At 28.2% G+C, this 977,064-nt stretch overlaps 7 protein-coding genes across 11 annotated transcripts; 4 read left to right on the top strand and 3 right to left on the bottom strand.

Moving 5' to 3' along the window:
• The first annotated feature begins 303,045 nt into the window (after nt 1–303,045).
• On the top strand, nt 303,046–334,336 carry LOC129964004 (probable glutathione S-transferase 7). Of its 2 annotated transcripts, XM_056078654.1 has the most exons (7): nt 303,047–303,201; nt 319,589–319,737; nt 322,454–322,591; nt 325,203–325,295; nt 325,382–325,500; nt 331,003–331,113; nt 334,033–334,336. In XM_056078654.1, exons 2-7 carry the CDS (start codon nt 319,617–319,619, stop codon nt 334,216–334,218), a joined length of 768 nt encoding a protein of 255 aa, XP_055934629.1. In that variant the 5' UTR covers nt 303,047–303,201; nt 319,589–319,616; the 3' UTR covers nt 334,219–334,336. The 2 variants fall into 2 exon arrangements, with proteins under 2 accessions (XP_055934630.1, XP_055934629.1); XM_056078655.1 differs by lacking the exon at nt 319,589–319,737 and having other exon boundaries at nt 303,046–303,201.
• A 5,931-nt stretch (nt 334,337–340,267) lies between these two features.
• On the top strand, nt 340,268–347,561 carry LOC129963490 (proteasome maturation protein-like). Of its 2 annotated transcripts, none has more exons than XM_056077901.1 (6): nt 340,268–340,398; nt 342,327–342,441; nt 343,204–343,264; nt 344,179–344,280; nt 346,043–346,139; nt 347,467–347,561. In XM_056077901.1, the coding sequence occupies exons 2-6, from the start codon at nt 342,344–342,346 to the stop codon at nt 347,541–347,543; spliced, it is 435 nt and encodes a 144-aa protein (XP_055933876.1). In that variant the 5' UTR covers nt 340,268–340,398; nt 342,327–342,343; the 3' UTR covers nt 347,544–347,561. The 2 variants fall into 2 exon arrangements, with proteins under 2 accessions (XP_055933876.1, XP_055933877.1); XM_056077902.1 differs by having other exon boundaries at nt 340,376–340,440.
• A 7,401-nt stretch (nt 347,562–354,962) lies between these two features.
• LOC129963924 (transmembrane protein 184C-like) lies at nt 354,963–368,084 on the bottom strand. Its single transcript, XM_056078518.1, has 9 exons — nt 367,559–368,084; nt 365,866–365,902; nt 365,553–365,755; nt 363,476–363,550; nt 362,545–362,638; nt 360,679–360,791; nt 359,034–359,133; nt 356,788–356,962; nt 354,963–355,318 (listed from the first exon to the last, which is right to left on the bottom strand). Exons 1-9 carry the CDS (start codon nt 367,810–367,812, stop codon nt 355,098–355,100), a joined length of 1,272 nt encoding a protein of 423 aa, XP_055934493.1. The 5' UTR covers nt 367,813–368,084; the 3' UTR covers nt 354,963–355,097.
• A 294-nt stretch (nt 368,085–368,378) lies between these two features.
• Nucleotides 368,379–379,563, top strand: LOC129963028 (spartin-like). 3 transcript variants are annotated; one of them, XM_056077035.1, is made up of 7 exons: nt 368,379–368,531; nt 372,037–372,772; nt 373,530–373,727; nt 375,470–375,664; nt 376,859–377,020; nt 377,775–377,865; nt 377,966–379,563. In XM_056077035.1, the coding sequence occupies exons 2-7, from the start codon at nt 372,043–372,045 to the stop codon at nt 378,135–378,137; spliced, it is 1,548 nt and encodes a 515-aa protein (XP_055933010.1). In that variant the 5' UTR covers nt 368,379–368,531; nt 372,037–372,042; the 3' UTR covers nt 378,138–379,563. The 3 variants fall into 3 exon arrangements, with proteins under 3 accessions (XP_055933010.1, XP_055933009.1, XP_055933011.1); XM_056077034.1 differs by lacking the exon at nt 368,379–368,531 and adding an exon at nt 368,541–368,655; XM_056077036.1 differs by lacking the exon at nt 368,379–368,531 and adding an exon at nt 368,541–368,655 and having other exon boundaries at nt 377,950–378,088.
• Nucleotides 379,564–379,766: 203 nt separating this feature from the next.
• Nucleotides 379,767–388,125, bottom strand: LOC129963029 (putative methyltransferase DDB_G0268948). The gene is made up of 6 exons (XM_056077037.1): nt 387,987–388,125; nt 387,360–387,520; nt 385,919–386,138; nt 382,471–382,571; nt 380,418–380,552; nt 379,767–379,888 (listed from the first exon to the last, which is right to left on the bottom strand). Exons 1-6 carry the CDS (start codon nt 388,095–388,097, stop codon nt 379,810–379,812), a joined length of 807 nt encoding a protein of 268 aa, XP_055933012.1. The 5' UTR covers nt 388,098–388,125; the 3' UTR covers nt 379,767–379,809.
• Nucleotides 388,126–388,373: 248 nt separating this feature from the next.
• Nucleotides 388,374–406,507, top strand: LOC129963027 (transmembrane protein 184B-like). The gene is made up of 9 exons (XM_056077033.1): nt 388,374–388,572; nt 396,298–396,509; nt 396,598–396,760; nt 397,459–397,549; nt 399,531–399,606; nt 399,688–399,779; nt 399,889–400,058; nt 401,685–401,935; nt 405,225–406,507. Exons 1-9 carry the CDS (start codon nt 388,569–388,571, stop codon nt 405,456–405,458), a joined length of 1,293 nt encoding a protein of 430 aa, XP_055933008.1. The 5' UTR covers nt 388,374–388,568; the 3' UTR covers nt 405,459–406,507.
• A 40,844-nt stretch (nt 406,508–447,351) lies between these two features.
• On the bottom strand, nt 447,352–943,715 carry LOC129963792 (uncharacterized). Its single transcript, XM_056078345.1, has 3 exons — nt 943,283–943,715; nt 753,867–754,187; nt 447,352–448,101 (listed from the first exon to the last, which is right to left on the bottom strand). Exons 1-3 carry the CDS (start codon nt 943,368–943,370, stop codon nt 447,815–447,817), a joined length of 696 nt encoding a protein of 231 aa, XP_055934320.1. The 5' UTR covers nt 943,371–943,715; the 3' UTR covers nt 447,352–447,814.
• Between the last annotated feature and the right edge of the window lie 33,349 nt (nt 943,716–977,064).

The raw sequence follows: 977,064 nt of genomic DNA, 5'->3' as shown, positions 1-977,064 counted from the left end.
CGTAGTCCAACATTCCACCTGCAATTCGTTTCTTTTCTCTCTTAAAAAAATCCCCGCACTTTATTTTGGCGACAATCTCCGCCTCTTAATTTACATTGGTCATTTGAGCTCTCTTTCGGCCAATCGAGGTTCAGCAATATGCTCTCTAAACGGCGCCAGTGGGTCGTGGGAAGGTCCTTTCACAAAGAGAAACATCTAGCATCCAGATGTTTGGACACCCTTTTCTCTTTGAAGGTACTATCAAAACCTCTTGGACGAGAAATTCCACATGTGGTCTTTCAATGTAGTCGCTAATGAACAGATGCGAGACCACCCAGGGGAAAAGATCCACCATCTGGCTGTCTCGAGAAGTTTAGTAAGTAACAGCGATGACACAGCTGGCTGTAAATGTCTTATCAGTACTGGGAAACGGGGAATGTTACACTTCAAATCTCCCTCAGCATGATGGTGTTAATGAGTGACTGTTAATGCTGAACTTACAGATTACTCTACCTCGCTTAATTAAATGCATTCAGATTAATTTGAATGACCGAACTGGCATGACATCATTGGCGGGAACTAAGGTTGAGTCCTAAGAGTCATCACCGGCCAAGATATAACCCATCCACTTAGGAGCACGCCCCGTCATCGGAAGGAGCTAGCTGACTTCTACCATTTCTGAATCCACCAGGGAGTAGAGAATCAGACATCGTATCGGAAGCTTCTTATTTTCATTTCTGAGGTACTCCCTCGGTGGGAGTATAATTAATGCTAAATAGAGCGCCATTATTTAGAAGTAGCATTGTTTTAAATATCACGATCATATATTGTGACTATAAATCATATAATACGAGTGTCAATTTACTTTTCAAAAAGTTAAGAGTTGGTTCTCCAGCCATGCTGAATGAAGAAGAAAAACTATCATCTAGTAGGGCTGCTAGATAGCTGCTTAAACTAATTATCTTGAATCTTCCGTTTTGACGGTGGAGAAATTGAAATAGACTCCACTTCCTAATATCAGGTTCTGGCTCTAATAATGAACATTGAATAAGATATGGCGCAAGATTTATGGATTATTAACATCCTTTTTCGAGCTCTTATACCTATACTGCTCTTTTCACATTTTTTTCTTGGATCAAATGTTACAAAATGTGACCATTGATTGTGGCATTAATTTGTATCGGTGCAGAAAAAAAGTAATGGTAAGGAGCATAATGTGACTTGTTCCTTTATTAACAATGGGTTCCTTTATTAACTTTATTATTAATGCGAATATTGAAACAGTGATTTTAATTAAATTAAAGCTGACTGGAAGTGAAAGACCACAAAACAGACTCTCTCAATCACAAAAATAAACTTTTAACAATTGATACTGGCTTGAGAGTCAAATTCTCCGAATAGCACAATTTGATAACATGATTGGGTGGTTGTTTTCTAACTGGGCTCAATATTACATTAAAGAACTTCAAATTTTTGTTCAGTTTATTTTGTATTATTTTAAGGAAATTAGGGTAATTGCTGACTTTAGCAAAAATGTTCTAGTAATTTAGATAAATATTATATGTAGAACTTTCTTTGTCAAAGTTAATTGTCAATTAATAATAAATTTAGAAATTTATGCAATCGTTAATAACAAGGCCGGTTCCTGGGTATTCGGTATCCCGTGCGAAATTATTGCGGCAGATCCTCCCCCCTTACATATATCGTATACGATTATGCATGCTTAACTCTCAGTAGGTTCAAGGCCCATAAGCATTTTTTTTTACTCAATCTACATTTAAAATGCAAAAGTGCATTAATGAAAAAAAATAATAATTTGGAATTAAAAGTGGTAAATAGCATACTGTTGTGCCATGCTACTTAAGCTCTTAAGGGGATGGAATGTTAAAATGCAAAGTAAGAAATGAAAATTGGTGAAATTCATTCGGACATAGATAAGTATTCATGTTATTAATAGATAAGTATTCATTTTACTCTTTAAGATCACAGCATTTCCGGAATATTTGGAATTGTAGATTTAACGGAGTAGAGCGGATGAAATACAAACGCACATGGATTTTCTATGAAATCATCCATGGATTACCTATGAAGATATGAATAAAAGATGCGACATTATCTAGTGGTTCTGCTCATCTGATATAATGAAAAATCAAGCGCAAGAATAATCAGTCTATCCAAATATTCGTCGAAACGCAATAAAAACGAAAAGTGAATATCCTATCTCGGTTTCGATTTCACAGCTTTTTTTTCGCTTTTTATTCTATTATGTTCCACTTGGCAGCCATATAATACTCGTGAATTTTCAAATAGTTTACTAGGAACTGACACGCTTAAACGCTTTGTGACTAATTCCGTGACATTAACTGTGAAGTCATCACTAGCTAGTAATAATATATTTCAACTGCTTTTCCCTACGTAATCTGGAATGGCATATTGCTATCATCGTTTTTTGAAAACTTCTAACTAATTGGATAATTAATTTTAAAAATTCTGCATCAAATGTTAAGTATGTTATCGCATTTCTGTCAGATGTTTCGATGCTTTTTAGAAGAAAAAAAATCCTGTAAATAAATACAAAATTTTGGGGATTATATTTTCAGATATTAGATATATATACAAAGTAATTACAATATTTTGTCCAAAGTTTTGAAACTTTCTAAAATAAATTTGTATTCATTTTCTACGTGAAATAAAATTTTCATATTTATTACATTTATTTTAAACGATATACCATGTAAATAAACCAATCAATTGATATATTGCAAAATACGATTTCATAAAAATCTAGCTTACTTAACTATCATACCAATCAGGCAAAATTTTTTTTGTTAAACTAGCATTCATAAATAATATTACATCATTAATTATTTGAACTAATTCACGTTGTTTTTTTCAACATGTCAAAACTTTGCTTTTTTATAATTAAAAATTTTTATGAAAATTATCGAAAGATAAGTCATTTTTATCAACATGTATTTGTTATGCTTTGATGGATTTGCGATATTTTCAAGCATATTTCAATATTTCAGGATTGGACTTTTAGCTATTTTTTCATAAACAAATACTGAATAAAATTTTATGAAAAATTACTATTTTATAATGAAATATACTTGCAAATGTGATATTAGGCATTGATTCTTAGAAAATTTATATATATATACTTTTAGTCCATCGAATTTTAACTTTTGATTCATTTAATAGGTTGATCTGTAGCATTTTAAAATCTGCCTTGATATAGAATTTTCGAAATATTAATATGTTAATGGCCTATTAAAAAACACAATTGTATTTTTAGAGAACTAATTACAGTTCCTATTCAGTTCATAAATGAAATGTTTTATTAAGAACAGAGTAATAAAATTTTAATTCAGATCATTTATGTATGTTTTATCGTATAATTTTATTCATTGTTCTAATTTTTGCATACGAATATTCTGTGATCAATAAAATTGTATAATTATCGTCTGTGTTGATTTATATATTTAATCATGGACCATCAGACTCTCTTACTTATTTCATTTTAAACCTCAGAAATATTTAAAAATTATCCAAAAGTGGAGTTAAAGGGATTAATTCGCAACTTGAATTGAAGTAACTCACAACTTTAGTAATTCTCCTATAATAGAATACCGGAGTTACAGAAACAGACGACGCACGATTTTGAATGGTTCAAGAAATTTGATGGGTTCAAGTCTATTAAGGCTAGAAAATAATCAATTCTACTACTGTAAAATCAGGAGCAGGTCGTAATTAATTATACATAATACAAATGAAAAAAAAAGCGTTATAATAAAATGCTGTAAATCAATTACTATTTTACAATATAAATATATTATTAGTTTATTATTTGCATATTCTTTATTATTACTTATAACAGCCACCTAGTTACATATAACATACGCATACCAAATGTTATCGATACCAAGCATATTGCCACAAATTACTACAAAAAGAAAATAAGACAGAAAGTAAAATAAACCAGCACCTGTTAAATGCGTACTAACTCAAATGGTTTAGAAGGCTTACCGACCATCGACGAATTCTCATGAATAATTTATATATCACAACTGAACAATTTATGAAAGAGCATTACTTGTAATTGATTCTCGAAGAAGTAATCATTAACATATTTAAAGTGCAGTACACTTCCGAGTTTCCGGTCTAATATAGCGGCAGGGCAGGCCGGATAACAAAAACGCCGGATAGACCGGAGTTGTATGAACTAATTTCTTTGCCCACGAACACCAAAAGACAAATTTTTTATACCAAAACTCACTGTTTTAATATGTGTTTTCTCGCTTCTTATTGAGTTCTAAGCCCTTTATTTATCTCAAGCCACTTAGAATGTGAACGTGGCCGTGGCCCGGTTATCATAGAAGCCGTTGCCGGCAACGCTCGAGTTAAAATACAAATCTCTTTATTGGTAGTTTTTATAATGCCAATATAATTATATAATGCACATTTCAAGAATTTATAAGATAATAAGTAAGTTAAAGGATATAAACTGTTTGCCTTTTAACATAAATTCTGTAATGCCTAACTTAAATGCTGAAAACGTAAACAAAACATTAACGTTAATCATAGGCCTTAAGAAAATTGAATAAAATTTATTCTATTTTTCTCTGATCAATGATATACAGGTATGAAAAGGTAACCCTATGATTAGAGTCAAAATTTACAAATTTTAGTTTTTTGAAAACCCAGGGCGAATAGTACGGAAGCCGAATAATCACGAGCTGGATACTCGAGAGTGTACTGTATTAAGGGAAATAATTTGTTCGATGGTAATATTTTGTTTTCATCTATGTTTAAAATAGTAATACCAGATTAAATAAATAATATTTAATCGGGCATTCCGTGGTTCTTCGTTGGTGTCAATTCATAGTCCCATTTAATAATCAGCCATAGTGATATTTAATAATCAGTTCAACATAACTAACTTCACGTTATCTATGAAATCAAGTATTTTTATACCTTCAAAACTACAACGAATTTAAGACATTGCATGTTAATAATTAACAACGTGCTTTTGGAGGTCCGTAATAAGACCAATTCGATTGTTGTTCCCCCATGTTTGATCATGAGGAAATAACGATCGAAAACAAAGAGTGCTAAAAATTTAATATATTTCAAATTGTTGGCATACAATTTTTCATCCACATATTCTTTCTATTCTCAGATATATAAATTCTCCGTAATTTTGAGCATGCACCAGGAGGCGTTGATTTCATCAAAATAGAGATGCGTTAAGAGGTGTTTACACTTTATTTAATACTAGGCCCCTTTGGCGACCAGCCGGTTCGCCAATCTTAATGCTCATTAAAATTTCAATAATTAACTATTTTATGTAATTCCTACTTTAATAGCTTCTTCATTAATATATTTTAAAACTTCAAATTTCAATTCACTCAGAATATTATAAAGGCCTTCAGTCATAACGTAATCTGTATCTCTCCAATTTTCTGTTAGCTCCCGTAGAATTTATGCTTTAAATTAAAGTGTAAATGATTAATCTGCAATTAATATAATAATATTTTTTACTGAAACAAAGCATTTTTTTTTGTAATATGATTACTGAAAACAGAGTCACTGAGCATTTAAACATTATGGGCACTAAAGAATATCTTTCTTATGTAATATCTCAAGAATTTGTCAACAAAATTTTTTCAGATTCATCTTGAGCAGATATATTAATTAACAATGTTTAATTTTAAATGCATCAAACACTAAGAAAATAAACAGAATCGTTTAAAATAATCGACCGAAACCAGGCTAAAAAAATTACTTAAAAAACGATGAACTTAAACTAACATAAATACAATTTAATTACAAAAGCATACAACTAACCTAAAAATAATTTAAATCGAGTCCGCTTCCGTTGAAATGTAAACACTCAGAATACAATGCGCATGCATGAATTTTCAACGCCAGTTACGGTAACGCAAATGCGTGAATTTTTCTACGCCAGTTAGGGTAACGCTATGTAGATTAGAAATTTTTAATTTCCTTTAATCTGTTTTATTTTAATTCAAAAGTACTTCAGAATGAATCTGAAAGATCGATTCATTAACAATGTTTAATTTTAAATGCATAAAATATTAAGAAAATAAACAGAATCGTTTGAAATAATCGGCCGAAAAATGTTAGCCCTAGCCTCATTGCTGTTGGAAAAAAAAAACGGAAGCCTTACTCATTTGGCGGTGGGAAAAATGAAAGGATTTTTTTGGCGGGAAAGTTAGTTTTTGATTAATAATTAAAATTCTAATTAAAAATTTAAAAAAAGGGACCCCAGGTGCACATTCCCGACCTCCAAGGTATACATGTACCAAATTTGGTAGCTGTAGGTCAAATGGTCTGTTCTGTAGAGCGCCAACACACACACACACACACAGACACACACACACACACACACACACACACACACACACACACATTGAGCTTTATATATTAGTATAGATTATGTTAAACCCTAAGTGCTATCGGAATTAAGAAGCATAATAAGAGTGATTAATCCACAAAATTGAACTGTCTACAGGGTGAATAATTACACAATATTAGAAATAAAATAATGAAAAAAGGCAAATGAAAGAAAATAACTTCAAGGAAAAATATCTAATGAAATGACAAAAAAATTCCAGATAACGCTCTCATCTTTCCATTGTGTAACATCCCTATATGTGGTAAAACCATCGACCTGAGAGAATCTCAAGTTTCTGTATACGTAGAAATGAATTATACATCTTTAATTTCAAATTTTCTGAGAGAAAATATAAAGTGAATAGACTGGAAAAATCCATTAAATCCAAAGGAAGATTTATTATTATCATACGAAGTAGAACGGTGCCAAATTCTGAGTAAAAGCGTGACCTGAGGCGATAATGATTGCATTTCCTTTGTTTGTCTAAGCTTCCAAAATTGAGAGTACTTGTCTGAAATATAAAAAAAAGATTAGGTTTGAAGTGTTCACGTGAGGAACTTGAAAAAAGCCAATTTTGCAGTTGAGATTTCAGTCTCTCTCTCTCTCTCTCTCTTTCTTCATTTATAAAAGTATCTTATAATGGGCTCATAATGTATTGTAATAAAAGACATTCGATACATCGTAGATGAAAATATTATCTGTCAAGTTAGCACTTAAGACAAATTTGTTTGAGTCTTTAAAAAAATTCCTTTTTCATTAAATAGATTACAATAAAATACATTGGAATTCTAGCAATATAAACATTTTAGTATTGATTTTTAAGAAAGTGAGATCTGTAGAGAAATGTTTGGGGATCATTTTGAATGAAATAATTTGAATTTTGAGAATAGTTGCCGAATTTATATAATGACCTAGAATTGAAGGGTTCGTTAAAGATACAATCCTCAAAATGAGAAGTTTATGCAAAAATGGGATATGGAATTAAATTTTAGCGAAAGCAGGAATGCAGCAGATAAAGAAAAGGCGTTTATTTTTAGATAACAGTATTTTAAAAGTTTAATAAAACACTAATAATCTTTAAGTTATTTCAGAATAATAAAATATGTAATTAAATCTCTATAGAAGATATTTAATTGTCCATATTTTAAAATAATTTCAATACAAAATTAGTATTTATTTACTTTTTTTGTATACTAAGAGAAAATATTGTCATAATATTAGAATTTGACATTTCGACTATTCTCCGCATTTGAAACCTCCTTGAATCTGAAAAACATATTTTTGAAATTTTGTTTATCTATAGCCTGGATGACCCAGAAACACTTTGACTTAAACAGATGAAAATTAATTTATGGTTCTTACACCAAATGTTTAAAATTTCTCTCAAAGTTTGAACAGAATTTAGTTAAATGAAGTCTGTCTGTTTGGTTGTTCCATATGTAAACACAGTCACTGCAAATCTTAAAGAATTACGATGAAATTTAGCATATAAATTCTTTTCTTATTTTGAATCAAATCCGTCTGTCGATCTTTACTTTCACTTGTATTTAAAAGCATTGAATCAAAAACGGTATGATTTAAATCAGTTAAAATTTTAAAATAATAGTTTTGAGTCGGATGTTGTTTTCTACCGATAGATAAAACACTATTCAAAATACATGTTTGATTTCATTTCTATGATACGAAGTATGAAAGTTTCACGTGTGGCACTCTGAGAATAAAAATCTGGGCACTCATGGTATTGACTAAAATCCATAGCTATATGTGAGGGAATAAATATACGTAGTATGTGACAAAATTTTAGCGAGAACATCGCCGAAGGTTTTTTATTACTTCAGACTTTACTTTTATTTAACTGAATTGGATTGCTTAAATCGGTGAGGTTATTTTCCCCTCGGATAATAGTAATAATAATAGTAATCCACATAAAATAGAGATGGAACAAAACCATCCTAATTAAAAACCTAAATAAAGGTCATTAAAAACCATCGAGGGCTAGTTTGAGAACATTTTCTAGGGTATTTGATGTGGTGGTATCTTGTCGGAAAAAAAAATGATATTATGAAACAAATGTCTCACAGTATTGTGTCTGTAATGGTCTCATATTCTAGTATGAATGGAAAATCAACCAGAAAGATTAGTCATCCCAAAATGCTTATACAGTTATCACACCTTCATGCTCCACAAAAAATTGTGAGCTTTGGGTAAGGTTATAAATACCTTGCATGTAATTATCGAATTGTCAATATAACTGTTTAATTTTTTATAAATATTGATTTTAACGTCAATTTGGCATTTCTATTGAATCTATCATGTGATCTTTGACGATTAATCCCTGACATGCGGCTACAAGTAGCCGAAAATCGAACTTCTACTCCATGATTTTCCCCCACTGGTTTACCATAATAGAGCTCCAACTGTATTGGTATTAAAAATTTGGCATATGATCTCAGGATCACATACGAAATTTCGTTTATTTCGGTGATTGCATTTTATTAGTTATCAGGTTTACATGTATCGATATTACAGACAGACAGACAGTCACCGTTCGTCATTTTGGTTCGAAATTTGATAAGAATTGGCTTTTTAGATCCTAAATTCTTGTACAAATTTTATTTTTCTGGGTTTTTACTGAAGCGCGTGTGAAGTTAACATGTTCCCTTGTCCTCGGACAGTCAGACAGGCAAACTTTCTCAGAATGAATGTCTTTCAAAATTTGAGAGAAGCCTAAAATTTCGTCGGATGTCCGTATGCCAAATTTCATCCATCTAGCTCAAAGCAATTTCAAGTTATTCTATTCACAAACAGGCATTATACGTTTTCTAAGTTTAGGGAAGGCTCAAAAATAGAGATTAATCAAAATTTCCATCTTTCACTTTTCTGACTATTACAATATTTTCTCTTTTTATATAGTGTATTCGACGAAGTGGAAAGTATTTTCCTAATAATTATCCTGAAAAAAATTAGTATACATTCTGGGAAACCAATTTTTTTAAAGAAGACCGACTAAAAATTATTCGATGTCTTCATTCCTAGTATAAAAAAATATTATTTTAAATATTTATCTTAAAAACAACATAATTAAGTTTTAAAACACACTACTCTTTCTATTAAAATTACTTCGCCGTGTGTACATTAATTTATTACTCACTGCAAGTAAAAAAATGTTGGGGAGATTCAAATTTGGCCTCCATCTTTTTCATTCGTAATATAATGAGTGTAGATGTTATATTTCCTCAAAGCCGTATGAGAAGCTTCATATATTACCTTAGAATCTTTTGAATGTGTGCTTTTAATTATATTTCATTTTAAACCGGAGAATTGCATTTTTACTTATTTAGAAAAGGAAGTAACGAGTAGTTTGCGTCTCAAGAAAGCAGAACAGAATTATCACCGCTCTGTAATCTTACACCATCACATAAAAGTATGTGCGCCATCCATTTTGCTTCCTTGGAGTGAAATATTTAGTAAGATAATCTTGGTTTTGGAGTAATAAGAAATAGGCTGGTGAGATTACAGAATTTTGATTGCAAAGTGTCAAAAGATGCTTCAGCTTCAAAGTTAAGAACACACATAGAAATAACTGCATACTATGAAACTGTGCCCATATTTACTTCAAAAACTGTATAAAGAGATTATTATATAATTTTACTTCTCTAAATGATATTGTAAACAAGAACGTTCGAATTTGGTGGTTTTTGAGCTAAATAATAAGTTACAGTATATATTTTGAGTTTCACTTGTACTGACATTTGATAACTTATTTTCAATGGGGTTTTTTCATCATGTTGAAAGGGGATTTAATTATCGACAATAACTGAGAACGAAGATTAAATAAAATTAATCTTAATTACACAAATACTTTTGATAATAAAATAAATATAATTAGATATCAGTGTATCTCTCATCACAATTTTTACTATTTTTTTTTCATGGAGAGTTTTATTTATTTTTTTGTTTATTTGGTTTCGGTATTTCTATATTCTTTAGTATTGAAACAATCAGCACAATATCTTAAAAAAATTTAAAAATTAAATCATTAAATCCCAGAGATTATCATTCATTGACTTGTTAATAATCATTGATTCAAATATGAAATATATCTTAAATAAATCTATTTTATTTTTTACAATGTAGAAAACTTAAGATTAATAATTCATATCTTCAAATTTTGGGTATTAATTAAATGAGATATTTTGTTTAGTTTATTTTGTTAGTAAAAGACTTGTTAATTGAAATAAGCACGCTTGTGAAAATAAATTAATACTTTATGTATTCGAAAAAATTAAAATTTTTGTTACAGAATTCAGAAATTCTGTAAAAAAAATAATAAAATATAGACTAATTTTTGTTATAACGGACTACAGCCATACGATATTTTTTAAGACCATGGGAATAGGATTTAGGATTTAAAATATTTTTATATTTCTTTTTTTATCAATAATCTGATAGAAGAGAATATTACAATTAAATCTCAAAATAGAAAAAAGAAAACTCAACAAGTTACTAGAAAAAGAACATAATATCTGTAAAAGCAAAATTTAGACGAAGAAAACATTTTTATGCATTTCAACCAATAAAAAAAATGCAGACTTATTTCTCATATTTTACATTTAAATATAAAAAAAGTTCTCATTTAAATATATTTCTCTTTGAAGCTTATATTATCATTTCATAGGATTTCAAATACTTCTTTCATTGTTCAAGATTTTAAAGTAATATTTCTTAAGATGATTTTCAAGAGTAAGAAAAGATGCATAATATTTTTTATTGTTTTCACATTTAACAAAAAATATGAAAAAGGACCCATACCATTAAAATTTTTCAATTTTTCAGACAAGATATTAATATGTGCATTGAACGAACTTTTCATCTTTTTATACACAGAACATATTTCATAAACTGCACATCTTATCAAGATCGCAAATCTAAAATCAAGTCGAAAGTTGAGATAGATTTATTTATGCATTTTTTGTACTTAAAATAATCAACTGGTTGTAAAATTACAATTAGATATATTAAATTTTTGATATTTGACACAAAAAATTGACAGACTTGGAAAAATGAAATTTATATATCTTAAAATGGTGATTTGAAATAAATTCAATAATGGCAAGATTTTCAATATCTTGGTCTCATTTGCAGTTTAACCAGATGGCATTTCAGATAAGAGTGAAAATTTGTGATACGAAATTAGGTTCTCGATTTTCTGATGGGAGCAATAATGATGTGAGTCGAAATACTCTAACTTCGATGAAGAGTTGTATATCAGTAGAAGTACTGAATTCAAGAATCGCAATACAATGGGGAACAGCAGCTCCCATTTTAATTTTTATGGCGATTCTCTCATTCAGACTACTTCGGATCCATGTCAAAATGGATTACATCAATGTTTCCATATATCATATTAAAAATTAAAAAAAATGTCTTGATTTGTTTGCAAATGCACCTATACTTAAAAAAATTAATATTTACAAATATCAGGTTCTGCTTACTGCATTTTATATTATTTGAAATATGCAGCCTATATTATGTTATTATTAAACCTTTCATTATAACAAGAGATGAGAATATTTATATGAGAATAATTATTTTTTGAGATTATTTATTAATATTTTAATGACAATTGTTTTATTAATTTTAATGACAATTGTTTTATTAATTTTAATGACAATTGTTTTATTAATTTTAATGACAATTGTTTTATTAATTTTAATGACAATTGTTTTATTAATTTTAATGACAATTATTTAATTATTTAATAAGAATTATTTATTATTTATTTTAATTTTTAATTTATTTATTAATATTTTATATGAGAATAATTATTTTTTATTACAGAAAAGAAAATACTAGATCTAGTTTTTAAATGAAAATAGTTTTTATAACAGCAAATCAAATGATTTTTTTTCGAATAAGAATTTCAGTTGTCATATTTTATATCCTGATTTCGAATTGAAATCATAAAGCTATAAAACTCTAATAAATAAATCAAAGATAACTTGTTTTGAAAATCTTGAAACTTTCAATGTAAATTTTGATTTAACACTCTTAAAAATCTATTATTTCCAATAACAAAAATTGAGATTTTTTGAAGGCAAAATGCACGAGATATCAGTAAACGCTTCATTTTTAAAGCAATAATTCGGGATAATTTATATTCTGATTATGTTTGCAAACCAGAAAGAATGGTCTCCTTAAAACTTTCTCGCATGCTCTATAGTAAAGATATTACTTCCCTCACCCCACATATGATTTTTGAAATGGGTAAAATCGCGAATGCTTTCCATGCTCTTAAAGAACAATAGTTACGAAATATTAATCTTTCGTACAAATTAAGTCTTTTTACAGGTTTTATCATAGTATCATTGGCGATTGTTTGGCGATTCATCTCTAGTATGCATTTAATATCATCCGAAAATCGATCTATCATAGTATCATTGGCGATTGTTTGGCGATTCATCTCTAGTATGCATTTAATATCATCCGAAAATCGATCTATCATACTATCATTGGCGATTAATCTCTAGTATGCATTTAATATCATCCGAAAATTGATCTATCATAGCATCATTGGCGATTGTTTGGCGATTCATCTCTAGTATGCATTTAATATCACCCGAAAATCGATCTGTCATAGTATCATTGGCAATTGTTTGGCGATTAATCGATAGTATGCATTTAATATCACCCGAAAATCGATTTTGAATTTTAAACTCATTTTCTATACCAAAATATGACGCAGAACTACAATTATAATTACAAAACCGCATATCGAATTCGTTATATTTAAGCCATTTCGCTAATGAGATATCACAATTACATGCTTATCAAAGTACAGACTGACAGAAAGTCAAGCATTTGGCAGATTTGATTCCAAATTTGATGCATATCTGCCCTTCAGTTTTAGTTTAAATCTGTTTTCCAGATTTTATCGTGTTAATTTACATTCGGATTGTTGGACAGAGGAAGCTCCTTTGAAATCTGATAGAAATCTAAAAATGGTGGTAAGCCCATATACCAAATTTCACCGATCTAACTCAAAGTCTTTTTGAAATACAGACAGATAGATGAATTTTCACAGACAGACAGACAGATGAATGCGTAGACAGATGTCGTTGTGTGCATAGTACATTTTGAAATTAGATATGTTCTTCCACAAGTAATCTAATATTTAAAGTCTTAGTGTGACAAAATGTGTTTTTTCTAAATTCGGATAATTTAAAAGTAGATATTTGTGAGAATATCGAGCTCGAATCTTTTGACAATTACAATACTTTCTCTGTATTTCACATATGTGAAAGTTAAAAAAAAAAAAAAAAAAAAAAAAAAAAAAAGGATAATTTCGAGAAACATAAAGGCATTTTTCACATTATAGCATTTGAGAATTGGTTAAAAAAATTCTTTGATAAACACTTTTTAAAACAGAAAATTGCCTTGAAACATAACTGTCAAAAAATTCCTATTATAGAATTGAAATTCAACATATCTACTTTCGATTACATTAATTTATTGTTTTATAAAAAGAATTCCCTCAACAAATCCTTTTAAAAGGTTCTAGTCGATTTTAACATAAAATGTTTTCATATAAGAGAATAATAAATGACTGTGAGCATAATACATTTTAAGATTAAATATATTCTTAGACAGGCAATTCAATATCTCAAGCCTTGCTGTTGCAAAATGCCAGGAAAATCGAATATTTATCCATGCGAATGAAATGTAAACTGTTTTCAGCACAATTAATGAAAGTATGCAGCATTCCAAAATGCCTTTTGGTGCATATTCGAGATCCAAAATAAGCTCCTAAGATAATCCTTTTGGAAAATAATGTGCGGAAATGTGTTAAAATGTAAGAAGAAAATGCACTGTTGTAAATAGTTGAAGCTGGTTTTTGTTAAATGGAGTGAAACAGGAAATAATTCTTCTATAACTGATGTGGTTTGTTGATAAAAGAAGTGGGTATGGGATTCTGATAAGACATGGGTACAATTTTTATATTTAAATATGAAAGTCATGGCTAGGAATTTCTATTTTATTAATGAGTTGAAATCAGGCTTGACGCCCTTTATAAATTTCGATGATAAATAAAACACACAAATACTTCTTACTGCCGAAAAGAGCTAATTAAAAATAGTTTATAAAAAATCAATATGGAATAGCATCCTCTTTTTTTTTTAAGTTTTATACCAAACAAAACGCATCATTTACGTCATTTAGTACATTCATTGACAAACATTTTTTGTTCTGTTTAGATAACAATATATATTATATTATATAATTATATATATATATATATATATATATATATATATGTGTGTGTGTGTGTGTGTGCGTGTGCGCGCAATAAAATTATGTATATAATTGCAGTCTGAATAGAACACGCATATATAGTATTTTTCTCAATATTAATGAATAGTAAGTAAAATAATAATTGATATTAAGAAAAATGTTATATATTTTGTATTTACTTATTTTATGCATTACATAGAACTATTATTTTTTCTTTGTTCAAAATTTGCAAATTTTTTTATGCAGTTATTACAACTTTTTGTACACTATTTAACTACTATTATTCATTTAATTTATAGTATTTATTTAACTATTCAATGCACAGAAACACATACTATATGAGTGTGTATACTAATATATCTTAATCTAATTTAAATCTTAAATAATTTACTAATTTTTATCTTAATTCCGTCCACGTTACCTTCATTCTAAAATGGTCTTTTATTTCCTGACACTATTCCACTTTTTTTATTTAATTAATTCTACACGTTGTCTATAAACTTTCCGATTTCCATATTTTCCCATGCTCCGAATGAATGGAAAAAAGTCCTTAATGTTTACAACATTCTTATAAGATACCTAAAATCCTTTTTGAAGTCTACACGTGTCAAAGAAATCCCTATCAAAATCTCATATTAAAATCGTTAAGGGGGGAAATTTTGGTCTCTCTTCTGCTGTTGTGTCCCATTGTAGGCGAATGCATTTCTTATCGCTTTAAATCTGTACAGATTATGCCTCCGGAGGGAAATAAATAAAGTTAAAATTCCAAAAGTTTCTTCCATCTTTCTGCCATGTAACTACTAAAATATGCTTATAATATAATTTTTTTTTCATATTTTTTATTTTATTTACATACAACCGTTAAGGAATCATTTCAACATTAAAAGCAAACAAATATAACCAGAAAAAAATTAGTGCATTCTCAATAATACTGAAAATAATTAATTGACACTAATACAATTCTTAATTAATCGTGCCTACAACAAAACTAAACAGTGTTAATTACGATTTCACTTGACCACACCATCAGTAGTACACTAAAGATAAAAGACTGAGTAGTAAGATCTGTTATTTATAACAGGCTTATGGAGATGAAATTCATCCAAAAGCTAAGAATAGAATCTTTATATGTCTTTCATTCGCTCCAGCAGGTTTGCATAAACTCCACCAGCGTCTCTACCATCCTTTTGTCAGTTCAACTTATATGTTTGTAAAAGCATTTATCCACAATGGAAAGACAAATGTCTTCCGTTCAGAGTATCTATTCTTGTCATAATGAAAAGGCAAGCCTGACTCGGTAACTGTGTCACTATACAGGCAATGGAGGTTCCTGCTAAATCATCAAGGAATTGCTCTGATTTAAAGCTTCATTGCTTGAAGATGATTTTTACGTAGTTTAAAGAAACCCCTTTTCAATTAATTATGAATAATTAAAAAATTATTTAATAAATTATTGTTATTAGAATAGTGACAATTAGCATTATTTTTAATAGAGAAATAACTTGACCAGACCATCAGTAATACACTAAAGATAAAAGACTGAGTAGTAAGATCTGTTATTTACAACTGGGATTGATTTACAATTGATTTTATTTCAATTTTAGCATGTGTTTTTAAATTATGTTAATAATGGAGCTTAATCCCCCCCCCCACACACACACTCAGACATAAAGATTCAGACAAGGATGGCATAATATTAAAATAAATCGACTGAAAATTATTAATTGTGTCTGATACCTATGTATGAAAAAATAATATCTATTGGCATTGATGCAGAGTTTCTAAAAAAATATCATCATCTAGTTTGATTACAAGGTTTAATTCAATTTACCTTTACATTCATCACGAATAACTTATCTTAATAATGAGTAACTTATTCTTAAATCTGACTTTTTACTGCATCATCTTCATAAGATCATTTGGAGAAATTTTACAAGTTCTTCTTTTTATACTTTTCAGTATTTGAGTGTAAAATCTATCAAAATTTTTAAAAAATTGAATGCACAGAAACATTTAAATTTACACTTATATATCATTAATTCTTCCTTCATTTTCCTTTGTTATTTATTTTCAAATTTCATCTTACGAAAAACTTTCCGCTATGAAAAAAACATTTAAAACAATTTATCTCCTGATTTTTGGGTACCTTTTTTAATCACATCCTTATTGAGAAAAAATAAATATCGAGATTGCTACTTAAATATGTTTGCTTGAACTGAAGAAAATTGGGACAAAGGGAAATAAAAGTACGCAACGAGAGATAAAATACTTAGTTTGTGACAGAAAATACTTAGTTTGTGACAGAAAATACTTAGTTTGTGACAGAAAATACTTAGTTTGTGACAGAAAATACTTAGTTTGTGACAGAAAATAAAATCATTTAAAGATTATAGTATTACAAATCTATAATGTTTTCTCCGGAATTTTCTTATTTTTCTCATAGTAACGAAGGAAGATTTACAGAAACTTTCAGTGAATGCTGAAAGAATGTGAGATCAACGATCCTTGATCATGGCGACAAATTTGGCAAATTTGGGTCCAGAATAAAAGTTTCAAGAAATTCAAGAATTATGGCGATATCTCTTTTAGCAACGAGCTCCGAAGATCCTTCTAGAAAATTCCGTACGAAGATTAAAGATTATAAAGTTAAAACGCTGACTCAAAAATTAAATTACCTTTTTAGAGAGTTGTTCGTAGAGTGAGCTCTCTAACTGCACTCAGTGCACTATTCCTATTTTATGTCCGTTTGTATTGTGAATTTCTAGAATTGCTGTTATTTTTGTATGGCTCGTCTATATTTTGCTACCTGCCCTTCATATCTTTTTATGAAATAAAGAGCTTTTTCCATTCTTCATTACGTTGTATTTCGTACACTCAGCGGACAATTTCTGTTACGTTATTGCTAATGGATCTAGATATGCCACTCAAAATCAAATAATGGGTGATTAGCTAAAAACAGTATCGCCTCAGACCTTACACACAATTCTCTTCTGGTTATAAATACTATATTAGCTTTAACTCAAAATTAGTTTATCAAACTTTTCTGCTCTGCGGGACCACAATTACTTTGCAATTATTTGAATTTCCAAATATTAACATTCTCATTCAAAAGATCATTAGAATTCAGTTACTTCAAAAAACTGGGAAGCCCAAGTTTCTCTTTCAAAAGGTATGAAAACTTCTCTACGCCTCTCAAAACTCGCAATGGCATACGTTGTTTTTAAGGGCTGATGTATAAAAGAGGAACCCAAATAACTGAAGGCTTATAAGCAAATGTAAACATAGACGTTCTTAACAAGATCTCAAAAAAACTTCTTGCCACCCAAATGCATTTAATCAAGAGCCTCTACTTAAGAAACATGAACTATGAATATTCATTCAATTAAACTTAACGAAAAAGATATGAAATTTCGCAGTGCTATTCATGTGTCTCACACGTAATTTTGTTTAATGGGTGTTTGGGATTTTTCAATATTGATAACGTTAAAAAAAAAACTGAGTGAAAACATGATGCAATATTAAGCAACTCAAAAGTTATAATACTTCTTTCTGACTGTTGAGTTATAAATGAAAAAATATGAAGCTAATATTACTGGTGGTGATAGATATTTTGTTCCTTAAAATATATTTTGCTCACACCAACAACGGCAAATTAAATTTCAATACAAAATTTCAAAACAATACGACCCAACCCAATACGTATTCAATACAACACGGTGTAATTTCAATACAAAAATATATTTTGTCTTCAATTGTTTCAGATGAAAATAATTATTATCGAAGAAGTAAAACTCCAAATTAAATTATGTTTAGTCATCGTAAGTAATTTCGTGAGATTAATAAACATTCTAAGCATATAAAAATAATGAAAATATATCCAGACCAATAATAATATTGTATTCCTGCTTTTTATAGCTATAGTTTTATTATTTTTGCAAGTAATAAATCTTATTATTTCTGATTTTTAAAAAATCCTCAAATTTTTTTCGCTTGTGTTATGAAAAGGAAATAATTCAAAGTTCATATTTAACAACATTTTATCAAATTTTATATAATAAACATTCAAAATTTAATTGAAAATTTTGATAATAAACATTCAAAGCACAGGTTTTAATATTTTAAATTAATTTTATGTTTATTACAAAATATTTAAATAGCAATGAAAATTATAAACACAATAATATGTTATTAATATATATTTCTCATTTAAAATATTTTTCAAGAAGATTCTGTTTACCATTGAATAACATTGACTATTTTTTTGAAGTGCCAACTTAAAAAGTAACTTTCTTTTTAACTAAGTGTAACTTTTTTAGAACTCTTTATTCAAATTTCTTTTATAATATTTCAACATAATAGTGATGCATTCTTTTCAATACATTCTTTTTTGCTTCATAGTTTTGTTATAAGAAAATAAAACTATAAAAAATTATGGACAATTTAATTTTCAGGTGAGAATTTTTCTAAAGGATTTCATAATATGCAAAAAGTTGTATAAATCAATTGCATTTTATAAATAATTACTTATTTATATTTGCAGGTATCGTATGATTATTTAAATTATAGCAGTAAAAAATATCTTATTTAACCAAAAAAATTGAAAGCATTGAATCCTATAATTATATATCGCCGTAAAAAGGGGGTTTTTTTGTGAACTTTTTCATTATATCATGAATCATTTTTAACAAAGTAATCGGATAATAAGAAACATAAAAATGTGCCTTTCAACGAAATATTTCCATCTTTTACAGATAACTATCCCATGAAATATTAATAGATAAAATATATTACTAGAAAAAATTAAGAAATGATAGTAAATATATTATAACTTCGATGCCATAAAGTAAGATTTTTTTTAAAAAATTAGTTCAGTAAGTTCTTTAGAAGAAATTAATTATGTTCAACGGGAAACAAAATTTTTATTTATGGAAGGGCTAATTAAAACTAAATATTATGATTTATTTTCCTAGAAAAACCTTATGATATAAAATAAAATGATATTTTGTCTTTCTCATATATTCAGCAATAGCAGCAAAAAAAAAGACTGGTTAATGCATTTTTGCAATTAAGAATAACATCTTTGTCCTAACAATAAATGTAAGTTTTTTTTTAATGTTTCACCGGAAAAATATTGTATATTCATTATTTTAACTTATTTTTATAGTCATCATCTACATTTAAAACTAATTGGTTTAACTGTAATTTTTTTAATTTCTAGTAAAAAATTAATTAATTTCTGGTAAAATTAATCACTTAAATACTATGAAGTTCTAACTCACCCTTAGAAAAATTGCATTGTATTGTAATTCTAAATATCGATATCAACAAGTCTTTTTTACAAATATAATGTATATTTTAGTAACAATTTAACGCATGAGTTAGATTTAACGTAATTAACGTATGAACTCTAATTTTAGATGCAGTGACGATTCTGATAACATTCAACACAACATTTTTTTATTGTCCTATTCTTCATAATTGCATTATAATGGAACTGTTTGAAAATCCTTGTGAATGGCGCAGCTTGTCCTAAATTGGACCTTGTGCAAAAAAACCAAAACCATACCATACCGTATTCATAATTGCACTCTATTACAATTATGAAATTTTAATATCAGTTAGTCTTTGTTACATATTAAATAAATATTTTGATAACAATTTAACGCATGAGTTAGATTTAACGTAATTAATGGATGAACTGTAGTTTCAGATGGGGTTATGATTCTGCTAACATTCAATTTTGCAATTTTTCATTGTCCCATTCTTTATAACAAAAGAAATTTTATTAAACTTCAAGAAGATATATCTAAATTACTATAAAATAAAAATCTCAAGCTATCTTGAATTTCCTGTATCGTAACGAAAGCAAGATTTCAAAAATGGAATAATAATATATTCTCATTTTTTCCTACCTGAATGAATCTTTCCTGTTTTGATATCTGTCTCCATCAGAACCTCATGTTATTTCACAACAGAGAAAAAAAAGATCTTTTTGTTAGTTGACCTTGGTGTATACCATTTTTACATTCCTGTTAGTGTCTTCACGAGTAAAAGCTTTTCTAACAGTAGTAGAATTTAAATTCAACTCCTCCACTACCTAAACCTGTCTGAGTATGCAGATAGAATGCCGAGTTAAAAAAAACAACTAAGCAATATCTTTTGAGTAGATGAAATAATTTCAAAATCAAGTCTTTCTTTTGCATTTTGATCCTAAAAATTGGCTCTATCCAAGACTGAGCCAAAGTACATATCTATATATTCTTCTATTCTTTTTTACATGATTTATTTATTTAAATATTTTTTAATTTCATGAAAATCCTTTTATTTCCTTTTTATTTTTTTTCTAATCATTTTTCTGTTTTTTTTAATTTAAATTTCCTAGCTTTTGGAAAATTTTATTGTTCTCTAAAACCAATATAAAAAATAAAATTATAAAAAAATTACATTCTAATTTTGAGCTTTTTACAGGAACACCATTTCTGACAAACACTGAATCTTTATTTGACTTGTGTCAGTAATCAGCAAATTTGTTGAGTTATTTGACTTGCCAAAAATTGTTCAAAGAAATGATTTTTTTCTTAAATATTCTATTTGAGTAGATGCAGTCTCACGTCGAAATAAATACCTTTCACTTATTTACGAATAATTTTTTGAAAAACAGAAAAAAGTGTAATAAGTTTTGATTGATTCCCATTGTTTAGGAAAATTGCTGTTAAAATCTTAATAAAAACAGCCACTATCTACCCATTAACACTTTAGCAGGGTGACAAGCTTTTTTTAGTGAAGGCTTTGAGGACGATAACACATTCCAAACACTCTTGCTAAGGTTACTTTCTTTTTTTTTCGGTTTAATAGAGACTTTTCTGATACATAAAAAATACTAATCGAGGAGAGCGGTATCTAAAATCTACAAGAATGTCAAGGCGATCCAGCTAAATTAGAAATTTTTTTATTTAGGATGATGACGAAAGTTTTTATTGTGATTATTTATACTGCCGAAATATATTAAGGACTGCATTTGATACAGTAAATCCAACGCCACACGTGGTGTCAAAATATAGCCCAAACATTTGGTGCAATATTTGGGTCAAATGATTCGTAAGTTTCAAAGACGGTGTAGCGAATGTCTGTTCCCAATAAACTTTTTCCAATGTTTGACAAATTGATCATGTCAGTTGATAGCAAAAGTAGGAATTGCAACGTTTATTACTCCAATGGTGATATTATCTTGTTATAAATTTTTAATTTAAAAAACAAGACCTAAAAAATTATTATTTACCGATGTAAAGAGGCAAAATGTCTCATTTCATGTAGCCATTCAGGCATAAAGACCGACAACCACCGGAACACCATTAAAGGCGAATGTTCGGGGCTTGATATTAGAAACTCTCAGGTCAACGTCCCACCATGCGGTGCTACAAACTATCAAGTGCTGGAAAGTGTCCATAACATTATGTAGTCCTGTTTAAATGAAGTATAAGCGAAGACCTCATTAGACATTTGCGGAAATAGGAAGGAAGTAGATGATATGCAATCACATCCGCGCTAGAATATTAGTCTCATTTTCCACATCCGATGTTGCAAATTATATTTTTCAAGCTAATTTTTTAAAATTATTTAAAAATATCAAAAAACAATTTTTGTATGTTATTATAAATATTAAAGAACAAAAAGAGCACTTTATTTCGAAAATTAGAAACACAAATTTTTATTTTGAAATCTAAAAGCAGTGAATACCTCCTCTAGCCCCATTCTAACCCATTAACCATTAAAAATAAAAATACTAACCTAGAAAAATTGATACATATAAAAATTATAATATTTAATCTTATCCAAAGAGAAAATCTATATATCACCCAATAAATTTTTATCATGCGTTGGTAATCTCTTCACTTGGCATAGCAGGAGCATCATATTTTTAGATACCAACTTTTAATTTACATTAATATAGACTGGGATATAAAGATTTATGAATAAAGAATCATCATCCGTTGAAAAGCACATTTAGAGAAAAATCACTGTATCTCATAATTGAATAATTGTGAATTCCTAAAAATTAATATTGAAACCGAATTCAGAAAAATAAAACCTATGTCGAGATTAAAATTTAAGGAAATGCTATTTAATAAAGCAATTCTATTCATTTTTAAAGGTAAAGGAAAAAGAGAAGAAAAAGAAAACCTCACAATGTTTCTTTTTGATCAAGATTCAATTTAAAAATTAAAGGAATAAATACACTTTCAGCTTCAAGGAAATTCCAATCAATCTCTACACGATGTTACCAAAGATTGTTATTGTTTTTCATTCGCCCGATTATCTTTTCAGCTTCCAGTTATTAAACCTCAATCCACGTGGGTTTCATATATTTGATTAAAAAGTTAGATTTATTTCGTGGAAGTTTCATTATTTACCTTTTTATTTTGTCAATATGGCATTATATTTAAAATTCTATTTATTGAAATCTACACGGAGATGCGTTTTATTAAAATGTTCAAAGGAAATACGCTGCGGGTTCGTATAGTGTATAAATATAGAATAATAAATCAGTTCCACATTTTCAGTTTAAAACCGCATATATGAACCAGCTCGAATTCATGGAAAGTTGCTTTATGCATTTTGAATATAGCGATTTCTAATATTTATTGCAATTTTTTGAGGGAAATAATTCAGAGTTCTAACTGTGGAATGAGTGAATATTGTAGAATCATTTTTTAAATACTCGTTCGTTGCAACTTCTGGAAAATGGGAGAGACATGGTAATAAACATTTTTCAAGTAAACGAACCAGACCTGTGGAATTTAAAATGAAAGCTAATTTAAATGCATACATTCAAAGAGTAGAATCAGTTTTAGTCAATTACGGAGTGCAAAAAGGAGTGATTGTATTTAGAAAGTGTTGTTATTTTGAGCTACATACACACTGTTTAAAAACATATTTTGAGTGAAATGAAAGCACGAATGTTTCTTAACTAGCACTCACATTAATCATTTAACTAAAAATGTTAGAGAATTATTCTTTTATTTTCGGTGTTTTCCTCATAACGTAGATAAAAATTGTTCTTCAAATTTCATATTAGTGTGGTTTTGCTATCGGGTATGCTCGGGTATGTCGTTTTTCTCTTTTTTTTTATCTACGTAGTATAGAGAAAGTATTGTAAGCGCCAAAAAAAATTCAAATTGGATATTTTGACGACTTTCCTGTATTCGTCGAATTTCCGTCTGGACTTTTAGAAATGTGTAAATACGGTAATTCAAAAACACCACGACTTAAATATATCAAATTTGGTATGAGAATTTGTGATTACAAGTGTGTTTTATGTCAAATTTTTGAATCTAACGGTTGTGGGAAACGCATATAAAATCCAAATTTGATTTTCAGATACTATTAACCTCATGGCAGGGATTAATCGCCAAACTTCTCGCCAAGGATCACGCCATAGATTCAATAAAAATGCTAAATTCACGCCAAAGGTTAATATTTCGTAACTATTATACGTCAATGCCATGTAAGACATTTTCTACCTTTGTTAGAGAGTATGCCATGTAAAACATTTTCTACCTTTGTTAGAGAGTATGCCAGGCAAGACATTTTCTACCTTTGTTAGAGAGTATGCCAGGCAAGACATGTGCTACCTTTGTTAGAGAGTATGCCAGGCAAGACATGTGCTACCTTTGTTAGAGAGTATGCCAGGCAAGACATGTGCTACCTTTGTTAGAGAGTATGCCATCCATGTAAAACCTTTTCTACCTTTGTTAGAGAGTATGCCATCCATGTAAAACCTTTTCTACCTTTGTTAGAGAGTATGCCATCCATGTAAAACCTTTTCTACCTTTGTTAGAGAGTATGCCATGTAAGACATTTTCTACCTTTGTTAGAGAGTATGCCATGTAAGACATTTTCTACCTTTGCTAGAGAGTATGCCATGTAAGACATTTTCTACCTTTGTTAGAGAGTATGCCATCAACGACATTTTCTACTTTTATTAGAGAGTATGCCATGCAAGACATTTTCTACTTTTATTAGAGAGAATGCCATGCAAGACATTTTCTACTTTTATTAGAGAGTATGCCATGTAAGGCATTTTCTACCTTTATTAGAGAGTATGCCATCTACGACATTTCAGATAATACCTTTGTAAGAGAGTATGCGAGAAAATTTTAGGGAGACAACTCCACCTGGTTTTCAGCGTCCATTATTAATAATTCCTTTCCTAATCTTCATTTTTTAAATGTTCTTTTGTAAATGATATTCCAACATTTTATGGTTGTGGCGGATTTTTAGTACGGTCTCGGTTTTGAGATCATCCATGAATATGAATACTGGGGGGGGGGGGCGTTCTTCCATTGGTTAGGTATAAATATTTGGAAAGGAAGTGCTGACTCAGGCGGTGTTCTTGTTGTATTTTGAGGAATTTAGAAATTGTATTCACGTTTCACAATTCCGATTTTTCTCAAAATAACGACATGTTTATCCCGAAACTTTAGAATTTATTTTCTCTTAATGTAAACAGTTCACAAGCAGGCCTATGCATTATATCCATCTATCTGTTATTACATTTATTTTTATCTTCAAATATTTGTTATTACTGTGATGTAGATAATTAATTTCAAATGGCACGACACATTTCATATCTCTCACGCATGAACTGAAAACATCTCTATTAATGATAGAATGTCTGTCTGTATATTCATTGGTTGCCTCTATACAGTCTAGGCCATTTTATCTAGAATTATTAAACATTGGACATGTAACTACTGAAGCAAAATGAGCTCTTTTTATACGTATCTCAGAAATTTCAAATTAGAATTTTAATGAATTAAAAATTAAATTTAAAAATTTTTTATCAGGATAACTTGAAATTGTATAAATTAATTAAAATAGTTTTTTCATTAATTTGGTAAAAATGGTTATTTTACTGATTTCAACATAATATACGTAATATGTTTTCTTAAATTCTAAATATTTTCAAGAAGTATTTTGTTGCACAATTTTTAGTAAGTTACTTTAGTGTCGCAATAAAAATTCAAATTGTTTTTTTTTCCCGCCATAAATATTTGATCGCGTGATTTTCTCCCATTGTTGAGAAAATAAATAAGAAATATTCTATTGAATATCTAATTAGTTTAAAGTAGAAATAAGAAAGTGATGCTCAAATAGCACAGAAAACAATATGGTATCTGCTGACAAATTACCAAAAAAATCCTAAGATTTTAATAATGCTATGATATTATGAAATTGGACTCCATGGTAAATTTCATGCACATAATAAATAAAACAGAGGTTATTAAACAACAGTTTTGCTTTAAGGTTATTAAAAAAATTGCTTTAATGTATCACATTCAGATGCTTAAAAATTCTTTATAAGAAATTTTTGAAAAATTTATATATAAAAGATTTGATTGGAATTAAAAACAGCTTATTTCTAAAGAATCAGCTAGTCTCCGAATGCGGTATATTCTTTGTATTTACAGAATTTATTATTAATGTCCTTAAATATCCATATATATTTATTATTAATATCTTTAAATATACTTATATATTTATTATTAATGTCCAAATATATTCTAAAAATGCAAAATACTACGATTAAGTAGTATATTAATATAATTCTGTCTATTCAACAGCTTTTGTCCAATTCTTTTTACTTGATATTTACCCATTTTTTTTGTTTTTTTACTTTTTCTTATTTTTTCCGAAGCTTTGAGGACCTTACTGTATTTTACATCTTCATATCTCTTCGAAATTAATTTTTCCAAATGGTAGGAATTAAAACCAAGATCGAAAGACGATGCAATTATTGTCTTAAATTGACTTGGATTACATTGCCTTTATCAACAGTAATCTAAAACAAGAATGTGCTTTACATATTCCTTAATAAAAGTAATTTTTTCTAAAATAATATTTAATAAAAAATATTTTTCTTGTGAAATTTCCTTTTACCCCCAAAAATTCTTCCTGAAAAAACGTGCGCTATTCATTTCTCAAAAAAAGATGCATCTTGAAGTAACAATGGGTTTGATTTCTAAAAGGTGAATCAAGAGTTTAAGAGTTTTTGTATCCTTGATTTAATGGCCACACTTGCAACGTTAATCTGAAACGTTTTAATTCATTACTATATACATACATGGCATTATTTCGTAAAATACTCATTTATTAATTATTGGGAGGAATTATTACAATTATAAACTAAAATTATTAAGACTGAATGAAAGTATCAGAAATTATATATTTAATAATCTATTAATAATAATACATTATTACATTTAATAATAAATAAACATTATTATGATAAACACAGAATTAATAAAATATCATAAAGGAATCAAAACAGAAAAAAAAATAAATTAAAAACCTCCTGCGAATATACCACAAAATATTACTATTACTTTTTCATTAAAGCCCGAACTGCCTTTTCAAAAATGTTCAAAATCATTTGAATTGATCTACAATCTCATGTACAGAATTTAAATATTGTGTCTTGCATATTGAAATTATGAAAAGGTTTTAATTTGCTTCGACATCAGGAAAATCCGGTATTCGAAAAAGAATTAAGCCGAAAGCTCGATGTCTTGTGTGTTTAACTAAAGCATTATTCACGTTTGCGAAATCCCGCAGGACTCTTCAACACCCGAGAGCTTTGAAAATGAACGGCGAAATTCGAATATACCTCGTTAAAAGCATTTTTAATGCGACAGCAAATTCTATTAGCACATACTTCCAATTCATTCGCATAACGGCTCTCTTATTAAATAGCTTCGAAAAATTACAGAACACTTCATTTGCGGTCAAATGTCATTTGATTCGTGTAACATTTAAGAAATTTCCAAAGCGTCGCTTAGGTTTTAAAAGGTGGAATTGGATCTCATATTGTACAACTCAAGTTTGATTTGATTTGACTGTTTTGGATATTAATTTTTGTTTTGCATCAGACCATGCATATTTTAGATTTCATTGTAATATGATATTGTGAAGAGTAATAAGAAGAAAAAAAAATCGTGCACGTGAACTTCATTTTATTAATTTTTTTCATTTCTAGAAAACTAATTTTTTTATAAACATGATAGGTATCTACAAAATAGTGTTAAGATTCCAGTTACTTGTACTTTCCAATTGAAACAGCTTACTTTTTCGTGTATTACACAGATTACACTGCTCTGCTATTCTATAGACTAAATTCATAGCTGAATATTTTGATATTAATATAATGCGTACGACTTCGATAAAATTTTTATACTTAAACTGGTTCGAAAATTTGGCAACATATATAAATAGCATATTATTAAATTGTTATTGATTAGAATGCATGTTGAAGTATAATTTTTTTTTTAATGAGAATTTCAATTATTCTATACATGTGCCTCTCTTCTCAAAAATATGTTTAGAGTTTTGCATATAAACATCAACTCAATTTTTTTTTAAATATTTTTTTTATTCAAGAATTGTCAAAAATGTAAATAATTATCAGATTCAAAAAATTAGAATTGGATGTACATGCGTTAATAATGACTTATATGTTGATTCATGCGTATAAGTTTGTATTATAGGTAATTTGATTTTTGCAATTAGTTTAGAGTTTAATATCATATTTACGATAATATTTCGTTGAAAGTTAATTTTCCTTCTTTCCGACATGTTTTAATATTTTCTCTGAAAATATTATCAAACATCTTTTTTTTTTTTTTTTTTTGCATATAATTCTCGATATAGGTTGCAATCAAAGATTAGTATTTTTGAAATGGGTAAACTGATATCACAAAATTAAGACATGAATAAAAAAGGCAATTCTATTCATTCTAATACAACTTATGAATAAACTGAACTCACTTATTCCATAACCTTGCTTCTTTTGAATAAAAAATCGTCAAAACATAGTTCACAAAATTCATTAGTGCCAACACTGCGTATAATATCTTAGGGTTAAAATCTCCCGAACGCAGAACGGCACAATAGTGAAGGGAATTTATGTATCGGTCCATAAACAAAGAAAAAAAAATGTGGTATAGTAAATGCATTTTCTGTATGTTAAATATATGCAAATATCTCTTACTCCTTGTGGTAACCTTATCGACTTTGGGACTGGAATGTTCCAGGTTTGAAATCCGATTCCCCCGAAGAAATGCCGTGTAAGTGGATCTGGAGCAGGTTCAATTCGTCGGGGCCAAGCCTCCCCTCTCCACTAGTGTGACGCGGAAGTTTTGAGAGGGTGGTACCAGCTCAGGTGTCTTCCTCGTCATCTGACCGTGGCTCAAAATTACTCGGTCTCTCTCTAAATAGCCCCAGTGTGGCTTTGAAACAGGACGTTAATATAACTAAATTCTCTTATTTTGACACTAATTGCACAGAAATATAATATCACAGATTAGTTATAATTTGTACAGTTCGCTTCAGGATTCCAAGACTAGAGCTTTTCTATAATTGTATTTTGCTAAAGGATGATACGCAGAAAAATGAGCTATTATTACGTCTTCTAATCCTACAAATAATCTGAATTCACCCTATTGCTCATTGTGAACAATACCTCTTTTTATATTTCCACTCAGCCCATTTTTGAGGAAATAAACGCCTTTTAGCGCATACGCCAAAGCGCGGGAGATCTCCGAAACCGAGAATGAACAGTATATTTGATCCAGTATTATTTTTCAAAGGCCGGGAGTATTTAACTATACTTTTCCTTGATTGGGCGAATAAAAATGTATATAGAATTAATTTTACCTCCCATAAGTTCTTCAGAATAGAAAAGAGGATCATTTAAATACCAATAAGAAATTATACAGATTAATATGTACCGAAATATAAAGATAATTCGGTATATATTAATAAAAAAAATCAAGTGAAAATGCGACAAAAAGTCATTTTGGGATCCAGAAACAAGATAACAATTTTACTATAACCTACGTATTAGGAAAACGACTTTAATTTATATTGCAGGTGATCGAAAGTAAAGACAGATTTTTCTATGACCAATTTTAAAAGGTTAGAGGGAATCCTTTTAGGTCCCCCATCTCTAGGGAAAAGTTTCAGATTTCAAATATCATCGAATATATAAGAAATAACAGATAAAATATCCACTTATTATTTTTTAAGCAGAAGATGTTTCATTTTAATTTATAATCATATATTCTTTCCGACATTTGCAACAATTTTAAATTTTCTTTCCTGTTAACAAAATATTTTATTATCTCATATTTATGTCTAGAATTTCAGGAAAGAAAGATGCCGAAAAAAGAATCTAACATTGTTAGGAAAATAAGAAATACAATGTAAAGTATTATCAAATGAAAAAAAAAAAATGCATTTTTAGTTTCTAATATACTTTATCAAAATTCAAATTCTATTCTATCAGTAAAAATATTACTAAAATACAAAATTATTTACTCCTTTTCTACGACAAAGTTTTGGAAAGAAGATGAATGATCGAATCATTCTAGATAGTTTGGTAACTTTAAGCATATAATTAATTCGACTCTGTATCATTAAATTCGTAAAACGAGATCTCTTCTTGATTTTCAAACTGTCTCTCATCTATAACATGTCATCTCCAGTACGAAGATAAGAAGTAAAAGATTTAATGAAAAGTTATTGATTATATACAATATATTAAGAAAGTGAACAGTTTAACTACGTTTTTCACTATCACGAATTTGTTTTCGATATTAATTCCAAAAAATTGAAATTCGAAGTTATGAAGCCTAATTTGAAGGCAGCATGGAATATTTGCAATGCACAGCTACTGATTATTTAGTTCTACGAAGAGGGCACCATAGTTTTAATGATTAATTTACACTTATAATGACCTGACTACAAGCTTTGTAATTAAAGTTATATAAAAATTCCCGTCTGTTTCCCTCGTTAATTTTAAATTAGGAATTCTAATCATTATATACTTTAAATATTTACAACGATTTATGTATTAAATTTTTATTTAATACCTTCCTCTAATTGCTCCAGAGACTCAGTTTCTGAAGTAATTAGAAAATCTTTTGAACGACAAGTTTTCAAAAAGTACTTATAGATTTCCTTATTAAAATTTAAATAGATTGAACGCATTACAATATTTATAATAGAATTTATTTATATCTACTTTTATTAACTACTAATACTAAATATAGTTTATTAACTACGTTTATTATCATGCCAATACATTTCTATTTGTAAATATTATTGGCGATACTTGAAAAATCCCTGGCGAAACTAATTTCCATCTCAAAAGCAGCTAACCCTTGAAAACTTCTTCCAAACAAAATTTAGAAAGTTGCTTAATTCATTTATGAGTTTTGAAATTTCTTAATTCATTATGAGTTTAGTAATTCGAATTGGAATACATTGTTCTTTATTCAAGTAAATTTCTGACCGCGCAGCCATTTTTCAATGTACTAAACGCTCATAAAATTAAACATTGACCAATTTTAATATATCTTCATGTTAATGAGATAACGCCATCTGTTGTATCAAAAGAGAAGGTAGTAGAGTTATGTAACCGCTACAATGTTAGTTAGTTATATACTTTCTTTTATTATTTTCTATGAATTTTTAAAGCAGTTTTGAAAATAAGACTCCAAGCAATACTTTTCTATATCAATATGAAAGTTAACCCATTTCTATTAGATTTTAAATCGCAATTGACCCATATGGGTACAGTGCTATTTAGTACCCATATCTTCAACGGCCAGCTCTTCACAAATCATATTAATAATATTAATTTTTCTAGTTATATCAACTGACTTTAATGATCTACCTTATCAGACCAAATCAAAGTACTATTTGCATATTAGATCACATACTATTCCGATTGGTTAGCTAAGTATGCAAAGTGAAAAATTCGTTAAAAAAATATCTGAATTGATTTGTAAAAATTTTATTTTGCGATGTATCTGAAAAATGGAAAGTAAAAGGGTTACTAGCAGCCATTGATAACTTATTTAAATATAACGATTTTTAAAATGAAAAAAAAAATAGATAATTGGCTCTGCGGTAATGTCTAGATAATTTTGTTGTGGTTTTCGTAGGTATAGAATAAAATAAAATTGTCGGGATCAGTCGCCGTTTTATTTTGCAATCGATCTTGAAAATAGAAGGCAGATAGGAATTTACAGTCATTGATGCTGCTGTTGTTGTTTCTTATGGCGCTTGCCATGCAAAAGCCCGCAGTTCGAAGACAGCCAATTTAAGCCTGAGGGGAGCGCCTCTTGTTTCTATAGTAGCGCCATCTAGGGCCAAGAGAACGACTTAGCTACACACACGTCACAGCCCTTTTTACGGGGCGGACTTCATTCACGCATTTCATTCACTCAACCACAGATCGTAATTTAGACCTGAATCAGAGAACGATTGACGAATAATACTTGAGAAATATTAATTTTCGCCTTGAATTAAGCATCTTTTATAGAATCTATCGTGCGATTCTGGGCGATTTTTAGTGATTAATGCCTGACATGCAATTAATAATCGAATGTGTGTTTTATACACGCTTTATTTTTAAACTGGGCGATTTTTAACGATTAATCCCTGGCATGCGATTAATACTTAATCGAATTTGTGTTTTTAATTGCTTTATTTCTAACCGACTGGGATCAATATTTGAAACAGAACTATAACAGTAATCACAAAATCAAGTATCCAATTTCAAATGTTTATGAATTAATGCGTTTACGTACTTGTGAAAGTACAAACTGACGGATGGTCATTTCCTTGTAACCAAGGTTTATAATTCTAGCTCCTTTCGCTTTGAAGTTATGTTAACTTATATTCAGATAACCAGATAGACAGATTTTTTTCAAATGCCTGAGCTAAAAATTCGATAGAAATCTGCAAGTTTGATTTAAAGATCATATACTAAATTTCATCCGTCTAGCTAAAATCGTTTTTTAATCATCGTTCTAACAGACAAACAGACTGGAAAAAATGCAAAAAATGGGTTTTTCGGGTTAAAGGAAGTGTAAAATGCTGTGATACGTCAAAATCTCGAGTACGAGTTTTTGTATACTTCGTAAATAAGAATGTAAATATTTTTCAATATGCTCCATGAGGCCAAGAACTATCACATTTGGTACCAGATTACTTCTTATTTAAAGGAAATTCCCTAAGGAAAGGTACTTCGAAAATTAAATAAGATCTTTTATTTAAAATGCAAACGACTTTTTGACATTTCCTTTCACTAACGAACCATATTAATCAAACGAAATCATTTACACGCTGCTTAAAATCTATATATATATTTAGTGATATTGAATTCCTTTCCGTTTAATTTTCGTTCCTAACTTTTAAATACTTTTAAGTGGTGATCCCATTTAGAGCTGTTAACGCATTCGCTGCCAAAACTCCCGTCTGATATTCGGGTCGTCTATCTAATTAGATGACCCCTTCTTTGCTATTTCTTAACAATAGTAGAGAAGGGGTCATCTCATAAGATAGATGATTTGGTACAATTATATTTTATCTCTAATGCACAGACGCATAATGCGGTAGTCAACGCGCTAAAATCATTGAAATATATTCCATTCACAAAATGCAAAAATATACATATAACCTACGCATTGAAGTTAAATTCTATTATTAATTTTTCCTTGTTTTAGGGGGAGGGGAGGCGGGAGAGTAGAAGCATATGTTCATCTCTCAGGGCAGAGTTCGGCAAACAAATGACACCTTTTCGCCACAGGTGATGCTGTTAGTACAACCATTTAACTGAAGTATACATGGTAACAACATTTTTTCACTGTTTAATTTTTATATTTATAGTCACGAATGTAGTGAGTTTAGATTAGTTATATTAACGTCCCATTTAAAGCAGCACAAGGGCTATTTTGTGACGGAACTCGTAATTTTGAATCGCGGTCAGATGAAGAGGACGACACCTGAGCTGGCACCCCCCTCTCCACACCACGCCACACCAACGGGATGACGTTTGGAACTGATTGATTTATCGTGCAACAGACCCCCTTCCACGGCGGTTCTTCGGCGGAATGGGGTCTCGTACCTGAAACCCTACGGCTCACAAGCCGAGACCTTACCACCAGGCCACCACGGCTCCACGAATGTAGTGAAGACATTAAATATATTCTCTTTTTTTTGCACATTATATCATCTAGATAACAGAAAATTTTAAAACAAAACAATGATTGATGAATTAAATTTACGATATTATCATAATAGAATGTCCTCGATAAGAAGTTTGAATTTCTGATTTTTTTTTTTACATAATAAATATTGATAAATCTATCTGCTATATAAGTAAAACAAAATTTTAAAATAAAATAATGATTGATGAATTAAACCGAAGACATTTTCATAATAGGAATTTTCGATACGTGGTTCAAATTTCTGATTTTTTTTTATTTACATAATAAATAATGATAAAATTTAACATCTTTTTAATATTTTCAATATTTTTTTTGATAAACCTATCAATTTTCACTAAAAGGCATTTCAAAATATCTACTAGAAATCCATAGCGTCTCAAAATTATTTACAATTATTAAGGACATCGTAAAAATATATACCAAAACTACAGACAACTCGCATAAATGCTGCATTTGAAACATTCTTTAGCATTTTTAAAAAGTATCGATAAACTAATTGAAAATTCTTTACAGAAATTATCTTTATATCCCGTGGGCTCATAATACTTATTTCTCTTCCCGAATTCCTTTTTGTTACTTCTACTTGTGGTAAGAATTTAAATTAAGATATTTATTTTAATAAGTATTCCCTTGAGATTTCGAATAAAATGTATTCTGTATTCTTGAATTAAATTAGATTTATGAAACACAGCTTCAAACATAAAATATTCGGTTTGAACATCAGCACACTGAGTTTCTGTTATATCCGAAATAATTAGTTGAAAAATGCAAAGTACCTGTGGGAGGAAAGAGGTTTCAAAAACGAATGCTCAATTTAAAGATTTTTTTTAAGTGATTAAATATACATAATTATAGTTTTTTTATCTTGTGTTTGTTCTAAATTCTTAAATTCAATGATATATATGAAATTTCCAGCATTTTAGCTGAATGAGATGATAAACATAACATATTTAACATAGTATTATTAAACGAAACTCGTCTAAAAGTGAATGCCGGCTTTCCCTTCTTTTTTCTTTTATTATTTCCCTTCCTTGTAAAGTTTTTCATTTAACATTGATACGCAAATTCGAAGTAACCACAAAATTTATTTCATTGTTTTCTGGATGTTAGGATATTTATATATATGCAATATGTAAATTGTAACAAGCGTGCCATAGCATGCATAATAATTTAGATATTCTACAAATAGTTGGATCTAGAAATAACGAACTAGGCAGGAATTATTTCTTGGCTATGTTAACTTGTAATAGAGTCCTATGTTAACTTCTGACAGATAAATCGCCAAAATTCGAGCAATTTCAAGATAAATTCTGCTAGCGAAGTAAAACAACTGTCGTTTTGTCGTGAAAACAAGTGGTTTCTGACCAAAAGCCCATTAAAATGTCTGTAAAATTATTTCTTTTTACAGACTAATCGCGCAGAGAAGTAATGATGCAGATTCATAACAGTATATAAGATGAAAGGTGCGATTACATTGGTCATGTGACTCTGGCATAACCTGAATTGACTTAATTAAATTAATTTATTGCTTTCTAAAGGATTAATTGGCAACACTTGTTGTTCTTACCAGAGGTTTAAAAAGGTAATTCTTGTGTTGCTATTACATAGCAGACGTTTCAAAAGAGATGAAAAGGCTTAAATCTATGTTATATCCACTTTCTAGATTATTATATTATTTATATTAATAGTTAAATTACATTCCAAATTGCTCTAATTTCGCCACTTTACAAGCATAGTTAAATAGTGTTACAAGCCTGTAAAGTTGCTTCTCAACACGAATAGTTCTAACACTGGAAAGACTGCTTTACAATCATCTGCATTAGATGCTGCTTGGGTGACGAGCCAGTGACCCCAGAGCTTGGAGACAAACTTGGCAACCAATTGCCGACTTGGCGACAAATTTGGCGCCAGAATAGATAATGCTGGAAACTGAGAATTTTAACTATCCGTCCATTAAGAACCGAAATACGCCTGATTGGCCTAAAAAATTCTCGGCCCACCTCTCGGGAGCTAGAAAAGGACGGCAGTCTCAAGCTGCAAGATGTCGTAGTCATAGACAAGTAACAAGTCTTAGAGAGGATAGCGAAGCAACGGCGGAGTGTCAACGTTGTGTGGAGCGCAAGCTAGTACTGAACCGAGCTGTGTGCCAAGTCCTGTTGTCTATGGTTGAAGTAGCATCAAGTTGTGTGTGGAGTAGCCAGTCGTGCGGTAGTGAGTCAGCAGTCGGATACAGATAAAACAAGAAAAGACAGTTAGAACTTCAGCCCTTTGGAGAGACCGTAGAGCAAAGCTCCGAGGATCCCCTCTCCTGCTGGATTCTGTCTGGCAGCTTTGTGTGCTGTGGACGATTACTACTTGTGGTCTATTGTGGGCTATATTGTGCTGCTGTGTGCTGTCCTGTGTGTACGTCTCGGCTGTATATAGTTGTCGTCTTTGTATTTGTCTCGTCTGTGCACTCGTGTTCTTTGTGTAAATAAACGTCGTCGCTGTTTTCTACTGAGACATGATGATTGTGTTTTCACACCATACACCCACTACAGGCAAACCCGGTGAAATCCGTAACAAGAGAGAGAACTTGGTACTATTTTTAAATTATATTTGCAAAACAAGCTTTTCATTTTATGTTAAAACTTTTAGTTTAACAAAGTTGGTTGATATTTTAAAACTAATGCTATTTCTAAGGGGGATCAACTGCGGGTTGCTGAAAATGATTTAATATTCACAATATATCTTATATTTAAAACTCTAAGTAAAACTATTTTTAACTATTTTAATAAAGGATATTAAAATCTATGGAAAATATATTCACGCTATGCCTATATAAATAGTCTTTTGTTATCACTGTGAATTAAAAATTGTATCCATATGTACTTACAAAGAAATTTGATTATTAACAAACATTATGATATTCAAAAATATTTACAGAATAAAGGCTTTATAAAATGATCTTTATAATTTTGGAAATGAGAAGAAGAAATAACTTTTTTAGATAATAATACTTATTATAAATTTAATCATAAAGAGAGTTTAATTACTCCGAAAAATATCATATTAAAATAATTTTTCCACAACCATTTTTATACTTATTTTTTTCTCTTCGATATCAATTTAAAATTTTATCTGACTTTGAGTTTAATGTTAAATTTTATTTCATAAAAGAACTGAAGAAATTTAATTAAACTACTCTGAGAAGTTAAAAAAAAATTTTTTAATGAATTTTAGATCTAATAATTGCTTTTAATTTGGAAAAATATAAATCAAGCGAAGACAATGGTGTAACGATGGATTTTTTTTCATTTTATGTAAAAGATTTTATATAAGGACAAAAAAAATCGATCACATTCTTTGTTAATTAATTATATATATATATATATATATATATATATATATATATATATATATATATATATATATATATATATATATATATATATATATATATATATATATTATCATGTTGCGTGATCAGGGAAAGAAATTTTTAAACATCATACCCCATGTCAGTTTAAATATTTTTTTTAAAAAAATTGAATAATGCATTGATTAAAATTTATTATTAAATATTCTTTTATTTTTACAGTTTCTAAAAGCCGAAATCACAATAATGAATTATGATTATATTTTATTTCATTTATCTGCTGTCTTTCCTAATAATAAGGGAGAATTTGTTGTTCTACTCACGCTTTGGAAGCAATATTGAACAGCCAAATTTGGTATAAATTTGATTCGGATGGTGAAAATATGCACCTCGATTGACTTAATTTTTGATTAGTTAAAATTTTATAAATTCTTGGCGCTTTTTCATGATAACTTATACAATTTTAATACAGGGAAACGATTATACATTATTTTAAAATATAAAAAAATCATTTTTATTATAACAATATAATCATGAGCGAATGTTTTTGAACTTTTGAAAATTATGCAAAAATAAAAATAATTATTATAATAACTTTCATTATTACAATGAAATTTATTTCATTTTTCGCTTGTCATCAAGTATTTAATCTTATGATTTGCTGTCATAGTTGAAAGGCAGAATTCCGTAAAGTATCTTCATTGTTTTCATAAGGAGAAGGAATGTATAGTAACATTTCGACAAAGAAAACGTGCAAATTCTTGAAGTGATTACCCAAACACTATTGTCATATGATAAAATTCGACACGATTTTTATTAAAATAATTCAACGCTAACATTAGTCACAATTTGATGCTTAAATATTTTGTTAAGGGTATCATGAATATCAAGAAATCCGTATCAGATTTAGCGGAAATTCAACGCATGAAATTTCGCGACAAACCAAGTGGTCGTCAACATAAAGCTAACAACGTATAAAACAATAAACATTTCAAAGTTAGTTCATAGCAAAAAAATTTTGCAGTGATTTTCAGAGCCATATATGCAAGAGAAAAGCAATCTTGTTTAGCAGACCATTCTTAACAGTGCTGTAAGTAAAAGGTGAATTTTCTCAGTCATAAAAATTAAATGTGTAATATCAATATTAAAGCATGCATTTATTGTAGATGTATGTATTTCTATTTTTAAATCCATACAGAAGGAAAAAATGAAAATAAGTTTTTAAAAGTGTGATTGTAAATTTGAATTACATTTCATTTTTATGACTACAAAAAACAAAAAATCTTCTCACTCCTGTGTTATCATGATATTCATCAAGAATAAGATATTGAAATGAAATAAATGTCATATTTATACTCCACATATATACATAAACTTCATTTAAAAATAAATTTATAATTGTTAATTTTGGATTTTTTTTATTTTACATTGTAATAATTTCTAAAATAATTAAATATGGATTGTTTATATTATTAAATCTCTAGATCGCTTTCCTTTTATAAATTTAAAACACATAACATTTGGAAAAAATTGATTTTTGCTTCGATTAAAATATAACAAATAACATAATTAAACATTAATTATTAACATTTTCTCAAGAACCAAGAAAACCTCTTTTCCTTAAATCCAACCTCTAATACATTTTTGCTCCCATCATTTTAGTTCACTTAATTCAAGAATTCAAATATATTTCAAATAAATCTTTTCTTCAAGCAAACTAAACTTTACATTAAATCCCAAAATCCCATTATGTATAACAAGTATTTTCTGAATGGTATAATCTGTTTGTGCTGCAATCATTTCCATGTAACATATTTTTGTCTCTTTCAATGATTTATCTAGATATTCAACCTACAGGGAATCTTAATGGGTCCGATTTCAGAGACATAATACTGCGGAAAAGAAAGGAACAGTATTTAAAAGCCAAATTCAGAATATGAAATTAAATTTTGAATGCAGAAAATATTATTCTATTTTGATTTGGAGAATTGATGGCATTTTCTACTGAGCTTCTTAAAATTCACGGAATTTTAGAATTAAAAATCATCTTATACAAAACTTAATTTTATAAGCAAACCCGCATTGTATCGTAGAAACCCAAACACATTTATAATTTCATAATAATTACGAAACCTTATAACCATTGAAGAGAAATAAGAATTAACGTCTTTATTTAACTTCTTTTTAAAATGAAATCTTGTCTTCTTGAGCTGTTTCTATCTCATTAATTTTAATGAACTGCAAATGGAGATGGATTTGAAATGTCTGGTTAAAGTAAATAAAAAGAGTATTTTTCTATGCCTGGCTTGTGTTGTAAAATTAATGAAATTTCCAAAGATAACTTGATTTGTACTTATTTGACGTATGGCCAAAAAATAATAGATGACCTTTATATTTTTATAGGCAGATTTTAAAGATAAAAGAAGGGACATCTGAAAGAAAAGGATTTGCATAAACAAAATACTTATAATTTAGATGAATCTTTCTAAATTGTTTACTATTTTTCTTTCTTGAGAAACTTCAACAGATTGCTTTATCTGCATTTTAAGGTAAATTATATTGATTTTTTGATACCCTATATTGGCACTGAACAAGCAGCTAGTGTAGTAACTGTTTCTCTGTCCTTCAAAATAGCTACCTTTTTAGGGACGATGAGTTGATCAGGTCTTCAGAAATTATCTTCTGTAGATATACAAATTTCTAAAGCTCCTTTCCTCTTAATTTTTGATAAATAATTTAACCTTTTATAGGGTATAATTCGGGGGCATTGGCAAATAAAATTTTCAAGGTTATATTATGATAAACTGATGATGTAAATACTAAAATATCAAAAGTTTGCTGATTTGCCATTTAAATATGAAATAAAGGGTGGAAATTATACTTACTAGAGATCATTCAGGGAAAACTGAAAGTGGTAAGCCTACTTACAAATGAACATTAAAGGTAAAAATAGCATCGAATATTCATCGGCAAGTATACTTATCACTCAATTTTAAGTAATTTAAAATAATTTTATACAGTTTTTTTAGTTCAAACATGGAATTCAACTTCAATAATGTCTTACATTAAAATTCGAAATTCATTTTGCATTTATTGGGCTGTTTGTGCAGATTGCTATATTGTATAAAAATAAAACTTTTGCAATTTGATGCAATTTTATTAATAACATCTTAGCCACGTTTTGCTTTAAGAAATAAACTAAAATGTCATAAACTACAGTATTCAAATAATCAATACATTAAAAGCGAAGTCAAAATATGCTAAATAACTTACAGGAAGATTCCGAATTTTAAGAAATTCCAACAGAATCAACAGGTCTTGTTGAAATTTTTTAAATAAATGTTGAATTTGAATTCAATAAATTAAATAACAAATAATAATAATTAAATATAAGAATATCTTAGACATAAGGAATACATCACAGTGGTGTTTCATGTCTGAAAACTTTTTCCCGGAGTAAAAATTTCATGACAAATTTCGAAACTTAAAGTCGCTAGGAAAACCCTTCGATCGTGAACGTACAGTGGTAAGCATATTTGACACTTTTGAATTCAAATGATATTTTATAAACTTAATGTATTTCAGAGATATTAAGGTATCTCAATTGAATTTTAAGCATCTAATTGTCTTATTTACCACTTTAAACTACTTTTTTTGAACCTTCAAAAAATCTTTTACAAGTGTTAAGAATATATATCAGAAAACTATATAAGGTTAATGTCATGATAAATTATGGGAGGCCGGAAGATAAGAAACAAGTTCATGGATTTAAATCATGGATTCAAATCATGGATTCTATAAGATTAGTCGAGCAAAGAAAATTCAATAGATTGAAACTGAGTAGCAACATAAAGAAACTGATTTTGAAACTGAGTAGCAACATAAAGAAGTTGTATCAAGAAAAGTTCTTTCGTGAGTACATATATTTTCATTCTGATTTCCATTTCAGATACAAAAATATAAAGGAGTTGCTCTGCTGAAACTTAACCCTCCGTTGAGTTCTCTTACTCTTTTGGGCCTTGAATGAAAAAAAAAATCTCCCCTTAAGTGCTCACCTTTCGAAGCGATCTCTCAGATCCCTGAATATATTTTGCATTTCTTTTCGCATTCCGTTGTTAATGGTTTTCAAGGTCTTTTACTTATCTGTTTAGATTTTTTTTGAAGTGGGGGTTCAAAACATAGTGGATTCGACCATTTTTTGACAAAAATTAGAAAGCCGCTAACAAAGAACTCCTAGCCTTAATAGCCGTCAAGTCTTAAGTTGCAATTTTGTTTCTCTTTATTTTTATTTACATATTTTAAATTGCATATTATTGAAGTTATTTATATAAAGGGGATTTAATGAAATAAGTATATTCACTAAAAAATCTTGAATGATTTTCAAAAATTGTGGAGACTAAAGCTAATATATTCAAATTTATTTTTTGTTTGTTTTTAAAAGTCAGTAATTAGTTTTAAAACATACTTTTAATACATCTTTAGCATGTTTGTGGAAATAAAATAACCTGTACAAGAATAAAAATTTTTAGTTTTGCAATTATAAAAAAAGACAATTATGCCATTTGGATGAAAGATAATATGTCATTTAATTATAAAATGAATAGAATTTTGAATTTTTGAAATTCCTTTGCTTACTTTGAGCAAAGAATGATAACAATTTCTGAAGATTTCAACAGAGAATATAAAAGTAAAAAATGAAAACACATTTCATTTTCTTAGTTAACTGATAAGTAATATATTTCAATTCCAAAATTTCTCTTTTTTAAAAAAAATTATATAATATAATTTCAAAAAAGTAAAATACACACATATACATGCACACATACACACACATATACATGCACACATACACACACATATACATGCACACATACACACACATATACATGCACACATACACACACATATACATGCACACATACACACACATATACATGCACACATACACACACATATACATGCACACATACACATATACATGCACATATACAAATACATGCACACATACACATACATGCACACATGCATATATACAAACATATACATGCATACATACACACACATACATACATATACTTACATTATAATGTCTTAACTCTCTATAAATATGTAATATATAAGTATCTGTGTGTTACTCTTTAATGTTGCTTACTGTACCTACACCTTTGAAAAGATGGAATGATGTTGTGGTTTAATGGTACAAGGATTAATTTTGGCCATACTGTGTCCAAAACATGGTTGATGTACAAGTGCCTAGTAGCAAGTAAAATTGGTAAAATTCTAAAATATTTCTAATTAGATTAAAAGCAATAAAAGCTTATGAAAATCCGAAGATTATTTAAAACGAAAAAGTAAAACATTAAAACTAAAAAAGTAAAACATTAAAACTAAAAAAGTAAAACGTTATACAAAAATAAAAAAAGTATAAGATGCAAAATTAATCAAAATACCAGAACGAAAAATTCAATCCAGATTAAAAGAAAAAGTTAAAAAAAATATTGGTAAAAAATATTGAACAAAATCATTAAAGTCTTTTTACTTTGTGTTCTTTTAAGTATTTGCCACTGGCAGAGGTACTTGTGGTCGCATAATCAACCCATCGAAAAAGGGGTTTTCGCCTAAGGATAGTTTTAACAGAAGTAGTTTTGTTCACAAAAGGTTGCTACTATTCTATGACAAGAGTTTTTTTTCCCAATAGTTTCATTGGGGCTATAATCAATGGTATCTTCAACTGCAAATGATTTAATTTCATTGTTAGTTTTATTAATAATGATATCATTCTTTAGTCTAATATCAGAGTTATTTAGCCGATGAATTAGATTTACAGTATTCTGTTAATTTTGCAGAATGAGAAGCTTCATCGACATACTTGCTATCACAAGTCAAAATCTGAATTGAAATTTTTTTCCAAAACTTAGAAGTTTCTACGTTAAGTTGTTTATTGCTATCAGTTGTATGTTTAAGTTGATTTTTAGAATGTTTTCTTTTAAGTCAGTCTTTTAAATTGGCAGAGTCCCGTGAAGCTAAAGAGGCATCACAGGGTATTATTATAAAATCATTTTTCTCAATGAGTCATGGATAGGCTATGCGAGAATAGCTGTTATGTTATCGGTTTACAGCGTTTTTGGAACTAGAAGTGATTTTTCCAGTGGAATTGTTTGAGACTAATCTATGGAAGTATAGCTATTGCCTGCAAAGTTTGTGAACTGATTAATTTCCTGACATTGGAATAAGAAAGCTGCTTTTTTATTTTTGTATTTATTTGTATTTATGTATTTATTTGTATTTATTGTATTATTTAACTGTCAATCTATAATTCGGATAGTAAGCGATATGTGCACTTCCATAACTCACACTTCTCTTATTACTTACATTCAGCACTTCTGTGGCCGATTTTTGCACAATTGGTACAATTCAATATCCTGGGTCTAGAAATTTTTGAATGCCTGAACCTAGCATTTAAAGCAGCGAAAGGGGTTCACGATATAAGTTCAAAAAGAAAAAAAAACATATAATCTGCTTTAATGAATTCCATCTATTTAGCAGATATAAAAGTTAAAATCAGATACTTAGTGTTTTAGTGATGAACATTTCTTTGTTTAAATATAAGCCGTTCATGGTTCAATCTCTGAGAATTTAAGAATTATTTTTAATACAACATTTAGCAATTTCGGTGTAACAGAAGATAATCCTTATTAAAAGACTTTAATGGTGTATGAGAAAATATGGTGTCGAAGGTATTTGAAAACATGTCAACTTTTAATATTTGTTGCAATTGTTTCCACGACTGAAATTAGACAAGCAAAGCGTTAAGAACGAAGATTTTTTTGATGCTTTAAAACCTCAATCATATTAGCGGTGATAACATTCTCAACTAAGAAATTAGATACGTAAAGGAAAATGTTTGCAGTTAAATTTCTTTAAATTAAAAAAAAGGAAAATTTGATTTAACACAATAAGAAACGATTAGTCGTCTTCTGAAGGAATAAGGATTTTGCACCCTTAGTTACAACGTAAATCAATTTATTTTATAAGAAAATTCATCTGTTGAATACATGTCGTACCTAGAATACATAAATACCTTGAAAAATATTTAAATTTACTTACAGTTTTATGCAATCGGAGATTTCAAATATGATTGTAAAAAACTTTTACTAAATTACTTCAAAGTTAAATCAATTATCCATTCAAAAATAACCATGTTTAGCGTTATTTTTCTGGGGATTTTTTTTTTTTTACTACAGGTACAATCAACTATAATTCTGGAAAATTTTTAAAGAAATAAAGAATAATTGTTTATCAATAATCTTATGTTGATAATTGCCATATTAACAATAATGGTTAAATTTTCATTTTTTAAAATAGTTTATAGCTTTATTTTACTCTTGTAAAATTATTTATTTAAGAAAAAGTTTTCTGATTTCAAAAATTTGCATTTATCTAAACGTAAATTTTTGGATTACTCAAATTACTCTTCGGAAATAAATGAACATTCTAACTTTAAATTGTATAAATTAATAATAAATTTGAGTAGAAAATCTATAAAATATAATATAAAGACAATATAAAGTTTGAAAGATTTAAATTGCAGTTGCTGGCTGCAGTAATTTATTTGATCTCCAAAGATAACCCATTCATTTCCCAAGCAAACTGTATCTAATTTTCATTTGTGATAGTTAAGTAATGTTCACTACGTTAATTTAAATTACAACATTTATTACTGAATTGAATAGGACAATGAATTAAGAATATTCTTTAATACAAGAGGTTGTTATTTCATTTCGATTTCAAAGTCGTAGGCATCCTGATTGATTTGTTAAAGCGATAGTGTACAATGAATTGGTAGAAATCTTAATAACATTGTCAGTGGGAGATGATTACTCTATCCGACATAATGCTAATGAATTTGCATCGTTTGAACAGATCGCTTAGAAGGACTGATTTAGTCATTGTCCTTAAATTTTAATTAGGATTATTAGATATTAACATCACATAAGGATTTCGCTGCGGAATTATACAGATTAACTTCACATAGCCTTAAATTTATATTAGAATTCATCCCAATGGCAAACAATGAATTCATTGTTAGAAACAATTCTAATGATATTGATATATTTAAGCAGCTGTAAAACTTTTAACCAACCGCAAAACTTTTCCTATACTTTCCAATAAATGCATTATTTCAACGAACGCTTTGCATAGCATTGGAGCACAACAGTTACGAAATATTAATCTCTGGCTTAAATTCAGCATTTTTACTTAATCCACATAACTCGTCATATCCTTGGCGAATTTTTTGGCGATTAATCCCTGGAGTGGGGTTAATAGTATCCTAAAATCGAATTTGTGTTTTTAAATGCATTTTTCCCATCCGATTGAAACAAAAATTTGAATTGAAATTACTCTTGTTGTCAAAATATCTCATACCAAATTTGATATAATTTAATAAGCACGTTTTTAAATTATCACGCTTGCATATTTCTAAATGTATAGACCGGCAAACAATCAATCCTTTATTAATTTTGGCTCAAGATTCGATTGGTGCCTAGACTATAGATGTTGATTCGGCGTACCGAATTGCATCTATCTAGATCTTTGTTTTTTAGCCTATATTCAAACAGCATAACATGCATGGTTTTTATTGGTTTGCCCAGTTTAGATTAAAATATGAATTAAAGGAATTTAAATGAAACAATGTTTATTTTCTGAGCATGTAAACGACATTTAATATTTTAAATTTCTTTCAGCTTAAATATTGCCCCTTATTAATTTCTAAAATTTACAGTTATTTCTAATGAATCATTAACTGAAAAAAATATTAAACATACTTTTATTTATTTTGTTACCTTTATCAAGAGGGTTAAGTAAATAAATGGAGCTGATTAAGTTTTCGTACAATCAAGTAAGACAGAGATAATGAAAATGATTATTCTGAAAATCAGAAATCTTAACTTTTCAAGTTTGTTTGTTATTCTAATTATTCTTTAACAAATATGAATTGTTAAAACTACTTAGAAGAAAAATTATTAAAAAAATAATTGAACAATGCTTTATTCATATCAATAAAAGTAATTGTGCGTATATTATATATATAGTGTGTGAGTGTGCTTCGAATCTTCTGCTAATCAATTAATCCAAATTCAGTCGAACTTCATATATTTATTATTTAAGACAAAAGAACGAATATTATTAATTTTTCAAAAAGCAAGCTTTTATTGAATATTCAATTAATTAAAAATTTACAAAAATCTTGCTATTTTCCTAATTTTGGAGAAAACTCTTCCATAAGAAATATTTTTATTCCACCATAAAATTCAAAATATTATCTTTTTAATAGTATCAATTCCAATAATAGTATTTCCCATTTTTAGTCATTTCTAAAAATGTAAGAACTAATTGAAGAACTGCAGAAGAAAATGAAATAAGGAAATTTATGGAATCTCCGTTGCTCTAAAGCAACAATAATTTGAAGTATTTCTGCCTTTACTTTTTGATGTTTTTGTTTTATTTCTTGGAAATAGTTTTGGAAACTAATTTTATTTGCGTACAATTTAATTACATCATTTTAGCAAATTTTTCAAAATAGATATCATATACAATTTATATATATATATATATATATATATATATATATATTTTATTGTTAAAGAACAAGAATACAAATGAACTGTCTGAACATAGCAACAAGGCTCTACACAAACGCTAAAATTTTAAAAGTGAACGATTAATAATTTAAATCAGGAACAACTATTGATTTGGCTTATTTTCATAAACATTTTAGTAAACAAATCAATTATTTAATTAAATGTCCCAAATACTCATTAAAACCTTATTTATATTCCAGTATTTTTTAACAAATTTAAACTACATATTTAACAAATATTAATAACTTCACATAAAATTAGCTATTAGTAGTTTTTAGAAGTCGTCTTGCTCAATTTACATCTTGATTTTAATTATACGATAGACGATAACAGGATTTATACATTATAATATTTATACAAAAAAAGTTTTTACATTAAAATGGTTAGACATTATATATATTTTATCTTGAGTAGCGACGGGCATAATGAATCATATTTAACTTTCGTTTATTTTATATAATTTAGCTCAATTTTTATATCCTAATTTATTATTAAACACTTGATGAAACATTTTCTCTACTTATATATTATAGCCATTTTTATTTTTTATTCTGTTAAATTATACATTTTAGTTATAAATGTTGTAAACTTCGGAAAAATACATATTTTCAGTAAAGCTCGTAAACATTATGCTAAATTAATAATATACAAACATAGAGTATTAACCTTCTCTTTATGTTGTTTTAAATATGGCAAAATTCATTTTCACCAAAATTTTTTAAAAAGAAAAGTAATCGAATTCAAGTTAATTTGTTCTTCATAATAAATAAAAATATTTGCTAGTTTTATTTTTAATTTTAAGCAATAACCTTTAGTCAATCTACAGCTTCCTCCATGCAAAATGAAAATATATAAGACATCTATCATCCTATGTCAATAAAAAAACATTTGGAAAAATTGCCATTTATTTCACCTAGCTTAAAACAATTTCTCAAATGGATTGAGAAACCGGTTTTTACAAGATTTATCGTTTCATGGAGATACCAGAAAAAGAGGAATAAAATTTCCAGCATTATGTCATCTGCGAGTTATTAATCGAACCCTTATATGCATAGGGCATGCATTAGGCAATTTTTATAACAGTTCAAACAAAAACGAATTTGTGAAACCGATTAAAGTTATGATTTGAAATAGAAAATTCTCTACTCTAAATTGAAAAAATGGGATTAAAATGATCAAATATTTATCAAAGATACCATTTATTTTATGAATCAAAATGCCTTTTTGAGAAAGGAAATAACAATACGTGTTGATTTAAATCCACACGGATGAATTGTTACTTCTATTACATAATTGTATAATTTATAAGAATCTCTTTAAAACTGATAATAAAAGATAAAACCACACCGCGGTCAGATTACGAGGACAATAACTGAAATGATACCCCCTCTCCAAACTTCCATACCATACCAGCGGGAAAACCTTTAGTTCCGGCGGATTTAATGTGCACCAGACGCGGTTAGACGACGGTTCTTCGGTGGAATCGGGTATCGAACCTGAAACTCTTTGGTTCCAAGACCGAGACCTTGCCACCAGAACACCGCGGACAGGTGCCGATGGTGGAGAGGGTAGTACAAGATCAAATTTCATTTCATCTGCATAATTTGATCCCGATATAATATCCGATATTTATTCCAAAAATAGCATTCGTGCTTTTTAAGAAAATTACACAATAGCTACATTATTAACTTCTCATCTGATTTATTTTCTCTACTATTTAAGTATAATATAACCGACTCTATTAGATGGGATTTATGTTCTTATTGAACAGAATAGGTGTAAATTTTTTAAAATAAAATGGCTGTTTTAATTCGATGTTTAAAAATGCTTTGTTGACGAGTGTAAAAGAGATTCAACTGAAATCAAACACACTCAATATTCTTTTCGAATCAATTGGCCACCAAAGGCGGCACGTACTTCATTTACTACCTCTTAAAGTTACTTGGACTTCTTCGTTCAGAATAAACTTCATAATAGATATATAAAGTACTTTCTACATGTATGCTATTCAATGATTAATGTTTATCTCAAATACAATTATTATGTTAAATATTTTATGAAAACTTCTTCAGTATTAGTTTAAAACTAGATGAATTACAAATCACTCTAAATCAAATTTCAGCAGTTTAAATCCTGTGAAATTAATCGATACAGTTGTTCCTTGTAGCAAAGTCTTCCCAAGACATTTGGATATTAATGACTAAATAATGCTTTGATGCTAATTAACTTTTGACTAATAGCTAAAATCCAATCTGTGCTTAAATAAAGTGAGAAATAATTATGCCAACGCGATTGCAAGTTGCTACCAAAGCACTCGGTATTCTCGCAACGAGCAAATAGAATTTTACTCTCGTAGGCGCATAACACAAATCATTCCACGGTATTAAACTAGATCGTCGATTGTTAAAGTAACTGGACAAGACAAGAATTTTATAATTAAAATATGTGATTAATGGATTCGTTCCTCTATTGATCGTTGTACAGTAAATATTGGGGGAAAATTCATTTCAGTTTATACGTTCTTATATTTGCTTAGTACCATTTCATATATTATAATGAATTGAGTAAACGGTTTTAAATTGAGGAAGCAAGATGGATCTCATATAATAACGCATTCCAGTAAATTATTGTTAAGAATTTCTAATATTGTTAGAATGTAAAGTAAGTCTCTTGATAATGAAGATTGCTCTAAAGATATGATAATGCTGCTGAATTAATACAGAATGATCCACAGCCTTGGCGACAACCTTGACCATCATTTGGCTATAAAAAAATCAAAGTCCCCGATTACCCTAGAATAATGATGATAACAGTATTAAAAATTGAAATCTGTTATCTATTTTAGAACATTCGATGCCTTGTCACAAAGGCTATTAAATGCTTTAAGATGTAATCAGTATTCAGTCAATTGAGATGAGCTCAAAACAGTAGTTGAGCGAATTCTCTCATTGGAATGCCAATCACTAGAGTGTTTGCTCTGAGCAATTTGTGCTGTTGAATTATTTAATAACGATTTGCTGTTTGTGTGTTATTGGTTTCTGCAAGAGTTGTTTTATGCACACTGCCTTTAGTGTTTTGTTATCCAATTTTCCTGTTTTTGTGTAGAATAAAAATTCATTATCCTTTACTGAGCCTGATGGACTTCTCACCTTGCACTTACTGGATCGATTGTTCCGTAACAATACGAATATGAATAATGCAAACAAAATACAATGCTCTCATGTAATGAAATAAACAATCCCGTTAAAAGGTTAAAAATTCAAAAAAATTTATAGATTTTGACTCAATTCTTTAGAAACACATATCTACTTGTTGCTTTTACATATATCGTGAAGTTTAGTTTAATTCAATTGGAGCGTTTTTACACTCTTATATATCGGTAATGTTTAAGCTTAAAATCCAACACCTAAACTTGAAATTGCACATCTGAAAAATTCTAACAGCATATTAATATGAAAATATGGATCCGATTCTTGTCATTAATTGAATTAATCATTAATTGAATTTTCGATTAACTCCTTGAAAGTTCCAAGAAAAAATTATGTCCTTTTTCTTATAATTATATATTTCAAATTAACTATAAATTTGCTTTACTGTAAACTGATTTATATTTCAGAAAACTAAGGAGTTTAATAAGCTATTAATCTCTTCAAAATATAAAATCAGTAAGTAGAATAAGTTAGTTCATACCTTAAAAAAATTTCTACAAAATTCTTAGGTACTTAATTGTTACTTAAGTATAATTTTCTGAATATCTCCTTCAAGATTTATTGATACAGCTAAGGAAGCTATGAATTAAATCATATCAAATTGCAAAGGAATCTCCGTAATGTTTTTCTAACATAAAATTAATTTCGTTAAAATATACAAATAAATACCCATAATTTTCAAAATTTTTACCCTCTTGTGTCTAGTTTTTAAAAATTTTATTGATATGATAAGAGATTTAAAAGCAAAGGTATAATGCTATCAAAAATTTCTTAAATAAAATAATTTATATTAAAGAAAGAGAGAATATTTTATCTATACTTATAATAAAGCTCAATGTGTGTGTGTGTGTGTGTGTGTGTGTGTGTGTGTTGGCGCTCTACAGGTCAGGTCATTTGACATACAGCTATCAAATTTGGTACATGTATACCTTAGAGGTCTGGAATGTGCACCTGGGGTCCCTTTTTTTGAAATTTTAATTATAATTTTAATTATTAGTTAAAAACTAACTTTCCCGCCAAAAAAATCTTCCATTTTCTCCACCGCCAACTTTTCCGCCAAAAAAATCTTCCATTTTCCCCACCGCCAACTTTCAGTTATTTTTTTCTCCCAACAGAATTGAGGCTAGGGTTAACATTTTTCGGCGGATTATTTCAAACGATTCTGTTTATTTTCTTAATGTTTTATGCATTTAAAATTAAACATTGTTAATTAATCCATGTTTCACATTCATTCTGAAGTACTTTTGAATTAAAATAACACAGAATAAAGGAAATTAAAAATGTATAATCTGCATAGCGTTACCCCAACTGGCGTAGAAAAATTCACGCACTTGCGTTAACGTAACTGGCGAAGAAAATTCACGCATGCGCATTGTTTTCTGACTGTTGACCTGGCAACCAACGGATGATTTAAATTATTTTTAGGTTAGTTGCATGCTTTTTTAAGTAAATTGTATTTATGTTAGTTATATATTTTTTGTATATGCTTATAGTTTTAAGTACATCGTTTTTTAAGTATTTTTTTAAACCTGTTTTCGACCGAATATTTTAAACGATTCATTTTATATTTTTAGTGTTTGATGCATTTAAAATGAAACATTGTTAATGAATCGATCTGTTCATGATGAATCTGAGAAATTTTTGTTGACAAATTCTTGAGATATTACATAAATTAAGAAAGATATTCTTTAGTGCCCATAAAGTCTAAACGCTCAGTGACTCTATTATCAGTAATCATAGTATCCCAACAACTAAACAACTAAACATTTCTCCCAACAACTAAACATTTTTAATTAATCCATGTTTCAGATTCATTCTGAAGTACTTTTGAATTAAAATAACACAGAATAAAGGACATTTAAAATGTATAATCTGCATAGCGTTACCCCAACTGGCGTAGAAAAATTCACGCATTTGCGTTAACGTAACTGGCGAAGAAAATTCACGCATGCGCACTGTGTTCTGATTGTTGCCATGACAACCGTTATGAACGGATGATTTAAATTATTTTTAGGTTGGTTGCATGCTTTTGTAATTAAATTGTATTTATGTTAGTTATATATATTTTTTTTGTATATGCTTATAGTTTTAAGTACATCGTTTTTTAAGTAGTTTTTTAAACCTGTTTTCAATGATTTAAATTATTTTTAGGTTAGTTGCATGCTTTTTTTAATTAAATTGTATTTATGTTAGTTATATATATTTTTTGTATATGCTTATAGTTTTAAGTACATCGTTTTTTAAGTAGTTTTTTTAAACCTGTTTTAAACCGATTATTTTAAACGATTCATTTTATTTTCTTAGTGTTTGATGCATTTAAAATGAAACATTGTTAATGAATCGATCTGTTCATGATGAATCTGAGAAAATTTTGTTGACAAATTCTTGAGATATTACATAAATTAAGAAAGATATTCTTTAGTGCCCATAAAGTTTAAAAGCTTAGTGACTCTATTATTAGTAATCATATTATTAAAAAAAATGCTTTGTTTCAGTAAAAAATATTATTATATTAATTGCAGATTAATCATTTACATTTTAATTTAAAGCATAAATTCTACGAGGGGTAACAGAAAATTTGAGAGATACATATCACGTTATGATTGAAGGCCTTTATAATATTATGAGTGAATTATATGACTATCAAAATTTGAAGTTTTAAAATATTTTGCCGAAGAATCTATTCAAGTTGGAATTGCATAAAATATTTAATGGTACGACCGGAGTTTAACCTCCTGCTTGGAGCAATTTTTAAAAATCGCCAACAACGACCTTGCGAAATGTTCAAAAGCAAAGGAGCAGATGTTCAATTATAGTGCATAATAAAGATTGCCAGCTTTGGAGCGTTATCGCAACTTGGCGAAGAAGGGGGTTAAACTCCGGTTCAACCTATTTAATTATTAAAATTGAAACGAACATTAAGATTGGCGAACCGGCTGGTCGCCAAAGGCGGCTAGTATTATATATATTATAAATATTTTATAATGACTATAATGGTATTTATGAAGAAAAAAATAGTTACCATTTAGTTTACCAGGAAAACATTTATATCTACAGCAGTTAATACTTTCTATTAGAGAACTTTTTAAAGTTAATTATTTACTTTTTACATAAATAAGTATTTAATTTAAACTAATATAAATACGAAACGCTGTCCATCGGATGTTGCGCTGAGCATCTGACTTATAATTATCGCTGAATTACTGAGGTACTATTATGTTACATGAATGTTGAAAATGAAATATTTGGCAGTGAAATTTCGATTGATACATTCTGATATTGAAGAAAACTATGTTTTCCACTTCAAGAAGATAACTATCTCAGTTTAACGAAAATTAAAGTTAGTTCTCAACACCTCATATAATGAGGAAAAAAAAGAAATATCAATGTTACTAGCATGTGAATGGCTATAGATTAAATTTCATTTAGTCATTCGAAATTAAACAGTTAAATATATTGAGGATAGCCATGGAAATTCATAAGCCAGCATAATATTAAATTGATTGTTGTGAATATTTAATTTTTATAAATTCCTATTGTTCTTAATGCTATTGCTTAAGGATTGCAATATTTTGGGTTTTTAGTGGCGTTAGCTTAAAAAGTACAATTATTTTAAAATATAACGGGAAAATCGTCAATATTTATCATAATATTACTAGTTATATAAATTAATATGATTATAATAAATCGCAATTAATTATTTAGGCCTAAATAAAATATCAATGATCTGTTGATTTTGTTATAAATTATCGTTATTTTTGGATTAATTCATTTCCTATAAAATATGTCATCTTATAAGAGATAAATTTTATTTTGAATTGCATAGAAACGGCATTAAATTATTGAATGAAATTAGTTAATATAAATCAAGTTGATATTTCTATAATAGATTAACTTTAATACGTCAAATTCTGGCAAGTAAGAAATATAGTATTGAATGCATTTGGAACAACAAACAATGTTTTTTTGCAATATTGCTTTGTATATTATTTTCCGATTTTTTTTAATTTTATTTATTTAATTTTTTTTTTTCATATCTTAACAAAAAATATTTTTTGTATCTAAATGATGGTCATTTTGTTTGAATCACATAATATTAGAAATTTATATACTTTTGATAAATTCTGGGATCATATTGTTGTTTCTAGAGTTTAAATTTTGAATAGAAACGGGTTCAGCACTGAAATTCATTTTAAGTTTATACAAGATAACTACACCTAATCCTTGCTTTCTATAAATAATTAAAGGCCTGATTTTTAACATGATGTTTCAATACATCAATTTTGTGTTACAAGAATTGAAAATACAATCGAAACTGCGGCAAGAAACATTTCTCTTCTTAAACCTGTTCAGATAAATCGAATAAGTATAAAACTATATATTGAATGAAAATATAGTACTGCACCATCCAGCATTTACTGACTATAGGATTACTTTTAATTTCAATAATATAAACGAACAATATCTATAAAAATTGAAATAATTGTCTCGAATTGAGCACTTTGGAATACTACATTTTTTTTACATTTATTGAGAGAATTCACATACTATCACAAAAAAGATCAATTAACAATGTATTGTGTATCTCTTCTAGTGCACTCATTTTGAAATCATTCAGTGAAAACAGTTTTTTACTGTTAAACTAGTCGTTTTTGCTATTAGTTTTTCATCCACGATAATATTTTTATAACTAAAAAGTATTTTGTCTTTGTTATGGAAATTCTTTCAGTTTCTACAAGATTAAAACATTTACGAAATAAATCAATATTATTCCTCAATCTTCCTAGAGATATTAATTTATAATTTTATATAAAACTCAAATTCATATCTAAGAGTAATAAAATGAAAGTTCCTAAGGTATCAATCATATGATAATTCCATCCACTGTGTAATATCTCTCGTTTCTACGAATTGAAAGTGTGCAAAGATTTTTTGGAACCAACTAGCTTACCCGATAGCAAAAATTCCAAAAAAATATTCGCTCCATTAATCAAATCTAGATGCAAGGTTTGGAATTCCAGAAATCTTCACCTTCATCTGCAAGTTCAATGGAACTCTAAAAACTAAAAGACAGCCATGTTTTTCCTCTCATCCATAAAAGAAACTTTTAATCAAGAAATGGATTTAAAAGGAGCAATGAATTTTTAGAATCAACATTTCTTTATTTAAAAAGGCTATAATTTCCTTCGAGAAAGCTGAACTTAGCAAAACAAATTTTCTTTAAAAAAATTTATTTTCCAAATAGGCATGAAACACAGTCTTTATTCATGTTGGCCTGCATTTAAAAACATACAAAGTCCCTTTATATGTGAGGTAAATAGACTCCTCTGCTTGATTTGAGCAATTTGCACACGAAATAGTGAATCATTTTCAATTTTATAGTTTTTATGTATTTTAAATTGTAATAACATCTCGTCTTAATTGGAATCCAATAAATATCCAATTTTTGTTTATTACTTTTTAATATTTAGTTAATATTTGAATTAAGTTAGAAAGTTATTACTTTATTTTTCTTAATTTACATATATTGCTTTTGGTTTAAACTAAATATTGCAGAAAATATATAAAATTGTGTATATTTAATATTTAAAAGATTAAAATTTCTTTAAAAATAAAAATATTTAAGAACATGAAATATTCATAATCATTATTAATGTCAAAAGAAAGTTAAGTAATCTTCTCTATTTAATAAATTATTACCCATTACTAATCAATTGTCGTAAGCAAAGGTCTCAAATGAGAAAAACCCTTCACCCATGGAAGATAATTCGAAATTTGTTTAAGTAAAATCCTTTTAGACCACCAATTAAACCTATTCACGGCTTTCTTTCATTATATTCCAAAAACCTTTTAACCTTTTTCGGCGCAGGTTGTCTTGCAGGTTCTAAAGTATTTATTTAGCAATGCCAACTATTTTTATTAAACTGCATCTCATCACACCACATAAAAGTACTATTTTTTAATTACACTTATTCACTAAACAGTGTGCGTTCCTATTGGTCCGTTTAGTAAGCAAAGTGGTGAATGAAATTGGCGAAATTTATAGTGTTGTTGATGTTATGAAACGTGTCATGTTTTTAATTTGCGATTTTTCTCCTGTCGTTGAAAACGCATGTAAATATTATAAGCTCTCAAATTGAAATAAAAATTAATGAAATTTACTTAAAGATTTGGATTGGGTGATTTCGCCACAGATATTCTTCATACAATGTACATAGAAATAGCATTTTAGAAATATCTTTCAAATATAGAAGATGGTGGAAGGTAGACAACTGATGATATTGCGTTCAGAGGCCATGAGTTTTCATATGGAATGAACATTTTCGAAATCGGTACAGAAGTTGCGACTTGGGAACAACTCTGTCGTAGTCTTTTCATGTAGAGAATATATAATTTTAAATTTATCTCGGAAATCTAATACAGTACAGTTTAAATGACCACTAATGGCGTATGCAGTTCATGAGCATTCATAAGAAACAAAAATGGACGAAATCGAGCCCGTGGTTGTAAGTGTGTGGGGGTGTCTAATCGTTTTGTTCTTCTTTATCACTTATTATATGTATATAATTGCAAAATGTGTATTATTAATCTTTACTTACTAAAATCCAATATCCTTGAAATTTTATATTTCATTAACTGACATCTTCCTTCGTTTTCATGTTTGTAGTCCACTCATTTAAAAGACTTTAAAAGATGTTCTTTTAAAAATAGCCAACGCGATGGAATTTTTATGCAAAATGCATTTCTACTTTAAAAAAAAAACTGAAGTAAAAGGAAATTTATTGAAATACATCGAAGTAAAAATATGACTACTCCACGGCAGTTTTCACATTAATATGCCATTCAAATTTTAGCTTATTATCCTATTTAAGGAATAAATACTCTTTTGGTAAGTGGGTTCATCTCTGCTTCTCTAATAAGGTTTGTGGTGACTAATAGCTTTAGAAGCGAAATATATCCTCCAGAGCTTTCATTCATCATCTTTAATGGCCATACCTAGATCACATTTGTCTGCATTCAATTGCTTCCGAAGCCCATTAGGTAACCAGAGAACTCAGTGCAAAAGTTGTCGAAAATTCAAGCTTTATTTAGACTTTATTCAGAAGCAAATAAGCTATGTATTTACAAAAATTTCAAATATTCTTTTTATGCATAGCCCTCATTCGTTTGATTGCGATGACATAATTTCTAGGAAAATTCTCTAATGCTTTATCCAAAGAAGGTAAATTAAGTTATAAGTTTATTTTGAAGGAGTTTTTCGAAAAGTGTTAGTCTCGGAAACCTGAAATGAATAGCAGATTCTTAGAAATATGATAGTTCCTCTTTACATCAAAAAAGTAGTATCGGTCACTGACAGAAAATTTAATAAATAGTTTTTCCAATTGCATTTATCTTAATCGTGTATTGATATTTCATATTCGTTACAAATTCAGCCCACTAGTGATTGATTTGATTGAATTACAATATTTTTAGATATTAAATATTCAGATATTATCGATATCTGAATATTTAAGGTCGTAACAAAAAATAAATAGAAGTTATTTATTTTTTTATTATTTATTATAAAAACTTAATATTAATTATCTATTTATTATGGAACATTAATATTAATTATCTATTTATTATGGAAAATTAATATTAATTATCTATTTATTATCGAAACTTAAAAAATAATAAATAGAGATTTGAACTTTATAATTATTTAAAATAGCTGAAACTAAGTAAACTTTATAGCTTTATATATTAAAACAATAAAATAAACGATACAATAAGTGTGGAAATAATATTTTAGCGTTATCTTATTAGAGTATTTTTATGTATCAATGTGTGACCCACGTTAAAAATGAATTATTTTAATATATATTTGTTCTCTTCATTGCGGATATGTAACTTCTTAATGGAATAGAACGCAACGATATATTGACAATAAAAACTTGAATCTCGAAGTAATCTATGTCAAATTGCATGATGTATTTTGAGATAATAATAGAATGGATAATCGTAATTTATTTGGATTTTAAAATGGAGCGATTAAACATTTAATAAAACAATGAAAACAGCTTAAACTGCATTCCAAATTTTTTATTGGAAATTATACAAAAATATATTTTCAAGTTATTGTTAAAATTCAGAAGGCATTTGAATGATAATTTAGTATTCATAAAAAAATATTATATATTTATGAAGGAACTAATACCATTTTTATGCATTTATTATTTTTAAGAGTTATAGCAGAATAACGTTAAAACTCTTTTTTTATTAATTAAAACATGAAAAAATCCATCCGAGGTGTACATTTCCTTATCCCAAAGTATTTAAATATGAAATTTGGCAGACGGTTTTGAGAGGTACCACACACATTCTACTTCATAACTAATTTGAAACAGAGTGAAATGATACCATATATCACTAGTACATCATTCTCATTTTATCAAATTCCTTGTCAAATTACAATTTTTTACTGCATTTTACTTTAAAAACTTATTTTCTAAATTATCGTAATAAGAAAACAGTTGCATTAACGATAACAGTATAATTGATTGAATTTTTTTTAAAAGAATGAAAATATTGTTACGACGATAAAATATGAATATTTTATTTGTTTACAAATATTATTAAATTTATAACTCAAATTAAAACTAAAGACCATTTTTTGCATAAATTAATAATGTATATGAAAAAATATAACATTTTGTTGAAATTCTTATTTTTCTACATATTCTCATAATTTTCAAAGAGTATATTGATGTAATTTCCAATATTTATTTTGAATAATCAATGACATTTGCAAGAAACAAACAGAAATTTGCTAGTAATTTTAATGGATATAGTTCGAAACGTCTTTATTCTGATAATAAATAGAGCACTGTAGTTATGCTTGCTTATAAGTATATAAGCATTATTGTCCTTAACATCAAAAATACTAAACAAGTGATAAACGTAGCCAAGACCTCGAGTCCTTTACTGGGCATAAAACTCCATAATATATATAATTTTCAGAAACTCGTGAATCGTCATCATTTTCAAGTGGTGATTATTTTACATATTTATTCTCGACAAAATAGTTTTAATTGAAGATACATTTTAATAAATTAAAACTAAATCCACATTTACACCAAAAGATTAAATTTTTTAAAATTTGAAATAAAGAGATAGGAATACGAATGTACGGGCTTCTAAAAAAAACATTCAAGTTACAGCCATCAAATTCGGCATAACTATATATTTAAATGTGAAAAAAGGGCAATGTAGAACAATTTCTTTTAACAATGTTTTGCTAGATTTTTTATTCAGAAAAATGTGTACAATTTTATTTTGAAGCATTTTTTTTAACAATCCGTTGCCTATAATATCTGGAAGAGTTAATCTATAATAATTTTTTGGAGATTTACAATATCTTAAAGCAGTTTATAATACAATATCTTATTTGTTAGAATATCTTAAAACTTAAGCTGTTTGAAAGTAGAGCATTCAGTATTTTAATAAAATTTTAAAATATTTGAGAAACAGATTTTAAAATTTGCGTGTCTTTTAGGTAAATATTTAACTTACTCATACATGCGTTAAACACATTGCATGGAAAAGGTTTCACCACTTGGATGAGTTATGTTATATTAATATGGAATTTATTCTAATTATTGTAAAAATTTCAAATACTTTTCTCTTAGAATTGAAATATTTTGAAAAATATTTTTCTGTGATGAGAATGAATTGATTACCTATCAAGGATATGATAATTTTTGGAAGTTAAATAACTTAAAAGTTGCTTAATAGTTTGTAATAAACTACTATTAGTTTAAAAGTTACTAATAATTTATAATACACTTGTTTCTAAAATAGACATTCAAAAAGTTAAAACTATTTGTCCAAATGAATATTAAATTCATGTTCTGGAGTTTGTTTTAACTGTTTACCTGATAATATAATTGAGTTTATCTTAGTATTTTACTAGTTGGAACAGTAGAATATTTTCATAAAATGAATAAAAACAACTTTATAAATTCCTGCTTTTCTATTCAAAGTAATACTAATTTAAAATGCAGCGAATAACAATCTTGTTTACTTTATATAACTTGGAAGAAAATGAGTTACTGTAACACCAATTTGAAATTACTAAAAAAAAATGCAATTTTAATAAGTAGTAGCAATTTCGTAAACACGACAGAAATTAAGCATTATATTTGTACATTTAAATACACAGTTTGAGATATCATTAATTATATAATTTTAAGCATACCAAAACTTTCAGTTTAATAGATTAAATTTCAAAACATAACTTATTACTTATTTGAACTTACAGTGTTATATTAATGAAAATACAGAATTAAACTGTGGCAGAAGCTGTTTTAAGCTATCGTTTTAGAAAATGAATGACATAAAAATATTCTTAATCTTTTCATAATTTCATACTAATAAATTCATAATTTCATACTAATAAATTCATAATTTCATACTAGGAAATATTCTTTCTTTTTATAAAGCTAGATCATTTATATATAAAATGCGGAAAAAAGAACAATGGATTTAAGATAAAAATAGTCATTTTTTTTCGTTAAGAGTGTCTCACCATTATTCAATGCATATAATTCAAAATTTCATTACATGTAAAAGAATGCAAAAAAAAAAAAAAATCCCTTGACTTGAATTTCTTAGATAAAATATTTAATTGCAAAATTCTGAATAACAGTTATTAAGCAAACGATAATTGAAATAAATATTTTATTTAATTTCATATTACACATGATACAAAAGTCACATTAAAATAACGTTTGCAAATTTTTTGTAACATTTTTTAAAATACTTTAATGATGCGTTCGTACTTTGAAATCCAATTTAAAATTTGTGATTTATTTAAAAAATGAAATATTTAAAAACTATTATGTAATTAAAATGTTTCACAGTTAACTTTTCGATTTTCTTGATTACTAGTAAAAAAGTTGAACCAAAACTTTCTTCAGCAGTCACATTTCTAAACTGTTAATCGTTTGTCAGTAACTTTTTAATGAAGTTTGTTGAAGTATTTAAAATCTATAGACGGAATTGTTAGATAAGTAAAAAAAAATAAACGATTTAAAGTTATCGCGAATTCTTTTGTTCAAAAACTTTTAAAGGAATTAATTTGAATCAAGTATTACGTAGAACACTTAGAGACAAAATGTAACTGATTTAATTAACGGAGCAAGGCTTACAAACCATTTTAAAATGGAGTATAAATTAATAATAGTTTGTGTCTAGATTCCAGATACAACAAAAAATAAAATTTTTGGACTAAATTTTATAAAGCATTTTCTGAAATCATTTGCGTACTTAAAGTTAATTTATTTTAATCAGTTTTTTCTGTTCAGTCTTTTATTTATAATTTATTATTAATATATAGAATAAAGTATTAAAATCGGGTTTTTTTGGCAATACTTATGCGAAACTAAAACTTTACATTATGTAGATGATTCGACAAATGATTACGACTAACGACGATTTAAGCTATGGAGATATTAAAATATTGTAATGTGATCAAAAATGCTTAAGAATAAAGAATTCGAAATAGCACATCACGTGAGAGAAAATATGATGCATGTTTGCACTTATAAATATGGCAAGCAATGCAAAAGTGTTAAATACATACAAAACACAAATTGATTCACTCGATTTGGTCTCATGGTCACAAAATGCATCGCCTATTTCTTCTTTATCTAATGAATTTCAATAAAAATTAACGACAGATTTCTTACTAACGTTTGTAGGCTAGTTGTGCCATTTGAATAAACAATTTTTTTTGAACGAACAGATCTATGTAGCATTTAAAGTTTTACATTATAGCTATCAACGGCTGATTCTTGTTGTCATATTGTAAAATAGGCAGCATAAATTAAAATCGATAAAAAACGCTTTCTAGAATCGAACAGACTTTCTTCTCATGTCGCACAGGCTATATTCCTTTCCATATAACATCAAATAAATTAATTCACATGCTGTTTGTGACTGCCGTCTTCAAAGAACTTTTGGGCTTAACGAAATACAGCGAATTAAAAGAAAAACCCTTCTTTTGTTAATCCTATGCGTTGAAGACTACGAAGACCATCTTTGCCTGGAAGCAATACGGAAGAAACCATGTACAAAAATACAACGAATAAAGGAAAAATACCTTTTCAGCACCTTCAATTTTTTTTCCTCTTTGACAAACTTCATTGCCAGTGGTTCTATTATGCTGATGTGTTCTGTATTTGTTCTGACAAAAAGTCGGCAATCCATTCCCCAAGGATGTACAGGCACTTCTATCGCATTTTCTATACCAGGAATTCATTTCTAGCAACGAGCTTTTATAAATTCAGATCAAAACACCCTAAGAACGTCCGCTTGGAATAAGGAAAGTATACTTTGAAATAAATTCATTCATTCATTTTACTTTGTATGTTTGGAGTCGAATCGGAGTTTGGAGCTTGTAAGATGACTTTCTTGTTATCTTCGGTTTTCAAATCCATCTTTGCTGGTATTTTATTCGATTAAATTTAATATATGATAAATTTTAATATTTTTAGTAAAGAAATTGCTTAATAATATTAGTTTCGAAGATAATTTTTATACGTTCTTATTTAAGTACTCTTATTTAACGCATTTTAAAATGTAGTTTTGTAAACTATCTTCTATTCGCTTTCAAATGTATTTTAGTTTCGAAATTTTATACTTCCGTGTTCTCGATAATGTCATTTAAAATTTTAACAGTCAATTTTTTAGTTCATATAACTTTATTCAATTTCATACTTTGGGATTTATCTGCTTATTATTTTTTTAAAAAATATTAATTTATTATAGAATGAAAAATAAATTAAAACTAAACAGAAGAAATTGAAATAAGTTTTACATTTTAATGCACTAACTTTGCCTTTAATAATTCTTTTTGGATGTATTGTGTTTTTCTGCTGGTTTTATTTTATTATAGAACATAATTTTTTGTTTATAAAATGGTTGTTTAAATGACATTAATTAATCTTTATAAGAATAATTTCGCTTTATTTTAAATTTATTAGATATTAAATTTATTATTAGATATTAATTTATATTATTAGATATTAAATATTAAATTTATTATTAGATATTAATTTATATTATTAGATATTAAATTTATTAGAAATTAATAATTTTTTTACTTATTTCGGTTATTTTTCTGAACGAAAAATTTGAAAACCCAAAATTCCAAACTGAGGAAAAGATTGATAATTAAGTTTATTTACAGATAATGAAAAATAAATTCAAATAAATAATTATTTAAAAATATTTAATATAATGTTTCAGTTTCTGACATTTAAAAAAATATTTTTTTTATAAATTGAATATTGAAGGAACAGACTTAAATATTGAATACTCAAAAAAAAAAAAAAATATTGAATTTACATGAATTAACAGGAATCCTTTCTGTATTTCCCCACATTATGCATTGCTTCATTATTTTAAATAAATATTATTAGTTTACATCAACATTTATCAGAATGATGTTCCATCAATATTTTTAGTAAGAAGAAATAGACTACCAAAGAAAAATTTAAAAAGGAACTTAAAATAATAAAAGTTTAATTAATCTAAAAAAATAACTTTATGATGTCATTCTAAAATACTGTTAATTATCATCGCATAACCCGATTATTTTATTTTCCTTTATTGCAACAAACATAACAAAATTACTTCATAGACATTGATTTTAAATTTTTTTTATGGAATGGCATCAATGAGGTAAAAAGAATTTTATATAGCTTTGCAAACTGAAAATGATTTATCATTTCTTGACATCGAAGGAGGAAAATAAATTTCTTTTCAGTAAATGTTTTTATTTGAAATGACATTAAAGTATCGATAATTTGCAATAATCTGAGTATAATAGTTTTTGTGTAATAAATGTTTATAACAAGGGATATACTTTGTTCCCTTGTTAATCAATGGCAACCCAATTAAAATTCTGATCTTAACATTAATTCAGAATATTTATTATTCTTTGAGTAACATTAGAATATACTCAGTTCTTAATATAAAGCTTAAAATATTAATATTCATTAAGAACATTCAGAATTCAGATCTTTAAGAATTTCGGACTTTAGAAATTTTATTTTACTTAATTTACGAAAGATTACTAACTCATTTAAAGTTTTCTAATTACCTTGAACTCATTTACTGTGAACAGAATACGTACGTCTAAAGTTTCATTTCAATTTCAGAAACAGAAGTTTTGCAATTCCATGTTGGATTTATTATGTAAGTAATTAGAGATAAATTAATTAACCGAATTTAATTATTTGGCATTAAGTTAATTATTATCATAGAAGAACTGAATGTTAACGATAAGCTGATTCTAATTTTAATAAAGATAAAAAATGATAAATATTCGTTCATTGGCATATTAGAGAAGATGCATTCTACCTATGGTAAGAGATACTGAACAAATTTAGCAGCAGCTAAGATAATTGAAATCATTTTATCTCTGTCATTTTCTACGAATTTAAATGGACATATAGGAATAAAAATTAGTTTATAATTTATGGAAGTTACTGCAATGTTCAAAATTTTTATGTTCCTACTGAACCCAGAGATGATGAAATAATTGGGAAGGGGTGATTTAGCTTTTAATTACAAAAACACGCCTTCTCAATTATTACATTTGAAGAGAATATATTAGAAATGGTGAGAAAATCTGCTTGTTGCTTTATTGTTTATTTCAGTGTCGTTCTCAACATTTGCAAAGTACTGTTTTCCTATAAAACAATTTTTTTCGTGAAATAACACATATGAACTCTCGTAACTATTTAATATTTTCAAATCAGAGTAATTAATAATTTTATATTAATCATTATCTGACGAAATTTTTTCTAACATTTGCAAAATTAATGGGTCTGATGTAGTGGTTGTACGGTGAAAAAAACCAACCGGCTCAATAACAAAGTATGAAATGTATTCAATAAGAAACCATGAACACAAAGACAATAAAACGCAGTTATGTACACAAAACAGAACTTATGTAAACTACAGTACATAAGCATTAAATCGGTAGTAAACAACTATAACAGCACAAATCGCTGAGAGAGAACTCCAGAAGAAAGATGTCACACAACTATTCACGTCCCTCAAACCTCTGCTATTCTCAATTGTGTACTCATCTCAGCTGTACTCGACTCGCTACAAAAACAATGTTCGACTCAACACCAACTAGCTGCCAACACACGACTCTATGCTACCACAATGCTCGCTTACCTTAATCGATAAAACAATCGCGCTGATCTCCACTCAACTGATTGACATCGATTCCGTCTCCTAGAGCTTTAGTTTTCGAGGCAGAGCAGAGAAGGTTCTAGATAAATCATTGTGGAACACGTCATAAAAGACCTATCGCAAAAATACCTGAAGATTCTGGAATCTTTCATTATGTCACCATGTCTAGTGGTCATTGATTCTACATCCATAAGATGAATCCGTAAATCTGTCTTTGCGATCGAATTAACTGCTGTGGGAAACGGCATTATAAATAGTTAATAATATTTTATTTTATAAAATAATGAATGTAAATTAATATAACTGATTAGCAGTTTCAATTTCAAGCAATTGTAAATCATTTTATACCCAATTTTGAATTGAAGAACAAAATGAATCTTTACAGGAAATAACCAAGATTTAGAAATACAAAATAAAATGAATAAATTGTTCATTTTAATACTAGAAAGTAGGGGTCCCACTTCAAACACGCGTTCTGTGATTTTCACGCTATTTGAAAACTCTAGCCTGTAACTATCCTTCAACAATGGGATTTCGTTAAGAAAAATTATTTGATTCTTGGAAGTTGCAAACTATCTTTGAGCAACAAATCCTTTTATTCATTCAAATTGGTGCTCTTAAAAACTTTCATATTCAGTTGACCACTGAAATTCCATCAATCTCTCAGACAAACGAATGATGGCGTTATTTTAATTCAGCGTAATTCATCAAAATATACGAAATTTCCGGGGTTCGTTTGGATAGTGGGAGTTATATGGTGTGGAGAACACTCAATCAGCAGTAGAAAATGAAACAACGACGTTTATTTACACGAAGACACACAGGACAACACAAAGACGATAACTATATACAGCACATAACTATATTCAGCCGAAACGTGCAGACAACAGACTCTAATGCAGACCGTAGCTCACAACTTAATTCAGCACTCACTTGACTCCGGCGCTGCTCCGCTAATCTCTGGAAGGCCAGTTCTTACTGTCGATTCCGACTACTCTGCCCCAGCAGCTGCGGCCGCTTCCTTTTATAGGTCTCAGGAGGCGGGGCTACACCTCTCAACCAATCAGGAACGTTCGAGGCGTATCTCCATTCCTACTGGACGGGTCGGGAAAATTCTCGATGTTTCGGGTATAATCTATTTTGGCGCCGAAGTCGCCAAATTCGTCGCCAAGTTGCCAAATGGTCGCCAAGTTTGTCGCCAAGCTCTGGAACCTCCGACGCGACCCCGGACTCCGTCCAGTACAGACATTCTTTCCGAGGGTGGAACCAACTATGCTGGTAAGCAGCATTACAGATTCGTAACAGTATTTAAGAAAAAATTCCTAACAGATGATTCCAATATACTTCCTCCACCACATATTGTTGAGAATTATCAAAAACTCCTCATGGCCGGATACCTCCCTCAGCATCAAGTTTTTTTGTCTCCTTTTACAACGTTAGTTTTCTTGTTTATTTTAAATATTGATGTCAAATAGCATGAAATCCTTATTAACCCTTAACTGGGGAGGTGGGGTTCTACGGGACCGCATTTTATTTACACTCAAATTAATTTTTCTAATGAATGTATTAGTATGAAAAACTGCCAATATATTTTGCAGATATTTTTCTTGATATATAGATATGTTTTAGAAATTTTTCAAAATATAATATCATTGAAAAAATTAAATACTTTGGAGCATACATTTTCTTCTCAAATTACAAGTTACAATAAATAATATTATTGAAAAAATATATTACATTTTACTTTTTAAATAATTTATTTTTATAGTATATGAAAGTATATAGAAGACAATATAATGTAAAATTCAACAATTATGTAAACAATAAAAAAATTGATAATGGGTAAAATTGTCCCTTTTTTTTATCGGCTTGTGTCACTTTCATAGCACGGTTTTCTAGGGCATTTTAAACATACAGGGTAAAAACTAGCATAAAAATCAACCTATAAATTATGTGTATATATATTTTAGTATATTAATATATTTTATAAATTTTTCAAAATACATTATCCCTAGAAAAATTAATTATGTTTGAACATACATATCAGAATCAGTTGAATGCGAACTTTCATCGAAAAAATCTTCTGTACAATAAACCTTATCACTAAAATCACTTTCTGCTTCATTTAAAAGTGTCTGGAGCACTGCTTCATAATAGGATCAGTAAATTGGATGATATTTCGGGGCCCAAGTTTTAGTGCCATTTGCTAAGCCTTGTTTATCACTGGGACACTAACAAGGAGGTGCGGTCTTAGAGACCGCGCTCAAAGAAATAACTGAAATATTTTAAAAAGCATCCACTGAAATCGGTTGAAAAAGTGCACGTATTGAAGATCACAAAACAGGAAGCTACAGGGTCAATCCATTCTATTCGGCTAAAAATAGAATAGGGGTGACAGGAAACCCATTGCTATCGGTCTCGCAGACCGCACGTTCCTAGTTAAGGGTTAATAATGAACCTTCACGCTTGAAACTGATAATGTATGTAAATCACATGATAGATTTTTAGAAAATTAATGTTGTTAATTTAGCATAAAATAATGGACATTATCAGCGTCCTGTCCCTAGATTTAATATTAATTTTCATCATACAACAAATTATTCAAAATGTATTTAAAATGTAAGTTCCTATTATATTAAAATTCAGTTCCTAACCATACTCTCCAAGACCACTGGATGTGTTAAATTAAAATTAAATTTCTTAAGCATAACTTAATGCTTATATTTCCCTAAAAACATCGTTACAAATCTCTAATATTTTTTCCTTGAGCAGATAGTCCCAAATGAAAGAAAAGAGATGTGCACATATTTTAAACCCCATTTAAAATATATGAAATGGATGCAACATCTATGCCCCTTGAATTGTTAATGAATGTAATGGTAAAAAAAATGAAAGGGTAAGGAGATTGGACGTTATTTCTATCCGTACGATCAAACAAGATCAGTATAAAGCAAATAAGACAGGTGAATTTTATTTTAAAGTGCTGACCAGCTTTCTAGTTGCCTTCTGAACGTTAATACTATTTTGTATCTAGATATGTTATTCTCTTCTATAAATGCTGCTTTTCTTGCATCTGAGTTGAGTTTTGTTACAATGTTTCGTGTTTTATTGTGCAGTAAAGCAGCATTGTTCTCTATCGAGTTTGCTGAACTTCTTGAACCATGCTCATATTGGATAAATTTTCCCACATTAAAGTTGATTTTTTTCCAGTGTTCACTATCCTTATTCTGCGCATAGAAAACAATTTCGTATGCAGTCTACACCAAAATTTCAAAATTCCTTAAACTTTTGCAAGAAATCTATTGACAGAAAACGCGTTTCCTTTTGTCTTTGAATATGCATTCAAGATAATTAGAAATTGCACCTACATAGATAAAAACAATTGATAAATTACTTCTAAGTAGAAATTTAGACCGGTGGCAGATCTGGATAAGTGATTAAGAATGAATAGACAGTATGTCTATCTGTATATTTTTAAGCATATGAGTATGTTAAAAGAGAAACGCAGCAAGTTAAGAGATAGTATATCTCTACCATAGTAAAATCGTTGACCTTTGTTTAAATTCTTATTATATAATTATTTTAAAAGTATACCAGGAAAAACATTTTCCAGAAGAAACCTCACATAATAAAATCATTCGGCTGATAAATAATGCTTGAATTTAATAAAATTCACAAATATTCTTAAAAACCGATTCACAGGCCTAAACTAATAGCATTACGAAATAGTTGGCTTTGTTAGTTTTAAATTATAAAATGCCACTTTAAATCTATTACAAACTTGTTGTTAGAGGAAGTAAATGTTTACCTTTATTTGTACTTCCTAACTCATGTATTCATAAGCATGTACTAATGTTTAGATTATTTGAACTTTTATACAATTCAGTATAAATATTCACAGGAGATTCGCTATATAAGTATTTGTACATTAAAATTATATATGAATAAATAATGTATTTATTCCTATTATTAACTGAAAAATTTATTTTGAGATTGAAAAAGGACCAGTAAAACGTTTCGACTGCCCTCCTATTAATATCTAGAAAATTTAAATATATTCGTCTTTTTTTTAATTTTGTATCAAAATTTATTTATATAATTAGGATTAGTATAACTCAGAATATTTTGTACCATTTTTCAAAAAGGTGCAGCCAGCAAGCTGTGATTTAAAAAAAAATAAAGTAATTATTAGTTTCTGAATTCAAGTATAACATCACTATCAGTTGCCACCAATTCCTTACATATCAGCTCTCCTAATTTTAAAATTTTGATATCATCCAGAATCTAAGATGAAAGTTTGTGCGGTACTACCTCATTAATGTCACTTCAGTGTCCGTGCTAGAAAATAAAAATCATGTTAATTGATTCTGATATGCAATTCACAGCCATCTATCTCTTAACTTGTTGAAGCATAAGTTATAGATTACCTACATGACATCGTCGATCGTTAAAAGTGATGGCTTGGTGATACTTTGCTATGGATTACATGACAACATAAATTATAGACAGCTACGATAATTTAATTTAACTTTAGTTCTAAATATCGGATATATCTGATACTAATATTATATTAATACCAAAAAAAGGGATAAATTATTTTAGCACTCTGAAGAGTTAATTTTTTTCTATTAATGGAACAAAATATTAAAATCTTTTTAATGAAGAACGAAATGTATATGGCGAAATTTTATTGCTACAAGCCTAAAACAAGTTAATTTAAATTGTGTAATAAAGTCAACTGAAAACAATTTTTACCATATACATTTTAACAGGGTAATATTAAGCAGCAGGATTTTAAAAATTGTCATATTTTTATTTCCACATTAATTTCTCCAACTCATTATCAGAATAAGAAAAAGAATGAAAATTTATTGTATTTAATTATTTACTGATAATTAACACAAAGTATTTCCCTAAATTCATTCAAAACTATTTCAAGATAATCTTTATGATAAAAATGTAATGTTGTAAGGATCTGCATTGCAAAACCTCTCGTATTGTTTTAAATATTTGAAAGAAAATTAAAATCACACTTTATGGTGAAACTTTTCTTAGAAAATTAGAAATCGGAAATGGGTATTTTTTTTCATACAATCATAAAATCGAACGAAAGGATTTTAAGACCTGTAGTAATGTCTTAATGCACTTTCTCAGTTTTTTTTTCCTGAATAATTAGAGTATACTCGGTAAAAAAAATACTGTAACTTCTATCTAAGAAGGATCTCACTTAGAACCTTATCAGTTTGTAGATTTAGAAGATTTTTTTAAGTAAAATAAATCTTGGAATTAGTGGATTAAACGTTTTACTTAATTTTCAGAATTATTTTTTGGATTTCAGAACTGCGTCCATCTCATTAAACACTTCTTTGCTTTGGTAAAAGATAATTTTTAAAAAAATGGAATCGAAAAGTTTCAATTTTGTTTGAAATTTATTTAGAAGTCGATTGCTTTAAAAAAAAAGAATAGATTATTCTAGCAAAGTCATCTAGATATTTTTTTCCTTGCACAAAGGGTGTTTACTTCACCTTTTGAAAAATAGGTACACTTTAAAAGTTTTGTTTCAATTGCTAAATTGTTAGGAAACTTATTCCTTTATAAGTTTATTTTATATACTTTTGAGTTATTTTGATATGCAAAGGCTACAAATATTGTTTGAGCACTTTTCTAACTCAGGATTTTTTTTCTAATACTTTAAAAAATTACACTGGCGTAAATATCACAATGTAATTGATGAAGTTATTTTGGATTACTTATTAAAAATGCTTAAATTACTTAAGATAATATATCATGGTGTAATATAAGAATATATAAATTTTATAATCCTAATTTTTCAGTCAATTAAATGTGATATTTTTTTTTCTATAAAAAAAATATTCTTTTTATGAATTTCTTAGATTTTTTTTAAATTTTTCTTTTTTCTTTCATAATTTTTATGTTAAGTTGCAAAATGGCATTTTAATGTTTCTCTCTGCAATATACCTTCATATTTTAGTTATAATGACAATTATTTTTAATTGAATCTATAAATGTTTGCCGCCTTTAGAGATCAATTTCTTCACTTAGAATATTAAATTTTATGATGCTAAATGATTATAATACATTTTTTAAAAAATCATTTTACCTTGTTATTTGAAATGATCGAAAAGAATCAACTTTCTGGGAATTAAAAAATGTATATGTTACTCAAGAAAAATGGAAATGAAAATAATACTTGGAGTTGATGATTAGCAAAAATATGTATTTGAATATTTCGATGGATGAGTTTGAATTCCATCATATCACTTAACAGCATTGTCACAGGTAGCAAGCACATCAAACTGATTTAAAAATATTAATTTAAGAACAAATTTTTACGGAAATGAAACTGATATCATTAAAAATGTAATTTTTTCAGCCTTAAGATTATGCAAAAAATAATTATGTAAGATCATTGTTATGGAAGATATAAACATCAATTTCCATAAACAAATCATGACGATTATCCTTCTGGCAATGTTTAAGTTTCTGTTCCAAACCTGTTTCTTAATTTCTTTTATAACTGAAAGCACTTTTTCGTAACAAGGTAAATAATCTCCAGAATATTAGAAGTAATATTCGACTATTTCATTAACTAATTAATCAAAACATTGAATTCAATATAGTTGTAAAAATCTTTCATGAAGCAATCAAAAATTCGTATCTTGGTTTATTTACATTGGCTGATGCCATTCGACAATAAATAATAAGATCGATTTCTGTGCCATTTATGCCATGGTTATTATAGATATGTAATGATATTTTAAACTCTTAATTTAAATCAAATTAATTTCCAAAGCTTTATCTGAATTTAGCCCATAGTAATTTCATGCTCTTATTTCCTAATACAATTCCACTTTCTGTTTAATTCAACTGAAGCTGTGTAAAAATTACTGCGCAATCACTTCTACGTAGCAAATGAAAGTATGAAAGTGATCCCTTCGTTGCCCTTGTGAAATGTCACCACGTATATTGAATTGGCGCGTGGCCGGAAATCTTATGTTATATAAGACTAGTGATCATTTGTTTCTTTCCTCTTCTTCTGCTTTTGTGAGGAGCTGCGCCTTCTTGTAAATAAATCATGCCTGCCTCCCGAGAGAGAATAAAGCGAAATTAAAAATACAACTTCTCGTCTATGTCTTCAAGCCTGCATTTTGCTTTAACTAAAATAATGTTTTATATATGGAGGGAGGTAATTCTTTTTATACATATTAGAATTTTTTTATGCAAGTTTTGCAAATATCGTTTATATTGCAACGACTCACGCTATTTATTAAACTGTAAAGAGAAATGCGATTTCTTATTTTTTTTAAAGAAGGATGAATAGGTAATGATCGTTTTAAGAGAAAGAGATGCTAACAGATCCAAAATAGTATATATGTTATATTAACAAAATAATATATTTAATATTTTTAAATTAGCGTTTTGTTATGTATGCAAAAGAATAAGCAAATGATGTGTGATAAGAATATTTGAGCTGCTATCTGTATAATTTCTTCCTTATTTTATAGAGCATTTTTCCATCTTAAAGCTTTTTTTTTTCTATTTTTTTTACAATATGTGGTTAAAAGTATTACAATGGAACTGGCGAAGTTATAGAAGTTTTATTAGATAAAATGCTGAAATTATTCGAAATATATATTTCTTATTGTCCGATGTAAGAATTAATATTGTGCTATTAATTAATTATTTATTTATTAAATAATTGCAAGATTTTTATTTGAATTATCTGATGCAATATAAAAATGAATTGTGTCATCTTTCATTTTTATATAATGATATATTTATAAATGGACTTAAATTAATTTTCTTCCTTTCTATGTGTTCAGTTTTATCTGAATTGCAATGATATACTTTCATAAATAAAAACTATTAATACTGAATCCATCGCTCTTTTTATTCTTGTTGCTTAAAAATTATTTTTCGCATAAATATTAAAAAAATGAATAAAGTTAAGATAAATTTCTTAACGATTCATTTTTCGAAAAAACTTATAAAAAAATATTTGTTTTTTTAGAAATTGTTTAATCACTTAACTGTTTTGCCAGAGTGCCATACGTGCATCGATTTATCGAATTTTGATAGTTGTAAGCAAAACAAAAACCCATTCATAATGATTATAATTCAATATTAAAATTACTTCGAATACATAGATAAATCAAGTATTCAATGGATTTCTATTTGAAATAAAATAAGAAAATATTCCCAAAATAAAAGGTATCATCTCATTAGATAGTAAAGAAAATAAAACAGCTAAGTGGTTAAAATAAATTCGAAATATACATATCCGATTCTATTACAGTAAAGTAAGAGGCATATTCTACAGAAACTGAAATAAAGTATCTGTTTTGATTACAAAAAAATGCATTACATATCTTACAGCTTAATAAAAGATTAAAAAAAAAAATAAGATACTTGATTATTCACAATCATGATGGTAAAATACTTCCTTTGAAAATTGGGTATTTGTCATTCAATTATTTCAGTTACATGACTATTATAAATAAAAATAGCATAAATAATTTTATCTCTTACAGCTATAAACTGTCTAATCTGATTGCCAAACAATCTTTTGCATTTACAGCCTGTCAAAAGAATGAGAACTGTCTATCTTAGAAACTAATCTCAATGAATATATGCAGTTATTGTAGACGAGACGAACGAAATAATGATACGAATATATTATCATGCTCAATGGATTCGAAATCAGTGTTTGTTTCCCAGATCATCGTCTCATGCAATGTGCAGTTCTGAAGCTTAAATTAATTGGAGCAAAGATACTTCGTTTCATTCTAGATTGAACAGAGGATTCAAGAACAGTAAATTAATGCATATGCAAATGGCAACTGCATGCGAGGAAATGTTTGAATATCGTAAACAAGTAATCGTATACGAATGAAATTTAATTTCTGATTGCAGCCAGCATTGGAATATTTATACTGAATAATTATTCCATGGGAAGAAAGGTTATTAAGATAGTACTATCACAGTGAAAGCTTATATTTCATCTATCATTCCATACATATAAATAATTGTTACCTAATTTATATTCATTTTGCGTTGATTTTACCTTTTATAATTTAACTCAGTGAAATCAATTTTTAATCGTTAATTTATAACTTGTTTCTTTTATACATATAGTCAAATGAGACTCTTTATTTTGCTCTCAGATAGTAATTTCTATTCCTAATTTGCTAGAAATAATTTTAGTTATTTTGTTCATTTTAAATTTAATATGCAGTATTTTAATATTTTTTAAATGTTATCGCCTGATGTTAAAGTCATATTTTGCCACTAAGTTATTTTATAGCCAGTATTTCCGCATAATTATGATTTTAGGAACTAGGAATAATATTTCTATTTAAAGAAATTAATAATTTGTCATTTTCGCATTCTTAAGTTATGTTTTCATACAAAATTTTGCTTAAAAAACTACAGTAAAAGTATATATTAATAAAAATAAAAATATATAAATGATAATATAATAAATATATTTGTATAAAAAGTATAAAATTATATTTTATATTTATATAAAAAATATAAAATTATGATATAAAGTATAAAATATAATTAATTTCCAGTAATATGGAAAAAAAACCGTAAATTCTTCCACAAAAACAATAATATTCTCTAATATCAAAAAGCTGAGTAACATAACAGAATCGAATATTTATCAATAAAATATTCCTTGAGCGTTTTCAAAATTATTTCTAAAACTTTTTACTTTGTATTGGAATGCAAAATTATAATTTTCAAAATAAATTTATAACAAATTTTAATATACTTTCACAGTCTTGCAGATAATCATGAAATACTCCAATAAAGAAAAACGAATAAGTTAAATTGGCTAGTTCTTCTTAATAAGTAAAACAGGAAAAAAACAATTAACTTATAATTTTTTGGACCATTTCAGATGATTTCAAATTCCATAAAAAGATTTAAAAAAAAAACCTTTTTTATTGTTTTCTTTGTTCTAACTGTAAACACTTAATCCACGCAGACGATATCTCATAAATAAAAGAAGAAAAAACTAAACAATGCAATTAGCTTTCTTCAATCTCAACGATGAAACCAGTAAACTAGAATCCTCAAATTATCTCCTGCTCTGAATTACTGCTTTCATCAAATCAGTTGATTTTATTTCTTCCCATTTTTTCTAAAATACATAGAAGGAAAATGAAATCCTTGGAGTGAAAAATGAGCAAACACAATTATGGAAAATAAAGATACCTCAAACCTACTTCTTACTATATCAAGATATTTTTTGGGCGAATCGTTTTTTAAGTTTCCATTTGTTCACCATTTCACCCAAGGCTATATTATATATGAACTATCCAAACTTTATGTTGTTCTTGTTCTGTGAATGATATTCGCATATTCAAATTTCTTTTTCAAGTCGTATAAATCTTCACACTGGTGGGAAAATGTATTTTTTCAATTATTTGATAATATATGCTTCTCTAAATCTTTTTAATAATTTCTTATCAGACTTCTAAATCAACAAACACTTTTTTTATTGAAAACACACTTATAATTTACTTTATGATAAATTTTCTACTCAAATTCGCTCAGAAATTACCCGAAAATGTGTGAAGCGTTACAAAATGATATGATTTTTTTTTTATACAGAAAATAGTGTATTCTTTGTTTTCGATATTAATAAATCTTAATTTATTTTTCTCGTGTCTTATAAAATTAGGTAAATATTGACATCCATAATAAAAATTAAATGCTGTGTTCCAACTTGAAAAAAAAAATATTTTTTATGAAATTCAACAAAGATGTTTTATGGGCCTCAACTGAAGCGTAATATTTTAAGAGAACGGATTCGAATAACGTTATGCTTTAAAAATATACTTAAAATGTTGTCACTGTACATTGTTGTTTCTAAAAAGAACTGACTAAACTGTTTTTGAGAAAGCAAAATATGCCATATAAAAATGTAATAAATGGGTGGCCCAAACTCTAAAATTAATTATTCATTTATATTGTAAGCTTTGAGATATAAAATATAACATGGATTCTTTTGTTTGCAATTGGTTTAAATCGATAATTAAACTATGTTGTTATTTGAACCTTCTTGTTTCCATATTTATACCTATGTTCTTTATTCCCATAACGTATCTTATTGGAGAATGTTGTCCGTGATCATAGTACATTGGCAATCTTGAACTACTGTACTAATTGAATTCTAATATAATCCTAATTGAATTCTAATTTGAATTCTACTATACCACATCTGTATATTATAAATAATATTAAACAATAAACACTTTATTGTGCCCTCCAATTAATCATTTTCCTTCTCCTTTTAGAAAAATATTGTATAATACCCTGAAATTAAAATATAAATTAGGACTATGTTTAATTTGCAGAACAATATTCTGTTACATTGCATTTCGCATAAAAATAGTCATAATTTACCTTTCTTAAATATTATGGTTATTATGAAAAATAAGAAGTATTCGGTGATAAAACGCATTGCTTTTAGAATGCCTCCGAATTGAATTGCTTTAAATAATTTTTCAACATTAAAAAGAGATTTTCCAAAAAATAAAACAATTTGAATTAATAAAAATGACTATTTGTAAAGATTAAATAAAATTAAGTTAATGGAATTAAAACATCCAAATATCTGCAGAGGAAAAAAATAGAATTTATCGAAAAACTAACTTTTTGAAAAGCGCATTGGAAATAAAAATTCAAAGAATGCTACAATAGCTTTCAAAAGCGGAAGAATGGTAAATAATCAGCCTGGTTTGATAATTCTAGTTTTGATGGATTTTAATTACGAGTTAAACAGTGGGATAAAAGATACAAATACTTACCATCAACATTAAAACGTTCATTTAATTTAAAGATTAAAAGAAAATGAATGAAGAACTGAATTCATTTTATTTTATTTCTGCATTATTTTTATTCTTTTCCAGCACAAATGGAATAAATGTTAAGACTTATCGATACTATGCCCGTAGAAGTTTTTTACTTTCAATTCTTATGGCTTAGGAATTGAGTTAAATTAAACATGTCAGTAACATTTTATTATATTACTTTGTTTCATGCTAATAAAGAAGAGATTTCACAATCCATTTATCATTCATTTATTGATGCATTAGTGGTTTGAAATTTCCTGCAATTATGTACTCTCGATGATAATACGGTTATAAACATAATCACAAAATGCAGTTTTCAGATCTTAATTGACTAAAGATTGTTTAATGTAATTAAATTGTGAATCCAAATCAGTGGCGATATCATGCAGTGAAGCTGAGAAGTAATAATCTCAACATTCCATTTTATTATGGTCTTGATTCTGACTATCAAATAAGGGAATAGCGTAACAAACAATTCTTTTATTTATAGCCTTGTATATGTACACAAATCAACTTGTTCTCATCTAGGTTAATATTATTGACACATTCACATTAAGCATGAAATAGTTCTTCGGTCAATTCGGAGAATTAACACCAAAAAAACAGGCTGTTAGCTCAAACAGCTACTCCAGGGGTAGCTCCAGAAATCCACCAATTTTTATCGGGTGGATCTTAACACAGAAGCCCGAATCTCAAGGAGTTTCTCACAAAATCAGGAACACCTTCGAACACTCATGTCTCTGACTCCTCCTTAAACGGCTCTCACTGCTCTTTTCCCTTTCTCTCAAAAATTAACTCATTTAATTTCCATCAAGTCTTCGCCTTTGATTTTCTCATTGGTGCACTTGAGTTTCTTATCATCCAATAGCTGCTCAGCAATGATTCCTCAATGTTCTCTTGTCAACCGTGGGAATGTCCATTAATGATTCATCTTTGTAACTGACCCTTCCCGAACACATGTTAATTATATTCAATTCACAGCTAACACCGGATAAATTCCACCTGACTTCGACACTTAATGACAGCGGTTGCTGGTGATTGGTCATTCCTCGAAGATGTGAGGAATCCAAAAGAAGAAAAGTTTAAAATTTGGAAGTTTCGATCTTCTTTCTTGAAGATATGATGGATTTCTTTGAAACGACGGAACATATATGTTGTCCTTTAAATGGATACAACAAATGACCAGATACAATGTCTCCACTGGTGAAGAGAATCTCTATATGGCGGTCCAAAGGCACTTAACGATGTGTGGTGAAACAGGTGACGTTACATTTGACCGTAATGCCAATTACCAGGTGAGGGAAAAAGGGGAAACATTACAAAAGCATTTCTTATAAATAATAATGGTTTTAAAAAGGGAGAATAATAAGATCTTATTTAGAGCTCAAATAAAAGTGTAAGTTTTTTTTCATTAAATGAATTAGAACTTCACTAAACATGTTTCACCACGTAATGTGTTGTTTGCTATGTAGTAATAAATCAAGTATATTCTATTCGCCAAGAGAATATTCAAAACCTATTAATTAATCCTAAAAATTATTATTTATTAAAAACATTCTTCAGCAGAGTTACCACATTGTCCAAAGTTCAATAGCATTCTCTCTCATATTATATTATATACTGGTTTTTTTATTCTTTTAGTTTTATATAATAAACCAATTAGAAAGCCAATATCACGTGCAAATTTAAGAAATTAAAATCATAGTAAATTTTCGTTGACTTTTGAATTTCTTTATATTTTCAAATTACTAACCAGTGTGCAAAACTTAAGCAACAGGTGCTTTTTTTGCCATAACTCCACGAGGTAATTTGGGTGACATAAAATTCAGAAATGAGAGACAACATTTTCTATTTAAACGATGGCGAAAGCATAGTTGCGCAAAAATGAATACAATGCATATAGTATGGAATCAAACAGAAAAAAAAGGCTTTAATGAGCTCATGGTACAGCTATACATGATTGTCTGTTCAAGAGGAAGAACAACAAGCAGATGTTCCTTAGTATGGAATATGCCCTCCCTTTATTGCAATGATTGCTTCGCACCGTCTATCCATAATCAGCACCAGAATGTCCAACGGTTCTTGAGGCAAGAGTACTCATTCTTCAATCAGCATTTGTTTCAGTTGTTGGTTGTTCCCCGGAGGATGTAGTCGTGCCGCAAGGCATCTCCCCAAAGCATCCCACAAATGTTCTATGGGATTTAAATCATGAGAGAATGCCGGCCAATCCATTTGAGTGATACCTTCACTTTATCTACTATTCACTTCATCTGCAGTCAGGTGTGGCCGTGCATTGTCATCCACAAAATCGAAGTCTTGTCCTATAGCACCTCGGAACAGACGCACATGGGGAGGGATCACTTCCTTACAATAGCGACCTCCAGTTACAGCCCGCAAGTTCAGCATAATGCCTCCCCAACGACAATTTCGGAATCACCCTAGCGGTCTCTTTTCATGATGTTACTGGGATGAAACCGTGTCCCCCCGACCTTTTTCTAAATTAGTTGGCATTGAGAATCACTTGTGGCCCTGAAATAACTCATCCGTAAAGAGGGACACGATTCCATTGATGAGATGTCCAGTTTGTGTTCTCCTTACACCATTTTAAACGGTGCCATCGATGACCACCTTTTAAAGGGGTGCAGCATTCAGGAAGTGGGCTAGCTAATAGGCCACCTTTCTGAAGGTGTCTGGCCACAGTAAACCATGACACTTGCTGTGCGCAATTGTTGAGCAGTAGCGCTTTCTGACTGGTATCGGTTTCTTGTCACCTGCAGGACGTTATATCAGTCATCCACTGCAGTTGTTGCAGCCACCACTAACCTTTCTAACAGCTATAGCTACTGTTTGGAGGGCTTTCCAAGGGAGCGAAACGACACTTGTTGATTTCGAACTCTTCATCTACTCTGGTCAAACTGCGCCCCTTCTCCAGCTTTCCAGTCATTTTTCCGCTTGTGAAGTCGTCCAGGTGAATTCTTCTAACCATATTTCACAAAAAAACTCGCTTGCATTTGCAGCGAATATCTTTAATTGCGCCTCCATCTTTTCTTTCCTTGAAGTCTTGAGCTGCGTGCCCTGACTGCACGCATTTTGCGTATACTCACGTTGCCTATGATGTTTTGTCCCTGACATTTGCATACGCATCACCTTTCTACTGAATTGTGTGTTCATTGTGCTGATTGCAATAACCCTTTCTCTGCAATTCCATGGCTACCTGCTTAAAATTTACATCATTGCTTAAGTTTTCCACATCGGTGCAGATTATAGATCTCTTGCAAATCATCAGTTCGTGTAATTCTCTATGATAAATTCTGATTACTCTGATTTTGAAAACGTTTAAATTTAAACGCACTTTTCAGAAAAAAATTTATATTTTGACATGAATATGTAATATCTAAATAGATGAAAAAATAAACGTATCATTTTTTAACATGATAATGCTTATAACTTAGGTTATTAAAAAGCTAAATCTATAATAAAAAAATCGGTACAAAACATTCTAAGAACTGAGTGTTCATCTATAGACCTACCAATAGATGTTCGCTGAAAAAGGAATTTTAACTTTTTAATTAGAAATTAATCAAGATTAATTAAACTTTTTTCTTAAAACATTCAGTGCATATAATACGCAAAATACAGTTTTAAATTTCTTTGTAATCAAAAAATAGGGTTTTCAGTCATTTTAATCTGAATTCAGTACATCTTTCTTTTAATACATTTTTGAAATATTTTAAAGAAATATATTTTAGATAAAATCTGAAAGCAAAATTATTTGGAGTTATTACTATATCTCCAATCAAACAAATAACATTCTTCATAACTATGTTTCTGTTCTAATTATAATATTTTACATATCTTCATCACTTTGATACATTTAGTGTCAAACGTTAACATCTTAAGCTTCTGAAGTTTCTTTCGAAATTTAATGTACACTATTAAGGCTAAAAATAAAGAAAATATTTTCAATGATCTGCGGAAAATCGAATGTCACTAGAGAAAAAAATTTTAGATACGTATAAAAGAATGTAACATTCAAAATTCAAATGTCATCATAAATTCAAAAATAATTATCTTCATATAATTTTAATTAGCCACATTTATCTTTAACATTCTGCTCACATTATTTAAAAGCTATGAAAGTTAGATATAAAATTAATTGCGGTAAATTCCCATGATAGCATATCACGATTCATCGGGGAGTAACCGAAATTGCAGAAAGACATTTTATGTTTGATCTTCCCATTTTAAAGAAATTAAACAGAAAATCACTTATAATTAGATTCGGCATTTCTTTCGATAAATATTTATCTAAAATTTGTCTTTTCCGATAAACTTTCGTTATTTTTTAAAAGATTTGATTAATTTAGATAATTAATTTTTGTTTGAAAATAACGAGCCGGATAACCACTTTTAATAGATATCAATATACAAAATACAGTATTTATGATGCTTAGAATTAATTCTTATAATAATGTATGTAAATTGTACACCGCTGTGTTGAAATAAAAAAAATTCTTGCAAAGTGCAATCGTAAAAAATTCAAATATCTTCAAAAATATTGTTTAAAGAATTTGAATAAATTAACACTCATATTTATAAATATCGCTAGCGTAAGCAGCGAGTTATGTTTTGTTCAGTTACATTAACGTCCCATTTTCAAGCAATACTAAGGCTATTTCGAGATGAATCCCATAATTTTGTACCGCGGTTAGATGACGAAGCTGTTATCTGAGCTGGCATCCTCTCTCCTAACTTCTGTACAACAACAGCAGGTGGATTTGGCTCAGACTGATTTAACATATAATAGACTAGCTTCAGTTCTAGACCACGACGGTTCTTTAGCGGAATATGGAGACTGAAACCATCCGATTAAGAAGGCCTTTCCTACAGGCCACTGCAGCCAGGAACCAGTATGATAATCATAATTATTGCTAAAAACTGAAGATATCTATCACAAATGATTAATCTACTCTATATTTTACTACGCAAAATAAGTTTTAAAAAATCTTTCTCGTAACTTACTAGATGCTTGGTTTAAAACACAATTGATTATTTCCTTAGATAGAAAGTAATTGATAATATGAGCTAAAAAAAAGGTGAATTATTAGCTTGATAATTTTATAATTAACCATTTGAACTCTGAGCCATTAAATCTGTTTTAATAGTCTTGATACTAAATTTCCTTTTTCCGTTCATAAAATGAATTGCCCAAGAAAGCTATTATGCATATAACATATTTTATAATTTTTACAATTTTAATAGAAACATGTTAATTAACATTCGTATAACATGAATTTTCATAAAATTCTAAGCTTAATTAGAAATTAAAATTATTCCATCGCACAGCATTAGCAAAAAATCTACATTCCATATATTAATCAAGAACTACATTTCAAGTAATAATGCTTTTTCCCTATTTCATTACACTCATTCATATTCATTGAATGCATTTACATTTTAGTATTAAAATAATTTTCAATGCATTTCAATATCCTAGATTCTCCTACGAATAATATTCTTTAAATTTACAAATTATAAAATATATAGTTTTTATACTATTTATATAAGTAATTATTTTTCTCTTCACAAATATAAAATTATTAATTAGGATTTATTATAACAAATGCTCCAAAAACATTCATTGAAAAAGTTCTTCCACGCATTTCATGAAAGCAATCGTATATCTTAATTACAGAAACGATAAGTTTATTAAAGGATATCGATAAAATATAATGATGAAAAATTTCCATTAAAATATTATTCCTCAGGTAGGAGATGATCACACAGAAAAAAAGAAAAGAAAGAAAACCACACTTATGAGTATTCTCATCCAAAAAAAAAACTACTCATAAAATATATTTTTTATATATATTGAGGTTAGTTATTTTTATCACAATGCGTTTGGAAATTTAAAAAAAGAGCCTTTTTTCATTATACAGATGGAAGTCTCATGCACTTTGTACTCATTCTTTTTATTTCTGTTAGAATATTGTGATGTTATCGCCTTATCTTTATTATTTCGACGAAGCAATGATTGCTAAGCAGGGTGTGTAGATTAATTATTTTACTTATATAGGTGGCGTTAGTGGGCTTACATAGTTTTAGTGGTTATCAATCAATTCTTTCGGAGTTATGACACTCATTCGAAACTTCTTCCCACTCCAGGGTTTTTTTGTTGCAGCCCATTACGTAAGTATTGGAATTTAATACCGTATCGAAATGGTAATTCAAAAGAATTTGTTTTTGTTATATTATCACATTATTATGATAATAAATTACGGGGTAAAATAATTGAAAATTTTTAGATATCTATTGATTGAAAAATAGTTTGGAATTTTACTTTTCAAATAATAGCTTAATGTTCAAATCTTTTCAGTAATAATCTAAAATCTGTCAAAAACTAAATTTTATGTTTTCTCAATAAAAAAAGAAGCCATAGGCACTGAATTGTTTCTAAAGACTGAGGATCTTTTTAATTTCGCAGTTTGGTTTATAAATATATGAAAGGGATATTTTACTTAATAAGCTGCTAATTAGAAGAAACATCACTTTTTTAATTATTCATGTCACCAAGACAATTTATAATGTTCGTTTTTGTGTGAAATTTATTTTCGAATTAACACACAAAAGACATTCAAAATAAAAAGCAAGAATGCATTGTTATAGATGCCTAAAAAAGATTTTATGTATGTATTTCAAATTAAAAAGCATTCATATAAGGAGGATATCTATTAAAGTCACTTTAACCTACATTAACCTGAGACCAACGACAACCATTTTTAAAAACATGATGCCTATGTATAGTAAAGTGACCATACACAACATGGCGAGATCGATCACAGCGACATCTGATGACAAACAACGAAGTTAGGGTTCCTATCTTGAAAAATACTGGAAATTTTTTACTATAAAATTGTACAGTTTCCATTTTATACGAAAGGACTTCTTGAACAAAATAATGCGAAAAACCGTATAAAACGTGTGCCTTTATTTGACCACGATTACTAAGTTTTATTTAAGAAATTAAATGGAAATAAAACAAAACAATTAGTTATCAGTAGATACTTTCATTTTTAATACTCTGACGGTGTTTGAAATGCTCTACGCCATCGAAGCGGCATTTATTTTTCAAAAAATATCTTTCCTCCAATTGTTGTGATTGTTACATTACAGGTTTGGAAAAATCGCGTCTAAACAAATGGAGTTCTAAAACACTGAAAATAGATTAAAATCTCAAACTCGACAATTATAACATTTTCTCTTTGTAAAATTCGTATGCAAGACAGTAAAAATTAACTTACTGACAAATGAAAAAAATGTAACAATATTCCATAAAATTTGGACCATCTCAGCGATTGTGATAAAAAATTTTTTTAGTTTATCACCATAAAGAAGAAAGAAAAATTTTCAAAAGATGCAAATACTTTACTGAAACAGAGTAGGAAAATTTTATTTTTATCTCGAGAATGATGAAAAATTAAAAATATTGAAACATTAAAAAGTTCCTCAATCAATGCCTCCTATTTTCAAAATAATGTTTTATTTTGGTTATTAATGGTTAATATACCATTATGAGTCATGTTCAAAAATAATACTCTCAGGTGTCATTTGTTTAAATTAAAATCGGTCGAGTTTTGACTCATGTAATCGAATTAATAGAAGTGCAAAGAAGCGTTGAAATTCTTTGAAATAGAATATTTATCAAACATTGATGGATTTAAGCAGTTTTGAGGTATAGTTTTGCTCTTAACAGAATTGAATTCTGTAATCTTTTATTTAAAATACATAGAGAGATTAATTTATAATGCAAAGACTAGGAAAGTTGTTAATGGGTCTTTAGTTTAAAATTAGATAATAGTGGATGCATAAGTTTGAATAAATTCTTGATGTTTGAATTAATCCAAGATTCCCATTACTATTTTTTGGAGGATTTACATGACAAAATAAAAATTTAAGCAAATGAGCTCAATGCAAAACTGCGATTTTGAAACATATAAAGGGCGATCGATGACGTCCTTTTAAGCCCATTATATTCAAAACGGCGTCTCGTATAGCAAAGAAAGTAACATGCACACCTATAATAGTAAAGTGATTCTGCTGAATTGAATGGAACGGGTTACAGCATTTCTACAAGCATTATACTATCACTAGAAATTCGAAAGGAGTCGCAACTCTTTGTTTTAGCTCAATATGTGTAAAATACTGAGTAATAATAAATTTTACTAATAAACTTCGATAAAATTGCCAGTTTTTTTTTTTTTTTTTTTTTCTTAACAAACCCTTATGCTTTGTTTGCTTGATTTTCCAAAAGTGTTTTAATCATTAATTGCATTTGGAGCAAGAAATGTGTACGCGGATTCGATTCGCATTTTTAATCTGATTAAAACACGGTTCTTTAAGCAATAAATCGTGAGCTGAACCAAATAAAATCACATCACAAATCGACTGTTATTTTCAACTTTAAAAATAAATACTTCCAAAAATATTTGAGAAAAAAAAAACGAATTTAAAAATCTTTCTTAATTTTCGGATAAAAACGAAAACATTTAAAATTAGATTCAAAATAAATTCCTTCGAAATAAATCTGAAATAATAATCTTATTAACTGAAATAAAAATCTAAAAGATTTCACTTCTTAATATTTACTTTTGGACACATGCCAGAATATTAAATCCATAGGAAGCTCTATTGAATAACGTACATGCTATCATCAATCGAATATTACTGACATTAATTAATATTATTATTATAGTTATCAATCGACAAACTCAGTATTAATAATCACCGGTTACTATTAATAGCTTGCTGCCTATGGCTGTTAATTTGTTCATCCTAGCCAATTTTGAACCAAATATCAAAAATAGTTGACTTTCTGTCGATTTGCAATTTCGTATGCGCATAAAACCCAATAACTTAATGAAATCTGTTATGAGATTTTGTGACCACAACTATAGTTATATGTTAAATTTAGGCTTCAATCAGTCGGTTAAAAAAAAAAAAAAAAGACTCCCAAAACCTATATACAGTTATTCGGCATTAATTAACAATATGACAGCAATTCAATAAAAAGGCTAAATTCACGTATTTCATTGTTCACCATTGCCATCGTCATTCGTGGCCTTTCTTAAGGTTCACAAATCTTAAAAATATTTATTCAAGATTAATAAATATTTTAAGATTTATTAATCTTTAATAAATAATAATAAATATTTTAAGATTTATTAATCTTTAATAAATAATAATAAATATTTTAAGATTTATTAATCTTTAATAAATAATAATAAATATTTTAAGATTTATTAATCTTTAATAAATAATAATAAATGGGGGGATAAAATATTTATTAAAGATTAAGCGAGTAAATTTTAGGAAGATAATTCCGGCTAGTTTTTATTTAAGAAATATAATGTTTGCTTTTTTCGCTTAATTTTAACAATCTTTTTAAAATATGCGGTTTCCACATATATGATTGAACCTAGACCTCATAAGTGAAATTTTATTTCATTAAACAGTTTCTTATTATGAATCAAAAAATTGATTTTAAATTAAAATAAAGTTTATGTGAAATATATTTGTACAATATAGAAACTTTTAAGGATGTCTCTGCTTTCAAAAAAAAAATTTTTTTTTCTACACATAACAATCAAATGCATTTAGTGTGTTGAAAACATGCTATTTATTGAAAGTTTATTTTTAGAAATGATCATTGCTTATAATAAACAATATTATCGGTTGAAATTGTTTTAATTAATCAAAAATTATTTCAATTATCCCATACAATGCGTATCGGTAAAATAATTTAAAGTAAAAGAGAATTTCAAATGAAATTTATTTGTATTATGAAACACCTTTCAACAATTTGAAAAATATGAATTATTTTTTTCAAATTCTTGAAACCCATTATATAGATGTGTTACATATTTAAATTCTTAATTCTCCTATAAACTGAAGAATAACTTTACAAATGGCCATTATTAAAGGCAAGCAATTTTATTCTTTGAAAAATAATTACACAGAATTACATATAAAAAAATCTGTCATCTTCAACATTAAATGAAATCACTTTCCTTGTGGGCTTTTTCTTGACACATTTTGGAAGAAATATTAATCAGAAGCAAAGCTCTTTCATCAGCTAACTTATGGAAATTTTATCTTTGCATCGATATAAACGCATTAAGGTGAAAGTAGCTGCGAAATTAATTACTTTCCGCAGAGAAGAACAATTCACTTACCCAACTATTAAAAGTTGCGCCAAGCAAAATAAAACAAATCTCTGTCGTGATCAATGTTATTTTCTTTCAGAAAATAGTTTTCTCCCGTGGTGGTGGAGTTACGAAGAAAATTAATATTATTGGATAATATTTTTTGTTTTCAATAAATTATGGATGGGATTCTATTATATCTGGAATGGATTTCTATGGGATTTTTATCAAAAGAAGTAAAAATTGTCGTTAATGAGATTAACTTCGCGTCGTGAATTTTTGTTGAATAGTATATAATTGTGATTTTTGCGATCTATGTTCTTTATTTGATATTAACTAAAGAATTTGTAAAGTAAGACAACTTAAAAGTGGAATGTAAAATTTAAACAATTAAAAACGGATTGCAATGAAATATTTTCAACAAAGGCTAGATTAATTTTGTTAATGATTTTGTTCAATGACTTTCTATATTTCAGAATATAGAAAAATTATTTCATGTACCAAGATACTATATTTGATTCAATACTAGCACTATCAATTCCTCTTACTTAAACTATCCGGTAATTGGGTTGCCATTCATTTAAAAAGTTTGTAAAAATAACAGAAAACAACCTAATGAACTGATGCATTATTTAAATGGAATAAAACTCCGTTTAATTGAGACAAAATGGCATTAATTTCAATTCATCATGAGGAAAATTTTCATTTTTCTCTAAATTCAGACATGCAATAGAACATTTTAAGTAACCATCTTTTTTTCTTTTAGAAGGGTCAAGGCTAAGTTAAGTTTACCGTTATAGATTCATGAGTATAAATTTTCTTTTTGTCGAATTTATAGCCCTTGCATAAGTGCCAAGGAAGCATTTTATACAATCTGTAAAAATATTTAATAGGATGAAAATAAAATTCATCAATTTAATATAAATCTACTTACCTTTCCTGAGATAATCTATCCTCCCCCTCCCAAAAAAAGCCTATCATACAATGTGTTTTACAAAGGTATTTTTCTTGAAGAATGGATTAAAAAAAGAAAAAAAGAACAATCTCATAATGGGATGCAACGATTGTAATGCTGAAGAATTCATAGCATATTCCATTAGCTTTCTGTAATAACATGGCAGCTTGAAAGCTCATTCCATTTTCTTATATTTCAAACTCATTCCATTTTCTTATATTTCAAACTCGTATTTCTGTTTAATAAAATGGTGGCGTGAAATTAACTGAAATATAATTTTAAATTGATGAAATATCTTAGTACCACTTGTCCCAATTAAACGCAGCGATTCTGTCTTCGAATATTTTCCTCTCGATAAGATAAACGTATTTTTCTGCTATTTTGTTATTTAAATTAATATTTTCTCCTAGAAATAAAACAATTCACCTCATAATTATCGAAATGTTAAAAAATTACAACATGGCGCTATACCAATGTTTTCGCAAAAATCTAAATATTTTTTTTATTTATAATAAATTTTTTATTTTATTATATATTGATACCAAAAACATCCGGTAGATATGCGGTGTTAAATCCAGAAAGTTCATCAACAGATACTTTATTCCCCAAAGCAGCACAAGATAAAGATAAAAAAACTCCCCCAGAGACTAAACAAAAAGAGTAGTTGCAAAACTCAGCAATACACATACCACCAGCAAATCGCTTTTTAACATCCGCAACAGTATAGAGAGAGAATCTATTTCTTTGCTGATCAACAATCCAAAATGAGAATTCACTTCAACTCTGTTTCTCTAGTTTATAGTCTCCATGATAGACTCAAGAATTTTTTTTTTTTTTAGAATCGGCTCACATCTTGATTCTAATCATATTATCAAATTCCAATGACTTCGAAAGCATTTTTGACCAAAATTGCCAAGTCCCCAAATTGTTGCCATATCTGTCGATGAAGCAGGAAATCATTGATCTGGCATACATTCAACTTCTAGTAGAAACTTTCCTCCTTATTATGAGATTAATTGCACAGAAAACTAATATCCAAGATTCATAACTATATATACATAAATTTTTTTAGTATTTCATTTCTGCAAGCGGATTCTAAGTTTTAAATTATTGCTTTTTAGAGAAAAAAAGATATTTACTTCAAATTTTAGGAATGAAGTAAATGTAATTCCACATTTGAAGTGTATCAAGTGTGTTTAACCAAAACTAGAAAAAAGTTTCAAATCTTTTCAAGAATATATTCAGTCATTTTCTGCCCTTTGGCTTTTGATTAAGTTAATTTAAGATTTTAAAAAAGCTATCTTTTACTTTAACAAGTAAAAAATATTCCAAATATAAAATATTGCGTGCAATTGTAAAATAAAAAAAATTAAAATAATAAAGCATTTTGGTAGGTCTCATTTTATTATTCTTTCTAAATGTAAGGAATAGCTTCAAAATTAAGAGCAGATATTTGATTTTTTAATGTATATAAAAATTTTGAAATACGCACTTTTCATCGGATTTTTTTTTCACTAAACTACTTTATCTAGTTCTATTTTCCTCAATCTTAAAAATTTCTTATTTGAAAAACGATATCCTTTCAAGTATTTTTAAACCTTCTACAGTTTAACAACAAGTACCAACATATAGGGTGCATTTATTGACGGTTTTTTTTTTCCTTCACCATTTTCTGTCAAAAAATGTTTTAAAAGCTTATGATGAAATTTTTTACTTGTAAGTATAAAATATTTATGAAAGAACTGCTTTCCTTTTGAAACCGAGTTCGAGAAAGTAGCGATAAAAAATTTTTATACTAGCGTTATTCAACTCTTTTTGGCAATATGTGTTAAAATGTTATTTTTATAAAGAAATTTTGAAATAAATCTAAATATTTCATTACAATATTTTGCTTCAGCTATTTTTAAAATAAATTTCGTATCATTTTAGATTATTCTTCGAATGTTAACCAGTTAAATGTTTTTCACGAATATATTCGTCACAGAAAAATTGCAACATTTTGTTTATTCGTCAGAAGTAATAAGTAGTGGACAGTTTGAATTACAATTTTAATAAAAACTCAAAAATATTCGTAAAATTCAAAATGTTTAAAATATTTTAAGGCCAAGACGAAATCAAAGGAATAAATAAAAGATTGTTAATGATAATCATCAAAATAATATGAATCGTTTTCCTTAAATGTATCGATGTGTTGTATTAGTCGTCATTTTTTTTTGTTTCTCTTCGTTCATATGCAAAAAAAATGTAAGTTAGTTTAACTAAATAAATAAATGTGATTATTGAAGTAAAAAAAATAAGGATCAATTCATTACAACATAATTTCATATTACACATACTCTGTTTTTGACGAGTATATTCGTCATCGCTAAATTTTTGCGACGCAATTTAGATCCGCATTTTCCGATGAGGGCGAAACTGTTAACTAGTTTATCAGTAAACTAATCAGACCAACAAAATAAAATTTAAATAAGAACTAAAATACTGTGAAAGTAAATCTAAAGTATGTAAATATTTTAAAAAAATACAGTAGACAAATATGAAGTTTAATCACGATAGTTACGCTATAAATTACAAATTTACGCTATAAACTAGTATTTTATGTTTGCTTCATCATTTCCCTTAAATAGAAAGTTTGTTTCTTTATTTGGCTCCATTTTAGCCGTTGCTTTAGCATTCAGTCAGAGTTTATAGAAATGTCTGTCATAAATAAGAAGAAAATGAATCTTGTATCATAAACATGAAAAGGAACAACAAACTTGCTCACAATGGCTAGAACTCATTTCCTTAATGCATGCTATAATGTTTTCTCTTTCAGCTGGTACAAATTGGTTACGAGAAAGTGGATTCTATTATCTTTCGAAAAGTCTTTTCAAGTAAATAAATAGCTGCTGATGCACCTCAAGACCAATAATTCAGTGAATCAATGGGTTAATCCCCCAAACCTGTTTCTCAATGTTGGATCGGAGGACATGAATGGATCGAACAGTCACGATTAGTAATTTCATTGAGGTGTTAACGTCCTGGATGTACATTAAACTAACAGATCGATAGTTCGGTGTCAGAATTCTTATCCATTAAAAGACTGAAAGAATAAGTGAATTAAAAATAAATTTTCGCAATTAAAAGAAATTTTAAAAGTGCTTAAAAGATGATGAACGTACAACCCTTTGCTATAACATTAATTATATTTCGTGTAGTAAGAACAATGCTCCAATGCCAAATCCTAAATTTCTGAAAGTTATTATAATTGTTATAATTGACAATGTACAGATACTTTAATAAAATTTCATTGATCATATTGGAATGTCAACTCCTTTTACTATCTCATATTAGAAACATACACAGAAAGAGTATTGTTACGGAAATCAAGCAATTCCATTAATCGCTTTCAATTCCGATAGCCCGCCTTTTATACCTTCCGAAGCAGGGTACAGAATGTTCTCGAACAACAAATCATAACTCGCCTCCTATTGGCCATATCGTCACAATTTCAGAGAATTCTAGTATCATTCATTTTGTCGCCAAATTCATTAAATTCGTCCCAAGTCCGGGAGTCATTGATCCAACATCGATTAGCATCCAATAGTTCTGACCGTAAAATTATCTTTCGTACGATGGAACTAACTGCGCAGGGAACATTACAAAATCGTAACAATATTGTAATTGTCAAAAAAAATTATCAAAAGATTTTTGAGCATTTTTAGCTTTTGTCTGTAGAAGAATTTCTAGAATTATGTTTCTCTGCATGTCAAATACGCATAGAGCTACAGAGATGAGATATGGTATAGGATTTTGATACCAAATATGTAAATATCTTATTAATTTTTGACTAAAAATGCTGGGCAGAAGGCTTCTCTTTCAGCTTAAATTGGGTAATAGAAAGTAGAATCTATTATCTTTCGAAAAGTCTTTCAAGTGAATAAATAGATGCATCTCATCAAGTAATTCCAGTGAATCAATGGATTAAGACTGTCCAAATATGTTTCCCAGTGTTGGATTGGAGTGTGTGAATGCGCTTGCAAACATTGTAATTAAATATAGAATTAGATGGACAAAAATTCAGTGTATTATTTTATCATTGGAAATGTAATTGTGAATTAGTTTTTCTGCCAAATTTGTCCGCAAAGTTACCATCTATTCATCCTTATGTATAAATTCGCTTTCATATACATACAAAGCTTAGTTTGGTTTAGTTATATTAACGTCCCGTTTTAAAGCAACACTAGGGCTATTTTGGGACGGACCTCATAATTTTGAACCGCGGTCAGATGATGAGGACATCTCAGCTCCCATGTTCACCCCATATATAAACATCCACACCACACCAGATTCAAACAAAGACTTACTTAATTGTAATTTGGTACGGAGTTTTGAGGCCAAAATTGTTGATCTCCTTTAAAATTTAGATTAAATACGATGAAAAGAAGAGACGTTTGAAATTTATACTCGTTTTCCTTCACTGCAATGCGAAGCGAAACTTTATGTATTCAGCCATAGAAGACAGAAATCTTGGGGGGAAGTCAGCCATTTGACTCTCCGATCCGCCACGAAGCACACGGATTTAAACCATAAAAACTGAATGACCGGACCGCTGCAACAGCAACAGTGGCGGGAACTGTAGTTGAGGGCTAAGGGCCATCACCGGCCACGATACAACACTCCACCAAGGAAGTACGTCCCGTCATCGATGGGAGGAGTCAGATCCCTCACCTATTAGTGTACCCTCCAGGGTGGCGAGATCCAACCACCATGCCGGAAGCATCTCATCCTCATTTCTATGTGATCCCCCGGGGGTTAATCTTGGGCGGGAAAGACGACTTGCACTTGCCAACTGCTGTGACCTCGAAGGATTTGCTGTCCCTCCTTATATCTCCCTCCCTGTTTTCTTCAACAGCTGCAAACTCTTATAAAGAGAACCAAAAAGAAAAAAAAAAAAAAAGAGCTGCAGTATTGTATAGGTAATCGAGCCAGTAGATGACAGAATACCCTAGAAGATTCAATTTTCAAAGCATTGTGTTGCGAGCATGCGTAGTTGCCGCAAACAAATATGAAATGTTAACATTGCTTTTGAAATTTCCGTGAAAACTTTCTTTTTATCGAACTCCATCATTCTATAAAGTTGAATTGTGATAAATTTAAGAGTAATAAATATTGTTATATAAAAAGCTGTGCTTTGTCAGTAATATGGAGAAATTATCACGATATTAATTTCTAGTATAAAACTTTCAGAATCCGATAATATTTTCCCCATTTTGCGACACTTCCATATTTTTTTCTACATCACAAAATTACAATGATTCTCCTTTATTCGTACTTGATAGAATTTCAGGAAAATTATTATAAATATATATATAGAAAAAAAAAAAGAAAGAATAAAAATAAAGTAATCGTTTACGGGACACTCATTAAGCTTCTATGTGCATATACATATACTTCACTAAGCAAGAGCTAAAAATATTGCAATAAATAGCTAAAAAAAAAAAAAAGAGCAATAAAGCAGGACTAATTTGTCTATAAAAATCAAACTTTAACGCCTCAGATTGCCTCGCAATGCAGAATCCCCAAAATTCCCGATCAGTGCAAACCAACCAATACAATCAATAACCAACATTCCTGGGGGAAATGAATCGTGTCTTTTTAAGAAAACATTAGAAGAATTCTGCAGCTGAAGATAAATAAAAGCAGAAAGATTCTGCTGCTATAAAACTTCGCAAAAAAAAAAAAAAAATGAAAGAGAAAGAACAGGGCCAAAGGTAATTCTCAGTTACAGAACTAATTCAGATGTGAAATTGGAGCTAAACTAATTATAAAAATCGAATTAAAAGGAAGAAAAAGGGAAAAAATAAATATTGACTAAACAAAGAATAAAAGCAAACAAAAGCAAAATACTAACCAGAATCAGAGTACTGCATAAATGGGATTAAATTGTTAAAAAACATAACTAGCATTTTTTTTTTTTTTTAATCTGAACAAAATCTAAAATAAAATTTTGGACCATTAGAGTTGCAGAATATCAAACCTTAGCTACTAGCTTCTTCTGGAAAAGAAGTTATGAGTTTTTAAGACTTATTTCAGTGAATATTATACTACTTCTTTGAAGCAAAAAAAGGATTATATTTTTTTGTGTGTTAAAAAAAACTTTCCTTAAACGAACTTTTATCCACCTTCTGGCCATTTTTAATTATTCGATCTGTAATTTGTTTTCTTGTTGAAATTTCTGAAAAAAAAATTAAGGGATAACATTCATTCATTCATTCCGTAATAAATGGATAAATACAATGATAAACTTTTTCTTTTTATTTTGCAAACTAAGCACCATGATTGAATAATAGTGATGCAATGTTTCTTCGACATCGAATCGATATCAAAAAATTTTGCCAAAAGCAATTTTCTTTCAAATTTTATCATCACAATATGGGAATGATTTAATTAATATTTTATATGATGCAATGATTTAATTAAAATGCTTATATAAATAAGTATAAATATTAAATATGTAATAATGCTGAAATATTTTGCATTACTAAATGGGCTTATTTGAGTCACACTTTCGTTAAAAGACGCATGGTCAGATATGTAAACCTTTTCTTCGAAATATGTAGTTGTCCTTCTCTATTTGCAGTATAAAAAAATGATGTATGAAGAAAAAAATGATGATGTATTTGAATATGATGATGGAGGTACCATTAATGTCTTTTACGATGTCCATTATAATCAATTTCCCAAAAAAAAATTCAGGTTAGATATATAAACCAGAGATCAGTAACAGGAAACTAAAATATACATAAATTCCTATTTGACAAGAATTTTTACAACCAGCATTTCAAAATTGGGGTTAATTCTGTAACATATCATTCATCGGGAAATTAAATAAAAAGATCCTCTGACTTAAAACTCTTTTAATAAGATAAATGCATGGGAGAATAAAATTAATGAAGGAACAGTTCAGTAATATGAATTTTTTTAAATCTTTTTCTAAAAAATATCATTAAACTTAAATATTATATTATTTAGTTCAAACTAAAATAACTTTTATGACACATTCGGAACCAAATCTGAAGCTGGATAAAATATAAAGAAATATATTTCTTTATGATTAATAATTATAAAATGGAACATCAGACAAACTTATAAGAAAGGATTGAAACCGTCAAATATGAATAGAACCGATATAATTATTTAACGTTTGCATTTAATTCAATATTAATTTCCAGATATGTTTTAAGTTCAAATACCTAAAATACAAAATGCTTAACATTAAACTAGCTCCACCTTCAATTCAAACTAACAAAGAATGGAAAAAAATATTTTTTTTTTATGAAAAATAATCTAGAGTACAAATTGAATTTATTTTTGAATTTAATTGATTAAAAATATTGGATAAAATGGTTCTGAAATCGGATAATGGATTCAACTTTTCCTGGTTAGCTTAAAAATAAATTTATCATAACAATCGTACAGTACTTAATTTAGGATAGACATACCTAAAATGGAAAGTTGTGCTTATAACCAAATTAGCTACCCTAAGGACAAGTACTTTCGCATGTAAAGCAGTTCACATTTTCAAATGCCAAACTTGTCTGGTTTCTAATCCATATTCACACTACGAAGCAGACGGTCGGTAAGTAAATAAAGTACCATTCGTTAAGCATTTCTAGCGATTCAAGTCTGCACTGTTCAGGATACTTGAAAGAGTTCATCTCGCTAATGCAGAAACGTTTAGATTAAGTGAGAAACCTAAAGTTCCGCAAAAGTCTATTTGAGTTAACAACGTTAAAGCATCTATTAGCGCAAAAATAAATTTTACATTTCTGAGTGGCCAATACAAAACTTATTTTTCAGTAAGTCAGGCGGTAAATATGGTTCAAAAGAGTCAGACTGGTGAGATATTTTGTGCACATAATAATGACTGCTGTTCTAAATTGTTAAGTATGAAATTTAATTACATGAATGCAGTAATTCATAATTATAAAAAATTGAAGTATTGGAGTGGGAAATCAAGGAATTCTGTTTATAAAACAGGAAGATTCTTTGAGTTAATGAATTAAATATAGTTTTAAATGTAAATTATAACTGAATTCTCATCAATATGGACAGTAAAATGCGAAACAAATGTTTTATATTTCTTTTATCACAAAAGCAATAACATCAGATTTTAACATATATTTGCAATAACCGCATTCTTAAAGTAATTATTTTGTAATAAAAAGAACTCAGATTTTATTTTAACTACTGCGTTGGGCGGGAATTTCTGTTACTAGCTTCGTTAATAATATTCATACATATATAATTTCTTTACTTCCATATTTAAAAATTCCATAAAAATCTATGAAATGCTGAAATTATTCTATAAAATCTATAACAGAAGTGCAAAATTATATTCTATCAAAATCAATTTGATATTTTCTTACTTGATGGCATTAAATTTTAAGCTCTCTTTCATAAAGAATTTGGAAAATTTTCAACACAATTCTTAAAATATGGATATAAAACTCATTATGTAATTATATCTTCGCTAGTTTACACTCGAAAAGAAAAAATTCTCTTGCATACATTCCGAAGTATTCTCATGATGATTAGGTGTGTGCCAAAAGTGGCGTTACACCGGTAAAAGCTCATAAATAAAAATTTTTAAAAATAGAATTTAAATAGCTATCAAAGGACTGGCTATTCAAATTTTCTTTTTAATAATCTTGTGTACTAGAAGCTAAAAACAGTCAAAGGGAAAAAAAAAAGATTAGGCATAAAAAAGAAAAAGTGGAGGGATCTAAATACCCCAAGCAGAATAATCTACATAACATTCCAACAGCGTCATTGAAAAATTTGTAAATAATAAAATTTACCGAACATAGGCAATTTAAATTTATAATAAAAAAAATAAAAAAAATATAAACAAAAAATGAAAAATATAAATAAAAAAATAAGTAAATAAAAAAATAAACAGAAATATAAATATATATAATGGCTCAATCTAAGGTCACTCCGAAGTATAAAAAATTATACAGAATTCAAAATCGCTATGTCCGATTTCAAACTACAGCACCAATAACTATCATACTTTGCATTTAATTCAAACAACCAGAATTTTGATGAAATTAGAATTATGTAAAAAAACATAACTATCTATTACTTACCTTGCAGCGAGAAAACAAATTCCTAAGCAGTATAAATAAAATGTTACAATCAAACACACAATTAAATTAAAATTTTAATATTGCCCTACTTACAGGAGAGGAAAAAAAATCAATGAGATTACATTTCAATAGACAACCAATTTATTTGTACATCCGAAATATTCGATCAATAGGCTGAAATCTCTTGGATATGCAAATAATATAGTTATTCTTAGAATATTAGAAGAATACTGTATAAGCCATTAGACGCATAATTAGGATTATCCTTTATTTATAATTCAGCCATTTTGTTTCATTTGGTGTGTAAGAATGACCAACGCCAGAAACTTATGACCAAGTATTTCCACACATTTGTTATCGTTTTTTATAAATATCATTAAATATATCGGTAACCTGAAGTTACATATGTATTCATTACTGCATATAATACGTTTTAAAAATAAAAATGATATGGTGAACACTTACATAACTGGTCTTCAGGAATTGCTTCTGCCCATCGAATCGTCACATATAATCTTATGGAATTGCATATTTTCTTCAAGTACCGTTTTTTCTTTCATAGCAGTCTTATGCAGAACGCCAGCCCTTTAGAAGAGTTTACGAATTCTATGACTTTGTACTCCATTTTGTTAATAAACAAAACAGCAAATCGTGCTAAAGCTTCTACTGCCATCTTTTGGCTGCTGAATGCAGTTCTGATTTGCTTTGTTTCTTCTGTTGCCAGATTGAGTTACTTATATTCTATTTTTGCATGCAATATTTATTTTTGAAAAAGTAACACCCCATTGGAACTTAATCTCGTACATTTATACACTGACGTGTACAATTAAATGGGTTGCAAAACTTTAAAGCAAAAAATGACTATCAGAAATTTATATCTCAAAATTATAAAAAAAAAATTGTTACTTTTTTGGGACTATATAATACTTTTAATATCACTTAACCTAACTTCTTAAAAACGTGAAGTCGATAGTCATTAATGATTATAATACCCCAGGTGTTCATCGAAAACGGATCAAATTTAGTTATTCCTAAAATATTATAAGTTCATATGGTTTCTTGAAGAATCTTTAAGAAGCAGTAGAAAGATGTCCTGAGGACTTTTGGGTGCTGAGGACTTTCGGAACTGAAAACAATCCACTGATATTAACTGGGATTCGAATCGGTTTGTGGCAAATGAAACCACCAATTTAACCCTATGGAAACTAAGTAGGTCTTTTTTGGAACATTCTGTCAACCATTTTTGATGGAACATTCTGTTCATCATTTGTTGGTCATTGATTTGCCACTAATCATATTAATTGTTGACATTTACGAAGATTATTAACCGGCTACTATTATAAGGTGTTTGTTAGATGGGTTGCTAAATGATGCATCATTTTGAGATTATTTGGTTTCAACAGTAATGGAACAAAGTTAATAAAGCTTATTGTTTATTTTTCGCATAATTCTATCTACAAAATTTTATTTTTCTGAACACGAAGCATTATCATGAATCCTTAAACTGATGAAATAAATTATGTATGTGAGCCTGAATCTTCATTCTTTTGCAAGTACAAAAGATTAAGCTTCCTAATTTTTTTTGCATTAGATTATGTACTTGTAGAAGAGTTGTTAATAAACAGGAGAACTGTAGATCGAACAACAGTTTTTTTTTCCCTTTTACCATTAAACATAGCAATTATGAATTTAAGCACGCATTTTCATCTTAGTAGCGATTTAAATATCAAGCATGACCGCAAACGATGGAAATTTGAGAATAAAGCGGGGAAAAATGGAAAAAAAAATAAGACAGAGGCGGCTGAAATAATTTTTTCCTCTGTTTAAAAATGAAAGCACAGAATCTTGAATTTGCAATTAGTCTATATAGATGTCAAAAAGTAATATGTACAATAATTATATGCTGAGAGGTGTGAGATAATCTAAACGTCTAGATGACTCAGAAAGAAATAAACATGTTTATATGTTGAAATCAAATAGTGTGAAAAACAGAATTATTTTAAAAATACAGAAAATCTAATTTATTGCATTCAATTACAACACATTATTGTTTTTTTTGTAATTGCAGACTCTTAGCAAATGCATTCTTCCTTTTATAATTATTTTAATTATTCAAGTTGCTTTAATTATTTTAAATATCACATTTGCTCACCTTTGTTCCTCTGGTTCGAAGGCAGGTTTGTCGCTATCCGGGCTTGCATTCTGTTGAATATCTAAGAATTTTTCAGTTTTTTTTTCTTGGAGTTGGCGACACAGATATTTCAATTCCTAAATGTGGTTGTCTTCCTGTATTCCTTCAACAAAAGACTGCCACAAAAGAATTTCCACTTTCATCCCCTCCCACCTCCCCTATGCATTCAAAGTGATCTGAATGATCGTCGTCACGATACCTACCCTATTTGCACAAGATATTGCTCGATATTCCACGATGTTGTTCGATGTTCTGAATGCCTGCCGATGTCGAAATGATATCGTTGCCGTAAGAGCCAATATTGTTCTGACTTTTGGTTCTAATAGGGTAATAGCGAAAAACTGAGACAGGGTCCTACAAACCATCATTGGCTGTTGCACGAACTCACCTGCAACAGGCATACCTGCATTAAGAAAGAAGTAATCCGATTTTGTTAAAATTTTCCACCTACTACAGAAGCAAGAACAATGACACAGAATGGATATTTTTTATCCTCTGATATGTGGTGTCTCCTCCCCACAGGAGCTTACATTCAATCTATCTTCCAAACAATGGGAATTATCTATTTCAAAAATACCCGAATTCGAATGTAAAGTGAATTACTGCTCTACAATGAAAATTAAAAAATACCATATAAATAGTTTATAATTAATAAAGTTCCATCAAAAGTATCAATTCTCTCCGCATAATTAAATATTTCCTCTGTAATCCAAGTATTATTTAATTAGAATACTGCCTTTTAACGCTTTTGCCCTCATCTCCAGCTTTGTGACTCTTTTCATGTTTTGCACAAAAAGTATAATTAAGCAAAACTACTTTAGAGCTTTAGCTTATTTCAGCAATTAATATATGTATATCCAACGCTAAACATATTACCAAGGTCTTTAAAAGGTCACATATTGTTATGTTATTAGTTCAGTCTTTATTTTTATTAACTTATCTTCTAACAAATGTAAATAGGAATAACTTTGTAAGCTCCAACGAAACGCTTTGATGTAATTTATTATTTTAATATTTGACTTCATTCTTCAATGAATATGATATTATATTATAATTGAGAATCCTCAATTATAATATAATGTTTTATTATTTTCAGAAAGTAGTTAATTAATAATTACTTTTATTTTCGATTTAAGATCATTGGTGCCCTTTAATGATAAGGATAATAAAGAAAAAAAGGTTCTGAGATTAAATTAGAAAATAATTAAAAGCTTTGGGGTCCATCACAATTATATAAATATGTTTTTAAAATATACTTTTAATTAAATTTATTTCTTTGGACAAAAGGCAGATAATTAGAAGGTGAACAGATTGTTTTCTTGGAACTACGGCTCTAGATTTCATTTGTTAATCTTATCAAAGAAAATAATTCTATGATTTTTTTCTGTATATATACAAACAACAAAGCATATGAATATGAATTGATAAGTTCTGAGAAGAGCAGTGTGCAATGCATAAATATATTTTTTTAGAGGAAGGAAAACTTTTTACCAGCTGCATATTGTAAAAACAAATGGATGGACTATTGTAAGAACAAACAATGGACAACAAAACACTGCTCATACATATTTTTAAAAATGGCGTTAAACGACAAGTAAATGAAAGACATATAATTGAAATTTAATACATATTAATGATTATTACAAATTTTATTCTACTAATACAAGTTTATTTTAAAGTAATAATTTTAAAGATTTTAAAGATAATGAAAATACATTAACTAAATTTAACTCTTCATGTACTATTATATTGATACAAAAATTCTTTAATGATGATACCACATGCCGACTGCTTGTGAATATTGAGTACAACGCTATGAATAGAATAAGTTTCTGATAATAATTTTTTTATTAATTTTGACTAAAAAAAAGATTTCCATTTTGCGGACTCCTTTACTTTTTAAAGTTACATGAAATTTCATTTTTCATATTCAAATTAGCACCAGAGAATTTGTTTTCTATTATTTCATCAACTGAGAATAATTTCGAAGTCAATATATCGTTATCACACTTCACTTACCCCTTGAAAGAGATTTCTTCTGTAAGGAGAACTTGCTTTTTTCAACACAATAAAGAACTTTTAACTGAGACAATCTAGCCTTTGCTCTGTATAAATGAGGTTCTTTATCTTTACAACGGTTGCGAATGAATCGAAACAAAATTTTCCAAAATTCTTTTCAAACTAATGCAGAATTTTCTTAATCATTAATTTTTAATCAACCATTAATTTTCATATTAATTAATTATTATTAAGTATTATAGGTTACTTTTTAAATTCCATATATGTATTTATTATTATAGCTATTTGAAGCTAATTGATCGGAATAGAAAAATTAAAACTTTTAATTCCTTTTCTGCGATACTGAGAATTGATTAATTAAACAGAACATTTTTAACCAATGTTTTTGTATAATTTCAAGCGAAAAATCTTCAAAATTCTTTAATATACATTATTTGATGAAATATTTTTTTTTAATTGAATAGAAGAAGAAACTTCATTTCATTGTTCCTAAGAATCCCTTGTTACTTTAATAAGGCCACGTATTATCATACAGAATATTCAATGAAGGCACTACGAAAATATTTCGCAAATGAAAGTGATTTAATTTTTGCATAGAACCATTCATATACCACTTCCTTTTATTTGCCAACAAATGTTGTAATGTAATGCTGAATCTTTTATTTAATATAAGAAAGAAGGGAAAAACTCAATCTCTTAAGTACCGCGATAGTTTTAATTAGGAATGAAAGTGATTTTTTTTAATTTAAAAATTAAAGTATATGAGTACAAAAATGTGCCAGGAATAAGATAAAAGTTTGTTCAAACAAATCTTGAGGAAATGATGATTAAAATTCTTGTTGCTCTAGAAAGATAAATACTTTTTTCATTAAAATTAATTATTTGTTATGCTGCAATTCTTTGTAACAGTATTGTGTTAACAATATTCTCAATTTAGTATGTAGATGATGTGAAAAATACCCATTAATTTAAAAGAAAATAAGCACTTTACTATACAGTTGACAAAAGAAAAGGAACATCTCTATAAATGTGTTGTTATTTACTAAAGCATCTTCACAAAATTGGTGTCGATAGAAATGGCTTAAAGAGATAGATTGCTGCGAAAGACTGATGAAGTTAGCTAATTAACATAATTAATTAACTAATATCTGGAAATTTTTTCATTACAGAAATCGAGATTTTTTAATAATTTGATTTTACAGCTCCTTTTCTGTACGTGTATCAGATTTTGTTACCAAATACGGGGTAGCTCTTAAGCTATACTTAATTTTGTTTGTTGGAAGCTCCACCCTAAAAGAACGAATCCACTGGGGACGGTATATTAACTAAATCTCAGCTTGTGAATAACAAAATAAGACTTTTTTGCGTTTTTATTACAGAAATTTTGAAGAAACAAACAGCACGACTCAGATTTATCTTTGATTTGAGCATGAATTTTCAAAATAGATTTTTTTTTTTCATTTTCATTTATATATCGAAGCATTTCCATTAGTTTTAAAATCAATTCATCATTTAAGCTTTTTCAACTGACCCAGCCCTAAGAAATTAACATTCATCTTATTTTTTTATGACAAATGAAGTATATTATTTAGCTTATTATTTTTTTTCTTAAAAAGTCACTGACTGGTGAGAAGAGAATACCGCAAAAGCATTTTAAGCCAATGAAATTATCGGTTTTTATTAAAAAGGTGGACTTTTATTTTCTGACAGAAATAATTATTAATTGAATAGAAATTTTATTAAGTATTCAACTTTAAGCTACTATAAAAATAACAGTGACGGACATATTTTTTTTATGCTACCGCTGATGTTTTCAAGACAAATCAATACAAGAGAACTGAGCGATTATCATGCTACATTATCATGCTACATTATCATGCTACAATATCTTGAAGCAGAGATTAGAAATTTATGCTTTTTCATGAATGCAATTGCAAGGAAGATATTATTTCATAATTTTGAAGGAATAATTTTAATGATATTTTAAAAATATTCTCTACCTAAATAAAGAAATTTATAAATGAGTACTTAATATTAAACCACTGAGTACATAAATAATAGGTTCTAATTAATTTTCTTATTTTAACGTTAATTAATTTGCTGAATTGTAAGAAATGATGCGAATTTCTATGGATCTCTCTTACATTTATTTGCAAGCGACAGTTTCCAGTAAAGAAAGCAATTAATTAAATATTCCAACAGTTATCAATCATATTTTGCATCACCTGTGTGGGAAAAAAGCATTCATTTAAAAAAAATAGAAAGCAAAAATCGTGTTGAATTAAAATTGCCTGATCTGAAAATAAATTTTATATCAAACAAACTTCGACATTATAATGGCCGTAAAAACTTTCATGCTTCATGAAAAGTACATCTATAAATACGAATACATTTAATACAGGGTCCCTCAAAAAGTGTGCGTGGTAAATCGATTGTGAGAAATTTACAATTTTCTCGAATATTTCGAACACTATTTAGAGTTGACACATAATTTTTTGGATGCTGGTATTTTAGTTGTTAGTTATGCTCCCATGCAAAAATTTTAGTTTGTTACAATTCGCTTTTTTCCCACATTCATCTTTAAAAATTCATAAAAAATATTGAATGTGTGTTATTTTTGCATTTCTTTCGTGTCTTTATGAGGAATTTCTTTAGGTGAGTAAAGAATTCTTAAGAAATATGTAATAGTTTCTGAGTTATCGCTGAAAATTCATAAGACTTTTTTAACACTGGAAGTAATATTTTTCAAAATCATACAAGGAGTCAAAATTATGATCAGAATTCTGTAGAATTTTATTAAGAGGTTAATTTCCTTAATGATTCCTTAATTTCCTACATGATTCACTAAGCTTGCTACAAAAAATTTTTTGAATCCATTTCAGAGAATTTTATAGTAATTTTATAAAAAATCCTTACACACATCAATAAATGTAAATATAAAAATTGATTGAATTTGAAATATTTTTCTATTAAAGTCGGAAAATTAAAAGAATATGAAATGTATGAACTAACAAATAATTTTTTTAAATCTAATTTAAGAGAAAAGAAAATATTATTGTCTCGCTCGATCCCTTTTAATAAAAGCCAAACGATCGAATGAAGAGGATCATTGGAACAACAGAAAAATAAATATAGGTTTTCATCTCTGGAGACTTCCAACTTCCATCACGGAGAAGTTTTTAAGTAATATCCAAGAGAAAAACGTTCGATCGTTGAGATTCGAAATGAAAAAAAAGTAGGATAGGAGAAAATGTTATTTGTTTCGATAGATATGTCTGCTTGTCTATTTCCTGTTTATTTCAGAATTGCTTGGCTTCATCTTGATTATACGAAGTTCTTTCAAAGACATAATTCATCAATAGCTAGAAAATAAACTAGTATCAAAGTATTAAAGGGTATGCGTTTCCATCTGTCTCTTTCTTTCGCTTATTCTATCCTTATATTGTCAAAGCAGAAAAAAGAAAATATATTTAACTAAATGAAATAAAATTACTTAAAATTATCAGAAATATTTTTGAAGACAAGAATGACCTTGAAAAGCTTTGAAATTCTCGTGCAGCATCAGTAATTATTATTAAATAAGTGTTCCTAAATACATTTAGAATATTTTTTTTGTAAAATAACGACGATTCAAGAGAAAACAACTAACATCTACTTAATTTTTTTTAAATTCCTATCGGCAAGCTGGAAGGCAAAGGTAAATCCCTTTACATCTGAGTTACTATCTAGCAACATAAATTGTTGATCTTAGGAAACAGTCAAAATTATGGCATGAGAATCACCTTTCAGTCACTAACTTCTTCTAAGATATTATAATTATCAAAATATTTTATATATAAAAGTTGCTCGTCTTAATGAGGCGTTAATTTGATTTGTTTTCCTATCTTCCATATTAATAAAGTTATAGCGAAATGAAAATTTCCACCCTCTAGCATTTTCATCCCCTGTGAGCTAGATGACCCATCTACGAACTCGTCCGAGATGTTTACATTTTTAACAATATATTCCAAGTCAATTAAAATCCAAACAAAATAGCTGCATTTATATAGGCAGATAACAAGGGGCAAAGTGTTTTACGCATATATATAGATAAAGTTTTGAACGAAGTGTGGTTTTAGATTCTAGGGACAATGATCGGTGAAGAACTGAAGAAATTTTTCGAAAGCTTTCTCATGAGAATGATTAAAATAAGTAGTCAATCTACCTGAAAAGATATTGTTGAAAAAACACTTCAACAATTGCGGAACTCTTTTGCTAGATGGATATTAATTTTTGGGGCATACTTATAAGATTATTGTTAGATATTGATCGCCACTTTTGTTTTCACAAAATGGTTAGATTTTATCTACCAGGAATGAAACATACAAGATGATACAAATTTTTACTTACTTTTACTTTTTCTACGTACTTTTACTTTTTATACTCACTTTTTTTTACGTTCATCATCATTCAAGAAAAATTCTTGTATTCTGAATTTCTGAAGTTGGTAATTTAAATGTCCTTCTTAGTCAGAAATAAAACAACAACAAACTTTTCCTAGTTTTTTTTTTATTTGAATAAAAGGAATAAAAATATTTGTCTAGTTTATTTTAACATAATTGGTAGTTATAAACATACAGTTAATGAGGATTACTGTTAGAATCGGCATTGCAGTTTTGCAATTAAAGTAAAAGTCTATTTTAATATGCTCACCTCAGAATAATTCGATTATATAGACAAAAGTAAAAAAGCAATATTCTATATTAATTACAAAATATAAAGATCTCTTGTTGTTGTTGTTTCTAATGGCACTGGCCATGGACAAGCTCGCTGACGAAGTCACCGATTTTAAGCCAAGGGAGCGTCTCTTGTTTAGCGCCAACTAGCGCCAAGAGTACATCGTAGTTACTCATGCATCACATTCGCTTGCACAACTCCTTTTTATAGAGAGGCACATTCACACACCTCACAGATAGAAAAGATGAAGAAAAACCATGACCGAAACCAGGACACCCAGATCGCGGGGAAGACGCGCTACCCCTACGCCAGGACGCCGACCAACGATCTGTTAATATGTATGATTACAATCTCAAACAAGATCGAAGCGAATTGATCTTGCTTTCATTTAATATTTAATTAATAAAATTTTTGAATGTCAAATATTCATGATTGTCATATTCTTGCAGCTATTAACATGTTTCTAAGACAGCTATTTAATTTAAACTTTACATTAAAAATTAAAGACATTCCGTTAATTTAAAATTAAAATATGTTTTTCATCTCATGAAAAATGGGATACCAATATATATTAAATTAATGGTTGAATTTTTAGTCAATTAGTTGTAATATATATGTACAGTAGAGTGGAACGAAAATGTCCTTCAAAATTGTTTTTTAGATTTTTGTTTGGTAATAGTGTGGAAAAGTTGCCTTTTAGGCTCAAAAACTATATTTAAAAATTTGGTTTCAATATTACATTATCTTGAAGTGCCTCAAAGAGCTTGAAATTTGTTAACAAATTTTGAAATTTCTAAAATAAGCCTTTAAAAATTTTTCTTAGAATTTCATTTGACAATAGTGGTGAAAAATTAGATTTTAGGTTTAAAAGTAATTTAAAAAAATTCTGGTTGCAATGCAACAATGTTTCGAAGAGCCGCAAAAAGCTTAAAATTTGTTTTAAAAAAATGAAAAATTATAAACTTTAATAAAATATTTGTATGAATTTTCCGTTCATATAATATTACAAAAGATGATTTTAAATACATATATAAGCATTGCAATAGGGAAAAATTATTAATTTCAAAGTAAAATAATAATAAAAAATATTTTTATGTCCAATTTTGCGTTTCTAACTTCTGTATCCTTAATGATTACAAATGTCACAGCTGCAAAATGTTTGTTTCTTCTTCATTGCCACATTAAACAATTTTTTAAATTAAATTTTGGCGAATTCATACGTGAGTCAATTTTTGCTCTTATGTATGGTTTTCTTGCGATGGAACCAGAGAGACATTTTGAGCCGATTCGGCCACCAGTCTCACAGCTCTTTCCGCTGCTTGCTTGCATGTGACAAAGAAGCCAGTGAAAGTCGATAACCGAGTCCCGCATACTATTTGATTCAGCTTCAGATGCCTTCTGTATAAAGTTGATTACAGTAAGTTAAAGTTATTGTCGCCAGTAATCGTTTCTGATGCACTAGTATTTTTTTTTTGCCCGTTCTTGATTATACATAACTATTTAACTATTCTCTGTAGTTCTTTACCCTTTCTTGCTTCTTTCTTCCTCAAGGCGCTTGTCGTAGCATTATCAATATTACCTGTAACCATTTTCTTGTTAGAGCATTGATCGTTTCGAACCATTTATTCCATAACTGGCGCTTTTTTATGCTAGTCAGCAATATTAAATAAACGTCTAACTTCTTCTGTGAGGTTTAAATTAAACTTATCTGAACATTTTCTGGTTTTAGACTTTAATAAATTCCTGTATTTAGCCTGATAAGCTTTTATCATTTGTGAAATTCTTTTACTAGAAGCAAAGGGAACAGAAACTCTTGACCATATTTGTTCTATTATGGGAACTAAAGTGTCACGTGTTTCACTTACACAAGGATCCTTCTCTGAAGCAATTTTGAGGTTATGTCTAATATAACAGTAGCACTAGATTCGTCGGTAGTGTGTTCAACTTCAAGCAAATCACCAAATTTCCCAAAAATAGAACACTCGATATTTCTCTTGTCTTCAGTAATTTACACTGAACCATTTTTTCTCACAGCAAAGCACAGAAGCACAAACTAATAAATAAGTTACACATTAGACGGAGGGGAGACGCCAAATCAACTGATTTCTGTTGAAAGCTACTGATTTGAAACCAGCTCTGTCCTTATTACCGGACGCAGACAAATCTCCGCCTTACCTCAATAACAACCGCCCCGGCGACGACTCAGTGCCATGTCAGTGTAATAGTAAAACTGTTTTTATACTTTTATTCATATGACAATGTCTAATGAAAGCTTTTTATTTCATAATCGAGGCACGCAAAAATTCTTAAAAATTTGCAAAAAGTGTGTTTTTATGAAACTTTAAATCCTAGCGGTATCTCAAGATGTATTCTTCTATTTTTTAATGTAGCTTTTAATGTAGATGTATGTTTAATTTTTTAATGTAGCTTTTAATGTAGATGTATGTTTAATTTTTTAATGTAGTGCTCTATTTTTTAATGTTTTTTAATCTTCTATTTTTTAATGTATGTTTATCTTATCTATACCAATAGGCAACTTTTCCGCGCTATTACAAATTAAAAATCAAAAGTTGATTATTTCGTGAATTTTTTTTTTAATGTAGCAAAAATTTCACTTTTATGAAACTTTAACGTCCTAGCGGCACCTCAAGACCTACTCCAATATTTTTTCATATTTGTAATTTATTTTATCCACATCAAAAGGCAACTTTTCTGTGCTATTACAAATTAAAAATCAAAAACTGATTTTTTTTTTTCCACCCTAATGTACATCAATGTTTTTAAAGAAATTTTCGTGAGAAATAAAATTTTATGGATTATAGGTTTACTTCTTCTATTTTTGTTCTTAAAAGAGAGATTTATATGAAAAGGAAAATATATGTCATAAAAAATTATTTTTTGTTAATGATATTATCAAATTAATTATAATATAAATTTATTTCTTAAAGGTACTTGATTCTTGATTGTTGAAGGCATTTTTTTTTTATATATATTCTTTTTGCTCTGTCAAAATTTCAATCTAACAATAAACGTAACTTCAGTAATTTGAAATTGAAGATATTGTAAAATACTTCTTAAGTGATCAATATATTGTATACCATATTGTGTAATTAAACCAGATATTATATTTACTCCATTAAAAAATTTTACTACTTGCTTTATTTTACTGTAGGCGAATATTTAAGAATATATATAAAAGTGAAGTTTTCAATGAATAAACTAGCTTTTACTGTCTTTTGCATGTTTAAAATTAAGAAATCAGTTTGCCTTACACAACCAACATACAATAAGTGAAATAGTTAGTATTTTTACTTTATTTGAATAATAGTATTTTTACTTAATATTGAATATTTGATTATCTTACATTTTTTGCAAATGATGTATTAATTGCCTTTCAATATAGAATACACATTTGCACCAATGCACTAAAATAATTAATGGCAAATTTTTATCAAAAATATTTTGAGCATAATGGTGACAATTAGAGATTTAATTTTATTTAAAGTAGAAATGAACCTGAACTTACATAAATATCCCGGCTTTATTTATATTATATAGTATTTTTTAATCAAAAGATTTCCATAATGTGCTGCGTTTTTGATCTTGTTGATGCGAATGGTTATTTAGAATTTAATATTTCTGTGAATTTTTTTTCAATTAGTCCTTAAATAAAACAACCCTTGACCATTTTATCATTAGCTAATAATTAGCATATATTCATCATTTTCTTTTCTATGTATACTAGTCGATACATATTTAAAACCACTTGAAAAGTGAATTCAGAATTTTTTCACCCTTGAAAAACAAGAAAATGTGACTTGGAATATTCACCGGACTTGAGTCACCTGTGTTATCATTTCAGTTAAAAAAATATAAACATAGCACTCATATCTTCGATTAGTAGATAAAAATATCATCGAATACCGAGTTGACTATCTAATCTTTTACACTATATTTTCTTCCGTAACCAATCAATAAATATTTAAACCCACTGACAAAGCAAGTTTCAAGTTCCCCAGCTTTAAAAGGACGAAAAAATGGTTGATAATTCTTCACCCATATTTGTTTTATTGATGTAATCATTTAAGATAATGAAGCATAAACGATTTGTTCATATTTTCCATTAAAAGATAAGAAATAACACTAAATTAAGTAAAAGTCAGTGGATATGGAAAATTTAATCACGCACGTCAAATCCAGAATTTCTAGAAAAATGAGAGGATGTTAAGGAATCAATATCAAGAAAGATCATATTTGTTTTTATAGAAGTAAAATGATATGAGCACTTGATATCTTTAATAATAACCGAGGAAACAAACATACTCCTCTAAGAAGTTAAATCACATTTTAGATGGCCGATGATCATAAAACTCTGCCGTACTCTAGATGGTACGTACAATTTTTCTTTCATAAGATTTCTGCAATATATTTTTCTTCGGCTATTTCTCCGAAATTTTCTAATAAACTGGTATTTGATTTAAGCAATTTATTTTTGATTCTTCTCAAAAATATAGTCATTTTTTCGAAGCTTTGCTGTTTAATTTCTTTTTATTAAATCCCTTATTTTGCAAACTTTCAGAAAAAAATTTCAGAGTTTTATCCATATTAATTTTTAAATCTAACTTTGCCAGAAAAAAATTTAATCTAAAAATGCTTAAAATTACTTTCTATCTATCAAAATTCGAGGGCAGAAAAAAAATCTTATTTTTAAAGTGTCAATAGCCTATCAAAAGTGGCAACCGAAGTGATGAAAATTATAATGAAAGAGAAAAGTCTTATTTTGTGAAGATTGATTCTTACAGAAACTACAAAAAGTTGAATTCGCCAATGTAAAGATTATCGAAAAATTCAGGCTTTGCTAATTTATACATATTTCTAATTTTAAATTTAATACTAGCCATTTTTTTTCTTGAAATTCGACCATTTGAAACAGAGAATAATACTTTGAAAATAATAATTCTTTCGATTCACGAATTCTGCCTGATAGAAAAGTAATTATGTGTATTTTTTATGACTCGTTTTTCGACAAATTCTAACTATTCAATAAAAAATGTAAATATTGACTTGAAAGTTTTATCAATTATTTCTTTCTATCTAAGACGTACTTAAATAGAATTTCAGAAACTTTGATAAAACTGATTAAAAACTAATTTATATATTTTTAAAAATTTATCACTAAAGTAATGAACTGCCGTAACATCTGACATCTCATTTTTTATTGCGTTTTATACTTAAATCTAGTGTTTAAACTTTCACCCATTCTGACCTTGTTTATAAATCCTGGTGGAAATTTAGAAAACTGTTTTGAATAGCTAACTCAAAATTTGAAACCAATAAAATTACTGTTATCTATTTTTTGCATGACAAAGTACATTTGGACTGAACTAATAAATTATGTCCATTCTTCTATTTCCTAGGGAAGACCTTTTTTACAATACAATGAATGGAAATATTGTTTTACTTTATATATTTTAGAATCAAATGTATTATTCATATGAAGGTAAAAATGAAATTTTATTTTAGAATGAGAAATAGAAATGCAGTGAAAAACAAGGCGAAGTTTATTCTGAACATTATAAATTTAAATTACAAACTTTTTTACAATTCGTAAAATACTTTCTCAGTACATTCATATAACTCAAGAAAATATATAATAAATTATATTGCATATTTTATCATCTTATAAATATAATTATAAATATGAGGGAATGTTCTAATTTATTTTGAAGCAAATATAATAAATGTATTAAGTGCCAAGTATGCACAAATGATTAAAAAAATTCATTATTCAATATTTCTCCTTTTAGTATATTTCTGAATAAAAATGCAGTCTGTATACATTTTGAAAACCAAAATTACATTGCATATAAAATAAAGTAAAAAAAATGTTTCGACATGATGTAATTTTTTCTACATGAAATACCAAAATGATTGAGTTGAGAAAAGTAAGAACAGCTGAAGCAAGCACCATATCCACAATGTTTTTAGAATTAATTTTTCCAATTCGTAAAATACTTTATCCATATATTCCTACTGAAATAAATATCAAAAAGATTTCGAAAAAAATTAAGTACTTAATGTACTTTTACAATTAAATTCAGAATGTTCTACTCAGTTTTAAAAACATTTCCATGACCTGATTTCGAAATGTACTTGAATTGTACTTTTACTTGAATCATTTTTCGAAATGTAAGTCTAACAATTTTCTAACTAAGTTTGTTGAATCAGTAAAATTCTTATAATTTCACGTAAGAACTTTATAAATAAAATGTAATGGAAGCTAGCATTAAGTAAAAGCATTAAATATAGAATCTAATATTACACAAAATACTTAAATTTATAAGACCATATGTTCCTGATTTTATTAAGGAAGCAAGTATTATAAAGCATTTTAAAATGGAACATCTCTTGATAATATAATATAATCTATTAAGAAATTATCGAAAAAAATTTAGAACAGAATTTTCGGTACACATTTTACAAAAACTGTTTTTAAAGCATTTAATTTGCATAACAAAACATAGTTTTTTTTAATTCAATTAATTTCAACCTTTTAGTTTTTATTACTGACTCATTTTTAAACTATAACATTATATTTAAATCATCTTATTCAAATTTTAATGCCAGATTAAGCTCCGTAAATAGTGTCTAAAATAGTGTCATGTGTTCAAGGTAACAATGTACAAAATTTGGAAATTCTTGCATAACAAGATGTGAGCGAAAGTCAATTTCAAAATACCAGCTTTGCAAAGATGAAACAAATGTAGTACAAATACGACCAGGAATATTTCCATTTTAATACAAAAATATAGAATTCATCAATGTGATTACTTGGTAATAAAATAAAATCAAGGATTTCCTCTCATTTAATTCATTTTGTCAAAAATTAACCTTTGTTGGTTAGTTGTGGCATATATTTGGGGATAAAAAACATTTAAGATCCCGGACACACAACTTGTAAAACTTTTTCCGCGAAGATTCGGATATTCATTTTCATTTAATAACAAATAATTTATTTAATATTTGCAATTACTTTCTGAAAAGTACATTTGTACTTTACAAAGTATATATTAAAAATAAGAAAACTTAATTTCTTTTTTTTTTATCCTATACTAAAGTATAGTAAAGGAGTTTTTATCCTAAGAAAAACTCGGAGACAACTTTTACTTGAAGCAAATCAGAACAAAGCAGCTCAAGATGCAAAGAGCAAAACAGCCTTTCCTTGCATTCATTTTATTCCTTGTCGGAACTCATTACCTGTTATTTCTTTATGTTGATGTCCTTTCATCTGCTTTGACAAAACATCTGAGACCCAGGGGTGAATAGGAACTCTTATCACCGTACAAGCCCAGGAATTCCTTTTTTTTATCCGATTTTATAAGCTCACTACAAAACATCCTTGAAACGTCCATTTCAAATATGGAAAATATTCTTAGAAAAGAATACATTCATTTCACTATTTCGATATATTTTGAGAAATAGGAAAATGTGTAGTAAATTTTAATGAAATTTAACCAAAACAGTTAACACTCTACACAAAATTATAATGCAGCAATCCTATTTTTCTTTGTACACAAGTTATAGAATATAATGATGAATGAAATGAAAAAATATCTAAGAAACATTTTGAGATGCACAGAAGATATGGGTAAACATATACGTATATATATACATTATTTCCATAAATTTACAACTTAATTTTTCTAAAAACAACTATAAATGAAAAAGTATTTCATCAACAATAAATTTTTTGGTTCATTTCATTACCCATATTATTTAAAACACACGCTGAAAGTTTTATGTAAATACCTCTATTCGGTTTTGAGATATCATGTTAACGGTGAAGAATTTTTATGAAAATTAAATTTTGAGAAAATTGAAGTTAAAAACAAATTTTAGCTAAAAAAATTGTTTAAAATTCTCCTGGATGATAGGTCAGGCCTTCCTTTTCCTAGAAATGATACTATTTTGGAAAGTTTGGGAAAATTGAAGTTGAAGATAAATTTTAGCTAAAAAAAATTGTTTAGAATTGTTTAAAATTCTCCTGGATGATAGGTCAGGCCTTCCTTTTCCTAGAAGATACTATTTTGGAAAGGGGAAAGTCTGAACTATAAGAAATAATAATAAAAAAAGAATTCACCAATGTTGTCGATAACCAGTGTTTTTAACGTAGTCGGATACCTTAAATATGTATATGATGAGGTCAAATATTTTTCAAAATTTCAAAGCATTATAATAAAGTTCAAAACAGTGACAAATATTTATCAATGCACAACACGATTCTTTAAGAACTATAATTATAAGATATAAAAGGAAAGAATTTCCTAAAAAAAAGAGACCAATTGTTTTTATGAAATGTCATGAATCAGGAAAAAAAAGAGCCGTTTATTGCTTTTCAGATAACTTTGATATTTTCAGAGCTACAAAAGCAGAATATAAAGACATTTATTAATATAATTGATATTATTACGAATACCATCATAATATCTTCAATATGTAAACAAGCTCCGACTTTAAAATTTTTGTTTTGCGGAGATAAATATGTTGTTCGCATCCTGTATAATCATAGCTGACTCCAATGAATAGCAAATCTTTTTCCAACTGAAACTTTCGCATTAATAGGAGTTCAAAACATATAATCGCCTCCTGCGTAATAAGAGAATATCGTCTGCTCGTAGTATGAAATTTGAATAATTCATTCATCTTCGTTAAGAACTTTTAGAATTTCTCTCTTTAAGAATCTTGAAACGTTCGAAAATATAAATTTTGTCTGTTAATTTACCAAAGATTATTTAGTCTTTCAAAGTTTTCTAATTAATCTCAAGTCATTAATTTGGGAAAAGAAAAACAAAGCACTTCCAAAATCTCAGTTCAATTATCCAACCAATTTTAGAAAAGCAAGAGTTTTAGTTATATAGCAATTAAAATATTTTAATATCAAGCCATTAAACTCGAGCAATTAGTGAGCTTATTTAACGCTGTTTAGTTGAATGATAATGATTTTTTTTTTTTAATTATGATGTGTATCCGTCCATTTTGATTCTATGGAACACATTTATTACGTTACTGAGCTTACATAATTTAGATAGCAAAATTTCATTTTAAATTGAGAAAAAAATTAGACTTTACATTGAGTAGAGAATCTTACATTTGTATATCAGCGATCACTAAGTAAAGAATTTCAAGTTGAAATATTGGTAAAAGAAATATTAATTTTTATTTTTCTAATTAATCTATTTGGAAAATTATTCAACATAAGGTAACCGAACACGTTCGGAGCACTTTTTTAGAAAAACATGGTGTGAGCATACTTTAACCATATTTCTGGGTTTAAGACTATTCAAAATTAGTAACAGGATTTCAATATTTGAAATAAACATTAATACTTTTTGAAAATTGGTATTTAATAGCATAAATTTAAGCAATTTTTTTAAAAACTTCAGATCGGTTACACTAAAAACTATTACTCTTATCTGAACAAAACTTATACCAAAATAAACTACATGGATTTCTCTGGGGAATGAACTACAATAGTACGGTTATAATAATAAATAAAAATTTTAGAGCCAGTTGAAGAATTTATCATGAAATTTTCAGCAAATTTATGGCGTTATTGTTCAAACAATAGGCTGTAAATTAAGAAGTATTTTCTCAATCTAAATTCTTTTAGTTCATTCCCTAGAAATTAGTATAAAGACAAAGTCCACAAAATTTCATAGTAATATGATAATTATGTTTTCAGTTATTTGATTTAGATGGAAATTTCATTTCCCAGTAGGCAACGACCCCAAACAGAATGCACGTAATGTCAAAACATGGTGTCTTTTTCATTGTAAACAGCAGTTACACAAACCGCAACAGTACCCCAACATCAATACCATTGAACATCTGTGGGACACACTCGAAGCAGTTGTCCAAAAATACAAAATTAGAAACCAAATCCATTGAAAACAAGTGGTGCATGAAGAATGGGGTAAAATATCTTCAGATACCAACAAAAATGGGTCGAATCGGTACCACGACGTTTAGAGATCATTATAAGATCCAAAACAGATGTAAATTAATAGTGACACTTTGTTTCTATGCGCGGTATTGCAAGAATTTCATTGGTGTATTCTCAATTTTTTGAAGCAAAATTCTGCGTATGTTTATTTAAAATGCTTCTGAAACCTTTCAATTTAGAAGTTTTTGTTGATTTTTTTTTATTTTTACTCTAAATTAAACCATTTGTTACGTGTAAAATGAAAGCATGTTTGCACTTCCCGGTAATGTGTTATTTATACTGAAAGTCGGATTTATCAAGTAAAAGTAAGGTGCATTCTCAATTTTTTGAGCCACTGTATATGATGAGGTCAAATATTTTTCTTAATTGCAAAGCATTATAATAAAGTTAAAAACTGTGATATAAAAACTATGACATAAATTTATCATTGCATAACACGATTCGTTAAGACCTATAATTATCAGATATAAAAGGAAAGAATTTCCTAAAAACAAGGGACCAATTGTTTTTATGAAATGTCATGAATCAGGAAAAGAGAGTCGTTTATTGCTTTTCAGATAACTTTGATATTTTCAGAGCTACAAAAGCAGAATATAAAGAAATGTATTAATACAATTGATATTATTACGAATACCATCATAATATCTTCAATATGTAAACAAGCTCCGACTTTAAAATTTTTGTTTTGCGGAGATACATATGTTGTTCTCATCCTGTATAATCATAGCTGACTCCAATGAATAGCAAATCTTTTTCCAACTGAAACTTTCGAATTAATATGAGTTCAAAACATATAATCGCTTCCTGCGTAATAAGAGAATATCGTCTGCTCGTAGGATGAAATTTGAATATTTAATTCATCTTCGTTAAGAACTTTTAAAATTTCTCTCTTAAATTTTGAAAAGTTAGAAAATATAAATTTTGTCCGTTAATTTACCAAAGATTATTTAGTCCTTCAAAGTTTTCTAATTAATGTCAAGTCATTAATTTGGGAAAAGAAAAACAAAGCACTTCCAAAATCTCAGTTCAATTATCCAACCAATTTTAGAAAAGCAAGCGTTTTAGTTCTCTTTTGCATCTATTATGTTAGCAATTAAAATATTTTAATGTCAAGCCATTAAATTCGAGCAATTATTGAACTTATTTAACTCTGTTAAGTTGAATGATAATGATAACTTTATTTTTTTTATTATGATGTCTATCCTCCCATTTTGATTCTGTGGAACGCATTTATTACGTTACTGCGTTTACATATTTTAGACAGCAAAATTTCGTTTTAAATTTGAATTTGATTTAAAAAAAAAATGAGACTTTACATTGAGTAGAGAATCTGAGATTTGTATATCAGCAATCACTAAGTAAAGAATTTTAAGTTGAAAGATTGGTAAAATAAAATATTATTTTGATTATTCTTATTAATCTATTTGGATAATTATTCAAATTAAATCCCTTTTTTATATATAAACAAAATTATGCACGCATAATGTAATTGCAATTTGGCTACTTTGTGAAATCAAAGAGGTATTTCTATAATTTAAATGAAATATTTGCAAAGACAGAACTTCAGTAATAAAAAACGATATTTGTAATAAATTATTTAAAATGATTAGTCACATCTGAATGCAAGATACAGGACACACAAGGCCTAATATCGGCGTATATTAACGTATATTAAAGATAGTAAAACTTTTGAAAGACATTTTAGTGCAGCATATCTTTGAACGATTGGTCAAAAATCAATCATAGATCTTTAATTTTATATAAATATCACATATAAGATTTTATCAGGGCAGCTTAATGTATTTCTGAGATACCACGCTCGTATTTTCATCGTAATGGGTTCCGAATCCTGTCGGCTAAATAATATGTAATGTTATTTTGGTTGAAGCAGAATGCAGGTTGAAGATATAGACGAGACGTTGTATTTTTAATTTCGTTTTATTCTCTCTCTTCTCTCCCGGGAGACAAACATGATTATTTATACAAAAAGGAACAGCGCGGCACAAAAACAGAAGGCAAAATAGCCGAACAAATGATCACTAGCCTTATATAACATTGGATTCCTGACCATGCGCCAATGAAATACACTTTGACACCTTTTCAAGGGTACAGCAGATATCACTTTCATTTGATACGTAGTTCTGAGGGCGCATTAGTTTTACAGAGAAATTAACTAAACCGAAAGTGGAATTGGATCACGAAATAAGAGAAAATTTTTAGAATGAAGTTACTATGGGCTAAATCAAGATAAAATCTTGGAAATTAATTTTGATTATATATATATATATATATATATATATATATATATATATATATATATATATATTAGCTTTTCAAATCCTGTCGCTAAATAATATGTAACATTATTTTGGTAGAAGCCGAAGGCAGATTTAACAAGCAGTGAAGAGACTTGGTATCTTTAATTTCGTTTTATTCTATTCCGAGTGGCAGGCATGATTTTTTACATGAGCATGCAGCATGGCACAAACACAGAAGTAAGAAAGGGTGAAAAGGGGCGAAACAAATGATCACTAGTCTTATATAACATTGGCCAATTGACCCTGAGGAGAGAAACGGAAGTATCACTTTCATTTGATACGTAGTTCTGATGGCGCATTAGTTTTAGAGGAATTAATTAAACCGTAAGTGAAATTGGATCCCGAAATAATAGAATATTTTTAGAATGAAGTTACTATGGGCTAAATTATGATAAGGTTTTGGAAATTAATTTGGATCAAATCAAAGAGTTTAAATATCATTATATATATATATATATAAAGGAACAGACTGAAAAATATTCTCCCTTTCTTTAATTTTGTTTGAAATTCGACAGATTTTGTTATTTTTGTTTTAAAAGACATTTTCAAGTGAATTACAGCTGGAGATAAACGGATACTTATTAAAATACAAATGCCAAACTTTTTAATAACCACATTTTTTAAAAAAAATATATTTCATATAAGCCAAAATAAAAGTTACACATATTAATATATGCTGCAATTTTCATGTATATTAAAATTTTGAACATTCCATTTACATTAATCAGAAACTCTTTGTTTCTGTACAGCTAAAAATTTATCCTTTCTTTTTTAAATTTATAAGAAAACTTAATAATTTAATTTTTTTTTAACGTTAAACGTATTCTCTAATTTTTTAAAAACAATTTGAGCCTAAAACGATTTAATGTTGTAATGACATGGAATCCAAAACTTTCTAATGCCTATAACATATAGAAGAAAGTAAAAAATAATTATTTATGGTAAAAGATTCCTTAGAAAATTATATAATCGAAGTTTTTTCAGATAGTCATAAAATGATCGAAAAAGTTCTGGGAATGATAATGATTCGTTGCACTTTCTAATTTTTTTTTCTCGAGTAAATTCTATTTATTCTGAGAAAAAATTATTACAGGATTTATTTTTAAAAAGTGAACTGAACGAATAAATTACCAGTTTTTGGACTCGCAAGAATCCTTTAAGCTATATAAAACGTGGAAGCTAAATTCCCCGAATTAATTTTTTTCTTTGCTCAAAGAATTAATTTCTAGATTTCAACATCACTGCCATCTTATTAAATGCTTCTTTGCTTCGTAAAAGTACTCTTTTAAGAAGGTAAAAGTCTTTGGATGCCGATATATTGCTTTTTTTACGCAATATATTTTTCTAGAAAAAATAACTTTTATATGTTTACTACTTGGAGCTTACTTTTTTTCTTTGTTCCGAAATAAGTGCATTCCTTAAGGTTTTCATTTAATTCCTTCAACAAATTTATAAAAAAAAAAGTCTTCTTCTTTTAGCGTTATAGGTAATTTCACATGCAAATGTTATAAACATCATCTGAAAAGTTTTTCATCTAAGAATATTCTTCATTTTTTAAATGCAGGCACAAACTTTGTAAGAGAATTAGTAAAAGTTTTAAATTCATTACATATAAAATACACAAATTACATGAATTAATCTCTCCAATCTCTGAATTAAGCTGTCTAAAATAAGAATGAATGTCTGCTGTTGTCATAATTATTCATTCAGTTCTATACTTTTTTCCGTAAATTTTTCCAATATTTCTTTTCATGTATTATCATTTTAAGTAGTTTTAATTTTTAAATATTTGTTGAGAAGTTGATATATGATATGTGAATATTTATTCTTGCTGTATTTTTTCACTTTTATTTTAGTTCAAATGATATTATTCTCTTAAATTAAATCTATTAACACTGAATCAGTTTTACTTTTACACTTTTGCTTCACATAAAAAGATATTTTTGAATAAATATTTAAAAGCAGATATTTGAATTTATTATAATTTATATAATATTGTGAATATAATATAATTGATAGATCCTAAATAGTTAGTGTTTCAAAACTCTATTTTCCTCAAATTCCTGAAAATAAAAGATTTTATTTAAAAACTGAAATAAATTGATAAAGTTATCTAAAACTTAAATAAACTCAATATAAGTATGTTTCATACTGTTATTGCAAAATATAATAGAAATGCAATAGAGTTTGGAAGAGCTGAAACAAGAAATGTCATTTTACTTATAAAAGCCATGCATTCAGTGGAATGATTCGGGCCAAAAAATAATTCAGAGCTTAGATTAATTGATGATTTAAAAAACAGGTAAATTCCTTTGTTGTTTTTCTTAAATACTGTTCCCCGAGTTACATAACAATAAGATGTAAAAATAATGCGATTAAATTTATTCTTTTCCGTTATAAGCTGTTCACCTAATGTATTTGCCCACTTATCTTCTCCAATTACAGTTTGTCGAAGATTGAGAATTTTCTGATTTAGAGATTAATCTTATGAATACACGCAATTAATGTGATCTAGCAGAATGAAATAATGATGCGAAAATATTTGTCATATTCATTGGTTTGGAATCAACGTTTCTCGATCTGCTAAACGTCTCAAGCAAAGAACCGTTTAAAATGCGAAATTAACTGGAGCGAACATTTTACGTTCCGTCAAAAGCTGAAGAAAATATTTAAGATTATGGAATGAATGCTTATGATGAGAGAAACCTGCTTAAGAGGAACAAATGGGTCCACCTTGAGACAGAATAGTTGTATTGGAATTTCATTTAATTTTTGATATCAGCAAAAGATTTTTGAATTAATATAAAATATATATTGTTAGAAAAGAATGATAATTAAAATTTAGCTTTTCCAGTGTAATAATATTCTTAATTTTTTTCATTTCATATAACTAATATATTTCATTTTTTAATCTTTTTTCAATTAAATTAATCATTTAACATTCATTAATCTTTTTTCAATTAAATTAATCATTTAACATTCATTAATCTTTTTTCAATTAAATTAATCATGTAACATTCATTAATCTTTTTTCAATTAAATTAATCATGTAACATTCATTAATCTTTTTTCAATTAAATTAATCATGTAACATTCATTAATCTTTTTTCAATTAAACATTCTTATAATTAATTTACAATTATTAATTCTTATAATTATTAATTTAATTCAATATATTTCTTATAATTTTTCTATCTGTTTGATGATTTCCATCCAAAACCTGCTAGAATTACTTTCAGATTTAATTTACTGATTTACAATAATTTTGTAAATAATAAACCTCAGAACCTGATATGTTTATAATCATTCCAATTTTAGTCTCTAATTTAACAACAAATAAAAACCAACCAAATCGTTATTTCCCCCTCCCGATATTTTTTAAAAGTTAATATTTTCTCTTATTTAAGCAGATTTGATTATCTTCTTTAAGAAGAGTTTGAAAAAGGTAATTGCAATTTCAGTCTTCTTGCAATTCATTGGAGAGTTGTATTTTCATTCAAAATTGTGCTTTTGAAATACATGCGATCAGCTCTATTTCACTGTGTATATTAACGTACGTGAAACAATTTCTCGAAGATGTCTTCTAGCAAAATATTGCCTTTCAATAATACTAAAACTATAGCAACATTTAAAATTTTTTTTGTTTTGTATATATAACATTTCGAAACGCTCAGTGGCATAAAACGATATTTTTCTACAAAAACATTTCTCACTCTTAATCGAGATTACCTTTAAACAGCTGCAAGATTTTTTCCAAAAAAAATAAATAAATAAATAAACATGTCTCTAAATGAAACGGTATTAATTTTAAATGTCGTCTGCGATCTTACAAACATTCATTACAAATGAACAAATTATAAAGAGTAAAATTCCGGTCTTCCTTCAATCTGAAGCACAACGATGAAATCAGCAAACCGGAATCATTAAATTATGTCTCCCTAATGTGAACTATTGTCTTTCATCTAATCAACTGATATTTTTTTCCTCAATTTTTTCTTAAAATATGTCGTAGAAAAATGAAATCTTTTGAGTGAAAAATGCAACGATACAATTACCGGGAATAAAAACATCTCAAGCATACTTCTTATTCTATCAAAATACTTTTTTTTTTCAAAGAATTTTCTATGATGTTTCCATTTGGTTGCTATTTCACTCGAGGCTTATATATCTACACAGATCAACTTTTCAAACTATTTTCAGACGATATTTGCAATATTTTAGGTGTTTTTTTTTTCATTTTAAGTAAATTAAAACATTGGTTGAAAAAAGTTACAAAAAATTTTTTAGTTACTTTACGTTATATATTTCTCAGGATTTCTCTTTGTAATTGCTTACTAAACTTCTAAACTATCAATTAAATTTTGTGTTGAAAGTAATCTATACTTATAATAAAGATCAATGTGTGTGTGTCTGTGTGTGTGTGTTGGCGCTCTACAGGCCAGGTCATTTGACATACAGCTACCAAATTTGGTACATGTATACCTTATAGGTCGGGAATGTGCACCTGGAGTCCCTTTTTTGAAATTTTAATTATTAATTAAAAACTAACTTTCCCGCCAAAAAAATATTCCATTTTCTCCACCGCCAACTTTTTCGCCAAAATAATCTTCCATTTTCCCCACCGCCAAATGAGTGAGGCTTCACTTTTTTTTTTCCTCCCAACAGTAATGAGGCTAGGGTTAACATTTTTCGGCGGATTATTTCAAACGATTCTGTTTATTTTCTTAATGTTTTATGCATTTAAAATTAAACATTGTTAATTAATCCATGTTTCAGATTCATTCTGAAGTACTTTTCAATTAAAATAACACAGAATAAAGGAAATTAAAAATGTATAATCTGCATAGCGTTACCCCAACTGGTGTAGAAAAATTCACGCATTTGCGTTACCTAACTGGCAAAGAAAATTCCCGCATGCGCATTGTTCTGATTGTTGTCATGACAACCACTATCAATGGATGATTTAAATTATTTTTAGGTTAGTTGCATGCTTTTGTAAGTAAATTGTATTTATGTTAGTTATATATTTTTGTATATGCTTATAGTTTTAAGTACATCGTTTTTTAAGTAGTTTTTTTAACCTGTTTTCAATGATTTAAATTATTTTTAGGTTAGTTGCATGCTTTTGTAATTAAATTGTATTTATGTTAGTTATATATCTTTTTTTGTATATGCTTATAGTTTTAAGTACATCGTTTTTTAAGTAGTTTTTTTTAACCTGTTTTCAATGATTTAAATTATTTTTAGGTTAGTTGCATGCTTTTGTAATTAAATTGTATTTATGTTAGTTATATATCTTTTTTTGTATATGCTTATAGTTTTAAGTACATCGTTTTTTAAGTAGTTTTTTTTAACCTGTTTTCAATGATTTAAATTATTTTTAGGTTAGTTGCATGCTTTTGTAATTAAATTGTATTTATGTTAGTTATATATTTTTTTGTATATGCTTATAGTTTTAAGTACATCGTTTTTTAAGTAGTTTTTTTAAACCTGTTTTAGACCGATTATTTTAAACGATTCATTTTATTTTCTTAGTGTTTGATGCATTTAAAATTAAACATTGTTAATAAATCGATCTGTTCATGATGAATCTGAGAAAATTTTGTTGACAAATTCTTGAGATATTACATAAATTAAGAAAGATATTCTTTAGTGCCCATAAAGTTTAAAAGCTTAGTGACTCTATTATTAGTAATCATATTATTAAAAAAAATGCTTTGTTTCAGTAAAAAATATTATTATATTAATTGCAGATTAATCATTTACACTTTAATTTAAAGCATAAATTCTACGAGGGGTAACAGAAAATTTGAGAGATACATATCACGTTATGATTGAAGGCCTTTATAATATTATGAGTGAATTATATGACTATCAAAATTTGAAGTTTTAAAATATTTTGCTGAAGAATCTATCAAAGTTGGAATTGCATAAAATATTTAATTATTAAAATTTTAACGAACATTAAGATTGGCGAACTGACTGGTCGCCAAAGGCGGCTAGTATTAAATATATTTTATTTAAGTTTTTGAATAAAAATTTAAATTTTTCTTTTCTTTTTTTGTGCAAGGGAGGAGATCAAAAATTTCCTGAAAATGGTTTAATGCATCATGAGTTAAAAAATGAGTTGCTCTCTTTTATGTGAAGAAATGAATTGTGTAATCCTTTCAGCATGGAATTTTTCAATTCAGTTTGGTATCTTTTTTTCCCGTTTTATGAAAATTGATAAATATTTTTATTGAAAGCTACATGATGCATTTAAAACAATACCAGAAATAAAAAACAACTTTAATGGCATATTTAGAATTTGTATTATACATTAGATGGATAAAATGTTAAAATGAATATTTCCTAATTTTTAGTAATGCTTTTAACGGAATACACTGAATTGATACTTATTGAAATTCCAATCTTCACAAATAACAAACATGAATATTTATTTGTACGTGAGTGGGATTCAGGCCAGACTCCTACAGTAACCAAATTTAAAGCATATATGCATTAGAAATTGGAAATAGATACTTAGAACTGACTTTTTTTAAAATTTTAATTCATTAAAAATTATTCTAATTTTGTCATTTTAAGACGATAACTTCCGAAAGTATCATTGCATAAAACTCAATTTTACACCATTTCAAAATAATGAAAAATATGTAAACAAAATATTAAGAAAAATGAAATCTACAATCGCAAATTTCAAGTTATCATGTGAGAACATCATTATTTTTAAGTCATTATTTGTCTTAATTAATTTAAGTGATTAGCCAGTTTAAACCGGATTGAAACAATCACGGGACTTCTCTCTCTCTCTCTCTCTCTCTCTCTCTATATATATATATATATATATATATATATATATATATATATATATATAATTATACATTTTTAAACTTTAATTTTCAATTTTTCTAACAGGCAAACAAAGTTTTGTAGCTCAATCGATTTTGAAATGAAAAAAAAAAAAAAAAACTTTGTTTCTCTAAAATTGACGCATGAATTGTGATTTTTCAAACCGGTTTAAATTAATTAATGACTTAAATTAATTAAGACAATTCGTAAGAATTCAGAGAATGAATAATTTAGAAATCAAGTTGTAACTTTAGTTGGCAATAAATCACCAAATGTGACAACCTTCTGCATTATTTTCCAATAACCCTAAAAGTGAAAAATTGATACCTCAAAAGAGATAAATCGCCAATTTGTTATCTATGCATTTTCAAACTTCAACAATTTGTTGCCTATGCATTTTCAAACTTCAACAATTTGTTGCCTATGCATTTTCAAACTTCAACAATTTGTTGCCTATGCATTTTGAGGCTTCAAAAACCTCAAACCAAAATATCATCATCATCAAATGATAATATATATTTTTTATGAATATTAATTTAATAGTCTTGCCAATTTTCCCTGAATTTAAGTAATTCTCAAAACATATTTTTTCTTTAATTTTAACCATTTATTGACTTTAAAATGAAACCATTTTTGTTGTTTCATCAAGCTTTCAGAACGTTTAAATTTAGCAAAAAAATTTTAAAAAATTTAAACCTTACTTGTCGTCTGCTATACTTTAAATTTGTTTATATTAAATACGATTGTATAGAAAATTGATATTTTTATAAAACAATTGTTATAGAATCCGTTCAAGATTTTACCACTGTTGAAAAAGATATAATCAGACAAATCTCATGTTCAGAGCGCATTTTTCTTTCAAATTTGGGAGCCAAATCTTCTTAAATAGACATTTGAAAAACAATGGAATAAATAGTTTTTTAATTCCTTAAAATTATTCTGCTTTCAGAATTGATAAATTTCTATTAATTCGCAGTTTTGTTAAAGTTTATATATTCTTAATAAATTCAATATTAAAACTAGATATTCGACTACATTCCATATTAAGCTTTTAGAAATGAAATCTTATCTGGAAAACACTAATTAAAATCGCGTCAGTTTATATAGTTCACATTTAAAATTTGCCAATCTGTTTACATCATTTAAAAGTAAATATTTATTTGCTTGATGGCATCGCTTTATAGATCAGTCAGAATAATCAAAGTTATAAAAATAAACATTGGATATTTGATCTTCGCATATTAAAGATTTTAATCCCCAAATCCTTTTTAATAACATTTTTGCATTTCAACAGAAAAATATTCATTTTAATTTGGCAGTTTCATTGAATCCGTATTTTTTTTTATAAAAGGATTTAATTATTTTACATATATATATTTTTTTCAATAATATGACGCAAGGAAAGAGATTTTAATCACTAATAAGCTAGAAAACAGTGTACTTATTATTATCAAAATTAATTAATTCTTCTAATAATATGATTAAGTCCTTCATTCACCTTGTCGAAATAAAAGGGTTTGTTATTATAAGAAGATTAACAAGGCGGCAATTTGAACGTCTTCGGAATATTATTTAAGATATAAACTAATATTTTTTTGAGAATATAATTATCGCTAGCAATGTAATAATGCTGACGCTTACTTAAAAAAAAATCATATATTACACATTTTTAATCTATTTCAATATACATTTTTATTGAAACAAAAAGATATTAAAAAACTCCACCTGATGATTTAAAAATAATTGAATGGCTTTAAATATACTTCCTAATTTTTTGGACTGAGCAAAGTAATTAATATGACAGAAAAAAATATATTATTAGTTTTGCTAGTTTTGCAATTAATTAACGGAGATTTAAGCAATCAAGTCTAAATTAATTGTTTAAATTAAACGAAAAGTAATTTAAAACATTCCATTCCCCCCATGATTTAATAATATAAAATGTGCTGCCTTAGAACTTGGTTATATAAGCAGCGCAATTTGAAAGATTTTAATGAATACTTATTAAAAAGATAACTGGAAAAATATTTAAATTCCGAGTTTAATCAATGTTAATCGAAATTACTCCATTGTTAAGTATTCAAAAATTTATTTTCCTCAAATATAGATTTAGCGCTGGGAGGAAAATTAATAAATATTAAAGGAATTACAATAATAAATTTCTTACATTAATTATGCATATTTATTTGATACATTCTTAATGCAGTAGGAAAAATATCAAATATATTTCGTTGTGTCTCATTATTTGGCGGTTTCATTAGATTACATACTTTTTTAAATCCACAAACTGGAAACTGTGTGACCGCAATACTCTTTATGTGCCCATATTAGTTATTATTTTTTTTTACTTCAAAAATATATATTGATTACGAAGATAAATATTAATTAAAATTTTTTACATAAAATTCTCCAAAACTGATTTTAGAAATATTTCAGCGAATTTCGTGAAAATAATCATGCATTTTAATTAGCGATCCATTAACAGTAAGCTTATTGAATGACATGGATAGAATATAATGATGAAAAATTGCCGATAAAATATTTTTTTTTCTTCAAAAAGAAGATTCTGACAGAAAAGAGCACTTAAAAATATCTCCACTCTCAAAAAATCCATGACAAAAAATAGTTTTTGCAATTTGAGATTAGTTATTTATTAAGTTCATGATATTTTTTGTCTGTGCAAAACAAAAAACCCCTTTCTCATTCTGTAGAAGAAAAGTTCTTACTTTTAATTTCAACTTCTTTTTTCTATAAGAATATTGTGGTATTCGCTTATTTTTAATATTTCCAGATGTATTGATTGCAATGCTGAATATGCATCTGAATTAGGTCACTGATATTGATGGAAAAAGTAGGCAAACATATTTTTAGTGCTGATCAATTAAATCTGTATGAGATTTTGGTACTAATTTAATGCCTTTTCCTACTCTGGAAGTGTTTTTTTATGCATATCACTAGATTAGTGTTTGAGTTGTATACTATTTTCTATAATTAATTCAAAGAGAATCTTTTTATATTTTGCAAATATGTTTATAAATTCTTGAATAAAATAATGAAATTTTTCATAATTTTATTGGCTGATCAGAATTTTTCAATTTTCTTCTTCAAATATTTGTTTAATTTTTAAATTTTACACTAATAAAGAAAAATTAATCTATCCAAAGCCATATTCCGTGTTTCCTCATAAATTTAAAGAAGAAATAAATGCGAAGCCTTTCTCGATTATAGAGCAAGTCTTTTCCCTTTTTCTCTTCATAAGTGCATCAACTGAGAATTTCCCTTTAAAAGATGCAAAAATGGCAAGAATGTGAATTTCAATAATTAAAAAAAACAGATGGTGCAAAAATAATTAGACTAAAGGCATCAAAAGTTTTCTATAGATGATTTAAAAAAGATTTTCATTTATATATTTCTGTATATGTTTTTCATATGTATTGTTTAGATTTGAATGCAGATTTAGCATTTATATATAACTTTATAATCATGATTCCGACAAATTGTTCGATATTATCGCCATGTTATTTTAATTATCTTATTTAAGTTTTATTTATTGTGTGCATGAACCTCTGTAGTGGAGACAATTCATAATATCACTAATCTAAACATAAATATACGATTCATTTATCTTCTAAATGATGCGTATTACGAAATTCATAGTTTTATTTGTCTTATAACTCACATATATATTAGGCAGAATCCGACTTCTTTAGCTTTCAAAAACAGAGGAAATCCATTGGGGTTTTCCCTCACAGGTTCGTATCCTGTCGACTCTTAAATGTAACACATAATTTGTTAAAGCAGAGTCGTGGCCAAAGACAGTGAAGACACTTTCAATTTTTAACTTCGTTTTATTCCATCCCGGAAGGCATGATTTATGTACAAGCGGAAGCAACGAAACGCATCACACAGAACGACACAAGAGTGAAAATGAGGAAATGCTAATGTGAAATTTATCCCCGTGATTATATACTGTTTAATTTTGATAGGGATTTCTCCACACGTGTCGCACCCAAAAAAAGGAATCATAGGGATCTTTTAAAAATAATTCGCTTGACTGACAGTTTTTTATCCTTTCACTTGAAGCGTGCGAACTGCGATTTAAGCATTTCTTAAAAATCTCCTGTTGAATTAAATAAATAGAAAAAGTGGAACGGGATCAGGAAATAGGAGAATATTTTAGAATGAAGTTAATATATGCTGAATTAAGGATAAAAGTTTGGACATTAACTATTAGGATTAAATTAAATTTTAAAATATCATTATATATATATATATATATATATATATAAATGTCGTGTTTTGTTGCTGTAAGTTAAACGATCTGGCCTTTAGGTACCAATGAATACAAGGGCAAACACAAACAAACACTCGCTCGCGCGCGCTTTCTTATTCGTAGAAAAGTATGGTTGAAATACCTTTTTTCCATGACGACTTCTGCTTTTAAGACGATTGTACAGATAATATTATTTGAAATTAATACAATCTAAGTAATGATATTTAAAATTCCATTAATCGAATTAAAAAGAGTATAAACATTAAAATCATTTAAAATAAAGCATTTATTCATGTTTGATTCTAAATGATATTTCTATGAAAACTGATGTAATCTTTTGTCCCTTATATGCCCCAAACCGTGTTTGGTTCTGAATTGATAAATATTATTATAAGTTGAACCTATAAATTGTATTACTTATAAAAAGAAACGCGATTTTGGAAAGTATATAAGATAATGCATAAAAAATTAATTTGTTAAATATGATAATTTTTTTGAATTTGAGAAATTTTACGACAAAAAATAAAATGTCATATATTGAAAAAAAAATGCAGCATTTCTAACACCTTATTCTATATTTATCATGGATAAAAGTATTGAAAATCGATTTATAATGGAAAGTATTATACGGTCACATGATGACTAGGAAATGCATATAAAGTGACTGTTTTATTAGAGGAGACTTATTACTTTGCTAGACAAATAATCAATTCACTGACAACTTTGAATGCTTTAAGGGATTAATTATCTATTTGCAATCAAAAGTCATTAGTCTTGATAGAACAAAAAGTCCAATGATTAGTTTCAATTAGAAGAAGACAAGGAAATGGATAAACGGTATTTATTTTCATCTAATACTTTAAACGAAGATTAAGGGGACAGTAAAAAAAAAATAAAGAATACATTTTATCCTTTTTTTTATTTCAAGATGATAGGTATTTTTTACAATCAAAAAAAATATAATATATTTGTTATTTCTAATCAATTAAGTTTTTTAGATTGATTTTCCAGGTGCTTGATTAAAAGAGCTAACTACATAGATATTTATATCTTTAAGAAACCAACGGACAAAAAAATAAGGGCAAAATCATTGATCATTAGTGACCGATGTCCGCTTAACAAGATGGCTACAGAACCTTTCCCTTGCGAATTTCTCAGGAGACGAAACATCTAGAAGCTTTTCATCGCACAGCACTTTTCTAAGTGATTACTTTATATCTGCGTCCAACAATAAGAGACGCATCATTTAATCTCATGACACATACATTTCAGAAAGTAGTCTCATAGTTTCTTTTTTTCTTTGTCCTATTAAATGGTCGCAGTTATAGAATCGGCTATCGATTAAGATTCTATGGCATTAAATGAGCATTATACTTCAGTCTTTGAAATTTATCCTGTAACATTGAACGAAATACAATTCATTGCAGAACAAGCTATTTAAATATCAACTATAACTAAAAAAAATATTTTTTTATATTATGGTTTCTGACAGCAATTATATCTAAAATGTGTATTTAATCGGGTTTTTTTTTTTGTATTGCATAACCACACCCGAATCTCACTCTTCCTTAAGAATAAAATATTTTTTTAAACAATAAATATTATAATAGTATATTTTAATAAAATATTAACGCAAAATAATATAAGTTTTGAGCATGTTGTTAAAATATGAATTTGAATTAATCTACAATTTTGAATTGAAATAACAAATTGGTTTTTGTAGATATTACTATAAATTCTCTTTCACTTAAAATACCAATGAAAGGAAATTTGATGGATAGAGTTTTCAAAATGAGAATTTTTCATAGCCATCAAAATAAGGCAGCCTAGTAAATTTAATCTGCTCATGAAATCTTCATTAATGTTTCCATATTTATCTAAAAAAAATTTCTTAACACTTATTTTATGATTGTACCTGAGCACTCAAATTTGAATGTGGCTAAAATATTGGATACTTTTACAGAGGCAAAATTCATACACAAAAGTTATTCTTGTAAAAAGTAGAGGCGATACATTCTTTTTCTCCATTCTTGTTGTCATTTTCTTATCATTTTTAATATAACCAGTGTGCAGAAAATCTAATTAAATAGCATTATTTCTTAATGATTTATTTTTATATTGTCCCATATCTTTTTAGTACATTTACTAATATGCGTTGCTTAAAACAATCACTTCAGCGTCAGGACTATGAGAAACTTAAAAATATCATGAAATATATGATTAGAAAATTGAAAATAGAAAAAAATGGCTGGTACTTAAATAACATATTTATTAAAGTTTATATAATCTTTTAATGATAAGAATTGCTTTTAACTACTAAATTCATTGACATTGCTTAAATTATTAAAGTTATAATTATTTGAGAGTATTTGTTGACTCCTTTTATTAAATCTGAGAGAAAGAATAATTAATGAAAATAAATAAATGAATGTTAAGATTCATTTGAATGTAAACATATCTATTTATTTTACAAGAACACAAAGATAAGGTAGATTAAACTAATCTGAACTAGTTAAAAATAATTTCAGATTAAATCAAAGTGTTTTCTAATTAAGGGAGCTAAAAATCTATATACTTAGAAAAAGAAATTTCAGTTTCTCTACAGATAATAATTAGCAAATTCTTGGTCAAAATATTTGTAGGGCATTCAGAATTTCATATAATTATATTTATGAAAATATTAACATTCCGAAGAATAAAATATAACTAATATTCTCATTGGAATAATTTGTAAAACTAGTACGATCGAAATAAAAATAGTAAAATCCAAAATATGCAATTGAATGCAATCAAAAACCAGATGAAAATACTTTAATATGCCTCTTGAATTAGTGGCAAGTTTGGTAACCGAAACAAGCAAGCGGAGTAGCTCTTCTGCCTGACCTTTTCACATTACTGGTTATGGTATTGGCCATTTTGATCTTTGACATTGGCGACTTGCCGTTGTTAGTTACCTTGGCGATGTAAAAGTAGTAAAACTTTACGCAACAGAAACATTAAAGCAGTATTAAACCAAAAAATTATTTCTTTTGAAAGATTTTTTTTTTTATGTTTGTAATTTATTGTGGAAATTCTTTAGGTTTCTTTTTCGGTATATTATTTCTGTGATTCAGAAAGATAAAATATAAATTTCATGTTATCGAAATGAAATGCGGTTTCTATTTCTTGATAACCACATTATTATTCAAAACAGAATGAAAAATTAGAGTTTGTTTGATTACGATTTTCAACGTAATGCCGTTATGAAACGCGAGTGAATCGAAAAAAGACTACCTTAAGAACTAAATACCAGACTGTGTTGTGGTTCAGGAGAAAGCAGACGTTTCGCACTCATGAGACCACTGTTCTATCCCCACAAGTTATTTGCATTACTGAATGTTGCAAACCTTGAAATTTTTCAATTGATTTTGCAAAATCGTTTTGTCCAAACACACAGCTTAGCTCAACCACGTCTGGTATAAAAATCACATGGATCCCAAGTATTATGCATACGGAAAAGAAACGTCTATCATCTCTCAAATAAGCGTGTTATTCCAGAGAAAATCTTGCATGACTTTGTCGTACAACATTTCAAAAATATTAACCTTTGGCGTGAATTCAGAATTTTCTCTGAATTTTTCGCGTGATTCTTGGAGAGTGTTTTGGCAATAAATCTGTAGTAGTCTATCAATAGTATCCGAAATCGAATTTTCATTTTGGGTGCGTTTTCCCGATTGGAACAAAAATTTGTCACAGGGCTACATTTATAGTTACAAAGACGTATTCGAAATTTCATACATTTAAATCATTGCGTTTTTGAATTGTCGCGTTTGCAATGCTTCTGAAAGTACAGATGGTTAAAACTTTGTTGGATTTGGTTCAAAATTTGATAGCTGTCTAAACGACAGATGTTAAATATATGTGTTAAAATTTATCAACCAAGCTCTCTTCGTTTTGTAGATTTCGTGTAAAAATATATTTAGACAGCCGAACAGACAGACATTCTCTGAACAGATTTCGCTCAAAATTTTACAGAAGTCGACAAATTTGGAGTAAACTTCGTATACTGCATTTCATCCGTGGAGCTCAAAGCAACTTTGAACTATCTTTGTCACAGACAGACAGATGGACATTTTCTAAAAATGAGCTTTTCGATCTGAAGGAGTTCTAAAACGTGGAGAGTCGTCAAAATTTCGAGTTTGAACTTATTGACTTATTGAAGATTACTATACTTTCTCTATACTACGCATACGAGAAAGTAATAATCATTGCTAAAATAAAAAGATATCTTTTATTGATAAATTATTTAACTACACACGTGATCATGTACTATAAAGAATTTCACCTCCTTAATATTAAATCTCAAAACATTAAAGGAAAGGATTTCTTTTGTTAAAGATTTTTTTAACATCAAGCTTGGATGAAGAAAAATTAAACGAAAGCAAAGCTTTTCCGTCATCTAACTTAAGAGATGAATAACATTTCCATCGATATAAATGTTCGAAGGCGAAAGTAGCTGTGAAATTAATTACTTTTCTCAGCGAGGGACAATTCATTTACCGAGCTTTTAAAAGCTACTTTGATGAAAATAACACAACTTTCTTGTCGTGACCTACATGTCGTTATTTTCTTTCAAAAGGCAGTTGTTCTCCTTAACGGTGGTGTTTCAAAGATTATTAAAGTATGTAGATATGTCGTATTTTTATTATTTTTTTTATAAATTACAGTTATAATTCTATTATATCTGACGCAGATAATATTTTTTTCGTATCAACATTATGAATTCCTATTAAAGAAACTTACTTCTATTGCTTTATGAATTTCCGCTGGCTTATTTAATTATGAAGAATTCGAAAGCCTAGATTCTTAATTCGTTTCTCTGTTTGACTATAAATATTCTTTAGAATTTATTGGCATAATAAGAGGAAATATATGGGGTAAATAAAAATTGCATTCTTACGAAGAGTTGTAGCTGTATATCTTTCCAATAATAAAATCGTACATCTCTTCCAATAATAAACAGAAATGCATATGTGTCTGTATGCTTATTTTGACTTTTATAAGACACACTGCTTGATGTAGAAATGCCAAATTTCGCACCGATATATTTTGGAGGGTAAAAAGGAGCCATCTGTGCTATTTTTTATTTTATAAAAAAATTAATTAAAAAATATTTATTTTTTTGCAGTAACTCAGGAAAATATTACGTGAAACTTATTTTTATGCCGTTTAAAACTTACAAAATATACTTTTTAATGAAAAAATCATTGTCTCACAGAATTTTCTGGCAGTTTGGAAATGTTTTAAGAAATGCTTTTTACATAATATGTAACATAAGATTTCGTTATTGAACTGAAATTTAAACTATTTTCATTCTTCCAGCAAACATTTAATCGGATGATTTTCTTCTGTTGTTGTAAGCTAAGAAAGAAGGATTCTACTAAATATATGTCTAACTCACATGAGAAATAAAGAAATGAAATTGCAATTCCGCTAGGATTAGAAAATAGCTTATGTTTTTAAAGTTATGCATTTTAAGACGGTGAGTTGGTTTTCGTTACCTTAGTGAGTATTAGGGATCCCAGCTGATGATGGGAAGCACCCCCTACGAGTGGGGTTGTAACGTGACTGGTGATGGCTCTTAGGATACAATCATGCCTTCGGCATATTGTTTTCTGTGCATCCTGATTACTCAATTTAATATACTGCTTTCTTGTGCTCCGGTATAACTCAACTATACTTATTAATCAAATAAACTCCGTGTATAATGAAGAGAATATTTTTTTTTCTTTAGTGTTCAACAGTACAGTAAAAAAATTAAGCATTAAATACTTGGAGAAACAGTTGAATGAAAATAGTTTGAATTTCATTACAATAAAGAAATATATTGTTCAAAATTATACGAAAATATATTTTAAAAAATCTATAAAAAAGGAGGTAAAGATCTGTAAGAAAAGGGGGGAAAATGGACGAAAATTAATGGTATAAATTTAAATTTGTGATAAATTATACTTAAGCTATAAAATGTTTGGAAATCATCGTGGAAAAATTCTAAAATCTCTTTTAAAATTGAATTTATATTAAATTTTAAAAACCTTCTCTTTTTTTAATTATGTGTATTCTTAAGATTTAAAGATTATTTGTTCCAAATTTTGTACTTCTAGGTTAAGAAATCTAGACAGTAGAACATTAAAAGTATCTGACATAGATTCACATTATTATTTTTTTTATTATTAATAGAGATATTTTCAGTTTACAATAAAATAAATTGTAACTGTAACAGTATTAGAGAAAATCTAATTTAAATTTCACTGATGTTTATCAGATATTCGTATTAATTATGTAAATATAATATATTTATTTAATTTTAAACCCATTAATTATTTTTTTGAGAAAGAATAATAGATCGATTGAACATTAACGCTTAAAATAAAAATAAAAATGCACACTACGATGTAGTTACAAAAATGTCCCTTAAAATTATCAGTGTCTTCATTTTTAATTATTTAGATCTGTTAAATGAAAAACATTTTACATAATTTCTTTTTTCTTTCGCATTATAATTTTTGAACACAAACGTTTTTATCTAGTCAAAAGATTATCGCAAAATGGAAATTCATTGTGAAATGATAAACGGCTTAATGCTACCGCTGTTGTAAAACCTTCTAATTCCTTGAGCAAATGTGTTAGCCGAAACTGTTTATAATAATGTATTAATTCTATTTCTCTGATGGAATTTTTGAATATAAAACCGTTAGTTAGCTCAATGTTACTTTCATTTCCTGAAACTACTTAAGTAAGTGTTAGTAAAAATTTTGCTACTCAAGCAAAGAAACATTTCTGTAATTTACAGATATCTCTTTTTGCACTGTCGTACAAAACTTTTCTCCATTCGCTTAAAAATATTAGTAAGTTTTATCTAATTTATTTTCATTCTTCTAATTGTTCAGAATGTCTGAATATTGAGCGAATATCTGAAATAAAACTTAAAATATAGTATCGGAATCAAACATACATTTTCTTTCCATCAAAAATTAAGTCCTTTTTATTCTAATTAATGACATTTCATAAAAATGAGTTTCCTTTAAGAGAAATTACAAATTTCAATAATAGGCTTATATTCCTATGAATTTAAACCTTTTCTAGTCTCCTTATAAATTTTCAAATTGCATTAAAGACTTCTTTTGAAAGCATTCGAATAATATTACAAGTGCAAGAATTTTAATTTTCCATTTCAAAGAACTTTTTCAAGCAGTGTTCACCAGAACGAAATATATAAGCTGGTAGGGAATTATAATCATGATTGAACAGCCAAATAAATCCCTTTCTGATACGCGGTTTCTTTGAACTTCGAAAAGGAAACCATTATTTGCAAGGTCGCGTTTTTAAATCTATTTTAGTTTAATACTTGTCAATTCATGAGGAAATGAATTTATCTAAAAATAATCTTAAAATACTTTACTTTAGAAAAACATAATTGAATTCAGTGGGACTGAAAAGTCTTTAGATGACTTTCAAATGTATACATGCAAAAACATGTCAATTTTAAAGAACACGGGATCTGAAATGCGAGGGTTAATCGCAACAAGGTATCTTTGGCAGTGAATTAAGGGAAAGGAAAGAAATCATTTTAAAAATTGTTCTTAACGTTTTACTGGAATGCAGGTTCACAATAGAGCAACAGCATAGTCACGTGAAAAAGCAACAATATTACAGCTGCTCGCAGCATGACAAATACAATGAATATTAGGTTGTGGTACCATTAACAAATCATTGGAATACTTAAAGCCTATACCATTTTCTCATGAGCATAAACATAAGTCTTTTTGCATAGTTACGTAAAATCTCTAATAATGAAGATGAAAGTGCGTGTGTGTGTTTTGGAACTGTACAAGCCAGATTGATTGGCTTGGTGGTTCCAGATTTGGCTTATAAGTATATATACTTAAGAGAGCGACTTCGAAATGATTTTTTTAATATAAAATAATCGAAATTTTTGAGCAATTCGAAGATAACTAACAAATGTTTTACGGCACAAAAATTACTTTTTTATACTTATAAAATTTAAGACAAATTACATTTTCAATTACACCATTTTTTTCCAAATAATTTTTTTAAGTTATTTTTTTTTTAATTTTGAATAAATTTTACAGCAATACGTTTCATTATTAAAGTAAAAATAAAATCGTCCCAATTGTTGTTATTAATTTTTCATCCTGTTTTTTCACTGTTAATGATCATCAAGATATGAGAATTCGTCTTATTTTTCTATATTGAGCAGTGTGCAGTATAAAATGCGCAATTAATATTTTTTTAGAAATATGTTTGCACTTAGATTAAAGTTTTTTAAAATGTAGCATTAAGTATATATGTGGTGAATCGCATATAAGCCAGTAACAGCGCTTCTGCCCGAACAGCTGTTTTAGCAAAATCGGTTAGTTACTGAACTACTAACCTAAAGGTCCCGGGTTCTATCCTAGCGCGTCCCTTACCGCTTCATTGGTGACCTCGGACGCTAAACTTTCAACTTTCGTACGGCTGTTGTGGCGCCATCTACCCGCAACCAAAGTCGCCGGACTCACTTGGCGCAGCCAAGTCGTCAGACTCACGTGACGCAGCAACCCTAAGTCGTCAGACTCACGTGACGCAGCAACCCTAAGTCGCCAGACACACTTGGCGCATCGGCACCCACAAAACTCTCGCCATAACGCTTGGCGCTTCTCAAACCAGAATACGGCCCATTAAGACAACAGCTACTACTCAATACATCACCACTCAACGCAATATCGTTCGTCTCCCCTTCGCCTCACTGGAGGAAGAGTACTGTAGTGAATCGCATATAAGCCAGTAACAGCGCTTCTGCGCGAACAGCTGTTTTAGCAAAATCGGTTAGTTACTGGACTACTAACCTAAAGGTCCCAGGTTCTATCCTCACGCGTCTCATTCCGCACATATATAATTTATATGCACCCATTTTTTTAAACACTTCTACATTTTCTTGTGATTAATTAAATATATAAAAATATAAACAGAAAATATGAAGTTTTAAAAAACATTTTACTAAGAAAGACATTAAGATATATTTAAAAAAGTATTTAGCTGAAATTTTATCAAGCAGTATGCCAAAGAACCAATAGTTTACCTGGTTTAGGTGATATGTAGAACCCACACAGACACATACACCCTTATTATTAGTCGAGATCAAAGTGTGCGTGCGTGTTAGCATTCTATAGAACATATGGTTAGAATAAGAAAGATGTTCTAACATTTTGACTGTGCAGAACCATCACATTTTATATACACCAGGTTTAATAAAGATTCGTCTTGAAAGTTAAAAAATGCGCACGTGTCAGATAATTCATTTTGAATTTTTAATTAAATATGCATTAGAATTATTAATATTTTAATGAAATTTTTATATGTTTTTTTACTATAACTTCCGAAATTATTACAGCACGAAAGTTATTTTTACATTAACTTAAAATTCACAATATTGTCTTTCCATTGATTCATTTTAAGTGTAATTCAAGTTTAATTAAATATGCATTTTTAATTAAATATGCATTATAATTATTAATATTTTAATGAAATTTTTATATGTTTTTTACTATAACTTCCGCAATTATTACAGCACGAAAGTTATTTTTACATTAACTTAAAATTCAGAATATTGTATTTCCATTGATTCATTTTAAGTGTAATTCAAGTTTAATTAAATATGCATTTTTAATTAAATATGCATTATAATTATTAATATTTTAATGAAATTTTTATATGTTTTTTACTATGACTTCCGCAATTATTACAGCACGAAAGTTATTTTTACATTAACTTAAAATTCAGAATATTGTATTTCCATTGATTCATTTTAATTGTAATTCAAGTTTAATTTTTTAATTTAGAACTACTTTATAAAATATTTTACAATTCGACAGAGAAACTTAAAACATTTTCCTAATTACTACAAATATTTCCTAATGGAAATTTCTTCAATTATTGAAGATGAAATTATGGCTTTTTTTTTCTATTAATAAATTTCAGTTTCAAATGCACTTTCAAAATACTTTTTGAAATTTCATTGCAATTACAATTAAGATTAACTTCATAAGTAAGCAGTAAAGAATACATTTTTTTAAAAATATGTTTATTTTTAACCCTCCAGCTGCTTATCCCACGATTTCCGTGGGTTGGCAATCAATCCAATTCTATTGCATCCCGCGTTTTTTCGAAGTTTAGAGTGTTTATTATGCAGTTTAGAGTGTTAATACAGATTTTTATTATATCATATTATTATCGGGTAACATATCAGTTTACTTTGTGTGAAAAATATTTGAACTTATTTGCAAACACCGTATCTAAATAGTGATTTTCAACATTACATAGTCAGAGGGTTAGACACTGCTGCTCTTATCTGCAATATAATTGGATGTATAAAAATATATTATCTTTCTTGTCACTTGAAAATTGCATTTTTAAAGATTACACGAGAAAGTTTCGAGGGCACCACTGTTTCAATATCTGTTACCAACTGTCTTCAAAAGTCTGATTCAGAAAATTTTAAATATTTCTTATTTTAGAAGTGAAATACTTTAATGTATTTCTTTATTCGTTTTTAATTATCCGTTTAATATAATGTAACAGAAAAGCATATCATACATATAGTTTGCTTATTAAAAAATATATAATTATAACAGAATATCTTCTTTAGTAAGATTTACTTTTTAATGTCGACTGGTTGTAGAAAACTTAAATGGTCGAACTATTACCACGTTGTTCACTGAATAGAAAATAATGAAATATATTAATTCCAACATCGTTCAATACATGAAATAATTTGACTTTATTCTTTTTATGTACAAAGATTGAAATACATATATATACTTAATTTTATGTTCAAAAAAGAATTGCAAATATTCATAGAGCTGAATATCAGCTAACTACGTCAATAAAATATTTAATGCAAGATATTTAAGTATTTAAAAGACAAGAATGTGTAAATTCTGTGATTTGATATAATATTCACTCTTTACCACGATATCATAGCATGATATAAATTTACGTTTTAATTCAGATTCCCAAATTATTTTTCTTTAATATATAATTCACTTCTACATACGGATCCGTCCTATTTGTTGTTATATGCCATCTGTCGGAATTTATAGAAATATATAACGCAACGTAGGCAAGAATTAGATCTTGCAATATAAACATCGAAACGATCGACCCACTTGTTTACAATAGCTAGACTCCATTTCTTTAATGCGTTCTATAATGTTTATCTTTTAGGTCAACTTGAACACTAGAAGGAAGATTCTATTATGTTTTGAAGGGTCTAATCAAGGAAATAAATTGCTTCAGATGCACTTGAAGTAATTCCAGCGGTAGATTAAATCTCTCTAAGAAAAGATTCTTCTCCAAGTTGGATCCGAGTAGATGAGTGATACGAAAAAGTTTTGAGAACAACTACGATGAGTGATTTCATTAAATGTTAAGTTCTTGGAAAAGCATTAAATCCACAGATTGGGTGCTCCATCTGGAAATTCTTATCAATTATAAGATTGGAAGACGTTTTTGAGCAAATTCTAAGTGAATCGGAATTGGAATCCGTGTTATAATTCAAATTTTAATTGATAGTTAGGTCTTATTGTTTTTGTGTTGTGTTGTGACTTATGACACTTTACAAGCCCGCTGAGAGTTATCTATCATGAATTTAAGCCGAGTGAGTTTTTCTTGTTTTCTCTGTAACGCCAATTAGGGCCAAGAGTACTACTTAGCTACTTCATGCGTCACATTCGTTTGCACAACCCCATTTTACAGGGGAGCACATTCACACACCTCACAGATAGAACATTGAAGAAGAACAACCATGCCCGAACCGGGACTCCCAGATCAAGGGGAAGACGCGCTACCCCTATGCCAAGACGCCTGCCTTATTGCTTTTAAAATACTAATTATGGCTTTAATTTATTTTTAAACACCTCTTTCTAGCACTAATTGATTTTTCGTCTAAACTTTTATAATAATAAGCTTTTTTTTACATTTATGAACCATAATAAAGGTTAATAATAAATAATGAACCATAATTTTAATATTTAACATATTTTGTAATTTATTATACAAATTTTGCAACATTGTATCTCCATAAAATGAAAATCAGGTGTGTTCTCTACTAAAATAAAAAGGCACTTAAAAAGAATAAAAACAATACTATTACGCCAAATTTGGTCAGAGGGAGTTAGGAATCGAAAAGTCCAACAGAATCAATAACGTATAACAATACTTTATTCTACACGGAACAAAAGTAACCAAACAATCGAAAAGTCCAACAGAATCAATAACGGATAACAATACTTTATTCTACACGAAACAAAAGTAACCAAACAAAGATGAAATGTGCACAAAATAACACTCGCAGAAACAAGTAACACTCAAGCAGCAAATCGTCACTAAACAATCGCATGAGCATGAAGTGTGCGGTTTGTGCGAAGTTTACTACATGAATGCAGTAATTGAAATTTTAACATTTATTATAAAAATGAAAAAAAAATATACATCCAATGCATATATTAAATACAATTTATACATACATATACATTTTATGCCATTTATGTCCATTCAGGTAAGAATTAAAATTTAAAAATTCTTTATTTAACTGAGACAATTCCAATTTTCTGTGAATAAATGAAAAGTAATTGGTACTTTTTCATTGGTACTTTATAAAGAAAATGAATTTAAACTTTTCATTGATTCCGCTGCTATTTTGAAGAACAGTTGACTTATTTCTTCACATTCTTCTTCATTATAATTTAAATTAAAACTAGATAATCGTCTTCTATGAGATCATTACTAGTGATTAATTTCCAAACTGTGAAATTGTTATCCAATTTCACATATTGCTCGATAGTTACCTTTATTTTTGGATCTTGGAAAATTGAGTCTTCTCCAGCGATATAAAGTACGTATCTGAAGCATTATTCCTTTTGCTTTGTTTAAAGAAAGTTCTTTATTATCATAATTGCAGAAATGTCTCAGAACAGTGTTAAAATTTAGAAATGCATAAAGTTGCTTTACTGTACACTAGCTGCCTTCGTCGACCAGCTTATTCACCTAGATTGACTTTTTAGGCTGTTAATGCATTTTTTTTTTTAAATTTCAACTTGTTATTTGATACAACTGATTTAATTAATGGTTTAATAAGGATCAAATGAATCATTTTACTACAAATTAAAAAGCGTATATATTGCAAAATAAAATGGGAATTGAAAATCCTCCGAATGACTGGCAAAAGCAGGTGATTCCTTTTTTTTTTTTTTTTTTTTTTTTTTTGATGGGCAAGCATGAATTCAATCACAGCACTTTAAAACAGATAACTATTAATTTAATTTACAAAATATTCTTAAAATTTAGATGTAACATTATACGGAAATCAAATTGATATTCTTAAAAACATGATATATTAAGTCTTAAAATAATATAAAGAGCATTTTTGTAAAATAATTATTTTGGAAAATATGAACATGAATTTCCGTAGCGATTAAGCCGATGGTTAAACCTATTTTTAAGTTCAATAAAGCTTTCTGTTTGATATACATTTCTTGATTTCTTTTAAATCTGCTTTCATCTGACTGAATGGGCATTTTGATGACACAGCGAGCTTTCTCCAGAACATTTCTAATAATATTTTAAAACGTTCAGTATTCAACCTTTCTTTAAAAATGTAAAATAAAGTTACAGAGTATTTTTACTGTCTTATTCTAAACATTCAATGAAGTAATTTGGAATTTGTGTGTTAGTTTGTTTACATTTGATTGTTGCCATTCGACAATCAGTAATAAAAGCGATTTCTGTGCCCCGTCTATAGTGTTCAATTCATATACAATCAACATATATATATAGAAAGAATGATGGATGATATTGAAGTTTTGAAAGTGATTTATACACCATTAGAAAAGTTTTATTAAAAAAATGACAAACTTTAAGAATTGGCACTGACACTTAGATAACTTTGACAAAATTTCCCAAATTTTTATTCATGCCAATATAAAACTCCGTTATTCACAATTTACTAAATCTCTTTAATTAATTGTCCCATTTTTTAAAATTTTATATTTATAGCATGAGAAGGATAGTTTTAATTCATCATGTGAGATTGATTAGAGTCATTAAAAATTAATATACTATGATGCATAATTTTTTTAAGCATTTAAAGGCATCTTCAAAGTTTGTGAAATCACTTTTAAAACTTGAAGCCGAATTTTTTTCGCTGTAATAAAAGAAACTCCATTTAATTATTCTTGTGAGCCATCATTATTTTAATAAGATCGCTGATAAGCAGAGTGAAGAAGCCACGAAGGCATTATGGAAACATTAAGCAAATGAAAGTAATTTAGTTTTTACATAAAAATATTCATATACAGCTTGTTTATATTTGCTATTTAATTTAATGAGCTAACGTAAACTCCTTAATTTGATATGGGATAGAAAAAACGTCGTATTCTTCAGTGCGTGGAAATGTTTGCATAATGAATATAAAGAAGTTTTCTTTCAGTTCCAAAATTAAAGTATCCGAGTATTAAACTAAATAAGGAAAAATTTAAACCCAATTAAAAAACAGTTAAAGGAATGTTCAAATAAATCTTAAAACTTTTTTTTAATTTGTTTTATATATAATAAAATGAAATATAAAGTTCAATCATCAATTAATCATTAATTAAATTGAATTTGGATTCCGTGATGAGATGCCATCTGACAGTGAATTTAGGAAACTATAGTTCTCAACATTTAAAATATTATATAATTAAAACAAAAATATTTCTGCTCTTTAGCATACAAATAAAAATGTGTTTCTAAAAACCATTGTTTTTAATTCAATAATTTTTCCATAGATTTTTCCCAATAACTGGCATTGTTTTCTTTAAAAAAATTTCTTTTAAAACTTCCTTCAAAAAAGGGTGCTATTTACAGAGTTTCGATAGAGAAAGTGTTTCGATGAATATCGCTTTCAATCTAAGGAAGACTTATCTTATCAGAAAATCCTAGATATCTCGAACCATCTTGAAATATACCTTATAAAACCTCACCCTTTTATCCTCATCTTCTACATCTCATGATCGATAGGGTTTTTGCCCAATGAATACATATAATATGACTCCACAAATTAATGATCCTCAGTAAAATTGGATCTGAAATCCTTGATTCTTTGCCTCTGAACTCGAGACTATGCCATTTGGCTATTTCAGCCTGAAGTTATAAATGATGATGCATTAAAGAAAGTTGGAATTGTATTTGTGTTTACAGATTTATTTTCAAATTTTTGATCGTAAGCATATTAATGGAAAATTATTGGTGCATTAGACTGATCAATTATCTTGCTTTTAAACCAATAATTGCAACAATAGTAAAATAAGCTAAATTGAAACAGTAATTGAAAAAAAAATGTTTGGGGTAAAGTTTTTAAAAAGATTTTATATTTTATTCGATTAAATGAAAAAAAATATTCTAAAAATTCTGATTTTACTTCTACAAAATTAAAAAATGAAATGAAAATATTTTAAATTTTATCAAATTAGTTGTTAGAAAATACTTTATTACAGTTTTATTATTTTATATGTGATTACAGTTCAGTAATTTTCATCTCAATAATTTCATTGTTTGGTCAGCGTGATATAAAGCGAATAATTGATCCCAACTTTTTTTATAATGTGAATCTCTTTTATAGTCTTTAAGCTTCTCAAATTGAAAATCAATCTCTCCTAATAATGTGTGTGTGTGTATGTACTGATGCTCTGCAAGACAGACAGTGTTAGCGAATTTAACATAGGTTTAATTTAGAAAGCAGGGATGTGTATGTCGTATGTCGAAGTGATATTCTAAAATTTTTAGTAAGAATTTTACTTATTAAAAATTAAAGTATGTATTGTCATTCTTCCGTGGAAACTCCCAAAAATATCATTGTCTTGTAACTTTTCCTGAATTTTGGCAATTCCTTAAAGATAATTTTTCCTCATTTTTAAGCTTTAAACTATATTGTTGAGAAAAAATTCAAACCGTTTTCTCGCCTGCTTTTCTCCCATTGTTGAAAACCAAAGAATAGGATTTCTTTTTCATATCGGTGCAGTTTATATAATCAATAAAGCCATGAATTTACAATACCGAGAAATAAGTTCTATTACAGTAACATCATTTAACTTTAATAAAAAAAGGCAGAACAATGCACTTTATTTCAGTTTTACTTCAACAATCATATATATATTATATATTGTTAACAAATGTTTTAAATATTTTTAAAAATTAACTAAAAAGAATATAAATTTGTCTGGTAAAAAATTGGTATAGTTGAAAAAATATTTTTCGAAATTAAAGATAATGAAATTTTTGTGTGAAATAATTTTGGAAATTATAGTGAAAAAAAGCAAAAATTTATCTTGTTTTTAATTAATTAAAATTTAAAATAAAAACAACAAGAGGTGTTTTTTTCTTCATTATCACTTACCAAATGTGTATATTTATGTTAAGTATGGTAGCTGGAAGTCAAGCAGTATTGCCTGTAAAACGCAAACACACGCACACGCATAATCATCTTTATTAGTAATAGAGATTACATGATCCTTACCATGAATCGCATTATTTATAAAATTTATTTCATATCTTTCTCTAAATGTCAATAATTCTCTAGTTAAATCTGTCAGTATTTTTTCTACTCATGTCAGAAAATATAAAAAAAAGATAAGCAAGTATGTATATATCATTTCTTTAAAAATAGTAGAAAATATGGAATACTTATGACAAAATATTGAATATTAGACTGTTTATAGTCAAACATTTTGTAAATAAAAAAAGACATAAACATTTACTAAATTTTTAATCATATTAATTAATTGTATTTATCTTTGCTAATCATTTTGATTAATTATAAAAATTAGTGCCTATTGTCTTTAATTTTGAGCCTGATTGTTGTTTGATATAAATAAATAGAATCAAATCTTAGTAAAAATCGAATTAAAATCACATTTTTTTAAAAATTATTAAAGTTATTTTTTTTATTTTTAAAAAGTAATAATTGCTTCTTAATATTCATTTTGAAAAAATCTAATTATTTTTTCAGTCGCAATTAATCTTTTATGATATAAAGAAAGTGATGAAAATATGTACAGCGTTCCGGTCACTCCATCTTTATCTATGACTATTTTTGCGTCAAACGCATGAAAGTTTCAAAAGTTATTTATAAAGAAATTGTGATACTTCAAATGTAAAAATTGAAAAAAAAATCGAAAAATAGTATTTTAATCCTACATTTTCAAGATAAATAATAGTTGATATTTTTATTTCAAGATGGTATTTTTAAATGACATGTTTATCTCGGTATTTCAATATTTTATAACGTAAAACATTTTTATCTCAAACACTTTACATACATTCAACTTACATAACATATGAAATATTATAAAATACATCAAAAATTAATTATGTATATTTAAGATGTAATCGCATTTTTCTCAAAGAAACATTAATGCAAATTTTATTAAAATTTTGCATTTTCTTTTGCATTTTAAATTCTTTCAAAAGAAAGCAATATTATGCAAAGAAAGCGAATAAATTATTCAGCTTTAAGCTTCGAATGTTAAGTAGAATTAAAATTTAATAATTTCTGACTTCAATCAATCCAAATAAGATTTTTCTTTTATATCGCTAACCTAAAAGTTTTTCTCTCGCTCAAAGTAATGCTGCGTCATCAACTTGTGAATGATTAATTAACGTTAAGACGAACTTTTAAATCTGCATTGATCATATGCTACTTAGTATTCAAATTGTAGGAAATTACAAGCCGCGTGTATAATACTTTTACTTTCGACGAAATTGTAAAAATGAAGTGTTACATAAACACAAACAGATTTCTTGATTACTTGAAAGTGCAATGTTATATAAAATAAATTCTATGGCCTTTCTTTCTTCACATTCATTTCAGATTATTACTTTTTTTCCCGTTGGATCCGCTGCATAAAACGAACTAAATTGTAATTTATGATTATAATGAGCTAAAAATACACCATGCAAAAAGTTAATATTAGCGCTGTTAACAAATCCATAGTTTTGTAAATCATTAGCCGACTTTGGCGATTAGGTGGCTTGTCTAGAATATTGATTACCTGTCCTTTCAGTTATTTTATTATAAATAACTAAATGCTCATAATTCCCACAAAAAATATTTGAAGCATTAATTTATTCCTGACAATAAAATTGTATTAGTCTAATATCCTTACACCTGTTCTTTTTATTGAGTATATAAACTAACCTAATAGATTCAAGTTTCACAACTTCATAACGCTATTAAAAAAACGTAACATTCTGGTTTCCTTATTTTCTAACTTTCGTGTAATGTAATTTCATTTTATTTTCGCCTGTTGCATAATGATATAGATATATTAATCAAAATACTTCTTCCTTAGTTTGCAACAATGGTAGAAAATTAAGTTTTCAAACGATCCTTCTAAGCGAATAAATTTCTGTAATCTTAAAAAGGTAACATCCATTATGCTGTTTAGGCGGCTGTTGGGGTCACCGCTGAATTATGTTTAAATAATTTTTCTAAATGGTTTTGCTAGTCCGTTTCTGTGATTGGAAATATGGCTCATTTTCATTTTTTTAGATATTATTTTTTAATAAAAATGAAAATTCATGTTATCGTTGAATGATGTTTGAGTTGAATTAATTCATTGTAATTGACTTTTTTTATTAAAAGAAAAAAAAGAGCTAAATAAATTGAATTAAATTAAAGATAAAAGAAAGAAATTACGATTGAGAAACTAAATTTTACTATGTCCATTCTAAAATGGAGGAATCAATCGATCATGACTAGATATCTTTATCAAATATAAAGAGTAAAGATTGCTATCCAGACAAAATCATTTCCATTTTGTTTTTTGTCACATAATTTTCCAATTTAAGGATGAATCAAGACCAATTTAACAACTTTAACTAGTAACAGATTAATAATATAAATTATGTAATAATTGTAAATGTTTTACTGAATTAAGCTCTCCTTAGAAGCTTAATAATAGCTTACCAAGATAAAGTTTATAACCTTCCTTCACAGTGTGTCAATTCTAATCTCTACTCCTTTCTCAATTCATAATTTGTTTATTTAATATTTTTATTTCATGTTTTAATTAGGTTTAGATAACAATTCGTTACGCTCCTAGATCTTTTTATATAAATAAAATCAAGAATTCTGCTTGGAAAGTTTCGAAAAATACTACATTTTAATTGTTCTTTGATACTTCTTATAATGGATACAAATGTACTAATTTTAGATTTCTAATTAGTTTGAAAAGATACATTTTTCTGTGGGAAAAGATTTCTCATTCAAGCCTAAACGATTGAGCAAAATGAAGATTAGTTTATACGTAGAATACCACACGTAGATGAAGGGAAAAATCGGTCTTTTTCAATACTTTAAAATGAGATTTATTCTACTTTCAAATTTTGGCTATAGAGCTTGAGAGGAGCCATTTTTCTTTTTATATCACGTCTTTCCCTTAATAATACATTAAATAACTTAATTCATCGATTCTGGGTTTCCATCCTCTATAGAAGTCTTCCTCATATGTCCGAAGAACCATCTTTATTCATCTGTAGAGAAAAAAGTATAATTTAAAAAGTGTAGAGTTTTGCATGCTTTCTAGAAAACTACCCGTTTTCTTAAGCAGAGCATCTTAAATTCTTACAACTAAAATAATACTCCAAGCAATTTAGAATTCCATCGGCTTGTTTATTCTTTCAACATAACAGCGTATCTTACAAACATTGCCAGATTATAGAAGGTTTAGAATTGATCATCAGCTATTATACAAAAAATAAACGAATTAACATTAACAAAATATGTTTATCAAAGAAAAAATCGTTTGCTTTTACTTTTTAATAATATTTTAACAAAATAAAAATAGTAGAAGTTATAAAATGTCTGAAAAGGAATCGTCTGCTAAATGTTTATTAACAGATTTAGATTATGATATTTACAGAACAGTAGAGTAAGATGGTAGCATTATTCCTTCATGCCACACAAAAGGGGTTTCTTCTTGTTCAAGTTTAGAACTAATGGGTATTTTCTGTACATTGTTATTTAGATTCTTTATAAAGTATGTAAATTAATATATAAAAACTATTCTTTTTACTAGATGCATAAAATTATTATTAAGTTAGCGTCAATTACATTCAATAAGCATAAAATGACAACAATGGAAATCGATTCTTTTAGGGAAACCAACCACTTCTTTCAAACCTTTTGCAAAAGCTGAAAGAATTAATCGAAATATCCTCTGATTACCCAGAAGTTTCTTGACTCTGGTATCGAAGATTAACATCTCTGTGGAAACGCCAATTGATATAATAGCTCAATTACCTCATCTAGTTCCTACCCTTCACTACTTTAATAAATAATCATTACGGTATTTATACAAATGGGTATTTCAAATAGGAGTGTGGATTTCTCTTTACTGCTAAATATAGTAATGCTGTTGGTAGAGTTACTCCACTCTAATGATGGAACTTTCCTCTTATGATAGAAAAGTAAGATTTTCCTAATGACCATTGATGGCTATTAAGAATATTCCCCAGCTTTCCTCACTTCTCTGCTTTTACAAATGAACGGTCATTGAACTACCCCGTATGCTTACTGAAGGTGGGAGTAACTCAGACGTGTGGTTATATCCATGCGTAGCTTAACAGCTGCCTTTCCTCAGATAATTTCAAAATGCTTTTTGAATTCTTCGTTATTTTTATTCAGAAAATAAATCATGTTATTTTTCAGTTGCATTCTTTAATTTCAGAGAGCATATAGTGTTAGTCAACATATGAGTTTTAAACAAACATCGATAATATGAAAAGAAAATATTTTTGGGAAGGTAAAGGATTTTTAATCAGACTTTCAGATGAAGAAATTAAAAGTAAAGAAAATTGCTATACCGAAATTTGCTGAAACTATGATAAATTTCGGAATTTTACGCATTCAGATATAAAAGAGCAAATAAATATAACTAAAAACAAATAACTTGTTAATTTCTTAATAAATGCTAGCATAATTTCTTTTTTAAAAAAATGTATATTACTTATGCGGTATTCAAAAATAAAAGGTAAGTTTTTACGTTAATTGTTGATTTCACTAACACGTTTATGTTTATTTAAATATATATATATCCATTAAATTTGAAATCATATTCGTCAAGATATAGACTTTTGTAGGTCCTTACTTTCCCAAACATATACACTGAATAATTAAAAAATGCACCATCTTACAAAAAGGAAATTTGATAAGTAGTTTTAGCATTTAAGACTGAGAATTTTTGTTAGACTTTATACTAAATCTGTCTGTTGTTCGTTTTTCAATCAGTAAGCTGGCATGCATTTAAAAGTAAAAGTTAAAACGAAAATTTGATATAAGATCCTATTATAATCGCTTATAATTCTTTGGGAACAAATGAACAATTATACTCATAGGATTCTTTGATATATGATCCTATGATTATTATTGCATTTCTGTGTAAATTTTTTATTTCAATCAGCTGTAAAAAAAAAAAGTGTCCAAATTGCACATTCAATATTTTGGTACTTGTGTATTTACCTCATCTCACCCAATAACCAATAAATACCGGACGTAATAGGATCTTTCATAAATGTTCTTCGGCAAAGGCATGCAGATATTAATACATTAGAGTATTTATTATAGAACATATGAGAAAATTTTGGAGAACCAATCTCGCTGTTTTTCAGCATAAGAATAAGCTATAATTGAATTAATAAAATATATAACAATTGTGATCTTGATAGTATACGTATTTGCATGAAATATTTAAAAAAATCAAAATCAAATTAATTGCTATTATATAAAAGGGAAATTCTATCTAATGTAATTTATTTTATAAAATTGAAAAAATAATATTATTGTTTTAATTTTATGTAATAGAATCCCTGAATCTAACGTATTTATTAAACTAATCGACAACAACATACTTTGAAAAAAAACTCTTTCCTCTTTTTCAGAATCTCAACTTTCTGAAAAATTAATTATGAAACGTAATCTCTTATATAAAATCGGATCCTGATTATCGATTTTTCGTCTAGTTCTAATTCATTTTCTTTTGCAAGTATCTTTCATAAATAATTCATTATATTTAATTTTTGATAAAAATGACTTTTTTTTGTAATAGGAGTAAGATTGAAAACTGAAATGACTGCTTTAAATCATAAAAAGGTTTAAAAAATTCCATAATTATTGTAATATTTTTGCTGCAAAATATTTTATTCAAAAAAAAAATCTTTATTTCATTTTTAAAATATTTTTTTTATTATTTAGCATTTATAATATGAGTTATTTTTTCAAATGTCTATGAAACCTGCATATCTTTCGGATATAATCTATTTCTTTCAAAAAGATATAAATATATTATCAACATTTTTTTGTCTTATTTAAAATAAGAAAAGAAAAATTGGACTTCGTTCACATATGGTACTTATTTGATAAGAAAATCAGATATTTTTTAAAAAAAATATTCAATTTCATTCAGTTTGTGTTTTTTTCTAACATTTCCTAAGATGAAACCAAGTATTTATTGAAAAGGATATCGAAGAAATATATATAAGGATATATAAGCAACATATTTTTTATTCTTCGTGAAATCGGAACCACTCTAAAAGTTGTTTGATCTTTCGAAAGTGAATTTAACTCAGTTGCGAATATAAAAAAAAGTTTAAATTAGATCGATTTGAAACATCTCTAAAAGAAAGTTACGGAACGAAATTGAAGTATACTTTATTATTATGACTGAAATAAAATTAAAAGAAAAATTATTAAAGAAAAATACGGGAGATGAGATATGGTCTTTATTTTCATACTTTCAAAAATACTATTTCTGAAATAATCATAACTTCAGCAATATCATTTCTGACGTTTTGATTTGTATATGGTAGTGGAATGTATAATACTTACACTGATGCCTTTTTCTTTTATTCCATAAAAGCTTTTATTTTTTTATTTGTTTTATTTTTAATTTAAAATAAAATCAAAAGATTGAGTATTCTATGCAAAATATTCAAAGGAATTTATTATGTATATTTTTTAATAATTGCATATGATCTATTTTAAAATTGTCTTACCCAAACATACTAAACTCGGAATTAATCAAGAAAGCGAAAACTACAAAATATGAATAACGCATATTCATTGAGCAACGTTTCTGTTTAGTTGTATCTCTAATTGCTTCTACGGTTACTGGTTAATTATGTAAAATTTTCTTCTTATTTAATTTTTGGATAGCTGAAAACAATGGTATAAAGTATTAAGAAACCAATTTGCAAAATGATAATATTACCAAAGTTCGTCAGGTAAATGCACGGTGGAATTCCAAAATGTTCCAAGTGTTCCGCTTTGGATTTCCACAGAGGATTTCCAAAGCGAGTAATGACGCTTTATTGTTCAAGAAAACATGGACGACTACAAGTAGAAAGACAGAATGCGTAGAATATAATTTTAGAAAATCTAAATGCATATATAATACTGAGTCGTACTTATTTATTTAATCCTAATTCATTTTCTTAAATCGTTGAAAATTCTGACCATTATTGATTTAAAAATTATTATTGATAATTTATAGTCTTTTCAGCAAATAGTAAAAAACATTCTAATAAATATTATCAATCTATATTATTATTGCAACTAAAATGTAACTTTTGAATTTAAAGAATGTCGTTTTATTTGCTGATGGGTTATAAACACCTGTTTAGGAATATGATTTCATGCATATTTGACAGAAAGTAATTTTAAGTACAAATTTTAGGTAAAATATTTAATGGAAATCGATGGAATCGATGGAAAATAGAAAAAGTTTAATCCAAAAGCTTCTTTCAATTCAATTTTAATTTTTTTTTCTTTAATTCAAACTAAACGAATCCTTATATTCACTATAACAAAACATACAAAACATGATGATTGATGTATAATTCCTCGAATAAATTATCAACTATCTTTTTTCTCAGATATAAGTATGTTCATTACTATTTGTAACGAACATTGGCATTATCTTGAACTCTTAACACTAAAGTTACCGACATTTTATATAAACCTATTTCAACCGAAATAAACCTATTTCCAGTTGATTATAAATAATGCAGAATTCAACATGGACAATAAAACACAGAATAATTGTCATGTAATAACCAGAAAACTTTTATTTTTTTATTTCAGACATATATACATGTTTAGAAAGAAAATTAGAAATTAAAAAAAAATATTTTACTTCTAATTTACACAGATGGCATTACATATTATTATATGTTTCATAATGTGATAGCTAAGTATAAACGGAAATGTGTTTCTCTCTTTTTTCCTTCATAACATTGCGTTTTGCATATCCATTTGTTCCGATATTTTTCTAAAAATAATATGAAGCGGGAATCTTCCAGCTTTAGAATCTTCTTGATTGTTTTGTCAAACAGTTCCATCAATTGAAGTTTTAATATTCTGATCGTTCCCTTTACCTTCGTCTTCAGAACTAGAGAATTATCTCATTCTTTTTCGTCGCCTACGCTTATTCACTATGCTCTTCTCCTACGCTTATTCACTATGTTCTTCTCCTACGCTTATTCACTATGTTCTTCTCCTACGCTTATTCACTATGTTCTTCTCCTACGTTTATTCACTATATTCTTCTCCTACGCTTATTCACTATACTCTTCTCTTAGGCTTATTCACTATGCCCTTCTCCTACGCTTATTCATTATGCTCTTCGCCTACGCTTAGAAGAGCTTATTCACTATGCTCTTCTCCTCCGCTTATTCACTATGTTCTTCTCCTACGCTTATTCACTATGTTCTTCTTCTACGCTTATTCACTGTGCTCTTCTCTTAGGCTTATTCACTATGCCCTTCTCCTACGCTTATTCATTATGCTCTTCGCCTACGCTTAGAATAGCTTATTCACTATGCTCTTCTTCTACGCATATTCACTATACTCTTCTCCTACGCTCAGAAGAGCTTATTTATTCACTATGCTCTTCTCCTACGCTTATTTACTATGCTCTTCTTCTACGCTTATTCATTATGCTCTTCACCTACACTTAGAAGAGCTTATTCACTATACTCTTCTCCTACACTTATTTACTATGCTCTTCTTCTACGCTTATTCCCTATGCTCTTCTTCTACGCTTATTCCCTATGCTCTTCTACTACGCTTATTCCCTATGCTCTTCTACTACGCTTATTCACTATGTTCTTTTCCTACGCTTATTCACCATGTTATCTGTGTTGAATAGCTCAGAGTCAGATTTGAATAAATATACCACGCATACTCTCAAAAATGATTTCTTCATTTATTTCATAGCACAGATCAATTATATTATTTATTTTCTTCAAAAACTTTTCCTCACGTTAGCACTTTAGAGGTAATTTTTTTGAATTTGTGCTTGAATAATCCAACAGCAATAAAATACAAAAATTACTATAAATTACTTTTATTTATTTATCACCTAAAGTTTGTGGCCTATTATTATCACAAATAAAATTGACCAAGTCGTAAATATTTGTAATGCCGCGTATAGAGCCAGTGATGGAATTTGAATTAATGTAATTTTATTTCGTAATTTACCATCAATAAGCTCTCTGTACCCGATATGAAACAAAATGTACATAAGCATATTGCATGCTCCTAAAAAACAATCGGGTGACATTTTATTGAAAATCAAATTTACAATAAGTCTGGGATTTTAAAGCAGATAACTTTATAAAATTTTATATATTTTCCAGTGTTCAAAAGACCACTCATGGTATTTAATGGTAGAGTATATAATGCTTATCTGGAGAAACAAGAGAAAAACAGAAATAGATATCGAAAAATTAAATAACTATACATTACAGAAAAAGTTGCTTAGCAAATTCAAGAAAATGGAAATCTGAAATTTAATAATTTTCATTAAAGTCTCAAAAGCGATAATCTAACCGTTCTGGTAGGTTTAATGTTAAAGTGATTTAACTACAATATATTTTTGGCTTATTATGAAGAAATTTGAGTTACGAAACAAAAAGCAGCAATGTCAGCGACATTCTAAACAATGTTATAATATACCGAAAATATCCAACGATGACGCAAAGCAAGTATGACAAGGTTAAAATTTCCCATCAAAAATGATAAATGAAACCTCTCAAGATCATGTTACATAGTTGAAACCATTAGTCTTCATATGCAGGAAAGGAGAAACATTTTTATTCCACAAAAGTTCTTCTTAAGATTCGAATACTTCGGAAAGGTTAATAATAAATACAGCATCTGATGAAACTTGCTATTGCGATTCTTTGATTTTTTTACAGATCATATGATCTACTTTATATTTCCCATGTAGAAATATTTTTCTAAAAATCTAAATTTTTGTACTTTAATTTTAAAAATCTTTAGTGAAATACATAGAAGCTTATGATAACACTGTAAAAGCTATAGTAAAATTAACTTTTCGAATATTTCAATCGAAAAAAGTGATAACACTGCAAAAACTATAGTAAAATTAACTTTTCGAATATTTCAATCGAAAAAAGTGATAACACTGTAAAAACTTTAGTAAAATTAACTTTTCGAATATTTCAATCGAAAAAAGTGTTGCCATATGATGTAGAGCTATAAAATTGATATCATTACCTCATAAACTACACAATCAGAACATTAATTCTATAATTTTAGCTCATGCGTTTTATTTTCTTATAGTGACTTTTATTTTCTCTGATGTTTCATCTATAAAGAAGGAATTCTCTTTATTGTCCCTTTTATTCCTAAAGCTTAATTTGCACACGAATGAACTATTGATGAATTTTTTAGAAATTTAATAAAAATCAATCGATTAATTTAACCAAACTCAGTTCCGTGACACCTCCTAGAAGTAAAATCGGAAAATAATAGATTACAAGATTATAGATATTGATAAGTTGAAGAATCATAAAAAGAAAAAGAAACTGAAGTCCGAAAATAATTAAGGTAAGAAAATTTGACATCTTAGATGAATAATTAAAGAAGGTTTTTTCAAAAAAATGTTTTATTCGTTTTTTATCTTCCTTTGTAAGTTTAATAAACTTCTAACGCTAATTCTTTTTTAATTCATTACGTTAAAACCTTTACTTGAAAAAAAATCCCATAAAATCTCTGTCTCTGTTAGAAGGTAGGTAGAAATTAATTATATTTTAATGAAACGCATTATACAGAAAATATTTTTTAATCTGCTGTTATGCAGTAAATATCCTTCTTTTCAGAATATTTTATAAATTTGATTTCATAAAAGTATTTTTTTATTATTTGGGAGGTGTTCGGTGTGTTAAAAAAAGCCTCCAAGTTTAACAATTGTTTCATAACAGATCCTCAAATGGATGAATCACCTTAAGTGGGCCTATATTTTTCAATCACTAAAATATTGCAAGCTTATCTCAAATCTTTTACATTCATCCTTACCATGTAACCACTGTCCAAAATTAAGACATTTCAGTCCAATGATTCTCGTAAAATGCAGATGAGTATATTTAAATGGCCTTTTTAAAATATTTTAAAATTTTATAAAGGAAATCTGAAATTTAATGCAACAGTACGACATCATTATGATTCTTTCCTTTAACACTTTCAACGCTACCGACGAGATATCTCGTCTTTCATATACTTCCAATTACATGTTTCTCTAAGCGAGATATCTCGTCGATAGCATTGAAAGTGTTAAGATGTACGATTAACCGAAACAATAATACGATTCGAAAGTGATGTTTAGACTTTTCTTCTTGCCAATTCTGTTTCAAAAAAGCAGCGATTGCTTTGTAAGCCTTTTTTAGGCATCACTTTTATATGAATCCTATTAAGTGTGACGATCATTCCGATCACATAATATACTTTCAACTACATTATCTTAATCCTTAATTTTTGTAATTAAATTTCCAAAATATGTTTATTTTTCATACTTTTTTTTGCAGTGTTTCAAATCATTCCCTAAATATTTCGAAAATACTTCTCGTGAAAAGAATGCATTTTTAGAACCTTTCGGGAAACTTGAATAAAAAATTGAAATTTCTAGAGAATATCCATACACATTTTCAAATTCAGTTTGTACTCAATAATTACAACACTACAATAATACCTGTTTTTGTGTGGTCCTTTTTTATGCGATTTCTTTCGTGCGATTTTTTAATACGGTATATGAATTTCTACGACGTTGGCACCATTGTAATGCTTCCTAGCAGTGTCCATATACATATACTCTTCAAGACGCTCTGTTTATTCGCTTTAAACGGCCACCCGTTTTTATTTTCTCCCGACGTGCTAGCAACATACGCTTCGTATTCCGAGTTTTATCCATGATTCACGTGATTAAGATTCATTTTATAGTGAGATTAAAGGTAAATAAATTAATTACTTTTGTATCTATTGGTATATAGTTTTTATGATTTTTATTTTATTTTTAATCTTAAATACTCCCTTAAAATGAATAATTGTAGCCAAAAAAGTGAAAAGAAAGACAATTCGGTTAGAAAAAAAATTCTAATTTTAAAGAGATTAGCAATCTATCTCCGTTTTAGATAACGACGAGTTGCAGTGAATTATGTAATGTGCATTTTGAAAATCTCTCCGTATATACAAAAAGAAATGAAGTGTTTTTAAAATGTTTCCATGCACAATTTAATTATTTGTTTTGTTTAGATGCACTTTCTCATGTATTTTGTAAGTAATTGACATATTTTTAAGTGCTACTTTTTTTATGCGGTCCCTGTCCGCAACATAAATTTTTTTTTTCTGTAGTATGTCGTACAAAATTGTTTATTATATGTAAGTATTTGCGAAATTTTTGAATATTTTTGTGCGGTTTCATTTATGCGGTCCCTATCTAGTGCATAAAAACAGCTTTCATTGTATATAATTTAAAATATGTAAATAAAAATAAGGCGAAAAATCTTGATTCTTAGGGCATTGCTTATTATTGAGGGATTGAAGGCAATCCATTATTCATATATCATTCCTCTAATACCGGTGATGATAAGTCAGCCATCTAACTCTCTGATCCGCCACGAAGGCACACGGATTTAAACCATAAAACTGAATGCCTGGACCGCCGAAACAGCAACATTGGCGGAACTGTGGTCGAGTCCTAAGGGCCGTCACCGGCCGCGGTACAACCCTCCCCGAAGGAAGTACGTCCCGTCATCGATGGGAGGAGTCAGATCCCCCACCTATTAGTGTACCCCTCCAGGGTGGCGAGATCCAACCACCATGCCGGAAGCATCTCATCCTCATTCGGGGGGGGGTATACCGGTATTGATAAATAAGTATGAAAGAAACCAGTGTGTACTGATTTTTAAAAGAAATTGAAAATATATTTAAGCAATCCAAGAGATTGCGTGGTGAATGACGTATGATAAATAAAAAAAAGTTCAGCCTTAAAAAAAAGTAAAAAAAAAAAAAAAAAACTCTTTAAATATTTGTGCTGAAAACTGCTAAGGATGCTCTTCATCTACCTGCTCTTTATCTTAGGTAATAATTAATATAAATATGCAAATTCAATCAAAAGTCTTTAGGTCTTTATGCATAAAATGAAAAAATCATATAAATAAAGACCACCTTTCCATAAACATCCACTTTTTTGAACATTAATATAAAGTTCAAAATTTTTTTGAGAAAATTAATATATCAATACAAAGTTATCGTTTAAAAATATTCGACAGCCTTTTAAGAGATCTTCATTTAAAATAATCACTTCTTTGAATAAAGAAATTTAATTAATCAAATATTAATATCACAATTAGGTTTTAAACTTTCCATTTCTTTAAACTTAAAATGGTTCTTGCTTCTTGCTTTTAATTTCTAATTTCGTCTATAGCCCATTGCTGATAGATAAGGCATATGGAGAGTTCAAATACTTTTATAGATCTGATAAAATTAAATACTGCTTTTTATAAATGAAAATAAATATTGAAGGAAATGTGTAATAAAGTAAAAATGAAGTATTAGAATACTACAAAAGTTATGTTAAGGGTAGTAATAGTGATATTGTTCATAAAGTTTCAATAGTTATATGTGAGATTAAAGCTGCTCGAAATCCAAATTTTTTCATATGCGGAACAATGCTTCTTTCCTTACGGATACCTACATTTTGATTTAAACTCTTCTTGTTAGACTCCGTAGTAATAACTCCCTTTTAAACCTTTCGCAAAAGTTGGATAGTTAATGGCCATAACAACCAGTAACAATAATCCCTGTTTATACGACTTAGTTTTTTGTATCGGGGTGACTTGATGTAATTAAACAAAAAAACTTTTGTGTATATAGATGTTTGAAAGGTTCATTTGGTTTATGAAGCAAGAGAAATTACACTTTTCTCTAACTGTAAGACATCATTAAAGGATACATCGCCCCAGTTAAGACCATACAGGTGGGTGCAATAGGTTGCCCCGAATACACTCCTCATAATGAAGTCACTAAATAACAGACTTAATCACTTAAATAGCAGAGGCTGTTATTTCATTAACACTTAATTAAAGACTAAAAATTAAAAATTCAGTAACTGGATGCGCATACCAGCCGCGTCATTGTATGCGAAGGGGTTCATTTACTCCAGTCATCGATTTCCTCTAAGTCAAATAATTCTTTTTTCCCGTATTCACAGAGCAATAATATTTTTTCCATACTTACAGTTTCTTTTCTACAAGTGCATTTTTTCCCAAAGAATCGTGCTTGATGAATCAAGGATACATCGTAGCTAGTACAAATATGAATTATTTAGAAATTATGCACATACCACCTCTCATGCCCACATCTTGTGTTACCGCTGTACTTGACTCTCTAGACCATCTTTTCGCATCGCAGTTACTTGACATCCATTTTATATTGTTACTTCACTTCCACTATTAAGTCCGTAAATTTACCGGGTTCTCCTGTAGTGGTTGTATGGTGTGAAAACAATAGGTCTCAATAACGAACTACGACGACGTTCATTAAACACGAAGACACTAACACAAAGACGACAAATATTTAGAGCTGAGAGGAACACAGGATTGCACACAGTAGAAAACTACAGCAAACAGTAACCCACAAGTAGTAATCGACCACAGCACACAAAGCGGCCAGACAGAATTCAGCATAAAAAGGGATTTCACGTAACTTCACTCTACGTCTCTCAAACGTCTGCAATTCTCCACTGTCTTCTCGCTTTAGCTGTGTCAAACTGCCGACTCATTACTGCATGGCGGGCTACTCCACACACTACTCGATGCTGTTTCCACAATAAACACCAGTTTTCGGCACACAACTCAGTGCAGCAATTGCTTGAGCTCTACAGAATGCTGAACTCCTCTGCCGTTGTTTCATTATCTTCTCAATGACTCGTTACTTGTCTACGACTGACTGACTGCAGCTTCAGATTGCCGGCCTTTTATAGTTCCCGGAAGAAGGGTCGAGAAGGTTTTGGACTACTCAGGTGGCGCGAAACTCTATTTCTATTGGTTGGATGGCTGAAATTCTAAAAGTTTCCAGTAATATCTATTTTGTTGCCAAAGTCGCCAAAGTCGTCGCCACCAACATTGTCGCCAAGCTCAGAAATCACTGACACGGCACCCGATCAGCATCCAAAAGAACTGATCGTAAAGTGGTCTTTCCAGTGATTGCATTAACTAAGCTGGGAAGCAACAAACAAATGTGTAACATTATTCATAATGTCTCAAGATTTATAAGCACTATTGGAATTATAGTTATGAACACATATATAAACTCATACACACAATAAGCTCAATAGAATATCATTCACAAAAGTCGCAAAGTTTTCTCTAATTTTCTTTATTTGTTTGAATCGTATATTATTTTGCTTTTCAATTTGAAGTTGATTTTGTTCTTTTCAGTATCTGCTTGCACTGTTCACTTGCATCGCTTGAACAGTTTCTCGTTATATTTTATCTGCTTTCCTTTCAATATCTGTTCGATATCTTCAATTTTTTTTTTCATTTATTTTGAATATTTTGGTTCGTTGCTGAAGATTTCGTTGCTGAAGTAAAAGAAACATTTTTCTTTGGAGATACCATTCAAAATTAAATTTCCTCTTATACAGATTCAAGAGGAGAGAAAGGGATAGCATTAACACAATGGTAATAGTTTATTTGATATAGGAAACTTAAAAGTCTTAGGAAGAAGTATAATATCGCAAAATATATATTTCTCAATATGAAAGGTTGCAAAATAAATCATTAAAGGACAAAAAATAATAAATTAATGTAATACCTAACAAATTAAAAAACAAAAAAAAAGAATATATAATCGTTTGCTACCATAGTCGTGAAAAAAAATCTTCTCTTGCTACATAGACATAATGGAAAAAAATCGTAATTGTTTGCAAAAAAAATCCATCTATAAAATAATTTCAAAAACCAAAATTATTTTACAGCAACTTTAAATTGCACTTTTTAGAAAAAAAATAATTTTTGACACTTATTAAAAAATTATACCTTTCAAAAGGAAATATAATTAAGAATTGTACGAAAATGCATATTATAATCATCAATTTATTACTAAATATTAAATAAGAAAAAAATATTTTAATTACGAAATAACCTTTACCGAGTTAGTTCCCACTTGTGCTAACCGTAATTAAACTGAATTTAGTCCACATACGACAAATGCCTCGAGTATAGTGACAGTAAACCTTCAAATTATTGATTAGAGTACACCTCCAAGTACTCATAATCATTATCTTCTCCTTTTTTTTCCTCTTTCTCACTGGGGGAAAGGGTTTTTTCCCTCTATTATTTTTAATCTAACTTGCAATATTTCTACACTCATGAAAAATTTATTAATTACAATCAAATAAATTAATTGCGTTATAATATCAAAACACCTACAAAGAGTATCTAATTCTCCAAATAACTGATAATAGTTTTATATCCAAATGTTATCCCAAATCTTCACATGTGCCACACATTTTAATTAGTACGATTCGACTTCTAAGCTCTGATCAGCGAAAACATAAAGTCACAGTTTAAACACTAGAAATCGGAATATTATTCCGCTGAGAGATTACTGAATATTAATTAATTGAAAACGGCTAATCAATTACTGATTACATAGTAATGCAATTACTTAGTAATGCAAATAAAGATTCATAAAATGCATTATCAGGCTGCGCTTTGATACAGAAATAAGCTTTAAACCTGAAGTAATTTTGATCGTTAATGCATGAACAAAAGCAATCAAAATATCAAGATATTTTTAATTAGAAACGTGGTGTAAGGGATTGTCTTAGTTAATGAATGGTTTGAAAATCCGTAAGACATTTTAATCCGTAATAATAATTTTAATGTTACTTTGAAAGAAGTTCGAATCTTAATTTCGAAATAGTTTCATCTCAGTTTTCTGTGTGTGGCCTTTCAATATTCTTGTCACATATCTTTTACATTGTCGAATAAGTAGTATAGAGGAAATATTGTAATCGCAGAAAAATTGGAACTCGAGATTTTGATGAATCTCCACGTTTCAAACCTTCTTGCATTCGAAAAACACATTTTTGGAAAATGTCAATGTATTTGTGACAAAGATAATTCTAAAACACTTGGAGCTAGGCTGTTGAATTTTGGTACTCGGTCTTTAACCCAAATTTGCAAATTTCTATCAAATGCCATGAAAAATCTGTTCAGAGGAAATCCGTCTGTCCAGCTGTTAAAATACAAGTTAACACAATAACTACAAAATTAACAGAGCTAGATATATAAGATTTGGTACACAGATTTAACATCTATAATGCAGACACCTGTCCAATTTTGAGCCAAAATCAGAAAGGGGTTGACTGTCTGTCGGTACGTACTTTCAGAAACATGTAAACGCGGTCATTCAAAAACGCAGTGACTTAAATACATCAAATTTTGTATGGTATTTCGTGAATACAAGTGCAGCTTTGTGTCAAATCTTTGTGTCAATGGATTTAGAAAAACGTGTCTAAAATCCAAACTCGAGTTTCGGATATTATTAGTTTGAGATACTCGCCAAAAAACTCGCCAAGGATCACATTATAGATTCAGTAAAAATGTTAAATACACGCAAAAAATTTAATATTTCGTAACTATTTTACGCCTTTGCCTTGCAAGGTATTCTCTGGCATAACAAGTTTATTAGAGGTTGGTTGGTTGGATTTTTTTTGGTGCAAGAGCCATGTTTTGGCTAAACTCCGCCAAGTTTATTTGAGAGTATGGGAAAAACTTTTGGGGTAATCATTCCTACTGGTTATATATTTCATTCGGCGAAAGCGATTTTTTTTTAAATCTGTCTACACATTTTTGAAGTAATTTTTTTTTCGGTATCGGAGAACGATGACTGCTAATTAGATATATAATATTTGTAAACTTTGGTAGTCAGCTTGTTCACCTAGATTGACTTTTTCGGCCATAAATAATTGATATTGAACGCATTTTTCAAAATCATTTTTTTTTATTTGATACAATTGATAAACATGAATTCAATTGAATCAGTTGACTGTAGATTAAAAGTATATATAGTACGAAATAAAATCAGAAGTGAATATCTTAGTATGGAGAAAATGATTGGCAAAAACAAGCGATTTAATGTTTTGATGGAAAAGGTTGAATTCCAGCATAACATTTAAAAACATCGTATATCAAATTAAATTAAACAATTTTATTACTGTTTAGAGAAAATATTATACGAAAATCAAATTGATTTCATTAAAAATTCAATTTTTTTTTAAATCTAAAAGTGACACAAGGATCATTTTTCTAAGATTTGAACCTCAATTTCCACAAGAAAATCAGTTATTACATACCGGGGACAATGAAGCCTATTTTTGAGCTCCATTAAACTTATTTCTTGATATCTTTTATATCTTATTTTCGCTGACTGAATGGACGTTTAGATGACATGGGAGCTCGTCCAGAGCATTTCTAATAACATTTTGCGGGTCTATTAATTAATTAAGAGAAGCTCTGTTGTCAATGCAGCTGCAAAAATCTTCAATGAAGCAGTCTGAAATTCATAAATTGGCTGGTTTACATTTTAGTTAGTTGGTTTTTATGGCGCAAGGACCAGATTTGATCATTCTGCGCCAAACATTTGTTAAAATATGGCTTTCGTGTTAAAAATTAAAGCCTTTTAAGAAAAAGAAACAATTAAATCTGATGTAAAATTTGAATATCTTTTTAAAAAGTAAAAATATTTGGATGAGGGTTATCTCCTAAAATGTCATTTAAGTTGAAAACAGTTGCTCCAAAATGGACTTGTCGTTGTGTACTAAAAATTTGGCATTCACACAAAATATGCTTAACCGTTAAAACAGAATTGCATTTATCACAAAGTGGTGCGGGATCAGAGTGTAAAAGACGTTTTTGGGTCAAATAGGTGTGGCCTATTCGAAGTCTCGTGATAATGACATCTTTCTTTCTAGTTAGAATTTTACTTTTGAAACCCTTGACAGATGGCTGTATTTGAAAAAGTTTATTTGTAGATAGCTTTTCCCACGTAGCTTGCCAGAATTTACTTTGAATTATTTTTATTGCTTGTAATGCATCGGATAATGGAACAAAATTTTCCTTCAGAAGGGTTGAGCTTTTTGCTGCCTTGTCAGCTTTTTCATTTCCCCAAATTCCAACATGCGCAGGAATCCAACAGAATTTAATTGCGAAATTATTTTTTAGCGAATTATGTATGTACAAACTATTTAGAACTAAAGGATGACTTTCCGATGTTACATTCTTAAAAGCTGCAATACTACTTTTAGAGTATTGAGTCAGTATATATAATAAATTTAGAAGGGGATAAGGTTGCAATTTTTTGAAGGCTTAGATATATTGCATAAAGTTCGGATATAAAAACAGAACAGAAAGGGTGAAGTCTTTCGGATATTACTTTTGTTTACATTTTATTATTGCCATTCGATTAAGAGCGATTTCTTTGCAAAGCACGTTAACACTTTATATATTTACAGATTTTTGAATGCATTATTGTTTAGTTTGAAGACAACATATTTCAATTTTATAAAACGGATTAAGAAAAAAATACAAAAACTTTTACACTAAAATAGCATTTTCTTCTTAATCTCCTTTCAAAATGCGACCAGTAACCAGAAACATATTGACTCTTTTTGATTTCGGATCTTAAAGTGATCACGATTTGGATTCGCAACAAAACTGAAGAAATGCTTTGTCCAACAACACTGAATAAATGTTTCGTCACGATGCTTAATTTATAGTCCAAAATTTTTATTCTGTTAAAAATGCCAAATGTCAAAATCAGCATTCAAAGCATTGTAAACCTGTAATCTACGACTTAGAAGTTGATGGACTCTGATATCAAATGCCGAAATTAGTATTAGTGGAACTATAATCCTACTGTTTTGAGTTTAGTGCTGATGTATATTTACTTTACTTTATCCATCAATCTTGATTGAGAAACGAAAATACTTGTGCTCATTTATCTTCTTATCAATCTGATGTCTGAACTCTAATAAATAAATGTTAAATGAATCAATTGACATAATCTTCATAATTCAAGGCAAATTTATCTCTTTCTAAGAGGACAGTTCAGAAAATGAAATTCCTTTAAGCCTGTACAAGATTGACATAGTGATAGCAACGTCCTTCTTGTGGCACTGCGCATATATTAGGTACTGATGACTATAATTCGAAATCTTTCGGTATTTAGCGATTAATCGTTAGAATGTTGTTAATACACAAGTACTAGAAAACAGAATAAATATTTCGGATGCTTTTCTTCCCTGATTGCAACAAACATTTGATAAAGATCTGCCGCTGTAGCAGATTTATATATTTAAGTCATTTCGTGTTTTTGTTTCTTGTTTGCATGCTTATCGTACAGACTGACAGACGGTCAACCCTGTAATAAGGGATCTTCATCAAAATTCCGTAAGTCCATATTTTAGGTGCTAAAACTGCGAGATAACATTTCATTTACCTGAGTTTTTATGTTTTTGAATGACGCGTTTAGATGCATGCAAAAGTATAGATGGTCAACCTCTTGACAGATTTCGTTCCAAATTTTTTACAGATTTACATTACAGATATTAAATTTATGTACCAATTATTATACAGGGTGTTCATTAATTATTGTCGGGGTTTCCGTACCACATAACTTTCGAATAAAAAATATTACGCAAAAACCGATTACGTATTCGTAAATTACAACTCGAAGAATTTTATTAATGATATTAAAGCACTGATACAATGATATAAAGCATGATATAAAGATTGCACAATTTGCACTTTGTAGGCATTCAGCTGAAGGCGATTATGTATTTGTAAATTACAACTCAAAGAATTTTATTAATGATATTAAAAAGATTAATGAATTTGCACATGGTTGCCCTTCGTGGCTCGTAACACATCGAGACAAAATTCGACTTCCCTCCAAGTGTTCTCTAGCATTTGTGGGGTAACATTTTGGGTCACAGTAACAATTCTGCGCTTCAGTTCATCAAGGGAAGGCACAGGGGTCTTGTACACAATGTTCTTGACAAACCCCCATAGAAAGAAGTCCAGCGGTGTTATATCTGGTGATCTCGGAGGCCATGGGATTGGTCCACCTCTTCCACACCATCTGTCGGGAAATTTTTCGTCTAAAAGGTCACGTACAATCATGCCTCAATGTAGGGGTGCACCATCCTGTTGAAATATCACATCTGGCTGATGTTCCTGCATCTGATGAACCGCATACATCTCCAGCATGTCAGGGTATGTCACAGGAGTTTATTGTTATTTCAGCAAAGAAAAAAGGTCCAATAACTTCACTATGTGATAAAGCGCACCAAACATTCACCTTTGGGCTATAGCTTTCCGATTCTCGATAATCGTGCTCCATATTCTACAGTTATGTTTATTCACTTTTTCTGACACATGAAAAGTGGATTCGTCACTGAAGAACCATTTCCGAAGGTAATTTTCATCATCCTCAATTCGAGTCAAAATTTGTTCGGCGAACTCAAAACGACGCGGTTTATCATTCGGGTGTAAAGCTTGCACAATTTGCACTTTGTAGGCATTCAGATGAAGGCGGTTATGGAGAACGTTCCATATCGTCGTATGCGGCATATGTAACTGCACAGCTGCTTGCCTCGTTGATTTGCGTGGACTGCGAGTAAACGTTTCTTGGATGCGATCAACATTTTCCTGCAAAGTGCACGGTCTTCCCGCTCTCTTTCGGTGTAGAACGCTACCAGTTTCCTGAAATTGTGTTAACCAGCGTCTGATAGAATTATCCGAAGGAGGATCTTTCTTGTACGTGGTCCTGAAGCGACGTTGAGTAGTTATGACTGATTTAGTTTCGAAAAACCACAACATACACATTGCTTTTTCTTGCACAATCGTCATTTTTATTTATGACGTCATAATTACCCAGACTGCAAATGCGCTAAGATCGCACTGTTGCCACGTAAAATTCTTTGTGTTGTATTTACGAATACGTGATCGGTTTTTGCGTAATATTTTTTATTCGAAAGCTATGAGATAGGAAAACCCTGACAATAATTAATGAACACCCTGTATGTATATATATAGCTGCTTATATTTTCCAATCATCATATTCATTTATATTCGAACAACCGAATAGATAGATTTCTTCTAAAAGGTTTTCGGTTTAAATTTTAGATAAATCTACAAATGAGGTTTAAAGACCATTAGTTTGGTCGGGTTTCCCTATCTTAGATCTACTAAATTCCATTCGTCTTGCCCTAAACATTTTCGAATCCTCGTTCTTACAGGCAGACAAGCATAATTACAATCAATATTTTTCAGATTCAAGGAGTTCTGAAACGCTTAGAACTGTCAAAATATCGAAACTAAATTTTTTTTGACTATCATCATACTTTCTCGTTGTATACTTTACTTACAAGAAAATAAAAATCACACATTAAAAGTCACACATAGGACTTTGCCATTTAGAATGAGAATCGCAAGAGGGGATACTTCTTGTGAGTATTCACTCTACTACCACTTTGCTCCGGTCTCCGATTCAGAAGATTGAAAAGTCTCATTACTTGTGGGGTTCTCAGCCTCAAAGTCCTGAATCTTCATACGGAGTAGGAAGGAAATATCTTTATTTGGGACTAAATAAGAAAGTTGCGTAAAGGTCGTTCTTTCCGGTTTTTTTTTCTTTAATATCATAATTTAATATCATTTCTTTAATATCAATAAGCTGTTTCGATAATAAATATTCTCCACTTTTTAGTGCATTAATTTATTCATTTACTTAAAACTGAGCATTATCTCTTCTTTTTGCATCCCAAATTTACAACACGGGGCTGTCTGAAGTTAAGGTACCAAACAATACCATTTATAATAAAAAGAATTGCTTTGTAAAAAAGTTTTAAAAAATTAAGAAAAGATTCAAAATATTTAAATAGTTGAATAAAACAAAAATAAAATGAAAGAGTTTATTTGTGTGTGTGTGTGTGTGTGTGTGTGTGTGTATTTTTAAATGATAATTCATTATTTATTGCTGTAAATCATATAATCAGCTTCGCAAATCTACTTTCATATGCTACTAAAGCACGTCGTATGAATGTGTAAATATAATCAATCCAAATTAATTATTCAATTCCAAAAATATATATTTTTCATACTATCGTCTAGAACGTAAATCTGTACACATTTCAGAATTCTTTCACATGATTTAGTGAAAATCTATATTAAAATTTATTCTCAACAAACATAAAACAAATCAAATAAAATAGTGTGATAAATATAAAGTCTATATCAAATAAGATTTACAATATTCTCATTTTCAATATAAAATAGTCAGATTTAAGACACACAATACATTTGCAGAAGTGGAAAATGTACGAAATTCCAATGCAAAACCAGCAAGAAAAATATTCTCTACTTAGAATCCACTCCATTTAAACGAGGAAAGTTCGAAGAAATCTTCTGAATAGAGAAAATCTGTTTCGGTAGAACGAAACGAATATCAAAAATTCAACTGGAGAAAGCATTTATTTAAGCATATTTTATGCAATCCAAACTTAGATAAACAACAAAGCTTACAGTTTAGATCACATGATTCTCTAAATCTTCTAGGGATGAAAAATTTATTTTTGAATACTTTTAAAATATTCAAAAAAAGCCAGATAGTCCCTTATCAGTTTTATCTTACAGAAAAATCTCTCGCAGCTGGAACAGTTTGTTCTATTTTATTGAATTTAGTACCACTTTTTAGTGCAGCATCCGTGAAGGCTTATGCGGGTTCAATCAATGCTTCGGAAATAACACCGCGATACGGTACAGAAATATTTTTCCTTCTCGCTTGCGCTTACAGCTATCGATATTTCTGAAGTTCTTTCTTTTGTTTAAATCTATATAACTCGAAATAAATAGACACAATAAAAATGGGAAATAAATATGATTTCTCTAAATATGATTTCAAACCTTGTATTTAATTTAACTGTGTTCGTAATCTTCATAAAGGGTTAATTTAGTGTTGGTTATTACAATGCCTAATGGTAAATAAAAATTATTTTTATTTTCTGGAATGTATCTGTACGCTTAATATCATCTTACTGAAAAATTATCAATTAAAAGAACAGAATGATTTAATGATTCTCATTTTATCAATCCTTAAAGTTAGAATTCAAAATTGCGGATTAAAATCTGTCAAATTTGTACCATATCAGTGTTAAACCTTGCTGAGACTCTAATTATATTGGTTTTAATGTATCTGGCGAAATCCAGAAATTAAAAACTCAAGATCAAAAAAAAAATTTCGCAGATAATTTAAAATTAAATTCATTGAAATACTATTTTTATAAAGGTTTTATTAAAATTGTTAATTAGTTTTAATTGGATGTTTTTGTTCGAACATAATGATATTTGTTTGAAATGATTAATTTTTAATGCCGTCTTTATTTTTTCTTTAATTAATATAACGAATGATTTAAATTTCAATTTAAATTCCATGAAACTAATATATTTTACTTTATGATAAACATAAATGTATAATTTACCTAATACTTTGATTCCAAAATCCATTAAATCTGTTTGAAAGTAATTGTTATTCATTTTTATAGAATAAAACTACAAAATATAAATTCGACCATTAAATTTTCCGTGATTCCTAAGTTCACAAAATTTGCTTGAAAGTTTTTTTTTTGTTTTTTTTTTGTTTATTGTTTTTAAAGAATAAGACTGGAAAATAAATATCTTTACTAAGCATTTTTTCATTCAATTTTAAACACATAAAGGCTATTTCAAAATGGTAGTTGTTTGATTTTAAAGAATAAAACTCAAAAATTAATATCCAACTGAATACTATTAAATTTTCTATGATTCTTAAATCCATAAAATCTGCTTCTAAAAGGTAGTTACTTTTTCACGATTAAAACTATAGAATTTTTGGAAAAACATCCGAGTTCGCATTATTAAATATTCTATGATTTCTAAATCGAAAAACTCTTACTCATTTGGTGCTAGGGAAAATGAATAATTTTTTGTCGAGAAAGTTAGCTTTTGATTAATAATTAAAATTCTAATTAAAAATTCAAAAAAAGGGACCCCAGATGCACATTCCCAACCTCTAAGGTATACACGTACCAAATTTGGTAGCTGTAGGTCAAATGGTCTTTTCTGTGGAGCGCCAACACACACACACACACACACATTGAACTTTATATATAAATATAGATGTTTTTTTAAAGCAAGCGAAGAGGGGAAAGAAACTATTCTAAAAAATTGGGTAAAGCAGGTGTTCTTATTAAATAAGTATTTTTTTTAAAAAATGAAACGAATTAGGTGAAAAGTTATTCTATAAAATTGTGTAAAGCAGATGTTCTGTCTTAGAAACTTCTTTTCTAAGACGGAAGACCCTTTCCAGCTGTGTTGCCATAGAAACCGGAGCACAGCTGTTTACACGTTTATGTTTATCTATTCAGATTTTATAACATCTAATCAGAGTAACGGTGAATATCAGTGTGTTCGTGTTCGTCAATAAATGTTAATTTTTTTAATAACATGATTACGAAAACAGAGTCACTGAGCATTTAAACCTTATGGGAACTAAAAAATATCTTTCTTAATTTATGTAATATCTCAAGAATTTGTCGACCAGCCGGTTCGCCAATCTTAATGTTAGTTAAAATTTTTATATTTAAATATTTTATGCAATTCCTACTTTAATAGCTTCTTCATCAAAATATTTTAAAACTTCAGATTTTGATAGTCATATAATTCACTCATAATATTGTAAAGGCCTTCAGTCATAACGTAATATGTATCTCTCTCATTTTCTGTTAGCACCCGTAGAATTTATGCTTTAAATTAAAGTGAAAAGAATTAATCTGCAATTAATATAATAATATTTTTTACTGAAACAAAGAATTTTTTTATAATCTGATTAATGAAAATAGAGTCACTCAGCTTTTAAACTTTATGGGCACTAAAGAATATCTTTTTCAATTTATGTAATATCTCAAGAATTTGTCAACAAACTTTTCTTAGATTCATCATGAGCAGATCGATTAATTAACAATGTTTACTTTTAAATGCATCAAACACTAAGAAAATGAAACGAATCGTTTAAAATAGACGGTTTAAAACAGGTTTAAAAAAACTACTTAAAAAACGATGTACTTAAAACTATAAGCATATACAAAAAAATATATAACTAACATAAATACATTTTAATTACAAAAGCATGCAACGAACCTAAAAAAAATTTAAATCCAGTCCGCATCCGTTGATAATAATTCGTCAACACAATGCGGAATTCAGAACACAAAGCGCATGCGTGAATTTTCAACGCCAGTTACGTAACGCAAATACGTGATTTTTTTTCTACGCCAGTTGGGGTAACGCTATGCGGATTATACATTTTTAATTTCCTTTATTCTGTTTTATTTTAATTCAAAAGTACTTCAGAATGAATCTGAAGGATCGATTAATTAACAATGTTTAATTTTAAATGCATCAAACATTAAGAAAATAAACAGAATCGTTTGAAATAATCCGCCGAAAAATACTAACCCTAGCCTCATTACTGTTGGGAGAAAAAAAACTGAAGCCTTACTCATTTGGCGGTGGCGAAAATGGATGATTTTTTTGGCGGAAAAGTTGGCGGTGGGGAAAATGGAAGATTTTTTTGGCGGGAAAGTTAGTTTTTAATTAATAATTAAAATTTCAAAAAAAGGGACCCCAGGTGCACATTCCCGACCTCTAAGGTATACATGTACCAAATTTGATAGCTGTATGTCAAATGACCTGGCCTGTAAAGCGCCAACACACACACACATTGAGCTTTATTATAAGTATATAGATTATATCATTAACATATCTTAAATTCTGATAATACTGCATATATAATTATGATGCCGCTTGCATGTAAGTATGATAAATCAAAGATTTGTTAAGAGGTATATGAAGTTTGGCGTAAGACTATATTTCTAAAAATTTAGAATAATAATTATTATATTTACTTATAATATGCGCATAAGTATTATTTAATATCTTTTTTTAATTTGCCTTTACCTTTTTCAAATTTTATTTTTTATTTGACTTATAAACATAACCAAATTAAAAATGCCAGAAGCCATATAAAAGAAATTCAGTGCGTAATCTTTAGAATAAAATTGTCGATTTGTATCCGATTGCGAATACATTTATAAAAGGTGTAGGCTATTCATTTGTCCGTGCATATGTGTGAATGAAAAGTCAACGCATAGTGAAATATGTTATGAATATAGTGTGCAGCCATATCAGAGAAGCTTAAGACTGGGACAGCCTGGTTGGAAGGGTGTTGTATTCGCATCCCTTGGGTTGCGAATTCGAACTCCACCGACCGAAGACTCTCCGTGTGTGTGGTGGCTGGCGCATAAATCTGTCGTGGTCATAAAGTCCTCTATGTCGAGAGTAATACCACAGGGGGTACTGGTTCAGAGGTGATCTTCTCTTATTCAGGTCTAAATTGCGATCTGTGGATGAGTGAATGAAATGCATGAATGAAGTCCGCCCCGTTAAAAGGGTTGTGACGTGTGAGTACCTAAGTCGCATTCTTCGCCCTACTTGGCGCTACTGAAAAAACAAGAAAGGCTCGTTCAGGCTTAAATCGCTGACAGATAACTGTCATCGGGCTTGTAGAGTGCCATTAGTCACAACACACGCATAGGAGAAGTTTTATATCGGTGTTAAAATTTGTACCTAGTGAGCCAAATAAGACTTCCAAAACTTCCTTTTTCCAAATCCTTTCTAAAAACAATAATGTTACACAAAAAAATGCTTTATATTTTATATAGAAGAACAGGCAAAAGAAAAACATCCCATGAGAATTTTACGCCAATAATTATTAATGGAGAAAACTAAAAAGTGAAGCAATATAAAATGTAAAATTTGAATAAAAGAAAATTTATAAATAAAAATGGGATTACATTGTAAATTATATAATATATTAAATAAAATGTTATATTATCTAAAAAATAATACATAATTTTAGTAAATGCATTCAAATGTTAAAATATATTCGAGTGTTTTTTTTTTTTTTATATTAACATTTATTCAATTCCATAAACTATTATCAGAAATATTAACTAAATTATCGAATCCAAGTTTCTTATTTATTTTTTCTTTCCTAGTTTTATTCATATTGACATTCATAATAATATAAAATTTATTCATTCGCTTTAAGAACTGAATAACAGTTAGAACAACTAAGCTGTGGAAGTTTTGTACGTCATAGAAATTCTACGGATTCGCCCTGATGCTTAAAAAATGGATTTTATTGGAGATTAGAAGAAAATATTATTACAAAACAGGATAAGGAAAAGGTACCGTTAATAAAAACTTGCAAAGCGTTCACTTTTTCACTCCAGGATAAAAAAAAAGAAGGTTAAAGTATTTTATTTAGAAAATTTAAACTTATTATTTTGTTATACATATAGTTGTGATGAAACACCGATGCAAGAAATGCATTGTTTGTGCAAACAAAGGAGCAGATGATTCCGACTTCTTATCGATAAACTTCTAAACTAAACGAGAAAAAAAGTACTTTAAATATTATCTATTTCGGAAAATTAATAATTTAGTTACTAAATTATACATTGACCTTTATTTACCCTACATTCTTAAAAAAATTTAAAAAGATAATTTTATTATCTCATAGGAGTTATTATTCGTAACCGTAATCTGTTTTCTTTTACGGGTAGTAAAGCAAGCACTTTCCTTTTAAAAAAAATTTGTTTCCTCCAGAAAAGAAAAAATATCCTTGCTTTATGATAATAATAATTCAGTATCTTTTACTTAAGGAACATTTCCAGAACAAATTTATAAGTTGTTCCATCTCATTCATTTCCGTTGAATCTTTTTCGCTGGAATTGAATGATTATTTTGTTTAAGAAAATGGCAACATTTTGAGGAATATATTGGCCTTATTCCTGATTTGGGCTGCTTTCTTTATAGTAATTTTTCAAAGTTATATAATTGATTATTCTTTTGTCACGAAAAGTAGTTAATTTTGTATAGCTATTTTCTCCGCCAATTATTTATATTTGTAGATATTTTATTACGTTGCAAGTTAATTTATAGAAAGCTGGTACAAAAAAGTAATTGGCTTCTGACTAATCAATATTTCTTCAAATCGATTATTAAAACATGAGTTGCTTTTAGATCCTTATTTTTTCATTTATATTTACACCCCATAAAATAATACGATGCCTATTTTGATACTGCAACTCTGAACTATATTTTAAAGATGCGGATGACATCTGATCCGGCAACCCATTCTCCAAACTTTCATGCCACACCAGCAAGAGTAAACACAAATTCAGGGAATTTAACATGCACACATGTTTCTTCACATTTCTTTGGATAACACCCGTTCGGTCTCTACCTGTAAGTTTTGTGTATCTGCCGAGTCGTAATACATTCCGACAATCACCACTCACCTTCCACTTCTTAATCACAAAAGCCACTCATAATTTTGAAATATTTAAATCACTAGATATATCACTTAAGGATCTTCCATTTCTATGATATCCGACAATGACACCTTTATAGGTGTCAGATAGCTCTGAATTCCATGGCATCCTTCATGCAATTAATGCCAATGCTACTTCCTATACAATTTTAAGTATAAAAGGACTGATGCAGATCAGGACCGCAGCTATCCTCATTTGCAAGGGTGTCCAAATATTAGTAGATAGTGTATTTGATTTATTGAATATTTATTTTCTTTTAATTGAGATTTCTCTTTATAAAAACCGTTATGTGGATAATTTTTATAAGTATCTTTATTCAGATAAAAAAATTTTAATAAAGAGAAATCAAACGTTAATAACTATTACATGTAGAAAGGATAAACGTTGCAGATTTTCAAAATATCTTATTCCGCAGCTTTTACTGAGCAAAAACATTGAATGAAAAAATATATGTTGCTCTATGGTTAATTGAAGCATTGCTGAAAATTCTCCTAGCAGGCAAAATCAGTAATTGGGAAGGGAATTCTGTAGCTTTTACCATTTCCTTCGATATGAAATAGTCCTATAATTTATATGAATATACAATCATGCAATTACTTTTTTCGCACAATTACTTTTTTCGAATTAATTTATTAATTAACCAGTCTCAGCTACAGCGGTTTTTATAAATCTCCCCTATATGCTCCCAATTACTCCAGAGACTATTCCTCGCTTGTTGCGAACGCTTGTTTTGGCTAATTATTTCAATAGCAAATAATTTGAAGATAATGCATTTAATATAAGAAACTATTGATTTTACTTCAGTTATTTTACTGCTCTTTCCAACTAACCCAAAGTAATATTTTTCAATAAATATCCATTTCATGGGACATCTCACATTAACTATTATAACTATTAATATCTTCACTATAAAATAATTAACAATCATTTTATCCCGAATTATATCAAGACATAGGCCTTATAAAAACAGAAATAGTTTAATTTTAAAAGACAAAAGAAAAAAATATCTGAAATTTATAAACACTTTAAAAAAGAGTAAGTAGTTCGATTTCATAATAGAATATGCAGCTCTCACTTCAAGTAGTGTGTTCAAGCTCATATACTACTCATTTTCTCTAACATTTACGCCCAACAATTAACGTAAATACAAATTGTTGAAATGTACAATGAAACTCAGCGAAGAGAAATCTTCCTGATATGATAATGCTTAGTATCTTTTGCTAATATATGCTTTCGCACGGTTCTAATGTTCTACAAATATAGTTCCAATTACCTCGGCTCCTCGAGACTGAAAAAATTTAGTATAATCCAACAATAAATTAAGTTTCGACATATCGCACCATATTCGTATTTGGCTGTTGCTATTTGTAACTGAATATAGAAATGTTTTGACCATTTATAACTATCCCATCTCCTATTGATACCATTTTCCCATTTATTTCTCAGTCTATTTCTAAGCATTTCTCTCCTTTTTATATATCTATATGCAATATGCATTAGACACGCAGCAATATCTATATAAGCTCAATTTCGAAAACTATTTGCAGTATCATACCGAATAATAGTTACAATTTAAAAGGTTTTTTATCGTTTATTCCGGTATCATCCAGGCAGCTGTTGAATGTATTAAGGCGCTCACGATAATAGGAAGTAGCATTTCTTACATCTCTTGAAAGTTTCGTATTATTTCGCCAAGAACAGTTTAAGCATAGGCTCTATTTGATATTTTCTTGCATCTGTTTGACAGAAATATAAGCATATAAATGAGATTTATTTAAAATAGGAATTGAAATTCTTATATTAAGTAATTGCAATAATTTTGTGTAAAAATGTTTCGAATATTTTTCATTCACTATGCTTTAAATACTTACTTTCTTTTTCCTATGAATGCACATTGTTTTCTGATGTATGTAACTTAACTTGTTTCAGGTTTGGGAAGATGGAAATGTGTCATTAATTTTCATTACTTTTCAACGTCTTATACTTTTGAAGTTTTTAACTCTTTTGTTCTCATTAATATTTCATTATTTTGCTTTTTCCAAATGCTTAATAATAAGCTCATACATTAACTAAATTTTTATTTTATATGACTGACGGTACCTGATAGGAATTCGGCGAATAATTAATTTCAAAATTCCTTTATATTAAAGATAATGAATTACAAAGATTAGAATGTAATAAAAAAACTAATTTTTAGTGTATTGTAAAAGTGTATTTTTATAAATGTTTGTCTTTTTTTTAAATATTTAATGTTAATTTTTGATTTTGTTTTATTCATTTGATATCAGTTTTTCTCGTATCTTTATTTTCCTCCCTGACAAACCAATTAACTACTAAACTGCAGGCAGTTTGTTATTTTTATTTTTTATATAGGAACTACACAAAGTCAAAGTATTATAATTACCATAAATTTTGAATTCAAAATTTTCTCAAATCTACGTTTCACATTGAAATTACTAAATTTGAAAAACACATTTTTGGAAGTATGTTTGTCAGTCGAGCTGACTGTCTGTCTATCTGTCTGTGAACATAAGTTAAAACTAGCTAGAGCTAAAGGACTAAAATTTGGCACATGGTCCTTAAATTAAATTTGCAAGTACCTAAAAAAAGTTGAAAGAAATTTATTAAGAGAAAGTCTGTTTGTCTGACTGTCGAATAAAGGGAGCACTTTAGTTTAGTTTAGTTATATTAACGTCCCGTTGTAAAGCAACACTAGGGTTATTTTGGGACGGACCTCGTAATTTTGAACCGCTGTCAGATGACGAGGACGGCACCTGAGCAGGCACCCCCCTCTCCACCACACCAGCGGGAGGACGTTTGGCATGACGGATTTAACGTACAACATATCCCTTACACGACGGTTCTTCGGTGGAATCGGGTCTCGAACCTGAAACCCTACGGCTCACAAGCCGAAATCTTACCACCAGGCCACCGAGGCCAAATAAAGGGAACACAATAGCACATAAAGAGCTAAAAACAATCTGGGGCATACATGGCATACCTATAATTTAAATTCTTATCAAATTTATAATTTAGATTATTATAAAAAACTTGACTGTCTGTCAGTCTGCCGTTTCTCGTGCAAGTAAACACGACAGCTCAAAAACGCAATGACTTAAATTAAATTTATTCTGCAATCTTGTGAATACAATTGTAGTTCTACAACAAATTTTGGTTTCAATTGATTTTAAAAAGTACGTCCAAAATACGTATTCGATTTTCTGATCCATGCATATTTGTAGTTAGTGAATAATTGCCAAAAAACAACCCCCTGAAACCGCACTCTAGATTTAATATAAAGACTAAATTCAAGCGAAAAAATTATCTTTTGAAACTATAGTATGCCAGTAGCATGCAATTGCTACACAAGTCTTGAATATCTTGACTATACTACGAAGAACACAATTCCCATACTTGAAAATAAAAATCTGAAAGCTTGTGGAATTTACAGCTTTGCCCACATTCCAAAATTTTATGTGGGTCTAAGGAGGTAACAGTTATTAATGAGTGTATAAGAAAGTTACAGGAAGGTTGGTGGAATTTCGGGTTATTTCTTGAATCAGGCTGATTTAATGAAAAATACATTTTCATTATTTTACATGCTATTATCGCTACAGGAAACATCGGATTGTTTCTTACATTCGATAAAACTTTACATACAGGGTATCCCCTCTAATCGTCAACCAGCTGCTAATTTCTACATCATTAGAAATAGGAATATCCTCATAATTGAAAAATAATTCTTTATTTGCAATGTATTTTGTTATTTGAGTCTATAAATGAACTGCTGAAAACTAAAGGATTCATCTGTCTAGTTCATATTTAATAAAAAAAATTTTTTGATATTCTAGTATTTTAAAGATCAACTCTACATTGGTGCGGCTAAAACTGATTGAGTTTTAAACTTTCAATTCCAATTATTAGGTCAATCAGTGCCTTCCACAAAGACGTATCGTAGGCTGTTGGCTGATCTTCCTCGAGATGTCTATGAACTGGTGAAAAATCCTCTTAAATAGTTATATTCAATGCTTCATCAGTCTGTCATTAAAGTCTAAGTGTTAAATGTTTTCTATTTAAAATGCTAGTTTTTCAAAAATATTTTGATAAATAAAACTAATAACATTGGGGTTTTATAAAAGTTTAATCGTAATTTTTTTCATTTATTGACTCAAGCAACACAAAATGCAATTTTCTATCTCATTTAAAGCCTTTTTATTATTCAATCGTAAAAATATGCCTATTCTTAACGATAACAAAAACTACTTTGAGGACAAAAAGTTACTATTTTGTATAAATTCGTAAATGCTTGTTTGTATATAAATACTTCCTTTCTACAGTAATTATTTTCATATTTGTATAACATTTCAAGGATTAGATTTTTTTATTGTTTATTACGAATTTATATTACACGGGCAAATATAAGAGTTTTATTTGTTTGTTTGTTTATCCTACAGTTTAGTGTGATGCCAGTTTCATTGCAAAATTATTTTAAAAAATATAAAGTAAGGAAAATTAATTAAAAGATTTTAAAAATACCTAAAATCTTTTTCTTACCTAAAATTAAAAAATGTAAAACGATCAGCGAGTTATGGAATAAAAATTAGTGCACTTTTGACCTTTCCCAAAATTTGTAATAAAAAAAACTCAGACTAAAATTTTTCTTAAAATATATGCATTATACATTAAAATATCATTTTTAAAGAAAATTAATGAATTACTATATCAAAATAAGTATTAAATTTATATTAAACTAATTATTAAAGAAAAAGAACATTATGAAAATAAATAAAATAAAGCACAAACTGCATTTTTGAAAGTGTTACAATTCTATAACCAGAAAAATTTAATTTGCAACTGAAAATTTTAATTCAACATTCTATTTAGAAGAGAAAAAAAATTAATGTATTATTAAGCAATTTAATAAAATATGGTGGCTAAAATAATTAATAATCTTTATTACTTTGTTGTCCCTTGTTCAATCCAATAACCTCCTTTTATTCTACGTCTATAAAAAGACCATAATTAACCTGATTAAAATTGAATCTTAAAAATATTAGGTTTATTACACACAGAAAATAAAAAAAAAATATCATATAATTTTGACAACACTTTTAATGAAAATCATATCAGGTACTCTTACTCGAATAATCTAATTAATTGAAGTGTACTCCTTATTAATTCTTATTTGAATAATCTAATTAATTGAGGTTTATTCTTTATTAATTCTTATTTAAATAATCTAATTAATTATAGTTTATTTAACATTTGAAAGTACGAATATTTTATACTAACAAAAGCTTTAATAATTTAATATTTAATTTTTTTTCTTTTAGTAATATTAAATTTTGTTGAATTCCTTATTGTTTCACCTGAATTGTTACCTAAATTTTCTTTTTAAATAAATGTTATAAAATACTGCAGCGGAAAGAAGTGGGCAGCATTAAAATAGGAAACATGCAGTATTATCTGGAAATTGATAATAAAATTATAAAAAGCAAAAATAAATAAAGAATAAATGGAAGCCAAGAGAAAGGTTACATTTTTCAATGCAAATATGAATTATTTCCTTGTGTTTGAATTTTATCTCATTACTAATTCGGTTGATAATTTATTTCATGTTATTAATAATTGTATGCTAATTGTATTTATAACAAATTTTTAAAGTTAGCTGTGCGAAGTGTTTTAATGTTAGTTTTCTTTTTATTAATCTTTAATCTTTCTGATAATACATAATTAACTGGTAAATTCGTAAACTAATTTTAAAAGGAAGTATTCATGGCTGTTTTTTTAATAAAAATATCGTCTCAGAAATATAAGAAATTAAACTTATATATTTTATCAGAAAATAATTGTTACATGATGTCTATTGATGGGTATTTATTTTACAGCAACCGTCTTTAAAGATTTACCAACTTAATGAAGCAATTTTAATTACGACTCTTTTTTTTTTTGCATGACAAGGTTTATAAGCAAGTTCTCAGCAAAGCATCACTACATCAAATACTGTTAGATATTAAAACCATGTTATTTTAATAGTCTTACACTTGTTCTGCTTATATAATATATGAGTCTTATTCATAGAATCATGTTTCTTATAATAGAGTGACATTAAAAATATGATTGCGTGATCTACCTATTTATTAAATGCATATTACTTTCCACGGTACAAGAATTTCCCTTTCAATACGCAGACTGTAACCAGAATCTTTATACCTTAGACTTTAATAATGGGAAAAACATTCGATTAAATATGAATGAAATAGTGAAAATAGTTTAAAATTTATTGCAAAAATGGGAATTAATGTTGAAAATTATGCTAATTTTTTTTTATTTCAAAATTTAGAAGCACATTATACAAATAGCCGTTATTTTTAAAATGGCATTCTTTTACATTTTAAAATGATGCAAAAATTATTGTGTACTAATATTTCATAGGTTATGGCGTAAAAACGCCAATTTAATTTAATTTCATCAATTTTTTTTTTTTTTTTAATTATGCTACTCGTCCATTAAGTAAACATTTTTACGAAGCCTATCTATGCAAAATTTGGTAAAAAAGCGTCAACACTCACACTTCTCCTTTATTATCTACAGAGCTTACAATATGGAATTTGGAAGAAATGTCCTACTTTTTTGCATTTGTTTAATGAATCTAAGGACATACAGTTTCAAGAGTTTTTGAGATTAAATCTATTTCATAAGTGTCAATACTTACATGACATACACCAAGACAATCATCATCACTTGCTTGCACATAATTTCATCTTGATATAAGGATAACAATTTCAAATTTTATAATGCCACAGTCATATGAAAAACTCCAAGGCGTATGTCATCTAGCAGTGGAACTTACAGTGGAAAGGGAAGCCGCTTTCTTTATCCAAAGAATACAAAATTCCAAATTAAACGAGTTTCGCCAAATTGAAATATATTCATATGGGAAGTCATTTAATCTATCCTTCAATGTTGGGTATATCTCGTCCATCAATAAGAGTGCATGTTAAACGAATTACTTTGATTACGCTTCAAACTCTATTCTTTTATGTCCCTTCTATAAATACCAATTAATTAGCAGATGATTTCGTTATAAATTTTTGTTATAAATGAATTCAAATAATTTATCTCAAAAATTAAAACTAGATTCCAAATTTCATTTTAATATACTTTATCTTTTCAGAATATATTTAAAAACATTTTCTGCAATTCTTTTATGTCCCTTCTCTAAATACCAATTAATTAGCAGAAGATATCGCTATAAATTTTTGTTATAAATGAATGCAAATAATTTATCTCAAAAATTAAAACTAGATTCCAAATTTTATTTTAATATACTTTATCTTTTCAGAATATATTTAAAAACATTTTCTGCAATTCTTTTATGTCCCTTCTCTAAATACCAATTAATTAGCAGATGATATCGCTATAAATTTTTGTTATAAATGAATGCAAATAATTTATCTCAAAAATTAAAACTAGATTCCAAATTTCATTTTAATATACTTTACCTTTTCAGAATATATTTAAAAACATTTTCTGCAATTCTTTTATGTCCCTTCTCTAAATACCAATTAATTAGCAGATGATATCGCTATAAATTTTTGTTATAAATGAATGCAAATAATTTATCTCAAAAATTAAAACTAGATTCCAAATTTCATTTTAATATACTTTATCTTTTCAGAATATATTTAAAAACATTTTTTGCAATTCTTTTATGTCCCTTCTCTAAATACCAATTAATTAGCAGATGATTAGGGATTGCAATACCGGTATACCGAATACCGGTATTTTGAGACATTTGTACAATTTTGTAATACCGGTATTCACAAGTTTAAATACCGGTTTTTCGGTATTTACTAGAAATTTTCAAAATCGTCTCCACTATATGTTCAGGTATCGCGAACATAACAAAATAGTATACGTTTTGGTTTTTATGTCTCCCTAAGTGCGAAATTAATTAGCTAATTAATGGCTTAATTAATTGCTTAAATCTGAATTAGCGAAACATGGATTATCCCTGAAAGAAAATATTGTATCCATACGACTGATGGAGCAACAATTATGAAAAAAGTTGGAAAGTTGATTGGTGCAAATCAGCAGTTGTGCTATGCACGTGGAATTCAATTAGGAGTAATACATGTATTATACCAAACAAATAAAGAACTGGAGAATCCTAATACTGTGGATATAGAAACTTCGGATTCCAGCTTAGAAAAGAGTAAGAGTGAGAGTGATATTGACAATGAAGATAATGACAATGTAATTGTTGAAGAAGATATTGCTAATGAGGATGAAATATTTACCTATCAAGAATTGCTTCCTATAATTTATAAAGTTCGAAAAATTTTAAGATATTTAAATGTTCCCCTATAAAAAGGATATATTACTAAAATATATACTACTGAAAATAAAACAGAATATATGTTAATATTAGATTCTAAAACACGTTGGAACAGTTTACTCCTAATGATGGAACGATTTTTGAAACTGAGAAATCCAATCTAAAAAGCAATAATCGACTTAAACCTGTAAATTAATTTTTCAGATAGTGAATTCGACTTAATATCCAGAACTATATCAGCTCTAATTCCAATAAAACTGACTATAGAGGCATTATGTCGGAGAGATTTTAATTTATTAACAGCTAATGCAACAATAAATTTCATGTTGCAGTCATGAAAGAACAGCACACATCACTATCTGAAGAATTATATATTACATTGAAAAATCGCACAGAAGAAAGGCATACCGAAAAATTAAATGTCTTATGGTATTTATATAATTATAATGATTTTAAAAATGAAAATGAAAAAGAAAAAAAGAAAATAATCAATTCAAATCTGATTAAGTTTATAGTAAATTTCCTTAAAATTTTTTACCCACAAACCTATCCACATTCAGAAGAATTCGGTTCAGTTATCGAAGATTATGATGATACTAATGTCGATAGTGAAAAGGAATTGTCTTTTGAACAAAAATTAGAATTAGCGATAAATAAAAAAATTTCAACAAAACAAAATACAATACAGAAATCAGCTATATCCAAAACCATCCGACGAGAAATCGATTTATTTGAAGATGGGCGATTTAGAGGTAAATACTTGGAAAAAGTATATCGCGCATTGCTAACAGTACCACCAACTAGCGTAGATGCCAAAAGATCGTTTTCGACAGATGATAATTTTTACACAAAATTACTTTTCAGGCTTAATGACAGTACAATTGATGCATTATGTTTTCTAAGATCACATTTCAAAAATTTGTAATTGTACCACAGACTGAATAGTGATATTTACACTTTTTTTGTGATTTAAATAAATAAGATGTTTCTATACTTTTTTGTGATTATATACTGTTATAATTTATAAATTACAAATTATTTTTCGTGATATTTACAGTCTCTAACAAAACTGGCAAATAAAACAAAGAAACACCTGTGTTTTCTTTCTTTTTCTAAAATTTCGAATACCGGTATTGAAATTTTGGTCCGGTATTGCAATCCCTAAATATGATCAATGAGATTTAATAAAATATTAATATTATCTTAATATTTTATAATAAATAGAATATTGACAAATTTATTTATTTTGGCAACTAGAAAAAACAGAGTCGTTTAATTGATCCGTTGCGGGCTTTTCTCATCCTGTTCACCCTATGCTGTAAATTGGAAATATGTCATTGATTACAAAAGTGGAAGTGCAGCCGAAAGTTATAGGGTCTAGTCGAAAGATTCAGTGCCATTCGTGCAATTTATTTTTCATATCTAACATATTCTAATTTCATACATAATAATGTTTAGAGATTGGCATTATATCTGTAATTTATAACATGCTGGATTTAAAATTTTGCAAAACACTTTTCAAGACAGATTGTTAAAATTAAAGCAACCAGACATCACAGATAGTTAGCACTTGGACGTTAGATGCTCATTAAGAAAAGAATTTTCAAACTATTAATTCAGTTTTTAATTAGAAATTAATCGAAGAGAACTTACAACAATGACATTAAAAATTATTCCATGTTATCCAAGTGCCATCTATTCAATTGCTGCTGATTTAAAACCAGAGAATAGAAGATCTAACCTCATCCAAAAGCAGTTATGTTCGCAGGCATAGTACACTATAAACTCATCTCGCTGACTTGCGCATTGAAAGATATAGAGAAATCAGTAGGAGTAGTCTCCCTGAAACGTTCTTGTATATCACTAGTAAAGTTCGTATTCCCGCCCCTCCATATAAAATCGGGGATGATGAGTAAAGTCTCAATTTATATCTCACTGCCAAGCAATAGTTAAGAAATAGAGATCTTCATCGAAAATTCGGCAGTTTCGCTTAATTTAGCGTTTTGGTGTGTATTTTGAAGATTTTTTATCCGCCAATTGAAACCGAAATTTCACACACAACTATAATTGAAGTCACAAGAACTTTGCTAATATCGCAAGCCATTGCACTTATGAATTATTGCGTTAGCATGCCTGCGTTAAACTGTTAACCATTTGACAGATTTGATTCAAACTTGATGTATCTACATTTTACATCTTTAAGTACCAAATTTTTTCTAATAAATGCTTTGCGTTTTTTGTTACGGAGACTTGAAGTCAAACAATTAGACAGACGGTTTGTTGTTATCTGAATGTATTTCATTCTAAATTTGATAGATATACAAATCCGGTTTTAAATCACTATGCCGAATTTCATCCGCTTAGTTCAAAGCATTTTCCAAAGTCTTGTTCACAGATAGAATGCCTAAACGGGACTTAATAATCACCTTTTATTCATTGAAGGTAATATGTATGTACATCACATGACAGATATTTTAAAAGTGCTAGTTTTTAATTTGACATAATATAATGAACATAATTCGCTGGCGCAAATGCTGCCGAGTTCCTAAGAGTGAATATGGCGTCCAATCATATAATAAATAATACCAAATATATGAAAAATATAGGAATTTATTACATTAAAGGCAAGTTCCTAATTACTTCAAGATACATATTGTATGGAGTAACTGAAAATCCTATCCTATCTTTCAGCAGAAAATCGAAAAATGGAAATTCATTTTTTTTCTTTAACCTTTATATCCTAGTATACAAGAAATATAAATATATATGGTGTCTACGGCGACAAAATAGTAATAGATCTGGACCTCGAGGCGGGAGGGGGGGGGGGAAGAGATGGATTTCCAACATGCAACTATTATCTAAATTGGGGCTAGCTAAATCCTTCTGTTTTAAATAATTGGAACCCATCAATGCTGAAAGGGATGTTAACCGACTTACCGTCCCCACGGTTCAAAATTATCCTAGCGTTGTTCAATAAGGATGTTAATATAACTGAACTATATGAAATCTTCTTGAGTGAATTTCCATATTAACATTTTATATACTTTACCATTGTAAACTATGGATTTGATTTCTCCATATAAATTTCTATAAGCATATTTCGGAACATTTTTATTTAAAAAAAATTATCATAAATAGCATCTAGAAATCTAGCTCAAAGAATTATAAATGTCTCACAGAATTAGAATGAATAACTATAGAGAAAAAGGAATTTAATCAAGCCTATGAAACTTAAAATCATTAATATTTCTGCAATTATTTCCTAACTTCTTACACATATAGCTCAACGCAGATACTTTTCTCCCAACACATAAAACAAAATGGCAGAAGTATTGTTCCCGTAACATGAAATTTTATTATGTTTTTAAAGCTTTGGAGCTCAGAAAAAACTATTTATAAATGATCTGATAAATATTCAACCTTTCAAAATTAAGATGTTCCTTTTTGGTTAAAATTAACTCCCCCTTTCTTTTTTCTGCCATTTCCCGCCTAACTCCTATCCATCCCTAATTTTCTTTGTCCATAGTCAGAAAAAAAAATTCTTATTGTCCCATTTGAAACGTCTTATTGAAATATAATTTTTATATTTTGCTTGCATTTTCATTAAGCTATATTAAATTTACCTCCCATAAAAAGTCATATTTTTATAATACTTACATTAAGTAATTCTACAAAAATTTAAAAATTCTTTTTGATATTAATTTTTCCCTTTCTCCCTCCCCTTACATCCCAAATTTGTATTATTGACAGTCTCACATTTGTTGGCTTGATAATAATTATTGATCATATTTTAGTTGTTAATTTCAACAGTCACTTTTGCTATTGTCAACAACAATATAACAGTTTAAATGTTTAACAAAGTTATAGATTCTAAACAATCTCATGGAATAAACAATGGATTCTTATTCTGTTGCTTTCTGTAAAAATTCATTCACTGTTTTGCAACCAAACGTTGTGCGACTGTTTTTGCTGAGTTATAATGCTTAGTGCGCTTTTCGAGAACTTCAATGAGGCTTCGGCCATCATTGTGTTCCTCGTCTTTATGACGATTTGGGAAATACTAGAATATTTCCTTACCCCCGATTTGCCATCTATTGGGGATGTAGATTCAAATCCAGTTTTGGATCTTGATACAGATGTATCATCTGACCCGCCTGTACCCCGAGTTGCTGTAGTGCACTCGTTTGTCGTTTATAAGATCTGCCGAGCTCTGGAGCTACCTGTTGAATTGGCTCCAATTCAAGTCCAAAAGGCTGAGACTCCGATCGTAAAATCTGTCATGGTTTACGAAATGTGCTGTGCGTTAAAGTTGCCAGCACGACTGGCTCCTATTGGAGTGCCAGTTGTGGAGTCATTTGCAGTTTACCAACTTTGCATGGCCTTGGACTTGCCGGCTGAATACCGGCAGCGGCAGAATGCAGTTTAAGATCAAAACTGTAGTATCGATGCTGTCTTAAAATCAGGACTGTCATCGGATGTTGAAGGGAGGGTTGGCGGGCGGGGAACGAGAGTAGCACACCTCCACGTGGTGTTCCCTGGGCAACGGGGCAGTTCATTGGAACTGCAACGGCTAAGATGCTACTCAAATTTGAAAACATAAATAAAGAATTTATTGAAACATAAATAAAGAATTTATTGAAACATAAATAAAGAATTTATTGAAACATAAATAAAGAATTTATTATGTTTCTTTATTTATTATGTCAGACTAAATAATAAATAAAGAATTTATTATTTAGTCTGACAAAGTTTACACTCTTATTTTTATTATTATATTTGTCATTAGTCATCTCATTACTATTATCTTGTTTGGTGTAAAAATTCATATATAGTTGGCACACCATTATATTGTCAACAGATGCCAAGATTTCAATTAACATCAGTTAGTGTAGCTATTGAAATTTAGTGCCGATTTATTGAAAGAAGGCTTACTATTCCTTGGTATGAAATCTGAGGACCAATCCTTTTTGCTTAAAAACATTATATTTGACAAAAAAAAAATTCAGAATTTGAAAATTATTGATTTTTTTAGAAAAGAATTTATACAAGATTTACAAACTCAAAAAATAACAAGGAAATTCTAAAACAAAACCTTTAAAAAATTATGAAGTAAAAATAGATTTCTGAACAAGCTTAGTATCATTTATAATATTCAAATGTTGAACTGAAATTTAACATTAATTTTGAAACCTCAAAATTAATGTTAATTTTTGAGTGAATACTGAAGAAAAGCGATTTGCATTATATGCTCTTCTCTCTAGGCAATAGAATTCATCAGTTGTTCAAGTTTCTATCAGTTTCCATAATACAATAGAGTTCTTTAAATATTTGGAACTTGCAATCATTTGTTTTCAGTTTCTTTTTAAAATAGTCTTCTTTAAAACATAATATTTGGTAAATCGTCATTAGGAGTTTTAGTGTATTGGAAAAAATATTCGTTGTTACGTCCAATTTTGATATCAGATATAAGTAAATGAATATAATCCATTCAAAGACGATTTTCTGATATTATCCTTATGTTATCATTGAATTTATTATATTTCCAATGAATATTTATTTGGAAATATAACAGTGAATCTAGAAGCAAATTTAAAATAAAATGGTTAAATTTTCTTATGAGTTTATTTATGTAAACATGCACTTTGTTTGAATTCGGTTGTGAGTATAACGCCGTATACCACTTTCTTTAGCTCTATAATATTAATAATTTTTAAACCAAAAAAAAAGGCTGAAATACGATTTCAGAATGTCAATGTACAAAAATGAAAACTGTAGCTCATAATATTGTGAGAAATTCAATATTTTTTCAGTATTTCGTCAAAAAAAAAAAAAAAACTTTTATAATTGTTAAAATAAAAATCTTACACTTCTGATTTTCGATTTTCTTTTTACCGGTTTGAAATGAAAGCGTTTTGTGACTCCAAAGCAAATTTGGGTTTTTCACTATCGTTTAGCCTATGGCTCTTACGGAAGAGACTGTTTTCAAGGGTGATCGGCGTTGTTGATATTTTCTTGTGCTCTTCAAAATATGGCTATAAAATGAAAAATGATGGATAATTTCTGTTGAATGTGATAATCAAGTGTAGCTGAAACCCTAGAGTAACAGGTTTTTGAATTTTATTTCAAAATTCTTTAGCATCTTAGAAGTTTTTGACTTTCTGAAGTGTAGTTGTGGCAGAAACGCCCACTTTTTGGGTAGCCATTTTGTTGTTTGTTTACTATTTTAGAAACTGCTATCGATATCTGCGTTCAATGCATGAACTATTTGCAGGACTCGGATATTGTCCTTCTGTATCGAAAGATTTCTTTACTGTGCAGACTCTTATTTTGTGATTTTTTACCAATTTTAATTCCAATTTATGGAAAGTGTCCATAAATGTGTTGAATATTAGTTGACAACAAAATTATTTGGAAAATATCAGATCTCTTTAGTGCATCTAATTAGAAGAAATTCTTGTTACACTTTAGATTGTTTTTTAGTGCAAAAAAAAAAATATTGAGATTTTATTTGGACAGTTTTTTTTTACATTCTTTTCTAATAATTCAAATTTAAAATTGGGAAAGCTTTCCAAACATTTCGTTAAAAGCTTGCTTAAGCTTTACTCTCTGTTGCACTAGAAATTTAGACTTTGTGGGGAAAAAATGGAATCAGACATAAACAAGACGGATAGGGAACACTTTGCTGATGATAGCGATATTCTAAGTGATGATGAGAATTTATTTTACTCGCCAAAAGGAGCGGGAATGATAATCCCCGATACACCAACTCCAATTAAAGGATTGACATATAAAGACTTTAAAAAATCATCGGATTCTGATTCAAATGAGATAATTGAACTGTCAATGCAGACGGACAGCAAAATACAAATGGCCACAAAACGGAAAAAGAAAAATGTAAAAATGAAAACAGGGGAAAATCGCCCTAAAGATAAAAGACCGTGCATTCCTCGTAAAGGCAAAGAGAAAGAAAGAAATGATGGTATTGCAAATGCTAAAAAGGCAAAGAATGTGGATGCAAGTGAAAACGAAAAACCAGAGGAAAATAAGCAACCCTTTGGACCATTGGGAATATTGGAAACATTTGAAAATATTATCAGTAAATATAGGATTGAAGGTAACGCGGCTGAAGAATTGAGAGACTTATTTTTGAATGTTTTGTCAAATTCTTCAGCAACCAAAATGAATTCAACAGATGATAATCATGGACCAACATTCGCAAATGTGGTGAAAAATCTTAACAGTGATGGCATAGTGGAAAAAAAAGTTCCATTAAAACCAGGTTTAACGTTTATTAGAAGGATCCAAGCCTCTAAAAAGCTGTTGGGTGAAGAAAGGAATCAAATTCAACAAAAAATAATTAACACGAATGAAAACGATAATAAAACAACACCATTGCTAAGACCTAAAGCAAACCTGCCTACACTGGTGGTTAGACCAATTGCAGAGACAATAGACTCATCGATTAAAATGAGAAAGACATTAGAAGCGAATATCAGCCCAAAGGGGATGGAAATTAAAATTATGGGTTTGAAGCCAGCAATGGGAAATGGAGTTCTGATTCAAGTTGAAACACCGGAAATGGTAACAAAGTTAAAAGATGCTATTAACAGTCATACAAATTTGCAAAATGTATGCAAGGCTACTACTCCACAGATAAGAATGCCTCAAATCATTATATATGATGTGGAAAAGAGTGAGAGGCCCAGGGAGGAGGAGGAAGTGGATTTTCTCAATCAAATCAAGCTAAGCAATGACATAGTAGGGAATATGCGGGTTCTATTTAGGAAAAAAGGAAGAGGCAGCTCCTCTCACTGGGTTATAAGTTTGGATCCGAAAGCGTTCCGAATAATTAAAAATAAAGCAAGATTACAGTGTGGTTTCGGATCGTATAGATTTAGAGAATTTGTGAAACCCCTTAGATGTTTCAAATGTCTCAAATTTGGGCATGTTCGATCTAAATGTATGCAAAAAGAAGATAGCTGCTCCAAGTGCTTGGAAATGCCTAACTATAAAAATTGCACAAAGCAAAATCCAGAATGCAGAAACTGTAAAGAATATCGCAAAAGAACAAAAATTATGATTCGAACGGATCATATTGCAACATCGGAGCATTGCCCTGTATTTATCAGGGAGAGAGATCAGTTGATTAAACAGACGAATTATGAATAATAAGCCTTTCAATGATAATTCTTGGCGTGTTATTCAACATAATATAGGTCGGGGTAAATATGCGACAAAGGAACTCCCAAATTTGTTTGGGGACAATATTCCAGATGTTTACTTGTTACAGGAACCATATACAATTAAAGTAAAAATAATAGGACTTCCCCTAGGATAGAGAATAATTTCTCACCCTTACGGGAAGGCGATTATAGCAGTAAGAAACCAAGATATTTCTGTTTTGACAAGATTTACTAGCGAAAACATAGTAGCAGCCAATTTATCAGTGGGAAATAGTGAAATTACTATGGTATCGGCATACTTCCCACCGACTCACAATAAAGAAGAAATCTGCAAAGAACTTGGAAATCTGTTTGAGCAGTTGGGGACATCATCCATACTTATTGGCGGAGATTTCAATCTTCATAGTCGTCTGTGGGGAAATGAAATTCCCGATCATAGACCACAAGATGAAGCCGGCTCGTTTATAGAATTCATTTTTAAGAAGAACCTTGTTATTTGGAATGATCCAAACTCATTGCCAACGTTTCAATCTGCACGTGGTAGAAGATGGATTGATGTCACCTTATCAACTAAAGACCTGCATGACAAAGTAATGGGCTGGAAGGTAATCCAAAGTACTCTGAGTGACCATGGCTTTTTGGATTTTCAAATTAATATGGGTGGCAAAGTTGTTTCAGCAGAAAGATTTAAATTAAGCAAGTGGAAAATTCGAAAAATTAGTTTTCAAGTGGCTGAAAAATATGCTGATATAAGAGAAGCAATGCAAAGGATAAAAACTAAAAACGATTTAGAAGTATGGGTAGTAGAATTTACAGAATTCATTCAAGGAATTAGCCAAAGATCGAACAGTAAAGAGACAAATCATCTCAGGGTCCCCTGGTGGGACACTGAACTGAAGAAACAAAGAAAACTGACAAGAGCCTTGCGGCATAGATACCAACGATGTAAAAACACTGAAGAGAGAATGAAGAGAAGAGAAATTTATAAAAAGAATGAATCCATATACAGAGGGATGTTAAGAAAGAAAAGTATTGAATGCTTTGAAAAGTTATGTAGCGAAATAACGAGAATGAACCCTTTTGAGCTACCTTATAAATTAGCGGCAGATAAAATGAAAAGGAAAACAGTTTTGCACTGTGTCAAAAAACAGGATGGTACAAAAACCAAAAATACAAAAGAAACTATTGAAACTATTGTGAGATGCCTTTAGAAAGAGGTACAATCCTAACAAGAAAGTAAAAAGCAGAAGAAAATGAGGAAAAGTATTGAGTTATATAAAACAAAAGAAAAAGATAAAATATTCACAATAAATGAAATAAGAGCAACGATTAATAAAATGGCCAAAAAGAAAACACCCGGATTAGACAACATCCCAATGGAGATGCTTGCTGAAATTAACAGAAAGAATCCATTCATACTTTTAGAGTTATACAACAAGTACCTAGAATTAGGTGCGTTCCCTAATCAGTGGAAGGTAGCAAAACTGATTTTAATTCCTAAAACTAATAGAGACTTTGAGGATCCTAAATCCTACAGACCAATTTGTTTGCTAACAACAGCAAGTAAAATCTTGGATAAACTGATAACTCAAAGAGTACAGCACTTATTAACGGCACAAAATAGACTGCATCATGATCAACATGGTTTTAGATATAACCACTCTTGTGAAACAGCCCAAAATGCACTATGGAGTAAAATAAAAGATTCGATGAATCAAAAACTAAAAACAACAGTTATATCTTTGGATGTAGCTGGAGCATTTGATTCCGTATGGAGGAAAAGCATTTTATATGCCCTTATAAAAATGAATTGCCCGAGCAATCTCTTTGAATTGATTAAAGATTACTTAAATGAAAGGAAATGTATTTACCAAGATGGAGAGAATAATTGGGAATTTATAATGGATAGAGGAGTGCCACAGGGCTCGTGCAGCGGACCGTTATTCTGGAACTTGGTTATGAATTCTGCCTTTAAAATCAATCTTCCAGTGAACTGCTTTATGCAGGCGTATGCCGATGATGTGCTACTAATAATCTCGGGAAGAACAAAAGATGAACTGGAAATTAAAGGAAAACAAATAATTCATAGGCTAGTAAAATGGGGCAAAATTCATAAACTTGAGTTTAATGAAACGAAAACAATTCAAATGCCTATTACATTTGGAGAACGTTTAAAAGTAAGAGATCCGCCTAACATAAAAATGGGCAATAACAATATAAATGTGTCAAATCAAATTAAATTAAATACTTGGGAGTTACATGGGACAGTAAATTGACTTTTTACGTCACATTTTAATAAGGTCAAGAAAAAAGTGGATGTATTAACATATAAACTAGTGACAGTTGCGGATAAATTTTATGGAAAAAGGAAATACCATCTAAGAAGAATCTACACTGGGGCCATTGAGCCATTTGTTCTTTTCGGGCACGGAGCATGGGGAAATAGGCTAAATATAAAGAAAATCAGAGAAACATTAAATTCAATCCAACGGCGCCCTCTCATCATTATGTCTGGGGCTTATAGAACCATTTCTACAGAAGCCCTTCAAGTGATAACGGGAAATTTGCCAATGGACCTCAGAGCAACGAAAATTTTCACTAAATTTCAAATAAGAACTTCTAGTAATAAAGTTAAAATAGGAAACAAATGCTTCAGCTAAAAAGATTATGAGATGTATTTTGACAAATTCGAACAACATCCTGCAGAATGGTTTATTCACGGTTTTAAAATTAAAATCCCAGATATGGATGGAATAGAAATTTTTACAGATGGTTCAAAAGATGAAAATAAAGTAGGAGCTGCAATAGTAGTATACTACTATGGGAAAGAGATCGATAAAAGTCTTGTGAAATTATCGAACCATGCCACAAGTTTCCAGGCAGAAGTGCAAGCTTTAAAGATGGCCATTGAATATTGTGAAAGGGTGGAGGACGGACAGAAGTGCTCAATTTTTTCAGATTCTCTCTCAGTCCTACAAGTCATACAGTCATCTCACAATTGTAATAAGGAAATATGGACGATAAAAGAAAAGATAAAAAGTGTAAAAACTAACAAGTGGATATAGTTGAATTGGGTTAAGGCCCATATTGGGATATATGGTAATGAAAAGGCGGATCAATATGCAAAGTTGGCGGCACAGAAAGAGAGTGTTGACATTGTTGTCCCCAAATCAAATGGTGTCTTAAAATGGGAATTAAGAGAAGAAATAAAGCTGCAGTGGTTTGACAGATGGTATATGTCCAAAAACGGAAGAGTAACTTTCGATTTTATTCCTAATCCAGAAATAAAAATAAGAAGATACCATCCACTGATAATTCAAATTATATCAGGGCATGGGAGATTTCCTGCATATTTCCAAAGATTTGGAAGAATGCAGGACAATAAATGCATTTGTGGAGGAATCGGTACTGTTTACCACTATTTAAAGGAATGTATTGAAATCTCGGAGTTAAGAAAAAATCTGAAAATTATAAATGATGACTTAAGTGCAGTACTGATGGTACCAGGTAATCTTAAAACTCTGAAGGACATGATGTCAAAAATTGTCAGTTTTTTACCACCTATTTGAGAGTTTGTAGATAAGGAAGAAGGACAGTAATTGACCACTTTGTGGCCAATTACCTCGAGGAGAATGTCAGTTTGACAAATCGGTCAATGCAAGGATGGACAATGCTCAAGATAGCAGTCGGCCACAACAAATCCTGTCGATACTGCTACGTTCAGTGGTGGCGGGGTGGTCGGCTGTACGCAAGAAGAAGAAGGCTCTTACGGAAATCACCCCTACTGAGATAAGTGCGTATGTATCTCTCTACGTTGGCTTTCTACAGACTATACCGTCAAACGTAGAGTTAGTTACCAAACTTGGACCAAAATAAGAGAAAATACTTATTGCTCAAACATCAATTTGATATCATTTAAAAATTTTTAAAAAATATCTTTTTAATGATACCATTTGAATAATCGTGAAATTTTTTTCTGATTTTCAATATTTTTTAAAAATTATTTGTGTGCCTGATTTTCTACAACAGATTATATTTTTCACATGAAATTCCAACTGATTTTTATTATTTATCAAATATTTAATCGCAAAAGTTTAATCCATTAATGAAAGCAAAAAAGAGATCTGTTTCATATCTGTGAAGTTTACAAAACGAATAAAAATTGAATTTGCAAAATCAAGAAAGTTCGAAGAGAGATGAACCGGGCAATTACGTTTCTAACAACGTTATGTGTCCTCAGCCTGATATCCATTTTCCCTTAGGAATGCTCTTGTACATAATGAATTAAAAAAATAAGATGCACAATAAAAACAACATGGTTTTAATGTTTGACAGTTTGACCGAAGAATGGACATGAAATTATGTCTAAGTGATTTAAATGAAATTAAATATAGCCGGTATTCTTGATGAACATGCTGGTCACCAATACGGATAACATAAGAGTAAAATACAATTCAAATCATACACACAATGTGGCGTTTTTATTTCTCCAGTAGAATTTTTGCTATTCGAGCAGTTATTCGTTTACCAAAAAAAGAAATATTATGAAAACATAGTCATTAACTAAACAGTTCCTTAACCCATAAAAAAATAATTAAAAAAATGTTTCAAATATTTGCAATAAACAGACAACCGATACATATTTTCTTAATTCCTTAACATTTTAATTTATATTATATTTAAGGATGTTCTTATTAGTCAGAGAACGGAGGTTGTAAAGGCTCAGCTCAATCACCCTGAAACCCTGGTAACCACTGTGACGTCCCTTTTTCCCACACTCGATAATTAACATTTCTGGCCAGCTGTATATCATCAAGGTGTAAAACTCCCACATTGTTAAGTGCCTCTAGATTGCCAGATGGGGGGACCTCCTTTTATGTATGGTCATCTGGCCAATGAGTGTGAGTCTAGATAAGAAACCACACGTGCGTTTCCCAGGGAAACAAATCGTGTCTTCGAAAGGGGAGAGTGTCAAACTTCATTTTCCCATTTTGGAAGGTGGATCATCAACGGACGGACATTCTCACGTTCGACCGGAGACGATTCAGGTTTGTTGATTGGGTATCAGGGAGCCCAAGTGTACCAATGTGGACATGAGAGGTGCAGTCTGAGAGAAAAATAAAATGCGTGATTTTTCGAAAGAAAAAAGAAAAGAAAGGAGGAAAGGTCAGAGAAGCTTCGTGTGAATCGGACTTCTGAGTAAAATTCTACACGAAGGAAATTCGGTGGATTCCGAGAGCTACCCCTGTAGTAGCCTGAGACACCAATAGCCAGTTAGCTGTTCTTGTGAAGGTGTTTTCTCCGAATTTGTTCTAGGAACTATTCTTGTTTCATTTTCGTGCTGTAAATAGCATCATTCATTTAACCTAGATGAGAAAGAGTGGTTTTTATGTAAATAAGACTGTAAATAAAGAAAATTGTCTATAAACGCTACCCTTTATTTGATCGGACAGTATCAAGACATTAGAAGGTATATTATCTGGATATGAGATAAATGAAAATCGGATCTCCAAATTGTGAGATTATATGCATCTGCAAGTAATTTCTAGGGTGACAAATCTATCAATATTACATACTAACAGCCTTGGACGGTCAGTATGTAATATTTTGCTGGGATAAATTTCAGTTAAAAATTTCAAATGAATTCTTCCTGAAACATGATCCTAATAATTTCCTCACAAAATATTTACAATTTCAAATTTCCATAGGCATGTAATTCATACTATTTTAGTAATTTTACATCATTCTGCCTTGTAATATACATTTCCCTAACTTTCTGCTTGTATCTTTCTACATCTACTTTACCCTTCCCTGGGAGAATTTCAGATGCAAGGATGAGAAGCGTACAGTAAAAGCGTGGGGTGGGCTACCCTTATCGATGACCTGAGATTCCTTCTGCAGGTCCTTTGATGGCCCTTAGGACTCAATCATAGTTTCCGCCCATGCTGTCGCTACGTTTCAATCATTCAATTTAATCCCTGTGCCTTCGAGCGATTTAAAATAGCCGCTTATGTTATACATCTAATTACATCCAAGGGATCTGCAGCAGTGTTTATAAACGGCCCATTTGAAAAATGACAGCTACTTGATTCTGAAGTTAAGCTTGACTATTTATATCATTATGATATAATTATTTAAAATCTAGATTCATTTAGGGAAAATTCAGGAATGTCATAGAAGTTGCCATTTCCTTCGATGTAAGATATTCTTATGAGATGGAAAATAAGTCTATAATTTTTGAGGGCATAATTATGCTTTGAAAAGCTCTGCAAACAATCCCTTTGTGTTCAAGTTTATTTATTAACTATCTACTCTCAAAAACATGCGAATATACTGGGATAAAATTTCATTATTATTTCAGTATATTCACAATTAGACAGAAATTCTCAGAAAATTGGGATAATGGGTAGATAATGGGATAATGATCATAGAAACGAACTGATTTGAAAAGAATATATTTGTAATGATAAGAAATTATTAACCTTTATTTATTATTATCTTTATTTTCCCACGCATTTTCAAGTACCCCAAAAAACTATTTTCTTAATGTTCGTCAATAAAAGGTATTATATTTCTTGAAATATTATATAATTTCTTTAATATCTTCGCTATAGAATAATTTATAATAATTTTATCCACAATTTTGTCGAGAAATGAACCCGTATATAAACAGAAATGTCTGAATATTATGAGATACGAGAAAAAAGTATATAATTCTCAAAATTTTGCTTTAAAATCCCTGTAGAATTATTAAAGATTCATCACGCCTGTAAAAAGATATACATGAAGAGCAAAACGTAGATACTAGAGACTTGATCTTCTCATGTTTCAGATATTTTCTGCTATCCAGCATCATATATCTTCAGGCCACAACCCCCACCATTTTCAAATTGGTCTTTTTTCAATAATGTTGGAGGGATAAATGCATTTTCTCTATTCTCTCCAAATATGTATATGTCCAGAATTGCTAATCAGAGAAAAATTAGCTTTAATTAGTGAAGAAACTCTCACCTCTTTGCTGGTCTTTGGAGTTTCTAGTACACCTGGAAACTCGTAACTTAAGAACAGACTTTAATGGTACACATCATTCTGAGTGTCTTGAAAACAAATTACCTCTCTTTATATGCTTTCTTTTGTGTGGGGCAAAGTAAAATACAATATATGCTTCCCAGCAGTCTGTTGTATGTATCTTGTGATTTCCTTCGGTTTCTCTCGCCTGTCTCTTATCAAAGGACAAGATGCCTATGGCACTACATCACTTTAATTCGTGGATAATTTAATATGGAAAATTGTATGAGCAGCATAGTAGCTTCAAGCTCGAGACATAATAAGTTATTCTTCAGGAAAGGCTAAACACACTTCATTTCATAATTCACTGATTCAATTTCGTTTAAAAAGAATGCAAATATTATCTGCAGAATTGCCCATTGGTGTAATAGGTAAGGAAGAAAAGTTTTCTTCAAACCTGTAAAAACCCGAAAATAGAAATCTAGTAAATATTAAACATACAAGACCCTTATGTTGTGGCCATCATTAGACTGGATATGATGTTTTTAACAGCTAAATTCAAATATATAAGGGGAAATAAGATGCAGTTTATAGAGATTATTAATTGAAATATCAAAAAATATTTTTTCCTGAAAAAATAATTAATTATAATTGAAAAATTTTGTCTTAATGAGTAGCATTGTAGACAATCAAAATTAAATCTGATTTTAAGAGATAATTACTTTTCGATATATTTCGAGAATTCTAGATAACACGAGGACTTTCTGTTCCGGTAAGATTCTTAAGAAGTTAATGTGATCAACGGAACAATACTGGTGCTCAAACGAAATCTGATTCAATACTCGAAAACTGGTTCCCTTCTTGAATTTGGAGGTCTCAGTACCTGGAAGATATGTGAAGGTTAAGCACTCTTTATTCTCAAGGTTTCAGTAATATCCTCTTTTGCTAAATTATGGCTGCTATTGAAAAAAAGGCCCAATCTTCTACAAAGTAACGTATTGAAAGCGTTTGCCGAATTCTCCATCAAGAATGACACATGGTTGAGACTTTGAACCAAGAGTGCTTCTGATAAGAAAGCTAATACATGCGTATGAAACAAAAATCTTTGGAATCTCTGATTAGTACTTAGGAGGAAGTGTATGAATTGAAAAACTCTACTAGAAATGCGTCATTATGAGGTACAAAAAAAAAATAGAAATGAAGTATTAGAATGCATCTGAAAATTGAGAACAGTTCAAATAAACATTTTATATATGCATATATTATCTTTTTGTTTTGTTTTGTTTCTTGAGAGTAAATTAACTCTCATGCTTAAAAAAGCATCTTTATAATTAAAAAATATATATATACCCTTTGATGATCATATAAATACAAGAAAATCAGTTTTCAAAAATTTTCGTAACATAGTTATCTCAAGAAATACAGTTTTTCTTTAATGAAAATGTTTCTTCTGTTGGATGCTGCATAGATTTCTTCATAAAATTTCGTATTCATAAGTAACATTAAACATTCTGAATTTTAATTAATTTAAAAGATTAATTAATTAAAAGTTAGAAACCAAACGATGAATTAGCAGCGCCATCTGAAAACGACGTCACTTTATAGAAACGACGAACACTTACCTTTTATTAATTTTCTTATGCTAAGAATTCCATAAAATAATATAAATTACAATTACATTCAATATTATGAATTTTTAAAAATTAGGGAATAGTTTTGTTTTTAAAAACAGAAGCAGCAATTATTACAAATCAGTATGTTTTGAATGCAATTCTCAATTCGTTAGCATTCAAAAACTTCTTTCATTTACACAAACATTTTATCTTCTATTTAAAATATTTGAGTTATTAATTGCTGATACTAATACTAATGTGCATCGAATTTTATATTCATTTCTTAACACATAATATCATTCTCGAAAATAAAGAGCATGTATAAAGAGGAATTTCTCAGCTTATCCTAATGTCTCTTTGATGAAGAGGAACGAATCCATTCTCAGTTCAAATGAGAAAGCAAACAAGATCATCATTTAGTATAGAAGAATATTGTTCAGGGTCTTGGCGCATTATTTTGGAATAACCCCTGTACTCTAACAGATGGATGTGAGAATTTTGAAATTTGAGAAATTACTTGTAATTGTAAAACTTGGGGTTAGGGGTTGGAATTTAAATATAAATCATTGCAGATATTTCCGACATTCATCATTTATATGTTAATTAATTTTACAAGCTTTCAATTACAAATGCAAGCAAATTTAAGTACTTTGCGATCCTAGACAGATTATCAAGACCTTTTTTGATAAACAGGTAAATTTAATTTCACATTTCATCTCATTTTTGACATACTGATATTTCATTATACAATAATTTTTTTTATCTTATTAACTTTATGAAAATACATTTTTTTATTTATCCTTTGTGACTCCAGACTGCCTGACATTCTCTTTTATGTTTCACATTGTGTTTATAAATAACCTAATCACAAAGTTAATGCAATGAAACATATAAGAATCTGGTCAATTACATTTAATAAAATATTTATATTACTTTAATGTTTTATAATTCATAGAATATTTACAAATTTATTTATTTGGCAACTAGTAAAAACAAGTCGTTCTATTGAGGGGCCTTTCTCATCCTGTTCACCCTAAGCTGTTGTCTAGTTGGAAATATGTAACGGAGTACAAAAGTGGAATGCAACCAAATGTTATAAGGGTCTTGTCGAAAGAATCAATGGTAATTGTGCAATTCATTTTCATTATCTAATCTATTCTACTTTCACACATGATAATCTTTATAGATTGGCATTATATCTGTAATTTATAACAGCCTTGATTTAAAATTTTCCAAAACAATTTATAAGGCAAATCGTTAGATCTGAAGCAACCAATCTTCGCAGATACTTGATACATTGACGTTAGCAACTTATTAAGAAAAGAATTTTCAAATTATTAATTCAATTTTTAATTAGAAATAAATTGAAGAGAATTTACCTAATGAATTTAGAGATTATTCTATGTCGCCCTAGTGCCATTTATTTAACTGCCGCTGATTTAAGATCGAAGAATCGAAGATCTGACCTCACCCAGAAGGAACTGTGTACGCAGATCTAGTGCAGTTTTGTAACATGCTCTTTTAAAGATATGGAGAAATCAGCAGGGATAATCTTCCTTTAACTTTTTTGCATACTTTCCAATAAAACTCTTACTCCCCCAGAAAGGCATAAAATTGTGGATTTTGAGTTTAGACACACTTTATATCCCAACAGAAAACAATAGTTAAGAAATAGAGAATTTTATCGAGAATTCAGCAGTTTCGCTTAATTTAGAGTACTGTTGTGTATTTTAAAGATTCTTTTTCCCACCGATTGAAAACGAAATTTCACAGAAAAATACAACTGAAGTCACAAAATCACATGCCAGTATTACAAGCCATTATGAATTATTGCTTTTGCATATATGATATATTATCAACCATTTGAACATTTTTGTTCAAAATTTGATGTATCTACATTTTACATGCTAAACTCAAGTACCAAAATTTGTCTGATTAATTCTTTGCGTTTTGTTTTTATCTAGTTCACTTGCAGTCAAACTATTAGACAGACGTTTGGTTGTTATATGAATGGATTTCGTTGTAAATTTGATACATCTACGAATTTAGTTTAAAATCACTACTGCCGAATTTCATTCGCCTAGTTTTCAACATTTTCCAATACTGCGTTCACGGATAGAATGATGAAATGGTTTTTTTTACGTAAGGCAGACATAATGCCAAAGTGAAGATATTAAATAGTTATCATAATCTTCACTGTAGAATAATTTATTCCCAATTCTGTAGAAGAAAAGTCTAGAGTGCCATTTTATAAAAATAGAAACGACTAATTTTATGAGATATGAGGAATAAATTTCTAAGATTTATAAAAGCAGTTTAAAATGAATAGAGATTACTAGTTCAAGTTAATGGTAAAATGCATAGCTTTCAAGTAGAACGTTCGATATCCTATTCAATTTATTTTTTTCTTTAATATTTAAACTGTTCAAAATATTTCAATAAGGGATGAGATTAAACTTTAGAATGTGATAGATATACTTTTGTATAACTCTCGGAAATCTCAAACTATCATTAAAGACCAAAATAAATTTTGATTTATTCAAATTGAGTCTGTTATATTCAGTTGATCATCGCGAACTCTTTCAATGCATCAAGCTACGATTAATGAATTTTCATTAATCGTAAGCTTTAATAATTCATTCATTCTGTAATTTGCAAACACATTCGATCAAAAATAATATTTACAAATAAGAAATGATTCTGAATAAAAAGTACTTCCTCCATATTCGCAACTTCCATTTCTGATTTTAAAAAATTAAAATAATTATGTTCAAACTCCAATTTCAGCATTACGTTTGTCTATTACCTCTATATCAGTTCATTTGTTTTCTTCAGATAATAAATTATTCCAAATTAATAAAAAATATAGGAATTTATAACATTAAAGGCCTGTTGCTAAATGCATCCTGTCCAAATTATTCCAAGATGCATATTCCTCAGGAGGAAATCTAAAAACAAAAATTCTTATTTTTAACCGTTATATTCTAAGACACAAGAAATGTGTATGCTGTCCGTAGTGGCCAAATAGCAAGGTCTGGACCTCGGGAGTGGTGGACGCTAACTAATTCCGCTGGTGCTAAATTATTGGGGCCAGTTCTGAAAGGGGTCGCTAATCGACTCACCGTCTCCATGGTTCAAAATTACAATTCTTACCCTAAAATAGCCTTAATGTGGTAATAGCCCAGTAGCCGAAATGTAGCCTTCAAAAGGGATGCTAATATAACTGAACTAGGAAATGCTTCTGATATGAATTTACAGATCAATATTGCATTTATTTTAACATTGCAAAGTATATTTTTGATATTTTTCAGAAATTTTTATGGAAATTTATATTTCTATATAAATTTCTGTAAGTATATTTCTGAACACTTTTACTTTATAAAAGCTGATTATATACTGTGTCTAGAGATATTTTGAAAATTAGAATCAAATACTGTTTGGAAAAAGGAAATTAAAAAATTTGAAAAGTTATTTCAGTCATTGTTCATTAATATTTATCTAATCATTTCCTAACTTGTTACACTTATAACAAACCACAGATATTTTATTATCAACACATAAAATAAAAGGTAGAAAATGTTATTTCCAAATGTAACATGAGCATCGATTCAATTTCTTAAGATTTTGATCACAGGAATAAAGCTGCTTAGAAATGATTTGAAAATTATTAAACCTTCCAAAATACGAATGCTTTATTTTTTGGTAAAATACCAGCTCCCCCTTTCTTTTTACTGCCATTCCCCAGCTCTGCCTACCTCCTAGCTATCCCTTACTTTCTTCACCAGTATAAAGGATAGAAAAGAATATTGTTTCATTTGAAACGCCAAATCAAAATATTATTTTTAAATCTCGTACACTTTTTCATTAAGTTATTTTAAATTTACTCCCATAAAAAGGCACATTATTTCTAATACATTTAAAAATTCTACAAATATTTAAGAATTATTTTAGGTATTAATTCCCCCAATTTTAGCCTCCCCTTACTTTCCAAATCTGTATTATTTACAGTTATTCTTTTTTTGGCTTTGTAATAATTATTGGTCATTCTTCAATTGTTAATACATACAAAATATTTCAACAATGACTTTTATCATTGTTGTCAACAGTAATGTAACAGCTCAAATGTTTAACAAAGTTATAAATTCTAAACAATCTAACAGAATAAACAATGGATTCTTATTCTGTTGCTTTCTGTAAAAATTCATTCACTGTTTTGCAACCAAACGTTGTGCGACTGTTTTTGCTGAGTTATAATGCTTAGTGCGCTTTTCGAGAACTTCAATGAGGCTTCGGCCATCATTGTGTTCCTCGTCTTTATGACGATTTGGGAAATACTAGAATATTTCCTTACCCCCGATTTGCCATCTATTGGGGATGTAGATTCAAATCCAGTTTTGGATCTTGATACAGATGTATCATCTGACCCGCCTGTACCCCGAGTTGCTGTAGTGCGCTCGTTTGTCGTTTATAAGATCTGCCGAGCTCTGGAACTACCTGTTGAATTGGCTCCAATTCAAGTCCAAAAGGCTGAGACTCCGATCGTAAAATCTGTCATGGTTTACGAAATGTGCTGTGCGTTAAAGTTGCCAGCACGACTGGCTCCTATTGGAGTGCCAGTTGTGGAGTCATTTGCAGTTTACCAACTTTGCATGGCCTTGGACTTGCCGGCTGAATACCGGCAGCGGCAGAATGCAGTTTAAGATCAGAACTGTAGTATCGATGCTGTCTTAAAATCAGGACTGTCATCGGATGTTGAAGGGAGTGTTGGCGGGCGGGGAATGAGAGTAGCACACCTCCACGTGGTGTTCCCTGGGCAACGGGGCAGTTCATTGGAACTGCAACGGCTAAGATGCTACTCAAATTTGAAAACATAAATAAAGAATTTATTGAAACATAAATAAAGATTTTTTATTTAGTCTGACAAAGTGTACACTCTTATTTTTATTACTATAGTTTTCATTAGTCATTTCATTACTATTAAATCGTTTGGTATAAAAATTCATATTTATTTGGCACACCCTTATATTGTCAATAAATGCCAAGATTACCAAGCATATTAGTGTTGTTGTGTTGTGACTTATGGCATTTTATAAGCTCGCTAAAATTATCTGTCAGCGAATTATGCCAAGTGAGCGTCTCTTGGTTTTTCAGTAGTGCCAACTAGGGCCATGAGTAAAACTTAGGTACTTCATGCATCACATTCGCTTGCGCAGTCCCTTTTTACAGGGGTGCGCATTCACACACATCACAGATAGAACACAGAAGAACAACCATACCCGAATCGGAAGCTGAACCCGGGAAGCCCAGATCACGGTGAAGCGCGCTACCCCTATGTCAGGATGCCTGCATGCATATCAGTAAGAAATGTCATTAAAATTCAGTGCCTTTTAATTGAAAAAAAAGCATATTTTTCCTTGGCATGAAATCTCTAGACCAACGCTTTCTACTTCAAAAATTCTTATGTTTGATTTTTAAAAAAATCAGAATAGGCAAATTATTTATGAAAATTATTGTTTGTTTTGAAAAAGAGAACTATACGGGATTTTCAAACAATCAGAAAAAACCAGAAAAGGTCTGAAGCAAAACTTTAGGAAAACATTAGGAAAGGTTAATAGATTTTTGAATAAGCTTAATAGCATTTATAATACTACATGAATATTGAACTTCAAAGTTAATACTTTGAAACATCAAAATAAATTTTCATTTACCAAAAGTAAAATTACAATGAAGACATGAGCTTTGACTAAACAGTTCGGTAACCTATAAATCAAAAATCCGTTTCAAATATTTGCAATTAGCAAAAAAGCGATGTAGACTTTCTTAATTCTAAGGAATTTTAATTTATCTTACATTTAAAGATATTCTTACTAATTAGAGAACGAAGAAATATTGTTTGGATACGAATGAAAATGGAAATTGGAAATCCGAATTGTAAGATTTTATGTATCAGTTTCTAGAGTGACATATCTATCAATATTACATACTAAACGTCTTTGACAGTTGGTTGGTTGGCTGAGATAAATGGCAGCTAAAAATTTCAGTTGAATTCTTTCTGCAACGTGATTTTAATAACTTCCTCATCAAAATATTTCCACTTTCAAATTTTCATAGTCTTAAATAGACGTTTTATACTTTTCATATATTCCCCTAATTTTCTATTTGTATCTTTATACTCCTAATTTATCCCCCTTCCGAGGACTTCAGATGTGAAAATGAGTAGCGTACAGAAACGGTTTGGGGCTTGATACCCTTACCGATGATGGAAGATACCTTCTACGAGAAGTGCCAGTGATGGCCCTTAGGACTCTATCATAATTCCAGCCTGTACTGTCGATTCATTCATTGAATCCGTGAACTTTCGTGCAGATCGGACTAACTACTTACGGTTATACATCTAATTAAAACACTGGGATGAATAGTAATGCTTAAAAATGGATCTATTAAAGAAAATTACCGCTACTTGATTCTGAAGTGAATCTTTAATATTTATATCATTATGATATAATTATTTAAAATTCAGATTCATTTAGACTAATTTTAGTAATATCGTAGAAGGTGATTGAAAATGTTCTGATGAGAAGGAAAATAAGTCTATAATTTACATCATGCACAAGAAGGTTCTGTAAGCAATCCCTTTGTATTCAAATTCATTTATTAACTATCCACTCTCAGAAGGAGTAACGTTCATTAATACTCCATATATTCATAATTAAATAGAAAACCTCGGATAATTGGGATAAAGGGGTATACATATTCTGATCATAGAAACGAATTGATTGAATGAATAGATTTGTAATTTATTATTTTACATTTATTTATTGTTACCTTTATTTTACCATGCATTTTCAAGTATCCAAAAATAATATTTTCTTAATGTTCCTCAATATAGATGATTCTAATTTTTAAATATAATATATGTGATGATATTTTAATTCTAATTTCAATTTAATTAATTTCCAAGATTTTATCTTAATTTAGCCCATAGTAACTTCATTCTAAAATATTCTCTTATTTCGTGATCCAATTCCACTTTCTCTACGTAATTAATTCAGGAGAGCTTTGTAAAATTGCTGAATCGGCTAAAAGCCTAACTTTCCCATACTCCGCGTGAAGAGACAAAATACCGCTGACGAGACACATTCTTTTTTAAAAGATCCCTGTGTTTCCCCTGCCCTCTAGCAAAAATCCCTATCGAAATCTTAATAATATATTAGCACTGTAAAGAAATATTTTCCCTATCAAAATCTCAGGTTATATAAGACCAGGGAAAAAATGTACAAGAGCTTTTTCCTTATTCCTTTTCTGTGTCGTTCTGTGTGCTCATCGCTTGTACATATGCCTGCTTCTTCAAAATGAAATAAAACGACGTCACGAAATCAAAAGTATCTTCACTGTTTTCAAACTGCATTCTGCTTCACATAAAATAATGCTTACATATCTATATTCTCAAATATGTTTAATATCTTCACTTTAGAGTAATTTATAACGATTTTATTCCCAATTTTTCGAGAAAAGTAAAGGAACGAATCCTTATATAAATAGAAATAGCTGAATATTATGAGAGCAGAGAAAAGAAATATATAATATTCAAAATTTTATTTTAGAAGGAATTAGGACAATTAGCTCAATTTTATAGTAGAAAAGTGAGATACCATTTCAAGGAGAACGTTCTATCATTTCAATTGATTTTTCCCCGACGCTTACGTGCACCTGTAAAATCCATTATGTGATAGAAAATTTTCGAACTCGAACTTCTATCGAACTCTCGGTAATCATGAACTATCATTAACCACTAAGACAAGTCTTGATTTATTCAAATTGATTCCCTTCAATGTTGTCATATTTATTTCACGACTATCAGTTTTCATCAATTCCTGAAAGAAATGAATAATGAGTTTTCATTCTGGGACTTTCAAAATAAATTTCTTCCCATTTCAAGTGAAAAAAAAAATCCGCAGCTGCGTTTTAAAATAATTATCCTCAAAATTCACAGCTTTTCTTGCGATAGTTAAGAATTTATTGATAAAATAAATTCCATCTTGATTTATTTGTGAAAATTATAATACATTATTCCTATTGTTGGATTATTGTGTCAGACCTCCATCTGTTTTTATGTTCATCATTTTTTAAATAAAACTTTGAAAGAAAAAAAAATTCACCCGGACATTTTTTTAGTGATAAATATTTCGAATATCACAGAGAGACATACAGAAAGGAAAAAAAAGAAAAGATTCTATGCGTCTTCAGCAAAGAATAATCACGCCCTTGTGATTTTTTTCTTTTGCAATCTATTGAAAATTCCGTTTGAAAAAATGTCGGAGGGCGTTTATATGTTTTTAGAATGATTTTCGGGCCATTTAATTTATATTTAAGGTATAAGAACTGTTTTTTTTTAAATATTCGATATCACACTCTGCATTTTAATTTACTGCATCTTAAGGCTGCATCTCAATTTACATAATAGATAGCCTTTTCGTTAAATTTCACTTCCGCTTTCACTATTTTCAAGAGTCCACAATCCTGGTGGATTTGCACTTAGAAAATGCTCTTTTCAGCTGACCAAAGGCACAATAGATCATTAGTGAAGTATTAATTTATCAGAAATATGCTGAAAAGATATGAAGACTGACACAGGTATTGTATATATTTCTTTAAAGAATGCAGGATATTCTTCATCAGGATACAGCGAACTTCGTCATTCTTCGAAGTGAAAATTTTCTTTTGATAATACTTTGAGTTGATTTTCAGTGCCCCCTAATAGGAGAACTCTATGACAATTATGACTGAAACTTCCTTTGCAATGACGGAATGCAGTTTGTATATATTTTTTTCATTGCTTTCGATAGTAAATAAACTTATTTTTGTTGCAGTTATTTTGTTGTAAACGCGTGCTTCATTAAGAGTCGCAATATATTTCCATTCATTATCTATTCTAGCATGGTGGTACAAATAGTTCAGCTATAAGCCACGTATCTCGGCAAAAGCTGATAACATTTTGTTTTAGGTTGATTCCTATAGGAAGACTGCCTTCTTGCCATGGTTTTCATAACAAGACTTCGGGAAAATTTCTTCACCGATCATGGTCTCTAGAACCTAAAACCATTTCTTCGTTCAAAAGTTTATATTATATATATATATATATATATATATATATATATAACTTTTTGCCCATGTTATCATGTATAACTTTTTGCGCATGTTATCATGTATAACACTTTGCCATGTTATCACGTGAACAGGATAACTAGAGTAATTTTGTTTGGATTTTAACTGGCTCGGAATATATTGTTAAAAATGTAAAATTATCGGATGAGTTCGCAAATGGCCCGTCTAGTTCAAAGGGGATGATAATGGTGGAGGATTAAAATTTTCATTCCGCTATAACTTTTCTAATATTGAAGATAGAAAAATAAACCCAGTTAGACATTTAGTGCCTCTTTAAGAGGTACAATTTGCATTTGAAATTTTTCTATAACTGCAATATCTTAGAAGTTTGGTGCTTAAAAGTGATTTAAAAGCCTTAATTTTCTAACATCAACAATTTTTGTTGCAGGATGTAAAAAAAAATCTAACTTTATCTTCCAGCCTGATGAGAGGAATTTTTTTATCCTTTTCTAACTTTTAAATCTTAGTTAATCATTTTATTAATTGCTTCTACAAATGTATTTAAATACTTTGTAATTGATTTCTCCATCGGCGGAGTTTTCTCATGTTACCAGTAATTTCACATTAATGGAAATTTTAATCTCTAAGAAGAAATATGTTATTGCATTCATGAATTAGCAGATTATAAAAATAATCTGCTAATGTCAATAAGCGTCTGGAATGCAATTAATCAGAAGATCAATAATATATTAAGGGTTAAAAGGCCATTTCCTTAAGAAAATGACTACTTCCTAGTTTATGACTTACAATGAATTCAATGCCTTACAATTGAATGAATGTATAAATTTTGAGGAGTAATCTTTTACAGTATTCATTGCTTTCTGCCTTAAAAGAAAAAAAAGACAATTACAAATTAGTTTTTTTATTTTCTAGCTTTAAGAAACAACGGATTAGTTTCAAATAATTGTAAACATGAAAGTAAATACTTTCTATTCCATCTTATCAATTCTGATAATTCTGAAGATAGTTTCTTAAATATTAACATGAGCCGTTTTTCTTACTGTCAGTACTTGACTGATGACAGTTGTGTGCTCAATGGGATGTCAGAAAGATCAAATAGAATAGGAAACAATTCTTTAACAAGTTTGTAAAAAGATGCTGATATTTGTTAGTCGTTTTATGCACTCAAGGTTTATTTAAAAGGCAGTTTTTTATGTCTTTAACAAAGAAATTGATGACTGTTTCATTTTCAGGGAAATAAAATTGCACTTTTAAAGAAAGTGATTTGTAAATGATGTCAAAATCAACGAAATGGGAAGTATATAATGACTTGGTCCACGCTTAGAAGTTTTTGTCGATTTCCTACAGTTCCTGTGGCATCTTCTTTAGGAAAACCAAGCAACTTCACTCTTTATTTCCAAATATGTACTTACCAAAGGTAAAGGCTATTTTATATTAATAATGTTTATTAGATATTCTAGCTATTTAGCCGACGTTGTTGGAGATGAAAATATTTTCTTACCTTTTATTAAGAAACCCAGATGATTAGTACATTCTAATAACTGATTTTTCAATTTTAGCGTTATAAAATAGGAGACATTTCGCAAATTTTTAAAAATATTTGATGTGTATAGGTTTTATAAGCCGATGATTAATTAATTAATTTTTAAAAATTTAGTTAAAAGAAACTTAAATTGTAGAAATATTTAGCCTTTTGCATTTTTGCTCAAATTATATTAGCTTTAAAGTAAATTTGGTTTCAGTAAACATAAATGAAATTATGTTTATTACATTCGTATGAAATATATTAACAATATTTATTTAACATCATGATATATCTATTACATCATGTTTATATTATTTTTGCCCAGTATTATAACTTTAAGCGGATATTTATTTCAAAATTTATGATATCTTATCTTATCTTTTGAAGTTGCGGGATATTCAATATTTGTTTTAAAGTTTAATTTTCAATACTTTAAAATGAAATTCTCATTGTAATAACTGAATCTCTTTTCAAATATTCTATTACTTTTGCAGTGATTTCATACAGAGTTCTCTATTCGGAGTACTGATTTATAGTTATGAACTTAAAGTTTATTGCATCAAAATAAATATTCAGTTTACTATTAGGAAACAATTACTTTAAGAAAAAATATATTAATGTTATTTGATAATCAAAATAGAATTCTTTCAATATGCACTAAATCTTATACCATAGATATTATATATTTAATATACTCCCATTTTTTTACAGACCCAAAATCGACATCTCGAAAATGTTTCATTTCCTTCAAAGAAAAAAAACTACTTAAGAGTTGCGAAATATTCACTAAAATGTTCCTTACACTTTATAATTCGCGATTAATATTTGAAATACTAGTAATATATCAATTATCACAAGAAATCAAATGTTACTATATGCGAGAAAATAAAAATATAATCCATGACCGCATCCAATAGATTGACCACTGACCACGCACACGCAATTAAACGCGTTTTTTTTAGCAAAAAAATAATAAAATACGCTATTTTTTTATGAACTATATCTCGATTTTTATGTAAAATAAGAATGCCACTTAATAGAAAATAATTAGAAATTTTTTTGGAAGGTAATTTTTTTCTTAAGTAATTTGAATCGTCGATAAATCTTTTGAATCATCGATTTTAAAATTTCTGAAATCTGAATAGAAACAATAATGTTGGTATACATATTTGTTACAAATTTAAAATTTATTGTTGTTTATATAATAATTTTATTTTTGTTACATAAATTAAATGTAATCTGATATTAATTTAATAATAACTTCAATTCTTGTACGTTTAAAAAATAAATGCTATGAATACACAATATGCTCTAAAGATAGACATTTATTTTCATGAGAAACAATGTTTTGATGATCTCTTTAAGGAAATCTTCGTTAGGTTTATAAAAGCGGAAATTATTTGAATACTTTAACAATTAAAACAATTTAGGCATATCACCAATTCACGAACATTTTAAAAGTAGCCTTCTCATTCAGAAATGCCAAATCATAGGAAGTGGACTTAAGCTTTGCTGGGGAGGGGGTAATTTCGAAATGAGAATTAGGTTTATTTTGATACGTGATAATTAAAGCATCACCAGTTCAGCATTTCAAGACGCTCACGAAATTCATGGGAATCTAGGAATTTTTGGTGCGTGGTTTAACACGCATTGCCAAATTTACTTTAAATTAAAGTATTAAACATTTTTACTTAATAAAAACTGCCAGCCATTTAAATAACAAAAATATATTTTAATTACAAATTAAATTAACAAATATATATCATGATACATTGGCCGTAATTTCATCTACTAGCACGAGGCAGAAGTTCTAAGCCATCTGGTGAAGGCAGGCAGTGAGTCACTCCGTATCCGTTGGAGAGCAAAGTTCATCTCCAAAGGTATGATTGACGCTTATCGCCAACTGGCGAAACAAACAGTCATTTATCGCCTGTTTGGCCGCTGCAAATTTATACAAGGCTGAACATCTTAGTTAATGGTAATTTTACTTTGAAAGCAGGGTTTTAAAAGCTATTGCAAACACAAAAATGATGGTATGGTTGTATGCAGTCCATCATGCATCACAAATGAGAAATGGTAGGATTTTCATTTGCATTCTAGTGACTCTAGTGAAAGATTTCCTATCGTAATTATAAGCGTATAACGGTAATTAACAGAGTCTGAATGCGAACTGTAAGTTGGAAGTGTATTTATGATGCATTCTTTTTTTCAAAAATTGTGACGAAAATCAGCATTCCTCTATTCACAATATGAAAACATGTGGAGAATTTATAATTTTAGGCATTAATTCTTATCATGGACATTGTAGCGATCTACCATGTTTAAATGAGCGCGATTGGTGATGTGCACGCAGCATAGTCGAAGTTAATAGATAAATAATGTTGTGACAAATAATAAAACATTCAATGGGAAGCGTAAGACAGATGTGTTCATGAGGACAGTTCAGCAAAATTTGGTTTTTATGGAATGTAAAATAAAGATTCGAGTCTTTTTATGTACAATTATCGGTTATAACGTCTCTGCTGGATTTGTTAGGTTAGGTCCTAGATGACAAGAAAAACATTGCTTGAATCACAATTCTAGGCATGATGGTCACAAAAAGGGGCAGTAATTTTAAGATTTTATAATTTTCTTTTCGGTTTCTTCATTATTGGGAAAGTAGCGTTACCAGTATTTACCATTCAAAACTATCGATGGCCTTTCGATGGAATATGGTTTTCTTCATGAAATAGATTTAATTTTTAAAATACACCTATTTTTAAATTTTATAATAGGAATTACTTAGTTTCATAGAAATTACAATTCTAACAAAATTAATCGATCATATTCATCCAATATCCTAGATATATTAATTTATAATTTTGCACACAAATTTGTTTCTACCATTCCCTACGAAATAATAAGATATTTTTAATTTTTTTATCTTTTCTTATTTGATATATCGGATCTTCATAAATATTTTCATTTTTAATAAATTAAATATAATTGTTTATTTTGCTTATCAGTTCATTAATTTCAATTTTTGGTAATATTTCTTTCAAACTAAAATTATTTTTTCTTAATTTGCTTAGATTATATTTAGTTTAAAAATATTTATCAAAAATATGTGCATTTAAATTAGAAAGTGCTGGCGTCCTGGCATAGGCGAAGCGCGTCTTCCCCGTGATCTGGGCGTCATGGATTCGAGTCCTGGTTCGGGCATGGTTGTTCTTCATCTGTTCTGTCTGTGAGAGTGTGAATGTGCCCCCCCCCCCGTAAAAAGAGGTTGTGTAAGCGAATGTGATGCGTGAGTAGCTAAGTCGCACACTTGGCCCTAGTTGGCGCTACTAAAAAAACAAGAGACGCCCTCCCCACACCAGCTTAAAATCGCTGTCTTCGTAACAACGGGCTTGTTCATGGCAAGTGCCATAAGAAATAACAACAAATTAGCAAGTTTTTAATTTCCTAGAATATATTTAAACACATTCAGAATTATTATCAAATAAGAAGTTTATATAGCCATCTCTGAAGATTTTCTTATGAATTGATCGTTCTAGACGGCCATGTCTCTAAATGAGGACTCTCTGTCTGAAGAAGGAAACAAGTTTCAAAAATTTTACTGTCAAATCAATGTTCAGACTATCGACTAATCCCATTCCTTATGTTGTTTTTTTTAATTTTATATCAAAAATTTTAATAACCCATACAGGACAGGCTTAAGAGCTGAGGGTGGAGTATGGTGGAGACACGAGGCCATGGATTCAAGCTGTCAGCCAGATAATGGAAAGATATGACTGGCGCTAACTACAATGTGGACTGTTTCCCCAATGACTAACTACTTGGAGATTATTTGTCCATATTCTTAAATTTCTTCTATCTAAACAACGATACAATTTTTCAGTCTAACAATACACCATGTCACTGGGCCAGACTGGTTCACAGTTGATTTCAAGAGCATGCTGGATAATATCAAAAAATGACGTTGTCATTTAGATAGGCAAGAGATATAAATCTCGACGAAAATGTACAGGACATGATCCAAAGACCAATTTGTGCACAAAATTCTTCACTGGCAAATCTCTTGCTGTTTCGGGCTTCTATAGAGATAGTGTAGATAAATATTTCCTCAAGAAATTTCCGATGACTTGTTCAGACAGTGTCACATCGAGCTGTATTTCACTGAATAGAAAGAAAATAGAACTCTGAATAGAACACGGTAATAGAAGATATTCTATAAAATATAGTACTTCAATGTAAACGACTGTTGATGAATAAACATGGATATATATATTAACTATGCAATCACGAATCAATTTTTATGCATATCTTATTAATAAAATATTTTGTAGGTTGTTATGGTTATGGTGGTATTTTATGGTTATATCTCAATAATACTATCGGCAGCAGTGCCTGCATTGTCTTCCCAGAATTATGGAAGTAACAACTTTGACTCAAGGAGATCTAATCTACTAGCCACACCGAGAAACTTACCAAGGACCTCACCTTCATCAAGTGGTTATACCCATGATGTAAGCATTTCATTTTCAAAATATTTATAATCAAAAATTTTAATATTCCATTATTCATAATACGATGCTATTTTAATAGAAAAGAGCAAATGAATTTTTTTAATAAGTTTACAATAAAGTTGAATTATTGCCACAAAATATTTTCACAAAAGTTTCGACTCATCTGATAGGAATATTGTATACATGAACTGATAGACACCATATTTTAAAAAAAGGAATTCCGAGATTTTTTGTATATTACTTGATTAGTAAAAATGTGAATTTAACTGCATATATTTTTAATAGGTAGCTGTGAATTGATAATGAAATCTTAGAATAGGAACCGGATGGTGGCAAGTTTGGAATTTAATTTCGGCAAATATCAGCCGTAACAAGGCCTAATGCATATTAAACCCTTCAAATTCAAAGCATTTGGACATCTCAGTTGTATTTTGATTATCTATCGCCTAATCTTAAAATAACCTTTTTATAATTTCAAAATTGCTTGTTAATCAAAAACTAACTTACCAAATTAATGTGATCATATAAGGGCTCAATACTGAAGGGTTTCGATAAAAACAACAAAAAGAAGTTTATAAATAAGTTGAATTAACCCAAAACTCGTAAAAATTATGTCTGGTTCCTGAGTTATTAAAGACTGATCATTTCAAAATTAATTGCTGAAAGTATCATACGTTGCAATATTATTGACAATGTAGCCCTAAATTTCTTGATCATCACACACAAATTCTGTCTTTTTTAAATTTCTTTATTTCTAGTAAGTTTCATAAATTATTAAACTTTACCAATATGTACACTGAATCTAGAATAATTTATAAACTTATTGAATTTATATTATATATTTAATTGCCATTTCATTGTAGGTTGTCCCAAAACCTTACAAATTCAATTACTTTATAGTCGACGATCAAGGAAATACACATAATCGAGATGAAGAATCAAACGGAAATGGAACAGTCAAAGGATACTACGGGTACACCGATATTTCAGGGTTGTTCAGAATAGTTGAATATACCGCAGATAGAAATGGATTTCGAGTTAGTATCAAAACCAACGAACCGACTTTAGTTGGAAGGAAAAGTCCTGCTGACGTACGATTGAATGATTATCCATCCTCCTCAGATATGCGAAATGAAAATGAACCTTGGAAATATTCAGGTAAGTAGTAGGTTTGTTTTATATAAATGAAGTCAAAAAAATATGTTCGAGAAATTATGATAAAAGAATGATTAGTAGTATTTAATTCAGGAAAACTGAGTCTTGGTGAATTTTCAGTTTTTCAATATACATTGAGTGTTTTTTACAGATTTCAGATAGCTGAAAAAGAATATATTAGTAAACATTTTTCACTTGTCAATAAATTTAAGAAATTACTTTTACGATTGCATACATCTGTCATTTCTTAGAATTTTAATTCTTTGATATACATTGTTTTTAAAATCGAAATATCTTTTGTATAAAATATTATAATGTACAAAATCTCTTTTTAAGGTCTATGCATTGAAATGAAATAGAAATTTAAAAACAATGGTAGAAATAGTGATAGTGCTTTCGTTAAAGTCTTAACATTGTCCAGTAAAGGAGTATCTACCACAAATTTTCTTATATCAAAATCATCTGTATCTATAATCCTAAAGAATTAATAAAAAAATTGAAGTAGTAGGTAGTAAGTAAAATTACGTCAAAATGAAAATGATATTGTCGAGGAGAAAACACTTTTAATTTTATGATGGTGTAAATTTTTTGTGGAGGTTTCGGTGAAAGAATTGCAAAATATTGTCTACTTTATAATACCCTGAAGTGGATAACATTGATTTTTGTTTCTCTGGCTCAGAAAGACTTTATAGTTTTTGATTTGGTTTCAGCAATTGACTTTTGCTTTTAGACATTATTAGACCAATACTTTGAAATAAATAACAACCTAGCAAAAAAAAATAAAAAATGCCGTGTTAAAATAAATAAAAAGTTTAAAAAAAGTAGTGATACGATAATTCAAGTTAAAAATTAATTTTAATATGGTTAAATTTTTTTCAAGTTAAGAGTTGAAAGAAATATTATGCAAAAATTAATTTATATAATTGAAAATGGAAAAATTTTGACTTTAATATGGTATTGAAATATTTCTTGTAATAGTATTTGTTCCGAAATTACTACAGATAAATTGTAACATTTCGGTTAATTTTTAATTGATTGAATGTTTAATTAACTTTTGCCCTATGAAATGTAGACGTAATTTTTCTCTTGTCTTAATGAATAAATGGGAAAGATTTGCTTGAAACCTGCTCAATCGTTTAGAAGGAGACATGGAATATACACATATGCATGCATGCGTAACTGAATTTTGTTAAATGAATGATTAAAGAAAGACGCAGATTTCGATATCTGCGTAGTTGATTTTCATCACTAAGTTACTCAAAAATTAAAGAAGACATTTTCATTAGCTCCCTGATTAGTTACGTTTTGAAGGATGATGATTTTAAGAAAACGCTTTAAGCAATTTAGAGAAAACAACTAGGATTGATTTTAGAAATATTGCCTGAGCCAAATGCCCTTCGTTCAAGAAGTGTGGAAGATTCATAATGGGTAAAGATTGCAATACCGGTATGCCGGGATACCGAATACCGGTATTTTGAGCCATTTGTACAATTTTGTAATACCGGTATTCACAAGTTTAAATACCGGTTTTTCGGTATTTACTAGAAATTTTCAGAATCGTCTCCACTATATGTTCAGGTATCGCGAACATAGCAAAATAGTATACGTTTTTGTTTTTATGTCTCCCTAAGGGCGAATATAATTAGCTAATTAATAGCTTAATTAATTGTTTAAATCTAAATTAACGAAACATGGATTATCCCTGAAAGAAAATATTGTATCCATAACGACTGATGGAGCAACAATTATGAAAATAGTTGGAAAGTTGATTGGTGCAAATCAGCAGCATTCAATTAGGAGTAATAAATTTATTATACCAAAAAAATAAAGAACAGGAGAATCCATTGCTAAAATATATACTAACTAAAAATATATTGCTAAATATATACTAACTAAGATATATTGCTAAAATATATACTAACTAAAAATAAAACAGAATATATGTTAATATTAGATTCTAAAACACGTTGGAACAGTTTACTCCTAATGATGGAACGATTTTTGAAACTGAGAAATCCAGTCCAAAAAGCAATAATTGACTTAAACTTGTAAATTAATTTTTGAGATAGTGAATTCGACTTAATATCCAGAACTATATCAGCTCTACTTCCAATAAAACTGACTACTGAGGCATTATGCCGGAGAGATTCTAATTTATTAACAGCTAATGCAAAAATAAATTTCATGTTGCAGTCACTGAAAGAACAGCACACATCACTATCTCAAGAATTATATATTACATTGAAAAATCGCACAGAAGAAAGGCACACCAAAATAAAAAATGTCTTATGGTATTTACATAATTATATTGATTTTAAAAATGAAAATGAAAAAAAAGAAAGAAAGAAAATAACCAATTCATATCTGATTAAGTTTAGAGTAAATTTCCTTAAAATTTTTTACCCACAAACCTATCCACATTCAGAAGAATTCGGTTCTATTAACGAAGATTATGATATCACTACTGTCGATAGTGAAAAGGAATCGTCTCTTGAACTAAGAATAAGCGATATATAAAAAAATTTCAACGAACCAAAATACAATACAGAAATCAGCTATATCCAAAACCATCCGATGAGAAATCGATTTATTTGAAGATGAGGGATTTAGAGGTAAATACTTGGAAAAAGTATATCGCGCATTGCTAACAGTACCACCAACTAGCATAGATGCCGAAAGAGCGTTTTCGACAGCTGGTCATTTTTACGCAAAATTACTTTTGAGGCTTAATGACAGTATAATTGATGCATTATGTTTTTTAAGATCACATTTCAAAAATTTGTAATAATATCACAGACTGAATAGTGATGTTTACACTTTTTTTGTGATTTAAATAAATAAGATGTTTCTTTACTTTTTTGTGATTATATACTGTTATATTTTATAAAATGCAAATTATTTTTTGTGATATTTACACTCCCTAACAAAAATGGCAAATAAAACAAAGAAACACCTGTGTTTTCTTTCTTTTCCTAAAATTTCTAATACCGGTATTAAAACCGGTATCCCGATATTAAGATTTAAAAAATACCGAATACCGGTATTGACATTTTGGTCCGGTATTGCAATCCCTACAGATGATATCGCTATAAATTTTTGTTATAAATGAATGCAAATAATTTATCTCAAAAATTAAAACTAGATTCCAAATTTCATTTTAATATACTTTATCTTTTCAGAATATATTTAAAAACATTTTCTTCAATTCTTTTATGTCCCTTCTCTAAATACCAATTAATTAGCAGATGATATCGCTACAAATTTTTGTTATAAATGAATGCAAATAATTTATCTCAAAAATTAAAACTAGATTCCAAATTTCATTTTAATATACTTTATCTTTTCAGAATATATTTAAAAACATTTTCTGCAATAAGTGAATTTTCTCGCCAAATAAAATAAACTCATTTTTTTTTAAAAAAAAAAAAAGGAATCGTTATCGTTTCAATATTCAACACAATTACAATTTTTTTTTCAGATGTTTAAACCTATAAAAGCATTATTATCCTGTATAATTAAAAAAAAACTGAATTTTATACTTATAAATTTACATCATTTTCAAGAAAGTAAAAGAAATTAAAAATTCAGGTAATAGGTTTTTTTAATAGAAACCTATATTATTAAAGTATGCAAAAAAATTAAGAAAAACAATAATAATACTTCATTTAAGATACTTCAGTTTTTCTCTATAAAACATCTCTCAAATTAAACGAACAATATATTCAATTAAAAATTTTATCTTCAAAATAATTTATGAATTAAAATTGAAAACAATTTACTTCATTGCTGGATGTTAACATGTAGATATTCATTTATATATACGACAGGAAATATTTTAATAACACTTGCAAGAATAAAATAACGATCTCATACAAATACAATGAAGAACCTAAAGCATTTCGCAATTTCCTCCACATACTTGCAATTGAACATTTATATTTTCAAATCTTTCAAATTCATTTAAAAAAAATACCTCCTGCTCTATTTCATTTTCTGAAATGCTTCTATCGTACCAGAAATCTCATCCAATTTCTTTAAAAAATCCGATTTCTCTGAAATTGTAGATAGTAATTACCTATTATTCCATCATACTATCCATCAGTGTTTACATTTATATGAATTAAATTGGATCCGTTTCAATCATTTCAAGTTTAACAGTAATTCAAACTACTTAAAATATATCCGATATTTGATTTAATTACTCCATTAAATACAAGATCCTTTTACAGATATTCATATTACAATTAAATCATTTTAAATTTAAAATCACTCGACATTATTATTAAAGGAAAGTTATACATCTTCTCATTTATGTCTTACTGATAATATTATTCTGCTTTTAACCTTTTCAAGAAACATTTTAATCAGCGGACTATCCTGACGCTTTCACTAATAAATATACTTGTGTATTATTAAACGCATGATATTGGCGAAAAATAATTGCAAAAGAGTTTACTAGCTCGTTCTTTGGCGATTAATTGATGTGGGTGTGGTTATTACACTAGAGAGAATGGTCTCTGCGCAACTTTTTCTCTTCCCTCCCCTTGCATAAAATAGTGGACCTTGAGAAAGGACGCTTAGTCCTTATATAAAATAAGGGTCTTTGGCGTGAATCAAGCCTTTTATGAATCCATAGTGTGAATATGCATTTTGAATGTCTTTTTCGCCAACGTTTGCAATCAAATTTTGACACGGAATACAGTCATAGTCATAAGACCATGTACTGAATTTCATTGATTTAAGTAATTGTACTTATGAATTTTTACTTGTATGTGAAAGCAAAGATCATAGGCATCAACTCTTTGATAAATTTGATTCAAAACTTAAGAATTCACATTCCAAATAATTAAAATATTTATCTAATATTATCTACTCGATAGTTTAGTTTAGTTATATTAACGTCCCGTTGTAAAGCAACACTAGGGCTATTTTGGGACGGACCTCGTCATTTTGAACCGCGGTCAGATGACGAGGACGACACCTGAGCTGCCCCTCCTTCTCCACACCACACCATACCATACCATACCATACCATACCAGCGGGAGGACGTTTGGCATGACGGATTTAACGTGCAACAGACCCCCTTACACGACGGCTCTTCGGTGGAATCGGATCTCGAACCTGAAACCCTACGGCTCACAAGCCGGGACTTTCCCACCAGGTAACCGCGGCCTATATCTACTCTATAGCTGTTTACGTTCTAATTCCAAGACGTTTTTTTGCATTTGTACAGTCAGTCAGTAAGACTTCCTCATTGTATTTTGTTTAGAATTTGTTAATTGTCTAGAAATGTGATCTAAAGTCCATATACTAAATTTCATCCATCAAGCCGATTTCTAATCATTTTTTCACATGAATAGACATGCCAAAAATGTGTTTTTCTTTTTTATGGATGTCTGAAACAAGGAGATTCGTCGCAATCTGAGTTCGAATATTTTGATGATTATAATAGTTTCTCTATACGTCCTATACGAGAAAGTAAAACTCCACAAGTATATTTGTATTTCATGTATATAATAAAATCAACATATTTCAATTCTATATCTAATTTAAAAGGTTTTAATCTATAGTTTGCAGAAAATTTCCAAGCAGATTTATGGAATCTAATTTAAAAAAAGAAAATTCTTAAATCTGCAACAACTAGTTCCTATTTCTGTAAATATTAATTAATTCAGAATGGCAGTTTCTTAAAGCAGCTCAAGAATTTGTAATATTTTTGACATTGCACATTTTGATTAAAAATTTATTTAATGGGTATCATTTCTAGAAAATAAATACACTGCATTTAAGCAGCCATAATGCGGGTACAACTAGTTTAAATAATTTCCGATGGATATGCTTTTGAAATATTCTAAATAGTTTTATCTCTTCAAATATAAATTAGTTAAATTTAAAAAGCATTTTTCTTTTATTTCTTCTCAAGTATTTAGTAATAGTTAAAGCTGTTGTTTACTAAAAATTGTTTACTCGCTTCTCAAATATATTTATAAAATACATTAAAATATTATTTCCTATTAAGATTTATTAATTTGTCCTAAGCCATTTGAAAGAAATATTTAAATTCAATTTATTTTTAAGCAATAACGTCTGCTCGAGTAATATGTACATGTAATAAAACACATAGCTCTAGAGCGGTAAATTAAAACATTTTTCTTTTCAATCGATGAACTCTGGATGATAAAACATGTTTTTGATTTGTCTAATGCATTCGAAACAAGATAATGCAGATATAAATATTAAAGAGTCGACATTTATCTAAACATGCCCTGAATCATAATATGTCCTACAGAACTGGCACGAAATACAACCCAAAAAAGAAACGATAATCTTTTAAAAGCATATAATAAACGTCCCATCTTCAAAACACTTTGAAAAACATAATGATCACATGCCTTTTTTTCCTTTCTTTAGGATTAATCTATAACTGCTAGTTTAATAGGTAAGTAGTTGCATGTTTACGCAGACACGTGTTTATCATTTAATTCGTTACTCAGATATCGACTGTATCGGAAAATGAGTATTTCATTCCCAAAGAAAACGAAATCAATATTCTTTTCTCTATCACGCTATGCTTGCTTGCATTTCCAGATGTTGAATTTCCAACATGTGTTTTTTTTATAACTTCGTATTCTGCTCTTTTTTATTCGATTTCTGAATGAAACTCAAGATACGAAAAAACAAGCTGGATGAAGAAATGTTTTACTTTATAGGCAACCGAACGTAGTTGTGGCTATCTTTCCGTAAGAGAACGAATGTCTGATTTTATATCTTCAGAACATATGTAAAATTTTGTTATTGATTTTAATGAAATTTGGGGTATTTGTGTTTCTATATAAGAGGAAAGTTACTATTAACTTTTTAAAGTTCTGAAATTGATTCAAGTTTGCTAATTAAAGATGAAGTTTAAATACGTTTCAAGGGGGGTTTTTTTCAGCTATTTTTCTATTGTTATTGAAAAATCCAAGTTTGCTTATTGGTTATATGGTAAAAAGTTCAATAGGTTAAATGATAAATAATGTCTTTTTATTCAATGCAGGTAATAAAACACAGACGGAGCGTAACAAGAATAGCACTTACAGTAAACAGCATCACGCCAGCAAAAAGTAACTAAAAATTATATACTTTTTAAGGTTGTTTTTGGTTGTTTGTTTCAAAACGATTGTCACGGAAAAGTCCAAATCCGTACTGCTGGCTATACGGTAAAAAAGTTCTGCGAGTTAAATAATAAATAACAACGTTTTATTCTACGCAGGTAACAAAATACAGACGAAGGGTAACAAGTAGAGCACTTGCAATAAACAGCAGCACTCAAACGAGAGATAACTAAAAATTACGTACTTTTTAAGGTTCTTTTCTGATATTTCTTCAAAACAATTGTTACAGAAAAATCCAACACCACTGCATTGGCTATAAGGTTAAAAAAAATTAACGGGTTAAATAATAAATAATAACGTTTTATTCTACACGATACAAAAGTAACAAAACACAGATGAGGCGTAACAAGTATGGCATTCAAAGTAAACAACAGCACACAAACAAAATGTAATTAAAAATTACGTAATTTTTAAGGGTTTTTTTTCTATTATTTCTTTCAAGACTAATGTTACGGAAAAATCCAAATCATCTCTGTTGGCTTACGGTAAAAAAGTTTAACGGGTTAAAATAATAAATAACGACCCTTTATTCTGCACAGGGAGCAAAACATAGACGAAGCGTAACAAGTATAGCACTTACAGTAAACATCAATGCACAAAAAAGAGGTAACTAAAAATTCCGAAGTTTTAAAGGTTTTTTTCTGATATTTCTTTTAAAACGATTGTTAGGAAAAATCCAAATTAGCTATATTGGTTATAAGGTAAAAAAAATTCAATAGGCTAAATAATAAATAACGACTCTTGATTCTACACAAGTAAGAAAACACAGACGTGGCAGAACAAGTATAGCACTTACAGTAAACATCAGTACACCAACAAAAGGTAACAAATAAATGACCGTAATTTACGAAGTAAACGAAAAGAACTCGCCGGAGACAAAACTCACAAAAGAGACTTTCACCGCCTCTCGAATCGTCTCATTACTTCTGACTGGTTCCCGTCTACGGGTTTCTGGTTTTTACAGATATCACAACAGACATCGATTCTCAGAACCGATTATGGATCTCGTGTCTAATGGAGTTACCAGCAAGATTCTCTATATATTCTAGACCCTTAACATTTCTCGTGACAAATTCGTCGTTTTATTTGTCATTGACCCAGTATATATTCAATGAAGGTGGGGAAAATGAAGAAGGAAATGGGTGGCATTTTCTGATTGATAAAGATTTACTTACAACGGTCGAAGAGAAAGTTAAGAACAAAAGATTCACCATTATGACAATATTAGTGCCTTTTCCTCAGATTTGAAGCTGACTTCTCCATCATCGCAGGCGCCATTTTTCTATAACGAGAGCATACTAAACCTCTTATATAAACCCAGCTTGGATAAATGCTTGGTTATTGGAAAACTAAACTAAATATTGCACTTCGTTGCGCAGTAAAAGCGTTTTTCTAAAAATCTTTTCTTTTCTTTTTTTTCAATTACTTAACAGAACTTGGTTTCTAGATATCCCTTGTTTAAAGGAAAGTAGAATCCGGGATACAATTACAAGGAGATAGGAGAAGAAAGAATTGAAAATGTTTTATAAAGCAAAACTCAAACTGGGAAATAAGAACCAAACGCAGACTTCAAAAACTGTGCACCAAAATTATATTAAATTAGCATCACGTTACATTTCATTTCTAAAAGAACCATCCTATAATTGTGGTAATCTGAAAATTTAAAAAAAAGGTTTTACTAAAGACACCTCAAAACAGAAATTCAATCGCGGGAGGCTTCCTGTAATATATGTAACTTTTGCCGAAAAATTTAATATTTCATAACCTGAAAAACCCTTTAAAATCGAAAGATTCCGGAAACAAGCATATACATTGCATAAGAAAATACAAATTCAAATTCAATAAGATTCAAATAAATAAGATTCGAATTGAATAAACTTCTAATATCGAATTTTAATCGAAATCAATAAGAGTAGAAAAGGATATTCTAAAATATATTAGATTTCAAAAGAAAAATCAATCATCACTTTATAATTTCTGTAATATAACATGTGAGCAGAGATTTACCTTCATCAAATCTCAACCTAAAAACCTAAAAAGAAGAGGGAAAACTAGCTGAAATATCTTATTTTTATATGTCATATTGGATGTCTGAATGCAAGCTTTTAAAATCTACTTTTCGTATTTTTTTTCACAAAAAACAGTATTTATAGGAATCTAAGAATAAATATATAAACTTATGAAGCAGCTACATTACACAATATCCCTATGGCTAAATATCGAATAAACAGCTGAGCATCGATGCTATCTAAGGTCGACATAAAACTGAACGCAGTATTCGTAATAAGACATGATTAATCAACCATCAAAGGTATACATTTCCTTACAAGAATATTTATTGCTGAAAGTTATTGATAGTATGAAGTACTTAGTCTCGCGTTGTGGCAATAAAAGAAATATAAACCATACTAAGAATGATTCGTAAATGAACTCATCTTCGTTGTAGTAAGTCTTTCTTATACCTTTAGCACGTCTTGTAATAAATTTCTTTATTTCACGGCACTTTTTTTTTAGTGTTCGTTTGTTTTGATATTTAACCGGAGAAGTGATCACCATGTCCATGGATCTTTAACTCATGTAATTACGTCAAAAGCACTTTCTGGGCAAATTATTATTATAGAATCCTTAGTTAGAGCTTCTTAAAAATAAACTAGTGGTTTTAAAATAACCAACCTTGATAAAAATCATTTTTTAATAATAATTAAATTGATGTTTGGAGTATCAAAAATGAAAACTTGTAGTTTTAATCATGATTTGTCATTGCTTTTTGCTCATTTTCAAATTTTTAAAAAAAATGTGAGATTTGAAATCAGGACTCAGAATATAACAAAATGATGTACAAGATGTAAATTTTACATTTTCCCGACATAATTAGCTTTGACACGTCTTGATATAAAATTGGCTATCTTTATTCCATGCCGTTACATTTTTTTTAATTAAACAAAGAAATGTGATCCATGTTCCTGGTTCCTTAACTCAGGTAAGCACATCAATAGAACTTTCCAGACGATTCATAATCATAGAATCCCCAGTTGCAGCTTCGTAAAAAATACCAGCGTATTTAAAATAACCAACCATGATAAAAATGATTATTTTTAATAATAATTAAATTTATATTTTAGCTATCAAAGACGAAGACCTTGTAAATGGCATAACGATCTGTCACTGCTGGGGTTTCATTTACGAATAAAAAAAACCATTTAAATTTAGCGGATTTGAAATCAGGATTCGGAATCTAGCACGAATAATGTACAAGATGTAATTTTATTTTGCTGCTTCATTACTAGCTTTGGCACGTCTTGCTATGTAATTGGATATCTTTATTTCATGGTGTTACTTTTTTTTTAATTAAGCGAAGAAATGAGTTCTGAATTCACGGTTCTTTAATTCGTGTAATTACACCAATAGCATTTTCCGGTCAAGGCACAAATTTTTAGAACATAGAATCCCTATTTGGAGCTTTATAAAGAAAATACCAAAGTTTTTAAGAACACTAAATTTTGATGGTATATTTTTAGAAATATGAAAAACATAATTACATAACAGAGAAAGAAAACCAAAATTATTTACCTGGAACTAACTTTGGTAAAGATTTTCAGTAATAACTAAACTGATATTTTAGTGCTTCAGAGATGAAAACTTTAAAATTTTAATCATGATCTTTCATTGCTGCAGTTTCATTTTAAAATTTAAAAAAAAAAAAAACAAATTTGAGAATGTTTCAAATCAGAGCTCAGAATGTGACGTGAAAGGTGTACAAGATGTAATTTCACTTTGATCACTTATTTTTCTTGTACAGTTCGAAAACTCCATTTTGTAAAAATGATTCTTCTTCAAAATCTAATATGATAACATCTCATGGAATTATTAAAATAATTTGTAATTTTTTTCAGAAAGAATGCATAACATGAAAATACATTAAAACTTTAATATAGAAGAGAATGATTTTTGTATCTTTTATTGGTTTCGTATGTGTGTTTACATCAGAAATGTAAATACTGATCTTAACTTTGCTTTGAATTAGAATTAATAAATATTTTAAAAGACAAAAAGTTTTACTTTTAACATTTTTAATAATTTTTCTAAAACCTCTCATGTTCATCAATAAATAGTACAACATATGTTATATTTTTGGCCGAAGGTATTGTACCTTCATATCGAAATCGTCTTTTTGTTTTTATAAAAGCAAATTGAAATTCACTGCATCCATAGAATATTTTAAAACAAAATTAATTCACTTTTTAGTTCTGTAATACATAATTTTTCAAAAATCTTTTATATGTTCTTTATTTTTTTATATATTTATTTATTTATTGCAGATTATTAACTACTACTTGACATGTAATTTATATTTCTGTTCTATTATAATCATGTTTTTCCTGATGCGATGATGGATTTAAATCAAATAATATAACTGCTGTTTTGTCTAAGAATATTCTTTATGAAAAAGGCGCAAATTAAACCATTTACTTCATGCGAAAATATATTTAATAGTGATATGTGTTATTTCTGTACATCACCAGAATGGGATAATTCCATATTTAATACATTTGAAAGCTGAAAAATATTTTCACTCTACGCAACAATTCCAAAATTCTTCTGTATTCAACTAGTCATTCATTGTTCATTATCAAAAATTCAATTTCATGCCATGATGGTTTCATTATCATGCATTCATGTCGCAAAAAATTCGCAATAAATTTATAATCTACAGCTCAAATGCAAGAATGCTTTTCTCTTGCTGGAATATATTTTTCATTTAGAACTTACACGAATCAATATCTGGATTCGATTGGAATGAGAAATATTTATTTACTAAGCATCACACGGTACACATTAAAAGTCAGTTCACATTTACCTAATCGCTTCTACATATTTAACAAAAGTTCATCAATGTTTGAACAAACAGAGAAGCTCTAGAAGAGCATGTCTATCTGCCCTAATATCTTCATATTGTTTTAGAATTTTGTTTGTTTTAGCGATTTTCAGCAATATGTAACATCGATGTCAAAATATTTGAAAAATCCTCTTCATGATAAACGAATCATTAACATCTGTAATCCCGCTAAAAAATACGGTAGAATTTGACTAACTTAAAACTTGCACGATTATAGTAAAAATTCCATTTGTGCAAAAATTCGAAATGAGAAAAATTCGTTCTACAATAAGTGTACCAAGAGAAAATGATAAGTTTTAAACTATTGAACATGTTTGAATCATTTGAAATTTTTACAATTTCATTAATGCATAACTGATAAACTCTTAACTGATAATTAAAATGTCATTGATTTTAAATACTAAAACGATAATAATCATCCATTTTCTTAAGGTGTATGTACACACTTGAAACTTCGAAAATCGTTCAAAATATCGAATATTTTTTTATTACTTAATAATGCTGTCTGATCCTTTGGCTTTCAAACTATACCAAGATGTTGTCAATATTCTAAATATTTATCGAGTTATAATTATTTTTCTTGAGGAGCTTTCCTTAAAAACTCTGGTTACAATACAATGTTTTTAAAACTCATTTTATGAAGAATAGTATTTTTCCACTATGTTGCTTTATTCAAACAATCATAATTCAACAAGAAATGAACCAAATACAATTATTTATATATCAAAATAATCTGTATGAAATAGCGGATGTTATGTGCCTCAATGAAAGTTATATTTATAGAAATACATTTTTTATAGCTATTTAAAAGTTAGAATTACAGAAAAAATCTCGCTTTTTCTATTCATTGTTGATGAAAAAATTGTTAAAAAAAAACTATATATTTTTATAACTTGATTGAGGCAGAAAACATGAAGACTAATATTAGGCATAATTTCCAACTAGAATTATGTGTCTGTGCAAATTAGAATTTAAGATATCATGTTTCAAAAAATAGGCTAATTAGCTCATTAAATATTATTTAATTAATTAATAATTAGTGTAATATGGTTTTTTCCCACTGAAATGAGTTTAAACATATATTAATGACCTACTGTGAAAAAACTGGACTTTTAAAGTTAAAATTTAAAAAAAAATCTTCAAGTGTGTACGTACATCTTAAATAATTGTTTCTGTAACTGAGCAGTTTTAAACAGTTTGGGACATTTTGAATACAACCTCACAATTAATCTTGAATAAAAAGTTTAACTCATATAGAACTTCTAAACATTAAATTTTTTTTTTAAGAAAAAAAGCTAGAAATTTTTAAGGGGTTTTTTGCTTAAATAAATATTACAGAAATTACGCCATCGAGTAACACAAGCATTTTTTAAAAATTATTTAATTATGGTTTTTGAAGATCTATGAAATGATGTGTTCAACTATAAGTCAGAAATATAATTTTTTACAAACTTTATTTTTGACTCTGTATAAGCTAAAATGAAACTGAATTCTAACATTACGTTATAAGGAAGAACTAATAAATTTACTCATCAATTCGAATAAACAACACTCAATTCAGCAGTTTCGATTTCAACTTTTTAATGAAAGCTCGAAGTTCAGCTGTATATTGAAATTATTCTGGAAAATGTTAAAATTTAGGGTGAACACATAATTTTTTTTAATTAGTAATTCAGATATATTTCTGAAAAGCTGACCTCAACCATTTGTAATCAATCTAGACTTCTAAATGAGATGGTTATTGTTTGAGACATTAATTAAACCCAATATCTGTCATTTATGCGGACACCTTGAAATTTGTCTTTCGGAGTCGCATGTGTTCCTCCTAGTAAGGTTTTTATCAAGGGACTTGCCAGTTATGGCCATATCTCCTCTATTTAAAAAACGTCAAATAAATTCTTAAGGGATTTTATGTTTGTTGTAGGAGGTTATGAGTTAAGTACTGTTATTAAAATGTTAAAATGATATAAGAAATTATTTAGAGAATTAAAATAACGAAAATAAATCGTTGTTGAAATTATTTTAGTAAAGAAATTGGAGGATAATTTAAAAAGTGTGATTAAAAATAAAAATAGGTTTTTAAAAGCAAAATTTTAATATTGTAATAAAAAAATTGAAATTAGTTTATTTTTCTGGAAAATACTGAATGTGAAACAAAATTAAATATCAAATGAACCATTAATAGAAATATTCTAATCAAAATAAGTATTACAATCGCTTTTCCCTTCCGGTAAACCTCGCAATGGTAATATGATGAATGTCACTTAAATAGAAATCACAATAATATAAATGATAACTATGAAAATGGAGCAACTAAAAAATAATATTTATATTTTCACCTTAAACCCCGGAGAGCAGGGCACCTCGAAAAGAGAATGAGATGCTTCCGGTATGGTGGCTGGATGTCACCACCCTGAACGGTACACAAAAAGGTGGAGGATCTGGCTCCTCCCATCGATGACGGGACATACTTCATTCGGGAAGGATTGTACCGTGACCGGTGATGGCCCTTAAGACTCAACCACAGTTCCCGCCAGTGTTGCTCTTGCGGCGTTCCGGTCATTCAGTTTTCTTTATCCGTGTGCTTTCGGGGGGGGGGGAGTCGGAAAATCAGTGATATGACTATACTTCACCTTTATTTTCTTCGTAACAATGAGGTAGCCTGATAAATTACAAATGATAAAATCCGATACAAATAAAAACTGAAATCTAAAAAAAAGAGATGGGGAGGGGGGAAGAAGGAGACTAAAATCAAACAGTTGCAAGAATTGCTGTTAAAATTCATATAAAAATAATTTACATGATTCTTGATTACCCGATTTGGATCTTTGCCAAATCAGCATGAAAAATAAAATTTCTCTTTGCGGATTCGCGTTTCTTGCCGCAGATAAACGGATAAAATGTTTAAATTCATCAAAAAATTAATAAAAAATTATGGAAACGGAAATATATTGAATATCTTTATTTTAAATTAAAGAAGAATGTTCTAAGAAGTTAATATCTTGTTATTTATTTCACTCTTTTCATCAATTTTTTAACTCTCGTTGCCAATACTTACGGTTTTTAAATACAAAAATAAAACCAACTTGTATATCGTGCGCACGAGTTTATTCTCAGTAGTCTTAGATGCACACCAGACTTCCACCATGTTGGGTACAGTATCAAATTAAGGTTAAAGAGATTAAACCATTTACTGTTCTTTACAAGAGAATGTTTTTAATCACCTAAAAATTCTCAGCAATTTGAAATTTAAATGTAGATGACTATGTTAAAAAATATATAACGTAAAAAAATCACTTAAATGCACATTAAAAATCAAAGTACTCATTAATTTCTCTCCCCTAATTAATATTCCGATGAAAAAGTAGGCATGCATTATTCATTTTTAATATGAAATCGCCTACATTAAATATAATGAATATTTAATTTTCTTCGAAACAATAAAAATTATTTTGAGATCAAACGTTTTAGAAAAATTAGGTGGTTCAAAAAAAAAATATTAATAAAAATTTTAAGTATGAAATCAAAAAGAAATACAAGAGCTGAGATTGCTTAATTAATTATTAAAAAAAACTTTCATAAGTATTTAAATTCAATAACAGTTCATTATTAATTCATTATTTTCTAGCTCAGATAACTTGCTAACTGCAGTTTGGAATATACAAAAGTGGCAGCTAGAAAATAAAGACGCTTATTGCAGACCATCTACATTAACTTCAAAAGACCGACAGACATTTCTTATAAAAGAATGATTGAAAAGATTTTACCTTATGAATTAGACTGTAGATTATAGATCAGCAAAAAATGGAGTGAAACATGTTAACACCTTTCTAGAAAATTCTATACCTTGTTAGGACACCTGAAAAGGCATAGTGATCACAAGAGAAATTCGATTCTCTCTTCGAAGTGTTGGTAGCAGAGCGTTCTCTCTAGCTTTACCATTGTGCTGTTGGAGTGATTAGAAATTATTTGCTATTTACTTATTTTTTGTTTAGTCATATAAGCTTTGATTATGTTTTGCTATCCATGTGTCGTGTTTTCGTGAGGGAAAAAATCTGCTTGCTACCCATTATTGAGTTTGTCAGATTTCTTGCGGATGAAAAGCTTTCGGAAAGTGGTTGCTTCTCGCTACCGTCATCATATACAGAAATGGTGTGGTTGTGGTTACACCCTAAACAAATGGCTGTAGTTGCCTTTTACGGGAAGGGGTTGCAGCATAGTCGGTAATAATCCTTAGGACTTAATAATAGTTTGCGACAATGTTGTCGAAGGGCTGTGCTCTGATCACTCAGATTTTTCCAAATACCTTCGAAGCAGGTCTGAGTGGTATTTTGTGGTTTGTAAATCCCCACCAGATGATTTTCATAAAAATATGAAAGGTTACATGTACAAAGTGTTATTAATAAGTTTGGCGAAATTTTTTTACCAATTTTATTTCCCAGTTGCCAGACTGTTGATTCATTAATAACTTTGGGGATCCAAAGTATGTGATGATTATTATTCTCTAAATACAAATCAAATGGCATATGATATCACATGGTACTCTATACAGCAGATTATAATTCAATGCCATGGTTATAAGAAAGCTAAATACGAGTATCGTATCGAATTCAGTTTTTGAATTAATTTTGTTACGCCAATGTATTTTTCAATTATAAAAATTATGTTGTTGTTTGTTGTTTATTATGGCACTTGCCATGGACAAGCCCGCTATTACAAAGGCAGCGATTTTAAGCCGGTGGAGGAGCGTCTCCTGTTTTTTTAGTAGCGCCAACTAGGGACAAGAGTACGACTTAGTTACTCACGCATCACATTCGCTTGCACAACCCTCTTTTACAGGGGGGTACATTCACACATCTCACAGATAGAAGAGATGAAGAACAACCATGCCCGAACCGGGACTCGAATCCAGGACGCTCAGATTTCGGGAAAGACGCGCTACCCCTATGCCAGGACGCCGGCATAAAAATTATAAAACAGGTGCTGCAATTTATTAAGGAATTAGAGTACTAAAAAAAATAAAAAGGCAATCTTTGCATGAAACTCTAGTGAATGTACTGCTTGAAATATATTTTACTTTACTAAAACGGTGATAGTTCAATTTCTTGAAAAAATAACGAAAAAAATTTATAAATAGTATAATTTATTGAGAAAAATAAATAAAATGTCTTTAAATATCTAATGACGTCGTTATTGAAAGATGCAGCCATTTTACATTATTGCATTAAATCAAAAATAATTTATTAGATTTCACTGTTGAATATGCTTTAATCCTTTCTAGGGCCGTGGGAAGTATGCTTCCCACCAAATTTATCAATCTTTGTATGAAATTATGTTGGTTGTCATAAGTTCTGACAAATTTTTTTTAGTAAGTCAAAAACTTAGATGCTTCAGTTCTTTATCTCAGACAAAATGATGCGTCTTGATTTGTTACTTCATTATTAATTAACCTAATTAATTAATTAGTCAAATTAAATTTATCTAATAAGCTAAATGAATCCCTTCTCTTATTCTAATTTCAAGCCTAAAAAGATTTTAACACAATATGGCTAGAAAAAAATGGCCCTTTAAAGGTTTAATAAGCCTTTTAAAATAATTTTGCTTTCTGATGAATGAAAGAATAAAAAGGATAAAACATTCAATGAAAGCAATTATTTGTAGCTTTTTATGTTATACTCCCAATTAAAAAATACATACGACACTTCTTAGAATTGTTTGGAATTTTTCAGTTTTAAAAAATGACACGACAAAATATTTGTAACTATTAATTCTTATTTTGTCCATCTTAAATCATTCAAATTTTATATTATATCGTAAAAATTTATGTGCCAAAGAAATGATATAGAAAATATCAATTTATAAACCTATGTAAAAACAAATATATTTTCATCGTTCAAATATTTCTCGTGGTTTATTTCAGTTTTTCTTATGATAATATTGTGTGCAACTTATATAAAACTTATTCATTCAGAAACTCTAGAGATGACATAAAACCTGAGAGTTAATTTATTAAAAGTCTTTTAATGAATAAAAACTTAATATGATGACTTTCTTTTTTTGGTACTGGAATTACTTAACCATTCTGAAATATTAATTATATCAACAGTCTTTCTCTTGCACGTTATTCAGGACAAAAAAAACTGCTGCCACATATCTTTCAAATTAAACCCATCGATCTATTTGTAATAACCACTTATTAACACCATTCTCTCAAAAATCAATATTTACAGAACAAAACATTTGTGTACAGGTGTTGCAGCTCTTGTTTTCCTTATGAATACTTAGCAAAATATTTTATTTCCGCGTCTTTTCATCTTTTCAAGCAGATATATGTGCGATCAATAAATTTCTTCTGCTAAAGCCTAGAAGTTCTAAATGAGTTTCTGTGCACACACCTGGTCCATTCCCGTTCTGCATATCCAGTTTCAGAACAAAGTCGCTGGAGCAAATAGCAATAAAGCCGTCTTCAGTTTGACTGCAAAAATTCCTCGGAAATTGATAGCCATGAAATCATGAAAATGTTTCGACAGTAGTTAAGAACAGTAAATCAATTTTTAAAATTTTTGGTTGTATTATAATAGTGTTAGTATATTTATAACAAGTTAGGAAAAAAGCGAATTAATGTAAGGAAATCGATAAAAGAGCATATACTAGATAGAAATGATAATTTGTTGATTAAAAATGTTGTAGTACGAAAATAATTATAACTGTAAATAATTACTATATACGATATAAATTATTAAATATCATGCAAGTCGTGTTGTTGGAAATAGAGCGGCCAAATTTTCAGGTAGCTACTTCTTGGAGAGTAGGTTATCTATAAAGAAAGGCATTTCAAAATTTCAATTGGATTTTTCATTAAAAGTTAAATGAAATTTTAATATTTTTCTTCAATAACACTGAAATATATTATTGCACAAAATCCATTTAGCTTTACGTAAAAATCGAAACAATTAACTCTTCAGAGATATCAACTTTACGACCTCAATTTTTCTCTAATTTTAATATTTTAAAAAATATTTCAAGCATATATTATAACAATATTTTTCAATTTTAGCAAATGCGCTTACGCTTGCAAGTGTTAACTCGATATTAAACTTAGTTTTGCTTTCTTTCTTTCCTTTGCTAGTATAATCTTAATATAAATGAAAAACATTTCGTCTATATATTTAAGTTTCAAATCTCCTAAATGACTGACCCGATTTCAACCAAACGGAATGTTTATTTGTACGTACACACTTGAAACTTCGAAAATTGTTCAAAATATCGAATATTTTTTTTATTGCTTCAAAATGTTCTCTGATCCTTTATCTTTCAAACGATAGTAAGATGTTGTCAATATTCAGAATATTTCTCGAGTTATAATTATTTTTCTTCAGGTACTTTCACTAAAAACTCTAGTTTCGGTTTTTTTAAACTCATTTTATGAAGAATGATATTTTTGCATTATGTTGCTTCATTCAAACAATCATAACTCAACAAGAAATGAACCAAATACAATTATTTATATATCAAAATAATCTGTCTGAAACAGTGGATGTTTTTTACCTCAATCAAAGTTATATTTATAGAAACAAATTTTTAACAGCTATTTAAAAGTTAAAATTACAGAAAAAATCTCGCTCTTTCAATTCATTATTAATGAAACAATTAGTTAAAAAAAACTATATATTTTTATAACTAGATTGAGGCAGATAACATGAAGACTAATATTAGGCATAATTTTCAACTAGAATTGTGTGTCTGTACAAATTAGAATTTAAGATATGTTTAAAAAAATATGCTTATTAGTTTATTAAATATTAATTAATTAATAATTAGTGTAATATGGGTTTTTCTCACTGAAATGAGTTTAAACATATATTAATGACATACTGTGATAAAACTGGAATTTTAAAGTTAAATTTTTTTTTAAAAAATCTTGTGTGTACGTACACCTTAAAGACACAAGAAAAAAATACTATCAGTTTTTCAGAGTGGAAAAGTAAATTAAGTTTTCCATTAATCAAAAGTTAATTACATTTTTTCTTCTTTTTACTCAATAACTTGAAAACAAATTATTTTAAAGAAATATTTTAATACAATCTTAAAATTCATATTTAAATTTTAATTTTTCAGTGATAGGAAATTCCTTTCTCAATACTACTTTCGTCATCTGTTAATAGTTTTTTTAAAAAAATTCAGACGATTTATAAATACTATGAGAATAAAATTCGGCTTTACTCTAACATTTCTTTTTTGGAATTTTTATTTCGAATCTTATGCAAATATTTGATTGGTTTGAAGTAATTTAATGTTGTTTTAAAAAACTGACATTACACTTACTCTATAAACGATTACAAATTAACAGGATCCAATCATAATCAAGCAAGGGATGTGGTGTAATAAAAGAAATAATATAATTATTTAAATAAAATTAATTTTTAAATTATAAATTATTTAAATAATAAATGAAATTATTTTGATTCCGAGCAACGAAAGGTATATCAATTAAGAGAAAATTTTTAAATATAATATTACCCTAGATAAATCAATCTTAAAGCATTTTTGGAACGGTGTTTTAAAACTAAAATTTCTAAACTCTTTTAATTTCTTAAATTAACCTTTTTTTAAATGGTTGATTAGATTTAGAATAGCAGTTTTAAATGCAGGATTTTATTTCGCATTTCACAAATTTGAATTGTACCGAAATATAGATAAGCAAATTCAATTCCATGAAAGGTGATTTTTTTTTATCTATTAATAAATTATTATCTTTTTCAATCATCTCATCATTCAACAGAATCTTCATATGAAATTGTTACGAAATGCGTTTCGATATTCCATACGGTGGGAATTGAAACACAAGAACTAAATTCTATAAAATACTGCTATCAAACAAATAATCATTAAAATATACCTAGCATGTAACAGTATAAAGAGCAAAAAAAATTCTTACATCTAAAATATTTTTATTTCTAGATTCAAGAAATAAAGAATTCAAGAAATTCATTTAATTATAAAAAAATGTTTAATTGAAGAAATTTACATTATATTTAGTAAAAGTAAATTTACATGCATAACATTCCCCACACAATAGTACTTGCAAATATCAAAGTGTGTACATTAGAGCCGTATTACTTTAATAACCTTATTCTTGTCTATTTGTTGTATAAAGGAACATTCCTAATGTAATCTCAAGTCCCATGATATCATTGTTTCATTCAAAACACAACATTAATGATGATCTGTCTTCTAACTTAGCTCATGTAAACTGCACAGATAATTTTAAAAATCTTTTCCTGTCCTTGAAATTGCCTCTCTGCGATAAAAACAATTTAAGCGATTAAATAATTGTTGTAGCAATAAAAACATAACAATTGAACAACAACAAAACATAACATCCATTGCAACAAGGAAATGCATTGTTGAAAATTATTTAAAATAATACATTTAAAAAAACTATAAAAATTCAGAAATATTTACCTGATGAATAATTTGGTGTTATGAATGAGATAATGTTTTCGAATTTTAAAACAGTTAAACACTTATTTTTGAAAAAATATATACATTTAAATTGTGTACAAACACTAACATTTCGCTTAATTTTTGATTAATTATAATTTCATAAAATAAATCACATCAAGAGTACATATCCACTTTCCCAAATATAATAAAATTGATAACTCTAAGGGAAATCGTCTGTCCTGATGAATGGAAACACATGTATTCTCTTATGTTCTTTATTATTAATGGAGATAAATTCTTTTATTTATACGCTATTTTTGCTTTATTGCTTCCCTATCCATCTTTATTACTCCAGATCTTTTAAAGGGGCAAACTTGTCGAACAATATGTTGAAGGATTGCATTTTAAATAGCTATCCTGAAAGCCCAGAACAGTTTTTGCTTCAAGACATTCTGTAAAATCGAACCTTAGAAAATAACATTTCCCTGCATTTGCTTTTATTTTTATTTCTTAACGTTCGACTGATGTTACTTAGAACGCATTCTGATGGAAGTCTGCATCCCCAGAGACTTGCAAGAACCCTTATCATTCTGGGAGGATATTCACCGACCGGCACAATTGGCTTTTGTCAATGTGGATCAAAAGCACGAAAGTGCGTCTTTCATTCTAAATATAGCGACAGAAAGAAATTTATTTCTCTATTTGTACACTTCACGTTTCTTTGGAATTAAGAAAGAATAGAAATGGAATTCTCGGTAACTTTTTCCGAACATAGGTGCTAGAAATTTTGTGAAAATCTATATAAGTTTGTCCCTTTTATTGTTGTAGTTTTTATATTCTTTATACACTTTCATCACATTTGTAAAAACGACAATTACTCATTCTGAAAGGACTAGAGTTTCGTACCTTACACGCTCCTGGTAGCAATCCACTATTTTTCTATTTCCGTTTCTTCATTACTATATGATCGATAAATTAAATTCAGATTCTAATGAAGTAATACCTTACTGCGTTGAATTAAAGAAAAATATTCATTTTGAGATTTTGTAATAATTTTAACAACAAATTTCAAAGTAAAAAAAAAAATTGGATATAAGTAAATTAATACATTTACATTTGTATACAATAAAAAACCCGTTTCTAAAAACGCCTTTAATTTGTACCTCAAACTCAGGCTTTTAAGGTGTATGTACACACTTGAAACTTCGAAAATCGTTCAAAATATCGAATATTTTTTTTATTGCTTAATAATGTTTTCTGATCCTTTAGCTTTCAAACGATACCAAGATGTTGTCCATATTCGAAATATTTCTCGAGTTATAGTTATTTTTCTTGAAGTTCTTTCATAAAAAACTCTAGTTACGTGTTTTTAAAACTCATTTTATGAAGAATGATATTTTCCAATATGTTGCTTCATTCAAACAATCATAACTCAACAAGAAATAAACCAAATACAATTATTTATATATCAAAATAATCTGTATGAAATAGCGGATGTTTTGTGCCTCAATCAAAGTTATATTTATAGAAATAAATTTTTAATAGCTGTTGAAATGTTGAAATTACAGAAAAAATCTCGCTTTTTCTATTCATTATTGATGAAAAAATCAGTAAAAAAAAACTATATATTTTTGTAACTAGATTGCGGCAGATAACATGAAGACTAATATTAGGCATCATTTCCAACTAGAATTGTGTGTCTGTACAAATTAGAATTTAAGATATCATGTTTCAAAAAATAGGCTAATTAGCTCATTAAATATTATTTAATTAATTAATAATTAGTGTAATATGGTTTTTTTCTCACTGAAATGAGTTTAAACATATATTAATAACCTACTGTGAAAAAACTGGATTTTTAAAGTTAAAATTTTAAAAAAAATCTTCAAGTGTGTACATACATCATATATTTAAAATTTAAAATAAATTTACATTTGAGAATTCTTAAATTCATAAATATTCTAGTCCATGCTTCACTTTATATATTTTAACTATTGTTTTAATGCATTGGAATATCAGAAATTTATAACATTATTTAATGCAATCAATTCATCTCGTTCAATACCGGAAGACATTAAATGCCTGTTCAATTAAACTACGGGGAAAATCCCCTACTACCGTTAACTGTGATTGACTGAATATTAGACACATCTGCTCGTGAGAAACGTTCACTTCGATGGGCTTAGAATACAGGTAGGTTTTCTGAGAACTCACAAAGGACCAGCATGTATTTCCTTAATATACGTCAAGTAAAGAAATCATATTTCGAATAGAACGAGGACAGACTGCGACTGCAGTTTTAGAGGAGGTAGAGAATTCTTATCTCTCAAAAAGAAACTTGGGCATATTAGAATTCTGAGGTATATGAATTTAAAAATGAGAAGAGATGAAGGTGGTTAAATAGAAAAAAAACTGGTATTAAAACAACCGTTTTAAATTGCAAAACAATATTATTTAACCCTTTAAAGGGCCATTTTTTTTCTAGTCATATTATGTTAAAATATTTTTAAGCTTGAAATTAGAATAAGAAAAGGGATTATTTAGCTTATTAGATAAATTTAATTTTATTAATTAATTAATTTGGTTAATTAATAATTAAGTAACAAATCAAGACATCATTTTGTGTGGGATAAAGAACTAAAGCATTTAAGTTTCTGTCTTTCTAAAAACATTTGTCAGAACTTATGCCAACCTACATAATTTCATACAAAGATTGATAAATTTGGTGGGAAGCATACTTCCCACGGCCCTAGAAAGGGTTAACAGAAACAACGCAGAGGACTGATAGATAATGAATAGGAAAAATGTTTTTCGAAAGTTCTTTATAAAAGAACCTATTTCTTTCATGCATTCTTTTATGGTAATATTCATTTTCGTTTCAAAACTTACTGTTCTAATTTTTAAGTGTATTGTTTTTATGCATTACTTAAGCAAATGTAAATATCTTCTTCATTTTCCATCTCACCCTTGTTTTGATGAAATCAATGCCAACAGATGTATATGCAAAAGCATGGAATCTTTCCGGATATTGAACCAAAAGATAGTATTACTTAACCCCACAATACACCTCCGTTTCTAGAGCTCACAAGTCCCCTTTCCGGTTTGGTATATATATATATATATATATGGACCAGTATAAGACAAAAAACATACACTGCAATGAATTGAAAAGAAACATACAAATAACAAATTGCGAATAAATATAACATAAAAAGAGTTTAAAAAACTAGAATGAATAATATTTGTAGTACAATAAAACTGGATGAATGAACAGGATAATATACAGTGTGAGTGAAAGAATAAGGCAATTATAAATACTATGTACTAGAGGAGGCTTAAGGCTGTATTATGAATAAAATGCGAAGAATATTATATTATTGCAAAAAAAATTGATATGGCTAATGATATGATAATGATGATGTCGTTTTCGTGTTACCACGGAAAGGAGGTGCAGTAGCTTCTGAGGGTAAAGACCCCTGAGCACCCGAGGGCAGAAATCTGACTTAAAGCTCATATGAAGATGAAACTCACACATTCGCTTGCACAACCCCTTTTTACAGGGAGGCACATTCACACACCTCACAGATAGAACACAGATGAACAACCCTGCCAGAACCGGGATTCGAACCCGGGGCGCCCAGATCAAGGGGAAGTGGCTAATAATATAAAACGATAAAATATTTACTAAAACAAGACAATAAGTAATTACAAATTATAAATTTATTTTTAAAGCAACTGATGACTTCTATATACTTTTTTGCTCAATTTTATACAAATTAAAAAAATGATTAGCTTTAGTACCAAATTAAAGAATTAATAAGATCTTCAGTATATTAATAAAATATTCTGCCCCTTATAATAATCACTAATTTTAAAACCTTGTGTAAGTAAAAATTTAAAGAAATTACTTGTATATAATCGCTTGAACTTCCATAAATTACATCCATTCTTAATTTAAAAATACTTTTTCATCTGTTTTCTTACAATTTTTTTATAATAACTTAAAATCAATGAGAGTGATCTTCCAAAATCTTTCTCACATAATCTCTAATAAAAGTTATTATCTTAGAGAATGCCCTGCACGATATATTTACTGAATCCATTATGTGATCATTGATATGTTTTTTGACGATTAATCAATCTCCTGCATGCAGTAAGTGTTTTGAGTGCATTTCTCCCAACCGACTGAAATTAAAATTTGTCACAAAATGACACTTGTAGTCACAAAATCCCATACCAAATTTCATAATCTTAAGTCATTAAATTTTTGAGTTATCGCGCTTGCAAGCTTCTGTGCTGTTGTTGTGACTTAGTGAACAGGTAATCTTAAAATTTAGAAAATCTTTTAAAGATTAAAAATATTTATTCCATAAAATCATTGAAACATAATTTACTGTACATATACGTAAAGAAAATTGGTAAAACTATTCATACTTTTACATATATAATATCGTCTCTGAAAGTCAACATTCAATCTCATTTAAGCGTGACTCATTCGTATTTTTAATTAATTGCATTAAAAAAAATTTCTGCTTATGAGTAAATATTGTTAATATAAAGAAATATTGTTAAAAAATTATATGTTATTGTTGTTGTGATTTATGGCACTTTTCAAGCCCGCCGACAGTTATATGTCAGCGATTTAAGCCGAGTGAGCGTCTCTTTTTTTTTTTTCAGTGGCGCCAAATAGGGCCAAGAGTACGATTTAGCTACTTCATGCGTCACATTAGCTTGCACAACCCTTTTTACAGGGAGACACATTCATACAACTCACAGATAGAACATTGAAGAAAAACAACTATGCCCGAACCGGGACTCGAACCCGGGACGCCCAGATCACAGGGAAGACACGCTACCCCTATGCCAGGATGCCGGCTGCAAGATTCTAAAAAAAAAAAAAAAAGATAGACAGTCAACCCCTTGTTGGATTTGGCCCAAAATGTGATAGGTGTCTACAGTACAGATGTTAAATCTGTGTACTGAATTTTATTTATCTAATTTTCTTCGTTTATCATGTAAACTTATATTCAAACAACCGGTCAGACCATCTTGCTCTAAATGTAGTTTGCTCAAAATTTGATTGAAATTTATAAAGTCTGTGAAGATCGGATTCTTCTGTCTAGCTCTAAACGCTTTTGAATTTTCTTTATCATAGATAGGCAGACAGACAAATGGACACTTTCCAAAAGTCTACTTACCGAACTCAGAAAGGTCTGAAACGAACAATTCTCTACATCTCGAATTCGAATTTTTTGAACATTACTATACTTTCTCTATACTACGTATACAAGAAAGTAAAAAGATGAAAACTTCAAAAAATTACAAATAAAGCCGTTTATATTAATTGAAAATTAATTCGAGAAGGCATAAAATTTTAAAGCAAAAGGGAGAATCTGTAATTCCTCAATCTTCTACTCCAAATATTGTTTAACCCTTTAAAGGGCCATTTTTTTCTAGTCATATTATGTTAAAATATTGTTAGGCTTAAAATTAGAATAAGAAAAGGGATTCGTTTAACTTATTAGATAAATTTAATTTGATTAATTCTTTAATTTGGTTAATTAACAAATAAGTAACAAACCAAGGCACATCATTTTGTGTGAGATAAAGAACTAAAGCCTCTAAGTTTCTATCTTTCTAAAAAAATTTGTCAGAACTTATGCCAACCCAAATAAATTCATACAAAGATTGATAAATTTGGTGAGAAGCGTACTTCCCACGGCCCTATAAAGGGTTAAGGAAAAGAATAGAAAAATTATAAAATATTGATTTTTGAAGTAAATAAGATCCTAAATAATCTTTGCTAGCACACCCCTGAAAAACACCCAAGAAGTTAAAGCTAAGAAAAGAATCAGAAGATCTCGGGAAACGGACTTTTCTAAATTGGGTTATTCACTCATTTTTTAAACCAGTTTTGAGATGGAGAGGATATTTCTGCAAAGCCTGTTTCCTCAAAACTTCTAAAAGTAAATTCCTGTCAAAATGTGAAAGTTTGACAAATTTAGCACTTAGCTAGAAAGAAACTTCTTATGACAGTTTCAGTCTTCTCTGATTAGGTTACACACAGGACTTGCGAGCACGAAGTTGCGAAGAAACATACTTTCTTACTTACGGCATCGGGGATTTCCTCGAAAAAGTGGAGATTTTCAAAATCTTTCCTTATTGATTGATCTCAAAACCATTTGAAGAAACCGGATTTGCAAATTTCTTTAAGAGAATGGGATTTTTGTTTTTAAAAAATTCTGTAACAAAAATAAATTATATTTGAGTATAAATCACTATAAAAAATATGAAACATTCATATTTTAAAAGAAAATAAGACATATATTATTTTGAAATAAATAAATCATTAATCAAAGAGATTTTTTGGACATAAACAATTACTTGCGATTATTACCATTTCGTAAAAAAAAATTTTTGATTGTTAAACTTTGGACATTTACATATTTGCGATAGTATAGATTAAGTATTCGTGATGATGTCGTGTCCGCGTTACCACGGAAAGGGGGTGCAGTAGCTTCTGAGGGTAAAGACCCCTGAGCACCCGAGGCCAGAAGTCTGACTTCTAGTTCATATGAAGATGAAACACACACATTCGCTTGCACAACCCTTTTTTTTATAGGGGTGCATTCACACACCTGACAGATAGAACACAGAAGAACAGCCATGTCCGAACCGGGATTCGAACCCGGGACGCCCAGATAACGGGGAAGATTAAGTATTCGTCAAGAAAGGTAATGCATTAATTATGTTAAATTTCATTGTTTCTTACTTTCTTGTTTACATAGTATAGAGAAAATATAGTAATAGTCAAAAAATTCGAACTCGGGATTTTCGACGGATCTCCGCGTTTTAGACCACTTTCGGTTCGAAAAACCCATTTTTGAAAAATGTCCGTCTGTCTGTGACAAAGATAATTCAAAAACGATTTCAGCTAGATGGTTTATTTAGGCATGTGATCTTTGCGCCAAATTTGGCGATTTCTATCTAATTTTAAGAAATACTAGAATATAAGCTAACACGATAGTTACAAAACGAAGAGAGAAGAGAACGAAGAAGAAACGAAGAGAGAAATAAAATTTGATACACAGATTTGAAATCTATAGAGTAAACACCGCAAAATTTTGGGCCAAATTCTACTACAAGTTGACTGTCTGTCGGTTTGTACTTTCAAAAATATGCAGATATGATAATTCAAAAACGCGATGACTTAAATATATGAAATTTGGTTGGAATTTTGTACAAGTGTAGAATTGGGTCAAATATTTGTCTCAATCGGTTAAGAAAAACATATCTAAAACACAAATTCGATTTTTGGATATTATTTACGAATGTCAGAGATTAAATGTCAAATTACTCGCCAAGGATGACGCGACAGATTCTACGAAAATACTAAATGTATGCCAAAAGTTAATATATTGTGACAATTGTACGCCATTTCCATATGAGGCGTATATGATGGAGATTTCCATATGACAATTTTATCAGAGAGTATACAAGAAAGTTTCTAGAAGACCCCCGTTAGTTTATATTTAATTTTTGATTTTTAATCTAAAAAAGAGTTTTTAAAAATTATTATCGATGAAATATAATTATTTCATTAATATGTATATTAAGAAAATCGCGTTTCAATTTACTTAACGAAGAAGTGTTAGGGGATTATGACAATATCAAAATAAGAAAAAATGTACGTTCAATAAAATGAATTATGAATGGAAATTTCAGTATATATGCTATATCCAAATATAATATCCAATTCATATACCAAAATAAAGTAATAGCGATAATATTCAATAAAATAAAAGTTTTTTTTTTAGAAATTTACGATAAATTAGATTCTATGAATTTTTAAATAAAATTATCTAAAAATGCGTGATTACATTTAAATATGATGCTTAATTAAATCCCTGACGAAATAATCTCCTCAGATGCTTCTTAAACCGATTTAAAATTTTGCAGATTAAAACAGAAAAGTTTCCTTATCTTTCAAATATTCTCCCAAAAACAAGCTTCAAGAAAAGGAACAAAAAATATTGACTTGATCATTATGTAATAATATAAAGAAGTAGAATTTTAATTTCACAAATCATTTTCTTTTTGAAAAATTTAGTTTGTTGTTAAACAATGTCAGATGGGTGCAATAAAAAGCATTCATTAAAGTTGAAAAGCTGGAATTCTTTACTTCATGCTCTATTTCCTTTCACTTAGCAAATGATTATTAAGGAATCCATTAAAAGACGGAAATTTTTCATTCCAACTTTTTCTCTTTTATAGAGATCCTCGAAATAAAACGACATTCTGCTTTGAGGAATGAAGAAAAGGAAAGTGAATCCATTCTTTCTTCCTTTGCAATTAAATGGAATCCGCCTTTTTCGAAATTCCACGGAACACAACAAAAAGACGGAAAATCCTCTTTTGACAATACTGATGTTGCTTTATTAAAGTTGAATAGGAAAAAATATTTTGTAAAGAATTATTTCTTATTTTCTGTAAATTGATAATCTGTGTGGCATAATTTTTTAATAATTTATTTTTATCTCTTATCATTTTTATGTAATTATTTTTTGAGTTTATTTTTGAATGGACTGTTAATAATTCTTTCAGTAATTTTAATGTAATACAAAAATTTGTAACCATTTATTGTAATCTCATTGCTATCCATTATAACAATACTACTCCAAATGTAATATATGCAGTGTTCGAGGATTACTAAAAAAGAGCAAAAAAGCAAACTATATTAGTAGAGAAAAAATTAGAAGGAAAAACATTGTAAAAAAAACCAACATATGATTTGCTGTTAAATCATTTATTCCTATCTTTTCTAATTGTTTATATATGAGGATAAATAAAGACTATAACTGGAAACAAAAAAATTATTGCTTCAAATTCCCATGATTCGTCAAATTATCTAATGAAGATGATTGTGTGCATTGGACTTAATAGGACAGGGCGTTTGACTTGAGGCACATATATATTCTGGAGGGTGATAATGTGCATCTCATGATGATTTTTTAAAAAATAATCATTAACATTTTTTAATAAGGAATTATGTCAAATTTTGTCATTTTTCAGCAATTTAAATTTAATAAAGCCCAAAGATGACTTTTACTTTACAATAAAATTTAGAAACTATGTCTTAATATTACTAATTCTTGCTGTATAATTATATTCTATTTTTAATTATTTTTTTATTAAAAATTCAAGCTTGTCTTACGGCAGTTTTATTATTGAAGTGAAACTTAAACCTTTTTTATTGTTGTTACTATTGCTTCATACTAGAATTTTTCTATTATTCTATTTCTATTAATTATTTTATTTTATTTTTATTTCCTATTACTCTATTTTTATTATTCTTATTTTTCTTTTTTTTTTATTTTTCTATTTCTATTATTCTATTTTTCTTTTTTTATTATTCTATTTTATTTTTATTTAAGTTGTTCACCTTAATGAGATGCTAATTCGGCTTATTTAATTCATTTTTTTGTATTCAGTATAAAAGAAGTTATACGGATATAAAAATTTCTACCTCAAACCTTTTTTTTTAACTAGATGGCCAATTTAAGAATTCATCCGAAGTTTTACCCTAATAATTCGATTTTACAAAATTTCCCTAGTAATCTCTTTAACAAGGTAACATGGACAAACCCTTATATACATATATTCTTTGAACCTTGATCGGTGACTATTTGCAGAAATTTTAATGAAGTCATGCCATGAGAATTATTACAATAAGTAGTCTTCCTATAAGGAATCTTAAAAAGAAATCTTTTTACGTTTTCCTAATTGTGTGAAATATTTATGGATAAAAAATATCACCAGTGTATAGTTATAACTAAGTTAAAAGAAAAAATATTCCAATTATTTAAAACTGTTACAGAAAATATACGAGCAGCATATACTGAAAACGATTTATAGATAGAAAACGTCATTTTTTCCTGTACCGAAACGACATTTCAAAAAAACAATTATACATTAACTCGTTTTACTTTTTTTTTCATAATTACTTTTAGCAGCATACTGAAGACATGCTTATTGCTAAATGAAAACTTGTTGAAAGTGGAGAAGTTCGGTTGTCCTTGAAGGACAAGTACGAACATAAATGGATCTTTGTTTTCAAAACCTTTCTATTTACACATGTTAAAATTTCTAAAAATAGAATAACGATTAAGTTTCAAGTGTAAACAATGAAACCCAATCTTAGATAATTAGTTCTGATTTCACTATTAAATATCAGACAATTAACATCCAAAAGAAAGAGATTAATTATTCTTCTGCTTTTAAACTTCCTTTTTGAAACAAAGAAGTCTTCACTTGTCCCCTTTCTCTAAATTGATTCTTTTAAATCTCAAATGTTCATTTCATTGATAACTCTGTTCTTAAATTATAAAGTCCATTTCTTTTCTTTAATTATAGAATTATAGACTTTATTAAATAAATTCTTCTCATCACACTTGCCTGGAAATTTATTTTTAAAATGTTGGAAATATTAAATATTATCTTTGAATTTTACTAAAAAATTCACCAAACGATAAATTATTTTTGAATTTTTTTAAAATTGTCTCTATTTTTTCCTTTATGCAGAATTAAAAACTATTTGAGATTCTCAGACGAAAAAATTCCTGCTAATTGTCTTTTTGGCAAAATACCATTACAAATCTATTTGCAAGAATTAATATTTATTTTTTATTTAATTAGTTTTAATTTCAAACTACATTATTTGATTTGTTATTAGATGGATTTATTGATACACGTGTCAATTTTCATTGATTTATTCTTTTCTTTAAAGAATATGCCAAGTTTTCATAATATAATCATTTTCCTTTTTTTACTATTATCATGTGAGAACATGATGTTGTTTTCGTTACAGGGTTTTGAATAATTGAAGGCAACACATAATTGAAGCTCGAAATCGCGTTGGCAATAAAGAAAGCATATATGGAAATTTTCATCTTCATCTGCTTGAATTGCTTTTACCAGTATTGCATTATTATTATTATTATTATTATTATTATGTATGCTTTTTAAAAGGTTGACCTGTTGTTAGAAACATGGGGCTTTGATTATAGTATTCCTACGGAGCCATAGAAGACCACCCCCATGGGGTCCTCTACTGTGCGTGCGCCGATGGTTTTCATTATATCTCGTAAACTATATATGTTAGAGACAATGGGTTTTACCATAATAATCCTACAGGACTATAGAAGAGTCCCCATGGAGTCATCTACTGCGCATGCCCAGATGGTTTTCGTTATGTCGTAAACTACATGTTAGAGACATGGGATTTTCACTTAGAAGTACCCCCGGGGGTCCTCAATGTCCCCAGAAATTTTGGATCCATTGCGCCTTCGCAGTACGGATTTTGCTTAATATTGGTCAAATTAAATTCGGGTTGATACCATAGAGTTCCTATGGGTCTCGGTATGCCGATGACGTCAACTTCCGGTCAGACCGGAAGAAGTTGTTATATCACGTCTTCTATGCAACATACATACGAGTGCGACCCGTCTAAATACTCGTCTCGATGAATAGAGTCGAATGATAGTCTTAATGAAACTCTGGTCTCGATAGGGTCCGAAACAGGGTCTCGAAATTTGAAAATTCGAATTACATTGCATTTGCTCGTATCGTTGGATAATCCTCGCCAAAATGCACGTAATGATATGAGTTTCATGTTGCTACTCCGAGTGATTCGCGATTTACGGGCTCTCAAAGTAGTAAAAATTTGAATCTTCGAACGAGGTTTTCGACCTCATTTTTGCAAAAACTGATTACGGCTGTCATCGATACATTATACTCGATGTCCTCTATCGAATGATACCACATTTACGTCGCTTACGTTATTAGGAGCCGAGAAACGGAAACGAGAACGGAAAAAAAAGCATGATGTTGTTTTGGTTGGGGGGGGGCTCGAATCGCGTAGCCAATGAATAAATCATAAACGGGGCTTTCTAAGCTTTCTCCCGATGAAGTCTTGCAAAGAAACAAAGGGAACGAAAGAGCAAACAGAGGTCGGAACAAAATCTTCAGTCAAACCTTCAGAGACAAAACCTTCAATCAACAAAAACGAATGATGAAAATTTAAAATTAGAAGAAGATCGAATTAAACGTAAACGTAAAATAGCTTTTACGCTTTCTTCGTTCCCGTTGTAACGTATGCAGTGTATTGCAGATTCTCAATCGCAATGCTCAACTTCAAACACAGAACGTGTCCATTTGCATTCTGAATCACAACCATCAACGTTCAGCGCAAAACGTCTCCGTTTCGATTCTGAGTTTCAAATATCGCTTTCTAATTCTAAGCAATTCATCGAAAAAAATGTTCTCACATTATAACTTGAAATTTGCGATAGCAGATTTCAATTTTTTTATATTAAATTGTTTTGATTACATTTTATGCTATTTCTGTATCTATCAAAGGATAAATACTCAGCAATGTTTAAAAGTAAGAACTCTTTAAGAATTTAGCACGCCATTGAGGGATTTTAAAGTTAAATCATAATAGCAAGCACAAGAAAATTTTACAATTATATTGAAAGCATGTATCATAGAGAAACTTACTCAGCATAAAATAATAAACCGATCTTCAAATTTTATCATCAGTAATAAAAAAAATCAAGATGAAATATTTATAGCAACTATAAAATCACATTACTAGATGTTTCAAAAGATATTTTAAACAAAGCTTAAAATATTTTATGAAAATTGGTTAAAAATATTTTTAAAAATTTTATAGAAAAGTAATTGATTTCATTGAAATTTAATAATTGTAAGATAATGTAAAATTAATCCTTATGTAATAATATTTTGGAAGTTATCAGGGATACGCCAAAACTTAATTTTTAATCAATTAAAAATCTCATTAATACATCAGACGAATCTCTTCGTAAGACTTCAGCAAGTAGCTTCGAAGGTCAGATACCCGCCTTCGAATATATGGTGCCTCTGGATCATAATTTAGTCTGTTTACCGCAAATATGCAAACACACATTCATACAATAAAAGTCACATTCATATTTATTATTAGCCGAGATTAAGAAACAAAATTTTATAACAATAGCATAAATCTGAAGAATTATTAGCTCGAAATGGATCTCAAAAAAAAATTTGAAGCATGTTAAGCAAAAAGATTCCGAAGATATAAGTTGATTTTTTTTTCAAATTTCACAGAAGAATTTTAAAACAGAGATTAGACCTTATCTCAAATAATACTCTAAATTTACTTTTTAAATTTACATTCATTCTTAGCCAATTCGAAATGATTTGCAGCTATATATCCAAAGCAATAATCATTAAATTATTTTCATTTATACCGATGAAAAAGGTATAAAAACATGTAATTTATTTTTATATGCAATTTATGTACATAAATTAGATATTTTAAGCATGTAAAGCAGGAAATTTATGTTAAGCAAGTAAACATGTAATTTCTGTACAATTTATTTACGATTATATGTCATTACTAACTGCCATTTTTTTTATAAATAAATTCAGAATTGACCGTCTATGCGCAACATTGATAAAATGGCCATCACAGATTACCAAATACCGAAGTTAATTTATAAAAATTCAACCTATTTAACTATTGGCTTTTCTGTGAATAAAATGAAATTCAGATTATTCGAATCGGACTTCGATGCTAACAGGATAAAAATTCAAATAAATCATAAAAGTTCAAATTATCCAAAAAAAATGTGCACTAAAATAACAGACTGTAAAAGTGGAACTAGCGGTGAACTACACTTAAAATGCCAGGAAAGATTTGTTTTAAATATCTAAGAATTTTATAAAAAATAAATACATAATTAACATTAACATAATACATTCTCAGTAACTTACATTGTTTTATTAATTATAATACAATAAAAAAGAAAGTCTTCAAGCTAATTAAAATCCTTATAAAGTATTGACTAATAGTTTCTGAGGTTACAAAATATAGATACATTTATTTAAAGAATTTTTTTAGAAATAAAAGCAGTGTTAAAAACGCTTATGTTTTGAATCGGATTGGCCAAATTATAGATATTTAATATCTTGCCAATGAATTTATTATAATTCAAGTTATTTGCACTTACATAGAATCAAAAGTTAATAAAATTAATCTCTTAATTGGCAAAATTTTGAAAATTTTAAAATATCTTATTAAAAAATACACAAGTGTGCAAAATTGCACATCAATAAACGAGAAAAAAAAAATCGATGTCAAAATTATATCTTCACGAATATTAAATGTCAAGTTAAATAAAAGTTAATATCGCGGGAGATGTATCCTTCTGGCGAGCAATTTTCAAAAGCATCCTTTTCGTAATTTCTTCACTCTTTTAGCCTTCTTTGTATGTTATTTGTTAGCTAGCTTTCTTTCATACGCTGGCTCAGTTTAGGCGCAAAACAAAAATAAGCTTTCTTTTCGATTTTTTTTTTCCTTTTTACTCTTTTATATTTCCTTAAAACATGGTAGCATATTTTTTTTTCACTCTTATGTTTTCTTAATATATGGTCAATGTTTTTTTTTTTTTTTTCATTTTTTTTTTCTTTTTATTCATTTATGTTTTCCTTAATACATAGTGGCAATTTTTTTTTTTTTTTTACTTTTTTATATTTCAATAATATATGTTAACACAATTTTTTCATTTTACTCTTTTATATTTCTTTAATATCTGGTAGCACATTTTTTTTTTCCTTTTTACTCTTATATTTCATTAATATATGGTAGCACTATTTTTTTCTTTTTTTTCTGCTTGCTCTTGTAGTTTCTTAATATATGGTAGCACTTTTTCTTTTTTACTCTTGTAGTTTTTTAATATATGGTAGTACAATTTTTTTTTCAATTCTTGCTATGTACAAATGTGCTATAGACAAATAAGTATTCATATGTAAACTTTTAAACGAGAATTGGCTTGAGGGTCCTGGGGTCCTTAGATTTTGCCAATAAGTAAAAAGTGTTGCATAGGTAATCTTCCTTTAAAGAATTCTTTTAAAAACCCTTTACTTTAACTCTGGACAACTCGTTTTCACATGAAAAAGGTAGATTCAGAAGATGGGGACTACGGAAGTTCTCAGATTTTTGAAGAAAAAACTACTCAAATGAAAGTTCTTTTCAAAACGTTTTTTTTTTTGGGGGGGGGGGCTAGGAGAAACACGCGATTTTCTATAGCTTCTAGTCAATATTTTAGTCGCATGTTTTTCATGGCATAAAAGAGTTCATGCAACTATTCCCATTTCCATTTGAAATTGAAAAATATATGTTTCGGTTGCTTTTCCTCGCGACATTTCGAAGCAGGGCTTAAGACGTTCTATCTGTAGAATGTTTTTTTTTTTAAAATTCAGAAACAAATTGTTTTTCCCTTTTGCACAAAAGCACTAACGGAAATACTTTTCCTTTTCTTTTTCCTTTTATTGCAAAAATAATAACGCCATTCCATAATATTTCTACTATTTTTATTTAGAAATAACTTTGCAGATGTTTCTGAAAGATGTTATATGTGTATGAATTAGAGAATTTTCTTGTTTTGTGTAATTTATTTATATTTCTGATATATATATATGCTAAGTCAACCATCTAACTCTCCGACCCCCCTAAGGCACACGGATTTAAACCATAAAACTGAATGACCGGACCGCCGCAACAGCAATTGGCGGGAACTGTGGTTGAGTCCTAAGGGCCGTCACCGGCCACGGTACAACCCTCCCCGAAGGAAGTACGTCCCGTCATCGATGGGAGGAGCCAGACCCCCACCCAATAATTTTGTACCCTCCAGGGTGGCGAGATCCAACCACCATGCCGGAAGCATCTCATCCTCATTTCGAGGTGCCTCCCCGAGGGAGTATATATATGCTAATTTTCATGAAATTGCAAAGTCATCTGACAAGATTTTGCATGGTTCTGCAGTAAAAAAAAATGCAAAGGTTATGATGTTTTCTACTGCTACGAAATAATTATTTTTGGACTCAGTAGTAAAAATCTTCCTTAGCCTATCACAAAGAAGAACGCAGCGGGTTTTTCATACAGAAACACATGGCAGAATATAAGGTTGATTACTATTTTTATGTTTACCATATCAAGACTAAAAAAATTCTAGAATTAGTCATGACAATAAATAGTGTAGTCGAAAAATACTTTGAAGTTTATATAGAGATATATTTTTTAATATTCTGCTTTATACATCTAATTTTACATTAATTTTGAAAAGAAAAGATCTTTAAAATAATGCATATACAGCAGATTATATTCATATCTTAAATATTAATTTAAGAAGATATATTAATTTTCAAAGCACAAGATAATTTTTGTATCTGCATCATTCTTCTCGATATTTGAGGAAGAGAGTAGAAAAACTATTTGAACTGATTTTGATACTGATTATTAATTATTAATATTTGAAATAAGTATAATCTTAAATTATCCTTGTTAATATTGGCTTGAATCAGTCCAATGCTAAGGAAATCAATTAATTTCTGAAAGTGTCCTTATCTGAAACTCATTATTCCCTCCTATTTAAATCAGATTTGAGGGGAATAAAACATTTGTGTAAGCCTATTTCCATAAAAGTTTAAAAATAGATTTCATCGAAACGTAAAAATCTGAAATGTGTATTGCTTGGCTGGAAAAGAAATCTCTAAGAGAATTTGGAGTCTGATTCAGTCAGGCATCAAACATTAAGTTATGAATCGAAATACGTTAGGAAGAAACGGGCTTTATTATTTACTAAAAGTTGAATTTTCTGGAAAAATTGAGAATTTCTAAAACTTAAATTTTGTTTTCTCATTTATGTCAAAACCATTTGAAAAGAAGGAATTTTCAAATTTCTTTTTGGGAATAAAATTTTATTTTTAAAAACATTTTCTCTAATAACCCAATTATATTCAATTATACAAAATAGATTAAGAAATAAAGCAAGTTAGAATTTCCAACTTCAATAAAAAGCAAATTTGAATCCAACAAAAATCTACTCCTAGAAAATCAAGAAAAAGGATATTTTAAACGGTTATAAAATATGTATTATCGTTAAATAAATAAACTATTAAATCAAAAAATGTTTAGAATATTTATAATTTTTTTAAAATAAAAAAAACGTGCCATTTCATAATTCAAAATATATATATATGTCTGTTTGAAATATCAAAGGATTATATATTGCTTAATGAAATTATATAAAATTTTATTCGATATCAGTGAATGATTTTTGGTATTTAGTTCTATGAAACAATTTAATATATTATTTGGTAATCAATAAAGCAGCTTGCGAAAATTAGAAATTTAATATATTAATTTCAGTATAATATATATTAGTTTCAGTAATATTTATATAACAAAAAAAACTTTTTTTTATTGATTAATCAATGCCGATTAACCCGTTAACATTGGTGGCCGAGTATAGTTGGAGCATCGAATGATCATTTAAGTAATAAGTAAAAATGGAAGCATCCACAGATGTTATAGTTTGATATAAGCATTATGAAGAATCTATAAACATCTCAAGCGTTCCTAGGATTCTCAGGTGATCCAATATGATAAATACAAATCCAAAGATATTATCTAGTTAATAGAGGAGAAAATCACGCAGTTAAGAGGTTAATCAATTTTTTTTATTTACCGAAGTAGGTTTTTATAAGCTATGATACGTAAAACCAAAGTATATTAATTATAAATCAGAACGAATATTAAAGATGTGTTGTTTTTAATAGCCTAACACAGGCTCAATTTACTCTGTAAGTGCACCTTCCTAATGGAGGAGAGTCGTAACACCAATAAAATTTTAAGGTGTGAGTAATTTCATTCAAATTGCATGTTGTTTTTTGTAACATATGTAATTTCACATTTTTATTTCTTATATAAACTGTATACATACTGATTAAAATATTTCTTCTTTTGCTGTTAGTATTAGAAGTAAATTCATGGAGTTAAATATTTGATGAAACAATGAAAACGATTAAAATTCCATTATAATAATAAAATTACTCAGACCTTAAAAAAAAAGCAAAAAAAAAAATTTCTAATTTTTTAAAAAGATTGCACGATAATTAAATTGCTATAATTAGAATTTTATATTTTTTATATTATATTATTTTTTAATATTTTAAAATTGTGTAAGCGTCAATTCCGTAAAAAAATATTGTCACGTTTAGATACTTAAATGTGGAACACAATGACACACACAAGAAGTAGAGCTAAACCAATATATTAACTCAACTCTGAACTCAGTGACTGACACATCTTCTGCTTTTATACTAGCAGGGAAAGTTCCAGAATACTTTTCTGGAGACAGAAAAGTCCAGAACACTTGTCTGGTAAACTAAAGAAATGTCCAGAATCTTCTGGAACATGAAATAAAGGGAAACATAAAATCAATTAATTAAATATTTACACAAACTGTGAATCGCGGGATTCGAACTCACAATCCCTTGAGTATGAGATCAATGCTATGACCATTCGGCCATGGAGAGTCGACTGACTCTTTTCAATGAGGCAATATTTTCAAAAGTTATCATAGAAAAGATGCCAAAAGTTTAATTAGCTTTTAATTAATAAAATATTGGACATTTAATTAATTTCAATTAAAATTCCAATTTAAATTCATAAATAAAATTGCTCTGAAATGTGTATTTCTATCGTACAAAGTATATTTATGCCGAATTTAGTAGCTCTAAGGGAAATGGTCTTACCTGTAGAGAGCCAACATTTAAGTATAGACTTCTTTATTATTTCTACAAATAACTTGAACGATTGATATTGTCAATGTAACGATCACCTTGTCTGGAAAAATTTGTTTATAAATCACATGCAATAAATAGAAATCCATTTATGCATGTTAATATAGAAAGCAATTAAAAAAATACTACCTATTCCTGTGTTTAGTTCATTAAATTTCAAGAAAAAATTACCCAAAATAAAACACGGTTATACAGGAATATTACATAAACATAAAGCTCCATAAATGAGGTCGAATTAATTAAGTCGGGTTTTTTTTTTACTATCGGTTCTTTAATCGCAGACCTACGTAGTATCTCACACGTGCGTGTATTTTGGTATGGATATTATTCATGATATCGAGCATTTAGCCTAGAGATATTGATATAAAAACGGATATATTTTCGCCTAATATTGACTCTTAATCGATTCTTTTTATTGCAAAAAGTCGCCCTTCTAGGTTTCATGCTAGAAAGCACAAGTAGAGATTGGATTTCTTAGCTCTTTTCCTTTTATGTCCATTAATCAAAGAAATGAACGTCACGTTTATGCTTCATTAAATCATACTATGGCGTCGAGAACATGAAAAAAGGATCAAGTACTGACCAATATTTAATGTCATTTCAGATTGGAGATTTTTTTCATCTATTTCGATAGAGATTTGAAACATCTCTGAATCGACTATTAAAATTCAATTGTGATAATAAAGGTTATTGAGAAACAAAACAACAACAGAAAAAAAATTTATAAATAATCTGAGGGAGGGAGGGAGGTATCACTTTTATGAAAATGCCATGCAAAAACGACATTTTTTGTTAAAAAAAATATGTTTAACTTAATAAACAAAAACAAAAAATTTAAAAAATAATTCACTGCATTGTACTATGCGTGAACAAAATATATAGTATTTATTTAAACTTCTGATGAAAATGAAATAGAAAAAAATTTGAAAATACAAATCAATTTAAGACATTTAAGCATTTTATACAGGGTTAGCAAGAAATAAGTTACCCCCTTCAGAAGGCTCTAAAATGCGTTCTATTGATCCAAATGAGATACAATTTGAACTACAGATTATTGAGATGATGCGTTTTACATTTATTAAATAAAAAATAGTACATAAATTCACATAATTAATTCACAATAGTACATAAATTAGTTGGTGTTGTAATACACATAAAACCATTTAATATGGTTTATAATTGTTAAATAAAATAAAATTAAAATTTATCAGTATGTCTTTTATTTTCAACAATATGCTGTAATCGGAGAACCATATTTTCTATAGATGACCAGAGTGAATCTGCCTAAATATTAATAATATGGCGCCGTTATATGTTTCACATTTTCAATATATACAAATAAATGCCATTTGTGTTACAGCGCCACCTAACAGTAACGCTTTGAACTAATTTTTTTTTATTTAATAAATGTAAAGCGCATCATTTGGATAATCTGTAGTTCAAATTTTACCTTATTTGGACCAATAGAACGCATTTTAGAGCCTTCTGAAGTGTATAACTTATTTCTTGCTAACCCTATACATCCCATGATTTAATATGAATTGAAATAATAATAAATGCCCTGAGTAAAATGTGTCGGCTAATTAAGAAGTTAAATAAATTTGTGCATGAAAGAATTAACACAGAAATATTTTTATCAATTTGAAATTTTTCTTCATTATCAATTTCAAATTTTTCTAGTAAATTTTTGGCTATAAAGTAAAGTAATTGCTGAAATATGTTAAATAAATGCGCGAAAGGTGCTTGACTGAAAAGCGTATTTTTATCTTCATCGAGAATTATGATATTAGATTCTAATCTAGAAATTTTCAGTTCCTTATTATGTTAAAAGTTTTAGCATAAAGAATTCGCTCCCTTTGTTCTTCATGTAACAAAAATCCTGTTTTTAGTAATCTCATTTTTACAGTTGCGTATGAGAAATCAGGCTTTGCAGATACAAATACAAGGCGAATAATTATAAAATACTTGTCTAGTTGAAATCTGCTATATTTCAAAAGGCCAACCGACCAAATAAAGAATATCACAAAAATGGAAATATATCAAATTTTATTTTACAATTAATTTCATATGTTCTACATGTTCCTAATTTGACATTCAATACTCTTTTATATCATGATTCAATCCCCTTCTGACACTGTTATATGTTATTGTCGTGTAACTTCATTTTTCTGCAAGAACTTTGTGGTTCCACACGTGACGTGCTATATAAAATTTTATAAACAATGATAAGGAAATATCCAACTTAATGTTTGAAAGCATTTTTAGGAACAATATAATTATTTTCGGCAATGTTGGAATCGTCTCTAAAAAGAGAGATCAGAGAAATTCTTAATATTATTTAATATAGAATATGTGAGATGTTGAATATATGTGAGGTCAATGACTCCCGACCTTAGTGACAAATTTGGCAACTTTGGCAGCAAAAATAGAACCTCCAAAAATACAAAAATTATGGCGGCGATATCTTTATTGGGAGCCGAGATCCAAAGATCCTTCTATAAAATTCCATCCTACCTCAGAAATGATAAAGGTAAAACGCTTACGAGAGGTTTGAATTTCCTCTTTAGACTTTTGATGGGAAGTGAGTTCATCCATTGTTCTACGCTGAGAGCTGTTGTGTTATGCTATTATAGCGAAAATGAACCTTCTATTGAGTTGTTAATGCCGTGCTGTCCATATCCTCTGGAATATTCGTAGAATAAAGCACCATCTTCCATTATCCAGCACATTACAATTATTTTGCCGTATAACCACTGAACGATTTTCGCAACAATATGCTAAACTCTCCACATGGTATACGAAACACTCGTTAATTCCGTTCACAACTTCCTATGAGCGTCTTCCTAGTACCTTTTCTTTCTAACAAACTATAAGTGCCTTTGAACAGAAGAAGTCAAAGAAAAATGTGATGACCCAGCTTAACTAACTCATTCTTTTTCCTTGCATAGAAACAGTCGATGAATTTATCTGAATTTTCAAAAGTACAACACATTTTTTGTTCATCCTGCCCTATTTTAAGGTACGCGATACAGAAAATAAAGTATCTTCTTACATTTCACTGCTTAACTCCATTACGAGTTCGCGCTCCATCTGGCGATTCACAAAGGAATAAAAACATTTTGACTGTGCTTCTTCCTCATTAGATCAGCATCGAAGAATGAAATTTATATTTTTAAAACTAAAATCCTAAAAATTATTTTTTTATATCTCGATTTAAAGTCTGAAATAAAATAATCTTCGCTATAACAAAGCTGCGAACGTCCTCTCAAATTATTTTTATTTTTAAGATATGAGTTATTATTTAAGTGTGAAAAATAACAGTGAATTGTAGAAAACTTTGAAATCAGATACAGAATATCAACAATTCGCTTTACATTCTTTTGTTCTACCAATTTTAGCAAACATACCGATTCTTTTCAAAATTCATATATTTCAAGCAAACAAAAGATATCGGAATGGAAACTCTGCCTACGATCGAAATGAAACATTTCGCGAATATTTGCATAGTTAAGCATCCCAGAGGTGGTAACATATTTCGAATGCGACAATATTGGTCCCAAGTTCACACTTTCCGGTTGTTCTTGCTCTTCAAACACTATCTATCTTTATTAATTCTTTTTTATCGAGAAACGTTCGAATGTTCGAACTTTTGTTTCGTTTATCTAAGCTTAAATATGTGCAGCCTTCTTTCAAAGATATTACCAGTTGTAGATATTTCCGAGTCAAAAATATTGACCGTGAAGCATTTAGACTGAGTTAATATGGTAAGTTGCTGAAATTCTGCATTTTGAAGATATGACTCAAGTTTCTGTTTTAATATTCGTTTTTGAAAAAATTTTTTTTTTTTTTTTTTTTTTTTTTTTTTTTGCTTGAAATGTTCAATAATTTTTTTGATACACAAATATTTTCCCCCAATCTTCACTATTTTTCTGCTTTCAAAGTGTCCATATATATTTATTTCGCCTTCTAATTGCATTAGTTTAAATAATTATGGAAATAATGAACATGTTTTAATCTCTTCTATTTCTTCCATTGTTGGAAGCTAAGGAATGAAGATCTTATTTATTGGTTCCATATTATTGATTCATATTATTTGGCAATGTTGTTATGAAATTTTAAATATTGTTACGAATCTGCGATGCGGCTTTCCAGCATAGTTGGTTCCATGGGAGGTCCCAGAGCTTGGCGACTTGGCGACGAATTTGGCGACTTTGGCGCCAAAATAGATTATACCCGAAACATCGAGAATTTTCCCTATCCGTCCAGTAGGAACGGAGATACGCCTTGAACGTTCCTGATTGGTTGAGAGGCTTCTAGCCCCGCCTCCTGAGACCTATAAAAGGAAGCACCCGCAGCTGCCGGGGAGTGTGGTGAATTGAGGAGAAGTCGGAAGCGACAGAGCAGAGCAGAGTAGTAGTGAACCAGAGTCGTCGTCGTGAATTGAAGAGTCGTGGACCAGTGGAGTCGAAGAGTAGTCGGAAGCGACGGTGAAGAACTCGTCTTCCAGGGACTAGCGGAGCAGCGACGGAGTAGAGCTGCTGTGTATACTGTTGTATGCTGCTGTGTATATTGGTGTATGCTGTTGTATGCTGCACGTCTCGGCTGAAGATAATCGTCTTCTGTGCTGTATATAGTTGTCGTCTTTGTGCTGTCCTGTGTGTCTTCGTGTAAATAAACGTCGTTGTTTTATTTTCTACTGCCTCCTGCTGATTGAGTGTTCTCCACACCATATAACTCCCACTATCCAAACGAACCCCGGAAATTTCACAACAATATTATTTCATTTGAAAAACTATTTATGGAATCGGTTAACAAATATCTGTAAAAATATTAAGTGATATGCCCGATATTTTGAAGGAATGCACTTACTATTTCTTATTCTTACCAGCATGATTCGGTTCATTTAACATGCTGTTAAATATGCTCATATAAGTAAAATACGCCACACATTTTTAATATTAAAATAAAGTAAATATCTTATATAATAAGCTGAAGTTACTATATGAGACAGGAGGGAATCAGATATTAATTGAATTGTAGAATTACTTTGCAATTAAATGTAAGTTGATTTCATTAAAATTTTTATGTGCAAGATAAATATAGCAAATAAACAGTACATTTTAAATATTTAATGTTTTTTCAGGTTTAACATTACTTTGTTGAAGCATAGTAATAGTAAAAGTAGCTATGCATAGAAGACTTAATAGACACAAAACGAAACACTTGGTCTTTAGGTTTTAAAATTTCTTAATAAAAGTGGAAATAATTTTCAAGCCATTTATTCTCTTTTATAAAACAAAATGCGTGATTTAGAAAATATTCATAATATTTCTAATAAATTTGATTTATTTTGAATTTTAGTAATATTGAAATTAAAAAATACTTGAATTTACCTTTAACAGTCATTTTTTCTAATACTCTACATAAAAATGAATAAACTGCAATTGTCAAATAATTTCATCTTCATATTCGATGAATCCCGAAATTGCATTCTATTTATTGAATTTAAAAAAAATGAAATATATATCTGCCTTTAAATGAGGTAAATTAAAATCGGATAATGGCAGACAAATCAAATTAAAATGTGGTTTTTACACAAAAAATTTGTACATTTGTGTCAGTATTTAAAATAAAGTCCGTTTTGAGAAATCTGTCTGTCACACCGAGTGTGCGAAAATAAACATAATAAATTGAAAAAGAAAAAATTGGATGAAAAATGACATATAGTTTTTATTTTAGGTTAAATTTTCCGATTGGTTGCTTGCCTGATGTTTTCGTATGTATATAATATCCTGAAAACACTACATTTCAAACTTTGGAAGAATCTGTATTACCAAACACCAAAATTGAAAATATGCTTCGAAATTCGGGCTTGGTCAATCACATGGAAAAGTCTAAAAATCCGTATTCTTTATTGCAGGATGAAGCTGAATATGGAATCCAAACAATGGAAATAAACATAAAGTCCGACAGATAAATATCCTGATTGAATTTTGAATTAGATTATATGCTGATGAAAAAAGATTCATTTGGTCTAAAACTTAAATATATTTTTTTTTATTGCTTTCATTGAAAACTTAAAATTTGTATCAGAATATTCGTCTCAAAATAAAAAAAATAGCTGCCATTCATAACTTTAAGAGGAAGTTTTCCCTTAACAACATGACCCTCGGGGGGGGGGGCACCTCGAAATGAGGATGAGATGCTTCCGGCATGGTGGTTGGATCTCGCCACCCCGGAGGGTACACTAATAGGTGGGGGATCTGGCTCCCCCCATCGATGACGGGACGTACTTCCTTCGGGGAGGGTTGTACCGTGGCCGGTGACGGCCTTTAGGACTCAACCACAGTTCCCGCCAATTGCTGTTGCGGCGGTCCGGTCATTCAGTTCTATGGTTTAAATCCGTTTGCCTTAGGGCGGGTCGGAGAGTTAGATGGTTGACTTCCCTTAACAACATTTCGGCATAAACAATTTATACGAAAAAAAGAAATCATTATCGTATTTGTCGAACATCTTCAACACTATAACAATGAATGTGTGTGTATGAAACTCGAAGAAATTTTTTGAGATTTTATTAAAATTTAAGTGAGAGTTTGGCGTATTTATGATATTACTTCTTAAAATTCTATGGAACAAAAATGGATTTTTACATTTTAATGTACATGAAAAAATATCTTTTCTGGTATCAACATTTTTTGCCTTGTACTTTTTTTTATTCTAACACATTTTTAAAAATATCTTAAGCTATTTTTACAATACATTGCTGAAATGAAACTTCAATCTTTGCTGTTACTAAAATTTCATCCTGGTATTTTTTCCCATTGTTGACGATCAGAATATGAAAGTTGATTCATTTTTCCATGGTACTTCACTTGGAAAAATAAACCGAATAAACTTTTGCATATAATTCGCAGTTTAAATACTTGTTGGAATTGTGCTATTTTCACAATTTAAATTCAATAGCAAGCAATTGTTAAGAACATTTGAGTGCGCCCGTATTAAAATACTACTTTTCTCTCCTGTGATAAAATTGGAAATATAGATAGGAAATCAGAAAAAGCATAACACAATAAACAGAAAAATATAAGACATTCAAAACCATGTGCGTTATATGTCTGCTGAAATTTGAGGAAGTCATTAAGGCTAAGTGACACAATATATTTAATAGATTTTTTTAGCAATTTTTAATACGAGGATACGAACTAGTTACCAAGTGCAGTTTATTACAATAAAAGGTGTACTATTTTTAACTAAAAGCAGCCAATAATTTAAAATAAAGAATGACTGTCTAATAAATATAACACCGATATAACAAGATTTAACACCGAAAGCCAGTTTGTATGAAATATAATCATTTTAAGATAGAAACGCTTTATAGAAAAATCCTCTACCTGCAGTGATTTACACATTATCGAATATTTCATCTTTGAAAATATGTAAGCGTTCATAGACACATTTATTCACTTATCCAGTTAACAGTAGTCTGTTTATGCGTATGCATGAGCTCTTAGTCCGATCTTAATTTCACTAGCGTTAATATTTTCTTTCGATGCATTTAGTAGAAGAATCATTATGAAACACATGGATGATTGAATTGTAGATGAGAAAAATATGAGTCATAAATTAATTTAGTTATCTCGAGGTTTATAACAATACAAATCTATTAAGAATGCAGCAAAACAAAGCTATTTTAAATGGTTAAAAACTCCAACAACTGGATCTTCACGATTATTTTACCATTACCACAATGGAATACTTTTAATCCTATTTGATCTAGCATAACCTCAAGTTAAGGCTTCATGGCCGAAGAGAAATATTGTGTCGGTACAATCGATTCTAAAGCTTATGTTGAATCTATGATAGAAGTTCCGACTTATCTAGACCCCCAATATATGAAAATAGATTGTCTTCCTAGTAAACTATTCAGGAAACTGGCCCACGTTTATTCCCTCTGGAGGAAAACCAGGAAACCCTTTAATCAAACTTTACTAAAAGGATCATTTCGAAAGCTCAGAGTTTTTGTGTAACTCCTTCAGTTCGTATTTTTTAGATATATCATGCTAAATCTTAATCTACAAGGACGTTGATGTTGATGCGTTATAAAGCCTCCCTAAAAGAATGCTTGATTTCCAAGAAATGTTTTGGAGCCCAGCTTCTAACAAAAATTCATTAATATTCGTGTATTTTCTAGAAGTTTCAATAATGCTGTAATATAATCATGAAAATTTGCGCTTTTAAAGTGGATATTTCAATAGCTTAACATTGACCAGATTTTTACCATTTACATAGGATTTAATACCAAGCATGCAATTAGAATTGTTTTTTAACGTTTGCTTTTAAAATTCTATGAATAATAATTTATATTAAAATTATTATTAAGATCATTATAATACGAATTAATAATTATTATATTAAATCACCAAATGATCGCCAGACATCACCAAGTGTGAAAAATCATTGATTTGACTCCCTTATCTATTAAGAATATTTTAAAATCTGTCTTTCTGTCTATAACTACTCAGAAACACAATATTATAAGTTTGCAGTCATATGTTATTTAATTAAAAGTTTCGGAAGATATGCTGATATAGGTTATATGTCAGAGATTCTAATATGCATATCTGCTAAATGTTCTTCCCACAAAATCGATGTGTAGCTTGAATGTCAGCGTCAGATGAATTCTAATTCATCTAGTGTCAGAAGTTAGGGATTCCAAACGCTAACACTTACTTTAATGTTTGCTCAATACACTGAATATACAGGAAGTTATTTGCTTTTAATTCATTCTTTTTAATTCTTTATTATTAATTTATTCCTTTCCAATTTAATAGGATTAGAACAAATCAAATTGTACCATGGAATCCTATTCATATTTTTTTCTTGTACAAAAAATTGTTTCTGATATTAGGGATAATTATTTTTGTTCCATTAATAATATTAAAAGGTACTTAGAAGTATAAAAAATAATGTTACATCCAAAAAAACGATTTCAAAAAACAAAATTCATTTATTTTAGCTTTATTAGAAAAGAAAATATGTTCCTCATATTTCCTCAAAAAAACTATAATCTTATTATCCAAGTTTGTTTATTAAATTAAGATTTATAGAAACTACTTATCTGAAGGTTTTAATATTTGCCCTGTATTTCTGATTAGAATTTTTTTTTAACTAATGAATGGCATTTAACCGTAAGATTAAAAAAAAAAAATTTTTTTTTACTTGCCTTTTACCGAAAATTGACTTCTGGGAATTTTTTTTTCATTGAATCTATCAAATATAGCTATGAAGTGGTTTCCTATTTCAAGAACAAATCAAATCTTTTTTTATCCTCTCAGTTCCATTAAAGAATGCCACTTTTTATTTATTTTCTTTCCCTCAGTTCTAATAGTTTTTCTTAAAAGCATTGATCTGATTAAAACAGCATATTTCTCTTATGTATAATTAGTTAGTTTTTTGTTAGTTATTTAATTAAATAGATATTTTTTGTATCATCGTAACATTTCATGAATTTCCTTTAAAAAAATTAATAAAACTCAAAAATTATTAACATTAAAAAAAAAACATTTGCTTTATTTTTCTGAAAAAGAGCCGAACAAACCAAAACTAAAATTAGTAAATTAATTAAATTAGTAAAATTTCCTTTATTTTAGCCTTCAATTCCGGTTCAGACTTTTGTGGCATCAGAACTTAAGAGCTCTCAGAAGCAAAACTGGTTAAATTAATTCCTTTATACGAGTATTAAAAATAATCATTTCACAAAACTTACAAGCTGAAATTAAGTCATTCAAAGACCTTATAATTAGGTAGTAAGGAATAACAAACACTAAAAACTTTCTATGAATTCTAAATTCAATCACGAAAACTGCATAATCCCGAAACGGAAGGGTTAGATAATATAAAAAATGCAAAGTAGTTAAAGAGTTAATTCTTTAGAAATCGGTTGTTATTTGTTTGTTCAAAGTGAATAGGAATCTTATATATGCTTACCCCTCCTCCAATATACACAAGGAATTGAAATTTGTCAATGACATTCAGGACATTAACGAAATTTGAATGTTTGGTTTATTTCACTTGTTAGCTCTACCTTGCAAAACGTTAATTCTTTCTCACAATCAATGAGTTGGTTAATAAAATCTAACTGGATTCCATATATGTTATTAAACTTCATGATTTTGTTAAAAGCTTTAAAGCTATACAGAAATGATGAACCATATCAAAGTTCTGTGCATTCTAAAGCAATGCCTGTGTGTAAGAAAAAATTTCATTGGTACGGATGTCTAAACAATTAAATGAAATGCTAAAAAAGGAAAATTGATTCCAAAGATGAAGGAACAAGAATGGCATTCGTTATTGAATTGCAAGTATCTGTTGTTAAAGGTTTGTGCATCTGAGATATGCGATTATATGGATGCTACTATTAAATTTTGAATCCCTGTATTATTCTTAATATTATTGGTGTGTTTTTGTACTTTTTAAATGATATTTTATTTCTGTAACAAAGTAATTTTTCTAAGATTATTTTTTTAATTACTAACCTCCCTTACCATTATTATATCAAATAAACAATGACTGAGCAAATGAGGAGGCACAATCTATACATAAAATGCGATTTGCTTCCCTTATTAGTTTCGGCTTCCGATAAGCATCCTATTTCGTTCCCTACTACTCTACCAAGTATGATCGCTCCCCTGATATCTTAAATTGAACTTAAATGCTGCAAATTACAAACAAAGGATATTTTAAATTAAAACAATGAAGGTTGTACTCATTGTTGATCTTCTTAAATGAAGTCAAATCATGTGATGCTGTATCCATATAGCAAACATGAGCATGGACTGATTCCGTCTTAAAAAAAATAATTCATGTCTACAGCAAACATACATAATAGATCAATATGCCTGTCATTTCAAAGACAAATCTGTGCCTAACGCGATTATACTATCAAACAATGAACCAAGTTCGTCGATACGGTTGAGGTGAAAAGTGAAAAATATGCTCAGCAGAGAATAACAACACTACATTCCACACGAAACACAAATATACAAAAACAAAACACAACTGAAGTGTATATAGAGAAGCACAATAAATCGCTATTTATAAAGCAACCACAATAGAACAAAGTGCTCAGAAAGAATTTGCTCAACTACTCTCATGAACTCAACTCAACTCAACAGACGACTACTCGCATCCTTGGACTCAACTACTAAGTCGCTCTCATGTGTGCCTCCGCTTTTTATAGATTCTTTGAAGGCGCATCGAATTTTTTGGAATAAATACATGCACTCGAGTGATAATGGAACTATCCCACAAGAGTCTCGAATATTCCGCCAACCTTGGAATTCATTTTTGTCGCCAAGGTGAGGGCCATTGACTTGACATCCATTCAATAGCCTTTTCTATACTGTGAAATTGTCTTTCTTCTCAGAAGACTTGTTGTATAAAGAAGCAGTATTGCAAATTCGTAACAATGCTAATTGTAACTGGTAAATAAGCTTTGAATTCCAAAATTAAATTGACATTCTACTTCTGCTGTTTATTTAATGAAATAATAAGATGTAGCCAGAGGATTAGTTTATCCCATAAAACAATCTTAGAAAAAGAAATAAAAGACTTTTTATAAATGTGATGTAAAGAAAAGTTTAAAAGGGTTTTTTTTCTTCTCCTCCTTCCAATTATTACTAGGGGTCATTAAGACCTGGTAGAATAAGATTTTTGAGAAATACAGGTTTAATATCTTTGATAAAAATTCTTTTCGTGGGTGATTCAAGAGTATGTAAAATCAGGATTTCAAAAATCTTCAGCGATAAGCTACATTCATTTGGAGAGTAGATAAACGGTTCATACAGTATATTGTAGTCACTTGGGGATCATTCAAATTATAAAATATATTAATGTGTCATATAACTTTGGAGATGAGCTGGAGAGCTCATATTCTATCTTTATTATCTTGCCAGTCACCGTTTAGCTACCAATTGTTTTGAAATACACTTAACTTCTTGCGTTGACAAGAAATTCACAGATGCGTGTGCCAAAACAGGCCACTATAACTCACAAAGAGGCCACGAAAAGTAACCAATACCTTATAGAAATGGAAAAAGATTTGTATCTTGTAATAAATTAATTTTTGACCTAAGATTGTGTTCCTGTAAATTATATTATGACAAACAATATTGTTACGAATCTGTGATGCAGCTTCCCAGCATAGTTGGTTCCATAGGAGGTCCCAGAGCTTGGCGACAAACTTGACGACCATTTGGTGACTTGGCAACGAATTTGGCCACTTTGGCGCCAAAATAGATTATACCCGAGACATCGAGAATTTTTCCGACCCGTCCAGTAGGAACCGAGATACGTCTCGAACGGTCCTGATTGGTTGAGAGGCTTCTAGCCCCACCTCCTAAGACCTATAAAAGGAAGCAGCCGCAGCTGCCGGGCAGTCGTGAATTGAGTAGCGCGAGAGTAGTCGGAATCGACGGTAAAGAACTGGCCTTCCAGGGATAAGCGGAGCAGCGACGGAGAGAAGCTAGTGCTGAACTAAGCTACGCGCTACTGTCTGAAGTAGAATCTGGTTGTATGCTGCAGTGTATGCTGCACGTCTCGGCTGAAGATAATCGTCTTCTGTGCTGTATATAGTTGTCGTCTTTGTGCTGTCCTGTGTGTTTTCGTGTAAATAAACGTCGTTGTTTCATTTTCTACTGCCGCCTGCTGATTGAGTGTTCTCCACACCATATCACTCCCTCTATCCAAACGAACCCCGGGAAATTTCGTAACAATATCATTCGAGAAATCGCGAACGTCATTTTTACTTCTCTGACTATTGCCTGATGACATGTGTAGCACGTCGTTCACGATTCTGTGACAAAAACATCTCGATGTGTGTGACACATCTTTCCACTGCAAGTGGATAAAACTTCAGTATTTAATTAAAAATGGAAAATAAATTAAACGACAAAAAATTATCATTATATCGGAACTTAAGATGGTAAACTTCAACATTCCGATCCACTTTTAAGCAAACTTTTAGTCAGAATTCTAAAAAAATAATCACTCCAAGGTACATATTTCCATCACTCCAAAGTATCTACGTAGAAATAATCGTAACTCTAGATCAAACAGCCCGGCTTGTACACTAGCAACATAAATACACACATATCCATCCTTATTATTAGTAGAGATTAAAGTTATAACATTTTTAAAAATATATTCAAAAAAGCCATAATGTAACTTTAAAATTTTAAAATGTGGCGTTAATAAAACCAAACAACAAGATGGTACAAGATAATTTTCATATAAGCGTATCGGATTTCAATTAGCAAATTTGAAGTCTTAATATCAAACTAGAAACAAACACATTTTGAACTTTATTTTTCGATGTAGCAACATTTCTTCTCTGAAAGTATCAGATAAGGTTATCTGCAGCTTACAAGAAGTGCAAACATTACACTTTTTAAGAAAGAAAAAAATAAATATTTGTGAGATTCTGATGCACCATGTTTAGCTTCAAAAACAGTCTTAAAGTTTTCGAATATCCTAAATATATATTCTCAGCTGGTCTGTCTAAAAAATTTCTAAACAGTATGACATGTTTTTGACATTATGGTTGGCATTTTTGAAAGCTCTTTGGCTAAACGATGAACCCAAATATCGTGCTACACAAAGCACTCTATTTTACTTGGAGAATAAACTTAATATTTCTTGAGAAAAATGTTATCCAAAGAAAATTGTTACCGTTCCACTCAATATTTTTGAATTTTTTTAAATACAGTTTATAGTTAACTAGCTTTTCATTTCTTTCTGTGATGTAACATTTTATTCTATACATTTTACTATAAATTTTTGAACACACCTTTGTTTTGACTTGACTTGCTTCATTTGTAATCAAACTTTCACCCATTTTCTGATATGCCAGCATTTTCAAATTTTGTATATCTGTATATTTTTAATAACAATGTTACTAATCCCCCTTTTTAAGCATTTTATTATTAAATTGGTTCCTTAAAAGTAGTGTAGTATAATTGTGAATATGAGAAAAGAATTATTATAAGATTACATAATATTTACAGTAATGAGTTACTAATTAAATACTTAAAAGTAGAAATTATTTAAAGTATCCGAACACGTTTGGAGCACTTTTAAAAAAAAACATGGTGTAGACATATTTTAACCATATTTCTGGGTTTAAGACTATTAAAGATTAACAACAGAATGTCAATATTTGAAGTAAACATTAATAATTTTTGAAAATTGGCATTTAATAGCATAAATTTAAGCAAATTCTTAAAAAACTTCAAATTGTATACACCAAAAACTATTACTCTCAGACGAACAAACCTTGTACCAAAATAAACTAAATAGTTTTCTCTAGGAAATGAACTACAATCGTAGGGTTATCATAAAATATAATTTTAGAACCAGTCGTTTAATAAATTTATGACGTTATTATACAAACAATAGGCTGTAAATTAAAAAAAAAACATTCACTCAATATAAATTCTTTTACTTCATGCTCTAGACAATAGTATAAAGACAAAGTCCACCAGATTTCATAGTAATATGATAAATATATTTTGAGTTATTTGATTTAAAGTGAGCAAAAAATAAGTAAAAATTAATTTTGAGAAAAATGCGTCTAAAGTATATAGTAACATGTTTTCATAATAAATTATGTGTGTACATACTTAAAATCCCCCCCCCCCATTTATAGGTTATACCTTTTTCCTCCTCGGTTTTTAAATAATCTTTCTTGAATCATTTTATTTTTTTCTGGCAATTTTTGCATTTGGCAATGAATGGAGCCTAGATTCATTTATTCTGTCTTTGTAGAGCTCAGCAAATACTCTAACTGCATTTATACTAAGATACACTCCAATAACCTTAAGGATATTCAGTAATTTCATAAAACCTTCGTTAAAATGTATTACAGACATAAATGCCCTTAAACTGAGGATTCGTATCTCAACAAGGACATCTTTAGTTACAAATTTCCACAAAACACCGTTGAAACTCTCATTGGCATTTTACATTTTTCTATGCAAAAAGGTTTCCTTATTCTAAACTAAATTTGTGTTTATACAAATTTTTAACATGTTTATGGTCCTTTAAATCGATGCTTCCAGTTATTTAAATGTCCACTTTCGGTTTTCCGATCATTATGAAAATATTAATATCTTGACTTCTAATTAATGTAGAGACAAAAGTAAACCTGTTTTGGATAACTTAAAGACTGGTCTACCCAATAAAAGAATTTTTTATAAATGCCGTTTTTAGCGAAAATAGACCTTTTCAAACGTGTTCAGGTACCGTAAATGTATATATATATAGTAAAATATTTTTAGTACAATTGTAAAACAGTATTTTAAAAAACGCTTTTATTAAATTATATTCCGATACAGAGTTTTCATGTTTTCTACTAAAAAATTAATACTTTAGGAATTTTAAAATTCTGTATTTAATATAAACTTGACCAAATAGAGATTTTATTGAAAAACTTTCAAAATTCATTTTTCGGAAACTTTCTCTGTGCTAAGAAGTTTTATATTCGTCTCGAGAAAAAAAAAGAAGACTATTGCAAAAGTTGCATTTGAAACTTTCTTTCGATATTTATTGACGCCTTTTTCAAATATCATAGCTCTTCAATATCTTTTTCATTTTTCTTTATATCAAACCCAGTAAACACAGAAGTTCTAAATAAGAATTTAGAGAGTTCTAAAAAAATTGATGAGTTTATGTTTCATTTCTAATCAAAAGTTATCTTATAAAATGTTTGTCTTTAGTAGCGAGCATTTATTTCATTTTTACTTATTTTCTTCCTATTTGCTAGCAATAGCAGAGGGTTTTTTTTAATTGTGAAGAAATAAAATGTTCTTTAATTAAAAATTAAATATTCTTTTAATTTATTTAGCCATAAACAAGTATTTTGTTAATGTTTAAAATATTTCTATACTCCCCTAATTAAAATTTAAAGTTTAAAATACATTTTGCAGTAAAATTTTATATTTTTTTCTTTTATATTTCTTAATATTACATTTGGATTATGTTTATCAAATAATTCATTCTAAACCTATTCTTAATTCGTCAAAAAGGATTACGTAGTGTTTTATAAAATTCCTGATATATAACAAGTTTTCTGGTTGGTTGAATTGAAGTTAATCTTCAACAAAACCTAATTTATTTTTTTTTTCTCTATAGATATTCTAGCAGTTTAGGATGGATGAAAATTACAATAACACTGCTTGCTACTAATATATGAAAAATTTTCTTTAAAATGCTAAATTATGAATTATTCCCTTTAAAATACTAAATTTTGAATTATTCGCTTTAAAATACTAAATTTTGAATTATTCGCTTTAAAATGCAAAATCCTAAATTGCTCGCTTTAAAATTCTAAATCCTAATACTAAATTACTCGCTATAAATTACTAATGTATTCGCTTTAAAGTAATAAAATTATAATTTTTATTGTTTTGCAATACGAGATTATAAATTCATTTTAAAACACTAAATTATAAATTATTTGTTTTAAAAACTCTAAATTTTAAATTATTTGCTTTAAAATACTAAATTATGTATCTAATAAAATCATTGGAATTTTTTTATTTGTGATAAATAATAGACATCATAATTTATATTACAGCGTTTTTCGATCATTTATTATAAACAGATTTACAACTAATTACATTAAGTTAGTGAATTCGATATAAATAAAAACATTTATATGTTATTTGCAATAAAATGTTGAGTTATTCATTTGAAAAATCTAACTGAATTTCAGTTTGATGAAAATACAATCTATAAACATTTTACTAAGTTTTTGATCATCTGATATAAATATTATTTAGATTTATAGCAAATAAATTATGTGACTGTCATACTATAGTTCTATTAAATTGTTTGTTCGAGATATTAAAATATTCATGTAATAAAAATCTTAACGAATTTATAGTCTGAACTAAATGATGTACATGAATATTAAAACATGTTTTCGAACATTCCTTATAAATGAAATGTCTATTTACTGTAAATAACTTTCCGCAACTTCGCGAAAGAACAAAATATAAATAGAATATATGAATATAAATCTGCACAGAAATGAAAACAAAAATATGCAATTTTTGCAAATGTTTTGAAAATATTTTGGAAAATGCTATTATATATATTTGCATAGTTTTTTAATATTATTTTAAATTATCATGCGAATAAATACATTTCATATTTAATTAAACAAGTGCCTCAGAAGCAGCGTAAATTTCAAATACATTTTCAGAACTTTATTTATATTCCAGGAATATCAAAAATGAAATATTTAGCCACAATTTGTTTATTGTTTTGAAAACTTTTTTTCTTCTAGAATTTTATTCGTTTGTTTAAGTTCGAAAGAGCTTTAGTTTATCTCATAACAAGGTGCTTTTATAGGAAAATGGTAGATTCAAAAAATATAAGCTTTGAAGTCTTGCGAGGTTTTTCACAATTGGGAGAAAAAACATTTTTCGAATAAAGCTTTTCAGCTTAAAATTCTTTTTGCGAGAGTTCTTTAGCTGTATGCGATTTTCTATGGCTTTGAGTCAACATATCTGTCCCATATTTCTTTTTTCATATGAAATGGTTTCTTTTCACGCGAATTCCTATTCCCATTTAAAATTGACAGGTATACATGTGTTCTGCATCTTTTATAACGCTTGTTTACTACAATCTAAACAAGGGGAGTTGAGAAATAATTTCTTAGAATTCAAATAAAAATACTTTATTCATCATTTTCTAGCAAATTGCATACAAAAATAATTTTTTGCTAGTTTTGAAAAAAAATATAGAAAATATATTTGTATAGATTGTTTCTGTTTGCATTCGCTTTTAAGTAGTTTAAAATTAATTTCGTATATTTTCTTCAGCAATTGAATTCTATTTAATTTTATAACAACTTTGTGCTTCTAGTCTGAGTCTTTGTAAATTCATTTTGCATTTGTAGGTCATAATTATTTATATTATAAAGCGGCTCAGATTGTATTATTTATATTATAAAGGGGCTCAGATTATATTATTTATATTATAAACACTCAAATCTGAATAGTTCTTGTAACAGAAATATTTTTGCTGAAAAATAACCTGCGTAGTAAATAAATTAGACAATACAATAAGTAATAATTGTTGAACATAATCATTGAAAATTTTAACTAAATGCTTATATTTGATTATTTTAATAAAAATGAAATTATTTCGTAAGATTTAAATTTAAGAAAGAAAAATTTAGAACATAGTATTTGATGTGTATGCTTGCATTTCTACCCATACTAACTGGAGACTAAGCAAATAAAGTATATTAATTAAATACTTTACATTGTATGTGAAGAATAATTAACTTTGAATTGCAAATGAACCAATAGAATGAATTCGTATTCTTATGACGTATGTCAAACTCTTCAGGGTCAATTCAATTTCAGTATTCTTTGTACATTTTATAGGATACAAAAAGTTAACATAGTGCAAAACAATGCGGAATGTTAAATAAAATGTGGATGCAGATTACAAAAAAACATATGAACGATTATCTGACCAGGATACATACGAACTATTCAGCAAATCATACGGACGAATATATTGAATCTTTTTACAGACAATTAAAGTAGTAGATCACAAATGCCAATCAAAATTTATAAAAAAGATTAATGAGTGACAATAGAAATAAAATGATTAAAACTCGTCAATACTATCGATAAAATTATGGGCAATTACATTTTTCGAAAATATTACAAAGTAGGCTATGAATAAGCTATGGTTAGCAAAACGAGCCTTTTAACTAGAGCATTCAAACTCAATATTCTAAAATTTAAAAAATATCCAGCAACAATAATGCCCTTAAATGCAAAATTTATCTTGTGGCTTATATATTCCATAATTAGGCAAGAACCTGATTGAAACTGCTATGAAAACACCTTGAATTCTGTAGTCATTAACTATGTCATTTATCGTTAAAGTTTTTGTTGATTTATATATGTTACTGTTATATCTGCTTTGTAATATCTCGATCCAGACGATCAGATAAGAGAGCAGCATAATAAAACAATTATTTTAATCCATCTGAGTTTGACACATAATGACAATGGTTCCTGGTGATTGATCGTTTCTTGATTATTTGAGAAGTCTCTTCCTAATGGAAAAAAATAACATCTGGATGTCTTGACTCTTTTCCTTTGAAGACATGATAGATCTACTTGAAACATCGAGAAAGATATCTGTGTCCCTCACCTGGATATAACAAATGACCAGACACAATGACTGGACTAGTGAAAAGGATCCACATCTGGAGGTCCGTATGCACTTAACTATGTGTGAGAAAATGGGTGACGTTATATCTGGCCGGAATGCCAATTACCATGTGAAGAAAAAGGGGAAGTGTTACAGCTTCGAGCAGCAAAGCTAATTAATACGAATTCTTCAAAGTTAAGCGCTTTCTGACCCCACTACTTTTTATGGCAATTTTGAATATATATTTTTCCCTCTTTTAGTGTCTTTTCTGTTGGTCTTAAAAATTACCCTCTATGATGACTCGCATCTCACTTTCAATAAGGTTTTGAAACCTTAGTTTTTAACTACAATAGATCTAATTTTATATGTATATAAGATCTAATTGAAATATGTAACGTAAATTTTTATCTTATATCAGAATGTTAAATGCAAATTCGTCAAGTTACTATATTAACGAAACATTTCTCTATCTGCTCTCAAATTGTATGTTGTCACAAAATGGCAGATATTGTTAGATGTTCCAACTATTATATGCGATTTGAAATTTAATTGTTGGATATTAAGTTTTAAAAAACGTATATTTTTTCAAAAATTAATGAAATTCACAAACGAGTTATACAACTATTGAATCTACATCAATAAAAAGACACTTTTTTCTCATTTTAAGATGAAGTGAGCATCCATTTTTTGCTGTAACATTTTTAAAAATTATAGAGGAAAGATGTCAAAATTTCACATAATTTTTAATTAATTAAAATTCTAATTTAAAAATTTTAAAAATCACTGATATTTGCTCATTTTTCCTTTCCAAAGTATATATGTGCCAAATTTGGAGCTATAGGTCAAACGGTCTGGCCTGCAGAGCGCGCGAGCCCGCATAAGTACATTTATCTTTATAGTACAGATTATATTATTTATATTTAGAAATCCGTTTCTAATGTTACTAAATCTGAAATCCGTTACATAAATTTAATTCTTAGTAATTGCAAAGATTTTGGAAGAAAAGGAACATCATTTCATCATTTTAGAAAAAAAATTGGCAAAAATGAATGTTATGATATTTTGTTTCTATTGAGACTTCTGTCTGAAAATAATTTAAAAGATTCCGTAACGCATATATATACAAGAATAAAGCCCATAATTGCAAATATATTGAAGTCAGGGAAGGCAATACATCTATTTTTCATTCACCAATAGGATTTTTCTATACTGATCCTTGATAAGAAATACGATTCGAAGATTAAAGTCATAAAAAGATACAGAATTTCCAGATACGAATTTCAAAGTACCGATTAAAAAGAAAAACATTTCATATAAAACATATACATTTCATGAATTGTTTGGTGCCTTTTCTTAAGCCAAAATTTTATAAAAGGACGGATATCTATACATCTTATTTCGCATCACATTTTATTATAACAGAAAAAAATGTCATTTTATAATTTTATTTAAAGAAAAAATATAAATATAGTTATTTGTCACAATATCCAATATATTTTTTCCTCCTTTCAACGCAATTTGGAATATTTTCAATATAAAGTATTGACTTTCAAATTTCATTTTAACAACTCTAAGAGAAATTACAAATAACATAAACGGGTAAAAATATTTAAATATTTTTGGTTTATGCCTTGTTAGTGCCCTACTTAAAGATAAAAGGTCAGTAAGCGATAAAAGGATAAAATATTTGAGTATAATCATGATTGTTTATAAAATAACATAAAAAAGTATGATTCTTTCAGAATATGAATTCCAATGAATTTTTAAGATGTTAAAAGTGAACAAAAATCATTATTAATTAGAGAAGTAATGTGAAAGGCATTTCAGAAATAAAGTAGCCCCCAGGATTTAATTTGGTTTAATTATATTAACGCCCTGCTTTAAAGCAATACTAGAGCTATTTTGAGACGGAGCTTGTAATTTTGAATCATAGTCAGATGATGAGGACTGCACCTGAGCTGGCACACTCCTCTCCAAACTTCCTTATAGTACCAGCGGAAAGACATTTGGTCCCGAAGTATTTAACGTGCACCAACCAGACCCGTTTACAAGACGTTTTTTCAATGGAATCGAGTGTCGAGCCTGGAACACTTGCGTACCCAAGACAACTTTACCTTTAAGCCCAGCGATCTACACCGCTATGAATTAAAAAATACACACTCTTTAAAAATTTAATATAATGGGTCAAAAACTATAAAATGATGAGCATTCATGTTTAACTCCACTTCTTGATACATTTTTTTCAATCCATTTGAATTGCTTTCTCTGTTAAACATTTTTTTATTATTGAAGTCCCAAAATCTCTAATTTTGTAAATGCAAAAGAACTTCAACAACAGCATTCATTAAAGTCGCTTAATAAGTTATGGCATTCCATGGTTGACAAAACTGGTATAGAGCAAGAAGATTACTTATTTATTCAAAGTTTATCAAATCAAAATGTCTAAAAATCTTTTAAGTAATGACTGAAATTATGGAATCTATCATTTGATAGCTCGTTTAATGAGCATTAACGTGCAACTTATTAGCGGATGTGCGCTTAATCACAAAATTTTCCGCTTAAGTCGGGCTAGTTGATGCAGATTTGCATGAATTCTATCAAGTGGACAATAAATTTGGGTCATGTTCCCCTTAAAATTATCTAGGAAAGCAACCAAACACTATGTAATGGATTTTAGACAGATTTTTATCTAATCATTTCAAAACTTGATTAACAAAGTCCTTCATTTATGGACTTAGACACTAAGCCAAGAGCGATTAGTAAATTATAAATGATGCCTTAGACATAAATATTATGGACTTGGACATAGATACTAAGCCAAGTGAGATTAATAAATTATAAACGGTGTCTTAGACATAAATATTAAATTACTGCCATAATCTTTATATATTCATCCACTCACCACAAATAATAAAGGAGATACTAGCGAGATTCTTGGAGAGGTGTATTCTTGCTCTACTGGCTAAACCATTTGACTTGCAAGTACCAAGTTTTTCAGATGAATAAACTTCGGAAGGTGGAAATGTGCACCTCAAAACAATTTTTTCGGAAATTTTAATTAATTACTTTTTAATTAATAATTAAGTTAAATTTTGAAACTTTTTTCCATGACAACTTCTAAAAATACTGCACATGAATGGTTTTTACCTATATCCAAATTTAAGATAATTACTTTCGTAAAGTTTCCAAATTTAATATAAATATGAAACAATAAATTTTTCATAAAATGTGGCAATTTTTAAAAAAATGCCTAATTTTTAATATTAAATTATATCATGGTATCAAAATTCAAATCACTTTCATTGTTTCAAATATTTAATCGCTTGATTTCTTTTATTTGTCAATAGCTAAAGAATAATTTTGTTCCATATTTGTGAAATTTATGAGAAAGGGAGTGAAGCTATAGTATCGCGAATATTAAGATAGATGAATCGGATATTACAAATTTTATTCCCTCTGAAACCTTAGAACTTGGTTCTATTAGGATAATTCAAATACCCAATAAAAAATTATTCTATTAAATTAACACGACTTTAATTTCTGTTAAATTTTAATGCTTATAAGTACTTTCATGAAAGAATCATGAATATTGTTATGCATAAGTAATTTAACTAAAAGTAAATACGATCAAAATTCCTAGCGAGTCATCTGGTCACCAAAGGCGGCTAATAATACAATAAATTATGACAGATGGTAAAATTATCCTCATGTATTGATAGCAATGTATAATCAATCATCACAATCTGTATTTATAACAATGAATTAATTGACAAAATTTCAGATTAAATTTAATTAAAAGATAATTGAAATGGTGTTTAACTCTTTCATTACTAATCCGTCCCAATCGGCCGGGCAAATTCTATGCGGATAGGCTAGTTTCATATGAGAGTTACCAGAGGTAAAACAAGAACATGTCAGAGAAGGTTTGCTGATAACGTTTTACATCCTGCACTCTTCGTTTAAAACAGAAACTGGTCCACCAGTATAGAATTTGCATGGATAGTTTGGGTCGGAGAAGTATTGAAAAGTTTAGTAATTTATTTCTAAGAACTTACATTATGTGTTTATGTACAGCGGATAAATTGAGAATGCTGATTAAATAGATATATAAAAATATAGACTTGCCATGTATCATGGCAATTTCAAAAAAAAAAGGCAATTATAAAAAATATTTTAGATTTTAATGATACGAGAAAAACAGTTGTTTTTTTATGAATGTATCAAAATTAATATAATAACCTGTAGAAAAATGAAAAATTATAAAGAATATCATAATTTAATCAAATGTACACTTTTATGAAGAAAATTTATCATCAGAATTATTTCAGAGGAACTATTCATTTTGCTTATAATAGATTAAACAATCATTACAAACGCTATTTAATGTTATGTAATTTATTATTTATTGTTATGCCATTTATATTTTTCTACTTGCATATCTAAACAAAAACATTCATTGGATTTTTCCTTGAAATTTTTGCTGCTATTTCATATGAAATTTATAAAAACTTTGCAGTCATTTATAAGTTTTCAAGTCAATTCAGTTAGAGAAATACCCTTTCTTTATCCAAGGTTAATTTCGTGCTGGATCACCTGATTTGAAATTGTGTTTAAATATAAACGACTTGGTTTAATTGATTATCCCCTCTTAAAATTTCCAAACCACACAAATGGGAAGATATTTGAAGTTTAAGGATTACATATTCTTCAGTCTCAAGTGTATAATGAATCTTTCATAGAAAAAAAGGTGTAATCCCAAGTCTTTCAAAAAAAATTTTATTGATATTTTAACATTTTTCAAAAATATTCATATATATATTCAAAAATTGATAATTCAATATATTCAAAAATTCAATATATTGTTACAAACCTATAATTTTGCTTCCCAGCACGAATAGTATCATCATAAGAAGGACCATCATACGATCAGCTCTGTGGGTGCTGATCGGGTGCCGCGTCAATGACCTCAGAGCTTGGTGACGAATTTGATGACAAAAGGGATAATGCTGGAAACTGAGAATTTTCACGAGCCATCCAATAGGAACTGAGATACGCCCATATACTCCTGATAGGCCCAGTAGGTTCTCACTCCGCCACCTGAGAACTATAAAAGGCCAGTAGTCTCAAGCTGCAAGGAGTAGTGAATTGAATCGTGATCGGAAACGGAGGCGTAGACAAGTAACCAGTCTTCGAGAGGATAGCGAAGCAACGGCAGAGTGCCAGCGTTGTGTGGAGTGAGTGCTGAATTGCTGTGTGCCGAGTCCTGTTGTCTGCTGTGGAAGCGGCGTCGTGTCGCGTGTGTAGTAACTATTGTGAGAAGTAGTGAGTCGGCAGCTAAAGCGAGGAGACAGTGAGAAGTTCAACCGTTGGAGAGACCTAGAGCGAAGCTCCGAGGATCCCCTCTCCTGTTGGATTCTGTCTGGCCGCTTTGTGTGCTGTGGACGATTAGTACTTGTGGGCCACTGTCTGCTGTCCTATGTTCGCCTCGGGTATAAATATTTGTCGTCTGTGTCTTTGTGTAAATAAACATTCCTTTTTTCTACTGAAGCCTGCTGATTGTGTTCTCACGCCATACACCCACTATCAAAGCGAACCCGGCGGTGAAATCCGTAACAATTGTGATCAGAGAAGACCCATTTACTTAGTAAAGGCGGAAAAACATCTTATTACTTATCAGAATATTAGTTTGTAATGGCAGCATTTTAGCAACTTAGCCAATATTTAGTTCAAAAATTCACGAACTAGACTAGAACTAAAAGAAAGTTGGTATTCACTCCGGTGACATTAATTACACTGACTGTCCCAAGTAACCAAAGTAAAACTCTTTGGAGCAGAAAAGTTTCAGTGAAGGTCAAGCGAGCAACGAAACATCTCTCTTCTGTTCTTCGAGTATATATATCTTCCAAATTCAAGTTTTAAATATGCCCTTTTGTAAAATGTAACTTACAGATAATCTTTAGGAATCGCCTAATTAGACTAATGAATGTATCCACATCTATCCATATTACGAGTTTTAGAAACTTTCAAAATTTCTCTATCCCTAAATGTTATAATACACTATATTTGAATTATGCAGTTTTACTCACTATTTGTACACTCGTCTTCAACGTTTTTTTCCGTCATTTACAACAACTTTTGTTCGTTTCCTCAAATTTTTAAAGCATTTTTTACCTATGCAAATGGTTTTTCGTGGTTGCAGTTTTTAAAGAAAGGTTAAAATTTTTAGTGATGATGGGGATTTGAAAAAGATAGCTAATTCTCTGGATAGTCGAAGAAACAAAGATCAATTCACAAAAAAGCGAGCACTTTATTGTCTTTTCGTCAAAATCTGTAGTTTAAGAAGTTTCTTGACATCTCATTCATATGTAGAAGAATTTTCGTCTTGTATATAATATAGCGTATAAGCTATTATTATTGAGACATACGTAATAAAATGGAATTTTGAATAATTATACAAATTTAACTAGGTAGGTAACTAGGTAACAAATTAGGTAGTTAATTATATAATTTTTGACAAATTCTATACCAGATATCACACTTATTATTATTTCAAACTGAAAAACAACAGTTAGCATTTTTATTTCAAGTTTTATTGTTATTACTTTTGATAACATTTAAAATTATAAGATTGTGTCACCTTATATATTAATTCAAATAAAATTAATGGCATTCATAAAAATATCAAAAGTCTATTTAAATATTATGCTAATTATGCAAGTCTATAATCAAAATATGATCGCCCACTGAGTATAAAATTAAAAAATCAAGTGTTAAAAATTATAAATTCTTTAATACATCAGATAAAAGCTATTTTGCGAATACTTTTGCACACATTTTAAAAATTTTTTAATTAAATTACTCTCCTCTAAATGATGGAAACCATTTCATATTAAATTTAATAATTACTATAGTTAAATAAATTTAATTAATTAATGCTGAATCATTCCCCCAGATAATAGAAAAGCTAAATAGAGATAAATTTGACTGTATATTATTTTTAAAAAATACATTATGAAACATTTCTGTTAAAATTGTAGAAAGAAAGCAGTGTTATATACATATATGAAGTACAATAAATGCTTTGTCTTCTATTTTATTTTGATGAATTAAAAAGGAATTAGTTTTTTTTTTCAAATTATTGAAATGCCCAGTAGATAGTATAAATGATATATTTAATTAAATATTTGGATAAAAATTTAATAAAGAACGATGTAAACAAAGAGAATAAACTCTTTAAATATATTTTAATGAAAAGTTGGTTTTTCCTGGGAACAATTTCCCCAGGAGTGAAAATAATTTTTTACTTGTTTCTTAGTTTTATAGCATTTAATGCAAATATTTCCTTTGTGTTTTATGCTGTAAAAGTACAGCATAATATTATAGTTCTAAAAATAACTTCAAATGTTATCCGATTCCTTTGGGAATGCAAAAACAGTAGATTGTGCTCTATGAAAATAAAAATGCAAGAAATATTGCTTTTAAATTCCTGATTATAATTTTGGCTAAACAGATTAAAAGACTATGAAACTCAACTAAGAAAAAGTTTAAAATAAGAAACCGACTAATGCAGCGATATTGGTTATTTTAATCATGTATAGTTTGTTATTTCCAAGCAAAATGGATTTAATTTTCAGTGTTTAGCTTAGTTAATCCAATTTTTAAAAGCAGATTGTTTATTAAATTAAATTCTCAGAAATTATTTCAGTGAGAAGGAAAATTAAATTATCATTAAAAGTTCCGTTTTGTTAATTTTAAAGAAATGTAAAACTCAGAAAATATTTGTGAGATATAGTTAAAAAATACATTAAAAAAGAAATTTTACAGGGCTTATATAAATTCACATTTTTTTCAATAAAATTTGTTTGACGTTCTTCAAGACAACCGGAAAATCAAAATGTGCTTAGTTTTTAAATAAATACTAGCCGCCTTTGGCGACCAGCTGGTTCGCCAATCTTAATGCACGTTAAAATTTTAATAATTAAATATTTTATGGAACTCCCATTTTAATTGCTTCTTCATTAAAATATTTTAAAACTTCAAATTTTAATAGTCATATAATTCACTCATATTATTATAAAGGCCTTCAGCCATAACGTAATATGTATCTCTCTAATTTTCTGTTAGCTCCCAGAGAATTTATGCTTTAAATTAAAGTGGAAATGATTAAACTGCAATAAATATAATAATATTTTTTTTACTGAAACAAAGCATTTTTTTTAAATATGAGTACTGAAAACAGAGTCGCTGAGTATTTAAACCTTATGGCACTAAAGAATATTTTTCTTAATTTATATAATATCTCAAGAAGTTTCCAACAAAATTTTCTCAGATTCATCATAAACAGATCGTTTAATTAACAATGTTTAGTTTCAAATGCATCAAACACTAAAAAAAAAAAAAAACTGAATCGTTTGAAATAATCTGTCGGAAACATATTAAACCATCAAAACCAAATCCGCATCCGTTGAAAATATTTGTCAACAATAGGAAAACAATGCGCATGCGTGAATCTTCAACGCCAATTATGCTAAAGGAAATGCGCGAATTTTCTACTCCAGTTTGGGTAACGCTATGCAGATTAGCAATTTTTAATTTCCTTTATTTTGTTTTATTTTAATTCGAAAGTACTTCATAATGAATCTCAAAGATCAATTCATTAACAATGTTTAATTTTAAATGCATCAGACATTAAGAAAATAAGTAGAATCGTTTCAAATAATCAGCCGAAAAATCTTAAGCCTAGCTTCATGACTGTTGGGAAAAAAATCTGAAGCCGTACTCATTTGGCGATGGAAAAAATGAAAAAGATTTTTTTGGCTGGAAAGTTAGTTTTTAATTAAAAATTAAAATTCTAATTAAAAATTCAAAAAAAGTGCTATCCTATCTTTTAAGTTAGATCAAACTGCACACGGTGTGCAAATTTGATTAAAATCGGTTTAGTAGTTTAGGAGTCCATCGCGGACAAACAACGTGACACGTAATTTATATATATTAAGATTAATTTTTAATATAAAATAAAATAGTTAAAATAAAAAAAATTTCTTTGAAATGTTAGTAATGACGTGACCTTCCAGTTACCTTGAAGAATGTAAGGCGAATTTTATCGAAAAAACTGGTTTTATATAAAAGACCTATAAACATTCTTTTATTATATATATATATATATATATATATATATATATATATATAATAAATGATATTTTAAACTCTTAATTAAATCCAAATTAATTTCCAAGATTTTATCTTAATTTAGCCCATCGTAACTTCATTCTTAAATATTATCTTATTTCGTGATCCAATTTCACTTTCGGTTTAATTCCTCTGTAAAAATAATACGCCATCAGTACTACGTAGCAAGAGAAAGTGATATCTTCGGTTGCCCTTGAAAAGGTGTCAAAGGTCAACACATGTATTCCATCGGCGCGTGGCCGGAAATCCCATGTTGTATAAAACTAGTGATCATTTGTTCGGCCCTTTTCGCTTCTTTCGTACTTCTGTTTTTGTGCCGCGTTGCGCTTTATTGTAAATAATTATGTTTGTCTTCCGGGAGAGAAGAGAGAATAAAACGAAAGTAAAAATAAGAAGTCTCTTCACTGCTTCTAACCTCATTCTACTTAAACCAAAATATCTTACATATTATTTAGCCGACAGGATTCCATAAACCTTACATATATATATTAATAAATAGCTTTACCAGCTTATTACTTCTTCTAGTGAAGCCAAGAAATTTATATATTTGTGAACAAGTTAATATATCTATAAGTCAAAGGAGCTTTTTAAATTAATTAAAAAATTAGGTTTTAAAAAAACATTATCAGGTTGATATTGCAGAGAAGTAATTTTTTTAATTCTAAGATTTTTTAAATAATGAAATCAAAATTGTGAAATCAACAGGAACAATATCGAATCGCCAGTTAAAAGGTTAATTTCGGAAATTTTAAGCAAAGTTTTTTTTTTTTTTTCGATAATAAACGAAATGGTCTTGCTTTGAACAATCATTTTTGAACTTTTTAAATGACTTTTTTATGTAGAAGTATGCAAGAAAGTAAAGAGGAGAACAACATTTTGTTTGTTTTTTCATTGTTAATATAAATATATTTTTTACATTATAATATTGTTTTTTTTTTCTGCATACATTTCATTCATTCCTTGAACATGGCACTCATATGTGATTCACACCTGATAGAACTGTGTATCAATAACACCAGTCTCAATAAAATACACATTAGCTGTTTTCTATGATAATATATTCATATATCGAAATGTCTTAAATGTATAAAAGATTACACTAACTTAATTTATTCATTGTGCATGGTTTTGAACGAATTTCGAAAATAATTAAAAGTTTTAAAATTTCAATATAGTTTTAATAGTTTAATTTTTTTAACATATTAATTTTTAATAAATCCTTCAGAAGAATCAGACAAAGTTATTTATCTTTTTAGTTTAAGTACTCTCGCTAGATGGCAGCACAAATTCACAAACCAGAAAAACATTCTAGACGGTAAGAGTACCCAACCTTTCCAATACACACTAGTCTTCTCATTCAAGCAACTTACAGCACCATTATAAAAACCACTGTACGAGAACCTTTCTTAAGTTCAATTTATTTAATAGCATATATCTGAATTAATCAATACTAACAAAATAAATAATATAAAAATTAATTAGTTCAAATTTAATTAAAATGTTGCATGAACTCAAATAATTCAACCTTAATTTATTCATGAAAATTTTTTTAATTTCCATATAAAGCAAAAAATTCAAGTAGGATTCAAACCTCCACTCTAATATATTGCCGGATAATAATGTTTTAGGCTTTGTCTATCTATCTATCACTATTATACTTTTAAAATTTACTCAATTATATAACAGCAATAATGTGATTACAAAAAATAGATATATTTAGTATTGCGGCAAAATTCATACCACAATACTGAAAATAAAGCAATAAAAATATTGTGGAATATGCGTAAAAATATTTAAAAAATTTATTAAAATTAGAGGGAAAAATTACGGAGATAAAACTAACATAGCAAAAAAAAGTTTAATTTGTAAATTTAAAAATGATGTAAAAATTGATTTTCTGTGAAAGAATTCTTCCTTATTTCGGATGGGGTTTCGATTTATGTTTCATCATTTCAGAGAAAAGAAGTGATCAAGAGTTTTATTGGTCAGACATATTAAAGGAGAATGTGCACCAGATTCAGTAGATGTTTATTCATTTCACAAAGAATTTCAACTATTCGCTTTACAGCGACAAGTCTTGGAAAGTATTTGCAATACTTAATCTCGAAAAGAAAGCAATTTTTTCTGAAGCCATTCATATTTGAAGTTGTGGGTCAAAAGATGCCCCACATACTACTGAACTTGCAGCAAACAATGTGATCAACTTTGTTGCCAAATAGATATCACTTGATTTTCTCGTAGTGGCGATACTAAACATTTATTGATTTACTATGTGTGCCCATCTAGACGGAAAGTAATTTTTTTAACAAAACCTCAAATTTAATTACCACAAATTAAACAACGGAAGTTATAGCAGATAATATTATGCATATTGGCATAATGTTTAAGTAATAAAAAATATATATTATAAATTAAAAATACATATATTAAGAATTAAATATATACAGGGTGGTTATAATTAAACTTCCCCTATAAACAGCATCCTACAAAGCAAACGGGTGAATGAACTGCAACGAAATTTGGTATATAGACTATACATGAAATGCGCTCACAGAATTTCGAAAAAAATGTATATTAGTTCCAAAATGTCCACCAGAGGGCGCCTTTCCGGAAAAACAATAAATTTAAGACAATAAATGACCAAAACGGAATACAGAAACAATATTAACATTTACTGACTAGTTTCTGATCATCTTGTCAGCTAACAACATTTAGTAAAGGTAAAAATAAAAAATAAAAAATAACAGTACGCTGTCTGAGAAAAAAAGTTCAGTTGGCAGAAACAAGAACAGATTAGGACGAAATTGCACAAGAGGAGCAGTTGTTAATCGTGTCCAGGACGATGTAGGGCAAGGTGCTCCATGTGGCCACCCTCATTCACCTGCAAAATTTGGACAGTGTGTTCAACAGCAGATCGTAACTGATATAGTTATGATGCTTCACACATGAAGCGTTATGGAGTTTCCAGCGTTTCCCGGTTTTTCATTTTATTAGTCATAATTCTTGATCTGGATTGTTCATATTGTTTCTGTATTCCGTTTTGGTCGTTTGTTGGGTTAAATTTACCGTTTTTCTGTAAAAGGGGCTTTCTGGTAGACCTTTTTTTTTTTTTTTTTTTTTTTCGAAATTCTGTTAGTGCATCTCGTGCATAATCTATACATCACATTTCATTGCAATAGAAGTTCACCCGTTTGCGTAGTAGGATGCTGTTTATAGGGAAGTTTAATTATAACCACCCTGCATATTACTTTAGATGTAAATATATAATAACATTAAAAGTTTTGTTTCCTCCAATGGGACCCTCTCAGTCCATAATATTTAACAACATTAGAATTAAAACGAATTACTAAAATCGGATTGAAGCAAACAATGATTCACGAACAGAAAATACATAATATTGAGTATACATTTTTTTTAAATGCTGAAATAAGATAACTAAAGTTCAATTTGATCCGCGAAGTGAGAATATAATGAATCAGTCTTAATATGAAATTATATATATCAGCTCACTGACCTGTGCTATTTATTAATGCTTAGGTTTCATTGAGATACCATTAAGATTAATTTAAACATAAAAAGAAGCCGATTGCAGTTCTGGATGACAAGTTAGGTATATGTCATCCTAGCGTTACAGATAATGACAGAAGATTACATATAATGTTAATTATGTTTGCATTGTGATTATTGTTTTAAGTAATTAAATGTTAAAACTTTTTACTTTTGTACTTACGAACGATAGGAAAAGTAAGTATTGTATTCGTTCAAAAATTTGACTTATAAATTTTGTCTAATCAAAATTTTAGCATCTATAAATCTGCAAAAAAGGGAATTAGTTTGTATCCCTATTAGAAGGTCTATCTGCGAATGAACACGCAAATGAAAAAAAAAGTCTGCCCATTTGTTCATTTATGAATAAGTCAATCACATCTCAAAAGAACAAGCTAGATTAATGTAATTTTGCATAAAATTTTATCATTAAACTTTATCCATCATAGGGGTAATTATTTTTTTCATTTCAGAAGTATGAATATTTTGAATTAACAAACCAGAGTTTTCTTAATTATAACGGCTTCCTCCCCAGATTTTCAATTTTTTTATACAATTTAAAACCCTGTTTATCATGTTCTCCTATACTTTTATAATTCCTTGAATGCACAATAGATTTGAAGTAGTGTATGGAGCAAGGTGACAAATACTCAAAGATTAAGACATTTCTCAAGTATCACCAACTTCTGAGATTAGGAACGAAGCAAGGTTCGTTTTGCAATTCGCAATATAATGAAAAAAAAAAAGTACCTGAGTATGTATTTTGGACACTTCCCGCTCCACCTATTGGATCCAAAATGTGTCACGGATTTATAATTTATCTACAAAATCGCATGTCAATTTTTTTTATCTAAATCGTCATATTGATTTATCGCATTTACATACGCGGGTCATTTTTTGTTTTGCACTATAAAGTAACTGTTTAGAGGCGAATACCTTCAATTCAGACAGACTTTACATTCTATTGTATCTTTAAATGGGGTTCAATCGAATCTGTCAAACTTTATTTTATGAAAATTCCTGTAAAGATTTTCCTAAAACAAAAATATTGTTAGGTGAATCCTTTATATTCTGTCTAATAGCAATAATGATTTTTCCACAACATTTTACTGACTTGGACTATTTGAACAATGATGCTATTCATTATAATGAATTTAAGGAATTGCCCATAAAACAATTGTAACAGGCAGTAGTCCTCAAAAATCAAGATAGGGAAAGCAACAAAAAATGACTAAGACATTAAAGTTGATTTAGAAAGAGCAAAAATTAGGGGTACGTGGTTTTGCATTATATTTGAGAAAATAAAGGTAGAAGAATTGATAAAATGTTTACAATATCATACTTTGATTAAAACATCGTATGGTAGTGTCAATTTAAGAACTTTTGATTTAAATTTGCTGAAAAAAATTGGTTATCCAAGTGCGTAAACCAAAGGTCTATTCTGGGAAATCCTTAAACGAATACATTTAAAAAAATATTTTTTCTTAAGTGAATTTCTTTTAAAGTTAATTGTGGTGCTTTAAATATAAATAAACCATAAGAGAATTTTTAGAATTTCATATCTGCCCTCTGTACATTTACCGTTATCGATCGTAAGTCATCTATCACGCGACGACATTGTTTTGTTATCTATGCCGTGTACAAAACTCTAGCGACCAATAAGGATTAAAATTGTCATATGGTCTCATTTCAGCAATTTTCTTCTACATTTCATTCAAAAGTTAACCCTAAAAAAGCAGTTAATGGCTTTAAGATCAGCTTCGAATTACATTTTTTTCAGATTGCAAACATAATTAAAAATAATGATGAATGAAAATATACAAGTATGATAATCTTTGTAAGCAAGAAAGAGGATGTAAGAAATTATTGCGTCAAAAACATTAAAAATATTTAAAATAATCAGAAAAATCAAAGAATCAGTTCCCTAATGACACGGTAACTGATCTTATTTCCCAAATTTTTATTTCATACAAAAATTAATAATTTCCAGATGCATCTCAAAAGCACTACTGCACTCCATTCTCTCTTTATTGTGCATGGAATAAACTGCAATGGAGTTGTCCAACCATCAATTTTTGTTTCATATTAAATCTCATTACCTCTAAATAAAGGTCGTTCAAGGTCGATTACACCTCACACTCCGTTTTTTTAGAAATATTGCAAAACAAAACTTCAACACAACTTTCAGAATTATTTTCATCAATATAACCAATCATAATGTTCTAGGTTTATTGTGCAAGTGTCATTTAAAATGGCGCTTTCATTGGCTGTGTTAAGATGTAGTTTATCACAGTTGGCATGACTCAATATTATTACCCTTTGCACTCGGGAAAGTAATTCGATGCATAATTATTTACCTAATAGAGGGATTGCATATTACTCCGAAAAATAAATGTATATAATTGTTTTAAGTTGAATTTCGCCGACAAATCAATTACATCTTCTTAACACTCAGTAGGTATTTTTAAAGATCAAAATTAAAAAATAAATAAAATACCAAAATGATGCACCGTCTTGAATGGTATCTGAAAGACCCCATTCGAGTGCAATATGGTGGACAAATAGCTAGTTACAGAAGAAAGTCGCATACAAATACATGTATATAAAAATAAATACGTGTTTAATCTTTACTTCATGTATTGAAATTAAAGTTATGAAATATCTCCATTCATGTTCAAAAACTGGCCCGTTTCATCTACCTGAGAATATTTTTGTAAGATTAAAAAAGTTAGAGAAATCTTTTAGAGAAGCGATCTACTGAATCCATCCGAATACTTTGCTGTTTCATAAAAAGTCAATTTTACTTATATTTTATACGATATTTATGTATGTATCGAAACTTATACATTTATTTCTTAAATAATGCACCATAGATTATTTGCTTTATATATATATATATTTGTTCAGAAATAATTCCGAAAAACATTGCAAAGCATTTTTAATTTCACCACTATGGTTTATAAACTTAAAAATTGAATTGTGATAGCATAAAAATTGGAAATAATTTCGAGTTCACAATAATAATGCTTACCAAATTAGTAGCAGAGCTTAACCACTTAACTATTTTCTTTACTATCTAATAAGATGACATCTTCTATTATGGGAATATTTTCTTATTTTGATTCAAATGGAAATTCATTGAATACTTGACTTATCTATGTATTCCAAGTAATTTTAATATTGAATTATAATCGTTATGAATGGTTTATCTTTTGCTTACAAATATCAAATTCGATAAGTCGATGCACGTATGGCATTCGGGGAAAACAGTTAAGCGGTTAATAATTATCAAAATCATATCTACATAGATAGTATCCGACATACAAAATCTATTTAGAATTTTCATTCTAGTTGCTTATTTCAAGTACTAATGATTTTGATCCATTACTTCAATAACAAAATGTACTGACATTTTGAAAGCATTCTATCTAGTTTGGAGTGAAAAGAAACATCTTACCTAAATCTATATTTTCAGGGGAAAAAATCTGTACAGTTTTTACAGAAGCCTGTGAAAGCTGCCGGAGTTGAATTCTGGTACATTTCAATCCAAAACCATCGATTGTGAAGTTTAAAAATGAATCTATAGATACTGGAGCAAGCAGTCGGAAGACATACATCAAGAATGGATAAAACAAATATCGCGGAAACATACCCTATCGAACATATAACAGACAAATATAAACTTAATCCGTTGTGTAAACAAAAAATACATATAGATACACCTGACAAGGCAATTACAATTACAGTTACAGCTAAAAAGAAATCGGCAAGAAAAGGAGATTCAAATACAGCACGTTAGTACAACATTCATTGGAGCTTTTTGTTTGAATCTGTTTATAAAGACCATCGATGTAGAAAGAATCCTGAAACTTTATACAATCAAAATAATTGCGTCATTATTCGCCATATCTTGTTAATGCGCGTGTGTTACCAATTAATAATTATGAACAGCCACAATTAAATTAAAAATTTAAAGGAAATACGAAACAATGTTGCAAGTTTATGAGTTATGCCTCATTCGCTTCATTTTATAATTTTAAAAATTAGCAACAGTGCTGCGCCATGTTTCTTAACATATACTTTATAAATTGTTAAGGAGTACAAAAGTATTTATCATCTGCAACCAGTTGATTTATTAATTGAAGACTGCTTTTATTAGTTTATGCTGCAAGATAAAATAGGCTATTCTTTTAAATGATACTTGATAGTACCTCAGGTTTCGGTATTTTACCTGTCTAGTTCTTAGGACTTTCAGTTAGCTATGTTCTTGCCCTTTTATTTAACCTTATAAAAATTGAGTTATTACCTAAATACATTGATTCTTTCAAGTTCCGTACAAATTAGTAGACTTGTACAAGAACTTCAATCGATAGCCAATATTCGCATAAAAAAATAACTTCTTTAATTATAGCAGCGATAACATGACACAAAAAAGTTTATATAAATTTTTTCAAAATATTCCTGTGTGCAGTTACTAGGTACTACATTGTAACTATTGCAGGTATTTTAAAATATACATACATATATTTTTTTAAAGTTTATTAAAATAAAAAATGGTATTTTTGAATTTTAAATTAATTTGAAATTTAATTGATCTAAATAAGTAAAAATGATTTTATGGAATAAGAGATCCAAGGTTATAGAAAAATGAAAACTGTCTGAAATTCATTGCAACAATCAAATGCATTGTTGAAAATCGTCTAAAAAATTCATTGAAAATTGTCAAAACAAATTGGAAAATACAACAAAAGGGTATATCAATTTAAATGATAATTCTCTGAATTTAAATATAGTATAAAAATTGTTATGCTGTAACATTTTAGCAATTTTAAATAGGAAAAAAAAATCAAAATTTCGCTTGATTCTTAATAAATTAAAATTTGAATATACGTTCCAAAAAATCGCCCAAAATAACACATTTACGCTATTTAAAATATATCTGTACCAAATTTGGTAAAATACGCAGACACACGCGCACATTCCCTTTTATTAATAGAACTAGTCGTCTTCGACGACCAACTGGCTCACCAAGGAATATTGGCCGTGCTTAATTACCCTTCTTATTTGCACTTAGCCTTGCACATGTTTTTTTTTTTTTTTTTTTTTTTTTTTTTTTGTAATTGGGAACCTTCAAAACGGAGAGATGAAGAAAAAAATCACGGGATCACGTGTTTGATGAAACAGTGAAAACAATTTTCAATAACGAAATCTATCGATGAAGAAATTTGTGAACGCATTTAAGAGAGTAATTGCACTACAATTAAACTGTATCAACAAAAAAAATTAAACATTAAAACTTTAAAAATACCCTTTTAATTACCTTTCAATGCCTAATTTAATACCCTTTCGAGTAAAAAAACTGAAATTTTTACAATTCAGTTTTTTATTCTAAAATATTTTTCCCTTTTTCTCTATTTGGATTAAATCTTCTGAACTGTTAAGAGCCAACACACACACACATTCATTTTTATTATTAGTAAATATATTATTCTAAAAATAAGTATTCCTGATTAATAATTATTCCTGATTTTAATGTTTAATTATCCTTGTAATTAACATTATTTTATGAATCATAAATATATTTGATTAAAATTATTAATTTGCATTGACACAAAATCTCCAAGACTTTGAAATTCTTTGTACAAAAGAAAATTAATCCAGACAGCATATGTCTGGATTATGTATATGTATTATGCATATGTCTAGAAATCAAAATATTTTCAAATTCCTTCCACTGGATTCTCAAAATAGTCACACAGTTTATTTTATTTTTAATTTCACGTCATTCCTCGCCATAATTGACAGTATGTTGCAATACCTTGAAAGACGTCAAATATTTTTTCGCTTATATGCCATATCTTCTATTTGATAAAACTTAAATATACAAATAATCATCAGAATTTAAAAGATATTTCTGCATAAATATTGAATATCTTCAAATAATATTTATTGATAAGGCTGATGTGTCATGACTTATCGGATTCCAATGATGATAGTAAAATTTCAAACAATGTACTTCCTAGTTTAAACGGACAACTAATATCCACAGATAACTTAAAATTAGCTTTTTTGCATTATTTGAATTTATTTTATCTTTTAAAATGAAATATGTTTTTTATGGATAAGGGATTTAAAGCAGGCTTTATATCAAGGATAAAGAGAGGTTTATAAAAATAAATAATCTTAAAGATTTATTTTAAAGTATTATTAAAGTGTCTGATTAATAATTACTAATGCCTGATTAATACTTAAAAATTTCTAATAAAATTGAAAGCAAATATCTATCTTTCTGTGTGTTGTGTTCTAGAAGGCAAACCATTAAATCTAGCTTTTAAAAAATTATCAGAAGAAGAGAATTATGATAATTGAAGTCACTTTTCAATATTTTAATATATATTATTACATTTAATGTCTATAGGAAAACTATCTTGGTTTTCATCGTTGCTATGAACATGTGAGTGCAAAAATATTTTTCATTGTTAAAAAATAAGATACAAAAAAATTACTTTTTATTTTCTCATATGCGAAGTATAAGATAAAATATTATTAACTTAGTATTAGCATTGATATTTTAACAAATCTTTATCTTTCCGAGTTCAAAAAATGCATTTTTGGCATTATGTCCATGCGACAAAGATAACTCAAAGTCATTTTGAAGTAGACTGATGAAATTTGGTACATGTTACATCAAATTATGATAATTGTTACATCAAATTTGCAGATTTCTATTCAAATTTTGAATGAAATTAATTCATACCAACTCTGGCTGGCTGACTGCCTGAATATAAGTTAACGATAACTACAAAATAAGTAAAATATTTATGAAAGTTATTGCGAAGAAAGGCCAAATCTCGTTTAAGTTTTTAAATAATTAAATTCCTAATTGCCGTTTTTTTTAAATCAGTCCGGGTTGGGTATGCTACCCTCCATAATGTACCTATGCTGATTTTGACAGTTCGAAGTCAAATGAACCTGTAGAGTGTCTACGCACAAAATAAGAGAGAGGGAGAAAAACACGGAAACACACTAATATATGTTCTCCTTTTTTATTAGAAGAGACAGAGACCATCAATGTTAAATTCGATGTTGAACGATTTTAAATGATATCTTAAAATTCTCAAGAGTATGTTTCAATTCGCATTACTTATTATTGGAAGAATTAAATTATCATTACATCCGTTTTGCATTAAAGCAGAAATGTTAAGCTTGATCACAGACTTGTGGAAATTCATAGGAAGAAAAAAAAAGCTAATTCAAAGGTTTCAGAAAAATGAAGAATAAATGTATTTACATTTTGATGAAATTTAAAAATATTTTGTTTTAGGAATTATTAATAGCAAACCATGCATTGATTGCGTTGAAATTAAACATAACCAGTCGCACCCTTTCTGGAATTCATAAAGATGGCATATGCCCAATAAAAACATCTTTCTTAACAAACTCTGACGATCAAGTGTCATCTAAAAAAATATAAGAAAATTTCTGAGAATACATTCTTTACTTAACTCCTTGGCATACGAATTTCGCTATTTTAGATTTAAGCAATTAATTAAGCCATTAATTAGCTAATTAATTTCGCCCATTAGGGAGACATGAAACAAAAACGTATACTATTTTGCTATGTTCGCGATCCCTAAATATATAGTGGAGACAATTTTTAAAAAAAAATTCTAATAAATACCGAAAAAACGGTATTTAAACTTGTGAATACTGGTATCACAAAATTATACAAATGGCTCAAAATACCGGTATTCGGTATCCCGGTATACTGGTATTGCAATCCCTACTCTTATTAAGAGCGTCGTCCAATTAACTAATAATATTGAATTCCTTGATCGCAGAAGAACCATTAACTCCGATGTGTACTGTGAGACACTCCGAAGACTACGCAGGTCCATCAAAAACAAAAGACCGGGGCTACTCCCGGAGGATGTTGTTCTGCCCCATGATAACACACGTCCAAAAGTCTCCAGGGTCACACACGCGGAACTAGCCAAGTTCAAGTGGGAGAAACTCGACCATCCCCTTACAGCCCGAATATTTCGCCCTGTGATTTTCATGTGTTTGGTCCCCTGAAAAAACATCTGAAATTAAAGCGTTTCAACTCGGACGGCGAACTCAAGGACGTTGTAAAGGACTGAGTCTCGTCACAGCCACAGGAATTCTGGGAACAAGGAATGATTCGACTCATTAATCAACAGGATCGTTGTGCTCAAACCTATGCTGTATACTTTGAATAAAGTCTTCATTTATATCCACAGTGTCATTTCGTACCTTTTCATTTGAACACCCCTTGTAATACACATTCATAATTAATGCTAGAATTAAGAGAAGATTACTTTTAGTTAAAATCAGAACTGTAATAGCAAAATTTGTTGTATAGGAATTATTGATAACTTCAAAGAAAGTTCCACCATTTATAAAAAAAATTGCACGAAAAATTCTAAGAGTTTTACAGGGAGATACTTTTTCGAATGCATAATTTAATTTTTCATTTAACAATGCTTTTTTTTTTAGAGAACCCGTTCCAAAGTCCAACGAAAAACAACCTCAGAATTTTCATTACATATATTGTACAATTACTGTAATACATAAAGCTATTTGTAAACACTTTCCTTATTAGGAATATTACTTATACAAATAATTTGCAATTTTAAATAAAATATTATTTACAACAATTAACAATAAATATTATAAAAACGCCAGTTATTGCTTTGTTCAGAAAAAATATTGAAGACAATGTAAAGTTTAATTGGGAAATTCTATTTCTATTTCTGTGGGCGGGCATACAAATTTATTTTTACAAAAGTTATGTTTTAAAATATTTTCCAAGCGTTCAAGAAACGAAAAAGTTCAGTTTAAGACGAAATTTTCGTTTTCAAGAAAAATATTCAAGTCCGATTAATAACAGGAAAATTTTACATTCATTAATTTTTCACATTGAAAGTATCTGTTATTATTTTTTCGCTTTTTTCCGCGTGGCACGCAGCTTAGAAACAAGGGGGAAAAGTAAGACTGGATTGAAGAATCATATTCAAAACTTTTTGAAGAACAATGAATGAACCTCTGATGTTAATTTTATTCTTTGAATTCTTCTTATTTCGGCGGCTTTTATTTATTTTTTTCTGCCTATACATGCATATGCATATTGCATAATTGAGAAAATATTGTTGCTGCGTTAAATATCGTTTCTTTGTTTTTAAATTACTATTTATCTTTTAAAGATTTCAACATCTTCACTTACAAATAGTCTTATCTAATCTGGTTTTTCTTGTAGCGGTGTTCAAACACTTTTGTATTAAACAAATAATTTCTCAAAGTTTGGTAGATTTTCTTCACAATTGAAAGCGAAGAGTTCAACAGCATTGCCCTAATTAGAATTATAAAGTTTCTTTAATTTTGAGATTCAGGGCGATCTTTATATTTTTTTGCATGGATATATCTTTATTTAAAATTAATGAAAGAAATAAAAGTTTATTTTTGTAATTCGTGAAGCATAATTGTATTGTTCTATTATCTATTTTAATTCATTTATAATCCGATTGAAAAAATAATGTAAATCAATTTTGTGTTAAAACTTTTTAGAATTTTCCTACTTTGTCTGAAGTTACATTATATGCACAGAACCTAAATAAGTTTCAATAATTTTGTATTATAATATAATATAGGTATGGAAAATTGTATTAATTGCAATAAATGTTTGGAGAATATTTTGATCAAAAAGGTAAAACATATTATGAACATATGATGGATATTAAGAGTTATTACATATTATGAATCTTATTAATTATTTTTATTTTAAAACCGACTGCAATAAAATACATAATTTTTGAATAAAATAAATTATTCTACCCACATGATTCATATTTTTGTTAATGAGTGTTATATTCACTAAAAACAGTGATTTGAGTACGCCTAGAAAATGTAAATCCATTTTACTTTAAAGAATGTTTTTAAAAAATCCTAAATGCTTGTCTTTAAAAAAAATGTCAGAGTTTGGAATTCATTGTGTTGAAAAAAATTACTTTTAAATGGAAATTTATGTATTGAATATTCCATTAATAAAATATACCGATGTTCACACTAAATGTTCAAAAGAATGAAATCCCACAGACAAACAACAATTTGATCGTGGCTTGTACCAATGGTAAAAAATTCTAATGGTAAACAATATGTGATAGTAATTTATAATATCAATTTGAGTAATAAAAGTGCTTCTGGATTCTGGACACTAGAAATTTGAAACCAAATTTATTATCATATTTAACAGTAATTTTAATCGCATGAAGAGAATATCTCGTCATTGAACTGTAAGGCATAAAAAACGAATGATGAGCTGTACTCATCATTTTACCGGATGGAATTAATTAACAAATATTCAGTACTAAAACTGTGCCTCAAAATACTCATAAAATATTTTCAAAAATAAAACAAACCTAGCTCTCACTAGAGCCAAAAATCTCTGGTCGATTGTGAAAGCCTCTAAACTAAAACAAAATTATTTACCCCTCAAAAAGACGCTGAAAGCACAATTCACTGTGGTTGTAATCTGGCATTGTTTATATTATGACTGACAATTTTAAATGTATCTTCTAAATCGATTTGTCTTGTTTCTCTTATCAGGTTTTGTTTTTGAATACGTAATCAGAAGTGTTGTCGCTAAGGCCTTTCTATCATTACTACTTTGCATGTGTGAAATTTTATTCTGTTCTTTATTTTTTTATAAGTTTATCTATCCAAATGCAATCTTAATGCATTATTTCTAATAATTTTTTTTTCACCTTAGTAACTGACTACTGTTTCAAATTTTTAATTTTAAGATATCATTCTTTGTTTGAACGCTATATAGTCATATTTGATTTTTTTTTTTTACCTTCGATAATAACTCACTTAGTCATTCAAATCGTATACAAATAAATTATTAAGGACAATTGATCTTTATTTAATTCGAGTAAGATGTCATTTTCTATTAAAATGATCCAATGTAATATACATTCAATATGAATATAACTGTACATTTTTGAACAAACTTTGTCTAACATTCATCCGGTTTCTTTTTTATTTCTTTCCAGAAATGCTTACTATTTCATTTATTTCTATAAATTGTAATGAAACGTTTATCAAACTTCAATCCCTAATTCCTCCAAAGAAATTCAGGAACATATGCTTTTATAAATTTTTCATTAAAGAGTAAAATTCTGATGAGAACGTTACTGATTGCCTATATCCTAATCCCGAAACACCGAATGAATATAGGCAAAATAATTTTTTCTGAGCGCACCTTTTTCATGCAGAGCTTTTACATCCCCTGTGTCAATCTTCTTGAAAATTGTCATATAGTAATTTTACCGAAATACGGTCTATTTTTCAAACGTATTTATATGCAAATTTTTTAATTCGTTACTTTCCCTCGGTAGATTAATACATTAAAAGAACCTTTGAAAATGTGTTAATGTGTTCATAAGCAGTTGAGGTGGTCTTCCTAACTTTTTCGTATATTCTCTAATAAAGGTGTTAGCTCCTTCCCCACGTGATTATGATGATGATGTAACAATTATTCGTTAATGGTTGGATTTTTCAATAATTTAAGAATACCATAATACAATTTAAATGAAACCCAAAATATTTAATTTTCCTGCCATTAGAAAGAAACGATGAATTTCAAACAATTGTGCAGAATTAAATAACTCTTATCGTGCATCTCATTTTATACCAATATTTTAAATTAAATGTATTACTGGTCTTTTCCTTTCTACTTAGTAGAATTTTCAAATTAAATGCATCAATAATCATGAAGGAAGAAAAAAAGATCTTGTAAAAAGTACATAAATATATATTTATTAATTTATGCCACAAAGCAAATTATAATTCAAAATTTTATTCTGAAGATCATCGAAGAAATATTATTGCAAAGATTCCTAGAGCGTCCTCGAAAATTTTAAATTAACTAATTCTCTGAAATGATTCATCATGTTATTAGTTTCGACTTGCATCTTTAGTTAAAAGCAAAATCAAGCAGCTTCACTTGATCTAGACCATTTAGAGCTATAATTATATACTATTATATAATTATAATGTTTAGAATTCTTTTTAACTCTCAAGAAGATCTCTACATTATTCACCTTATAGAATAGACATCAAATTAAGAATAATTTTAATTAAATTGAATAAAATCAATTTTTATTTTAATTGTCATCATTATGAAATATCAATTAAATGCATAGAGTTGGAACTCTATTTCACTTTTTAACTAATTTTGCACTATAAAATTCGTCGACAAATATCTATAATTAACTATTATACAAATACACTATATCGTTATTTATAATTTCAAATTTTACTTTAATATTTTGTGGATCAGCCTTTACTAATTTCGCAAATGAAAGTGAAGCTGTAATTAAGAAGTAGAAATATCTAAAAAGTAATTAAAAATTGTACTTTAATATGTTTCATACATGAACAATTTAAATTTTGACACGTAGCAGTATTATAAAATTGTTGCCATTTTAATTCCTTGATATTTTTTAATTCTATAAATAAGAAGAGACTGAGTTTCTATCTTTTTAATTAATTTAAAATGGTATCACCACTGGCACATTATTCTGTCTGTATTCTACTTCATTTATGCTTTCAACTTTAATATAATATCCTTCCCTTGACTCAGCACATCCTTGTTTGTCGTTCAATCAGAAAATCGTTATCATTATGGTTGTTTTTAGATTCTGGAAAAATTTTCCGATCGTAAAGGCTAGTATAATCGTACATAAACTATTCAAATTTTGAGAATTAAAAGTATTATTGTCATTTTAATTTTTTGAATATTCTCGGAAAATTCTACAAAGAAATAAGACTAGAATTCTGTCACAACTTTAAATAAGAAGAGACTGAGTTTCTATCTTTTTAAAAATTTTAATAATTAAAAAGACAGAAGTTATTTAAATTTAATAATTAAATTTAAATAACATCCCTCTTGCAACTTTAAATAACATTCTCATTCAATATTCTATTTATTTTATGCTTATAACTAATAAAATGAACTTAACCTAGATCACCCTTGTTTAACACATTATTACAAAAGTATCATCATTATGGCTATTTTTAGATTTTGGTAATGTTTTGCAATCATAAAGGTATGCATAATCATACATAAACTTTTCAAATTTTGAAAATTAAAAGTATTGCAAAATTATTGCCATTTTGATTTTTTTGATATTCTTGAAAAATTCTGCAAAAGACTGGAATTTTCCCTCAATTTTAAATAGCATCTCTTCTGAAACGCTATTCTCACAATATTCTATTTCTTTAATGCTTACAATTTTAATATAATGACCTGACCTTTAACTAGATCATCTTTGCTTGTCATACTATCGCAAAAATTTAGTCATTATGACTGTGTTTTTTTTTTTTTTTTTTTTTTTTTTAGATTCTGAAAAAACTTTGCGATTATAACGTTAACACAGTCTGATTTTTCAATCGATATCTCTAATTTTATCTGTTATTAATTGCTAAATATCACTAATCAAACCGGATCTAAATCATCAATTTTGATTTCCATATCACCCACCATCAATGTTAATAGTTAGGAATGTTCGGTGAATCATCTTTCTGGATAGCAAGCTTCAACCTAACAAACGCAACCCAACAGGAGCTCCATCAATTTCTATCAGAAGCAAGCTATCGGCGAAACTTTGCCCCCGAATTGGCTTTCGCTAGAGGGGGATCACATGGTTAGAACTGCAGCAGCTGATAAAGATTTATTAAACTAGGCAGGTGGGTAGGATACTTCATCACAGCTTCTACTCGCACTTGTATTTAGAATCGAAGGAGCCCGTAACAGAGAATACTGAAAAGGTAAATACGATTTCGTCTTTATTGGGAAGGTGTAGGGTAATCAATATTTGAGGAAGGATTTGAGTTATCACCATAGTGCAAATAACGTTGAATAAAAGGTTAAAAGGACACTTGAAAATTAAACATTTCAGTTGACTGGTATATTCGATTTATTTGTTTAGTGTACTGCTTGAATCAATTCTTTCATTGATCGCTAAATGATATAAATATTTAGATACACGTCAGTACCAAAGACTAAAAATATATTAATTTAGTATTTGCTTGGATTATTTACTTCTTAATTACGTGCAATTATACAATCAAATCATTATGTTTTTAGAATTCTTTTATAAAATTAATTAAATTTGCTATAATGCATTAATAATAAAAATTTTAATCTTTGCATGATAAATTAAGAATGAAAATTCTATGTAAATTATGAAATAGTTTTCTTTTTCAATGGATTGAAAAGTTCTGAATTATTTTCGTACAGTTTTGAAGTTCTTTTCATAAAATACAGTTTTGATACTTTATTGTGATCTGAATCCAAATACATCAGCTTGGAAAGTTAAATAGCATATTAGTAATTTTTATCAAATGCGTCATTTTATACTATGGAACTATGGGTGTTTATATATTTCCATGTTTCTCCTTTTATATCTTTCTAATATGTTAATATTTGATAGATGTTGGTCTTAAAACATCTGCAAAAATTACTAAACCAAAAAAATATTTCATATTTATCTGTTGGTATTGGTATTCTTACTAAAATACAATTGCCCAATAAAACATATTTCTCTATCTTAAAAAATTATTTTTATAGTTTAATATACTTGGCAAATTAAAAAGTATGGAAGAAATGAATCAATATTATATCAATGGTATTGTTTTGTAAAAGCTCCAACTACTAGTATTAAAAGATATTACCTTAAGTTTTATAAAATACTTAAACATTTTAGCTTCTTAAGAATATATTGTTCGAACAAATAATAAAACATTTATCACTATTTTTTAAACATTACAAATTTACTTCCTGTATCTGAAGCTGATACAATTATTAAATTACTGTGCAAAGATAAAAATAAGCAATTTTTATAAATCAAAAAATGCAATTAACTGAGAAGTTAATAGGTATTACAGTGACGCACAGTAAAAGACATCAAACGATAATTTGAGACTAAATACAAATATAAAAATTGGAAGTTCCCGAACTTTTCATAGTTTGCTAGATAGTGCACAATTAGTAATTTTTTATTTAAAAAAAAGTAAGGGATGAGCAACTAATTAATCCAACATTATATTCTTATGCTGTAAAATAAAGGGTATATTTATAAAAAAAATTCACATTGCATTTACAGATAAAATAAATGTTGCATCGTTTTACTAGCTGCATTTGACGACCAGCTCGTATGAAAAAAAAAATCTTAATTCTATTCAATTAAATCTCATATGTTTGATTCCTTCAGTAAAGAATTCTTAAACCTCAATTTGTAGTAAAATTTTGTATTTGTTTTTAAACAGGGCATGAATATCCTTAATAAAGTCTAGTCCCATTTTATCATATGGCTAAATATTTCGTATAATCTAATAATTCGTGTTGTCTTTCATAGCATTTAAACTGCGTATCTGTATTATGTATAAACCGTGCGGATAATATACAGAATCATACATCATTAATTTCCAAAACTGGAAGAAAATCACACGATTAAATATTTGATGAAATGATGGAGATGGTTCGAATGCAATAGCAATAATGAAAGTATTATTAAACGTTCTTCAAAAAAAAAATTGTATTTTTTTAAATCGCCAATGTTTAGGAAAAAATGCACTACAAATCAACTGTTATAATTAAAAGGAAATTTTTCGGAATTTTAAAATAATGCAAAAACCATTTTTTACAATAATGTTTTCAGAAGTTATCGTGGGAAGATTTTGCTTTGTCTTCAATTAATAAAAAATATAGATAACCTGACTCCAAAGTGCACATTCTTACCGTTTAAAGGACATTTGTGATTATAGGTCAAACGTCTGGCCTGTAAGTCGCCAACAAACAAACATATATTCTCTATTATTAGCAGTAGAAATAATTTATATTGCAAGATTGATTAATTATTGATAAGTAAAAGTCCTTATTGATTAGTAAAAAAATTGATTAATGATTAGTAAAATTATTGATAAGTAAAAAAAAATAAAAAAAATAAGTAAAAGTAAGTAAAAGTATTTATTCCCCAAGATATAAAAGAAATTTTGTATTACTTTATAATTTGTTACAAAGCGCATATATTAATTTAATGTAATCATTATCATTTATTTAATATATTATAGTTTGAAATTAGTTAACAATTGATATAAAATTTACTTGAATTTTGTCAAAACTTTTAGAAGAATTTTTTTAAAAAAACGTAATACATAAAATTTAGAAACTAACTTGTGAATACATTTATTTTTGATCAATGTTTCTAGTTTTTAACTAATAAATAACAAAAATTTAAAGTAAACTATACATATCTAAAAAAGTAAATAAGATATGTATAAATTTAATTCATCCCTTTTCAACTTATAAGCTATATTTCAACTTAGCATTTTAATCTCTGCTTGATAGAGACATTCATATGCGATATATTCAAGTATGATTGAATTATTGATAGCTTATTTATGAAAAATTGTTATTTAGTTTTGATGATGATGTCGTGTCCGCGCTACCATGGAAAGGGGGTGCAGTAACTTCTGAGGGTAATTACCCCAAGGGCAGAAGTCTGACTTCTAGCTCATACGAAGATGAAACTCACACATTGGCTTGCACAACCCCTTTTTACAGGAGGGCACATTCACACATCTCACAGATAGAACACAAATGAAGAACAACCATGCCCGAACCGGAATTCGAACCCGGGACGCCCAGATTACGGGGAAGATGCGCTACCACTATGCAAGGACGCTGGCATTATCCAGTTTTAATATATACACTCCATATAAATTTATTAATTTTTCCAAGCATTGCATGCCTTTAAAAACTAGTCGGTTCATACACATATTAGTGGTTATTAAGAATTCCTATTAAATATCGTAAATACATTGATACTAGGACCATCAACAAAATATTATTAAATTTCAAACTTTGACAGATATATAACTCGTGCAGTTTTAGATACCTTGCTTCAGGCTGTTCATTATGCTAAATTTCCCTATTTTGCTACTTACTTCTGTATGCATATCACAGGGAAAAGCAGCAGTGTTTCAAATGGATGCACTTTAAAAATTTAAATGGAACAAAATTTCAAAAATTTTATTAAAAGGTTGCCTTATACTAAACTTATTCAATGTGGGGAGAGGAAGCCAAATCACCATAGCTTAAACATCATGAATGGAAAAAGCACCAGGATGAAATAATGCTAGTAAAAAAGAAAATGATTTAAATTTCGCTTCAACAATGAAATATATTGCTGTAAAAGGCGCTTAAAATATTTTTAATTAATTCAAAACAGGAAAATATTATGCACAAAAAATTGCATCAATGGCAAGTAAATTTTTTGAATATTGAAATGTCGCAAAAATTAATTCTGTGCAATAATATTTTCGGTAATTGCAGATAAAAAGAACTCCGAAATTTCGCTTCAATTTTAATTAATTAAAATTCTACTTAAAATATCAAAAAAGTTGTTTCAAGTTGCACATTCCTCCCATTTAGAAGATCTAGGCCAAACGATTTGTTCTGTGAAGCACCAGAACACACTTACACGTACACGCATACTTCTTTATTAATAGTAGAGATATATTTTCCAAAGATAGAATTCAAATTACGGGAATTTTAATAGACACAGGATGTTCAAGGATCCGACAGAAGCGTATATCGAGAGGTAAAGGAAATTTTAAAGTTTAAAAAAATTAATAGAAAATGACGGAAATACTTTTTATTTCATCCCGTCTTTCTTATAAATTGTACTCGAAAAAAGCACAAAAATGAATTGTAAAAATGTAAATTTTAGAAATAAAGTTTCCATATTTGATATCATAGATGAAGGTGAATTGTAAAGGCATGTACAGAAAACTTTTTAGCTGACAATTATATCTGATATGACACGAAATGAACTTAGAACAACCTTCGAGTGATCATTGTTTTATGTGCCATCAACCTCATTCTTATTGATAGCTATCAAAAAGTATCAAATGCGAATTGAAAAAGCTACTTTTAAAATTATAAACGATGAATCTCACTTATTTTATTCACAGAAAGTTATTTCTGTATTTATTTTATTTGAACTGCAAAAATTTTATTTCTCTTAATACATGGTTAGTTTAAACGAGTTAGATCTTTTGTAACTGTTTCCACAATACTTTTATTAACATTTTTTATGTTTTTTAGCGATAGAATGCTTAAAATTATCGATAATTATTTGTAGTTAATAATATTTGAAAGAATAAGAAAACATCTATGGTTCGAGACTTTTTTTTTACTTCAATTGCAAAAATTCAACTTATCCAGAGATTAAAAGAAGGTGCAATAATAAAGAAATTTTCGTCCAAAAGTGCATTTCTCTTTATTAGACTGTTTTTACTATTCCCAGACTGCTTTTTATCATGGCTTTTAAAGCTGACTATTTAAATAGCGAAAAGACATCATTTGAAGGCAAATATATGATGCAAAAATACCCATTTCAAATTTTTATTTCTCTATTTTTTAGAATCTGATTGAATTTTTATATTTTTTTATATTAAATGTTTCTATTATAAACACAAAAGCTTTATACCACTTCACAAACAATATTTTTTGAAATACTTGAAACTTAAATTTACAGCTTTATTATTGGAATCTGATATTAAAAGAGAACATATGAAATGAACAAAGATCACAAATATGACAATAAACATTATGCAATAATGGAAAATAAATATTTATCAGTCTTAAAATTTAAAATAATTTCATCCACCTTACAACTTCTAAGATAAATTATCTATGTGTTTTATCGATTCGCAACATGAAATTAAATATTTTATATCTGCAAAAATGACCTATTTACTGACAATCAAACTGATAAGGAAATAACGCGACACAAGTTAACAAAACATCACACCATTCATTTTCCAACCTTTGTGTACATCACGATGGTCTTGACGTAACATAAAGTGAAATTTTCAAACAAACAACTAATCTTATAACTTTAAACGAGCAATTCTTGTATATACATAAATTTATATATTTATATATATGCAAGATTTGCTCGTTTAAGTACAAGAATTGCCGTATTGCAGTACAAGAATTGCTCGATTTGCTATACAAGAATTGCCGTATTGCAGTACAAGAATTGCTCGATTTGCTATACAAGAATCGCCGTATTGCAGTACAAGAATTGCTCGATTTGCTATACAAGAATTGCAGTATCTCGGAAATTGCTGCAACGATTTGGATCAAATTTTACATTATTGGATTACAAATTTTAATTTAAAGTCTTTCTTTTTTTAAATTTATCTATATAAGTGTTTTTCCTGAAAGAGCGCGATTTTCATTTAAAAAAAGAAAGAAAAAACATTTTTATAACTAACTATTAGAGCCTTTTTCAATTTGCTCTCATGCTTTCAATGTCATCTAGCGCCATCTTGGATCCGATTTCATCACGGAAAAATTGAGTGTAAGTTCAAAAACATAAGTAATGATAGAATAAGTAATGTAATGTTACATAAGTAATGTAAAATGAATATTGTAATATAGCAGGTTGTTTCGAATAACATGTGAAACTAAGTGCACTCGTGATTTTTTTTTTTATTTAAACGTGTTTTTTTTTTCAGATATTGTTCTGTTTATTTAATAATAAATTTAAACACAAGTTCAAACACACGATAATAATTTTTTTTTCTTAATACTATTAGAACTAATCGTATAGATTGGAAATTTCCGATGATATCCAACAATGTTGAAGTATTTTGAAAAAAAATTTATATTTATGTTATGAAAATAATGGAGCATAAAATATCCATAAATATATTGAAACCAATCTCTTTCTGTTTTCTAAAACATTCCTAGTTCAGCAATCTCAAAGGCAAACACCATACCGTATTCGATAATTATCTTTATGAATGTTGATTTTGCTTTTTGAAAAAAAAAAATAATACATTTTCCCCAATATTTTTTGGTTTCAGTTTATTTGCAGTTAACTATTAATGCATTGCTTAATTCTGTATGCAAGTAACTAGTCGTTTAATCGAATCAATAGTTATTCATAGTATATATAAGAGAAGTTACAATGACTGCATATGAAATACTTTACCATATCTGAAGCTGTTGAAAATGTTTCGTATCATGGCCTTGAAGCTGTGTCAACTCAAAACTAACTTGTTTCCTTTCCGTATTCGATTATGATAACGACTGGTTAGAAATCAATTATTTATCACTCTTTCCATCCATTTTAATGCATATTTATTACGGTAGACTAGAAGATGTGCCTGTCTAGACAGGCTGTTATTCTGCTAATAGTATATCTTTGTTAATGTATCTAATATTATCTTATAATAGTATTAAATATGATTGTCTCAGAATAACTAACGAAAGTTGTAATAGAAAATCTCATGCATATTGGCAGATTGCTTAAAAAATAAAAATATTATTTGTAGCACACTTTAGATGTAAATATCTAGTAACATTATTATTATTATTTTTTTTGCAGTGGTATGTTTTCTATCTATAATGTTCTCAAATTCTCTACAAAACTACTTACTAAAATTGGTCTGAAATAAATAGTGATACACTTACAGAAATAAATTAGACATGACAGAAATTTGAAACAAAAACATAAAAAATGAAATTTAACTTCATAAAATAATGAATTCTTCCAAACATAAATACCGAAAAATAAAATATGTTTAAATGAACAATAAAATGCATAAATTTGCACAAAAAGTGCTTGAGTTATTAACATTCACTTGAAATTCAAATCAAAACTATTTACTAAAATCAGTTTGAAATAAATAGTGATCCACTAACAGAAAGAAATTATATACGACAGAGATTTGAAACAAAAGCAGCTTAATTTCATAAAATAATGAATTTGGCCAAACATAAGAAACGAAAATCAAAATATAATTAAATGAATAGTAAAATGTATAAATTTACATTAAAAGGACATGAGATATTTAAAAAATTTCCCTTCATTAAAAAAAAATAATCGATCTGAAAAATGACAAAATTCATTTCCCAAAGCGCTGTAATTCGTGTTTCCTCGGGAATACAATATCAAAAATATAATAAAAATAATGATGGAAAAATTAACTATAACTTATAACTAATTATTACAATCAGAATGAAACAAATGATGATCCTAACAGAAAAAAATACAATGTCAAGTAAAAAAAAAATGCTGAGAAGAAGAAAGAAAGAACTCAGAGCCATCCATATGTGCGTTCATTACATACCATATCGGTCACGCAAAAACAGTGTGATAGACATGGCTGGGGAATTCTATAAAGTGATGTGATGTGGTGGGTCAAGCTTCTATAATTGTCAGCTTTATCAATTCTGGTATTGAATATTCTATCGATAAAATTCTGAATTTTCGCAATATATGCAAATTATCTAGATTCTCTCATTTTTGAACGTATGCTGAGAATAATTGTAACGATTTCATATACAGCGTATTATCCAGAGCCATCCATATGTGCGTTCATTACATACCATATCGGTCACGCAAAAACAGTGTGATAGACATGGCTGGGGAATTCTATAAAGTGATGTGATGTGGTGGGTCAAGCTTCTATAATTGTCAGCTTTATCAATTCTGGTATTGAATATTCTATCGATAAAATTCTGAATTTTCGCAATATATGCAAATTATCTAGATTCTCTCATTTTTGAACGTATGCTGAGAATAATTGTAACGATTTCATATACAGCGTATTATTTATTTTTTTCATTTTGTTTTGCACTTTGCATATACTATATTTCTTTTTTGTTTATTTTTTATGCATTGTGCAGGATTTAAATTTTTCTTTTTCTTTGTATACCTGTTAAACAAATTTATTTTATGCCAAACTTCATTTAATGCAATGATTCTGATTTATTTTGTATTCCATTTATTAACTGATCCCCTTTGGTGACCAGCTAGTTCGTTGGGTATATTATTTCCATTTAATTTCAGTTAAATTACTTAGACTTAACTTCATGTCCATGACTCTGTCAAATTAACAGATATTAAATCCGTAAACTTTTAATAGACTTACATATGAAAAAGTCTGTTCATTGTACAAGTGAACGCTCTTAGTTGATATCTGTTCCATGACGTCGTAGTGCTATTATGACCGCAATTGTTCTTTTCAATTATCTTCTAACTTCTACGGTATTGTAATTTCACTTTTTTATACGTCATATAGATTACACAGATATTAAACAGAATCATATCTTTCAACAATAGAAGAAAATCAAGCGATTAAATACTTGATGAAAAAAAGAAAACAGCTTGAATTTCAGGGCAGCAATTTTATCAGTTGTTGAAAATTAGAAAGAAAAATTAGTCTTGGGCAATTTTCAAAATTCAGGAAAAAAAATTGTACCATTATTATTAATTTTTTTTTAATTTTGAAGCTGTGTAAAATTTATTTTTGAAATATTATTTTTGGTGATTATCGTGGGAAAACGGCAAGTTTCAGCTTAATTTTTAATTAATGAAATTTCAATTAGATTTAAAAAAATCACTCCAAGTTGTACATTTCCATCCTTTTAAATTTTCCTCTTTCTATCCCTGCCAACAAACACACAAAAAGTCACACATGCAGTCATCCTTATTATTAAAAGTGATACTTTGTTTCTACATCAACAATTTTCGTATACATAATAGGTTTACTTTTATTTTTCTGTATTTTTTTAATATTGATAGGGTTTTCATTGCATCTTTTCCTCCCATCTGCTAACAAAAAGAAAAAAAATTATATCATTTCTGCAGTACACATTTAGCTGAAAATTTTCCTTCTAATTCTTATAATTCATACACTTTTTTTATTTCCTTGTTAGTTCAACTTTGAAACTGTATACTGAAACTCTATTTTGGGATTTCACATATATAATTAATATGTAATACAAATTTTATTAGAAACAGGTATGTACTTCTAATCGGAAAAAATACTCTAAATTTACCATGAAATTATATTTTATATTTTTTGAGTCAATAATTTCAAAGCTGAAAAAACATTATGTATTGACCCGGCTCTATTAATCATATTTAGCAAATATTCGAGACACACAATATTTTAAATTTAAAAAGTTATATTCTTCTGATATATTAACCTGTCTGAGCTGTGTAGCTTTCTTTGATACGAAAGTATTTGATGGATTATTTTGGATAATTTCAAATGTTGCTTTGAGGAAGATTTAACCAATCAATGCATGGGATTTCCTCGAGACTATCATTAGCATGATTAAAACGATAAAGTATCATATATCTGACAATTTTAGTGCCAAAAGAATGGAACTTCTTTGTTTAAAATGTTATTGCATTAAAAATAATTTACTAAATATGACTAATTGGACTGGGGACTGTATATAAATTAAGATTTTATAATTCTTTTCCGTAATGCCTCTTTTGACATAAACAACATGAAATATAAATTGTTACGTCATTTCGAACATTTTTCTTCAACTGGAACTATATGTTTATCGCTAACGGTTTAAAAATCACCTATTGGGAAATGATTTAGAGAGAATATAATTATTTATGTCTTTTAATTACTTATATAATTATTTATTTCATTTAGTTATTTATATAATTATTTATGTCATCTAGTTATTTATATAATTATTAATGTCATTAGTAATTAAATAAATAATTAATTTTATAAAGAACTAAATTTAGTTATTTATATGATTATATAAATAACAAAATTTATTTAGAATTATTCATGTCATTTATTTGTTTATATAATTATTTATGCCATTATTAATTTTCATAAAATATAATTATTTATGTCATTTAGAGCATTTTTTCTACTGAAACTGTATGTCCATTTCTATCGGTTTAGAAACTAGTTATTGGACAACGATTTAGAGTTAATGATCTATATATTGCTTTAACACGATATTATAAGAATTTACCTTTTTAAAACTAATAACTTTTGTTTTCTCAAAATACTTTTTTTTGTGTGGTTTGTTTGAGGTTTTATGGCACAAGAACCAATATGAAGCTTATACTGCGTTTATTTTTAATCCAATGTTTAATAAAAACAATTTATATCAAAGTAATGCAAAAATAACCATTGGTAAAACGGTGATAAATTACAAAAAGTAATAACGAAGCTATAATAGTGAGTTCAAATTAAAAAATAAAAACCTTTAGATTTTAAAAAGACAAAAAGATTCTCATATGGATCCCTGCCAAGCAACAATGGCAAAGTCACTGTTGTTGTTTTGAAGTAAAACCAGCGCTGAACATTAAAATATGGGCATTCAATAAGGATATGATAAACTGTTATTCCACAGTTATTCTTTTTTTCAGTATGTTAAGATACTATAATTTCAAGAGTAAATATAAATAATTATATTTTTCTCGTAGTCAATTTCCTCATTATTATTTCTTACGAGGATAACTGATCGTGTGTGGCTCTAACAAATAATATTAATTACAGAACTAAAAATTAATTATGTAATCAATTGCTACACTGAGTTAAATAATGAAAACTTATATATCCATTGTGATGAGGGAATTTGATGTTTATACCTGTACTTCTAGTGTTTAACAAGATTAATAAGATAGGAGGAGAATTTTACTTATCAGAACGCCCTCTTTAAGAGTTATCGCTTCGATGTCAATGCTACCTTCTGACTACTATAGAAAAAAAAGAGATAAAGATTGATAAAATTGAAAATGCTGCAATCAACTATCGAACAAAACAATGACGAGGTTTACTTTTATCATTGCTTGGTGAATGGTGATAAAATTCTCCTTAAAAATAAGCAATATTTTTTTATAAAAACATGCTTTAAAATAACACTGTTTGTTCCAAAGGCAATAATTTTTTAAGTTGCTGAATAAAATGTTAAGAAAAAAGGATTTTTTTTTCCTTCTGAAAATAATTTTGATACACAAAGGCAATAAAAATAATTCCAAACTATCATTTCTTTCTTAAATCTTTTACGCTTATTATCTACAAACAAAAAACACGAAATGCACTTCTAATATTTGCTCGATTTCAGAACTAAAACGTTTAAAAAAATAATGATAATTAAAAATGCAATCATTGCTGTAAGCAAACGATTAATTATTTTTCTTTACGTATTAATTTTAATCCCTTTTTTAAAAAATCGCTACTGCTGTATATTTATATCGCAGCATTATTTATCGTTTTGTCTTTCAACTACAATATAACATTCTTCTAATGCTTTATTAACGTTACATTTCATATATGTTATACAATAAACGAAAAGGCTATTATAAATATTAAATATATATATATAATTTCTTTAAAAGGAATGAATTCTAAAACTTTTTCATAATTGCACTAAATTTGATAAGTAAAAACTCTTCCGTTGGAAGGAATTGGTAGATGTAGTATCATTGCATTTTTCTGAAATATATAATTTTTTATAGCACATTTTTTTACAAAGTTTTAAAAATACTTCAACATTCAGTTTGTATCAGATATGCTCATCTGTTAATTATTTTCCTCTCTGAAAATAAACAAATGAAATGTATTTCCTTATAGATAATATAAAATATTTTTCCTTAAAGTCTTCTGATAAATGATCGAAAATGATGACTCATTAGTTATGAATTTCCAACAAAGTAAATTAGGAATACTGAGTTAAGTGATGGCCGCAAATAGATCGATTAAAAATGTTGTATTTTTCTTATTGCCAAATAAATGGCTTGAAAAAAAATACAAATTCTGAGAATTATAAAATATTAGGGTAATTTTAACATTTTATTAAGTATAATGGACCAAACTCTTGTATGCTTCTTTATGTTCACTAAGATATTAAAATATTTGTAAAACTGAATATCTGTTCACTTATACTGAAAAAAGGAGAATTCATTCGAGTCATAAAAAATAAATACATATTTACAAAATTAATAAAATAAAAAAAACATTAACCTATAATAAATAATTAAACATATTATAAAATAAATTGAAATTCGAAATTAAATTGATCATTTCACTAAAAAAAGGGGCTTCATAACGTGCACTGCCTAGGACCGCAAAATACCTAAATCCACCATAGTAACTAATAATAATGATAGAAAATTCTAATTTTGTACGGATCCATGGAAGTACAAATATTTGCTTTAATCCAAATTTCATTGGAATAAACAATGTTTCAGATATTGATACATTAAAGTGCTCTCATTTGTCCTTTAAGGGATTGACGTAAAATAACATATAAGTAAAAATAAATGCAATAGAGTGAAAATTATTTTCGTACTTTTACATTTTCTGAATTTACAATATAAAAAAAGTCAAAAATTTTACTGCATTTTTATTTAATTAAAATATTAATTAAATTTTCAAAAAAAGTAGCTCTTAGAGGCACATTCTTGCCCTCGAAGGTATATTTATACGCCAAATTTCGTAGTTGTAAGTCAAACTGATATTCATAATTATTATTTTTGGTTCCTTTTTTTTTATGTACGTGTATTAAAATTTGAAAATTGCTTTTTATTATGCCTTCTGATTCAAAACGTATGAGTGTATATGTATTTTCAAAATATATTTTAACACATTTTATCTTTATTTATTGCCTAAGTACTACCGAAAGACCGTATTTCTATACAATCTGTAATGTCGTAAAACATTAGACAAAAGAGCTGTAACCGAGATTTCTTTCTTGGCATTAAATTAGTCTATACTGGTACCAAAATGCATTCAAAATTATCCTGAAAAATGTAGTAGTATAACTACAAAACTTTCCAAACCCTAGGACCTAAAAAATTCTTTTAAACATCTCATTTATCTTATGTACGATAAAAAAATAATTGATACATATAATCAATTTTATCTTTTCTTTTAAAATGTGTATTAGACAACATTTCAAAATAAGAATTGTGTACAGTTTGAAAAACTGCACTATTACCTTTTAAGATCATTGACTTGTTAAGGTACAAGGAGTATAGTTTTTTGTTTAGGAAGTATTGCTCTTTTATCGTTAGTTTATTTATGTTTACATTGCGCAATAGTTTAAGTTCGTTGGCTTTGATTTCAAAAAAGATTTTTACGAAACGTGCTTCAGTATCAAACGATTTCTACTAACTTATCTTTTTTACATCATTTTTTTTTCATTCGTCGTGTTTTCTTTTATATCAATATACATAGAAATAAACTAAACGATAATGTAGCAAGTGTATTTTTAATAATTTAAAATATTCTTCTCTATTTAGCACTATAAAAAATACATTAAAATCGTCCTTCATTCAAATTGGAGAATTCATTGAGACTTCAGAGATGCAAATATGTTTTACTCCATTAAACCTTTTTTTGATAATTTTTCTCATTGAAAATTCGACACTATTTGAATCTCCCAAACTCGATTCGTGAATAAATATTTGATGTCAGGAGATTGTGATTTACATTAGAACCATGTAATTTTAATAGCAATAGTTTGTTCTATTTATTGCGAAAATGAACTTTCCTAAAGGTGTCAAATACTATGACTTCGTAATGCTGTTAAAAATGTAACTTGTTCGATTCATTTTTCTTCTAGCTTTCGCAATACTGTAATTTCACATTATTCTACAATTAAAACTAAACAGATGTTAAACAGAATTGTTTTACCATTAATTTAATGAAGGGAAACACCTATGCTGTTAAATTTCTGAAAAAACACAATAAAAACAGGTTAAATTTCGCTGTAATAATAAAAAACATTCTTGAAAAATTTTTAATAACTATTGCTGTAAATTTCGTAGAAATTCAGAGAAAAAGATCTCACAATATATAAAATTGTAACGTTAAAAACAATTTTTTTTTTTTTTTTTTTTTTTTTAATTTTGAAGTGGGAAAAAGAAGAGATGGCTAAGTCTTTTGAAAAGATCGCTGTATCTAAATGAAGTCTAGGAATTCTAACAAAGCCGTACAAATTAAATTAAGTCTTAGCAAGATTAAGATAAGCAAGTGCTTTATTCGTTATGTTAAGATATCATACGCTAAGAAATCGTAATAATGACTCGGCGTAACTTTAAAAAAACATATGTTATAGAAAATATTATGTAAACTAAAAGAAATTTTCAATTTCATGCAAAATGTATTAATCATTTCAAAAATAAAAATTAACCAGTGGAAAATTAAAATATTCTTCGTATAAGTGTTTTGGTATATCTTTGTAAATTTTTTAGAAAAATTATTTAACGATTAATATTTTTCCATAACAGAACAACTGTAAGAATTTTTACTTGATTAACCTATTTATTTCTTTTTTTCCTTTTATTATACCAATAATAATTTATTTGGATTTCTTATTATCATGCAGATAATAGATAATCTGATACAGTTAATCAAAATAATAAATAATCTGGATGACCTTATAGAATCTACCGTTTCTAAAAAAAGTATATTCACTTAATTATCTAGAAAAAATTTCCATGTTTTAAATTAGATTTGCTAATTTTTATATTTATAGCCGCTGTTTCTTTGGATGAATTATAAATACAAACAAAAAAAATGAATGAACATAAATATCTAAAATGATTCCTTTATAATGGAATTCCCATTAAATTCTTTTGAAGCATTGGAATTACTCGAAAACATCTAATAAATTTTAAAGTCTAAAAACTATATTTGTTATCTAATATATAAAATTCTCGTGTCACAGTTTTCGTTGCCATACTCCTCCGAAACGGCTTGACCGATTTTGATGAAATTTTTTGTGCTTATCCGGTATCTATGAGAATCGGCCAACATCTATTTTTCATCCCCCTAAATGTTAGGGGTAGTCCATTATTAATTAAAAACTAACTTTCCCGCCAAAAAAATCTTCCATTTTTCCCAACGCCAACTTTTCCGCCAAAAAAATCTTCCATTTTCCCCATCGCCAAATAAGTAAGGCATCAGTTGTTTTTTTCTCCCAACAGTAATTAGGCTAGGGTTAACATTTTTCGACGGATTATTTCAAACGATTCTGTTTATTTTCTTAATGTTTTATGCATTTAAAATTAAACATTGTTAATTAATCCATGTTTCACATTCATTCTGAAGTACTTTTGAATTAAAATAACACAGAATAAAGGAAATTAAAAATGTCTAATCTGCATAGCGTTACCCCAACTGGCGTAGAAAAATTTACGCATTTGCGTTGACGTAACTGGCGAAGAAAATCCACGCATGCGCATTGTTCTGATTGTTGGCATGACAACCAACGGACGATTTAAATTATTTTTAGGTTAGTTGCATGCTTTTGTAAGTAAAATGTATTTATGTTAGTTATATATTTTTTGTATATGCTTATAGTTTTAAGTACATCGTTTTTTAAGTAGATTTTTTTAAACCTGTTTTCGACCGATTATTTTAAACGATTCATTTTATTTTCTTAGTGTTTGATGCATTTAAAATTAAACATTGTTAATGAATCGATCTGTTCATGATGAATCTGAGAAATTTTTGTTGACAAATTCTTGAGATATTACATAAATTAAGAAAGATATTCTTTAGTGACCATAAAGTTTAAACGCTCAGTGACTCTATTATCAGTAATCATATTATTAAAAAAATGCTTTGTTTCAGTAAAAAATATTATATTAATTGCAGATTAATCATTTACACTGTAATTTAAAGCATAATTTCTACGAGGGGTAACAGAAAATTAGAGAGATATATATCACGCTATAACTGAAGGCCTTTATAATATTATGAGTAAATTATATGACTATCAAAATTTGAAGTTTTAAAATATTTTGCTGAAGAATCTATTAAAGTTGGAATTGCGTAAAATGTTTAATGGTACGACCGGAGTTTTATCCCCTGCTTGGCGAAATTTTTAAAAATCGCAAACAACGGCCTTGCGAAATGTTCAAAAGCAAAGAAGCAGATGTTCAATTATAGTGCATAATAAAGATTGCCAGCTTTGGTGCGTTATCGCAACTTGGCGAAGAAGGGGGTTAAACTCCGGTTAAACCTATTTAATTATTAAAATTTAAACGAACATTAAGATTGGCGAACCGGCTGGTCGCCAAAGGCGGCTAGTATATACATATATATATAATTAACGGGAAAACAAACAACAAATAAATACAATTTTCTTCCTGTAAACTTTGTATAAACAACATGAAAAGATGTTTGTTTTCTTCTCGTAAATTAGAAGCGCGCTCATGAAATTGCATGCCAATTTGGTTTTGGCGCTACATTTGGCGAGTTTTGGCTCTTTCACCATTAATTAATAAGTACCGAAGTATAAAACCAATATATGCAATTGCAATGATAATTTATACTAATTGTTTTTCGATAGGTATTCCATAAAAGAAATATCTGCCAAGATGCAAACGATGTCTGAGCTTCGGGTCGCAAATTCATCCCGGAATGACACAGGCATCTATACTTGCTCAGCAACCAGTGATATTGGCGCCGATGAAGCTGTCATAAAACTGATCGTACAAGGTTTGTTTATTGTTTGCACTCAAATTAAAATAAATCTTCTTTTGAATTTTTCGTATACTTGTAAATATATATATTATTATGATTATGTGATTTATTTTGAGAAAAACAGTATTCAATAAGTGGGTTGTAAGTATCCAAATATTTTAGTAATATTAATTAATATATATATATATATATATATCAGTGATAAATAGAAGCCGAATGATATTAAATCGTTAATATTTTATGTTTATTTTTATTTGAATTTCATTTATTCTCAATAATGGTCATGCTGACACACTCAACATGCAAGTTCAAAATATATTCTGAAATGCAAAGATTTAGAATTAAGGCATCGCCACAAAGACTCCCGTAGAAAACAAGATTTATGTGCTATACAGCTACAAATTTTGGTGATATTAATCGCAAAACCCGAAAAACAAATAACATAAAACTCCCAAAGGACTCGTATGGAAATATAATCGAAATTCGTTTAGTATAAACATAATTCAACGATAATCATAGTGTATATTCATACTTAATTGTAAATGGTTAATAGTTATTATGATTGCAAAAATCAGTTTAATAAATGAATGCATGACAAATTAAAGAGCGTTAAAAGAAAATAATTACTTAAAATAGAGTCAAAAGAAATTTCATTTTTTGCATCAGAATTTCTTATTTTCTTATTTTTTTTAAATGTACAGGGTGTTCATTAATTATTGTCGGGGTTTCCGTACCTCATAACTTTCGAATAAAAAATATTACGCAAAAACCGATTACGTATTCGTAAATTACAACTCAAAGAATTTTATTAATGATATTAAAAAGATTAATGAATTTGCACATGGCTGCCCTTCGTGGCTCGTGACACATCGAGGCGAAATTTGATTTCCCTCCAAGTGTTCTTCAGCATTTCTGGGATAACATTTTGGATCGCAGTAACAATTCTGCGCTTCAGTTCATCAAGGGAGGGCACAGGGGTCTTGTACACAATGTTCTTGACAAACCCCCATAGAAAGAAGTCCAACGGTGTTATATCTGGTGATCTCGGAGGCCATGGGATTGGTCCACCTCTTCCACACCACCTGTCGGGAAAGTTCTCGTCTAAAAAGTCACGTACAATCATGCCCCAATGTGGGGGTGCACCATCCTGTTGAAATATCACATCTGGCTGATGTTGCTGCATCTGAGGAGCCGTATACATCTCCAGCATGTCAAGGTATGCCACAGAGTTTATTGTTGTTTCAGCAAAGAAGAAAGGTTCAGTAACTTCAGTATGTGATAAAGCGCACACACTCACCTTTGAGCTATCTCTTTCGAATTCTCGATAATTGTGCGGATTCTCCGTGCTCCATATTCTACAGTTATGTTTATTCACTTTTTCTGACACATGAAAAGTGGATTCGTCACTGAAGAACCATTTCCGAAGGTAATTTTCATCATCCTCAATTCGAGTCAAAATTTGTTCAGCGAACTCAAAACGACGCGGTTTATCATTCGGGTGTAAAGCTTGCACAATTTGCACTTTGTAGGCATTCAGATGAAGGCGGTTATGGAGAACGTTCCATATCGTCGTATGCGGCATATGTAACTGCACAGCTGCTTGTCTCGTTGATTTTCGTGGACTGCGAGTAAACGTTTCTTGGATGCGATCAACATTTTCCTGCGAAGTGCTCGGTCTCCCCGCTCCCTTTTGGTGTAGAACGCTACCAATTTCCTGAAATTGTGTTAACCAGCGTCTGATAGAATTATCCGAAGGAGGATCTTTCTTGTACGTGGTCCTGAAGCGACGTTGACTAGTTATGACTGATTTAGTTTCGAAAAACTACAACATACACATTGCTTTTTCTTGCACGGTCATAAATAAAAATGACATCATAATTACCCAGACTGCAAATGCGCTAAGATCGCATTGTTTCCACGTAAAATTCTTTGAGTTGGAATTTACGAATACGTGATCGGTTTTTGCGTAATATTTTTTATTCGAAAGCTATGAGATAGGGAAACCCCGAAAATAATTAATAAACACCCTGTAGTATCACATTTTGCATCTTTTACTGAAATTACATCGCCAAAATCTGAATTTTCTAGATGCAAAAATATATTGGCTAATTTTTATTTTTAAAGTTCTTTAGTTTATATTACGCCCAAAAAAAAAAACAATATCGTGTTATCAATTGCCAATCGGTAAGTTAGTAATGTTGTCGAATTTTTTTTGTAATTTATCATGAAGCCCATAAAAATAAACAAATATCATATATTGAATTATACTGTATGGTACTGAACAATACTCGTAACGTTGTGCAATATCATGTGACAATAAGAAAATATGTTGTGTAACATGTAGGAATTTTAATGAATTGCAAAAAAAAGTTTCCGATAATTATAAATTTTGGAAAGAAAATTATTTATCAAAGCAAAGTAAAGGTATTAAAAGAATTTTGATGTATTCATTCTTTTCCGAAATGAAATGCCTCTAAGAACATAAACCCGTGATTACATATATAAGCATACTATTAGATGTTTTTCTAATTCTATCCGATCATCATCAAAAATCGTACCGTGAAGAGTCAAGATCAGCTTGGGTGATTAATAAAAAATAAATATTCCTTAAAATTTATTCCTCGAAAGAAATTATTTCTTTAAATAAACATACATGATTTTTAAATTGTTATCTTTCTCTTTTATTTTCTTATATCAGCAATGTTGTCTTATGAGTACACATATTTTATAGCCATGGCTAAGTACAAGATCATCGATTATGTGTACCCCACAGCAGGCGAATTAGCCAGACTCATACTACAGTACAAAGATGTCGAGTACGATGACGAAAAGGTTGACTCACCAGACCGAATATACGAAGCTGAAGAAGGTAATTGTGAATTATTAATTTCATCTGTTGTTTTCGAACTTCTCCCTTTCTATGTGTTTGTAATTTTAATCAAAGATTTTAAACATTTTTTGTGGAAGTAGCTTTTTAAAAGCCCCAATTTAAAAACTGATTAAATAATAGCCTTCTCGTCTTTTTTTTTTAGGAATGGATCTCTTAATTCCGAACAGAGATCAAATGACAAAAATAATACCAAAAATATTAGCAAACTTCTATCTTGCTTGGACAAGAATTTTTTTATATTGTTATGATGATAATGGATTGATAAATTGCATGACAGGCCTTTAATTTATCGGATGTCGATCCCATGACCCACTGCCCGAATAAAAAATTTAACCTACAAACTAGCATAGTTCTTGCAACTTCCGCCGCTTGTTTATTTTTACAGCTCCGATTTATTTGGAGATTTTCAGACTGCATTAAAATCGCCAAGTTCCATCGTATATAAGATACCATGATTCTATGAAGTTCGTGGCATTTCCAGGTTTGCTTGGCAATTTTCATATTATGCCAATATCGTCAAGCTTTATTCCAGAATTCACGAGTTTATATGGAGTTTTTAGATTTCGTCAAGATGGTCAATGCTAAATTGTCAATCGCCAAATTGACGACAGTTCGTATTTTTATCGATTTAACGAGGGGATTTTAAAATTAAATAAATATCCAGATATTATTAGTATAACCGATGAGTTCTGAGCATTAAAATGGACCACATTAATAATTTAGCTATCCATTAGATAATTTAAAAAATTCGTTAATGCGATCCTTTTAATATGTTTTCATATAATTGCTTGTCATATATCTCATTCCAGAATTTTTGAAATTTAATTAATTCCAAGAATATATAATACAGCAAAACAAAAGCAGCTTGCGTCTAAACATCTCAACCATCCTTTCACACTCTGTTATGGATTGCAATAACAGCAGAAGTTTCAATGGAATGTGCCATAAATTTCATTAGAAAGAATTTCTTAATTTTAAAATCATATGAAAAATTAATTTTCTGCTGCAATATTTTCGAAAGTAAACTTAAAAAACTGTCAAAATTCAAACCAATTCTTTTATTAATTAAAATTTTCAAAAAAATGCACCGAGATGTATATTCCCATCTTCCAAAATCTATATGTGCCAAGTTGGATAATTCTGAGCCAAATTTTCTGGCCTGTAGAGCGATATCGTACAAACATTCATCTTTATTAGTAATGGTGAAACATCTTAAATGATATATGAGTGCAATAAATACGAGTAATTGTTACAAACACCAAACTTTATTTAATTATTGCATCAAAGGTAAAACAAGATTAAGAATTCTGAAGTAAAAAATAACCATTTTGAACGGTGAATATTTGCTTAAAACATTCATGCATGTCTCACAGCACATTCATTCTTTTTCGTGTCATTTGGTTTTCTTACGTCCATGTATCATGCAGATTTGATGATTCTATGGCATTTTGTTGCTGTTTTCTCTGTACAATTGCTTATTATTTCAGTTTCTCTATACAATCGTTGATTTTGTACTTTCTCTACACAAACGTTTATTTATTATTTTTTCTTTACAATAGCCTTCTGTTGTCTTTTAAACATCTGTCAGTCTTTGTTGTGCCTATAAAATTATCGATTTTTTTTCTGTAGTAGTCTTTTATTGTTTTCTCTACGCAGTTGTCTAATTTCTTTAGTTATTTTTTAAATAGCTATGTGAATAGGCATAATTTACTTTTTACCAGTAATATGAATAATTATTACGAGGGCATACTTGCCACTTGGAAAAATTATTCAACTTTTATTCTTATAAGTTATTACGAATTACTTGTTAAAGTTATGTGATTACGTTCCGGATGTATTTTTTTGAAAAAATGTTCTGAAATATTGATATCTTTGAATATTTGCATAAAAAAAAATTGAAAATCGTTTATGAAACCATAAGATATATGTTAAGTGGCAAAAGTCTTTAAAAATTGAAAAGAAAGGCTTTTATTAGCTAAAAAAAAGTAAAAAGCAAAAACCTTTCCATTTCGAGATTTATCAAATTATTTGTTTAAAATATTGCCGATAGTTTTAGAAATACATTACCTAGTTCCTGAACTAGAAAACAAGCCGTATTTCTATCTCTAAATACTTTGACTCGACTGTTAAATAGCATGTAATTTTCAATTTTTGTCACATTGTAAATGAATAGATTACTTATTCTCTAGTTCAGAAACATATTGAGAAATTATTATACCATATTTGAACAAAAAATAGGCATAAATTTTAATTTATGATAATTTTTCTATAAAACTCTATCAAAGATTAGAATTTGAGAAAATAGTATTAAAACGAATGCAAATGCAAATATAAAAATCACTGTAACTTCCAAAAAAATGACTTCAAATAGACAAAATTCACTCGGTTTTATACAAAAACCTTTAAAACTCTAAGAATATTAAATAAAAAAAATTCCTTCGACTCGGAAAAAAACTTATTAAAAATCGACTTTTCAATGTAGTTACTTACCTACCTTAAAGATTCTATACCCAAATAGTATTTAAATTTAGAAGAGTTTTTTCACTTTTTCATTGATTAATGAATGTATTTTCAATCAATATCTTTCTAGAGTCTCCATTCGGTGTGTTGCCAGTTTTGCTTGTTAACGGGAAAGTAGTCGCTCAACAAAATGGAATTCCCCGTTACTTAGCCAGAGAATTGGGTATGCATATTTGGCAATCTCAATACATTTCACTCTTTGAATGGCGGAAATGATTTTAAGTGAAATGATGTGAAAACTTGTTTCAGATCTCGTTGGTAAAAATAACGAAGAGGCCGCCATTTGCGATATGGTTATGGACGGACTGGGTGTCATGTTCTCTAAAGTGAGAGGAAACCAAATCTCGAAACTGGATGCCAAACAACAGGTGATTATTGTTCGTTGCAGAATTTTCGGACGATTTAACTCCACAAAGTGGTGATGTTCAGTAAAATGTGGACATTTCCGGAATTCTTTTTTATGCCTTGATCTTGACTTCCATGCCATAGAAGCAATTTCTTTCCCCTATTTTGGCAAAATAAATGTCTCTTGGATCATGCATAAAAGTGTGTGTGTATGGGGGGGGGGACTTCGTATCTGAGAATTAGCGGTTTACTATTAAATATAAAATTCTTTATTAATTTAAAATAACCAAATATTACAGAGATTCACAACTTCTTCGATTTGCAGAACTCTTGCAAAATGCAAGTTTTTCTACCACGCTGTTTGGTCCAACAGCACTTTTTTGCAAAAATAGTCAATAATTTGTTTTTTATAGTTTGAGTAAAACAGCCTCAAGTTCTGAAAAAAAAACATTTCTGATACAAAACCAAGAAATCTTCGAATGCTTTTTTTACGCATGCTATGAATGAATAATTAAGTTGTTATAATAAAGAAGTTGTTATAATCAAGAAATTAGAAATACGTTTAAAAATATGTGCATTTTCTCAAAAATTGTTACAATTAGTATTTTCTATATTTAAAAATATTTTTAAAAATTTACTAAAATTTTTATAAAATTCTATAGAAATACAATTTATGTAGCTAAATAGGTTATTTATTAATTTGATTTGATTTAATATTAGCTTAATTTAATTTAGTGTAAAACATATGTTTGTTCAATTATATCCACGGAAGTTATTGATAAAAACATTGAATTATTGAAATTTTTTATTAAAAATCTAATAAAAGTTTTGAAAAATTCTTTTTGAACGAACATCTACTATCCAAGGAATAACAACTGTTATATTTGGTACGTCTAGGCTATTAAATATAAATCCAATATAATAATGTATAATATTAATAATATATAAGCTACTAAATAAAATATGTATAAATACATAAGCTATATATAATAATATATAATGTATAAAATAATATATAAGCTATATCTAATATAATTAAATATAATTTCATCTGTACAGCGTTTTACAGATTTTTAAATCGTACATATTACAAAATACTAGTCTATGAACATTCTCATGATAAAAACTACTTTTTATACTACAGAAATTCTTGCTTTATAGCATTACATTTGAAATTGTTACAATTCAAATAAATTAATTTATTAGTTCTTTGGAAATTTTCTTAAGGAAGTAATTGAATCAATTTTCTCTTTCGTTGTTGCTGTCTAGGTCAAATCTCGATTTTTCTACATTTATCATTTTGAAAATCATTTGTATCGAGAATAAAACTCTCAATTTCTCATATCTGTATTTGCTCCGATCCTCTAAATACCGAGATAAGGGAACATAAGTGCGAAATGCATTTTAAATAAAAGTTTTGATAAAAGAAAATGAAGTGTTAAAGAAATTCTGTTACATTTGAAGGGGTAAAGAATCAATCACGAAATACCATCTATCCAAATAATAGAATTCTCTTCTAAACAGTTTGATTAGAATAATATTATCTTTATAAACTATAAGCCATTTTTAAGTTAAAAACGTTTTTTATTTTAAATTAAATAATAAATGATATTTGAAAATATAAATATGTGTGACCCAGTGAGAATAATAAATTAAAAGGCATGTAAATAATTTATAACTTCATATTCAGTTTCTCATAATAATAAAGTATTTGCTTTGATATAAAAATGTTTTATTATTGTTCGAAAAATAAAGAAATTTTTCATAGGCTAACTTTGAGTGTTTACAAAATTTACTTTCTAATTCATGAACTAATAGTTAACTTCTAGATACAGACATTACTTTCAATTGAAAGACTGTTCTTTTAGTTTATATTGTTTGAGGCAATAAATGCACAGCTGAAAAAATAGTGTATCTAAATTTTACGTAATTTGCCAATTCTGTTAATCATATTTAGTAAAATATTTTTGATACTCTCACAGTTTAATCAAACACGTTCATATTTCTGAGTATAAAATGACCCGATTTATGCGACTTTGAACTTCTTTACTGTATGTCATTGAATTAGAGCAAATCCGCCCTTTGATGATGGGTCTTCTTTGAAGTGATCTTTGAAATAATCGAAAATCGCCAAAAATATTGATATAATTAAGTCAATTTTAAACGCAGACGGTTGGAACTTTTATTTAGTATCAGAATCAGTCTATATGGTCGTCTATAAGGCTGGATGGAGTTAAAAGTATCCTAGAATCTTTGATCTGCGTCATTTAACAGATGTGATATCTCAACTTTTGTTCTGGCATTGAGCAGATGAAACAGTTTGTGTTTATATTGACTGATTTATAAGTGTGCGAATATAAATAAGCATGAATAAATAGCAAAGATCAATGAGCTGAGATCTACAATTTTTATTACATTTTTGCTGATTCATTATATTCTTCCTTAATAAACCAAATTGAAGATTATTAGTAATATTTTAGGCTGTTTTTTGCCATCGGTAGATTTTAATGGTAAATTTTGATTCGAGTGGATGTAGAATAGTTGTGGATAGAGAAGATAACATTGCAAAAATATAAAACTGCTAAAATCGTGATATATTCACATTTAAAACATAGGTATTGTGAATATATTATTTTTAACTTCTTAAGTACTCTGCCAATGTTTACATTATTTTCTATTACAACTTTCATTAGTTAATGTGACAATTTTATCTGAGGTATTGTTAATAGGATAATAGTCCGTCTAGACAGGGACATCTTTTAGTGAGAAGAATGTTTTTATTGTGATTAATACGTAAGGGTTCTATTTGAAAATTGAGACTTTATAATTTTTTTAATAATATATATTTATTAACTCAAATTACATAAAATGTAATTCTACATGACATTTAAGACATTTTTTTCATTTGGAAGTATATGTTTATTTGTTATGATTCAGAAATTATACATTTGGCCTGTAATCAGAGTGATACCATGTATACAAAAATCGGAACTATTCTGCTATAATTTGTTTCAACACTTTTATATCTTAATTTTGACTTTCACAAACAATGTAACAGGCAGATTTCATTTCCTCTTAGTGAAAAAAAAAAAAAAAAAAAAAAAAAAATAATCATTATGATTACCAAAAGCTTGAACCCATGATTTGTATTAATCTTCAGAATTGAAATTTCCTTAATCAGAAAAAAAATACATTTTTAGAATTATTTATGTGTTTCTTTCTGCTTATTCACCTGTTAGTGGTTCTGCCCTGTATATATGTGGAATGAATATCTCAAAAACGAAACACATTTCATAGCTTGTCTTAATAGCGAAATGGCGGACACATCAAATTTGATTAAAATCAGCCAAAAAGAAAATTGACAGTCTATTTTTATTATTTGAACATAATGATTTAATAAGGCAAAGAACTTGAACAACAACAAAAAAAAATGAATGTATTGTTTTATGAACAAAATTGTAGATAAACAGTAAATGTTGATACTAGTCGGTAGACAGTTCGATTATCTACTTTTACTGTTCGTCAACGGATTCTGAGAAGACCACATTTCGACGATTCCATCTCATTAAGGGGTGAGACGCGGAACGATGAGCACATTTCCAGTATTCGCCTTTGACCTTTCGCCCTATCAGATACTTTTTAGTTCGATTTTGTTTCACATGAATGTAAGTGCTGTGTTATTTCTGACCGCATTTTATTGTAACTCAAAATTTCGTATCGATATGGCTAGTTCAAGTGGTAAAAAAGCTTTCAGGAGTGGTACGAAGAAAATTTTACATAATATCATTAAATATTGTGACCAAGAAGCAGAAAACGGGGGATTAAAATATTGCCGAAAAAATTTAATAACATATAAAAAAGAAGAATTTTAATATAAAAAAGATCATTATTATTTTGTAAAAAAGTAATTACCAAATTTTAAGAACATATTTTTTTTATTTATTCTTCATAATTTAATTTTTATGCCCCTTACATTAAATAAAAATTGCTCCGAAATATTTTACTGTGCATTAGTACCTTTTTCCTTCTGTATTAGTAATTATCTGTAATGTTTACTTCTCATATTATTTTGTCGAATTAAACGCATGCGCAAAAGCGCGGAGAGTTCTACAATCCATTGTCAAACAGTATGTATATTCGTATCTTGTTCCTTACAGAATCCCGAGGCTAGAAATTTTCACCGATTGTATTCTTCTAAATGGTTGTATGTATAAAAAGGACGGATTATTACGCCTGGTCATTCCGCGAATTATTTACACCCTATTGCTAAACGTAAACATCTCCTCTTCTCATTTTCCCTCTAATACTTTTTTTTTCTACAAAATAAACTCTCCTGATTCCTGCGCAAAAGCTAATCCGGTAATGAACCGTATATGTAAGCACAATACAGTCAAAAATAAGCTGACACAGATAAATAAAATTTAGTGTTATCTTTTTTCCATCATAATTCAGGATGGAATTTGACCTTCTATATTCGTTGCACTAAGACTATATATTTGCATAAAGGCCGCGGTGACCTGGTGGTAAGGTCTCGACTTGTAAAGCGGCGGTCCAACGACCTGCCACCTCACGGATTTGGTCATAAATCTGACATCCAACCCACTGGGGGACCACACTCCCCCGTCGCCCGTGGTACGACTGTAGTACGCCTGTAGCTTCCCGCAAAATGTCGGTAGATGGATAAACATCAAAGAACCGGAGAATTTGTTTGGGCTATGGGGGGGGGAAGGGAGTCAAAGAAACTGAGGGTTTGAGCGGTCGAAAGGGGAACGCGTGCCGTCTGAAGATTTCTCTGGTCGTGGGTCCGCTGCCACAGGCGGGGGTGGAACCACGAAGGAAGGGTGACAGTTTTATGACCACATCTGTGAAGATCATCCGGCCGTTGGACCGCGGCTTAAGACGTAGAGTTTCAGGTTCGAAACCCGATTCCACCGAAGAACCGTCGTGTAAGATCTGTTGCACGTTAAATCCGTCATGCCAAACGTCCTCCCGCTGATGTGGTATGGTGTGGAGAGGGGGGTGCCAGCTCAGGTGTCGCCCTCATCATCTGACAGCGGTTTAAAATTACGAGGTCCGTCCCAAAATAGCCCTAGTGTTGCTTTACAACGGGACGTTAAAATAACTAAACTAAACTAATATATTTGCATAAAATTCTCAATTTTAAGAAGATGTTATATTTCATCAAATAATAAACTAAAAATAATGCATGAAGCTGAACTTCGAAATTTAAAAACAGTATCGTGTGTGTACATATTAAAACAGTTGTAAAATATTTGAACATTGTTATTTTTTAATTCTGCCATCATTTTTTTTTTTTTGAATTTTGCAAATCTTTAATTTTTTGATCAAGACAATATTGAATTAATTTTGCATTATAAATCGGGAAATTCGGCAATTGAAAAGTAATTCATTATCTTCTATTTTTATTTTCTTATATTTAATTAAAACTTAAAATTTGATACAATGTCTATATATATATTAAAAATATCAATACACATAAAAAATTATTTTAAATTTTTTTCCAGATCGCCCTATTCAAACAGATGATTGAAGAAGACGTCCCAAGATTCTTAGCAAAGTATGAGAGGTTCCTAGAGAGGTCTGATCTCAAAAGTGGATACTTAGCAAGTGAACAGGTAATCTTAAAATTTAGAAAATCTTTTAAAGATTAAAAATATTTATTCCATAAAATCATTGAAACATAATTTACTGTACATATACGTAAAGAAAACTTGTAAAACTATTCATACTTTTACATATATAATATCGTTTCTGAAAGTCAATATTCAATCTCGTTTAAGCGTGACTCATTCGTATTTTTAATTAATTGCATTAAAAAAATTTCTACTTACGAGTAAATATTGTTAATATAGAGAAATATTGTAAAAAAATTATATGTTATTGTTGTTGTGATTTATGGCACTTTATAAGCCCGCTGACAGTTATCTGTCAGTGCTTTAAGCCGAGTGAGCGTCTCTTGTTTTTCCAATAGCGCCAACTAGGGCCAAGAGTACGACTTAACTACTTCATGCGTCACATTCACTTGCACAACCTCTTTTTACGGGGGGGGGGAGACATTCACACACCTCACATATAGAACACAGAAGAAAAACAACCATTCCCGAACCGGAACGCCCAGATCACGAGGAAGACGCGCTACCCCTATGCCAGTACGCCGGCTTAAAAATTATATAAATCCGCTCAGTGTGAATATGGTGAAAAAATTTAACAGGTTCAGCTAAAGATAATGAACTTAAATCTACAAGAACGGACAATAACAAAATATAGATGAATAGTACTTGCAATAAACAGCAGCACATCAGCAACAAATAGCTTTTTAACAGCTGCAGCATTATAAAGCATTCAGAGAGAAATTAAAGGATTTCGATACTGAAAAGCGAGATTTTCTCTCAAATGTTCGCTTGAGCTCGACTCGATTGCTTTCAATCATCTGGACGCCTCTACTTTTATAGCTCCCGTGACAGAATCGAATTTTCTTAAACAAACGTCTAAACATGAGTCCTAATGGTGATATATCGTCAATTTTTCAAATATTCAGTATTCTTCATTTTTGTCGCCAAGGCTGAGGGTCATTGACTCATCAATATTTCAGCATCTTATAGAGTTAACTGCAAAACTCTCTTCCTTACTACAAGATTAGCTATGAAGAGAAGCAAAATTACAGACTCGTAACCCTAACTTATGTTTATATCTTGTATAAAGAAAATATTCCTCCGGGGTACTTTGGCAGGTTGGGATAAATAAATTTTTGTAAATGTACAAAATAGTACTCATGAAGGGGATGATTTAATAGTGAGTAAAACTAGGTCAATAAGAGAATTAATTGCATTAAAAAAATTTCTACTTACGAGTAAATATTGTTATATACTATAATTGTTATATATATAAATATGTTATATATACTATAGTATACAATCGGGATCCAATAACCAGTTTCTAAACCATAAAAGATAGGCATTTGTTTCCAGTCGGGGGAAAAAAATTCTAAATAATGTAATAATAATAAAAGTAAAAAATTATGTAATTAGCAATTATTTAAATCAATAATTGTACTTAATAAAAACGGCGATATCTAAATTTTTATATAATCATGTATATTTCAATATGGAAATGTTTTGATGTTTTGTATTTTTTCTTTACTTTCTTCTATATTTTTAATTTGTACTTTTCCTTTGGTTGGTTACAATATAAAATGTCAAAATTTACACTTAAATAAATAATAGAATATCGTAAATGATTAGCAGATAAAAATAATAAAAGAAAAGTAAAATTATTCTAATCTTACTTTTTGAATGTTTTAAATACAACTATTGTACAAATACCTATGTATATCCTTGTTAAAGTTCGAATATTATCCTAGATTCCGATTTCCGAATATTATCTTACTTGCTTGGCAATACTTTCGTGAATATTTTAGATGTTAAAGAAGTTTTTTTTTTCCTCGAAAACTCTAGGTTTATATTTGGTATTATCATAATACTCATGCTCTCTACACTTACATCATAACAATCTATCAGTCAAAATTATGAATATTTAAACTGAAGTAATTAGTGAATGTTTTTAGTATACAGTAAAACGCTTAAACGCTAAACATAATAAACTTACTAATTACTTTTTTCTTACACTCTTCATAACTAAAAATAAGTTATAGAAATTATTGACGTATGAATATACTTTAAAAAAAAATAGTTGTCCTTTATATTATATTCTGTTATGAACCTGCGATGCTGCTTCCCAGCATAGTCGGTTCCATAGGAGGTCCCATATCTTGGCGACCATTTGGCGAATTTGGCGCCAAAATAGATTATACCCGAAACATCGAGAATTTTCTCTATCCTTCCAGTAGGAACGGAGATACGCCTCGAACGTTCCTGATTGGTTGAGAGGCTTCTAGCCCCGCCTCCTGAGACCTATAAAAGGAAGCACTCGCAGCTGCCGGGCAGTGGTGAATTGGGTTGCAAACCAGTGGAGTCGAAGAGTAGTCGGAAGCGAAAGAGTAGTCGTCGTGGTGAACCAGAACGGAGTCGTAGCTGTGAACCAGGGTTGAATCGAGTTGTGGACCAGTGGAGTCGAAGAGTAGTCGGAAGCGACGGTGAAGAACTCGTCTTCCGGGGACTAGCGGAGCAGCGACGGAGTAGAGCTGCTGTGTATACTGTTGTATGCTGCTGTGTATACTGTTGTATGCTGCTGTGTATACTGTTGTATGTTGTTGTGTATACTGTTGTATGCTGCACGTCTCGGCTGAAGATAATCGTCTTCTGTGCTGCATATAGTTGTCGTCTTTGTGATGTCCTGTGCGTCATCGTGTAAATAAACGTCATTGTTTTATTTTCTACTGCCGCCTGGTGATTGAGCGTTCTTCACACCATATAACCCCCACTATCCAAACGAATCCCGGAAATTTCGTAACAATTCCTTTCGAACGATTTTTCTTCTGTATCTCAAAACTTTCCCCAATGAAATTCAGTATTTTCCATATTTTTTTATAAATTAAATGAAGAATCTTTTTCTAAAAATGCATGTACTTTTTGCAGCTCACATGGTGCGATCTGGGAGTGGCTTTGACATTCGCTGGAATGCAAATCAGACAACCAAAACTCCTCGAGAAGTATCCTCATCTGAAAAATTTCGTGGATAAAGTTACAGCTAACGAAGTGGTCTCCCATTTCATAGAAACTGAGTTAGCGCCTTCAGCTGTTCTTAGAAAAAACAGCATGTAAAAAAGAATAGTTTGTGTTGTTTTCAATGTGATCAAAATGTTTTGTTTCTTATTTTTTTAGCGAATAAATGATATAATGTATAATTCCAAAAAAATTGTTCAATAAATAATTAATACAAGTTGGTTATGTTTATCTGTGGAAATGCTGACACTATTATGTTTTAAGATCTTATTCTGCTATAATTATCCGAATTCATCCTTTTAAAATCAAACAGTAGCAAATAAATATGTAAATGTCTGTTCTAAAAATCTTGTTGAAATTTTGGCTGTCGTTTCACATTTTTGATCAATAATAAAAAAAAAAAAAACTAAAAATTTAACTATGCTATCGCAAATTTCAAGTTATCATGTGGGAACATTATTTTTTTTAAGTCACATGTATCAATCCGACAGAAAAACCTCATGTTCTGACATGATTCATATTTAGCAATCATCAACATTTAGAAAAACCAGGGTTTTTGATAATCTCAAAAACAAACGGGTTCTAAAATTTTTTTCTCGAGGCCAAATTTTCTTTTAGTGAAAAAAACTTGAATTTTTCTCATAGTTGTTTAAACCAGATTAAACCGGTTTTAAACAAACACGAGACTATCAAGTTACGCATGCATCGATATTTAAAAAAACGATGAAGTTTTTTTTTCTTTTTTCTCTCTCGTCCCCCCCCCCCCATCTCAAAATCGTTCGGGTGCCAAAACTTTTTCTCGAAACCAGATTTTTTTTTGTGTCTGTGAACATCCGTTTTAAACTGGTTTGGAAGAATCACGCTACTATTGTAGTGCGCAATCGTACACTTTTAGAAAAGCGATGTTTTTCCCCCATCTCAAAATCATTCGAGCTCCAAAACTTTTTTGCCAGCTAGAAAAATTTTCTAATTTCTAGGTAATTTTCGATATCTCTCCTCGCTATTTCGCGTTCATTTCCATTTTTTTCTCTGTGCTTCTTCTGGCGATAACATTTTACGACACTGCCCTTTATTGTCCAAACAGGAGAATCGGATACATGGTGGACATTCGCGCCACGTGGTAACTTTTTGTCGACGATAAGTCGCCAAATGTGACAACCTTCTTCATCATTTTCTAATAATCTTAAAAGGGAAAAACTGATGCTTCAAAAGTGATAAATCGCCAACTTTCTGCCCTTGAATTTTGTGGCTTAAAAAACCCTAAACAAAAATAATATTATGTTCCAACATGATAATAATTAATAAAAATTGAAAAAGTATATTACTATGAGGCAAAAATTGACCAACCTGGTATTATTAATATACAATTAAATTGCAATTTCCTTTTTTTTTTCTTAAAAATTTTTAAAAGATCGATGTCTTCTATTCTTTAGACGCTGAATCATATTTTTAGAAAATTCCATTATTATTGTTGGGGAATCGATGACAATAATTATAATAATAACTAACAATATTTCAATTTATTTTCAGAACTTTTTTTTATTTTATATTCCCTATAGTTAAAAGAAAGAAATAAAAGTTATTTTTAATTTAAATATCTCTTTTAACAATAAATTTGAAGAAATTTGTTCTAAAATTACATAAAATGTCAAAAGATTTAATTTACTTTTTCTGGAGTTTATGAACCCAAATTAACTGAAGAACAAACAATTTCGTTTCCGGGAATAGTAAGATTCTGAACTACTTTAACTTGTTTGATAAAACTATTTTGTTCTTGTTATATTTTTGGCAACCTTTTTTATTTGTTTTTAAAGATAATTTTGATGCTTAAGTATCTAAATTTAAAAATGTTGCTGATGTCTCCACTCATCTCTACTTTCACCTCCTACACTTTCATGCATACATTGATATCTGTAGCAAATTCCACATTTTTCTACGTTATGGAGATATTATTATATTTAATAATATGATATTGTGTATTCAACAATACGATATAATAGTTTATTATTCATTTTTACAGTTTTACCTCAAATGGTCAGGTAACTTGGATGTAAATGTTGATATTTTGTTTCTGATTTCTTTATTTATTCAAAGTAAAAATAATTAATGTTAGAAAATGAAGAGAAAAGAACGAAGGAAATTAAAAGAAGTAAAATAAAAACAGTTAATTATAGAATACTCATAAAATTTGCAAAAATGTTATAATATTTTACCAATGTTGAAACAATGTAAAATGTCAGAATTTTATATTACACGATATTTTTTCTTCATATTGAGCAATGTTATATAATATAGTATAATGTTCTACCATATTGAATAAAGATATGCAGTAATAATTAATATTAAGCAATATTATTCTGCATTGTATAGTATTATGTAATACTGAAAATCTGAAATTTCATTATTAGGATAGAAAAATAATTTCATCTTCAATTATCTATATAGGCATCTATCTGTTTCCGTCATTTGCGATTTACCTTGGGTTTTGCAACCTGAACGTTTGTGTTGGCTGATTGACATTTTATCCATTAATCTAGAAAGACTGAATAAGTTTGGCAAATTATGATGATGAAATATCGTTTAAGGAGCTCTGTTCTAGATGAAATAGCATCTAGTTACTAAAAATAATTTTGAATAGATCCTCTAATTTTAGATAAATTAATCCTTTACAGTTTCTGGATGATAATGTAATTTAAATTAAAAGAGAGGTTTCCGATCGAATCTTTTTATTTGTTATAAAAGTAAATTAAAGAAGTATGTACAAAAGTAATTGCTTTTGAAAAAAAAAACCATTTTCACGGAGCCAGAGCTTTTTCAGCTTTTAAGTTTGATTTATTTTTTAAACAAAGAAATTACAACAATTTATTAAAAGGTGAAACAGTTATCTGTGAAATGCGGATAACTCCTTGTATCTTTTCATAATTTGTCTGTATAGAAAAAAAAATTCAGAATATTTAATAACTCCTGAAATAAATGATAGAAAAATTTGAGGCAAGGGGCAGATTTTTATAATTCTTTATGTATATTGAAAGCCGTCTATTTATAATATTTTTGTTATACTACAAATCAAATTCAGAATTTGATAATTATTAATAAAATTAAACAATAATAAATTTTTAATAGAAAAGAAATTTTCAAAATCAAAACGAAAAAGCTCTCTCTAAAATTATTAGAAAACTTGAAACATTTGTATTAGCTACACCACAAAGCTAGACTAGCTGGTACACCGAGATATTCGCTATCTTAAATTTCAATTAAATCGTTTAGATGTTCTTCATCTATTCTATCTGTGAGATGCGTGAATGTACCCCCATGTAAAAAGGGGTTGTGCAAGCGAATGTGATGCGTGAGTGGCTAAGACGCACTCTTGGTCCTAGTTGGCGCTACTAAAATAAGAGACGCCCATTTGGCTTAAAATCATTGACTTTGTCAGCGAGCTTGTCCATGGCAAGTGCCATTATAAACAACAACATTTCATTAAAGTAGGTGACTATGCTAAATAGTCAGTGTTTTTTTTTCAGAAATCATATATATTTCTCAATTAATATTCTTAAACTTTGAGTAGTTTTCTTTATCAAACCCTTTGAATTTTATTTCTTAGCCCCTTTTTTGGAAGTTACACTGATCTTTATATTTTCATTTACATAGATTTTAATGCCATTTTATTTTAAATGCTATTTTCTGAAACTATGCAAACTATGAAGAATTTTGGTGACCAGCCCTTGCTGTACAAATAACTGAAATTTTAATTTTCATAAATATAAAAAAAACGGTATATAATTTCTGAAAAACAATATTAAAAAAAAAAATTTTCTACATATTTAAAAGTTATTACATTTGAACCTAACTTCCATAACTTATTCTAATATCAATTTTACTTACAAGTGAAATAATTTACTTTTCTATTTTAAATCACAGTCATAATTTGAAATTTTAATATTCTTATTAGATTAAAAAGTCTATCATAAATTTGATGTACAGGTGCATATTTCCATCGAGTGAAAAACTCAATTAAAAATAGGTCTATGGTTCGAATCAGAAGCAAAGTGGAAAACAGAATTATTGTAAATTTAAATTAAAAATTAATCAAGATATGCGCTAAAAATTTAACGCCTTTCTTACATATTCGAATTAAAAGTCATTTTCAGAACATTTATGGCTTTGGGAAATAATTTGATTGATACCAAGAAATTATATTCTGCAATATCGAAACCCATTAATGATTCATGTAGTTGAAGTCTTACATTTTACGCTGTTTCAATATTATACATTATTATTTTCCTGAATTTTACCTTGTTCAAACCTAACATTGGGGAATATAATAAAAGAGTGCTTATATTTTAGTATTTCAATATTGTAAAACAATATCGTGTAATATTGCTTTACTAAATTTTTCTAGTATTATACAAAATAATCCAGGGAAGCAAAAAATGAATAAAATTTGGTATATATATATATATATATATATATGACGTCGTCAATGACGATATATATATATATATATATATATATATATATATATATATATATATATATATATATATATATATATATATATATATAGAATTAAAAGTGTAGATTCGAATTTCCATATTTCAGACTTCCCCGAATTCGATAAACGCATTTATGGATTTATAACCTCTGTCTGTCATTGCGAATACGATGACACAAAAGCATTTCGAACTAGACGATTGAAATTTGGTATGTAATCTTAGCATTAAATTTGTAGATTTGTATTAAAGTTTGATGTAATCCATCAACGTGATATCTGTCTTTTATTATGCATATGAAACTGATAAACAAAAATGCAAAGAAGTAGATAAAAACAAATTGGCACATATTGCTAGTATCTAAGTTAATCAAATTTTCTACTAAATCATTCACGGAACAGACCATCTATCAGTCTATATATTTGCATTCATACAAAATCGATATTTGGCAAACGCAAAAAGGAATGGAATTTGGTATGTCATGTTGTTGCTGAAACTGTATTTTTGTGTCAAATTTTGGTTTTAATTGATCGAAAAAAGAACATCTAAAATGCACACTCGGTTTTTCCCACTATGTTATGAAACAGAAAACGAACTGCGTGTGGAACACAAAATAAAAATTGGAGCACGACGCTCACGCCCTATCCTATGGGTTCTCAACTTTTATGGTGGAAGAAAGATAACATCGTTCTTAGAAAATATTTGATAAAATTTCGAGGAGGCTACTTTCAATGTTTATTTAGTGATTTCGTGACAATTTGATTTTTTTTATTTATGATGACGTCGTCAATGACGTTTGCTCACAAAGAAAATGTAATTTTTCTGCAATTTTTTGTTAGTATTTCCATACATCAAATATGCAAATTTTCTAAAACCACAACATTATTTTCCTCTCTTTTGTTATTTCATGCAAAGTTTTATTTAACACATTTTTAATATTAATCATTTATATAATTAATTAATATTTTGCATCAGTACAGGTAGGGATGACGAATATTTTACGAGCGGTTGTTACCTAATCAATATCATAAAGTTATAAATACCAGTGATTAATACTTTTCAAAGAGGGGTGTGATTTTCAAAGAGGCAGAAATCTGTGAATGGGTTGAAAAGTGAATGGACCGGTTATTCTTGGAATTATCGTATCATTGAATTGCATATCACTGAAATTTATCGGAGCGGTGACTTCACTAGTGAAGTCACCGCTCCAGTTCATGAGAATGAGCTTGACTTTCCGATATTCGCATTTGATGATGCACTATTTCATACAAATCATTTTTAATTGCTTGTGACATGACTTTGCACATATTATGTTTACTGCTGGCACCATTTATTGGTAGAATATAGAATTAAAGCAAACATTTTAAAGAAATGACACATATATTTAATTCAAATTTTTCTGAAAATGGTTTACTCCAATAAAGAAATTAAATAAATAGTTTTGGAAAAAATCAAATTTAAGAAGTAAGCTGAAATAGATAAATAAATTCAATCACATGGTACTTAACTAAGTAAATTAAATATTAATTACAATTAATAAATTTTATATTTAATACTAAGTAATAATTTTTAATTAATAATATGATTGAAATAACAGATATTTGGAACAAATATTTAAAATTAAGAATAACAAACTTATTTGTTATTAAAAAAATCGTGGATTATGCATCTTTAAATGCAGATAGACATTCAAATTCACTAAAAATTTTTAGTATTAACTGTAACTGTCAAACATATTGTTTTCGAAAGTGACTAAGCGAAGTTTATAATTATTTCCATTTTTAAAGCGGTAAGTTTCTTTAATAAACGATTGCATTTATTATATATTGAGGTAATATATGAAAATCTATAAACTGAATTATTGCTTTCAGTACGATTTCTTTTTTAGTAGTTTGAAAATTCAATTGCTAACAGTGAATTATTTTTCTCATTCCGGATTGTCATTTGGTGTTTCTGATTTTAATTTTTGCAAAGCATACTTTGTTTAGAGAGGATGCGATTAGCCTTCTTATGTATTTAGTAAATATCATTTGATTTATGGTTTTATGTTAGCATTCTGGTGTTATGTTTTCATTAAAAATATATTAAAACAAATTATCTTCTTAATATTTTGGAATCTCAAAAGCTCATTCATAAGTTTGAATATGCATAGTCATTGATTGTTTTTTTAATAGTTTATTAAACTATGTAAGTAATAATTAAAAAACAATACAAGCGTATATTGTGATTCATATTGCGTTTCCACAATCAGTTTTTGTAAGTTTGGATTAGATTCTGGTTTAATAGTTTGGAATTTATAATTTAAATGTTTAAAATCTTGAAATCTAACCTATAAAAGTTTCAAGTTATTGTTAATTAATCAGGTGACAAAAAATTTTCATGTCCTGAATAGATTGATTAACAATACGAAATTGAATATGATTATTACATGTTTGACTATATTTCTTGCCAAGGTGGTAAAAATTAAGATTAAGTATAAAAACATTCCAAATTAACTAATAATATTAGAAATTAAGAGACAGATGAATATATTTGGTGATGCATTGCCTTAAAAATTACAATTTGTCACGAAGCATTCAATTCTCTTGTACGGTCATATTTGGATGTATTATGACTAAAAATATATTTAAAATTTTACTTTTACAGCGATGATATCATTTTTTTTTTTTAACAATTGCCAGTATATGTTTCCTCCATAATTTTTTGTAATCTTGGAAGAAATAATTAGTTTATGTTATCTGCTTAGTTTGTTTTATCATTGAATTATTATTTGCTAATTGTATATATATATTCATTACTTTGATTTGTGAGAATTTAAAATTTTGTTGTGGCTTCTTGCCAAGCATTAAAAAAATAAAAATGCCAAAATTTCTCCATCTTAGATGTTTACGAGATGTCTAAATTATTACATGTGATGGTAAATCATTATAAAAAATATTCAGTTATGGTTATTGCACCATACTGTTAAGTTCAAATTTATAAGTATTGGTCTGTGATTTCAGTTAAATAGGGAAACCAAGAATAAAGTCAGTATAGCTTCACTGTTGCATTACTTGATGTTCTATAGCTAATGACTGAATGTTCATGCCATTCTGTTCTTTGGTATTTATTTTAAATTATTCTATGATAGTATGTAAAAGTTTTAATTAGAATTGTGCTATAATATTGAAGGATAAATTCGTTCAAAAAATTTGACTTTACGAAAGTATAATCAGTGTAAAAGATGTTTGTTTATTTGATCTACTTTGACTTTTTCCATTGTAACAAGATTCTTATTTATTGGTTTTAAGAGTACTGTATTAGATTATGCTGTTAAAAATTGACAAAAATTTGCATTTGATTATTTATTATTGTCTTTGATTTATAGTTAACTTAATCATGCTTGATTGAAAAATATGCTTTTTTGCCTTAAATAATTTATTTGATTTACAATTAATTTATAAATATTTGCTCAAAGTAGAATCTGAAGCTGCTATGTCCTTTTCGCAACTTCAGAACTATCTCTTGGTTTTTATACCTATTCTGAATCATTGTTATGAAGTATTTCTTTGCATTTCTTTAATTTGTAAAGCTCATTTATTAAATCTTCATGAAATATTTAATTAATGCATTTTAATATGTTTATCTAAAATTCACTTATTAAAATATATGTTAAAAGTAGTTTATGGGCATTCAGCCACAAAAATCAGCTAATGTTATCTTTTTTATGCATTTCAGTTTTATACTGCTTAAACATGGACCTCCCTTCACTTAAACCCAAACCAGATGTTGCTGAAAAAGTTCAGATTAAAGAAACTGGAGATTTTTCTGTGTATAATACCATGACTGATGGGTAAGTTATAAAATATAAATTTGTGATATTTCAAACTTTTCCAGAATTGTAAAAAAAATTTATGTTATAAAAAAATGAATTTTTGATTGATTTTGTTATATTTATTCAATAAAATGATGTAGACTCACTAATAATTGCCTGTCTAAGGTGAAATAAATGGAATTTTCCTTATTTAAGAAAAAATTAGTCATGTTTGCTTCTGTATTAATATACCTTAATATTCTTATGAATTGTAATTTTTATTATATACTAATATCTACTTAGTTTAATTTGCTTATATTCACAAGATCAATTCTTAATGCCCTTAAGAAATCTGACCTTCTCAAGAACCTTAAAGGATGGTTTTTTAAAGGAAAAAACACTTCTTGTTTAATAGGTGTTCACTTTTAAAAAGTTTGCAAAATATTAATTTTTGATTAAAAAAATTGATAGAAATTTTAATATTAATCATTGTTAACTTCAGAATATGATTTCATAAAAAATTAATATTAAAATTCTTGATTGGAAAGAATGAGAGAGTTTGGGCATAAAATTCTTCAGCTCAGATTTAAAAGGAGACTGAAGTAAATCAACCAACACAAAGAAAAAGTTATTGAATTGTGTAGTTATAATGGAAAAGTACCTAGCATTAATAATGTATTTCTTTTCCTGTACATATATATAATTTACATTAAAACTATCAGGGGGGGGGAGTATTTTTGAAAATTATTTTATGTTAGATTTTACTATCCTATTTCAACTATACTCACTGTCTGTTTGTAGATTTATGTCTGTTAGAGGCCAGTTGTGTAGTCCTCATGCTCTAGAACAAAGTGAAAAGAAGGTAAGTTTTTAAATAATTTAAATGCATGAAAATTTTTGTTTTTGCAAAGGCTGTTTGGGTTAAAATTCATTATTGTTTCACTGTTTAAAGTGGCTTTTTAGATTCATTTTTTACTAGTATAATACTATATACTAGTAAATACTCTTATTTGAGTATACATTAAAATTTCATATAAATAGATGGATTACATCTTTTGTTTTTGATGCATTTTTAAAAATCTTATTTAAATCCATTTTGAATAAAATCATAATGGTGTTCACAGATTAAATTAGATAATTTTATATGTAAAGGGTGAAAAAAAATGATTTTTTAAAAAATTATTATTGCATATTAACTCTTTACAGAAAAAGACTTTCATGGGAATCTTTTGTAATGTATGATTATAATGTTATCCATGACATGTTAATATTAATGTCTTGCCTTGCTATTTTTTTTGTATAAAATTGTAGTAAAATATAATTTAAATTAGTAATTTTAAATTTACCAATTTATTTATAGAAGGGATATATAATTGTTAAACATATATAGAAACATTTTTATTTATTATATCAAAACTTATTTTAATTTTTTTTTTTTATAATTTTGTGAAAAGTTTAAAAAGATAATTTTTGTTAAAATATTGATTGAGAATAATTATGAGTGGAATATCTCTTGTATGAGAAAGCTTGTGCAGTTAATTAAAAAAAAAAAATTAAGTTTAGTATATACTGTTTATCTTAACCTCATATACATATCCACCATTGAAATTTCTTAGTTTTAGTTTTTTTTTTTTTTTTTTAATGCCAAGTTGAAGATTATTTGAAAATTTGTAGTATAGCATTCTTATATTACTATATTTAATTCCTCATTTTCTGTGCATGTACTGTGCATATTCACACATACATATTTATTTTTATTTTAAAATTTATTTTCAGTTCAAACCTAATGCTGAAAAAATGAGATTGGCTTACCTGCAATCTTGTCAAGGAATTCATGCACCTTTAAGAATTATCTACGAGAAGAATGCTGTGAAAAAGGTATTTTTGTTTTCCACTTAAAAGAAAAAAGGCAAAAGATATTTATGCTTTGTTGATTTTTTAAATTTAATTTTCTCTGTGAATTTTTAAAAATAATGACTATGATGATGTATTACTAAAGTTAAATTGTCTTAGACATAATTAATAATAAAAACTAAATAATTCAACTGAGATCATGCTTCAAGTTGCATAAAAAACCCTTCACTTATTAGGTTACTATCCCATGACATAAATTCCAAAGCTTGTAAACTGTATGGTTCTGTCAACAAATATCCCGGGGTTCCCATGATTCTTGAATTTTATTTTGTAAGTACTCAGGGCTCCAGAAAAGCATTTGATTTCTTTGTGTAAATTTGTAACCCAAATGCGTTACAAATTTTTTGCTTCGCTGATTTAAAAAGGAAAAAAAAAACAACCTTTTTTGAAAATATTGTTCTACAATTTCAGATAGCTAGATTATAATAATTAATTTTCAGAAAGAAAAAGAAAGAGGGGGTAATTAAATTTGAAACTTACATTTTCTCTCAAATATTAAGATATTGACTGGCAACTATCTAGCACCTGAATCTTTTTAAAATGACTAAGCTTGAATGTACAAAGAATTACTTTCTGCGTTGCAGCCATTATTGGCCCAACTCTTTTGGACAATTTTCTATTCTAGCTGATTTATTGAATGGTTAAGCCAATGGTTGCATTTTCCAATTACCATTATTCTTGGGAACATTGTATAATCATTCTTCAACAACTTTTTTTTCTTTTTGAAAAAGGTGAATTTTTTGAAAAGTAATGCAGGTACCAATCTAAAAATTTATCAGGTGTAATTTTTTTTCTGTTTTATATATCTTGAAATGGAATTACAAAAAATTCCCATGAAATAAAAAAAAAATAATAATAATAAACATGTTTACAATTTTAAACTTTTTATCAAAATCCTGATATTTGACTTCTTACTGTATAGGGCTTTTTAAATGTTTAAATTTCTTCTCGCATATTAATAATCTTTTATTTAAAAGTGGAAAACCAATGTTTCAACTTTGGTAGGAAATGCTTAGAAGCTGGAATGAATGGGTTAGTGGTAAGAATAATATGTGCTGAGCTTAAATTTTTAAACATAGAATTGTAGAACATAGAAATTTTTAACTGGGCTGGGAATAGGTGAAAAATGTGTATTAAAAGTAGAATTAAGTAGGGTGGAAAAAAATACTTGACTTATTATCATTTTCTTAATAATTGCATTGGCCAGTTGCAGTGATAACTTAGCTTATCAGTCTGGTAGTTGTGAAGAATAGGTCAAGGTAGATGTCAGTATTTTTAGAGAATTGCCGGGTTCTTCTCCAACTTTGTTTACTTTTAGCATCATAAGTAGGAATTTCTTTTCTATCTTCATTGCTGCTGTTATTCAGCATTTGGTAATATATAATTATTGTTTTTTGAATTATTCCTCAATTAAAAGAATTTTAAAATCCTTACATACATTTTTATTTTAAATACATATCAAGGTACACATGAAATTTTTCCAGCATCTTGTTTTACATGTTTTTTTGGGCTAAGTTTTTGCAGCTGCTCAACAAAAAAAGGGGGTGGATTCATTGTTAATCAGTGGATGTAACAGTAATTTGTATAGAAGGAGTTTATTTCCTATTAAAAGTTTAAAATCCAGGCGAGTCATTGGATACAGAGTGACTCTAGCCAGACAAAATATTAGGTGTAGATTTTATTTAACATGGTCCATGCTTAAAAGTTTTCTATTTGTATTTTCTAGACTCAAAGACTCCCCTTTCTTCCAAGTTCTAATATAGCTTTAGAGACTCTTGAAGGGAGAGATGAATTTATTGATTTTGATGATTACATCTTTACTGGTAAGTTGGGATTTTATTATAACTCATTCTTCTTATTAAACAAGTTTTAAAATTGTGTTTCTTATTAAAATTTTTATAATTTTTCTTAATTCTGTAATTGATTAGGGTAGTAATTAAGTAACTTAAAAGGAAGGGCGGTTCTGGCTGAGACCATATTTTTAATTATGCTTGCATTTTTCTTTTATGTACTTAAACATTTCTAATAAGATAGCAACCAAAATATTAAAGTAGTAATGGTATTTTATTTGAAAATTCATATTCAATGTGTATTTTGAAATTTAGAAAATAATTTTTAATAGTACACTCAAATGTGTCAGATTTATTCAATTTCAGTATCTTTTACTGTAGTAAATTTTCACCATCACCATTCTGATATCATGTATTGGCAGCATCCAATAAATATTCATTGTAATCACATTTTTTTACTTTGTTAATTATAATATGTAATCTTGGGTGTTTATCATAGCTAAAATGTAACCAATTGTGATAGTTTACAACTCTTGCTCAAATTTTATATAGATAACATCAAATGAGAACAATTGTGAAATTAAGTAGGAAATATATTTTAAAAGCAGTATCCTTTAGTTCAGTTGTTACGTGAAGAAAATTACTTGATTCTTCTGACATGAATATTTTACAAATATTTTTATAATTTAAATGTGTAATTGTTTAGGATGCGGATTGTTTTAGTTGATATACACTTGCAGTTATATTGCAAAAATCCTAGACAATGTTCAAGGTCTTTTAAGCAAAATAACCTGCTTGCTGAACCTATTTTAAATTTTAATGCATGAGATTAATGGGAAAAGATTAATGTTGTATGAATTTTTCCCCCCATCTTCATGTAACTTGAAGCTTCTCTGATATTTCTGGTTTTATTTTAGACGTAAATAAGAAATATTTGTAAAATCAGTTGTAGAGTTACTCTTTAAATCCTTCTTTTATTCATTTCTTCATTCTCAGACAAAAAAAAAAAAAAAATCTTTAAATGATTTTACATTTTTAAAAAAAATTATGACTAGGAATTTGAATGGAATACTATCAATGGAGTTGCAGAAAAAAAGGCACAGGTGCACGTATGTATGAAGGCATTTTTCAAGTAAAAGAGTAAACAAATTTTTAATGCAATTTTTACATGATGCAGCAGCTGAATATAAGATAGCTAAAATTACAGAAATTAGATCCTAAGAAAAATTAGAAACCTGCACAACTCAAAAACTAAGTTTTGAGTTTTGCTAGTTTGAATTGAAGTTGTTGAAGAAAGAATTAAATCAATAAATGCAGATATTGTTTTATGTACAAAATATAACATTATATTGTTTTACAGATCCCGAAGAAGGAATTGAATCAATTGCATCACCACATATGGTTATGGAAAAAGTATTGTTTTCTCCAAAGGATTAAAAGAGCATGTACTTGTTTTGTGTTTGTCAAATAAATTTTTTTTTTTAATATCATAAAAAAATGCCTAGTCAAATATCTTGTATCTAGCACTATCAATATCAAAATAATGACTCTTTTGAATGTATAAATTCAAATCTAAAATTTAGATGTATGAAAAAAGAATAATTTTAATGGATGTAAGGTTTTGCTTAGGCCATTATCTCTTTGTTTCTTAGTAAACATATACTGGGAAAGATGAGAAAGCAAACATTAAAACAGAGGAAAAATTAAAAACTTTCATAAAATTTGCCAAACAATGTTCATTGATGTCAGCACGATTCTATAATACAGTTAGTATTTTTTTTTAACACTTAAGTGAGCTTGTAGGCTGGTATATATCTTAAGTTATGACTTTAATTAAATAATACACAATTTTTACTGATAATGTAAATGGTAATTTTAAAATGTTATTTTTGTTTCTTCAGAAATTTAGAATTAATATATATATATATATATATATATATATATATATATATATATATATATATATATATATGTTATAATTTTAAATAATCTATGATTTTCAATTGTATTTAGTCATGGCTGTTGGGTAAAAAAACAATGATAATATGCTGCAATTTATGCAGATGACATTATAAATCATAAAAGGAGAAATTTTAGATATATTCAATTATTCAGAAATAGTGGGATCCCATTTTTAGCAAATTAGAGAAATTTGCTTATATATATGAATACATACTATATTATAATATACTATATAAAATACTATATTTTCAGTGTTATATACAATATGCATTATATAACATCACAGATAAACACTGTGGAAGCAGTTTTATAATAGAATCAAAATATTATGTGAAGGTCAAAAAAATTGATTACTATAAATTATAATTAAAAATGGGATTTCATATCCCATAAGGACTAGTACAAGTCCTTATCTGATGAAGATTAATAAGTTAAAAAATTTTATATTTCCTTATTTCAGTATTCTGTATCCTTTTCATTTCCTGAAATAATTTTTTAATGCATTCCAATATTTATATTAGATATGTTTTAGTTAGTTAAATTTTTTGAATAGCAGATTTAGAAAAATGAGTGAAATGTAAAATTAAAGGCATACTTGGAAGGATTTCCAAAAATTTTATTTTTTGTGAACAAAATATTCTGCTTAAAATAATTTTCAAATAACTATTTATTGAACGATGGGGAAGTTACCACAATGATAGAAAAATATAACTACTATTTATAGTTTACTAGCCGCCTTTGGCGACCAGCCGGTTCGCCAGTATTACCGCTCGCTACAATTTTCAATTAAACATTTTAAGTTACTGGTCTCTTAATACAGCGTTTCTCAACCTTTCAGTATTCGCGGCCCAGTTTTCAATCATAATTTTCATCGCCCCCCCCACCCCCCGAGTACAATAAAATGTATAACAATAATGTATATTGAGTATTTTGGATTCTGTTTTTAAATTATTTTTAACTAACTGCCCAAACAAAGCAAAAGCGAGCCAACGTTGGAGAGAAACCACATCTTGCATTTTGGACAAGCCGGCAGTAAATAGATGAAATGAATGAAAGCGGGGAAAATTTAAATATTATATTTGAAATGAAAGCCAAACAGGGAGATAACGTTAAAAGAATATGAAAGTAAGAAAAAAAAATTCGTTAATGAAAGTTAACCTAGACGGGATAGCTAAATTTAGAAACTGGGAATACATTTTTTCGAATAATAAAAGAAATAAAACAAAAGCATGACTAAACAAAAGTGAAAAAAAAATAAGTAATGTTTGTGGAAGGGAATCCACACGACGTATTCCGTCTTGAGCATGCGCTGAGCAAATGTTTTCTCATAGGAAGAAGGAAAATGTTCGATAACGCAAGTTTCAATTCCAGCCAGTCTCATTCGAGTCGATCCTTTTATAGCTATCGAATCTATAGTGAATGTGTATGTTATATATGTTTCCGTGTTAATTGCATTTCACCATATTAAATATTCACGGCAGTAGATTTATGGAGACTCATGGATAAATTTTTAAGCGGAAGTAAGCAAGCCTTAGACGATAGTCAAGCATCAACAAGTACACAGACGAGCGTGGTTCCGAAAATAAAATCAAGAAAATATTCTCAAGAATACTTAAATTATGGGTTTACCAGTGCTGAAGTAAATGAAGAAGAAAGGCCCCTGTGTATCATATGCTCAAAAATGTTGGCCGCAGACAGCTTGAAACCTAATAAACTTAAACGACATCTGGAAACGCTTCATAGTGAGTACGTAAACAAACCCAGAGAATTCTTCGAATTGAAATTAAAATGATATAAAAAGCAAAAAGAATTTTTAAAGAAACTTTGTTTGTGAATAAAAAAGCTTTAATTGCATTTTACAAAGTTCATATAAAATAGCCAGATGTAAAAATCCTCACACCATTGGTGAAGAACTTATTTTTCCAGCAGTAATTGAGATTGTAGAAACTATGTTTGGAGATAATTTTTCAAAACAATTGTAGTCCATACCTCTTTCAAATGATACTGTTTCTCGTCGAATTGGCGATATAACCGAAGATGTACAGTGTCAGCTTTTCTCGAAGTTGCGTGACACAGAGAAGCTTTGGCTTCGAAAGCAATGAGTCCTGGTCTGAATATTGTGTTTACTACGGTTGTAACTGTAGTATATTATATAAAAATGAGACCCCTGAAATTGAGAATCTTTTCCGCACTTTGTAAAGACATGGGTTTCAATATATTCAGCATTACTATTTTATTGAGAGGCAAGATGGTTATCACGTGGGAAATTTTTGAAACATATTTATGAATAAAGAGAAGAAATCGCCAATTTCCTAGCAGAAGAAAACAGACCGGAGGCCGAGAATTTTCGCGATGGTTTATTTGTGATGAAATTGAGGTACTTCGTCGACATATTCGAGAAATTAAATAACTTGAATCTTCGACTCCAAGGAGCAAATATACATATAGTGGGTAAAAAAAGTTTCCGTACGGAAGACTAAAATAAAAATGAACTAGCATAATTTCTAATCTTTGCTTTTTATCTTTATAAACTACTTATATATTGTTAATATGAGTCTTAAAAGGGAGTTTCATAATAAATTTCTCTTTTTTACAAAACTCAGCAAGTCCGTTTGCAATTTTTATGATAAATGACGAAGTATCATGCAAAAAAAGTTTCCGTACGCAATATGCAAATTCCTCCTGACGTGCTCTACAACTAATCCACAGTAAATATTCGAAGTTTGATGGTTTGTCAGAATGAAGAAAGAATACGACATAACAACAGTTGTGTAATTCCAATGTTTCGCTGATCGTCTTAAAATGGAAATTCAGAAATCCATTCGAGAGTTAGTGATTCGGTTGTGAAAAAATGGATTATTTATGAAAAATATCAGTGAAATGACTTACAAACCAAAGTCTACAGTGCTGTATATTATTGAAAGATACCGTGATGTGTAAACATTTGAGGATAGAGATCGATCCGGATGAACTCCGAAGTTAAATCGCTTGCATAAAAGAAATATCATGTGTACGGTGCAAGATAATCCCTCGGATTAGTGCACCTCAACTTGCAACTGATTTAACGGTTAATTACAACATTAATTCGCATCTTAAATTGTAAGAAATGTCATTTTAAAAAAAGGTTATAATGGATGTGTGATCCGTAAGAAGCCTGTTACAAGTCGCTGCTACAGAAAAAGCGTCTCGAATTTACAAAGAAGCATATAAGCAAGCCTCTATCTTTTTGGGAATCGGACCTTTTTAGCGATGAATCAAAACTTAATATCCTTGGATCAGATGGTCGAGTTATGATCTGGAGGGAATCAAAACAGCATATGTTAACTTAAAAATTTATGTGGAACTGTGAAGCACGGTGATGGTTGGAATATAGTATGGGGGTGCATAAGTGCTGCTGCTGTCGGATATTTATGTTTTATAAATGGAAATATGTATCTTGACATTCTAAAACAAAACGTTTTAACCAATACAGATAAACTGTCCCTTTGAATAGACTTTATTTTTCATCAGGACAACGATCCTAAGCACACCTCCAAGATTTGTCAAGAGTAATATCTCTATAATGTTAAAATACAGCTTCATAGCCCTTCCCAGTCACCCGATTTGATCCTTATAGGACATTTATTGGAAGAAATCGGTCGTGAATTAAAAAAAATATGACACAAGGTTGAACTCAAAAGGGTCATTCAAAACATTTGGAGTCGTATTTCTCCAGAAACAAAACAAACAAAAAAAGAAAAAAAAAAAACGATAGGGATTATGCCACAACATTTGAGAGAAGTGATAAAGGCCAAAGGAAGGCCTACCCATCATTAAAGGCAAGTTGGTCAGCATGAAAAAGGTGTTTCATGTACTATATAAATACCGTACGGAAACTTTTTTGTTCCTTATTAGTGGCATTTTTTTTAATTATTATTCTTTCAATTTAAGTATTTAATTTTCGTCATAGTTTTTCCTTTATGATATTCATAAATAATAAATGACATTGTGTTAAACCAATTTTAAAATTTTCATGGATGATTGTACTAAAACTTACAAGGCTGAAGAAGAACATGGTTTGTAACCATTGAAAATCTTTTAACCATGCTGATAAAGAATTTTAAAAAGTATTTTCTTGCTGACGACAAACTGATAGCAAGTTACGAGTGGGTTAAAGATCCATTTCATAAGACTTCCGAAGGACTCTCAATTGATGAGGAAGAAAAATTCCTAGACTTCACGACAAGTGACGAAACTAAAAGACAATTTAGTGATAAAACACTATTTGAATTTTGGGCAGGAGTAAGGATGATTTTTCTGCACTAAAAACAAGGGCATTTCACATTCTATTACCATTTTCAACATCCAACTTTTGTGAAACTGGATTTTCTGCTGTGGCTTCTTTGAAGATAAAATATAGAAACAGAACTGAGAGTGGCTATTTCTAATATCAAGCCTTCCTTCGAAAAACTTTGCTTTGCAAGACAGGCCCAAGAAAGTCACTAATAATTATTAAATTTGTTTTTAATTTAGTGTTTTGAGTAAGTAAGTTGTTTTGCTTTAATAAGTTATTAAATATGTCGAAATGTATTTTCTTTTCTATGTGTATGTGTGCTTCCCTTACAGTCAGTTAATCAATTTTTTTAAATAATATTTTCTCTTGGATATTCTCGCGTCCTCCTTCTAGTGTGCTCGCGCCCCCCTAGGGGGGCGCGCCCCATAGGTTGAGAATTGCTGTCTTAATAGATTCTCAAATAAAACATTTTTAATCTTCAAATTTTGATAGTCATACCAAACTTATACTGTTTAGATCGTTTCATTCAATTTACTATATATATTTTCCTAATTTGTTGTCATTTCTGGTAAAACTTCAACTTTAATTTAAAGTGGAAATGATGAAATTGCAATTAATATAAAGATATTTTTTAATAAAACCAAGCATTTTATTGTATTTATCATCTTTATTGTTATTTATTTATTATTATTATTATCATCGAATATGAGTATGCAAAAAGAATTGCTCGGTATTTAAGTCTTATGTGAACTACAAAATATTTTTCATAATTTATGTAATATCTCAAACAATAATTCAAAAATTTCTCAGATTCAGCATAAAATTCAGTTTTTAGTTTTGCTTTCAAAAGGATTGAAAGGAAATCAACAATAATATTTTGTTCCGGCCTATAAATATATTTCAAAAATTATGAAGTCCAAATTTAATGCAGTAAGGTATCATATTCTGGACACACCACATTTTAAATAAATGAATGAATGTTTCTATTTTCCACGATCAACTAAGACTTATTTATGAAGTTTTGAAAGTTAAAAATTTAGAAAAACTCAACATTTTCATAATCTTAGGCCAATTAATCTTGAGAAACCTGCGCACTGATTGGCGTATTTTCTTTGAAACGATCGATGAAAATTCTAAAATTATCCTTTTTTTTATTGAATAGTGATATATAAATTTTCATAAATTAGTCAGTTTAAGTAATTGATTTAGCTGATTGGAAATTAACTCGTTTTATTAAAATATTAGTGTTTCAAGAACATTTTGTTATTCGTGATTTCCACAGCAGAAGCTTTATGTAAAATCAAAAATTCGTTATTTATTAGAGCACTTATTGAATCAAGTTACATAAAATATAATCACTTTCCATTTAGACCATTTTAGCAGATCTGTGTCTTACTAAAGGTTTACAAATTAGCTGTGTGGCCCTGATTTGAATAGATATCCTGTTCATATTAAACAAAACTTGCCTTAAAATAAAGCTGATTTATTGGATTAATAATATAGAGAGTGTAAAAGATCATAAAATAATTTTTCTTGAATTTATTAAAAAAAAAAAAAAAATTCTTATTTGTTTTATTTCCTACAGACATGTGCCGAAAATTATATTTTTGCAGATTTCATTTCCAAAAAGATTTAATTTATTTTTAGTTGGAGCTTTAATCAATGGATGGCAACACTTTGAAAAAAGCTAATTTTTTCCTATGAATGCGAAATGTGCTCGTGCAACTTAAATTTTATTTTTATTTTGCACGAAAAAAATTGTTGAAAAATATAGTTAAAATATTTATTTAAAAATTCATTAAAAATAGAAATTTAATTTTAAGGTTAAAACATTGGTATCATTTAAAAGATAAATTTTTGATCTTTAACTTCATGTAAAAATCTTTTTTGTGCGGTAATATTTTCGGAAGTTATAGCAGAAACACTCCAAAATTTTGCTTAGTTTTTAAATAAATAAAATTCTAATTAAAAATTCGAAAAAATAACCCCCAGGTGCACATTCCCGGCCTCCAAGGTATACACATGCCAAATTTGGTAGCTGTAGGTTGAATGGTCTGGTCTGTAGAGCGCCAACACACACATTGAGCTTTATTATAAGTATAGATTAGTTGTAAATAATAAAAGTTTATCAAAAATGTTGCCAGTAATACATATCTTATTATAGACTACCACTGGGAGACACCTCAGATATAAGGTGAGAAGCTGGGTAGTTAATTCTTGCCACCCTGCTTGGTAAAAATGGTACAATGGAAATGGTGTGCGGCCAATGACAGAACATATTTCCCTTGGGAAGGGTTGTATCATGTCCATTGTTGGCCCTTAACACTTGACCTTAGTTCCTGGTAGTGCTATAGCAGTGGTCCGCTAATTCAGATTTATTCGTGCGCCTCAGAGTAGATCAGAATAGTTAATTTGTGATATCTTAAAGAAAGATAATAAATTAACTTGAATTCATAAAATATAACCTCAATTCCTGTATGAATGCAGTCTTCTTGTCTTTTCGATTAATATTGTGTGCTTTAATAATCTTGATACTTTCTTCAAAGGAAATTCTTATAATAATTAAAGCTGGGATTTTAATTGATCAATATTTTTCAATGTAAAATAAAAAACTGCTCTAATTATTTTTTGAATATATGCTTTATATATTGTTAGGTATAATACAAATTATTTTATAAAGATTCCGGCTAACAAAATTGTGCATTATGTACATTTTATTGGCTCTGCATGTGTAATATTTACAAAATAATAGTATTTTATGTGTGAACTTCATGACTGAGATCTTCAGGTTCTTCATAAAAATTATTTTTGTTTTGTGTAGAAGAAGCACTAGCATATGCAGTTCTGGATCCTATACTATCATAGTTCACTGATGATGCAGAAGGATTTTCCATTTCATGGTTAGGGACTAGAAGTTGTTTTTCTTCTTCACTTCCAGCTAAATGCCTACCAGAAACTGACATTTTCACTCTTTTTCCTAGAAAAAAAAAAAAAAAAAAATTAATACCTTTTAAAATTTAATTTTATTATGTCAATATTGATACTAAATATAACTGACATATGAGAAAATAATAGTTATACTAATAAATAAAATATATTTATTTTAAAATTTTACAACAGATGATAGTGATAAAGCTTTTTATTTATAATATAAATAAATATTTATTACAGAATCACTCTCCCCTATATGTGAGAGAGAGCGATTAAATCGAATATTAATATACCATTAAATGCATAATTATATTAAGAGTTACAAAAAAAATCAACTTCAAAATTACCCAACAAGAAAATACTATATTTTTCAATGTCGTACGAGTATTTTTTTAAATAAATATTTAACTAACTGAAACTTAAATCATTTCAAATTAGTCATTATCTCTGAAACATGGAACAACAGTGCAAATTTTGAATTCTTGTAGCTTTAGTATAGAAAAAGATATAACTCACTGAATAATCAGCAATTTCAATCTAATATTGCTAGTTATTCCATCAAGCAATCAATTTTGCTGTTACAACAAACATTTTTGCTTCAAAATTATCTAATAGGATCTATGTAAATCAGTTTACAAACATATTTCTCTATTGTCTTTTAGACAATTTTCTTATTTAATTCAAATATAGAAGTATTTATGCAATGCAACTAAAACATGCTCTTCTGATTTTGGTTTGATCAAATTTTTCATCTTATTTCCAAAAAGTATTTTGAGAAAGCTCAAATGAATTAAATCAACCTAATTAAAATTATTATGTAAATCTTTTTAATTAATATGTCATTAAAAACAATTTTCATTTCATTCAGAATGATATTTTGAATTTTAAAACAAAATGAATTTTGTACTAGTAAATTAAAAATGAATTAATTAATGTTTGGTTGTTTTTTATCAGTATTTTATGATTAACTTTAAAATTAGTCATAATATTTCATAACACAAAATATATACTTTATAAACCAGCAAATGAATTAAATTATGTAAATTCTAAACCTATTTCTCCTTATTTCTAAAACAGAATTTTTCCACACGTCATAACTCTAAAACGATATCTAAAATTATTTCAAAGGAATGTATTTATTTTTAAATAATAAAAAAAGTGTTTTAATGTTTAATCAAAATAATAATAATAGTAAAAAACACACACACATTCTTAATCATTAAAATTATTACAAAAACTTACTATTCTTTTAAACTTTTTGTGCAATATAATGTTTTACAATTAATGAAGAAAAAACAAACATTTTGATTAATTTTTAATTAAAAATTCCAAGTAAAATAAAAAAAAACTTTTTTGATACCTAATATTGAAGAAGTACATACAAAATTTGGCTAACTCTAGGCCACTATCTATTCTGTAAGAGCTTTTTCAAAAAAAAACTTTTTTCATAGTGCATGTGTTATTTTACAGATAAACTTAAATCATTAATCACTGTCTATTAGTTAAGGAACTTACCAACATGTCGAATATGATCTGAAACATCTTGTCTTACATCTGAAACATCCCACATGCTCATGAAAGACAGACAGCAAGGCACTTGCTGGGCTGCCATGTCAATATATGGCTTATGAGAAAATGCAAAATAATGGGCAACCGAAGCAATGAACATTTCTATACATATCAAGAAGTTCTGAAATGGAAGATAAAAGCTTAAAAAATAATAATTAGTAGAAAATAATTAATTTTGTCTATTTATACAAAGTATATATTATTTTGTTTAACTTATTTCTGAGATCTAATTTATTTCCTAATGTCTGAAAACAAAAAAAAATTCCTGTTTTTAAAAGAGATGATACACAAGATTGTAAAAATTATCATCCTAATACTATTTTAAATCCTCTGTCAAGAATTTTTTAAAGTATAACACATAATAGTCTTTTCCAGCATGAATCATGCATATTTAGAATCTAATTTTCTCATCTCAACATTATTCCAAAATGTTCAACAATCACTAATTTGTTTTGCTTGTCAAATAAAATTACTTCCTCATTTGAAATTGGTTTACAACTTAAAGTCATTTATAGACTTTTCTAAAGCCTTTAACATTATAGATGGATTGATTTCATTCTCATTTATGTAATAATTTTCTCAGTATCCATTCTAATAATGCTGTTTTATATGATTTCTTGGGAATTTAAAGTATTCCAAAGGCCTTTATCTTGAATTTCTGCTTTTTATTTTATTCATTGATGACCTTACAAGTATTTTTAAGTACACTGTTTGTCTGTTATTTGCTGAAGACTTGAAGTTGTTTTGTTTAATACATTCTAATACTGATTCTATCCTTCTACAGAGAGATATTGACTCTCTTTTTAAGTGGTGAACGGAACAATAAGTCACACCTGAACGTTAATAAATGTAGAATTATTAGTTATACTAGAAAAGCTCAGACTTTGAACCATATTTATTAAATTAATGATCTTGTTTTATTATACTTATATTCAATTAAAAATATGGGTATCCTCATTGACTTTTCCCAATATATTGATTTCATGGCTTTCAAACCTTATTGAAGGCTCAGAATTCTCAAATATAAAACTAGGGAATTTTCCAGAGAAATCTTCCAGAAAGTTTTATACTACACTCACATTAGATTGTGTCAGAAATACTATAACATTCTTTGGGATATTAATTACCATACTGAAATTCAAATTATTCAATGTATTCAAACCAATTTCTTGTGGTATTTCCTTTACAAGATAAATGAATTTTACTCTCTAGTATATCTTTTTGTCTCCAAAATATTTTACATTTGTCTAGTTTGTGCTATAGATGAGATGTTTCTTAAGTTCTTTTCTTTTATAAGGTTATTAATGGCTTCAGTGACAACACTGATATACTGAGCTGATATAGAATTAATCAAGCCTTAAGATTTTTAAGAAACCAGAATATTCAAATGTTTATTCTATAATTATATTAACAGGTTCAAGTTATATAAATCTTATAAGGCATTTAATAGGAACTCTTGGAAACTTGACATTAATCATATGATTCCTGGTGTTTTTAAAAGCGAGTTGTTTTTAACTTTTATCTACATGACTTTACTTCTTTTTTTATTGATTTAATTACATTATTTTTTTATACTTGACTACACATTATTTTTGCCTATACTTATTATGATACTTATGAGTGTTCATGCTTCTTTGTTAGTATTGTGCTTTTTTCTTAATTTTTTTAACCTTGCTAAGTGTTTGCATTTATATATGGTTTTGACCCTATCTCTGCTTTTATTTTGTGTGTATGTTTTAATATTCTCTGTACATTTTTGGCTCATGCACTATGTAAATAGTCATCTCTGAAATGTGTTTACTTTAAATAAATAAATAAACATATAAATAAAAGTATAGATATTTTTATAGAATTACCAATAAATATCATACTAAAACAAATAATTAAAATCTAGATTATGTTTAAAAATGTTACTATAATAAATTGTTTAATTATCAAAAGGGGAAGTCTCATAATGTGCATTGTCTGTAGCCTAAATCTGCCACTGGTCACATTCATATGTAACTAACTGTGTTGATCATCTAATTTTTCATGTTTTACACTACATCACAATATTGTGTTCTTTTTCCTACTGAAACATACACAATAGATTCCAAAATCAAACTAGCTATGGTAATTTTATATGTATCTTCTGAATATGAATTGACTCCTTTACATATCTGTGATTTCACTTGGAATTTAGTATTTAGTACCTGCAAACTTCTGCCAACTTCAGCAACATCTGAACCAGGAGCAGCAAATGAATCAGTTATGATACCAATATAAGTCAAAATAGCTATGATTACAGATTGGCTGTAAAGACAAATAGTTTATTGTTATTTGAAGAAAGAATGGATATGCAATGAAATATAAGACATAAAACATTTGGGAAAAACATACAAAGTTAGTTAATATAAAACTTTTGAATGATGATAAACCATCAGGTTCATAAATAGTCTATGTTTTGCACTTATAGAAGATGTACAGTAAAGGATAAGATAATATAAAAACTTGAAGGAGTAAATATTAAAAGGAGAGAAATATAAAGAAAATTGCTCTTTACATTCAAAACCAATTTTCTTTAGTTACAATGATTGCTATATGTAAAAAGTATAAACAAAATCTGATTCACAAATACAAAAAAGTTATTTGTACTTATAATGCACATTTATGTCATTCTTATAATATATATGTATGACATTATGTGTTTTTCAGATAGCTGAAACACAAACTTTTAGGAAATAAAATAATTAAAGACAAATTACTAGTGTAAAAAACATCAAACTATATTATTAATATAATCCTAGGAGACAAAAGCGTGATTATATACAGCCATTAAACATCAAATTGCATATAGTTCAACTTATTTTAACTTTTCAATTGCCTTTCCTTAGTAAATTTGCCTTCAAAGCAACAAAGAAGTGACAAGAATTTCAAAACAATGCCATTTATTAGTATGCATAGAGATACATGAAGCTAATCCTACTTATCTAAAAGCACACAATCTTTAAACATATTTTTTAACAAGTTTATAAACAAATCATTAATATAACTTTACTCATTCTACCTTATATTTATGATTATCTTGATAAATCAAAACTTTTTGCTTTATGTTCTCTAGTTTTTGACTCACTTTTTGCTTAGTCAATTTTTAATTTCACAGCTAAATATGGGATAAATTACCAAATTCTTCAGCAACAAATTATTTAAAAACTGAAATTTGAACAACACTAACATGAAAAAATATATCATTTTAGTAAACAATCCTTCTGGAACATAATAATACATTAAATCAGTATATGATTAAAATCCCATCGACCAAGAAATTTGGCACAAATCATTTTCCCCCAAACCAAAAAAAGTCACCTAACAACATGATTTTTGCACCAACAATGGAAAATTTTACACCAAATACATGGTTGTTACTTTGGTAAACTATTTGTGTTTCTTTAAACAAGAGTTCAGTTCTAATAGTTAACTTTTAAGCTTGTACACAGGAAAATGATAAAAATTTGGGAATCTACCTACAACAGAACAAAATGCAATTGAGTATATTCAAAGTTATGAGATTCTGGCATCAAAAAGAAGGGGGATGCATCAACGAGCACAATATGAAACTATACAACAGCACTGCAACTTAAAAAAATTACGACAAGCATGTTGTTTGGAGACATTTTTTTGGTTTTGGCAAAAATGATCAACAACATTCCTGGTTGACAGGATTTTACAAATGTATAGTAAAATTTTATATTTTATAATACTGAATAATATTACAAATATAAACACTAAACAGGCACTATATTATTGAGCACCAGAAACTAAATTAATGAAAAATAAGTTTACAATATAAATACTTACAAAAAAGAAAAAAATACAACGGCTTTTATGCATAAAAATTTTGCAATGGGTTTCATGGGTGCTAATTCTTCTTTGTTGGCTTGATAAAAAAGCACAAGAGCATACATCGCTACCTAAATATGCAAAAAAAATGCTGTTTTATATAGCACAGTTTTTTTGTAATGATAAGTTTATTCTTTAGAAGAAATGCAACATCATAGTGAAAAATTCATGTGCTAAGGAAGAACTTTTATAATAATAATAATTAATCACATGCTAAAATTTTTAAAAGTTCAGTTTATACTCTAAATGAGGAGAGACAAAAGGCTTTTATAAAAAGAAAAAAAAAATCAATAGCATCATATTGATATCTGTAAACTTACTACTATTTTTTAATAAAAAACTAAACACAAAACAACTTAAAATGACATTAAAGCTGGTTATTATAATTTATCATGCGGATTTGTTTGAAATATTCCCATATAAAAAGGATAATGTAAAGAGCAAACCTACTTATTATAGTTAGTAACATTGATATAAAAGCACCCTTTCAAAATATCCATATTCCTTTAAAATTTTGAGTTTAATTAAACAGATGCAAGAATCACAAAAACTATCAAATCATGTATATATGAAAATTCCATTAAAATCACTAAATATATGCTTTTAATGATCTTTAGTGAAATAATTTTCTAAAGAGAAAACTTAATAGGTCTAATAAGTTTAAACAAATAAAAAGTTGTAAAATGCAATTGTTATTAGAAAAATAAATATTAATTTTATCATGCCTTGTAATTTACAGATAACAGGATAGATGATTTGAGGAGGAAAGAATTAAGTTTTTTTACATAAACTTTTAAAGTTAATCGACAGAATACACAAGGATTTTTTAGTAGAATTTCTGTACAAGTGTTTTAAAAGATTATTAGTAATTCTTAATTCTGCAATTTAATATGCAAACTGAAAATTTAGTTCTTTTGAATGGATATGAACATAAAAAGCAAAAATGAACACATTTTTATAATCATGAATCAAACAAGTTGTGAAAAGTTATTGAAATGGTCATATTAAAAGAAAAGAAAACAGTTCAGAATCCTATTATTTAAAATCAAGATAGTTCAAGAAATTAAGTTCTAATATTATTTTCTGACATAAAAAGCCAACAAATAATATCAGTAACAAGATTTAAAAAGTTTATAAAAAGTTCATAATACCCAAGCTAAGATATGAAAAATAAAATTAGCATTTCATCTCAAAAATATAACATATAAAAAAAGAAACTTTAGAACAAAAGAAGTAACAACCCATGAACTTATTATCATATCATGGCACATAAACATATTAAAAAAATATATATTTGTCAAAATAAAACATTTTGAAAATTTCCAAATCAGGTTGCATTGACCACACTGACAATTAATAAAAACTGATTCAAAACAAAAATGCCCCTACATGCCCTTTGTTTTATTCTTGGGAAACTAAAAATTAATTTATTATATTTTAAGAACAATAAACATAAGACCATTCATAAACTAAGAATGGTAATGTTACATTCAACTATTAATATAATTAATTGAAGCTGTGCAATTTTTTCCATTAAAACTTCAGAATACGCTAATTTTACCTATTTTTTATTCATTTTAAAAAGGAACTTCATCTTTACCTTGCCAATATCTCAAGTTATATATATATATATATATATAAAGTATAAATATATATATAATGTAAAAAAAAAAAAAGTTTTAACATTTCGATCACAAAATTAAAATTGAAACCCATACAAAGATATCACCGACTTCAATATTTTATAGTTTATTGATTACATGCTATATAAATTTTTTAAGAGAAGAAAGAACAAAAAACCTGAAAGGGGAGGAAAATACTTACAAATTGTGATGCATTGTTTACGGCAACAACATAAGGATAAGCACATGTTGGAGAAAACTTGCCTTCACCATAAACACCTAAAAGCTCAGTTATTCTAAAAATTGTATAATGAAAATAAATTAAGAAAACAACAAAATTAATTAAATTATAATTTCAAAACCTGAAAAGAAATAAGCAATAAAATAACTATTAGTTTCCTATTTGAAATTTTTAAATGCACATCCACTCAAAATCTTGAATTTGATACCGAAATTCCTTGCTACTTGTTTTAATAATTTACCTTGCACTTTCTTATTAATAAGAATAAGGTTTATAGAGATTTTTGGTCTGATATAATGGTAAGAAAATTATCACATAACATTACAACGATGCAAAAAACTGTTTACTATCTAATTTTTTAGATGCTGTGTTTTAATAATGAAATCAAACAAATGAAATTAGGCAATATGAAGTAAATAATTTTGTTTCCTTGAATGAACTTTAATTATTCTTTTGAATGTAATCCTTGAATGAACTTTAATTATTCTTTTCTATACTGATTTAATATATAAGCAAAGAAAAGAAAAACAATAATAAATAATATGCAGCAATTATTATTAAAATTTGACACATAAATTATTTTGAAATCAAAATTACTTTCCATGATTCTTCAAATAGAATAAACATTTATGACATAAGACAAAATAAATTTTAATTATTTTACATCAAATTATATATAGATATAAAATAACAACAAAAAAAATGCTCATAATTTATTGAAAAACTATGTTTTAGAAATTAAGAGATTAAAATAAATAGCTGATAGATAAATTAGAAAAAAAAAACTTTAAACAATTAAATCTTTGAAATTTTATTTGAAAATGGAAAAATAGTATTCTAAAATAACATTACTATTAAGTTTTACAAAAAGGAGAAAAGGTAATATACTTACAAAGATACTAAAGTTGTAACTGGACGAATAACTGTATATTGAAGAATACCATGTTTACATGCTTGTATGAAGTATCTAAACAGTGGCAGGCAAAACAAGAGAACAGTTAAAGAATATTAATCATTAACTAAAATTAAAAATTTCTGTATATAATTTAAGAAATGATGTCTCAGGTATTTTCTATTTACATTTTCAATGTAAGCAGATAACAAATCAACAAGACTGTTTTGGTTTTACATACTTATATACTCATTTAATTAAGCATAGAATGACACCGACATATCCATTCTTTAAAGTTAGAAGATGACATTTATTATCAAATTTTTTGTATCATAACTAAAATGACATGAATAAAATGAATGAAAGATTTGCAACAAACAAGTGACCACCAATAGTACATTATACAGTAATGAATTTATTTACATATAAAAAAATCCTGAAATTTAAAAACAACGGCATTTGCCACATTAAATGAAACAAGCTCCCCTAGTAACTTGATATCATTACTGTTTTAAGCATATACAAGAAAAAAGGAATTAAACTGAAAGCGATGAAAGACAGACACACACACACAAGTTCTTCACAATCAAGAACAAATTTATTATTGCTCTGTTATATCAATATTATGCAACTTATGATGAATTGTTGATCCAATTGCTAGTAAATCAGGCAGTACAATCATTTTTATAAGATAAGGTCTGTCTGTCTTAATTGTATAAAAGTAAATACGGGGCAATAAAATGGTTCCAGATAGCTGCCACTCACACATTTACTAAGGACCTTTAAATGCATCACATTCAGATTTGCAGTATCTCAAGCTATTGAATATATTAAATATGCTATCACAAGCGACTGCAGCCTTTCATAAACAGGACTGATAACACAAACTTCCATCACAGGAAGCTCTATTGTGGGAATCACTACAGAAAAATGACACATAATGTAAAATTAATTTCCATAACATCTCTTTGGAAATGATAGAATTTTTTTTTTAATGAAATACATGCAAGACTGTCAAATGTATAGTAAAGAGTTGATGTACAATTGTTTTGTTTATGACAGTTTTCCACTTACACAAGAAATGGCTGTATTATATTTACCATGATTTACCAAGATGATCAGATTAAAAAATTTAACCTAAATGAATGGCAATATTTTCATGAATTACTCGTTTTAATGTTAATTTGATTATCAGAATTTTTTAAAAATAGTCAAGAAAATCACTATCAGTAAAATTTTACTTCTTCTAAAGTATGGTAGTAATAACTACACATAATGAACACATCGGATTTCTCTTCATTTGATTATTGTTTGCCAACAGATTCTAAAACCCTCTTCACTTTTGTGCATACATTAGGAATTGGTTTAATTTGACAAAATAGGGGTGGGAAGAAAGATGACAGGAGGAGATGTTTACATTTAACAAAAAAGTAATTTCCGGAAATGTTTACATCCTTCCGTGTCCCACCCCCTAGTGAGACAGGATCCTCGGAAAGTGGTCATCTTAGGATACTTGAAATGAACAGCATGTTGAATTTCTGCAAACAAACAGCAACTGAATGACACATCTTTCAATTATTCAAGCAAGGAAAAAAAAAATCTCTATGACCTTCCATTTGTTTTCAAATTCCTTGCTGTATTGTGAAAGATATTTGAATTGAAGTTCCTTTGCATCTTTAAAGTTTTTTTGCACTAATTAGTATGCATTATAAACTCTTAAAATGATTTATATATTCATATGCATTTATATATAATTCATGGATATTTCTAATAACAAATTATATTAAGATACAATATTGGAAATAGGTTCATATTTAAATGCTGAAATATTTTAAGTTCTAGAAGAAAAGAAATAAATATAATCATTAAAAATATCATATGTGAATATGAATTTTAATTAACATTAAAACAGAAAGGATGATATATGCATAGAAAATCCAAACTCAAAATGTTATGATTTAATTTAAATTAGACTCTTATTATTAATGCTTTTTAAAAACTTTCACTTGAAATCTGTTATACAGTAATATAACTAGCATAAAATATTAAAACAGAAATACATTCTGAAAATTCTTACTTTCCAGCAGGACAAGGTGGAAAACAGCACAGTGGAAATATGTATTTAACAGGTGGTCTAGTTTCTAATGTGGAAGACATGTCCATCTCATAATGAAGAAAATTCAACAAAAAGATCATGAAATTATATATCACATATGCTTCATAGCATTCTCGACATGTATCTAAGTAAATACCAGTCTTTGGAAAAGTTAAGGCAAGCCACTAAAAAAAAAAAATAATAATTATTATAAAATATATATTTTAATATGCATGTAATATTTTTATAAGACATTTTAAATATTTAAAAAAATATCAAACATTAATATACTCACAGCATTTAAAGCATATATTGGGACCATCCATAGTATTCTAAAGAAGTGAAAAAATATAGATTATTTTGAAAGAAAAAATCAGTCTCATTCTGGAAAGATGAAATTTAACTATGTTACTTATTTTATTAAATAAAATAAAACAAAACTTTCAGTGGAGTAAAAATTAATAGGCATAATAATTCACCAAAATATATATATATAAATAAAATATTTATTATGCAAATGCAAAATTTGTTATTTGATAAAATTTTGTAATGTTCTTTTTGATAGTTTTCCACTTATGTTACTTTAACACAGTGGCCAGTTTGGGGATCACTGGTGCCTGATATCTGATTATTTCACTAATGCAATGGGGTTCTAGATGAGGAGCAAAGGAAACTGAACTTGGCATAATCATTCAAGGCTGCCAGTCACACTGCATGTTTTACTATGTAAAGTGACTAATGTGGCTTTCTGTAAATTGCTAGATTTAGTCTGAGAATATTATTTAAAGGGAACATAATATATAACCATCTGTAGTAAAAATGGTTCCTGTGATGGCCAATAGTGATTGAATAAAATGTTAAATTCTGTTAAAAATGCACCAAAATAATAAAAGATTAATTCTGCGGATATATATTTTCAAAAACTAAGCATGAAAAACTAATAAAAATATTTCACACAATTTATATAACATTTTATAATAATCAATGTATTGATGGATGTGTGGATAAAGATTTTTTTTTCCTGCAGCGGATGCTCCAGAACAGGTTCTTGTATCAATATATTTATGGTATAAAATTAACAAACAAAGGAGGTGGATAGCAAAATTAAATTTTGTTGTTTTAAATTTCTGAAATTTATGTATTAGGTACTTTTATTAATCCAAGTAAAAGAAATCTTAGAATTTAAAAACACAGAGTGATTGAATGAATAATTAACTTACAGAGACATATTCACAAATAAAACTATATAAAAGAAATCCATATGCTTGATTCACTGATTGTACAATATGATGAAATGCTAGATATATTTAGGTAATGAAATTTATCCTATACTAAAAAAACTTGCTGAAAAGGGATCAGTTAAATTGAACATAATTCTGACTTAAAACTTTATACTACAATCAGTAAGATACGAATAAATATGTTTCTTAATTTGAATAATTAAATCAGTATTATAACAAAAAGAAAGTAACCTGAGACTTGGCATTGCATTTTGGAACAGAAAAATGTTCATTACTATACAAATACATTATTTAAAAATTATAGTCACTTTGTTACATTTGATACAGTCTAAGAACAGACTTTATTTATTTTTGAACCTAAAACTACCAATAACAACAACAACAAAAAAAAAAGGCTATAATTTTAATTAAACAATATTTATCAAATTAAATAATTCAATAATACAAAAATATTTAGTTATAAAAGTTTAACATCCAATGAAAACTTGAAGTGACACATTAAAGCAGATATCAACCAAAATGATTATGTTAATCATGCTGTATTTTTTAACATGCTGGTAAATATTGTCCCATTATGTAATAATGGAAGCTTTGTTTCACCAACTGAAACAGTTCAATAAGCATCTAACAGGTATTATTTATATAATTATTGAAAAAAATCAATCTGAAAATAATAACAATTAAATTCATTTTAATAACTAACAAATGAAGAAATATTAAAGAAAAATAAAGAAAATTATGAATTACCTTATTATGTATCTTTGCAGATAAGGCTTATTGTAATGTACTAAATGCTGTGTGATTTCCCAAAACGTTATTGGCAAGGCCATTAATACGAAAATTCCACTTGTAAACCAAGCTTGCATTTGAGGTGACATGCCATTCTGTTGAAATTTCACAGCACACAAAGGCAAGATAATTAAAATAATCAAGCCATAAGCCATCATAACGACAGGACGAATCCACATTCGCCATCTTCTCATAAACCAACTTGTGCACATTTTGAATTCAATTCAATTGCATATTAATTAAAGAAAAGAAATTGTGAAAATATTACATTTTTCTTAACAAACGTAATACATTTAAAATGCATTTTTTTTTCACTTAGTCATGTTGACACTTCATTGAATTTCAACAAAAACAAAAAATATATGGAACTGTACACTTCTTAAGCACACATTCGCAATATTATTATAATAATTTCGAAAAGTCTTGGATTAGATAAAATAGAGTGTTTATTTACTACCAACCAGAAATATTTGTTTACATCTGAAATAGATTCAACTTTATAGAGTTGAAACAAAGAACAAATTCCTTTCTACATTTCACGGTTTAATTGAGATATTCTTCACCAGGTTCCGAGAAAATAACATTGTGATTTAAAGAAAATTAAGTGACCAAACAATAAAAAATTACATAAATAAACAAATGTACTGAATAATGTCTCCATAAAATAAGTTTTTAAATATTTTAATTTAGGAGGGTTTTTTTTTTTTGCTCTGAAAATGCTGATTAAACTTGTGTGCTATATTTAGGTGGCAACAAAACAATTTGAGGAAAACTGAAAACAAGAAAAGTCGGTTGGTTCAGCAGACGTTGTTATGAGGTATTCGGTCATCTTGTGTCAGGATTGCTTGGGAATAGAACTTCTAGAATTTAATAACCCTTGACCTGTCAAAGCTTTTCCTTGTTCCTTTGTTTCACAATTTTTGCTTAATTTGTAAGTATTTAACTTACGCAACTATTTTCCCTTTAGTAACAATTTTTATGTGTGTTAGAAGTGCACAATGCGACCGATTTCTTCGCTCGTGTGCTATATTTATAATATATACATTCGTCGAAAGGTAATTATATCAGTTATAAAATGCCGGTATAAGATCAAATATTTCTTAGCCTTAATTTAATATCTAAACTTCAAGGAAAAAAAAATCTTTAATTTATTAATAATATATAATTTCATAACCATAGGTACCAAATATCCAAAATTTTCTTATTTCTGTATTGGGATTTCTCCTTAGGTACAGACACTGATTCTCAGAATTATGGAGAATTTGGGAAAAGTTTAATGGCTTATTCTATAATCAAGAATGAGAAGCTTATTTAAATTATTTTTTAAGTATGAGAATTGTTTTCAGTTATTAGGATTCTATTAGAAAATGCAGTTTTTAATTCATACAAGCCAATGCACATATATATTTTATATTTCTAAAATTAGAAAATTTTATTGTTCATTTTGTTCTCTGAATTTTTTATTTGTTGAGGCATATTGCTTCTTTGTGAGTATATATGTTAATCACATTTTTTTAATATTTAATTTTTGTCATCAAATAAACAATTTCAATGTTTTTAAAGCTCCAAAAATATTAAAAATGGAGTAATATATAGAAAAAAATATTATAAGATAAATTAATAATATTGTTGTAATCCAAATTATGAAAAGAATTTTTTTTCTACCTTTATGTAATACTATCAATATAATTATTCAGACTTTTAAAACAAGGTTGCTGTAACTTGTATCTGTTTCTTGTAATATTTTCTATGTAATTAATGACTATAAATTAATTGTTTACTGTATAGAAAGATTTGCTAAGAAAATTAACTTTAAAAAATTGCAGACCATTTATTTAAAAAAATAATTTAGAAATGAAAACTAGATTAGTTTCTTATAATAGTTTAATTTTAATTTATATTCATTCAACATTATTGTTAGATAATGTATATATATTTCTCAAATTAAATGCTTTTGATGATAAGTGTTCTCATAGTGTTTGATGTTACTATATACATCCATGAACAGTTACTAGTATTGATCATGAAAGGCTAAATCTTGTTAAAATGAATGCTAAGAAAAAACACATAAATTAAATTCATTTTATCTGTATTTAGAAAGACTATAGCCAAGGCTATTTTCCCATCCTCCTCAGGGTCTTATTTCTTTTGCTTTTACTGTCTAATATTAAGTTATAGTATAATGTGAAACTTGACCATTACAAATGTATTACTTTTCTACATTCACATGACCGAAAGATGGATAGGAATATTGTTTGGAAGTTATATTTCTGTAAATGTTTGTTGGGTTCTTATATTCATTCATCTGTAGACCATAACATATTTTATATCTTGTATTAGGATTAGTAGCATTAGTAACAATTAGTGAATTTCAGAAATTTGATCATTATCTTTTATAATTTAAAATTCATTTTGTGCACACACACAAAAAAATTATTCATGTAAAAAAACAGCCAGTAAAGTTTAATAGGAAGACAAATAGTAATTGTAGAAAATTCTAGACTACTTCTGATATCATAATCCTCAGCTAGGTACTGTCCATTATAGATTTTCCTTATCAGATTGGTGGTTTGACAAGAAACTGGCCTTGAGGAAAAGGCTAATAACTAGAGAAAATTTGACAAACACTCTGCTGAATAAACTTTCCTAATCTCAGATTGCTTTGGTCTTTTGAATATTTATTGAAAGACTGTGTCACATTTGTTATAGTGAAATATAATGTTTCTCATTTCACTTTCTAATTCTTGGTGATGGCTTGTTTAAAAGTAGCAAGGTTATCTTATTTACTTCTGGACTAGGTAGCATTAAACATATGATTTGAAAAATAATCACTCTGATAATAATTACTCAAGAGTTAGTTCTTATGAATTTTAATAAATATGGAGAACATTTTCATTATTAAATGTGATTACAAAACTAAATTTTAAACAACATTTTCAAAGTGTTAAAAATATTATATTCAGTACATATATGATAATTTATTTTGAAGCTAGATATTGGTCCATTCATAAATACTTTTATTCCTTGAATTCTTCAGACCTTCTTAATTAAAGTGCAAATTTATCTTTTCTCATTTCAAAATATTCTTTTCAAAATTATCTTTTCTCATTTTATAAATCTGCTTCTAAATAAATATCTTTTTCATGGAGTGTAGAGAGTACAATTTGGCTATTTTGATGCTAAAGTAAAATAGATTTTAAAAGATGCAATTTTTGGGTGATTCTCTTTTTTACAACAATTGGAAAACCTTTTATTAAATTTTTTTTTGTTTGAATTCTTAATATCTTGGGTGGGATATAATTATATTTCATTACATTATTTTTGCTGGTAGAATTTTTGCATAAAATATTTAAATATTCAAAATAAATGTCAAACAATCCATCTCTTTTTTTAACATTTTGTTTTAATCTATTGATACTTAAATTTTTCATTTTTGGTTCCTAATACCTTATATTTAATTACATAACAAAAATTGCATCAATAAACATAGTTAAATAATAAAAATTAAAAATGTTTTATTCCTTGATTATAAGCACTACTTTTAGAGTTAAGGTGTATGTACACACTTGAAACTTCGAAAATCGTTCAAAATATTAAATATTTTTTTATTGCTTAATAATGTTCTCTGATCCTTTAGCTTTCAAAAGATACCAAGATGTTGTCAATATTCGAAATATTTCTCGAGTTATAATTTTTTTTTCTTCAGGTGCTTTCATTAAAAACTCTAGTTACGGTGTTTTTAAAACTCATTTTATGAAGAATGATATTTTTCAACTATGTTGCTTCATTCAAACAATTATAACTCAGCAAGAAATTAACGAAATACAGTTATTTATATATCAAAATAATCCGTATGAAATAGCGGATGTTTTGTGCCTCAATCAAAGTTATATTAAAAAAAAAAAATTTAATAGCTGTTTAAAAGTTAAAATCACAGAAAAAATCTCGCTTTTTTCTATTCATTGTTGATGAAAAATTGTTAAAAAAAAAAAAAAAAAACTATATATTTTTAAAACTTGATTGAGGCAGACAACATGAAGACTAATATTAGGCATAATTTCCAACTAGAATTGTGTGTCTGTACAAATTAGAATTTAAGATATGTTTCAAAAAATAGGCTAATTAGCTCATTAAATATTATTTAATTAATTAATAATTAGTGCAATATACTTTTTTCTCACTGAAATGAGTTTAAACATATATTAGTAACCTACTGTGAAAAAACTGGATTTTTAAAGTTAAAATTTTAAAAAAAATCTTCAAGTGTGTACGTACACCTTAAATGTTTATAAATATTTTAGTGATACATATATTTTTGAATTTTTATTATGGTATAAATTTTAAAAGCATTTGAAAAACTGTTCTATGATATTTATCTGCATCATTTCTAATCTCTCTAATTTAGAATCCTAATCTATATAATTTCTATTTTTCAGATTTTTATGGCGCTTAGTTCATCTGAAAGCAGTCTATCAGCTGAACATCAAGAACTGATACATCAAATTCAAGTTAATCATGATGAAGCCTATTTGTACATTTCTCAGGGACTATCATATCAAGAGCAAGATCAGCTTGATCTCGCTCGTGATATGTACACAAAAGGTCTCGAAAAAATTGACAAAGCTCTGAGTGTGAGATGTGATCATGAATTCTGCACTGGTCCCAAATGGGAGCATGCTCGGAAATTGCAGGAAAAGATGGAAAGAACCTTACGGATGGTACGGAGTCAGCTTCGAGGCATACCACCAAGCAGCCCAGCCTCTCCTCCTTATACACCTCCTGAACCATTTGAACTGCCCCCTAGCTATGATGAGGCATGTGAACATGAAGTAGTAACCTCACAAAGGCGATCTTCATGTCCTGGAAGTTCTGAGTTGAATGGGAATGCTGCTTCTAATGGGCGTAGAATGAGTTCTGAAGTTATTGATTTATTTTGTATACCTGGAGATGTTCAGATTTTTTTTGTTTCATTTGATGGATCTGTGAGTGCTCCTCACTCACCATCTTCATTGCATGTTTACCAGTTTGTTGATCAGAAAAGTCCAATTGATATTAGGCCTCCAGCTTGGCTGCAGGTTGGAAGTTGGACATATCCATTAGTACCTGGACAATCACCTGCTTTAGAGAGTGGTTATGGTGCCTTTCTTTTTCCAAATGTTGGAGTGGGTAGAGGTATGTATTATATTAAAATAAATATTTCAAATAGTTATTTATCTGGATTTGTGTATACTAATGAGAACTCAATATTTATAGATATATAGAACTTCATAAAAAAATATGTATAAAATTATTTCTTGATTTTTAAATGCTACACTATTAAAAATATATAAACATTTCCTATTAATTTCTTAATAAATAATATTATTTTACTTTTGAAACACATTATGTTTTTAAAGCAAATAATTATATACCAAACAAAATTGAAAACTTTAATGAACTAGAGCAAAAAGTTTTTAAGTGGTCATAAGTTGAAATTGAGTAAATCACAACTTTCAGTTTCTGTTCAGTTTTACTTGCCTGAGCTCAATTTAATTGATTACTGTTCACTTCAGCTCTGTTTTTTGGCTTTTTCTGGATTCCAGGGGAGAGCAAAGAAGCTTTTATAACAAATATTGGAACTTGAGTCCTAATAAAGATATCGCCAAGATTCCTAAGAACTTTATTTTTGTAGCTAAATAATTGCTAGGTTTGTTACCAAGGCTAAGGGTCATTGATGCTGCATCCAATCAGTACTCATAATTCTATCTGTAAAATTATCTTCCTTACAAGAAGACTTTTTGTGCAGTGAAACAATTTATAAATTTATAACAATATTATTATCACTGCAAAAGTGTGTAAAGGGCATTGTATCATTATTGTTTATCCACTTTTAAAATTTATCTTTTAGTGCAGTGTAATTCTTTTTAGATCATTTAAATTTGTATTTTAGATTCTGCAGTTGGTGTGATATTGCCTTCATCTGTTACCCCAGAACAAAGAACTCAGTTTTTAGAAATATTAAATCAACTCACAGCTTTAAAAGGAGAGAAATGGAGTGAAACAACTATACCAAGGGCTGCATCCCCAAGGCCACAAGATGCAGATAAAAGAAGGTTTAGTGATACAATTTCTAAAGGTCTAGTTACAGGTAAACTTCTGTACTGATTTTATTCTTAACAGACCAGTGTAATTTCTCAACATTCATGTCAGCAAACATCTTTGTATAACTCATGTTGTGGATGGAAACTTGTTGAAATCAATCAATCTTGTTGTTGTTGTCATGTTGAAACGTATTTTCAGCATAAAGGTGTCCAGATGCTTTTAATTATGCAGTTTAAAATGTTTATGCAATAATATAAACAGCATATATTATTGCATAAACATTAGCATATTCATATTATTTAAACATTTATTAAATAATATGAATATGCTAACATTAATTTCTCACTCTACTATAGTTGATTTATTGCAATTTAAATTATATATTCAATTTATAAGTATGCAGAGAAGAATTTTGCACATCTTTCACCTTTATTAATATAACTGAGGATTCAAGTTTAAAGACTGTCTGTTTGAAAGAAATCACTTAATATTTTACTTCTTTTAAAGAGCAAATGTAAACAACTCACTGTAATGCTGTGTCTTTCCGAATCAACAGTACATCACCAAAATTTTGATATAAGTTGTCCTGCATATCTGGCTTTAAAATTATAAAAAGAAGTATCAGCAATATAACTACTTGCTTATTCAAATTTAAACAATATCAGTTTTTAAACATTTTATATGCTGTTATGCAGTAAAGTAAAATGTATTTCAAATACTCTTATTTCTTCAATTATTCAAAATATTTTTTGAGTTTTTTTTAAATACTTCAATGGCATATTGTCACATATTTGAGTTTTGTATCACATAGTTAAAAATTCTATTAAGTAAACAAAAAAATACCTCTTGGAAAAATATGTAATTAAAAAAAAGAACTTTATATTTTTTGATAATGTGTTTCTACAGATATGCATGTAAATACTGCATTAAAAGAATTGATGAAATTTCAAATCATTAAGTTTTCTGTTAACGATTTCTGTATTTGATTTGAAATGAGATGATTCCAAATTTTATTCTGATTTATCCCTTATTTGTTCTTATTTATTTTTTTTATTTGTTCCTTTCCTTATGCCTGAATCTCTACTATAAAATGCCTGTTTAGATACTTCCTTTGAATGGTAGAAATTCATTTTGTCCAGCCTCTATGAGAAAAATTAAAATAATAATAATAATAATAAATAAAATAATAAGTGCAAATTTAAAAGTGTTTAGTATTTTTGATCATATTGTCTATGTTTGCATATGTATTATTGAGTGTACAACTAGGAGCATTATTTTTTTTTTATGTTTAAAACAGACATTGTTTATTATAAAAAAATTTAGAGACTGATTTATTCAAAATATTTCTTTTTTAGAAACTATAATATTTATTCATCTTTTGGGCAGCAATTAATTTCACAAAAAAAAAAAGACTAATTAATTGAATGTAAAAAAAAAAAAAAGTTTTTGTGAATTTTTTTATACTTGCACCAGAATTGTACCTTCTTCAAAAACATTTGCTGAACATTCTAACAGGATCAAAGCAAATAGTAGTCTGAAAGAGTGCCATGTGGTGAATCCCATAAGTGATTTTAAGTGTCATGTTGGAAAACAATTTTATCATATCTTTTGTCATATTCTGGACATTCAACTTTCATTCAAATGGGTCAACTTTCTGATTTATTTGCAGAAAAGCAGTAATACTGATGCTGTCTGTTAAAAATGTATCATGTTTATATGCTTAATAATTATAATATTCAAGCATTTTAATTTTGTGTAATTTAAAATAAATTTTCTTGAACCTTTAAGGTGCCGAGTATCTGTCAGCTGGTATTATAAAGGGAGCACAAGTTAGTAGTGATTTAATTCACAAAGGGGCTACCAAAGCTCGTCAAAAGATACAACCCGAACTTACACCTGTTACTATTGATCCTCGCGTTAAAGAAGGACTGAAAATTGCCCATGAAGCTTCGGGAGTAGCCCTAAGAGCCACAGGATATTTAGGTAGTATTAATTTTTACTTTCATGGAGAAATTTCCGGATATTTTAAAATAAAATTTAAGTAATTAAAAAAATAAGGTAATTTGGTATTTTATAGACAGGCTTGATTTTCGTGATTCTTGAAACAAGACCAAAATTGTTTTAAATAGATCTTCTCTTAACTTAGCTTTGTAATTTTTAAAAATATATTTTGAAATGTGAAGGAAAATATAAAACTAATTAGCATACAAAAGAAGAGAATGTTTTGAGATTTAAGTAAAGACATGCAAAAATAAATTTTCCAGGTGTTTACAATATGTTCTAAAACCATTTTATAACAATTCATACCCTAAGTTTTTAAATGTTGATGTTCTGAGTAGTTCCTTTTTCTAAACTTAATGATTTTTGAGATAAGATTTTTAATGTATGTTCAAAATATTTTTTAAAAAAATGATTCTTTATTCCAAATTTTCTCAAAAGTGTTTAAAAAAAAAATCTTAAGAATCACATTTCCATCCTATATCTAAATCCTTAAAAAATATAATTGAAAACATTAAGAAAGGATTTAAAATACTATTTCTCTTCTATAATAATATGAAAAATATACAAATGAATAAAAAAAATTTATGGAATTTCATGACTTTATTAAATGTGATTTTAAATTTTCCTATTTTATCTTACTAACATTTTTTTTAATCTTTTAATCATTCTAAAATATTTACTTTTATTTGAGTAGAAGTTTTACTTTATATAAATACAAAGAGATGTTTCTAACATGTATTTCCTTTGATATATTCTAATAAGAGTTAAATATAGCTTTAATAAATCAGTACAATTGTGTCATCCTATACCTGCATATTCTTTTAAGCTACTACATTCATATTAAAATGTTAAGAAATTGAAATATTTTATTCATATCTATGATTAATAAAAAAATCTATATCTTAATAAAAATATAGATTTAATATCAGAATTGTTAAAATGAATAAAGATTGTTATATACTTTCCATACGATTTAAAATTTCTTGTGAAAAAAATGCACGTTTAAATTTATCGTATTACATTATTATGAAGATATTTAAATTAGAATGTAATCATTAGCATTCCTTGCCTTGTGCAATAACATGTATGTTGTTCTAATGTATTCTTGATTGAAGAATGTCTCATATTATTGCTTTAAAATAATTCTAGACTTTTTGCATGATTATTTTGATTTAGTGAAGAAATTGGGAGATTTGACTTTTGCTCTTGGTGCACAACTTGCCCCACACATCCGTGAACAAGGAACGAAATTTCTTACTTCAACATTTAAAAGTGATCCTAAAGAAGCAAAAGATACAGTAGATGGTGTACTTACTGTAGCAGCTGGCGGTGTACAAAGTAAGAAATCACAAATGCATTGAACCTTTTTTAAACAAAATTTATCATTAAGCTTTTTAAAAAATATAATGTTAAACACCATCTCTTATTACATATGGAATGTTAAAAAAATTAATAAATTTATTTAAAGAAATTATTGGAAATAAAGATGAATAAAATTGCTGTTAATTATTAAAAAAAATAGTATGGTATGCATCCATTTCATGTTAATTTAGTAACTTAAATATAATTTTATTTTCTTTGTTTAATTGAATAGGAGCAAAATAATTTTATTGTAGTACTTCTTATTAAAAAATAATTTTTAAAAATTTAGTTTTTATAATAGCCTATATTTTAATTCTTTAATTACATTTTTTTGTTGTTCTTTACAAAAGTAGGTTTTATTAGGTTCATAATTTATAATTTTTCATTTGAAAAAAAAAAGTTGTCCTTTCTATGTGGAATTTTTTGTTGTCTGAAACATCTAAATACTACCGATTATAAAATAGGGAAAATATATAAAAATAGGGAAATAGTTCTATATATGATATCTTATTTTGAATATAATATAATAACAGTGCATACATGAATGAAATTAACCTGATTTTATTTGACATAAAGACATAACCTGATTAGATATAAAGTATAAAGTGTTTTGAATTTGCGCATCCTTCTTCTCGTGAAAATTATTTAACAATAATTTTTTAATAATTCTATATTGAAAAATTATATGAACGATGCAAAACATTTATAGACTAAAATGTAATATTTGTAGGTTTTTCAACTATTTACTCAGGACTGGAAAATGCAGCAAGAATACTGGCTAAAAGTCTTAGTACTGAAACTGTGAACATTGTAGGACACAAGTAACACATGTTTATACCTAGTTCTTTTAAAAATTTCTTTGCTTTGCCTAATACATATATATATATCTACTATGATAACCTCAGTGTACGTTTTGTTTAGGTATGGTAATGAAGCTGGTGAAGTTGTAGGTAATGCTGTGTACTCAATTGGAAATCTTGCTCTCACAACTCATAATGTTCAATCTCTTGGAGTCAAAGCAGTTGCAAAGCGCACAGCAAAAGATGCTGGAAAAGCAGTTCTCAAAGATTATGCCGAGAATGTTAAAAAGTAAAATCATCTACATTGGCAGTTACAAAACTAACAATGGAAATTATTCAGTACTGGTGTTTTTTATTGTTATGTGTATTTTCTCCTACTGGTTTACACAACTATTATGTTTTGTTTTTTTTTAGTTGTGTAGAATAAGCATTTTTTTGTTCTAACTTTTTTAATGTAACAATTTAGTTTTAGTGTGAAAAAAAACACAACTAATATTGAATTACAAATTTTATCTTGGTTTGAGATAAGAGTAGTTCACATTTTTGACAATTCATGTTACAAATAGTAAAACTTGTCATTTTTTTAATGAAGTATGCTTTTACACCAGTTTAACTGAATTAATGTAAGTGCAATTATTCTACATGTATGTGCAACTTTTGAATATTTTTCATGCAGTGAAAAAATGCTTGTACTATTGGCAGTTTAAAAAAGTAGTTTATTAGTACAATGTTCTGTTTAATAAAGATTTTATAATTAATGAAAATACAAGGACATTTTATAAAAGATCTGATTTCAAAAATAAAATTATCTTGCTTTTATATTGCTAAAAGTAAATTTTAAAATATATTTTTTTAGCAGCATAAAAAAATATTATTGGACATGTCAATTGCTTTCAATGTTATGTAATTATTCAATCCAGTGATTTTTTTCTTATATGAAATTATATCTGAATTAGTTCTGCTGTCATTTTAAATGTGAATAATGAACTATGAAGAAAGAGATATATATTTTCATAAATAAAAAGTACCTATTTTTAGAGCTACATACTGCTAATTTATTATATACTGAAATGCTTTAAAGCCAAATGTGTTTTGAAATTCAAACTAAATCACATTTTTACATTTCACAAATGGCTATTTCTTGTTATTTGTATATTAATTTGCTGAAATAATTTACAGGCATATATTGTATATTTTATGGTTAGTGGTGATTTTCTTTTGACAAGGCATGTTTATTCAAACAGTTATGGGTAGCTTTAAATATATTATATAAGTGGAGAATATTTATCCTTTCTTTTATATATTTGAAAAATAATCTGCACTTGAGGGATGTATATTGTCAAAATGAAATGCTTAATTTTATAAATCACAGCTAACTGTGAAATCAACTGTATAAATAATTAATCTAGACTACTTAAATAACAAGAGTGACCTCTTTTTGCAATATAAAATTTTTATGTAATAAATTCAAAATTCACAATGAAAATCTTTTGCATATTAACTAGCAATAATACTATATATTATAGCTCAATATTTTTCTATTTGAGATTATTGCTGCTATTTTAAAAGTGTACAAATTTTGGTGCAGCTTAAGCCAGAGCTATATTAAAACATGTATGTTATTATTTGTTAAATTTTCATATAGTTTATTCATTTTTGGTTGCAATAATTTTTATGACTGTCAGATTGCACTTCTGTGTAAGCATGATGTTTTATTTAGTATTTTTAAGTTAATGAGCTTTAATAAATGTATGCATTCCTGAAACATAATTAGGTTGTTATTATATGTGCATTTTATGAAAAAGATTGTTCTTATAATAAATATGTTTGTACACTTTATTTTTGTTTTTGATTTTCAGTATGTCAATTTATTAATATTCAAAAAATAAGTTTTAAATTGCAAAATACTAAAAATACAGTCATCATCTAGAGGCTGTAATTTCTGAATATCATCAATGTAAGTGGCTATCTATGACCTATTATCATAAAAAAATCGGTACACAAATTTAAAGTAGGCTTTTCTTCTCCTAGAATTTTAATGATTCTGAAACAAACAAAAAAATTATTCTAAGAGATCATTTTAAAGATGAAAGAATAATACTTATAAATATTGTATAAAGTCTTTTTCTTAATATGTAAATATTTATATGCAGGGCAGTGACATCGTAAAAAAATATATTCTTTTAAAATGCAAAGAAATATCTGTAAATCATTTGGATGAAAGGAATAAAATGATGATTCATTTCGATTTTTGTATAGTTATTTTCACTAATAATAATAAAAATATATTCCCACTCAGATGAAATACAAGGAATATTAATCCTTACATCTCATACAAATTTAAAACTTTTTTTCAAAAATTTATATTAGCTTCATAATACTGAAATATATCATTTGTGTCCCATAGAAAGATTTTTTATATGAAAACTGAATGGTTTTTTTAGAGGATGTGTATTTTTGTAAACAATCCAATAAAAAAAACCAATTTTGTTAAATTCTTGGTGATTGTTTTAAGTAAACGAGAATTCAATGACATTTCTAAAACAAATACTTTTAAAATGCTAAATACTTACTTTTTTTCAATCTCATCTAATAGTTGTTTAGCGATTACTGGATTTTCCTTTAATAATTTTTGATAAGAACTCCAAGAACTGAGATATCCTATATAATCTTGGAGGGTACTGACAGATTTTTGTTCAAAATTTAACCTGTAAAAAACAATTGTCTGTTATCAATTAAATTCTTAATTAACATTTGAAGCTGTCGATAAGCTTTATTTATTTTGGCATTCAAAGAAAATCACTTAATACAACTTGATTTTTAAAATTAAAAAAAAAAAAAAAACGTAGATTAATAGTATTTCTATCTAAAGTATGATTTCATACTCAAATTTGCAAAAATTTTACATGCATGCTAATTTATTAATTATGAAATTAAACTATGTTTCTAAACAAAAGAAAACCCTTTAAATGTATATTGAATTTTCTATTTGTTAATTGTTAGAAATATTTAAAAATAGTGTCAATCTTTTCAAATATCTTAGTGGTTAATTTGCAACTATCTTTTATTGATTTGTGATTAAAAAGTAACAAAAATAAGTCATTTGCATGGCTTTATTTAATATAGGATTAGTTTTCATACTCATATTATATATGCACCTTTTCAAGGAAATTATACAAAATAAATGGGATCTATGTTTAATTTCTACAGTATGTGTTTTGATAAATTTAGCATTTTATTATTTCAAATAGTATACTGTAAAAGTGGTAAAATTATGAAAATAATCATTATGGGTTTTTTAAAAAAAAATCATTATAAATTCATTTCAATATATTTTTTAATGTTATCATATTTACTTCTTCAAAATAAACAATAGAAAAGTTGTGGGAATAATTACTAAAAGCAAAACGAAGTACTTTAAAATCCATACCATTGACGGTTATGAGTCATAAGATAATTATAAAAATTTTGTTCTACTTATTATATCATAATTAGTAAATAACAAATGATTTATTAATACCAATTTAAGAATAAATTTGCACCTATTTATTTTGATTAAAAGATGTCTTTTGGCATCTTTGCATTTGACTACAAATAACTGAAAGCAATGGCAATGTCCATTCATCAGTTAATATATATATATATTCTATTTAAACATGATTCCTAAAGATTCTGCGATCCCTTTTGAAAAATAATTCAACTCATCGTCACTTAAAAACTGTGAATTTTGCATGTATCTGCTTTTATGTTATTTCATATAACTTGATTTTTGAGATATTGGACATTCTTGGAATAAATAATTATTAGTATTTTACTACTTACATTCTTAAAATGCAAATTTCAACAATGTTTTTCAAATTTTTTGTGAATATATATTTAAATTGAATTTGCTGCAAAATGAATTCTAGATATGGAAAACAAAACTTGTACTATGCAATTATTCTTAGAACTAAACATTGCTTAAAAAATGCAACAATTGTAAACTGTTTATAAAAATTACACTGAGTTTCCCTTATTTTTTATTACAATTGAAATAGTGCACCCAAAGAAAATTGGCAATTATATGTAGAATTATTTAAATTTATTTAAAACATATACACATGAAACTTAAGATGTCAAACAGCATTTTATGAAAAAATAGGTTGACTATGAACATACTTCTAGGTTTAAGAAGAGGTAAAGGAAAATTATATTGCTAAACTAATTTAACCATTATTATATGAAGAGTCTTAAAATTAGAAAAGAGCTATAAAAAGTAAAAATTAACTAAATTTAAAAGGTGTCTTTTGAAACTTTAGTAAAAGTTTTCTTGGATAAAATTAAACAGAAATATATTAAATTTAAAACAATTCTTTGATGCATTTTTCATGAAGTATTTTAAATAGATTTCTGAACTTTTCTTGATCATAATTTTGAAGAATTTTGTGAATTTAAGCCCCATATATTTCTGTGAAATTTAAATTGAGGGCAAAGCATACAGCTTAAGAAGCTTTGGTGTTTTATCAATTTATAAATTGCCAAAAAGAAATCTCTAAATGGAATATTAGGAAATTTTTTTAAAAATCATTATTTAAATGTAATAGCAAAAATAATTATACACACACTTAATAAAAAATGAATAATTACCTTTGAGTATTTTTAAATGGCAAATCTATCTTGGAATAATGGCTTTGAACAATATATCGTTCTTTATCCCAATAATAGCCAAGTTTGTCTTCATGTAAATACTGTACAGGAATAACACAAACACATTCTTACCAAATCAAATATGTAATTTTAATCTGTACAAATAACAAAACTGAATATCTGAATACTTAAAAATTATGGAATATCTTACAAGTAAAAATATGTATATTTGAACTTTAAAATTAATATTTAAAAAAAACTAAGCAAACTTTGGCTTTTTTCTCCTTTGATAATTTTCAAAGATTTAGGACAAGAATGGTTTTTTTTTTTTAAATATTATTTGCAAATTCAAAAAAAAATTATCTTTTCTATGATATCAATTTTGTTTTTATAAAATTTTTATGTAATTAAAAAAAATCAGGTATATCTATAAAAAATATCTTTAGTTGCTGTATGAAATTCAAATCTTTTTATTATTACTAGAAATATTTCATCTAGAGTCTTATTTCTATTGTTGATAACCAAGATATGAAGATTTGGCTTATTTTTTCATACTGAGTAAGATTTGTTTTAAAGGCCTGATTTTAATACAATTTTTTGATTCAGTTTTATGGAAAGTGTAGATACAATGTAATCTCAAAAGAAGTAATAATGAAACTTTAATATTGCTTCTATTTTTATAAACATTTCTATTATTTTCAGTAATATGATATAATGTAAAGGATGAATAGATTATCAGATTCTAAGTTTTACTTTCTTATAACAAATAGTACATGATAGATTATTAAATAGGCAATACCTACATGTTTGTCAATTTTGGGGCCCCAGGATTTTGGTTTTGAGGTATTTTATGAATTTTATTTTGTATGTCAATCTAATTGTAAAAGGCATTCATTTGAATTTAATTGAAATTAAAACCAAGCATTGTTTAGATTTTTGGATAATATTCTTGGAGCATTCTGAATTACCAGCTGTAAGTTTTAAATTATGTTATTTTATAAAAACCCTTGATGCTATAACTAAATATTATTTAGATTATGTTGAAAAGCAATTATAATTTTTTAAAACTATTTAGTATAATATTACTTTTTAAAAATTAATTGCACATTTCTTTTTCTGTATATGATAAACTGAAATCAATACTTTTGAAAGTAATCCACTATTAATTGTTCAGTTTCTTTCTTTCCTTCTTTTTTTAAAATTTGTTGAACTGTGCTACTTGACACTGCTTAAAAAGAAATTAAATTAAAATCAATGAACAATATCTAATTTTGAAAGTTGATGAGAGAAAAGGGGCTCTAAAACTTGCAGTTGCTTAAGTGTGTATAGAAGATATATTCAAGCTGTGATTGTATAGCATTAAATTATTTTAATGAATCACTAAACAGAAATGCTCATAAAGAAAATTACAAGTATTATAAAACATTTTTATGTTACTTATAAAAATATCTGATCCTGAATGATTTTACCTATTATCCTTATATATTTTATAAACATGCTTTGACTCAGTAAGAAAGTTATTATTAGATAGAGTTAATCATTTCCCCTTTCGTATTAAATTTCAGATTATAAATAAAATGATTGAAAAAATATGATGAGTGCATAACACAATAAATAGGGTAAAAGGAAGGCTTATAAAATAGAGTCACATGTTTATTAAATCTAAAATTTAAAAAATTCTTTGCCAAATAAGCAATTAAAATCCAACTTAGCATTTTTTTTTTCATACAACGATTTAGCAAACTAGTTGGTTGTTAAAAGTGACCAGAAATGAATAAATAATATAAGAGTTTTTTTAAAGATACTAAAAGTTAGTAATGGGAAACTGGAAAGGATAATGCTATAAATGGATAATCTAATAAATACATATTAACAAAACTCAAAAGAATTCTGGGTGATCCTTAATGGGCAGATTTAACAAAAGTAAATCTGTAGATTCAGGGTGTTGAAATGAAATAATAGCATAGTCTATACAAACAAGGTTTAGATTTATGTGGACATGGGGGTGGGGGGGGGAGGAGACTTCACATTTTATAAAAGGTATGTTTATTTTGAAAATATAATATAAAAAGAACAAGGTCAAAGTCAAAGTTTAGGCTTTCCTCAAAGGTACTTGACGCATCTATGCAACCACCTGATAAAAAATATTTTGTCTATAATGATCTGTTTCAAAATTGATACAAAGTGATTATCACTAATTTTGGATATGATTGAAAATTATTTCTTTGCATTAATGAAAATAATTGTATTAATTTTTACTTTCTCATATACAAAATATAAAAGGAGAAAAATCAAAATCTTCTAAAATCCAAACACAATTTTGATAATTATCCATTTTTAGAGTTCTATGAATCGGAAAAAACCTGCTTTTATTATTATGTCTGTCTCTGAACAAAATAACTCAAAAATATCTTTGAACTACAGAATGAAATTTGGTCCTTACACCATATTTGTAGATTTCTATAAAATTTTAAACAATATCCATTTTCACAGGAAATCTGTCTAAGAACATGTAAAAGTGCCAAAAAAAAAAAAAAAAAAACCCATAAAAAGCTATATAGATAAAATATAGTACAGAGTTTAACATTTTAAGTTTATATCCATACCAAATTTTGAATTATTAATAAACTGATTAAATTTCATTAATACTTTTAGATATTATATATTCAACAAAAACTAGTGATTTAATTCATATTTTGAAAAATAAATAAATTAATAAAATAAAGGGAGAAAACCAATAGGATTGTCCTATTCTCAACTTTCATGTATATTAATAATGTATGGCGATTATGTGTATAACAGTATAGTGGAGAAGAGATTTAATTATTTTTTCTTCAGTTGACTGTTTCCAAAATTTGACAATATCTGCAATGTGCATGAGAAGCTTGTTTTTTTAAATTCTCTTTTTTATATATTCACAGATATATAGTCTGTCAAATAATTAACATTTTTGATGGATCGTGTCTGTTATTTGATAGATATCTAAAACTCTATAGATAAATCTATTCTAATTTTATTTTAAATAGCTATTTGTATTTTTGAATTATTTCATTCATATAAATAGATTTCCTATGGCATTGGAAACAATCCAAAATTGGATAAAAATCTGAAAATTTGGTTTAAAAAAGCACTTTATATTGGTATTGTATTTTTGAATTACTTTGTTTGCACATCAACAGCCATAATTCTAAAAAATGTATTTTTTAGAAATTTATGCATGTTTTGATAATAACTATTTCCTAGTTAGTATAAAATAAATAAATAAAAAAAAAATTTAATCTTATAAAAATTTAGACAACATAATATAATGAGATTACTAAGTTTCTAAGTTCATATCCAATTTTCATTAAGATCCTTACTTTAAATCTTCAGATGAAAAATATTTTTATATTGAACTTTAACAATAAAAATTTACTAAATAAATAATATTATAGGAAAATAGTATTACTTGTGTTATCAATTGATTAATCTCCATATTTTTGTCTTTATCATTTAATTTTGGAATAGGTATCCAATAACCATAAGCGGCAACAACTCCATTTGGTTGGAGAATTCTTTCAACTTCTGGGAAAATCTCTCCTTCTTTAAACCAATGCAAAGATTGGGAAAATGTCACTAAGTCTACTGAACATGATGTTACTGGTAATTGACTTTCTTTTGCTGTTACTCTAAAAAATAATTAATTAGTAATTTAATACATATGTTTATAACACAAATACAAATTGAATGCGCATTATATGATAATCACACTTGCATGCTTTATGTCAATATTTTTGAAATGATTTTAATTTTATTGTAATAATGAAACTTAGATCACTCAGAACAATGCAAGTATAAAATTAGTTGTTAAACATTTCAACAGCATAATCAACAGGGGAGGGGACACTCTCAGATTTCTGAAACAAATTTTTAAGGATTCTGTCAAATTCAAAATTTGTGACTTTACGTTTTTGTAGGCTTGCTATCAATATATTTCAAAAAGGAAGTGAAATATTAATTGTAGCTGATTGAATTTGCTATTTTTTAAAAAAGTCAAAGAAAAAAATAAAGCAGAAATTACTTTTTTTATATAAGTAAAAATAATGATTCAAAATTAACATGAAAAATGTTTGTATTTATATTGAATAAAATTATTACTAAATAAGAAAATAAATTTCATCACATATATTTTAAATCATGAAATTCACTAAAAAGAATAGCTTCATTAAAAATCTTGTCTCAAAATTCTGTGAAAATAAATTACAGCAACTTAAGTTTTCCAGAGTCTAAAAAAAAAAAAAAAAAAAAAAAAAAAAAAGAAAGAAAACATCTGTTGACAATAAAACATTGATAAGAATTATATTTTATACTTCTGAAGTGGAAAATCCTCAAAAGAAAAGGGCAATTTTTATTTCCTAAATATCAATACCTAAGCCTCGGTTATTTGCAATCTTTTCAATGCTCTTTCTTGAAATTTTTATTTCATATTATTTATGCTTCTTCAAAAGACTAAATTTATAGATATACTTCTGCATATTAATTAATTGACAGTAGAATGGAAAAATATTATTGTAATCAATTCATTAGAAATTGTAATAACATCATTAGAATTTTTTTTCACAAAATTCTGTGGTTATAATTTGGAGCAACTTCTTCGTAATAATTAAGTTTATATAGCTCATTAGAGAATAATTTATTAAAAGATTTCATTTATAACAAATGATGTATTTATTCCTAAAAGATTCAAAATGAGAATTGTTAATATCTGAATATCTTTCTTTAGTAATGATATTGGAAAAGTTATTATAGAAAGGAAGGAGAATCGACTGTTTTATAGAATTCAAAAATACATATTTGCCTATCGTTTACTACAAAAAAAAAAAAAAAAAAAAAGAAAGAAAAATCTTTACTTGTATTCAACATTTTTTGCTGAATTAAATTGCTTGGCACATTCTATCTGTGCTTCACTGATGTCTAGACCTAGAACAGTTTCAAAATATGGGGATAATACAACAGTACTTTGCCCACTGCCACAACCAACATCAACAGCTTGTTTAAATGGTGGGTCACACTAAATAAGAACACAAATTTAATTTTGATTAAAATCATATATAAGCAAGCAGTTTCAAGTTTAAATTTTACGTTGGCGAAGTTCTAATAGGAGTGAAATTGTTCATTTTGAAATTTGATCCTATGAATGACCAGTCATCAAAATTAAATTTAAATAAATCACTGTTAAGAATTAAAATTATTATGCATAATATCTCTCCCTAGACATAATTACATTTTACTTTACGGAACAGTAAAATTATTTTTAAAAGAAAGAATTCCAATAATTTGAACAATTATACATGAATTGCAATATTTTTTCTTATAATGTCAACATTGACATTTCCCTGCCATATCAATATAGAAATTATAATGTGCTCTAGAACTATATAACCAAATGAAAATAGTGCTTATAAGCAATCACGTGGTTGAAACTGAAGTAATATATAAAATTTAATATCAACTTTGAATATATATAAATGATATACTCTTTTCTTAAGACATGTTATAATTGATTTAACTAAATCATTTGGCGGGAACGGTCGATATTTGGCATATATTTGTGCATGTTTCACTCCAGAAAAGAGAGCGGACGTCATTTTCACTTAGTTTCGATTTCCCTGCAGATCGGCTGTGTTCGCACATGTTTAACATTATAATCCAACAAAAGATTAAATAAAGGGAACTTACTTTTAAAATATATATATTATATTATATTTTTTGGAAAACTAAAAAAGTGTTTTTTGTTTTACAAACAAATTATCAAAGAATTGTTAAGACGAAATTATTGACCTTTTCAACTGCCATGTTTTCACGAATCTTTCTCGTTTCCGAATCTGGCAATAATTATAATACAATTTTGACGTCATGATTTATCAGAGCGATTGTTTGTTATGTCTTGTACAATGACGTAAAAAAGTGTCAAGAGTGGCTGTAAAATAAAAGTTTGACACATTTTTTTATAAGGCGTGACATCTAGCATACATTTGTAAGATATTTGCATTATTTCCGATTGTCTTCATGTCTTAGATGTGCCGCCTATTAAGAACATCTGGAGTCGGGCTTTTATCATGGGTGAGAAAAAAATCGGTTAATTTACATTAATATTGTATTTCTATTTCTTCTAATGTTCTTCACACTTAGAATAATATCTGAACAATTTCCTATTGCCTCATACTTTTTTCTGTTTTCTTTATTATAAGTGTGTTGGTAATTAAAATGAAAAGATTGACATTTTTTACGTTACCGGAACTGAATATTTTAGTTACACTTTTACTTTGAGTTGTAAATGATTCAATGGATTAAATTGAACATTTCATAAGTCATTCAGCTTTTTATTATTACCTTTGTTTGAGTGTAAATATGCGGCTTCAAATGACTGCACATAAAATTATTTTAACGTTATGGTTGTTGGAAGAATGGAAATTTCTCATACTTACTTTGGAACCTGTTGATTTTTTTGTAATGAATCTCATATTTTATTGTAAATCTTATTTTGGAATGAAATATTCATTTATTCTAGGTTAAAACATAGCTATTTTAAACATTATTCTGTCACAATTTTTTTCTTTTTATTTTAACGAAATGAAATTTATATTTTTGTTTCTCATTATACTATGCAAACTTTTTTTTTGATATAATCCTTTTTATAAGCTGATATATATTATTATGTCATTGAAATTTCAATTACTTGTAATTTGTTAAAACTTCATTAATAATTACCATATTTTTCATCATACTCCTTTTTCTTTTGAATGAAATCCACATACTTTTCTGTTTACTTAAGTTTATTGACATTGTTGAAGTAGAACTACATAACATTTTTTAACTAGTTACATCTCTTATAATACAGTGTATTGAATCATTTCCATTTAGAGTATTTTTACTTTATCTAAGTGGAGTTATTTTCTTAAAAATTGCATTTCTTCTTAGTTTGATATTTCTAAATTATTATCATTCATAATTTAATTATTGCATCCATGATAAATAAGAATCATCATTTCTTTTCCTATCTGACTGTCATCAATGTAATATATTGATATGTAAATTTTATACTAAGAGTTTTGTCTTGCAGATACAAAAATAAAATGGAGTAACTAGTGTCAGTATTATGATTCTCATGCTTTGAAGCTATATAATATATGTAGTTTGTTAATGCATTTGTGTATAGCATAGACATATTTTGGTTTTAACTATTTGTTTAGTGTGAAATGCATGGGTGATTTTAAATAGTATATCCTCCTTTACCTCTTAAAATCTTAAATCCAATTATTAATTGAATGATCCAGGTGTTATATAAAATTGTATAAATCTAATTTGATTAAAGTGATTTGTTGAGAACAGCTATCAAGTTAAAATAATTTCATGTAAAAATCTTATATTTCATATTATGTGTAGTAAATAAATAAAACTAAATGTAAATCAATGTAGTGTTATAGATAATACCTTTCAGAAAATATTTATTTTACGATTTATTCATTTGCTGCCATTTCAAGTAATATAATATTAAGATAGAAGGAAAAATCACCTTTTCCCATCTTTAAACTAACATATAACATTATGAAATATTAGAGAAAGGTATTTTTTAAAAGCAAGATTGTCTTATTAATTACTGAAATCTATATTACAATTGCATCTGAAGCTTTGGCAAATTACACAAGCCACTCTATAATCAATGAAGAAGAAATAAAATTAAATTCTTAAAATATTATCTGTTTCTAAAAAAAATATTATACAGGAAATGGTATCTTTTCTGCCTACTTAGATATTAAAAATATTATGAAAAATTGTTGTATTTCATTCTTTAGTATACAATATCATTAGAGCTCAGTAGTCATTAGTTATACCTGTAGAGAAATGCTATCTTGATTTTCTGTTTTTTTAATATAACTTCTGATAAAAGAATGGGAAAAAAGTACTTAAGTGATAGCTTTATCTTCGTGAGTAAGGAAATGATTAACTTCTTAGCTGTATTTAAATACTCTTTGTTGAATGACTGGTATTAAAGCAATGCACTCGACAAAGCTAGCCAGATAGCTGGAAGTGAGAATATGGGAACACATTTAGAGCTTATAGCTTCATATAGGTTACTTACGAGTAATTTATTTGAGGTGCAGAATTTTCATGCGATATTCTAATTTAACATTGGGGAATTAAAGTTACTGAAACTGGACTTTGAGAATCATGAGATCAAATGCCTGCTTAACTCGGAAGTTATGTTTGATTACAAAAAAATATAATTTTAAAAATACAGAAGCATTAAATCAGTGTATATATATATATATATATATATATATATATATATATATATATAGTAACCAATCTAAAGTAAGAAATAGTTTGAAAACGAAACTAAAAATTATTTCCTATTCAAACTAAATCCAAAAAAGGAACAGGGAAAAAAAAAAAACAAAAAAACTTCATAGTATTTAGAGAGTGCAACTGCAGCTACTTCTAAAACACAGATGAATTGATACAAAAGTATTAAAATCAAGTTAATAGGAAAATAAAAAACTAAATAAAAATTAAACCAAATAAAAAAAGAATCCGGCCTGAAGACTTTTTCAAGGGTCACCCTCAGGCAGGGATTCAAAGAAAGGGATTTTTTTCTGTGAAGGAAATGCAGACAAAAGTCTAATAATGATTCCTCGTAACCCAAAAATCCCTTGAAATTAGGCCTAAGAGATATACCATTTTAACAGAAAGGAAAATACGAAGCAACAAATTAGAAGGAAATAACCACTACTAAGTAAAAATACAATAACAATAAAAACAAAAATACCATAAAATAACACAAGAAAAAACAAAAAGGTAATAACATACCATCAGCAGTCAAGGAAATGTTAAGTTATCGATTGTGATTCCCGCTTTTTAAAAACACAAAGCTAACAGTAATTTAGGTATAAAATTGTAGGCTCCCAGCACCATCTATTGAGTGATCTAATATGCAAGGAAAGTTCTATTTTTATTTAAGCCAAAGGATAAATCCCAAACCATACCTTGTTTAATTAAAAAATTGACATTACAGTAATTCCTAGGAAATTCATTTTTATTTAAATTTTTAATGAGGTTGTTTGATGCTTCAATATAGGAATTTTTATTATTGCAAACCCTTTTGATCCTGTTAACTTGTGAGAAAATAAGATTTTTGAAAATTTTAGTGTTTAGAATGGTAGTTACATAGTTTTATTATTTTAAAGTTGAATTCATCCCTTTTATCGTATATACCAACTATTGTTTTATCATTAGCAATTTCGATTTTTAAATCCAGAAAGGTAGCCTCAAGTTGATTTTTATTTGTTTCTGTTAGAATTAAATCTTTTGGATAGCAATTAGTAACAATATTAGTATTGTCGAAGTTAATCAAAAGTAGGTCATCAATATACCTCCACCAGTTTATTAAATTATATTTAAATATTTTTTTCTCATAGTAATGTAGGAAAATATTAGCTAAAGCACTTGAGAAAGCTGTTCCCATTGGAATGCCCTTAACTTGTTTATAAAAATTAATACCCTTAAAACGTAATTTTCAGTAATATTAAAATTACATAACTCAAGTCAGTTATTTTTAGGAATGATATTTTCATTTAAATATTCATCATATATAAAAGTGCAGACCTTTATTAATTTTTCATGAGGTAGATTAGTGTATAAATTTTCGAAATCAAAAGTATTAAGTTTATTAATGTTGTTATCTTTAAGAAAATCCATTACTTCTTTGTTACTAGAAATAATAAAGGTGTCTTCATCTTTTATTTTGTCCATTATTATTTTTAAGTATTTAAAGAAATGTTTACCCGTATAGTAATTATAACTGCCAGTGCTGCAGGTCACAAATCTGAATTTTAATGGATTTTTATGAAATTTTACTGTTGGGAATAAATAAGGATAGTTAAGAGAGCAAGTCTTAGTTTTGGTTTTTTTTGTGAAAGCTAGCATTTTTTTTATCTAATTCTTTTTCCCGGTGTTCTTTAACATATAAGTTGCGTTAGAGTTATATTCTTTAATTAAAAGTTCTTTATAATAATATTTACAAATTAAACATAAATTATTTGTTGATTTATCTATTACTGTAATAACAAATTTTTCTTTCATTTTTCAATGTTTTACTAAAATAAATCCCATGTTCTTTAGATCTGTCAAAATCAGTATTCATTTTTATTTTAATTTCCGTTAAAATTCTCACTTTCCATTTTCCGAAACCTTCCGCAGGCCAATGGTATTTTCTAGATAATTTAGCAATAAAAACATCCAAATCATTACCAATAGAAATCAAAATTTTGTTAAGGTTTGTTTTTTCTCTTAATCTAAATTTTGTTCCTCTTCCCATCAAATCTCTTAAAGAGTTGGATTCAAAAATTTTTAAATTACCTGTAATAATATGACCTTTATCAACATCTATAAAATATTTATAGTTTTCTTTGTTACAGTAACAATCTGTTTTATTTATTTTATCTACATTTTTACTATAGTAATTATAATTACAAATTTTTTTCTTTAAAGTTGAAGTGTAACTAAACACTATTGAAACAGTTTTATCTGATAAAGGAAAAAATATATTATTATGTATTTAAGTAATTTTAGATATTTGAAGTAAATATCCAAGAATTTAATCACACAGAATTCTTTGTAAACATTATTTTTATTATTAAAAAGTAAATCGTTTTTTCCAATGTTAAGCTTACATTTAATAAGATCTAGAATAATACATTTTCTGTACGAATTTTTAAACTCTAATTCCCCGAATTTATTATTTAAAAACCATTTAATTTTATTATTTCTAAGACCAAAAATGTATTTCCTAATTTTGTGAATGTTTTCACTATTGTGTTCCAGATTGCAGTAATTTTGAAATTCCTCAAATATAATTTGAAAATTGCCCCCTTTTCCTTTATTTCTTTTAAATCTTTTAGAATAGTTATCTTTATTTAGAAATTTTTTAAATATGGTAAATTTGTTATAAATGCAATTATTGTTTAAATCTGCGTAACCTTACCCATTTAATTTACTATTGAGATCATAAGGAAATAAAATCTTCAGGTTGCAAATATAAATGTTTTCCAGATCTAATCTTTTGTTTAATTCGTTAATATTGTCTTCTAGAATGTAGATATTAATATTGTTAAAATTATGGTTTTAAAAATGCTCCAGTTCGAAGTCAGTGGTCCTATTTTTTATGAAGTTTTTTATATTGGATCTGTGATTGTTAATTTTTAAATTAAGCTCAATGCTAGTTTGGCCAATATATTTTAAATTACATTCTGAACAATTAAGGAGATAAATCAAGTTTTTGTTTTTACAGAATATTTGTAATTTTGAGTTTTCATCATTGATCTGTTCCCTATCTGCTAATGGACATGTCTTACATTTCCCGTTTCCACAAATTTTATATATTTTTTGTATTTTTAAGATTTTTTAAACAAAACAATTGTGTCAGTAATTTTTTCTCCGTGACTGCTCCTGACACGAAGCTATCCACAGTGCCCCTTGTTAGAGCACCCGATGGGCCATGCGCTATGATAAATTCGTTATTAACTTCTTGCATAGTTTAATTTATTTATTAAAATGAAAATATATCTCTGAAACGCCAAAAAAACATGGAATTCTCAAAAAAGCAAATTCAGAAAAATGATCTGAAATTCTAAAAACTTTTTAAATTTTTTAGACAATATATTAAAAATATATATATTAGCGTTTTTTCTTTTTAGTGTTATTTTATGGTATTTTTGTTTTTATTGTTATTTTTGTTATTGTATTTTTACTTAGTAGTGGTTATTTCCTTCTATTTTGTTGTTTTGTATTTTCCTTTCTGTTAAAATGGTATATCTCTTGGGCCTAATTTCATGGGATTTTCGGGTCACGAGGAATCATTATTAGACTTTTGTCTGCATTTCCTTCACAAAAAAAATCCCTTTCTTTGAATCCCTGCCTGAGGGTGACCCTTGAAAAAGTCTTCAGGCCAGATTCTTTTTTATATTTTTTTTATTTAGTTTAATTTTTTTTTAAATTTTTTTTTTATTTTCCTATTAACTTGATTTTAATACTTTTGTATATATATATATAATATGAAGTGATCAAATATTCTAAATTACTTAGTATTATCATTTAATCTTTTTTTCTGGTTAATAATAATAATAAAGAAAATACTGATTTAGTATAAAAAACATTCTGGATTATGCTGATTTGTACTTAGTGTAATAAATAGTATGAATTTTACTTATAGCTAAAAGGTTTATATTAAAAAAAAAAAAAGAAAAGAAATAGATTTCATGAATGCTTTTGAATGAATTTCTTTCTCTATTTATCATATGATAATGTTTTTATTGGCCTCAAATAGCCATCAATATCCAGTTATTTTGCACTCCTAGCATGTAGTATGAATTCAGTTAAGTGAAAATAAAACTGCTGTTCAAAATAATTGGTATTATATGAGACATTAACTATTATGAATGAAAAATAGTGAATGAAATAACTTCAAATTGAAATTATGAAAGCAAATAAATCTAATATTTAAGTTTAATGTACTAAAAGTTTAATTAGCTTTGCATTTTAAAAATTTGACAATATTTTCCCACATGCTTGTGGAATTTAGAGAACTATTGTTAAACTGTTACAATTAAAAAAAATAATATGTCAATAAGATTGATAAAATTGAAATGATTTTTTAATGACTGCTATGCACTTTACCAATATTTTTACCGATCCTCAAAACATCTTTAAAGCTGTGTATTATTTAGAGTTTGTTGTGAATTTTCTTGTATTGAATTAATGGCCAAAAGGATGATCACAAAGAAGCAATTTGTAACATGGAAATAAGAAAAAGATGCATGGTATGATGCAGAGCTTGTAGAGTCATATTTGTAAAATATTTGGTCTAAAACTCATGAATAATAATTGCACTATGAGAAACCCATGAATTTTGTTACATTTCAGACCTTTTTCAATTAATTGTGTCATGCAAATGGCATAGAGTACTCAAATAATAATTTTTCTATCCTGTCTGGCCAGTTGGCAGGAATTCACAATACACAACAAAATGGCATTAAAAAAGCAGTTAACATTACCTTCAGTTTTGAGCAACTTTGACAGGATCTTTTTTTGTCTTGCTTCATTTCATTTGATAGGTGAGCTATTTTTGTACTGAAAGCATATATCCAAGTTTTATTGCCAGTAATAATGCATTTTAAAAGAATTATTTTGAAAAAATGTCCCTTGTTCAGTAATGGCTCTTACTGTCAAATAACAAGACCAATTCACTGACCTTACTGATTCCTTGACCATTAATCAAAGTGGATGATTTACTAGATGATGGATTCTCTATCTTCTTTTTATACCTATCATTGTTGTTTTTAATAAACATACATCTTTAAAAAGCATTTTCAGTATTCCAGATGTTTTTGTAGCACAAATTTCATTGCAAAAATCAAAATTTAATGTATGTTCTTTGCTTAGTGACATGTGCAGTTTTATAAAAAAGAGTAAAAATTCTTATCTCAATAAAAACAAATTTACTTTCAGACAATAAATTAAAATAAATTCTTGATTGTTACCAAATGTTTATAGAACTTGTAAAAATGTTTGATAAAAAATTTGCAGCTACTACTGTAGATTTATTTGAAATGAAGCATTTCAAATACTTTTTAATCATAGTATAAAACCATTCATTTAAAATTTAAATTTTCTTAAAATACCTCTGAATTGTGCATTGATACCTAGTAAAATATCCGTGTTTGGTTTTTGTAGAACATTGTTGATAGAATTATTGAAAAATTGTGTTTTATACACATATTTTTATTTTAGGAGAAATAAATGTAACCGACTTAATGAACATGTCAGCTGTTTCACCTTTGCCTCTAGAAGTTGATAATGGGACACGAGATGTAGTTATGGATGATAATTCTACTGTAAATGGTACTGATGTTGATGTTCCACCCACTTTTCTCCAGACAACTGGAGCTCAAGTGATATCTGGGATATTTGTATGGTTTGCTCTTTTCTTGACATGCCATCAGGTTCGTAGCACTTTATATGTATTTATGAATTTTAGTAATTTTTTTTTCCCTCCATCAGTATTAATATCTCAATTTTTCTCTTCCATAGATATATAAGCACTTGCGATTTTATACAAGTCCTTCAGAACAACGATGGATAGTTAGAATATTATTCATTGTCCCAATATATGCTTTTGACTCATGGTTGAGTCTTTTGTTTTTCCGTGATAACTATTATATATACTTTGATAGCATCCGGGACTGGTATGAAGGTAAGTAAAAATTATGCTTGAAAAAGTATTTAAAACTTTATAAGTAAACAAAAATGTTAATGTTAATTTATTTTATCATTTCTGTCTGAAATTTGAAAATTAACTATAATTTTCTTTATCTCAAATAGGAATTTGTTTTTAATAAATTTTATTAGCTTTTACAAAATACTGACTCTGCAATTTTTTATCTATTGCAATTTCTAATTTTAATTTTTTCTTCATTTTGAAGTTGTAAAAGTTAGCTTTTACAATTGATGCCTACAGGTCTGCAATGTGTGTTCCAAAGTGGCTTTGGACTTGAATTTTTAATTCTATATTAAAAACTGTGGAATTTTGCTTACTTTTAAATGTTGTATAAACTCTACTATAAAGAATTTGGAATGACAGATAATCCTCTTTAATAAAACGTGTGCATTGAAATTCGATAATACATTGTTGTTTAAAATAATTCACTTTAAATTGTAAAATAAATAAATAATAATAAATAAAATAAAATGCACAATCATAATTTTAAGCAAAAACGTGAAGATGCTAAAGTTTCAGAGTGCCGAGAAATTGTTCAATTATTTTATTTTAGTTTTAAAATGTATCATATTAATGGCATATTAATATAGAATTGCATTTATTTTCTCTACCAATTTGGTGCCAGATAAATTAAATATAATTTTATTATTAATATAGTGCTATTTTTTTTACAGCTTTTGTGATTTATAACTTTCTCAGCTTATGTTATGAATATTTGGGTGGTGAAGGCAACATTATGTCTGAAATTCGTGGAAAACCAATCAGGTATATATATTTTTTTATAGTATAAAACTGAAGCAGTATTGTATTAAGTAAATTTAAACCTCACATCCACTATATACAGTTATGTTTCAATTGGATTATTAGTGTTTTTATCAAAACTCATTCATTCATTATTGGCATAAGATTTGTTCCATATTCAGGTCCTCTTATTATGTGCACCTTCTTGAGTTGATTGTACAGATAATCTTTGTTCACATATATAATTTTTTATAATTTTTTTAAATGTAAATGCAATATAAGTGTCCTATATGGTTCATTTGATTTTAAATATTACTGTATTAAAATATTTTGAATATATAGGGTAATCCAAATTAAACCAGAGATATTTAGACCTCACTATGGGACAAATTATTTGACAAATTCTACCCAAAATTTGTATACATGCTCTCTTGAATACATGGTTTTGATTTCTGAAAGAAGAGGGGGGGGGAGGGCTAATATTCTTGCCATTAGGGGAGAAAATAGCTTTGCAAAGCAAGCAATTTTTATAATTCTTAACGTAGGCAATATCTGTACCTTTATAAAGATGTAGTGAACATTTTTCACAAAAAAAAAAAAAAAAAACCATTGTCATGAAACTGACTTTATGTAATCTCATGTAATTTCTTCAGTTTTTGTACTATTGAAAACAGAAACGTTTCTTTTATACTTGTAAAAAGGTTTATATAGAGGCCCACTGATGATTAGAAATCTTTGAAAAATGCCTTTTACAGTGAATTATATTTAAAACCCATATGAGGTTGCGATTCTACTTGATTGACCACATGAAATTAAAAAATTGCAATTGCAATAGTAGAGCAGGAAATAAAAAGCGCACATACAATATTATGGGAATCAGGCAGGCTATAGACAACAGTGTGAAGAATTATGATGAATGACTTGAAATTTTATCAATTTTAGATATTCCACTTAGCAGTTGCTCCCTAATGATAATAAAAGAGCATGAAACATTTTCTTTGATGTTCATTATTCAGATTGAGAGTAGATCATGAGTGGCTCTGTCAGGCATTGTAGAATGATGGGGGTCATATTTATTTGAATAGCATTGAAAACATACATAATTGCCGTATTTGAATTATACAAATCCCCTAACAAAATTCTGTTGAGCGCTCCAAAAGTGATATTGGGCTGTGACTTCATCTCATCCTTCATGAACATCTTTGAAGAAAATTTGATTTTTTGATAATGGTTTGATCTTTACTGGTGCTTTACTAGGTGCTTCAAAAATTTATCATTCTCTCATTCAACAGAGAAATTGTCTTTATATAAGATAATGCATTCTGACATATTGTATGTCCGTACAATCACTTAAGTACAAATCCGTACAATTAAGACAAAAGTGATTGTTAGGGCATTTTTAACATCTTAATTGCCTTGATCACCATTCTAACCCTCGTTGTTGTGGTTTTGTGAGAATATTTAAGAGTTGCATTTACAAAAGTAATGTTCCAAACTTAGCTGTCATGGAAGACAACATATATCCTACCTTCAAATGAATGTCATATGTTTTGCTTTGGAATGTATTGTGTTTAGAGTGCAATTTCTTGAGCAGAGTGAAAAGATATATACCTTATCATAATGATAGTATTTATTTACATGTGATAGCATTAATGTTGCACAAATCTTTTTCAGTCACACTGTTTAATTTGTAGTTAATATTATATAGTAAAAGTTGCCTATTCTCCCATTGGTAATATTTATTCTATCTCCACATAATAGTGCATATTAATAATCATTGTTAGGCATTTTTAGAAATATGTTAATTACTTATTACACATTGCCATTTACTCCCCTAATGGCAGGAATATGAACTAATTATATATATACTAGAAATTGCAATTGTATATTCTAGAGAGCATGTGTGTGAAATTTGGATGAAATTGCCCTAGTAATTTTACCTACAAACAAATCTAAACATCACCTATTTAATTTTTTTTAAGTGTTGATATTTATGTTTTTATAGATCTAGCTGGTTGTATGGTACTTGCTGCTTGAGAGGAAAGACATATACTATTGGTTTCTTACGCTTTTGCAAGCAGGTACTATTTCAATTTTTTAATTAATTTTTAATGTTATCATATTTTAAATCAATATTTATTTCTTATTATATTATTTTTTAGGCAACTCTTCAGTTTTGTGCAGTGAAGCCTCTGATGTCAGTTATTATTCTCATTTTACAACCCCTTGGAAAATATTCAGATGGTGATTGGAGGTGAGAAAATTGTTTCTGCATTTTTGTAATCTAATATTTAAGAGTTTTTTTTAATTGGGAAATACTTGTTTCAAAAGTCATGTTTATTAAGATTTTCTTTTTTTTATAGGCCTGACAGTGGATATTTATATATCACTATTATTTACAACATCAGTGTTACTCTTGCTCTTTACGGATTGGTATTGTTCTACTTTGCAACTCATGAACTTCTGTCTCCTTATGAACCTGTTTGGAAATTTCTTACTGTGAAGTCCGTTATTTTCCTATCATTCTGGCAAGGTATATATCCATCATTCAGAAGTATTGCTGCTTTATTTCCTTTAAATTTGGCCAGACTCTTCACTAACTCTATATTTTGCAAATAAGTTTTGGCTATTACCTTTTACGTTATTCATAAGGCAGTTATGCTTCATTACTATGGCTTAATAAATGTATTCCACTTTTTTTAAAAAATTTATTTATTCATTTTTTGCCTTGTCAAAGAACTCTATGTTCTTGAACAATTTCCAAATGGCATAAGCCATTCTTTTCCTTAATTCCAATTCAGAATGTCTTCATTTTGATTTAATGACTTATTTTTTCTTTCAATATATTTTTGAGCTAATGCAAGAAATTCAAAAGTAGTTATTTTTATAATTTTATTATATTTAAAAACTATTTTAATATATACTTATAAAAAGTTTTTTAAATGATTTTTTATCCATTTTTTTTATTAAACAATTCTTTTCTTCAAATTTAATAATTTTATTGCTATTGGTGTTTTAAACAACTTAAAAAAATTATTGATATCTATGATTTGAATTAAAGGGACATTAATAGATTAATATGTAAGTAAATTATATACAATATAGTTCATTCGTTTTTCAAATAATGTTTGTTGTGTTATGATTTAAATAATTTAATGCCAAAGACAGAAAATTAGCTCAAACTATTAACAGGTGAATAATTCTTTCATAGCCAATGATAAACAAACAAGCAGTGAATAATAAAATTTTTAATTGCATGCTTCTTCATCACTGCATTTATAGATTTACGATTTCTATTTTTCAAGATCTCATTTCTGTGTTTTCATTATATACTTATTTTGGAACTGTGAAAATCTTTGCAAATTCAGTTTTCCATATTTTTGCTATTATAATTATTTTTTTAAGCATAAATAGAATATTCTTATCACTTTTCTTTTTAACGTCCATTTTCATCTAGGATTGTAGATTTTTGTATTTTTGATTAATAATTTTTTACATTATTATTTATTTCAAAATGAATTTAATTCAAATTAAATTAGAAGTTTATATTAAGATTTATTTTTCAATATTTTATTTCTGTGTTTATGTAAAAGCATATGAAATCATTTCTAATTTACTTGGCTATATGTCATCAGCCTGCTGATGATAGTGATCATTCTTCTCTTAAAACCTCTTTAACTTTCACTATTTAAAAAATCAGTATCACACTATCCTTTATGATATAATTTGTTAAAAATTATATCATAAAGGATTTATCTTAAAGGAAATTATTTGAGAAATTAAACTATTTATTACTATCTATATTTTCATTATCAGATTATTTTATAGTGACTAAACTAAGCATTTTATTTATTAAACTGTAATATTTGAGATTATCATTGTGAAATATTGCTGATATTGAAGAATACTTTTCATCATTCTCTATCTAAAGCTATTATGAATAATTTAATGCAAATTTCTTCTTTTTGTGATTTTCAAAAAATATTATTTTTAAAATTTATTTTTAGTATTGTAAAAGAATGCATTATTTCCCTTTTATTGAAGTAACAGAAAATTAAAATATGTTGAATTCATACCATTTATTAAGAATTTTGCACTTTTGAATGTATTAAATGGTTTTATTGTTTCTTGTCATACATTGTATGTATTATTTTTTTAGGATTTGTGTTGGCAATTCTTGAAAAGGCTGGAGTAATTGTACCAATTTTTGCCACTCGAGCAAGCATTCATCATACTGCTAGTGCTGGTACTGTTTCAGCAGGAATTCAGAATTTCTTGATTTGCATTGAAATGTTTTTTGCAGCACTTGCTTTACGATATGCTTTCCCTTATCACGTCTATATGCAGGATTGTACTACCGACTCTCAAGGTCGTTCTGTTACCATGCAAAGCATATCAAGCAGTTTGAAGGTAAATATATATATATATATATATATGATTAAGTTAAGATTTTCTAATTATATATACATTTTCCCTTCCCCCTAAAAAAACCTATAAAATTAAAAAAACAAATGACTTAGTCTATTTTCTCATTAAAACATTTATTATATCTTATTTAATTTTTTAAAGTAAAGTTTAAATATTTTTTTAATTAATGAAACAAAATGGTTGTCATTAGAAACTAAATATATTTTAAAAGGCATGTGTAAAAAAGAACAATTTCATGAGATAGTTACAAAATATCCTATATAAAATCTGACTAAAGAATTTGCAGAAATTGATGCTATATAAATTGATAAGAAAAAAAGAAAAAAAAAACCTTTTGTTTAGTAATCATCAAATAGCATGCATCATGATAACAAGGATGTTATTTATGTTTTATTTCACCTGAGTCTTTAATTTTCTGTGACTATGAGACAGTGATCATTACCTTTTTTCCGTCTTAAGATCATGAATTTGTCTTGCTAAATTCTAAGCAATAATAAAGAGAATTTGTTGTTTTTTAATTCATTTAATATATTGTTTTTCAGATAATAGGGATTTTTTTTTTTTTTTGCTTACTTCTCTTTGCTTTTTTTACTAATAAAAACTAGAGGGTATTGTTATTCTATCTAGCACATGAATAGTGAGCACTCTTATTCTTATACTGCATATACATACAGGGGAAACACAGAAATTTCTTTTTTTCCCTCAGTTTTAAGTGGCATTCCTGTGGCATTTTTATTTTATATTTGAATACCTATTAAATACACTGATTAGTTTAGATATTTTTTTTTTGCAATAATATACTATAATTACTTTATTTGTTTATTATATCTCCTCCATTAAGAAAAAAGTCGACTCTTTCTGATATATAATCCTAAAAAAAAAATATCTTTGTATGTTTATCTATGTACGCTTTGTCGTTGTATGGGATGTTTTTTTTTTTAAGTAATTCTTGCATGTTAAAAAAAAAAAAAAAAAAAAAAAATCTTTCATAAAATTGTGTTTTGAGTAATTAGAACAGATTCCAGAAATATTTTCATGTATATTAATTATATTTTTTAAACATATATGTGAATTATTTCAAGTTTTATTTCTTATTATTAGAGCAAATTTTTATCACATATGTATATACTAATTACAATTATTTTCATGAACGTGATACCTTTTTTAGAACAAAAGACACTCAGAATATTTTGATTAAGATTCATAAAAAGATTAATCATGTTTCTTCTTTTTACTTTATTTGATTGAAGATATGCACAAATGACATTTGTAGCTTCAGTGTACTCATAATTATGTTGACCATATATTTGACATATATATGGCAGAAACTTATATATCTGTTTACATAAAATTTGTTTTATGGCAATATTTAAAATTCACATATTATATAGTACTTTTATAATTTCTAAAAATGAAATTAAAAAACATAGATATTAAAATTTAAAATATTTGTCAGTATTTAAAAAGTCAAATTTTGTCTATGATTTCAGATAACATAAATAACTTTGAATATGCATAGTTACTAAAGTTCAGCAAATAATGTTTTTTTTATTTATTTAATTCTGTTTGTGGTATATTTATGAATATATTTGGGGAAAGTAGATGTAAAAATTATATAAGTTCTATATACTGTAGAAACAATTGATATTTAAGTTAATAAAAATAATTAAAATAATTCTTTTTTTGTAAGCAAACAGCATATAAATTTTTGCATTTAAGAAATTTAAATTTTTTAAAAATCAGTGAGATTTTAAATAAAGCATAAGTAAAATTCATGTTGAAAATTTTTTATTTCATTCATAAATTATTTACGATGATAGAGTTTAAAGAAGAAACTCATTAAAGCTAAGTGCATAGGTTTTTTTTTTTGTTTTATGTATTGTAATGTAGGTTCAGTGATATAGATTTCTCAAAACTTATATTCCTAAATCTTATCTTTTAATTACCATTTATCATTATTATATGCTTCCCTATCTTTATTAATAAAAATGAAATTAAAAAAATATTTTATATGAAAAAAATATTGAATTCCAATTGAAAATATTGAATTCCAATTTCCATTGAAATCCAATTTGCTGAGCAGAATTTCTTTAAAATTTCCTCATAAATGCTGTGAAGAATAAAGAATGCTTTTGAAAGTTTTATGATAATTAAGTTAATAGTTTATTTTAAATAATTGAAAACTGTCCCTATATATGAAAGATTATATTTTATTTTTGCCATTCCTATAAAATGAAAATATTTTAAATTATTTGATTTTATTAAACCAAATTGTTCAAAGTATTGAAAGTTATAAACAATAAGATTTTGTGTTATTTCAAGTTTTACTATAATTATATTAAATTATAATATTTTACAATAAATATATTTTTTGCATTAAGAATTACAAATGTGTATGTAATAAATTCATTCTATTCATATCTTTAAACTTAATTTTTTAATGCACTTTAAAAGACTGAGGTGAATGGATATCTGGCTTTCTCCTACTTCTGAATTATTCAGTTTTTCTAACATATTTTCCAACTTTAAACTGCAGTATCATAAAAATTATATGCTCAAAACAAATGCTTGTTAAGCTAGTTTTAATAAAGTCCCCCTTTTAGACTTTGAATACTTTTTCATGATCTTTTATCCTTTCTTCTATTTCACTGCAGTGTGTATGCTAAGATGATTCCTTTACATGGTTAAAACAAAAAAGTTATTAAATGTTCAGCATTCTACCAGATAATGAAGAGAGGAACAATGTGAGGAATTGAAAGGTCTTTCTTGATTGATTTTCAAAAGAATTTATACATGCATTTAAGGCTTTAACTGCCAGTTCTCTTATATAGATGTGTTTTATAAATCATATCTGTAATTAAAGAGTTACAAAATGTATATTTTTGTTTGCATATTGTCATCCTATGAAAATCTAATGTAAAATATGTTTTTATTTTCCCACATGAGATTTGTATTTCATGTAACTATCATCAGCTGATGTGAAGTGTGATAATTATAAAACTTTTTTATGTAATAGATGTTTATGTTGATAAAAACTAAAATATATAGATTAACAACTGAATAGTTTTTTTTTTTTTCAAATAAAAAAAATGATGAGTGAAAATGAAACATTTTTTCAAATAAATTTATTTCAAGCAATGCTGACAATATCAACTAATCACTTATAAAATCTAATATATTCTTACCACTCAGTTATATCTATGTAATGGTTCCTTTTTTATTATATAAAATAATATATTTTATTTTGATAACATCTTCCTTTTTCTTCTAGGAAACTATGAATCCTAAAGATATTATGAATGATGCAATACATAATTTTCACCCCCAGTATCAGCAATATACTCAGTATACTGCACCAGCTGCACCTGTCAGCCATTGGGGAAGTATTCAAGATAACCCTGCTCCTCGACGCAGTACTAATTCTACACATCGCCAAATATCAACTATAAGCCATAATTACAATGAAAAATCAACCCTTCTTAGTTCAGATGATGAATTTCAATAACTTTGATGTGTGAAAATTGGAATTTGTTATTTTTTGTTTCTAGATTCATTTACTGTTATGCTACTCCTTTTTTCACGCTAAGCTTTCAAAGTACAATGTTTTTCTTGTACATTTTTTATATCTAGTCATACTGATGAATTTCATGATTAGAATAGTTTCTTCTGAAATTTTACTTTTTTTTCAACTTAAGTTTATAGATTTGTGTTTAAATTCATGTTTGTTTGTCAGTGTTTCCAATTTTTTATTATGTTTGTTCTGTTGATGAAATTATATATATTTTTTATTTATGATGATTGTTGGATTTCTTTTTTATTTCAAGAATATAAGAAAGAATTTAACATGTTGATGCTGACAGATACTACAAATATGTAACATGTAAATGTGTAAATGAGTGACCTGATGTTCCTGAGATTAAAGGTGATATGACTTAATATGCTGATCTTATTGTTAAAAAGGGGAAAAAAACTTCCATTCTTACTTATCTGGTTTTATTTTTTAAATTTTAAACTTTTTGGAATGATACTCTTTCATCTGCATTTATTTTGAATATTAAAGATCATGTTTGCTGTGAATTTATCATTAGCATTATTGAATACCCAATTCTAGATTAAGTCAGTATCAACATGTTAAGAACTCTAAATATGTTTCCTTTCTTGTTAAAGAAAAGAAGTGGAAACAAGAATTTCGAGCATAAAGATACATAATTAAATATTATTTGATTGTTTTAAATAATCCTTATGTTTCAGCAGCAGAGTACTTCATTAAATGATTTTCTGTTTTGAAAAGAAATACTAGCAGAAAGTTTAGTCCTCCATTAGTTATATTTCAAATTAAACCATTAAAATACTACATTATTGAACATTATATGTTTAAATTCTTAATTTTTCTTTCTACAAATAAGGGGGTTGTAATTTTTAGAAAATATAAGTTGCTTTTTCAAAACTGTTTTATCTCATCAAGGTTGATACTTTTTGGATCTGCATTTGTATTTTATATTTGCATCTATATTTATATATTTTAGAGAAATAACATTAAAATAGGGTAAATACTGCTTCTAAGAAAGCTTGCTTATCCAGTTCTAAAAAAAATTCATGCTTTTTTTTTTTTTTGTAAAGTTGTATTTTTTTCTTTTTTTAAAGAATTAGTTTTAAAAATGAATAACATTAATTGAAAAAGGTAGATGGATAATTTTATTAATGAAAATTGAATTGAATTAAATAAATAAAAAAATAAGTTAAATGATTTGTCTTGTCTTTATTCAAATTGCATTATTTATCTATTTAAAGGTTTTTTTTTATTGTGATATACATATCTGCACATACATATGTAATAAAATAATAATAGAATATATTATTATTCAGTTATTTGGAAATATTTTTAACTATAAAATGGTTCTTGTATTTTCTGTTTTTTTTTCTTTGGTTATTATATAAAAATTCAGTTTGCATACTTCAACTTTTGTACTTTTATTTTAATTTAGAAAATTATTTTGTATTTAAAATTATGATTTTAAAAATAATAAAAGAATATTCAAACAAGGTGCTGTGGATGTCGCATCCAATATTCTTGTAAATCAAAAGTGGATGAATTATGTGTATCTTTATCAAGTTTCCCCTAACAAATCTAATCATTTGAAATTAGATGCAAGCTTTAAGCAATTCATAAAATTATTTGGTGAGATTTTAAATAGAAATTTTAACATTAAGGATTATATTAGTCTTTTTTTTATTACAGTATTGTAGCATCATCATTAAATGAATGTATGAAGAGAATTATTTATAATCTTTGATGCATTTTATATTTTATTTATAGAAAACATAATGTACTTTCCTACCGTTTTATTTTGATGCAGGAATTTGAAATTATTTCTGAAGGAATAAGTACATTGTGCTAAAATTGATTTTGAAAACAAACTAAACAACAAACTAAACTAATATTTTCTAAAAATTCAACATGAATTTTTATGCTTCCATAATTGTTTTTAAATGTACCTAACACATGTGAAATATTATATTAAATCATAACATAAAAATATAAAAACATTGGTTTTAAAATAGTATATGTATCATGTAATAAAAATGTATTATTTTGTTTTAAGATTAGATTTTATGTCAGATAGAAATACATACTTTTTATATTTGCAGGTAAAATTGTATGTTCATAATGAATAATTTACCTTCAGTGTATATTAAGTTATGATATTAGGGTTATTTCTGTTTAGTTCTTTTTCAGTTTTGATGGTAATAGCTGTTTTTATTTTTTAAAACATTTCCCTTTATTTTATTACTGAATTCTTTATGAAGCTTGGAATTTTTCCATGATATTTAAAATAGTTTATTTTTTCTCTTTATGGTTGCTTAGCATGAAGTCTTCATAGTTGAGAATGTGAAAGTATTGAGTAAAAAGAAAATAGATTGATGACATTTTTAAAAAAAAAAATTGATGATTGATATTTTAAATGATCTTGCTTCTATTTGATTATTTTGTTTATCTTAACTTAAAAATTAGTTTGTAAAACTTGAATTTTCTGCAATATTTTGAAAAAAGTACTTTTCATTGTTATAGCAGTTATAAAAATGATAGTCATAATTTGCTAATCTGCTCATTATCTCTTAATATTCAGTTAATATATTGTATCATAAAAAATTGATATATTTATCTGCAATACTTTTTAGTCAGTCTTTAAAATGCATATTTTTAAGATGAGTTTTGACTAATTTTTGTTAACTTATGTACCTCAATCTATTAGCTTACCATGTAAATTAACTGTGTGTGATTGTTATAAGGAATATAAATTGTATGTCATGTTGTTAAGGAAACTAACAGCACTTACCTTGTTAAAAATTTTAATCATAGATGTATATTAGATAGCTCTGTGTTGTGATATATATATATATAAATAACTGTAAAATCATATATTGGATTATAATATTTCTTTTTCTCATGGAATTTTATCATAAGATTTAATGAAGAAACTTTTAATATTACTGTACAGAAACATTTATTTATCTAACCAAATTAACTAGCCTATATCAGCTTAATGATGCAGGTATCTATTTAATGTGGTATTTTTCTGTTACTATTCATAAACTTGGTTTCATAAAACTTGGTAAACTAATGGTGCACATTAAAGTATTAATATGTCAATACTTAATGCTTAAATGCTTAATTCTTTTGGAAGAAATCTTGAATGCTAATTAAATTATGCTTAATATTTATTTCAACTATGTAATATATTTTTTTATTTATTGCTTTTTTTAAACTTCAAAATATATTCAATGTGTATTTTTTTAGGCATAATAATTGAAGTGACTATATGTTTAAAATTTTTTGAAAAGATAAAAATGGTAATTTTTTAATATCACTTTTTTGTAAATTGTATATTATTTAAAAGCAAACTTAATTTGTATTTCATTTTATCTGCTTTATTTTTCTTATAATGTGGCATTTTACTCTGCTTTAAATTATTTTATGAATCTCTAATTTATCTACTTCTGTATTGGAATAATATTCCTTAAACGTGTTTTAAAATATTTTTTTTTGCATGTGTGTGTTATTGTGTTATATAAATGTTTTCAATTTTAATTCATCCTTTTTCATGCATTTCATTTTAAGAAACTCATTTTAATTTAGTTTTCATCTTGGCATCGTCTACTTTTTTATGAGCAGCTACCTATTTTACTAATTAATTTGTTGCTTTATTTTTACAGAATAAGTATACTTTTCCTACTTTTTTTGCATATTTATACTGTGTCTTTCATTATATGTTACAAGTAGCATTTTACACTTTTTACCATTTCTTATGTTTGTCTTGCATTTTCTATATATTATATACTTGTGTAGTTATTTTTTTTAAGGAATAATTGTTTATTTACTTTTCTTTTGTTCTGTCTCTTAAATGTTGGTTTCTTCTTAGTATTAGCTTTTTCCTCATATTAATAAGTACCACTGTAAACATATGTCTGAAGATATATTTATTTATTATGTATTTTAGGTTGATTCAAGTAATACTTTTTAAAGATTTTAAAATAGTGAGACCAAAGATTAATATTTTTGTTTTGATAAATCTCATATATTAAAATGATATTTTGTTATGTGATAAAGTTATAATACTTTTGTGCTGAATTTAATAAGATCACAATGATTTTTAATATTGGTTATTCAAACTGTGAAATTTTTTTATTTTTAAGAAAATTTAATTGTAAAATGATTTTGTATCTGCTAGTTAACAAATTTGTTTGAATTTATAGTTAAATTTGTATTTAAAAACTTTATTTACTGTGCAGTCTGTTCCAAAAATATAAGCATGTCTGAATATACTGAATAAACATGCAAATATACTGAAAAAAAAAAAAAAACCATGTGGAAGTAGTACATCTTCAATTATATTGATCAACTGCATTTAATTTAATCAGTTTAAAATATTATATGTGGTGCTGTCAATATCTGTAATTTGTAGGCTCTTTAGAACTTGATAAAAAGTTAATTTTTTATAATTGGGTTATTTCATGACATTATGCAAAAACATCATAATAATTTTTATTTCTGAACTCTATGAATATATATATATATATATATATATATATATATATATATATATATATAATATATTTCTTTTAGATTAGAATTTTCTTAGTTTCATGCCATTCAGATTTCTTATTGTATTAGTCATATATATAATATTAAAAAGAAAAAAAAAGCCTAATAGCTAATATAATCTGAATGTTCCACATGGTTTTTTTTTGGTTTTTTTTTAGTGCAAAACCAATAACCATATTACTGAAAAAATATTTAGTTTTATGGCCACAAATTTTTAGTTTCTCAGTGATATTTTAATGATTCCAAAAGTGAAATTCTGTGTTTATTTGACAGGACTAAAAATTTTCTGCACTGACTATAATTTTCATGGCACCCCCCCCCCCCCTTTTTTTTTTTCCTCACTGCATTACTGACATTTTCAGAAAGAGTCATTGATGGTCTTTTATAATTCCTTTACATTATGGAGACAAATATTTGGATTTTTTTTTCTCATCTTAATTTTGATAGTATATATGTAGCTCAGGACAATGCCTTTTCAAAATATCTAAGATACATTTGAAATTCTTTCCAGTTCCTTCTGATAAATTGTTTTATAGTTTCTTCCTTATAAAATTATTATTATTATTATTGTAATTCATTTATTTAAAAGCTATAAATTCCAGTTATTTTGGCCAAAATAAAAAATAAAATGAAATGAAAGTAACATGTGGAATAAAAGTGATAGCAATAATTTGTTATACTTGCCAGTGTTATTTATTATTTCGTTAAAATATGATCATATCCATGAATTTTGGAATATGATCATATATATATATAATCATTTTCCACTTTCTTTACATTAATATTACAACTCAAGATATGCAATTTTTGTTATTGAAGTTTAATTAAATAAGAATTGTTTTATATTGAAGATAATTCTTTGAAGATTTGATTTTGCTGTATTTTTTCATTTGTAATATCTTATTTCTGTTATTATTTTTGGATCAGACTGTAATAACTGAATATTTATTTCTAAATTTTGTGAAAAAAATGTTCAATTCATTTTACTTATATTTTGTAAGAATTGTATTTATGCATGAAAACATATCACTATTGTTGATATAGTGTAATGTATAAAGTTCTGAAATTCGTATACATTATGAAAATAGTTTTTTTAATGTATAAATCACATTTAATTTGAATATGTTTTATCCCAACATTTGCAAGGTGACCAATTTTTGTTTATTTCTAGATTTTGCAATTGTTTTATCCGGTTATTTCTGTAAATATTAAGTTTTGCAAACTGTGCATTTGGTATTAAATGCATATTGTTATAAAAATTAGTCAGTTCTAATACTGAGAAAAGTGCAATATTCAAATAAATAACTTTTATATGAGTTAATAATTTAAATACATTGTCGAGTATTATATAAATTTATTAAACAGTTAAAAGACTTATTTTAATGAGGAATTATCATGGAGTAAAGTGACTTATTGTCTATTTAGTTACATGACTTTACTCTTCAATAAAATGATGCAACTCTAAGCAGTTTATCTGTTTTTCTGTCTGAACAAGAATAGCATGGATAATTCATAAATAGCTTGTTGTGCTGTGTAAATGTTTGATTGTTTATACGTCATTGGAATTTATTCTCCTTTAATCTGATGTAAATGTGCGTGGCTTGTTAAAAAGAAATATTTGATAGTTTTTGATGCAAATATGAATTGTATAATAAGACTAAGAATACTACCTGTAGCAAAACTGTCACAATCCGAATTTGCATAGTTTTTCCTGTAAGTAGTTGGAGAAAAAATTTGCCTTGTGATTGTGACCTCCATGTTTCTTTCCTGAGTTTATTGTTGTGATGAAGCTTGCAGTGAATTAAAAAAAAATGTTATTTTAATTTGCAGCAATATACTTGTTGTGCATGATCTCAATTAAAATATATTTATTGACTTGTTGTTATTTGTCCATATTTTTTTAATCACGACTCTTTAACTGTATTTTGAATCCTGCCTGGAAGATTTTTTTCTTAGTTTTAATCTTTTATTATAATATTTAAAATTTCAAATATTTCATAGAAATCATGCTTATGACAATAATAAGCCTAGTTATTGCTTATATCTTTTTTTATTCAGGTTTCTTTTGCATAAACATCTGGAACAAAATAGAACAAAATCTAATTTTATAGAAAATATTAGTTTGCATCATTTGCCGTGATCCAAAATTGAATTTTACTAGGTTGGATTAAATTTGCAATTATTTTTAATTATTCCTTCAGGGCCGTGGTGGCCTAATGTTGAGATCTCGGCTTTGGAACAGGAGGGTTTCATGTTCGAGACCCAATTCCACCGAAGAACCGTCATGTAAGCGGGTCTAGTGCACGTTAAATCCTTCGAAACCAAACGTTCTCCCGCTGGTGTGGAGGGGCCAGCTCAGGTGTCGTCCTCGTCATCTGATCACGGTTCAAAATTCAAAATAGCCCTAGTGGTGCTTTAAAACGGGATGTTAATATAACTGAACTAAACTACCTATTTCTTCATCAATCTGACTATGAATTTTATTAGTGACCTTTGTTTTATTTCAATTAAAACCCACTTTAGCTATTTCTTCCCAAAAAGGATTAAGAACTAAGACAGTCTTATAGGTAAGATAAACATATTACAGTATAACAAAGCAATTCTGAGGCTAATAAATTTGGAGTAAATTTACATGCAGAAAGTATCGAGTAGATAAACATAATGAACGTAAAGATATTAACATGTAATCATTGACAAAAGATTTCTATCCATTTAGAAACGGTATCGTGGGAGATCGAAAACAATTTAAAATACATATCTACATAGAAAGCATCATGTTTTAAGACCAACACATGCAACCTAATTACGTATATGATGTAACAACTCTTTGTCCCCACATTGAAACTGAATGGTCGTTTGGGACCAACTAAAAAATTGCTATTGTGAAGAGCCAGCTTTAAGCTTTTATTGGAAGAATAGTTGCCATTAAGTTGCTTTATACTTCGTAATTCTCATTTCTTCTATTAAACTTCTTATGTTATTGCCATATACGAAGCTTCTATCAATTCTAAAAATTATTTTCTTCAATTTTAAATTTATTCTCTTTGGTTTGAAATTACAATATCGTTGGTATCTTTTTTCTGTCAATTTTTGTTATGCATTCTTGATGTTACATGCTCTGAATCTTTCTTCGACAGTTGCTGCCCAAATCTCTTACGAAAAGTCATCTTCAGTGACAAAAGCGTCATCACGGTTATTACACATTTCAACATCATAAACACGCACTTCGAGAAAAAGAAGTGTAATGGAAATCGGCGTTGGGATTTCAACTTGATGAAGTTATGGGCATGCACTGATAGTAAACTAGTTAAATTTATCAAAATTCTTAATTAAATTCTCGTCGTTAAGTTTATTTTTCTTGAAATGCTTTAATGTTAGTGCCCTGCAAAGATATTGCATGATACCTTTCGACTAATCGTAAGTTATTACATACTTTTGTTACGAGGTTGGCATTTCAATTTCAATCAATATCACCATCTTCCCATATTCAGATAAACGATGGAGGTGGGAATCTTGGCGTGGTAAACGAAAAATAAATGTTAAAAAATCTTTTTTTTGTGTGTATTCGATACGAAATCAACGAGAAAAGGGCTCCCCAAAACTTTCCCCCATGCACTCTAATAAACTTGGTAATGCCAGAGAACATCTTAATGGCATTGACGTAGAATCGTTACGAAATATTTACTTTTGGCCTGAATTTAGCATTTTTGCTGAATCTGTCACGTCATCTTTGGCGATTAATCCCTGGCATGCGGTTAGTAATATCCAAAAATCGACTTTGAATTTCTGACATGTTTCACTCTACTGATTGAAACAAAAATTTGATACAAAACTGCACTTGCAGTCACAAAATTCCATACCTAATTTGATATATTTAAGTCATTCCATTTTTGAATTATCACGTTTACATGTTTTTGAAAGTACAGACCGACAGATAGTCAACATGTAGTTGGATTTGGCTCAAAATTTGACAGGTGTCTATATTATATATATTAAATCTGAGTGCCAAATTTTATATATCTAGCTCTTTCCATTTTGTAGTTATCGTGTTAACTTATATTCGAACGGCCGGACAGATGCATTTCCTCTAAACGGATTTTACACAAAACTTGATAGAAATCTTCAAATTTGGTGTAAAGACCGTATACTAAATTTCAAATCCCGAGCTCAAAGCATTTTTGAGTTATCTTTGTCACATATATACGGACATTTTTCAAAAATGGAATTCAGGGAGATTTAAAACGTGAAGATTCGTCAAAATCTCGAGTACGAATGTTTTGTCTATGCTGTTTACTATGCCTTCTTTATACTACTTATACGAAAAAGTAAAAATGAGAAATATTTAATAAGTTACAGGTTAATTGAGAAATGTGTTTTCGCATTTAAGGAGTTATGTTTCACAATTCAAAGGAGGTTTTAGGTAACTTTAGTATGATTTTTTCTTTGTTATAACAAAGAAAAAAAATCGTGCTAAATCATAGATTGTTATATAAATTAAAATTTGTTGAAATTACTCATCCCCTGTATCTACAAATTTAATAAACATATACTTAGATATATGACGATAAAAGATAAAACAAAAATAGGAGACGAAGATCATATTTAAATTCTGTTTATTTCCATGTTCGTTGTATGTTTCAGCAAGATTTTGAAATTTTTTCATGATTTTCTCTTCATTATTTTCCTTACTCTTAGAAAAAAACTGTTCATACATTGCCAGAAAACAATTTTGCAATCTTAACAATTCAGTAAGTATTTTACTGTTGTTGATATTAACATAATTTTCATTATATGATGAATAAACTTTTGAAATTTATTGGAATCGCAATTTAATAAAATGCTGAAATGCTTTATTTCATCCTAAATTTTGAATTATTTTATTTTCTATAGAAGTGTTGTCAAGACAGGTTTTTGTAAATATTGATATTTCTTTTGTCATATTAGTTTTAAAATTTTCAAACGCAGATTTGATAATTTTAGAACTTTTCAAAACTAACAAAAATTCGATAAGCCAGAAGAAGAGAAAATAATCTAAAGCAAGATAGTGGATTTAACAACAAAGTATTTATTATGTCGCTTTAAGTTTTTTAAATTTAAATATTACATTCCACTATTTATTTAATTCTTAAATTATATCGAAGCGAGTAATTTAAATAATAATATATCGATGAAAGTCTGGAATTTTCTGTTTATAGAGCAAACGATTTTTGAAGGAAGCATTAAAACTCGGAATATTTTGTCATTGATCGCATGAAGTTTTGAGACTTTCCAATGCGCAGATAGAACAAAGTAAGTCCATATTATTTGTTTTGCTTACATTTTTCTTCTCTTTGTTTTCATTTAATGCTATCTGCCTCTCTTAGAATTTATTTTATGCGATTGTATTCTATTTTAGTAGAACTACGAAAGATAAATTGAATAGAATTTTCGTCTTTTTATATTGTAGTAATTTTTTATGCTGTTAAAAGATTTGCAGTTCATGTTCGTAATATATCATAATCTACAACTATTTCAAATTTCTTTATCGATTAAAAAATGCAAACAAAGCATGGCATTTCGAACACAATTTATTAGTTCAAAAGCAGAAGTTTTGTAGAGTCCAATGGTTTTATAATTTATTCGTCAGTCGTGGAACAAATTTCTACAACTCGGAAAACAAAGGTTTTACTTTTTTCGTCATTAAAAAAAAAAAAAGAATTTCTGTTTATTTTTATAGATGAATCATACTGACATTCAAAAAGGTCGAATCATTTATTCTTTCGAATTTCAGAAAACATTAAGAGTGGTTAAATCATTTTTAACTGAAAACTTAGTGATCATTTTAGATAAATATTTAAGTTTGAGCATCATACTTTTCTCATCAAATATGTATGTACGTATTAATAAAAAGATGATAGAATTTCTGTTTGATGTATTTTCTCTGAGGGATTCTGCTATTCATTGAAAAAAAAAAAAAAAAAGACGCAGTATGTTAAATTGTTAAACACAATGTAACATCTACTTAGAACAAGTTAAACTTGATTACAGCGCTCACAGTTTTTTTAATCATTTATATTGACTTATTTTTCATTTATTTGATCATATTTTGTTATGTAACATCATCCAAAACTAGATAAACTGTTTTATAAAAACTAATCACAGGAGATATATATATGGGCTATTCCTTCGTCTAAAATTAGAGGGAAAAAAATTCTATCATATTTTATCTCTATTAATCTTTGTAATATGTCACAATGTGGTCGTTTGCGAAGTTTCACACTCGCATTAATCTTGGAAGAGTGTGTCAGACCATTTTATTTTTATTTGTTGAAAATTTCTTTTTCTTTTCAAAGCACAACTGCGTAGCCTATGTTATGATCACTTTTATTAGGATCTAACCTCATTATAAGTCAAATAAATAAGGTAATTAGTTTAAGATGCTAGGAAAAAAATTCTCGCCAAATTGGCCTTTGGGAAGCCGAATCTTTTTCCAAACTATTCATTATTTTTGGAAAAGCTGTAATCATAAGAAAAATATAAAAAGTAAAAAAAAGAAAAAGAAAGAGGAATGAATATATTTTTGCTGTCATCATTTTCATGGAATAAATATTTTTAAAATGAAGACAGAATTATTAATTATTATATACTTAAATTGCTTCCTTTTTTGCATCTCGATCGTTCTGCATAATTTCTGTAGAAGTGCTTGCTTCAGAAATAAATGTAGATGCTTGAGATTTTTTTTTCTTACAGCTCCTACTATAAGTATTTAATCAATTTGTTATAACTTTGGAATGCTTGGATTATTTTTAAGATCTTTTCTCTGCAATTCTTAATTTTTTATGCATTTCTAAATGTATAAGAATGACTTACAGGAATGCGTTTACTTTCACAATTGTAAGACTTCTGAATATAAATAAATAGTTAAATTTTTATGAATACATCACAGTAAAAGATTATTGTGATTTTTTTTTTTCGCTCAGAATGATGCACGAATAAAAACACTTTTTAGATTTCTTTCATTATGCATCTGGGAAAGGTGGCATTTGTGTGCTTTCATTATAAATATATTGTTACAAATCTGTAATTTTGCTACCCGGCTCGAATAGTGTCATCGTAAGAAAGACAATTGTACGATCTGTCCTGTGCATGTTGAGTGGATGCCGCGTCAATAACCTCGGAGCTTGGCGACAAATTTGGCGAGCATTTGGCGGTTTGGCGATAAATTTGGCGAGCATTTGGCGGTTTGGCGATGAATTTGGCGAGTTTGGCGACTAAAGGGATACTACTGGAAAGTTCGAGAACTTTCACGATATATCCACTAAGACCCAAGATACAGCCAGGTACGCCCTGATTGGTCCGAAGATTCCAGCCCCGCCTCCCGGAACTATAAAAGACGGGAACTCTGAAGCGAAGAGGAAGTATATACACCCATGAGTATTTCCAGTCATGTCAAACTAGTCTAAGCCAGGGTCCAGTAAACAACACCAAGTTGGAGGTAGCCCATCTCGGGCGGGAACTCCGTTAATCGTAGTCATTTCGGCGAAGAGGAAGTCGTGTCGTGTGTATCGGAAGAAGTTGTGTGGATCGTCAAAAGTTGTGTGTGTGTGAGAGGAGTCGGAGTCGCCGACAAATAAGAGAAATTAGAGGATGAGACAGCAAGAAAGCTGCTAAACTTACAATTAAATGCGCTGAGTAATTACAATTGAGTGGCGGTATTTGTTCTAGAAGAAAAAATTTTGTAACAATATGCATGAAGCACACAGTTATTGAAGATAATATAAGTATATATATAAGTAAACATAAAATATCGTCTTTAAAAAAAGGTAAATAATTCCTATGATTTATACAATAGGTATAAATGATGATACGATATGATGATTTATACAATGGTTATATGACTTATTCAATAGGTGATTAGACTTTCAGCATTCATTAGAATAGAGAAGACCGAGGCTTATTTTGGAAAAATATTTATATTTCTAAATGTATTTGCAATTCCTTAATTATAACTACTTTTTTATAGCTGAATTTTTGATTCCTCATACACATAAAAATATTCAACAATTTTATTGATTTTAAAATCAGAAATACGTTTTAAACAAATTTGTCAACTATTACAATTTGACCCAGATGTGGGACATGTTGTAACCATAAAAAATATATTTAAATTGATTTTCCCTTCTCCAATCTTTTATCAATTAAAATACATAAGGCATTTAGTAATTATTATCATTTTTCATAATCTTTATAAATGATATCAAGTGATTTAATGCAAAGAAATGGCAAACATTTTTAACCAATCTCAACCTAAAAGTCAGTCAGCACCAGAATTAGAAGCAGTCTATTATTTGTTACCAGTTAACAGTTGATATATTGCCTCCCAAAGCAGTGCTTACAATTCTTTATTATTTAATTTGTAAATTGGGCATTGAACTCATTCTTTTTCATCATAATTCCGAGTCGTATCGACCTGTTTATATTGTCTTAACTTTGTAATGTCTTGTGTTCCTGATTCGAAAATCAATTTCGCCGAAGAACCACCGTGTAAACGGATTTGATGTAAACTAAATCTGTCGGAGTTCAACGTCTTCCTTCTGCTGTGGCAAGGATGCTATTGTAATATACTTTTCATAATAGCATGTTATTATAACATACTATAACATAATATACCGTCAGAATTGCTGTACGTATCTCCGCAAGTCAGATGAAGACCATTTTTCTGTTATATGCTAATTCAAAATATTTTTATTCATATTTTTTTTCCTTTGTTTTCTTTTTTGAATTTTTTTCTTAATCCTTTGTTGTATCCTTTCTTTAAGTTTTTATTTACTATCAAATCATCATATTAGTCCTCCCTCCCATTTCTTCCTTATCAGGAAGATAAATTAGAAATTTTGATTGTTAGTATTACTGTTAGTTGAGTCACTGTTAGATTCTTTTAAAGATGAATCTTTAGGGGAAGATCTGATCATTGAGGGTGCGTGTTAATATCTCAAGCAGAAAACCCAACTGCTTGAATCCTACACAAATTAAGATAAACATCGCAATTTTTAATATGTAATGATTTATCTTGAGATTTTGTTGTAACTTGCCTTTGTTGTCCTAATTTCGGACATTTTTGTTGATCCATAAAACAATTCTTGCAATTGGTAAAAAACGTTATAAAAAATATCAGCTAGCTTTTCTTAAATCAACACATACGCACACGCACGCACGCACACACACACACACACACACACACACACACACACACACACACACACACACACACACACACACACACACACACACACACACTAAAGAAATTTAGTAGGGAAACAAATAGAATAACTTATTACACATTTCGATTGAACACTGTGTTGACATAATTAGGATCTCTTATAAGGATCGTGTTAAACAAAAATTATAATTAAAATTTTTAAAAAAACCACTGCGTAGTGTATGCTACAACTAGTTTCTTTCTTCTCTATGTAAAAGAAAAATTGGGTAAGAAATTTGAAAACTCGGATAAATACTAGATTGGGCCATTCTTCTTTATAGTTTTACCACAATTTGCGAATTATTACAACCATTAAAGTTTTGTATTGAATTAAAAAAAAAAAAAGAAAAGAATAAAAGAGCATCATACATTTTTTAATCGATTTAATTCCCGTAACACTTTGAAACTATACAAAAGTTATTTTGAGATAAATCTTGTAATTTAGCATGATAATGAAAATGAATGAAAACTGAAACAAAATTGACTGATTTAATGAAAATTGAAAAAAAAAATCTATCAGTTTATTTTCGCCAAACTCATGCACGCTTGGATTTGTTTTGAACTTGGGATTCTCTGATTTCAAAGAGAAGCAGGCGTATGCTATCTAAACATGCATGATAAATTTCTTGATAAAATTATGTTTTAAATTATCATAAACTGAATAAGATTTGCTTTAGAAGAAAGTATTTATAAATATTCACCGTCCATTGAAGGTCTTCGATATTGCAGTGAATATAAAGAATTAATTTTTATTTTCTCGTATTCGTGGAGTAGAGAAAGTATACTAATCGTCAAAAAATTTGAACGCGACATTTTGACGAATCTCTACGTTTCAAACTTCCCTGAGTTCAAAACACATATTTTTGGAAAACGTCCATCCGTCTATCTGCTTGTATGTGACAAAGATAATTCAAAAACGATTTGAGCTGGACAGTTGAAATTTGGTATACGGTCTTTACAACAAATTTGCAGTTTTCTATCAAATTTTGAGTAACATTTGTTCAGAGGAAGTCCGTTTGGCCGGCTGTTCAAATATAAATTAACACGATAACTACAGAACGATGAAAGCTCGATAGATAATATTCGATACACAGATTTAACATCCATAGTGTAGACATTGTCAAATTTTGAGTCAAATCCAACAAATGGTTGACTGTATGTCGGTCTATACTTGCAGAAATAAGAAAACGTGATATTCAAAAATACATAGGCTTAAATGTATCAAATTTGATATGAAAATTAGAAGTCAGTTTTGTGTCAAATTTTTATTTCAATCGGCGGAGAAAAAACTTGTCTAAAACCCAAATCCGATTTTTAAATATTATTAACCGCATGCCAGGGATTAATCGCCAAATAATTTACCAAGTATCACACGTTAGATTCAGCAAAAATGCTAAATTCATGTTAAAAGTTAATATTTCGTAACTATTGTATGTTAATCCATATTAGGCGTTCTCTGGCTTGATAAATTTATCCGCTGGTCACTCCCACTGGTTCCTTTAAGTAAGTCAAAAAGCGTTTTAAGTTATAATAGCTGAAGGTTATTTTCCATGCTAATATTAAAAGTTATCTTTATGTACCAAATCTATTACCTTCTTTTCTTTTGCCGTTTTAGTTTCTTATATTACGACAGGATCTGCTCAAACTGAAATTCTAACTTTATGTTTGACTAAAAATGACTTCGACAGAAATAATTTCTTAAACCGTTTATGTAATTACATTCAAAATTATTTTATTTTTCAAGAGCGTGTAAATATTATAATGACTGTGATTATTCAATTATCCAAAGAATGAAATACTATATATGACTATTTATAATTAAAATTTTGTATGAAGGACAATTAAAATGTTATATTAATTATTATATTATATGTATATAAATATTATAATATTATATTCTACATTATAGAATAAAATATTATGCACGAAGGTTTTGAATTCATTTGCTGATATTATTGTTCATTTCTTTAAAATTTAAAATTCTTTTTCAACTACATTAACCTACTTTTAATGAGAGTATTGTAGTTACTATTGAATAATTATTCAATATTTGCGGCAAACTTTAATCAAATTTCTAACATTGTGAACAGCTTTAATGGACACAATTGGCAATTCTGAGCCAAATTCCTAAATTATTTTCTCTTGAATGTTTGCAACGAGATTGGAGGGCGAAGTCAGCCGACAGTGCTTTAATAATATTTACTACGTTAGAATAAATTCTCGTGCTTAAGTGAGATTAACAAATTCCGTGTTCCCAACTTAAAACTGAAATTTGCATAATTCTCTTTTATGTTAGAGAGTGGACTTTGAAAAAGTTGTTCATAATAACACAAATTAACTTGCATAAAGAAACTTTCACTTTAAGCTGTTTATTTTTAAGAATAGACAATTTTTTTTTCCTGAATAAGTGTTTTTAATAAAAATAATTGTTTCACTCTCTTCTTCAAATTTTTTTTTATATTATTAATCAATGATGTATTTTGTTATTATTATTCTACATATTGTAATATTTTTTATATTTTTATTAGTTTTCTACTTTAAGCTTGAGGATTTCATTTGATGTTAAGAATCTATTTTGAAAAGTTTTAATTTTTTTTTTTCATTCAGCTCCATTTTAAACTATTTTTTTTCTAAAAATCAGATATCTTATACAGAATAATTATATTTCCACTGGCTCATAATAATAGTGGTAAATAAATATTTAAGCGATAATTATCGGAGAATGTAACTGTAAATTATGTTATAACACAAAGTTTTGAAGCCTTCAATCAAAATCAGTGTTCGATGAGATCTGTCGCTGGTTTTGAGATTTCGTCACATTGTTAGGTTAGCCCAATTATTACGAATTATAACTATTTTTCTAATTTCATCCGCTGAACAAAATTAATTGTTTTATTTTTTGTTGAATATCAATTCTTTGATAAAAGGTGAAAGTGAGAGAAGGAGAATTTTCAGTCAATGTTCGAGTTGTAATTATTTAATTCTTGATGGATCAAATGAAAAAGAAAAAGTTTCAGAAAGGTGCAATTACATTAGAAGCAAAGCAATTTAAGTGCAACAGAATAATAATATCAAGAATTCGAAAATGTGTTTCCGAAAATAATTGTGAAAATGAATCTTATGATTGCTTCAAAAAATTCAAAATTGTGGATGTAAATGCAAAGATTATGGAGAAAACTTTGCTTCAAAAAAGTACATAATATATAAAGTATAATATGTATAGAACATAAAGTATATATACATATGTACTTTTGTACTTCAAAAAGTACAAAAGTACATAAAAGTACAAAACTATGGACATAAATGTGAAGATTATTTTCTTTGAAAAAATACAAAACTGTGGAAGCAAATGCAAAGATTATCTAGAAAAACTTAAATACTTCATATCAGAAGAGGCACCATAATCAGCAGCTAGCACCATTGATGTTCCCAAATTTACATTATTCCCTGTTTTGAAAGAAGGAAAAAATGTATAAAATGAGTTCCAAACACAACAAACCATTTTTTTACAGAAAAGGATAAATAAAAGCCAAATTTCGCATCCAAGTTGAAAATATAGGAACTATTGCAAAATTATTGAAAAATCGAGAAACTATCTGATGCTTAAAAGTAAAAAATAGGAGTAATATTTTTAATTTATTGTTTAATTTAATCTAGTTTTAATATTCTATATTCATTTCTATATTTCTACTAATACTTTGAAACAAATTAAATTCATCAGCTACTACGATTATACAGGGTATATTTTAATATAAGTTAAATAAATTTAAATATTTCCATTCATTTAATTTTTCCTATGTTTTTGTCTATCATTTGACTATTATTATCATTTTTATTTTACACTTAATTTTAATACATTATTTCTTTTATTTTTTTATGAATTACACATTTTTTTTGAGCATGTATTATGAAAAAGTTGGCCACAGCAAAAAAATTACATTATCTCTAATTAATTTCACTTAAAATATATTTTAAATAAACAAGTATTTTTAATAAGATATAAGTATTTCGATTTATTTTTACGTTATTTAATTCTTATAGTCGATATATATTTTATTATTTCAGTTCGGTTTTGCATAATTTTCTTTTATGTAAGCAATCTGATTCTTAAAAAAAAAACAAAAAACAAAAAAAAAAAACGTAAGAGATATTTGATTCTATTTTTGAAATTAATTTTTAAAATTATTGTGTGTGTGTTTTGTTGTTGTCAACATTGGTTTGAAATCTAATATTTTATTACATTTTACACTTAAAAATTTTTTATGTCTAGTTGGTTTGTCAAGATTAATGATTGCTAAAAAAATTTAATAAAACATTTTGTGTAACGTGTAATTTGCTTTTAATGACTTCTTCAGCAAAAAGTTTTTGAACTCCAAATCTTATAAACATACTATTTTACACATACTATATAACACATACTATTTTAGAAGCTTACCATTGTTTATTCTTCATCATTGTGTGATAAATTTTCCTTTTTTTTTTCTTTCTATATTTTTATACGTCTAAATATATCGCAGGGAAGAGCATTCAATGTTTAAAAATGGGTCTAAAAATCTTTTCCGCCATCGCTTGATTCAAAAATTGAGCATTAATTGTAAATAGTATCAGTTAGGTTAATTGGGAATAAATTTTGCCAAAGTTGCCAATTTCTTCATCTGAAATGTTCTTATGAAACGAAAAAAAGGTCTATAAATTATGTAAGTTCAAATCTTATTATGGAGAGGTCATTAAACAATACTGTTTTTCTAAATTAATTTAATAATTAATAACTCTTAGTTACAACAGTTTTCATAATTTTCCCGGTTTGTTGTCAATTATCTCAGAAAATATGGCGTATTTTGGCTTCTTGCCGGAGTAAAGAACTGATATGAAGAGAATAATTCATAATAACAAGAAATTACTGCATATTACCTCAAAATTTATTTTACCGCCCGTTCAAAAGTATCCCAAAGCATTTTTTTTACTGTTTTTCAGTAAAAATATATTTTATATTATATTGCATTTAAATTGTTGTAACTTTTTAATACCTTCTGGACTAATTTATAATAACTTTCTAGTCACTTTTATCGGTAAAAGTTAAGAAATTAATCTAAATAAAAACAGAATTTTTTAAACATTATTATAAGATACGAGAATGAAATGTATCAGGAATAGAAATTTACTTTAAAATGAATAGATTAGTAGATCAATTAGATTATTAGATCAATTTAGTAGAAGAAAATAGGGCTGTCATTTCATGTCGAACAATCTACAATTATTCTCTGCCATTTACGCTGCCTGAAAAAAAAATCTATTCAGCAATAGGATCTGGTACTAAAACTTTTATCTAATTCTCTGCAATCGTAAAATATTGTTAACTATCAAATTAAAATTGTTTTGCTGGTTAATATAGTTTATATATTTGTTGTCATTTTTCCTGTGTTATATATATTTCGTCATTCTTCAGACGAATGAATGAATAATGATTATTTATTCTTATACATACAATATAATCGATCAAAATATACACAATTGTCGAAGAAAATGAACCAAGGATGATTAAATTCATGGATTTTCTCCATCTCCTCAACATCCGTTTCTTATTGAAAAGAGTCAAATTCATCATCTTCATACTCCTCTTTAATCATCATGTTTTTTTCATCAAATTCCTCTTTAAGCATCATGTTTTTTCATCTTTAGATTCCTCTTTAAGCATCATGTTTTTTTTTGCTTCCTTGACATAATTTTTTTTTCTTCCATATTCGATGTCAATCTACTTCTAACCATTATTATTATCAGGTTTTGCACAAGAGAAGTATTGTACATCCCGTGTCTTTATGATATTGTTCCATTCTGAATGCCGTACAATATCGAGAAGATATGACCAAAATGTCGTTGTCCATTTTCTGCTAATAGGGATGATTGATTCTTTAAAAGTATCAATCGTGAGTTTTGTATAAAACAATAAATATCATTGGCGGGATAGCGCACTACCATTATTTCCTATCTTATAATAAATTGTTCAAAAAGCAGGAAAAATACAAGTTTTTATTACCTTAAAAGCTTGTTTCTGAAAGCTTTTTTCTACTACTGTTAAAAAGAGAGAAAATAAGAAAGCATCTTTTTAGATAGTGGTCCGAATTGCAGGCATGATTCGTGGCAGCGAACGTGTTAACTATACTTAATACTAAGGGGCTCAAACGGTGACAAGTAAAAAAATAAGTGTTAGACTTATAAGCAGTTGTGTTTGTTATTCACCCCCTCCCCCCATTATAAAGTCTCAGTGAATTACGTTTGGAGTACACCTGCATAAGAGTATGATCGTGATTGACTTTTTCCAACTATTACGCAAGGAAATGGATTTGTCATGGCAGCTGTGTCGTGGTTTTCTGCTGACAAATTTTAAATCTGAAAATAAAGATCACCGGAGTGAAATATAGAAAAGGTTTAACAGACCAGGTCCATTTTATGACGCAATCTTTGTCTCCTGCAGGAGATGGGATATTTGATAAATATAATGTTCCTATTCATGTAACGAGACTTAACCAATCGTTGTTTGATGAATACGAGGCTGATGTAAAACATCTGCCTTGTCCCGCACACCCCTCTAACATCAATATAATCAAACCGTTATGGTTTATTTTAGAACATTCTATACGGAACCGAGCTCCTCCATTGGCATCTCTCCCGGAATTTTCACAATATCTGCATGAAAAACGGTACAATATTCTTCTAAGTACCATCCAGCACACTCTTATAATTCGATATCCAGACGAATCCAAGCTGGTGAATCCAAAGGTGGTTCTATGTCGCATTAATAAAGATTATTGTATTCATTTGTGGAGTTTCCATTATTTTCGCAGTCACCTATATATCTCATTATAAAATTATTGATAGACTATAAACAATATTAAGTTCAAGTAAATTTCATTTATTGAAAATGTTTCATATCCAGAAATGCATTTGTATATTTCAAATTTCGTATTCAAATTTGTTTTCACATTAAAAAACTTGTGAGTTCTCTCAATTTATAATAATTTTCTACAGTGAAAAATGCTTATAATTTGAGAAACAATGATTTTAACCAAATAAAAGACTACGAATTCCTCTTTTAATATCTATTTGAAGAAGTGATAGGACCTTGATGAAATTGTAAATTAGTTATTAAAATATTCAAATTTTCTCACTTAAAGATTTTATAGAAACATACGTAGAGAAGACTATACGATCTACTTTCAAATAATTAAGCTAAGTCACATTGTATCAAGTGTTAATACGGTCGGATTTCCTTTCCACGATCAAATTACGTTTGCACGTTGGATGATGAATGACAGGATGAGTGCAGGCCACTCAAGATGAGCTTCTGAAGATATTTAATACAGTAAGATAAGATACTGTACAGGATTTTTAAAAATGTATAGATGGACATCTCTTGCAATCTCAGTTTTCTATTTAACATTAGCAAAACAGGCTTGTATTTGACTGGAAAACTTTTTAATTCTAAATAAAATTTAATTTATTCTAACATAATTAAATGAAGTTTATCTTATCAAGATTATTTACGTTTTCTTTATAGTTGTTTGATTACTTTTGCAAGTTCGAACTATTACAGAAAACTGGTAGAGATATGATGCACTCTGCAAATACATACAATAATCTGCATAATCTATGCCAATCGGTCACACCAAATTAACCCATAATAATCTATTATTATGCAATAAATTGCCTAAGCGTCCACATCGTAATTGCGGCTCAATAGGTTTTCACATCGTTATTCAATATCCATATTTTATAGCTCAGCACTTGTTTCAAATCAAAATAATAGAGTGACTCTGCTTATTGATAACGTTTTTGCTGATTTAAAATTCATAGAATTTTATATCTTAATTTGAAATTTCCTTTTTCTTTTCATTATGGTCTTTTTTATTTTGCCAATGACAACTTTATTAAATATTTTTTATTTAGAAGTATTTTAGTAGTTGTAAATCAATGAAAGAAACATTGTTAGCAATGAACTTTTAGATTATTTTTTCACACTTTTGTGTAACAACTTTCCTTGGTTTCGTAATTACAGATATGAAATTTTGCAACAGATGTCTTCTTTCCAAATGTGCCAGATTTCCAAAATTTGTGCATTCTCGAAAATAATGCGCTAAATTAGAAATTTTAAATTTAATTAACAATTAATCTATTAATTTCATTAAATTTTTATTCAATGTGAAGGACGCCATCTGGCAATGAATTTTAGAAAAAAAAAAAAAAAAGATTTTGAAGTTTCATAATATTTATAATAATGGATTATAAAGCAATGAATAAAATGTTGAAAACATTTTAAATAATTTTTCTTCTTTCTAGTACAATAAAAAAGTGTGTTTAGAAATTTCTTTTTTTCATACTATTAACTTTTTAAAAGACATATTAAAATTTCTAAATACAAGATCCTTCTAGACAGTTGACAATTTTTATGAATGGAAATATGTCATGTCAGCGCTGAAAAGAAAAGCATCTCCGCTTTAATCTTAGAAAAAAAAAGCTAGACATTTAACATTCTCAATGAATATTTAGAGAAATCTCAATCCATCATTTTTCCTGATACAGTTTTTTTTCTCTTATAAAATTCATGATAAATAAATTCTCTTAAAATGCCTTTTTGTGAAGGTTGTTTTCTGAATTTTATTTCTTTGCCTGCTGTCTTTAAGAATGATGGATAGATATCATGCCATTAGTTTCCTCGAAAATTTTATTACTCTAACGAAGAGAAAAAAAAGTATAATTTCTTTTCTGAAGAAAAGGCAGACTACTTTTGTATCTATTCCAAAACGTTTTGTCATAAGAAGTGTTGGTTTTATTAGTTTCTGTGGTTACCGTTTTGTCCTTTAATCTAATTATTAATATTATTGATATTCGAGTGTATAAAATTTCCATATTCTATAAATGGCTCAATTTTTTAAAAAATAAATGTCAAATAGAGGCATTTTTTTTAACATTTCCAATTTTATTTAATTTCTGTTTGATTTATTAAAATTTTTGTGTATTGGGTCAAGCACTAATAGAGAAAATTTGCTTTTAAATTGTAAAATTGCTTATTTGCATTTAAAATTTTAAAGTTTATTTAGAAACCTTTGCTTTGTCACATAATTCAATTTTAATAAAAAAGTATGGCTTTCTTGCAAAGCGGCAAAATTAATAGTAAGAAAATTGGAGAAATTGGTCTGGTTATTAAGATTAGGATTATCTAAATTTTATTCTACAACTAGCCGCCTTTGGCGACCAGCCGGTTCACCAATCTGAATGTTCATTAAAATTTTAATAATTAAATATTTTATGCAATTCCAAGTTTAATAACTTCTTCATCAAAATATTTTAAAACTTCAAATTTTGATAGTCATATAATTCACTCATAATATTATAAAGGCCTTCAGTCATAACGTAATATGTATCTCTCTAAGTTTCTGTTAGCTCTTGTAGAATTTATGCTTTAAATTAAAGTGGAAAAGATGAATCTGTAATTAATATAATAATATTTTTTACTGAAACAAAGCATTTTTTTTATAACATGATTACTGAAAACAGAGTCATTGAGCGTTTAAACTTTATGGGCACCAAAGAATATATATCTTAATTTATGTAATATCTCAAGAATTTATCAACAAAATTTTCTCAGATTCATCATGAGCAGATCGATTAATTAACAATGTTTAATTTTAAATGCATCAAACACTAAGAAAATAAACAGAATCTTTTAAAATAATCGGTCAAAAACAGGTAAAAATAAACAAAAAACGATATGCTTAAAACTTTAAGCATATGCAAAAAATATATAACTAACATAAATACAATTTAATTGCAAAAGCACACAACTAACCTAAAAATAATTTAAATCAAGTCCGCATCCGTTAAAAATCCGTTGTCAACAATCAGAACACAATGCGCATGAGTGAATTTTAAACGCCAGTTACGGTAACGCAAATGCGTGGATTTTTCTACGCCAGTTGGGGTAACGCTATGCAGATTAGAAATTTTTAATTTCCTTTATTCTGTTTTATTTTAATTCAAAAGTACTTCAGAATGAATCTCAAAGATCGATTAATTAATAATGTTTAATTTTAAATGCATCAAACATTAAGAAAATAATTAGAATCGTTTGAAATAATCAGCCGAAAAATGTTAACCCTAGCCTCTTTAGTTGGGAAAAATAAGTGAAACCTTACTCATTTGGCGGTGGGGAAAATGAAAAGATTTTTTTGACGAGAAAGTTAGTTTTTAATTAATAATTAAAGTTCTAATTAAAAATTCAAGGAAAGGGACCTCAGGTGCACATTCCCTACCACCAAGGTACACATGTACCAAATTTGGTAGCTGTAGGTCAAACGGTCTGGCCGGTAGAGCACTAGCACACACACACACACACACACACACACACACACACACACACACACACACACACACACACACACACACACACACACACACACATTGAGCTTTATATAAGTATAGATATCTCTCGAAATTAGAGAGGGAGACAATAAATGACTTTTATTGACACAACCAAGGGATTGTTAACAGTCATCTATCTATATCTATATCTATACTTATAATAAAGCTCAATGTGTGTGTGTGTGTGTGTGTGTTGGCGCTCTACAGGCCAGACCGTTTGACATACAGCTACCAAATTTGGTACATGTATACCTTGGAGGTTGGGAATGTGCACCTGGGGTTTCTTTTTTCGAATTTTTAATTAGAATTTTAATTATTAATTAAAAACTAACTTTCCCGCCAAAAAAATCTTCCAGTTTCCCCACCGCCAACTTTTCCGCCAAAAAAATCTTCCATTATCCCCAGCGCCAAACGAGAAAGGCTTCAGTTTTTTTTTCTCCCAACAGTAATGAGGCTAGGGTTAAAATTTTTCGGCGGATTATTTCAATCGGTTCTGTTTATTTTCTTAATGTTTGATGCATTTAAAATTAAACATTGTTAATGAATCAATCTTTCAGATTCATTCTGAAGTACTTTTGAATTAAAATAAAACAGAATAAAGGAAATTAAAAATTTCTAATCCGCATAGCGTTACCCCAACTGGCGTAGAAAAAATCACGTATTTGCGTTACGTAACCGGCGAAGAAAATTCACGCATGCGCATTCTGTTCTGATTGTTGCCATGACAACGTTATCAATGGATGATTTAAATTATTTTTGGGTTAGTTGCATGCTTTTGTAAGTAAATTGTATTTATGTTAGTTATATATTTTTTGTATATGCTTATAGTTTTAAGTACATCGTTTTTTAAGTAGTTTTTTTAAAACCTGTTTTCAACCGTTTATTTTAAACGATTCGTTTTATTTTCTTAGTGTTTGATGCATTTAAATTTAAACATTGTTAATGAATCGATCTGCTCATAATGAATCTAAGAAAATTTTGTTGACCAACTCTTGAGATATTACATAAATTAAAAAAGATATTCTTTAGTGCCCATAAAGTTTAAACGCAGAGTGACTCTATTTTCAGTAATCAGATTATAAAAAAATGCTTTGTTTCATTAAAAAATATTGTTATATTAATTGAAGATAAATTCTTTCCACTTTAATTTAAAGCATAAATTCTACCGTTTTCAACCGTTTATTTTAAACGATTCGTTTTATTTTCTTAGTGTTTGATGCATTTAAATTTAAACATTGTTAATTAATAGATCTGCTCATAATGAATCTAAGAAAATTTTGTTGGCCAACTCTTGAGATATTACATAAATTTAAAAAGATATTCTTTAGTGCCCATAAAGTTTAAACGCTGAGTGACTATTTTCAGTAATCAGATTATAAAAAAAATGCTTTGTTTCAGTAAAAAATATTATTATATTAATTGAAGATAAATTCTTTCCACTTTAATTTAAAGCATAAATTCTACGGGTGCTAACAGAAAATGAGAGAGATACATATTACGTTATGACTGAAGGCCTTTATAATATTATGAATGAATTATGTGATAATCAAAATTTGAAGTTTTAAAATATTTTGATGAAGAAGCTATTAAAGTAGAAATTGCATAAAATATTTAATTATTAAAATTTTAACGAACATTAAGATTGGTGAACCGGCTGGTCGCCAAAGGCGGCTAGTATGAAATAAAATTGGCGTAATCGGTACATTAGATACTTTATTTAGTCATTTTGACTAGTAAAACTTGTCAAGGTTTTTCTTCACAAAGAATGTACAATGATTTTCTTAAAAATTTTTTCTTGGAAATGGACAGTCATTGAAAGAAGAATATCACTGATTTGGCATGACATACATATGAATTTTATAATCCATATATAATCGGTGATTAAATAAATTTCATAAGAAATAAATATTGGCAAATTCTGTTTAGTGCGTTTGTAACAGGGAAGAATGGTTATTTGCTTTCAATTAATTTATAGGCGGTATGCAAACAGCTGTCCACCGAAAGTGGCTAGTAATTAATTAAATATTTTTTGGTTGATGAAATAAAAATTATTTACTTACCTATGGAGTTCTTAAAAAAAATCTCACTGTAAAACTTTTATTAACACAATTCATATATTGCTTGCTATAGAATACTATTCTCATTAGAATATGTTTTTAATGGATTAATTTTGAATGTTGTATCTAGTATTACGAAAAGCTCTGAATTTAGAAATGCATTACTAATGCAATTTCATGGAACCTACCCACAGGCATACGAATCAAGGAAAACACAGGCTCATACCTTTACTGAGATTGAAATGAAGCAATCCAATTCACTGAATTTCTCTACAGACAGCAATATTTTTTCTATGCTTCCTATACGAGAAAATAAAAAATTCGATGCCAAAGAAAAGTGCATAAGTTTAAGTGAACTTAGGCAGTTTATTTAGAGTTGATCATGCAAGTATTGGAAGTTATAAAGATCTTGCTTTAAATTTTCTTTAATAAGTGAAAACAAATTTACTTTGCTAAATTTTCAATATTTAAGACTTCATTTTATTAGAACAGAGTGAATAAACCATTACAATGCAAATACTTTTTTAGTTATATTAATTCATTATTGAAATCCTATGACATATTCATTCTTTGCTTATTTGTCTATATTTTTGTAATGATCTTACGAAAAGCCACTTATTTTCTCTACTTGCAGATTTATGATAGCAGGGTTTAAAATCCTCTTGATTAAAGTGCATCTCGGAAACCAGAAGTGTTTGAAGAAAAATTAAAACTTTCCAGCGTGTTAAAATCTGACATTTTAATGACAAAGCCAGATGTTAGATAAGGTGAGATATAGGGTATGAGAGGGTGGCGTTCACCTCATTCAGAAAGGGGTGAAGAATAAATTTTACAAAGATTTAATATTTTCACAAAGAAAATTCTGAAAGGACATGATGGTCTTTTTAAAATTTATACAGCACCGAACTATTTCAACGCATTTTTAATTCCAAAATTTCAGAAAACTAAAAGTAAAGGAATGTAAAATATGAGTCGAATATTAACTATTAATAAAAAGGAAACTTTAAGGCTTTTACAGAATGATTTGCAAGAAACAAACATCAAACAAAGTGTAAGCAAAAGGTTCAACAAAGCATAATTTAAAGGGAAATTATTTATTGATTAATTATGAAATTTTATTCTGGAGTTTCAAACCAAAAATATTTATCTTAGTAATGTTGAAATGATATTTGTCTAAATAATGTTGAGATAATATTTGTCTTAATAGTGTTGAGATAATAAAGCATAAATAGCTTAAGGATTATTTTGTCTATCACTGAAAACTAAGATGATATTTTTATTTAAAATAATCTACTATTCCATATGTTTAAGCAAAATAATACAAATATAAATTTATTTGAAAAAAATTCCAATTTAAATTTAAATATTTTTTTCTCTAAATTTACCTTTTTGAGTAGAAAATAAAAATAAAATATTCTTTTCAAAGAACTTTTTATTAATATATTTTAAACATCACTAAACCAGCTTTGATTTATTTTGTTTATTTAATATAAAATAGTTATATCATTTATTCTTATAAATCACTATGAATTTTTTTAAATTTGTTTCTCAGTTATATATAATTTCAGAAAATAATTAATTTAAGCCAGATATAAAAGATTACCCATAGAATTACAAGTATACAGAGTACTTCAGTTTTATAAATCACAATCTCCCTGAAATAAAAATGGAGTGATTACATATCGTTTCTTATTTTTGATTAATATTAATATTGCTCATTAAGAAATATTAAATATCGCTTCTCATTCTTGATTCTCAACTTTTATTAGTTGTACTAAGTCCTCCAGAGGTGAATAAAAACCCATATTTTGATTTACAATTTCTACAAGAAAAAATAACCTATTCTTTCATATATCTTTCATTCTTTTTTTTTTTTTGAACAATGAAAAACAAAAAAAATTTATAATCAAAGAAAATTTTATAGTTTTTATAATAATTGTTTTGAAGCAATTCAGTAATAAGTTGGAATTTCGCTTAATAAAAGAGCCATTCTGCCAGCAGTAATCGATTGACGGATTTTCTAAACACAGGGGGAAAAATTTTTTTTCCTGTTAAAGATTACAAGAGTTTCTTTGCAATATGTGGCTGGGCAGTATAATGTTGAAAAACAACTTTGTGATTTTGTTTATCATATTTCGTTACTTCGTTCAAACTGATTTTCATGTTCATTAATGACTGTATGGCGCAATTACATTAATTAATACTTCAATTCAATTTAAAACAAGTAATTTGTAGATATAATTTTTTTTTGTTCTATTCTAAATTCATTCAATCATCGATCATCATATAAAATAAAATGCTGTGACTGATAGAGCACGTGTGTACTTTTGCTAAGATGTTTCAATATTAACTATGCAGAATTCTTAAAATTTATTTAATTCCCCTTTTTTAGAATATGTTTTACAAGTTGCTTGTAATGTTGTGAATTATAGGCCATATTATTATGCAGAATTCTTAAAATTTATTTAATTCCCCTTTTTTAGAATATGTTTTACAAGTTGCTTGTAATGTTGTGAATTCTAGGCCATATTAGAAAAGTAAATATACGAGATATAATTTTTAATATTTCACTCAAATGCTTATTTTCAATAATATCATTATCATGCAATTAAAATAATTTATCGGCATTCTAATCCTTTTGCCGAGACTGAGTGAAAATAAAAACAATATATAATTTTTAAAGAAAAATCTTACTGGTGATAGTAGTATAAATATTTTTCCTATTAAGAGATTTGTTTATATTTATAAAAAGGTGAGTTTGTATGCGGAACTGCAGTGCTCAGCTAAATCTGTCGCAATTACAGCCATAATATTTGACATACAAGCAGTCGTAATGGTGTCACAATGTTCCTCGTAAACCGAATTTTAAAATTTGATGTAAATTTTTTAATTTAATATTTTGCATGTTGTTTTGGATGTATTTTCGCGCATATTTATTCATAGTATCGTTTCTGTGGATTGTAGAAAAAGAAGAATTATATCATTGAATATACAACATCGTTCTAATGAAATTTGTTTTATCCTTCTGATTTAATTTAATAATTTTGAGAAATTTTAAAAAACTCATTACTTTTTTCGAAAAATGTAAGAGTTAAAAATAAAATTTCTTCATTTGATATTCTACTTCTATCATCTTTAAAAATTTTTATGAGATCATTATTCAAACATTTATGTCTAATTCAAAATACAAAAATTCATTGAATTTTTGTCATTGAGCTTAAGTTTCACCTATGAGTTTAATAATATTTTTTACTAATTCGCAATAGAAAATGCAGATTTGAAGGGTAAAGTTTTATAGTTTCACTGACTTAAGAAAAAAAAAATTCAGAAACTAAAAATCATCAAAAATATTTTTTAAATAATTTAATTTCATTCCAAAATTTGAAGAAAACTTCCTTATCATCATCGCCTCTCTCTTCATCATCAACATCTCTCTCTCTCTCCCCCCGTTTACTTCAGCGCATCTTTATTGTGCATTATTTGTTTCAATTTTTGTCATCAAGTTCATCAAGCTATTCATTGTCAAGAAGAAAAAAAATAATTGTGCAAAAATAAATAATATTCATTTTACTTCGTTTCCATAACATTATTTTATATTAATATTGTAAATAGTAGAAGCTCATTTCAACATTTGGCCAACTGGCATAGTGTGAGGGATAATGTGGAAGTGAATATACTCAAAAACCTGAAACGACTTTCCTTGTCTCATCAGATCCACCTACAATGGATACCTTCTCATGTTGGCATCGGGGATAATGAGATTGCGGACACCCTGGAGCTGGTGATATCTCTGTGCCTGCTGAAACTCTTACCTAGATAGAAATGTTCTCGAGAGCTAAAAGCCAAAATAAAAATCACTTAGCTTGTCCCACCAGTACATCACTAGCGCAAGATGTAGTCGTCCAGGGGGCTCTTTGACTGTTGATTGTAGTAAGCAGGATTAGACTACTTTTACTCGCTTTCTCAGTGGGCACCGTAGAACTATGAAATATTCTGAGGCCTTCCCTATGTGTTTTACGGATGAGGCTTCACATGATCACATTTTTATTTGTTTGGGTCTTTCCAGACAGGATCTTATTGATAATTCGTTGTTAGCATTGAGCTTCTTCGGAGTGTTCAATTTCATGGACTTGATATAGCTCTGCTGTTCTGGGGATTTGCAACAGCATAACAATATTATTATCACTATGGCGACCTTCATCATATTATGAGCAATGCCATGTCAGCTTTGATGGTTATTTTATAACATAAATCGAAAATAATTTGGAATTTTTTATATCAAAGAAATAGCATAAAATTTAACATGTAATTATTTTATGGATAAAAAATGAAATAAAGAAAAGAAAAGGCAAGCATTTTTTTTCTGTTCGTGTTTGTGTACATTTTTTTCATTCTTCTTCGTATTTTTTATTTTTATATTCTCATTTTTTCCCATTTTGATTTGCATTTGTACCTATATTTTTTTCACTTGAAACTCCTTCTACTATCAAATGAGTATTGACATATATTTGTAAACTTTGTGTTATAGTTGCTGGCAAACAAGGAACTTATACTTAGAGCTTAAATAAACCAGAGAGAGGTGTCTCCCCAAAACTTTCTCGCATACTTTCTAATAAATTTGTCATACCAGCGAACGCTCTGTACACAATAAATATTTTAATTATTGTAAACCTTGCATAGCATTGATGTACAATAATTACGAAATATTAATTTTTGGCTTGAATTTAACATTTTTATTGAATCTATCGTTTGAACCAAGGAGAGTTTTTTGGCGATTAAGCCTTGGCATGAGGTTAATAGTATCCAAAAATTGAATTTGTATTTTAGATGAGTTTTTTCCAAGAGAGTGAAACCAAAATTTAGTACGGCGCTAAAATTGTAATCACAAAATTACTCACCAATTTTTATATATTCAAGTCGTTCTGTTTTTAATTTATAGCGTTTATATACTTGTTGATATACTTGTTGTTATTTATGGCACTGCCAAAGACAAGCCCGCTGACGAAGTCAGCAATTTAAGCCGAGTTTGCGCAGTAGTTTCTGGGGGTAAGGGTCCCTGAGCACCCGATTGCAGAAGTCTGACTTCCAGCTCATATGAAGATGACACTCAAACACTCACTTGGACAACCCCTTTTTACATGGGGGGGGGCCTCTTTCACACACTTGACACTATAGATCACAGAGTAAAGAACAACCATGCCCGTACCAGGGTCGCCCAGATCACAGGGGAAGAAGCGTTACTCCTAGGCCAGGACGCCGGCGTACATACTTGTGAAAATATAGACCGACAAACGATCAATAAATAGTTGCATTTGGCTCAAAATTTGACAGGTGTCTGCATTATAAATGTTAAATTTGTGTACCGAATCTTATCTATCTAGCTCTCTTCTTTTAGCAATTATCGTGTTACTTTATATTTGAACAGGCTGAGTGACAAGCTTCCTCTGAACAGATTTTACTCAAAATTTAACAGAAATCTGCCAATTTATTGCAAAGACCGTATACCAAATTTCGACAGTCTAGCTCAAAGCGCTTCTGAGCTATCTTTATCACAGATGGACAGACATTTTCCAAAAATGTGTTTTTTGAACCCAGAGGGGTCTAAGACGTGGAGATTTGTCAAAATCTCGAGTTTGAATTTTTTGACTATTACTATACTTTCTCTATAGTACGATTACGAGAAAGTAAAAAAGGTTAAGATTATTAGGTAGAAAAAGACAAACAATTAATAAAAGAAAGCTCATACCACCAGATATACCTTTATTTACAAACAATCACTTCATGATGTGCATCTGTACAAAAGGAATTGAGGAAATAAAATGAAAGTGCTCTTTTATTACAAATTTTCACAAACAATCTATCTACAGTGCTTCCACTGATCCAGTCAGACCAGCACTTGTTTTGTCAAAAGTTGGTTTAGTTACTATTCCTACGTATCTCTTCCGTTGCAGACCAATAATTTTTCTTCAATAGGCAATCATAGGTTAATTATCCATATCATAAAAGCTATAAGAAAGTCTATCTTGATGAGTGACTTAAGGAAATTTTTAATTTGTATCTAAAGTACTAAATTTTATTTTGTTTCTTATGTAAAATATATTCCATACTTCATATTACTAATCTAACTTTAAATAAACTTTACGGAATAGTTTTAATTTTTCTAAACTAATTATTATATTTCATTGATGTATACGATGAGGAAAATGTGATTTTAATAATCTTAATGTATATAAAAAGAAGAATCAATTAATTGTTCGAAATTTTTTTTTAGCGAAACGAAACATTTAAAGCAAATAAATATTAAACATGTTTTACCATAAAAGTAATAATGAATAAATTTGTTATTAGCTGTTAACAACAGAAAAACAAAGTTTTTGTATTATTTTTTAGCTTGTTCATTGTACAGTATTTTAGTTTATTTCACAATTATTTAATAAAAATATAACCTTCTTGTAATCCACTAAATCAGAAAACTCTCATATCTCTGTATTTTTCAGTCAGGTTCACAGGAAATCAAAAGTTAAATGTTTAAAGCTAAAAATAATCATACATATTAGAATAAAACGATTTTATCAGTATTTTTTTTAGTTCTGTTTGCATATGATAACATAGATTACATGGCGTCTTAACTTCGATAATAGTAAGAATAGTTATATGCCATTTACTTATTTATATAAAAAAATTATTTATTAAAGTGAAGCATCAATTTCTTTCATGAAAATCTCATTTTAAATGCGTCTTGAACATGAAAGGAGAGAGCCTATGGATGTCCTTAATAGAAGCGTTCGCTTTTTCTTTATATATTCATGTCTTTAGAATGAAAAAAATTAGCTAAAAAAATCAATAGGAAAGAAAGCCAAGTCGTATTTCAGTTTTTTTAATAATTTCTTACAAGCTTTGCGTATACAGATTAATGCACGCAATATTTGTAAAATAGATTATCAAAATGTAATTTTCACAGTAAATTTTTGAATTTTAATTTAAAGTGGAATATAATTAACAATAAATATTCTACTTCGTTAATTAATCCATACAAGATATCATAAAAGTTTTAAATCTACATGCGAATGCCCAAATTTATTTAAATCCTAAATTTAAATTAATTTCTTCTAAATATTGCATAAAATTCCAAGATTAAAATAAATGCGAAGTAAAATAAAATAAAAAAAAAGAAATACTCGAAAAAACAGTAAAAAGTCATTAAACTAATCTTTTTTTAAATTTAAATATATTAAAATATTTTAAAAATGTAATAAAAATATAAAAACAAATGAACATGTATTTGGATTACTTTGCATTATCTCAAAAATAAATGAAAAAAAATTTAAATGACGTCAATTTGACTTGAGAATCTAATTATGACTGGCATATTCCACTTGAAAACTTTTGAGAATTCGAGAACATTTATTATTTTATTGACAAAGCAAAAAGAAACAATGGAAATAGATTATCAGTTTAGCTATAAAAGTGAAATATTTACTGCCGATAAATGAAGTCATCCGAAAATAAAATATTAATGAACAATTTACACATAGAGTCTTCTTATATGATTTACATCTAAGAAATTAAGTGATGTTTTAAAAGTTGAAATATCAAACAATTTCTGCTTCATCATAAAGAAAACTGTTTTCTAGCTTATAAAGAAATAAATGGAAAAGCTACTTTCGTATTTTCTAATACTGATATTGTTTCTAAATTCTTTTGGTATTTTCTACGGCTTTAAAGAAAAACAATATCAAAAGTTGAAATTGGAATAAATTATTCGTGTACCTAAAAGCCAGAATAAATATTTTAAATTTTAAAAACATATTAAATTACTTTAATTAAAAAAACTTGATTTTAAAAATGTGTCTTATATTTCGTATATGTATTTTTATTCACTTTTATTTAGTTAGACATGGTAAAATTATGCAATGGAATTTTTATTCACTTACTTTTGTGCTAGAATTTTGAAACTTTGTACACTTGTGCACTTTTAATGACAATACAGAACTGTATGATTCTTATAACTTAATTATTAATTAATCGACTAAATTTGCATTTTATACAAGTGGAATCTCTTAATTATAATCTTGAGGGGAAAAAAATTGATTATTTGATTTCCTAAAACTTGAAGAAGTATGAATTAAAGATTGAAAAGTTAAAAAAAAAAATGATAAAAAAAATTCATAACAGTTCATATTCAATTTAATGTTTCATATATTATTATCTAGTTAAAAATTAAAATCATTAATTGAAAAAAAATTGTAAAAAATTAAAATAGAGCAATTCATGAAAACAAATTTGAAATAATTAAATTCAAAATATTTTTTATCAAACTTTAAAAAAAAATTATTGCCTTTTTATGCTGTTTTGTGTGCACTTTAGAAATCTAAATATAATAAAAAAATTCTCCATTCTTTTTTTGAATTCATCTTTTATGAAAACATTCTTTTTTCAAATAATTAAATACCGAAGTGCCTTTATAAAAATATAAATTTATCTTGTTGAAAGAAAAGGAAAAATAACAATTGGAGACAGATATGCAATACAATTTATGCTTCATAAAACTTGGAATTCATAAAGTGTTTTGATACAAATATAAAAAAACAAACATTTCATGATTTTCGATATAATAATAAAAGATTTACTTTCTTCTTTGTTTATTTCAAAATAAAATATTAACGTATATTTTGAGAGCCGAAGAAATAAATCTAATTAGAGTCACTTTCATTGCAAAACTTTTTACTAGTTTTGCTGCGACTGCTGAAGAAAGAGTTTCATACGCCTCCGAGCAACGTTAAAAGTGCTTTAAAATAATTTTTAACGATGTAAATAACAAAGACGATAATAAGCGTTTAATCTTGTGCCCCTGAGAATTAGTATGGAAATATTTTTAATTCGGAGACTTATCTTTAAGATAATGTTTCCCAAATGGACTTCGCCAAGGAAAATGCTATAATTTGAAATAGAAATAGAAGTGCAAAAATAATTTAATGAACTACTTATTTCCTTAGACTTCTTGAAAGATATCTTAAAACTTTATTTTACATTTATTATACTTATATAAATTTTAATTACGGCTTTAGGAAATCAGAACCAAAATTTAAATTAATTGATTTCATTTTTAAAGTATTTAAAATTATCTTATAATGTATTTCTAATTAAGGTTTTTAATTTCAGAATTAATTTGAATTATTTGAAATACCATAATATGTTTACTCAAAGTAATTATAAATTATATTACAGATCTTATAAACTTTCTTCTTTAGGTGAAATAAAAATAGTAATTATTATAGAATCATATGTAGTTAGTGCACTAAAAATATGAATGAAAAGCTGTTAAAATTAATTAGTGTAAATGATGCATTCATATTGTATCATTGTTAAATAAAAAAAAGTAGTTGCTTTCTGTATTTTGTTATCTCTATCTAGAATTTCTACAACTTTTCATTCTTGATTACTTTTTAATATTTATTTTTGCTAAATTCTGCATATGTTCCCAAAATTTTCAAATGCTCGATGATTAACACCAGAGTACCTTTTAATTTACAATATAATTCAGAAATATTTACCTACTTTATAAAGGGGAAATCGTTTTTAAGGAGGCTTGTACTGAAATAATTTATCTTTTTTTGCATAAGTTTACTTAGCATGACCTATTTCATATTCTGAATTTTGATTTTTGGATCAAATTTTTATTCATTCGATGCCAATATACCCTTTCAGTATTTTCAGAAATGAATTATCATTTTATAAACTATCTAAATTGAATTTAAGTTTCATAAGATTGGCATTATCTAGTAGTAAATTTGAGAAAAATACTATAATATTTATATTAATGAATAAAATTAAAAAAAAATATTCAAAATACAATAATTATACTTTTGGCGGGCTAAAAAACAAGTTGTTTTTAAACCCTTTTTATTCTTATCATTATTTATATTTGATTTCAATGATTTATCTTTTTTTATATTTTTTTTATTGCACCTTTTTTCTTCTTCCATAAGCAGTAGCGGGACAAACACATAACGACTGTTTAAAATCACTAAGTTAAAGTTCGGAAAATCTGCTGTTACATTAAGCCTGGTTCTTTAATAACATTTATCTTTGATTTTAAAAAAATAACGCAGGCTATTTATTTATTATATAGCCTGCATTATAAATGAAAAAATTTTATTTTTAAATCTACTTCAAAATGTTAAACAACTGTTTGGTAATACGAGATTCACAGCGCATTTAGAAAAATCTCACTCCCAATACAATAATGCGCTGAATTACAAAGCAAGAAAATGGCAATTCGAAACTCTTTTCAGAAATAAAGGAAACATTTCTCTTATTTTGCAAGCGTATTTTGGTTCATTGCACAGAACATAACTCACATGATTTTCGATAAATCGTTTTACATTCGGCCAGCAGATGGCACTACAAATATAAAAGAAAACAAAAGTCGGTTATGACGTCAAAAGCAGCACAATCGAAGATTTGGAAGTGGGACAGCAAAAATCAAGAAACTAACTTGATTTTTAAACAATGAACGAGAGGAAGGAAGGATGTTATTTTATTTACTTACACAACGTCCAACTAACGTTTAAGGGATTTCGATTAAGTCTAGGAAAAATGACTGAGGGCAGTTAGGATATGCCCAGAATTTGAAAATAAGAAAGGAAGTCTTGCAGAATGAGTTAGAATTGGTAAAATGCCTTTCATAGTTAATTCCCAGTGTCGTTAACTATAAGCTATGTCAGCTATTCTTGCATTTAATCTTGAGTGTTAAGTGTCTTTGAAGAAATAAATATTTAAAAGATGGATATTTATTTTATTCTCAATGCAAAGAAATCTAAATATTTTGTTTTATTTATCTATGCAAGGATTACATATTATATAGTTCTCACAGAAATGAATAAAGCTTTATAACTGATATAATTGCATTCTTTTTTTAAAGAAATGAATTAATTTACCAAAAAAAAATGTTTAATCCTTTAAATAAATTAGCCGAATTTTTAATATAGTTTTGATTCAAATTTTATTAAAAGAGTTCTATATTAAGGATGCGAGACAAGAGTTTATTATTAATTTTAAAATCTCATTCATGAAAATATTGTACTAATTAAAGAATTTCATTTGATTTTGAAACCAAAACTGAGTCTATAAACGAATAATGCATGACCAATTGAAGAAAAATCATATTGTTTGCTGCATTTAAAAACAAAAAAGTATTAAATAAAATTCTATATTTTAGAAATAACAAACAGCATTATATCTGGTAAAATGTAAGGAAATTAAAATTTCCTTCTCGTTTAAATATACGCAAAAAAAATTAATATTGTTCCATCTTTTAAATTTGAACAATTGCTTACAACAATTCACTTTATACAAAATGGAAATTCAAGTAGTTTTGTTTCTTAGAAGCAAATTTATGGAAATCAGTAAAATCATTTTTTAGACATATATATATATATATATATATATATATATATATATAGCTTTTATTTTTGAAAAAGCGAAAAGTATGAGAAAGTTTTATGAAACCTAACAGAGACAAAAAAAGGAAGTACTGCTAATTAAGTATCTTTGAAATATAGAAATATTAATTCTTGTTCATAAACATTTAAAAAAGATTCTTAAAGAACCATGCAAAGTTTCTCATGTAAAAATTTGAATTTTTATTTTCAACCAAGATTTTTAATTTAGTTCAGTTTAAGTTTTCATTCAAATGTATTCTCTACATCATTGTTGAGAGAAGATGAAAATGAGTATTACATTTATTATTTGCATTATACTAACATAGTTATGATAAATTTATTTCGAAATGCAAGTTGTTGAATAAACCTCGAATTATTTTGAACGACTGTTTTTTTTTTATTTTTTATTTTTATTTTAAGTGGTTACAAATGCTTCTCTTTGTTAAACAATTTTAGTAATTTTAAAAAAAATGTTATAATCGTTTGATTCTTAGTCTTAGGAGAAGAATTCGAGTTCATCGCCTTATAGAATTTGCCAAAGCTCATCTGATTCTATAGAAACTAAAAAAAAAAAAGCATTTGGCATTTTGCGATGACGAAATAAAAAAGTGCCAAAGCGCCGTTTGGAACTTTTTAATTGAATTTTTTTTCAAATACTGAAGAGACTCAAACTTTTAAATCAATTACACCGTTTCTTAATATTTTTAAATGAAATATGCCAAAATAAATTCACTTTTCGATTCCCAAATCTATTTCTTTTAAAAATTGTACAAATTTAAGTCAAACCTTTTCTAGAACTTTTTTTGATCAAGAAATTTTAGTTTTCTGAAATTAAAGCATATTATTGTTATTGATTTATATATTTTCTAATTTATGTTCGATCTTAAATTCCCTTGCAAAATTACTAATTCAAAATTCTTCGAATCTTATGATTTAATTTTCTATGAGATAGAAAAAATATAGTAGAACTTCGAAGAGTTTCAATCAATAATTGAATGTACATTAAAAATAATAAATTTGGTTTTCTTATCTTTAGTGGATTATATGGTTTATCATCGGATTTATTTGGTGCAAAGTAACAAGAAAATTTACATTCGTAATTTAAATATAAAAGTGCAAATAGCAGATATATTCTATTTAAGATGTAAATATTAATGAATTAAGTATTAATATGGCATGAAAATGAAAATTATTATACATATTTTTTAATATTATATAAATTAAATAATATATCTTAAAAATTATTTAAGGGCATTTTTCTTTTTTCTCTGTAGCTGATCGTCCGCATTTTATTTTTTAGCACTCGGGATTTGATTTGTAGATTCATAATGTTAAAAATTTAAATTTAATTCTTTCATATTTAAACGCTTTTTTTCATTCTACTAACTCTATGAATTTCATATATATGCAATTCTTTTCATATATACATACACCATATATATATTAATGAACTCTTCACACAATAACTTGCAAAATTATTTCAAAATCAAATCAAAAGCATAAAAGAAAATAAAAATCCAATTCACTGCTACATTTCACCTTATGACATATCATTAGTTAACACATAAGCACAAATTTTTTGCAATACATAATGACACAATATTACAATAGAAATTTCAAACCATTCACATTTATCACACATCATTAGCATTCTTCGAACTGAAGTTCATAAGAGAGAATTTTCACATTTGACTACTCATATTTCACTAAGAATTTCAAACAGAATAATGAGGTACTGCCGATAGTTAATAACAGGTCCATAAGCCTTTGTTTCAATACGTGAAAGCAGCTGCCTTAATTCTTCAAGCTTCTGTTTTGCGAGAATAAGGCAAAAGTTTATACACGTTGTGGTAGTTATAATAAACTCTTGATTATATTTTTAAATAATTTATGTACAAGAAATACTGCTTTTCATTTTCAAAAATTAGATCTCATTGTTTTTGTACCACTAATTCAAAACTTCGGTTCGTGGTTTTTTAACAAATTATGGTATAAATGAATCAATTAAGATCATAACCTTCTAATGCTTGCGTTTTCATTTGCAATGGAACATAAAAGGATGTACGATTCCTTGACACATTTTAAATTTAGCTTTAAATGAAACAATGTTTTTTCTTATTCATGTTAAGTAAATGTTTGTTTGGTCTAAAATATTTTGCTATAATTAGCTATGATAAAATTCTTTGATGACATTTTGTATACAAAAGTAGAATATATGAAACAACTTTAAGATATGCATGTTTCATTTACTGTCGTTTTCTTTTTCTGGAATGCTACATTATAGATGAATTTATTATAAAGACATGATAGGTGCTTTAATATATGATATTTATACTTGAAAAACTTTAATATAATTGTTTGTACCTATTTAAGTAAACTAGCATCTAGTTTCGATTAATTCATAATATTTAATTTTTTTACTGCAGTTTAAAGGATTTTATGATGTCGAAAATTTGTTCATGCCTTTTTATCATTTCACAATCACTGAACAAATTTTCAAAATTTAACTTTTACTTTAGATATTTAAATGTATTCAGTTTAATAAAAAGTTATGAATATTTACTATCTCAAAAATACTTCTATACTACGGTTTTCTATACCTTGAGCTTTGAAAATGACATAGATTCATCTATGAATATAAATAAAGAGTACTGATATTTCTCAATGAATTTAATTTATGGAAAGTTTTAGGAATATATATCATGTTTTAAATATCCCAACCTAACTTTTATTATGGGTATAATATAAATGCAATTTCATAATCATTATAAACGAATTTAGAATAGCAGTTCTTAAATTTCAGTCTGGTATGGTTTTCTAATTTTCAGAATTATGAAGAATCACTTTAAAACTTCTTAGTTAAGACAAAAGTTAGTTAGTCTATCCATTTGTTTCTTACAAGATTAATACGTTCTAATTTATGCATATATTATGTAACAGCTTCTTTATGAAGCATAACTGAGCTTAATTAATTTCATGGATATAATAAAAATTTTCTAGCTTTTTGTTAATATTTAATTAATGTAACTTGGTAATTTTTCAAAACATTCTACCATCTAAGAATTTAATCAAACTGTAGAAAGATGATTCAAAATATATGGACAATTTTTTTCAGCTTTATCAATATTTAAGCCGTCTACTTCTATACAAATTAGCATTTATAGACATTATAATTGATTTAAAAAGTGGATTTTCATCTAATTAAAAATAGTTAATGAACTCAATTTCTTAAAACTAGCTACTTTTCTGAATAAATAAAAAAAAATTGCCTAAATTCTTGTATTAATAAAAATGTAATGACAATTTTCTTAATACTTTGACAAAATTCCCATATTTTAATTTAAATCAACAATTGTGATATTAATTGAAAAATGTTATGATTATAAAATATTTAAAATAGAAAATAGTGTTTTCGCTTTTTGCTATATATCCGTTCTGTTTAAATCCTTTTGAATCTTGTTTAGAACCATTTTGTTGCAGTCTTCATCCAAACAGAATGTTTATTTCGTAAAATATTATTAAAACATTTGGAAAAAAAAATTCTGTTATCTAAATTTGAATTGAAATGAATGCCTTGTAAATTAAGGGCACAATGGATGTTGAAAATGAAATTTTCAATTCCACTTTATATACTTGAAAGTTTCTCAATTATTTAATTATATTATTCTAATAAAAAAAAATTGTTTCAGCAAAATTCATTGACAAAATTCAAATTTTTAGTAAAAAAAATGAATAAAATATTCTAATGTTTCCATTTATACTATGTTTATTACAATTTATAATTGAACTATTTTTCCAAATTGTTTTAAATAAATATATATATTCCCTACAATATGTGTAACTTCATTGCAGGGAATAATTCATAATTTTCCCTTAACATTTTGAATTATTTGACCTTTTGAAAAAAACTGCAATAATAACAAAAAAGCTTCTCCCAAATACCAAAATAATATTTAAAAATTATTTATTTATGAACAATTTTGTCATAACATATACTTAAACGACTTTAGAAAAAAATCAAATTATGATTGAAAATATGATTCTAAAAAAATGATTTAAGGTATGGACAGTATAAAATTTTATTTTGAGAAAATGCTGAATAAAATCTGTAAAAAAAAAAAAAGTTTTTTGTGCAAAACGAATAAAGATGTCGTATGAAATTTTTATGCCATTATTTGTTTGCCAATAAAATTGTCAGGGATTACAATTCAGTCGTACCACATTTCCAACATCCATTGCAACCTTAAATAGACTAATTAAGCTGATGATTTCGCATTTACCTGATTATAAAGCTATAAAAAATCTCAAAGACATAATTTTACCAACTGTCTTTTAGGACCTAGAAGAGCTAAATCTCCCACGAAATCTAATTTAATGATTCGAAGCCTACTGTATACAAACTGGGAAGATCAAAATGTAGTGTTGCATTTCCATGAAGTAAGAAATTTGGCACTGTCTCACAACCAAATTCAAAACTAGATCTAAAACGTGTCAAGGACTTTCTACTAACAGACTAGAAATATTTCTAAGCAAGCCCTGTCACAACCTCAGGCTGTATTGCTGCTGCCTTTGTCTGGACCTTCGGCAGCAGATTCGACACCATCAAAGCAACAGCCTCCTCAGTTCATCGCCACTTCGGTTGCTGTAGATCCGATGCTCTTCTAGCTCCTCCTCCGAGTAGTCGGACTCCTCCTGGGCCTGTTTGACCTTTAATTCGTAGTCAGACCAGTGGTCAAGGGTCTCCTTGTGCATCTCGAGTAGCATGAGGCCGTCGAAAACCGTGTCGCAGATGGAGCACATGTAATGCCTCTTCCTTTGTTGATGCTGTTCCAGGCGGCGGACGCTGTTAAAGGAGCGCTCGCAGAAATTGCATGTCAGCTCTTCGTCTTCTGAAATAGAAAAGTAAAGTTTGTAAAAACAGTTTTTAAGAACACACTTTAATACTACACTGAAAATTAAAAGTTTATTATTTTAATTATTTATTTAGTTTTTAACTTTTAATTCATTTTTATAAATAATATGTAATCTTAGAATCAATTGTTTCTCAAATTCCTTACCCAAGAAAAAGTAAAATAAATAAAGTATTAAAGGCAGATTTTTATAAACATACATTTGGTAACATATTAAAAAGTAGATTATCCTATTTCAGTAATTTTCTCATTTTATTTCATAATTAATTATTATAAATAGTATGGAATCTTGCTTCTTAACTTCACTGACATAATATTGTCTTTATGGAACAAAATGTCATCAATCAATTTACGATTAATTTATGTTCGAAAATGTTCAAATAATGCATTGTCATCAAAAGTACCCTTGCATATCAAATTTATAATCTCTATTATATCAGAAAGAGAGGGAAAAATTGATTATAAAATTTCATTTTTGAGAATGAGAAATAATTTATAAATTAATAAAAAGTAATTTATTAAAAAGTGGAACATTTTTATGGTAATTGTTTTCAATTTGTAACCTTGAACTTATAATTTAGTGTTATAAATATTATAGAATCTTGAAATTATTTTTCCACAAATTTTCTATTAAATCCCCAGTATCACACGTATATTGTACAATATTAAACAATATTCGCAGTATCGTATAATATTATTGAATATTTAATAATATAATATAATAGTGTATTATATTGTACAATATTTCTTAACATTCTGTGCTACTTGGGTGGCCCCACTCATGTGGAAACAAAACTTAATTAAACAATATTAACTAATGATCTAAATCAGATAATATTATACTGGTATAATCATTTACAGTACAGAAGTTACTAAATTTCATGTTTGTAAAGAAGTCAAGTTAAAAAAAATGGCGCAAAAGTATTGTGATTGGCAATTAAAAGAAGAGAAATAATTAAGTATATGTTTTGAAACTAAACAGCTCCAAACTTAATCTTGTAACAAGACGATTTTTACACATTACGTAGTCATTGTTTTATGTCTATCAATTGTCAGTATACAAAAAGCAAGAGAGTAAAGAAATTTCATTTCCACTCTCATAATGTTCAGTTTTGAATGGAATACAATAATTTTGTATATGGTTAACCTGGCTTAGTAATTTTCGAGTGAAACCTAGACAGTTGCTTTGGATCCGGGTGTAAGTTGCTGGAAGTATCAATCTTGTCTTTCTCTTTTTGAAAGCACATTTTTTTGTCTTATTCTTATTTCAGTTATATAATTTAGATACACTCGGAAAGGTATTTGGTCAATTAAAGCACAAATAATTAAGTGAAATTATAATATGAGAAGAAATGTTCAGCCTGAACCGAATGAATTGTTCTGTATCTTAATCAGAAGTAAACTGCCTTCATGCCATATGAAAAAAAAAAAAAAAAAATTGCACTCTGTTTAATATTCCATGAGCATTTAAGTGATTTTTTTTAATTGTGTATTAATTGTTGCTATATCTCCGTAGTTTGTAGGTATGATAATAATTGATAATATATCAGAGTCGTAGATATTATTTTCAGAATATTTCTAACTTATTACACACTACTAACATATCTCTCGAGTCCAACTTGATAGCAAATTGCAATTCGGACCGTTCTTCCTTTCCCCTAGACTATCGTTCTGCCTTAACATAAAAAAAAAGAAAGAGGGATATTGAGGACGCTCCAGGGTATTTACTAACGCTCCTGAAATGGAGGAAATTAAAAGCAAAGAGGGGAAAAAGACCAAGAAGTATTTACCTTTAAAAAGAATAGCCTCATTTGATACTGATAGAATCATCAACAGAAAGAGAGGAGAAAAAAAAAACAGCGGTACAATAATTTTTCTTGATCCGAAGAAGATTTTGTTTACTTTCAAGAAGATTAGGAAAATGATGTTTGCAGAATAAAAATTTATTTTGAAGAAATTGGCAATGATGTAATTGATAATGAGTTTCGAATTCAAAAATATTCTCATAATATGTTTAGAAATATCTAAAAATGTTTTTAGTTCGACTTGTCGGAACAAGCACGGAGAACATTATATGGAATTTTTAATGGTTTTTAAGATGAGAAAATTGTAGCGAAAGGCTTCTGAAAGAAGGAAAATGTATTTACATGATCTAATGTTGAAACAATTTTCATTATAAAAGCTCTTAATATTGTTAAGGTTTCATTTTCACTATTGACTTTTTCCCCAAAAATAAAAATTGGAATTTGGTATTAAAAGTAACGTGGCAAAAACAGATATAGAAAATTTTATCGCAATGAGCAAATAGTTAGGTGCTATCATATCACTAACCACCATGTAGTTGTTCCAGTCCCACGGACAAAAGAGGTGAAATGAAGAAAAAAGAATATTTGAGCGGGAGATGTGTGGCTGATATTGGCAAGTGTGTGTGTTGGTAGGAGTTCCAGTGGGAATTCCGACAAATAGATTTACGTTTAAATTTGAATTTACCGAACATAACATCAATAGGCATCGATAATGCAATAAACTCGTGTTGCCAAGTAAAGTGTCTTCACTTGTGTCAAGGCATTTGACGGGTGCTGTACAAGTATCCTGGCCAAGAAGACTTCAATAAGGATTTGCAGTCATAGTCCTTCATTAAAGATCCTTAAAGTGACAAAAGTACAATCTATAATGCGCCGTGAATAGATTTCAATGGATTTCGCAGAAATCAAAAACGAAAAGTTATATATTTTTCAGCTTTACAGCATTATGGCAAAGAGAGGAAAGAAAAATAAAAGGTATAAAAGAAAAACCTGATTTTCTGTTGTTTCCAAGGTAAGCGATTTATTTTTCTGTTTTAAACTTGATTCAAAGAATAATTTTTTTAAAAAAAGTATCGAGGGCTTAGAAATTTCCTCTACAAGGTGGGTATAATCATGAGGTTTAAGTTGATAATGTTTCACAAATTATTATTAATATGAAAATAACCAATGCATCATAAAATTCAAAAGGAATTAAATTTTTATTTTAGTATGCAGAAACGGTCTATATGTGCTCCTTTCTATATGCATCTGTATTTATATTTGTATAGTAACCAGTTCTCAAATGCAAAATGGAGAAACTTTCTGTGTAGGGCCTGTTTACACTTCGATTTCAAATGTAATCGTCCACGTAAAATTAACCAAACAGTTGGGTATAGAGCATCTAGTTCATGAATAAAGCATTATGTTGAATTTTTCGGACTACGTGCGAAAAAGTCTTTTCTTACATCCACTATATTCCATTAGCAGTAGGCCTTCCATGTCTTTTATTTTAACACAACTAATCACCCTGGATTAGTTGTTGTTTATAATGGCACTTGCCATCGACAAGCTCGCTGACGAAGTCAACTATTTTTAGCCAAGGGGGCGTCTCTTATTTTTTATAGCAGCGCCAACTAGGGCCAAGAGTACGTTTTAGCTACTAACGCTTCACATTCGCTTGCACAACCCCTTTTTACAGGGAGGCACATTTACACATCTCACAGATAGAACAGATGAAGAACAACCATGCCCTAACCGGGACTCGAACCCAGGAAGCCCAGATCACGAGGAAAACGCGCTACCCCTATGCCAGGTCGCCGGCACCCTGGATTAGTAAAACTAAAGAGGAAAAAGTTTTTGATCTGGCATATTTGTTCCATATTTTTATTCAGAATGCTTATTGAACTGAAACAGCCTATGAAGTTTTGGTATATTCAAAAACACACTAGGTTTTCGGGGTATTATTTGCCATTTTATATAACTGAGAAAGTATATTATTTTCTTCTTAATATTTATCGCTGAAACGAATTTGGGCTTCATAGGGGCTCAGATAGGAGAGTGAGCATATGGAAATGAATATTTAACATTTTCGTTTTCCAATTCCTATTTGCATTAAAAAATAAAAATTATTTTTTAAAAAGTGTTTCATTTCAAAACTTATTGATTTTTTTGCAATTATTTCACATAAATATTAATATTATGCATTAAATTCCCTAAATATTAGACAGAAATGTTTGTCAGAAACACAGAAACTCATAAATAATGGTCTAAATAAAAATAAATTTAAAAAGATCTTATTTTGTGCAATTATTATTTATATTATTATTGTAGATTTACATACCAAATAAAGTCTGTTAAGAGCTAAAGATTTTCAAAAATAAAAAAAAATATTAAGTGCAACGATTGCTATGTTTTTTTCCAATACTCTGAGGACATTGGCCTCACTCTCAAAAGAAGAAGAACGTTAAACAAATGTATTCAATTAACTTAAAATGTTTTTTACTTCAGAAACAGAAAGCAATAGAGAAAAAGTGATATTTTCAGACACTTTTGCTATTTTGATTATTATTTGAAATTCCACGACATAGTAATCGGAACAATTGCAGTAAAACAATTTCATAACAAGCACTCTCATTATTTCTTTTGTTTTATACCCAAGGAAAAAAAAATACTAATGATACTTTTTCCCTTGATAAATCACAGGAAGATCCTAAATTTGAACTTTCATTCCTAAACTTCTTTACTTTAAAGAAAAAGAATCAGTCCTTTTTTTATGCATTTGGGGAAAAAAAAAATGAAAATACAAATAGATTCAAGATAATTTGAGGAGAAAGTTTCTTTTTTTTTCTTAAGGGAGAAATTTGATACTTTTTCCCTTTCGAAATTATTCGAGTTCTAGAATTTGCTTTAAACGATGCATTTATTAGCTTCTCAAACTTTTCAACAAAAATAAAAAAAAATTCTGTTTTCGATGCATTAAGAGCTTTTATTTGATGTCACTGACGATTATGTCAGAAAATAGTTCCTCAGCGCTCCACTTTAACCAATACATTCCTCTCCCTAAGAATGATGATTTTAGATTTTAAGAAAATTGCTTTCTTTTTGCTTAGATAATCCCCCAGTTTTATCCATAAATGTTCCCTTCTATTAAATTCAAAGGATGCAGCTCAGTTTTTGAATACTAAAGGGCAACTAAGGATTATTTTTTTCAATCTTTTCTAAAAAGAAATGCTTTATTTAAACGTTAGAAATCATTGTGGCCAAAAATTCTGATTTAGTAAAATGTGAAATTGATGGAAATGTTTGAAATATTAATGCGAGTTAGAATATTAATTATTTCGAAACATGTTGTACGATATTTGGAGAAATGACAAAATTGAATTTTAAAGATGCAGAAAATAACGAGATAATCTTAAAGAAAGATAAAGATAATATTCGAGTTCATTTTTTGAGAAGTTCGGAAGTGTATTATTACGAAATTTTATTTATATTTTACTGAAAACAAAACAAATCTCAAAAATAGCTATAAATTCGAAAGGTAATAAAAATATTCAATTGTTGCAATATAAGTTTATTGCAATCTATTTAAATGCAATTATGCATTCTTTAATAATCACAAATTGCTACTTCGACCCCCGCCCCCTTGAAGGCACACGGAAAAAACTGAATGACGGACCATCGCAACAGCATTGGCGGAAACTGAAATTGAGTCCTAAGGATCATTATCGGCCACGGTATATCGCTTCCTGTAGGAACCACGTCTCGTCATCAGTAGGGGCAGCCTATCCCACCCCCTTTTTTGTACCCATCTGGGTAGTGAGAACCAACTGCCATACCAGAAGCTTCTCATTCCCATGTTTGAGATGCTTCCCAGTAGAAAGCATCCTTCAATAAAAAAAAATCAAAAATGGCATAAAAATATGTGAGATTTTTTTTGTATCATAAAAATGTATTCAACAATTTAGTAATTTTCTATCATTTTTAATTTAGAATAAGAAGTGCTGATGAGGTAGTAAAAATTAAAACTGATAAATGAAGTTATTTATTTCAATTCTGGAAAACTTTTAAAATTATTTACTAAAAATAACTATATTTGCTATAAAAAATAAAAAAAAATAAAAAAAAAATAAAAATAAAAAATAAAAAAACGTTATCATTTTTGCTAAAAAAATATTCGAAGAAAAAAGGAAAAAAAAAAAAAATAATAATAATTTGCTTTATTTATCATTTTATTAAAATTCTACGTTTAATATATTTCTTCGAATTTTGGTTCGCATGATCATTGAAATTCATTCTTTGTCAAACCTCATGATGTATTTAAAGCTAAAAAGGTTCATATTATGTTCATAACAATGAATATCGTTTGCATATAAGTAGAGTGATCAATTCAAATCCTTAATTTGGGGAGAAAAATGGTGATTATTCAATAATACAATATTTTGATTATTTAATAATACAATATTTTTCTTTTTTTCCCGCAGTCCTCACCTTTGATGTATTATTATTAGTAGTATTATTTGCCTGGTAAAATAATTTGGAAAGAGCTGTGAAATAGGAAATTCTGATTTGGTCTTGAATGTATTTTGATAATAAAATTACTTATTATAGTCATTACATTCGGAGTTATGAATGAATAAAGCGAATCTTCATTCAACTAAAAATCAGTTGAAAGTGACAAAGTTCATTTAGTAATATTATTCAACCACTCATCTACCAGTAAAAATAGCTAAAATTAGACAATCGAATTTGTATGTAATCTAGAATTTGTTGTATCAATCGAATGAAGATGGCTAAATTGATTTACTAATATTAACTGTATAGAATATATTCTATATTATTTCCATTGCTGATAATTTTATTAGAATTTTATTACATCTTAGAAATAAGATCTGTGTGATTTTTTTTGTCACTGTAATGATATTTTACACAATATATATAAACTAACCATTTTTTCTACTTTTTAGATTTTATCAATTATTAACGACTGTATATCAACGATCTTTTTTGTATGTGCAAAATTTACAGAATTCATTCCTGAAGCAAAGCTATTTTTGCGGGTAATAACAATAAAAATGAGTTATTTCTTAACATATGGAGCTTTGGATTTCAAAATACATTGAAATAATGACATTCTGTTGCAATTTTGCTCTTTTGAATCTTATTTGAACCGCCTCTAACTTTCTACAAATAAACAACTCGATAACAAGGACTCTCATTATATGGCATTATCGTTACGTGTCCTTTGATAAATGACAAGAAGAATCAAAATTTCGAACTTCTTTTTACGAAACTTCCTTGTTTCAACTTTCAGAATAAAAATAAGAATCTCTTTCTTTATACTTTAAGAAAAACAAAAATATAAAGAGAATCAAGATAATTTGAAGCGAAAGCTCCCTTTTATATGGAATTTGATAATTTTTTTCCGGAAATTATCTAAGTATATACTTTAAATATTGCTTTATTAGCTTCTTAAACTTTCTGAAGAGTGAACTTTCATTTGCTACCATTGGTGATTACATCAGAAAATAGTTCCAAAATATTTTACTCTATTCTTCTCATTTTGCTCTATATGAATCATTATTTTAAATTTTAAGAAAATCTGTTTTCTTTTTGTTTAGGTATTTTAAAAAACCCTACCTCTCTCATTCTTTACTTAAATTCTCTTTTCTCTTAAATTCGAAAGTTTGGTCTTTGAGAACTATTTTATTTTGTATGAAATCAGCTTTATTTAAGTAAGGATAACTATGGCAAATAAAATATCCAGATTTATCAAAATGTTGAATTTAAACAAAATGTTACATCTTAAGAAAATCAACGCGAAGTCATAAAATAATAATTTATGAAAATATTATAAACAATTTCAGGAAATGATTCAGAAATTTGTGGAAACAAGAAGATTCCACTTCATTTTTTTATGGAACTTAGAAATTATTAATGGAACTTTTTATTATTTTTTTATTTTTTAAGGACATAAAATATTAGAAAAGGACATTTATTTCTTAATTTTTAGGACATAAAATATTAGAAAAGGACATTTATTTCTTGATTTTTAGGACATAAAATATTAGAAAAGGACATTTATTTCTTAATTGTTAGGACATAAAATATTAGAAAAGGACATTTATTTCTTAATTTTTAGGAAATAAAATATTATACTGAAATCAGAAAAACAGAAGCCTTAAATTTATTAAAATTAAGATTTTTAAAGGATATTATCTATGATGCTTATCAGTGAGGCAATCGATGAATGGAGAAACTTTTCAGAGCTATAAAGATAATGAAGGTAAAGTTGAAGGAAAAATCTATAAAGATTTTATTATTAAACCAAAAGAAAATCAATAAAGATTTATATACTTTAGGTAGAAATGCATTACAATAAGAATTAGTAATAAAAATTAATCGATATTATATCGAAGATTTCATGCTAACTTTTTTAATCTCGTCAATGATCATTTGATTAAAAAATTAGAGGACGAAATTGTATCATTAATTGTTTAGCAGAAAATTTACTCTTAAAATGTTTCCGAGAATGGAATGCAATCTATTTTAATGATACCTGGAATTGCACTTTTATCCAAACTGACTCACCGTTAATTGATTTCGCAAAATACCGAGAAGTTAATCCACATCAACAACTTCAAACCTCGAAATCTCTTTAAGTGGGAATTAAATTTCTGTTTCCTTAAAAGAGGAAACGAATTTAATATAAAATCTCATGACAGCAAAATAATATACCAGTTGTTTTACTTGGAAATTTCTATAGAAGAATTTTTAGTAAGACCTAAGATTGATAAGAAATAATCTTCAACATGAAACGTTGGCGGCTTTTTTTGAGAGAAAGTATTTTCAAAAAATGAAAGCATGAATTCATATTTGTCCGATATTTAAGACTTAAATGGATTTTCGGTACAATAAAGAAAGCCTGGAAAACAATTATCTGAGCTGATGGTGGAAATGTTTGGATATCTTAGTGGAGGTCAAACTACAAGATTTTGGTTTTTTTTTGGCTCAATGCTGAGTTTTACGTGGAGCATTAAGTCAATAATATGTGGAAAGCGTAATTCAAGTTGTCGTCTGATGATTACACATCTATGTATTGATGTCCTAATTACATGCAACAACTGAAAAGCGCCGGCGTCTTGGCCTAGGGGTGGCGCGTCCTCCTCGTGATCTGGCAGTTCCAGGGTCGAATCCTGGTTCTTGGCATGGGTGTTCATTGCCCTGTGTTCTATCTGAGGTGTGTGAAAGATCCCCCCTCTGAAAAAAGGGGTTGTGCAAGCGAATGTGTGTGTGTGTGTCATCTTCATACGAGCTCTATAAGTCAGACTTCTGCCCTCGGGAGCTCAGGGGCCTTTACTACTGCACAAATTCGGCTTAAATCGTTGACTTCATCAGCAGGCTTGTCTATGACAAGTACCATAATTAACAACAAAAACAACTGAAAAGTGAGCTAAGTAGCACAATTTTATGTACTGAAATGTTATAAATAAAGTTTGTATTATTCTGATTCGAAAAAATATAAAGTTTGATATATTTGTAACGCCTTTTCGGTTCATTTCTGAAAAATGGTGAAGAATGCATCGAGCAATTCGCAGATAATTTAATTATAAATTAATTTAAAGAAATATCTTTATAGCATATATTTTAATTAAATGATACCAAAAATTTTTTAACATAAGTAAAATTTCAATTATTCTCAAATTACTTGAATTTTATTTATATTGATATAAATTTAAAAAATATTTGGAAGGATATGACATTTTGTACTGCTTTCTCTTCAAATTTAATATATGCGGTAGATTATAATATATAGCCCTGATGAACAGACGTCTGACTGTCAATCTCAGACAAGCGAGCATATTTGCTAAGAGAGGAGCTGTATGACGCTGAAAGCTAAACCCTGAGATATAACAAGGCTTCAATGAATACGAATTTGGTGAATAAGGAGCCTTTATTCTTCTTCTTACTATTGGCATCTTCAGAGAAAAGTAATAAGACGTAAATTTTCATTCATGATCTTCCACAAATTTATTAATATATATTTTTCTGATATCTAACAAATATTATGTCGCACCAATCAATTCGACAAAACCATGCAATATGAATGATTTTGAATATAAAATAAATATTTGTTTGTCCACATTTTTAAGAAAACGAATCATTTCTTATGATCGATGTTTCTTTGTAAAGTATTCTTTTTTTTTTTTTAACAAAAAGTCCACTTTTTATCCACATTTTATCAGTATGGAATTTCCTAAGACATAACAATATCTGATACTAATTTTTGCTGCTTATTTGGAAGTAGTGTGTCTTTTATTTGAGGTAGCGTCGAAATTGTCGTATTGATATCGAAGTTAATGAAACCACACTTGAAAGAATAAAATATTGATTCATCTGGAAATTCAAATTGCAAAGGACTTCAGAATAATTACAAAAGGGGAAAATGATGTTTTAAATTCAAAACGGGAGTGAAAAATTAATCTTTTATATTTAATATTTTTAATAAAGAAGTCGCAATTAAATTCATAGCAATTAATTTTAATGAAAACTAGTTAGTGTAAGAAAATTCAGTATTTAAATGAAGTAATTAAAATATATACTGGGAAAAGTTTTAAAGAATAATGAAATTTCAATATAAGTAGCACAAGTCACAAATAATTGTTTAATTTAATTTTTTTATAGAATTTTTTTAAAGTGTTAATCTTAATTCCTTGTTCCGAATGAGCTATAAGTAATTGAGCGGATTAAAGGCCTGAAAATCTCGCACATGAAAATTCTACGTAATTATACTTTGAAATAAATTTAGAAGTAAAAAATAATTTTTTTACATTTTTCCGTTTCGAAAATTTTAGCTTCAAATTAGCCAAATAAATTCAAATAATTATTGATACTCTAACATTATGCTATCAGCATACTTAACTTAACAATTAACTTAAAAAATGAATTACAGATGAATTCAAATTAAAAATGTTCAAATTAATAAAGTCTATTGTTAAAATATAAATTTTAGTAATAAATTTCTCATTTGTGAAATTTTATGAAATATAGTATTTTCCGAAAAAACTTTTTACTTGAGAAATAGTTATGCCCTATTGGATGAAACAGACAAGTCTAGACATCCGTCTAATAAACAACACATTACTTAACTGAAGTAGAATACAATGAATTCAAATTCTGTATTCTGTGTAAGATCCCCTTTTCAGAGATTCAGGCGTTACTTTACTTATTGTCAGGAGGTGTCTTGAAAAATGTCTTCTGTAAATATATTTTGTTGTTAAATTTCTGGAGTCCATTTCTGAATATGAAATAGGCAGATTTATTGAATATTGTGAAAAGGAATTTTCTTGAAATCCATTTTAACAGAAATATTTGATATAAGCAAACGATTTGCATTTGAATAAAATTTTTGTATTTTGTATTAGGATAATATTTCTAAGACATCAATTGTGTTTCGTAAAATTATCACCAAATGCTTTGTGTGAGAATTTCAATTATTACTTCATTGCAAAGAACAGTTTTTTTCCCATATAAATAATATTAACTGTGAATTTAAATTATACAACATTATGAAAGAAATGTAATCTAATGTAGAAATAATATATTACTGCAGAATCAATATGATTTTAGCATTTACAGAGATATTAAGAAGATATTTCGCTCTGGAAAACCCGATGGAATTAGCTGATCTATTGTTAAATATACGAACAAAGTAGTTTTCTTAAAAACATTTCTCATGTTTTAAGATTAAGGTAAAACTTATTTGAGAATGCATTGAGATTCTTTCTAGAAGTAGAAGATCAAGCAGATATGTTAAAAAAATTCCTTTTGAAATTTAAAATAGGATGATTTGAATTGCTTGATCAATGATAAAATCAAACGAGATGTTAAAATGTTTTATATTAACTGTGTTTTAGGAATATTGTATCTAATATGATCAAAGTTCATATTAGTAACTTCTCGTGTCATTACTATTTACCTTTGCCATTGATAGGGACTGTCTAAAAATCAAAATTTATTTAATGGTAAAACATATTAATAACATATTATTTAAAGTATTTTTTTTAATTTGCTTTATACAATGCTACTTTTAAAATCTAAGTGTCTAATTGTTGCAATTTCTCTGTAAAATACTCTCTAATAACAATAAGTAAATTTAAATCATGTTTTTTAAAATAAAAATAAAGTATGCTTTCCTTTTGAAAAACTTAAGTAACATTTTGTAAAAGACTCATTTTACAAAATGTGTTAAAGTTTAGATTTTATTTAAGTTTACCAAAAAAAATTTTAATCTAGTATTTCGCAATAAAATAATAAATTGAAAGTAAAATATTAGTAGAAAACATCAACCGAATCGTTCAAATAAATGAATAAATCAATATTCCCGATTAGTATATTATTTTCAAGATCCATGATTCAAAAAAAATAAAAATCCTATAATTAGAATTTTGTTGATCTCATGTTTTCTTTATACTTGGGAATCTCGTAGATAATCCTGTATCTAGAATCAAAAACTAATTCCTCTTTCGAATTCTTAGAACCACAAGATAACAAAATAATCTGAATTCACCCTGTATTTAAATGTTTCCTCTTTCCTCTCACCCCTTTTTTCATGAAATAAGCACGTCCTGTTGCATGCGCAAAAGCACGGAGGATTTTCGAATCCGAAAATGAACAATAGATCAGTTGGTTTTCGCGAACAATCTCTTCAGACATTTTTAAATAACTAATTGTAGCTGCTTTTGGATTATAGACATTCAAATGTTCCTTCAAAAAGAAATATATCAATATGAAATTCATTGAGTGACAAAGGCGTATAATGCTATTTATTCACCACTATTTCATTTTGTTAACCACTTAACTGTTTTAGCCGAATACCATACGTGCATCGATTTATAAAATTTTGATAGTTGTAAGCAAAAAAAAAAAAAAAAAAAAAAAAAAAAAGACATTTATAACAATTATAATTCAATATTAAAATTACTTCGAATACATAGATAAGTCAAGTATTCAAGGATTTCCATTTGATTCAAAATAAGAAAATATTCCCAAAATAGAAGATGTCATCTCATTAGATAGTAAAGAAAATGAAACAGTTAAATGGTTAAGACCTGAAGTTAGTATGATAATTAAGTAAAATTATTTTAAGAAATGGAAATTTCATGTATGTGTTAAATGTGTATACGTCATCATTTAGTTATATTATCGCTCCATTTTAAAGTAACTCTAGGGCTATTTTGGATTGAATCTCGTAATTTGGATCTGCAATCAGATGGCGAGGGCAATGCCTGAGATGTCACCACCCCTCTCGAAACTTCCGCACTATACAAACGCGAGAATGTTTGGCCCCAAAGGATTTAATGTGCACCCGACTCGCTTACACGACGGTTCTTCGATGGAATCGGATCTCGAACTCCAAGCCATCTGGTTCCGAAGCCGAGACCTTATATACCAGGTCACGGCTGCCCTAACTCCATCTAGTCAAGTCCATCTTGGAATACTTAACGTAAAATTCAGAATTAGCTGATTGAATAGACTGAATTTAGAGGCTTTAATCTTACCAGATCTAACTTGCATCCAGTCAAGTGTATGAGTCAACAATACATAATAAAAGGGAAGAATGGTATATGGTATCTTTTATTGGTCATTTATGTTCTGAAGTATTATTAATAAACTTTGGATTAACTAAAATAATAGACTTTGTATTGACTGAATGATTCTAATCTTGCCAAGTGCATTTTGCATTCAGCAAAATTCACCAATCAAGGAATACCAAGAAAAAGAATCTGTAGTATCTTCTATTGGTCAAAGGAACACTGGAATGAAGTGTGAATTAGATCGTTCAGACAAGTTGCCTTCCTTGAGATCTTTTAGAGGAATTTGACGCACATTCATGTTTGGGTTGGAGGAAAACATTGGAAGAGTTCGAGTAGCCTTTCCTAATGCATCTAATAAGTTATTGCTAAGATATAAATCTATCAACCATTTTTTGGATAATCGTCGTTATATCTTAGTTATGCAGGTTTATGAATATTAATCAAATATTAAAACTTCCAAGCATTCAAAAATAGATCTGTTTATATTTTGCAAGAAATAATTAAAACGCTTCCTATATTTCTGAATAAAACATAAACCAATTTTATTTTTTTTATTAATTTATGTGCTTGTAAATACTGTTTATGGTGTTTTAAAATTTCATATTTTAAAAAGAAATCTAATTACTAACATCAATAGCAGCATATCATGAATTCTACATCTTTGAATATTGCACCAGTGTACCGTATATTATACCACCTTAACTCTAAAGGGAAGAAATTATACATCTGTACTTAGTTTTTTTATATTGAGGAATGGAATTTCTGCTACATTGCTTTTCTTTTTCTATCAAAAACTTATGACTAAGCCCCTTTATGTTATTTATAGCCTACGCCTTTTCCAAAATTGAACCGAAGGTGGAAATTTTAGAAAAGCTACTGACAAAAGAAATATTTAATGGCACATAGAAGTGTTTCCTGAACTTGAAATATTGTCGTACAATCTTCGGCAGATTCCATTTTTTTTTCTCCTTTGGTCGTGCTTCTTTTGTGATTTGGGACTTTTTTTTTGTACAAACGCCGCATACAAATTCGGTGTGTAAGCCACATAGGGATTGACTCAGTGACGGCTTGAGAATTATTTATGAAATCCTATGGAGAAAGATTTGTTTTTGAAGTCAGAAAATATTTTTGGCATCGCTCCGTGGGATGCATTTGCAATATATTAAACTTAGTTATGCAGCGTTATGTCCTTGCTTTTGCTGCTTAAATGTCCTTATACTTGAAATTACTTGTAAGATTAGTCTTATTTGATGCTATCTTAATATTTAGATAATAAGTTCAATAATACTCTGCTTTTAAACTTTTCAAGAGACCAGAGGAATAGAATGGCAAATAAAAGAAATATATAAATAAAAGAAAATCATTTACACAAAATGTCCAGGGAAAAAAACAAACATATCACAAATGTACGTTATTAAGGGGACATTGGATTCCATAAGGCATTTTTACTAATCATTTACTTAGGATTGTGAAATGTTTTATGCATATGTATCAAAATATAATTACGTCAAATGTCTTTAAAAAATTAAATGTATTATTTTTTAAAAAAATTAAAAGATATATAACTTCTACAAATTTCAAAATATTTTCCAAGCGACTTTATTTTTAATTTTTTGTGTTATCATTTTTTATTATGCTATATAAATTTATTTGGAACAAAACTTGTATGATTTTGTAATTTCAATTAAATGTTAATTTTATAGAAATAATTTTATGCACACTTACTTAATTTTCATAAGAACTTTATGATTTCCTGAACTAAGATTGACTTTTAATTATCGATAAAAACCTGAAACATAAAATGCGTAGGGTGTTTCCTTTTGATGTCTAACTGAAACCTTTATTATTCAAATTAACTTCATTTCCTCAAAAATTAAGACACTTGGAACAATTAAAAAGTCTTTTAATCCAATTAGAGTATTATTTTCAATTATACTCTAAAACAATCATTCAAGGAACAAGTAAAATCTGAAATTTTGCACAGTTAATAAAGAACAGCCAACGAATTTTCCTCAATTATAATATATCAATAATTTTGGTCAATTATATAAGAGACTTTCAGCAATGCGGTCGGTATTAGATCAGGTGACTATAAATTCAATAAAAGTTTCAGATTAGCGGACGTTTATATAAAAAGAAGAAATTTTGAAAGCAAAACATATTTTTGCTTGAAATATGCAAAATAATATATATAATTATACTATTTATTTTGAATATATAAATACTATTTATTTTGAGCTTTGAATATATTATTAATGTTGAATGAAACATATATGCAGCAACAAATATTTTACCTCCCTCTTAGGTTTTTGGCATAGGCATGCAGTGTTTCAATTCCCTTTTCCGCTCTCTATTTGTTCTTTTTACTTCATCGTATATGCAGTATTGAGAAAGTATAGTAATCGTCTAAAAATTCGAACTTAAGATTTTGATAAACTTCTACGTTTTAGATCTCCCTGAGTTCAAAAAACACATTTTTTGGAAATTGTTCGTCTGTCTGTTTCTGATAAAGATAACTCAAAAACGGATAGAATTTGGTGTACGGTCTTTACATCACATTCGCAGATTTCTATCAAAATTTGAGTAAATCGGATTTCTTCTTAACAGTAAAATCTGTTAAGAAGAAATCAGTCTATCCGGTTGTTCTACTATAAGTTATCACCATAATTACAAAATGAATGGAGCAAGATTGATAAAATTTGGTACTCAGATTTAACATCTATAATGTAGACACTCTGTCAAATTTTGAGCCAAATCCAACAAGGAATTGACCGTCTGTCGGTCTGTACTTTCAGAAATATGCAAACGTGATAATTTAAAAAAGAAAAGACTTAAATATATCAGATTTAATATGGGATTTTATGACTAAAAAGTTAATCCTGTATGAAATTTTCTTTTCAAATGGTTGAGAAAAACTTGTCTAAAAGACAAATTCGGGTTTTGGATACTATTAACTTATGCCAGGTATTAATCGCCAAATAACTCGCCAAGGATGACATGATAGATTAGTGCGAATGCTAAAATTACGCCTAAAGTTAATATTTCGTAAGTATTGTACACCAATGCCATGTAAGGCGTTCTCTGGCCTGTTTAAAGAGAGTATGCGAGAAAGTTGTGGGGACACCACCACCGATGGTCATTAAAACGTGGTCTGTTAGAGGGGACGAATTGATGCATTACCGAATTACTGAATATATACTCAAGAATTGACTTTTTCTGAGACTTTCAGAGAATAGACAACCAGAGTTTACTGTAATAAAAACTACAAATTAAAAAAAATGAACAAAACATGAAATATACTCAAATATTATTCTACTGATGCTTCTTCCCCTGAATCTACATTCAGAGATTAACTTCTTTCAAAAAAAGGAAGTTCTTGAAGGAAGGGCTCATCGAATTTTAGTAATCGATTCAATAAAGCTCATTTGCACTCGGATAACATGAGTCATTATCAGGCCCTCCAAAGTTGAAAATGATTTATGGCTCACTGCTGTCTCGAAATCAATTTCTCACCAGCTTTGTGAAGCATTGTCGATGTTCAATGGTGGAAAAATGTTAATATTAGAGAGATCAGAAGTTTTATTCTAAAACTCTGAAGGAGTTTGATTTCAAATATTTTCTTTGGTTTAAGAAATATAGAAAAATTATATATTTGCTTAAGTTTTAATGTTTTATCATCAAGAAATTGTATTTGATTTTTAGAATCGTCAACGTTTTTTTCGTCATATTATTTTTCGTTAAATCTATCGAGAGCAAATAATTTAGTCGCTTTTGCGCTTATTTAACAGAAAAATGAGCTTAAAGGCTTGCTTACAAATGTTTAAACAGGAAGAGTTTTTAAAATTTATAGCTTAATGGATTTCAGAAGATATTAATCATGAAAATAAATAGAAAACCTTTGGTATCAATTTATGAAAATTTTTATTTACCAAGACTAATTGATTTAATTCACCTTTGGAATGAAAAATTTATTAGCTGTTTAGAAATTCAAATATATGAAAACTGTCTAGCATAAATTTATATTAAAATGAGTAAGAGTTATAAAGGCAAAAGGAAAATGAATTATTAGTGAATAGTAAAATTTTCCAAAATAAAGACCGAAGAAGTTGAAAACCAACCAGATCATATTTATAATTCATATAAATTTAAAAAAATACCGATTAAAATGTTTTTATGATATACTTACATAAATTGTATTGAGTGAAATACTAATTTAAAAATATAATCTTTAAATTTATTATTCGTTAATTTATATAATTTTTCATTTGTTGCACTGAGATATTATGAGCAATTTTTATCCTATCTTTAATTAATTTTAAAGATCGATTACTAATCTTTATTTCAGTCAAACGCCTGAAAAAATCTTTTTAAATACATCGCGTTATTTAAAGATAATTAGAAATTATAACATATGCACAAACACTTACTGAAATTATCCAGAACTCTTATAAGATTTATTAATGAAATAATTTTTATTTTAAGTCTCGTTTTCCACAATAAATATCTATTTCACATCGCATTCATTTAATATATTTTCAAATTGAAATATTTAACCCGGTATATTCCGTAACTAGTTTTCTTGTAAACTAATTTTTGCTTTAAATATACCTATATGAGACACAATAATCTATATGGGAATTTATGGAATTATTTGAAACTATAATAAGATTTATTAATGAATTGATTTCATTTAATATAAATTTATGGTTGTTATTAATATATTAAGAAAGCTCAATTTTATGACATAAAATGTCGGGCAAAAGTTTTATGTATGAAAAACGATGAGTAACAACGTGAGGAATATGAGAAAATTTAAAGTATTATATCTTTAATATAAATCAAGATTTTATTTAAAAAAATTTGATAACTAGCTTATTAATTTAGAAACATTTAGGTTTCCAATTCTATATGATATTTTGATGCCATCGATGTAAAAATATTTACAGATTCAAGCAGATTTTTCAGATTTTTTTTAGAAAGAATATAAGTTAAATTCTTCTTTTAAATTATTCAAAACTTAAATAATCCATATCTTTCAGAGCTGTTTAAATGAAAACATTATCTAACTTTAAACAGTTGATATTTTTGAACACCATTTTGAAGTATTATCACCCAAAATTATTATTCATTTCACATCGCTTCTATTTAACAGAATTTCAGATTAAAATATTCAACACTGCACATTCCATACTAAATTTTCTTTTAGACGAATCTTTGCTTTGAAGGCAGTATCATGCATTAGATAAAAATATAAGAAACCAGAATCACTGAAATATTACAAGAGAAAATTCGACTTAATCAAATCAGGTATAGTGGAAGATATATGTTTAATTTTGGTAATGGAAAAAACATTTTTCATTCTTTTTTAGAAGGGCAAAGGTTTTCGAATATTTAATAACATAAATGTCGCTCAGTATAATATCGTTTAGATGAATAATTCTCTTTTTAAAACGTAGTTTCGGAGATTCGAGCCATTGAATTCGTCACCCAAGTGTGAAGAAACATCTCGGTAATATCAGACCAAACCAACTATAATTTTTTTGGTGGTAAATTCTCTAGATCTTGGGTCCGACTGAAGACTATAATCAAAGAGCCAATAGAAGAAAAAAAAAAGATTTAAGAGAAAAAAAATAATCATTAGCTTCTTTTAATTTGAATATAAATACTTAAATTTTGTTATGATCATTTGTGAAGTCAGCTAGACAGAGAGTTTAAATTCCATGGTTTTTAATATTCAAGCATTGTTATTGTATGGAGAAAATGATATTGCAATTCAAATAGCTATCAGATTTGGAAAGAATTTTAAAATAAAAAAAATAATACATAAACGTACGAGAAGACAAACATATACCCACATATATTTGGACATGGAATTGCGTACAGCGGTGGCAAGAAGAAACTCCGTTGAAATTTTATTGATTCAAAAGTTTATAATAATTACGAAATTTATATTTAAAAATTTCGTGTCTTATTGTGTTAGAATGGAAAATTCTTGAAAGGTTCCAAAAAGCATCTATATATCGCAATTATTCGAAAATCAGTTGTAAAACATAAAAAGCTATTAGATCAAAGAAAAATTCTTAAGGAAGTTTAGAGAATATAATAAAAATAAAAATGAATAATCAGAAAATAGAAAATATTAATTTTCTGATATGCTTCGAGATTAAATATCAGAGTCTTTTGTTCTAAGCCCGCTTTATTTGAAATTCAATGCTACCATATTTTCTGTATATATGGCGAATTCAAAGGAATGCATTATTATATTTCAGAATAGAAGTTAACACTTTATTATAATTTTTATCTTTAATAAAGTGTAAAATAATTTATGCTGAGTAATTAGATGTTTAACAGGAAGAAATGAAGTGGAAATACCTATAACGCATTTAAAAATAATTATTGTTACATATTTTGAGGGGTATTGCGATTAATTTGCAAATTAATTAGATATTTATGTTTACTTAAAAATTTGATCAATATAAATAATAAATAAAATTAATTTCGGTGAAGTTTAAACTATTAAATATACCATTTAATAACAGAAGTGCTATTAAGATAAAAATAACAGAACAAAATTGTTATTAAACTTCAAAATAAATAATTGAAGTTCATTATCATCCTATGAAGCTAAGATTACATTATTGAATAAGGGTTGAAATAAAATGTTAAAAGGTTTAATGAAAAAAAAAATCATTTTTTTAAAAAATGTTGCTTAAATTTCAGTGGAATTTATTCTAGTTTTCAATCAAAGATATCGATATTTTTTAATATAAAACACGAATTAATATTCTCATCGCCACAAAATTATATTTTTATCCACTTTTTGTTGTAAAATAAAAACATAACATACTCGTAAATATTAAGATCTTAAAATAATAAAATAAATTTTGATATTATTACTTAAAATTCGAGTTCTGAAAATACTACTTGAAACAAAGTTTTCTGCAAAGAAAAGGCTTAGACGGACATAAATGAATGAAATCTTTATAAATAATCGAATAAAAGGAGCTAAAATAGAAGTTTCGATTGAGAAGAAAAGGAAGTTGAATTACTGAAAGAGAAATGTAAGTGGAATTTGAATTATTAAGTAATACACGAAAATTCCATCAATCGTTTTGCACTAATCCGATAATCTAGTTATTCTAACAAGAATTCTTAATTATTGAGTGGAAAGAATGATAAACAAGTGCAATTGAAAACAATTGACCATCATATTTTTAGTATTTTTCTTTATTTAATCTGACTCGCGTCATGTTTATGAAAATGAACTTTTAGAAGCGATTTTATCTCAAGTTCTGCTGTATTAGAAATCTAATTTTTGACTAAAAGATGGCAAAATCTAATAGCACTAATACATGTTTATTTATCTCTCTAAACAATTAATTTTGATTTATATTATTGGCTACAAAAATAAAATATATTTCCGTAATATTTATAATAATGAATCTGAAAATATATTAAATAGTAAAATATAATAAAAATAAATAAAAAACAAACAAGCTTTTTAGAACGAAAAAAAAAATAAATGGAAACGATTTCCATCAAAGTATAGATACCAAAATTAAATCGTAAAAATGAGAGCGATGAAAGTAATATAATAAGGAAATTAACTTACGATGTAAGATTTTTCAAAACATTCCTTAAGAATCAAGTCTATATTAACATTGAATTACCGATGTTAAATATATGCCTAGTTTTATCATAGCCGTCAAATTGATGGGTTTTTGATTATCGTGACTTTTATTGTAACTTTTGGCTTAGTTTATGTAAATAAAAGAATATAATTTAACAAAAATAACGTTTAATATAATAATTCATTAATTAATATATTAAATGTTGAACACTGAATCAATCAATATAATTTCATATGGAGAATGTAATTCAAATTTTTCCAGAAAATGTCTGAAAGCGATGTATAAATGAATGTAAGTACGTATTTGTGTCCATCTTTGCATAGATGATTCATAAAATTGCCAAGGCCGTCATTTTGATGGGTCGGTATAAATATTTGTAGATCATACTGATTAAGGAAGTTAAAATGGCTGAGTGGAGATTGAATAGGAATATGCAATTGTTCTTATGTTTCATTAAAAGTCGTCATAAAGTTCTAGAACAATACATAGATTATATCAAAATTTTTAAGCATGAAATTGGAAAACCGTCCAAATGATGATCTTGGTAGTTCTAGAGTTAAATATGATTAAAATTTGTAACTGCCGGCATCCTGGCATAGCGGTAGCACGTCTTCCCCCGTGACCTGGATGTCCTGAGGTTTCGAGTCCCGGTTCGGGCATGGTTGTTCTTCATCTGTTCTATCTGTGAGATGTGTGAATGTGCCCCTGTAGAAAGGGGTTGTGCAAGCGAGTGTGATGCGTGAGTAGCTAAGACGTACTCTTGGCCCTAGTTGGCGCTACTAAAACAAGAGACGCTCTCTTGACTTAAAATTGCTGATTTCGTCAGCGAGCTTGTCCATGGCAAATGCCATTATAAACAACAAAAATTTGTAACTAGGTATCCGATTAGGTTCGGAGACGAATTTTCAAAAAAATGACACATAAATATTTTTTATTGTACCAGATAGCTAAAACAGACTTGAAAGGTCACTATTACAAAAAAAAAAGTACACTCATTGCCTTTAGTTTTTGAAAAAAAGAACAACTGCTTATTTAATGAAAATTTAGCAAAATTTTCGATGTTAAGAAAAACAGATAAGGTAAAAAAAAAAAAAAAAAATGGAAATATTTAATTTTTATTTCACCTACATATAGCTCAAATTACATAAAATGTAACAAACCTCAAGATAAAAATTATGTTAGTAAATAAAAATTTCATCAGTATTTGAAGTTGCCATTCATGATTTTTGGCAAAATTTGTCTATGTTTTGAACTTAAAATGTCTGTAAAACATGTATAAATGGATATATCTTAAAATCCGCGGTATATTGTTCTCGAACAGGTTTTGGGTACATGCATACCGAATTTCATGAAATTTTATTCAATTGATTTTGAGATTTTCGATTAACAAATGTTTTCCGTTAGTTAATCGTAAGGAAATATTCGTTCTTCAGAAATATATATTATTATAGTTTAGATATTGTACTTGTAAATTAGTTCAAATGCGCTGGAAACAAATGCAGACAATGGAGACAAATGCAACAAATGCAGGCAAAAAACATTCACGCTATTTTAACAGAAATGCCAAACATAAGCAAACTACGGTTGAGTAGGTAGAGAGTTAATATGAACATATCAAATATTATTTGGGAGAATTTTACGGTAAAAATAAAATAAATCACTCATTTTTGGTTAAAAATACCACTGCTTCGGACTTCATTTTTATTTGTTGTATATTATTGAAACTACTGTATCTATAGTTCTGTCTTACATACAGTCTATTTGAAAATTTATGAAGTTTGGACTTTATTTTCAGATCATAAAAAAATCCTATTTTTCTCTTCTTTTTTTAATTTAGTCGGATACCTTATTCCATTTATTTGTTTATATTCGATTATAATTGCTATTCATTTTTTAAAGTTAAATACGATTAAAATTCTTATTTATTTAGATTTCCAGTTTTTTTATCAGCGCCATCCCCTTTTACGATTTTCTTTTGACCACCCTTTTTATGATAAAGTAAAAAAGTTCTGGTCTTCAATTCATTAAAAAAAGCATGTAAAATGGGATAAAAGAAATAACTTTTCTTTCTCGATCTCTTTTTTACCAATTTAGATACTTCTGTGAATGAAAGGAAAATGTGTTTCTTACAGTAGGGAATCAAAGAAAGATTGTACTTCTTCCCAATGAAGTGTATTTCTCCGAATCTTTCTTCCGCTTAACAAGGCGGCCATTTTTGTGCGGGGGAGGAGGCATATTTCCTACTTATTGAATGTTACGGGATTGAGCTAATTTTCTGATGAACATCGAGAAATGTACTGTTAGTCAGTGTAGCGTAAAATTGTTAATCATTACTTGTTGATGATTGCTTTTTTCTTCGGTTTCTGAGAAGAAAGAACACATTTTTTATTGTTTCTAGCTATAATTCGAGTCTTCAGCCATTTGCAGCACAGATACAATGCTTCAATAAAATTCGGATAGTTCGAAACTCTGATGATTAAAAAAAAATACTGATTTGCTTGGAATATGCGAAACTATTTTGTATTAATTTAATTCATTTTAATATTACGTGAAACATTCGCTATGTTTTTATCAATTCAAGAGTTTTCCTTGAGAATAGGCAATATCTCTCTGGTAGTCCATTTTAATATTACGTGAATTTTTTTTATTAATTCAAGACTTTTATTAGTGAATGAGCAACATCTCTCTAGTAATCCATTTTAATATCACGTGAAACATTCTCTGTGCTTTTATCCATTCAAGATTTCCTCTTGTGAATGAGGAAATGGACATTGATAGTCCATTTTAATGTCACGTGAAATATTCTGTATGTTTTTGTCCATTCAAGACTTCCCCTTGTGAATGGGCAATATCTGTCTGTAGCATTTTTTACTACCATATGAAATATGGTAGTAGATATCCCAGGTGAACGGAGATAATCCTAATTTAATATCAAGTAAAATATTCTCTATGTGCATTTTCAATTTGTTCCCAATTATTATGACACGTTTTATGACACATAAGTTATAATCCATTTAAACGAAATGAAGAGTACGATGGAAAAAAAAAAAAAAAAAGGAAAATCATGGTATCAAAATGTCTACCTGTGGAGAACTTGCCTTTACAAACACCTAATTATAATCCAAAATCTTAACTAAATCGAATAAAAGTTTTAGCCAACGACTAACTGCATGGTATTTGGTATAATTTGGCACAAAACATAAGAAAGTATCCATAAAATTGTAACAAATTGTAACAACTCCGTTTCGAAACCATGATCAGTTTAAATTAAATAGTAAAAAAAAAAAAAAAAAAAAAAAAATTAGAAGTTTGACTTGTTGGACGATATCTTATTTTTATCACTAATTGATGTGCTTTCTTTTGATGAAATTCTTTTAAGACATGACTTGATGATTGCGTTCCACGAGAGTTGGTCGCTTTTTCAATGGCGTTCCTAAGTAGAGTTGGTTTTTTTTGCAATGTTACGAAATCAGAAACGGCCGAGAATGTCAGTCGATTTGCCATGTAGTGATTTCTGTTCTCCAGTGATTTGTGAGTAAGTTGTAATCTATTGAAGACTGGATTACGTTAGCTTTATTAACCCTACCTTAAATACATTTCTTAATTTAAGTCCATTCGTCTTAATTAAAGTCCGATCCATCTAAGAATCCATTCAAACTTATTACATTTGTTTACGTGATTCACATAACTTATTTCCCTCTATTCAAAATTTATATGAAGATAAAAGTTAATATTACATAAAATGTCAATTTTTAACAAAATTTTAACTTTTTCCCAACGCTCTTGAACCAGTAGAATCATGTTTAGCCTTCTCTACATGATACAGAGTCTCTAAAATATCTTAATTAAATGAAGACAAAGGTTGTAGTTTCAGTAGACAATCATATGTATTTTCTGTGCTAGTGATGGTACATTAATGACTGCAACACATACTGTTCAATATTGGGCATGAAATAGAATGCTGCATGGACTTTGCTTATATGACCAAGTGAAGTCACATAAGTCAACTTTCATTTGACTCAAACGAAATGTTTATCTTCCACATTAATTGTGTTCAAATATTTATTTCCTATCGTCGTTTTCAAAAAAAAAAAAAATTATAACATTTTTGTAATCAGAGTAATTGTTTGATAAAATTTTTTAATTATTCACTGAATTATATTTCTAATTCAGATATTACAGTAAAAATTAGCAAATTTTTCATTATGAAGTGAACTAGTATATAAGTCTTGTTAAAATATCACGTTCCAATTCCCTGACAGTTCAATATAAAATATATAACATTTTTTTTAGAGAATAAGAGTTAAAGATGAAATATTGCGGTTTAGCTTGTAAACTTTTCTATCATATAATTTTTTTTTTCTGTGAAACAAAATATCAAAATCTAAAGTGGCTCAAATCATATGTATATCGATTGATTAGTAAGAAGAATATTATCTAACTCTATCAGTCATTAGTTATGAAGATCTTTAAAAAAATAATGGTACGACATCAAAATCATCTAAGTAAACGATTTAATACATACTTCTTTGCAAAAGCAATTTCAAAGATAAATTTAAATTGAAGATTATCAATATAGTAATCGAAAATGTTTTCGAATCAATTTGAAATATCGTTTATCCATAGATTTATTATTTTTAAGTTTAAATAATTAAATTAAAATCAAGGCTTAGTTAATAAATGGATTTTAAAATTAATTAATTGACTCACTTTAATTTATATGACAATTAAATAACAGATGCGACTTAGTCTTATTATGTACTTAAATGAACAACATCCAGCAATATTCCTTTATATAAACATACAGAATATTTTATAAGCATGTTCTTCGCTGTAAAAAAAAGAACCACTCTAAAATATTACAGCAAAAACGTGAGCACAGTTCCAGGTTAAACACTTTTTTCTGCCACAGTAACTGCAAATCTCATATTTGGAACTTATTCCCCCAAAACATTTTTTTGGAGCATTTTCAGCAACTTGAAGAGAGATCGACAACTTTTATACTCTTCACACGCTCCTTCACAGAAAAGGAGAAAGAACTACATATTTTTTCTCCTTTGTAGCAAATCACTTAAACTCGTGAAACTGCAGTAGAAGATTCGGACATACGTCGATAGAGGGCGCGTCGAGTTATGAGTGAATGGAAAAGTTTCATGGACCTTGGAGGCAGTAATTTAGGAGCCCCAACATAAATCACGCGTCCGCTATTGAATGAAGCAAAAGACATTTTTGCTCGGTGGACTGCCATCATCACTCATAGGGCCTTTTCAAAGAAAAGATGCCCCCTCCACCGCCCCCGCACAATTCGGTACGCCTAATTTTCCCGTCTGCCTTTTTCTTTGTGTGACTGCAAACCGCCGTTCTGCACATTGTTTTACTTTGAAAAGATTCTGGCTTGAATTTGATACAAAGGGACGTGGACACGACACCACCAATAAATAAACATTTATTCAAGCTTCCATCAATCATGCATCTCTAACTTGGTGAAAAGTGAAACGGTCTTCGTTCTGAAGTGCAACGAGTTTATTCGAGAGTTCTCAGTTTTATAGAGTGACTAACAACATTAAGAGAAATAAAAAAGTACAATATTTTCCCCAAAAGGGAATAAAATCACACGTGTAACTTTTCAGAATATAATTATTCTTTTTTTTTAAATATAATAATAGAATGAAATGTATCATTGTTTGTATACAATACAAAGCATTTATGATTAAAAAGGAAAGGTTTTTGTATCAATTCATTTAAATTACGTTTTGTTTTTACTTAAAATTTATTTTAGAAAGAAAAAGAACAAATCAATGTTGGAGCATCGTGAAAATGTGAGCAATTTTATTAATTTTATATTAAATAATTTAGATCATGTTTCACATTGGGGTAGATATTTTTATAAGAGAATTATTTGATATATATGTTATGCACTTGTAGATGAATTTGAAATTAAAATCCTGCATCGAAATATTCGGAATATATTTTATTTTTATTCAGATTTCTGTATGTAAGGAAAAATAAAATCATTTTATAAATGCATTAGTGTTTGTATAGTATCTTATTTTAGATAAATTTGAAAATGAATAGGTTTTCATAAAATAATGATCGCGCTGATCATTTTGAAATTAAAATGTTCTTTCATTGAAATGCTTGGAATATTCTTTATTTTTATTCTGATTTCTTTATGCAAAGTAAAATAAATTTAAATAATTTCATTTAAGTATCAATGATTGCATGTCTCATTATTTCAGAATGTTTTGAAAATAAAGAAATATTTTTAAATGAAATTATTAAAATTGCTTTTTATTACTGCTTATATATTTCTTTATATTTGCCTGAATTTTTGTGAAATGTATTATCGTTTGGTCATTGTGATTATGCAAATAATATTGTTCATAAAAATATTTTCACATTAAATTATTTAGAATGAATATATTTTTGTTAATTTCTTTTTGTTACGGAATAGTGTCATTCCAGTTAAAATTATCGAAATGTAAATCACTTTTTTTTTCAAAGAATTAACTTAACAGACAATGCATTGTAATACTACGGGAATAATAATGTTTCAGAGTTAATGTTCCAATATAAAAAAAAATGCTCTTTTTAGCGAATTTCTGTTTTAATGTAAGAGTTGAATTGATTTGTTACAGGTTACAGTTTTAATGCAAACAAAAATTCATTTTTTTTTTTTTACAAAAATTGGCTTACATTTCTATAATTTTACCCATTTATTTGTATACTATAATCATGTACATGATTTTGAAAACTAAAATTTTGTAAGAATTTTCAGAATATATTTAGTATTTATTTACATATTTTTTTAGTATTAAAAAAAAGAAAAAAGTATCAGTATTTGTATATTATAATAGTATAGGCGCTTTTGAAAAGCAAAAATGTTTTCGTGCTATATAAAAACTTTTTTACATAAAAATATTCCGATTAAGGATTATTTTTTCTTTTTTGTATACAAAAAGAGAATTAAACGTATCTCTCTATTATATATATATATATATATATATATATATATATTGCTTAAAATAATTCAAATACAATGGTTAAATTTTTTCGAAACATTAAATAAAATGTATTCCAAATGCATTCAATCCAATGTTTTTAAACGCATTTGTATTAATTAATATTTTTGTTATACTTATTTAATTAGTGAAAGGAAATATCACAGAATTTGTATATTGTGCTTGTGTGAACTGTTAGAAGATTTGTATACTATAATTCATTTAAATATATTTATTTTAATATTTTATAAAAATGGAAGCAAAAATTGAAAAGTTTCCATGTTGCTGGTATAGATAATGCAAGTACTTCAGAATATTATTTACTAAAGCAGATACTATAATAAAATTTAACCATTCTTTTATTAACAAGAATTAAGACTTTTTAAAGTAGATGTTATTTTCAAATATAAAGGTCAGAAAAAAATGAAGTTGTAACTGTGAATGTTTAGTGATTAAATAGCTTCAATTTTAATTTTAATGTTAATTAAAAATATGTTAAAAATTTAATAATTCATTCTTAATTTACAAATAAAAAAATGTCGGAATTTTTTTAAAAAATGTCTTCTGTTTTAAACAACTATTAAATCAGTAATAATTCAATGCCGCTCATTTAGTTCTAATTTTAATAAAAAGCTTATGGTATAAAAGCTTTCTGAAATATGGGGAAATGACTAGTTCTTAACATCACTTAGTCCGGATTCAAACAAGACGTTTATAAAGTGAAATCTATTTAAAACATGGAAAAAATGTCATTAAACTTTCTCCAACGCATCCAGTTCAATTAGAATTTTCAGCCCTAAAGCTCACGAGGACAAATGACTAATTCTGATTGAAAAAAAAATATAGAAAATTTTCTGCTGACCATAATGAAAGATGTCTTCGGTTTTAAACAATTATTAAATCAGTAAAACTTAATTGAATGCCGTCATTTAATTCAAAATAAATAAAAAGTTTATGGTCTAAAATCTACTCAAAATATGGGAAAATGAATAGTTCTTAACATCATTTAATCCGAATTTAAACAAGGCGCTTATGGAACGAAAGCTATTTAAAACATGGAAAAAATGTCACTAAACTTTTCCCAACGCATCCAGTTCAATTAGAATTTTCAACCCTAAAGCTCACGAGGACAAATAACTAATTCTGCTTGAGATGGCATTTTGAGTTAGATAATGTGCTAGAAATCCAGACAGACTCAATCTCGTCTTTAGTTTTTCCCTTTTAAAAATAATTAAGACCTTTCTCTAATCTGATTACCACAACATCCACTCGCGCAACAGTCCCAAGCACTTCATGAAATCCGACTATTTCCAGTCGCAATTTTCTTTCCAGCTTGTTAATTATGGCACTTCCTCGAATTTAGGAGATGGAGTAAATGAAAAAGGACAACCAGAAACTAAGCTCTATCCATCTTATTCTGTAAGGATAGGAAGAAAATAGGGGAGATATTTATTTCTGAAATGGTTAGACAGTAGTTAAAAGTCAAAACGGAAGGTTTTATGTTTTTGCAATTTCTTAGGGCATAGTTTAATCTTTTAGCATCTAATGTAATTAAATTTAGAAAGCAATATAAAGGAATATCAGTAATTGTTTCACAATAGAATCATATTCATGAAATAATAATTATTTTATGACTGATCGAAAATATTCATATTTGAATCATATAGATTTTGGAAAATTTTAAATTTAAATATATCATGGATGAAAAATATATAACCAGACTATCTCATTCTGGAAAATAAGAATAAATAATACTGAGAAATAAATAAATAAACAATTAAAAATAAAGAATAAATAAATAATGCGAACCACGAAGAATTAAATTTCTTTATCGTTTATAACTTGTATAATGTAATTTAATTTAAAAAGCAATATAAAGGAATATCAATAAAAGTTTCACTATAAAATCACATTTATAAGATAATAATTGTTTTATGACTGATTGAAAGTATTTATATTTACATTATATGGATTTGAGAAAATTTTTAACTTAAATATAATTTGGATGAAAAATATCTAACTAGATTATCTTATTCTATATAAAAAAAAAAAAAAATTGAGAAATTAATAAATAAACAATTAAAAAATAAAGAATAAATAAATAAAAATAAGATCCACGCAATACTAAATTTTATTTATCTTTCATTCATAAAAAAAAATAACTGAAAACAAATGAAAAAATCTTTAAAAAATATTCTCCCTCTCGCCATTAAATGATGAAATAGAACTAGTCTTTGCAGTCAATATAAATATAAATTGCAATATAATATAATGTAAAATATTGATAAAAAATGTTTTTCACTAATGGCATAAAAATAGAATATGATTTCAGTTGTAAAGAAGTAGTCACACACATATGAATATAACACTGAAATAATAAAATAAAATCACTTCCATATTTAAATTTAAAAGTATACAGTTTCAATTGAAACGATATTTGAACAGTATGAAAATGATTTAGTATTTTAAGACATTACTTCGCCACGAAAAAATTAAAATTTTGAATATTTCGACTGGATTTTTAGAGATAGAACGCTGAGTGTTTTTGCCTTTCAATCAACGTAAATTTCTCATTTAGTTCTTGAATAGGTGGTTTTTAAAAGCTTTATTTCACTCGTTAATCATTTAAAATGTTTCAGAAAATTATCTGGAAATGTAGGGAAAAATAATAAAAATCCCATGCATTTAAAATTGCGAAATTATCCTGCTGTTTTAGAATGAAAAATGATACTTTGGTATATAAATGGATTCAGCTATAATTTTCATTTGGAATTCTAATTGAATCATATAATTTTTGACAAATGTCTCAAAACTTTAAATTACGTAAAAATATTAAAAATAAATTTTTTTAAAATTTTATAATTTTTATTAATAATATAAGAAAAGAATGTAAATTGGAATTTTGAAATAAATAATTTCTTTATAATAAATATTTATTGAAAACATAATAAAAACTCGAGATGCAAAATTTCTTTTCTTCATTTTAAAAATAAAGGAATATCAGTAATAGTTTACCTTTAATTACCCTTTAATTTAATTACTTTTAATTACCATTCCATTTCCTACCACACAGCTAATGGTTTCCATTAATATCCAAATATGTCGTGCAAATAAATTCAAACTAAGTAGAAAGAAAATGAAAACGTTTCTTAAAGTTCTCTTGAGTCATCTTTAAGAAAAATGTCCTATGCTTTAGAAACAATATATTTTACTCTTTATCAAGATTAGCATTGAAAGAATTTTTTCCATATTATTAATATTTTTAAATACAATATTATAAAATTTTAAGGAATTGTCGAGTTTAAACTCAATTGTTATGCCAAAAATATTCGTAAATGCTATATTAAAAATACTTAAATATCAGTTTCTGCCCTTAACCTCGACCCCTAAAAATACTGAATATAAAATAAATGTTTAAGTGGAATAATATTTTGAGATCAGCAAAATAATTTCTCTTCATTAAATGCCAATAATTTCTTCGAAAAAACAATTATTTCGGATACAAATATTTTTCTTGTATTTCATTAAAATAACTTTCTTAAAATTTCAAAATATTGAATTTTAGAGTAATTTTTTTAGTAATCTGAGTTTTATTCGGTAAATAATTAAATAAAAAATCCTTGATTTAATTCGAATGAAAATTAATTTCAGAATTATCGAATGTTTTTACAAAATACGTTATAAATTAATTAATCAAAAAAGATTAAGAAATATATAAAATAAATGCACTTTTTTTATCTACCTCCCGTTTGTGCTTGCATAAATTGATAGATATTCTAATAAATTACATCAAAATAATTTTTCGAATTCTAATTCCACTTAAGGGATCATAATTTTTTTGGTAAGAATTAAATTTAACATTCACATGATCCATTTGAGATATTTCTTTCAAAGGGAAGTAATACGAAATTAAAAAGAATTTCTTAAACACTAAAACAATTTTCAGAGCTTTATTTGGATTTAATAAAAATGTAAAAGCTTAACTAATGCTATGCTATAAGATTATTCATTGTTCATGCCAACATATTGAATAAAACGTTGCCTAGTAACGGTTGCTATGACGACTTAATTAACTTTGCTAAAAGACTTCTTACACTTTAAATAATAACTCTGATTGTGAAATCCTTTTCTTTTAGAATTACAGATGGAAATATAAGGAATATATTACTCTCAAAAAGTAATATAATACACAATTAAGAATATAATAATCCTTCAGTCTATCTTTAAAAGTCTGAATTTCTATTTTCTTTCAAATAAGAACAATACAAAGTAAAATTGGTTATTTTGTGAAATTTTGTGTAATGGAAAATGTTCATATGTCATTTTTGATCCATCAGAAATATTTAGTCAACAGATAAAATAAATAAAAATAATCATTAACTTTTGCACAGCTTAATAAGGACAGTTCTTTTGTTTTGAGTATATTTTTTAATTTTCTTATATTAATCTTATATTGTCCTTTCCTTACCTCAAATTCTGTATTAGTAATTTCTGTATTAATACAGAATTAAATGCAGAATATAAAATTCTGTAGTTATTTAACTAACTTAAATAAAATTCGGTATATAAGTAACATAACACCAATGAATTCAGTTTTTTGAGTTTTAGAATTTTTAAAAATAAGTAGTGGATATCTTTATTTTTCAAAAATTGGGTATATAACTTTTGATGAGATAAGAAAATAACAAATCAGACAACCAAATTTGATGACTATTAAAAAAATATTCTCATAAATATTTCCACAAAATTTTTGCTCAATCAGATTTTAAGGGGGCAGTGGATTTTGAAATAAACAAAAATAGATAGGAAAGCATGAAATTATATTATTATCACTCCTTCAACAAAATATATGTTGATTTATATTCAACTAAAATTGTGTTATGATAAATATTGTAGAATAAAATGAATATTTCAAAGGTCTAGAGAAGAAAAGCACATTTTAATTACTTCCTATTGATAAAGATATTGAAATTAAATTTAAATACCTTTGAGATGCTCCAGATGTCTAAATTTTTGAAGAAATGAAATAGAACTGATAATAAAGATTTCGATTAGACAGTAAAAGAAATTGGAATATGAAATTATATTTCGAGTTTTTTTTAGATAGTTAAAAGTTAACTTTAGTTCTGGAAAGTATAAAATTCTATAAAAATTCAGTAAGTGCGCATAAAAATATTTCTAAAAAATTAGCATTTAATTGGAATTACAAAATTATACACAGTTTATTCCAAATAAATTAAATAAGGAAATAATAATTAAAAAAAAATTGAATCACCAAGAATATTTTAAAATTTAAATATATATATATATACATTTAATTAAAAAAAATAATATTTCGTTTTAAACAATTTTTTAAAAGAAGGTTGACATATTTATATCTTAATACATATGCATAAAAAAATTTAACTCTAAGTGAATAATTCGCAAAAATGCCTATTAGAGTCCACCGTCCCCTTAGGAACAAAAGTTTATGAGAACAAATAACTAATTCTTTTGGAGCTAGTATTTTGAGCGCAATACCATGTTGAAAATCAAGACAGACATTCTTTCCCTAGGTTTTTCCTTGACAAATAATTAAGGCTCCTACTCTAACCTGATTACCAGAATATCCACCAGAACAGGAGGACGGAGCACTTCACGAAATTCGACTATTTCCAGCCGCAATTTTCTTTCCAAGTTGTTAATTACAGCACTTCCTCGAGCTTGGAAAACTGGAGAAAATAAAAAAGACCAGCAAGAAAGTCAGAGAAAATTACAGCTCACAGCTATATTCCTGAAGAATACCTGGAGAATATTTGAGAGACAGTTTCATTTGAAAGTTGGTTCGATCTTTTTCGAAATCTTAATTGTAAATTTAAGATTTCGCTGCCTCAAAAAGAGACTTTATGATATTTTTAAATGAAAAAATATATAAATGAACATAAGTGATTGTAAATGCTAGCGGAGAAATGTCAACTTTATTTTCATTTGAAGGAGTGAACGGAGGAAATGAACATCAATGACAGTAATTGCTGGTATAAAAATATCAATGCCATTTACATCTGAGAACCATATAAATGAACAAAAATGGTAGTAAATGCTGGCGAAAAGAAATCAATGATATTTTTATCTAAGAAGTATATAATTAAACATAAAGAATCCTTAAATGTGGCCGAAAAAAATCAATAATATTTTCATCTGAAAGCGTGTATCAATGAACATCAATGATAATAATTGCAGGCATAAAAATATCAATGTCATTTTCATCTGAGAAGCTTATAAATGAACATAAATAGTAATAAATGCTGATGAAAAGAAATCAATGATATTTTCATCTAAGAAGTATATAATTAAACATACAGAATTCTTAAATGTGGCCGAAAAAAATCAATAATATTTTCATCTGAAAGCGTGTATCAATGAACATAAATAGTAATGAATGCTGATGAAAAGAAATCAATAATATTTTCATCTGAAAGCATGTATCAATGAACGTAAATAGTAATAAATGCTGATGAAAAGAAATCAATATTTTCATCTAAGAAGTATATAGTTAAACATACAGAATTCTTAAATTTGGCGGAAAAAATCAATAATATTTTCATCTCAAAGCGTGTATCAATGAACATCAATGATAATAATTGCAGGCATAAAAATATCAATGACAATTTCATTTGAGAAGCTTATAATTGAACATAAATGGTAGTAAAAATCATCCAAAGAAGTGTATAAATAAGCACCAATGATAGTAAATGCTATTGAAAATAATCAATGATATTTTCATCTAAAGAAGTGTATAAATTAACAACAATAATAGTAATTGCTACTAAAAAAATTAAGATTATTTTCATCTAATGAATTATATCATTGAACATCAATGATAGTAAATGCTGGTGTTAAGAATCTATGATATTTTCACCTAAATATATGATATTTTCACATAAAGTATTATCAAGGTAATAATTGCTGGAAAATCAATGATAAAAAAATCAATGATATTATTATCTGAAGAAGTGTACAATTGAACATAAATGGTAGTAAATGGTTATGATAAAATTGATGACATTTTTATCCGAATATATGTATAAATGAGCACCAATGACAGTAAATGTAGGCACAAAGAAATCAATGACATTTTCTTTTAAAAATATATAAATGAACATCAATGACATAAAATGCTCTCGAAGAGAAATAAAAGAAATAATACCATTTGCATCTGAATAAGTATATGAATGAACATCAATGACAGTAAATGGTGGCATAAAAATATGAATGGCATTTTCATCTGAAAATCGTATACGTAAATGAACATTGGTAGAAAATGTCAGTTTGATCTAAAAAAGTATATAAATGAAAATCAATTATAGTAAATCTAGTGAAAGAAAATGAATGGCATTTTCATCTAAAGAATGAGCAACAATACTAGTAATTGCTATCGAAAAGGTTAATGCCATTTTCATCTAATGAAGTATATCAATGATATTTTCAGCTAAAGAAGTGTATAATTAAACATAAATAAACGTAAAAGAGGGCGGAAAAAGTATATGATATTTTCATCTAAATAGCTATATAAATGAACATAAATGGTAGTGATAAAAATTGATGACATTTTCATCTAAATAAGTGTATAAATGAGCACCAATGATAGTAAATGCCAAGAAGAAATCAATGATATTTTCATCTAAAAATGTATAAATAAACATTATTGATAGAAAATGGCGGTGAAAAAATTAATAGCGTTTTCATCTGAATAAGTTTATAAATGAACATCAATGATAGTAAATGTGTCATTAAAAATTGACATTTTATTGTAAAGAAATTATAATTCAATCGAATAAAGGTTGGTGAAAATAGATCAATGATATTTTCACCTTAAGAAGTTTATAATTGAACATAAAAGATAGAAAGCGCTGGCGAAAGAAATCAATATATTTATCTAAAAAACTGTATAAACATAATTGGTAGTTAATGCTAGCGAAAACACATAAATTCTAAGTGACGAAGGATTTTACAACTGAATATTTTATTTTACACACATTATTAGTAGTAATAATTTATTCATTTCATATTTCATAGTTTTAGAATTATTTCTATTTTCATCGGTGTTATCTATAGTGGGACTATCTTTCTATAATGGCAATTATTAAATTATTCATTGAAAACTGAGCTGCAAAATTTTCTTCGTTAATGTTAAGTAGATTTGACTATGTTTTGTCTCTTACATACCATATTCACAAGAGGTCATTTTTTCACGAAAGGATAATTTAATGCATGCATTAAATGTAAATTATTTCCCTTGCTGTCATCAACATTTGCCGTACCGCTTTGTAAACTAAAACTAAGCTCATTTTGTCTGTTTTCTCTTAGCATAAATTAAATTTTTTTTCTAATTCAATAGGAAAACCAACTAAATTTTATCTCAATATTATTTTAAGATTCCTATTTATTATTATTTTCTTTTTTGTATGATGATAACTATGCAATGATCGTTAACACACATATTAATAGATTATTTACTATTTAAGTTTAAAGTTTTTTTCAAATACAGTTTACTGATATTATAATATTAAGTAGTAATATTTCTCGTGCTCATCATTTTTTGCAGTTCTATTAAGATGGTTTCGGGCGCTCAGATGCTTGCCATTTAATGAAGAGGAATGTTAAGGAGTTATTTCTAAATAAAAATGATACCTTTATGCTTTTTTTGCGAAATTTTTCTATTCCAAAATATACATTTTTAATTTAAAATATCCACTTTCATTACTCTAGAAATGTTACAACATTGTATTTTATTAGAGTTTAATGGCCTATGTGTTTATATAGCATGGTCTAGTAATGAATTAAAAAAAATCTAATTAATCAATTCGAATTAATGAACAATGGGCATTCACCATTTCTTAATTTACTAAGGAAAAACGAAAACGAATGTTTAATTCATTTAATAAACACGATTTAGTCTTAAAAATATCTATTCCTTTATTTTTTAATAATTCACTAATTGTTTTGTTTATTGCAATTAATGAAGCGTAAATGAAAAGAGACTTTAATGAAGAGTAAATGATTTTTAGACTTTCTTTATTCTACTTTCAAAAATTCCTGAGGATCGGAGAAAGTCTTGCAATCCTAATAATTTGATAAAATCTATCAGCAATTGAAACAGTGTAATGATAAAAATTACACATATATGCTTTTGTATGTGTATGTGTATATGTATTTGCATATGTATTTGTATTAGTATATGTATATGTATGAGTATATATATATGTATGTGCATGCGTATATGTATGAGTATATGCATATCTATATCAATCTATCTGTCTATATATTGCTGACATGTCCTTATTACTTTTTTTTATTCCACGAATCTCTATATTCATTTAAATATAAATTTGAACAAAGTTTTAAAGAATTTCAGTGGATAATTGACTTAAGTCTATAATTCTAATAGAAACGAGGATTTCTATTTGAATTTATTTAAAATAAACAACAATCAATGAAAGAATCCAGAGTATTATTACTATTATTGAAGCATATATTTGCAAATATTTTGCAAAAATAATAAGAGATTCGGTTTCGTGTAATAGACCGATTGTATGAATTTTCATTTTGCCACTATATAAAATATACGTTATGCTTTATGCGTTTTATAAAATATTCGAATATTTACATATGAAACTTCGAAATTACAATTTTGTATATTGCAGAAGAAGGATGCATAGTACAATTTTAAATACAATTATTACATTCAATAAGCCCTTAAAATATGGAGAAAGATAACTTTAATATTGCTTTCAAATCTCATGCATTTTATGTAATTAGGTCTGTTGTGAATACTGAAAACCAAAAAATCAAAATATAGCTTTATAACTACATATACTTTATTCCATATGTTATATTCACGATATATTCATCGTAATAATAATTTTTTTAATAATAATTTTAATAATTATTATTAAATAATTTTAATAATTTTTTTTGTCTACTGGTTATTTGAAACCGCTCTAAGATTTAAATTATTCAAACAAAATTTTTGAGCGGGTTACTTGTTATAAAAAAGCAGATATGCATCTCCATTTCATAAACAAATCGGAATATTTCAACTTATATTATTATTTAGTATAAATGTGTAATATTGTAACAGAATTTTGAAATATAGTGCTATATGTATAAAGATTTATTGTTTAATTAGTTGGCATGGCCTTTTTACTTTAACCCATTCTTTTATGCTGATGTATTATAATGTTACCATTTACCAAACCCTTTGCTCCATTGCATCATAATAATAGTAGAGATGCAAACTTCGGTTTAAGTAAATCATATAACTGTACCATTATTACGCTAAAACTGATTAAAGCATTTAAAGGAGACCCGTTCTTATTGGATAGCATAACCAAACTCTGCGATCATAAATGGCCCTGGTTATGTTCCGCAAGCGACAAAATCTATCAATATTATGCAACAAGCGCCCTATCGAACTCCACAAATAAATCAAAAGTGTCCCCTCCACCCCCCTCTTTCGCCTAGTTCGAAGGTTTGTATAAATCACTGCGGTGGTCAAACATTCCACATCCCCAGTTCCGCTCCATTTATTCAAAACCTCCCAGAATAACTCGGTGCAAGGTGTGTCTGTCTGCTGCTGCCACTACTCCCGAACCTTTCTGCTGCTTCAGAATCGTCTGGAGGGAGGGTAGAGGAAGGTAGGATCTTCTGCCTCTCGGAATTCGGATCGGGGTGAGATAGCCACTTAAAATAAATTATGAGTTTCGTGGAATGAAATGAATGGATCCAATTTTTGGACGTGATAAGAGGCTTCCTCTGAAAGCTGGACGTGGGTTGCCTGCCGATGTAAACATCAATAAATGAAAGGTATGAATACGCTAAGTGATATACGAGGATCATTTTGGAGGCTGTGTTTTTTCGAGAGGGACAAATAAAGTGCGGTATGTGAATTATTGCTTCGAGCAAAGGTAGTAAACAAGTACATTGATCATCTTCCGCATAGTCTTGGGATTTGGTATGAGGCCATATATTTTATTATTGTTCGAGAACAATACGGTGATGAGAGATGCCATATTTGCATTTTTCTTGCAGGAGGCAGGCTTTCATGTAGAAGATGTAGCTAATAAAGTAGGTAGAGCTTAAATGTTTTCTTAAGGAAATCAATAGTCATAAAGTGCTTGTGTTCGACAGTTAAGTGAACAATATCTGGCAAAATAATAGAGTTGCTGATTAAATTATCGCTTTCTGCTTTAAGGAGAGGAATAGCACAAAGTATATCAAGAAATACGTTCTTTTTAACTAGAATTATCAAGAAAACCTCAGCAAATATGCGAAAATAGTAATAATAGCAATTCCTGGTTAAAGATTTGTTTCGAAACAGAATTTAAACAACCTACGTCAGATGACATATCGATGACAGATTCTTCCTTTACTTGTAATGTATTCAAGCAACCTCCTGATTCACGCCCATGGGTTGACAAGTATATTCTTACAAAAAATACATCTGCTGGTGTACGGGGAAAAATCCAATGGGTGCAATAAAAGGTAACAATACACCTTTTTACACGAAAATAAGAAACACAAAAACAAAACTTTGATTAAGTACACAAAAGTGTACAACAACAAAACAAAGGGGCCTACAGTACACATAAGTGTTCAGCAAATCGTAATTAAATCATCATAAACCAACACCATATACTCAGAAAGAATTCTGGAGACGAACACTCTGAAGACGGAATTCACTTGATAATTCTTATCTCGATTCTACTTCTCCACTCGTCTCTACGCCTAGGTTTTTATAGTTTCCGAGATAGGACACGGAATGTCCTAGAACAAATGCTGAACCTCGAGTTTCAAAGGAGAGACAGTAAAGATTTATGAATCATTGCATTCCTTCATTTTTGTCGCCATGATCGGGATCGCTAATTGATCCATTCAGTAACCGTCAGAGTCATCTGTAAATCTCATTTGTTTACTATTGAATTAATTGTGCAGGGAAGCAATCACACAGATTCGTAACAATTTGAAGAGTTCAAAAATGGTAGCAATGAAAGAACTATGATGGAAATCAAAAATTTGAAAAATGTATTACTAATATATAACATAGAAAAAAGAAAACATTATTCTAGGGTTATTTTTCCTTTCATAATTCTATTTATGCATACTTAGAATTTTGTTCATTATTTTGTTCACTTTTTTTCTCTGGATTTCCAACACGAAGTGACTAAATTTTAAGATCATTTATCCATGCTTTTGAAGAGTGGGATGAAAAATTCGACCTGTATCTGTAAAATTCAAATGATTATGGAATCCAAGGTAGTTGCCTATGTAATTGTTGATTATTTTGTAAACCGAATCTTTACAGTCAATTAAGGTTGATGTCAAATCCAAGCAAATATCGCTTTTAATTGCGACTTCATGATATAACCAAAGAAAATAATAATAATTAGTAACGTAGCTAGAAATAACCCCTCTTTGTTTTTATTCAAGCAACTTTCTATCGCTAGATAAAAAAATTGTTATCTATTTCTCTTCCACATCGTATATCAAATCGTCGGCCAAGATTGCTTATAATCATGATGTTCATTTTTACTTTTTCATATACGAAGTATAGAAGAAATATTGTAATCGTCAAAAAATGTGAACTCCCGAATTCACGTTAAAATTTCTCGAATCGAAAAACGCATTTTAAAATTATGATGTCTTTCTGTCTGCCTGCGGACACGATAATTCAAAAAACGCTTTGAGCTAGATGGCCGAAATTTGGTATAAGGAATTACGGACTAATTTATAAAATTTTATCAAATTTCGAACGATAACCATTCATAGGAAGTCTGTCTGCCTTTCTGTTCAAATGCAAGTGAAGTCAATAACTTCAAAAATCAAAGGGTTAGGTAAAAAAAAATTGTTTGGCAACTAAAATATAGATACTTACTAAATGTGAAATTCGTCTGACGGGTGACAGTTTCTCGATCTGCACTTCAACATGCATGTAAATACAATAATTTATAAAAGCAATGATTTAAACCAATGAAATTCGATATTCTATCTTGTGATTGCAAGTAGTTTTTATCAAATTGTGGTATCACTCTGCCGACTAAAACGAGTCAAAAAATACATATAATCCCGATAGATTTAATAAAAACAGTAGATTTACATCAAATATCTATACTGTTACTCGAAGAAATGTATCTTTCAAGATTTGCACTTTTCGACTATTTTACATCGCTAAGGGATGGTACGCATAACGATGGATAATTATGACATCTCCTATTTCCGCGAATAATCTGAATTGGCCCTATTGATAAAGTAAATATTTTCTCACTCATTCCTTTTTTAAACAAACTAAACGCCAGATGAACGCATATGAAAAAGTGTGGATGGTTTTCTAATCTAAGATGGAACAGTATTTTGTAACTGTTGTTCACCAATGCAAATGGTGAATGATAGCACTGCTTTACAATTGGCGGCCTAACCCAAGGTCCGCAATTTTATGTGGAAGATAAGAAGGGAAGATAAGATCTTTATTGAAGAGTATTCGAGAAAATTTCGATGAAACCACTCCTGCTGGTTAGATTCAGTTTTTATTAACGTTAGTTCTATATTTAGGGAAATGAAAAATGTTATAGGCAATTCCTTATTTTCTAAATTATTTATGGAGAGCCCCAAAATATTTTGCAATAACTTAGAGAGATAAAGCGATTAATGAAGGGCATTTACATTTCAGCTTTCAAATGGAGCTACAATAATTGTCTTTAAAATTGTCTGAAATTTTGTTCTTATTAAATATTATTTGTATTAAAATAGAAAATTTTATTATAAATATCAAAAATGGATATTTCTAAAATTACAAATTTAATTCTAAATTACAATTTAAAATTACAAATTAATGCGCTACTGTATTTATTTTCTGAAAACTTGGATCCAAAACTAATCCTAAAATACTGCTCTGATTCAGGCATATTTCTGAAGAACGTACAACAGAATTCTTTGTTTTAAACTTATGTAAATGCAGACAATAAAAGAAATGTTCAACAAAAAAGTGAGATAAACAACCCTTCAGTTTTCCGCATTTTCCGAGATTTTCAACTGCCATAACAGTGAAATTCCATATACAAGAACAAGGAATGAATAAAACGGCCATTTTTGATGTTGCATATTCAACAGCTTGCATCATCATAGTTTTCTTTTTAGTTCTTCCTGCTCTCTTTTTATATAAAGAAATAATTTTACAACGTTTACGCTGAAAGCATCTGAAGCTCATCTGCATTCTCCCACTGCATTTAATCGGAAGAATCTTTGAAATATCATGCTTTATATCTTATAGAAATCGTAACATTTTAGGAATGTTAAATAAATATTTTAGGAATCAATAAGTATTTTGTTGCGATGTATTTTTTAAAATCGATTCATTCAGCGCATAAAATGCGAATATACAAAAATTCATTTTTATACATTAGATATGATATAATAGCTACACTATCCCTATAATTTCCGAGTAAATTCAAACAATAAGTTGACCAAGTTTCATCGCTATCGGATGAACGGTAAGGCAGCGCATGAAATACGAGCATACAAAAATTCATTTTTATACATTAGATATGATATAATAGCAACACTATCCCTATAATTTTCACGTAAATTCAAGCAATAAGTTGACCAAGTTTCATCGCAATCGGCAGCGCATAAAATACGAACAAACAAAAATATTTTTTTATATATTAGATTTAAGTCTATATCTTAAACACGCACTGCATCTAAAGACTATGAATCATTTCATCTAGCTGAATCTACCATTCCTGAGCAAAAAGATCCTCCACCAAGAAATAAACGTAATGAATGCTTTCATTGATCTTTCTGCTCGAAGTAGGACCCCGAAGCAAGCAAAAGATAGACTTCAACACAAGATCTGTCACTTGATGGATTAGATGAAGCCATCTAATTGCGGTCAAACGAAGTAATTAATGGAGACAAGTGAGAGCACCACAATTCAGCTTCCCCACCAACTCCTTTGTCTCCAAAGACATCACATTTGTCCACCAGGTCTATCTGATAAATAAAATTCTACCGCAGCGAATAAAAGTACTTTGGAAAAGGGGAACACTGCGTGTTGTTATAGACAGAACAACATGTTTTATTCCTTGGAGAAAAGTTTTTCGATTCGAAGCCTTAGCTTAAAACCAATCGAATTTCGAATTGTAGTGACGCAGGAATTTGTGTTTAAATTTCTTACCAGAATTGGAAAAGTATTGTGAGTGAGAAGAAAATGAAGGAATGTATTCATTTCCTGATACACAGATTCGAATAATTACAAAAAGAATTCATCACATTCGTTATATATGGCGAATCTTTAATCTTACCTTAATCTTAATCTCCTACTTGCCTTAATGAATCCATAAAAATATATTTGGAATTTTATTTGTCTGTCTAGGAATGCGAATACTCGAAAATAGAATAAATTGGTTGGTAGGAAATTTAGTTAATAGTCTATACACCCAAATTGTAATTTTCCATCGATTTTTGACGAAATAGTTGCAGGAGATTTCATTTCTATTGCTCGAAAATTTACCCAATTGTGAACTAAAAAGTGTAGCATTTCTTTTGTATGTCTGTCCATGTGTATCTAAGCAAAACAATCAAAATAGTATTAAGAAGATAAATGAAATTTAGTATATGATCTTCGCGCCAAAATTGCATATTCATATATCAAATTTGGATCTAATTGAATCCCAGGAAGAATTCGTCAATACCTACTCAGTTTTCTTCAACTTAGTAACACATTTAATACAAAGCACACCATACTGGGCAGGTATAAGGAAAATTATATACTGCTAATGCTTATCCCCCCCCCCCTACAAAAGAGAGTTTATAGAAAATCTTGAATTATTTTAATATTCACCATTTTTGCGCAAAATTAAAGGCATAATATCTATAAAAATGTTCTAGAGTTAAAAAAATACAAGAATTATGTTTTGTTATGAAATATTTTATATTTTGTGAGAAAAAATGCAGTAACCGAAATTTTGTTAAGCACAGACGAAATATTCATTTAGAAAGTTTATTAAGAATTAATTAAACTGAAAATTTGATCACAGCATATTATTGATGATGATGCAAATATATGCATTAAGAGAAAATTCAGCTTGGAAGGTTAATTGATAGTAAATTCAGAGTATCACATTCGCCGTCGATATTTAAATACACATTTTTGGAAGCTTGATAAGATGACTATATATCCTGGACGCGCTGGGAACAGCTTCGAATTTACCTTGAATTGGAATTAAATGTCCAGAAATTTACTAACATTATGCTCAGATTAAAAATGTTAATTTGGAAGAAGTTACTTAAGATATTTTATTTAAAATAAAGACAAACTTAATTTTCCTTTCCGATATTTCCTACTGACCAGATGTTTCGCATTAGCAAAGACACTTCTGACATTTCAATATCTTTTTCACATTGAGAATTTCTTTATATTTATATCCATGTCTTCAATTGCACTATTAAATGTTAGATCTAAAGACATTTGGAAAGTAAATACCAAAATATTTTATTATGGTTTTAAATTGCTTCGATTATTTTGTAGAAAATTTTTATAATTAACTGTTTCAACGACACCCATAATTTTACACTTTTTCTTTCACCTTTTGCAGTTGATTTGCTCCTTCTTTCCAGCTAGTGTCCTAGATTAAAGCTCAGATATTTTAATAATATCAATTTCGGATATAAAGCTTATAATTTAATTTATTATAATTTAAATTTTTTTAATTAAATTTTTTAATTTTAAAACATTCTTACTCTAAGTATACATATAATTACCTTTGAGATTTTTATTTCATAATAATTATTCATTAAGTCAGCGTTGTTACTCATTTGTACCATAGCTAGGTTGCAGCATCCACAGGACGTTATAAAATAATTTGAATAGCCAATGCAAATGTTTGTAGTGAGTTGTAATTATTCTTCAAAAAAATAGATATGCCCTCTGCGTCCCCATATGTCAGCTGCAATGCAAAAGCTCATACAGATTCGACAGGAAAACATTCTCTTCTGTTTCTTACAATCCAAACTTCGCCTTCTCATCTTTTCAGGAACTTTTACCTTCCTAACAAGAGCTTTAGGATGTCAGTGCCACGAAGAAGGTGATACCAACAACGTATCATAAAATGATTCGTACAGTTTATAATTGCAAGTAAAACTGATCTTGGATACGGGGATACAAATTGACATTCGTTCAAAATTCTTATGAAAAATATCTCAATATTTCAGCTCTGGTGGTAATTAATGTTGAAATATAATACAAGACTCAAACCTCAATTGGAAATGAAATAGTTTGCGTCATTTCTTTTGTGCTCTTTCAATTAGATACTTTTATGGATTCTATAAGTAATATAATATGTAGAATTTAAACCACGTTTTTGTCAGATAAAAAACAACAACTTGGATTTTTTTTGTATTATTATCCTTTAAATCGGCATCACATTTGCTCTCACAGTTTCTCCAATAAATAAAATTCCGACGCCGCGAATAAAAGTTCTTTTGGAAACGAGAATCCGGCGTGTTGTTATAGATGGAACAACATGGTTTATTCCTTGGCAAGAAGTTCTTGGACTGAAAGCCTTCGCTTAAAAGTATTCGAATTTCGAAGAGTAGCGGTGCAGGAAATTGGCTATAAATTCCTTGCCAGAGTTGGAAAGACGTAATAAACGTTACGAACTGTCTGAAGGTTTCTTTCTTTTTTCCGTGCCGTCACAAGTTTCCAGAGAAGATATCGCACTTTGATATGTTTTCCGGAAACTCTAAAATGCGTTTCACCATCCACCAGGACGATAATGGCCGCGACAAACCTGACGCGCATTTCCGTAGGCTTTTCGAACAGAATTTCATACGTTTGGAGCTCCCGCTGTTTGTGTTTACTACATTTCCTGAGCTGTAAATTTTAGGATAAGGGAAGTATCTTTGTAGGAAGTAGTTGAGATATGCCAGGATCTCTCATACTGAGATCTTTGCAGATAAAAAGCATTCTGTTATAAGATATTTTATTATTGAGAATAGATAAGCGATATCAAGGTATTTGAAATATTAACTAAAGTATTAAAATGTTAGTAAGAGGTATAACATACTTAATGATAACTTATTTTTGAGATAACATATTAAGATTGGAAGTTACAATTTCAAGCATTCAGTTCTAATCACATTATTACAAGTGAATACCAGAAAACCCTATATAATTTTCCGTATAGCATAAGATTCTTATAATGTTCATATAAATGTATCCTATGTCTGGTTATATGCATATGTATATTACATTATATACCCCAGGTTATGTGCATTATTAGGGAGGAGATATATTTCTAGATATGTTTCAAGAGTTATGATTCTAAATTATGATTCTATTTTGATTCTATGATTCTATTTTGATCCTATGATTCTATTTTGATCCTATGATTCTATTTGATTCTATGATTCTATCAGATTTATGATTCTAGATTATGATTCTATGATTCTAGATTATGATCCTATGATTCTAGATTATGATTCTATGATTCTAGATTATGATTCTATGATTCTAGATTATGATACAATGATTCTAGATTATGATCCTATGATTCTAGATTATGATGCTATGATTCTATGATTCTTGATTATGATCCTATGATTCTAGATTATGATTCTACGATTCTAGATTATGATTATGAAGAGTTATGATTATGATTCTATGATTCTAGATTATGATTCTACGATTCTAGATTATGATTATGAAGAGTTATGATTATGATTCTATGATTCTAGATTATGATTATGAAGAGTTATGATTATGATTCTACGATTCTAGATTATGATTATGAAGAGTTATGATTATGATTCTAGATATGTTTCTAGATTCATTCAAGATATGTTTCTTGTTCCAAAGCTTTTTATAGAAATTTTTATGTTATATGAGCTAATTTCCTTTCTAACTGATAAACGCTTCATTTATATGTTGTTGTTTTATGAAATACATAACGTTAGAAATCTAGAAAAGATTCCAAAATAACAATGGAGTTAGAAGAAATGTTTTGAATAAAAAATTTGACCCAAGCGTGAAAATTAAAGAGACTTTATCTCTTTTGCAAAAAATATGGTAACTATTTTAAGATGAATGTCCAGTTCTTTACTTTATTCAAGAAGTTTTTTACTTAGTTTATATTTCATACTCCAAAAATTTTACATCACATTTACTGGAGGAAATATCTTTTTCATGATAACTGATTTAACATTTAGCAGATCCTACATTTAGGGTTTCCTTGGAACAATTCTTAAATTTGAGATTTTTCAACTCCATATTGAGAATTCTAACATGTTATCACTATCTATTCAAAAGTTGAAAATCTCACATATTAATTAATGGATTACCAATTAATTTTTATAAATATTAGATGATGCTTTGAAATGTATCAAATGGAAAGCAATTGCTGCAAAATGAAAATTCATTGTACAGTAAAGAATTCTCAATAGTGATCTGTAAATGAATGTTATAATGAGATTGCCTATCTTCATAATTGTTTTCAATGTTAGACAATTTGAGAACATACTCAGTAACTAATTTCTTAACTTTTGCCTTAAGATTTATATTTCATTATCAAACAATAATTACTTAATAGTTGCTCAGATTGCTAAATAAAAACTTCTTATGATTAATTCAATTAAAGATTTCTCTGAAATTCAAAATTTTGCCCTATGTATACATGCTGTATTAGTAAAGGCGTTTAACACTATCTCAAAGTTTTTTATAGCCAAGTGTTTCAAGCAGCCAAGTTGTTCTATTATTTCAAGCATAAGTGTAGCAAAAACTTCTTTTATGTTGAAAGCGAAAAAAATTCTCAGGGAAATCTTGTGATGACTCAAGCTGTTGAAAATACAGCATTAAAAATGGTATTTCCATTCATCCTTTGTTTTTCTTTTTTTGGGATTCACTGTTGTGGTTCTTGAAATATCTCCGAAAATAGTAGAATAAATTGAAAAGTGCTTCCTTCTAGTTTTTCTTTTTTTTAAAAAACATTTCTTTTATTGCCTGTATTTTCATATGTTTAGATAAAAGTATATTTCTTTTCAGAAATATGTTTAAAACAAAGTGGTATTCTTTTTGTTTTTGTATTTCAGCTTTTATGAAATAAGTTTTGCTACGCATGGTCTGATTTTATTTCCAATATTCCAATTTTTAAACAATATTTTGCTCATCAGGCAATAGCTTTTAGATTCTAGAATCATTGAGAGAAAAATACATACCTTCACATTCCTTATTGGTATTATTTTGAGAGAAGAAACTCACAACTACTTCATCATTATTTGAAAGTTTAGTCTTAATATAATATAAACACTTGACTAATTTATCTATTTGTATATAAAAATGTTTGCTTTTTCATAGCTTTTTTTATACAAATAAATAATTTTTTAAAAATCTATCATGACGAAATTTGGTACATTTATTCAAATCTTGAAGAAAGTCATTAGTTATCAACCTTTCAAAATCCAAAATTTATCAATTTATTAAAAATCAAACAAGGATTTAATTTTATTTATCTATCTTTGCATTTCAGTTTATTTCACAAAATATTCAATTTACAAATTTTTAAATATCAATTTACAATTCACAGATTTTTATATTATCTTAAAATTTATAAAATTATAAACAATATTATTATTATTAAATAGAAATTTACATTCATATCATTGCTTCAGAAAACCATTGATGGAACAATGATTTGATTCTTTTGAATTAAATACTAATTATATATTTACATGTATTTCTGCTTCGCTTATGCTATGTAGCTGCTCTATTTGTGTTGATAAGCAATGACAATCTTTCATTTCAAAATATCATTTTTTTATTTTTTTAATACGATTGATAGATTCTTCTGTTTAAATAAAAGTATTTCTGATTCAGAATTGAACATTATTACTTAAAGTAGCAAGAAGTTATAATTCATAAAAATATAAATTTGTTAATAATTTTAATTACTTAATTTATTAATTATTTTTAATTTATATATTTCAGCCTTTTAATTTATTATATGTTTATTTTATAAAATTTTATTTCAAAATCGCGACTATCTTGTACAATTTCGATATGAACTTTGATACATGAAATTTTATTTTAGAGATATTTTATTTTTTTAACATAGGAAACATAGAAAGAGAAAGAATTATAAATTCAAAAATATTGTCCTGTATATTTTGATAAATTTTCATATTTAAACATTTTGCAAATTTGAAAGGAAAAAAAAATCATTTTTTTGAAATACATATGCTTTTCAACATGAATTGTTGGTCTCTGTTGGAAACTTCAAAATTTCTATCAAATTTCAGCAAAAAACCATTGAAAGGAGATCTCTTTGTAAGGGAATAAAGTAATTAAAAAGCACTATAAACTACAGAGATAAAATTTTGAAAAACATTTTTCACTACAGTTGTAGATGTATTTGAAATTTTAGAACGAACACGATAGAGAGTTAAACGGTCATTGATCTTTCTATTTTCCTATGTATAAACACATAAAGCCAATCAACGTAGAAAAAAAAATCAAACGATTTATGAGTGAGGGAATGATTTTAAAAGGTAAAATCATAATTTTAATGATAAAAAGCGAAACAAATTTTATTATAAAAAAAACTGGAAACTGAAACAAAAATCATGAAATTATAAAGTACATATAAAAAAGATTCTAGCAAATTAGAATCGTAATTTTTATTTTAATGTATTTCCTATTTTATAACGCATTTAATTTTTATATACTAAATGTTTGCAATTTTTTATTTCTTATTATATTTATTGTATTTTTATAGCCTTCTTCAATTGTTTTCTTCGTTCCACTCATTTGTGATTTATTTTTACCTCCAGATTTCTGATAAATAAAAATGTATACTTTCTATTTCATACTCTAACAAAAGTATTCCTGCAAGAATTCATTTATCAATATTCTAATCTTTAATCTTGACGTTTAATTCTCTATTTAATTCTAGACTTTTTCTAATCTAATTTTTGTCTTTGTTATTATTTTAGCTTAAAAAATTCGTAAAAGACCCAAAATTTATCCAGAATCGAACGTAACCATACTGGTTCTGCAACGACGTATGAAAATCAACCTTAAGGTAAAAGTATTTTGTTTGAACCCATATTATAAATAATAATATATAATTTTCTTCTATCTTGAAAGATATTATCTTCGAAAATTATTTTAGTTCTCAAAAAATGATGATTTATTTATAATAATTTTTATTTTTAATATTTTAATTAAAAAAAATAAACATTTTACTTCACATATGAAATTTTCTTATTCTCAGAATAAAATTTTGAATATTTATCTTTTAACAATAGTCTTATTTTTTACTTCAATTAAATTTTTAATCAAAATTTATGATAATAATATAATGAATATATCATTAATAAAAGTTTCGACATCCAAATAAAACTATTAATATGGATTTTGAAATAAATTTTAAAATTGCGAAATTCTGAGGAAAGTACTCTAAATAAAGTGAAAATATAATCACATTCGTAAAATATATAATTTTTCGATGAATGTCAAATTTTTTTTTTATTATTACAAATTATGTTTATAATATAGTTTGATTTCTGATAAAAATATTATTTCTTTCATTTAAAATATTAAGGAAATAATTTTTGAAAACATATTCTTCTTCTTCTTCTTCTTGCATATATTTCATAAATCATGATTAAAAATGTTATAGAAAATAAAAAAGTTTGAGATAATCTAAAAATTAATTGACAGTTAAGGACTTTTAAATTATAAAAATATTCTATTACAATTGAGAACCAATATTTATATTATTATTATTAAAGTATTTTAAAACTTTAGCAGATGAGAAAATAAGTAAAAATTGATAACTAAATGCTATCTTTACTAACGAAAAACATATGGAATCCAGAAAAAGCGGATAAATGAAATTTTGCACTTGATATTGCCATTAAAACATTTCGATCGTAATCATTCAAAGAGAAATATAGCAAATACTTACACGCCCTTCTTTACAACATTACCAAACATAACATAAAAAACGACTCATCATGAAAACATATCCATTGGTTCGATTAAAATCTTGGCACTGGAAATAATACAATTTTCTTCGCAAGTTGGAAAAATGTAAAGCAATCCATAAAATACTAATTTTCTCTGTTTTTAAAAAAAATATTTTTTAGCAAATAGGAAATTATAGTAAATAGTAATATTAGCAGAAACTGAATATATATGTTCAATTCAAATGGAAGATATTTTTCTTATCCTTTTAATTCTACTTAATTGAAATGTGAATAAATGAATCATTTTGCAATAAGAATTTCATCATTTAGTTTAAAGATGTATTGGGTTTTAAAAATGCTATTTTATGATAAAAAAAAGATAAACATTGCTTTAAAAACATAAATTTGGGCATTTTTGGAACAACATCAGATGTGAAAGTATACTAAGAAAACCAATTTTGGCTTATTAAATTCTTAATTAATAGTTTGCATTTATGTCGAAATAAAAATAAATACAGCTTGAAGGTATTAATCTTTTTATTGGTTCATCTAAAATCGATTCACTTCATAATTTCTCATTGCAAATCTTATTTACTTCTTTATATGATTTATAGAGCCAAGCTAAAATTCGAAAACAAACTGTTTACTTCGAGAAAGGAAAAAAAAGACCGATCAGAAAATTACTGTTAGATGCTTCATTATTAAGTTCCCTAGTCAAAAAATTTACAACTTCGCTTCCAGTACTTTTCTTGTAATTACAATAATTGCATTTGAATGCTAATTGAGTTTCACTTGATTTAAAAAACATTCTTTTACAGAAAAATGCAGACATTTCTTTAAACACGATTGTAATTTATGATTAAATAAGGAACATGGGGAAAATGCTTTTTTTTAACGTAAACTATCGTGAGGTGAAAGATTAAGCAGTTTATGGATTCATTAAACAAAGTAATTGCCGAGAAAGCAAAAGCGCCTCTGGTGAAAGCAAAATTAACGTGTCACTTGTCCGCACATAAATTCAAATCGAAGCGAATGTTATTTTTATTCTTCGTCGAAGAAATCGTTTGCTGAATCTCATTTGTTGCAGATAAAAATTCATTTGAAAAAGAATTAGAATTCCTTAAAAAAATAAAATGTTTTTACAGATATCGTCTGCTGATTTTTTTTTATTCTTCGCGATAGAATTTACATTTGTTCTATGACTAATAATCTGAAATAAAATTTATGCATTCATTTTAAGCTATAAAAAGGCGCATTAGTCATTTCTTTGAATATTTAAGTAGCATTTTTTATTATTGTTAAGCATTGAATCGGTTTGATGATTAACTGAAAGTAAAGAATTTATTTAGTGAAAGATTTGTGGTCATGAATGGAAGTGTTTGTATCGTAAGTTACTTTTTATTTGGAAAATGTTTATTATTATCCAAGGATGATAATCAAGCTGAATTAAAATTAATATTGTATCAATTTGAATTTCGACATTTGAATTGAAAAATGAAATATATTTTTGTACATTTATTTATAAATTTAAAAAAAATATGCATATGTACTTTGATATAGAAGATGACACTAGACAGATTGATGTATCGATTTCTCATTTCAGTAGTAAATATCCATATCTGCTGGCAATATCTGAAATTCTCATATTTCATAAAATAATACATAAAAAGAGAAACCTTTGTCTTCTTTTCATATTTTGCGTTCTTATAACATGTTATTGTTCATATATTGCGTTCTACATTGAATAAAAATTTTAATAAAACTTTTTTTAAATGTGATACATTCAAAATAAAAAATTGTTATTTTTTCTACGGAAAAAGAAAAAAGTAATTGAGATTTAGGAATTGTTTTTAAGGATAGATTGACATGAAATTTTGAATTAATTGTAAATATCCTTCGTACTATGAAACAATTTTATATAAGTCTAAAATTTATTATAATTCACGAATTTAACGATAATTATAATTTTTATTTAGATTTAATATTGTTAGACAAAAGTTCCATTTTGAAAAAAAAAGGAGATTCGAATCGCTCGAACGCCGTAACATGGATAATTTTGAAAATCTAATTCTCCCACTTAATTTTTGTTTGGGCTGATTCCAAGATATGGATAACAAGTGTGGATTCTTACATCATGCAGTTTACAGAAATAATACCAGTCTTGAAACATATTTTTGTCCGTTAAATAGATACTTTATACTCCGTTTTAAAGCTAATGCTCATATAAATCAGTTATTTCATTATGGCTTTAATACTGGTAGATCCATTTGATGTAGCAATAAAATTGGTTTGAATTTTATTATAACAATGAAATGAGTCGCTAACTGTTGCGCTTGAAAGTATCTTGAAATGAAAAAAATCACCAAAAATAAATTAATATATCTAAAAGGCCAATTTTTCATTTTTTAGTAAATGAAATGCAGAAAAAATATAATAATAATAATAAACAATTCGAATTTGAAATTTTTACTAAATACCACATTTCAGACATGTCCCTAAGGGCGAAAATCACATTTTTGGAATAACGTCTGTCAGTTTCTCTGTCTGTTTGTGAACGTTTTCAGCTAGATGGATGAAATTTAGTGTATGTATTTAAAACCAGATTTGTATATTTCTGTAAAATTTTGAATGAAATCTATTCAAAAGAAATCTGTATGTAATACTGTTCGAATATGATAACTGCAAAACATAAAGAGCTAGATATATAAAATCTGATACACAGATTTAGTATCATATCAAATTCAAATTTCGAATTTTTCAATTAAAGGATTAACCGTCTGTCAATACGCAAGTATCTAAATGCAATAATTCAGAAACACAATGTTTTAAATCATTGAAATTCGCTATGGGATTTCATAACAACAGCTGTAGCTCCTGTTAAATTTGGTAGAAAAAGTTCAAAATACGCAGTCAGATAAGTTTTGTAAAAATGCTAGATTCATGCTAAAGTTCTGTGTTTTCACAATTATTGTTCGCCAATACCATGAAAGGCATTCGCTGCCTTACCCAAGGTTCACAAACTTATGCAGGGGGAGGGAGATAATACATTTATTGGAGAATATGCCGGAAGGTTTCGGGAAGACTAAGCCTGCTGGTTGAATTTTATAATGAGTTTTGGGCTATATAATACGAAGTTGTTTAAAAAGAGTGTGAAATATTGTTTAATTTTTAATTACATCAAAATCAAATCAAAAGTTTGTAAAGTCTTTATTTTTGTTTAGCACCTGTCCCAAAGAAATAACTGGAATTTAATACTTTGACCTAATGGTCAGGTTTATATATCCTTTTGAAATATTGGTGCATACGTCATCCTGTGATTTTTATGAAGTATGCCAACCTGCAATGAAGAAAGAAATTTCGAGCAATAATCAGATGAAGAGGACGACATCTGAACAAATGTGGTAGCATTCCAACTTTCCCATTACATAAATTTAATGAAGTTTGACCATGTAAAAAGTTTTATTGTGGATATATATTGCAAATATTCCACTAAATACGATTTTGAGCCGCCCACTTATATCTCCGGAGGTCAATACTCTGTCATCAAGTCACTTCTATTCCGTTAATAATTTAAGACTGTCTGAGAATTTTAAAAGTAAAGTGAATATTTTATTCCTCATCCGCATATTCTTTAGAAAGTCTAGACTTAAAGCACTGTCTGTATTTGTCTGTTAATGCCTAAAATAAATACTTTTAAAACGATAGTTGAAAATAAACATTGATCAAAGGGGAAAAAATTTCGTGCTAAAAGATTGAAATCAGTGAATGATAAGTACAAATTAGAAGCAATAATAGAAATCATTTTCACTATTTTGAATATTTATTTTAATATTATTCATGAAAAGAAGTCTACCTTCAAACCTACCTTTTAATGTTTTTTAATTAAAATTAATAAAACGTTCGTAACAGAATTAATAACTTAGACTCGGAAATGTATTTATATAAATCAGATATATATTTTAAAATCGTAAAAAAAAGGAGTCTATCGCCTATTGGGTACCAGGTGTAAAGATCTCACAAGGGGAGGGCACGGAGGTTGAAATCTGAGATCAGGATGAGATTTAGTATAATGATAGTATACATTTAGAATGTTCATTCATGCAAATATTAAAACGCAATGGCCAGTCAATTTCGAGAAAATGGTCTTCAAACTTTTGGTAAAGCTTATATACTGATAACTAGACTCCCGCCCTGGTGATCCCGATGGTATAGTTGTCTAGGTAACCGTTTCGTATGCGGAAGGTCAGGGTTCGAACCAGGCTGGGATTTTTTATAATTTTTAATAACTTTTATTCAATTAAAAATTTATGAATACTCTTAATTAATAGGTTTTTAATTTTTTCATCCAAAATAAATATTTATTATCAAAATACATAATAATAAAAATAAAATTTTAAAAGAAAAAAATTATAAATACAGATGCATCTTTTAAACAAAATAAAATTATTTAAATTTAATTAACCGTTTACAGATAGTTTTAATTAATGTGCTATTTATTTTTATGCAATGATAAATGTTTATTATTTTAATACTTAAATTGTAATTTAATATTTAGAAAATAGTAATAAATATAACATAATTGGTGATAATTATTAATTATAAATACTCGCATCGTAAAAAAAAATATATTCAATATTTCTAAAAAATTATCCTATATACATTCATTTACTTTCGATTATATACAAGAACCAGAATGATGGCTATAGTAAAAACGTTGGAAACAAAATATATTTCGGCATCTTGCACAACTGATAAATGACGATTGTCCACAAGAGCAAGGTTTCTTTAAGATATCTATGGGAAAACAAACTCCATTTGCTTTAAAAATGTTTCACCTTCATCAGAAAGTTGGGCAGCGTACCATGCATACCTTATCTTATTAAAAATCGGCGAGGACAATTGATGGTGAATAATTGATTGAATTTTTTACATTATCTTCGGAAGAATTTATTTCTTGATCATATTCGATTAAAACTTGTGTATCAGCCTTCAGTTAGATAATCCTAGTTTAATTTGCAACATGGCGTGGAAATAAAGATAATAAATGATTGGGTTTATTCAGAACTATGATAATTATATTATTACAAATAATATATTTTACTAGCATTTGTCATAAGCAGTACACTAAAAGCATTTGTTGTTTTTCACTTATAAGCATTTGTTAATTTACGAATCATCTCAAACATTTATATTTATATGAATGTGTCGGATGTAAAGAATCTAAAAATACTCTCTTTTCTTGAACTTTTGAATGTACAAATAAAAAGTACATCCAATAACTTTAACAGGAGAATTTGATTAATTGCTTTTTCTCTATCGTCTAGTCTATTTTTTTTCTCTTCAAACCTTTGGAAAGATAGATAAATATTGCATGCTACTAATTGCTTCATTAACTTTTTTTAAATTTCCTGCAGTGATTGTCTTAGTACTTTTTTGGAATTAGTGAGCTATTTGTTTTTCAAAATCACTCAGTATAAAAGGATTTCTTATCTAATTACGTTAAAAACTGTTTAAAAGTTCGTTGAATAAAATGCATTTTCTTAAGTAATTTTTTTTCAATCATTGTTTAGTACGATTAAATTCCTTACATCTATTTTTTGGAGTGTTAAATTCTGGAAGTACAGACTTAAACAAAATAAAATTACTGAATACTTAATTTGATTTCTTTTTACAATTTCCAGCAATTAAGAAATAGAAAATGTTTGCTATAGATTATTAAGCGCACATTTCAGGTAAGGAAAATCAAATTTCTTCGAAAACGTCTTCGTAACTCTTAGAAAAATATGTTTTACGTCATTGATACGTATTAAACTCTGTTGCTGGGGCGAAGTTTTAATTTAAATTCAAATTATAGTTTAAACTCTATTTCTGAAGAATTTTAGTTTGGATCCTTAATATAATAAACCGTTTTATTTTTTATAAATACACTATTTTATTATTTCTGCCTGGTGTTATTTTTTTTTTTTTTTCATTTTAGTAGACTTAAGTGGGATTTATTTTGTGTATATTTATTATATTCTAAGTCCTTTATCGTATAATTACTAGAAATATAATACTCGAGATGGTCCGATGTCTATCAGACATTCAAACTGAACCCGTTTTTCAATAGAAATATAATACTATTCGGTGTGTTTGCTCAATATAACACAGTTCAAATTGTTATAGATTAAAATTGCAACAATGCGGACAGTTTTCAAGGAAAAAAATGAGTAGATCTACGTAACCTAATTTTGTATAAAATGATCATAGATTGCATGAAAGAATGGGAGGATTTTTACTCACAGAAAAATTACCTTTAAAAAGACATATTTCACATTATCGTGCTTTATTAATGCAGCTAATTTGAATATGATTTGATTTATGTTTGAATCTGTTCTATCAAGTCCATATTTCAGATATAGCATTTTTAAAGCACCATATAAAATTAAATGATAAATAATTGAATATCTATATATTACGAGCTGTCGTGGAAGTATGAAACATTTAACCATTGATTTATTAGAAATGCCTTCAGAGTTGCATATAAAATTAATAACAGTGTTAAATATTGCTCAAAAATTTTCCTGCTTTCTTTTAATTACCAATTATTAAGAATTCAAAGAATTATTAATTTCATTTAATAATTCTTTTTTCTATAACATTCTACATCTTTAGCGCTAAAATCACTTTCCAAAGTTCAATTTCAGCTATTTAAACTTTTACAACGTGAAATCTAATATTCTCTTGCCGAATTTTATTTAATTCGCTCAGTAAATTAATGCATAGGTAATTTAATAGCTAACATAATTAATATATATATAATTTATAGTTAACATAATTAATACATAGATAATTTAATAGCTTTAATAGCTAACTAATTCTTACAAAAATGTCTAATAAAAGGGAAAGAAAAAGTAAATTTAATTTATCTGGTGGAAATTTGCTTTCACATGACTCTGAAAATAAAAATAAAAAGAATTCAGATATGGTTAAGCGAGGAACAGTAAAAAGATGCAGCATGGAAAATTCGCTATTCCCCATTGGAATGAATTCTGTTGTCTGTCAGCAGCTAATAGTGCAATAATTTACACATGGGCTTTCATATCAAGTCCAGTTTGGTTTCAAATTTTCAAAACAATTTTGGTTACGGTTTTACAATATGTTATATGAAAAGGAAATACTCCAAATAAATAACTGATATTTGCCATTAAACTATGCTTTGAGGAATTAACTTTTGCATCATGATTAATATTACAGAAATGTCACTTTTATCGTTTATCTGCATATTTTTTCATAAACAGAAATGCATTTTGTCTAATGCAGGAATTGTAATGTGCAATTAGGATAACGCATTTATTCCTGAGCTTAAAATTTATGAATAACTAGCTGGTACTCATTGCTGCCACAAATAAAATAATTTTGGAAATACCGTTTGAAATTTAAAATAGCTGTCTTGTTTAATTAGGAATGATAAAAAGAAGGATATTTATTTTCTTATCGCCAATGAATACGCTCATTGAAATTTAATAATATATAAAGGAGAAGTACAAATAATATCTATTCTATTTTTTTTAACTTTATTTCAAGTGTTTTTGGATAGAAAATATTTTTCGTTTTTCCGTCTTCAGCAAAAACAAATAAATTTCTCGGGTGTCTATTCGTAAGCATCCAGCATACAACTGGTCATGTAAAAAACATGGGTTTTCTAGGTTTAATCCGTTCACTTGAAGTGACTGACCTTGCGCCTTGATGATGGTCATCGGGGATACAAGTAGAATGGGGAACTGCAGTCATTTGGAAACAAAAGACATGTCGGTGGAAATAATGGAAATGCGTGGAATAAGCATATTTTTACCAGTTGACTTTCCATTTAAGAATAGTTATCTCGCTTCTTTTGGTCTTTGATTCTGATGCCCGTGATCAGGTAGCATATAAACGTTGCTTTTCGATTCTTGTCGCATGTTGATCTTGAGACTCTGAAGCATGTGAATTTGAAATTCGTAAGCAGTCTTCTTTATTGCTCACATGTCGTTCTTCGTTTGTTTGAGAAGCTGGAATTAACTTATTTCGATGTATTACGCTGATAGATTTATCAAATGACGAATGTTTGGAGACATATTTTTTTTTATCGAAGCAATCAACAGTACATATACTTGTATAACCGAAATATCGTTTGTCGATTCTCTGAATAAATAGAAAATTTACTTTTTGCTATATATAATGGGAAATTTCCATTATATGTCGCTTAACGTTACTTGATCGGCATCAATAATAATAATTCTATTTTGTATGTGTCAGATAAACTCTGCATAATCTGTGCGGTTTGCTTCAGACAAAATATTACCCACGCTGAATGACAACATCCTGTGTAGATGTCTATATATTAAAGAGAAGAAAAAAAAAATTGCGCTTGCACTAAATATTTTCGATATCATTTCACTCGCATTGGTTGGCATCAATGATAATAATCTTATGTTGTTTGATATATGTGTGACTAACCCCGAACGACGTGTGCTGTTTGCATTTAATGTTTTTCTTTTATCTATTTTAAAATATAACCTTCACGCAAATGCAAACAATAAGTAGATCAAGTTTCATCGCAATCGGTTGAACGGTACGACAGCGCATAATGTACGAACAAACAAAAATTCATTTTTGTATATTAGATATGAAGATATGATAACTGTACTCTGCCCATAAGCAAGCAATAAGTTGACCAAGTTTCATCGCAATCGGTTGAACGGTACGACAGCGCATAAGGTACGAACAAACAAAAATTCATTTTTGTATATTAGATATGAAGATATGATAACTGTACTCTGCCCATAAGCAAGCAATAAGTTGACCAAGTTTCATCGCAATCGGTTGAACGATACGACAGCGCATAAGGTACGAACAAACAAAAATTCATTTTTGTATATTAGATATGAAGATATGATAACTGTACTCTGCCCATAAGCAAGCAATAAGTTGACCAAGTTTCATCGCAATCGGTTGAACGGTACGACAGCGCATAATGTACGAACAAACAAAAATTCATTTTTGTATATTAGATATGAAGATATGATAACTGTACTCTGCCCATAAGCAAGCAATAAGTTGACCAAGTTTCATCGCAATCGGTTGAACGATACGACAGCGCATAAGGTACGAACAAACAAAAATTCATTTTTGTATATTAGATATGAAGATATGATAACTGTACTCTGCCCATAAGCAAGCAATAAGTTGACCAAGTTTCATCGCAATCGGTTGAACGGTACGACAGCGCATAATGTACGAACAAACAAAAATTCATTTTTGTATATTAGATATGAAGATATGATAACTGTACTTTGCCCATAAGCAAGCAATAAGTTGACCAAGTTTCATCGCAATCGGTTGAACGGTACGACAGCGCATAAGGTACGAACAAACAAAAATTCATTTTTGTATATTAGATATGAAGATATGATAACTGTACTCTGCCCATAAGCAAGCAATAAGTTGACCAAGTTTCATCGCAATCGGTTGAACGGTACGACAGCGCATAAGGTACGAACAAACAAAAATTCATTTTTGTATATTAGATATGAAGATATGATAACTGTACTCTGCCCATAAGCAAGCAATAAGTTGACCAAGTTTCATCGCAATCGGTTGAACGGTACGACAGCGCATAATGTACGAACAAACAAAAATTCATTTTTGTATATTAGATATGAAGATATGATAACTGTACTCTGCCCATAAGCAAGCAATAAGTTGACCAAGTTTCATCGCAATCGGTTGAACGATACGACAGCGCATAAGGTACGAACAAACAAAAATTCATTTTTGTATATTAGATATGAAGATATGATAACTGTACTCTGCCCATAAGCAAGCAATAAGTTGACCAAGTTTCATCGCAATCGGTTGAACGGTACGACAGCGCATAATGTACGAACAAACAAAAATTCATTTTTGTATATTAGATATGAAGATATGATAACTGTACTCTGCCCATAAGCAAGCAATAAGTTGACCAAGTTTCATCGCAATCGGTTGAACGGTACGACAGCGCATAAGGTACGAGCAAACAAAAATTCATTTTTGTATATTAGATATGAAGATATGATAACTGTACTCTGCCCATAAGCAAGCAATAAGTTGACCAAGTTTCATCGCAATCGGTTGAACGGTACGACAGCGCATAATGTACGAACAAACAAAAATTCATTTTTGTATATTAGATATGAAGATATGATAACTGTACTCTGCCCATAAGCAAGCAATAAGTTGACCAAGTTTCATCGCAATCGGTTGAACGGTACGACAGCGCATAATGTACGAACAAACAAAAATTCATTTTTGTATATTAGATATGAAGATATGATAACTGTACTCTGCCCATAAGCAAGCAATAAGTTGACCAAGTTTCATCGCAATCGGTTGAACGGTACGACAGCGCATAATGTACGAACAAACAAAAATTCATTTTTGTATATTAGATATGAAGATATGATAACTGTACTCTGCCCATAAGCAAGCAATAAGTTGACCAAGTTTCATCGCAATCGGTTGAACGGTACGACAGCGCATAATGTACGAACAAACAAAAATTCATTTTTGTATATTAGATATGAAGATATGATAACTGTACTCTGCCCATAAGCAAGCAATAAGTTGACCAAGTTTCATCGCAATCGGTTGAACGGTACGACAGCGCATAAGGTACGAGCAAACAAAAATTCATTTTTGTATATTAGATATGAAGATATGATAACTGTACTCTGCCCATAAGCAAGCAATAAGTTGACCAAGTTTCATCGCAATCGGTTGAACGGTACGACAGCGCATAATGTACGAACAAACAAAAATTCATTTTTGTATATTAGATATGAAGATATGATAACTGTACTCTGCCCATAAGCAAGCAATAAGTTGACCAAGTTTCATCGCAATCGGTTGAACGATACGACAGCGCATAAGGTACGAACAAACAAAAATTCATTTTTGTTTATTAGATATGAAGATATGATAACTGTACTCTGCCCATAAGCAAGCAATAAGTTGACCAAGTTTCATCGCAATCGGTTGAACGGTACGACAGCGCATAATGTACGAACAAACAAAAATTCATTTTTGTATATTAGATATGAAGATATGATAACTGTACTCTGCCCATAAGGAAGCAATAAGTTGACCAAGTTTCATCGCAATCGGTTGAACGATACGACAGCGCATAAGGTACGAGCAAACAAAAATTCATTTTTGTATATTAGATATGAAGATATGATAACTGTACTCTGCCCATAAGCAAGCAATAAGTTGACCAAGTTTCATCGCAATCGGTTGAACGGTACGACAGCGCATATTGTACGAACAAACAAAAATTCATTTTTGTATATTAGATATGAAGATATGATAACTGTACTCTGCCCATAAGCAAGCAATAAGTTGACCAAGTTTCATCGCAATCGGTTGAACGATACGACAGCGCATAAGGTACGAACAAACAAAAATTCATTTTTGTATATTAGATATGAAGATATGATAACTGTACTCTGCCCATAAGCAAGTAATAAGTTGACCAAGTTTCATCGCAATCGGTTGAACGGTACGACAGCGCATAAGGTACGAGCAAACAAAAATTCATTTTTGTATATTAGATATGAAGATATGATAACTGTACTCTGCCCATAAGCAAGCAATAAGTTGACCAAGTTTCATCGCAATCGGTTGAACGATACGACAGCGCATAAGGTACGAGCAAACAAAAATTCATTTTTGTATATTAGATATGAAGATATGATAACTGTACTCTGCCCATAAGCAAGCAATAAGTTGACCAAGTTTCATCGCAATCGGTTGAACGATACGACAGCGCATAAGGTACGAGCAAACAAAAATTCATTTTTGTATATTAGATATGAAGATATGATAACTGTACTCTGCCCATAAGCAAGCAATAAGTTGACCAAGTTTCATCGCAATCGGTTGAACGATACGACAGCGCATAAGGTACGAACAAACAAAAATTCATTTTTGTATATTAGATATGAAGATATGATAACTGTACTCTGCCCATAAGCAAGCAATAAGTTGACCAAGTTTCATCGCAATCGGTTGAACGATACGACAGCGCATAAGGTACGAACAAACAAAAATTCATTTTTGTATATTAGATATGAAGATATGATAACTGTACTCTGCCCATAAGCAAGCAATAAGTTGACCAAGTTTCATCGCAATCGGTTGAACGATACAACAGCGCATAAGGTACGAACAAACAAAAATTCATTTTTGTATATTAGATATGAAGATATGATAACTGTACTCTGCCCATAAGCAAGCAATAAGTTGACCAAGTTTCATCGCAATCGGTTGAACGATACGACAGCGCATAAGGTACGAACAAACAAAAATTCATTTTTGTATATTAGATATGAAGATATGATAACTGTACTCTGCCCATAAGCAAGCAATAAGTTGACCAAGTTTCATCGCAATCAGTTGAACGATACGACAGCGCATAAGGTACGAGCAAACAAAAATTCATTTTTGTATATTAGATATGAAGATATGATAACTGTACTCTGCCCATAAGCAAGCAATAAGTTGACCAAGTTTCATCGCAATCGGTTGAACGATACGACAGCGCATAAGGTACGAACAAACAAAAATTCATTTTTGTATATTAGATATGAAGATATGATAACTGTACTCTGCCCATAAGCAAGCAATAAGTTGACCAAGTTTCATCGCAATCGGTTGAACGATACGACAGCGCATAAGGTACGAACAAACAAAAATTCATTTTTGTATATTAGATATGAAGATATGATAACTGTACTCTGCCCATAAGCAAGCAATAAGTTGACCAAGTTTCATCGCAATCGGTTGAACGGTACGACAGCGCATAAGGTACGAGCAAACAAAAATTCATTTTTGTATATTAGATATGAAGATATGATAACTGTACTCTGCCCATAAGCAAGCAATAAGTTGACCAAGTTTCATCGCAATCGGTTGAACGATACGACAGCGCATAAGGTACGAGCAAACAAAAATTCATTTTTGTATATTAGATATGAAGATATGATAACTGTACTCTGCCCATAAGCAAGCAATAAGTTGACCAAGTTTCATCGCAATCGGTTGAACGATACGACAGCGCATAAGATACGAGCAAACAAAAATTCATTTTTGTATATTAGATATGAAGATATGATAACTGTACTCTGCCCATAAGCAAGCAATAAGTTGACCAAGTTTCATCGCAATCGGTTGAACGATACGACAGCGCATAAGGTACGAACAAACAAAAATTCATTTTTGTATATTAGATATGAAGATATGATAACTGTACTCTGCCCATAAGCAAGCAATAAGTTGACCAAGTTTCATCGCAATCGGTTGAACGATACGACAGCGCATAAGGTACGAACAAACAAAAATTCATTTTTGTATATTAGATATGAAGATATGATAACTGTACTCTGCCCATAAGCAAGCAATAAGTTGACCAAGTTTCATCGCAATCGGTTGAACGATACGACAGCGCATAAGGTACGAGCAAACAAAAATTCATTTTTGTATATTAGATATGAAGATATGATAACTGTACTCTGCCCATAAGCAAGCAATAAGTTGACCAAGTTTCATCGCAATCGGTTGAACGATACGACAGCGCATAAGGTACGAACAAACAAAAATTCATTTTTGTATATTAGATATGAAGGTATGATAACTGTACTCTGCCCATAAGCAAGCAATAAGTTGACCAAGTTTCATCGCAATCGGTTGAACGATACGACAGCGCATAAGGTACGAACAAACAAAAATTCATTTTTGTATATTAGATATGAAGATATGATAACTGTACTCTGCCCATAAGCAAGCAATAAGTTGACCAAGTTTCATCGCAATCGGTTGAACGGTACGACAGCGCATAATGTACGAACAAACAAAAATTCATTTTTGTATATTAGATATGAAGATATGATAACTGTACTCTGCCCATAAGCAAGCAATAAGTTGACCAAGTTTCATCGCAATCGGTTGAACGGTACGACAGCGCATAATGTACGAACAAACAAAAATTCATTTTTGTATATTAGATATGAAGATATGATAACTGTACTCTGCCCATAAGCAAGCAATAAGTTGACCAAGTTTCATCGCAATCGGTTGAACGGTACGACAGCGCATAAGGTACGAGCAAACAAAAATTCATTTTTGTATATTAGATATGAAGATATGATAACTGTACTCTGCCCATAAGCAAGCAATAAGTTGACCAAGTTTCATCGCAATCGGTTGAACGATACGACAGCGCATAAGGTACGAGCAAACAAAAATTCATTTTTGTATATTAGATATGAAGATATGATAACTGTACTCTGCCCATAAGCAAGCAATAAGTTGACCAAGTTTCATCGCAATCGGTTGAACGATACGACAGCGCATAAGGTACGAACAAACAAAAATTCATTTTTGTATATCAGATATGAAGATATGATAACTGTACTCTGCCCATAAGCAAGCAATAAGTTGACCAAGTTTCATCGCAATCGGTTGAACGATACGACAGCGCATAAGGTACGAGCAAACAAAAATTCATTTTTGTATATCAGATATGAAGATATGATAACTGTACTCTGCCCATAAGCAAGCAATAAGTTGACCAAGTTTCATCGCAATCGGTTGAACGGTACGACAGTGCATAAGGTACGAACAAACAAAAATTCATTTTTGTATATTAGATATGAAGATATGATAACTGTACTCTGCCCATAAGCAAGCAATAAGTTGACCAAGTTTCATCGCAATCGGTTGAACGGTACGACAGCGCATAATGTACGAACAAACAAAAATTCATTTTTGTATATTAGATATGAAGATATGATAACTGTACTCTGCCCATAAGCAAGCAATAAGTTGACCAAGTTTCATCGCAATCGGTTGAACGGTACGACAGCGCATAATGTACGAACAAACAAAAATTCATTTTTGTATATTAGATATGAAGATATGATAACTGTACTCTGCCCATAAGGAAGCAATAAGTTGACCAAGTTTCATCGCAATCGGTTGAACGATACGACAGCGCATAAGGTACGAGCAAACAAAAATTCATTTTTGTATATTAGATATGAAGATATGATAACTGTACTCTGCCCATAAGCAAGCAATAAGTTGACCAAGTTTCATCGCAATCGGTTGAACGGTACGACAGCGCATATTGTACGAACAAACAAAAATTCATTTTTGTGTATTAGATATGAAGATATGATAACTGTACTCTGCCCATAAGCAAGCAATAAGTTGACCAAGTTTCATCGCAATCGGTTGAACGATACGACAGCGCATAAGGTACGAGCAAACAAAAATTCATTTTTGTATATTAGATATGAAGATATGATAACTGTACTCTGCCCATAAGCAAGCAATAAGTTGACCAAGTTTCATCGCAATCGGTTGAACGATACGACAGCGCATAAGGTACGAGCAAACAAAAATTCATTTTTGTATATTAGATATGAAGATATGATAACTGTACTCTGCCCATAAGCAAGCAATAAGTTGACCAAGTTTCATCGCAATCGGTTGAACGATACGACAGCGCATAAGGTACGAGCAAACAAAAATTCATTTTTGTATATTAGATATGAAGATATGATAACTGTACTCTGCCCATAAGCAAGCAATAAGTTGACCAAGTTTCATCGCAATCGGTTGAACGATACGACAGCGCATAAGGTACGAGCAAACAAAAATTCATTTTTGTATATTAGATATGAAGATATGATAACTGTACTCTGCCCATAAGCAAGCAATAAGTTGACCAAGTTTCATCGCAATCGGTTGAACGATACGACAGCGCATAAGGTACGAGCAAACAAAAATTCATTTTTGTATATTAGATATGAAGATATGATAACTGTACTCTGCCCATAAGCAAGCAATAAGTTGACCAAGTTTCATCGCAATCGGTTGAACGGTACGATAGCGCATAAGGTACGAGCAAACAAAAATTCATTTTTGTATATTAGATATGAAGATATGATAACTGTACTCTGCCCATAAGCAAGCAATAAGTTGACCAAGTTTCATCGCAATCGGTTGAACGGTACGACAGCGCATAAGGTACGAGCAAACAAAAATTCATTTTTGTATATTAGATATGAAGATATGATAACTGTACTCTGCCCATAAGCAAGCAATAAGTTGACCAAGTTTCATCGCAATCGGTTGAACGGTACGACACCGCATAAAATACGAACAAACAAAAATTCATTTTTGTATATTAGATATGAAGATATGATAACTGTACTCTGTCTATAACCTTCGCGCAGGTGCAAGCAATAAGTTGACCAAGTTTCATCGCAATCGGTTGAACGGTACGACAGCGCATAAGGTACGAGCAAACAAAAATTCATTTTTGTATATCAGATATGAAGATATGATAACTGTACTCTGCCCATAAGCAAGCAATAAGTTGACCAAGTTTCATCGCAATCGGTTGAACGATACGACAGCGCATAAGGTACGAGCAAACAAAAATTCATTTTTGTATATCAGATATGAAGATATGATAACTGTACTCTGCCCATAAGCAAGCAATAAGTTGACCAAGTTTCATCGCAATCGGTTGAACGGTACGACAGTGCATAAGGTACGAACAAACAAAAATTCATTTTTATATATTAGATATGAAGATATGATAACTGTACTCTGCCTATAACCTTCGCGCAGGTGCAAGCAATAAGTTGACCAAGTTTCATCGCAATCGGTTGAACGGTACGACAGTGCATAAGGTACGAGCAAACAAAAATTCATTTTTATATATTAGATATGAAGATATGATAACTGTACTCTGCCTATAACCTTCGCGCAGGTGCAAGCAATAAGTTGACCAAGTTTCATCGCAATCGGTTGAACGGTACGACACCGCATAATGTACGAGCAAACAAAAATTCATTTTTATATATTAGATTATTACCGAATGATTTGATTTCTGATTTCATTAGATGATGAAGTTAGTAGAAGAAAAATAAATGATGCTTTAAAAATTATGGGAGTGATCTGCATGTGTATTGGAAACGACTCCATTAATTAAGAGGTTAGGTTATACTTGTTGAAAATTTTGAAATAGAATCATTAAATTTATTACGAACATTTTTTTCTAGAATTTGAATCTATATATCGTTTAGATTTGCATTCATTTCTATTTCTTTTAATGTTTTCCAAAACTACAAAATGATAAAATTTCTGTCTCTTGATCAATTTATACGATATTTTTAATACTGAAAGAGATCCCTCACCGGATGCACCTGTCGTTTTGTGAGAAAACGCTTCAAGACAAGAAAAGTTTGACGCGATATGCTCTTATAGTTTAAAAAGGCATGATGAAATTTTAACGACGTTCGCTTTCATATTTTGTCATTGATATATTTGTTTATCAGAATACAAATCGATAGGCTTCTCCGACAGAATTGCATGAATTATGACAGGAAGAATCAGAAAGCTATTTAAAATTTCTTATCATGCGAAATTTACGGAACAATGCTTCGCTTAGAAAGTACATCCAGACGTCTGCTTTGATATCAGAATATTCTGCGTTAACATCCAGTTTATTTGAGATGAACTATTTACGCTACTTTTTAAACTAAATTCCTTTCGAACTGTATAAAAAGATCTTACCATTTCTTAGAAGAATTCAAGCGAAAAAATGTGGAAAAAATTCGTTTAAAATAAAATATTTTTTTTTATTTCTTTCTTCTTTTCCTCAAAGAAGTTTTCTTCTATATTTTACGAGAAGTTATCATTTTCTATTGATCAATAAGTTAAATATCTTTTTTCAAAATTTGGAGAATTTTCTGTTTTTATCAATTATATCCAGAACAACTAAAAATTTATTAACGGAATTTAGTATGTAAGACCGATATAATAATATAAAAGAATTTGTTAAAAGTTATACTATATCGGCTTGTTTATGAGTAAAATTCATCCACGCAGTACACTTAAAAGAGATTGCAATATGGTGCTACAAACTGGTTTATTGGGGGATTGAATTTTACAAATAAGCTCATGCTGGAAATTAGATAGTTAATGAACTTATGGTGAATAATTTCCCGCTTACAACAACGCTGTTTTCTAATCATTGACAATTTTGAAAAGGGAGGGGAAGAATAATTATCTTTTTCCCAAAGCATCCCAGATACGCTTTATAGGGTTAAAGTTTAGAAATCAAACTTCTCAGTCCATTCGGTTAATACTTTACTTTTCGAAGAATTCGTTTACTATGCTAGTCATGTATGATATAGTGTTATTTTTCATAGCATGAAATCGGAACCAACTGCACCTGTGAAGAAATGAATATAGAGAAAAAAATATCTTATCCGAAGACCTAACAATAATCATAAAACTTCTTCAAAAATCGTGAAAACATTTAAAATTGTTCTTATTCAGATCGTTAACTATTTACTGCCATAATGTAAATTAAATAGAATGCTGGAGGGCAAGGAAAAAACTTAGGATTCTCATCAGGTGCATTTAGAATATGAATAAATAACAGGGCTGAATTACACTTGTATCTAATAGGAAAGTTGTATCTAATAGGAAATATATCTACTAATAAAAATATGATCCTGTGCGTGTGTTAACGCTCAGATTGTTAAGTTACAAGTCAGATCGTTTGACTTACAGCTACCATATTTGGCATATGTATACTTAGGAGGGTTGGTATGTGTGCTTCAATGCGATATTTTTTGAAATTTTAATAAAAATTTTATTTAATTAAACATGAAATTGAATTTTGGGCATTTTCCGTAATTATTTTCGAAAATATTATTGCACAAAAATAAAGCTTACACCATAACAAAAAAAAAATGCCCTTTTAATGATAAATTTAGAGTTATGCAAAATTTTCTTGAATTCTGGCATTTTTTAAAAATATTTTTTTTTTAATTTCCAACGATTCTGCCTAATGCGTTATGCATTATTTCCAACAATGCCTAATTTTGTATTGAAATTCAAATATTTTCAATGTTTCAACAATATATCATCCCGGGATTTTCTGCCATCATTGAAAGCTAAAATAATAAGGGTAATGTTTAATGTTTGCGCAGTTTATCAGACAAATGGAAAATTTAAGTAACAGTAGGAAATTTAGAAGATAGATGAATCAATTAATTCCGTTTTTATTATCGAAATGATGTTATACGATTGGTCGTATTAGAAAGTTTTATGTGCATAATGAAGAGAACCATTAGAATAAAACGGCTTCAAAGGCTGACAGTTTGTTGGAATCTTGGACACGAATTTACATTCTAAACAATTTAACAGAAATAAACTATACCATATATACTTGGCAAATCAGCAGGTCGCCAAACGCTATTATTATATAACAATATTTACAATAATTCTTGTGTAAAAATTTTACTATTACATAACAGACCTGTCTCTCTATCGAAAGAAAATTATTAGTTTCTTTTCTTTCGTACGAAACAGTCATCGTAATCCAATATGTTGTTGCTTCAGAATTCGATAATTTTATCAATTTGCATAAAATTAAAATTTATTTTGCTTAACAGTAAGGTAATATGTTCGAGTACATATTTTCTAATCTCTTTCCTTTTGTTATCTAAGGTAAGTGTGTTTACATAATCCACGTTATTTTAACAAAATATTGTCGGATTAAATATTTCTTAAATTGCATAGTTCTCAAATTTCGTTTATTTGAGAACAAGACCTGTTCTTGGAATTTAAATCATATTGTTGAATCAGGATTATATGGAGAGATCGTAAGACCTAAAGCATTGAGTAAAGTAAAATGAAATAATTTTTCCAATGCACTTGAATAACATTTAAAATCCTTTAATAAATTTTTCGACCCTTTGTTGGAGATACTTAAACATTTTATCACCGTGTCCTTAAATTACAGTGAAATTGATTTTTCTTCTTAATGTTTAGTTTAAAGAATATTCTAAAGGCAGTTTAATCTGAAAGTGGAATAGGCTCATAAGAAACAATAACAAACTTAATTTAAAAGGCACGAAGATTCGCCTAGCATAATTCTAAAAACAAGCAATCACCTGCATGGCATTCACTTGATTAATTCATTTACTTCTTTTTTCAAAACTAAATCAATCTCTCCTAGTATATATTCTCATCTTAAAATTTTTTTAGCGATAATCAATGTTTGAAACTCAAATAATTAACTCAGTTCAACACGAAATGCCAAAAATAAATTAAAAAGACAAACTCAGTTAATGAGTTATTTTAAATGAATGCTCTGTCAGGAACACTCTTAACTGAAAAATAAATATGAGATATTTGCGTGACTTAATGAGTTACTTGGTTAACTCTCCGCTTGAATGGTTTTGTAAGATTCTTTAACTGCGTGAGGTTAATTATTCGATTAATTTGTAGAACCTTGTTACTAAATGAAAAGCTGGTATAGTATCGGAATAATTTACACCTTAATTACTGAAACAAAAAAAAACATTTCCGAAGAATATTCAATTTCAGCAGAATATATGAGTAAATGGATGACGTGTTTCTGTTCTAAGCACCTGTGATTAAATACACCAGTTTGTGTCTGTAAAAATGCCATTTTGTTTTGTTTCGCGCAGACTTTGCTGAAACTGCAATCAAAATTAAAAGATGAAACGCGATAAATTTATTATAAGAAATAAAAAGATATTATTTTGCTTTTTTCGTTTTGCTTTTTCGCAGATTCTTTGAACTAATGAGAGAAGTCATCTGGATCGTCTCGGAAAAAATTACTGATGGCATTTTCTAACTAATTGATTAAAATAGAAATAGCAAAGATTCTTTGCTCCAATGAGTTTTCAACATTGATTAACTTTCGTTTCTTTTGTAAATTTAATTTCGCCCTTTTATGATTCTGCTATATTGCCATCCTACAATGAAAACAGATTTTGGACTGCTAAGAAACGTATTCGAGCCTATGTAGCATTTTAAAAATTTCCCTCCAGCTCTAGTACGAGGAATTTCCAATCAGAATAAGCTTGAAAAGCATTGATTCTAAGCATGTAATCAATATTTTGTAGTATTTATATTCAGGTACTGATTTGTTATTCGAAAAGAAACATTGAACAATTTGAAAATTTTTAGGATGATTTTGTTGATTGTATATACTTAAGTTGCAGTGCTTCTCCGTGTTCTTTAATTATATCTAAGGACTTGAGATTAATATTTACTATTAAACTAATAAATTTTTAAATATTCCCGGTGAGCTGTTTTATTATATTTTACTAGAAATGTCATCGCTAGATAACATAACAAATCTTGAAAATTATTAATAAATATTTTGCTAATATAATGTGGTTTTAAAACCTTACCTGAATTATTTCATCTATTGATTGAAAGAAACTTTTCTCATTAACTTTTCTGTTTTGGGTGTATGTAGTCGTACTGCCTCAACTAAGAGTTCAGGTATTATTATTAATTTGTAACTTTAAAATTATTATAATCCAAAGTATAAATGAAGTTCGGAAATCACGATAAAAAGATTAATAAGGAAAGACAGCATTAGGTTAAAAAAACACCATATCTTCCTAAAAAGCAATTGTCTGTGGTCTAATTCTGTGTAAATCAATGAAAAAAAGATTCAAAGCCTGAAGATAAACTAGGTTTTCTTAAAAAAAATAGAATGACTGTTGTTGTTTCAGGATTTTAAGTCGTTAACACAAAATACAGCATGTAAGATTTCACAGAAACTGTAGGAAAAAACTGATCTAAAAGGTATAAAATTAAATAAGGCTTATGAAAATTTGCTAGTTTTGCGGAGAATATACAGTTCGTGTCATTTGTGCTTTATTAGAGCGTAGGGCTGCACAACATTCCTATTACTAAATTTTTAACACTTCCGTTTAGATTGCTGCAACAACTTTTTGCAGAAACTTTTCAAATCATAGGCAGAAGTGTAGGTGCTGAAACTGTGCGAAATGCCATTAGACAAACTGGATATAAAAGTCGCATTGTTAGAGAGAAACCATATATCACCTTGGAAATTTAGAAAAAAGCATTTCAAGTTTTCAAAACTCATCAATTGAAGACCAGTAATCTTTAGAAGAAAGCTCTATTTAGTAATGAAAGAAAACTCATTTTTCAAAACTCAATGAAAGAACATTTTTGGCTGTGACAGCCATCCTACTGTATGGAGAAAGGCTAATATTTCTTTGGATCCAAAAAATTTACGTCCTACAGTTAAACATGATGGTGACTCCGCCATGATTTGAGGTTGCATGACTTCATTCGGGGTAGGAAATTTAATTTTTATAGATGGCAATATAAACGATATGGTTTACTTGGATATACATCGCCGCAATCTAAAGGAAAGTGCTAAAAATTTGGGTTTAGATGGAAATTTCATTTTCCAGTAGGACAACGACAGAAAACAGAATGCCAATAACGTCAAAATATGATGTCTTTTTCATTGTAAACAGCAATTACACACATAACCACAGTACCCCGACATCAATACCATTACTATTGAATATCTATGGAGCACACTCGAAGCAATGGTCCAAAAACACAAAATTAGAAACAAAACCCATTTAAAACAAGAGTTACAAGAAGAATGAGGTAAAATATCTTCAGATACCACCCAAAATTGGTCGAATCAGTACCATGACGTTTAGAGGCCATTTTAAGAGCCAAAAGACGTGCAACTGAATAGTGACACTTTGTTTCTATGAGTGATATTGCAAAAGTTTTAAAGGTGTATTCTCAATTTTTTGTGGCAAAATTCTACATATGGTTTTTTAAAATGCTTCTGAAACTTTTCAATTTAGAAGTTTTTTGTTGATTTTTCTTTATTTTTACTCTAAATAAAACCATTTGTTATGTGTAAAAATATAAACATGTTTGCTCTTTCCGGTAATAAGTTATTTACATTGAAAGTCGGATTTGTCAAGTAAAAGTAAGGTGTACTCTCAATTTTTTGAGCCACTGTATATATAATGTCGGTTAGCTCAGACTTGCTTGTTTTGCCTGAATGGTGAACCCACCCATCTACAAACGCATAACAGTAGAACGAGATTTGCTTGCAATGATCCAATCGCAAAATTACATGGAAAGTAATGCGTATAAATTCGTCATTTCAAGGTCATGTTTAAATAAAAATATTACTAATTTGCAATCATTTTATCAGATTTCGGAATTTAAAAATATATTCATAAATATTAAGTAATTCAACGCATAAAGAAATAAAAACATAAAGCGCCATACTGCTTTTAAAGAGATGTACACTCCGAAAATTCTGTATCAACGTGTAGAATGTTAAGGATACGATAAATATCAATTCGATATCTGACACTTTAAGCAAATTTATATTCAGAGATAACTTCTCGTATTTGTTCAGTTAGGAGATAAGGTGAGGAAGTTTTAAGAAGGGATTTTAGCTCATATATAGGCTTCAATAAAATTGGAACACATCTCAAAATTTGTGAGATCTGCATGAAAATAGACTTCTTTTAATTTCAAAATGGGATGTTGATCTAAGCCATAGACTTATAGTTTTGATAACTTTCAACAAAGATATCAATATAAGAATGATTACTTGCTTATTTGCAAGTGCTCTGTTTTGTGAATGGTTGAACGTCCAGAACTACGTTGAATTAAGAAAATATAGGCATTAGAAAAAAATTAGTATTTTTAAATTTTTAAATAAAGGAAATCTAACATAAAAAGCAAATAGAAATATTCTATATTTAAAAAGAATTTAAAGTATATTAAGATCTTTTTCATCGTATCTAATCCACTGAATTCACAAAGTTCTTACTGAACTAAAAATGAAGAAAATTATGTTGCTTGAAATAAAATTTTCTTTCCTCCGGATTATGGAAACTTCTTTATCTCATCTCCAAAATATCCCATACCAGATAACTGAGCTTAGTTTTAATCTACTGCATGTCATTTTGGTGGGGAAAACTTTGTGTCTTACTATCCTGAGACATGACATTAAAAGTTAATCTTGTGATAGTCCAGCTCAACTCTTTATCGTTTGTGCCAGAATAAATCTTTTAATCTAGCCTAATCTTTTTTTTCATTGGAAATAAAAGAAGTTCTATTTTACGCAGAGGCTTCAGGAAAATTGGAATTTAAGAATAAAATACATTGAAATTATAAACAGTTTTTTGTTAACTAAGCTTAAATTAAATATTAATTCTAAAATACTTACTTATCTTAAGCTTTGAAAAATATAAAGTAAATCCTAAAATTTTATTTGAAATACCTAAAGGTTTAGGCCTCTGAAGAATGCCTCTGAGGTTTAGGCCTAAAATTCATAAATAAAGCATTAAAGCATAAATTTTAGTTAAATCTTATTATAGTATTTGGATATCCCAGATAACTGTAAATAGTATTTTTAATAAAAATATAAATTAAAAATTTTATATTATGAAATAAAAAAGCCATTCTTTATTGCTCTTGTATGAATTATACACATTTTGTATTTTCATTTCAAATCATTAGCCAAGATAAAAGAATACTTGACGCTTTGAGTATAAATGCAGTTTCTGTTATTCTTATAAGCAACACGTAAGACAGAAATTGATATGGTACATTTAGACTTTATACTTTTTCAAAGGCACTTTAGAAAAAGTTAAGTTTAAGATTTATGTAATGTAAAATTCAATTCAATTTAAACTCTACATAAATCTGGAGGCACCTAGTTCCTAAATTAAAATGATAACGGTACACTATTTTTGTTCCCGAATAAAACGTAGCTTTTGCAATAAATTAATTACTAGAAGAACACAGAAAATGTAATTTACTTCCTTTGTAATTTTATATGCCATTAAAAAGAACACAAAAGACTGTGAATTGTTTAAATCGACGGAGTTTTACAACCCCTGTAAGATAGGAAATCATATATGAAAGTAATACATATAATTTAAGCAATATTTGACTAAAAACATTTTTTGTAAAACACTCTTAAATAATTATTCTCCATATGTCCAATTTGAACAATCTCGTTTGTCTTTTATTGTCCGTAATAGAAGTCCGATTTTCAAAAAAATCAAGGAACTCATCACTTTTTTATTTCTAAAACTATAGAAGCAAACAAAAATTAAATTAAAAAAATCAATCGACTTACACGAAGGTTCTTCAGTGAATCGGATCTCGCACCTGGAACCGTTCGGTCCCTTAAGACGAAATCTTACCACTATACCGTCGCGGCCCACGCAATAGTCGGAAATTTCCCTTCTTATATCCTGTATTATATTTTGAAAGTTCACAACTGAATTTTTCATCAATTTGTTCACAAAATATTTTCTCAGTTGAATGTGCAGCTGCATAATTTAACACGAAGAAGTTTTTTGACGAACTTATAATTAATTTTTAAACAAGTAAAATTATATTTGACATTCAAGACATTCGAAAAATATCATTTTCATTTCAGCTGTTAAATATAAAATGAGTAATTTGGTTAAGAAATTCGCTGAAACGGCTTATTTTTACATCTTCAAAGACTTATTTCTAGAATCATTAGAGAGTTATTAAATTCTCCATATTCGTGCAACCACATTTTCTTTTCTTCCAAAAAATATTCTTCATTCCCCGAAGAATTTGTTAAACAAAAAAACGAGCCTATTTTCTCTCGGACATGCCAAATTAGTTTCTAATCCCTCGAGTGTCTCTGCCAATGTTTAGACAGACTTCAACACACATTTCCTTAGCGGTTCTGAATAGCTTTTGACATCAGAACACAAAATTCGAGCATATATGGAGAACAAAGAGAACAGAAGAAAAAAGCCCAGTAAAAAAAAGCTATTATTAAGGTTAGTGATATTTAAAGGAAAAGATGATTTTGTTTAATTCTCATGTTTCTATCTAATTTTGTTTAGTTCTTACAGAGAATACGTAAATATTCAAAAATTCATTTTTAAAAAATAAGATATAATATGCAAGGATTCTGTAAAAGAATCTGTGTTGATTTCAAAATGAGATGGGATATTTTCTAGAAGAAAGTAAATAATTGAGAAGCTTGTTATTATTATCATTTTTGATAGTTTATTTTGAATAAAATTGTTGGATGATGTTATTATCTTTATAATTACAAAATAAATCAGAAGAGATCGCAGTTTCATATCAAATTATATTTGATTATATTTATACAAATAAAACATGATATTCATTTTTACACATTTGAATATACCTTAATTTGTTTCAGGATTCTAAATATGGAATCTATTTTTACCTCATTTTCTAAAGTGCCTTAATTCTAGAAATTTGAGCTCTAGTAAATACTTGATGAAATTATACTTTTATAATTTCTTCAATTCTTTATTATCAGTCAATTTAATAAATTTTGATTCCGTATAAAGGGCAATAAGTGGTAATTAATTTGAGAAAAATTATTTTAAGATTTCACCCTATTTACAACTACGAATAAGATTGAAAGATTTAATAGGTGAAACTTATGAAAGAAAGAACAATTCTACTGTTTGAAACATTAATTAAAATTTATTTTTATAAATATATTTATCAATTTAAAAAAATTCTCTCTGTTATTACGAACTTTATTGAAGTAAATATTGATTACACGGCCACATTGTGCAGCAGAATACTTATATTGCAATAATATATTTAAATCAATGGGAGTTTTCTCCCTTGAACTTTCCCGCATATTCCCCATTTAAGTTTTTATCCCCTTTCCCCGGCAGAAAATAATGGACCTTGGATAATGTCGAAAATATCTTGCATGGCATTAACGAACCGTAATTATGAAATACAAATATTTGACTTGAATCTAACATTTTTACAGAGTTTTTCGCGTGAATATGTATTTTGAAGCCTTTCTACTCACAGGATGAAAGCGGAATTCCACATGCGACTTCACTTGTAGTCACGCGACAACGTGCCAAGTTTTATTGACTTAAGTCATTCCGTTCTATGAGGTTACAGTGATTATATTCATGCGAAAGTACAGACTGACAAACGGTCGATCCTTTAATAGATTTCGGTTAAAATTCAATTTTTTTATCAATTAATTATAATTTTAAAAATTATTAAATTAAGTCATCGTTAAAATTCAATTCAGGTTTATCATACATATTTTGGTTTAGCTTAGTTATATATCAACGTTCCGTTTTAAAGCAACATTAGGGCTATTTTGGGACGGACCTCGTAATTTTGAACCGCGGTCAGATGACGAGGACGACATCCCCCTCTCCACACCACACTAGCGGGAGGACGTTAGGCCTGACGGATTTAACGTGCAATAGACCCCCTTACACGACGGTTCTTCGGTAGAATCGGGTCCAAAACCTGAAGCCCTACGCCTCACGAGCCCAGACCTTACCACCAGGCCACCGCCGCCCATACATATTTTGGATGATTAACCCGTATACCATCTCTTGCATTTTGGAGTTAGAGGGTTAAATTGTAATCGAACAGCCAGATAAACAAACTTCCTTTGATTTTTTTTCTTTTCAAGGTTGGACAGAAATCTATAAATTTGGTCGTTATTTCATATATACCAAATTTCATCCATCGAGCTTAAAGCTTTTTTGAGTTATCGTGTTTACAAACAGATAGACAGACATTAGGACAAAATTATGTTTTTCGAACTTAGGTAACTTTGAAATTTGGAGATTCCTCGCGTTTGAATTTTTTTTGACGGCTAAAATACTTATTATACGAGGAAGAAAAAATATTATTTTCGAAAATAAGAATATTTAAAGATATATATTTGGAATCTGGATTTCCTTGTGCAGCTGCATTTTATTGAGAAATTTCATTCTTATGTAAGTATTAATAAGTAAAATTCGAAAGTCAACCCATTGATTTCTTTGTTCACTTCCGTAGCATAATGTTCCTTGTGTTTAGCATCATTATATATTTTCAAGAATTGAATGCATATTTTGGAACAGCTGCTTTTCCTATTTATCAATGTGGTCAATGTTTTAATATATTTTAATTTTTGGTATAAAGGTCATTGACTGAATATCACTTTTCTACTAATTCAATTTCTCAACAATTTATAAAGCACTTAAAAAAAACGCATTGACGGATTTAGTCTAAAATCGGAAAGACATTATAATTTTGTTTAAAAATAGCAAACTAAATCTTTTTAATTTTCTGGATATATCGATACTCAGTACTAATTAACTAATTCATACTAATTAAATGAAAGATCTATATACAGTTAATTCGTTGGTAAATTAATGTAGCCGACTACGTTCGAAGCAATATTTTTGAAAAATTGGATTTTTTAAAAACTATTTATGGTTTTTAGATGTATTGTCAATTATAAACACTATATATACAAAAAAATTATTTGGAAATATAATATATTTTGAGAAATAGGAAAATTTGTAGTAAATTTTAATGAAATTTAACCTAAATGGTTAACACTCTACACAAAATTGTAATGCAGCAATCCTGTTTTTCTTTGTACACAAGTTATAGAATATAATGATGAATGAAATGAACCAAAATCTAAGAAACATTTTGAGATGCAAAGAAATTATGGGTAAAAATGTACGTATATATACATTTTTTCCATAAATTAACAACTTAATTTTTCTAAAAACACCTAAAAATGAAAAAGTATTTCACCAACAATAAAAATTTTGGTCCATTTCATTGCCCACAGTATTTAAAACACACGCTGAAATTTTTATGTAAATACCTCTATTAGTTTTTGAGATATTATGTTAACGGTGGATAATTTTTATAAAAATTAAAGTTTAAGGAAATTGAAATTAAAGAAATATTTTAGCTAAAAAATTGTTTAAAATTATCCTGGATGATAGATCAGATCTTCCTTTTTCTAGAAAATACTATTTTGGAAAGAGGAAAGCCTGAACTATAAGAAATAATAATAAAAGAAGAATTCGCCAATGTGGTCGAAAATCAGTGTTTTTAACGTAGTCGGATACCTTAGTTCAAAATATGTTATAAGTCATCCTTTTAGATATTTTATTTATACTCATATGCACACAGACAGACTGAGAATCAGAATTCTTATTATAATTTTGAGTTAGATATGTACTTCAGGAGTGCATTCTATCTATACAATTACACTTGCCTTTATCGTTCAGTTTTTCAGGTATCTTGTTTACAGACTAAAATACGGATCCAACTTTAAAAAGGTTCCTGAAACTGTTTGTAAATTACATTTAGAAAACAAAAACCAAGGCTGATTTTTTTAATGATTTTTGTTTCCTTTGTGTATGAAAATAAAAATGTGAAATATAATAAATAATTATGATTTTTTAATATCTTTTAGTTTTTTTTAGTTCTGTAGTTTATACTTATAACTTTTACGTTATATAACATAGTTTTTAGGTTTCCATCTTTTGTGCTACATGGATACTAGTTAGATATTATTAAATAACATACACAAAAAACCCATAATGCATCAACTTAAGAAAAAGAGAAGGTTTTAGAAGCTGTGTTTAGATAGCAAGATATCTATAAAACTTTGATATATATATATAACATATTTTTTGTTTAAATAGAATGCAGGTTCGAAGCAGTGAAGAGACTTGGGATTTTTAATTACGTTTTATTCTATTCCGAGTGGCAGGCATGATTACACACAAGAAAACCAGCGCGGCACACACAGAAGTAAGAAAAGGGAAAAAAAAGGGACGAACAGATGATGACTTGCCTTATATAACATAGGATTTCCGGCCACGCGCCGAGGGAATGACCTTTGACACCTGTCCAAGAGTCCAAGAGTACCGAAGTATCACTCTCATGTGAAACGTAGTTCTTGATGGAGCATTATTTTTACAAAGGGATTAATTAAACTGAAAGTGGAATTGAATCACGAAATAAGCGAATATTTTAGAATGAAGTTAGGAAGGGCTAAATTAAGGTAAAGTTTTGGAAATTAATTTGGATTAAATTAAGAGTTTAAAATATCATTACATATATATTTGTATGTCCAATTCGTTATCCAGAAAAAATCCCTCAATTTCTATATTTTTAATAATCTTTGCTAGTTTAGGTAAATTGTCTTGATTTCTTGTTACACGAAGATTATTTTGTTATGGACTTCGTATTTTATATTATCGGTATATGGTGAAAATTTTATTTCAACCTTTCTCTCTTTTTCTCACCAAATCCAACAAGAGAATGTCATAACTTAGATGAAGACATTTTACTATGGAACAAGTATACTACTCTATAATACCTGTTACTCTATAAGAAAGTAATAATTTCTAGTATTAAGTAAAAATGAAAGACAGAATGTGAAAATAAATTTGGATTTTTTAGTTTCTTTTTGTGCTGGATGACAAATAAATTTTTCTATTCTGCTATGAATCTTCCATTAAAGCATAAAAGGTATACAGCACGTAAATATTTAAAAAAAAATTAAACATTTTATTCCATTTTAAATTTTTATGCGGTACCTTTATTTAACTTCTAAAATTAGTTTGATGTTCAGCAACTTCAAAAGATACATTCTATTCCCTAAAGACGAACTTTTTTTCCTCAGATACACGCACACACACAAAAAAAGAATTGCATAATTTTTCTCAAAATATTACAACAACATTACTTTTACTTCTTTGAATCTTTATTTTTAGAATTACTAAAGCATTATTTAAACCTTCATGCGCGTGTCACGTCGCATGTTCATCATCCTAAAAGCATTTTCCATTCTTGACTGAACTTCGTAAATAAAAAAAAAATGTGCGCGTCTGCTTTCTCACAACCCTGTTAAATTACTTTTTAATCCCTAGAGTACCTGTTCCAATGTTTAGACAGGCGGGAACACAAATTTCGTTAGCGGTTCTGCATCATTTTTGGCATCAGAAATTCAAAGTCAGACATGTGCGGAGAACAGAAAAAAATGCGGTTGAATAGAAGTTATAATTAAAGTTCAATGTGGAGGAACTTTTTTTTCTGTTCAGTCTCCTTCAGGGATTCACAAATATGCAAATTTCATCTCTAGATACAAAATATAAAATCATGGCTTCTGTAAAGTACATTTTCTTTCAAGTTCAAAATGACTTTCTTTTTTCTAAAAGATGCGAAATAATATTATTAGAAAGAATATAATGGAAGAAATATTTTATAAACTTCTTTCTTTCTTAGTTATAACTTTTGAAAGAAATTTTCCTCAGGCAAAAGAAATATGATATTGAAACATGCTTGAATTCAAAATTAATTATTAATTTGATGTGATACATTTTTCGTTATTAAAAATAACATATCAAATTGAATTTTTGGAAGCTCCATTTTTAATAAAATTCTTATACAAAATAAATGTACCATGATTATTTCTCTAGAAGATTGTACTTTAGTCGTAACTTTATCTTTGTAACATTATAGAATTCAGAACTTAGAAAAATATTATTTAAAAGCAATAACAAGTTCATTAAAACAATTAATATCTCGATTCGAGTTTACTCTATAAAGAGAAAATTAAATTTGTTTATCATTCGCAAAATGCGAAAAATAGCAATTCAGCTCTAAATTTTGTAATTTAAATATAAAACTAAACTGATGGGTACAAATATGGTATGAAGTGTTGTATCGTTGGAGGTGATGACTCTTTTGACTAACTGAATCATAGTTCCCGTTTATGCTGTCGAGTCGTTCCGTTCATTCAAATATTTCCAGCCGGTTACAGCAGTGTCCAGCAGTGTCTTCCAGCCGGTTACATTAGTCTTATATGATATTCAAAAAGCAACTATTATGCGTTAAATGTGATTGAATTGTATCCATCGGTTTAACATCTAGAGTATTTGCAACGATTTTACATGATGCATGATACATCATACAATTTTACATAGTATGCCTATCTACTTTTGTGTTAAAAATAAAGAATATGTGCTGGGAAAATTTTAACTATTTTGTTTTTAAATTTTAGAAATTGTGCTAGAAATGTAAACTTGCTGAAATTCAAGAAATAGCTCATAAATATATTTATTATTTTTTTTTGAAAGCAGATAAAAAATTATATGAGCTTTTTTATGTTTTTAATAATTATTTTCAATGGAAAAATGTCATTTATATCAAAAGATTTAAAGACGGCCTTATCTGAAAACCAATTAAGTTTATTTAGAGTTAAATTGAAATTTCATATGGTTTATCTTTGAAGTAATGATTATGCTTTTATACCTGGGAACTTCTCAACACAAGAAAAAAAAATATGAGATCTAATTTTATATTTTAAATCTAACACTTTTACCATAAAACGCAGCAGCATTCTATAATTTTTCCTAGAATAGAAACTCTTTAAAGCAATGCATAAAAATTTCAACATTGAAGAAATGATTTTATAAATAACTACAGTTCAAAAGAAATGAAAGTTTCAAAGGATATAAATATTTGGAACCAGAGACTTCTTAACAAAGTTCAGTCAGTTACCTTTTAATCTTAAAGAAATAAAGTTGAAACGAGTTGAGTTGTAGGTCTGCAGCAGATAAATTCAATTCAGATAACGAAACTTTAGCAGAAGAAGAAAGCAGACGGCAGGTAATAAAGGGTTTCTTCGTATATTTGACAGTTCTCCCTTTCTACCATAAACACCTGCTCTCTGGCGGGAATCTAGTTATAAATTGGAAAGTTTTACAGCAAAAGAGATTCTGTGTTTCTATCTTCTGTCAAATATCTTTAATTCAAGACGCCAATTTTGGGAAGCTTGTTATAAAATAGAGTCTTTTTTTTCTGACAAAGATGTACTATTAGTCGATATGAAGTTAGCATTCTTTGCTTCCTAGTCATTTCTTCTGACTTTTATAGAAGTTTTATTTTGGTCTGGAGAAACCCATAAGAAATAGTAAAAGAGGATTTTTGGAATAATTTTAAAGATCTCAGCCAATTCAGAATAATTTTGAGTTTAAATTAAAAATAAATCTGTTTTGACATGATGCTCAAATTTGCCTGATCGGAAAATGTAGAGAGAAAAATAAGGAATAAGAAAAATAGAGAAAGTAAGCATCTTCTTTTGTAATTATTAGCTTTTAAAATAAATAATAATAATACAATATTTAGATGTGAAAACTTGAATCTGTCGATTTGAAATATTTCAAAAATTATGCAGAGAAAAATGAATCAGGAATTTAAAATTTTATGTGAATGAACAAAATTATTGTTTTTAAATAATGAATAAAAAATATATACTTTTTTCATCAATTTTGGCAATTGAAAGAGATTGCCAAATGCAAATATTTTTTGGAATAAATGTGACAGACAGCTTTGCTAATGATTTCAAGATTTTGCATATTATAAATATATAATCAAATCCTTTCTAGTAATATAGTATTTGGATATTTTATTGCTCTTGTGTAATACCATTTCACTGCTTAACTTCTTTAGGCACAGAATGTATGACCAAAAAAGGAAAGGGATAGAAAAGGTAACTCAGAATAAATAAAAATAATTGATTTTTTTTAAAGTTATTTTAGAAAAGAAATGCTAGTAAAAATATACCTAAAAGATTGAAATGAATAGTGTTTTCGTTAATCAGTTGGAAGAGTTAAAAAAAAAAAAAAAACTGTCTTTCGAGAAGGATATTATTCCTTCATTTATAATCAGTGATATTTAGAACTTTTAGATTACGTATACGTGATGATGATGATGTCGTGTCCGTGTCACCACGCAAAGGGGGTGCAGTAGCTACTGAAAGTAAAGACTCCTGAGCACCCGAGGGCAGAAGTCTGACTTCCAGCTCATATGAAGATGAAAAACACACATTCGCATTCACAGCCCCTTTTTACAGGGGGGGCACACTCACACATATAGAACACACATGAAAAACAATCATGCCCGAACCGGGATTCGAACCTGGGACGCTCAGATCACAGGGAAGATGCGCTACCCCCATGCCAGGACGCCGGACGGACGTAAATGTAAAAGAACAAAATAAAAATAAATTATAACTGTATATAACAGAAAAGATACTCGTAAATCGATACCGTGTGTACCAATGATCATTTGAAAATTTGGAGCAAATATCTGAAAATTATACTCGAATGTGAATATTTTGTTATACATTATCAAACCTACTTTTCTTTCTTTTCGTCATAGAATAATATCGAACGTGCAATATCTAGGTGTCCCTGTCAGTTGAATGAGTATTCATGGAAAAATTTACCAAAATAAATATTTTTTATAAATTAGGCTCGCGGTGGATGCTTAATGATACCAGAGGGATTTTTTGAAAAAATTGATATCTGAAATCCTCTAATCGTGAAGTCTAGATTTTAGCATAAACGTTCTGTCTTGTAAATAAAAATTCCTTTAAGAATGATAGTATGTAATTATTTCTAAAATTCAACGATGGATAGGTTTTAATATTAGGTCTATTAGCATGTCTCTGGAATAATATTGATTCTGAGATTTTCTGATCCATCTTTCTTTTCCAAAGACAGCAGATAAAGAATCTCACGCAACGGTTTCTAGCAACAGATTAGAAGATAGATAGTTCCCAACAGTAGAGTTCAAACGAAATAAGAAACGCCGATAAAAAGATCTTTGAGGCCATTTTCTTATCGTCCATTGGGGAAACAGAGTTATTCCTGGACACAATGCTTAGACTAGATATCTGGAGTTTTAAACAATATTTCTATTTGTATCGATGCAAAACTTCTTGCACTTGTGATTTTTACATCAATAAATGATATTTTCTTATTGCCATATTGCTCAAGATGATTTAGCAATTCATTGAGAAAACATTCCATGAGAGCAAGATTATTTAACAGTTCGTTTAAGAAGAAGCAAAGCAAAGACGAAACCTATTCTTTAAATCTGGATCATATTTTTTTCCTTACCATATAATATTATTTATACATAGTAGAGAACAGATTTAATATAATGTAATCTTACTTTTTATATTAGTTTAAATTAAGTTATATTAACGTCCAGCCTAAACGCAATATGATAACTATTTTGTAGGAAAAATAACCGAATTGTTATCGGACTGCGAAAATGACACCTGAATCGGCAGTCCCTCTCTAATGCTGGAAGATATTTTACCTTTAATGACTGTTTTGGTGTGCACCAAATACCCGTACATGTTATATCTTAAGCCGATACGGAATTCGAACTTACTTTCGTTTCATTTGAAAACAAAATCTGACTATAGGGCACGCGTCTCTTTTATTTTATTAATAATTCATGCATATCGATAATTTATATATATAGATACTTTCCATACAATTTTAGTTGACAGTAAGAGACAACTTTCACTAATTTGACTTTTTTCTAGTTTAATTACAAATTTAATTTCTAAAAATTATCAAGGAACATGATTTTTATTATTTTGAAATGTAAGGTAACATGCCAAGCAACATTCATTTTTTATATTAAGATTAATGATAAAATGTGCTGTGGTATGTGATTTCTTTGACGTAAAAATTATAAAATGTTGCCGAAGGGAATACAAAGGAAAAAAAAAACTATGGAAAAAACAATTTATTCCTGAGTTGAGATTTTTTCATAATTCTGAACGGTTATGATTGCTTTCTTCATTTTCCATTTCTTCATTTCTTTCTTCCATGATTTTTCATTGTTTACAAAGATAACATAAATATACTCATAGATTATATTATTTATAAATAAATTTATGAAAAAAAAAAGAAAAAGCAAGATCTAATATGATAATCGAATTTGCGCAATGGAATATAGCAACATATGTCATGCCTAAATGTTAAAAAAAACTTGGCTGATTCTCTAAACCAAATATCTCCTATTTTCAACCTTGCCCTATTCTTAACCTGGAGAAAAAAGGTGAAACAACTAAAGTTGAAAGAAGGAATTAATACTTTATGAAAATATAAATAATTTGCAATGCAATTTAAGGCGACAGGTTGTCATTTTATGCACACATTTCATGTTTGCATACAGCAACTGACATTAGAGATAAACTTAGAATTCTGCGTCCTCTTAATAAGAGTGGGTAAACAGAAAGATTAGATCTCTTCTTTTTCTCTGACAATAAAAAGAAATTAGTTAAGCTTGCTAGAAACTTGAGGTTTTAATTTATTTGAAAGTAAAACAACAACTGATTGAAATGGTGAAGAAAATTGTATACATAGTATAAATTCTGACGATTTTATGTTTAGTATATCAATAAATTGTATAGGAAAAAACCCTATGATAATATTCAAAATGTAATGTGTACTATTAAGAGAATAAATAAGTTATTTTCATTAAAAACTCATAATTCACAGTAAAACAGTTTAGAAAAATACCTTTTTATCTTGGTCTGTATGAAAATATGTAGAATATTTTTACGAAGCCAGAGTGAAAAGAAAACCCAGAATGCATAAATAAATTTGAAAAATAAGATTTAATATATGGTATAGCCTCAATATTAAAACTTGCCTTTAATCACTACTAATAAATAGTAAATTGCAGATGTAAGAAAAATTTTTAATTCTTAAGATAGATGAGAAATTTAACGTTCAAATTAATTAAATTAAAATTAATGTCCAACACATATTTATGAATTTCATCTTAATAAGTTGACGTATACATATCATTCGAGAATTGATATACATTCGATCATTTTTAAATATAATATCGCTGAAATTAAAATCTGCTCCGAAATAAATAAAAAATAATTAAAAAGAAAAAATTTATTTTACTTTTATATAAGGCTGTTAGAAATTATAATTTAGCTGTTATAAAATAATTTGTAAATATTTTTATTTGAATTAAAAACAATTTTCTTATCAAATGAAACTCATCTAATAGTTCAATAATAATTAATTGTTTATGTTTTAAGCTGACATTTTTGAAACAAGTGACTGCAAACTTCATATCATGATTAGCTCTAAAATGGTTGTGCTATAGTTTTTGACATTGAAATATATATTATATTTTATAAGTGCTTGATATACTAAGTGTTATTTGGAATGAAATTATAATATTTTTCATTATAAAAATTAATTTCTTAAATAATCGTCACAAAAAATTTATTAAAATAATTTTTATTATGTTTCAGTATTTGTAAGCAAAATTTCAAATACTTATAAAAATTCTTATAGTAAAATTAAAATTGTTACATACCAATGAAACCATTAAAAGAAACATAAGGCTATTTTTAAAGTAAATTTTTTTATGAGTTACAAAATGTACAAAGCCCTTATATCATTTTCAATTTTATAAGGTAGAATCCTTATAAGATTTCCTTTTTTTAAAAATTGAAATGAGAAATTAAATCTGATGGGAAAAGAATTTTAAAATCTCATAGTTTTTCGAAAAATTACAGAATATACAATTTTTAAAAGCAACAGAAAGTTATTTTTTTACATTATACTATTATTATAAAATTATTAATAACTTTTAGTAATGATGCAATATTTATTTAATCAATGTGAATGGCAACTTATTTATATGTTTACAATATGTAATATATAGGTAACTGTTTTGAACAGTGAATTCATTAAAATAAATTACTTTTGAACAGTTTTCATTTTAAAATTCAACTGCTGTTAAAAGTTATTATGGAAGTTTTAAAACTGTTTTTAAATAATAGGACACTTCTTCAAAATAATTTTAAAGTTAAAGTAATATTTGGCCATATCCATAGCGTAAAAGAAATCTTTTGAAGTTATCTGTTCCTTTTTTTATTGTCTTACACATCTTTCTCTTTAACATCCTACACATCTTCCTTTAACATCCTACACATAAAATTCCTCTTTAATTGTAAGAAAATTGTGCGGCAGCAATGTAATAGATCCTTTATCTGCAATTCTATACTTTTGCATAATATTTATTTTCCCTTATAATATTGATCGAAATATGCCTTTATAATATTGATATTGGTGTAATTTATTTTCACATGTTACAAATCCTCGGTCTCGGAGCTTCAGTTTTGGAATCGATTGAGTATTTTTAAGAGACACTCAAGATTCTAAGGAATGAATAGTCAAAAGTTTTCAGGATTCAAGTAACTTAAGCTATTATTAACATTTGTGGTCACATTTATTATATAACATTCTATAAATTGACTCATATGAATTATTTGTCCTTCAAAAGGTAAACGGTCAACAATAAATCAATTTCCAAAATTTAATATTATTAATATGATCTTTTAATGAAAGACCTGTAAAATAATTTATAAGTTTCAAGAACATCGACAACTATGAAGAACAATATTTTCAAAATCATATAATAATGTTATATTTAGAAAAAGAAAAAACTTGGGATTTTCAGAATTCGTCTGCCTTTGCCATTTAATAATTGTTCAGTTTTCTCACTTTTTTTTATCTGACGCTTAAAAGTTGAAACAATCAAACGATTTTGATGATTTTTTGAACGATTTGAACCTTAGATTTTTGATAACACCAAAAGATTTTGATGAAATATATAAATCGTTTGCTATAAAATAACTAATTCCGCTGATATTCGCGAAATATTAAATCTTCCGTGATAATAGAGAGTAATTATAAATACGAAAAAATCGTTGAAAATACTTTTTGCATTGATATTTTACTTTTTGTAATATTATTAATTATCAAGTTCAAATATCAAATCAACGAGAATATTTTTAGTTCATAAAAGAAATTCAGAAATATCAACATCTTAATTAGTGTTGTATACATTTTTCTTATAAATATTGCTGACAAGCTAAATATTACTGATACAAAAATCGATCAATTTTTTTTAATATTAATATATTTTAAATAGCTAAATAGCCTTATTTAGAAAATATTAATATGCAGATAAAATAGCTTTATAAATTAAAATTATCTTTTTACCAATCATTCTTTTAAACAAAGTAAAAAGGTGACTTTCAAATTCAAGAAAAATTTCATTGCTCATTTATTGCCTACGCGTGACAATATTTGAACACTCTCAAATCCGAAGCCAAAATCATTCATCTAAGAAAAATGTAATACATTCCATGAATCGCTTTATTATTATTTTCTGAAAGTTTTCCGCATCCCACACGTGACGCTCTTTTTGTTTCTGGTTTCTTATTCATGTTCATAAGCCTGCTTTCGAAACTGTCCTCCAAAGATTCGGAAGTTCTCTTTAATGCAGTCACGTATGGCCCAAGTTTGCATCCGATATGAGCGTTCCTCGCATTCTAACATATCGCTGTACTTTCGAAACTAGAAGAATGCATGGAGGTATGTAAATTGTATAGATTCTCATGACTTGTATCTCTTTTCAAGGTTCCTTTGATGGAAATGAAATTCAGAAATGCATACTAATGCCGAAAGGTAGAATGAAATAATAAAAAAATTAGTTCTAATCCGAAGAAGAACTGTCTAGAGATTTTAGAGAAGCCTTTTAGTATCAGAACAATAAGATATTCTGTGTAGTGGGACAGTTAACGAACATAATTCGTGCTGCATAATCTATTTAAGAGAAATATATTCGTATTGAATATTCATTATGTATTTCGTAATTGATTCCCTAATGAATCAGTTTTTGGCACTTCACTATGGGTGATTCACATGTTTTATATGCATAATAAAAAGTTCATGAAAGCAAAAATTGATTTTATATATATATTTATACACAAAAGTATTAAAATCAAGTTAATAGGAAAATAAAAAAAAACAAATAAAAATTAAACCCAAAAAATATAAAAAAGAATCCGGCCTGAAGACTTTTTCAAGGGTCACCCTCAGGCAGGGATTCAAAGAAAGTGATTTTTTCTTTTCCTTTCTTTTTTCTTTTTTATATTTTTTTTCTTTTAATTTTTATTTGGTTTTTTATTTTCCTATTAACTTGATTTTAATACTTTTGCACCAATTCATCTGTGTTTTAGAAGTAGCTGCAGTTGCGCTCTCTAAATACTATGAAGTTCCTTTTTGGTTTTAGTTTGAATAGGTAATAATTTTTAGTTGCGATTTCGAAACGGTTTTGTTTCGTTTTCAAACTATTCCTTACTATAGATAGGTTACTTATATATATATATATATATATATATATATATATATATATATATATATATATATATATATATATATATATATATATATATATATATTCTGTTTACAAAATCATAGGGCAAACTTTAAAGTAGGCCGTGTCTACAGGAACAAATTATTTTTGGAATAACATTTTAATACGCAGTAGGAATCAGCAAGCTGGGTTTCTTTGTCAGTCAATTAAACAAAGGTAAGGATGTACAAGATAAAATGTACCATACAAATTTGCAGAAGAACAACAACGCAGTTGTAAAATGACAATACTGTAAGTGCCAAAATAAACAGCATACTGAAATGAAAAGAACAAAATTACATAGCACTGAAATGAAAAGAAGAACATAATTATATTATTGTCATATCTGGTTTATTTTTCCTCAAAAGAAAGTAACATACATACATACACACTATTAACGTGTTGATCTACCACAGCATGTGTAATGTAAGTGTTCAAAGGGTGCACTGTCTCACTGTAGACAGTTTTCATATCGTTCACTCAGATTCTCAAAAATATCCTGAAACAAAGGTTGCTGCAGACTCCCGCAAGAAGAGATGATTTTCTCACGCAATGCAGGCACAGTTCTTGGTGGATCTTCACAACTAAACACAATCTCCTTTAACACTTCCCTCAAGTAGGCATCCCCTTCCGTTGGCACAGAACACAACCAGAACGGCGAAATATCGTAACAATAGACAGCATAATTGTTTTACTTGGTACCGTCTTATTAAACTTCTTTTGGAATTATTCTGTCATATTTTACAAACACGGTCCACCTTCAAGACCGCTTCCGTATGAGTGGAAATATTGCTGAGCTATAAATACCTTTTCCTCCGTCGAGAGACCCATTTCCAATAACAACTGCACAACACAACATTCTTTTCGCTATTGCGAACACGTGTAGCTGGAGCTATGCCTCGTCGACAAACGTAATCACGTTTTCGAGATGCGCGAGTTTCAGTTTTGTATATTTTTTTAGTGCATACTGTATATGAAATGTGTATCACTTCAGAAAGCAAGTCGTTTGGATACTTAATATACTCAAGGTTTTGACTTAGAAACCATTCCCTGCTTGTCATTATCTACTATGCCTTGTATGACTTGAAATGTTATAATTTAATTAACTGAGAAGTTGTTCTATTTTAAATTTGCATTTCACAATATTGGTGTTGTATATTTCATCTGATGTATCTTTTGCGTTTAATAATCTCACCGACAGATATCTATATTCACAGGTTTACCGCTGCCGCCAGAAATAAGGATGGGAAGCATCCAGTATGGTTGTTAGTTCGCCACCCTGATGGGTACCGAAATGGTAGGGGTTAGATAGCTCCTATCGATGATAGGACGCAGTTCCCACGGAAAGGGCTGTACCGTTACCGGTAGTGCTCTTATGATTCAGCTTTAGTTCCCTCCAATGTTACCTTAGCGACTGTCCAGTCATTCATATTTTTCTGTGCGCCTTCGGTCTGGTAACCGGTTAAGTTTATAGGTTCACCATTAGCGTTTTTAACCTATTCTTTATTACAAAATTCTTTGTTCTTGCATATTTTCAGGAACAATCCGAAGCAATGAACAATTTGCATTGATTGCTTCGAAACATATAATAAGGGAAGAAAATAAGTATTAAAAATGAAAAGAAAACCAAGTACAATGATTTAACATTACAAAAAGTAGGATTTTAAATTTACTTTAAATTTGCAGTAAGTCATACAATTCGAAGGAATCATTAGAATCGTTATTTTAACATAAATGAAAAAAAAGTGAGCTAGAAATTTCTTCCAGGAAATCTCTTTCACATTCATTAAAAACATAGCAGATAGGTCTCTTTCCTTAATGATCAAATTCATCGTGCAGAACTATCTTTGTTTTCTTTTTATTTTTATATTCATTAATGATTCTGAAAAGTGATTTCAGTATCATTTACTATGATAGAAGTAAAGTTTTAAAGTATTTTATCTTCTCAGTTTCAGGAAGTAAAAATAATTTACCAAAGGCAAGTTGCAATGTCTATTATGTCACAAAACTGCTTTCTAAAAGATTTATTCGTTGCATCCTTAAACGAGAATTCATTTAAAAGGAGGACTTATTGACATCATAAATCTATATAAATCTACATATAAATAACGCATCCTTTTTTGTTCACACTATAATTATAAACTATTGAATATAATTTTTCAGATTTTGTAAACAAATAAAATGAAGTATAAGGAAGGTTCGAGGAAGATTTCATAGATATTAATTAAGACGGCAGGATACCATCTTAACAATTTTTTAAAAATTTTCAATATTTGGAATTAGATTACAATTTATTTTATGTAAGTTAACATTTTATAACTATTACTAGAAAAACATTTGGGATTTATTGTAAAGTATTTATAAAATCAATTTAAAAAAAATTATATTAAAGATTTGTTTTATAATAATGAAATTTTTAAATTAGGACTTTATATTAACTTTAATCCTTTTCAGTCAATTAAAATAATAAAAACTGAACTGTAAACAACTTTGTACTCGAAGAAGATTTATATTAGTAGCAGAATTATTTATAAGATCAAATCTGGGATACTTTTTATTTTTTTATAATCTTTGATATTAGGATTTAAGAAATCATGCACTAAGTTTAAAAAAAATCTGTATACTTTTATGCAAAATGTTTTTATTCAAGCTTCTCATAGATAGAATTGGGAATACGTTTTTTTTTTGCTGCTGATATTTATTTATTATTTTGCTGATGATATTATCTGAAAAATTTATTAGTTTTGATTTTAAATTAAAAAAATTACCACTCATTTTAAAACTAATTTAATGCCTACTTACATAAAACATGTATTACAGAACAATTATAAAAATAATTACTTACCCCTATTTCAGTTACTGAAAACAGTATACGCAAAAAACTACAACATGGAAAAATATTATTTTAAAGTTTTTATCCCTTCATTAAAAGTATATAAAAACATTTATTTGATTTATAAATATTATTTAACTTATTTTAAACTACTTACCATAAAAATACAAACAACTTATTACGAAAAAAATATATTTTATAATATATTTAATAAAAGGATAAATAAAGAAAATATCATAAATCCTAATATCAAAGATTATAAAAAAATAAAAAGTATCCCAGATTTGATCTTATAAATAGTTCTGCTACTAATATAAATCTACTTCGAGTACAAAGTTGTTTACAGTTCAGTTTCTATTATTTTAAACGACTGAAAAGGATTAAAGTTAATATAAAGCCTTAATTTAAAAATTTCATTATTATAAAGACTGTTTTATGCGTAAAATATATCCAAACTGAAGAATTCAAGCCGTAAATTTGATTTAATAAATATTTTTAAATATTTCAATAAAAATTGTGTCTTGCAATGCAATTTTTATCACGCCCTTTTCTAGCAAAGGACCTAAAAATCGGATGTGACAACATTGTTTACTTTCCTCACAAATAAAATCTTATTCTCCTCATGCAAAAATAACAATAAAATAATAAAATAAAAAATACAAATACAGCTCTGGTATTTTGCAGTTATATTTGCTTTGCTTCAACTTATCATATGAACCAATAATGATGAATATTTATGATACCATGTCGCTTTAAAATAGTTAATCTTTATCAATTGAAAACTAATTTCCGGTGCGCATGCGAAGTTGAAAGCTCTTTTGTTTATTCCCATTCAATGCGAAACAACATCTATATGTTTAAAATATTTAGGAAAATCAAGAACCTGTCCCCCAGATCCAATCATCATAATGATTTCGACCATTTTCATTTCATTTTAAAGTTAGGAAAATTTAAATACGTCATTAATTATTGCTTACTCCTTTCTGACATCTATTAAAAAAATAGCAATATAACAGCCCCCAGTCTCAATAACGGGACCGATTCCCTCAAATAATTTCGCTTCTTTGCTTTCAAGGTTAATCAGTCAGAATATTATACGTCTGCTGTACAAGCATAATTTAAAATAATACTTTCAAATGCTGTAAGAAATATTTAGTTCATTAAAATTCGTTGAAATTTCTAAATTAAAGCTTTCAATATCGTAGCCAAACAGTTTATTATTTGAGACCATTAGTAATGCAAATAAAACCACTGTGCCTTTTAGAATCTCAACTTACTAAATATTTCGGTAAGGCATCCTACATAAATGGAGTCGAATGTGAGAGTAGAATGCTTTTTCTAAATATACATTACACGGTGTATTGTAAAAAAGCAAATGTTTTAAAAATTTTATGTTTAGAACTGCAATTTTAAATCTAATATTCATAATTTTGACTTCATTTCCAAATTATATTTCTAAAGTATTTTGACAGAAAAAAATCTGTTTTGGAAATCTACAGATGATTATTAGAAAATCGACACATTTTCTTGAGTATTAAATGTATACAAAAGTTTCATTTTCTGATTGTATCAAGTATTTTTTTTTATATATATACAATTCAATAACAGTAAATAATATTTGAATTTTCCTGATTGATTAAATATTACTCATTTGTACGAGTATTCTTCCAAGTTGTGTTCCAAATTGGACCAACTTTATTTGAATTGATAATCATCATTTATCAAATCTAAAATTGATTACAATACTTCTTTTCTTTTGCAAGCTGTTTTTTTATTTGTTGTCAGCGCTATTATCCAACAGTTTATCCCATGCCTATTATTGCTCTTAAAAGTTTCTCTAACTAGTAATCTTATATATTTTCCGGAGTTTTTACGAAATAGACAAGAATGATTCGAACAAACATTATGAATATTCTATTTAATGGAATATGATGGAAATTGAATTGAGATGTAACGTAATTATCTAATTTATACAAAAGCCAGAATAATCGAATAAGTGATTATTCTTTTTTATCATTCAATTGATATCTTCCAGTTCATCAATGAGTTTCATTGGATATTTTATTGCTATATTTTTAATAATTAACTGTCGTATAATTCTTGAAGATTCCGAATTTCTATGATGAAGTATGGGAAATATTTATGTTTGAGATATGATTGTAGAATAGAAAAATAATTTTTTATCAGTAAAACTACTTGAAATTTTTTCAGATTTCAATTTCAATTTTTCCTCTATTGGTTTAGAAATGAGCGAATGATTTTGAGCTATTGAAATTAAATATTCAGTGAAGTATGTAAACAAGACGGTAAGTTAAGTGATGTGAATGTATTTACAATTTATGACAACTCTTTGTTACAATATTCTATGTCAGAATGAAATCATTTTGAATTAGTTGCTAATCAGTTTTTGTAATTATTAAGGGAAGTTAAATTACGTAATTAAAAAGAAAGAAGATTCGAGCCTCTAATTTGAAATATTGTAGGATTGAAAAGTTTCAAATTTGATTCGTCTCTGAATATTTTTTGAAATTTATTCTTAAATGTTTAGTAATAATAATGCACTCACAAAAATTAACATACATTAATAAAATAATTTAATATGCATCGTATTGAATACATTTATGTGGTATGGTTATGGATTATATATTTAAAATCACTCAATATGCGCGTACAATACATATTGGATCTCAGAAATCCTTAAAAAAAGCATTTATGATCATCAATTCACATTAGAAATAAAATAATTTTTTATCAGAAATAAATAAAAACAAAAATAGATAAATATGATTTAAGAAAATTCAACTAGCTAATTAAATTATCTATAAAATTTTGTAACATTGCATATTATAAACATTTACATAAAGGAAAGTAATAATCATATATGATTAAAATTAGTTTATTTACTATGTTTTACTAGGTTTACTAAATTTTACCATTTACTAAGTTTAATATTAAGACTAATAATCATATATGATTAAAATTAATTTATTTAAATTTAGTTTATTATATAGAAAATGTCTTCAATGGTGAACCGTTGAAGAAATTTTCTATAGGATTGTTACTAAGTTATAAAATGAAAAGTAATTATAATTAATAAAACAAAATAATCATTTATTAATCAGAAGAAAATAGAGCATAGCACATAAATGAAAGAATTTTTTTGAGTTTAAAAAAATATTTCAAAGTTATGGAACTCCATTTTCCATTATTTTTTTTCTAGCCAAATTTCAACACATAAATATTCCTGGCGCTTGAAAGTTTCAAATAAATTTGAAATTCTTCTATTTTACTCAATACTTTGAATCAAAATGTCAAAGTATTGATACATATCGAAGGAAAATGTCTAGACTGTTCGAATCATTGAATTTCATACGCCCCCGCACGATAGAATTATTGGTGTTTCTGTCAAAGACAATACAATATAAACTTCTGAAAGCAGCTGTTGGAACAGCCTCCATCTGTTTTTAGAAATTTGTCAATTCATGTGAAAGAGTGAAAGAGTTTTTACTATAACAAATGTCATTCGACAGACATAAATTTTACTATCACGGTGTTTTTGAAAATTTTATTAATTTTCCTGAATAAAATATTGAATCGAATAAAATAAATGAAAAATAAAATAAATTGAGGATAAAATGTTTAATTCACAAGATCGGGCCATGGTTGTATTTTATGTTTAAATCGTCTTTTATTTTATTTATAGAATTTTCTAATGATTAATTATAACAAAGCCGAAGTACATATGTAAATTGTATTTAATATAGTTGAAAGAACGGTAGTAATAAATCCATGAACCAAAATAATGGATAGTAATACTGAAAAATAAGTTTAAACATATTAAAAAAATATTTTGATCTTTTTATTTACTGATTTATTTTGTTTATTTTTTGTATATGACTTTTTAATTTTATAAATAAGTATAAATTGCGATGCTTATAAAAACATGTTCCGAAATTATGGAAAAAAACTTTAATATATAGATCAATTTATAATTTAAAATTTAAATTAAATTAAATTTAAAATTACATAAAAATTTTAAAATCTTTATTTATAGGGGGCCTATAATCTGAGAGGTAAATTTATACCAAACTTAATATAACTAAATCCAACGATTTTCACCGGGGAGCATTTTGAACTGTTTTTCATCGTTCAAGCCGGATCAATCATGTCGAATTAGACAGTTAATATTTGGCTGTCCCCAAAGTTTCTTTCCTATTTCTAATATGAAATGCATACACAATATTTACTGTTTAAGATACTATTTATTTTGTTATATAAAAACCCTTAGCTCTATTACATTCTTCCATCTCTCAGAAAGTCTATTATGCGTTCTATCCAAAACTGTTGTATTTTAAACAAGAAAAAAAAAAAAATTCTCGTGGTGCACTTTTATTTCGCTGATGGATTTAGAGCTCTTATCGCGAAGATAATTTTTTAAGTACAGAAAGAAGCAATAATCAGATGGAGCGAGATCCGGAGAGTATGCAGAAGGCGGTAAAATATCCCAATCAAACTGTAAGAGCTTCTCTCTTGCGACTAATGCAATAAGTGGTCTCGCGTTGTTATGATGAAAAACAACGCCTCATTGGTTTATTAATTCTGGCCGTTTTTTTGCTCTGGCAGCTTTCAGTTGATCCAGTTGCTGACAGTATTTCATAGAATTTATTGTTTCACCTTGAGGAATTAGATCACCTTGAGGCGTAGAAAATTACGCCTTTCTAATTCCACCAAAAGGACAAAATAACTTTTTTGGTGTGTAGTTTGTGACAGTTGAAGGCCTATTGTCCTTACACCAATGCACATTTTCATATAAAATCCAAGTTTCGTCTCCAGTGCCAAGCCTCTTTAAAAAACGAGATGAGAAAAAAACTTTTGGGACACCCTAATAAATAGAATACCACTCTAAAAACATTATCATGTTGCAATAAAAATTTATTTTTATTCACTTATTTTGTTCTTATCCCCTTTTATGAAATATTTCCATTTTTGTGACGATCAAAGAATTATATTCATTTATTCATTTGTATTCCGCTACATTTCTCCTTGAAAGGCACTTTTCTAGGCAACTTAATTCATTTAAAATTGGTTTCGATTTCATTTGAACTTTCATTCCTTTTCATGTTAATTAAACCATATTTACTTGTAATCAATTGAGTGTAATGTTCTTAACTTATGAGGTACCATTTCAAGAATTCGAAATCGGAAAGTAGCCCTCAAAACTACAGAAAATTAAAGCTATTTAAATTTCAGCTGAAACTATGAAGTTACTTGCAAGAATCATGCCGCTGATTATTTTTCTTGTAAGAACAAAATACCTCTTTAAAATGCTCTTACCTAAAGCGAAAAATTCCTTTTTTTATCAATGCTAAATGAAATAGAACGAAGAAATATTGTCACTTTAGGTATTAAAAAAAGTAACTTTTATATTTAGGATGGTGTTTTAATTCAATTATAACTTATAAAAATGTAACAATTTTAGTAAATAAAAGTAAATCTTTCCGATTTCATTAATATAAATTGTATTGAATTCCTTTAGATTTTATATCGATTTCATGTTAAAAAAAGAATGTACTGATAAGTGTCTTTTGCTAATATAATATATATAACCTAAAATTCAATGTTTAAATATAAAAAACGCAGAAAGTGAGGTCGAAATGACAGATAAAGTACCGATTTAATGTGATTTTGTTGGTATATAAGTCAAATTATGATAAACAGAATAAGATTTAACAAAAGTTAATTTACATTAAATCCTTTTTGACATTTTCAGACATCAGTTTTGTGAACGAATATTTTAGATATAATATTACCAAAGAATTAAGATCGAATTTTTGTAGATTAACACCCTAAAATTAGCATTAATGTTTATATGAAAGTGATGACTCATTTTCGAAAAATCGGATCGGCTTACTCATTCATTGATATTAAAAGTGTAGTATTTATTTTCATTGTCGCGCAAAATGATATAAATTCTAAGATTCAAATTTATGTCACATAATTTTTCCTCCAAATGCATATAATTTTATTCTTGGATATTTTTAAAATTTTAAAGTGACATATAATTAATTCATTGTGTATTCTATTTATTTTTTTTGTATTTTCTCTGTACTTTTATAAGTTTTCGTCATATGGATTTGTGTAGAATGGATGCGTCACATTTTCGCAGTATATGTTTTTAATAGCCTTAATAAGTCACTGCTTGTTTTTGCACCTTATTCAAAATTTTACATCTATATGTGTTTTAACCCTTTATTTACTACTACTTTCTTTACCTTCATTAACCCTATATTTAATGAACAGATTAATTATTTTAATAAGACTATTTTTTCTAACCGTATTTAAACGAATATGAACACAATATTTCCGATGGAAAGCAGTAGATATCGACTAAAAACAACATTAAAAATCTTTAATTATTAATTAAATTAATTATTATTTTTCTTCCTTGGATTTATCCCGTACCAAAAATTAACAAACGACTAGAAAATAAATTTGAAAATTTGACGGTAAAATAATTAGGTAAATAAAGGGTTGATAAGCTAACTTAATTAGTTCATTCTCATTTAATTTAGAACTAATTGAATATATTCGTTTGACGATTAATATAATAAACTATTCTTTTCATGAAATTTTAAGTATGGAAGAGGAAAAATAATTTTTACGCTATTTTAGGTAAACTAATTACGAATAAAATTATGCAAAAGTTGGAACGTGCTTTAATAACAATTGCTGCTGGTTCAAACTAATAGTTTGCTTTGTACCGATTAAATCGTTTGAAAAGTCGGATTTAATAATAATTCAAAGTTCCTGATTTTCCATTTTTATTCTATTTGAATAAATTTATGTAAAAGTATGTTATGTACAAGTGAAAGAAGACCAACAGAATTAATAATAAATTTACCTTTTTAATTATAATCAATTAATAATTGGTATTGTACGTTTACATTTCACTTTTATTTTAAGCTGTAATTGAAGCACATTTGCATGGCTTAATAGAGCAAAATTAACCCTCGGATAGCGGAAATTTAGTAAATACACAAGCAGTGTGTATCCATTATCTACTTTTGACGCATTATAATTTGAATTTTTCTTGCAGGATACTTATTAACCTCTTCATTAAGATTATTCACTATAAAGAGAAAATTCGAAACTGAATGAACATGTCATGGAATAAATTTTGTGTTTTCTAGAAGAATTGCAAGCTTTTGAGGATGAAAATGATTGCTTTTAAAAAGAATTAATTCAAAATATAATTCTTCAAAACTCCAACACTGTGTGTACTTTGGGTGTCGGCGTCCAGGCATAGGGGCAGAGCGTATTCGCCGTGATTTGGAAGTCACAGAGTCGAGTCCCGGTTCGAGCATGGTTGTTCCTCTTCTTTTTATCTGTGAAATGTGTGAATGTGCCACCCCCACCCCCCGCCCTGCAATAAGGGGTTGTGCAAGCGAATGTGACACATGAAGCAGCTAAGTGGTACTCTTGGCCCTAGTTGGCGATGCTGAAAAAACAAGAGACGCTCACTTGGATTAAATCGCTGACTTGTCAGTGGACTTATAAAGTATCATAAGTCATAACACAACAACAGTTTGGGTAATGCGATGAATCATTAATTATTATAACGGTCAGTATAATAAATGATTTAATAATTTTTATTGGTTATTATGAATAATAAATAGTAAATCATATTAATCATTACGTATATACAAGATTATTGTAAAATTTATCTTTAATGATTTAATTCATTATTTCAGTGAAAACTTCATTATAATATCGAAGTATTAGTGGAAAGCTTCGTAAATACTGCAATTTTTTTTCAGTACGACAGCAAATAAAAATTATATTAATAAGAATTCAATATTTTTACAATCTTATTATTATTTATACAATGTAAATATACCGCATATAATTCATATTATTGCCAGAAGCTAATTCAAATGAGATATATAATTTTTGGTCCGACGCATTATCTTATTTGTGCAGAGATAATATAAAAACATTTGTTCTTTAGAATGCTGATAATATTACTTCAATATTTCAAAATTTGTCTTTATAAAAATAGTTTCTTTCGAAAATCAATAGACTCTAATATCTTGTAATGAATCAAAAGTTTTTCTTGCAATTTATGTTTTTAGAAACATCCACTACAAATAAAAAAAATTATCAACTTATCATTTTAGGATCTTAATCTAATCTGTACATTATACATGTGCCTTGTGTAATACATGCAGTAGTTCACTGGAAACTATTTCAAATGAAATATGCAGCTTCTGGCTCAGTACATTTTCCTTGCAGCATTTCCATTCGCGGACATTTGCAACATATGTGCCATTTTTTCTACTTTATCTTTTAAAAAAGTTCTTTCAGGAACGACATAAATTCACGATTTTCTTTCCAGCATTTGGTCATTACGATCCATCCCCCTTTTTTCCTTGGATGCATTTTAGGGCTTTTACTGAGATATTTACGATTTTTCAGGAAGAAGGAGTTGGATGAGGGTTGGGAGAGGGAGGAACATAATGTTTTGACCTAATCAAACTCTTGGGATTCGAATCTTCCACCACACATCGTTAACCAGAAAGAGAACACTCTTCCGCCACCAAGGCTTCTAACCGCAAACAGTCACGGCACTACCATATGTTACACCCACCGTTCTCCACGCATTGGGTCACGAAAGATGCATTTAATACGTGCTAATGTGTACTGGAGAAATCTAGTCCGGGCCTTTTCATGGACTGGGAAGAAGGAGCAAAACGTCTCAACCGTTGCTATGACAACGCATTAAACGGTGCTGGAAGTGTCGGCGAGTTTGCTGCTGAGATACTGGGAAAGGAAAAACTTTTTCTTTTGCCATTTACGGGCAGGCATTATGCAGTGTGGTCGACAGATGTTTCGAGGACCTGCAATCCTTTTGTCCTCGTGTCTGGAGGACTAGAAGATAGCGAAGAAATTAACAGCGTAATCTGCGGAATTTTTCCAGATTTCGTGCATGGTAATGGCACTCGAGTTGATGGTATTAGGATGCCTTAGAGTGGGAAGTTGGGTTTTTGTCTGAAGAATGATCGCCATCGTTTGGGGGAGGGGATGAGTTCGGTAAATGCGAGTTGAGGGGTTTTAGAGAAAGTCGTATTTCTCAGTCGTTTAACTTGCGATTATGCTATTGTTGAGCTGAAATGACTTTAAAGTTTAAGAATTAGTTTGAAATGCTCTCGTTAATATGATTACTATATACACAGCCTCCTTTGTATGCAGAAAATTTATGATGTACTAAATGGGTTTCGGAAAGGCAATGATTCTGGAGAGATTTCCTGTTATTTTCCCTAATGATATATCATTCACTTTTAGTATGTATTTTTTTTTTAATATTTAAGCCTTAGTTCTTTAAACATGTATTTTAAAAAGATGTTAGAATATGCATACCATGATTTTGCATTTAATTCTAATGAAAATGAAAAAGGCATATAATTATTAGGCATTTGATATACATAATCCTTTGTATAAGCTAAAGACAGCTAGTATGCCTTTTGTTCATTATTATTTCAAATTCATTTTAACGGCGGTTAATTATTTAAATGATATAATTATTTAAAATAAATATAATGTAATTATTTAAACTAAAATAAATGTAATGCCATCTTCATTAGTTTGTAAAATTGATAAAAAAAAAAGGTAATTTCCTCACTTTTCGACGAATTAAGGAAGAATGCGCTGGAAAGTATTAAATGGTTTATATATATATATATATATATATGTGTGTGTAATAATTCTCAGCAAGTCGAATATTTAATAGCTAACGTAGACAGTAATAAAAGATCAGCATAAAGAGATAGGAAAGACAAACTGATAGCTATTAAATTCGAAAGTTCCAAGAAACTTTGCATTCGTTTCATTTTTATGAATTTTAAAACATATGATCACTCAGAAGAAAAGAATTAATTGTTTTCTTTTTTCTTTGATAATCTCGACAATTTACAATTTTTACGCGTTATGGTGATTGGGGGAAAAATATTGATTTTTGTTTCGGTCCAAACAATTGTATGATTTTTTAGATGCTGGTGTTACTTTAAATCGCATGATAAAAAATTTTTCCTAGGTGAAATGTAATTTCTTTACAAAGTGATTTTTATACATATTTTTCATTCGATGGTCAAGTTGAAGTTCATGTATGCATATCATATTTGCGTTTATTATTTTTGAAAGCGGATATCTCAACATTCTCTACGAAAAATTAAGGTAACATCTTAATAAATTTTAAGATAAATTATTCTTTCAAAATAATTTTATTTCCTAATTAAATTTCCATATTTTGTGCATGGCTCTATTTAAGCTTTTAAATTTCATTATCCATTATTTTAAAAGAAGGTTTAACAGTATTTATTGTTTTAATAACTAGCGAAATGTTCTAACAATCTTCAATACTTCATTTCGAATAGGAGATAGTTTTTGTTTCTTTGGTAATATTTTTGTAAAATAAGGGGAAGTTAATGCATTTATTTTTCAACGAAATAATATTTTAATTAAATATCAAATTTCAGTAGACAGTATATATGACTGCATGCATGTATGTGTGTAAAACATATTTTAACAGATGAGTGGCCGAGAAGAAGGCACTTTTGAATTTTTAACTTCGATTTATTCCACCCGAGAGGCATTTTATTTACATGAGGCGATGATGAAACTGACATCCGTTCACATCTCGATACAAAAGTAAAAGAAAGCGAAAGAGAGCGAAATTTTCCCTTTGGTGCTTTTTTACAATGGGATTTTAATAGAGATTTCTTTGACAAGTGTCTCTTCAGGATAGGGAAATCTATGTGCCTTTAAAAGAATGTGTTCAGCATCAAGAAATTTTATCCCTTTTCCCGGAGCGTGAGAAAATGCAGAAGTAAGCCTTTTTAAGAGCACGTATAGCATTAATTAAATAAAAAAGTGTAATTGGATCAGGAAATAAATTTTAGAATGGAGTTAATATAAGCCAAATTAAGATAAAAATTTGGAACTGAATTAATATTTCAATTAGATTTTAAAATATATTTACACATACACACATACATTTATATATATATAATACGTTTTACACTGCTACTATAAAAACTTTCATAAATGAATTCTTATATTTAAAACAGCCTAAAACAAAAGCATCCGATAAATTCTAATCTCATTACAATTTTATTTAATATTGACTACTGGTGAAGTGAACAGAATTAAACTCGATACAATTTTAAAGTTACTTCTCTAATTATGCCAGAGCCAAGACGAATGCTTGAATGGATTACAGCTAACTTGTCCAATTCCCAGTCGCATTCTCGAGTAAGATCCATGCCACGCAAATCCAATTAAAGCTGGCAGACAATAAATCGAATGAGTCGCAAATCTCTGTGACTGAGACTTCATCACAAAAGGGAAAGAACAAATTAGCCTCGACGAATCTTTAGTAGAAAATAAAATCAAATTTTGGGCGTTCTTCTGAATTAAGTCTAGCTCTGCAATTAATTTTCCTTAAGGGATTCCGAACGTCAAAAACAGAAGAAATAAGAGGATTTCTTCTTCGGGATTACTGGACATCTTTTCTGCTCGAGTTCTGTTCAATCAATTATATATCTGCGACACATCGCATCACAAGACCCATATTTCAGGTACGGCAGCAGTGGAAGATCATTACTTCTGTCCTCGGAGTTCGTGCATTTCCTTCTTTGAGCGATGATGGTTTGATTCATGAGTTTGATATTAGTTGAAATATCCCTGGAGGGAAGGAAGATTTTTGGTGAGATATGAGGCTTAATATCTGGGGAGTTCAATTTTGGATTTAAATATGATTTAAGATTTTTAAGTCTATGAGATGATTTGAGGTATTTTTCAGTAAGTTGAGCCATTTTTGCTCTGCAATTTTTTATTTTAAATGAGTGAAATAATTATAGAGAATACTTCTTCTTTTCATAAATACCAATCACGTGAGAAAATCCTTTTTCTTTGTGTAAGCTATATTAATGCCCCATTTCAAAGCAACATGGGGCGTTTTGGAATGTGTCTCATATTTCTATGTGTAATATCATTCATATAATTATCTCATATTTCTGAATCGTGACAGGAATCTACATCTTCAAAATTCAATATCACTCCAGTGGAAGTAGATCTGACTTGTACTTGCGTTCCATAAATAACGTATATTTAGGAAAATGGATGTTGAAACTAGATACCCCGACTCCGAAGCTAGTTCTTAAAACTAGGCTGCTATGACTCATGGAACGAATCATATATACTTATTGTCACGATGCAGACATGCGAGATGCATTCCAAAATAACCTCTGTGTTGCTTTGAAATGGTATATTAATCGGGAAATAATTATTTGGAATATTTTTTTCTTTTATAAATGCAGATCATGTGATAAAATCATTTTTCTTTATATTGACTATATTAATGTCTTGTTTCAAGTCAACACAAAGACTATTCTGAAATGTGTCTCATATTTATGAATCATGGCAGGCACCTCATTCTTCAGAATTCCATACCATTCTAGTGGGAGTACATTTGACCACGACATCAGATTTAACTTGTACCTAAGTTCCATAAATAATAGATCTTTAGTGAAATGGATGTTGAAACTACATACCCCGACTCCGAAGCTAGTTCTTAAAACTAAACTGCTGTGATTTGGGATGAATCAAATATTCTATTATAATTTTGTTAAAATTTTAATGGTAAAGACATAAAAAAATATATGCCTATTATTTAAAAATTTTATTTATTATCCTCCAATTGAGTCTCCAATTTGAGTCTATGGCATAGTAAATTGAAGTATCATGTATCTGAGATATCTGAATCAAAGGAAGAATGTCAAGTGTTGTATTAAGTTTTTAGAGCTGGTTTTATCGATTGGTATTTCATCAACGAATTGCTTGTTACTGTAGGGCTCATTGCTGAAGTTTTTCATCGAAGTGAAGCACGAGTCAATTTCCTGAAAACTTAATTCAGGATTATCTATTCTCATAAAATGGAACTAAAATTCAGAATTCTGCCACTAATGCTACTATTCAGGTACTCGAATGTTTCTTTTATGTGCAGAAAACTGTTAGCCTTTTCCTATGTAATAATTGCTTGTTTCATGGCCTTAGTTTTTACAGGGGACATTAGTTAATGATAACAATCAAAGTTATTAAATTTGATGCAAAAACATCTTGAAAACTGAACATTTTAATTAAAATCTAATTACTTCTCAAATTATTATACCTGCATAAAAAAACATCTTTAAGTTGATATCTGACGCTTATGCAATTATTATTTTTTGAAAAATACAATTTTATTTTAAATGTAAAGAATTTAATAAAACCATGTTATCTTTTTTTTTTGGAATTGGAAGGAATTAATATTACTCCAACAAAGAGACTCATAACAATTTTAATAACTTTAAAGGTTTAAATTAAAATTTTGTTTTATATATAGAAATAACGAAGTAGGTATTTTTACCTTGTTGGATTATACCATATTAAATTGTAAAAAAAATAATTAAATTTAATGCTATATTAACTTATTGTCTTGAAGAAACTTAAAGATCACACACACACACACACACACACACACACACACACACACACACACACACACACACACACACATACACACACACACACACACACACACACACAAACACACTAAAGAAATTTAGCAGGGAAACAAATATAATTCTGTAAAAAACACAAAATTAAAAGGTTTGTGGATATGTCACCTCAGATCTAAATTTGTGATTTACATAATCATTTGATACATCTATAAAAAAATTCTTGACATTTAAAATCATCAGAATTAAAATCTTTACAAATTATAAGCCTTTATGTCATACATTTTACAAGCTTCTTCTAATTTCATTCAACATGATTCTATGGATTGAGTTCTCCACTAATTACATTTGAATTAAGATGAAAGCCTGAATGAATTTCAAGTAACTTGTCCAATTCCCAATCGTATTCTCGAGTAAGATCCATGCCGTGTAAATCCAATTAAAGCTGGCAGACAATAAACCGAATGAGTCACAAATCTCCGAATCTGAGACATCATCACAATGGGAGGAACAAATTACTATCACCGAATACTTTACCGATAAACTGATTCAAATTTTGGATATTCTTCTGAATTAAGTCCAGCTCTGCGATTAATTTACTTTTATAGTAAATTTTCGATGTCAAAAACAGAAGAAATAAGAGGATTTATTCTTTGAGATCTGTGGGTATCTTTTCTGTTCGAGTTCTGTTCAATCAATTATATATCTATGACATATAACATCACGAGATCCATATTTCAGGTACAACAGCAGTGAAAGATCATTATTTATGTGTTGTGTTTGTGCTTTTGAATGATGATAAGGTGATTTATGGCTCTTACATCAGGAGAAATTCAGAGGTGCTCGAAAATTTCTTGGTATAATATGGAAACACAATAGTTTAGAATTCATTGAAAATTAAATACTTTTTGATTTGATATTATAATGATTCAGATGATGTAAATTTTTGAATTTTGTACATTTCGAATGTGATTATCATCTAGTAAAGTCAGAAAAATATTTTTTTTTTTCAAATCGATATTTAAAAATCTTATGTCAAGACTTGCATTTATGTGTTTACAGTGCTTGGAGCTGCCGTATTTGATTGGAAAACAATTTGGATGCTTATAAAGTATAATTTATTTTTATTGTTTTCGATATTTTAATACTGAACTCTCCTTAATTCCCTTAACTATGATGTCTCAGGCGGTAAAAATGTTTGGTTTGTGCATCTAACTTATAGTAATTTTAGATTTACAATCATAAATGAAATCATTCATAGAAATTAAAATTCGACATAAAATTTATTATGAATTTAGAAACATTTCAAGTGTTTGTTTTTTTTTACTCTCATTACAAAACTTTTCAGTTCAGTTCAACTCAGTAGAATGAGAACAAAACACTTCTAAAATTAGAAATATCATCTTATTAGACAGTGGAAAAAGCCTCATAATTAAAGATGTTAGTTATGCCATCAACTAAGAAAAAATTAAAATATTATTTTTTGAATCAATAGAAATTTAAAAGAAACTATAACAGTATTCTCGAAAGCAAAATCATGAAATTCAAAAAAAAAAAAAAAAAAAAAAAAAACCATAATAGAATATTATTGAAAGCACAATATCATTGCTCAGTTAGGCACGTTACAGGAAATATATAGAATATTAGAATGAATTTATGTTGAGGAATTAGAATTAAAATTGTTATTGATTGTTTCCATTAGTCCAGTCCACATGATCAACCAAATTTATGATAAAAGCCTAAGGATAGGTCGATATAAAGGTAGTTTTCTGTTAGAGAAATAAACTTTAGAATATTTAGGTTATGTCCTTAAATTTTCCAGTTTGACTTTGGTTGAAATAATTGGTAATAACTCACAAAATAACTCGCATAATAATATTAGTTATAACTCACAAAAGAAATATTCCTTATTATTTTGAGGTACCTACAAGTATCGGTTATGTACTTAAACATTTTTTTTCAAGCAATGAGATTCATACATGAGACATTAAATCCACAGAAAAATATTAATGAACAATTTATCATTGATTTTTGCTGTGTTGGGGCTTGACATCTTAATAAGAAATGAAAATAACGAAATATTGTTATCAATTTTTCCTTCTTCTGTTTTTATTAGGATTTTCACAAAACTATTAGTATTTCAATTAATAAACCGAGACAAATATTTTCCTCTTTTTTTAAGTGATTCACTTAGTGAACACTTTAAGTAATGCTGAAATATCAAATTTTATAAGTCATTCAGTGTTTTACTATTATGTATGTTTGTTTCAAACATTCCTTAAACTTTAGATTTTATTGCTCCTCTCTTATATATGAAATTTAGAAACATGTGATATTAAAATCATCAAAACAATTAAATATTGAGGCTGTGATGAGTATATGCATTTTAGACATCCTTCATCCATTATGAGTATATACATTTCGGACACCTTGATGGAACCATTTTCGAAATTTGGTCTGAATGTTTGTACATGAAGATGCTATTTAAACCAACGAGAATGGTCACCCCGAACCTTTCTCGCATATGCTCCAAAACAATTATCTTCTCTATCCCTGTATAAATTTGTGGACCTAGCGTTATGAATGCTGACAATTTTATTATCTGAGAATGTATGCTTCGTAGTTCAGAAAAAAACAACCTGGTAGGTACTTGTGTATTATTAATTGCATGCCACTGGTGAATGATGATTATGAAAGATCTTATTAATATGGGTTTTTGTGATTTTTTTTTGGTAATTAATCACTGCGATGCGATTAACACACACATACTAGAAAATAAAATTTCTGGTATTTGTGATACTTTTGATGACTGATTGAAATCAAAATTTGGCACAAAACTACAATTTTTGTCACAAGACCATGCAACAAATTTCATATTTTTGTCTTGGCAATTTCAATTATTGCGTTTATATGCAAGCGAGAGTATAGACTGAAAGTCAATACCTTGACGGATTTGGATGCAGATCTAGAATTTATATACTAATTTTATGTTTTAAATTTTATCTGTTTAGTTCTTTTTGTTTGGTAGTTATCCGGTTAATTTGCAATGGACAGACAGACTTATTCTGAACGGATTCTATTCGAAATCTGTTGGTTGCCTGAAAATTTGGTGTAAAAATTACCTGCCAAATTTCATCCGTCTAGCTCAAAACGTTTTTAAGTTATAGATAAGTAAACAGCTGGATAAGTAAAAACCCAAAAATGATTTCCAAGGATTAAAAACGTCTTTTTTTTTTCGTTAAAATTCTGATTTCTGTATTATTGATGTAAAAGCTAGAGTAGAGCATGTGAGCAATGGAATTGAAGGTAATTATAATGCATAATTTATATTTTGTAATAGATGCCGATTAGCAGTATTATATATCGTATTTTGATCATTTTTCAATCCTTAATAATATAAGTACATATGAGGTCAAAATATTCGCATTTGAGACATTTAAGTATTATTTTCAGCTTAGAATTCTAAGAATATTGGGCAAAAAAAAAAAAAATGCTCAGAAAATCTTTTTTACTCAACCAAATAAACATAATAAATAAACAGAACATTTATTTGCATGTACGTCTTCGAAGTGCAAAGTATATATAGGTGTTATTAGAGATTATAATAATTTCATATTTATGGCAATGCATTTTATAAATTGAATGAATTGGGAATTAAGGCATTTCCGCTTGATTACTATTGCATATTGTCTATTAAAAGAACAGTATTTTTTATTAATAATTAAAATCTAATACAGATATATTTTGTTATTCACGTTCATTTCTTACAAATTTTAAATTAAATTAAACTATTTTTTAACTTTTATTCTAGAGATTTCTTTTAGATTATCTTTTATGTGCATTATTTTACTTGAATTTTATTTTTCTCATACTACTTTGTTGCATAATTGTCGCTCGACTGCATTATCACGAATGCAACTATTGCTATTTTGAAAGGATTTGAATTATTTTGGTAAAAAATAAATAAATAAATTAGCAGCTTCAGCTGACATATGAACAAAGAATATGATAATCCCATTTAAACCACTTGTTTAATGAGAAAAAATATTTTCCCAGTCTCTCTTCAGCATTATCGAATATTTTGTTTACGTTGTATGCTTACGAAGATGAAATGAGATATTCGAGACAAAGCATTCGGTGAAAAAATATTTGTGAAAATCTCATTAGTGTGTGCATTTATTTTAAATGGAAAAAGATAAGATTTTACTAGAATTAAGAGAACGTTCCAGAATTAAGAGAATAAATCCAAAAAGTATTTATTTGTGTAGCGTATGATAATTTATATTGTTGTCTGATTTTTAACCGTAAAATTTGGTAATATTTAAGCTTTATTTATAAAATAAAAAACATTTCAGCATTGTCTTTATAAAAACAGGATTATCAATGACACTATTTACGAAGCAAAACTACAATTTAGAAGTTTTGGTAAAACTTTTGGAAAAAGAGGCTTTAGCCTTGTTAGTTAATTGCAAGAAATAATACAATATAACTAAACGTAAACATTCATATTTTAAAACTATAAAATTTTAGCAAACCAAAACATATTTCAGATAATTTTAATTCTTTATGTTATTGAGATAAATAAATAAACAAATATTAAAATGATTAAACAAAAAAAAATAATAAATAATATGAAAATATTGAATGACGATAAAAGATAAATTTTCAACTATTTTTCGACTAAATTTTCGTTGTGTCATGAATTTGCAGAAGAGAACAGACGACTTTTTTGCAGAATGAGTATGTACAATTTTATACGCTGTTATTTTACCAAATTTTTATAAATAAAGTTGAAAATTCCTTTGTTCGTCTGTTTGAAATTTATACAATTCCACATGCCTAATGGGTGCTAACGAAATTTATTACACATGTGCCTTAATATCTAGAAGAATTTCTAAGATCTTATATGGGTGGTTAAATTTGCGCTGAAAGATATTACTTTTTTCAGTGTTATCTTCTGCACATAATTCATTGCACAAACATTATTTTTACATCATCTTAAAAATAACTTTTTAGCAACATAAATTTTATTTTTAAATGGCTGTTTCACTAATTTTATTTAAATTTTTAAAATTAGTTTTGATGTATATTCTAATAGCTGTTTTCCTTCGAAACAGTATTAAGCCTATTTTTTTTGTTTAACTTACATTTATAACTCGCGAGCTTCAATGTTGAAGATGATTTATTTTCTTCAGTCATTTTTATTTGTTACGCAGTTTTCTTTAATTGAATTTGAGTTGAATTTGTTACGTAGTAGCTTTTGATTTATCTTTTAAAAAGGAATTTTTTTAACATAACGTTAAAAAAATAACGTTGTTGCAATTGTTTTAACTGAGTGATCTAATTTTGTATCCCAATTTAGTAACTATAGCTTGGCCTCCTCATTTATCTGCCTTTGTACAGTGTAAAGCATCCTTCATTTCCTTTTGTACATATGTTAATAGTATTTTTCCCCGTATGATTTAAACTTTACTTCAGTGTGTTTGCCTACTTATATTTGCATATATACTTTTGTATTTGTATTTTTGAATATTTTAATTGATCATGCTTCTTCAATTGTTTTATAGCATTTACTGTATGTTTCTATTACTATGTGAGCAATTTTGCTTCATTTTTGTTTTTGTTTGTGTATCTACTTGTTTTCCCCTATTTTCTTTCTTCTTTCTTTTTGCATTTGTGCCTGCGACCTTATATTTGAAATTTATTTTACTCTCAATTGCGTACTGACTTACATCTGTAAGCCTTGTGGTATACTTGTTGGCACACAAGGAGTTTATTCATAGAGAACAAAAAAAAAAATTAGTAACTATGAAATTTTAATGTGTCCAATGAGCATCCATAAGTCTTTAATTACTTTTTCCTGGTTTTAGTTTTGTTTTTTTGAAAAAATAAATAAAAATAAGTCTGTTTAAAAATAAATAAACAAATAAATTTAAATATTTTTCAAAATATACATTTATTTATATGAATTTTGGCATTATCAACGTTCATATTTTATCTTACACCGTGAAAATTATTTACTTGTAAATTAAATGAATTTTTATTTGCTGAAATCCTGTTATTCAGCAGTTGGTATTAAAACTTCTAATTATTATAGTTAAACCTCTTATTGTGAGTATCTTTTCTTTATCGAATTCATCCCTTTAATTTCATCTTTAAGGCCGATTCTTTAACGATCCATCAAGTCATTAATGACTTCTCAGTTCTAGAAAGAAAAAAAACATGCTGTTGTTGAGAGACAATTCTCGGCTTTTTAAGTTTGAAAGAATTATCTTTCAAATAACTGAGAGTTTTTCATAGAATAGCTAAAAAATCTTAAATTCAACCAAAATAATTCAAAAATTATATTAATTTGAACTCCAGGGGAATTCAGCATTCCTTTGAATAAAACGGTAGATTTTCTCACAAAAACGGTCATTGAATCAAACCTATACTTTGGAATGATTGCAGTGGAAGATATTATCACATATTGTCAGAAAGTCTCACTTCAAAATATGTGCCAAACTTATCATAATAGTAAGTACAAAAAAATTCTAGAGGGCATTCTTTCATTTTTCATCCCTTACTCCATGGCTTAAAAATAAAAAAGAGGACTCAATAACAAGAGATTTATGCATCTAAATTTTTGTCACTCCAGTCCTACTTAATAAATTTGGAGATGACAACCCTTATAGAAACTCTTGCAACCAAAGAAAGGAGATTAACAATATTATCTTTGAACTGTTTGAAATATTTATCTCATAAAACAAATCAAAGGACAAACGTAATCTGAATCACAAATTAATATGCTTCAAAGATATGCACCATCTGCAAATTCTTCGTTTATTGAACCTTTTTGAAGGAAAAGATCCAATAATATAGTTAAGCTATAGTAAACTTAATAAACTCCTTATAGTTGAGCTGTATTGAACTGAAAGTTAGCTTAAGCTGAAATGTAATGTAGTTTAAGCTATATTTAATTTGGTTATAAGAAAAGAGCTTTTTTTTGGAGAAGATCCCAATTAATAATTTTTTTTAAAAAAAGGAAAACATTAGGTATCGGACTAAAGAGTCTTTAAGTTGTCTGCCCTTGAAATTGGTAATCTTTTAAGTTAATACATAAAAACCTTCAGTGAGCCTAGGAACTGCACGCTTCTCCCATGATCGATTATATTTAGGAAAATTCAAAAAAGAATTTGCATATATACGCCAAACGCTCACAATAAAAGCATTAAAAAGTTTCTCTATCTGAATTATTCGAAACCTCTAATGGGTTCAATATAAATCTCACTTTAAAGTATATATGTCTAGCCTTTTCTTGCATACATATGAAACGAATTAGATGTATGAAGAGCAGCAGCTATAGCAGCTGATATTAGATCATTTAAATTTGTCTAAAAAGATATATCAAAGACTACTAATAAGCTATTAGTAGTTGAAGTCCTGAATTCAGAAAATTATTAAAATGTTTCATATGACTTTATTTAACACTTATTTTTGGAAAAAGTATTTTGTAGTGGATTTCATTTAACTATACTTATTTCGCGTTACAGAAATGGACATTTGTAATCAATTTCTTACAGATTTCTTGATGTACTATAGCTTTGAATTAAAATACATCGTCGTATCAATATGTAGAGAAGTGTATCTTCTGTGTTCGTCGAGGGCAACATATTATTTTAAAAACTTAGATTCCAATTTATAGCAACATATTATTCTATTCCGTTTTAATAAGAGAGGCACTATTTGATAGTGAATTTAAAAGATTTGATAAAACAAAAATATTTTATTATTTAAAATTTGAATTTCCGAAATTTTTCGTATGCACTAAACTGCAGAAAATGATTCTTTTTAATCAAAAATATGGAGAAATGGTTGGAAGTAAAAATCGTAAAAGAGAGAGAGGCGTTGAAAACAATACGATAAGAAAAGTAAACCCCAGTGAATATCAAATAAACAAATCTCTTAATCATTCATAAAAATCTAAATCCAAATGTAATTAAGGTGTACGTACACACTTGAAGATTTTTTTAAAAATTTTAACTTTAAAAATCCATTTTTTTCACAGTAGGTTATTAATATATATTTAAACTCATTTCAGTGAGAAAAAAACCATATTACACTAATTATTAATTAATTAAATAATATTTAATGAGCTAATTAGCCTATTTTTTGAAACATGATATTATAAATTCTAATTTGTACAGACACACAATTCTAGTTGGAAATTATGCCTGATATTAGTCTTCATGTTGTCTGCCTCAATCATGTTATAAAAATATATAATTTTTTTTTTTTTTTTTTTTTTTTTTTTTTTACAATTTTTTCATAAACGATGAATAGAAAAGGCAAGATTTTTTCTGTAATTTTAACATTTAAACAGCTATTAAAAATTTATTTCTATAAATATAACTTCGATTGAGGCACAAAACATTTGCTATTTCATGCAGATTATTTTGATATATAAATAACTTTATTTGGTTAATTTCTTGTCGAGTTATGATTGTTTGAATGAAGCAACATAGTGGAAAAATATCATTCTTCATAAAATGAGTTTTAAAAACACCGTAACTAGAGTTTTCAATCAAAGCACGTCAAGAAAAGTAATTATAACTTGAGAAATATTTGGAATATTGGCAACATCTTGATATCGTTTGAAAGCTAATAAATCAGAGAACATTATTAAGCAATAAAAAAATATTCGATATTTTGAACGATTTTCGAAGTTTCAAGTGTGTACATACACCTTAACACTGTAATTTGGATATTTATATAAGTATCTTAATAGTAAGTATTTATGCTATGCAATGATAATTGGTATGGAATTTTTGATAGGATGTATTTTCTTTAAATTATAAGCTATAATAAGCAGCATTTTACAATAACTGTCTTATTTTTAACATTGATTATTTCAAATTTGTTTTAAGAAATCGAAGTTAAACATTTTTTTCATAATCCATAAAAATCTTAGCAAGAAGAATATATTATAAACGCCTATCTTCACAACATGAAGAATATCATATTAAATAAAGCCATGCAAAAACATTTTAATTCACTTTCTTTTAAATATAAGATTTAGATGCTTATTAATTATCATTGATATCTTTCGGATTAATCTAGAATATTTAATTTTTAGAAAAATGAAAGAAGAATGTCTTGCTGAATAAAGTCATGAAAAATCATTTTAATAACCTTTTTTTTAAACATAAGATTTAGCTGTTTATTAATAATTATTGAGGTTGTTTGGGTTAATCTAAAATATTTCATTTTTAGAAAAACCAAAGCATACGATATTTACACATGATCTCTCCCCCCCCTCTTCCTTTTCTTGTTATATTTTTCATTGATTACGAAAAAATACTCTACCGAAACGAGAAACGAAAAACATTTTTTCCCCCAATTCATGAAAGACATAAGAAAAAGAAATAATTCAAATGTACGTTCATATCAAACTTTTCAATCTTCAAGTTACTTTCTATCAAAAGAAAAGAGCTTTTCATCCACGTGACAACACGCCATACCATAAAATACTTATTATATCAATAAAGACAAGGAAGATCGGTTCCAGCGTCATCGAGGAAACACGATTACGTGTTGTACGGCAACCAATAGCAAATGAGAACTATCTCAGATGACTAACCTAACAACCTATCCGGGGCTAAAGCCGGCTCTATCGCAATTTTTTTGTCCTTCCTTTCCCCAGCAACTCGTTACCGCTGGCAGTGCGTGACGGAAAAGCATCCAATGGTTTCTTCAATGCTATTCCGTCGGAGTTATATTAATTGGTAACGACGGCATAGAATTCTTATGCTTGCTTATGACGGGTGATTTAGTTTTACGATAAGTGTGCCTTCAAGTCAGTTATTGCGAATTAAGAGTTGGGTATTATTATTGTGCAGTCCAATAAATGCGATTTAGGTTGTTAATTCGTTTTCTCTTCTGTGGATTTTCTGAAATTTTATGATATTAATACATTTAAATTCTACGAATATACAGACTGTCCTAAATTGTTAATGGCACAGACGCTTGAGCAGTTTTCAATGGAGAATAATTTTTTTAAAAAATAAAATAACTTATTTTTAATCAACGTTAATTTGAAGTAAAATATTTGGATTAGGTCCAGCAAATTTACTTCCTTTTATTTGAAGGATGCGTACTGGATGGAACTTTTCCGTGGATTTTCTGCAATTTTATGATATTAATACATTTAAATTCTATGAATATACAGACTGTCTTAAATTGTTAATAGCAAAGACATTTCCGCAGTTTTGAGTTCAACGAAAAAAAAATAAGATATTTCATTTATAACCAATAATTATGTCAATTGGAAGTGAAATATTTTAATCAGGTCCAGCAAATGTATTTTTTTTAAGGATGGGTATAGGATGGAGCTATAAATCAGGTGAGGTAAGGGCGTACTTTAATACATCGAAAACGTTAATTTTGTTTTACTTGCTAAGGAATATATTATTTTACAATGCTGTGCAATTCTATACGATATTGCAAAGTACTGCATAGAATCATATCACAATATATGAATGTCTTTGTATTTCCAGTATGCGCAATTGAGAGTGCTTTCAATATCTGAAGGATAACGATGGACATGAGCGACATCTGATCATCGTGGATGTAGAGAAAATGAGTGGCATGATTTTAATTTTTCTGTATGAAAAATAGGGAAGTTCTTCGAACCGAGCTTTTTCTCTGATAAGGTTATTGTGTTACAAAAGAATGAACTATCTGCAAAATTGTCCTTTCTCCGGAACTAATAGATCTGTCGTCTAAGCAACAAAATGACTTATGATACTTAATTTTACTCTCCTACCCTTTCAGTGTAGTCGTCAGACTGTATTGATTGTTAATTTGCAGGTAGCCCTAAACGATCAAAGATGTAGTCGTCCTATTACCTGTAAATTCAAGGGAAAAACTATTAAATTTCTTAGAAAATATCTTAATTTTTATAAGTTATTCGGTCACTGTGGTAATCTGAAGGGTGATTCTCTTTTGAAATTCATCTTATATGTGAGCTTAGTTATTGTTATGGTCTTAGACAATGCATGTTTATTTTATATGTTTATATTCTTCATGATATTCTCTTAAATTCCTTTTTAAAATTTGATATTTCTTAAATTTATAATCATTTTTATAAAAACAAGTTATTTGTGTCGAAATGGCAGTTTTCATTAGTCACTTTAATATGCACTGTGATCCAAACTTTGTTAAGCTTGTTGATCAACCGAGTTGCAATTATTTCAGCAATCTGAGTCCCAGTCTCTTCAAAAGGCAAGATGAATTGCCAAAAGATTTTAACATTAAGAAGATGTCGTCGCAACATTTTACTTGTCGAAATATCTTGTGTGAGGCAGAAAATTTGTTATTTATCAAGTTGAAGTGTGTGACATTATATTTTATCTGATGAAAAGTGTTTTTGTCATTAAAAAAGTGCAGTACACTCCCGAGTACCCAGTCTAATGTGGCGAAAGAACAGGCCGGATATCAAAAAAGCCGGACATGAGCCGGAGCTCTTTGAACTTATTTATTGGTGCACCAATAGCAGAAGACAAAATTTTTATAGAATGACTCACTGTTATAATACGTATTTTCTCACTTCTTATTGAACAACACTAAGTCCTCCATTTATCTCAAGCCACTTAAATTGTGAACGCGGCCGGGGCCTGGTGAATCATAGAAGCTGTTGCCGGTAACGTGTCGAGTTAAAATAGAAGGTTCTGTACTGGTAGTTTATGTATGTTTATATACGGCTCTGAACGTTTCAAGAATTTATTAGAGAAAAAGTAAGTTAAAGGCTATAAACTGTTCACATTTTAACATAAATTTTGTAATCATCACCATGGCACACTTAAAAAATATCAAGCATACCCCAACAATTTACGAATTTTGTACGTATTTTGTAGTTATAATCAAGGGCAGCGGTAACAATTGAGGTCCGTTACATACTGACGAAACAATGAACAATGGGGAAAACGCTACTCTTTTCATGTCACAACTTTTGTTTCCCAGATGACACGTAGTAGGATCGCAACAGACGTTCTCTTCTAATGCTTTGGCAATGTTGCCAATGCAACGTTTTGTCTTCTTCATTATGAAACATAGCACTACGCACTCGTTTTATAGGAAATTTAATATCTTTAAATTTTATGCAAATTAATAGTGCAATAGAGTTATTCTATTTTATTGTCCAAAGCATGAACTTTAAAAAAACAACTTATAATCTCATGCACAAACGAATATGAATAAAAAAAATTGATTATGATTCATCAAATAATTTTTATATGTCAGAATAATAATTAATAATGAGCAAATAATTTTTATATGTCAGAATAATAATTAATAATGAGCAAATATTTTTTATATGTCAGAATAATAATTAATAATGAGCAAATAATTTTTATATGTCAGAATAATAATTAATAATGAGCAAATAATTTTTATATGTCAGAATAATAATTAATAATGAGCAAATATTTTTTATATGTCAGAATAATAATTAATAATGAGCAAATAATTTTTATATGTCAGAATAATAATTAATAATGAGCAAATAATTTTTATATGTCAGAATAATAATTAATAATGAGCAAATATTTTTTATATGTCAGCAATTAAAGTTTTATAAAGCGTTTTATATTAAACACTTCTTATTTGATTCAATTAGATTGTATATTCAGTCCATTTCGCAAATATTTTCAATGTATATTTCACAGTACTTATTTAACGTTAAGACTTACAACAATGAAATGTTTTTATAGTACAAAGCTTCTTTTAATTTTATGTTTGCTATAATTATTTCGGGTTATTACATTCCATAATGGAGTAAGATATTACTCTGAATCACATAAAGAACGTCACTAACTAGCTTTAAAATTCCCCTTAAAATAACATGGCTCATCATTATATATTCAATATTCTCCAAAATGCACAATTTTTTTAACGTTATATCATTTTTATCTTATGAACAATGATGCATCTTCACTTTAAAAAAAATTTAAAAAAAAAATTCATTATAGCGATGAGAAATTTAATGTTGAAACATAAAATGTTAGAGTGAACGGAAAGTTAAATAAAACTCGCCTTCCGATAAATATTTAAATAGCACACAGCCTAGAGGAAAGAACAATGCTGTTATAAAAGTTTTAATGCAGTTGTTTTTCAGACAAATATTGTTTAATAGCAAAGGCAACTTTTTTCATTTTTCTTATAGTTCAACATTGTGTTTTGTCCCTAGGAGAAAAGAAAATTCCACATTAAATAGATGATGTGTTTAAAGGAACCATTTTAAGCATCGTTCCGCATAAATATTTAATTTCTTTATTTCTGAATTCATTACTTTAGTTTTGTATACTGTATCCTGCTCCTTAAAATAAGTAAGGAAAAAAAAACACTGTTGACAAATGCTTATTTAAAAAGCTTTTATCCAATTTACTCTGTCTATAACAATTCCATTCTGTAAATTATTAAATATTTAGACTTTTGGAATATTTAACAAAATAAAATAATCAAAATATTATATTGTCTTTGGGTTTTTTTTTCTTGAGTATAAACTAATGTTGAGTTTAAAATTCAAAGTGATAAATGACACAAGTATTAAAAAAATTGAAAGATCGTCTCTAAAGTTAAATGTCTCCTGTGCAATGCTTTATAATGTGATAAATGGGGAAAAATTCTGGTAATTCTATAAGTCAATCAAAGGAGTGTGTAAAAGTATCGTTGATGTGAGGTTACACTGGCTAATCATTAACATATTTGTTCTATAATTTTCAAATTCTTAACATTTTTTCGTTTTGCACTATTCCATACCTCTACAGTTGAAATAAAAAATTATATTTGAAATAGTTGAGTATATATGGAACGGTTTCTTATTTCTATGCTTAAAGAAAACATTATTTATTTTACACGACAGCCTACAAAAGAAAAGTTCAAATTTAAATAATAAAAAAATATTCTAGATGCTATAAATATTATACAAATTTTAATATAGCATAAATCTATAAATTTTAGTAATACATATATATGTAATGATATTTTAAACTCTTTATTTAACCCAAATTAATTTCCAAAACTTTATCTTAATTTAGTCCATCGTAACTTCCTTCTAAAATATCCTCTTATCTCGTAATCCAATTTCACTTTCCGTTTAATTAATTCCTTTGTAAAAATAATGCGCCATCAGTACTACGTATCAAATGAAAGTGATCCCTTCTGTGCCCTTGAAAATGTGTTAAAGGTCACCACGTGTATTGAATTGGCGCGTGGCCGGGAATCCTATGTCATATAAGACTAGTGATCATTTGTGTCGGCCCTTTTCCCTTCTGCGCTTGTGCCGCGCTTCGCCTTCTTGTAAATAAAATGTTTTCCCGATGGATTAAAATGAATTTTAAAAAGATAAAATTTATCTTCAATTTATCTTCATTCTGCTTCAACCAAAAAAATGTTATATATATATATATATATATATATATATATATATATATATATATATATATATATATATATATATATATATATATATATATATATATATAGATGTTCTCGTCAAAAATTTGTTCAAGGTGGTAATAATAAAGACAATAATATTAACAAATAATATTACACAAAAATTTGATTTTTTTTTTGACGATAACTTTTTGTCCCTTATGTTATAACTTATAATGCTTTAACTTCAGTTTTAAATTAGATCTTGCTTCTTTCATCAAACAATTTTAAAAAAAAGAATGACAGCACTGATTCACTTATATGAAATTTGCTTGAATTGAGTTAAAACTGTCTCTCAAACAATTAATCACCTTCTGAAAAAAAAAATTGAATTCGTTCCTCAACATTTATAAAAAATTCTGATAAGCAACCATTTATATAGAACAAAAACGAAATAAAAAATATTATATTACAATTATGAATGAAAAAATTATTATTGTTATTATTGTAACTATTATTCACCCACAAATTTCAAATACTTATCCGAATGAGTACCATAAACAGAAACATCAATTAAAAGTACCCATCAGTTATTTTGTAATTTGAATATTTATTTTAAATGTTTATTTTATAAATCTTTACATAAAAAAAATCAACCATAGATTTTTTTTTTTACAAATAAAGTTGGAGATAAAAAACACAATCCTAGACGTATTCCTTGGACGTATTAAACAACATTTGGCAGAGTTGCCATCATATGAATCAAAATTTCTCTATTAAATTCAGCTATTGCCAACCAAAGTAAATATGAAGGAAATTTCTATTAAAGTTTTAATACGTTTCCCTTAAATATTTTTCAAACTCTTTTTTTTATTCAAGTCTTATTAAACATCAGAAAGTAATAATTGAAAATATTACACCAGCTTTGATGCTTTACAAATATTCAATATTAACCTTGAAATATTTAAAGATGCTTATTGATGTTTCCATTGGAAAAGCACCAGGAATGTTTGCAAAATATTTACAAATCATAAGGATCATACAAGTGTATAAAGAGTTCATAATTCATACTTTGAATCCATTTTAAGCAGAAAATATGTCGAAATTATTTATTTATTTACAATATATGAAATATTTTTAGAAAATCAATATTATTATTTCATTTCAAGAAATATTTTTAAATATCATTAATTGTTTTAGAATAACATCATTATATAATTTAAAGTTTCGTTTTCAAATAACTAATAATAATATATATATTTATATTTGAAGTTTCTTAAAATATATCTTATATGACTGGAAAAATGAATTTTAATTTCACATTTAATTAATTTTCTTTAAACTCTCATAATATTTTGGAAAATAGATTTTGTCAGCTGTTCTAGTGCTTAATAATATGCCTCGTTCGAACTAATTATCTTACACATTTTTCTTTATTCAATAAAAGGGTTTCAAATTGGATAATTGAAGCAAATGTTTATTTTTAAATTAACAGCGTTATTATATTATTAGAAAACTTTATGAATATTTTATTAGCAAAACCAATCTAATTATCTAATGTTTACTTAAGTTTAATTACTTAAATGAAATTAATTATTTTAAATCTGATTTCTGTAGATTTATCAATCAGATTTAAAATAAATCATAAGTTTGTTACGTTTACATATCTCTACAGTCTTCTCTTTTGTTACAACAGATGGCGTTACCTTATTAATATCAAGGTATATTTCCCATGATCCTTATTAGATTGTATTCCGAGTGTCATGTATTTTCGTGTTCGTGTTTGTTTTGTCTTGTGAAATGTGGAACTTAGAAAATAATTAAATAACTGTTCCTGAAGTCTCGTTCTTCTACAAGTTATATTTCTCTTTGTGGTTTTCAGGATAATTTGTGTAATATTCAGAATAATATTCAAATAAATTGCATTCATCACATATTAATGCAACATAAATAAAATAAAATAAATGAGATTATATACAATGAATGCAAATCGAAGTTATTCATAGAATGCTAATGCATGAAATTGTTATTTATATAAATGTTACAAAGCTAGCTTATCAAATCTGTTTTAAAAATGCTAATGAATAAAATCATTTTTAATCCAAAATAAAGGTAATAAATGAAATAAAATAATTTTATATCATGAAGTTAAACCATCCGACTAGGTAGAAAGCATGAATTTGGAGGAAAATTTGCATTTTTATTTTTTGCAGTTTCAAAAAATAGGGTCGTTTTAATATCCAATGATATCTTTAATTTGTCTGTATGTCAATTAGAATACAAATTGTAACAGGCTATTGATATGCAAGTGATGTTTATTTATAAGAATTAAAAAAAAAAATTTGCCGGCGTCCTGCCATAGGGGTAGCGCGTCTTCCCCGTGATCTGGGCGTCCCGGGTTCGAGTCCCGGTTTGGGCATGGTTGTTCTTCTGTTGTTCTATCTGTGAAATGTGTAAATGTGCCCTCCTGTAAAAAGGGGTTGTGCAAGCGAATGAGTGATGCGTGAGTAGCAAAGTCGTACTCTTGGCCCTAGTTGGCGCTGCTATAAAAAATAAGAGACGTTCCCCTCAGGCTTAAATCTCTGTCTTCGTAACAGCGGGCTTGTCAGTGGCAAGTGCCATAAGAAACAAACAAACAACAAAAAAAAAATTTAAATGCATTTTCAGAAGAACGAATTCTTTCATAATTCAACTGTAAGAATATCAGCATATTTCAAAAATAATTATGCTATTTTAATGAAATTTATAATTAGTTTTCGTTGTGCTATGCAGAATGAACCTTGGATATGATGTTGAATGCCCTAGAAGTGGATTTATAATTGTTTAATGTAAATATTGTTGAAAAAAATTCCAAAATTTCATATATAATTCCATATATTACAGACAAAAATTTTAATTTTCAATGTAAATCTTAGATAATAGTGATATAAACATCACTATTATCTAAGATGACATATTATACGAGTAATATTTCAAAGAAAAATTAAAAAGTGTAACATTTTTTTTATTTAGAATTATAAAAGTTTTTATAAGTAAATGGTAAAATTTACATCAAAGTAAGCATTTTCTTCAAATGCTATAAATATATTTAAATGATTTCACTTTTATTCATTATTTTATCCTTATATTAATAAAAAAATCATATAGATATTAAAATATTTTCTTTTTCTTTTCTAAAAATTCCCTCGAAATCTAGTCGGATACCTCAATATAAAAATAAAAGCATGAAATATATGAGGGAAAATACAGTTTATCAAACAATATATAAGAAACATAGTTCAGTAAATAATACAAATATGACTGCAAAATATTTCGGAAAGTTGCGTATCAAAAGAATGAAACAACTCGGCATGGTTTTTTTTTTTATTTCATTCCTCTTTCTTATCTATTTAGTACATTTGAAATATCGGGCTCTGGAGGATTTCGTTTACCACATTCCGAATAATTCATCCAAAAACAGGAAAAAGAATAAAAATTAATAACCACCGACAACGATCTTTTAAAAAAAAATTAAACAGACGGATATTTTGTATGCATTTTCTTTAAGGTATTCTATTTTTGTTAATTTTTTTTCCATTTTTGCACCACTTATTACTTCATCGTGTGAATTTATCTGAAACTGCAAATGACAATGAGATAAAAAAATGAATTTAGAGCACCCTCGAAGTCACTTATTGCTGGTCGCTAAATTTTGTTGAGCAAATAAAAACATTAAGATTATTTTTTTAGTTTTTTTTTAAACTATAATTTAATAATGCTCTATAGATTGTTGAAAGTTGGAAAATTGATAAAAAATATTGGCAACCTAGCATTCTACATTTATAAAGTTTTTGTAAATACATTTTAAAATTTTTATTTAAAACTGCAGTTAATACTATTTTTATTATTTATTTAAACTTTTGTGATGATATTTTTTATTAATTTTCATGTACAATTAAGTAATACAATTGGAAGCTGAAATCCTGCTTTTTAAAGAAAAATATAATTCATTTTATATTTTATTTTATTTCAACTAGTATTCTAGATTCTTCAATCAAAATATAAGAATCTAGAATTACATTTTTGAGTATACTTCTGTTTTCTGAAGCATTCAGAGCCCTGGGACGCGAAACTACTGAAACTTCCAAGTTATTCTTTCAAACATAAGATGAATTTCTTATTTATTGATGATTAACCTAACCAACTTATATATTCCATCGACAGCGCAAATTCTTAACGGATTGATATATAAAAGAGGATTCTACAAGCAGATGGTCATTAAGAAGATTAGTACAAAGAAATAGATTTGGTTCTTTTTTCTTCAGGGCGAGCACTTCAAACGGACAAAACACGCGCCTTGGATATTCAGTTAATTACACGTAATGAAAAAAAGGGTGCTAAGGTATTCAGATGAATTTTGATTAAATAGAGGTTTCGAGTGGTTTAGTGTTGAAAGAGTTGAACAGTTATTATTAAATTAATTTCAAATGAATGGATTCCATTTATGTGAAATTGCATTCTCTCGATAAACGTAATGAACTTATATATTATGTTCTAACTATATGTTGACTACACTTCCTCCTGTTGTTCATCCGTGCAGAGGACATTAAAAAAACTAAAATGTATATATATATGCACACACACACACGCACGCACGCACACACACACACACACACACGCACACACACTTTTTATGTGCATATATATATACACACCTAAAGATATATATATATACTAATTTAGAATTCAATTATGTTAGTAATTCAAATTTTCAAGTTACGATTTTTTCATCGATTATTTGATTTTCGAATAATTAGTGTTTGCTCTTTTTGAGTCAGTGTTTGATATATTGATTTTTTTAAAAATATCGATTCAGCTAAGTCCAAGTGAATGAAATAATTTCTTTTTCCGTTATTCTAATTCAGATAACTGTTTAAGATCTTATCTGAATAATTCAGTTAACTGTTTATATTGCACATAAAAATGCATCCAAGTTTTTATTAATTTTTTTTTATATATTGGGTTTAGCAAATAGCAGTCAAAAGAATTCATCTTCAACGATGTAACAATATTTTGCAATTTGTTTTGAAACGGTCAAAAGATTATCAGTGTTTTATCAAAATATTTAGTTGTTAATATCTCAATGCTCAAAGAAATCTGCGCTCCTTATTAAATTTGTTTCACAATTCACATCTTCGTCGGAGCAACGTAAGTTTCCTACTTTACAGCCTAAGTAAGTAGCCTTTAATAGAAAAGAAATTATAATAAAAGTCCAGTCTAGGTGCCGGTTCAAATAAGGAAATACTTCTCTATAAAATAATTCAATCTCTAGGCTTTTAATAAATCTATAATAATAATTTAAAAACCTATAATATTAATAATTTTAATAAGTCTATCCTTAAATTTACAATACTTATTCATAAAATTCAAAAGTAATGTTCTAACTATGTTTCACTCCTAATAAAGTTTTACTAAGTATATTAAAAATCTTGAAATATTGCCTTCATTAAGATAGAAACTTTTTATAAATATATTTTTAATGCATAAATCACAAAAGTATTTAATCTTCTGTTAAACTCTTTTTTGAAAAGAGGCTTTAAGCAGTTTTTCTATTTTATGGATAAAAGAATTTTCAAAAGACTATAGATCATTCGAGAGATTGATGGAATTCTAATTAGAATTCAACGATAAAAACCTTCTATGTTCCTAAATTTATACAAAATTACCAAAAGTTTCTCTATTTATTGTGTGCATGAACAGTAATAAATTTAGGTTATTTCAATTACCCCGTAAAAATAAGATTTATGTTGAAGAAATAAGAAAGCGGTTTTTTTAATGAAAATATGGAATTAACATTTAGCTATTTCAAGCGAAAATCTAATTGGATAATTTCTTTATTTCTCCCAATTATTTTAATTATCAGTTAACTGATACTTTCTGAACAAATTCAAGTAATGGATCTCATTTTACCTCGAAAATGTTAATTACCCTTTCTTATCAATGACTTCGGGGACAGGTCATTTTAGCAGAAATAGAGTAATTAAATTTTTTTTTAAAAAGTATATTCTGGGCAAAATCAAATGCGAGCCAATATTTTGAAATAGCAGAATTTATTTTGTTTAGTCAGTTTTCAATGGAAATTTATATTCTAAACGGACTCAAATTAAAGCTGATAGAATTTTGTTCTAGAAATACAATGCATCAAAATAAATGGTATTTATTATTTAATTCAAATTACCATAAATTACACGATATTAAAGCTCGAGAAGTTAGAAGAGGCCATAAGAATTTGTTTTGAATAAAATGCATAAATCCATTTTTTAAAATTGAAAACTTCGTTTTTTTTCAAATGCTTTACGCATTTCTATTTGATTATACTAACTTCTTAATAATGAGGATAAAATTTTGTCAACAATTAACCATTCGTTTTCCTTTTATATACTAGAGTCCCGGATCGCTGTGAAGGCATTATAATTTTTTTATCATTCTTAGTACTCCATTAGCAATTACATATTATTTTTCAATTAAATTCTTAATTTACATTAAACGTGTTGTACTATAGTAAATAGTGGAATTAATTTTGTAATCAATTAGCCATTCGTTTTTATATACTAGAGTCCTGGATTGCTGTGAAACCATTATAATTTTTTATCATTCTTAGTACTCCATTAGCAATTAAATATTATTTTTCAATTAAATTCTTAATTTACATTAAACGTGTTGTACTATAGTAAATAGTGGAATTAATTTTGTAATCAATTAGCCATTCGTTTTTATATACTAGAGTCCTGGATTGCTGTGAAACCATTATAATTTTTTATCATTCTTAGTACTCCATTAGCAATTAAATATTATTTGTCAATTAAATTCTTAATTTACATTAAACGTGTTGTACTATAGAAAATAGTGGAATTAATTTTGTAATCAATTAGCCATTCCTTTTTATATACTAGAGTCCTGGATTGCTGTGAAACCATTATAATTTTTTATCATTCTTAGTACTCCATTAGCAATTAAATATTATTTTTCAATTAAATTCTTAATTTACATTAAACGTGTTGTACTATAGTAAATAGTGGAATTAATTTTGTAATCAATTAGATATTCGTTTTTATATACTAGAGTCCTGGATTGCTGTGAAACCATTATAATTTTTTATCATTCTTAGTACTCCATTAGCAATTAAATATTATTTTTCAATTAAATTCTTAATTTACATTAAACGTGTTGTACTATAGTAAATAGTGGAATTAATTTTTTAATCAATTAGCCATTCGTTTTTATATACTAGAGTCCTGGATTGCTGTGAAACCATTATAATTTTTTATCATTCTTAATACTCCATTAGCAATTAAATATTATTTTTCAATTAAATTCTTAATTTACATTAAAAGTGTTGTACTATAGTAAATAGTGGAATTAATTTTCTAATCAATTAGCCATTCGTTTTTATATACTAGAGTCCTGGATTGCTGTGAAACCTTTATAATTTTTTATCATTCTTAGTACTCCATTAGCAATTAAATATTATTTTTCAATTAAATTCTTAACTAACATTAAACGTGTTGTACTATAGTAAATAGTGGAATTAATTTTGTAATCAATTAGCCATTCGTTTTTATATACTAGAGTCCTGGATTGCTTTGAAGGCATTATAATTTTTTTATCATTTTTAGTACACCATTTGCAATTAAATATTATTTTTCGATTAAACTCTTAACTAACATTAAACGTGTTGTACTATAGTAAATAGTGGAATTAATTTTGTAATCAATTAGCCATTCGTTTTTATACACTAAAGTCCTGGATTGCTGTGAAACCATTATAATTTTTTATCATTCTTAGTACTCCATTAGCAATTAAATATTATTTTTAGATTAAACTCTTAATTTACATTAAACTTGTTGTACTATAGTAAATAGTGGAATTAATTTTGTAATTAATTAACCATTCGTTTTCCTTTTATATACTAGAGTCCCGGATCGCTGTGAAGGCATTATAATTTTTTTATCATTCTTAGTACTCCATTAGCAATTACATATTATTTTTCAATTAAATTCTTAATTTACATTAAACGTGTTGTACTATAGTAAATAGTGGAATTAATTTTGTAATCAATTAGCCATTCGTTTTTATATACTAGAGTCCTGGATTGCTGTGAAACCATTATAATTTTTTATCATTCTTAGTACTCCATTAGCAATTAAATATTATTTTTCAATTAAATTCTTAATTTACATTAAACGTGTTGTACTATAGTAAATAGTGGAATTAATTTTGTAATCAATTAGCCATTCATTTTTATATACTAGAGTCCTGGATTGCTGTGAAACCATTATAATTTTTTATCATTCTTAGTACTCCATTAGCAATTAAATATTATTTTTCAATTAAATTCTTAATTTACATTAAACGTGTTGTAGTATAGTAAATAGTGGAATTAATTTTGTAATCAATTAGATATTCGTTTTTATATACTAGAGTCCTGGATTGCTGTGAAACCATTATAATTTTTTTATCATTCTTAGTACTCCATTAGCAATTAAATATTATTTTTCAATTAAATTCTTAATTTACATTAAACGTGTTGTACTATAGTAAATAGTGGAATTAATTTTGTAATCAATTAGATATTCGTTTTTATATACTAGAGTCCTGGATTGCTGTGAAACCATTATAATTTTTTATCATTCTTAGTACTCCATTAGCAATTAAATATTATTTTTCAATTAAATTCTTAATTTACATTAAACGTGTTGTACTATAGTAAATAGTGGAATTAATTTTCTAATCAATTAGCCATTCGTTTTTATATACTAGAGTCCTGGATTGCTGTGAAACCATTATAATTTTTTATCATTCTTAGTACTCCATTAGCAATTAAATATTATTTTTCAATTAAATTCTTAATTTACATTAAACGTGTTGTACTATAGTAAATAGTGGAATTAATTTTCTAATCAATTAGCCATTCGTTTTTATATACTAGAGTCCTGGATTGCTGTGAAACCATTATAATTTTTTATCATTCTTAGTACTCCATTAGCAATTAAATATTATTTTTCAATTAAATTCTTAATTTACATTAAACGTGTTGTACTATAGTAAATAGTGGAATTAATTTTGTAATCAATTAGCCATTCGTTTTTATATACTAGAGTCCTGGATTGCTTTGAAGGCATTATAATTTTTTTATCATTTTTAGTACACCATTTGCAATTAAATATTATTTTTCGATTAAACTCTTAACTAACATTAAACGTGTTGTACTATAGTAAATAGTGGAATTAATTTTGTAATCAATTAGCCATTCGTTTTTATATACTAGAGTCCTGGATTGCTGTGAAACCATTATAATTTTTTATCATTCTTAGTACTCCATTAGCAATTAAATATTATTTTTCAATTAAATTCTTAATTTACATTAAACGTGTTGTACTATAGTAAATAGTGGAATTAATTTTGTAATCAATTACCCATTCATTTTTATATACTAGAGTCCTGGATTGCTGTGAAACCATTATAATTTTTTATCATTCTTAGTACTCCATTAGCAATTAAATATTATTTTTCAATTAAATTCTTAACTAACATTAAACGTGTTGTACTATAGTAAATAGTGGAATTAATTTTGTAATCAATTAGCCATTCGTTTTTATATACTAGAGTCCTGGATTGCTTTGAAGGCATTATAATTTTTTTATCATTTTTAGTACACCATTTGCAATTAAATATTATTTTTCGATTAAACTCTTAACTAACATTAAACGTGTTGTACTATAGTAAATAGTGGAATTAATTTTGTAATCAATTAGCCATTCGTTTTTATACACTAAAGTCCTGGATTGCTGTGAAACCATTATAATTTTTTATCATTCTTAGTACTCCATTAGTAATTAAATATTATTTTTAGATTAAACTCTTAATTTACATTAAACTTGTTGTACTATAGTAAATAGTGGAATTAATTTTGTAATTAATTAACCATTCGTTTTCCTTTTATATACTAGAGTCCCGGATCGCTGTGAAGGCATTATAATTTTTTTTATCATTCTTAGTACTCCATTAGCAATTACATATTATTTTTCAATTAAATTCTTAATTTACATTAAACGTGTTGTACTATAGTAAATAGTGGAATTAATTTTGTAATCAATTAGCCATTCGTTTTTATATACTAGAGTCCTGGATTGCTGTGAAACCATTATAATTTTTTATCATTCTTAGTACTCCATTAGCAATTAAATATTATTTTTCAATTAAATTCTTAATTTACATTAAACGTGTTGTACTATAGTAAATAGTGGAATTAATTTTGTAATCAATTAGCCATTCATTTTTATATACTAGAGTCCTGGATTGCTGTGAAACCATTATAATTTTTTATCATTCTTAGTACTCCATTAGGAATTAAATATTATTTTTCAATTAAATTCTTAATTTACATTAAACGTGTTGTACTATAGTAAATAGTGGAATTAATTTTGTAATCAATTAGATATTCGTTTTTATATACTAGAGTCCTGGATTGCTGTGAAACCATTATAATTTTTTTATCATTCTTAGTACTCCATTAGCAATTAAATATTATTTTTCAATTAAATTCTTAATTTACATTAAACGTGTTGTACTATAGTAAATAGTGGAATTAATTTTGTAATCAATTAGATATTCGTTTTTATATACTAGAGTCCTGGATTGCTGTGAAACCATTATAATTTTTTATCATTCTTAGTACTCCATTAGCAATTAAATATTATTTTTCAATTAAATTCTTAATTTACATTAAACGTGTTGTACTATAGTAAATAGTGGAATTAATTTTCTAATCAATTAGCCATTCGTTTTTATATACTAGAGTCCTGGATTGCTGTGAAACCATTATAATTTTTTATCATTCTTAGTACTCTATTAGCAATTAAATATTATTTTTCAATTAAATTCTTAATTTACATTAAACGGGTTGTACTATAGTAAATAGTGGAATTAATTTTGTAATCAATTAGCCATTCGTTTTTATATACTAGAGTCCTGGATTGCTTTGAAGGCATTATAATTTTTTTATCATTTTTAGTACACCATTTGCAATTAAATATTATTTTTCGATTAAACTCTTAACTAACATTAAACGTGTTGTACTATAGTAAATAGTGGAATTAATTTTGTAATCAATTAGCCATTCGTTTTTATATACTAGAGTCCTGGATTGCTGTGAAACCATTATAATTTTTTATCATTCTTAGTACTCCATTAGCAATTAAATATTATTTTTAGATTAAACTCTTAATTTACATTAAACTTGTTGTACTATAGTAAATAGTGGAATTAATTTTGTAATTAATTAACCATTCGTTTTCCTTTTATATACTAGAGTCCCGGATCGCTGTGAAGGCATTATAATTTTTTTATCATTCTTAGTACTCCATTAGCAATTACATATTATTTTTCAATTAAATTCTTAATTTACATTAAACTTGTTGTACTATAGTAAATAGTGGAATTAATTTTGTAATCAATTAGCCATTCGTTTTTATATACTAGAGTCCTGGATTGCTTTGAAGGCATTATAATTTTTTTATCATTTTTAGTACACCATTTGCAATTAAATATTATTTTTCGATTAAACTCTTAACTAACATTAAACGTGTTGTACTATAGTAAATAGTGGAATTAATTTGGTAATCAATTAGCCATTCGTTTTTATACACTAGAGTCCTGGATTGCTGTGAAACCATTATAATTTTTTATCATTCTTAGTACTCCATTAGCAATTAAATATTATTTTTAGATTAAACTCTTAATTTACATTAAACTTGTTGTACTATAGTAAATAGTGGAATTAATTTTGTAATTAATTAACCATTCGTTTTCCTTTTATATACTAGAGTCCCGTATTGCTGTGAAGGCATTATAATTTTTTATCATTCTTAGTACTCCATTAGCAATTACATATTATTTTTCAATTAAATTCTTAATTTACATTAAACGTGTTGCACTATAGTAAATAGTGGAATTAATTTTGTAATCAATTAGCCATTCGTTTTTATATACTAGAGTCCTGGATTGCTGTGAAACCATTATAATTTTTTATCATTCTTAGTACTCCATTAGCAATTAAATATTATTTTTCAATTAAATTCTTAATTTACATTAAACGTGTTGTACTATAGTAAATAGTGGAATTAATTTTGTAATCAATTAGCCATTCATTTTTATATACTAGAGTCCTGGATTGCTGTGAAACCATTATAATTTTTTATCATTCTTAGTACTCCATTAGCAATTAAATATTATTTGTCAATTAAATTCTTAATTTACATTAAACGTGTTGTACTATAGTAAATAGTGGAATTAATTTTGTAATCAATTAGCCATTCCTTTTTATATACTAGAGTCCTGGATTGCTGTGAAACCATTATAATTTTTTTATCATTCTTAGTACTCCATTAGCAATTAAATATTATTTTTCAATTAAATTCTTAATTTACATTAAACGTGTTGTACTATAGTAAATAGTGGAATTAATTTTCTAATCAATTAGCCATTCTTTTTTATATACTAGAGTCCTGGATTGCTGTGAAACCATTATAATTTTTTATCATTCTTAGTACTCCATTAGCAATTAAATATTATTTTTCAATTAAATTCTTAATTTACATTAAAAGTGTTGTACTATAGTAAATAGTGGAATTAATTTTCTAATCAATTAGCCATTCGTTTTTATATACTAGAGTCCTGGATTGCTGTGAAACCATTATAATTTTTTATCATTCTTAGTACTCCATTAGCAATTAAATATTATTTTTCAATTAAATTCTTAATTTACATTAAACGTGTTGTACTATAGTAAATAGTGGAATTAATTTTCTAATCAATTAGCCATTCGTTTTTATATACTAGAGTCCTGGATTGCTGTGAAACCATTATAATTTTTTATCATTCTTAGTACTCCATTAGCAATTAAATATTATTTTTCAATTAAATTCTTAATTTGCATTAAACTTGTTGTACTATAGTAAATAGTGGAATTAATTTTGTAATCAATTAGCCATTCGTTTTTATATACTAGAGTCCTGGATTGCTTTGAAGGCATTATAATTTTTTTATCATTTTTAGTACACCATTTGCAATTAAATATTATTTTTCGATTAAACTCTTAACTAACATTAAACGTGTTGTACTATAGTAAATAGTGTAATTAATTTTGTAATCAATTAGCCATTCGTTTTTATACACTAGAGTTCTGGATTGCTGTGAAACCATTATAATTTTTTATCATTCTTAGTACTCCATTAGCAATTAAATATTATTTTTAGATTAAACTCTTAATTTACATTAAACTTGTTGTACTATAGTAAATAGTGGAATTAATTTTGTAATTAATTAACCATTCGTTTTCCTTTTATATACTAGAGTCCCGTATTGCTGTGAAGGCATTATAATTTTTTATCATTCTAGTACTCCATTAGCAATTACATATTATTTTTCAATTAAATTCTTAATTTACTTTAAACGGGTTGTACTATAGTAAATAGTGGAATTAATTTTGTAATCAATTAGCCATTCGTTTTTATATACTAGAGTCCTGGATTGCTTTGAAGGCATTATAATTTTTTTATCATTTTTAGTACACCATTTGCAATTAAATATTATTTTTCGATTAAACTCTTAACTAACATTAAACGTGTTGTATTATAGTAAATAGTGGAATTAATTTTGTAATCAATTAGCCATTCGTTTTTATATACTAGAGTCCTGGATTGCTGTGAAACCATTATAATTTTTTATCATTCTTAGTACTCCATTAGCAATTAAATATTATTTTTAGATTAAACTCTTAATTTACATTAAACTTGTTGTACTATAGTAAATAGTGGAATTAATTTTGTAATTAATTAACCATTCGTTTTCCTTTTATATACTAGAGTTCCGGATCGCTGTGAAGGCATTATAATTTTTTTATCATTCTTAGTACTCCATTAGCAATTACATATTATTTTTCAATTAAATTCTTAATTTACATTAAACGTGTTGTACTATAGTAAATAGTGGAATTAATTTTGTAATCAATTAGCCATTCGTTTTTATATACTAGAGTCCTGGATTGCTGTGAAACCATTATAATTTTTTATCATTCTTAGTACTCCATTAGCAATTAAATATTATTTTTCAATTAAATTCTTAATTTACATTAAACGTGTTGTACTATAGTAAATAGTGGAATTAATTTTGTAATCAATTACCCATTCATTTTTATATACTAGAGTCCTGGATTGCTGTGAAACCATTATAATTTTTTATCATTCTTAGTACTCCATTAGCAATTAAATATTATTTTTCAATTAAATTCTTAATTTACATTAAACGTGTTGTACTATAGTAAATAGTGGAATTAATTTTGTAATCAATTAGATATTCGTTTTTATATACTAGAGTCCTGGATTGCTTTGAAACCATTATAATTTTTTATCATTCTTAGTACTCCATTAGCAATTAAATATTATTTTTCAATTAAATTCTTAATTTACATTAAACGTGTTGTACTATAGTAAATAGTGGAATTAATTTTCTAATCAATTAGCCATTCGTTTTTATATACTAGAGTCCTGGATTGCTGTGAAACCATTATAATTTTTTATCATTCTTAGTACTCCATTAGCAATTAAATATTATTTTTCAATTAAATTCTTAATTTACATTAAACTTGTTGTACTATAGTAAATAGTGGAATTAATTTTGTAATCAATTAGCCATTCGTTTTTATATACTAGAGTCCTGGATTGCTTTGAAGGCATTATAATTTTTTTATCATTTTTAGTACACCATTTGCAATTAAATATTATTTTTCGATTAAACTCTTAACTAACATTAAACGTGTTGTACTATAGTAAATAGTGGAATTAATTTGGTAATCAATTAGCCATTCGTTTTTATACACTAGAGTCCTGGATTGCTGTGAAACCATTATAATTTTTTATCATTCTTAGTACTCCATTAGCAATTAAATATTATTTTTAGATTAAACTCTTAATTTACATTAAACTTGTTGTACTATAGTAAATAGTGGAATTAATTTTGTAATTAATTAACCATTCGTTTTCCTTTTATATACTAGAGTCCCGTATTGCTGTGAAGGCATTATAATTTTTTATCATTCTTAGTACTCCATTAGCAATTACATATTATTTTTCAATTAAATTCTTAATTTACATTAAACGTGTTGCACTATAGTAAATAGTGGAATTAATTTTGTAATCAATTAGCCATTCGTTTTTATATACTAGAGTCCTGGATTGCTGTGAAACCATTATAATTTTTTATCATTCTTAGTACTCCATTAGCAATTAAATATTATTTTTCAATTAAATTCTTAATTTACATTAAACGTGTTGTACTATAGTAAATAGTGGAATTAATTTTGTAATCAATTAGCCATTCATTTTTATATACTAGAGTCCTGGATTGCTGTGAAACCATTATAATTTTTTATCATTCTTAGTACTCCATTAGCAATTAAATATTATTTGTCAATTAAATTCTTAATTTACATTAAACGTGTTGTACTATAGTAAATAGTGGAATTAATTTTGTAATCAATTAGCCATTCCTTTTTATATACTAGAGTCCTGGATTGCTGTGAAACCATTATAATTTTTTTATCATTCTTAGTACTCCATTAGCAATTAAATATTATTTTTCAATTAAATTCTTAATTTACATTAAACGTGTTGTACTATAGTAAATAGTGGAATTAATTTTCTAATCAATTAGCCATTCTTTTTTATATACTAGAGTCCTGGATTGCTGTGAAACCATTATAATTTTTTATCATTCTTAGTACTCCATTAGCAATTAAATATTATTTTTCAATTAAATTCTTAATTTACATTAAAAGTGTTGTACTATAGTAAATAGTGGAATTAATTTTCTAATCAATTAGCCATTCGTTTTTATATACTAGAGTCCTGGATTGCTGTGAAACCATTATAATTTTTTATTATTCTTAGTACTCCATTAGCAATTAAATATTATTTTTCAATTAAATTCTTAATTTACATTAAACGTGTTGTACTATAGTAAATAGTGGAATTAATTTTCTAATCAATTAGCCATTCGTTTTTATATACTAGAGTCCTGGATTGCTGTGAAACCATTATAATTTTTTATCATTCTTAGTACTCCATTAGCAATTAAATATTATTTTTCAATTAAATTCTTAATTTGCATTAAACTTGTTGTACTATAGTAAATAGTGGAATTAATTTTGTAATCAATTAGCCATTCGTTTTTATATACTAGAGTCCTGGATTGCTTTGAAGGCATTATAATTTTTTTATCATTTTTAGTACACCATTTGCAATTAAATATTATTTTTCGATTAAACTCTTAACTAACATTAAACGTGTTGTACTATAGTAAATAGTGGAATTAATTTTGTAATCAATTAGCCATTCGTTTTTATACACTAGAGTCCTGGATTGCTGTGAAACCATTATAATTTTTTATCATTCTTAGTACTCCATTAGCAATTAAATATTATTTTTAGATTAAACTCTTAATTTACATTAAACTTGTTGTACCATAGTAAATAGTGGAATTAATTTTGTAATTAATTAACCATTCGTTTTCCTTTTATATACTAGAGTCCCGTATTGCTGTGAAGGCATTATAATTTTTTATCATTCTTAGTACTCCATTAGCAATTACATATTATTTTTCAATTAAATTCTTAATTTACATTAAACGTGTTGCACTATAGTAAATAGTGGAATTAATTTTGTAATCAATTAGCCATTCGTTTTTATATACTAGAGTCCTGGATTGCTGTGAAACCATTATAATTTTTTATCATTCTTAGTACTCCATTAGCAATTAAATATTATTTTTCAATTAAATTCTTAATTTACATTAAACGTGTTGTACTATAGTAAATAGTGGAATTAATTTTGTAATCAATTAGCCATTCATTTTTATATACTAGAGTCCTGGATTGCTGTGAAACCATTATAATTTTTTATCATTCTTAGTACTCCATTAGCAATTAAATATTATTTGTCAATTAAATTCTTAATTTACATTAAACGTGTTGTACTATAGTAAATAGTGGAATTAATTTTGTAATCAATTAGCCATTCCTTTTTATATACTAGAGTCCTGGATTGCTGTGAAACCATTATAATTTTTTTATCATTCTTAGTACTCCATTAGCAATTAAATATTATTTTTCAATTAAATTCTTAATTTACATTAAACGTGTTGTACTATAGTAAATAGTGGAATTAATTTTCTAATCAATTAGCCATTCTTTTTTATATACTAGAGTCCTGGATTGCTGTGAAACCATTATAATTTTTTATCATTCTTAGTACTCCATTAGCAATTAAATATTATTTTTCAATTAAATTCTTAATTTACATTAAACGTGTTGTACTATAGTAAATAGTGGAATTAATTTTGTAATCAATTAGCCGTTCGTTTTTATATACTAGAGTCCTGGATTGCTGTGAAACCATTATAATTTTTTATCATTCTTAGTACTCCATTAGCAATTAAATATTATTTTTAGATTAAACTCTTAATTTACATTAAACTTGTTGTACTATAGTAAATAGTGGAATTAATTTTGTAATTAATTAACCATTCGTTTTCCTTTTATATACTAGAGTCCCGGATCGCTGTGAAGGCATTATAATTTTTTTATCATTCTTAGTACTCCATTAGCAATTACATATTATTTTTCAATTAAATTCTTAATTTACATTAAACGTGTTGTACTATAGTAAATAGTGGAATTAATTTTGTAATCAATTAGATATTCGTTTTTATATACTAGAGTCCTGGATTGCTGTGAAACCATTATAATTTTTTATCATTCTTAGTACTCCATTAGCAATTACATATTATTTTTCAATTAAATTCTTAATTTACATTAAACTTGTTGTACCATAGTAAATAGTGGGATTAACCTAATAAATTTTAAAAAGTTGATTAAATTATTTTATTAATAACTAAAATGTTTTTAAAACATCGCTCTTATTAGAGAAATTTAACAAATTGGTTTCCTTTTCATCAAATGTTTTTTAGGAAACTCGGAAGCTTGAGAAATTGAGAATGATATGTAATACGATGGATGCTATCATTTGAATAAGCAAAGAGACATTTAAAAACATTATTGGCATCCATTAAAATTTGAATGACAGCGAATGCGGTTTGGTTTCAATTAATTTAGAATTATTCCAATATCTTATCACATTTTTATGACTTTGCTTTGACATATAGACCCTAGATTTTTTTTAAAAATCCTATAGTTAGAGTGTTTTTAATAACTTCTAAATTATTTTCCTTTTTTTTTTATCTATTATTTGATTTGCATGATTTTGTTCCATTATTGAAATTAAAAAAGGAGGATCCTGTTTAATATATATATAATAATAATGTATATATTGTTTAATATATATATTGTTACGAAAATTTTTCTCTACAACAAATATCGCAAATTAATCGAAATAACGCAGCGCATTTTAATTGCTATAGTTCAGCAGCTTTCTTGCTGTCTAATCCTTCAGTTTCTCTACGTTTCGGCGACTCTGACTACTCGCACACACCATTTCTGACGATCCACACACAACAACCCCGCAGCTTCAGATTGCAGGTCTTTTATAGTTCCGGGAGGCGGGGCTAGAATCGTCAGACCAATCAGGACGTACCTGGGTGTATCTTGAGTCTTTGTGGATGGATCGTGAAAGTTCTCGAACTTTCCAGTAGTATCCATTTAGTCGCCAAATTCGTCGCCAAGTCGCCAAATGGTCGCCAAGCTCACAGGTCATTGACGCACAGGACAGATCTCACAAAGGGTCTTTCTTACGGTGATACTAGCCGTGATGGGAATCAAATTACAAGTTTGTAACAATATATTGTTTGCAATACGAATAAAAGAGCGAAGTTACTGTATTGCAAAAAATTTAAAAGTTAGCAAAGTTAGATTAACTGGACAATAAAGTTTCATTACTTTCTGTGTCGTTATGATGTCATTGGACTAGTTTCCATTAAAATGTTTTTTAAGTACGCGACAAACAGAACATATGTTAAACTATTAAACTATTACATCTTTAATGTCACTATTAAATGCTTAAAAATGGTTTGTTAATAGAATTATAGACAGAGGTTATGTCTAAGAGATTTTAAATTGAAATGAAATACACCAAAACTTCCGGTAAATCAGCCAGTATCAAAGGTGGTTAGTGTTGAATGCAGCTTGATGTTCCATTGCTTTGTTTTTATTTTCCTTATTACCCGTTTCAATACCATTTACAGTCATACTTTTGTCCACAACGGTATTTGCAATGATTAATTTTTCTATGCATTCCACAATTTTTAACAAGTTTGATGTTGTCCTTGCAGCTGAGACAAAAAGGAAATTATTTTAAGTGATGTTCAATAAAGTTATTACTTTGTACTTTTTACCGTACCTAATTACTCTTACGCACTTCACAAGCTCCTAATTGCATTTTATTCCAAATTTTACTCAGCAATAAAATTATTTCACGTGATAAAGTTGAACTGATCAACTGCCATTCCTGTTTGAATTACCTGATACACCAAGTGATTTCCGCTCTCAAAGGAAAAAACGATACTTTGGGCGCATGCAATAATTGTTAATTTTGTGCTTGCATTTTCTTTGATAACGTAATTCTTCAAGCATTTGTTCTAGAGTTTTAAAAGAAATGAATAAATTTACACAATTGTGTAATGAAGAGAAATCTCTATAAAATAACATAATACAATATAATGTAAACTTTGTAAATGAATTTTAAAATCTAACTACTTGTAAAAATTCGAAATTACTTATTAAAAGTTAAAATCAATTTTCTATTTCTGTAATAAATGACACACAAATGCATTTTTCTATTAAAAAATGGCACAAAATGTTGCAAAATAAATGTAAGATACTGGAAAACAGTATATACATGATGTCAATTAACGCAACATTTATTATTGAATTAAGGTAGCATGTTATATTTGTATTATGAATATCATCCCATGCATTATATTATATTTTGTGTCTTTATAAATTCAATTTCTTATAAATTTGTAGATTTACTTTATTTCACCATCTCAAATATTTTAATAAATTTGCTCCTTGAATTTTTCGCTTCAGATTTTGATACAAATTTCCGATTCAGAGATTAAATTATTTTATATATGGATCAAAACAAACTACATGATTTCTTATGAAATAAGGAGCAATTATCGATTAATAAAATACTTTTCAATAGATAACATAGAAGATATTAATATCACACACCTTGATTGATTCCAAAATTTGTTCTAGTCTGTCTTTAGTTTACTAAATGCTTCATTAAGGCTTGAATTATTTACAATATTAATATCATACAATACGTATAATTATTACATATTCATTACGTATTACATATGACGCATAAATATTACATATAAGTACGTATGTTACATATTAAGTATATGAGCCGTTTATTTTGAAAGTGGGACAAGTCCATTTTTGAAAAAAATGGAGATAATGGTAGTTATAGATGAAACTTGTTATGATCCCTTTATACATAAACAATTTAAAATTTTAAAAAATCAGGTTCTAGTATTTAGGATATGGAAGTTTTAGCTCTTAACAGTATTGAAAATCTGTTTATTTTGAAAGTGGTGCAAGTCCATCTTAGATTGAAATTATTTTTGACCGAATATATTACGGCTAAATTTTGCTCCGGTTGCTGTACGGTGAAGCAAACGTGGCCGTTTGATAACGTGTCTGAAATCTAGGGTGTTTCTATCTATCTATCTTTGATAATGAAAATCGATGGTTGTACAGTGTTTCATAAATAATAAAAAGTATATCTTAATTTTGTGTTTCGATAATAATATGTTTACTTCCAACACCGATTGTTCAGTAAAGTGACAATGAAATAAATATCACTGACAACAAATTTTGGTTGTCAGGACCTTCAATTTTATGGAACGAATGTCATCTTGGAGTGGTAGAACGGGCAATATGGAAAACAAGTTCCTTGTATATTCCCCAGGATTACGATAAAGTAATACGAAATTGTCGAAAATAATAAATGTGTAATGCATGAAAAGAAACGCTGATATTTATTTTCAACGCAACCTCTGGCGAAAAAGGTTTTAAACCTTTATTTACAGAATTATGTTGCCATCAATTTTTCAACTTCATTTTTGCACTAGTAGTTAAGTTTTCTTGCAGAATAATCCCAGGGAACCCAAGAAAAATATTTTAATTAATAGAAATATCTTAATTAATTTAATTAGGATATTTCTTAGCTTATTTCTTTTAGCTTATATTAACTTCTTGTTATTTGGTTTACAATCTCCGTGTTCTTTAGAATACCATCAGCAAATATTGTCATATTACGATGATATAAGCCAGATTTAAATGGTACTTTTAAATACCGTCATTAAATAAAAGGTTAAAAAGAAATAAAAATACCAATGGAGAAATCGTGAATTGTTTTACTATATGCTGGATCAGATTTACAAGGGATGCATCATGCAAAATATTCTACAAAACTTCTATAGGACGAGATGCCTGAATTTAAAATTATCGATTTGCCATCATAAAGAGGAAGACCAAAGTAGCATTTATGTATGAAAAAAAGCAGATCTATTCCATCTGAAAAATGCAAGAACATGGTGGATTTATTCCGATACATATAACTCCTCCTATTATTAATATTTTTAAATTTATTGAAATGCAAACCTTTAGACATCACGCAATAACAAAAAATGGACTTGTCCCATTTCCAAAACAAACTGCTCATATATAAATAGATCAGCATCAGGTGTGCATCTTTGATCAGATCTGCATCAAAATACAACTGCATCCAATTAGGCTCGTATCTAAATAGATCCGCTTTTAATTGTATCTCAAGCACGTCTGCATCTAATTAGGCCTGCATCACACCTGCATCTAATTACATCTTCATATTTAGACCTGCAAGTAACTAGATATATGTAAATCTGCATCTAATAAAGTCTGCATCAAATTAGATCTACTTCTAATTAGAGCTGTGTCTAATTGGGCGTGCTTCAGATCTACATTTGATTAGATCCATATCTAAATAGAGCTGTATCACATGTGCATCAGATAAGAATTGTATCAAATTAAAACCGCATATAATTAAATCTGAATCAGGTCTGTATCTAATTAGGCCGCTTCAAACCTGTATCCGATTAGAACTGCATGTAACTTCATCTAATCAGATCTCCATTTAAATAGCTCCGCATCGCATCGCATCGCATCGCATCGCATCTGCATCAAATTAGATCCGCGTCTAAATTGAACTGCATCTAATTAGTCCTGTAGCAAATCTGCATCTTATTAGACCTGTATGAGGTCTGCATCTAATTAGGAACTCATGAAACCGACATCAGATCAGTATCTAATAATGCCGCCTCTAAATAGATCTGCACCTAATTAGGCCCCCATAATACCGGTATCTAAATTGAACTGCATCTAATTACACCCGAATATAATAAGATCTGAATCAGGTCTGCATTTAATTAGATCCGCATCTAAATATATCTGCATCTAATTAGATCTGAATCTGGTCTGCATCTTATTAGGCCCGCATTAGAACCGCATTTAATTAATTTGAATCTATATAGAGCTGCAATTAACAAGATGTATTCAAATCTGCATCTAATAAGGCCCGCATCAGATCTGCAACAAATTATATCCGCATCTAAATATAACTGCATCTAATTAGGTCTGCATGAAGTTTTCATCTCAATAGACCTGCATTAACTCTGCATCTAATTAGGCCTGCATCAAGTCTGCATCTAAATAGATCCGCATCAAATCTGCATTTAATTAGATCTAAATCTAAATAGATATTAGAAAAGGTCTGCAACTAATTAGATACATGTCTAAATAGATCTGTATCAGGTCTGAATTTAACTACGCCCGCATAAGACCTGCATCTAATTAGATCTGCATGTAACTACATATAATTAGAAGTGCATCTAATTAGGCCGGAAGGAGGCATGCATCTAATTAAATCTGCATCTAATTTGCTCTGCATCGGATCCGCATCTAAATAGAACTGCATCTAATTTTGCCTGTAGCAAGATTGCATTTTATTAGGCCGGTAGCAATTCTGCATCTTATTAGGCCTGTATGAGGTCAGCATCTAATAATATCTATATCGAAATAGATCTGTCCCAGGTGTTCATCTAGTTAGATCCTCAAGAGACCTGCATCTAATAAGGCCGGCATCAGATCTGCATCTAATTAGGCCATTACCTAAACAAATCTGAATCAGGTCTGCATCTAATTAGAACAGCATCTAAATAGAAGATCATCTGATTAGATCTGAATCAGGTCTGCATTTGATTAGGCCCGAATCAAACATGCATGTAATTAGAACTGCTTGCAAATAAATCTAATTAGATCTGCTTATAATTTGGCCCACATCTAAATAGAACTGCATCTAATTAGGCCTGAATATAGTCTGCATGTAATTAGATCCATATCGAAATTTGCATGAGGTCTGCATCTAATTAGGACAGCATAAGACCTGCGCCTAATTAAGTGTGCATCAGGCCTGCATCTAAATAGATCTGCATCTATGTGTTCAGGTCTCATCTTATTAGGACCGCATTAGAATAGCATCTAATTATATCTGAATCAGGTCTGCATCTTATTAGGTCCGCATTAGAACTGCATCTAATTAATCTGAATTTATTTAGAGCTGCAAGTAACAAGATATATTCAAATCTGCATCTAATAAGGCCCGCAATAGATCTGCATCTAATTAATCTGAATCTATTCAAAGCTGCAAGTAACAAGATATATTCAATTCTGCATTTGTAAGGCCCGCATCAGATCTGCATTTAATTAGATCCGCATCTGAATAGCACTGCATCTAATTAGACCCGAATCTGACCTGTATTTTATTAGATCTGCATCAAATTAGAACTGGATGTAACTAGATCAGTTTAGATCTGTATCTGATTAGAACTTCATCAGACTTGCATCTAAGTAGAATTATATGTAACTTGATCTAATGAGATCTGCATCTTAGTAGATCCGCATCTAAATAGAACTGCATCTAATTTTGCCTGTAGCAATGTAGCATCTTATTAGGCTGGTAGCAATTCTGCATATTATTAGGCCTGTAGCAAGGTTGCATCTTATTAGGCCTGTCCTAGGTGTGCATCTAATTAGGTCCTCATGAGATCTGCATCTAATAACGTCCGCCTCTAAATATATTTGCATTAATTGGGGCTGATTCGGGTCTGTATCTAAGTAGTCCCGCATTAAATCTGCATCTTATTAGGCCAGTACCTAATCAAATCTGAATCAGGTCTGCATTTAATTAGGCCTGCATCAGACCTGCATCTGAAAAGAACTGCATCTAATTAGTCCCGTACCTAATAAAATCTGAATCAGGGCTGCATCTAATTAGATCAGCATCTAAATAGAAGAGCATCTAATTAGATCGCATCTAAATAGACCTGCATCTGATTAGATCTGAATCAGGTCTGCATTTGATTAGGCTCGAACCAGACCTGCATTTAATTAGAACTGCCTGCAACTAAATCTAATTAGATCTGCTTTGGCCCACATCTAAATAGAACTGCATCTAATTAGGCCTGCATCTCGTCTGCATCTAATTAGGCCATCATCAGATCTACATCTAATTAGATCCATATCGAAATCTGCATCAGATCTGCATGTAAATAGGACAGCATGAGACCTGCATCTAATTAGGCCCGCATCTAAATAGATCTGCATCTAATTATATATGATTCAGGTCTGCATCTTATTAGGCCTGCATTAGAACTGCGTCTAATTAATTTAAATCTATTTAGAGCTGCAAGTAGCAAGATGTATTCAAATCTGCATTTATAAGGCCGCATTAGATCTGCATTTAATTAGATCCGCATCTGAATAGCACTGCATCTAATTAGGCCCGAATCTAATCAGACCTGCATCTTATTAGATCTATATCAAATTAGAACTGGATGTAACTAGATCAATTTAGATCTGCATCTAATTAGAACTTCATCAGACCTGCATCTAAGTAGAATTGCATGTAACTTGATCTAATAAGATCTGCATCTTATGAGGCCCGAATTAGAACGGCATCTAATTAATATGCATCCATTTAGAACTGCAAGTTTCTAGATATATTCAAATCTGCATCTATTTAGGCCCGCAACAGATCTGCAAGAAATTTGATCCGCTTCTAAATCAAAATGCATTTAATAAGGTCTGCTTCAGATCTGGCTTTTGTTAGATCCATATCTAAATAGATTAGTATCAGGTGTGCATCTAATTAGAATTGTATCTAATTAGATCTGAATCAGGCCTATATCTAATTAGGCCTGCATCTGATTAGAATTGGATGTAAATAGACCAAATTTTATCTACATCTAATAAGGCCCGCATCAGATCGGCATTAATTACATCCGTATCTACATATAATTGCATCCAATTAGGCCTGCATCAAGTCTGTATCTAAATAGATCCGCATCAAATCTGCATCTAATTAGATCTAAATCTAAACAGATATTCAAAAAGGTCTGCACTAATTATATCCATATCTAAATAGATCTTCATCAGGTCTGAATTTAACTGAGCCCACATAAGACCTGTATCTAATTAGATCTGCATGTAATTATATATAATTAGAAGTGCATCTAATTAGGCAGGAATCAAGCAATCAAGCATGCATCTAATTTGCTTCGCATTGGATCCACGTCTAAATAGAACTGTATCTAATCTTGTCTGCAGAAGTCTGCATCTTATTAGGCCTGTATGAGATCAGCATCTAATAAGATCTATATTGAAATAGATCTGTCCCAGGTTTGCATCAAACTAGGTCCTCATGAGACCTACATCAAATAAGGCCGGCATCTGATCTGCATCTAATAGCGCCCATCTCAGATCTGCATCTAATAATACCGGCTTCTAAATAAGTTTGCATCTAATTAGAATTGAATCAGGTCTGCATCTAATTATATCTGAATTAGGTCTGCAACTTATTAGGCCCACATCAGAACTACATCAAATTAATCTGAATCTATTTAGAGCTGCAAGTAACAAAATATATTAAAGTCATGTAATAAGCCCGGCATCAGATCTGCATCTAATTAGATCGGTATCTAAATAGAACTCAATCTAATTAGGCTTGCATCAGATCTGCATTTAATTAGTCCATATGAGCCGTTTATTTTGAAAGTCGGGCAAGTCCATTTTTGAAAAAAAAATTTGATAATGGTAGTTATATATAAAGCTTGTAATGATCTTTTTGTGCGTAAACAATTTAAAGTAAAAAAAAAAATCTAGTATTTTAGAGATGGAAGTTTTAGCTCTTAACAGTATTGAAAATCTGTTTATTTTGAAAGTGGTACAAGTCCATGTTAGATTGAAATTATTTTTGACCGAATATATTACGGCAAAATTTTGCTCCGGTTGCTGTACGGTGAAGCAAACGTGGTCGTTTGATAACGGATCTGAAATCTAGGGTGTTTCTATCTATCTATCTTTGATAATGAAAATCGATGGTGTTTCATAAATAATAAAAAGTATATCTTAATTTTGTGTTTCGATAATAATATGTTTACTTCCAACACCGATTGTTCAGTAAAGTGACAATGAAATAAATATCACTGACCACAAATTTTGGTTGTTAGGACCTTCAATTTTATGGAACGATCGTGATTTTGGAGTGGTAGAACGGGCAATATGGAAAACAAGTTCCTTGTATATTCCCCAGGATTACTATAAAGTAATACGAAATTGTCGAAAGTATAATAAATGTTTAATACATGAAAAGAAACTCGGATATTTAGTTTCAACCTGGAAGCGGTTTTATAAAGGAATAAAAATACCGATGGAGAAACGTGAATTGTTTAACTATACACTGGATCAGATTTACAAGGGATGCACCATGCAAAATGTTCTACAAAACTTCGATAGAACGAGATGCTGAATTTAAAATTATCGATTTGCCATCACAAAGAGGAAGACCAAAAATTATCTTTTATGCATGAAAAAAGGAGATCTATTACATCTGAAACTGCCAGGACATGATGGATTGATTACTATATATATAACTCCTGTCCATCATGAACATTTTAAAAGGTTGAATCCCGAATAAGTTTAGTTTAGTTTAATTATATTAACGTCCCGTTATAAAGCAACACTAGCAACGGACCTCGTAATTTTGTAACACGGTCAGATGACGAGGACGGCACCTGAGCTGGCACCCCCCTCTCCACACCAGCGGGAGGACGTTTAGCATGACGGATTTAACGTGCAACAGATTCCCTTACACGACGGTTCTTCGGTGGAATGGGGTCTCGAACCTGAAACCCTACGGCTCACAAGCCGAGACCTTGCCACCAGGCCACCGCAGCCTTGAATCCTAAATAAAATTCAATTTAATTATACCTACGTATAAACTAAAAATGAATAATGTCATTGAATTCTTAGTAAAACTTAATTGTTTTTTATTATGTTATGTTTTCTACAAGAATATTCTTTGTTTTTTTTTTCACTTTTTATCAAATTAATAAATAATTATAAATTTTTGAATAGTATTTTTTTTTTTTGAAAAAAAGATTGCTGTAACTGAAATCTTCCCCCATTAAATAAAAGTTTACACTATTTCATTAATTTTGAAGTGAGGCAAGTTTATTTAGTTTTAATAAAACTCTTATTTTTTTAATCAGCACTGTAAACACTATTGGATTATAAACTTACATTGCCTGGTACCACAAAATACAAAAAATATATCTATTAATACTTACCAATATTTTTAAATTTATTGAAACGCAAACCTTTAAATATCTCGCAATAACAAAAAATGGACTTGCCCCATTTTCAAAATAAGCAGCTCATATGTACAATAATACATATAATTACGTACAATATTAATATTATACGCCTTAGAATTTGATTTCAAAATTTGTTAAACCTAGGTAGTTTCAATGAATTACGCACAATATTAATACCACAAAATACGTACAATTGCATTACGTGCGTATATGTATGTACGTTATGTTCGTATTACGTAAACTTTCAATACAATTACATGTAATATTGATATCATGAGCCTTGAAAATGGATTTCAAAATTTGTTTTAAGTTGCCTTTGGTTTACTAAATGCTCCGTTAAGGCTGTCTAGTTTCAATGAGTTGCAAACATAAACTGAACTGAACTCAAGCCAACCGGGAAAGAATCATTTGAGAAATCATCAAGAAAGCTTATTTAACCATGATTTTAAGAAATGCTAAATTCATAAAAAAATTTATCCTTTTTATTCTGTTTCAGGGCATTTATATAATATCTGTAAAGGAAAAGAAATACTAACGGATTTAAAGCGTCCTCAAATCTTTCTAAACCTGAAAGTCTCTATATTTTTTATTTGTGATCCAAATTACCTCAGCATACTATAAATCTTAAGAAATTTCTCATCAATAATAGGATTTTTTTTGTACCATTTCCAATCCCTAAACCGCAAAAAACACTTTGTGCATTAAGTTCTCGTTTGATACGTTGTTTAATGTTGTTTTTCTACTTAATCCATAAAAGAATATTTGCAAAGATCATAAATCAGCATCAAAGATTAATGGAATTAAGATTAGAATTTAACGATTTTAAGTCTCTTTACTCCGAGTCTATGCAAAGTAACCGATTGCTTCTAAATTTAATGTACCTTTGAATCATGATTTATTTTTAACATAGTTCACATATATATACATTGCTTGATAATCCATCATTGCAAGATTTATGCTTGGGAAGTAAAAGCAGGCGGCACGTTTTAGATAAGAGTTACAAATTAGAATTTTTATGTTTTTGAACGTTTGAAACAAAAAGATGATTACGTTGGTTTCATTTCCAATTATTTTAATTATCTGATAACTAGTATTTCCCTCCATTACAAAAGAATTCTATTATCGGGTCTAACGTTGGCATCTAATCTTAATTATCATTTTCTTTCAATGGTCTGGGATGGGTACATTTTCGTACAATGTATCACATCCAATTTTGTACGAATATACTTTTTAAAACCGAATATGATTATAAATTAAGCGATAAAAGATATTTTTATTCACTTATTTCTCATTTTTATAAAAGTTGTTTCGAAATTAAGTTTGACATTATTTCAGTCCGACGTGTAATAAATCAAAACTTATAGCCAGCGCTTTAATTCAAACACTCATAGACATAGAATTTAAAAATGGGATTTTAGGTTCCCATCTGTATAGCTTACTATATATATATAACTATTTAATTATTCATGTATACCTTCCTATATAGCTTACAAACTCATAAAGTGCACATAACAAATAAAATTGTGGCGGCAAATTCATACATGAAGTATTTACATGCTGGTTCCTTAAGACATTTTTGAAAAATGTTAGAAAATAGCTATATTTTTAAATATTTATATAAAAAAGATTGAAAAAACATCTCTGAAATCAAAATATACCATTTAAGTGGCAAAAGTGTTTTTAAAAAAATTAGAAGAAAGGGCTTTCTTTGATTAAAGAGATATTAAGCAAAAATCCTTTAGTTTTGAGGTTTATCAAATTATTTGCTTCAAATGTTGCAGATTTTTTAAGAAATATATTATCTAATTCCTGAAAAAAAAAGCTGCCTTTCTATCTATTCTTTAAATATTGAAATTTGACTGATGAATAACACGAAATTGTCCATTTTTTCACATTGTGAAGCAACAACAACAAAAAAGAAAACTATAAAATATTTCTAAATGAATAGATTACTTAGTCTCTAAATCAGAAGTTGCAAAATATTTTGAGAAATTATTCTACCAAATTTGAACAAAAAAACTATCCATTAAATTTTAATTTATAAGGTTTTTCTTAAGAAAATTCTATAATATTCTATATTTGAGAAAACAGAATTTAAAGATATAAAGTCACATTAAAATGTATGTAAATACAAATATCATAATCAGTGTAACTTCCCAAAAAATAGACTTTTTTTTCATGATTTCATGATCAAAATTTTTTTCATGATTTCTCAAAAAGATCGACTTTTCAACCTAGTCACCTACTTTATGTACCCTGACAAAAAGTTTCAGTCTGTTTTTTTTTTTTTTTTTGAAACTTTTTCTTAGAGATGTTTTAAATCGTTTGCTCCAATTGTGTCAAAAATTTCATTTCGGTATTCATTATGCATAAAAGTTAAATACATAAAGAACCATCCAGATTCTGAACAAATGTCCTTCTTTTGTTCATAATGATCGAACTAGTGCCTGATCAAGTACGAATTATATAAAGTATCTACAGGAAGGCTTAGCATCAATACGGCAGACTTGACATAGGGCAACTCACATATAGACTATTTATAATTAAAAAAGAGGCGTTGAAATGAAAAAGCACTAAACGTCGTAACAACGTAACCGTTAACATATTTACCTATGCCGCTATGGGAGAACTTAGCGAGACATCTAGGGATGCGATTGGAATATCTGGCGTAGAACAGGGCATGCTCGGACGCCCGCAAGCGCAGGAGAGCGCACAGACTCTTATAAAGAGCGCCGTACAATTAACGTGGCAGGTGCCCTAATTATTGAATTACTCGAATACAGAAGAACCATTAACTCCGATCGTGTACTGTGAGACATTCTGAAGACTACACAGGTCCATTAAGAACAAAAGACTAGTCTACTCACTGAGGATATGGTTCTGCTTCATCATAACGCGCGTCCACACATCTCCAGGGTCGCACTCAGGGAACTGGCCAAGTTCAAGGGGGAACAGCTCGATCATCCACCCTACAGCCTGGACATGACACCCTGTGATTTTCATGTGTTTGCTACCCTGAAAAAAGATCTGAAAGAGAAGCGCTTCAACTCGGATGGTGAACTCAAGGACGCTGTGACGGACAGGGTCTTGTCACGTCCACAGGAATTCTGGGGACAAGGAATCCTTCGGCTCGTTAATCAATGGGATCGTTGTGCTCAGGCCTATGATGTATACTTTGAATAAAGTCTTCATTTATACCTACAGCGTCGTTTCGTACCTTTTCATTTGAACACCCTTTGTATATCATTTCAGATTTGGAAATGTCTTTCTCTTTTGGTAGCTAACATTCTTTGAGAACTTAATAAGTGTTGTACAAAACAATCATCTAAAACTAATCGCCGGGATTAATGATACTCAAAAACTTTTTAATTAAATATTTTGTGTAACTTATCGTTAATAGCAAAATATTTTTAAATTTTAATGGATGTATAACTCATTTATTTTAGAAGCCTTATACCGTTCTGTTCATTGTACTATTCATTCTCAATTTTTCAGTCTATGTCTTTAGGCATCCAGCTGTATGTATAATAGAAAACAGCCCAGGCTTTAAAAATGACCACGCTTAAAAAAAATTCGCGATGCTTGGTGAAATTAATTTTAAGTACAAAAAAGTTCAAATAAATATTAAAATCATATTTTACACTTTAACCTACACAGCATGAAAAGATAAGCAAAATATGAAAAAAAAATGTGGCAGGATTCCATATCACAATCACAAATAGTGGGAAAGAAAACAGGATGAAATATTAATAACAGCAAAGAAAATGATTTCAGTTTCACTTCAGCAATGAAATATATTCTTGTAAAATGTACTTAAAATATTTTCTTAAATTTTTAAAAAAATATATAAAAAAATTTCAACTAAAATGTATTGGTATAATTAGAAACATAATTTTTTGAATTTGACGATGTTGTAAAAAGCATTTTTGTGCTTTCACTTTTTTGGATATTATCACTGAAATAAATCAAAATTTCGTTTAATTTTTAATTAATTAAAATATTAATGAAAATGTCAAAGAATTGTTTTGAAAATCGCGCATTTTCAAAGTATGTCTGATCCAAATTTGAGAGTTGTAGGTGAATCAATCTGGTTTATAGAAGACTAACTGACATACACTCAGACAAAATCAGCTTTATTATTAATAGAGATATTTGGACATCATTCTTAGATACTAACTCGACAAATTTTACTAGATAAATCATCAAGCAATAGAGAATTCTTGATATTTCAATCGAAAGTGTTGGTATGGCTCTTGCGCCAATAAAATCCAACCAACCAGCCAACCAATCAATCGAAAGTGCTGCAGGAAATTTTGAAGAAAATTATATATGTCATTATAGGGTCTTTGCTCATTTCAGCAAGGAAATCTGGCAACGCAAGAAATTACATTTCGACCAATTATACCTTGACACCCTTTGCGGTTTATGAAAGCAAAACTAAAGAAAACTCTACTTTGAATCAACTGCAAAAGTTGCCGTTCGTATTTTTTAGCTGTAAGCATCGAGCAAAACCTGAGATAGAAGAACAGTCTTCAAGAATATCTGGACGCCATGCAGCGATAGTCTTAAGTTTGTATAAAATATAGTGCAGAAATTTTAAACACCTTCTTTGGTATTTGTTTTCTATTAATACAAATTTCAATATGCACGTTGGCTGTTTCGCTTCTTGCTTTATCTGCAAGACATTTCTGATGCAGCAGTGCTATGTGAAATATTTCTAATGTAGCAATACTTTCCTTTCATGCATATCTATTATTCTGAATAAATGTGTATAATCTTCATTTCAATATTGCGCAAAAGAAAGATCTGCACATTGTCAGCGTGGCTCAGAGGTAAAGTACGCGCTTGCAGCGCACAAGGTCAAGGATACGAATTCCAGCCAAGTCGCATTAATTTAAAGGTTGAACTTAAATTATTATTCATTTGTCAATGTTCTAGAACGTTCTATAACCTTCTTTATAATTCTAGATTATTCCGTAAATGTGTAAATTTTGAGTTCCACAAGCAGTGGAATCAATTCATCGCCTACATGTTACGAGTTGCTTAAAGCCAATAAACTTGATATAGTGTTACTTTGTGACTTGTTATTCTTTGCATCTTCATTTCAATATTTACTTGAGTTTAATTTGATTTTGAAACAAACAACAATCTCATCATATGTCTTTGGAGTCATTTTTTTTATTTCAGGATTTTAAAATGATATTAAATTAAAGAGTACTTGCGATTTCTCTACATTTATATAATACTGGCATTTCTGTTGAAACTATAAAATCGTTTTAAATATAAATACCAAACACTGTTTTTTTAGGAAATTCGATTAATACTTAAAACTATTTGATAACGAAGGGCGTAAATTCTGTTCTTTTTCCATTACCAACAAAGATCCTCAAATGAATTTTACTTTAGTTATGCAATGACTTGTTACTTTAGGATACATATTTCTGTACTATATTTGATATTGTAGCATTAGTATTATCAAAATAACACTTTTATAAAAGAAATATTTAATGATCGCACCGTGGAACAATTTCAGATTCATTGATAAAGCTAAAGACATTCTATATTATTTACTATAAATTATAACGTATATGTATAACAATTGGTTTAAAGCCTTTGACAATGCTAATGTATATTGATGTCCCAAATGTTGAAGACCTACTAATTTTTCATCTTAGCTCACAAATAATGTCAAGAACTCAATCCACCTCTTTTATCACAAAACTAATTACGTTATATACAAGATTTCGCAATTACCTCGGGAAAACTCTAATTCAAGAAAGGTAATTTATCTAGAAAACTGATATAATGAGAAATCCTAAATCACAAACTAAGATATTCTGTCACCTTAAGGAGCATCAAAGCGAGGTAAAATTCCTAAAATCTTTTTTTTTATAGGAGGCTTTAATCCCTTTTGGAATTAAAATATTTTTGATAGTAGAAATCTTTGCATTAATTTTTTTCTGCCATTATGAAGCAAATTGTGCATGCATATAAAACATTTTCATGTTAATACTACCTCAAGTATTAATATCTCGAACTTTTTTCATTCTTTATTAATTATTTGCATTACTTCTTTAAGTAAATACTTGTTTTCTCACTTCTTAACTGAGTGGTTACTAAGGGTGTCCAAAAATTAAGGAAAGATTTGAATTCACCACCATTATTGTAGTAAGTGTTGGCATTCTTATTGAAAAACCATTTGACAGCTGATAGCTTAGGGTTAGTAAAAAGGAAGCGTTACACGACAGTACAACATGTTTTCATTGTTTAAAAAAATAATGAAATTCTAGAGGCCATAGTTAAATTTGAGAATTGGCTACCTAGATCGTGTGATTTAACACTATTGGATTTCTTTTTACGGGATTTTTTGAAGTCAAAGGTCTATATCAACAAGCTCACAATCATGCGTACATTGAATGAAGAAATCCATTGCTGCATCAACGAAATTCAGTCACACTTATGCAAAATGGTCATGGAAAATTTAGGAAAAAGAATGCTTATATGCTAGCAAAACCGTGTAGGCCATTTGCTCCATGTGTTATTCCGTATATAACCCTCTGCTATGTGCTTTAAAATTCGATAAAAATATAAAAAGTTTAAAAAAATCTGCGTTTTTTATTTAATTCAAATTTTGTGTTAATACGTTGTTCTATCTTGTGAAGTTCCATTTTTACAAACCCTAAACTATCAGCTATCAAATGGTTTTTTTAAAAGATAGAGATACAATCACTGCTCGAATGGTGGCGAATTCAAATCTCGCGTTTAATTTTGAAACATCCTTTATTATAGGTAGTTTTTATTAGGATAATTTTAATCATGGACATAGGCAGTGAAATAGTGCACATATATCCGCTGAAAGAGGATTATCAGAAGTATGTATTGTGATTTTATTAGTGTTTTGAGGAATTGTCAAGTTTTATTTGCGTGTTTTGGATTGTATAAATAATTTAATCAAAAGTATGTGTCATGAAAAATATTTGTTTTATTACGAAATTTTGATATTTTGCCCCATTCAATCTTATCAGAATACTAAATTGCAGTGGGATTATAATATAGAATTTTTAAATATAAAAAATTAATTTTATAATATATTAACACAAAATATTATACGATATCTGCACTATGCTTTTCGATATTTTTAATGCCTACATTAGCGTGAATATATAGTAATAATTATTGTTAGATACTTTTTGCTAATAGAATAAATGCTATTTTACTATACAATGCTCGGTGCTCATGGTACTAATTACTTTATAACATAATATAAAATGTCAGAATCACTTTTTCAATATTTTTGTCTTGATTTATTAAAATATTTTCCAACGCATCACAGTTTTACTAGTGGCAGTTGTTGAAAGATAGTAAGTTTAAATAATCTAATCTAATTTTACATCGATACCTGCCAGATTAATATTTTTATCAGATTAAAAATTATTTAAATAAGCTTATAAGATTCCACAGATTTGATAAAACTAAAAATATATATTAAGAATTTTTTAAAAAATTATACGTATCTAATTAATAATCTATAATCTCAAAGTCTAATTTTCGTTTATAAAAGAATCGGAAATATTTAAAAAATAAATAATTACAAGCTAAAAAAAATTCGAGGATGTTATAAAGATAAGAAGTTTTCGAATCAGATAATTTAAAAGATTTAGAGAGGGTATTGAGATTAAGAAAGATTTTTAATTAAAAATTCAGAGGGGATGCAAAAATAAATAAAATTCCCAAAAGCAAATTAAACGTATAAAAATCCGGGATTTTATAGAATTATTATTAATGAAAATGCCAAAGTCAGAATATTTTGGATTTAAACGCGAATTAATAACGATATAATCAGGTAATCAACCAAGTTGGGTATTTTAATTAGAAATTTCAAAATGAAAAGTTGAGTAAAAGGTTTCCGTGCTCCATACTTGAAGATAACATATTAAAAAAATGGAGTAAAAATAATATAGAAGTAAGGATGTTAAAAGAAACTACTCAAAATAAGGAAAATTATGGTATTAAACTTCGAAAATGATAACGCTGATATGATCACGTTCGAGAATCTTTAAAAAAAGTTTCCCGAGGAAACTTTAAATTAACCAAAATTAATTAAATATTAAAAATTTTTTTGGAAATGAAAGACGGGAAAAAGATGAAAGCTGATTATATTAAACCGTTTTATTTAAGATGCAAAAAAAAATCGTTTGCATCAAACTTTAATCACAAATTCGAACTTAACGGAAAATGAAATAATTGCAGTTCTCTCTGTTATTTTTTATTTGTGAATTTTGGAGTTAAATGTTGTCAAAAAATATCAGGGTAATTAAAGATGGAATATATTTGTGCTCCTATTTCAAAAACGAATTTATGGTCATAAGATTAAAGATAATTTTTTTTAAACAAACACTCATTTTTTTTTTTTTGCTGAATCATTTTTTTCCGTTATTTATATTGCCTAGTATTAAAAAAAGAATTGGGCTTCATTATTAAAAAATGATGTTCTGAAAACATATTTTAGAAAATAATCAAGCAGAATAAAGAAAAATATTGTTATCATAACTAATTGAAATCATTTCAGAGAGATTGATATTTTACCTAAAAAGAATCTGACATTTTAAAGATGACTTTCTGTGTAAACGAATATCCTGATATTTTTGTAAATGCACAATTCTAAAGTATATAAAGTGCTCATAAATTAGTTACTTAAGAATAAAAACTATGTCATAAAGAGTTATCAGTAAAATTGTAAAACTTATCAGATAAAAAAGATCTTGCACAGTCTAATTCTTTCTTTCATGAAATGATTTATAGCTTAAGAAGCCTTCTGTATATTCCAAAAAGATCAGTTTTCTATGCTCATACAATATCTATATTGATTTTGATTTCTATTAATATATATGCTGTATTAAAAATTCTTGGCGCTTTTGTTCCTTTTTATAATATAGAGAGTATGAATTTTGTTTTATAGTAAAATGAATAGAATCAAGTTTTTTTCTATTAGAGTAGACATCATTAATTATTATGATCAAGCTATGAAATAGTTTTAAATTTCTAATTTCAAGTACAGATTTTAAATATTTTTTCATCATTGTATTCTCTAGTTATCATATTCTGAAGCTTCTGTAGGCACATTTTTGTCTAAAATTTATTTGAAACTTACAGAATCAGTAAAAAAGCAGTGTACAAAATTGCATTTAATTTATTAGGTTCTGAATGACACAAATATTCTGAGTATTATCACAAGAAGACGTAATTCTAAAAGTGATTTTATAGGACTCAAGGAGATCAAAATGTAGAAATAATTTTTTCTTCTGTGGATGTTGTCCATAATATTTAATTCAGTGAAGGCTTAAAAAAATACTATGTTTATTTAAAGGAAACATTGAAAAGAAGTTTCTGCTAGTTAATGGAATACATATAAATTACTGAATAAAAATGAAAATACAGTTACAGTTACTCGTGCATTGCATGCTTAATCCGCTTGCAAGAACACGCAGTTTAAACTGTGACGTCATCTTGAGGAAAGCAGGATCACCACACTTCTAACAATGGCTTTCTCTTTGTAGTTATTTTATTTTCCTGTGTTCTTTTGTATCCTAATTTCCTGTGTTGTCATGAAGGAAATTTAAACAATTGAAATTAAAGCAAACAATAACATAAATCGTTTCCACATATTCTTTTAAAACATAAAGCCTAATTGCCTATGTTGGGACGAATGAAAACAAAACAATTGAGACTAAAGTATACATAGATATAAATCGCTTCCACATATTCTTTTTAACTATAAAGCCTAATTGCCTGTGTTGCGATAAATGAAAACAGAACAATTGAGACTAAAGTATATACATAGATATAAATCGCTTCCATATATTCTTTTTAACTATAAAGCCTAATTGCCTGTGTTGCGATAAATGAAAACAGAACAATTGAGACTAAAGTATATACATAGATATAAATCGCTTCCATATATTCTTTTTAACTATAAAGCCTAATTGCCTGTGTTGCGATAAATGAAAACAGAACAATTGAGACTAAAGTATATACATAGATATAAATCGCTTCCATATATTCTTTTTAACTATAAAGCCTAATTGCCTGTGTTGCGATAAATGAAAACAGAACAATTGAGACTAAAGTATATACATAGATATAAATCGCTTCCATATATTCTTTTTAACTATAAAGCCTAATTGCCTGTGTTGCGATAAATGAAAACAGAACAATTGAGACTAAAGTATATACATAGATATAAATCGCTTCCATATATTCTTTTTAACTATAAAGCCTAATTGCCTGTGTTGCGATAAATGAAAACAGAACAATTGAGACTAAAGTATATACATAGATATAAATCGCTTCCATATATTCTTTTTAACTATAAAGCCTAATTGCCTGTGTTGCGATAAATGAAAACAGAACAATTGAGACTAAAGTATATACATAGATATAAATCGCTTCCATATATTCTTTTTAACTATAAAGCCTAATTGCCTGTGTTGCGATAAATGAAAACAGAACAATTGAGACTAAAGTATATACATAGATATAAATCGCTTCCATATATTCTTTTTAACTATAAAGCCTAATTGCCTGTGTTGCGATAAATGAAAACAGAACAATTGAGACTAAAGTATATACATAGATATAAATCGCTTCCATATATTCTTTTTAACTATAAAGCCTAATTGCCTGTGTTGCGATAAATGAAAACAGAACAATTGAGACTAAAGTATACATAGATATAAATCGCTTCCACATATTCTTTTTAACTATAAAGCCTAATTGCCTGTGTTGCGATAAATGAAAACAGAACAATTGAGACTAAAGTATATACATAGATATAAATCGCTTCCATATATTCTTTTTAACTATAAAGCCTAATTGCCTGTGTTGCGATAAATGAAAACAAAACAATTGAGACTAAAGTATACATAGATATAAATCGCTTCCACATATTCTTTTTAACTATAAAGCCTAATTGCCTGTGTTGCGATAAATGAAAACAGAACAATTGAGACTAAAGTATATACATAGATATAAATCGCTTCCACGTATTCTTTTTAACTATAAAGCCTAATTGCCTGTGTTGCGATAAATGAAAACAGAACAATTGAGACTAAAGTATATACATAGATATAAATCGCTTTCACATATTCTTTTTAACTATAAAGCCTAATTGCCTGTGTTGCGATAAATAAAAACAAAACAATTGAGACTAAAGTATACATAGATATAAATCGCTTCCACATATTCTTTTTAACTATAAAGCCTAATTGCCTGTGTTGCGATAAATGAAAACAGAACAATTGAGACTAAAGTATATACATAAATATAAATCGCTTTCACATATTCTTTTTAACTATAAAGCCTAATTGCCTGTGTTGCGATAAATGAAAACAAAACAATTGAGACTAAAGTATACATAGATATAAATCGCTTCCACATATTCTTTTTAACTATAAAGCCTAATTGCCTGTGTTGCGATAAATGAAAACAGAACAATTGAGACTAAAGTATATACATAGATATAAATCGCTTCCATATATTCTTTTAAACCATATTCAGCAAAATCTTTTAATCCGCTTATTAAATTATAAATCTCTAACATTTTCTCACGTTTCAAATCAACAAGTTGTGCATTAACTCCTGTCAAAAATATGCGGGGTAAAAATATTCGGGAAATACTTTATAAAGAATAATAATACATTCAGTGTAGCATTTATTGCTTTTCTACTTATAAAAAGCTGATATTTATATATATATGTTTCATAAAACAAGGAATACAGAATTTATTTTTATGCACCACATAATATTTCATCTTTATGTATACTTAATACTTTCTTTTTCGTCACTGTGCTCATGTTTATATTTGTATGGATATTTATTTATCAGGAAGCAAAATAATTTTTCTCAAATGTTTCTTTTCTGTATATTTCTCATACAGCACCAATTTACATATGATACAATAACAAATTTTATATATTAATTAGAGAACTGACTTCACTGATTTAGTCGACATAATTTTTTTCTATTAAACGGAGTTTATCGTCAATACATCGTTTTTAAAACTCTTAATTTTTAAAAATAAAGTGGCAATTTATAAAAAATTTTGTTCTACAAAATGCCTTTTAAATGGCGTCATTCTAATAGTCAAATATTTACCACAAATAAAAAATTACTAAAAATGTGTTTTTCAAATATAGACAAATTTAGCAATTTTTAAATTAACGTTTACAAAGAAATGTTTTGATACATTTCTTTTTCTTATCAAACAAACTCTAAAATACATATATCTATATTTTATTTCTAAAAAAATTAAAATTTTATACCGTATTTCTCAAGCAGTAATCTTGTCATTCTGAAGAAAGGGATAAAGTTGGAGGAAAATCAGATTCAACTTGCTTTCGGTTACAACACTTTTTTCCCACTGTCCCATAGGGTTTGAGAAAAGGATCGTCTTTCCCTTTTGCTCTTAGGACCTGCTAAAAGGACATAAAATCCTTCTTCCGACGTAAAAGTAAATAATACCGTAAAATAAAAGATAGTGGCCCTATCTAGATACCTAGATTTTATTCTGAAACCTAGAATTTTCTCCGAAAAATTTATTATTTTGCTCCGAAAATAACACATTTAAAAGAATACTGTCGAAAGTTTATCTCACCGAATCTTTAAAGAAATATTTTTTGAAACTTGACAGATATTATTATCATTATATTTTAGATTCTACTGTTTTTTTTTTTTTTTTTTTTTTTTTTTGCGAAAGGCATTAATAGGTCATTATCTTTGTGAATAATATTGTGTCTTATTTCTTTGCATGGAAAAAACAGAATGCTCGTAATGACCGTTTAAAGTCAATTTCTTTCGGTGTAGTTTGCTCTTTTCTAAAAAGTGTTATGCCATAATAAACACATATCTGGGCAACGCAGTTTGCTTCGACTTGAAGGAATCTAGCAAACGGTATCAGATGACAATGCATTTTATGTGCACAAAATAGAATTTGGCTGAAAATCTCTTTTATACCTAAACATTGGGTGAAGCACAAAACTGAACCTAGCACCATGGAGGTGCACTCTTAAAGGCTGATTAAGAGATTTCGACCTTCCATTGAACTAACTGATTACGTTTCGAATTTCCACCGCGGAAGTGTGACCGAAATTTTGCCAGGAGCTTTTTAGAGTTCAATAATTTTAAATACTGATGCTTCCAGAAAATAAGATGTACGCATTACTTGGCCAAATTAATCTGTATTTATTCTCTCGCATAATAAATATACAAAAAATAAAGTATTGGAGTTACAAAATATTTGGAATCAAGATTTCGACGATCTTTATGTCTGAGATCTCAAAGAGTGCGAAAAACACAGATTAGAAATTATATGCAACAGTCTGTTCAACAAGATGACTATGAAACATAAAAATCTAGGTAAATAAAATTTCATTAAAATTGCATTTGCATTTGAATTTAAATGGCAAATCTGAGTCAAATTTTGATATAAATGCATGAAATGGTTAGTCATCTATCAGCATATGCCATCGTATGCATGCAAATACTATAACTGAAAAATGCCACACTTATGAAGGAAATTTGTTATAAGCTCTTGTTTCTAAAATGTGATGTTTCTGTCAAATGTTGGCTCTAATCGTTCAAAAAAAATGATTTCCTAAGTGTAAATTCGGTTTACTTCCCTCTACTATGAAGCAAAGCCTCCATTTATGGGTCTTTTGAATGTGAATAGGAGAAGACCTTGCAGAGTCCAAGTCCTGCCCTAGATATACAGCTTTAATGAAGTAGGAGGTGGAACAGATGAATGCCTTTATTAGAAAATATACCAGAAAGTTTTAGGGTGACCATTCGTGTTGTTTATATTTTTATTAGTAATGTGTGAGATAAATGACGACTCACTAACCGAAAGTAGTCAAATAGTTCTTTAAGGTGTACGTACACATTTGAAGATTTTTTTTTTTAATTTTAACTTCAAAAATACAGTTTTTTCACAGTAGGTCATTAATATATGTTTAAACTCATTTCAGTGAGAAAAAACCATATTACACTAATTAATTAATTAAATAATATTTAATGAGCTAATTAGCCTATTATTTGAAACATGATATCTTAAATTCTAATTTGTACAGACACACAATTCTAGTTGGAAATTATGCCTAATATTAGTCTTCATGTTGTCCGCCTCAAACAAGTTATAAAAATAAATAGTTTTTTTTTAACAATTTTTTCATGAACGATGAATAGAAAAAGCGAGATTTTTTCTGTAATTTTTAACATTTAAACAGTTATTAAAAATTTATTTCCATAAATATAATTTTGATGGAAGCACAAAACATCCGCTTTTTCATACAGATTATTTTGATATATAAATAATTGTATTTGGTTCATTTCTTGTTGAGTAATGATTGTTTGAATGAAGCAACATAGTGGAAAAATATCATTCTTCATAAAATAAGTTTTAAAAACACCGTAACTAGAGTTTTTAATGAAAGCACCTCAAGAAAAATAATTATAACTCAAGAAATATTTCGAATACTGACAACATCTTGGAATCGTTTGAAAGCTAAAGGGTCAAAGAACATTATTCAGCAATAAAAAAATATTCGATATTTTGAACAATTTTCACCTTAAAGGAAGAATAATCAATAGTGGAAAAGTCACAGCATAATATTGAAAGAGCTCAGTTAACTCCAAGCAACTATTGCTAATTAGTATCTAATACTACTACTAATTACTATCTAATACTAATACTAATTAGTATCTAGTTGAGAGAACTGATTAATGGAATACTTTGATTGGCCAAAAGAGACGAAAAAGAATAAAAATTATCTAGAAATCTCCTCTAGTAACACTCAGAACGATTACCTAGTCGGGATATAATAATAAAAAAGGAAAATAAGATTTGGTTTCATGTAGACGAGAAATTGGGATAGAAATTTCAAAATATAGAGAAAAAAATAATGATATCAGGCTAATATACTATTTTTATATTATTATACAAGGTAATTATGTTAATTTTCAGAATTCTTTACTCTGAAATGAAGCAATGTAATGGTAACTGCAAAATGAGTTCATCAATGAGCTATTTCTTTTATTTCTTACTGCTGAATATATTACTTTAATCCCTCATTTTTTTTAGAAATGATAAAGTGCAATAATAATTAACTTTAAGGATAACAGAATCGAAGAATTTTCAAATAACCATTTAGAAGGACAGCTGATGAACTGTGAATATTGGTTGTGCTTAATTTCTAGGATATCTGTTATGCACAGCTTGAAATATATGATGTTTTCAACAAACATTTTTTAAAGCATTCAATAATATCAGACATTAAAGTTGTATTATTTCAATAGTCTTTCCCCTGTTCTATTTATCTTGTAAATAAATAATGGAGTTGAATTCTATATGACATTATATATAGTGTCATAAAAAGCATTATATGGCATAAAAAATAAACTTAGATATCCGTTCATATTAATTGCCAGTTTGACAATGCGAGTTATTCTTTTCTTAATATATTTCTAATTTCTCATGGATTGCGATTTCTCATGTAAGCATTTATATCAAAAAACAATAAACAAAATATTTTTTCTTAGGTTTCAAAAACTGAAGAAAATTGTACAATTAAATAGTTGTTGGTACAGCGAAAGTGTATTGAATTCAATTATAACATTGAAATCTGAAATTTTAATCTGAAGCCTTTAAAAAGTTGCCAAAATTCAATTTTACATAATGTAGGTATTGATATCAATAAAAAGTAATTTTTTTTTCTTTTAGTGTTGATGAAAATAGAAATTTTTCCTACAACTTTTTGCAGCCTTTAGACGAGAGGATATCAATTTCGCTTACATTTTAATTAATTAAAATTCAAATAAAATTTTTTCAAAAGTATGTCTTTTTTGAATTTGGGAATTCATGGTCTATTGGACTATACTCGGTGACTCTTACTCTCTCTCTCTCTCACACACACATACACACATAAGAGTTAGTTAGATATTTTATATAAGAGTTAGATAGATAATTTAAAAAGGATGAAGTAATTTCCTTTCACTCCTCTAAAACTTTTAAAGTTATAAGATTTCGGTCAATTGAAGTGAGAAATTCGCGCACACACACACACACAATAAGAGTTAGTTAGATATTTTATATAAGAGTTAGATAGATAATTTAAAAAGGATGAAGTAATTTCCTTTCACTCCTCTAAAACTTTTAAAGTTATAAGTTTTCGGTCAATTTAAGTGAGAAATTCGCACACACACACACTATAAGAGTTAGTTAGATATTTTATATAAGAGTTAGATAGATAATTTAAAAAGGATGAAGTAATTTCCTATCGCTCCTCTAAAACTTTAAAGTTATAAGTTTTCGGTCAATTTAAGTGAGAAATTCGCACACACACACACTATAAGAGTTAGTTAGATATTTTATATAAGAGTTAGATACATAATTTAAAAAGGATGAAGTAATTTCCTATCGCTCCTCTAAAACTTTTAAAGTTATAAGTTTTCGGTCAATTTAAGTGAGAAATTCGCACACACACTCTAAGAGTTAGTTAGATATTATATATAAGCATTAGATAGATAATTTAAAAAGGATGAAGTAATTTCCTATCGCTCCTCTAAAACTTTTAAAAATATAAGAGTTCGGTCAATTTAAGTGAGAAATTCGCACGCACACACTATAAGAGTTAGTTAGATATTATATATAAGAGTTAGATAAATAATTTTAAAAGGATGAAGTAATTTCCTATCGCTCCTCGAAAACTTTTAAAGTTATAAGATTTCGGCCAATTTAAGTGAGAAATTCGCACACACACACACACACACACACACACACACTCTCTCTCTCTCTCTCTCTCTCTCTAAGAGTTAGTTAGATATTATATATAAGAGTTAGATAGATAATTTAAAAAGGATGATGTAATTTCCTATCGCTCATCTAAAACTTTTAAAGTTGTAAGATTTCGGTCAATTGAAGTGAGAAATTCACACACACACACTATAAGAGTTAGTTAGATATTATATATAAGAGTTAGATAAATAATTTAAAAAGGATGAAGTAATTTCCTATCGTTCCTCTAAAACTGTTAAAGTTATAAGATTTCGGTCAATTTAAGTACGAAATTTCACTGAAAGAAATAAATTGAATTCTAGTCCATACACTTCATTTCACTGAAACGAACAGAATTAAATACTGCACACGCTTAGAACCAAAACATTACGAACCAGTTAGCCACTTCCAGTTTCAAGTTATTATGATCATTAAGTCGGTGGGTCGAACGAAACAGGTCGAAAAAGGAGGGGTCCGTGTGAGCAAGTCACAGCGCATTATTCGGAAGAGTGCCGGATTAATCTCAGAGTAACTAATTTCGTATCCATTTAAAAGAGTTAATTAACCCGGCTTCCACGATGAGTCGTGAGAGAAGAGAAGGCCTGGAATTTGAAGATAACGCTGCGACACTTTCGAGAATTACGTTCTGGTCACATCCAGAGTGATAAGCAAACCGAAGAATGGAAGTAAATAAAACAGAATCAAAGGGGAAAAAAAGAAAGAATTGTATAATTGGATTGATCTGGGAAAAAGAGTAAAAAAAGTACTTTCGTGATCTTGTTCTATCTTAATGTCTATCGCCAAAGGAGAAAATGATAAATTTTATCTCTTGTTCCATTTAGTATTTGTTAAAGGGAGTTTTGATTTTTACAGCGGTAGATGGACGTAATCAGATAAGTATACATATATTGCTGGTAAATTTTTTTCATTAATAAGCACTTCAGAATTGCTCTCATTGACTAATGTATTTATGATATAATAGGTGATAGCTATATCAAGACTGAAATAAAAGATAGAAGAATTGTGATCTTTGGCATTAAAACCAATTCATTCAACGGTCTACACATTTATGTTTTCAAATTCTAAATATATTTTTATTCCACAAAATCATTTTTCGAGTATTAATAAAATTTTTCATAATTTAACTTTTTAATTGATTTTGCTTAATATGATGCATTGACACGATTGTTAATCATTTCCTTCCTACATTGAAAAATCTCCATACATTTCCTGTAATAATGTTATGTTAAAAAGAGAGTTTTGCACAGTTAGCTCATTGTAAACTTATACACATAAAAAGAGGTTAAAATTAGATTTTTTAATTTAAGTTAATTTAAGAAAACACGTTATTCTTAAATTAAAATTTTTGAAATGAGAACTCTTAACGTTCTTCATGTAATTGCGCACCAAGGATAATGAAAAGCCGCTTGTTTTAGTCAGGTTTTATAATTGTGAGGTTTTGAAACAACACGTAAATAGTATTAAGATAAACTCGTTATTTGTAGTTATTTATAACTGTTACAATGAAGAAAGATGAGACAGGGTTTGACATAAAAAAATTTCTATGGTGCAAAAGAGATAGCACGTTTGGCCATCGAAATCAATGTAAAATTTAGCAACATCACATACATAACGAACCTTTGATAGAATCGGGTCCCATATTTTAAATTATTTACTTTGAAAGATGGATTGGAGTTTATTGTTAAACTACCACAATCGTAAAAACCTATCAGGTAATAATACTCAGAAATAAGGAACGAAGAATTTTTAGTGCTTTATTACGTCGTTTTCAAAATTATTATTTAAATAAACTTGTGGAGACGAATGTTTTATGGTTCTGATCTCAGTCGAACTGAGTCTGAAAAGAATAAGAGCAAAGACTTAAATTTTCGAATAATGTCTATATACACACATGCACGCGCACATGAATATATTTTTCATTTTTACCATTTTCAATTTGAAAAATTGGATAATTTATATTGCGGAAATAACAAGCCTAGCCAAATATGCGCATGAAATATTTCATAGATGCGTATTAATTGCATAACAGTGATTCTTTTATAAGATTTACTTGAAATAAATGAGTCATTCAAATTAATTTTCTCTATTACTTTGCTTTTATACTTTTGCCTATCTTCTATCTCAGAGTAAGGTAATCAATTATCTAATATATTCGTTTAGTTTGGCTATCTCTCATAGAACAGATATGGAACCACTTACATATTTTCCGTTATCATAAAAATATATTTTGAAAACTAACATTGTATTTACAATATTAATAAATTTACATTATATATGAAAAAAATACGATTACTAATTTTTATAGGAATATGCAATCCTTATTTTTTTATGTATTCTATTTACCATAAATATTAGTTAGCTATGAGATGCTGGTTCTAAGTGCTTTTAATTCACCATGACACCATTTCAAGTTCGATATTTTATTCCTGCTCAAAAAGGCTGGTGCGATTTAAATCAAGGAGAATGATTTTTCATAATCATAAATTTAAGAAATTTTTTAATACATCGGGAACATAAATGTGTGGCGATGAACAAAAACTGCGATGTATTGTATTACGGAAATCATCAGTTGTGCATATAGTGAGTAATCTAATAAGTCCGATAACTATAATTTGTTCCATCAGAAAACGCATAAATACAGGTGGCAGAACTCTGCCGAAACGTACATGAAATTAGCACTTTCTGAAATGAACAACACACGCACAACCAGCAAATCATCATTAAAAAGCAGCAGCAGTGTAATTAGAGTGATCAACATTTAAAAAAAAAGAATTCACTTGATAGACTCTCTCGGACTCTCTCTAGCACTTTTAAAGCTTCCGTAAAAGAGTATCGAATATTTGAAAGGAATCTGAGGATATCGACTCCTAATAGAGAAATTTCCATAATTCTTTATTTTGTAGATCCATAATTTTCACCATCATTCATTTCATTCGAGGCTCATTAACCTGGCATCCATTTAGCATCCAATAAAAATATCTGCAAATCTCCCTTCCAAACTCTAAGGCTAACTATTGAGAGAAAAAATTGCAAATTCGTTAAAAAGTATATTAAATATATGTTATTATATAATATTACGTGTTAATATAATGTATTATTATATTTCTGCTTATAGAAAATGCGGTCTTTTTTGATGAAGCTTTTACTGTGCATTTTGCAGGTTTTTAGTCAGATGAAAAAATGATATGAATATAATTTCAGGTAATATTTTAGTCATTTCTATCTGCTCTATTGAGAATGGTGAACAAGAAGTCGCATGCATATTCTGTCACCACCAAATTGAAGAAGGAAAGTTTCCAAATTCGTTTCAGGATTGGTGTAAACTTATTAAAGGGGAAAATATTCTTTATTTTTTTTATTGTAATAGATAAGAAATTGTTATTTCTGTATTTTTAAAAAGTTCGAAAAGTTTTTGAGGGCATATGACTACGCTCATGAAAAGGAAGTTCCAATAGTTTACTTTGAAAGTCGAGCATAAATTAGAAATTATTCCATATATGTAAATATTATTTTAAATATTTTAGATTTTAAGCATGATTGAAATTGAATTTTATATACGAGGGCTGATCCAAAAAAAGGTTTACAAAGCAAAGGAAAAATATTTTATTAACAATAGACACAGGAAACAAATGGTAATTAAAAGAAATATGTGACGATCACTTCTCTACATAATCACCAAACCTGTTAAGGCATTTATCACACTGCTGGACCAATTTGTTTAACCCATCTTGATAATAATCAGGTCCACGTCTATTGAGTCAGTTCTCCGTACCTTTTTGAACATCACCTCTGATCTGAACTTTGTTTCGGATAAGTATTTCTTCAATGCCAGGAAAAGGAAATAATCACTGGGAGCCAAATCGGGGCTGTATGAGGGTGGCTCCAGACCTCCCCCCCCCCAAACGTTTCCAACAATCTCTCTGTCCGCTTCAAAAGAACGACACCATTTTGCCAACTATTATCTACTCATTGTTTCTCCCCCGTACACTTCAACTATTTTTCTGTCAATGTCCGATGGGGACACATTCTTAGCCCATAGAAGTCGTATCACGGCTGATGAGACCACTTCTCTAGAAGTCTTGCCGTTCCTGTCGCTGTTTCAGGTATCAATACTTATACTATCTGCTAGAACGAACGGTCTACCCAACCACAATTTCTACTTTCTAAATACTGCTATTTGCAAACTTTTTTTGGTTCACCCGTCATATTTATGATTTTAAGTATGAAAGGATTATTTTTTTTGTTCCAACATTTATCTGAGTTAAGCGGCGTAAAATATTAAAACCTCACAAAAGCAAGTCTTAGCAATCTCGTCTGTCTCTTCGGCTTCACTATTATTAAAGCTGAGGTCAAAAGCTGTTTAGTTAAATGAAACAAGCCAAAGAGAAGAATTGTGACGGTAAGTCCCTCATATTAGTTGAAAGCGCAATGGATTAATTTTAAAAATTTATTTCATTTCTATTTAAACGAATTAGTTAACCTTTTCATGCTGTTAATCGCAAAAAAAGAGAGAATAGATGAAATTTTTAGATAGCGATGAGATATTATTAGCGATGAGACATCGGAATTAGTTCTAGTCTTATCCAAAATAGTCAGCTAACCGAAGAAATGGAATAAGTAAAAAAAAAAAAAAAAGAAAAATGAAGAAAAAGCAACAAAAAAAAAGGAATTATGTAATTTGATTTGTTAGAACACAGAAAAGAATGACGAAGATTTTGATTTAACCTAATTTTTACACCGAAATTATACAATTTAATTTTCGCGCAGTCAACATACCGTAAGGTAAATTTCATTTATTTGGAAATGGAAAATCAGTTGGGTTAATGATTTTCTTTTATTGATACATGTCATTCATTAAAAAGAATTTTATGAGTTCTAAATTGGCTGATATTTTAAAGTTTTCAACAGCAATAAATATTTTGAAGGTAAAATTCTAAAGATGAAGGGTTAATAATAGTGAAGATAATGCTAACATTTTTAAAAATGATCTCTCCTGAAATTTTGTGTTATCATTATTTTGCAAAATAGTTTAATGTTTTACAAATGAATTGTTTGTATTTTTGAGTTTGTTTCGTATTGTAAATTTTTGAGAACGTTTTAAAACATAAATTGAATGGTCATGAAAAAGTTAACAGTCAAATACATAAAGGCAATTTTATTGACTAAAGTTTTAGTCAATAAAGTTTTAGTCAATTTTATTGACTAGAAATCCAAAGTAGATTACTACGTTTGCTTTGACATCAGATTGGAAAAGGGCTGAGATGAGAAATTTGTTACATTGATTTTTCACTTTTAAATAAAAGACTATTCATTTTAGAAGAAATGTTTAGAAAAAAAGATATCAGTATTCAAAACGCTTATAAATGAGTGCTGAACATCTAAGCTAAGGGTAAAATTAAAAATATATATATATTTAATATTTAGAAAAATCTTTGAAATTTTTTTTATTATAGTTAAATATGTGTAACAGAAAAGAGAATTTCTAATAAGAATTTCTGTTGGATATCTGTATTTTTGATCTTACTTTTATCTGCACTTTTGATCTCTACCTTTTGAAAAATTAAATTTTGTCAAAAAAAAAAAAAAAAACCCTGCCGAATAATAATATAAATAATAATTTCGAATTTGTCAGAATACGGGAATCGGGAAAAAAAATCTGTTTTAATCATGCAATTCTATAAATGAATTATTTTCTATATCAACACTTTCACTTGATCGAAATACAAAGTATCAATCGGTATATTATTGCACGGAATAATCAATGCTTTCTCCAGGCAATTCGATTTCTAATTAGTCCTCGTAATCCAACCATAATAGCAAACTGTAATTACCTTCGATAATTACTAGGATTGATTATGGGTTTGATCAATCGCAACATATTTCAAAGATATTGATACATAGTAAATAGAAATAAATAAATTTAAGACTACTTTGCTCTTGAACTAAAGTGATAGTCACACTTGTGTAAGTAAGACTTAAATACTAAATGGAGTGTGGACAAGATATTATGAACAATTTATTACAATAATTATAGTTAAAGTTAGAAATGGATTTGTTGAAACAAACCAGAAAGACGGTTCATTCAGGTAAGCCACTATACATTATTTGGAAGAACATTGTCATCGTATGCCGAATCGTCAAGGGTTTATCAGAACGATTTCAAATGTTACTCAAAATCATCTGTCAGAATCCAATGATCCAAAAAGTTGCATTTTACTGTCTGAAAAATCATGAAGGTTAAATTTTGAAGGTCAAATTTAAATTCCTCCATGCTTGAATTGAAGAAACAATAAAAGTGACTGACTTAAAAAGCTTAAATACTACACACGCACTCACGCACGCACACCCACCCACACCCACACGCACACACACACACACACACACACACACACACACACACACACACACACACACACACACACACACACACACACACACACACACACACACACATTATGAACATTTTCTTATTTCCTTTGCTTAACATAGGCTCTCTAGCTAGCTATATCTCTACAAAGCAAGAAAAAGATAGATTTGGAAAAACTTGGTATAAGTAATTGCCGCTATATATTTTATCCTAATAATATAAGATACTTTGCAATATTTCTACACTGTTTTTCGATGTTCTGAATGTGGTTCTATATAGTGAAGATGTCGCAGCAGTATTGTTGCACATCCTATATTAATGATTTAATGTGTCCGTTTGGTATTGTCATGTTTCTAACTAAAAATGACAAATTTGGATATCATATTTGATTTAATTATTTCTTTTTTAAATAAATATGTTTACACACTCAGATCAACTATTTTTCTATGTTATTTGCGTAACTTTAAAATAAAACATAAGTATCTGGACAGTTAAGACAAATTCTGATAGCACCAAGCGAATAAATTGAAATTTGAATTGGTTCAAAAATCAAGCACCTTGTGAAATCCAGCGGGAGTGGTCTTCAGCAAACTTTCTCGCATTCTCTCTCATAATGGTGGCATATCTGCTGAGAATGTCTTGCTTGCTACTGGCTTACAATAGTCACGAAATATCAACCGTTAGATCTTTTTATGAATCTTTTGTGTCATTCTTGGCGAGTGTTTTGGCGATTAATCCCTATCATTAGGTTAGTAATATCCGAAAACCAAATTTATGTTTTAGACATGGTTTTCTGAACCAATTGCAGCCAGAATTTCACACAAAACTACGCTTGTAATCACAAAATCTTGCACCAAATTTGATATATTTAAATAATTCGTTTTTGAGTTATCCCGTTTTCATGTTTCTGAAAGTGCTGAACGACAAACGGTTCATTCCTTGTTGGATTTGGCTCAAAGTTGGATATTTATCTATACTATAGATATTAAATTTGCCTACTGAATTTTATCTATCTAGTTCTCGTCGTTTTGTAGTTATTGTATTAACTTATATTTGAACAGCTTGACAGATGGATTTCCTCTGATCAGATTGTACTCAAAATTTGAAATAAATCTACGATTTTGGTGTAAAGACCGTATACCGAATTTCAATCTTGTATTCAATCTTCAACTCAAAGCGCTTTTGAGTTGTCTTTGTCACAGACAGACGGAGGGACATTTTCGAAAAGTGTGTTTTCCGAACGCGAGGAAGTCTAAAATGTGAAAAGTGGTCAAAATTTCGAGTTCGAATTTTTTGACGATTACTTTTTGAAAATCTGATTTGATTTCTCTATACTGCGTATACGAGAAAGTAAAAAGAGATAATTTAGAACAAGAAACTGGACAAAATTGATAAAGTTTTTTCAACAAATATAGGCCAAAGACAGAATATATCATTTATGAGGCTTCATATGCATACAAGATTTATGATTTTTGCTTTGTATGTTAAAATACATTTTGAAATAGATAAATTAGGGATCATTGAATTTTTCATAGTTATTCTAATTTGGAATAAAGGAAAACTTCAAATCGAATATCCAAACTTGGGCAGAGAGAGCCAAAAAAAAAAAAAAAAAAAAAGTCAATGAAAAAAGAAAAAGTCAAAAGGAATGTACTCTTACTTCTAGTCACGACACATTTTTCGGAAAAGTATTGGATTAATCTCCCAAATAACTAATTCGTGTCATCCTAAACGAATTCATTAACCTTGCTATTAGCCGTAACAGGAATCCGGAATTTGAAGATAACACCGTGACACCTTCGGGAATTACGTTCTGGTCACATCCAGAGTGATAAGTTAACAGAAGAGTGAAAATAAATAAAACAGAATGAAAGAATAATAGAAAAAGATGCCGTGTAATTGAATTCGTTGGAACACAAGAAAAAGTACTTCCTTGATTTAGTTCCACCTTAATACTTTCAGTGACAGGAGGTAATAATAAAATTTATTTTTTGCCCATTTTGATGTTTGATGACGGGTTTTATATTTTCTGAGGATGGAATTCTTTACGCTTTTGGCAGTCTACTTCAATGATTAAAAGGCGTTTTATAACTGCTTAAAAATAGTACTATGATATTTATGGCAGTCAGCAGTTTTTTTGATGAAAAAGAACTGAATAAATAAATAAAAAAAAAATGCAATCACCTATCTAAATTTCAAATTCTTCGTTCATATATAATTCAATGTTCAAATTCAATTTATTTTTGGATTCTGAACCTTAGTATTTTACATAATAACAAGAAACCAATAGCCGATAAATGATCATCTCATATATTGAATTTCTGTATCTTAATATTAAAAAAAAAACCAGTTCCAGGAACAATTTTTTAAAAATTACAACTAAACAAATTACGATGTTAATTTATCTTTATAATTTGCTAAAATTCTATATTGTTCAAAAATCTGGGAATTCTGATTAAAACATTAGACTCTAAGGGCAGAAAATGAGTATATGATTTTTTTGTGCTCTAGTCACATTTCTTTTCTAATTTTATACATTATTCTAAACATATTATCTTCTGATATTCTGCCATCTTCTACTTCTACCATGTAATTATATCCAAATTTTCGAATATTGTATCATGGTATGATAAATGGTATTTGTGTAAAATAAAATATCAGATTCTATTAATTTAAGATTTATTAGATTGTTTAGAAACAATGAAATATTAAAAATGATTTTCTTTAATTCTGAGAGATATCACTCGGCTTTTACCATTGTGAAAGGCATTGCATGTGAGAAATGTATCGCATCTCTCTAATGGTTACGATGCCATATATAATATTTATATAATCAAATCAAGTCCATATAATGCTTTATCATTTTATATATTCGAAACTTCCTTCCGTATAATCAAAATGAATAAGGGGAAATTCGATACAGGAAATTAGTTGAATATTCCTTAGACTTCATAAATCCTATAAACCAAGCCTCCAACTGAATTTAACTTGAATAATATTTGGAATTACTTGCATTTGAAAAAAATACATCAAACATAATGTATTACAATTTTTTTTCATATATTAAAACTTAAAAGTTTTAAGTAATGAATGCTCTATGAAACAATTCTTTCTACTTAAATTGAAAAAAAAATTCTAAATTGACTGAATTAAATGGCAGCAAACAATATAACTTGATGTATCACCAAAGTTTCTTACAAGTATGAATATTCAAAATGAGAATAAGCAAGAATGAACAACAACAACAAAAAACGTGATCACATAATGTTATTTTAAAAAACCCTAGATTAGTCTCCAGGTAACTAATTTTGTCGCCATTTACACGAATTAATTAACCCTGCGTTCAGATTAGCCACAAGATAAAGAAGTCTGTAATTCGGAGATAACAGAGGGACACTCTCGGGATTTACTATCTGGTCACATCCTGAGTGATTAGCCAACAGAAGGAAAGGGATTAATAAAACAGAGTTGAAGAAACAAATTGCAGTGGAAAGAAGCATAGTGATCCATTAAGGCACAAGAAAAAATAATCCCATCATCATGTTTTGTTCCAAAACTTACAGTAAATGGAAAATATAATACAATTCACTTTTTGCCCATTTTGATGTCGGAGAATGGATTTTCTATTTTTCAAACGGTATAAACAGAAACTGCTGAATACGACTCAATTTAAACATCGCAGTTCTAAAAAAAGAAACTACTTTTATTTTATGCTAGAACGCAAACGATATTTAAAAATATACGCTAATTCTTTTAAATAATAGATCAACTGAAACATTTTTAAGTGAATATGACATTTTTAAGTGAATATTTTGTTACACAATTGTATTTATTTTATTTCCTGTTATCTCATACGGATTAAAAGGAATTGATGTTCCAGCATTTTAATAATAAGAGTGTTTTTCGCTTTGCCTTATTCATGTTAATAGAAACTTTCAATATTCTAAACTATCATATATCCTATATTATATATGGGATAAATATCATATATGTATTTAATATACTATACTATCATATCAACTTTTAATCTAGTATACTGTCATATTCTTTTAAATTATTCATAACACAGACTAAATAAATGTTTTATAACTACTTAAATATAAGATATATGTAATCTATGTGATAAACAATAATTTTTTTTAATAAGAAATCATTTAGAGATAGCATTAAAAATCTTGGATTTGATATAGAATTTTTTAAGCTGCTTGGTATTTAGCTTTGAAATGTCATAAATTCTCATTAAATTTAAAAGATATTTTAAAGTGGACTGAATTGCTTTAATTTGATTTTTATTTGATGTTTTTCTTCTTTTGTAAGATTAGATGCAATAAATATTTTTAATTTTTTTCTTTATAAATTCATAAATCATTTATCTGTCTAAAAATATGTTACATTTTTGCGTAAGTTATAACTCAAAGTGGCAAATTTAAGAGACAGCTACTAAACACGTCAATAAAAATCTTTTCATCTTATCGACAGTTGAAATTTCTTGGAAAATCTATCAACTGAAGAATTAAAAATAGATTGGAGCTCATTTGATAATATCCATAAATAATAAATTACATATTTTCTTCCACTAATGTTTGAAACTATTGTTTTATTTATAGAACTATAATAGGCGTAAAATCTGATAGTAAATAATAGCGTTGATTGTAGAAGAAGTCAACAAGGTTCACCTTTCGTTGTTGGTTCAGGTAATACGTGATTTTGTTTGCCATTTTGTTAGTTCTACTGGCAAATCTATCAGATTTATTAGTAGACAAGGAAACAATTCGTGATAAAGTGAAAGAATCAGATCTTGTTGGTCCAAGGCTAGCTTTCCTGAAAAAGTTAACTGGAGTTAACATCAACTATTCCCACAAAGTTCCAAATCAAGAAGTGATTAACGCAATTTAATTTTGAAGACTATGATAATTTTGAAGACTGATAATTCTAGATGTGGATATTTTACAATATTATACAGTATCATATAGTATAAAATATCACACTGTATTTCGCAATATTATACGGATTATACAGTATTATACAGTACTGGCTTATATTCTACAATATCTGAGTGCTAATTGAATGATAGCGTTGCTTCATTGAGCACTATGTCGCCAATTTTGTTTATTTTTTTGCTATTAAGTAATTAAATGATGGGACAAAAATTTTCTCTTCTTAATTTATTACTGCCAAATTTAATTAATTTTTGTTTAAGAAAATATTTGCTGTCCCAAAAATTAACTACTTCTTTTCCAAAATAATTAATACTAATTACTTTCAGATTTTAACACTTTCACAAAATCTAAAGTATATATAATTTGAAACCATATGCAAGAGTTTAAAATGTTAAGAAATATACTTTTCAAAAAGATTTTTTTTTCTAGGGAAAAAAACACTAAATGTAAGGTTTTATTGTCTGTAAATAGTTTAAAATGCTTCAAATAGTAATTTTGATATTTAGTAATATAATTTATAATTAATTTTACATTTAATAATATAATTTATAATTGATTATATATTTAATAATACAATTTAATAGTAATTTTTATATTTTTGAATGTTATTTTTATACGAATAAATTTCAAACAAATTAATATCGTTTTCTAAATGTATAAATAATGTTTTCTAAAAATCGTTCGCATGCAGAATTATTTAATTCCTATTTTTACAAACAAATAAATAATATCTTAAAGGTGAGAAACAAAAAGTTACATTTAATATTTGACACTTCTGTTCTTCAAAAAAACTTTTATCTTTTATATATCATAGAAATCTCTTTCTTTTATAGCATGCTTAGGAAAATAGCTGGTGAGTGCAACCTTTTGAATAATAAAAATCTCATTCTTCTCACCAATGCTCTTGACTATGCTAATACTGAAACCCATATGTTAGACGGCATGACTTTTCAGACTCAAAATATTTTGAACATATGTTTTTGATTCCATTTTTTTTTTGAGAGCGAGTAAGTATCCTATACATTTTTGAGGCTATTACTGAAATAATCTATAGTGTTTTCTAAGGGAAAGACTGAGAAAAAGTATAGTAATAAAAATGCGAGCATTTTGTGCAATTTCAGATCTTTATATTTATATTAAAAAGTGAAATATATGAACAATCATATTTTGAAATCATTATAAATCTGAACATTTCCTATTTAAAAAATATATACATTGGCTCAAAAAATTGAGAGTACACCTTACGTTTACTTGATAAATGCGACTTTCAATATAAATAACACATTACCAGGAAGTGCAAACTTGTTTTTATTTTTACACATAACAAATGGTTTAATTTAGAGTAAAAATAAAGAAAAATCAACGAAAAATTTCTTAACTGAAAATTTTCAGAAGCATTTTAAATAAGCATACGTAGAATTTTGCCTCGAAAAATTGAGAAAACACCAATGAAATTTTTGCAATATCACGCATAGAAACAAAGTTTCACTATTAAATTGCACGTCTTTTGGCTCATAATGGTCTCTAAACGTCATGGTACTGATTCGACCCATTTTTGGTGGTATTTGATGATATTTTACCCCATTCTTCTTGCACCACTTGTTTTAAATGGGTTTTGTTTCTAATTTCGTATTTTTGAACCACTTTTTCGAGTATGGCCCACGAATATTCAATGGCATCGATGTCAGGGTACTGTGGTGGTGTGTGTAACTTGTTTACAATGAAAAAGACATATTTTGACGTTACATGCATTCTGTTTGGAGTCGTTGTCCTGCTGGAAAATGGAATTTAAATCTAAATCCAAATTTTTAACACTTCCCTCTAGATTGCTGCTACCATATGGTTCATCCAACTTGTTGTAGAAACTTTTCAAATCATAGGCAGAAGTGTAAGTGCTGAAACTGTGCTAAATGCCATTAAACAAGCTGGATATAAAAGTAGCATTGTTAGAGAGAAACCGTTCATCAGCTTGCAAATTCGGAAAAAGCATTTGAAGTTTGCAAAAACTCATCAATTGAAGACCAATAACCATTGGAAGAAATCTATATTTAGTAATGAAAGAAACTTCAACATTTTTGGCAGTGACAACCATCTTACTGTATGGAGAAAGCCTAATACTGCTTTTTATCCAAAAAATTTACGTCCTACAGTTAAACAGGATGGTGATTCCGTGATGATTTGAGGTTACATGGATTCATCCGGGGTAGGAAATTTAATTTTTTTAGGTGGCATTATAAATGATACAGTTTACTTGGATATACTTCGCAGCAATCTATAGGAAAGTGCTAAAAATTTCGGTTTAAATGGAAATTTCATTTTTCAGTAAGACAACGACCCCAAACAGATTACACGTAACTCCAAAATAGGGTGTCTTTTTGTTTGTAAATAGCAGTTACACACACCACCACAGTACCCCGATATCAATGCCATTGAATATTCGTGGGCCATACCGGAAAAAGGGGTTCAAAAACACAAAATTAGAAACAAAACCCATTTAAAACAAGTGGTTCAAGAAGAATGTTTAAAATATCTTCAAATACCACCAAAAATGGGTCAAATCGGTACCATGACGTTTAGAGGCCATTATAAGAGCCAAAAGACATGCAATTTAATAGTGACACTTTATTTCTATGCGTGATATTGCAAAAATTTCATTGGTGTATTCTCAATTTTTTGAGGCAAAATTCTGCGTATGTTTATTTAAAATGCTTCTGAAAATTTTCAATTTAGAAATTTTTCGTTGATTTTTCTTTATTTTTACTCTAAATTAAACCATTTGTTATGTGTAAAAATAAAAACATGTTTGCACTTCCCGGTAATGTGTTATTTATATTGAAAGTCGGATTTATGAAGTAAAACTAAGGTGTACTCTCAATTTTTTGAGCCACTGCATATATTGATGTGGTTACAATTCACGGATACAATATGAATTTCCAAGATTCAAATTTTAGTTAGAACATGTAATACAGAATATAAAATGTAACTTTACCGAAAAACAAATTATACAAACTGCATTTAAGCGAGTTTACTAAAAGTTTTAAATCTAAAATAAATTGCAAATATATATGTTTTTTTACTTTTTCGTTTGAGATTTGAAAAAATTCTTAAATGCTATGTACATTTTATGTTGTATTCATTTTTAGAAAGGAAAATAATATAATTTTGAAAAAGGAGTGAAATTTTAAATGATATTTGGATAATTATATTCAAATTTACCATATTTAATCAGCGCAGGAAAATATGAACAGCTAAATAGTATAATTTCCCTCTAAATTTAAGAGTTTTCAACTGCAAATGCATTAGTTTATGCTATATATAAAGCAGAAAAACTGACATTTGATGAAATTCATAAAAGAGTTTTGCTACATCTGTATTGTTTAGAGAAAATTATAATCTATATAGGAAGTAGTACTTATTGCTGTATCATCGTGTGAAATTTCCTAGTAATCCAGGAAATTATTTTTCACTCAACTCACATTTCTCTTCATTTAATCCAATTATCAAAATAGAAAATAAATAAATAAATAAATAAAATGCTCCAATATTCGATGCAGAAATAAAAAGTTTTTTTTGTTTATTATTTTTTTTCTTAAACATTATTTACTTTTTTGAGATTCTATTTCAATGCAAATTTTTAATACTTGAAGATTTTAACTTAAAATTTATTGAAAATGAAATATCACTGAAAATTTATTTATTGCTCACTTTACGAATTTGTAAAATTCTTGTCACATTTCATTACATTCTTAATTTTTTTTTGCTGAAAATCGAAGGAGTTACCTTTTTAAGAATTCCTGATAGAAATAATAAAACTTCTGACTAAACATTCTTTAAATATATCGACTCTGCTTTAATTTCCGCTGAATTCGTCAAATGTTTCTGAATATATTCTAATTCAGAATAGAAGATGGAATCCAAAATTGAAAAATTCTCTATTTTGAACGGCTTAAATAAAGAGCTGATTTTGTTTTCTACAAAACGGAATATTTCTTATTTTAAAAGAGCTTTATTGCTTTAAAACGGAATGAAAGTTAATGTAAAGTTTCGAAAGGATATAAAAATGACTTTCATATTTTGTTTGGTTTGAAAGTAATTGTGCTGCTCACATTTTCATTTTTTCTTGGAATTTTATTATTCATATAAAATTTCAAATATAAGTCTAGTTTAAAATTGAAGATATATTAATTTTTTATTCTTTTGATAGAAATATTTGATGTTCTAGTTTACTTATAAAAATGCGTTGATTGAATGAAAAATCCAGTCCTATAATTAAGATGATTTATCATCTTAATATTTTTAAATTCAAATGAATAGCAAACATAATTAAGAACTCTATTTTTAAAATTATCTTTTATCCTTTCTGTCTTAAAGAAACTGATAATAATTAATATAACTAACGAAAGTTTCACTGTTTTTGGAACTAAAACAAATAAAGTTACAAACTAAAATAATAATGAACTAATCACTGAATATAAGGAATTAAGAAACAAATGTTTATTAACAAATATTACTGAAAGAGAATTTTGAATAATTTTCGTCAAATTAGCAAAAATTACTTTAAATGAAATATTATAAAAGCTTATGTTCATAACACTGTTAGGTAAGAAATGTTTCACTAAATTAATATACTATGTTTTGATATATAAAAACAAAGGGATTCTTTGCAACGAATTAAACTTACTTTCCATTTTGTTAGAATTTTTATCTATGTATGTCTTATATATTCTTGAAATATTTGAATGTAAAACAATTTAACTAAAAAAAGCATTATAATATATATGTGGATTCTTTAAGGCGTTAGGTTTTTCAGAATGAGGACTGACGGCAAATATATTATTACATGAAAGAGAAAAACGATGCAATATTTTAAACCGCATTTTTTGGTATTTTTAACATTGGGAAATATTCAACAATATTTCATAGAAAAAAACCCCCGCATAAACGAGCCTTTCAGAATGATAAATGTTGTAAAGGCTTAGTAGTATCCTTTTCATTGAAGTATTACTTTGCTTAAAATGGAAAGAAATACTTCAAAGAAAGGATAATTCTAAGTCTTTACAATATTAAATGCAAAGATAAATCGAAATAATTTCATGTCCATTAATTATTTGATTTTGGCTTAATTTTAATTATTAAGGCTTAGTTCTAAAATGCTATGGAATAATAAATTTAAATAATCTTCCAAAGTTCTCCAAATGGGAAAAATATAAACTACTTCATAAGGATTAGTTTGCTATAACCAGTTTTGTTTTATATAGTTACCTTAATCAAACAATAATGGTAACAAATCAAAGGATCATGTCGCTTAAGTTATTATCAGAACAAAACACACTTAATAACCATTTTCGATACAACTATTGTTACGCTTATAATAACCCCTAATTCCCCATTTTCTAATTGATGAACAAAGTTCCATTATGACAAAACAGACAAAGAATATTAAATATTAAAAACATTCAGAGACTGTTAATTAAACGATGTATTAGTCTCCTTTAATTCTTAACTATTCAACAATTCCGGAACTTTCTTATTAGTTATAAGCATTAATAATAATGAATGGAAATCAAAACTAATGATAATTATAACAAATCGATTCAATCAAATCGAGTTTTTATTAAAAACAATGCATATTCATGCAAAATTCCCCTTTTTTACCACTTTATATCTAATAATTTTAATACGTTTCTGTCAACCAAATCAAAAGACGTTAAATATTAAGAAAAAAAGATTAAGACCCTATTAAATAAATGAAGAATTGGTCTCTCTTAGTAGTTAACGGTTTAATAATCCTGAGACCTTCTTATGCAAATTAAGTTAACAAACTTTTATCAGTACGAATGGCAACGGGGAATACTTTTATTTTCGCTGGGGACTTATCTCGGACCCGAGGGCGAAGGCTTAATCGTTGGTCGGATAACAGTCTTCTGGGACCATCCTGGCATTTTATTCCTTTTGTTTTCATTCGGTCACAGTGAGTAATTTGGGACGGGGAAATATTGTAGTTAAACGCATTGAGGTAGAATAAAGGAGAGAGAAAGGGCGAATTAAACGCGGAGGGTGTTTGTTCAAGGGAAGCTGATCTTTAAATTTGACAATGCAGGAGATAATTTGAAGCTAACAAAATAAGTATTAAAAAAATAGAATAAACATAGGATGATCATGATCTATGCAGTTTATTTCATTTTTAGTTGAAGATTTTGAAATCGTATTATCATTTTTATTGAGGAATCTTTAAAGTGTGGTAAATTTCAAGCTAATGACAATTTTTATTTGCCATATTTATAAACAATTTGATAAATACTAATAGCATCATATCTTATAACATATAGCAATTAAAAAAATTAAATATCGCACGTACTTGCTCTGATAGAGCTTAGCAATAAATTTAAAATTGGAGAGTTAATTCAAAGCTAACAAAGATAGAAGAATTAAATAGAAATATACGCATGGACTTAATTTAAAAATATGTATATTACTTTATTCTCTTTATTTTATACAAAACATATTTACATGCTATCTTCATCATGCAAAGATTTTACATGAACGAGTAGAGAATCTCTATTAATAATAAAAAAGAATACACTTAGATGAACGTCTATATGCATAATGCGTTGCTTCTATTCTGGCTAGGCCATCGTTTTAGATCATATATATTTATATATACCAATTTTTTTTGAAGAATAATATTTTTTTCTATTTTTTATTAATTATAAAAATACTTCAAGCACATTTAACAACAATATATTTCATTGGTGTAAATGAATTAAAATCGTTTTCATTGCTGATTTTTTTACCATTGCTAATAATCAAAATAAAAAGCCTCGACTTTTTAAAAATATTGAGTAGATTTCAGTATAAGGTGGGCTTTTAATAAAACTTTTGAAATTTTATAATACTTACGATTAAGGTTTAGTTTCAAAATGAAGTATTGTTGCAAATGTTTTAAAAAACACCCATTTTTAAACACTGATCCTTTTCTTTTGTTATACTTATTTGTCTATTTTTTGGATATAATTGTATTTAAACTGGAAAAATGGAAAATTAGAGAAATGCGTACCAGAATGAACAAAAAAAATGTAAGACCCCTAAAATCGTATAAATTATATATTTATATAAAAGTCAAATTTAAAAATATTTTCTAAAGAAGTAATTAAAACTAAATAACACAAAAAATTTATCTGAAATGCTTTGCAATCCTAAATCCTCGTGAACAATCGATAGCGAATGGGGGCCAGTATGTAATAATTACCACAATACATACTTGTACAAAACATTTTTAGTTAATTCAATCTTCACATAAAGGCATAAATTTTTTCTAACATGCATTTTTGTCACAAAATATAAATAATTTCAGGGAAATATTTTGTAAACATTCTTAACTATGGCATAGATGTAATTATTTCTTACTTACAGTATTATATGTGTTACTGAGTTTTTAAAAAATTCTTAATGATTGTAGTTTTATGGTATATCGAATATGAAATGAAGAATTTCCGTAATTTTTTATACAGTATTTGTTTTGCAGTATGCGTTGTCATGTAAATAATATGACTTAAATCACATTTCTCTTTAAAAAGGATATACATTTTCCATTCCATTAAAAGGATATATAAATAACAAATCAGCAAAAAAATTAGTTTTAATAATAATTAATAATAATAATTATGTTTTTTGATGAAAATTTTCTCAATAATAAGACAAGTTTTTGTTGAATTTTAATTATTGTGTACGTTAGTCATGATAATTCTTGAAGTTCATTAAAGAGATTCAAAAAATATTTCCTAAAATATTATATTAAATTTAGACAAAGACATATAGATATATCATTTCAAAAATATGTCATTTGTTGAAAGCATTTCCTAAAACAGATTTTTGACCATCAAAAAGTAAACAAAATATAAAGCACATAGAAGAAAAAAATCCCATTAAATATTTAAGATCACATTTATATTCACCTGTCTTCCAATTTCGCCGATCATGCTAAAATTAATTTCAGTATTTATTTCCAGAAAGCGACCTTTCTTTAAAAAAAATTATTTTCTGTCAAATCGTCTGTATTCTCCAATAAAATATTTTATTGACAAATCCCATAAGTATTCGTTATAAACCAAAGATAAAAGTTTCGTATAATTATCTGCTGAAGAAAAAACATCTGCATTGTCAATCTGTCTGAACTTTCCAATAAAACACTTGGCAAACAAAACAAGGCATATCTGTTTTACAAACAAAGGAAAATATTGTTTGCATATGACTTATTTAGATCGATAGAATTCATATATTTTATTTATTTTTTAGCTGCAAGCAATTCCAGTTTTTAAACTCAATCATGCAACATTGTAAATGGTGAGTATTGCTTATTTAAATTACGAATGCAATTCAAATATTTAAAAAAAAATATAACATATTCTGAAATAAAAATTTCAAAACTTTAATTTTTACTTTTTTTATATTTTAGGAGTAATTTTTTTTTTGTTAAAAATATTTTGAAAAGTGGCATTTTTTGATATAAAAGTTAATGGCAAAACATCAGATGAAAAAATAAACATTCTTTTAATGTTCTTTGATCCTATCTTCCCTTTTTCTTTTTTTTTATTTTAGGCAAGAAAAAAAAATTCATAATCTTGAAAAGATATATTTTGTTTCAACTACTTGGAGCAGAAAAAATACATTTGCTGTCTGCTTTCTCTAGAAAAATACTTTGCAACAAATTAAGAAGCTATTCTTTTCATATCAAAGGCAAAATTTTCTGTATTATTATTTATTTTGAATAATAAGAAAAAAAATATTTCCGTTGACAAGCTTTCTGTTCTTGCCGGAAATACCTCCAGTTGAATTTTTTTTATGAACAGATGATAAAAACATCGCTAGCATTTTACTTATCTAATTCACTTGCTTTCTTATATTTCCTTCTCTTTTTTAGCTACATGCACCCCAATTTTAGAATTCAATCATGCAGGCATATTTTCCAAGAATATTAATTTCTTCCCCAGATTTTTGGAATTGATTTCGATAACACGGAAGCAAGGATTCACCATCCAAAACTTTTCGTCCGTGAAAACACGAATGTTTTCCTTGTCTTATAGCTTTCAGAAACGTCATCCTATTATTTCTGACTTGGCCGCTTTGTCCATCAAACACTTTTGTTCCCGACGAGATGGGGAACAAAGAAAAGATTTCCTTTACCTCTTGATGTTGCATTATGCACAGCAAATAACATTCTTTTTCCCCCAAAGAAAGCTGTCTTCTTAAGAACCTTCTCCTTCTTTCCCTCTCTCATTCTTTCTTTTTTTTTAGAACCTGAAAATCTTCTCTTATTGTACTTAATACCCTCATTTTCTCGAATAAAGAATAAAAATGGTCCCCCTCTTTCTCATTGCATAACATCTTTTGAGAAGAAAGAAATTCTTTTGCCTTTTCATCCTATTTATTTTCTCCTCTGTTGATATGTTTTGGCCACCAGGGGGCGAGCGCGTCTGTCCTCTATTGGGATCCCCTTTTCTGAAGGAGGATGAAATTGGAAGTAGCCTTCTTTTAACAGAAATATTGTATTTTCTTTCAACATTTTTTTATTTATTTCTTCGATATCTCTTCTTAGTACGCCTATTTATGTCCGACTATTTGATTTTATGTTCTAGAAGGATAAAAGAAATAGGGCATATTCGAATATAAATAGAGCGCATTCAAGTGATATGCTTTTAACTGTGACATTCTGAATGTATTTTCCAATGCTGTGTGAATATATTTCCATTGGAAAAAACTTCGAATAACAATTCCAAATTTTGTGTCTAAAATCTTATTGAATAAAGAACATTATTGTCTGGGAGTGAAATTTTATCATCAATATTTATTTTCGTTTGCAAAGTTTTAATTTGTGCTCATTTTCAAAAAAAATGAATTCTACTTAATAGTGAAATCAAATGAATCGATCCTTGAAACATATAAGAATTTCGAAAAATTCGAATTTAGAACTAATTTTTCAATAATTAATGACATCTATGATTATTAACTGCATATAAGAGCTAATTTATTTTGTTCCGAGGTTTTAAAAAAATATAAATAATTGTTGTATTGTTGTATAACTGTATTGTATTGTTGTATAATTGTTTCAGGCTATTTTTTGCCAAGTACTTTAATTCTGGCTTCTTACTATTCTGCATCATTTTTTTAAGCTAACTGGCAACGAGAAAAATGAAACTGGTCTCCAACGTGATTGGTGTTCCAAAGGAGGCGTCCGAATTCAAAATGCTAAGGTGGAAAATTATAAAAGACGAATTCTGCTGCCTAAGCACAAATATTTCCTTTTATATAAAATAGCACTGTGCTCTGGTATTGATGTTTTATGAACTTCTTAATAGAGAATATTAAGCTAAAAGATGTAAAAGAAAAATTCTATCTCCTAATCATAAAATTCTGTTTTATTTTAAAAACGCTTTGATGTTTGCTAGCATAAATCCATACAGCAATAAATTTAACAGAGAAATTTTTAAAAATATTCTTTTATAATACTATTAACACAAAGGATATTCCTCTGGTAATTTAAGAATATTTTGCTTCATTCGATATATCTGATAATACCTTGGAAATATAGAATATTAGAAAATTAGGAATGCATATAGAATCGTATAGAATCGTATCACTAATAGAATAGAGTATAAAATTTAGTAACTTTTTATTTCAATTACTTTGTCTTTTTAAGTTTTTGATATATATTCTAACATCGGTAAATTAATTTCATATTAAAATTTCTTATTGGTTCTCTCTATTTTCACTGAGGCAATGTTTAATTTAATTAGTTCATTATCTGAGAATGTAGCTCAGAAAATATTGTATTAATGTATTTTCATCAAGAATGCATAAATGTACAAAGTTTCCTAACATTAACAAATCAGGAAATGAATTTAAAATTAATTACAAAAACTGATATTTACAGACATGAAAGAAGTGAAGATGGAAATAATTGGTTAATAATAATTTTTAACTACTCTATGCATTAAAAAATTATTACTATTTTAAAATATCTACCTAAATTTCATCGATTGTAAAGTTTTTTTACTATCAGTTATATGTACAATTAATTTTGAAAAAAGGATAACTGTCAAATTAAAGAGTGCATAAAATTAATTTCTCAAATTAAACTTTGTATTTAAATTATCTTTTAAAAATTCCCAAAAGAATGTTTTATTTAACGTTTTTTTCCCCAAAATTTGAATGTTCAACAAATTACGCTGTAAAATTCTATAAAGTGGAAAAATATTTCTTTTCAAAAAAATTCTTTTCTTCAAAGTCATATTTTTAATTATAGTTCAAAAAAAATTCCATAAAACTTTATATAAGCTAAAAAAATGTCAAAGAAAATTATCTGATGTTTAACGAAGCAAAATATTTAACATTGCAAGAATCGTTCATAAAGAGAAAGAAGTTGAAGAAATTTCCTTAACAGTATTTGCATTTGAAAATTAATTTCTGTTCCAAAAGTGGAATCTAAGAGAAATACTTTTTATGTACAATGTATTTCCACATGTTTCAGACCAACTTGAGTTCAAACACAAGTGTTTTTTTTTTTTTTTTTTTTTTTTTTTTTTTTAAATTGTTTCTGACTGTCAATGTGTTTATTAACATGATAACTCAAAAATGCTTTGAGGTAGATTTATGAAATTTAGTAGGAGGTTTTTACAACAGTTCTGCAGATTTCTGCCAAATCTTTAATTAAGTACATTCACAGAAGGTATGCTTCTATGTCGGAGAAAAAATGAAAGCGATAACAAGGAAACGTAAAGAGGTTTGCAAAATTTATTTATGTTGTTTATTATGCAATAAAATATGCACCAAATTTTAAGCCAATCCATCAATCCAGATTGATCGATTATTTGTTTTGATATTCCCATGGATGTAACTAAGGAAATTCAAAAACAGGACAATTTTGATAATTGAAATTGAACATGTTACCCTGATAATAAAATTATGCAATCGGTTGCGAAACACACACCCACCCACACACGCACATGCATACAAATGTGTGAGATTCGAAATATAAAAATCTGAACATTCGGGGTTATACTATGGAGTAGGAAGAGGATAACAGATTTATTAAATAGTCAGTGAGAAGACTCTGGGAGACCACTTCCTTTGGAATTTAAACATATGATGATGGTTCTAATTTGGAGCAACATATTCAGTCAAATATGCTGGATATATATTTAGAATACATTTGAATAAAAGAATGGGAAACGCATGAAAAAGGAAAAGGTTGCTCTTTTTATAAATCAAAACGATTCACAGAATTCAAATCCCGATGTTCTCGTCCGATACATATAGGACAGTAAGCAGATATGTAGGACGTCCAAAATATATATAGGACAGTAAGCAAATATACAGGACGTCCAAAATACATATAGGACAGTAAGCAAATATACAGGACGTCCAATATATATATATATATATATATATATAGGACAGTAAGCAAATATATAGGACATCCAAAATATATATAAGACAACAAGCAAAATATCATTTAAGAGATTAGAAGCTTGAAGTATGTTGATAAAGTGAGATTTTGCAAACTTATCATCGGTTATATTTCGATTTGCTTCGATTTTATAAAAAAAATATTAAAACAAGTAAAAACATTTTCAAAAAAAACAATCCAAATAAGACCACAGCAAGTATCAATTTGTGAGTATTTTGCCTTTTGTTTATATCACCTTTTGGTTCTATTTTCATGTATTTTGTGGTTTGATTTGCTGTGGTCTTATTTGGATTGTTTTTTTTGAAAAGGTTTTTACTTGTTTTAATCTTGTGATACTAATTTTATCTCCAAAACCTCAATTTTCTGGGATTTTCGGGTCACGAGGGGTCAGTCTGTTGGACGAAAGTCAGACCCCTGACAGAAAAAATCCCTGGTTTGAATCCTTGCTTGAGGGTGACCCTTGAGAAAGTCTTCGGGCCGGATTCATTTATCTTTCTTTTTGATTCTTTGGCTGTTAACTTAATATTTATTTCTAATTTTAATTTGGTTAAGTTCATTTGTGTTTTAGTTGTAGCAGCATTAGCGCTCTCTAAATACAATGTATATTTTATATTTTATTATATAGATTCAGAAAATTTATATAGGTGTTTTTGCACATTGTTTATTTATGGATTGATAGTTTCTTTATTATAAAGCATATCATTATATTTATTATTACTAACTTTTTAATTATTTTGATAAAGAGCATAATCAAAGACAGATTCTATTACTTTCTTCATGTAATTCATATCTCTTCGCCATGTTGTTATGCTACAACTTAATTAATTTTGCCAATACAAGAGAAATGTAAGCCATTTATTGTTCGAAAATATGTGACTTGGTATTTAAAGAAATATACATAACTTTTAGTAGATGATAACACAAAAATGGTTTTAGTTAGACGGATGCAATTTTGTATGAGGTTTTTATACTAAATTGATAGATATCTGCGAAACTTTGAACGAAATCTAATTACAGAAAATTAGTTTGTCTGTCCGTGTGGAAGTGATGACGGTGATTGCAAAACGTAAAGAGTTGGACAAATAAAATTTGGTACACATTTTAAGAAACTATAAAAATACGCATTCAATGAAATTTATACCAAATATATAGACATGTTGACTGTCTGTTCGTCTGTACTTTCACATGCATGTAAACGTGATTTCTATAAAAACGTAATATCTTATGTAAATGAAGTATTTTTATGTGATTTTTGTTACTACAATTGTAGTAACACTTATATTCTTTACTATACTACGAAGTATAAAAAGCTAATATGCGAGGTACTGAAAATAAAATTCTCAGCACTCATAGAGTTTATAGCTTTCCTGAAGGTCCTCAATTTTTGTACGGAAAAGAGAGGTGATAACACCTTTAATAGGGAGCATGAGAGAAATTTTAAGGAAGACCACTTCTGCTGGTTTTCTGTGACTTTTACGATATCGAAACATTTAAAGATTCAAGTAAGTAAACAAAACTTTCAGCAGAAAAAAGTTTGTGTTGTTCGATCTTCTTTTATTATTATGAAAAGATCTTTTTCGAACAATATTCGAAATCAAAATCTTAACGAAACTTTTGTGTGCTAAAATGTGAATAAAATATTCAATATTTCAATTTAATTGATTTGTACTAAGAAGTATGCGCGAATTCGCACATCTTTCATTTAAATTTTTGATTGAATTTTGATTATTACGATAATTAAAAAATTAAAATAGATACATTCATGATAAAAAAGATACGAAATAGCAAATCTTTTTAATAATATACTTTGATAATCTTTACTTTTTGAAAATCGTTCAGTCATTTGCTAATTACTGCTCTTATTGGTGAACAGTTCTCCGATATTAACAGAAATTATACAACCTTCCAAAAAAACTTTAAAAATACTTTTGCATTTTAGCAATTGACTAATTAAAATTCGAACAATTAGAGAGAAATGGAAAACAGAAAATGCCATAAGAAGATTAACTGCTGTAAAAAATACTTTTCTCATCAAATCTCTTAAAAATATAACAGAAAAAAAATCTGAAATAGAGATTTACTCGAAGAGCTGTTTCACATTATTTGCTTTGTAGTTAAAATGTAACATTTCTACTTCTTCAAAAATTGAGCTTTTGATTGTTCTATCGTAACTAAAAATCAGTATCCTAATCGAAAAACTATGAAAGTACCAAAAGTCCGTTGTTAAGAGTCGGGATTTGGATTTCAAGTATCTTTCGACGAAGTACTTGAAAAAATCAATTCAAACATGTAATAAGATTCTTCAACTATCCAATTTTGAACCACTTCAGAGAGTCAGACAAAAATGTTTAATTCGCTTTTAATATTGATCGGAAAGTAAATCCAAAGAAAAGAATTGATTTCAGATATTCTATAAAATTTTGGTCTCCATTGATTATGGATAAAATATATTCGAACTAAGAACACATTTTCAAATAAACTAAGTTCTGATTGATAACTGATTTTCGATTTTATAAGCTTTCATGATTAAAGAATAAAATCGATAAGATTGTGTTTATGATATGTTTGGTTATGTATAACATATATATATATAAATTTGTAAATTCTTTTTTAAATATTATGAAATTTTTAAACATTATGTATGAAACATTTTCTTTTTTTTATTACAGGCAATGTAAATATGAGTTTTCTGAGTTAATGCTATATTCTGTTCACTGTTCACTAGAAAATCCATTGACTTGTCATCGAAAAATTAAAAATCTTTTACTCTTTCTGAAATCTAACTGCTTTTCCTCTAATTACACAGTAGACAGATTAACTCATTGTTTTTTACATGTTCCAATCATGATGGGCAAATGGATGGATTATAAAAGAAAACTTTGGGAGTAAGTTAAGAGTAATGAATTAATTCCCATGTTCCATCGTTAAAATATTTATTTCAGAAGGATGTTAAACATTTATTTGATTCTTTGTTCTAAAAGCTAATAAAAGATTGATGGCATTTTGTATTTAACGATAATTAGATGATGATAAATTACAGCTACAATTCTAAAAAATACTCATAAAACAAATTGTGATGGTATTTAGATGGAATCAAAATAAAGAAATTACTGTAATGAAATGGATATGAATGATATGTATTAGAGGGTGCAGCTGTGAATCTTTTGAGAGGGAATACGTCTTCAAGACTTTACAAGAAGTGCCTTCACAAATTTAGAAAAGGAACTTTGAAAGATACATTAAGTAGGATGAAAATATTAAAACTGAGTAAAATAAGATTGTTTGTTGCACTTGAAAATGCGTTTCAAATGACGCGATCTTCTCTAATATTCACAAATTTATTACCGCGTTTCTTCAGTTATTATTAGTGACTGCACTTTGATGAACATTTGAAATACTTGATTGTAGCATTCTTTCTCTTCTATTATTCACGCATGGATTTGTATTTTTATTTGATCAACCCGGAGAATACCTCAAAAAATAGAGATAAGAAGCTTCTTGCATGGTAGTTGGTTTTCGCTATCTTGATGGATGCAGAATTAGTGTGAGGTTGGCCATTCCTTGCCGATAAGGGGAACTCCTCCTAGAAGAGGAGTTAAATCGTGGTCAGTGATGGTTTGTATGACTCAACTTTATTGCGGTTTTCCACTCAGTCAGTTTTTTCCCAACTGCTTTCCGAGTGGGGAGGAGTAGACTTTTGTGGTTATCTGAAGCTGAGATCTTTTTAAACTGCTACTTCATATACCAGAATATAAAAACTATACATAAATAAATAGGTCCCTGATTATATGGTGATATAATAAAGCTGAAGAGCAGCAACAGTTCTGCTGTTTATGATAGGAAGTATTAGAGCTTTATGAATGAGACGCTTCTAATTAGGGTTTATTTTGAACGGATATTGGAACGAGAAAGAGGAGAATGTATTGATATGTATTGGAATTTTTGGTCAACTTTTTACGCATTGGCAGTAACACACAGTATTATCACGAAAAACATTATACTGCAAATGAGCCAATTTTATTACATACTACCTCACTCTGCATTTTTGATTATTATGTTAGAATCAAAATGCATGTTTAAAAATTCAAAAAGCATTAGCTTGACCGTTTAAAAATGATAACGTTCATGGAAGGGGATATCTAGTAATCAGCGGAAAGTTCTCTATTTTCTTGCAAATCCTCACAAATTTTGGTCCTTTATATTTGATAGCTATCAGCTCTGGAAATAATTTACCATATATAACAAATCACCCCAACAACTTCAGAACATTCTGGAAACATACTTCCAAAAAGCTCAGTTTAAGAATAAAGAAAATTCATCTTCATTTTTATCTTTTGTGTTCAAATGTTGTCTTTCAATATATTCATTCCTTACTAAATAATCGGTTTTTGTGATGTTCGTGAATTTTGAATCTCCCTGCATTATTATTGTGTGAGTTATCCTATGATCCGGGAACTTAATTACCATCTAGGGAGCAGAATATTTAAAGGCATGATCTTTCATACGTGCATTAGAATTATGGTTATACTCAAGTAAGGTACATTTGTCAACATTGCTTTAAATAATCATACGTCAGTATATATATCTTATGGCTGCATACATGGTGTCATACCATACATTTCACAGAAAAGAATAAAATCTTGAGTGAAAATCCAGCTGACTGCCAGATGTTGAGTACTTTCAGACATCCGGTTCACAACACAAAGAAACATGAAACCTGCAGGTATTTATCGCCGGATTTGAAATGCGATGGGCATAGTAAAATGAAAACTGAACTTTTTAAAGAATATTGAGTACAATATTCACATCGAATAGGACTATAAAAGATTACATGCTTCTACTGAAACTAAAAATTTGTTCAAACCCTTCGTCAAGAAAATATTCGTTCAATTTGCAATCCAAACCTTGAATTTAGTGATTACCGCTCTTCAGCCATTTAAAAACTGTAATGCTTTTCATTCAACAACTATATGATGCTTACTTGTAAATAGATCTGTGTAAGTAATTTGTTGGTGACCAAAGAGGAATATGAAAATCAACCGAATATTACCACTCCCACTTTCACCACCAGTTGGATCAAAGCGGGTCGTCTGTCTACATCTCCCCTTTTTCTTCAGAATGGAATAAAAGAGACAAAAATGTGGCCAGTTGAGTTTTGGATTCTACAGGAATCGATTGAAGGGCAGATCTAGATATATATAATAACACTAAGAATAGCTATGGAGGAAAGAATAAGCGTTGAGGAAGACTACAGACACAAAAAGACATCATTGAAATTACAATTGTTACAGCGTTCAGTCTGAAGTGGATATTTCAGGAACGAAAGCTTGGGTTATAGGGATAGACTCAGTTTCAACAACGATACTAATTATTTTTCTGCCCCCCCCCCAATTCCTGATTTGTATATAAAACAATTTTGAATCTTGATTTTAATTATATCAGTAATAAAAACAATTCATGATAAACTTTTGAAAATTCTTCAATTGAAGCAAACTTGAAGATAACATTTTAAGTGGTGACAATGTCCTTCTTGACTTGTAAGTGTTTAGATACTGACAACCAAGTAAAAGCGACTCTGAACCAATGGCTGTGATATGGTATTTATTTATTTAGAAAGTATCCAAAATCTCATTATACTCTATGATAAATGTTTAAACTCAAAAGAAAATTATACAAAAAAAAATTAGATATCACATGTAGTGCAAAAAGAAAATGCTGAATTGATTTCTTTTTAATAAAAAATTGTTCGGTTTAAGGCTAAAAATTTAATTTCGAAACTAGAAATATAAATATCTAGTAGAAAATATATTCTAAATGACATTAAGGACTGTTTTATACTGTCAGTTAATTCATCTGCTAATAAAAAAATTACCGAATATATTTTTTATATAATTCTTCAGTCTTAGTTCTGTTAGCCATGTTTAGAAAATATTCCTGATACGTTAATCTTTTAGAACAAAAAAGTATCTCTATTTTGTGACCAAATTTGATCGAGCTATAAGACTTTTAGTTTCATTACTTTAGTCAATTCAATGGTTTTCCCCAGGAGATACTATTTATTGATTGACAGATCTATCTCAAAGTTGGCATTAGGATGATCTAAAAATCGTCTGAATACCTTGGATATTTCCATGATTTTATATATTATAATTTTATGCTTTATATGTCTATAAATTAAAAGTTAAAATCCTTAACTTATAAGAAAAATAAAGTAATAATAAGTAAAATAATTATTCATTCAAATATAGTTAGGAATTTTAGAATAATTGGTGCAAGCATTCTTAATGCTATCTTAAAATACTTTTTAATTGCAAGTAAAAAGAGTTATAATTTTCTGAGTCACAAGATACATAAAAATAATTGATTATATTCATTAATTTTCTGTTTTACTACTTAAATATTATGGATGAAAAATTCTTAGAAATAAACGAAAAGTAGTTTCCAATTTCAATTAGAGTATCCAAGTTCTGGTCATTAAAAATTTAATGATGAAGATATTACCTTTCATTATTCATATGCATAAGATTTTGCGTCTAGTTACTCTGCTCTAGTTCGATATTAAAAGAAATTTAAAGAATTTCTGATAAATACTCGACATTTTGCTTTAAATTTATGTATTTCTGTTGATATAAATTGGGAAGATTCGGTTAATGCTTAAATTTAGTATTTGAGGCAAGTAGTAACGATGCGGTAAATGAAATTCGTGGAATTAATGGCTAGTTTGGTTCTAAGGTTCTTTAGAGGCAATTAAATCTTCTTTTTCCTTTAAACTCCTGGGCGGGGTTCCGTGAGGATATATTGGGATTTCCGTAATTGAAATCTGTGCACTTTTTCAACATAAGTGATTACCACTTGTTGCTTAAAGTATTCAGTTGACAGATTTCTAGAATAGAATTTCTAATTAATTTTTGAAAAATTCTGCGAAACTCGAAAAACGCTTCGAAATTATAACCCAGAGATTTTATTATTAAAGATTTTAATTTAAAATCCTTTTAAATTATGTAATCGGCAAGCCTTTAAAGGCCTTGTTGAAACTTTGAATTATTATGCTATTCTTAAAAAATTTTAAATTTTGTAAAAAGTTAAAATTGTAAAGTAAAACTGCGCATATTTTGCAAATATGGAAGTTAAATATGGTGCATAGAGCAAGATTTTTCAAAAAAAAAAAAATATCCCTATGCTTCTTAAAAACTTAAAAAAATAAAGAAACAATGTGATATTTTCATAATAATCTATCAATTATGAATCATATTGACTATAAGTTTTTCATACCTTCGGGAATTCACCAGTGGTGGTGCAGTTGTAATGACCTCATTTCCTGTGACGGTATATACCTCCTCGGTGACCACACCGAGAGGAGGAGGACCATGATAAGAAGTTTCCCGAAACTGCAAACAATCCATCGCTTTGCTGATGTATAAACATAACGACCATGGTGTGATTCTTAGATTCATTTGTTTTCTATATGAAGAATAAGCTCGAATTGATTGTTACTTTGTGTCATCCCTAAACTATTTGTCACTTCAACCTGATCATCCAGACCACTCCAAACTCTCAGTATGGAGAGGGTAACTCCTTGTGATACCTCCACAGAAGGAAGTTAGTGCATTTGCTGTTGATTGCCGTTTGGTAACCTACTACATTTATGATTGCTATTATTATGAAGGCAAGTCTTTGAAGATTAAATGCAAAAGCAGGGCATGGATCCATTAGTTTTGATTTTGGTTCCATCTAGTCTTCTTCTACTCTTTTTTTCTTTCAATTTCGCGTTTACTATTTCGGATAACATCTTATCTTCGTTCCCTCTTCTGGTAGGAGGTATGTACCGTCATTGGAATGAGGTCAATACAAATTTACCAACACTATTGCATTCCCGAATGATATGAAGAACTTAATATAATTTAAAATTGATAGCTTATTTTGAAAATATCACATTGTACTTTATTTCTAAAGTTTTTAAGAAATATTAAAAGCCTAATCGAACATTTTATTCCCTGCATCATATCTAAGTCCCAAATTTCCACATCATATACAATTCCATATTAATCTGAATGTTTAAGCAATATTTGAAGCAATTTCATTGTAATTTGAATGTTTAAACCATATTTGAAATAACTTAATATCTGCATGTTTTCTTACCAAGTTCTGTAAAGGAATGGATGCTTAGAAAACATCTTATTTAGAGAGGGTATAGCTTGCTTAATATTGCTTCCTTTTTCTTTCTGCGTTTAATATAAATAATAAGCATGTAATATGTCAGCATAGAATCCATCTAAACTTCCATATTTTGTATCTAATCTTAGACAAAATTGCAATGTTATTTCTCGACACGAATTGATGTATTAAAACACTATTTTGTCATTAACTTTATTTTGTAATTTTCAAAGCTGATTTAGGTGATTTTCATATGCCAAGATTTCCAACTAATAAACATTAAACGGGGTGATTCAAATCTATAAAATCTTGAAATCTTGAATATGGCATATCTTTATGTCATGGTATTTTCACTTAAGCCATAAAAGGGTTTAAAAACTCTAGAACAAAACATGAGTGATGACTTTTATCCTACTACCGAATACCAACATAAGACAACCCTTTTAAAGCAAGCAATGGAGTAATAAATCAAACATATGAAACTAAACCCTAGTAACAAAAGCAGAAGAGAAACTTTTCTTGTTGTTCTTGTTCGAAAACATGGACCAAAAACTTTTTGTAATGTCATATCGTTTCATAGTGGAACGTGGAATGCTAATGTTATTTTGTTTATCAGGTTATCTTAGGTTTTTGTTTTTCGGTAAGGGGGAGTGGAAAGTCGAGTAGGCGTAGGACATCCAACACAACTTTTGCATAGATATTCAATTTATTTCCTACTTCAACCGGATTCTTTTTATTTACTTTTGAGTTGCATTCTTCTGGGACTCAAATTACCAGAATATTTTTTTTTTTTGAGGTTGGGTTATTTCTGGATTCGGAATGAAAAATAAAGAGAATGTAGAACTAGCAGATGCTGCTCAAGGAATTTCGTAGTGTCTGATAAACATTTGCTTTGCAAACGAACTGAATTTCAAAGGACCGGTGACTTTACTATTGGACATTTTGTTTCCTATCCATAGAAAAAATAAATATGGATCAATTCCAAGATTCTTTTTTGAAAATGATTCGCTTTTATTGAAATTTTTTATTCTTATGTGAGATGAGAAGATTATTCAATAAATTGCACTATTGTGAAATAGGTATTTTTATGTTGCCATTTCCATTATGACTTTCAATAAAACCCCAACTTTCATTAACTTGTGGAAGATTGGTATGAGCGAGGATAGAACCTGGGACCTGTTGGTTCGCAGCCGAGTAACATGATCACAATACAAAAGCAATTGCTCGTATTTCGTAGCTGTTAACTGGCTTATAAGCTTTTCACCACAGTACTCTCCCTCCAGTGAGTCGGAGGTGAGACGAACGATATGGCTGTTGAGTGGTGATGTATTAGCTGTTGAGTTTAATGTGCCTGTACCCATTTGAGCATTTGAGAAGCACCAAGCGTTATGACGAATGTGTGTGGGTGAGTGATTTTTGTTGCTGCGTCAAGTGAGTCTGACGAGTTTTGGGTTGCTGCTCCCTTTTTGTGTTGCTGTGTCAAGTGAGTCTGACGATTTTGGTTTTGTTGTGGGTAGATGGCACCACAACTGTACGAAGGTTGAAGGTTCATCGTCCGAGGTCACCAAAATAGAGGATTGGTATGAGCGAGGATAGAACTTAGGACCTTGAGGTTCGCCGCCCAGTAACATAACCACAATACAAAAACAATTGCTCGTGCAGCGTAGCTGTTAACTGGCTTATAAGCTTTCCACCACAAACTTCTATCTATTAGAGCCCATTTTCTAGGAAGTTATGTATATGTTTTTAGTTTCATGACCAAGATTTATTTATTCTATTTATTAACATTTATATCTTTATTTTAACCATTATACTAGTAATATTAACACAGTATATTAACAGATATAAGACTACAAGTGTGACATTGTGAATTTTTCTAACGGATATGTTTGACCACAGATGGAACGCATACGCATCTCTGTCGCCTGTTTATGAATGGGAGTGTTCTCCTCTCGGCTTTCACGAACCCTGAAATAACAACTTTTATTTCTTTTTAAAAAGTCTCCATCTCCTGAACGCATTAAAAAAGCTGGAATAGAAGGCAAAAAAAAAAAAAAAAAAAACCCTCACGAAACTGTCAGGGGAACTGTCACACCCCTCAACTTATAACGAACCAATTTATGTGATTTCGTATTTCGTAACATAAATGGAGAAAACCGATTTCAATGTTTTCAAAATTTCTTGACTAATTTAATGCTTTATTTTTGTGTACTTTGTATAAAATAGTAAAAATCTGCTGCTTAAAAAAATCTGCTGCTAAAAAAAACATAATGATAAATAAAATGTGTCAGAGAGAATACAATGGTAGAATTATTTTGCGTTTTAATCCGTTAATGCTATTACGATATGGTTAGTATTGTTCTTTACAAAATGTTTGGTTTGCTTATTAAATTATTCTCCCGTTTCTAATCTACAGTTGGAGTATTTTGAAACAAGCTTCTTAACTTTATATCGTAGGCAGAAACAAAACTCACTTACTTTAGTCATTCTTCATCGTCGTATCTGCAAGGAATGTACTTGACAAAACTGATTTAATATGTACTAAACCCATGCACAAGATTTATCCTTCGTATAACTGAATTTTAAACTCGTATGGCGTCCTAAGTTGGTCATATTTAGGAGCATTCTGCTGCAGCAAGAATACGGTAAAAATGAAATTATGATTCCTACTTCCATGATTAGGAAGTTTATCAGTGCTCTTATATGAATTTCCTTTGCTCTAGAAAGTTTTTATCGAGTTTTCTTTTGCTCGGCTAAAGTAAATTCATAGTACTTTGTGCTAGTTGCTTTTCAATTTTTGCTTTTTGAATTTAATGGTGTTGATAACGCTATATCTATTTCAATTGATGTTTAAGATATTGCTGCCGTTTCACAAGACGTTTGACTTAAAGGTGCTGAATTTGGCAAATATATACTTTTGAGAGTAGAAATATGTATATCAGAGCAATTGTCACAAATCCATGTTATTTTAAAGGCCCTATTTTTTCTGTTTATTGTTTATATAAACCACCACAAAAAAGTCAATTCTAATGACGTCATAGTGCTTTTAAAAACGCAACTGTACTGATAATCAATTTTGAAGTTTTCGCGTCACTGTAACTTCACTTTTTTATTCGTTATATAAACTACATAAATATAAAACCGAGTCGAACCTTTCTTAACTTTCAACAATTGTAGAAAATCATGAGATTAAATATTAAATGAAACAATGAAAACTTTTTGAATTTCATTTCAACAATTAAATTAGTACGAATAAAATTTTTTTAATATTAATGATAATTTGATTATATTTTAAAATGCTAAGAAAGTAGTAATATTTTCAGGAATTTTCGTGGAAAAAGCAAAATTTTGCTTAATTTTTAAATAATTGAAATGCATATTAAAATTTCAATTTATTAACATTAAAAATTTTGTTCCAATTTTATGCTCAAAAACATCTTTTCTGAAGATTTAGTTAAGTTTTGTCACTTACACTAAGTTTTGTGTAAGAGATTTAATTAAAAATAAAACCAATCAATATTTTCTTAGAGAATTATTTGCTGATAAATGTGACTACTTTTTTTTTAAAACTGCTTTAGTTACTATTCTCATTTATTATTTTCTGAAATAAATATATTAAGAGGAAAATCGAATTTAATAGCATGATACTGCTCACTTCTTTCATAAAATTCCAATCATAAGAGATGAAAGCACTTAGTAACTCTGTTATAAAGCATAAAAGAGGCGTCTGTGACTTTGTTACAGACTTTTCATCAGGGAAATGAAACATTATAAAACCATTGCATAAACTCTTTATTTTTTTACTTAAAAAATAAATTGTAGGAAATTTGATGAAAGTTTCATAGGTGTTATTTTAATATTAGAGTTTATTAATGCATTTTGAATAATCATACCTATCTTTTTCCTTGCCCTAATATTAAGGTACATTCAAGGTACGATGATAATCATACATATATATGATTTAATAAAATGTGTTAACACTATTATTTTTGATAAAAGGTTGCGCTTGTTTGCTTATATATAATAAAGTATTTTTTCAACTCAACTACTAGAGTTAATGTTTTTAATGAAATAATAATGCAAATTCTAAGTGCATAATTTTTTTATCTGAAATTGGAATTTCTTACAACAAAGTATTAATAATGCAACCTAAATTATAGGTAAATATATTCGGAATATTAGGTCCATAATCTTAAATATATTTATAATAAACAACTCAAACTTAACTTTAAATTAAAACTGGATAAAAATTTGTACATAATAATGTGGAGAGAAATAAAGTTGGTATTTATTATTATTATAGTGTATTTTTAGTATATTAAGAAATGATATTTTACTTTATATTATTTTTTATTTAAGTGGTGTTAAATCATTTAATTGAAACCGTTTTTCTTTTGAAAATATCTATTTAAATATGTGGCTAATACAACAAATCCCTAATTTTTTAACTCATTTATCACTTTTGCAACTTAACATTTCTGACTGATAAAGTAAACTTTACTTTAAAGTTTTATTTTTATCTCTAAATTTATTTTTCATACATCAAAAATACAAATTTATATCATGTATTTTTTAGCACTTTAAAACAAAAACATCTCTATTTATTTTATTCATCAATAAAATCACAAAGTTAAATACATCCTCGAATTCTTTAACTCAACAGATGGAAATGTTCCAAAACTAATCACAACAAGAAGACTTCTAATTTTCTTTGATTTGCTTCAATCCTCTTTCTGATTCCTTTTCTTTTGTTATATTTCTTTTCCTACAAGTGATGGGTCAATGATTAGCAAAGAAAAAAAAGTAGTTTAATCAACATTTCACCGAAACTCTTTGCGATTCACCAAATTAAGATACTTAGGCTATTGTAAAGAAAACTTTGACCTTTATTTCTTTTACTTTTTTGACCTTCTGAAAAGCTCTTTCTGTAGATTTATGTGACGAACTGTGAAAGTTTACTGTACGCTTGAGATCACTTGTCAGTAATTCAGTCTTTCGGAATGTTCAAACAACCACCTTGTTAAAAGAGTAGTTAATAGTAAAGAAATTAAAGTGAGAAATTAAGTGAAGTTTGAAAAAGTTTAGTAATAAAGTTTTCGGTAAAATTTTGTTTTTCTTAAAACAAGATCCATCTATTATATAGTTAAAAACATTAAAAAGTTTTAAACAAATTTGTGGATGTATAATCGATTAAAAACTCTCAGTCTTCGTTGAATTAATCATAGTTATTTTCTTGAAAGATTTTATGTATTTAAAATTAAGTATGAAAGAAATTTTTTTATAAAGGAAAAATTTTATTAAGGAACTTTGTATTCAAAAAAGGAACTTTGTGGGAAGGATTTATTATAAAATAAGGAGCTCCTGTAATTTATTTTTGAAATTTTTTTGTAAACGGATTTTTTTTTAAATGTTGTTTGAAATTAAAAGGAAAAATTAAGTTACCACGACACATAACGGAAACTCAAAGAAAATGTTATGTACATATTTTTTTTAGTCAATTGCGCGCTGTTAGTTACATTCGAATAAAATAATATGCATATATTTATTTATTGCGTTAACATTCTTATATTACATAAATAATAAAATATATTCTTTAAACTAAAAATATTATAACATTTATTGGCAAATGACTATGGAAAGAACGCTACCTGTCTATTTATAGAAATGAACGAACACAATCTATATCAGCTTGGTAAGATGTTTCGGAATATTAAAATGGCATCAAATTGGCTTCATTGGTTTTTTAACCATCAAAATTATTATCAGTTACAGTTAAAAACAAAACAAACAAATAAAATTAATATTATTGTTAAAAAGTGAGCTATCATTCCTTCATTGATCATTAAATTATGCAAGATTTGACATATTATCTTTTGCAAATTTGCCAAAATAATTCAGAATAATTATATATGAGATAAAATATTAATTTATCAAAATATTGATTTTACAAATGAGTATACGAAATATCCGCTTGAATACAGTGAACCAGTTGCTAAATTCTAAAACTTAAGAAATAGTTATAAATTTAAAATTGAAAAAAGAATTACACTTAATAACGATAAGAATTATGCTTTTTCTTTGAATAAAAATGACCGCAGATAAAAAATTACGATCATCACATTGTTATAATCACTCGATTTTATTAGTCTCATTTAGTAAAATATTCATGAAATTTAAAAATTTAAATGAAATAAATTCAATTTTTCTGCTACTACAGTTGGCCGAGTTATCAAACTTTGAATTTAGAATGTTTTAATCTAATCAATGGCCATTTAGAGAAAATCGATTGATGACATGATTGGTCTCCATTGAGATGGCCATTGAAACGTTCTAAAATAATATTATCAAAATTTTAATATTTTTATGTGTTTTAGCAGGAGAGAAATATAATTTTTTGTTGATTAATGTTAGAGTAGTAAAATTATTTTAATAAATATGATTGACTGGACTGAAAATATATATAAAAATTTATGTTTTATAATTGACTCATTATATTTATTTTTTTAAACTGTATAATTCTTCCTAATAAACCTTTTTGCAATTAGAATTATCTACTTATCTCTAACTGATTAGGAATTAGTTATTCGAATCGATTAGCCTGGATGACTAGTGCACGGATGAAAACATCATGTGAATTTAAATGCTCAGGGAAATAATATGCATTCACATTTAGTAAAGAGTCAACCAGTTTATTCCATTCTTGCATTAAATTATATTTAATTTTAATTAAATAAGATATATTTATTTGATGTTTTATTTTGATGGCTATTAGATAGTTCACCAATCAGCCCTTAAGATCCTAACTCCCACCTCACCGCTGGAGCTAATTCAATGGAATCCTTAATCACCCTGAAGGCAGAACTGTTATTCAATAAATTTTCTCCTGTCGTTGTCTACAGGGTATGCGATATTTGTTTTATTGCTAAGTGGTGAACATAAGAATAGTTTCTCAAAGGAAAACATAACGTGCCCTTTCCTATAAAAAATCTATAAGGAAATGTAATAAGATTAATAAATATTTGTATGGTTTCACATATTTACAATTTAAGCGTTTCAAAAGTAGGAAATGAATTTAAACAAGAAAAACTAGAAACTGAGCTCCCCCAAAAATAAAGATAAATAAAATAATTCAGTACAATAATAAACATAATAAACAATAAAAAATAATTGATATTAGGAATAAAATATAAATAAATCAAGCGTCTGCAGAAATTTTCAGTTTTACCTATAGAAGAATATTTCTCACAAATGTTTTTGTTTAGAAAAACGAAAAACAATCCACTTATTTTACTGAAAAATTATCCTGTATATATTTAAAAAATAAAGCATTTTCCAGGGAATTCACTATATTAAAAATATATAAAAGGATTAACAAATTATTGGGGGAGAAATTATTATAATTGATAATCAAAAATTCATTATTATTTCATTTATCCTAAAATGCATCCTACTCAGTAAGTAATTTTCAAAAACTTTATTTAATTGAATATCTTATCATATTCGTACTTACAAAATTTTGTATATATTAATATAATAGTTTAGCACCCCTTTTTCCCCTTGAGCAGAGAGCGTCCTCTTGTGGCGTTTTACAGAAGACAAGCAGTTGAACGGGAGACCTGCATGCTGAGGTCAACTTTGTTTCCATGCGCAACCCTTGCGCTATCACCGAATGCTTTCGGTTGGAACCCTCCACCATACTGTTTTCTTTAACCTAATTGTTTATGTGTGCTAGTAAATTTTGTAGTGTAGCTGTGTTTGTGAAGATTAAAAATAGTATATTTAAAACCGGGCAGTTCATTAGAAAATCACAACACATCCACTATAATAGCAAAAATTACTGAAATTATGATTGTATTTCTATACCTAATATTATACTTCGATAATTTTTGTCCAATCAATCAAAAGAATAAACATATTTCTCTATTTTAAAGAAACTTTAAAAAATGAAGGAAAACAAACGAATACATTTCGATCTATAGTTTATTACAATAAATTGCTTTTATATATCACAATGCGCGATTGAGATATTTTCATTAAATTTCCGCTTTACTTCAATCTATAATTATACTGCAATTCTTTTGCATGCATTATAATATTATATTGGATTTATGTTGTAAATCGGTTCTTTGTTATACACATATGTTTGCAGTGATATATTTATAATCTAAATTTCTATTAATTTTTGACTAACGAAAAAATATATTAAAAGCAGTTTTTAAAAATTCATGTCTACTAAAATATTAAAATTTAGAATGTTTCTTTTCTTTCCAATTTTTAATTTGCAATTTTTTAATATAAATACAATGTATAAATCTTACGGATCCTTGTAATTAAGACACGTGTACAAAGATTCAGATTTTTAGCTTAAAGAATAATTGTTTACGCAGTTTTGTTCTTATGATCGTGAAACACGTTAATTTGAATACATGCATAAAAATACCTTTTTGAATTGTAAATAACTTCCTTTCAGAAAAATTATCTCAAAGCAACATTTTTTTTTTTTTACATCACTGTTGATTAACTAAATTTTCTAAGTCCATTTATTATTTTATTTTAAGTAACTATAATACATGTAACGAACACAAGATTTATGTATCTATTTAATTTTTAGAGCATCATTTGATAGAACTACTTTCAGAAAATAATTTGCAGACACTATCTACCAAGTTTTAACTTAAAAAATATCTTATTATTTTTATAAAATAAAATTAAATTTGTTTCAAATAGTTAAATTTATAATTTTATACGTCTTGTTAAATTATATTCTTTATTAACTAAAATAAAATTAATGTTCACATTTTTGAGATTAATACATTATAGTATTTTAATTTAAGAAAATAAAAGTAGTATAATATAATTAAAATTTTAAGATTAACTTTCTATTCATGTAATAAATGCTTTTAGCTTTAAGAACTAAGTGCTTTTCATGTTGTGTTTTTTTTACTTCTTGCATTGTATCAAATGTTAAATGAATATTTTATAAATATAGCTTGTATCTATCTATTTATTTTATGTTTTATTCACTTTCATAAGTTTATTTTTATATCTTTAAAATGTGAAGAAATCTTACAGCTTAAAGTTTATTAAATTGTTAAAAAAAACACTTTAGTTCACACACCTCAGTTTATTGATCAATCTATCATTCAAACTTAATTCTGTCACTCGAAATAAACAAACAGATGTTTGCCCCTCGATACGTTAAAAGTTTATAATGCCATATACAAAGTTGTTCTTTTTGTGAATCGAGTCTTGAACTATCGCCCCTGAACAGGACTCTTCTGTGATATCATTGCGAGCTTTCTCATACATCAAAAGTTTTAATTATTTATAATGCTTTGCAGTTCGGAACTTTATTTATATTGTTAATATATCGTAAATCTTATTTTGAAAAAAAGAATGAGTACATTACATAATTAAAAAAAATTAAAATTCTATAAAATATTTCCTTAATAGTAGAACAAAATAAAAATCTGTTTTAAATTGACGGGATAATAGTTCTATTTACAATAATATTTAAAAATTAGGTTTGAAAAGCTGAAAAAAATGCTATAAGAATCAGGTTGATATGGAGGCAGAGACATCATATTCTGAAGAATTTGGGTCAAAGCTCTTTTTCAATGAATATCCACAATGTGTAAAGGTTTTATATATCTTCATCTACAACTGTTAAATGTTCTTCCATTTGACAGTGTTGAAACATATTTATTTCTTAGAGGTGTTTAAAAGGTATAAAAATTGTAGATACATAAGTCTGAGCAGGATTTGTTTCCACGTACTTGTAATGATTCATAATATCAAGGTCCGTAAGTAAAATAAAGAATAACTGCACTTTAGTAAAATTAAATTATAATGGAAATATTATTAACATAAATAGCTCCATGATGAATTTTAATCTTTGACACAAATACCTAATTTAACTATTTTAACACTGAATTTTCAAGTAATACATGTACTACGTTGAAAAGGATTTTGCAGTTTTGAACAATGGCCAGATGAAGATGACGATACCTGAGCTTGTTGCCTTTCCTCGGGACATCCTCATAAAATCAGTCAAAGAATATTCAATACTTCATAACAACAAACAGCCTACTCCGATTCACTGGAAGGCACACAGAAAAACGTGAATAACCAGTCCAACGCAACAGCAACACTAGCGGGAACAATGGTTGAATTCTAAGGGCCATTACCGGCCACGGTGCAACAATTCCTTAAGGAAGTACGTCCCGTCATCGATGGGAGGAGCCAGCCCCCACCGTTTCGTGTACCCATAAGGGTGGCGAGAACCAACCACCCTACTAGAAGCTTCTCATTCTCAATTACGAGCTGCCGCCCCCTCAGGATTTCGATACTTGATAAAAAAAATTCAACTTGCATGATTAGATAAATCGCATTCCGAATAATAACCCTTGAGTTTCTTATTATCAAGTGACTGCGGTATCAAAAATCGAATGAAAACTATGAAGTCTGTATTTTCTTCCTTTTAGCCATTGTTGATGCAAACTATTTAGCATTAGATAAACCCAAAAAAAATAATAAATAGAAATCTTTAAATCATTGATTATCTAATATCATTGTTCATATGATAAGAGAAAACAGTGAAACAAAAGAAAAGCTGGGTAAAACTTTTCTTCATCGAGAAGCGTTTATTTCATTTTCGTAGTTTTAGAAGCAGAAGTTATTAATAGTATCAGACTCCTCCTAGGAAAAATAAAAGTTGGGAAAAGTGGTAAAAGAAATACGTTTCAGCAGCATCAGATGCAGCCTGGGAAAGAAGGGTTGTGAAAAACCAGTTCTCCGTTAACGTATCTGCTCAGAGATATAAAGTTCCCCCGGAATGAAGCCGCTGACAATAAGAAGAAAACTTTCCAAAAAGAATCAACAATGTTTTCACAAGAGTAACTTCAAGGCTCTTAAGGGGAAAGAAGATAAACTCGTAAAATTCATGAAAAAATGACTTTCGAACGCGACGAAAATTTCTTTTTAGAATGTTTGAATTTATTATATATATATATATATATATATATATATATATATATATATATATATATATATATATATATATATATATATATATATATATATATATTGAAGGATGGTGTAAAATATTTTTTGTCTTAATTTATCAGTTACATTACATTTTAAAACTTAAATTTCATGCAATAATTGTTAAAAGTTTCATTTATGCTTATTGTATATAGCCATAGTGTGACAAAACAAAAGATAAAAATATATTTTTTGGGGTGTTTTAATTATTATCATATGAAAACATGTTATTTTGATTAAAGGTCTTTGGAGTTACAAAATACACAGGCAGAATATTGGTAATTTATTGCTTTTGAGGCATCAATTTTTCGCTTTTCGTGTAGTTAAAAAATGATGAAGAAGGTTGTCATATTTGTCGACTTATCGTCAAAGAAGCTACAACTTGAAGTGAATCCCGCCAATGTACCCGATTCTCCTATCTGGCCAATAAAAAGCAGGGTCGTAAGAATATATTGGACGAAGAAGCACAAAGAATAAAATAGGAACCAACCGAAACAGCACGGCGAGGTGTCTAAAAAGTATACACACACACACATGGATTTTAGAACATAGTTACATGAAACATCTTTTATTTATATTGATACAATCGTTACACAAAAATTATAAATGAATATTTAAAATCTATTTAGACTGTTTATTCGTATGTAAATAAATGCAATCTTTTAAAAAAATTTTCAATTAGTTGAATTTTAGTATATTTTTATGCGAAATATATTTGTTATATTTTGGTCCAGTCTTTACTCGAAAATTGGTATTTTTTAATTCAGTGCCTAGAATTCTAGACTGTCAGAGTTTTTGTTTCAATTGCGTTCGAGTGATTGATATTTCAGAAGCACAATGGAATTAAGTGTATCATTCTTGACACCAAACTAAAATGCACTGATAATTTTTTTCCTTACACAACGAATTTTAATACAATACACACTATTTTATGAAAGGATGAAGACAATTGAAGTAAAACTATTCCATCTGATTGGTGATCTAGGTCTAATTTGGTATATATTAGGAGGGATACAATACAATGCTGTACTTGATGTGCAAGTGTTAATTTGACACAACAATCGCCACCGATTTTCTCTGTTGGGAAGGTAGTAAAAAATCAGTGTTAGCTCAATGCTTATCATGTTAAGAATTTAAAAATTATTTTTATTCCACAATACAAATCCTTATTCGATTTACTTTGGCCATGATGGAAGCTAAACTGCAACATAATTAATTATGCAATCATTAGTATACTTTCTATGGCACTCTAGATATTAACATGCATACTTTAGATGCTGCATGAAAATATTGACATTAATGAAATTCACCGTTTGTGTGTGTGTTTATTGGAAAGTTGCATTGCGTTTCAGGTTTGGATAATTAAAATGCATATTTACGTCTTTGAATCGAGTTTTCAAAAAAATTATATCCACAATGATTTTTATGAAAAACCTCCGATATAAAAATTCACAATGTAGATTCCCCCCCCCCTCAGAATAATTTCAATTCCTACAAATTCATATATTTTTTAATTTCTTAACTAATAAATAAGCAACACTTTTATTTAAAATATTTTACATTTATTTTAATCCTTCATCATGAAGAAAAATTAAAAATTTCATGTTATATATTATTAGACTTCCAGTAATTAAAGATTAAGAATAAATGCAGCATTTAAAATTAGAAATACAGATTATTTCTTCATTCAAGAAATTGGTAATATTTTTATTATCCGCAAAATTTTGGATATATTTTTTGATAAACGAAATTTGATTGTTATTTTTCTGTATAGCTCTTTTTTCCAGAAAGAAAAACGTATTTCGTCCAATTTCCAAAACTCTCTTGGTCCTTAACTGATAAATTTTTGATTATATATAAGCTTTGATCCATAGATGTTTTTTCTACGAATTGATACAAAAATTCTATGATATAAGTTTTTTAGAACCTCTTTCAAAAGATATACCCGGAATGCAGTCACATATCTTTAAAGGTATATTTCTTATTTCGTTATAATCTGAAACGAATTCTTTTAAATTAGAAATACGATTCAATCAAATAGTAGATTTCCTTCAAAACTGAAAATTCACTTTCTTCAGAATATCCTAGAAGCAGAAAGCAGAAAGGAAAAAAAATTCTTATTGGATAATCAGTAGCAACGACGCGATTCTTCCTTTCCAATATCTTTTAAAACCAGACGAATATTTTAACATTGGTGAAATTTATTGCCTTTCATTGGCGCCTTTTCTTACCTTATTGGCGCTAGATTTATTATCCCAAATAATGGCCATCAAGACTTTGCTGTGACGCGAGCGTTTACATTGACCCTTGCCTAACAAATTGCTCGTTCACATTTTGCTGACGCCAGGGCTATTGAATAATGCCGTGATTGAACCATTATTTTCTAAACAACTTGGTCCTATTCAACTTTTAATGTAGATTTATAATGGAAAAGTTGGGAGCAATATTTCTTGTTCCAAATAAGCTATTTCAGAAAGGTGTGTTTTTCGTGATAAAAATTCTTCGTTGGAAGTAAAATCTTTTGGCTATTTGTTACGATATTTTTTATTGATTCTTTTGCTAATAATAAAATTTGTGGACCTTTTTCTTTAGGAATGATAAATTTGATAGAATTTGTTTTATTTATTTTTGTGCGTTAATTCTACTTTCTTTTATAACTTAATTTATAATTAAATTTTACTTTGCATTAGCCATTAAGTTCAATAATTTTTATAGCATCAAGTAAAATCAATAGAAATATTTGTTGAGTTGTTATCTACTTTTACAGAAGTATTTTATTGTTTTTGTATTTTAGATACTTTATACAAAAGAGAAAATCTATCAGTCTAAAAATTCCAAAATATAGCAGAAATTTAAGAAACGTTTTATTAATAAAAATACATAAGAATTCGAGTCTTACTACAATTTATTGAATGGAGATTTTTATATACTACTTAATATTTAATTAAAATTTATTTTTTTACTTTTCCTTTATAACTTAAAGAAATTAAATCTTTGCAAAATTATTACCTTAATAAGTAAGTTTTCTCTTAAACTAAGAATGACTCTTTAAATGAATTAATATTACAAATTTGAAGCTGAATTTAAAAAGTAGCTTTTATTAATTCCAAACGTATTTGAAGTAAATAAATATTCTTTCATCCTGGCTTAAAAGACATAGCCATTTATTGCTATAATATTTTATTTTGCTAGAATTTGATTGATAAATTTTAAGAAATCATAATTATTTCATGCTTCATTTAATCACTATAAAAATCACTCAATGCAAGATGAAATACCTACAAAATTATTTAATAATTTTTGAGAAAAATGCTCTTTTAAATAATCACAATTAGAAATATAAGTATTTACTTAGATACGCTTTAATATGAAATGCATAACTTCAATTTACTATATTATTTTTTAAGCAACTTAATTCACTGCTGAAATATAATTGAAAGCTATTACATTTTAATAAAGGAAGTCAGTGATTGAAATACATATGAATTATAGAACCCAGAATTAAAACACATATGAATTATATAAAAGCTTTTTCTATAATAATAATTGCGTATGCTCTATTCACATTTAAATGAAAGTAAAACAATTCATTCCTGTAATTACACCATTTTGTAGTATTCTACAGAGCTAATTACTCATGAAGAAATTTTCTAAAGCTTGGATTTGTCAGAAAACAGACATTTTCCATAAATATTAATGTATTATGTATCAGATATTTAAAAGAAATTGAAAGAAAACAAATGTTTTTGTCTCTTTAAAAGTTGAAATCGTCTGTTTTTTTGTTGTTTTTTTCGGTAGGAATCAAAACAGATGTTAATTGTTTCTCTGTAACACTAGTAGAATTTTTTTTCGTACTGCACATGCAACAAATCAATATCTCAATCAAGTCATCAACTGAAAGAATTATAAATTACAAAATCATATGAGAAGACATAAAAATTGATTTTAACATAAACTATATTGCATGAAATCAAAAAATTCTAATTCAAACGCTTTTGGAAAAAATGGATTGGTAAAGCAAATTTGTGCAATTGGTTTAAAAATAAATTGGTACAATAAAAAACATTGATAGTGATGTTTTTGTTTGAAATACTGTCATTTTTCAGTACTTTTCCTTGAATTCGACAATTACAAGGATTACAATATTTTTATAGCAGCTAGGGTTTATACAAAAACCGACTTCCTGAAAAACCGGTTTTCGAATTCAATATTTTTAAAAAAACCGGTTTTAGCCGGTTTTCGAATTTTTGTCAAAAATGGAATAGGTAAAATATTTAATTTATATAAAATAACAAAAAACGAAATCAATATCAAAGTCAAAAAATATATTTAAAAAATTAAGGATTACATATACATATTACTTACACAAAATAACGAAAACTCAAACAAAAATTTCAAATAATATTTACATTATTTTCACTAATTTTAATTTCTCACAAGAAAATAGGATTTTAAAAAACATAAAATATCCACTGAACGGTGGCTAAATCTTATTCTTATTTTGGACATAATATTGTCTGAAATTGAAAATACTCGTTCACTAGCTATTGTGCTTTTATAGTTTTCAGGGCATCAAATAACAAATCTAAGTATTTTGTTCTTTTTATTCGCTGCCGCAAATAATGAAAGTTCAGCTTTCAGTGTCTTGGAATTTGTAAGGTTTTCTTTAGGGTCTTCAAGAAACTTATGAATTGATTTTTCTATGGCTTCTTTTTAAAAAGCATTACTCTGATGTAGTTTCTTTGGTTTTTCTCTTCATCAGAATCGGTTTACACATAAGAATTTGGAAATATTCAAGACAATATCTTACCCGATAACTTAATAATTTCGGTTTTTGAAGCTAAAGAAAATACATTATTAGATTTCTTTGCTGAACTAGAAATGTTTTGCGGATTTTGCAAATACAGCAAAAGAGTTAGTACTTAATTCTACTTGTATTCTTTCTTGAATTCGTTCTTCTAAAGCATATAATAATTTCAAACTTACTGCAGTGTTAAATTTTTTAGTTCATTTAACAGAAATTCAAATATACCTTCACTTGTTAATAAATTGGCATCTCATCACTCTAAGCCTTTTGATGCTAGATGAATCGGTCCCAACCGATAAAATTCCAATCGAGGAATAACCAGGCGTTCCAGAAAACCGGTTTTCCTACTTTAAAAACCAGTTTTCAAATCTAACAAATTTACTTTAAAAACCGGTTTTTTAAAATCGGGTTTAAAAAACAGTCAAACCCTAATAGCAACTATAAAACTAAAGGGAAACTAAATTTGAAACGTTGATAAAGTAATTGAATAAATAAGCAAAACGTATAACAAGGCACAGAAATTGATTTCAACATAATCTATACGACTAGAAATCAAAAATCCCAATTCAAACGCTTTGAGGGAAAAATGGACTGGAAAAGCTGATTTGTGCAATTGGTTTAAAAATAAATTGGTACAATAAAAAACATTGACAGTGATGTTTTTTCTGTACTTTTCCTTCAATTCAACAATTATAAGGATTACTATATTTTTATAGGGAAGGTTAAAATTGAAGGAAAACTAAATTTGGAACGTTGATGAAGTAATTGAATAAATAAGAATCAATTCAATTTCTAATTGCTTGCGAACTAAAAGTTTTTAATTCAATTTCTTTAATTCTTTGTCCAAGTACAATTATTTATTTTTCCTCTATCGCATGCCATGCAATTTTTAAATCCTTCAACTTGATGGGACAAGAGCAATTTTCCTTCGTTCTTCGAATTTTTTATTTTTTTTAATCGTTCCAACACAATTAAAGACATTTTCCAATTTGATGAAAATTAAATGTAACTTCTTTTCATTTTTCTTTCGAAACTTTTTCCCTCTCTTTTCAGCATTGTTGCTGGGGTGGTAAAATCACTAAATCTAATTTTAGAGAAATGACGTCAGAGAATAGAAAACGAAGTAAGAAAAAGCTCCAGCAGGAGAAGATGAAGTGAAAAAAAAAAAGTCTACTCAACTCAACTCAACTCACTCTTCAAAGTCGAATGCCTATACCAGGACAGTTCGATCAATAATTAATTCGATGCCACCGGTGGAAAATTAAATTCTCGAAGTTGTTCACACTGCCATTTAGGACGAGCTGGGGAATTTCTTGAAGACAACAGCGGATGAGGCTTTAATTAGAAGGACAAAGAATGAGGGAACAAAGGAAGGGGGATCATTGAGCTATTGTCAGAATTTTTTTACACCCCCATTCTTTGTGTGGCAGTAATCTTTTAAATGTTGTTGTGAAGGATTTAATCTACCGGAAGCTTGAAAAGGATAGGTTGTATTGTATACAGAGCTGAAGAAAACGATAAGAAGTGTATTCCTAATTTATGATGGCAATTGCATAGATTTAATTTGTTCAATTAAAGAGGCATCGTGTAGACTTTTTCGAAGATAATTTATAATTTTTGAATAAAATTAAATAAGTTATTTTTTATATAGTTTTTTCCTCAATTTTAAAATAATAATAATGTGTTTACATTTGTAGTGTTTCTTTACATAAATTCTTGGATGCTACTGTGTTCATGTGATTATCTATATTTTATATTTATGATTTGTTGCATTTTTGGGCTTGCTGCACAATAAATTATCTCACTACAGTAGCAAAAGTTGGAAAAGGTAAACACTTTAAGTGTATAAAACGATATACTTGTTAAAATAAATTAGCATACTTTAACTAAAACTATAATAATGAGTTATAATTTCATCTTAATACATAAAGGAGACAGAATAATAAATTTATATTGTTTTTGTTTTCAGTTTCTTATATATCGAAGACCCTTCTTCTTGAAAACTAAATTCTTTTAGATTTAAAATGCAGATACAATGACATAATTTGAAAGCTATTTATTTAACAATTTTTAGTAATATTATTTATTATTATTTAACAATTTTTATTGGCAACAGGAAGTTTATAAACTTCTGTTGCCAGATTCTTATAAAAAAATATTTATAAATTATTTATAAATTTCTTATAAAAGAAATTTATATTCACTAAAGTCTGAATTATATTACTATCATATTTTATGGAATTTTTCATCAATATCCTTCTATAAAATGATTGGAAGAAGTTCAAATTTCGAGAAACATTTTACATAATATGATTTTCTTTCTTCTTTGTTCCCAATTTCGTAAAGAAGAAACATTTCTGGTTAAAGCGTCCCAAATTTATATTATATAACATATCGCTTTAAAAATTTGAAGTGACTGCCCTTTCCAGATGTTGTCTCTATCCTAGTGAGGCAATTTATTATACCAAGCCTGAACATACTACAAATCATAAATATATGAAATATAGTTGCTCTAAATAATACTAAAATGTCTCTATGTCAGTTGAACTAAATTCAGTGCTTTTTAACCAAATATTTCTTTCCAAATAAAATTAATGCAAGGAGAACAGAAATTATATTACACAAATTTTTTTCCAAACATTTTAATTTTGTCCATTTTTTTATGGAACGTTATTTATGATAAACACCATAAAACGACATAATTAATACAATTCAGATTCCAATGAAAGAAAAAGAATTTTCGGAAACAAAGATTTCTGAAATTCTTACTTTTTATAAACTTGTTTGAAATAGCTTTGAAATTATGCCGCAAAAATTGATGTGACTGAAATCTAAAAGAAGGTAGGCTAAAAAAAAATAGGGAATATAGGAAAAGTAATGAATATAATGAATAATGAATATTATTCTGTCATATCTGTGTATCAGGAGGGATCTGAAACTCGTTTATATTTGAACATGTACATCTTTCCCTATATTTATCACTATATATCATTATAGAACATAAAATAATTTTTCTATAAAATATGAAGAAAACATAAATACTATGAATCAACAATTTTATTCTTATAATGTCATGAAATATTAAAATTATATTTATTTCCTGGAAAAAATGTCTCAAACACAAGTCACCAGCTTAAGCTCAGCAAAAATTAATGGGGAGAAATCTAAACTAATTACTTTAGATAATAGCGATATAACCAATTTATAATCAACAGAATTTCAAAAATCTTTCAAAATAATGTAAAGACCATTAAGTTTCATGATATATTAGAACTTTTCATTTCTATAAATATATTCTTTAAAATAAATAGTAGAAAAATTATCATTGTAAAGAAATATGAAATTTAAGTTGGATTACATTAGTCTTAGAAAACGAAAAATATAATTCATCGTATTTGCTTTGCTAGATGAAGTATTAATGCTAAAAATAGCAAAATATATTTTGAAGAGTTTGTATTTTTGTTTTACCAACTTTTTATTTATCGGCTGTGAATGTCAACAAGAAAAGAGGGAAGTCAATAATAATATTACACCGGAAGAATATGGTTTCGTTAAAAAAATTTTTCTTTAAGTTAAATGTTGTTTTTCTAAATATAAATATATTTTATTTAAAGCGATTATAAACTATTTTTGGCATTTTATGTCAATGATATAAAAAAAACCCTTAAAACCATATAACTGATAAATAAATTTCTCTAATACACACTAACTACCATTCCTTACGAAATAAACTTGAAAAGTATCACGTGACAGCTTTCAACTAAGTTTTATGAAATATTAAAGAACTCCTCTACTTTATCTTTACCTTTTTCATTATGTTTGGGGAATTTGCACGTCACTAGAGAGCCGATTTCCGGATTTTCTCCGACGTCAAAAAAGTCTTTACAAATCAGATTAAGGTATTGGCAGATGCTTTTCTTATTCCGTTTGGTCTTAAAACCAAAAACAAAGTTCTTACAAACAGATAAAAACTCTGCGAGCGTCATCCGTATTAACGATAAGAAGGCCTGTCCAAGAAGGAATTCCCCTGGAGAACTAGCTTAAAAATAAACCCATTGGGTACACAACATTGCTGACACGTTTTCGAAGAATTAAGAACACGCTTAGTTATCGAAAAGTTTAATTTTCAATTCCCTGGAGCCTTCTGCGGAAAAGATAATTTTTTTGCTTTTTGCCATTTTATTTATTTATTCTTATTTTTGAAGATGTAATGTATATCCTTGGAGAGTACCCAAGACTTAAAACTACTCCGTCTGTTCGTATTTGTTTATGCAAAAAAAGGAATCCATACAGTTTTTGTTTATTTGTTCTCATTTGATGGAATAAAAGGAATTTCTACTTTATAAATGTATGCTGTGCTGTATTATTGCATTTGTTTTCTTTTTTTACTGGCACTTACAGCATGAAATCGTTATTGTGCGCTGATCAAATTTTTATGTAATTAAAGAGATTTGAGGCTTTTGGGACTAAAAGCTAATAACTGAGTTAGTTTTGACTAGGGAAACTTCAATGAAAACAAAAATCCCTAAAGACTTGAATCTCAACCGTTAAATTATCTCATCCGTTAAATTGAATAAATCAACTAAAGTGCTATGTTTGTAAGTATATTTAATTACATACCCTGGGGAATATATATCTCTATTTTTATCAGGAAGTGCTTTAAAAAATATTAAGCTTTACTAAATAATAAAATCGCGAAAAAAAATTTTTTTTTTTTTTTTCATTTCTACTAACGCAAAAAAGTACGTCGGAACTGATATAAAATTTAAAAGTTTGATCCACTATAAGGCATTACGTTTGTTAATAAAAAGAAACAAGCTTTCATATCCAAATGTATCCATTTCAATTTTCAATTTTTGAAATACTGAGATAATTATTTTCCAAACAATACAATTTTTTTTGAAACAATAGAACTGGTTTTTTTGTTAAATATCGAATGCTAAGAATCACAATATTCCTTTTTATTAAATCATAAAAAAAAGAGCCTTGTAATTATAAAAATGCCAACATTCAGTGATATACGTTTCAGAACATAGGAAAGAAAATTATACAAAATGAAAATACAGAATCGTAACAGCTGAAAATATATATTATTCATACGTATTTTTTCTGATTAAAACTTCATCTTTTTTAAAGCAAAAAAAAAAAAAAAAAAAAAAAAAAACATGACTTGCACAATTTGGAAAATTGAAATCGGTTAATCAATCTTCTCTGTTCTTGATAAAATTAATTATTTTAATATTTACAGCACTAAATTTTCAATTATTTTATTAAACCAACCAAATTTTTATTTCATTCGCATAGCATTATTTCACATTAGATTATAAGAAAAATCACTATATTTTTTGAATTTTATTTATAATAATTAATTATAATTTAAAAATTGAAAATAGAAAATAATAAAATAGAAAATTTCGGCTTTTTAAAATAACAATATATATATATTTAAAAAAATATTTTTATTTAATATTTGTTTACTTTGGGTCAGTTTATCCCTCTCGCATTAACTAGATCGACATGAAGATAATTATCACAATATTTTCATCTGTTTTATCCCATTATCATTCATAAGTAGTATTCAGTTTGCAATAAGATAATAACTGAATTGTTATGTGAAGACACTTGAATTATACTAAGTCATTAAAGAGTACACTTACACTTATCTCGTGGTTCATTTTTTGGCCACTCTTTAATTATTCGAATTATCGTTTTGGAGAACATTGTTTTTTTTTTCTTTTTTTTCTTTTTTATTCAATTATCTGAATAGGGATGCATTAAGTTTTACTGTTCTCTATACTTATAACGAAGAGATGATAAAATATATTTTTTATAATATGTGAAAATATTAATTCTGTATTATACATGCTATTTAATAAGTAAATTCATATTCAACTGCAGAAAACTATTCTGATATGTTTCAAAATATAACATTGTTTTTGTCATAACATTAAAAAATGACTTTTACTCGTGATTTTTTTTAGTAATAGTGTCTTGGGGTTTGGCAGTTCAGACCATTTGACCTAGAGCTATTAAACTTGTCAAAAAAAAATAAATAAATAAAAACTTTTGAAAGGATCAATGCCCACATAAGAACTATTCTTTAAATTTTAATTTGAGTTTGAATTTATTAAAATTTTTTTAATTAATCTAAATTCTGGAATTTAATCCATCATAAGAAAGGATCATTGCCCACATAACAACTATTCTTTAAATTTTAATTTGAGTTTGAATTTATTAAAAAGTTTAAAATTAATCTAAATTCTGGAATTTAATCCATCATAAGAAAAACTTTTTTTTCCGTATTACAAATTAATAAATTTTTTATTTAGATTATACCAATTATATTATCATTCAATTATTTTAAAAAAATGGGCAACTTAAAAATTTTTTTTGAATAACTTTAAAAAAATACTTTTCATTTTTATAATTAAATTCAAACCGTTTTCGATGTTCCTTCATATATTTAATCATTATTTTCCTATACTATCGAAAGCCAAATATCTGAAAATGTGTGCATTATCTACAGTTATTAGAATGTGATATTCTAGTACAGAAGAAATGGGGAACAATTAGAAAATTTAGAGTGAGTTATATTAATAAATTCACTCGGTAGTTCTTGGATTCGATTCCATTAAGAATGCTTTTGTACAGAATTAACAGCACCAAGTGTAAGGTTTTAGAAATAGCAATGCTTTAATGTCTATGATTATCAATGGGACATTGCTGAGAGAATTGTAAATATCAAATTATGTATAAGAATTTTAACTTCGTAGATTCTTCAGAGCATTTCATATCTTAAAAAAATGTATTTTAATGCACAAAAATAGTTTACATAAGATTCTTAATACTACAAAAAAAAAGAAGTTTTGAAAATATATTTTAACTTTTTTAGTTGATATGTAAATGTTAATTTTAAAAGTAAGAATGCCTTAAAAAAGATATTTCTTAACCTCTTACAACTTTCAATAAAACTTATTTAAAAGCTTATAAAACTTTGGCTAAAAATAATTGAATCATTTAGAATTTCTTCACATTTAAAATATTCAATAGAAGTAAGGGAATAAATGCCTTTCAAAAGATAGCTATCAGATGGCATGGAAGTTTCGAAAAGAATGATAAAGTAAAAAATGTTGTCCAAGTTTTCGTTTTTTTATTTTATAAAAAAAGAATCATTAAGTAAAAAAAAACATAATATTTGCTTGTTAGATAATAAAGCTTTATGTAGTTCTATAAAGACGTAAATAAATTAAACGCCCGTTCAATTAATTTATAGTGGAAGCGCAAGAAGCCTGGATGTCACCGTGAAATTTCTAATCCTTTTCTGTAAGTGAGACTTACTGAATAACCCTTGGACTGTCCTTTGTTCTTTATAATCGAGTCCAGTTAAGTTTAGTGAACAGGAAGCTTTTCAGCGATCTTTCTAAGGACACCTAAGCATGCATTTGCTTAGTAGTCATCAGCTGAATAGGGACTTCTTTTATATAACAACCTTTTCAGATCAAAGGTGACTTAGCGGATTTTGAGGGAGTAACAAACTTTCTTAGAACCTTAGATGTTCCAGTACTCTGAAGTATCTGAACTTAAATCATCATAAGAATGAGTGTGTTAAAATAATTTAATTTTTTGTGAATGTTTTTAAATAACTATAGATAAAGCTCATTAATTATGATACTTGCGTCAGCCAAAAAAAGCAAGCTGAAGAAAAATAAAAAGTACCAATTTATGCTTTCATAACAATGAAAACCGACTTTCGCGCTTCAAACTTTGAATCGACTGAACTTTGTACACCTATTATTCGTACCAGACTAAAATTATTTCATTGATTAAAACAGTTTATGAATTAGTGTTATATTTTCTTCAGTGATGTAATTCCAAGTTTTAAATTAGATTTTTCGATTTTATTATTCATTCTTAAACTTTATATAATTTTATGATATTCAAGGATTAATAATAAATGTAAAGGAAAAAGAATATGTTCATATGCAGGCTTATTCAAAACACTATAAATTAAATATATGAAATTTAGTATGTGTATATGAAAGTTAGTATGTGTATATAAAATTTGAAATATACAAAATTTCGTATTTTTTCTATGTTAAATTTTGGTTTCAATCGTATGACAGAAAAGTGACCCAAAATACAAATTTAGTCTTTTGGCATTTGAATATTAACCGGAAACCAGCGATTAATAAAGAAAAATTCCAAATACTGCACTCTAATAGTCACTTTCTAATAATTTTTTACCAATGTCTTGAAGTTAGTGATACATAAGTATACATATTACTGAGTACATGAGAAAATTCGCATACATCAGCTGGTGTTCCAGCTGATGAATTTCAAATTAAATCCCATGTTCAAATATAATAGAAAATCATTCACACAATCAATGCAAACACATTTTACAAATAGAGCTTTTTTACTGTAGTTCTCTGAAATCTCTGTTGGAATATGAGGGTGTTAATTATTAGAATATAGCTGATTGACGTGCGAAAAGAGATAAGGTCTTTTCTTTTAAAAGTAATATCTACAACTGAAATCTATCAGAGAAAACTCACGGAAAGAGTGCAACGTCAGAAAATCAGCTATGGTTTTGGTGCAAGAAATTTGAACTCAGCAGAACCAATATGCTAGATAAGTAAATTTGAAGACGTCCCTGTTTATCCACCACTGACAACAACATGTGCCTATTGAATGTTTAACTGTAACCTGTTATCATATTCATGTGCGGGAAATTGCACGTGAAATTGACATTTCCATTGGAAATTCCTGTTGGAAGATGAGAGTGTTGATAGATAGATGGCCGGAAATTGAAGTGCAAAATGCGATAAGGATTTTGCATTTTAAAGGGAACATCTGCAACTGAAATCCGCCATCATTAAATGAAAATTTACAGGAAAAGTGTAATAACAGGAAATTGTTTAATAGTGCACAAATGATTTGCCTACCAGTGAACATGCTGTCATTGGATACAGCGGTATTTCTCAGACGATAAAAAAAGGCATACGAATGGGACTCACTCTTTAGCAGTTTATGCAATAGCAAGTGGAAGATGTTCCAGCATCATATCATTACAGATGAAAAATCGTGAAGGGAACAACTGAACCGCAAGAAGAAGAAACACTCTTTAGCAGTTTATGCAATAGCAGTGGAAGATGTTCCAGCACCATATCATTACAGATGAAAAATCGTGAATGGAACAACTGAACCCCAAGAAGAAGAAACACTATTCAGCAGTTTATGCAATAGCAGTGGAAGATGTTCCAGCACCATATCATTACAGATGAAAAATCGTGAATGGAACAACTGAACCCCAAGATAGAAGAAACACTATTCAGCAGTTTATGCAATAGCAGTGGAAGATGTTCCAGCACCATATCATTACAGATGAAAAATCGTGAATGGAACAACTGAACCCCAAGAAGAAGAAACACTATTCAGCAGTTTATGCAATAGCAGTGGAAGATTTTCCAGCACCATATCATTACAGATGAAAAATCGTGAATGGAATGGAACAACTGAACCCCAAGAAGAAGAAACACTCTTCAGCAGTTTATGCAACAGCAAGTGGAAGATGTTCCAGCACCATATCATTACAGATGAAAAATCGTGAATGGAACAACTGAACCCCAAGAAGAAGAAACACTCTTCAGCAGTTTATGCAACAGCAAGTGGAAGATGTTCCAGCACCATATCATTACAGATGATAATCGTGAATGGAACAACTGAACCCCAAGAAGAAGAAACACTCTTCAGCAGTTTATGCAACAGCAAGTGGAAGATGTTCCAGCACCATATCATTACAGATGAAAAATCGTGAATGGAACAACTGAACCCCAAGAAGAAGAAACACTCTTCAGCAGTTTATGCAACAGCAAGTGGAAGATGTTCCAGCATCATATCATTACAGATGAAAAATCTTATAGGGAACAACTGAACCCCAAGAAGAAGAAACACTCTTCAGCAGTTTATGCAACAGCAAGTGGAAGATGTTCCAGCACCATATCATTACAGATGAAAAATCGTGAATGGAACAACTGAACCCCAAGAAGAAGAAACACTCTTCAGCAGTTTATGCAACAGCAAGTGGAAAATGTTCCAGCACCATATCATTACAGATGAAAAATCGTGAATGGAACAACTGAACCCCAAGAAGAAGAAACACTATTCAGCAGTTTATGCAACAGCAAGTGGAAGATTTTCCAGCACCATATCATTACAGATGAAAAATCGTGAATGGAACAACTGAACCCCAAGAAGAAGAAACACTCTTCGGCAGTTTATGCAACCGCAAGTGGAAGATGTTCCAGCACCATATCATTACAGATGAAAAATCGTGAATGGAACAACTGAACCCCAAGAAGAAGAAACACTCTTCAGCAGTTTATGCAACAGCAAGTGGAAAATTTTCCAGCACCATATCATTACAGATGAAAAATCGTGAATGGAACAACTGAACCCCAAGAAGAAGAAACACTCTTCAGCAGTTTATGCAATAGCAGTGGAAGATGTTCCAGCACCATATCATTACAGATGAAAAATCGTGAATGGGACAACTGAACCCCAAGAAGAAGAAACATTTCGGAACTGATGGCAAAATTCAGAAAGCTCCGCATTTCGTTAACCGGCAATCTATTACCCCACATTCTATTAACCGCACCTGCATTCTGTTCGTATTCGGTTAGCTGCACTCCGTTAACCTGCATTCTGATTTATTCTATGATGGTTTAGATCGGTTTTTTGTCGATGTTACTAATGTTTCAATAAAAACTGATCATGTGGTTTTCACCTTAGTTTTTCTAATATTGTCTATCTCTATAAATTAATGATTAAATCTTTTCTCTCAGATAACTTGTTATCTTATTATCTTCGTGCATAATATTACATAATATACATTAATAATACTGTCCCGAACATAATATTAAATAAAATAATATTACATAATATTGCATCGAAATCAATGATGTATAAAAATAACACACATACACGGTGAAGAACTTAAATAATATTTGCAGTTAATTTGTTTCCCCTGCAGTCTAATCTGCACAATTCTCCAGAATCGCTAGCTGGAAATTTTTAAATTTTCCTCTTCCAAACAACAATTATCTTTCTTCAATAATTTCCTAACTAGATTAAAATGTACGATATTTTGCATTTTACAAGCTTTTTACCATATTATGTCAAAGTTAAGAACGAAACATGTTTTGACTTATCGCTGCTGAGCCATACTTACACCACATCGATATCCTCTTCAGATACATAATTTCTGAATTACTGTCTATGGCAGAAGCGACGTCGCTCCCTATACCAAGATATTACTAATCCCCGCAACCCAACGACGTTGATGTCATTATTTGGTCGAGTGTTTAACGTTCAAACAGGGGAGCTAATGCAAGACTAATTATCGTATTTGACCTCGTACGCTTTATCCTAACTATTCTCCGAAGATACCCTATACAGGGCCAGCGTGCGAGGAACACTTCCAATTACAGAGCACCCAGTGACAGGTTTAAGTGAGTGCTTCAGAGAAAGGGACAGTGATTTAAATCGTAATATTCAGTAGTGATGGGAATGGGACTGATAATGAGACGAAGATGAAGTAATTGGTGCTTCTCAAGCTGATATGATTGAAACTTTTAGGGTGGTAAAGAAAAGTGGTACTATAAGATGCCATGAGAGTTATCTTGTTATAAATATCTGTGTTCAGAAAATGAGGTTTGGGTAATGGCCGTCAATTCGACGTGATTAATGTTGAGTGATTTAGAGATGAATGATTTTTAATGTATTAGCTTTTGGAATTTATCATTTGTAAATGAAATGGGAACTTCTATATTTCTATCATCTGACGAAATGAATCTTTTATATCTGAGTTGTCGTGTTGTGCCATAAGAAAATATTGCTAGAAATGGGTATAATTAAAATGTTTCTTTTTGAGAAAATGCATTGTCTGTTATCTATAATTTTAATATATATAAATTACGTGTCACGTTGTTTGTCCGCGATGGACTCCTAAACTACTTAACCGATTTTAATCAAATTTGCACACCGTGTGCAGTTTGATCTAACTTAAAAGATAGGATAGCCCTTTTTTGAATTTTTAATTAGAATTTTAATTATTAATTAAAAACTAAATTTCCCGCCAAAAAAGTCTTTTCATTTTCCCCACCGCCAAATGAGTACGGCTTCAGTTTTTTTCCCCAACAGTCATGAGGCTAGGCTTAAGATTTTTCGGCTAATTATTTGAACGATTCTATTTATTTTCTTAATGTTTGATGCATTTAAAATGAAACATTGTTAATGAATCCATGTTTCAGATTCATTCTGAAGTACTTTTGAATTAAAATAAAACAGATTAAAGGAAATTAAAAATTTCTAATCTACATAGCGTTACCCCAACTGGCGTAGAAAAATTCACGCATGCGCATTGTATTCTGATTGTTTACATTTCAACGGAAGCGGACTCGATTTAAATTATTTTTAGGTTAGTTGCATGCTTTTGTAATTAAATTGTATTTATGTTAGTTTAAGTTCATCGTTTTTTAAGTAATTTTTTAACCTGTGTTCGACCGATTATTTTAAACGATTCTGTTTATTTTCTTAGTGTTTTCTTTCTTTCTTATACATTTAAAATTAAACATTGTTAATTAATATACCTGCTCAAGATGAATCTGAAAAAATTTTGTTGACAAATTCTTGAGATATTACATAAATTAAGAAAGATATTCTTTAGTGCCCATAAGGTTTAAATGCTCAGTGACTCTGTTTTCAGTAATCATATTAATAAAAAAAATGCTTTCTACTTTAATTTATAGTATAAATTCTACGGGAACTAACAGAAAATTAGAGAGATACATATTACGTTATGACTGAAGGCGTTTATAATATTATGAGTGAATTATATTACTATCAAAATGTGAAGTTTTAAAATATTTTGATGAAGAAGCTATTAAAGTAGGAATTGCATAACATATTTAATTATTAAAATTTTAACCAACATTAAGATTGGCGAACCGGTTGGTCGCCAAAGGCGGCTAGTTTAATACTAAAAATTAAATATGTTAGTTATTTCTGATATAAAAAAATCCAGATTTAAAATATGTTTATTTAATTTGCATGCCTAGTTAAAAATTTTGGTTCATATAATTTTTATTAATATGAAACTTCTTTTTTTGCAATTTTAGATATTTTATGACTATCATTTTTTTTCTATATTTTTACCAAGTTGTTCAGTTTTCTTTGTATCATGGCAGTTATTCTTTAAAAGGATGCTCACTTTTTAAAAATATTTTTTGTCTTTATCAAAATAGTACTTATCTACTTATGAACGTGTAAAACAGATTACAAAAGCACTGAAGTATTTAGTTTCTTTATTTTCTTTTTCCTTTTCATTTATTTCTTATATAGGATCAAGAAATTTTCTTAATAAAGCATTCTTCTTAATAAAGCTGCTTAATAACCATCTTAATAGCCTTGAACACATGCGTACACATGTACATACTGGCAGACAGTAAATCCATTCATAGATGTGCTTTAAAATTTGTCAAAAATTCATACTTTGAAACAAAAACTTTATCTATCTTGTTTCTTATGTCTTGTAGTTATTTTTATCTTGCACTCGGGCTACCAGCCAAATAAACTTCCTGGGAATTTGAAAGAGACCAATACATTTAGATTAAAACCGCACTTCAAATTTGATCCATCTAGCTGAAATTGCTTTTGAATTATCGCGGTAATTGACAGAAATAATTCCAAAATAATTTCATTTGGAATCAAAAAGATTTTAAAAAATTATCAAAATTTAAAGTTGAATTTTTTAACGATTGCAATATTTTTTCTTTCCGTATAAAAAAAAAAAATGAGCAAAGAGATATGAGGAGAAAAAAAAGATGGAAAATGGTATTTTCATTTAGTTTTTAGAGTGGTGCAAAGTTTAAAGCAGTACTTCTAAAAGACCTTCGACATTTAAACGCTTCACTTACACCTACGCAGGTGCTTTCAAGAATGTTAAATAAAAACAACAAAAACAAAAGCAGTGTAATGAGCACTAAGCGAATTTTGATTTTGCTTTATTTATTTATCAAACGATTCACGCTTCTTTATTTAAATGTTTACAATTCTTTTTGAACTTTATTCTACAGAAAGAAAGCTTTTCTGAAAATCTTAAATTCGCTCTGTTTTATAAGACTATTTTTAATGTGCAAGATAAATTAGATATTCCCCTAAATGTTTAAAGACTTTCGCATATAAAAGCTTTAAATAACAAAATGATGCAAATGATGAAGAATGTTGAATGTTTACGAGAAACATTCTGAATGTATCAAAATCGTATACACCTCTATCTTGAAACTTCATAAAGTATTCTGTGCATGCTAGGAATCTTAAATTATTCAATTCCCTCTTCGTGTGATACAAAAGGACAAAATAAAGTGAATGTTTTTTTATGTCTGTTTATTTAATATGATTTTAAGGTGAAAATTTATAAATTATAAGAATTTCAAATAAGGACTTTCATACTTTATTTCAGTGTTTACTTTTTGCCATAAAATAATAAAGGGTCTAAAGATAAACAGAAAAAAATCGACGAAGTGTTAAATGTAGAATGCAAGTTTGTATTTAATGTATAATATAAATTTATACTTTCCCATACTATTTTTTATTTATTTATTTTATTTCAATGATAAATTAATTCTTTAATAATATCTGATTATAAATGTCAAATATTTCGTAATCTAAATATGAGCAAACCGAAAGCTTTCATAAAGTGCTGATTTATATTACTACATATTATTTATTTAACAGATTAAGATTTTTTTTTTACATATTTAATATATTTATTTTCCTTATAAGTATGACTTTTAAAACCACATTTATTTTTTATTTGTAATTATAATAATATCTGATTATTAATCTTAAAACATAAGAATCATTAAAAATATATCTGATTATTAGCTTATAAATTCATTTTTTATTCGTAAACAGAATAATAACCTAACCAATGAAATAACACAGTCAACTATATTGAATATCATACCTATCGCGTATCATCAAAGAGGGAAATTAGCATAAAAATAAGTCGATGAATGGTTTTATTGAACGTTCTTTCAAAAACGTTCAATAAAACCATTTGAAATAATTGAATTGTTATAATTTTTAAAAATGTAGAACATTCTAACTACACATTTCAAATTTGCCATTTAACCGACTATATTTTTTACATGACAAAAAATAAGGCGCATTTGTATAAAGATATGATTTAATGTAATTTAATTTTCATTAATTAATAACATTTTCATTTTTTTAGGTATTTATACTGTCTGTAAATTTTATAACGTGACATGGATAAATTGTCGTACAAAGTGCCTACAAGGCAAACCACGGGATCTAGAACTATTAAATTTAGCACGTAGTTATTTCTTGGATAGTAGGTACTCTCTAAGAAAGGTTTTCCAAAATTTGAAATATAAATCTAGTTCAAAATTAATAAAATAAAAGTTAATCTTTTAAGTCATACCAGTTATATTTCTAACAATTTTATTTTCTTCAATTTCAAAAAAAAGTTTCAATGTATTTATAAACGTAGGATATTTCAATGTTTCAATTCCTGGAATTATACTCTGACCCGTTTCGACGAGGTTGAATATATTTTTATGTGTATTCTTGTTATCATAATTATATAATTAATTTTTTTAATAAAATTATGATTGCCGAATTAAGCGTTAAATGTTTTTACGTGCCTTCAACATTACATAAATAGAGACTAAAAATAGACTGTTACATTAAAAATAAAAATAGAATTTCTTTGTATGCGTTAAAATATTTTCAAAATATTAAACAGTAGGAACAGTATGAAATGTCTTACTTGAAAAGCTAGATTTAAACATTTAAGTACTTAAAATTAGTCTTTACATTGAATATTTTATTTAATTAGGTAACTTATTTTTGTTGTAAATCACAAAAATGTCGAGAAGACATGCCTCATTTTGCAATTTCTAAAATAACAAAATATAGTCCATTTTTAATTTTGAATAGAAAAGATTCTAAAGTTGAATTTTTTATGATTTTTCAATAATTAATAGTACAGCAATTCATTTGTATTAAAAGTTCATATAAATACATTAAATTGAATCAATATTGTAATAAGAATAACTACGTTTTAATTACGTTTACAATAACAGCTTAAAATGTTTTACATATGTTTTTGCTAATTAATTAGAGATTTATTTTTTATTCTGTGTGTTCAAAAGAGATGAAGTACTTTTGCAGTGAAACACATAAGTAAATGAAATGTTGTAATAACGACCATCAAATTTTATTTAATAATTAAAATGTGATTTATATGTTAGAAAGAATGAGAAGAATTATTTTAAAATTGATGATTTTTTTAGAGTATCGTCTGGGAAAATAATTTCATTCGATGTTGTTTTAGACAATAAAATAACTTATTTTCGACATCCGGTGCTTTCTTTATTCAGATACTTTAATTTCTCCCATTGTCATAGAACTCAGTAGTTGTTAAAGATGGAGTATATAATTAATAATTTTTAGGTAGGATTTTAGATGATTTTCTATTTTCTTCTGGTGTTTTTTAAAATTATTTTTTAATGATATATTGAGTGGAAATTTACTACTCGCTTACGCTCCGGTTTAAGTAGCAAAATTTATATGAGGTATTTTTTACTTTAAAATATTTTTGATTTTTATGTCTTTAAATCGGAATTTGATTTTTGCTAAAAGAATACAAATGGCCAGATAATGTTATACACATGGTCGGACAATGCTATATGCATGGTCGGACAATGCTATATGCTATACACGTGGTTGGACAATGCTATATGCATGGTCGGACAATGCTATATGCATGGTCGGACAATGCTATATGCTATATACGTGGTTGGACAATGCAATATATGTTATGCATGGCCAGACAATGCTATATGCTTTACACATGGTCGGACAATGCTATATGCTATACACGTGGTTGGACAATGCTATATGCATGGTCGGACAATGCTATATGCTATACACGTGGTTGGACAATGCTATATGCATGGTCGGACAATGCTATATGCTATACACGTGGTTGGACAATGCTATATATTTTATGCATGGCCAGACAATGCTATATGCTTTACACATGGTCGGACAATGCTATATGCTTTACACATGGTCGGACAATGCTATATGCTATACACGTGGTTGGACAATACTATATGCATGGTCGGACAATGCTTTGCGTCACTTACACTCAAGCTGGGCAGTCTTCTATATACACCATTAATTATCAGACAGACTTGTTGGACACTCTTCTACAGCCGGTATCACAATATTGTGCGATATTATATGATATTAATCAATATATACCATGATATTAATCAATATATACCATGATATTAATCAATATATACCATGATATTAATCAATATATACCATAATATTATACCATATTACGAATATTGATCGATGTCATACAATACTGCGCAGTATTTGTGTGCTACAGGGATATAAACAAATTGAATAAATTATTACTAATTTCATTGTTTATTATTGAATCATCTCCCGATTTTCAGACAAATGATATTAAGTGCACCTACGGTATGTAAATTAATTATTTTGCGAATGAAATTAATTTTTTTAAAGAAGAGGTTATTTTTTACCTATTAAAAGAAATCAGGTCTCAACAAAAATTCTCCTCATCCATTAATAAAATTATACGCTGTCCTGGCAATGAAAGCGATGAAGATATTTGATCAAGCAAAAAACCTGATGTTAAAAATACATTATTTTTTGTCATAAACAGCCTAGAAAGAAATTGTTTTCCAAGATGATGTACGCAAAAAATGTCTTTAATGGACACCGAAAATTCATTGCTGCGTTCATGGATTTAATGTAGCAGCTAATATCTTTTTAATGAGAAAATAACGCTGTAAGCCCTTTTTTTTCTGTAAATATTTTTTAAACGCCGTAAGAAAGCGTGTCATATTATTTAGCTTTTTGAGGCTAAAAATTATGTAAAATATCGGACCGTAGAAAGGAGCTAACGAAACAATTCGCTATTCAGCTTATAGTTTGTCTGAAGCAACATTAAAAAAAGAGCAGTTGTTAGGAATTATACATTTTTTCAATATTTTTTTACTCTTGCGTTACGTGAAAATGCTTATAGAAGAAATCCAATTGCTTCTCGAATTACAATAGGTATAGATTTAAAATAAAACTTTCAGAAAACGTTATTTCTAAAGCTTAAACGTTAATTTCTCAAAGCTAATTAATCAATCGTTTGTTCCTCTAAGAGATTCCAACCCATACTCAAAGATATTTTTTAAAGAGTAATTGTGTAAATTTTTAAAAAATTGTGTTACAAACTATTTCTAAAACGTTGATATAAAGAAAACGCTCTTATGTTTACATTTCAAACATTCTACATATTTTAAAAGCATCTAACCTTTCCCTTTAAACACAAAATATTACATTCTTTTGGCAATATCTTATAAATTTAAACGAACAATTCTTGCATATATATGAATTTATTTCGTGTATCTTGGAAACGGCTTTGGCGATTTGGATAAAAGTTTGTATTTAGGTAATATTTTACATTTTAAAGGATCCATATAGATGTCTTTTCCGATAAAAGAAAAAACGCGATTTACCACGCTATTTTTTTTATAACTAACTATTAGAGCCTTTTCTATCTGGTAACATGCTGAAAATGCCATATAACGACCTTTCGTATTTTTTTGTAGTACTTGCATTGTTGCCAAAGGATGGTAACCAATTGGTACCTGAAAATTTAATGAGATAGCGCTACATGACATTATTCGAATACGAATACGTTCGGCTCATATCCAATAACACCAATGCAATCATTTTGTTAACCAATTCGAATAACACGTTAAACTAAATACATTCATGATTTTTTTATTAAAATAATTAGCTCATATGGTGGTAAAATTGAAAAAATATTCATATGTAATCAGTATGTGATTCGTATCTAAATATTTTCTCTAAAAAACACGATTTTACAAAAAACTGCCGTGTGAAGTTTAGCGAAGTTTGGATTATCTGGTACTTTGTATTACATTGGACGTGCATTGCCGTCTATTTACTCTAATTCCACGGGGTTTAGCATATCTAGCTACGTTTTTAAATTATACATTCATGTTAAAAAGTAAAATTAGCCTCCTTTTGTAGATCAGAGGGAATTTTTGAGCATCTAGGCAAATTTCTGCTTTATCTCCAATATATCAGAGTCTTCATGTAAGAATTTCGGAGTAAACCCTTCAATATTTATGTTCTTTTTTGGAAGAAATCTTATCTATCTTATGTAGATAATTCAGTATTTTATTTCAGAATTGGATACTAGAACGTTTGGGATTGTCTTCATAATTTTGCAACGCGGTTTAAAGACTACCCTTTAATCTGGCCCCTGGCTTTTAATTTGGCCTTTAATTAACTCTCACATTTTCAACATCAAAACTTTGAAAGGACGTCTGACCTCCAAGAGATTTAGGATAGAAATACACGAAGCATTCATTGTCCATCGGTTCAGCACTTGATTCAACATTGTTTAACAGGATCATTCACATGTTATCGAAACATCTGATTGATTCAGTGGTAGAAGTGTAATTTTTCAATATAGCTTTTACTGTCGTTTATATCAATTTTCTGTTTTTCGGCACACTGAAACAGTAGGAAAAAAGTGAGTGTTCTTTCAAATACTTCATTGCCATGAACACGATGGCATTACTTTTGATTCTGATGGCATGCGGATACGTTTTGCATTATTTACAATTTGTTAATAACATAAAATGCTTTATAATATTATTACGATATTCACATAATTTCCCACCATATTCAAAATACTAAACAATATCATGGACATGTCCCAATAGAATTAGTTATGTTCTAATGATTTAAAAAATCTCATTCAATTCAACTATTCAAAATAAATTTTTAATGTTTTTTTTATGAAAAAAATAATTATATTTTTCATTTTATAGTGCCATTCCATAAACAAAAACAATGCCTAAGATTTAAAAAAAAAATCATTTTCTTATTCAAAACAACTGTTTTTGAAACTTGGTGTTTTATTTGTCAGAAGTTATTTCCTATAAGGTTGAAAGATAAAACGAGTAATAGAAGGCGAAATTCGAACTGATGTCACCTCTTGCCAGAATGAAATAGATAGAAGAGAGATTTGGCCTTCTAACAGATTCTTTCTTATTTTTATGCTGAATGGACATTTATGTCTGCTGTTGTGAATGATCTCTTCGTGTTATATGGAAAACTATGTAGACAGATAACGATTGAGAACCATCCCATTTCCTCAGGTCAAAAATTGCAAAGTGATTTTAAAATTAACTACCATGCTCCTTCACAACAGAATATTTAATAAGTTAATCAACAGCCAGATTTTTTTTTCAATTATTTTGGTAGACAACATAAAAAAAAACCTTATTGTAATATTGTTTCGAATCCTCTAGCACTCCTCATGTCAAAAATTGCAAAGCGATTTTAAAATTAACTACCATGCTCCGTCACAACAGAATATTTAATAAGTTAATCAACACCCAGATTTTTTTTTCAATTATTTTGGTAGACAACATAAAAAAAAACCTTATTGTAATATTGTTTCGAATCCTCTAGCACTCCTCATGTCAAAAATTGCAAAGCGATTTTAAAATTAACTACCATGCTCCGTCACAACAGAATATTTAATAAGTTAATCAACACCCAGATTTTTTTTTTCAATTATTTTGTTAGACAACATAAAAAAACACCTTATTGTAATATTGTTTCGAATCCTCTAGCACTCCTCAGGTCAAAAATTGCAAAGCGATTTTAAAATTAACTACCATGCTCCGTCACAACAGAATATTTAATAAGTTAATCAACACCCAGATTTTTTTTTTCAATTATTTTGGTAGACAACATAAAAAAAACCCTTATTGTAATATTGTTTCGAATCCTCTAGCACTCCTCAGGTCAAAAATTGCAAAGCGATTTTAAAATTAACTACCATGCTCCGTCACAACAGAATATTTAATAAGTTAATCAACACCCAGATTTTTTTTTTTCAATTATTCTGGTAGACAACATAAAAAAACACCTTATTGTAATATTGTTTCGAATCCTCTAGCACTACGCAGGTCAAAAATTGCAAAGCGATTTTAAAATTAACTACCATGCTCCTTCACAACAGAATATTTAATAAGTTAATCAACACCCAGATTTTTTTTCAATTATTTTGGTAGACAACATAAAAAATCACCTTATTGTAATATTGTTTCGAATCCTCTAGCACTCTCTAGCACTCCTCAGGTCAAAAATTGCAAAGCGATTTTAAAATTAACTACCATGCTCCGTCACAACAGAATATTTAATAAGTTAATCAACACCCAGATTTTTTTTTCAATTATTTTGGTAGACAACATAAAAAAACACCTTATTGTAATATTGTTTCGAATCCTCTAGCACTCTCTAGCACTCCTCAGGTCAAAAATTGCAAAGCGATTTTAAAATTAACTACCATGCTCCGTCACAACAGAATATTTAATAAGTTAATCAACACCCAGATTTTTTTTTTAATTATTTTGGTAGACAACATAAAAAAACACCTTATTGTAATATTGTTTCGAATCCTCTAGCACTCCTCAGGTCAAAAATTGCAAAGCGATTTTAAAATTAACTACCATGCTCCGTCACAACAGAATATTTAATAAGTTAATCAACACCCAGATTTTTTTTTTCAATTATTCTGGTAGACAACATAAAAAAACACCTTATTGTAATATTGTTTCGAATCCTCTAGCACTACGCAGGTCAAAAATTGCAAAGCGATTTTAAAATTAACTACCATGCTCCTTCACAACAGAATATTTAATAAGTTAATCAACAGCCAGATTTTTTTTCAATTATTTTGGTAGACAACATAAAAAAACACCTTATTGTAATATTGTTTCGAATCCTCTAGCATTAAATAGAAACGAGCAATCAGAAAAAAGGCTTAAAACTAGCGAAATCGATTTATTATCCGTAATCTCATATATCTCCAATATCTGTTAGGTATCCAACCTATGTTTTATGTTTCATAATTTAGTGACAAAGCAGGCTGGCGTAATCCATTTGTCGTACTTTACACTACGCTACTGGAGACATAAATGGATGTAAGTCTATAATTTTTATGTCCCAACCCTGTATTAAATTTCATTTATCTAACAAGTTCTGTTTGAGAACTTTTTCATGCATACCTTCAAAGGACGACAAGGAGACAGTCTAACTTTTGACAGGACAACGTTTGCCCAGCGTCACGTATCAACAGCTTAGTTTAGTTATATTCTGCTCTGGTTTGTGAAAGAACACTTGAGCTATTTTGGGATGTAACTCAAAATTTTGAATAATGTTCAAAAGACGAGGACGATATCTAAACCGAAGACTCCTTTATACGTTACACTTTCACTTCATTCTTGCAGGTGTTGATAAAAATATGAACTAAAATCTCATACTTATCTAAGGATCATGTGCTAAAATTCCCTTATCTAACATGTCATGTTTTTATTCTTTTGCCTTCATATATGCACGAATAGAAAGATCAACCACAAACCAAACTATTTATCAGTTTTAGTGTAAAGTTTCACACGAATTTGCTGTTATAATATAAAACGATATACCAAAATGTATGCATGTATGACTGCATTTTTCCGTTATCGGCATGTTCAATTGCATCCGAACAGACGGAGTTTACATAGACAGACTATGTTCAAAATTTGGTTTAAAAAAAACTCCAAATTTGAAGTGAAATCGCATATTAAATTTCATCCATCGATCCTGTAAACATTTTGAATCATTGCGTTTACAGCAGAGCAAATTACCGACATGATCCTATAAATAATTTGTCCAGTTTCAAACTATAGAACGGAAAAATTTCTCTTCATGTATTTAATATGCAACGAAATAAAGGATGTGTAAAATTTTTATTGCTAGGCATGCACAATAGACTTCTGAATTTTAAGGGATTCTTAGTTAAATATTTTAGAGCTAACTATATTTAAGAAATTTTTATTAAAATCGGAATGAACATGTTGACAGGAAAATATTCATGAAAGAATCACTTTAAGGAACGCTTTAAATGAAAAATGAGAAGAGGTGCACAGATACAGTGCAAATATAACATAACTAGTATACGTTATTAGAAATTATAGACGATATGATTAGATATTAAGATTAAATAGATATTTTTATTGAAATTAAAATTTATTATATTAATTTGAGAGAAAGGATGCAGCATTTTATTACAATGGATAAATTTGAGTCCTTTTAATTAAATAATTATCGTTCATAATTTTTAACAAGTTTCTAAAAAATGTGGTTATTTCTCAGATTATTTTAGTTTTAAATCTTTGTACAAAGCTATATGGACGGAAATAGAATTCTCTTTCATGAATTTAGAATTTACTATTATAATTATAGCAATACAACAACTACCGAGAAATTAAAGATTACATATAATATTGAAATAAACATTTAATGCAATAAATAATTTAGTATTATGCTTTTGGAATGTTTTTAAAGAAACTCTAATTCAAAACATATGTTAAACGATTAATTAATCATTATATAACTGATCTTAAAGATATTTAATGAAATCCAATCATAAAAACCAAAACTTTTTAAAAACAATGCGATGTTGTTAAATGTTTCTAAAAAAATTGGCAGAAATAAATATTGTTTTTATATATATAAATACCAATAATATTGGTTTTATATGTATATAAAACCAATATTTATATATAAAAACCAATATTTTTAAATATTTGTAACTATAAAAATTAATGCTCGCATGTTGCGATTTTGTTTTTTCATTTTAATTTCATTGTTCAACCATTGAAATATACACTTTTGAGGTCAAGATTTAATTGAAATATGAATTCAATGACATGATAATAATATATATATATATATAAATAAATTTAAAAGTAGCTTAGAACAAGCGAAATACAAGCTTAGATAAATAAGTATTTTGGAACAGCAGAGCATCAAACCAATTTCCGTGCTAAAAATAACTAATTAATTTATGTTATCGCACATATGAAAATTAATTCCATCTGACTTTACTTATTTAATGCAGCTAATGAAAATATTTCTTATCTTTCTTAATGCATTCTTTGCTAAGAGATTAACTCGATAAAGAACATTTCCTTTGTCTTTATATCAAAATATGCAAAAAAAAAAAAAAAAAAAAAATGCATGAGGCTTTTAAGGCATCGCTTTTAAAATGAATTTGGCACTCAGGTCACTCTTTATCTGCAGATTCAATATTGCGATAACTTTCTGTAAGTAATTCATTTTATTTGCAATAATTTTCATAAAGGAGAAAATTTCCACTTACATAAAATTCAGTATAAATAAGAAGGAAAAAAAATAATTAATAATGTAATCAAATTTGGATTTCAATGACTTTGAATTAGTATACATTTCTTTTTATAATTTATATTAACATTATTTTATTCTTGATTTGATTTGATTATAAGGATTTTTTATCTATTTTTTTATAAATGTTGAAGAATCTGGGAAAAAAGGAAGGCGTAAATTTCATTGATAAGCGAGTTATTAATAAATCCCCGATTTGAAATAAAATAAACTCCTTGGGGGTTTAAAAATTCTATACGAATTTCAATTGTTGTACAAAATATTTTTTTTCATTCCGATAACTTTTATGAATTGATCAGAATATGTACTTTGCTTTTCAACTTTAAAAATAATGAAATGTTTTTTAAGGTTCACTAAATCAATATCATATATGTATGTATGATAGAGTAACTAGAGTGGATAAAAATTTGAATAATTAAGTGGATATTAATTTAAAATTATTTATATTTTCGTAAGAAATAAAATAATAAAGATAGATCTAGTTTTTATTAGCATTCAGCTTTAATATTCATTTATACTTAATTTTACTTAATTTATATCTTATTAGTATACATTTCATTTTATAATTTATATTAATATTATTTTATTCTTAATTTGATTTAATTTGATTATAAGGATTTTTTTTTTATAAATGTTGAAGAATCTGGAAAAAAAAGGGAGTTGAAAATTTCAATGATAAGCGAGTCATTAATGAATCCCCGATTTGAAATAAAATAAATAAGAATGAAATGAATGATTTTTTTTTTCATAAATAAGAAAGAAACTATTTTCCATAAATATATAATGATATTTTTAATACAATTAAAATCTTAATTAATTTCCTAATTTTATTTTAAATTAGACCATATTACTTTATTTTAAGATTTTATCTTATTTCCTGATCCAAACACCACATTTTTTTAATTATAGCCAGCACTCGCTCTAAAAACTCCTTTTTCTTTTTTTTCCCAAGCAACGAATGAAGGAATAAGAATCCTTGCCATCAATGCTGGTTTTCCAAAGATACCTAAGATTCTCTTTACCAAATCGACACGTGCCAACAAGATCTCTATTGGATTCCAGTAATAAAACCATTAAAGGGAAAAATCATGACCTTTGCTCTTGTAATGCGATGTGAATAGACGTCTTTTTATCATCGCTTCTTCCTTGTACAAATTATACCTTCCGCGATGAAATGAATCGAAGTTAAAATACTACAATTTTCTTCGTTTCGGTCACGCATATGCAAAATTATGTTTACATATTTGTAATATTTCTTATTTATTAATCGCTGCCAGATCATTTTATTACTTAACCATATAAATCTCTTTAAATATATAAAGACTTATAACAATATAAGTCTTTTTAAAGATCAGGAATATAAGGAAAATAAAAGAAGGCTTAATTTTGAACATAAGGTTTTAATTGAAATGACAAATAACTAATTTAATCTATTTTAAATCAAATATAACTTAAATTATTTCACAAAATCAACATCAAATTATTCAAAATATTGAAAAAAATATTTAAAATATAATTCTACAATTTGTATAATATAATGTATCATTAGCAGCTACAGCCCTTTCATGATTATAGAATAAGGCCCGTCATTAAAATTATTGTAAAGATTAAATTGCTTCCAGTTGAGTTTCTGAATTCTTATCCGCTTCTGTGTAGTTTATGAACTCAGTTATTTTGGTAGATAGCTGAAATAATAAAGCATAGTATACATCAAATTATTTAAAAATAATAATCTTTACAATTTCAGAAATCATTCTTAAATATTTATATATTTATTGTTGATCAGTATACCCGTGATAAGAAGAGAGTGATCCATCACAAAGCAATATAAAAGATATAGATGCAATACAAAAAATATTTTGATATGATACATTTAAAGTTTCTAATTTAATTGAAATGTAACAAAACAAAAGTCACTGAAAGGACGATTAAAATGTGTATGAAAACTTGCGTTCCAATCGTCAAAAGTTTCTGAATGAATGCTTGAACCATTTGCGTTTAATTTTATTAAAAAGTTTTTTTTTTGTTTATTCAATCATATTTCTCCCGACAATCGCTTAACGACAAAAGCAGTCTTCCAATTATTTGCTCGTAAAAATAAGGCGACGTAAAGCTATAATAAAGCGACGGCGATTGTTTTTGATGAATTCCATTGTTTGTCAATAAAACTCCCGTCAAAACATAAAAATGGTGTCTCAAGTTTTTAATAAAACGGGCAAGAAATCAATAAAGGAGTATCAAGAATAAAATTATTTACTGTCCCTAAAATCGAACCGCCGGCAACTTTTAAAAGTTTCGAGAGGAATTTGTCAGACACATTGCTGTTTCTTACTGGCGAAGAATAGCATTATTCTTTCAGTTTCAAAATTGAAAATGAAACTTCTTTAATCAATAAACAATATATTATGACTTTCACTGTTTGAAAATGAACATTAAATATGATTTATAGTCGATTCCTTATTCTTCTCTATTCTTTTTATTGCTAAAAACCTCATGAAAGAATTATGATCGGTGAAATTACTTCAGTATGACAACAAAAGTTTTGTAGTTATATACAGGATGTTGCAAAAAGTGGAAAAGTCATTTATTTCCCCAAGTATTGCACCTAGATATAGACTTCTAATTACAAAGAGTATGAGTTCAATATCGTTGACTCTTTATTCTTTTTATTGTTAAAAAGCCCCATGAAAGAATTATGATCGGTAAAATTATTTCAATATGAGGACATTTTTTTTGTATTTATATACAGGATGTTGCAAAAAGTGGAAAATTCATTTATTTCCCCAAGTATTGCACCTAGATGTAGACTTCTAATTACAAAGATTATAAGTTCAATATCGCTGATTCTTTATTCTTTTTATTGTTAAAAAGCCCCATGAAAGAATTATGATCGGTAAAATTATTTCAATATGAGGACATTTTTTTTGTATTTATATACAGGATGTTGCAAAAAGTGGAAAATTCATTTATTTCCCCAAGTATTGCACCTAGATGTAGACTTCTAATTACAAAGATTATGAGTTCAATATCGCTGATTCTTTATTCTTTTTATTGTTAAAAAGCCCCATGAAAGAATTATGATCGGTAAAATTATTTCAATATGAGGACATTTTTTTTGTATTTATATACAGGATGTTGCAAAAAGTGGAAAATTCATTTATTTCCCCAAGTATTGCACCTAGATGTAGACTTCTAATTACAAAGATTATGAGTTCAATATCGTTGACTCTTTATTCTTTTTATTGTTAAAAAGCCCCATGAAAGAATTATGATCGGTAAAATTATTTCAATATGAGGACATTTTTTTTGTAGTTATATACAGGATGTTGCAAAAAGTGGAAAATTCATTTATTTCCCCAAGTATTGCACCTAGATGTAGACTTCTAATTACAAAGATTATGAGTTCAATATCGCTGATTCTTTATTCTTTTTATTGTTAAAAAGCCCCATGAAAGAATTATGATCGGTAAAATTACTTCAATATGAGAACTTTTTTTTTTGTATTTATATACAGGATGTTGCAAAAAGTGGAAAATTCATTTATTTCCCCAAGTATTGCACCTAGATGTAGACTTCTAATTACAAAGATTATGAGTTCAATATCGCTGATTCTTTATTCTTTTTATTGTTAAAAAGCCCCATGAAAGAATTATGATCGGTAAAATTATTTCAATATGAGGACATTTTTTTTGTATTTATATACAGGATGTTGCAAAAAGTGGAAAATTCATTTATTTCCCCAAGTATTGCACCTAGATGTAGACTTCTAATTACAAAGATTATGAGTTCAATATCGTTGACTCTTTATTCTTTTTATTGTTAAAAAGCCCCATGAAAGAATTATGATCGGTAAAATTATTTCAATATGAGGACATTTTTTTTGTATTTATATACAGGATGTTGCAAAAAGTGGAAAATTCATTTATTTCCCCAAGTATTGCACCTAGATGTAGACATCTAATTACAAAGATTATGAGTTCAATATCGTTGACTCTTTATTCTTTTTATTGTTAAAAAGCCCCATGAAAGAATTATGATCGGTAAAATTATTTCAATATGAGGACATTTTTTTTGTATTTATATACAGGATGTTGCAAAAAGTGGAAAATTCATTTATTTCCCCAAGTATTGCACCTAGATGTAGACTTCTAATTACAAAGATTATGAGTTCAATATCGCTGATTCTTTATTCTTTTTATTGTTAAAAAGCCCCATGAAAGAATTATGATCGGTAAAATTATTTCAATATGAGGACATTTTTTTTGTAGTTATATACAGGATGTTGCAAAAAGTGGAAAATTCATTTATTTCCCCAAGTATTGCACCTAGATGTAGACTTCTAATTACAAAGATTATGAGTTCAATATCGCTGATTCTTTATTCTTTTTATTGTTAAAAAGCCCCATGAAAGAATTATGATCGGTAAAATTATTTCAATATGAGGACATTTTTTTTGTATTTATATACAGGATGTTGCAAAAAGTGGAAAATTCATTTATTTCCCCAAGTATTGCACCTAGATGTAGACTTCTAATTACAAAGATTATAAGTTCAATATCGCTGATTCTTTATTCTTTTTATTGTTAAAAAGCCCCATGAAAGAATTATGATCGGTAAAATTATTTCAATATGAGGACATTTTTTTTGTATTTATATACAGGATGTTGCAAAAAGTGGAAAATTCATTTATTTCCCCAAGTATTGCACCTAGATGTAGACTTCTAATTACAAAGATTATGAGTTCAATATCGTTGACTCTTTATTCTTTTTATTGTTAAAAAGCCCCATGAAAGAATTATGATCGGTAAAATTATTTCAATATGAGGACATTTTTTTTGTATTTATATACAGGATGTTGCAAAAAGTGGAAAATTCATTTATTTCCCCAAGTATTGCACCTAGATGTAGACTTCTAATTACAAAGATTATGAGTTCAATATCGCTGATTCTTTATTCTTTTTATTGTTAAAAAGCCCCATGAAAGAATTATAATCGGTGAAATTACTTCAATATGAGAACTTTTTTTTTTGTATTTATATACAGGATGCTCCAAAAAGGCGGAAAAAATAATTTATTTCCCTAAGTATTGCACCTAGATGTAAACTTCTAATTACAACGTTTTTAAGTTCAATATAGTTGACTCCTTATTCTTCTGTATTCATTTTACTGTTAAAAATCTCATGACAGAATTATGATCGGTGAAATTACTTTAGTATGAGAGCACATTTTTTTGTAGTTATATACAGGATGTTCCAAAAAGTAGAAAAATCATTTATTTCCCTAAGTATTGCACCTAGATGTAGACTTCTAATTACAAAGAATGTAAGTTCAATATCGTTGACTCTTTATTCTTTTTATTGATTAAAAAGCCTTATGAAAGAATTATGATCGGTTAAATTACTTCAGTATGAGAACAAAACTTTTTTACAGTTATTTACAAGATGTTCCAAAAAATTTTAATAAGCATTTATTTCCCTAATTATTGAACCTGGATGCATGCTTCTTATTACAAATTATCAATAAATATTAAGGTAATTGTGTGAATATAATTTCCTATCTGTTTAGATTTCTAATAAAATTTAAAAAAAAAATGATTTTTTTTATTGTTTTCAAATTTTAAAAGTGCTTATTAGCAAAAAAAAATTTATTATCATCTAATAACGCACAAAGTTTGACTATTCTATCTAAAAATGTGCAAACATATTAAAAAACAAATTTTATTTTATTTTATAGCAACACTTTGAAAGTTTTCTTTGTGCTTATATAAAAAACTATGCATAATTGTGGTTAGCTAGAAAAATAATATAAAACTCCTAATATATATTTCTATAGATTGAAACTTCTATATATAAATTTACTCCAGCTGCAAGAGATTGAAGATAATTTCATAAAGTCCCGTCTTATAAAGTCATTATATTATAGTAATTTATTACATATTATAATAATTAGAATATGCATCATTATATAATTAAGCAATAATAAACTATTTTGTAATACATTTATGTTAATATACCTCATTATATAATCCCTCTGGACAATGACTCAAAACCTTATACAGCTGTGTATGAAATATGTACTGGATAAAGCTACATCTTAGTATAAATTACCATAATTAATATTTTACCTACAAAATGAATACAAAAGGTCTCATTAGCAACTGAAACTTATCAATAATTTATACAATTACTAAGATTTACTCTTGGAGTAATAATATAATGTCGTAAACCAAGATTTGCGCCACAATTTTTGGATTTTTCTGATTAATGAAGGATTATATCTTCAACGCTAATTGCAAAAAGAAAACCATCGCTAAGTAAAAATAAAAACAACTAATTTTATCTGAAAAGTAATTTCTTTTTCAAAACTTTGGATTCTTCAAATAACGTGGTGTTTAAATCAGACAAATTTTGAAACTTCTCTAAATAACAGAACAGCCACTCCTTTTCTAAATAAGTTAAAATGTATCAAAATTAATTTAAAAGTTACTTAATTTCTTTAAAATTTGTAAAGAAATCATTAAAATGTTTTAAAGAAATATTATATCATTAAAGTCTGTACTATTACATTGATGTCATTTACTATTATAAATAATGACTTCTCTGAGGAAATGAATGAAATGTTTCTTCTTTGGTAAAAAGTTACTGTTATCATCCCTTTATTCACATGTGTGTGAACTTTATTTAAGAATAATGTCGAAAATTTTATATTTCCAAAGCAGCTATGTATAAGAAAAGTGCAACTATACATAATTTGATTTATTGCTATTTTCTAACTAAACTATTATACTCTAAGTTTTCAATAAAACATAATTTTTCAACTAAATATACAGATGAATTAAAATTTCAAGTCTAAAATCAGTTTTTCAATTGGTTACGAATAACAATTTTTTTTAAAAATATTAGAAATTAAAAACAAATAACTGCTTTGAAATTTTTGTAAGATTGAAATCATTACAATTTATTAGATCATTTTTTAATGATTTTTAAGCAGGATAGGGATAATACGCAATGAATAGGATAAGCACATTTCAGTAATTTTTTATTGGGTATTGACCTCTTCATTGCTTATCATTTCGAGCTCTGCAATTTTATATTAATTCCAATTTTTTTTTGTTCATGAGATTGATTTAATTTTGCATTTTAACCACGGCGAATACACTTTAATAATGCTGATCAGTGAGGTTTATTTATTTTTCCTCTCATCCCTGTTTAGGTGAAATCACTGTTCTAGGCGCTTGTGCAAAAACGTGGAAGTTTTATGTATCTGAGAAGAGGAAGTATGATTCATTAATGCATGGGAAATATATAAATAAATTGAATCAAAAATCAAATTACTTTCATATATCCAAAATAATATATAAATTATGTTTAATTACCCCATGCAGCGCCTCTTTTTCCCCTTGTGCAGAGAGCCCTCCCCCTTGTGGGGTTTTACAGAAGACAAGCAGCTGAACGGGAGACCTGCATCCTGAGGTCGACTTTTTTCCTTATGCGCAACCCTTGCGCTAACGCCGAATGCTTTCGGCTGGAAACGATGGAATCCCTCCACCAAACTGTTTTCTTTAACCTAATCTTATATGTGTGTTTGTAAATTTTGGGGTTAAGCTGTGTTTGTGGAAATTAAAAATAGTGTATTTAAAGCAGGGCAGTTCTTTAGAAAATCACAACATACCCATTATATCTATAACATATAATTTTTCCCTTATAAATGATATAAAGCTTTTCCCTAATTTAAAAGGAAAATCATATTTTAGATATGTAATATTTGGACATTTAATATGTTTAACTATTATATATAAATACAGTACTTTAACCCCTTAACTGTTTCATTTTCTTTACTATCTAATAAGATGACACCTTCTATTTTGGGAATATTTTCTTATTTTGATTCAAATAGAAATCCATTGCATACTTGACTTATCTATGTATTTGAAGTAATTTTAATATTGAATTATAATTATCATGAATGGCTTATTTTTTTGCTTGCAACTATCAAAATTCGATAAATCGATGCACGTATGGCACTCGGGCAAAACAGTTAAGTGATTAAACATATTAAACAAAACATATTAGAGTACAACATATAAATATGGGACATAAACATATCAAATGATATGTTCATGGGAAATAAATAAATATAATGAAGAAAAATCAGTTACTCTCATACAGAACTTCCAAAAAATATATATAATTTTTTTCTTATAAAGTATACTTCTTTCCTTATAAATGATATAAAGCTTTTCTCTAATTTAAAATGGAATTGAATTTTAGATATGTAATATTTGGACATTTCATAAGTTTAAAGTACTAATAATTATAGTAATTTAAACATATTAAACAAAACATATTAGAGTACACCATATAAATATAAGATATAAACATATTAAATGATATGAGTCGCAGCATGATTAACTAACTGAGTAATAGTTAAGTTCTTATCTTTGTTCGAGAAATGCACAATTATAAGGAATACTGCAACATAACAACATAACATACTTATTCAATGGCAGCCATCAGTACTTATGCTTCGAGGAACATGTTTAGGGCATTTATTTAATAGTACAATCACGCAACAGCTTATGAGCAATCATTATTGCTCAGCTAACATTCAAAATGCTCAGTCTATTGAATGAATGCTCAGACTAACATTCAAAACATCTGCAGTCTGTCTAAATTACCGAAGTTATTTAAAATCGGGAAGGAATGAAATAAAATATATCGCGAAAATGAAGCTAAAAGTTTCCAAGAAAGAAATTAAAATATAAAAAAAATGGAAAAATAAATTTTTAGAACATGCTTTTGTTAGCGCAGCTGAATGTACATTATTATTATTTTTTCAATAAAACTAGGAATAAAAAATTAAATAAAAAAAAGTAAAAATTTAAATCTTGAATTCCTACAAAATAACTTTAACAATAATTGGAGTTTTTACCAAGTAATTTTATAATGCAATTTAACTTTTTGGTGAAAGAATCCTAAGAATTTTTATTTTTATAAGAGCCTTCTCGCCTGATTTCTTTAATATATCTTCAATTTTTTTTTCATCTACCAATTGTTGATAAAAAGAAAGAATGTTTGACTTTTTTTGCACATTAATAAAAATATGCCTTGAAAAATTCTTCTTATTAGTTTCCAATTTCAGGTACTAAATTCGTATTACATTATTATATTTTTATTATATTATAGAATATTTCCTTTATTTTTTTTCTGAAAATTCCAGGTATCTATAACGTATTGCCATAAAATTACAAAATTGTACAATATTTTAAATCTTTGACTCAAATGAAAATGAATAAGAAATTAAAACAAATAATAAATGTCACAAAAATGAAAATAGTGCATTCTCTATAAAAATAAAGATTGATGTGTGTGTGTTGGCATTGTTTAAGCCCGACAGCTTGACGTAGAGATACCAAATGCGGCAGATATAAACTTTGAGGATGGAAATGTGCGTAGTACGATTGTTTTTTTTTTCAATTTTATTAAAATTCTAATTGATTAAAAAATGAATAAATTTTTGGCGTATATTGGAATAATGGCTGTATATTTTCTAAAATATTACAGCCGAAAAAATAATTGTTATATTATTTTAAAATCCAAAAAAGTTTTCAAAATATTTATATTTTTTGGAGGGTATTTTATTAAATGTTTAAACTTATTTCACATTTTGATTTATTTACATTATTAATAAACTTATTTAAAAAAAAACTTATTTACAGATATTTTATTGTTGGTATGAAATTCAATTCGGTTTCTTTGTTGCCACTAATATTATATTCTGGCTTTGAACAGTGAGATATCAATTTATTTCTCACTGTTGAGTAGATTTTTGTACAAGGCAATTTATTAAAATGTTTCAATAACTGCTGTATTTAAAACTTATGTTTAACTTCAGAACAAGCAATGTCAAAACATTTTTTAAATACGTAATTGTTGTTCTTATAATATAATTACAGACATAAAGATACAGATCAAAAATTAGAGAAATATATAGCATTATGAATAAAATGGATTAATGCTTTTAAAATAATCACAAGTATAAACATTTGAAGTTTAAAAATATTTTTTGATGAAGCCTTTAAGATACTGTTACGTAGAATTTTTAACAATAAGTTTTAGGAACCATAAAAGCAAGCCTTAATATGCCAATGCTTGAAAAATACCTGAACAATTCGTACTGATTCTTTTTCATTAAAAAAACTTATAGTGGAATTGTACGAATTATCTTTAAGTAAAATAACCAATCATTCTCCACTGAGATATATAGATTCACTTCGATATTTTTTTAAAAAATCTAAATAATCTTTTCCAGCTTCTGCTTACTATAGATTACTTTGTAATTAGGAAATTGAACCCAGGATAATTTTGTAAACTGTTTACTAATAATATGTTATATCTTATTTAATGTCCATCTATTACGTTTATTCGAAATCGCGTTTGAGCAAAATTGTTTCAATGCCCTGTTGCATTTCCTCTAATTATTCTAAAAACTGCTTTTAATTATAGTTCGAATAAAGAACAAGCAAATAGTTTACTCTACATACAAATTTCAAAAAGCAATTAAATATACAATTAAAAATTATGGTATTTATCTTAAATGTAAGGAGTAAATTCAAAAAATAAATTTTCAAATATGGTACTTTGTTTCTTTATTTCATTTCAGAATGAAGAATGTGGAATAAGCATCTTAGAAATATTCCTCTAACTGCTTAAAAATATGGCTCGAACTTTACTGAAAATTAAAAAATAATGATGTAAAGAATATATTTAAAATTTAATCCAATTAGTTTGCAGGCTTTCAGCTTAAAAAAAAATATGCAATCCCAATAAATAAAAAGTTATTCCAAACACAATGCATATAAGCATAAAAAACATTATTGCCATTTTATTTCAAAATTTCAAACTCGAAATTTGTGTTATGGTTACAGCATTCTTTCTATAAAGGATGTCCATTCAAATTGTATCTCAACGTAATTTCTAAATAATTAGAGATCACCATATATCTCTAAATCGAAAAATGCCCGAAATGTTCCAAACATTTTATTTTATATAAAAAGGTCAATAAAAGTACTACTGAAAAAGCTACGAATTCTGAAGTTTAATAGATTCTCTCATAGTTGTTTGTCATATTTACAAATATATTTTTAATACACAGGCATTTTAAACAAAAAAGTCTCATTTCTTGATTACGAAGTTATGCATTTTTGAATGTCATTTAACTGGTCAAAGTTCATTTCAAACAATCGTAAAACGTTGAATGAGGTAATTTTTACGAGGTGGTCATGGAAATGATCTAAGATCATCTCTGAGATAATTGTATTTGAATCTTCATAACTGATCTATTTTATTCACTGAAGAGAGGAACAATTTTTCTTAAAGAAGTAAGTGCATAAAAAATATCTTATTAAATATGACTCATCGAACAGGGGTAAGTATAAAAATATAATCGATGTCATTTTTTAAAAAAGTTCGCTTATTGGCTCAAACAGTATAAAATACTATTCTATGCGACATTTAGAGCATTTTTTTATAATATGTAAGCACATGCCTTTCATAAATCTTATGCCTATCACAATGTCTTATTAAATATGACTTACAGAATAGGTGAAAGAATAAAAATTTAATTGACGTTAACTTTCAAAAGTACATCTATTGACTCAAATAGTATGAAATACAATTCTATTCGACATTTAGAGCATATTTTTCAATATGGAAGAATATATCTATCACAAATGGTATGTTCTATTGGGACATGATTAGAATATATACCTAGATTAAATTTCGTATGAGGATAGTAAAAATAAGCTTTGTAAACGTCTGCAGAGTATTTTATTATCTGTCTATATTTGTATTTCAATATTAATAAATTGTTCTAGCTATGGAAGACAAACGTCTGAAATATCTCTACAACAAATTACTTTCAAAGGAATAGCCACTTAACTTCTCACACAAGGGAGCTAGGCAAAATAAAACCTGATGGCCATATTTTTTCTATACTCCAAAATTGAATTTACAAGATTTCTCTCTAGTTGAGAAAAGAAAAAAGATTCAGATACAAAAGGAATAATAACATGTGTTAGAATAAAATATTTTCTTTTAAATCAAATTTTCTTCTGTTCTGTTTTGTAACAAAATTTGTCGTCTGAAGAAATAGAAATGGCACCGTGTTCTACTTTTGTATGGAACAAAATCATAAGACGTGACGCATTTCTTTTTCTGACCAATTACATTACCTCCTGCTGATTTTTCATGGATATTTTATTTGTAGCAGCTTCTAGGAATATGGCAGTTTCTCGACGTAGATAATTTGAACGTAAAATTGTTTTGTAGCCTTTGAATTCGAATTCTTTTTAAAAGCAAAAAGAAAATCATTTTGTTGTTGGAGTCAATTCCCATATTCTAATTGTGAAATTCAATATACATTTATTTATTCATTTATTTTGTATATGATATACAAAGAGATAATAGTTTGTTTCTTAAAAAATATCTCACAACGAGATTTTAATGAATTTTCACAGAATTAATGATGATTAGGAATATTTAATGATACTGATTAATGATGAAGAGGAATATTTAATGATATTTATTAATAGTGAAGATGAATATTTAATGATATGATTAATGATGAAGAGGAATATTTAATGATACTGATTAAAGATGAATAGCGATATTTAATGATACTGATTAATGATGAAGTTAAATATTTAGTGATACGTATTAATGATGAAGATGAATATTTATTATATTCTTTTTTAAATTTTAAGCAGCCGACATGTAAAAGTGCATTCATTAATTTATCAGTCTTTCTATCAATGATGATGATAATTCAAAAATAAAACATGATTGGCGATTTGAATTTATCTTTAAAACAATCTCACAGATTACTTTTCAATTTTTGACAAAATTCTTCAAAGGGATGAATGTTTTTCTATCCGTCCATGTAAGTACTAACACAATAAATCAACACTACTTTTTAAAGATTTTGAACATTTTCAATTTATTTGTTTTTCAAAATACTAATGAAAAAATTTAAATTTAATAAATGTAATTCAACTTATAATTATGTACTTAATATTTACAAATATTCTGTATTCAAACGATGATTAAATAACTAATTTTTAATCATTAATTCTTTAATCGTTAAATTTTTAATCATTAATTTTTAACATTGTATAATTTGGATTCAGGCTAGGCACCGAAGGCAAGAACTTTTCCATTTATATTATAAATGCTTAATATTATGATTCAATTATTGCTTTCAATTCTCTTTAGTGATATATTAATATTTTATTAAAATATTATTATGCAATAATATATTAAAAAATAATAATTAAAAAATAAATGCTATTATTTTTTAGTACATTTACATTGGTAGTATTACAAATTTTTAATATTAAAAATTGTTTATTATAGTTTCGAATATAAGTCTTTTCATTTGTTCTTAGTTTTACGTCAAAGATAATTAAAAGAATTTCTTGAAAGAGGTAATAATAATGGTTTATGCTAGCTGATTTTCATTAATTATCGTTTCTTTAAATATAACGCCTTATATGAAAATGCGCTAGCGCTTTTTCTTGCATTTTACTTTATCCTCTAAAGTGAATGTTAAAGAATGAATCGTTAGTCCTTCAACAAGGTCATAAAATAAAAAAAAGCTATATTTTCAATAATGAATGGCCTTTTTGGAGCTTTCTATGTACATTAAGGAAAATAAGTTGCTAAGCAACGTTTCATATAGAATCTTCTATGGAAGGATATATCAAAATAAAATTAACTCTAGATTAATTGGTGTTAATGGTGAAGCTAAAAGACAGCAAAGCCTTCCACATATTGAACAAGTGCCAACCATTTTTCGAATTAATTGACGAAGCCATGACTTCGAAAGGGCACATTTTTTTTAAAGCTAGATATCTGCTAAAATCTAAGTGGTCCCTAATACTATTTCATTTTCAGCTGCTTAGTTTGGAAATTTTTGTATTCTTGAGGCTCCACGGGAGGAAAACACTGATGCCATATAGTGTTAACCAATTGAATGTAAATTCAAAAAACGGAACAATATTATAATGCTTTCAAAATTGTGGATATTCCTTGGTGGACGATTAATGTTTTAGAAATCTTTATGAAATAAGTACTTTTTTCCGAACATTATTTCATTGATAAATTCTTAAAAATTGGACAATTTATATATTTAAAATAGTTAGGGAATTTTCCATTTTCCACCACTGACTCGATTTCTACAATTTCCTTTTGCGAAAGGTCATACCACAAGTTATGCCATCAATGACCGTTTAACACACAAATTTCAAATTTTTTGAAAGAAATTTCAAAATTTTTCAATATTTTATTTTCTTTGGGGAAAGAAATCACGATAGAGTTCCCTAGCTTCAATTAGCCATTATACTAATTTCGTCAATTTTTTTATATGAAAACACATGGCTCTAAATATGCTATATGTTGTTGCCTAGCAACTATTGTTGATAGAAATCTCAAAAAGTCTACATCATGGTACATTTTTTGTGGGAAAAAAAGCTATATAGAGTGCCCCAGTCACTTGGATTTAGTTAATTACTATTTCAATTGAAAGTTCATCTGCTTAAATACATCATTAATTATTGCCCACTAATTTTTAACTTCCATGTACAAGAGATATCACAAAATAATATCACAAGACCTGGATCATTTTGATAATTAACTCCACAACTTAAAATACATAAATTTCTAGTCAGAAATTGTGCAAATATATCTTAAAATATTGTTTTCATATGCTCCCAATCAGCACTAGATATTGTGCGATATTTCTATGATGTTCTTTATTATTCTGAAAGCCATATAATATTCCGATGATATCGTAATAATATTTTTGTCAATTTTATGATGAGAGGAATTTCAATAAAGTCATATAACATTACAAAATTGTTATTACAAAGTTGCTATAACTAGTAGTCAATATCCTACAACATTGTTGATCGATATCTCTACGATGTTGATCCTTATTCTGAATGCCGTACAATATCACGACGATATTGTATCAATATTTTTGACAATTTTATGATGAGATGCATTTCAATAAAGTCATATAACATTACAAAATTGTTATTACAAAGTTGCTATAACTAGTAGTCAACATCCTACAAAATTGTTGTTCGATATCTCTACGATGTTGATCCTTATTCTGAATGCCGTACAATATCACGACGATATTGTATCAATATTTTTGACAATTTTATGATGAGATGCATTTCAATAAAGTCATATAACATTAAAAAATTGTTATTACAAAGTTGCTATAACTAGTAGTCAATATCCTACAACATTGTTGATCGATATCTCTACGATGTTGATCCTTATTCTGAATGCCGTACAATATCACGACGATATTGTATCAATATTTTTGACAGTTTTATGATGAGATGCATTTTAATAAAGTCATATAACATTACAAAATTGTTATTACAAAGTTGCTATAACTAGTAGTCAACATCCTACAAAATTGTTGTTCGATATCTCTACGATGTTGATCCTTATTCTGAATGCCGTACAATATCACGACGATATTGTATCAATATTTTTGACAATTTTATGATGAGATGCATTTCAATAAAGTCATATAACATTAAAAAATTGTTATTACAAAGTTGCTATAACTAGTAGTCAATATCCTACAACATTGTTGATCGATATCTCTACGATGTTGATCCTTATTCTGAATGCCGTACAATATCACGACGATATTGTATCAATATTTTTGACAGTTTTATGATGAGATGCATTTTAATAAAGTCATATAACATTACAAAATTGTTATTACAAAGTTGCTATAACTAGTAGTCAACATCCTACAAAATTGTTGTTCGATATCTCTACGATGTTGATCCTTATTCTGAATGCCGTACAATATCACGACGATATTGTAACAATATTTTTGACAATTTTATGCTGAGATGCATTTTAAAAAATCGTATAACATTTCGAAATTGTTACTATAAAGTTGACATAACTGGTGGTCAATATCGTAAAAATGTTGATCGATATCTCTACAACATTGCTCATTATTCTAAATGTCTTAAATATCTCGAAAATATCATAACAATATTTTTGACAATTTTATGCTGAAATGTATTTCAACAAAGTTATGTAAAATTACGAACTTGTTACTACAAAGTTGATATGACTAGTGGTTTAACATTACGAAATTTCTCATATTGGACCACTCACTTTTAAAGACATGATCAATGTGCAAGGATCTTATAAATATAAAAACAAAAAATTTAAATATTTTCAAATATTTTTTTTAATTACAGACTGTCCTATAAATAGGACAACGGTCCAATACACTACTAAAAATTACAAACTTACTTACTTTACAAAAAAGATTTCTATAAGTCTAACATAATACATTTTTCAAATTATAACTGGGATTTTTTCCTAACAAGAGTTTAAATGGCATCGTCTTTGACCACCATATAGAATTTTTACTAAAAAATGCTCACAATTTAGGATGTGAAATGCTTTTTTTTATGCAGCATGCTTCTTTGTCTAATGTTGTTTCCCGGAATTGTTTCACCAATGTACTGTTATTGACTTGAGAAATGATAATGTTACAGATGTGAAGTAAGAAAGTTATCCATATATATCCTGCGAAATTTAGGATTTTTCTCAAGACTTTCAAGCTTAGGATTTAGGACAGCGATCCAATATGGGCGAAAGCTACTATAATGCTTAATGAACAACTCACGCCGAAATCTTCTAATATTGTTTAAAATTTAAACAATCCCCAAAAGAATTTTTCAAGCTTATTTTTTTTCTTCATACATTTAATATGGGCCAATTTCACTATATCAATTTATAAAGAATATAAGTTGAAATTTCAAACAAGCAACAAATAATTTCTAACAAAATAATGAAACTTCGTTCAGAATAGCATCTTTATTCCTGACATTAAATTAACATTATATCCTGCTCCACAAGGGTATTCCTAGTCAACAAAGGCGACTGCAAAATTATGAGGCAACGAGAATAATTACTAGGCATATTCATCAAGGGGCCTCCATTGATTTAAATCGAGTAATCTATATCGAAAGCGACAAGGACACAATACTTATGGGTTAATTATAAGATCGGAACTCCGATACTGTCTAGAACGCGGATTCTCGCAGGCGATAATGGGTGTTCCGTGGTAGGTCACAGATTATCGAAGAACTGCCAAACACGAAGTAGCTGTTATTACACTCATACAATTAACATTAGGATGGATTTATGATTATATGTGATACAGAAATGCAGCTTTCGAGACGAAGGTGACATGATCTAAATCCAATAAAATTATGATTATATATTTTATTTAAAATTAATTATAATTATAGTTTACGAAATTCAGATTTTGTTTTCGTAAGAAAAATAAGACCGAATAGAAAGTGTACTTGAAAGATTGATCACCAGCTTTCGTGCATAATTACTGATTACAATGAATTTAAAGTCTTGTATGTGATGTATAAGACCCAATGCAGAATTTTCCAAGAAGCCTTATATATCAGGTGATTACAAGAAGAAAAAAACTATTATGATATATGAGAAATTAACTATCATAGCACTCACGAGAATAGAATAAAATTTTGGTTCAAGGTATTTTGAGACCTGGGTTCAAGAATCACGTGAAAAACAACAGTTAAACTCTAACGATTACGATTACAGGTGAAAAAATTTCAAAATTTTCAAGTAGCAACAGCAGCTTTTTTTTTATTAGATTGTGTTTATTGGGGGTTGCAGCACGAAAATCACCAGCACTAGATAAACTAAGAAAAAAAAAAGAAAACAACCAATAACAGAAAGAGAAACCTTTTATTGTGTTTCAAAATTTTTTTATTTGACATTCTTCAACCACAATGACATTTTGAATGTGGCAGATCATGCCTAGAACCTGTGTACGTACCAAGCCGAAAGGAATCTGTTGAACGTCATTTCCCTGGTAGGCGCAAGTATTTCTTTTCTTTATAGTCATCCAGCGTTAGTTATTTTCGTGCTACAGGCACCGTTCGCACTCTGTTTGTTCCTTTTTGTTACGGAGAACATATTCCAAAAAAAAAAAAAAAAAAAGTGGTGTTGCCACTTGAAAATTTTGAAATTTTCTCACCTATAACCGTAATTGTTGTTTTCCAAGTGAATCTTGAGCGCATGCCTCAAAATATCTCGAAATAAAATTTTACTCCATTCTAGTGATTGTTACGCTAGTTACGATCTCATATGTCAGAATAGTCTTTTTATAATCACCGGTATATAAAAACAGACGATTATTTTATATAAAATTGGTAAAAATAAATATATGCATTAAAGGAGTGCATTAAAGGAGTTTTAACAAGTATAATAATCAACAGAAGTGACAAATTGATGGCTAATCTATAAACTCGGATCATCTATTCAATCTTATTAGCTCTGCGTTAATTGTCCCGAAATTTTTCAATTTGTAAAATTTTTATCTCTAGAAATCGAGACCAGAGCACTAAATATTTGTTGGTTGCTGTACAGTTCAATTTGAGGAATAGAAACGCTTTCATTATTTATTAACTGAATTCATCGTTGTTAGTAAAAATTGAATAGCCTCTTATAGGTATTGAATCTTGAAGGATATAATTCCATTTAGAAATGCCCCCCCCTTTACACATTTTTTAAATTTTTTCTCCAAGTATGAAACGATCGAAGATAATTAAATTTCTTTTCATTATAAAATTTGGAAATTTGTTAATAAACGTTTTTTATGCCTTAACGTTAATAAATTCATGAAAAATAATAATTCAAAGAAATCATTAAGTGTAACATAAGATAAAAGATTACTATTTCTCTATGTCTTTAAAGAAAGAGAAAAAAAAGAGAAACAAATGGACAAATCACTGTAAAATTGAAAGACGTTTTTAATCTGTCGTAAAATTGTGCCTTATTATCAGACCTTTTTCTTCAGAGAATTAAATGAATGTATAATAGAACCTGATTAATTGACTTTTAAATATAAAAAATATATTAAATTACCAAAATTAGTGAAGAAATGCATATGAGATGAAATTTAGTTCCAAATTACTCTTATCAATATAATCCGAAGGAAGAAATATAGTTTTTTTTCCTAACAATCATGAAGTAAAGAATTATTTAAATACCGTCGAAAGTTAATTCAACACAATCCTGAGATAGATACACTATCTCAATATTCATTCTAGGCATTTATTTTTTAAAAGCTGTCAGACACATAAAATAAATTGATATGTAGTAAATGAAAGCCTTTTTCTTTTCCCTCTTTCCATTTTTCCTTAAATATTTAAATCCATTTTCTGAAAAAAATCATCATTGGAAAAATGGCGCTTGACTTGACCCTTTCAAAGGATTCAAAATGTGAAAGGTTAATTTCTTTTTTTGACATTATCAATTATCAAAGCAATTCCAGTTCTTAAGGGGGCGAACTTTTTTTTATTCTTTTTTAGAATAATGCAATATCAAAACAAAGGAAAAATTCTTCTGAAAGAAATGAAGTTTTTTTTTTAATCTCTTCGAACAATGATTTTAAAAAATGCATTCTTTATAATGACTTGGATTTGACATCGATGCTCTTTATGTGTGTGTTTAAAGAAGCTCATTCCATTGATTATTTTTGAGAAAAGAGAAAGTTTGGAATTTTATTCTTAAATAAGAAGCATATGATTAAGGTAACATTAATTTCTAAATTCTGGTATTTGATTTGGTTCAATGTTCTCAGTTTTCTTAAATTAACCGTAGCTTTTGTAGTAACAATTACTAAGTTGCTACTTATCCCATGATTCTGGAATGTATTCAAAATGCATATTTTTCTCTATTCAGATGAATGAAAGAATGACATTGGATGCCTGATATTAAATGCTTGAAATCAGCATATATATCAGAGTTCTGGGTTAGTTGGACTTCAAAACAGGAATCTTCTGGCTTTAAGGCCAAATCAAATAATTGGAAAAAAATGGCCATTATCTAAAGTATTGAAATTAGAAAGTTGATTTATACCAAAAAAGGATATTGATCAAATTGGATCCAATTGGAAAACATGATATCTATTGATTTGGCAAATAGGCTGTAATACAGGCCATTCTGTAATTCGAGAACCTATTTAAACCTGAACCTTAAATTAAGGTATAGGTCTCACTTATTTAAAATACTAGAAAATGATTGTTTTCCTGAGGACAAAATACCAACAGTAGCAAAATCCATCGTTACAAAAAATTTATTTCTAAAGTACGATTTAGTCTATCAGTCTTTGAATAATATGGATTAAGAGTATATTCAAAGAATAGAACATGTATCATTTTCTTCTGATTTTTATATTTCAGCCATGCCATGTTCTTGTTTAAATCATTAAATCTGGTGGGCTAGGGAACATTTTATTATAAAATAATTCTTTGAGGAAATAAGAATACTGGAAGTTCGTACAGGAAAAATAATCATAAATAAAATGGTTCAAAAAGCAGGAATATACAGGGTGTTTATAAAGTCCCCGACCCATTTTGATGTTTAATAACTCATAAAATAATAAAGATAGATTTAAATTAATAACATAAATGGTTAAATAGACTCAAAAGTTTCATGACCCTTGTCAATGAACTTCCACGTGTGCCCACTTCGTCGCACGGAGAATATCAAGTCGATAGTCAATTTCACGCCAGGTAGCGACAAGTATGTCGGCATCCACAGAGCCATTTGCGCACATTATGGCGATTAACAATGCCAGAAACATGAAAGGATGCTTCATCGGAGAACATTATGCTCTTCAGAAAATCAGCAGCATCTTCTATCCTCCTTAGCATATCTGTTGCAAAGGCCATCCTCCTAGGCCTATCGTTCGGTTCCAAAACTTGAACAATTTGAACTTTGTATGCATGCAGTCTTAATTTTTTCTTAATAACCTTGTACACCGTCGAAATTGGCATATCCAATTCTGTTGCCGCTGATCTCACAGATATTCTAGGATTGTGTAAAAATGTCTCTCTGACACGCTCAACATCAAAATCACTTGTGCAAGGACGTCTGAAACGTTTCTTATCTTCGATACTTCCAATTTCTAGAAAATTCTTTTTCCACCGCAAGATGCGGTTTTTGGATGGAGGATCTTTTTGGTAAATTCTTCTGAAATTTCTCTATGCTTGCACTATCGATTTCATTTCTATGAACCACCATAAAATCTGTGCTTTCTCTTGTGGTGTATGCATTCTCCTTAATATCCGCTCGAATAAAACATCACATACAAAAGTACTACATAGAACAAACACATCAAAAGTAAACATAATATTGCAATAGTTGCCAAAAACAAAAGAGAGAAAAATGCAATTAATAAGCAGACAATATTTAGAAAAGTACAGATATTTAGACTGGAAAAGAAAATTATCTGAAATTAACCACATGTGCAGACGATATTTACAAAAGTAAAAATATTCAAACCTGAAAAGGAAAATATATGAGTTATTTCATCAATAAATGCCTTAAGTTTGTTTATATCTTTATTATTTTATGAGTTATTAAACATCAAAATGGGTCCGGGACTTTATAAACACCCTGTATATCTATATCTTACACCTCATATTGCTTCCTTTTCTACCTAAGAAACACGCTCGAACCGAAAACCACGGATATACATAAAACATATATATTTCAGCTGACGATTCCAAAAACAATATTTCCACCAATTTCTTTTCTGAATTATAAATTGGCTTTTCGCTAATCGGTTCTTTTCTTTATTTGTACTTTCCATTTGTATCCCTAACGCAACTTTCACTAACTTTCTCTGGAACAGTTGTTGTATTTTTAATGGGGCGTACTTCTTTCTTGCAGTAGTTAAGGAGAGTGTATAAATCAATGCAGTTTCGAAAGAAAGTTCAAAAACTAATAAAGAAAAGAAAAGACCAGCAGTTCAGAAGATTTATTTTTAAAGCGAGAAAGAAGACTAAACTGTAATTAAAAATAAATTCTGGATTTCTTTTCAAATTAAAATAAGTCTATTTGTGCAGGCGGCCTTGGATATGTATTTGTTTTTATATCTTAATTGTTTCCCACTATTGTTTTATAAATCTGCAGTTAATTTATATTAATGAATGAAAATACAGAAGAAAATTCAATGTCACTGCAGTTAATACAAATTTTTTATCCAAAAGGGCTCCAAAAGAAAAATTAATTTTATTAATATTTGTATCTCATATCTTATCAATTTTTCATAAAGTATTATTTCTAATGCAGAGAGAAAAGTAAATAATAGCAAATTGTCTTGTACGAGGTATAGGATATCAAATAATTTATTTTATTGTATTTTTATGTTTATACAATGCTGAAAGTTGGAACGGAAAATTTAAAAAAAAAATAATTATAAATTATTTACATTGCAAGGAAATAAGTGAATAAGGAATAAAAAATAGTTTGATTAGAAAAGATATCTGAGAAAATTTTATATATTTCCACCTTTTCCTGGTTTTTATTTTTATTTTTTTATTTTTAGAATGATGTTAGCTGTGATTTTGCGGCTGAGTCTCGACTTTGAGAATGGAAGATCACATTATTGAATTATGTCTGAATGACGACCTATTTTATGCTTTTACCTGCTTTAAATCTATTTATTTATTTATTATTATTATTTGTTTTTTTAAATTCAAGATGCATCGCTATTGAGGTAAATGAAAAAATTACAGGGCTGAAGCATCTTAGTTAGTATAGCCTTTTAAATTACGAGATTCTCTCCAAAATGTTTTTTAACATTTAAAATAACTCTAAAAAGAGGAATCTAATCTAATTAAATCAAATTAACTGAGATTCTTGATTAATAAAATAAAATAACCCTTAAACATGATCTGATTCTTAAATATTTTAATTAATGTCTAAATAATTCTTCATTGTCATAAAAATATCTCTAAATAAAAATAATCCTTGTAGTGAAATGACACTCAACAATCCTGCGAATTAATAACTTTAATTTATAGTATTATGATTATGCAGTCCAATTTTTGTTTTTCAAATTTATTTTGGATACAACACTGTTGATAAATAAGTATTTTTTTTTTTAAATTCGTTTGTAATAACTAAAGTAAATTTCGCCAATTTGGAACTCCAAAATAAACAATTAAAATGCATTCCTTAAGATTTCAACAAACATGGAAATATTCTTAGTTAGGTATTACCTAAAATTCTTTTTAAAGAATACTTTAATCTGCTATAGAGATGATTTTGATAATTTTATTATTTTCTATTTTTTGATAGAGAAATCGAGATTCTTTATTATGAATATAATTAAATCTTTCTTTTTTCAGAAATTCAATACCAGATGCCGCCATGAGCATGGAATCGAAATTTAATTAAATTAACTAATAAACTAATAATTAAATTCTGAAGATATTGAAATAATGTATATACAATGCATTTTATATAACACTAATATATGACACCCTTGAAAATACCCAGTATCTATTTTATATCAAGATACACTAGTGTTTAAAATTTCAAAATTCCAGTGCACCAGAAAAGGAAAGAAAAAAAAAACCATTTAAAATATTGCATCTTCACAAACACAAGGCAGATCAAATTAAATAAAAGTGTATAATAATTACTGATAAAGTACGTATTTTTTTTTAAATTTATGTACTATGACATTATTTGAAAATTAGACCTATCTGATAGTAAAATGAAGTACACGCATACAAATAGACTACAAAACACACCTTTTTACAAATTCTCATGTATGGCTTATAATTGATTAATTTTTCTATATATGTAAATCTATAACCACCTTGAAAATACCAAGTATCTATCTTAAAATGTAATAAATGGTTATTCTTTGGTAAGATATTGAAAAAATGAAACACTGATAAATGGAAAAAAAATGAAAAATATCTCTTTTATTTGACTTAAAAAAATCTAGGCAACAAAATGGAAGAATACGACTTAAAGGGGGGAAAGATGATGGACGTATGCATCTTTGAAAAAAAATAACTTAGATTCTTGAATAATATTTTTATCTTCCATGAAAAAGATTTTTGTCAAAAGCAGCATTTTAATGATTTTTTTTTAAATACGAAAAAAGTTGTGAGAGTACATTAAATATGATACCGTTTCCATTCTACTTGCAGTTAGTATTATAAATCATTATCTATTAATTTCAAATATTTATTAATTTGACTTTCATATTTATAACAATGGAATTTTGTAATCAACGTTTTTGTTCACAGAATATATAAACATTTTTACTTAATGTGTTCTAAATAACAACGCAATTCTTTAGAATTTTTCAAAATTGGACTATTAGATATTTTACAAATTTAACCCTAACTAGAGGCGGGAGTCTAAATGACTCCGCGTTGTTCATTAACTCTCATTATCACGTGGTATTTTGTCCTTGGACACGGTCATCTCTTTACTACTTCAAGCTGTACTTTCAGCAGTATGTTGGCAAAAGTCTAAATATGAATACATACGTATAACCGAATTATTTTTTTTCAAAGCTTTTGTTTTTTTTATTTATGGAGTCATTGACTCCATGTTTCAGAAATGGCTTTTAATTTCAATAATGCAAAAAGAAAAAAGACATATTTTAAAAAAAATACTTTAAAATATTGTATTTTTCATTTTTGTATGTTAAATTCTATGTTATTAACATTAGTGTAATTCCGTAATATCTAACCGAAGTAAGTACTCATTAAAAGATGGTTTAGGTTTATCTTATTATATCTTTCCAAACATTTAATATTATAATATTTAACATTTTTAATATTATATTTTTAATATTTTTGGTAACTACATGATTTCCAGAATAGTGTTTCCAAAATAAATTTCAATGCTGTTTACAAAAGAAAGAAAGAAAAATAACAATGAAATCAAAATGTCTCCATGTATCTGGCCGTCATGAGGAAATTCATGTTTTCAGTTACGAGTTATTTAATTTTGATTTCTGATGCTTGGACGTAAATTTAAAATATATATATAACAAAATTATATTCAACACCGATATAAAAGATTATACTTTCTAATACTCTTATAAAAGTGTCCCTTTAAAAGTCATAATTATTAAATTTATTATATTTATATATGTGCGAAAGAGGGCGCGGGCTTATTCATAAACTAGCTTCGGCAATTACGTCACTCTGACGTTACTTCATTTCCGCTCCAATCGGAACACACCTTCAAACGATGAATCCTAAATAGGATTCCGAGAATAACTTTTATATGAATTTAAATTTCCAGCGACGCGAAGTTATTTCATAATGGAGATGAAGCTTTCGAAGGCAGAGAAAAAGATTGCAAAAAAGGAATTTCTCGGATATTACGATATATGCAAATGGGGGCTGACTATCTTTGTTCTGTGCTTATTTTTTCATTTGTTGTTCGAAGTGGTGGTGTCGACGAAAATGCAAATTTCGCCTTCCGTGCTTTAGGGGAATGAAGTTCTTTAAAATGCGTGTCTGTGGAACAACCAACTCTTTTCTGTACTATAGTCCCAGCCACTCTAAATGTCTGGACAAAAAGTTGATCGCTTTATTTTGGGATTTAAAATGTGTTGCCTTTGCTTGATAATTTTCTATTTATTGCACATTAAGATATAATATTTAAATTAAAATAAAAGTGCGTTGTAGTTTATATCTTGAATTTGATATTTTTCTGATGGAATATTTATCTAATTTAAGTATTTAATGTTTCAAACCCATTAATTATTCCTTTGATCGTCTTTTTATTTTTAATTTTCTAGTTCGATGCAATCCAGAAAAATGGAATAGTTACATTAAAGGTTATGAGAAAACTGTAAGTAATTAAAGCTAAAGCATGCGAATGTAATGAATCCCTTTGTGATTTGGATCAAAGGTTTTTTTTAGTTGATTACATTGGTATTATTCATCAAAAGTTAGAAATCTTGAAATTTATAAATCTTATAACTAATAATTTTATTTCAAATACCTTTGACAGTGCTTATATAAGTAAAAATGAGATTGTAGAAATGGATTGCTAGATCATAATTTCTAATTGAATGTAATTAAGATGTTTAAAGAAGGAAAACAATTGTTATAACGGAAATAAAAATCAACACATCTGCTATGGTAATTAAAAAAGATCATCGGATCATATTAAGAAGCTTATTAGATAGACTGAATATTTCAGTGAGTGCCCTCCAATGTTATTCGTAGAAAACTGTTTGTGCTCGGTGGATTCCTTTGTGGGCAGTAGATGTTAATCCTTATCTTTCAAAATTACATCACATGTATACCGTACGCTAGTAATAGCCCTAATTTAGCACCATGTGATTTTCACAAATTTTAAGAAACCCCTCCAAAGTAAGCATTTTTCATCAACGAAAACAATTGTAAAAGCTGAGGGGATAATTTTGAAGGGTTAGCATAAAAAAGCTTCCAGTATGTGTATTGAATACTCGAAAAAAAAAAGATAGGGTAAATGCGTTACATATAAAAGAGAGCATTCTGAGAAAAACCATCCAAGTATTTTTATTCCCAGTATAGAAAAATTTGATATACTTGATCATTCTTTATTGAATAACATACGTATTAACAAGTTTGGAAATTACATAAGATATGTAACTATTTTCACAAATAATTCTAAAAAAATCTTACATACTTTTTAAAACTTTTGAATGAAAGAGATTAAAAAATATATCAATAAGAAACAAAATATGTTGTTACCACTTCGTTGGCGCTTTTTGTTAAAGGATGTTGCAACCATGCGCTGACTTGGCTTCAGCGATAAAATTTATTGTAACCCTGCTGACAGGGGATCAGTTTTCAAAACAGTTTCGTACTGAGTCGTTACGGGGTCGGTGAACCTCGATGAAATAAAAAGTAGGCTTTCGAATTGTCTTTTGATTTTAAATAAGATTACAGTCCACTTATTAAAAAAATTGAAATGAATGAGTTTAAACTTATGGTGAATTCGTACCAGATGTAAAACGGGTTATCATGAAGGATATCTCTTATTTGTTATAGAAACCCATCTCTTTTGTAATAAAAACCGATCCGTCAATACAGAATTTGCATGGCCGGTTGGGCCCAATAAATACTAAAAAGGTAATATTGATATATATGACAAGGAATGTATTATCGTGATTAAAAGAATTGACCATAACTGCAACACTTTCTCACAAACATGTATGAATTACTATTGAATCTTCATTTACGTCTGACAAAAACCTATATCTCATCAGGTTAATGTTCATGTAAATCTAAACATGTTCTGCCATTCTTATGCTTTTCACTTTTTTTCTCAGTCAAATGATTCTCATTCAAATGATGAATCCGTAAAAATACATATGATGATTTGTAGATAGTTCGCATGAATTCAATCTACACTTTCTAGTTTCTTCATATTTTGACAAAATCTATGAAACTATAAGAGCTTTATTGAAATGAATGAGTTTAAACTTATGGTAAATTCGTTTTAATGGCTTCTATATATATAAAAAATTCCCTATATACATGTCATCCTTATACTGGAAATATTATTCCATATTTAGTATTGCCATTAGTACTAACTCAAAATAAATCAAATAAACTAATTTTCCGTAATAAATCAATTTTTTAATCTTTTTATTTATAGGCTTTCGAGTTACTACTCGCTATGTTTATGTAACATACAGAAAAAGACAACTGTTTTAAATTATTATTACTCTCGTTAAAGCATTTTTGGTCCAATTGATATTTAACTTGATTTATAAAAAAAATTACAGACGATAAGAAAATTTGAGTCAAAAAAATTTTATAAATAAGAATTACTTGAATTAAAGATCTAGATAATAAAGTATATTTATCCCTACAGCATAAGATTAGATAAAACCCTATAAATACCCTTTAAAAATTATGAAATTATATTTTCATTGACTTGAAATTATTTCACTATGAATGAAAAAAGAATTATCCGAAGAAAGAGAAAAATGTTAAAGTGCGACCACGATACCACCATTATCACTAAATATGCAAATGTTGTAAAATATCTTACATCATTTGCATAATAAGCATTATTTTCAATTTTATTTATATTACATGCTGATGACGAATTTATAAATTCCAACTTCCATATTATAAAAGAAAGAAATCACTTTACATTCATGGCCATCGATCTATTTCTGTATTGTATTATTTAAATGAGTGCTGGAAAAAATTGATTTCTTTATTTAAGCATTTATTTATTTTGCTTTTCCTATTTATAGCGTTTTATTTCTATTAAGTTTGTATTTTTGTCGAATAAATACGACATTCGCATTTAGTACCTTGAAGTATCGAGGGATTGAACTGAATGCTTTTCTGATAAAATGTTTCCATCCCTAATGTTTTGAATGCATTAATTATTGATTAGATCAGCATTTCCTTCATAATATCTGTATTTGGAGAAACTTGGAAATATATAAATTGTATCGTAGTGTTTTGAAGTCTTAGTAAATAATTCACAAAGTTTAATTTATTCAAACGGAATGAATTAGGATTCGATTTACATTCTAGCTTTAAATCTCTGATGATAACATCGCAAAGTTATCATTATAAGAGGGTTACAATGTTCGTAAGTGTTCGGCTTTCTAATTCCATTAAAGGTATGAATTTCAGAAGAAAATGGGGGCGTATTTTTCCCAAAAATTTTAAATCCTCTCTGTCGAAATTTAGTTCTACATTTCCTATCATTTTTTGACCAAAATTAGAACTTCAATTTATTAATAAATTAAAGAACACATTATTTATTTACTTAATAATATAAGGAAATGTATGAAAATATGCTTTATTCTTATATTGTGTATTAGATGCTTCTTGTGACAGGATAATTCGCCGTCAATAATTGTGTTGCATTTCAATGAAATGCAATTATTCTTGGTTTTACTCTGTATCACTTGATATTCATAATTCTCCAATAAAGAAAATTAATTTTGCTACAGTGACTGATATTAACGCTTAGATGTTTTGATAATCTTGCACTTGCTGTGTTTATTGTATACCTAAACATATCCAAAGGAGTCGAATTTACTATAGCAGAGGCACATTAATAACATACCTGTCAGAGTCATATATCTTCTAATTGCGCGTTGTCTTTAACGGTACTGAAACCTCACTTTCTTATTTCGCATGCAAACTGGATAATAAACACAGCAAATACTTGATGTCGATCAAATCTTTGAAATCATAATATTTATTTGATTCACCTTATTTATTTTATTAAGAAAAGTGAAAGTTTAATAGTATGTGTGCTTGTTTGGAGCTACAAATTGCATTGTATTTAAAAATCACTCAAAAAATTTCTTTTGTGGTAGCTAAATTTGGAACCAGCTGATTCGCCAGGAATGTTGATTAAATTAGTTTCAAATAAAACTGTTATGCCTAATTTATGACTTCGTTGATAAGATATTTTTAATATTAAATATGACAGACATTAAAGCCTTGTTATTCTAACGACCGCACATTACATTTGTCTTGTTTATTGTGTTAATGAATCGTCCTAATGGAGTCAATTCCCATGATACCAAATTGCCATTAAAAACTTATCTCTTAGAGTAATATGTTTTCTAATCGCACATTGTCGTTCGCTATGCATTAATTTAAAAGTAACTTCAATTTCTTATTCATTACACAAACTGTGTAGCTAAAATCGTCCTTTTTTAGCCTTAAGCAGCGGTTGAAAATCATGCAGTTAAGAAATGGAAGAATTGAATTTCATTCCAACAATTTATTGTTAAAATTTATACAAAAAAATAATTTAAAAAAATATTGTCGAAATTTAGTAAAAAGTTCGATGATAACTGAATTAGTATTATTAGAAGAATCATTTCTAAATTTTAAAAGAGTTTAAAAATCAATAATAAAATTATTAGAAAGTAATTTAACAAAATATTACCTTTCGTGGCAATCGAAATAATATAGAGGTAAAACGAATCAAAAATTAGAAATTAGATGGTCATGTGTTAATGAATATTTATCAAACAACTATTTACAAGGTATTGATTTTATTTAATACAAGGTTGTTATAAATTAATCATCGGATTTAAACATCAAAAATATTTCAAAAATATCACAGCAACAAAAGTAAACAATAGAAAAAAAAAGTGAAATCGTGTATTTCGAACAGATGCAAATGCTAATTTTATTTTACTCTTGATACGTAATACACTAACCCATCGCAATCTGAAAAAAAAGCTCAAAACATGTGTGCATTTTTCAAAACATTGATCAAATATTCCTCTGACTTTCGAGGTCTGAAAAGGTCAAAGGTCAAATATTCCTTTGATAACTGAAACCCTCTTACCTCTAAGGAAGGCGTTTCTCCCCTTTGCTTTCCCTATAAACATACGAAAAAAAACCAAGCAATAAAAATGATTATATTGTTGTGTTCGTGCGTCAACAAAAATAAAATGCAGACAAACTTACTATAAAACTAAATCTTATTACATTATAGATAATATTATCAAATTTACATAAACTTATTTTCTTTCAAAATTCTAGCATCGTTTTTAATACAACAAATTAAAAGTTCCAGAAATATCACTGTTGCCAATCTGAATTTTACAACTATTTACAAAATAAAATTTATAATTATTAAAATAATCGTTAGCTACTTTTAAATAAATATTTACGATTTATGTCGCAACAATATCTTGCCTATATAACAAGTTACAACTATGAATTCTCGTAAATAAAAATAATTAATTATACTACACATAATTACATTAGATTAAAACGTATACCTTACACAGTTAATTATACTACACATAATTACATTAGATTAAAACGTATACCTTACACAGTTTGCCTGTGATAATATAATTTACAAACGTGGCAATAAACTATGATATTTTTTTCTTTCCTGATTCGTTGTAATTAATTGAGTCAAATAAAGATTTAATTGGCCCATGAAACCTGAATTATAATACTATTTATTTATTTAAATATTCAAACAACCGTACTGTTTTGTGATTTAGTTTATCAGTTATGTTCTTAAAAGTTTATGCGACCTAGAGATTCCTTTTTTTAAATCTGTACAGTTCATTTTGAAAGAGACTCTATTTTCCACCCAAAATGTTGGAGCTTTTGAAGGAAAATGGATTTTATTTATTGCAATAATTGTAATTTATTGTAGGATTTCATTTATTGCTTTGTCACTGGATTTCATTTATTGTAGTAATCGTATAAAGTACAGTTTCAGATATAATCAGCAATGTAATATTTTCAAAACATCTGATTTTATAATATTTACCGTTTCATGATTTTCGAGATATGTTGATTTTTGTGGATTATCTGCGAGTCAGTTTCTATTATGGCACACATATACTCAATGTTTTTTTCTTTACCTTTACCATGTTGTGTCATTTAGTCACTGTAATCTGCTCACACTGTGCTTTAAATACCCACTTATATGCTCCGTACTTTTTTTTTCGAAATCTCACTGTACATAAACTGACGATAAAGTTTTTGCCATAGAGAAAGAGATCCTTCACCTTCACTGTGATTTTTGCATATTCTAAAACGCAAGAAAGTCGTCTGCTCATTAATCGCCATTTTATGATATATGTCATAAAAATAAATCTTTTCTTTCTTTTTACAGATTAAAGGGAAAACGATTTTGCACTCCATCTGGTAGCTGACTTAAGTAAATACAATTTCGAATTAAAAATTTGCTATCTACTTATTCTATCGGAATTAGCGTTTGAGAGTGTATTTACAATTTTTGATGTTTAATTTAAAACTCGATAATAGTTTTGTAATTATCATGTAAATTAATAACTTTTGAAAATCAAGCATTTTTATCCATTCAAAGTTAAACAAAATTCCTCTTTCTAAAACAAAAACTATATTAGTTATTATTTTTTTCCTAAATTATAAGTTTTAGATATAAAATTTTCTTCCACAAGATAAGCTTCGGATTGAGATATTTCCCTATTACATACTTACACCAATTAAAAAAAATCATTGAAATATAAGCCTGTCTCAATAAACACTTCACTCTGATAGCACATTCTTCTTCTTTAAATCGGCAAAAAAATTAGGTTTGAGATGAAGAGTTTTAAAAAGAATTCCAAGAATAATTTTTACATGAATTTAAACTTTCAGAGATGCCATGTTATATCATAATGGAGAAGAGGAACTCTTCAAAGACAGAAAAAAGATTGAAACAGCAGCGAAAAAAGGAATTCAACCAGTATTAACATATATGCAAATGCGGTTTGGCTGTCTTTGTTACTTCCGTGGTTTTTTTTTTTTTTTTTTTATTTCTTGGCTGTTTGTTGTACATGCTAGTGACAGAAATGCAAATTTCGAATTCCGTGCTGTAGAAGGAATGAAGTTCCTTTAAATGCATGTCCGCGAAAGAACCAATCCCTTTATTGTAATAGATTCCATCACATTCTAAATGACCGTGGAAAAAAAGTTGATCGCATTATTTTGGGATTTAAAGCCTTTATTTGTTTTGATAATTTTCTGTTTATTGCGAATTAAGATATAATATACATGTTCCAGCCGAAATGAGGGAATGAAGATATTGGACTTACTGTTTTTTAAAAGAAATGTGTTTATTTTATTAGAGTGCTATTTGGGACGCATTAAACATTCATTAAAACAATGTTTTCTATGTGTTTAATAAACAGAGAAATAATGAGATTGGATATATGTTGTTTAAGGATTTTGAATGTTATTTAATTATATTAATTATGGAAATGTAATAAATTTATAATTTTTGCGTTTGCCATTTGAGTGAAGAGGGCCATTTGTTTATTAAGAATTTGAGTTTCGTACAATAGCTGAATTAATTATCTTTTTTTAATTATTATTTATAAATGATCCGCTTAAATGTTTTCAACGATATAATAAGAATGACTATTTGTATGAATATACTATATAAAAAAAAGACAAAAAAAAAAAATTACGTTGAAAACAAAAATATTTTTCCAATTTGAAAAGAGTGTTTTGGATTTTGTAGCAATAATCACAAACTGACTGCTTCGATCCATCCTGAGACACACGGATAAAACTGAATGACCGAACCGCCGCGACAGCAACACTGTCAGGAATTGTGGTTGAGTCCTAAGGACCATCGATGGCCAAGGTACAACCTTCCCTTGAAAAGTACGTTCTGCTATCGGTGGGAGATAGTCACCGCCTTCCTTACACCTTTTTCTGTACCCACCAGGGTAGCGAGAACCAACCACCATAAGGAAACTTCTATTTTGAGCCACCCCCCCCCCAGTGGGATACTTTGTACAATGAATAAATGCTTGAAATCCTTTTATTGCAATAAACTTGCAGACTATATAGTTTGATTGTCCATCATAGAAACAATTATTGTTTTTAAGCATTTATAAATAATCAGTTTAAATATCTTCAAATTACGTAATAATAAAGACTATTTTTTATATAAATAGTACTAAAAGATAATAAAATTGCACAGTAGATTTTTTTTTTTTGAAGAAACGTTTGTTTTATATCACTTTCTTATTAATACTTTGAATTCATTTTATTGCCTATAAATTTATAATATATTTAAATCTGAATTTAAAAAAAGACAAATCCACAGTATCGTTTTCACTTTTAACTTTTCTTTGCCAAAAAATAATGAATCTTCTGATAACAAAAGATTAACAGTTTTCCTGACTTTGAAGTAAATTTAAGTAATTGAAGAAAGCTGTGCTTTTCTATTTTTGCAGAAGTTTTGTTTTAACATAATATGAGTCAAGAGAACTGAAATTTCTTATAAAAGGTTGAAACATTTTATTTGATAAAATTAATCTATTACCACAGAATTCAATAATGCAAACATAAAGTAGACAAAATGCTACGAAATAAATTTTAATCTATAAAAATATTCTTTAAAATATCTAAACAATCCTAAGAAATCCTTGAGATAGTAGTAGATGTAATAATGAAATATATTGGCATAAAATGTGAGAAGTTATAAAAAAATAGCAGCACCAAAGATCTAATAAGAAATAAACAACTTTGAGAAAAATTAAATGGAAAAAGAAAATTGCTGTATATTTTGACCTGTTTAACTAATTTTCTTCGCTTTTTATGAAATTTAATCACTTTTTAGGGAAAAAAATAAGAATTTTTATCAATTAAATGTTAGATAAAAATCTACTGCTTGAGTAAAAACATAACACGATATAAATATTGTCTTAGAATCAGGGCTCATATATATTTCCAATTTCTTTCAGTGGTACATCTACGCAAAAAATGTCATTTAAATATAAACCCTATCAGCAATTACGTCACTCTGACGCCACATAATTTCCCCTCCAATCAGAAAAATGGTACCAAAAGAGAACAATGAATCCTAAATGGGGATTCCGAGGATAACTTTAATAAGAATTTCAATTTTCAGTGACGTGAAGCTATTTCATAACGGAGAACTCCGTAATGTAAAGAAGAAAGGGATTCTTTTGGTATTATCATATATGCAAATGTGGTTGGTTGTCTTTGTTCTTTTTTCAATTTTTTTGTTGTTGTTATTATTCCCTGTTGTTTCTAGAAATGCTGGTGACGGAAATGTAAATTCCGAATTCTGTAACTCAATAGAATGAAGTTCCTTTGATTTTGCCGCCACGGAATAACTTACTTCCAGATTGAAGTATATTTATTTCGTCATATTTTAAATGATCATAGAAAAAGTTGACTGCGTTATTCTCGGATTATTTTTTTGTATACTATTGGGATTATATTCTACTCTTTGTGCTTCAAATTAAGACATTCACATTTTTCAAAACTGATTGAAGGTACAAGTATTTTTATCATCTGTTGAATGTATTTATTTTAATGAGTTATTTAATGGTTCGGATTGTTAATTATTCGTAAGATCAAATTATTATTGTAAGATATGCGTTTGGGTAAATTTACAAATGAATATATAATATTTTTTTCAGGTCTTTCTATGTCATTCATTAGGCTAATTAATGCACTTTTAATGAATTCCATTGTGGTTTAGATCAAAGATTTTCTGACTGGAATAATCAATAGGATTATTGTGTAATGTTGCTATTGAATTTATTTGCACTTCAAATCGTGACTCTAAAATCATCAAAATAAAAAGTTTACTTTGTCTTTGTATTTCCAATTTTTTTAAAATTTTACAATGCATATTACCTGATACATTTCGTGTATTTCTAAACATTTTGACGTTATATTTTAATAAATAATATAAACTGTTGCTGAATTGTTTATCCTTTTGATAAGCAACAATTTATTGATTTTTAGTACTAATTACGAGAAAATTGTAGTATGAAATGTATGAGTGATTTTCTTCAAATAAATTAAAGTTGTTTATACGTAAAACTGGTGAAATAATATTTCTTTAATAGGAGTGTTACTATCCATTTTAGACATTTAATAAATGACTTCTTTGCTTATATATTAACTAGCCGCCTTTGGTGACCAGCCGGTTCGCCAATCTTAATATTCGTTAAAATTTTAATAATTAAATATTTTATGCAATTCCTACTTTAATAGCTTCTTCATCAAAATATTTTAAAACTTCAAATTTTGATAGTCATATAATTCTCTCATAATATTATAAACGCCTTCAGTCATAACGCAATATGTATCTCTCTAATTTTCTGTTAGTTCCCGTAGAATTTATACTATAAATATAAATTAAAGTGGAAAGGATTAATCTGCAATTAATATAATAATATTTTTTACTGAAACAAAGTATTTTTTTGTAATATGATTACTGAAAACAATCACTGAGCGTTTAAACTTTATGGGCACTAAAGAATATCTTTCCTAATTTATGTAATATTTCAAGAATTTGTCAACAAAATATTCTCAGATTCATTATGACCAGAACGATTAATTAACAATGTTTAATTTTAAATGCATCAAACACTAAGAAAATAAATAGAATCATTTCAGATAATCAGCCGAAAAATCTTAAGCCTAACCTCATAACTATTGGAAAAAAAAAAGAAAAAAAAAAACTTTTGCCGTACTCATTTGGCGGAGGGTAAAATAAAGATTTTTTTGGCGGGAAAGTTAATTTTTAATTAATAATTAAAATTCTAATTAAAAATTCAAAAAAAGGGCTATCCTATCTTTTAACTTAGATCATACTGCACACGGTGTGCAAATTTGATTAAAATCGATTAAGTAGTTTAGGAGTCCATCGCGGACAAACAACGTGACACGTAATTTATATATATTAAGATGTGAGAACTAGTGTCTATATAATTTTTCTTAAATTAAGCCTTAAATGGAAACTTTGGAATTTTTACTAAAGTAAATTAATGAAATTAGATTATACATTATGAATTTTTCACTCAAGCATGCACAGATAAAAATTTCGGAATGTCCCTTCAAAATGATTATCATTGCAGCACACTGTTCAAATAATTCAGATGATAAAATCTGAACAAAATGCATTCACATAGAAAGATCTACTTAATTTTAGTTTTTAAAATGTAAAGTTATTGACAAATTACAATAAAACTATTTCCAAACTGTATAGCTACCTATCCAAAATTGCGATTGCAATCATTAAGTATGAAAAAATGACAATAAAAAAACAAAGTAATTGGAGTTTTTCTTGTATTTCTTTCCATTAAAACATTTATATATTTAAAATACAAAAATTGCAAGTCATCAACCTGTTATACGATTAATTCTTTTTTCCCCTTTTCTGTTCAATATATTCATTCAAATATTTTTAATTGTTTCACTAAATATTCTGCAAAAGAAGTATTCTGAAATAGATAAATATTTAAATTTTTTATATGAGCCAATAAATATATTTTATATAATTATTGGCTCATATAAAACAGCCAATAAATATTTTTTATATGAGCCAAAATAAATTTTAATGAAAACTTTTTTTTTAACAGTTAATAATAATTCTAGCGAGAAGCTCATTAGTTGTGAAATAAAAGCATTTTTTTTCTGGAAGTACCTTTTTGGTATTGATTATTTTATAGTTGACAATTCGCCACAAATTTAATGCTAAAATTTCAAAAACAATTTGGCTGATATGTTCTTTGAAGCTTTCTAAAACGTTTTTTCTCAATGCAATTTTTAAGGTAGTCAAAAAAAAAAGTGTCACAACTTTTTTAACCGTATAAGAAAATTGCATATGCAAACTTGTATAAATACATTAATTTCTTTCTTGATTATTATTTAAAAACTTGTAGATATATGCTTATATAATTTAGGATTTAAAAAAATCTTCTGATGCATAAATTAGCGATATAATTATCATAATCCCTCCCTTCTAATGGAACACGTATCTAACACTATCTCTATAAAGGAAAATGTTTGTTTTAATTTTCAGCAAATAACACATTTGATTTTCAGCGATTAAATTTGGGACATATATTTTATAGGATGGTAATGGTCAACCTGGAGCTATTTTTTGAAATTTTAAATCCTTTTTAATAAGAGAGAGATTTTGGCATTTTTCTACGTTAACACCACAAAAAAGAATCACACAAAACAGATTTTTAAGTCATTTTAAAATATGGAATATTTATATCAATTAAAATGTTAATCAATTTGTTCCATAATTTCGACAATTAAAAAAATATATATATGCATAATGTTTAACAAGAGAATTTATTGCTACCGAGATATTCAAGCTGTTTTTATAACCTTATCAAACATGTAATCGCGGAATTTCATCCCATTGCTGGAAGTTAGAGAAAGCGACTCTGGTAATTTTCTGTACAGTTTACAGGACAAATCAGAATATAAAATTACAATAACACAAAAGGCAAAGTGAAGCCTGAGACTGTTTATTCAGACATTTAAATCTTAATAGCACTATCGTGTCAGGGAACTCCACTTAGTTCGGAATATTTATCTACATAACTAACTGAACTGACTCAAACCAACTAAAATAACGAGGCTTTAATGTCTGTTACATTTTGATGTTCCAAAATACGTAGTTGAGAGTATTATTATTATTATTACCAACACTGGAAGAAACCCATCTGATAAGAATTAAAGTTAAACAGCACCCTTTCGGATTAAGATGAATTTAATTGGTAGAAGGGATGTTATTGCGAATATTAAATTCTACATAAGAGTTCTAAATAAATGAAGAACAACCAGCATTCCTGGTCAATCAGGTCATCATCATTGGCCATATGTGTGAAATAAACAGTGCATCTTTTAAATATTAAGTTTTAAATTTGCATTAAGTTTTAAATTTGCATTTGCAACTTCAACTTATTCACATAATTTGAAAGAGCACACCTGCGAATGGAGCAGCTACTAAATTTTGAAATAAGATTAAGCACTAAATTAACAATTTATACTGGAGTATGGTCACACGTGTGGGATATATATGATTCCTTGATATAATTCAATAAAATGATTATAATACACTTTAAAAAATATATACTTGGAACATTTGTTATTAAATGTTTACCGCATAAGTTAATTTTTTACAGAATTATTTGATTTTTTTTTTTTAAAAATAAAGTAGTTCATCGTGATCAGAAAAAATTTCTCATTAATAGTTTATTTTCATCAAAGAAAATATTAGCAATAAGAAATTTTTAATTTAATTTAGTAATAGTTTATTATTATCAGAGAAAATATTAGCAATAAGCAATTTTTAATTTAATTTAATAATATTTACTATAAATTGAATTATTAATTATTCAAGAATTCCAAAATCAGAATAAGTCATTCCGTGGTATTAACATAGCCTATTCTAGCGTAAAAAATATTTCTGCTATAACATATTTGCTTCAACATGAAATATTCGTTCTCGCTATAAAGAACCTCCAACGGAAAGAATTTTGTTCCAGTACATATCCAGCACAAAATATAGACTAACCCCCCCCCCTTCTCTCTTTTTCAGCATTCCATGAGAAAATGAAACTTCTCTTGTTCTTTTTCTTTTGCAGAAGTTTTCGAGCACGTTTGTTCTTCGTAGAATGGAATCGAAACTTTTCGTCGACAATATTTGGGTCAGACTTGGAACCAAAACAGGAACTACCTCAGAATTTCAGAATTTATTTTCCTTCTAAAGTGAAGTGAGATTGAAAATTCTCTTTTGAAAAATTAAATTTGAAGACATTTTCGACTTCTAGATATCACTTTAAATAATTTACATTTTAAAATAATATGTTATTTTATATCGAATACTTTTTGAAATATTTTTAATTAAAGTTAATTTGTAATAAAAGGAAATTTATAATTAAATTAAATATTATATAAATTTTGTTTTTATTAGGACATAGTTCCTTTTCATATTTTTATTTAACGAAAGCTATCATGAAAAATATTTCATTCTTATTGTATCCTGATAATGAAATTCGAACTCTTGCATAAAAGAAGATTTAATTCTGAACTTCTTTTCAATTTTTAAAAGCACTCGCTAATTTTGCAAATAAAGTAAGTTTTAATTGCTTTTATATTTACTGTAATATATTTTAGTTGTTTCTAACATATTCCGTTAAGTTTCATTTTGATTTTGAAATATCTTCAATATATAGATAAATTTAAATATTTTTATTAAAATGTATTGAGAGAAAATAAGCAATATAATTAAGCAGTTAATTCTCTCTAGTATTATTTAAAATAACATACTAATTTGAATACTTGTTTCATCTATAACTTTACCATTTTCTTCAAAAAGTAGGGAAAAGCTCTCAAACATGAATTAATTTTAACCCGAATATGGTAAAGTGATTTATTGTTTTCTTTTGTGAATATATTTTATTTTTGCATAGTAAATGAAATCCTTAATAAACTTTTCAAAAACAGAAATTTCAATTTTAATGCCTTTGTATAGTCAATAAAATAATGAGAAATCAATTAATTAAATAAAATGGAAATAAGTGCTGGATAAAATTTCTAGTTCTATACATCTCTTAAATCTTTTCTATGAGACTAAAAGAAAGATTGAATTAATTTGAAATTCTGACAATTAAATACTTTTCAAAATTCTTTTGTATGTTTGCACTGAAAATTGCATATTTAGTTAGAAGTATGCATCATGAACATATATTTAATAACAGCGATATAACAATTTCTCATTTATTGAAATAATTTTAAGCTTACATTTTATTTTCTAATAATAATTGGCTAATTTCAAATAAGACAAATTGAACATATAATAATAGTCACAATGTCTCCATTTTTCTGTAGGAATTTTAAGTCGGAATATAAACGTAAATTTTTCTTTGAAAAATAATTTATTTTGTTTTACGTTCATTTTGTTCAAAGTTGTGCGTTCATTTGCATTACCTTCATTTTGCTGTATGAAAATTTTCATAATAAAACACAGTGTTTAAGAAAGTCAAGTTTAGAATCGTTATATAGGAAAAACTGGGGCATGCGAAATTTTTGATCAAAATATTTCATATTGCGTTGATGATGATATTTTATTAATAAGCGTTAGTTGTATTTCTTAAAAAGTTAATACCATTATTTTGATGAGAATTAAATATTCCTACTTCAGCATTTTTTATTGAAATAACTTCTATATCAAATAAAATAATATGTTCAGATGATCCAAATTCGACACCTTATTTCTTTCAAAACCACAAAACCTAGCAATGCAATCAAAAATCAAGATCTGAAGAACAATAAGTATGCTATAAAGCTTTTGTACCAATTCTTCTCACGGAGTCTGCTGTATTAGGATTATGTAAAAAAATAGCTACATTTGAAATCTTATAACATTTTATGAAATAAAAGAAATCTAATGGTACAAATTGAACAATAAACAAAAAGCATCAAAATTTTATCTGTGTTCTTTTTGTCCCCTCTAGTAAAATAGATAACTTCAGGCTGATAGCTGAATTTGTGCCAATATTTCTGGACATTGCACCATGTAGCTTTTTCATGCAGAGTATTGTTTGCCCTATTTTTTGTTTTTCTTTATCTTTGGACCTCGAAGAAGTAAAAGAAAGGGTTCTAGTAGCAGTAAATTCGATCAATATACACACCACGAACTGCTTAACCCTTTATATCAAGAAGTACTTAGAAGTAACGTTTAAATCATACTGATATATTCGTAATATATATTTTTGACAGCATTCAAAAGACCACGAAGACAGTAAGAAGTAGATATCAGCTAAAGACAGAAATTAATTTTTGATTATTAATCATATTAGTTAAGTTATTTTAATTAATTTTAAAAGTTTTTTTTCCACTTTCCTATGGTTAATCTGTAGAAAAAGTTATCTAATGGTGCAAAAATAAAATTGAAAAATTGATGGTAAAGAAATTAGGTAAGTAAAGAATTAATAAACATAGGAGACAAATATAGTTATTCGCGCTGCTTGTAATAAACATGTAATATAATGTTGAAACTTGATTACTTCATGAGTAATGTGCAATATATTCTGTTATTAAACGTGTTTTTTTAACGTTTTACGTGTTAACAGTTTTTGGTACAATGTATTATGTTTCCAAAAAGTGCCATTCTTTTCAATCCTATTTATATTCTTTTTAAAAATATTTCTATATATATTGCGTGTTCAGTTCTTAAACAAACAACAATGCCATTTTATAAACACATTTATAGTTTTACTCTGGTGGACTGAATTAAATTTTATATTTCTTAAATTGTTAATTTTTTAAAAAAGTGGAATTTATGTAAGAAGATAGGATTGCAAATTGAAATAGCACTTCTAAATACAACTACACAATGTAGAATTAATTTGGTCTCTACAAATTTTGAAAAAGCAGAATAAATTACAGCACGATATTCAATCTAACATTCCTAGCGCGAAATAAATAAATGAGCACTGTGAGGTATCTGCCTTAAAAATAAAATTTCTTCTCGGTTTAAAGAATTTTGTATGAAAAGAATATTGCTGAAGAAAAATTCAACACCAGTGTCTAGACTAACCCTCCTGTCGTTTTCAGAATTTTTCGAGAAAATGAAACTTCTTTTATTCCTTCTCCTTTGCTGGAGTTTTCGAGCACGTTTGTTCCTCAAAGAATGGAATGGAAACTTTGAGCCGATTATATATAGGTCAGATTTTGTACCAAAACAAAATTCCTTTCAAAAAGTTCCGAATCATTCTTTAGCTGCAATGAAATTTAAAATTCTGTTTTCTACCATAAGTTGAAAAATATTTATCTTTTCGTAGAACTTTCTCTTAAGTAAGTTATTTTCAGTTTTATCACAGATTTTAAATAAATATTACGTCATTTTTCTTATATGGAATAACATGTAATTTAAGTTTATATGAAATCTTTTGCATCAATATAAAATTTTTTTCATTTTTATTCTGTCAAAGAGTGTTTCGAATCAAATTATATATTTATACAGCAATGTATATCCGTTATAAAAAGTATAAATAGCCCATTTACTTAATAAAGTGACCCCAAAACATTGTTCTTAATGAAAAATGAGGTTTTACATTAATAACATTATGTTATCAGTAAGGAGGATATGATATAAAGCGCATTAAATAAATTACTAGTTTCAAATTTCTTTTGTAGAAAGTTTTGAAACTTTTTTTTTGTTTGTTTGTTTTACTATATTTTGCTTCATACCAAATTTGGGTTATGCGTTGTTATTTCAGAGAAGTTTTTTTTTTTCCTATTAATAAATTTCATTGAAATTATTTCTCGAAAAAAAATTATATAAATGAATTTTTATTCATTTCCTTGTTATCTTAAGTCCTGAAATTTTGAAAATTTTTATTCGAGTAAAAATTGTTTGTTGTTTTGAAAAAAATTATTTATTTACTTTTTAATTTATTTGGTTCTCACTTTGTTTATGTCTCTGGTAATAAATATAAAGAGCGACACTAAACGAAACGTGTTGATTATAGTGATTATTATTAAGTACTGATCATATTGACACAAAATTTTCTTATGTTTTGATTAAGATTGTTGTTTCTGATGTTAAAACAATCAAGAGATATTTCTTATTGAAGTAGATTTTTAAATGTTATCAGGCCATCAAAAAGCTTTGAACTACAGAAACGATAAATCAATTAAATGCATACACACATTTAGATTATTTGTAATAAACATCAAGCTAATATATAGATTTGTGATTAAAACAGGAAATAAAACGAGAATCGAGATTCAACTAGGTTTTCTTTTCATTTTATCAAAAATTAGGCCAATACTTCGTTTATTAATTGAGGCTTTATATGTGCAACATTTTAAGAGTAATTTGTCTGGAAACTATTTTTATTTTTATTAATTAACAAAAATTACTCCCGAGACAATAAATCCAGATTAAAATTCGTAGAAAGCGCATAAATTGAATTTTTTAAGCTATACAATTTAAAATAATCAATACCTTTATTGCTTTATTTATATCAGTACGAAAAGAATTTTATTTGACATTATTAAACAAATTTCTATTCTTTATCATGAATGCAGTCGAATTACTAAATATCGCATTTGCAATTTCCAAGCAAAAAATTTATATAGAAATTTTACTACACAGAAATACAAACTGAACATTATTCATCGTTTTTCGTATTAAAAGGAATTATATATAATTATTATTTTAGGGATAAGGAATACTTAAAAGAATAAACTATTGAAGAAATATAGTTTAAAAAAAGATTAAATAATAAAGATTTTCGAAAATTATTGATACCCTACCTGCAGGTATTTCATACTTTCGTGCGATCTCTTTATTATCTTTTTTTGTATGCTTTCTACTTTTTATTAAGTTGCACTTTCCTTTCACACCTAATCCACTAAGCGGGATGGGGTGGGGTGAGGGGTCAGCCCAGATTTGAGGACGAGCAGTTTCCTATACATTATTTTTTTTTTCACTTCCCTGGTAAGTATAGTAACATTTCTGGACTGAATTATTTCTCCTTCTCAATTATCCTACAGATCCCCTATGTGAAGTTTTGTACCTCGGCCAGCGATGGCCATTAGATTCAACCATTGTTTTCACAGCTTTAGATCATACACTGAATGCCGTATGCCATCGGTTTCAGTGGATGTAATGTTTGCGATTCTTTTTCGCATCTAAAAATTTCCATTTAAGATATATCATTATAAAATATTAATTATTATTATTATTATTATAAAATATCCCAGTGTAAGTTGGATTTAATGTAAAAATCTCTTTCCAAGTTTGGAAGGATTAATGCATAAAAATTTAAAAACAACATAACATATACAAATGTTTATTGCCTTTTCATAAACAATATTTAGTCTTCCAAGAATTTAAATTGCGACTGAAGACTTTTTTAAAATCTAAATTTCTTATTATGAAAGGAAGCAACGCCCACATTTTAATGCAATAAATTCTTTTTTTATGTAACGTTTTTGAAAAGTTTATTCGATATATGAAATTTGTTCACAGAAAATGTAAGATCCCTGAAAAAGTTCGATATTTGAAATTTTATTAGATATATATATATATATAGAAGCTTTTCCTGTCGGAAAACAATGAATTCTTGTAAAACTTCAAAATAAGAAATTGATTTTCTATATTTTAAACTGGATGTATGATAATATAGATGATTTATTTGCTAAGTGATAAGAAATACATAAAATAAATATATTTTCTTAATTTTTATATAAATTGTTTTATTTAATATAATACAAAATGGTAACTGGTAAATCGTTATTTAAAAGTTGCAATTTTTTGTCATTAAATCAAGTTAATTAAAAGTTCTAACATATTTATTTTTCAGATTAACGTCATATTTACATATACCGAATAATTTGTATTTTAAAATAAAACAAAGCTATTCTGAGGTATCCAATATCATCCGTTTCAGATATAGATTTCCTAATAAATTATTACTGCCTGTTCTCTGACAGATATAAATTAAAGTAGTGTTTTCTTTCTTACAAACTGTTGGATAAAACCTGCTATCATATCAACGGAATAAACACTCTCCAATAAATCCGTTCTTCAAAGCGAGTTAAAGTTAATTTGATATTCTTCAGTTCATATGCAAATAATGTCTCGACAGTTAAAATTATTTCCGCCACATCATACTGAGCACTACCATTTTCGATAGAATTGCTAGAATTAATGATGTTAGCATAATAAATTACATCATTTCTACCTGAATAGGTCATTATTTTCTCAACGATATATGAATTCATATCTGTTCTTTCAAACGTTCGCTTCATTTGATGCTATTTGAAACGCCGAGAAAGCAAATGTAAAGTAATTTAGAGTTATAAATTTTCGCTTCATTATATTACTACAGTTTGTCATAATTTGTTTTGAATATTAATAGGAATGGCGCTTGATGGAGAGAATGAAGAATTTTCAGTTAATGAATGGAATGAATTAGAATTGCTAATTCTTTTTATTATATGAATCAACATTTAGAAAATATTGGAATATTTTGTAATGTCCTTTAGAGCTTTTCTTGAAGTATATGAATTTCATTATTATTTTCTGCACGCTGACATAATTTTTTTATTACTTTTGTGCATATTAAGAGAAATAGTTTTGAAAGAAATAAGAACTCTAAAATAATAAGTGGCATAAAAAAAAGTTTTTTTTTTATGATAAATTTTTGTGAATACCTTATAATTCATCTAAGAAGTTTCGTTTGAAATATCTGATTTCATTATATTTTTACAACCTGTCATTTATTCTCTATTTTTACGATTATAAAGCAGAAGGATATTTAATAGAAATTTGAATGAATAAATATAATCAGACAGAAATGGAAAAAAATTTCGTCAATTATTTGGAAAAGTTTTTTCGAACATTGAAATACGTCATACGCTTAGTAAAAACTTTTTTTTTAAATATATAATTTCTATATTATTCTGAAATTTGTGATTATTTGTTTCGAATTTTTATGAATATTAATAAGAGTTCCATTTCATGAAAAGAACAAAGAAACTCTAAATAAAAAGTAGAACGGATCAAAAGTAATAATATATATATTATTATTTTTATTTTGAATTAACATTTATGAAATTTGGAATATGTTTTAGCTTCTTTAGAGCCTTTTCTGAAATATATAGTTTCATTATTCTTCTGTAACCTGAAATAATTTACGCTTAAAAATCCTTATATAATTAATACAAACCCGTTTTGACAGAAAATATTAAAAAAAAATATTTATAACTTCTATATGGAATGTGGAAAACAGTTTTTACTTTGTTATTTCATGAAAAATTGTTTTCTAAACATTGAAGTATCTTGTAATGTCTTTTGTATTAACTGCTCTTGAAGTATAAACAATGAAATAGAATTATTCTATGTTTTAGATTATATATTTTATTTATTTTGAAATATAACACCACTGTAAAATAGATTTTCATCAATAAATTTTTTCTTGTTTTCATTTGCTTGTTTTATATTTCAGCCAGTTTGTATTGTACAAATTCATTTTAAGTTTGAATGCTGAAACAAAAACTGTTTTGCTCATAAAGAAGGGACACATTTATAAATTATTAAAAATGTATGTTAGTGTTAGAAATTGAAAGCTTAAAAAAATTGAAATAAATATTTGACTCTAAGTTTTTTTTTTTAAATTTCTAATCCGATATATTTCTTTTTAACCCTTTCTAGGGCCGTGGGAAGTATGCTTCCCACCAAAATTATCAATCTTTGTATGAAATTATGTAGGTTGGCATAAGTTCTGACACATTTTTTTAGTAAGCCAGAAACTTAGATGCTTCAGTTCTTTTTCTCAGACAAAATGATGCGTCTTGATTTGTCACTTAATTATTAATTTACCAAATTAATTATTTAATCAAATTAAATTTATCTAATAAGCTAAATGAATCTCTTTTCTTATTCTAATTTCCAGCCTAAAATTATTTTAACATAATATGACTAGAAAAAAATGGCCCTTTAAAGTGTTAAATAATATAAATATAATTATGTTTATATATTAGATTTGATATGTTACTTATATTTCATAGGTTTTTATGTTTACAATTATACCTAAAAAAAATGATGTTTGCTAAACTCCCCATTTATTGATTTTCATAAAATTATATGAAAAAATATGATTTAAAAAATGATTGCAATATTGTGGGATGTCGATAACTGTTTACACCGTATTGTTTCATATTTATGAGTCTGGAACAACATTTTCTTTCATGGACTTTGGTGAAATATTTAATTTTGGAGAACGAAATTATTACTTTTTTACGTTACTGATATTCAAAAAACCATTCTACAAGAATGCTGATGTAACTTAATAAAGATATGTTCATTGAAGACTAATGAAGCAGGATATACTTATATTTACTTGAACAAGAATAATTAATGTAATGAAGATTATTGAGAACTTTTGAAAAATATTTTAAGGTTGACATACAGTCTTATGAAGATTATTAATTTACATTCGTGTTTTATATTAAGGGAAACTTAATCTCTTAAACAAATATAAGTTCGTTGAAATCAGCCTACAGCTATTTCATCTTTTCCTAATGAGCGATACGTTGAGGTAATAAACAAAAGTTTCTCCTCTGCATGTGAGTTAATTCACCTGGATAATTACAAAAATGTTTTTTGATTTCGAAGTGCATTAATATTAACACAAAATAAACAATTCTTTAGTAATATTTATACAATTTATATAAACTCATAATGAATTTTGTGGTAGTTATTAGAATTATTGTTGTTGTTGTTGCTTATGGCGCTTTACAAGCCCTCTGACGAACTGTCAGCGATTTAAGCCGAGTGTGCAGTAGCTTCTGAGAGTAAATCCCCTGAGCACCCGAGGGCAGAAGTCTGACTTCTAGCTCATATGAAAATGACACATATATTCGCTTACACAACCCTTTTTTACAGGGGGGGAGGGGCTCTTTCATACACCTCACTGATAGAACATAAGGTAAAGAACAACCATGGCCGAAGCGGACTCAAACTCGGAACCCCCAAGTCACCGGCAATAAGCTTTACCCCTAGGCCAGGTTGCTTTGCATTCGAATTATAAATATTCAATTCGAGTTCCAATTATTATGTAACAAACGACCGTTGCACTGCACAGTAAAGCGACAATTCAACTCCAAGCGCAACGTGGGAAACGTATATGGTGTAATATAACTGTCAACTGCGCTGTTGCGCACTTGATTATCGTTAAGGTCCAATCATAAACAAATAGGTGATGTCTCTTTCTCCAATCATAAATAAAGTCTTGGCAAATATAAAATGTCATTTGAAAATAGGTTGGTGTGCAAATGGCTCAGTATTAAACTTCCATTTAAATACAAATTGGATATTAAAGGAAAATGTCTTATTTCATTAATTTTTCATTTTCGACAACACTGTTTTGTAGATGCCATAGTCATGATTAATAATCCAGATGTGATGTATATGGAAATATATTCAGTTACTATAGATAAAGATTTTATCAAAATATCCAAACAATTATTAATTTTAAGACAACTTGAAATGAGTGACTTTTTTGTGCTCATCAATGCTTATAAGTTTTGCGTCAAATGAGAAACTAATGTGCGCGTGTTCATGTGTGTGTATGTATGTGTGTGTGTGTGTGTGTGTGTGTGTGTGTGTTCATGCATGTGCGTACATGTGTGTGATATGTGTGTGGGGTGCGTGCAGGTGTTTATATGTGTATGTGTGTTCATGCATGCATGCATGCGTGTGTGTGTGTGTGTGTGTGTGTGTGTTCATGGTGTGCGTGCATGTATGTGTGTGTGTGTGTGTTCATGGTGTGCGTGCATGTATGTGTGTTCATGTGTGTGTGTATGTATGTGTATGTGTGTGCGTGTGTGTGTGTGTGTGTATGTGTGTGTGTTCATGGTGTGCGTGCATGTATGTGTGTGTGTTCATGGTGTGCGTGCATGTATGTGTGTTCATGCGTGTGTGTATGTATGTGTGTGTGTGTTCATGGTGTGCATGCATGTATGTGTGTTCATTCGTGTGTGTATGTATGTGTGTGTCTGTGTGTGTTCATGGTGTGCGTGCATGCGTGCATGTATGTGTGTTCATGCGTGTGTGTATGTATGTGTGTGTGTGTGTGTGTGTTCATGGTGTGCGTGCATGTATGTGTGTTCATGTGTGTGGGGTGCGTACATGTGTGTGTGTTCATGTGTGTGGGGTGCGTACATGTGTGTGTGCTTGCATGTATGTATATGCGTGTGTATGCAATCATGTTGTAAATAGTTTTAATTAGACGTCGAGATGTTATTGTATAAATGGTGATTATGTTAATTCCTTAATATGGAAACACAAATTAATTTCATTGCTAACAATTACCCCACAAATTTATAAAAAAGAGAATTATTTTACCTTAACCCTTTAAAGTGCCATTTTTTTTCTAGTCATATTATGTTAAAATATTTTTAGGCTTGAAATTAGAATAAGAAAAGGGATTCATTTAGCTTATTAGATAAATTTAATTTGATTCATTAATTAATTTGGTTAATTAATAATTAAGTAATAAACCAAGACATCATTTTGTGTGAGATAAAGAACTGAAGCATCTAAGTTTCTGACTTACTAAAAAAAATTTGTCAGAACTTATGCCAACATACATAATTTCATACAAAGATTGATAAATTTGGTGGGAAGCATGCTTCCCACGGCCCTAGAAAAGGTTAAAAAGAGTATTAGAATGAGGAAAGCAGTTTTAATTTGCTTATTTGCCATTTCTAGAGGATAACTGATATTTTTATAGCCTAATCTAAATACCGAGACAAGAATTAAACTAATAATTTTCTACTCCTAGCATACTTTGAATTAATTCTGCATTTGTAAATCAAGATGTTAGAAGCAATCTTAAAAATTCCTTTCCTTCATGAATAAGTTTATTGAAGATTTCTTTTCTGGATATGTAAATATATTTTATTAAGTAAACAAAATAACATATTAAATTCTAATGAAAATTTAATAGCGAATTCAACTTTTACTCGAGCGTTTTAAAATATGTATAACTTTTAGATAATATTCCTTCGGTTGAATTTTTTAAAATAATTTCTAGGTAATTTTGTGCAGAATTACCTGAAACTAGTTAAAAAATATTTAACATAATCTTTTATTCTCTAAAGATTTTTAAATATATTTCCCCTTCCACAATTCTTAAATTTCTTACTTATTTTTTGATTATTTATAATTACTTAATTATGTTTACAATTTCTATCGTATAAAGAATTTAAGAATTTTCTATAAACATTCTTGAAAGGAATAGAAAAGCGAGTAAATGCATTTTTTAAAAAAATTATTTACATATCTCTAAATATTAAATGCAAAATGTTCCATTAAATCTTAAATCCTGGGAAGTAACCAACTTCTTTTTTAATTATCCATTAAATTAATTTGTTTACAATTGGGAAAGCTTACATACACTGATTAAAACAAAAATGCATTAAATAGAATACATTAAAGAACGCATGGATCGATATTACAAGAGAAAAAAGGGAATTTAAATGCAGTAACAAAAAAAAAAAGAAGGAAAACCAATTTTAAATAATTACACAAATTAAAAAAAGAAAAATTCATGCGAATGGTTGAAAATTGATTTTGATAAATCGAATCCAACTATCTGATGTCAGATTTACGTCTCATTTATGTGGAGTAGATATTTATAATATGAAGCAAATATTATTCACCAATTCTTGTTGAATATTTCATAACCACAATTTCTCCATCTAATAAGGGCAATTTAAGAATAAGGAACTCTTTATATTTCCATTTGAGTTAAAAATGTGAAATATAAGGGCTCTTTTGAAGATGTACAATATTTATTCAAATGACACTTAAGTGTAAAGTTATGCTCCACCATGCAAGATTTAGAATGTCTAAAATCTTGAGAAGATGTATGTATGTGTGTGTGGGGGGACTTTCTTTAAATTACAGCGAGAAGCTAAAAACTATCTGAAGTTAATAATTTTGTTAATAATTTATAATATTGGTTTCTTGCACAATTAATTTCCTGGTTAGAAATATAGTTTTGCATATATAGCAGTTGCTGCTGAATGGATGTCAGATCAATGACCCTTGACCTTTCTAACATTTAACAAAACAATATACTGAATATAGAAGTGTCTTAGCGATGACTTCATTAGAATTCCAGCAACAGTGTTGTCTTCGAGCATTCTATGTTCTATCATGGGATTTATAAAATGTGAATGTGCATAGACAAGGTTCTCGAACATTTAAATTAATAGTAAGCCAATGAGTTGAGTTGAAGCGAGTTGCTAAGTGAAATCTCTCTAGGGAGAATAATCTTCTGCGAGTTATTTGGCTATATTCAGCTATTGCTGTTATTTAATAGCTTGTGTGCTGCTATTTATTGTCAAGTGCTATTGTACAGTTTGGCTGTGTTTTACAACTGTATATTCACATTTTCACTCAAAATAAAAATTCGTTACTCTTTGCAGAGTCTTTTGAATTTTTTACAATTGAATCCGTCGGATATAATTTTCTGTAGTATTAGTTAGTAAATTAAAAAATATTGCTATTTTTAGAATAAAATAATTTCTTTAATAGATTTGAAGACATTTACGGCAAGAATACTTGCTGAAAACTCAAAAATATTTACATACCCATTCCTTTAAGCCATAAAATTGTGGGCTCAACCCTTTATACGCTTTGAAAAAAAAATCACATCAATGATAGCACTGCAGCTGGTAATTTTAAATGGCATCTGCCAAACGAAAAATATAAAAGAAAATCTCACATGTTTTCAGCTGTAATATAGTTTGCAACTTTGAAAGATACAAAAATGTTTTAGTTTTCTTGATTATTCATAAAATACATATAATAAATAAAAATGAATGCCATAAGTTCAGATCTTTAATATGCAAACGAAAAATATTATGTTTATTTGAAAAAAAAACATGTTTTTCAAAGATAATATATTGGAATTTTGATTTCAATAGTAACATCTATACCAATCTAATATGTGCACGGTGCATATGAAATCTATAATACCATCTTTGCCAAATCTTCACAATAATGTGTATATCCGATGCTATCAATGATGATAATTTTTTAATGAATTATGGATAATCGCGATTGCGGGACTGATTTGCCACCTGATTCACGTTAAATCCAACGGTGCCTAATGTTCTTCCGTTTGCGTATATTAGAAATATGATGAGAATGGACTATGGACACAGGTGTCGGCTTCGTCATCCAACCATATTTCTAATTTATGCTGTCTGTCTCAAAATATTTTAATACTGCTTTGAAGACTGTAGTAAATATTATTAATTAAATTAAATTAAATGGTCTAATTAAGTTAATCATTTAACATATCTGAATGATTAAACCCATAAGCACTTATTATTTATAAAATTTGAAAAGAAAATTTTATAGAAAATTAAAAAAAAAATGAATTGAAAAGTTTTTCAGAACAATAATTGTTTTTCGCCTTAAACAAATTTCAAAAGACATTGAATTCAATTTAAAAAAAGAATGTGAAATAAAAACTTTATCTGAAAACGAGGGTGTGATTTACATATGTAAAAGAGAGACACTACGAATAGAGACAAATCATATCAATTTTCCATCCATTGAAATCGATTTAAATGTTTAAAAAAACTCTTTAATTGAAGGCAGCTAAAATATATTTCTATAAAATGGCTTAATTCAATCAAAAATGTATGAAATGCGAGATTAGTTTCTTTATTTGAAAATAAGAATGTGATTGGATCATATTTGAGATGAGCGAAGAAATCAAATCAGTGAATCTACATTCAAACGGAATGTTTAAACTATCGAGGCCACGTGGAGAAAGCTAATAAAATTAAAAGACGAATCCCACAGAGACGGAAATTTCACAAAAATTCCGACGACTCTTCGGCAACTCAATTTGCTGTCCGTATCTGGAGCATTTCACAGCCAGGTTCCCGCTACTTCGTCGAGATTCGACGAGGCACTTAAAGAAAATAGAAAATCCTTCTACGAATGGAAAAGGCCTTGGCGAAATGAACACGGAAGCCATTTCTCTTCTCTCGCCTTCTCATTTTCCATCCAATTTAATTAGCAACCAGGAGGGCCCACATATAATGGGTTTTATTCAAACAACGAAACTTGGAACGGAGCAGATTCTCTCCTCTAAAATCTTTCTTCAAAAGAATTGGAGAAAGATCCTGTGATCCTGATAGATACAGACGCAAAGTAGCTTTGCCATCTACCCATTTAAAATTCTATGGAAAATCTCAGTGTGGAACACAAAGGCAGGTGGGAAGTTCAACAAAGAGCTGGCTGGAAAAGGAAATACTACCAGCATCAGTAGCTAGGAACAGTACTTACTCCTCGTTGCCATTAGTCACTTTCTCACTCGAAGCTCCAATGAGAGAGCGGAGATTAGTGTCCTTGAATTACCGCCCATCTACTGGTATTGTTAGTAGAAAAGAGATCATTAAAATTTGAGAGGCCTTGAAAGGATCATGAAAATCGACGATTTTTTTAAAAAGAAAAGTGTGCTAAAGAGGAAAACAGTTGCAGTTCCATTAATGCTGACTGCAGTTATCCTATTTTCGTTTGCATTAGCATCTCATTTAAGCTGAAAAAGGTACTCTACGGAAGTAGCGGAATAGCGGATGAGAACAAAACTAATAGGATGATGCCTGAATGAAGAGTGTTTTTGGGAAGAAAAGCTTTCCCTTCAACTATTTCCAATAGTTTGCAAAATATATCGATGATTTGGTTTATCTTTAATTGAATTAATTTAGAGTTTGTAATTAAAAAGATATATAATTAATAGGTAATCACAGCATTTACTACCTCAAACATTTCATGAGCTGATACGTCTACATTTTAAATTGTATTGATAATTCCGTTGTAAAATTGGAAATATTTCGCAATTAGTTATTCAAAATATTAATTTAATGAAATTACATATTTTTACTATGCAGTGTTTATAAATTTTAAACACTGAAAGTTTCCCTTTCTGTCGCTTTTTTCTTGTATATAATTTGTTATTTTTTTTTTATATAATGATGTTGTTATCGTGGGTTTTAAATAAAATAAATAATAAATGCTATCTAAAACGGAATTTTGTTTTTCAAAATAAGCACTGAAATTCTTCATCTTCATTTTTAGATTCTTATCACAACATATGATTTTTAATAATAGTATTGCACATGGAAATTCAACTGAATTTTCTCTTGTAACTGAAAGGAATGCATAAGGTATTTTGAGTATAATATTTTAAACAAATTTATATGATTTAGGTAGTATTTTTATAAAATGAGCGAATGAAAGAAATTAGCAAAAAATGAAAGTTCTAAGTTTATGTCTATCTACTTCTTTTGAGATCATCCAATTAGATATCAATTTCCCATATAGCTAAAAAGAAAATAATTAGAAATGTAAAAATGTTTCCGAAATTGACTAATATTAATTTTTTATATTAAAGGAATTAAAAAAATCTTAAAAACGCAAAGTCTTTAAAATTTAATGATATTAATTCTTTTTATATAGAATACTGGAATTTCTGATCCATTTTGACATCATAATTTTGAAGTTCTTAATTCTTTCCATTAAGCATTATTTTACTCAAAATAAATAATTATTAAAAAGAATAGGAAAAATTCTGACAGATTAGAGAAAAATAAAGAAATAGCACATTTATTTATATAAACTGCGTACATTTTCTTTACTTGGAATTTCGAATAATAATAAAAAAACAACCTTTAAAAAGTTAAAATATGAACTCAATTCCGACGGTAAAATTATATTTTGGTAAAAAATTGATGTAATTTATTACATTAGAATCATTCATTCTAACCCTTCTATTGAAAATAATATTCTTTTCTGTGCTATATCGTGAATAATTTTGGAGATTGGGCTATCATTTGCTATAAAGAATATCAAATCAACTTAAATTGTTTGAAAGAATTGATTTATTGCAGATATTTTATTCCGTTGAACTAGAACAGATATCATTCCATAAAGTAAAAGAAAGAAAAAAAAATCATTAATTTATAACGATGAAAGAAGTGGCAATACTTATTTTATTATTTACTTACTTATTATAGGATGAAAAATCGTTTGCATTTTTGGCATCATGGAAATGTTTGGGTTTTATTTGAAAAAAAATATTCAATTAAGTTAAGAATGAGTAGAAAATTAATTTTATTGGAATTAGAAAACGATCTAATCAAAGAAATTTTAAAAAGCAACCTGTTTTCAATGTTTTGATTATTACTAATACATAAATCTTATATCAAATCCAAACGTTTCAAGACTGTATAGTTTTATATTTCATTAAAAAAGAACAAGAAGCTTTGACCAATTTTAATAAGTATTCAGATTCTTTTGTTGCAAAATGCGTTGATCAAAATTCACATCAATAACATAAATTTTAGAAAGATTAGTTAAATTCATCTGTGAGAAAAAAATCTTTAAATTATTAATCGTTTCACCTTCTCAACTAAATTTCTCGAATAAACTATATGCCTGCAAATATCATATTTATTCTCTACAAACTTTAAAATTTTCATTTGACTTATACAATGAAAGATCGATTCCATTTAAACTATGACGTCACAGTTTACGTCATTCCTTTGAATCTATATTTCTATTCAAAGAAATTTTAGCGTAAGTGCACTAGAGAAATTATGAAACGTCTAATTATCAAACAACGCTACTTGCCTTTTTTATTCTGTCTTATTTTTTATCTTTTTAAATATTTTCTAACAAACATCAATTAATATTCATATTTATTTTGTTATATAAATATGCAATAATAATTGATATCATATATTTGACATAAGAATGCTGTTTAATATTTTGATCTCACAACAAGCGACATTCATAAAAATATTATTTCTTTATAATTACAAGTTATTTACTTTTCGCATAAATCTTTTACCCTAGGTAATATTTAACTTTCTTATTAAGTGATAATTATGTTTATTTCATTCCGGATGTTTTGCTTTATTAAAAAATTTAATCACTTTGTAGCAATGGCATTTAATATGCAATTTCGGAGAAATATTTGTGTTTGAAGCGCAGTTTTAAAATTGTTTACTATTCGGAAGTTTATATGGATCGTAATATAAACAAGATCTCATAATAAGTGGAAGAGTTTGTCATCTTTCTTCATGCTCTTAAACATTTTGAAACATTCTATTAAATGTAACCTCTAGCCTACGTTATTTTATTTCAACCTGTTGGAAAGTCGAGTTGGCCTAGGGGTAAAGCCCCGTCTTAGGGACCCGAGATTTCCAGTTTCAGGACCCTATTCCACCGAAGAGCCGTCATGTAAATGGGTCTGAATGGGCGTAAAATCCGTCGGGACCAAGTGACCTACCACCGGTGCGGAAATTTGTAGAGAACGGAATACCAGCTCCGGTGCCATTTTCGTTGTCTGACAGCGGATCAAAATTACAAGGCCCAGCCCAAAATAACGCTAGTGTTTCTTTCGAACGGGACATTAATACAACTAAACAAAATCATTCTATTTTCAATCAAATCAAACAAAATGGTGTGTTTGCTTTTTTTCCCCCAGTTCAGCTTAATGATGCTATATTACATTTTTAGTTTTTAATATTTGGAATAATTATAAGCATTTTGGTGACACTAAATGAAAATTCTTGCAAAATTTTCCAGAAAAAAATGCCTCAAAAGTGGAATTATTATATTTGAAGTGTATTTATAGGATTTTATACGTTGGTCGTTATATATACACACGCACACACTCAAAAAATCAGACAGAAAGTCCCCCCCCCCATTTTAAATATATAGGTATATGGTATAATTAGAAAAATACTGTTTTGTGTAAGTATGATGAAATTGGTCTAATAAATATACTTATATTATAAATATAAAATATTCTGGCTCGGTTACATTTGAGATTTTCTTTGCAACTTAAAGAAAAAAATAATAAAGACTTGAAAATTTTCATTGATTTGTTTCGAAAATAAGTCCAAAAATATTTTTATTATTGCTACGAATCGATATTGAAATAAAAAATTCGCTTTTTCAAGAATTTATTTCGGTTAAGTTCAACAACTAAATTGATTACAAAGAAACAAGCATGTTCATTTTATTAATTCCAATCAATAATTTATCGCAATATTTACTATTTTATATTACTCATTATTTATCACAATAAAAAATATATTTTTAATCGAAAATGGAAAATTTTATTAGCGTATTTTATTGAATAATTTAATTTAATTTGTTTTGTTCTTAATTTTAAACATTTTTATTGATTAAACATTTTTAAATATTATTATTTTAATCTGAAAGTACTTTAGTGATAGTGCATGTAGTCTGGATTCTTTTTTATGCGCTACAAAATTTAATCCAGATTACATGCAGACTAAGATTAAATTTACAATCAATTTAATAAAATTAATTTTAAATTTAGTTTTCACATGATTTTTTTAATTTTTTTAATCAAAGAAATACATGTGTTTTAAATAGCTACATATAATTAGGAAAATTTTTTAAATTATTTTTTAAGAAAAAATATTTTTAAAAAATGTAATTATTTTTTAAGGAAAAATATTTTTAAAAAATGTAATTATTTTTTTCGTGAAATTAAAAAAAAAAATGTGCCAAATGATTACATTATTAATTAAACTATCCTAGTGACACGAATCACATTTTAATAATTCTAAAATAAAAATAAAAGCCCATTTTTATCAATACATTTTTCACAATGAAAAAAAGAAAAACCGTTTGCCAGCATTTTTAACGGTTGAACTATTCATACAATAGCCATTTTGATATTTCTCAAATTTTCTAATTTAAATCTAATTCTAGTACCGCTATCGCCATATATCAATTTTTCTACAAATGTTTATCAAAAATATTTCGAAACACTCCTTACTGCCCTTTAGAACAATTATGTGACACTTGTAAATAGAAATAAAAACCTGTAGGGAAATGGTTACAGACGCACCGTAGGGTAAAAAAGTTTGGGATATCCCTGATCAAAGAGAGATTAAAAATTTTTCACCATTTATCAGATGAATTCGATCCTCGGATGAATCAATATTTGTCAATTCGACATTAGTTCGGTGTGGAAATTTTAAAGGCGAGTGCTTGTTTGAATGTAAATTATAAATAATAAAATTGTTTTCATGTAACTTCAAAATTAATTTTGCTGCAATAAATATATTTCAAATAATTTATTTTATTTTATTTGTTCAGCATGATTGCATCCTTTATATAGATTTATCTACTTTATTTAAAATGAATAATTTCAAATTTATAAACTAGCATATATTATAAAAAATTAAGATTAAATTCTTCATTAAGAAACTCATAATAACATATAATACCAAAATTTTAAACTAGCATTCATTATATAAAAATTTAACTTAATTTTTTAATAGAAACTCATAATTTTGGCATGTTAGTGTAACACCATTTTTAATAGAAATGCTTGTATACGATACTTAAATGTTGCAATTTATCAAGAGCAAAAAGAACCACGAAGAAATGTTTGCCATTAATTACACCATCAATTTTCTGCTAAATTACCCGTTGTTCCAAGTAATAATTTATTTATTTAATATAAAAAATGAATATCTCATTCGTTAAAATAATGAGTGGACGAGGCAGGTAATTATTTCAATGTTGAATGGCATCATGAATTAATAACAAACTTTCTTATATTTATCATAGGATGCACAGATGAAACGTGACATAAATTGTAAGAAATTGGAATCCCGATGTAAAGATATTTATTGAAATAATCAATATACTCAGCTGGTGATAAATTAAGATTGAAAATTATTGAAAAGAAATATTTATAGTAGGAATAAATTACCAAATTACTGCAACAAATCAATTTTTAAGTTACTGCTTGTAGCGTGAAATAATGAAGCTTCTTTGTTCTTGATTATTAATAAACTAAATCCATTCATCCAAACGTTGCCGTTTTTTTTTATCAGATACATAAATTAAAACCTGCGATCTAAATATTTTAAAAATAAACCACATATTTAAAACCATATGTAACTTATTATTTTTGGAAGATAAAATTTTATAATAAAAAATAAATTATGAATTAATTTTTTTTTCTGTAAATTGTGAAACCAGCCAATTTTAATCACACATTTAGAATAACTTAAAAAATAATGGAACAAATATTTATATATATTTGTTGACTTTCTACAAGGCATACCACTTGACTTACTGCTAGCAAATTTTGTTTAAACATTCTAAAAATCGTGGAATTGTGTATAACGAAACAGTATTTTAAACATAATTTCCATTAATTAAATAGTAATTGAGATTTTAATATCTTCTTACTCATGGTTCCATCTTTTTCCAAATTTTAAAAAAAAATTCAAAGGCGTGATTATGTACAATTTTCAACATTATCTTTCTTTCATTATGGCAATGGAAATAAAAACGGTTTTATTTTTTTTCAGAAATATTAAACTGCACATATTTCGATCATTAATAAATAATATGGAAATGCAGGTTTCAAATTAACTGCGTTTGTCGTGCCACAGTGACGTGATCTGCCATTTTGAAGTCATGTCAACACCATTTAGGATACTTATAAGCACAGTTGAAAGAACTGGTGTAAAACTATTAAAACTACTTGACTTAAATTTCTATTTCAATTTAAGCTTAAAAATTGAAGATTATAAATCAGATTAATCAGAAAAAAATCAGAAGATTATAAATCAGAAAAAATAATCAGATTATTGAAGTAATAATGAATATCAAGAGTCATATATCGGATATTTTAACGCAGTTAAAGACAAGTAATATTCTTAATGAAGTGACAATCTACCGAAATGGGCTAGAGTAAAAAAAATATCCTGTTTATATTAGAGTATATTTACCCTGTTTTAGATTGGTTAGAGACTTGATACTTTTAATCAACAGTCGAATAAAGGAATGACACCTGAATCGCCAATAATCCAGAATTCCACATTGACAGATAGGTGTTGACTTCAACTAATGTCATGAGCATCAAGCCCACTTATATGATGGATCTTTTATAAAATCGGATCAGGAACTGCGCATCCTTTTGGCACTCAAAATAATTTCAGATTCGAATTGTCGTCGAAAAATATGTGGGTTTTTCTTTTTACACGCAGCATCTCTTGTAACTTTTATACTAAGTGTTTAGGATAAAAGTACCGAAAAATTATGATTCAATATTGCGTAAGTAAGACTTCTTATAATGGAATCCATTAGAAAATAAATATCAATCTTTAAATACCAAATTATATCTTACCAAATTTTAATATCAAAAGATTTCGATTTCCACACCGTTTCAAGTATGACAAACCACTAAACGGTGTTCCAGTTCCCTTCAAGTATTCCTTATCATATCATTTGCCATTAGACTATTTGTTCGAATAATACCCTTCTTCAAATCAACCACCCTTTCAGTTTTTATATACATAGAACGGATTCAACGAATCCTCAATCAACAAGACTAATGTAGTCAAATTCGGAGACCTATTCCGATAGACAACTGGAAAATCTCTTCCAATGCAACTACCAGGAAATGTTATATTCAAAAATGCAATAAAATTTCCATGATGGTGTGATTCCGTATCATCCTAGCTGAGTGCCCCAATTTTAATTCTCATCGCATGAAATATTTTAACTCCACTTAACATACGAGAATTAGTGGAAGAACCTCCCCATCAGTATATTTTTAACTTTTTAAAAGCTATTGTATTTTACCATTATATATATAAATGTTCTTCGATTATAAACTTTTTTTACCTAACTAATCTCTGACCTGATCTTCAGTGTACTTTTAAACTTCTCACGTGATATCATCTCAAACCATATGATTGGCACAGTATAGACTACCTTTGGCTCTTGCGCCATTAAACCTGAATTAACCAACCTAACCAACCACACCATCCTTGTTGGAACAGGAAACAGGACGGAACAGTAAAGTTATTTTACTAATGTTTCGTAGTCTTTACTAATTAAACTACAAGTAAATAAAAATAATAAATAAAATGTAGCCAATTGAAAATTAAATCTTCATTAGTGAAATCCAGTGAATTGATTTTCCACCTTCGTGCTGACTGATTGCTGAAGGCATGCGCGGTTGGGCGATCTAGACCCGAAAAGATATTGGAAAAAGATTATAATTCATTCAGGATCAACTTACTACATTCTAATGAATGATTCCACAGCAAACAACTATAACTTTTGGACTTTTATTTTAGCTTTATTATTTTATTTTTGCTTTGTAATTCCATACCCTCTATCATTCTCAGTTTCTCATTTAATTAATAATTGACTTACAATATCAAAATTTCGCTCAATAATTTAAATTTTTCCTTTCATTTTTTGGAGAGGATGATTTCTATAGAAGACATCAAATAAATGTAATAGTATATAATTAGTTTTAGCTAATTTATATTATTTTAAATAAAAGCATTCTAAAAATTATTTGAATAGAAAAAAAAACTCTTTAATAGACCCACTGGCGACAAGGTCAAATGTTGGACTATTTTTGGTAAAAATACAAATCTCTTATTGAAGCAGTTTGAAGCAACAATTACGGCTATTATTAAAGGTGATTCTAGGATGTGTTTCATTTCCCTATCTTATATAGTCTTCGTCTTAAGGCTTAGATGATAAACGAAGCGAAAGTGAATACATTTTCTGTTTAGATATCTTTCATATTCATGAGATGCTCGAGATAGGCAAATGGCCAGAAAGTGCCTTTCTCTGTTGCTTTTGCATTGGGCACATATAACGCGTACATCTTCCTATTTATGCAACAAAATTATGCCAGAAGGAAAAACTACCGCTGAAGAAGTATAGATTTCCACAGTAAAATGGACATGCGCCAAAAACTAATTGCAGCGGCCCTAAGGGAAAATAAAAATTACCGATTTTAGTTGAGAAGTTGTTTGATAATGAAAATAATACATCTGGGGAAGTGTCGATCATACTTAATGATGAAAGAGTATTGATCTATGCTTTTTCTCTTATCATATGGCATAGGGGTAGTGCATCTTCCTAGTGATCTGGGCTTCCAGGGTTCGAATTCCGGTTCGGGCATGGCTGTTCTTTATCTGTGTTCTATCTGTGAGGTGTGTGAATATGCACCCTTGTAAAAAGGGGTTGTGCAAGCGAATGTGTGAGTGTCATCTTCATATGAGCAAGAAGTCAGACTTCTGCCCTCGGGTGCTCAAGGGCCTATACCCTCAGAAGCTACTGCACCCCCTTTCCGTGGTAACGCGGACACGACATCATCATACATTACTATAACATTATAATTAAACTACAAACTCTGTATTGCATATCATACGATATATGATCACTTCGATGTTCTCAGAGACATAAAAGTAAAGAAATATGTAATATTAAGATGGATGAAAATTGGCCTAAGATCAAAATTTAAGATATAATATCAATAAAAATTTGATCATGACAGATCAAAGAGGCTGTAAAATTTTGCCAATTATAGTTCTTCAAATAATATTCTTAATTTCCAAGATATGCTGTTAATTAAACTGAAAATTACCGAGGAAAGCACTAAATGAAAACACCGGTTCATATTACTTTTCATTTCAGTTTTGGTCTGATTATTTTCTTGTAGACGAAGTGGACAAAGAGGAAGTAATAAATTGTCAAAAAATTTTAAAAAAATGAGATTTTGGCGTATTTCTCAGTTTCAAATATTTCTTGAGTTCGAAAAACGGATCTATAAAATTAAATTTGTATGTGTGCCTACAGCTCTGTCTATATGCAAAATAACTGAGAAATTCCGTGAACTTGATGGATGAAATTTGTTATACTTGTTTTAACCTAAATATGTGAATTTCTATTAAACTTTAAACGAAATCCATTCAAAGGACTTTCTAACTGTCAAAATATAAGTCAGCATGGTATCTGCGAAATGAAAAGAACTGAACGTATAAAATTTTATACTCTGATTTAGCATAGAAAATATAGATCATATTCGAATTTTGAATTACATTTGACCGTCTTTTAGTTTCGAAATTTAATAAATATTTAAACAAAAAAGCTCAAAGATGCAACGATTTAAATAAATGAAATTATTTCATTTTGTGAATATAATAGTTGTTTTCAGTCATAGCTTCAATTAGTTGTAAAACGACGTCTAAATTATAAATTCTAATATTGCTGTATTAATAGCATCCCAGCTATAAATCGCCAACGATAACACGCACATACTTTTCTTCGTTTTTTGAACGCTATGAAACTAATAATAACAAACATCGCATTTCATACTTTTCTACGAAACGAAAATTCTAATGTGTGAACTTTGAAAATAAAAATCTGAGCACTGATGAAGTTACGGCCTTGCCGAAGAATTTTGTGGGGAGGGGGATAAAGATTTTGGTAGAGGGCACGGGAAAAAAAACTTCAAAACTTCGTCAATTGTTTTCTTTGGAAGGTAGATCTTGTGTGTGTGTGTGTGTGTGTGTGTGTGTGTGTGTGTGTGTGTGTGTGTGTGTGTGTGTGTGTGTGTGTGTTAATTTTTCTAGCTTCCAAATATCTGTATTTTCGTCAATAATTCTTTTTTTGTCCTTATTTGTTCTGATATAGCGTTTTTGTTTTGTTAATGATACTCTCATTTTTGTTTTCACAATAGCATCATTACAGCCCTTATACCCTTAGATTGAAAACATCCTGCAGATATTGATCAGTACCCAATCAAGGAACCTCCTTGGCCTTGAATTAAATTGTCCATGACTATATGATCTGCGTAATGGCTCAGACAGCATGATGTTAATGACAATCTGCGATGGGTCAATCACGCTTTCTTATGGAGCATGGTCTAATCTTTCTTCCACTTATACTTATTCAATTGACAAAGGGCTATTTGCGTTCTAAGTTCGGGAACGTACAGTGGCGTTGAAGTTCATTGCAAGAGCATTGCCTGCGTTCAGTGTCAAATATTGTTCACTTTTCTACATGTGAAGCCGTGCTGCTCATCATGCCGTTCAATTTACTATAGATCGACTTTATTTCCACTACTCTTAACTTTTTCTCTCTAACGCAGTTACGATATATAAAGATACACATTTAAATCTCATAATTTAAATAAGCTTTCAGACTGTGTGCTATGTAAATGTTTCAGCATCATCCATTTAAAAGGAATTTAAGCGAACCTCTTCAAGAAGAATTGTTTGAAAATATAATAATTAATTTTTCTTTTGTTTAATCCTTTTTTCAAATATAAATCGTATTTTTAATCCATTAATCCAACAAGTAATGCATACTTTCACAAACGCTATATTACCATCCATAAAATAAAGCTAAAAAAAGGCTTAAACCAGACTTTTAGTCTAAACAAATCTTCAGAAAAGTAATCAATTTTCTGCCCATTTTTTTTTAATTCTATAACCATTTATCTAGTTGAAGCAATGAAATCTTACAAATTAACTTTTCCGAAAATAGTCAGAAGAGATAGCAAAATGAATGAAGCGAAAATCTATTTAGAGTATTTCCATTAGTGACTATACAAGTTTAAAATTAACTTTATCTTCTTTCATTTTCCCATTTTCTTATTTTAACACTTGATGGTGTTCGTTTCAATTCCTCACTTTAGCACCATTTTATTTATTTATTTTGCTTGAGAATTTCTGTATTTTATTTAAAAAAATGAATCTTAAGATTTTAAAATTATCCAAATAGAAAGAGACAGCTTTTGTTTTATTCTCTATTTATCTCATCCATTTACAGTTAGTCACAATTATGCTTTATTTATGTATACGTAATTCTTATTTTTCATACATACCAGAATATGAGCTGATGAAACGTAAAGTTTTAGGATATGAATTAACTATGAAGATGTTTATAAACAGAGGTCACTCTGTAGACGATTAGCCAAACAGAGTGAGATTAACGCGTTGTGCCGACGCGTGTGCATTGTTTTGAGGAAGGGTACATCGCTCTTTTGAGATAATGGAAGCTTTAGCAAAATCCTAAACCTGCTTATGATTTCAAAGCGATTTAAATTTAGGAATATTCGAGGAAAAGCAGAGATTAATTAAATAGATAATAATATAATTTAAATACCGTCAAAGCTTCACAACGGCAGGTGTCGCTGCAACAGAGGTTCTCAAGCTTTTAAATATTGCAACCCATGCGTCATAAATAGGATGTTTTTAAAGTAGAAAACCTTTACAAATGGTTTCATATTATCATTTCTTATATGTTTGTAGATTATGTATATATTTTAGATTTTTCTTCTGTAAATATTCTGGTATTTAATAAAATTCCCATGATATGTCCCTCAAACTGCTCAGTGACCAGAATGGTTACAAATTACGGCATTTTATTCTGTCATAAATCGAATCTATACTGATTATCCCCCGGGCAGAAGCGAACTGTATGCATAATTCTCGAAAGAGGTTTAAGGGCCCATAAAGGAACTTTTGTGAATTAAAATACATTTATTACGAAATGCAGTTTATAGGAAATATTTTTAACGTATGGAGAGGGGATCTTCAACCTATATTAGATTTTTTTTTTTTTTTTTTTTGCAAATTGCAGAAAGATTCTTATAAAATGAAGACCTTGTAGCAACCCAATAAATATTAATTCGATCCTCAATTCTGGTAGTCCTTCTCTAAATAAAATAGGAGGTAAAATTGTACGATGTACTCATAAAGAAAATGACTTGCATCGTACTTCCCTCCAGATACTAATTCAGAAAATGATTCGATTGTTTAAATAACGATATAATATTATGAGAAATACAAGCAACTTTCATTACGAAAATTACATAAAAAGGAATTCTCACTAGGGGTTTGGCTTTACACTTTAATTAGATAGACCTCCTTCGGATTAATGAAAAATATATATATGGCAAATTCTCATCCTTGAATTTCCCTCCATGCACAGTTAAAAATAGAGGCAATCAACTGTGAACTTCACTTCCAGCAATGGAATTAGTTGCCGTCTGATTCTGTGCAAATCATTTCAGTATTTAAAGTTAAAATTAATTTAGTCGAATATGACATCTAGTCTAATCGGTAGAATTTTATAGAAAGATACATGGACATTGATTCCTCTAGTGAAAATCTTAGAGAAATTATAATTGATGATATTATTTGAATCGTGTTCAAATTAGTTAATTGTTTTAACTGTGTATTTTGAAATATTATTTTAATCTATAAAAAATTCGTATTTCCCATAAATTTTCGATGTACGTAATCATTATTACATATGGGAATTTTGATTGGTTCAGAAACGAACCAATCAAAAGTCGCATATGTATTGTACAAGTAAACTACTCCAAGGTGGGAAATAAGAAAAGATAAAAGAAACGGAAAAACAAAAATACCCGAATAATTTTCGAGCTTTCAAATGTGTGCCAGGCCCTTATAAGTTTAAATGTATTTGATTTATCATTAGTATGAATAAGACTTCTACTTTCTAGAATTAATGCACTTTGGAATTAATGCAATAGTGACTGATGTGAGGAATCAAGTATTCCATGTTTTTTTTTTTTTTCCTTCATGGAATCTTCTCTGACTTAGTAGAGATGATAGAAGATAGATTCAGGAAAGTGTCTGGAATCTTTTTATGAGTATTTTCAATTATCTAATTGTGTCACTTCGTTCTCAACTTTTGCCTACTCACACCTAAACACACACTCACTTCCTAAATATTTTCTTCTTACAAAACCACACAATGGACCCTTCCTCTCACACTTTTCGCAGTTGAACACGGACATCCTTTTAGAATTTTCAAAATCTTGGTAAAATCTTAATCATTCACAATAACAGCGTTTTCGATGCAATTGTTTATATTTTGGATTGCTTTTTTTTTTCATTTTTCCCTTTATTTATATTATTTTAAAATGTGCCATTTCTGATGTATGCATTTATAGTGGGTGAAATAGTAAAGGAGACTCGGCGAACTTGTATCCAAAAGAGAATTTTCATTGTCTTCTTCGATACAATGTTTACAACTCACTTCTCAACATTTTAAATGCAGCGCTAAGCTATTCAGTTACCCCTAACCGGTCCCTTTTGTTTGTATTCAACTTGTAAAAAGTACAGCATGCATAAATTGTAGTATCATTATAAGGAATTTCATATTTGTTTACATACTAATCATTAAGAAATAATTTGTCGATACGTTTAATTAATTTATTTTAGAGTAAAATATTTCTTTTAGTTATTTTAATCAAATCTGTATGCATAGCCCCCAGCTGACGCCATGAATTTAAAATTAAATTACTCAAATCTTCATTTTTGTAAAGCAGTTATAAAATATTGGCGAATATCAGTATGTTTAGAGCTAAGAATATTAGAACTTGCAGGTTTTAATAATTCTGAATGATACAATTTCACATTTTTGGCCCTACCATTTGATATTTCTGTCAGAACTTATCTGAAACAATAGAAGCTAATCGATCGCAGGATCAAACTCCAATACCTCAAGTGTAGAACACAAGGGGGGGGGGGGAGGAATCATGTTAACAATATCCGGCGGCACTTACCGTCATCTGAATCGGTGAATCCCTCGAAATAATCCCTCTCATTGTCCGAGCTGGAATCAGACGATCCCGAACTGGGAGGGACGCATTCTTCCGGGTTGTGGGCGGACATTCTGGAATACGACGTCGGGGGGAGGGGGAGGGAAGGCGGTTGCGGCTGCAGGACAGTGATATCCTCAGGCCCCTTCCCCTCGAGTCTGTGGTAGCCCTTGCGGGAGCTCCGGCTGCCGGACTCACTCGCGTTCAAACGAGAGGATATCGTTGCGTCGGATGTGCTTCGGGTGCCGAATTCTTGGAGATTGAGGGCATCCGGTACTGGGTCACCTAAAGGATGGAAAAAAGCGAATTTAAATCACAAGCACAATTTTAACTGATACAAATGTATTCATTGTATATTATTTCAACTCTATTTTTTTTTGTGTGCTTTATACTTATTAAGATGGGATTTTGTAATTCAGTTTTCATTCATTTCCAAATATATTAAAATTCAGAACATTTTTGCATTTGCGTCTTCATATTAAAAAAAGTTTTAAAGAATAGTTTTTGAATTTAATAAGTGAATGAACTTATGAACTTTTTTTTTCTGAATTTATTAATAAAAGAACTCATTTTAATTAAATTTTCTCTCCGTACATGTTGCGTTACTTGATAGTGAATTTGAGAAAAATTATTTTCCCAATATGTATGAATTTATATATCCTTGATATATATAATAAGAAATTGTAAATTTGACATTGAAAAGGTAAAAAAAAAAAAAAAAAAAAAAAAAAAAAAAAAAAAGTTATTAAGAACTGAGTTTTATTAATGCAAATAAAAGGAAAGTCGTTTTAAAATCAAAAGTCTGTCATTGGAACAGAAACGTGAAAATGTGAGTCACTAGTAAAAATAGAATAAGCAGATAAGATACAGTAAGTACTAAGAAAAAAAATCCTCAGTTTCAATTAAATTTAAAATATATTAAAAATTCAAAATATGAGGAATATTTCTAAGTATCACATTGTTGTCAGAAATTTATTTAAAATATTGCTTTCAGAATTCTCCACGCAAATAAAAACAACCTTTCAAAATCTTTTTTGAATGAATATCCATTTAAAACACAAGAAAACAGCTGAAAATCTTAATTTATTGATGCTGACAAAATTATTTCAATATTCTCTGAAACAATAACTATAAAATATTTTTTTTCTCAGTTCTATATTAATAGTAATTTGTCCTGTATGCCTTAGGAAAAGTAAAAGATAAACTGTTTTATATCATCAAATGAGTGCATGCCTTTGCCATTCACCAAAGTTATTATCTTCGGGGATTTTTTTGGCGTTGCAATTTCAGAAATTTTAAGAACAGTTTTAACATCACGAATTAATTTTCTTTATTTCGAAATTTGAATTTAGACTGCACTGCTTTCAAACATTTAATTCCGATTCTTATCCAATAATTTTCTAATATTAAGACAACGTTTGAAACCCTAACCATTATTGAACTCAAATTTGAATAATCTCAAAGGAATTTTCAAAAATTAATATCTAGAATAGAAGTAGAGTAACTTTTCATAAGCAAAATATGATTTTTTTAAAAATTATTATTTCGGTTTAAAACGTCTGTGTAAATTTTTTCAACGTTCTTCTTTAGTCACAATAATTATAAAATAAACTTTCAAATTCTGAAAGATTAGATATTTTTTCTGCAGAATTACAAAATTCCTTTGAGGCTAAAAATTTTTACAAATAAGCAAGCTTTATTGTAAGCTTTATCTTTAAAATCGAAATTAATAATTTCAAAACACTCATCTGGTCAAAAAAAAGGCAACAGCAATTTTTTTTTAATTCTATGATTTTTTAGATATATAGGAATATATTTCATCCAGTAATGTTGCGCCTGAGATTTGTTTACACTCAGTCAGCTAAAATTATCGCTGACAATAAAATAGATTTTTTTCGACAAAAAAATATTTCTACATTTAATTCAAAAATTCTGTAGAGAGACATTATATCTTTTATGTGCAAAATACATATAAAAGAGTTTGTTAACTTTTTCTTTGAGACTGAATGTATTAAGTTTGTGGGGAAAATAATGAAATATCTTAAAGACAAAACTAAACAAACAAGGTTTTGAAATAGAAATCAATTTTTAACTCGGATGTTATTTATTTTCTATATTTGCTCATATTTGATAAGAATAAATTGCATTAATTTTGTGGTATATTTTAAATAAACAAAGGGAAAGATTTTTCCTTAAACAAGTTAGAACAGAAAAAATTAAAACATTTTTTTATGTGAAAACGTTTTGATTCAGAATATGCATTTGAGAAATGAATAAACCTGATATTTTTAAAAGAATACTGACTTCTGAATAAAATTAATACATTTGAAAGAATCTTTCTTACACATACTTACTTCATAAAAGTGAAAAGAAAAATGAATGTTTAGTCTTCTCGACATTTTAAATACATGAAATATTAAGAGAATAAAAACAAATCACAGGAAGCAATTTTTGTTTTGTTTTAATCGCTTCAAAATAAAACATTCCAGATTAATTTTTAAGATTTAAAACATGTAACTTACAAAGATTCTTCATCTTCAGTAAATCTATGTTGGCAGCAGGACGCATGAATATGCAAATTATTTTGTTTAAACCAAACTATTTCTCAAATAAAGATTTTTTTCCCTAAAATATTTATCAGACTACTTTGATACTCGCTGAAATTGTTGCATAATTTTCTTTTAAAGAACTGAAGTCAGCGAATTAATTAAAAAAAAAAGTCTTTCGATTTATTTTAACCCAAAAGTATACTTAAACATATACTCTGTTGTGGTTTAGGATTTTTCATAACTTATTTTTAGTTAGAAGTGCTTTAGTTATGTTATTTTTCAGTTTTGGAAAGAGCCTTTTAGCAAGAATGTTGAAATTTCTTTTATTGGTTGTTAAATAATGTTCGATTACTTTTCTTATACATTAAAAGACTAAAATAGTGAAATATTTGCATAGTAATTGAAAGAAACATTTTTATAAAAAGTGAGAAAATGTTCACCAATATTTATTTTTTTCTGTAATTCAAACATATGACACTTGGTTTTTCTGTTTCTTAAAGTAAATTTTTAATAAATTAATAATTAATAGCATTTTCTCAATATTTTATTTTGGATTTTAACTAAGAAACTTATTATTTTTTAAATTTATAATGCTTATGATATTTATTTTATTTAAAATACTTGAAATAAGAATTTAAGCTGAGAATGTGAATTGTTTTAGTAATTATATTATAAAAGTTATAGATATCCATTTATTTAAGCTTATAGAAAAACAATTTAAAAATAATGTATAATATTAAAAATGACTTAATTTTTAATGATCATAATAAATAATCTAGAGTTTCCAAAGATTCTAATTTCATATAATTGTGTAATTATTTGAGTAATTCTGAAGTTTCCATTACCCTAACTCTATATTTATCCAAAAAAAAAATTTTTTTACTTGAAAATATTTTATGCCGTAAAATTTTATTAGGTTTGAGTCAATAATATTTTGGAAAATAAAAAGTATCACAAATAATAGAAATAGGGTGACTGCAATATTTAACATTATAAATGACAAAAATATAGAGTTATGCACATATAACACGATTCATGTCTGCTAGAAGGCAAAAAAAACTACATGGATTAGAAAACGAATAAAAGAGTTTTTTCATTCTTTAGTTTTTTTAAAACAATTGTAATAGTCATTTGAAAATTATAAATCTAATTTTTATTAAAAGGTAAATAAATAAAAACTTCTTAGAAAAATCTTATAATGCCATTGATTAATTTTGTAGAACAATGATGAAAATTCCAAACAAAATGTTAAGCAATCTAGTGACATAATAAAATTTATTCCTGTAACTATTTGTAGCAAAATGAATAATTTGAAGCATATTTCAATTTTAGCAAAAAAATTCATCCAAGTATATGCCTAACGTATTTGTTGGAATTGATAAATTTATTTAACAATGAATGAATTAAATTTATAAATTCTGAGGTTGGTCAGCAAAATAGAATCCCCTCCTTTAAATATTGTATAGGAATCTCAGCTAACAACATATTCGAATAAAAAGATTCCAAAATCTCTATTACAAAGAATAAGTAAAAAGTACATGCATACAATTGGATATTCTATAATACTTTCTTTAAAGGATTTCTTTACCAATAAAATATTATTTACTACATTCATTAATTTGTTTACATTTTGTTTCCACTCATCAAATGGTGCAAAAATAATATTTAAAAAATTAATTTATAATATTTGCGTTTCTTTGTACGATTTAATATAAGCAAAATAACTTCTTTAAAAATGAAAAATACGAAGATATTTCTATAAAAATTTCTCTAAAATTGCACTTCATTTTAAAGAAACAATGATAATAGTTTAAATTAGTAGATACAGATATTATAAAACAGAATATTTATTTTTAATTCATTGCATAGAAATATCTAAAATTAGAATTCTTTGATAATAGAAAATTAAAAAATAAAAGCTTATTAAAATTTTGTAATGACATATTTCTATTATAATGACTAACAGAAAATTCTATTATGATTATTATAGTGGTGCTAATAATCATAGGAATATTTTTCTTTGATAAATTATTATTTCCAGTTCATAAGAATTATTGCAATGGAATATAAACTTTTATAAAAACTGCCAATGAAAAAAAAAAATTCATTAATATGGCACTACCAGTTTATTTAAAAATTTAATTATTAAATAGTACAGGAAAAAAGGATTAAAAATGATTTATTATTATTGCAGAACTCATGACTACTTCTTAAAAAATAGCCAACTATCTTCATCGAAAAAGCAGTTTAAAAAAAAACTTATTTTTTATAAAAAGAAAAAAAAAATGTACAAATGCCTAGCCTTTATTTGTTACTTTTTACATGAATACAAATAGCTTAATATAAGAGCAATGCTAGAGTTTCAGAGTTGATTTCTAAAGAAAAAAATTTGTTTAAATATACCAATTTTTAAGTAATGGAGACACTCACTGTATCTTACAAAAAAAAAAAAAAAAACTTTAAATCCCTTTGACTCGTCAAAAACCAAACAATCACCTTTTTAACAAAATATCATTTTGCGACACTGCATTAAAAAGAACTTCAATATAACCAAAGAATCGCTTTAACTAAAATTTCAAACTCCTTTTTACGAGGCTATAAAAATACAATCAAGAGAAAATAGCGCAGATTTAAAAAAATAATTTTCCTTGTAAGCTGTTTGAAAAAAATTACAAATGGTTCGAGTAACAAGGAAAAAAATACTTTTTGTGAAGAAGACGCATGCATTTTAAATAAACATAGTTAGAACGTTTAACGGAAAAATCATTAACCTTTGAAAAAATAAAGAAATGTGTTTACTTTCAAACGATTTCTGATTTTGAATATTTTAACTGCTTTCAGACGATTGGAAAATGGAAAAAGAACGAAAGGAAAATAAAAACAAAAAAGTATTTACGAAGAATATACTTTTACGACACTTCACGGTGGGAAAAAATGATAGAGAATAAGATATAAAAACGGAATTCTGATTCCATAATTTGCAGAAATAGAGTAAATAGCAGTGGGGACCGGAGATTACGGCTGCATAAACCGGTGGGAAATCTAATTTAAGATTCAGGATTCTGGCAACGAGGCAAGTGGATGAGAAGAAAACTTCGAATGAATGCAGAATCGTAGATTTCCATAAGCGGGGAGGGGATCAATACTTTGACATATTTTATGCACACAAGATAGTCCAAAATGAAGGAACGGGCGAAATCCAGGTAATGGAATGAAATTTCGAACTCGGCCATGATTTTTCGTTCTATTTCTCTGGTGCGAATTCTGTTCCTGGTAGTGATGTTATTCCAGGAAAGTATTGCTATTGGAATGAAAGATTCTTTGTTTGATTTTGACATTCCATCCTAGTTTGAAGTAAATCGAAAATTCTTTTTAACCTAGTGGATTATATAATACTATGCAAGAACTGCGTTCTTGAAACTCATCAATTTAACCCAAGACAAGTTCAATATGTGCATTTTCAATACTGTGTCACTTCTTTATATTAAAGTTTCCAACTTTCATCGTGTATTCTGAAAGTTCTAGTAAGATTTTAAAGTAAACACACATATTTTTAACGATATACTTTTCGATCGCTTATTGTTAAATTGAGAAAAGCACGAATAATATAAGTTCAGTAAAATAGAACAGTGTTACTTAACATTAATTTTGCTCATGATTTGCTATGCAAATGCTAAACTTTTTTAATAGTTTGTAGATATTTTTCTAAAAAGTTGAAAAATATCGCTTAAACCTAAAGTATTTGCTGTCACTTTTTTTCAAACATGATTTTCATACTATGAATATTGGGTATATTTTATATTTTCAAATATATATGTTGTAAAAATGTTTGCAACGAAATTGTTTAAAGCAGAAAAAAAATGCTTCAACTTTTGAAAAAAATAAAATAAAATAAATCGGGTACCGAAGATTTTGAAATTTTGTATTGAATTTAATTGAATTCGTAATTTTAATTTGTTTATTGCTAATACTGAAAGAAATAATGCTATTAATTTCCCTAATTTAATATAAAATTCAATGAATTTAACTTTGTTATCTAGAGAAAAAAGTATTAAAAAACGTCGGAAGTGAATTGTTTCACTTATTAATAGTTTAACTTTTTTCCTTTGCTTCTTCGAGTAATCTGATTATTCTAGCACCTTAAAAATACCTATCGTCGTTGCTATAGAATATTTGTATCAAGTTTAAGTTATTTATTAGGCTGAAAAAACTTAATGCAATAATCCTGATTTGAGGTGTGTAGTATTTTTTTAAAATTTTGCAGCAAAAGTCAAGCTTATTAGGCTGCACTCAACTTCCTCTTCGTTTATAAAATTTTAAAGGAAAACATAAAATGCAAACTAAATTAATTCTGCATCTTAAAACGTGTACTTGCTCTCAGTATTTTTTTCTGTTAAAAATGAAATTGCAATTCAAAAGATGTAAAAAATTAACCTTTCATTAATATCTATATTCTTGAGAATTATTTTTTTCATAATTTTAATGCCACGATTTGGAGACTTTATATAATATAAAATTTCTTTTTTTTACTGCGCTTGATTAGAATATCTTAAATATTTCAAAGTGAAAAGATCATTTTTATAATAGATACAAACATTGGATAGTTTTCGAATTTAATCAACAAGTCATTTTTATATCAACTTCACACAAAGTATTGTAACACATAGTATACCTCCTGGTATTTAATGCAATAAATTATATCCGACTTCATCTGTCTAATGGTATAAAAATATTCTATTGTTATTGAAAGATTTCATAAAGTGCAACTGGATAGAGATTTGATTGTTTTTTTAACCTTCAACTTATAAGTAGCCGATACACCAGCATTTTTAAACAAGGGATAAATAGAAAAGTGCCTCCCTACATTTTATACTATAATTTAAAAGTTAAATAGATTGCCTTTTTCGACTACCCATAAGACAGTTTCTTTTTAATATTACATAATTTTGAATAAATACTTCTATAATCATCAATTTAACATAGGAAGAGAGGTACCAAATAGTTGGAAACGGAATAAATTAATCAAACGGAACTTTAGTTTTACAAATGCTGTATAATGGAAAGGAAAAATTCTTAAGCCCCAAGATTTTTGCCATTTCTGAGAAAGATGATTGTTATTCCCCTGAGTAAACTAACACACATTTTAGCAAAGTTGACAATGAAATTTTATGTCGAAGAGGCATAAAGTTGAAAACAGTTTCCTTAAAATAACTTTTATTGATTATAAAGTATAAAGTCAATGTGTTCATTACTGCATCAATCAAAATAATAAGATAAATGTTAAAATCAAAGTTCAAATTAACATTACCAGACCTAGGTCAACAAACTCGATCCATTCATGCTTTCTGTCTAGCATCTAAACGAGCTAAAAGAAACTATCTTAAAATGGCAAAACAACAGTTGCACACAGCTAACTTCTTTTCCGCCTCAACCGAACCATATTCCTTCGAAAAAAAAAAAAAAAAACTTACACGAGGCGAATTTAAATAGTACCCAAATTTGCATTGCAGTTTCTGCCAACCACAAATCACAAAACTTGTAAAAAAAGATCGGGTTCGAATCGGTTTGTTTACTTGAGATCATGGCGCGGAATTGGAAAAACACAAGGACACCATAAAAATTCGGATCGCCATAAAAATTTGGATTTATATCGGCAAGGATTGACAATATTGCATACACTCATCTCCTTGCAATAATGAGTCTGCAAACTTTAAATTAATCGCTTTCTATTTTTAAAAAACTTTCTTATATAATATCAGTATAAACCATTTCAATTATAATTAGAACCCTCTATATTCAATGGAATCCCCAGATCTGCTTATGACGGACTTCATTCACATATGGTTTGATCATTATTTTCCATACTAGCAACCAACCCATGACATTTGACTTTCATATCTGACGTCACTCCAATTCTTTAGAGATAATAATCAGGAGAGTAGATCATACATATGCATTGGAATAGGCATAAGGTTGATTAATTATAATTTCTAAATGCCCATGTGGAGAGTTATTGAATTGGAAAGAAGCAGCATGGATATACTAGACCATTAATTAGCAAAATGGCGGAATAGCAGAGAAACAAACCGCTGTGCTATTCCTAAACCATTGCATACAAATCTATTCAGCAGAGATACAAATGAGAAAATGTTATTGAGTGTTCCATTTCTCTGCATTCATTAAGTAGGATTTGTAGGCTTTTCAAAGTTTATTCGGTTATTAATGAACTGATAATACAAAGGGATTATTATTGTTTGCTCGGTCTTTCAACGCAGCAATTTCGCAATAACGCTTTTTGTTTCCATTCTTACAACATTTTCGCTTTAATTCAGAATTTTATGCAGTTTAAAGGATGAATGTTTCCTGAGATAACGACTGTATACTCGCCGGGAAATGCAAATAGGTAAGTGATAGTGTGAAATTATTATTAATTTTAACGAATGTGTTTTGGTTGAAGATGTAGAATTGTAAATCTAATTTACCTTGAAAATGATAATTGTTACAAATGCTTTTCATGTACTAAATGATATTTCATAATAATAAATACTTATAATTATTTTTTGGTTATGCATTAAAATATGCAAAAGGAGTTTTAAATAATTAATTTCAGCTTAACATTTCTTAAAAGTGATTATTTTTCCCATTTTAACAACTATGCTTGTTTTTAAACTTCAAAATTTCTATATTCGTGGAATTAAGTCTCAATATCTTTCTCATATTTTGTTCTAAAACTAGAATTTAATTCAAAATATTGATTACATGAGTGGCATTGTGACAAAAAATAGAATTCTTTCAAACAATAATATCATGCATGCTGTTCTGTAAATTGAATGCTTTTTAATCGCATCATAAAATTACCTTTTCGGAAATTAGGGAATCTCAAAATAATGTATTTTAGTACGCAGGACAAAGAATATTTTTTGATTTTGTTCGAAATGAGGTATTTAGGATAAAGGCAAACAAATATTTGGAAAAAATTCTGTATTATAATTATTTATAATCAGCTGTTATTAATAAGAGCTGATATAATAAGCTGTTGTTAATTATTTATAATTAAAAAATATCTGCAAATATTTACAAACATGATTCATATTAATTATAAATTGCACTATAATTAAATGCATACAAGCGAAAAAAAATATTATGGTACAAAAAACTTATCATTATATTAAATAATTTTACACTATATATTGGACTTTTTAAAATTCAATATTTATGTTTTCTTGAAATTTTCTATTAATTTTTTTGAAATTTTGTTTTGAAATCAAAATATTATTTATAAATTAAACATTTGATATAATGAAGAATATCAGTAGGCAGTAATGCATTGTATTTCATGTAATCTATAAAATTTAAATAAAATTGTAAATAAAGTTTTGTGGGAGGAGTACAGAAAATCCCTCTTGAGGGATTATTGGTAATATTTTTAGAAATAATTTATTATTCTGTTTCGAAAATTTTGTAAAATTCTTTACGTTCCTGGGGAAATTCTTTAATTTCAACTTCTCACCTTTAGCAATTGATAATATGCGCCCTATAAGTTCTAGCTTTTATTCGAAAGGTTAAATAAAAGCTGTTGTTCAAATCAAAATATCTTGAGAATGAAAGTAAATAGTTAATTATTAGCAAAACCCCCTAAAAAAAAACAAAAAAAAAAAAAAAAAAACATGGCATTTTAAAGAATGTATCCCCATTTCCAATCCTCAATAACCTTCGATTCCTTTTTTCCCTATCAAAAGAAATATAAATAATATTACGAATTAATGCACAGGTAATTATAATCTGTTTTTACTAACTTTCTATGCATTAGCACCTTGATTAGTTAATTTTTTTTAAATATACCTATATGTGTGCACGTTTGGATATGCATTACAATGATATTTACAAATGATTATTAACTTTGAATAATCTTTAATCCACTATAATTTTTCGAATTTTTAAAACAGAGTTGCATTAACAATGAACACACTTCAATGATTTGTACTCCTATATTATGCAATATTTATTTAGGTTTTAAAAGATACAGAGATATATTATTACAAAATAACCTTTGCATGTAACCAAAACTATATTATGGTGATATAGCATGGTATTAAATATATGAGTGGCTCCCAGTGGTCTGATAGCATTATTTGGTGTCAGGGCCATAAGGTTTTGGATTTGAAATATGATTCCAGCGAGAGAATGTAGTTTATGTGTGTCTAGTACACGTTAAATTGATGACCAGATGTCTACCCGCAGGTTCAGGGAGGAATTTTTGAAAGGGACCCACAAATTCAGATGAAGTCGGAATTTCCTCTTTTTCAGTCTTCGTCTTCTGATTCAGTTTAAAGTTATGATGTATGACCAAAATAAACTTCGAATGATTTCATTAAGGCATGTGAATTGACTAAACTAAGTCGAACCAATATCTGCCTTTTTTTGCATTCATTAAGCCAATGCAACATGCTATAACAAATTGACTCAAACATAATTAGAGAAAAATACTATTAAACATTTTGTTTATTTATATGAAACATTTTATATATGGTAACTATGGAATATTTGGTATGGTATAATATGGTAACTATTTTGATAAATACTTTTAAAAAAATAATTGAACGAAATTAGGAAGAAATTTGCAACAATTTTGAATGTAGGAGTGATTACTGAAAAACCATTTTAATAAGGTGGTTCAGTTTTTTAAAAAAGACCTTGGAAAAACTGACTGTTTATGTCTCAATAGTTTATTTTTTGAATATATTAAATCAGAAACCGTATAATTACTTAGGTATCCAAATCAGAATGTTATCAAAACGTATTTTGATTCATAATCTAGAGATTTAGATTTTAATGTTCTAAAAGCCATGCAAACAAAATATAATAAGCTTCGTTTGATATACATTGATATCGTTTCATAAATATTTTATTCTTTGAAGGAAAAAAATCAAAAAATATTAAAGGACTTAACTAATATAAAGATTTAATTTGTATGGACCAAATCTCTGAAATTAATGTATTCTGCAATCCAAATGAGGCGTTACATTCCTTCATCATAACCACCAGAAGTAATAAAAGGAATCTTCCTTCACGCGAACATAACTTTTTCTCATAAAACAAGCTGCTTATATCTCAGGAAACCGTCAAAACTGAAGTCACACAACAAACTCGTAATTAATCCTCTAACACACACCAGTAATTTGAATTAAAAGCCCCACCACTAAGCCTCCTACGGAAGCTGACTGTGACGAAGATCTCAGTTTACGTGCTACTTCACACATACATAATATTTCCAATAAATCATTGACTCCATCAATGTCTCGACATCCAGTATTAATTTAATTACATCGCAAAGTTTCATTCCATTCAGGCTTGTAATTCGACGGTTTATTATGCAATATTTCACCGGCTACCCCTGCTGGAGGAAAGGTTTATGCAGACAGCGAAAAGGAGCTCCAGCAGAACTTCTCCATTCTGCTCAACCTACCATAAACAAGGGCTCGGGAGATTTTATGGGATATGTAACAAATGTTTCTGCCCCTTCAAAGACACAGGGTTGGCTCGAACAGCTTGGAAAATCCTCGCTTGGGTAACGTGATGAAGCAGGGGCGTAAAGCTCACATAATCATCTTTAAGGTGCGATGCTCCGATGGTATTAATTATAACAAAACGCGTCTTTTTTTTTCGGAAGTATATCCGATCTCTCTTGTTTTTAGGGCTTTTCCAGTTAACTAAATAAGGGAACTAATTGAAAGGAATGCAATATCCGGCGTTTGAAGTTCTTAAAAGAAGATGATAGGAACAGTATGTAAGGCTTCAAGTTTAGTAAGAGGTTAAGTCGAAAGGTTAACAAAGAATTTGAACATTGATTTTAAGCCCACATCATTCTGGGGAGAGAAAAGTGCATTAAGGCACTTTTAAGGTCCGTTGCATTAATGATTTAATTCTAAAAATATTCATACAGTTCTTTCAGTTAACTAATTAAGCACTTAGTGAAGAATTCGAATTTTCGTGTTTATAGTTCGTAAGAAAAGATGATAGGAATAATTAAAAGACCTCAATCTAAGTAAAAGACTAAATTGATTACAAAAATTTATCATTTATGTCAACATATCAAAGACAGCAGAAAGACATTAAGCGAGTTCAACTATGTTTAAAGTGTATTAAACTTATGCCTTTATTATGTAAATTTGTACACTTTTCCCAGTTAAACAATTGTTTAAATTGGCAACAAAATATTTTTCAGTTCGAGAAAGATGACATAAACAATTTGAATGTAAGAAGATTTTGGTAATATATGGAAACATGGATTCCAGTCTACCTTTTCTGATTTTATTAATAAAATTTACGTAAATTTAACCTACGTATAATGTCAAATGGAGAAATGTTTTTTAAATTCAACTCGAAAATAGCAGATAGCGATGGCAATTTGACCACTGAGGATAAATATTGGGAATCATGGAATTTGATATACAATAAAATAAGCAAAATCAAAATATTGGTTGGAACTGATTCTTTGATTTTCCTAATTATTTTCAATATTTAGAAAAACGGAATAATGAAAACAGTTGATAACCTATTGTTGAAAAGAGCTGACAATGGTTTTCCAGACTCCTTGTCTCTAGATTTAGGCTTAACTAGTTAAGACAGTTTGTAAGGAATAGGAAGGTAAAGTGTTGTATTCTGAAGTTGTTTTAGCACATTTCAAAACTAATGGATTACTCGAAACAAAACAAAACTGGTGGGTTTTGAGCTTTAACAACGCATTACTCGCTTCTCCTGGCTATCGCAACTTGCAAGACTGTACAAGAAAGAATCCTTGCACAATCAAGAATAAATATTATTAAAGTATTTAATTGTGACATAAAATACAAACCTCATGTTAACTTATTAAACACTTTGTAGGAATGCGGCCCTTTGAAAGCGTAAAATTTTGTGAGACGATGATAGTTGATTTTGGATCATTCACAAATTTCCATTAACTCTGTTGGATCTAGAACTGAAATAAAATGAATTTCGTTCTCTTCTTTCCTATTGTTTTCTTCCACTGATAAATTATGGGTTGATTTTCCAGAATTTTAAATCTTAAATTCTTGATTCCATGTTCGTGTCGCAATAATCTCAATAATATACCAAAATCATGTTCTATTCTTTGCTGTGATTCCTTCCTGCATATTGAATATTTTCCCTTTTTTTCCATCTCCTCACCTCTCTTTTGTCTTTTTTTTTTTTTTACCTTTAGCACTTCCCATCAGTCATTAACAGCCTTTTATCTCATGAATATGAATGAGGGAGGAGGAGAAATCATACCTTGCGCTTAATTTAATTTTGAATGTCTTATGTAGACCGTTATTGACTTTTCTTCAGAACGAATGTTTTGTCTCTTATCATTTTAAAGCAATCATTGCAGGCTGAATGTCTTAAAAATTAACATCGACATAATTAGTTAGGTTTTAGATTTAAATTGCTGCTTCATGCAGAAATATTAATCCCTTTCAAAAAATTAAAGAGCTAGCTTCTTCCAATGGGTAAATTAAAATATTTTCTCAAAAATATGAAAATGTCGTTAATTTGATGCCTTTTTTTTCCTTTAGTATGTTTCATCAAGCACTAGCACATTATTACATATGAATATAAAGAACCGGAAAAGGAAATTACGTCCTGCACTTATTTTAATTATGATCATCTTATGTGCATAACTGTTGGCTTTTCTGAAGAAATTAAAGAAATTATATTTTGCTCCCGACGTGCTTAAACAATCACCGTTGCCTGAATGCATGTATAAATAGTATGGGATATGAAATTTAGTGGGTTTCTAGATTTCAATCATTTCTAAAGAGTGTTCCTAAATATAAGTCAAGATTAGAGACTGCCAATTAACACTTTACTGCAGGTAAAGTGTTGACAACTTTATTTAAAAAAAAACATTTAACGGCTGATAATTTGGGGGTGGTAAAAATGGAGCTTTACACGATAGAACAAAGTGTTAACGCAAAATTAAGAATTAAATAAAAAACAGTTTTTTCCCTTCAAATTGTTATATTTTTATTGAATAGTAAAGTACACAGGATAGGGTTATGTATGGAATAACACAAAGAACAAATGGCCTCCACGACCTTACTGGCACATACTCACTCTTTTGCCGAAATTTTTCATGACCATTTTGCATAAATATGGCTGAATTTCGTTGAATTTCCCCCTTCAATGCTAGCGTGCTTGTGGACTTGTTTGCTCAGACCTTTGACTTCAAATAATTCTATAAACATTAATCCAATGGTGTTGAATCACACGATCTAGGAGCCAATTCTCACATTTTTGAGCTGTGGCCGCCAAACTTTCATTATTTTGGAAATATTGTTCAACAATGTAAACACATTGTTCTATCATGTAACGCTCTATTTCTACTAATCTAAACAGCCAACTTTCAAATGGTGTTTTTAATAGCGTTGTCTACATTTTACTGCACGAAAGGTGGCAAATTCAAATTTGGCATTAATTTTGGAATACCCTTTACAGGAAAGAAGTATTATTTTTTTAAGTATTATGTATATCATACATGCTTATTTAATATTTTTTTATATAGTTTTAGTTCATGGTTACTTTAATTAGTTTGAGAACTTCAGCTCCTAAATATGGTGTAATTATGGTTTATAAATACAAGAGTACAAGCTAATGTATGTTAATTACGTATAAAAGATTAATACAATGCAATGGAATAGAGACGAGAGAATTTAGTTTTTCTAATTATACATGTGTATGCATTAATTTTATATTAAAAGAACTTTTAAAAAAATCAATATTTTTTTTGCATCAATCCATTAACAAATACTGAAAATTTCTTGCACAATAACCACAACAGTTAATCATTTCCTGAAACCAGCGGGAACCATACACTCTCATAAAGGTGTCATCCATAAGGACGCCTTGCATTGCAATGGCGTACAATCGCAATGAAATATTAACTATTGGCGTGGATTTGGCGATTTTTCTATATCTATCGTATTATTCTTGGCGAGTTATTTAGTGATTAATTCCTAGCATACGTTAAGTATCCAAAAATCGAATCTGTGTGTTAGATACGTTTTCCTCAACCGATTAAAACAAAATTTTAACACAAAACTGCACTTGTAGTAGCAAGATCCTATGCCAAATTTGATATGGTACAAAATTTGATAGATGTGTACACCATGAATGTTCAATATGTGTACCAAATTATGTCCAACTAGCTCTCTTCCTTTTGTCAGTATTGTGTTAATTTATATTCGAACAGACGGGCAGACGAACTTCTAAACAGATTTTACTCAAAATTTGATAGAAATCTGCAAATTCTGTGTAAAGGCTGTATACCGAATTTCAATTGTTTAGCTCAAAGCTTTTTTGAGTTATCTTTATCACTGATAGACAGACGCGCAGAAATTTTCCAAAAATATGTTTTTAGAACTCAGGGAGATCTAAAATCTGGAGATTCGTCAAAATCTCGAATCTGAATTTTTTGACGATTACTATATTTTCTCTATACTACGTATGCGAAAAAGTAAAAAAGAGAATGCACACTAAAATTTAAATATTCTAATATATATATTACTGTTTTTATAAAATTAAATTTTGCTGCATAAGCTTCACAACTCTACTCAGTGCTGGGAAATTTGATTTCTAATCCTTTAAGATTTATTTCTTAATGTGATGTTTAAATATTTCATAAATGTACCGTATCTTTGTGAAATTTAATTACACTTATCCTGAAATACAAACAGAGCGTAGCACATTTATACGAATCCGTAAGAAGTCCATTATCTTTAGCAGAAATTAGGTGAGACTTTTAACGCACCTGTAAATGGCCTTACGGCTTCACCAAAATGTGAGAGCTGCGTGAAGATTTCGGCCATAAAATGGCTCCATTTACTTTTTTACCGACTGGAGTGCGTTCCGGCTCGCCAGTAAAATCTTTGTGGGCTAATCTTCCCCAAATGGCATTGATAGTAATCGCAGAAATGGAACAAAATAGCGCTCGGCAGATACAAACTGCCGTAAAGCCAATCGCCGTTGAAAGCGCTTTCGATATTTTCTTCGTGAAGAATATGGGGCAATCAAAGTGTGGAAAAGTTTTATAACTTCATTTGAAGAAAGGAGACGTAGTTTTCTTCGACGGGCAAATTTTTGAAATCTTTCCTCTGATTCTGTTCTTTCAGATAACGATTGAACAAGTGGGAAAATGGAAATCTTTGGAAAAGATACTTCAAAATGAAATATCGGTTAGTTAAGTTCAAATCACTACCAAACGAAAAAATTGAAACAGTTTTTATGAAACTATCGTAGAAATAAATATTTCCTGAATCAAAACAATTGACGGGAAGATGCATTGTATTTTGAGCGTGCTACATCTAAAACACAAAGGAGTTTGATCATATTAGAAATAAATATTAAATATAAATGCAAAATAATGAATTAAATAAGAATAAATTAAATAGAATGAAAAAGGAAATCCGGCCTAAAAACTTTATCAAGGTCACCCTCAAGCGGGGATTCTAACCAGGGATTTTTTTTCTGTGAGGGGTCTGACTTTCGTCTAAATTTTGACCCCTCGTGATCCGAAAATGTGGTTAAGTTTAAATCAGTAGCATTTTTTTTTCAAAAATAAAGAAAATATGTAACGATGTATACGATATGTGCGATGATGAAACAGTAGAATCCCTTCGATCTTTGAGGTGCCGCTGATTTATTCATTGCGTTTCTCCCCCTTTGACACATATAGCTTTCAGAGGGTGATTTGTGGTTTATCATTAGGTTTGGGATTTGAAACACGTTAACTATTACTTTTAACAGCTTCAAGCAACAGTGAATTATGCTTTCCTTGACATATGGTACATTTAAAAGAGAGAAAAAATAATTAGAAATTTTTATAATCAAACAATGCTCTGAAATCTATATGTATCTGAAAAAATTATAGAATTTTGTACTGCAGGTCGTATAATATGCATCTGGCGAAAGAAAGCAAATGGGCGTGTTGCAACCTATAATGTACTGTGTAGTTATGAATTTTTGTACAGCTTAACCTATGTTGATATCAGGCCAAGAAACGATTAACAATGAAAGATACAAGGGTAAATGATGTCCCTGTCTGCGTTTATCAAGTACAAGTATTATCGTCTAGAGGAATTTCGTTTTCTTGCTAGATTCTGAAACGTCGTTACAATAACTTTCTTTATTGAATTATGAACAATTAAACGATTTCACACGACACATTTCATTATGAACGATTTCTTAATACAATAACTTTTGTTATTGTATTATGAAATCGTTCTGATATCCTTTACCCCATAAAATTGAGGTTGTCATATTAAACTTGGAAGCTTAGTATTAGTACAAATTCTTTCCTGATAAATTAAGTTTGGTAAATTGCATCTTAATTTAAGGTAAAACTTATGTTAAGATATTCTTTGGTTATAAAACTATAAAGCTTTTCTGAAGGAAAGATAAATTAAATCGGGAAATTGCATTTTAACAAAAGGAAACACTTGTGTTAAGATGTTATTTGCCTATAAGAATCTCTTAACTTCTAATATATTTGTCTATAAGAATATTGTGAGCTATATTTTATTAAGAATTCATCCAAAATATTGAGACTATAGAAGGAAAATACCTTAAATTTTTTGATGATACGCTTCAGATAAAATATCCCGAAAATGGTAAAATAAATAATTGTTATTTTCTACAAGATAATGGTATCAATTAATTAAACTAAAATCTAACTTTCAAAAATGTTATTTGTCTGGAATAGCCAAAATGTTCTTCAAACTTCTAACCATGCCATTATTCCAAATTTCGAGGCTAAAAATTGAAGCTGCTGCGAAAATGAATGGGAGAATACTGAGAAAATAATTCAAAATGCTGAGAGATAATGGAAGACCTTCATTGCATAATTTATCTTTAATTATTGCTCAAGCATTTGGGACAAAAATATAAATGTAGCTGCAGATGATTTCTAAGAGTGTGCATCTTAAATTTGTAAATAAATAAATTAAATTAAATGCATTTTTTAAAAATTATTACTAGATTTTTTTATTCTAATAATTGAGCAAGAATACGTTCCAACATCATTAGTAATTTTCTGCAACTACTTCTTTTCAGATGCAGAGGTTTTAAGTTGTTGGTCCTTCATTACTGATTTCTTTTCTCTGAAAAAAATATTAAAGTTTAATAGACACCTTTTTGAAAACTTAATTTTTTTTTATCGAATTAAAAGCGCAAGCATTTTTAATTAAGTTACGCTGCTTCAATTCTATAATTTTTATTTTATACTAAAGAGGTTCTCTTTTTTAATTTTAGTGAAGCTCCAATCAAAAGATGGAAAAAAATCTGATTTTCATCAGCAACTGCTTTGGCCTTTGCAGGCTCCTGATATTTTTTTAAAAGAATAAACTCAATTATATTGAAGCTAATAAACCAGTCTTCCTACAAGATAAAAGTATATTTTTAAACTAAAAAGGTCCAATGGATTAAATTCAGCCGTCTTTTAAAATAATTTTTTTGAAGTTTTGCTAGAGAAAAGTTCGTTTATAATTCTATGCAAAGAAAAGTTCATCTTTGAATAAAAATAAGAAAAAAATCTGAAATACATAAAAAAAAATTCTCATGATAAATTGTAAACAGCAAAGAATGTAAATTTCTTTTATAGATATGTGCAATGCAATCATTTTAAAATTTGTTTTAGAAAAAGCTGGTATTTTTTTTTTCCCACTAGAACGATTTAATTATGGATGAATGTACTTACACCTATAAAAATAGGTACCTATATATGTATATACGACTTTCGAGTTCAAATGAATTTTGAACTCGAATTTCGCATAAGACTGTATTCTGCATCCAGAAAATCATAAAATATTTAACAACTTCAATACAATAAAAAGTTGATCATTTTTCCATTAAATAATTTTTAGTTATATTTTTTACATTTTCTTATGTATTAAATTTTACGTTTATTTAAATATTGTAATATAATTTCTTACAGATATACATTGAAATAATTGTAAAAATCTGTATCTAATTAATTTTTAACTAAATTTATCATTCTTGTTTTAATTAATAAATTAAATTAAAGTGAAGCAGAAGAAAAAAAGTTAAATGCTTCTTTCATTTTAAATAAGGAGTATTTTAGCTTGCGTAACTAGTTATAAATTTTTTTTTAAATATTCATTAAAAACAAAATTTATAATTTTATTTAAAAATATATTGTAGTAAACGCAACTAATAATGATTAGAAATTTAATAAGAGAAAATAATATTTAATAAATATAGATTTCGATATCTTTGCATGGATAAATGTAACTGTTTTTATAGACTCATTTATTGATTCAAAATGGAATAGTAAAAGGATAAAAATAGATAATGGAATAATAAATGAACAATGGAATAGTAAACGGATAAAAAGGGAATAAGTAATCGATTTTTCACAAAATTCGTAATGAGCTAGAATTTTGATACCTGCTTATTCTTATTAATAATACGCTAGCTTTTGGGTTTAATTACAATATAAAAATTGATTAACCAATTTTATAACACCAACAACATTTTGTACAAGTCATTTTATAACACCAAGGAACATTGATTTGTCATAAGACAAGAAAATAAATTTTGGTGCTTCATATGAGTTATGATAAAAATAATTAAAGCGAAAATATTCTACTTTTTAGTATGGTTTTGAAACGTTGCTTAATTTTTTTTCGCTTCTAAAGTTACTTTGTATTTCAACTCAATTAGAAGAAATTTGCAAGTTTTTTTTTCAATTATTAAATTTATAATATAACCTGTTTCATAATTGAATTCAATGCATTCCCTTAGAGATTCTGATCACTTCACAAAAGTAATCGGATATTTCTGGGGAAATTTAATGCATTTACATCTAATATGTTAAAAATTAAAAACAAAAAAAGTTCTGAAAACAGACATCAGTCTATAGGCTCCTTAGCAGGTGGCGCTTTTTGATTAAAATCGAAATTTTATGATAATTAATAAGTTCTGAAAATAATGAAATAACACGTTGTCATCGAGAACATATAAATGTGCGAAGCATAAAAACCAAGGCTAATGAGGAAATGAGTGGGAAAGGGGAAACAAATTTATTTCTTCATGAAAAGTGAACAAGCTAAATTAAATAATTATGTAGATATAAATGTCCTCATAAGAATTATATAAAACTTGTTTTATAGCATTTGTGATTCAGATCAATATTACGACCAAATTATATTCCACTTATCTTACACGTTAATATTTTTTATTGAATTTTAATATGTTTTTATGGAATACAAATACTGCAAATGCATAAATATCCGATATGAATATTTCTTAATAAAGATCAAAATGCAGTCAGAACAGGAAATTCACGATTTCTCATTACACCTGCTTTAATAAACGAAACACAGATGAAAATCATCTCGATAATGATGGTGCATCATTTTCATGCTTCACTAATATCCATTTCTCTAAAATTTCTGAGTTCTTTTCTGTACTAACCATTACTGAAATGACATTTGGAAGGGAAAAAAAATGGCGAAGAAAATGGTCGAGTTAAAAACACGAAGATGGTTTGATAATACGCGAATGACACTCATTTAGGAAATTCAGTAAACTCTGTCACATTCGGAAATGTACGTGATTATTTTACATAAATGGAGAGACAGCAAAAAACAGACAGAAATGACAGCGATGATGACAGTCGTTACTGGTGGAAATTATTTTCTAATGATGGTAAAGGCTTTTGTAAACTTTTTTTTGTATCAATTGAAGGTCATGCTTTAACAGATAAAAAAAAAGTATCGTTTTATTGTTTTCTACTTTTTATACTGAAAGTAGATTGTTTGTCAGTTAAAAGGGTAGTATTAAAAGTTGATGGATATTTCTAAAAAATATTTAATTTTGAAATTCGCAATATTTTCTCTCTTTTCTGTCTTAAAATTCTCTTGGAATTGAAGAACATGTTTTTAGATGTTTCTCAAAAATCAATTTTTGGCGAAAATTCAGATTTTTTTTTATTTAAAATTCCTAACATTTGAACATTTTTCTTTCAAAATTCGTTTGAACTTTGTTTTTGTGTTCATATTTTTGTGAAGTTACATTGATTTTTATAATTGTATAATACACGTTTTAATTCGCTTTTATAAATTTAAATATTTTCTTAAATTCCATATTTTGAGAACTCTTAAGAAAAATCTCAAATTAAAATTAAAATGCATATATTAGCATTAAATTGGTAATATCTCAATATTTCTGCAGTTACTAAAATACAGAATAAGCTATGCATTTAAAAAAAGAATTATAAGGTCTCAAAATACAAAAACAAGTTGTAACTTTCATATTATTTATCATTTAATTCCCAGTACTTAAAGATTGATTAGAAATATAACTTGTTTCTTACTTCAAGAAACAGATAAAATATTTCTTTAGTAATCTCTGCAATTTTGGAATAATAATGCAATCTAAATTAACAGGTTTTAGTTTGATACTTTAGTTTAAAAAAAAAACTTTTTTTTTTTTTTTTTTTTTTTTTTTTTTTACAATTTTCTAATCATATATATGTATTTGAACAGATGTATTTTTGTTTCATAAATACTTTTTAAATTTAATTTTTGCAAAAATTTATAAATATATAGAATCTTATAATATTTTTCAAAATATTCATACCTAATGGAACCACATACCTTAATATAGCAAGTAAAGATAAAGAACGGTGTATTAAGGATTAGCTATTCTCTCTACATATTGTTCATTTACGATATCTTAATATTCTGAAGTTCGAACGTCACTCGGGGTGACGCATTTAAAGATTCAGCTTTCTCCAAGTATGTCTCGGGGGTCACATGATAATGAGACTGAGGTCTCTAAGCAAAAATAATAATAATAATAATAATAAATAAATAAATAAAATAAATAAAAATAATAATAAATAAATAAATAAAAGAAAGACATCTTCATAAAATTGTGCTTTTTTCTTTTAAAAGTTATCGGTGATTCTTCAGTTTCGAAAAGGATATATCTGGATGCTCATTTATGAAACGATCTAAAAATAAAACTAAGTAATTTCAAACGTTTAATAGTTTTGGTTATAGTTTCGTATCACTATTCTAGTGCGTTGGCTTATTAAAAAGTTTTAGTTTTATTGATTGCGGATGAGTTTGTGGCAATAAGTTCTTATCCAGGTTGATTTTTTTTTGTTAAAAAATAAAATTTTCTTTGGCAGAACAGTTTTCCCAGTTTAAAACACATTAATATCACACTCATTAATTTTTCAGTGCATCAATTCTTAGATCATTTAAATGCTTTCTTCATTATGAACAGTTTAAATTCCTAATTGACACGCACACGCACACGCACACACACACACACACACACATACACACACTTCCCAACCATTTTTTTAAAACATGAAAAATACGAGAAATTTTCAGTTCGTAATAAATAATAATAATCCAAGGTAAATAATAATAATCCAGGTAAATTTTTTTCTAGTTTTTTTTTTTTTTTTTTTGAACAAAGTGCATATTTGTTACATTTTTGTTAGAATGAGAAATCTTTAATGTTGCAAAATGTTGCAATCAATCAAATTTTTTCTACTGAAACCCTTTAATTTGAAAAAAAAACTATTGGATTTTATTTATTAGTACATCCTATAGGTAAACTGGTAATTTGAAAATCGTGAATCTTCCCGATAAAATTCTGTTGATACAATGTCAATATTTAGCCAAATGATTTTTTATTCAAAAATACAATTTATTTTTTGTTCCTCGAAATCAAAAATTCACCTAGAAAATCATTTCAGTGTTTTCCTCCAATCATGCAAACCAGTGGCCCTGAATCAATTTAAAATTTTTAACTCTAACCGAGAACTTCCTCAGAACTTGTTCCAAACTCTGAAGCTCTTCAAAAAACTCCGAATGAAATTCTTATCGATCAAAGAGCTGTATCGATACCCGACGAAAATTCATTGTCAAGAATTTTTCCTCCGAATAAATTCTCAGTTGATCTGATCAAACTTCTTCAAAACGCTGGACAAAAGCCTCAAACAAGTTGCACTTCCCCAGGAAATACAGCAGCCAGCGATGTTTATTTTTTTTTTCTTCCACTCCATTCTTCATTTGAAAATTGGCACCTACAGATTCGGAATCTGGATTTAACCTTTCATACACAGCCAACTATTCCTAGAGAGAAAAAAAAAATAAATAAACTATCGGAAAATCGAGTTTTGAAAACTTTTGGCAAGTTTTCGGGGTTCGGGGATTTTGGGTATTGATTTTTCCTTTCTTCAAGCACATCGCTTTTTACCACCCCCACTGTCCTGAAAATGAATTCCAGATATCGGACGTGGGTTGCTTCATTTTTATGAGAACACATAAATTATTATCCAATAATCAATGATAGCTTTCAAAACAAAAGAACATTCATGAAATAGCATTGATATTCCATATCTGCTTTTTTCTATTACTGTACCATTTTCATCTTGCATTACTCACAGTTTAAAAGAACATAAATGTTTAAATTAATGTAATAAATTTTATAGTTTTATTATCGTGGTCCATGATATACTCTCAAATACTTATAAATGACCAGTTTATTCATCCTAATAGTAAGAATAGTTTTGTTAAATAGTTTATGAATTCTGATTTGTGTAAATAAGCTAATCTGCTAACTTGGCGGTCGCGGTGGCCTGGTGGTAAGGTTTCGGCTTGTGAGCCGTAGGGTTTGAGGTTCGAGACCCGATTCCACCGAAGAACCGTCGTTTAAGGGGGTCTGTTGCACTTTAAATACGTCATACCAAACGTCCTCCCGCTGGTGTGGTGTGGGAGTGCCAGCTCAGGTGTCGTCCTCGTCATCTGACCAAGGTTCAAAATTACGAGGTCTGTCCCAAAATAGCCCTAGTTTTGCTTTATAACGGGTCGTTAATATAACTAAACTAAACTAAAACTAAACTGCTAATTTGGCAGAAATTATTTCAAAGAATTGGGTTAAACTTGCCTTTCCATTTGTCAGTTGTGCGCCAATTAGATTGAAATATACACCAAAGTTGACCAAAATTCATATAAATAGTTGTCTAAATTATCGCAATTAGCATAATTGCTAGGAAAAAGAATTAGAACATATTTTAAATTTTACAGATATGAAACTATTTTAAAAGAGGGGAGGACAAATTTACATATAAAATGCGACCAATAAATAATTTAAACATGAATCGATGATTCTCAAGTGGTAATTTAATGTATGTTCTTTTTGACTTTAGTAAGATCAACTTAATGAATCATGTACCATAAAATTTGATAAAGTGTTACGATTGCCGCATACGAAATATTAGCATTAGATGTGTAGGAAATTTAAAATCACTTTCAATATTTTAATAATAGGGGCAATTTGTTGCTGCGGACTTTCAGCCATTAATATAAATTTGATTTACTAATATCTATGATTCTCAGGTAGCAATTTAATATATAATATATGCTCTTTTAGGCTCAATAGGGTCAACTTAATGAATCATGTGCCATAAAATTTGATAGTGTTCCGATCGCTGCATGCAAAATATTAGCATTAGATATATAAGAAATTTAAAATCATTTTCAATATTTTAATAATAGCTGTCAGTGGAGCTGAGGGCAATTTGCTGCTATGGGATTTCAGCATTTAAAAAGATGAAATATCTACAAATATCTCTGATTCGCAAGTAGCAATTCATTATATGCTCTTTTTGGCTCAATAGGGTCAACTTAATGAAACATGTACCATAAAATTTTGATAACAAGATATATCGCTATGTGTGAAATATTAGCATGACATATGTAGAAGATTTAAAATCGCTTTCAATATTTTAATAACTGCCAGTGGAGTTGAAGACAATTTGATGCTGTGGGATTTCAGCTTTTGAAAAGAAGTTGAAATACTTGACAGTATTTACGAAATACATCTGTGATTCCAGAATGAGTCATGATAACTGATTTGATATCTTTATCTATACATTATAGAGTGTAAATTTGATAAATTTTGAAGAGTTTCTATCGTTATAAAGATGATTGACAAGTTCATATTTCAAAGAAAATATGAATAATTCAGTAAAGTTCACTTAAGTGGGGTGGGAATAAAATTAATTGATAAAATTACGAGCATAATATAATAGCCGAGGTTTCTTGCTTAGATTTCATTGTACACTAAAAAATAAAACTTTAAAAATATAAATGCAATAAAAATAAAAATAGTATTTTTCGCTGTGATAATGAAAAAAACCCCGGTTATGTATCTTGGATGAATTTAGTTTTATCAATTATGTTCAAGTATACAATTTTTTATCGACAATTATTTTATGATAAACTCACAAACTAAATTTCATTTATATATGTCGCTGATGTTTTTAAATTATTACTTTTTCATATCAACGAATATACAGATCAGTAAAAGTAAATCATTTGACGGTATGACTCAACATTTGATTTACAGTATGTTTACAATTTTGGTGATGAAATTCTTATTAAGTGTCATTAATTTAGTTATTTGCTTTTTTGTGTTATCTTGTCCATAGACATAGAGAGACAGACAGACTTCTCTTTTATATGTTTGGTCTTTAAACGAAAAAAAAGTGAACAAATTGGATAAAAAAATCGTACACAATCCCATTCTTCCAGCTCGATGCATTTAAGAGTTTATAGACAATTATCGCGTTTTATAGACAAGTAAGTAAGAAAGAAATAGAAAAATTGTTTGCTTTCTTAAAATTATAGATATTTAAAACATGGACCCTTTTCAAAATCTTTTCTGCTCTTAGCTTAGGAGAAAGTAAAAGGATAAGAACCACAAAACCAATCTTTTAAAACTTATCCTCCAAATAATGTTTACATCGTTATTATAAACATACAAGTCCTATACAATGTGAACAAAAACAAGTAAGGCGACCTCTTTCATAAAAGCTGTAAACAAATTAAACTATGTATGAACAACGCTGAAATCCCTGTTTCAAAGAATATGAATCATGTTTTGCCACTATCATTATTACGCCAATTAAGAGACTCGCAACTTATTTGGCGTAATTTATCATCATTTTTAAGTTTCATCGAGCTTGTCAATGCCATTATAGTGAAAAATGCGAGTATTTGTCACTTGTAACCCTACCCAGGAGTAATTGCCCGTAATATTTCTCTATCAGGCCTGCAACTCGCAGAATTAAAATATGAATCGCACACTCCCTGATTAATTTTACCCAAATCATAAATAAGCCATCCTGATGAAAATTTCATTCGACGGGGGGGGGGGGTGATTAACAGCTTTTACAGGCTGTGTGCAGTGAGCAAATTATGCAGTATTTACCTCGGTAATCCTCGCTGTCTGATGTGAATTGCGCTTGAACATGCGTTCTCTAATTAATATTGATTTTTAAAACGACTCGTGTTGGATTTCGGCTCTAGTAAGGTTTGTTTCACTTGAATAATTTACATTTTGTTATAATAAGTGGGGTTATTAGGATAGGGTAAAATCATATTAAGGAGTTATTCGCATTTGTTAAAACCTCAGTTATTTGTAATGTCATGCTTTGATGCAGATATAAAGATAGTGATTGGAGCTGTTGTAGTTGTAGTTTAAACTTACAAATCTAAAGATCTAAAAGAATATATTAACTGAAATTAAATTTTTAAGGAAATTGTTCAGTGAGTGTACGCTTACGAAAGCACATGCTATAGAAACACATTCGAAATGTGCATAAAGAACAACATCAGCTGAAATTAATAATTTGAAAGAAGACGGAAAATTGCTACTTAAATAACAGCAAAATCACAATATTATATGGCAGACCAACATAATGCGATAATACTTCAAATAAAGACTTAATACTCATGTGAGTATTTTCTAAGCCCTTTATGGTGTATGGAATTCTACAGAAGAAGCTACAGGTCTTGGTTTCTAATAGAAACAACGCAGTAATTCTTGTACTTCCCAGAACCTTAAATTTTATAAAGATCAGACATCATTGTTCTGGTATCGTTACAATATACATTAAAAAAAACTTGCGAATATCTTTTTACAGTGAGGACTCTAACCTGTCAAGGAAACAGTATTTCAGATTCTTAATAATATCAAAAGTAGCTTAACAAGCCTGGAGTAAAGAATACGTCTCATACGCTTCCACCAGATAAAAGTAAGTTTTCAGTAAAACGAAGTACTTAATTTAAATTTCATGCAGTTATAATTCTTCATTTTTTATTTCTCTTAACCGAAGTATACAAAGAGAAAATATTGCAGTCATCAAAAAGTTAGACTTGTAAATTTTGAGTTTAAGGTAACTTTTCAGGAATACTGTACGGCAATACTATTTCGGGTTCGCAAAAAATACAAAGCAATATGAATACCTAACTCTCAGCTGCTATGAACTACAACACTGAGAATTGGTACACAGATTTATCATTTAAATTGTTGATGAATGTCAAATTTTGAGTCATATTTGTCAAAGAAATGACCACTTAATTCATATATATATTCAATTCTATGTGAACGCGATGATTTGAAAACGCATTAACCTTAGATAAATAAATTTGGTATGTGATTTTATAGCCAAAACTATAAATCTGTGTCAAATTTTGAATTCAATCCGCGAAAAGTAAGACCTCTAAAATGCACATTCAGTTTTCTTCATTATATTATGCCTATATATTATAAATACACCATATTTCGTTAATACGCATGAAAGTTGGGAAAAGTAAGTATTCACAATTCCAAACTACGATGACCATCGTAGTTTCACCGCCTTTCTTTCCCACCTTTTATTCTCTGTATGCTCAGGGAGCACAGAAAAGAATGGAAGGAAAACAGAAAATAATTTATTAAATTGTTTTAGTGCACAAAAGAATCAAGAAGTTAAGATTCCCACTGGTTATTAAACTAAAGTTCGTAATTTAAATTTTGAAATAAATCGGCAAATTTTAATAATTCTTTGGCCTACTCAATTATCAGTTAAAGTTCTTTCAAATCATGTAAACAAGACATAAAATATTTTATCATTATCCGAATAATAGTTTGTCAATATCAATTGATAGTTATATAGATATATTAGATATTTTCGATAGATGTTTGTTGATGCCAATCTTCATAATAGTTAATTAGAATATATTGTGCAAGAAAACAAAACAACAACAAAAACTGCTGAAAGAGGGATATCATTTGTTTTTGGTACTTTTCAAATCATAATTGGAAGACTGCAGAATAGCTCGAAAACCAGAAATGCTACTTTTTTTTATTTCCACGCATTTTTGCAATGTTTAGTAAGCAATTTTGCAGACAGTCTTCTTGATATATTCGATACTGCAATTTACAATACATTCTTGATAATTTGTGAAAATACATTAAGTTTTATACTCAAATTGAAATCACAGCGATTAATAATTTTCACCAATAATTTCAAAGCGTCAAAAGAAGTTGTAGAAATGAAAAAAAAAAAAAAATCGACAAGAGTAACAAATTCAGTTTTGAAGTAACAGCAAGAGATAGGAATACTCTGCAGTCTGTCAAACAGACCAAATTATTTTTCCTACCTCTTTTACAAATATTTTAACACGAAGAGCCAACTGAATCAGTGGGAACAGAATCTGGCCTGGGGTTTGATTTATTTCTTTGTTACGATTCCAAGCGGGGAATGTTAGAGACAGGCCTATAAATTTGAAATCGTTGCCTATTACGCTGGGCCTATGATTTTTCAGCATCACTGAGCTAAATCGATACAAGACTATTTGATTTAACTCGCCTTGGTTCTACCGCATCAGCGGTGGAGTTTGACCAGGATAGAATGTAATTTCAACAAAAATATTTCACATACTGGAAAAGTAAAATATATTTTTTCTTAAATAATAATAATAAACCAATGCTATCAATAAATATGAGAAATTGAAATAATGGAAATGAAAGAAAATTTAGATATAGGATAGAATATAATTTAAAGAAAAAAGTTTCGTATATTGGAAATGTAAAATAGATTTTTTTAAAATAATATTAATAAATGAGTGCAATTAATAAACAATTAAATCAATAAGTATGAGAAATTGAATCAATGAAAATGAAAGAAAATCTAATTATTGGATAGAATATAATTTAAAAAAAAATCGCATATTGGAAATACAAAATAGATTTTAGTATTAAAAATAATAATAAATCAGTGCAATTAATAAACAATTAAATCAGTAAGTATGAAATTTTGAATCAATGAAAATGAAAGAAAATTTAATATATTCATTTTTTTAATATAAAATTGAAAAACAATTTTTTTTCTGTTCTTCCAAAATACAGATATATTTTTAAAAAATAAAAACTCTACATTCTGTCAAAAATGGAATTATTTTTATTTTATATAAGTGAATGCCTTTAATCCAATGTTAATCAAATCTTTTGATTTTTGAATTCTGATTAACAAAATATGGCAGAGAAATGAAATGAAACCAAGAGCTGCTAAATTTTAAGAAGCGAACGGAGAAAAATATATTAAGTGCAGAAAGATTTTTCCTACACTTTATCTTTTTCAGCATTTCAATTGAAATAAAAACTGCTCTGTTTATGTGATACCAGAATGCCATCTGATATGATGGCATTCTGATATAAAGCTAATGTTATTTTTATGCTATGACATTACGGCTACAATACGAATAAGTGTATCGATTGCTCTATCGAAATTACTCAATATAGATGAGGAATTATCTTTAAATCATATATTCCTCTTCCTTATGATTCAGCAGAGTATTTATTTTTAACAGTTATTGAAATTTATTTGTTAAATCCATGACCAATATTAAAGCGACACGCGCCGCAAAGCACAGCTAAGAGAAAGAAGACAGCAAAGAAGTGTATTTCGAGCTTCAAAGGGCAATTTTCTCTAATTATATCTGAGCAAACATTTATTCATTTCCCATTATCTGATTAAAATTACAAAGATTAGCCTCGTAGAAGTGTTGGTAAGATGTAATTCAGAAGTTAAAATGGTTTGAATTTAAGATGGACGATAATTAATTCTAATAACCTGGATAATTTCAAATTTTAATATATGAATTGGCAAAACATTTTTATCGCTACGATGGTAAATTCAAATAATACATAAAATTGAATACAGTTCTGAGTAAAGCGAATAACATTTATTAAAGAGCATTAACCTTAAATAATCAGTTTTAATCACAAATTGTTAATAATTAATTTGACATATAATGCATTTCCAGATCTATTCAATCTGAATTTCTAAATATTAGTTTAAGAATATCTTTCTAAATTTCAGTTGCAGAAAAATATTTTAAGATAAATAATAGATTTATTTCAAATAATCGAAATATCAAAAAGGAAAATTTTTAAATAATCGTCTGTACTATACGATTTGAAATTATGTTATTCAATTTTTTTTCAATTCATTATAAAATAAAAAATGTTTTAATTTATCGTTTGTCACATTTTTATTTCAAATTTTCCTTCATTATGTATTAGAAGAATGTCATTGAAATTAGCATATAAATTACTCTTCGAATCTCTTAACAACTATAGTCACGTATTTATTGAGCAATTATTTTCTCTTTTATTTCCTAGATGAAATTCTGAATCTTAAAACATTAAAAAGGTGAAAAATATAATGACTTTTTAAAGAAAGCCATCTGGAGTTTAAATCAAGGCGTCGACTCTGTAAGTTAAAAATATAATTCACTTCATTTAAAGGAAACTCTAAACGTATTATGTATTTTACAATAAATAATGTTTAAGAATTTTTTTCTTGTACAAATAATTCTTTTGCATTGACTATTCGCAGATTTCCACATATGCAAAAAATGATGGCATCTTCTACAATTTTAAATTACTTTTGAGAATGAGAATCTAATTTATTTTTTCCTATATTTTCAGTTTATTGAAAGAATTTAAATAAATACGAATCTGTATATAATTTTGTTTTCTCAAAAAAGCATTTTTAGCAGTCTTCCTTAAAAATATCTTAAATATCATATATGAAAAGAAATTAATGACTACGATTTATTAATGAAAATTAATTATTGCTCAAGACATCTCATCCGTTCGAATGGTAAAATATTATTTGAAAAAATCTTCAAAAATGCCGCTAGCTTTGGATGTGTATAAAAATAAGTAAGAGGCATCATAATCAATGTGAAACTTCAAAAAAAAAATGAAATTATAATTCTGAAATTTATATAAAAATGCTAATATTTCAATTTAAAAACGCGTAATTAAAACATTGATCAACATTCTACTAAAGTGTTTTTTTTAACACTGAGTTATTTTCCGAAATACATTGAATGTTTTAAAATATAGACAATCTTCCATTTGATAAAAAAATAATTGTTTTCCTATAAAATTGGAAATCCTTATTAATATTTTATTTTATGAAAATTTAAATAAAAATGATAAAATAATTTTTAAAATTTATTTTGCAGCTGACAGAGTGAAAATATTTTAAGTAGTAAATTAATAAATAAATAAAAATAAATATCACAAAACTTTTAAGTAAAATAAATGTAAATAAATAACAAAGAATAGTAGTCTTAAGATAAATAGCTATATATACTCTCAAGTCATATATTCTGATAGATATGTATTCTCTTAAAGAATTTTGTAGTGAATTCAAATTTTAAACGTGTATGAAGTAAAATAATTTAAAATTATTTTACTTCACAGATGTTTAAAATTGGAATTATGGAAATAAGAAATGAATTTGTAGAAATTTATAGAATATCAGGATTGAATTTATAGAAAATTATAGAATATCCGAATTGAATTTATAGAAATTTATAGAAATAAGAATTGAATTTATAGAAATAAGAATTGAATTTATAGAATATAAGAATTGAATTTATAGAATATAAGAATTGAATTTATAGAATATAAGAATTGAATTTATAGAAATAACTTTTAGTCAAATAACCAACAATTGAATGTTTATTGTAAAAACAATTAACAAGTAGTTCTTTATTCATTCTATGTATAGTTATTAATAGCTCGATTTTGATTTAAGAGAACGAAAATAAATTTTAGTGTATTCATATTAGTTATAGAAATATTTAATTTTCTGAATTCGAAATCAAATTAGTGCAGGGAATTGCAGTTATTCTAATTATTTTAAATTTAAATTATAATGTAACTAAACTTTGGAAAATAAATGCCAAATTTTTAAATATAATTCTATACTGACCTTTAGCTACAAAAATAATTTTACAACTCAAATGTTAATTTTCTTAAATAATATCAAAATTCATAATGTATCCGCAAATAAAGGTTAAATAAAGGTCCGCAATTATACTATATACAGATATTCTTTTAACTTTCTAGTTTCCAATAGAAATAAGGAATGGCTTTTACCTTTTCGTAAACTTTCTATAACTATGTATGCGTCGGAAACTTCTTTATCCGTTGATATAGAAAAATGTCATATTTTTTTTTTCGGAATAGGTCAAATATACAAAGAGTCTGATTTTTATACTCTGAGAGTTTTTCGTCCATTCATTCCATGCGGACATCTTTTAAAAGTCTAAGATGCTTTAGAAATATCGGCTTTTTTCCAAAAGATCTAAGACATTTTGAATTTCCAGCGAAATAAATATATTTTTGTTACGACTGAAATAAAGTATTTTCGATTTACTTAGAATATTTGGTTTCATATTGGATTTTGTCAGTTGATTCTTAACAAGATAAGGTATATGTAATTATAAAAGAAAATCTGCTATTGCTATATATGATATTAATAATATTAATCATTTAAAATTTACATAAACATTACACTTTCAATTTTAAAATAAATAATAAAAGTTGGGAGTAACAAAATTTTTAGTCCTTTGAAGCTTTTAATTCGTTACCATTTCAAAATCAATTTTTAATATACTCTAATCGTGGTCTAGGGAGTCCGAAGGTTTTAGTTTCGAGACCCGATTCCATCGAAGAATCGTCGTGTAAGTCGGTCTGATGCCCGTTAAATCTTTTGAGGGTAAACTCCCTTCTTGCGTGGTGTGGAAGTTTGGAGAGGAGAGTGCCAGCCCAGATGTCATCCTTGTCATTTGACGGTGATTCAGAGTTATGATGTTCGCCCCAAAATAGCTCTAGTGTTACTTTGAAACGGGAAGTTAATGTAACTAAATTAATCGTGATCCAATATAAATTAATTTTTAATCGGTTAAGAAGCTTATATGCTTACAAAGTCTTTTAAAATGCTAAATGACGTAAAATGTCAAATGAGCATCTTCATTATCGAAATACGTAATCATAATCGATCTTAGTGGAATCTAAAGCCCTTTACAGATTATTTTTTACATGTTTATTTGAATGTAACAAAAATGTTTGCATATCAATACAAATATTTCTAATTATTTTACAATGTACAAATCAAATAAGGAGGTAAGGATATATTTTCTGTCCTACGATAAATTAGAAGCTGAATGACTAATGAAATGACTGAGGAATTTTAAGATACCTTACTGTAAAAAAAATTGACTTAATGACAAAATGCATAATAGTCTTTTTAAATCATTCATATATAACAGTATTAAATGTCCACTTATTTCATGAAAACATTTAAACTAAAATACTGTTTTTCAATGGACGCATAAATCATTTGCTTTTTTTAATAAGTATTACAAGATTTTGAACCGAGTCTGCATAAGTAATATTGGATAAATTAAAATGCAGCTAAGATGCTCAAAACCTGTCCGTTTTTTTTTAAAACATTTTAAAAGCTTTATGTATATGGTGTCTGAAAATATCTGCTAGCAATTTAAAGTTTTATTTTGTGCTAAAATTTTGTTTTTGGTTAGTGACTGCTCAAAAGTGACTTTTGTGTAGGGATCTCCATACATTTCAAAATTAGAAACTTTTCTGCGCATTTTCTTCAGACAAATGATATGGTAATGAGATTTCATTTCAAATCAATTGGGTTATCTCAACCGTTTTTGCAATTGAGTGATAGATTATCAATGAGTCAAAGCGGTCATTGAATCATCATCATCATCAATGAACAGATCTACCTCGTATACTCTTCTAAGTAGCTTCCAGCCAATTCCTAACATCATTCATTGAGTTTTCAAGCAAACATTCTGTTGGAACCATATGATTGTACAAATAGAGTTAGGATCGTTGTTAGCAATGTATCAGGAAGATTCAAAATGAACATTCCCATATGTACTTAGTAATCAATACGAGTAATTACGTAGGCTGGATGGTTCAATTAAATAATTATGCAGCAGTTCCATCCCCCAGAGGAATTATAAATCCTTCTCGATGACCATGTGGCCTTATGGTGTTAACAAGATTTCCGGACTTATGTTCTGACGCTTGCTTCAGAAATTCTCAGAGTAATATACTAACCCCTCTATTGTTAGAAAATTCTCAGACTGGATGAAATTTGAAGAAATAAAGCAAGACATTCAGGGGGTTTGAAGAAATAAATGAACTATCTTTTCATCAACTAATAAACTGATGGGATTTAGAAACAAATTACGTACGTTTAAACAATGTAGAAAATTTGCCTTGTTTAAATAATTGGAAATATGAACACCATTTCCTTCCATTTACGAATCGATCACAGAAGACTTGCACATAAGTATCCATTATTCGGTGATCAATTACCTTTGTGTCTACATTGTATTTAGGGTGCAATTATTTCTCAAATCCTTATTGAATGCCCATATTTTGATACTCAGCTCTTACTTCTCTTCAAAATAATAGCAGTAACTCTGAAAATGTTGTTTTGAAAAGATCCAAATGATAACCTTTCTATCTTTCTAAAACCCATAGTTATATCTTCATTTGAACTAATTATTGTGTGTTTTATTATGCCTTTTTGAATTTTGATACTAATTTGCCACTTTTTTTTTGTATCGGTTTACCAGAAAATGTTTTTCTGTTAGATAATGAAATTAGAGGAATGATTTGTTCGTCAGAATATGACATATATATTAACTCTTGCGCCATCAAATCTCAAATAAAACCAAATCATCGCATGGAATAATCTTTTAAACAACTGCACGTTTTACATAGTAGTTCTGAGGAGTTGCTTGCTGTTCTCCGTTCTCTGAAAACTAAGGTCATTTGTCGAGGCCGAAAAAAAGTATGATATGGTACGCAAGTTTCAAAAATTTTTGACAAATACAATTATGAACAACGGAATTATTTTTTCTGCTTCTCATTTTTTATATGAGTGTCAGCTTTCTTTAGGGAGGGTTGAAACACAACTAGATCTCGGAATTTCAATTCATGTCAGACTACTAGCAAATTAAAATAAACTAATACAGAATCTCATAAGTCTTAGTCATACCCGGTAGCTTCTCTGATCTAAATTATAATGATTAAGAATTTCAACACGCATTTGAAACATTACACATTGTATTGATACAAATATATCTCGTTGGGTTTGAAAGGTTTAAAAAATAGAGTATCTATCAAATAACTTTTCCTATCTAAAAACTAAAATTTATCAGCTAAAACTAATGTCCGGAAGGAACCCAAATTTCTTATGGAAGTCATGGGAAAGAGAATTATGCTAAAGAAATACAATAGAAGTTTTCAATGCAGTAATCTGTATACATAGGTAAACTAATTGACAATGTTACATGTTGGTGACTCTAATGTTGATTAATGAAATATTATTTTCGGTGATTTTCATATTCATTTGTATTTCATTTGCATTTGGTTTTGTTTTGTAACTCAAACAAGTGTGAATTTTTTTTATCTATATCCAATTTATTCATTGCAATCCGTTTTCTTATAATGTTATAGCCTCTCATTATGGAGCCTGTTATTTTTTTGCGAAAATCATTTTATATTTAAAATTTGACTTCATTCTGTTCATTCATTACAGTTATAAATGCCTACAAATAGAGTAGGTTAGTTTATAATCATCCAGTATATTTATTACCTAAACATCATAATGACGGCCCCATATTTTCCTTCAAAATTTCAATTAATAATAAAGGTGAAGGTGTGTTGGCGTTCTACAAGCCATACGATTCGGTCTAGAGCTGCAAGCTTATCACGGATTTACTTTGGAGTATAGGTATGTGCAAATACAAATTTTAATTAATTAAATATTAGAGAAAACTTTTTTTATAACTACCGAAAATATTTTTCAGGGAAACGGATGTTTGCATCATCGTATAGCAAAAAAAATTATCTTTTCAATAATTAATTCATTTTTCCAGCATATTTTTTTTCAATTTTTGATTAATTTCTTTTTTAAAAATGGAGCATTTTTTATAATTATATATTTTAGTATGGAAATGGAACTCAAGGGTTTTTTTTATTATTGTTGTGATAAATATTTCATTTTGGCTTCTTCTATTTTCAATTTCATTTATAAAGATTCGATTTGTTCTACTATGTTGAGTAAGTTTGAGTACAGGATATACCTTTTAATGAAATTTTTCCAAGTTTTGTTATATTTAGAATTAAGCTTTCGTTTCAAAAACAAGCAATAGTTAAAATTTTTTAAAGTGAGCCTATTTAAAACTTCTCAAAAATACTTGAAATTTTTAGCAAAAATTAATCTCGGCGAACCAACTGGTCGTTAAAGGCGTCTAATTAAATAATAAATTAATAATAAAGCAATAATTTATAATGTTCTTTCTAAAATTTTCCCTTCTAAAAGCCGTGTATAATAAACGTAATTATTGCTACCAGGCATGTTTATTGATTTATTTAAGAAATACTGACTTTCTAACAAAAAATCATTTTGAAAAAAACAAAATATATCGTTTGCGACATATTATTACGAATAAATCACAGTATTTATAGGAGCAATTTTTTTCGAGGATTTTTTTTTCTGTCAATGGCAGAGGTTTCCTTTTTTAACAACGGAACAAATAGGAATTTTCATCTTCATTCATTAGCCCCGGAAATGAATGTTGTGGCAGGCAGGTAACGTCTTTCCTTCTCAACTCTGTATAATTTTATTTTAGTGAAATGGCAACAGCTATTCTTGGAATTTCTTTGTTGCTTCTTTAATTATTCCGATAAGGACCGAAAGAAGTTTAATTGGAGTTCCTTTTTAGGTTTCAACTAATTAAAAGTGTTGCTAGAGTTATGAGATTTTTGTGTGAAGTTCTTTCTTTTCAACATCCATGAGTAATTTTTCTTCAATGGTATTTTATCACGAAAAGTGTTGGAAACAATTTTTTTCGTCTTCTTTTAATATCCTCAAGTTAATGAGAAGAAGGCAGGGGAAATCTTATACTCATGGGTGTTTCTCCTTTTTTTAAAAAAAATTACGATGGCTTTTTTTGGGAAAACGAAATTAGCTTAAATTCATTAAAGAGAGCATTTATTTGCAGATAGTTATTTGCCAAGAACAGAAAAAAAAATTATTGAACTGAAAGTTTAAAGCAATTTTGTTCATATTTTAAAAAGTACATTAAAAGTTAAAAAGATGTTAAAGTGCGGTACTTATTGATTTTCTTATTTTTATTCTAAGATATTTTATTTTTAATTTGGAACTAAGAAATATTGTATTTAAAAATAAAAAAATATAATGTATCATTATTTAATATAAATAAGTCATTATGAATTGTATGTGCCACACCTCATTCTAAACCTTTAGACCGTATTCAACTAAACATTAGTAAAATTAATTTAAACAAGAAAAAAGTACTAGCACTTTTTCAAATTGCAGAAACTATTTAAATATTTAATTAATTAGAAATGCACCGGAATTTTACTTGTTATCCGCAGTAACTTAAACGCAAATAATTCCACAAGAAATATTTTTATAAAATTCAAATTTTTGCATTTTGAAATTTTGCGTATTTTTTTTTTTTTTTTAGTTTATCAATGATTTTTTCGAAATGTGTTAATTTAAATAAATGCAAATGATTTTGAAATGAATAAATTCATAAATATTTCTTTGCTTGAAGACAATGGTATTTTGAGTTATTCTACAATTGTTTTTTTAATATTTTTGTTTAATTTTTAAAAATATTTTTAGAAACATTTTTGATTGATTTAATGAATCTCAAGCTTATTTAATTGGATTACAAAATATTACCTTTAAAATCTCTATCATTGCCTGCTTTTTCTATAAAATAATAGGTACTTATATAAAAGGGGCGTTCAAATGAAAAGGTACGAAACGATACTGTGGATATAAATGAAGATTTTATTCAAAGTATACACCATACGCCTGAAAACAACGATCCCATTGATTAACGAGCGGAAGGATTTTTTTCCCGGAATTCCTGTTGTCATGACGAGATCCAATCCTTCAATGTCCTTAAGTTTGCCGTCCAAGTTGAAGCGCTTCCCTATCGGATATTTTTTCAGGGGGACCAAACACATGAAAGTCGCAGGCTGACATGTCCGGGCGGATGGTCGAGCTGCTCCCACTTGAACTTAGCCAGTTCCGCGTGTGCAACCCTGGAGATGTGTGGACGCGGGTTATCATGGAGCAGAACCACACCCTCTGTGATTATCCCCGGTCTTTTGTTCTTCATGGACCAGCGTAATCTTCGGAGTGTCTCACAGAACACATCGGAGTTGATGGTTCTGCTGTGTTTAAGGAATTCAACAAATAGCGGATCTTGGACGGCAAACTCAAGGATGATGTGAAGGACCGTCTCGTCACAGCCACAGGAATTCTGGAAGCAAGGAATCCTTCGGCTAGTCAATCAATGGAATCGTTGTGCTCAGGTCTACGGTGTATACTTTGAATAAAATCTTCATTAATACCCACAGTGTCGGTTCGTACCTTTTCATTTGAACACCTCTTGTAGTAACTGAGAAGAGTTTGGAGCTGTGAAGTAAGAAATTTAAAGTAAAGATTAAACGATACCTAAAAAAAGCGCATGCGTATTGCTGAAATTTAAATGAAGGCATTGAAAGTAAATTTTTTGGAGAAAAATTGAATCTTTGTCACAGTAAAAGAAAGAGAATATAAGCTAAGATCTGAGATTAGGACACATAATTAGAATTCTTGAATGTTTCTTATTATAAGAAATATTATCGTCTGCTGTTACGGTGGCTTTGCACTCGGCCAGTTATAAGACGGCCAGTAGGCAGCGCATGCGTAGAAAGGCTGTTCGGTCCTTGGTAAGTACTTATCCTGCCGGGATACCAAAATGCCTGTTGTATTTTTTTTTTTTTTCTTATTGCACATGCATTTGTAGAATTTGGCGGATTTTTTTTTTTTTTTTACATGAAAAAAATCGATCACTTATCATAGAGTTTTTGATATTTTTTATTCTTTGTCCATTCAGAGTCGAGTTTGTGTTTTTATTTTCATCTTATTTGTCATTTTTTTCTATAGTTTTCCAATTTAGGTATGTTGAACTTTATTTAAATTTTACCATGTTCCTTTGTGTAAATATCCATTATTTTATTCTATACGCAGTGAAGAAGAAAAATTGAGGGACGCCGAAATATAAATTTTTAGCCAAGAATTGAATCCTTGAATTTATATTGCCACAATTATGAAATTGTGGCAATATAAATCGGTCCCTTTCTGCGCATGCGCTATCTTAGTGGCCGTCTTATAACTGGTTGAGTGTAAATCTGGCATTAATCTAAATCAAAAATTTTAAATCTGACGATTTATAACTTGTACCAGGAATAATTATTATTTTGGTTTACATTCGTGTTTTTTAGTAATGAAAAATTAAATATTTAATAATCTTTCTCATACAACTCATTAACACCTTTCTTATATTTCCGCATTAGTGAACAAAATTTGAAATAGATAACAAATCTTAGATTTATTATCTATCTGTCTATAGATAGAGCTTAGATAATTTAGAGATAAATTTAGTTATTGAATTATTTTTAAAAATCGTCTGTTTCAATTGAGAATTTCATTTTAATTCAAAAAAAGTTTATCTCGCTAAAATATTTTGCGCAGTCTAATAATTTTTTATAAAATTATTTTTTACTTTAATAATATTATATTTAAAAGCATTTTCAACCTAAGGAATAAGGGATGAATCAGATAGTAAATATTTTCCAATCAAATGCAAGAAAACAATAAACAATTATTTATATAACTCATGGATGACATTTCAAAAATAATTTGACAGATATTCCCATTTTATATAACAATAATTCAATATTTATTAATTAATAGAGTAAATGAATTTTAGCATATTATAGACGGAAAAAAATATATTTACAAGATTTTTACTTCATAATATTCCGGAGAATTCCAAAATAAAAAATCGTGCTTATATGTATGATATGATGTTATATGATCTTTCGATTTTTTTTTCTATTAACATGTTTCATCTCTCTAATAAGGAATAAGAGAAACGCATTACTGTATTTATGCCTCAGATTATACATTTTAAAAAAATATTTTCATGGAATTAAATTTGTAATGGTTTGGAAATGTCTGCAGTAGCGCTAATACGCTCTTCAAAACTGCACATTATCCTAATTTATAAATTCAGATTAAAATGCAAAATTTCCGAAGATAATAAATTTGAAATGAATATGATGGTAATTCCAGCATGGTTAATTCCAGTCTCTGTATTGAACTGTATAGTAGCAAGTCTATGCCAAGCAAATCAAAAAATAAATAATTTAAATAGCCAATACATTATCTTTTAATGTTTCAACAAATAAATTCGAATAAAGCATTTCAAAATAATCAAAATCAAAAACATAATATAAAAAAATTATCCATAAAAAAATTGGTTAGAAAAGATAAATCCAAAAAAATGGTTCTACTAACTCAAAACCTACTTTCTTTACGTTGTGCTAAAATAATCCTTATTTTAATTTGAAGAATTCTGAAATTCGATAAATTTTTAAAAATTAAAACTAAATATTTTAAAAGTATCTTCAACTTTCAAAAGATATCTAAATTGTTTGTATGGTACAAAAATAGCTTAAGATTTTAGACACAAGCTTGTTATATACATATTATCTTACAGAACATAATAAATGAACAAACGTTTTATTGAAATTCAAAGACTTGGTAGCAAATATGTGTATAGAGAGCGAAAAGAAGAAAAATATTTTATATTGGTTCTTTTTTTTTAACCATTGAAAAGTTGAAAATATCAAATGGTTTTGAAACTCAAAGGAATGCCACACTTAACTGGAGATTCATTTTGGAACATGAAAGTATTTGAGAATCCTATAAATAATAATAAAAAAATTGTTATACCATAAAACAACAAGATTTACAGTGATTTAATGCATAGAGAGAATCAAATATTTTAGTCGGTCATTTACACACAAGATACTAGTTCAGGAAGTCTTAAAATTTTATTTTGATGCTTCTATTAACAAAGATTTAAAACTTGCCTTATGGTAAGAAAACATTTTATTGCTGTTTAATTTATAGTCGTGAATTATAACTTAAAAATGTACACGGTTACACAATAAAAGGGTTTTAAAATGTTTATTTCAAATGAAGATGATAGAAAAATATACGATAACTACAAAACAAAGGACAGTTTAAATTTTATTTTTTACATTCAGATATTCTCAGTAAAAACTGTATTGAATTCTGTATCCAAGAAATAATGATGATCCAAGTTAAGTTATTTTGTTTGCATCCATATGCAAAGAGTAAATTGATTGTTGAATTGCAGTGTGTAGTTCATTTAAATTCAACAACTCATTGTTTCATCGTATAATTACCACAAGAAATTTACAAATCCACAAACAGAAGAAACAGAGAACGTAGAATTTCTCAACCAACTAACTATATGTACTACTCTACAAGATCTGTAAAATGGAATCGTTACAGAAGTAATTTCAAAGGGATCGATTACTTCAAATATGGTAAGAAATGGACTTCCGATTGCATATTTGTCTCATAGGAAATGATACCAATTTGAATACATGCTTTAAAAATTTGACCTTGTCTATCCAGTGCTGTATCGTAAGTAACTCTATATATCGTCGTTTGTAAGAAATAAGTATTATAAATTTGCTCCCTCTTTGTAGATAGTCCTGTACTTTATGTAAAGATAAAGTTCTTTTTATTATAAAGTTAATCTCAAATAATGTTTCATGACATTTTTTACATAAAGATACATTGCTATATTTTGGGTAAAATGTCATAACATCTTCAGAAATTCCAAGGTATTTCAGACTATTTGTGTTATAAGTAATTGACTTTAAATAATATCAGCTATGACAATTTAATATAAATAAGAATTTTAAAGTATTTTTAGGGGATTCTTTTTAATAAAGAAAAAAATCCAATATTTCTTTAGATTGCCACAAATGTCAAAAGTGTGTAATAATAATTACTTTATATAGCTATTCATAAAGTTATGAAACAAATGTACTGTTTTTTTTAAAATTTATTTTATTTTTTTCTGTTTATAGTCACAACATGATGATGAATCACATGATACTTGCAAAGGCACGAAAAAAACATTATTATACTCTTTTTAAAATTATCTATAAATAACATAAAAATTGCTGGATATTTTTTTAATGTTTGAATTTAATAAAAATCGAATCGCATCTTTTTGAATTTTATCCAAGTTAAAACGTTAAGTATTTATTTAAAGAAATGATTGCAAGGGATTGCATCTTCCACTTATTCCATTGTCAGATTAATGCATTATTCTGAGGACATAATTTGCAACAGATCTGGTAATTTTGAAGATTTGTCGCGTGATGAAGAAGACAAGAGACTTAGCATTCTTCTTTTTGAATATATATGTGGCCTCACCAAGAGGACAAACATCGGTAATGGTTGATATAACTAGTACCAGACCCACCAAAACGATAGTCTTTTAATCGCATTTGATGTCCGTCTTGGAGCACTTCGATCAACGAGCCCATTATTAAGAGACTACTACGAGCTTAAAGTATACATACAGATTTATGTAGATTGACACATTTATCCTATTCCTTATTAATTTGCTATTCGTTTTTATTATGGGAGGTCACTTCTATATAAATGAATATTACATTAATGGAAGATTTATCTGAATTTCGGTTGCCAATATTTATTGCCTTCTGTATAAATAATTATATCTTTCCAGATGGCAATCTCTCCAAGGCACATAAATCGACGTTCGTTATCTATACGTGATGTTTTCGTTATCTGGCAATAAATAAAGCAGGGAATTAACATAATAGATATTATTTAGAATTGTACATATCTTTGGGGTTGGGAATATTGTGAAAAATTATTTCATTATTAGCAAAAATAAATCTTTAGTTTCAAAATATAATGTAATTTATCTATTCTTCGCGTTAAATTTTAAGGATCATGAAAACGTGGATTTTTGTTCGTCCAAAAATGAATGCCTGAAGCATATGGAGAGCTTTAAATTTAAAATAAAGTGAAAAAAAATAGAGATTTTGGTTATAAAATTGTTTTCTAAATAATAGTGAAATTTGATTTTAGACTCAGAAAATAAAACTCATGTCTTATAAATTAAATTGATTTCTCAGATAAATAAAATGGCAGGAGTGAAATCATTCTTATGCCAGATAAATTTGTGTATGGACGCAAACTTAAAATAATATAATGATCATGCTGCATATCTATAGCAATGATTTTGATAATAAAAAGAAGAAAAATATTGTTAATATGTGTAATAGTGTAAATATGTATTTGTATTTGCACTAAAAAGAATTTATTTGAACATTTCTATAATATGTATTTATTTGATGCTTATCCCCTATAATGAAAAGCTGGTGTGCTGGTGTATTTAATTTCATATCGATACCTTATGATCATGATTCCTTCATGAACATGCCCATGTATTTTTAAATATCATGTTGTGATAGATTTTAAAATAACATTTTTAATAGTCTTAGTTTAATAACCTATTGGAGTAGAATCCCATAACACGCAATACAGTAATGCAAAACTTAGCAATTTGAAATATTTAGCTTTTAGTTCCACGTTATCTTTTACGGTAAGCTCATTTAACTTTTTTTATATACATAAGCAGATATTTGCATATATGCATAAACAGATATATACATATACATATATGTATACATGTACAGGGTGGTCAAAAAAAACTTCCCCTATATATGAAACCCTAGCGGCCTATCCGCTCAACCAATCGAACCAAAATTTCAGACATGGTTGTTTGAAGGCATGCACTCGAGATTGTGATGATTCTAAACAATGCAGAACTCACGGTTACGGTTACAGTGAGAATTTTGAAATTTTTGAATGGCAACACCCACTTTTTCCTTGCGCAAATTGATCAGCGTATTGAAAAACCACAAACAGCGTTGGAACGATTAGCGTGTGACGAAAATTGCCGCCGTAAAGCACTTGCAGAGAAAAGCATTATAAAGGACTAATGACAACACAGAGAGGAAAGAGAAAAAAAGCTTTTATTGGAATTGAAGGTTATAATTCCAGATTTTCAACGTGTTCACCTTCGTAGGCGACAAAACATTGCATTCGGGAGATTGTGAACAATGCCGAACGTAGCATGAAAGGAGGAATCAGCATAACTTCACGTGTTATGGTATCTTGCAATTCTGACAAAGTTGCAGAATTCCGTTATTCCTGAATTGCAGCAACGAAATGTCATTAGGGACATTGTATGGATGCAAGATGGGGCTCCTCCACACGTCGCCCAATGTGTTCGACCAGTGCTGCAACAACACTTTGGTGATAGAGTCATCTCTAGTAACTTTGCAGTTTCGTAGCCACCGCGATCCCCCGACTCACTCCTATGGATTTCTGGTTCTGGGGTTATCTGAAATCTAAGGTGTACACGCCTAGTCCACGAGATGTGTCAGAATTGTAAGATACCATAACACGTGAAGTTATGCAGATTCCTCCTTTCATGTTACGTTCGGCATTGTCGTCCACAATCTCCCGAATGCAATGCATTGTGCGATCGCCTGCGAAGATGAACACTTTGAAAACCTGTAATTATAACTTTCAATTCCAATAAAAACTTTTTTTCTCTTTCCTCTCTGTGTTGTCATGAGTCCTTTATAATGCTTTTCTTTGCAAATGCTTTACGGCGGCAATTTTCGTCACACGCTAATCGTTCCAACACTATTTGTGGTTTTTCAATACGCTGATCAATTTGCGCAAGGAAAAAGTGGGTGTTGCCATTCGAAAATTTCAAAATTCTCTCACTGTAACCGTAACCGTGAGTTCTGCATTGTTTAGAATCATCACAATCTCGAGTGCATACCTTCAAACAACCATGTCTGAAATTTTGGTTCGATTGGTTGAGCGGATAGGCCGTTAGGGTTTCATATATAGGGGAAGTTTTTTTTTTGACCACCCTGTATATACATATATCAACATGTCTTCACAAACATTGACATACTTTTTTTTTGCTTTGCTTTCAAAAGTGGGAGAAGTTCAAACGATTAAATATTTGATATCGTTTTACTGCAATTCTTTGTTTGTTTGCCATTATTTGATTGAATTTCAATGCAACATTGAAAGCATAGTTGTAAATTATAATAAAATATCTTTTAAATAATGATCGTGAGCATTTTAAAGACTAATTTTAAAATTGTTTGTTAAATCATTGTTGTACACTAATTTTTCGGAAAACCGCAGAAACTACAAACTTTCACATATTTAACTTCCTATTTTTCATAAAATATTTTGAAAAAAAATCTTTCTGATATGACCAATATATATATATATATATATATATATATATATATATATATAATATATAATATTTTAAACTCTTAATTTAATCCAAATTAATTTCAAAGGTTTATCTTAATTTAGTCCATAGTAGTTTCATTCTCTTATTTCGTGATCCAATTCTACTTTCGGTTTAATTAATTCCTCTGTAAAACAAATAAGCCATCAGTATTACGTCTCAAATGAAAGTGATCCCTTCGGTGCCCTTGAAAAGGTGTCAAAGGTCACCACCTGTATTGAATTGGCGTGTGGCCGGAAATCCCATGTTATATAAGACAAGTAATCATTTGTTTCGCCCTTCTTTCTTACTTCTGCTTTTGTGGCACGCTGCGTCTGCTTGTAAATAAATTGCTTTCCCGAGATGGATATTAAAGAGTGAAACGAAATTAAAAATACAACGTCTCGTCTATATCTTCAAACCTGCTTTCTGCTTCAAACAAAATGATGTTACACACACACACACACACACACACACATATATATAATATTGCATTTTTTAAAAATTGAATTCATTCTTATTTTGGTGCAAAGAATATGATTGATGAAAACACGAATGACGATTTTTGAATTGGAAAGACTTATTACTAAAATGCTAGCATAGCTTTTAAATTCATTAGAAGTCTTAAGAAGAAATTCTCTTCAGTAGCAACCATTTCCATCTAAAATAAAATCCTGACAATCTTTATAACCGTAAACTAGTAATCCTTTAAATTTCGTTTTCATAGTCTTTTTATTTATATATTTTCCTTTCACTGAAGAGCGGAGGTTCTTTGGAAAAATTTTTGATGCATCGTCTGTGTGCATTTCAATATTTTGCTTCCGAAATACTTAGGAGTGAGTGAAAATCTCTTTAAGACGTCTTTCTCGAGATTGCGAACCCGTCTTTTGATGCTATTATCTCTCCCCGAATTGTTTTCTCTTATGTCTGAAAAATATTTTCCAGTTTATGGACCATTGCTAAGGCATTTTTATCTACAGTCGTCTTCAAATGACTGGTTCAAAATGCTTGTTTCTCATAAATGAAAGTTCCAATGCGTTCTGGCAGTTACAATCGGATAAAGAAACAAAACATTACAAATGCAGGCTTGGAACGAAAAAAACATTACAAATGGAGCTTTAGATAAAAATGCAGAATTAAATGTGATATATGATTCTTCAAATTTAACATGCTTTTCGTAGTAGAAATCATATTTTAAACTTGAGAGTTGACAAAAAGTGGCCGTTTTTTATGCCATGAATTTCCTATGTTATTTCTTGCTACAATAATTTAGTATAATAGTTACTTTATACAGTACACTACTGAAGATTAGGCCTAATGTAGTGGAAGGGCAGACCGGTTAACAAAACAGCCAAATTCTATGAACTCGTTTCTTTGCACACCAATAACAAAAGACAAACTTTTTATAACAAAAATCCTTGTTATAATACTTATTTTCTCGCTTCTTATTGCATACTAAGCCAGCCATGTAGAATGTGAACGCGTCCCAGTGAATCTTAGAAACAGTTGCCGGTAATGTGTCGAGTTAAAATAGAAAACTCTCTACTGGTAGTTTATATCTTTATATACTGCACTGCGCGGTTCACGAATTTTTTTGAGAAAAAGTAAGTTACAGGATATAAACTGTTCACATTTTAACATAAATTCTGTAATGCCTAACTTAAATATAGGAAACATTAGCAAAACATTAAGGTAAATCGTAGACCTAGTTCTTACGAAAATTGACTCAAACTGAATTGATTTTTCACTGATATGATTACACAGATATGAAAATTTAACTCTAAGATAAGAGAAAACTTAGTTTTTAGGTTTTGAAAAAACTCTTAATAGATAACTGGATTCTTTTTTTTAATATTTTTTATAATTTTTTTGGTTTAATTTTTATTTGATTTTTTGTTTTTCCTATTAACTTGATTCTAATACTTTTGTGTATATATAATTATTTTAATTTATATTTTCCCGCATTATTTTCCACATCTTCTTATCAATTTGTAGATACATTTTAACGATAAAAATGAAAAATAAACTAATAAAACGTCAAAATGATGCACCTTTCTAATTGGTGAATGAAACTCACCATCCGAGTGCCAAGGGTTAAAATTATGCACAGATTTGGATTAAACGCTGAAGTCATAGTGGAATATAAGTACAAAATAATATTCTTCCACTGATTATATTCTTTCCAATCAAGTTGAAATCTTCAAGAGTTTTTGAAAAGTGTATAATAATACAATAAAGTTTAGTAACACATTGCTAAAAACACGATTTTAACATTTTATAAGGTTACTGAAAATGAAAGCCAAATTCACTAAACTGAAAAGATTTTGCAGGAACATAAATTTAACGCCTTTTCATATTCCTGACTCATTTTATTTAAGTTTCAATAAAACCATCGCCAAAATCAAAATCGATAATATTGTATTGATATGGAATAGATTGATTTTATGATTTAATACATTTTTCGATAAGTTTATAATCGAAAGTTATCTCGAAAAAATAACAGCAGAAGATAACCATACATTTTTTCGTATATTTCCAAAAAGTAATTTTTTTTTTCAACCCTGTTTACAGATCTAGAACGTTCGATATTTACTGCTTTATCCTCTGAAAGAACAAACGAGTGAAATATCGTGTATTTCGCATTCTATAAATAAGATCCAAGGAATAGCATTGAAGAAAAGACGATAAATCTTATTTCTTTCATTTTTTTTTTCGAGCAGGAATCACTCTTTTTTCGAATAAGAATAATAGTGGATCGAAGAGCAGATTTCGTTTCGCTGATATTCATCTTGATAAATGCCTTACAAGAAAAGAGAAATTGAATTTTTAACCTTATAACTAATTCATGATATCAAATAAAGACTATTCTTCGATTTTAAACATATCGCTTAATACGGGAGAATTTGTATTTTTTGCTAAAGAAATTGAGTTCATGTGATATTTTTGATAATGACATTTTTTTTCGATATTGGTCCTGTAACCGTCGTGAAATTTAAAATCTATATTTAGTTCACTATTTAAGCATAAACTTAAGATATAGTTGCTTTCATGTCATGTTATGTCGTATCAATTCCAGTCATGTTACAAATGGACGGATTCGATTTGAAAGAAAATAAAATGTAGCAGTATTTGGAAGATTTCATTACAACTCAGACTGTGTTCAAATATATTTGTAAAACGAACAGTAATGCATTATGTTTAGACTTACTTTCAACCAGCATCGCAATAGCAGTAGTATTGTATCTTATATATATGGCTATATTTTAATGTTTAAAGTTTATGACAGGCTGATCCAGATGGTGTGCTTTCTTATGATCATAAACAAAAAGAAAACTGAGTATTCGGTTCGGACAATTACAATAATTATTAAACTATCTTTATAAGAATTTTTACCTGAATAGAGATTTGATATGTCGTAGTTTAAAATGAGTAAAAATTTCTAAATTCCCAATATGTGCTCTATTAGCACAGGATGTTGCGTATTTCTACAATATTGTTTGATGTTCTGAATAACGTCCAATAGCTTGAAGAAATCGACTGATAGATTTCAGTCAAAGTAGTTGGGTATTTTGTGCAAATAGAACTCTATTTTTATGTTTTTTTTAAAATATCCATCTGGCTCAAAATTAACAAAACAAGGTAAGCATCATATCAAGTTTGAGTAAATGGATTGAGATATTGAGATTAAGTGCTGTGATCGTCAAGCAACGATTCTAAGCAATGTTTATCTTATCACTAAATCTCCGAATTCCTTAGTTCATATTCAGTTATCAATTATGGAATTTTTCAATGACAGCATTTGTCGATAACGAAGAACATCGTCAAGAATTTCCGTTGCTTTTGAAATAAGTAATTACGTGCAGAGCTTTTTCAGAAAAGTTAACTACATTACTTATTAACAAGAAGAAAAAAATAAAGAAGCAATTAAAAATAAATGTAAGAACTATACAAAAGTAACAGACAAAATATGTTTTAAGTGTAAGTCTTCATTGTATACTTTATTTTTTTGTATTTTATACACAGAAATAAAACATTACATTTTCTTTGCTATTTTGCACAAGAATAACTGTCAAGAATTAAGCGAAATTCCCAAGTTATATTTTAACTTATATTTTAAGAATGTTGTATTGATATCAGTAATACTATTCCCTTGCAAAGAATGTCCCTTTTATATTTTATCTGTGCGTTATATGAGTATGTCGAAAATGAAATTAGTTTTTCTGTAATATAAAACATTTCACTTTACTCTGCTAACGGTATTTAATCATGATTAGATGAAACAGAGAATCGGATTCACGAACGTTGACGACGAACCTCTTGTGTTCATTTTAGGTTCTTTGTGTTATGTGATGATGGTTAAGCTGAAGTGGGTCTTTCTGGAAAACGAAACATTACAATTTACTCGGATTACGACAATTGGCCGTGATTAGATAAAATTCAAAATGACAAACATCAATGAATACCCATTCAGACAGATGAACATTGACGAAGACTCTCTATTATCTTTTTTGTGTTATTTTGTATTACTAGAGGATGCATAAAATGAAACAGCTTTTTCTGAAATACGTAACATTATAATTTATACTGATAGCAGCATTTAATTGTAATTAGATTAATCTATACGAACACTGACGAGGATTCTCTGTGATGAATGTTTGGATAATCAAAGACAAAATGAAAGAACTGTGCACAATTCCATTATATTTCAATTACGCATGTATAAACCTTATTCCCTTATTGATAGATACATTTAAATTTCTTGTAAGAAACGTTGAAAAATATAAAAAATGAGAATTAAAAACAAATGTTTTACCCAGATAAAAGTAACAATTTTGCACAATGTATAGTTTTGGCTTATTTAATATTTCACAGAAAGAATATTGAGGTCTTTTTACTCATGCATTCAAATCAAGGGTAATAAATGGAATAAAACCTAATAGGAACAAACATTTTAAATAAAATTCAGCAGCATGGTTGTGTGGTACGTGTTTCAAGATTATTTAAGGCACACAAGAGAATAAAGTTCCTTTTTCTCATTTGTTTACATCATAAATAATAGAACATAAAAAATAAAGGAAATCATTTGTAAAAAAATTGGTGAGTAAATTATTTTACACGAATAATAATTTGAGAATATAGTGCTCTTTTACAGTTTATTTTAATTTCGTCTTTAAGGATCCAGTTCTATCTGTTCATATACTTTTAATGTGTATTAAATGTGCAAAACTAAGAAGGCACACTGAAAAGCACACGTTTGATATAAACATCAGCAATCGGATGTTCAAACTCATTTTTATTTTGCACCCAAGTACCCAGTTCCCACTAGTGTTGTATAAAAAAAATTAAAAAACCTCATACAATTTCATGAAGATATATGAACACAAAGAAATCGTGCTTTTATCCGTAAATAAAGCATGCATTTGTTAGCAATTTTATTTTAACACATCCGGACATTTTGTATTTATATATTAATCTTTTTCACATTCTGTTTCAAAGAATTCTTTACCGGTTGCGAAAGTTTGTGCTTTCATTTCATGTTTGTTTCACGTTGATGTGAACTTGCCAGTTTCTGTTTAGCTGTCTTTATATTTGTCTGTTTTTCTGTTGTAACCTAAACAACAGGGAAGCAAATTGTTAAAAAGGGCGCCTTTCAAAGAGCCAGAAAAGATTTTAACAATGCCTGACAATGATAGATGCGCTCATTTTCTGAAAAGAAAGCAACAAAGAGCATTCGTTGCCCTTGCCATTAGAAACAATGTTTCTAACGCCCTTCGAACTTAGAGGAGGCTTAACGGAATTCTCAATTTTAATAAAAATAATTACTCAGTTTCAAAATTAATCATTAAGAATGTGATTTTAATTATTTTGTGTGATGTTATTATATAGATTGCTGAAGTGTAAAAAAGTGATTTATTACTAAAGGGTGTTCCAAAATTAACGCTAGATTTGAATTTTCCCCCATTAGTGCAGTAAAGAATTTGCAACCCTGATAAAAAAAAAAACAATTTGACAGCTGATAGTGTGAGGTTTTAAAACGGAGCGCTATACGATAGAACTATGTGCTAATGCTAGATTTGAATTAACAAAAAATACATTTTTTTCCTTTAAAATGTTATGTTTGTATTGAATCTTAAAGTAAATAGAGATATGCATGGAATAACACATAGAGCAAATGACCCCCACGGCTTTGCTGGTACTTACGCACTCTTTTGTTGAAATTTTCATTGACCATTTCGCATAAATGTGGTTGATTTTCCTTATTCAATGCATTTGTGCTTGTGGGTTTGTTGGCATAGATCTTTGACTTCAAATAACACCATGAAACGAAATCCAACGTTGTTATAAATAACACTATTTGAGGGCCAATTCACCAATTTTCGAACTGTGGCCACCAGACTTTCATTATTTTTGAAATATGGTTTCAACAATGAAAACACATTGTTCTATCTTGTAACGCTCCCTTTTTACTAACCTTAAATTATTTTTAGCTGTCAAATGTTCTTTTTTTGGGTTGTCAAAATTTTACTGCACGAATGGTGGCAAATTGAAATCTTGCATTAATTTTGGGACATACTTTATTTAGAATATTCTTATGATATATAGAGCTATTATTAAAATGGTGTCATTTCATGAAAAAAAAATTAACGATTTTTAACGATATGTATCTTCTAGCTGAATTTTAAAATACTGCTTATAAATAGGTATAATTAATTAATAAATTATAGAAATTATTAAAACATTATGCATTCAGTATCAGGATTCTATATATAATGATCAAAGATTCGTTTTTTCACTTAGTTTTGAAAATAATTTCAATTGCACAATAATTCACTTTCAACTTTTTCTCAGACTTTGCCCCAACTGTACGAAGGGAAATATATAATTTTTTTTTATTGGAAGGCTGTGTTTCTATAACCATATAATCAAATTCTTTCTACATAATTTTAAACATTTGTATAATATAATACATCTAATTTGTATAAAACATTCTTTCATAATATTTGTAGAAATGCTTTATTCATGGCTTTAAAATATTAATATTTTGGAACGAGTGCTTTGACTCATTAGTAATCGTGAATATTCCGATTTATTTGAAATTCAACTATAAAAATATAATATTTAATTTACTTGAAAGATAATCTGTTTCAAATATAAAGTAGGTATATGAAATACGTATGATTTGAATCTTCCATTTAAATTAAATACAATAAGTAGTGATGTAATGAGCATTTTGCAAAAGGTTTTTCAGTTAATTTTATTTGTTACTAGCCGCTTTTGGCCTTCGGCCGGTTCGCCAATCTTAATGTTCGTTAAAATTTTAATAATGAAATATTTTATGCAATTCCTACTTTAATAGCTTCTTCATCAAAATATTTTAAAACTTCAAATTTTGATAGTCATATAATTCACTCATTATATTAGAAACGCCTTCAGTCATAACATAATATGTATCTCTCTAATTTTCTGTTAGCTCCCGTAGAATTTATACTTAAAATTAAAGTGGAAAGGATTAATCTGCAATTAATATAATCATATTTCTTACTGAAACAAAGTATTTTTTTTTGTAATATGATTACTGAAAACAATCACTGAGAGTTTAAACTTTATGGGAACTAAAGAATATCTTTCTTAATTTATGTAATATTTCAAGAATTTGTCAACAAAATTTTCTCAGATTCATCATGACCAGATTGAAGAACAGAAAGAAAATAAAATGAATCGTTTAAAATATTCGGTTGAAAACAGGTAAAAAAAAAACTACTTAAAAAACGATGTACTTGAAACTATAAGCGTATACAAAATATATATATATATATATATATATATAACATAAATACAATTTAATTACAAAACATGAAACTAACCTAAAAATAATTTAAATCAAGTCCGAATCCGTTTTCAACAATCAGAACTCAATGCGCATGCTTGAATTTTCAACGCCAGTTACGGTAACGCAAATGCGTGAATTTTTCTATTTCATTTGGGGTAACGCTATGCAGATTAAAAATTTTTAATTTCCTTTATTCTGTTTTATTTTAATTCAAAAGTACTTCAGAATGAATCTGAAAGATCGATTAATTAACAATGTTTAATTTTAAATGTATCAAACATTAAGAAAATATAGACAACATAATAAACAGAATTGTTTGAAATAATTGGCCGAAAAATCTTAAGCCTAGCCTCATTAGTGTTGGGGGAAAAAACTGAAGCCTTACTCATTTGGCGGTGGGGAAAATAAAGCGTTTTTTGGCGGGAGAGTTAGTTTTTAATTAAGAATTAAAATTCTAATTAAAAATTCAAAAAAGGGACCTAGGTGCACATTCCCGACCTCCAAGGTGTACATGTACCAAATTTGGTATCTGTAGATCAAACGGCCTAGCCTGTAGAGCGCCAACGCACACACACACACACACTGAGCTTTATATAAGTATAGATTGTGCCGTCTCCGACGATTGACTTTAGGGCACAATCCCTATGTAGCGGCTGATACATACGTTTAAAAAGTTTTCTTGAAAAATAGTTCAACTACAATGGAACGTAGTAATACTGCGCGTTACACGAGCTATAAAGAGTTGTTTATTTTTATCTCTGAGGCAGATACAGCTGTGTGGCTGCATTTACACGAGCACAGAACAAACTCAGCGCAAAGGAGAAAAGTAGAAAATATCATCTTATCGATACTGCCTCTTTCAGTGGTGGCCGAGTGGACTTCAAGAAAATGTCTGAAGGCAAGATAGTCTTTACAATGCAATAAAGTAATAAGCTTCATGATTTTTTAAAAATAATTTTCTTATATTTACGATACTCTTCTATTGCAATGTAGGCATCTGAATCATTTTAATATTGTAATCATTTTCCATTTCATATTATTTCTATTAGCCTGACGTACTTGGTTAATAAATCGGAAGTGCATTATGGCTCATTTTTGTTGTTGTTTCTAATGGCACTTGGCATGGACAAGCTCGCTACGAAATCAGCGATTTTAAGCCGTGGGGGCGTCTCTTGTTTTTTAATAGCGCCAACTAGGGCCAAAAGTACGTCTTAGCTACTTATGCATCACATTCGCTTGCACAGCCCCTTTTCACAGGAGGGCACATTCACACATCTCACAGATTGAACAGATGAAGAATAACCATGACCGAACCGGGACTCGAACTCATGACGGCCAGATCATGGGGAAGACGCGCTACCCCTATGCCAGGAAGCCAGCATGGCTCATTTTTACTTCTGTATATTTCAAAACTGCTGCTAATTTATTGTATGGAGTTATAAGGTTCAAATATCTAAGGTAGAGATCATAATGAGACTTTTAACATTATAAGCCATGATATGTTTAGTCTTATCTGAAATCTTAGTCTTTAGAGTTACCTTATATTGAAATTTCGTCATTTTTTAAAAGCTGCCAATTGTAATAAATCTTAAAACTATCTTAAATCGTGACTAGAAAACAAGGTATGCATAAGCATTAATGTTCCTTAGGTACAGTAGAAATATTTTATTTTCAACTACTAACTTTATTCATATCAAATTAGTTTCACTCATTGAACAGCAGATCAATTGATGCTCTATAAAAAAAATTCCAACTTAGCACCTGCCACATTGCATTAGAGATATGATGTGCGATGCTATAGAATCGCTCCTTTAAACAGCGCTCAAGTACAATGAGTCCTCAAAGACAACTCGCTTAGGTTGGAGTAGGTAATAAATCATTATCAGGACATAGCTATATGCTATAACCGAACCTGTTGGAAATAGAAAGGTATGTAACAAAACTTAAGCCACATTTAAGGCCAGCTAAAAGAAATAAATGAGAAACTAGTCCCTTTGGAGAGGAAGTCATTAGAGTAGATAAACTAGTTTGTATAGTGGGTCAGTAGTCTAGAGAAGGACGTCTTAGAAAGAACCCTATCTATAAGTACTTTTAGTTGAAGAAAGCAGAGAAATATATTCTCTTCTACTCAGTCTATCTTAGTTAATTGAGAAAATGATATTTCATTCTATCCAAACTCTATATTATGCCGCATTTCATATTTTGTTTGATTTCTCATGGTAACTTTTACACATCACTTACTGCGATACTTGTATATAAAGAATGATATAATAATTTAAGGGTCCACTAATTATCATAAATTTAATAAATACATCATTATTTATAACAAGTCTTTCTTTTTTTTTGTGTAAAAACACTTTTAGTCAATTCCCTTTTCATAGTCACTTTTGGAAAGATCAGTCAATAAGATTGGGAATTATTATCTGATTTATTAAATTATCATTGAAAAAGAAACCATGAAGAATTTGAGTCTTCTTATTACACTTATCATCGATGCTACGAACTGTTCAATACTCTTCTTCGATGAACGGATGAACTTGGTAAGATGGTTTAATCGCTTTTCCGCATGAATCAGCACATTTCAAGATAATTTTTGAAGATTTTAGTAATAGTGTAGTAGTAGTTTGAAGATTTGATAATTTTAGCAAGAAACCATCTTTTGAAGAAATGTGTTTACAGTACCATGTACCCATTGTCACACTCTATTGTCCTATTTCATTTGCAATGGTTGGATTAAAAGTTATCAGTGCAAGAAGAATAAGTGGCTATGCATGTATGTAAAATATTGTTATTGCATACGATACAATTTTCTAACTGTTCTTTTAAACAAAATGACAATGTAGTGATATAAAGAATGACACCATGTATTCATATTCAGATTAATTTAAATTTTTTTTAAAGGAAGCAATAATTTTCGAAATCTTATGCCCTACTTTCTGTGTGGAAGTATCTCTATGAAAATATTTTTTTCCAATTTTTAAAGAACATTTGCTTTTATGAATATATTTAGATACTAATATTATATTTTAAATATTGACTAAGTCACTTTCGTTTAAAGTATGTTCCAATTTTTAAATTTTAAATTTTATATTTTACATTTTAAACATAGAATCTTATTTATAATTACAGATGTTTTAACCATATGTGTGACACACAGTTTAGCTTGAAAATACCTTTTGTGCCACTAAACCTCAACAACCACTGAATCGCAGTGTGTTCTCTCAATATCTAATTGTAGTTTAGATTAAAAATTAAGTTTGAGGTTATTTATTTTAATGAATGCCCCATTGCAAAGTTATAGAAATACTTTTTCTTTTGCGATATATCGCTTCATTATCGCTCAAGATTTTTTAACTTCACTTCACATCTTTAAGCGTGAGGTTCTTCCAACTGCTATGAAAACTCTAATGCATGATTTGTTTATAAGATCTAAGGGATTTCGGTAAATTATAAATCGGTAATCTTCCGATTCCAAAGTTAGATATTCATTACAAAATCCATGTGGCATGCCCAAATGGACAAATATACAAACCTAATTTCAGGCTGTTTTAGAGATTAAATGCTATTAATTAAAAGTTAGAAAAACCGTTGCATTAATAACGTTTTAGTCGTGGTATAAGAAATATCTATGGTCTGAGATTTCCAGTATGAATCCGTGTTCTTAGCCAAATGTTCCTAAATTCATTCGCTTATTATTCTTTCATGTTGCTGTTTTAAGCTTGGGGGACATGCTTTGGAGAAAGCCTTATCTAAGCTTATTTTTAAAGTTAATATCTCCTTTCGTGGTTTTTGAAATGTTATCATTTTGTCTTTGAGATGATTCATCTAAAAGGGTCACCTTCTTCTATGGGTCTATTAGTGTAGTGCGCTGTGTTTATATGTTACTATAAAGGTCACCTTTAAAATATTAACTTTCATTTTCGTTGGGAAGTCTAAACCTAGTACTTTCATAACTGTCTCAATATTAAATCTCGTTGCAAAACAACCTTTCATATCATACTGAAACAAAAGAATGCATAAAAAACGTTATTATGCATTTCCCTAATGAAAATTAAAAGACACTGAGGGTAAATATTAATAATCTACCTTCAGTGTCACTTTTAATAACTTTATTATGCAGTAAAAATGCCTATTCTTAACCTCCTAATAACCCATCGTTTTTTCACCCATTCTTGGCGGATGAAAGAAAAACGCATCAAACTTCCCGAAAGCATTTTAGTACTTCGCTTCTTCGGCTGCGTAAGTACTCATTCGGTAAGGTTAAGATAGGCTCGAATCAGTTAATCAAGGCGCCATCGTTTAATGACCAATTTCCTAAGACTATAAAGAAAACTGCCGCCATCAATTCATTGACGTTTATTTCGTTCGCTGAATTTCCGAAAAGGATATTTCTTTTGTCACATTTCTCGCTATTGTCTTCTCTTTTTTTTTCTTCCTTGACGCGTCCTAATTTAAGTGGGGAGGATTTTCTTTCATTACAAAATGGGTAATTAAATTTCGATTAAAGGAATCGAAATTCACTCGTTTAAAAATTAGAATTTTCTATTTAATTTTTATGGCTTGGGTTAGAAGAAACAAGGAACTTTAAATATTTTTTTCTTTTAATGAATGTTTATTTTTCTTTTTTAAATTGTTTTGAAATTTGGATAAGGCAAGATTTAAGTGAATATTTATGACTATGTTTTTGAAACTCTGCATCATGATAGTATTTGTTGTGATATTTTTCGTGGAAATTATTAATTTGGAAAAGCTGATCAGATAGATCCTTTATTAAAAGTTTCAAAGTACCTTTTAAAACAAATTGTCATTTTTTTTATTGAATGCTTATATACAAAATGTAATTTAATTAAATTTCTGGGCCAATAATAAGGTTATTAATCAGCATAGAATCTCAAGCAAATTCTTTGGGAAGATCTCTTAATAACATGAAAGCAGTTGTAATGCTTTTGTTTGGGGTCTTTTTAGACATTTGCGTCTGGTAATGTGCCAGCCTTTCTATTTATTACTTACAATACTAACATTCGCATTAGAATATAAAGTAATTATTCACGTTTTTAATATGTATAATCTCAAATTAATTAAAATGACAAACTATATTGAAAACTACAATAGATCTAGATGGAGACAAACTTGAATGATGACCAAGCGCAGGCTCCTATGCGAGCAATTCTGTCCAGATTTAAACTAAGCCGAAGCAAAAGGAACTTTCATTCCAATTGGTTTAAAAAGCTCGCAAACTCAATTTTCATTTTTTTATATCATGATTCTTCGGTTATAGCTTTGAATTTAGATATCGTGTATTCGCTACATTCAAGAGCAATTAGGATTATCACCTACATTAAGCACCTTATGATTGGAGCAAATACATCGAAGCAGTATGTATGAAAGTATTGTTCTAAAATATTTTTATTAACTCTTTCAATACCGAAGCACCCAAAAGCCCTTCAGAGCAGGTGAGGCTCTGAAGGGCTTTTGGGTGCTTCGCCCAAATGTGGTTGGTTCATCGGGATAATTCTAGCAACAAAAAAAAGCTTGTTATGTAATTTATTGTATGTATATGCTTTATATGTTAAACAATTAGTGATAGAAGCAAATGATCATAATCAGCCTATGTAAAGAAAAAAAATCTCTTGAATTATGAGATAGATGTTTTCATTTATTCCTTCAAAAATGAAATACTAGAAACATTTGTTCAATTCGTCAGATGAATCAATCGAAGGAACCCCTAAATCCCTGCTAAATCCCCTTTCCTGTACTTAAAGAGGCGCATGCTTTGTTCTTTCATAAATCCCTGAAGTATTTTCTGGAGAAGGACCTCTTAGAACTATATCAAAATCTGAACGAATGTTCTTTATTTTCCCTTATATATATCATTCCTCGAAAATACAAGCTTCCATTGTGATTTTTGAAGAAGAAAAGATAATTTTTCCTATCTATGAAAGGGGAAATATAACATTTCATCCTCCTAAGGTCTTAAAGCTCTCATAGCGCTTAGGAATCAGAAGATTATTAAGCAGCAATATATGCGTTGAGAAAAGAAATAACTTAAATTCTTTTAAACGCTGGATTATCATACTTTCATAGATTGCATATTCCTCATATTTTGATTATAAAGGTTTCAGAAACAGAAAGGATCATCTGACACTTTTGTTAAACTATTAGACATTGTGTAAAAAAGAAAACAAGTTTCTTTTCCGAAAATAGTTTATAACAATTTCATCTATTCTGTAATAGATTCTAACATCGGTCAAATGACTTAATTTTAAAGTTTATAAAATAAGATACCAAGCTCAGTTAGCGAAAATTGTAGCGCAGCACAATCTAGAATCAACACTTCATGCATTCAGATTCTTATAAGTTTTTCTAACGGAATATCGAATATTGGTTTACATTAATTATTTCGTATTATTTGATTAAATAATATATTAATCTCATATTCTTATTTGTTTTTTAATTTTTAAGAAAATTATATAAACAATTTTAATTAACAGTAAAAATTCACTGGTTTAAATTGATATGCAATTTATATATATTAACTTTAACATCTTATTCTGAAAGAAGCTGTTATAGAATATTTAGATTATAATAAATTTTAATTTGGATATGGATTTAATTAATATGAGAAACCATGGCATTAGAACAAAAAATATTTTTCTATAATTTGCAGCAATTTTCTTTCACTCAAAAATTTACAGCAATAATATTTTATTTTCGAAGTATTTTTTAAAATAGGTCAGAAGATTTCATCTAAATTGACTACTTATTTACTCAATGCCTTTATGCTAAATCATTTAATAATCACTTCGATTTCGTAAACGATAAAAAGTTTGCTTTTAGAAAATTATAACTTTTTTCATTGTATAATATTTACGAATGTTTTCATTAGAATTTGCTGAGCAGAAAAAAAGTCATTGATCGTAAAGATGTGAAATATTTTCTCAAAATAAAAAAAAACACCTCACTTCTCTTACATAGAGGGAAAAAACATATTTAATAATGATCTTTTCTGTTTCAATAAAACGTAGAAGTTGCTGATATTCCCCTCCTAGTCATTATTTAAGTCTTGCTTATTTGGAAACTAATGAGTCTTTAAAATAAGCAAAGGGATGCATAACAGCCAAAGTTTGCTTAATGATTTTTACTTCGGAAAAAATACGATTCTTCCGTGTTTTGAATTCTTGCTTATGGATGTATTTATTCCAATTTTTTAAACAATTAGATAGTTTTACTTTTTTTAATCACAGTTGCTTGTTGCAATTAGCATTGATTAAAAACACATTACTTATTTTAGTGAGTATTTTTCGGCATGAAATTGTATGCGAGGTATTTGCCAAAATTTATTGACAAAGAATTCCCGTCTTAATTTTACATGCAAGATAAAAGCATTTTATTTATTGCAATTATCTTTTACTTCAAGCAAACAATTTTTTTACGATTAAGTTTTGCTAATTTATTTATAATTGAAGTAGATCAGTGTTATAAATAAAATGAAAGTAGTTATTCAATTTTTTAATAGATAGATTTTTTTTTAATTCTCAGGAAAGAAAGAAAATGTTTCTTAAAATTTCATATTTAAGAAACTTCAGCATTATAATGAATTGAATGTCTCATGCCAGTAGTCCAAATAGCGTTGTTAACTATTTATCTTATATCTGTATGAAATATATATTAGGTAATTATTAACTGAAAAATTGTTATGCACCATATAGGTTTTCATTTATAATCATATTGTTACGAATCTGTGATGCTGCTTCCTAGCATAGTTGGTTCCATTATCAGAAAGACTGTTTTACAGTCATCTGTATTCAACAGTGTCGCGTCGGAGGTTCCAGAGCTTGGCGACAAACTTGGCGACTTGGCGACGTTGGTGCCAAAATAGATTATACCCGAAACGTCGAGAATTTTCACGATCCGTCCATTAGGAACCGAGATACGCCTCGAACGCTCCTGACTGGTTAAGAGCCTCGCCTCCTGAGACCTATAAAAGGAGGCAGTCTGCAGCTGCCACAGTAATCAGTAGAGTAGTCGATATCAACGGTAAAGAGCGAGTCTTCCAGAGATTAGCAGAGCAGTGACGGAGTCAAGCTAGAGCTGAACTAAGCTGTGCGCTACTGTCTACAGTAGAGGCTTGTTTTGTGCTGCTGTGTGCACGTCTCGCGGCTGAAGATAATTGTCCTCTCTGTGCTGTATATAGTTGTCGTCTTTGTGCTGTCCTGTGTGTCTTCGTGTAAATAAACGTCGTTGTTTGTTTTTTTCTACTGCCGCCTGCTGATTGAGCGTTCTCCACACCATATAACTTCCACTATCCAAACGAACCCGGAAATTTCGTAACAATACAAAAGATGGAAAATATATACAAAATTTTATTTACGAAGATTTAACTCGGTGTCATCTTGCCTTTTCGGCTGAATGATAAATCTCTAAATTTTCTTCGGATGCAATATTGTATTAATTATTATTTCCACTTTCTTCGATTAATGACAAATGTTTTTTTTAATTCTTATTACTGTGATAAGTTTTTTTTAATACTTATTTTGACAGTTTCACATGGGCTTCCGAAAGTAATAGAGCAAAATAACTTTTATAAATTGTCAAATTCAAAATATTGTTTGTTTTTCTTAATAATAGAAATTTAAATGCCATGTAAGGTTTCTTTAACAATATTTTTACATAATTACAACAATAAATTTCATCGCAGAAATTAGCCTTAAAATTGTTTCCCTTACTTCGGCAAATTTTGAATCAATTTTTTGCAGTTGTTGAAAACTAATGATAACAAATTCCGTTTATTGTGTATGAGAAGTAAGAAACTCTAGTTATAGTTCTGCGAGAGCTAAAGCGCAATTAGAATATAAATTAGACATTATTTAAGTTTTGGATTTCATTATGAAACTATGGGAATTAATTCTATTAGTATGAATCAGATACACAATAAATAGAATACGTTTAAGGCTATTACTGTTATAAGGTTTATTGCAATTTGATACTTAAAAAAATACTTTGTTCTTTGTTCATTGAATCATAAATAATGCCTTAAAAGTAATATAGTTAGTTCAAATTAAATGCAAGCGATACTACTAGAGAAAAAACTGTTCGCCAAAAACATATACTATAGCAACTAAATAATTTCAATATATGTCTTGAAATTTGTAGAAAAATTAATTGTTGTTCACTAGATGCAATAAAAGAGCCTTAATAAAATGAATCATTATTTTATCTATATATTACCAAATATTTTGATAACAATAAACAATAACTGAGAGAGACTTGAAACATCCTTTAGTAATCCATTTCTTGTCAAAAGAATTGATCTACGCGGTTAAGATACGAAGCATATAATAGCAAAAGTTTACGAACAACAAGTCCGAAATAAATCATAGAAGCCAAAACTCTGATACTTAACTAAAATAAATGCGATCTAAGAACACAACGTAATTGTTTTCCAAGATAAGGAAATTCCGAACAATGAACTCAAAATGCAGCTATCGCTTAAAATATATTGCTGGAAAGTGACACTCATTATTAATCTCTGTAATTCATGGGGATATGGCTCCTTTAAGACCTAAACAATGCTTTTAGCTCCAGTTTTGAAGTCCTTGAAAACAACTTTAAAGGATATTATTTTGCAGATTTGCATAAAAATTATGATGTCCCCTTTACTTTTTTTTATATCTCCACTAATAATAAAAAATGAGTGTGTGTGTTTTTCTCTTTATGTGTGTGCCTGTCTTTTGTGTTGATCCTCTACAGGCCAGACGGTTTGAACTACAGCTGCCAAATGTGATGTTCGGTACATTTTAATTAATTAAAAAGCATTTAAATTAATTAAAATGTAAGTTGAATTTTGATGGTTTTTCGAAATAACTTCTTAAAATATTACTGAAAAAAGCTACTTTTACACCGTTTCAAAATTTTTAAAATTTGTCTTTTTTGCCTTGTGTAAATTTTGATATTTTTCTTCTAATTTCTAACAATAAATTACATTTGTTGCTTTGAAATTCAAACTAGTTGTTTCTAAACTGTTTCACCAACAATTTGACGGCGAGATTTTTCCTATTGTTAAAAATTAAAAAAGAAGGATTTTGTTTAATATTTATCTCATTTATGAGACAGTTGAAAAAGAGATGTTAAAATACCTCAAAATTCACAAGATTGATGAAATACATATTTAAGTTTTTATTAATTCCATGATGTTATAGGATCATGTAAACAATGAAGAGAACATATGTAAGACAGTTAAAATAGAAATGCTTTGATGCTTGACAATTTGACGGAATCACAGATATGAAATTATATCATAACCATTTAACTGAAATTAACAATAACCAATATTCTCTGTGGACCAGCTAGTGTCTTTGGCGACCAGCACGACAAAGAGAAAGTATTGTAATGGTCAAAAATACAAACTCGATACTTTTACGAATCTTTACGTTTCAGGCCTCCTTAAATTTGAAACAAACATCATTGGAACTTTGTTTGCCTGTCTGTCTATGAAGATAATAACTCAAAAACGTTATGAAAGAGATGAATGAAATCTGGTAAGTGGTCTTTATAGATTTCTGTCTAATTCTAAACGAGATCAATTCACAATATATCCAGCTGTCTATTATAAATTAGAAACGTAAACAGCTTGATAGATAAGTTTAGGTACACATATTTAGTATTTAAATTTTAGATACTTTCTAAATTTCAAATGAAATCTGTAATACCATTGACTGCTTGTTGGTCTGCACATTCACATGCTATAAACGGGTCAGTTCAATGATGCAATGATTTAAATAAATTGATTAAATATTCTGATAAATAATATTTATACTAAAATTGTAGCTCTGTGTCATATCTTAGTTTTAATTTGTTAGAAAAAAAATCCATGCAAAATCTGTTCTCAGTTTTCTTTACAATACCACGATACAACTTATTCTTATTCATAAAAACATAATTGTAAGCTTTTGAGGCATTTATGAAGTCCACAACTGATGCCCTAAAATTACCGTCCAAATCGAATTTAATTTTATGTAGGAGAAGGGAAATAATACTTCTATTTTTGGGCATGCGAGAAAGTGTGAGAAGAACACTCCAACTGTTTTGGTGTTGTCATTTTCAGGAACCTAAACAGATTATAAATTGTATAGAATTTTGAGCATTTATTGTTTACTAACAATCTCTGGTGGCTAGTTTGTTCACCATGAATAATGATTATGTTAATTTCATTAAATGTCTTACTTATATATTGTTGCTGTTGGTCACCACTTAAAATATTTGCATATATTAAATTATTAGACATATATTAAAGCTACAGTATTTGTATTGTTTGTTTGTTTGTTTCTTATGGCACTTGCCACTGACAAGCCCACTGTTACGAAGACAGCGATTTAAGCCTGAGGGGAACGTCTCTTATTTTTTATAGCAGCGCCAACTAGGGCCAAGAGTACGACTTTGCCACTCACGCATCACTCATTCGCTTGCACAACCCCTTTTTACAGGAGGGCACATTCACACATCTCACAGATAGAACAACAATGCCCAAACAGGGACTCGAACCCGGGACGCCCAGATCACGGGGAAGACGCGCTACCCCTATGCCAGGACGCCGGCACAGTATTTGTATAGATTTATTATTGTTTTATTTTATGTATCAATGAATCTTCCTCATGGAGTCGGGTCCTATGACATCATAACCGAAATTCCTGAGTAGCATTTAAAATTGCACATCTTCCTTTGAAACACTAACTTCGTAAATGATACCGCATTCAAACTGCTCATATAATTAGCTAATTCTTTGGTACAGTTCTAGAGACGGGTACCATTTGGCGATTTTCCGCCAAATTTTTCTCGCCAAGCCCCACGGATGCTGTGATCTTCAGAATTTTATTTTTCAATATTATGACTATTTATCTTTAAAGTTTAGCGCCAAAATTGGCGGTACCCGTTCCTAGGATTTGGCTTATTCTTTTTTTCTGTTAGAAAAAAATTACAGGATTGAATATTTAATAAAACAATGAAGTTGGTTTCAATTTGAATACGATGCAAAAATTATGTTTAAATAATCTCCAAAATTTAAAAATTGCACAGCACTTAAGTTATTAAAAACGTAATTTTTTAAAAATATTTCATATACAAAAAATTTTTCCTAGGATATTATTTAGCGAATAATTTGCCACCATTTTAAGAAGAGATACAAAAATAAGTTTTGTGTATTATTTTTTAAAACAAAAATTACGGAAGATGCCAAAATCTCGATTCATTTTTTAAATCAAAATTCGAATTAAAATTCCAAATTAAATTATTTCGAGGGGCGCATTTACAATTTTTAAATCTAATGGTTGATAAATTTGATATCTCTATGTAAAAATTCTGGCCAATGCAAGCACAGGAATATATATTTCTTCATTATTAATGGAAATGATATTCTATTACAGATGTTATACGAAGGAATAAAGTGAAGTTAATGGGTGAAATAGATATTTTTTATACAATATTCATTCCGATTAGTTTTATTGAAATGAAAATCAATTTAATAACCGCGAAGATTGAAATGGATATTAATTTTAATATTGATTTTGATTCCAATATTGTACATGCAAATTGCAAGTTATTTACTTACATATACATAGTTACATTTTAAAAAATATTGAAGCCTTTATATATAAATAAACATGAAAATATTGAAATAAATGTTTGTGACATATTTAGTATCCGTAGCATTTTTTTAAAGCTGGAGAGTGTGGACCAAAGTGAACTAAATTAATTTTCCCTTTTGTTTTGATTTTTTTCCTCACTTTCTTTTAATTTTAGTAATCGAGCTTTCCAAAAATATTATTGTCTTGTTTCAAGTAATTTAAATCTTTAAAATTTTTTTAAAGAAAGCAGAACTAATATCCTAAATCTTATTCATGTAAATAACGCTATTGACATGTCTTACAAATAACAAGCTAACAAAAAAACAAAACATTAAAATGATGTTGATTTTGAGAACACATGAAATATACATAAAAATCAATTTAAAAAAACACTCGGTGATTACATAATGTTTTATTTTTATAAATATATTAAACTATAATTTTGCAATGTTCAACAATATAGTGATGATTGTGAAACTTTGCATTTTTAATACAAACGTTATTAATATCAGTTTAACCCTTTCACTGCTGATCCGGCCAAACCGGCTTCGCAAACTGTCTGGCGGGTCAAATTCTGTTTCAAGCAAAGGCCGCAAGGAGTGAAGATAGGACTCCCCTGGTGATACTCATTTCACTTCCTTCACCCCACGTGGGAAACAGAAACCGGTTTGCCAGAATAGAATTTGTACAGCTGGTTAGGTTGGGTCAGTGGTGAAAGGGTTAAAGGAATTTTGCCAATTTCTGTTTCAGGCCAGGAGCGCATAGTGTGAAATGAGGACAGCTATGATGATAACTCGTTTTACATTCTACATTGCTCACATAAAACAGAAACCGACCTGACAAAATAGAATTTTCACAGACAGTTAGACCACTCCGTAGCGAAAGGGTTAAAGGAATTTTAAATGAAATGAATTTGATTAAAGTTATACAATTTTTTTATAAAATTTAATTCCTTAGTTATTTATTTCTAGTTATAAATGCTCTTCTTTTTCTAGCACATTTTGTGGCATAAAACATTATTGATTACAGTTGATGATTGCTTTTTATTTCGAAATCCCATATGATGCATCTTCGTGACAAGGTATCTTCTATGCATCAAATGTTACTTTTTCCTAAATCTTTTTAATCAAAATTACATATTTTTATTATTGTTAACTCTTTTTTTTAGAAAGATAGAAAAAAAAATCCAAGTTATCTAAAGATAGTTCAGGAATATAACGTATTCAAGACAGACAATCATGAAAAAATAAGACTCGCATACTTCCACAAAACGTGTATTTAGTATTTCTGCATAGTAAAAAGTGCAGAAAATCCTATAACATATTTATCACAAGAGCAACGGGGCATAAGCAAGTAAAAGAGAAAGAAAAAGAATCATCTTTTGAATTTTGCATTTCCTCTTCTTTGCCTCTTCTCTCCATGTCCTTCATTAAATGATACCTCCTTTCTATTCAGACATCTCTTCCGCACACAAAACATCATAAAAATGATAAAGAAAAATATTTAAAAAATGTTTCCGGGGGTGAGTTGGAAGATGAAGTAGAATGAGAGATAAACACACACATAAAAAAAGGGGGGATACAAAAAAAAGAACAAAAAGTTGGGGGAGGAATGAAAAAAAACGTTAGCAGATGTACTTTCTCTCAGCAGTAGTATCAGAAGAAGAAGAAAAAAAACTATGTTGCAGTTATACGGAAGTTTTAGGTCAAGCCGAATGGCAACAGACAAAAACAAATAAATGGCGAAGTGCCATGTATTCTTATTTTTTGGACAGAATGAAGCAGTCTCGAGCAGTCTCGTCGTACAAACAACGGTCAGGGTAAAAGCCAAAGTAGCAATCCATTAGGGGAGACATAACCGTGGTTTATTTTGATGAATTGAGCCTACAAAAAGAACAAACATTTGCCCAAGAGAGAAAGTCTCTACCTCGTGCTCACTGGAATGTATAAAGGTTTTGTTAGGTTACCCTAACTACTTAATTAAGCAAGTGTAGAAGAGATGGACGCACTGCCACCGCTAATGGCAATTACGTTTTTGCCGTTCATCAATAGTAATTCGATCAAAGAATGAGTTCACACTAGTTCTCTCTTTCCATAATTTTGGAAGCAAAAATTGCTGTTATTAAATTAAAGGATGAAACAAATTTTTGCTTCAGTAAAAGGTTTATTTGACATGAAATGTCTCACGTATTCGGGCTTAACTTTTACATTAGCAATTAATAGTATGCATTAAAGTTTTATAAATTAATTATTACAAGAATAAATATTGTCAATTAACGGTTGTTTCCTCAGTCAGATCGTTAACAGATTTCTTCAATTGATTAATAGTAATTCTATCAAATGATTAAAGTTCACATCGTTCTATAATTTTGGAAGTAAAAAATTGATTTATTAAATTAAAGGGAGATACAAATTTAGTGAAAGGTTTAGCTGACATAAAGGATATCTCAATGTACACAGATATAAAGCTACTTTTTAATTAATGATTAATATATTTCAAAGTTCCACCATTTAATTGAATTAATCCATAAGTAAAATATCATCAGCTATTAAATTTCTTATGATTTAATTTATTACAACATTTCTTATTTTTATAATTAAGTTGTTTTATTTTAATATCATCTTACTGATTTTCCTCACTGCCGGGTTCTTTTTGATAGTGGGTGTATGGTGTGAAAACACAATCAGCAGACGATAGTAGAAAGCAACGACGACGTTTATTTACACAAAGGCCAGACAGAATCCAGCAAGAAAGGGGATCCTCGGAGCTTCGCTCTATGGTCTCTCCAAAACGGCTGAAATTCTCACTGTCTCTTTGCTTTAGCTGCCGACTCACTACTTCTCACGACAATGTCTCCACAGTAGACAATAGGACTTGATGCTCACAGCTCAGCTCAGCACTAGCTCCACACAACGCTGGCACTCCGCTGTTTCTTCGCTATCATCTCGAAGGCTCGTTACTTGTCGGCGACTCCTACTATGACGACTCTCGACGACGACACGCGACTTGGGAGTACCGGCCTTGTATTGTTCTCGGGAGGCGAGGCTAGGAGATTCGAGATCAATCAGGCGTATCTCGGTTCCTAATGGACGGATCGACAAAATTCGCGAAGTTTCGAACCTTATCCGTTCTGTCACCAAAGTCGCCAAATTCGTCGCCAAGTCACCAAATGGTATCCGAGTTCGTCGCCGAGCTTCGGGATCACTGGCTCGACTTCCGATAGCACCCAATACGGATGACTGCAAATGAGTCTTTCTTATGATGACACTACTCGTGCTGGGAAGCAAAATTACAGGCTTGTAACAATACTTTTTTCAGCATCAAATATTGCTCAATTAATTGTCGAAATTTCATGAAATAAATTAAATAATAATTGATGTCAAAGTATAGCACTGATATTCGCCATTTAATTATGAAAAATATATAAAGTGTGGAGTGAAGTGTATCGCAATTTATAACTTTTAGATTGTACAGACTTAGAACACCGATATATATATTTTCAGAAAATTAAAATTACTGACGTGAAGATTCGCTATAATTTACAGAAGAAATGATTTATGTAAACCATATAAAATATATTTTTGACTTGATGAAAGATTGAATATTTTATGAAGATGTGGGTGATCTAGTATGAGGAAATTATGATGGTCGAAAAGATGACATTGGCCTTCCTAAAAATCATCGGATCCCATTCCAACATAGTTGTTTACTTTCTCGTCTAAGAAGTATAGAGAAAGTATCGTGATCGCCAAAAAATTCGAAATCGACATTCTTATTCGACAACCACGTTTTAGAAGTTCTTAAGTTAAAATAAAAAACCATTTTTGGAAAATGTTCGTTTGTCTGTCTGTCTGTCTGTGATAATGATAGCTCGAAATTTGGTATGCAATCTTTACACCGATTTTGCAGATTTTCATTAAACTTCAGTAAAATCTATTCAGAGGAAGTCTGCCTGTCCGATTGTTTGAATACAAGTTACCACGATAATTATAAAATAAAGTGAGATATATAGATAAAATTCGATGCACAGATTTTGCATCTATAATGTAGACACCCGTCAAATTTTGAACCAAATCCAACTATGAGTAGGCTGTCTGTCGGTATGTTCTTTTAGAAACATATAAGCGCGATAATTTATATTCGCAATGACTTAATTGTATCAAATTTAGTATGGAATTTTGTGGCTACAATGCAGTTTAGTGTTAAATTGTTTTTTCAATCAGTTGAGAAAACGAGTTTAAGACACAAATTCGATATTTAGATACTATTAACTCATGTTAGGGATTAATAGCTAAATAACTTGTAAACGGTGACACGATAGATTGCGTAAAATTGTTTAAATCATACCGAAAATTGATATATCGTAAATATTGTAAGCCAGCGCCATGTAAGGCTTTCTCTGGAATTATAGATTTATTAGAGCGTAAACGAGAAAGTCTTAAGAGGGACTACTCCCGCTAGTTTCCTTAGATATTTTGATAAAAATAACTACCAGTTAACTATGATTAATGTATTAAGACTATTCTTAATGAAGATCAGACCCAAAGGCATAAAAAGTACAACTGAAATTCTAACTGTGTCTGCACAAGTGCCAGAATAAATAAGTCAAAATTTGCCTGAATAATTCATTAATTTAATCATAATCAGTGCCTAAATAAGTCATTAATTTGGGAATATTCGATAATGTAACATTAATTCTACATTTACCGGAATTCGAATTATAAAATTTTAACAAATTTTGATTGTTTTAACAGCAATTCAAACAGTGTATACTTTTTGGAGACCATATATTTTTAAGCCATATATTTTTTAAGAGCTAAATAAAAATACAATTAAAAAATTTTATCGTAATAAAATGAACTTAAAATTTTCGTATGAAAATTATTTTATCATGGTTAAATTTTTCACAGCACCTATTCTTTAACATAAAATATTTTAATTTTTATCAAAATAAAAAGAAAAAATACATTATTTTTTTATTTTGTAGAAGAATGATACAAATCTGATTTATTATGATTTCGAAAGTTGCGTTATGTTCTGCTAAAATAACATTTTATCGATTTCATTCAAATTTCATCACAGCGTTTGCATTGTAGATTATTTCTATCTCTCTCCAAGTATTCTGCTCAGATTAGTTTACTTTGAAAAAAAAAATTCAATTCAATTTCACAAACATGCAATTTCCAATAATAAAAGTAACACTTAAAGGTTATTTTTGAAAGAGAAAAGCTTTTTTCCCCCAAAAAATTAATTTTCACTGGATTAAATTAAAAAGATTTCTTTGGAAACACGAACTTTTTTTAAGCATTTACCTATCATATTCTTTATGATCTATGTTCTTTTTAAAAACAAATCTTTCATCTAATAAAATATGAAATTTTATTATTTTTATTTTTAAAATTTTTGATTTAGTATTAAATCGAAAGTGGAGTTTCATTTTAATATTTTTGTTTTATATTCCAATTTAACGTACCTAAATTCATTCAGAACGTGAAAAAAGCAAAATGATATTCATTAATTTATCTTTCGATTGCCAATTCTAACGAAAATAATTGGTACTTGCGAACTAAGTAAAAACTACTATTTATCTATAATAATAAAGCTCAATGTGTGTGTGTGTGTGTGTGTGTGTGTGTGTGTGTGTGTGTGTGTGTGTGTGTGTTGGCGCTCTACAGACCAGACTGTTTGACCTACAGCTACCAAGTTTGGCACATGCATACCTTGGAGGTTGGAAATGTGTACCTGGGGTTATTTTTTTAAATTTTTAATTAGAATTTTATTTATTAATTAAAAACTAACTTTCCCGCAAAAATTCTTTTCATTTCCCCGCCGCCAAATGCTTAAGGCTTCAGTTTCTTCCCACGCTAAAAAGGTTAGGCTTAACAAATTTTCCGCCGATTATTTCAAACGATTCTGTTTATTGTCTTAATGTTTGATGCGTTTAAAATTAAACATTGCTAATTAATCAATCTTTCAGATTCATTCTTAAGTAATTTTGAATTAAAATAAAACAGCATAAAGGAAAATAAAAATTTCTAATCTCATATAAAAAAAATGCTTCGATTCAGTAAAAAAAAAAATTCTTATATCAATTGTACTTTAATCATTTCCATTTTAACTTAAAGCATAAATTCTACAGGAACTAACAGAAAATTAGAGCGATACATATTACGTTACGGCTGAAGGTCTTTATAATATTATGAGTGAATTATATGACTATCCAAATTTGAAGCTTTAAAATATTTTGATAAAGAAGCTATTAAAATAGGAGTTACATGAAATATTTAATTATTAAAATATATATAATTAAGATTTAATTATATATATAACTAAGATTTAATTAAGATTAATAATAAAATATTTAAGATTGGCGAACCGGCTGGTCGCCAAAGGCGGTTGGTATGAAATAAAGAAAGCTTTTAATTACACATTTTTAACAAACATATTTAGACCTTTTTTTCAGAAAATTTACTAATAAGAATTTAATTTTCATTTCAATATAAGATAACTATTAAAAAATAAATTCATTCTTAACAATTTACGAACATCTATAATTACTTATATAAATAATGAAAGATCATTGTTTTGCTCATTCGTTTAGATATATATATAAACAGCTAAAAAATCTATATCTTTCATAGTTAATGTCTATCTCTTTAATGGAATAGTTTATCAATAACCAGATGGGTAATCGTAATAAATAAATATTTATTACGCTTCCTGTTTTAAGCATTCTAATTTTAATTATATTTATTGAAATATTATTTTATGGGATTTATATGGTGAATATTTATGGATAATAACTATTAATTCTTGTTAATAATCTTTCATTGGTTCGAAACAAAAACAAAAATAGAATTACTTATCAAATCAACAAGCATGAATAAATAATTTAGATTGTACATTTATTATAAAATGTAACGAATTAATTTTGGAATCAATGTACTTATATTATGTTAATTATTATTTTTTCAGTGCATAAATTAAACTATTATGAATTGAATTATTATTTTACATAAAAGCTTCATTTCCATGATCACAGCTGTTGTTTAATATGTAACAATTAATATCTAATTTTAGCAATAAATTTTAATACAATAAATTTTAATACAATGATAAACACTGTACCATTTATTATAGATCAAACATTAATTTTAATTTTAAAATATAATTTAATCTCTTAATTGCTTCCATGTGTTTCCAGTGAAATGAGTAACAATTTTAATCGTAGTCGCTTCAGCAAATAACAAATTTCATGTATTTTAATTTTTGTAGCTAGCTCAATTTAATTGCCTAGAAGCTTGAAAATGTTTCCCCTAACAGCGCAGTGTTTCAAAAGATTTTAGTTGTGGTTTAAACTAAGAAAAAAAGTAATAGAAAAATAAAATATTATTCTCTTTAATTAATCCTCTTTGCGGCCGATTCAGCATTTTCTATTTTTCGTGTGCATTTCAAAGATTATGCTTTGCTTTTTACGCTTTTATGAATATTTTCTTAAAATTTCATACATAAAATATTCAAAAGATTGAAGAGATTTGATAAGGCAGAGAAAAAACTCATTCAATTGGTTTTAAAAAGTAAACAGTTTTAGGCTTAAAACTGTAAAAAAGAAATAATTGGAAGCGTAGAGAATATACTTTGTTCTCTACTTATTTTTCATATGAATTTCAAGCTCAGCAAAATTTATATTGATTGATTAAAACTTTGAAACATTCACAGATGTGTAGCATCAATGGCTTTGAAAAGAGTATTTAAATAACTAAATTAAAATAACATTTGAAATTCGAGCTTTCATACACACCTGTATATGATTTAATCTCTTCTTATATATCATATAAATAATCATATAGGGGGAGGGTAACTCGAGTCTGAGGATGAAAAGTCATATAATTGGATAGATTACAAGGATAATAATGTTTTTGTACATGGTAAATAACTCCATCACCGATGTTGGTTCATTGGTTGGTTGGTTCCTTGTGTTGGATCCAGGTATAAGCTTTTTTTATTATAGTCATTTTTATTATGTTCTGAGGTCTCATATTGTTGTTATTTCTATTCCGATAATTAAAATTTTAATGCATATGAAGTAATTTTATGAATAAATGGGATCTATGTAAATTAATATGTATAGATCTAATAATGTGAAACCAAATTAATCTTTTACTGTTAAACTTATATATAATTTGTGTTTTCAGTATCTTCAGACTGCCAAAATCCTCAGATAGGCATATAGTCCTTTATTTCATTTTAAATACATTTTAAATAATGTTCATGAATTATATAAATAATCATGTAGATTCTTTTGAAGTTGTTTCATAAATTTAAGGATTCATTATATTGCTTGATAGATGGAAATTTCAAAGAAATACTTTCTCACAGAGATTAAAACAAACTTAGTAAAATTTGGGGTATTTTTTTTAATTGAAATGAATGGCCTTTTAAGTATCTTTTGTTGATTCAAAAGTGACGTGATTTTGCGATAGCTAATAAAGTTTTAGGCTAAATTTAAAAAAAAAAATGGTAACAAAATATTTCAAAGCTATTTCATGTTTTTAGTTATATTAATGTCTAGTATTAAGGCTCCATTAGGGCTATTTTGGAATATACATTTTGATTTTGAACCATGGTCAGATGACGAACGAAGACGATTTAGAGGCTGGTGTCACTCTCTCTAAGCTTTCGAAGCGCACTGGTGGGAGGCATTCGACCCGACAGATTTTGAACGCACCAAGTCCACTTGCATGGCGGTTCTTCGGTTGAATTATGCCTCGAATCTAGATCCTTCTGGTCTCGAAGCTGAGACCTTATTACCAGGCCACTGCGGCCAATAAATTAATGTTTTCAAAATAGCAGGTAAGAAATTTCAAAACAAATAAAAGAACTTGTTAAAGCACATTAATACGTAATAATACCACCGAACATCTTTATAATTCCTACTAATAAACAGTTTGGGAGGTCTTGCTTTAACTAGGTAACCATTTTGACCTCTTACGTATCTAAATCATGTCTCCTGATTAATTATTTATTAATTTACTCTTGTGTAAAATATAATTGCGTCTCCTGAATAATTATTAATCCTGACGAATAAACTCGTCATAACGCAAAATGTACTCTTTAAAAAACGAGTATTCTCATCAAAAACAGTTAACTTGTTAAAGGAAGAAACTATATATTGGAATTTACTCTTTATTAATTGATTTTAATTTACTGTTTGAAAGGATTGCGATGCCATTGAGCTAAGATAAACGAAATTTTATTGTATTTATATTCTCTGCCGCCAATTATCAAAAATATATTTCGATAAGTACAACTGTAAATATTACAGTACATTCTAGAAATTCTATACTTTAAGCAATCTAATGAAATCTTTTATCTGCAAACGATTTCCCACTATCTAATTAATTCCAGATTTCTACAAGCGAATTCGCACAATCCATAAATGGCTTCCTTTTCGTGTCTTTCTTTCAATCTAGCGATGGACAAAATCACATTTTTATTGATCGTTCAGCATGAGACATTTATAATGACACTTAGTGCCCTAGATCGGCACAGAGATCGTCTCTGTAACAAGGGGAAGTGCTCTTAAATCGCGCTAAAAGCACTTAAACTAATCGCGGTGATTACCACTATGCGGCTAAAAATAGGGTTTGTTAGATTAGAACTTTTACAACAACAAATTCCTTCCCAATCCTAAATGTTTATAAGTCGAACATTAAAGGCAATAGCTCTTGAACGGCAGCGGAATCCCAAACATTATCTTTCCCATAATGGCCTGATAGAAGTAAAATAATGAATGATTTATACCAAGGAACGATGAATTGTCATTTTTGTGTGGAATTATTTATGAAATGCATTCTATATAGCAGAATTATTATTTTTATCTGTGGCCTCTTTTACTGATAATCTGTTTTTGTTTTTTTTTAGTTTCCCGTATACATAGTATAGAAAAAGTATAGTATTCATTAAAAAAAAAAAAAATAGAACCCGAGAGTTTGACGAATCTGCAAGTTTTAGACCTCTCCAGGTTAGAAAAATACCTTATTGGGAAAACGACCATCTATCTGTCTGAGACAAAGATAACTCAAAGACCTTTAGTGCTAGATATTTGAAATTTAGCATTCGATCTTTACATTAAATGTGATGATTTCTAACAAATTTTGTGTAAATTCTGTTCAGAGTAAGTCCGTCTGTGAGGCTATTCGAATATAAGTTAATACGGTGATTACAAAACGAAGAGAGATAGATAGATACAGTTCGGTACACAGATTTGACATCTGTAGTGCAGAAATATACATAACATAAATAATATATATACGTATATAAGTAAACCGATATGAAGTAAAAAATTTGGTATATTTGTCCCAAAATTTAGCACAGATATAGAAATCTAGGAATGAGCCCCTATGATAAATTACATTAATCTAGCTTGTTGCCTTTATGAACTATTGAATTCTCTTCCACGTTTAGGCCAGACATATAATCTATTTAGATAGATTTTTTTAGATAGTCTATCTACAAATATCTACATAAATCTAAAGAAAATCCGTTGCAATAATCAAAAGTCCAAAATCAACAGCAAATAAAATTGGTCTTGTTCGTAATTTATTTTAATATCAGTATCTTCTAAACATGTAAACAATAGGTAAGTTGTTTTCCTTTCTAATTTCACAATTATCGGCTCGAATTTCTTGGATATACTTACTCTATTTCTAGGAAGCAGTGACGTATATAATTCATTACTGATGTAGAATTCTCAAAACTCATTTTCTCTAATGTACTCCATTTCTAGGTATACTCTATTTCTAGGTCACAGACGATAAAGTGACAAATATAATTGAATTATTAACATAGCATTCTCAGAATCCCTTTTCTCCAGTATCATAATATTATCGCTATAAAATAGCCTTATTAATAGCTTCCAAAGATAAAATTTTCTAATAGTGATCGTATTATTTCTGAAAAGTTCTTAGAACAGGAAACTGAGCTTCTAAATTTATTTTTCTCTGACATCAAAAGCAAGTCACGTTGGAAATAAAGCATGCCAATCTTTGTTCTAATTTCTCAAGTTATTTTTAGAAATCTTCAAAGGTGGAAGTTTTAAAAATAATAGAGGTAATCCGAGATTATATTTTCCATTAGTCATTAATTCTTCACTAAAGCGACGAGAAGAATTCTCAATAGAAAGGTTATTAACTTCCCTGTGTGTTTACTTCACGGAAAAATTCTAGGCGATACGAAAGGAACTAGAATTCTCAGTTTAATATGTGTTAAATTTCTAATCATATGGATTTATTATAGAATTTCAAGTTGAAATAAAAATAGTTAAAAAAAATATTTAGCTGTTTATTTGTATCGGGACTTAGTATCAAATATTTGAAATATAAATTTTCTAAAAAGAAAATATAAGTTGTGATGACTTGGAGATAAAGACGGAGTTGACCATGAATTCATGTTCTTGCTTCATTAGTTTAGTTATATTAACGTCCTCTTTTAAAGCAACACTAGGGCTATTTTATGTTGGGCCTCGTAATTTTGAACCACAGTCAGATGACGAGGACGACTCCTTAGCTGGCACCCCCCTCTCCACACCACGCCGAACCAGCGGGAAGGCTTGTGACCTTGATGAATTTAAGGTGCAACGGGCCCCCTTAAACGACGGTTTTTCGGTGGAATCAGGTCTCAAACCCGAAATCCTACGTCTCACAAGCCGAGACCTTACCATCAGGCCACCTCAGCCCTTGTTTCATTATTGGTTCACTTAGTATCTATATAGTATTCATGGTAAAAGTGTCATAAATGAAGTGGTGGCTTGTCCGTTTTTAAATTAGCAGGGCTACCAAAAGTACTTATGAAGAAGTAATTTTTTTAAAAGCTATTTCTTCCGTACGTAGTATTATTCTTAATTACAAAACCTCATTTGAAATTTGTTAAGATGGTTTTCCTATACAATAAATTCAAACAATGCGGTTTTCATTCTGTCACAATTTCTATCTAAAATCACTTTTTTTTAGTGGAAATACAACTATCAAGAAATGCCTGGGATAACCAGTTGAAATGAAAATTAAACTATTCCTAATGTATCAGTTGCTCGCCAAAGGCGATTACTATAAAATCAAGGAGTTCACCAACAACAATAAAAATTTACTAACTCATCAGTCTTAAATACTTTCATTACTTATTCACTGATTTTTGACAAAGTCTCATAACCAAATATTCAGAATCCCCAATTGTCCTTTCTTCATCACATCAAAACCTCTCGTCCCAACAATACAATTTTTAACCATTCTTCTTAATATGAAATACCTCCTTATAAAGATCAAGTCCAACTATTTGCATGTATTATTCACCAATCCGTATCTATCTTCTTCTTTCAATAACTTCTGCCAGTTCATCTTGCATTAAAAGTTCTCTTTTATTTCCCTTAGCCCATCTCAGTCAATCACAATGATTGGCGTCCGTGATTGGTTAAATAAGAGGCGTGTCAGGGAGATTTCTTAGAATGAATTCGTATATTCGAAAGTTCTTTAAAAGGATATGGACAATGAAGTATTTTGGAAATAAAAGTGAATATTGCTGTCTTTCGTTTATTTCAAGAATTCGAGAAAAAATCTTGATTTCATTTTCCTTCCAATATCCAAATAAGTGAGCAAAATTGGAATAGCTTACAAAAATTTATTGGATTTTTCTTCTCAGAAAAATAAATATTTCATTTTATCAGATATTACAACAATTCATTTATGCAATATTAATTGCAAAAAAAAGCAAACATTTTTTTTTTGTTTAAAATAAGTTTTGAGGCATAATTTTATCCATTTGAATTAACTGTAAAATAAAATTAAAGTTATATGAAAACAATGAGTGATCATATTTATTTTTTTAATCAATTTTGGCTAATAGCTGTGCCGTTTAAATTATTGAATGCTAAAAATTTTCATACGCATTATTTTATTTCATTTTGTTTAAATATGTAATTTTTATTTAATTCTTTTATGCTTTAATTTATTGTCTTCTTAATTGAAGAAAGTAATTTTTAATTTTTATACATATGTTCTTCGCGCTACTTAAAGTGCTTTATGCTTGCTTTGTTCATTATGCCAAGAACATATTTTCTATCTGTCTCTATATCAATTATTTTTATCTGTTATATGTTGCATAATTTTAATGATATCTCAGACAATTATTTTTCTGATTCAATAAAAAATGTTGTCCAGTACAAAAGGAAAGCAAAATTTCATGTTTAAAAAGAATAATACATTTGTTTTTTATATATCATTATATAAAAAATGCGCAGCACTTAAAAAGGTAAAAACACAATCATTGCATAAATTCAATGTTCGACATATCTGTACTGACCACAAAATTAAAAATGTATAAACTTCAAACCATGTTTTAATAAAGGTACCTAGGTAACATAAAAAAATAAGCCAAACTTTCATACTATGTTGTATTGACTGCTTGTGTTTTATGTTTAAATATGTGAAATATTATGATGTAATATATGCTACTTTAAAACTTTAACGAAAATCAAATTTCGGAAGTGAAGATAAAAAGCGAAGATAAAGGGGAAGAAAGACGATTCAGAGAAATTTCAATATTAGTTTACAAAGATATCTCTACAACGATATATTTCGGTAACTTCTATAAGTTTACTCGTAATAAATGTATATATTTTTCTGAATAGAAGTTGTCTGGTTGGGTTGAAGTTTCACCTAAATATTTTGGCTATCGAAAATGATAGAAAAGGAAATAATAATATTTTTAGAAAGAAATAAAACAATTTTTACAGCAATGAAAAAACTGTTGCCAATGACATCTAAAATATTTTTAAAATTTACTAAGCTTAGAGGAAAAGATCCAACAGCTTTTTTAATTAATGTCATAGAATATATATTGTTACAAATCTGTAATTTTGCTATCCGGCACGGCGTGCTGAGCTTGGCGACTATTTGGCGACTTGGCGGTGAATTTGGCGAGTTTGGCGACTAAATGGATAATACCAGAAAGTTCGAGAAGTTTCATGATCCATCCAGTAATAACAGAGATACACCCAGGTACGATCTGATTGGTCTGCAGTTTCTAGCCCCGCCTCACGGAACTATAAAAGACGAGCACTCTGAAGCTGCAGAGAAGTCGTGTGTATCGTCAGAAGAAGTTGTGTGGATCTTCAAAAGTTGTGTGTGTGAGAGAGGAGTCGGAGTCGCCGACAAATAAGAGAAATTAGAGGATGAGACAGCAAACAAACTGCTGAACTATAGCAATTAAATGTGCTGCGCTATTACAATTGAGTGGCGGTATTTGTAGCAGAAGAAAATTTTTGTAACAATATATACTTGAATTTCCAGATGATATAAATGTTATTTTTTAAGTAAAGTATTTTCGGAAGTTATCCAGAAATAAAACGAAAAAAATCTTTGGCTCTCAATCAAATCTATAAGAATGTTTTTAAAAGTCCAGAAAGTAGCATCCATCGCATAATTCTATTTGTGCTCAATTTTGTGTCTCTAATTTCAGCGGGTTGTTGTGTTCTGTCTTATGGCACTTTACAAGCCCGCTGACAGTCATCTGTGAGCGATTTAAGCTGACTGAGCGTCTTTTGTTTTTTCAGTTGCACCAAGTAGGATCAAGACTACGACTTATCTAAGTTATGCGTCACATTCGCTTGGACAACCCCTTTTTACAGCGGAACACATTCACACACGTCACAGATAGAATGCAGAAGACCAACAATACCCGAACTGGGACTCTAACACGGGACGCTCGGATCACGGCGAAGATGAGCTACGTTACCCTTGTGTCTAGATGCTGGTGGGTTCTTTTTCTACATAGCAGAAATGTACTTAGAGTAACAAATTCTAGCTATTTATGTATTATTAGAGACTGTAATTTTTATATTAGTTTTTCAATGCTGCAAATTTTTTTGCCATGAATTAAACTCGACTCATTTCTTAAAATTCAATAAAAAATATGAGCATAAACCCAATTCTAAAATCCAATTATAAATAAGATAAAATTAATTATGCTATGAAACATGATCAAATTACTGGCAGATTTTTCTTTAATCTATTGGGCTCGCAGATTTCAAATCTAAATAAAAAATATTTTTCATACTTTTTTTTCTGCCTGAAGAATTAAAATTTCTCAGAGCAATCAACTCAATGCTAACAATATCTTCCACCCGAACGTGGACATCCAAATTTACTGCTGAGTGAACTTTAAAGTAACTCACTTTGAAAATAAGACACTTCAGTGCTCTAATTACATGAGCTTGCCCTTCGAAATCTTCAAAAGTGGGATCTTCTTTGAAGTGAACTAAAGCAATCTGAGATTGCATTTTCAATTAATCATGAATCCATTGCTAATGCGTCGGGAGATGCCATGATTAAAAGCGTAATTAGCTTCCAGATGTGTCTGTTTCAGGAAAAGTTTTCGAATGATGCGGACGAAACTATAACTTTAATTTAAAAATGTGTTGCATTTTCTAGTCCTAGTGTTTAATTATAAGGTTCAGCTGAAAGTAGTTTTCTGAAAGTATTTCGTTGATTTTCTTACATTTCCACCATTATTTATGGCTTAATAATTGCATTATTAAGGGCTGGTTATGATAGAGGTAAAGCATATTTCGAAAGCAGGTTTTCAGTCTCGAAATTTTTATTCTAAATAAGAACACGAAAAGCAATATCAGCTAAAATACTTTAAATTGTTTCCTAATTTTTAATGAGTTGCTATACATTTTAAATCATACAACTACTATTAAAGTGGTGTTTCTTAAAACAAATTATAAAATATTTATACTTTTAAAGTTTTGCATAAAATAGACTGAACAAATATCTATGGAACAAAAATATACCACTTATAAGTCATGGTTATTTTTCTTTAATTGATGAAATATCTTTAATTTTGCTTTAGGGACTCTAATAGACATTTTTGCGCTTTATTCACTTTGGCTTATGCAATTTTTTCATGTATATGTGTTAAAATATAAATGCGTCAAATTTCTTAAAATAACTTTTTAATAAGAAATATATTATTTTTTTAATCCAAATTTATATATTTTTTAAAAAAATTCCAAATATTCCAGTCGATTTAATTTTATATTATTTTTTCTTTATTACACAATATAAATTTGTTTAGAATAAAACCGTGTGTCATTTTCTAATTAAATGCCAATTTTTCAGAAACAGTTTTATGCACCCATACTGTATTTTCATAGGAATTTTATTTTTTTTCTGAACTAAAATTGTTTTTTAACTATCTAAACAAAAATTGAAATATAGAATGCATGCCTTATTTTCTTTTAAAGTTTAACAGAAATAATCTTTCTTATCAGTTCTACTTAATTTCTTCAAAAATCCGAAACGTTTCATAGATATTTAAATCTAATACCACTTTGTGAAAGTCATTAAAATGTAATTTTTTCCCTCTGGGTCCTTCAGATATTTATTTTATTAAAAAATACATTTCATAACACTGTTTTAGTTGAATATAAATATATATTTTCGTGATGAAACGATAAAAATAAAATTTCATATTTCTGTGCATTTTTGTGTATTCAAAGTCCACTATCCCCTTAAAAAGAGATAGGATTCCAGCTTAGTTCATTTAACGATTTGTTAAAAATCGTGTATATAACATAAAAAAATGCTATCTATGTCCTGATTTAAGAAGTAGGCTGCGAATACTGAAATTAAGCTGTAAAATAACACGAACTTTTCAATTTTTTTCTCTTTTTATAGAGAATTAAAGACTAGTTTTTTAAATTTAAGCAAAGATTAGTAATCATTTAAGCGGAATGCTTATATTGTAATTTAAGACCTGCAGCATATACTTAAAAATTATTAAACTAAATTGCAATAAAAATTGTGAATTATATATATATATATATATATATATATATATATATATATATATATATATATATTTTAAAAAATGTCTGCAAAAAGTTAGAATTTGATAAAATGACATTTAAGAATGTAAATAGCATTTGAATTATGCATGTATAATACATATACAAGAGAGGACTTTTCTGCTTTGTTTTTATTGCTTTTTTTCTTTATCTATAAAGAAAATATACTTTTTTGTATTCAAAGTAACAACATTGTATTTTTATGGAATGAATTTCCGAAACGTCCTCCAATAAAAGTCTAAAGGAACAAATATAAATTAAAAATTTAATACTCAGGAAAAAAGAATAGTAAGTTATTTATCACAAACTCGAAATCAGTTATCCGATAAAGTCACTAATTCTGTCATATATCATTCGACTTACTTTTAGAATTTAATTCATTTTATTATTAAATGATATTCAAACACAACTCCGAAATAGCATTTTCAGAAATTAGATTCCTGATTACTTATGCATGACTTGAACTTCAACCCGAAATTTAATTGATTGCCATGGATTAAATTAATTCATTTTACTCATCGGATGCAATGGATGACTCGCCTGCATATAAATGGATACCGAACGGCATCTAATCAGAAATGAGTCTGATTCACCCTCTAGAATGTAAAAGATAGATAGGTGGACTTCCTGCAGTTTGGAATATAGCGAAGATATTAATCAAAGGATTGCAATGGAATTTAATAAAGCTGGAATGAATTTATCAATTAAGATGGAATTGCTCTGTTGAAGTTGACTTGATCTTTAAGATTTTTTTTTAATGGATATGGAAGGCCCATGCATTGCTCTTTCCCATTTAATTCTCTTCGAGTATTGAGAATTTGCATTTCAGTAAATCATGTTGCCATTTTACATATTTTCGTGTTCATAAAGATATAATTCTGTCGTGATTTTTCACCTAATTTTTAATGTGTTTCAATTTGGAACAACTATTTCTTTACGATGACAAAATTCTGTTAAAATATAAAATATCTTATGAACTTAATTAATTATATATATATATATATATAAGTTTGTGTCCTTTAGATATGTCATAGATCCTGTACATCCCTCCATTTTTCAGAGAAATTTCAAAAATACTACAATTTTATTCTATTTTTCTCAGTAAGAGAAAACATTATGGATTTCCAACCCCCAAACACTGCACTGTTTCCTCATTTTTCCTTTCATGTGCAAGGTCATAACCCTCAGACATGTTTTCAGTAGTTTCCTACTCCCTACAACTCTCTATTTTTGAGAAAAATGGAAAATTTATATTACTTCACTCTTCACATTCTGTGAGAAAGTTTTGACAAGTTGCCCCAACTATGACCGTTTCATAAATTTAGTTTTTATATAAAATCTTAAGCTATCACATTCATTCTATCAGAGAAGTCGAACGAGAGAACTCAAAACCTACTGTATTATATATTCTCTATTGGTTAAAAAATCCAAAAAATCCCCAAGCTCCAATCCTTAACCCAATTTCTCAGTTTAATTTTGTACGAAAGCTCAGTACGTTTTAGAAAATCATCAAAAATGAGTATTTTTTTTTTTCATTTCTATTCTTAAAAGATATTTCATAATAATATTATAGTCCTCAGTCTCAGAAAATGAACTAATCTTGTCAATTTCTGTGCATATGTAACTAATCTGAATATTCTAATTTCATTTTCGAAGAGTAATGTGAATCAATGTTATCAAATTTAATTCTTATTACTAAACTAATACTATTAATGTGTACCTGAATAGTTGTTAATTGAAGAAACTCAACACTAAACTCAGTGGCACGATAGCCCATGTGGGTCTAAGCGTACAAAGCCCATATCTGCTTTCTTGACCCAGGGCCCTGAGATGAAAGGCATATGTCCCGGTTAGGTGGTTAAGCCTAACAAAAAACCCCAGTGTTTGGCCCCCAAGCATGCTTGGTCTTCATTTTATTAACCCACTGAAGGGATGAAAGACCGAGTCGACCTTGCCTAGCCCTAGGATCGAACCTGGGACCTGTGCGTTGGAAGCTCCACTACACCACCGGACTTCAGTTAACTAAAGTGGCAAGTTAATTTTAATTGAATTTTGGGCCGAGGTGGCCATGTGGTAAGGTCTCGGCTTCGGAACCGGAGGGTTTCAGGTTCGAGACCCGACTCCACCGAAGAACCGTCGTGTAAGGGGGTCTGTTGCACGTTAAATCCGTCCTAACCAAACGTCTTACAGCTGGTGTAGTGTGGTGTGGAGAGAGGGGTGCCAGCTCAGGTGTCGTCCTCGTCATCTGACCGTGGTTCAAAATTACGAGGTCCGTCCCAAAATAGCCATAGTGTTGCTTCAAACGGGACGTTTATATAACTAAACTAAACTAAACTAATTGAATTTTGATTCACATGATTTGCATCATATAGTAGTTAATTTTAAAATAATTGATCTTCAGTATTCATTACCAATTCACTGATCTTCAATACAATACCATAAATATTCTGTAATATGAATGTTAGTGAATTACAAAATTCCTTTCTGAATAAGAAAAATCAATCAAACTAGAGATAAAAAGAATTAAATAGCGATTCGTTGAAGATAACCTTATAAGGAAGTTAAGCTTCAATAAATAGATAAATAGAAAATTCGTACATATTAATTTAAAATTAATGCATTTTTAGAAATGAAATTTTAATTCCTATTTACTTAGAGAATTAATATGGTACCTAATGCTTTTATGATATTTGATTTGACCTTTACGCTTCAGATAAAAAGTAAGTTTACGGCATAATTAACGCAATAATTAAAGTTATTTAAATTTTAATTGTCTGCATTGTATTTATAAGTTAATTGGGGCTTCTTATTTCATTAAAAGTATTGCAGAAAAATATTATGCTAATTAAAATTGCTTTGATTTCCCTTGAAAATTGGATTAGTCATTTGATATTTCATTTACATTTTCATTTTTTCATTTACATTCCATTCCATTTTCTGATCCTTTAAGTTGAATAATGCTAATACAGCTTGAAATCGCCTTACCGACTTAACATCCATTAAGCCACACAATTACAGATTTTCACCTTGATATTTACTTTCAATTACTTAAATTAATTTTGAATTGAACTCTCAAACATTGATATCAAGAAATTGTTAATTTAAATAAGCTTTTAGCATTAATTAAATTAAGCATTAGCTTTTATGTCTTAATTCGAAGTAGTCATTTGTGAATTAATTTTATCTTTGATACCAATGCTTGTTTAGATCATTAAAAAAAGAAATGAATATTTCATAAAATACTCAGCAACAAATGGAAAATCACTTCTATGATATGAAAAAGTTGGGCATTGATTTTTAATTAGCAAATGTTAGTTGTCATTTTTGCATACGCTATTCGACCGGATGTGCTTCCGGTTATATCCCGCGGTGGTGATCAATTTTCTTTAATGAGAGAAAAAAGGTCATTTTTGGCTTCGTTTGTTTTGAACTAAATATTCAGTGCAAATAACTCTGTGGGAGTTTTTATAAATAGAAAATATATAGTGGAGTTTTCTTGATATCTTATGAAATCGTAGGGTGGTATACTATAGGCGATCATTTTCACATACTTATATATTTTATATCAACCAAAAACTGCATTTTATATAAACCAAAAACGTTTAAATGGGTTGGGGTGTGAACTTTTTCTTTAATATTTCTAATTATTTAAAATAATAAAATATATATAATTAATTAAATTAAAATATAAAATCTAATTATTTAAAATAAAATATAAATAATTTAAAATATAAAATATTTCTAATTATTTAAAATATAATAGCAAAAATATAATGCGTTTTTATTTGAATCAAATGTAATACTACAAAACTATAGCATACGTGGGCATTGTTTTGACAGATAACTGTTTTTACAATCGATTTCTTTTTTTATTTGATAACTTTCTCTCCCTCTATACTCATATGTTTTCCTTCCCCCACCTCTTCAAAATAATGGTCGTTATATTGCACTGCAAAGCAGTAATTGATCGCTGTAGACGGCTGATATAACTAATGCGTTTGCACACGCATTCACAATTAATTTGTCAATCGGCTGCATCACCATTGGTGGTTTAAATCTCAACTGTGTGAATAAATTTTGGAGCATCATACCATATAGAAGATATATAACATGCTTTGTAAAATAGCAGTGTGATTTTTTTTTAGTATTACATTTATGAAACGCAATTCCGTTAACCTATTTAAGTAAAAAAGCAGATGAAGGAGGGAAAAGGGAAATTACAGTTTACAGGCTGTTGCAGAAGTTCCTTTTTTTAAAATTTACTTTCGTTTGGGATAAACTATATCCATTCAAGATAATTGACAAAGCTCAGAGATGAAATATTAAAAAAAATAATATATAAGTTATTTTTATTGTACCAAATAACTTAAATAGCTTTAAAAACTCACAATTGCAAGATATTTTTAAAGTCAAACCTCACTTAACCTTTCACAATGAGTGATTCGCAAAATGAGCGAAACGAAATTTTAAAAAATGGCTCCCTTAACGAGCGATATTTCGCAAAACAAGTAATGAGGAGATATTTTAACGTCGTATTCAGAATTTTGCTTTGATCTCGGCATTAGTCTGTGTTTAAAGTTGCTGTTGATTGAATTTTTTAAATTAACAGTGTAATTGTAAAATATATAGTTAGTTAAAGTGTCAAAAGAAAAGACCATGAGACATTTCGGCAAGTATCATGGTTTCATATACAGGGTGTCCCAAAAAATGTATACACACTTTAAATAATTGTAAATTTGGGGTTTATTATAATTCAAATAATTTTCAACATGTAAAAGATTCTACAAATATCATTCTATTGTCTTGTTATCGCATGTTCTCAAACTGGTGTCCGTTCTGCTCCAGACACTGCTGACAACGCGAAGCGATGGAATAGCACACATGATGGAACAATTCCCTTGGGATATTCGTACATTCATGTTCAATGGTGCCCTCAATTGAACAACCGTTGCAGGTTTGTGGACGTCCTGAACAGTTCCATCAGCTTCAAACTTATCTCTAATTCGAGTGATGGTAACTCGTGTAGGTGGTTCTTTGTTAAACTCCCTCTTAAATTGTCTTTGCACTTCTACTGCATTTTCATACTTCCAGTAGCATTTTAGAATAAATTTCCTTTCTTCAAATTCAAGTCTGTCTGCCATCACTCGGTTCAATGGGTTCAGTCCGTAAAGAAAGAAGAAATAACTTAGTTATCAGCTGCTAAAATGTGTATACATTTTTTTGGGACACCCTGTATAAGGGAGAAATATTTCAATAATACTCGAGCACAAATGCAAGGATATTAGGATTTGCATTATATGTCGCAGCAAGAAATTGTGAAGGGATTTTCATCAGGATAGGAGGAAGGAACTGCCTCAGTAAGATAGCAGACTGGAAATGGCTGGTTGGTAAGTTGTGAAGAATCACTCTAATAAGGAAGAAACTATGCGCGCTACAGATTTTATTATTGTAAATTTGTATGGGTATTTTTTGAAGTGGAAAGCATTAACCTATTAAACATGGATTCTACAGAAAAAAAAATGTTATTAACGAATGCTTAATAAAACGAGTAAGATTAGGCAGTGAATTATGCCATTAAGCGAGATATTAGCAAATAACTTTTGAAGAAAAAAATTGCTTGATCAGCAAAATTTTCAGTTATTAAAAAAGAGTATAGTTCCAAAATAATTAACATATTTTCAAATTCAGATATGTACTTCTCATATTCTCTTGAATATAGCAGACTACACAATAACAATTATTTTTCAAAGAATGAAATTTACAGTTAAAGAAACGTGTGTTAAATTTATTTTATGCATTTAAATGAAAGTGAGTGAAAAAAATATAACAAGAAATGATTTCTTGTCATCTCAGAATCTGTCACTTATTACAATCAAAATCTTTCACACAAGCATGACTAAAATTTTACTGAACTGATTTCGAAGTATTATTTTGTTCATTTTAATCATAGTTAAATAAACAGCGAATGGATGGGTAGAGGATAATTACAAATGTTTTAACACCTATTTTCAAAGAATTGGATGGTATTAATAAGATGCATTTCAGTCTTCTGCTTTAAAATGTCAATATTTCAGGATTATTTTTAGATTGTACGCTTTTAGGTCTAGTGTATTATTAAAAACATCTGTATTTTTATCTCCGTTTTTATTTCTACTTATAAAAAAGAGCAATAATAATTCCTACTAATAATAGGAATGTATGCATTGGCAACTTTTTACAACCTCACTCATTTGATTTAGAGCTACCAACGCATTATATTTATTTAGAAGGGCGGTCATGGGCCTCCCCATGCTTAGGTTTTGAAAAAATTTATTTAGAATTTAATCAATTAATAATTTTAAAAAAAGTTTTAGCTTTTATCTATGATAACTTCTGGTAATATAAAACCATGAACATAATTTTTACTTCTTCTCAGATTTCAAAAAATTATGTCTCCAATAATTTTTATTATTTTATTTTAATATTTAATTATTTTTTAAAGATCTTAAATTTCTTTTACAATAATATATGTCATTATTGAAGTGAAACACAAATTGTTCTCATTGTTGGTATTAATTTCTAACTTGGTGCTGTAATTGTTTCGCTGTTGATGATAAAAATATGAAGATTCGGCTGACTTTTCAATCTATTTTTAGTTTGGTTTGGTTTAGTTTAGTTATATTAACGTCCCGTTTGAAGCAACACTATGGCTATTTTGGGACGGACCTCGTAATTTTGAACCGCGGTCAGATGACGAGGACAACACCTGAGCTGGCACCCCCCTCTCCACACCACACCAGCGGGAGGACGTTTGGTCATGACGGATTTAACGTGCAACAGACCCCCTTACACGACGGTTCTTCGGTGGAGTCGGGTCTCGAACCTGAAACCCTCCGGTTCCGAAGCCGAGACCTTACCACCAGACCACCGCGGCCTATCTATTTTTAGTAGGATTGACTGAAGAATTTATGTATGGTGTGATGCTCTTATAAAATACTTCAATACTTTTTGCATTAAAATCAACCAATTGTAAACATGTTTTAAATTGTGTCAGTTTTTAAACACTATTGCTTTTATTCCTTGCAAAATTTGTTATATAAATATACAGAAATAAAACTATGTCAATAAAAACATAATGAACAGAATGGTGTATGGCTTTTAAAATTGTATCAAAAAGCATAAAATTTAGAAGTTTATAACTTATTTCCTGTGGAACCCTTCACACCATTTTGTGCAAAATATTTAATTGAACCATTAACTCCTGTGTACCACCTGGTCTCCATGAGCTGCTATTCTTACGCATTAAAAACCAAGACAGCTTCAGAATCTTTAAATTTTGGGTTTTATTTTTAGACCCGAAAATGAAATTCATTTTCTTTTCATTTAAAAGCTCCTTTCCAGACTAGTCGAATACCTAAAGAAAATGAATTTTTTATTACCAAGGCCGATGAATCGATCGAAAAGATGGAAGCTATAAAATATATACAAACTAGAGTCCTCTTACCGGGAAAGAAAGAGAAAAAAAAACTCTATTGTACTCTACTGCAAAATGTTGACACTAATCTTGTTCTTTCTGAAATCTTATAAAAAAAAAGTTCCGAAATGTTTTTTTTTAAATTCACAATAAAAAATGAAATAAGACGATGGCAACCACTATGGAGGAATTTCATTCTTTGAAAAAGCGCAATTGGTTTGTTGGGTTTTCCAAAAGCTTAGGTTTTAGATTTTCACGAGATGAAATAAAAATAAAAAGATTGCTCTATTTTTAGCTATGTGAAAGGGTATTTATAGAACCAGTTTCTTCATATGTACTAACATTTATGTTTTGTGTTACAGAAAATTAATTTAAATAAAGGTAATTTACGCCATCTGTAAGCATGTTTGAATTATCATGTTTTCACAAATATACGTAATACCATAAAAATGGTCAGAGCGCAGGGGTGGTCTGAAAATTGGAGATTTGTTAAAATCTAGTAGGAAGTTTTTGCCAATTACTGTACCTTTTTCTTTGTAAACTTCCTGTTATACAAAAACGGTTTATTATTTTTCTGTGGCTCATTTCTGTTGAAAAGGCCATGAAGTTGACGATGCTGAGCCGAAGGTAATATTCATAATAAAACTATCAATAATTGCAATTAAAGCATGAAAATGTATTTCAAAATTGCTTTGGTGTGCGAATGACAAAGGAAATGCGCATACAAAAATGAATATCCCACATTATGGAACTCACAGAAAATAATTTTTTTACAATTCAGCATTAGGGTCACATGGCTACTCGCAACATTACTATTGTATTCACTTTTCCATCGTTTAAAATATTTCTTTGGTAATTTTTAGTACAATTTCCCAATCTCTTTTCTAAAGATTCAAAGCACTATGTTTTGCATAGCCTACATATAAAATTGTTTTAGTTTCCTCCTTTAATTTCAATTGAAGATGCCCCCAAACGGGGAACGTTCTTCTTATAGCCATCTTGTATTTTGAGAATTCGAAGAATATGAATTGCACAAATATTCCAAAAAACAACTAAACAAACAAAACCTTCCAATACAGAACTGTGCAACAGTCATTTATTTTTGTTTATAAGAAACTAAATAGATTTAGGTAATAAGCTCTTTATGAATTTCAAATGTAATAAAATTCATTTCCTACAAACTCAGAGCCAAGAATATCGGCTTGCATAGATTCTAAAACAACGAGAGTAATCTCATGAAACTTTCTTGCATATTCGCCACTAAATACCTTATTCAAAAGAACATGCATAAGATCTTTATTTGAGACATGTATAAGCATTGAATGCCAGGTACGACATCTGGAAATAATAGTTACACCAAATAGATATATGACATGAAATATTTTTATTAATCTATCAAGCGAATGTATATTTCCTGCCACTTTTTATACAAAGAATATAACCAAAATCTGAAATGGCGCTTCGCTTTAAGTTACGAGCTAATATACCTAATTTCAATCATTGTATTTAGGAATTATTGTTTTGACAGATTTTATTCAAATTTTGATAGGAATCTACATTTTAGATTCTAAATATGTGCTCTGAATTTTATCTGTCTTTTTATGTTTTGGCTTTATAGAGCTCATATTCAAACGGACAGCAAGATAGGTATATTTTTGGAAAACAGGTCTCCCTCAAAATGTGTTGAAAGTCTGCACTTTTGATATTAAGTCCATATATCAAATCTCACTCATCTAGCTCAAAGTCTTTTTGAATTATCATTCTCAGAAACATGTATAATACATAATGCCAAAAGCGTATATTTCGAAATCGTGAGATCTGAAACTTAGAGACTCATCAAAATCTGAAGTTGCAAATTTTTGAATATTATAATATTTTTTCTGTACTTCGTGTACAAAAAAGGGATATACAGACATCAAAACCTGTTCCATTACAATTATATACAGATTCCTTTCTGTTTTTCTGAGTAAAATATCTCAACTCAGAAATCCGTCATTAGTCTCATTTATTTCCAAGAGGAGCCAAGAAAAGAAAAGATTGTTTGTTGAAGACCGATAACTCCATCAACAAAATGAGGTTAAAAAAAAAAGATTCCGGTACAGTGCCGGAAGGTGTCTTCCGACAATCCTATCCATCACACGTTCGCGGCTGTGGGAGGAAAAATAAAATGCTGAAGCTCAGGCGTCAGATCCAACCTCATGCGCCAGTGCTCGGCTGACCCATGACCCAGCTCGAGCCGCAAACAAGAGCAGCTGAGGGTGATGGGCAATCGATGCTCGGACCGGTAATCACTTGGACATTCCTCTTTCGTGTCCCACGTCTGGGACACCCCCTCCACCCACAGCAAGCAGTTTTCCGCCGCCTCTAAAAATGTTCTGGAATTCTTTGTAAAGGTTTCGATTTCAACGCCCACGGGAAAGGAAATAGATCAGTTTTATATGCATTCTTTGGCTTAAGTTAATCCGCGTTGTGGTTAAATGGTGCATTGGTTTATTATGAGAAAGAGATGAAAATGAGATTTTTGGTAAATTGCTGAGGAAGGGAATTTTTCTGAGTAAATATTTGCATGGTATTTAATGTAATAGAGAATTGTTATCTTTTTCTTTTAAGGGTAAGTAATTTTATTTGCTTGATAAGTATTTGGTTTGGTAAGAATTTATTTGGTTGATTGATTTTAATGGTCTGTATAATGGTAATACACATAACGGTGGATGCATTTCAAGGATTTTGTATGTGCTTTCATTTAGTTTAACCGATGAATAGATTCCATTGTTACAGCCGATTTTTTTCGTTTGTTCAGTTCATTTCCTCCAGTTTATTGTCTTCAGTTCGGCTCATAATCAAGTAAATGAATTAACTTACGAATTATCTTCTGTTCAGTGTTTAACAATCGTGCCCTGAAACTAACTTATATTTGCACCAAATAGAAATAAATATTTACAATTCTCTGAGATGCATATCAAACACCTAACGGTGATGTAGGTAATCATGCATATGGAGGGACTCATACTGAACACTACAACTGAATTAAATTTAAAGGTTCAATTGTGGTTTTGAATTTAAATTACAAGATCCGATTGATAACTCAAACTAGTTTTTTAATGAAAAATTAATTTTATTACTTAACAAATAACAGATTTCTGCCCTTACAAATTTGTTGATTTTCCCTACTGTCAGTTAGAAATCAATCATTTGCAGCTTTGTATTAAAACAATTATATTTTAACTGAAATCTTTTTTAATATGTTGGTTTGACCATACATGATGCATAAAACAAATAATCAGAGGTTAAGGTTTTCCTTTTATTGAATCCTATGTCTTGTGTTCTGAACACGAATTGATTTAATCAGTAAGGACCTGAAATTGCTATTCAATTTTTTTTTCATACTTAGCCCATTACGTGCTAGGAGATTTATTCAAATCAGCATTTTGAATAATCTTACCAGTGATGAAAATATTAATAAGATTCTCAGTTAACATATATGTACCCTTTAATTAGTAGACACAATATAATATAGCCTTTACGAAGATAATAAAATTAATTAAAACAGTAAAAAGCACTACATAAAATAATTGAGATATAGAGTATTCTTAAATAAATTCGGATAGAAGCCCTTCATGGAAATATACGTGCATTCTAAAGAAAGGAATCAGTGGATATTGTTTGTAATTAAAAGTTTACCAAAAATTTGTAATTAGTATGCAACGTCCCTGACCGCACTATTATCAGTTCGTTCATTGTTAGGTCAATATTATCTAACCATGTCTTATTTTCATTTCTAAAGAGCGTAATCTGTTTAGTTAAAATGTATAGGCATATATTTTAAAATGTTTAGGCATATATTTTAAGAAGAGACAAGAAAATCTTATCAATATATATACCAAACAATTGAATTTTGGATATTTTTCGTTGAAAAGATAAATTACTCCATGTTTTGTTTATCATAACAATGAAAGAAACATTTAAAATGCTTGTATATTTGCAGTTGTAACAACCTTAGCGAAGTGATATTAAAAACATGTAGTTCTTTAGTATCTAATATATATATTCTATAAATTCCATGGCGTTGATCTCCATTTATTTCATTTTTTATAAAGAAAGAGTATTTATTCTACACTTTTCTAAGGATTATAAAATATTATTTGGTGAATATGTGTATGTAAAATAATATGAAATAATTATTTATATAACCCTTCTTTCCAAACTACAAAAAAGAGTAAAAAAAATGACGATGAATAGGTTCCTTATCTTTGAAAGGATTTGCTGGAATAAATTTTGTTTACATGAAATTTGATTATTTTAAATGATTTTTACTTATTTTAAAATTAATTCAAAGTCAATTGCTTTTATAAGAATTCATATTTTGTAATCTAAATTTCTGCTTTTTTTTTTTTTTGCTGCTTTCTTTATATTAAAAAAAATATTTTATTTCAATAAATAAATAGTTCGAAAACGACAGACGAAATGTGGATCGTTTGGGAATATCTTCAAAACAATTATTCAAAAACTGCGGAAATAAAATAAATAACTTATCAATGATTTTCTCATTTCAAAGTATAAATTTTTTTAATAAAATCAGTAATTTCTTGAAATAAAGTAAAACCTCAGTTTGTTTCTAAATTTTAAAGCAAATCCTTTTCGCCAGGCATCAAAATTTCTTAAAAACGTAGGTATTCAAATAAAATGATTTTAAAAACTTTATTTGTAAAGCATTTAATTTAAGGTCCATCACAGTTTTTAAGCTTTCTACTAATTATGAATATAATTGTGAAATTTCTTTCAAATATTTACAGCCCTGATGTGATTGTAATTCCAATAAATTAAGTTTAATAAAGACGCTGGCATTATTTTTAATTTTTTTAAAAACAAAATATTTAAAAATACTTTTCTCTTGGGTTTCAAATAGTACAAATCGTGAAATGTGTCTGCTTACAATGTAAAATTGATATTGGAAATTTAATCTCTGCCGCTTTTATAGTCATTGTCTTCTGAAGTTCTAAAAAGGTGACAACATTCTTTTTCTCATTGTCATGTATTCCTTTTGTTCCACAAGCAAATGTGTCAGCTTTTATTAGGATTTCAGAGGCATCCGTGCATCGAGAAGTCGAAAATAATTTTAAAAAACTGATGCACAGTTCAAATTGCGTAATGAAAAATAAAAAAAAAAGTATCGAATAAAATGACAGGAAAGACATCTTCTTATGAATTTTTTAACAGATATTCTTTTGAGAAAAAAGTTCCTAAAAGGGCATTATTTTATTTTTTTAAATATTTATTTTATCTTATTTGTCAATAAACGTAAGATACAAATAGAGTTTTGAGTAAGGAACAAATAACAAAATTAATCTATCTTGTTAAAAGCGTTGAGTTATTTTGTTCAGTTTGGTTCTTAAATGATGATATTCATCAAAAAATTCGAATTTTTGGATGATTACAGTACTTTCTTTTTGTATCTTTTATTTTCCAGAAAGTAAAAATGTGTTAATTAATGAAAACCTCAGTTATTCGATAGATAGACAAGTTTATTTATTCAAATAAAATCGACACTACAACTACCGAATCATGTGATTCAATTTCTGAAAATGTAGCAATTTAATTTCAATTTCTTATGATAAATAATAATAGTAGTAGTAATAAATAATAATAATAAATAAATAATCATAACAAAATTCAGTTTTAAGTAATATATGATTCATTGGCTGCTCTCAGCTATTAAAACAGAAGTTTAAAGGGATATTATTTACAGTTCACAAAATTAATATTCACAGAAAATTATGAGGAAATGAGTGTCCGATGTATCTCTGTCTTATCAGAAAGTTTCTCCCAAATTAATTCTGAAGATTTAATACTCAGCAGGCAGATCTGATTTAGAATATTTTGGCTTTATCTTTATGTATCTTAATATCTTTTGATTATATCACGTACGATTGACTTATTATAATTTATATGTATTTAAAATACTCTAATAAAAATCAAAAGGAATTAACATCAAATAAATGAAAGCAAAATTTATTTAGACATTTACACAAATTTATTTATTTAGACAATTTTACACACAACGTAATCTTTTACTAAGTAATGTGCAAAAAGAATACGGAAAATTATTATCTTTTGATTGTATTGCGTACAATTGACTTATTATAACGTGCATGTATTTAAAATACTCTAATAAAAAATAAAAGAAAATAAAAAAAAAAATAAAAGCAAAATCAACTTTTCTAAAACATTTTTAATGCGCATGGAATTTAAAACAACCCATTATATTCTTTTGCACCGTGTAAATATAAAACAACAGCAGACAAAAAAAAAGTATTTTTAGAATTATCTGCTTTTCAGATAGATTAGAAACTTTTAGATATCTAAATAATTTTTAGCAACATAATATTTATTAAGCTATAATTTTTGTAATAACTAATTTAATTTTAAATAGATAATCGGGACATTTTGTTAATTTCAGTATATATGTAAATATTTGGGTCGTTTAATTCTTTTAGACAACAAATGTATCCGAAGCATTTTGATAAAAACTCTTTAGTTTCTAAAATTTTAATAAGATGGAACTGACAAGAAAGCATCTGATAAAACTTCGGCAAACAACCAAGATCTTTTTAATAATAAAATTTAATCATTTTCACTTGCTATGTTCTGTTTTATTTACATTAGTTCAATTCAAAAAATGAACTTTCGCATGCTTGGGAACTATTTGCGCTTGGGATTAAACTCTTCCACGCCCTCTCCGCTGCATTAGCTTCAGCCCGACCAGATTCTAATTATTTCCCAAACTTTCGATCAAACTTTATTTCTCTTGAATGAACCCGTTAAGGATTGCAATCCGACTAATTGTTTCACTGGCTAAATGATTCTTGAAGGGTATTTTTTTATAACCAGTGAATGATTAAAGTCAAAACATCCACCAGCAACTCTTTAACTGCTTGTCTCCAACAGACACACATGCTCAATTTGCTGCCGTGGACCGATTAGCTGCTGCTTCCATTTTTAATCTTACGGTTAAAAGACCCGAACGGGGAGATAAGGAAGCCCAATGATTTGACGAGCTGGCTGTGGCCCAGAAATTTTCAGAAAATGTTTAGATCGAAGGTCTTCAAAGGATTCCTGTTTTCCGATAAAAAGATCTCCGGATTGGTTTCCAATTCATTCCTCCACGGAGATAATAAGCGGATGTTCATTTTAAATTGCTTCTCTCTCCAACATGCGATACCGTCTGGAGGTGGACAAATGCCTTCAGCGATCGATGCCGAATAGGGAGAGAATTTGCCCAGGAAACTCTTTGGTTTCCTGTGTTCTCATTATTATCTGGATTTGGCTGCCTAATTAATGCCTTTCAAAAGAAACTATTTCTACACTTTCCGAATTTCGAATGAGGTGTTACACTGTCTTTTAAGAGGAATTGATATTAGCTTTGAAATGTGACGATTGAAAATTTCGGCGTAACTCGCTGCTTAACAATGTGGATGATGTTTCTTTTTTGGAGGTTTATAAGTTTCCATGTTCGTATTATTGTTTTGAATTTTGATTCAATCAAAGAGATTCGAATATAGTGGGACTTAGTATATTCCATGCTGAAGGGATCATTATAAAATTTCTTTAAATATATGAAAGCCTCTAATTAAAAAAAATGCTTAAAACTCAATGTATTAAGGGGAAACTGCTATTTTAAAATGAAAATGTGATAAAGATTTATTTTTAACATCTAACTGCCCGCTTTTAATGACCAACTATTTACCCATTTTATTAATGGTATTAATTTAGTAATTTTAACCCAATTATAAAATAAATTCCTGAAAAAATTGTGAATGGCAGGTAATTTTTAAAATATTACAAGTTTGTACTCGTCCCATTACGAGGTATTTGTTTATTAGAATCTTCCCCTTTTTCCAACTTGTGAAAATAAAACTAACATTAGGGGATTCTGCATACAGATTAATTATCTCATTTACGTTGCTAGTTACCAAGAGTTGTGTTGGAATTAAAGAGGAAATTGCGGATACATTGTCGCCATGTTCTACCTAATCTCGGAGACTCGCATTCCAGGATTAATCGTAAGCCATATTTTTCCTGAAAAGACAATCTAATTAGGGATAGTAAGCTTTGAAAATGATTACATGTATCACTAGTATTTCTTTCAACTAGGTACTCTGTAATTCGTAATTATAAATGGGAGTTACAAATTTCTATACATTTTAATTTTGTGGAAAGGAGAGTTTTTCGTTTAGTTCTTTCTTTGGATAGAGGTATTAAACATATTAATTATTTTTTTTGTGTCTATATTAAAATTAATCAGTTCAATAGAATCAAACAATATTTATGCACTAAAGCATATAAATATTTCTTGTTTTAATTATTATCAACTACTAAATATTTAATTCATATTTCTTTATCAGTACTTTACAAGTACTACATGAAAAATTGAAAAAAAAATCAAACTCTCTGCTAATTGATATAACAAAAATAGAATAGAAATTATATTAATTATTTTAACTATGCTATGAGAATATTGAAATATTGCGATCAAGAATGTAAATATATAAAATTCCAGAGATTTATCACTAACTCATTAACGAATGAGTAAAAGATCGATTGTAAAATTCTATCTTTACAAACTTGAAACAAACCTGCTAAATAAAACGCTTAAAAGATGTGTAAAATTTTATGATGTCAAAAAAAAAAAAAAATCTCTCTTCTTTAGTAACTAAATAATTCATCCTGTCATTCCTCATCCATTTTTAAACAATCGTCATTCCATAAATCTCACGAGATGAAAAGTATAAAATATTTATTTTCTTCTAATGTTTTAGTTTCAATCATTCAAGTAGAAATATGAACGCTATTGGAATTGCCTCATAAAATTTTGAATTCTTTTTTTGAAAATGCAAAGGAAGATCTTAAAAATTTAAGAAATTATAGCACGAATACCGATTATAATTTAACCATTATTCGTACTACAGCAAACTTTGATTGATTTAAATTATTTAACTTATATTCCTGATTATATTAATACAAAATTTAATTACTTATATCTTAAACATCGTTTGGTGGGTATGTGAAGGATATTTTGATTGAGCCTTGTAAGGACAAAAACATTTGACATTTGGGGTATCACTGATCTTTTCTAAGTTACAAACCAACATTTTATGACAATTCCAAAGTTTTAAAGCCACCAATGCTTTTAATTTCTTGAGAAATTGGATTTCGAACTTTCAATTTTGTCAAAATATCGCCTTTTACTCGCTGAGAATTTCATCGTTTTTCTTCTGTGGTCTTTATACAAACATTGCTAGTAGTGGTTTCCTGTTTCTAAAAATTGGAGATTTTGTTTTTAATAGAATTTCCAAGCAAAGCACTGATTTTTGAAACGATTAAATATTCAAACACGATGAATTCGTAACGAAAACACGTATTAAAATTATGATTAAAGTTTTAATTTCAGGAATGGTGTTAGAAGAGTTTAAAGGGCATTAAAAGGAAATATTTTACCTTCCGTATTGCTGGAATGTATTGGGAGGTTCAAATAAGCATTAGAAAGTAGCTGTACTGATTCAGTTCATGCAGAAATAGTTCAAGTTCAATGTTTGTCTAATGCGAAAGGCCCTAAATGGGTTTCAGTTCTATCTTCTTTTACATTTTTCAAAACAAACCTCTTCGCAAAGTGTTGTAAATAAGAAATGTAGTTACATTATGTATTAACTGTATTTTAGATAAATTATATTATTCTGTGGAGCACTTCTTAATTTCGAAACGTGATCCGACGAAGAGGAACTTGTCTGCTAGAACTCAAGTCCCCAATATACCATGCTTCATTATAGTAAGAACATTTGCTTCTTGAGAGATTAATCACATATCAGGTGAATGTACGATCTAGAATGTTGTTTCGAAAGTAAAATCGTTACTTCTCAAATTATCTTGGCTTATATCTACTGATTATTTGTTTACATTTTTGAGTAAATAAAACCCAGGTTATTATTTCAAATATGATTTTTTTATATCTATTGCAAGAGGAAAAATAGTTATACTTTGATGAACAACTTTATGTAAGTGTTATACTTTGAATATTCAAAAAATATATGCATTTTTTGTCCTGTTTTGTAATTTTTTTTTGTTTACCCCATTATTTAAATTATAGTTAGTCTAAGCACACGATCCTTCATACTTGAGTCGAACAACTTTTTGATCGTTGTGTATGGTTTTGAAGATTATAAGTTATTCGATGTGAAGTGAAAAAAATACTTCCACCACCCATTTTCTTCAAGTAGATTAGTGGTGAAACAAACGGATTATGGGGATCCAGGATTGTTAAGACTAACCAAGGGGAAGAAAGACTGAGAACCGAAAGAGAGATCGCTAGAGGCAGTCTAGATCCTCCTTGATGCAGCTAAGTTTTTTGTTTGAGATAGCTGGAAGTAGACAATGAAAAAATATTGTTGATTTGTGCTTATTTATTTTTTTACTAAGAGATAAATATCTTTTCCCAGATTTTCGATTTTCATCTTTATAATTACTAAAAGAGTTAGACTGCAATAACAAAAAGCGCAATTATTGTAGTCGGCAATATTTTTATGCAAAGTGCCACTCTTATCCCCGCGTTAGTCGTTGAAGTGTAGCAGACAGTTGAATATGACAGCTTCATTGTCGATATGCATCAAGGAGGAAATTAATATAGTTGGTTCGATTTATGTTTGTGGAAGGTGTTAAACCTACAGAAATTATTTGTCAAATGCAAGCCCAATCGGAACCAAACGTTGTGGAAAACGGCGAAAAGGTGTCATAAAGCATCAAAATAACGCTCTCCCACATTCTGCCCAACGAATGGCCGAAAAATGTTAAATATTTGGGATTCGAAGTGCTGGAACATCCACCATGCAATCCAGACCTGGCTCAAGGCGATTTTAATCTGTTTGGAACATTGAAGAAAGCGTTAAGGGGAAGAAAATTTGCAACCGATGAAGAAGTCATTGATTCAACGTAAAATTGGTTACAGATATGAAAGATTTTTGTAGACAGAATAAGAAAAAACTTGTGAAACGTTGGGGAAAGTGTTTTGATGTCCAGGGTGATGATGTAGAAAAATAATGTATGTTTAATTTTTTTTCATTAGAAGAAATGCACCTTTTCTCAAATGACCCTTTACTTTTTGACTCTTCCTAATATATTGAATATCGTTCTGGGGTATTTTTAATGAAAGTGGTGTAAATTATGTTATAAAATGGAGGACAAATCCCAATCCGTTCTGGATGATTTTTAATGAAAGTGGTGTAAATTATGTTATAAAATGGAGGACAAATCCCAATCCGTTCTGGATGATTTTTAATGAAAGTGGTGTAAATTATGTTATAAAATGGAAGAAAAATCCCAATCCGTTCTGGATGATTTTTAATGAAAGTGGTGTAAATTATGTTATAAAGTGGAGGACAAATCCCAATCTGTTTTGGAGGATTTTTAATGAAAGTGGTGTAAATTATGTTATAAAGTGGAGGACAAATCCCAATCTGTTTTGGAGGATTTTTAATGAAAGTGGTGTAAATTATGTTATAAAGTGGAGGACAAATCCCAATCCGTTCTGGAGGATTTTTAATGAAAGTGGTGTAAATTATGTTAAAACGTTAAACGTTATTGAGAATAATTGAGGAAAAACCCCAATTATTCCATAGCTAACCAAATAAAATCGAGTAATTCTTTCTTAAAATACTCACCAATTTATCACTTTTTAAATACTGCTAGTTTAGAACACTATCAATTGATATAAAACCTAACCTCTTACCTTCAGTTCTTATTCTTTTGATAAGATGCACCTATGCCTACCAAGCAATAGATGAGTACAATATATCTTGCAAACTAACCTAGCGTTCCAGCAAGCACGGACGTAGTGACAGACATTTTTTTGAAAATACTAAGTCAAGCAAACATCATTCACACATGTTAAGTACCAGCATATTTGAAATACTACAGTGACAAATGAGCGTTGAGATATTTTTTTTAAATATTTGAAACAATGTGAAATTTTTATCACTATTTATAAATGAGATTATGTGCTTCCATTAGAAAGCAAATAAAAGAGTAAACTCTGAAATAAAAACTAACATGCTCTGAATCTCAAACGATCAACATTAAGGATTAACGTTCCAGTCAATTGCTGCATTTCAGTTCCATATTAGATATTATGCCGTTTTATTGGAAAAAAAAAATTCCGAATCGTCTGCCGGAAAAAATCATATCGTTTGCAAGCCATAAAAGAACACGCGCTTCTATCGGATAATATTCTTCGAGACGGAAACGGTGGGCCAGCCAATAAGGGCTAATGCAGTGCTATGGTTGAGCATAATTTCCTTCTAGTTGATGCGCAGCGCTACTTTATTACCTCGATCACTGACTTCAGTCGATAAGGAAGGGCCGCTTTCGATATGGACAATAAGCTCTTCTTTATCGACTGCAGAAAGGGCAGTTTCCGTTGTTTATGGTTGAAAAAAAATCTGCCCATCATGGCAGTTACCAAGCGACGCCAAATACCCGGTAGCGATGAGATTTTGCATTCTTTGCAAAAAAGAGGAATCCGTTTGAAAATATTTGTGGAGAAAGAAAATCAAATGCAATGTTGTTGGTGGTGGTGTTTATTTTTCATGAAGAAGAAATGTTTAGTTGGTTGAGGTTTATTTGGAATGTAAAGTTTGGATTTTTCTATTTGCTCCTGAAATTAAACAATATATGAAGAAAAAGAAATAATGGATACAAATAATGAAGTCTTTGCTTATTTGACTATTTAGATTTAAAACTGTTTAAAAACTTAAGAACGTGATTTTTTCAAGAGTGAATTATTACAGATTTGAAACCATCACTTGTATTTAAACAAGGCATGCAAGTATCTGAATATATCTTTTATTCAATTATTCTCTATCAGCAAGATAAAAGGAAATCACTGAAGATAATAAAGGCAAAGAGCCCAGAGGAAATAAATTTGACTAAGCTTGAAGGCTGAAAAGCAGAAGACGAATTTATATGCAAAAATAATGTTATTTATTAATATTTGATATCGCTATTAGTATAACGATTTCTTATCACACCACTTGCGTTTCTAGTGAATTTGAATTTATGTGTTTAACAATGATGCTAATCATTCAAGAAAGTTCTCAATAAAACTGACTTAATGTGAACTTTGGATTAATTTTTCTGTTGTATTTATGCTGTTAATTACCACAAGAATTTTTAAAAACTTTAATTCTTTCATTGGAATTGCCTTATATGGCAAATATGAAACATTAAATGTTGAATAACGTTTCTCAAGAGATCAGCGTAATACTGATGGAAACTGGGGAAAAAGTTTGTCAAGACATACCACGTATATCAATTTTTATTTAAACTACATTTGAGGATACTAACAAAAAAGGGCAGGAAAACTTTAAATAAGAGAACGATTTATGTTAGATATAAACTGTGAAAAACGATATTAATATTAACTTAAGTAATGGAAACATTACATAGTAAATATATGTATATTACATTATATGGTAGATTGCTCAGATAGTCCATGTTGTTAGATTTTAGATAGTAGATATAAAGCATTGTATAGCAGATCTAAATATAATATACAGTATTATTTTTATTTAGGGTCTCTCTCATCTTGCGCTTTTTCTTGCAGTTTACTGCACTTTTTGTCGTCTGTTTCAGATTTATTTTAAATGGCAAATGATATGCATGTCATAATTTCAACCCAGTTTACATTTTTGTTCTCTTATAAATGCAAAAGACAATGCTGTATTCAATTTTTAATTCAAGAAATGTATTTATTAAATAACCTTCATCAGCTTACAACTATGCAAAACGCTAAGAATGTATTTTCAGTCATATTTCAGTCATACTATAAGAAGACAATGAGAAAATAATGAAAAATTGCACATTATGCATTAAATGCTTATATATATATATATATATATATATATAAAAATCCCTTTATTTGAATCCCTGCCTGAGGGTGACCCTTGAAAAAGTCTTCAGGCCGGATTCTTTTTTAATATTTTTTAATAATTTTTTTGGTTTAATTTTTATTTGGTTTTTTTTTTTTTTTTTTTTTTTTTTTTCCTATTAACTTGATTCTAATACTTTTGTATATATATATATATATATATATATAAGATAGACTATAAAGTTTCAAAAATCAAAAAATCGAAAGGAAAAAAAAAACTTAATTTTGACCATTTTCAGGACAGACAGAAAAATAATTTATAAATTTGATGTAGCATGTGCCTTTTATAAATTTTATTAATAAGCTTATTAGAAATACAAGCCAAAGAAATATTTGTAATAGTAACAAGTTTACATATAAATGTTTGTTTATGTGAACAAAATGCACTTTCTATATTAGATAGAACTAATTTCCGCAATACCAAATCAGAATTCTATAGATTATGTACAAACAATATTTACGTATTTTCTTGCGAAATGAATTGTATCACAAGAAACATGAAAAAACCTGAAAATTTCATTCAAAAATATTAAAGAATATCGCTGCATTATAAATATATAATAAATGCTAAAACGTGTTCCAAAATTAATGCCAGATTGGAATTTGCTACCTTCTGTGCAATAAAGTATTGGCAACCCTATTAAAAATACATTTAAAAGTGAATAGTTTAGGGTTAGTAAAATCGGACTGTTGCACGATAGAACAAAGCGTTTTCATTATTGAACAATATTTCAAAAATAGCGAAAATCTGACGACCACAGTTAAAAAATTTGAGCTTTGGACCCCTACATCGTGTGATTTAGATTTCTTTTTATGGGTTATTCTAAGTCAAAGGTCTATTCCAACAACCCAAAAGTAAGCCTGTATTGAAAGAAGAAATGCAACGTTGCATCAACGAAATTCAGCCACATTTATGCAAAATGGTCATGGAAAATTTCGACAAAAGAGTGTTTATGTGCCACCAAAGCTGTAGAGACCATTTGCTCTATGCGTTAATCCATACATAATCTATCGTGTACTTTACGATTCAATAAAAATATAAAAATTTTAAGGAAAAAAACTGTTTTTTTATTCAATTCTTGCGTTAATACTTTTTTCTGCCGTGTAACGCTCTATTTTTACAAACTCTAAACTATCAGCTGTTAAATGTCTTTTTTTTAAATATGGTTGCCAAACTTTACTGCACGAATGGTGGCAAATTCAAATCATCCTTAATTTGAAATTTTATTATTTATTAAAAGATTTTAGCTAATCCTGCTAAGAAAACGAGCGTTTCAACTAAAATGAGATTCGCTTACTTAACTTGAAACTTCTTCAAAAAAAAAAAAACCATTTTCCGCTATGTATTTTCTCTTGTTCAATTTAAATCCCATTGCTGATGGACGCATTTGTTTTGTTACACGTATTAGGACTCTTTCCCTTATAAAATTTGAATTTCGTTTTCATTTATTTCTAAACAACCTACTTATTGGGTCTTTATACTTGTAAATCAAATTTTATAAGGTAAGGATTGGACTATTTTCTGCCTTTGGAATCCTTATTTCTTATTTGAGAACGCTCGAGGGATTTCATCCAATCCTTTTTTTTTCCACTTCAAGAATCTTACATGGCTTTATTCAGAAAATTCACTGGAAACGTGAAGTGATTGCAAATGATGGAAGTAATTACTTCCTAGATTGCTTTTAGTTCTGATTTGGTAATCTTTTTCAAATACCACTTTATTCAGCATAACTTAAAAAAAATTAAAGGGGATATTTCTACATCGGCAGTAATTAATCATAGTTAACTCTAAACTTGGAAAACTCATTTTAAGGAATTATTTAAACGCAGCAATCTATCTTAATTTTCTTTAAAAGTAAATGAGTAGAACTCCTTTTGTTCCTTAATATTTTGCACATTATGAAATATCATGTTTAAAATGGCATGTTTACTTCATTTAGTCGTAAAGTTTAATCCTAAACAGATATTGTAGAGAAAAATCCAATTATTAATTGTTTATTATGAATTATTTTGTTCGCATAATTATTTTACTAAACAAAATGAATGCTTCTTCATTTAATTGAAGTATAAATTTTAATGCGGAAAATAATTTTTTATAAATTTTCTTTGAATCTGTGAAACACATTAATTAATTCCATATTATTTTGAGAAGTCGAAGAAGAAAGTGTACTGATAAATTATATATAGCATATTGTATAAAATTTCCGCATTTAGTATTCCCTGTTGTGGCAGAATCGTAGTAATTTTTGCAGAGATGAACATTATCTTTATATTTTGAAGCAAACGATTTTAAAGGACAAAAAATAATTCATTGAAATAAACATATATATTTATTATGCTAAAATTTATTAATTAAATAAAATATGTTTTTAATATATATATTTTTAATTTTGACATTTAGTCATAAAAGGCTAGTAGGATTGAAAACTTGCTATACATTGCTCTTACCAAATAGAGTGTCAGAAGTATATTATAAGTCTTTGTAAATTTATCAGCAAATTTTTCGGAAGCCCCACTTTTAAATCAGAGATAATAGCTGTTTTCAGTATTTTCCGTATATATCTCAACAAAATTGTCATTCTTTTCCTCCGTAATTCTTTTATCTTATATAGGGATTTCAAGAATATTTATACATTTTTTTTTATCTCAGATTAAAATATTAACTTCTGAAATAAGCCGTAAACCAATATTTTAAAGTAATTACGGAATGCAATTACTAATCAGTGGTAATTTTTCTGATTTTGAAGCTCATAATCATTGATTTCAGTTAAAAAGCATAAGAAATATTTTTTTTTATGTCTTTAATCTAAATATAAAAAATGTTATATTCTAAACAATGAGCATATTTGAATTAATAAAGCTTTGTAGTAATTAAAAGCTACATGATTATAAATGTAACAAATAGTTAAATAGTTAGTTTGATGATTAAAACTCAAAGGAATTGGTTTAGTGGATTAAACAAGTGACTAACAACAAATTGTGTTTATTCGAACCAGTTAATTTAGAAATCCACGAAATGGAGGTACTAAAACTACTACTGGGATAAGGGCTTATTGTTTTATTTTAAAACGTTTATATTTAGAAGTTTCCAGAAATAAAATAGTTTCAAATTCGAGTTTTCCTATCGCAATGTCGTTAAACTTTAAATAAATACTAATGAAACTGCTGTATTTTGGTTGATATCAACTTTACTGTGCTTTTTTATTTGCTAAATAATATCAAGTAGTCACATTTCTAAGCCATTTTATAGTAATAATAAAGTGAAAATACAGAATATTAATAATAAAAGATTAAAATATTGCTAAATTGCTAAATTGTTTATTTCATTCCTTATTATTACATTCATAATTCATCATCAAAATTGTTTTAACCTAAAATTTATTAAAGTAAATGACAGTCTAATGGACGACCCAACTCTCATAATTTTATTCCACATAAATAAAAAATAAATAGGAATGATTCCTTTAATTCATATTTTTTACTATTTCTAAAAATCTTTATTTTTTGCAAATACTGATTTTTAAGATTTTCTGCAAGTATAATCACAAATAAAATTCTATTGACAAAAATTTCACGTGCAATTTTTATATGACCTTCAAAAGCAAATATAAAACCCAAAATACAGATGTTTAGATTCAGTTTTCGTTTGGAAAATTTTATAACCGCAGCATCATATAATTCCCCTTAGGCTTATGATGTTATTAATTTGGAGGGGAAAAATGCTTTCCTGTTAGTACGCCATCAACGGTTAAATCTAATGTCAATATTTTTCTGCTCCGTTTGGCTACTAATTGTTCTACGCAGTCATACTGTGTCAACTGTTGGCAATAACTGGCGCAAATATTTTTGTTCAGTGACAACCTGTTCTAATATTTTAGCTTAGAGACAATTGTTTCTTCGTTTCTTTGTTACCGCACAAGATTTGGAGTCAATTATTGACTACGTTGCCCCAATATCTGACGACAACTGGTTTCCTGCTAACAGAAAATGAGTGTAAACATATATAAACAAAGAATTAAACTTGCAAGAGCAACCTCCTTTAAATTTCTTCATGTGTTTGCAATATAAAGCACAAATGGCAAAATTTATTTAATGGTCCTTCACTTCGCCAAGGAAGCAGAAATGTCTTGTAGCTAAAATAGCAGATGTAGAAGTCGATAAAACAAAACAATAGTTAACAAATCAGAAATAAGGTTTTCTACTCTATACTGTTTCCTTGCTTGGATTGCTATATTGGCGACAAACTCAAAAAGCACACTAAAATTTCATTGAAATATATAATTTTTACTTTCTCGTTTATTTAGTATAGAGAATAAAAATTATAGTAATTGTCAAAAAATTCAAACTCGAGATTTTGATGAATCACCACGTTTTAGATCTCCCTGAGTTCGAAAAACACATTTTTAGAAAATGTCCGTCTGTCTACCTGTCTGTGACTAAGATAACTAAAAACTTGTTTGAATTAGACCGTTGAAATTTGGTATAAGGTCTTTGCACCAAATTTGCAGTTTTCTATCAAATTTTGAGTAAAATCTGTTCGGAGGATGCAATTATTCGAATATAAGTTAACACCATAATGACAAAACAAAAAGGGCTAATAGATAAAAATCAGTACACAAATTTAAAATATATAGTGTGGACACCTGCCACATGTTGAGCTAAATCTAATATCGGATTGGCAGTCTTGTCAGTACTTTCAGAAACAAGTAAATACGATCATTCTAAAACGTAATGACTTCAATGTATCAAATTTCGTATGGGATTTTATGACTGCAAGTGCAGTTTTGTGTCAAATTTTTGTATCAATTGGTTGAGAAAAATGTGTCTAAAACGCAAATTTGATTTTAGGATACTATTAAAGAATGTCAGGGATTAATCGCCAAATAACTCACCAAGGAGGACACACAGATTCAGTAAAAATGCTAAATTCACGCCAAATGTTCCCGCCAATGTAAAATCACGTCAAGTATTTCATAATTATTGTACGCCATTGCTATGTAAGATATTCTGTGTAATGACAAGTTATTAGAGATTATGCCAGAAAGATTTGAAGAGACAACCCCCACTGGTTTAAAAGACGACATGTCAAATTTTATCCCTTATTTTTGGGTTGCCAAATTCGCTGACAAATAGACAAAATCTTAAAATAAGGTGAATTCGTAAAAATGTTGAGCAAGATTTTTGGTGATTGGCACAGTTTTATAGCATACAATGCATTCTATTTACTGCATACGAAAGAAGTTAAGAAAAAATTGAGATTTACACTGAAAATTTTTAAATAACTAGAAAATTGAGATTGTTTAAAACTCTTAAAGTTGTAACAAATGAAAATTTATTTTGCACAAAAACATTATCTTAAAGGAACATTATGAGGATTTATCCTGACAATCATATATGAGTGTAATAAAAACTTTATTGCATAATACTATGCAAAGGCTTATAACAATAACACATTTTGGAAACAAAGTAAATCAAACATAAGTTTAAATCTGTTTTCAGAAACAAGTTCTGACTTATATTTTGACATCTTATTAAGGTTAACAGCAGAAAACTCGTTTAGAAATACCTAGAAAGGCCTTTCGTGTAGAAATGAAGAGAAAAACAAAATTTTCTACCTCGAATAAATTCTTAAATCTTCAAAAAAGAAAAAAAAATCCTGCGCTTAAACTAATTGAATTTTGTTGTTCGGTTAACGCATGAAGCTACCTACATCTTTTAACTTTTTGTTCTCGTTTTATTTTTAAGCTGAGCTTCTTTCTTTCAACAGCGTGGCATCAGAACGGCCATTTTTTTTTTCAATTCGGAATCACGTGTTTCCGGTATTTCGCTAATTAATTTTCTACCGTATTTTATGAAATAAAATGAAATCCACTTTTGTATGAAATGAAACTAATTATTATCTTCCAGAGCGCAAAATTATGTTCCGTGAGTAAACCACTTAAATAAAAAGAAATGGAATAGCGTGTATGTATGATGGTATTGCAATGATGGAATTTCTTGTTTTGGAACAAAAGGTGTATAATTCAGTGGGCAAAAATCCAATTAATTCGTTTTCGGAATTTCTCCATGGTAGGCGCGAACGCTTCGAATTCCATTCAAGTTATCTTTTACTCGAAAAGTCCAATTTTTTTTTTACTGTATTCTCGATTTAGAAACATATACAAGGTGTCTGATAGCGCAGACAGCACGTCAATTTACTTGAAATATTTTCATTCTTTTTTTAAAAAAATATTACTCTTCTTCTGTTTCCTGATTTGTCATTTCGAGAATGAAATAAAATGTATGATTTATGACAGAGATTCTGGCTGAGAATGTTTTGCTCTGGAAGTGATTAGAGTGTGGTTGTTTCTGTAGATAAATGTAGCAACAGCTGCTATAGCTAGTTTCTCAATCGTGTATTAGATTTAGGAAAGATCACTAAAGGTTTCTAAAATGTATTATAGAATGATATTCGAAACAAATGAATGAAATATAACGAAAGGCCATATACAATTTAATAAAAAAATAAAGTAATGGAAACAATGTTTGAGCAATTGAGATTACGCAAACTGTTAAATGAAGAATGAGCACGAATTAATAATGGAAAATTATCAAGACTTCTAGTCCAAATTTTGATGGTCTTTTCCAAAATACTTCTAGTTAATAATAAAACTATAATATAATAATGTCATGAGATTCTATTCCATTAAGAAGAGTCACGCAGACAACAAGCAGAAAAGGTATACATCCATTAGTTTAGTTTAGTTATATTAAGTTCCCGTTTTAAAGCAACGCTAGGGATATTTTGGGATGGACCTCGTAATTTTGAACCGCGGTCAGATGACGAGGACGACACCTGAGCCAGCATTCCTTTTGAAAATGTCCGCACCACATCAGCATAAGGGCGTTCGGGCCCGGTGGAGCATCATATTTACTTACACGATGGCCCTTCGGTGGAATCGAGTCTCAACTCTGAAACCCGCCAGTTCCGAAGCTGAGACCTTACCATCAGGCCACCTCGGTTCTGCATACATCTATTAAGATAACTCAACTTTAATGTCTGCTGCAATTTGATGCTTAAAATTGTTTCATTGAGAAGATTGTGAGTATCAAGTTATGTATAAAAAATTGAATTGAAATTAAAGATATTCAATATTCCAGGTGAACCAGCTTATTTCCAAGGGCAATGAATTGGATCACTATTGCAGAAAGAAGCGCATATTAATATTGGAAAGGTATCTTTAACAGAACTATAAATAAATGCATAACTAGTTATTGAAATAACTGTACATAACAACCTTAATATACCATTCTGTCAACACGACATTTGATTTACCAACTAACTAATTTTCAAAATTATGAACTAATATCCCTATATATGATCCATTTATACCTTTTAGAACTGGTTGCCAAGCCTTTAAATTTTGATTTTAGAATTTGTGTAGTCTAAAAATATCAATTAAATATTAATTTTTTCAAATTATTTAGTTTATAATAGTCATATATAAAACTCTTCAATTTTCTCATTTATCATTTGGAAATAATTGGTTATTATAGCTAAGAATTATTTCAATGAAATATAGTCTTAATTCAAACTATTAATATAAAGTGCAAGAATAATAAACTGAGTTCATATAACCAAATCTTTATAATAATATTGGGGAGCAGTTCGTTCCCAAAAATGGATAAGTAAGAAATCCCTACAATAATAAAGATACAGGTGGTTTCTGCATTCCATCAGATAAAGAAAAAGAATTCGAATATTTGCATGAATTGTAATTAACAAAAGTAGTTGTTCAAGTGGGTATCAAAATAATCGAAACACCTTAGATTTATAAAGAATCCTTTATTAGTATGGTGTAGGAGCGCCTTTGGCACGTAATACAGCTTGGATTCGCCAAGAATTCGATTCATACAAGTGCTCAATAGTGTTTAGAGGAATACTGTACCATTCATCCTGGAGATATTGTTAAAGTTCTGGGAGAGATGCCTGTGAAGGATACCGATTCCGTAATGGAAGCTTTAAAATAGACCAATTATATAGAGGTCGGGTGCCTGTGCAGGCCAATACAGATGTTTAACTTCATCCTCGTGTTCATCAAACCATGACTGGACAAGTCTCGCTGTATGGATAGATGCATTATTATCCTGGAAAATCCCATCTCTTGCAGGAAATAAAATTTGCATCATAGGATGGACCGGGTCAGCTAAAATTTATCTATACTTCTTCCCAGTGATCCTTCCTTTCAGGGTTGCGATTGGTTCAGTAGAAAACCACGACATGTCTGCCCATATCATGACAAATCCGCCTCCATGCTTTACAGTTTGGAAGGAGACAATCACAATCACACGCTTGTGCAGGTGTCCTCCAAACGTGCACCCGTGCTATGGTAGGGAAAATGGTAAAACACGGTTCGTCAAACATTACTTTCTTCCACTTATCAATCGACCAGGTTTTGTGAGTGTGACACCACTGTAGACGACGTTTACCATTAACATCTGTGATACGTGTCTTAGAAATCTCTGTTCTGCCATAAACATTCTGCTTATGAAGGTGCCTTCTAACTGTAACCACTGACACTGGAGAATCCAGATGACGATTGAGCTCTGCGGTCTCTTTTTTGCTGCAGTTGTTCGCTTCTTAGACATTATAATCCATTTCAATACCAGTCAGTCTCTTTTACTCAGCTTCTCTTTTCGCCCACTATTTTGCTTACCGCGCTCTGTGTGCATGTTGTCATAACTTTAGACACCGTACCTTCAGAAACGCCTAAAAGTTGGAATGTTTCGGTCATGCTTGCTCCAGCTAAACGGACTCCTACATTTTGGCTTCTTTCAAAATCTGAGAGCTCCGACCTTTTAAGCTTTTGAAGAAAATCCAAGTATTACAGAACTTTAATAAAACTAACACCTACTACCAGAATATATACATTGCTATTTATAAAAATGGGCGGTGGGTATTATTATATTTTAATGCTTACGAAGCGCATTCCAAAATTTTTAGTCTCGGGTGTTTCCATTAGTTTGATAACCACCTGTTTATATGTGTGTGTGTTGCTACTCTCCAGGTGAAGCGGTTTTATGCAGATTTACCAAACTTGATACATTTATTATTTGGAAATGATAATTAACAGCTCGAGGCTTTTCTTTATTTTTGAAATAAAATTTAAATTAATTAAAAATTCAACGAACGCTTGGGAATTGTTCAGCCTTGTCGTTAGAAGATATTACAGCTGGAAAATGATTCTCGCATCATCTTAAGATTTAAAATATTTCCTTTTTAATAATACCAGTGTTATTGTCGTATAAGTGTTTCTCTACTTTTAATCATTTTAATGAAAATTTAAGCGTATTTTTCAATAATATATTTTATTCTAGAAGTAAAATTTAACTGTTTTCATTGTTGCTACCAATAATATAATTTATCTTTGTTTTTCTTTAATTGTTAATAAAAACGGCTGAACTTTTCAAAATAATTAAGTTTTTTTTTAAGTATGCTTTTAATATATATATTTTTATTCTTTTATATATTCTTATGAAATTCATTGCATTTAAAGTTTATTTTCACAAGTACATAATGACGATTTTTTAAGTGCGTTCTTTCTTAAACATTGCCTGTCTTAATTACTATTGAATAATATTGAATAGAATAATCGAAATTGTGTATAAATGTATTATTTTTCTAATCATTTAAAATTGTTTTCTAATTCTAATTTACTATTTTTATTTTTAATGGATCAGTAAAATTTTGATTTATTAATTCCTTGATTTATTACAAAACAATGGAAAATACTTTGTAATGCAAGTAAAACTTTAATGCCAAATTCTGTTCTTAAATTCAAATTATTATTTTTTTTTGATTCACCAAGGACGAATTTTTTATGAAAGATTTTAATAGTTCCTTTTTTTAAATTAAAATTCGATTTTTAAGTAAAATGATAATAATTATACTAATAATTAACAGAGATAATAATAATTAATTTAAGTGAGAACTAATTGCACTATAAACAGAAAGATGTGAAGCTTTTAAAATAGTATATATTAACTGTCTATCAAATTTAAAGTTCAGAAACATTTTCTTGAGGAGGAAATTAAAAGCAAGCTGTATTTAAACAAATTATTACTATGAAATTAAGCTAATATTTAACTGATAATTTTTGCAAACCAATAATTCCGACGAACCAGTTAATCGCAAAAAGGCTGCTAGTATGTCAATAAAACCAAACAATGGACAAAATCAGCGACAAAGTGAAATAAATTCACTTCCGAAATTCTATCATGGTTAACTTGGACGCTATTGTACTCCATTATAAATTATCTATGATCCAAAAGATTCGATATTTTTTTCGTTTAGTCCAGATTTAGAAACACGTACAAATTTTCGGATTGCTCAGACAGACAGTCACATGGTTTGGAACATTTTCGTTCCATTTTTTTCACTTCGTTTCTCTCTCGTGGCTTGTCATTTTGGGAAATGAAACAAAATGTGTGATTTATGGCAAAGATCCTGACAGAGAAATTGCTGCTCTGAACCTGATTAGGGTGCAGTAATTCCTGCAGAAAAGATCTGGCAACGGCGACCTTAGCCATTTTCGCGGTCGTCTGCTCGATTTGCGAAAGAATCCGAGAGTATCGTGTTCCAAATGGATGGTAAAAAAACTACAGTCGACCCCCTCAGAAATGACTTTTTGATGTTTCGATCGGTTGCAGAAAAAGAAAACTTCTCTGAGATTTTAACAAGCTGTTACCATTTCTAGACACGACATCTACTTTCGTGGACTTTTTCTTATTTTGGCTCTCCGTGTACTTTTTCATTCCTGTTAGGCCACAAATCCCTTCCGGTTAAGTTGACAGACTGTCGGAGTTGCTTTTAGAGTTGACTTGAAGATCTTCAATCTTCACGCAAAAGTACAATTGATATTTTGATATTTTTGCCTCGTTTCGATAAAAATTGTGTTGCTGTTTTTATTAGATAAAATATAATTATATCTTTAGTTGAGTAACACAATATTATTTTGAAAGGATTTTTTTTTCCCTTTTTTCCAAGATGTTCGCTATTGAATTTCGATAAATAAGGTTATTCTGAAAGGCAACGAAATGAAAGACGAAAAAAATGATTCGTATGGTTCAAGTATTTTTTAAATGAAAGGATTCTATTTATTTCAAATAATATTATTATTCTTTTAAAATGATTCGAAGGTTTCAAATATTTCTTAAATAAAAGAATTATATTTCTTTCAGATTAGATTATTATTATTATTTAAAAAAGAGGCTTAAGTTATTTAAATAAAATTCAAATCTGTATAATTAATCAATTAAATGAAAATTTAAGTATTCACAAAAAAAAAATATTTTACATTAAAACTTCTTCATAATTAAAACACGTTATCATTTACACTTCTTCATCATCAGTTTTTTTATTGTTCATAAGTACTCGGAATTTAAGGAGGCATTCATTCATCATGATAATGTTTAACTAACACAATATTGTAAATACGAAATACGTCATAGAAATTAATAAAAAATAGTAATAACTAGCAAAATAGTAAATAACTTAGAAAATGTAAGTATTCACAAAAAATAAATTTTGTTTAACATAAAAATTTATCGTAAGTAAGTCACGTCATTATATATACTGTTTTATCCACAATTTCTGTTTGGAAGTGCTCGAGATTTAGAAGGCATATTTTCAACATCATAATCTTTAACGAGCACAGTATTAGTATATTGTTACAAAAATTTGTCTACAACAAAATACCGTCGAGCAATCATAATAATGCAGCTCATTTAATCGCTAGTTCAGCAGTTTACTTGCTATCTAATCCTCTAATTCTCTTTACTTGTCGGCGACTCCGACTACTCTCACACACAACTTCTGACGATACACACCACTTCTTCCAGCTTCAGAGAGTCTGTCTTTTATAGCTCCGGGAGGCGGGGCTAGAATCTTCAGACCAATCAAAGCGTATCTGAGTGTATCTTGGTTCCTACTGGATGGATCGTGAAACTTCTCGAACTTTCCAGTATGATCCATTTAATCGCCAAACTCGCCAAATTCGTCGCCAAATGGTCGCCAAGCTCTCAGGTCATCGACGCGGCAGCCGCTGAGCGCAGATCTTACAACGGTCTTTCTCACGATGACACTATTCGTGCCGGGTAGCAAAATTGCAGATTTGTAACAATATTGTAAATACAAAATGCGTCATAGTTTTGAAAGATGAAAATATTACCCAAGCGCTTTAAGGGACACACTATAGCAACTAAAGTAATTAATCACTTCTTTAATAGTAATTACTAACAAAAGGAGTTTAAATATTTTTTTTTTAAATTTGCCCTCAATAAATTCGGAGTATATTATTAAAAAAAAACATGTTTTTACACAGCTTTAAAATTTAAAGAATGAATTTTTCTATCGTATTACTATTATTTCTGTAGATTTTTCCTCTAATTTTTATAATTTGTAAAAATTATTTAAATACATTTTATAGCAATTATTTTAGTCCTGTACTTTGCATCGCTATTATATAAATTATGTGTGTCCCTTTAGCGGTGTTGCAAAATTAAACTAAATCTTAAAAATGAAACAAAGATAGACGAATCAGTCCCCAAACATTATCATGCTACGATTCTTTGAGCTACAAGTCCGAGTCTTTTAAATTTCTTAGATTTTTCTCAACCTTATATAGTTTAGACGAAACTTTTAACGATAAATGTAATAGCATCTTAATAATGACTTAAAGAAATATTCATTTCGACCTAAAAGTTTTTAGATTTTAAAACAGAGAAAAATTAATGTAGTATCTATTTATTTCTTAATTAGTTTCTATATTTAATATTTCATTTCATGCATTAATAAAATGTAAATTGTTTTATTTTAAATTAAGTTATCATCATTTCGGAATTAATTTTCCATCTTTTTCGGTCATTACATTTGCTTTGATCTGATGACCCAATTAAGGAGCTTATAATTGTAAAAAAATTAATTTTCCTAATTAAAAATTTAAGAATAATACAGAATTAAGTGGTCTTATATGGTATGTAATATGTTCAGACGAATATACGGAAGCACAATACACGTTTGCGTGCAAACGAGTACCATTTATCATGTCAAATTCCATGTGAAATTAATCATTCTTAATATAAACGCACGCATAAATACTTAGAGGATTATTCATGGAAGGCATCTTGCATGGATTAGAGACTCATCCAGTTCGTGAGGAAGAGCATACATCAGCAGACAGTCATCCTATGTTGAGCAAATGCGGTGCTTAATTGTATGCACTTTAGTTTCACTATAGAATCATGCTTGAAAGCATCTGCTAGGATGTACTCTTAATCTCAGCTTGCTCTTGGTTGCAGATTCCATTCCACGTATATTTTTTGTCGTACTAACCGCCTTTCGCGACCAGTGTACGAGCCCAGATAATTTACTGTTTATAATGGTGTACGATTAATATGGAATTCATTTTTTTAAAAAACAAATTTCATCATTTGATATGATTGAAAAATATTAATTTATTTGAATAAATGTTACAAATAACTAAAAGGGCAAATTAAAGGTTGAATGTACAACGAAAGAAAAGCAAAAGTGGAAATCTTATTCCTAAGTTAATGCCACATAAAGCAATTTTTTAATCTTTGTTTTAAAAATTGCAAAAGCACGCGATTGAATGTTTTGATGGATAAGTTTAAATTTAATCATAATATTAAGAACTTTTTTTAGATTATATATATATATAAATATATATTGCTACGAAATTTCCGGGGTTCGTATGGATAGTGGAAGTTATATGGTGTGAAGAACGCTCAATCACCAGGCGGCAGTAGAAAATAAAGCAACGACGTTTATTTACACGAAGACACACAGGACAGCACAAAGACGACAACTATATACAGCACAGAACACGATTATCTTCAGCCGAGACGTGCAGCATACAACATCAGCATAAACACCAGCATACAACAGATTCTACTGCAGACAGTAGCACACAGCTTAGTTCAACACTAGCTTCACTCCGTCGCTGCTCCGCTTATCTCTCGAAGACCAGTTCTTTATCGTCGGTTCCGACTACTCTTCGATTCCACTGGTCCACCACGACGACTACTCTTCGACTCCACTGGTTCGCAACTACACGGCAGCGGCAGGACTGCTTCCTTTTATATTCATCAGGAGAAGGGACTAGAAGCCTCTCAACTAATCAGCAACGTTCGAGGCGTAACTCAATTCCTACTGGACGGATCGGAAAAATTCTCGATGTTTCGGGTATAATCTATTTTGGCGCCAAAGTCGCTTAATTCGTCGCCAAGCTCTGGGACCTCCTATGGAAGCAGCATCACAGAGTCGTAACAATATATATACATATTATAATTATTATTAGTAGTAGTAGTTATAAACTTTTTCCCAATATTTGAATAATTCATTTTTCCTCTATATTTGTTTTTTTGGGTGCAAATTAACATATTTTATCAATCTCAATTAGCTTTGTTGAATCTTACACTCTTTCTATAAATTAGATATGAAATGTTTTCTATCAATCATTTTCATTGTGTGTGTAAAATAGCATTCATAAATTATTCAAAATGTTTCAATGTATTTAAATGTTTAGTAAAAATTAAATGAAATTCAGAATTTCAAATATTATTTCCTCAAAAAGCACAAAAGTTATTCAAAATTTCTCCCAAGTATAAAAAAATATAGAAATTCTTTTATGAAGAAAATGCTTAGAAATAATATATATATTTTTTGGTACCCTCATAAATTTGTTCTTTAAAAGTACGATATATAAGTAATGGCTTTTCATGTTCATATAGTAAGAGAAAAACTAGTTAAGAAAAAAGAGAACTGGCATTACAAAATATATTGCCAGAAGTAGGTAAAGTCAAACTCAGTAGGTAAACTCAGAAGTAGGTAAAGTCCTTTCTTTACAAAATTCTATTTCATAACTTATATTCGATATTTACATAATATATTATCAATTGAAATTTAGGAAAATAGTCTTATTACTAGTAAAAAGAATTATTAAAGTAATCACAAAGATATGCATTTGTAGAGATAATTTTAAGAGGGAGGAAATATTATTTACCGTTTTACGGAAGTCCTATTTGATATCAAATTTTAGCATTATTTTGTTTGTAAAAAAATTCTTCTTGTATATTGCTTATATAAGGGATATTTTGAATAAAATATACTTATATCTGCTATAAAATACCAGCTATATCTGCTATAAATTTCTTTGCTAACATAAAAATGCAGATTTTAAGCAGCAGCAAACTTCTCTATTCAAAAAGAGACACGGAATCAGCATTAACATAACATAAAATAAAATTAATAAAAACATCTTTAGCATTAAAACTCTTACATTCCAAGCACTCATTTGAAAGTTGATATGAACTATTTAACTATAAATTTAAAAAATAGTAAGGTAACTTCCCTGAAAAAAGAAGTGGAAGTTAATTATAAAAATCTAACGCATGAATTGGTTAATTTATATTATTATCTTCGTGACACTAACAATAATAAACATTTCAAAATCCAAGTTCTTGTCTTGACATAACGCTAAATATATATAAACAAATTCTTAAAGTTAAAAAAAAGTACGGAATGGCAAGTTGCCGTCCATTATTAAATTCCAATTTATAAAAGAAGCGGCGATATGACAGCTTTCAGACATAGAAGTTCAAGTCAGAAGTTAATATAAAATTACAACATTTCAAATTATTTCATTTCCAGAATCACTTCTGCGAAAATAACAGCATAGAACTTATCAGTACCTAAGATCTTTAAATGATAGAGAGAAATCCAATCAACTTTTTCTTGACATAAGGTTAAATCTAAAAAAATGTTTTCCTAGTATCAAAGAAGCTTTTCAAGCACTCAAATCCAAGTTGACATCAATTATTAAGCTCTAATTTATAAAAAAGAACTGCAGCATGACATTTTTCTGACGTAGAATTCAAACTTAATATAAAAATATAACATATAAATTATTTAATTTTCCAGGACCACTTCCGGAAAAATAACAACATAGAACTTTTCAGAATCTGAGATCTTTAAATCATAGAGAGAAATCCAATCAACCTTTTCTTGACGTAAGACTAAATCTAAAAACGTATTCCTAGTATTAAAGAATTCTTTCAAGCGCTCAATTCCAAGCTGACATCAATTATTAAACTTTAATTTACAAAAGAAAACCAATCAGATATTTTGCAGCAAAAGAAGTGGTTAAAGCAACTTTCTTCTTTGCCACCACGGCATTGATCCGCTTCCGCGAGTGAATTGTCGAGTAACTCAAACTACATTTAGAACAAAGTACTTCGAAAAGAGTCATCAATTTTGCTGCAACGGTTTGGGCCCGAAGAATTGCTAAAAGAAAGCAGAGTTCTATTGGAGTCGGCTTCTCTCTGCCGTTGCCAGCGATGATAGTGAAAAGATAGAAAACAGATAAGTTTTGCAATATTTTTCTCAACTTAGCTCTCTACTGAGAATAGACTCTCATAATCTTGTTTCAAAAAGATTGCCAAGGGAGTGAAGAAAAAAATATGAATGTGAAAAACAAAACATAAGATAGAATGCCTTGTTATTATAGACAGGGAGGGAAATTCTAATAACGGAGATCTATTTTTCTCGGCATGATGGAAAAATGAGTTTAGATTCCCCTGTTATATTTTCTTCACAGCTTGACTCGCATGTATTCTTGGCAGCATCGGTTTTTCACTCTTTCACAAAAGCAAGATTTTGTAAATGTTTGTTTGTTTTCTGTTTTAATATCGCAACGAAAACTGTCACATATAAAAGATAATGATGCGCTTAAGAATAAAAAAAAATGAGAAAAATTTGTCAAATGTCTGGTTATATTTCTTGCTAAAGATACTGAAGTGATTATAATGTATTATAAGTATACGTTTCATCATTTCTTAGTCCCCAGAACAACATATAATGGATGGGTTTAACAATTTTACTAATCTAGGAAAATTAGTTAAGCCTAACTCGAAAAAGTTTTATAGATGAGTATGAGGAGTATGTATTTTATTTTCTAAGTTTAGACATTTATTTCTTATTTATTGCAATTCCAATTAAAGCAACCCATTTAAAGCTGTATCTCTCAGTATTGATCAATTGTTCACCAATTTTAAATAAAAGTGTTTTTGATATACTTACAATTTTATTCTGACCATTCCATTTTATCTAAACATATATATCATTATATATGATAAGAAATCTTTGGAAACACAATATCGAAAATAAAAATATTTCTTATATCAAAATCAAGTGTCATTGTTCCATGTTTTAGATCATTTGTGATAATGTATTGCATTGTCATAATTAATAGTTATATTTGAATATAAAAATCAAAAACACATTTATAATTTTCACAACGAACATTCTGTAACTTCTAAGATTTTGTTTTGACTGGTACTGATTGAAAATGTACGTTCAATGTTCTGGAAAGCAATTGATCTTTGTATTAATCGTTAAAAATAGTAAGTAAAATTTTTGTGATCAAGTATTTATTTGATGAGCATATTTCATATCAAATATATGACAAAGATCTTATAAAATATGATAGGATTCCTCTTTAGAAAGGCTTAGAAACAATAGGTTGTTTTAAGGAGGCATCAATTCTGCTTGATTCTATCGCACAATTATTAGATATCATACCTCGTGAAATCCGTCAACGAATATTGTTATGTTAAATCAACAGTATCCATATCTGGTTTATAATGAGAATGGAGTTGATGTTCAGTTATATCTCACTAAATATCAATTGGTGATAGATCAAGTGATTGGGGAAGCTATGGTTGTTGAATGGAGTATTGATGTTTATAGTTTTTCGCTGGATTATAATTATTGTAGAAGAGCTGAGAATTTTCTAATTTTCACACAATATTTTATAACTTTGTATTCAGGAAAAAAACTTGATATAGTTTCTACATCCCTGAAGCATTTCATTTCTATAATTTGTGGATTATTTTTCTGCCTGAATATTCAAATTCTTTATAACTAATATATTGTAAGCATCCTATATAATATAATACATAGATTTTAAATTCGCCCAATTAAAAAATAAACTGTTATAACAATGGATATAGCAATCAATCGATTGAAATTATTTTATCTATTAAAGAAGTTACCATATTTTAAATAAAAACTTAAATTATGCTGTTACAAAAAATATTTAAATGAATTTAATAATAAATCCATTTTTAAAGTTGCAGATTCCTTTTCTGCCAGAGTATTCAAATGTATAACTAATATATTGTAAACATCAAAGATAAAACGTAGGTTTTAAATACTTCCAAATACAAAAATAACTGTACAAAAATGGTTATAACAATCAACCCATTGAAATTTTCTTATCTATTTTAGAAGTTACGATATTTTTAATAAAAATTTAAATTATAATGATTGCAAAATATATTTAAATGAAATTTATTTATTTGTGCAGTTTTTAGAGTTTTAAACGTATTCGAAAGAAAGCTTTATTATTGGATAAAGGAATAAATAATTCAAAATTAATAGTACAGTTTCGTTCACGAATGAAAAATATTAATGCAAAGTACTTCCATTTTCCACAATTCTCTTTGGTAGATAAAATTAGATTAAGTAGGAATCTAGTTTATTCCTTTTACGTATCATGAATTTTGCAAGCTAATCTAGAAAATGGCGATGCATTTATTTAAATAAAATTCAAATGAGTAGACACACCAACAACTTACTTCAAGGATAAATATGTTTATTTTATTTTATATGATATAGTTGATAACATTTAGGGGAAGTATTAATATTTTAAAAAAGAGTAGTTTTATTGAAGAGATAAAAAGAATTATACCCCTGTCAAGAAAAAATTATTTTATTTAACTAACTAGATGAAATATATTTCGCTATTTCTTCAGAGAAGGTTAAAAATATTTCTATTTTTTGAATATTAAATTTAAAATAAGAACAAACTTATTGAAATGAATCATGTGTTTATTTTTGGTAAAAATATTTTGATTAGGAAATATTTGAATGATATAACTTCACACACACACACACACGAACGTACACGCACGCACACACGCACACACACACACACACACACACACACACACACACACACACACACACACGCGCGCACACACAGAGCTTTATATAAGTAAAGAAGATGAATCCCCATATTTTAAATTAATCCAAACCAAACGCTGGTTTTTAATCATGTATATATGAAAATTATTGTTCTGTAAGAAATATATACTTTAAGATTAATAATTTTATTTTCTTAAACCATTCCTTAACACATTTTCATAATAATCTTAATAATTAATTTGTACATAACTTTTAGGATACTCTGCATATCTTTGTTCTAATCTTCATGCATCGTGCATGATCTCAGGATATATTTTCATTCTCAATGATTTAGAAAAAAATCAAACCATATTCAATTCCGATGTTTATTTAATACGAATTCTCGTATATTTAAATACGAGAATCCAGATGAAGAGCTGGTTTTTAATCTTGCATATATGGAAATTATTGTTCTGAAAGAAATACATAATCTCATTGTTCGAGTATTTGGAATAACAAGTCACTATCTAACATTTATATCTAATACATTTGTCAACAACAGATCTTAACTCAATTTGAATATTCTCATTTCAAATACGTGTCGTTTCCTTGAAATTAATGATGACAAAACTACAGAATGTATTCATGCAAGGCTTTCACAAAAAGCGTTTTTTATCATTGAAAAAGCAATTTTTGTTCCATCGTTCATTCTAATCAATTTATGTTTCGTATTTTGCAATTTGAAAGGGATCAGAACACAATGGAAATGAAATTTATTGCTGCACAACTGACATGGGGAAATGAAAACACTAAACACAAGCGAAATAATATTTTTACTTGATTTCCAGTTGAAGAAGCAATAATATTTACGACAAGGGAACTGATACGCTCCGATATTGATTTCTGCCAAATAAAAGCTATCCGGGTCTTGATTCTGCGTTATTCATCCGTTATATGTAATCGCTTCTAATGCCTCTTACGGAACATTTTTTACTTTCGCACGATATATTTCGATGACAAAAAGAGAACAAGCAAACAATTTTTTATTTTCATTTCAGTAAAGTAAACATGTTTTTAAAAATTTTCTATGGATTGTATTACATTTTTGTTGGTATGTTTTCTTAAGTGTAAGTCATTGTATTTATTGTTCATTTTAAACACTTTTCTGAGATGTAAAAGAAAATTGAATTCACGGGTATTTTTTTTCTTTTGACAGTGAGAAGATCCATAGATGTAGACTGATGTTTATTTGTTAAAGAATGACTGTATGTTTTTTAGAATCATCTCTAATGTGTGTTTTTTTTTCACAAATGGCGCTTCTTGTCCTTGGCAGCATCATATTTCGTAAACAGCTAGATAATACAATGTTCTTCACGCTAATTCTGTCTTGACCTTAAGGTCATAGTAGTATCCACCATTATCTTTACTAATAATAGAGGAGTATGTATGTGTAGAGTTTGCTGGTACTTCACAGATTTCACAGTTTGACAGTAAATTTACCAAGTTTGAACTTATGTATTTTCTTATCTGAGTAATTTTGTAAAGTTTTCATTAAAAATTAATTGAGAATTTAGTATTTTATTGTGACAACTTCTTAAATTATTCGATAAAATTTTCTTTTTTTATTTTATTTTAAAGTTTAAAAAAATGTTTTCTTTTGAAATAATTTCACTTTATTTATCATTAAATTTTTCCTGAATTTTGTTATTTTAATTCCTTTTGAACTGATTATCAAAATAGATTTCATTGTAGAACTGAAATTCGTTATTGTTTCTCCAAATATTTAATTGCATGATTTCCTACCATTTTTGAAATCTAAAGAAGAAAGGTTCTATTTAATATTTGAGTAATTTACGAGATGAATAAAAACAGTTCCTTTCGGCACACTGGAAGGCAAAGGTATATTTCTTTATATCTAAGTTACTATTTTAAATTTCCTTTCCATCCTTAGACAAAACCTCATGGTAATGGTCTTTCCAAATCATTCTCACATATCCTCCAATTTATTCCCTTCCCCTGTGGTAGAATAAAATTATGGACCATGGCTAAGCCCACGAATACCTTGAATGGCATTCACTAATCTCAAATTACAGATCTGGTGATAGTGGCAAAGTGCAGAACTTTGACTTGAATCTACCATTTTTACTAAATCTGTTTTGAGAATACATAGAATATTAGAACTATGATCTTATTACTGCGCGTTTAAATCTTTCAATTATGACTATTAATCGTAGTATAAAGAAATTTATAATCATTGTTTTGAAAAATATTCTTTGGCACTATTGTACTTATTATTAACTACATGCCACTGACAAACTTTAGGCTTAACCACAGATCATTGTCGAACATAGTTACTAGACTAACATGATAACTTTGCCGATTAATTGCTATTAGTTAGTCAATAAAAGAACTTAAAGAGAGAGAGAGAGAGAAATTGCAATAGAGATTTTCTTATATATATAATAAGCCGTTTGAAATTAGCCTAATTATGCCTAATTATAGAACCTTTTAATGTAATTCTAAGATATTGCACACATTAAGGAATTCAATTCTGTTTATTATTGCTGTTAATATATTCGCAAAAAATTATATCAACTTCTGGAAGAAAAAAAGAGCCCAAATTTGATTTTTTTTCTTTTTTTTTGGTTTTTATTATTCAAAATGCCAATCTGAAGCGTTACTAAAATTTTAAAACATTTTTGATGCAAGTCACACTGTAAGATGTCAACCAAAGATTAACATCATGAAAAACTAATAAATCTTCCAAAGTAACTGTTCAAAAAGTTAATCTTGAGAGATACTTCATTTTTAAAGCGCATTTAATATATCTCCAACCATTATCCACACAGCAAAGATTAACATCATGAAATACTAATGCATCTTCTCAGGCAATTTCAAATAAGAAGAAAAAAAAAACGAATCGATTACTGGTACATGGACATGTTTTAAGTGTAGATACTTTTCATCTATGATGGAATAAAAAAACCCAATAAAGTGTATTTTAATCAAGGTAAATTCGAATGATAGAAGCGTGTGACACGCGACGCCCGAATAGCAGACAGATTAGTTCAAATAATCTGACACGCCAAATCACGACATTAGAGTAAAGATATTCTCTGATCCTCAATCCCCCCCCACCCCCCACTAACACTCTCCATTTTTCTTTTACATTTCATCGATTTTGGATGAAAAAGGAAAAGTTCTTTCATTTTCATCCATCTTCTAAAATCGCACCGCCCCGTTTCAGATCCATCCCCTCAATTTGAAAGTCAATCATCTTTCACTCCTCGGGGACTGTCAAGAAAAATTGACAAACCCAGGACCCTGTTATGAAATGGTCTCTATCTCTCTCTATATCCCCTGATGCGGTCTATCGTTTAGCAACTCCCACTTTAAATACGGCTGTTTTATGGCTTTCCAGTGGAGAATTCTTCATCAAATAGAAAATATTTTGGAAGGCACGTAATTCGGTTTTATTCTCAATCGAAGAAAAATAAAAATCAGAATGATGGGAGTTTTTTTTATATATATGTGTTATCAGAAGAGATTGATTCTGGTTTAACTCAATAAGACATTTCTGAGTTTATTCTTTATAAATTCTAAGTAAAGAGTACTTTTTTAGTGCAATAAGAAAACTTTATATATATATATATATATATATATATATATATATATATATATATATATATATATATATATATATTTAAATAAAGTTGTTTTATGGCTTTCCATTGGGTAATTCTTCATCAAATCAAAAAAAGTTTTGGAAGACATATAATTTGGTTTTATTTTCAATCGTCGAAAAATAAAAATCATAATGGCGCGATTTTTTCTTTCTTTTTTAATTTGTTTTTGGAAAGAAATTGACTTCGGCTTTATTTAATAAGATATTAAGGAATTCATTCCTTATAAATTCTATATAGGTTGTCAACGAGTGTTTTTAGCGTAGTAAGAGAATTTGGAATATAAAGGGTGTCGCAAAATTCACGCAAGATTTGAATTTTCCCACCATTCGTGCAGTTAGTGTTGGCAGCCCTATTAAAAAACCCATTTAACAGCTGATAGTTTATGCTCAGTAGAAATGGCGCGTTACACGATCGATCAACGTATTTTCTTTGTTGAAATATATTTCAGAAAATAATTAAAATCTGTGGCCACAGTTTGAAAATTTTAGAAATGACCTCTTCGATCGTGTTATTCAACAGCATCGGATTTTCTTTTATGGAGTTATTTGAAGTCAAATGTGAATTGACATCAAGATCACAAGCACGCAGGCATTGAAGGAAGAAATTCAAAGCTGCATCAACGAAATTCGCTACATTTATGCAAAATGCTCATGAAAAATTATATAAAAGAGTACGTATAAGATAAAAGAGTACGTATCATATAACAGAGTACATAAATGCCAGCAAAACTGTGGAGGTCATTCCCCCTATGTATTATAATCCTTCTCTGTGTTCATTACGATTCGATAAAATATAACAATTTAAATGGGAAAAACTATTCTTTTTTTAAAATTTAATTTAAATCTTGAATTAATACGTTTTTCTATCGTGTAACGCTTCATTATTAGTAAGCATAAACTATCAGCTGTCAAATGTTTTTAATAGGGTTGCCAGCTTTTTACTGCACGAATGATGGTAATTCAAATCTTGTGTAGATTTTAGGACACCCTTTATATATGATTTAAGAATCTTTATATGCGCAGGATCTTTCACTGAATTTGGATTAAATAACGCACAATCATGTGTGAAATTAAACAAAAGAAATATTTAATACCCATATACCTTTGCACAAAACATTTTATTGGGATTTCACATAATTTTTTTGTTTACTCGGATCTTTAAGCTACTATTATTTTTTGATTAAATTAATTAAAATTTATTTCATCAAACATCGTATCTTAATATATCGAAAATAAAGCAGCCTTTGTCTCAAACTTTATTTTGTATTTACTCTTTGAATTTGACAGCCAACCATCCTTCACTGACGAGGGATTTTTGAAACAAATTGGCAAACTCGGAGACTTGCTCAGAAATGGATTATCTGTATTCCCTGAAGGGGTATCCACCATATTTCTATCATTCCATTCAACCCATATAATTCTATCTTTAGTAACTCCCACTTTAATTAAGGGGGTTTTATGGCTTTCCACTAGAGAATACTTTATGGAATAGGAAACATTTTGGATCTCACAAAATACAGTTTTGTTTCCTCGATCATAAAAAAAAAAAAAAAATTCTGATGATGTTGTTTTTTTAAGTCTGTGTTTGGAAAAAGACAGGAAAGGGTTTAGATCATTTATTATTTATAAGTTCGTTCTTTCTTAATCCTAAGGGGAAAAAGTATTGGTCTTATAAACATAGTTGAGACATTTTTTTGATAAGAGATCTTAAATAAAATAGATATTTCATTGAATAATAATAATCATATGTAGAATTATACAAAAAAATATGGAGCGGTGGCAAATTTAAACGTATAATTATAGACATTGTCAGATGTTATAGCTCAGGCTCGCGTAGTCATCGGAAAAATAATATGTAAACAAAACCAATTACGTATCAAATTTGTTGTGATTATTTCTTTTTTTTTATTTAAATGAAAAACAGAATTCGAATCTGCTAGTTCTGTCGACAACCAGATTTTTCTTTTTCCTACAAGTTTTTTTTAACTATCTGTCAATCGAAGAAGCTGTTGGTTTTTTAAAATTTATTTACCACAAATTGAACTCTAAAGAACGACAATGAATGAAATGATTGCATATTGCAGCACACAAAATATTTTTCTTCCACGAATCACTATTTTTTCTTAAACAAAAGCAGTGACGTTTTTACAACGAAAATCCAAATGCAAAGAATCATTTACACTAGGACTATTTTGGGACGGATATCGTAATTTTGAACCACGGTCACATAACGATGACGACACCCTCCCCACCCTATAAACTTCCACATCACATCAGCGGGCGAAGAGTTTGGCCCCGACGGATTTAACGCACACCGAACCCCCTTACACGACGGTTCTTCGAGGGAGTCGAGTCTGAAACCCTCCAGTTCCAAAAGCCGAGACCATGCCACCGCCCGAGAAACTCGGAAGACACAGTCAAAAAATCGAAATTAACAGTTTAAGATGTTGCAATAAGTTAGACTGTTTAAAAGTTTATCACAATATTGTTTATTATACTAATGGCATTATTTCCTTTTTTCAATTAGAATATGCTGCTTTCTTTTTGCCTGTTCTTCTTATTCTTACTATTTCTTAAGCTTTCTTTTATTTTAATGTAAACCCTAGCAATGTCGCGAATAATATTTTTTAAAAAAAATTCTATACAACATAATCATTTTGCTTATTTTTGAAAGTTAATGAAAAAGAAAAAAAGAAGAAGAAATTCTTGCAGTGTTGATTTTTTAGATCAAGATTCAATATAAAAAAGAAGGGATTCGATGTAGAAAGAAAAGATTATTTATAAAAAGAAAGAAAAACATATGAAATCTCTACAAAATTCCTCTCAGTCTCTACATAATGCTTCAAACAAAGGTAACTGATCCTATATTTTTATTCATCTGAACTATATATATATATATATATATATATATATATATATATATATATATATATATATATGCCAAAGTTTTGTGGCCAAAGAGAGAAGACACTTTTGTAATTTTATACGTCATTTTTACTCCAGCCCTGGAGGCATAATTCATGTAAATGCAAGAAGCGACGAGATACGTCTACATCACAACACAAGAAAGAATGAAAGAAAGAGCGAACTCAATATTTATGCCCATGATTGTATACTGTGAGATTCTGATAGGGATTTCTTTTCACGTATCGATTTAGGTAAGGGTATTATAGCGATCATTTAAAAGAATTTGTTTAGATCACCCAATTTTTATCCCGTCACTCGGAGTGTGGGAACTTGTCGATTTCGGCAGTTTTTCAGAGCATCTCTTCCATTAATTAAATAAAAAAAAGTTGGAATTGGATCTAGAAATAAGAGAACATTTTAGAATGAAGTTATTATGGGCTAAATTAAGATAAAAATTAGGAAATTATTTAGGATTTAATTTAGATTTAGAAATATCAGTACATATATATCCCTTAAAGCTATTAAACCTCCGTCGACGGGAGTTTAGTCATTTTGAAATAAAAAGATTTATTCATTAAATATAATTTGCATTGTTTATTTAATGGGATAATAAGTTTTAATAATAATGCATGATTTGTAAAATATCATGCATCAATTTTGGCTTTTATATTTTTATTCGTCTTTCATCATTAGGCGCATACTAACTGTCGACATTTTTCGGTGTATAGGAGAAGTAGCGATTGTTTGCAAATACTTCGAATACATACCACGCGATTATGATAATTATGACATTCATCTGGGAAAATTTAACTTTACCAGATATCGTTCTGCAACAGTAATATATATGATTAAGATGATTTTATTCCTAAGACACCACCAATAAGGGATGAGAAATTTCGGAATAAACATCCACTTCCCAATCAAGCATAAACATGGTGTGGGAGCGAGTTATCTCCATTTCATTGATGGGACATAACTTCTATCGGTGATGGCTCTTACCTTTATAGCTGAATTTCGTGATGGCTTTTACATTTATAGCTCAATTTCAGGTTTCTTGCTGTTATGGCGCCAGTCATATTGATCACCGAATACCAATGCAGGAAATGGGTAACTCTTGTGTGATTACATGCTATTATTTAAGTTAAATTCTTCCATATTTGCATAGATGAAGTTTTATAAATTTATCACATTACAATATTTTTTGTTTTCAGTCTCAAAATTTATATAATTGTTGGGACCTCATTGAACATTCCTCGCGATAATATAAAATTTACATATTCAAAATCATCAATTAATCATTACATTTTATGTACAAGTTTTTTTCCTTATCAGAGGAGTTGTTCGATTACTGAATAGATTACAAGATTCAATAATATTATTAATAACGAATTATGAATTGTATAAAAGTCTATATTTTCGAAAATATAAAAAAAATGTTTCTAAAAACATGCATTTGTTTATGCAGAAAGAAGCAGAAAAATTTATAAAAAAATTTGGAAGACGAAAAAGAAATTTCTAAAAAGGTTATTTTAAAAAATGTAGAAGAAAAATAAATAAGGAAATTAATCCACAAATAAAAATTATAAAGAAAGATTTCTTTGATTTTTTTTTTTACAAAATTTTACAAATTTAGGATAAAACAGGTAACAATCCTCTAATTAAAACAAGCAGCTAAGCTTAAAACACCTGGAGATCACCACTTCGCTGTCAAGACTCCAAAGGGAAAACCAACTCAATTAATACTTTTCATGTATGTGCCTCCTCTTACACACTTTTCGTGATAGAATATCTAAGCATCTAAAGGGGAGAAAAAGTTTCTTGATTTTTAATAGAGACATCGCCAAAATTCGAGTATATTCCAGAATTGTTTTTATCAATACAGACACATATTTCTTTCCCAAATTTGTTAATCAAACATCGAGGATCATTAACCTAACATCCCTAAAATATGTGTAAAATTATCTACATTAATATGAGATTAACTGTGCATAGAAGTAATTTATCAGATTCTTATCGCTATTCATTAGAAGACTATCCCTTCATTATTTTTCGAATTGTTTTGAATTCTGGCTTATTGAAAGCATGCGATTTCTGAGTTTAGTTTAGTTGTATTAACATCTTGTTTTAAGTAACGCTAGTGCTATTATGGAACGGACCTCGTATTTTTGAATCGCGGTCAGATGACGAGAAGAAGACCTGAGCTGGCACCCATCACGCATGAAGGACATTTGGCACCTTCAGATTTATAATGCAACACACCCACATAAACAACGGTAAGTGGTTATGGTGGGTAATGTGCACATACCCACTTCGATGGAATCGAATTACGAACCGGGAGCATTTATGTCTTGGGGACGAAACCTTGCCACCAGGCCACCGTGGCCTGATATGATTTCTGAGCAACATGTTTCTATCAATCTTTTTAAGAATCTGACATTTGCCTTTTGAAATTCGGGCAATAATCTCTTTCGAATTCTTTTCTATAGATCAAAAAATTCAAACCTTCGCACACAGTAGTCTCGAGAAAAACAGATCATAGCAACACACGAAACTACGAAAGAATCTTGCAAAACGAAAAATTAAATTTTTGTAGGATTGCAATGGGATTGCAAATATTCAAAAAGTTTATTCGAGATCCGGATTTTTTGAAGAGTTCTGGGATTGAGAAACCACCTTCAACCATGCAAGAGAATTCAATTTCTGATATTATCCAAGAATATTGCAAAATTTAAATGTAGCCAGGTGCAGATTCTATCGAACTGAAATGTTATCTCAAACATTTACGGAAATATAATGCTACAATGAGTTTTGTACCAACGGAAACTGAAATTTCGAAGACCATTTATTGCCTCATTAGTGATGAACAATGGTGATCTTTAATATGGTAAATTAGATGAGAAATTTTGGCATCAGTAATTATGTGTTTATTGGTGCTTATTTGAAGCCTATTTTAACTCAATAATTTAAATGAGTGTAGTTGCAGAATAAATATTTTAATTCAGAAACTTAATCGGAAAATCCATGTAGGGACATAATAAATAGCATTTACGTTATTTTTATTCAAATAATTACTGACATATATTTGTAAATTCATCATAAAATATAATGAATTAATCTTTATTCTCAAATTTTTAAATGGAATTTAAATTTAATAAGTTGTCTTATAACTAACATTTGAATCTAGCGTTTAATATTTAGGATAGGAAGATTCATACCTTTATTTCCATGAAAAGATTAGCAACAAGACCGGTAGAAAATGGTTTTAAACTGTAAAAAACAAATTATTATAGTTATTTTAAGAAGTAAAAAATATTTTTAAAAAACAAGGCGACCATAAAATATTTTCTCTGTTTAGAAATATCTGTAGCTAAAACAAATCAAGGAAAACAAATTAAATTTATTATTCAAGTTGGGAAAGCCATGAACAGGTGAATTCTTCAAAATAATAATGATAATAATTTAAGCCATCAATCAAATATATTTTATACTGTCGAAACGAAAACAGATCAGGTGAAAGAACAAAAAAAAATGATTATGCAAAATTTTATTAAAATATGAATGATAAAAACTGGTTTTCAACCACCATAATGTATGCTGTGCATACTATTAATAATATGGTGAAATGGCTTCTGAAAAAAAATAATGATAGTAATATAAATCATCAGCAGAATAAGTATTGTATTGTCGAAACGAAAACAGATCAATTGCAATGAAACCATAGAGGTGATTTTGCAAAATTTCATTAATGCTTCAAACAATAAAAAGTGATATTTAAGCAATCTTGAAGTATGTTGTGCATACTATAAAAAATATGGTGACACTAATTCTACAAAATAATAATAGTAGTATTAGTACCCGAAGGTGATGATGTAATATAACCAAAACATGCTTGTTAGAAGATGCTTTCAGTTTCAAAATCTGTTTAAGGCTATTTATAATAATTATTATAATCAAAATTACTCTTTGTTATTATTATATGTTTTGCAAACTTTTTCAAAAATAAGTTGCAAAATTTAAAGAATTATTAGTATTTTTGAAACGTTACTTTTCCTAGCTGCTACAGTAATAATTTCGTTTTTAATTATTTATCAATACATTCCAGTTTATTTATTAGATATGAGTTTGGAAAAAATATCTGAAATATATAAATCCTTAACAGAGTACCTCCAAAACATAAAGAACCCCACATTTACTTCCAGGGAGAAATATTATATTTACATGTTTCATAAAAATCCCTGAATACTTTTATCCATAAAAATCCTTCGAAACACGGCTCTCGACTTTCAACCCATTCCAACTTTCAAATAAAAACGAATATTTATTTGCACAAGAGTATGAAATAGCTATTTTAAAAGACTGTTTGCTTTCTATGGAACATGTATATCAAAGCAAGATAAATATAAAATCCTTCTAAAGCAGCTTTTAGCAGCATAAACCTCTCCTTCGCCTTGAGCTAGCAAGAACTGAAATATAACACCTGAAAAGTAACGGCAGCCTTCAGCATTTATTTTATCGTATATCTATTCCGCGCTCTTCGTATTCTTGCATTCTTTCTCTCTCTCTGCAAATGATGCACGTGATGATTGTTCGTGCGCCCCTTCATCACCCCTCTTCACGGAAGATAGTGGGATATTCCAGCGACAAATGATGGGGCTAAGAGCATGCCAAACGCTAATTGATGTAGGAAGAGGCTGCCAAAGCCTCTGCGATAACCATCTTTGGTAAAATTCCTCAGAGGAAGGGGGAGTTATACGCTTGAGTGACGTGTGGGACCGAATAATAATTTTTGCTGCTGTTATGACCCAGCAACAGATCTGGCGTAGAAATTTAATCTCTAATGTTTCCTCTGCCATTACTGCGAAAAGATTAATTGAAGCGTAGGACTTATTAGAACTGGAAGAAAGTTTAGCCGATGGATTTGGAAGTAATTAATTGTTATTATCGAGAATCGAAGTCCGTTTAATCCTTCCCAAATTGGTGGTAATTGTTGGGATACCTTTTACTAGCATGTGCTATTTGTCTTCTTGTTTCTTCATTTGATTTTGGAAATGGCCTTGAGAGTCCATTGCATTCAAATGTAAACAAAATGTCCACACAAAAAGTGTCGAAGTATCTATCTCTTAAAAGGGTTCATAGATTTTTTTGTGCTTTTATTCGAAAGAATACTCTAAATGTCGCGAAAAGTTATATTATGGTTTGTTTAAAGATTTGGTTGTTTGGTTATAAAATGTTTAATAAAATATAATATTGAAAAATAATACAAAGAATTTTAATATTAATTAAAATCATCCAAGTATTTTGAACAAAATATTCTTCGACATAAAGATTTATATATTTCTGAATCATCAAAATAAATTTTATGTCTACATTTGTTTTTCTTAACATTAAAAGATTATTGATATTAGTTAGCCTTAAATTATTTCTAACTTAAAATTTCTTTACAATACTTTTTATAAATATTTGAATAATATTGCAGTTAATAACTTTGCATTTTCTTTTAAAGATTTTTTTTGTATACTTTGCCAACAAATTTGTACTAAAAATTTCAGAAAAATTATAGTTGAAACTTTTCTTATTAATTTTTAAATAATATTTGCTTTAATTTTATGTTGAGGCGCCTGTTTATTAGCTGATAAAATACGCGTATGGATTTTATTCACTCTAATCTGAGTTGCTAGCTAATAACTAAGCAGTTAAATATAAACATACCTATAATATTGAAAAATGTTCGAAATAATAAAGAATTTTATTTTTATGTTATTTGAGTCAATAATTATACTGCTAAAAAATCTTAACAACTAATTTTTTCTTACAATCTTCCAATTCTGTAAGTCATACCAGCAAAATATTCTTGATACACTAACATTCTGTTCTTGAAGAAGTGCATAATACTTCCTTCAAGACTGGTGGAGTTATGAAGTTTAGAATTTTTAAGAATTCAGCAGACACTTCGAAAGAGCGATGAATTAGTTGACGGCTGGCTCATATTCCAAATGACCATCAGCAGAGTTTAAAATACTGATATTTAAAGTTTAATAACACTATCATTTTATTTGCAGAAAAAAAAAAACCCTCCCTCTTTTTTTTTTTTTTTTTTTTTTTTTTGTCTAAAATATCACGATGTTAAGAACATTACTTCTCACTTTATAAGAGCTTTTTTTTTTTTTTTTTCAAAACTCTTTCAAAAATACATATTAAAATAACAACAAAAAAGCAATTCTTTATATCATTTAGAACTTTTTTTTTTTGCGTTAGTGAATATATGTCTATCCCTAAAGATTTTGAAACTAGCAACTAGAAGACTATTAAAGTAAATACTCTGTGTTCATGAAGTTCTGTTATTTGTAACTATTGTTTTTATGTGATTATTTATATGCCAAATAGTTATTTATATGCCACTCTCTAAACTATATAATTTGAGAATAAATAGAGAGGACTTGCTTTTCTCACTTCCGTGTCTGTTCTTTTGAAACTGGTGTAGTTAGGCACAGCTCGCTTGATGCTAGTGACAATGGTGAAAGTCAAATGCTTTGTGTTACGTAAATGTTAGGTTAGGTGATTTTCCAATATATTTTATATGCTGTGTGATGTCATATTGCAAAAATAAATAAGCAAAAGGCAAGGTAAAAGGTAAGTTCATTGTATTAAAACCCATACACACAGATATATTCTCTATAATATTGTTGATAAGGTTATCGGCTTCGGAACCGGAGGGTTTCATGCGTGAGACCCAATTTCATATAAGAACCATCATGTAAGCGGACCTAGTGTACGTTAAATATGTAGGGGACAGACGTCCTCCCGCTGGTGTGGTGTGAAAGTTTGAAGAGGAGGATGTCAGCTCAGGTTTCGTCCTCTTCATCTGACCGAGGTTCCAAATGACGAGACCCGTCCCTAGTGTTGCTTTAAAACTTGACGTTAATATAACTAAACTATAATATTTTAGTTTTGCATATGCATTAAAAATTAATTTTTCATGTGTTTCGTTGTATATATTGACATATAACAATCTTTTTAGGTAGCCAATTAAATAAATGATTGATTTCGAAGGCAATGCTTGATAACAATAAAAATTCTTATTATGTAACAGAAATATCTTTAGCACAAACTATACTATTATATTGTTGTTGTTTATAATGGCATTTGCCATGAACAAGCTCGCTGACGAAGTCAGTGATTTTAAGCCAAGGGAGCATCTCTTGTTTTAGTAGCGCCAACTAGGGCCAAGAGTACGTCTTAGCTACTCAAGCATCAGATTCGCTTGCACATCCCCTTTTTACATGGGGGGGGGGCACATTCACACATCTGACAGATAGAACATATGAAGAAGAACCATGCCCAAACCCAGGATACCCAGGTCACGAGGAAGACGCATACGATTGTATGATATTAATAAATAAAAGATTTTACAAGGCAAGATTGGCACGCTGTGTGTATTATTATTATTATCTCTCATCTTTCTCAAATTGAGAAATTTTCCACTAGCACGTCAATACTTGCTAGAAAACAGCTTTTACGGAATTCCTGACAGAAAATGAAAGGAAGCTGTATTGCACCAAAATGAACTTATTTTTAATCTTCTCCAGTGAATTGTTAAGATGTATTTTCATTTCGTAAAAAAAGAAAGAGAAAATGCTCTAAAAGTATACAAAACTACTGCCACTAACTATTTCCTAAGCTTCTTTATTGGCATTGCAATTTTATAGCGTTCCTGCAATAATCCTGGAAACTACAAGTAGTAGATGAAATAAATTTAATAAAATCATTGTTTTCAAGTCATATTTTTGTTATTGTAATAAAAGGAGAAATATTTCTTTTAAATTCATTTTCTACTTTCGAATATCAATCTGTAATTCATCAATATAAACAAAAGTAAATCTTTAAACCAAATAAATTCTTCTAAAATTTGCCATCCGATTATCTCAGTCACATTGATTGTTTTAATTAAATAAATCGATTAATTGAGAATTATTTTGAAAAATGTTAATTATATTGAAATAAAGGTTAAATATATTGAAATATATGTTACATATATTGAAATATATGTTAAATATATTGAAATATATGTTAAATATATTGAAGTATATTGAAATATATGTTAAATATTTTGAAGTATATTGAAATATATGTTAAATATTTTGAAGTATATTGAAATATATGTTAAATAAATTGAAATTAATATATTGACATAAGTAAATACAAAAAGGCACAAAATTTCAGAATAATAGCCCATCAATAAAAGTAAGAAAAGTGTTGTGTTTACAAACACTAAACAAAGCAATTATATAAAACGGCATCATAAATTAAATGAAATGTTTTTTAAATTTAATAATAATTGAACATTTTCTCTTTTTTTTTTGCTTACTTACTTACCACTTAATCAATTTGAATCCCAATTTTTCTAGAAATAATACCACTCATACGGATTAAAAATTTAATTCTATAAACTTACACCTAGATTGCCAACATCTGAAAATATTTAATCAATATCTTGATATCAAGAGCATGAAATTTCGAAAGTTTTCAAGCTCTTAAATGTTAGGAAATAAGTGAAAAATTAATTATAATATTACATTTTTACGAACATGAAGCAACACAAAATGCTTAGAAATAATACTGCTCCATCTTAAAATGTAAACGTTTTTCTTTTCAACAGGGGCAGTTTGTTTACTTCAATTTTCAACTTACTTTATGTTCACTTTGTAAGCTGAAATTTAAAAAAAAATTCATTTTAACTATAAATAAGCATACGAATAATTAAATGAATATTATTTTGTTCCTGGTTGCTCTTAATTTAGTAGAAGTTCTAATTCCCGAAGTCTGAACTCCGTCCAATGAGAATATTTTGAAAAATAAGCGAATACATAGTCGTAATTAAGACGGTGAACGTAAAATTATGCGTACGAGGTGATTTGTGAAAAAATATAATAATATAATACAAAAACCTAGCAAAGATTACAGATTCAATAAATATAAATAACGTGACTATTAACTTAAGTGATTTGCACTTATTTTACAGTGACTAGTAAGGTTTGATTGTAATACATGCAATTATTTAAAATTAGTTGAAAATGGTTCTGAATGGAAAAAGAGACTTTTATCTAATTTTAAAGAAAGGAAACTACTAAAAAATTAATCAACCTATGATGAGTTATTGAAACCGTACTTTGACACTCAGATATAATTCCATAATGATGATTCATGGAATATAGGAATGCAGAAAATATAGAAATGTAGAAATTTATCAACATACTGATAAAACTTTTTTTTGAATTACCAATATTCATTTCTGCTCTCATCTGATGAATTAAATTTTTTTATTAAAAAGTTCTTCTTATAGTATGATATTATTGCCATTTTATAGAATAAAAAACATACAGGAAGAAATCATAAACATGGAAGAAGACACTGTAGGGTATAGAAAAAAATTTGTCAAAGTATTTTGTGCAAAATTCCGAGGTTATATACCGAAATTATTAATTTATTAATACACTTGAAAATGAGACTATTTTAACTAGAATTTTGCTATAGGTTTAATTTTAAAAAAATTCCAAATTATAGTTCTCGTTATGTTAAAAATTTAACGTTTCTTTAGGGAGGAAAAATGCAACACGTAATTTAATGATTAAAGAAATCGATTATTACCGTTTCAATAAAAATATTCAGATGTATTTCGTTTACAAGTTATCCTTATTTATAGAACAAATCTACAAAATCATGCTTAATTTTCCTACATAAAACATTCTTTACTTTTATTCTGTTTTTTAAATCCGAAATGTAAATCAATTTGTTCATTACAGACATATTTGTTAATACTTTTTAGAAAGATTAATCAATTCAAAATTAAAAATATTAAAAAATAAAATCCAAAAATATAAGTACATTTATCAACAAGATTTTCCTATTTCTAGGCAAAAATTATGTAAATGAGAATTAGAACTTAATAATATTGAAATTTGGTGATATTATGCGAGGATAAAAATTTATTTTCTCTGAATAAAGGAAATTTTATTTTAAATATTTAAAAATGTTTAGGTCGCGGTGGCCTGGTGGTAAGGTCTTGGCTTGTGAGTCGTAGGGTTTCATGTTCGTGACCCGATTCCATCGAAGAACCGTCGTGTAAGGGGGTCTATTGCACGTTAAATCCGTCATGCCAAACGTCCTCCCGCTGGTGTGGCGTGGAGAGGGGGGTGCCAACTCGGGTGTAGTCCTCGTCATCTGACCGTGGTTCAAAATTACGAGGTCCGTCCCAAAATATCCCTAGTCTTGCTTTACAACGGGGCGTTAATATAACTAAACTTCAAAAGGTTTAATATATTTATTATTTCATTTTTTTTGTCAGTATTAAGCCAATGTTTTATTAGTGTACAGTATCTTCAATTTTCTTCAAAAAATACTACTAATGAAGAACTTCACCTTATACTTAAAGATGAAGTTCTTTATTAGTAGTATTTTTTTTCTCTCATTGATCTCCGAAATACAGTGACAAGTGACAGAAATAACTTTATGCCTCAGAAAACCGAACTCGTGCTACTATTTATTTATTATCACTAAATAAAATGTCTAAAGCCTAATAAAATTACTAACAATGAGCAAAATATTCTATTGTTATGCATAACAAGGCCATCTCCCAAGAGGAAGTACAAACTTTTTCTATTCCGAGCAACGCAATCGAAACCAGAAAGGCGATCCTCTTCAGCCTAACAAATGAACCTACATTCTGCCTGCTGCCATTCCTCCTTCACTAATTGAATGCTGAATATTTCGGCGTTGCAAATGAGATTCCTGCTTTTACCCAGCCTCCAGGAATAGATCTTTCAGAATCTAATAAATAGGAAGCTTTCATTCTCGACGGTTGGTCATTTTCTGTAGGCCCTCTCCAAGAGTGTCCCAGAGGACTTGGTGGGAGCAGGTCAGTATTCCTCGCAATTGCATGCCCTCTCTCCCTCTCCCTCTATGAAACCGGACCTTCAGCGCCTAATGAATTTGCAGCTGTGATATTGATCATTTTGCAAGCCTTCAGGCTGGGTTTCCGATGCACTCTGTTTGTGGAGAAGTTTCGAGTGATGACAACAATAGGCGGAATATCAGCCCATCCAAAGGGGTGGAGATGATGAGTGAGATGCTGACGGTGAAAGGCGACGCTGGTAATGTAAGAGGTCGGCCGTGAAGGTCGATTATTCTGTTCGAAATATGCCATTTTAATGCATAGAATTTCATATTTCTATGGAAGGTATTGAGTAGCAGAACAGGAATTCTATGAATGGAGGGTAGAAAGTTTTAATTGATCTAGTGTGATATTTTAACTAAAAATATTAATGATGCTGGGAATAATTTACATGAAGTTAAATTGTAACTATGTATTTCAAAATCAAGCCAAAGTAAAATAATTAATCATGAAATTATAAATTTATAATTCTGAACGTCATAGCAAGGGATTGCAATACCGGTATACCGGGATACCGAATACCGGTATTTTGAGCCATTTGTACAATTTTGTAATACCGGTATTCACAAGTAAAAATACCGGTTTTTCGGTATTTACTAGAAATATTTAAAATTGCCTCCGCTGAATGGTCAGGGATCTCCAACATAGCAAAATAGTATTTTTTTTTTGTTTTTATGTCTCCCAAACGGGCGAAATTAAGTAGCTAATTAATGGCTTAATTAATTGCTTTAATTTAAATTAGGAAAACATGGATTATTCCTGAAATATATTGTATCCATAACGACTGATGGAGCAACAGTTATGAAAAAAGTTGGAAAGTTGATTGGTGCAAATCAGCAATTGTGCAATGATAATGGAATTCAATTAGGAGTAATAGATGTATTATACAAAAAAAATAAAGAACAGAAGAATACAAATACTGTGGATATAGAAACTTCGGATTCCAACTTTGAAGAGAGTAAAAGTGTGAGTTATATTGACAATGAAGATAATGACAATGTAGTTGTTGAAGAAGATATTACTACTGAGGATGAAATATTAATCCATCAAGAATTTCTTCATATAATTTATAAAGTTCGAAAAATTATTAAGATATTTCAACGTTCCCCTATAAAAAAAATAACATATTACTAAAATGTATACTAACTGAAAATAAAACAGAATATATGTTAATATTAGATTCTAAAACACGTTGGAACAGTTTCCTCCTAATGATGAACGATTTTTGAAATTGAGAAGTCCAATCCAAAAAGCAATAATCGACTTAAACCGGCAAATTAATTTTTCAGATAGTGAATTTGACTTAATATCCAGAATTATATCAGCTTTACTTCCAATAAAGCTGGCTGTTGAAGCATTATGTCGGAGAGATTCTAATTTATTAACAGCTAATGCAACAATAAATTTCATGTTGCAGTCACTGAAAGAACAGCACACATCACTATCTGAAGAACTATATATTACATTGAAAAATCGCACAGAAGAAAGGCATACCGAAATAGAAAATGTCTTACGGTATTTACATAATTTTAATGCTTTTAAAAATGAAAATGAAAAAGTGGAAAAAAGAATAACCAATTCAAATCTGATCAAGTTTATAGTGAATTTTTTTTTAATTTTTTACCCACAAACCTATTCACATTCAGAAGAATTCGGTTCAATTATCGCAGATTATGATGACACTAATGTCGATTGTGAAAAGAATTGTCTCTTAAACAAAAATTAGAATTAGCGATAAATAAAAAAAAATCAACAATCCAAAATACAATATAGAAATCAGCTATATCCAAAACTATCCGAAGAGAAATCGATTTATTTGAAGATGAGGGATTTAGTGGAAAATTCTTGGAAAAAGTATATCGCGCATTGCTAACAGTACCACCAACTAGCGTTGATGCCGAAAGAGCGTTTTCGACACCTGGTCATTTTTGCACAAAATTACGTTCCTGGCATTATGACAGTACAATTGATGCATTATGTTTTTTAGATCACATTTCAAAAATTTGTAATAGTACCACAGACTAAATAGTGATATTTACACTTTTTTGTGGTTTAAATAAATAAGATATTCCTTTACTTTTTTGTGATTCTTTATATACTGTTATAATTTATAGGTTACAATTTTTTTTTTTTGTGATATTTACACTCTCTATTAAAACTGCCAAATAAAACAAAGAAACAACTGTGTTTTCTTTCTTTTTCTAATACCGGTATTAAGATCTAAAAAATACCGAATACCGGTATCGAAATTTTGGTCCGGTATTGCAATACCTAGTCATAGCATTCTCATACTTATAATATGGTGTTAGATATTGTGCAATATTATTTAAGTAAAGGAGACATCGGAAATCAGATTAATATGTCTTTAGTAGAAAACAAGCAGAAATGCTCTCTCCATGCCTCTTATTCAATGATCCAGCATCTTTTCTTCCTTTCTTCCTCTATGTTCGTTTGAATTCCCTAAACGTTTTGAAGGGGTGGAATTGTGTAGAATAGAAGAGAGCAAATTCTCGAACGTCATGATAGCCCGAGAGAGCTAGAGCTTGGTCCTTTAATAAATTTTATCCAAAATTCTACGCATTTATGATTCGGAATAGGAAGTTGAATGCACACATGTGCAAACACAATTCTAATTCTGTGGAGTTAAATTTAGAGATAAATCAGTATTTTGAAGATTATTTTTTTTCTTTATTATAATTACTTTTCATATGCTAAAATGGGAAAGTCTTTGAAAATTGAAACATGAAAATTGAATTACCTTAAAAACATTGCAGTTATTAGAAAGTTTAACATTTTCTTGAAGAATAGTGACGAATTAATGATATTATTGTACGGTCAAAGATGCCCACCAAAGTTGAACCCACCTCCAACGTCTTCTGCATGTAATGAACCTTTTTAAGTACATGGATCTTAACACTTAACGGCACACCATACCACACCTCCGTTTCTAGAGCTCATATGGACCCTTCAAGACTATATGCATCTATTCATATATTAAAATCATTGTAGTTATTTTTCTTTTAAATAAAAAAATGTTTGTTATTTTTCGATTAACAAGATCTGATTTGCCGCCAAACTAAATCACCGGCATTAGTTGTCGCCAAATATTTATAACACTTTGTAACGTGTTACAAATAGTTGTCATGCCTGGTAGCCAAATATTACTGCCGCATTCGTTCTTCGTAATAAGAATAGTTAATTTTAAAATGTATTCAGTACTCTATTATTTAATGAAAGATAAAGATCTATTGTTAATTTCATAGTTTATAAAAATCTATCATCTTTCTCTGAAAACAAACAAGTGGCTCGTAGCTACTGTTTTTTTCGCATTTCAATTAATAATAAATCACCGATTTACATTCTCAATTTTTTGCATACAAAACATACAAATAAAAAATCCTGCAATCGTCAAAAATTGGAACTTGAGATTTTGGCATATCTTGGTATATCAGATCTTTCTGAAACCTGAAAGCATATTTTGTAATTAGTTATTTATTTTTAAGAACACAACTACATCCAGTTAAATAGACAAAATTTTCTATGTAGTCGTTGCAAAAAATGTGTACATTTCTATCAAATTTTAAAGGTAACCACTTAATTAGAGGTTTTTCTATATTCAAGTGAACGCAATAATTTCACAATACAAATATCTAGATCAGTAAAAAATGATATGGATTTTTAGCATCTAAATTATTTATAATTATAAAATTTTAAACAAAATCAGTAAACTATCAATAGGTATATATATATATATATACGATAACTAAAAAAAAGAATGTTTAAATAAGAAAGAATTAAAATGAAACAAAACACAAAAATTTGTTAATATTTTTGTTTGATTTATATTCCAAGATATTCTAATAAGATAAAGAATCCTTTTCTTCTAATATTGAAATCAACAAGAGAGCTCGGAAAATATTTGACATTTAAATGGTGGAAGAACATTATTGTTATTGCAGCATTATTTCATTTGTTTACTTTATTTATTTAGTGAGAAAAAGGCGACTATGCTGATATTTTCAAGAAACCGATTTTGTAGACAATCTGTCTTGAGTTGACATTAAAAAAAATTATCTCACACATATATGCAAAGATGAAGGTTTATTTTTTATATATATCTTTTTTTTATATAGATGTACAATTTTTGTTCCATTTTGATTAAAGTTGGAGCACTGGTCTACAAGAACTTCTCTATCAGTAATTCAAAGCTCAAGAGTTCAATAAAATATGGCTGTTTTTAAATTAAAATATGACTATGTTCATTAAATATGACTATAAAACTATTTTTAATCTATTTAAAACTAAAAGGATTACATTTTTAAATGTAGAATTTTATTTCGGTACAACGCTTTTTATTTGATTTTAATAAATTTAATTAACTCTAAAATATATTTTTAATGTTATTATAAAAATAAAATTCAATCTGATTTCATAGTTTTATTGAATAATTAATTGATGAAGGTTTCCCCCCCCCTTTTTTTTTTTTTTTTTTTTTTTTTTTTTTTGCAAATGCCAAAATCTAAAATTTAGATTTAAAAAAAAATGCGTTTTTAAAAATATTATGCCAAAGTGGAGCTCTTAATTTTCCTTTGAATATAATTATTTCCATGTTTAAAATTTAACAGCCGTAAAAAAGCAAAATTCCAAATTAACAAGCTCGTTGTCAAAAGCGGCTAATCCTTTATAAATGCTGGTATTAATCAAAATTTGTATGCAAATATATTTTCTAATTCATGGAAGCTTTTGTTATCACTATGGGAAAGTAAAGTCGCATATGTAGAAAGAATTCTTTAAATTGTTTACTATTTATTCAGAATCCTTTTAAGAAAATCAGATAAGAACAGCAAAAAATATAACCAATATTTTTAACAAATTATTTTATTAATTTTTTATAGAAGAAATTAATTTTTTAACTGAACATTTTAAGATAAAAGAATTTTCAACTCAATTTAAAAGCTTGATCAAGATATATTCGTGTATAAAATAAGTTTCCTTTGAATATCTCATAAATAATTTATGATGTTTATTTATAAAAAAAATTGATGAGACCTACCTATAAGAGCAAAATCGATATGCCCAATAAATTATTTATAAAGATTTAATAAACAAATAAACTTAATCAATAAAAAATGCAACGATAAAATAATCTGGTACATTTAATATCTGTTAACACTTTCATCTCATTATCAGCATTGGAGCAATCACTTGGAGTATAAGAGATATAGTTTAGAAACAAACGTTCTTCAAGTTCCAATGAATTAATTTGAAAATGCCCGATATTTTAAAGATTTATTTTATCCCCGGGACAAAACACAAAAAGAAAAGATATATGTTTTTTTGTATTAGTTGTTCTAAATATAGACACAATCTATATAAAGATTTACAGTTATTCTTTCAATTGGGATAAGATAAAACAAACTAAGCCTAGCTCTATATCACTAGAAGACTAGAGTTTAAAATGATAAAAAAATAAATACCGAAAAAAGTACACATTTAAAAACCAATTTTTACGGCGCTCCAAAATGAATTCTAGTTCAAAGCAGATCATTTTTTTACAGTGTTCCATTCTTTTTATTCTTTTTATAGGCAATACAATAGATTGAAAAGAAAAAATTATTCTCCCGTTCAATTAAAAGAAACCGGATTAAAACTAGAAGAAGACATACTTTTGTTCTTCTTCGGCTGCTTCATTCTACAATATAAACGTAAATGTTGAAGTGTTAAGTTCTTTTTAGTATTTTCTCACCATTTCTGTAAAGAAAAACTTGCTACACGATGACTATTTGCTTCAGTGAAAGCCATAAAAGGAGATAAAATAGAGTCTTTTACTTTAAAAGCAATCGGCTGAAATGAAACTGACGGACTTATTCTTTTCTTCTTTTTCCGGAGAGCCGGCTTCCTTCATTCGATGGATTAAAATGCCGTGCTCTAATTCGCCCGTGGCTTGATAATTCTAGTTTCGCCAAACTCTAAACGTGAAAAGTTTCAAAGCTACTTCTTTTGGAATCACTAGTGACAGTAAAACATTTGCTAGAATACAAGAGATCTTTGTGTTCTTTGCAAACAACTATTTCACTTTGCCATGGTCCACTGCAACTTATAAATATTCCTTTGGAAAGAAGAGAAAATACCCCTAAATACCAATTCTAACATTGAGGAACTCTTAATTATTTCAAGCATCAATTGTTTCCTTATCCAAATCTTAGCCTTTACTTTAAATTTTATGCAATTCAATTTTTGAAACTAGATATCTTTTAGTTTCATTAAGATGTCTGTGAGGAATATTAAATACTTTCAAATTAAATATAAATTTGTACAGTTAATTTTTCTAAACATTATATGGCACGTACACCCATCACCGTACATTAAGTTATTAGTTATTTTGAAACAAGATATAATTTTACTTGTAGGAAACAATTTTTGTTTCCTTTGCCTGTTATTCAAATGTTTCCATAATATGGTTTAAACCTTATCATGCATAATTTTAAAAAAAAAAGAATAGGCTTTCAACTCTTATTCATAATTCTTGTATACGTGATGGAGTTAATTGTGCAATCTCACTTTTTTTCAATTTTGAATTCAGATCTCAATACTTATTTTTTCAATTTGAGGCACTTGAAAAGAATATATTTTTTTTCATTATCAGGAAAAAATAATTTTTTTTTTTTTTTTTTTTAAGAAAGGTAAATTATCCTCATTACCACAAAATGCCTGACGACAATGTTACGATATCTACACAATGTTGACTGGCATTCAGAATGTCATATAACATCTAGTGCTAATACAAATATTTTGTTAAAACTATTAATAAGTATCAGTATTTTCACAGAAGCTGATTTTAGGCCAGCTTGTATGGTTTTATTTATTTATTTGTTTGGAAATCTCCAAAAAAGTGTTACCTTTATAGTTTCTTATATAGTTTTCTGTCACTGCGTAACTTGTGATTATTTTAAATGCGAGATACGCAGTTTTTATGTAGACAAACTTTCAATGGCATATGCTATTAAACTGACTTGAGAATCTTCAGATGCTGTAATATATTAGAGTTTGTTGAACCTTCTTATTCCTAAATTGACACAGAAAACTTAAAATTATTCTAAATTGTCCCTATTATATATAGGTTTAATAAACTTTTTATTCAAAAAAGCAATAATAATTTTATCAGGCGCTGAACATACTTTTTAATGAAATTTGTTTTAAAAATACCTCAATAGTGCATAATGAAATGGGAAATGAATATTATTTTCATTTGTTTATAAGCCATTTTTGGAGATTCATTCGATCGCGTGATTAATGGTTGTTAAAAATTCCATTTAGACATATAAAAAATTTGATCTCCATGAATTTATCAGAAAAATATTTTTAACTTTAGAATGTCGATGTACTAATAACTCATACTATTTTAGAAGATTTAAATAGTTTTTTCCTTCATCCTACTCATTTGCAATCATAGTGATAAATAAAAAGAAAAAATCTTAAATTTTATGTACTAAAAGCAGGTTTCATGAATAAAATCAATCAATATGCAAAACAGTTGGTATACTTTGAAACATCGCTTATAAACAATGAAACAAAAACCATGATTGAAATATTTGTAGCAGTAAGGAACACTGTTAAAGTTTTGTTACAATAATGGAATGTATTGTCGAAAATATGCTTAAAAGTAACTTTAAATAAGGTTTTACTCAACAAAAATAATAGAGAATATATACTAAATTAATATCTTAATAAAGATGATATTATGAATTTTTAGAAGGATATAAAAATCGCTTGTGCCTTTGTGTTTTGGGAAATTAAAATGGGGAATATTGCCTTTTTTTAAATTTAATTTTTCTTAAATTACCGATTTTAAATTTAATATATCTTAATAAAGAAGATATTATGAATTTTTAGAAGGATATAAAAATCGTTTGTGCCCTTGTGTTTTGGGAAATTAAAGTGGCGTATATTGCCTTTTATTAATTAAATTTTTTATTTGGATTTTAAGTTATATTTGTGCCATATATATTAACTCTAGTTATAGTTCTCCGTCCCACAGAACACCATTATTTTTCACACATTTCACGCGATCGTTACACTTTTTTTATTATTATTAGAGTTATGTGTTGTTGAGAAAACATCATATATTGCTTTCTGGAAATGTTTGTTGGTATTTAGAGACATAGGTTGGAGAGCTTATTGATTACATACATTCGAAAAACTAACCTGTCGAATTATTATTTGAATATTATTCCTACCTTTCGTTTTACTTTAAATATGTACACTTTCTTTTAAATTTGAATGTACCATAATTTGTAGCAGAATGATTTCAATTATTTATGTTTTTATCTTATCAAGTAATTATGCTTTCCATGCTTCAAGTTTAACAGCCCGAAAAGGCAAAGTTCCAAAAGAATAAACTGGTCATCAAAAGTGGCTAGTCATTTATAAAAGCCGATATAAGCCAACTTTGTATGCAAATATACTTTCTAATTCATGGAAGCGTTTTTCATCAGTCAATTGAACGCAAAGCCATTTACGTAAAAGGATTTTTAAAATTATTTCACTATAAAATCACGAATTTCTCTATGAAGGACAGATAAGAACAGGAAAAAATAACCAATATATTTAACAAATTATTTTATCATTCATTTTTTTAAAGAAAATAATTTTTTTTAGTAGATTGCAAATAAAATAAGATTAATTCAATTTAAGACCTTGATGAAAATTTCTCGTACATAAAATAAGATTCCTTTGAATTTCTCACAACTAAATTATGATGTTTATTTATAAAAAAAAATGAATGAGTCTACTTAAGAGTAAAATCAAAAAACTTAATACATTTTATAAAGTTTCAATAAACAAATAAATTTATTCAAAAAAAATGCAAGGATAAAAAACATTAAAAATCCGATACAATTGTTATTATCTGATAACCCTTTTTATTCATTACCAGAATTGGGGAAATCACTTGGAATATAAGACATATAGTTTAGAAATATAGGTTCTTTACTTTCCAATAAATTAATTTGAAAATGTCAGATATTTTAAAGATTGATTTTATAACCGGAGCAAAACGCAAAAAAAAGATACAAGTTTTTTTTATTGTTTGTTCTAATGATAGACACAATCTATATAAAGCTTTACAGTCATTTTTTCAATTTCGATAAGATAAAACAAACTAAGCCTAGCTCTATATCACTAGAAGACTAGAGTTTAAAATGATAAAAAAAAAACTAAAATAAAGTACACATTTAAAAACCAATTTTTACGACGCTCCAAAATGAATTCTGGTTCAAAGCAGATCATTCTTTTTTTTTCAGTGTTATTCCATTCTTTTTTGAGGCGATACAATAGATTGAAGAGAAAAAAATTATTCTCCCGTTCAATTAAAAGGAACCGGATTAAAACTAGAAGAAGACACTTTTTTTCTTGTTCGGCTGTTTCATTCTACAATATAAACGTAAATGTTGAAGTGTTAAGTTCTTTTTAGTATTTTCTCACCATTTCTGTAAAGAAACCCTTGCTGCACGATGACTATTTGCTTCAGTGAAAGCCATAAAAGGAGATAAAATAGAGTCTTCTGCTTTAAAAGCAATCGGCTGAAATGAAACTGACGGACTTATTCTTTTCTTTTTTTTCCTGAGAGCCGGCTTCCTTCGTTCGATGGATTAAAATGCCGTGCTCTAATTCGCCGGCGGCTAGATAATTCTAGTCTCTCCAAACTCTAAACGAGAAAAGTTTCAAAGCTACTTCTTTTGGAATCACTAGTGACAGTAAAACATTTGCTGGAATACAAGAGATCTTTGTGTTCTTTGCAAACAACAATTTTATTTTGCCATGGTTCACTGCAACTTTAAAATATCCTTTGGAAAGAAGAGAAACAAAGTTAATACCTCTAAATACCAATTCTACCATTGAGAAACTCTTAATTATTTCAAGCATCAATTGTTTCCTTATATAAATCTTTTGCTTTGCTTTCAATTTTATACATTTCAACTTTTAAAACTAGAAATCTTTAAGTTTTGTTAAAACCTTGGTGAAGAATATTAGATATTTTGATATTAAATCTAAATATGTGGGTTTTAGTTTTCAAAACATTTTATGGCGCTCGCATGCATCAAAGCACATTAAGCTATCAATAGTTTTGAAACAATATATTTGAATTTTACTTATTGTATCAATTTGTCTTTTATTTTTCTTTTTGCTTATTATTCATATCGTTTCATGGTAGGATTTGCATCCTTATCATGTATAATTTTAATACGAGAAGATGCATTGAATTCTTATTGATGATTCTTGTATAGATGATGGCATAAAACGCTGAAGCTTGCTTTTAAAGTCCACTATTTTTTAAAATTCAGATTCCATTCCTTACGTTTTTCAATTTCAGACACGTCAACAGAATATAATTTGTAAAAATTAGCTTGAAAAATGAGTTGTTGTACAAAATATAAATTATCCCTATTAGCATAAAATGCTTAACTATATTGTCACAATATCGTGGCGATATCATGCAATATATTGTGCTAATAGAAATATTTTTTTGAATTGTTATTCTTTTATCAGCATTTTCACAGAAGTAGATTTTAGGCCAGCTCATATGGTTTTATTTATTTAATTATTTTAGAAATCTCCAAAAAAGTTTTATCTTATCTTTATGACATTATCATTTTCTGATAACTTCGCAACTCTTAACCATTATTAAAAATATAGATACACAGTATTTATGCAGACAAAATTTCAATGACATATGTTCTTAAACTGACTTTATAAGCATTATGAGCTATACTGCAAGAATATGTTTGATATAAATGAAGTAATCCCAAAACACAGTTAAATATTGATTCTTATATTTTGAATTTGTACAGCTTTTTTTCTTCTAGTTTAATACAGAAAACATATAATTATTCTAATTTGTCCATCTAATATTATTAATTTCTATTCATAAAAATATGATAATTTTCAGTTTTATCATAATGTTGAATATATTTAGTAGTTTTTAGTGAAATTTGATTTATAAATACCAAGATAATGCATAATGAATTGCGAAATTAATGTTCGTATTCATTTGTTTACTACCAATGTTTAGAGATTTACTAGACCGCAGGTATTTGGGGTTATTAAAATTTCGTTTGAACATTTTATACAAAGTTTGATTCCCATGAATTTATCAGCAAAATATTTATAAATTTCGCTTTTTAATATACAAGTATCTCATACCATTTTAGAATCTTTGAACATTTTTTTTATCCTAGTAATTTACATTCATACTGATTTATAAGAAAGAAAAACCGTAAATTTTATTTATTACAAGCATGTTTCATGAGTAAAACAAATCAATATGCAAAATATTGGTATAATCTTCATACATCGGTTTGAAACAATGAAACAAAACATGGACAATATATTTGTAGCAATAAAGAACACTATAAAACTTTGGCTACAACTATAAAATATATTATTGAAAATATGCTTAAAAATTTCAATAAAAGTGATTTTGAACCATACAAAAAATATTAAAACTATATTAATATTGTAACGAGGATATTTTAATTTTCTAAAATGATGTAAAAATCGTTTGTGCCTTTGTTTTCGGAAGTTATGGTTTGGGATACTGGTTAATTTTTAATTAATTAATTTTTTTAAATTGTCATTTAAATTATATATTTTATATATTTGTTAACTCTAGATACAATGATACTTCTCTGAGTACATCATTACATCCACGCATTTTCTTTTTTATTGGAGTTATGTCTTATTGAGAAAACAGCATACATTCTTATTTGTAAATATTTGTTAGTATTTAAGAACATATGTTATTTTATCGTCTACATACATTAAAAACATTAACTGTTCGAATTTGCTTCTAATCCAAGCTGAAGAAGAAATAGAAATCAAGTAATCTGATAAAACAGCAATGGCGTCTGACAGGCTATATTTATACATACATGCATGAATGGCATTAATTTACTTCACAAACTATGAAAGGAAACCGACTATGCTTTCACTTTACCGCTTATTCAATACTTCAGTCAATTTATAGAAAGGATTAATTTCTTTTTATTGGAAGATGATGCTTCCATTTATTGGAAGAAGTCAACAATATCATTTGTCTTAGAAATAACATCGAATTATCGATTAGTCAGCTTTTAGGAAAATATTAAATTTAAAAGAGAATTTATTTCTGTATATTCGACTACCAATTAAAATGTAATTCAAGATTATATTTGAAAGTTTATAGTTATTTTCTATTATATCTGGGAAAGTATTATGTATTCAATAATTAAATCGTTTTATCAATCGATTCGTTAAATTTTCATCGTTAAACTAGCATAATAGATCTGCTACTTCGAGTTTTATCATAGGTTTCATTTATACCTGATTATGTGTTTTTCATAAATCTAGATGATTATAAAAGTGGAAATATTTTGGATTAAATTTGAAAAGATATTACATTTTCTGAAAAAAAAGTAAGATGTTTTAATATTGCTCCATATGATTCTATCATTTTATCTGAAGAATATCTCAATATCAACATACTTTTGAATTTTTTAAATATTTAACAAGTTTATTTATTACAATCTTAATATTGTTATTTTATTTATTTAAGATATCGATTTTCTTATGTAGGTATAATAATTTATATATATAATAATATAGTGAATGAAAAATCTTGTCTCATTTTTTAGCAGATTAAATTATATAATTTTCAACTTTGCATCAAAAAATATTTTAAATTATTTATAATTTGTTTTAAAGAGATATTGGCATTCATCAGTTTATTTCCTCATATAAATGCTATATATTTTTGAACTTTTTTTAAAAAAAACATTTATGATTAGAAACTTAGTTATTAATCCTTTATTAAAATGTTCTGATCTTTAAATACAACTTTTTACTTTTTTAATGTTATTCTGGTATATTTTATTTCTATTTATTATTTTAAACAAGTTTCATTTTGACGACGATCCGTTTTCGAGAAGCATTTAAAATTTTAGTAACGATAAGATTCTCTTCTGTAAACAATTACGATTCTGTAAACGATGTTACGATTAAAAATTTATGGGATAAATCACACTCTTCATAAATTCAACCATGAAAATTTTTGTAATTCCAGACTGAAGAAATCATTCATAAATCATTTATTACCAAAGCTCTGTATGTAATATAAAATAATCAATGCAAATCAACGTGATATTCTATATATTTGCAATCATTCCACTGATAAGTATTTTTAAATTTAAAATAGCACAAATATCACGATTCAAACATAAATTAAATAAATGAAAATATTACAGTTGAAATAAAAATAATTGCAGTTGAGTAGATTTGCTTTCTAATGATTTATTCAATGAGATTTTCAAATATTTCCTTTAGAGTACGTGGAACATTTTAATGTCAAAATCTTCCCTTTATTATGCTGTAAAGAATATTTGGTCCCAATTAAAAATTTAATTTATATTCGATAAATTTTAACGTCAAACCTAATGGCATAAAAGTTGCATTATTCAAACACAGATTGAAAATTTACTTATACCCAGATTTTTACAAATATACATCCATCAATTCATTCCCAGGACAAATTTAAATCACTTTCTGGTTTCTTTTTCCATTTTACACAAATGACAAATGAAAAGTTGGGATAGATATTCTGTTACAGATATTGGTTTTAAGGCCAATAATTTATCACTCTTAGCTGTATTCTTATAGGAAGCTTCTGGTTTGGAAGATTTTCAAGTTTGTCGCTTTTTTATATTTGCTTTTCCTCCTTCTCTCTATTTGCCCATTAATTTTCTAGAAATTAAAACATTTTTTGAAGCCCGAAATGGAGCAGTTCGTAGGAGCAAAGGGGAATTAACTTCTTTGTATTATCAGCGGATATCATGCTATTAGTAGAAAAATATATGCATCTGAATGGTCTACTGATATTTTTGAATTTTTACTTATGTTTACGCCAAAAATGGATTATATATATACATTGTGTGTGTGTGTGTGTGTGTGTGTGTGTGTGTGTGTGTGTGTGTGTGTGTGTGTGTGTGTGTGTGTGTGTGTGTGTGTAATGTATTTTAAATGTATGTGTAATAATATTTTAAAATCTATTTTAAGCTTAGTTAATTTCCTAATTTTTAGCTCAATTCAGCACATACTAACTTCATTCTAATACATTCTCTTATTTCCTGATCCCATTCCACATTTTCTTTTTAATTAATGCAACAGAAAGCTCTGTAAAAATGCTTTAATAAGAGCAGCTCCGAGTGAAGGAATAACAAATTTCTGACCTAGACAATGTTTAAAAGATCGTATAATCCCCTTACCTAAATTCGACAGGAAATACCTATCAAAATCTCATTGTATATAAGCACTGGAAAAAATACTTTCCCTCTCCTTTTCGCTGTCTTCTGCTCTTGTGTCGCACTGTGAGAGGACGGGTTTTGTCCGTGCTGCTTGTACATTGATAATGCCTCCCGGGATGCGAATTTAAATAAATAAAGCAAATTTAAAAATTCAAAGTGTCTCCTCTGCCTCCGACCACGATTCTGCTTCAGAAATTATGATTTTACACACACACACATATATATGTATGGAACACAGCACACAATCAACTAAATATTTCTTTTGAAATATTTTTCTTATCTTCACTTTAAACTAAAAAAAAATTATATAAGTGGATAATTTACCGGTTCGATTGTATGAATTCTTTATTTATGTGATGCAGTGAAAAAAATTTAGTCTCAGTTGATATAATTTTTAAATGCATTAGGCATTGTATAATAACATAAAGTCATAGTAATCCGGCATCTCAAATGTAATTTAATTAGATGTTAGATGACATCATCAATAACGTTTATTATGGGAATGGAGTGTTATGCCAAATGTCCCAATAACATAAGATTCATTTAGCTGCATAAGACTTAAAAATTAATAAATTTCTTCCCAAAATGTCATTGCAGACGAGAAATAAACATGTATTACTTTTAGTAATATATTCCATATACTTATTCAATATTAAGGATAAATTCTCAAATAATGAAATGAAACAATCCTACACTCCTATTTCATATCATAAATAATGCTCGAACTGTGAAATAAAACTTTAGAACTTTTATAAAAAAGAAATAATCGCTGATCTACCAATAATGCAGTAGAAATGTGCATGTGTTATCGCTCTGCAAGCCAGACCGTTTGACCTAGAATTACCATTTTTTAAAACATATATGTATACTTTGATCGATAAAGATATGCACCTCAGAATTTTTAAAAATTTCCTTTAGTACTTTCATAAATTAAAAATTAAATGATATTTTGCAGGGGTTTTTTTACAATTTCCAAAAATATTAGAGTACAAAAATAAATTTTTCAGCATCTTAAAATTCAAAGGGGGAAAAAAGCTTTTCCAAGGTATCGGTTTAATCTCGATACATTCTTTTCATGAAATTTTAATATTCAAAAACATTTTAAGCATTTTTACAAAAATAAATTTTACAATTGAAAAGAAATGTTTTTCAGTATTACTTTAAATATTTTATTCTGGATATTTTTTCCATTATTGATGACAAGATATAAAGTTACAGTCCGTTTTTTTCATAAAGGAAAAATTTCTATTTAAAATATGCTTTTATTATATACTTTGAAATTTGTTGCACTTAAAGTGAAGGTTTAAATTTCCAGTTCAATTAAGAGGAATTTTTTTTAAATCTGCATTCCTTTTTCTTCATTGACTATGTAATTTAATATAATTAAACGTATAAAGAATATTTTATCGTTCTTGCTTCTGTAGATATTTTAATGGTAATGCATAGAATTTTTTTGAAGAATCAAATAAATTTTTCTTGAATCATCTCCGAATTATTATAAAAATTATAAAAAAAAACATTCTATAAGACATATAAGATTTCAATGCTCAACAATTTTGCTGTTTGTTATTATATTTCAAATAAAACTATTCAGATTCGCAAGGCCGGTATTCTAGTATAGGATTAGAGCAAGCATCCCTGTGATTTGAGTGTTCTGGGTTCGAGTCCCGGTTCGGGCATGGTTTTTATTCTTCTGTGTTCTATCAGTGAGGTGAGTAAATGTGCACCTTTGTAAAAAGGGGTAGTGCAAACAAATGTGAAGCATGAAGTAGATAAGTCGTACTCTAAGCTCTAGTTGGCCCTACTGAAAAAACAAGAGACGCTCACCCGGTTGACAGATTTCTTGGCGGGTTTGTAAAGTGCCATAAGTAACAGCAACAGTTTCACAAGAAATTTTTCGGTTTAGGTGAATTTAAACTTTTTCAGTTTTCAAATTAAAATTCCACATTTTAGGGGTGATAAAAAATAGGATGATACATTGCACAGATCACAGAAGTGTGTAAGGTTTTTGAAACAGCACATGATAATTGTCTATCCAGTTTTAATTATAAAAATATTTTGATTAAGAAGCCTTTACAGAAGTTACTTAAAATAAAAAAAATAGTGACAAACAAGAGAGTGAATTTACTTTACCGAAGAAGTATGAAGATAGTTGAATCGAAAAATTATGTTTTAAACACAGTAACAACATGGGACAATTATATTCGTATAATTCATATATACAATTAATAAACTAGATATTAATTTAATAGAGTAATATCTAGTTTATTGATATGGCATGATAGATTTAGTAAAAAGGCTAAATTCCAGCTAAAGGTTAATATTTCGTAGCTATTGTACGCCATTACCATGCAAAGTGTTTTCTGGCATGATAAGTTTATCATATAGTATGCGAAAACGTTCGGGCGAGGCCTCTCTTGGTATTAAGGGAATCTTGAATATGGAGTTGTGCATAAAAGATTTAATTAAAAGTAAATACTAGTGAGTCATTCTAATGAGTCAGCTTATTCGCCAAAAATGGATAGTAAATAATAAATAAAAAATTGTATATTCATTCCTATAATATTCTGGATACTAAGAAATTTAAATTGCAGTTGTTTGTAATAAACTGCTGTAATATCAACTAATACACATAATTTATCTTGATATGAAAAGCAAAAAAATAATATAAACACAGAACTAGAGTTAGATATGATTAAAATTACTGTAATTCTAGCGTTGAACTATTACTTTTATAGTTGTATGTTAATTAAATACAGAATTTATAAATCTATAACGGTGAATTTAAGGAATTTAGAAGTACTGCTGAATTTGATCTTTTTCGCACATGCAAGATCATAAATTATGAATGTATAAATAAAAAAAAAAAATTTTACTATATCCTAATGCAAATAAACGTATACAAGTACATGCAGTTTTCAACATAATGCAGAGAATATTATATCAAAATAATCATTGCTTGAATATTACTTCTTATTTTTTTATGTCTAGTAGGAAACAATTCATTAAAGTGCATACTAGTTCACTCTGTTTTTATTATCTCGTAAAATAATTTTATTGTGAACAAAATATTCTAGACACTTTGATTTTTTTTCTTCCTTCATTCAAATGAACTTTAATTTTTTACTAAGCATTTTAAAAATGACGATAACCAAATCGGCGCTAAAAGAACAATAAAATTTCATTTCGAAATAGGTTTCATATTTCACAGAAATATATTATACATTAAAATTTTGTTTTTTTTTATTTATTTATTTTCTTCATGCCCTACAATAGATTAATTGAAATTTGAGTTTCAATTTTCCGAAGTCGCACATGTAACTATATTGTAAATATCAATCTGAAGTAAAGTGAAACATGGCGATGGCACATTACTACCTTGGCATATTATGCACCTTTTATTAATAATATTTATTTATTTTGTATCTCAAATTTACATCGCTTCTCCCATTTTTTTAAACCAGTCAACTATGGCAGTTACAGTGAATATCTTTTCACTTAACTGTTCATAAATGTTAGAAGAAAATGCTATAATTCATTCTGAAGTTCACATTTAATTCACACCCTCGTGAACAATTAATGCGTTGATCTCCCTGTTTTACATTAATTTTGTTATAACAATTATTATGTAAATAATTAATACATTGATAACTTTGTTTTATACTGCATATCTGTTTTTATAACTGATAATGATTTTTTCCACAAATTTTTCCTGAATTGTAAATTTTGCGCAATTTATCCTCATGAGTTTATCTTTATTCCCCACTTATCATTTATTATTGTCCTTTTTTCTTTCTTCTTTTAATTTACTTCCGGATTTTAGTTTTTCATTTTTATTATTACTATATATATTACTTTTCTTTTATTGTATATATTGCTCAAGCTAAACCAATAAAACAAAGTTTTATGTTTCTTCCTTACAACGAAGAATATATATTTTTCGACAAGATTGTAACTATAAACATTATTTATGAATAAATAGAAATGTAAATTGCATATATTTTGATTTTCTTCAATATTTTACTTTTAATTTTATATAGAACCTTGATTCAGAATTAATGTAAAAATAAAATTCAATGAGCTTTTTTTAATATACTTTTCATTGCCATATATTTTAAAACGTAATAATTATTGTAGCAACAATATATCATGCATAATCTTTACTGAAACTGTAATGTTTCATACTCTTGGCATATGTTTGATAGTCATGCTAAGAGTATGAAACATTATAATTTCATACTCTTATGTAACGTTATTATACGTAAGAGTATGCTATATTTTAATAGTAAGATTGTTATTATTCATTTATTTTGCTATATGTCATCCGAAACATCTCTCGTTTCCCAAATCGAAATTAAAATTGAGCTATGACGATAGTGAAAATAAAGCTGAGATACTTTTCCTTGTTATTCATAAGTAAGACTGCAATCAACTAATAATCTATTAACTGCATTGGGCTGTGAAATTTATTTCATATGTTTCAGCATCTCTCAATTTCTGACCACTACATTTAATAGGCCTTGCACACGTGCTTAATACGAGAAAATTGGTATTATTTTCTATAATGAAATTAAATAAATACTTTAATTTTTCTTGAATAAAAATAAAAAGTTCGTTAAAACACATCCATAATATTTTAATTTTGTTTAATTATAATTGATATTTTTAATTACTTTCTATGGAAAGGAAACATGAATTTAAAATTTGGTTATGATTAATTTCCCATATTTCTGAAAACTCATTCACATTTTATCGAAACATTTATATCATTTAATACTAGCCTGATTCTTCAATCTTCAGGTTTGTTCGAATATTAATAACGTTTAATTTTAATTAAAATCCTATGGATAACATAATAGTAAAGTCCTCAACATCGTATTTTTAAATGTCAAATAGTGGTGGTAACCATAAACTAATATTTTTTTTCATTAGCCTTACACTTATTCTGATTATTATGCACATGAATACTCCTAATCGAATTAAATCTCGTGATATCACAGTACTTTAAAAAGGCAAGTGTCTGGTTATACATTTCAAATTGCCATGCAAAGAATAAATATGCAAGTAATCTATTTTTTTAACTGCATGTCGTCTTTTGTAATACTCAAAATTAACTTAATTATATAATGAATTAAATCATTTTTATTAGATTATAAAATAAAAAAAACGATACAAGAGATGATATATTTCAAGAGTTTAATATTTCACGAAACAATAAAAACTCGTTGAATTTCATTGCAATAAGGAAATTTTTAAACAGTTGTCAAAACCTAAGAAAAAAGTCCATAATAAATTAATATCATTATAAGTTAATTAATTGTTATGCAATAATATTCTGGAAAAACGACGAAATTATTAATGAAATTTGTAATTAAATTTCAGAAAATAAAATATCTTATAAATGCACATCTGTTCTCGTAATGTATATTTGTAATTATAGATCAAACGGTCTTCTCTTTTGAAATTTAACTCACTCATGTTCTTCTTTATTAGTAGTAGACATTGTTTTTTCATCTGCATCGTTGTAATTTATTTTGTATAAATTTATAATTAAAAATAACAATTGAATTCGATACTATTTCATCAGTTTTAATTGCTTATAATTATAAAACTTAACGGCAACAGCCAGTATAAAATCATTCTATAAATAATTTTCTAAACATTTATTAAACTTATTTAAATTCCCACCAACTTAAATTTGTGTCTAAATAATTTTTTTTATCCGTAGCACAATACTTTACACATAATAAATTTACGATGATAAACATCACTTCAGTTGCACACACAAGATATTTTCATAGTTATTACTCAATTATAATTTCGATAAGACAGCTATGTATTTAATTTAAGATAAGCAAACGAAAGAACTCACTTGAATCATAATTATCAACATAATTTTGTTATTTAATATTGCTTTTAATTCATGTTATAAAATGCTGTTCGCAAATGAGATCAAAAATGCATACTCTTTATGAAATGGGAATTATAAATTTGGAAATTAATTTTGATTAAAAACGCTCCAATAAATCCAATTAGCGTTGCCATTTTTTAAAAAAAAACTGTTAACCTTGTTTCCATTAAACATTCGCTTTTTTATTATTTTAGAATTATTCAAGTGTTTTGTTTCTGTAAAGTACAGAAAATTACATCTTTCATTTCTCTTTCGCATTCATTGATGTGCAGACACATTATTTGCTTCCTAAACAATGGATGCATTTGTTCTGAAATATATAGTAATTAAATTTAATGATTCTCACCACAAAGAGTACGAGTTTTGTTATTCATTTCTATATATTAACAGAAATACTGAGAGGCAACGTAATTATAAAATACAAAACACGAGTTATTAAATTTTATTTGGAAATAATTTTTCTTGTAATCTCCTTTTGTTTGCATTCATTAAAGAATAATTGCATTTGTAAACAAGATATAAAAGATTAGCAACATTTATCCTTATTAAAATTTCGAAATTATACTTTATTTGTTGTTTCCATCAAATAAAATAAAATAAAATTTTAATCTATTTTATAATCAAGATGAAGTATTTAAATGAAAATAATACTAAGAAATAATTTGTTTACCCAATGCATTACGTAAAAAAAAGAATTCAGTTAAATTTACCTCCAAGAAGCAGATCATTAGCGATTCTCATAAAAGTATCTAAATCAAATCCATCTCTAAAATATTGTTGTGTTTCTGTTAAAAGTATTTAGATACAGAAATAAAAGCGATGAAAGCTGTAAAAACATTAGACATAATTTGTAAATTGTTTTTTATAAAAAAATAATAAAAGCATAGTTGTTTAAGTATTATTAGGTAATATTTCAAGATAACATAGGTAATTTAGGAACTTTGGTAATTAGGAATAATTTATAGGAACATAGATAATATTTCACAGGGGAAAATGACATTTTTTTTGAGGGGGAAGAGATTCGCATTCATTTGAAATCAAAGTTATTATATGATGTACATTTTAGATAAATTGTTTTATTATCAGTTTTAAGCTTGTATTGATGTCATTGGGCGATATCATATGAGCGAAATATATGAAAGATATATTTTACATATACGAATACCATATTGCACTCATATATTTTATATCTACGAATACCATATTGCACTCATATATTTTACATCTACGAATACCATGATTAAAAGATGTTTCTCTATAAGCCATAATATCAGACGCTAATATAAAATGCATTATAATGTCTCTCAGAACAATGCGATATGAATGTGAAGATGAAAATGACCGACGCACTGATACGTGTGACGCGGCCCTATGGAAAATGTTACTGCCGCCGAAAAGTGTTAAATGTCTAATTCAGGAAAGAAAACTATTTTAACTAAAATAATAAAATAATACATTTCTGTGTAATTTTAACAAAAAAACTTTTGAAAATGAATTTTTGATTAAGATACATTAATACGTTATTTTAGATACTTACAAAATTATTTCAATGAACCCCATACCAAGCTTATCAACAAAGCAAGATGTATTAAATTTCCTTAAAAAATTATTCTTGAATTTAAAAATTTAGTACTAATGAATTCTATAATAACTATCTTTTGAAAGTTTAAATCTTTGGTTTTTATTATATTCATTTCTATACAAAAATATCCATATTAAATTCTCTTTCAGTTTATTGCCACACATTTGCATTTGCTGTAAAACTCCATTCGGAAAACGCGATAAACAATTAAAACTTCAATAGTTCACTATGTGTATAGAAAAAAAATATATATTCACTATAGTTAATAGTGAAAGAGTATATATATTATTTATTAAAATAAATTAAGTAGCAATTGAAACATTAGAAGCTATCCATTTGTGCAAATATACAGATAATCTCATATATTTTTTTTCATTTGCAGAAAATTAAAAAAGAGAACTTGTTACTACCACCTGTTTTTTTGTAATTATGGTAAATTCCATGAAAATAGTATTTAAGCTCATTGAAAATAATAAAATTTCCCCTACAAAAATATAACGAAAAAAGACAAAAGTTCCAATTGGATTATAAATATTTTTTTAAATAATTTTAAAAACTTATATAGTATTCTCGGATAATTAAAAAATAATTTATTAGCCAAGATACAATATAAATGAATAATGAATCATATTAAAAAGATAAAAATGGAACTCTTGTAGTAATAACATAAAAGGAAAATTAAACTGCGATAAATTAAGCAATTCCATTAGGAAAATGCAAGCATTAGCTCAATTTTTTTTTAAAAAACGATGACTAATCAAAAATATGAACGATCAATTTTTCAAATTTCGACAGATGAATTCGTATAATTCTCTAAAATGCAAAGAACAAGGTAAAAAAATTTCATAAAATCAATTTCTACTACTAATAAAAAAGAATGTGTGTGTTGGTATTCTACAAATGGTCCAAGAGGTAAATTACCAAATTACCCCTTGGAAGGATTTTTTTTTTGAAATTTTAATTATAATTATAGTTAACTTAATATTAAACAAAAAATTTTGCATCTTTCTTGAAAATATTATAGAACAAAAATGGTTAATAAATCAGGTATTGATCAATCAATTTGTAGATTATCTTTCAAAAAATACTGTTTTCAGCAGGGTTTTTTTCTTAGTCTTAATCAATTAAAAAACTTATTTAAAACATATTTTTCAAAAATTAATTTCGTTGTTGAAATGAGACTCAAATAATTTATATTATTACTATGAATATTTTATCTTGGATTTCTTTTTCCATTTTTGTGATTAAAGTATGAAGTTACATTTTATTTTTCTATAAAGAATGTGTTTCTATTTATAGTATGTTTTTAATATACTTTTTGAAATTAGCTACATTTTCAAATAAAGTTTAAGTAAAAAAAAAAAATTTTTTTTTGAAAATATGTTTATTTTTAATCACTGTTACGCTTTAATAATTAAATATATAAAATGGTATTACATTTTTATAGCTCAAAAATTGCTATCATATTCTAGTGCACTAGTTTTATTTATTTATTTTGAAGAATATGTAAAATATTTTTTGAATAATTATCTGAAACATTACGCAAGTTAGGGAAAATATTTCAACATTAAAAATATTCAGCGTTTGTCAGATAAAATATTACAATGAGATAAAAATGATTTGTTTCACAAAGAAAAATCTTGCGTTATTAAAAGCTTAAAATTAGTTAATTAGTTAATTTAATTAAAATTCATGAAAGTTAATTTAATTAAAGTACGTGAAATCTTTTATTGAAAATTTTAACAAAGATTAATCTTAGCGAAATGGTTGGAAGCCCAAAACTGCTACTTATGAATAAATATGTTAAATTAATTATTGCAGTAATGAATGAAGGCGATTATTTCAAATACTAATAATCAAAATTACATGACAGCGTAGAGGGACGGGCCAGTTTATAGAGACCGCTAAATTTTGTATATTTTTTTTCTGTAGAATATTAGATGTACAGCTCAAAGCATTTTTTAAAAATTTAGATTGAAATTTTAATTAATTTAAAATTAATTTGACTAACAGAGCTCTTTTACTGAATCTTCCTAAAATATTAATATACAAAATTATTTTATACCCTTTTTTAATTTTTATAAAACAATTATCTTACAAACAATCTGATTTTCATTGCATTGCAAATTTCTTATAAATTTTGATAATTTTTAAAATTATTTTTTGTTCAATTTTTAGCAATACATTCCCTTGTTGTAATGCAATTCAACACAATCATGTGACTTTCTTCCATTATTAAAAGATAAGGGATTTCTTCTAATTTCCTGTACAGTTTAAACGATTCAAAAAAATTAAATTATTTTGCCGCAAATGGCGAAATGCTATTTCAGATAGATTTCGCATATACTTAATGTTTTAATCCTACTATGAAGTCATGCGGCTTTACTAAGTTAGGAAGATTCATACATACAATAGACAGAAAAAGTGTAAGGCTGTCGAAATAATACTGCTATAATATCTGTCACATTTAGATTTCTGTAAGAGTTCATTGAGTGAATCAAGGTTGATAATGTATGCATGAAGATTAGATTGAAATTCAACATTACCAATATTCCGACGTACCAGGTTGAGGACAAAGGCAGCTAGTATAAAAATCATCACAGATTTGGAAAACAAATGTTAGACTATAAACAGATAATTTAAATTTGAATATAAAAAATAATTATAGGAACTTGAATCAAACAAAATGTAAAATGAACTGTAATATCTTATTTTTCAGTACAATTTGGCATATATATTAATTTACACAGAAATCTTACTGTTTTTAATAGAAAAAAAATAGTTATAAGAAAATCCATTGATTATTATAAAATAATGATTTCATTTCCTTTTTTCTTTGGATACATTATAACAATAAATGCTTCTATTAATTTAGTTGAAAGTAATTTTATTAATCAACAATCAATTTGTTAAAACTTTTAAAATAAAAAAAGTATTTTCTCCTCTCCTTATTACATTAAACATAAAATACTCATTATACTATGGTGTAATAAATATTTAAATGATTTCAACATAACATAATGATTCAACATAATTTTAATTATTTCGTGAAGTTTCATGTCCCTCTATTTGCATAAATAATTATTTAGAACATTATGGTTTTCACATAACTTTGACTAAAATCCATCTTTCACTGAATACTTTCAAATAATTTATTGCAATAATAATAAAAATCAGTTTATTGAAATAACTTCTAGATAAAATGCCACAAAATGTGTTGTGCTTCAGTTGTATTCTTTTAATGAATCCTTGGCAATTATTTATATTTTACGATTTTTTCACATTTTATAGACTGTTGTATTGTAACTTCATAATTATAAAGAGTTAGATTAATGATAACATTAAAAAAACTTGAAAGAAGTTTATTTTTTAATATCTATATGTTTTGAAAAATACATATATTATTTAACTAAACTTATTTTAATTTGGAATTTTATATTACGTAATAAAAATTCACTAATTATAATATTCATTGTATGAATATAAAAGCTCTTCTCTCTGCTTTATTAAAATTATAAAAAAATATTATTCCATATTTATTGTTTTATATGTTTAGTAAATATATTCCATTTTATTAAAATTGTCTCATTATAATTTATGATATGTTAATTCATTCACACTTTAAGATTACGAATTGCTTAAAGCAGTTATTAATCTTGAGTTTTCAATAATTAAATATCCGATAATGTGTATCACAGTAATCCGGTAGTTTTATACAAGGGATTAAATAAATTTATTTGAAAAGTAGTTCCAAGCATAAAGCATAGTGCATTGACATTAATCACAATTTTGAAACAATTTTATCTGGCATTGCAAGTTTAATTTTTCTATAACAGTCATGCATTCAAAAAAATTTTGACGCTGAAATAAAAGTATTTCTTTCTATGTTAATTTTAAAATAAATACCTCTATTCAATTATATAAAAATATTATTTTTATTTTTGTTTGAAAAATTACTGTGAGGAAATAAAAAAGTATGTAAAGAACTATACTGATTTTTAAAAATATATCCAGTTCCTTACTTTTAGCCTTAACTAATGAAAATAAAGAAAATAAACAGCACACCAATTTTTAATCTCTGTTTTCCATCAAATATTTTTATTTTGTAACTAACTAGTTGTTGTTATTTAAAAAATTTACTTTATTGCCAGTGTAATACATTACGTAAAATATGCATTTTTCGCATTTGTTTGTGGAACATAAACAAATAAAAGAAATAAAACAAATACATACAGATAAAATGCTAGATGAATAATTCATTTTTAATAAACTTGAATAATTCATTTTCAATTCTTCCAATTTAATCCCAAAATAAACGCATATTTTAATTTATTATACTTTCATTAGACATCATATTTCAAGCTTAATAATTATTTTAAATCTATTAGATTATTCTTATTTGAAAATAACATAACATTAAAGAACTACAGCCTTCAGAAAAAGGAAGAATTATTATTTCTTTAACAAATTATCATTTGTCGAAAAGATGTTTTGTAAAATTATTTTCTGTAAACTTGTAGACAACAAAGATAAGGATTCAATAATACTGTCAGAAAACATTTTCTTAATTAGATGAGAATTTTTATCATAAATAAATATTAATTTTGTTAATGCAAGAAAATCAGTTAAGCATTTTTTTGAAATCTTTAATTGAATTACTTCCATTTTAAAATTACACTCATTTGAAAATACAATACATTAAAAGAAAGTTGGTTACTTATTAATATTCTTTTTTTTTATAATTATTGCGGTTTAGTTATAAAATAATTTCAATATGCTATTAAATTTTATGTCCGATCTTTAAATCTTTTATTTTTTTTTAATGTTCACAATACCAATTCATTTCATTTATATAATAATATATCTTAATATCTTATTAAAATGTAATAACAATAACAAGTTACAAGTTATATTAATTAAATTATAATATCAGTTACTATTATTAAAATGATAATTCTTTTGATTTTATCTTTATGTTTTTAAAAAATCTTTATGATAATGAATATATAAAAATTTGAAATTATTATGCCATTACACATTTAAACAACACAACTTTAAATATATATAAGTAACCAAAAGTATTAGCATTCGGTAATTAAAACCTATAATTGAAACAATCTAAATTTAAAAATATTTTCGAAACGAAACAAAATTATTTCGGAATCGCAGCTAAAAAATTACTTCTGATTCAAACTAAAAACTAAAAAATGAACAGAAAAAGAATCATTGTATGTAGAGAGCAACTACTACTAAAACACAGATGAATCAAGACAATAGTAATAAAAACCAAGTTAATAGGAAAAAAAGTATCAAAATTAAACCAAATAAAATAAGAATCCGGCCTGAAGACTTTCTCAAGGATCACCCTCAGGCAGGGATTAAAAAAAAAAGGGATTTTTTTCTGTGAGGAAAGCAGACTAAAATGTCCAACAGTATTAATTCCTGACCCGAAAATCTCCTGAAATTAGGCCTAAGAGATGCACCATTTTTACAGAAAAGAAAACCAAACAATAAATTAGAAGAATACTACCACTAATAAGCAAAAATACAATAGCATAAAAAACATATTATAACCATATAATAACACTCAAACCAATTTTGAAACAAACAGGAAAGCACATACCAGCAGCAGCAAAAATTTTTTTTTTTTTTAATCATAAGCTTTTCAATTGTATTTGCTGCGCTCTAAAATGCTTTAGCTAACGCCATTCAAGGTAAAAAAATAATTGGAGGGTTTCAGCGCCATCTATTGAGTTATTTAATATGCAACAGAAGATTTATTTTTATTTTAGGTAAAGGATTAACCCCAAATCATCCCTTTTTATAATTAAAAAAATTAATATTACAGTAGTTTCTGGAAAATTCATTATTAGTTAAATTTTATTGAGATTATTTTAATAATCTCATTAAAAACCCAATGGAAGAGCTTATGTTGAAAATAAAAGTTGCCTGCTGCTGGTATGTCCTTTCCTTTTTGTTTTCATAATTGGTTCGAGGGTTATTATATGGTTATTTTATGTTTTTTTATGCTATTGTATTTTTGCTTATTAGTGGTCGTATTCTTCTATTTTATTGTTATCGTTTCTTTTCTGTAAAACCTGTGTATCTCTTATGCCTAATTGGTTTGCTTTTTAATACTATTGTATTGTCTTAAAGTATTATATATATATATATAAAACAATAATTTACGAAAGCAACAATCAATCTAGATGTATAAAATTCGATATGTTATATTTTCAAAATTTTAGATGAAACCATAAGGATCCAAAATTTAGATTTTATCCGCGACATTAATAACTGTGCTATAAACTATAAAATGTCCTATTGAAAAGATGTAATTCGAAAAAACACCTTCATTTTACTTATAATTTAAAATTTTATATTTAAAAGAAAGTTGATATTGTTCATTTTATAGTAATAAAATCATATAAATTCATCTTTACATTCATCTTTACATTCATCTTTATTAGTAGTAAAGATCAATATTTAAATAAAGCAAGTCAAAAATTCTTTAAATTCTAGAACTTCAAATTTATGTTGACGGAACTGTGAATCATCTCTTTCGAATCCGGATGCTCTATAAATGTGGGAGGATATTGAATGCCTCTTTCGGGAGTACAGACTCTTCAAGAAACTGCTGATTAAAGTATTTGCAATCAGTAAAATGTCCCCACTTTTAAATGTGGCGTATAGTCACGAATCCTGCGGTTCACTGAGGTTAATTTCCTTATTTAGGCTGGATTCTAAGTCACGAATCTTTAATGAGTTCTTCAAAATTCTGGGAACCTCCGGCTTTAATCAATGGGCATTACCTTAAGGGAGAGAGTGTTCACCAGACACATTTTATTTAATTCCGCACATAGTTTCGACTGACGTTACAAAGTGAAACTGATGTGATGTATTAAAACTAAATCGATGGAAATTGTTACAGAATGCTGAAATTGTCGATATTTGAAGGCTTGATTTTAATCTTAGTAGTAAGGCAGTCGTTTCCGTTTAGAATGTCGTTTTGCTTTGGTCGCGATTCATTCTTTTTAATCACAGTGTGTTAAAATAGTTATGTAGTTGTCGATTTAAAAAATAGATTTCAGATTATTAAAGCAAAAAGTATTTTACCTATTACAAAAATGTGTAACGCGTATAAGTTAAAAAAAGCGAAACATCACATTTAACTTTAAAAATATAGCTAACTTGAAGCCTTAAGATAGAAATATAAATTTTCTGTCTCACTCTTTTATATATATATTGTTACGAAAACCTTTTCTACTACAAATACCGTCAATTAATCTTAATGACGCAGCGCATTTAATCTCTAATAGTTCATTAGTTCAGCAGCTTTCTTGCTGTCTCATCCTCTAATTTGTCGGCGACTCCGACTCCTCTCACACACACACAACTTTTGACGATACACGCAACTTCTTGAGATACACACGACTTCTTCTGACGATCCACACCATTTCTTCTGCAGTTTCAGAGTTCCCGTCTTTTATAGTACCGGGAGGCGGGGCTAGAATCTTCTGACCAATCAGGGCGTACCTGGGTGTATCTCTGTTATTAGTGGATGGATCGTGAAAGTTCTCGAACTTTCTGGTATTATCCATTTAGTCGCCAAACTCGCCAAATTTGTCGCAAGTCGCCAAATGATCGCCAAGCTCTCAGGTCATTGACGTGCCAGCAGCTCAGCTCAGATCTTACAACGGTCTTTCTTACGGTGATACTAGCCGTGATGGGAAGCAAATTACAAGTTTGTAACAATATATATATATATATAATACATGGGGGGGGTCTTAAAGTACGCATAGATAATTTCTTCCTTTTTTTTGTAATTATACAAAACTTTATACAACGTCATTCTTTTGTTAAACACAATTTTATATATTTCTGCATATCAATACAATTTTAATTATCTATTTATAATGAAAAACATCATGCATGTTATAGATTTCCAAACTAATAATATTCAATAATGCTTGACAATTTCCAAAAATATATTTAATAGAAATATCTTCACTGTAATTACTGGATATATGCTCACATATGTGCTAATTTTGGGATGATATTGTTTAAGATTTCTTTATCATACTGCTCCGATTCGAGTTATAAATTTGAAGATTATGACATAAGAGAACATTTTTTATTTTGTTAGTAGAAAACACATTTTAGATAGAAATTACTATTTTTTCTGCTGTCTTATAAGGTTGTGTTTCAAAATTATTTTACATTTTATTTTATATATTTGAAAGTTTTGAATAATTATTTTATAGAATATTTTTATTCCGTTTTGTTTTTTCTTCGTTTGCTCAAAAATCTCAGTTAAATATAAAAATGAGAATTCTAACTCTTCCATATCCAGCTAGTAGTAGTAATAAACTACTTGCATATCTTTGCAACTAATCAAAATGATTGAAAATAATTAAGATGCTTAAAAATTTTTATTTACTCGTTTTCTGGTACCACATATGAAACGGCAGTGCAAACGAAGTTCCATAAATAATGGAATTTTCTGATCTTTTACATGAAAAGATATTTCTAAAAGGAAATGATGCAACTCAAAATCGATTTTGCTGAACGTGCATAAAATTCTGATTAGAATTGAGGTAACATAAAGGTGAAAAAGAATACACGGCAAAAAAAAAACACTTTCCTAAAGTTTTAATATTAGATTGTCTTCTAGTAAGGAAAAACATTGGGATAAGTTTTGATTGTTAAGAAGCATAAAAAGTCCTAGAATTTCTCAAGCAAGCAGTATTTTCGCAAAATTTTCTCACGTGCACTCTAATAAAGGGGTTTCTTCCGACCCCTTATATAAAATTATTGATTTGGGGAAATGCCTGAAAACCACGAGAGTTCACACTCCTATTCTTACTGCCCAGCATCTGAATTTTAATATAGTAAAGAAAACAAAATAAGTATTTTTAAACTTTTTTACTAACGATTGGAATCAAAATTCAGCCGTGTTACAATTTCATTCACAAGAATGTATACCAAATTTCATTTGTTTAGATCAATGTTTCTGACGCATTTGCATGCATGTGGAATTGCAAACTAAAACTGTCAACCTAATGGATTTAATTCCATATTTGAAGCTGATCTACAATTCAAATACTAAACTGGTATTCCATGTTATTATTATTATTTTATTAACCTGTATTCCATGTTATTATTATTATTTTGTTAACCTGTATATCATGTTATTATTATTATTATTTTATTAACCTGTATACCATGTTATTATTATTATTATTTTATTAACCTGTACACCATGTTATTGTTATTATTTTATTAACTTGTATACCATGTTATTATTATTATTATTCTGTATACCATGTTATCGTGTTATCATCTTGTATACCATGCTAAATATCTACCTCTTTAAGTTTTGTTATTTTTGTGTTTGTTTCTACATGGAGACAGATATAGACAGACAGACTTCTCGTGAATGGATTTCGCTTAAAATTTAACAGCGATATCCAAGCGTAGCGTGTCAACGCTACATGCTAAATTTCATTCGTCTAGACCAAAGCGTTTTTGAGTTAGTTATTTTGTATACAGACATTCATAGTTCCAAGAGCGTGCTTCCTGGACTACAGGAGATCTGAAAAGTGAACATTCGTCAAAATCTCACTCTCGATTATTTGTTTTTCATGATTACTATAATATATCTTTAAATCATATACGAGAAAATAGAAAACCATTCAGTTTAGATTTAAATATATTGTGTAACAATATTATGAATTATTTAATCGGACACAATGTTCCTCAAGAGAGAACTTGAACAGTCTAAAATTCAGTATGTTTAGAAATCGCTGTGAAAAATGAGTGAATTCAGAATCCACCCAAGGTGCCCTTTCCACCCTCTGATATATATATATATATATATATATATATATATATATATATATATATATATATATATATATATATATATATATATATATATATATATATATATATATATATATATATATATATATATGACGAATTTTGCAGCACTAATTTCAACGAACTAGGCTAGTACTAGTACCAAAAGACACGCAGACAAATATACATACAAATACGTTCATCTTTATTGTTATGATAGCAGGGATTGAAATTAATTTTGTCATAATTAAAGGATCACATAAGTATTTAAAAATATTTAAATATATGGCTTTAGTGTAGTCATTCATGCACTTAACGGAATTCCATGTCACTCAAAAATAATTATCAGGGTTTCATATATTTATACTATTTATTTTCTCCTCGAAATCAAAGATGGAATCTTAAAAATCGAAAAAATAAGTTTTTAAAAATAGGTTTTAAAACTCATAAAGTTTTTTTTTAATAGGTGCAAACATTCTTTAACAAAATACTTAATACTGATATATTTCATATTTTATCAAAATGAAAGGAACAACAAGATTCTGTATTCCAAAAGCTTTTGAAGTGACATGTAGTAATAAATTTAATTAATAATTCCGATTCCTTTCGAATTCAGCACAGAGTTAAAAAGAATTTTCACATGAATACGATCATTATTCATGAATCATTTTCGCTGCTTCTTACTTCTTTTTTCTCATATTCGCATTTTTTTTTTCTTGTCTTCGATCCATTTGAAGAGCAAATGTGACAAAGTAACTATTAAAATGCGATTAAAAGTACAAATGAGTTTTATTTTGTACTTTAATTCGAATTTCTTCACATCAATACTGTATTTTTATCTATTGTTGTAAATACACATAACCACATTTTACTATTTGTCTTTTCACAATAAATCCCCTCGTGTGTTTACATTCTTTATTTAATTTAAGAAAAAGTTATCTTAAAGAAAACTTTGCGATTTCATTTCATTGAAAACTATTTGACTTTAGGAAAACTAATGGATGCTCGAGGATAAATAGTTGCTAAAGTTTCATATAAATGTTTTCTCCAGCTTAATCTTAAAAACTTACAAGGCAAAACATTTTAAAATTTTAAATAAATTTCAATAGATATATGACTCAAACTATTTTAGAAGTCTTTCACCTATCGTTGTGCTACGTACATACTCCATTATATTTCCCTAATTTCAAGTCGATATATTTATGCATATAATTAAAACAAGGGAAGGTGCAGTACAGTTTAAGAGTAGAAGCACATTAAAAATGTATCACTATAGCTTGATTTTAAACTTATAATTTAATTATTCAAGTAAATAAAAAGTTTTAAATATTTTATTAAAATAATGTCTTATTTATGAAGTTTAACTTGAAAATATAAATATACTCATATCTTGATCATCAAAAATGTAAAATTGCCAGAATGAAATAATAGTAGTAACAATGAAAACGATTTGAATTTTAATTCAACAATGAAATATTGTCGTAGAAATTGTTCAGAATACCTTTTAAATAATACCATAAGTTCTAAGATAAGTATGTAAATTATCTCTAATTGAACTAATGGTTTCTAAGTATGCACAGATAGTACGCGTTTGATGTGAAATATTATTATATAAGTATATATATTAGATTCAAATTAAAAAGATGTCAATGAAATTAAAGTATTTATTCATAATAATGATAGAAGTTATTAACCACGAAATTGAAAGAAAAAAAAAGTATGGATTCATGTAAAAAGAATAACAAATATACCTGTGACCTGATTTCTCATGTAAGCACATCCAAAGAATTTTAATTCTTTCTTTCATATATTTTTTTTATTTTCTTTTAATCTTGCCTTAAATCAAGCATGTAAGAAGAGGAAATTTCCCTGAATAGAAAATGTCTACACGAAATGACGATTCAAAAATTAATGTAAATTCTTATCAATGCATAACTCGATTAGAGTTTTATTTCGCACTGAAATAGCAAAAAAGTCATTAAATCTAAGCAGTGGGAATGAATTTTAAATGAAATGACGTAAATTAAGGAAAATGAACAATACATTTGAAGATTCCATAAAAGCAAATCGGTCTTTTTTATACATTAATAGTTTAAATATTCTTATGGTTACGGTCCTCTGCATCTCTAAGCTATAAAGCAACTTTTCATTAGAGCATGGAGTTCGTCATTTCCTTGAAAAAATTTCCTACCTAAAGGATTGGAAGAAACATTCTGTTTAATGGAATCCAAACCTTTCTAATAACATTCTTATTGATTTTGTCGGATTATGTAAAAATAAAGCGTTTGTGCCAATTCAAATTCTTAATATTCTGGCATTGAAAGCTAGAATAGTAGAAGATGTCTAAGATTTCCCAAACATACGCAATACTTGGCGAGAGGTAGAACATAGCCTTAAAGTTTCCAACACTAGAAATGCAGAATACTTTGAACGCCAACGGGTATTAAAATACCGGTTGGCGAGATCTGGAAATATTTTCCCTGGAATTTTCCAAAAATAATGTTGGGGCATATTGAAAATTTCTAAAATAACTGTTCGAAAAACAAGAATATAATCTTGGCATACTTCAAACTGCAAGAGCAGAAGACGCAGATAATTTTTTAAATAATACTTAGAAATAATAAGAATGTCGGCTTGATTTTCTCCAGCAAAAGCAAAGGCGAAATACATATAGATTTACCATCATGCAGGACTTAGTGAATAAGAAATATCCCCCAGGTATTTTTAACCTTTAAAAGTCTATTCATTTTTATATTTGGAGGTATTTATTTTTATATCATCTTGTATTTAGTGTGGTTAACACTAATTTTTTTTATATTGTCAATAGAGTTTATTTATAAGGTGGGGATAGCCTGGTTGGTAGGGCGTTGGATTCGCATCCTTTGGGTTGCGAGTTCGAACCTCGCCGGAATTGGGAATCAATGACAGTCTTTGAATTTGCCCTGATAGTTAGCATTTGCCATTTCTTGGAGATCAGTGATTAATCTTTGTTATCCTTGCCATTTTTTACGTTCTCTGAGGTTCTAGAAATTTCTCCGACAATTTGGTTCACTAAGAGTAAAGGCTAGACAAAATATCAATCTAAAAATCGGAAACAAAAATAATTAGGCGCATTATAAATTTCATTGTGGTTTTCATACTTTTCTAAAATAAACATATATTTATGACAGATTTCGAACAATTATCCTTTGGAATCAATGACAGTCTTTGAATTTTCCCTGATATTTAGCATTTACCATTTCTTAAAGTCAATGATTAATCTTTTTTATCCTTTCCATTTATTGCGTTCTCTGAAGTCCTCGGAATTCCTTCGATATTCTGGGTTTACTAAGAGTAAATACAAGACAAAGTATCAGTCAAAAAGGTCGAGACAGAAACTAGACGAGGCAGATTGTATTACCGCCTCCGTTTGGATTTTTGTGGATAAATCTATTGTATTAAACACAAAACCGTACGTTCTGTATATGTCTGGTGAAAGCCAAACACATTTGATCAGACATTTTGAAGACTGCGTTTTCTTCTTTTTTTTCACCGGATTCGTCTACATTTACCAGAAATCTGGAATAAGACCTTTTCTTGTTTCTTCACCGTTCGACGACGAAAGCAAAAAGTGGATTTCACCTTTTCTTGAATTGTAAAGATGACGAACGTGGGACAAGAGGACATTTTGAAGTGGAATGCGGAAAGAAAAGTAGATAAATTTTTCTTCTTTTGATTTTAAACTTTTTTTTTCTTGAGGATCGGCGGAAGATTCTGCTGAGCACACTGACATATTGATAGAGGATTTGCCAATGGTATAGGCTGTTCGGAAAGAAATATATTTTTAGACCTGAAAGAACTTCATTCGATTTGTTCTTTTTTTTCTTTTGCAATTTTTTTTTCTCAGGAGAAAAAAAAAGCGATTTTATTAAATTTCAATTTCTGCCCTGCTCGATTTTGCAAAATTTTATTTTACTTTAAAATGTTTCAAATAAAACTGAGAATGTAATTCTTCATTGAAGTTTTACATACGTTTTCTTCAAGAACAAATGACTGAAGAGATAAATATAAAAACAGATAATAAAAAACTTTAAATAAAATAAAAATTTCTAAAAATTCCCTTTTATTAAAGCACTATTAGTTATATTTTAATTTTCCTTTTAGAAATATAGAGTTTATTGCATAATCGTAAACAAGTGAAACATTGGTAGAAATAGAGATTTTAAACACATTAATAATATTTTTTTTAATTTTAATAAATACTGTAGGGCGTCTACTGTCATAATAATCATCTTGAAGGATTCCTTATATTATTATTTTCCACTCCTCGAGATTAAATTTAGATCTGTTTCTACATAGTTAAGTAAACAATTTTAACATATTTAAGTAAACAAACATAATTAAAAATTTTAATGTTATAATGACAATATTTTTCAAAAAAACTAATTTTTATTAATTTAATAATTTTTTTCTTGATTACTAGAGGGCAATTTTTTTATGTATCGAAGTTTCTTCAAATTCATATATTTAATTGGTAACGCCTTTCTCAAAATAATAGCATATAACATAATTTTTCGGAAAATCACAGTAGTTAAGATTCTAATTATTTAAATTATATAAAAAAAAATTATTTAAAAGCACTAACACATCTAAATGGAAATGATACATTGATTTCAAAATTTCTTCTTTACAAAAATGAATGATGGAAAATATATAAACATATCAGAAAATAAACTATTATATGTCAGCAAAAGCTCTCGAAATTAAAATGAAGGATTAATATAATGAAATCCATAATCAAATTATATCCTTTAGTTTTCAAATTCATTTGAACAAAGAAATGCCTTAAATATCTACAGGAGGAGAAAAAATGTAATATCGAGCAGACTGCATTTTAAATCTCGCTCGTATACATAATTATGTTTGGCATTCGACTCTGATATTGTGCACATTTTTATTCAGAAAGCTTAAAATTTAAAGTAATAAAATGAAATTAGAATTTTGTTATAGAATAAATGAACTGAATTGAAATTACTAATTTAAAAAAATACCTTCTGTTTCAAAATAAATTTTTAAATACATTAATAATTCAAAATCATTGAAATGAAAAAATGTTATAATAATTTTTACTTAATTGAAATTTAAATGTTTTTCTGAAATTTATTTATAATCATGCGCAAAAGTAATTTGTTAATAACAGTTGTTTACTAACATTCAGTTTTAATACATGAATACTAATAATAGAATACTGCGAATTTTTATTTATTAATTGATAATCCTTATTATTTTGATTTTTATCTATTATATAGAATACCTCAAATTATCCAAATACTTTCTCAATGTATCAGCAAATGTTTGAATCACTTTGAGAGAAAAAAAAAGGATATGGAAGAAATGTCTTTCAAAATAAAAATAAATAAAAGACAGAGAAACTGTTGTCTTTCAATAAAATGTTCAACTAGCAATATTTTAAACTGCTTGAATTCATTAATCAAATATAATTTTCTTCAAAGGAATTTTATTGATAAATTACCCGAATAGTTGAATATATGAATCGATTCTGATGCCAATTATTATAGGAAATTGCAAAAATCTAAAATTAATTTTTATGCTTCATTAATTATTGATCATTCATAGATTTTCATTATTCATCATGTATTCATTAAACAAGTATAATGTATTATTTCAATAAATTGCTTGCAACTTTTTTTTATTTTAAACAATTTAGAATAAATTAATTGACATATCTTAAAAGTTACAGAGAAATTGGGAGAATTTTATATCATGGTATTCATGAATGAAAATTTTAAATTCATTTTTCACCATAATGTGCTTTTGCTTATGTACTATTTTTGGAAAACCTTATTAGTCTTTTATAAAAATTACAGCAGTGGTTTGAAAATTTTTGGGAACTTCTAAAATATACGCTTTATAAAAGTTACCTTGGTATTAGCTCTAAAACATGAAGAAATTTATTTAAAGGTTCAAATTCATAATTAATGGATTTTTTCAGTCTTTTTTATGTGTTCCACAATAAAAAAAATTGTAAAAACTTAAATATCATTAGCAGAATGAAATAAATAGCAAGTTTTATGTAAAGTATTAATAGCTACCTTAAAAAATTTGCAGAATAATATGCATATTTAAAAAAAAGCCTTAGAAATTTTAAAAAAGCATTTTACATAAAAAAAATTAAAATATTATTCCAAACATTAAAATTAAAGAAAGATTGTTAGATGGTATTGTGCCATCTTAATAGATGAAACATTTTAATTTCCAAATAGTTACTTTAGCGTCAAACCAAAGTGCTCGTTTTATTCCAAATGACCTGTATTTTAATTATTATTATTGGTAATGAAAGTTCAATCATCTAAAGATCATGATTAGTTGTTACTTTCTTCCACTCCTTATTGTAATGATATGAATGCAATTTAGTGTAAGAAAATTGCAGTATTATGAAGACACATTAACCAAATAACTGGTTAAAATATCGATTTTTATATAACTATAAATATTTCCTTGCTCCTAATATTTGATTCATTGCATAAAAATTAGAATTATTTTTAAACTATAAGGAGTTATTTAGTTTTTTATTTAAGATAAAAAATGAAATAATACGCGATTCAGAATTTTAAAGGTCTTTTTCTAAATGTTAGGTTTTTCATTTCATCATGTTTTAAAAATTCCTAATTTTATATCAATTATATATGGATATTTCTTAAAATAACAACTCAACTGAAGTATATTTTATTTTAAAAAATGAAAGGGCTGTTTATTCATTTAAATCATAAGCCTCTATTGTAAACATTTATGAAATTTTTAACTTTTGCATATAAAGTTATAAAGCACTGAAATTAAGACCTGAATCAAAAATGAAATATTACTCATGATCAAAGCCATTAAATAATTTGAATAGATAATGGTTCACTTTAAATCTCAATGTATACCCCCCATTTCAAACTGAAAATGTGGAGAAAAAAAGAATTGCTTCTGAGCATTTTAGAACATTTTCCTAGGATAGTTCAATAAAGATGAGAATATTTAATTTCAAAAATTAGTTTAATTATTCTGGCAGTCAGAAACTATTGTCTGTTAAATCCAAATACCAGCTGTAATTTAACAATTTGATAGAAATTTTGCAATCAATACTATAGACAGATTAAAAGAATAAACTATGTTTCGCTGCGTCTGAAAATTTTAGTTATTTGCAATTTATTCCAAAACTACAATAGTTCCGAAAAGTAATTACCGATTCCAGAATTAATTAAACTTGTCCAGCACACACTTTCGGAAATAAGTTGCTTAAAATATCTATATTTCTGCATTTTTATGTGTATTATGCTTGTATTGGGAATGATAAGGATGCCAGTAGAAGAAAAAAAAGTATTAATTATCTAGAAGTACTTGTAATTAATGTGCAGAGTGGAAGTATTTCAGGTGGGAATTAAATAATTACTTTTTCTCATATTAATAGCGAAGATGCTTCAAATTAATGACATGCAGAAAATATAAAACGCTTCAGATTAAAAATTTTGTTTCGAAAAGTATTGGATTATTGAAATATTTTTATATCAGAATTCTTTTGTAAATGTAGACAGTACTTCAGCAATTTATGTGTATACAGTATTTAAAGATAAAAAAAAATTGTTTACAGCAAATTTGTATTAAGGTGAAAGAAGGAAAGAATATCATTTGAGACTTTCAAATATTCTATTTCCATTCGGATCTATACAAAATATTTCGTTGAATTTTGAAATTGGAGTAAAATATTTAAGGTTCAAAAATCTAAATCATTTTTTTTAAATAAATGCCACATTTAGATTTTAATTTCATATTTTAAAATAAATATTCTTTAAATAAAATTGCATCAAAATATTCTTCCATTAATGTAAATAATTAATTTTATAGTATTCTAAAGAACACGGAAACAAAAGAAAATTGAAGTATGTTTCAATTTTTTAACTGTCCTATTTTCTTGGACTGAAAGAAATAAATTTAATTTTTCTACCAAATTATTTTGAAAATTTCCAGTCAGTGCAAAATAAAATATATATATATTAATTTTTATAGAAAAAGATTTGAATTTATAAATTTACTTTTAAATTAGATACTTCCTAGTTGTTGATTATAATGATAATAATAATATTAACAATATTAAAGAGCATGAAAAGTATGCAGTGTACTCCATACGTCCATGCTCAGTTAAGAATCTCATAACAAAATGATACTAGGAAAAAAATTCGATTTACGCGAATAAAATCTGAATGACATCGAATTTTTTTCTACGTATAAAAAATGTATTCCAAAATTACCAAAAGAGGCTCTCACACTCCATATTAACCAATTTATGCGAATCAAATCAGCAATAAATACCTGATTGCAAATGGATTCGTCACTCGATCGTGATGACATATTATCGTTATCAGATAGATTGTTGGCGGTTAAACATTTCTGCAAGAATGGTGAATCCACGACTATTGCTTTATGAAAGTTGCGCATTTAGAAAGGAAAGTGCAAAAGCACCATATATCATAGAATGAGATACTGGGTTTGACCCCTTGAGCGTGGACAGTATCCTTGTTGTAATATGTATCATGGAAAAATTGGCAGCCATGGCATCAATGGGGATTTGAAATGCCGTGAAGCTGTAAAAATAATGGGGATTCCAGAATTGCCGATTCAACGTATTATGCACTGAATCTTGGATTTGTATTTGTGCAGGATACATGTACTTCAAAGTCATTAACAGCATATACAGATGAAAGATTAAACCTTGTCCCCTGAAGCTGGTTACTTACAATAGTTACTGAATGGAAGGAAGTCCTGTGGATGGATAAAGCCCATTTTTATTTGCCTGGTGACGTCAATTGTAACAATACAAACCTTCGTGAAACTTGACCAAGTCTCCGCATTCACCTCATGTAATTGTTTTGTGTAGTTTCAACCATTCTTTCACTCAGCCTCCCCCCTGCCCTTTTTTTTTCAAGAACTCTGTCATTCATATGGCTGTAAAATGTGCATAAGAAATGTAGAACGATATGTTAAACTAATCACGTTGAACCTGCATTACAGGAAAGGCATTCACTGCCTATCATCATCTTCATGCTAGTGGTGGTCAGTCCAACTTTGCAGATGACGTCAAGACATTCCCATTGAACACTTTCATTGAAGAACGAACAATAAATCGAGATTATAATTTTAAGTGCGCCTTACGACCACCATATTTTACAAATAAAAATAACATGAAGTGACCATCATATAAACCAAAATAAAAACGGCATTGAAGTGACATATAAACGCTTATATTACTATCGAAAAACTATCAATGGAGATAAAAAATGATTAGCAAATTAAAACTATTAATCGTAGTCTAAAAAGAAAAATATCATTAATCAATTTTTCAATTTATTTCATTCTAGTCCTCTTTGGAATTTGCTTCTTCTGCTAAAATTATGTGTAATTTTAATTAAACTTATCTATGGTTTCATGTGCATGATTCTTTAAACAAGTATTTTTGAATCTAAAATTATAGAAATTTAAGAAGCATTTCCTTAGTAACCTAACGACTGTATTGCTTTTCTGTGCATTTTTAATGGCGTCACTTAGTAGAAATCTCATGAAACTTGTAAACAATCATATTATCTAACATCTAGTTTCAACTTATATGTTATTTCCAACATATCGTATTCCAAACATGTCGTTGATTCCAATTCTCTAGGTTACCTATATAAGCCTATAATAGTATACAGGCTAAATTTCGTAAAGATTGTAGTTATCTATTTAATTCTGTAGTAGTGGTGATGGGGGGATATTCCACCAGATGGAACACTGCACTGCTAGAGCTTGAGCTCTGAAAAGTGAAACTAAACGTACATTGCAATGAAGTACGAAATGAGTACAATTCTTTCATTTGAAAAAAAAAAGAACTTATAACTTGTGTTTAGCATGATCCAAAGTACACCACAAGGAGGCATGCTCAGATTTCCTATTGGATGGCAATGCTTTAAGCATTTTTGATGTTTCAGAAAGACTTAGTTGTTGTCTTCGAACCATTTCCAATACAATTAATTTGCAATAAAAATTAACTATAGTTATAACTATAAGTTAACTATAGTTATATATATATATATATATATATATATATATATATATATATATATATATATATATATATATATATATATATATATATATATAAAATTTTTACAAGATATTTACACAAATACATAAAAGGAACGTTAGCGAAGCTCTAAATAAATAGCAGAAAAAACTGTGAAGCTCTAAGTAAAGATGGCGAAAATACTATTAAAAAAAACTTTAGAGACCCAGAGTAAGGATCAGTCATTTCCAAGAATTCTGATCCCAACAAACAATATTTCTTGAATTGAGTTAATTTTCTATGAAGAAGGGAGAAAATGAAACGGAGGCACAGATGTTCTCTTTCCAGCATAGCTTCCCACCGAGCAACACGATCGGTTCAGTTTTCCAACTGATGGAACACCTAATTTTATACAATGATTATATGTACGCTTTCATTATAAAAAAAAATTAACGATATATAGAATAACTAGTTTAAGATACAATCAACAGAATAACATTATATTTTCAACTATTATTTTTTACTAGAAAAAAAATTAACAAATTTTTTAAAAAAATAGACTTTTACATGGAGCGCTATAGTTGAAAATTATGGATCAGTTTGGTTAAATTGTCCTTTATTATTAAAAAAGAAAGTTCAAAGGGAATCCTAAACCTTTTTGTTCGTTTATAATTGAATTTAACAATTTTAGAAAGTGTCCCATACATTGCAACACCAATTATTAAAATATAAAAAGAATCCCCATTCCATGACTTTTACCAATGGAAGAAAATCAAGGGGTTATTATAATTGATGAATGAAATGAAAAAAAAATTATCAATGCAATTACATTGTTTCAAATTGTTCATAAAGAATATCTTAAAAAACTACTTAAATCTGAGCGCTTTAATCCAAAATTATTTTGCTATAATGAAATAATACTTTTAGAAGTCATCATGGAAAAAAGACAAAATCTCGCTTAATTTTTATATGAATTTAAATTCAAATTAATCCTTAAAAAGATCGGATGTGCACATATCAAAGCTTTCAGGCATATTTGTGCCAGATTTTGTAAGTCTCTATTAAGCGATCTGCACTGTAGATTCCCAACAGACAAACCGACATACATACGTTATCTTATATTATTAGTAGAGATAGAAGAGGAAATCACTATCGAATTTTCTCTGTATATACCTTTTACATTTCTTGTTAAATATTTTTTATAACAAAGTCATTTTAATGTTGCCATTAACTATGTTGATTTTATTTTTGAAAAATGAATCAAATTATAAAAAAGGGAAAGTTAACGCTTGATAGACCATTAAACGACAGCCCACAAAACTGAACATAAAATCTAACCTGCGAATCGTTGCCACTCTGCGAAATCTAATAAATTTATATTTCCAGGCTCGGAACACGTTACTTTTAGATACGCTTTATTACTCAACGAAAGAAAGTTAAAAGCATATACGAAGCAGCAAATAAAATATTTTATGGAAGAGTTGTTGTTTCTGAAATATTTGCCGTCCAGGTATGAGGGCCAAACGCATCGAGTAACTGATGTTCCACTCATAAAACGGCAAGGTTGCTTTCCCAGACAAATGGAATTCGTTGAGACAGCGAACAGCAAGAGGAAATGAGACCGGAATGAACTGGAAATTGCCCAACATTCTTCCTACAAGACAAACGTGACCGGTGTACAGTCTCATTCGAACTGCCCATCCATTTCTCTGGACCATAAATGCAGCAGAAACAAAGGTTGATAAGGCAATAAATGAACGGAGACATATAACAAAAAATGCAGAACTGAACCATCTATCAATGGATTGTGATGCAGAGTCTGCATGAGATATATATTCTATCTTTATATAGATCTGTTCAATCAATCTATCTACATCTATATATATATATATATATAAATCAACCCAAAGTGTAGTGTACATATTAATTTTGTTTCGGTGGTATCGACAGAGAAATTCGTAATATTTCAATACTAAATTAAATGGTGGTATAATCTTAAATGTTATCTAATCATTTATTAACAATCGTTAATAAATGGTTTGTATTTATCTAACATAACTAAAACAGGAGTTGATCTCAATAAAATAAAACTTTATTGCAAGATTTCTTCAAATCTCAAGTTCTGCATAAAGTACCAAAATTTGTCTGTTTCTTATCTGCGTTTAGATGAATGTTTCAAAATTATGTGAGATCATAATTATGATAACTTCTAATTCTATTATGAATCCAAAATTAATGGAAAAAATTTATTGAAAATTCTTTGGTAATCGAAACTATCAAATAAACGTATTAAATTTGAAAACTTTTCGAAACGAAGCAATTTTTTTAAAATACGAATAAGATGTGATACATTTTTTTTCCGAAATATATTATTGTTGAATCTACATTCTTTATTATAACATTGCTTTAAATTAGTTTTCTGTGATATGCGTTAAATTATACTAATGAATGTATTTCATTTTTTGCAAATGTTTGCAATGTCGGAATAAAAGCTTTTTATTTCATTATTATATCACTACTGAGATAAAAAGATACTGCCATTCTCATTTATTTTAATTTAATAACACATGGAAAGCGGAGAAAGAAAAACAGATATTATCTGCATTATTCTTAAATGAGAAAATAGTCTTCTCCCAGTTAGATTATACTCCCTCATCTTCCAAAGCCGCAAGCAACGACATTAAGAAGTTAAATTTATATGAGTGATAATAAAAGTTAACGTAAATTTTCTCACACTTATTAGACTTGCAAACAAATCTAATTTTTAAAGCAATATAATAAAATTAATAAAATTTTAAAAAATTTTCATAATATTGCAGAAATTATAGTTTTGCTCAAAAAATTTGAAAATGAATCATTGTAAGATATAAATAATTAATATAAATAATAATTTAGAATAATTATATTTAAAATTAAAAAATAAAATGATACAGGATATATTGTGAAGAAAAATGTAGGATTTTAATCATTCTATTTCTAAAGTTAACTAAAGGTTTATCAAAAAATAATTAATATTCGATACGGAGATGATCTGAACTGTGAGATGATTCATTTAATTACGTATATATAGGACTGTCAAATTTATTTGAATACTAATTGTGCTGAAAAGGAGTACTTTCGTTTTTAGTATGGTAAAACTGAAAACTGAAAATTTTACTACTGACAAATTTACTCACGTTTCTTTTTTAAACGAAAAGAAAAAAAAACGATTTCAGCAAACGATATTCTTAACTTCGGATTTCAAAGATTTTTCATTATATCTTTCTATATACAAATACATGAATGCACAAACTTATTGAAGTTCTTTACTTCTAAACATAAAAACGAGAAAAAAAATTCAAACATTTTATAATATAAATATTTCAAATTTAATAACTTAAATATTTAGTGTTAAACTAAAATCTTTAGGAGGCTGTAATGATGTATTAAATATCATAACATTTGTGATGTAATTATAATATATATATATATAATAGTGTTTTTAAGATAACCATCTATTCTTTCTTTAAGACATGGGATTTTTATTTCCTAATGGAATCTTCATCCTAAAGTATTACGGAAAGTTTCAATTTAATTAGAATTTTGAGACTATTTTTGGTATAATGTGAGTTGTATCTTACGCATTTAATTTGACAATTCAGGAGACAAACTTATAAATGATTGCAATTAATCAGGGTGTTAAATAAAGTGCATCAAAAGTATTAAAAAGACGTTTATGAATTCATTATCCTAAATCAAAATAAAATAAGTTAAATTATAAATTGGGAAAATAAGTATTTTTTTTTCAAAATACTGTATTCATATTTTCAGTTCAAAATTATATGAAAAATTTCTATTGTTTGTCCATAATATATATTCATAAATAAATAAATCCTCATATAAATAATTTCAAAATTTCTAACACAAAGAATGGAATAAAAATTACATAAATAACGTCTTGAAAATATTTTGAAAGTTCCAGTTAAGGTGTTTGATATTCGTGAACCAAAATAGAATATAAAAAATATATTCAGTGAATAAGTTTTCCTTTTCAAAAAATAGAAAAAAATCTTTAATATTATTTTTCCATGGGTTATGCGATTGATATTTTACTTTTTTATATCAAAAATTGAAAAAGGGCGAAAAAGGAAATCTTTTTCAGCAGAATTTTCTTTGCACAATTATTTTCACTAAATAAATATTTTGCTTAAAAAATAAAAGAAATTACCTTTCTTTTCTAAATAAAGCATCTTGAATTAAAATTGAATTTGATATCATTTCTTTAAAAAATACTTACCAATAAAATTAAATAGAAAGCTATAAAATATTTTCTTATTAGTTACAAGATTATGCATTTAATGTATTAATTTTAATCAGTTAAAAAAATACGTAGTTATCAAATACCCAAGTATTAAATATTTTCTCATTTTTAATAAATTTTTGATAATTATACTTTTGTTAAACATAATAAAAAGAAGAAAAAAAAACCTAGAGATATTATATTCCCATTAAAGTTCCTGTAAGCTGTCAATTTTTGTAGGCAAATCTAAATTGCGCAAGCTTTGTTATTAACTGATACGTTTAGATGACATTATTTATTTGTATTAATTTTTTACCTTTATCGCTTTTAAAATATTTTTGCAATTAAGTTTTTATATAAATTTGTAAAAAACAAAAACAAAAAAAAATGTTGTTTTACATATGTTTAAATGTTGTTCAAATGTTTTCATTGTTTTTATAAAACGTTCAAGGGGTTTTGTAAAATTGAAATTTAATTGTGGCGGAATAAAGATTTTATTCGTAATTAATAAGTGAAAGAAAAGGAAAATACATTTTGTTCTTAGGTTTCATAACTTGCAATTTAAAATACTGCAACCAAATAACTTAAAACAGTTTGCACTGCTAAAAATTTTAATTTGTTTCTTTCATCAAAAATAAATGGGTAAGGTTTTAATTTAAACTATTAACTTAGAATATAAGAAGAATTATTTCTTGTTTTATTTATTATTTAGGAGTTAAAATTCTTTAAGATGACATTCCTATTTCGGTATTTGATATTATTATCAACCTTTTTTTTATTCCTCAAAGAGGCAAAGCTTAAAAATACTTTATTCTGGCTCAAAGTATTCGATAAAGATAAATAAATGTGTGTTTTTTTTTCAGTTTAAGAAATTAAGAATATTTCTTTCATTCTCAAATTTTTTTGAAATGAAGAGAGATTGGTTTGAAATATTTTTGAAAAAACATTAGTTAGTTTTTATTAAATGTCAAATATCCATTATGATTTTGTGGATAGTATTCAATATGAATTACTATTATTTTGTACTAACTTTGAGAATAATACCGGTAAGAAAAATCTACACATATAACATTAATATTCGGCAGCTATATAAATAATGATATTGAAGAAAAATACATTGTGGTCTATAATAATAATATTATTCCAATACAAAGCAATTTTTTAGAGAAATTCAATAAATTATTATTTCATTTTATTTCATAATAAAGAAATTGCACTACACAGTACTGGTAACTGTACTGTGTGAACTTTATTTTCTGCTTAATGCAGCATCCCGTAAAGATAGATATTCTGTCACATATGCTTTCAAATAATTTAAAATATATAGTGGATTTTTTAATAAACAAAATTTATGTTAAATACTTCTAAAATGAGTGTTAGGATTTGAAGTACTTCCAAAACTATCAAGGGCGATATTTTATAAATATAAATATTTTATTTATTTACATAAGAAAAAAATCTCACCAAAAGATATTTAATTATGATATTAATAATTCTAAATTATCATATCTCTATTACATTACCACATGAATTTATAACCACATAATAGAATAAAATATGAATTCTACTTAAAAATATTTCATTCTTCCACATTTTTCATAAAAATTATTATTTCATTTTCTCAAGTTTGTCCAAATATTCTTATATAAAATTAAAAATATTATGCATTATTCTCATGTAATATAAAAGTAAATATTATCACTTTGTTGAAAATATTATTATTATATTTCTGACCGAGCATTCATTTTAATATTGCATTAAATTTTATTTATTTATCTTGCTTTTTAATTTAATTGATGGAGCAAATAAAATTGAATATTATAAATCACAAAGTTACAACAAAATTTCAATTACAATAAAAAAAATTCGAAAATAATTCACTTACCACTATCACACACACAAGGCGTGATTGCTTTTTTGTCAGCTACTTTCTTTCTTTTAAAAAGCCAAAACATGATTTTTAGATAGCGCATAAAGCGGTTATCTCAAAAATGCACTCAGAATTCTTGTACTTCTACTTCAGAAATACACAACAATTCTTCAGGAAGAATTCCTTGTCTTTACGTCAGTAACATTTGTAAAAATCTGCGGCAATCAGAGTTATTCTAAAATATCGTCTGCCAGTTCCATGCATAAAGATTCTATGCAGTTGCTGATGAATCGAATCTCACATATTCAGTAATTCAATAACTTTTCCATCGAATGATAGAATAACATTGGTGAAAGAATCTGTATAATACTGACGTATTTTTGTGTACACTTTGAATACTGTAGAAGTTTCTATCTCTCTCTCTCTATATATATATATATATATTCAAGTAAATATATTTTCCTTTTTCTTATCGCTAGAAATGGCTTCACTTATCTAGATCTTGTTAGTGAAATTCTGGATAAGAATTAAAAGTAAATAGCTGCTTATCAAGATAAAACTGGGAATGATTTATAATCTATTTCTTCATATATCATTTAGTTTTCTATTTAAGCAACAAAGTGAAACAGATAACTTTTTTAAAAAAATGCTTTCTGTTATCTCAGCGTTTATATGTAATTAAATATTACATCGTCTATTATCAGAATTTTCACTCATATATTTTGAACAGAAAATTCACAATTGATTCAAAAATTACTGTCCTTTTAATTCAATAATATTTTTTCTGGCTACTGATTATTCAATTTGAATTTTAGATAATATGTTTCTTTTAATTATAAAAGTTATCAGTAAAGTTTAAAATAATTAAAAGTCAATTAAACTTTAGAGAAATTATCTCTTTCTGATAATATTTATAGCTTGAAATACACTACTTAATTCTTCATAAAATAATGAAAAAATTGCCAAAACCTTCCGTTTTCAACTAAACAAACATTCAACTATGCTTATCTTTTCAGTCACTTTCTCTACTAACATCCATTATATGAATATATAATATCACTTGATACAAATATTTTATGATCCTCTACGCTACTATACGACATCAAAGAAATAATATTCAGTTCAGGCATCACTTTAAATGTTCATTCGATTTCCAAAATTTCCAAATTTTCGTCCTTGGAAAATACATAAAATAGTAAAAGAATAACATGGTAAGATGAAATGTATGATCAAATCAGAAATATCTCACCCATTTTCAATCTCGCTGAATCAATTCAGTGACCATATTTATCAACCAATTCGTTCGTTTATGGTAACTGATTCAAAATCTATACGAAATTTACAAATTCTATTTGAATTATCCTTTCCCAGAGCAGCTGTAAACATAAGATACACATTTCTCGCGAAATGCCAAGTCTGCTGATGTCGAATTCGAAACGTTAATTTACATAATATATATTCAGATATCAAAAATTTACCGTTACTGTATTTACGAACAGTTATCTAGACGAATCTGTCAAACGCACACTATTTCGGTTTAAGATGCTGGAAAGCTCCACGTGTCGACAGCAGTTGCAAGCGGGTTCAGTTGCATAGGCGGCTGCATCCTGACTGTAGATCTCAAGGCTGCAGCGAAGAAGAAATCTACCTCCTCCGTCCTCTTCCGTCGCTTAGCAACGCGTCCAACTCGAAAATTTGACCGTGTCGCCATCTAGAATCGATTAGATCAAACTGCAGTTGAATGTTTTCAAGAAGTGAAGGAAAAAGTTGTTCTGAAGCTGTTATATATATCTCTTAAAAAATAAACAAACAAACTTGAATTAAGTTTATGTAGTGAAATTCAATTCTCAAGATGAAATACCATATGAATTCAGAATAAAAAAGGTTTCTCTTTAAGAACATTTAAAACTGTTCCCAATTTGGTTAAAAATGCTCAAATTACTATTTAGTATTGTTTTTTCTTTTTTGCTTTGACAAGAGATTAAAAAAATAATAATAATCAACTGTTAATGTTTTGGGGATCTATGTATGGGTTTCATAAAACATTCTCCGATACTTAAACTCCAATTACTGAAAAAAAATTACATATTTCAAAGTTAAAATAATTACTGAAACATTTTAAATCTGTAATTATCTTCTTTCCAAACATTTTCGTGTATTTTATTGAAGAATTTAAAAATGTTTTCCATTAAAGTAGGTACAACTGCTAATAATTCTCTTTTATTAAAAAAAAAAAAAAAAAAAAAGGATAAAAACCACTTTTCATTTCACTTCAGTTTTTATTATTTTAACACTATGATATAGAAAAATTTTAATGAAACCAAAATAACAACAAAAAAATGGAAAAGAATTAAAACACCATATGCTAATCAGTTGTGATTAACATGCATATTTTATGTTGTCCATGAAATATGGCATTCTGAGGAACATTTATTTCCTTCTAAAAAGGAAAATAGTCTACGATTTTAATATCAAAACATAATACTTTTATGAATAATAATTATTTAAGTACTAAATAATTTCACGCATTTAATATTTTTGAGGTACTTAAAATCTTGAAAATTAAGATGTTTCAAATATTCCTATTATCTGAATGATCTCCTGTTAATTACAGTAGGAATCAATTTTGATGTAATTTGGAAATATAGTATTGAATCAGTAAGCATTCAAATTGAAACATAAAGTCAAATTGATTTTGACTACATTTGAAAGTGCTGATATATTATAAAAATTTAATTTCTATTAAAAATGTAAATAATTTTAAAACTTAATTTTTTTTAATTAAAAATATAAATAATTTTAAAACTTAACTTTTTTAATTATAAAAAAATATAAATAATTTTAAAACTTAATTTTTTTAATTAAAAATATAAATAATTTTAAAACTTAATTTTTTAATTAAAAATATGAATAATTTTAAAACTTAATTTTTTTAATTAAAAATAGAAATAATTTTAAAACTTAATTTTTTTAATTAAAAATATAAATAATTTTAAAACTTAACTTTTTAATTAAAAATATAAATTGTTATTAAAATTAATTTTTTATAATTATTTATATGAGTTATGTATTCACTAAATATGAACGTCATGAATTATCTGTAAAAGGGGACATTATTATTAATTGTTTATGATTTCAACGGACATTTTAAATAAAAAAATTCTCCTTATGATCCTAAGATGCTCAGATACTGGTTTAAATTTTGTGGTTCAAATTGATTCAGACAAGCACGAAGTATGATTCATAGGTTTTTAGAGATCACCTGTTGAATCAGAGATGACAAATATATATGAATGCTGTTTTATTTTCAATAGATCCAAGGTCTATAGATAGCATGACTGGCTTAAAAAGGAGTTATCTCTCTATGCAGAGTCAAGACATCTGCTAGAATGGTGGATAAAGATACGATTATTTCATTTTTTTCATTTAATTAGTTTGGTTTGTATTATTTTCTTTTTCCTTCAGAATCATAAATTTAACAACACTGCACAAAAGTTAAAAATTGTGTTAAAACTGTAAAACATACTGAATTTTATTGGTTTAAGTCATTCTATCTATGACATGGGCTTGCACGCATACAAAAATGCAGGAAAAAGACGGTAAATCTTTTGACCTATTTAGTTCAAAATTTGATAAGAATTTATATTTTAGATGCCAAATTTGTGTATCAAATTTCATCTATTTGGTTCTTTGCGTTTTGTAGTTGATTTGGTTAATGGATTTTGTTTAAAACTTGATAGAAATCCACAAATTTGATCGTGAGTCCATATACAAAATTTCATCCATTTAGCTCAAAGCACTTTTAAGATATTGTTCCCTTCAATTGGGGGATATGATACCAAAAATGCGTCTTTTCGAACTCAGGAAGTTCTGAAATGTGGATATTGTTCAAAACCTCGAGATCTAGTTTTTAGCCGATTACAATACTTCATCTTTCCCTCGTATAAGAGAAAGTAAAAATCATGTAAATGCTTTTCTTTTGTTGTAACAACTGGCAAAATAAACCCTCTTAAAAACACAGAATATGATTTCTCACTATCACGAACCATGTCTTATTGACTTTGTAATATATTTTTTTTAATTTTAAACAGAAGAAATTTAATAATAACTGAATAAATATTTGTAATCAAGAAAATAAAATGAAAAAAAATCGAAAAATTGATGACTAAATATGCTCATTTTTTAAATTAACATCTCTGTCAATTTTGATTGGAGACCGTGGTAGCCTGGTGGCAAGATCGCGGCTTCGGAACCGGATCGTTTCACGTTCGAAACCCGACTTCCCAAACAACCGTCGTGTAATCAAGTCTGGTTCTCTTTAAACGTCCGTGCCAAACGTCCTCCAGCTGGTGTGGGGAGGGTGTCAGCTCAGGTGTTGTCCTCGTCATCTGACCACGGTTCAAAATTACGAGGTCCGTCCCGAAATAGCCTTAGTGTTACTTTAAAACGGGAATTTGATATAACTAAACTATAATCAATTTTGATTAATGAAACATATTTAAATAGTTCCTTCTAATGTCATTAAGGCTATTTTAACGTTTTGAAATATCATCCTAAATTCATTTATGATTCCCTTTTTTAGTTATTTTTTGACTTTGTACATCATCGCTAAAACAATTAAATGTTGAGAACATTAAATCATATATTTGATACTACCACCTTTCAGAGTATTTAAAACACAGGGATTATGAAATATTTTCTTGTATGAGAAAAGTTGGTTTGAGAATTTTAAAGAATTTTTTAGGCTTTTAAAGAATTATTTTAAAATAATTATTGATTTTTTTTAGAATTTATATTTCTTTGATAAACTTCAACAAACAGAATGACAAACAAAATGAGAATTTTAAGAAAATAGACGAAGTTTGTAGAAAAAAAAAATAGTTTCAATGAAAGTTACTTACAATCTGAAAGCTCATGCTGTGAAGATAAATCAAAACATTTAGAAAACACAGGATTTCCATTAGATTTACTTCTTTTCTTTGCTCTTAATCTGTTCAAACTTTCTTCCTTTCAATCATTTTTGCATTCCATATTGTAATCACAAATCTTACAAAATCAGAAATTTCCTGATTTTTTTTTCTTTTTTTCAAAAAAGTTTAAAATGTAATTTCTAGAAAAAATAACGAACTAATTAATTGTAAAAGTTGATTTCAAAATGGAATTGCTGGTATTATTAGGCATAAAAAATAATTAACACATTTTATCATTAATTTCTGAAAATCAGAAAAATCTCCCAAAATCTGTTTGTTTTGAGGTTACGAAATCATTGATGATTTTCTGGATTGCCTCATGTACCTGTTTTGAGGATACTGGTGATTGAATGATAATCCTGAACAGCTATATCGCAACATCTCGAAATATGACCTAGTCATTCACAGGTATTTGTATAAACAATTATTAGTGAAACAAAATTTTATTCTAGTATTATATAATAACATATATAATTGTAATGCTGTCACATTTCATTTCCATTGTAGCTGTTTGCGATGAGTGAAGATTGAACCTGGGACCTTGTCTTTCGCAGTCCAGTAACATAACCAGGATACAAAAGCATATGCTCCTTTAGCGTTGTTGTTAACTGGCTTATATGCTGTTCACCACAGACCCTCCCTCCAGTGAGTCGGAGGTGAGACGAACGATATGGCTGTTGAGTGGTGGTGTATTGAGCTGTTGTCTAATGGGCCTGTACTCAGTTCAGTAGCGCCAAGCGGTATGGCGAGCGTGTGTGTGGGTAAGTGGTTGCTGATGCTGCTTCAAGTAAGTCTGACTACTTTGGTTTGCTGTGGGTAAATGGCGCCACAACAGCTGTATGAAGGTTGAAGGTTCATCGTCCGAGGTCAGCAATGGAGCGGTTTGGGATGAGCGAGCATAGAACCTGGGACCTTGGGGTTCGCAGTCCAGTAACATAACCAGGGTACAAAAGCATATGCTCCTGTAGCGTAGTTGTTAACTGGCTTGTATGCTATTCACCACACCATCACTAAGCCAAAGAAGACAATATGAATGCAAAATTTGTTGTAAAAGTATTTGATGAAAAAAATAAGATTTCTCATACAATGTCCAAAAAAGTTCAATATTGAAAGTGCATTACATTATGTAGTTTCAGTTTGGCATGGTATAAACTTATGTTCTCCTGATTATCATTATATTCCAATAACATAATAACAATTAATAATTATGTGCTTCCTGTTATATTAATGATTTCGGGTTTCCATGGTTCGTACAGATATCCAGCAAAATGGTGAGCATTGAGAAAAGAACATTTCGTTTCTTTATGACTTTTGAATCCTACAGAGAATAGTTCTGTTCTGCTTATTGTCTATTCAAAAGTACATTTAATCGCTTGATTTGTCAGAAATAAGGCTTAACAGCATTGATAACGCACAAAAAAACTATACTGTAAAGAGTTTAAGCTATAATGAATATTAGAAGAAATTTTATTTGTATTTTGTCATTTACTTTTATGGTCCTAGTTTGTTTATTAGGTGATTCTAAAATTAGTAAATGATAGACAAATTTCTTTATTTATAATATGTCAAGATTTCTTTAGATTTCATTATACATAAGATGTCAATATTTCGCCAGATTTCATTAGACATTATTTGTGAATATTTAGCTAAGCTGATTACGTTGTAGCGTTAAAACGTCGACTTAATTATTTTATTTAGCAATATTCAGATTACGCCAAGATCTCCTATCTCTATTATGCATTAGATGCCAAGATTCCGACTGCATGGTTGCATTTCCAAATGTACTTGAAGATTTTCTAATTAATCCAAGATCGCCAGGCTGTATTATACATTAGATGCCAAGATTTCGCCAAGATGGTGGGCGTTTTTTAGCATCGGTAGTGACAAAACATTGATAGTAAAAATAAACAAATACCAAAATTTTGAAATATTCTATAAAAATTATAATGTATGTAAATTTGATTGAAATTTTTATTAGAATAATGCTTATGCTTTACATTTTATTGTGACTCATCATTACATTCCGTTTAAAAAAAAAATCCGGTTATTAGTTAAAATGCTTTTTAAAAATATATCAGCTAGCTAACAAATACTGTGGGGAAAAAATGAATTAATAAGAGTAAAGAATTTTTCCTCTAATTAGTCGTGCTTTATGTTAGTAAAGATGGGGTTTTGTTGTTTATTTTTCATTCGCTTCCCATTACTTTAGGATTTTGAAATCTTTGGCATTTATCTGTTTTTATGAATAGTAGTGTATTTAAATAAATTTCGAACTTACTTCTCAGTTAATTGATTAATTTCATTCCGCATGCATGTATCCATCTAATAAAGAATATACAGAAATGTGAATATTTACCTAGAATTTCAATAATGATTCCACTATAAATCAAATAATAAAAAGTAGAAAATAAGTTCCAATGAATAATATATTTTTAAAATACAAATAATTTTATTAAATTTAACTTTACTGTTTAAAAAATTGAAGTTCATCTTATATTCATAATTTTATGAGTAATGAAACACAGTGCAAAAAAATTTTTATATCACTATATGAAAAACTAATTTCGAATTTCAGAGAATATTAAAAGAATTTATTTTCAACGCTCTCTAATTTTTGAAGTAGCTATCATAAACACATGATACAGAGGGGAATGGCGTCATGTGTGCCATTACTTGTTAATGGATTTTCACTCACTTGTTTGAGTTTTTTGTTTTCCTTAACTGATCCCAGCTGAAAATGACAACATAAAATAATGTGCATCATAAAAAAGGCTAAGTAGTTATTGCTACAGGAAAATGTTAAGACAGCTTGTTAAGAAATTTGACTTTCATTTGATTTTATTTGTTTCTTATGTGTAGCAATTCTTTATTAAAGTTGCCATGAAATTTCACTTAAAGCTCAGACACTTAGTTTCCGTTTATAATTTAAATTTATTTATAAAAAGCTTTTTGACTTTACACAAATTCAATTGTTAATGACAAATACTGAATTATAGGACGCATTTATACTAATATGTATATACCCTTTCTAACAACAGTGAATTTTGATTTTCGAATGGTGGCTGCTTTCCACACAAAGTTCATGATTTTTCTACATTAAAGTAAGTTTAAGGAAACTTTAATCATACTTTTATATCATATTAATATATCATGATCAGGATATATTCATGATTATTATATATATCATGATATTTTATATCATGAAAAGTAATACATTTCTATCTTTTACATATACAGAGAAAAAGAGAGAAATCCTCTAATGTTCACATTTAAGACTACTATTTTCACTTGCTGATTTCGAGGAGATCTGTTTATCAGTCTGTAACACGATATCCCCAAAACGCAACAAAATAAAAGAACGAAATTATGTAAGAAGACTTTACACTAAAAACGATATTTCTACTAAATTTGGATAAAATCAATCTATTATCCTTCAAATCTTCGACCAAAATTGAATTTTGAATTCTGTTTGTCAGTCCATATATTGAAAAAGCAATCGCATAAAAAGATAATGCTTCGATTGATACATTTGATATGTAGTTTTATTAACAAAATTGCTTAATTGTACCAGATTTTAGGCCAATTCCATCTACTGATTCACTGATTATAGATCAGGTATTCTATGTGTAATAAACAAGCTAAATCAAAAACATGAAAAATTAAGGTGGAATTTATTATATCATCTTTATATCAAATCAGATTGAAGACATTTGAAATATGATTTTATTAATAAAATTGTTTATTTTTTTCGAATTTTGGTGCAATTCTATCGAATGATTGTTTACTTATAGATTTGATTTTTTTGTGTCATAAAGAAGATGAATCCAAAGCACGATAAATTAAGTGAATGGAGTTTATTACAGGATATTTATATTAAATTATCAGACTCAAAATTTCAGATATATTTATAAGAGTTGACTTTTTGTTCATAAGTAAATTAATGTTTATGTAGATGTTAAAGGAAAGACACGAGGAAATAAATAAATAAAAAGTTTGGCTTGCAATTTCGAAACCAATACCAATCAACTGACAAATAGGAAGAAAACCAAAATTCATACTCCAGTCACAACTGTACTTCAAACAGAAGCTTCATTACAATGTAGGAAGCACTTACAACAGCCAATGGAAGAACACTACTACATCTTACTACTACTGCTTTTATTTAAAGAAATTTAATCAGATAATTTTATTTTCCGGTTAAAAAATATAATAAAAACATTTCTTTTGTCATCAATTTATTTTGTACGTATGATTTACCCAATTAAGTTTGAAATGAATATAAGAGAAATACATTTTAATGTAAATAATGCTTCTTTCTAAAACTATAAAATTAAATTTTTAATTACAATATTATATTAAAAAGTTTATTTTATGTGTTTAAAATTAAATAAAAAATTCAGTTTCATTATATGTAGTGCAACAATCATAAGCAGGTTGGAGGAACGATATTAAAAGCAATTTCAATGTTCTAGAATTTCATCTCTCATTTAGAATACTGAGTTCAAAATACATATTGGTGGTCGAATTCTAACTCGGGAGTAGTAGAAGTTCTTTTTCCAATGACAAACACACCTCCTACTTCTATGGAATGTATAACACATATTGATTGATGCCTTTTAAGTCGATTGAAGTCAGATTTTTAAGTTTATTAATTTTAGATCAGCGTGGAATAACAAGCTCAACGTCTGACTCATAGGGCGTCTGACTCCATATCAGACGGCTAAATATTCAAATGATGTCTGGGTCATTTTTTTTTCTACAATGAAAAATAGCAATCTCTCAAAGATTTTGCAATCTATAATTCATGTTGAAATAGTTAGATGAAATATTTATAATTTGAAATGCTGAATTCTTACAGTTTTAGGTCACTGTAGAATAAGTCATTCAAGTCAATGGCGCAATGGTATAGCGTTTATACCTAATTAGAAGGTTACATATTCAGTTTATTTTCCGTTCAGTTTTTTGCTATACAAATTTTTCCATCACCTTTCATTCCATTATCCGAGCAGTTTTAGTTGGCCGGATTTAAAGCCCGCTGAAATTCAATGCAATTTTAAATGCTGAAAATTTTGGTTCATTGCAAAATACTCAGCTGGCGATGCTTCTGAGAGACCCAATATTATCACGTTGGACTCCAATCAGAAAGTTTCAAGTTCAATCACGCCAGGGATATTTTTCTGCGGTAAAATAAAGTAGTCCGTCCAGGTGTTTGCATTCTATTGTGCTTGAAATTTCAGGCAATATTATGCGCATGTAATTTTTGATCACATAACATAGTATAATGCCATCCTGTACCCCCGGTACCTATAACATTGAATTATTTAACCAGTTGGATGAGCATAAGACGGAAGGGGGGGGGAAAGGATAAAAGAAAGAAATAAACAAACTATTCAGGGATTTCCAGAGAGGTGTCAAATCCTACACGACTAAATTTAATTTTTTGGCGAAGTAATAATTAAATGGAGGGAACAATGGTGACAATGGGTTGAACTTACAGAGAAATGGAAATACTAATAGAGAAGGAAAAAAGGGAAAAAAATTGATAAATAACATTATAAACATCTATATGACATGCATAAACATATAAACAAGTATTGAAGAATCAGAAATCTATAGAGTCCGTCTGGGTCCTGTTGTTTTGATTTCTTTTGTAAGAATGTCGTTCGTTGGTTTTGTAGGGTATTGAACTTATGAGGGAATAATTTCGACTGATTTTGACGAGTGATATTTTGTGATCTTGAAGAGGTCTTGGTCTTTATGGATATGATTTACTATGGAGTGAATCTTGCCGCCTGAAAAGGTATTCGATGCAACTCTCCCATACCATTCTTCCTCGAGACTTGTTTCTGGCTTTCTCATGTGCCATGTGAGAGTCAGTAGGCATTCTGTGGCAGAGGGAATTGGGGATCCTATTTCCCCACAGCTACAAGAAGGAGAGTTGGCCAGATGGAATCTGTGTAGTTGTGTCGGGAATGGGCAGTGACCAGTGAAGAAAAGGACGTCCGCTCTGTTCCAGTTGGCCGCGTAGAGGTATTATGTTAAATGTGGACTGGCTTGTTTCGCCCTCTTTCCATTCCTTTCGCCATCTTGTCATCATCTGGATTTGGAGGATGTTCTTCGGATGACACCTCGAAAGCTTCATTGCATTCCGATCTCGATTAGCACTAGCCGCTGTTTTGGCTAGTTTGCCCACCGCTTCGTTCCCGGTATAACCTACATATGCCTTGATCAATGATAATTTTTGATCACTGCAAAATAATGGTCTAGAGTTGTGATGTGGTAAAGCAATAGAGCGCCTGACTCAAAATTTGAAAATTGCATATTCAAATCAAGTGTGGGACATTTTTTTCTATTATAAAAATGGCAGTGGCTTCTTGCCAAAGTTAAATGAACTTTAGAACGACTGAAATTGAAAAGCAATCTTAAATGCTGAACAATTCAGATCACTGTGGAATAATTAGCTTATTAAGTGCCTCGGTGGAGCAACAATATAATGTCTGAGTGCAGATCACGATTTCGTGTGTTCAGCTCACATCCTTTTCCTTTTTGCGATGGAAATTTGAGTGCTTCCCCGTCTTTGTAATCGATTGTATATGTTGCTATAGTTTGCAAGAAATTTTGACCTCGTGATAATGAAAGAAATTTCAATTGCAAAATTTTTGGGTACCTATAGAATTATGAAATTGAAATGTTACTCCATGGCACATTGGTCGTATGTCTCACTCCACATTAGAAGATTACTTGTTCAAAGCGCGTTCGTATTATTATTCGAATTTTAAAACTGTGAAAATAGTAGTTCTTCCCCATATTTTTATTCTTTTGGGCACGATGAACATTTTGCTTTATAAAATTCTAAGCAATATTAAGTGCTTAGTATTTGAAATGATGGAAGAATATAAAAATTTTATATTCTGCTTGGTGTGGCAACCATTGCGGTTCAGACTCACTTATTTCTGCCTTCTCTTTGGGTGGCAAAATGGATAATGTATTTAGGCCCATTGCATGGATTTTAGACGTCATTGCAGAATTTTACGTCATTGCAGAATGATGAACTTGCTGGGCGACCTAACACTAGCACATCTGCCTTTTGGGCAGAATTTATCGTTTAAAAATTACGTATGGGTGAGATTTCTTCGTAAAAACAGTTGTGTTTCTTTTTTTTTGGGGGGGGGGGTTATGTCTGAAACTGAAATGATTCGATACAGTAACACTCTGTTTCCAAATCAGAAGGCTGAGTTATGAAATCACGTTCGGACCAAGATTTTTCCGGCAATGAATAATAACAATCGGCTAGAGAATCTTTTTATCCTAATGCACATGATGTAAAATTTGGATGAAAGCTGGTTTCACAACTGTGGCGCGTCTAACTATAAGTTGGAATATTGGGTTTCCAAAATACGCCAGTATGTGTGTGTGTTTTTTTCTGTGAAAATGGCAAATTTTACTCAGTTTTTTAATCCGTCGGTCATGATGCAATCGTTTTGGTAACTTTTGACAGCATAAAATAAAAAGCAAAATTCCTTGCCTTATATTTAAGATTATCATAGACTAATATGATTGTGTTGAACCCTGTGACGCAGCAGTATCAGTTTGACTTTAAATGAGAAGGTTGTGAATTCCAATAAGTGAACCATTTTTGATTAACAGTATTTCAAATAATGGAATTTTTAAATCATATTGAATTAAAAATAGAGAAGTCGAGCTCATGACTGAATATCTAGTGATTACGTTTTTCAAATTTCATCCTTATTTATTTTATTTATTTTTTTTTTTGCTTGGGATTTGTTTCGATTTGGCATTATGTCCCCGTTTGTTAATTCCATTGTGCATATTTCAATATTTCTGTAAATTATATGAGTTTAAATGTATTTTTGAAAACTGGCAATCTTAGATCACAGCTAGAAAATACTCAATCACTGTATTTTCTTGTTTAAATATCATATTGAAAATGTTTTAAATATTAGAAAAAAATTGTAGTTGGATTTTATTAATTAATATGAAAGTATATCCTATTAAAAGCTGCCGATGATTTGTAAATATATAACATTATTTAACTGCATCATCTAAGTGTAATTCTAGAAAATTGTATAGGGGTGAAGGTTTTATGTTGATTATATTTATCATATCAAAAATAATATTTGAAAGTTAATAAAATTACAATCCCGATTTATTCAGAAATAGAACTTCAAATGTATTAATTTAAAGTATTTATTTAAAATTTAAAACGCATGAGCAAAAATATTTTCCAATCAAGGTATTCTTGATTGTGCTCTATGATTAAATTTTAAGGTTTAGTTTAGTTATATTAACGTCCAGTTTTAATGTAACACTGGGGTTATTTTGGGACGGACCTCGCAAGTTTGAATTGCGGTTAAATGACGAGGACGACACCTCAGCTGACATCTTCCTCACCAAACTTCTACGCTACATCAGCAGGAGGACGTTTGGCCCCAACGGATTTAACGTGCACCAGACCCACTTACACGGTGGTTCTTCAGTGGAATTGGATCTCGAACTTGAAACTCTTCAGTTCTGAAGCCGAGACTAGGCCACCACTTTCCCATTAAATGTTAAGCCTGAATCTATAAAATAGTTTGAATTGCGAATATATTTTCCTAGGATTTTGTAACAAATATTCAACTATACTGGGTATTTAAAATATAGAATTTTTAGATAAATAAAAAAAAAATAATGTCACTAAGATTTTTTTTTTAATTTTTCTTCCTATTACAAGTATAAATAGGCAGTAGGAAATAAAAGTCTTTCATATGTCAAAAAATTAGACTCTGCATCTTCCTAGATCCAGTTTTTTTTTAAATATTGCTTTATTTGAGGTGTTAAAATAATTACGACACGGACAGTAATCGGCAATGAACATGGATTCAATACTTGAAAGCTGAAAAATTATAAATCCAGTTGATTCAGAAGTAAAATTTCGCTTGTTTATTTAAAGATTAAAATGCATCAACGAAGGCAAATAGAAAGTTAAAACTGTGTGCCAAACAGGAAAATATTATTTCGATGGATTTTGCCTAAGATTGCTTCTCTAGAATATAAAATTCAGTGTAATAAGTAAGTATTTATCATTGACTATAAATTCATAAAATAATAAGAATTTGTCAGAAAAAATGAAAGAAACGTTTCTTTCTACTGTTGAGGCATAAATCGTAAATATTTTATTTAAAAGTAGCTAACGATTATTTTAATAATTATAAATTTTATTTTGTAAATAGTTGTAAAATTCAGATTGGCAACAGTGATATTTTTGGAACTTGTTGTTTAAAAACGATGCTAGAATGTTGAATGAAAATAAGTTGATGTAAATTTGATAATATTATCTATATGTAATACTTAAAAAAAAAATGAAGCTGATAAATAATCAGCTAATAAATAAATGTAGCTGATAAATAATCAGACAATAAAAAAATAAAGCTGATAAATAATCAGACAATAAAAAAAAATGGATAAGGCGCAACAGCCAATATCACCACTAATAACAACAAGAAAAAAAAGAAAAAAAAAACAGGACAAAATATCGTTCGTCTCACCTCCGACGCACTGGAGGGGGAGTAATGTGGTGACGCTTTATAAGCCAGATAACAGCTACGAGACATGAAAAATTTCTTTTGTCTTGTGGTCATGTTACTCGGCTACGAACCATAAGGTTGCGAGTTCGATCCTCGCCTATCGCTAATAGCAACACTACTTAATATTGCCAATTGTAAAAATCAATATAGTAAAAGGTGCATGGACAATACAGAATCAATACATATAACCAATACATAATTCTCTGTTTCTTAAATTTGTTAAAAGTCACGGAAAAATGAAATAAACTTCTTAAAGAATTATAACACTGAAATAATGAATCAGACCATTTATTGACAAGAAATCTTTGGAAAATGTTTATCGACTAACGGGAAGAAAAATATTTAATTTTAAAAGACTAAAATAAAAAAAAAACATGCTAATAATAATATATAAATTGATGTTTTGATTATCAAATGGGACTATTTATAAAGTAATATTTGACAAAACCGTGGATATGTTAAAATTAATTTTTCTTATTCGATTATATTACAAATAAGTGGGTGTTTCCAGGTAGTTACTACAGATCGCATTAATTTTTTTTTCTTTTTCTCTAGAGAATTTTCTATTTTTCTTTAATATTATGAAATTGAATATTTTTGTGCCAGATTATCCATTATTTCGGGAGGCATGTGATGATTTTAGTTTTAAATGAATAAATATTGGTGCAGGCATCCCTTTAGTTTCATTTCATTTGTTTGACATAAAATATTAACATAATTTTTCTATTCTGAAATTGCGCCACATATTTTTTACCATGAAGAAATGCGTAACCTTAAAAATATCAGAATAGAAAGAAACCATCAAGAAATGTTAATCAGGTGTTCACAGTCATTGAAGTTCAAAACTACATTAGTGTAAAATTTAAAAATCTATTCATATTCCATTTCCTAAAATATATCAAACGTTAAACCAAATATAGGGCTAAAAATATTAATTTATTCTTGCATGTCAGCGAAGTCTATTCATAAAATTTTATTCAATGCACTCTAATATATTGATCAGAAGGTTGTGCCTTATATTCTGTAAAAAATTCCCCTGCCATACCTCTAGGCTAAAAGATTAACTTATTGAAGACTTTTTAAATGGAAAATATTTCTTTAAAAACTCTAGGTACAAAGTTTAATTAATTAAATTTTTTTTTCAATTCCTATTTTGTTATTGTCAGAAAGATTTTAAATAGCTCTTATTCTTTCTTCTCTTCTCCATATCTTCAGCCATATTTTTAAACATATTCAAATTAAGAAGAGTATTTTTTTAAATTATTATTAAATTTAGGTGTCTTTACTTACATTTGAGAAAACATTAAATCTAGATTAGATCTATAGTTTGGAATTAGGGTTTAATATAAGAATCTCGATTTCGATATATAAAAAACTAATGAGCCAAAATTAATAACGTTTTCGCTTATTTTCTGATGTTCTTTTTCATTTTCTCGTATAATTCAAATACAAAGAGAAAGCGCTGTAATCAAAAAATTCAATCTCTAGTTTTTGATGATTCTCCAAGCTCAGACTTCTCTAAACCAGAAAAGGATATATTTGAAATTAAGTTTGTCTATTTAACGGATTAAAATTTGATATATGGATTTGTGCGAAATTTGTAGATTTTTTATCACAATTAGAGCAAAGTCTATTCTAAAGAAGCCTATCTGTCCTGGGATCTGAGTAGTTTAGTTTAGTTTAGTTATATTAACGCCCCGTTTTAGAGCAACATTGGGGCTATTTTGGGACGGACCTCGTAATTTTGAACTGCGGTCAGATGACGAGGACGACATTTGAGCTGGCACTCCCCTCTCCACACCATACCACACCAGCGTGTGTCAAATTTTGCTTTGAAGCAGCCAGAAAAAAGGCTTCCCGAATACATATTTGTTTTTCCCATGTGGTATGTTAATTACATGACAGAGATTTATCACCAAATATCGGACGCTAAATTTATTAAATTAGATTCACAACAAATATCCATATTTTGTAACAATCGTTCCTCATTTGCATGGAAGGCCTTGCCCAATGTTCCTCAATTTTATGTAGTGTTTGGAATAACATCGGTATTACAAAGTTTGAAAGAAATTTTTTGCAGACCTCTCCCGCTAGTTATGCATGCGTTAAATCTTAATGGGATACAGTTAATTGCTAAAGCATCACAAACAAACCACATAACTATTGGCCTAATGGAGAAACATCTATGGTTTGGAAAGCCTTTATTGAAATCTGCCTTCAGGTATTGAACCATCGATCACTAAAATTAAATATTACTGAATTCGCTTCCACTAGTTATTCGGTAATGGGGACTCAAAGGACATTTTCCATAACTTAATCCTTATATACCGGCAAATTCAACAATGCTCTGTTTATATTGTAAAACATAGAACCAACCACACTTATATTGGATTGATGAATTATTTATAGCCTCGATGCAAAATCCCCGCTCTGTTTATTAAATGTAAATACGTGTTGCAACTGTATGCACTGAACTCCTTTTGTATAGTCTGGGAATTGCTAGTGGCATTTATGATTATCAGGTTTCTAAATCTTGATTGATTTTGAATTCGTCATGTCTATAATGCAAAGGTTTTATGAGGAGATATTGTAATACAATATTTGTCTATTCTATTTCGGAAAGCCCATACAGTTTCGAATGATTTTACCAATCAATGAAATCAATTGAAATATTTCAGAAATATAATTTGAAAGTGTCATTCGTTCATTTTGTACTCTATTAGTGAAATCGCGGGGAAATCAGATTTTCTCATTTGAAAAAAAATAGATAGGTGCATAAATTATAAATATTATAAATTTATCATTTGTAAACATCACCAAAACTACCTTTTCCCGTTTCAAATACTTATTTTTGTATTCGAATTAAATGAAATGTAAAGGCATTTCCGAAATCATTTTCATTCTTAAATCAGAAGTACTGCTATTTCCAACCAGAAAAGTAATCGTGTTTGAAGCTTATCAATAGAAAATAGTTGTTCCTAAGTGATTGGAAGTAGATAACAGTACCAACTTAACTGTGTTCGTGACAGTTTACAAGTTTCAACGATTTTCTATTTTTTGCAGTTACATTTCTCCATTTATTACTGAGGTAAGAAATTCTAGAATTATTATTGAAAGGCAAGATGACTAATAATTGTAAGAACATATCTGAAAAATTGTAACAGCTATTTTCTAATTTTTCTTATACTCAGCATAATTATATTAATTGTTCCTTTTCAAAAAAAATAATATTATTTTCTGAAATCTTGTAGGAAATCTTTATAGGAAATTTAACAATTATTGTTTTATTTAATGAATATTATTTATGAGAAATATTTTATCGTGTTTTTTCTAAGTATTATTTTCTTATCTTGCGAAATACGGTAAGTATTGTTATGAATCTGTGAGGTGGCTTCCCAGCATAGTCGGTTCCATAGGAGGTCCCAGAGCTTGGCGACAAACTTGGCGACCATTTGGCGACTTGGCGAAGAATTTGGCAACTTTGGCGCCAAAATACATTATACCCGAAACATCGAGAATTTTCCCGATCCGTCCAGTAGGAACCGAGTTACGCCTCGAACGTTCCTGATTGGTTGAGAGGCTTCTAGCCCCGCATCCTGAGACCTATAAAAGGAGCTGCAGCTGCCGGGGAGGACGGTGAATTGAGTCGCGAACCAGTGGAGTGGAAGAGTAGTCGGAACCGACGATAAAAAGAACTGGCCTTCCAGAGATAAGCGGAGCAGCGACGGAGTGAAGCTAGTGCTGTACTAAGCTGTGTACTACTGTCTGCAGTAGAGTCTGTTGTATGCTGCTGTTTATGTTGTTTTGTATGCTGCGTCATTCTTTTAACGTCATAAATAAACGTCATTGTTTTAGTTTCTACTGCCGTCTGGTGATTGAGCGTTTTTCACACCATATAACCCCCACTATCCAAACGAACCCCGGAAATTTCGTAACAGTATTAATATTATTGTTTTCATTAGAATTATCAAATGTAGCGTAGGTTTTTCCAATGAGTAAGTCATTTCTTTTTTGTTGCCACACAACTTCGGATGAAAATGAAACTTCCGGATTATATTATTGCCCTATCCAAACAATTCTTTTGAAGCCATGCCACTATATGAATTCTTGTAAATTAAAGAGAAGTGTGTATGTCCGGAATTCTTTAGAAATTATTTTCGATAAAGTCATGACTTCTCAATATCTTTAGAGTTGTTTTTTTTTTCTTTGCTAATACGCATCCTAAATGCACTGAATAATAATGACCAAGATACAGCACAAAATTAAGTCGACATCAAAAAAGTTATTTGACAGCTCTGAAAAACAATATAAGAAAAGAAATAAATTTACTTCGAGGAAAAGCCAATTAGTTTTTTATTTTAATTATTTTTCTTTATCGAACTCTTAATAAAAAAAGATATGGCAAACTTCTTCCCTTTCTGTCACAAGAAAAACTGTTCCTTTAAGATTTTATTAATTATTACCAAAATCTTTCTTATTTTGCCTGAGACTAAATTTTTATTTTTGATTTTAACGCTAGTTCAGGTGTACAAAAACTGAATTTCGCTTATTTACCTGTGCAGGATGGTCAAAAAAATATTTTTTCCCTGCTTGAAACCTCTGCAAATAAAATTGATGAGCACACACCACACACAGTCATTTTCATTTATTATATGTAGAGAGTTAAACAAATAAAGTAAATAAAATGAAACTCGTGATATTAAATATTAAGTCACAAATTCTGAAAAGGAAAAGAAGCTAAAAATTATGATTATAGTTTTCTATTAAATGCTAATAGTAATTGAGTTTTAGAAATATTATTTTAATCGACTTGTTTACAAATGCATTTTATATCGAAAATATAATGAATAACATATAAAAATTTTGAAATATACAGTTTCATTACTGTATAGAAATTTTTTTATGAAAAACTGAGGTCAAAACAAAATTGTAAAAATAAGGCAGTGATATAAATGCACTAAATAAAACTGGAATTTTAAGCACTCATAAACATTGTTTCAATCGTTATTGATTGTTTAAGAATTTTCTCACTTATATATTATAACTTGACTTCCTTATCAAATGCCATCAACACTTCACACTTTTAGGACTCATTGAGATCAGAAATTTTATTAAAAATCGTATTTTACATTTTAAAGTGATAATGCAGATTGTATTTAAAATAATATACAGTTTTTGTCGTGTGTTGTATTTTCAGCGATTAAATGTTTTTTAATTTCATCTAAGGATTTTATTCATATTATGAACTGTAAAAATTGGTCAAGGACTTTTGGTATTTCCTACAATCTAGCTCGTATAATTACAGATAACTGAAGGAAAACCCAAATGCAGAAGAATCATCTTTTAAATACAGGAACAACAGAATGTCCACTATGCAGAATTACAAATTATTTTATTTCATTTTGAAAATTTAATGCATTTGGGTCTGATTTTATATTGACTTTTTTAATGAAATAATAGCCTCATTACATTGATTATCAATAGCTGATTACATTAATTGTGCATCTATGCATATGCAGTACACATATCCGACAAAATATGTCATAATGCACAATTAATATATTAATGTATTAATCCATTACGAAGTGATATATTTATGATAAGGACGGAACAGAATATATACCGAACACTTCAAATTAATTTTCTAGTATATGTTAGGTGCGTCAAATTTATCATTGCAACAAAATTGGGATTACCATTATCACTCAATGTAAACTAGCGGGAGTGGTCTTCCTCAAACTTTCTCGCCTACTCTGTAATAAAGGTGATAACCCAGAGATCTCCATGGATCGCATTGGCGTGCAATCGCTACGAAATATTAACTTTTGGCATGAATTTAGCATTTTTATTGAATCTATCGTATCATCCTTGGTGAGTTATTTGTCAATTAATCCCTAGCATGCTGTTAATAGTACCGAAAAATAGAATTTGTGTTTTAGTTGCGTATTTCCTACTGATTGAAATAAAAATGGCATACACTTACAGTCACAAAATCTCACAATAAATATGAAATATTCAATTCACTGTTCTTTTGAATTATTGTATTCACGTGTTTTTGAAAGTACAGGTTCACAGGCGAGAAAACCCCGTTGGATTTGGTCTAGAATTCGATAGATGTTAAATGTGTGTGCCAATTTTATCCATCTAGTTATCTTCGTTTTGTAATTATCTATTTAAATTATATACAAACAGTCAGACATATAGACTTTCTGTGAACGAAATTTACACAAAATTTGATAGAAATCTGCAAGTTTGATGTAAAGACGGTATACCAAATTTCATCCGTATAGATCAAAATGTTTTTAAATTATCTATGCCATGGACAGAGAGACAGATGGCTTTTTTCCACATATTTGTTTTCGCAACTGAAGGAGGTCTAAAACGTGAAGGTTCATCGAAATCTCTAGTTCGAACTTTTCACCGATTACTGTACTTTTTCTATACAACGTATACGAGAAAATAAAAATAAGACCTGAAAAAACATTTCCCTGAAATGACAAAAGATGTTTTCGTAAGGGAAAAATATGGGAAATAAGGAAAAATAGGGTAAAAAATATAAACCATCTTATAAGTAAACGTCGTTTTTGATTTTAGTTTTGCTTACTTAAATATCCAACATCAAAATTACTAAATAAAGCACTTTCTTAAATACTCATCAGACTAATGGATTATACTTGAAATAAGTTCGCTTCATTGGCTCTTGTTTAAGCATTAAATATAAAGCATTTAATACACAGAATTCCTAAATTTAGAAACAAATATAAACCGACAAACAATCTAGAGCTCTTATATCTTTTGACATTAATTAAAGACTGTTATTTACATACTTAAGATTAAGAAAATGGCCGTCGTAGGAGAAAATGTTAATGTTTGCATCCAACTTCATAGAAATGACTCATAAACACACTTCCACAAGGACAAATTCATTTAAGCTCGGTGAGTGCTTTCAGTGAGTAGCTACTAGTGCATTTCAAAATACGCTTGTGAATATCTGCTCGTACCCTAATAGTGTTTAAATGCTTGTTTGTTTAATATTCAGCTTGAATAATTAAGAAAGTAAACATCTCTTGAATGATTCTAAAGATTATATTTAATTTTAGTTTAAGTTTATTTTGAATCTAAATTAAATTTGCCTACTTATATTTAAATAAAATAACATGAAAGTAATTTACTTTCCATCATGTAGATATTATATAGACTTTTTTTATGTTTTTATTGCAAATGTATAAAGCGATGAAATTCAATAGAATGTCTAGGAACTTTTACGCATAGTGTGAAATATGAGAACTATTTGATTATGTTGTATAAATCCTAATATATTCACTAGAATGGAAAATATCATTTAGGAAAGGTTTTTAAAGATTGTCATAATATGACTTTTATTTCTACTACAAACAAAGACGAGTAAAGTGTTTTGCATTTCTGTTGGTATTCTACAAGCCAAACTATTTGACTAAAAGCTATCAAACCTGGCACATTTATACTCTGAAGTGTGAGAATGTGCACTTCGGTACAAGTTTCTTTTTTTTTTTTTTTTTGAAAATTTTAATTAGATTTTTAATTAGTTTTGGCATTTTTCTGCAAAAACTTTAACTATATTGCAGCAACAAAATAATTTTTATTCTCTTAAAATTAAAAAAAGAATGTCCTTTCAATGATATCAGTATTTTGTCGTGTAATTTTGTACCGTTTTTTTGAAATCTATTTTTTTTTTTAAATATTCTAAACTTTTTTTACAAAAATAAATTTCATCGTTGAAGTTAAGCTCAAACTGTTTTAATAATTGTTAATAATTTTTCCCTTGGCTCTTTTTTTAAATTTTTGATAATGAAGGTAATTATAAGGTTTGTCTTCAAAAATACGCAAAAATGATTGTAACTTGCAAACTACATTGTAACCTGCACTTTAAATGTTACTACATTTTATTGTAATATAATAGTATATATAAAATTATTTTTCCTTCTTGTTGTTAAAAAATTGCTTTCTCATATTAGTGCACTGAACATTTTTGGTGAGTCAGATAATGTTTAGAAATGTTTTCACACTTTTTGTCCTAAAACATTAAAAAAGTTTAAACTGAATGCTCAATTAATTAACAATGGGAAATTCGCTAATTCGTTAATTCGTAAGCTAATTCGAGTTCTTTAATCGGCCATTAACAAGCCACACCAAAGCTAACATTATGTGATTTCTAAATTAGAATATTTAAACTCTAATTTATATCATATCCTTCCTATATGCCTTCTTATATTTTTTTTCGGTCTTATTTCTTTCCAATGCAATGGGAATACAAACATTATTGCTTAAGTTAATGTAAATTAAACAGAACTAAAAAGGTTCACAGAATTTTTGTGCCTTACCAAAGTTAAAATTCTGTGATCTGTATAATACAATATTTGTAATAAATCCATTTTATATCATGTTTCCTTTTTGCTTCTATCTGACGTCCATGTATCAAGCATTGAACTGATATATAATATTGGTCAAATTATTTTGAGTTACTCAGAATGGTAATTAATATTTTACAGAATTTTGGTTCTATCTGCCCCTTATTGACTATCTATGAAAGCTTCAAACTTATTCATTCCATATGTAAATTCTTCGATTATCACCTTTTCGATATTATACAATATTGTTACCAAATTTTTCTTCTACAAATATCGCAAATTAATCGTAATAATGCAAGGCATTTACTCGCTAGTTCATTAGTTCAGCAGCTTTCTTGCTGTCTCATCCTCTAATTTCTCTTATTTGTCGGCGACTCCGACTCCTCTCACACACACCGCCTCTGACTATCCACACAACTTCTTCCGATCTACACAACTTCTTCGCAGCTTCCGAGTGTCCGTCTTTTATAGTTCCGGGAGGCGGGGCTAGAATCTTTAGACCAATCAGGGCTTACCTCGGTGTATCTCGGTTATTACTCGATGGATCGTGAAACTTCTCGAACTTTCCGGTATTATCCATTTAGTCGCCAAACTCGCCAAATTCCTCGCCAAGTCCCCAAATGGTCGCCAAGCTTAGCACGCACAGTACAGATCTTACAAAGGTCTTTCTCACGATGACACTATTCATGCCAGATAGCAAAGTTACAGATTTGTAACAATATTGTTCCAACTTCATAATTTTACAGTTGTGTTTTCAGCAATTTTAATGTATTATTAAATATTTCCGTTCAAACTAACTTCTAAAACTTTTAACCTTTTTTCCACACCCAAGCATAGTTTATGACAAAGAGTAAGTTGCATATTGTATTATTTCCCAATCAGAAAAATTTCTACTGAACCTCTGAATGTGTGTGCGTGTGTGTGCATGTAATGGTATTTTAATTCTAATTTGAATTTAATTAATTTCCAAGATTTTATCTTAATCCATAGTCACTTCATTCTAAAAATACTCTCTTATTTCGTTATCCAATTCCCCTTTTGGTTTAATTAATTCTTCTGTAAAACTAATGCGCCATCAGTACTACGTATTAAATGAAAGTGATACTTCCGTTGCGCTTGTCAAAGGTCATCATATATATTCCATCGGCGAGTGACCGGAAATCCTACGTTATATAAGACTAGTGATCATTTGTTTCGCACTCTTCTTTACTTCTGCTTTTGTGCCGCGCTGCGTCTCTTGTAAATAATTATGCTTTCCTGGATGGTGGTAAAGAGAGAATAAAACGAAATTAAAGATACAAAGTCTCTTCACTGCTTCGAACCTACATTCTGCTTCAACCAAAATAATGTTACATGCATATGTGTGTGTGCTCGCGGATTGTATTATTCCCCAATCAGAACAATTTCTTCTGAATCTCTTAAACTACGCCAACCTCAAATTGCAAACTCTTTTAAAGAAAAGAGAAATTTTTTTATGTATGTAGAATAAGTACATTGTAATTTTTTTCCCAAACTGTTTGCTTGATCAACTTCATTAAAATTATTGTTAGCCTTCTTTCTTGTTTCTACGCTTTGCTAAACATAATCAATTATAACAAATAAGAACATGGGGAAAAGTTAAAGGGAATTCAACTGTAAAATAAAAAAAAAGTAGTTTGACAATTCGGACATGCACTGAAGAAAAAAGAAATGAACTTAATTCAAAAGAAAGCTATTTTTTTTTTCTTCTCTTTTTTTTATGTGTGTGTGTGAGAGAGAGAGAGAAGCTTTGGGTCAGACTAGAAACAAACGAGACCATTTTTTTTTTCTTAGGTAGCAAAAGAAGTTCTTTCTAAGTTGTTTAATAATAACAAAGTCCTTTCTAAGCTATTTAATTTTTGTTTTTATTTTTAATACATATTCTTTCGTTAAAAACGGTAAATATTTGAATATATTTTAAACTTGCAACGTAAGAACTATAAATATGTATGAACTATGTAATTTATTTGTTACTATGTAATTTATCAGTAAATTGCAATTTTAATGTATTAATGTAATTCTCTCTATGTAATTAAAGAACTATGTAATTTATTTGTTACTATGTAATTTATTAGTAAATTGCAATTTTAATGTATTAATGTAATTCTCTCTATGTAATTAAAGAACTATGTAATTTATTTGTTACTATGTAATTTATTAGTAAATTGCAATTTTAATGTATTAATGTAATTCTCTCTATGTAATTAAAGAACTATGTAATTTATTTGTTACTATGTAATTTATTAGTAAATTGCAATTTTAATGTATTAATGTAATTCTCTCTATGTAATTAAAGAACTATGTAATTTATTTGTTACTATGTAATTTATTAGTAAATTGCAATTTTAATGTATTAATGTAATTCTCTCTATGTAATTAAAGAACTATGTAATTTATTTGTTACTATGTAATTTATTAGTAAATTGCAATTTTAATGTATTAATGTAATTCTCTCTATGTAATTAAAGAACTATGTAATTTATTTGTTACTATGTAATTTATTAGTAAATTGCAATTTTAATGTATTAATGTAATTCTCTCTATGTAATTAAAGAACTATGTAATTTATTTGTTACTATGTAATTTATTAGTAAATTGCAATTTTAATGTATTAATGTAATTCTCTCTATGTAATTAAAGAACTATGTAATTTATTTGTTACTATGTAATTTATTAGTAAATTGCAATTTTAATGTATTAAAGTAATTCTCTCTATGTAATTAAAGAACTATGTAATTTATTTATTACTTTTTCGTTGATGTGATAGAATATTTTTAATTTCATGCGCTTTATTTTCCACGCTACATTGCATTTAAACTTTATTGTCCACGCTAAATTTCATATGCTACATTGCATTTAAATATTTTCGGAACTTAATTCCCAGCAATTCAAATTATCTAAATTTTGAATTCATGGGAATGCCACTGCACGCCAACGAATTTGAGTAATATTGATTTCATAATTCGGTATTTATAACAATGAACAGTAAATCAAAGGCAAACAAAAACATAAAATAATAGGAATAAAGAATTCTTTATTTTAGTATATAAATAAATATGTATTTTTGAAAACTGCTTTTAATAAATATATTGTTACGTTAAATGCATCCGGTTAGATGTAACAATGAAATTCTAACAAGCTCGAAAGCGGATATAGTTGCTTTATTTCAGAAGAGAGCATAAAAACGCAATCAGTAAAACGTGAGGGAAGCGTACAGAAGAATTGCACTTGCCGAAACAGTAGCAAACATGAAAGTAGCAAATCGACATTAAATAGCTTCAATAGCATAAAGCATTCGAAGAGAACTAGCAGGAGATCAATATCCCAAATTCAATCGAATGAAGTCTTCTGCTCTGTCTCTCGAATTTTAACAGTCTTCGAGGATAGATATAGAATTTTTTTTAAGATTTTATAGATCGCGGCGTTTAATAAAGTCACTGCCAAAATTCTAGCATATTCTAGAATCTTCGTTTTTTTTCCATGAAATTCTTCTCCAAATATGTTGGCAATAATGAAAATCATTGACGTGATATCCATTCGTAAAAATATTTGTTTTCATAAGTGGTAAAATTAGTACCACATTCAAAATTTTCTTTATCAATCTGTAAGAAAGAATTTTTTTAATACATTAACAATAGAGGACTTTTGTTAAAGCATGCTGATAGGAGTCACAATTAAAAAAAAACGTTCACTAGAGATAAAAATAAGATGTCATGATTTTAAATATATATATATTTTATTTTTGTAATACTTATAAAAAATATTATTTAAATTTAAATTATATATAAAAGATATATTAAATTATATATATATATATATATATATATATATATATATATATATATAATATGAATAATTTTATAAATAAATATAATATAATATACAACTTTTTGCGGTAACTAATTTTGTACACTTAATTATGGTTCTTAAGTGCTCAAAATGTCTGCAAAATTCTCAATTACGGGGCAAAAATTTTGCTCAAGCTATTTACCACTAAAACTATTTTAATGCAAATTGGTTGTTCATTAAAAGATAATTTATGATTAATTTTTAACTATTTTTTATTATAATATAAAAAAATAAACTGATTCATTGTTGTGTGTCAATCTCACTAAAAGACATTTTTCTTAAATGTTTCTCATTAAATACCATTAAGAATTTATTTTCATTACTTCATTTCAGTGATGTTAAAAAAAACACATAATATCCACATTTTTCGGAGTAAAAAAAATTGGTCTTCATAATTATATGCCAAAATTAATTTGGGGATGTCTATTTTTCGGCGCTTTTCTTTTTAAATTGTTTTTAATTTCGAATCATGTTTTGCATGAGACACAGGTAGACCCATTAATCATAATTATGTAAATATACTAAATCACATAAATTGATGTGTCAACATTATAAAACGTGCAAGAACAAAAAATATTTCCTAATATGGCTTTTTTGTGAGCTTTAAATGCTTTGTAGAGAAATTTGGATGTATATTAATTGGATCTGAAAAATATCTCCTCAAGTTTTTAAGATATTTTTACCTGATAAATATAACAAGCGAATCTATATTTTTATAAATTTTTTTAATGTTTTATTGCAATTTTTATTTTGCTTTGTTGTATGACGGAAAACCCACAAAAAATTTGAAAGTAATTAATTACTTTAATGTGTTTTTGAAAAAAAATTCTTAAAAAAGATCATAATGATAATTTTTTTTTTCATTTTGAAAAAAAAAATTAGAAGATTTAAGAAAGAAAAAAAAGAATGATTAAAGAAATATCAAAACTAAGTTAATACTATAAAAGAAAAAAAACTATATTTCAATCCTTCACTTATAAATAATGTAATGATAAAATTTTTAAGTGGAGCTAGTCGAATAGTATGGTCCACTTAAAGCTTAATTATCCTAACACCCCATTTTGAAGCAACTCAAGAATTATTTTCAGACGCATTTTATAATCTTGGGTTACGGTCAAACAATGAGAACGCCACTTGAAATTTAGCATATTTCCCTTTTCAAACTTCCACACCAAGCCCCCCCCCAGAGGGAGATGGATCAGAGAAGAAAGGCCATGTTACTAATTTTGACTGTACTCACCATGCCCGGGTACAGCAGGACTTTTTAATTAAGTCAACTTCAAACTTGGTGCCCTCGAGCTCCAAAATCAAATCAGACCATTAATGTTATATCTAAGCCATCGCAACCTGTATTCCTTAGGGGAAAACCTTGTATAAAATTTATATCATTTGTTAAAATGCGCTGTAACTAAACAAATATTTTTTGCATTTTTTTTTACTATATTAAAAAATTACAATTATTTTTTCAAACTACATACGACAATTTTTAAATTGATATCTCACTAGAATTTCTAAGCATAGGTAATATAGGATAAACTAAAGTCGTAAGTTTTGAAATAAAAAAAACAATCTTAAAAAATTAAAAACTGGAGAAAAATTAAAATGAAATCTAAGATCGCAAATTTCAAGTTATCTTGTGAGAACATTATTATTTTTAAGTCATTAACAAGTTTAAACCTGTTTGTAACAATCACGAGACCTCTATCAGTCTCTCTATCTCTCTCTCTCTCTCTCTCTCTCTATATATATATATATATATATATATAATTTTTTTAAAACTTACATTTTTAATTTTTCTGGCTGGCAAACAAAGTTTTGGAGCTCGATCGATTTTAAGATGAGATAACAGCTATGATATCATAGTTCTACATCAGCCTTTTAAAGACGCATCTGCTGTCAAAGAGGCATACATAATAATAATACAATGCTGATAAAAGTAGGTAAAAAAATATATGCGATTGAAAGATGATGAAAATTGCCATTCATTGGTTTATTCATTGCCTACACGATTTTGAGCTTCAATATTCATTGCCTATGCGATTTCGAACTTCAAAACCTCCTAACCAAAACAACATCCTGTTCTCACATGATAATATTTACAGACAAGTGGTTATACTTTTTGTTATTTTTAAAAAGCTGCTATATTGATTGGAAATTTTTTACATTCTATAGTTATTTTATTAGTTGCTAAATTCATTATAACTATAATAGTAAATATGAAAAAGCTTTTAAAATTAAACTTTTTAAATACAATTCACCGATCTATTTACATTCCCAGTAAAAGAATACTAGATTCGTTTTTATAAAGCCTAAATAAAAAGGTTTGCAAACCATCAGTACTCCTTAATTAAAATTAGGTTAAAGCAAATTGCTCTACAACTTCATAAACAAACTTTAGAAACCATGTCTTAAATGAAAGCAATAATCTTGAGCCCACACTCCTAAATGCTTCACTACCACATTTGTTCGAATCTCTCTTTGAAGGTTATTTTAAACTAACCCTTCTGGGGATTTTATATATGTTAGATAATTAAAGGAAACTGCGTTTATTATTTTTTGCTACGTACTTCTAAGCAACCGCTAAGAGCTGGAAGCAAACTTTTCAGACATTTTGTTTTTCATTGCATTTCCACATTTAAGCCTCAAGGCATCATTAGATTGCTCGACTTGAACATTGACTTCGGGCTTTTCTCTTGTATTTTGGTGTCTTTTCCAAAATTGGAACTTATCGTTTATTGATATGGCCCATATAACGGATTTGGTTATAACTTATACTATCTCATCAACACTGAAATAGAAAACATAGTGACAATCAAAGTAAATAAAAAAAATGAGATGAAATGTTCACCGTTTAATTTAAATAAAGTAAGTTAAGTAATAACTAAATAGAAATAGAAAATAATTCTAATATAATTATGCAATTTTTTATAAGAATTCTATGAATGCTCTTACATTAAAATTCTCGCTCATAAATCTATGAATTCGCATATTTGTAACAAGTAAAATAAAGTTTCCTGAATTAAAACCTATTTTAAAATAATGATTCCGGATATTTTATTTAATATGTATTAAAAAATGGCAAAATATTTATGATGAATTAACTATAAACAGTTTACGAAAAATCTCTATATTAATGTTATATTTAAAGGAAAATGCTTTAATTAATTATTTTTACTTTTTAGTTTTAATTTATATTTATTATTATTAGTGTATATGCAGCTTATATTATCTTTCTTAGATTCATTATGTTGCATCAGTTGCATGGAATAAAATCTTTGTTAAATTAATCAATTAATAATTAAATACTCAGGATATTAAATTAATGTATTTTGTTGAAATTACACTAGAGAACAACATTTCTAACCTCTAGGGCATTGAAAAGGAAGTGAAAAAAATGATTATATAATTTCATCATTGTAAACATCTAAGAAGTCAAATTCTTTAAAAGTGTGGAATTAGAAATAAATAAATGGAGAATTCTAAATAATCCAAAATGTTGCAAAAGAACCCACCACAGTAATGTTAACTAAGACTCTGATTGAGAATATTTAAATACAATTACCTTAAATAGTGTTACATAGTATGTCAAATTGATAAAAATATATTTCACTGAATAATATTATTGTAATTGTTGAACAGCTATATTAATCTCTTTGCTGATTAAATTCAAATTCTTTTGGTCTAATCAGTGTTCTTTTTAATAACATTTTGTCTCCTCTATATTTATAAATGGATAAACAACAAGATTTGATTTTGCTAAAATCTAGTGTGCTTTATGATGGTTTCGTCAAAACATGCCAAATGGCTCGCCGCCAATTCAAAATCAAGAAATATTAGAAAATGCCTGCCAATGTAATTTGTTTTTTTATTTCTAAAATGTAAGCTTAAATGTATTTGCTTCAAAATTCAAAGATAATCAAATTTCAATAAAAGTTGCAGTCAATATGCAACATATCAAAATTAATTTTCAAATATATATCACTAAGAATAATAAATGAAAACGTATATTTGCCTGTTTTTTGACCAGGCGCTGGGAATTTCAGCCCAATTATACTTTCGTGAGTGAAAATTTATATTTTTTTCTTGGTTTTTTCCAAATTAGAATTTTAACTAATTAAAAAATAATTTGGGACCAGAATAACTTTTAAAAATATTAGTAAATAAAAATCATTTTTACATCATTTTAAAACATAAAAATCTTGTCGTATGTATGCTTCTAAATGCTTTCAATTTTTAATAAATTCTTTATATAACTTTCAGCAAATGCATTTAATCGTGTTCTGAAATTCAAACCATTTTCACTGTTGCATCAAATATTCAATCGTGAGACTTTCTTCCATTATGAAAAGATGATGAAGAAAGGGTTTTATTATTATCTGCTCATTTTACATATGGAATTTGAAACTGAAATATTTGTGCAGGGAAAGCATTGCTATTAAATCTGTATTGCTTAGATTCTTAATATTTCAACGTCACTGTGATTTCATAGGTGGTTCATCACAATAACCAGAATGCACATGATGCTTTTAAACTCCGTTATATTTTGATTCTTATCAATTATTGTTTAGTTAATAATTTACATCGAGTTACGCATAACAAATTGGATTAAAATTAAATGAAGGCAATATTTTCAGAGAATCAACTAATCACAAAGTATGATAAAGATAGATTTAAAGTAACGAAAATGTCGTTCGGATTTTAAAATTTATAAATTTATATATTTAATAATAAAAATTTATGAATATATTATTACATTATTATAAAAATGTAATAATTTTAAGGTGTAATAACAGTTTTCTTTGTCTGCATTATATATCAAAGATATTTTTGGAAACTTTAAATTTTGGTTAAATTGAAGTGTAATTTTTTAAGGTGAGCATTTATTATCCGTTTGTTATCCTGCTAAATTTGTAATTTCTGCTTCCGGTGATTTTGTTGATTTCGTGAAGAGTTTCTAATCATTAAGAGAATGAATGGTAATACAGTGCTTCTTAAAAGTATACGGACGGACGATTTTTTAATATAACAAAAAAAGAAGAAATCATCATGAAAAAGTATTTACATATGGATTCAAAACATATATTTATTACAATACAAAAATGTTATTCTTTTTTCAACGGTTGTTTGTAAAATCATAAAATTTAAAATAATGTGGGCCAAATATATATGGATAAATAAAAAAATCGCTTTTATTTCCACTGTATCAAAAAATTTGCATCTTCTGCATTCTGTAAATGTGACGTGACAAGTTCGAAATAAAAAATCACCTCCTATTCTTCAATTCTCGAATAGCTGAAAAGTGCCTTGCAACGTTTAATTCTCAGCTGCTGATATATCTAAAATCTGACTCTTTAAAACTCAAAATGTTAAAGATTTTGATATTCTTAAACTAATGAAGTGTAGCAGATCTGGAATTTATGAAATTTTCTAGAAAGATAAAACAATGTGATAGCAAAAAAGCGTTTCAAGGCGACCAAGAAAAACATCTCATCGATATGTTAGAGGAATTTCGAGAGCAGTTTCAACGCAAAAGAAGTCTGTTGGGGAAATTATGAGGACTTTAACGCTTTTAATTTCAAGATTTACTGTTCACCGTCGCTCACAAGCGACAAGTTTCATAAACATCTCAGAATGTTTCGGAAAATTGCGCTGAAATTGCATCATAGATAGGCATGCGTTCTTTGGACTAAAAAATACACGCAGTGGGCGAATGAATGATTAAATGTCCTCTTCGGTGAAAAAAAAGTTCAATTCAAATGGCACGGATAGCTGGGTATACTTTTGACATGATTTACGATAAGCACCGTGCGAGTTCTTCAATTGACAACAAGGAGGGTTCTCTCATGGTGTAAGGCACGTTTTGTTTCAACGGAACAACGGATATTGTTTTTCTTGAAGGTAATGTTCTGAGGGTTTTCAGAATGCCTTTAAAATCTATCTTCTTCCAATTCGAAGATCTTAGGAAGACAAAACTGGAAATTTCCAACAGGACAATGCATTTTTCGCACACACCACACAACAACAGACTGCTTTACGCAGAATCAAATGGCCGGCCATCAACCCAGACCTGAATGGAAAACCTTTGGGGAGTACTTGCACGAGATGTATTTGAGTATGATTGAGTTTTCGACTATTCAAGAATTAAAGCAAAAAGTGAAAAAGAGTTGGTTCTCTTTACAGTCGCCCTTTCACCAAACTCTAGTTCAAAGTATGCCTGATAGGTTTTTCAAGATAATTCAAAGCAATGGATCCAAAATTAGAATTTAAATACAAAATATTCGAAAATTCCATATATTTTTTGGACAGCCTATTTTTTATCTTTATTATTTTTTTTGCACGAATTCTGAAAGAGTTATATTGTAATAAATGTGTGTTATGACTACATATGCTTATTATGTTTTCGCTATTATTACTTTGATTTTTGAACTGTTATTTATTTCTCTTTATTTGAAAAAATCGCCTGTCCAGATACTTTGGGAGTTCAATGTAGAAGATAACAAAGAAACTAAAATATCCATTTGAATTCCAAATTAATTTACGAAGCTAAGAATGTCTTTCAATTTTTTTTAAGATGGACATAAAATTTAAAAAATTAAAATTTTAAATGTTGATATTGAGTATTAAATAAAGACTTCTATATGATTTTCGAAAGAAAGTATGAAAAAAATAGATTGGGCCAAAAACAAAAGCTTAGAGAAATTAACTAAACAAAGAACTTTTTTATTTTTCTACTGCATTTTCATTAATTGGATATAAGAAATTATACTGAAAGGGAAGATTTTTAAAGGGAAAATTTTAATTGTTGAATAGGATATATAAAATATGTATATAGCTTCAAAAAAAAAAAAAAAAGAATGAAGAAAGCATGAAAGGAAGTAAAATTTTAAATATTGAATGCATGAGCATCAAAAGTCTACGAAAAGTAAATTTTACTTCTTTCACTTGTAAAATATAATTTTATCTCAGAAATTATTTTAATATTTTTT

This window comes from Argiope bruennichi, chromosome 3 (genome assembly GCF_947563725.1).
Source record: "Argiope bruennichi chromosome 3, qqArgBrue1.1, whole genome shotgun sequence".
NCBI classification, from domain to species: domain Eukaryota; kingdom Metazoa; phylum Arthropoda; class Arachnida; order Araneae; family Araneidae; genus Argiope; species Argiope bruennichi.
This window is presented reverse-complemented; position numbering and strand designations above follow the sequence as displayed.

Bases quoted from the DNA above. Each gene is read 5' to 3' on its own strand.
- LOC129964004 (XM_056078654.1), top strand. From the start codon at position 319,617: ATGCAAACGATGTCTGAGCTTCGGGTCGCAAATTCATCCCGGAATGAC. The intron at 319,738-322,453 runs GTTTGTTTATTG...CATATTTTATAG, and splicing joins CATAAAACTGATCGTACAAG to CCATGGCTAAGTACAAGATC. The intron at 325,501-331,002 runs GTGATTATTGTT...ATTTTTTTCCAG, and splicing joins AACTGGATGCCAAACAACAG to ATCGCCCTATTCAAACAGAT.
- LOC129963490 (XM_056077901.1), top strand. From the start codon at position 342,344: ATGGACCTCCCTTCACTTAAACCCAAACCAGATGTTGCTGAAAAAGTT. The intron at 344,281-346,042 runs GTATTTTTGTTT...TGTATTTTCTAG, and splicing joins AGAAGAATGCTGTGAAAAAG to ACTCAAAGACTCCCCTTTCT. The intron at 346,140-347,466 runs GTAAGTTGGGAT...ATTGTTTTACAG, and splicing joins TGATGATTACATCTTTACTG to ATCCCGAAGAAGGAATTGAA.
- LOC129963924 (XM_056078518.1), bottom strand. From the start codon at position 367,812: ATGTGCACAAGTTGGTTTATGAGAAGATGGCGAATGTGGATTCGTCCT. The intron at 365,903-367,558 runs GTAATTCATAAT...TCACTTCTTTAG, and splicing joins CTGCAAAGATACATAATAAG to AATACTATGGATGGTCCCAA. The intron at 355,319-356,787 runs GTAAGTTCCTTA...TTTTTTTTCTAG, and splicing joins AGATCATATTCGACATGTTG to GAAAAAGAGTGAAAATGTCA.
- LOC129963028 (XM_056077034.1), top strand. From the start codon at position 368,599: ATGCGACCGATTTCTTCGCTCGTGTGCTATATTTATAATATATACATT. The intron at 373,728-375,469 runs GTAAACTTCTGT...TGAACCTTTAAG, and splicing joins TTCTAAAGGTCTAGTTACAG to GTGCCGAGTATCTGTCAGCT. The intron at 377,021-377,774 runs GTAAGAAATCAC...TAATATTTGTAG, and splicing joins AGCAGCTGGCGGTGTACAAA to GTTTTTCAACTATTTACTCA.
- LOC129963029 (XM_056077037.1), bottom strand. From the start codon at position 388,097: ATGACGTCCGCTCTCTTTTCTGGAGTGAAACATGCACAAATATATGCC. The intron at 387,521-387,986 runs GTATATCATTTA...GTTCTTATTTAG, and splicing joins TAACATGTCTTAAGAAAAGA to TGTGACCCACCATTTAAACA. The intron at 379,889-380,417 runs GTAAGTATTTAG...TGTTTGTTTCAG, and splicing joins TTAGATGAGATTGAAAAAAA to AATCATTAAAATTCTAGGAG.
- LOC129963027 (XM_056077033.1), top strand. The intron at 399,607-399,687 runs GTACTATTTCAA...ATTATTTTTTAG, and splicing joins TCTTACGCTTTTGCAAGCAG to GCAACTCTTCAGTTTTGTGC. The intron at 399,780-399,888 runs GTGAGAAAATTG...TTTTTTTTATAG, and splicing joins TATTCAGATGGTGATTGGAG to GCCTGACAGTGGATATTTAT.
- LOC129963792 (XM_056078345.1), bottom strand. From the start codon at position 943,370: ATGCGCTATCTAAAAATCATGTTTTGGCTTTTTAAAAGAAAGAAAGTA. The intron at 754,188-943,282 runs GTAAGTGAATTA...TCCATCCTTTAG, and splicing joins GCCTTGTGTGTGTGATAGTG to GTGACCCAGTACCGGATGCC. The intron at 448,102-753,866 runs GTAAGTGCCGCC...TTTCTATTTCAG, and splicing joins ATTCACCGATTCAGATGACG to AAGACGAAGAGCTGACATGC.